Below are 1,076,315 nucleotides of genomic sequence, written 5' to 3' on the forward strand. Positions count from 1 at the left end.
TCAAAAAAATATCTACTGCCGGTTATGTTTTTGAGGGCTGATTTCTTGTCCTGTGATAAAATGCTTTCTGTTCCGAGTGCCAAACCTTTCAGGAGATCGTTTTCAAGCTTTTGGCACCATTTTTGAGTGAATTGCCAAAAGTCAGATTTTTGCTGAAATTGTGACCCCGGGGCTTAGGGATTTTTTCAAAAAAATATCTACTGCCGGTTAAGTTTTTGAGGGCTGATTTCTTGTCCTGTGATAAAAAGCCTTCTGTTTCCATCGCCAAGCTTTCAGGAGAGCATTTTCAACCTTTTGGCACGATTTTTGAGTGAATTGCGCAAAGTCAGATTTTTGCTGAAATTGCGACCCCGCGGGGCTTAGGGTTTTTTTCAAAAAAATATTTTCTGCCGGTTAAGTTTTTGAGGGCTGATTTTTTGTCCTGTGATAAAAAGCCTTCTGTTTCCATCGCCAAAGCTTTCAGGGGAGCATTTGCAACCGGTTGGCACCATTTTTGAAGTGAATTGCCAAAAGTCAGATTTTTGATGAAATTGTGACCCCGGGGCTTAGGGATTTTTTCAAAAAAAAATTTCTGCCGGTTAAGTTTTTGAGGGCTGATTTCTTGTCCTGTGATAAAAAGCCTTCTGTTTCGAGTGCCAAACCTTTCAGGAGAGCATTTTCAACCTTTTGGCACCATTTTTGAGTGAATTGCCAAACGTCAGATTTTGATGAAATTGTGACCCGGGGCTTAGGGATTTTTTCAAAAAAATATCTTCTGCCGGTTAAGTTTTTGAGGGCTAATTTCTTGTCCTGTGATAAAAAGCCTTCTGTTTCCATCACCAAAGCTTTCAGGGGAGCATGTGCAACGGTTGGCACCATTTTTTGAGTGAACTGACAAAAGTCAGAGTTTTGGCTGAAATTGTGACCCCGGGGCTTAGGGATTTTTTCAAAAAAATATTTTCTGCCGGTTAAGTTTTTGAGGGCTGGTTTCTTGTCCTGTGATAAAATGCTTTCTGTTCCGAGTGCCAAACCTTTCAGGAGATCATTTTCAAGCTTTTGGCACCATTTTGAGTGAATTGCTAAAAGTCAGATTTTTGCTGAAATTGTGACCCCGGGGCTTAGGGATTTTTTCAAAAAAATATTTTCTGCCGGTTAAGTTTTTGAGGGCTGATTTCTTGTCCTGTGATAAATAGCCTTCTGTTTCAAGTGCCAAACCTTTCAGGAGAGCATTTTCAAGCTTTTGGCATCATTTTTGAGTGAATTGCCCAAAGTCAGATTTTTGCTGAAATTGCGACCCCGGGGCTTAGGGATTTTTTCAAGAAAATATTTTCTGCTGGTTATGTTTTTGAGGGCTGATTTATTTTCCTTTGATAAAAAGACTTCTGTTTCCATCGCCAAAGCTTTCAGGAGATCATTTTCAAGCTTTTGGCACCATTTTTGAGTGAATTGCCAAAAGTCAGATTTTTGCTGAAATTGTGACCCAGGGGCTTAGGGATTTTTTCAAAAAAATATTTTCTGCCGGTTAAGTTTTCGAGGGCTGATTTCTTGTCCTGTGATAAAAAGCCTTCTGTTTTGAGTGCCAAATCTTTCAGGAGAGCATTTTCAAGCTTTTGGACGATTTTTGAGTGAATTGCCAAAAGTCAGATTCTTGCTGAAATTGTGACCCCGGGGCTTAGGGATTTTTTCAAAAAAATATTTTCTGCCTGTTAGGTTTTTGAGGGCTGATTTCTTGTCCTGTGATAAAAAGCCTTCTGTTTCCATCGTAAAGCTTTCAGGGGAGCATATGCAACCGGTTGGCACCATTTTTGAGTGAATTGCCAAAAGTCAGATTTTTGCTGAAATTGTGACCCAGGGGCTTAGGGATTTTTTCAAAAAAAAAATTCTGCCGGTTAAGTTCTTGAGGGCTGATTTCTTGTCCTGTGATAAAAAGCCTTCTGTTTCGAGTGCCAAACCTTTCAGGAGGAGCATTTGCAACCGGTTGGCACCATTTTTGAGTGAACTGCCAAAAGTCAGATTTTTGCTGAAATTGTGACCCCGGGGCTTAGGGATTTTTTGAAAAAAATATTTTCTGCCGGTTAAGTTTCTGAGGGCTGATTTCTTGTCCTGTGATAAAAAGCCTTCTGTTTCGTGTGCCAAACCTTTCAGGGGAGCATTTTCAACCGGTTGGCACCATTTTTGAGTGAATTGCCAAAAGTCAGAGTTTTGGCTGAAATTGTGACCCCGGGGCTTAGGGATTTTTTCAAAAAAATATTTTCTGCCTGTTAGGTTTTTGAGGGCTGATTTCTTGTCCTGTGATAAAGAGCCTTCTGTTTTGAGTGCCAAATCCTTCAGGAGAGCATTTTCAAGCTTTTGGACGATTTTTGAGTGAATTGCCAAAAGTCAGATTTTTGCTGAAATTGTGACCCAGGCCGGGGCTTAGGGATATTTTCAAAAAAATATTTTCTGCCGGTTAAGTTTTTGAGGGCTGATTTCTTGTCCTGTGATAAAAAGCCTTCTGTTTCAAGTGCCAAACCTTTCAGGAGAGCATTTTCAAGCTTTTGGCACCATTTTTGAGTAAATTGCCAAAAGTCAGAGTTTTGGCTGAAATTGTGACCCCGGGGCTTAGGGATTTTTTCAAAAAAATATTTTCTGCCGGTTAAGTTCTTCAGGGCTGATTTCTTGTCCTGTGATAAAAAGCCTTCTGTTTCCATCGCCAAAGCTTTCAGGGGAGCATTTGCAACCGGTTGGCACCATTTTTGAGTGAATTGCCAAAAGTCAGATTTTTGCTGAAATTGTGACCCCGGGGCTTAGGGATTTTTTCATAAAAATATTTTCTGACTGTTAGGTTTTTGAGGGCTGATTTCTTGTCCTGTGATAAAAAGCCTTCTGTTTTGAGTGCCAAATCTTTCAGGAGAGCATTTTCAAGCTTTTGGACGATTTTTGAGTGAATTGTCAAAAGTCAGATTTTTGCTGAAATTGTGACCCAGGCCGGGGCTTAGGGATTTTTTCAAAAAAATATTTTCTGCCGGTTAAGTTTTTGAGGGCTGATTTCTTGTCCTGTGATAAAAAGCCTTCTGTTTCCATCGCCAAAGCTTTCAGGGGAGCATTTGCAACCGGTTGGCACCATTTTTGAGTGAATTGCCAAAAGACAGATTTTTGCTGAAATTGTGACCCAGGGATTTTTTCAAAAAAATATTTTCTGCCGGTTAAGTTTTTGAGGGCTGATTTCTTGTCCTGCGATAAAAAGCCTTCTGTTTCGAGTGCCAAACCTTTCAGGAGAGCATTTTCAAGCTTTTGGCACCATTTTTGAGTGAATTGCCAAAAGTCATATTTTTGCTGAAATTGTGACCCCGGGGCTTAGGGATTTTTTCAAAAAAATATTTTCTGCCGGTTAAGTTTTTGAGGGCTGATTTCTTGTCCTGCGATAAAAAGCCTTCTGTTTCGAGTGCCAAACCTTTCAGGAGAGCATTTTCAAGCTTTTGGCACCATTTTTGAGTGAATTGCCAAAAGTCATATTTTTGCTGAAATTGTGACCCCGGGGCTTAGGGATTTTTTCAAAAAAATATTTTCTGCCGGTTAGGTTTTTGAGGGCTGATTTCTTGTCCTGTGATAAAAAGCCTTCTGTTTCGAGTGCCAAACCTTTCAGGAGAGCATTTTCAAGCTTTTGGCACCATTTTTGAGGGAATTGCCAAAAGTCAGATTTTTGCTGAAATTGTGACCCCGGGGCTTAGGGATTTTTTCAATAAAATATTTTTTGCCGGTTAAGTTTCTGAGGGCTGATTTCTTGTCCTGTGATAAAAAGCCTTCTGTTTCAAGTGCCAAACCTTTCAGGAGAGCATTTTCAAGCTTTTGGCACCATTTTTGAGTGAATTGCCAAAAGTCAGATTTTTGCTGAAATTGTGACCCCGGGGCTTAGGGATTTTTTCAAAAAAATATTTTCTGCCGGTTAAGTTTTTGAGGGCTGATTTCTTGTCCTTTGATAAAAAGCCTTCTGTTTCAAGTGCCAAACCTTTCAGGGGAGCATTTGTAACCGGTTGGCACCATTTTTGAGTGAATTGCCAAAAGTCAGATTTTTGCTGAAATTGTGACCCCGGCTTAGGGATTTTTTCAAAAAAATATTTTCTGCCGGTTATGTTTTTGAGGGCTGATTTCTTGTCCTGTGATAAAAAGCCTTCTGTTTCGATTGCCAAACCTTTCAGGAGAGCATTTTCATCGTTTTGGCACCATTTTTGAGTGAATTGCCAAAAGTCAGATTTTTGCTGAAATTGTGACCCCGCAGAATATCTTCTGCCTGTTAAGTTTTTGAGGGCTGATTTCTTGTCCTGTGATAAAAAGCCTTCTGTTTCGATTGCCAAACCTTTCAGGAGAGCATGTGCAACCGGTTGGCACCTTTTTTGAGTGAACTGACAAAAGTCAGAGTTTTGGCTGAAATTGTGACCCTGGGGCTTAGGGATTTTTTCAAAAAAATATTTTCTGCCGGTTAAGTTTTTGAGGGCTGATTTCTTGTCCTGTGATAAAATGCTTTCTGTTCCGAGTGCCAAACCTTTCAGGAGATCATTTTCAAGCTTTTGGCACCATTTTTGAGTGAATTGCCAAAAGTCAGATTTTTGCTGAAATTGTGATCCCGGGGCCTAGGGATTTTTTCAAAAAAAAATCTACTGCCGGTTAAGTTTTTGAGGGCTGATTTCTTGTCCTGTGATAAAAAGCCTTCTGTTTCAAGTGCCAAACCTTTCAGGAGAGCATTTTCAAGCTTTTGGCACCATTTTTGAGTGAATTGCCAAAAGTCAGATTTTTGCTGAAATTGTGACCCAGGCCGGGGCTTAGGGATTTTTTCAAAAAAATATTTTCTGCCGGTTAAGTTTTTGAGGGCTGATTTCTTGTCCTGTGATAAAAAGCCTTCTGTTTCCATCGCCAAAGCTTTCAGGGGAGCATTTGCAACCGATTGGCACCATTTTTGAGGGAATTGCCAAAAGTCAGATTTTTGATGAAATTGTGACCCCGGGGCTTAGGGATTTTTTCAAAAAAATATTTTCTGCCGGTTAAGTTTTTGAGGGCTGATTTCTTGTCCTGCGATAAAAAGCCTTCTGTTTCGAGTGCCAAACCTTTCAGGAGAGCATTTTCAAGCTTTTGGCACCATTTTTGAGTGAATTGCCAAAAGTCAGATTTTTGCTGAAATTGTGACCCCGGGGCTTAGGGATTTTTTCAAAAAAATATTTTCTGCCGGTTAGGTTTTTGAGGGCTGATTTCTTGTCCTGTGATAAAAAGCCTTCTGTTTCGAGTGCCAAACCTTTCAGGAGAGCATTTTCAAGCTTTTGGCACCATTTTTGAGAGAATTGACAAAAGTCAGATTTTTGCTGAAATTGTGACCCCGGGGCTTAGGGATTTTTTCAAAAAAATATTTTCTGCCGGTTAAGTTTTTGAGGGCTGATTTCTTGTCCTGTGATAAAAAGCCTTCTGTTTCCATCGCCAAAGCTTTCAGGGGAGCATTTTCAAGCTTTTGGCACCATTTTTGAGGGAATTGCCAAAAGTCAGATTTTTGATGAAATTGTGACCCCGGGGCTTAGGGATTTTTTCAAAAAAATATTTTCTGCCGGTTCAGTTTTTGAGGGCTGATTTCTTGTCCTGCGATAAAAAGCCTTCTGTTTCAAGTGCCAAACCTTTCAGGAGAGCATTTTCAACCTTTTGGCACCATTTTTGAGTGAATTGCCAAAAGTCAGATTTTTGCTGAAATTGTGACCCCGGCTTAGGGATTTTTTCAAAAAAATATTTCTGCCGGTTAAGTTTTTGAGGGCTGATTTCTTGTGCTGTGATAAAAAGCCTTCTGTTTCGAGTGCCAAACCTTTCAGGAGAGCATTTTCAAGCTTTTGGCACCATTTTTGAGAGAATTGCCAAAAGTCAGATTTTTGCTGAAATTGTGACCCCGCGGGGCTTAGGGATTTTTTCAAAAAAATATCTACTGCCGGTTAAGTTTCTGAGGGCTGATTTCTTGTCCTGTGATAAAATGCTTTCTGTTCCGAGTGCCAAACCTTTCAGGAGATCATTTTGAAGCTTTTGGCACCATTTTTGAGTGAATTGCCAAAAGTCAGATTTTTGCTGAAATTGTGACCCCGCGGGGCTTAGGGATTTTTTCAAAAAAATATCTTCTGCCGGTTAAGTTTTTGAGGGCTGATTTCTTGTCCTGTGATAAAAAGCCTTCTGTTTCCATCACCAAACCTTTCAGGAGATCATTTTCAAGCTTTTGGCACCATTTTTGAGTGAATTGCCAAAAGTCAGATTTTTGCTGAAATTGTGACCCCGGGGCTTAGGGATTTTTTCAAAAAAATATTTTCTGCCGGTTAAGTTCTTGAGGGCTGATTTCTAGTCCTGTGATAAAAAGCCTTCTGTTTCGAGTGCCAAACCTTTCAGGAGGAGCATTTGCAACCGGTTGGCACCATTTTTGAGTGAACTGCCAAAAGTCAGATTTTTGCTGAAATTGTGACCCCGGGGCTTAGGGATTTTTTCAAAAAAATATTTTCTGCCGGTTAAGTTTTTGAGGGCTGATTTCTTGTCCTGTGATAAAAAGCCTTCTGTTTCAAGTGCCAAACCTTTCAGGAGAGCATTTTCAAGCTTTTGGCACCATTTTTGAGTGAATTGCCCAAAGTCAGATTTTTGCTGAAATTGCGACCCCGGGGCTTAGGGATTTTTTCAAAAAAATATTTTCTGCCGGTTAGGTTTTTGAGGGCTGATTTATTTTCCTTTGATAAAAAGACTTCTGTTTCCATCGCCAAAGCTTTCAGGAGGAGCATTTGCAACCGGTTGGCACCATTTTTGATTGAACTGCCAAAAGTCAGATTTTTGCTGAAATTGTGACCCCGGGGCTTAGGGATTTTTTCAAAAAAATATTTTCTGCCGGTTAAGTTTTTGAGGGCTGATTTCTTGTCCTGTGATAAAAAGCCTTCTGTTTCCATCGCCAAACCTTTCAGGGAGCATTTGCAACCGGTTGGCACCATTTTTGAGTGAATTGCCAAAAGACAGATTTTTGCTGAAATTGTGACCCAGGCCGGGGCTTAAGGATTTTTTCAAAAAAATATTTTCTGCCGGTTAAGTTTTTGAGGGCTGATTTCTTGTCCTGTGATAAAAAGCCTTCTGTTTAGAGTGCCAAACCTTTCAGGAGAGCATTTGCAACCGGTTGGCACCATTTTTGTGTGAACTGCCAAAAGTCAGATTTTTGGCTGAAATTGTGACCACGTGGCTTAGGGATTTTTCAAAAAAAAGTTTTTCCACAAGTTCAGTCGTCGAGGGCTAATTCTTTTTCCAATGATAAAAATCCTTCTGTTTCCACCGAAAAACCTTTCAGGGGAGCATTTGCAATAGCTGTGCACCATTTTTTACTGAATTGCAGAACGTCAGATTTTTGCTGAAATTGTGACTACGAGGCTTAGGGATTTTTTTCAAAAAAATGTTTTTCCATAACAGCAGTCGTCGAGGGCTAATTCTGTTTCGGATGATAGAGACCCTTCTGTTTCCACCGAAAAACCTTTCAGGGGAGCATTTGCAATAGCTGGGCACCTCTTTTGAGTGAATTGCAGAACGTCAGATTTTTCTTGAAATTGTGACCGCGCGGCTTAGGGATTTTTTTCAAAAAAAATTTTTTTCCACAAGTTCAGTCGTCGAGGGCTAATTCTGTTTCTGATGATAAAAATCCTTCTGTTTCCACCGAAAAACCTTTCACGGGAGCATTTGCAACAGCTGGGCTCCATTTCTGAGTGAATTGCAGAATGTCAGATTTTTGCTGAAATTGTGACTGTGCGGCTTAGGGTTTTTTTCAAAAAAAAGTTTTCCCGCAGGCTAAATTTTCGATGGCAGATTTCTTGTCCTGTGATAAAAAGACTTCTGTTTCCACCGAAAAATGTTTCAGGGTAGCATTTGCAACAGCTGGGCACCATTTTTGAGTGAATTGCAGAACGTCAGATATTTGCTTAAATTGTGACCACGAGGCTTAGGGATTTTTTCAAAAAAATGTTTTTCCATAAGAGCAGTCGTCGAGGGCTAATTCTGTTTCTGATGATAAAGACCCTTCTGTTTCCACCGAAAAACCTTTCAGGGGAGCATTTGCAACAGCTGGGCTCCATTTTTGAGTGAATTGCAGAATGTCAGATTTTTGCTGAAATTGTGATCACACGGCTTAGGGATATTTTAAAAAACGTTTTTCCACAAGTTCAGTCGTCGAGGTCTAATTCCTTGTCCGATGATAAAAAAAATCTGTTTCCACCGAAAAAGCTTAGGGATTTTTTCAAAAAAAAGTTTTCCTGCAGGCTAAATTTTGGAGGGCAGATTTCTTGTTCTGTGATAAAAACCCTTCTGTTTTCACTGAAAAACCTTTCAGGGGAGCATATGCAACAGCTGGGCTCCATTTTTGAGTGAATTGCAGAACGTCAGATTTTTGCTGAAATTGTGACCACGTGGCTTAGGGATTTTTTTAAAAAACGTTTTTCCACAAGTTCAGTCGTCAAGGTCTAATTCTTTGTCCGATGATAAAAAAACATCTGTTTCCACCGAAAAAGCTTTCAGGGGAGTATTTGCAGTAGCTGTGCACCACTTTTGAGTGAATTGCAGAATGTCAGATTTTTGCTGAAATTGTGACCGCGCGGCTTAGGGATTTTTTCAAGAAAAAGTTTTTCCACAAGTTCAGTCGTCGATGGATAATTCTTTTTCGGATGATAAAAACCCTTCTGTTTCCACTGAAAAACCTTTCAGTGGAGCATTTGCAACAGCTGGGCAGCATTTTTGACTGAATTGCAGAACGTCAGATTTTTGCTGAAATTGTGACCGCGCGGCTTAGGGAATATTTTTTAAAAAAGGTTTTCCGCAGGTTTAATTGTGGAGGGCATATTTCTGGTCCGGTGATAAAAAGACTTCTGTTTCCACCGAAAAACCTTTCAGGTTTTTCATTTGCAACAGCTGGGCAACATTTTTGAGTGAATTGCAGAATGTCAGATTTTTGCTGAAATTGTGACCGCAGAGCTTAGGGATTTTTTCAAAAAAATGTTTTTCCACAAGTTCAGTCTTCGAGGGCTAATTCTTTTTCCGATGATAAAAAGCCTTCTGTTTCCACTGAAAAACCTTTCACGGGAGCATTTGCAGTAGCTGTGCACCACTTTTGAGTGAATTGCAGAACGTTAGATTTCTCCTGAAATTTTGACCGCACAGCTTAGGGATTTTTTTTTTAAAAAAAGTTTTTCCGCAAGTTCAGTCGTCTAGGGTTAGACGTCAGATTTTTGCTGAAATTGTGACCGCACGGCTTAGGGATTTTTTTTAAAAAAGTTTTTTCATGAGTAGAATGAGGTTGAGAACGGACTTCCGGAACGAATTAAGTACTTAACCCGAGGTACCACTGTACTGGATTATGTAATGCCAGGAAGTTTGAGGGAAAGCTATCTTGTATGTCATATTAAATATCTGTGTACCTATGTGCTTTGTCACATATTTTGTTGACTGATGTCGCACCTTTTTCAGTTACTTAGCTGAGTCAGACTCTAAGCCAGGGGTCAGTAAACTTTTTCAGCAGGGTGTCGGTCCACTGTCTCTCATATCGTGTGGGGGGCCAGACTATATTTTGGGGCATAAATGATGCAAGAGCTGAAGGGACATTCTTTCACCTCTGGTGGACTTGTCCTAAAGTGAAGGCCTTCTGGGAAATGATCTATAATGAGTTAAAAACGGTATTTAAGTATACCTTTACCAAGAAACCGGAGGCCTTCCTCTTGGGCATTGTCGGCCGGAGAGTGTTAAGGAAGGACAAAACTTTCTTTATGTATGCGACCACAGCAGCAAGAATACTCATCGCAAAATATTGGAAAACACAAGATTTGCCCACACTGGAAGAATGGCAGACGCAATTGATGGACTACATGGAACTGGCTGAAATGGCTGGCAGAATCCGAGATTTGGGAGAAGAAACAGTGGAAGAGGACTGAAAAAAATTTAAGGACTATTTACAAAAACATTATAAGTTATATGAATGTTAAAAATTTTCACGATTTGGAAACTATAGCTTCAGCAACTAAAGTTGTGAATTAAGAAATTATATTTTAAGTATGAAAAGGTTAAATTCTAAGGTAATATTATGTTTAACTTAGGAGATAGGTAATTGATGAAAAGTATGAAAAATTTCAGGTATAGTATTTGAAAAGTACAAAATAAGGTACGAAACAAGGTAATAATTTGCTGAAAACTTTATTGTAAAGAATGCAGGGTAAGGGAGATGTGAGGAAGTCCAGTTGGTTATTCAAAAAACGTGTTGAACAGTTGGTTTTTCTTTTTTATTTATTTCTTCTTTTTCTTGTTCTTTTTATTCCTTCTCTTAGTCTATGTTTATAATCTTTGTATCTGAAAACTGAATAAAATATTTTTTTAAAAAAATAAATAAATGATGCAAGAGCACCACCAGCCCCGGTGGCTGCTTACCTGTGTCCTGCGAGTGTCAGGGGCTGGCGGCGGCGGCACGATGAGCGGTGCACAAAAGGGCATTGGAGAGGGGCTGCTTAAAATGGCAGCCACTCAAGTGCTGCTGCTGCTGGCACCAACAAAGCCCAGCCCCCTTCCTCCTCTAGGCAGGGTTGGGAGAAGCCAGGAGGAGGGAGGGCGGAGGCGCCGCTGGTGCCGTCGTGTGAGAGGGAAAGAACGCATGCGCTGGCGATCCACGTGGTGATTCCCGGACTGTTCACGGGCCGGATCCAGAAGGCAATTGGGCCTGATCCAGCCCACGGGCCTTAGTCTGCTGACCCATGCTCTAACCCAAGCCAGTCCTCGGACAGAAATCTCTCCAAGTGCCCGTGAGTCCCCAGCAATCACGCCAAGAGATGTTCCCCAGAATCCTTTGCAACACCACAGAGGATGCTGGGAAATACCTGCCATGTTGTGTAGTGGAGTTACTTGGGACAGTCAAACGTGGACTGGAGCTGAGTCAAGTCTGACGTTTCCCCAGATGAAGTTATGAACAACTTAGCTTACAAGACTGTTTGCAAGGATAAGTGAGATTTAAAAGGGACGTTGCATATATTTTGTGCTACACGAACAAACAGCAGTTGCCAAGGGATTTTGCACAGGAAGAAATAAATGGTTTGATGCCTACAAGAATTAGTTTATGGATGGTTTCACACATTACACAGAGGAAAACCTAGGCTTTCCACCAAGTGAGCTGCACTCAGTGGCGATTTCCTGACAAGCACACCTGTACAAGACACATTTGTTACAGTTACAGGTAGGTAGCCATGTTGGTCTGTCGTAGTCGAAACAAAATAAAAAAATTGAAAGAAATTTTTAAAAAATTCCTTCCAGTAGCACCTTAGAGACCAACTAAGTTAGTTATTGGTATGAGCTTTCGTGTGCATGCATACCAATAACTAACTTAGTTGGTCTCTAAGGTGCTACTGGAAGGAATTTATTTATTTTTCAAAAATTTATTTTATGTTTGTTATATTCATACTTTATGCTTCAAGGTGTACTCATGGGACCTCTTAAGTGTACAGCTGCACACGCACACGCACCCTGCATCCACAAATGCAATATGTGCCATGACCCTATGAAGTTTTCATTTGGTGAATACGCTCGTGCCTCCTCAAGGAGCCTGACTCTGTGAAATCCTGAGCACAGTACGTGCACGAATAGGGCTTCTCTCCGGTATGGATGCGCTGGTGACGATGCAGCGAAGTCAGGCGTGTGAATGCCCCACCACACTCTTCACAATGGAAAGGGCGCTCCCCAGTATGAATTTTCTGGTGCCTTTTCAAGCGGAGCAGCTGGACGAAGGCTTTCCCGCATTCTTGGCACTCGTACGGTTTATCCTGCCGGTGAATCACCTTGTGTTTGGACAGCAAGTTGGACGTACGGAAACCCTTGCCACAAGTCGGGCATATGTATGGTTTAGGCTGTTCTCTCTCTGGTTCTCCTGGATCTACCCTGGAAGAGGCCAAATCCTCGCTGCTTTGGCTCTGAGCCTTCGGAGACACTACGATGAAAGGCCCGTTCCTCAGCGACTTCGAATGTTCTATCTTATGCACGTTCCGCAGGTGTCTCCAGAGGTCGACTTTGTGAAGGAACCCTTTGTCGCATTCTGGGCACTTGTTCGGCCTGTCGCTCGAATGGATGAGCTTGTGCGTTCTCAGGTTGGCCATACGGAAGAACCCTTTGCCGCAGACGGGGCACCGGTACGGACGCTCAGCCCCGTGGTACCGCTGGCGTTCCTCCAACCTGCCAAGATGGCGGAAGGCCTCTCCACATTCCTTGCGGCGGTAAGGTAGGACATCGCCAGATGTCGGCACTGGCTCCTCCTCATCTAAAGAACTGATGATGACAATGTCCTCACTAACCTTGCCTCTGGCGTGCGCAGAAGAACGAGGCTCCGGGTCTTCACCTTCACACTGCAGGTCAAATTTGGTGCTAGCGGTGATGAAGCCCCTGGCTGTGGTTGAATCGCTCCACTGACCGTATACGCCATTCCTTTCGTCTTCTTCGCAGCGCAGGTCTACAGGGATATCCTGATGGCTTGAAGGTCCATCAAGGCTGCCCTCAGGGCTGGGAGGCAGAGAGTAGTCTTCATCTACGTCTAGCCGGAGGCCACCTTTCTGACCCACCCACTCAGGAATGCAGTCATTCGAGCGATCTTCCCCTGTGCCGCAAGTGTCACTGTCAGACTCCCAGCTCCCTTCCACATCCATCCTTCAGCATCTTAGGGACAGATCACATACGATGAAGTGCAGAGGTCTCCTCCGTTTGAGCTCTGGTCGCAGCCAAGCCTGCAAAAGAGGAGATAATAATAAATAATAATACATTTTTATTTATACCCCGGCCTTCCTGGTTCAGGAAACTGGGCTCAGGGCGGCTAACAACAAATTTAAAACACTTAATTGATGCTACAAAAAACAGCATAAAATACGGTATTAAGCATAAATAACAATAGAATAAAAAAATCAATTTGGGGGGAAATCCATCCAATAAACATTAGATGATCACCAGGGCTAGATGGCTAAATTAGTCCCATTTGGGCCAGCGAGGAGACCAGGGAAGAACCAGCTGTGGGATCCCAGAGCAGGCAATCTTCACAAAAAGGGGAGGGGGAGGGAAAGAAGAGGAACAGAAGATCAGGCCAGGTTCAAATTGAAAGCCAGGCGGAATAGTTCTGTCTTACAGGCCCTGCAGAAGGAAGTTAAATCCTGCAGGGCCCTGGTCTCATGGGACAGAGCATTCCACCAGGTTGGAGCTATCACTGAGAAGGCCCTGGCCCTGGTGGAGGATACTCTAACTTCCTTAGGGCCCAGGACCTCTAAACTATGATTATTCATGGACCTTAAGGTCCTCTGCAGGGCAGACCAGGAGAGGCGGTCCCGTAAGTACGAGGGCCCTAAGATGGGCTTTGTTTCCAAGCAATCCAAAATCCTGCACACTATAGGGGTAGCCAACATGGTGCCAGATGTTTCTGGGAGTTGTAGTATAGCAACATCTGATGGGTACCCCACTGGCTACCTGCTGCCATGCCATTTTCACTATCCATTGTGGGAACTAAGCCTGCACACTATATCCAAATGGCGAGGGCACAGGCTGCAGCAAAGTACCGCTAGTTTTTTTTTAAAAAAAGGATTGGGTAGCAGTCAGAACACTGGGTTAGAGGGAACAGTAGTCTCATCTGGTGTAAAGCAACTTCCCACAAGTAATCAGGCCGCAGGGCTTCATGATGTACCTGTGTCGCCCTCTTACAGCTCAGAATCTGTATTCAGCGGGGCTTACTCCCAGTTAACTGGGGAGAGGGGTGTTGTTGTTGTTTAGTCGCTTAGTTGTGTCTGACTCTTTGTGACCCCATGGACCAGAGCACGCCAGGCACTCCTGTCTTTCACTGCCTCCCGCAGTTTGGTCAAACTCATGCTGGTAGCTTCAAGAACACTGTCCAACCATCTCGTCCTCTGTCATCCCCTTCTCCTTGTGCCCTCCATCTTTCCCAACATCAGGGTCTTTTCCAGGGCATCTTCTCTTCTCACGAGGTGGCCAAAGTATTGGAGCCTCAGCTTCAGGATCTGTCCTTCCAGTGAGCACTCAGGGCTGATTTCCTTCAGAATGGAGAGGTTTGATCTTCTTGCAGTCCGTGGGACTCTCAAGAGTCTCCTCCAGCACCATAATTCAGAAGCATCAATTCTTCGGCGATCAGCCTTCTTTATGGTCCAGCTCTCACTTCCATACATCACTACTGGGAAAACCATAGCTATAACTATACGGACCTTTGTCGGCAAGGTGATGTCTCTGCTTTTTAAGATACTGTCACTGCCTTGCCATGGCGAAGGGGCTTGAATAACTCAGAGAAGCTATGAGCTATGCAGTGCAGGGCCACCCAAAATGGACAGGTCATAGTGGGGAGTTTTGACCAAACGTGATCCACCTGGAGCAGGAACAGGCAAGCCACTCCAGTATCCCTGCCAAGAAAACTCCATGGACAAAGGCAACAGGGAGAGGGGTACACAGTCTTAATTATTCCATACTGGGGTGGGGAGGGAGAGAGAAAGGCCACAGTAGGAATGATTAAATCACCATTTCTATAAAGGTCTTTTAGATGCAATTTGCACCCAGATAGGACTCCTTATTCCCTCACCACAGTTATCAGGTGAGAGCAGCGAAGGGAGTTACAAAAAATGAACTCCTGAAATGGGACGTAAGCAGCATCCCTGCCTAGCTTTACATTTTAAAATAATGTTTACGCACAAAGCAGATACATGGAGCAGGTGGGGAGTTGTTGTATTTTCGGGGGGGGAGGGAACAACACATTGCAGAGCCTCCCCCCTTCAACCCCTCCCTCCAAATAGAGGCAAGACGTGACAAGCCGGAAGTCACAAATTTATAAATATGCCATGCACCCAACCCAGCTTTGGCGCAAAGTGATGGATGGAAGAAGCGGCGCCCGGGCGGGGGGGCTGTGTTAACCTGCGGTACTGACCGCTGCAAGTTCTTATTTACCAGCTGTTCGTCTCGGCGGCTCTCCGTTCATCCCGGGAAAGGCTTCCTCTCCGGCTTCCAACCTTTCTTTCCCCCGCTCCATGCAGAAGTCAAGAGCGCGCCGTGCGCAACGAGGCACCCCTTGCCCCGTTTTGCAATGATGGTTTGCGTCCTTCCACACCCCACCAGCAAGAAAAAGAGCCTCGGCAACAACAACACGCCCCCCACCCCGTTTTCTCCCCCAACCCTTTCTTGATTGACAAAGTCAGGATCCAATCCCGTTGCTCGCCCTGCCCACATCCTGCTCCTCCTTCCCCCCCCCCAGGGCAGCCTGGCGAGAACGGCTCCTCCTCATCCCTCCCTTTAAAGTCCGCTCTCGCCTGTGCCACCTACGGAGACCTGTGTATTAAAATAAAATAAAAAATATTGTGGGAAACAATTTGCTTCTGTTGCTCAGCAAGAGCAGATGCTGTTCTTTGCTCGACGGTGCAGTGCCGTCTGGCGCAATGATGGGGTCTTCTTTGGACACCCTCGTAGCCGAGCAAGATTGTCTTCCATGAACACGGTTTTAACAGCGAGTCCACAAGTGATTGTAGTTGATTGGCCAGTGACTAGTAAATGAGAAAAGATGACTGTCGTGCACATGTAATCGTGAGCCGAGGTGGATTCAAAATCAGCAGGGATTTAGCTTTCTCTTTTATAATTGCGCAGAAAGAACGAATGGGATCGGAGCTTGCCAGGAATAATATAGCACAGGAGAAATGAAGGGAGAGAGTACCGTTTCTTCTTCTTCTTTGGTGATCCCTCATAGCTGAGTAAGATTGCCTTCCATGAACACGGTTTTAACAGCGAGTCCACAAGTGACTGTGGAGGCCAATTTTGGATCCACATGTCCTTCCACAGTGGGGGCATTGGTTTCTGGGCGGGAGTCGATCACAGTGGGGGTTTGCCAAGCACGCCTTCCTCTTGGCACGTTTCTCTATTTCATCTTGAGTTTGAGCATCTTCAGAGCCCATGACACCTTTGGCAAAGGCTGTTCTCCAATTGGAGCACTCACAGGCCAGTGTTTCCCAGTTGTCAGTGTTTATACTACTTTTTTTAAAAAAAGATTTGCCTTGAAAGCGTCTTTAAACCTCTTCTGTCCAGGATGCTGAACTGGATGGGGCCATTGGGCTGATTCAACAGGTTACAGTGGTACCTTGGGTTAGATACACTTCAGGTTACATACGCTTCAGGTTACAGACTCCGCTAACCGAGAAATAGTACTTCGTGTTAAGAACTTTGCTTCAGGATGAGAACAGAAATCGTGCTCTAGTGGCGCGGTGGCAGCAGGAGGCCCCATGACTAAGCTGCTTCTGGCGAACCAGAGCAGCGCACGGAAACGCCGTTTACCTTCCTGCCGGAGTGGTACCTATTTATCTACTTGCACTTTGACGTGTTTTCGAACTGCTAGGTTGGCAGGAGAAGGGACCGAACAACGGGAGCTCACCCCGTCGTGGGGATTCGAACCGCCGACTTTCTGATTGGCAAGTCCTAGGCTCTGTGGTTTAACCCACAGCGCCACCCGCTTCCCTAGGCATATTTCACCGCTAGGCAAATTAGAGGTGACATGTTGCCCTGGAAACTAAATGGTAGTCTTCTGGCTCTCAATGTCTGCTTTTGTCTTACCCTCTCTGAGCAGGCAGGTATCTGGTCTGCTGACAACAAGATAACATGGACTATGAAGTCCACTTGGGATTCTTACCCATGTGGTTGAAGCCCGGGAAAGTGCCCTTATTAACCCATCAAAGTCAAGGATCTGAAAGCCGCATGATGAGCAATCTCAGTGCAAACAGCAAGAGCCAATTGTTCTCTTCTTCGTTTGGAAGGGCCTGAACTCGCAGCCTTATGTTTGCAGGGAGTTTTTGTACCTTCTTCGGTTGCTTTGGAGATAGTTGCCGAAGAGCTGAACTTTTGCCTTGAAAACCTCTCAGTGTTTTTTCGCGCAGTTCTTCTGGTTGTTCATTTGCTGGACCAGCCTGAGAAGAGGGAGTGAACGTCAGAAAGTGGCGTGCTTCTTGAAGAACATTTGAAGCCAAAGTGGTCCACAAAGCAAAATAGCCGCAGTAGGTGGAGTTAAGGTGAATGAGAGGCTGGCTCTAAAATCATGCTCAAAAGTTCTGTTGGTGAATTGATGATCAGCCAGCATTTGCTATTTGCCTGTTTTTGCTATTAATTTTGCATTTTTGTTTTTGTGGCTTTTTTGTTTTGTTTTTGTGACTGTGTGGAACCCAGTTCAGCTACTGATTGATTGTCTGACTGCAGTACATTGTTTATTGCTTTCATTTTATGGATCAATGGTCTCGTTAGAAAGCAAAATTCATGTTAAATTGCTGTTTTAGGGGTTGTTTTTAAAAGTCTGGAATGGATTAATCCATTTTGCATTACATCCTATGGGAAAGCATGCCTTCGTTTTGGAATGCTTTGGTTTTGGAACGGACTTCCGGAACAGATTAAGTTTGAGAATCAAGGTACCACTGTATTTCAACTGGTGCAATTTCAGCTGGTGCAGTGAAGGCAGAGGATGTTGCAAATACCCAAATTCTAAGATAAGGACAAGTAAATGATGGACCTTGCAGGTGGAGAATACTTTTATTTTTAAATATCTTAAATATCAAGAGAATCTATGTATGAGTTATTAATACTTTATTATCTCTTTGCAGCTGTGCTGTACTTTTGTCCTTCTAGATGGAGAAACTTTATGGTTCACATTTTTAAAAAAAATTTGCTTCCCCCACCTTTTGTTATCTTGTTGTTTAGTTGTTTAGTCGTGTCCGACTCTTCGTGACCTCATGGACCAGAGCACGCCAGGCACTCCTGTCTTCCACTGCCTCCCGCAGTTTGATCAGATTCATGTTTGTAGCTTTGAGAACACTGTCCCACCATCTCATCCTCTGTCGTCCCCTTCTCCTTGTGCCCTCCATCTTTCCCAGCATCAGGGTCTTTTCCTTTTTTAAAAAAAATATTTTTTATTAACTGGCCAATCACATCAAATTAAATCATATCACATAAATTCCAAATTACAAAGCCGAATTTTAAATTTTGTTGGGGGGACCCATATTTCAAGATCCGAAGGGGGATTCTGATCATCTTCTTGCTGCTGCGTTAATGTCCCAATCAGTCCAAATCAGTCCAAACAAAGTTCATAGTTCTATCCCATCTTATCTTGCTGTTTCCACATCACATCTTGTTCATATATTTTCTCTTTTTTCTTTATGATCTCTGCTGATAGTCTCCTTAAGCCGATAAACACCAATAGTAATAATAGTCCTGTGTGAATTTTCCGTTCTTCCAATCCTCAAATCGAGATGGTTTCCATATATCGTCTCCTTCATAGATAACATCACTCTTTCCATCGTAGTCTCGTAAAACTGTCGCTCTTAAGTCCCACTGAGGAGTTTAACCCACAATATATAAACAGCTCTATTTCTCTCTTTCTCCTCCCAGACTCAAGACCTCTGACAGAACTTCCCAATATGGCGACGGCATTTTTAACTGCGTCATTCCCAAGCTCTTACACATTCCACGCTCTTCTTAAAACTTGCTTTGGTTCGAAAGTTTATCTCCACACAGCCTTAAATCCACAGCTTAAGTCCTTAAAACGACATTTCTGACTCATGAGGGGAGGGGATTCTTGTTTAATCACATAGGGAAAGAAGGAAGAGTTTTTTCACCCTCCCCCATCGGTCATTTGCCGTACCTTGTCTTGGCGTATCTTCTCATGTTTTATTCTTATCTTGTTTTGTCAGAGATCTCTTCTGTTAGCAGTCTTTACTCCCCCTTCTTTCTTGAAATATGTGCATTCCTTTCATCCAAATTGTTTCCTTTGAAGTTCTGCATCTAGCGGCGCGAATCAGGGACGGCGTTCAGGAGTGCCGAAATCCCACAGGAGGGCTTTGTGCCTAGTGCCCGCACCCCCACAAATTCGGGGGTGGTATAGGGCACAGCAGGCAAGGGCCATCCCCCTCACAATTCTGGGGGGGGGGGTTAAGGAGGCTAATTACCCCCATCATAGCCTCCAAATTACCTCATGTGGGTCGGAGAGATGTTATTGTCAGCCATCTTCCAATGCACCCCTAGTGGCCCCTCGCATCAGGGGCTTTTCCAGGGAGTCTTCTCCTCTCATGAGGTGGCCAAAGTATTGGAGCCTCAGCTTCAGGATCTGTCCTTCCAGTGAGCACTCAGGGCTGATTTCCTTAAGAATGGAATGGTTAAGAATGGTTAAGATTTCCTTAAGAATGGTTTGTTATCTATCCACCCCCAAAAGTAAATCTCGTGCCCTGAAATTGTCTGATCCCAATTGCTGTAATTAAAATCTGCTTTGAGAGCAGCTTCTGTGGAAAGCACAAGGATGGATGGAAGATCACGGCCATCAAAGCCCAATACCCTATGCACAAATCCATGCACCGTTAATCAGAAAAAAACTAGCACTCCGAAGGCTCTGCATTCACTATTAACATTGATTTGCGTTCCCATTTCACTGTGAAGGATAAATGGAAAGGATGGCAAATGGCCCACTTTTGACTGCTGTTATTGCAAGGTAATTAAAAGGGAGTTAAGGTGTTAAATGGTTTGTATTAAGTGATGCTCAGCAAGCAGTGGGCAGGGGAGGGGATGGGGAATGGAAGGGTAATTTTTTTTAAAAAAATACAGTATACATTTTTTATTAAAGATTTCTTAGTTTACAAAAATACATGTGTTTTCTCTTTTTTCAAGTTGTGTTTTCTACGGATCAGTTTCATTTGTTGTGATACATTAGCACTGCATACAGTGTTAGGAAGAAAAGAGGGGGAAAGAGGGGGAGGGGGGAATGGTATATGTATGTGTGGGGTTTTGTGTCAGCGTCACTTGTGTGGGTTCTCTTACTATTCGCTTGTTGTATTTCCTTGGTGGTGAGAGAGGTTGCGGGTGGCCTAGGGTGTGGTTGGTTGTCTTTGGTTGGCTGTAGAGAGAATTGTTTTCATGTGTGAGTGGGGTGTGTGTGTGTTTATGAGTCAGGTTAACCAGATTAATTTGTATGCCATTGGTGGATTCTTGTTCTTGTCTTGTTGAGCTGTGTATGTGATAAAGGGGAGCCATACTGGGTTGAAGGCATCTTCTTCTATTTGTACCCGTAACTAAGCAAGTATTAGAAGTCACCACAGAACTGGACCTACTAAACACCTTCCAAGACAATAATGTGGGATGTAATCCACTGGGAGCAGTCAAATACAACATTCCTAGTTTTCCTAGAGTGGACATGCGAGGGAATGTTTGGTCCAGCCAGTCAAAACTTCCTGTTCCTCCTGGCCTGGAGCATCCTTCCTCTTGCATGTGACTAGAGGTGGGTGTGACCTTACCTGTCCAGGTAACAAAAGGACAAGGCATGATGCCTCTCTCTCTCTCTCTTTTCCATCTTCCTTTCATCGTGTGAACTGTAGGACTGCTAGCCCAGTGTTTCCCAACCTTGGGCCTCCAGCTGTTTTTGAACTACAATTCCCATCATTCCTGACCACTGGTCTTGCTAGCTAGGGATGATGGGAGTTGTAGTCCCAAAACAGCTGGAGGCCCAAGGTTGGGAAACACTGTGCTAGCCTGCAGTCACTGGGATTATTCCTCCCATATGGGGTAGATCCACATGTATATATTTGTAACTAAGTCTGCCTTCGGGAATCCAACTGTGAACTGATGTGAGTAAACTTCTTTTATTGACTTTAAATAAGTGTCTTAATTCTTTTAAGAGGGATAAATGGGAACTTACCAGGAATATAACATGGCTTACGTGTGTGGCTTACACAAGCCTGCAACAAGCTATCTGCTGTACATGTATGAAAGGGGAATGTAAACTCTGCTACATAAAGAAACTTGCTTGCACAAGTTAGGAAGGATATTAATAAATATCCTCTCCTGCCACCCTGAACATTCCCACAAATAATGCCCACTCACATCATAAAGAGTTTATAACCCACCTTCTCTCAGCAGCCAGAAACATCACAGACAGACACTGGAGAGACCTGTCAGGAGTAAGCATGGACCAATGGTATCAAACAGTATGGGAAACAGCCCTATTAGGGGGGAAAACATAACCACTAATCTGAAACTGACATGGGTGGAAAGGTAATTATGAGATACATGCAAGTATCTGGAACTGAACCCCCGATGCAGTTTTAAGATCAAGAGCAGCTTCATGAGAGGACAGCAGAGAAGGGTGGGTAGCCTTAGCCAAAAGGCAGCTTCCCTGAGTTAAGCATGCCGTGGAAACTCTGCAGGGGCAGTGTGAAGTGCAGAAATTGTGGGTGGGGAAAAGCTTAAGCACCTCTGCTGATTCTTTGTCCTAAAATTGCTCCCCTTTTCCTAAAACTGCTATTCATTTCTCTCTTTTTAAAGTTGCTGCTTGGGCATGACAGCATGGAACATGTAGTTCGGCCAGGAAGGCAAAGCTGGGAGAAGATGCTGGGCAAGACATATCTTATTTATTTCATAAATTTTATACTCCCTTGTATTGGTCAAACACACACACACAAAGTGGCTTAAAGGTAAAGGGACCCCTGACCATTAGGTCCAGTTGTGGCCAACTCTGGGGTTGTGGCGCTCATCTCGCTTTATTGGCTGAGGGAGCCGGCGTACAGCTTCTGGGTGATGTGGCCAGCATGACTAAGCCGCTTCTGGCGAACCAGAGCAGTGCACAGAAACGCCGTTTACCTTCCCGCCGGAGTGGTACCTATTTATCTACTTGCACTTTGACGTGCTTTCGAACTGCTAGGTTGGCAGGAGCAGGGACCGAGCAACGGGAGCTCACCCCATCGCGGGGATTCGAACTGCCAACCTTCTGAATGGCAAGCCCTAGGCTCTGTGGTTTAACCCACAGCACCACCTGCATCCCTCAAAGAGGCTTACAAAAAAAACCAAAAACACTAAAATCCAGAAAAAATGATGACCTGACTTTTAAAAAATACAAAAGTTAAAATACTAAAACTAATTAAAATGGCTTCATCTCTCTAGGCATCTGGGTTGGTTCGTCTAAAGAAGGGTGTTTTCAGCAGGCGACGAAAAGAGCGCAGGGAAAACACCTGCTTGATTTCAAGAGGCAGGGAGTTCCAAAGTGAAACTGTTGCCACACTAAATGATTGAGTTCTTACAAATGTGGGACGGGCATTATGTGGCACTTGCAGTAGTGCCAACGCCACCCATCGAAGCAGCTAAGTGGGTACGTGTGGGGCGAACTGCTCTTTGCAGGCACACTGGTTCCAAGCTACTAAGAGCTTTCTATACTATACCTTGAACTTGGTAAGCAGATTGGCAGCCAGTGCAGCCCTGAACCCTCTGGGATAAACTCCACCCTAGGTGAAGAGCAGAAAGGATGAAACAGAGGAAGACAAAAGAAAAGGTGCAGAAGGACAACTCATTTTAAAAGCACTTAATGGTGAAGAGTCTTGCTGTTGTGATGTGTTGTTGCTATTGGTGATAAAAATTCAGATGAGAGGGAAGCGAGGAGAAGGCAGAACAGCTCCCGAAACCATTATGAGACATTTAAACCCTCCGGCAAAGCTCTTGTTCATTTTGATGGTCTGCATAGCATCACTTCATGGTGACTGGAGTGGTCAGATGTGTTCATCTTTCTCTCTGAAGACCCTTTAAAGAGTCTCAAACCCACCACCATCTCAAGTGGCTGATTCTGGGTAGAAAGAACATCTGCGTTTTAGAGTAGCCAAACCCAGCAGGCACACAACTGGCCATTTTCTCCACCTGGCTTCTACACTCATTGATGGGACGGTGAAACAAACTCCGTTAACGGCCAATTGTCCAATTTGGCCTTTATTGTACTCTGCCAGTTATTTTACAAAGAAGTTGATGGGCTTTGGCAGGCTGAGTCGCTTGGCTCGAAAACCTATGAGATGAACACTGAGTCATAAATAAAACTTTTAACGAAATTATTTATGCAACAATATACATTGGCTCACATCTTGGTGCCCTTTAACGCTTCCTATTTTTGCATTATTGATTAAACCCAGCTGCCACTTTCATTCTTCCCCCATGTAAAAATATCGAGTGAAAATCACCCTTCAGTTGAGCAAGCCATCTATTAACGTCACAATTAACAGCTCCCATCCCTGCTTGTCTTATTTAGCACAAGGTGGGAGTGGAGGAGGAACTTTTTGTGTGTGTGTCAACGAAGGCAGGTGTGCACAACTGAACCAAATGCACCCCACCTTTTGTGCATGTTTCAGAGGCAAGAAAAATCTCCCGGGACCACAAAACAGGCGGGTTTGTCATACACCTCACAAGCCACAAAGCATGATTGCTGGGCTCTATTCCACTGGATGGGCCAGAATGTGTGACACCTGATCTGGGAGAAGAGATGTAAGTGACAGGCAGCAGTTGGAGCCAGCCAAACAATGCGCCAGGGCTGGCTAACCTGTCGGTTTGCAGATGTTGTTGGACTCTTAAAGGTAAAGATAAAGGGACCCCTGACCATGAGGTCCAGTCGTGACTGACTCTGGGGTTGCGATGCTCATCTCGCTTTATTGGCCGAGGGAGCCAGCATATAGCTTCCAGGTCATGTGGCCGCTTCTGGCGAACCAGAGCAGCACACGGAAACGCCGTTTACCTTCCCGCCGGAGCAGTACCTATTTATCTACTTGCACTTTGACGTGCTTTCGAACTGCTAGGTGGGCAGGAGCAGGGACCGAGCAACGGGAGATCACCCCGTCGCGGGGATTCGAACCGCCAACCTTCTGATCGGCAAGTCCTAGGCTCTGTGGTTTAACCCACAGCGCCACCCACGTCCCTGTTGGACTCTTAACACCCAGCAAACTGCCTGCAAGACCCCTCCCTCATATGCTTAGGTGGAATTTATGTGTCGCCTGTCTCGGGAGGAGTGTGCTTCTAGGGATGAAATCAAACCGTTGGAGAATCACAGCCCCTGCTGTGGCTGCAGAGACCGGTAACTCGTCACTGCTGCCTGCCACATTGCTTGACCTCCCTGGAGGTCCTGGGCTGCCCAGATGACAAGACCCAACTCTCGGCCTCACTGATGTGGTCCAAAGGAAAGCCGAGCAAGACGTTTGGCGCCAGCTTGGCTGAAGGAGTTGCCAGAAGGAGGCCTACAAGACATCATCCAACCATCTTAGCGACTCCACTCCAGGTTTCCTCCTTAGCCTTTTTCTCTCCCAAAGATCTCCCTCAAGGCAGTGGAGATTGAGGATCAGTTTTTCTTCTCCTAGATGGGCTGTTTTCCCAGGCGGATGAGCCCCATCTGCCCCTGGATTCCCTCTACAGCGTGTGCAGAAACTGCTTTCATGACCGTTGGACCCACTACAGTGGTACCTCGGGTGACAGACGCTTCAGGTTACAGACTCCGCTAACCCAAAAATAGTACCTCGGGTTAAGAACTTTGCTTCAGGATGAGAACAGGAGAGACAGGAGCTACATCTTGCTAAGCCCCTGGCCCCTGTATTGGAGTCCCCAGAGGAGGGAATGACCGCTCCCCACATCAAATGGGAGCGTGCAGCCCCCTGGATCCCAGAGCGACTCCTGGTAGTTCAGGCTGGCTTCATCCTCCCCAGGCTGGATACAACGGAGGTCTCCGCCTATGTCAGCCAATCACCCAATCCCACCTGGGGAGGCGTTGCCAGGGGATTGGCCAGGTAAGAGGAGGGACCGTCCTGCCCACACAACACAAGGGGAATATTTCCTGTGAAGCAGGCAGTCGGCTCCAGAGCTTCTTCCACCCTCCTCTCCCTCAGTTAAGTCTTCTTTTGCAGGTTAACATCTTTTCCACATGCAGGCACTGCTACATCAAGGTCTCTGTTGAAGGGCCGGAAAGCAATTTTCCTGCATTGGCAGGTTTTGCCTTTCCTGTAGCAAAATGTCACAACTTTGGCGGTTTCAGGCCTTGGGCGGAATCCTTTAGTCTACCTTCCTAAATGGGGGGGGGGGGAGAAGCAGTGACCCACGTCTCCCTTGTGGCGGTAATCCCAGGGTTCCCCATTAAAGGGGTCTTGAGGGGAGGCACTGGCCATACGCCGAGAGGTTGTCATTGCTCTTCCCTGCGATGGCGGCGAAACGGGAGGTAGGCTCTCTGCTTGAACATAAGTTCTCCAGAGCCAGCCCAATCCCCACACATTCTGGATAACCCTGATGTCTCCCAGATCCCCAGCTGGGGACTGGGAGGGATAAACGCCCAATGCCTGAGCCAAGGTCTACCCACATCTGAAACATAATAAAGTTGTGGCCAGTTTGAATCCCATAGCATGTTGTCTTGACTCATTATTCCGCTCGGGACTTGCCTTGGGTTAGGGGGGACTCCGCCTGTCCACACAAAGATGCTATGCAGACCATACAGCAGTGCCCCCCCCCCAGCTTTGGTCTCTGGCTGTTGTTGGACTACAACTCCCATCATCCCTCGCTAGCAGGACCAGTGGCCAGGGATGATTGGAACTGTTGTCCAAAAACAGCCGGAGAACCGAGTTTGGGAAACTCTTGCCATAGAGGCTTTTCGCCACCATTTAATGCCACAGCACTTTGCAGGCGCTGAGAGGATGCTTTCAAACATATTTCTGAAACCAAGGCTATAAACACCACACTGGAAATACATTCTCTTATATGCGCGCCTGAGACTTGGTGAGTGAAACCATCCCTCCATGTGTTATAAGGAAAATTCCTGTGGCTCCTACACGTTTAACAGACAGCTGGCTCATTTTAAGGGATGAAACATATTTTTTTTGGAAATTTATTCAGTGAGGGGTCTTAAATATAATCTTTTTTTGGGGGGAGGGGTCCGGGAAATTTATAAGTCTGCTATTATTTTTGCGATCAGACAAATTTATCCCTGCCTCACGCACCTGTTAAAGGCACAGACCTTCAGTGCCCTTTAAATAACAAAAACAAAACCCTGGGTTGCCAACCACCAGTTTTTACCTGACCGTTTTGGTTTGAAGCCAGACCTATTGAAATCGATGGGACTGAACTGCAGCATACCTAATTAAATCCCATTTATTTTCATGATGGGACAAAATGCGGCTTCTGGGTGCAGGGGGTTCACTTCGATATCCTGGCTCATTCACAAACTGTGATCTGAACAAGGCACCAGTTACCATGTTCAGATGTAACGACAAACTGTCATTTGCTCCTATCTGCAAATGGAAATTTTAAACCCCATCTTGTCACGTGCAAAGGGGAGGACAGTGCAAAGCATATAATCACACCATGTTTATTGCTGTGTCTGAACAGGTCTGCCACTGGTGCAAGGCCAGCTAGTAATTTCATGGCGGAGGTGAGATTTGAACCCAGAACTTCCCGATTGTAGCTTGGTCTCTTAGTCCCCCAAGCTAGATCAATGCAAATGATGGTCCCTTTTCCCACATTCAAGTAAAAATGTTTTTAAATGGCAGTATGGTGCATGCTAAGGTTGGAGTTGGGCCAAAAGGGAGAGGAGGAAGGTTAGTTATAAATGCCCTGTTGAAAGCAAACATATTCACAAGATGGTGCTGTTACTCCATCTGTGAATTAGCATTTTGTGCCCTGGAAAGCTAGCAAAGGGATCGCTTGTTTTCGTTTGCAATTGAAAATCACTTTCAACACACCCTTAAGAGTGCCACAGAGTACTGCCATTTATCACAGTGAGAATAGCTTTCATGTTTATAATTTTGCTCCTCTTCACAACTAATTCTCGCATTATAATTACCATATTTTTCCGTGTATAACATGCCCCCTTGTATAAGACGCCCCCTATTTTGGGGGACTCAAAATTAAGAAAATGCACTATGCACTATCCGTGTATAAGATGACCCCTTATTTTAAATTAAACTTCAGAAATTTAGGAAAAAATATAGTCTTATACACGGAAAAATATGGTAAGTGGATTCCAATGCTCGTGTATTTATTTTAGGGCTGCCATATTTCTGGTTTTCCCTGGACATGCCCAGGATTCCAAAGGTGAAATCACCAGCTGGGCAGATTTTTAAAATTTTGAAAAAAATAATCCTGGTTTTTTTCTTTTGCATGTGCTCAGGGAGTGCTCTAGCAGTCTGTCAGTCTGGCGGGCGGCTGGCTGGCTGAATGCAGCCAGCGTCTCCCCCTCCCCACGTTAAGAGCCACGTCAGGCCTCCCTCCTCCTCCTCCCCTCAGTGGCCACCAGGCGTAGCCACAGCCACACACACACCCCAGCCAACCTGCTGCTTCTGCTCTTATTTGCTCTCTCAAATATGGCAACCTTATGAAACTTTCGAACAAAACCCCATGCGCATGAGAGGCATGGAGGTGGCAAAGGGCAAGAGTGCTTGCCTATCTCTCTCCCGCCATTGTCTACCGATACCGGAAAAGCAGTGTTGCCTAGTGGCAAGAGCTAGGGGCATCTGATGTGACAAGCTGCCTCATATGGAGCAAGTTATCTCACATTGGCCAGGCATCCGGTTGCATGCAACTTTGCAATGCCTAAGCAGTTGGAGATTACCCAGTTCCAGCTTCTCCTTTTGGCTTCCATCTAGAGCAGGAGTCAGCAAACTTTTTCAGCAGGGGGCCGGTCCACTGTCCCTCAGACTTTGTGGGGGGCCAGACTATATTTTTCTGGGGGGAAATGAACGAATTCTGATGCCCCACAAATAACCCAGAGATGCATTTTAAATAAAAGGACACATTCTACTCATGTAAAAAAATGCTGTTTCCCTGACCATCCACAGGCCGAATTTAGAAGGCGACTGGGTCAGATCCGGCCCCCGGGCCTTAGTTTACCTACCCATGATCTAGAGTTGCCCCTTTCTCTCTTCAGCTCACAAAACTGTTCTTGGCATGCTGGTAAGTGCATCAGATGGTGGAGGGCAGATAAAATTGGCACCCCTTGGCCATTCTCTGCGCACTCAAACACAGTTCAAACACATTCAAAGGTTTTAATAAAAAGTAATCTTTATTAAATAGTTTTCCAGATGAAATACATTGTTTCCGAGCAATTTGCATGGGGAAATCTTTTCGATTCCTCAATAATAAGGGGCAGTGGGGTGAGGGAGGCCAGGGCCACATCCACACCATTTCATGTGCTATGAAGCCACTTTAAACACTCATGGCTTCTTCCCCCAAAGAATCTGGGAGCTATAGTTTGAAAAGGGTGCAGAGAGTTGTTAGGAGACCCCCTGTTCCCCTCCAAGAGCTACAATTCCCAGAGTTCCCTGGCAAAAAGGGAACCCCAACCCTACTCCCTAACCAGAGCTAAAATTCCCAGGGTTCCCTGACAAGAAGGAAACCCTACCCCTACCCCTATCCCTACCCCTGACCCTAACTCTAACTCTAACCCTAACGCTAACCCATAACCCTTAACTAGAGTTACAATTCCCAAAGTTCCCTGACAAGAAGGGAACCCTACCCCCTACCCCATAACTCTTAACCAGAGCTACAATTCCCAGAGTTCCCTGACAAGAAGGGAACCCTAACCCTAACCCTAACATTACTCCAACTCAACCCTACCCCTACCCTACCCTACCCCTACCCCTACCCTAACCCTAACCCTAACCCTAACCCTAAGCCTAAGCCTAAGCCTAAACCTAAGCCTAAGCCTAAGCCTAAGCCTAAGCCTAAACCTAAGCCTAACCCGCCTAACAACTCTCTGTCCCTTTAACCACCTACAGTTCCCAGAATCCCTGAGGGGAAGCTATTTCTGTTCAAAGCGTCTTCATAGCACTTCCAATGGACGGTGCGCCTAATGTGGCCTAATGTTTCCTCCCTCATTTTCTTCTCTCTCCCCACTGCCCCATCACTTGCAGTGCAGCAGATGTTCACCTGCAGTCTCCCTTCAAAGCTCCTTCTCTCAGGTACGGCCACGGCCTTGTCCATTGCTCACTGCTAGTATTTCGCATTCATTTCTCCGGTGTAAAAAGGAACGTCCTGCGGTTCTCTTCATGACTTTGGACTGGGGGAAAACCTCACCGGCTCCGGACATCCCTGTAAGGCAAAGGCAAACAGGTGAGTGAGATGGCCCCCATCCAACAGCGTCCCCCCAGACTCCTCCTCTGTTTGGCTGCCTGTTAATAAACAAGGCTTCCAAGCCACTTTGCATCCATCTCAGCCAGCGTAGCCTCACAGCATCCACTAGCCTGAACGCAAACTCTTCCAACAACCACCCACCAGCTGCAGCCTCGCCAGGTCCATTGCCAGACATCAACCAGAGCTGAATATCCGTCGCCTTCAGGTAGCGATCCCACCAGCAAGTAAACTTTGTACTTGCCTTCTCCTTGCTCCACAGCATCCCAGCACCGGGCGATTGCCTCCTTCCGCTTGTCAGCTTGCTGCCACGGGGCAGAAGACCACCAGGGCTGAGTGCCACCAAGCTGCCCATTTCTCTTTGGGGAGGGCAACTGCCGAGGCTTGTGCCTTGGCCCACATTTATACCCGCTCAGCTGCCAAATGTTTTTGTGGCATCACAGTCAACCCACAGGCAATGGCAGCAGCTGGGGAGGCATCACCATCACACCCTCAGCCCTCACAATGGGAGGGGGGGCGCAGCTCAGCAGCCAAAACACCCTTCCCCAAGTTGTGTCTATATCTCTGAAGGCCACACCGGACACCCAAGGGGGCAGGAGGGGGACATTTTTCAGCCCAGGGGCTGCATTTCCCTCCACGTAACACTTGTCAAATGCACAAATGAACAGAGCAATGAAAGCAAGCCTTATCTTGGCTGTTCAAGGAATGGCATGCAGAGAGAAAGTTAGCATCTCAGTAAAAAAGCACTTTTTCATCAATCAATCAATCAATCAATCAATCAATCATTTATTGTATTTGACTAAAAGCCTTTACAGATCCAGTTACAAAAGCATGAAACCCACAGACCCAAACTATAGCTCCCAGATTCATTTGCTCTTCAGATATCTGGGCGCTCCTTTTTTCAGCTTGTCATAGTCTGCATTCACCACATAGAACTGAAAGAGGGAAGCACGGTTAAGCGTTAACTCCAGCTTGGACCATGCGCTCTACGTGGGGCTACCATTGAAGGTGACTCGGAAGTGGCAGGAAAGGATCTCTAATCATTCAACTTTAACGGGCTTAAAAGCAATTTTGCAGGAAGAACCACAAGTCAGTGGCAGAAACTCAGGGATCTATCCTGCTTATTCAGTCAGAGTTTAGAAGATTGAACTGGAGAGGAGAATGAAGAATCATAGAAGGAACCCAAGGGTCATCTAGTCCAACCCCAAATGCTGTGATCACACACACCAGGCCTTCCAAAGCTGAAGCTTCTTATTCCTCCCGCCAAATGGCCATTATTATTATTATTATTATTATTATTATTATTATTATTAGCCCATCTTCTGTAGATTTCAGGGATGGAGCTGATGGGAGTTGGAGTCCCAACAATCTCTGCTGGACACCAGGCTCCCCATCCCTGGCCTATAAGATAACCAGCATCATAACCCTAGTTAAGTATTTCCTACCATACCTTGTACTGGTCGTTGGGTCACAGCTTGTTCCAAGGCTCTGGGTTGCTCTTTTTGTCCCAGCCAGGCAGAGAAACGTGACAAGAGGCAGACAGCAAGGAGTACATCTTTGTAAGAAGAAGAAAAACATACAGCATAAAGCGTAACGCTCTGCCCAACCGTTGGCACATGGTTCCCACCAAATTTAACAATCATGGCCTCCTCAGTGCCACCAGAAGAGCACACTTCTTTTCTAATGTGGGATGTAAAAAAAGGCCACCGTACCACAAGTATTTGTAAAAGCCCATTAAAGCCAGTTAACACACAGTTACATAAATGCAAGGGCAGCTTCTGACTGCCTTGCACCAGAGACAGCGGCAAGTTTGTGAGGCAGTGCTGGACAGAACTCAATGCTGGCAACCCAGTCCTACACTTTCTCCATGACAGGTTCCTGATAGACTTTGTGCTTTCTGCTCAGACAGTTCATTGGCTTTACTCTCTTCCCAAATACCCTTTTAGCTATGCTGTACCACTCATTGCAATGCCTTGGATACAACTCGGCTGAGGAATGGCAATGCTTATATGGTTGGTTTTCTTACTCTAAAGCTAAGAAGCTGACGCTCATGTTTGACTGTAGTTTTATAATTTGTTTTATAACTATTATTATTATTATTATTATTATTATTATACTACCTCTGGAGCACAGCAGGTCATATTTTATTCAGGTTGCGCTTTAAGATGCAAAACTTAAAGAAGTGGCAAAAGCTCTGCCCCTAAGGAGCTTGGAAGGGTGCTTATCAGCCTGGCCCGGCCAGGCCACCAGTCCCTGCCACTGGGTCCCCAGACGCTCTTCAGTGGCAGTGTCGCTTCTGAAAAGAAGCCAAGCTCACTCCCATCCTCTCAGGCCATGGATCCCTGTGATTAATTCTGAGTTGCGTAAAGTAGTGGGCAGCTGCCACGGATGGGAGTCCAGCTGAGGTCCCATTCAAAAGCTCTGCCTCACATCCATCAGTGAAGGACACCCAGGGGCCACTGGGAGGTGGGGAGCACGTGACGTGGTTTTGCGGGGATGGCGGTGGTCAGCACCATGCCAAGGGCTGATCCTGCCCTGAGGGGTGGCACTTACCTGACATCAGGGTTGCGAAGAGCAAGGTGCATGGTGTACAGGCCGGTCCCTCCAATTCCAAGAAAGACGAACAGAGGAATCAGCTGTGATAAACAGAATGTTTTGAGATCCAAAGCGTACAGCTTCCGGGTCATGTGGCCAGCATGACTAAGCTGCTTCTGGCAAACCAGAGCAGCGCACGGAAACGCCGTTTACCTTCCCACTGGTGTGGTGCCTATTTATCTACTTGCACATTGACGTGCTTTCGAACTGCTAGGTTGGCAGGAAGGAGCTGGGACTGAGCAACGGGAGCTCACCCCATCGCGGGGATTCTTGTTGGCTATTTGCAGTATGGTAACGCTGCAGAGAGCTTGCTGGGGAAACCATGCATTAAAAAGGGACTCAAAAATAACTTAAACAAGGTTTTAATAAGATTCCACCTAAACATTAGGAAGAACTTCCTGACAGTAAGAGCTGTTCAACAGTGGAATTTGCTGCCAAGGAGTGTGGTGGAGTCTCCTTCTTTGGAGGTCTTTAAGCAGAGGCTTGACAACCATATGTCAGGAGTGCTCTGATGGTGTTTCCTGCTTGGCAGGGGGTTGGACTCGATGGCCCTTCTGGTCTCTTCCAACTCTATGATTCTATGATTCTAATAACAAAAACTCCATTTACACTAAATACATCAACATGACCCAACCACCAACCCATCCCCCAGGGTAATGGGAGAGCTAGGTGCTGCTCCTTATATACTATACCCAATTGCTGACACAGCTTAATTAACACAACCTAGCAGCACCTGCTATGTTTCACAGCTGCAAGACTGGGTCTCGTTATCTGCCTTGGCCCTGGCTCTTAAAGACATACACAACTTGTGAAATAATAATGAACCTTCACATTTTAAAGTGACCATTCAACAATTCTAACCGCCGACCTTCTGATCTGCAAGTCCTAGGCTCTGTGGTTTAACCCACAGCACCACCAGCTTGTTTAGCTTATATGTAAATCTGGCACTGGGTAAAGGTAAAAGGTAAGGATCCCGGGTGGTTGAGTCCAGTCAAAGTCGACTATGGGGTTGTAGCGCTCATTTTGCTTTCAATCTGAGGGAGCTGGCGTTTGTCCACAGAAGCTTTCTGGGTCATGTGGCCAGCAGGACTAAACCACTTCTAGTGGAACAGGAAACCGTGATGGAAACCAGAGCGCACAGAAACACTGTTTACCTCCCTGCCGCAGCGGTACCTATTTATCTACTTGCACTGGTGTGCTTTTGAACTGCTGGGTTGGCAGGAGCTGGGACAGAGCAACAGGAACTCAGTTCATTGGTGGGATTCGAACCACCAACCTTCCAATGGGCAAGCCCAAGAGGCTCAGTGGTTTAGACCACAGCCGAACATGTCCAGCACATTTGGCGCATAGAGTTGAAAAACCCACTTTCCTTCCCCTTTTGTATGATCTAGTCAACTTATTAACTATGAGAGAGAAAAGCCTTATGGAAGAATGGATAGCACGGTTCATTCCAATATAAGCTGCTATCAGTCAGCATTATCTACCAATTATACCATAAACGTCAACGCTATTGTTGCCTTAGTAACATACGTAGCATTTCAACAAAATCATAAAAGAGAGCTTGCAACGTACATGGAGTTAAAGTGAATAGGGTTCATCAGTATCAGCATATAAAAGCTGCCCTCTTTCTTTTTTTGTCAAAATGATTTTTATTAGTTTTACATATAATCACAATATGTAACATCATATCCTCTTATTAAATCTCTTGGCTCAACCGAGCCTAAATGACTTCCCTCCCTCCCCCCTAACGGTTTACAATATTAAATTTTACTTTTTTGCATTTCCTTTCCTATTCTTGTTATATTATTACTTAAAATATTAAATTACTCAACCTGAATAGGTAATTAATTCAGCTTAAAAAGGTAAAGGAAACCTGACAGTTAAGTCCAGTCGTGAACGACTCTGGGGTTGCGGCACTCATCTTGCTTTACTGCCCGAGGGAGCTGACGTTTGTCTGCAGACAGTTTTTCCGGGTCATGTGGCCAGCATGACTAAGCCGCTTCAGGCGAAACCAGAGCAGAGCACGGAAACGCCATTCATCTTCCCGCCAGAGCGGTACCTAATTATCTACTTGCACTTTGACATGCTTTCAAACTGCTAGGTGGGCAGGAGCTGGGACTGAACAACGGGAGCTCACCCCATTGCGGGGATTCAAATCGCCGACCTTCTGATCGGCAAACCCAAGAGGCTCAGTGGTTTACACCACAGCGCCACCAGCGTCCCTCATTCATTCATAATTAATTCATCTTACAAATCTTCAAATAACCCTGTTAATGATGTTAATTGCTTACAGTTGTCTTTCAAATATAATATAAATTTATTCCAGTCTTTTTGGAATACTTTATCTCGCTAGTTCCGGATTCTTCCAGTCACTTTTGACAGTTCTGCAAAGTCCATCGTTTTCATCTGCCACTCTTTTTTGGTTGGTAAAAACTGCCTTCTTTCAATCAGCCTCTCTGTATTGCCTTGGATGACTGCCAGCAGCTGTTTAAAACTAGTAAGATAAAAACTTAAAATATGCCAAGCCAGACCCTCCAAGTGTCCCTATTTTCCAAGGACAGTCCAGGATTTACAGAAGCCTTCCCGGTTTCTCATTTGACCCCAGAATGTCCCGCTTTTCCTTAGGAGGCCCTGTCCTTATTTTCATTAGTAGAAATGTTGGCGGGTATATCACGTGACCCCCAAGCCAAGGGGATAAGTAACTATACACCCTTTAGAATATATCTGAAGGCAGCCCTGAATAGGGAAGTGTTTTTTAACATTTAATGTTTTGTTAGTTTTTATATACTACATTTGAAGTTGCCCAGAATAGCTGGGCCAACCCATAAAATTATGATGCTGATGATAGAATAGAACGCCCCTATTTTCATTGGAGAAATGTTGGAGGGTGTGTGCAAAGCATGTCCTGTAATCGCTGTCCAATGTTCTCTCTCCATCTTTACCCCCTCACATCCCAGCCTGTTTTCCATCATTGGAAAATTGCCGTAATGTAACAGACACTGACCTTTGAGCACAGTTCATGGGGCAATAAGCAGCACCCGTTTTCCTATGTCCATGATATCAAGCGATTGTCACTATGTGGGAAGGTCCTTCTTCTTCTTCTTCTTCTTCTTCTTCTTCTTCTTCTTCTTCTTCTTCTTCTTCTTCTTCTTCTTCTTCTTCTTCTTCTTCTTCTTCTTCTGTGATTTCTGAGAGGGTCCCCGCTTCGCCGCAGCGGAAAACACCCGTTTCGCGCAGAGCTGGTCCCTCCGGTTCAGAGGGAGTCCGCCATTGCCGATGGCACCACCCCGGAAGTTTCTTCTTCTTCTTCTTCTTCTTCTTCTTCTTCTTCTTCTTCTTCTTCTTCTTCTTCTTCTTCTTCTTCTATAATTATTTATTGGTTTTTACACATATTTTCCAGCATATTACTCCTTACAAAACTTCTTTTAACCCTACAAGCGATGTCAATTGGTTGCAGCTGCTTTGCAAATACATCGAAAGCTTCTTCCATTCCTTTAGGAAACTCTGGTCCTGCTGGTTCCGAATTTCCCTGCTTAATCTCACCATTTCAGCATAGTTCATCAATTTCTCTTGCCACTCTTCTTTAGTTGGTATTTCTTCTTGCTTCCATCTTTGGGCTAACAATATCCTTGCAGCAGTTATCGCATATAAAAACAATTTTTTATCTTTCATATGAATTTCTGTACCCACAATACCCAATAGAAGGACTTCTGGTTTCTTAACAAAAGTCTATTTCAACGTTTTTTTCAATTCATTATAAATCATTTCCCAGAAGTCCTTCACTTTCTTACATTCCCACCACATATGGTAAAAGGTGTCCTCCTTTCCTTTACATTTCCAACATTTGTTATCTGTTTTGTACATCTTAGCTAACTTCACTGGTGTTATATACCGCCTGTACATCATTTTCATAATGTTTTCTTTCAATGCACTGCAAGCAGTAAATTTTATTCCCTCTTTCCATAATTTTCCCCAATCCTCTGTTTGTATATTATGACCAATATCTTTGGCCCAATGAATCATAACCGATTTAACTTCAGTTACAGATAGGTAGCCGTGTTGGTCTGCCATAGTCAAAATAAAAAAAATTCCTTCCTGTAGCACCTTAAAGACCAACTAAGTTAGTTCTTGGTATAAGCTTTCGTGTGCATGCACACTTCTTCAGATACAGATAATGGTATCTGAAGAAGTGTGCATGCACATGAAAGCTTATACCAAGAACTAACTTAGTTGGTCTTTAAGGTGCTACAGGAAGGATTTTTTTCGATTTAACTTCATCATCTTTCAAATGCCATTCCGGGAAGGTTCATCTTCTTCAGCCTCATACCCCCAAAGAGTTTAGCATCTACTTCGTTGGAGTGGTCATGTTGTGCGGATGCCTGATTATCGTCTTCCAAAGCAGCTACTCTATTCTGAACTTAAAAATGGAAAGCGTAATGCTGGTGGTCAACAAAAGAGGTTTATTAAAGACTCAGAAGGCAAATAATAAAAAAGTAGTATAAACACATACAACTGGGAAACACTGGCCTGTGATCACTCCAGTTGAAGAACACCAAAGGTGTCATGGACTTTGAACCCGGTACCCAAGCCAACCAGGGCCTTTGACGTTTGCTCCTAAGGTTGTGTGGGTGGGTGAATCATGGAGCAGCCCCCTAAAATCTGTGTGTGCTTTTTTAGGGGGCAAGTATTAGACATGTAGGGACATGGGTGGCGCTGTGGGTTAAACCACAGAGACTAGGACTTGCCGATCAGAAGGGGAACGGTTCGAATCCCCATAATGGGGTGAGCTCCCATTGCGTGGTCCCTGCTCCTGCCAACCTAGCAGTTCGAAAGCACGTCAAAGTGCAAGTAGATAAATAGGTACCGCTCCGGCAGGAAGGTAAACGGCATTTCCGTGCGCTGCTCTGGTTTGCCAGAAGTGACTTAGTCGTGCTGGCCACATGACCCAGAAGCTGTACGCTGGCTCCCTCAGCCAATAAAGCGAGATGAGTGCCGCAACCCTAGAGTCGGTCACGACTGGACCTAATGGTCAGGGGTCCCTTTACCTTTACCTATTAGACAAGTAGCTTCGTGGGCCCCTCCCTCTGTAACTGGAAAGCTGTAAGAGTTGCCAGGGGTCCCCCAGCAGAGATGTGGGCCTCTGCAGGTGGCTTTTGACACCAACCCCACGATACTAGATCCTGAGCTTGCGATTCACTGCTCTACTTAAAATGGTGTTTAGTCCGTATAGTAAAGCTGGAGCAAATGGGAACCCATTTAATTTGTCTAATTTAGTGACTCCCTGAGGCGTTAAAGTTGTGGGCGAGGACTGTAGGCAAAAATGCAGATTGGAAGACAGCCACAACTTGAAGGCTTGGATTGAACTCACTGCCTATAGATAATCCACTTAGCAGAGGAAAACAGATTTATTGAGGAACAATTTAACTCAGCGATTAGTCACTCGTGATTCCAGAACTAGGACTGGCAACATTCCCAGAGAGGCGAGAGGAAATCTATGCCACATTCCTAATGTGTGTATCTGTGTTTAAATATAGGGGCATACTGAATGTTTTGCTAGTTTTGTCCCCTCCGTTCCAAAATAATACAAACATTTACCTCGTTTGTTGTGCTGTTTCCTTGACCCAGGGCTGCTTTGGTGCCATGATGATGTCATGTGTCCCTAGCCAATTCCAACCTTGCATGTAGGCAGGGCCAGCGCAATACATTTTGCTGCCAGAAGTGAAAGCCACATGGCAATCACAGCTCTGGCCACTCCCTGCCCCTCAACACCTGCTGCCTGAGGCAGCTGCCACATTTTGCCTCATTGTAGGGCCAGCCCTGTATGCAGGCACTGCCAAAAAACCAAAGGAAAGCATGTTCAGTTGAAATATACTCAAGAGTTGAGAGTGGATTTCATGCTCTTTATTCAGCTCTTAGTGGTGAGGAGGAATGGAAGTTCCCCCAGAATGTCTGCTTTATATACATTATTTACACAATAGACCCCACGTGATTGGCTAATTCCGGGATTCTCCTGTAGGCCAATCAGGTTGCGAATTCACTTCCACCTGGAGCTGGATTGGGTGGCTCCTGTGGACCAACCAGACTGCTGCATTCTGGATCCTATTGTTCCAGGACCAATCAGACTGCTGCATTTTAGATCCTATTCAACTCAGTACATAACACCAATCCTGCTGGCTATTTGCTCAGGTCCACATATGCAAATAAGGAATTGAAAGTGATGTTCAGTGATCGGATAGTTACTGAAAGTTGTTAATGTTGCGTTGTAGTTGAGCTCTATATTAAGCAGGTTGGCTGAACCCTTCAGTTCAGTTCTGTTCTGGCCTGTGAATAAACAAGAGCTGTCTGAAGAATCGTTGTGTCGGCTGATATGTTCACCCACAACTTAACAGTCCTCCTCTTTTCAGGAAGGTTCAGGAGAAGAGGGCGGCTGGCCACCACCATTCCTCCTCAGTGCAGCCCCTGACAGTGTGTGTTGTCAGCTCTTCAGAGAAGCTTCAAGTGTGGGTTACTGTTATGTACTGAGTTGAATAGGATCCAAACTGCAGCAGTCTGATTGGTCCTAGAACAATAGGATCCAAAATGCAGCAGTCTGATTGGTCCTAGAACAATAGGATTCAGAATGCAGCAGTCTGATTGGTCCTAGAACAATGCAGCAGTATGATTGGTTGGCAGGAACCACCCAATCCTGCTCCAGAGAGAAGTGAATCCACAACCTGATTGGCTTACAGTAGAATTCCGGAATTAGCCAATCATGTGCAGCCCATTGTGTAAATAATGTATATAAAGCAGATACTGTGAGGGGACATTCATTCATTCCTCCTCACCACTATGAGCTGAATAAAGAGCATGAAATCACTTTGCGACTCTGAGTATATTTCAGTTACCTTTGGAATCTATCCCATGACTGCCTGTGAATTTACATTACCTCGGGGGCCATGTGTCAGCAGTATCCCCAGGGACGGATCCGGCCTGCCAGCGCAGGTTTCAGGCCCAGCCCGCAACGGAGAAAATACTGCATTCTTTCCCTCCCACCCTCTTGCTTCTGTGGCACAAAGCCTGCCGGGCCTGCCCACATCACTGCATTGTTAAAATGACTAGAATAGAACGAAACTTCAGATTATATAAGTGCTCTGTATAAATTCTTGCACAAAGCACAGTATATAGAGGAACGGCAGCCTGCATTCAGTGTGTGGGCAAGCGCTGTGGTAACGACTGCCTCCCCGCAGCCTTGCCCAGCAATGCCTGTTTGGTTGACAGAAGCTTGGCCACCAATCTTATAAAGCAGGATTTCTTGTATATATTAACAATATCCAAATGTGCAAGAGCTGAGGTTTGCTTTGTGGGCAGAGGAACCCTGCCTCAGTGACAGAGCATATTCTTTAACAAGCAGGGGGAAAGCCAGTTCCCAGGACTTTAAATGCTCTTGTCGTGCGGCTGGGATCAGGAGAACTTGAGGGCTGGTGGCCAAGACTCTGCTCCTCACCTGGGGAGGCTGGGTGGAAAGCCAGGAGTTCCCCATAACCGGAAGAAATCCCCCTAACCCTGTTGCCAAACCTCAGTTATTTTAATATCTGGAAGCTTTTCTCCCTGTGTATAATGAGAAGCTTCCTCAAATGTGCCTTAAATTATCTCACACCTGCCCCTTTAAGCACCCGGGATGCTCCCAGGCATAGCAGAAGAGCTTTAAGTATTTATTGGGTTATTATGATCTGAAAAGGGACGTGGGTGGCGCTGTGGTCTAAACCACTGAGCCTCTTGGGCTTGCTGATCGGAAGGTTGGCGGTTCGAAACCCCGCAATGGGGTGAGCTCCTGTTGCTCAGTCCCAGCTCCTGCCAACCTAGCAGTTCGAAAGGAAATCAAAGTGCAAGCAGATAAATAGGTACCACTCCAGTGGGAAGGTAAACGGCGTTTCTGTGCGCTGCTCTGGTTCGCCAGAAGTGGCTTAGTCATGCTGTCCACATGACCGGAAGCTGTATGCCGGCTCCCTTGGCCAATAAAGCGAGATGAGCGCCGCAACCCCAGAGTCGGCCACGACTGGACCTAATGGTCAGGGGTCCCTTTACCTTTATGATCTGAAAAGTCTAACTTGGCATAAGGGATGTTTGTATGGGCAGCAGCAAAATGTACCTGCATGTACCATCCTCAGAGAGAAAGCAGGTGTTATAAGAATTTTAAGGTCTCAAATTGAGGCATCAGGCATAAGCCTGCATTTTATTAATGTTTGATCAGGACTTGTATATTAAAGAGGGCTTAATTTTCAAATGTTTCATGCCAGGCAGAGAAAACCTTGGCCATTCTCCTAAGACAAGGGGCCCCTTGATTTATAGCAGAAAGCAATTCTCAAAGTCGTAAAAGCTGAAAATACAGACTAAGAGCAGGACATTGACCCTACATGTTACAGAAGATAACAAAGGCAGAGATAAATAATTAGGAATGGGCAAATAGTAAAATGATACCATGGGCCTCTCTTAAAACCTTGAGCTGTATTTTCTAAGGCCAGAGGCTTTTTAAAGCATCTAGCTGGGAAGTCTTTTTAAAACTGTTTCTTTCTTAAACTGAGAGAAAAGGCAACTGGCTTGGCTGGGGAAAAAGAAGCTTCTTCCTATTTTATTTTGAGGCTGGAAAGGAGGCTGAAGGGGGGGGAATGTAACTGAAGAGGTTTCTTTAAAAACTGTTTTTTACTGAGTTCCTTCCTTGAGAAGCTTTATTCTTTTAAAAGGTTACCTATGATAATGTATGAAATATATTAGCTTAAATATATTGGCTTAAATGTAACTATGCAAAGGATTTAGAAAGTAACAAATTTAGATGTTAGATTCTTATTTCATAGAATCATAGAGTCCTAGAGTTGGAATAGACTACAGGGGCCATTGAGCCCAGCCTCTTGCCAGACAAGAAGACGCCATCAAATGCTGTCCTGATATATGGCTGTCAGAACTTTGTTTAGAAACCTTCAAATGAAGGATATCTTTCAATGTTGATGTGAAACTCAAGATCCTTGACATATGTTTAAGATAAAAATTTAAGATTAACCATTTGTTTTAGAAGGCAATAGGGCAGGGAGGGCAAGAGGTGAGCTGGTAATTAAGATTCCTTGTTGAGACACATGTAAGATATATTACTACTTATTTGTCATTTATAGATGTAACAATATATAGCTCTTTGTGTTCCTTATAAGGACAGGAGGATGTGGGTGTATCTTTTAGGATTGGATATAGCAATCAGCCAATAGGAAATCCAACCAGGCTGATTGGACAGAGGCAGCCAAAGGAGGAGCAAGGGGGCTGGACTGAGGGAATATAAGGGCTGGCCATAATGGCAGGAGGCCAGGCCAGAGCTTGGTAACCATATACCACTGTGCCTCTCATTTATTTGTCTGACAAATAAATAATTATTTTAATTTCTCTATTGCTGCGTTGAATATTTCATTCCAGCTAAGCGTTAACCACAAGCAGGGTGCTACATTTTATGGTGCCCTGTGACTCGGATAAGTGGTCTGCTGGAACGCAGCCCCTTCGCTCTACTGAGCAGGGTACAAGAGAGAGGATCTTTAAACTGCTTACCCAAGCGCGCACTGGTAAATTTTTCCAGGGGGAACGCAGAAGTCTCGTCTGTCTGATACCCTGCTCACTGGCGGCGACGGACCGGGGGGAAACGGAACCAACCAGGGGTAAGTGCACAAAGGGATTTTTGGCCCTCCAATTAATTGGGAGGAAGAGAAGTCTTGATCAAACTTCTGCGTCTCAGTAAGTGGGAACTGAGTACGCTAGGTGGTTGGATACATCAGATGGTGATCTGGTGGGGGAAAAGGGAAGAATGGGAGGTAGTGTGTGGTGAAGTATCTAACGCATTGTATGTGTGAGAAAGTACAGAGCAATCTGTAGCTGACCTGAGTGTGGAGTGGGTAGTACTTCGGTTCCCAGTGAGGCGACTCCATCTGGGCAAGGAAACCCACGAAGCGTGTGTGTGAGTGACTGAGTGGATACTTCACAGGGCCATACAATGGGAGTTGGGAGTTCAAAAGGGGAAAATACACCTCTTGAATGTATGTTAAATAATTTTAAGAAAGCCTTCTCAGGGGCATATGGAGTCAAAATGACGCCAGAGCGCCTGAGAACGTTATGTGAATTAGAGTGGCCAAAGCAAAATACTGAATGGCCATCTCAAGGAACCTTTGATATAAATTTAGTAAGCAAACTTTGGTCTAACATCGCCAAAGAAATTGGAGGGTGCCCAGAACAATTTTCATATATAGATTCCTGGCTGAGCACATTAAATAAAAATCCTCCATGGATAAGGGAATGCAAAGTCCAACGATGCAAATTATTGGCTGTAAAAGCCGAAGCTAGGAAAGGAATCTTGCCAAATAAACTCAAACCCATTTTTGAGGGACCAGAGGAAGAGCTGCTTCCACCTCCACCTTATGCTCCACATTGAAGGGAGCCTAATCCAAACACTCCACCAGTTGTAACCCCAAGGCAAGAAAGTGGAATGAATAATGGGGCTGGAGTCACAGAACTTGATTCCTTGATAGATTATGATAAATATCTTCAGGAGGCATTGGAGGCCTATAATAAAGCCCAAGCAGAAGTGGTTATTCCATCTGTGAGTCCCAGTAGAACTCCATCTACAGTCTCTTTTAGTGAAACAACTGATTGCCTACCCCAAACCCCTGTACATCCAAGTCCTAGAGAATTATTACAGAAGTTACAGGGAGACCTTAATCGGTCAGCAAACAATACAGCCAGGCGTATAAAGCTGCTAAAAGAACGCCTTGGGACAAATACCATCCCCTATGATTTGAGGCCCCTAGAGCAAGGCGAAGAGAAAGATCACGTAGTAGCCCCTCTCAGAAGAGTATTTGATGCACTTGAGGAGCCTGTGCTGGTTAACGGGCTACCTGGACCACGGCCACCTCGAACTTCGACCCTGCAATATATTCCATTCACGACTACAGATCTGATGAATTGGAAAACACACACCCCATCTTTTGCAGAAAAACCTCAGGCTATGATGGACTTGGTGACTTCAATAATAAATACTCATAGTCCTACTTGGACAGATTGCCGCCAGCTCCTGAATACTCTGTTCACCACTGAGGAAAGGAGAGACATAATTGAAAAGGCACAGATATATTTGCGTGAGCAGGCCAGAGTGGGAAATATTTTTAATATTGACCGTCATCTCCAAGACAACTTTCCCTTGGAAGATCCTAATTGGGATCCAAACAATGTAATTCACCTGGCCAGACTTACCACCTACCGCCAGACGCTTGTGCAAGGTATCCGCAGGGCATGCCAGAAGCCCACTAATATGTCTAAAGTCTCAGAAGTAGAACAGAAACCAAATGAGAGTCCAGGAGACTTTTTAGAGAGGCTGCAAGAAGCCTATCGTATATGGACTCCTTTTGACCCTGAAGCCCCTGAAAACAGCAGAATGATTACTGCTACATTTGTGGCCCAGTGCGCTTCTGACATTCGTAAGAAAATTCAGAAATCCGAAGGATGGGAAGGGATGCTGATGAGCCAAATTATGGCCATTGCACGCCGAGTTTATCGGAATAGGGATGAGGCTGAGAAACAAGAGAAGAAGAAGTGGCAGAAGGAAAAGATGGTAATGCTAGCCACAGCAGTGAAGCAAGACTACCGCCCCTTAAATGGAGGAAGAGGGCGGGGAAGGAATCCACCACTGGGAAGGAATCAATGTGCAAATTGCAAGAAGGAGGGTCATTGGAAGCGGGAGTGTCCTGAACCCCTGAGGTTGGAAGAAGTACGCCCAGGCCCAGGCCCAGGCCCAGGCTCCGGCCCAAGAAACCAGGGACGGGGACGGGGAATGATCCGAGATGGAAGATATCAGAGACCTGGACAAGGACGGAGTAGGGACAATGTCATTGGACTGGCAGAGGAGGATTTTACCCAAGACTAGGAAAGACCGGACTCCATAAAGTTAGGCTTCCAGGAGCCCACGGTCACGATCCAATTAGGAAGCCATTTAATAGACTTTATGATTGATACTGGGGCTGAATACTCAGTACTCCCAGAACTATTGCAGAAAAAGGCATCCAAAAGTGTAGTCATTAAAAGTGCCACTGGTCAGTCAGCTAAGAGGTCTTTCCTCCAACCTTTGGAATGCCAGATTGGGGGACATCGTTTAACCCATCAGTTTTTGTATATACCTGAGTGTCCAATACCTCTCTTAGGTAGAGATATGCTGTCCAAATTGCAGGCCCAAATCACCTTCACTCCTCGAGGTCCAGAAATGAAACTGCCATCAAAGGCAGCAGGAATAATTTCCCTCTCAGTACCTAAGGAACAATCATGGCGCCTAATGTCAGCCCTGCAAGTCCAACCCACATTGGATACAGAGTTAAACAAGCTCCTCCGAACTCTACAGGTGCCACCAGGAGTATGGGCCGAAAATAGCCCACCAGGAATGGCCAAGAATATAGCTCCAATTGTAGTAACCTTAAAACCTATGGCTACCCCTGTATCTGTAAAGCAATATCCTTTACCCCGGCGAGCAGCAGAGGGCATCCAGAAACATTTGGACCGCCTATTAAAATATGGTCTGCTTAAGCCCTGCCAATCAGAATGGAACACACCCCTTTTGCCTGTTCGAAAACCTGGGACAGATGAATACAGGCCAGTGCAGGACTTGAGGCTCGTAAACCAGGCTATCGAGACCTTGCACCCAAATGTACCAAACCCATACACCCTGCTGAGTTTGATCCCACCAGAAGCAACATTTTTTACTGTATTGGACTTGAAAGATGCATTCTTCTGTTGCCGGCTGGCACCACAGAGCCAACCTATATTTGCCTTCCAGTGGGAAGACCCTTTGACAGGAACAAAAGGCCAGCTAACCTGGACGAGATTGCCCCAGGGATTCAAAAATTCCCCAACTTTATTTGGCACTGCCTTGGCGAAGGATCTAACAAGTTACCCCTCAATACCTGGAGAAAAGGTGGTTCTGCAATATGTAGATGACCTTATACTAGCAGCAAAGGATTTTGATACCTGTAAAGAAGGTACAGAGGAACTGCTCCACTTGCTCTGGGAAGCTGGCTACCGAGTTTCCCAGAAAAAGGCACAGTTATGTTTAGAAAAGGTCAAATATTTGGGCTTTGACATCTCACACCAACAACGAGCATTGAGGCCAGAGAGGAAAGAAGCTATTTGCCTTATCAAGGAACCTACCACAAGGAAACAACTCAGAGGATTCCTGGGAACAGCAGGGTTTTGTAGACTATGGATACCTGATTTCAGCAGTCTGGCCAAACCCTTACATGAAAGCACTCGAGGTGCAGAAAAGGACCCATTCGTATGGGGACCTGAGCAGCAACAAGCCTTTTTAGTTATCAAACAACGACTTATGGAGGCCCCAGCCCTTGGACTGCCTAATTCGGAAAAACCCTTTCAGCTGTATGTACATGAACAGAATGGGATTGCAGCGGCAGTCCTGACCCAGAGATTAGGAAGTTGGAACCGTCCAGTAGCTTATTTGTCAAAACAATTGGACTCAGTAGCAAAAGGATGGCCTCCATGCCTAAGGGCAGTAGCGGCCACTGCCAGCCTTGTCAAAGAAGCTGATAAATTTACCTTCGGCCAGATGATGTATGTGAATGTACCTCATGCTGTTCTGACACTCATGGAATATAAGGGTAGTTATTGGCTAACGAACCCAAGGATGGCTAGGTACCAAGGCCTATTGTGTGAAAATCCCAGGATTCATCTACGAGTAGTGAATATGCTCAATCCAGCGACTTTGCTGCCCCTACCAGAGGTAGATGATGAAGAATCACATGATTGTCTCCAAATAATGGATGAAGTTTATTCCAGTAGACCCGATCTGAAAGATGAACCATTGAAAAATCCAGATGTTGTATATTATACTGATGGTAGCAGTTACCTGCATGAAGGTGCCAGACGAGCAGGATATGCTGTGGTCACCAATGAGGAAGTTGTGGAAGCTGAAGCTTTGCCTGCTGGCACCTCAGCACAAAAAGCTGAACTTATAGGTTTAACTAGAGCTCTGCAATTGGCAGCCGGATGTAAGGCAAACATCTATACTGATTCTAAATATGCCTTCTTAACCCTGCATGCACATGGTGCTCTATGGAAAGAAAGAGGTCTAATAGGAGCCCACGGGAAAGCCTTGAAATATGGACCTGAAGTAGAAACCCTGTTAGAAGCAGTATGGGCTCCAGAACAGATTGCTGTAATGCACTGCAAAGGTCATGGACGAGGAAGGGATCCAATAACCAGAGGAAATCATGCTGCTGACAAAGCAGCTCGAGAGGCAGCCCAAAAGCCTGTGGGAGGATTTATAGCAGCCCTCATACCAGAGGTAGTTCCAGAAGAAGTTAACCTCACTATACCCCAGAGGAGAGGAAGTGGGCTGAACAGGAAGGAGCAGTTGTGAAGGACGGTTGGATGATCCTGCCAGACAATAGGATTTATGTACCTCATCATCTAGCAGGCACAATTGTAAGAAATTATCATGAATCTACTCACCTTGGCGGTACTGCAACCAGAGAGAGTCTCAGTCGGAAGTTGTATATTATTAATCTATCACAATTAGCAACTTGCATTTCACAGAAATGTGTTCTTTGTGCTAAAAACAATCCCAGGCAGGGACCGGTACAACCTCCTGGAATCCAACATGTGGGATATGTCCCCATGGAAAGCCTAATTGTGGACTTCACAGAGCTGGTCCCTTCTAAGGGATTCAAGTATCTCCTTGTGTTTGTAGATACTCTTACCGGATGGGTTGAAGCTTTTCCCACCCGAACTGAAAAGGCACGAGAGGTAACTAAGAGACTCCTCACTGAATTGATCCCGAGGTTTGGATTACCTAGATGCATTGGAAGTGACAATGGGCCAGCGTTCATTGATCAAGTAGTACAAGAAGTATGTCGAGTCCTACAAGTGAAATGGAGACTGCATGCAGCCTATAGGCCTCAGAGTTCAGGGAAAACTGAAAGAATGAATCGGACTCTGAAAACCCAATTGGCAAAATTAACCCAGGAAACGGGATTGGGATGGGTAGATGTGTTACCCATAACACTGTTTCGTGTTCGGTGTGCACCCACAAAAAGACTTAAGTTGTCACCTTTTGAGCTCCTGTATGGGAGACCACCCTCCTTTGTTCAGGATATTTCAGCTGATCTTAAACAAATAGGAGACCATGTGACACAGGGACAAGTGCAATCTCTCTCCCGTGTTTTTGTTTCTCTTAACAGGTGGGCCCTCGAGCGCACGCCGTGCAGCATTGCCGAGCCGATTCATCAGTTCCAGGCTGGCGATAGCGTATGGGTGAAAGAGTGGAAACGTGATCCACTTGCACCTAAGTGGCGTGGACCTTACACCGTCTTGCTCTCTACTCCAACAGCGGTGAAGGTAGCTGAGGTGACCCCCTGGATTCATCACTCCCGTTTGAAGAAGTCCGAAGGCAGTTGGACGTGCAAAGGTGACCCCTCTAATCCTCTTAAACTGACTCTCTCCAAAAACCCCTGTATCTAGCCCTACCGGGAACGGGCTAGGTCACGGGCAACATTAGACGACCGGCCTGCTGCAGCCACAACCTGGAAGCTGGCTGACCTGCGCACGCCTGAAGCTTGAGGAGCATCTGAACCAGCGATTGTGAAAGGAAAGATTCTCTTATACAATTGATTGACTGCCCCCCTTGTGGAACAATTATCAGAGATATTACTCATTGGGGATCCTCGGGATATATGTTTTGGTCTTGGTGGTTCCCCATTTCTGTCACTGGGGGAATTATATTGGGACTAATATTTATTTGCTATCACTATAAGGTAATCTTTTGTGGGAGGAATGCATATGCTAGACATCAACATGATTCTATTAATCCTGATCCCTTGGGAAGGGGAAGGGTCCTTGAATCTGGCCAAATTGACTAAATATGGATTCCACCATGACCACAATATGTGGGTAGGTTTAGCTGAAATGGTAGCCAATGTTGCAAATAGGACCAATTGCCTTGTTTGCTCTCTTGGGCCAGATGATTCAGAGGGAGGTATGCCCTTATTACCGATACCATTAGATGCCATTGGTATGGTAAGCGAAATACCACACCAAACAGAAGTACAGAATTTCCCCGGATGGAACTCAACTAAACCATTACGAGTTATACCTGTACAAGGGGAATTCTGTGTACATAGATCATCAAATGCAGCTGATTCTACCATGATAGGCTCTTCTCATTGTCACTATACTTGGGATAATATTAAGAATACCTGGGCACACGATACTACCTATCGAACTCGGGATGCCTTGCCCTGTGCACCTCCTTTTATTCATGCATGGAAAGTGGTATGGAACATAACTGTGACAGAAAAAGGCAATCTAACATACTGCACTGTGAACTCTCTACCTCTTTTGCTATTTCGCCTTCTGTACTCCACGTACCAAAGACCTCAGACACGATGGTTGTGGTGGATATGTGGAGAATGGGCATACAAGAAACTCCCCTCCAAATGGAGTGGGACTTGTTTCCTGGGATGGGTATTACCACCAATGTGGATTATGCCCACTAATTTGCCCAAGCGTACACGAAGAAACGCTGATATTTCTCATGTAGCAGGAGGAAGTACCCAAAGTTGGAGCGGTACTGATGATTGGCCACCAGAGCGCATTATAGCCTATTATGATCCTGCCTCCTGGAATCCTGGTGAGCTCATACAAGGGGCACGGGATCCTATTTATAATCTAAACAGAATAATTCGATTGCAAGCAGTAGTGGAACTTGTAACCAATGCAACGGCCAAGAGTTTGAGACTTATTGCACAACAGTTGGATGAAAGTAGAGCCGCCATTTTGCAGCTGAAAATGGGAATGGATTATGTACTTGCCAAGCAGGGAGGCCTATGTGGAGTCTTGAACTTGACAGGGAATGCCTGTTGCTTTAACATTTCAGATAATGGTGAGGCAATCCGTGTGTTGGCCACAAAGATGGAGAATATAGCACATGTCCCAGTACAAACATGGGAAGGATGGGATATGGGATGGCTCACCAATTGGTTACCTAATGTCACAGGACTCAAAGGGATACTATTGTCTTGCTTGTTTTTCTTGACAGTAGTGGTAATGGTCTTATGTATGATGCCATGTATCATTTCATGTTTTAGAAGTACAATTAGCAAGATGATTTCAAATGAAACTCTACCTCATATCATGGCCCTATACAGAGCTTTACCTCAGGAATATGATGAAGGTCAAGCTATCAAGGACACTTGGGATGAAGGTCCTTGAGCTTGAAAGGGGGGAATGAGGCATCAGGCATAAGCCTGCATTTTATTAATGTTTGATCAGGACTTGTATATTAAAGAGGGCTTAATTTTCAAATGTTTCATGCCAGGCAGAGAAAACCTTGGCCATTCTCCTAAGACAAGGGGCCCCTTGATTTATAGCAGAAAGCAATTCTCAAAGTCGTAAAAGCTGAAAATACAGACTAAGAGCAGGACATTGACCCTACATGTTACAGAAGATAACAAAGGCAGAGATAAATAATTAGGAATGGGCAAATAGTAAAATGATACCATGGGCCTCTCTTAAAACCTTGAGCTGTATTTTCTAAGGCCAGAGGCTTTTTAAAGCATCTAGCTGGGAAGTCTTTTTAAAACTGTTTCTTTCTTAAACTGAGAGAAAAGGCAACTGGCTTGGCTGGGGAAAAAGAAGCTTCTTCCTATTTTATTTTGAGGCTGGAAAGGAGGCTGAAGGGGGGGGAATGTAACTGAAGAGGTTTCTTTAAAAACTGTTTTTTACTGAGTTCCTTCCTTGAGAAGCTTTATTCTTTTAAAAGGTTACCTATGATAATGTATGAAATATATTAGCTTAAATATATTGGCTTAAATGTAACTATGCAAAGGATTTAGAAAGTAACAAATTTAGATGTTAGATTCTTATTTCATAGAATCATAGAGTCCTAGAGTTGGAATAGACTACAGGGGCCATTGAGCCCAGCCTCTTGCCAGACAAGAAGACGCCATCAAATGCTGTCCTGATATATGGCTGTCAGAACTTTGTTTAGAAACCTTCAAATGAAGGATATCTTTCAATGTTGATGTGAAACTCAAGATCCTTGACATATGTTTAAGATAAAAATTTAAGATTAACCATTTGTTTTAGAAGGCAATAGGGCAGGGAGGGCAAGAGGTGAGCTGGTAATTAAGATTCCTTGTTGAGACACATGTAAGATATATTACTACTTATTTGTCATTTATAGATGTAACAATATATAGCTCTTTGTGTTCCTTATAAGGACAGGAGGATGTGGGTGTATCTTTTAGGATTGGATATAGCAATCAGCCAATAGGAAATCCAACCAGGCTGATTGGACAGAGGCAGCCAAAGGAGGAGCAAGGGGGCTGGACTGAGGGAATATAAGGGCTGGCCATAATGGCAGGAGCAGGCCAGAGCTTGGTAACCATATACCACTGTGCCTCTCATTTATTTGTCTGACAAATAAATAATTATTTTAATTTCTCTATTGCTGCGTTGAATATTTCATTCCAGCTAAGCGTTAACCACAAGCAGGGTGCTACAAAATATAGAATAAATATTCATAAGTGCATACATATCTGAATATATAAACCATGTGTCTGAAATAGTATGGGAGAGCAGTCCTGAAGCCATTTTGTCTCTCCCAGTGACCTCAAATATTCCTCTGCAGTAAGGGAGGCAAATGGGGAAAGTCATCCCATTGTCTTTTTGCTTGCAAATCCTGTCTTAAGGGCGTATTTGTGTATGAATAAGGTGAGCCTGTGACCTGGATTCAGGAACTAAAGTACAGTGGTATCTCGGGTTAAAAACTTAATTCGTGCTGGAGGTCCATTCTTAACCTGAAACTGTTCTTATTCCGAGGTACCACTTTAGCTAATGGGGCCTCCCGCTGCTGCTGTGCCACTGCTGCACCACCATTGCACAATTTCTGTTCTCATCCTGAAACAAAGTTCTTAACCTGAGGTTCTATTTCTGGGTTAGCCGAGTCTGTAACCTGAAGCATCTGTAAGCTGAAGCATCTGTAACCTGAAGTGTCTGTAACCCAAGGTACCACTGTATTAACCATCACCAAAGAATAGCCAGGCTGCCCAGGTAATGCAATCAGTGACCATTATGAGTTATCCTGGCAGACAGGATTTCTGCTGTGGACTCACCTCCAGTGATGTATGTATCATGATTTTGGGGTGGTCTTTGGCTAAGGAGGTTGGGCAATGTCCAAAGTCCTTAAAGGTTCCTGCAATTAATCCAGAATGCAGCACCTAGACTGGTGACTGGGAGTGGCCACCGGGACCATATAACACCAGTCCTGAGAGACCTGCATTGGCTCCCAGTACGTTTCCAAGCACAATTCAAAGTGCTGGTGCTGACCTTTAAAGCCCTAAATGGCCTCGGCCCAGTATACCTGAAGGAGCGTCTCCACCCCCATTGTTCTGCCCAGACACTGAGATCCAGCTCTGAGGGCCTTCTGGCGGTTCCCTCATTTCGAGAGGCAAAGCTATGGGGAACCAGGCAGAGGGCCTTCTCGGTAGTGGTCCCTGCCCTGTGGAATGCCCTCCCACCAGATGTCAAGGAAAAAGCAACTCTCCTACTTTTAGTAGACACCTGTTTAGGGAAGTTTTTAATGTTTAATGCTGTATTGTGTTTTTAATATTCAATTGGGAGCCACCCAGAGTAGCTGGGGAAACCCAGCCAGATGGGTGGGGTATAAATAATAAGATGTTGTTGTTGTTGTTGTTGTTGTTTTGTTGTTGTTGTTGTTGTTCAGGGTCTCGCCCTCCTAGGAAGGAGGGGAGGGAAGTCTGTTGCAACAGAAAAATAAATATCTGCCTTGCTTTCCAATGGATCCTGCCTCCATCCATTCTTCTTGGACCAATCATGGACTTAGGGGACTCAGAGTCCCATGAGGGGATGGGCAGCGAAAGCCAAACCCCAATTTTTTACATCACGTGGGAAGACAGTCCCATGCTGAAATGGTGGCATAGATCCCAGTGCAAAAGCTGGCAAGAGGAGGCCTTGGATTGGTACCCGAATGCATTCAGTATGTCCTGCTTTCAAACATACATTCTCCATCTCTGTCCTAGTCATGTCAAGTCAGTCCGGGCTGAAAATGTACATTCGTATTGAGGAGCTATTCACAGAGCCCCATCAGTTAAACGACTCCATCCTTCCTAATGGTGCCGGCTGAGGCTATTCCTTTTCATTTTAGCTTCTGAGTATGTTCCTGCCCTCAATTCACTTCCTCCACTATGTTCCCAGGGAACAAAAGAGATGGAATGACAAGTACTCAACACAATCTTCTATTATTCTCCTTCGCCATCACAACAAGCACAAACACACAACACGCGCACGACCTCGCTCCCCTCCAACACACACATCTCTCCCCAGGAGGACAATTGAGTTGTTTTTCTTTCAGGGGTCTTGTTCAAAACCACCTCTTATAATTTGTGCACAATTTCTAGCCTACCGGTGACAAGCAACTGCTTCTGCGAGAAGTGGCTCATTGCTGGCGCCAAGGACACAACTGCTGTGACGAAGTTTGCACGGCTGGCTTCCTGGCTGACACTGACAGAAGGAAGATCAACACAACATAGCCAGAAGAGTGAGGCTTGTGTATTTGAAACAGGGCTGGACCAAACTGACAAGGGCAATTTTTCAGCCATCTTGAAACTGGCTATTTCGTTCCGGCAATATTTAGGGGGCGAGGTGTGGTGAAGAGACTAGGAGTGGCTGCCCTTTGGTTTTCCCATGGAAACCCTGTCCTGTGGTAGTTTTATTAATTTTGGGAAATTCAAAATGGCTGCTACTATTTAAAAAAAACCCAGCCTTCTTTGTTGGGGGTTGCCATGACAGTGGATGGCAGCTGAATATCCCTCTAGAGAAACACACACTTTTACAGAGTGGGGGAAGATTGTTCTTCTGGCAGCTCATTTTATTTGTGGGATACAGTGCGAAATACCCAGTCAAGGAAATTCACTGAAAAGCAACGGGTAACACTTGCTCGATGCAACAGCATCAAACCTTGACACAAACAGATTGGAATAAATGGGCATTCAATAGCCAAACTTGTCTGACTTCTGTGCCAGCAAACCAGCTGTTTGGACAGGGCTGGATTTAGGTTTGATGAAGCCCTGAGCTACTGAAGGTAACTGAAGTAATTTCGTTGTCCCCGAAGGGGGCAATGACAATAAAGATATTATTATTATTATTATTATTATTATTATTATTATTATTAGTCCAGCTGTCCTTTGTCAACAACAAATTGTCCCTGTTTTTTGTGTTGAATATATGCTATATGGTAATTTATGGACCTAATAGGTATCTAAAGCCATTTGCACACAACAAAATATGTATTTTATCAAACTAATTGTTGAACTGAAATACAATTAAGAAGAAGTATATTTTTTGGGGGGCCCCCAAAAGAGTGGGGCCCTAAGCTATAGCTTGTTTAGCTTATACGTAAATCCAGCACTGTGTCCAGATTATGGGTAAGCACCATTGCTAGTTGTAAAGCAACTTTCCCCCATCTTTATAAAACACATTGTCCTGTCATACTGTTGCTTAATCTTTGGACCAACAGAACCCACGTTGATTTTCCTGTATCATAAATAGCATTCTTGAAGTACCTGTTCTGAAGCCTTGGCTTTTCTATATTTATATGCTTCCTCCTCCCCGCAGAACTATTATTAAGAGGAATAATCTGCATTTCTATTGTCTCCAGTGCAGTTTGCATTCCCCCATCTATCATGATGAGATGATGACTCAGACTCTTGTCAGCTCCTCTGAGATATCAAACAATAGGGCTGAGGATTTGGTGCAATGGAAAACCTCTCAATGGGACGTTCTCCCTGCTTCATCATGCCACCTCCTCTGCCAGTGATTCCTGCCTCAGCTATTATATGCAAGCTTTCCAAAAATATCTAATCTTTTGGTGGTGCTGGATGAGTGAATTGTGATAGGACAGCTTAGGATGGAGTCCCTTTCCAAAAAGCACATCCCCAATGCAGTGATAAATGGGACCATATGCTTGTGAAACATGGAGCACTTATAAACACCATCTCCAACTCCTCGAAAGATTCCATCAACAGTGTCTCTGAATTTTTTACACATCACTTGGGAAGACAGGTGAACTAATACTGTACTGGAAGAAGCAAAGATCCCCAGTGTCAAAGCAATGATTCTTCAACATCAACTTTGTTGGACTGGTCATGTTGTGCGGATGCCTGATGATCGTCTTCCAAAGCAACTACTCTATTCCGAACTTAAAAATGGAAAGCATAATGCTGGTGGTCAACAAAAGAGGCTTAATAAAGACTCTCTCAAGGCAAATCTAAAAATAAAAAAAATAAAAAAATGTAGAGTAGACACCGACAACTGGGAACCACAATGGCCTGTGAGCCCTCCAACTGGAGAACAGCCTTTACCAAAGGTGTCATGGGCTTTGAAGACACTTGAACTCAGAACGCAAGGGAGAAATGTGCTGGGAGGAAGTCATGCTTGGCAAATCCACACCGTGAGCAACTCCCACCCAGAAACCAATGTCCCTAATGTGGAAGGATGTGTGGATCCAGAATTGGCCTCCACAGTCCAAAACCGTGTTTATGGAAGACAGTCTTACACGGCTACGAGTGATCACCAAAGAAGAAGAAGAAATGGTGGCCTCTCACTTCATTTCTCCTGTGCTATATTATTCCTGGCAAGCTCTGATCCCATTCATTCTTTCTGCGCAATTATAAAAGAGAAAGCTAAATCCCTGTTGATTTTGAATCCACCTCGGTTCACAATTACATGTGCATGACAGTCACCTTTTCTCTTTTACCAGTCAGTGGCCAATCAACTACAAGGATGAACGTAACACCTAACAACTGGAAGCTGTCCCCAGGGTGCAGTCAGGTGATCTGTTTGCCAAGCAGTCATCCCGATTTGTTTTCAGAGTGGTTAGATGATGTTTCTTCAAAGTAAGTATTGTCCCAATTTTGTCAGTGCATTTTCCCATCGTGTTCCACCAGGGCTGGATTTAGGTTTGATGAGGCCCTAAGCTACTGAAGGTAATGGGGCCCTTTAACTGCACAGCACCCAGCAGGAGAAGGAATGAAGAACTTGTTCTAGCTGACCTCTAGGGGTATTATAAAGGTAAAGGTAAAGGACCCCTGACAGTTAAGTCCAGTCGTGAACGACTCTGGGGTTGCGGCGCTCATCTTGCTTTATTGGCCGAGGGAGCCGGCGTTTGTCCGCAGACAGTTTTTCCAGGTCATGTGGCCAGCATGACTAAGCCACTGCTGGCGAACCAGAGCAGTGCATGGAAACGCCGTTTAACTTCCCGCTGGAGTGGTACCTATTTATCTACTTGCACTTTGACGTGCTTTCGAACTGCTAGGTTGGCAGGAGCAGGGACTGAGCAACTGGAGCTCACCCCATCGCAGGGATTCGAACTGCCGACCTTCCGATCGGCAAGCCCTAGGCTCAGTGGTTTAGACCACAACGCCACCCGTGTCCCACCTAGGGGTATTATACAACATGGCAAAATACTAAGTTTATATTTTTGCTGGGAACTTCGAATCTTCACCTTGTCTCCTTCTGTTCCAGCCCATTACCATTTACCACGACCTCAATTACCACTAATGAGATCCATATTGCCCTCATTCGCCTTCATAGGCTCACTGCCATTTGTCATGTCTCCTTCAAGCTTTTTCTAGCAGCAGCAGGACTTGAAGATCCTATCTGGTTTTTAAAATTAAAGAAAAAAAAAGTTCTAAGATGAGTTGAGCCATTTCCTTTATCTGGTATCGAGTTCCCTTATTGGTGCCGTTCCTGCGCAAAACCCCATTGTATTAAAAAGATTTAATTCCAGCATAGACTAACAATAGACTGCTGATTGGAGAATGGTTCACGGGGCTGTTTTCTGCACGATCTAAGGCTGCGTTGCATAGACATAAAGTAAAGGTAAAGGGACCCCTGACCATTAGGTCCAGTCGTGGCTGACTCTGGGGTTCCGGCGCTCACCTCGCTTTATTGGCCGAGGGAGCCGGCATACAGCTTCCAGGTCATGTGGACAGCATGACTAAGCTGCTTCTGGCTAACCAGAGCAGTGCACGGAAACACTGAAACACTGTTTACCTTCCTGCCGGAGCGGTACCTATTTATCTACTTGCACTTTGACGTGCTAGGTTGACTGCTAGGTTGGCAGGAGCAGGGACCGAGCAACGGGAGCTCACCCCGTCGTGGGGATTCGAACCGCCGACCTTCTGATCGGCGAGTCCTAGGCTCTGTGGTTTAACCCACAGTGCATAGACAGAACTTGAGTTCAAATCAGGAACCTGCTCTTCCTCCCTTCCACAGCTTGAGTCCTGCTTTCTCCTGCTTCCGCAACACATTTGTCAATCATTCTGGCAAGCAAACTGGACACAGGTAACTGGGCTTAGTGGTCTTAAGGTCTCCTTTTTTTGACGGCCATGTGTATTGTTTAACATTTTTCTTCTCTTTTTCCATGCTTTATAACTGCTTCTACATTCAGCGGCGGAGCTAGCCGCTCGGGCACCCAGAGCGGCGCACATCCTGTGCACCCGGGGGGGAGCGGGGGGAGCTACCCAGGGGGGCAGGGTGATCGGCGCCCATTGGTGGTGATCAGCCTGGCGATTGGCACCCATTAGGGCAATAGGCGCGACCATCGGCATTGTGGGGGGGCAATCACCGCAGCAATTGGTGCCCAGGGGGGCAGCGCGGCGATCTGCCCATGGTGGATTTTGTCACTCCTCCCCCCAGGGATGACACCTGGGGCAGACTGCCCCCACCGCCCCCCTTCATACGCCCCCTATCTACATTCCTGATTTGTTAGAGCATAATGCAAAGAGAAACAGTTTGCAAACCTGAAGGGGGGGGGGGAATACTTTTGAGCACGTGCAGTTCCGCATCTTAACCTCATTAAAACCGCAGCGTCATTACTTCCGGGGTGGCGCCATTGGCAATGGCGGACTCCCTCTGAACTGGAGGGACTAGCTCTTCGTGAAACGGGTCTTTTCTGCTACGGCGAAGCGGGGACCCTGCTAAAAATCACAGGCGGATGAAGCCTTTGACCATGGGACTCGGCGGGCACCCTTAGCGCCCCCCAACCCGCAAAGGAACCCACTAACGGGCTCCGAAGTGAAGAGGGGGAAGTGGCGCGGTGCTGTGAGTTAACTGCTATTTCCGTGGAGCAAAGCCGCATAGCCGTTGCCAGAGAGCGCTGCCTTTTTCCTGGGACAATTTGGCTTCTAAAATAAGCACCCGTGAGTACTTAAACTTTGAACAATCGGACTTTAAATAAGGACTTGCGAGCAGAAAGGAATTGGACTCAAAATTTTACTTCAATTTGGTACTGAAACGGGAAGGTCTAAACAGGAAGTCAGCCTTCCGTTTCTTTGTAGACAGAATAAAGCAAAGAAAACGTAAACTAGAGCTCAGAAAATCGCTTCTAAAGGATTGGCTTTCATCATTTAAAATTGTTGAACCCCCCTTCGGTAGCAGGAGAAGAAGGGGGATCTTTTTTGGACTGTTTAAACCTGCAGAAGTGAGTTTAAAGTAAAGTAATTTTCCACCGTCCTGATCCTGGAGCGGGGTGTCAGGGCTGGCGTTTGAAGCTCATTGACCAGAGACAAACGTTTTTGACAGATAGTTAAAGGAAGAGAAACATAGTGATTCCATTGATTCCTTTGGCACTTTAAAGGAACAAATATTGACAAAATATCTCAAAAAGGATACTTTGTTGCAAGAACAAATAGAAGTTCTCCCCCTAGAGGGAGACCGTGAAACTGTAACTAATTCCAGGGAGCTTGCAGCTGTCTCAGATTACAATCGTGGGAATGGATTTATGACCTTGTAGGACAATGTATTCAGAGGCTCTGTTGTGTGCTCTCTGCAAAACAAGTGCCCTATTGGAACAGTTAAGTGAGAAGATGGATTTGATGACTAATGCGGCCAGAATTTTTGAACAGGCAGTGGGAAACTATGTGGAGCCCACCCAGGAATTAGATCAGGAGTGTGTCCTGACAGAGCAGATGAGAGAAGAGGATGTTGCTGAATCTTGGGCGCCAGAGATGGAGGGAGCTGCGGCCTTGCAGGAACATGAGCTTTTGGATTTGACAAATGAACTTGAAAAAAGCCAGATTTGGAAAGATAAAGTTTGGTTTGGTTTGGTTTGGAAATGGGGGGTTGGATAGACCCCCCCCCTATGCAGGGATGTTTGGACTTTCCGAGTCTGGCAATGGGCCGTGAGATGTTTGGAGCTGTGGGGGCTCTCAATTTTGGAGGGATTCTGAAACATGTTTTTAAATATCACATGGAGTTGAGTCTGGACTATGGAAAAGGGGCTGATTTGTTGAAAAGGGTCAAAAACATCACCAAGCTGGAGTTCCCACGAATGAAAGGAGAATATGAAGAAGAGCTGCGGAAGGGACATGGAAGAGATTTAAGGGCCTTGGATATAAGGTTACCAGGTTAATGCGCTAGATCGATGGGACAAAAAGGACTGACAAAACCCGGGACCAGGAGGAAAGGACGCTGGATGAAGATTGGATTGTTTTTATTTCTCTTTTTATTACCAGGATTGTTTTATAAAATTGATGAAATGTTAGAAAAATGTTGGAACGAAATTACTTGGCTCTAGCAAAAATGCTTAAAGAATTAGGTAAGAATATTATGGTTGTGAGAAGTCGGTAAAAGTGAGATTTACGTTTTAAGTTTTTAAGGTTTCTATAAGATAAGATGAAAATAGATTAAGGTAATGTAATGACAGAATACTATGAAATATGGAAAGGATTTGCTGCGATAATTATTAACCAGGATACAAAAAAAGGGAGGAGGAGGAGGTCAAAGAAAGAAGGTAATGAGAGTTGAGGATTTGAGAATGATGGATTTATTTTTGTCTGTTTGCGGTGTATTTTTGTTTTTTGAATTTGTATTGTTTGATGTGGTTTGTTTTTTCTTTGTTTCTTTTTCTGCTTTGTTTTTTCTCTGTAATTCAAAATTTTTCAATAAATATCATTTTTTTAAAAAATAAAATAAAACCGCAGCGTCATTATGACTGCAGGAAAACTATGGGGTTCACTGCTTCTGCCTCGATGCTAAACACATTTACTTTCAATGAAGCACCATTTTGAGGGAGAAAACGATATATGCTTAAAGTAAAAATAATAAAATGAGTACCTACAGCCACTAATGCGCCTGCCGCCACCCCCAATTATAAAATGTCTTTTAAAGTAAGAAGAAAGCATGCTGTGAGGTGGAGGAGCATTAACCGCACTGCACCGCAGCATGCCCATCCTGTCCCAGGAGCTGATGTGGGACTTTTTTTGCTGTTGCTTCCAGCAGTTGCCCTTTAGAATGTCATTTGAGGGCCTCCTGAGCTGTGTGGCCCTAGATTAGGGTCCTGAGGTCAAGCCATAGCCATAGATCTGAGTAACGCAGTAGGTTGCCTCCAGTCAAACTGTTTGCTCAGCATTCATCCCAATTTGTTTACAGGGATATTAGATGACGTATCTTGCACTTTTCAAAGCCTTTCCCCCTCACTTTCCTTATTGCAAAAAGCCCCATCTTTTGGGAAGCTCCCTTATCCAGGGTAATTGCGCAATCTGAATTCACCTGTAGGCGAATTTGCCTTTTTGCCTTTCTTCTGCTGTTGCAGTGCACAGGCTCCCTGGGAAAGCCTAACTCAAAACTTCCCTGCTATTTCGGGTGTTTAGAAATTTTCCTCTCTTTCCCCTTTGTGCCAAATGTGATGTTAAAATTGCCCTCTCTCGCATGAACCTCCTATATGCATAAACTGTAAGGCTGTTGTGGTGCAGCTCTCACTGGAGGATTTGTAGTGCCTCATCACAATCCTGGGTTTGCATCAGGTTAAAAGTGAAGGCAAGAAGCAAGAAGGGAGAGACACTGAAAGGGAGAAAGTGGTGGTTTAAAATGGCAATGGAAGTGTGAGTAAAGCAGGGACACAGAGAGGAAAAGGGTGGTTTAAACCAATGGTTGAGATTTGAGAAAAGTACCTTCTTACAGTGGGATATCTGCGGGCTCTTCAACATTTCTCCCTCTCACACATGGGAGAATTGAGAAACATAAGGGGGAGGGAAAAAAGGGAGTTAGGTTAAATTGGGGGTGTAAAGAGGGTTGTAATAAAGGCTGGAGTCGGAAGCGTGAGAGTGGGGTTAAAGACGAAAGCAGGGGTTCTGAAAGGGTCTGAAGAATAGGATGGGGTGGTTCTCATAATGAGCACCCACACTTTACATTGTGGGTGCCCTTTGCTGGATCGTGCGCGGTGCGACAGTTCCCTGGGAATTTACAGTGGTGCCTCGCAAGACGAAAAGAATCCGTTCTGTGATTCTCTTCGTCTAGCGGTTTTTTCATCTTGCGAAGCAAGCCCATTGACGGATTAGCGGATTAGCGCTATTAGCGCTATTAGCGGCTTATCTGCTGATCGGATCAGCTGATAAGCAGCTTAGTGGCTTAGAAAAAGGGGGGGGGAGGAAAAAAAACCAGCAGGAACTCGCAAGACATTGTCGTCTTGCGAAGCAAGCCCATAGGAAATTCGTTTTGCGAAGCACCTCCAAAACGGAAAACTCTTTCGTCTAGCGAGTTTTCCGTCTTGCGAGGCATTCGTCTTGCGGGGCACCACTGTAATGGCAAACAGGGACTGGCCTGCCTCTCTGTTATTATTTGGATGTTCATGCCCAGCCTCAGTAGTCAAGTTTCATGGGGGGGGGCAGTCCCATTTATAAATAGGGGGTGGAGCCAACAGTAGCCAGGCAGTCAGTTCAGGAGATTCACCCACCCTACCCTCCCTTAGTGTAATGTTTTCTTGTTTGCAGGTTAACTTTTCCTTCCTGTTTAGCGGGCACTGCTACGGTCTTTGACTGGTTGCTGTTGAAGGACCGGGAAGAATTTTTCCTGCATTGGCAGGTTTTGTCTTCCCCGTAGCAATTCGTCACAACTTTGGTGGTTATGGCCTTGGGTGGAATCCTTTAGTCTTTTCTTCCCTTTAATGGGGTGTGTGTGTGAAGTGGTGACTCACCCCCTGAGGCGTCGATTCCAGGGTCCCCCTCTTAAAAGGTGTTATATAATGGGTGTCACTGGCCATACACTGAAAGGGCGTTAGTGAACTACCCTGTGTCTGGGGATATGGGCTGGGATGCCTGCTACACTTATGTCTTGCAGAGCACCCCCGTATCCCATTTACCCTGATGAGCCCCAGTTCCCCCTGGCTGGGGGGCTGGGAGGGATACACGCCCAAGGCCTAAGCCAAGGTCTTCCTACATTCAGAAGTTTAATAAAGTTGTGGCCTAGTTTTAATTCCATAACAGGTTCTCAGAGTCTTTATTCCTTTCTTACAATTGCTGGGGCTGGGGCTGTCTGGTCACACAATTGGGCAAAAGGTGAAAAGCGTGCTCAGAAGCAGTCAAAAGGTGTGGGAGAAGCAAGATGCAGGTCACCCTGAGAGGAGTTTGTGTGCAGGAAGAGGTGGTGACAATGGGGTGATAGTGAAAACAAGGGGTGCAAAGTGGACGTGCAGAACAGAGGGGAGACGTGGCTTCAGAAATAGTTTTGGGAAGGAGAAAGGCATGCTGGGCAGTCACATGGGGTGGGAAGGGGAAACTCTACGGCAGGGGTCAGCAACCTTTTTCAGCCTTGGGCTTGTCCACCATCCCTCAGACAATGTGGTGGGCCAGACTATATTTTTGAAGGAAAAAAATGAGCGAATCCCTATGCCCCACAAATAACCCAGAGATGCATTTTAAATAAAAGGACACATTCTACTCATGTAAAGACAACATGATGTTGGAAAAGATGGGAGGGCACAAGGAGAAGGGGACGACAGAGGACGAGATAGTTGGACAGTGTTCTCGAAGCTACCAGTTTGACCAAACTGCGGGAGGCAGTGGAAGACAGGAGTGCCTGGCGTGCTCTGGTCCAGGGGGTCACGAAGAGTCGGACACGACTAAACAACAGCAACAACAACAACAGAGGGTAGGAACAGAAATAAACGGCAGTTCAAAGAGGGGGGAAAATAGCTCCGGGCTAGAGTAATTCTTTACAACAAGGTTTTATTTTATTTTATTATTTTTTCTTTGACAAAAAGAAAAAACATTAAAGTTTTACAGATTTGTAATTTTTTTGTGGTTTTATTTTGGATCCAAACAAGCACTTATGTTACAATATATCCACCTCATCAACATGCAGCGCTGAATGCAGTATTTGGCTTTGGGCGGGTTGCCCTGAAACCACCCCAGGGAGCTGATACCTGGCTACTTCTAAGAAGAGCACGGACTGGCCAGAAGTTTCACACTGAGGAGAGCAAGGCAAGGGCTGTAGGGTGACGCCCAGCTTAATGCGCGTCAGCACAGCATCAGTAAGGTAAATCGCAGCCTCCGTATTGTGTTTCGCTGGTCTTCCTGTGAAATTGAGATGGACGGCGGCTTCAGGCGCTTATGGGAGACTCGGTGCAGCTACTTGCCTCAGGTCACCAAATCAGTCTTCGTTTGCCATCCACACACATTAATTGGTGCCATTTCAGTTTGGTTTTATCTCAGTTCGGAGGCAAAAAGGGTCTCCCCCTCTTCTCCTATTCCATTTCATGTAGTTTCAGCGGAAACCGTTTCCCAGTTGCTCCCTCTCCAAACTCACCCTCTCCCTTGGAATAAGCTGTTCGCCCTCCCCCTGTTGTGCACCTGCTATGTTGAAGTGGTCGTAGCGATTGTCTTTGGGCAGTTTAAACATCCAAATCCCCTCCTTTGCAGAATGCTTTGAGGCACAAATATTCTTGGCACTTGACAGCAGACTGAGAGCTTCGTAGCAGAAAATAGTTTGGTGATTTGAACACCTTTCTTTAGAGTGGAAGTAACTCTAATACCAATACTTTTAAAAAAACCCCAACAATCAAGGTTGCTCAAACAGCCCTTCTTTTTTTGTAGGGTCCCTCCTCTTTAGTTTACAGATGCATGCACAATTTTCATTTGCAGCCAGTCATTCAGCACATCTGGCTGTTAACCAGAAGGTTGGTGGTTCGAGCCCACTGAGGAATGGCTGAGGGCAAGGATTCTTGCATTGCAAGGGGTTGGACTAGATGGCATTCAAGGTCCCTTTCCAACTCTAGAATTCTATGCAGGGGCGTCTTGCCCATAGAGGCACGTGGCGCGGGGCGCCAGGGCGCCAGGGCCTGCAGGGCGCCAGGGAAGAGGCGGAGGCTGGGTGCGGTGCCTCCCGGCATCAGCTCGCTGCCCTCGCGTGCCTCTGCCATGCTGTGCTGAAGCAGCACCGCACCCGGAGCCTCTGCCTGTCATGGCCACCACGGCATGAGTGCCAGGGAAGAGGCGGAGGCTGGGTGTGGTGCTTCCCAGCATCAGCTCGCCCACCTCGCTGAAGCAGCGCCACGCCTGGAGCCTCTGCTTCCTCCCCACTGGAGGAGCTGCCCTCCAGCCACTGCCAGCCTCCTCCAGCCCTGCAAAGCTGCCAGCAGCACCGTAAAAAGGTTGGCAACTCTGGGAAACGGGGGGGGGGGGACGGACGTCGTCGGAGGGATCCTTGCACCACAGCGCTGGATATACTTAAGACGTCCCTGATTCTATGGTTTCATCCTCCCAACACCTACTGGCTCCCATCCAACGCTAGGTTGAGTGTGATGACCAGCCCTGGACTGAACGCACTGTTGTATTTGTGATGCGTGTCAGTAATGTTGCACATGCACATACCCCATGATGGGTGCAAGTTTAAGAAATACAAGCAAAGAACCCTGTAAGAATGGAATCCATAAATGTTCACATTACCACATGAAAGCAAGAACTCCCAGCCTTGCAGTTTAGTCTAACTTTGTATAAATAGCTTATTCTCGTGTTAATGACTCGGTAGTGTGGAGGGGGTGGGGAATGGTCTCCAGTGCAACATGCCACAACTTTAGTAAATATTAGGACTTGTTGACATTTGTGGTTTACCCCTGACCAGTTATACTGTGACCAGCTATTCAAGGGCTACTACAATCATATATACCACTATGTTTATTAAAATAGGTTAGTCTACTGTGAATGTCTGTAGCCTATTAAGTGACATGTTGAACTCGAGATTAGGAAGCACATTGAGCTATTTTTTAATATATAAAATTAGTTAATTGCACTTAAGTCTTGCTGATAAGCAGGCAGTGCTTGGAAAGGTCATTGAAAAATGGAACTAGTAATGGTTTACCCTATCCAGAAAGGAACTAGTTCCAGTTTGCCATTTTACAAAACAAACTAGTTCAGTTCAAGCTCATCCAAATGAACTTTTTAGCTGATAGAAAGTTCATTCTCAGCAACCTTTTTCCAACCTTCAGAATATTATGTTCTGCTGTGCTGAAGTATAGCATCCAAAACTAAATTGGGGGCCACACACAAGTAATAAGATGTCTTACAAGAAGACTGTTAACAGGTGAAACTTTCCCTATTAAAATTTCTAGTATTTCCCTAGTAGAATTTTCAAGTATTTCCATACTAGAAAAGGCTCACCCTGGATAATTTGTGGCAGCCACACAGCTGTTAAAGGCACAAGGAATCATTTGCTTCGTTCCTGCCTGTACTTCTTGCTGCAAGGTGCTCCTGTTGGGAGAAAGCAAATTTATTTACGGAGGATACAGGAATGCCTCACATTCCTTTCTTCTGATGGCTTAGCAGTAAAGAAGTAGTGATTAAGTGGCAAGTGTCATAGCAACAGCAGTGCCTGTATATCTGCTTAAAAAGCCTTAGAACATTGCCTCCATATTTTGATGTATAACTTTCTCTAGGGATGTCTATTTTTAAAAATGAAAGCAAAGACTCTGGGCCTCCTGCTTGGAGTCGAGGTGAGGGAATGAATGTGAAGGTGAACTAGAAAGCATACAAAGTTCCACCCCAAATCAACTTAATTCACCTTTAGTTCAATCAGCAATTCTGGGAACTGCTTTCAGGTATAGTTAACAGATTTTAAAATTAGTTCAGCGAACTTTTTTCAACTAAACTAGTTCATTCCAATCACTGAATTCAGTGACAACTAAATTATATATGTCCCATTGCATTCAATATGATTTGAAGATGATTAGTCCATTTCCTGGATTAAGAGCTTTCAATTTTTACTGAACTCAGAGATAGGGACCCTCTCCTTTTCTTCCTTCTTTATTTTTATGGTACTTTAATTGTAGTTTTTGATCATTTTTTCCCCTTCCTTGCCTGCCTTCCACACTAACATGTAAAAAGTAGAGTACCCACAGATCATGGAGCAAAGTCTTACTAGTTCATTGGCCACGATTCAGCTGCTCAAGATGGGTGCACCCTGTCTGAGGAGGAGAGAGGGGTACATCAAGCAGCCCCCTAACTCAAGCAGATGAGCTCTCACTCCTGGGAGAACCAGTTTACTCGTCAAGTGCTTTCTACTCAGAGTAAAACCAGCAAATCAAGGCTACATCCCAGCTCCAATATACAACAATGAGCCATGAAACTAGCAATTACATATCTAACTAGAAGTTCTGAGGTCCAATATGGTTCCACTGATGTAACCACAGATTCGTCCAAACATGACATCAAGGTTCTTGGGATAAAAGGCTGCACGAGGTCTCATCCGTAGCTCAGGAGCTGAGAGCCACCAAAACCAAGCTTTCATACAAGAGATCTCCAGATCATAGGCTGAAGTGATACAAAACATGAAAGATAGGGTCCACCTTTGCACACATACACCCTAAAAAGGTAGAAATATTTCAAAATTCTTATATAAACTTCATAGCACACGTGCTGGTCTCCAAAATCAAAAAAGGCATAATTGAGACATTCTTCAGAGAACAAGGATCTTCTTGGCATTTCCCCCCACCCCACCCCAGTACGCACAAAGAAGCTCCTTCCTTACATAAACTCAGCCCTCATTGTATATGTACAGAAAGCTTGGCTAATTATCAGAAGACCCTTTGCAGTTAGAAGCTCAAGATGCCAACTCTTTTATTTACAGCCCATTTGGGGGGTGGGGTGGAGCAGAGCCCCTTACGCTGCCATTTTGTGGCAAGTTAGCACCACTTCCTCCCAAAAGCTTTCATCATGGGGAAATCCATCTTGGCCAAAGGGCTCAAATCCCCACAGCCATGAAGCTCACTGGTGATCTTGACCTTGTCAAAATTGTTCAGCCTAACCTCTCTGGATCCGTAGCTTGGAGACAGATACCCGTTCCCTAGCAGAGAGATAAATGGCAGTCATGTATGACTGGGGAGGAGGTAGAAAGTGGGTTTTGGCGTGAAGGCAGCAGATCCTCTTCCAGTTAAACTGGGAGCCTGCCTGGGGAGGAGGAGAAGGGGGGTGTTATTTTAGTTTCCAGACTGACATCTGAGAAAGGCAGCACTCCTTGCCAAATCCTTCTGTAGCTCTCCAGTTTAACTGAAGAGGCCTTTGATTACTTCTGGGTAGAAATCTGATGTAGAGTGGCACCTCGGGTTAAGTACTTAATTCATTCCGGAGGTCCGTTTGTAACCTGAAACTGTTCTTAACCTGAAGCACCACTTTAGCTAATGGGGCCTCCTGCTGCCGCTGTGCCGCCGGAGAATGATTTCTGTTCTCATCCTGTAGCAAAGTTCTTAACCCAAGGTAATATTTCTGGGTTAGCGGAGTCTGTAACCTGAAGCGTATGTAACCCGAGGTACCACTGTAGTTGGCATTTAGAGGCAAACCTATCTTAAGTCATGCTTTCCAACACAATACGCAGACCAAACCACAGCCATTCTTCAGAATTTGCACTGGCATCTCCAGGTAGGGCTGTGAAAGGCTTCTGCACTGATTCAGTATAAGGCAGGCTCTTAACTTTTCTACAAAAACCTGCCCCTTTTGAAATGGACCAGCACTTACTGCATCTGCCATAGCAAGGGAAGTATTGGAGATCACATCCTGTGGTTGCTCTGTAAAAGTGATTCCTTTCCCTATAATCCCCTCTGGAATTGGCTAAAGAGTGGCAGAGGCACATTTTAACAACTATTAATGCTAGAACTGGTCCAAGTAAAGAAGGACAGCGCAGAGGAAATTTATGCCAGGCAAATGTAATTACCAGATCTATTACAAGCTGGAATGTAGCCACAAAACAGTTCCATATGCGGTTTTTTGTTTGAAACGTTACAAGTTCTGCAGAAAATCTTGCTCACACCTTTCTGCATTTACAACCAGCTGTAAGAACCTTACAGCATCCACATTCCCCTAGCCTACCCGATTGATTTTTGAGCTTGATCTTTTACTGCTGCATATTTCCATCCATTAAATATGTCTACCAGCTTTGAGAGACCACGGCTCCCAAGAGACTGTTAGGCTGTTCTGCAGAAGCTTATGGCTACTGGCCTGTTGTTTCATACCTTGTGAGTTTGGGAGATGTCTGCCAGCATCTTTTTGGGACATGGCCTTACTCTCAAGTAAAGGCCATTTTGGCTCACCTACTTTCCTTCGCTCTCACCTTTCCTCTCTGGTGTTTTATTTTGCTTTCTGACAAAACCGTATGTGGGAACATAGGCTTACTAACCAAAATGCCCCCTGCAATAAGTATTCCAGAGGAGATGATGAAGCAATGATTCAAAACTCCACCCCCCATCAACAAGTCTACTGTCTTCCAAGCCGAGGAAAGGAAAGGTCTGCTGCCCACCCCCACAAACTGAGATGCTGAGCAGGGAGGGAGAGGAAAAACCAAGAACCCTACTCTGTGCCTATTGGCATATGCCACTGGCTACCAATTGGAGTTTGCTGCTGGTCCTTACTTGAAGGGCCATTGCTACAAACACATAAGGACTTCCTGCTGGATTGGACCAAACCTATACCTAGAACCATTCGCAAAGCTGCAAAGGTGCCGTCGGTTCAAAAGTTGTCTTATTCCAGAGCAGTAACAATCCCATAGGAAGCAAATGTCCGAGGATGACATACCCCTCTTTGTTGCCTCATCGATTTCTAATCAAAATATGGCTCAATAAACAAGCAGCATTGCACCTCTGCATGAAGCTCTTTCTGCTAGGGTGGGCAATGCCAAAGTACAGATGATTGAGGGGAGTCAGAATTTAGTGGCTTCTGTAACTAGCATCTCTTCTATTTTACGGCTCCCTGGGACAAAACGCTCCCTATTTTTTAGGGTCAGGGAACACATGGCCTCGGTGCTAGTACATGCCAGCTTATCAAAATAAATCTCTGCATGTGTGCATGTTTATATATGCTGCATATAAATACATGCATATATATATATATATATATATATATATATATATATATATATATATATATATGCAGGTTTTGGTGTCTTCGGGTGTCTTCCCGTGTAAGAGTTGGGGTGTCTAGGCGACGTTTCGACGAGGTCTCACTCGTCATCTTCAGGCTGGTGCTTTCGGCTTCTTGTTACTGGAACAGAGCAGGATCTCAGTGTTTGAGTTCCTATAAATACTGTTGAGGGTGTGGTGTTTATAGGAACTCAAACACTGAGATCCTGCTCTGTTCCAGTAACAAGAAGCCGAAAGCACCAGCCTGAAGATGACGAGTGAGACCTCGTCGAAACGTCGCCTAGACACCCCAACTCTTACACGGGAAGACACCCGAAGACACCAAAACCTGCATTCCTGTACCCGTGAAAATCTACGAAAGCATATATATATATATATATATATATATATATATATATATATATATATAGGTTTTGGTGTCTTCGGGTGTCTTCCCGTGTAAGAGTTGGGGTGTCTAGGCGACGTTTCGACGAGGTCTCACTCGTCATCTTCAGGCTGGTGCTTTCGGCTTCTTGTTACTGGAACAGAGCAGGATCTCAGTGTTTGAGTTCCTATAAATACTGTTGAGGGGGTGTGGTGCAGAGAAGAAGTTCCCAGGTTATTGTGCCTTTTCTTCTTTTGTTCCTTAATTACTTGGGGGATATCTTGAGTGATATCTTGAGTGATATTCTGAGTACCACTTAGGTGGGTCATTAAGTGTGGATTAGTTGCTATAGCTTTCGTGTCTTGACCTTTTGAGCTTGTGAAGAGATTTTTCTGAGAAGATGGCTGTACTGCACTGAGTTGTGCTCTGGCTTGGCTTCGTGTATAGGGGCGAGCTGTGGTTTTGTGCCCTGTGCCAGCCAGATCTGTGTAGGGATTGCAGGGGGGTGCAGCATCCGGAGGTGCCACTATGGTTTGGCTACCGGATGGAGTCTGTAATTTATCTGTGGAGAGGGTCTGGGTTTGGGTCTGGTGTGGTTGATAGGTGATGGCGTTCTGTGTGCCTCTGTTCCTGGTGTCGGTTTTTGTGGGGAGGGCTAATTTCCAGATGTCTGGCAGGCGGGACGTGTCGTCACGCTTGTTCATGTTGTGAGGGTGTTTCTCTATCTCGATGGCTTCCATGATTATTCTCTTGTGGTGATGTTCCATGTTAAAGAGCAATTTGGAATCTGCAAAATTAATTTCGTGTCCTGTTTCTTTCATGTGTTGGAAAAGAGAGGAGGTTTTTTCTTCTTTTTTGACGGCATTCTTGTGTTCTGCGATACGTGCATTTATTCGTCTGTTTGTTTGTCCAATGTACGTGGCTGGGCAGACTTTGCAGGGTATTTCATAGACCCCTTGGTTTTCCAACTGGATTTTATCTTTGGGGTTTCTGAGGATATTGGCTATTTTTTGGTTGGTGCAAAAGGCTGTTTTGATATTGTGTTTATGGAGGATTTTGCTGATTTTGTCTGTAGTGCCCTTGATATAAGGAAGGAGGGCCATGCCATTGTTTTCTTCTGTGTCTTGGTTTTTGGGGGGTGTTTCTTTTTGGATTAGCTTCGTAACCCTGTTTTGCTGGTATCCATTGGCGATTAACACATTTGAGAGATTCTGTAACTCAGTTGTCAAGTGGTCTTTGTCAGCCAGGCGTTTGGTTCTGGAGATGAGAGTCTTGGCTACGGAGTTTATTTGTGCAGGGTGGTGGTGTGATTGTGCATGTAAGTAGCGGTTGGTGTGTGTTTTTTTCTGGTAGATAGTGTGTCCTAGGGAGCCATCAGGTTTTTTGTAGATTAGGACGTCAAGGAAGGGAAGTTGGTTGTTGGCTTCTATTTCCATAGTAAATTGTATTTTGGGGTGTAGGCTGTTGAGATGTGTGAGGAAGCTGTCTAGTTTTTCTTTCCCGTGTGGCCAAATTACAAAGGTGTCGTCAACATATCTGAGCCAAAGTTTGGGTTTGTGTTCTGACTTGTCTAAAGCATTGGTTTCAAAGTGTTCCATGTACAAATTTGCGATGACCGGTGAGAGGGGTGATCCCATAGGCGCTCCTTCTATCTGTTTGTATCTTTGTCCATTGTGGATGAAGTACGTGTTGGTTAGGCAGTGGTTGGTCAGGTCCAGGATGTATTTGGGGGGATTGTATTTGTTTTGAATGGCTGTCAAGGCTTCATTAATGGCTTCATCGCTTCACACGTTACTAACTCCTTCCAGTTCATAGAAACAATAAAGAAGCAAAACCTACATCCCGATGACCTACTTGTGAGCTTCGATGTTGTATCTCTCTTCACTCAAGTGCCCATTAATGAAGCCTTGACAGCCATTCAAAACAAATACAATCCCCCCAAATACATCCTGGACCTGACCAACCACTGCCTAACCAACACGTACTTCATCCACAATGGACAAAGATACAAACAGATAGAAGGAGCGCCTATGGGATCACCCCTCTCACCGGTCATCGCAAATTTGTACATGGAACACTTTGAAACCAATGCTTTAGACAAGTCAGAACACAAACCCAAACTTTGGCTCAGATATGTTGACGACACCTTTGTAATTTGGCCACACGGGAAAGAAAAACTAGACAGCTTCCTCACACATCTCAACAGCCTACACCCCAAAATACAATTTACTATGGAAATAGAAGCCAACAACCAACTTCCCTTCCTTGACGTCCTAATCTACAAAAAACCTGATGGCTCCCTAGGACACACTATCTACCAGAAAAAAACACACACCAACCGCTACTTACATGCACAATCACACCACCACCCTGCACAAATAAACTCCGTAGCCAAGACTCTCATCTCCAGAACCAAACGCCTGGCTGACAAAGACCACTTGACAACTGAGTTACAGAATCTCTCAAATGTGTTAATCGCCAATGGATACCAGCAAAACAGGGTTACGAAGCTAATCCAAAAAGAAACACCCCCCAAAAACCAAGACACAGAAGAAAACAATGGCATGGCCCTCCTTCCTTATATCAAGGGCACTACAGACAAAATCAGCAAAATCCTCCATAAACACAATATCAAAACAGCCTTTTGCACCAACCAAAAAATAGCCAATATCCTCAGAAACCCCAAAGATAAAATCCAGTTGGAAAACCAAGGGGTCTATGAAATACCCTGCAAAGTCTGCCCAGCCACGTACATTGGACAAACAAACAGACGAATAAATGCACGTATCGCAGAACACAAGAATGCCGTCAAAAAAGAAGAAAAAACCTCCTCTCTTTTCCAACACATGAAAGAAACAGGACACGAAATTAATTTTGCAGATTCCAAATTGCTCTTTAACATGGAACATCACCACAAGAGAATAATCATGGAAGCCATCGAGATAGAGAAACACCCTCACAACATGAACAAGCGTGACGACACGTCCCGCCTGCCAGACATCTGGAAATTAGCCCTCCCCACAAAAACCGACACCAGGAACAGAGGCACACAGAACGCCATCACCTATCAACCACACCAGACCCAAACCCAGACCCTCTCCACAGATAAATTACAGACTCCATCCGGTAGCCAAACCATAGTGGCACCTCCGGATGCTGCACCCCCCTGCAATCCCTACACAGATCTGGCTGGCACAGGGCACAAAACCACAGCTCGCCCCTATACACGAAGCCAAGCCAGAGCACAACTCAGTGCAGTACAGCCATCTTCTCAGAAAAATCTCTTCACAAGCTCAAAAGGTCAAGACACGAAAGCTATAGCAACTAATCCACACTTAATGACCCACCTAAGTGGTACTCAGAATATCACTCAAGATATCACTCAAGATATCCCCCAAGTAATTAAGGAACAAAAGAAGAAAAGGCACAATAACCTGGGAACTTCTTCTCTGCACCACACCCCCTCAACAGTATTTATAGGAACTCAAACACTGAGATCCTGCTCTGTTCCAGTAACAAGAAGCCGAAAGCACCAGCCTGAAGATGACGAGTGAGACCTCGTCGAAACGTCGCCTAGACACCCCAACTCTTACACGGGAAGACACCCGAAGACACCAAAACCTACATTCCTGTACCCGTGAAAATCTACGAAAGCATATATATATATATATATACTTTCCATACACTCCAAACTCAGAATATAAAGACACATCTTGTGTTCAGCTCATCAGTAGTCCTCTCCTTTCCCCATCCTTAACCCACTGGTCTTGGTACAAAACACTCAGAGTCGGTTTCACACAAGCCAAGCCCTTCTCACTACGTGGTGCCCTCCCCTTCCCCGCAATCTCTCCTTCAGCTTCGCCAGAAGATCGATACGAAGTACAACCCCAAAACCACAGGTACTGCAGGAGGGCTGAATGCTGTGACTTCCACTCTGGACAAATCTCTCAATCTCAACTCATCCCATTGGTTGAACGGCACAGGAGGGATCACCCAAAGGAGACAAGGTGGTCATCTCAAGGGAGATGACCTTGCACTTCAAACCACCAACTTGACTTCCTTCTCTGGTCTCCTTTTCCTTTTTTTGCCAAGTGTCAAAGAGGCAAAACGATAATAATCTTCTTTTCAAATCCCCCCACACCCTAATATCCCTTGCTGTGCTTCTCGAGTAACTTCAGGCCTTCCTCGGCACACTCTCTTGGGATTTCTGGGGGACGGAGACCCATGTGGCTGTTGGGTTGAAGGCTGCTGTTGCCATGGTTCGCTCTCACTCAACAAACAGGTGCACCTCTGCTGGGTCCATGGTTGCAGGAGCTAATCAAATGCTTCCCTGTGCAATTAAAACAAAAGGGGAGGAGAGAGGACAAAAAATCAGAGCTTTGGGCTTTTTTTGTTGTGGTTGCACAGAGGGTCTGTTTCTGCTGCATTTGATTTCCGTTTCATTCTGTTCCAAGTGTGGCAAACAGCATGCGTCAGAGGAGAGCAGGGGAGGAGGGGGAGGCAGCCTCTAGCACTTGTCATCTTCTTCCGTATCACTGAGTACGTCGATGCCAGCCCCGCACATCACCCCCTGTGACGCCCCTCTCCTCCTCCTCCGGTAGTGCCCGTTTGGCATCTGCCAGCTGTGCCTCGAGCGAGGGCCTGCTGCAATGGTGTTGGAGCGGCCAAGGCTGGTGGCCACAGCAGCCTCAAAGGTGAGTGTCTCCTCCTCACCACAGTCTGAAGCGTGGGAGTCATCCTGGAGCATCAGGTAAGGCTCCGAGATATAGCGCTGAGGGGTCGAGAGAAGGCTCTGCTTTCCTTGTGGGGAGCTGGAAGACTCAGTCAAGCAGGTGTTGTTTGTCTCCAGAACCCCAGAAAGCAGGGGAGAGCCACCCTCGCTATCGTCAGGCTGTGGGGAGATGTCTCCACAGTGCTGCATCATAGCAGCATAGGAGATGAGGGGGCGTGGCTTTGGTGGAACCGGAGGGAGCTGGCGGCGGCTTCGCCTTGGAGTGCTGGTGTCAGATAGTGATGGTATGGAACTCTCGCTCAAGGAGCCAGTGCCCTGCAAAGAAGAAGAGAAGGGCCTATGAGGCAAAATACTTTTTATAACGGTAAAGAGCTTATGAGGGGGTCCAACTCTGCGAGGCCTGCAAGGCCACTTTCCCCAAATCACATCGGCCCACCCTTAAACTGACATCACTGATGACTGGGCATGAAGGGAGGGTTTAATCCTGCATTGGCTGTGCACCCTGTTCCATGTAGGGAACAAAACTGCACAGCCAAGGCAGCAGGATTTAACCCTGCTCATCAACTGATGTGCAGAGGTTAAAGCCCTTTGCAAAAGCGCTCTTTGAAGCAACTCCATGCCCCTCCTTTAAGTAAGCAGGTGGTTTGTGATGGGGGGGGGAGAGAAGAAAACTTCCTTGCCCCCACCCTCTGCCACCCAACCCCTTAAAGAAGAAGCACGGAGCTGCTTCAAAGTGTGCTTTTGCAAAGGGGTTTAAGGCATCAGTATACAGCGTACAAGATTATATTGTTTGGTGCGCTGTTGCTGTTGTTATTTGCTGTGAAGAGCTTCCTGGGTCACCATCTTAAGACTGTAGCATAACATAGGTAGCACTTCTACGACATCTCCTAACACCTTTTCCTTTCTCTCGGTATCTTGATACTAAATGCTTGCTCTGTGTTCTGTAATTTTTTTTAGATTGGGTGGTACTGTGGTCTAAACCACAGAGCCTAGGGCTTGCCAATCAGAAGGTTGGTGGTTCAAATCCCCGCGATGGGGTGAGCTCCCGTTGCCCGGTCCCTGCTCCTGCCAATATAGCAGTTCGAAAGCACGTCAAAGTGCAAGTAGATAAATAGGTACTGCTCCAGTGGGAAGGTAAACAGCGTTTCTATGCGCTGCTCTGGTTCGCCAGAAGTGACTTAGTCATGCTGGCCACATGACCTGGAAGCCATATGCTGGCTCCCTCAGCAAGTAGAGCAAGATGAGCGCCACAACCCCAGAGTCGTCCGCGACTGGACCTAATGGTCAGGGGTCCCTTTACCTTTAACCCTAACATTATGATAATGTTCCTGTTTGCCAGCAGTGCCAAACTACCTTTGAGTCTGTGAAAGTCTGCAAGATAACCTTCATGGTCCCTTCCAACTCTGTAATTCTATGATTCTAAGTGTTGGTTTATACACGCAAATTTATAACTTGATGACTGTATTCCCAAATGGTAGGAATCGGCCACTGCGGATCAAAGGACGAAGTGATCACATCACATCATCTCAAATACAAAGCTTGTAAGTGAAGTCATTTCACATATTCAAGCATGAATCACGAAGGGACGTATGGAATGCCTGCTCTTCAGTGTTTTAGCCAGATGTGCCTTCCTCCAGGGTCTGGCATTCCTATCCTCACCCCACTGTTTGCCCCCTAAATAGTCAGGTTTGGGGTCAGCTCCTTCCCATTTAGATTTTCCCCCTTCCCAAATACTTTTTGTACTCCTGCTGTTTCTCAGTGTTGCCCCATTTGTTGGCATTCCCTGGCCAAGGCTGCAATTGAAACGAGGGATGTGATACTGAGTGATGTACAGTGGTGCCCCGCAAAACGAATGCCTCGCAAGACGAAAAACCCGCTAGACGAAAGGGTTTTCCGTTTTTCGATGCGCTTCGCAAGACGAATTTCCCTATGGGCTTGCTTCGCAAGACGAAAACGTCTTGCAAGTCTTGCAATTTTTTTCGCTCCCCCCCCCTTTCTAAGCCGCTAAGCCGTTAATAGCCTTTTAGCCGCTAAGCCGCTAAGCCTTTAATAGCCGCTAAACCGCTAAACTGCTAATAGCGCTAATCCGCTAAGCCGCTAATAGGGTTGCTTCGCAAGACGAAAAAACCGCTAGACGAAGAGACTCGCGGAACGGATTATTTTCGTCTTGCGAGGCACCACTGTACAAGCACATGTGAACCGGCCCTAAATATTGGGAAGGGAACAGGCGTGTTTGCTTCATTTCTCTCTTACCTACATTATTTTGCAAGCTTCCCACTCACCTGTCTGTTGGGAGTTTGTGACCTGCCTTCACTGGGAGACCTGGACTGCTGTCGTTCTGGAGAGTCGCCATCTGCCTGTGGACTCCTTTCCTCTGAGTTGCAGCGGGAAATGTCTGGAGATAGTAGATGCTTGCGTTCCTTGGATCGGCCTCGCTCTCTGCCTCCTGACCGATGTGTGTCAGATCGATGGCCTACAGAGGACAAAGCCAGGCTTACAAGAAAGTAACATGAAGGTCCTCATTGATTTGTATTCAGCCCCAAACCAGTATCTAACAATTGTAGGATGTCTTCTTTATCCTTCTGAATAACCTTTGGACCTAGAAACCCTTTTCCTTTCCTTTTCCTCTGCAGCTTATCCAAAACATATCCTGCACACAGCCCTATTTTTTCAACCCTTTACCGTTTTGTGGTCTCCCCTTTTGTCAGATTCGCGGTAAGGAACTCAGGTTCAAATCACAACTCAGTTACGAAGTTCAAGCGCTGACCTCAGCCTTGTTGTTATTCCTCACACTTAGCACTTTTGCATGAGGACAAAACATGGAGGTGGAATGGAAGCGAGAGAACAATGCGTGCTATCTTGAGCTCCTTAGCCCAGGGGTGTCAAACTCAAATTCATCGGGGGCCGCATCAGCAGTTTGGTCACCCTCAAAGGGCCGGTTGTATCTGTAGGACTATGTGTCCACTCTTTAAAGTGGAGGTTTCCTGTGTAGAACGGCCAGCGCCGCTAGAGGGCAGACGTTCTCTGGCTTGTAGGCTGCCGCGCATGCGCTGAAGAGGCGGCTTTCTTGTGTCAAAAAAAAAAGCGCGAGAATAAAAGGTGAAGGCTGGCGGTCGTCGTCGGCTACACGGGCCACATGACGAGGTCTGGCGGGCCGGATTCGGCCCACGGGCCTTGTGTTTGACACCCGTGCCTTAGCCGAAAAGCTGAATTATATGCAATACGTTAATAAGAGTATTTCTTTTTCATTGTCTAATCCCAGCCATTCAAGGATCCTAAAGTAAACACGAGGCCATCATGGAGCCAATTACAGTGGGTTATGTGGAAAGGCCAGTCAGGGAAAATGAGAGACTCCATCAGGCAAGGCGTTCTTCCACCTGCTTTGCCCCATTTTCTCAATTTGCATTGTATTATTTTATGTACTGTGGCTTGCCATTGCTTTATTGATTATAGTTTAGAAATTATTTCTTGTAACTGTTGAGTGGATTTCTCTTTAACTTTTATATGCTGATATTATTATTTTGCATTATTCTAAAAATTGTTGAATGTTACTTTATTTGATGTAGGTTGCTTATTTTAAAGTTTTGTTTCATTATCACATTCTTGTATTGCATTAGATTGTTATAAGATGTACATTTTTTGTTTCTTCAGCTTGTAAACCGCCTTGAGTATTGTAAGACAGAAAGATGATATACAAATAAAAAATGGCGAATGGTGACTCTGAAAATTCGGTCCAGCTGTCTGTGCCAGAACATGTTGCTCTGGAAAACAGAGATGGACTAGGGATGCCTCCCAGACTCTTTTTTTTGGGGGGGGGAAGGGATTAAAGTGCACATTACTTGTGCAATTAAAGCGGATTAAAACAGCTTAGCAGGGAGAATCCACTTAAAAACACACAGAGAGATTTTTATTTTTTTCGCAGTCTGGAAAGTGTGGGGTGAATGAATGGTTAGAGGGAAGACATGTAAACGCTGTAGAAACAAGTTAGGATGAATGAAAGGTGAATGCTTGTTGTCCTACCCCCCCTTTTTCTTTTTATGAATGCTCATATAAAGTCATAACCAGATCAGGAGAAATACTCATACTCAGTGGGGACTAAACACCATGACTAGTTACCATGGGCTCATCCACGCTTATCCCATGCCTAGGAAGCACGAGGTTTTCCATTTCTCCCACTACTTCCCATAGAAACCTCAGTCTGCAGAAGAACCAACTGCCATTTGTTCCAATTTTGTGATAAACAGCGGGTTTCCCCGGTGGAAAAGCAGTGGTACTGAGGAGACCCCTGTATGTCTTGGTCTCTGGATTACTGCAATGCGCTCTACGTGGGGCTGCCTTTGAAGGTGACCCGGAAACTACAACTAATCCAGAACGCGGCAGCTAGACTGGTGACTGGGAGCGGCCGCAGAGACCACATAACTCCGGTCTTGAAAGACCTACATTGGCTCCCAGTACGTTTCCGAGCACAATTCAAAGTGTTGGTGCTGACCTTTAAAGCCCTAAACGGCCTTGGTCCAGTATATCTGAAGGAGCGTCTCCACCCCCATCGTTCTACCCGGACACTGAGGTCCAGCACCGAGGGCCTTCTGGCAGTTCCCTCACTGCGAGAAGCCAAGTTACAGGGAACCAGGCAGAGGGCCTTCTCGGTAGTGGCGCCCGCCCTGTGGAACGCCCTCCCACCAGATGTCAAAGAGAACAACAACTACCAGGCTTTTAGAAGACATCTGAAGGCAGCCCTGTTTCAGGAAGCTTTTAATGTTTGATGTATTATAGTATTTTAGTATTCTTTTGGAAGCTGCCCAGAGTGGCTGGGGAAGCCCAGCCAGATGGGCGGGGTATAAATAATAAATTATTATTATTATTATTATTATTATTATTATTATGCAAGCAGATTAGGACGAACCCTGAATAACAGGTGACCAGGAGACGCCTAATCCAGTGTCTCTTCAGCGATTGTGGTGGTGTGCGAGATCCCTGCACTGAACTGTTTTGAACCCGTGCAGAAATCAGAGCAGTGATTTTACAGGTGCATTTGTACCAGGGTGGATTTGATTGAAATCAAATTGATTTAAATCACTAGTCAGTAAGACTTGATTTAAATCACTTGTCAGTAAGACTTGATTTAAATCATTTTTTTTACAGAAAGACTCGTTCTTGCTGGTATAATCTTAATATTTACAACCAGAGGAAGGTTTCATTTTTGGAATGATAAATCTTCACAGTAGTTTTTACAGTTATATCAAAAATTACTGATTTGGTTATACTATTAGAAATACATAGACAGATAATTATGAAATGACTGTTTATATTTGGACAACTTTTCTGCTGTACTTTCTTGGAAGGAGAAAAATAATAATTTCCTTAATAACAACTTAAACAATTTATTTAACTAAAACATTATAGCATATGTATCCATGTTTGTTAACTGATGTGGTTAAACGATTTAAAAAAAACCCCAAAAACAGAGACTGAGTTTTAGCACACATGAAAAACTTAAAACAAATCCTTATTTCCTGATGAATAGCCTTTGGACTATAATGTAACTTAAATAGAAAGCTATCTTTAGAAAGATTTTTCCTGAGCTTAGCCTGCACTGGGAGCTGTGGGAGCAGAACAACAGACTGACAGCAACCATTGCACACTCCAGCACTGCAGGACTTCTTCACATCTACCTGAGGGAACAAGGCAGTTGTGTCAATTCTTCCCCCCTGAAATATACTCAGAGTCTTGTAGTGATTTCATGCTCTTTATTGCAGCTTGTAAAACAGTGATTGAATTGCCCCCCAAACCTCAGGCTTTTATATCCATTATTTACACAATGAGTCCTGTCTGATTGGCTGATTCTGCTTCCCTCCTGGAGCCTGATTGGTCTTTTCCTGCAGGCCAATCAGTTGTTGCATTCTACGATCCTACCAGCCTAATAGGCTGATTAACTTCCTCCTGGAGCCTGATTGGTCTTCTCCTGCAAGCCAATCAGTTGTTGAATTCTAGGATCCTACTTGCCTATTGTTCTAGGATCCAAGCTTAGTACATAACACCCCCACTTCTGCCACAGGGTTAAAAAGGTCAAAACGAAACAGCACCAAAAGCCTTATTTTCTTGCTACACCTGCTTGGTGCCAGAGTAACACGGCCTGAATAGTGGGTCATTTGCCACTTCTAAAATGGCAGATGAGGCCCATGTTCAAAGTGAGTATGGAACGGAAGTTGTGAAAACCAGAGGACAGACTTCCTAAGCATCCTTTTGTCTCGGGACCATATTTGCAAAGCTCCCCGTACAGCTTTTTGAAGGAGGTAATGTAGTTTTCATTTCCGCTCCCCTCGGTGCTGGCAGATCTGCCAATTTCCCCCTTGTTCAGCATAGCTTTGGAGAGAGCAGCGCTTTAGTATTGTTTCACCCTTGCCTAAACTTCTCAGCTCCCTTCTTTATGGCTGTACCAAGCTGCAGCATGCCTGCACCTAGATGCGCAGAATGTTGCAGCCCACCTCTTCTCACACATACAAAGAAGCAAGTCTGCAACACCCACAATCCTACGTACAGCAACCAAGGCTCTGCATTCATTTCATGAGCACGTTCCAAATGATACTTTGCTTGCCAAGCTCTCTTTGGTTTTACTCCAACGTGTCCTGGTCTTAAATTGGCTGCTTGCTGCTATCTTGTTTCCAAGACCCTTCTCTGCAAAATTTTTCTACTTCAGTATAAGCTGAACTCATCAGTTAGGAAAGCTGGGCATGCAAAATTAAAGTTGCATACCTTCAAATTTAAGTCTTCCGAAGGCATAAACTCAAGGAAGATGAGCTATCCCTTTAAATCGCAGCCGAAGCTTACCCCTGTGTGCTCAGTGAATTAATTGTAGCCAGAACTGAAATGTCTGCACAGTTGAACCGCCTGGAGGCGGTTGGAGGAAGGATGGTGGCTAATGGATTGAGGTTGAATCCTGATAAGACAGAAGTACTGTTTTTGGGGGACAGGGGGCAGGCTGGTGTGGAGGACTCTGGTCCTGAATGGGGTAACTGTGCCCCTGAGGTGCGCAGCCTGGGAGTCATTTTGGACTCACAGCTGTCCATGGAGGCGCAGGTCAGTTCTGTGTCCAGGGCAGCTGTTTACCAGCTCCATCTGGTTTGCAGGCTGAGACCCTCCCTGCCCGCAGACTGTCTCACCAGAGTGGTGCATACTCTAGTTATCTCTTGCTTGGACTACTGCAATGTGCTCTACGTGGGGCTACCTTTGAAGGCGACCCGGAAACTACAACTAATCCAGAATGTGGCAGCTAGACTGGTGACTGGGGGCGGCCGCCGAGCCTACATAACACCGGTCTTGAAAGACCTACATTGGCTCCCAGTACGTTTCTGAGCACAATTCAAAGTGTTGGTGTTGACCTTTAAAGCCCTAAACGGCCTCGGCCCAGTATACCTGAAGGAGCGTCTCCACCCCCATTGTTCTGCCCGGATGCTGAGGTCCAGCACTGAGGGCCTTCTGGCGGTTCCCTCATTGCGAGAAGCAAAGCTACAGGGAACCAGGCAGAGGGCCTTCTTGGTAGTGGCGCCCACCCTGTGAAACGCCCTACCACCAGATGTCAAAGAGAAAAACAACTACCTGACATTCAGAAGACATCTGACGGCAGCCCTGTTCAGGGAAGTTTTTAATGTGTGACATCTTAGTGTATTTTTGGTCTATTGCACCTTGAACTATTATAGAACTATTATAGAACAGAATTCACAATTGGCATTTGACAGTAACAATAAGGAGAGCAACAAGAGGTTATCTTGGCGGCGCCATCCTTAAAAAATATAATTAACAACTTGGACAAAACAATAAGGTAGACTTGCCAAAAATCTGCGGTTAATACAAAGTTTACAGGTGGCTCCCCACACTTTTGGCAACAGAATAATTCAGAAGGATTTGGCTGCAAATAATAAGATGGAATTCACCAGTGACAAACCTGCAATATCCACACACAAGAAATACGAATGTAACACATATACACAAAAGTGGGGAAGTGAAGAAAGACCACTTGGTACCTGCACTACAGAAAACAAGCTCTGTGAGGACTGGAAGTAAACTAGAAGAGACTCAGTGATGTAGATAACCATTTCGGGATGTGTTGAGCAAATGTTGTAGACAGCCAATTGTTCGGCTTTATTTAGTGGTAGCTAGGCACCAGCTAAATGACCGTGGAAAGCTGTATTTCATGGTGTGCACAACACTGTAAGATTTTGTAGAAAAAGATAGTAAAAATTGATTTAGCCTGTTAGGGGAATTTTCCGAGGAAGCTTGCCAAATTTCCTTTGACTTCACAAGCCAAGGTTAAAAATGGAGGTGTACCAAAAATGGGCATATTAGCTTCACAGTGTCCCAAATCTTTTTTTATGTTAAATATTGATAAGCACTCTGCACCTCCATTGTCAATGTGTTTCCTTTCCCTTGGACTGTGTCAGTTCCATATATCGGGTCCTCCCTTAAAGAGGGCACATATTGCGTTGAGACCTGGAAAACCGACACCCTGTGTTGTGGGTGGGTGCGATTGGTCAGCCACAACACCCGATTGGTAGGTCCCTCAAAGCTGGGTGCAATCTGGCCAATGGGATGCAGTCCAAATGGTTTGAGGGACCTATTTATTCCCATGCACGTGACCCAGAGCTTCCTCTTTCAGCGTGTGCATTCAGAACACCTGCCCACCTCTCCCTATTTTTAGAGCTTTGCGCTTGACCTTGCTATGCCGTTGTGTGTCATCTGTCGTTGGGACAGGGGCACAGCAGGAATTTTCCCCACTTGGCTGACTGGCTGTTGCCATTTGGGTTTCACCTGCTGCGTAGCAAATCGTCACAACTTGTAAGGTTGCGGATAGGCTCTGGTTCAGGTGGTAGGGATGGGAGAACACTCTCACCATCCCTATGTGAAGGGTATTCCGTTAAAGGAATCCAGGGACTCAGTGGTTTGGTCAACCCCTGAGAGGGGGTTGTGCCCGTGCCTGAGTCCAGGGGGACATTTGGGTGCGGAGATAGCCCATTCCCGGCTTTCCACTGATCCAGGTGTTCACCCTTGGCTGACCTATGCTGGAACCCTGGGTCAGCGCTATCTGCATGGCAGGGAGCTAGTCGAACCAGAGCCTATGCAACCAGTCACTTTCTGTAATCAATAAAGTTGTGGCCTAAATTCTGCCAAAAATCAAAACCAAAATTTGAGTCAAGTGTGAATATATTGGGGGGGGGGTCTGGGTCTGAAGATGCAAATGTAAAACACCTCTTACTACATCCCTTGGAAATGGCTTAGTTTCCCCAAGATCCAGCTAAAAGCAATTTCCCAGTGACGCTAACCCAGGGGTCATGGATTTTAGCAGGAGAGGAGTTTACCATGACATTCTCATTTCAGAAGTTAGCTATACAACCTGAGCAAATGTTAATGGGCCACATTCATTTTCTAATACAAAGATAACTCTTCTGGCCTTTACTGGGGAAGGAATTGAGATGATGTGATCTCAGAGTCTCCAGTCTTAAGTGTTACTACAAATCAATATATGACATTTTTTTTTTTAAAAAAGCTCCATCTCACTCCCGTTCCCATTTACCTGAATCTGTGTTGAGGCGCCTTGAAGACAGGTGCAGTGCAGAATGGTAACTGCGCCGGCGAGACTTGTAGGTGTTTTCGCTGCTCTTTTCCATGGAGAACTCATCTAACCAGGAGGTGTTCGTCCGCTTGTCTCGAATAGTAGAAAAGGAGCGTCTCATGGAGCCTGGATCTGTAACCACCTGGAAACGTATCCCATTGGGGGGGTGGGGGGTGGGCAGGATGGTTAGCAAGGGCCTGCTGTTGTTCAGGAGGCAGATTTGCTATTACCAGTTCAGAATATATAATGTCACAAGGATTTACCTAGTTTGGGAAAGTGTAAAGACACTTAACAGCAGATGGGTCTGGAGGATGGGTCTGGCTCCCACTGAATTTTGTGGCGGACATGTACTTCTCATTATAATTATGTTAACAGAATTAACATACTGGTAGAATGACAGCAACTGCCTCACTGATGTCCCAAGCTTCCTCGTAAGTAGTGACAGACTAGAATTTTAGATTTAAGGACTGAATAAGACTCTGTTCCCCCCAATTCCTGATGGCAACTACTGGAACTCATATCTGGCGAGTCTGTGTAGATCCATCTATTACAGGATGTCCTCAACTTACATGAATGGACCAGCTCCTGAAATCTGCTGTGTCAAATCACATCAGCACTACTGTTTCAGAGTCAGGCTGAAAACTTGCACAGAATCTGGACTTGGCAGGTAGAAATGGGTGGATATGGGAAATGCTATATTGTTAAGCAATAGCAGAGTATATTTTATCTACTGGGTGCTGCTAGTTCATTTCAAGTAACTCCTGAAACACTCTGGGCTCTCTCTTTTGAGGGAGGGCTGGGGTTGTCAATGGCAGAACAAAACTTAATGATTAAGGGGGGGGACTACATGGGAGTTTGAAAGGGGGAGTGTGAGCATCTTCGCCTTCCAATAGACTCTGCCATTTTCCTTATCTTAGAAAAGGAGTCTGGGCTCTGGACGGTTTGCTCTGATCTGCTCAAGAAGGCTGATCGCTAGTTGAAATTCTGCCTTGGAACAGAAATGGTATGTCCTCCTGCAAATACTGCTATTGCCAGCAACACCCAGTCGCTCCCAGTTTCAGATTATCTGTCTGGGTCTGTTTTGAATCTGCGGCCTGCTTTTCACTGAAATGATAAATGATAGTCTGAGTCCTACTATTTCAGTCGCTGGGGGACTGAATGCTTTCCCTCACTGAAAAATTCCCCGGGTGTACAAAACTGTCCTCTTTCCCTCTGACATGCTGGTTTCTATATCCTGGCTGTTTCTTTTGTATGAAGGAACGCTTAATTCACACGAGCGCACCCTTGCAGTCTGAAGCAAGGCAGCCCAGATATAGCTTCACCTGTGAGAATGAGGCCTTGAATTTGAATAATGTCAAATTCTCCATTTAATTCCCATAGCTATCATTAAAAAAACAAAAACAAAAACAAAACAAAACAAAACACCTCTTCTGGCAGTTTGCTCTTTCTCATTTATAAATCCAGTCCTTAATTTTCTGCTAGTAAAAACCTTCTGTTTTCCCACTCCTAATTCATTTACTCATCTTTGCCTTTTCACCAAGTCCATTCTTAGCCTACTTCCTGCCCCCTTTTCCCATTTGCTCCTAGGCTTATTTCATTACTTTTGAGATTCCCTTCCCACTGATTCATTCTACCCTTCCATCTGGAAGCTCCTGCCTTCCTGTAAAACTCTGGTTTTGCTTTCTATTGTTCTCCCTCCTGTGGGCTCAGCCAGCTGTTACTGGACGCCCCTCTCTGTGTCTAGAATCGAGGGGGGACGGCGACACTTTAGGGTGTGATTTTCTGGAACTGGAAATCATTGCACCAAGGGAGCAACAGCAGAACTCAGCTGTCAAGTTGCCATTGTTGTCAAGCACAGATTTCTCAGCAGAATGGCTGAAGGGTACAAAGTCCCCGCTTCCCTCACAATTTGCTTATGCAAGCACTGCCAGGCTGACACAACAGACGTTGACAACAACTTTTGCAAACAAGGGCCCTTCAAGCTGAGAGTGAGAGTTTAATTACCGCAAAGGAGCATAGGCTTAAGATTACAAACCTGGGAAAGTGTGCATCTCTCTGTTAATCAAAAATGATTACGAGACGGACAGACGGGGAAAAACGAACCCTGGCTCAACAGACAAAGAGATGAAGTATGGCCAAGACTGATCAGAACAGAATGCTTGGTGGCAGCCATGTAGACAAGTGTCTTAGGACAATGGGAATAGATTTGAAAGAGGTGGCGGCTATGCCAAGAAAATAAATAAATACTTTCCGGGTGGGAGAAGGGCTCTTCCAAACTGTCGCCATTCTTGCTGCCACCAGCAACAGTCTTGGTTGAAGGAGAGCAGGAAGGTGGTTTTCCGCAAAGCACAAACCTACTCCGTTTCACTGCAGTCTTGGAAGAAGGTGGCAGGAAGGATTAGTGTGAAAGCTTTGCCTCATGGTAGCCTTGGACAAGTTACTAATTCTGCATTCCAGTTCTCCATCTGCAAAGTGGGCGGTTAGAGAGTATATTCCCTGTCTCGGTGGGACACTGCAGAGCGTTCCAACTCTTTTGTCAAAGGGGATGGAGGTCTGCCTCATAGGCAGCCAACTCAAATGACACCAGTGACAGATTTTAGCCTATGCACCCTAAAGCTAAGCATCAGCCTCCTGTGGGAAAGGTTCATGCATCTCACGTCATGCTATATTCCTGTTTGTTCAGTCATTGTTTCACTTGCTTTTACCTGGGGATCCACAGTCAGGCGTGGCATGGAAGAGGCCCTCCCAGATACAGCTCGTTCCTGAGTATCCACCGGGAGGTAGCTGCCACAGTTAGAGGGCTGCACTCTTTTAAACTCTCTAACCTCTGGCTCCTGGAAATAAACACACAGCCAAGCTCATGGGGTTTTGCTTGATCACATAGGTTGCCATCTGCTGCCAATGACTTTTCCATCAGTGCATTAGGAATGGCTTTGGAAGTGTACTTAAAACACAGTGCTTTATGCTGGCAAGAAAGGGAACAGGAGACTGAAATCCTAAGCACGTTGGGACTCACTAGCAAGCAAGGAAGTGCGCTTAGGAATATTTAACAGTAATTGTTCTTTGATTGGAAAACAGGTGCGTTGGTTTCAGTCTATCTGAGTGTGGAAATCCAGCACAGCTTTTTCTTCCTATTGGATGGTGTGTGGTTTTTTTGGACATCAGTTTGGATTTAAATCAATGACATTCAAAGGGAACCACTGGGCTGGATTTCTGTGCCTTTCTGGTTTATCTCCAGCTGCAATTCTCAAAGCACTTTCACTGGCAGAAATGCTCTTGATGCCAGATATATGCACTCTGTGGGCTCTGTTTTTTTATTTTTTTAAAGCCCAGCAGATTATGTGTGTTTCTCTCTATTTGATCAATTAGTAACGACTTTTCTGGACATGCACAAAATGTTGGGATATTTTTGTTTGATGCCCATTTTCATTATTTCTCTTTTTGTTAGGGGCAATAATGATAAATAATATAATTATTTTATTGGGTGGGGGGGGGAGATCAGGGAACAGTGGCTCAGATTGCATGCAACCACTGTTTAGCCTTGTGAGGGTGAGCGACAGCGTGTCCTCGGTTCACATGTTACACCTTTCCTCCCCCCAGCATGGCTGCAGTGGGGAGACTGAAAGCTTCAGCTTCCATTTTAGATAAACCATAGTTTAACATGTCATCCAATCCTTAAACTATAGTTAATCTTAACTATAGTGAGAACAAGCCAGAATCACAAACTATGGTTTGAAGTAGGCCTGTTTCCATAAACCATGGTTAGGATTCCATAAACCATGGTTAAGATTAACCACAGTCCAGGATTCCATAAACCATGGTTAAGATTAACCACATTTTTCCAGGTTCAGACGACACGGTAAGATCATCGAAAAGAGAAGGGACACCATCTGAATTCCTTCTTGAAGCCTAAGGTTCACCTAGCCTTATACAAACCAGCCCAGTATGTCACTAGTAGGAGTGACATCACACAGAAGAGTCTGGCAAAAGATTGCCTGCAGTTTCTTGTTTCAGGCTGAAGTGGGAAAGAGCACGAGGATGCACACTGTATGTTTCGTGTGTGATACAAACTTTACACTCTGAGAAGCACACAGAGCAGACTGGAGAGGCACACTTATATAGCACTGAAGTGCAACAAGTGTCATGGGTGGCACACAGATGTGCACACACGCACAACCATATACACACACACAGACACTAGTGCTGCCGACTGAAAAGTTGAGTGTATGTTTGGGTCAGAGGCATATGTTCACATTTGTGTGATGTGACTAAACAGTTTAGTTTTGCAGCATGGACACCAGCAGTGAGACATGATGAACACAAACCCAGAAGCACTGGATACTGTTGGTTTTTTTTAACCCTGGGTAAACCACCTGATGAAATGACTACAGAATGAGAGGAAACCAACCTGTGAAAAGACCGGCATTATCAACAGTTTCAATGAACAATGAATTTTTTTAAAACTAGCTTAAGCCAGAAGTAACCACTGATAGCATCCCAAAGATCTGACTTGATTATTAATCGGTAGTTTGCATACATTTTGCATTTCTAAACTTCTGCAAAACATGTCTGTCCGTAGCCAAAGGATTAACAGTTGCGAGAATGATTGTACCTTCCAGTAGGGCTTATCCATTCACTGATTCCCTAGTTGCTAGAATTGTCACTGAACATTCATTAAGGTTAAAAGTCTCTTAGAATCTCTAAGAAACAGTTGAAAGCAACAGTTTTATGTGTTTTTATAATTGTATATTCTATTGTTGTAACCTGCGCCGAGGCCTTATGGAGAAGGGCAGGGAAATAATCCAATGAATATGAATAAGTATAAAATAGTGTTGAAGGAACCCCTGCTTTTGAAAAGAAAAACCTGTCTGATTGCACATAGTGCACAGATACAGTGCTACCTCTGGTTACGAACTTAATTCATTCCGGAGGTCCGTTCTTAAGCTAAAACCATTCCTATTCCTGAGGCTCACTTTCGCTAATGGGGCCTCCCACTGCATGCACGCCTCTGGTGCGCAATTTCTGTTCACATCCTGGGGCAAAGTTCACAGCCAGGAGCAGCTACTTCCAGATTAGCAGAGTTTGTAACCTGAAGCGTTCATAACCAGAAGCGTTCGGAACCAGAGGTACCACTGTACCATGTTTTATTTGGGTTTGGCAGAGGAAGGAAAGGCAACACCCAGCGATGTTCAAGCTTTTGAATACATTTCAGATTAAAAGAAGGACAAAGCACTATATTTTGTGAGCATCTGTTGTTACTTTTGTATACCTCATGAGAACCATAGTAAAGATAACCATTTAGTACCCTGATTCCTATCGGGAACAGACAAGAGGTCCTGCCTACCAGAAATCTCCTTTCTAGGTGGTTGTAGGACAGTGGCAAACTCTGATGGCTGAGTGTGTTCATTAGGCCTATCATAGTTGTGCAGCTATGACATCAGCACCCCTTGATAGGTCTATAATAGGAGAGACAAGGAGTGGATATTTCCCAGACGAATACCGTTGCTCAGGTAGACAACAGAGCCTTGCCTGGCGTACAGAGAAGTTCACTCTTCTTCTTGTAAAACCTGCCCAATATTCAGGGCTGATCCTGGTTGTACTCTGTAGTCTAATCTTCTTCAAGTCAGCTGCTCTTGGCTTCCCAATGATCCTATCAGAGACGAATCCAGGAATGGCGGCTCATGTTCCCAACAATCATCACAGGTCTCCTCCTTTTCTCTAACTGAAACGGCACCCTTGCCGTTCAACAAGAATGGCTCAGGATGTGACCAGACAGAATTTTGAGGAACTCGTATCTTTTTTTTATCCTCTTGAGGTGGATATAAATAAACAAAGGGGAGGGAATTAAACCTGGCCCAGTTTCAATACAACACCCCACGGCGTGGCTTTTGGAAAGACTGGGAGAATATTTCCTAGGAATAATGGTCTAGAAGGAGAGAAGAGGTAAGATTAGTAAAGCCGTCTATATAGGCAAGCACATTGATGCTTGGACCCCAGACGGCACCCCAAAGTGCCAGGATTTCACATGAAGCAGTGCAGAAAGCCACTTCCGCCCTTTGGAGGAGGTGGAGTTGCAGGCTTCACGGCCCCAATGCGTGATTGTGGGGATTCCTGGCTGCGTCACCTCCTGGCCAGCCAATCAGCTGGCTCTGGGGGTGTGGTCTGCCCTATTTAAACCAGGACCTGGCCGGGGATCTCCCTCTTTGCTGTCTGCCAGCTGTTCCTGTTTTCCCCACCCTCCCATCCTATAAGATTTTCGTTCTTTGACCTTGCTATGGACCTCGGTTGGTCACCGTTGAGGGGCCTGGTAGGAATTTTTCCACTTGGCAAATTGGCACCAGCCACTTGGTTTTTGCCTACCATGTAGCAAACCCTCACAACTTTCTTGGTATTGGCAGTTAGGCATTGGTATTGCTCTGTAGATGGAAGAGGGGAGGTAGCGCCATCACCTGCCCCGTATATTGAAGGGTAGCCTGACAAATGATTCCAGGGGGTGTGGCCCTGTCCGAAGCCTATGGAGGTGAGGGCCTAAGGCACGCCCCCAATCGGTGACCCCGGGGGAGTTCCTAGTTGATGTGCATCAGCTGGACTCCCCCTACTGGTGGTTAACCCTTCCTGGACTTCAAGCGGAGGGGCTGAAGTCAGATATAGTTGGTTAGGACCAATGCCTAAGCCAATACCGCTCATCAGTGGTGTAGCGTGGGTTGTCAGCACCCGGGGCAAGGCAAGTAATTTGCGCCCAACCCGTGGATTTGCGCCCCCTAACCCGTGGATTTGCGCCCCCTAACCCGTGGATTTGCGCCCCCTAACCCTAACCCCCAGATGTTGCGCCCGGTGCGGCCGGCCCCCCCTGCACCCCCCACGCTACGCCACTGCCGCTCATCACCTGTAACCAATAATGATGTGGCCTTATTTAGCCCATTAACCTTAATAATTGTGTCATGTGTCATTATTTCCACTGGGGGCGGGGACTCTCCACGCCACAGGATAGCACGAGAAACATTCATAAATGGACTTACCAGAGATTGCTGCTCTTGATATTCCCCATGGGACGGATCCATGCAAGCCAGCTGGAATATCTCTTGGGGGGAGAGTGGGCTCAGGGAAGGGAACCCGCTCCTGCTGCTCCTGTAAAGTTAACCTAGCTTCAAATGAAAGGAGAACACAAAACTCTGATGGTCCAACTCCTGTCGGTTATTTCTCTGACTCCTGCCAAACAGAAGATCTTGCAGCATTTCATTAAGCGCCTCACTCCACGATGGACAACACACCTTCTCTGGGGCGCAATGGATAGCTCAGCCAGTAGAGCATGAGATTATTGATCTCAGGGAGTTCGAGCCTCACATTGGGCAAAAGATTCCTGCATTGCTGGGGGTTGGACTCTAGAATTCTACAATTCTGCGAAGAACTCCAGAGGCCACTGCCATTAGAAGTAAATGTTCATTTAGAGGAGAAACGGGGCCTTCTCTGTGTGGAGTTTGTGGAGTTCTCTTTGGGAGAAGCCGCTGGTCCTTTTAAGGTGTTATGGTTCTATTACTATTGTTAAGCTAAGCATATGATAATAAACACAAGGGGCATGATCCAGCCAAAGCATAGCTGTCAACTTACAGATTTGAAAATAAGGGATCAGCAGCCAAAATAAGGGATTTTCCGAACACAGGTATGTTCAGCTTTTGAGCCCCTCTGAGCCAAAGGCAGAAAACCCAGCCAGCAGCCAAACGAAGCCTCAAGCGGTGGTTCCCACAGCGCAGCAACCCGGGAAAGGGGATGCAGCAAGGAAAACCACCATCACCTCTCCGCTGGGAAGCGCTGAGCAAAGGCGAGTCCCCAGGCAATGCGGTCGATTTGATCGGCACAAGGCATGCAAGCTCCACCCCCCAGTTGTTCTTAGACTCCTTATTGGGTGAGCAACGCAGCCAAGCAACACAGTTGGAGCCTCCCTCCTCCTTGGCTAGCAGGGAGGGAGGGAGAGGAGCTGCTTCCTTTGAAACCCGGGAAGTCATCAATAAGGGACAGCAGCAGGACACAGCGCTGGGATAAGGGACTTTCCCACCAAATAAAGGACAGTTGACAGCTATGAGCCAAAGTAAGGTCCGCTTTAATCCTGTTTATTCCAAGGGGAGAGGTTACACATGCTACTTAACTCTGTCCTGTTAAACTCAATGGTCTTATGAACCCGGATTGTGCAGGAAGGACAAGAAAGCCAATTTTAATTTGCACACAGCAGCAAAAGATTAAAAAACAACGCCGTCTTTAAAGCTGCCCCATCAGCTGTTTTGTTTCTTTAATCAATAGTGTCACCCGTACAGCTGTACCACCAACTATTTTTCCTTCCAAATAAATATGCCCAAGTAAATGTAGTGCTTATGGAACATGTACAGTTGGTTGACAAGCCAAAAGTGATTTAACAAGGGCTGAATCAGAGAAAACCTTTTCCACAGTGGCCTATATGTTGCTGGAATAATGTTTTGTACATGCAGGGGGTTTCTTTGAATAATATTTTCATTCGAAGTTATTTCTAGACTGCATGTGGAGTTTGAAAAATGCTATCAATGGGTTGTTGTTTTCCCCACGTTCAGACTTTGAATGCCAGGGAGAGAGGTTATGCCTTGACATTGCACAGTATCTGGAAAACTTTGGAGGAGGAATGGAAAAGGAACAAGGGGCCATTCTGGCCTTTTCTCTCATTCAGCCTTCATGATCAGGGCTGGTTTCTTTGCAATTTTGCATCTTCTGTAGATTATATTGGGAACACGCTGAGTCTCTCTTGTCGTGGAAAACACTGCTGATAGCACTGTACCCATGATTGCCTCTGTTCCCTAGAATGATGCACTTGCCATGGTAAGACCCCATTCAGATTTGTCTCCCATTTATTGGTTATTTCTGTTACGTCTTTTGGCACTTTCAGATGGAGAGCTGGTAGCATTCTTTTAATTGTTGCTTTCCCCTTTTATTTTGCAGCAGAGGATATATGCTGTTTCCCCGCATGCACATTCTGTTATGTTTTGGTCACATAGCAGGAGTGAGCCTCATCACCTTTCTCCCAACTCCTCCTCCTGATTACTTAAACATTTCTAATTTTTTTAAATAATTTATTATTATTATTATTATAAAATACACACATATTGTGAATATACAAACATACATTTCATACAATCCTTGAATATATACAAACATACCTACATTCAGTCCCACAGATAATTCCTTTTCCCATCACCATCCACCACCCCTCACCCCACCTTTGTGTTAGACTTCCAATCTACTCAATTGCAATTTCTTTCCACTTCTATTGCTTTCTTTCACACACCTTTACCCTAATTTCATGCTTCTTTTTCTATTACACATTGTTATCCATCTTATTTAGTATTTCAGTATTTATAACGGAACTTGTTTATTCTAATAGGAGCTCTGATTTTTCAATATAATTTTGCAAGTATCCTTTAAACACCTTCCAGTCCTTGTCTATCTTCTCTTTTGAGATCCTTCCAATTTCTCCCATAATTTTGGATATATTGTAGTACTCCAATAATTTGGCAAGCCACTCTATTTTTGTCGGCATAATACCACTTTTCCAATTTTTCGCAATCAATAGCCTTGCGGTTACTGTTGCGTACAAATATAATGTCTTGTCATCTTCCTTTAGACTTCCTGGTACTATTCCCAATAGAAAACCTTCTGGTGTTTTCCATTTCTAGAAGTTGTTCCTTCTCCACCCACCCCCCTGCCACACACACACACACACACGCCACAGAAAACAGTTCATGCACAGTGATTTTCTCTCTGGTTGTGAATTTTCTCCGCTAAAAGAAGAGTTAACGTTCTGCCCTTTCTAAGAAACTGTAATTCCTTCCCCCTTTGCAGCAAGAGTAATTAAACACACACACACACACACGAAGCAACAGGAATTCTCTAATTGGAGGGGGGTCAGATTAGCAGCAGTGGAAAGAGGAAGCAATTAATCAGGCAGAAACCAGCAGGAGGAGATTGAAGAAAAATAAGGGAAAATAGCAACAAGGAACAGCCACACCTGTGGAGTTTTTGCTACGGTTCCATTCTTTTCAAATCGGATTTTCCATGGTAGGGGAAAAACAGGTAACAGTTGCTGGTAAAATATCGGCTGATTCTACAAGGGGATGGCAATACAGTGGTGCCTCGCAAGACGAAATTAATCCATTCCGCGAGTCTCTTCGTCTTGCGGTTTTTTCGTCTTGTGAAGCACGGCTATTAGCGGCTTAGCGGCTATTAACGGCTTAGCGGCTTTAAGAAAAAGGAAACAAACTCGCAAGAACTCGCAAGACGTTTCGTCTTGCGAAGCAAGCCCATAGGGAAATTCGTCTTGCGGAACGACTCAAAAAACGGAAAACTCTTTCATTTTGCACGTTTTTCATCTTGCGAGGCATTCGTCTTGCGAGGTACCACTGTATTGTCTGAACTGCCTGTGTTACAAGAATTCTAAGGTCTCAAATGTAGAATAAATATTCATAAATGGACACATATCTAAATATATAAACCAGGGGTCAGCAAACTTTTTCAGCAGGGGGCCAGTCCACTGTCCCTCAGACTTTGGGGGGGGCAGACTATTTTTTTGGGGGGGGGATGAACGAATTCCTATGCCCCAGAGATGCATTTTAAATAAAAGGACACATTCTACTCATGTAAAAACACTCTGATTCCCGGTCCGTCTGCGGGCCGGATTTAGAAGGCGATCGGGCCGGATCCAGCCCCCGGGCCTTAGGATGCATACCAATGATATAAACCATGTGTCTGAAATAGTGCAGGAGAGTAATCCTGAAGCCATTTTGACTCTCCCATTAACCTCAAAATATTCCTCTGCAGTAAGGGAGGCAAATGAGGAAAGCCTTCCCACTGTCTTTTCACCTACAAATCCGGTCTTAAGGGTGTATTCATGTATGAATAGGCTGAGCCTGTGACCTGGATTCAGGAACTAAAATATTAACCATCACCAAAGAATAGTCAGACTGCACAGGTAATGCAGTCAGTGACCATTATCAGATATCCCGGCAGACAGGATTTCGGCTGCAGACTGCCTCCTATGCTGTATGTATGATGATTTCGGGGTGGTCTTTGGCTAAGGGGGTTGGGCAATGTCCAAAGTCTTTAAAGGGTCCTGCACAATTTTGTTCAGGGTCTCTCCCTTCTTGCAAGGAGGGGAGGGAACTGCTGCAACAGAAAAATAAATATCTGCCTTGCTTTCCACTGGATCCTGCCTCCATCCTCCATCCATTCTTCTCTGGCCGATCATGGACTTGGGGGGCTCAGAGCCCCATGGGGAATTGGGCAGCAAAAGCCAAACCCCAATTTTTACACCACCTGTAAACTCAGTTGAATGGGGTATGGCCATCATATGTTGAGTGCCTCATTTGGAATACGGAAAGATGTTTATGTCAATTCTGGTTCCTCCGCTTCTCATTTCTCCATTCTTCAGTCATTTTTTGCCCCATTCCTGCATCAGTTTGCGGTACCACAAAGATCTGCACACTCCCAGCATATGCAGTCTTGCCTCATGTAGAATCACAGAATTGTAGACTTGGAAGGGGCAAATCCAACCCCTTGTGATGCAGGAATCTTTCAGCCAACATGGGGCTCAAACCCACTTGAGATTAAGAGCATCGTGCTCTACCAACTGAGCTATCTATGATGACTAACACACGCACACACACTTTTGCAAGCAATTTTCCAGCCCATCATGCATTTTTTGTGTGTGCACGTCCTCGTCCTCTTCACATTTTGCATGCATATATATGTTGGAGAGCTGCCTCACAAAACGCAAACTGTGAAGGACAGCTGAATTACGGTTCCTGTACAGTAGTACCTTGGGTTAAGTACTTAATTCGTTCTGGAGGTCTGTTCTTAACCTGAAACTGTTCTTAACCTGAAGCACCACTTTAGCTAATGGGGCCTCCTGCTGCCACTGTGCCGCCGGAGCACGATTTCTGTTCTCATCCTGAAGCCAAGTTCTTAACCCGAGGTACAATTTCTGGGTTAGCGGAGTGTGTAACCTGAAGCATATGTAATCTGAAGTGTATGTAACCTGAGGTACCACTGTATTAGTTGTGGAGTACAAATTAAGTAGGCCCATGTTAAAATGCAAACTGGATTATTTTCTTGCAGTGGAGGAGGGGAACAGTCTATCGGTTGTCCCTCCCCCTTGCTAAACTGCATCGGACAACTCTCCCACAGATGCTCTCCTCCCCTGCCGATCACAGAAAGTCCAAATTTATAATTCTCTCCCACCCTTAGCCAGGAAGAGCGCATTGTATATTTAGCGCTATTTAAAATACAAGACAACCGCAGCACGAATACACAGATATGCCCGCATGCACATGTCGTTTTGCTCAAACGTCTACACTTACAGTCCTGAAAGGGTATCTTGCTGGAGGTAAGGCAAAGCTTTGGCATTAGAAATGATCTCCTGAGGAAGAGAGGAAGGCTCCATGCGTTGGAACATTGGGGCATTTTTCTGAATTCAAAATAATAATAAAAAAGGGGAGGGGGAAATAGTCTCAATGCAAAATACAGATTGGCAAATAGACAACAACACGGTGTTTCTTAAGGGTGAATCTAGTTGTGATAGGGAACTGCACCTCTTCGGCATGCACATCTGAAGTGGGTTGGGTGTGTGCATCTTACAACAAGTGAGTGAGAGCAGTTGAATCCTTTCCCCTGCCCTCCCAGCTCTTCCTCTGGCCATAGGACGCGGGTGGCGCTGTGGTCTAAACCACTGAGCCTCTTGGGCTTGCCGATCAGAAGGTTGGCGGTTCGAATCCCCGTGATGGAGTGAGCTCCCGTTGCTCTGCCCCAGCTCCCGCCAACCTAGCAGTTCAAAAGCATACCAGTGCAAGTAGATAAATAGGTACCACTGCAGAGGAAAGGATGGGGGGGACCGATAGAGTTTTCCCCAATCTGATCTGGTCCTGTAAGATGAGCTGCACTGGGGGGAATTTCTATGCCTTTGTGGTTACTTATAAGACAAATCATGCCTTCTCCATTGCTCATGAACTACAGTAAGCCTGTAAGCATGGTTTATATGGGGTGGAGTGGGATGTCACAATCAATGGCATTCACTTCAGGGAATGCACCCCCCCATGGGGGGATGGAGGCATTAATGTGACATATGCTATGGTTTGTTCCTTCTGGAATCCAGTATGGGAGACACAGTTGACCCCCTTCTGTGATGCCCCCTGCCCATTTATTCCTAGGGCCACCATTGCCTTGTAAATTGCCTGAATGGAAGGCTAGCTGGGAACTGTACATAAGTTCTTGGAGAAACAGCAGAAAACAAGCCTAACAGTTAAGGCAATCATGAAAAACCGAATATGGAATGCATCAATAGGTTGGAAGTCATTTTTAACTCCTGCATAAATAACCCTAGCTGCCCATGTTGACTTTTCTCATGCAAGTATCATTTCCATAAACTTTCAACCCTCAATGCAGTAGGATTGCTGTTACTTGCTGCAGTGGACCTGTACCTGTTCTTCCAGTTGCTGCCTTTGTTTTTTAGCTTTACTCTGCTTATAATAGTCCATTATCATCATGGCTGCATAGATTTTTCCAACTGTCAGGTCCGTAGCTGGAAGTAAAAGGCAGAGTTCTATGTTAACAGAAATGACGCGCTTCAGGTGCAATAGCAGCTGTGCAGAAAGTTGAATCAGGGGCATGCCTGTCATTGCATGGTTGTGAAGCAACCACACAAGTTCATTGCACAAAGGAACGCCCTTCGCTCTGTGAATCTTGAGGTGCCATTGGCTATCTGTTTGAGGCACCTCCTGAAAAATGTGTCTTTCTGTTCTAATTTTTGTTTTGCTAAAAATGAATTTAAAAGTGTGCAGAATACTCCTCTTGCAGGTGTGTGTGTGTGCAGGGGTGAATGAAGGCGTCGTGACACCTGGGGTGGGGCACTGCTACGTAGGGCGTACGCATGCGCCGTACGTAGCGACGCCACACATGCGCTGTACATAGCGTTTTGCCAGTGCTGCCACTCCAGCACCGTACGGACGGTGCTGGGATCCTCCACATGCGGCTACAGCAGCGCGATGGCTGCTCATGCCGCCGCAAACCGCCGCGGGGTGCCTTCTTGTCACCCCCCCAGACATGGCACACCGCCCCCTTCCCCCCCCCCCCGTTGTGATGCCACTGTGTGTATGTGTGAATTGCTCCAAAGGTTGGTTACTTGGAGGTGAGACTTAGCAGGAAAACACTTCAGAATTTTAGTCTCATGTTTATGCCTGGGACCTAAAGATGGAGGATAGACGGTCACATTGCTTTTTTTCTATTAAAAAAAAATGTTTAGGGGTACTCTCATTTTCCTACTCATATTGAAATACTGCCCCTCAATGAGTCCAAACTTATATCCACAACATGTTTAGGGGTATGTGTACCCCTGCGTACCCCCAGAAAAAAGCACCCCCAGAAAAAAGCACTCGATAAAATATCTGCAAAGTAAATGGCCAGGAATAGGGAGGTAAATGTGATCGTTTATCTCCCTTTCCTTTTTCACTCTTTGGCAACCAAGCATATCTATCTATGCATCCATCCATCCTTCCAACCATCTACAGCTTCCTACTTCTTCCAGTCTTTGCCATCCTAGCCCTGTCATCATAGGGACTTGGCAGCCGCAACGCCTAAACAATAACTCACTTTTAGGCATAGGCACCAAGAGGTCCAGCATCTTCTGTGAAAGGTGAGGCCAGATGGTCAAAATCTCTTTCTGGAGCTCGGAGTCCAGCTGCTGCCAGTCTGCACCGCCTAGGAGAAAGCGGGTCAAAATGAAACTGAACAAACTGCTCGGAGAAATGTTAGGCAATGGCACACATTATCGATCAGATCTGCATCCCACTCTTTCCCAAAGAAACTCAGGTGGATGTGCAGTACCTTCTATCATATGTGGTGGACTTGTCCCAAGGTGAAAGACTTCTGGGAAAAGATTTATAATGAATTGAAAAAAATGTTGAAATATACATTTATACAGAAACCAGAGGCCTTTCTTCTTGGAATAACAGGTTTGGAATTGCCCAAGAAAGATGTTAAATTATTTTTGTATGCCACAACTGCAGCAAGAATTTTGTTAGCTAAGAACTGGAAAATGCAAGAAGTACCAACAGTGGAAGAATGGCAGATGAAGATGATGGATTTTTCGGAGCTAGCTGACCTGACTGGCAGAGTCTGTGACCAGAAGGAGGAGGAGTACCAGGAAGAATGGACAAAATTTAATGATTATTTAGTTAAATATGTTAAGTTAATCTAATTGGAAAAAGCTTGCAATTACCAGATAGGCTTAGGATTTAAATATGTAATATGTGATAAATTAATATGTCTAATGCTGAATTGGAAAGAAAGAGAGATGTTAAGTGATTAAGTTAATTTTAAAAGAATACTGATTTGGAAAACCATTAAAATGATACGCATTGAAATTCAACTAGGGGGATACTAGGAAGTCATTTAACAATGTTAATAAGATTAGTTTTAATAAGGTCATGATTTATGTTTGTTTGTTTATGTGTTTGTGTGTTTATAATTTTGTGAAAATCAATAAAATTTTTGAATAATAATAATAATAAAAAACTCAGGTGGATGTGCAGTGGGTGGAGGGGTGTGTTTCATATTTTTTATCCTGACAACAACAGTGAAATATGTGAGGCTGAGAGCACGTGACTTGCCCAAAGGCCACACAGTCAACCTCATGGTATTCAAACACCAGAATACCTGGCCCAAATGTAGACCTCTGGTCCACTATACCACAGTGCCTCAGCAGGAAGAAATACAGAACTACCGAGAAGGGAAGAGTTCAGTACAGAACTGAACGCAAACATCAACAGAGGCCCATCAATGCACAGGGGCAACCATATACAGTATATTTAATCTAGAGCTTCTGCTGTCAACACTGGGCCTTGGAGGCATCAGAAGCAGCATGGCTGATTTCGGGTACCACCAAAGCTCAGAGTGTCAAAGACAAGACTCCTCCCCTCTCTTGATGAAGAGGAGGGTGGAGAGCCAGCCCAAGACATGTTGGTTCTTGAGGTACAACTGCAAATGTCCCACTCCGCAAGATAAGGTACCCAGTGTTGGCCAAGTTATTTTGGCACGAGAAGCAGAGAATCTTAGAAGCACCTCTCCCTGGAACAACAAATTAAATAGCTAAAAAATGTATTATCCTTTAATGACACCCAAAATCAGATGTCTCATTTGGCCCACAGATTCTAACTAGATACCAAGGTCAGCCAAAATGAATGGACTCCTGGCATCCAGGTTAGACACAGTTACCATTTTCCCTCCCATTGTGAGACTGCGGGCACAAGGACATGGTAACTGATAGAATTCCTGCTCCATGATTGTAGTCATGGGATTGTTGTCTATCATATGACGGTATATGTTTTGACTCCACAGAGTGGGGTGTTTGTGTTACTGTGTTCCGTGAAGTGGGACTATTGTGCTTTGTTCTTTCTCTTGGCTGTCTGATGCTAGAGAGAGAGGGAGCCATGTTGCAGTGCTCCGTGTGTGTTTATATGTAAATAAAGTAGATTAGCCAAAATGCTGAGTTGCTGAGGTCTGTTATGCAAGCTGCAAAGACTCTGTGGATCCGTAAATGTGCTGATGTCTGTTGGCATCAGTCGTTGTGATGTTTGGGCTGAAGAAAGCTTTTGAAGCTTCCAAACGATCGACCAGGAGGGAGAAAACATGCCAGTCGGGCATGTGTCTCTGCCAGGGTCCTACTTGAGTGTAGGATGAGCTCCTGACAGTCAGTGGCGTAGCGTGGGTTGTCAGCACCCGGGGCAAGGCAAGTAATTTGTGCCCCCTAACCCATGGATTTGCGCCCCCTAACCCATGGATTTGTGCCCCCTAACCCTAACCCCCAGATGTTGCGACCGGTATGGCCGGGCCCCCCTGCACCCCTCACGCTACACCACTGCTGACAGTAACTTGTCTTCATTTAGCAACGGTCTGGCAAGTTTAGCTCTGCAAGGGTCAAGTCCCGGCATCCCTGCCAAAACTAATTTCCACCTCCCAACCTGCAGGGCAGAAATGTCCCCCCCCCCCCCTCCAGATTAGATCCTTTCACATACAGGAAAGCTTCAGAAAGCTACAACAGGTATCAAAACCAATAGTTCTTTCAGAGTTGCAAGTAAAATTCAAATGGCTGGGAATTAAGACACATTGGTGTCAATAATGCAGGAAATCTACTCCCCCCCCCCTACATAAGTCCTACATACAACTTTCAAAATTATCTTATTATACACACTGCCGGTCCCTCGTTTAAGATACCAGGCCTACTGCAACCCACACAAGCCTTCTGTTAATCCCAAAAAGCTGATCCTGGTGGCTCCATTCAGATTCTGATCCTAAAGCCATCCCACACAGACCTGCTGTCACCAGCCTACTGCTTTCAGTGTCAGTAGTTTTTAGGTCAGATTAAGAATGGAAAAGTTGTGAAGCCCTGGGAGAAGCTAAGCAAAAGCTTTGTGGATATCCCTAAACAACATGGGAAGACAGATGCCCCACTATTTCAGTGCTTGTAGGAAGTGACAAGCCAATAGGCATCCATTACATCTATAAGAGAAAAAGGGCCAGTGTGTTCCTAATTTATGCTGAATATCTGGAGAACTGATTTATTGGTGCTTGTCCCAGGGCTGGGGGAAAAGGTAGGTATGTCACAGGGGCAGGGAATCTACTTTGCCGCTCTTAAAATGTCGTGCTTGGGTGTGTACATACCACACATTTAAAGCACATAAATAATTCTGGGGACTGTGGTTTGTAAAAGAAAGTGGCGTGGGAATAGGAAGAGGGGTGCGGTAGGGGCGGTTCGCCCCAGGTGCCACCGCTGAGGGGAGTGACAAACAGGAAAAAAATAAGTATTTTAAAAATAAACTTATTGAAGCTCCTCTCTGAGAGGTGGGCGGGGCTTCCCGGGTCCCGGATGCCACCATCCTTGCCTTGGGGCCTTTGCCCCGTCCCAAACCCAGCTGGCCAATCAGCTGGAGGCACGGCAAAGGCAAGGCAAAGGCTGATGCTGCTGAGGCTGACTTCCTTAGCCCCCCACCAGCAGCAGATGGTTTTTTTGGGCCGCTGAGGCAACCTGTGGAGACCGAGGTGGCCGCCAATAGTGGCTGGGTTCCGGGGCGCACGTGGACGACTTCCTGGGCTGCTAAGCCAAAGCTGCTTATGCTCACAATGTACAGTAAATAAACCAGAAAATTACACTTGCGACTGTATTTTATTTTTCCTTCTTTTAATAATTTGAATGGGGGACGGGGGACGGGACAAGAAATTTTCCACACCGGGTACCACCTGACCTTGCTACGCCACTGGTTAAGGATGCTCAGAACTGTAGGCAAACTACACTTCCCATGATTCTTTGAGGGAGGCCATGTACTTTAAAGGTACAGCTTGCACACAGCCTTCATATTCACCCAACCATTTCTGAAGCATGAGGGATATGGAGTAGACGGCCGAAACAGTTTCTTTTCTGCAGGATTCTCAGGCGCTTGATGACTGGCAAGATTCCCAACCACTGGCCCCTTTGGCTGTTCCATCTCAGCCCCCACTGCTTTACCTTTAGCAATCTTAATGTCCAAAGCTGTTCGAATGAGCGCCATCAAGGTGGAGGAGAAATGGACGGTGTTGTCCTCGGCTACCGGCATATTCATCAGGACCAGCCTCTGCACAAGAGAGTGAGGGTGGGGAAGCGGGGGTGGGGGGAAGCAGGCAGAAAACAATATCGAAAAACGTATCAGGGAGACACGAGAAAAGGGGGCTTAGAATGCGTCAAGTAGGATAGCCAAAAAGGAGGGCAAGGATCGCCCCCTCCACCCCCTCCCCAAGCTGGTATCACGTCCCGTCCCCCACCCAGTGTGCCTGCTTGCTGTCCTTTGCCATTTTTATTCATCTTGTCAAGCCTACATGTCATTTTACTGACTTGGAGCAAGAAATAGGACTTTGCAAAGGAGAGACAGCCACACGGGATCTGTATCTCCATCTTTTTCAGAGCCATTTTGTCTCTTGCCCCCTCCCCCGATTTTGTTGAATCTTGCATCCCAGGACACAAACTCAGGCCTCTCTGTGATAAACTTGCTACCCAGCTACATCCTGGCGCCCCCTTTTTGAGTTTGCGTTTAATTTATTTCAGAAGAAAGATTATGCTTGCAGCACATGATTGCCCATGCAATGGCTTGAACTCATCTCCAGTCTGAAGCGGGAGGAAAGAGAGAGAGAGAGCGGGTGCAAATGAAGAAAAACTGATGACCAAGGCAGGAGTGGGTAAGTCATGCTCCTTTTACCCCCAGGTGGGGAGAGTGAAATGGCCAAATCCACTTCCCAGAGTGTACAGACTGCTTTGTATATCGTTCTGTGCTCCCCCTGCCACACCTATTCACCCAACCTTGTTCTGGTCCTTTCGGAGCCACCATCGACCCAAAACCATTAGGTGAAATTCAGGCTCAAAAGTAGTAAAGATGCTTCCATTTGTGCAATATGTTTTTCCCCCCTTGTGTGCTTCTAGCAACAGGTGAGTGTGAGTGCAAGTAAGCACTGCCATGAACAGAAACTACCGTATTTTTTGCTCTATAAGACTCACTTTTCCCTCCTAAAAAGTAAGGGGAAATGTATGTGCATCTTGTGGAGCGAATGAAGGATGTGCAGCTATCCCAGAAGCCAGAACAGCAAGAGGGATTGCTGCTTTCACTGCACAGCGATCCCTCTTGCTGTTCTGGCTTCTGAGATTCAGAATATTTTTTTTCTTGTTTTCCTCCTCCAAAAACTAGGTGTGTCTTGTGGTCTGGTGCGTCTTATAGAGCGAAAAATACGGTAAAATCCTGGATAATGCCACAGACAGGCAAATCTGAATGGCTAAAGGATATATTTTCAGCAGTCCTCTCTTGTACAATCTGAACTCAAACATGTTTAAGTCCTGGAGCTTTGGCTGCAACCCTGTCACAGAATGCACACAGGATGCCAGAATTTCCAGAATGGTGCCTTCTCTCACCAGATCATGGCCTCCAAGAACCTGGTCTGCAAATTCCTTCTGTTACTAACAAGGATTGAAGGACTGCTGCTTAATGCAGTCAACCACAGCACTCCGAACATCACATCACCCTTTCTGGCTCAGCTTCAGAGAAGGGTGTTTCTGGCCATCTAGGCTGAATGAGTGCACCATGCAACTGTTAAGTCATGAGCTCCACTGAAGACAATTCAGCTTGGTGAATATTCCGTGCTCCTTCTACAGCCTTCAGCCTTCCTTCCTTGTCTTTCCATTAGTCAACACAGAGCTGCACGGTTTTAGAGTGATTGCCTATAATCTTTACAGTTAGTTTTCCATATGGCCCAACACAAGGGAACTAAATATATTCCATTCAGGACTGTAAAAGACGGTAAATTTTATTGAGCTAGCTGGTTATCATAGAAGGGGAGAGTTGGAAGGGTCATGTTCTGGAAGGTTTCAGTTTTCAACTCTTATCAGGCAGATAGTTGCTGCCTTGCCAGACATCTTTGGGAGAGGAAGAGGTTAAGGAGTGAACCCTGCAGAAATCTGGAGCGGAGTCCCTAAGACATTTGGATGACGTCTTGTGCGCCTCCTTCTGGCAACTCCTGCAAACAAGCTAGTGCCAAATGTATTGCTCTGCTTTACTTTGGACCACATCAGTGAGGCCGAGAGTGGGGTCTTGTCTTCTGGACAGCCCAGGACCTCCATACACACTGTCCAGGCTTGTACCCTAGAGAGGTCACTTCAGTGCTGCTAATGCAGCAGCAGCAGCAGCAGCAGCAGCAGCAGCAGCAGCAGCAGCAGCATAATAATAATAATAATAATAATAATAATAATAATAATAATACCCCGGCCATCTGACTGGGTTTCCCCAGCAACTCTGGCCGGCTTCCATCAAAATATTAAAATATAATAGTCCTTCAGATATTAAAAGCTTCCCTAAACAGGGCTGCCCTCAGATAACTTCTAAAAGTCTGGTAGTTGTTTTTTCCTTTGACATCTGGTGGGAGGGTGTTCCACAGGGCGGGCGCCACTACCGAGAAGGCCCTCTGCTTGGTTCCTTGCAACTTCACTTCTTGCAGTGAGGGAACCACCAGAAGGCCCTCGGAGCTGGACCTCAGTGTCCGGGCTGAACGATGGGGGTGGAGACGCTCCTTCAGGTATACTGGGCCACGGCTGTTTAGGGCTTTAAAGGTCAACACCAACACTTTGAATTGTGCTTGGAAACGTACTGGGAAACGTGACGGGAGGCAGCAGTGACAAGTTACCGGTCTCTGCAGCCACAGCAGACGCTGTGATTCTCTTGCAGTTTGACTTCACCCCTGGAGGCGCACTCCATTGTCACTCGAGACAGATGGATGCCAACAGCTATGCAATGCTACTCACCAGAGGTGGGGAATCTGTGGCTCTCCAGATGTTGTGGGACTACAGTTCCTATCATCCCTGTTCATTGGTCAAGCTAGCTGGGGCTGACGGGAACAAATCTGGAAGGCTGCAGGTTCTCACCTTCTTGCTATTAAGTCCCAATGAGCTTGACAGGGCTTATTCCCATGCAAGCATGCTGAGGACCACAGCCCTAAATTGCTTAATGAACATTGCATAATCAGAACTTCTTCTAATATGACGAACCATCTTGCTGCTGCAAGCTGACTTATTTTCAGAGAGTTTACATAAATGCCTCATAAATGTGCTGAAAAACACATCCACCCATCAGATGCCAGAAGGTGTTCTAAGCAGGTGCAGATGAAACAATTGAGCAGGGTCCTTCCTTGCTTGGAGGATTTCTGCTCATGTACACCTGTATGCATATAGAACGCCTTCTGACATCTGTTCAACACAGAGATGTGGAGGGAGTGTGGCAGAAGTGGGCCTGCCTAGACCTCGTGGCGCTGTGAGCTCTTCAAGGTCTTTCAACACACAGAAGGATTTGTGTGAATCTTTTATGGAGTCAGGCCCCCTGGCACATTGACCCAGTAACATTTATTCTGTATGACAGTGGGCTTCTACGATCTCAGATCCCAAGGTGCTTTGAACCGGAGGGGGCAGATGGAACTGGGATCCTCTGCATACAAAACATTTGCTCTATCAGTAATCCAAAGCCTCTCATACTTTATTGCGAATCTCTCTGTCCTTCAGAACCGATAGCGTAATAACTGCACGTAGTAGCTAAAAATTACCGTTTTTTCCCGTCTATAAAAGACGCCCCCATCTATAAGACACCCCCTATTTGGGGGGACTCAGATTTAAGAAAACGGGGGAGATGTAGCTGTGTATAAGACGCCCCCTAATTTTTGATATTATTTTTAAGGGGGAAAACCTAGTCTTATACACGGAAAAATACGGCATTTGCAAGAGCTTAATTCCAGAGATTCCTCCTCCATTACATTAAAGCCGGCATAGGCAAACTCAGCCCTCCAGATGTTTTGGGACTACAACTCCCATCATCCCTGACTGCTGCTCCTGCTAGCTAGGGATGATGGGAGTTGTAGTCCCGAAACATCTGGAGGGCCGAGTTTGCCTATGCCTGCATTACTGTAACTACATTTTTATCTCCAGGAGTTATATTAAAGATGACCACTGTGTGTCTCCTATGCTGAAAAGGGATCCCCTTAGCTTTCAGGCTCACTTTAGTTACACTGACATTACATACATTCCTCTCCTATAACAGCCATGCTTCCATTGCAGAGTATCGCACCTTGTGTGGCAGGTAAGTATTTGGTAGTGTGCAAGCAGACCAGTACTTAATGGTTTGTGAGCATTCGGTAGCCATAAAAAAAACAAATAGTCCTTCCTTCCCCCCCCCCCAATACGGTCAGCCACCTGCACTCCCATCCCATGCTAATGCGTCCCCCATTTCTCACTGACCAGCAGCCCATAAAGGAAAGAAGGGTTTGTTCTACCTTATAAGCAACTTTGGAGGGACATCTCTTCCCGAGGCCTAGTGGTGGGGACATGAGAGTCAGCATTTCATACATCTCAGTGTAATGGATGCGGCCACTGGTCATGGAGGGGAAAGAGGACAACGGGAAGGGGGGGAAGATGCAGAGGAACGAAAGGAAGAAAAACAAGGCATTCCCAGAGACCCCAAAAATGCCCCCAAACAAAACAGAACACAGGGAACAGAAGAGAGAAAAGAACAGACAAAACAGGAAAAGAACAGGAAACCCATTAATCAATGCAAATCATACATGGCAGCCTGTGCTGATGTGGATTTATATCGCCCCTCACACAGATCCAAGAATGGCACCGGCGTGTTTTGCCAGCCTTCCCATACACATTGGTTGGCGTTGGTGTCTTATAGCCGGTTTTCCCTTGCAGGTGTCGTGCCATCGCCCCACCTCGTTCCCAGGGCTGTGTGCAAGTGGTATATAAATCAAGATACACAACACTCCAACAAAGGGTTATTCAGGATATGGTGGTGCAGACGTCAGAGAATGAGCAGGACCTAAGCTGTTGGCAGGGCCTGCGTTCTTCCCCACCAAGTCCTGCCCTGAGATTCACGTTGTGGCATAACCCGTGGCTGAAGTGGCATGTACCGCCCGCCTCTGGCAGTGCCTATGCAACCGGAAAGCATCACCTTGCATAGGAGGGTAGTGAACCAAGCTCAAAGGAATGTGTTTCTTTTGCTTCCATCCAGCCCTGGGGATGGAGAACTTTCCCACCATGCGCTGGTGCAAAGGCATGCTAAGTGGCTAAGAAAAGAAAAGCAGGAAGAAAATTCTACATGCCATGCTCTTCCCGCCCCCTGGTTCTTTCTCACATGCGGCTTCAAGTTTCACCTGGTTGGAGTTTAAAGAGTCTCGGCAGAGGCAGCTGTTTTGGCCTTCTGAGGTTCAGGGTTCATTTGCGCTCCCCGCATTCTAAAGTAACCATAAAGGACACCCCCTGGCTATCTGAAGAAGTGTGCGTGCACACAAAAGCTTATACCAAGAAGAAGAGGAGTTTGGATTTGATATCCCGCTTATTCACTACCCTAAGGAGTCTCCAAGCGGCTAACACTCTCCTTTCCCTTCCTCCCCCACAACAAACACTCTGTGAGGTGAGTGAAGCTGAGAGACTTCAGAGAAGTGTGACTAGCCCAAGGTCACCCAGCAGCTGCATGTGGAGGAGCAGAGACGCGAACCTGGTTCACCAGATTACGAGTCCACCGCTCTTAACCACTACACCACACTGGCTCTCAAGTTTGCTCCAAGAACAAACTTAGTTGGTCTCTAAGGTGCTACTGGACAATTTTTGATTTTTTCATATATTTTGACTGTGCCAGACCAACAAGGCTACCTACTTGAATCTACTCCCTGGCTAGTACTCCCTATTTTGTAACTTTCTCATTGCAGTTTCTCACCAGCCAATGCATAAAGAGCTTCATGGAGAACAGCTACGTGGACTGAGAATCCAGTAGAAAAGGCACAACTACTGACTTGCGGGCTTTGTTTGGAATCTTTAAGCTCCTCCTCATCTTCCTGGGGAAAAGTGTCACTTGCCCTGGGCTAGTTGTTGTTCAACATCTCTATAAACGACTTGGATGAAGGAATTGAGAAGATGCTCAACAAATTTGTGGATGACACCACAAATGGGAGGTGCATCAATACCACAGAAGACAGAATCAGGACACGATATGTACTCAACAGATTGAAGGACTGAGCCCAACCTAACAATAGGGACAAATGTAAGGTTCTGCACTTAGACAGGAAAAAACAGATGCACAAATATAGGATGGGGACATCTGGCTTACTAGTAGTACATGTGTAAAGGATCTAGGGGTCTTGGTGGACCACAAGCTTAACATGAGGCAACAGTGTGATGCAGCAGCAAAAAAAACCTAATGCTATTCTAGGTTGTATCAACAGAAGTCTAGTGTCCAGATCAAGAGAAATAATAGTACCATGCTATTCTGCCTTGGTCAGAGCACACCTGGAGTATGGTGTTCAGTTCTGGGCACCACAATTTAAGAAGGATATTGTGCAGAGGAAGGCAACCAAGATGATCAAAGGTCTAGAAACCAAGCCTTATGCAGAATGGTTGAGGCAGTTGGGTATGGTTTTTCCCCAGGAGACTGAGAGAAGATGTGATAGCCATCTTCAAATATCTAAATGGCTGTCACATGGAAGAGGGAACATGATTGGTTTTTTCCTGCTCTGGAGAGTAGGACCTGAACCAATGGCTTCAAGTTACAAGAAAGGAGATTCTGACTAAGCGTCAGGAAGAACTTTCTGACTGTAGAAGCTGTTTGACAGTACAACAGACTTCCTTGGAAGGTGGTATACTCTCCTTCCATGGATGTTTTAAAGCAGAGGTTGGATGGCCATCTGTCATGGATGCTTCAGTTGATATTCTTGCATTGCAGGGGCTTGAATTGATGACTCTCAGGGTCCTTTGAAACTCTACAATGCTGTGGTTCTGTGGTTCTAAGTATGGGGATCAGTGGAGAAGAAGAATAAAGACCACTTCTCCATATTCTCATCATGGATGCTCTTACTAGCTTGCAGATGAGACAGACAGACAGATAGATAGATAGAGAAAGAAAGAATAATACAGGAGAAAACTATCCCAAGGTGCTTAGAAAGGGCTTCTCAAAGTGGAAAGCTAGGCATTTCTCCTTTGTTCCCAGAAAGAGACACTGGGAATTTCTGCTACTGGGAACTTGCCTCCTACTTCCTAAGTCAGGTCTTTGAATTTGCTCCAAAGGCCTTCCTTTTATCTTTGAACTAAACAAATATGAGCACATTAAGAGCTACATCTACATTAACTGTATTATTTGTAGAGGTCATTCGTTGTTGGTTAGTCATTTAGTCATGTCCGACTCTTCGTGACCCCATGGACCAGAGCACGCCAGGCACGCCTGTCTTCCACTGCCTCCCATAGCTTGGTCAAACTCATGTTCGTAGCTTCGAGAACACTGTCCAACCATCTCGTCCTCTGTCGTCCCCTTCTCCTTGTGCCCTCCATCTTTCCCAACATCAGGGTCTTTTCCAGGGAGTCTTCTCCTCTCATGAGGTGGCCAAAGTATTGGAGCCTCAGCTTCAGGATCTGTCCTTCCAGTGAGCACTCAGGGCTGATTTCCTTCAGAATGGATAGGTTTGATCTTCTTGCAGTCCATGGGACTCTCAAGTCTCTTAATTTCTTGTTTTCTTGTTTTTTGTTTGTCTTGTACTTGATCATTTGCATGCTGTTCTCTCAGTTTCCTCATAATGTCCAACTTCCCCCATTTTATTTAACATGTCTAGGCTGTTCTTCTGGTGGCTTGTGCATCATGAAAACAGTTTTTACGGGAACTTCTACATTCGAGGGGGGCTTCACTTGTTGATGTTTTTATCCAAGGACAGGCCTTGAAATGCTCTCCCTCCCTAAAAACTGCTAGTTTCAAAGTAAGGCAGATACTTTCGAATCTGATTTACTTCTCCCTCCCCCAGATATTAGGTCTGTAGCCCTGAGCGAAACATTTCAAACTGGGAATTATATATAATTTTGTGGTGAGCAATGAACTAAATCATAGCTCTGAGACCTTGCAGTAAAAACTTGTGAGAAACAGAAGGACAGGACATTGTGGGGACTGAGATGGCAAACGACCGTGGAACAAGTGAAGTTGAAATCCAAGGGCAATTGGATTTTCATGACTATAGAAAAACAGGAAGTATTTGGATAAAAGCCTTTTTCTTCCAAAATGGTAGAATGACCGCTCCCCGCTTAAAACGGGGGGCGCCCTTTGCGTGGACGGCCGCAGCCCTAGATCTGGAGTGGCCCCATCAGCATAGGCTTGGCTTTGCCTTCCCTCAGGTGGGATACCTGGAGGTCCCCGCCTCCCTCAGTCAGTTGTCCAATCCCACCTGGGGGAAGCGTTGCCAAGGAGACCAGGCCAGGTAGGGGGAGGGATTACCTGCCCACACAATAGAATCCTCACTTGGCTCCAGAGCTTGTCCCACCATACCCACCCTCAGTTAATGTCTTCTTTTGCAGGCTAACTTTTCTTCATAGGTTTTGCAGGTTAACTTTTCTTCACAGGTATGTGGGCGCTGCTACGTTAAGGTTGCTGTTAAAGGGCCGGAAAGGAATTTCCCTGCATTGGCAGGTTTCGCCTTTCCCGTAGCAAAACGTCACAACTTTGGCGGTATCAGGCCTTGGGCGGAATCCTTTAGTCCACCTTCCTCTTTGCGGCGGCGATACCAGGGTTCCCCGTTAAAGGGGCTTCTGAAGGGAGGCTTTGACCGTATGCCGAAAGGTCGTCATTGCTCTCCCCTGCAGTGGCGGCTATCTCTGCTTGAACATACGTTCTCCAGAGCCGGCCCATCCCCCCCCCACTGGATAACCCTGAAGCTCCCTAGGTCCCCGGCTGGGGACTGGGGAGGGAGAACGCCCAATGCCTGAGCCAAGGTCTACCCACATTTGAAATTTAATAAAGTTGTGGCCAATTTAATCCCATAGCACGTTGTCTTGAGTCGTTCTTCCACATGACGGGGGGGACCGCTCGGGATCTGGAGACTCTGCCTGTCCACGCAAAAGCCAAATGCCAGTGAAAATCTGGCCAAGCCTTGGTCCTGTACACAGTAAATGCTACACAGGTAACTGTCAACTTGCCCAATGATCTTTTGATGGCTGTAACCGATTGTTCTTGCTGTTGCTGCCAAGTTGGGAGAAAACCTACATGATTTCTATTTTCTCTCCATGATCAAAAGGCAGTTCTGTAAACTCACTATGGGTTGTGAGTGTCAACCATGGAATGCAGTAAGTTCTAATGCTTTCTGAAACTGAACTGCATGAGTACAGAAAGGCAACAAAAGATTTGATTTAGCTATGAAAGATGCGTTTTAAGACCCAGGCATCTGGTGCAAGAAGAGAATACGGGCTGGTACTACATGTTCTTTCCTCGCCGAGGGAAGCAGTGCAAGAACGATGAAGGACGATCCTAAACATTAACGTATTGCAAAGATGCATTGCTGTAATTTGTAAAGCATATTGCCCCATGAGCGGCGATTTCTGTGCTTTCTCAAAGGCAAGGTTTCTCATAACCATGTCTCTTGAAGCAGCTCTTTATTAAAAGGGACACACTGAAGTAGAAGCCTATTTGTTCCGAATGTGATGGAACGATTGTACTGTACCTGTGGCAGATTTCAGACCAAGGAAAGAGTGAAATATGTCTCGGACAAGGGCTTCCTAAACAAACCTCAACATTACTGGGTGATGTGTCAAGTGAACGGAAGATGCTGTTTCTTAGACATCTTTAGCCCTAGAATGCAATGGTGAGGAGGACTTAAAAGCAAAAGGAAACAAAGAATGACTGGTTTGTTTACTTTTTAGGGCTGCGAAGGGGCTCCATTTCACTGCTCAACAGTATTAAGGCAGCTGTTTATACCAGACAAAATTTGGTAACCATTTGCCATTGATACCAGTGCCAAAAGTTGTTGCTTTAGCTTATACACTGCAGCTTATGTCTTATTTTAGACAAAATGATTCACCCTAGCACATGTGTAATAAGATACCATTGATACCAGGAAAATAATCAGTGACGTATTTATGTGGAGGCTGAACACTTGCTAAACTTACAGAGTTAATTATTCTGTAAGGTTAACCCATCTTGGCTGTCATTTGTTAAATCACAATAGAAATCATTGGGAGTGGGTTTCAAGAATGCGTTTTGGAACTGGCAAAGGAATAACGCACAAATCTGAGGTTCTTTTGCAGCTTCTCTTATGGAGATGACAACTTAGATTGCGTTTTTATTTATTTATTTTGAAGCTTACTCAAATACAAGTGATGGAACAAACTTTAACCCTAGTCCTCATCAAGAAATACAAGTGATCAGAGCTTGTAATTTGCAAAAATATAAGAACAGTCTAAATGCTTTCAAACAATCTGTCAGGTCAAAAAAATAAGAATTTGGTGTGTGTGTGTGTGTGTGTGTGTAGGGAAAATAGAGATAACCACAATGGGCAATGCTTTCAAATAAACATTCATTAGGGCCTAGGTCTTACTGAGATGGCAATCTGCATCACTTCAGACTGCATGGGAGATAGAATGTTCTTTCATACCAAAAAATAAATTAAAAAATCCTTCCACATAGAAAATTAAATATTTGGGGCAAGGGTTCTTCTAGATTAGGCTTCTGTCATCTGACACGCTAGTTTTCTTTGTTGAGTGGGGTTTTAAAACTTTTTGGCTGAGGAGTAGTCAGCCCTCAGGGTACAGCAGATGTCACCAAGAGCTGGGCATAAATCAGGATGTTGAGTCTGGCAAACTGAATAGCACTCTTAGGAGATACATCGTGAACCCCAATGGCTTTACTCTGGAGGGTCAGAAACAGTGCAGGATTCGATAACCAGAGCTCCTGTGCTTAAAACTGTAACACCTTCAGAACCGAGTCTCTGGTGACAACATCTTTCTCCCCATGTCCTCCTCGCTTTGCTTTTTGTCCCTCAACCCCTTGTCTCGCATTTTCTTCTGCATTTTTTTGTAGCCGCACTGGTTAAAGAGCAGTTAAAGATGTGTCATCAGAGAGGGCTCTGATCCGAGAAGCAAATGTCGTGCTTCCCGGGTGTATTATCCATGCGCAGGAGACACAACCCACAAAAGAAAAGAAAGGAAGGAAAACCTTTAGAGGACCAGAATGAATTTGCAGCTTAGGCAGACAAAGCCTTCTCCCCGCCCCCCATCCCTTCCTGGCCCCAACAGCTGCTGGTTCTGAAAGGGTGTGGATCTCTTTAAACTCAGGTTAAAGCAATGCCTGATGAGGAGCAGTGGTGGCAGAGCAGAGGGTCGGGAAGGAGGGGTTTAACGGGATGTTCCCATTGCCGGGTTGTGGCTGGGGATCGGGAGGCAAACCTTGTACGCCACCCTGTAGGGGCAGTTCTCTCCCAGGCCCAGAGGAGGCGAGATCACCCGTACTAATGTGTACATATCCTTATACAGGATCCTGCCACTGGAAAGGAAGCACAGGTGCGTTAATAGGGCTGCTCAGGAAACGGGGAAGAGGATGCAAGTGCAAAACTAACTGATGGCACCAGAGATGTGCAACTTTCCCCTTCCATCTCCAGCTCGGAAAAAGCTCTGAGCGGCCTGTGGAAAAGATAGCTACTGCTCTCACTGGGAAGGTTGGTTCTACAGTGTTGGATCCCATCCCATTTGTCAACAAAGTGAGTACGAAAGGGTCAGAGTTGTCTCGATCTGAGGCTGAGAAAAGATGCAGCAGTCTGCCATTACCTAGCAGATCTTAGCACATATACAGACCCTTATCAATGGATAAGCCAGAAGAGTTTTCCAAAGCTGGTTATTTAAATAAAGTCAACACACTTTATTATTATTATTATTTTTAAAAAATAAATAAATTCTTGAGGTGCTAAATCGGTTTTGTTCCCATTTTCCAAAAGCGGAAAGTTTTGTGAGGAAATGTAAACAAGTTGCTCAGAGTTGCACCGTGAGAAGTATGAGACTGAACCAGACTTCCGGTTGGTTGCCTGATTAATGGCAGACGGGAGCTCTTTCAGCTGAAAGAGCCCCGGCGCTTTGAAGATTGGGGTGACGGCGAGCGTGGCACGGAACCCCAGAAAAACCTCAGATTGTATGTTCTGAGGACCTGGTGTTCCGGCGGGTGTCCTGAGTGACTCTGCAGGCCAAATCACTGGCACAAGAAAAAGCTTTTTTGAGATGTGCGAGGAGGAGATCCCCACCCTTTCCACTTTTCACAGTGAAATCTGACTTTAATCTTCTCATTCTCTTCCCATTCCTTCGACAGTTTTCCTATCTGGCAAATGATGCATTTGCTTCTCTGTGGGAAACTATAGGAGAGGTTTGAATAAGTTCACAATGGAGCTCCTATTTAATCCTGTTTCCCTACTTTGGCCTGTTTCTCACCGAGGAGATAAATCTGTGCCCTGATTCTCATGCAAAAAACTGCCCACACAAATATATCTGTATCTGACCAGACAGAAAGCCAGAATATCAGGAAGAAAACTAGGCTACAGAGCCCTTCTCGCTGATATGCTAGTTTTGAATGCAGACATACATTTTGTGTATGTGGAGACACAGTCAGGGGACATGTTACAGCCCCAAGGCAATTGTATCACCCCAGAGAGAACCAGATTTCCAGCCACGGGTTGAAGAACTGGCCTATTGCGGCTTGCGAGGTGCAGAACCTGTGGTCTCAACTCCCATCAGCCCCTGCCAACGTAGACAATGGTCAGGGAGGATGGAAATTTGGCCGCAGGCTCCTCACCCCTGTTTGCTGTTTCTTAAAATTACCACTTTAATTGAGAAACGCAATCATTGCATTGTTTTTTTAAATAGACCGATTAAGCAAATGCGTGCCAAACATGAAGGCAGATATCCAATAATCCTGACTTCTCACAGCAATGCCAACTTTTAAAAAGAGAGTCTTAGCAAAGTACAAGAATGCTAGGGCAATAGCTGTAGGAAATTCAGAGTCTGAGGGGGCAAGGTAAGAAAAGTTAAACCAATTTTATATTTACTCTAAGGTTACCAGATTTTTTTTCAATGAATCCAGGGACATTTTTCAACTTTTGCATGGGGACTGATTTGTAAATATCCCTGGGAAACGGGGACGTCTGGTAACCTTAATTTACACCCCGATTACCCCTCCCCCAAGAAAAAGCCAATTTTTATTTCCCCTTTTGTTTAAACCCTAACTAATCCTATCAACTCCTTAATTGTTCAAGAAAATTTGACATTCCTGCTCAAAATGAGCTTGCGCCATGAAAAGAACAGTCTGATGCTACCATAGCTGTCAATTTTCAGATTTGAAAATAAGGGATCAGCAGCCTCACCTGTCCCGGAGACAGTCTACGGGATATCTAACAATCCGGGATAGCAGTGGGAAACGGCGCTGGAATAAGGGAATTTCCCGCAAAAAAAAGGGAAGGTTGCCAGCTATGGATGCTACTAAAAGCAGATAAAGAGTTCAGAAGAGTAGATATGCTTGCCTGTGGGACCTTAAATACAAATATGTTTATTCCTAACTTTTCACAAGTTATTTCAGGGGCGGGAAACAGAATAAAGCTGGTGGGCTGGGTTCTGAGCTCCCCCAGGAAAGCCCTGCTGCGACTGGCGCTCTCAAGTAGAGCAGATCCCTGCCCAAAGTGGGGTTTGCAGTTGGTGCCCATTGCAGCCATTGAATTGAGTGCAGGCATTCCCAGTTGGGTCTGCAAATGCTACCAATCAGCTACTATGATGTTATCTATGACATCACATATGATGTCACGTGTGGGACAGGTGGGTGTGGCTTAGGAGCCTTGCCGCACCTGATTTAGGCATATGGACTGGAGGTTCCCCATGGCTGTGCTATTTGATAAGTAGGCTCTTGCCAATGGGTACCCAATGCCACAATATTTGTTTACTTATTTAAAAACATTTTTAGATTGGTCTAAAAATATGCCTGCCCAAATTGCCTATGCAAAGTGCTTCCCATTACTGAAATATTCTGCTTTAAAAAAACAAAAACAAAACACCACCACAAGAAAACAAAGTTTTCAGACATGCATTTTTTGTACACATCTTAATTCAAAATGCACATTTTTATACCCACTTGAGCCTAAAATACAAATTTTGGCACTTTCTTGAGACTAAATATTTGAAGAAGTGTAAAAACCAAAGGATAGCTGCATTCCAATTAATGAATTAGTTCAGGAAATGTAAATCGGGTCAGTTTACTTTTAAAGGTGGGCTCAATAATCCTTCATTTTGTGTGATGGGTTTTGCTGGTATTTACCACTTCAGGCTGATGGTAAGGGACCATATGTTTGAATGATCCTCCATAATAATAATATAGCCACATACACAAATGTAGCGTATTAAGGCAATAGTTCCTGATATTCTAGATTTCTATGTGCAGAAATCTTTTATATATGGGGACATTTAAAAGGTACAACCTCCAATGTGTATGGCAAAGTGGAATAGCCTAATGAGAGCTACAGTCTTGAGAATTTTTCCTGACTCTGTGTTTCAGCTCTGATTTCAAAGGTGATAATCAATATCAACTGCTCTTTATAACCCATATTCTGTGTTACATTCAAGGCTTGACATCAGGCATATCCAAAGTTCATTTCAGGGGCCACCGGTCAGTTTATTCCGGCCCCTGTGGCAGTTCATTTCCTGGGGTAAAATCCTAAAAAAAACCCTCAACAACTTGGCCCTCGCAGCCCTTCACTTCATCCAATCTGGCCCTCTTTGAAAAAAGATCAGACACCACTGTTTTACGTCATTGCAAAGGAAGAAAGAACTATGGCTGAAAAAATACAAAAGGTCACGCACCATTAACTAATAATATCAGGATAACAGCAAACTAGCTGAATTCAGGTAAAACAATAAAACTAGGTTTCAGGTAGGCAAAGGCAGATTCACGGCAATTAGGGAGATTCCAGAATTGCAAGAGCTCCAGAGAGGACCCATCGCTTTTCTAGAGATGTGAACATTCACTCTGATTTTAAAAGGACTGGGATCTCAGGGTGGTCCAAGCCAATTCTTGGAGAAAGATCAACATAAAAATGCTTTCAAGTTCTCTGATGGGAAATCTGAGGCCTCAAAAGCTTACTTGTGGTGGCAAACAAATGTCAACGCCAGTTCAGGCTAAGTACTATCCTACTGGGACACTGGGGTCAGGCAAGTATGTTGAAACACCCATGGGAAACATTCTAGAAAACATTATTTTTTGAAGCATGCCTGAAACTTTTTTTTGGGGGGGGGGATGAGGGGAGTAGTGAAGACCACTAACCAGAGGGTGGCCACTCAGATGTGGAAGTATTTGCAAGGAGTTGTTTGCAACCTCCATGCTGCGGACCCAAAAAGATGCCACAATAAAAGCAAAAAAATTATAATTTCAAACAATCTTGCACACACCAGAGCTCTGATCACACCACGCCTCATCCTCGGTGCGCTAATATAGGATATTTGTTTGCCATTCACATCAGGCATGTTTGCCGCAAGAAACATGGGTGCATCTCTGGCAGACCCAACTGCTTCATGAAATGGGAAACTGCTCTTTTTTCACGGGATTCCCAGAGGCAGCTCACAAAACCATTACTATAGGACTCACAAAAATGCAGAAAACCCTGACCTTAGAAAATATTAATAAATAGAACCGGAGCTTTAACCCTTAATTCAGACCAGCTCAAACTCTGCATTGTTTGGGTAAGCAAAACGTCTTCCAATGCAACTTCTAGGGGGCTTCTCATAGGCACATTTGGAGCCTGAAGGGTTAATTCCCTCCCATCCTGTTTGTCTTGGGCATCATTTCTAAACAGATTTTGCAGAGGGCTTAAAAACAGGGGGTGCCTACATACCACGCAGCTCTGTCATACTCTGCCCAAATCCGGACAAATTCGTCAAGGTGATGCGGTCCCAAGATGGAGGAATCTCGAGTCAGGTATTCAAAATTGTCCATGATGACAGCCACAAAGAGATTGAGCATCTTAAGTAGGGAGGAAACAAGAAGAACGTGTAACAAGGAGAGTCTGGAGAGAAATTGGCACAGTTCACATTTCAGTGCAAACCTACTTAATTTATAAGTCCCCACACAAAATGCGGCCATCCTTTGAAATTCATATTTCATAATTCATTTTGTGATGCAATCAAAGCATTCATTGGGGAAACATGTGGTTAAATTCCATATATTAGTGAAAACGGCATAGAGAAAGGTATGTTATTAGGGGAAATCGCCTGCAAAAAACTGTGTGCATTGAGGGAAAGTTGCAAATAAACACGTGTCTGTTGGGAGAAACGCGAACTAGGATCCCGACCTATTTTCACAAGACCCTTAAAAAAAACTACACAAACCAATGTGGAAATACTACAATCCAAGTTTTAAGTTTGGAAAGATGAGGAACTGAGAGAAACCAAAATTGACAGGCTCATCCATCCAACAAGAGAAAGAGGACAGGGGTAAGCAGAAGAGAGCAGAAGGGAATATAAATAGATAGAGAAAAAGAGAGAAAAATACTGCCAAGCAGGTTTCTGCATGTGGCACAATGACAGCGAAATCCTCTCTCTCTCTGTTCCATGTGGAGGATCCTTCTGGATTCCATTAGGGGCAAAGGGGAAGGGAAGTGGGACTCACCAAAAAGGAGCAGAAGAAGATAAAGGAGACAAAGTATACGTATGCCAGATTTGTGCCACATCGCTCGTTCTCGTTCTGCCCAGATGTTGCTGTGGTGTCCGACTCACATCCTTTCCCTTCCAGGCATGAAAGCATGATCTCCTGCCACGCCTCCCCTGTAGCACTCCTGCACGCAGAACAAACACATCTTCCAAGTTTACTGCTTCATTCACCAAATCCCTCGCAATTAATTGCTTCTTGCATCAGCCAACCTCTGCCACATCGGAGCAGACTGTGATTTGATTCCAGCAGTACCGTATTTTCCGCTCCATAAGATGCACCTGACCATAAGACGCACCTAGTTTTTAGAGGACGAAAGGGGGAAAGCCCCGTTTGTGTGTGGGGGGGTCAGCTCAAAGTTGTGTAGCTTCTTTTGCAAAGGGGAAAAGCCCCTTTTTTGAGGATCAGCTCAAAGTTGTTGAGCTTACTTTGCAAAGGGAAAAAATCCTGTTTTTATGGGGTTCAACTCAACGTAAAATTGAGCATAGGATGTCATTATCCTGGGAGTCATTTTGGACTCACAGCTGTCCATGGAGGCACAGGTCAAATCTGTGTCCAGGGCAGCTGTTTACCAGCTCCATCTGGTACGTAGGCTGAGACCCTATCTGCCCACGAACTGTCTCGCCAGAGTGGTGCATGCTCTGGTTATCTCCCGCTTGGACTACTGCAATGCGCTCTACGTGGGGCTACCTTTGAAGGTGACTCGGAAACTACAACTAATCCAGAATGCGGCAGCTAGACTGGTGACTGGGGGCGGCCGCCGAGACCATATAACACCGCTCTTGAAAGACCTACATTGGCTCCCAGTACATTTCCGAGCACAATTCAAAGTGTTGGTGCTGACCTTTAAAGCCCTAAACGGCCTCGGTCCTGTATACCTGAAGGAGCGTCTCCACCCTCATCATTCTGCCCAGACGCTGAGGTCCAGCGCCGAGGGCCTTCTGGCGGTTCCCTCATTGCGAGAAGCAAAGCTACAGGGAACCAGGCAGAGGGCCTTCTCGGTAGTGGCGCCCGCACTGTGGAATGCCCTTCCAGCAGATGTCAAAGCAATAAACAACTACCTGACATTCAGAAGACATCTTAAGGCAGCCCTGTTCAGGGAAGTTTTTAACGTGTGATATTTTATTGTATTTTTGGTTTTTATGGAAGCCGCCCAGAGTGGCTGGGGAGGCCCAGCCAGATGGGCGGGGTATAAATAAATAAATAAATAAATAAATAAATAATAATAATAATAATGTCATTATTAACTTACTGATTTGATTACATTCCATTAAAAAGGCGAGAGGGAGGACACTTAACATAATGGATAATTAGAGCCATGGGGGGGTGTGTGTGCATGGGATGCTAATTATATGTAGTTGTGGTCATTCTAGCAGGATAGCTGTGTCTCCAGCTTTGTCAATGAAAAGTTTTACCATGTGTGGGCATTAAGGTAAAAAAAATGATAAAGGACTCCTGGATGGTTAAGTCCAGTCAAAGGCAACTATGGGGATGTGGCGCTCATCTCGCTTTCAGGCCGAGGGAGGCGGCATTTGTCCACAGACAGCTTTCCGGGTCATGTGGCCAGCAGGACTAAACTGCTTCTGGTGCAACGGGACACCGTGACGGAAGCCAGAGCACACAGAAACGCCATTTACCTTCCCGCCACAGTGGTACCTATTTATCTACTTGCACTGGCGTGCTTTCGAACTGTTAGGTTGGCAGGAGCTGGGAGAGAACAACGGGAGCTCACTCCGCCATGGGGATTTGAACCACCAACCTTCTGATTCGCAAGCCCAAGAGGCTCAGTGGTTTAGGCCACATCGCCACCCGCGTTAACTAGAGTCAAAAGTTAGGAAGTGACTACAGCTGCAAACTCATTAGGAGATCCAAATTCTTGTAAATCCTGCCTGCTAGTTCAGCTAGAACAAACAATACACATTGTCCACAAAGCCCTTTGGGGTCAAACTGTCCTTTCTAGGTAACAACAACAACAACAACAACAACAACAACAACAACACTTTATTATTTATACCCTGCCCATCTGGCTGAGCTTCCCCAGCCACTCTGGGCAGCTCCCAGTCGAGTGTTAAAAACAATACAGCATTAAATATTAAAAACTTCCTAAACAGGGCTGACTTCAGATGTCTTTTAAAGAGAAGATAGCTGCTTATTTCCTTCACATCTAGTGGGAGGGCGTTCCACAGAGAGGGCACCACTACTGAGAAGGCCTTCTGTCTGGTTCCCTGTAACCTCACTTCTTGCAATGAGGGAACCGCCAGAAGGCCCTTGGCGCTGGATCTCAGTGTCCGGGCTGAACGATGGGGGTGGAGATGCTCCTTCAGGTATACTGGACCGAGGCCGTTTAGGGCTTTAAAGGTCAGCACCAACACTTTGAATTGTGCTCGGAAACGTACTGGGAGCCAATGCAGATCTCTCAGGACTGGTGTTATGTGGTCCTGGCAGCCACTCCCAGTCACCAGTCTAGCTGCCGCATTCTGGATTAATTGCAGTTTCCGAGTCACCTTCAAAGGTAGCCCCACGCAGATCACATAGCAGTTGTCCAAGCAGGAGATAACCAGAGCATGCACCACTCTGGAGAGACAGTCTGCGGTCAGGGAGGGTCTCAGCCTGCGTACCAGATGGAGCTAGTAGACAGCCGCCCTGGACACAGAATTAACCTGCGCCTCCATGGACACCTGTGAGTCCAAAATGGTAAGCTGCCCAAAGGGGAACTTTACTGACGCCCTCCTTCAGCTTGGCAGCAAGTAGGCGGGTAGTCAATTATTTGTCAGAACAGCTTCCAAAAACCTTTTGAAATCATACTAGTAAAGGTAATGTTTTAACCTAAAACATTGGAATGAACCCTTGTATATGAGTGTCAAAAGTCCGTTTACCTGAATAGAAGCATTAGTGAGCCCAGAAAGCTGCGGAAATTGTTGTGGCGATTAATGTGGCTTTCTTCATCTAGTTTGATATTCCCAAAAACCTGAAGGCACAGAGAAATGAAAACCCAGTGGAGAAGATTTGACACCCACAAATAGAGCAATCTCCCAGTTGGGTTAATACGAAGTGTACAAAGTCCTGACTACCTCTTTATTTTACTTCCTCCAAAGTCCCATGGCACTAGGGCAAGGGAGATAATTGTAGATGGAGGAAGAGAGGTTTGTGTCTTTTTGCAGCCAGAGACATGAAAGGCAGCGTGAAAATGCCATCACTGCTAACGGTGTATTCACTTATGCTACTTTTGTCTCTGGTTAACAGGTTTTCGTAGGGTGCCAGAAACCTGCAAAGTCTCTTTGACTTGCAGCAAACATGGGGCAATGGAAATATGCATTAATTCCATGGAAAGGAAAGCCTCTTGCAAACTGTTTGCCGCTCAAGGGAGGGTTTGCTCCAGATCATGCTAATTGGCAAGCAGTCCTTCACATGAAAAGTAGAGTAAATTCTATACTCCTTTTTTTGTTTTTAAAGGGGCAATCTTTCATTTAGTCTGCATGGCTGAATACCAGATTGAACAACTCAGGGTCAGACGACAAATGAAACTGCTCTGCAGGTATAATCATCATCATCATCATCATCATCATTTATTATTTCTACCCCACGCATCTGGCTGGATTTCCCCAACCACTCTGGGTAGCTCCCAACAGAATATTAAAAACACAATAAAACATCAAACATTAAAAACTCCCCTAAACAGGGCTGCCTTCAGATGTCTTCTAAAAGTCAGATAGTTGTTTATTTCCTTGACATCTGATGGGAACCAGGCAGAGGGCCTTCTCGGTAGTGGCGCCCGCCTTGTGGAACACCCTCCCATCAGATGTCAAGGAAATAAGCAACTATCTGACTTTTAGGAGACATCTGAAGGCAGCCCTGTTTAGGGAAGTTTTTAATGATTGATGTTTTATTGTGTTTTTAATATTCTGTTGGGAGCCGCCCAGAGTGGCTGGAGAAACCCAGCCAGATGGGTGGGGTATAAATAATAAAGTATTATTATTATTATTATTATTATTATTATTATTATTACTATTACAGTGGTACCTCGGGTTACAAACACCTCAGGTTACAAATACTTTGGGTTACATACTCCGCTAACCTGGAAGTAGTACCTTGGGTAAAGAACCAAAATTGTGCAGCGGTGGCACGGCAGCAGCAGGAGGCCCCATTAGCTAAAGTGGTACCTCAGGTTAAGAACAGTTTCAGGTTAAGAACGGACCTCTGGAATGAATTAAGTACATAACCAGAGGTACCACTGTATCATCATCATCAATTGAGCACCTAATGGTAACTATCATTGTTATTATTCATGATCAATATGTTCTGTCCTCAAACCTCATAAACAGCCTCTAGCTCAGGGGTCTGCAACCCGCGGCTCCGGAGCTGCATGTGGCTCTTTTACACCTTTGCCGCAGCTCCGGGGCAGATACTAGCGAGGGGAGGAGGCACATTGTGCACCCCGACACTCCCCACTGTGGCGGGCGCTGTACTGGCTGTGACGTCGCATGGGGGCAGTGCGTGCATTAGTCACGCACTGTCCCGACGTCACCTTCCCGCCGGCTGTCAGATCGGACATTAAGGTAAGAAACAATATATGCAGTGTTATATTTGTTCTAAATGTCGCAATGGTTTTGCGGCTCCCAGGTTTTTTTTCTTCAGAAACGGGTCCAAGTGGCTCTTTTTGTCTTAAAGGTTGCAGACCCCTGCTCTAGCTCCTTTACCTGCCAGACACAGAGTCTTAGGTCTTTCAGGTGGTGCCTTACCTGCATCCCAATGATGGCATAAATGAAGAAGAGCATTGCAATCAGGAGACAGACGTAGGGGAGGGCCTGAAAGATGCAGACAATGAAAGGTTTTGTTGTATTAAATGCACATCATTTATTCAAAATATCTTGTATTTTTGCAAGCTGGCTGCAAAAAGACAATGTTAAACAACATTGAGGTGCTCAAGTTGTTTAACACCGGCATTTTTTTTTTTTAATAAAAAAACCATTCAAATAATAAGCTCAAGCAAACAAAAAGGCAAGCATTTTGTTTTCCTTTGAAATCTGGTGAGTTAGCTCACTTTCAGAGTTACTTGGAGCTACAGCAAAATGGTGGCTTTTATTGTTATTAATATTTATTGCATTTATATCCCAACTTTCCTCCAAATAACTCAAGGTGGCATATACAGTCATACCTTGGTTTTTGAACAGCTTAGTTCTCAAATGTTTTGGCTCCTGAACGCTGCAAATCTGGAAGTGAGGGTTCCAGTTTGCAAACTATTTTTGGAAGCTGAACGTCCAACGTGGCTTCTGCAACTTCTGATTGGCTACAGGAGCTTCCTGCAGCCAATCAGAAGCCATGCTTAGGTTTGATGAAGCCCTAAGCTACTGAAGGTAATGGGGCCCTTTATATGTCCAGCTGTTTTTTGTGTTGAATATATGCTATATGGCAATTTACAGACCTACGGTAATAGGTATCTAAAGCCATTTGCACATGCAGAATGTCGAAACCCTATACATAGAAATGAGTAAACCAGGGATATTTTAGGGAGCAGGCTAGCAGGCGGGGCCCACTATTTACATCATAGGAGCCAACACAACACAAAACACTGTTGCTGTATGCTAGTTTTATTTTATTTGTTTTTTATCTTATATTTTGGAAATGTACAAATTTTAAATTTGGGGGGGGGGCCAAGAAAGTGGGGCCCTAAGCTATAGCTTGTTTAGTTTATACGTAAATCCGGCACTGTATAGGAACAGCTCCTCTCCTCCCAAAACATGCGCTTAGCGGATGATGGATTCTTTGGTTTGCAGCACGGACCACCTTTAGAGCAAAAGGTGCCCTGAGAAGTTGTATATCAAGTCTGAGTTTTTAATTCACAAATCTTGGGAAGGAGATGAGCAGTCAGCCATTTTTTTACCTTGAAGGACTGCACAAAAGTCCACAGCAGAATGCGGATGGTGTAACCTTGGCGAAGCAATTTGATGAGACGGGCAGCCCGGAACAACTTCAGAAAGCTCATGTTGAAGCTGCTGGTATTGACCAGCTTTCAAATAGACACAGAGAGAAAGAGAGATGGAGAGAGATCAAACAGTTTAAACAAAAGCAAGCCAAAAAGCATCACACCTATCTCTGTGCCCTGAATTCCAATAATAATAATAATAATAATAATAATAATAATAATAATAATAATACTTTATTATTTATATCCCGCCCATCTGGCTGGGTTTCCTTAGCCACTCTGGCCGGCTTCCAACAGAAGATCAAAAATACACTACCTTAAAACACCAGTCATTAAAAACTTCCCCTCAAAGGAGGAGCAATAGAAAGGAGGAGAATTTCACCTTGCTGTCCGTCAAGATAATTTCTGTAATGCTGCCAATCACGGTGATGAAATCAAAGATGTTCCAGGTGTCGCGGAAATAATTCTGAGGGAAGATCGGGGGGAGGGGGAAGAATAAACCATGGTGTGAACATCCAAGTAACAGCAAATATAGGGTGAGTCCTTTAAAAGAGGCCCCATGGATAAAGAGTACACATGTTCCGTGGGGCCACTTGTAAAAGATTCACCCTGTACGAAGAAAAGCTGAAACCAATCCCATGAACAAGGGACAGCATACATTTGTATGAGGTACAGTCACCATAACTGGTTTATATTTATTGATGGAATTCACATTCTTGGTGGGTTTGCTCTCATTCTAGTTGGTGGAACAGGCGCCTCCTGTTCTATCCTGTAGACCCACATCAAAGAGGGGCATAGCACAACATTCACCCCAAAACTAAGGGTCAGAATGGATATGCCACCCTTTTTTGCCAAAGCAACATAAGGTTGGCACAGAAATGGAAACAAGAAGAATTACCAACGAAAGAAGAGTGGCAAATGAAATTAATGGACTATGCAGAATTAGACAAATTAACAGGAAGACTTCAAAACCTGCGGGACCAGAGATTCTTAGAAGACTGGAGTAAATATTTGAACTATCTAAAAAGCAATTGTAATAAACAGATTACGCTAGTAGGACTGCAAGAAGTTCTGTAAGGAGGATTATGTGAAATATTGCAAGGAAGATTATTAAGAGAATTATTACTTAATGATAATTAAAAGTAATAGAGAAATTAAGAAATGCAGAATAAGTGCTAAAGAACGGAAAATCTTCAGAGGTTGTTGATGGAAGTCTAAAATATTGTGTAAGGTAAGAATTTATGTTAAATGATTGTTGGAAATGATATGTTTAAAAAATCAATAAAAATGTGTGTGTGTATGGCAACATAAGGAATTTAATTTGGGGGGATTAGTAGGATTTATAAAGAGAAATGCAAAGCTTAATATCAAATATCTTTTTAGGGGGGGAGGTCGAAAACTAAAACATTGATCTACATACACTAAGAACATAGGGATAAAAGAGAAAAAAGAAAAGAAGGAAAAAAGAGACAGAAATAAAGAAGAAAAAATAGACAAGAGATTACAGGAATCTCTTAAAACAGGCTTCCTCAGCCTCAGTCCTCCAGATGTTTTGAGACTACAATTCCCATCATCCCTGACCACTGGTCCTGCTAGCTAAGGATCATGGGAGTTGTAGGCCAAAAACATCTGGAGGGCCGAGATTGAGGAAGCCTGTCTTAAAACAAAGCTGGGATTTTTATTGAGATCCTACAGATCCCAGGTCAACACTGTCAGACCACATACATTCTCATTCACAGATTCCAGTAACTAAACACATGTCAAATATATTGCACAATGGATCATAAACATAACTTGCTCTCCAGGGACCTCATGAAATATATCCCTCCAGAATCTGGCATCCAGTTTGTAGGATACTGTCAGGAAACTGACATCAGAGCAACAGGCGAAGGAGAGGCTCTCTGATTCTGCAGGGGAAGGAACAAGCGCTAGGGGGAGACGCAGCTTGATGGAGGGGGAAGGAAATCAGCGTAACACCAAGGAGCCAGGAGAGCAAATGGGAGAAGAGGTGGAAGGGCTCCGGGATTCTTCCTTGGAAGTCAGTGAGGAGAGCCCTGGTCCTCCACTACCCACGCCCTCCTTGCGCAGGAGACTCCCACGCAATGAGAGGCGGAGACAATTGGGAGTCAAACAACTCTTATGCTGGCAACGGTTTAAGAAACGCCCACAGACAGACTCTGCGAGCGACTGAGGCAGCCACGCTGAGATGGGCTGTGCAGTCAGGACGGTTTAACCCAGGCAGCCAAGCTCCAAAAGGGGACAGTTTACGCACGAGTAACTCCAAACCGCTACAGATACCCAGGGAGCAAAGACGAGCCACATCTGTCATAGCTTTCCTTCAAACTTCTGGGAACTTGGGCAAGTTGGAGAAACGCTACTTAACTAACTCGATAAAAACAATTGATATGATCCAGCAGTGCAGGGCATTTTTATTTGATGCAAATCACCATCACCAAAAAGCTCATCGCCCCACCCCCTACAAACTCTGTTACTCACCAGAAAGCCAAAAGCTATAATTTTCAGGACACATTCCAGTGAGAAAACCATGGTAAAAGCAATGTTCAGGTACTTCAGAGCTAGTTCATAGGTGTAGGGAGCAGAATAGTACTGCGAAGAGAAAGAGAGAAGGAAAAGAAGAGTCAGAATATCCTGGGTCCCACTTGTATTAAAACAATCACCCAAGAGGTTATATTTTCCCATGTGTAATTTGGATGCAAAATTCAGTTAGCAACTAAAGCAAAACAAAACTCCACACATCTCGGATAAATCAAGTGAAACATCCACATATAGAGTTCTCTGATTTGGAATAACAATGCCCAGCTTCTACAGAACTGGTTTGTTTGAACATCTTGTTGAGACATTGAGTATGAGCAGTTTTTGGAGTGAACCATTAGTGGGTTGGCAACAAGCCAAGTTAAACAGGTTACATGAGAAGTCTGCTTGGAGACAGGGAAGCCTAGCAACAGGTGGTGATTGGCTAAGTTCTTCCTTATAAGCAGTAAGACACAGCAGTTTTGTTGTTGGAGTGTTGAGTTTGGAGTAGGAGTTTGAATCTCGTCTGTGTATATAGTAACTTGTACAAAGCTGTGCTTTCCTCTGCTGTATATAATAAAGCTAACTAAAAATCAAGTTACTCGTCAGCAAGTTCTGTTCCTGTTCGTCGCCCTGGAATTCACTGATTTGGCAGCTGGTAGCAAGAGTTATGGGATGCGGGTGGCACAGTGGGTTAAACCACAGAGCCTAGGGCTTGCCGATCAGAAGGTCAGTGGTTCGAATCCCCGTGACGGGGTGAGCTCTCGTTGCTCGGTCCCTGCTCCTGCCAACCTAGCAGTTCGAAAGCACGTCAAAGTGCAAGTAGATAAATAGGTACCACTCTGGCGGAAAGGTAAACGGCGTTTCTGTGCGCTGCTCTGGTTCGCCAGGCATGCTGGCCACATGACTCGGAAGCTGTACGCCGGCTCCCTCGGCCAATAAAGCGAGATGAGCGCCACAACCCCAGAGTCGGGCACGATTGGACCTAATGGTCAGGGGTCCCTTTACCTTTACCTATAGCAAGAGTTATGGTTGAGATCCATCAACACATCTTTACCCAGTTTGGCATTCTCTGTGGCTTTTTATTCACTGTGAAGCTGCTTGGGACATCCATTCTGATTACAAAGTGTGGGAAGTGATAAAGGCCTGTGGAATTAATTGCCAGTAGCACAGAAGAAAGGCAGTTGCTACACAACCTATGAGAATATAACCTATGGGGTGTGCATGTGCGCTTGCACATGTATATATGCGCATATGAGGGGAAGTTATGGAAACACTTGAAAGCACAATTGAAACACACATCAAGTGTGGTCTTATGATGTTATTGCTAAACAAATTAGCGAACAGCAAAAGCTGTAGGTAGACGCTTCACACGTTGCATGGCAGCAAGCTCAGGTTCGACAAAAACTGCACACTTGACAAGGACACATAGGAAGTGATGGCTTCCTGTATACATGTGCATAGGATCCATGCTTGAGAATAAGCGCTGGTCACATTTACACACTAAATATTTAAGTTAACGTATGTATGCTTAAATGACTTGAGACGTCGTCCATCCAAAATACAGTCATACCTTGGAAGTTGAACGGAATCCATTCCAGAAGTCCGTTTGACTTCCAAAAAGTTCAGAAACCAAAGCATGGCTTCTGATTGGCTGTAGGAAGCTCCTGCAGCCAATTGGAAACCGCAAAACCCGTGTTGGACGTTCGGGTTCCAAAAGAACGTTCGAAAACCAAACACTCACTTCTGGGTTTCGGTCATTCAGGAGCCAATTTGTTTGGGAGGCAAGGCGTTTGAAATCCAAGGTATGACTGTATAGGATAAAAGTGATCCTTAGTTGCATCCCCAAATGTGGAAAAACCATTGCTTGGAGGTAGAGCATATGCTTCTTTTTCATTTAATGCATTTTTAACCCACTCTTCAGCCAGGAAAGGCTCCCAGAGTAACTTACATAAGGTCAATAAGAAGACAATTCTTGATATTAACATTGCACGCAGAAGGTCCATCTTCCATCCCTGGCACACCTAGGGAGCAGGGCTGGGAAAGAACCTTTTGCCCAAGACCACAGAGACATGCGAACAATCAAATTAGTCCAGGGGTGGGGAGCCTCTGACTCTCAAGGTGTTACTAGACTCCCATTACCATCATCCCCAAGCTCTACGTCGAACGGTCAGGACTGATGGGAAATGTAGTCTAATGACACCTGGAGGCCACCAGGTTCCCCACCTGTGTGAAATGCTGCTCAGGTTCTTCCCATCATTCACAATTCTCAATTGCTTTGTTTTCTAGCCAAGGAGCTGAATCAGGAGGGAAGAGAAGGCATCTCCCAGGTGGCAACCACGCTCAAACGTTAACTTTCTGGTTGTGCCAGATCTCTGTAGTTGCCAGGAAGCCAGTCAATGTCGCCCCAGGTTCTCCTCACCTTCATCATTAGAACCACAGTGTTCAGTGCTATCATCGCCATAATGGTGTACTCAAACGATGGGGAGACCACAAAGTGCCAGACCCGGTACTGAAAGGTGTGCCGGTTTTGCGGCATGTAGCGGGTGAGGGGTTTGGCACTGATGGCAAAGTCAATGCATGCTCTCTGGAAGAAGAAGAAGAAGAAGAAGAAGAAGAAGAAGAAGAAGAAGAAGAAGAAGAAGAAGAAGAAGAAGAAGAAGACTGTCAGTTGGCATCCAAATTATTACCCCCATTTCTAATTATTGTATTGTTGCGAACTCACAAAAGTATCCCCTTCCCAACTTATACAGTCATACCTCATGTTACATTAGCTTCATGATACGTTTTTTCAGGTTGCGTCCCGCAGCGACCTGGAAGTACCTGAAAGGGTTACTTCCGGGTTTCGCTGCTCGCGCATGCGCAGACGCGCAAAATGAAGTCACGTGCATGCACAGAAGCAGTGAATCGCAACCTGCATGTGCGCAGACGCGCCGCTGCGGGTTGCGTTCTATTCATGTTGCGAACGGGCCTCCAGAACGGATCCCATTTGCAACCAGAGGTACCACTGTAATCATGAGATGCCTCTAGCCAGCACTGGAATAGTGTGAATCCAGATCTTCAAAATGCTTTGGAAGTATCTGCCTAGCTTCCCAAGCAATAAATAACAATGCCACCCCTCTCTTACCACAGGCCTGCCCCATTTGCGCTGCAGCGTTACCTCGTTTTTCTCGAGGCTGCACTCCTCCATCATTTTGTCTCCTTGCTCCTGGAAAGTGATGATGATGAGAGCCACAAAGATGTTCACAAAGAAAAAAGGGAAGACCACAAAATACACCACATAGAAAATGGACATCTCCATGCGGTTGCTTCGGCTGGGGCCGCGGTCCTCCTCAGTCACATCCACCGAATGCTGCAGAACCCTGGGAACACAAAGAGAGAAAGAGAGAGAGAGAGAGAAAGAAAGAAAGAAAGAAAGAAAGAAAGAAAGAAAGAAAGAAAGAAAGAAAGAAAGAAAGAAAGAAAGGTCACATAGAATCATAAAGCCGGAAAGGAACACACAGGTCATCTATTCCAACTCCCTGCAATGCAGGAACGTTTTGTTCAACATGGGACTTGAACCCGTGACCTGAGATTTAGAGCATCACCCTCTACTGATTGAGCTATCACCTACCCTTTGCTGATGGCTCAACCATCCTCAGAGCATTCCTAGAACACTGCACAAAAATAACGTGCGGCCCAGTTTAACAGCCTATCTACACATCTATTTACACATCTATCTACACATCTATTTATTTTTGAAAAATATTTACCGTATTTTTCGCCCCATAGGGCGCACCGGCCCATAGGGTGCACCTAGGGTTTTTTTGGGGGGGAATAAGGGGGGAATTATTCCCCCCCCCAGGCGCGGGGCTGGGGCAAGGGAAGCCCGAGCTTCCCCCGACCCCAGCCCCCCGAACAGGGAAGTCGCGCAGCTCTCCCACGGCTTGCAGAGAGCTGTGCGAAGCCCGAAGCCTGCAGGCAGCTCTCCATAAGCCGTGGGAGAGCTGCATGAAGCTCGAAGCCTGGGACGCGCTGAGCTCAGCACGCCCCAGGCTTCAGGATGCAGGCAGCTCTCCGCGAGCCGTGGGAGAGCTGTGCGACTTCGTGCTGGGCTCCCACAGCTTGCGGATAGCTTCCTGAAGCCTGGAGAGCGAGAGGGGTCGGTGCGCGCCTCCAGGCTTCAGGCGAAAGCCTGCATTCGCCCCATAGGACACACACACATTTCCCCATCATTTTTGGAGGGGGAAAAGTGCGTCCTATAGGGCAAAAAATACGGTATATGCCACCGTGTAAAAAAACACCATTACACCGTGTAAAAAAACAATTATAGTTCATAAAAACACGTCAAGAATTTTTAATTTTGACACTGAAACATAAATGTGCCAGGCGTTCCATTATTTTTTGGACTAGTTAAGGCTAAGCTCAAACGCTTCCGCTACTAACCTCACTGGAAAGGGCAAAAGGAAATACTCACTGCGGCCACCCCTCTCCGGTGGAGACAGTGAAGAGGGTAAGCAGAGCCCACATGATATTGTCGTAGTGGAATTCATGGCGCTTCCATTTTCGGCATTTCACTTCCATTGTGTTTTTCTCGTGGTCCACATAGTGGCCTCTGTAAGATGGAGTAAGACCAGTAAGGAATGGGGGGAAATATAATTTATCTTAAAAACCATTGTAAACAGTTAAAATTGTTAGCAGGATTGGAATAACACTTGTAGTTTAATGGTGAATTTTGGACATAATGGAGATGTAAAAGAATTGGCTTATTATAAAAGATGCAGGAGGAAATGATTAACAATAGGACCCACAAAGGAGAGGAGGAGGAGGAGGAGGAGGAGGAGGAGGAGGAGGAGGAGGAGGAGGAGGAGGAAGAAGAAGAAGAAGAAGAAGAAGAAGAAGAAGAAGAAGAAGAAGAAGAATAGTAGTAGTAGTAGTAGTAGTAGTAGTAGTAGTAGTAGTTTGGATTTGATATCCTGCTTTATCACTACCCTAAGGAGTCTCAAAGCGGCTAACAATCTCCTTTCCCTTCCTCCCCCACAACAAACACTCTGTGAGGTGAGTGAGCCTGAGAGACTTCAGAGAAGCATGACTAGCCCAAGGTCACCCAGCAACTGCATGTGGAGTGAGAAAGGGGAGAAGCAGGAAGAAGACAACCAAAGGCGGGACAATACTGTATCTATAGTGCACAACCCACTTTGGTGGTGGCGGCAGCCTTTGTTAAAACTGGTCCTGCCCAAAGCAGGGGGATGGATGACTCCTAGAGTCATCAGGTGTGAAACACAGCACGCAGGGAGAGGAGGCTCTGAAATCCTCCCCCTGGTTGCAAATCACCTCCCCACAGTCTTTCTCCCAATGTCACTCTCCACACCGCCCAGGCTTTTAATGTCAGAAGGGTGCTGAGTTGGGGGCAGAAGTGCAGGTAGTAGTGAGGAGAGGATTACAGGGTGGCAGGCAGCCGATTCCAGGATGGTTCATCTTCCCTCCCCTGTGAGCCTCCTTCACTCCAAAAACAGACCTTCCAGTGCCCTCTGGAACTGAGACAGGCCCAGATAGTCTGAGTCTTGCAGTGGGGTTTATATCCAGGTGTGGTGTAGAGCAGGGAGATTACAGGTAAGACCTGGGTGTCTGTCCTTGCTCCACCACAGCAGGATTAGTGCAACCTGAAGGAAAATAAAACTGACAGATCAAGATCAAGCCTCCTGCTCTAAAGAAAAATACGAGTCCATGCTTCTCCTGGGAGTTTTGGAGACCCTTTCCTCCCATTATGGACCTTGGGTCATAGAATCATAGATTTGAAAGGGATGAACTGGATGAGGAACTGGAGAAGGCCCCCGGGTTTAAATGTCCATGGGGTGAAAGGGTAAAAGAGTATTGGGAAATGATCTATAATGAATTGGAAAATTTTTTTTAAAATTACCTTCCCCCCAAAAACAGATTCCTTTTTGTTGTTAATAATTCAAGATGAAATCCCCAGGTGTCAGAAAAGGTTATTAGTGTATGCAGCAACTGTGGCCCGTTTTTTTTTAGCCCCCAAATGGAAAAAGTCCCAACCAAAGAAGAATGGCAACTTAAGTTGACAGAATACGCACAACTTGCAGACTTGACAAATAGAATAAGAGAACAAGAAGAACATACGTTTAAAGAAGATTGAATAACGTTTACTGAATATATGGAAAATAATTGTGTACAGCTGAAAATGCTGGCAGCATTAAGAAAAATTCAACCATGTAAATAAGTCTTGAAGGATGCAATAATGGACTACTGAATGGTATAGTTTTTGTAAACTATGCAGGGATTTAAGATATGTAAAATGAACCATGGAAAGAGAAGGGAAGTCATTGGTATCTGTCAGGGAACTGCCATCGGAAGGACAGGTGGTGGAAGGGCTCACGGAGGTTGGGAGAGACTCAGCAGCTGAAGAGGGAACCAGCAGGGGGAGAGGAGGCGCTCCGAGGGAAAGTGAGCAGGAGGGATGGCTCAGAGACACTTCCAGCGAGAACAGTGGGGAGGTTTCTGGACCTCCCATAGGGACACCCACTCCTCGCCGGAAACTGTCACGCCGTGAGTCCAGAAGACGTGTTTCCGTTAAGGAGCTTTTATGTTGGAAGCGATTCCGAAAGCAACCACTGTCGGAATCTGCCAGTGACTGACGGAGCCATGCTTAAGGGGCTCCGTTACAGACAGAGGTTTGCGGACTTGAGCAAACTCTGAGGGACTAGGATTTTACGCACAAGCAGCTCATCATCCCATCACAGTATCTTAAGAATGTAAAATGAATATCTGAAATTGTAAAACAGTAATATCTATCTATCTATCTATCTATCTATCTATCTATCTATCTATCTATCATCTATCTCCATGGAGTGGATGGGGACAAAGTCTGCCGGCTCGGTGTGATCCACCTCAGGGGCAGGGCCAGCACCACAACCTGCCTGCCATTGGTCAAAGGGTTCACCCAGGTCAGGGGGGGGAACCCTTACCTCTAGTGTACCCACCGGATCCTGGGCTGATGCTGGTGCCATCCTGCAAAGGCGCCCAACCAGAGGTAAGTGTCATTGTGCCACGATGCAAGACTAGATGCTTTGCAGTGTTACTTACATGCAGTCTTTCTCTGTATCTTTTGAACTGTCCGTACAATAGAAGAATTTGCCCTTGAAGAGCTGAACGGCGATGACCGCAAAAATGAACATGAAGAGCTTGTAGACAATGAGGATGTTGAAGACGTTCTTCAACGAAGTTACGACGCAGTCAAAGACGGCCTGAGAGGGGAGGCAAACCCAAAGGGTGCGATTCATCATAGGGAAAAGCAACCGTGGACACAAATGGCCTCCTTTGTCAAAGCATTTTCTTCACTCGCATCAAGGCAAGCAGCATGTACAGAAAGTGCAAATCAAGGAAGAACAGGCCTAACCAGCGTCTCTGGCAGTGCAGTGAGTGACAGAGGCTCTTGTAAGAGCTATGTCAGAAAGAGAGATTTGAGCAGGTAAAGCTTCTCTCATCGCTGCAAAACAAAGGACATATATTTCCACCGGAGGTGTTAAACAGTCACTGCAAGGCCATCTAGGGAACTGTAGTTTTGCAAGTGTTCTCTAATAATAATAATAATAATAATAATAATAATAATAATAATAATAATAATAATAAATTTATACCCCGCCCATCTGGCTGAGTTTCCCCAGCCACTCTAGGCGGCTCCCAATCAAATATTAAAAACAGCACAGCATTAAATATTAAAAACTTCCCTAAACAGGGCTGCCTTCAGATGTCTTTTAAAGATAGGATAGCTGCTTATTTCCTTCACATCTGAAGGTTCCACAGGGCGGGCGCCACTACCAAGAAGGCCCTCTGTCTGGTTCCCTGTAACCTCACTTCTCGCAATGAGGGAACCGCCAGAAGGCCCTCGGCACTGGACCTCAGTGTCCGGGCTGAACGATGGGGGTGGAAACACTCCTTCAGGTAGGTATACTCTTAACGAAAAAGGCAGCAACTGCCCTACATTGCTCAGGGGGGTCTGTTCTGAACAAAGGTGACTCATCTGAGGGAATATCACAAGTCAAAGCAAGAATACCTTGAGTTTGGGCAACCGCTTGATGGTCTTCAAAGGCCTCAAGACTCGCAGAACACGCAGAGACTTAATAGTTTTTATGTCCCGACCTTTGTTCGTCCTGTACAGTTGAGAGAACAAAACCGCCCAAAACAACAAAACAAAACAAAAGGAAGAGAACAATATGAACCCCTCAAACACAGACTGAACTCAATGCGATGCCGCCGCAAATTATTACTTTCTGACATGTGCACAGGTTGAAGAAACTGGATCAAACTTCTGGGTGGGGTTAGAAAACACATTTATAATATTGCACAACTCTGTGGTTTTTAACACAGAGAACACCTTCCATGCAGACTTTCCTGTTGAGGAAGCGCTGTGTGTTGTAAGAGATTCTGGAGGGTGCACAACTCATGCAATGCGTGGCACATGCGAGCATTGTTGGGATTCACCCCACCGCTTAGGACATTCCCAGCAATTTTGCTGCTGCCAGTTTGGAAATGGCGATTGGTGAACAGGCTGTCATACTGGGAAGCTTGCCTGCTCCCAGCGATGCTCTCGTTGCAGGATCACAGGGGTTTGCAGAACGCTGTGTGAAAACCACGGGGCCGTGTTTGAATCATGATACAGTAGGAACAGATTTTAAAATCGAAATTATGGAAACCGTGGTCATGAGCCTCGGGCAGCCTGAAACCATTAAAAAGCAAACAAACTGGCAACAGCTTTCATTGACTGCCTATTATTGTGAGAAAAGAGTGAGAAAACAAGGTTAAAACAGGTGACCTACACTCCTGCTGAGTTAGGCCATCTGCCGCAAAGGCATCATGCCACCATGCTGTAGTGTCCTGAGCTCACATGCCAGGTAGGTTTGAGCAATTCTCTTGCTCTCTCTCTTAATCAAATGGCAGCAGGAAAAAATGCCTCTTTTCCCAGCATGCTTTAAAAAACAGTTTTATCGGTGTAATAATCTATAATTATAACCAGTGCTTTTTTTCTGGGTGGGACGCATAGCCCTAAACATTTTGTGAATCTAACGGGAGAGGAAACTAAAAATATTTTTTGAAAAAATTCTTCTCTAGCACGGTGAATTGTCAGTTGCTACCTCCGAATGGCGGCCTCATTTCCATTCCCGGTGTTTCCAGAGCCTCAGACAGAAGCGATCGTTTAATGTGTGAAGCAGTGTGGGATGTGGATGTGTGGTGTTTTTACTGATGAAAGTCGGGAAGATGTTAGTGCACACAACCTCATGCCCATGTGGAAGTCACTGGGAGCTGTGTAATATGAGGTAATGCATGTTCTTGGTACCTTTGTCCATTTGCTGTATTTATTTTCCCCGTTTTGAACTGTAAAATGGCGATTTTTTCGAGTCTAAATGAGAGTACCCCTAAACATTTTTTTTAGAAAAAAAGCACTGTTTATAACACATAAATAGTCACCTCTTTCTTATATATAGTGGCATGCAAGGATAAGCATGTGATTAGGATGTAGAGTCTTCCACGCGTGCTAGAATGATCAAATGGAACACATTTCCAACCCAATCCACTCACCCTTGGCAGTTCCCCAAAAGCCTTTCTGGAGCATGTGAGAGGACTACTGGGGAAGCAGGGCATTGTCCACAATTGGGCTTGGATCATAAGAGGGTGTTATCTTTAAGTTACCTTAAGGCAGGCATGGCCAAACTCAGCCCTCCAGATATTTTGGGACTACAATTCCCATCATCCCTGACCACTGGTCCTGTTAGCTAGGGATGATGGGAGTTGTAGTCCTGAAATATCTGGAGGGCCAAATTTGGCCATGCCTGGTTTAAGGGGAAATTTCCTGTCCTCTCCGCCTCACAGCAGCCAAATTTCCACCAGAAAGGCAAAGCACCTTTACCATGATCTAGCAAAGGCGATGCAGTGGCACCTTGAGTTACAAACGCCTCTGGTTACAAACGCTTCAGGTTACAAACTCTGCTAACCTGGAAGAGTTACCTTGAGTTGAGAACTTTGCCGCAGGATGAGAACAGAAATCGTGTGCCGGCGGCAGCAAGAGGCCCCATTAGCAAAAGCACACCTCTAGTTAAGAACAGTTTCATGTTAAGAACGGACCTCCGGAACGCATTAAGTTCGTAACTAGAGGTACCACTGTACTTGCAAGGGGACAGGTATCCATTTCTAGATGACGCAGTTCTCATGCCAGTGGGTGATGTCTGCATCCCTCAGAAATGTTTGCACATGGCAGACCCACGCCCCACCCTTTCCCATTATCTGAACAGCTGATCACTGCCGTTTCTCATCTGACTGGAGGGAGCCTTGCTAGGTATTTAAAAGTTTTTGGGACATGAGCCCAGAGCCCCACTCCAGACAATAAATTTGGGGTCAACATTCTATACCAGGCTTCAAAGCCAAATAATGTGGCAGCGGCAGTGGGGACAATCCACAAATCAAGTACAGATTTTGAAGAATGCAATTAAGCAGCTTCGCTTCAGACTTCAATGAAAAGCCGAGTATTTAGCATACTTTAAGCTTCATGCAGGCTTCTGGGTGATCAAATTGTTCATCAGCTCTGAGAAAGACAGAGATTTAGCAGTTAAATCGCACTGAGCTCATCAGGCCTTACTTTAAAGGAAACAGACACATAACTGGCCTGCATGTATGCAGAGACTGGAGAAGCAAGGCAGGAATAGAAAAACTAGTCATGCAAGCAGAGACAAGACTGTGAGCTTCAAAATCCCCAGTTCAAATCTCGCCGCATTCACAAAATTGTGAGGAAATCACTATACTGCCTACTGCAATAACGGACGGGGGAGATGGGAAGGAGAGATACTTCTGTCCTCTTTGAGAAGCTGCATTCCTAAAACTGACACCTGCACCAGGTGGCAGAAGTCTATGAAACAAGGCCTGCTTATTCAAAAGAAAGAGAAAATTTCCCAGGCGATATAATTGGACTTTTGGTGTGGAAATATGAAAGCTTTCGAATTACATAGGGCTCTATCGGGCAGGTACCACTATTTCAGGAGCATATGTAGAATTCTATGAAACTTGAAAACTTGCATAATTCCAGCACCAATAGCCCAGGGAAAGACAGCACCTTGCTTACTTGGGACTCAGCTACCCAGCTGCAAATAAAATGTTTTGAATGTGTTGTAAAGTGCAAAATATTAATCTGACACTAGATGGCAACAAAGAGCAATGCAAAACTCAATGTATTTTTTAAAACCTTTTTTAAAAAAGCACTTTCACAACCTTTTTTATATGTGTGTAGATTTCACCTTGGTGTTTTTCAACATACAACCAACTGTGTTGACCAAAATCTAAATATATTGTAATAAATGCCTTCTCCAAACTCACTCAGCTGAATTTATCTCCCAATTCAATTTTGAGGCTAAAGCAGTTTTCTTATTTTATTAAGACTGCATTATTTCTGCAACGGTTGGTACAAATACCATTGTTCTTCTCTCTGTTTGAGTTCAGGGAGTTGTAGATTGCACCTGGTTTAAAGTCAAGCTTGTTGTGATATGAGATGTGTTGCCAAGAAGGCAGCTCTGACAATACTATGGATCAAACATCTCAAACTCTTCGTCTTATATCACCTCACTGTGATGAAGCAAATCACGGGATGTGACTCGTTTACAAAAAACACAAACATGTCCACAGGCAGGGGAACCAAATCATCACAGTAAACACATCACACACTTGATGGAAAACAAGGACTCAGCGGAGGTGAAATATCGATCGAACTAGATTTGTTTGGTTAAGTTGGCAACGCTGCCCAGTTTCCTCCCACCCCATAAAGTCTGTAAATAGGGAAGGAGGGAAGAAGAGATATGAGGTGCCATCCTGTTTCACCAGTCTCCAGTGGAGGCAGGAATAGAATAGAATAGAATTTATTATTTATACCCCGCCCATCTGGCTGGGTTTCCCCAGCCACTCTGGGAGGCTTCCAACAGAGTATTAAAATACAGTGGTCTGTTAAACATTAAAAGCTTCCCTAAACAGGGCTGCCTTCAGATGTCTTCTAAAAGTCTGGTAGTTGTTCTTCTCTTTGACATCGGGTGGGAGGGCGTTCCACAGGGAGGGTGCCACTACCGAGAAGGCCCTCTGCCTGGTTCCCTGTAACTTGGCTTCTCGCAGTGAGGGAACCGCCAGAAGGCCATCGGCGCTGGACCTCAGTGTCCGGCAGATCGATGAACCCTGGCCCTTTCTGGCAGAGCCCATCCATATGCATGTATGTTCATGCCAACCAGCAAAGACACCATCCACAGTCTCAATCCAAAGCAGCAGTTGTCAGTCTTCCCCAGCTCAACTTTCCCTTGCTCTTCATGGCTTCAACTACCGTATTTTTTGCCCTATAGAACGCACTTATTCCCCTCCAAAAATAAAGGGGAAATGTATGTGCGTCCTATGGAGCGAATGCAGGCTCCCTGGCTTCAGCGAAAGCAACGCGAAGCCTCCAAAGCGCAGAGGGAGCGCTCCCTCCGCGCTCCGGAGGCTTCGCGTTGCTTTCGCTGAAGCCTGGAGAGCGAGAGGGGTCAGTGCGCACCGACCCCTCTTGCTCTCCAGGCTTCAGGGATAGCCACCTGAAGCCTCCGGAGTGCAGCGGTAGCTCCCACTGCACTCCAGAGGCTTCAGGTTCCTTTTCCTGAAGCCGGGAGAGCAAGACTCTCCTGGCTTCAGCAGAGAGGGAGAGCTGTGCAGTGTCCTTTCAGCGAAGCGGGAGGAGAAATGGAAGGGGCTCCGTTTCTCCTGCCGCTTCGCTGAAGGGGCGCTGAGCAGAGAGGGGGAGGGTTTATTTTTCTTGTTCTCCCCCTCTAAAACAAGGTGCGTCCTATGGTCAGGTGCGTCCTATAGAGCGAAAAATACGGTGACATTGTGCACACAAGCTTTGTGAGAGCTGCCCAACTCAGTGCCGGTCAGAAGCAAAGGAGAAGAGCCCATTCCCTTCCCCATTTTTCTGTTGGTTTGAGGGGGGGAAATATAAAAGGAAGAGAATTCCTGGATGCCAAGGTCCAAGTTTGGGGCAAGTATACTTTGGTGAGAGAACCCCAGCAGAGATTGAAAATCACAGAATAGGCATCAAAGTAAAGCATGGAAATACAGGGTGCAAAAATGTTAAGATATGCCCTTCCAAATGTGTTAGAATACTATGAAGAAGAGCTGCGGAAGGGACATGGAAGAGATTTGAAGGCCTCGGATATAAGATCACCAGGTTAATGTGCCAGACTAATGGGTTAAATAAAAAGGACTGACAATCCCGGGACCGGGGAGAGGGGACGCTGGAAGAAGATTGGATTGTTTTTATTCTTTTAATTCTTTTTATTATCAGAAATGTTTTATGAACGTTGAAAAAATGTTGAAATGAAATTACTTGGCTCTTGTAAGAATGTTTAAAGAATCAGGTAAAAAGGTTATGGTTATGAGAAGCTGGTAAAAATAAGACTTAAGTCTTAGGTTTTAAGGTTTTTTTATAAGATAAGATGGAAATAGAGTAAGGTAATGTAAGGACAGAATATTATGAATTATGGAAAGGATTTGCTGTGACAATTATTAATCAAGATACAAGAGATGGGAGGAGGAGGAGGTCATGGAAAGAAGGTAATGAAATTCGAGAATTTGAAAATGATGGTTTTATTTTTTATTTTTCTGTTTTTGTCTTTTTTCTTTGTAACTTTGTCTTTTTATTTCTTTGTAATTTAAAAAAAAAATTCTTTTTTCAATAAATATCATTAAAACAAAAAAACAAATGTGTTAGAATAATAGAATTTTGGACTGGAAGGGACCCTGAGGGTTATCTAGTCCAGCCCCCTGCAATCCAGGAATCTCAGCGAAAGCATCCATGACAGATGGCCATCCAAGCTCTGCTTAAAAACTTCCATGGAAGGAGTGTCCACCACCTCTCGTGGGAGTCTGTCCCACTGCTGAACAGCTCTTACTGTCAGAAAGTTTTTACGAATGTTTCGTCATTTCACGTAACTTGAAGCCATGAGTTCGAGTCCTACCCTCCAGAGCAGGAGAAAACAAGCATGCTCCCTCCTCCTTTGGTTGGTGACAGTCCTTTATGTATTTGAAGATGGCGATCACATCTCCTTTCAGGCTCCTCTTTCCCAGGCTAAACATACCCAGCTCCTTCAAGCGCTCCTCATAAGGCTTAATTTCCAGACTCTTGATCATCTTGGTCACCATCCCCTGCACACATTCCTGGTTGTCAACATCTTTCTTAAATTGTGGTGCCCACAATTGGACACAGTATTCCAGGTGTGGTCTGACCAAGGCAGAATAGAGTGGTGCTATTACTTCCCTTGATATGGACACTATACTTCTGTTGATGCAGCCCAGAATAGCATTACAGTGGTGCCCCGCAAGACGAATGCCTCGCAAGACAGAAAACTCGCTAGACGAAAAAGTTTTCCGTTTTGGAGGTGCTTCGCAAAACGAATTTCCTATGGGCTTGCTTCGTAAGACGACAATATCTTGCCAGTTCCTGCTGGTTCCCCCCCCCCTTTTTCTAAGCCGCTAAGCTGCTTATCAGCTGATCCGATCAGCAGATAAGCCGCTAAAAGCCGCTAATAGCCGCTAATAGCGCTAAGCCACTTATCAGCTGATCCGATCAGCAGATAAGCCGCTTATCAGCTGATCCGATCAGCAGATAAGCCGCTAAAAGCCTCTAAAAGCCTCTAATAGCGCTAATAGCGCTAATCCGCTAATCCTTCAATGGGCTTGCTTCGCAAGACAGAACGGATTCTTTTCGTCTTGCGAGGCAGCACTGTAGCTTTTTTTTGCTGCTGCATCACAGTGTTGACTCATGTTAAGCTTGTGGTCCACCAAGACCCCTAGATCCTTTTCACATGTACTGCGAATAAGCCAGGTGTTCCCCATCCTATATTTGTGCATCTGGGTCTTCCTGACTAAGGGCAGAACCTTATATTTGTCCCTATTGAAATTCATTTTGTTAGCCTGGGCCCAGTTCTCCAATATGCTACGGTCATTCTGAATTCTGATTCTGTCTCCTAAGGCATTAGCTATGCCCCCCCCCCCCAGTTTGGTGTCACCTGCAAATTTGATGAGCATCCCCTCAATTCCGTCATCCAAGTAATTTATAAAGACATTCCAAACTTGTCCCCTTTAAGAGTTCCTTCCAAAGTTTCCCTATTCCCCTAGCATAGGAAAAGACCACATGTTTGGTAAATTTAAAAAAGGGGTTTACTTACAAATTCTCCAAAGGTCAGATTCATGCGCCTTTCCATACATCAGTCAAAAATGTTGCACAGGCAGTAAAATGTAGCTTAGTGGTAAAAGTTCCTATACTTTTGGTATAGGGACCTGAGAAAGGCTGGTGAAAGCCATGCTGCTGAGCTGGAGCAACCAGATCAGACCTTCTCACATGCTGAATTCTCAGGTAGACTGGGGGGGGGGGCAAAGGCTTGATTACCTGTTTCCTCCCATGGTAAAGGGGAAGTGACATAGCTAAGCCTGGCAGAACACTTTACTCTATGGTATTAACTCCTTCATGCATTGATGCAATAACCAACTAACAATGTTGGTGATATGAGGCTGGTAAGTGCACTTTTTCCCACCTCCCACCGAGCATGCACAGTTGTAGTTCAGAGGAAGAACACAATAACATGCCCAGATGCACAGAAAAAGAAAATATCCAGGAGAGGCAACTCCTATGCAAACCAGAGCATAATGCTGACAAATTAAAATTTAGAGAGAGAAAGAGAGAGAGAGAATTATGCAAGAGAACTGAGCTTTGTATATTGAACTAGTTCCGAGCTAATAAAACAAAGCATGTGAGGTCTGTGAAAGAACCAAGCCCTCTATCAAGTATCCTTGAAAAGTTGCAGAAGTCAACACAAGACATATGTATGGACAAGAAGATTAATACTCGTATACAAAAAACAAAACAAAAAACCCTTATAAAGTAGGGTTGCAAGCTTTAATTTGTTTAATTGGGAGATTCATTACCTAAACCTTCAGTAGTTAATTGCTGGATGACATATTTGATCTGTTCAAGGTTATGGCCATCCAGCACCCATTTAGACCGGGAGAAGTTTCTTTCGAATACTAAAATTTTAGATTTTTCATAATTCATGGATAAACCACTTTTTATCGGTGGTTGCAAGAACCAATGATCCCTATCTTTAAGTCTGAACAAAATGCTTGCTTAACCTGGAGGTAGGCTGTCTGAACTGTGCATTGCTTTGTAACGATTTGTTGGGTCTCTGGACCGTAATAAAGATTGATTGATTGATTGATTGATATTTAATCAGTAAGTTTTTATAGCTGAGGATGTGAGTTAAAGGAACTTTTGAGGCTTTCTTAGTTCTGAGTTGTTAATATAATAAGGCTGAAAAGTATTTTTAAATTTTTATTTTCTTTTATTTTCTTATTATTGCATTTATATCCTGCCCTTCTTCCATTATGGAACCCAAGGTGGTGTGTCAGGGAACTGCCATCAGAGGCAAGAGGAGAGGTAAGACGCTCCAATGATGCAGGGGAGGGAACTAGCAAGGAGAGAGAGAGAGCTTCCGCTGGGGAAGGAAATCCAGGGGACACCAGGGAGGAAGGGGAGGCTGAGAGTACTGCGGAGGGGAGGCTCCGAGACTCTTCCAGTGAGATCAGCGGAGAGAGCACAGGACCTCCGCTTGGCACGCCTACGCTGTGCAGAAAGCTTCCGCGCAGAGAATCTAGGAGGAGACTTGGAGTCAAGGAATTTTTATGTTGGAAGAAGTTTAGGAAATGCCCACTGACGGATGCTGCCAGTGACTGAGACAGTCGCGTTGTAAGGGCTGTCAAACCAGGGAAAGGTTTAGCTATACAACCAGCTTGGAGCAGTTTGCAGTTTACGCACAAGCAACCCCAATTCCCATTACATGGTGTATTTGCAATTCCTAAGCAGTGACCATCTGGGCACTTATCAGAAACCTGCCTGGCTCCAGCAAGATAGTAGTCTCATGCCTTCAGATCATTCTCTGGTAGAAGATTCATTCTATCAATAAATGGAATCCAAAAAACTACTTTAGGTGGATGCAATAGCTTGGGGCTATCCAGTAAGATACATGCTTTTTAATCTAACATAACATTATTATCAAGGACTTAACAATCTCAAAAACTCAGTATGCATTAAATACTGTATTCTTTTTTAAAAAAAAGAAATTAAAATCCTGAAAGAAAACTCAGCATTACTGAGGAGTTTAAAAAGAAGAAGAATTAGAACTTCAAATTCTCTTGAAGGAAGATGTATAGAACTGATAGGAAAACACCTAACTCAGTGCCACACATCACTAACACCTAACTCAGTGCCACACATCACTCAGAGCTTTTCTTTTGTAAGCAGAAGGCTTCTTCTGTATGATGCCACAAGGCACCTTGGGAAGGCTGCTCTGTTTCAAAGGTGGCTCACCAGGTGGGATGGAGGACGCCCATTGCAGAAGCTCCCGCCCAAAGCTCCCTTGGGCATGCCCACACATACCGTATTTGTCGCTCCATAAGACACACTTTTTTCCTCCTAAAAAGTAAGGGGCAATGTCTGTGCGTCTTATGGAGCAAATGTGTGGTCGATCGCTGGCTCCCTTTCCGGCCCCTTGCCCAGGCCTCCACTGTTGAATGTTCTGCAGATGGGGGCTGTTTGTTTCCCCAGCAACATGTGACTGGATGATTAGATTATCTGTCTGGAAACTGTAGAAACGGCTCCCTTTCCTTTCCTAAAGAAGCTGCAGAACTGTGAGTTGAACCCCATAAAAACAGGATTTTTTCCGTTTGCAAAGTAAGCTCAACAACTTTCAGCTGATCCTCAAAAAAATGGGGCTTTTCCCCTTTGCAAAAGAAGCTGCACAACTGAGCTGATCCCCCCCAAAAACGGGGCTTTCCCCCTTTCCTCCTCTAAAAACTAGGTGCGTCTTATGGCCAGGTGTGTCTTATGGAGCGAAAAATACGGTACTTCCCACAGTATCTTGAAAAAGGCATGCACGGTGATTCTTAGGGCTATATATATTTAAATGCATTTGACCAATTGGGTGAAAAGGCAGGCAGGGCCATCTTAAGCATATCCGGCGCCATGGTGCAAAGATCCCTCCGGCGCCCCACTCCCTTTCCCATAGTTGACCTTTTTTAAGGGCTGGAGGAGGCAGGCAGCGGCTGGAGGGCAGCTTCTCCAGTGGGGAAGAGGCGGAGGCTGGATGCAGTGCCTCCGGGCTCAGCTTGTCACTTCGTGCCACAGTGGCCACGGCAGGCAGCACACCGAGCGAGCGGGCCTGCACCAAATAAGTGAGGGTGTGTGCGCTGCTCCCGCAAAGCGCCGGCTCGGTTTTTTCCCTTTTAGCCTTCTGGCGCCCTGCAGAATTCGGCGCCTGCAGGCTAAAAGGGAAAATACTGAGCCAACGTTCAGCGGGAGCATTGCACACACCCTGGCGCACTCAGTGCGCTCGTTCAGTGATCCCCGAACTCTCACCTGCCGCCCTTCAGAACTTGGTGCCTTGGCGTCCCGCGCCACTAGCCTCAATGGGTAAGACGGGCCTCAAGGCGGGTAATTTGCAGTACAATCCTATCTGTATCCAGGCCTTTAGCCACCTAAACATCCCATTGCCCTTTGAATGAGTTTGTGGGAGGTGGGTTACTGGTTTTTCTTTAGTTTTACTATGTATTTTGTGATCTCGTTTTGTGTTTTTATGCTGTGAACTGCCCTCCGATCTTCAGATGAAGGGCGACATACAAATTTTAATCAGTAATAATAATAATAATAATAATAATAATAGCTATTCAGTGCAGGGCCGGAGTTAGGTTTGATGAGGCCCTAAGCTACTGAAGGGTCATGGGGCCCTTTATATGTCCAGCTGTTCTTTGTCGCTTTTTTATGTTGAATATATGCTATATGGTAATTTATGGACCTAATAGGTATCTAAAGCCATTTGCACATAAAGAAATATGTATTTTATCAAAGTACCGTATTTTTCACTCCATAAGACGCACCAGACCACAAGACGCACCTAGTTTTTGGAGGAGGAAAACAAGAAAAAAAATATTCTGAATCTCAGAAGCCAGAACAGCAAGAGGGATCGCTGCGCAGTGAAAGCAGCAATCCCTCCTGCTGTTCTGGCTTCTGGGATAGCTGCGCAGCCTGCATTCGCTCCATAAGACGCACACACATTTCCTCTTACTTTTTAGGAGGGAAAAAGTGAGTCTTATAGAGCAAAAAATACAGTAATTGTTGAAGTGAAATACAATTAAGAAGAAGTATATTGGGGGGTGGGGCCCTAAGCTATAGCTTGTTGAGCTTATATGTAAATTCGGCACTGATTCAGTGGGATTTGCTAGCAGCTAAGTAGGGGCAGGATTGTAGCCTTAATCAATTAAGGATCACCTAAGAATAGGTATGAAAATGCTCATATTGGGCAAGCACAGTGGGAAGCCAATAACCATACTGCCTATGCATGTGTCGCCATTTTCGTATTATTATTTGCCAGGGTCTTTTGTCCAAGTGCTTCCCTCCAGATACCCTTCCCAGCCACTCGGGGGCTGCTTCTCTACAAGCTGCTCCTCCCTAGGCAGAAGAATGCTTAAAATGATCCCGACCCCGTGGGCAGGGCCCCGTCAGAATGGCACTTTACCCTGGAATCAGCGCCATGCCAGGAGGGAACTGGCTTTTATCGAGAGATTATTAACATTAAACTGCAGCAATACGCTCTCCCGGCGTTTTCAGTGTACTTTTAAGATTGCATTCCTGAGTGGTAACAGCTAGTTTCAGATCTAGCACTGTACAATGTATAATTAGAATTATAATTAATGCTATTTTCCCCCCATTGTGCATTACACTTATCAGTGCCTGGTGTCACCCGCTGCTTTTACTGCTCAAGTGACCTCGGCTTGCAAGGTTCATCTGTAACTTTCCCCCAGTTTTCTTCCTCCACATTCACATTTGGCATCCTTTCCAGCATTCATCATGGCAATTCTCACCTCCCTAAACAGAACAGGCCTCCCTACACATCTGTGGGGCACGTTTCTGTTTCACCACCTGTCCAGTAGTAAAAAAAACCATTTACCTTACACACAACTTGCTTTCCAGATGACAACCAGGTCCTAATTCTCCTTCCCTGCCTTCTTCCAGAACTACCGTATTTTTTGCTCCATAAGATGCACTTTTTCCCTAGTAAAAAGTAAGGGGAAATGTGTGTGCATCTTATGGAGCGAATGCAGGCTGCCCTTACGGAGCCCCTTCTGTCCCTCATCCTGCTTCACTGGGAAGCCAACAGACCAAGAGGTGCTGCACAGCTCTCACTCTTGCTCTGCTGGGTTCAGCGATAGCCGTGCAGCTTGCTCTGGCTTTTCAGGAAGGTGGGAGAAAAGACAGAGGTCAGCCCATCAGTCCCTTCTCCCACCTCCCGCAAAAGCCAGCAAGATCCACGCCGTGTGAGAGTGTCTGCGGGTGGCTCTTGCTGGCTTTTCTTGTTTTCCTCCTCTAAAAACTAGTTGAGTCTTATGGTCATGTGCGTCTTCTAGAGCGAAAAATACGGTAATTTTTCTGTAAAAAGATTTGTTGGCCAAAGACTTTCTTCTCTAGGCACAATCATTAGGGAATTCTTTTACACAGGGGTGGGGAGAAGGTAGATTGGGATCTACAGTGGTACCTCGGGTTACAGACGCTTCAGGTTACAGACTTGGCTAACCCAGAAATAGTACCTCGGTTTAAGAACTTTGCTTCAGGATGAGAACAGAAATCGCTCGGCGGCAGCAGCAGGAGGCCCCATTGTGGGGCTTCAGGTTAAGAATAGTTTCAGGTTAAGAACGGACCTCCAGAACGAATTAAGTTCTTAACCTAAGGTACCACTGTACTGGAAGATCGCTAGGTCCTTTGAAATACAATGCACAGCCGCTGTGGTTATGAGCTATCCGCACCTCAACCTTAAACTGGGGTAGTTACATAATACAGCGAGACAGCCCCAGCGATATTTTTAGCCTGGCTTATAACGTCTCTTGATTGAAGTTGGTTGCAGCTTCGATTGGAGAGCCTGCTATATTGATTGGTCTCAGAGGAAAGTGCAAATTTCTGCTTAGCCTCCTCTCCAGATCACACTGTGACCTGGATATGTTTTATATTATGGTTTATTTATATACTGCTTTTTGGCCCAGAGGTACCCAAAGCGGTGAACATAATACTGATGCAAAAGGAAAATACTACAGAAGCACAATTGAATAAAACCAATCAAAGCAGTAGGCATCCACTCAATGCTGAACACAGAGCAGATAAAAAGAGGTGAACCATTCTTTGGCAAGATGCCTAAGACAGGTGGGGCAAACTATTCCCTGCCCCATGCGAAAATGCATGAGGACTCCTGCAAATCTGCCCTGCTCTCCAGAAAAGTCCCTTTGGATTTAAAGGCACACAACTTTTAAGTGCCAGTGGGTTTTGCTGATATTGTAATTAATCCCTAATAATAATAATAATGAGGCAATAATGGGACAATAATAAATTTATGGGACACGGGTGGCGCTGTGGGTTAAACCACAGAGCCTAGGACTTGCCGATCAGAAGGTCAGTGGTTCGAATCCCTGCGACGGGGTGAGCTCCCGTTGCTTGGTCCCAGCTCCTGCCAACCTAGCAGTTTGAAAGCACGTCAAAGTGCAAGTAGATAAATAGGTACCGCTCTGGCAGGAAGGTAAACAGCGTTTCCGTGCGTTGCTCTGGTTCGCCAGAAGCAGCTTAGTCATGCTGGCCACATGACCTGGAAGCTGTACGCCGGCTCCCTTGGCCAATAAAGCAAGATGAGTGCCGCAACCCCAGAGTCGGCCACGACTGGACCTAATGGTCAGGGGTCCCTTTACCTTTTTAAGAATACTTTATTATTTATACCCTGCCCATCTGGCTGGGTTTCCCAGCCATTCTGGGCAGCTTCCAACCAAATATTAAAAACAATACAGCGTCAGACATTAAAAAGCTCCCTAAATAGGGCTGCCTTCAGTTGTCTTTTCAAAGAAAAATAGTTGACATCTGATGGGAGGACGTTCCACAGGGCAGGCGCTACTGCTGAGAAGGCCCTCTGCCTGGTTCCCTGTAACCTCACTTCTCGCAGCGAGGGAACCGCCAGAAATCCCTTGGAGCTGGACCTCAGTGTCCGGGCAGAACGATGGAGGTGGAGACGCTCCTTCAGGTATACTGGGCAGAGGCTGTTTAGGGCCTTAAAGGTCAGCACCAACACTTTGAATTGTGCTCGGAAACGCACTGGGAGCCAATGATAGCGCTTGTCTCTTTATAAGCTCCAGGACAATCCAGTTTTTCAAGGATCCCTTCATCCACTGTCTCTGCTGCCTGTTGTGGGATGAAACAAGGGGGTAGCCCTAAACACCTGTTTTAACAGACTAGTTCTTCTGGCTGCAGCAGTCATAAGGGAAAGACGGACATTGAGGCAGCAGGAGCTGCTGTCACTGTGAGCTTTCTAAAGAAACAGGCAACACCTCTGGGCAATAAGCCAGGAAACTTCAGTCGCATGCATAGAATAAAAGACAAACAAAAGCGTATTCAGATATGGAAACAGCTTTTCAGGAGTGCTCCTGTGCCTTTAAATTATAAAATGAGAAGCAACTATTACGAATTTCCAGTGAATTTCCAGTGCAGCTTTTGTGGAAAAATTGCCTTATTGTCTAGCTTGACTCACAATGTTTCTCTGAATATTTAACCTAAAAAGGGCCTCCCTGCAATTTCATCTCTATTCTTTATAGCAACGGAGAACAAAAACGTTCTGTCTTCTTAATGGCGGCTTTTAAACAACATCGGAAGATGAGCTACAAGCTCAAAACCCAGCTCAGGAAGAGTGGGAAGAAGAGCAAGGAGTAATCTTTGCTCTAGATTTTGCGGAGTTCAAAACTGCTGGGGACAGGGAGGTCTCCTCCCCTGAGTTTCAGCTCACAGAGTTACTCTGGCTTACAACTTCCAGTCGCCTCCATTCCGTTCACAAAAAGGAGCGAGATAAAAGAGAAAATAATTGCCTTCCATTTGTTTTGGACGTGTGCTGGTTTCTGTGTACGGAAATAGAGCGGGAATGACTGGCTGTGGTGTTAAATCCAATTGCCGTCTCACCCACTGCAACAAACCAATAATTTGAAAGCAACGCATAAAACAACTGGCAATTTGCTGTCCATTAACAGTACCCAAACTCTGTGGCCTGAAGCAGACACATAATGAAGGCCTAACCAAATGCTATAGCAAAGGCGGGGAACCTGTGGCTTACCAGCAAGCAGGGTCTAATCTAATGGCCAGGGATGGGGAGCAATGTCATTCAGCACCATCTGCAGGGCCAAAGGTTCCCCACCCCTGTGCTACACGACAGGACCAATATTGGATCTCTCTGTATCAGGCCCTCCAAGTGTCCCTATTTTCCAGGGAGGTTCCTTGATGTAAAGAAGCCATCTCGGTTTCTGATTTCATCCCAAAATGTCCCACTTTTCCTTAGGATGCCCCTATTTCCATTGGAGAAATGTTGGAGGGCACTGAGTTATGCGACCCCCGAGCCCCCTGAAGGAAATCCTGTATAGGGAAGGCTTTTTTTAAAAAAAGTATTTTGTTATGTTTTTATGTACAGTATTTTTCGCTCCATAAGACGCACTTCCTTCCTCCTAAAAAGTAAGGGGAAATGTCTGACGTCTTATGGAGCGAATGCACTGGATGACAGAGGGATCCTTTGGCTGCCACTGCAGTCGCTAGCTGAGGGATGCCTCCGCAGCCGGAGCCATGGCTCCCGTCCATCGCTCGCTGCAAAGCAAGCAGAGTAATAATAATAATAATGATAATAATAATAATAATAATAATTTATTATTTATACCCCGCCCATCTGGCTGGGCCTCCATAGCCACTCTGGGCGGCTTCCATAAAAACCAAAAATACAGTAAAATATCACACGTTAAAAGCTTCCCTGAACAGGGCTGCCTTCAGATGTCTTCTGCATGTCAGGTAGTTGTTTATCGCTTTGACATCTGCTGGAAGGGCGTTCCACAGGGCGGGCGCCACTACCGAGAAGGCCCTCTGCCTGGTTCCCTGTAGCTTTGCTTCTTGCAATGAGGGAACTGCCAGAAGGCCCTCGGCGCTGGACCTCAGCGTCTGGGCAGAATAATGGGGGTGGAGACGCTCCTTCAGGTATACTGGACCAAGGCCGTTTAGGGCTTTAAAGGTCAGCACCAACACTTTGAATTGTGCTCAGAAACGTACTGGGAGCCAATGTAGGTCTTTCAAGACCGGTGTTATATGGTCTCGGCGGCCGCCCCCAGTCACCAGTCTAGCTGCCGCATTCTGGATTAGTTGTAGTTTCCGAGTCACCTTCAAAGGTAGCCCCACATAGAGTGCATTGCAGTAGTCCAAGCAGGAGATAACCAGAACATGCACCACTCTGGTGAGACAGTCCGCAGGCAGATAGGGTCTCAGCCTACGTACCAGATGGAGCTGGTAAACAGCTGCCCTGGACACAGATTCGACCTGTGCCTCCATGGACAGCTGTGAGTCCAAAATGATTCCCAGGCTGCGCACCTGGTCCTTCAGGGGCACAGTTACCCCATTCAGGACCAGGGAATCCTCCACACCTGCCCGCCTCCTGTCCCCCAAAAACAGTACTTCTGTCTTGTCAGGATTCAACCTCAATCTGTTAGCCGCCATCCAAGAGACATGCTCTCCATTGCTCTTGCTTTAAAGCAAGAATAGCGAGAGCTGCGCAGAGCATGTCAGCGGCTCTTGCTCTGCTGGCTTTACAGCGAGGCTTTACTTCTCCCTCGCTGTAAAGCAAGCAAAGCACCTGTCCTGGTGTCTCCTCCTCCTCTTCTTGCTGCAGCATCACCACGCTTTAGAGCGAGGTGGGAGGAGGGATGGGCAAGCAAAGTGAGAGCTGCGCAAAGCAGGACAGAAGCCATGTAAGCGGCTCTCACTTTGCTTGCGAGAGCTGCTTACACGCTCTGCGCAGAATATTTTTTTTCTTGTTTTCCTCCTCTAAAAACTAGGTGTGTCTTTTGGTCAGGTGCGTCTTATGGAGTGAAAAATACGGTATTTTGCTTTTTATTGGGTTTTATAAACAAGAATAATGTTATACAAATAAGTATACCAAGGTTTCTCATGTCATTTGTGTACCACAAAAACAGCATAATAAATGTGGAAAAATAGCTACAACATGTTTCATTGTTGGCGGCCAATGTGTAAATTCTTGGTTCATAAATTGGTTTAAACCAGGGTTTGTCAACCTGGTCCCTACTGCCCGCTAGTGGGCATTTCAGGATTCTACGTGGGCGGTAGGGGGTTCTACGGCACAAACTGAATCCTTCTTCCATCGAGCACCGGTGGGCGGTAAGGAAATTTTACCATCTAGAAAGATGCATTAGTGGGCAGCAGGTATAAAAAGGTTGACTACCCCTGGTTTAAACAACTAGGAAGAAAAAAGGGGGAAAGGGGGGGGAGGGGGAATGGTGAGTGGGGTGGGGTCAGGTGGTTATGCTTCTATTCTTCTACGAAGTGTATGTGTGGGGTTTTATATCAGCTTTACTTTTGTGGGTTCTTGTATTTCCTTGGTGGTGAGAGGGGTTGGGGGTGGCCTAGGGCAGTGGTCTGCAACCCGCGGCTCCGGAGCCGCATGTGGCTCTTTTACACTTTTGCCGCGGCTCCGGGGCGGATACTAGCGAGGGGAGGAGGCGCATTGTGCACCCCAACACTCCCCACTGTGGCGGGCGCTGTACTGGCTGTGACGTCGCATGGGGGCGGTGCGTGCGTTAGTCACGCACCGTCCCGACGTCGCCTTCCCGCCCGCCCGCCCTCTACATTGTAAGGGGCATGTACGCTGGTCACTGCATTGAAAGGGGGCATGTACGCTGGTCACTGTTTTGAAGGGGAGTGAAGAACACACACACAAAAAAAGGTAACTTGTTAATTTAACGTTTATTTCTATGAGGAGGAGTAATTCTGAGGGGTCAAACAAAGAAATAATAAAAAGTGACAAAAAAGTTGTTTTTATAATGACGAGTTTTGGGGCTACTAGTTTTTTTTTTTCCTTCGGAAACGGGTCCAAGTGGCTGTTTTCGTCTTAAAGGTTGCAGACCCCTGGGGTGTGGTTGGTTATCTTTGGTTGGCTGCAGTGAGATTTGTTTTGTATGTGAGTGGGGTATGTGTGTGTGTGTGTGTGTTTACATCAGGTTAGCCAGATTGATTCGTATGCTGTCGGAGGATTCTTGTTCTTGTCTTGTTGGGCTGTGTATGTGATAAAGGGGAGCCATCGTGGGGTGAAGGCGTCTTCTTCTATTTGTCCCCGTGTCAGTTTCAATTTATTGGTCAGTTTTTCTAATAAGGCTGTTTCCCATACTCTTTGATACCATTGGTCCATGCTTACTCCTGACAGGTCTCTCCAGTATCTATGATGTTTCTGCCTGCTGAGAGTAGGTGGGTTATGAGCTCTTTATGATGTGAGTGGGCATTATTATTTTGGAAGATGTTTAGTAGGGCCAGTTCTGGGGTGACTTCTAATACTTGTTCAGTTATTTTGCATATTTTTTGTATGATTGATTCCAGAAGAGTTGGATTTTGGGACATTCCCACCACATGTGGAAGTATGTGCCTGTTTTTATGTATGTTGGAAGCTGCCCAGAGTGGCTGGGGCAATCCAGAAAGATGTGTGGGGTATAAATAGTAAAATTATCATTATGGAAATAGACGTCCCTATTTTCACTGGAGAAATGTCACAGGGTATGCCATACTGTTGACAAAAAACCTGTTTCAGAACTTTGGCTCTAAAAATTACTAACCAGGTGGGCAAAAGCTGTCATATTATATGCAAACACAATAACTGCTCCCAATAATTACAAGAATAAGTTTTCTTCCATAAAGGCCAAAGTGCCGTTCTTGAAAGGAGTCTATCAACCAGTCTACCTTCAAGCTGATCCTTTTATCTAATGGTCATGCTAGTAAATAATGATTCAAAGATCCTTTTGCATCTGCAGCACAGACACAAAGTCATTCCCCATCTGGTTCTTCCTTTCCCAAGCAGCTTTGAGACTAATAGTTACCTGCCTATCTCAGTATGGTGGCTTTGAAAATTCTGGGTATGAAGGTTTGTGGAAAATTGCAGGAGTTGGACATTTAAAAATCTTTTACCACTTGAAGTAAGATGCTGTTACAAGGCCGATATTGGTTGAACAATTCTTGAGTGTTAATGGAAGTGTGGGTTTTGTTTTGTTTTTGGCACAGAAAGCTTCATATTTCATATGTGGTCCCCAGAAAGCATGAATCGGAATCAGAGCCTGCCCTATAATGAGTTCTCTGAATGAGTCTGAAGGGCAGGTACAAAGCACTTTCTGATAGCCCTGACTGCACAAAGCACTTTTCTCAAATGAAAAACAAGTCTATGTGAATGGATAGCAACATAACAGACATAAGCAAACCAGGTTCTTCCATTCAAGTCATGTTTCCCTCACGCCGTATTCCCCCAAAGAGAAACAAAAAGTATAATTACCCCAAAGCATTCCTGTAAGGGCCAGGATGTACAGTCAAAAGCCAGATCGATAGACAGATGGAAAGAAAACAGAAAAGATCAGGAAATGGGCCATCGCCAGAGAGCAAAGGAACAAGGAGGAGACTGTTGGAAGAAGATTTGCATCTGAGAAGAGGAAAAATCCCATCTCCCAGCCTTGCTATCCTGACATTCCACTCCTTCTGCCATCCCAGAACCCTCCCTTTTCCTCCCTTGCCTTGATTCCATTTGCCAACATTACTTTTCCCCCCTAGAATTAAGAGCACACCTAAAAATGTGGAGCGTGAACACATCAAACATACACTTGCAAACACATGTATCATACAGTTAGACTCATAAGGGGTGGCTGTCTGGCTGCAGCTCCCTGATCTTCAGAGCAGCTGCCTGGCAGCTAATTAGTAAAAACACAAAACACTAATCATGAGCCCTAAGGGATAGATATGCAATGGCGCTTTGTATGTTTCCAGATGGAGGATGATTTTGGGCAAGCTGATGCAACCGGAATACAAGGAAGCCCAGTAGTAAGTGCCCTGATCAACCAGTGGTTCAGACTGCAGGCACTGGCAGCATGGACCAAACATAGCATTGCTCATAATGGACAGAAAAGGGACTGTGGGGCGAGGAGGAGAATTTGGAGAAGGAGAATGTGGGCTAAGGGCTTCAGCACCCAGCTGCTGCTTTGCTCCAAATTGCCCTTTCCTGAAACAGCTATTCTTTACAAACCAAACCAAAGCAACCGAAGACCCTAGTGTTTTGTCACATATACAGTGGAATGAAGATATGTGTTCTCACTACAGACCCAAACTAGTTTGTTTTCAACCAAGTTATCCAAAGTGCTATGTTTCTAGAGAGGCTGGTAGGGATCCTAACGCAGGACTCAGAGCTCTCAGAAAGCTCCGTTCCTTCGGGGTTCTTCCTTAGCTCAGTTGGTGGAAAGCGAGACACTTAATCTCAGGCTTGTGGGTTTGAGCCCCACGCTGGGCAAAAGGATTACAGGGGACTAGAAGACCCCTGTGGTCGCTTCTGACTCTACAATTCTATGTAACGTGTAGTTTTAAGTTTGCCGTGTACATGTGCCCCGAGAAAAAGAACTGGCTGAATAAATAAAAAAAGGACTTGTAGGGTTTTCAGGACCGAGTCTTACCTGCTTGGCCAATGAAGCCAAAATCATAAACATGTTGATATTGAATCAAAGGAATATATTTCCAAATTTGAAAGTGCAAGATATATGTCAATAGGGCACTCTTAGAAGGGATAGCTTTCTTGTGTTGTAGGGTGAATGCCAAGCTGACTCATGAGTTGGGTTGGGTAGGGGATGGATGGATGGATGGATAGATGGATAGATGACTGAGAGAATGGAAGGGGGTGAGGGATGTTAGAATTCCTGCTCCGTGATTGCAGTCATGGGATTGCGTGAACATGGGGTCGGGCTTGTGTATGTATAGCTGTTCATTTCTTTATTCCTATTGCACATGTTCTAGGGGCGAAACCACAACAATCTGGGGGCAGCCGGGGGCAGCCCTTCACTTTCCAGATTGCATTTTTTGTTGGTCATTTCCTCCCCTCCCGCCTTCCTGCAATGTGTCCTTGCATCATTGCAAACACCCCCATCTCACAAAAAAATCTCAAGCAGGTGACAGAGGCAAAGGCATTCACTGGATTGACAGAGCATAGATACCAACCTGGGGAGTGTCTAAGCCAGAGTTTCACTGCGCGAGAGCTATTGGAAAGGTGACAGTCTGAACGCTAACAGGGAAAGCTCTAGAAGTGCAGGCACTTACGCCAAGGCAAAGGCCATCAGGGCTCCGACCACCACAATGAAGTCCAGGATGTTCCAGAGATCTCGGAAATAGGAGCCGTCTTGCAGGATTAATCCCTGATCTATCATCTGCGGAAAAGGTAGAAGCAACTTAGTCATAAAGTCATTGGAATGGGAAAGTGCCACTTTTGTAAACTAAATGTTTTTTGTAAACATCACAGTTTCTGCATCTGATCAGTAAAATGGAAGATAGTTGTATTGTTTTTCCAAGCGAGGTCTTCACTAAAGTAAACTCCCAGGAATTTAAAGGAAGAGACTCTTTCCACACAACCCACCCCCGAAATATAATGGGGCTAGTTCCCCTCTCTTCCTCCGAAAGTCCAACACCATCTCCTTTGACTTGTTAATATTTAGGTGCAAGTTATTCTCTAGGCACCATGTAGATACTTTTTGAACCTCTCCCCTGTACACTGATTCATCTCCACCTGTAATTAGACCCATTATGGTAGTATCATCTGCAAACTTAATAATTGCAGTAGATGGATCAGATGAAATACAGTCATACGTATACAATGAGTACAGGTAGGGACTCAGCACACATCCCTGTGGGGTCCCAGCGCTGAGCTTCAGGGAGGTAGATGTAACAGGCCCAATCCTCACTGTTTGTGTGCGATCCCTCAGAAAGCTAGTGATATAGCCAGTAGCTTATGTGACCTTATTTTGAAAAGGGACTGGATGAATTTATGGGAGGAACATTTATCAACAGCTATCAGACATAATAGCTAAACGGAATCTCTCCTGTTCAGAGGCAGCATGGCTCACTGATTGGCAAAGGGAAAGGGAGACTTGCTTGCAAGTTTCCCTTTAAGCAATCAGCTGGTCAGTTTTTCAATACAGAGGGGCCTTTCTTCCCCAGTCCCGACATGCCATACAAAATACACCTTTCGATGGTGTGCCCAGGGGAAAGGGCCTGCTTCATCACAGGGCCCTGATTTAGATAAGCCTCAGCCCCACTAGGAGCTTATGAAAACCAGAATGCCAATTTAGCTCCCCAACTGCCAATCTGGTGCCTAATTTTAGAAGCTCTGCTCTGTGGGAGTGACATTTGCAACATGACAAAGATGAAGAAGAAGAAGAAGAAGAGTTTGGATTTGATATCCCGCCTTTCACTCCCCTTCAGGAGTCTCAAAGCGGCTAACATTCTCCTTTCCCTTCCTCCCCCACAACAAACACTCTGTGAGGTGAGTGGGGCTGAGAGACTTCAAAGAAGTGTGACTGGCCCAAGGTCACCCAGCAGCTGCATGTGGAGGAGCGGAGACGCGAACCCGGTTCCCCAGATTACGAGACTACCGCTCTTAACCACTACACCTCACTGGCTCTCAGATGAGCAAAAGGTTCTGCTTTAAGGAGAGAGAGAGGAGAGAGAGAGAGAGAGAGTGGGGTGGCTTATTCAATTTTCTCCTTCTACTCAAGAAACCATTTCACATTCTGTTCCACTGAGGCCAACGCTCATCACCCACAAAGAGGAAGTCACAGAACTTGTCGCTGTAAACCGAGATCGCACCAACAACTCACACCCACGGCTTCTCTTGCCGTGCTTAATTTTGGCAGACTCAGCAAGTGCAGAGAAAGTGAGATTATTCTTGGATTTATTTGGTGTGGGGGTTTCTTTTTACTAGAAAACGCATCAGTTTTGCCCCTTCTGCTTCCTTCCCCATTCCCCCACTAGCTTGTAGAGGAATTTCATAAACTGGACTCCAGCATATCAAGGAATTAGAAGAAAAGACTTGGGGAGGGAGGGAGAGAGGGAGAGGGAGAGAGAGAGAGAGAGAGAGAGAGAGAGAGAGAGAGAGTTTGCATGTGGGCACAAATAGTTTGAAAAGTGACGCAGCAGCAGAAGTTCTTGGGTCTCCCTAATAATGTGGCGTCAGGCCCAGCCCACTCCTTGGCTTTCCTCCCTCCTGTTATAAGAATTTTAAGGTCTCAAATGTACCGGTAGTATAAATATTCATAAATGCACACATATCTAAATATATAAACCATATGTCTGAAATAGTACGGGAGAGCAATCCTGAAGCCATTTTGACTCTCCCAATGACCTCAAATATTCCTCTGCAGTAAGGGAGGCAAATGGGGAAAGCCTTCCCACTGTCTTTTCACTTGCAAATTCTGTCTTAAGGGTGTATTTGTGTATGAATAGGGTGAGCCAGTGACCTGGATTCAGGAACTAAAGTATGAACCATCACCAAAGAATGGCCAGGCTGCCCAGATAATGCAACCAGTGACCATTATCAGGTATCCTGGCGGACAGGATTTCTGCTGTAAACCGCCTCCTTCTATAATGTATGTAGGATGATTTTGGGTTGGTCTTTGGCTAAGGGGGTTGGGCAATGTCAAAAGCCTTTAAAGTTTCCTGCACACTTTTGTTCAGGGTCTCTCCCTCCTTGCAAGGAGGGGAGGGAACTCTGCTGCAACAGAAAAATAAGTATCTGCCTTGATTTCCACTGGATGCTGCCTTTATCTATCCTTCTCTGACCGATCATGGACTTAGGAGACTCAGAGCCCCACGGGGAGTTGGGCATCAAAAGCCAAATCCCAAATTTTTACATCACTTCCTCCCTCCCTATTTTGCTGGCACACGTTGCTTTGCTGGACCTTGCTATTGACATAGCTGGTCACCGCCTTTGGGGACAGGTTGGAATTTTTGCAGTTGGCAAATTGGCTCTGGCCCTCTGCCATCCTCATAGCAATTGTCACAACTTTGGCAGCTTAGGCAGTGGGTAGGCATAGTCTTGAATGGTTGTAGCCTCTGCCCACCCCTCTGAAAAAGGGGTAAAGCATTAAAGAGATCCTGGGGAGATGCTTCTGTCTGCTCCCCAGGTGTAGTCCACTGGGGGACCTACTCCTTGACATAGGTCAGGGACTCCTTCACTTTTGGTTGACCCCAAATGTAAGTCCTGTCTGCTGGAAGGCTGGAAGTGGTGGGTTCTACCTAATGCCTATGCCAAACCTCTTACATCTGTAGTTGTGGCCTGATTTTACCCAAACAGTAGTAGGCATGTGACAGGGAACTGCCATCGGCTCAGAGGCGAGAGGAGGAAAGGCAGATGGATTACAGAGAGCCTCCGAAAATCATGGGAAGCAGCACTTCCTCAGCGGAGGAAGGAAGCCACGCCTCGACCAGGGAGAAGAGTCGGTGGAAGAAGATTGGAAGAAATTTAAAGACTATTTACAGAAGTACTGCAAAATTAATGAAGGTTAGAATGATGTTGGATTGAAGTTAAGTGGTTTTTAGCAGCAATGTTAAAAGGAATATGTAAAAATGGATGGTTAACAGGTGATAATTTAAAGTTATTATATTTTAAGATAAGAGATTAAGATAAAATCAAAGAGGGAAAGGATCTGCTGAACTAACTAATTTGAACTGGAATACAAAAAGGGAGGTGTGAGGAGGTCGGGGAAACAAGCAAATGAAAGATAAGACATGGAAAGACTAATCTGTTTTTTAATTGTTTTTATCTTGTATTTTCATTTTTTATTTTTTTTCTTTATTTTTTCTTTCTTTTTTTTGCTTATTTTTGTAATATGTTGAAACTTCAATAAATATCTTTTTTTAAAAAAAAAGAAGAGAAAATGACAAAAAAGGAAGGAAGCCACACCTCTAGTGGGGAAGAGCTTCAGGGCTTGGAAGAGGCGAGGCGGTGCCAGGACACCTTGCCTGAGCAAAGCGGGGAGGAGAGAGGTCCTCCTTTACCCAAGCCTTCCTTGCGCAGTAGGCTTTCGCGCAGAGAGGGGAGGCATAGGCTGGGGGTCAAGAAACTACTTTGCTGGGGAAGATTTAAGGACCGCCCACTCTCAGATTCTGCTAGTGAGTGAGCAAGACATGGAATAGAGGCGTTCTACATTCTAAAGGTTTTAGCACCAATAATAAAGCTTTTGAAAAGACCAATGAGGCTTCTTGCCTGATCGCTCTCGAGCAACCACCCAATAGCCATAACAGCATGCCTTTTTATTCCTGGAATTTGGGCGGTCCAAAGGGCAGGGAGGTGGGAATGCGTTGCCACACAAAGGAATGAAGGCAAAGCACACTGTAGCAATATCAAACCTACCATCTTTCCATTGATTTCACGATTCTTTCCCTTGCTTCTTACCTTGATAACCATCTCAAAGGTGAAGACGCCAGTGAAAACATAGTCAAAATATCTCAGGACCTGCAAAGAGAAGAAGAAAAGCTGAAGGATATATTTCTGATGAAAACACTCACCTATTTAAGTATCAGCTGTATTATATGCATGCTGTTATGTTCTTTTTCAGAATTCCAAACAGCAGCGCTCACAAATTTTCTTCAATCAATTTACCTGCATAAAAGACTGTTGCAGCAAAATAATAAAGAGCCTTGTGTCGTACCTCAGAGACAAATAAAATCATTATGGCATAGGCTTTCATGGACTACATACAGCTCACTTCACCAAACACATGAAAAGGACTCTAGTTCACAAAAACGTATGCCATAATGAACTTGTAAGTCTGGAAGGTGTCATAAGACACCATGTCGGTGTCCCCCAACCTGGTGTTTGGAACTAAAGCAATGAGCCCCAGCTACCACAGCTGTTCTAGTTGAGGCTGGCTGGAATCTGTCAAAACAGGGGCAGTCAACATGGTGCTCTCCAAATTTTGATCCCATCAACACCAGCCAACAGAGCATGTCAAGGATCATAGAATCATAGAATCATAGAGTTGGAAGAGACCACAAGGGCCATCGAGTCCAACCCCCTGCCAAGCAGGAAACACCATCAGAGCACTCCTGACATATGGTTGTCAAGCCTCTGCTTAAAGACCTCCAAAGAAGGAGACTCCACCACCATGATGGGTGATATAGTCCAGAAACATCCGGAGGACATTCTGGTGGCAACTTCTGTTCTAAAGTATTTTGGGGGAAAGGCTGATATATGTTCCTTTACTAATGTCGAACCAGTTTTATATACTAAAATGCACAATAAGTAAAGACAGCGATCAGTGAAACCTTCACTACAGGTCCAGAACGAACACAGACTTTCTAGTAGAAACATCTCTGGGCCTGAAGTGAGCAATGCGCAGGCATATTGTGTGAAAGGAGGCACAATACGCTGCTATTGGATGACCTGATTTAGAACGTGTTTCAGAATCTCGATGCAAGTAGAGAAACACAGGTAGTTCTGGAAAAACCATGGTGAGAAAAAAAAGACCACAGTGACGCACAACCTGAACTTATGTTAAAATCTAAAAGCTACCATTGGCCAGAGATCTATGTGGGCACACAGCAGGGTCTGATGATCTCCTGGCACCTCAATGGTGAAAGCCATTTGCACTGGAAATTAAAGGGGAAATCAGCCCAGAGGTTCAACAAGAACTGTGCTGGCACGTGATCCCTTTGGGTCTCTTCCAAGAAAAATAAGTTGCTGCCTGCCTGTTTCATGAGGAATTCTTGCTAGAATGGCCTGGCAAATTACAGGCAACGCATGGCTGCAATTGGTCAGAAGAGTACTTTCAACTCCCTTTTGAGAGATAAGTGCCTCCTTGGTGTTGTCACCAAAGCCACTGACTTTAAAGGGTTTAACTGCCTAGATTGTGCTCCACCAAGGCATCATGTTTGCAGGGCAAAGTGAATAGGTCACCAAGTGGGTAATAGGGACCAAACATAAAAATATAGGCCTCTAGGCCCATTGTCCCATTTATTAGCCCACCTAGAGTCAATAGAAACTACTAACAACTCTTGGTCATTACTGCTCCTTAGTCATCAACAACAATTTCATTTTTTTCTGAAGTGAGTCACATCAGACTGAATGGTGCAGCATGAAGCAACTTATCCATTCTAAGTTCTTTCTTTTGCAATTATTCTGGATGTAGCTTTTTGCTGCCCCCAGTAGCAGAGATATATTTTTGAGAAACAGAAGGCAAGGCTGGTTTAAACAGATTCAGGCCCTCCTCCTTCTTTTGCCTCCACAGGAGATATGGGCAAACACTGTCATATTACATTTTTTAAAAATCATCATTTTATTATAGGCAAAGCTCCTAAAATATGATGTGTCTATAAAAAATAATGCGAACGAAGAGCAGCCCTGATTCTTGCACCAAGGGAGGAAGAAAATAAATGCAGGCCTCAAGTATTGCCTGTCAGTTTAATTAATAATGATTAATAATAACTCCTTCGCCCTACCCTGGCATGAAAAGCAAGCGCCCTGGGGCGTCCCTGGCTCCACCTTCCTAACAGCCCCCATCAGAGGAAGCAGGAAGATGCCAGGACAGAGCAGCCTCTTTCTTCCATCAATATGCAGAGAAATATGGGGAATGAGGATGGGGAAGCAGCCAGCATGGGCAAGAGCCAGGGATGGTGGGAGGACTTCTGGAGGACAACAGATTCTCTCCTCCTGCCGTTAAGTGAAGCTGGCCAACGTGACGGAGCCAAGCGTCATCGAAGGCTGGCTGCTACATGCCATCAAAGGGGCAGCTGCAGAAGCTGGTTTGAAAGCTGGAAACCCTCGTCGGCTGCCAATGCTTTCAGGCCTGTGCCTTATGCCTCCTGTGTGCCCTGCTTTTCCTTGTCCTGGGGTCTGCTGCCCATGACCCTCCTTAAACCCTTTGCTCCCCTTGCTGCCTCTCATCTGGTCTGCTTGCCTTTTCCCTGCCTCTTTGCCCTTAGCTTATATGATGCCCGTTGCCACCTACGCCCTGGCTTTCCCTTCCGACACCCACCCACAGCAATCGCTGCAGAGCGTTCACAAAAGCGCCACTTGGAGCAGCCAAAAGCGTAGCCCCCACACACAACATGCATATTCTTCTAGGCCCACTTGTCATCAAGCGGAGACAAGCTATATACGGTTCTCCTTGTGACTAGGAACAGATGACCCACGGAAGGCTCTGTTTCAGGACCCAGCACTGCTATGATTCCGACATGAAAGCTCCGGCGCTGCAAGTATCATTTCCCCCTCCAAGCTAATTTGCTACGCACAATGGCTAACTAATTACCCGCCTCTGGGACCAGAGAAAACGATTCATCAGATTGAGGAAGCTGAGGCCAAGCATTCTCAGCCTCAGCGGGACAAAGGCTCCTTTTCAATGTTTAAAGTACAGTTAAGTTGGAAGATGCAAACTCCCGCAGGAGTGGAAGTTAAAATAAGATGCACAGCCAGCCTTCTCCCATCTTTTACTCTCAGGGTTCCCAGGTACCGTTGACTTTCTTTCTTTGCTCTCTTCCTGTCCCTGCTCTGCTGCTTAAGACAACTTAGTTTTAGTTAAGAATTTATTCATGACTTCTCCACTGTGAGGGTTAAACGTCAGAATGCAGTCCATCCTGTATACAGCCATCAAAAGAGAGCAACTACCAGGAGACAGAGAAAAGCAATGACAAACCTAGACAGCATCCTAAAAAGCAGAGACATCACCTTGCCGACAAAGGCCCGTATAGTTCAAGCGATGGTTTTCCCAGTAGTGATGTATGGAAGTGAGAGCTGGACCATAAAGAAGGCTGATCGCCGAAGAATTAACGCTTTTGAATTATGGTGCTGGAGGAGACTCTTGAGAGTCCCATGGATTGCAAGAAGATCAAACCTCTCCATTCTGAAGGAAATCAGCCCTGAGTGCTCACTGGAAGGACAGATCCTGAAGCTGAGGCTCCAGTACTTTGGCCACCTCATGAGAAGAGAAGACTCCTGGAAAAGACCCTGATGTTGGGAAAGAGTGAGGGCACAAGGAGAAGGGGACGACAGAGGACGAGATGGTTGGACAGTGTTCTTGAAGCTACCAGCATGAGTTTGACCAAACTGTGGGAGGCAGTGAAAGACAGGAGTGCCTGGCGTGCTCTGGTCCATGGGGTCATGAAGAGTCGGACACGACTAAACAACAACAACCAGGAGACAAGCTACACCAGCCAAGGAAGCCTCCTTGTAACAAGAGGTGTGTCCTTGTTCAATCCAGTCTTCCCCTTGTTTCACCTCTGCTTTTACCTCATTCTGTCCTCCAAGGCACAGGAGCCAAGTCTGACAACTACAAAGGGTTCATGCCACTGCTGACACTCTTCATCTATTGGCCATTAGAAATGTGCTGCCCGGTGGTCTCTGGTCAGCTCACAAAAATATGTTTTTATCTCCACACTTAATCTCTTTTTTGGATCAGAGGGAACGACTCAATTCTCCACTGGCTGTGGACCAACTCCACTCCGAAAGAGTCCAGGGTGGTATTTAATTGGTGTGTAAGATCAAGATCAGCCACCTGTCCCTATAAAGCAGGGGTCAGCAAACTTTTTCAGCATGGGCCAGTCCACTGTCCCTCAGACCATGTGGGGGGCCGGACTATATTTCTTGGGGGGGGGGATGAACAAATTCCTATGCGCCATAAATAACCCAGAGATGCATTTTAAATAAAAGGACACATTCTACTCATGTAAAAACACACTGATTCCCGGACCGTCCACAGACCAGATTTAGAAGGCGATTGGGCCGGATCCAGCCCCTGGGCCTTAGGTTGCCTACCCATGCTATAAAGGCTGCCTTGGGATGGAGTTTTATGGTTGCTGCCCTCCTGCCGCCACCACCATGCAGTGATATCTGCAATGACTCCATGGCTCAATGTACCTGGAATTTTTTATTGTGAAAATTTCCAACTTTCAGTTGCCACCACAGAGCAGAAGACTAGCCAAGACACGCTTCTGCCCCTTTGCAGGAAGGGAAGTAAAAGTGACTGGGCTTTGCCAACGGAATAGCAAAGAGCACTCTGGGAAACCTACTGTTTTGTTCCACCCGGCAAAAGTTCACTATTTGCCTTTTGCAATCAGAAGAATACTGTGGCAAATCTTTCCCTGTGACATTCAGTGTGTGTGTGTGTGTGTGTGTACTACATTGTCAGGGAGATGGTTAGGATAAAACCTCATGTGTGTATCTATATCGATCTATCAATCTATCATCTATCATCTATCAAGACAAATATATAAGGTAAATGTCATTGGTAGGCAAACTAAGGCCTGGGGGTTGGATCCAGCCCAAACGCCTTCTCAGTCCGGCCCGCGGACAGTCCGGGTATCAGTGTGTTTTTACATGAGTAGAATGTGTCCTTTTATTTAAAATGCATCTCTGGGTTATTTGTGGGGCATAGGAATTAGTTCATTTCCCCCCCCTTCAAAATATAATCCTGCCCCCCACAAGGTCTGAGGGACAGTGGACCGGCCCCCTGCTGTAAAAGTTTGCTGACCCCTGGTATATGTGAACACTCAAACATGTAATCTCTAACTGCAGCCTGCAACAGTACAGCCCAGCAAGAGAACAATTTCTGTGTGTCTCGTAAGCATGTGGCCCAGTTCTATACTGGACTGTAAAGAGGGCCTATAGCTGGGAGAACTGGAGCTCATTTACATTAGGATCTCACGATGGGGCAAGCACTGTCAGAAAAGCAACAACAGGGTAATCACTTTATTCCTCTCTGAGTTGGTCAGGACGGGGTCCTCCGCTGCCAAGGCAATGCTGCTGGCTGCAATCACCAGAAGGATGCACATCTCAAAATATCGCAGGTTGACAATGTAATGGCAGACTCTTCGGATTCTGTCAGGGAAAGAACACAGAGTGGTCAGTGCGATATATGGTCACTGATTTCTCACACACAGTTCTGATCCTTTAAGGCCCTTCCAATGTATACCAGTGTACAGTGGTGCCCCGCAAGACGAATGCCTCACAAGACGGAAAACCCGCTAGACGAAAGGGTTTTCCGTTTTTGAGCTGCTTCGCAAGACGATTTTCCCTATGGGCTTGCTTTGCAAGACGAAAACGTCTTGCGAGTGTTCCGATTTTTCCCCGCTCCTCCCCCTTTTTCTAAGCCGCTAAGCCGCTAATAGCCTTTTAGCCGCTAATCTGCTAAGCCTTTAATAGCCGCTAAGCCTTTAATAGCCGCTAAACCGCTAATAGCGCTAATCCGCTAATCCGCTAATAGGGTTGCTTCGCAAGACGAAAAAACCGCTAGACGAAGAGACTCACGGAACAGATTAATTTCGTCTTGCGAGGCACCACTGTACTTGGCATTCATAGGGCATTTCAGAGCGTTTACAGAGTATTTCACATGTGTTTTCTCATCGGTGCCAATTCCTGCTGAGGCAAACAGAATTAGCACCACTGCAAGAGGAAAATGATTAAAGCCCCCTCCTCTCAGGGTTCAAATCTATACCTGCAACCGACTAAAAAAAACAGCCCAAAATTATTTTAAAAAGAAAAATGCATTAATTTAATTGTTAATTGTGTTAATACAGTGTCCATGGACAACCTGAAACTAGGAGCAGTTTTAGCAATAAATATAATTGCACCAGTTGATGAAGGAAAACTTCAACTGGGCCTGGTCTCTAATGCAATCATTCCCACAGAAGCTGGTTAGAGGTAAAGGGACCCCTGACCATTAGGTCCAGTCGTGACTGACTCTGGGGTTGCGGCGCTCATCTCGCTTTATTGGCCGAGGGAGCTTCCGGGTCATGTGGCCAGAATGACTAAGCTGCTTCTGACAAACCAGAGCAGCACACAGAAATGCCATTTACCTTCCCACCGGAGCGGTACCTATTTATCTACTTGCACTTTGACGTGCTTCCGAACTGCTAGGTTGGCAGGAGCAGGGACCGAGCAATGGGAGCTCACCCCATCGCGGGGATTCGAACCGCCAACCTTCTGATCGGCAAGCCCTAGGCTCTGTGGTTTAACCCACAGCGCCACCCGTGTCCCTTATATCTTTTCTTAGAAGCCTGCAAACAGCACAACCAGGAATCTGGGTAAGCTGGAGCACTTGGCTTCATGTTGAATTTTATAGGGTGGAACTAGCATCACCACCTATCAATTAGGTGGCTCCTGCAGCGTTTTGTCTTGCAAGACTCACCCCTCCCGCAACAGCACAAATCGGGTTGCCCAGTACAGCCCTGGTATCTTCCATTTTGGCTGCCCTAATATGTTCGCAAAAACAAAGCGCTTTGCGAGTGCTGTTAAAGTCTATCCCTGGGTTGCATGTGTGCTGGACCAACCACCTCCAGCCCTGACACTCCTGCAATGAACAGAAAGACCTGAAGGACGAGTGTAAGCATGTTTGGCTTAATACACTCACAGTCCCTCTAGCAACAGCGATCTCTGGTCATCCTGGGTTCCTTGTTGTGATGAGGACTGCAAGCGCGTTCAGCCAAACAAATTTACAACCCCACTTCAGACCCTTCCACTCAACATGGGGAAGCTTTCGTTTCCCATGGGTCTCATGGTAGGGATGATTGCAATGTTTATGTTATCTTTATAACACTCAACCTTTCCCCAGGGGAATGCATGACGATGTCACAGATTATCAACACGATAGCCTTGTAAGGCAGGCTAAGCAGAGAGAAGGCAATGCAATCAAAGCAACTTTGGCAGCTGAGACTCGCAGCTTCTATTCCACCGATTTCAGTAGGGTTGAATCCAATTAAAATGCAAACATTTAATTTCATTTAGTTCAGAGGTTAGGCTGAAAAGTGACTTTGCTTTCACACAAATCATTTGCTCTTCTACTATAAGCTGCAGGTGGATTTGAAACCATTTTGCCCACTATCAGGAACACTGTGCTTTTGCTCTGTATTAGGTTCTGTCCACACCAGAAAGCATAATTCTCAGGCCATCTGAAGCTCAGCACACATTCACTATACACTTTGGTCTGAGTGCCATTTCATGACCGCATTAATTTTATTCAAACCAGTCTTTTAGTACTAAAACATCTTTGCAGTTTTGTTTTGTTTTTAACGAAAGATAGGTATAGTGCTATAACACCATAATGTTATAATGTTAAGTTTTGTAGTATGGTGTAACAGTGGTATAACAGTATAATATCACAATGTTTTTTTAAAAAAAAACAATTTAAAAGACCAGTTGTCCGATCAGCGGAGGTGTTCTACATTATTCACAGAAGGGAATAGAGGAAGCTGCTATGGATATAGCCTCATATAACCAAAATTCTCAACTCTAATTAAGGCATAAAAGGGTTAAGACCATAGAGTAAGCTGTCCTGCCAGGCTTTGCTAGTTCACACCCTGACACCTTGGGAAGAAGAGCGATTCTTTTTCCTTTCGCTATATGAACCCAACCAATAAGGGGTCCACTGAGGCCAGTACTGTCTACTTCGACTGGCAACAACTCCCCATGGTCTCTCTTGGACCTTTCATATCACCTACAACCTGATCCTTTTAACCGGAGATGTCAGCCATGGGACCTTAGACTTCCTGCATTCTGCATGTGCTCTATCTACCTTTCAAAATAGCATCCATTCTGGAACTTGGCCGCGACACTGGAATATGGCAGAAATGATGCTGGATATTTTTTTTTGGGGGGGGGAGGACAATGACATTTTGCACACCAAGATGATTCAAACTTAGATCTCCCACCTAGATAACAAACCAGCTCACCGTTCCCATTTCACTCACCAAAGGCTCCTAGGCCACTCAGGGTCTTGAACTTTCTGTGGGGAAACCTACCCAAATCAACTTCTTTTCTGTGGAACCCTGGCATGTTGTAAAGGGTTCCCGGGAGTGTTTTAAAGCAAGCTTGAAAACCAACATATTATGCATTTCAAGCAGAAAAGCTAAGGCAGTGTATCTCACGGGTTTGTGGTGCTGAAGATAAACATCGAGCTGTGAGGCACCATGGGTTTGCCCACGGGTTTCTTCTTTTTCTGCTTCTTCTTCTTCTTCTCTGCCTCTGCTTCCTCCTCTTCCTTTGTCTCTGCCTCCTTCAAAGGGCTGGCTTCTCCATCTGTCTTGTTGCTAACTAGAAAGTGAACAAGGCCCGTTACTGCTATAGCTGGGAGGGGAATGCATTTGACACAAAGCCTGAAGGGAGTTCATAGGCGTTACTTACCTTATAGTCCCAGAGTTTGGGAAAACAAGAGAGCAGAGGAAAAACAAGAATCGGGAGCGGAGGGATGTGGGCAAAAATATACTTAAAGATACTTAAAAAGATGCAATCTTACCAAAAAAATGACTGCTTGCATAAACTCACAGCAAATAATGGATGCCGAGTCCTGTTAGCAGGACTGTATCTGTTGTGGGCTAAAAATATTTTTATGTCTTGGGGGGGGGTAGGCAGGATGCTGAGACCCTTCTAATTCCTGGATGCAGCATGAATTTAATTCCTGGAACAGCCCGGCTAGCTTCCTGGTGAGGCAATGGCCCTCTACGTATGATACGATACGATAATCTTTATTGTCATTGTCCCGTACAGAACAACGAAATTGAAAAAATCTACATCAGACATTTTAAAACCAACAAACCTGCTATCCCAGCTATCCCAGCCTGGTTAATGCCCTAAAAACTCTGATATCCCATAATTAAATACAATATACTCCCACAGAGGCTACCTTACACTGCGTTTAAAACCAAAATCACATTTGGATAAAAACTGTTTCTCAGGCGGCTAGTCCTAGTCTTTATAACCCTGTACCTTCTTCCAGAAGGCAGAAGATGAAAGAGATCATTTCCGGGGTGCGCACTATCCTGCGCTATCTCTGCAGCTTTCTTATGACACCTGGAAGCATAGATTTGATCCAAGGTGGGAAGAATGCACCTAATTATTCTCTCCGAAGTATGGGCCATTAAAGTAGCAAAGGAAGTGGATCTATATCAGATGACAAATGAGGGGGCTTTCCCTCAACACGCTGGTAGGTAGAAAGACAAAAGCAAGAGTGGAGGGGCTTTGCCCTGCCAGATATGAAATTATATTATGAAGCAGCATGCTTATGTTGGCTAAAGGAATGGATCAAACTAGAAAATAAGGAGCTATTAGATCTTGAAGGTTTTGATAACAGATTTGGTTGGCACGCGTATTTATGTGTGATAAGAAGAAAGTTCATAAAAGTTTTGGAAGCCACATTTTCAGGAGTTCGTTAATAGAAATATGGGATAGATACAAAAATATATTGGAACCAAAAGTCCCACATTGGCTATCTCCGCTGGAGGTTATGAGTGTTAAGAAAATTAACATGAGAGGTAAATGGAGTACATATGGAGAATTGGTAATTAAAGAAGGAGGAAAATGGAAACTGAAACCATATGAACAAGTTAAAGATGATGTATATGATTGGTTGCATTACTTTCAAGTAAATGAAATGTTTAAAAAAGATCTAAAAGAAAGTGGTTATGTAGAAAAAGATTCTAAATTTCAAACAGATACAGTGGTGCCTCGCAAGACGAAATTAATTCGTTCCGCAAGTCTCTTCGTCTTGCGGTTTTTTTGTCTTGCGATGCACGGTTTCCCATAGGAATGCAATTGATTGAAAATCAATTAATGCGTTCCTAGGGAAACCGACTTCAGACCAGGTCCGGGGACAGTCTGTCACCCGACCTCTTCTGAAGGCTGGGGGGGGGACACAAGGGCTTTTCTTCCCACCCCCAGCATTTTAAAAAACCCTGGGACAGCGGAGGACTTCTCCGCTGTCCGGGGCGATCTTAAAATGCTGGCGGGCGGCATTTTAAAATCTCCCCGGACAGCGGAGGACTTCTCCGCTGTCCGGGGCGATTTAAAAGCCCCTGGGAAGGCAGGCAGGGGGGACAAAGACTTTCGCCCCCTGCCCGCCTTCAGAAGGTGTTCCCGCCCCCCGCCCCGCTTCGGAACAGCTTTCCGAAGTGGGGCGGCTGGGGCAGGTGTCCCCGCCCCCCTCCCCGCTTCGGAACAGCTTTCCGAAGTGGGGCGGCTGGGGCAGGTGTCCCCGCCCCCCCTCCCCGCTTCGGAACAGCTTTCCGAAGTGGGGCGGCTGGGGCAGGTGTCCCCGCCCCCCCTCCCTGCTTCGGAACAACGTTCTGAAGTGGGGCGGCTGGGGCAGGTGTCCCCGCCCCCCTCCCCACTTCGGAACAGCTTTCCGAAGTGGGGCGGCTGGGGCAGGTGTCCCCGCCCCCCCTCCCCACTTCGGAACAACGTTCTGAAGTGGGGCGGCTGGGGCAGGTGTCCCCGCCCCCCCCGCTTCGGAACAGCTTTCCGAAGTAGGGCGGCTGGGGCAGGTGTCCCCGCCCCCCCTCCCCGCTTCGGAACAGCTTTCCGAAGTGGGGCGGCTGGGGCAGGTGTCCCCGCCCCCCCTCCCCGCTTCGGAACAACGTTCCGAAGTGGGGCGGCTGGGGCAGGTGTCCCCGCCCCCCTCCCCGCTTCGGAACAACGTTCTGAAGTGGGGCGGCTGGGGCAGGTGTCCCCGCCCCCCGCCCCACTTCGGAACAGCTTTCCGAAGTGGGGCGGCTGGGGCAGGTGTCCCCGACCCCCTCCCCACTTCGGAACAACGTTCTGAAGTGGGGCGGCTGGGGCAGGTGTCCCCGCCTCCCCTCCCCGCTTCGGAACAGCTTTCCGAAGTGGGGCGGCTGGGGCAGGTGTCCCCGCCCCCCCTCCCCACTTCGGAACAACGTTCTGAAGTGGGGCGGCTGGGGCAGGTGTCCCCGCCCCCCCTCCCCGCTTCGGAACAGCTTTCCGAAGTGGGGCGGCTGGGGCGGGTGTCCCCGCCCCCCCTCCCCACTTCGGAACAGCTTTCCGAAGTGGGGCGGCTGGGGCAGGTGTCCCCGCCCCCCCTCCCCGCTTCGGAACAGCTTTCCGAAGTGGGGCGGCTGGGGCAGGTGTCCCCGCCCCCCCTCCCCACTTCGGAACAGCTTTCCGAAGTGGGGCGGCTGGGGCAGGTGTCCCCGCCCTCCCGCCCCACTTCGGAACAGCTTTCCGAAGTGGGGCGGCTGGGGCAGGTGTCCCTGCCCCCCCTCCCCACTTCGGAACAGCTTTCCGAAGTGGGGCGGCTGGGGCAGGTGTCCCCGCCCCCCCTTCGGAACAGCGTTTTAAAATGCTGGGGGTCGGGAGCGAAGCGCTGCCGACCCCCAGCATTTTAAAATCTCCCCGTGTCCCGGGAAGATTTTAAAATGCTGGGGGTCGGGCTGCCGACCCCCAGCATTTTAAAACCTTCCCAGGACACGGGGAGATTTTAAAATGCTGGGGGTCGGCAGCGAACGCTTCGCTCCCGACCCCCAGCATTTTAAAACCTTCCCGGGACACGGGGAGATTTTAAAATGCTGGGGGTCGGCAGCGAACGCTTCGCTCCCGACCCCCAGCATTTTAAAATCTCCCCGGGACAGGGGGAGATTTTAAAATGCTGGGGGTCGGCAGCTAACGCTTCGCTCCCGACCCCCAGCATTTTAAAATCTCCCCGGGACAGAGACTTCTCTGCTGTCCCTTGGAGATTTTAAAATGCTGGGGGTGGGCAGCGAACGCTTCGCTCCCGCCCGCCAGCATTTTAAGATCGCCCGGGGCTGGCGGGGGGGAAGGCAGGCGGGGGGGAGCAAAGACTTTTGCCCCCCGCCGGCCTTCAGAAGAGGTCCTCTTCTGAAGGCCGGCTGTGGGCGAAATTCTTTGCTCCCGACCGCCAGCATTTCCCTATGGGCTTTCGTCTTGCAATGCAAGCCCATAGGGAAATTCGTCTTGCGAAGCGCCTCCAAAACAGAAAACCCTTTCGTCTTGCGGGTTTTCCGTCTTGCGAGGCATTCGTCTTGCGGGGTACCACTGTATAATAAACAATGAATGTAAAACTTTGTCAAAAATGTATAAGATATTGTTGGAATGGCATATGAAAGATGAAGAGGTTAAATCGGTAATGATACAATGGGCCAAAGATTTTGGGTATAATATACAATTTGATGAGTGGGAAAAACTGTAGAAAGAGAATGTAAAATTCACTGCATGTATGGCACTGAAAGAAAATGTTATGAAAATGTTTTATAGATGGTACATTACACCTGTAAAGTTAGCAAAGATGTAGAAGATGTGCAACAAATGTTGGAAATGTAAAGAAAAAGAAGAAACATTCTTTCATGTGTGGTGGGAATGTAAGAAAGTGAAAAGCTTTTGGGAAATGATTTATAATGAAATGAAAAAGATGTTAAGATATACTTTTGTAAAAAAAAACCAGAGGCTTTTCTTTTAGGGATTACAGGAAAGGAAATAAGAAGAAAAGACTGTAAACTCTTCCAATATGCAGTTACGGCAGCCAGAATACCGTTGGCCCAGAAATGGAAACAAGAGGAAATACAGAATGAAACTGACAGATTATGCGGAATTGGACAAACTAACTGGGAAAATAAGATACACCAGAGACCAAAAGTTCATCGAAGACTGGGGAAAGTTCATAGATTATCTGAAAAATGTATGTGACGTGAATACAACGCTAGTGGGATTTCAAGAGGCACTGTAAAAACAGAGAAGTATTGTTAATAAGAAATAGATGGAGAAGGGAAGTTTAATGGCAATACGAATGAAGGGAATGTGTATTAAAGATATAAACATGGATGATTATCAGAGACGCTGAAGGAAGTTCAAAAAGAGACAATTTGTTGAAATTTGGATAAAAATGTATAATTGTATGGAAAACTAATAAAAATTTTTTATTATTTTTTAAAAAGCAAGAGTGGAGGGTTGAGTTGTATGTAAGCTGGAAGATGGAAGAGAAAGAGAGAGAGCCATGCCTGATCTCTCTTGGAATCCAAGGCTGTGGCTATGGTGTAAGCAAGACCCTCTTGTTAATGCTGTGAACCCCTCCATCACAGGCTCAGGTTATGCATATGTGCAAATAAACCATATATCATAAAGACACCGCCGTCTCTGCTGCCCCCCATTCTCAAACCCGAACCCTGTGTAAGCTCCTGGAACCCCCCTGGAATCTTACGCCCCTCAGAGATTGGGGTGGCACGCAACAATATTAATAGCAACAACATTCTGCGCACCAGCAATCCAAATTACAGGCCAAGGAACATAGAATTCTGCAGCCTGTAATTTGCATAATTTATTCTGCAATTGCTCCTGTTTTGCATGAGATATTCTGGTCTAGCTAGTCACGGGGAGAACAAAGAGCTCGGCAAAGCTGGGAAGCCGTGCTCCCAAACACTTGACATTTTATTCAGCAATTATTCTAGTTTCCGAGATTTCAAGAGATATTGCCCACACACTGTGGGTGAATGCATAATCGCTTGATTATGCCTATGGCTGCCTATGTTGCCATCTCTCTTGCTTCTCCAGATCAGGTGCAGAAATATGGGCCAACGTTCTGATTCGCTTGGTAGAACCAGCCTAGTGCGCAACATGGAAAATTAACAATGGGAATATCACCATCTCTCCTCTTCCATAAGGGCTAGAAACCTTTTTAAAGCTGAACGGTGTATGCGCCCATTGGCCCATACTGCACTTTTCTTGCGCTGCCTGAAGATTTGCAGCCTAATTACAGCTCTGTCTGTCTAACACTTCCTTCCCCAGCTGTTGCAATGCAAACGCAACACAGGAGAACTGGCAGGTAGAGGAAGACATTTCTGCAGAAAAGGTGTGAGCAAGGGATTGCTGCTTTACATTCACACCTCTTGGTTCTGCAGTTAGCAAGAAGGTGATTAGGAGGAGGTGAAATGGGAAAATAGAGAGAACATGAGAGGCTGTCAAGCACAGGGAAAGAGAGACAAAAGTGACTTGAGCAAGGCACTTTTTGGCGATGCTGATTAATTAATCTCCGTATTTAAAGTCTTTCACCTGGAAGGTGAAGAAGAACATTCTTCCAGGTGTTTGTGAATGGCAAATGCTAAAGAAACACCCTCCTTGTTTCTGACAGCTGCCAGATCCAAGATACCTACTTTGAGAAGCTGACCGATCAGTTCCCAAATTATTCGGACGGTGCCTTTTACTGCTAAGGGGAAGGACTAGATAATTTCCTGGAAGAGAGGGCTTGTGTGATCATGTTCTGCTCTGTGAGAACAGCATCCTGGGTCAGCGGTCTGATCCAGCAGGATCTTCTTATGTTCCTAGGAAGAGCAAAGAATTTCAGAGCCACACAGAGCTCTTCTTCTCCTTATAACTATGACCAAGTTGGGCAAACCAAGAAAGTTTAAAACAGCGCAGAAACCACAACATTAGAAACGAGCAGATACATGTAGCGTTGCTCTGCCCTAGCCTACCGAAGCAAGAATTGGTGTGGATGCCTTTCCTTGCTACCCACGAAAGCTGCCAGTCCTTTGCATGAAGGCCGACTGCCGCCCATCCCTGTGAGAACTATATTTAGAGCAGAAGATGCTTATATAAAGCTTTACCAAAGGCAGAGAAACAGGAAGATAGTAAGCGAAGGAATGGGAAAGGGGGGAAGGACGCAACAAAGCAGGCAAGAAGAAGATAGGAATCAGGAGCAGGTGAGATAAGGAACTGAAGACTGGCTAGTGAGGAAAACTACATGAGGAACTGGGGCAGAGCTCAATGGCAGAAAAGGTGCTAGGCTCCAGTGGCGTAGCATGGGTTGTCAGCACCCGGGGCAAGGCAAGTAATTTGCGCCCCCTAACCCGTGGATTTGCGCCCCCTAACCCGTGGATTTCCGCCCCCTAACCCTAACCCCCAGATGTTGTGCCCGGTGCGGCACCCCCCACGCTACGCCACTGCTAGGCTCAGCCCTCAGCACGTCCAGCTCCCAAAAGTAGTGGGGCAGGAGAAAGGAAGGGCTAAGAAAGCCACTTCTTGTAGAGCCGATACCTGTCTGAACAGGCAACACATGGACCAAAGTTCGGAGTCAGTAACTCCATATAGAAGTAAGGCTAAACTATGGTTTAGGGTTACAAGAATGAACCACCGTCTCTGACTCACATGCCCTCTCTCCTCTAGTGCGGACACAAGGTGGAGCTCAGAAGCTTTCACTTCCATTTTAGATCAAGCCACAGCTTGCCATTTTTGTCAAAAACGGTGGTGAATTTAAACTACCATATAATAATAATAATAATAATAATAATAATAATAATAATAATAATAATAATAATTTATTTGTACCCCGCCCATCTGGCTGGGTTTCCCCAGCCACTCTGGGTGGCTTCCACAAAGACCAAAAATACACTAAGATGTCACACATTAAAAACTTCCCTGAACTGCCTTAAGATGTCTTCTGAATGTCAGGTAGTTGTATATCTCTTTGACATCTGATGGGAGGGCGTTCCACAGGGCGGGCGCCACTACCGAAAAGGCCCTCTGCCTGGTTCCCTGTAGCTTTGCTTCTCGCAATGAGGGAACCACCAGAAGGCCCTTGGCGCTGGACCTCAGCGTCTAGGCAGAATGATGGGGGTGGAGATGCTCCTTCAGGTATTCTGGGCTGAGGCCGTTTAGGGCTTTAAAGGTCACCACCAACACTTTGAATTGTGCTCGGAAACGTACTGAGAGCCAATGTAGGTCTTTCAAGACTGGTGTTATGTGGTCTTGGCAGCCGCCCCCAGTCACCAGTCAAGCTGCCGCATTCTGGATTAGTTGTAGTTTCCGGGTCACCTTCAAAGGTAGCCCCACAAAGAGCGAATTGCAGTAATCCAAGCGGGAGATAACTAGAGCATGCACCACTCTGGCGAGACAGTCTGCGGGCAGGGAGGGTCTCAGCCTGCATACCAGGTGGAGCTGATAAATAGCTGCCCTGGATACAAAATTGACCTGCACCTCCACGGACAGCTGTGAGTCCAGAATGACATCCAGGCTGTGCACCTGGTCCTTCAGGGGCACAGTTACCCCATTCAGGACCAGGGAGTCCTCCACTCCACCCCGTCTGAAACTAGCAGACGTTGGACCGCAGCTGACTTGCTTCATCTCAACTTCATAGCTAAGATGAAGCACCATTTAGGGTCCAGGTGACACGCCGAAATGTGGCTAGTTAAAATGAAAGCAGGAGTTTCTGGTCTTCTCCTTGAGGTTACGTTGAGGGAGCAGAGGGAATGGAGGAGCCTGTGTCCCTGAGGCTCAATGTGGCTCACTGTGGAAACTATGGTTCAGAGCTACGTCAAAATGCAACCAGTGTAAGGCAACATCATAGAATAAAAAGGAAAGGGCAGCACACCTCAAGCAGAACTGGATGACAGCACTGAACTAGGTAACAAACTAGAAATAATAAAATTACGATGCTGAGTTAAGTCTGTGAGGTGACTTAATAACATGCTTTGCCCTCTCGGCCTATGGCAGCAAATGGTGTGGATCATTTTGATGTCATATCCTATGTTTCTATAGCTGCATGCTATGAGGGAAAGATGAGGGAACTTGATGGCAGTTGCTGTCTTGGGCCCCCCCCCCATTAACTTAGAAGGATCAGGGCCCCCCAAACCTGCCAAGAGCCTTAAAAATATATTCTATCCATAAAACACAAAAAAGAAGAAAGTTCTTGCGTCTTCTGTGACCACCAGAACTTCCTTTCCGAATGGCCGCCATGTTGTGGCATATGGATAAATAGTTTGCTTCAGGTCATATAAACTCTGGCTTTGGGGTTTTTTTTGCATCGTCTTTTAACAGCAAGAATGGAAAGAAAGCACTCATCAGAACAAGAGAAGGTTGCAGCACAAGACTTGAAATACGCCAGAAAAATTCCGCAAGGAAAGAGAGTCTGCAGGACTTGGAATGTGTTGGATTTACATAACAAAATTTGTTTTGGATTCCTGTCTTGAAGGACAGCTTTCAGCAGCCCTTTCACCGATTTGTTCTATGGCTAGAAAATAAAACTGACGGATTGAATTTGCTGTCGAGGGGCGGTTCTGCCTACACAGCCAAGAGATCAAATTCTCCATCTTTTGTCGCTGGGACTTAGGGTGCAACTAGACGTGACAGCCGTATTTTTCTGATAATGGACATGGGGCAGGGTGTGTGTGGGGGGGGGGCAAGTTAAAATGCAGCGTGTGTGGGAAGAGGGAACTGAACGAGAAAAAACATAGCTTACTTTCCCCTACCACACCAGGAGAAAAATGGGGCTTAAAATGATCAGGTTTTAGGGAACGCCTGAGTGGAAAGAGGACATTTCCAATTGCCCCCCCCCCCGCCCTGCTTTGCAGGGATTTGGTGGCAGCACACCCAGTTCTGCTCATGCGACTACCAACACCATGTCCAATTTTGACAGGTCTCTCTTGGGAGCATTGCAGCACCCCTGGGGCACTAACTTCTATTGTGGCTCCCTGGGGTTTGCACTCCAATGTGCAGCTAGCCAGCATATCCGGCTGGTGGGGAAGAAGGGAGAGAATGGGGAAGGCTCTCTCCTCGCTGCCCCTGCTGCTGCTCTTGCCACTGTTGCTCGACAAGCAAGCTGACAGAAGGAGGGGAGTGTGTCTGGATCAGAGCCTGGGACGAATATGAACCTTCAAAGCTCATACATCCTTTGAGGTGGCTTTCTACAAGTTCATATCTGAAGACGTTTGCTGGCATCACAGGCTCTGACTTCAGCAATCCCTGTGCAAGTGATGCCGCTACAATTGAAATCTGCTTCACGCAAACAGCTCCCTGCATGGATGTGAGAAATACAACCCCCCAGCTCTGTTTTCAAGGCTCAAGCAGCCCTTCCTCCCCTAAGGGCCAGCAGGTCCTTGTTCCCTTGGTCAGCAACTACTTTTGTCGCTGGGCCAAATTTGGTCCTACTAAGCCATATCTGCAACCTATCCTTCACACCGAAAGGAGTGTCCAGAAAACACATTCCACGCAGCCATTTTCCCTAGCACATCCCTGTTCCATTTCCGGGTTGGCAGGTGCATGGCTAAGCAGCACCTCAACAGCACCAGTTGCTGACTTCCTGTTATAAAAGGAAACAGACGTGTTTCTCATTCACTGTCTGTCACAGTCATGTATCGACTTAAAGTGCAGACTTCCATGTGCGAATTGGGCCACCCAACCTAGACAGCATCTTAAAAAGCAGAGACGTCACCTTGCCAACAAAGGTCCGCATAGTTAAAGCCATGGTTTTCCCGGTAGTGATGTATGGAAGTGAGAGCTGGACCATAAAGAAGGCTGATTGCCGAAGAATTGATGCTTTGGAATTATGGTGCTGGAGGAAACTCTTGAGAGTCCCATGGACTGCAAGAAGATCAAAGCTATCCATTTTGAAGGCAATCAGCCCTGAGTGCTCACTGGAAGGACAGATCGTGAAGCTGAGGCTCCAATACTTTGGCCACCTCATTAGAAGAGAAGACTCCCTGGAAAAGACCCTGATGTTGGGAAAGATGGAGGGCACAAGGAGAAGGGGACGACAGAGGACGAGATGGTTGGACAGTGTTCTCAAAGCTACCAGCATGAGTTTGACCAAACTGCGGGAGGCAGTAGAAGACAGGAGTGCCTGGCGTGCTCTGGTCCATGGGGTCACAAAGAGTCGGACACAACTAAACGACTAAACAACAACAAGATATAATGCCACAGAAGAAACATTAATTATCTCCCCTTGCTGCTTCAAAGTGTAGCACTTTTCAGTACAGCTGGATTGATACAACCTGCTGAAAAATCATCCACGTGTAGAGAAATATGTGGGATGTGATACATAAGTAGCAGTCAAATACAACATTCTTTGTTTTCCTAGAGTGGACATGCAAGGGGATGTTTGGTCCAGCCAGTCAGAACTTCCTGTTTCCTCCTGGGCTGGGACATACTTCCTTTGTATGCGACTAGAGGTGGGCGTGACCTTACCTGTGCAGGTAACAAAAGCACAAGGCACGCAGCATTCTCTCGCTCTTTGACTTCCTTTGTCGTAGGAGCAACAGCTTTTTAGCTAGAGATGCTCTATTGGCTTTCAGACAATAGAGGACACTGGGATTATTCCCATATGGAATAGTTCCACATGTATAGCCTTTGTAACTAAGTCTGCCTTCAGGGATCCAACTCTGAACTGATGTGAGTAAACTTCTTTTATTGACTTTAAATAAGATTGCTGTGTGTTTATTCTTTTGAGAGGGATAAAAGGGGGACTCACCAGGAACATACAATTCAGTACTGAATTGTATAACAGTGAGAGGCTTAAACGAGCCTGCAACCAGCTAGCCACTGTGCGTAAAAAGGAGAATGTAAAACTCTGCTAAGTAAAGGAACTTGCTAGCGCAAGTTAGGAAGGATGTTAACAAACAATATAACCTCTCCTGCCTCCCTGAACATTCCCACAAAATCAAGGGGTGTACATGCTGCTGTTCACCAGGCTTTGAGATGCCCTGATCCCCCATCCTACAAAAAAAAATGTTTGGCAGACCCACACGGCACTATTCCTAGTCACCCTTGAACAAACTGAGCTTTTTTTGTCAAACGGGAAGAGAGAGATCCTCACTCTGTACCACAGCAGAGTCTTGGACGTCAATCATGATGGTGGTGCTCTCGGTGGCTTTCTCCATGTTGGTTGTGACGGAGGAGAGATCGGGTTCACTCCTGCTGATAGTCCTGCCTGTCTCCATGGGCAGGTCCCCTAGGAGCGCCTGCTCACTTGTATCCAGGCTGCTGCCATCCTGCTCAGTTGGACTAGCATCCTTGCCTTTGTCCAGCTCAAGGTGGCCTTCCGAGGGGCTTGGCTCTTGGGGGGCCGCTGCAAACTCGGCATCTTTGGCTGGGGCTTCAATTGGTCCTACATGGAGGAGAAGACAAGCTCACACAGAGAGGAAGTGGCAGAGACCAAGGAACTGCGCTGGTGGGCAGCGAGAAGAAAAACATTGCCTACAGCATTTACATGACGCTTCCAAAGCATTTCCAGATACACCAACTCACAAATCATTGCAAAAGCACTGCTTGCAGGACTTCTGCAAGATGTGCCAGGATCCTGTTGGGCAGGTGGTGTAAACACCTCCACAGGGGTAGCCGCGGTAGGCGGTGTACAAACCATATATTTAAAGCACACCTACATCCCCACAAAATAATCCTGAGAGCCATATTCTGTTAAGGGCTCTAGGAATTGGTGTAAATAGCTGCTCTCATGATTCTCAAGAGAGTTGTGATTTATATATATAAGCAGCCTTAGTTTGCGGCAGGAAAAAAAGTAACAACGAATGAGCAAAATTATTATGGCATGCTCTTTGTTTTTCCTATTGGGGTGGGGTTGACGTGGTTTCCCGAAGGTTGCCCTGTAAGATCTGAACTGGGAATGTCATTGCTCACAGCTCCTAAACTATTAAAGGTAAAGGTAAAGGGACCCCTGACCATTAGGTCCAGTTGCGGATGACTCTAGGGTTGTGGCGCTCATCTCACTTTATTGGCCGAGGGAGCCAGCATACAGCTTCCCGAGTCATGTGGCCAGCATGACTAAGCCGCTTCTGGCAAACCAGAGCAGCGCACGGAAACGCCATTTACCTTCCTGCTGGAGCGGTACCTATTTATCTACTTGTACTTCATACTTTCGAACTGCTAGGTTGGCAGGAGCAGGAACCAAGCCACGGGACCTCACCCTGTCACAGGGATTCGAACCGCTGACCTTCTGATCGGCAGCCCTAGGCTCTTTGGTTTAACCCACAGCGCCACCTGCATCCCTCCCCTAAACTATAGCAGCTGCCAAAGAAATTTGTGGGCTGGTTTAAAAATAGAGGAGGGGAGAGCGAGAAACTTTAGGCACATCTGCACTCAGCTCACACCATTTGACTGCAAACTTAATTAAAACCAGAATAATTAACACCTCCTGATTTCAGAAATTGGAACAATCATTCCACACAGAAGCATATATCGAAAAACAGTCACCCCCCCTTAAGTGCTTGGATTGTTAATGCTGAATTTTAGTCTGTTAGAATACAACAAGTCAAATTAAAAATAACCTGAAAGTAAAAACCAGGACACCCCGAAGGTTGTTGAACGTTTTCTAGAAAGACCCCAAAAATTGTTGAGCTCTTTTTCGATTGACTTGCCTAAGATCCAGGACAAAGTGCCACATTTCTGAAATTTCCCCCGGACATCATTTCTGCCTTTGAAATCCTGGTTATGTCCGGGAAAATCCAGATATATGGTAGTCCTAACGTACTGCGAATGTGCAAAACGTCTCAGAAACAAAACTGGGAGGAGACCCCATCCACTTCTGAATCCCCTTCCATTACCTGTCCTCAATCACCATTTTCAAGATCTCCAGAGTCCTAAAAATATATTGCTTCATGGTATACTGCTGGTGAATTGTGGGTGCTGCAAGCAACCAGTCACCTGACCAGGATCCAGATTCTAGGACCATCCTTTAAGGTCAGACCTGACTGAACTCTAGAATTCAGATTCGAGGGAAAGCTGCTAATATCAGTTTGTTAGCCCCAGCTGCTCAGAAGCTTGCCAGGTGAGGCTCAAAGACTGCGGAGGCTTTTAGGACAATGGCTTCAGAAACTATTCTGGTTCCTTCAGCCCTCATTAGATATGCTTAACAACTGACTACATTCTTAATGAACTTTCCTCACTGACTGCCAGAGACTGGGGTTGATGCATGTGGAATTCCTGGCCCTGTGTACCAAAATAACTTGCCCAGCCTTTGGGTAATTGGGCAAGGTAAAGGTAAGGGACCCCTGGATGGCTAAGTCCAGTCAAAGGTGAATATAGGGCTGTGGCACGCATCTCTCTTTTAGGCCAAGGAGCCGGTGTTTGTCCACAGACAGCTTTCCGGGTCATGTGGCCAGCAGGACTAAACCGCTTCCGGCACAATGGGACACCGTGACGGAAACCAGAGCGCACAGAAACGCCGTTTACTTTCCCGCCACAGTGGAACCTATTTATCTACTTGCACTTTGATGTGCTTTCGAGCTGCTAGGTTGGCAGGAGCTGGGACAGAGCAACAGGAGCTCACCCCATCTCGGGGATTCGAACCGCCGACCTTCTGATTGGCAAACCCAAGAGGCTCAGTGGTTTAGGCCACAGCGCCACCCGTGTCCCATGCATGGTAACTGGGCACCTTGGCTTGGTGGACAGGGGCATTTGCTGCCCCTACTCAGGCAGCAACATATCTTAGGGGCCAGCAATGGGTTTGCAGCATACATAATCGACAGGCACAAGAGCAGAGAAGGGAAGGAGGAGATGGGGGTGGCTGCGTATTTGAGTCTGTGTTCAGCAGCTTTGTTTGACGGCGCTGCTGCTTGTTGAGGAGAAGAACAAATGCGCAGATCCATCTATCACACTTTCCATCCCTGCATCTCCGGGCAGCAAAAAATTACTGCTTGCAATGTGTAGCATGGCCAGACCAATAATTAGGAATCTGAGAGGGCACTGTTTTCATGGCCAACTAAAAATGTGTTTGTGTAACTTTGCTTAGAAAGAGGTGCCAAAAGAAAAAAAAAGGTGTCAAACCGCACAGAACGGCATTATATTCTCTGAAAGTAATTCAACTAGCACACAAAGAAACAAGCCGAGAATTCAAAAGAGAAAAGACTCATACACAAAAGACAGATTTATAATAATATAAGCCTGCCAGCTTTAAGAAAAAAATTATGCATGTGCTTCTGCATTGTAGAGAGAGAGATGTTTTTGTTGTACTTTATTTGTTATGGGACAATAAAAATATCTGATTTTTTAATATATATATATAAATTGCAGATGAATTATCATGTTCTCTTCAGTCCTAGCGCTTTCCCCCTGCCTCTTGTTTTCTGTGCCAGGTGGTTTGGCTCTGGCTTTCAGCCAACTTGACAGCTACTTCACGCCAAAACAGCAGTTTGCACACTCTATGGCCAAGCTAATACTGCTGTAATTCCTACATCATCCGAACGTGTAAAAATTCTCATTGCCCACCACCCAATGATGATCCAGCGTGGCCAGTTAATGACTTCTGGGTTTGTTTGTTTTTACAAACATTATTTTAAGCATCTTTTTCAATTCATTATATATCATTTCCCACGTGAGTGTTCTTGGTTTCCCCTTGCGCCCTTACCTTTTCAGCTCCTCGCCAACCACCGACTCCTTTTCGATCAAGCCCTCCTTTTCCTCCTCGTTCTTCTTCTGCTCCTGGTTCTGCTCTCCCTCTGCGGGGCTGACCGCTTCGGGGCCAGCTTCTTGGCTGGCTGACCTGTTCTCCTTGGCTTCCGTCCTCACCCTGCGATGTCGGCTACGCCTCTGGCTTTGCCTGAGCCGGGCCCTGTCCTCAAAGGTCACGCTCGCTCCGCCTTCCTGCTCATTCAGATCGCAGTTCCCGTGGAAGGATTTGTGGTGCCACGCGCTCTTCTGGTCTTCCTTGCTGCCTGGGCAGGGATTGGAACCTGGGATTTGCAAGGCCGGCCCTTCTTCGTTTGCCCGTTCTGACCTTTCCGTCCGCTCCTCCTCGTTCTTTTCGAGGCCGCTGTTCTCCAGCAGCCTTCTCCTCCGAAAAGCGTTGGCATGAGGGTTGAGCAGAGAAGGATCGTCCTTGTTGATGCCCTCCTGGCTGGACATCTGCATGTGACGGCGCAGCTGGCTGGTCCGCTGTTCCCACACAGACATATGATGCCTCCTTCTCCTCTCCCTCCTGGGAAAGGAAAACAAAGGGGTTCAGTCCACCTGCGCCCTGCCAGAAACACAAGAATACAAACCAGTACATACAGCATGCACCTGCCACCATTCAAACATCACATACGGAGACCTGATTCTCTGCTCCCTTGCATTTCACAAATAGACAGCCCAGCCAATGGAATTTCTCAGCCCTTCGAAAATCACACCATCTGCAGGATCTGGAGAGAATCAGGCCCACTTGTATGAGATCCACAGATAACTACAAACCACCCCACCCCACATGTCCCAAGCGACAGGGGAATGCACATAAAGAAACAGGACACAATCACCAAAACAAAGAAGCTTCTTTTTTTAACAATCCCTGTGATGGGGTGAGCTTCCGTCGCTCAGTTCCTGCTCCTGCCAACCTAGCAGTTTGAAAGCACGTCAAAGTGCAAGTAGATAAATAGGTACCACTCTGGCGGGAAGGTAAACGGTATTTCCGTGTGCTGCTCTGGTTCACCAGAAGCGTCTTAGTCACGCTGGCCACATGACCCGGAAAAACTGTCTGCGGATAAACGCCGGCTCCCTCGGTCTGTAAAGCGAGATGAGTGCCACAACCCCAGAGTCGTCCGCGACTGGACTTAACGGTCAGGGGTCCCTTTACCTGCCCCCACCCCCACCATATAGCCTAAGTACATGGTATCAGTCTGCTTGTACGTTAATTTTAAATAAATCTGCAGTTCAGTTGAGCAAGGAAACATGTGCAAACAGCCATGCTCGTTTGTGTGCTGTTGCGTGAAAGAACAGGGGCCAGACAGAGCCGGCCCACCTAGAAGGCAAATGGGACATTTCCATTACGGCTCTGCAGGGGGTGAGGATCAGCCAGCAGGGGAAGGAAGGGCAGTGGGACCCATGCTCTGGGTGCAGGCAGGGACAGCGAATGGGGAGGCATGCAGTGCCAAGCCTCATTTGAACCACTCTGTCTAGATCAGGCTTCTTCAACCTCGGCCCTCCAGATGTTTTGAGACTACAATTCCCAGCATTCCTGACCACTGGTTCTGCTAGCTAGGGATCATGGGAGTTGTAGGCAAAAAACATCTGGAGGGCCGAGGTTGAGGAAGCCTGCTCTAGCTGCTCAGCACCGGGACTTGGGAGCAAAGTCCACCCCAGACCAGTTAGAGACCCAAAGTCTTATCTTGAGAGCTGAGTAGTGCCTCTCATCTCTTGTTACCATCCCCACCCACTAAGGCTGCCATTCAAACTGATTCTCCATGGCACAAAGTGCAACTTACTTGTGAGTGAATGCACAGAGAATCAAACAGCCCAATATTCCCAGATTTTGGCTTTGAGTTTCTTGGGGCTTGAGCGTTTTTAGTGAAGGTGTGCCATCACTCACAAAGCTAAACTCTCTGCGTAGAATTGTGGAGTTGGAAAGGAGAACGAGAGCCATCTAGCCCTTGGAAGGCAAGAAACTTTTGCCCAACTTGAGTCTTGAACCCACGACCCTTATATTGAGAGCTTCATTCTGTACTGACTGACCTATCCATCATTTCTGGCATGTAATGTTCATCTAGTCTCACGGCCGTTTCTCTTGATAGGATATTCCAAAGGGACTTAAAGCTCCAGTGAGATTTCTGTCACGAGAACGCCTGTCTGTAGCATGGACTATTCTGAGGGTGTTTTGTTGGGTTTATAAAATATTGTAAGAACTGCACACAGGAACACTGTGAACAGACAGACGTACCAACGCAGGCATACATACACACACAAAACACACACACATACTGCTTGACACATGTCAGCAAGCACCCACACCCACAGAGTAAAACTTAATTTTGCCTACACAAATATACATAGAGAAATGTGTGTGTGTGTAGAAATGTACACCCTGATAGTGATGTTAAGATGCTTCCTAGGTACACATCGCACCACCACACACTGGCACACAATGCGAACGAACACACACACACTTGTACAAATATAACACGCACAAATTATAGGCCCACACTAATTCACAGGGGGTTGGTTCGCACACGTACCTACATACATATTCACACGACACAAACACAAGGTAACACACACACACACAAACCTCACAAAGCAAGTCTTTCACATACACACACAAAACCTCTCACAACAAGCAGTCACATGCACACATACAGGTTGCTGGTGCGCGGTTCCCACATCGACATGTGGTGTCTCCTCCTCCTGTCTCTTCTGGGGAAGAAAAACGCATGGGTTCAGTCTATGACATTGTCATGCAGTCTCCGCACTCCCGGGGCGTACAACTCCACAGATGCTCAAACAGAGAGCCAGGGGTGGTCTATCACTTGTGCACAGATGTCATTCATAATCCACACCTCACTCAAGTACAGTGGTACCTCGGGTTACATACGCTTCAGGTTACAGACTCCACCAACCCAGAAATATTATCTCGGGTTAAGAACTTTGCTTCAGGATGAGAATAGAAATCACGTGGCGGCACGGCAGAAGCAGGAGGCCCCATTAGCTAAAGTGGCGCTTCAGGATAAGAACAGTTCCAGGTTAAGAACGGACCTCTGGAACAAATTAAGTACGTAACCAGAGGTACCACTGTACAGGACATTAAATATGAACACAGGAGAGCAGAGGATATCCACTTCTGCACAGCTAGGAAATGGCCAGTATACAAAATATCAGCTACTTGAAAACAATTGCTCTACACTTGCTTATATGCACAGAGAGCTGCGTGGGCCGAGGGTCAAAGCTCAGTGGGAGGGTGTATGCTTCTGCCCACCTGAAACCTGAGGTGATCCCCAGCATTTCAAGATAAGGACAGCCAGGCCAGTAGCAATGCTGGTAAAGAGATCTGGGTGGTGAGAAAACAAAAGGTGTTTTTTGCTAGCAAGAATGGCTCAGTGGGATCACTCTCGAAAAGCTGAGCAAGTCCAAAAGGGTGGGGCCTGCATAATATACATAGCTGTTATCTGTTAAAGCAATACATATACATAAATTTCCTCCAATCTAAAGTGACAACACAATATGAATTATACCATGTATGGTTTTTCCTTCATTACCTATTCATTTCCGCAGGGCCTGTAAGACAGAGTTGTTCCGCCTGGCCTTTGGCTTGGAGTCAATTTGATTCCCTCCCCCTCTTTCTTTTTTCCTTTCTCCTCCTGTGATGAGGCTGCATTTTAATGTTTTAATGTTTCAATGTTTCAATGTTGTATCTTGTTTTTAAGTTGTAATATTATTATTATTATTATTATTATTATTATTATTATTATTATTATTATTATTATTTATACCCCACCCATCTGGCTGGGCTTCTCCAGCCACTCTGGGCGGCCTCCAAAAATATTAAAATAATGTGATACATCAAACATTAAAAGCTTCCCTAAACAGGGCTGCCTTCAGATGTCTTCTAAAAGTCTGGTGGTAGTTGTTCTCTTTGACATCTGGTGGGAGGGCGATCCACAGGGAGGGCGGCACTACCGAGAAGGCCCTCTGCCTGGTTCCCTGTAACTTGGCTTCTCGCAGTGAGGGAACCGCCAGAAGGCCCTCGGCGCTGGACCTCAGCGTCCGGGCAGACTGATGGGGGTGGAGACGCTCCTTCAGGTATACTGGACCGAGGCCATTTAGGGCTTTAAAGGTCAGCACCAACACTTTGAATTGTGCTCGGAAACATACTGGGGGCCAATGAAGATATTTCAGGACCAGTGTTATATGGTCTCGGCAGCTGCTCCCAGTCACCAGTCTAGCTGCTGCATTCTGGATTAATTGCAGTTTCCGAGTCACCTTCAAAGGTAGCCCCACGTAGAGCGCATTGCAGTAGTCCAAGTCCATGTTTTGGATGAGCAGTGTGCTCTAGAGCACGTTCCAGAATACTCTACAGTGCACTGGAACTTTGTGATAGACACACAGGGGTTCTCTGGCAGACAATTTGAACTGAAAAGATATGTGAAATGGAAACAGGCCCGGTTTTGAAGTTATGGGAGTAATGTGGTTGGCTACTTGGCTGCGGCTCCAACCTACCCATTCTGGAAATGTAAGAATACAGAAGACGTGGAAGGAGTGCAGCCACTGGAGAATAATCAAGCCCCTACCAACACTTTTGATAGCATGAATAGAATGAAGACATCAAAAGCAGAAACCACAATGTTTCTGAAAATTTAAGAATCCAGGCCTCCAACACGCAAATAAAAATGCACAGAGGGTGAATTACCAGGATTCACTAAAGAATAGTAACTTCTGCACCTGTAGAATCAACTGTGAAGAAAGACACAAATATGCCTAAAATCTTGTATTATATGCAAGTCCATAGCCCATGGTGATTGGGGCTTTTCTGTACTAGGAGTGGCAGAAACAGGGGCATCATTTCAAGATTCAAAATGTGTGTGAGGGGGGTATATTTCAGCAAAACGTGTGTGTATGCATATGGTAAGATTCCTGTGTAATGTTTGAAGGCTGATTTTTCCCATTACAAAAAAAAAGGATAGTGGATTTTAAGACCAATTTTATGATTCCATTTTAATTCCTCATAATAACTAGAGATACACCATTCTGAGGAGGGTGGGGGACTGACGACTGCTCCCCCCTTCCCCCCTGGACCTTTGCATGTATGATAGCATGGACATATTGCAATGTGCACACATATATTGTAACACGTTTGTGTTACACGCAATCCCACAAAACCCATTTAATCTGTGAGCACCCATGAAATTCAGCCTCTCAAATACAGCACATCATATCCACATACAAACCGCAAACCAATACACCTGGAAACACTCCCTTGCGCCAGAGATGGAAGCTTGTGGGCACCCAAGACTATCACCATGCGCCAAATCCTTGTGGCCAGCACTCCCCCATATCCAGGCCCACACACGCCAAGATGCAGACATTCCGATCCTTTCATACATCAGCATCCAATCTGTCGTGCTTTTCAGCATGCAAGCACCCTTACTCTAGCATAGCCGTGGAACATTCGATTGGGATGTTTGTTACTTCTGGGACTTCTGCTGCCGCAACCAAGAATGGACCGGTTTTCCTTCACTGCCATTGTTCACAGCTTCTCATAAAACAAGGGAGCTTTTGCATATCACAACCCCCACCTGAAGTTTTGGCTCTCCACCCAGTTCCCAAGAGCTAGTACATGGGTAGGCAAACTAAGGCACAGGGGCCGGATCCGGCCCAATCGCCTTCTCAATCTGGCCTGCGGACGGTCCAGGAATCAGTGTGTTTTTACATGAGTAGAATGTGCCCTTTTATTTAAAATGCATCTCTGGGTTATTTGTGGGGCGTGCCTGGTGTTTTTACACGAGTGGAATGTGTGCTTTTATTTAAAATGCATCTCTGGGTTATTTGTGGGGCATAGGAATTCATTCATCCCCCCCCCCCAAAAAAAAATATAGTCCGGCCCTCCCACGAGCTCTGAGAGACAGTGGACTAGCCCCCTGCTGAAAAGGTTTGCTGACCCCTGAGCTAGAAGGACTTCAGTGAAGCAGCACCACTAAATATTCTTCAAATTCGCTTTGCAGCATTTTTATTACTGCTTCAAAGGTGGAGTACATAGCTGTCAACCTTCCCTTTTTTTTGCAGGAAATTCCCTTATTCCAGCGCCGTTTCCTGCTGCTTCCCGCTGCTCTCCCGGATTGTTAGATATCCCGTAGACTGTCCCCGGGACAGGTGAGGCTGCTGATCCCTTATTTTGGAGGCTGTTGATCCCTTATTTTCAAATCTGAAAGTTGACAGCTACGGTGGAGTGATCTACTGCAATGGAATAGGACTGGCTAACTGCATCTTTCTTCTCAACCTCAAGCTTCTTCCCAAAGATACTCTTAATTTCAGCATTTTCCCTGTGCCCTAGAGGCATGAAGCATTAGACGCAGCAGGTTAGCAGTGGGACATATTTGAAGCTGCAGAGCTGGCTTCCCCAGCTCACAGCTGATGTACAAATATTTGCATCCCATGAGTAGACTGCATCACGTGGGCACTTTGCAGAGTAGCATCCCACCAGGGCCACTGAAGCTAGATATGCAATACATTCTGGCTTACAAGTGTGAAATGAGGACATTCTCACAGGGTGGGAGGCAGCCAGAAGGGAGAAGCTGTGCTGGGGCAACTCTACCACCCCAGTAACATATGAATGGGCTCAGGGTCTCTCTGGACAAAGTATTTAGGCCTGCTCTCTGGCTAAAGTCTGCACATGGTGGCTGCTGCCAAATGGAAAGCCATTGGGATGGAACAATTCAATGTACCCTCGGGAAAGGTGTGATCCCATTTAAAGGAATCCTACCTGATCTAGTAGATTTGACAAACAAACATGTCGACAGAAGGGTAAAAAAGAGGGACTTGGAGACCAAGTTCTAGGTCAGGGGTCAGCAAACCTTTTCAGCCATGGGCCGGACTATATTTGGGGGGGGGGGGGATGAATGAATTCCTAAGCCCCAGAAATAACCCAGAGATGCATTTTACATAAAAGGACACATTCTACTCATGTAAAAACACGCTGATTCCTGGACTGTCCACGGGCCGGATTGATTGGGTCGCATCCAGCCCCTGGGCTTTAGGTTGCCTACCCCTTTCTAGGTGGCTATGATTAGGATTAATTTCCTCAATGATGGAGCAAATCTCTCTCCCCCCTTTTTTTTTAAAGATGCTGGTGTTGGAATGGAGACAATCTTCCCAACAACTTGATGAACTAAGAACGTTTCGTTTTCACACTGCTTTTAACCATCTAAACTCTTCCAGCCCTATGAATCCATGATGCTAAGTGTGCTACTTTCCTGCATCACATCCTTCCCCTCCTAGCTTTGCACGAATGCTTGCAAGTTTGACGCTGCTGAGGTGTCTGCACAGTGCTAAGAATATGCAAAAACCTTCTGGGAAAATGTTGCTCTTCTGATCAAACCTCGTTGAGTTTCCACATCACCTGAAGAGGAACCTCCAAATCAACTTCATATTTTCCTTTCTGGTGGTAACCTAAGGACGCGCAGAAGCCACATGAAAAATGTAGAAGCCTCAACTAAACAGTATTTTGGCTTTCCTTGAAACCTCTCAGATCTTTCACCTGAGTGGTAACCACCAAATTTGCTTTAGGCTCTACAGAGGGATTTCTCTTTCTTTTGAATGTGAATGCAATCGGCATGGCCGTAACAAGTTTTCAGGGGGTGAGGAGAGGGTGCCCTATGATGGATGAGGCCACTCACTCTATAGCAGGCATGTTGGGAGCAGACATTGGACTGACTTCCTTGGCTTTCTGCAAGGCGTGCTTCTGATTAAAAGCCTCTTCTTCCTCCTGCTCATCCTAAGTAAAAAAACAAAACAACAACAAACCTATGATTACGTGAAACATACTCAATAAACACACAAGACATAACCGGCTGTACTTTTGAATAAATAAGGTATACCATTCATTGTATCAAACTGCAGATTTCAACGGAAGTCTTATAAAGTCCAACGAAAAAAGCAGAAGGCCCAGTGGATCAGTTCATTCATTCTATAGTCAGTCCATATTACATATGAGCCTGTACTACTGATAAAGCCTAGGATGGTGAAACAAGGCTAATATTCCGGAAATCCTTGTCTCAGACTATGTGAAAGGATTCTGTGGAACTGTAACAACCCTTCATGTGGATTATTGGACTCTATGAACAGACAGGTGGAATAGACACTTATACATGTATGAACCTTATGCATGAACTGACTATAGAATGAACAGATCTACTGGGTCTTCTGCTTTTTTCTTGACCTTTATAAGACTTCTGTTGAAATCTACAATTTGATGCAATGAATAGTATACCTTATTTATCCTAAATAAAAGCCAAAGGAGCTTGTTAAAAGGGAACATAGCAGAATTCACTATTTTCTCACATGTTATGAGCTTTGTTATAAGAGCAGCTGCCAGGCTGCAACACAGAGGTCTGCATGGTCACATTAAATTCACAGATGTAACAGGCTTCTCCCATCTATCACACCACCACTGCTCTCCAAGTGCTCTGTTTAACAGCTTAAGTACTAAAGTGCTAGAGCAGGCAGGAAAAGGGAGCAGACAGCAGAGCCCAGGAAAGCTATGGGTGACTTGTTCGTCGGTGCATCCTGGAATTCAAAGGGACACTGTGCATTTCCAGTTTGCAACCCAGGAACCCCTAGTTATAAGACTGAAAATCACATCCAACTTTCACGAACAGAATTATCGGAGAGGTAACCACAGAGCAAGGTGAGACCTGTGGAACCAGAGTTCTAGTTACAGGTAGGTAGCCATGTTGGTCTGCCATAGTCGAAACAAACAAACAAAAAAATTCCTTCCAGTAGCACCTTAGATACCAACTAAGTTTGTTATAGGTATGAGCTTTCGTGAAGTGTGCATGCAGATGAAAGCTCATACCAATAACAAACTTAGTTGGTCTCTAAGGTGCTTGCTGCTGCTGTTGTTTAGTCATTTAGTCGTGTCCGACTCTTCGTGACCCCATGGACCAGAGCACACCAGGCACTCCTGTCTTCCACTGCCTCCTGCAGTTTGGTCAGACTCATGTTCGTAGCTTTGAGAACACTGTCCAACCATCTCGTCCTCTGTCGTCCCCTTCTCCTTGTGTCTTCAATCTTTCCCAACATCAGGGTCTTTTCCAGGGAGTCTTCTCTTCTCATGAGGTGGCCAAAGTATTGGAGCCTCAGCTTCAGGATCTGTCCTTCCAGTGAGCACTCAGGGCTGATTTCCTTCAGAATGGAGAGGTTTGATCTTCTCACAGTCCATGGGACTCTCAAGAGTCTCCTCCAGACCATAATTCAAAAGCATCAATTCTTCGGCAATCAGCCTTCTTTATGGTCCAGCTCTCACTTCCATACATCGCTACTGGGAAAACCATAGCTTTAACTATACGGACCTTTGTTGGCAAGGTGATGTCTCTGCTTTTTAAGATGCTGTCTAGGTTTGTCATTGCTTTTCTCCGAAGAAGCAGGCGTCTTTTAATTTCATGACTGCAGTCACCATTTGCAGTGATCATGGAGCCCAAGAAAGTAAAATCTCTCACTGCCTCCAGGTGCTACTGGAAGGAATTTTTTTTTTATTCTGTGGAACCACTTATGACTCCAATTTTCAGCTGAAACCAGTTGTTTTTGAAATCAAATTCTTGAAGTTAAAGCTTTTAAAAATCTTAACAACACTGCATCACATGAAGGTGACCAGACTGGAACCGACTTCTAAGTCCTAAGACCTCAGTCTCAAGCATGGATACTTGGAAGTAAGTCACATTCATGGAGGCAGCTGCCCAGTCAAACTGCCTCCCATTACATATCAGGCGGATGTGGTCTTTATCATCTTCTCAGAGCCTGTCGAAGACATTCCTTCTTCAACAAGCCTTTTAAGTGGAGTTTGTTTGTCTTTTAAATCCCAGGTGGTCCCTGCATTTAATCTGAACTGTTCTATATCTGAAATTGTTTTATGTGTTATTGTTAAATCGAAGCGATTCACAAATGGAACTCAATAAACAAATGGACATTTCACTATCATCTCTGTTTACAGGATTTGGAGATTCCTGCGGTTGTTTTTGAAGCTAGAAACTGATCATGAGCCAGCTTTTCTTTGGAAAGAACAAGAAATTGAAGTTGTGTGTGTGTGTGTGTGTGTGTGTGTGTGTGTGTGTGTCACCCAACTGGCAGCAGGCTCAGGACATGTCACACTCTTCCTAATTGATTTATGGAATTTGCTGCTACAAGATACGGTGATGACCACTAGAGGATTAGGGGGAGTTAAAAGCGGATTAGACAAATTCAGGGAGAGTAAGCCTCTCAACTGGATTTTTGCAATGATAGATATACGGTATTTCCATGTTTGTGGCCTGAAAGTTCCTATCACTAGATAACTCCATGTGTGGGTGGGTATAACAGCAGGAAGGAGCTGCTGCCTTCATGCCCCATTCTGGGCTTCCCAGTAGTAACTGGATGGGCATTGTTGGAAACCAGTGGCTGAGCTAGATAGATCTTTGGTCTGTCCCAGCAGGGCCATTCTTAAGCTCTGAAAAGCATTTTCAGCACGCAGCTCTCTTGCAATGATGGCAGTTCTGGGTTCAGGACGCTCATTATCTGTGTTATCCAACAAAGTCCGTATATTCCATGTTCCAAATTTCAATTGTCTTTTACAACTGCTGGGTGGTGACCCCACTGGGCATGGTAATCCAGTCAGGGGGGAACGGGAGGCAGACTCTGTTTAGGGCACCTTTTCTAGCCCCTCCTGCTTTTCAGGGTGAGACCCTAAATAGGACTGCTCACTCATGGATAAACATATAACAAAAATTATCTGAACAGGGAGCTCCTTGTAAGTTGCGTTTCTCCCTGGGAACAGGGTGGGCACTGTCCTTTGGCCTGGAAAGGAGGTTGCATTTACTTTCCCCTCTGAAGTTATTATTATTGTTTATCACACTTACACCCCACTCTTCTTCCAAACACCTCTGAGTGTCACAGTCTTGGGGTCTCGGACTCCTCAGAGCTTAGGGCAGCTGCTTCTGGCTTTCATCGCCAGAAGGAGACCTTCTTCTCTGTCTTCCCATCTGACCAGAGGAGCCCTGCTCATCACTGGGTGGGGAGATAACCTAGCCAACCAGCCTGTCCTCTGCACTGCCTCCTTTCCTTGACTTCACTAGAGGAGCTGAGGTCCTACCAAACCTTACCAAATCTGCCCTGCTTTGCCTCAGCAGTGCTTGTTTCTGTAGGTCAGCTAGAACTGAGTCACATACCTCAAGATGATTCTTGGAGCAATGCAGAAAGAGGGCACGACACTGCCCTCTCCACAGCTGGTATATTTACAGCTTACTTCTGAATTAGGCAAGTTACCGCCACCATTCTGCTTCCACTTCCTTCTAGGTGTCATTTTTATTAATTATGTGGGTACAAAATTCTGTGGGGGGGAGGCCCTCTCTCTCTCCTGCTGGGGAGATGCGCATTTGTCTTCTTCAGAGTTAAATTAGACAATGCCATCGATTACTACGCTCTATTACACCCACATTAGCCATGTCAGAGATACATTTGCACTGGAGAGTCTTGCTTGGAGTCCAGGAAGCACACGTTGATGAATCTGTGCTGGAAATGGGAGATATGGAACAGGATCATTCCATTCCCACTCTGAGAGCGGGAACCGGCCCGGTTGCTTAGCTAGCTCACTGTAACCCGTGTGGTTTCCTGGAACACCGTCACACACCAATTCCCAGTGAAGCCTTCCTTGGCATGGCCCCAACTCATAATTGTTAGTTAATGATAACTGTTCCACTGTCAGATACCAGAGGATTTGGAGGAAAACAAATAACATTTGGGGCACGGTGCTTTCAGAGCACTGACTGTAATAAACCCTGACCTTTGTAATAAACGGAATGACCGGTGCCACCAAACAGGTAATCTGAGGGCCAAAGTAGATGCAATGCCATACATGCAATTAGCAATTGTGTGAAAGGCTTTTAAAAAAGTAAAAAAGTGTGGAAAAATCCAGATCAGAAGAAGAGTTTGGATTTGATATCCCGCTTTATCACTACCCTAAGGAGTCTCAAAGCAGCCAACAATCTCCTTTCCCTTCCTCCCCCACAACAAACACTCTGTGAGGTTAGTGGGGCTGAGAAACTTCAGAGAAGCGTGACTAGCTCAAGGTCACCCAGCAGCTGTATGTGGAGGAGCAGGGAAGCGAACCCGGTTCACCAGATTATGAGTCTACTGCTCTTAACCACTACACCACACTGGCTCCAGACTTTGGTGAGGTCCTCAGGACCACAGTAGCCTCCCATCCTCCACACTAGGGAGGAGCACCATCTGGCTTGGGGCCCCACCCCAGCAATTTACTTTTAAGAAGCCATTTGCAGAAATGGTCATTTCATGAATGGTGTTGTGCCTGGTTTGGCCCTGAAAGGAAACGATCCCTTGGCAAATTCTCCTGCACAAGCCCCACAAGCCCTCCTGTCTCAGGGAAAGGTTGAGAGATCAAAAACAAAACTCAACCAGGCATGTCAGTTGCTTTTGCCGTGGTTGCAGAAAGAATTGCCCAGTCACATCTCACAGAAATTTAATCAGTGAGGGAAAATAATAGGTACTGGGAATTCAAGGCAGTGAGAAAAAACTAGGAACAGGGCCTCCTTTGTGGGGGCACCTCTCCCTTGGAACTTTAGGGATGCTTTTAACTGCTTGTTTGCACTGTGTTGTTTACAGGGATCTTTGCTGCTTTATTCTCTTTTAAATCTTTGTTCTCTTTTTTAATTGGGTTGTTTTCCGTGGTAATCTATTATCATTTTTAATACTCGCTGCCAGTCAATATAGGTAACGCCGGGCTAGATGGACCAATGGTCTGTATTTTTAAAAACAACCTCGCATATTCCAGAGTGAGGACTTGCCACTCAGTATCTTCTGTGGTTTTGCTCTGGTGAGCAGGGGCTCAAATCGCGTCCCATCAAAATTATATCTGCGTCACTAAGAACATATTACAGTCTGGGATGGAGCTAAAGTGGCTTTTTCCAAAGAAGTCTAGATTTACCTTCGTCAGTTCCTGCGCATTAGCTAGGTTATCCACAGCAATGGCCAAGAAAACATTAAGCAGGGTATCTAAAAGAGTTGAGGGTGAATGAAGCATCCAATTAGACCAGCTGGACGGACATCATGGAGACATTCCTGCCTTGTGGGAGAGGATAATGGCACCCCCCCCCCATATTAGGGGCCTATACTGCACCAGGACGGGTTGAAAGATGGACTCTCACATGATCACAGGGGAGTTTTCTGTGTCTTCACTATACCAATCTAGAAACTTAGCAAAATGACGTGGTTATATCCCATGTGATCTTCCTTTTATATCTTTCCTTCAAATATCATCAGTTTGGCATGGGATCCTGCCAACCACAGAAAAATGATAACAGCCTCACCTACCCAAGGGCTATGATTTCAAACACAGGACCACTTCTACAAGTGTCTCCTGGTGCCTAGACTCAGGAATATGGCAGAGCGAAGGGGATGGGCTGCTTATGACTAAAAGGACAGTCATTTGGGCCAAGCAGCAAGTCAAGATAAAATTCAAACTAGACAAGATGCCAGGAGATGCATTATCAGTTGCCACAGAGCTTTTAAAAACTGAAATTCAACTTCTGGATCAAGGGAGATGGAGGAGGGTGGGGAATACATAACCCTCCCCCTCCAAGTATTCTTATTTTTTAAATTGGGCCTCTCCTGCTACTTTTACAAAGGATTTTTTTTCTCCTAGTGGGAGATAAAAAAAATGGATTAGAAAAATTGCCTGGGGAGAAATTGCAACTCTTCCTCCCATCCCCTCCTGTTTTGCAGCCAACCATGGCAACACTTTGGTACAAACAAACCATTGTGTAGAACATGGGTAGGCAATCTAAGGCCCGGGGGCTGGATCTGGCCCAATCGCCTTCTCGATCTGGCCTGCAGACGGTCCAGGAATCAGCATGTTTTTACATGAGTAGAATGTGTCCTTTAATTTAAAATGCATCTCTGGGTTATTCGTGGGGCATAAGAATTCATTCATTATTTTTTTTCAAAATATAGTCCGGCCCCCCACAAGGTCTGAGGGGCAGTGGACCGGCCCCCTTCTGAAAAAGGTTTCTGACCCCTGGTGTAGAGATTGGTAATGCAGTTCCTCTTTGACTCCAAAAATCCAAGAAAATGCAGCAACATTGACAGAAGTGTTCTCAGGCTACTTCTCTCCATGGTGCTGAAATTTACAAAATATCACATCAGAACCACCATCATGGCAGAGCAATAGGAAGGATACAGTTTCCAAAAAGTGTGAGGATGATGAAGTAGATGGACGACCACATTCCTGAGCTGACGCCACCTTGGGAGCGAATTCCATTGTACATCACTTCATTCCAGTCTTCCCCTGTCAAAATCTAAACAAACAAGCAGCTCTTATAACAACGTCCTTATTTTACACTTCAGAAGAGGATGTTTCAGTTATGGAGAGCCTACTAAGTCAGTGAAACAAATGACACAAAGGGAAAAAAGGAAGGAATGAAATAAAGAAGGAAGGCACCTTTTCCTTCCTTCATCTAACCAACCATCCATTTTTCCTTGGCCCCAAATTCTGCCTTTCTTATATAACAATAAGGCAAAAGAATGGTCAGAACTGTAAAAAGGGGTACAGTCCTTCCTCAGAGGCCTTACTGTCTTACTGCCTAATTTAGAAAAGACGGGTTGGAAGTGGGAGCAAAGAAAAGCCCAATAAAAGAATAAAAAGTAAAGGAAAGGGACCCCTGACCAGTAGGTCCAGTCGTGACCGACTTTGGGGTTGCGGCGCTCATCTCGCTTTATTGGCTGAGAGAGCCAGCGTACAGCTTCCGGGTCATGTGGCCAGCATGACTAAGCCGCTTCTGGCGAACCAGAGCAGCGCACGGAAACACCGTTTACCTTTCCGCCGGAGTGGTACCTATTTATCTACTTGCACTTTGACGTGCTTTCGAACTGCTAGGTTGGCAGGAGCAGGGACCGAGCAATGGGAGCTCACCCGTCGTGGGGATTCGAACCGCCGACCTTCTGATCGGCAAGTCCTAGGCTCTGTGGTTTAACCCACAGCGCCACACATAGACATAATAAAAGAATACTGAGAGCCAAAACTACAGAATCAGCTGCACTGAACAACTTCAGGCCGCAGATGGGGGAAACTCTAATTTCCGAATGGTCCTCCCAAATAAAAAAGAAAAAGTACAAACACAGTTTCCAGTACATGCCAGTAGGTGGTTCCCCCGCACAGGGTGCTGGGCCAAGGGGACACAAAATTGAGAAGATCCATCATTGAGAAGATCCATTTGGGGGCACCAAATTTGGCCTTGCTCAGGGCACCATATCACCAAATATTACCAAAGTCCAGCCCGGTTTATATCCAGTTCTACTGTTCTGCTCACACAGCAGACTTCAACTTGTGCAACTGAACAGCCCCCTCTCCTGTCCTCCGGCACGCTTTCAAAATATGGTCCAGAGGGTTTGAGGGCCCTCTTTTGGCTGTGTACCTTGGCTCTGAGGAAGAGACAGTGAAGAGTTCGCTCTCATTAGGAGTCTTTGCAATGTCAAGGTGGTGTTCCTTGAAAGTTTTAGCTCAAGGAGTTATTTTTGAGAAAGGATTCATTTAAAGGGAAAGAGAGGACACATCCCTCTCAGCAGAGAAGACTAGGCTGTTCCAGCCAGGTGTGTAAGTGCTGTGGGAGATTCAGAAGAAAGAGAAAGGAAAGGAAAGGAAAGGAAAGGAAAGGAAAGGAAAGGAAAGGAAAGGAAAGGAAAGGAAAGGAAAGGGAAAGGAAAGGAAAGGAAAGGAAAGGAAAGGAAAGGAAAGGAAAGGAAAGGAAAGGAAAGGAAAGGAAAGGAGAGGCGCTTCTATGGAGCACAGAATTAGGGGAAGATAGAATAGTGTGAATATGATGAGTGAATGAGGCATGGAGAGCTTTGTTATAAAGAAAAGGAGAATGTCAAAGCAAAAGGGAGCCACTGCAGAAACTGAAGTCAATGGGTGACAGGATCAAAGAAGTGAAAGAAAGGCTATTTTAACAGAGGTACTCTGAAATGACAAGAGATTATGAGTGGCTGCTCTGGTCAGAAGGTGGTTGAAGTAGCATTAACCATACCATATATGAAGATTTCAGGACAGATTTGAGGGATGTTACACATGCGGCTGGCACTGTGGTCTAAACCACTGAGCCTCTTGGGCTTGCCGATCAGAAGGTTGGAGGTTCGAATCCCCGCGACGGGGTGAGCTCCCGTTGCTCGGTCCCAGCTCCTGCCAACCTAGCAGTTCGAAAGCACGTCAAAAGGTGAAAGTAGATAAATAGGTACTGTTCCAGTGGGAAGGTAAACGGCATTTCCATGCGCTGCTCTGGTTTTACCAGAAGCAGCTTTAGTCAACAAACACCGGCTCCCTCGGCCTGTAAAGCGAGATGAGCGCCACAACCCCAGAGTCGCCTGTGACTGGACTTAACTGTCAGGGGTCCTTTACCTTTACCTTTTTTTCACACAAGTTAAGTATGCAGGGTTGCTTCAAAAGAGCTCCTCACGCATCAGTAAGTTTTTGTTCTTTCTGGGGTTGCTCTTGACCTGTGTTGACTAAGGATGTGTAAAAAATCCACTTAGGGTTGTTACAGAACAACACACCTCTACAGATGAGTGATGAGTGAGGGCCACCAGATTGGTTGCAAGACAGCCTTCTCCACACAAAGCGCACATGATATTACACGTTACTCTTCAATGCGTAGTACAATTTCTCTGCCTGTGGTTGCCTCGTAAAGGTAAAGGGACCCCTGACCATTAGGTCCAGTCGTGACCGACTCTGGGGTTGCGGCACTCATCTCGCTTTATTGGCCAAGGGAGCCAGTGTATAGCTTCTGGGTCATGTGGCCAGCATGACTAAGCCGCTTCTGGCAAACCAGAGCAGCGCACGGAAACGCCGTTTACCTTCCCGCCAGAGCGGTACCTATTTATCTACTTGCACTTCGACGTGCTTTCGAACTGCTAGGTTGGCAGGAACAGGGACCAAGCAATGGAAGCTCACCCCATTGTAGGGATTCGAACTGCCGACCTTCTGATCGGCAAGTCCTAGGCTCTGTGGTTTAACCCACAGCACCACCCGCGTCCCTATGTGGTCACCTCGTAGGGACTGGGAAATGCATCATTTAATGATGTTAGGACATGAGCTAACTGTTGGGATAGCTTTGAGAGGCAGGATGGTATATATTATTTATCAATTATCCTTCCACTTACACACTTGAGTAAAATTAGCATCTAGTTTGGCAGAGTTAAAAATATACCATCCTTTGCAACATTCACATGGAAACTTGGGACCAAACTTTCTGTAGCTTTCTGTAATTATCCAGGTTGCCTCTGGCAGATAGAATCTTCCCATTTATTTATCCCTCTGCATAAATAACAACATCAAAGTCCTTAATGCAAGGACATAAAAATATTGTTTGCTTACGTAAAGCTGCAGCCTCAACTTAAAATGGCAGTGAAACAAGTCAGGCAAAATAAACAGTGGTACTTCAGGTTAACTACTTAATTCGTTCCAGAGGTTCGTTCTTAACCTGAAACTGTTCTTAACCTGAAGCACCACTTTAGCTAGTGGGGCTTCCTGCTGCCGCTGCGCCGCCGGAGCACGATTTCCGTTCTCATCCTGAAGCAAAGTTCTTAACCTGAAGCACTATTTCTGGGTTAGCGGAGTTCTTAACCTGAAGAGTATGTAACCTGAAGTGTATGTAACCTGAGGTTCAGATCAAAAATGGCACCTGTGCTTGGAAGAGCACAGACAGTGCATCCTACCCCTAAGGCTACGTGATGAGAAAGAGAGTGTTTCTCAGGCGAGAGGAATTAATAAGAATTACGGTATGTTCCTTCCTGCCTGGGCAAACAGAGGATGTGGCCTCACAAAAGTGCCCTCTAGGAATTTACAGGCAACTCCATGCGTCTTAACCCTTTGCTCACATAGCAAACATGGAATTTTATATTTTGACCTGGACATCATTTCCCCACACTAAGCTGCGCTACACATTGCTGACGGGAAGGGTGAGAACTTGATTACCATTTTCAGAGGCTGCCTCGTGTCTCTCCTATCACCTGCCCTGAATGACAGCCGACTACTTAAACAAGAAGCATTACTAAAGGACACAGGCATCTGAGCTCATTTCTTCAGCTGCAGGCTCCTCGCCCCCAGAGTTATACCTGGAAAACTGTCATGATGGCTGCAGGGAAGGTGTCAAAGTTTGCAGAAGGAGTCCCATCCATAAAATTAAATCTGTAAAGAAGTAAACAAACAGAAAAAACAAGCTATAACAAGCTTCTTCTTCTGGCCCACCAGCGGATTAATTTACCCAACCTCCTTGTCCTCTCCTCTATCTCGTCTCCTGCTACTGTCATTTTGGTAATTTCCACGTAGATATGATGAAAGTGGTGTGTATTTCTGCATCCCACTCTCCTGCACATGTTTATCTACTTTGTATACTCTATTCTGCAACCAAGAGTCAAGATTCGATATAATTCTCTATGTATTTTTTGCACGTGGAACAAGGTGGCAGAAGAGAATGGAGGGAAAGTTAAGAGCAAATAGTAGAAAAGATGAACAAGATTCAGCAACAGGAGCGATAGAGAACAGTAGGGATCTGTGTAAGACCCTCAGTTCCACCTCTTGGTCCCTGATAGCACTGTCCAGATCTAGCACTGCTTTCCTGGGATCAGATACATGGCCTACACCAGGCATAGGCAAACTCGAACCTCCAGGTGTTTTGGGACTACAACTCCCATGGTCCCTAGCTAGCAGGACCAGTGGTCAGGGATGATGGGAATTGTAGTCCCAAAAAACTGGAGGGCCGAGTTTTCCTATGCCTGGCCTACACATTTTAAAGTCTTTCTCTACAGGAGTGAAGGCAATAAACCCTACAGAAGCGAGGTGGAACGTTTCTTAGGAATGCCAAATTCTGCAGCGATGAGTTAATTCAATGCCTGTGCAGCAAAAACCTACAGACACGGAGAATGCATGCAACCAAGGCTTGTAATTTTATCTCCAGAAATCAGTAGGAACAGTGTTGTTTTTTCTATAAAAAAAATTTTTAGGGGTACTCTCGTTTTCCTACTCATATTGAAATACTGCCCCTCAATGAGGCCAAACTTAGATTCACAAAATGTTTAGGGGCATGCGTCCCCCCAGAAAAAAAGCACTGAGTACAAATAGGCCACTATAAGTTGGAGGAATAAAGCAAGCAATCGCCTTAGAGTGCTTGAGAAGAAGCAAGTAGCTTTATGGATAAACAATCTGGTGAATGCTAGTGAGGCAGCTTTATGAAATATTCTGATACACTGGTCGGCATTTCAAAAACAAGCAAACATGGCCTGGCCATCTACTTACCTGCCACCAAAGAGCTGCATCCCAAGCAGGGCAAAGACTACAATGAAGAGGAAAAGGAGGAAGAGGAGGCTGATAATAGACTTCATAGAACTCATCAGTGAGACCACCAAATTCCTCAAGGAAGCCCAATACCTGGAAAATCCAGATGTTACTGTAACATGCTTCCTAAAGCTTTGCAATGCTCTTTCAACTTGGGCTGGCTTTTGTTAGGTGTGTGCATGCCTGTGTGTCGGGGGCAGAAGGGGAGTTTCCATTATTTGATCAGTGTTGTCCAATTTATTTTTCTTGATTTAGCTTTGTTTAGCTACTTAGCCAGGTGAATTAAACGCTATCAATAGTATAGGTTACAAATCAAATTACAAATCAAATTACAGGAATTGGTGGAGACGGCTCAATTGACAAGTAAACTCAGAGGAAACTCAAAGCAAAAATTAGTGGAAAAATGGGATGTTTATAAAAAAATATGTTCAAAAATACAATAATAGTTTTCACTCCGTGCTAGCATTCGAGTGATAAAGGAACTAAAAGGAGGTGGATTACAATTAAGGATTTATTATGTTTTCAGAATGTATTAGAAAAATTATATAGAAAGGTTTATTGTTTTGTGTACATTCAAATGTAAGATAAAACATATGCGAAGGGACTTGACAGGAAGTCAAAGTTGAAGAAAAGATTTTGGAAGATAAAAGGGGGAAAATATTTACTTTCATTATTATCATTTTCTGTGCGGGTGTGTGTGTGTGATTGTCTGCACTTATGTGTGTTGTCATATGCAATGTTTGGGAGGAAATAAGATGGTAAATAACAATTAACAAACTAAATATTGATGTATGTAATTTTTATTTCTTAATTATATTTAGTGGTAGTATGGCTGTATTGTTTTTTGTAACATAAAACCATTCAATAATTTTTTTAAAAAAAAATAGTATAGGTTACATTGAGACGGGGAAACTGGGTTGTCGATGGAACAAGGAGGAACAACAGGGTGGCAAAAGGAAAAGTGGGGGTAACATTTGCTCAGGGAACATTTTGGGAAAAACAGGGGCGAGCTCGTTTGTTTGACTCACTTTGTGATTTTAAATATCCTTAGAAGTCGCAGGGCTCGTAAAACGCTAATCCCAAAAGAGGTTCCAGGTCTGAAGATCGTCCAAACCACTTCAAAGATGCTTCCCACTGTGACCTGAGTCATCAAACACATACAGAAGAAACAAGCAATTGAATCACCTATGAATGGAAAGACGCAAATGAGCAAATCCACCCAACCTCTCAACCACCTTCTCAGCTATCCTCTCTCAGCGATCCCAGAAAGGCAAATTCTCCCTGACAAGAGACTTAAAAAAGTGAGCTGGACTGGGAAAAATTGTGGAAAGTAAATCTGAAATTTACAGATTGTTCTCTTTTGAAAGAAAATTACAGTAAGATGATGTACAGATGGTATATCACACCAGTACAAATAGCAAAAATGTACAAAACCGGGTCAAATATTTGCTGGAAATGTAAAGAAAAAGAAGGTACTTTTTATCATATGTGGTGGGAATGTAGAGAAGTAAAAAAAATTGGGAAATGATATATAACGAATTGAAAAAAATGTTTAAAATGACATTTGCAAAAGAACCAGAAGCATTTTTGTTAGGGATTGTAAGACAAGACCTGCCAAGAAAAATAAAAAATCTATTTATGTATGCTACAACAGCGGCAAGAGTCTTGTTAGCACAAGGATGGAAGAACGAGGAAATCCCAACGAAAGAACAGTGGCAAGAAAAATTGATGAGCTATGCGGAATTGGCCAAGTTGACATATAAACTGTGTGACAAGGACAATCATGGCTTTAAGGAAGAGTGGGAACTTTTTACAAACTACTTAGAAAGACAACAAAATGAATTGGACTCTTTGGCAGGTTTTGAATAAATATCCACAAATTTATTAGTTGAATATGTGATAGACAAGGCAAGGATATGTTCAATTTTATAATATGCAGAGAACAACATGTGCAAAGAAACCAGAGAGGGGAACTGAGGAAAGTCCTGGGGGGGGGAGGGAGGGGGAAAGGGGAAAAATAATGAAATCGAATTTTTGGGTTGATAAATTGTTATGTTGAAATTGTTTAATAAAAATAATTTTTTTTAAAAAAAGTGAGCTGGAAGAAATGACATGTTTGTGGACTCCATGAAGTGAATATATGAATGAACAATCTGTTTCATTCAAATGACTGTAATTCCTCCGCCAATTCCTGCACTGACAAGATGGTAATTTGGCTCTTGGAGGTGTTACAATAACACCACGTTTCCACCCCCTCTCCCCTTCCAGGATCTTCTACACATCAGTGCAGTTCCCCAGAGAATCTTCTACCCCGCTCTGCCATTTGCACTTGTTCTGTTCTGCTTCTTATCTGCGCATTGCTTACCCCACAGTCAAAGCAGTTGAAAGAAGAATGGAAATAAAGTCGGGGCCCCATCCCATACATCTTCAAGGACATCTCTAGGAGGAAGAGGCCCAGGAATATAAACTCTGCATAGTCTGAAAGAAAGAAATTCAGGTGTGTTCATTGGATCTCTGCTTCTCTCCATCCATGATTGCAACAAAACTTCACAGCACTGCATGATGGACCCACCCAGAGCTGGTTCATGCTGAGAAATTTCTCCCCATGCAGGCACACAACATGAACCAGGCCACAGGAGCAGGACTTGGTTGCCATCTTTGTAGCTGCAGCTTCTAAGGAAAATGTGGTGGTGAGAATAGAAATAGGCAACTTCCCTGCGTGGGGCAGAAAGACTACTGACCAATTTCTAGTTGACCACCTGGGGAAGTCTTGAGAAGAATGTTGGACCTTTGACCCAACCAGATGCTTCTTACGTTCCTTCCTAACCATGGTGCACATTCAGGATCACTGAACACAGATCGTGCCTTCTGCAGAGAGCTCTTTAGCACAGTTAAAATGCATTGGTGAAACCACACAGGCTCCATAAAATGAAATAAAAATAGACCACATGAGGTTGAGGTTGGCCCATCCTTAGCCTGACCTTTCTTCAAGAGATTAGTTTGATGGTGTGAACTGGTCGAAAAGCTGGAAACAAAGCTTTAACCTAGGGACTTCAGTTCCCCAGGAAAACTATTTGTCAGTTTTGCTAGAGCTATTTTGTCAGCCTGCTATTTTATACAACAGCAGCTTTTTGTGAGGGCTCTCTAAACAATGTTGTGGTCGGCCCAGCCAAACCTGTAGCAATTAAAAAGGTTGCTGCAGTGCTTGTGCCTGGGGGAGACTGACAGTTGTCACACCACTAATGGTCCTTTCTTCTGGGCTCAGAACCAAAAACTCCCCTCCCCCCCCAGAATAAGCTTTTAAAAAAATGGTGGCCAGCAATATTGTGCTTACCAGTTGCTGGGGGTTTTAAAAAATGAAAAGTAAACCCCAAACAACACAAAAATATAACACTAAAATTGAAACTGATATAAAACTAAAACAACATAAAAGCTTCAAACATTCATCTACATAATACCACAGAAGAAAGTTTACTGTCGTTTCAGGCTTCACTGTGGAGGGGTTTAAATAAATGTGATGAAATTAATAGCCAATTTTGTACCATCAGCCAGACTGGGAGAAGATATAGATTCAGGATACGCTCAGGCAGCAGATAACATTTTTACTACCTTTCCCTTATAAAATATGTTTTGTTCTTTGCACCAACATACACACAGAATCTTGTCTGGAAATCTTATCAATATTTATAGGATCTAATAAGAACATAAGAACATAAGATTCTGATGAAGTTTTTTTGTTGGCAGCTAGAAAAACAATAGCACGACAATGGAAAAACCTGGATAATGTGTCTTTGAAGATTTGGTGTGGAAACACATGGCGTATAGCAATATCAGAGAGAGAGAAAACACTTTATCCTCAGGTTTGATACAATGAAAAGCACACCCACAGGATTTTAGCGCTGTATGGTGGGACTTTATTTGATGCACAATGGATAATAGAGAATAGGAGGCATTTCCAGAAGTGGCAAGAAGGGTATGTCAGGGTGATGTCTTAGACAAATGATTAGAGTACACTTAGAACCATAAAGTAAGATTTAGACAAGATATTTATGTGAGAGATGCTGTATCATTTAAACCTCCTCCATAATGGTTTTGTGGTCATATATTGTATTTTGTGGGAGTGGGTAGCGCTGTATTCTAACCACTGAACCTCTTGGGCTTGCTAATCGGAAGGTCAGCGGTTTGAATCCCTGCAACAGGGTGAGCTCCCGTTGCTCTGTGCCAGCTCCTGCCAACCTAGCAGTTCAAAAGCATGCCAGCACAAGTAGATAAATAGGTACCGCTGCGGCGGGAAGGTTAACAGTGTTTCCATGCACTCTGGTTTCCGTCACAGTGCTCCATTGCACCAGAAATGGTTTAGCCATGCTGGCCACATGACCTGGAAAGCTGTCTGTAGACAAACGCCAGCTCCCTTGGCTTGAAAGTGAGAAGAGTCACCTTTGATTGGACTTAACCGTGCAGGGGTCCTTTACCTTTTACCTATTATATTTTGTATTTAATTTGTAGACTTTGAGATTTTTGTTTCTGCGTACCATCACTGCTGCCCTTTATGCATGAGAACAATTATAAATAAAACGACAACAGCACACCTATTTCCATCTAATGTGGGCAAAACTGGAACACTATAGAGAAGATCTTGCAAGTGAGAGGCACAGTGGAGTGGCTACTGACCTGCAGAAAATATATTGTGTGCATAGGGCTCAAGTCGATACGATAATCTCTATTGTCATTGTCCCATACAGAACAACGAAACTGAAAAATATCTACATCAGACATTCAAAAACCAACAAGCCTGCTATCCCAGCTATCCCAGCCTGGTTAACCCCTAAAAAACTCTGATACCCCATAATTAAATACAATATACTCCCACAGAGACTACCTTACACTGCGTTTAAAACCAAAATCGCATTTGGATAAAACCTGTTTCTCAGGCGGCTATTCCTAGTCTTTATAACCCTGTACCTTATTCCAGAAGGCAGAAGCTGAAAAAGAAAATTTCCAGGGTGCGCACTGTCCTGCACTATCTCTGCAGCTTTCTTATGACACCTGGAAGCATAGATTTGATCCAAGGTGGGAAGAATGCACCCAATTATTCTCTCCGCAGTCTTTACAACCCTGGACAACATTGTTTTTTTCCCTGACCGTGCAGTTCCCAAACCACACACACAGACCATAAGTTAATACACTCTCAACAGTACAATGGTAGAATGCCATCAACAGGTCCTTTGAGAGATTATTTTTCCGGAGGATTCTCAGAAAATATAAAGAGTCTAACACTCTTTCATTAGTGAGCAGATTTGTGCTGAATATTCGCCAGTTTCGAATACTAGCTCGGAAACGAATTTCTTAACCTGAGGTACTATTTCTAGGTTAGCGGAGTGTCTGTAACCTGAAGCGTATGTAACCCTAGGTACCACTGTATGCAGCTAGAAAAGGAGACTTTTATCCTGCCTTGTGCCATTTTATTTGAACAAAACAACTTCACTGGGGTATATTTCTGATTGAAACCTGTGTCGGAACAGGATCAGGCACCACAAGCAGCCAAGACTGGTTGGGAGCCGCCAGTTCCTTGAAGAGATGGAACCAAGAAGGGAAGAAGAAGAAGAGAAGAAGAAGAAGAAGAAGAAGAAGAAGAAGAAGAAGAAGTAGTAGTAGTAGTAGTAGTAGTAGTAGTAGTGGAGGAGGAGAAGGAGGAGGAGTTTGGATTTGATATCCCACTTTATCACTACCCTAAGGAGTCTAAAAGCGGCTAACACTCTCCTTTCCCTTCCTCCCCCACAACAAACACTCTGTGAGGTGAGTGGGGCTGAGAGACTTCAGAGAAGTTTGACTAGCCCAAGGTCACCTAGCAGCTGCATGTGGAGGAGCGGGGAATCGAACCCGGTTCACCAGTTTACGAGTCCACCGCTCTTAACCACTACACCACACTGGCCCTGTGCCTGAATTTTCCTGGAAGAAACATGCCCTTGCTTACACATCCATTTGGCTCTGGGGAAGGGTTTGTTCTTCCACTTTCTGCTGCGGCCGCATTAACGAGGCATCAATGACACAGAACACCGTCACTTACAGAGGAGGTGCGTGAGCCAAGGAGGTTGGCTGTGATGGACGATGGCCACACAGGCCGTGTTGAGGGCCACGATGCTCAAGACGAGCCAATAGAACACCTGGGATTTCACCATGTGGCGGACAGAGATGCGCAGGAGCCGCTCCTTGTGTCGGAAGTACGAGGCGCCATCCAGTTTGGCGCTCTTGATGCTGGCCCGAGCGAGGGGGGTGCCTGCAACGGGATGGAAAAGAAAGACGGGAGATGTCAATAGAGATAAATGGTGCAAGGACATTTCACAAAAGTGAGAAGCAGTACATGTGAAAAGGATCTAGGAGTCTTGGTTGACCACAAACTTGATATGAGCCAACAGTGTGACGCGGCAGCTAAAAAAGCCAATGCAATTCTGGGCCTCATCAATAGGAGTATAGCATCTAGATCAAGGGAAGTAATAGTGCCAATGTATTCTGCTCTGGTCAGACCTCACCTGGAGTACTGTGTCCAGTTCTGGGCACCACAGTTCAAGAAGGACACTGACAAACTGGAACGTGTCCAGAGGAGGGCAACCAAAATGGTCAAAGGCCTGGAAACGATGCCTTATGAGGAACGGCTAAGGGAGCTGGGCATGTTTAGCCTGGAGAAGAGGAGGTTAAGGGGTGATATGATAGCCATGTTCAAATATATAAAAGGATGTCACATAGAGGAGGGAGAAAGGTTGTTTTCTGCTGCTCCAGAGAAGCGGACACGGAGCAATGGATCCAAACTACAAGAAAGAAGATTCCACCTAAACATTAGGAAGAACTTCCTGACAGTAAGAGCTGTTTGACAGTGGAATTTGCTGCCAAGGAGTGTGGTGGAGTCTCCTACTTTGGAGGTCTTTAAGCAGAGGCTTGACAACCATATGTCAGGAGTGCTCTGGTGGTGTTTCCTGCTTGGCAGGGGGTTGGACTCGATGGCCCTTGTGGTCTCTTCCACCTCTATGATTCTATGATTCTATGATTCTAAAGACAAACTCCTTGCTGTCTCAGTGCTTTATGGATGCAAGGAAGTACTGTGAAGCTGTAGGCCAGGGTTGGGCCTATTCAGGCCTGCCAGTCATTGGAGGTTGGCTCTCCAGGACTTTTTGGGCAAAGTGTGCCCACTGTTCCTGTACCTGATATCATACACGATGTCTAAAATTGGACTAAAATTGTCAACCGAAAACTTTACTTTTCCAGTTCATCACCACAACAGTTATTGACACTGGGCTTCAGTAAAGCAAACAATTTAATTAGACAGCACCTATACGATATCGAGCGACAGAATAATTTGGTGACGCTAAGGAAATTTTGTCCATGGTATGACTATTTCCCACCTAGTCATTTTGACACTTTGGCACCCTATTTGCAAAATTTAACCATTCCAAAATACAGACACGCTTTCACTTTTGAAAATGGAATATACTGTCTTCGGCTGTAGTTGAGGGTCAATTTCAAAAACCTCCACCAGAAAAAACGGTTATGTCCATGTGGAGATGGCAGTACTGAGTCAGTGGCTGATGTGACTTGCACTTTTTATAAAGATTTGAGGAGTGAGGTTATTAAAATGTAAAGGGACCCCTGAACATTAGGTCCAGTCGTGGCCAACTCTGGGGTTGCGGTGCTCATCTCGCTTTATTGGCCAAGGGAGCCAGCGTACAGCTTCCGGGTCATGTGGCCAGCATGACTAAGCCGCTTCTGGCAAACCAGAGGAGCGCACAGAAACGTCGTTTACCTTCCCGCCAGAGTGGTACCTATTTATCTACTTCCACTTTGATGTGCTTTCAAACTGCTAGGTTGGCAGGAGCAGGGACCGAGCAACAGGAGCTCACCCCATCGCGGGGATTTGAACTGTCGACCATCCGCGTCCCCAAGTGAGGTTATTACCCTTCTACTATTGTCCATGTCGGCTGACTCAACCATCCCTATTGTGTCCTTTCTTTTAGCAGATCAAGATGATCAGGTGACAGCAAAAACTGCAAGGCTTTTAGTGGGGGCAATTAGAATAAGATCTACTATTGGATGTAAACCTCCAAAATGTACTTTGTATAGTTAAGTTTTTAACTCTATCTTCGGTACATTTTATTTTATTTTATTTTATTTTATTGCTATGGCTAGTGGCTGATGCAAATAAAGATTCTTCTGATCTGATTCATATGAAGTCAGGCACAGGAAGCTTCAAGCCACAGCTAAAATAAAGACGGTCAGATCCTGTTCCTTCCCTGCTCACTTGCTATAGACAAGCTTGGGCAAAATTTAGATCTGGCTGTATGATAGCCCTCTCTTGGACAGAAGGGAACAGGATGCTTCCTCCTTTTGGTCTGTGTATGTATCAATTAATGAGGACAAAATTATGATTTTTTAGAATCCAGCTTCTCCTCATTCAGTGCTTTAGGGTTTAACATTTGTTTGAGCCCATAGGAGCCATGAATTTCAGCAAGCTACCTGAGCTCATATTGACCCCTAAATACCATCTCCAGCAAGCAGAGTCTGGCCAACTTGAGCTTTGTGAGACCTTTCCCTATATGCATACAATCATTTCCTGTGGTTTTTTTAAAAGAGTAATTACTAGTCTGAAACTCATCCTGAAAGCTCAAGTGTGTGTGTGAATAAGCTGATTTTTAAAGCATTAAACAGCACTTCAGACATTATCGCTCTCATTCCCAGAAGGATGCAGTTAATCGCCAAAACCATGTATTTATTATAAAACAGAGATAGTATCTCCGTCATATGTTTACACACACAGTATTCCAAAGAGCGAAGAATAAATCACACTGCAAACTTCCAAGCTAAAGAACCCAAAGGAATACTAGTGCCAATTATCAAGTCAAGGCAGAATCTGAGTCCTTTTCTGGTACGCCAGATATTGGGACAAAAACATCTACTTTATTATACTCTGCAGCAATACCCATGCTGAGAGCTGCCTAACAAAAATAGTTTTAAAAAAATAAAAGTCCAAGGTTGCAAATCTATAGCATCAGGCCCGTAACACACCATTCCCAAAACTGCAAGAGAAATTGTTTATTCTCTGTGTTAATCAAGTCGGGGGCAGCTACTGGAAAGCATGGCACGGTTAACTTATTTCAATCAAGGGTTTGCAATTATTCCCTCATTCTGTGCCTCTCTTCCAGAACGAAGGCATGTCCTCCTGCCAGCCCCAAGATAACAGAATGAAAATGAGATGTTCTGCTTCTCACTTGAAGGAGTCACAAAATCCTGGATGATCCTGTGCCAACGCTTCTTTCTAGGGTGAGCCCACACGCAAAGGAGAACAGAGCTTCAGAACATCTAAGAGTTGCGTAGGAATATTCCCCTTGGAATGCTGTCCAGGCCACGCCTCTCACCACGCCCCTCTGCAGGCCATGCCTCTCACCTGCCCACACCCTCAAGTGGTTTTGCTGGATCATGTCCCGAAACTCTTGGACCCTAAACTTCCATCCCTGCTTGTTATGTACTGAGCTGAATCCTAGAACAATAGGATCCAAAATGCAGCAGTCTGATTGGTCTGCAGGAGCCACCCAATCGTGCTCCAGGTGGAAGTGAAACAGTGACCTGATTGGCCTACAGGAGCAGCCAATCAGGCTCCTGGATGAAGTGAATCAGCAAACTGATTGGTCTGCAGGAGCAGCCAATCAGGCTTCTGGAGGAAGTGAATCCACAACCTGATTGGCCTACAGGAGCAGCCCGGAATTAGCCAACCATGCTAACCATTGTGTAAATAATGTATATATAGCTAGACATTTTGGGGAAAGTTTCATTCATTGCTACTATGAGCTGAACAAAGAGTATGAAATTCACACTTGACTCCGAGTATGCTTCTTCTGATTTCATTTTGGTGTTGCAGTTTCACCCCTTTTGGAGCAGTATTATCGTTCACCACTGGTCAGAGGCACAAAAGTGGCGTCTTTAGATGAATGAAGACCTGGGTTTGGAGCAAGAGCCTCCAGGACAGGCATTGAATGTCTGCATCTTACCGACAGAGGAGATATCCACACGCTCATCGCTGGAGTCACGATTCATGACTTCTGTCCGATTCCTTTTAATGGTCGCCCTCCTGAGAACTAGGAAGGGCGTAGGAAAGGCAAAAAAAAAAAATCATCATGTTAATATGCTACTATAAGAAAGACACACCATAAACAAGACACATCCAAGAATGAAGGGCAAAAAAGAGAAACGTCTCACAGATGACATGGGAAAAGGACAAGTTCCTGATTTTTGCAATACGCCCAACATATTTTGGCTTAACCCTTCCCCGACCCATCATTTTTTTCTTTGCAACCCATTCCCGCCCACTTTTCCCAACTTGCCAAGGCAGCACAGCTGTACATGTGGGGGAAGTAAAAGGTAAAGGTAAAGGGACCCCTGACCATTAGGTCCAGTCGTGGCCGACTCTGGGGTTGCGGCGCTCATCTCGCTTTATTGGCCGAGGGAGCCGGCGTACAGCTTCCGGGTCATGTGGCCAGCATGACTAAGCCGCTTCTGGCAAACCAGAGCAGCGCACGGAAACACCATTTACCTCCCCGCCGGAGCGATACCTATTTATTTACTTGCACTTTGATGTGCTTTCAAACTGCTAGGTTGGCAGGAGCAGGGACCGAGCAATGGGAGCTCACCCCGCCGCAGGGATTCAAACCTCTGACCTTCTGATCGGCAAGTCCTAGGCTCTGTGGTGTAACCCACAGTGCCACCCATATGTGGGGAAAGTAGCCTAGTGGAAAAAGCAGCAGGCCGAAGAAGCATTCTGCATCTCCCCATGGATATCAAATTTCAGGGTGCGTCCCCCCACTTACCTTCTAATGCCGATGTGCCAGAATTCTTGTTCTCTTCAGCCAGCATGACTTCCTCTATGTAAAGATGCAAAAGGATAATAAAAGAAGTTTAGGAATATATTTGTCAACCATCTAATCAGCAAAACAAAAGGGACAATATTATTTGGCGATATGAGACTAATCACATCATGGCTGTGGTAGGACCATTTGTCCACATCTATTCTACCTTGTGGGGAGAAAAAGAATCTTGTTCACTTGCGTATTTCTTTCTTTTTCTTTTTTTAAAAAAGAGCATGTTATGTAGGTTTTATGTGAATTCCAAATGTCTTTTAAGCTGAAGATATAGTTTTAAAAATGGCACAGCACATTTGAGCAACATAGAAAACAAAAGGCAGGTGTGCACTCCTACGCAAGAGGCGTACAGTTAGGGAGCACTCAGCCAACAGACTAAAAAAGCCACCCTCAAACAACAAAACTTCAAGAAACTCACGGAATGTGACCGAAAATTGAAGAGTTTTATCACTATGTTCCAAACTGTATCCAGTATACGTCTATGGCTTGCAATATAACTGCATTCCACACACTACAAAACTTCAGTGGCAACCAACGTGGTATTGCATTTCTGGCAGTGAAGCCTCTGGCATTTGTTGAACAAGCTAGTACAAATCTATGGAATGTCCACAAACATTCCAACTTCTCAGCAACAAAGTATTCACCGTAGAAGTTTAGGTGAGAAAGGATCGTTGACACAACAGGCACTAGGAGCTGCTGTGCAAAGCAGGCCAAGGAAACTGACTGAAGGAGGCACCGGAAGATGGGAAACCTAAGGGACAGGTAACCTGGAGCAGGTTAGTTGAAGGGAAGAGACACGGAAGGGGAAAGGATGCAGGAACCTGAGGGAAAGTCAGGTGGAACAGTCTCAGGACTAGGGAGCAGTCAGCATGGGTTACCAAACCTAGACCTTGGAAAGACTCCTGCGCCACTGAGAGTTGCAAACAAGGGGCAATTCTGCCAGCTATGACTTCAGCAGCATTGTGATCTAGAAATCCTAAGGGGCAGCGGGGCAGAGGAACAGTGATAGGATGGAGCTCTGAATTAACTTCACGTTTTAATTTGAACTACTAAGCTAATACTTTGATTCCAGACTAATGAGAATGCAATTGAGTAGATTGGAAGTCTAACACAAAGGTGGGGTGAGGGGTGGTGGATGGTGATGGGAAAAGGAATTATCTGTGGGATTGAGTGTAGGTATGTTTAAATATTTTTAAGGATTGTATGAAATGTATGCTTGTATGCTTGTATATTCGCAATATGTGTGTATTAATGCTGAATTATTTTAATAATAAAAACTTTTCAAAAAAAAGAGATATACTGTAATATTGCTAAGAGGACTTAAAGGTAAAGGTAAAGGGACCCCTGACCATTAGGTCCAGTCGTGGCTGACTCTGGGGTTGCGGTGCTCATCTCGCTTTATTGGCCGAGGGAGCCGGCGTACAGCTTCCGGGTCATGTGGCCAGCATGACTAAGCCGCTTCTGGCGAACCAGAGCAGCGCACGGAAACGCTGTTTACCTTCCCGCCAGAGAAGGTATTTATCTACTTGCACTTTGACGTGCTTTCAAACTGCTAGGTTGGCAGGAGCAGGGACCGAGCAACGGGAGCTCACCCCATTGTGGGGATTCGAACCACCAACCTTCTGATCGGCAAGCCCTAGGCTCTGTGGTTTAACCCACAGTGCCACCCACGTCCCCATTAAGAGGACTTAAATTTTCCAAAATGGTTTTGCAAACTGCGCACTAAAAGAAGGTAGTTTCAGGGCACAGAAGGGCATGGGCCGTGTACACAGGTTTCAGTTGTCGGCAGCTCTGGCTCTCTCCTGACGGTTTGCTGTTGTTCTAAGCTGACAGCTGGATTGGCTCCACATCCTGCCCTGACCCCAGACCTACTTTACCTGCTTTATCTATCCAAGCCCGGTAGCCGTTCAGCTCCCGTTCAATCTGCTGCTGCCTCCTCAGTTTCATGAAGGCCCGGCGATTTTCCACTCGCTCTCGCTCTTTGGCAAATTCCCTGTAGAGGCAGGAAGGAGACCAAGATCCTGTTAGAAAAAGACTTTCTGCAGCGCTACAGCACTGAGTTGTATACTGCTTAGCACACAGCCATGGCACGGAGGGGTGGGAAGAAGGCTGTCTTAGTTTGCGACGGGGGAATCAAGGAGAAAACCCATACAGGTGAATCTGGAGAGAGAGAAGTACTGAGCTCAGAGCAGGTCAGCTGAAAGCGATTGCCAGGGGTTTGTATTTATTTATTCATTACTAGATTCCCAGCCCACCTTTGCCTCCAAGGGGCAAAAGGCAGGATACGTGATTCCTCCTCCCCGTTATTCTCACAACAGAGCAGGTTGGGCAGACTGGTTCAAGATTACCCACTGGGTTTCATAGCCAGGTATTTGAACCGGGGTCTCCCTGGTCCTATTATTTATTTATTTATTTATTATTTTTTGCATTTTATTGTTTTATTCATTTAGTGTACAATCTTTACAAATAAAGATTTCACACCCAAGATAAAATCATAAATGGTAAAAGCTTGAGTCTCATGTTTCATTTAGACTAATCTCTTCTCAGATTCCATTATTTTAATATTCCTCAATGTTTGTTTCCTTGTTTTAACTCCTTATTCTCAATCTCTTAAATCCTATATATATCTTTAACAATTTTTCAGTTAGTGCCCTCATCTCTCTCCCCCAAGACCCATTGCTTCCCTCCACCCATACATACATACTGTTGTTTTTTTGTTGCGTTACCTTCTGTTTATATTTGTTGTTCCATCTTTGTTATGATATTATCCTATCTCCTTATGCCCTTTAAGCTATTGCATATTAATTTTGAAGCTCCAAAACCAACTCTTTTCATATAGACCTTTACTCATTCCCACTCTTTATAAAATTTTTGATTAGGACAACTTCTAATTGATGCTGTTAACTTTGCCATTTCCACAAATTCGCAAATTTAGTCTCTCCATTCTAGTAATTCTGGTATTTTGTCTGTTTTCCAATTTTCCGCCAGGTCTCCCTCGTCCTAATCTAATCTCCTTTAACCTCTATACCGCAGTGGATTGAGCTCAGGTGAAAGAAGGCCCAACTCTCCAAGCTTGTTTATGTGTGTGCAAATTGGACTCAGAGGAAGCCTGCATCAGGCTGTTGACACCCCCTGAAAGCCAACCGGTGCCTACCACGCCTCATTGTTAACAAATCAAGCCAAGGAATCACTCGCTCAAAGCTCCTCCCCACTCGAAACCCACCGCAAGCGAGTGCAAATAATCATAACCAAACACTGGAGAGACCTGTCAGGAGTAAGAATGGACCAATGGTACCAAATAGTATGGGAAACAGCCCTACTAGAAAAATTAACCAATAAACTGAAACTGGCACGGGGACAAATAGAAGAAGACGCCTTCACCCCGGTATGGTTCCCCTTTATCACATACACAGCCCAACAAGACTATGACAAGAATCCGCCAACAGCATATGAATCAATATGGCTAACCTGATCCAAAACACCCACCCACCTCACTCACACATGAAAACAAAGCTCACAACAGTTAATCACAAAAGAACAACCACACCCTACACCAACCCCAACCTCTCTCACCACCAAAGGAACACAAGCAGATAGCAGAGAACCTGCACAAGCAATGCTGACACAAAACCCCACACACATATTAAGTAAAATAGAAACATGGCCACCTGACCCCACCCCTACTCGCCTTTCCACCCTCCACCTCTTTCCCCCTTTTCTTCCTATTGTAGCACTAATGTTTCAACAAACGAAACTGATCTGTAAAAATGTTACTTGGAAAAGAAAAGAGAGACACTGCTCATACTTTTGTAAAGCGTGTTCTCATAGAAGAGAGAGCACGTGTTGCGGATGGGGCCAAACAAAACCCCCAGTTAGTGACCATCCCATTGAGGGCAATGGGATGGAGCAGATTGGTTAAAGCTGTTGCTGGGGCAAAATTGATGTTGCCAATTTAGGGGTGGGTTTAGACCCCTTATATAAGCAGGGTCCACAGCTTTCTCTTTCTCTTTTGCTGTGGACATCGGATCGTTTACACCGGAGTGAAACAGCGAGAGAAGTCTTGGTCGTATTGATCTTAGCTTCACCTTTCTTTCTTTCCCAACCCATTTTATCCCCAAGCGACTGTTAAGTTAACTTTTTCCGAATTATTAATATTAATTTGGTTTTCTTCCCTGGTAATTTATCCCTGTTTTCTCCCTGCGGGGGGGGGGGTGATCTCCCGGTCCCGACTGGCTACGGCCCGGTCTCGGCCGAGCCGTTGTCCAGGCCGGGAAGACTTGGTCGGGGGGGGGCTGGGTCCCTGTTGTATCTGGCCCGGCTATCCCTGGCCATTGGAGCCTGCCCACTGACCCTCGGCCTACCGCTCCGGGGCCTACCGCTGCTGCGGGGCGGCCGCGGTTCGGCCGTTACCCACCCTCCTCCCCCTCCCCCTTACTCACATCTGAGTTCCCCCGGGTCTCGCTGCCGCCGCTGTGATTGTCGGTGGCCCGCGGCGAGGCGCCTTCACGCGTCCGGCGGCGCGGTGATCGGCCCCGGCCCGCTTCCCGGTGTCGGGGCCTAGGGGATCCCGGAGCTCGCGGCTGCAGCGGCTGCTGCGCGCGGCCCGCCGGGGCGCCTCGATCGCCCGCGCCTGGGCCGGATCCGGCCGGGCCTGCCGCGCCGCGCCGTTGGTCGCGTCCGGCGGCGCGGCGATCGGCCCCTGCCCGCTTCCCGGCGTCGGGGCTTAGGGGCTCCCGGGGCTCGCGGCTGCAGCGGCTGCTGCGCGCGGCCCGCCGGGGCGCTTTGATCGCCCGCGCCTGGGCCGGATCCGGCCGGGCCTGCCGCGCCGCGCCGTTGGTCGCGTCCGGCGGCGCGGCGATTAGCCCCGGCCCGCTTCGGCGCGGTTGGAGGGCCTGCGCGGCCTAGGCCGCCTCCCGGCATCGGGGCCTGGGGGGGCTCTCGGGGCTCGCTGCTGCAGCGGCTGCTGCGCGCGGCCCGCCGGGGGTGCCCATCCGGCCGGGCCTGCCGCGCCGCGGACCGCCTCCGGCGGCGCGGGGATCTGCTGCGGCCGAGGCCGGGACGGCCTGGGCCGCCTTTCTCGTTGAGGCCCGTGGAGGCCTCTCGGCTCCCGGACGGGGGAGCGATTTTTTTTTCCAACTTTCCCCCTCCTCTCGCCCCTCCCGTCCTAGCGGGCCCTATAGGGGTGCTGGGGGGGGCCGTTGGAGCTGCGGAGCCTTACTGCCCCGCTGGGCCTCCTCATAGGCGCTTGGGGGCTCCTTCTGAATTGATCCCTGGTCTGGCCCAGCCTCATCGGGGGGGGCAATTTTGGCGGGAGCGCCATCTTGCCCCCGTTTCATTAATAGAGGCCCCTGCTGGCCGGATCTGGTATCTGCAGTGCCTGTTTGTGTTAACTGTGCACCGCAGTGGCCTCTAGTGGCCAGTCTGGTATTGCAGGGGTGGTTTAATTTTATCTGTTCAGGTTAGCCTATTAATCCCTGTTGCGGATACCACTGATTGAGCCTCTGAATACGCTTGGGGCTTTGGGGTTATTCTCCTGCCTGCTGGTTGTTTATTCTTGGTTAAAATTCGTTAATCTGTATCGTATTATTTTCCTGTATTATTATTTAATTTTTATTTGATCTTGACTTAATTTCTTTTGCTTTATCCCTTCTTATTTGATTTTCCGTCCAAAGCCAGTAGCAGGCATGGCTCCAAAAAAGGCGACAAGGAAGTCGGCCCCTCCCCTCTCTGCTAAGCGGCCCATAAAAGGCCCATCTCAGGCTTTGCGTTCTCCTCAACCTGGCCAGTCTTTACGACGAGTCCAATCCATGGTTTCTAGTTTGGCTGGTGACCCGGTGTCTCTGGCAAGGATGGAGGCGGAGCTGGATGGCCTGATGCATCGCCACTCGACCCCGTCAACTTCTTCTGCTACGCTGGCTCCCCCTGTGGATGCTCCGCTTCCACCGTCTTCATCCAGTGAAGAAGAAGAAGAGCCAGTGCCAGCCAGTGGCTACTTGCTTGACGTGCCACAGGCTCAGTCCTCGGTGCCGCCTGTGTCGCAGGTGGCCGTGCCACGGGGTCGGGTCTCTGCCCGGGCGGGGGCTAGGAGAGGGGCACCTGCACGGGGCCTTGTTGTGCGGGGTCGGCCTGCGCAGCACGCAGTTACGGGCAGGGCGATTCCTGGTCAATCACAGGCTGTGTCTTTTCAGTCACTTTCAGCCACTCCGCAGCAGGGCGATGCCTCAGAGTCGTCGATCGAGGACAGCCTCCCTATTCCTCCAAAGACCTCCTCGGGTGGACATCGCCGTCACAAGAAAAGCTCCAGGAGGCGTGCCAAGAGGAGACGTAGAGACACCTCGTCCTCTTCATCAGGTGCGTCATCCCAGACTTCTAGTAGTGACGAGGAGGCGCCCCTTAAGTTATACTGGGGTTTCGGTGAAACCTCGGGGCTCCCAAAATGGGTTTGGGAACGGAGGGCGAATTCCCATAGGGCCAGGTATGGTGCAGTGCTAGACTGCCTTGAGGGGGCCCTGGTGCCGGACGTAAAGGTCTCCACCAACTCGGCCAGGGATATCATTCCGGGGGCTCACCTGTCCGCCAAGTTGCGTTCTAGGATATTGGACGGCCGCTATGTCGATATATTTAGCCTAGCCCCCCCTTTGGAAGGCCAGGAGCCTCTGGATAAGGGCCTGCCCGCTCCAAAGAAGCGATCTATCATAGCTAAGGCCGACAGGACCTTCGAGCGTTGGCTAGATAGTTTTCAGGTTTTTGCTGGAGTTGTGGCCGCGGCCTACCCCAGGAGATCATTGCATCTTTGGGTGTATCTATCCATTGTCCGTTCCGCCTTCACAATGGCCGGAGAAACTGCCGCGCTAGCTTACGACCAGAATTTTAGACGTAGGGCGGCTAAGATCCCTACGGCCCGCTGGGATCGGAAGGACTTGGATGTCTGGACCACTTATGTGGCCCCCCGAATAGAGAAGAAGGCCCCTGACTCCCAGAAGTTTAAGGCTGCCCCTACCAGGGCGGGGAAAAAGCTTTTTTGCTGGGAGTTCAATAAGGGTGCTTGCACACGGCTGTCTTGTAAATATGCACATGTGTGTGATAAGTGTTCAGGGAACCATTCCGGGTCCGCGTGCCAGACTGGCCGCCGCCCCTTTCGGAAAGGGGGGGGCTCTCAACAGCCCCCAAAAACCGCAGCCCAGGCCCCTGCCGGAGGAGCAGGGAAGTAGCTTGATCTCCTCTTTAGCTTACACCCCGGTAAGGCTTCAGCCGTTGCTTTCCTTGTTGGAGTTGTACCCCGATGCCAAGGCGGCGTCTTATTTGCGCGAAGGTTTTTCTTTAGGTTTTAGAATCCCGGTGGTCTCTACCCCGGTTGCCAGAAACCCAGCCAACCAGAAATCGATTAGGGATATGCCAGAGGTGGCACGAAGAAAAATTGGTAAGGAACTAGCTTTACGTCGCATGGCCGGTCCATTTGCGGTCCCTCCATTTCCCAATTTGCATATTTCACCTTTGGGCATAGTTCCCAAAAAAGCCCCGGGGGAATTTCGCCTAATACATAATCTCTCACATCCCAGAGGCACATCAGTAAATGATGTGATTCCCCCGGAGCTTTGTTCGGTGAGGTATGCTTCCTTGGATCACGCAATCAAGATGATCCGGAAATTTGGGCCAGGCGCCTTACTGGCAAAATGCGACATTGAATCAGCATTTCGGCTGCTTCCTATTCATCCCGATGATTTTTGGTTGCTGGGATTTCAGTTCGAAGGAAGTTTTTACTTCGATAAGGCTATGCCCATGGGTTGCTCAGTTGCCTGTGCGGCCTTTGAGAGTTTTAGTTCGTTTTTGGAATGGGCTCTACGTGAGAAAACCGGTTTAAGCGGTGTCACGCATTATCTCGATGATTTTTTGGTCGCCTCTGCAGGCGATACGGGGGATTGTGTAGTCTTATTGCAAGCCTTCGCTTCTTTAACGGAAGAGCTGGGCGTCCCGTTAGCGGCTGAGAAGACCGAGGGTCCTTCTACCAAGCTGACTTACCTTGGTATCTTGTTAGATACCGTGGCTCAAACTTCTAGCCTGCCGCCTGAAAAAATAACCAATTTGAGAATGGTCATTGAGGAGATGATTCCTTTAAAGAAGGTCTCCCTGCGGCAACTTCAGTCCTTGCTGGGCCACCTGAACTTTGCTTGCAGGGTGGTCGCTCCCGGGCGTCCATTCTGTTCACGCTTGGCCAGACTCACCTCGGGCTTGCAGGCCCCGCATCACAGGGTCCGCCTTCCTTCTCAGGTACGGGCTGACCTTGCTATTTGGCTGGAATTCTTGGACGAATTCAACGGGGTGTCCTTGTGGCAGGACACTTTGAACCTCCACAACGACTTCCAAGTGCATTCGGATGCTGCGGGGTCCTTGGGGTTTGGCTTGTACTGGGATGGCAGGTGGTGCGCTGAGCGCTGGCCTCCAGCATGGCTGGGGCAAGCTATAACTAGGGACTTAACCTTTCTTGAGTTTTTCCCCATTGTAGTGGCAGTGCACTTGTGGGTCGAACAATTTAGGGATCACCGTGTTTGTTTCTGGACTGATAACCAGGCGGTGGTGAATGTACTGGCCAAGCAGTCTTCACGATCCCCTCGGGTATCTGCCCTGCTTCGGGCCTTCGTTTTGCATTGCTTGCGTTTTAACATTGTTTTTTCTGCCCGCTTTGTCCCAGGAATTTCTAACGAAATTGCTGATGCTCTGTCCCGTTTTCAGATGGAGCGTTTCAGGTCCCTGGTGCCAGTGGCTCGAGACCGTCCGGAAATTTTCCCGGATCATCTCTGGAACCTTGGCAGGACTTAGTCTTACAGGGAGTAGCTGCATCTGTTGCACCTTCTACCTTGAGGTCCTATAAAAAGGCCTGGGCGGATTTTTTGTTATTTAGTGGGCAGCCAGCTGGGGAGGTTACCACCCCCCATTCCACCTCTCAGGTGCTTCGGTACCTGGCGCATCTATTCCAGATGCGTCGGGCAGCCAGGACCCTACGCCTGCATTCTGCAGCAATTTCCTTTTTTAGTAAAACATATTTTAATAAAGATCCGTGTAGGAAGTTTGTAGTGCGTAGGGCCTTGGAGGGTTGGGGACGTCTCACTCCTTCCAGGCCCGTCTCCAGACGACCCATTACATTTGAATTGCTGGCGCGGATGCGGTCTAAGCTGAGCAGCATCTGTTGGTCGAAATTTGAGGTTCGGCTATTTGCAGCAGCCTTTTCGGTAACTTTCTTTGGGGCCCTGAGGGTTGGCGAAGTGGTCCTCGAGCCCAAGCAGGACGGAGGTTCTAGGGGTTTGTTGATGCAGGATGTGAGTGTGTCTTCGAGGGACCTGCAGGTTCACGTCAGGAATTCAAAAACGGACCAACTAGGCAAGGGCGCGGTCATTACACTTCCTGCGACGGGCGAGAGTGGCCCTTGCCCGGTGAAGGACCTTAAGAAGTATTTAGCCCTGCGCCCTGGGGGAGAAGGGCCCCTGTTCATACACGAAAATGGCCGCCCGCTGGTGAGACACCAGTTTGCGGGAGTGTTGCGAAAAGCTGTGGAGGCTTGTGGCCTCCCGGCTTCTGAGTTTGCCCCTCACTCATTTAGGATTGGGGCGGCTACAACTGCCGCTCACTGGGGTTTGTCAGTTAAGAGGATAAAGGACCTGGGTCGGTGGCGTTCGGATGCATTCAGGAACTACGTGAGGAAATAATGTGTTGTTGTACTTACATATGTGTGTTTTACCCTAGGTCGGGCTGCTATCCGTATTTGGATAGTAGGGCACAGTATTGTGCACTGGGCTGCGGACAGAGCTCGCCAGTCCGGACTGGGTGACGGCCTGGGATTCCCGCGCCACGTTCAGGTGTCCTGGATTGCCAGAAGGGGGATGCTGTGGAGGGAATTGTTACCTCTCATGCGAAGGCGTGTCTTCCAATGGGGCCCTCCTTCAGCGATCGTGTTGCAGCTCGGGGAGAATGATATGGTTTCCTCTTCCTGCTACGAGCTGCGTGCTACCATATTACAGGACCTTGGGGAATTGGCGGCACGGGTGCCGTCAACTAAGCTAATTTGGTCACAGCTGTTGCAACGCCGCATCTGGCGTGGTAGTCCTTGCCCAGTCGCCACTGAACGTGCAAGGAAGCGGATTAATTCCGCAGCGAGCAAGCGGGTGGTGAATCTGGGTGGGGCTGTAATCCCTCACCCTCTGATTTCATTCAAGGCGATTGAGTTTTACAGGGATGATGGGGTTCATCTCTCGCCATTGGGGAATGATGTGTGGCTGGATGCTCTAGTGTCCAGGCTGAGGGTGTGGTTTAATTTGTGAGTGGTTGGCGGCGAGCGTAAGGGCTCGATTGGCGGTTAGGCATTGGTTAAAATTGGTTGGTGGAGGGGTATGGATTGGCTGTGCCTGCCCCTCCAATGCTGCTGATACGGGTATTCCGTTAAAGGAATTCTGAAGCTTACCATCCCCCTCGTCCAAACCCTGACGGCAGGGTGCGGGCCGTGTAAGCTTCAAGGAACATGCGCGGAGCAGTGAGAGTCTGTGACGCAGCTCCATCTGACTCTGACCATGTTTCCTCCGGGACTGGCTAAGGAGTCAGTGCTGTCCCCCAAGGCGGGGGGGGACAGGTAGTCATAACCAATGCCTAAGCAACCACTCTCAATCTGTATATAAATAAAGTTGTGGCCAAAATTATGCCAAAAACCAAAACAAAAATTATGTGTGATGTCTGAGTTATTGGGGTAGGGGCTTTGTGGGACCTCAGCACGCAAAGCGTGTTCTCATAGAAGAGAGAGCACGTGTTGCGGATGGGGCCAAACAAAACCCCCAGTTAGTGACCATCCCATTGAGGGCAATGGGATGGAGCAGATTGGTTAAAGCTGTTGCTGGGGCAAAATTGATGTTGCCAATTTAGGGGTGGGTTTAGACCCCTTATATAAGCAGGGTCCACAGCTTTCTCTTTCTCTTTTGCTGTGGACATCGGATCTCCCGCCCGCCCTCCCTTGTTTGGGCTTGCGCTTTGACCTTGCTTTGCCTGTCATGGGGTCGTTCGCCTTGGTGCGGGGGCCCAGTAGGAATTTTTCCAATTGGCTGATTAGTGCGTGCCTTTTGGGTTTTGCCTACTGCTTAGCAAATCGTCACAACTTGTAAGGTTGGCGGTTAGGCATTGGTTAAAATTGGTTGGTGGAGGGGTATGGATTGGCTGTGCCTGCCCCTCCAATGCTGCTGATACGGGTATTCCGTTAAAGGAATTCTGAAGCTTACCATCCCCCTCGTCCAAACCCTGACGGCAGGGTGCGGGCCGTGTAAGCTTCAAGGAACATGCGCGGAGCAGTGAGAGTCTGTGACGCAGCTCCATCTGACTCTGACCATGTTTCCTCCGGGACTGGCTAAGGAGTCAGTGCTGTCCCCCAAGGCGGGGGGGGACAGGTAGTCATAACCAATGCCTAAGCAACCACTCTCAATCTGTATATAAATAAAGTTGTGGCCAAAATTATGCCAAAAACCAAAACAAAAATTATGTGTGATGTCTGAGTTATTGGGGTAGGGGCTTTGTGGGACCTCAGCACGCAAACCAAGATTTATTTTTTAAAAAATACACTAAATAAAATAAAATAAATGCAAGTCCTCTGGGAGTGGGGAAGGGGTATTGGGGGGTCTTTGCTGCCTGACTCCCCCACCCCCTTTCATTCTCAGCTTCCTTCAGACTTAAGTTTGCAAATGTGGATGGAACACATGAGGAGTATGAAATAAGAGACAATGCCTCCCCTTTTAACTTATGGCTATTTTACTCATTTGCTGGGAGGATGTTTTCCTAACTCATCCCTTCCCTCCCGGCAACCTTTGCTGACCGCAGCTTTCCAAGGACAACTTTAAATGATGTGGGTTGCGCAGGTGGGAGGGCTGAAGCGGAGCTAACAGGCAAGCTTGGCAAAGGCAGGCGAGAGGAGGAGGGTTTTGAAAGCCACGCTTGAAAGCCGAAAACCTTGGCTTGCGGTCCAAGGGATTCGGAAGAGCATGAACGATAAAGTAAGACCTTGTGCATAATTCAGAGGGCAGGGCTGCTGGCTTCCCGCTGTCCGAGCCAAACCTCTCTCCTGTCTCTTCAATACATGCTTATAATTCCACACATTCACTGCGCGCTGACTTTCAGCAGGCAAAGGATTCATTCTCTCTCTCTTTTACACACACACACACAGGCTGATGGGGTGGGGGCGTGGATGCATTATTCAAAGGAAATGTGTTTTGCTGCAGCCATGCTGCAGAGTCGCAGAATCTTCTGAAGGTGTGGAAGGGTGGGTGGAAAGGAAGACAGGAGAGGGAGCAGGAGAAGAATGCAGGTCCCCCGGGAATACTCCAGGCTCCCTTGGCAACCACAATCCTCACAAGGAGGAAGCTCTGTGGAACCCACACAACCCTCTGTCTTCTTCTCCATCACATCTGCAAAACCGACAAGCAGCAGCACGAAAAACAACCCCTGATGACCCAAATGAGCATGCGGTCTTTCTCTCTTCGCTTGTACAGCTCTGGGACCTCTTCCAGTGAAATAGGCTCCAATTAACCTGACTCCACAAAAGGATGGCCAATTCACAAAGACAAGTAAGCCCATGTTAAGCATCTAACAAGCTCAGGCCAATGTCCCATAAGGCTGCTGATGCAAAGCAGGCATAGACTTGGTTGGGTTCTTCAATGGGGGTGGGAAGGAGGTTGACCAGGAGACCTCTATATGGGCAGGTTGCAAATATAAGAAAGGTTTCTTTGGAAACTGCATTTTAAAAAAATTAAAATAAATAGTCTCTTCACACATGATGCTTTGCAATGAAATGGACACTTGATAGAGAGCTACCATCAACCCCACTTTTCTAATTAGTATACCTGTTAGGTACACGTGTTTCCAAAAAATACACTTGTCTCATCTGCACATGACATTTCCTTTTTTTAAGTCTACAGTGTGCACCTTAAATTGGACCTAGATAGATTTATGGGATAAAGATACTGTTATCGGTTCCCACCACAGGAAGTTTAATTTATTGGTTTGTTGAATTTGTATCCTGTCTTTGCACCAAATGGTACTTATGACACAGCTGGTAGCAATGTCAAAAAATAAAAGCAGCATACAATAAAAGCCAATCAAATACAAACTAAAATAAACATAAAACAAGGCAGGTAAAAACATCAGTAAAAACAACCAGTTAAAACCATTTGCAAGTCTATAGCACTGGCGGATTTATAAAGTTATGTGTCGTTGGCTGCAACGATAAACCCCATCAGAAGATTAAAGTGAGCAATTGCCCCAAGAGCACAATTTGTTTTTTACGAGCCCAGTTCTAGTTCAGAAACCCTGCTGCACTTCAAGTTTCACTATCAGGAGTGTGGGAATGACTATGGTTTCTAGTCAAAAATCAAGGGCAGACCACACATCTGAAAAACACTTACTCCTTTGGTCTGCCTGTATTTGTAGAAAAAAGAGAGTTCCAGGTACCTTCTGGTCTTCTTCACGGCTTCTACACAGCACTACATTGGAAAGTTCCTTGAAGCCCAGTTTTTCCCCCTCCCCTATTAAAGAGTACTCTCTGGTGTAGTGGTTAAGAACGGTAGACTCGTAATCTGGTGAACTGGGTTCGCTTCCCTGCTCCTCCACATGCAGCTGCTGGGTGACCTTGGGCCAGTCACACTTCTCTGAAGTCTCTCAGCCTCACTCACCTCACAGAGTGTTTGTTGTGGGGGACGAAGGGAAAGGAGATTGTTAGCCGCTTTGAGACTCCTTCGGGTAGTGATAAAGCGGGATATCAAATCCAAACTACTACTACTACTACTACTACTACTACTCTTCTTCTTCTTCTTCTTCTTCTTCTTCTTCTTCTTCTTCTTCTTCTTCTTCTTCTTCTTCTTCTTCTTCTATGATGTTCATGCTGTCCTTTAGAGAGTCTCTATACCTCTTAGTGAAGGGACGCTGTTGGTGCTGTGGTCTAAACCACAGAGCCTAGGGCTTGCTAATTTGAAGGTCAGCGGTTCGCCGGTTCCCTCGGCCAATAAAGTGAGATGAGCGCCACAACCCCAGAGTTGTCCATAATTGGACTTAATGGTCAGGGGTCCCTTTACCTTTTTGCCCCTCTCGCTAAACTGGCACTGACCGGAACAATGACTTGGTAACCTAGATTAGAAGGATGGCTAAGGCCTATTCAGGAGTTCAAGGAATGCGCCGGAGAGATCACAGATGCCTGTTGCGTGGGAAGGTTTTAAGGGGGCTTCTTCACATGGGGGTCTGGATGCAATTGGGAATCCCCTCCAGGATCGTGCAGGATTCCCAGTTGTGGGAAGGATTCTCAGCACATTCAGCTGAATGTACAAAGAATTCTGCTTCAGGCATTGAGCCTCAGCTCTTAACAGAGTCAATGGGGGCACTGGGAAACACATGTCCCCCCCCATGGTATTGCCACACACGCTATTTAAACAGCTGCATAGGGCTTTAGTTGCTGCAGTTTTGCCACTGAGGCTAAATTCACCATAAAATATCAAAAAAATCAATAGCTGCCACTACCTAATAGGCTGAAAGAGCAACAGGGGCTTTCTGCACCGATGAAAGGTTTAACTAGGATATCAAATGAAACTCTGCCACCTTCCAGTCTCTAACCACCCATGACCTCAAAAGAGCAAAAGAAAGCGCACGGAGAATTGACCAAAGGGACAACAGTATTAATGTGGGAAGGGAGTAGATGAGTTAGCAGCCTCTCCGATCAGACCTGCTGTTAAGTTTATTAACACAGAGAGAATTGTTGCGGGCAAGAAAACAAAAAGAGCAAAATGATTTTAATGATACATACTTGCTCTAGCTGGCATCATCGGTGGGTCTGTTATGTTTTACTTGGCTGCAGAAGTTGTATAGAATAAAGCAGTAATTTTGACTCTGAAATTAATGTCTTTCTCTGCCACCTTGGCAGAAAAGGTAGAGTGGAATCCAGACAGAAGACTGTACATTAATTGGGAATTGATGTTAGGACACAATCTGATTCAGGAATCGTTCTCAAATATAGGATGGGTGGGGGAAGCCAAGTGTGTCCTTATCCGGGCCAATATACAATTAGAGTCTACGTTGAAAGAAATGGGAGCCTTGTAACCTTTCCACCAATTTACCTCAAACAAACATGAACTGATGTGTAATTTCCTGGATTTCCCCATGATCCCTTGTGAAACTCTTTAAGAATTATCCAGAGGATACCACCTGGATATCCTAATTTGTTAAGTTTTAATTTGTCAATAATGCCCAGAGCATCTTCTGTTGTCACCCCTATTGGGCTCCATTCTGCCTTCCTGACAAAGCTAGCTCACGGAGGCACGATGATGGGAATAGTGCTAATTGCAGGGTGAAAAGACTGATCTTATTTGACAAGACATAGCTAAGCAAATGGATCCAAATGTTCATGTTTTGCAGTTCCCTTTGGTTTTGAGAACAAGACCTCACAGTGAAGCTTGGCTCAGGTTCAACGCAGCTCAATGCAGCTCATACAGGTGATGTTTTGCCTAACGTGCACTTTCAGAGGATATTTTTATGAGCAGGTTAATTCTGTTATTAATAACGGTGAAGATTCACCTCCATCTTTGAGCTCTAAGGTGTTCAGCAAGAAGCTGACTAATGGCAGCAATTTGAGATAAATAGGTGGTTCTTTCACAAAGGCAAAATATATTTCTTACTTACTTAAATACCTAGCTAACCACAAGAAATATGTAAGAGAAATCAGACCAGGAGGGCCAAATCAGGCTGAATTGCTGCCATAAATTGCTGCCATAAATGTTAGACACAAGGACTGATAAGCTGTGAGCTCTCTTTAGTTTAGTTTTCATACTAAAGTTCCTATTTGCTCATGTGGACCACTGCTACACCTACTGCTGCACATTCTGCCTCTGAATGTGCAAATGAACCTTAAAAGTTGAGTTCTTTTTCCTTCAGAGAAAACCGATCCCAGAAAGACCACCCACAGCTTATCAAAGGCAGAAGATGAAAATAGTAGTGGACTAGTCCTGTTCTCAGCAGGTATGAAACCAGAGTCAAGTTTCCTTTCTCACACAGTTCACTTCCTTCCTATATTGTTGTGAGATCATAAAGAATCTGGCAAGGGTCCCATCTAGGACATCATTCTGTTTCCAACTGTGGTCAGGCATATATACCTCTGGGCAGATGACCACCAGCCAGGACTTAAAGGTTGCCAACAACTAGAACAGTCTTTCCCCTGTTGTTTATTCCCAGCACCTGGAACTAAGAGATACACTACGTCTGAACGTGGAAATTCCATTGAGCTAATGGCTATTGGGACGCGGGTGGCGCTGTGGGTTAAACCACTGACCCTAGGACTTGCCGATCAGAAGGTGGGCGGTTCTAATTCCTACGACAAAGTGAGCTCCTGTTGCTCAGCCCCAGCTCCTGCCAACCTAGCAGTTTGAAAGCACGTCAAAGTGCAAGTAGATAAATAGGTACCGCTCCAGTGGGAAGGTAAACGGCATTTCCGTGTGCTGCTCTGGTTCGCCAGAAGCAGCTTAGTCATGCTGGCCACATGACCCGGAAGCTGTACGCCGGCTCCCTCGGCCAATAAAGCGAGATGAGTGCTGCAACCCCAGTTGGTCACGACTGGACCTAATGTTCAGGGGTCCCTTTACCTTTACCTTTAATAGCTATTAGCCACAATATACTTGTCTTCCAAGAATGTGTCCACTCCTTTGTATAGCCATCTAGCCTTCTGAAAACAATTTTTGTGAATTTTTATGTTGCACTGAATAGTCGTGGGAGCACACCAGTTGTCTGTTAAGAACCTACTACCAATTAGTTTTACAGGGTGATATCATTTCTCCACACCATGATGTCATTTCTTACGGACTTCTAGGGGTCATTTTTGTTTTCTAATCTAAAAGAATCCAAAACACTTTAGAGTTTCTTTGTAAGAAAGGACATCAACCTCTCAATCATTTTCATTGCCCCTTTCTGTAGACCTTTTCATGCTCAACAACATCTTTTGACATAAGCAAGAGTGAAACTGGTGTGGCGGAAGGCTGGAAGCCCAACGGCAGATGGAGCTGGAGCACAGGACAGGCAGAGCCAACTAATTCCAGTTTTGTCCCCCATCTTCCTCTCTGTTGAGTTCTCTTAAGGAGATATGGAGGCACCTCTGAAAAGACACTGTCCCTGGTCCTCATCAGTTTGATGGACATTCACAGTAAACCTATAAGCGAGGTCTGTGAGGTGGATCTTAAAACACAGGCAGGAACTTTAGTAGAAGAAGAAGAGTTTGGATTTGATATCCAAGAAGGGAAGAAGAAAAAGGAGGAGGAGGAGGAGGAGGTTTGGATTTGATATCCTGCTTTATCACTACCCTAAGGAGTCTCAAAGCTGCTAACAATCTCCTTTCCCTTCCTCCTCCACAACAAACACTCTGTGAGGTGAGTGGGGCTGAGAGACTTCAAAGAAGTGTGACTAGCCCAAGGTCACCCAGCAGCTGCATGTGGAGGAGCAGAGATGCGAACTCGGTTCACCAGATTACAAGTCCACTGCTCTTAACCACTACACCACACCTGCACACAAGGGCATTAATGAGGTTAAGGAGGAGGAGGAAGCCAGAGCCAACCCAGGAAAGGTTTTCAGTACAAAGGCAGGGAGGGTAGGGTTGGCTGAGGGGAAGCAAAGGGCTCGACCCACACTAAGGGCCTTCTCAGTAGTGGCACCCGCCCTGTGGAACGCCCTCCCAGCAGATGTCAAAGAGAAGAACAACTACCAGACTTTTAGAAGACATCTGAAGGCAGACCTCTTTAGGGAAGCTTTTAATGTCTAACAGACTACTGTATTTTAATACTTTGCTGGAAGCCGTCCAGAGTGGCTGGGGAAACCCAGCCAGATGGGCGGTGTATAAATAATAAATTATTATTATAATTTTCACCTGCACTCCCCCCCCTTTTTTTTTGCCCACTGCTTTCCCCATGAAAACCTGCCCTTTAACTCTTTGGGCAATGTACAGGAAACCCAAATTGCAGTTTGTGGCACTGTGGGTTAAACCACAGAGCCTAGGATTTGCCGATCAGAAGGTTGGCGGTTTGAATCCCCGTGACAGGGTGAGCTCCCATTGCTCGGTCCCTGCTCCTGCCAACCTAGCAGTTTGAAAGCATGTCAAAGTGCAAGTAGATAAATAGGTACCGCTCCGGCGGGAAGGTAAACGACGTTTCCGTGCGCTGCTCTGGTTTGCCAGAAGCGGCTTAGTCATGCTGGCCACATGACCCAGAAGCTGTACACCGGCTCCCTCGGCCGGTAAAGCGAGATGAGCGCCGCAACCCCAGAGTCGGTCACGACTAGACCTAATGGTCAGGGGTCCCTTTACCTTTACCTTTACTGAGTCAGAGTTAAAGAGCAGGTTTTCCTGGGGGACAAAAAAAACAAAAAGCACTCAGACAACAGACCAGGAAAGCACGAAGCTGTGGCTAGAAAGTGTAGGTATTTCAAATGTAGCTGCACCACAACCCCACAAATTTATATAAAAGCATTCAGATAGTGGCACTTCACCCTCTACAACCAATTTCCTAATAAGCCTTAAAATGCTGCCGCGCACCGAGTTGACATTTTCATTGAGCTACCTGTATCCATATTTTCCGTTTAAAGATCAGCAGTTTCACATTTGCATCCTTCAAAGAACTCTCAGGCGAATGTCATCTGGCTCTGCTGACTTGTTAACTTGCAATTTGTCAATTAGCATTAAAACTCCATCATTTGTCACCTCTGTTTGACATAACTCCTCAGTTTCCCTGTCGCCTCACAAAATAAGAGTTCAGATGGGGAAATGTGTCTCCGTTTTCTTCCACATGAAGACTCACACATTTCGCCTCTCCAGAACCTGCTTTCAGTACACCTTTTGTGGTCTCAACGTCCTATCAAGTTTAACAGTCCTGGTAAGCTTAACTATCCCAATGCATTATTTTGAAAAAACAAAACCCGCAATTTTTTGGGTTTGTGCTTTTAGCATAACTTTTTAATGTGAATCTTATGGACTTTTAATGTCTGTTTTTACACTGCTGCTTAATCACACTAGCATCCTCTTTGAAGTCTTTATATACAGTCTAAATCTGCGGTGATATCGATGTTACACTTTGCTCCAATCCATTAATATTTACTAAAGTACCTTTTTGTAATTTGATGCTACCCTTTCTCTCACCATCTCCTGCAACCACATCAGAGCCATTTTTCTGCATCCTGACATCTTTCCATGGCTCAGCCTTTGCACCCTTCTCTGCCTCGATGCCTCAGCTATAAGTCCTCACTCAGGTCCCATCCTCCTGCACACCTTGGCCACCTTCCTGTAGGAATGGAATTAGACACTAGGAGAGAATCTATGGTTTAGTTATTATCCTTCCTTGCTCAAGCAAGTGAGATCCCTTGCAGCTTAAACTTGGTAGCCAAGTCAATATTGATTTAACCTTCCATAAACAATAATCCAAGATGCTGTGAGGCAGACTGTATTTTCCTGGTATTGCCCCTTTTCTCCCCCTTAAAAACAACAATCACACAAGCATTGTTTTGTAAATAAATAAACATAGCATTTATTTACATAATCTATATCTCAAAGCATCAGTTACTGCAGCCAAAAGACGGGAGGTTTATAACAACTATCTAAGTTACAAATGTATAAAATGTAAGTTCAAAAGTGGTGTCTGAGCTGCACGTGTTGTCAACTTGGCAACATGATGGAGAGATGCCCAGGCAGGAAGGAAACATGTTGTGTTACAGTTTCCTGCCAAGAACAACAAAGGAAGTGATCTCACAGAGTTCTTTCCAGCAATTTTTACAGGACAGCTCAGGAAGCAAACAGGAGTGTGAACCAGATTAAGCATCATTCCTTCTCCATGTTGAACTCTGCGAGTGTGCATGTGTGGAATCTCAAAAAGAGGATTCTCAGCAAACAACTATTGCCAGGGTTCTTTTGGAGGAAACTATAAATCGAATAAAACCAATATACCTCTGTAGCAATACATGTGTATCACACATTGTTTCTTGAAATCTTGCCTGGAAAGTTTCTCCCTTTCTCCCTTTAGCAGTTTCTAAGAAGCAGGATGAAGAAATGGGAGAAGAAATGGTAAGTGTGTAGGGCAAAAGAACCTAAATATTACAACAGGAATGGAGAGCTTGAGAGGGTGGCAAGTAACACGCAGAGTATATCATCTGGTCTGATGGATCCACAAGTTGCAACCCATCTGCCATCCTCCTTGCTTGGTTCCCGCTCCTTTCAGTTTCCATAGGAATTCTCTTCTTCTTTGGCAATCCCTCGTAGCCAAGTAAGATGGTCTTCCATGAACACGGTCATAACAGTGAGACTGTAAGTGACTGTGGAGGCCAATTCTGGATCCACACGTCCTTCCACAGTGGGGACTTAGGTTTCCAGGCAGGAGTTGATCACGGTGAGGGTTTGCCAAATGTGCCTTCCTCTTAGCATGTTTCTCCCTTGCGTCCTGAGTTTGAGCGTCTTGAAAGTCCACAACACCTTTGGTAAAGACTGTTCTCCAGTTGGAGCGCTCGCAGGCCAGTGTTCCCCAGTTTTCTGTGTTTATACTACATTTTTTTTTAGATTTGCCCTGAGAGAGTCTTTAAACCTCACTCGCTGGATCATCACCTTGTCATGGCGAGTGGGCTTGTACGTTCCTATGGCCCTTGTGAGCAAAGCCATGGGGAGTCTCATACTCCCAGCAGGGTCACCCAAGGCGGCAAGGTCAAAGGGGAGGAACTAGACTGATTCAAGAAGGACTTCCGGTCGGCGCCAGCGCTTAATGGCGGTCCTACCTCCGAGCTCCGGAGAAGGACTGCTCCGCAAGTTCGGGTCTTACCCGCTACGGCGAGCGGGGGACCCCTAAAATCTCAGGCGCTGAAGCCTGAGAACAAGGAGATTCGGTGGGCACCTTTGCGCCCCCCGGTACCGTGAAAGAGCCTTTTTAAAGGCTACGGAGCGGCATCGGGAGTGAGCGCGGTGCTGAGAGTCGCTACCCAGCCTGCGGAGTGAAGCCGCGTCGCCATAAGCGGAGAGCGCCGATTTCTTCCTGAAAAATCTGGACTGAATTCCCGTGAGTAGGAGCTGAAAAACAATTGGGACCCTTTAATTTATGAAAATTGGGCTAAAAGTGGGGAGGTTTAAAATCAAGGAAGTCTGCCTCCCCCCGACCGCATGAAAAGCGAAAGCAACGGAACTTCAGAGCTGCATCCGTTGAAACTTCCTCTTTATTTAATTAAACCAGACATTTAGACCTTAGATCTCCCCTCTAGCTAGCAGGGCAGAGGGGAGGTGAAAGAGACCTTATTAACTGCATGATCTACCCAAAGTCAAAATCCTCCGCTGTCTCAGTCATCAAAAGCGAAACGGTCTGCCTTTAAGGACAATAGGAAACTGAATTGACTGACTTTTCCTGCAAAAGTGACAGTGTGATACAAAGTTTATTCAGTGCCTGGCTACAGTACAACATAAGTTGAAACAGTTCATACTGGGAAACTGTGGCAATTTGTAGTTACAAGCCTTCAGCTATACTTTTCTTAACTGTGTTAATCCTCCTTCCTCTTTATCCTTTGTCTCTGTACTTGGAAACTTTATTTTTGGCCATTTTGATTTGCTCCCCCTAGAGGGTGAAACAAAGTGTGCTACGGCCTAGGACAGTGGAATTTTCCAAAGGGGAACAGCTCCCGTGGGAAACGACCTTGACTTTGACATGAGTGGTTCACAAGAAGAGATAGTCACAAGAGCCAAGACCAAGCAACAACAACAACAGCTGCAGCAGCAACAGACAAAGAAAAGAGGCTCAATTTCAGGCCTAGCTGCTGGATCTGCTGGATCTGCAGGAACAACAGGACAAGAAAAAGGGACAGCTGTCTCTATGGAAGCCGTGACAGAAGCTCTGCTCAAAATAAATCAATCTTTGGAGTCTTTGACAAAACAGACTTCAGAAAATACACAAAAATTAACAGAAATATCAGTAAGACTAAACCAGAACACAGAATCCATAAATAAATTGGTCAAGGAAAATGCCACCACGCGTAAAATTGCTGAAGACGCCAAAGCTACTGCTGGAGAGACGCAAGAGAAATTAGAGCCGATTGCCAAGAAGGTTTATGAGCATGACGCAACTTTGGCTTTGTGGGAGTTGCAGAGAAAAGAGAGAAATTTGAAATTAAGACTGATTCCAGAGAATGAAAGAGACAACCTTGTGGAATATCTGACACGGGAGTTTGTTGACTGTTGGGACCTGGAGGAAGATGAATTTAAAATTACAACAGCTTTTAGATTGGGCAAAAAGCAAGACAGAAAGACCCCGAGAGATTGCTTGATTACATTCAGAACTAAGGAAGAAAGAGACAAAATATTAGGACTACACTTTGAAAAGGCCTTGCAAATTGGAAACTCAGCTGTACAGATCTTCAAAGACATCCCAAAATATATCTTGGACTTAAGAAATTTCTACAAGGATTTAGCTCTCCTGCTAAAGAAAAACTTCATCCGCTTCAGGTGGGAATTCCCACAAGGATTGTCTTTTGACTACAACGGAAAGAAGGTGAAAATAAAGACAATTCAAGACAAAGATAAATTTTTGAGAAGACACCAGGAGGACCTGCAGAAGGGGATTGGGGACCCAATTGGAGAACAGAGGAGAGCATTAGACATCCTGAAATTTTCGTTTGGACAAAAACCACCACCATCAGAAGAAGAGCAACAACTTGGAGCTGTTGGAGGAGTGTCAGAAAAATAACAAGATGACTCTGCAATTCCTTAGTTGGAATTGTAATGGGCTCAATGGGCCTTTGAAGAGAAGACAAGTATTTCACATTTTGAATAGAGAACAATTGGACTTGATATGTTTACAAGAAACTCATATAACCAGAGCCCATAGGAGATTACTTACAAATAAAAGACTAGGACAAGAATTTATTTCATCAGACAAGGTTAAAAAAAGAGGAGTTGTGATATATGTGAAAGAGAAATGGGCCCCAAAAATGATCTTTAAAGATGAGCAGGGGAGATATCTGGCAGTGGAGATACAAGTACAAGGAGAAAAACTACTAGTGGTTGGAATCTATGCACCAAATGAAGGCAAATCTGACTTCTTTAAGAGACTTCATGAAACTTTGACGGACTATTTGGACTACAACATGATAATCATGGGAGACATGAATGGTGTGGTCTCCACCAACATGGACAAGGCACAAAGACTAACAGTTACCAAGGAAGGGAGACTCCCTAGGACCTTCTTTGAAATGATGGAAAATATGGACTTGATAGACATATGGAGAACAAGGAACCCTCTGGAGAGAGAGGGAACCTTTTTCTCCCAAGCAATGATGACCTGGACCAGAATCGACCAAATTTGGATTACTAGTGGCATGGCTCCAAAGATTAAGAAGGTAGAAATCTGCCCAAAAACTTGCTCCGACCATAACGCAGTGAAGATGGAAATGAAACTTACAACAACTGGTCAATTCAGATGGAGAATGAATGACACCCTCTTTCGAGACAAGGAGATTCTCATGAAGGCCCAAAAAACCTTAAAAGACTATTTCGAAATAAATTTGAGGGCCGACGTGGAGAAGAGAGTGGTCTGGGACGCAGGAAAAGCGGTGATGCGAGGTTTTCTGATTCAACAAAACTCAATAAAGAGGAAAAAACAAAATGAGAAAAAAGAAAAGATTTTAGAAAAGATAAAGGAGGGAGAGAAGAAATTAAGAGCAAAACCAAAGTCCCAGGAGATTTTAAGAGAGATTAAATTATATCAAACACAATATATGGAATTGATGAATCAAGAGATTGAATGGAAGATGAAGCAAATGAAGCAAAAGACTTTTGAATCAGCAAATAAATGTGGCAAACTTCTGGCGTGGCAACTGAAGAAAAGGCAGAAATTAAATACAGTTACCAGCCTAGAAGTGGACGGAAAGATCATATCTAAACCCAATGAAATTAGAAATTGCTTTTTGAGTTATTTCAAGAAACTTTATACTCAAGGCCCGCAAAATGAAGAAGATATAGACAAATTCCTTGATAAATATGGATTACAAAAAATCTCTCATCAAAGTAAGATGGATCTGAACCAGAGAATAACAGAACAAGAGATAGAGGCTGCCATTCAGAATATGCAACTGGGCAAATCTCCAGGACCAGATGGACTGACTTCTAGATATTACAAATCTTTGAAGGAGTGGTTGATTCAACCATTAAAAGAAGTCTGCAATGAGATCTTAGAGGGGAAAAAGGCACCTGAATCGTGGAAAGAAGCGTATATTTCACTCATACCAAAGACAGAGACTGAAAAGACTCAACTGAAGAACTACCGCCCAATATCATTACTTAATGTGGATTACAAAATTTTTGCAGACATTTTGGCAAAAAGATTGAAAAAAGTGTTGATGGAAAAGATTCATAAGAACCAAGCAGGCTTTCTCCCAAAAAGACACCTATCAGACAATGTAAGGAATATAATAGACATTTTGGAAAAGCTAGAGGTGAATATAAATACTAAAGCAGTACTGATTTTTGTGGATGCGGAGAAAGCCTTTGACAATATTTCTTGGAGTTTTATGATAAAGAATCTTCATGGGATGGGGGTAGGTCAAGGTTTTGAGAATGGTGTGGCGGCAATATACTCTGAACAAAAAGCTAAACTGATTGTAAATAATGTAATAACTGAGGAACTTAAGATAGAAAAAGGAACACGACAGGGGTGCCCAATTTCCCCATTACTCTTCATTTCAGTTCTGGAGGTGTTGCTGAACATGATTAGGAATGACCAGGAGGTTAAAGGAGTGCAGGTCGGAGCTAAACAGTATAAGTTAAGAGCATTTGCAGATGACCTAGTTTTGACTTTGCAAGAGCCAAACACTAGTACGAAAAGGGTTTTAGAAATAATCCAATTGTTTGGTCAGGTGGCTGGATTTAAGCTGAATAAACAAAAAACCAAAGTTTTAGGGAAAAACTTAACAGATATGGAAAAAGAGGAGTTCCAAGAGGAGACAGGGTTGACGGTGGTCAAGAAGGTTAAATATCTAGGGGTTTACTTGACATCTAAAAATGTGAATTTGTATAAGGATAACTATGAAAAATGTTGGTCAGAGATTAAAAAAGATCTAGAAATATGGTCAAATTTGAAATTGTCAATGCTAGGCCGAATTGCAGTGATTAAAATGAATGTATTGCCTAGAATGTTATTCTTGTTTCAAACCTTGCAGATACTTGATAAGATGGAATGTTTCAAGAGGTGGCAGAAAGATATTTCGAAATTTGTCTGGCAGGGCAAAAAGCCCAGAATCAAATTCAAAATACTGACAGATGCCAAAGAAAGAGGGGGGTTTGCCCTGCCGGACTTAAAACTGTATTATGAGGCAGCAGCATTTTGCTGGCTGAAAGAATGGGTGCTCCTCGAGAATACAGATATCTTAGATCTGGAAGGTTTTAACAATGCTTTTGGTTGGCATGCATATTTATGGTATGACAAAATCAAACTGAATAGTGCTTTCAAAAATCACATTGTCAGGAAAGCATTGTTCAATGTTTGGATAAGATATAAAGATCTGTTGGAAAATAAAACCCCTAGATGGGTTTCACCAGTGGAGGCCAAGGCAGTGAAGAAACTCAATATGGAGGTTGGATGGCCGAAGTATTGGGAAATTCTGGAACAGGATGGAGATAAGTTCAAATTACAAAGTCATGAGAAATTGAAACATAAAGTAGAAAATTGGTTTCAATATCACCAAATAATGGAGTTTTTTAAACAGGACAGGAAAATTGGCTTCCAGGTGGAAAAATCAAAACTAGAAACTGAATTGCTAGAACCCAATACTAAGAATTTATCTAGAATGTACAACTTGTTGCTGAAATGGAATACACAGGATGAAACAGTCAAATCGGTTATGATTAAGTGGGCACAAGATATTGGTCATAACATTATGTCTGCTGACTGGGAATGGTTATGGAACACCGGTATCAAATTCACGGCATGTAATGCCTTAAAGGAAAACATTATGAAAATGGTCTACAGGTGGTACATGACCCCAGTCAAGCTGGCAAAAATTTATCATTTGCCCGATAATAAATGTTGGAAATGTAAAGAGACTGAAGGTACCTTCTATCACCTTTGGTGGACGTGCCCGAAGATTAAGGCTTTCTGGGAAATGATCTATAACGAAATGAAAAAGGTACTTAAATGTACGTTTCCTAAAAAACCAGAGGCCTTTCTCTTGGGCATTGTCGGCCAATTGGTGTCAAAGAGGGATAGAACTTTCTTTATGTACGCTACAACAGCAGCAAGAATACTCATCGCAAAGTATTGGAAGACACAAGATCTACCCACTCTGGAAGAATGGCAGATGAAAGTGATGGACTATATGACATTGGCTGAGATGACAGGCAGAATCCGCGACCAACGCAAAGAGACGGTGGAAGAAGAATGGCAAAAATTTAAAAGCTATCTCAAGGACTATCATAAACTTAATGAATGTTAAAGTGTTGTGGTTTATAGAAACAAAGGGATACAGCGATATAAGATTAGAATACAGAGAGGATTAGGATGACAGAGATTGAAAGTAACAATTGGGAGTTGCTAAAAATTTTGGACATTGGGATGCAGAAAGGGGGGGGTATGGGGAAGTCCTAGAAAAGAGGTTTAGGAAAATATGTTATGACATTATATGTGTATGTTTGTCTTTTTAAGTGTTTGTTTGTCTTTAAAAAAGTTTGTAAAACCAATAAAAATTTTATATATAAAAAAAAATAGACTGTTTCAAGAAGTCCTCAATGGCAGAAAAGGCGGAAGGTAACAAGTAGGATGTTACAACAGCTGTGAAGGTGGATGAAGGCTGCAGCAGATAAGAATCTACCGGTCGTCGTGACACTCATGCCATTGGAATAGAGCCTTACTGCAAAGACTGTGCATTGGTTAGCGTGCACTGATCTACACACATAAAAACAAATTAACGAACAGGTGTCTTTCAAAAACCCAAACTCGCCGTGCGAATTCTACCTCCCCATTAGCAAGGAACAGTCCTTCCCTTAAAGGAGAGAAACCTAAGTCCTCCACAGACCACAAAACAGTGTGTGCAGGGAATCTGATAGCTACAATCAGATACTAATGAACTCGGGGGGCTCCAGCACAGGGTGAAACTTTATTTCTGCAAGGTTCTTTGGTGAGGGGGTCGTAAAAACACATTTTGGGGTGTGAGAATTTCAGATCTGTTCTGTTGGGGGCAGTGGGCCAGCATGGTCTTTCCGTTTAGCATGCTCCTTTGATTTAGTTCACGTAAAGCTTTGTTTACAGATTCAGGGTCTCTCAGTGTTGTCATGACAACCCAGTCAGCAGAACATACCCACACACCTGCCTCCCAGGATGGCATGGTCTATAAAATACACATATCCATAGCCTAAGCGTGTGTACACACATACAAGAATTAGCATACATGGCCACGACTAATGCGGATATGTTTATTCATGCATTATGCCATTACACAAGTCCTTAAAGCCTGCATAAAGCAATATTAACTAGCAAAGATGTTTGATGGCTTTGGTCGTCTATATGCCAACCAATCACGTAGGAAAACCTGCATCAGACACAGTGGCGTAGCGTGGGGGGTGCAGGGGGGGCCGTCCGCACTGGGCGCAACATCTGGGGGGGGCGCTCGCACTCGCAGCTCTCTGCCCCTACCTGGCTCACTCACTTTCTCTCACTGCAGTGCTGGCTGTGCGAATCCAATCCGAGCCGCTGGGTCGCCGCCCACTGTGGAGGGGGTGGGTGCCAGGCGTGCGGTGCGGAGAGAGAGCGAGGGACTATCTGGGGGAGGGACAGTGCAGCGGCCGCCCAGCGCAGCACTGAGCGCGGGAGAGAACCACACCACACCAGCCCAGGCAGCAGCAAGAAGAAGCTGGCAGCGGCGGCAGGTTAGGGGTTAGGGGGCTCAAATTACTTGCCTTGCCCTGGGTTAGGGGGCATAAATTACTTGCCTTGCCCCGGGTTAGGGGGCGCAAATTACTTGCCTTGCCCCGGGTGCTGACAACCCACGCTACGCCACTGATCAGACAGGGATCTGAGTTGCAACTCAAGTAAATCAGATTTACGAAAATTCCAAGTTAATAATAATAAAACGTGCTGCCATCTGCCTTATTGCAGGGCAGGTTCGAGGGTAAACCATACATGGAACGAGTCTGCCCCATGGCTTGATGGAGGTAGAAACCGTCTCTCATGCCTTGTTATGCTGCCATTTCTACGGGGATATATGCTCGGTATTTATTACCCCTGCTATGCAAAAATTTCCAAATGAATCTAAACTTCAATGTCTAAAATCCCTGATAGAGGACAAGGATCTTGAGATCATGTTAAGGGCCAAATTCTGTGTGATTGCCATAAAACTTAGGGAACAAGCTGTGCTATCATAATAATTAAGGCCTTAAATGATAATTTTACGTTATATGTTGGTGACTAAGTTTAAATTTATATATATATTTAACTGTTGCTATATCTGTGGTGTCCCTGTTATACCTAATTGCAAATTCAAATGTATCCCTATTGTGTTTTATGATTTCCTTGATATTGTATGCAGGCTGGAACTGGTCTGTGACCGAGTTACCTGCTGACATGACTAATTTTGCTGCGGTTTTATGTTTATTCTTCCCGAAGTTTGCAAGCTGTTGTAAGGGACTGATAGTTTGGGAAAGCAGCTAGTAGGCTTTTGAGAATTAGTAAAGAACACATAGATGTTAAGGACTAAACATGAAATGATATACCAATTTTCAATGTTCAGATAAGGTCTGCACATAGAAGCACAATGTATTTCCACATACAGAGGAGATTTGCATCTCCATGAAGGCTGGTCTTCCTTCAGTCAAAGGAATGAGGCAGACTTTTCCTCACCGCAACATCTGTCCTTAAACACAGCACTTTGCTCCTTATGGAATCCACTGACAATGGGAGCCCGTTTCTTGGGGGGGGGGGAAGAAGGAGGTTTGGCTGCTTTATGTATTTATTTAAAATGAATTAAAAAATAAAGTTAATATGCTGCTTGACTGTTCCCCAATAGCCCTCCTGACTGCAGCCTGCTTTTCTCAGAATAGTTGGAGAGAGTCCAAGGGTCCATTCCCTGTATATAATTTTTTATCAAATTTTCTGTTTTGCAATTTAAAGTGCTCATTTTTACATCCTTAATATATTGATCATAGAATCATAGAGTTGGAAGAGACCAGAAGGGCCATCGAGTCCAACCCCCTGCCAAGCAGGAAACACCATCAGAGCACTCCTGACATATGGTTGTCAAGCCTCTGCTTAAAGACCTCCAAAGGAGGAGACTCCACCACACTCCTTGGCAGCAAATTCCACTGTCGAACAGCTCTTACTGTCAGGAAGTTCTTCCTAATGTTTAGGTGGAATCTTCTTTCTTGTAGTTTGGATCCATTGCTCCGTGTCCGCTTCTCTGGAGCAGCAGAAAACAACCTTTCTCCCTCCTCTATGTGACATCCTTTGATATATTTGAACATGGATATCATATCACCCCTTAACCTCCTCTTCTCCAGGCTAAACATGCCCAGCTCCCTTAGCCGTTCCTCATAAGGCATCGTTTCCAGGCCTTTGATCATTTTGGTTGCCCTCCTCTGGACACTTCCCTTCTTCCTGTTCCATGGTTCATTTTACATATCATAAATCCCTGCATATTTTACAAAAACCATACCATTCATTATTCCATTATTTCATCTTTCAAAACTAGCTCACACTGTTGAATTTTTCTTAATGCTGCCAACGTTTTCAGCTGTACACAATTATTTCCCATATATTCAATAAACATTATCCAGTCTTCTTTAAACGTATGTTCTTCTTGTTCTCTTATTCTATATGTTAAGTCTGCAAGCTGCACAAATTCTGTCAACTTAAGTTGCCTCTCTTCTTTGGTTGGGACCTCGCTCGTTTTCCATTTTTTGGGTTAACAAAACACCGGCCGCAGTGGTGGCATACATAAATAACCTTTTTTGACACCTGGGAATTCCAGTCTGAATTATCCCCAACAGAAAGAACTCTGGGGGTTTTTTTTTGGGGGGGGGGAAGTACTTTGAAACATTTTTTTCAATTCATTATGGATCATTACCCAATACTTTTTACCCTTTTACAAGTCCACCACATATGAAAAGGGTCCATTCCCAAAGGGGGTCTGTAACTGTAACCATTCTTTCATATGGATAAGCCAAGCCTTGCAGGCACCTATGCGTTTACAGACTCCCTGGCTGTAATGGCTGGAACTGCTCATGGAGTGAATCTATGTAAGATTTCTCTTCCGGGCTCATATCTGGTATAGCCCATTCACAATGTCACTGCAAGGTGCAAAAAGCCATAATGTGCTGGGCCCGGGGGTAACCCGTGAAATGCGGTCCAGGACCGGTCCAGAATCCGAAGGTTCTGCTGGGAGTCAGTCTGACAGGGCCAAGGCAGGACACAGGGCAGGAAACCAGGCAGGGACAGGTACAGGATCTCAGGCAGGATCTGGCATACAGCAATGTTGCTCCTGCAACCTGGGGCAGGGTCCGACAGCCTTTTATCTTTGTCGGGGTAACGGCCAGTCCTGATCCCCTGGCGACTCACCTCCCTGTTTTGCCCGAAGGTGAGCACTCCTCCTGCGAGTACTCAGGTCTCTCCTTCTCTCAGACCTTAGTCTCTGCAGCTCGGGAGACGTCGGTGGGTTACTAGACCCAGAGGCCACCTCAGCCTCCCCTGACCCAACCGGTAGTGGAGCAGCTGTAAGTGATGGCCCAGCTGAAGGCAACGGGGTAATCCCCGCATCTGGAGCCAGGGCAGGATCAGGCCCCTGACTCGGCCCAGCTGGGGTTTGTTGCAGGGGAACCTGTGCAGACTGGGACTCTTCAGGGTCAGGCCCCAGACTTGGTTCAGATGATGTCTGAGGAAAAGGATCCGGTGCAGACTAAGTCTCCTCTTGTTCTGAGTCCGAGCCCAAGTCCCAGGCCATCACACATAAGAAGGACCTGTTGGACCGGCATCTTACACAGCGCACTATCCTGCTCCCAAGTTGGCCAACGAGACGCCATAAATCTCCATGTGCCTTCGCATCCCATCTCACATGAATGGCTCAGCAAAGCTGTGGTTTGGCCATTCTTGCATAAGAAGCCACCTCTTCGTTTGAAAGGTTTAGGTTTCTGGCACCCTACATCAAAGCAATGCAGGTCATAGCTATAAAAAGAATGAGGAGTTTTTCACCAAAGCCAGGCCTGGAGCCTGTTGTTTTGGCTGCGAGTATATTGGTCCCCAACCCTGCCAAAGCAAATACCAGCTGGCCTAGAGGCTCAGAAACATTCCCCACGGCAATTTTGCATAGAATGCAATTTGAAAAGTCAACCTTACTTTGGCAAACATTTTGGGAAGGTGCCTCGTTTACTTCTAAAATAAATGTCTGTGAGCACATTCACGTTTCTTCCCAGTCCGCCTTCTCCTCCTAAAGCACTTGGCAGGGGAGGAAGTGTTGGAGGAATGCACAGCTAAGGAAACAAGAGGGCCTTCAAAAGTCGGTGGAAGAAGATTGGAAAAAGTTCAAAGATTATTTACAGAAACACTGTAAAATTAATGAATGTTAGAATGATGTTGGAGAGAAACTAAGTGGTCTTTTGCTGTAATGCTATAGGGGAATATGAGAAAATGGTTATTAATAGGTAAAAAAAATTAATGTTATAATATTTAAAAATTGAAGATTAAGATGAATAAAGAGGGGAGGGATTTGCTGAATTAACAATTGGAACTGGAATACAGAAAAGGAAGGCGTGAGGAGGTCCAGGAAATAAGCAAATGAAAAATATGTGATAGAAAGATTGAACTGTTTTTTTAAAACTATTTTTATTTTGTATTTTTATTTTGTATTTTTTCCTTTTATTCTGTAATTTTTCTGAAAATCTTAATAAATATCTTATAAAAAAAACAAAAAACAAAATGCCCTCATTTGCCCTATGTAAGGAAAATGCCAGTAAGACAGTTGTATTTCGCAAGCTCAGCAGCTAATAGACCTAATTCCCCTCCCCTCCTGCTCTGAGTGAAAGAGGATGCTGTTCCAGAAGTCCCAGGCGCTAACCCAGGGTTTGGTTTCCTTGGAATGAGGGACGGTGGAGACTGTAGTGTCTTTATGATACATGGTTTATTTACACATACAGTCATACTGTAATGGGAATTGGGGTTGCTCGTGCGTAAAGGATGCTGAAGCTCTAGGCAACGTTGCCTGGCTAAACCTTTCCCTGGCTGGACAGCCCTTTCTCCATGGCTGTGTCAGTCACTGGCAGAATCCGTCAGTGGGCGTTTCCTGAACTTCTTCCAACATAAAAATTCCTTGACGCCCAGTCTCCGCCTAGCCTCCCTGCGCGGAAGTTTCCTGCGCAGAGTAGGCGTAGCCAGCGGAGGTCCTGGACCCTCCCCGCTGGTCTCTGTGGAAGAGTCTTGGAGCCCTCTCTCCGAAGTCCTTCCCTGATCCCCTTCCTCCCCGGTGTCACTCTGATTACCTTCCCCAAAGGGAGTGTTCTCTCTCCTTCTACTGGTCCCTTCTCCTGCATGGTCGGGGAGCCTTACCTCCACTCTTGGCTCTGATGGCAGTTCCCTGACACATACCTCGGGTTATGAATGCTGTGGGATACTTCCGGGTTTCAGCGCTCATGAACAGAAGCACAAAATGACGTCACACGCATGCACAGAAGCGCTGAATCACGTCATGTGCAGACGCGGCACTTCAGGCTGCGAATGCTGCGAGTTGCGAACGTGCCTCCCGCACAGATCATGTTCGCAACCCGAGGTATGACTGTATATACAATTTGAGCTGGCAACTCCTGCAGCCAAGCTGGTGCCAAATTCATTACTCTGCTTTCTTTTGGACCACATCAGCAAGTCCAAGATGGGGGGGGGGGTCTTGACATCTGGGTAGCTGAGTGCATCCATACACAATGCCCAGGGCTGCACCCCAAGGAGTTCGCTTCAATGCTGCTAACACAGCAAAAACTACACAAGAGGCAGTCGTTACTAGTTATTGGTCTCTGCAGCTACAGCAGGCGCTGTGATTCTCCAGTGGTCTGACTTCCACCCCCACTCGCCAGAGGTACACTCCATTGACTCTCGAGACAGATGCCAACAACAACACAACCCAAGCCTACGATGGAGAGGCTCGCAGCATTAGCACCACAGAAGGCCCTGCCTCTCCCATCATCACAGCCTTGGATTCAAACTCTCTAGTTGCTGCCTGCTTCCAGCCCAGCTCTTTCAGCCAATTCTCTGCCTTTCTGTCTTTCTCACTGCCAGCTAGGAAAGGGAGAAGGTCCATGCATTTGCCCTCTGGAACAGAGCAACCTTCTTTGTTATACTAACTGCCATTATTCCTTGGCGATGCTTAAGTGACAACTGCAACCCTTAACTCACAAAGGATCTTGTTTGGCTACTTCAGCAATGGAATCCTCCACTAGATTTTAACCCTTGCTGGATCCAGGATCCCAGGAACTAGGAGGGACTCAGTGAGCACCCTAAATCCACAACAAAGTATCATCTACCAACCAACCAACAGCTTGGCAAGTAGTCTAAAATCAGCCATGCAGCTGCCAGGGAACCACTTGCCCCAAACACATCATTAAAAAAATGTCACCGAGGAGAAAGCCAATATGCTTAAGAAATGCATTAGGCAAAGCAGATGGCCAAGAAGAGAGGTTCTTAAAAAAGAATAGGCCAGGGGAAAGGAAGCCAGGACAGGACCAGCTGGGTTGCCTAAGAATAGAGGGGAAGGAAGCGGCAAGAGACAAGGGGAGCAGGTGGAGGAGGCAAGAGAGGTTTGAGAGAAGGGGGCAGATGGGGCAGCCGGCAGAGAGAAGGAGCCTGGTGGAAGGAGGAACGCAGAAAGCAGGGGCTTAAGAGAGGTGGATCATAGGAAGTGATTGTAAAGAAATCTGGCTGGCACTCGCTGCTGTTAGAATATTCCATTCCACCTTAAAAGGAACAGACATGGTTGTTGTGTGTCACATGCCTGTTTACACTCCAGCACAGCACAGCTTGCTGGGAACTTCTGTTTGTGTATAGCTTTTGCTGTTTGCTTGGACACGAAAGGGAGAAGACATGTTTTCCCCTTTGTCCTGACGCTGAATAAAATGCCTGTAAATATGCTTTAAAGGTAAAGGTAAAGGGAACCCTGACCATTAGGTCCAGTCGTGACCGACTCTGGGGTTGCGGCGCTCATCTCACTTATTGGCCGAGGGAGCCGGCGTACAGCTTCTGGGTCATGTGGCCAGCATGACTAAGCCGCTTCTGGCAATCCAGAGCAGCGCACGGAAACACTGTTTACCTTCCCGCTGGAGCAGTACCTATTTATCTACTTGCACTGGCATGCTTTCGAACTGCTAGGTGAGCAGGAGCTGGGACTGAACAACGGGAGCTCACCCCATCACGGGGATTCAAACCGCCAACCTTCTGATCGGCAAGCCCTAGGCTCTGTGGTTTAACCCACAGCGCCCACCCGCGTCCATTCTATATACGCTTTACGCCACTCTTCTAAATACGCTTTACACAGCCTCTATCTGCCACTTCTGTTGTGTGTTATTCAATCTGCTGATGAGAGTGTGCTCAAGCTTCTGAAGGCTTCTGAAGCTGTGAGTTGCTGTTTGATGCTGAGCCAAGGACCGGAGATCGCCCAGCTGCCGGCCGGTGGGCTGGAGCCAGCTGGGGGCCAGCAAATTGCCCCCGTTCCCTTGGACGCATCTCAACAGCTGCACCACTCCTTTTTTTTCCTTTCAAAGGCACAAGCATTTATAAAAATTGGCACAGCATACAGTATCAAACTGCTTGGTGAAACATCAAAATGCCAAAAATATATAAAACATTTGGCAGAGGACAAGTTCAAGGTCAAGTTGAACAAAAAATGCTAACAAAAACAAATTATAAACTGGCCTTAACTTAAAAACTGAAAATAATAATAATAATAATAATAATAATAATAATAATAATAATAATAATAATAATAATAATGAAGCTGACAATCAACTATGAAGCGCAGATAAAAGACAACTTAATTTCAATGGTGAGACACTTCTAGCTTGGGATAGGGCTGCGCCTGAAGCGATCAGGGACACTCTCAAAACGACGGAGGTTGCGATTGTTCCTATCGACCCACTGGTCAAGAGAACATCTGTGGGCTGTACTCTTAGCTCGCTGCGCATAGTTCCTTACGGTCAGGTCTGTTGGGTGTGCAAATCTGGGTTCCCCGTAGCGGTTTTCAGCAGTCACGGTCAACATCAGCTGCTGCAACTCATTGACTTCATCTATGAGTTCAGCATGTTGAGCATGGGCAAGGACAGCATTGATGTATTTTTTCTTGCTGGACTCAGGTTTTGCCTCTTCAATGTATATCCGACATCGGGGCCTTACAGGACAATTTGGCTCTTTGATGCTGGGACCTTCCATATTTGCCTTTCTTTGATCACCGATGGATGTGGAACAGGATGGTGCAGCTTCTTCATACAAGCCAGCAGAATCCAAATCTCCTTCAGCCTCTTGTGGTGGGCTGTTTGCACTCTCTTTTCCTAGGTCATTTTGATTCAGGGAAGCCTGTTCCTTGCAGGGCCCTTCAGCTCTCTCCTCCTTGAGAGGACTGACTGCATGCTCTGACAGCGTATATTGGGTTTACCCATGAAATGGCCACATCACCCACTCACAATACAAATTTATATTTGTAATCTTTCGATTGGATACCTATAGTTTTCAGGTTCCTTTGTCTTGCTGTAGCTAATAACTTAAAAGTTTAAATGAGAGGTGTCTGCAAGGATCCTCGGCTTGCTCTCACCAAATGCACCATTTGCCATGATGAGAAGTGACTTCAGTTACAGGGAGCAAAGTTTACATTCTCTGTACCAAGAGTCTGGAGATTTGAACACACACCCCGGTCCCAACAGCTTTTTATATGCAGCACCAGATCCCTGCCACACTACTGCCAATTCCCATGTTATGGACCCTCATTCCTCCTGGCCGGGTAGCTAGTTGACAACTGTACCACAATGGCAGTATACATTTCTTAAGACAGCTACCCATCTTTTTTATGTCAACCCTTGTTCTTAGCATTTGGTGGGCACTTCACAGGCAGTCTATTAAAGTGTGAAGTCTTCACATAGTTCAGAGGGGGCAGCCTACTCTTGCAAGCATGGGTAGAACCCCAAAAGTCCATGGAAACCAACTTTACCTTATCATTACTGACCCAGGGAACCTTTTTTTCCATTGCAAGGACCACAATCCCCCCTGAGATACCTTCTGGGGGTCGCATGCTGGTGATGGGGAAGGCCAGAGGCAAAAGTGGAGAGCGCGGTGAATGCCATTTTTTTTATCAGAGTTCAAGGATCACATTCTAGTCAAGCAATAATCCTCAACGGATAGGGGGAGCAAGGCTGGCAAAGGGTGTGGCCATTGGGTGAGGGAGTGTCAGGAATGGGCCAGCTCCCAGTGCAGGTTTGCAGTCAACTGCAGAAAGCAGCCAGGAACAGAGAAGCTTAGATGCTAGTCAGGCAGGGGAGAGCCAGCAGCTGCAGACTTCAGCTCTTCCTGACCTTGACGGGCAGGCTGATAAGGCAGTAGCTGAGAGCAGGCAGAAACACAGCCTCTCAGAACACGAAGAGGTTGGAGCTGATCCACTGAGTCTGAAGAGTCAGAGAATGGGGTGCGTGTGTGTTAGATAGGAAGCAAAACAAGAGATGTAAAGGTCGTAAGTTCAATTTCTTCTGTCAACGCCGGAAAGAGTCTTCAGAAGGGTCATCTTGAGTAATAATGCGGGAGGCTTTGTCAGAGCCGTCCAGAGCTATCTGTTTGTTTTTGCAATAAATCCTCCCTTTTAATTATCTATGCTTACTGTGTTATCAAGCTGTGAACCTGGACTCCTGACAGGGAGGGTGTGTAGCCCGGAAAGATTTTCAAGGGCTGGGCAGAAAGGCCTGGCAGCCCACATGTGGTACCCAGGTCACCTCTGATTGACATTAAGATCTAGTTTTCTGGAAATGACCTGGAGAGAAACTGGACAAAATCATGACAGGAGGGGCAAGAGGAATTCTCGGCGGGCGTTTCCTCAGGGAGTTCAGACACAAGAGAACGGGATCTCTTGTGCTGCTTCCTCTCAGTTACTGAAGATGCCTCCAGGCTCTCTCAGTGGAGCATCTCAGCATCTCCTGCACTGCCTTCCTCCCTCTTTGTTCTTGACTCCATCCCTCATGAGGGAAGTCTTGGAGGGTGTGAAGGAGCCATGTGTTGCACTTCTGAAGGCGAAAGCCTCAATGTGTACATAGAAGTCAAAGCCCGCTACAAATAAAGGCTTTGAAAACCACATTAATAAATACCACAGGGGTGATGGCCCCCCATTTCCGCCCAAGACCACAAACATACAATATGCCGTTTAAGCGAAACCTTGCAAGCCTGTGCTACATATGCTCAATGGAGCACATGTTGACTGCTTTCATTATTCACCTCAGCCACAATACTGCAGTTGGTACAAAGCCCCGTTGGGGAGGAAGAGTTGGGGGTGGGAGTTTGCTTTTCAATCCACACCCCCACCACAATTCTAATTGTGGAGCAAAAGAGGCACGATTATGAAGAACAAATGGCCGTGTTCCTTCACAAGGAAAATGTCTCGCTCCTCTGAGAGCTCAGCGGTAACTTTTCCTACCCAAAAGGAATTCTAAAGAATTGGCATGTCTGCTCCCAGGAGAAACCGGGAGTTTATTAGTCAGGCTGAGCCTTTACACACTGAAAACAGTGTGTGGGCATTTGTGTGAGTGTGTGCACAAGCACACGCAAATATAATATCTGAATGTTCTCATAATGCCTTGTTTGAGATCCCCAGACGATGCAATGAACTTTAATTTCACCTCGGGAGATATCTCCCACTGTTTTGTTCTCTCCCCCCTCCCATTCAATTACTCTCCCCACCCAATATATGGATGACAGACTGAAAATGGGGATTTTTCTACAATCACAGAATGGAAGGTGAAGCGAAGGAGCCAAGGAAAGGGAGATAAATAAAAGAGAATGAGAGATGCTAAAGATGGAGATGAAAACAGGACAAAGGGAAGATTCGAAAGAGGAAGGAGACGAGGCAAGGTTTTGATAACCCATTAGCAAATAAAAGCCTACGCAAATAACACGATAGGGAAATAGCTTTATACCATTAGAGGAGAAGAAAAGCTGGCTGCCCATTAGCCTCTGTTCTGGCAAGCGTCACTGAAATTAATTCACAACTTTCAGCTACCCCCAGTAAACAGACACTGAAAAATCACACGATTGATGGGAATTAGTTGTGGCTCTGGAGCACGTTGATGGGATTCTGCCACATGGCAAAGTCCTTTGTCTCTATTTGCATTATTTTATGATCAATGGTTGTTCTATTGCTGATGTTTCGATTTGTGTCCTTTGATATTGCTCAGTTGCCACGGGGACCACTTTGGGGTCATTTATGACAGAGTGCGGTATGGAAGAATCTTACATAGAGCATTATTATCCTCCTTAGGAGAATGCTGTGATGTTTGATTTCGTTTTGTCTGGTGGCAATTTTAGCAAAATTCACCCAGCCAACACCCCTATCAGCTGGGACACAGATGGCCAGGAGTGTGGTAAAACACATGAAACAGTATTAGGAGAATGAAGAAATAATAATGGTAGGAAATGCTGTCCAGTTTCTGAGACAGCATGGAAGGAATCACCCCTTGTTATGTTTATTGACAAGATGGTACCTATAATGACAGGGTCCCCTGGCCAGAACCCCCTTGATATGATGTTATATCTCCTTGCAGACACAGATAAGTATGTGACCTGGCAGGTAGCACTTTTTGCAACTGCTGCTAGGAAAATTAGAGCAAATTATATAGCCAAGGTAGCCATTAACTGTAAAGGAGATGAATTTATTTGATCCTATCTATCTACCTCAGGCTATGCTCTATCTTTGTCACCAAACTCTGAGTATCAATTGCACACTGTATTAATTGACATTGTTTTTAACATTAGTGACCATGTGATGATTTTAGCTTATGAATTTTATCGTTTAATGTTTTTATTTGTACATTGGGGTACTTTTATAGCTTTGTTTAGAGTATGTAATGTTTTAATAATATAAATGTTTTAAGTCTTTTTTTACCAATTCAGTATATTTTCTTTTAATTGTCAAATAATTCTGTGTACATTGCGGCAGCCTTTGGCTATGTGCAATAAAACTGACTGAGACTGAGACTGACAAGATGGCCCAATGTTGCTGAGGCTCTAGGCTCCAATTGTATCTTAATTATTTCTTTTAAGCGAGTTAAGTCCAATGAGTAAGTAGCAGTGCCTACTTTTACAGGAAGCCTGTGCCTCTGACAACTACTACAGAAAGGGGATAAGAAAAGAAGTGTCCCTATACTGGCAGGACCTCACAAAGATCTGGAGTTCTTTTCTTCTCAAAAGCATTTTAAAGAGCGACTGGTTCTCAAGAGTGTAACTCCAGTGCAAGGAAACCACATGGAATGAATGAAAAGACCTTGACGCTATTGATCTTCTACATATTTTAAAGAGACAAATTCATCCCACTATGGGTATAAAATAGGCTTGTAAGCAGTCATTCGCCTAACCTCTTGTGCTGAGTAAAACTGCATTGCGGTGACTTTTTCTATGGCTGGAGTAGAAATCTTCTCTGCAAGTCTTAATGCAGGGACTGTTCCCAAAAGTTTCTAGTTTCTTACCCTCTGCATTGGAAACAAAATTCTTTCAAGTGAATGATATTTTATTTTATTTTATTAAAAAGAATTTTGGCAGCTTGCTAATCTTTTTAAGATGAGCTAATTGCTTTTGCCCATTAGGAAAAGGAAAAGGAAAAGAATGTTAAAATCTATTCAAAAGAACAATAATTCCATCTGAAAGAGGCACACTAGTGAGCAGGGCAGCAGTGGAGGCTGGTGATCTGAAAGCTGGTAGGCGAAACTGTCAGATCAAGAACTCTTCAGAAGACAGTACTGTATCTGAGTAAGAATAAGGGCGGTAAAGTACTTGCGGACAAAGAGCCTTTGTTCCACGTTAAAAAGGGATATGCTCATAAAATACTTTCTATGTCCATGTAAGCATTTAATGTGTGAATGTAAGAAGCACATGTTTGGAAGTGAATCACAGGCGACTCCCCACTTACACAGGGGTTACGTTCCATGCCCCCGCCCTTTAGAAGCTTGCAAAACAAAAAGCAACCCATGTTGTACCTTTGCCTCCAGATCGAGAAAGGACAGAGAACAGCATGTCTGAGCCCACTGCAATACAGTGGTAAAGTAAAGGTAAAGGGACCCCTGACCATTAGGCGTACAGCTTCCGGGTCATGTGGCCAGCATGACCAAGCCACTTCTGGCGAACCAGAGCAGCGCACGGAAATACCGTTTACCTTCCCGCCAGAGCGGTACCTATTTATTTACTTGCACTTTGACGTGCTTTCAAACTGCTAGGTTGGCAGGAGCAGGGACCAAGCAACAGGAGCTCACCCCAAGGTGGGGATTTGAACTGCCGACCTTCTGATTGGCAAGTCCTAGGCTCAGTGGTTTAACCCACAGCGCCACCCATGTCCCAATACAGTGGTACCTTGGGTTAAAAACTTAATTCGTTCTGTAGGTCCGTTCTTAACCTGAAACTGTTCTTAACCTGACGTACCACTTTAGCTAATGGGTCCTCCTGCTGCCGCCGCGCTGCCGGAGCACGATTTCTGTTCTCATCCTGAAGCAAAGTTCTTAACCCGAGGTACCATTTCTGGGTTAGCGGAGTCTGTAACCTGAAGCATCTGTAACCTGAAGCATCTGTAACCTGAAGCATCTGTAACCCGAGGTACCACTATACAGCTTCCTGCCCCACAGCTGTTGAGCAGGGTAGCATCACAGCATCGAGAGCTCCTAAGCACCATTTTGGAGGGTGTCCCCGTTTTTAAGCCTTTAAAACCTCTTTCACACTTCTTCCTAGTGGTGCTGCCCATGAAGTTTCTTCACAAAGCTTTTCTAAATAAGATTCTCAGTGCTGATATGTAAACAAAACTTTACACATGTCTGGGACTGGTTAGAAGCAGAGGAATGGGGGGAGGAGCCAGCTGAGTAACCCCCAAGGGAAGAAGCTCAGAGCCCCGGGATTGGTGGTGGGACAACACTGAGTGGTCACAGGGAGAAGAGAGAGAAGACTAGGAGGAGAAGGTGTCAAAAGCCGAAGAGATAACAGGGTTTAGTGAGCAGGGAAAGGGGGATGCAGAGAGCAGGCCAGACTTAGAGGCAGAAGTAGATGCTGAAGGGGAGAAGGGGCAAAAGCAGAGATGAGGCAGGCTGGTGAAGAAGCCAGTGGGTCTCTCCCTCCTGCTATGGCCAGCTCCCTGCCCCTGGTTTCCCAGAACCAGAAGAGGTGTGAAGAGGGTGGAGCATAGATAGACACACTGGCAGAGTCTCAGATTGCTTGAAAAAGACCCTGGGGAAGAGGAGGCTTAGACAATTGTGGAAAGGCGGGGGACCTCCAGTCCTCACAACTGCTTCATTGGGACTAGTTCTACTGGGATGAGTTGCTGTGCTCACTAGGCCTGGCCTCCTGAGTCGGCCTTGTTTTCATGAATGAGGAGTTAACTTCACTGATGCTGTGTGATTTATTGGTGACCTGCTCCTGGCACCCGCCCATGACATTCGACCAGTGGATGGATTGATCCTGACTTTCAAAATGGAAACATATCCTAGAGCACTGTTTCCAAACATTGGGACTTCAGCTGTTTTTGGACTACAACTCCCATCATAGAAGACCACTAGCAAGACCAGTGGTCAGGGATGATGGGAATTGTAGTCCGAAAACAACTGGAGACCCAAGGTTGGGAAACACTGTCCTACAGTCAAGACTAGAACCCTGAAAAAAATGCAGCCTGCTTGAAAACCTACACCAGGTTATACCACTGCCCTGTTCTTCACTGCCCCAGTAGCACCCTTCATCTTCCGACAAATATCATGGCTGCTAAACTACCTTGAGTATTTCTAATCTCACATGAGCTTTGCCTATAAGCAGGGCATTTGAATCAAGCCATTGGAGGCACTCAACCTTGCCCTCTGAATATGACTGCATTCATATGACTATGTGGTTTGATTTGTAAGGCCAAAATATCCACAGACCCAACAGCAATTGATAGCAGATTTAAAGGTTGTGATGTGAACCAGAAGAGCTCACTTAATCAGGGTCTTACATACAAGGGCGCCATTGTAACAGCAACCCTGATCTGCCTGGGTGTTTTGAGCCCAGATGTCTCATCCTTCTTCCCTTTCTTGAAAACTCTCCTGATTATTATTATTATTATTATTGCTGTCCAGTACAATCTTGACATTCCTGCCACGTGCCAGCATGTTGCGGCACAAGATCTGTGTTCTTAAAGCTGAAATCTTCAAAAGGTGCTTCCTTGTAAACCTTGTTTTCTTTTTCCTGATACTCTTCTGTCCTAATTTAACACTCGCAGGGACTAACTCTTGGCATTGGGTCGCCCACACTTTCCCATGGGAAAACCTGCTTTTTACCACTGAATAGGAGCAATCAAGTTCTCCATGGATTGATGTCTGCTCTGATTCAGCAGTAGAGAGCGGGAATTGGGAATACCACTCCACCCTGTGCTTTCTAGGCATGGGACAAGTGGGACCGGACAAGCAGTTTGCAGAATCTTGGGCACCACCTTCATTGTGTTCTAAAGCAGAAGTTAGCCATGACTACTGGAGGCAGTGGAAGACAGGAGTGCCTGGCATGCTCTGGTCCATGGGGTCATGAAGAGTCGGACACGACTAAACGACTAAACAACAACAACAGCCATAGCCTCTGCCTTGGCTTATCTCCTTTGCATGTGTTTTGAGATCTCTGCCATACCCTTGAACAACTGGGTGAATTAAGAATATAGTCATAACTGGGATAAATAGGAAATTCAGTTTTGTTATAGAATAAACGATGTACCTTACAGGGCTAATACAAAGGCAAATACTGAGATAAAATACGTGTATGTGTTTGTGAAACATGGACCACTTATAAACACCACCTCCAACTCCTCGAAAGATTCCATCAATGGTGTCTCCGAAAAATTTTACACATCACTTGGGAAGACAGGAGAACTAATACCAGTGTACTAGAGGAAGCAAAGATCACCAGCGTTGAAGCAATGATTCTTCAACATCAACTTTGTTGGACTGGTCATGTTGTTCGGATGCCTGATTATCGTCTACCAAAGCAACTACAGTGGTACCTCAGGTTAAGTACTTAATTCATTCCGGAGGTCCGTACTTAACCTGAAACTGTTCTTAACCTGAAGCACCACTTTAGCTAATGGGGCCTCCTGCTGCCACCATGTCGCCGGAGCATGATTTCTGTTCTCATCTTGAAGCAAAGTTCTTAACCTGAAGCACTATTTCTGGGTTAGCGGCATCTGTAACCTGAAGCGTATGTAACCTGAAGCATATGTAACCTGAGGTACCACTGTACTCTATTTCAGACTTAAAAATGGAAAGTGTAATGCTGGTGGTCAACAAAATAATAATATATAATAATAATTTATTATTTGTACCCCGCCCATCTGGCTGGGTTTCCCCAGCCACTCTGGGTGGCTTCCATAGAAACCAAAAATACACTAAAATATCACATGAGTTTAAAAACTCTCTCAAGGCAAACCTTTAAAAATGTAGTATAAACACCAACAATTGGGAAACACTTGCTTGCGAGAGCGCCAACTGGAGAACAGCCTTTACCAAAAGTGTCATGGGCTTTGAAGACACTTGAACTCAGGACACAAGGGAGAAACGTGCTAAGAGAAAGGTATGCTTGGCAAACCCTCACCGTTATCCACTCCCACCCGGAACCTATATCCCCACTGTAGAAGGACGTGTGGATCCAGAATTGGCCTCCTCAGTCACTTACGGACTCACTGTTAAGACCGTGTTTATGGAAGACAATCTTACTCAGCTACGAGTGACTGCCAAAGAAGAAGAAAATACGTGTTTAGTATGCACATCACATTCAAGCACAATGCCTCCTAATCTCCTTTACTCTCTCCACCAGCATTTATTTATTGATTTATTTAATGTCTGTCCCATTCTTCCTCTCAAAGAAGCCGAGGGCACGGACCCTGTTCCTGCGCCCCATGGCCTCAGCGAAATTGGCCAGAGGGATGGGGATTTACTGGTCCCGACCCTCCACAACGCCAGTAGGAAATGTCCCCTCTTGTGGCTGTTGTGAAGCTTAATCAGACAAACCGTCCTGTTAGCACTGAGTAGGGAAGAAGGCAGGCCACACATTCTCCATAAATAACAGGCAAAGAAGACTAAAGTTCTCCTACTGAATAATCTGCTAGGCACACACGCCCCCTATTTCCTTGCCTTATTTGCTGTGATTTATTCACACCGCATCAAGAGACACATTGTTATTCCCATTCTCCGGGGGTAAACAAGGAACATGAGACTGTTTATAGAGGGCTCGAGACCTTCAGAGGGAAAGAGCTACAGAAGTGCAAAACACTCAGATCAGCTTCTTGAATATGGATGCCCATCTGAGCACTGAATATAGATGGGGGATCTCAAAGGTTCTGTTACTTCAATTATAGAAAAATGTTCAAAGGGAACTGTGGTGAATGGCGTCCCAGCCACAGTATACAGAATTATTGGGTCTACCCTTCACCTCCATTTAGAGATGGGCTGTGTCGGATTCCCCCCGCCATCCCATCGACTCGGGATGCTCTGGGACCACTGGAAATAACTTCTCCAGCGAGTGCCTCTCTCTTGTCACCCCATTTCTTCCTGAGCTGCAGCAGTGCTGCTCCCGTATTTCCAATGCACAAGGAGTTGAAAGAGGCCACTTCTGCAGCTCATTTCACCAAGTTGCCATGGCAACTGGAATTATTTCCAAAGTTTATTTTTCCTCCCTCACCCGATATTGCACTGCATATCCCAAAGCGCGCACGTGCACACACACACACGTACAGTACACACATTTGTACACAACACCACAGTTTCCTCTCCAGGAATTGGGCTCTTCCTCTTGGGAACAAATCAAGCCAATATGTTGCAGCTCCAGCCTTCCTCTCCCTTGCTCCACGCAAATGATCCTCCAAACATCGCCTGCCTTCTTTCTCAAGAAACAACTCTCTCTTTGGCCATTTCTTTTCTAGATCCTAGCCACAAAAGAGCTCCAGGTTGTTGGGTTTTTTTATGCAGCCAGAAAACCCCTTGTCCTTTACTGAGAATGTACACTGGTGCCTTTTAACGCTTTGATTATTAATTGCCGGAACAGAATCTTATCCGTCGTTTGCTCCGTATGCCTCAAAAATTGGCTGGGGAAAAACTTAAATTAGGCAAAGCAGAAAAGAGTGCAGCATTGGATTTGCAGAAGAAGGTTCCCTTGAGATGGAAACTTGATGCGAGAAAGCCAGCCTGAAACTTAGCGCAAAGAACTGTTGCCAAATTGATCCTTTAATTATAATATTAGCCTTTTTTTATCAAAGGCTTAGTGGAAGGGGGAAGAGAGAGCTTATAAAATGGAGATCGTCAGATTTAATTTTATTAGAAAGAGCCTGCGGCGTAGCGTCGGTTGTCAGCACCCGGGGTAAGGCAAGTAATTTGCGCCCCCTAACCTGCCGCCGCTGCCAGCTTCTTCTTGCTGCTGCCTGGGCTGGGCTGGTGTGGTTCTCTCCCGCACTCAGCGCTGCGCTGGGCGGCTGCTGCACTGTCGCCCCCCCAGATAGTCCCTCGCTCTCTCTCCGCACCGCACGCCTGGCACCCACCCCCTCCACAGTGGGCGGCGACCCAGCGGCTCGGATCAGATTCGCACAGCCAGCACTGCAGTGAGAGAGTGAGTGAGCCAGGTAGGGGCAGAGAGCTGCGAGTGTGAGCGCCCCCCCCCCCAGATGTTGTGCCCGGTGCGGCCGCCCCCCCCCGCACCCCGCACGCTATGCCACTGGAAAGAGCACAGGCCGACTAAAAGGGGGTTTAAATTACTCTCTGATTTGAAACAAGCGGAAGGACACATCTTCCCAATAGCGGGTCCCTTTCTGGTTTTAGCACATTGTAGAATTTGGGGACCTTCATCTCCAAGAATCTCCTGGGGCCAATCCTGGAGGTGTGACAAGCCACCACTGTTGTCTCACAACAGCAACTGCTAGTCAGGAGCTCACACAAGTCTCTCCTTCCTGGCCATCACTGGCCTCTTGAGCTGTTAAGAAGAGGCCACAACTGATAGCTCAGTTGGTAGAGCATGTGACTCTTAATCTCAGGGTTGTGGGTTCGAGCCCCACGTTGGGCAAAAGATTCCTGGACTAGATGACCCTTTAAAGGTAAAGGGTAAAGGGGTCCCTGACCATTAGGTCCAGTCATGGCCAACTCTGGGGTTGCGGCGCTCATCTCGCTTTATTGGCCGAGGGAGCCAGCGTACAGTTTCCGGGTCACGTAGCCAGCATGACTAAGCCACTTCTGGCGAACCAGAGCAGCACACAGAAACACCATTTACCTTTCCGCTGGAGTGGTACCTATTTATCTACTTGCACTTTGACGTGCTTTCGAACTGCTAGGTTGGCAGGAAGGACTTTAGGTCCTTTCTAATTTCCAACAGCTCGCTGGAAGGACAGATCCTGAAGCTGAGGCTCCAAGACTTTGGCCACCTCATGAGAAGAGAAGACTCCCTGGAAAAGACCCTGATGTTGGGAAAGATGGAGGGCACAAGGAGAAGGGGACGACAGAGGATGAGATGGTCGGATAGTGTTCTCGAAGCTACCAGCATGAATTTGACCAAACTGCGGAAGGCAGTGGAAGACAGGAGTGCCTGGTGTGCTCTGGTCCATGGGGTCACGAAGAGTTGGACACGACTAAACAACAACAACAACAATTTCCAACAGGAGAGGAGAGGGAGGGAGCATGAGAGCATCATGTCATGATCGTTCCTTTTGGCAGCAGCTGCGCACTGAATTGAACATGAAACTTAAAACTGTGAGGCTTACGGAGTAGTTCACAACTCAGTTGAATATAAATTGGTTTTGTTTGGGGATGATATACTTTTGTTTATTACAAAACCTCACACTAGCATCCCAAGGTTAATGCAAGCAAAATATATCGTTGCTCAAATCTCCAGTTCCTTTATTAACTGGGCTGAATCGGAACCGATGCCAATAGGTGAAAAGGTGCTTTGATATTCATTTTGGAAATATCTGCTCCATATTTGTTCAGAATCTGTTGTGTTTAGGTATTTCAGTACCAAGTGATACAATCCAGTTAGTATCATGCGATAGGAATGATAAAAGAGGATTCTTTAGACATTGATAGACAGGAGTCATTACACCTAAAAATGAATATTATTTATGCTCTAAAAATGAATATTATTCTCAGCTTAATCTATTTTCAATAATTAAATTCGTTATTCCTTAAATTCCTTATTCATCCTGTTAGAAACTTTCACACGCAGACTAAGCGATACATAAATTTTTAAAAAAGAAATTTTTTTAACAAAAACATGCTCCAACTCTAAAATGGAATTTGGCTGACAATTTAGCACTTGATTGGAGGGGAACAGAGGAGAGGCACTGAAGGAGCACTGCAACTGCAGCCAAGTGAGCTGCAGGCAAAGCACAGCTGTCACTCACCTAAAATACAAAGTGTTTTATTGAAAGGAAGTGCAAAAGTAGTTGAAATACAGATGAGCAGAACTATTGGCTCTGGTCCCTAATTTGGTTCCTGAACTGATTAAGGTTCTAATATATAATCTGTTTTGAAACCAAATTACTATAAACAGGCTATGCTCTGCATCCACAGCTGGCGACAGTAATGCTTCTGAAAACTAGTTGCTGGAAAGGACAGGTGGGGAGAGGGCCGTTGTGCTTTAATCCTACTTGTAAAGGTAAAGGTACCCCAACAGTTAAGTCCAGTCGTGAACGACTCTGGGGTTGTGGCGCTCATCTCGCTTTACAGGCCGAGGGAGCCAGTGTTTGTCAACTTCCAAAGACAGTTTTTCCGGGTCATGTGGCCAGCAGGACTAAGCCGCTTCTGGTGAAACCAGAGCAGCACACGGAAATGCCATTTACCTTCCCACCAGAGTGGTACCTATTTATCTACTTGCACTTTGACGTGCTTTCGAACTGCTAGGTTGGCAGGAGCAGGGACTGAAAAACGACAGCTCAGCCCATCGCGGGGATTCAAACCACTGACCTTCCGATCAGCAAGCCCAAGGCTCAGTGGTTTAGACCACAGCGCCACCCGCGTCCCTTTAATCCTACCTGTAGGTTTCCCCAAATCCTTTAGTTGGTCACTGAGAAAACAGGATGCTGGATAAGATGGGCCATTGGCCTGATCCTGCGCAACCTTCTTACTTTCTTACGTCTTGTCCAGAGCAGGTCCACTGAAACAGGGTTTCCCGCTTGGACTACTGCAATGCACTCTACATGCGGCTACCTTTGAAGGTGACCCGGAAACTGCAATTAATCCAGAATGCGGCAGCTAGACTGGTGACTGGGAGTGGCCACTGAGACCATATAACACCGGTCCTGGAAGATCTTCATTGGCTCCCAGTACGTTTCTGAGCACAATTCAAAGTGTTGGTGCTGACCTTTAAAGCCCTAAACGGCCTCGGTCCAGTATACCTGAAGGAGCGTCTCCACCCCCATCATTCTGCCCAGACACTGAGGTCCACCTCCAAGGGTCTTCTGGTGGTTCCCTCACTGCGAGAAGTGAGGTTACAGGGAACCAGGCAGAGGGCCTTCTTGGTAGTGGCGCCCACTCTGTGGAACACCCTCCCAGCAGATGTCATGACAATACACAACTATTTTACTTTTAAAAGACAACTGAAGGCAGCCCTGTTTAGGGAAGCTTTTAATGTCTGATGCTGTATTGTTTTTAATATTCGGTTGGAAGCCACCCAGAGTGGCTGGGGAAACCCAGCCAGATGGGTGGGGTATAAATAAATTATTATTATTATTATTATTATTATTATTATTATTATTATTATCATCATCATCATCATCATCATCATCATCATCATTATTAATTCCAGATTTCATGACATCTCTGAATCCAAATTGGCTCAAAGAAACAGGGGAGCAGCAGCCAGTTATAGAATAAGTCAAGCGATTCCAAAGGTCTTCACAAGTCAATAACAGAAATACTTTCGAGAGACTTCCTGCCAGCAGTATTAGCCCCTGCCTTTATGCCAAATTCAGCAATGTCTGATTCAAAGTCTGAACAAGTTCGTGTGGCTCTTCTCAACTTTGATATATTGCTCCAGAAAGCCAGACGCTTCTCTTTCATTGCTCCTGTTCATTTTATCCAGGCAAGGGAAGGACTTGGCAATCGATACTTATTTCTTGGCAGCAAGCCACTGAGCATATTGAGATTGAGAGCATCAGAACAACCCAACAACCAGACACCAAAATCGGCATCATGAAGCTTTCAACTTTGACCAGGTTTGGATGCTGAGGAAAGTTGGCTAACTTTACATGCAGTAGCAGAAAACTCCAACCTTAGTTGTCTTAGGCAGAAGCAAGGGCAAAGCTGAGGCAAAGCAGAGGGTACAATGCCTCTTCTCCTTTTTCAGAGAACATCTCATTTCAGGACAGCGGCGTAGCGTGGGTTGTCAGCACCCGGGGCAAGGCAAGTAATTTGCGCCCCCTAACCCGGGGCAAGGCAAGTAATTTGCGCCCCCTAACCCCTAACCTGCCGCCGCTGCCAGCTTCTTCTTGCTGCTGCCTGGTCTGGTCTGGTCTGGTTCTCTCCCGCGCTCAGCGCTGTGCTGGGTGGCCGCTGCACTGTCCCTCCCCCAGATAGTCCCTCACTCTCTCTCCGCACCGCACGCCTGGCACCCACCCCCTCCTCAGTGGGCGGTGACCCAGCGGCTTGGATCGGATTCGCACAGCCAGCACTGCAGTGAGAGGGAGTGAGTGAGCCAGGTAGGGGCAGAGAGCTGCGAGTGCGAGCGCCCCCCCCCCGATGTTGCGCCCGGTGCGGCCGGCCCCCCCTGCGCCCCCCACGCTACGCCACTGTTTCAGGATCACCTGTCTCTCTGCTCAACTCAGTGACTATATACATTAAGCAATCATTAAATTAAACGGGTCCACACACAAGCTATGTATGGCAAAAGCATGAATACCCTTTGCTTCGCAAAAAGGGTGAATGTGGTGTCCTACATTGATAACAGTGTTTTGCGTTATTTTGAGATTTTAAAAAGTAACTACAACTAGGACCCTCGTACCTACAGGACCGCCTCTCCTGGTATGCCCCATGGAGGACCTTAAGGTCCACAAATAACAACACTTTGGAGGTCCCAAGCCGCAAGATGGTTAGATTGGTCTCAACTAGGGCCAGGGCCTTTTCAGTACTGGCCCTGACTTGGTGGAACGCTCCGTCACAAGAGACTAGGGCCCTGCGGGACTTGACATCTTTCCGCCTGGCCTGCAAGACAGAGCTGTTCCACCTGGCCTTTGGTTTGGACTCAGTCTGACCCTTATGTTTCCCTCCCCTTATGGTTTTGATTTATGGACTACTATTAAAATGAGGCTGCATTTTAAATTGCATTTTAACTCGTATTTTAATAAACTGGTTTTTTGTTTGTTTGTCTCCCCCCCCCCAATTGTTTTATTGTAATTTTATTGGTGTTAGCCGCCTCTGGCCGGGGAGGGCAGGGTATAAATAAATTGTTGTTGTTGTTGTTGTTGTTGTTGTTGTTGTTGTTGTTGTTACTATTATTATTATTATTATTATTATTATTATTACTGTTTTGCAACAACTCCAGAAATCCCTAGAAAAAAAATGAGAGCTAACAGTTATGTAAAGAAGACATCCAATCTATGTACTGCCATGTCTAAATACCCTTCAGAAGATTTTTAGCAGGTCACAGTTAAAATCCTGGGGAAAGTGGTTTATCCGTCACACAGCTATAATTCACAGCACCTTTAACAAGCTAGCTACAGTTCCCAGATCTTTTGGGGAAGCCATGCGCTTTTAATGTGCTCTAAACACACGAAATGCAGGCTCTGTGAGCTAGGAAACTTTAAATAAAGAGGGTCTGAGGTTCTATGAATCCTGCCCGACTTTCCAGATTCCACCTGACAATCCACATCTTATAATTTGCAGCACAGCTCTGGCCATGCAGAATGTCAGAACTCCTACCGCCCAACTGATACTAAATCACAGGTATTTGGACTGGGGTGCCATTGTCTGCTCCAAGTTGGCAAACATTCCCCAGGGCATTATCTTTATGAAAAGAGACACAAAGAAGGAACACAGATCTAGAAGCTATTAGTGCAAAGCGACAAATTGTTCAGCCAAGTGAAGTGATATGCAGCACACCAACACTACTAGAGAAGTCAACCAAAGAATATGACTTATCAAAACCTGAGATGTGCAGGGATGATCTTACATAGCATTGCATATTAGTATGTGGAAGGCTACCAAGTAGCTATTGTTCAGTTTGAAATACTTTACTTGGTGAAGCCACTTCCGCCCTGCAAAGGAGGTGGTGTTGCGGGCTTCACGCCCCTAGCCCCCGCACGATTGGGGGGATTCCCAGCCGCGTCACCTCCTGGCCAGCCAATCGGCTGGCTCTGGGGGTGTGGCCTGCCCTATTTAAACCAGGACGTGGCTGGGGATCTCCCTCTTTGCTGCCTGCCAGCTGCTCCTGTTTTCCCCACCCTCCTGCCCTATAAGGTTTTCGTTCCTTGACCTTGCTATGGACCTCGGTTGGTCACCGTTGAGGGGCCTGGTAGGAATTTTTCCACTTGGCAAATTGGCACCAGCTACTTGGTTTTCGCCTACCTCATAGCAAATCATCACAACTTTCTTGGTATTGGCGATTAGACATTGGTAAGGGGTATTGTTATGTAGATGGAAGAGGGGAGGAAGCGCCATCACCTGCCCCGTATATTGAAGGGTAGTCCGATAAATGATTCCAGGGGGTGTGGCCCTGTCCAAAGCCTATGGAGGTGAGGGCCTAAGGCACGCCCCCAAGCGGTGACTGCGGGGGAGTTCCTAGTTGATGTGCATCAGCAGGACTCCCCCTACTGGTGGTTAACCCTTCCCAGACTTCAAGCGGACAGGCTGAAGCTGGATATAGTCGGTTAGGACCAATGCCTAAGCCAATACCTCTCATCACTTGTAACCAATAAAGTTGTGGCCATATTTATCCCATTAACCTTAATAATTGTGTCATGTGTCTTTATTTCCGCTGGGGGGGGGCGGGAACTTGCCACACAAATTGCATGCTTTTAATCTATTGATCAATCAATTAAATCTGTGCATGTCTGCATATAAATAAAACAACATTTTGGGGGGGGGATTAAATAATGCACATCCATACACAGCACAGCAAGCATAACCTTAAGAGGCATAAGAATATAGAAGAGCCCAGCTGAATATTCTAGTCCAGCACTCAAGAATTTGAGGCCAATGTGTTTAGGAATTTGACCACATTACTCAATGGTTGCTGGATTCATCCTACAACATATTGCTCCAACCAAAGTCAGAACCCTATTTGTTTTTTTCTTTTCTTTGGTCTCAGTTAGGAACCAAAAACATGCGCAATAGTCTTTATTCTCCCCTTAAGCCAGGGCTTTCTGCCTAAGGGTCACATTCCCTACTGGACAATTGCCAGTGGTGGGCGGGACCAGAGCAAAAAGTGGGTGTGGCCAGAGGCCAAAGAAGGTAGAGGTCTTGGGATCTGGGCGGAGTCCCAATGTTCAAAGCCCAGATGGAGAGGCCTGGAGGACCACACTGAGCCTCTGGGTTGCGGTTCCCCATCTCAGCTTTAAGCCATTTCCCAGTCTTTTATCAGATTGGGGGAGTTAAAGGAGAACCAGGCAGCTTGCTTGGGAATTGCCCCTTGTGGGGCTCAAGGAAACGTCTAAAGGCTTGCTTATTTACCTTTGGTTTCCCATCATACCATTTTCCAAGGATGTTTCTAGATAAGCCAAAGGCATCTTTCTACCTTGAAGTCCAAGAGTGCCTGACCACACAAGAATTTGTACCTATCCACAAAGAACCTTGTGGGCATCCTGATCAAATTTGCAGATGACACCAAACTGGGAGGGGTGGCTAACACCCCAGAGGACAGGATCACACTTCAAAACGACCTTGACAGATTAGAGAACTGGGCCAAAACAAACAAGATGAATTTTAACAGGGAGAAATGTAAAGTATTGCACTTGGGCAAAAAAAATGAGAGGCACAAATACAAGATGGGTGACACCTGGCTTGAGAGCAGTACATGTGAAAAGGATCTAGGAGTCTTGGTTGACCACAAACTTGACATGAGCCAACAGTGTGATACAGCAGCTAAAAAAGCCAATGCAATTCTGGGCTGCATCAATAGGAGTATAGCATCTAGATCAAGGGAGGTAATAGTGCCACTGTATTCTGCTCTGGTCAGACCTCACCTAGAGTACTGTGTCCAGTTCTGGGCACCACAATTCAAGAAGGACACTGACAAACTGGAACGTGTCCAGAGGAGGGCAACCGAAATGGTCAAAGGCCTGGAAACGATGCCTTATGAGGAACGGCTAAGGGAGCTGGGCATGTTTAGCCTGGAGAAGAGGAGGTTAAGGGGTGATATGATAGCCATGTTCAAATATATCAAAGGATGTCACATAGAGGAGGGAGAAAGGTTGTTTTCTGCTGCTCCAGAGAAGCGGACACGGAGCAATGGAGCCAAACTACAAGAAAGAAGATTCCACCTAAACATTAGGAAGAACTTCCTGACAGTAAGAGCTGTTTGACAGTGGAATTTGCTGCCAAGGAGTGTGGTGGCGTCTCCTTCTTTGGAGGTCTTTAAGCAGAGGCTTGACAACCATATGTCAGGAGTGCTCTGGTGGTGTTTCCTGCTTGGCAGGGGGTTGGACTCGATGGCCCTTGTGGTCTCTTCCAACTCTATGATTCTATGATTCTATATCACTTAAACTCTCAAGTCATTGTCAGGGACGGTCTTTGGTAATATGGCCCCTGAGCAAGGACCAAATATGGTTCCCAACTTCAAGTATTTCTTATTTTCACAATAATTCCTTTTTGGCACAGTTGCTTTTTTATGGATCATCTCAGTAGGTACCTGTATTATTATTATTATTATTATTATTATTATTATTATTATTATTATTATTATCATTATTATACATCGGATTAAGAATGTAATTCGTTCTGGAGGTCTGTTTTTAACCTGAAACTGTTTTTAACCTGAAGCACCATTTTGGCTAATGGGACCTCCTGCCGCCACTGCACGATTTCTGTTCTCATCCTGAAGCAAAGTTCTTAACCCGAGGTACTATTTCTGGGTTAGAGGAGTCTGTAACCTGAAGCGTCTGTAACCTGAAGCGTATGTAACCCGAGGTACCACTGTATTAGTAGTAGTAGTAGTAGTAGTAGTAGTAGTAGTAGTAGTCCCCTCGGCTCAGTGCCCTGAATCCGGCACTGTCACTGTGAATACCTAACAAACTACTCCTACCCCTTCTTTAAGAAAGGCAAATTCTGAACACTTTAACCCTTCCATTTCTCTGTCTCTGTCACTCACTCAATCGCTGTTTTTGCTGCTCTTTCTATCCTCCAGTGGCCAAAATCTGTGCCATTTATGTTTCAAGATGCCCTCTTGTACTTAGGCTTCCATTTCAGCCTATCATTGTTTCCCACCTACGTTTATATCTCTTTAGAGAAATAGCCACTCTATGTTGTTCATTTACGCAGGGCAGGCTTTGTGAAGTGTTCACAAAAATAGATGCACGTATCCACTAACCTTCCCTCTATTTTGTAATAAAGCTGGAACCTGTTTCGTACCTGCAGTCAAAGTCTGTGTTATCTTGCTATTCCTACCACCCAACCCCAACCCCAACCCATAGTTGCTGTGCAAGAAAACACCCTTGTGATGAATCACAACTCTAAGCTCAAGTTTCTGAAAATCACACCTCTGTCTGTTGCTTGTGCGTAAAGGTACATTTGTGAACAAGGGCATGTGTTAACAATAGGTGTGTATTTATATGTTTGTATTCATGCATGTATGTACAGAAGGGGACTATATTATGGCCACCAAAGCAATTTCCAGGACAGCTTATGAAATGTTAAAACACAACCAAACAAGTTTCAAACGTACAAAAATGACTCCGTCCCCAAAAACTGAAAGAAGTCTGCCAAATTTCAAAACTTTCTCACAGAAAAAAGCTGGCCAATTGGAAGGATTACAAACCAGCCTGGCAATTTTCCCCACTCTGCTCACACACACCACCAGACAAGCTGTGCTCAAAACAAAATCCAAGACAGGAACTTGAGAGCTGAAGAGTAGCACAGCCCTAGGCTGACTCAGACGATGCAGAGAAGAGAGTTTTTCAGGACACTAATATGGTGCGATAGAACCGTAATTGTCAGCTGCGCAAATGTTCATTCTTCTGCCCCTCTGTGATAAAAGTAGCTAAACTTCCTTGGCCCAAGGGTTGCATTTGCTCTCATCTAGCAGCTTTTCAAGGGCTGTGTGCCAGATCTGGCTGTGGCCAAAGTAAAGAAGGTGCTCACAGACACAGCTCTTGCACCTAGACGAAAGCCTGGGCACACACACACACACAGCCCCCAACCCGACTACGCTGACCCCTGCCAATCAGCAGAGGCACAGGAACAGGATTTTCTTCTCAATTGCAATACCAAGCTATAGGGAGAAAAAGTTCTCTGTCCAGCCCAGCACTGCAATGGGAAGGAAAATTTCTCCACCCACTATTTAGATGCTCTCTGAAAAGCAGAAAGGGAAATTCTCTCAACCACCCTGCCCTGAAGTCCAGCAGTGATCAAGATGCAGAGGCATAAGGTACAGAGTCACCAGCTAAGGAGGCAGACCAAATATCTAAACCTGGGGCTGGTGACCAGGAAGCTAATAAATCTGTTAAGCTGTGGGTGAACATATCAGACCACACAGCGATTCTTCAAAGAGCTCTTGTTTATTCACAGGCCAGAACAGAACTGGGCTGAAGGGTTCAGCCAACCTGCTTATATAGAGCTCAACTACAAAGCAACAGTAACAACTTTCTGAAACTATCCAATCACTGAACGTCACTTTCCATTCCTTATTTGCATATGTGGACCTGAGTGAAAACTATCTACAGTATCCCCCTGCTGGCCCAGGGTGAGAACTTCAGTACATAACAAAATCCAAGGCTGGCAGGCAGAAGTTCCCTGGACTAGATCCCACAGCAACATGGCTAGTTCTTGCCTACGGCTCGCAGTAAGCAAAGAGAGAGCTTAAGCACGAGTCCCTGTTCAGATAACACGTTAAGTCAAACCTTGGTTTCTCTCAGCACAGCATGGCAGTAGAAAGGATCAAGGAGAAACAAAGCAGCTGTGAAGTCCTCTTTGCATGGTCTCGCTAAGCCATGCTTTGGCTTAATGTGTTGCACAGACCAGGTCACTTGGATGCTGCTGCCATAATGGCCAGTGCTTCCAGACCTTCATCTCCTCTCCCTTCTGTTTCCAGCTTTTGCATCTTCTTCTCGCTCCCTCAGCTCCCTCCCAGGCAATGTTTGGAGCATAAAATGAGATAGCCCCATCAGATACTTTAACCCAAGATCTTTGCAGGAAGGATAAGGTATAAAATGGAGATAAATAAGTTCCCCAGCTCTGCAGCAGGATCCAGAAATCAGCCACATCAATTTTAAAAACAGGAAGCCACGGAGAATAGCATATCCAGGGGAAACTCATTAGGCAGAGCATAATTACAGAGTTCATCAGGAGACTGGTTAATGCCCCATTATTCGAGGTGAATTTAGAGAGTTCTCTTTCTTTTCTCTGAAATAAAGCATTTTTCACACTAGATGCACCAAGCTGAGACATTGATGTTGTGCTGACTGATCCCCAGACATTAATAACCTAGAAGTATGAATACCTCTGCGTGACCTAGGCAGACATTGGATGCTTACCGAAGGAACAATCCAGCCATCCCTACTGCTCTTTGGCTCCAGCTGTAGCCACTTATTTGTGTTTATTCTCAAAGTCACCTATAAAGTTCGTCACAGCATTTCATTAATGTTTGGTGGCAAGACATATAGTTGGTCTGGACAAAGTAAACGCTTGCCTCAAAGGACAAATGGAGTTTAAATGATTGGGCGTCACAGTCATTACCATGATGGGAAGGAATAAGATGCAGGATCTCAAACTTGCAGGCTCCTGCCCACCCCCTTCTTCTTGTCAGTATTTTCATCCCTTCCATTGCAAGGATCGCCAGATCATGTTTGTTTTACTTTCTGTCTGTGAGAAAGGAGGGGGCAGAAGCTACTCTTCCAGACTTCCATCCCTAGTACTGTGTGGGGTCTTTTTGATCTGTCTAGAGACAAGATGGCAGTATGAGAGACCTGTATCTCTTGTACATGTGTGCTGGGCCTGGGGATAACCCGTGAAACGCGGTCCAGGACCGGTCCAGAATCTGAAGGTTCCGCTGGGAGTCAGTCCAACAGGGTCAAGGCAGGACACGAGGCAGGAAACCAGGCAAGGACAGGTACAGGATCTCAGGCAGGATCTGGCATGCAGCAATGTTGCTCCTGCAACCTAGGGCAGGGTCCGACAGCCTTTTATCTTTGTTGGGGTAACGGCCGGTCCTGATCCCCCGACGACTCACCTCCCTGTTTCGCCTGAAGGTGAGCACTCCTCCTGCGAGTACTCAGGTCTCTCCTTCTCCCAGACCTTAGTCTCTGCAGCTTGGGAGACATCGGTGGGTTACTAGACCCAGAGGCCGCCTCAGCCTCCCCTGACCCAACCGGTAGTGGAGCAGCTGTAAGTGATGGCCCAGCTGAAGGGAACAGGGTAATCCCTGCATCTGGAGCCAGAGCAGGCTCAGGCCCCTGACTCAGCCCAGTTGGTTTAGTTACAGGGGAACCTGTGCAGACTGGGACTCTTCAGGATCAGGCCCCAGACTTGGTTCAGATGATGTCTGAGGCAAAGGATCCGGTGCAGACTGAGACTCCTCTGGTTCAGGGCCGGCTGCTACCCCGGCAAAGGTAAAAGGCTGTCGGACCCCGCCCCAGGTTGCAGGAGCAACATTGCTGTATGCCATGGACTTCCGGGTTAGCGCGATCGACTAATGGTGGATTCCCTCTGAGCTCCGGAGGGAATCGGCTCCGTAGGATCGGGTCTTGCCGCTGCGGCGACGCGGGGACCCTTAAAAATCACAGGCAGGGAAGCCTGTGAACCTGGTGACTCGGCGGGCACCATTTGCGCCCCCCCGACCCGTGAAGGAGCCTTTTTAAAGGCTTCGGAACGGGAGACGGGGTGAGTGGCGCGGTGCTGTGAGTCGACTGCTTCTCCTACGGAGTGAAGCCGCATGCCATGGTCGGAGAGCACTGGCTTCTTCTTGTGAACAATTGGACTCTAAAGCAGCAACCCGTGAGTAATACGGAAATTGGACATTTAAAGGAAAAATTTTTGTTGAATTAGGCACGATCGGGGAAGGCGTAAACGGGAAGTCAGTCTCCCCGTCTTATAAATAATCTAAAGCAAGGACTAACTAACTAAGGTCGAGAGGAATTTTCCCCTCTTGTTGGGCAAAAGATATTAATTCCATGATTTGGCAGTTTAAGTAATCTTTACTGGAGGATAAGAGTTAATTTTTGGAGCTGAAGTGTCACCCCCCTGGACCCGGGAGTGATCCACGAGAAAGCCTGTTGGAGAGATATTGAAGAGCTTGACAGCTGTCAAACTAGCTGTCAAGACGGAAAAAGCAATCTTTTTTTCTGTCTCTGCTGGATATATTTGTTACAATTTGGCTACATCTTGTTGAAAATAAGGAAGAACCGATACAAACTAATTTGATTTTTGGATTTGAACTGGATGGAATACTAAGTAACCAAAATCCCTCTAGAGGGGGTTTGGGGACATTACAAGAATGGCTAAAGGAGGGAAAACTCAAGCTAAACTGGACAGAATTTTCTTTCTCTTGGGAAAGTTACAAGGCCAAATTGATGTTTTGGCTACTAACGTTGCAACCCTGGACTTAACAGTAAACAAGTGCATTGAATTTGATAAGGATTTGATCCAGGAAGTTCATGCAGCTGGACAAGAGGAGAAAGTTAACTCTGAGAGTGTGGGGGAAAAGACATATGTTGCTTCTGAGGAAAGGGAAGGAGGAGATGTGGTGTTGCAGATGACAAAGGAGAGCCAGAGTCCTGACATGATGGCTACAAAGGAAAATAAGAATTGGATGATGGAAACTTGGTCCAAATTGGAGGCTGAAGAATGGAAAGATCTCTATATGTGGAGATCTGAAGATTCAAGGACTATAAATTTGATCAAGGTGAAAGCTGGTGCTTTGGAGACATTTGGATTTGAAAGGAGTAAGAAACAAGATTTGGGCTCCACTTTTAAGTATGGTTGTCTGGCTGGAGGAACCATTGTCCTCACTGGATTAGAGCATCTCCGAGATCTGGTGTTTAATATTAAGGACTATCAAAAAATCTGGCAGAGAGGAACTGAGAGACAATTAAGGGCCTCGGATGTGAGATCTCCAGGCTGATAGCAGACTAAGACTGTTGGACATTTGTTGGGGATTGAAACCGGGAAAGGGGATGGGGTGGGGTTTGGGGATCCAAAGGGTGTATAAATATAATCTGTCTTTTTCTTTAATTTGTTTTGATATCAATATGAAAAGTGGGGAATTCGTGGAAAGGAATTTGGGTCGACTTTAGAAAAAAAGGATTTAAGAATGAGTTCTGAGGTATAAATTTTGAGGTATATAAGGTAAAATTGGTTTGTTTGTTTTTCAAAAATGAATCAAGCATGAAAAGGTTAACTACTGTATTTTATGTATCAGTATAGATATAGTGAAAAGGTTAAAAATTGGGGATAAGAACTTGTTGAATTTACAATTTAAATGGGAATATAAGAAGGGGAGGTGTGGGGAAGTCAGGGAAAGATGTTAATAGAAAATAAGGATTTCAAATTGTATGTGTTTTTAATTTTTCTTTTTGTCTTTTCTTTTTTTTTTGGTTTTTGAAAATGGAAAACTTCTAATAAATATTCATTTAAAAAAACATTGCTGTATGCCAGATCCTGCCTGAGATCTTGTACCTGTCCTTTCCTGGTTTCCTGCCTTGTGTCCTGCCTTGGCTCTGTCGGACTGACTCCCAGTGGAACCTTTGGATTCTGGACCGGTCCTGGACTGCGTTTCACGGGTTACCCCCCGGGCCCAGCACAATATATTTCAAGGCTCAGCCCTAGCAATATAAACAGATTCTGTGACACAACCCTGGTACAAATTAAGCATTCTAATCTCTAGTCTGGAGTCATAAATGCATTGTATTAGGGCTGGCTTGGCAGCAGGGTGGTATTAAATGGCTTGGTTATGTACACAGAAGGGAAGGTGGCAGGGTCCCCAAAGACATAGAGCTGGCTTCAGACACCAGGTCTGTTGGCAGAGCAGCTATGCATGATAAAGATGTCTGCAAACGTAACATGAAGGCTGGCAACGTGAACCCCGCCATGTGGGAATCCCTTACAGACAACCACAGTGCCAGGAGAGAAGACAATCAGGTTGTGTATCCACAACACTGAACAGAGGAGAAATTACCACAGAGGTAAGAAATGCCACCATGCACTTCTTGCAGCAAAACCAGACACCTTCATCTGCCCCAGCTGCAGTAAAACATGTCTCTCCCAATGGTTTGACTTCACCCAGATGGCACACTCTTCCATTGTCTCCTGAGACAGATGGATGCCAACAACTATATTTGAGCTGGCTTGGCAGCAGGTTGGTATTAAATGGAATCAGTTCAATGAGTTAAGGAGTGGCTACAAGGTGAAAATCAACTGTACACGTAGTATGTTTTCTCATTATCAAAACTACTAATTTTCTATCCCACTCAAAGGGCTTCTTCCCCCTAACACTAATGGGGGAAATCCATTTGGAACTGGCCCTTAAACTCCTAGGGTGCTATTCAACTAAATAAAGGCACCAATGCAAAGATTAGAATGAGCATAATGGGATCCCCCTCTGTTTCCCTACCACATGCAAATGCCCCTATCTTCTCTGGAGGGTCAGGGAAATCTGGGTAGATGAGAGGCGGAGACCATTCTGTTGTGCAAGAAGAAATCCTTGTGCTGATGGAACGTTCACCTTAGCAGTATGCCAAATGCAACCTATTATTTTTTAAATTATTAGTAATTTACCTTTTGGCTCACAAATATTTTTAAAATCTAGGTGAACAGCCATATCCTGAAGATTTCATCCATAAATTCACTTGCGTGAATCATGACTCTCTAGAAAGTTAAATTATGAAATCTGGAAACACAGCTAATTTGAGCCCGGGGTGCAATACTGGCAGTTATCAATCCAGTGTACCTTCGTACGTCTTGAGGAAGTAGAGAAAGAGAGGGGGGGGGGAGAGCAAGAAGAGAGAGAGAGAGTCAGATTTCCTTGGGCTTGTTGTTCTCTCATCTTACTCTTCCGCACGCTCTGAGCTTCTGACAGCATTTCAGAACATGCTTGCGTGGCCACATGGCTGGTTGCCATGGAGACCTGAAGCTCCGCATGTTTTCAGCCCCGGACTGATGGTTTGCATTAAACTCCCATTTCCTGGGGTGGAAAAAAATATATAAAGGTTACAGTGCTGCCATCTATATGCAAACAGAGGCAGCATTATCCTAATCTCATTCACTCAGGTCATGCCCACGCAATCATTCACCCCCACAGCCGTTACCTAAACTCTCCCCTCAGCGGCTGCTCTGATTTCTTTCACAAATGAAGCCAGAGCCTTACACCAGCAGTTTTCAAAATGTGGAATGGTTTCCCCTTTGAGGAACATGAAATGCCAAGATTGGGGGCAGGGGCACTTCCCACGAAGGAATGTTAGAATAGGATCTTAGTGTCGGCTGAGGCCTTCCTTCTCTCACCCGTCAAGGCAGGGATGTAGGGGCAACTGTCCCCTCAGTACTCAACATCCCAACATGATTTGAAAATAAGGGAGTTTAGGAAGAACTGCTGCTTTGTTCTATGGAAAGATCATCCTGTGTAGTTTCAGGATTCGGGGTCTGTGTTAATCTGTTTTATTCTTCTAATGCCAGTGTTAGATTAGTTCCCTGATCCATAGGCTGTCTACAAGGCTCTCCAAATATTCACCTGTGGAACAGATGGTTGGCACTGGGCTTTGGAGGGCGGTAATGCTTGAATCATAGCCAATGTGCAAGGGCAGCTTAATTAAGTCCACAAACCCCCAATTGTAGTCAAATCGTGTCCTTCATCATGGAGGGCACGTGAAGAAGAAGAAGAGTTTGGATTTGATATCCCGTTTTATCACTATTCGAAGGAGTCTCAAAGCGGCTCACAATCTCCTTTCCCTTCCTCCCCCACAACAAACACTCTGGGAGGTGAGTGGGGCTGAGAGACTTCAGAGAAGTGTGACTAGCCCAAGGTCACCCAGCAGCTACATGTGGAGGAGCGGGGAAGCGAACCCGGTTCACCAGATTATGAGTCTACTGCTCTTAACCACTACACCACACTGGCTCTCACATGTTGTGGTGAGATCACCTAAACTGCCTCCCTGTTGTAGGGCGGGATCGTTTGGATAGCCACAACACCCCATTGGTTGCCCCTCGGTTGCTGGGGCAAATATTTGGCCTATTGGGTCATCTATTGGCTACCAAGGGGCTATTTAAGCTGCTGCACGTCACTGGGAGCTTTCTCTTTCTTGCGACATGCATCGGATCACCCACCCTCCCACCCTATATTTAGGGTTGTTCTTTGGCCTTGCTATGCCTATCTAGGAGTTGTCTGTTTTGGAGTAGGGGCCCGGTAAGAATTTTGCCATTTGGCTGATTGGCTGTTGCCATTTGGTTTTTGCCTACCATGTAGCAAATCGTCACAACTTTGTAAGGTTGGTATTTGGTTCAATGTTTTGGGAAGGGGACGTGGTTGGCTGTGCCTGCCCATCCATCGTTGCTGCTAGGGAATTCCGTTAAAGGAATCCAGGGACTCGTCTTGCTTTTGTCCGAACCCTGTCAAGGGGCTAGGGCCACGCCAGAGCCCCTGGGAGCATCTGGGGTGAGCTGTGAGATCAAAGGAGTTCTTGCTCCCCCAGGATGCTTTCCCTTACTGACATATGGTGGTGCCCAGTGTCAGTCCTGTTCCTGCCACTGTGCAGGTTCAGGTAGTCTGGAACCAATGCCTAAGCAACCGCTCACATGCTGTAATCAATAAAGGTGTGGCCAAAATGAATGCCAAAAACCTTAAACTAAATTCTGTGCCTATTGTATCTTTATTTTGGGGGTGGTTATAGAGGCCTTCACATGCAAATCATGGCCACCCTCTATCACAATGCTGCTGTGAATTATATAGCATCATATCAGCTGATTACTCTCAGATGAAGGGCAGAATCAGCACACCAGGGATGGGGGGGGGAGAAGAGGCAGAGCTGCAAGAGTGGACAACAGGGGGGCAGAAGACCCATATGGTGAATGACCCAGAGAGATACAGCAAGCCACACTTTTTCCCATCTCCAGATTCCAGGATTGCACCCTCTGAGGGCAGTCCGTTTCCCATGGATGAGAGTGTATTTCTATACAGCTGCTGACTGCCATGGCAATGTGGTACAGAATTTAGACAGCGCTAGGAGAGGTTGTCCCAACTCCCTCTTGACATGTCACGTGTCCATGAGCTTGCATCCTTTCAAAGAAAAGTGTTGACACAGCTGCAGTATCACTAGATGATGTTCCTGCTCTGGAAGATAGGAAGCACATTCAGAACATGATCAAGGAAGTCTGTTCAGATCAAGGGATGGAATCCAGTCAAGTGTCAGGAACGTTCCTTCCCAGAGTGACAGCGAGGGCTCTGAGGACCAAAGGTGGTGGCAGGCGGAAAGAGATGAAGGTTTGCTTTCTTCATATGCAGAGAATGAAGCGAGTCTCACCAGTCTTGGAATGCAAGTCGTAAATTCCCAGGACAGCGTGAGGCAGGCAGACGGGCCTCAGCTTTCAGACTCGCATTCAGGGGAGGAGGGGCAAACTAGACTATCTAGTCCAGAGTCCCCCTGCACTAGGAGGTTGGGCAGAGTTCAGGCTTGGCGTCAAGCCCACAAAAGGAGGAGCAGCTGATGACGGATTTCCTGTTGGAAAAGAGCCCGCCCTCCAGAGGGCTCAACTGACCCATCGAGTGCGGATGATTGAGCTGTGTGCTTGGACTGAGCTATTGTGTTCATACCAACAAATCTGAACGTTATAAAACTGCCAGCCTGCTTTCTCTTGGTGTGAGAGGGAGATCGTGAATCCTGACAGCAAGAACCAAGACATTCCACAATGGAACAGGAAAGGTAGGGTAATTGTATTGCTTCCCATGGATTCTGGGCCTCTGCAACTGAAGAACCTCAGTTACAGTACTTCCAAGATCAGTACCTGACACCCAGACAATTCAGACAACCTATTAACAACAAGAAGAAACGTCCTGCAACACCTTATAACAGATATATTGAAACATAAGCTTTTGCTGACCCCAGCCCACTATGTCAGAAGCAAGTGGACTCTATCTAATCCATGAAAGTTTATTCCATAATAAATATGTCACAGTGCAAATGCCATGTACTCAGAAACTCGAGTGAACTCAAGGGTGCTCACTTCCAAACAAGCAGGGTTAGGACTGTAGCAGTGTTACTCATTAAATTGCCGCAAGACACTTTGTTTTTCTGCAAAGTTATTATCACATATTTTACTAGCTTTCTCACTTACATTATGATAAGCAGCCAGGTTCAGGAATTAACAGACAGGCAGAGAGCAGGGGTTGAGACAAGCAATTCTTATCGAGTAAGGAAACGTCAAAGAATTCCTGTTTGCAATCTTTACCCATCAAAGAGGAAGAAGGTCTTGTCTTACCCAGAAAGCACTCCAAGGACGAGGTTGAGAACAAAGAAAGAGCCGATGATGATGAGGGGGATAAAGTACAGCCAGTTCCAGGTGGCTCCTAAGGCATCATTGGTCTGAAAAGAAAACACAAAACATTTAAGCAAAGAGTTACAGGGCACCCAGCCTTGGTGTAACAAATGTGGTTATTACATGCCAATAAGCAAGAACTAAGGCGCTAATGTGGAAGTCATTTTTACAAAATGCCTTTCCCATAGTTCGCACCTCGGCAATTAAAACGAGAATGCCAAGGGTGGTCATCCAAGTTTCCACATCTGAAGTCATCAAGAGCATTGGTTAACATAAGGAGATAAGAGTGTGAGGATGTCGGTCACAACATCATGTCAGATGACTGGGAATGGTTATGGAACACCGGTATCAAATTTACGGCGTGTAATGCCTTAAAGGAAAATATTATGAAAATGGTATACAGGTGGTACATGACCCCAGTCAAGCTGGCAAAAATTTATCATCTGCCCGACAACAAATGTTGGAAATGTAAAGAGACTGAAGGTACCTTCTATCACCTTTGGTGGACATGCCCGAAGATTAAGGCTTTCTGGGAAATGATCTATAATGAAATGAAAAAGGTACTTAAATGTACTTTTCCTAAAAAACCAGAGGCCTTTCTCTTGGGCATTGTCGGCCAATTGGTGCCAAAGAGGGACAGAACTTTTTTTATGTACGCTACAACAGCAGCAAGAATACTCATCGCAAAATATTGGAAGACACAAGATCTACCCACTCTGGAAGAATGGCAGATGAAAGTGATGGACTATATGACATTGGCCGAGATGACAGGCAGAATCCGTGACCAAGGAAAAGAGACGGCGGAAGAAGAATGGAGAAAATTCAAAAGTTATCTTAAGGACTATTATAAACTTAATGAATGTTAGAGTGTTGTGGTTTTCTGGAACAAAGGGATACAGTGATATAAGGTCAGAATACAGAGATGACTAAGATGACAGAGGTTGGAAAATAACAATTGGGAGTTGCTTAAAATTATGGACATTGGGATGCAGAAAGGGGGGGTATGGGGAAGTCCCAGAAAAGAGGTTTATGAAAATATGTTATGAAATTATACGTGTATGTTTGTCTTTTTAAGTGTTTGTTTGTTTTCTAAAATTTTGTAAAACTAATAAAAATTTTATAAAAAAAAAAATAAGAGTGTGAGATCACAACGTGAGATGCTTTTGATTTTCTGGGCATGGACTGCCATGCTCGTTTCCCCCCACCCCACCTGCATTTTTATTATTTTTTGCAAGGTCACATGCAGCATAATGCTGTCATTGCTAATTGTGCCTGGCTATTTATGCCCAGAAAAATTGCATTATCCCATCCTAGCTGAAATCTAGAGGAGTTCAGATGCCCAGGAAAGGACAAGAGACTGACAGCTTAAAAGGCTTCTGGAAAGATTGCTCAAGACTGTAATATGGTTATTTATTGCCTTTTAATAAGGCCTTGCCCTCTCTCTACTTTCATGCTCTTTCCCAGACCCCATTTGTCCGCTTGGCAGGGAGTCTGCCCATGACGTCGGACACACGGTGATGCAGCAGAACGTGACTGTCTGGGGACGCAGCATCAATCTTCCTAAAGCGAACGAAGCGTCTTCTTTTGTTTTCCTTAATGCTAATTAAGCCCTCGTCTTTGACTGATTCATCAGTACGGTGCTTCAAAATGGCCCAGTGCAGGAGTGAAATTTGAGCCTTTTAAAAGAAGCCATCCCCTAAAGACTAGCAGAGCAAAGGTTGTTTTTTTTTTAAAAAAATCTTTAAGTAGTTTTGGACCCTTGGGTTGTGCCTTTGTTTATGGTCCCAGATCTGCGTTCACCACCTTCCAACAGCTCCAGTTCCTTGTATATTGCTGGCATTTATTTATTTTTACTATTGTGAGGCAAACCAAATATAGACCTCTCCTCTTCCCATCCCTTCACAGCAAAACAGCCGGAAATAGCACGGTTGTCCTTAAATACAACCGAGTGGAAAGAAAGCCCTGGCATGAAAACTTGGAGGAGGGACAAATGTGGATGAAGCAGGGGACGATTCTATTCTCTGGCCATCCTATATCTGGGCTGGCCAGAAGCAGGGGCTGGTCTTGGTTCAACTCTGCAATGAGCCTCACTTGAGAGGCCTTGCTTTCCTGCTGCACCCAAGAAGCCTACAAAGAACCTTCAGGCAGAAGCCTCCAGCTGGTGATAGCAGAAAGTGGTACTAAGAGGCGAGTCAGAAAGTGTGGCCCTGCCCTTGTTGCCATCCACATTCTCCTGGTTCCTCGCCCTCTGGCAGTGTAAAGATTTGGAGAGCCAAAGAAGAAACAACTTGCTGTTGTGCTGCTATTTTCTTTTCTCTCTCCATGGTGCTGAAGGTTGATGTGCAAGCAAGCAGATGGGTGAAGGGCTCTCCAGCTTACTGGAGCACCCATCCAAACCACAGCTGCTATAACTGCCCTACGGCTTACGACCACAAAATGGCTCTTGCTAGGTAACCTTTGCAAACCAGTCCTTGGGATCATCTCCAGAACAGGCTGCTTCTGGCTCGGCAGAACAAAGAATGATATGGATAAATGCCACCAACCAAACCTTTAACTGGCGTTATCTCTGGCTTTTCTCCTGATAAGAGTCTTGTTGAGAAAGTGAGAAAATGGGGAGTGAGGGGTGGGAGGAGAAGCATCACGACAGATGGTGAAAACAGTTTGGAGGCGGCTGCACACACCTGCATGGGGAAAGCAGTCTCAATTGCCAGCAATTCAAGGCCTGATGCACTAGCGACGTCCCTGGCCCCCCTCCCAGTGATGAACCTGCCTAACAGGGGTTGCTGCTTCCTCCTCCTCCTCAAGTAAATTGTCACACATGGCAATTATCACATTATTCCTCAGAAAGGAGGGTGGAGGGAAGAGACCAAGTAGAGGGGAGGGGAAGGGGTTAGAAAACAAAAACTGTTTTTGCATGTGCTCCTCCATCACCAGGAGCTCTGACAGCCCCTACACAAGGCTGATTCTCTCCATCTGGGTGTAAAAACAGAACACTGCTGGGGCAACAGCAGTGTCGGGGCCAGATTGGACGATGGATGGCTGTATCCAAATCTAGAATTCTCTCCAGGTGAGACTCTGCGCTCAGCTGTCGATAGCATGGAGGTTAAAGTGATTGTACTCTGCCCAGGCCAGAGAAAACTCCTAGAATTTATGCCCACTAATGCTGATATTATGGGACACCGGTGGCGCTGTGGTCTAAACCACTGAACCTAGGGCTTGCCAATTGGAAGGTTGGCAGTTCGAATCCCCGCGATGGGGTGAGCTCCTGTTGCTCGGTCCCAGCTCCTGCCAACCTAGCAGTTCAAAAGCACGTCAAAGTGCAAGTAGATAAATAGGTACCGCTCCGGCGGGAAGGTAAACAGCGTTTCCCCAGAAGCAGCTTAGTCATGCTGGCCACATGACCTGGAAAAACTATCTGCAGACAAATGTCAGCTACCTCGGCCAGTAAAGCGAGATGAGCGCCACAACCCCAGAGTTGTTCTTGACTGGACTTAACTGTCAGGGGTCCTTTACCTTTTTTTTTTAATGCCGATATTAGACACTCTTTTTGCAACTTGAGAGGAGCCCACACAATCCCAAACACTGTCTGAGGGATGTGAACTTTATAACTTGGATTGTTACACCCCAAAAAATCTATCTCCCATAAAAATGGGTCAGGGCCAAAGGCCTGTCTGGTTTCATCAGCAACTGCTCCTGACACACCTCATTTGGTCTTCCATAAGGCTGCCATGAATTCAGCTAATGAACTTGAAGACAGCCTTCGGTTGGGTCTAAGAGCTTCACACAATTCTCCATCCCTTCAACCCCACCCAATGTTCATGTTCAAAATCCACCATGCAATATCAAGAACAGACCACACTATTTCACCCATATTTTTGTGGGTGGTATTTGCTTGAGATTACTACCGAGTAATGGCAATTTCCTTCTCATATTGAACACCAGTGGTCAGACCTGAGAAACGAACCAAAATAACGATTCTGTTTTCCTCTAAATGTTAAAATTAGCCTTTCTGTAGCTCAGTAGAGTCTGACTCAAGGTGGCTTCAGACTGTCAGAACCACAGTTCTACACGAGCTCTTAAAATGAAGTTGTATTGGCTGCAACAGTGGTTGCACCTAAACTTAACAAACTGCACCTTTTACTCACTGTGGTATGGACTGAGTCAGCCCACACTTCACGATGCTAAAAGTTTTCATGACTCTCCTCTTGATTTCTGTATGCCCACAGCTGTGTTGGGTTCCTTCCCACAGAGTGATTTAATCACCCTGGAATGATCTCACAAGTCTTTCCCGTGTATAAACACATGTTGTGAGAATGATGAGCATATCCAGCTGCATTTTATAAATTCAGGGATCTAATTCTTTTTTAAAACCTTTTCCCCCTAATACATATGTATGAGTGCACACACACACACACACACACAGAGAGAGAGAGAGAGAGAGAGAGAGAGAGAGAGAGAGAGAGGGAGAGAGAGAGAGTTTCCTTGTTATATTGTGTGTGTGCCTGGAGGCGGTTGGAGGATGGATGGCGGCTAATGGATTGAGGTTGAATCCTGACAAGACAGAAGTACTGTTTTGGGGGGACAGGGGGCGGGCTGGCATAGAGGACTCCCTGGTCCTGAATGGGGTAACTGTGCCCCTGAAGGACCAGGTGCGCAGCCTGGGAGTCATTTTGGACTCACAGCTGTCCATGGAGGTGCAGGTCAATTCTGTATCCGGGACAGCTGTCTATCAACTCCACCTGGTACGCAGGCTGAGACCCTACCTGCCTGTGGACTGTCTTGCCAGAGTGGTGCATGCTCTAGTTATCTCCTGCATGGACTACTGCAATGCACTCTATGTGGGGCTACCTTTGAAGGTGACCCGGAAACAACTAATCCAGAATGCGGCAGCTAGACTGGTGACTGGGGGCAGCCACCGAGACCACATAACACCGGTCTTGAAAGACCTACATTGGCTCACCAAACAATACTAGGGCAGGAGCAGTCAACAACCTATAGCAGCTTTTGCCAACCTTGTGCCCTCTAGATGCTGTGGGACTACAAAATCCATCAGCCCCAGCCAGCTCATATGTTCCTGGACATGCTCTACAACACTAGCAAACTGGAAACAGGGCCTCACTGATGGAAGAAAACTTCACTCTGTTGGAACACACCAGCAGAATTTCAATACTTAAAAAAAAAATGGCATCAGAATCCAAATTTGAGAACTCAGCCTATTTCAAAAATTGGCAAAAATTTATATTTCAGCTCTGGGCTATGGCTTCTAACAATAGCCTGAGCACTCTACACATGGCAAATATTTGATCCAAGGAGCCTTTATTTATCCCCTGTTGAAATAAAATATAACTAATTGGCTTAACATTAGAGCCCCTTCTGCTTCTTGGCTGCCTAAGACAGAGCTAGCCTTGCCAGAGCATATCATCCAAGCTCTGTAAGAAGATTTGTACTATTACCACTTGGTTCTCAAAAGATCCTGAAAAACAAAAATCTTGGGCACCATAAGGGAATCTGTGGGGCACTAAGCCAACCAGAAAAAAATATATAATTCCATTTAGTAGTAGTAGTAGCTTCTTAATGCACTCCATTAAGATTTAGCTATCCAGCCTGATGGTGCTCTGCAGCCCATTTTATGAGATTTCCATCAAATCATTGCATAATACTAATAATTTCCAGGAAAGACAGATCTAGCCACGGAATTCATCAAACCATTTATAATGACTCACATAAGGATTGTGACCCTTATTCCATGGTTAGAAGATGCCACCTGTGAGTACAGAGGGCATTTGAGGCTCAACAGCCAGAAGATTCTTTTTCCTTCTTTTTCCTAGCGAAGTTCCCTGCTATCGGGAAGGGGGAACCGAAACTTCAAGCTGAATAAGCACACTTGTCCTTTTCCATTATTACCATTTAGACTTCTTATCCTCTCAGGTCCCAGGGTGAACTGCAGAATTTTAAAATACAGTACAGTGGTACCTCGGGTTACATACGCTTCAGGTTACAGACTCCGCTAACCCAGAAATAGTAAAGGTAAAGGTAAAGGGACCCCTGACCATTAGCTCCAGTCATGACCAACTCTGGGGTTGGGTTGTGGCACTCATCTAGCTTTATTGGCCAAGGGAGCTGGCTTGCAGCTTCCGGGTCATGTGGCCAGCATGACTAAGCCGCTTCTGGCAAACCAAAGCAGCGCACTGAAACGCCGTTTACCTTCCCGCTGGAACCTATTTATCTACTTGCACTTTGACGTGCTTTCGAACTGCTAGGTTGGCAGGAGCAGGGACCGAGCGATGGGAGTTCACCCCGTTGCAGGGATTCAAACCACCGACCTTCTGATCGGCAAGTCCTAGGCTCTGTGGTTTAACTCACAGTGCCACCCGCGTCCTATCCAGAAATAGTACTTTGGGTTAAGAACTTTGCTTCAGGATGAGAACAGAAATGGCAAAATGGCAGCATGGCGGCAGCAGGAAGCCCCATTAGCTAAAGTGGTGCTTCAGGTTAAGAACAGTTTCAGGTTAAGAACAGACCTCTGGAACGAATTAAGTACTTAACCCGAGGTACCACTGTATTAAAAACCTCTGAAAGAAATTACAGTCAAGAGAATAAGGTGGGTCTTATCCAAACATGCATCTCAGGTGCCAAAGGCCAGGATAAAGAGTTACATGCCCAGCATATGACACACACAAAATAAAAAATCACATAATAAAGGTGCTAAATGCACCTCTGTGCAGAGGGAATTCTTGGTAGGGTTTTACAAGGAATATTCTCCCTAATTTCCTCTGAACCTTAGCTGCTTTGGCAAGGCCACCTTCCCATAAAAGATGTACCCAGTTTATGAGCACACAGAAGACAATCAGATTTGTATTGGTCACATGAAATCCTGACCATTTCACAGAGCTCAATTTCTCTAAAACCAGGAGATGCTCCAGCTCTCTATGCCTTCAGTCTCAGGAACCAGCTTCCAGAGTGATTTACGAATGGCAGACATTGAAAGGTGCTGATGCTGAAGTTTAAGCTCACACTGTTCAGAGATACAGTTCCTGTTCGAAGGTGCTGAGCAAACTCCACACAATCGGTTGCCATCTAGGAATGCAATGTGATCTTACATGCCTCTTCTGATCCTGTCCATGTTGTGTCCTGAGCAAGTGATTTTGTTGCTGCATCGCTGGTATAAAGGTAAAAGCTACTGTATTTTTCGCCCTATACGACGCACAAGACCATAAGACGCACCTAGTTTTTGGAGGAGGAAGACAAGAGAAAAAATATTCCGAATCTCAGAAGCCAGAACAACAAGAGGGATCGCTGCGCAGCAAAAGCAGCAATCCCTCTTGCTGTTCTGGCTTCTGGGATAGCTGCGCTGCCAGCATTCGCCCCATAAGACGCACACACATTTCCCCTTACTTTTTAGGAGGGAAAAAGTGAGTCTTATAGAGCAAAAAATACGGTAAATGTAAAGGACCCCTGGATGGTTAAGTCCAGTCAAAGGCAACTATGGGGTTGCGGCGCTCATCTCTCTTTCAGGCAATGGGGGCTGGTGTTTGTCCACAAACAACTTTCCGGGTCATGTGGCCAGCAGGACTAAACTGCTTCTGGTGCAATGTGACACCGTGACGGAAACCAGAGTGCACGGAAACGCCATTTACCTTCCCGCCACAGCGGTACCTATTATCTATTTGCACTGGCATGCTTTCGAACTGCTAGGTTGGCAGCAGCTGGGACAGAGCAATGGGAGCTCACCCCATCGCAAGGATTCAAACCGCTGACCTTCCGATTGGTAAGCCCAAGAGGCTCAGTGGTTTAGATCACAGTGCCACCCGTGTCCTACCGCTGGTATAATACTGGTTTCAGTACCTCTTCCCAAATTCATCTTGACATTGGCACCTCCAGTCAAACCCCCTCTTTCTTTTGTGGCTCTGCAATTTGTTCTCTTGCATTTAAGGTTTAAATTACATTTCATTACAGCTATCAGTTTCTCGTACCCTTCCACTATGCAGAGAGGGTTTCAGTGGACGCACCCTCTCTTCAACAATGCTTAATTAAGGAAATTGGTAGAACAAAAGCTAGCCAGCTCAGAGGAGGCTGGATTGCTGGTTAAGGTTTCAAAACAGCTCTGAGGAGTTCAGCTTAGCGATAACAGGGAAGTCAAGTCCTGACTTTCAAGCCAAACCCATACTTTTGTGAAAAGTAGGACATCTCCTGGAATCAGATGCCTTTTTGCCCCCAAGCACTTCTCTACTTTCCATTGCCTTTATCGCTATGAAATAGTCGCTAGTTTAGGATTTGAAGAAAGGCAGATCAGAGGGTTTGCAGTGCTGCAACAGTGAGCCTATATTTCATAGAGTGAATTTGAAGAAAAACACTGAAATAATGGTAAGGTTGGGTTTTTAAACAAAAATAAAATAAACACTATTCATTGTTCCCAAGAGAAGGAAAGGCACATTCCTTTAAGGCCAACATATTGTTTCCAATATAAGTTTTTGTTTCCAAGTTTAATGGTTGCAGGGTTTCGAGGGGTGATTTTTAGTGTATTTTTGGTCTCTGTGGAAGCCGCCCAGAGTGGCTGGGGAAACCCAGCCAGATGGGTGGGTACAAATACATTATTATTATTAGTAGTAGTAGTAGTAGTAGTAGTAGTAGTAGTAGTAGTATTAGTATTATTAGTATTATTATTATAGCTTGGTAAACCATCCCTCTCTAGCTGCAGCCTCCAGGAAGATCACCCTACCCCAATGATAGCTGAGAAAAGCAGAAACACTATTTTCAAGCTTAACTGCTTGGGTGGAATATGTATGTGGTTGTGTTGTGTGTATACATGTGTGTATGCTTGGGATGAGTGTGTGTGATGCCGAAGAAGAAGAAGAAGAAGAGGAGGAGGAGGAATTTCGATTTGATAACCCGCTTTATCACTACCCTAAGGAGTCTCAAAGTGGTTAGCAATCTCCTTTCCCTTCCTCCCCCACAACAAACACTCTGTGAGGTGAGTGGGGCTGAGAGACTTCAGAGAAGTGTGACTAGCCCAAGGTCACCCAGCAGCTGCATGTGGAAAAGCGGGGAAGCGAACCTGGTTCACCAGATTACGGGTCCACTACTCTTAACCACTACACCATGCTGGCTCTTGAGTTTCTATGGCCTCCCGATGTACTCACCTATCCCCAAAGGATGGTGCTTTGTGGTTTAGGTTTAAGAGAAGAAAAGTGGGATAGCGGGCACACACCCTCCTTGAGTGTACAATGAAAGCTAAATAGATAGTCCAATATATAAACCAGGCATGATCAATTTCAAGTTTGTAATTTATTATGCAGATTTGAGCTGCCACAACCATGGGAGTAAATGGAGTATTTAGCATGCACAGGAACTTCCACGTGTGCGGACTACATGGAGTTGGCGGAAATGACTGGCAGAATCTGAGACCAGGGAGAAGAGTCGGTGGAAGAAGATTGGAAAAAATTTAAAGTTTATTTACAGAAATATTGTAAAATTAATGAATGTTAGAAGGATGCTGGAATGAAGTTATATGGCCTTAGCAGAAATGCTATAAAGAATTAAGTAAAAATAGATTGTTAATGGGTTAAAGTGGAAATTTAAGGTTAGATTGTGTTAAGATAAATTATAGAACAAAAATTAAGAAAGATGGAAAGGATTTGCTGAAATAGCTAACTGAACTAGAATACAAAAAAGGGAGGTGTGAGGAGGTCGATGATACAAGTAAATGAAAGGTAGAGATATAGAGAAATTGGATGTGTTTTTTAAATGTTTTTGCTTTTGTTGTTGTTTTGTTGTATTTTTTGTTTTTTATTTTTATTTTTGATGTATTGTGAACTTTTTATTGTTTCTTTCTTCTTTTTTCTGTAACTATTAAACTTTTAATAAATATCTTTTTTTTAAAAAAAGGAACTTCCACGTGTGCAACAGAATACACATCAGGCTCTGAATCCAAAAAACGTTGTTGTTGTTGCTGCTGCTGCTGCTGTTATTGTTATCATTATTCTGCCGCTAGAGATGCATTCCTGGCTAATGAGGCATTCTGGAAAAGTACTGCAGAGACAGCACTCTGCTAGTGTTGTAAACGCAGAGAGTTAGCCCTTTTCTGCCAGGTGCCCAATCACTGTGAGACCAGTGTTACGTTAAAGATAATGCTTGCATCTTTGGGGCACAATCCATTTGGGCATTTTCCTGACATGTGGCTCTATTCATTTCAAGGGGGCTCGTGCAGAAGAACTTCTAGGTGAAGCTTTGCACCTTGCACTGAATCACAGAATCCTAGAATTGAAGAGTTGGAAGGGAACCAAGGGTCATCTAGTCCAACCCCCTGCAATGGAGTAATCTTAGCTAAAGCATCCATGACAGATGGCCATCCACCCTCTGCTGAAAAATCTCCAGTCATCTGCATCTTCACTCTTGCATCCTAATTTCTTTCCCGCCAGTCCTTAAGAGAGGCATACCGAGTGAGACATGTAAAGGTAAAAAAAGGTAATGTAAGCAGTACCTATTTATTTGCTTGCCCTGGTGTGCTTTCGAACTGTTAGGTTGGCAGAAGCTGGGACAGAGCAATGGGAGATCACTCCTGTTAGAATTCCTGCTCCATGGTGGCAGTCATAGGATTGTTGCCTTTCTCATGAAAGTATTTGTTTTGACGCCATAAAGTGGGAACTGATGAAGACAGGATGTTTCTGTTCCTGTGTTCCGTGAAGTGGGACTATTGTCCTTTGTTCTTTTTTCTCTTTGCTGTCTGAGGCTAGAAAGAGAGGGAGCCATGTTGCAGTGCTCCGTGTGTGTTTATATGTAAATAAAGTAGATTAGCCAAAATGCTGAATTGCTGAGGTCTGTCACACGCATGATGCACAAACTCTGTGGATCTCTCAAGTGTAGGCTGAACTCCTGACAATTCCATCATGCAGATCCGAACCGCTGACCACCTGATTGGCAAGTCCAAGAAGCTCAGTGGTTTAGACCACGCCACCCGCGTCCCATGCTGAGAGATGTACACACAGGGGTGTTCCCCTTGCTCAGCTAATCCCATCCCTGAAATCTGCCATGATTTATGGCAGTATGATAATTCTATGCAACAAGCCGTCAACCAGGATCCATCATTTGCCACCACCTTAAAAAAACCTATCCCTGCGCATTTTACAACAGCCTGCCAACACAGAGGTCAAACAGGGGGAACCAGAGTCTTGTGTCATCTTAAAGACTAACTCAATTCACAAGACCTTATGTCCCAATAAATGTGTTAGCCTTTAAGGGGCCTCGAGACCCTTTGTTGCTTTTGCTATAACAGACTAGCACACTGACCCTCCTGGGGGCAGAAATAAAGACAGCGGAGGGTTTTCTGGGCATTGAGAAAAGTTTCATCTGCTGGGCGTTTATCCTGTCATATAAAATGCTGAAGTAGGCAGGGTCAGCAAAAGAAAAGAAAAATGGTGGCAACTCCAGTTCACTCCGTGTTTTGGAGCGAATCTGCATTTTTGAACACATCCATGGAGAATTTGATCCTAAAAGCTTTTTTAAGAAGCAGGCTACAGCAGAAATAGTACCTATGAGCGCTGTAAGGCTGCTGGGCTCTTGTGCCTCTCTCCCTGGTAACATCTAGTAAGAGAGTACAACCTCTTCTCACTCTGGGTTTCCAGGCAATCTCCTGCAGATGACAGCTGCAAGTGAAACCAAGGGTGTGGCAGGGATCACACATCTTTTACTAAGCATTACCAGGGAGATGGAAGACAAGGGATGGCTAAGAAATGGAGGCAGTGAGAGATGTTACTTTCTTGGGCTCAATGATCACTGCAGTCACAAAATTAAGAGACACCTGCTTCTTGGGAGAAAAGCAATGAGAAACCTAGACAGCACCTTAAAAAGCAGAGACATCACCTTGCCGACAAAGGTCTGTATAGTTAAAGCTATAGTTTTCCCAGTAGTGATGTATGGAAGTGAGAGCTGGACCATAAAGAAGGCTGATCGCTGAAGAATTGATGCTTTTGAATTATGGTCTGGAGGACACTCTGGAGAGTCCCATGGACTGCGAGAAGATCAAACCTCTCCATTCTGAAGGAAATCAGCCCTGAGTGCTCACTGGAAGGACAGATCATGAAGCTGAGGCTCCAATACTTTGGCCACCTCATGAGAAGAGAAGACTCCCTGGAAAAGACCCTGATGTTGGGAAAGATGGAGGGCACAAGGAGAAGGGGACAACAGAGGATGAGATGGTTAGACAGTGTTCTCAAAGCTACCAGCATGAGTTTGACCAAACTGCGGGAGGCAGTGGAAGACAGGAGTGCCTGGCGTGCTCTGGTCCATGGGGTCACGAAGAGTCGGACACGACTAAACGACTAAACAACAACAAGCTCATAATATCCACTTCGGTTTTCGTAAGGAAGTGGGGAAAGTTGACGGCACAGTCTCACAGAAGTATTTTAGGTTTTGCTGCCACGGGCGAACACTTGTCAGCTTGTTTCAGAAACTGGTCAGAAATTAAAAGTCTCCTAGGAGAACTCTCTATCTCTCTCTTGCAAAAAAAATGTTTCCTGAGACAGATCAAAATGGACTTGTAGTGCTGTTGTGCTACGTTATAATGCCTTAGACCTTGAGAACCATAACATCCCATTCATTTACACTTGGAGAATATGGGTTTCAGGAGCATCGCCAGTTAATAACAATCTCCGTGACTGCTCTGTGTGCCTCCCCTCTCCGCATTCTCAGGCTGGCCTCCAACTCTGCTGCTCTTATTGGTGGAGTCAGCATTGAGATACTTGCACATTCTGGGCATAGATGCTGCTGAGAGTGCTAGATTTGCGCAGAAAAAGCTGCAAAGGAAATGAAGGCTGTTGGTGGTAGGGGTTTGTGTGTGTGTGTCTTTTAAGGTTTTTGGCACTTACAACAGAGGGTGTTGATTAAATTTTCATACCTACCTTGACAGACTGAACAGAGAGGGGAGGGGAGGAAAGACACAAGGAATGGGATTATTTTGCAAATGTTGCCAGCTCAAAAACTTTCAGGGCACAGTTCCAGCAGTTCACACAGCCTCTCTGCATGCTCTAATAATTCAAACACACACTCCAGATCTCTTGGAATCACGTCACTTTCTCATCTTTTAAATCTCTTGCTTTTATTCGCACTTATTATTATTGGTTTTTTGAGGGGAATATTCACGCAGCTACTGGAAACAGAAGTGTAAACTACTGCCTGGTATCGCAAAAGAGAGGAAGCGGGGCTACCCCAAAAAGATCGCAAGAAACATCACTAAGCTGCAGAATACAATGAAAGACTATGAAAAATGTGCATATTGTTGTGTATCTACCAAAACAGTAACATCATACTGATATTCTTCTAAAACTGCAAGAGTATGCTCTGGAAGTCCTACCAGATATGATATAGTTGAGATACCTGAATTGCAGGAGATTAGACTAGATGTCCCTCAGGGTCCCTTCCAATTTTACAATTCTATGATTTCATAATATAAATACACAGATTCCCGTATGTGATTCCCCCCACCAATTTTATTGTTTTATCTTTTTGTAAACCACTTTGAGGTTGCTGTGGGGGTTTATTTACAATTACCGGTAAACGCTCTCTCGCTCTCTCTGAACTTAGCCACCCTTACATCATTTACCCTCTTCACAAATTCTGTCGCTAGCTATATCAAAATACATGTACTAAAGAGCTTTGGTTTCTTAACAACAGGAGACTAAAATAAGGAAGAGATAAAACAAGGGAGCCCCAACCGTCCAGTACAGGGAGGGCTATACCTCTGCTCTAGGAAAGACTTTGGTCAAAGAATTAGATTTCTGAGGAGGGATGTGAAGGCAGAAACAGAAAGGTGGCTCAATAGGGATAGGCCAGAATGGGCTTCTCTTGCTCCAGACATGAGAAGTATCACGGCAGAAGGGATCAACGATGGAGCAAGAGAAGGGAACAAGAAATGAACTTCCTTTGAGCAGAGACAGCAAGAAATGAAATGAATGTGGATGGACGAATGAAGACCGCTTTGAATTTGGTCTCAAACCAATTTAGCTGCCACGGCTTCCCTCAGCAAATTCTGAGAAGGTGCTGTCCGACTTGATAACACAGCAAGTGTGGCTAATTAAAAAGGAAGATTTATTGCAAAAATAAACAGAGTTCTCTGGATGGCTCTAACATGTCGTTAGTCTCATCAATCATGATGACCCTTCTAACTGCTTCCTGCGAGACCAGAAGCAGCTGAACTTTTCCCTCTGACATCTTTTGCCCTGCCTCCTATCCCATAACCCTCCCATTCACCAAGACCTGGGACTAAGATGGTAAGCTCCCGCCTCTGAGGGACTGTCCACTCACTCTTTCCCACCTGCTTCCTTCTCTATTCTCTGTCTCTTGCACTTCTGAAGAGCTTGGCTGGCCCTCCCTTATTCTCTTATCAACTGGCATTCCTAAGGGCAGGGGAGTTGGCACTAAGCCCTAAACGGCCTCAGTCCAGTATACCTGAAGGAGCGTCTCCACCTCCATCATTCTGCCCGGAAACTGAGGTCCAGCGCCGAGGGCCTTCTGGCGGTTCCCTTGCTGCGAGAAGCCAAGTTACAGGGAACCAGGCAGAGGGCCTTCTTGGTAGTGGCACCCGCCCTGTGAAATGCCCTCCCACCAGATGTCAAAGAGAAAAATAACTACTAAACTTTTAGAAGACATCTAAAGGCAGCCCTGTTTAGGGAAGCTTTTAATGTTGAATAGGTTATTGTATTTTACTGTTTTGTTGGAAGCCACCCAGAGTGGCTTGGGAAACCCAGCCAGATTGGCGGGGTATTAATAATAATAATAATAATAATAATAATAATAATAATAATAATAATAATAATAATATGCTCATCTTGCCTGGAAGTTAACTCCCTATCTTCCTAGTGACTTCCTTCCCTGGGAACTGGCTCATTCATGACAGGTGCTGAGGATTCTTGGTTGGAAATCACAAGCTCCTTCAGAGAACTATGATTGCAGGTCAACTGATTGGAGAATTCATAACTGATGGATGGAGCACAGGATCTTCATGTGGAAGATCCCAGGTTCATTCCTAAGTATCTCAAGTAAAAGGATGTCAGGTGTCAGGGCTGGAAAAAGACCTTGGAAAGCCACTTCCGGACAAGAGTAGACCATACCGGACATGATGGATCAATAGTCCCAATACAATAAGATGGCTTCGCAGGGAGCTATAATTGTTAAATAGGTCGGAAACCAATTAAAAGCTGTATGTACGTAGGTGTGTGTGTGCAAGCCCATATGCCTTGAGGGTAGATTGAGAGGAGAGGAAGTTTGGATTCAAGTGACTCACACACGCCTCATATATGTGGGCCAAACTTTTCTCCCCGCAACAGCTACTGCCTGCTTCTAAGTGCTGGAATCTTTAAGTGACAAATCCATCCCTGATAGCATCGTCACGAGGTAGGCAAAAAAGAACACCGAAATCCACCCATTGTCCAGGGAAGAGAGTGGAAGGGCATTAAATGTAAGGTTTAAGCACTGTAACAGATATAGAATGATTTCATGCGACATTATAAGCTCCTTTAGGCTGTCATTCTGCATTTCCCTGGGAGCCATCCCGGTCCCCACTGGACCCTTCTGAATAGAAATGCACAACTTTTGTGTGTGAAAATGGGGTCCCAGAGCATGGAAACCATTTGCCTTATTGCATGCTGTGTGTTCGGGGCCCTAATCTCTCAAAACCGACAGGCTGTTGTTGCAACGTAGATCCAAACCACTGCTGTGAATCACATGCATGTTCTCCGTATGTTGACAAGAAGGCATCCATCTCTACAGCCCTTGTGCAAATGATACCACCAGGTCTTTTTTCCTAGCCACCAAGGGTCTTAGAATACAGAAAGACCTCTCTTTGTCACTCTTCTTGACATGCTGTTGTTGCTGCTCCCACTATTACCCAGTAAAGAAGGGTGCTTTGGAGAGCTGGAGATCTAGCAGGGCACATGGTTTGAGGTGGAGTTCAGGGAGAACTGGCTCTGAAAATACTCAAGGCTTCAATCTTAAATCCGCTTACATGGGAGTTGATGTTGGCTTCCATCTGTCTCGAGAGACAATGAAGCACATCTCCAGTGGTGAAATCAAACCACTGTATGTGTTGTTTAGTCGTTTAGTCGTGTCCGACTCTTCGTGACCCCATGGACCAGAGCACGCCAGGCACTCCTGTCTTCCACTGCCTCCCCCAGTTTGGTCAAACTCATGCTGGTAGCTTTGAGAACACTATCCAACCATCTCGTCCTCTGTCGTCCCCTTCTCCTTGTGCCCTCCATCTTTCCCAGTGTCAGGCTCTTTTCCAGGGAGCCTTGTCTTCTCATGAGGTGGCCAAAGTATTGGAGCCTCAGCTTCAGGATCTGTCCTGCCAGGAAACACTCAGGGCTGATTTCCTTCGGAATGGATTGGATTGATCTTCTTGCAGTCCATGGGACTCTCAAGAGTCTCCTCCAGCACCATAATTCAAAAGCATCAATTCTTCAGCGATCAGCCTTCTTTATGGTCCAGCTTTCACTTCCATATATCACTACTGGGAAAACCATAGCTTTTACTATACGGACCTTTGTTGGCAAGGTGATGTCTCTGCTTTTTAAGATGCTCAAACCACTGTATAAGAAGTACCAAAGGAAAGCAGAGCAATATGTTTGTCATCAGCTGGGTGGCAGAAGTTGCTGGAATGAAGGTATAGAAGGCATCATCAAGCCACCTTAGGGACTCTGATCCAGATTTGTATAGGGTTTACTCCTTAAGCTTTTCTCCTCCCAAAGCTGTCCCGCAAGGCAGCGGAAGTTCGGGATCAGACTTTTCCTTCTCCTAGATGGGCTACTTTCCTGGGCTGATGAGCCCCATCTGCCACTCACGTCCCTCTACAGGATGTGCAGAAACTGACTTCTCGACTGTTGGACCCAGTATTGATCTTGTCTGCTCAATTCACCAAAGCCTGTCTTCGCATGTAGGTAAAAGGTAAAGGACTCCTGGACGGTTAAGTCCAGTCAAAGGAGACTATGGGGTTGCGGCGCTCATCTCGCTTTCAGGCTGAGGGAGCCGGCATTTGTCCACAGACAGCTTTCCAGGTCATATGGCCAGCAGGACTAAACCACTTCTGGTGCAATGGGACAATGTGACAGAAACCACAGCGCACAGAAACACTGTTTACCTTCCTGCCACAGTGGTACCTATTTATCTACTTGCACTGGCATGCTTTTGAACTGCTAGGTTGGCAGGAGCTGGAACACAGCAATGGGAGCTCACCCCACCACGGGGATTCAAACCACCAACCTTCTGATCAGCAAGCCCAAGAGGCTCAGTGGTTTAGACCAAAGCGCCACCTGCACGGGAAGTTCCTGACTCACCAAGGGTTTGAGTCCCATCGGCTGCCCTCACTTGGTTTAGCTGGCCAGTTGAAGCTGTTTCCCAGGATGTGGCCGCTGTCACATGCTGACAGCTTCTAGGAGCTAATAGCCATTCAAGGTAAAGGTAAAGGGACCCCTGACCATTAGGTCCAGTCGTGACCGACTCTGGGGTTGCGGAGCTCATCTCACTTTATTGGCCGAGGGAACTGGCATACAGCTTCCGGGTCATGTGGCCAGCATGACTAAGCTGCTTCTGGCGAACCAGAGCAGCGCACGGAAACGCCATTTACCTTCCTGCCGGAGCGGTACCTATTTATCTACTTGCACTTTGACGTGCTTTCGAACTGCAAGGTTGGCAGGAGCTGGGACTGAGCAACGGGAGTTCACCCCGTCACAGGGATTCGAACCGCCGACCTTCTGATCGGTAAGTCCTAGGCTCTGTGGTTTAACCCAGAGCGCCACCCGCGTCCCTATAACAGAGGTGTTACTCCTCCCCTAACATTCCTTACACCCCATTCAGTGAGACTTCTGATTACAGTCAGGATTGCAGCCTCCGACTGTGTACACACTAAAATATGCTTTCAGTGTGCTTTGAAGGTATATTGTGTATGAAAAGTCAGTGCACAGTGAGCAGGACTATCCTCTCCCCCCTCTAGTAATCCCAGCTCATTATCAGCTTTCCACAAATTTCTCAGGCCATTTAGCTCATTGCAGTTGAGAGACCATCTTCTTGAACTTTCCATCCCTGTGTCAGACTGCCTGTGAACAAGGATCAATCTTTCTTAATCCACTTTGCCTGCCGTGTTCCTGCCCTCTTTTTGTTTCAAATGTCTACATCTCCAGCTTCCCTGAGCAAGCATGGATTCAATTAAGCCTCGAAACTGTTGCTCTGAGATTTGCAACCACAGTCCCAGAGGACCCCCAGTGCAGTCCTGGAAAAGCCAAAGGCTGTGCCAGCAAAAGTCTCCTGGAGAGAAGAGCCTTCTCTTTCAACATCAAAGGGCGGCTGCCAGAAAAGGGAAGACGCAACACAACATTCCCTTTCATTTTGTGCCAAAGTGCAGAGAGAGAAACGACCAGCGAGAGAAGCAGGGACAAACTGAAACCCTTATCCTAACTGCATAAATTTCAGCAGTACCTTTTAAACAGGTGTCCATTGCTTCCGCCTCCTCACTGACATGGTGCAACAAACATTGATGTGAAGGAAATGTGTGCCTATACCTTGCCTGTTATCTGAGGACCCAAGCTTGCGCATGGAACAAAATGAATAGCAAATCCTCCATTGATTTTTCTCAAAGCAAGAATGCAGACTAAGCAGACCTTTTCAGCTGGCTTGAAATGGATTAAAGTATTTTGCTTGTGTTCTACAAGTAAGACCTGGGAGAGTAAGATCTACAGTTATGTGTAATCAACCTTGCGAAGATGGGACTTCTAAGGCAAATTGTGAAAATATCCCCCTCCTTAAAAAAAAAAAAAGGTTGGTGTGTGTGCAATGACAGTAGCTCAGGCATAGGCAAACTCCAGCCCTCCAGATGTGTGTGACTACAATTCCCATCATCCCTAGCTAACAGGACCAGTGGTCAGGGATGATGGGAATTGTAGTCCCAAATATCTGGAGGGGTGGAGTTTGCCTATGCCTGCACTAGCTATCATAGTGCAACTCATAGCTTTGGCTTGCTCATGTACCAAAATGCAGGCTTGCAAATAGTTACCCAGCTAGTCAACGTAAGCGAGAATGGCCTTCAAACAATAAGGCAAGGTTTTAAAAAACAGGAAGTCAATAGAGTCTTCCCCCTTTTGTCCACCAGTGTGTTACAAATAACTAACATGTGTTGCCCAGTTTAAAATAATATGAAATTGTGGTGAACTTATCCACATAATGTGAATGTACTGTTTCCTTTTATATAAAGCAAGTGGGCACAATCTAGTCAAAATTCACTTTTAAGCACCATTGATTTAAATGGAAGTGTTAAAACGTGTGCTTAAGAATCACCTGTGGATATACAAATTGCATTTAAAAGTGCTTAAATTTGGCTGGATTGCTCTCTCTATATATATATAACTGCACATTTAGATACTTATTATATAATGAAAGCTTTTAGGCTTTAATCTCATGCTTGCTTGGGAGTCATCTGCAATTTACTGGAGCCGACTTTCAAATAAGCATGTATTTGGGCTGCAGATTTTATCCTAGAAGGAAATATGCACATACACAAGCATCAGGACTCAAGCATGTCATCCACTTGCCCAGAGGATGATGCGGGCATTTGTTCTGGTTGTCTGGTCTGCAGGGCACACCATGTCCTCCCATATACAGAGGTGCATTTAATCTTACCAGTCTGCAATTCCATTTGTTAAAATACAACGATGACCTGTTACTGGCATGACCTGCCTAGACAGTCACAACCTGCTACTGCCTTCAAGTTGGTAAACAAGAACAACAACAACAGGTTTTATGGAAAAATCTAGGAACCAAGAATCTAGAGTTGTGATTGGCGCAAGTGGGCCCGCTAGGCGTAAGTTTGCCTCAGGCGAACCAATGTTACACGTTTTATTACTCATGGATGATAAGGCTTTGCAACTTGAACAATGACTCATATTCCCAATCAAGCTGTAAACTGAAATGCATAAAAACCATCACTGTCACAGAGCAATTGAGGATTCAGCCCACAGTTCCAAAAAGGAGCCGGTGGACTGCTTCCTGCTTCCATTTACTGCAATGCTATTGTTAATCTGGACTTCACACAGTGATTAGGACCCAGATTATGCCAGCCTTCACTACAGACTGGCAGGTAGGCTCAGAGCTACCTCATTCTTTTTCTTTTCTTTCTTTTTTTTATTTTTAGAGCAACCTCATTCTGAGGTGACAACGGAAACCTGAGTAGCCAAGGGTATTTTCCTTTCTTCCTCCATTCCTCCTTTAGAGGGCTTGCTAAAGAGGGAAGGGACGTCACACCACAATTTCTAGCATACAGTGGTACCTCTGGTTACGAACTTCATTTGTTCCGGAGGTCCGTTCTTAACCCAAAACTGTTCTTAACCTGAGGTACCACTTTAGCTAATGGGGCCTCCCGCTGCTGCCGCCGCACCGCCACCACACAATTTTTGTTCTCATCCTGAGGTGAAGTTCTTAACCCGAGGTACTACTTCCGGGTTAGCGGAGTCTGTAACCTGAAGAGTTTGTAACCCGAAGTGTTTGTAACCCGAGGTACCACTGTATTCCACACAAAGGTGGGGGACTCGGGGGAGAAGGTGCGGGATGTATCATCACTGAAGCAGTCAAGTACAACATTTTCCTGTTGCCTAGAGTGGACACACGAGGGAATGTGGCTCCAGAGAGGGAGGGCTTCCTGTCATACCTGCTCTGGAGCATCCTCCCCTTGTTGTATGGCCAGGTAGATGGGTGTAACACTAGCAGAGCCTGGAAAAGGGCTAGCCATGCAGCCGTCTTCCCTTTTTCCATTCTCACTTTTCAGACTCCACTTCTAGCTCTTAGCCAACAGCACATGGCACATCCTTACAGAGGATGGAAGCCACAAGGTAGAAAGTCTGAGGCGTAGCCCTCTGTCTTTGAGGTCTTTGCTCTCCTACTTTTAAGGCACGCCATGTTCTGGGAGATGGAGGGTCTGGAATGCTTTCTAGTGACAACGTGTCAGCTGGGTGTTGTTCTGGCTCTCCCATGATTTCCCAGCTTTTCCCCTCATCCGCCTCTGAGCTGTGACCTCCCTCAAAACCCTGTTGTAAATCTAAACTGTCTTCCTCTTCCTCCTCCCTGGAAGGGTCAAGATGGGGAGGCAGTTTCCACCATTCCTCCTCTGCCTGGTGTGTTCCTCTAGCCAGGATATGTCAGCACTGTGCATCTGGATGGTGAAAGCCCTTTTCACAGTTTATTGGTTTATTTAATGACTAGCACCCCAGAATCCTAATCCTGTGGATGAACAGGAAATTAGAAGAGGAACCATGCACTTGTCTGAGCTGTGGCAAACCTGGTCATTGTGATGGAATTGTGCCTGCAGTTAATGACTCAGTGCCATTGTCTTTGACTGCCATTTCTCTCTCCTCTGATCTAGGTCACAAACTGAGAGCTTCCACTGGTCAGAGAGAAGTGGTACAAACAAGACAGCTCCCAAACCTCCCCACCAACCACCAATCCTCTACCCAGAAACCTGGACAACTTTTGTATACAAGCCACAGAAATGAAAGTATCAAGAATCCATTCCGGATAGTTCACATATTCCATTTTCTTTTGTGGAAATTATTCCAGAATGCTAGCTGATTTCTCTCTCCTGCAACTTTTGCTTTTCCCAAACAAGAGAGCTTATTAATTGTGCATTTAACATTGCGCCATTCTGCTTGGTCTCTTTTCCACAACCTTGGATCTGCTCTAAGCGCCTTTGGGTACAAATCTGGTCTCTATTCTGTCTTTCTGCCTGAGCATGCATTTTAATTAGAATAACTTCTGCTCTCTCAGTGCTTGTTAGCATTCTCTTTTGGAAAGCAGGTGTCACTTGTTCTCTCTTTATGTATATCCCCTGACTCATGCCAAAGAGACAATGCTTCCAACAACCACCTTGCCTGGAATTGATCATCACTTTCATCACAAATGTATCTGTTTCTAGCTTAGGGGTTAGCAACTGGCATCTCCTGGGCTGAATCTTGCCCCTGTGCTTGACCCCCACACTCTGTTGTCAACCCTCAAGTGAGCCAAGGATGTGGAAGTGTGCAGTGATAGGAAATGGCCTCCTGATCTGCCAGCCCCTCAGCCTCCCTCATGACAACCTCTAGTTTTTGGTGTGTGTGGTTTTTTTGGAAAGTATTTTTATTAAAGATTTCTTGGTTTACAAAAGTATGTGCAATGTCTCTTTTTCAAGTTACATTTTCTACAGATCAGTTTCGTTTGTTGAGACATTAGTGTTACATTAGGAAGAAAAGGGGGGAAGAGGTGGAGGGAGAATGGTGAGTGAGAGTGGGGTTGGGCGGCGATGTTTCTATTTTACTTAATGTATATTTTGTGTCAGCGTCACTTGTGCAGGTTCTCTTTGCTATTCGCTTGTGTTCCTTTGGTGTTGAGAAAGTTTGGGGGTTGGCTTAGGGTGTGGTTGTTCATTTGTGACTGGCTGTGGTGAACTTTGTTTTCATGTGTGAGTGGGGTGGATGGATGTTTTGGATCAGGTTAGCTATATTGATTCGTATGCTGTTGGCGGATTCTTGTCGTTGTCTTGTTGGGCTGTGTATATGATAAAGGGAAGCCATCCCGGGGTGAAGGTGTCTTCTTTTATTTGTCCCCATGTCAGTTTCAGTTTATTGGTCAGTTTTTCTAATAAGGCTGTTTCCCATACTCTTTGACACCATTGGTCCATGCTTACTCCTGACAGGTCTCTCCAGTGTCTGGTTATGTTGTTTCTGGTTGCTGAGAGTAGGTAAGTTATGAGTTCTTTGTGATGTGAGTGGGCAGTATTGTCTTGGAAGATGTTTAGTAGGGCCAGTTCTGGGGTTATTTCTAATACTTGCTTAGTTATTTTGCATATTTCTGTTGTCCAGAATAGTTGGATTTTGGGATATTCCCACCACATGTGGAAGTATGTGCCTGTGGAGGTGCACCCTCTCCAGCGTTTTGGTGAGGTTCCTGGGCGTATTAGTGCTACTTACCACCTGTAGGTGAGTTTTAGAGTGAGTTCTTTACTTTTCATTGATATGGATTTAAAGGGGGGTTTAGACCACATTCTGGCCCACTGAGTGGGGTTAATCTCATAGCCTATGTTGTCCTCCCATTGTTTTTTTATTGGATCTAGGGGGTTCATGGGGTTTTGGAGTAGTATTTTGTATACTGCAGATGACAACCTCTAGGTGTTGACAACAACCTCTAGTTGCTGACCAAGGCTCCGCCGAGTTTGCATGCGAACATGTTCTGCTTCTTTTTTCTTTTAAAAAACATATTCCATTTCTCAAACATTTGCGTTTTCATGTGAGCAATTACCTGAGTCTGTATAACAGCCATTGGCCTAACCTGCTTGCAAACTTTTTGACAAAGGATGGAATTCAATGTCGCACTATAATCATAGAATCGTAGAGTTGGAAGGGATCTTGAGAGTCATCTAGTCCAACGCCCTGCAATGCAGGAATCTCAGCTAAAGCATCCCTGACAGACGGCCACCCAACCTTAAAAATTTCCAAGGGAGGAGAGTCCACCACCTCCCAAGGGAGTCTGTTCCACTGTCAAACAGGATCATCTCTGGAAGCATTTCAGCTTGCCAGAGGGTCATTCCACGTCAGTTCAACGCAGTCATGTCACCCACCGTCTTGGATTTTGATGAAACTTGGTGTACACCCTTCCCTTATGGTTGAAAGAAACCCCCTTAAATTTTCCCCCTCTATCTAAAACGGTTTTAATTTCATAGCACTTCAAAGTTTTGTGAAATCTGCATTTCTGTCCCTCTTGAGATCCTTGGCCTTGTGTACACACACACCCCCCCCACCATAACCAATGATCAGATCTCTTTCATGTGAGCAATTACCTGAGTCTGTATAACAGCCATTGGCCTAACCTGCTTGCAAACTTTTTGACAAAGGATGGAATTCAATGTCGCACTATAATCATAGAATCGTAGAGTTGGAAGGGATCTTGAGAGTCATCTAGTCCAACGCCCTGCAATGCAGGAATCTCAGCTAAAGCATCCCTGACAGACGGCCACCCAACCTTAAAAATTTCCAAGGGAGGAGAGTCCACCACCTCCCAAGGGAGTCTGTTCCACTGTCAAACAGGATCATCTCTGGAAGCATTTCAGCTTGCCAGAGGGTCATTCCACGTCAGTTCAACGCAGTCATGTCACCCACCGTCTTGGATTTTGATGAAACTTGGTGGTACACCCTTCCCTTATGGTTGAAAGAAACCCCCTTAAATTTTCCCCCTCTATCTAAAACGGTTTTAATTTCATAGCACTTCAAAGTTTTGTGAAATCTGCATTTCTGTCCCTCTTGAGATCCTTGGCCTTGTGTACACACACACACCCCCCACCATAACCAATGATCAGATCTCTTTGAAATTTTACACAGAGCTCAGTAACATGATGAGGATTTCAGGAAAAAAATACACCAGCACTCAAAAGATTGTATAAATGCCTAAAATTTTTTATAAATGTAGTTTTTTTGGTGCAAAAACTAGGTTTAGAAAACCTCAAGTTTCAGCATGTGGGCATGATGGAATCATTTTCGATGGTGAAAGTTATTGCAAAGACATGCACTTTCTCAACAAAGAATGAAATTTATGGGGGTTTTATGTCTTGTAACAAAATTTTGCGTTTTTGGGACATCGTGGGGAAAAAATGGTTACTGGGTACAACTTTCCTACAATCCATAGTGTGATAGAAAGAATTAATGAAACCTTTGTTTTTTTGCGTTGATTTGATGTGGAATGACCCCAGAGAGAACAATCACTCCCTCCTCTTCACCTGCCACACACCCTTCTGGAGGTTCTCTCCATTTCCCCAGAGCCAATTGCAAGGGTGGGGATGGTGAAAGCCCCATTGCTAGGGCTGCCATACATCTGGGTTTTGCTCTGAGAATCGCTCAGCCAAATGGCGTCCAGGTGGATTTTTTTGTTCCCCCAAAAAAGCTCAACAACTACGTGCACATTTTCACTTTGGGGACTATGGCAACCCTACCCATTGCATAAGCTGATGAGGCTCCTTAGGTGAATCCTGCCCACATTATTGAAATGGAATGATCTGTGATCTACAGTAGCTACTAGACTGCAGTGTGTTTCAAGGTGATAGTACACTTCTGTATAAAACGCATAAAATGGCACTTTTCTTTACTTAATGAGATTTCATGGTTTCACTGGCAGATACTGTGGAATTTAGAAAGTGTACTAGATGCATGTGGGGGCCAGGATTTTGGTGACAATGAAAACAATGTGGTCATGATATCAAATAAAATGCATTTTCTAGGCTATAGGAAAAGGCAAATTTTGAAGCAAATGTTTCTAAAATCTTTGGGTGGAGAATGACAAAGACTCTCTCACAGAGGTCCTCAACCTAAGGCGCATGGGCCAGAAGTGGGCCATGAGGATCGCTTAACCAGCCCACAAGCCGCTCATGAACCGAGCTACCCACTCAGCGAGTCCCCGCACGCTGTGCTAAACCAGTGCAGCGTGGCGCGGGGACTCTCTTCCGTGGCTCTGGAAATCACTTCTGCGCATGCCCGGATGCCAGAAATCACCTCTGCACATGTCTGTGGTTTTGGAAATCGCTTCTGCGCATGCCTAGACTTTGAACATTGCTTCTGCACAGGTGTGATTTGTGGCGTCTGGGCATTCGCAGAAGTGCTTTCCGGTGCCACAGACATGCGTAGATGCAATTTCCGGCGGCGCTGGTCCAGCCCACGGAGGATCTCTGCGGGAGTGATCTGGCCCATGCCTGGTAAGCCTTGCCGACCCGTGCTCTCTCACTACCAAGACCAGCTCTGACTTCAGGTAAACGGGCCAACTGTCCCTCAGGCTACTGGTCTCGGGGTGCATTGTGTGAAAGACGCACGAAACCCCTCTGGAAAAACTTAACCAAGCTGAGTTAAATTGTTTCAGATTTTCTCTAAAATTCCTGTAGACGTTTCACCTTCAGTTTTGTATAAAACAGTCACTTTGGGAGAAATCCAATGGCACCAAATAGACCATTCATAGGCAGCCAGGCAAGGGGCTGTTTCAAACGAAATGTCTAGGTGGTGCATTTTTATTCCACAGTGCTCAGGCCACACAAGGCTCTTGCAGCGATTTACAGTAACATGATTCAGTCTACACGGGGAGTGCATTTATTTACTTGGTCTGCTGAAGCCTTATGTGAACGGCACCAGATTGCAGAGAGATGCCATCGCAGCAGAATAGCTCATTTGTCGATCAGAAACACGTAACCACAGTGAAATGCTGGTCTTCAGTTCAAGGAGTAGCACAGCCCTTTACTCTCTTGCCTTCCCCATCTTGCCAGCGGGCTGTTCTGAAAGTATGATTTGAGTTAAATTGTAATGGGAAGCCACCCCCCTTGGAGATTCCCAGACTGAAAGGCTCTCGTCATCATCTACCCATTTCTATTATCATTTTTTGCTTAATGCACTTAAACCAATTTTAAATTTATTTTAATTCCAAAATAAATTTATTACCACAGCTGTGAAAATAAAAACTAATTTGTCATGCCCCAATACATTTCCATGACCTTTTCAAATACATTGATTGCCACCACTGTCCAATGAATTTTTTAAAACATGCAAACAAATACAAATGTGACGTTTCTCCACCCATAACCAGTAATTTCCATTTGAACTGATGTGTTCCATTTTTATTTCGCCAAGTGGAAAATTGATTATCTCCCCCCCCCCCGCGACTGACATTTCCCCAGCTGTATTTTAGATAAAACAGGATACCTGTTCACTTGAGGTCAGCCATTGAAACCTCTAAACATTTGTTGCATAGAAATGTTGTTTGATAGATGAATGGCATGCAGAAAGCAGCAAAACACACTTAAAAAAAAAATCCAACTCCAACATTGCTGTCTCCCTGTTCATTTTTCACTAAGCTTATACTGACAATCACTTTTTTTAAAAAAACACACAAAAAACCCATTTCTTTCTTGACCTGTAACAAGAACACAAACTGGATCGTGCTACACTGATGCCAACCACAGTCTCAGAGTCCACCTTCGCTTTGACTCCATGGGGACTTTATGTGAAGAACAGGACTGGGGCTGTGCAGAAACCTTTCATAGAATCATAGAATCATAGAGTTGGAAGAGACCACAAGGGCCATCGAGTCCAACCCCCTGCCAAGCAGGAAACACCATCAGAGCACTCCTGACATATGGTTGTCAAGCCTCTGCTTAAAGACCTCCAAAGAAGGAGACTCCACCACACTACATAATCATGTTACTAAGGACCCTGAAGAGCATGCTGTGACATTCAAGATGCCCGAATTCCCCCTCAAAACCCTTTGCCTGTCTCCCTCAGAGACACTCCCCCCTCATGTTGTGCTTGGACCCCTGGCCCAACCCCAGACTCACCCAAACCCCTTAGGACAAGGCCTGGCAAGAATGCATTCTGTGGAGGAGTGCTTGCCTGGCAAGTAATTGAAAATATATTATTTTTATTCCAAATGCCACCAGAGCTTTATTAAAACATGCTGCTATTTTGATAAGTCACTGTTGTTCAGGCCGCATTTTTCATTTGAAATTGTGTTGATCAGAATTTGTTGTCCTGCATAACTGTTGTCAGCAGCCCCGAGGTTGCTTTTTTTTTGGGGGGGGAAGGAATTGCATTGAAAAATAAACGGATAAAATAGAAGCAAACAAATGAATTCATTTCTTGATATTCATTTCCCTCGCAGCTTTGAACTGAATGCATCAAATAACTTTAGTCTCCTGAGAGAGTAGTCCAATCTCTCAATCTCTCAGAGACGAAACACTAATAATTATTCTCTACAGTAACCTTGCTGAGGCGCAGATGGTTGGTTTTTGTAGTTATTTACAGCAGCACAGGCCACAGGAACCAAGAAACAAGGGCTTTGTTTCCCAGCAGAAAGGGGAAGGCACCAATCTGAGCACTTAGCTGCTCGGCTACTTCCCGGCTGGGGGAGCACAGCCACCACGCCTGCAGTTTGGCACCATCATTAAGAACTATGTTCTTTCTTGCTGCCTACCTCACCCAAGGGAGTCTGCCAAGCCTTTAAGCACAGTTACAGGATCAGATTCCTATAGGAGTTGTATTGCATACTTATAATGGAATTATTTCACTTCAATACACGTACTACCGCAGTTCATGGCGGGGGGGAGGAAGAGATGTGAAGGGACAGGAAGAGTCTGATGGGGGTTGCTGAGAAGCCTTATTTTAGATAATTACCGAATGTGTCTGCCCTCAGAAGACTTGCTTTGTCAGGAGCCTAATCGCTGTTTCTAACTTGTATACCTTGCTAGTTCCCCCATGGCTGATGTTATGACAGCAGCTGCATGGCTGTACAGATCATGCCATATGGCTAAGTCACAAAAGGGATGGGGAGCCTACCCAAGTGCAGGTGTTCATCCGATTCTATTTTTATTCATCTTCAGCAGCAGCAACAAACCTGAAAGAACACTGGAAGAGTGTCTTGCAGTTGAATATAGTTGTGGAGACTGACAGTGGTTTTCTAACAGACCTGATGTCATGAAACTGCCCTGCAAGTTAAGAGGTGGTGACCAGGGCGCACCCAGGTTGCCAACAGAGAAGATGTGGCTTAGGAGGCACCACACAGACCTGATGATCCGGCAGCACACATCTGGAGAGGAGTTTACCAGGGAGCACAACCAGACACAAATCAAGGGTCCAGCTGGAGCTCCCTCAGCAGTCAGCCCCACCACCTGCCATGACCCTACATTTACTCAGGCCTTCTTGCCTGAGCAGCTGCAAAGAAACCAACAGAGCACTGGATGAGTGCCATGTTCTAAGCTAGATGTCAGGAGTCCAGTCCCCAGCTTGAGTGAGCATAGTTAATTAAAAAGGATGATTTATTGTCAAAAGAAACAGATATATCTGGACGGCTTTAACACAGCCTCCACCATCATCAATCAATCAATCAATCAATCAATCAATCAATATGACCCTTCTGAAGACTGCTTCCGGTGTGACCAGAAGCAACTGAACTTTTGCTTCATACATCTTTTGTTTTGCTTCCTATGTTGCAGCCCTCCCATTCGTTGAGACCTCGGACTGAGTGGGTCAGCTCCCTCCTCTTCCCCATTCTCTGAGAAGCTGTCTCTTAACTCTTTCCCGCCTGTTTGTGCTTCTGGCGAGCTTTGACCGCGTTCTAGCTTGCTCCCCGCCATTCCCTTATCAGCCGGCATTCCAAGGGGCGGGGGAATTGGCACTAGTCGATGCTCATCCTGCGTGGCAGTTAACCCTCTCTGTTCTTGGCTGCTTTCTTCAGTTGGCAACAACCTTTCCCTGGGAGCTGGCTCATTCATGACACTAGAGCATATACAATTTAAAGAGGTGAGCCTTACTAAAGGGAGACAGGGGTCACTTCATACATCAGAGCCTGCTCACCTTGGCTCTGGAAGTTGTCAAAGCACACTGTCAGTCGAAGATCTGGCAAACGTTCTGGAGCTTATATCCTGCAAATGTTTCCCTTAAGGTTTTTTTCTGCACCACAATCCCATTTTTATCCAGCTAAAATTTCCATTGCCTGAAACCTTCTCCCTGCCCTGTCCAACTCTGGTCTGTCCCACAGGCCCCCCAAAACACAGTAGATGTAAGAGGTTCAACAGAAGCATACCATCCCATGATGTATATAGTATTTCACTTTTCCCTCTGTTGCCTCTGCTGCAACAGGTTTTGGGAGGTTTTTGAAATCCAAAAGCACGCGAAATGTGCCAGAATTAAAAGCAAGAGAAATGTACGCATCACGGGTTGCGATCCTTTCCTCAAGAAAGAAAAAGAAAAACCCTTAACTTTCCTAAAAAGAAAAAGTTATTAGTCTGCAAAACAAAACCAAAAAAAAGGAAAGTTACCCTGCCCACTCAAACATACAAAGAGACAGCAAGAAGAAAACAAATGAATTATTCCAATTTTCAAGTTTTTTCACCTAGCAATCTGGAGGTACTTCTTATTCACTGCAGGCAACCACGCACTGAGTCTATGCGAGCCTGCTGTCCACACTGACATCACTTGGGAAAAGGAGGCAGGTGTGGTTTAACATGATGCTACTGTACCAAACACTAGGGGAGTCACAGGCAGGAAAACACTGCAGCTTCAGCTCACTTGTTAAAATAATGCCTGAGGATGTATCAAACCCTCACAACTCATGCACATCATACAATTTAATATAGAAGCACTGAAGGGAATAGATGTAATACTGTGAAAAAAGTAGAAACAAGCTCACTTGTTCACTAAATTGAAACCCCACCAGTCTACTACCCTTAGTATCGCAAGATTGCCATGACAGTGCTTGGACTAAAATTGTCAACCAAAAGCTTTACTTTTCTGGTTTATTACCACAACAGTTATTAACAGTGGGCTTCAGTAAAGCAAACAATTTAATTAGACAGTGCCTATATGATATGGAGTGACAGAACAATTTGGCCACAATAAGGAAATGTTGTCCATAGTTATGATTATTTTCCACCTAGGCATTTTGACACTTTGGCACTCTATCTGCAAAATTTAACAATCCCCAAATAGTGACAAGCTTTCGCTTTTGCAAGATTGAATATGCTGTAGAGTGGTGCCCCGCAAGACGAATGCCTCGCAAGATGGAAAACTCGCTAGACGAAAGAGTTTTCCGTTTTGGAGGTGCTTCGCAAAACGAATCTCCTATGGGCTTGCTTCGCAAGACGAAAATGTCTTGCAAGTTCCTGCGGTTTTTTTCCCCTTTCCCCCCTTTTTCTAAGCCGCTAAGCCGCTTATCAGCTGATCCAATAAGCTGATAAGCCGCTAAAAGCCGCTAATAGCGCTAATCCGCTAATCCGTCAATGGGCTTGCTTCGCAAGACGAAAAACCCGCTAGACGAAGAGAATCACAGAACGGATTCTTTTCATCTTGCGAGGCACCACTGTACGTACTTGAGGGTCGATTTCAAAAAATTCCACTGGAAAAACGGTTATGTCCCTGTGGAGGGGGCAGTATTGAGTCAGTGGCTCATGTGCTTCTGGCTTGCTTTATAAAGATTTGAGGAGTGAGGCTATTACCCCTCTACTATTGTCCATGTCGGCTGACTCAACCATTGCTACTGTGTCCTTTCTTTAAGCAGATCAAGATGATCAGGTGACAGCAAAAACCGCAAGGTTTTTAGCGGGGGCAATTAGAATAAGATCTATTATTGGATTATTGGTGTAAACCTCCAAAATGTACTACAGTGGTACCCCGCAAGACGAATGCCTCGCAAGACGGAAAACCCGCAAGACGAAAGGGTTTTCTGTTTTAGAGGCGCTTCGCAAGACGAATTTCCCTATGGGCTTGCATCGCAAGACGAAAGCCCATAGGGAAATGCTGGCGGTCGGGAGCAAAGACTTTCGCCCACAGCCGGCCTTCAGAAGAGGACCTCTTCTGAAGGCCGGCGGAGGGCAAAAGTCTTTGCTTCCCCCCCCCGCCTGCCTTCCCCCCGCCTGCCCCGGGCGATCTTAAAATGCTGGCGGGCGGGAGCGAAGCGTTCGCTGCCGACCCCCAGCATTTTAAAATCTCCCCGTGTCCCGTAGCTGGGGGTCCCGTAGCGCTGCTGCGAAGCCGGGCGGGGCGGGCGGGAACACCTGCCCCAGCCACCCCGCTTCGGAACGCTGCTCCGAAGCGGGGGGGGGGCGGGAGCACCTGCCCCAGCCGCCGGGCTTCGTAGCGCTGCTGCGAAGCCGGGCGGGGGTGGGAACACCTGCCCCAGCCACCCCGCTTCGGAACGCTGCTCCGAAGCGAGGTTGGGGGGCGGGAGCACCTGCCCCAGCCGCCGGGCTTCGTAGCGCTGCTGCGAAGCCGGGCGGGGGGTGGGAACACCTGCCCCAGCCACCCCGCTTCGGAACGCTGCTCCGAAGCGGGGTGGGGGGGCGGGAGCACCTGCCCCAGCTGCCGGGCTTCGTAGCGCTGCTGCGAAGCCGGGCGGGGGGGTGGGAACACCTTCTGAAGGCGGGCGGGGGGCGAAAGTCTTTGTCCCCCCTGCCTGCCTTCCCAGGGGCTTTTAAATCGCCCCAGACAGCGGAGAAGTCCTCCGCTGTCCGGGGCGATTTTAAAATGCCGCCGGCCAGCATTTTAAGATCGGCCGGACAGCGGAGAAGTCCTCCGCTGTCCCAGGGTTTTTTAAAATGCTGGGGGTGAGAAGAAAAGCCCTTGTCCCCCCCCCCCCAGCCTTCAGAAGAGGTCCGGGGACAGACTGTCCCCGGACCGGGTCTGAAGGCGGTTTCCCTAGGAACGCATTAATTGATTTTCAATGCATTCCTATGGGAAACCGTGCATCGCAAGACGAAAAAACCGCAAGACGAAGAGACTTGCGGAACGAATTAATTTCGTCTTGCGAGGCACCACTGTATGTATAGTTAAGTTTTTACCTCTATCTTCAGTACGTTTTATTTTATTTTATTGTTATGGCTAGTGGCTGATGCAAATAAAGATTCTTCTGATTTTGATTCTCACTTGCAGTGGGAATATACTAAGCAAGGTGAACTGGGCAAGACCTACGCTATATAGGAAATGGAGAGAAAAGAAGTGAAAACACCGTAATAATGGCAAACCGAAGACATCACAATGTAGATTAAGTGGAAGATCTAATTTATCTTCAGAGTCGTTCCTTGCAGGTTTTACTCACATTGTACAGCACTGTAGTCCATCCTTCCATGGTGATGCACTGGAAGACAGTCAACACAGCAAAGAGGATGTTGTCAAACTGGGTGATCCCGTCGTTGGGACCAATCCACTCTCTGCACTCATAACCTGCAGGACATCCCTGCACCCCGCAGGGATGAGGCGGGTCCAACTCTTGCAATTCACCTGAAATCACACACAGGTTAAACCAATAGGACACAGGTGACTCAATGGAAAGCAAAAGGAATGTCCCCAAGAGCAGGGGAGACCCGCAGTATTGTATAACCTTTATTGCAACCAAGCCAAATGAATGAATGAATCTTATTATTACGGTCACAGACCAGTTCCGGCTCACTTACAATATCAGGAAAATCATAAAACACAACAGGAATACATTGAATTGCAATTGGGTATAACAGAGACAATACAGATATAGCGGCAGTTAAAAATATATATTAAATCTTGATCACTAAAATATAACCTAAAATTGTTATTTAAAAGCTTAATCATTTTGGTAGCACTGCTTGTTCCCTAAGTTTTATGGCAGTCACACAGAATTTGGCCACCCTTAGAGTGATCTCTAGATCCTTGTCCTCTACCAGGAGTTTTAGACATTGAAGTTTGGACCCATTTGGAGATTTTTGTATAACAGGAGTGATAAATACCGAGCAGTGGCGTAGCGTGGGGGGTGCCAGGGGTGCCGGCCGCACCGGGCGCAACATCTGGGGGGGGGCGCGCTCGCTGCCTCCGGAGTCGCCGAAGAGCCTCGGGCGCAGGCTGTAGCGGAGCCGCATGTCTCGCGGAACCGACGAGCTGTGCGCGCATCCGGGCTGAAGGCGCCCGGCAGGCAGCGGCTCTCAGCGCTCGCTGCGGAGGACGCGCCAGGCAGCCCCTCCTCACAGCCCCGCCTCCGCCGGTGCTGCTGCAGCTGCTGGGCCGTTGCATTTTCCTCGCCTCTCTGCCCCCCTCCTCCTCCGGGCAAGCGGCGTCGTTTGGGCGGCAGCGCCAGCGGCAACTCGCAGGTTAGGGGTTAGGGGGGGTGCAAATTACTTGCGTTGCCCCGGGTGCTGACAACTCACGCTACGCCGCTGATACCGAGCATATATCCCCATAGAAATGGCAGCGTAACAAGACATAAGAGAGTTTCTACCTCCATCAAGCTCGTTCGTGGGCAGACTCGTTCCACTTATGGTTTACCCTCGAATCTGCCCTGCAATAAGGCAGATGGCAGCATGTTGAATCTAGTGAGGATATTTGGGTATTTGTAATTTTGACAAATAATTTGCTGGGGTAAATCCTCTCCCATTATCTTTTATTGGTGGGTGTTTATTCATCTCGCTCACGTGGCATTGCAGTTCCACATCCAGCCCAAATGTTACAGTGCTGTGGGCAAACTTCTGAGTTCTCCAGAACTCTTCATCTGTCAAGTTACGGAAGAAAACAACAAAAAGGAGGGGGCCATCACACACACACACACACACACACACACACACACACACACACACACACAACACCTCTTGTTTCACTGGACAACTGATGAAAAGTTATAGGGAATTCAAAAAAAACTTGCTCACAGCTCTGTGACCTTTGGTTTGCCCCATAAAAAGGTTGTGATGTTGTAGCTTTCCTGCAGCAAGAATTTCTATGGGAGCACAGTGCATCTCTGTGTGGTTGGCACACATGGGTACCCACTGCATCCTCTCTCTGTAGGAGGCGGGGCCTCCCCAGCACCAGAATTTTGCCCTCATTGTGCATTATCCCCAACTGCAATGCACCCAGGAGGACTCTTGGGGTGGGTGAGTTAAAACTGCCCAATTGCTCCTAGAGACTTCCAGTTCCTTATGGGAGGGACTAAGTATTGACTCTCCTCACATGGTCTCACCATTGTGTTCCAGTTACTTTCCCCCAGTGGCGTAGCGTGGGTTGTCAGTACCCAGGGCAAGGCAAGTAATTTGCGCCCCCTAACCCGTGGATTTGCGCCCCCTAACCCTAACCCCCAGATGTTGCGCCCGGTGCGGCCGGCCCCCCCTGCACCCCCCACGCTACGCCACTGCTTTCCCCAAAGAACTCAGTGGGTGCAACTGAGAGCTGAGCCAACAACTATCCAACTAGCTTCACCCAACATCTCCTTGGGTTCAGGTTCTTTGCCACATTCGAGCGGGGCACTAGAGTGTTGCAAATTCTATATTACACACACACACCCTGCACAAAATGTGGGGATTCAGCAGAGTAAGTGATTTATGAATCTATGCATTTAAAATATCCGTTCTCATAACCCCCTTGCCTTAGAAACCCAAAACCTTACAACCACAGCTGCCATCTGGCAGTGATTTGGTTTTCAACAGTATTCTGGTTTCCAGTGGCGTAGCGTGGGGGGTGCCAGGGGTGCTGGCCGCACCGGGCGCAACATTTGGGGGGCGCATTTGGCCGGCCCTCCTCGAGGAAGCAGGAACCGCACTGTCCTCGGACCTCCTCCGAAGGCTGGCGGTGGGGCGGAGAGACCTTCTCCCCGCGCCAGCCTTCGGAAGGCTGCTCCGAAGCCTGGCGGTGGGGCGGAGAGACCTTCTCCCCGCGCCAGCCTTCGGATGGCTGTCCTGAAGACTTGTGGTGGGAGCAGTGGCGTAGCGTGGGGGGTGCAGGGGGGGCCTGCCGCACCTGGCGCAACATCTGGGGGGGCGCGGAAGAGACTCGAGTGCTAAAATCCACAGGTTAGGGGGCGCAAATTACTTGCCTTGCCCCAGGTGCTGAGAACCCACGCTACGCCACTGCTGGTTTCCACTGTGTGGTGCTGGGTAGGGAGGTGTTACAACAACTCAGGATCTTTCCATTTCTCCCCCACCCTCTCTCATCACAAAATGATTCAGTTAGTGTTTGTGTCCTGAAGTTATCCGGGCTGCCTTGCAAACACCCATGCACCTCGCTGCAAAACACCCACAACTCCCAAATCCTCTCCTGTGTAGGCTAAGGGAGCTGGGCATGTTTAGCCTGGAGAAGAGGAGGTTAAGGGGTGATATGATAGCCATGTTCAAATATAAACGGATGTCACATAGAGGAGGGAGAAAGGTTGTTTTCTGCTGCTCCAGAGAAGCGGACACGGAGCAATGGATCCAAACTACAAGAAAGAAGATTCCACCTAAACATTAGGAAGAACTTCCTGACAGTAAGAGCTGTTCGACAGTGGAATTTGCTGCCAAGGAGTGTGGTGGAGTCTCCTACTTTAAGCAGAGGCTTGACAATCATATGTCAGGAGTGCTCTGATGGTGTTTCCTGCTTGGCAGGGGGTTGGACTCGATGGCCCTTGTGGTCTCTTCCAACTCTATGATTCTATGATTCTATGATTCTAGTCGTTTTTGGTGTTGGGAAATCTGGCATAAAACTCCAAACTATGTATGCATGCGCATGTTTTAGGGTGAGGTCAGCAAAGAGTAAGGATATTTCCATGAGGATTTCAATTTGATGAACTTTTATTTGGCTTTGCTCTAGTTATCTCCCACTTGCCCTACTGCAATGCACTCTACATGGGGCTACCTTTGAAGGTGATCAGAAAACTACAACTAACACAGAATGCAGCAGCTAGACTGGTGACTGGGAGTGGCCGCTTGGACCACATAACACTGGTCTTGAAAGACCTACATTGGCTCCCAGTACATTTCCAAGCACAACTCAAAGTGTTGATGCTGACCTTTAAAGCCCTAAATGGCCTTGGTCCTGTATACCTGAAGGAGCATCTCCACTCCCATCGTTCAGCCCGGATACTGAGAACCAGCTCCAAGGGCCTTCTGGCAGTTCCCTCACTGCGAGAAGTGAGGTTACAGGGAACCAGGCACAGGGCCTTCTCAGTAGTGGCGCCCACCCTGTGGAACACCCTCCCATCAGATGTCAAGGAAATAAACAACTATCTGACTTTTAGTAGACATTTGAAGGCAGCCCTTAGGGAAGTTTAAATGTTTAATGTTTTATCGTATTTTTAATATTCTGTTGGGAGCCGTCCACAGTGGCTGGGGAAACTGAGCCAGATGGGTGGGGTATAAGTAATAAGTTATTATTTTTTATTATTATCGCGAGCAATGTTTCTGTTGTTATCTTCCTTGAGCCTTTTGGGGTGGAGGTCTGGGGAAGGGGCGCTAGCTCCTGGGGGCCAAGCCCTTTTGCCCCCCCCGGCAACATTTTTGGGGTGGGGGCCACATCCCCCCCAATGTCCAAAAAGCAGAGAGGCAAGCATTGTGCAACTCCAGGGGCCAACTCCTTCACCTCCTGCTCCTGTTGTGGTAGGAAAGGAAAATCGAAGCAGCCTCCCGCCAGCAATGGCACCAAGATGCAACTGGAGGAGGAGCCACATGCCGTAGGGTGAATCGGTGCCTTGGTGGCCACCCTGGAAGCCCCTGATGGCTTCCTGTGTTTGCTATGGTGGCACCTGAGAAGTCAAAGGCTAGAACTAAGCTGGAAAAGGAGAGGGGATATGGGACGTTCCTCACCTGAATTGTTTACGTAGCAAGCCCGGTGAAGCTTTCCGCTGTAGAACTCCAGGCCAATGATGGCAAACATCAGGATGGCGAAGAAGAGGAGGAGACCGATCTGCAGAAGAGGCACCATTGCCTTCATGATGGATTTGAGCACAATCTGTAAACCTTGATGAAGAGAAAGGGGGAGAATGCCATTAAAAACAGAAGTACCATTGCCAGATGCGGTCAGGCAATTTTCCTCTCCTAAAAGTAGGAGCTCTGGAGGGAGGGAAGGAGGGAGGAAGGGATGGAAGGAAGGAAGGAGGAGGAGGAGGAGGAGGAGGAGGAGGAGAAGGAGGAGGAGGAGGAGGAGTAGGAGAAGGAGAAGGAGGAGAAGGAGGAGGAGAAGGAGGAGGAGGAGGAGGAGGAGAAGGAGGAGGAGGAGGAGGAGGAGGAGGAGGAGGAGGAGGAGAAGGAGGAGGAGGAGAAGGAGGAGGAGGAGGAGGAGGAGGAGGAGGAGAAGGAGGAGGAGGAGGAGGAGAAGGAGGAGAAGGAGAAGGAGAAGGAGGAGGAGGAGGAGGAGGAGGAGAAGGAGAAGGAGGAGGAGGAGAAGGAGGAGGAGAAGGAGGAGGAGGAGGAGGAGAAGGAGAAAGGGCCATTACAATATGAAGAAGTCAATATAAGGCTTATCTATACTTCCCCTTTGCCCTGCACTTTCCAGGCATAGTTCCATGCTTTAAAACTCCATGTCTTTTGCCCAGAGCTTTCCCCAAATTCAAGTTTTCTGCGTATTGCCATTTGCTTCATTTCAGCTTTAAAGAGTGTTTTTTTGCTGGAAAAGCTCCAGAGCAAAAATAAAGTGTGCTCAGGGAACAGAGCTTTAAAGTGCAGACCATGCCCAGAAAAAGCAGTGGGAAAGGTAGTGTGGATAAGCCCAAAGACTGAACAGTTACAAAAAATCTTATCTGGAAAGCTGGCTACTACAATGCTAAAGTCGGAGGGAAGCAAAGTAGAGTAGGTGCAGGTCTGGCAGCACATCACAGAATTGGTAGAAATGGGACAGTCATTAGCAAAAGGAAGGGCTGTCCACCAGAGCCACCCTTAAGAGCATCTTATGGGATGCAGGAGGCAATGGATGTGCCATGCAACAAAGGTATTTGCACAAGAGAAAGATGCTTGTGCAAACAAGCCAGGCAGCGTCACAGTCCTCAGGTTGTCTTGCAGACTGCTGACTCAGCGGTGGTTTTATAAATTATGGAATTCGAAGCACGCCCATGAAAACTCTGACCTGGCTCCTCAGCCAGTGGCGTAGCGTGGGGGGTGCAGGGGGAGCCGGCCGCACCGGGCGCAACATCTGGGGTTAGGGTTAGGGGGCGCAAATCCACAGGTTAGGGGGCGCAAATCCACAGGTTAGGGGGCACAAATTACTTGCCTTGCCCCGGGTGCTGACAACCCACACTACGCCACTGTCCTCAGCCCAACCAAGAAGTGTTTTTTAAGCAGAAGATGGAGAGTTCAGCAAACAACACCAACCTGCTCATTCACTTGCTGGCTTCTGCAACTGCCTCCACCATGTATTCACTTCCCCCAGCCCACTGGAGCTGGTAGCAATGTCTTGACCACTATGACGTGGCACTCCCCTGCTTTGCAAGATTTCTGATCAAGTGGATCAAGGCGTGGTGAAGTTCTTGCCGCCTGACAGGATAATGCACACCACCGGACTCATCAGGTGATGACGTGCACACTCCGGACAAATGATAAATAGCATTCTCACCATGGTATCTCCAGAGCCAGGCCTGATAAAGTGTGTTTGCTGTATGCTCCACCCCCATGTCTCTCAGACTTCATCCCTGAACTAGTTGGCATAGCCAGTGTGGGAGCCCACTTAATCTTCAGCCAGGATTACTGTATTTTTCGCTCTACAGGACGCACGTTTTCCCCTCCCCCTCCCCCTCCAAAAATGAAGGGGAAATGTGTGTGCGTCCTATGGAGTGGATGCAGGCTCCTTGGCTTCAGCGATAGCAATGCAAAGCCTCCGAAGCGCAGAGGGAGAGCTCCCCCCGCACTCCGGAGGCTTCGCGTTGCTTTCGCTGAAGCCGCCTGAAGCCCCTGGAGCGCAGGGAATGACCGCTGTGCTCCAGGGGCTTCAGGCAGCCATCTGCAAGCCTTCAGAGTGTGGCAGGAACTCCTGCTGCGCTCCGAAGGCTTGCGGATAGCCGCCTGAAGCCTGTAGAGCGAGAGGAGTCAGTGCACACCAATCCCTCTTGCTCTCCAGGCTTCGCTTCGCTGGAGAGGCGCTGCACAGTTTTCCCTCTCTGCGCAGCGCCCCTTTAGCGAAGCGGGAGGAAAAATGGAAGGGCTCCGTTTCTCCTGCCGCTTCGCTGAAGGGGCTCTGAGCAGAGAGGGGGCGAAATTTTTTTCCCCTGTTCTCCCCCTCCTATAGTCCGGTGCGTCCTATAGAGCGAAAAATACGGTGTATTTTTTTTCTGGCCCTCCAGGCAGCATGTCCTGCATCCACCAAGCTCCTGACGACCAGGATCCTCCCAGGGCCTCAGGTTCATGAGACCTGGCAACTCAGTTGTTAGCAATCGCCCCCTATGCAACATCCCAGAAAGTGTGAACCCGGGACTTTCTTGCACGGCATCTCCTGCAGCAATTCCCCCTGGCTGCGTAAAGTGCTCCTGCGAACAGCACAGCGGGATATGAAGGATTCACGCTGTAAACACCAATGCTGCTCAGCGGGGAAGGAGGAGGAAGGAGGGAGGGAGGGATGGGGATGCTTACTAGGAATGCCTGAGACAAGCTTCAAGGGTCTGAGCACTCGCACTGCCCGCAGCGTCCTCAGGTCCACATGGGTGTTGAAATGGGTCCCTGCTGTGGCGAGGATGCTGGAGACAAACAAGAAGAAAAGTTACTAAACATAGATCTCGGGCAAGGCACATATGCCTGCCTGCCTGCCTGCTTGCAGGAGGAGGCGTTCCGCACACCAGGCACCTGACAGCCGGAACTGGTGCACCTTACCCTCCGCTGTGAGTCAACAGCCATTTCTCAGTCTAAACTTAGCATCCTTAAGCTGAGCAGCAATTAAAAGATGTGCACTGGTGCCGAGACTCACATTTTCCAGCTCAGCCTCATCCAGCCAGCCTTACATTCGTACCAGCGCTCACGGGCTCGACCATTTCCTCTGCACGAGGGAGGGCTTGAACTGGGAGATGAGGCTGGGGTGGGGGGCATAGACGGTGTGACCCCCCCCCCCCGGCCTCAGAGCTCTCTCCAGGAAAAGAGAGAAACAGGGCTGTTCTGCGAAGCCTCTGGCATTACCTGTCTTCATCCCAAGCCAAGGCAGAGCTTAAGTACCAATTGTGACTGCATCTGATCATAATGATGATTTTTTTAAAAAAAAGATATTTCAGGCTGGCCCCTCTCTTCCCCTTCTCTCTGTATACTCCCTCTGCTGTCTCCCCAACTGTTAAAATGTAGGGTCAAATGCACACCACATTCTTTGCACTCTTAAAAAAACCCAAAAAACCTGAAAAGCAGTCGTGGGAAGTACAACTTTCAATTCAGTATTTTAACAAAAGGAGGGGGTGAGGGGGACAACTGCTGGGAAACTATGAGCCCTAGAGTTTTGTTTTATGTAGTTTGTTTTATAAAGTCTCATCCTCCTTTTCAAGAAAACGAAACAAACCCAGAGCAATTTGCGAGCCACGTGTCATAGAATGAAACACAATTTAGCACCTTATTAGAACACTCCAAAAGCCTCAAAATATTTCAAAACACTGCCGAAACCAAGTTTTGACAAATATAAAATTGTCAAAACCAGCCAGAGATATTGGTTTGGCATTCACAACTAATTAGCTGCTGAAGTTTGCAACAAAGTGGCAGGTCTCTAAGATAGGGGACTCTAAGGTTAGTTTCAAACCTGAAAGTGATGGAGCTGTTCTGATGCCCAGAGAATCACATCCCACAATTGTGGGACCACCACTGAAAAGGCCCTTGCGTCTGTGTCCTTGCTACTCTCACTTCCTTTATCAGGCAGGCATCTCAATAGAGTTTCTGGGGCAGGTCATAAGGTACAGGCAGCCGTGCGCAAATAGCTTAAAAAAAATAATCCCCATCTTGTTTGTGGGCAGAGAAATTAACACAATTTCTCTAGGGAGGGAGAAATCACCCCATAGTTTCTCAGGGGTGGGGCTCATTAGCAGTGGCAAAAGTGCCATCTTCTTTCATTTTTCCATTCTGTTCCTTTCCTCCCTTCCTGTTCTGGAAGCGACAGTAGCAGTAACTGTGTTGTTATAGACAAACTCCCCATTCCATCCTCCCCAGGGCCTTTGACCCAGCATCCTTCTGGACGGTATTTTTTTTTTCTAAAAAAAATATGTTTAGGGGTACTCTCATTTTCCTACTCATACTGAAATACTGCCCCTTGAGGACGCCAAACTTAGATTCACAAAATGTTTAGGGGATGATCTCTGGCGGGCTAGGGACAAAGGTGAGAGCTGTTTCCTAGTTCTGCTGGATCTCTCAGTGGCGTTTGATACCATCGACCATAACATCCTTCTGGACCGTCTAGAGGGGCTGTGAGCTGGGGGCACTGTTATACAGTGGTTCCGCTCCTTTCTCCTGGGCCGTGTTCAGAAAGTGGTGGTGGGGGATGAGTGTTCAGACCCCTGGGCTCTCACTTGTGGGGTGCCTCAGGGTTCTGTCCTCTCCCCCATGCTTTTCAACATCGATATGCAGCCACTGGGAGAGATCATCAGGGGGTTTGGACTGGGTGTTCATCAGTATGCAGATGACACCCAGCTCTACCTCTCTTTCAAATCAGAATCAGTGAAGGCGGTGAAGGTCCTGTGTGAGTGCCTGGAGGCGGTTGGTGGTTGGATGGCGGCTAACAGATTGAGGTTGAATCCTGACAAGACAGAAGTACTGTTCTTGGGGGACAGGAGGCGGGCAGGTGTGGAAGATTCCCTGGTCCTGAATGGGGTAACTGTGCAATTGTGAGGCCACCAGGTGCGCAGCATTGGAGTCATTTTGGACTCGCAGCTGTCCATGGAGGCACAGTTCAAATCTGTGTCCAGGGCAGCTGTTTACCAGCTCCACCTGGTACGCAGGCTGAGACCCTACCTGCCTGCGGACTGCCTCGCCAGAGTGATGCATGCTCTGGTTATCTCCCGCTTGGACTACTGCAATGCGCTCTACATGGGGCTACCTTTGAAGGTGACCCAGAAACTACAACTAATCCAGAATGCGGCAGCTAGACTGGTGACTGGGAGCGGCCGCCAAGACCACATAACAGTGGTCTTAAAAGACTTACATTGGCTCCCAGGACGTTTCCGAGCACAGTTCAAAGTATTGGTACTGACCTTTAAAGCCCTAAACGGCCTCGGTCCTGTGTACCTGAAGGAGCGTCTCCACCCCCATCGTTCAGCCCGGACACTGAGATCCAGCGCCGAGGGCCTTCTGGCGGTTCCCTCACTGCAAGAAGCCAAGTTACAGGGAACCAGGCAGAGGGCCTTCTCGGTAGTGGCACCCTCCCTGTGGAACTCCCTCCCACCAGATGTCAAATAGAACAACAACTACCAGACTTTTAGAAGACATCTGAAGGCAGCCCTGTTTAGGGAAGCTTTTAATGTTTGATGTATTAGAGTATTTTAATATATATTTTTGGAAGCCGCCCAGAGTGGCTGGGGAAGCCCAGGCAGATGGGCGGGGTACAAATAATAAAATTATTATTATTATTATTATTATTATTATTATTATTATTATTATTATTATTATTATTATTATTATTAGCGTACCTCAAGGGAAAAAAGCACTGCTTCTAGGGCATTGTGGGTGAAAAATGGCAGGTGCTGGGTTGTGGCGAGAAAAATAGCAAAAGGTATCTGAGAAAAGTTTGTTTAATAAATTGTGGCTCAGTTCTACTACACACATATCATTTATATTGTTTAATTTCCTAGGGCTGGGGATTTGCTATTTTGCCTATGCTGCTCTAACGCAGAATGTATAACACATTGTCAACCCTAATCCTATTTATATAGTACACCTAATGACTGCATTACGCAGGTGGCGCTGTGGGTTAAACCACAGAGCCTAGGGCTTGCCGATCAGAAGGTCGGCGGTTCGAATCCCCGCAACAGGGTGAGCTCCCATTGCTCGGTCCCTGCTCCTGCCAACCTAGCAGTTTGAAAGCACGTCAAAGTGCAAGTAGATAAATAGGTACCACTCTGGCAGGAAGGTAAACGGCGTTTCCGTGTGTTGCTCTGGTTCACCAGAGGTGGCTTAGTCATGCTGGCCACATGACCCGGAAGCTGTACGCCGGCTCCCTTGAACAATAAAGAGAGATGAGCGCTGCGACCCCAGAGTCGGCCACGACTGGACCTAACGTTCAGGGGTCCCTTTACCCTTTACCTTTAATGACTGCATTATAATCTTCTCTTTCTCTCTTAGGCTTTGCAGGCATTTTATTGCAATGGCCGCTTACCATCCTTGTCCCTTTCCAGCTGCCTGTTTGTGGCCATTATGGCTGCCCTGGGCTGCCACAGGGGCTCATGGTTGCCCGCCAAAGCCAATGTCAGGGACCGGGCAGAGGAGGAATGGTGGAAACGACCTCCCCATCCTGACCCTTCCAGTGAGGAGGAAGAGGAAGACAGTTTAGATGTACAACAGGGGTTTGAGGGAGGTCGCAGCTCAGAGGCAGATGAGGGGGAAGTTGGGAAATCCTGGGAGAACCGGGGCCAACACCCGGCTGACACGTTGTTATTAGAAAGCATCCCAGACCCTCCATCTCCCAGAACCTGGCGAGCCTTAAAAGTAGGAGAGCAAAGAGCTAAAAGACAGAGGGCACATAGCAGCACCTGTAGGAGAGACGATGAGAATGGCAAATGAGGAAATGGGAGAGACGAGGTGGGGTGGCGATTCACTCAGGACAATGCCATTATCCAAGAGGCTGGGTTCTATAGCCTCTCTGTAGAAGTACAGTGGTACCTTGGGTTACATATGCTTCAGGTTACATACACTTCAGGTTACAGACTCCGCTAACCCAGAAATAGCACCTCGGATTAAGAACTTTGCTTCAGGATGAAAACAGAAATCGCAAGGCAGCGGCGCAGCAGCAGCAGCTGGAGGCCCCATTAGCTAAAGTGGTAATTCAGGTTAAGAACAGTTTCAGGTTAAGAACGGACCTACGGAACGAATTAAGTACGTAACCAGAGGTACCACTGTACTGAATAAAAAGAGGATAGTAAGAAACATTCCCTTGTCTTTGTACGTTCCTGGCAACCAGCTGAGAGCCACTGACAGCCGCTTGACACCCGTCCATTCAAATGGGCCAATTCGCGGTGTCCCAGGAGGCGTAGTTTTGGCGAGCAGACCTGAGAGTTGCTGGCTTCACTCAGGTCCACTCACCAACTATTCATTCCTGGCCGACGCTCACCCTGCAGTCCAGTCGGCCGGGAGCGTCGCCCAGCCAGAACCCACCCTTCCTTAATAGTTGATTATTGCATTAACCAAATGGTTAATTGCATTAACCAATTATTGCATTAACCAAATAGTTGATTATTGCATTAACCAACCTTTTCATCCTACAGGGATCTGCTGTGGTTGTCTGAATATTGCCGTATTCAGCCCTGGGAAGGAAGTTCCCCTAAACTGCAGGTTTTGCCTTCTCCATACCACTAGTCACAACTTGGCGGTTTAGGCCTTGGGCGGAATCCTATGGTCTTTCATCCAGTCAGGGTGTGGGTGAAGTGGTGACTCACCCCTTCCCCCTTTCCCTGTGGTGGTGATAACAGGGTAGCCCATTAGAGGGAATTCTCTTTCAGAAGAGAAACTGGAATGTGTCCAGAGGAGGGCAACCAAAATGATCAAAGGCCTGGAAACGATGCCTTATGAGGAACGGCTAAGGGAGCTGGGCATGTTTAGCCTGGAGAAGAGGAGGTTAAGGGGTGATATGATAGCCATGTTCAAATATATAAAAGGATGTCACATAGAGGAGGGAGAAAGGTTGTTTTCTGCTGCTCCAGAGAAGCGGACACGGAGCAATGGATCCAAACTACAAGAAAGAAGATTCCACCTAAACATTAGGAAGAACTTCCTGACAGTAAGAGCTGTTCGACAGTGGAATTTGCTGCCAAGGAGTGTGGTGGCGTCTCCTTCTTTGGAGGTCTTTAAGCAGAGGCTTGACAACCATATGTCAGGAGTGCTCTGATGGTGTTTCCTGCTTGGCAGGGGGTTGGACTCGATGGCCCTTGTGGTCTCTTCCAACTCTATGATTCTATGATTCTATTCTAAGAGCAAGTTGCGTAGGGCTAGCAGGCCACATTCCCAGAATAGACCCTGACATGCCTCAGACCCCCTTCGGGGGGGGGGCTGAAAGTGATATACGCCAATGCCTATGCCAAGGTTTACCTACATAGTAGTATACCTACAATACACCTGAAGGAGCGTCTCCACCCCCATCGTTCAGCCCGGACACTGATGTCCAGCACCAAGGGCCTTCTGGCGGTTCCCTCACTGTGAGAAGCAAAGCTACAGGGAACCAAGCAGAGGGCCTTCTTGGTAGTGGCGCCCACCCCGTGGAAGGCCCTCCCATCAGATGTCAAAGAAATAAACAACTACTGACATTTAGAAGACATCTGAAGGCAGCCCTGTTCAGGGAAGTTTTTAATGTGTGACAATTTAATGTATTTTTAATCTTTGTTGGAAGCCGCCCAGAGTGGCTGGGGAAATAAATTATCATTATTATTATTATTATTATTATTATTATTATTATTATTATTATTATCTGAAATCCATAAAGTTGTGGTCATTTTCAATCCCAGCCAGTTGTTGTGTCCATTCCTTTACCCCTCTTAGTTAATGTGCACCAGGGCAGGGGGACTCAGCAGCTGTCAGATGGTAGGAATGTGCAGAAGCCACCTGGAAAATTTTGCAACTCTTAACGAGCCTCTTTCTTTCTTTCTTTCTTTCTTTCTTTCTTTTTTTCTTTCACTTCCCTTTGATTGTTCCCTCCAAAGAGGATCTCCAAATTTGATTCAAAAATTCGCTTATAATACAGAGAAGATGGAAATCTTTGTTGAATACTTGTTGATTGCTTTGCTGATGGATTTCTCCAGCGTCAACGTTTATCTATTAGTCTTATATTTATTCTTCATTTTAGATCAAGGGCAAAATGCATACAAGAACAGATTGCTGATTAGACACATTTTCAGACGTAATTGATCGGGGAGAATTTGTAACATATGCAAACTTGCATGTAAAGCTAAGCAAATAAAACTCATAAAATCTGCGAATGAGAATGTTCATCATGTTTACACACATTTTAACAAGGTAAAAAGGGACTTGATGAGGGTCCTTTTTTGCACCTGTGTTTGGGCTGCAGGTGGGGGCCCGATTATGAACATACCTTTACATGCACAACAATCCCTGCACAGTGTTATTGTCATTGTTTTTTATTATGTATTTTGTGTTTTTTATCTTTTTGTGAACTGCCCTGAGATCTATGGGTGAATGATTTAATCAATCAATCAATCAATCATTATTATTAATAGGGAATAAATCCCACTGAACCCACCAGGTCTTACTCTGAGTAGACAATGTGTAGGATTGAGCTGTAATTAGAATATATTCCAGAACTGTACAGGTGTTTATGGGTTTCTTAGTACATCAAAAGGGAGCAGGATTAAGAAACAGAACTAATGAAGGAGGGCTCCATTATTGAGAGTGCTTCTCTCTGGGAAGTTAAAGATAAGATTATTGAATAAATGGAATATAACCAGTGTAAATTAGATATATATGTAAAAAATGGTAATGGGGTTTATTGGAAATGATGTGGAGAAAGTCTATTTTATTCCAAAAATTAATGCTGAATGGTGGTTGGAAAGATATGTAATGTTGTGTTTGCAAAAAGTCTTTTCATTCATTTGCTAATAGCAACAAATTTGTGTGTAGCCAATTATATGACGAGACACTGTAGTTCTGTAAAAGCTATAAAGATGTTATGCAGACAGCTCAAGCATGTTGGAAGAAAAGTATGTCTGAGTAAGACATTTGAGTAAGGCCTTCTAAATCGCAGGATTTATTTCTGAGTAAATATGCATAGGACTGTGCTGTAGGGCTCTGGAAAATTGGACTCCCTTTTTGAGTCATACAATGTTGATGAACAAGAATCGCCTAAAAGAAACTAGTGTTCCATATAGTGTCCAGATCAAGGGAAATAAAAGCACTGCTCTGTTCTGCCTTGGCCAGATCCCACTTGGAGTCCTGGAACCTGTACAAAGAAGGGTGACCAAAGGTTTGGAAAGCAAACCTTATGAGGGAACTGGGTAGGCTTAGCCTAGATAAGAGGAAACTGAGAGATGTGACAGCCATCTTCAACTATCTCAAGGGATGTCACGTGGAACATGGACCACACTTGTTTTCTCCTGCTCTGGAGGGTAGGACCTGAATCAATGGTTTCAAGCTACAAGAAAGGAGATTCCAACTAAACGTCAGGAAGTATTTTCTGGCAAGTAAGAGCTGTTTGACAGTGGAACAGACTCCCTTGGAAGGTGGTGGACCTTCCTTGGAGGATTTTAAGGAGGGGTTGGATTGCCATCTGTCATGGATGCTTTAGTTGAGATCCCAACATTGCAGGGAGCTGGACTACATGGTCCTCAGGGTCTCTTCCAACTCTACAATTCTATGATTCTACTGCCACAATGCTAATTTTGTTTTGGAAGCATGTTTTTCCCCTGAAAAATCTTCTTTTTAAAAAAACCCACACTATTTGGTGGAAAATCTTTTGAGAGAGCTGCCCTAGGGAAGCTCCCAGCCCCTCATTTTGTCTGTGGCGGAGAAGAAACTGTAGCATCCGATTTTGGGGACTCTTAAGTAAGGCACCCTCAGCTGGCCCCTTTAACCTCAAAAGAGGAGGGGTCTAGAACGTGAGGAATCTCTGGAAAAGATGTTGAAATATACATTTATTTTAAAAATGCAGAAGCATTTTTACCTGTCATTCTAGGGGAGGATATTAACAGACAGGATAGTAAATTGTTTTTCTGTGCAACAACGGCAGCAAGAATATTATTGGCACAGAAATGGAAACAAGAAGAATTACCGACGAAAGAAGAATGGCAGACGAAATCAATGGACTATGCAGAATTAGATAAGATGACAGGAAGGATCCGAAACCTGCGGGACCAGAGATTCTCAGAGGACTGGAGTAAATATTTGAATTATCTGAAAAGCAATTGTAATAAACAGATTACGCTAGTAGGACTGCAAGAAGCTTTGTAAGGAGGATTATGTGAAATATTGCGGAGAAGACTAAGAAGAGAGTTATTAGTTAAGGACATTTAAAAGTAATAGGGAAATTAAGAAATGTAGATTAAGTGATAAAGATTGAAAAATCTTCAGATGCGGTTGATGGAAGTCCAAAACACTGTATAAGGTAAGAAAATACGTTATGCTTGTTGGGAATGATGTGTGTGTGTGTGTGTGTGTGTGTGTGTGTGGAATCTCTCAAATGGCTTCTGATCTCCTCAGTGCATCATGTGAAGTGAGGATGGCAAAACTGCTGAAGCAACGGGTCCTTGCCAAATCATGCTTCTGGAATTGCTCCAGAACATCTGTATCTCATTCCTCTGCACTGAACTGTTGGCTATTTGTAGTTTAGTAGCGCTGCAGAGAGCTTGCTGGGGAGACCATGCATAACAAGGAACTCAAAAATAACTTTAACAAGGCTTTAATAACAAAACAAAAACTCCTTTTACACTAAAGATAACAACAACAAACATGACCCAACCCCACCCCACCCCACCCCCCGGGTAATGAAGGAGCTAGGTGCTGCTCCTTATATACTATGCCCAAATGCTGACACAGCTTAATTAACACAACCTAGCAGCACCTGCTATGTTTCACAGCTGTAAGACTGGGTCTCGTCATTTGCCCTGGCCCTTAAAGACATACACAACTTAAAGACATACACTGTGTACAGTTCTGGGCACCACAATTCAAGAAGGACACTGACAAACTGGAACGTGTCCAGAGGAGGGCAACCAAAATGGTCAAAGACCTGGAAACGATGCCTTATGAGGAACGGCTAAGGGAGCTGGGCATGTTTAGCCTGGAGAAGAGGAGGTTAAGGGGTGATATGATAGCCATGTTCAAATATATAAAAGGATGTCACATAGAGGAGGGAGAAAGGTTGTTTTCTGCTGCTCCAGAGAAGCGGACAGGGAGCAATGGATCCAAACAACAAGAAAGAAGATTCCACCTAAACATTAGGAAGAACTTCCTGACAGTAAGAGCTGTTTGACAGTGGAATTTTCTGCCAAGGAGTGTGGTGGAGTCTCCTACTTTGGAGGTCTTTAAGCAGAGGCTTAACAACCATATGTCAGGAGTGCTCTGATGGTGTTTCCTGCTTGGCAGGGGGTTGGACTCGATGGCCCTTGTGGTCTCTTCCAACTCTATGATTCTATGATTCTATGATTCTAACTTGTGAAACAATAATGAACCTTCACATTTTACAGAGACCATTCAACATACAGATCCTCTGCTTCAAAGATCAGAGTATTCAGGGGAGAGCAGAAGCAATGTGCAGGCGACACCAAGTGGAACAAGAGTAAGAAACCCAATTCTGTGGACCAGGTATACTCAATTACAGTAGCCTTCCACCACCAAGCCACTACAGAGCTGTGCCAGTCCATTTGCCGTCCTGTGTAATTATATCCTAGGCTCCCAAACCAGTCGAGACGTTGCTCTTCAAAATTGCTACTTTTCTTTATGGCATCAATTTAATCTTCCCGCAGGGCACAATCAATCCTACGTGGAGACAGCCCCGGGAAGGCAGAAGTCTCTCCCCAGGTAACAAGTGACAACTTCTCAAGATTAATATTCTTCAAATCAGAAGGTGCATGCTCCTTTAAGACATCAACGTCGCAAGCCAGTAAACAAGCTGCAGTGATCCGCCAGGAGGAGTTTAGCAAAAGGGAAGTGGGCAGAAGTCACAACAGCTGTGATGAGGACCATACTCTGCCAGGTTGGCAAACAGGTCCCAGAGACTGAAGCTCATTCAGAGGAGGGGAGCCGTGAAGATAAGCCACAGAAAAAAAGGCCAGTAATAATAATAATAATAATAATAATAATAATAATAATAATAATAATAATAATAATACTTTATTATTCCCCAGCCACTCTGGGCGGCTCCCAATCAAGTGTTAAAAACAGTACAGCGTTAAATATTAAAAACTTCCCTGAACAGGGCTGCCTTCAGATGTCTTTTAAAGATAGGACAGCTGCTTATTTCCTTCACATTTGTAGGGAGGGTGTTCCACAGGGTGGGCACCACTACCAAGAAGGCCCTCTGCCTGGTTCCCTGTAACCTCACTTCTCACAATGAGGGAACCACCAGAAGGCCCTCGGCACTGGACCTCATTGTCCGGGTAGAACGATGGGGGTGGAGATGCTCCTTCAGGTATACAGGGCCGAGGCCGTTTAGGGCTTTAAAATTCAGCACCCAACACTTTGAATTGTGCTCGGAAACGTCCTGGGAGCCAATGTAGGTCTTTTAAGACCGCTGTTATGTGGTCTCGGCGGCCACTCCCAGTCACCAGTCTAGCGGCCACATTCTGGATTAATTGCAGTTTCCGGGTCACCTTCAAAGGAAGCCCCACATAGAGCGCGTTGCAGTAGTCCAAGCGGGAGATAACTAGAGCATGCACCACTCTGGTGAGACAGTCCGCGGGCAAGTAGGGTCTTAGCCTGCGTACCAGGTGGAGCTGGTAGGCAGCTGCCCTGGACACAAAATTAACCTGCATCTCCATGGACAGCTGGGAGTCCAAAATGACTCCCAGGCTGCGCACCTGGTCCTTCAGGGGCACAGTTACCCCATTCAGGACCAGGGAGTCCTCCACACCCACCCGCCCCCTGTCCCCCCAAAACTGTACTTCTGTCTTGTCAGGATTCAACCTCAATCTGTAGAAACAGGGTACGGTGTAAACACCCACCCACACACACACACACACACACACAGGGTACGGGATGACATGGGAACAAGAGCATATATCATTTTTCATTTCACCTCTAAAGCCACCTGTTAGGGTTCCAAGGGGTTGCTCGAGAGCAAGCAGGCAAACACCTCCCTGCTCGGCTGTGAAGCCTTGCTTCTGATGCCAAAATAAACTTTATCTGTCCAGAGCGCCACTCTCCCGTGTCTTGCTCATTCACTGGCAGAATCCGTGAGTGGGCGTCCTTAAACCTTCCCCAGCAAAGTAGTTTCTTGACGCCCAGTCTGCGCCTCCCCTCTCGGCGTGAAAGCTTACTGCGCAAGGAGGGCGTGGGTAACGGAGGACCCTCTCTCCTCCCCGCTTTGCCCAGGCAAGGTGTCCTGGCACCGCCTCGCCTCCTCCGAGCCCTGAAGCTCCTCTCCACTGGAGGCGTGGTTACTCTCCTCTGCTGAGGAGGAGCTGCTTTCCACGATCTTTGGGGGCTCTCTGTAATCCATCCGGCTTTTCCCCTCTCCCCCCTGAGCCGATGGCAGTTCCCTGACACCACAACTTTGTATTGAACCCTAAATGTGTCTGAGTGTCAGGACTCAAGCATCTTGAACTGTGCCTCCAAGCAGGGCCAGATTTAGGTTTGATGAGGCCCTAAACAACTGAAGGTAATGGGGCCCTTTATATGCCCAGCTGTCCTTTGCCAACAACAAATTGTCACTGCTTTTTGTGTTGAATATATGCTACATGGTAATTTATGGACCTAATAGGTATCTAAAGCCATCTGCACATAACAAAATATGTATTCTATCAAAGTAATTGTTGAACTGAAATACAATTAAGAAGAAGGATATTAATAGTGAAATACAATGTTTTGGGGGTTGTTTTTAAAAGTCTGGAAGGGATTAATCCGTTTTGCATTACTTTCTATGGGAAAGTGTGCCTTGGTTTTGGAACGCTTTGGTTTTGGAACAGACTTCCAGAACAGATTAATTTTGAGAACCAAGGTGTCACTGTATATAGAAATGAGCAAACCAGTGATATTTTAGGGATCAGGCCAGCAGGCAGGGCCCATTACTTACATCATAGGAGCCTACACAACACAAAACACTGTTGCTATATGTCGGTTTTATTTTATTTGTTTTTTATCTTATATTTTGGAAATGTACATCCAGCGTGTTTTTTCCTTTAATTTTTTGGGGGGCTCCCAAGAAAGTGGGGCCCTAAGCTATAGATTGTTTAGCTTATATGTAAATCTGGTACTGCCTCCAAGACAACAGAGAGATAGCATGAATGCTGGATCACTTGCATAAGATCTTCTGGAGGGATGTGTATGCAGTCTTTTGCTGATGTTCTGCACCAGCAGAAGCTTCTGAACGCTTTATAAAGGCAGGACTACCTACAGAGGCAGCTCCTCTGGACAACCTTAGAAGTCAGCATTATCTCAGTTGGCTTGCACAAAGCTTACACGGAATTTAGACTACTTTCTGTCTTTATTGAACATCTTCTTCTGATTTGCTTAGATATATGACAATGAGCATTCATCCTGACTTGCTTGCAGGGTGCTCACGATTCTTCCCACTAATCATTCACCCCACACTTTTCAATGCATTTTCTCATCACTTTCCAAACTGCAATAATAATAATAATAATAATAATAATAATAATAATAATAATAATAATAATAATAATAATAATAATCTGCTATTTAAATAAGTGGATTTATTGTGCAGGGGCAGCAGAGCGTGTTGATTTCCTTTAATTGAACAAACCTAAAATTCTAGTTCCTGCCAACCTAGCAGTTCGAAAGCACATCAAAGTGCAAGTAGATAAATAGGTACTGCTCCGACAGGAAGATAAACGGCATTTCCATGCGCTGCTCTGGTTCGCCAGAAATGGCTTAGTCATGCTGGCCACATGACCCGGTACTAGTAAAGCAAGATGAGCGCTGCAACCCCAGAGTCATCCGTGACTGGACCTAATGGTCAGGGGTCCCTTTACCTTTACCTAAAATTCTAGTACGAGCTTGAATTTCCCCCACAAAATACTGACTGGTCTGGATACACCCAGAGTGCAATGCAGTTGACCAAGAGCTGCAGATTTTCCTGCCCTAGAAGACCTTCTAGACCACGGATGCAATGTAGGCTTCCAGGTGTCATCATATGACATGGTGACATTATGCCAAACAGGGTGCTTATGAGAAATGTAGGGAGGTCACATCTGCCAGATTCAAAAAGAGAGGACCGCAGACACCAGCAGAGTCAGGCAGAGATAGGAAGCAGCCTTTCTGAGTTTTGCGCAGCCGTCCAGAAACCAGAGAAAATTGGGTCATTGTTCTACTAATTCACCTAATTACAGGCCAGCACAGCTCTTGGCTATGTCTCCCTTGCTGGGCAATTAACCACCTTTATTTCTTCTTATTATTATTTCCCTCTCCGCAGTATACAGTTGGATAAAAATCTGGCTCCGTTCAGAAACAAGAGTTCCGTTTCCTTGGATACCCAGACAGGAGAAACTCTTTCACAACCGAAGAAGCTGTGGCAACAGATTTGTTCCCCCTCTTCTCCTCCTGTTTATTATGACAAATTTGAAAGGGGCAAATGGAAAGGTATAGTTAGTCCATCCATCATCAGGTTAACCAGAAAGTTGACTGTGGCTGAGGTTCTTGTCGGTTGGCCTTTGCTGAAAACGCTTGCCAAAAGCTCCATACAAGCAGGGCTGTGTGTGTGTGTGTTTGTGCAGTGTGCTCTAAAGCCACTTCCGAGCTGGAGAGGAGGTGGGGTTGCGGGCTTCATGCCCTCCCCCCATGTGCGCGGGGGCTGGCTTGCAGCCCCTGCGAGATCGGGGAAACCTCGGACGTGTCATCTCCCTTGCCAGCCAATCGGCTGGCCCATGAGCCATAGCCCGTGCTATTTAGGGCTGGCGCGACCGAGGATTTCCCTCTTTCACCGCTCCAGCACCCCAGCTGCTCCGGTTTCCCACCCTTCCACCCTTTAGGTTTGGCTCTCTGACATTGCTATGGACCTTGGTTGGTCGCCGTTAAGGGGCCTGGTAGAAATTTTTTCCACTTGGTTTTTCGCCTACCTCATAGCAAATCATCACAACTTCCTCGGTATTGGCGGTTAGGCATTGGTAGGGGTATTGTTATGCAAATGAGGAGGGGAAGGAAGCACCATCACCTTCCCCAAAGCGAAGGGTAGTCCGGTAAAGGATTCTGGGGGGGGCGTTGCCCTGTGCAAAGCCTATGGAGGTGTGGGCCTAAGGCACACCCCAAGCGTTGACCCGGGGGGAGCTCCTAGTTGACGTGCCTCAGCAGGACTCCCCCTACTGGTGGTTAATCCATGCCGGTCTTCAAGCAATTGGGCTGAAGCCGGTTAGTCGATAGGACCAATGCCTAAGCCAATACCGCTCAAATTCCTGTAATCAATAAAGTTGTGGCCTATTTTCGCCCATTAACCTAAAATACTGGTGTCCTGTGTCTTTATTTCCAAGGGGGAGGCGGGAACTCGCCACGCAAGTCTGTGGGAGTCCCAGACAGCCATGAACTGTGGCATTTGACTCGCAAATACAGCTTCCAAAAATTTGTTCAGCAAGTTTCTAACCTTCATGGTCATAAAGATATGCTTGAAAGTATGAAACTGATAATATCAATAACCACAAATTAACACGGCTGCTCAAAATGAAACGGCAAAACAAGTGTATTTTTTAAAGCATTCTTGTGGCTATTTCACAACAACCAGACACAAATGTGATACTCACAAAAATCAATTGTACATGGTCTGAAGCATCCAGGTGGAAACAACTGCCCTACATTAAGGTTACCAGATTTTTTCCAATAAATCCGGGGACACTTTTCAACTTCTTATAAAATAGATGGATTTTGTCAGGGGGCTGATTTGTAAATCCGGGGACTGTCCCCGGGAAACGGGGACGTCTGGTAAGCTTACCCTACATCCCTCCCTAAATGATGTCCCTGAAGCCACTTGCCACCTGTTGGCAACTTTATCTGTACTTTCTACCACAAATATTTCTGCCATGAAAATAAATTTACTAAGTTGTAATCCCTTTTCCTTGATGTTCAGAACTATAATGCAAATGGTACATTTGCATATTCCTGGTTCACCCGGCACACTAAACCAAGGCATGGTTTAGCACAAACAGATGAGCAGCCAGGCTCACACCCGGTTTGCTCCTCACCAGTCCCTTTGGCTGTTGCACCATGCTAAACCAAGGTTTGACTTAAAAAGTTGGCTGAATATGGGCTCCTGGTTTAGCCCTCTCCAGACTAACCATGAGCTCTAACCAAGGTTTGCTCTTGGTTTTTGCCTCTTGGTTAGCTTGGGAGAGCTGAACTGCAAAGCTGGGTTTGGCCTAGGTGCTAAGCTACAACGCAGTACCGAAAAGGCTCAGGAAAGAGCGAAGTGCCCGCGAGCCCATTTCCAGGAGCTCATGAGTTCACACTAAGCCAAGGTTGCCCCTTGGAAAGACCACAGATACTTAAAGCGTGCGTAAAGACATTTCCTAGGGATGCCATGTGGCAAGAGGGGAAAATCCAGGCACAAAAACTTGTTGAGCAATCACCCAATAGCCCCTCTGCCGACGCTGAGCCCAAACCGCCCATGCCAGAGCCAGAGCCCGGGTTGCCCATGCCAGAGCCTGAACCAGAGCTGTCTAAATGCACACACACACAAATTTAAATCCCAAATCCAAGAAATTTGCTTTAAAATGTAAAATACCCCCAGATGGGCATTAGGATCCCACATTGAGGATATTGAGGAATTTCTGGATGTATGGCAACCCTACATTTCCTTAACACGCAGAAAGCCGCGTCCTTGGCCAGGAGCTAAATAACTTGCAGGGGGATTTGTCCTGTACCGTTGCCAACCCAGTGGGTAAGGGAGGTGGGCAAGGAGCAGCACAGAACTCCTCTCAACAGGCCACACATTCCAGATAGGGGTCCTATGGGTGCCTTTTTTCCAGAAAGAAAGGTGGCCAGTTTATGTATACTTCTATGAGAGTATCATGAAGAGAAGGATGCACAGGATGTATAACAAAAGCAACTTTACAGTGGTGCCTCGCAAGACGAAAAGAATCCGTTCTGTGATTCTCTTCGTCTAGCGGTTTTTTCTTCTTGCGAAGCAAGCCCATTAACGGATTAGCGGATTAGCACTATTAGCGGCTTTGAGCGGCTTAGAGCGGCTTATCTGCTGACCGGATCAGCTGATAAGCGGCTTAGCGGCTTAGAAAAAGGGGGGAGGGGGAAAAACCAGCGGGAACTCACAAGACATTGTCGTCTTGCGAAGCAAGCCCATAGGAAATTCGTTTTGCGAAGCACCTCCAAAACGGAAAACTCTTTCGTCTAGCGAGTTTTCCGTCTTGCGAGGCATTCGTCTTGCGGGGCACCACTGTATTACAAAATGTTTGGTTTGGTTTTGGAGAGCGAAACCATACAGCAGACTGATGCTTGTAATGTAGAACAGAAACTGAGAGCACAGGACCTGAGAAATGTCTCAGGCATTTCCATGTATAGAAAGTCAGGAAGGCCAATACACTTTCACTTGAAAAAATATGTAGATGTAGCTGGCTGAGAAACAATTGTTTTGTTGTCAGCATAGATGGTCCATAGTCCTTGGGAAAAGGTTCAAATCTGAAGCCTGCCCCACACAGTCCTTTCCCATTTAACTAGAAACCAATTAAAGGCCCGGCCTTGGAACCTGTCTTTTGAGCCACACTTAAAAATACAGCTAAGAAGGATAATTTCGAAACAATGTCAGAAGTGATTTTGTTCACAATCCAGCTACAGAATAGGATACAATTGAGCTAAGAGCAGATAAAAGCTGATGATGATTAATACAATAAAGTGTGACTCTTTGTGGTGGGTGGATTATGCATGTCACAAAATATGGAGAGGAGTGGGCTGGGGAAAAGATTATAGAGAAGCAATCCATGTGGATGCAGACCCAGAAGAAGTCCTCTTTCAAAGATGGATTGATGGAGTATGAAACTGGTAAGGAATAAGAAACCTGCACGCTTGCAGGCAGCGCTGACCCAGGGCACCAGCATAGGTCATCCAAGGGTGAACACCTGGGTAGGCGAAAAGCTGGGAACAGACTATGTTCACCACCCAGATGTCCCCCTGGACTCAGGCATGGGCACAACCCCTTCTCGGGGGTTGACCAAACCAGTTGAGTCCCTGGATTCCTTTAATGAAATACCCTTCACATAGGGACGACAAGTGCATTCACCCATCCCTATCACCCGAACCAGTGCCTATCCACAGCCTTACAAGTTGTGACGATTTGCTACGTGACAGGCGGAACGCAAAAGGCAACAGCCAATCAGCCAAGTGGGGAAATTCCTGCCATGCCCCTGTCCCAACGACACACGACGGCATAGCAAGGTCAATCACACAATGCCCTAAAAGTAGGGAGAGGTGGGCGGGTGTTCCGAATGCACAAGCCGAAAGAGGAAGCTCTGGGTCATGTGCATGGGCATAAATAGGTCCCTTAAATGGTTTGGACTGCGTCCCATTGGCCAGATTGAACCCAACAACGAGGGACCTACCAATCGGGTGTTGTGGCTGACCAATCCAACCCACCCGCAACACAGGAGGTCAGTCTCCAGGTCTCACCACAACATGTGCCCTCTTTAAGGGAGGACATGATTTACCATCTCAGCAAAACGAAGCCTAAGAAAACAACTTCAATGGATCTCAAGAGATAATTATGGGAGGAAGTTGTTTCTTAAGATATCTTCAACCCAAGTCATTTGGAAGATTCCTCCGCTTCAAAAGAAAACATGTTTGACTTGGGAGATTTCCATGTGTGGGGAGTGGTTAGGTTTTTCCCAAACATCAAATGGGAACATCCAGTCATCATAACACATGACCCATATCCTGAGATGTTCCGTCCCATAATGATTCTTCCGGTGCTTGACAGCTCCTAAAACTCTCATATCCACGCCTATACCAGCCAGTTAGGATTTCTCCATTTCCCAACGAATCATTTCCACGTTCGGATTTTCAAAAACAAAACAAAACACAAATGAACCCACCACCTGAGTAACAAACAAATGAGAATGAAGGGAAGGGAAACACCAGGATCAGGCTGCGCAGGGAGGGGAACTGGATATTTGCCACCTCTGGCGTCAGTCCAAATAGCTTCCAAATCGGATTTTTGTATTCAAGAGCCTCTTTGGCTCTCGTTCCTACCTCCCACAATCTTTAATTATATGACACACCGGATTATAGAGAGAGCCTGTGTCAGATAGGCACACAGCCAAGATTGGCGGCCTGGTTCTATGTCGAGTTAGTGGCACTTAAGCCATTGTTTTCAGGGGAACTGGCGCACCTAACTGTGGGCTATTAGTGGTTATTATCATCAGTAGTTATCCTGTCATGGATCACAGAATTTGCCTTTTACTTCTGAGATTGAGTACCAGGTGACCTGAGATCCCCACCTTTCTTTTCCGCCATCCTAGAATGTCCCTACTTGATGCGGCAGCCATCATTTGAACAGGCAGCACAGGGGGACGTGGTGACTCACAGGATTTGGAACTCTGGCACTGTTTGCTATGGTAGATCAACTTTTAAGAGAGAAAAACACAGCCGCCACTCCCAGCGAGCCCTTTGCTCCAAAATGCTAAGAGTTCCTCCCCAACTAGACAGCAGTTTTCACTTCCCTCTTTCATCTCCACCTAATGAATTCAGAAAAATGTTGCTCTAAAGAATCTTTGGTTCATCTCTAAAATATTCTCCAGTTGTTCTCTGAATACTCATATTTGATAGCCGCTTCCAGCGTATTTGATACCTGTATTTCACATCCCATTGTATTTTATGTCACTATCTGATAGCTGATAAGCAATAGTATTAACAGCTAAAAGTATTTGAGAGTTGGCCTGCAACGTCATCTGACAACACTGGAAAGATGGTGTACAGTGGTACCTCAGGTTAAGTACTTAATTTGTTCCGGAGGTCCGTTCTTAACCTGAAACTGTTCTTAACCTGAAGCACCACTTTAGCTAATGGGGCCTCCCGCTGCTGCCGCACTGCCGGCGCCCAATTTCTGTTCTCATCCTGAAGCAAAGTTCTTAACCTGAGTTTCTGGGTTAGCGGAGTTTGTAACCTGAAGCGTATGAAACCTGAGGTACCACTGTAGAGTGTATTTGGCAGCTGGAAGCTTATGAGCAGTCGTGTTTGAAGCCTACAAATCCTGTTGGGAATAAAGCCTATGGAACTCAATGGGACCTACTTCCAATATGACATATCGGACGGCACTAAAAAGGACTCATGTTTTGGAGGTAACATTTCAAGTTCAGAATATGAGTTTGAATCTTGAATTTGAGCTGGTGCAATGCAGTGCTGATGAACTGAGCTATGACTCAACAAATCCCTGGATCAAGTCTCGCCTATGTAATCATGAACTCAAAAAAGTGGTTGTGCACATGCGACTCTCTCTCAGCAATATTGGGATAATAATACTGACTTCCTTTGCTGGCCTGTCAGACGATTACAAAAGGATAATGTATGTGAAGCACCTTCCATACTTACGAACGCTATCCGGATGAATGCTCAATAAACAGGTCATCTGCAAGAGGCCAGAGTAAATCTTGCTGACTGTATGTGAGCTAGCTGTAACTCAGCCTGCTCTATAATTAAGCATAACCAGATCCCCTGTGAGATTCAACATTCTGTAATTCTTAAATTTAAGAGAGGAAATTATTTACTCAGAATCCTTTCAGAAATGCACAACTTAGGGCAGTCTCTGCCAGCCTGACATACACCCCCTGCAGATGTTTTGGCCTGGCAGAGGCTGTTGGGAGTTGTAGCACGGTAACAGTGTGGTCTTGGGTGTGAGAACAGGAGTGCTAAGAGGAAGGCACGCTTGGCAAATCCACACCGTGATCAACTCCCACCCAGGAACAAATGTCCCCACTGTGGAAGGACGTGTGGATCCAGAATGGACCTTCACAGTCACTTACAGACTCACTGTTAAAACCATGTTTATGGAAGACAATCTTACTTGGCTACGAGTGATCGAAGAAGGAGAAGAAGAAGAAGAAGAAGAAGAAGAAGAAGAAGAAGAAGAAGAAGAAGAAGAAATTTTCTGGTCATCAATGTGTCTCCCTTTCCTTCTGTGAAATGTTGGTGGGGATGGTTGAATCTGGGGTGAAGGTAGATCCAGATGTTCTTTTTTTAAGACACTGGTAGTCATCATCAGCACTGATAGCTTCCCTCTGATGCCACAGCACAGTTGGTGTGCAAATGAGCAGTGCATGTGCCCTACTTAGGCACAAACAGAGTTCCATTGATCTCAACTGGGCACAAGCTTCAGTGCTTGCTGACCTGGGGGTCTAATTAAGTCAAAGATGCCCAGAGCTCTAAGAAGATGTGCTTTGCTTAATTGGTTCTAATGTCACCAACCACTGTCTCTAATTCTGAAAATCTCACCTCTTCCCTTGAATGGTAACTACAGCCTTAAAGCAAAGGCACGGGGGGTGGAGGTGGGAATGAGAGAGTTGGCAGTTTTCCGATGCCATTCAAGGAAGCAGAGTGGGGTCCAAAAGTCAGGGCTACCAGGCCTATATAGAGCCTTGGGGCAAAGTCTGAGAGCTGAAAGGTGGCGCTCAGATCCTGATGGGACAGAATGAAATCCAGCAGGGGTGAGAAGGAAACGCCTGGCTGGTCCGTGCTGGTGGAATGAATGGCAAAAGCCCTCGAGTCAGAAAGGAAAATATACTCCCACACCATTCTAGCCCTCCACCTTAAGGTTTTCATGCTTTCCCTATTCATTGAGTCTGAGAAAAGGAAAGCTGACCCCATAAAACTTCAGCTTGAACAATGAACGATGGGGTACCATGAAAAGGTTGTGAAGAACAAAACTTAAGCCTCAGAGAGGGTGCTTAATCTGCAAACAGGTTGTCTGCAACAGGTCTTAAGTTTTCTGATCTTCCCCAGAAAGAGAAAACCCAGACTAAATTGGTGTGTGTGTGTGTGTGTGTGTGTGTGTGTGTGTGTGTGTGTGTGTGTGTGATGGGCCGGCATTTTGTGGACACCACAAAAAAACTTGCATGTCTACAGGACTGCAACCCTTCACCTGGCAGAAAGGCCTGACATCTCCCATTCTGTAGACATAACCAAGCCAGTGTAGATGTCACTGAGACAGGAATGCAAACATGCTGTGGATCTGGGCTTGGGAGCAGGGCTGTCTTAAGCATATCTGGCGCCATGGTGCAAAGCCTCCTTCCAGGGGCTCCCACCCCTTGTTTTACAGAGTTTTCTAGGGAGGACAGCGCTGCCGGTGGGGCTGGAGGAGGCGGGCAGTGGCTGGAGGACGGCTCCTCCGGCGGGGAAGAGGCAGAGGCTGGATGCGGTGCCTTCTGGCTCAGCTGGGCACTTTGTGCCACGGTGGCCATGGCAGACGGAGGCTCTGGGTATGGTGCTGCTTTGCGGTGCATGGTGGAGGCGGGCGAGGGCAGCAAACTGATACTGGGAGGGGCCGCTTCCAGCCTCTGCCTGGCACCCTCCAGAACTTGTTGCCCTGGCACCCTGCGCCACTAGTCTCTATGGGTAAGACGCCCCTGCTTGGGAGAGCACATCATTGTTTGAGATTCTGCCCTGCCATGTGATGCCCCATATCTCCCTGACACAGTGCACGTGGAAGGCATTGAGGCATCGCTCCTGGAGGGCATAAGTTGCCCATGACTCACTTCCATAAAGTAGCATGCTCAACACTTAGTCCAATGACGAAGGTGGCATAAACACTTTATCTTTAAAGTCAATTGGGAGCGAACAAGAATTTTGGGGCACTGTGGCTTGTTAAGGTTGCTGGGAAGGTTGTTGGCACCTTCGGGAGGCTCAACAATCTGCCCACTATCAAGGCTGATTCGTGTCTTACTCACTGCACCTTTTAGTTACATGTGGCATCATCATAAGTGCTCTTAAATTTTCCATAGAGAATGCTGGCACACACACACACACACACACACACATATGTATGTATGTATGTATGTATGTATGTATGTATGTATGTAAAGGGACCCCTGACCATTAGGTCCAGCCGTGATCAACTCTGGGGTTGGGACGCTCATTTCACTTTATTGGCCATGGGAGCTGGCGTACAGCTTCCGGGTCATGTGGCCAGCATGGCGAACCAGAGCAGTGCACGGAAACGCCGTTTACCTTCCCGCCGGAGAGGTACCTATTTATCTACTTGCACTTCGATGTGCTTTCGAACTGCTAGGTTGGCAGGAGCAGGGACCGAGCAATGGGAGCTCACTCCGTCGTGGGGATTTGAACCACAACCTTCCAATCGGCAAGTCTTAGGTTCTGTGGTTTAACCCACAGCGCCACCTGCGTCCATATGTGTGTGTGTGTATACCTGAAGTTTAAATGCAGGTTTGTGCATACTCAGCACTAAAAAGTTTAAATCTGCATCTATGTCTGGAAATCCATATTCTGCACCACCACCACCCCACAATTAAGTGCATAAATTATGCAAATCTGCCCAATTTCTTATTTTGCATAATCTTCCTCAGTTTTCATATTTTGCATATTTCCAGTTATGCTTGGAACAAAGTGGTGCCGGTAATATTAGCAGGCCACCAAAGGAAAATGTAGCCACCACCCTCTGACTTCTGAGATTTCAACAGCTTCTTTGAGCTAAAATAGGTTAGAAATAATAGCTTTAAAATAAAGGAAGGAGAATGAATCCTACACCCAACCCAGTACCAGAATCGGCACCTTTTCTGCACTCTCATCAAATTATAGCATACACAAGCCCCGTTTAAATATTTTCCCTAGATCAAAGCAGTTTGGTTAGCATAACAAGATGGCACTGGATCAGTGCCTGAACGTAGCATATTTATATTTCTACAGAACTGTAATTTATTGATGAAATATTTTTCTTTTCATTCAACTAGCATTTGGGTCTCTGTTTCCTACAATCTCAGTCTACTTCGAGAGGGGGGAAAACATGACACTGAAATCACAATCTCACAAGTTCTTCTGACTATTTTCATCTTTGCCATGTTAAAACATTTGCAGTGTGAAAAAGAGTGGTTTAAAAAAAAACAAAAAAACCTCTGCCAACTTGAGCAAAATAAATCAAAATACGTCAAAATGAAATAAGGGAGAGGGCAAGGAGGGAGAAAATGCAGAGACAAATCTGAAATGATGCTGAGCAGAATGTTGGAATTTAGAGAGCATATCCTCCACAGCATATATGGATTCAAGATACAAAACAACCATTAACAGGGTGGATTAAGGACTCTCAGAGCTTATGAAAAAGCATCCACACAATTGCCTCATGAATCTCTGGGCTGCTTCCAGACTCCTGAAGAAAGGCTGGGCTCATAGCATGAAACGGTGTTATGAATCCATAACACCCCTTTTTGGGTGAGTGGCTGCAGGGATTTCTTGCTCGACTCCCTTTATTTATTCAAGACATTTCTATTCATTCCTAAGTGGCACACATAACAACAATCCACAAAAAAATGGGACAATAAATCGACAAAAAATTATCATGACACCAAAACCATTGCCAGAATCAAGACTGTTAAGGTCTTGCAAGACACCCTAACAAACCCAACCTAAAATATGTTTTATTGTGGCAATACTGGGGGTGCCATATTTCAAAAAGTGAAAATCTAGAGGGGCTTTTTTGAGGGGTGGGGCCTAATCCCGGACGTATGGAAGTCTTAGGCAATACTGAATGTGATTCCTAAACCATTGGATTTTGCCCTGGGTGGCTGAAGATGGTGGCCAAATTTGACAGGACTCTAGATTAGAGTTAGTGCTAAATATTAGCCAAAACAAAATGTTGGGATTTAGGTATCTTCACTCCAGAGAAAAGTCTGAAAAGTTTGAAGAAAAACAAAACATTACAGAAAGACTTGCAAAATCTCTTAAGGGAGTACTGCAAATCCTTAACCACTGTTCCATCCACCCACAATTTGGACAGTAATTCCACAGGAACCTAGCAGTTACAACCAACTCACTTTACACAGGCTGGTTCTATTAATAATGAAAAAATATTTCTTATTTTTAGATAAGAGGCCCACATTAAAATTACATCTCACCACCCGATTTAATTTGGAAATGCTGCTAGGTTTGATCTATAAAAAAATCTCAGTGATCTCATGCTTTTTCATCATACGTACTAAAAGAGAGAGTGGGGGGATTTTATTTTTATAGGTCAGGTAGGTAAAAGTATATATTGTAACTCCTTCAGGAAAAAAACGAGAGAGGAAGGAAATCAAAATAGCAAACAGCTACTAAGATCTATTTCAAAAATGCCAATTAAAACAGAAGCAGGAGGAGAGAAACATGCTAAAAAGAAAGATGCAAAAGACCAAGGTTGGAGGGAGGGGAGAGGATGAGGAACATGGAACTAGGCTGTGCTTTTATTCGTGCACATTAAAAAAACAACACCTGCAAAACTTCCTTCTTTGGATATTTTATCTTGACGCATTGGGAAGAATTCACCTAACAAGCCCCAGATCTGTTGAATCCTGGCGCAAGGATTTCCACCTGTGGAATGGGTCTTCCTCACTTTGCCCCCCTCTCCCCGAAATTGGCTCTGGGGGTGGTCAGGAGAATCGACAAAACAATGTGCAAGGGGGTTTGTTCCACCTGGCAAACTGTTTTAAAGAGAGGACACCACAAATGAATGGAAGATAATTCAGTGAGCATTAGCCATGAGATGTCAAATAGGGCTTCTATGATTAGAAGAAGCATATCTGGGACTTGCCGATTAGAAGGTTGGTGGTTTGAATCCCTGCGACGGGGTGAGCTCCCTTGTTCGGTCCCTGCTCCTGCCAACCTAGCAGTTCGAAAGCACGTCAAAGTGCAAGTAGATAAATAGGGGAGGTACCTTCTGGCGGGAAGGTAAATGGCATTTCCATGCGCTGCTCTGGTTCTCCAGAAGCGGCTTGGTCCTGCTGGCCACATGACCCAGAAGCTGTACGCCGGCTTCCTCGGCCAATAAAGCGAGATGAGCGCCGCAACCCCCGAGTCAGCCACGACTGGACCTAATGGTCAGGGGTCCCTTTACCTTTACCTTAGACCTTGCATAATTTGGTATAGTTGTCTCAGTAACTTTAGACCAGGGATGACGAACCTGTGTCGGTCCCCGTGTTTTTGGCCCCATCAATCCCAATCAGCATGACCGATGATCAGAGTGATGGGAGCTGTAGTTCAGCAACATCTGGAAGCCCCAGGTGCCACACCCCTGCTTCAGACCAATCTTTAAATTTCTCTCTTGATCTCAATCCATTTTAGTTCAGTGGCTGTACTGTGGATAAAGTCTTCTACCAATGTTGAGATAATGATTGACATTCCTTCCTAAATGTTGCTTCAAGGATGATCAAAAGGCTGAAAACGAAATGGCAGTGAAGCGGGCGGCATTGCTGGAGAAGCGATTGAGAAGGGAAAGAGAAACCTTACTTCGGAAGCAGCAACTGGAAGCAGAGTTGGAATATAAGAAAGAAGAAACAAAGTAAGATCAACTGCAGATGCTAATCTTCTGAGATAGTTAAATTTAGAAATCAGACGCCTAATTGCTATACCCTACGAGGGATCCTTGTTGTCAAACTGTTTCCTATGCTAAGACCACTTAAAACTTTCTACTAACTGATTAAGATAGCAGTTCGAAAGCACACCAGTGCAAGTAGATAAATAGGTACTGCTCCGGCGGGAAGGTAAACAGCGTTTCCGTGCACTGCTCTGGTTTGCCAGAAGCAGCTTAGTCATGCTGGCCACATGACCCAGAAGCTTTACGCCGGCTCCCTCAGCCAATAAAGCGAGATGAGGGCCGCAACCCAGAGTCGGCCACGACTGGACCTAATGGTCAGGAGTAGGGGTCCCTTTACCTTTACCTATCTCAGAATATGAGATGTTGCAAAACAAACAACAGGACACAGTAGCCTTTTCATGGACTGGAAGTGCCTCGATCCCATGGTGCCACAGTTCTATGCATTCTATAAATTAGGCAAGGCTGGTTTTTTAATGTTTATTGTGATGTTGCATCCTTTTCCTATTTTTTTTTTACTGACACGCACCATATATTCTTCTTCAGCTACTCCTGGGGAGAAGCAAAAAGTAGAACTGACCACATAGAAGACCTGTTGATCTCATACTTTTGGAATTCTGGACTAGAAACTGTTTCAAAATAAGAACAGATTCCCATGAAGCGCCGGTTCGGTACCCGAATGCACATAGCACTTTCTCAATGCTCCCACATAGTTGTACATTCCACACAGCCCTGTTTTAATGTCCACGAATGAACCTGACTAGTGAGTCAACCAGAATCTAAACCAGATAAAACAATAGCAAAATGTGGCAGAAAATAGCTTAACCACAGATTAATATTTATAATTAAAATGAAGTGGCTGTAATGACCCATATAGGGATTCTGTCCTGGGCAGGAGTCCTGCCCCCTGCCCCCATTTACTGTATTTTTCGCTCTATAGGACGCACCCAACCATAGGATGCACCTTGTTTTAGAGGGGGAGAACAAGAGAAAAAAATTCTCCCCCTCTCTGCTGGAGCCCCTTCCATTTCTCCTCCTGCTTGGCTGAAGGGGCACTGCACAGCTCTCCCTCTCTGCTGAAGCCAGGAGAGTCTTGCTATCCTGGCTTCAGCAAAAGGAACCCGAAGCCTCTGGAGCGCAGCGGGAACTCGTGCTGCACTCCAAGGGCTTCAGACGGCTATCCCAGTGCGCACCGACCCCTCTCACTCTCCAGGCTTCAGCGAAAGCAATGTGAAGCCTCCGGAACGCGGAGGGAGCGCTCCCTTTGCGCTTCGGAGGCTTCGCATTGCTATCGCTGAAGCAAAGGAGCCTGCATTCGCACCATAAGATGCACACACATTTCCCCTTAATGTTTGGAGGGGGAAAAGTGTGTCCTATAGAGCGAAAAATACAGCAATACTGTTGGGGAAATGGCTAAAACCGCACCTATCCAGATTTCTCCAAAATGTATTCATTTTAAACAAGTTGTCCCCCATAGTCTTTCGAATTCCAGCCCTGAAGCTCTTGCATAATGGTCACTTTCCCTCTTCATTTTATATCTTCCGTTGGGCACTTAAAGCCTTATGTTATTCCACCACCCCATGGCATCAGAGCTGAAATGTTTTAAGCCAAGAGAACAGGGAAGTAATGCAAAGCAAAATGCACATTCCTCAAACTCCATTCTAAAAAAGATTGCCACTTGAGAATTATTATTATTATTGCAAAGAGTGACATATGAGTCAAGCATATGCCAAGAATTCCTGTGGGACTGAATGTTTATTAGAGCCAAGAGGACGAGATTTTCAGAAGCTGCAATACATGGATACGGTTGCCATATTTGGAGAAAACTTATTTTATAATGTTTTGTTGCTGTCATCTCCCTTGCATGTGGTAGGAAGTTCCGGAAACAGAACGTTTAACAGCAGGGTCCCATCCCCTAAAAGTTCAACATTTTATGGGTCTAAATTCATTTTGACATGTATCTTCTCTATTTGTAATTTTTAGTTTTCTATTAGGAAAAAACGGAGTAGAACAGTACATGATATTTCAACTGTGGCTGCACCATCCAGCTGTATAAGGGAATTCCAATACTGGAAGTTTTCCTTCAAGCCTCTTTCGCAGTTGCTATACACCCAGTTGATGTTTTCAGGGAGCTCTCCAGCACAACTGTCAATTAGATCTTGGGGTTGTGATGGACAGCAAATGAAATTCTAAATGTTTAGGGGTACTAAATAATAATAATAATAATAATAATAATAATAATAATAATAATAATAATAATAATAATAATTATTATTATTATTATTATTATTATTATTATTATTATTATTATTATTATTATTTGTTATTATTATTATTTATACCCCGCCCATCTGGCTGGGTTTCCCCAGCCACGCTGGGTGGCTCCCAATCAAATATAAAAAACACAATACAGCAGTAAACATTAAAAACTTCCCTAAACAGGGCTGCCTTCAGATGTCTTTTAAAAGTAAGATAGTTGCTTATTGCCTTGACATCTGATGAGAGGGCGTTCCACAGGGCAGGCACCACTACCGAGAAGGCCCTCTGCCCAGTGGCGTAGCGTGGGGGGTGCAGGGGGGCCGGCCGCACCGGGCACAACATCTGGGGGTTAGGGTTAGGGGGCGCAAATCCACGGGTTAGGGGGCGCAAATTCATGGGTTAGGGGGCGCAAATTCACGGGTTAGGGGGTCAAATTACTTGCCTTGCCCCGGGTGCTGACAACCCACGCTACGCCACTGCCTCTGCCGGGTTCCCTGTAACCTTACTTCTCACAGTGAGGGAACTGCCAGAAGGCCCTCAGCACTGGACCTCAGTGTCTGAGCTGAACAATGGGGGTGGAGACATTCCTTCAGGGATACAGGACCGAGGCTGTTTAGGGCTTTAAAGGTCAGCACCAGCACTTTGAATTGTGCTTGGAAACATACTGGGAGCCAATGCAGGTCCCTCAGGACCAGTGTTATACGGTCTCAGTGGCCTCTCCCAGTCACCAGTCTAGCTGCCACATTCTGGATTAGTTGTAGTTTCCGAGTCACCTTCAAAGGTAGCCCTGTGTAAAGCACATTGCAGTAGTCCAAGCAGGAGATAACTAGAGCATGCACCACTCTGGTGAGACAGTCTGTGGGCAGATAGGGTCTCAGCCTGCATACCAGATGGAGCTGGTAGACAGCTGCCCTGGACACAGAGCTAACCTATGCCTCCATGGACAGCTGTGAGTCCAAAATGCCTCCAATGATGCACACCTGGTCCTTCAGGTGTACAGTTACCCCATTCAGGACCAAGGAGTCCCCCACACCCACCCACCCCATTCCCCAAGAAATGAATTTCTGTCTTGTTGGGATTCAACCATCCATCCTCCAACCACCTCCAGGCACTCACACAGGACCTTCACTGCCTTCACTGGTTCCGATTTAAAAGAGAGGTAGAGCTGGGTATCATCCACATACTGGTGGACACCCAGCCCAAACCCCCTGATGATCTCTCCCAGCAGCTTCATATAGATGTTAGAAAGCATGGAGGAGAGGACGGAGCCCTGAGGCACCCCACAAGTGAGAGCCCAGGGGTCTGAACACTCATCCCCCAACACCACTTTCTGAACATGGCCAAGGAAGAAGAAGCAGAACCACTGTATAACAGTACCCTCAGATCCCAGCTTCTCTAGACAGTGCAGAAGAATATCATAATCTATGGTATCAAAGGCAGCTGAGATCCAGAAAGACCAGGAAACAACTTTCACCTCTGTCTCTATCCCACCGGAGATCATCAACCAGTGCGACCAAGGCAGTTTCAGTCCCATGATGAGGCCTGAATCCCAATTGGAAGGGATCCAAATGGTCTGCATCCTCCAGGCGTGCCTAGAGTTGTTCAGCAACCACCCGCTCAATCACCTTGCCCAAGAATGGAAGATTTGAGGCTGGGCTATCGTTGGCCACAATGGCCGGGTCCAAAGATGGCTTTTTAAGAAGCGGTTTAATAAGTGCTTCTTTAAACAGGTCTGGGAAGATTCCCTCACAGAGGGAAGCGTTCACCACCCCGCAGAGCCCATCGCCCAGCCCTGCCTGGCTCACTTTTATAACTCAGGATGGGCAAGGATCAAGAAGACAGGTGGTCGGTTTCACTTGTCCAAGCAGCCTGTCCACATCCTCGAAGGTAACAGATTGGAATTGAGCCTACACAATTTGATTAGACAGGACTCTGGGAGCTGGGAAACTGGGACCAGGGCCAATAACAAGGCAAGGAATAAAGATCTACATGGGGAACAAGCATGAGAAGAGACCATCCTTCTCAGAAGTATGTAAAGGCAAGGGGGGTGGGAGCGCCGGTTCTTAATGGCACCACCTGAGAGGTGCTGGAACTGTGCTCTGATGCGCTCTGGTGTGCTCTGGCTTTTTAAAAAAACAAACCTCCTATCAGCTCCAGTCTGCACAAAACATCAAGTGGGGGCACCAGTTTAGTGAAAGCTGGGGTGGAACATCAAAGGAAACCAAAACAATTGCCCCAACACTAGAAAGAATTCCCAAGAATTCCATGCATTCCAGCATCACATATGAATACACCCCAAAAATATAAACACATTGTAGAAATACAGTCTGAAGACAAAAAGCATGGCAGGCAGAAATAAAGAATGCTGTACCACGGAATACCACACAGAGGCCACACATATATGGCAAGGCCAGCTTTCAACTGTGGGGTTTGGGAAGTCTGGATATGACCCAAAACAAAAGCCCCATCAAACATTCTTTGCACCCTGAAAAGTTTGAATTCAGGTAACACCCTGCAACATTAAATCCCTTCCTACAGGAGAGTTTTCAACACCTCTATCCAAGACGTGTGATGCTGCAATTGTGTCAGCTGATCTCACCTTTTCTAGCAGTTTTTTTTTTGCTTTTTTTTAAATAAGAAAAAGAATATTAACAGTTCTGTTTGAGCTGTGACTGGAGCTGTGAAAACGAAGAGAGATCCCTTCCCCCATTCCTGATCCTGATCTCTCATTTTGCATCTTATTTAATGAGTTTTCTGTTCTTCTACACGAGAGCCTCAAGGCCAGTTCACAAGTTGCCCGGTTCCTACAAAAAAGGGCCCTTTTAGATGGGTATCAATATGGAAGCCACACGTTACGTTGTGTAATGCCCCCAACACACAAAGCAGTGGAGGTTGATCCATTAGAGCAGGGGTCAGCAAACTTTTTCAGCAGGGGGTCGGTCTACTGTCCCTCAGACCTTGTGGTGGGCCAGACTATATTTTGGGGAAAAATGAAAAAATTCCTACCCCCCACAAATAACCCAGAGATGCATTTTAAATAAAAGCACACATTCTACTCATATAAAAACACGCTGATTCCCCAGACCGTCCGCGGGCTGAGATACATTTTTAAAAAAGGTAAAGGACCCCTGACAGTTAAGTCCAGTCGTGAACGACTCTGGGGTTGCAGTGCTCATCTTGCTTTACTGGCTAAGGGAGCCGACGTTTGTCCGTAGACAGTTTTTCCAGGTCATGTGGGCAGCATGACTAAGATGCTTCTGGCGAAACCAGAGCAGTGCACGGAAATGCCGTTTACCTTCCCGTCGGAGCGGTACCTATTTATCTACTTGAACTGGCGTGCTTTCAAACTGCTAGGTTAGCAGGAGCAGGGACTGAGCAACAGGAGCTCACCCCATCACAGGGATTCGAACCGCCAACCTTCCGATCGGCAAGCCCTAGGCTCTGTGGTTTAGACCACAGCGCCACCCGGGTCCATTACATTACTTTAATGTACATTACATTACATTAATGTGATACATTAGCATCCCATAAACTTGACTTTGGCTCCACCTACTGATTGGACTCCCTGCATTCTGCCGTGCCAACCTTGATGGGCACCAGCCATTAGAGGCGCCATGGTTGTACACAGATGTCATTCACACACTTGAAGCCACAATTGTGCATGGCTGACCTGGATCAGACATCCAGACTTCCAGGAACATGCTTTGTGTGTTGGGGGCTGAGGCTAGGCCTCAAGCATACAGTTCATTCAATTCAAGTGACTCTTCTAGTCTTCCCCAGTCCCCAGTTATTACAAACAATTGTCACTTTTGCTTATTGTAGGACACAAACTTCCCAGGTTTGGGGTGGGGGCAGAAGCTTCCATCGATATTGGCCTGATTGCCACCATTTTGGATCAAGATGGCAATCTAAAACATAACTTTGGTATGGCTGTGCCTGATTTTTGGTGCACTGCTTCGCACGCCTCTGAAGATATCAATGCTCCATTTGGCAGAGCATCGCCAAAGTTGGTACGTGTCATTGGCCATGAGTCAGCTTCACCTGCTGAACAGCAGCCAGAATGGGGAGAAGGCGGAATGAATGACTCCACCTGCAGTTTCCAAGGACAGGAGGAGAAGGCACTGGTGAGAACCAGCTGGCTTTGGCCTTTTTAAACAGAGCGCTCAGCAGTCCAACGTTGCTGCTTCCTGGTCTCCATCTAGACACTTGACTCTGTGATCATCTGAATTCCCCGACCTCTGGACTATTTGACTTTGTATGTGGATTCTGCTCTCAGGCAAGTGTTCCCCAGAGACCCCTAGCCCTTGCTTGCTCAGCAACGGAACTCAGACAGGGCTATGACAGTGTAACAGACCCAACTTGTGCCAGTTTGGACAGCTTTGAAGATATTATTGCAATATTTGGTGGGATGATACTCACCAATTTGCATGCCTGAGCAGGCGGGTTTTCGCCCTGGAAGATCTACTACAGACCAAATATTAACCTTGAATCACCTGGCGGAAAAGTATGCCGGCAAAGCCCCAAAGGTTCTTCATGTGGCTTTTATTGACCTTAAGCAGGCATTTGATCGAATCTCTAGAAAGCAGCTATGGACAAAACTGGCTGCTACAAAGATCGATCGTCGTCTCCTTCATCTGATTATCAGCCTCCATACAAACACCTTCCTGAGAATCAGGCTAGACAATAAAGGCCTAGTCTCCAACCCTGTTACCACCAATAGAGGGATAAGACAGGGTTGTCTATTGGCCCCAGCATTGTTTAATTTTTACATTAACTCACTGGTGACTCACATGGCCAATGATGCTTTCCACCCCCCCAAATTAGCAGGCCGATCTCTGAATGTTCTTCTGTATGCGGATGACGCTGCACTTCTTGCCAGATCCCCTATTGGACTGAAGAGAATGTTGCAAGCTCTACATGAATACTGTGATCAGCATGAGCTCCAACCCAACTATGCTAAGACCAAGATCATGGTCTTCTCTGCCCAACCGAGACTCCATCGATGGTCGATGAACGGGATCCCCTTAGAGCAGGTTAACTGCTTTAAATATCTGGGACAAGTAATACGGTCAAATAGGTCTTTTCTGGCCCATAGAGACTATATAACAACTAACGCATCTAAAGCAGCCATCCAGATTAGATCCTTATATGCTAAGAATCAGGCTCAATCAGTGAAGATAGCTTTGAGACTCTTTCAAATGAAAGTCCTCCCCCTTCTTTTGGTGGGCATCTCTTTAGGCTCCCGTAGGGATTTTTTGAAATTGGATTCTATCCAAACGCGATTCCTTAGAGCCATCCTTAGGATTCCCCCCTCGGTAGCGGGTGCGGTTATGAGATTAGAGGTCGGCTGGCAAGCTCTACGGCATGTGGCCTTGAAGACGAAGCTCTGGCTATGGCTCAAGCTTTGTTTTAAACCAGTGGGTATTGCCCCCTTGATATTGAGGGACGATTTCCAATCATCGTGGGAAAGGGTGGTCATTAACGAGGTTCAATCCTGCGGATTGTCTCACCTTTACTTTGAGTCTATGACGTACAATCAAGCTAGAGCTGTGATCTCCCGGAGACTGAGTGACACTGCCAGACAAGAGGACATAGCCCAGGTAAAACCAGGGATGTTCCTAGGGGACCAGATTTATCGGACCATACCAGCCCCCTACCTTGCAGAAATTCACTATGTGGAATACCGTAGACTTCTTACAGCGGCTAGATTAAATGTCCTTGACTCTGCGATATTGTGGGGAAGGTACAGGGAAGTACCATGCGCCCAGAGAACCTGTCATTGTGCCATGGGTGTGGTTGAGTCCACCGAACACATCCTCTTGACTTGCCCTTCTTATGCAGAGCTTAGACATAATTTTATAGACCCACTCCTATGTCAATCTAGCTTCCTATCCGGAGAAAACCAGGTTTTACACTTGCTGAATAACGTCACTAGAGCTATACCTTCCTTGGTGGCCAAATTTCTTTTTTTAGCTTTTAAGCGTCGCAAGATTATAATTGACTGTATTGATATGGGGCTATCTGTTTAGCCCATTTTAGTGTTGGCTAAGTTCTAAAATTTTCCTGGAGCTTTTAACTGTGTATTGACAAATGTACTTTTTTCTGACTGACGGTCGAATAAAAGGTTGTTGATGATGATTTGCATGCCTCTGAAGTTATTGGCATGGGTCTCTCTGAGGAGGAGATGGTGGCCTTCTTCTACGTTTGAATGCCAGGCACCATTCTGAATCAAAATAGTGGACCAAAACGTGACTTTGGCACGAGTTTGCCAAGTTTGGTGCTAAGGGTCCAAAACTGCACTGATTTGATGTTACTGTTGTCCAGTTTGACTTGACTTTGCCAAATATGGCATGACGGTTCCAACCAGCACCTATCTAGAGGGGCTCTGATGGTATTTCTGCCCAACTTGGCGCAAGGGTTTGCATGGTAGAGGAGGAGGTATCTGTGTTAGATGCCAGATGTCATAATTAAACATTAGCAACCCTATCACCCACACAAAATAATTGGGAGCCAAACTAGGTGTTCCCTGGGTCAGATTAGAGCGCTGGCTTGTGCACGTATGTGTGTACGCACATTCTACAAACTCACAAATTATGCTATCTGTTCAAACATCACTCTCTCTCTTTGTTTCTTTGAATTCCCAGGCAGCGCAGGGCTGTCCCTGATAGTAAATAATAAAACGGAGAATTAAAAAATGAGTTGGAATGGGGAATTGTGGGCTCAGCTTGTCTATCCTGAGCACTTGAGGAGTGCAGCGAAATTCACCTGAGTAGATAGAAGGAGAGACCCGCCCAGAAACACACCACGGAGGCAAGTGGCAAGCTTACAAACAGAAGGAAAGCAACTGCAGCAGTTTGATCTGTGGGATTCAACAGGCAAAACTGCCCAAGGCATCGCAGATAAGAATTATCACATGCTAATGTCTGCTGATCAAGCTATTGTTAAAGATATTGGTGCAGGAGGAGGCAAAGATGTTGGCAACCCAAAGTACCATTGCTCTACTCTTCTTCCATTTGGTGGAAGGAGAACAATAGTGCTCTGTGCACAAGGGTTCTTGCTCTCTCTCTCTCTCTCTCTCTCTCTCTCTCTCTCTCTCTCTCTCTCTCACACACACACACACACACACACACATCCTGCCACCCTAGCATATGGCCTATGAATCATTCACAAAGTGGGCAAATTAATTATTCATCCAAACCAGAAGACCAAACACTTTGCTAATTGTCTGGGAGAGGGAGAGGAATGGAAGGTTTCATGTAGGTAACTGCCAGGCGTCATGATTCACAAAGAGAGAAGGAAGGGGTGGGCAGGGGGTATGGGAAGGAATGAAGGTCTTGCCTGAACTGATCGGATAATTAGTTTGTGCCGTCCACTGTTTGCCTTTTAAGACAGACCCCATTCATCAGCAAAACGAGATATTTGCACGTGGGCCACATGGCATGCTAAGCCGGGGCAAGCTGAAAACTTGCCTGATCCAGGGGATGCAGGCAGAGCTCGAGGAGTTGCTGGGTGCAAATCCCAGCTTGCAAACAGTGCCCTGGGCTGACATTTTGGAAGGGATTGCCATTTGCTACCAAAAAAATAAGAAAAGAAGAGAGCCCCCTTCCTGCTGAAACAGACAAATGCAGGAATCAAAGGAGTGAACTATTTCCCAGCATCCAAATAACATGGTTTTAAAAATGGCTAAGCAATATGTCAGGGAACTGACATCAGAGCTAGAGGCAGAGGGAAGGCTCTCAAATGATGCTGGAGAAGGGCCCAGCAGGGAGAGAGGCAGCTCGTCAGCTGGGGAAGGAAATCAGCGCAACACCAGGGATAAAGGGGGGCAGAAAGGGGGAATCGGCGAGAAGGCTCCAGGACTCTTCACCGGACACCAGCGGGGAGAGCACGGGTCCTCCGCTACCCACGCCCACCCTGCGCAGAAGACTTCCACGCAGGGAGAGTAGGAGGAGACTGGGTGTCAAACAACTTTTATGCTGGAAAAGATTTAAGAAACGCCCACTGACGGATTCTGCTAGCGACTGAGGCAGCCACGAAGTGAAGGGCTGCCCAGACTGAAAGGTTTAGCAAGGCAACAAAGCCTAGAGAGGCAGCAACTTACGCACGAGCAACCCATACACATTACACAATATTTTCAAGTTGCTCCTTTATTTAAAAAAATACTCGGTTCGTAAAAAAGCTCCACCTGCAAATCTGTGTTTCTCTGATGGTTGTTAAATAAGCAGGAGGAAGGGTGGGGTTGGGGGCAGGAGGTGGCAAGCCATTCTCAGCCAAACCTTCTCCATCTGTAAAACTGGAGTAGCAGCAACCCTACAATTTAGAGTTGTTGCCAGGATGTAGAAAGTTGTGATGCACACCCAAAACCTAAGTACGGTCAAACCTTGGTGCCTGAACGGCTTAGTTGCCGAACAAATCAGCTCCCGAACGCCGCAAACCCAGAAGTAAGTGTTCCAGTTTGCGAACATTTTTTGGAAGCCAAACATCCAACGCAGCTTCCGCTTGAATGCAGGAAGCTCCTGCAGCCAATCCCATGCCTTGGTTTTTGAATGGCTTTGGGAGTCGAACAGAGTTTCTTAGTCCTATCCATGGTAAGATTTGGCACATGCAGTTAGCATGTCCTTGGATGAAACAGATTATTTACATTCTTTTCGATTTGGTTTTAAGGCTGGTCTAAGAACTGGAAAGGTGTTGGTCGGCCTAGTGTATGGACAGGTATAGTACAACCCTATTGATTTCTCAGTGACTTGATACTACCCATCAACCATGATATCCTCATGGAATGCTTAGCTGAGACAGAATTGGGAGCATCACCTAACATCATAGTGACATCAGCTGACGGTCAGATTTGGCCGACCAGAGCTGGGGAGATGATGATCTTGCCTACTGAAGAAGTGTGTAATTTTTTATATACCGGTATATTTCGACTGCGTCAGACCAACATGGCTACCTACCTGAATCTATAACCATGGAAGGCACCACATTGAGCCACATGAAATGGAAGCCACTCAACCTCACAAAGAAACTTGCACAGGTACAGACTGATATCTCCTTTCTGACTAAATGTAAGAACCTGGACATTATACCTAAGGGTCTTAGAATTAATAACCCTCTACAATCCACCTATCCTACTGAATATGCAAAGAAACTATGCCACACTTTCTCAAAGAAGCTGCTCAAACATCTTATCACATTCTATACTCTAAACAGAAGCAAATAAAGGAGGAACTCTCTGTACTGGACAACTCTACAAGGAATCACCCAGCTTGGCAAGAGTTCCACAAGGAAAGACAAACCATTTACCACTCTCAACTGGAGTCGCTGAAAAAACTGTGTATCTGAAGAAGTGTGCATGCACACGAAAGCTTATACCAAGAACAAACTTAGTTGGTCTCTAAGGTGCTACTGGACAAATTTTTTAATTTTATATATATTTGATCCTGCCTACCGGCAGTGAAAGCTTCCTTAACCCTGCCCTAAACTATGAAATTCCATCCCAACAGAGGTGCATCCGACAAAAACGCACTTCTTCACACTGGCCTTTGAAATCTGAGGGATATTTTTTAGAACCCATGCTTTCCTCTTGATGTCAATTGCTTTAGCTAATTCTACTATTGTATTTTTATACTGTTGTAGCCTGCCGTGGGACCTTACGGCGAAGGGTGGAGAAGAAATCCTATGAATAAACAAATACCTTCACTGCCCAAGTTATGCATCTGATGAAGTAGGTTTTTGGCTAGGTAAAGGTAAAGGGACCCCTGACCATTAGGTCCAGTCGTGGCTGACTCTGGGGTTGTGGCGCTCATCTCGCTTTATTGGCCGAGGGAGCCGGCGTACAGCTTCCAGGTCATGTGGCCAGCATGACTAAGCCGCTTCTGGTGAACCAGAGCAGTGCACGGAAACACCGTTTACCTTCCTAAGGGAGCGGTACCTATTTATCTACTTGCACTTTGACATGCTTTCGAACTGCTAGGTTGGCAGGAGCAGGGACCGAGCAATGGGAGCTCACCCCATCGCGGGGATTCAAACCGCCGACCTTCTGATCAGCAAGTCCTAGGCTCTGTGATTTAACCCACAGCGCCACCCGCAACCCTTTTAGGTTTTTTTGGCTACTTACCCTAATATATGCTACTGCTTCATTCACATATCTCCCTCACCCCGTGGATATCATGCCACAGGTAAACTGTGGCTGTGTGTACAAATGTATATGAAAGGGGAAACACATGGGCTTGTAAAAAGGATATTACTAATTCATGGAGCTATAATTTAGCTATAACAGTCAATGGAGACTCCATAACCACAGCCGGTCCATTTGCCTCTGTTGTTTGCCCCCATCATGCGGGAGGCCTTTGCCATTATACCCTGTGTACTCAATGCTCCTGTGGCAACAGAATGGTCAACTAGATGGGTCTGATTGCACCTATGAAAGCTTAGGTAAAAAGGTAAAGGAACCCTGACAGTTAAGTCTAGTCATGGACGACTCTGGGGTTGCGGCACTCATCTCGCTTTACAGGCCGAGGGAGCCAGCGTTTGTCTGCAGACAGTTTTTCTGGGTCACGTGGCCAGCATGACTAAGCCACTTCTGGGGCAACGGAACACCGAAAACGGAACACCGAAACCAGAGCAGCACACGGAAATGTCGTTTACCTTCCCGCTAGAGTGGTACCTATTTATCTACTTGCACTTTGACGTGCTTTCGAACTGCTAGGTTGGCAGGAGCTGGGATTGAGCAACAGGAGCTCACCCCATCGTAGGGATTCAAACCTCTGACCTTCTGATCGGCAAGCCCAAGAGGCTCAGTAGTTTAGACCACAGCGCCTTCTTCAGAAGTTATGGTCCCAGTGGCGTAGCATGGGGGTGCAGGGGGGGCCGGCCGCACCGGGCGCAACATCTGGGGGTTAGGGTTAGGGGGCACAAATCCATGGGTTAGGGGGCGCAAATTACTTGCCTTGCCCCGGGTGCTGACAACCCACGCTACGCCACTGTATGGTCCACACAACTACAGCCAGATAGACTGGTGGAGCAGGCCGACAGTCCCTGCTCCCACCACTGTGTTCCTAGTGGCCTTGCTCTGCCATTGCTCCACACTTTGAGGCAGAACTGGGGAGCTTGCTGTATTCCTGTAAACTCCCCACCTGATTTACACCCCTTCAGCCCCAATGCATGGGAGGTGGACTCTCTGCTTCATGCAATTATGATCATGCAAAGGGGCTGAATGCCCAAACTGCTACAATCAACTGGGACACATGTCTGTTCTTGAACCACTTCTCCATCATTGGATTCTATCAAACATTTTGTTCCTCTAGCTCATAGAGCACCCTTTCAGCCACAACCCGCTCAGAAGCCACTTTATATCAAAATAAGCAAATCTCTATAGCAAGGTGGGTGGAAAGAAGCAAGTGCATTTTGTAGAGACAAATCTAAACTCTTTTCTTGGACTAAAGGGGAAAAAATCCAATACATGTGGACTCTAGAATGACTGTACCATTGACTCCTCCTGTAGGGTTAACTGTGCCTATGAAAGAGCAAGGTGCCCTGTTGCAGACCATATTTGCAGGGCTCGGTTTGTAAAAAGAATATATGTGAAATATATATACCCTACCTTTAGTTCTGAAATATCCCTAATCCGGCTTACAACCCTATCTTGGTGGTGCAACAACTAGGAGAGAAGCTGGGATAACACACACACACACACACACACACACATGTGATGTTAAACCTCCCCCCAGATCTCTGGTCCTCTGCTGTCCCAGCAACGGCTCTCTTTATGGAGCCCAAGGGAAATAAGTCCACTTCAGAGAGCAGGGGTATAACCATCACTCAAGCCTGGAGCTTATTCTTATGAAGCCACACACACACACACACACACACACACACACACACACACACACACCGCCTCCAGCTCATGTTTGGGTGGTGGAGCAACTGATAGCTGGCGAGGCTATGATGTTAGATCCTCTTCCAAGCCTGCTGGTTCTGCTGTTATCCTCAGAGAACTGAGCTCAGAGGAAATACCCCCCCACACACACACACACAAAGCAACTGGGTACATATTTTTAGGGAGGGTTCATGCCCCAATCAGACATGCATTCTATGATAAATTCTGGAGAGGCAGCCAGGCTGATTTTTGCTTGCAAACTAACAGATTTACTGCGATATAAGCTCTCATGGAGCAGAATCCACCAGTGGCGTAGCGTGGGTTGTCAGCACCCAGGGCAAGGCAAGTAATTTGCGCCCCCTAACCCATGGATTTGCGCCCCCTAACCCTAACCCCCAGATGTTGCGCCCGGTGCAGCCGCCCCCCCTGCACCCCCCACGCTACGCCACTGGAATCCACTTTGTCAGACGGATGAGCAGGGCCGTCTTTTGCAGATGCAGCACCGGGGTGCAAATATCCACCCAGCGCCCCCAAATTATCACAGATGGGGTGGCCGTAGCTGCGCACTGCCAGCCATCCGGGGGGGGGCACAACTCTCCCCCTTGCCGCTGCAGGAGAGCGATCCTCACAGAGGCTTGGGAGTGAAGTTGCACCCTTCCCAAGCCTCCACGGGAGGAGAGCGATCCCCACAAAGGTTTGGGAGGGAAGCTGCGTGCCCGCCAACCTTATGGTTGGCAGGGCACAGCTGGCGGGAGTGCAGGGAAAGAGGAGGCCATTGGCAAAGCCGCGCAGCTCCCCCACGTGCTGGGGCACCCCTGAGAGGCCGGTGCCCTGGTGCGACGCACCACTAAGCCCTATGGGAAAGACGGCTCTGTGGATGAAGGAGTTCTGTGAAACTTTTCCTTGAAACTGGCCAATGGACAAAAGAAACCAGGCAGCTCATGGCTCTGTTTTGTTCCTCTGTTGAGTTGGCAACCAGATAGCAGGTTTGGTATTCCCAGGACTCAAGTCTCTAAACACAAGATGAATGCTGAGCTCTGGGAAGCCCTGCATATGGGAAGACCTCACCTGGACTACTGTGTCCAGTTCTGGGCACCACAATTCAAGAAGGACACTGACAAACTGGAACGTGTCCAGAGGAGGGCAACCAAAATGATCAAAGGCCTGGAAACGATGCCTTATGAGGAACGGCTAAGGGAGCTGGGCATGTTTAGCCTGGAGAAGAGGAGGTTAAGGGGTGATATGATAGCCATGTTCAAATATATAAAAGGATGTCACATAGAGGAGGGAGAAAGGTTGTTTTCTGCTGCTCCAGAGAAGCGGACACGGAGCAATGGATCCAAACTACAAGAAAGAAGATTCCACCTAAACATTAGGAAGAACTTCCTGACAGTAAGAGCTGTTTGACAGTGGAATTTGCTGCCAAGGAGTGTGGTGGAGTCTCCTACTTTGGAGGTCTTTAAGCAGAGGCTTGACAACCATATGTCAGGAGTGCTCTGATGGTGTTTCCTGCTTGGCAGGGGGTTGGACTCGATGGCCCTTGTGGTCTCTTCCAACTCTATGATTCTATGATTCTATATCTTTATGGGGCTACCTCACTGGTAATTCCATACTCTAATAATCCCAGATGACTTCCTTGCTCCTCAAGACCATGGGTAATTTCCCATCTGTGTCCTTCTGGCCTGCTCCCACCCACCCTTTCAGAGGCTCCGTATCCTTTGTCTTCTGCTTTGCAGGGAGCCTAACATGAATCCCAGCCTGAGACAAAGAGCTGCAAATACCAAGGAACCGCCTGGGGATTGATTGGTAGGTTAACTGAATTCCGGTCTGCAGAGGAAAGATCCCCCTAGGAGATCCAGTCTGTGCTAGTTAACATAACACTAAATATCTAATGCGAGGGGGTGACACACTGCAATAGCCACCTAAGAAGGCCAGGGACCCATCCAAAGGTGGCTTAAGGTGCCTGTGGAAGGAAGCTCAAAAGGCACTGTCCCTAATTGTAAAAACAATAAGCTAAAAACCAATTGACCGTTTTGCTGTCCCTTTATGGTGACTCAAAATCTGTCGCCAGAGACGGTCCACTTCACCCTCGACTAATTCTGTAGCCCCAACTAATGTTTCAGCCTGCTGCATCTGTTTTTTATATATATATATAAATATTTATTAAAGTTTTCACAATATTACATAATGAAAAAGAAAAAATACAAAATACAAAATAAAAAGCAGTTAAAAACAATTCCATCTTTTTGTCACTTATCTTTCATTTGCTTGTTTCCCGGACCTCCTCATACCTCCCTTTTTTGTATTCCAGTTCAATTTATTGGTTCAGCAATTCCTTTCCCTCCTTATTTTATCCTGATCTTTAATCTTAAAATATTATAGCATTAAATTTTTACCTGTTAAAAATCCATTTTTTTCATATTCTTTTATACCATTACAGCTAGAAACCTCTTAACTTCAATCCAACATCCTTCTAACATTCATTAATTTTGCAATATTTCTGTAAATGGTCTTTAAATTTCTTCCAATCTTCTGCCACCGACTCTTCTCCCTGGTCTCAGCCTGCTGAATCTGTGGGACAGGGTGGGGCAGTCTGCTTGCCCATTCATTTCCAAAGAAATCAGAAGACGTATCCAGCATACCATCAAACATTATTAGGATGAAAGCAGTGACACTTCTGCTGACATTATATATATATTTGTAGTGATGTTAAATTCTCGAGAATAATCTTTTGGAGAATGTTCTCATTGTCGAGAATATTCTCCGGAGAATATTCTTACCTCATATCACTATATATATATATTTAAAAAACCAATATATCCCCCAAAGGGGATTTTTCCAGAACAGATACAAAAAAAGGAACCATTTCTGGACAAGCTGATGTCATCACTGGTGCACAGGCAGCTGAGAATGCAAGGATCTGGAGGTGTGAACCTTAGCAGAAGGGGATTAGGAGAAAGGGAGGAATGCTGAGGCAGATCTTACTGGAGGCTTAGGTAATGCTGGAAAGACCTAAGATATTTTTATTGAGCATTCATCCTCATTTTATTATTATTATTATTTTGCAGGGAAATTAGCTAGTGCTGGCTGTTCATAAAGAGTATTCATTCTGATTTGGTCATGATGTGCCAAGCAAACGCCGCCCCACACTTTCCATCACATTTCCCCACCACAAAAATTCTTTTTGAGGAAGCAGCGTTGTTGAAGCAAGACTTCTCAATCAGCTGCTGCAATTGCACAACTTGAATTTGCTGGTCACTGACTGAATCACAGCCCAAAATAGTGACAGTCTGGAAGAGGACTGTAACAAAGAGGCCTGTTCTCTTGTTCTCCATTCTGCTTTAGTAGAGCAGTCACATCTCTCCTGGAATCCACAATGCACAGAATAGGTTCTGTCTGGAAGGGAGACAATCCAGTGGGAAATTAACACACCAGTAGCCATCTCCCCTAACCAGGGCTGGATTTAGGTTTGATGAGGCCCTAAGCTACTAATGGGGCCCTTTATATGTCCAGCTGTCCTTTGTCAACAGCAAATTGTCGCTGTTTTTTGTGTTGAATATACAGTGGTACCTCGGGTTACATACGCTTCAGGTTACATACGCTTCAGGTTACACACCCCACTAACCCATAAATAGTGCTTTAGGTTAAGAACTTTGCTTCAGGATAAGAACAGAAATCGGGCTCTGGCAGTGCGGGGGCACCAGGAGGCCCCATTAGCTGAAGTGGTGCTTCAGGTTAAGAAAAGTTTCAGGTTAAGAACGGACCTCCAGAAGAATTAAGTACTTAACCCGAGGTACCACTGTATGCTATATGGTAATTTATGGACCAATAGGTATCTAAAGCCATTTGCACATAACAAAATACATGATATTTTAGGGAGCAGGCTAATAGGTGGGACCCATTACTTACATCATAGGAGTCTTCACAACACAAAACACTGTTGCTGTATGTAGGTTTTTTTATTTGTTTTTTATCTTATATTTTAGAAATGTACATCCAGTGGTTTTTTCCTTTAATTTTTTTTGGGGCCCCCAAAAGAGTGGGGCCCTAAGCTATAGCTTGTTTAGCTTATATGTAAATCCGGCACTGCCCCTAACAGGGATGGATTTTGGTAATAGCACCCTGGGCAAGGCCAAAATTGGGCACCTCTAAATGGATCTTGGGGACGCAGGTGGTGCTGTGGTCTAAACCTAGGGCTTGCCAATCAGAAGGTCGGTGGTTCGAATCCCTGCAATGGGGTGAGCTCCTGTTGCTCGGTCCCTGCTCCTGCCAACCTAGCAGTTTGAAAGCACATCAAAGTGCAAGTAGATAAATAGGTACCGCTCCACCAGGAAGGTAAACAGCATTTCCATGCGCTGCTCTGGTTCGCCAGAAGTGGCTTAGCCATGCTGGCCACATGACCCAGAAGCTGTACGCCGGCTCCCTCTGCCAATAAAGCGAGATGAGCGTGCAACTCCAGAGTCGTCCGCGGCTGGACCTAATGGTCAGGGAGGTACCTTTACCTTTACCTTTTAAATGGATCTCAGTTATGGACCTTCTCAGTTTTGCACCCCCACAGCTCAGCGCCCTGTGTGGGGAACCGCATGCATTGCCCAAAATCCTGCGCTGTACCTGACTTTCAAAAGGTGTCCAAGCTGGGTTCCCAAAACCCTTAGAAGTGACAGTTGCAAATGGTCCTTTATCACTCTTGATCCCCACAGCCTTCAACTGATGCCTGCAGCTGCTAGCACCAGAGGTGACCATAGAGAATTAGAGCTAATCCACACTTTCCTTTTCTCTGCTCTTCCCAGGGATGCATTGAAAGCTCTGTGTCCTAGAACAACTCCCCTTTTTTCTTAAGCTCTGAAGCTTTCCCTGCAAAAACCCATTATTTAAAGCTCAATCAGAGCAAACATCAATCCATAGAAAACCCAAATTGATGTTGGCTCAGCTTTCAAGAGCGTGTTTTCATGAGAAAAATAAAAATATAAGTACTCAGACACTGAACATTAAACCGTGTACCTCTGCAGGAAAGAGTAGGGCAAAAGGTAAGAGTGGATAAGACCTAAGTTTTGCAAATGTAAATTTGGACTAGTGTAGGAACAGTTAGACCAATAGTCTGGTATAGTACTTTATTTCTAATATAAGCTTTACTAGTTGTTTAAGTGTCAGGGAGAGCAGGAGCAGAGACTGGCTAAAGTTGCCAAGCAGGAGAACTGGAATTCAGCCAGCTGTTTCCTTACTCCCAAGGAGATCACAATCAGGCAGTTGGAACCTGTGCCCCTTGCCCTAGTCAGGGTCAGCAAACATTTTCAGCAGGGTCCACTGTTCCTCATACCTTGTGGGGGGGCAGACTATATTTTTTTGGGGGGAATGAATGAATTCCTGTGCCCCACAAATAACCCAGAGATGCCTTTGAAATAAAAGGACACATTCTACTCATGTAAAAACACACTGATTCCTGGACCGTCCAGGGGCCAGATTTAGAAGGCGACTGGGTCAGATCCGGCCCCCAGGCTTTAGTTTGCTTACACATGCCCTAGGTGATGCTTGAGCAGGTGGGAGAAGCAGAGACAAAGAAAACGATGGGACTCCCAGCCCTACAAACAGCTGTAGCAGACACATCCATGCACAAGACAAGAGTATACTACAGAAAATATGGTTCTGGGGAGACATGAAAGGAGGAGAGCAATTTTACGCTTGAAGAGTTAATTTTTTATGTTTGGGTCCAACCCTCCCTCCAAAATGCTTAAAATGGCATCAAGTATTCTCTCCACCAGGGACGCGGGTGGCACTGTGGTCTAAACCACTGAGACTAGGGCTTGGCAATCGGAAGGTTAGTGGTTCGAATCCCCGCAACGGGGTGAGCTCCCGTGGCTCGGTCCCAGCTCCTGCCAACCTAGCAGTTCGACAGCACACCAGTGCAAGTAGATAGATAGGTACCACTCCAGCGGGAAGGTAAACGGTGTTTCCGGGCACTGCTCTGGTTTTGCCAGAAGCGGCTTAGCAGTGGCGTAGCGTGGGGGGTGCAGGGGGGCCGGCCGCACTGGGTGCAACATCTGGGGGGGCGCGCTCGCACTCGCAGTGCTAAAATCAGTGCTAAAATCCGTGGGTTAGGGTGCGCAAATTACTTGCCTTGCCCCGGGTGCTGACAACCCACGCTACGCCACTGCGGCTTAGTCATGCTGGCCACATGACCCGGAAAAACTGTCTGTGGACAAACGCCGGCTCCCTCGGCCAGTAAAGCGAGATGAGCGCCACAACCCCAGAGTCATTCGTGACTGGACTTAACTGTCAGGGGTCCTTTACCTTTATTCTCTCCACCACCTCTCAAATTATATCCTCACAGCAAGCTTTCATAGTGTGTTCACACACATGAACATGTCATGGGGAGATGGTACCTGTATTTGCAATTCTATGCACACATATACGTTGTGAATGAAGTGTGAAAGCAGATTTGGATATATGCCCGTTAAGCAAGAATTACACAAAGATGACTGGCACCAATCTGTAGGGTCGCATGTACTCCAGGGTGTGTATTGGGATGTGTGTGTGTGTTTTTTGGGGGGGGGCACCTCCCAGCTACTATTCACAGATGAAAGCCAGTCCAGAGCACAGAAAAGCATAGCTGTAGATATGTATTTTGACAACAGGAGCTGTAAGAAACTCCTTTTCTGAGAGCAGATCTTCCCAGCATGTTTTCCCTACTCAAGGAAAGGGAAAGCAGTTATTAATCTATTAGAGAAAAAGCAGAATCAGAAGCAATGGGTTAAACAAGTGAGAGGCATGTTTTTGGACAATCATTAGGACAAACCTCCCACCGGAATGCCTACAAGAGATGTTTTAAAATAAGCTTAAGCTGGCAAATCTCTTTCATTAGAAAGAGATTTCTGATGATATCTCCCTAAAAGTTTCCGTGCCATTGTTGCAGAAATCAAGAAAGCAGACATATTTAAACAAGATAAAAAAATTCCTTCCAGTAGCACCTTAAAGACCAACTAAGTTAGTTCTTGGTATGAGCTTTCTCAGGCTCATCTCAGCTATCTGCCAATCTCCCATTCCCACCACCCTTCTGAGTAATACCCCTCCCCACCTTCTCACTATATAGAAGGATCTGGCAACTTCTGTTTCAGTGTATCTGAAGAAGTGTGCATGCACACGAAAGCTCATACCAAGAACTAACTTAGTTGGTCTTTAAGGTGCTATTGGAAGGAATTTTTTTATTTTGACTATGGCAGACCAACACGGCTACCTATCTGGATATTTAAACAAGGGTGTTCTCTAGGCTAACACCTGATGCCCAGAAAATGCTTGCTTTATGATGCGCATGATGGCTTCTGATTGCTGTTAGCTACGAGCTGCTAGACCAGAGGTTGGCAACCTAAGGCCCATGGGCCACAAGCAACCCACCGGGGTCGTTTAACGGGCCCACGAGCCGCCCCCGAACCAAGCCGCCAACTCAGCGAGTCCCCGCGCACTGTGCTAAACCGGCACAGTGCGGCGCGGGACCTCACTTTCACAGCGCTGGAAATCATGTCTGCGCAGACACCGGAAATTGCCTCTGCACAGACGCAGATGCCAGAAATTGCAGGCGCGCATGCAATCCGGCACACAGAGGGATCTCTGCTGGAGTGAACTGGCCCAGGCAAGGTAAACTTTGCTGACCCCTGTGCTAGACAAACCCCACCTCCACAAGATTGGCTGGAGAGAAGCAGGTTGAAAGTTGGAATGTGTCCACTGAAGGGGATAGCAGTCGGAGTTTTGCAACTGGCTGGCAAAAAGCACTGCGGGGAGATATGCTAAAATATGATGCTTGCTTTTCATGGCACTGAGAAGCACACAGTTCCACTGCCTGCTTGTCCCACGTCAATGGTGTGCAGTCAGTGGACTAGGGGGACTAGGCTTGTCCCCTAAATGTCCCCCGGTGCCTCCGTCCCAAAGAGGCCTCCAGCATCCTATCAGAGGCCTGGCACCTCCTTCCCCAAACCCAGGAAGCTTCTGCCCAGCTTAGAGAGGCACAATGTTCACGCGTGTGTTGTCGCACACCCCCCGGGGCGAAGGAAGGCGTTGTGACACCCAGGGCGGGCGTCACGATGTAGGGCGCATGTGCGGCGTCGCTACATACACCGCACATGTGCTGTATAGTGGTTTGCCACCGGAGCCACTCCAACGCTGTACAGACAGTGCCAGGATCCCTCCATTGCTGCTGCAGCCACGTACGGCACTGGAGTGGCGCCTGCGGCAAACCACTATACAGCACATGTGCAGCATCGCTATGTACAGTGTATGTGTGCGACGCTGCACATGCTCTGTACTTAGTGGATTGTTACCGGCACTGGGATCCTCTGCTCGCGGCTGCAGTCGTGAACGGAGGGTTCCCCCAAAGGCTGCGACGGCGGCGCGATAGCTGCTCGTGCCACCACGAGCCCCCGTGGAGTGACTTCTTTTCAGCCCCGCAGACATGGAACCTGGGGCATACCACCCCCACGCCCTCCATTGCGACGCCACTCTGTGCCCGCCCCATGTCCTCCCAAGGTGGCACCTCTGGCCCCAACTATTCCCCTGCGGAAAAAATCACCACACGCCATTGCCCACAATAGTCATCTCTTTGTGTGTCCTGTCCAAAGGCCTAAAGGGTGGCAATACAATAATGGGCTTTTTTCAGTGGTGACTCCCTGCTTGTGGAATGCTCTCCCCAGAGAGGCACTCCTAGTACCATCTTTATCTATTTTTCGGAAACAGGAAAACTTTCCTTTTTGCTGGGGTTGTTAGCCTGTAATCTGAAGGGTTTCATGTCCCTTTGGTCTCTTTTAGTGGAGCTGGTTTTGCAAGACCTGTGTTCTGTTTGTATAGATGTAGGGCTTTTGTGTTGTTGGGGTTTTGGGGCGGTTTTTTTGCTTCATTTATTTTAACTGGTTTTAGTGTTTATACTTTTGTAAGTCACTGGATGAGTCACTTTTGTAAGTAAAGCAACTAAAAGCAACTTGAGTGTGTGTGCACACACGCATGTAGATATATATATATGGCTTCCCAATTCTGAAATATATATATTTTTGGTTTTATATATAAAACAAAAATAGCATGATTTTAAAACACCACTTTCTGAAATAGCTTCACTTCTGTTGGCCCCCAAAATTCATATTTACCGTATTTTTCGCTCTATAACACGCACCCGACCATAACACGCACATAGTTTTTAGAGGAGGAAAATCCGTAGGCATGCCACCCGTAGGCATTCCCTCCATAACACGCACAGACATTTCCCCTTACTTTCTAGGAGGAAAAAAGTGAGTGTTATGGTGCAAAAAATACGGTATTTCAGAACTGGGAAGCCATAAAATAATACCAACATAGACCTCTACCTTTCATCAAGAGTGTTTGACTACATAACACCTCGGATCCTTTTCAACTTTAGAATAACTTATACTTGTTTATACTGTGCCACCCATCCCATGTCAATTCTGTAAATCGAGCGAAATATGTCTTCTCAAAAGAAATGCATTCGCACAGGAGCCAACTTGCACAATTTATTTCCGAGCACGCAATGAGAGCTTTCTTTGGCATGGAGTAATTAATGGAAGCTCGCAGGCAAGGCAAACCAAAGATACATAGAATGAAAAAGTCAGCTGAAAGTCCTGTATCACTCTAGGCGACCCTCTGCTCAGAGCAGGAGCAGATTCAGAAGGAGGACCCACAACATCGCTCTCACACACACCTCTTTGCTTTCTCGGCAGCTCCAGAGAACACATCAAACTTTAATGGGCTCATTCCTCAGCAGCTTCACAAGCTACTGAATATAGATGGACAGCCGCAGAACATCTTGACAGCTTTTAATGGCAAGGAGGAATGTCAGAAATAAAATGCAAGGAGGGAGCAGAAATCGGTGGGAAGGTTGCTAAGTCCCAAAGGAAGCAACACGAAGACTTTACTACTGCAAGATATGTGCAAATTGAATCTGACCTAAAATAACAGATACACCTTGACTGCAGAATCCAAATGGGTGGTGCGTCAGAAGGATAAATGGGGCATTCACCCCATGTGCCACCAGGAAAGGAGCACAAGCTGTCACTGGCTACAAAAAAATTGGAAGATTGGAATCTAACAACAGCTACATTTCTCCGAAGAAGGAAAAGACACAATTCTGAGCCTCAAGTAACTTTGTTTTCTTCCAGCATGCACACCTAGACACATCCCACCACAATGAGGACCTACCAAAAAATGGTTTGACCCACGTTCATGCCCAACAGGATATTGGCATAATGATCCTGACCTACAATAGTTAACCGCATGGCAGAGGAAGGGGGGGGGGTTCATGTCACTTCCCCCTTGCCTGGAACCCATCAAAAAGGCAGTGCTTTTTTCCAGGGAAGTTTTTAATGTTTGACGTTTTATTATATTTTTATATGTGCTGGGGGCTGCTCAGAGTGGCTGGGGAAACCCAGCCAGATGGGTGGGGTATGATGATGATGATGATGATGATGGGGACACGGGTGGCGCTGTGGGTTAAACCACTGTGCTGCTAGGGTTTGCCGATCGAAAGGTTGGCGGTTCGAATCCCCATGACGGGGTGAGCTCCCGTTGCTCGGTCCCTGCTCCTGCCAACCTGGCAGTTTGAAAGCACGTCAAAGTGCAAGTAGATAAATAGGTACCACTCCGGTGGGAAGGTAAACGGTGTTTCCATGCTCTGCTCTGGTTCACCAGAAGTGGCTTAGTCATGCTGGCAACATGACCCGGAAGCTGTACGCCGGCTCCCTCGGCCAGGAAAGCGAGATGAGCGCCGCAACCCCAGAGTCATCCGTGACTGGACCTAATGGTCAGGGGTCCCTTTACCTTTACCTTTTACTACTACTGTATGGATTGCTTAGATACCCTTCTCTCTCTCTCTCTCTCTCTCTCTCTCTCTCCCCCTCCCTCCCTCCCCTCCCCTCCCCTCCCTAGACCATCATTTGAGAAGACACTTCCCTTGTTAAGTCTGAAAGGAGTGAAATGTCAGTCAATGCCTCTGACACATAAACCAGAGACCTAACGTATCAGAAGAGTTTTGCTCAATAAGCACATACAGCAAAAAGGTTGACGTTTTGCAGCTGTCATATCAAAACCAGGATTCAGTCTCATTCTTGATTTTTGTAAATGTATTTCTCTTCCGATGAAAAGGAATGTCTTGCTTCTCACCTTCTGTTGTCAAATTATTATAATTATTACAAGGAGACTATACATGTTTGTGATACCCAAGGATATCAACATTCTGAGCAAACACTTTGTTGCCTCGAAAGGATGTTTGATTTAAGAGGAATGGCTTCAAAAAGTAAACATCTATAGAATAGAAGCTTTACTGTTTGTAGGGGCCAGGATCTGAAGACTCACACTACCCGTTGCACAGGGTTGGACTAGATGACCACTGGGTACCTTCCAACTCTATGATTCTAATTGCATACACCTAAAGGAGTTTTTGGGATGCTTGTTTAGCTTATACGTAAATCCGGCACTGCCCCTAAAAAGGATGGACTTTTGCAATAGCACCCTGGTCAAGGCCAAAATTGTGCGCCCCTAAATGGATCCCAGGGGCGCGGGTGGCGCTGTGGTCTAAACCATTGAACCTAGGGCTTGCTGATCTGAAGGTCGGTGGTTCAAATCCCTGTGACGGGATGAGCTCCCGTCGGGTTGTGAAGGTCCCTTATCTGAAACCTTGAAGCACAACTCCTAGTCAGTGCAGGCAATCCCAGGTGAGGTGGACCACGAATCGGATTCTGTGCAAGTCAGCTTTGTAAAAAAAACACCCTAAGTCAGGACCAGGTCATCTTTCTCCACCTGAGAGCCCCATTCCTTCCAGGGACCACATGCCATTGATGGGAGAGAGGAGAGGCAAACCTGAGCAGAGCAGCAAATGTGAATTTTGCCTTTTTACAACAGGCTGGTTTGTCCTCACTGACACATGCCTCTCAATCCTTCATCCAGCACCAGATTTAGGAATGGTGCAGGAAGTTGTCCTGCACAGAGTGATGAACCAAGGTAGTGCAAGGGACGCAGGTGGCGCTGTGGTCTAAACTACAGAGCCTAGGGCTTGCCAATCGGAAGGTCGGCGGTTCAAATCCCCATGACGGGGTGAGCTCCCGTTGCTCGATCCCAGCTCCTGCAGTTCGAAAGCTTGTCAAACTTTCTGAAATAACGTGTGAACTGAAACTTAGCTAGCCTTCAATATTCACAATTCTCTGAATTTTGCTTTGCAGTGCTCCAGCCCAGTGTGTGAAGAAAAAAAAGCATATGACAGGCTAAACCAGTGTAATTAAAAATGCATATGATAGTGAAAATAACATACAAAAATGCATTGCAGTAGGGAAAAACTGCATTGCATTAATGTACATATCAGCAAAAATTGCATTAAAAAATGTGTATACTGGGAGATATTCACACCAAAATGCTGGTGGATTTTCGTGAGGACTTTTTCTTTATTATAACAATAATGATAGTGATAATGATAATGATAATAATTTATTTATACCCCACCCATATGGCTGGGATTCCCCAGCCACTCTGGGCAGCTTCCAACAAAATATTAAAATAAAATAGCCCATCAAACATTAAAAGCTTCCCTAAACAGGGCTGCCTTCAGATGTCTTCTAAAAGTCTGGTAGTTGTTTTTCTCTTTGACACCTGCTGGGAGGGCGTTCCACAGGGCGGGGGCTACTACCGAGAAGGCCCTCTACACAAATTGATGTGTAGAGGATCATACTTACAAGATTGAAAAAGTGAAAAACTGAGAAAAACAGAAATGGAAGGATTAGCCCACCCCCTTCTTGGGGACTTAAGAAGGATCTGAGCAGACTGCAGCAGGAAACAGGCCAAAGTAGCAGGGCAAGTCTTACTACCTCTGCTACAAACCCCACATCACATTCGGGTGGCTGAGGTTGGAGCTTTGCAAAGGCTATCTGGCTAACCCCATCTCTGAGCTGAGCTTGGAGCCAGAGGTCTTCTGCTTTCATAGCTTGCTGTCTCAACCACTCTGCTGCAGATGCAACACAGTCACCCGCAGCTTCTCACACGGCCTGGTGGGTGAAATATCACAACCCCCATCCTACTCCTTGGGGAGCATAAAGAGTCAGGTCCATTCATTCCTCAGATATTGCTCCTGCTGAGACTGAAAGTAAAATATAGTAATTAGCGTCACTATACAAGTAATTAGAATAGTGTCCTATTTCCCACAGATACTGAATGCTATGACTGCACGCATGCTTAATAGGCAACTTTCTATTGTTGATAATTATGCTAATTAGAAACAAATGTTTTCCCCCCATATTTGATCCCACTCACTGATTGCTAATGGTTCAAGTTTCAAAGTTGGGGTCATTTTTGAGCTGCATACAAAATCAGTTGTTGTTTTTTTCAAGTTACCACAAAGGAGAAATAATAATCCTCCCCCTTTTCTCAAACTCTTTCTTTCACAAATGTAGTTCAAGACATCAAAGTGTATTTGGGTTTTTTTAGTATGGTGACCAGCAGGGAACCGTTTAGAAAGGGAGGGGTGAACACCTGTACTCTGTTTTAGAACAGTGCGTTTATTCCCCATGAACACCTTCACATTTGATTATTATTCAAAATTAAGAAAATTAGGGTGCAATCATAACAGAATTTCTAAAGAGCAGGGAACTTTGGAACAATACACTAGGGAGGGGGAGGTTTTGCATATCAGTTCTGAACAGTGTTTTTAAAGGCGTTTTGTTCAGAACCTGGCAACGTGAATAAGGTCCATGGAAACAAAAAAAGTAGATTTTTGCATTTCAAAAATTGGTACTCAAATCGCAGCTGATCAGAACTGGAAAGGGGTCACTCTGGAACTCTGCCGCTATCTAAATGTCAGGTACTGAGGAGTGCCAGAGAAGAACAGCACCTGAATGTATTGGGGGCTTTCCTACTGCACAAACTTTTTAATCCATCCCCGCCCCACTTGATTTTTTGATGCAGAAAATATTTGTAAAATGAAAATATAATGCAGAAAATATTTGTAAAATGCACCCAACTCCTGGTTCAACTAAACCTTAATAGATCATAAAACAAGTTGGTAATTAGATGTTTGTGGAAACAAAGTCCTGGTAGAAATAGTTATACAGAAGCCTTGTATCTTCCAGAAATGTCTGTTCCTGGATCTAAAAAAATGTAGTATATACACCGACAACTGGGAAACACTGGCCTGCGAGTGCTCCAGTTGGAGAACAGCCTTTAACAAAGGTGTCATGGACTTTGAAGATGCTTGAACTCAGGATGAAAGGGGAAACGTGCTAAGAGGAAGGCACGCTTGGCAAACCCTCATCATGATCAATTCCTGCCTGGAAACCTATGTCCCTGTCAGCATGCAGAGAGCCGGGAGGCCAGCTGGCTAGCCCCAGCTGACCCGTCCCCTTCCAGTCATCCTGCTGCAAAGACCTTCAGCCTCTGCCTGCCGTAAATCAGTGACCCGGGCTTCAAAGCCAGGGTACACTATCAGCAGAGCGAACTGCGCACAAAGAATAGGTGTGAGGCTTGTGGAAGCATACTACAACTACAGATTTATTAATCATAAATCAGGACAAAGAAACATGTCATCTCTCTCTCTCTCGTCGTCTCAGAGAGAACGGGAAAAGCAAAAGCTATACACAACGGAAGTTCCCAGCAAGCTGTGCTGGAATGTAAACAGACATGTGACATGCAACAGTTCCACATGTCTGCTCCTTAAGGTGGAATGAAAATCTCAACAGTCCCCACTGTGGAAGGGCATGTGGATCCAGAATTGGTCTCGACAGTCACTTACGGACTCACTGTTAAAACCGTGTTCATGGAAGATAATCTTAATCGGCTATGAGGAATCGAAGGAGGAGGAGGAAGTAGAAGAAGAGAAGGAGAAGGAGAAGGAGAAGAAGAAGGAGAAGGAGAAGGAGAAAGAGAAGGAGAAGGAGAAGGAGAAGAAGAAGAAGAAGAAGAAGAAGAAGAAGAAGAAGAAGAAGAAGAAGTTCCTGCCTTCATTTACATAGCCTTGGTTTTCAAAAGCACATGACCTCTGCTATTAGATTAAACACAAGTCTACTGTTACAGAAAGAAGAAGCACCAGGGTCCACCTGCAGCAGCACAACCAGACGTCTTCATCTGCCTTCAAATGTGATTTTATAAACATATAAAGTAGTGGGGAAATTCTCCACCAGCGAGCTCAGACATCCCTCAAAGTGAAGTGCCATTTTCAGTTCACGCATCTTCTTTCTTGGGTCCCTTTGCTCCTCTGTCCACCTGACACATCATCTTGTGCCCCTTTTTGGTCAACTCAAAACTGCCCGTCCTCAAATGACCTTTCCGCACTGCCCCCTCCAAATTGCATTGCTCAAAGCATGACAGAGACAGGGGACAGGAGCAAAACGAATGTCAAGAAGGCCCATGGAGAACAACGGGACCTTATTTGAAGGTCTGTTGTTGGAGTAACGGTAGCTGTGAACGTCAGAGAGATGAGTGGGCTCCGTGGAAATAAATGCAGGGATTGATTGCAGCAGAGAGGCAGCACTTACCTGACCTCTCACCACCTGCACTGCTGCAGAGGAGGAGGGATGAGATGGTGGCAAGGTACCACTCTTCCTCCTGGTACACTATAGAAGCACAGGTGGCAGGAGGTCAGGTGACCACAGCCACACGCCGCGACAACCATTGCTACTGGATGTGTTAAAGAGATGAAAACCTGATGAGATATCGATTGCCCACTCGAATAGCTTTCTATCTTGGCACAGCAAATGGATGGAAGGCCGTCTGGAAATTTTCCTTACAGCTTATTGCACTGTTGCTGTTGGTAGAAAGAGGGTGGTGCTGGGGAGAATCTCACCCTGTCTTGTTGAATACTTAATAAATAAGAGAGGACTTTGGACATCAAGGGGGAAATGAGAAAGTTGGCTTGCTTTCACTTGCTTTGGGGATTCTCATATGCTGCATGTATTTGATGAATCCTTTGAGAATTCCTCTTTCTTCTTAGTCTACAGTATATTATTATTATTATTATTATTATTATTATTATTATTATTATTATTATTATTATTATTATTATTTGAATTGAATTGAATTTATATACCACCCTATACCTGGAGGTCTCAGGGCAGTTCACAGAACAAGATCAACATGAAAACCGCAATATATATAATCAAAATAAAAACAACAACCCAATAGCGCCCCTTCCCCCCACCAGAAAAGAGTGACATTTTAAAAGGGCTGTCAGGGGACTGCCATTGGAACGGGGGGGGGGGAGGCAGGAGGATAAAGAGCGCCTCCTGGACTTTTGAGAAGCAGCTCTTCGTCTGGCAGTGGAGAAAGTCACACCTCCAGTGGAGCGGGGGTGGGGGAGGAAGGGGGTAGCCAGGTGGAGGGAAGGCTCAAATATGCTACGGAGAGCCTAAACGCCTCACCTAGCCCAGCCGGCCAGGAGGCACACACGCTGCTTCTGTCGCCTTGCTTGCGCAGAGGGGTGAAACGTAAGGAGGGGAGGTGGAGATTTGGGGTGTCTAAGTTCTTATGTTGGGAGGAAAGCAGGAAGGGGCCACTCCCGGAATCTGCAAGTGACTGAGACAGACATGAGCTTAAGGGTAAAGGGACCCCTGACCATTAGGTCCAGTCGTGGCCGACTCTGGGGTTGTGGCGCTCATCTTGCTGTATTGGCCGAGGGAGCCAGCGTACAGCTTCCAGGTCCTGTGGCCAGCATGACTAAGCCGCTTCTGGCGAACCAGAGCAGCGCATGGAAACGCCGTTTACCTTCCCGCCGGAGCGGTACCTATTTATCTACTTGCACTGGCGTGCTTTCAAACTGCTAGGTTGGCAGGAGTAGTTGGCACTGTAAATAGTTTGCACCAATAAAACCTGTAAAAGACAGGTCAGAGTCCTGCCTGGTTACTCACGAGCAACCACCCCCAGCATCTGAGAAGGGCATAGGATGTCAATCAGATCAGCCAAAGGCCTGGTTAAAAAGGACTGTTTTTGCCTGGCACCTAAAGGTGTATAATGAAGTTGTCTCTATGGTGAGACAGGAAGGCACATGGTTTCAATCCAAATTGTGAGATTAGGTCTGTACCCAAAGAGCTGAAGAGATTTGGTGTGAGGTGTATGTGTGTGATGCCAAAAGCTAAAAGAAATGCACAAAGGCAGCTTAAAGAAAGGTAATGCTGATTTCTCCTACGTACACACAGTGAGGCTTTTGCTGTCTAATAGCAACAAGGTGTAGGACAGGGGTCTGCAACCTTTAAGACAAAAAGAGCCACTTGGACCCATTTCCAAAGAAAAAAGCCTGGGAGCCGCAAAACCATTGCGACATTTAAAACAAATCTATCTCCGGAGCTGCGATCTGACAGCGGGCGGGAAGGTGACGTCGGGACGGTGCGTGACTAACACACGCACTGCCCCCATGCGACGTCACAGCCAGTACAGCGCCCGCCACAGTGGGGAGTGTCGGGGCGCACAATGCACCTCCTCCCCTCACTAGTATCCGCCCCGGAGCTGCGGCAAAGGTGTAAAAGAGCCACATGCGGCTCCGGAGCCGCGGGTTGCAGACCCCTGGTGTAGGAGGTGAGGACAGGTGACCCCACCTAGGCCCGAAGTCACCCCCCCCCTAAAGCAGGCTCAAAGCTTTTCAAAATCATTTTTCTCAGCAGCTAAAAGGCATTAGCTAAGCATCAGAAACATTTCGCTCTGCTGTAACAAAGGTCCCTTCTCAGGCTATAGTTGACCTTGCCAAACAATACATTTGACTTGCAACTTTTCCTTCCAGGAACTGGGCCACTAGAGCAAGAGAAAAGTAACACATCTTTGGACATGTTGAACGCAAGGCTCTCACCCCCCCCCCTTTCCTGGGAAGGGTGCCAAAAGTCCACAATAGTCCCAAGACAGCTTTCTGTTCATGCTCAGAGGAACTCATGGGCAGGACTCTGGAAAAAGGAGGAGAAAGGGGGAGGGAACTGGAAGGGATATATACTCTGTGCATGTGACTGTGAACCCATGCATGCTTTTTGTGAGTTATCACACTTGCTCCTTCTACCAGTTCATGGATGGTAGAAATAAAGCTTTTTCTCTGAAACTATTCCTTGAGTGTCTGTTGACTCCCACTTCCCTTTCCCGGGCGCAATATTTTTCCCACCCGAGGGCAAAGCCTCATAAGGCTACAAAGGAACAACCCCTAATACCAAAAAGACAAAAAAGGGAAAAGTCTACAAGGTGTCACACCACATTCAATCTCTTGTGCACAAGCACACAATTGCCACATACAGACCACAGGCGTGCACACACAATTCACATTCTCTTTGCCCAAGGGTATCTTTCCCTCTCTCACAAACGGGAATCCACAGGAATTTTTCGGGGGGGGGGGGAGTCCAAGGAGGAGGAGGGTAAAACACTGGAAGGTCAGAGCAAGTTGTTTTCTTGCACAAAAAGAGAGAAGAATGGTAGCGAAGTTTACTTGGGGAAAAAAGGAAGAAAGCAAGTTGGGAATCTGGGGCTTGTGGCTCATCCCAGGGGCACTAAAGAACGTATCGCAGCCACCAACTGTCAACAGCAGGTCAGCCATTAAACACCCGGTGTCAGTTAAGTTAACGTCACTCAAAGAAACCAAAGCAGCTTGGGCAGAGTGATCACAGTGACTCTTCCCAGCAGGTCTTGCCCAAATGTGGCAGGTTCCTGCCTTCCCCCAGACCTCTAAGTCTCCTTCCTTCCCCAGGTCCGTCCCAAGCAAACTAAGACTTATTTGCCTTGCCTGCCTCTGCTTTTTGTGTTCTGGGAGACTGGGGAGGGGAGCTGGTCACAGCAGGAGGGGAAGACTCCCTGGCTTCTTCAGCAGCATGCCTGATCTCTGCAGCCTCTGCTTCTGCCTCTGATATTGTAGTGCTCTCTGACACAGGCTCTTCCTGCTCACTAACACTGATTACCTCTTCAGCTGCCGACACCTCCTCCTCCCTGGTTTCTCCCTCTGACCACTCATCGTCCCCACCACCACTCTCCTGGCTCTGAGCTGTCTTCCCCTAGGGTGGTGCCTCCCAGCCAGTCCATGACACCAACCACGTCACCCATGGGGCGCCAGGCTGGCAGCCAATGGAGTCAGTTATTATCAAGACATTTAACAATGGGATGCATTTATCCCCGTTTTGCTTTTACGATGCAATTTGTATTTTTATGTATGTTCAAAAGTGGCTGTTTCTCATAGTTAAAAGCGTCCTCCTGAGTTCATTTCCCACCAGTGAAAATTCCTTTGGAAAAGCACTGGGACTGAAACAGGCTGTGCAAAAACAGCAGAGGAACAAACAAGCAGGTCCAGATTAATTTGCATGCCAAAAATATTATAGATCAGGAAACAGTAGCAAAACAGGTATCACTAAGATATCTACACTGCAGCAGCAAATGGTACAGATTGCAATTGCTAGTACAACCTTAAGTAAAGGTAAAGGCAAAGGGACCCCTGACCCCAGTTGTGACCGACTCTGGGGTTGTGGCGCTCATCTCGCTTTATTGGCCGAGGGATCCGGCGTACAGCTTCTGGGTGATGTGGCCAGCATGACTAAGCCACTTTTGGTGAACCAGAGCAGTGCACAGAAACACCATTTACCTTCCCACCGGAGCAGTACCTATTTATCTACTTGCACTTTGAGGTGCTTTCAAACTGCTAGGTTGGCAGGAGCAGGGACCGAGCAACGGGAGCACACCCCATCATGGGGATTCGAACTGCCGACCTTCTGATCGGCAGGTCCTAGGCTCTGTGGTTTAACCACAGCGCCACCCACATCCCCATACAACCTTAGGTTTGGCCCAAATGCTGCCACAATATCATACCCTTGGTGTCTTGAAGTCTTCCAGAGCGCAAGCAGTTGCCCAGACTGATCCAAGCACCTTGTCCACATCCTCGAACCTTACTAGCTGAAATCCATCCAACATAAAAGAACTAGACAGTGCTCTGGATACCTTCTGAAATTCATCTGCTGGAACAATGCAGTCAAGGTCCCAGTGCATGCAAGAAACTGTATCCTCAAAATGCTTTGCAAACAAGTTGCAGTGAGCTACCATCAGTTCTACTGCCTCTGTTGGGCCAGGTTGCATAGTGAAGATGCAAATGCAGGCAGCAAAGTATGCCTTCTTTGCTGCATTCACAGCCATGAAGTAGGCTTGATGATGAGCTCTCACCAGTGTTTGATGCATTTGACTGGTGTTTTCCCCCACCTGTGTTCAAGCTATCTTCTAGCTCAGTGATGGCCAAACTTGGCCCTCCAGCTGTTTTTCGACTACAACACCCATCACCCCTAGCTAACAGGACCAGTGGTCAGGGATGATGGGAATTGTAGTCCCAAAACAGCTGGAGGGCCGAGTTTGGCCATCACTGTTCTAGCTTGTCTCATTGCCTTAACCTCTGGAGTACACCAAGGAGCCAACCAAGGAGCCACAAAGCAGCAGAGGGCACTCAGGAGTGATCATATCAATGGATCAGGCCATTCAGATGTTCCAGAAGTCAGCCAGGGCTTTAACAGGAGTGCCAGTCAGAGCAGCCAGAAAATCACCCAGAATTGTCTGGAAACTCATCAGCCTCCATGGGCAGAGCATCCTAATCGGTCCCATGTCTCTTCAGAGGGGAAAGCCTAGATCTCAACAGAAAGCGATCTGTTCATTACAAGGGACTGATGTCAACATCCCCTACTTTCAGATCACCCTCTTCCTGCCCAGTTGAGAAAACAAGGTTCAGAGTGTGACCTGCCACATGCGTTGGGCCAATGACCTGTTGAGACAGTCTCATGGTCATCATGGCAGCCATGAAGTCCAGAGACAGTCACCACGGTATGAATGTTGAGGTCCCCCAGAACCAACAATCTGAGTCTTCAACACCGCCCTGAGACCAGCTCTGCAGGCAGGAAGACTGTCAGCAACACGGCAGGCGGTAAACCAGCTGAATCAACCGTCCATATCCCAGTGCTAGGAACACACACCTTTCATAATACAAGGGTTGGATTAGTGACCAAACCCACAGATGCGGATTGTGATGGCCTGGGATTCAGACTCGGAGGCCGAACCTGAGGAATCCCAGCCTTCACAGGAGTCCCTGCCTCCAGAACCAGCTGAGCCGGGCTGGGGCCTGAGCCTGAAGGGCACTCACCTGTGCTGGATCCTCAGGTGCAGGCACCAGCTGAGTCTGCTCTGGCCCCTGAGGTGATGGAGGACCCATTGCCTGCAGGTGCTCCACTCTCAGCCCCGTCAGGGGAAGCTGAGGTTGCCTCTGGGTCCAGTAACCCTCCAGCCTCTCCTGAGCTGCGGAGGCTCAGGGCAGAGAGGCAGAGGGAGCTAAGTTCCCGCAGGAGGAGTGCTCGCCTCCAGGCCAGGAGAGGTGAGTCACCTGTGGACCGGGGCCGCCCTATGCCTTGGGGCAGATAAAAGCCAGCCAGCCCCAGTCCCAGGTTGCGGGAGCAACTTCGTTGGTAGCCTGTTCCTGCCTGCACCCTGTCCTGCTCTTCTGCCAGAGTTCCTGACCTCACCCGACTCCCTGCCCTGGACCCAGCCTCAGCCTTGACGGACAGCCGCCATACCGCACCCTCGAAGGAGCTCTGCAAGTCCCCCTCCTCAAGTGGCCAAGAAGCCAGTGCTGCTTCCTCTGACTTTTTACAATTCCTGCCATTTGCTCTGAGCAACCAGCCTTCTAGATTCCAACTCTTTCCTCTCTAGTAGCCCTGGAATCAAGATTACTTGCTTGCCTCTGGCTCATCTGTTCCTCCACAGCAGTAGCAGCTGCTTCAAGACTCTGACCTTTAGTCTCTGCTGTTTCCTTCTGGGCGTCACCTGGCTGGTGACTGGTTGCATCTTGACCGTGAGACTCTGATTCTGTCACAGCTCAGGAAGGCAATTCTCAATAGATTCAGATGTCCTTGGCCGCAGGCATGCAACTGTATTAGAATTTTGTGTGCTGAAAAGACGGCCGTGGGTGGGTGGGCGCTGAGTTCGGAAAGTTTGACAGCAACTAATAAACAACACAGCACAGACTCTCTAATACAGAAAAGCTGCCATCTGGCCCTGAATGCATCCTCAATATTGAGCATTATTTCACCACAATCAAACTAGATAGGCACCTCTTAATGCAATTACATAAGCTTGGTAAAATTCAGCTTAGTTCCTTCCCTACCAAAGTGAAAGTTAAAACAAGCAAAAGTATTGCATTGTAATATGAGTCAGCCCTCTAAATTACAATTTCTTTGTTATTATATTCTTACATTTCTATTCCCCCTTTCTTGTACAATGGGACCCAAGATGGTGTTCATATGGTTCCTGGGCAGACGCCCATCCAGACCCTGATCACACTCAGACCTGCTTAGCTTCAGTAAAGTGGTGTCCTCATGTGCCTTCAGACCCATGCCCTGGAACTAGGACTGTCTATACTGGTGGTGGGATTCACCCACTCCCTTTCCCTTTCAACACAGTTAATTGCCTGCTGCTTCAGTCACTTTCCGTAATTCAAAGTTAGGGGGCTGGAGGAGCACGGCTTGGTTACCTTGGCTGACCTATCATGGGCAGTATCTCCATAGCAACATCCTGTTGTTTTCTGAAGGTACTGAAGCTAGAGGGACCAACAATACTCGCATACTGAAGCGAAGGACAAAGCATCTCCTCCTTCTCCAGATGCAGCCAGGCAGACAGGTGAGGAAAAGGGGAGCGGAGAGAACTGCCATCAGTAGTAGAAGAATATACACACACAAACATACTCACACGCACAATACAGTTAGAAGCCATCGATATATGATGAACTTGTCAAAACATAATGCAGCCGTACGATGAGTCAGAACATTGGTCCTTCTACCCCAGTATTGTCTATTGTGACTAATAGCAGCTCTCAATTTCACAACCATGAGCTTTCGAACGAAGGCATGAGACTGCACAAACAGAACCCCTTTGTTCTTCTTGAAATAAAAACAGCTTGGGAAGGGGTCATTTTTGAAGCTGAGAAGCAGGGAAGGCAAGGGAAGGGACCACATATGTTGGAACCCTGTGGTGGTTAGTTGGCTTGAGGGTTGATTTATTTATTTTACTTTATTTATTTCATTTTGTATCCCACCTTTCCTTCTCACGTAGCCAAAATTGGTGTGCCTGGTTCTCCCACTCCTCACTTAACCCCCACAACAACCCTGTGGGGTAGGTTAGGTTGAGAGGCAGTGACTGATCCGAGGTCCCCCAGTGAGTTTCATAGCCAAGTGGGATTCAAACCCTGGCCTCTCAGGTCCTGGTCGGACCCTCTAACCACTACAACACACTGGCACAGAAGAATGGTGGGCAGAGAAAACACAAAACAAATCTCCTCCCTTCCCTATTCCAGATGTTCGCCACCTGGAGCTGCTTTTGCTTTAAGATGCCATTTTCACACACACCCTGACATGCTCCCAAGCAAAATCTATCGGCTGAATTCAGATTGCTACCTTCAGAACTGAGCAGCAGCAGCTTTCACTAGAGAATGAGAACTGTACCAGGTTGGTAGTAGAGGACATTTTCTTCCTGCTTCCAGAGGGAGGAAGCAGAAGACCTGCCCTCTACCCTGCAAGGTCAAAATATATGTCACAAGACTCTACTCCATCCACCATCACGCAGCCTCCAGGAATGTAGAGAAGAACTTACCCGCTCAGGACCACAATGAAATCCATGACATTCCATCCATTCCGTAAGTAGGAGCCCTTGTGGAAAACGAACCCCAAAGCGACTATTTTAATGCCAGCTTCAAAGCAAAAGATCCCAATGAAATAAGGTTCTGTCTTCTCCTACAGGAAGGGAACAAATTAGCAGGTCAGAGAAGGAAATCGACAAGTATTATACCCTGCCTACATGTTGGAAAATATCTGGTTGCTTCTTGATGCCAGACCCTTGGTAGGCTTACTCAGAAACAAGCCCCACTGAGCTTAGTACATCTTACTGCTCAATGCTTGCTTCACATCTCATGGACTTAATCCAGACAATGTTTGCTGTCCCCAAGTCCCGTTAAATCAAATTTAACTAGCCCCACTGATTTTTCAGGGCTTTCCTTGGAGCAGAGTCCACATTCCAGGTCCAGAGAATTACACACCAGTGCTAGGACCAAATGTTTCAAGCATTAAGCCTAACTCACTTTCCCCCAAAATGGAAGCTCTCTCAGTAGCCTGTCCTCTCTCCCCAAAGACAATAAGTTTGGGAGAGCAAGGTTCACCACACCTCTTTTTAACTAGGTCTAACTTCTGAGAAGGTCTGGGCCTAGTTCAAAAAGAGAGGGGGCTAGTGAACTGGAGGAGTTTGTTCCTTAGCAACCCCCCAATTCCAGCTGTCGCTGCTACTGACCCCTAAAGCTGCTTGAAAAGAACTCTTTTAAGTGGAAACTCTAAACAAGAGAGAAACCAAGCAAACAGTCAAACTCCAATATGGGAATCGTTCTTTCTAAGCCGCCTACAGGTCAGTTCTCAGTGAACTGGTTATCTACGTACATGCAGTATGTCCTTCCAGGAAGAGATGTTCAACCAACAGCTCAGGGTTCATGAGTCTTTCATTATAAAGGCATGAATATTGACATGTGAGAAGATCCCACTGACCTGTGGACTTATGTGCTTCATTGGGGCTATGTCGCAGAGTGCCTCCTCTGCATCCATCTGCATACAAGTTTCCCCTTAAACATGCAGTTGGTACTACCAGTCTGGCATCAGAGCCAACTCCTAGGGGCTGAGGTCCCTTCAGCCTCCTCAAAAACATATTAGAAGGGGTCAGGTGCCCCAAAGTTGATGGGCATTGCCATTCAAATGGTGGGTGGGTGCCACTTCTTGTGATTTATTATGTGGGGTGAGACTTACTTGCCCTCCCCCCATATTTTATTTATGTCGGTACCCCTGCAGCCTGGGAACTAGGAGTGAAACTTTATTTCACAAGCTCCTGTGCTACTCTGATGGCATTTCTGCATGCGTACTAATAGATTTTGAAGCATGGCATGCTTCAGCTGACCACCTGCAGTATTATTTTATACCCTGGAACCCAATCATATTATTATTATTATTTAGTTCTTTCTATGCTTCTAGTAATATATGGAACTCCCTTCCCTGTCTTCTCATTCTGACAACAATTTTTTTCTAATTTATTTACCTGAGTAGAAACCTTCAAACTCACCTCAAACTTCAAATTTCTTTGAAAGCGGAGGTGTAATTCAAAAGCAACGCTACTCACCTCCACATTCTTCAACTCCTCACACCCTCAAAGCTCCCAGGGTATTTAAATAAATGAAAAACTGTTCTAGTGACCCAGAGGTTTTGCACATGTGCTACCATTTTCTGGTGCCTCATAGCCAACAATGTGGCAAGTTAGCCCTGGACTAAATCACAGCCGGGATAACAACTGTCTATCAAGTTTGCATGTCACCCAGAGAATGGCAGTTACTGGGCATCTGCTAAATTAAGTAAATAAATAAATAAATAAATAAATAAATAAATAAAATAAGAGTGCCTTTTGTTGATTAGGTGCCTTGGGCTAATGTTCTGTCCATTCAATTGAGAGACTAGACCTGGAAACAACAAATGTCCTTGATCTATAGAAACACCAGTCCCAGCCCTTGTTGAAAGTCTGAGGAGCTATTTCTGAACCATTATAACACTGAAGCCCTGAGGTACATCCTATTAGGTTTTCCTGTTGGGTATCAGAGTTTCCTTTGGCGCTCAAGATACCCCTCACCCTTGAGACTGAAGGTTTACAATGGTAAAACTTACTTGAATCTACATCCAAGAGAATCCATAAGAACCAACCCCCACTCCCCCCCAAAGTCAACTTACTAATCTCCGAGACATAGGTGTCTTGTCGTCTTCAGGAAGGTGCTGTTCCAGGGCCAGAACGATGCAGTTTGCGATGATGGTTGCCAGAATCATGTATTCAAAAGGAGTGCATGAAAGGGTTAAGGAATACACAGAGAAAAAACAGAAGCATGACAAGATTCTAGTTTCGCTGCCTTCCTTTCTCAATCACCCGGCCAACCCTTTTGTCACTACATCCATGGCTGTTCAATGAACCTTCGCAAATCTCACATACAATAGGAAGTTAAGCCTTCAATTTTTCTGCACAGTACCATGAAGCATCCTGATAAGGCTATTTGGAAGCGACAGGAGTGATGGAGGAAAGAGCCAAGTATATTGACAGTTGTCTCTCTCTCTACTGATACGAGTTCCTTGTTATTAACAAGCAACCTCAGCAGTTTCAAGTTCTGCTGGAAAGCCAGCGTCGTCCAGCAGGAAAAAAGTGGAATCACCCGGGTTCAAATCCTTAAAGGTAAAGGTAAAGGGACCCCTGACCATTAGGTCCAGTCGTGACCGACTCTGGGGTTGTGATGCTCATCTCACTTTATTGGCCGAAGGAGCCAGTGTACAGCTTCCGGGTCATGGGGCCAGCATGACTAAGCCACTTCTGGCGAACCAGAGCAGCACACTGAAACGCTGTTTACCTTCCCGCCAGAGTGGTACCTATTTATCTACTTGCATTTTGAAGCGCTTTCGAACTGCTAGGTTGGCAGAAGCAGGGACTGAGCAATGGGAGCTTACCCCATCGCGGGGATTCGAACCGCTGACCTTCTGATCGGCAAGTCCTAGGCTCTGTGGTTTAACCCACAGCGCCACCCGTGTCCTGTGTTCAAATCCTTACTCAGCCCCAAAGTTCACAGAATTGTTGTGAGGATAAAATAGGGTAATTCCAAGCATTCAGCCTGGAAATCCTAGGAGATAGGGTGGAATAAAACATCAGGGAATGAGTTTTAGCAAAGATCTAGACTGCATTTTTAAAAGATTTTTCTACAGAAAAGGTGTATAATAATCTCCTTTTGTGGTGGCCCCAGGGCAACTGCATCAATCTCTCTAAGCCATTCTGTGACATAAAAAGCAGCGAGTCAGACCTGGCTCATTGCCATCTGAAGAACAGCACCAGTCTGCAGGCACATTCATCCCATGCTGATGCCATGCAAGGTTTTTTGTTGTTTTTTTGCATTAAACTAAGTGCTCCAACATGGGCAACTGAAAAGAGTAATCTGTCACCTTCTGCTCTTGGCAGCTCAATTGTTGCTTGGGGGTGGGCAGGAAGGGAAGTTGTCTCTGTGAAAAGTGCTTTAGAAAGCTGCAAAATATGATTATTATTGTTGCTGTTATTAATATTACCTGCTGCAGAGTTCCACTCCTGACTGGCTGCGTAGGAGGAGATTGACTTTAAAGTGGCTTTAAAGAGTTGTCAAGGTCATTAATGCAAGGATAAACCAATTTCACAAACAATTAATGCTTCAAGTCCAAAGGGGCAGCTTCTGACCTCCTCCAACCCTTCCGCTCTTTCTGTAAGTCTGCATTAGGACTCATTCCCCGTCCACCCCAAGTCCAATCTTTCACATATTTTGATTTCCACCCATCCTCTTGTTACACGGTCAACACAGCACTTTAACAATCTTCAAGACTATGCCAGTTCAGATTTGTTTCTTGTACTGGGCATTCCCTGTTGGCACTCATTCAGTACAATGGCAGACATGTACAGGAGACATGGCATGTTCACGGCAGTGCAGGTGTCTGGATACACACCAGCAAAACATTAGGAGAGAGAGAGAGAGAGAGAGAGAGAGAGAGAGAGAGAGAGAGAGAGAGAGAGAAGGCCCACTCAGCACCAAGGGAACCATGTGTGAGGTGCTCAGGACCATGGCCATCTCTAAGGACCACACTGGAGCCCTCAGCAGCCATACTCACATCTCAAGCCAGGGAGTGTGTTCTCCTCCAGCCTAGGGTCACCAAGAATAGAATAGAATTTATTATTTATACCCCACCCATCTGGCTGGGTTTCCCCAGCCACTCGGGCCGCTTCCAACAAAGTATTAAAATACAGTGGTCTGTTAAACATTAAAAGCTTCCCTAAAGAGGGCTGACTTCAGATGTCTAATAAAAATCTGGTAGTTGTTCTTCTCTTTGAAATCTGGTGGGATGGCGTTCAACAGGGCGGGTGCCTTTACCAAGAAGGCCCTCTGCCTGGTTCCCTGTAACTTGGCTTTTTGCAGTGAGGGAAGGCCCTCGGAGCTGGATCTCAGTGTCCGGGCAGAATGATAGGGGTGGAGACGCTCCTTCAGGTACACTGGACCGAGGCTATTTAGGGCTTTGAAGGTCAGCACCAACACTTTGAATTGTGCTCGGAAACGTACTGGGGGCCAATGTAGGTATTTCAAGACTGATGTTATGTGGTCCCGGCGGCCACTCCCAGTCACCAGTCTAGCTGCCGCATTCTGGATTAGTTGTAGTTTCCGGGTCACCTTCAAAGGTAGTCCCACATAGAGCACATTGCACTAAGGCAATTTGCAAGAGCTGGAGAGGTCGAGGGCATTGGGAACTGAAGTGTAGCAGGCAGAAAGTACTGCTTTATCGACCAGGCAGCCAAAGACAGAAGGCAAAGCCACTGCTATTCATACAAGTTCTGGTCAATCCAGAGGTCTCATGTGGCCATGGACTGGTTGGACACAGAGGAATGGTGGAAGGAACAGCTGGGGAAACACCAAGGGAAGAAGGCACAGAACCCATGGTGGTGATGGCACTGTTAGAATTCCTGATCTTTGATTGTAGTCATGGCATTTTTGTATTTCACGTGACGGTGTATGTTTTGACTCCACAGAGTGGGAAGTGACGGAGACAGGATGTTTGTGTTACTGTGTTCCGTGAAGTGGGACTATTGGCCTTTGTTCCTTTTCTCTTTGCTGTCTGATGCTAGAGAGGGAGGGAGCCATGTTGCAGTGCTCTATGTGTGTTTATATGTAAATAAAGTAGATTAGCCAAAATGCTGAGTTGCTGAGGTCTGTCACGCAAGGTGCGGAAACTCTGTGGATCTCTAAGTGTGCTGGTGTCAGTTGGCATCAGTCGCTGTGATGTTCAGGCAGAAGAAAGCTTATGAAGCTCCCAAAAGATCGACCAGGAGGGAGGGAATATGCCAGATGGGCATGTGTCTCTGCCAGGGTCCTACTCAAGTGTAGGCTGAACTCCTGACAGGCACAACAATGGGTTGTCAGATGGAGAAGAGGGAGAAGGCTGAGAAGAGAAGGTGTTGCAAGCTGAAGTGGTAGCAGGGCTTAGTGAGTTGGGAAAGACTGTGGCAGAGAGAAGTCAAGAAGTAGAAGCAGGAGAATGGGACGAGGGAGGTTGAGAGCCAGAGAAGGAGGGCAAGGTTGCAATCTACACCTCTCAGCCATATGGAAGAGCACTGAGCCAAAAAATCAAGCATTTAAAAAATTTGTGACTCCCAGATTGATAATTGCCAGAAGTCCTGCCTCAACATTAATTGAGGCTTACCGAAAAAGGTCCACCCCAATTACTGCTTTTAAAATCCTACCTTCCAAAACTGCTTTAAAAGAAGGTTGTTGAGGCTTCTGGTTACACCCCCACCTCCCTGATACTACAGGTGCAAATCACAGAAGGTAGATGGATTTGACGGTCAGTCTACTACAACCTTCTGATTTCGGACCGCGTAAAAATCAACATATAATTATTCTTTCACTAAAATTTTGGGAAGGGGAAATGTTGACTTCCTAATTATTAAAAGTAGATCCTAGCAGCAGCATTTAACAAGTCCAACATATGAAGGAATAATTCTCACTGGCTATGTCTGGCTGATTGCCCAGCAGAATGAATACAGCAAGCCTGCAACTTACGTGCATTTAACTTGTGTGCATTCAATTCGAATAAAAAATAAAAAGGGAGTATAAACGGGGGTGGGGGTGGGGGGTGGCGTTCCAGGAAAAATGGCTTTGGCAATCCCACCTACCATTGAACCCAGTGTCCTTTGGCTATAAACGATTTTGGCTTTAGGCGTGATGCCTGGAACGTAATCCCCACGTAAACTAAGAGCGTACTGTACTGCACACCCATAAATCAATCAAACCAGAAAAATCCCCCTAATCCTCCATTACCTTCAAAAACTCTTGGCAATCAAAACACCATTGTCATGAATTTATAAGTAACAATCGGACACAGCTAGATTAGGATTGCTTCCTCCTGCGAAACAACCCCCCCCCAAAAAAAACCCCCCACACCTGGTGATGGGAAGCAGAAGAATAGAATCTTAGTCACAATATAATTTGGGGGCAGAGAATCATGAGGCTTCAGAAACAATGGGAAACCAAGAAAGCTAAATCCCCTCTTCTTGCTAGAGAGGCGCGTCCTCAGTGCCTCTGTGCACCAGAAGCAAAATAAGTCTGTGACTCAATTGCTGAAGAGACAGGACTTATGAACCCTGCCAGCAACCTCCAGCTGGTGACAAATAGGACCTGTTGCACTCGCTTGTTCCAACTGCATATTTTTTTGTGTGGCTTTCAAAACTATTGACTGTGAAGTGCTGGTGACACAAGGGGAAATCTGACAGGCTTTCGTGGGACCACATCAAATCGCCTATTTGATGGCAGATGTTTGCCACCATCCTAAGCTGCATGGAACCCTGGATGTAAAAACCAAAGTAATGTTTTATTTGAATGCCCTCCCCAAAAAACTACCATCTAAGGCAGGCATAGGCAAACTCGGCCCTCCAGATGTTTTGGGACTACAACTCCCATCATCCCTAGCTAGCAAGACCCGTGGCCAGGGATGATGGGAATTGTAGTCTCAAAACATCTGGAGGGCTGAGTTTGCCTATGCCTGATCTAAGGCAGCTACCACACACTCACACACAGTATATTTGTTCTTTTGCAAGATAGATGGATAAATAGATTATGGATAGACAGATGATAGATTAGATATAGATAGATTATAGATTACTGGTGCTGCTGCTGCTCTGGTGAGTGCTAATGGGGCCTCCTGCTGGTGCCGCACCTCCACCGCGTGATTTCTGTTCTCACTCTGAAGCAAAGTTCTTAACCTGAAGCATTATTTCTGGGTTAGTGGAATCTGTAACCTGAAGCGTATGTAACCTGAAGCATATGTAACCCAAGGTACCACTGTATATGTTTGTGCAGAAGGTATACCCGGAAGCAAAGCTGGAGGATTTGTTTAATTTAGTGATCAAAATCAAGAGGTCGTTGAATAGGAGGCTAGGAAAAGCCACTCGAGAGCAGAGAAGGAATACATCATACCAATACAACATGTAAAGGTAAAGGGACCCTGACCATTAGGTCCAGTCGTTGAGGACTCTGGGGTTGCGACGCTCATCTCGCTTTATTGGCCAAGGGAGCCAACGTAGAGCTTCCAGGTCATGTGGCCAGCATGACTAAGCTGCTTCTGGTGAAACCAGAGCAGTGCACGGAAACGCTGTTTACCTTCCCGCCGGAGCGGTACCTATTTATCTACCTGCCCTTTGACGTGCTTTCGAACTGCTAGTTTGGCAGGAGCAGGGACCGAGCAACAGGAACTCACCCCGTCACGGGGATTCGAACCACCGACCTTTGGATCGGCAAGTCCTAGGCTCTGTGGTTTAACCCACAGTGCCACCCGCGTCCCTCAATACAACATGTAGTCGGTTCATGATATTAACTGGGGGGAAAGGCCATCACTCAAGCAGCCTGCTTTGCCTGCACAAACCCGCATTTTTGCTTGTCATAATACAGGCTTGAAACAAAGATCAAGCCGATTTCCGGCATCAGAGAAGATGACGGTCATTATGGGTGATTCAAGGCTGAACATTTTCTCGCTGCCATGCATTACTTGCTAAGTAGCAGTGGCTGCAAGTCCACAGTGTGCTGTTTCCCCTGTCCCTCCCGCCCTCAATGAAAGCAATATGAACGTTGGCACATCACTTATCAGGGAGCCAGCGCTGACTGTTTATATTCCCATTGCGCAGCAGACGCATCTGTAATGACAGGGTCAAAACTGGCCTGAGCCTTGCCATCCTGTTAATAGTGCATTGTCAAAGGTGTCTATGTGTCACAGAATTATTGAGTTGGAAGGAACCCCAGTGGTCATCTAGTCCAACCCCCTGCAAAGAAGGAATCTCAACTAGATCACACAAGACGGATGGCCAAACAGGCATGTTACTCTGTTACCTATTATGTGGACAACCTGCATGAACCAGCTATTTGCAGGAGTGAGCCTGCTGTAGTTATAGGGGCACCCCAAGGTCTGCCCTGACTCAACTTTACACTAAAGATAGTGCATTAGTTAAAGTTGTCCAGTTATCCAAGTATTTCTCCCAGAAGACTTCTCTATCCCATGCAAGATGATCTAAACTAACTGCTGGTATTCACAGTATATGTATTTCTTCTTCTTTCTTTGGTGATCACTCGTAGCCGAGTAATAATAATAATAATAAATTTTATTTATACCCCGCCCTCCCCAGCCAAGACCAGGCTCAGGGCAGCTAACACCAGATATAAAACAATTGATTGAAATACAACTTAAAAAACAAGATTAAAATGCAACATTAAAATGCAGCCTCATTTCAGCAGAAACTCAAAAACCTTTTGGGGGATGAAAACGTCAAGTCTTCACCAAGGCTAACTATCCAGACTGGTCCTACGTGGGCCAGAAAAAAGCCAGAGAAGTCCCCAAGTAGGAGTTCCATCACAGAAGGAAAAAGGAAAAAAGAAAGAGGGGGAGGGGATCAAGTTAATTCCAAGCCAAAAGCCAGGTGGAACAACTCTGTCTTACAGGCCCTGCGGAGTAAGATTGTCTTCCATAAACACGGTTTTAACAATGAGTCCGTAAGTGACTGTGGAGGCCAATTCTGGATCCACACATCCTTCCACAGTGGGGACATTGGTGGGAGTTGATCACGGTGAGGGTTTGCCAAGCGTGCCTTCCTCTTAGCACGTTTCCCCTTTCATCCTGAGTTTGAGCGTCTTCAAAATCCATGACACCTTTGTTAAAGGCCGTTCTCCAACTGGAGCCCTCGCAGGCCAGTGTTTCCCAGTTGTTGGTGTTTATACTACATTTTTTAAAATTTGCCTTGAGACAGTATTTAAACCTCTTTTGTTGACCACCAGCATTACACTTTCCATTTTAAAGTATTTAACCTGGTAAACATAATCAGCAAAAATTTCAACTTCCCCAAAAGACATGGAAAACAAAATCATTTGAACTACAGCCACTGGCCTATTTATATTTTTGTTTCATTTTCCTCTTCTCCATTTCCCAAAGAACCTGTAAGCAACGAACACTGGCTTAAAAGGAGAGAAACAAGGACTTCACTAGCGTTGCTGCTGTCAGATGAGCCCTCCGGGTAAGAGATGCACTTGCCTAACTTAGAAGTGAAGGCAGGGCAGGCAAAGAGGCACTCAACGTTAATGTTTCTTCCTTGAAATTCAATGTTATCAACGTCCTTTATTTCCCCACTTTTAACACAACATATAGCACCATCCGTGTAGAAGAGGCAGGTGGGGAAGAATAGGAAACCTTCCGACTAAAGGAGGAGGAACCCGAAAATAGTTCAATAAGGACTGAGCACAGTGGCGTAGCGTGGGGGGTGCAGAGGGGGCCAGCCACACCGGGCGCAACATCTGGGGTTAGGGGGCGCAAATCCACGGGTTAGGGGGCGCAAATCCACGGGTTAGGGGGCGCAAATCCACGGGTTAGGGGGCGCAAATTACTTGCCTTGCCCCGGGTGCTGACAACCCACGCTACGCCACTGACTGAGCATGCTCACTGATCACAGAATTCTACTGTCTGTTGCAGGAAAGAAGGAATATTGCGCATAACTGAGGCTGGGGGAATAAACCCTGAGCAGAAGCACTTCACACTGTGGCAATTTGTTGCCGTTCCTACTTGTACCTATTTTTGGAACTGTGCTCTGTTCTGCTTTCGGTTTTTCTTATTTTTTAAAATTTTGTTCTAATACTTACTTGCTGGTTTCAAATTGCATTTATATTTTATTTTATTTATTAGATCTGAGAATTAATTATATTCTCACTTTTGCACACTGCCTGGAATCTTTTAATGAAATGGTGGTGAATAAATATTCCAAACATTTTCTTTAACTCATTATATACCATAATGAGTTAAAGAAAATGTTTTAAAAATACTTTTGTTGAAAAACCGGAAGCCTTTTTATTGGGCACAGTGGGTGAAGAGATACCAAGGGAAGATAAAAGACTGTTTATGTATGCAATGATTGTGGCAAGAATTTTTTTAGCCCCAAAATGGAAACAACAAGAAGTACCAACGAAAGAAGAGAGCAGGTGAAGATGATGGACTTTGTGGAATTGGCAAAGCTGACCAGAAAAATCAGAAACCAACGTGATCAAGCTTTCCAAAAAGACTGGAGTAAATTTATATGATATCTGAAAGATTATTGTAAGCAATTAACATCACTAGCAGGGTTGTCTGAAGACTTGTAATGAGAAATTTTCTACCTTTCTATATTTATTGAAATCTTGAGTTATTTTGTAATGAGTGTAATTAGAATTGGAAAACGTACCAAATGCAATGATACAAAGGTTAATTTTGAAAGCCATGAGGCAGGAGGGAAGGAAGTTGATGGGCTCTAAAGAGCCAGGGATGTAAAGTTTCAGGTTAGGAACGGACCTCCGGAATGAATTAAGTTCTTAGCCCGAGGTACCACTGTATATATGCCTGTTCATGGCCACTGGTCCCATCACCTCCTGGCAAATAGAAGGGGAAGAAATGGAGGCAGTGAGAGATACTACTTTCTTGGGCTCCATGATCACTGCGGATGGTGACAGCAGTCACAAAATTAAAAGACTCCTGCCTCTTGGGAGAAAAGCAATGACAAACCTAGACAGCATCTTAAAAAGCAGAGACATCACCTTGCCAACAAAGGTCCATATAGTTAAAACTATGGTTTTCCTGACAGCTGGACCATAAAGAAGGCTGAATGCTGAAGAATTGATGCTTTTGAATTACGGTGGTGGAGGAGACTCTTGAGAGTCCCATGGACTGCAAGAAGATCAAACCTCTCGATTCTGAAGGAAATCAGCCTTGAGTGCTCACTGGAAGGACAGATCCTGAAGCTGAGGCTCCAATACTCTGGCCACCTCATGAGAAGAGAAGACTCCCTGGAAAAGACCCTGATCTTGGGAAAGATTAAGGGCACAAGGAGAAGGGGATGATAGAGGACGAGATGGTTGGACAGTGTTCTCAAATGTACCAACATGAGTTTGACCAAACTGCGGGAGGCAGTGGAAGACAGGAGTGCCTGGTGTGCTCTGGTCCATGGGGTCACAAAGAGTCGGACATGACTAAACGACTAAACAACAACAACACCACTATACAGTGGTACCTCGGGTTAAGTACTTAATTCGTTCCAGAGGTCCATTCTTAACTTGAAACTGTTCTTAACCTGAAGCACCACTTTAGCTAATGGGAATTCCTGCTACTGCCGCGCCGCCGGATCACAATTTCTGTTCTCATCCTGAAGCAAAGTTCTTAACCCAAAGTACTATTTCTGGGTTAGCGGAGTCTGTAACCTGAAGCGTATGTAACCTGAAGCGTATGTAACCTGAGGTACCACTGTGTGTGTGTGTGTGTGTGTGTGTATTCTAAACAAACAAGCAAACAAACAAACAAACAAACAATGTACACCTCTAATTTACACAAGGTTCCTAAACAATAATAAATTAGCTTGCCAGGTCTCTTGAGTTTAATCTTCAAGGTTTTAGCCATCTTCTCAGGGTCTCCGAGAGAAGGACTGAATTGTTAGGACAATGGGTCAGGCTATTTTCCTGCTTGGCTTGAGAGCTTCTGTCATCTTCTTCCTCCTTCCCCCAAGCCAATCCAGTGCCAGCCTTTAGAACCTCGCAGAAGCAAGTTCTCCCCACCCAAGGTGCCACACTCTCTCCCCTCCCTCTCCAGACACCAGCATGCCCCACTCCTGCCACCAAGCTGCCAGTCACTCTTCCTTGCATACCTACTAGGCACCACTCCCTGAGCCTTAGAAAACCTGGCAATTTCTGGGTAAAATGGATTGCAATCAGGGCTGTCAACCAATTATAGTTTCAAGTTCATAAGTGTATTGCTCTAGCCAAAGGCAATTACAAACTTGTATTAGGCAGTCGTATTAATAAACTAATACAGAACATACATCCATAAAATAAAAATCCATAATATAAAAAAAAGACTTTGCCAAGTTCCTGAGCATTAAAACACATTTTCCCTTGTGCATCACAGCTCCAATTCTAATATTATTTTGCCTTTTAAAAAATCCAATTTGCCAACATCCATGTCAACCAAAGCCATTTCCGAGCTGGAGAGGAGAGGGGGTTGCGGGCTAACCCCTCCCACACTCCACTCGCGGGGGCTGGCCTTTGCCCCCGCGAGAACAGGGGAATCCCCGGGCATGCCTGCAACCCGGCCCGCCAATCAGCAGGGCCGGGGAGGCGTGGCCTAGCCCATTTAAGGCCAGGCGCGACCGGGGACCGCCCTCTTTGTCCCGTTCCAGCTGACCGGTTTTCCCATCCCACCCACCCTTTAGGCTTAGCTAGGTATGACCTTGCTATGGACTCCGGTTGGTCGCCGCAAGGGGCCTGGTAGGAATTTTTCCAACTTGGCGCACTTTCAGCCTTTTGGTTTTTTCGCCTACCTCGTAGCAAACGTCACAACTTCCTCGGTATTGGCGGTTAGGCATTGGCAGGGGTAATTGTTATGCAAATGAGGGGGGAAGGAAGCGCCATCACCTTCCCCCAATGAAAAGGGTAATCCGGTAGAGGACTCCGGGGGGCGTTGCCTTGTCCGAAACCTAGGGAGGTAAGGGCCTCCGGCACGCTCCCAAACGGTGACACCCGTGGGATCCTAGTTGGCGTACTTCAACAGGACCCCCACGGCTTGTGGATAACCCTTCCTGGTCTCCATGCCGGGTAGTCGATAGGAGCCAATGCCTAAGGCCAATACCTTTCAATTCTGTAATCAATAAAGTTGTGGCCTTTCAATGCCCATTAACCTTAAATAATGTGTCCCGTGTCTTTATTTCACATGGGGGAGGGGACTCGCCACGCAATTATGGACATTTTAGCTGATTCACTGCCTGCCTTTTTAAAACCAAATACTCATTTGATGGCCACTTTCCCACAACCCAGTAAGCCGTAAACCACAGTTTATTGTCGAACAAGCAGTCTGCTGGTACACACTGCCAGATCACTCCTGTTGCACTTTCCCCTGAAGTCCCAGCAGAAGCAACAAACCACAAACCTTGCTGAAATTCTCTCTTTAACACAACTGTTAAATGAACAGTACAGTAGCTCGGTCCTCTTTTTTTCCATCTGGCCAACCAAAGGCTCAACAGGGTTGCCATCTCAAAACCCCAAAGCCAGGCATGTGCCACAGAATCTCCTAGCAGAGTAGGAGAAAAGGCAGCGGTGACTCCTGTCCCCTTCCTTCCCCTGCCTCCATCTCCCCTCCTGTCTGTCCGGCACAGGGGTGAAACTGGGCTTTATTTCACCTGGTTCAAAGACCTAGTTTGACACACACACACCCCACGTGCATTTGCGTACACACACACTCAGGCTGGGAGTCTCAAAGGGGCCCCTCTGGAGGCAACCCCCCCCAAAAAAACTGGCACATGTTTGTTTTTCTTGCACCCCTCACCTCAAAAAAACATTTTCAGTACATTTCCAAGCACAATTCAAAGTGTTGGTGCTGACCTTTAAAGCCCTAAATGCCCTCGGTCCTGTATAAACAGCCTCTGTCCTGTATAGCTGAAGGAGCATCTTCACCCCCATCGTTCAGCCCAGACACTGAGATCCAGCGCCGAGGGCCTTTTGGCGGTTCCCTCATTGTGAGAAGCAAAGCTACAGGGAACCAGGCAGGGGGCCTTCTCGGTAGTGGCACCCGCCCTGTGGAACGCCCTCCCATCAGATGTCAAAGAGATAAACAACTACCTGACATTCAGAAGACATCTGAAGGCAGCCCTGTTCAGGGAAGTTTTTAATATGTGACATTTTAGTGTATTTTTTGTCTTTGTTGGAAGCCACCCAGAGTGGCTGGGGAAACCCAGCCAGATGGGTGGGGTACAAATAATAAATTATTATTATTATTATTATTATTGTTGTTGTTGTTGTTGTGGTGTTGTTGTTGTTGTTGTTGTTGTTGTTATTAGTTTGCCAAGTATTATCCACCATTTTATTTCCAGATGGTTGCCATCTACCCACCCCAACTGACCCTGGAAAGACACTAGGCCTGGGCCACAGTGGAGGATTCAAAATGGTGGCCAGTCTGCCAACACAACTGCCACTGCTGACAATTGCAGCAGCAGCAAAAAAATAAATAAAAATAAAAACGGCCCGTTTAATGAAGAGAATATACATGAGTAAAAGAGCTGACTGAAGGAAAGCAGATCGTAAGAGCTGGGCCAGAGCCTGTTGCTAATACAATAAGATTGCTCAGAAGGATTTATGGTTCTGATAGCACCCATTTGCAATATGCCCAAGTGGCTGGAAGGAAGCTCTGGACAAGGGGCTGCTGTGGGCCCTGCCTGATTCAATTCGATCATTTCAACATCTGCGTCTATATACTTCAGTGATGTATAAGCAGCGAGATGCTGCGAGCTCCCTTCAGAACGGAGAGGTCCTGATAAAAATATGTAATTGATTAGATTAAATCAGAACTGGAATCTAGCCAGATAATAATAATGAGTGGGATCAGGAACAAAATGTTGCAGTACTCAGTGCTACTGTTCACCCAGCCAGGCACACCTTCTTTTAGCGTACTCCACTCCTCCTCCACCCCCCGCCTCCCCACAAACATCCAGCATGCTCAGTCCTCTATGTGCTGTGGGGGGAGGAGGGCGGACCATCTTAGTTTCTCTCCCCACCCCCCACCCCCAGCCACTGCTTTTCTTCTAGGAAAAAAAGGTGCTGTTATTGCGTACTGTCAGGGAACTGCCATCAGTGCCAGAGGGAGAGAGCAAAATCCAGAGGGATTCCGGAGAGCGTCCCGGGATTGGGAGAGGCAGCCCATCTTCTGGGGAAGAGAATCAGCGTAGCACCAGTGGAGAAGGAGGGCAGATGGGGGAAGCGGCGAGGCGGTCCCATGACTCCTTGCCGGGGACCAGCGGGGAGAGTAAGGGTCCTCCGCTGCCTACGCCCTCCTTGCGCAGAAGGCTTTCGCGCAGAGAGAGTAGGAGGAGACTAGGCGTCAAAGAGCTTCTTTGCTGGAAGAAGTTTAAGAAACGCCCACTGACGGATTCTGCCAGCGATTGAGACAGCCACGGGTGAGTGGCTGTCCGGACAGGAAAGGTTCACTCAGGCAACCCAGCCAGGTGTTTGCACCGGCTTACGCACGAGCAATCCCTAGAACCACTACACGTACCCTTGATTGCCCCCAGAAAAAAGCACTGGTCCTCATATATATATTTTTCTTATTTTGCAAGCCTTGGGGTTCCCCCTAAGCATAGTGATGCCTCCCTTTTTAGCCTCAATACAGTGGTACCTCAGGTTACATACGCTTCAGGTTACAGATGCTTCAGGTTACAGACTCCGCTAACCCAGAAATATTGCTTCAGGATAAGAACAGAAATTGTGCTCTGGCAGCGCGGCAGCAGCAGGAGGCCCCATTAGCTAAACTGGTGCTTCAGGTTAAATACGGACCTCCAGAACGAATTAAGTACTTAACCCGAGGAACCATTGTACTCCCATTTTGGCAACACGGGTGGCACTGTGGGTTAAACCACAGAGCCTAGGACTTGCCGATCAGAAGGTTGGCGGTTCAAATCCCCGTGACGGGGTGAGCTTCCGTTGCTCGGTCCCAGCTCCTGTCAACCTAGCATTTCGAAAGCACGTCAAAGTGCAAGTAGATAAATAGGTACCGCTGTGGCGGGAAGGTAAACGCCGTTTCCATGTGCTGCTCTGGTTCACCAGAAGCAGCTTAGTCATGCTGGCCACATGACCCGGAAGCTGCATGCCGGCTCCCTCGGCCAATAAAGCGAGATGAGCGCCGCAACCCCAGAGTCGGCCACGACTGGACCTAATGGTCAGGGGTCCCTTTACCTTTACCTTACCCCCATTTTGAGTTCATGGGCTTTAAAACTTGGCACCAGAGCCGCCTATTGAAATAGCAGGATTGCCAACTTTCCAACTACCCCAGATGCTATTGCTGTAACAGCGACTGGATCTGCAGTAATGAGCAGATCCATCTCTGCCCCATGTTTCGTTTTTCACCGAGATGAATGTTTTCATTGCCTCTCAGCTGCAGTTGGTCAAAGTGAGTGCAACGAGGAGAGAGCTTGGCCACTCTTCCCCAAACTCCCAAGTTTGAGGATCTGCTGAGATAAGCCACGATAATGGCTCCAATGTACTGTTGCTCCCAGGATACTGTGGGAAATTAAAATGGTTTCCACTAAAGTGGAAGGATGTGGGTAATTAAATGATGGGCAGCTCATAGACCCAGCCTCTTTGCACAGAAGGGATAAGGCCATTATCAGTGTTGGTTCTGGCGGTTTCCCAGAGAGGCTGGGGGAAAGGGCCATTTGCATTTAGCATTGCAGCCTTCACTCTAATACAGTGGTACCTCGGGTTAAGTACTTAATTTGTTCCGGAGGTCCGTTCTTAACCTGAAACTGTTCTTAACCTGAAGCACCACTTTAGCTAATGGGGCCTCCTGCTGCTGCCGGAGCATGATTTCTGTTCTCATCCTGAAGCAAAGTTCTTAACCCGAGGTACTATTTCTGGGTTAGTGGAGTCTGTAACCTGAAGCGTATGTAACCTGAAGCGTATGTAACCCGAGGTACCACTGTACAAGGCAGCAGAAGAACCAAAGCAAATATGTTCTGCTCTGGTTTATAGACCTCACCCCAATAGCCTTAAATTACCTTAGCTACGTGTTGACTCACCAGCCAGGAGAAGTACTTTAAAGATACTAATTTCAGTCACACCTTTGTTTTCTCAAAATCTATTTTTTCTTTGCTTGCTGCTAGCAGTTACCCAGCAGTGATCCAGATTAGTGAATTAAGTGCATTTTGAGCCCACCTCTTGCCTCATGTTCAGGGTCAGATCAGGAAACAGGACACTTAAAAAAATAAAAGCAATTATTGGCATCCGTCTGTCCCAAGATACAATGGAGTGTGCCTCTGGAGGGTGAAGTCAAATTGCTGGAGAATCACAGCGCCTGCTGTGACTGCAGAGACTGGTAACTCTGAACTGCTGCCTCCCACTTTGTTTTTGATGCTTTAGCCACACCAAAATGACCTCTCCTGGGCAGTGTGTATGGAGGTCCTCCTGGGATGGCCAGGTGTCAAGACCCCCTTCTCAGCCCCACTGATGTGGTCCAAAAGAAAGCAGATAAATACGTTTGACACCAGCTTGGCTGCAGGAGTTACTGGAAGGAGTCATACAAGACGCCAAGAGCGCTTATTAGGCAAGAACCCCAACCAGGTTAAAGCCAAGCTTTCCATACCAGCTATGGGTTTGGACTACAACTCCCATCATCCCTCGCTAGCAAGACCAGTGGTCAAGGATGATGGGAATTGTAGTCCAAAAACAGCTGGAGGCCCAAGGTTGGGGAACACTGGGTTAGACCATGCCTGGGGTCCTCTCCTCCACAGCTGGCAGAGAAGGGCAGGTGAAAAGACAACAGGCTGGAAGACTCTGTTGCTGCCCTGTCTCTCTTTTCAGCTGCACATGTAAAAGCCATGGAACAATTTCTGGATTGTGTAGCTTGGCAGCTCTTTATAACCTTCCTTTTGACTACCCAAAGCTAGTCCGACAAGATCTCACAACCCTACTGAAAAGCGCTCTGGATTCTTGTGGGAGGAGAAGATTTTCTACCTGCAGAGCAGCCATCAAAAACACCTCCCTCGTGTGAAATTAGCACTTTGAAGTGGTATGGACCGGGAGGCGCTGTTTTGTAAATGGCAGTGTGTGGCAAGGAACAGAGGGACGCAGGCTCAAGCCCAGAACAGCTTTTAGGAAGCAGAGGAGCAGTGGCGCTGCATGCGCAGGGCTAGGGCAGCCTAGGGGTTGGGGTGGCCAGGATGCTTTCCCAATCTCACCCCATTCCTGCTGTGATTAGCGCCATGCTGCAGCCTGCCACTGCTGTGGCTTTCACCCCCGACTGAAGCAAGGTAGAAGCAGTGGCATAGCGTGGGTTGTCAGCACCCGGGGCAAGGCAAGTAATTTGCGCCCCCTAACCCCTAACCTGCCGCCGCTGCCAGCTTCTTCTTGCTGCTGCCTGGGGCTGGGCTGGTCTGGTTCTCTCCCGCGCTCAGCGCTGCGCTGGGCGGCCGCTGCACTGTCCCTCCCCCAGATAGTCCCTCGCTCTCTCTCTGCACCGCACGCCTGGCACCCACCCCCTCCACAGTGGGCGGCGACCCAGCGGCTCGGATCGGATTCGCACAGCCAGCACTGCAGTGAGAGAGAGTGAGTGAGCCAAGTAGGGGCAGAGAGCTGCGAGTGCGAGCGCCCCCCCCGATGTTGCGCCCGGTGCGGCCGCCCCCCCCCTGCACCCCCCACGCTACGCCACTGGGTAGAAGGCATATTTGGGGTGCTAGGGGAGGAGTAGCACCTCTGTTGTGGGGCAAGTTGTGGTCCTTCTGGGGTAGTCCACCTTTGGTCCCCACCAGGGGTGCCAACTTGAATAGAATATGGGGGGGGGGAGAGAGATAAGCCAAGCCCTGCATAATCAATCATGAGATGCAGCACACGCACACCATTTGAATGGCAATGTCCATCAACTTTTTTGAGGGGGCTCAAATATTTTATTGATGGGGCCGAAGGGACCTCACCCCCTAGGAGATGGCTCCTATGGTTCCCTCCTGCACTCAGCTCTCGCCAGCCGCTCCTAGAAGCTCTCAGCATGTGACATCAGCCACACCCTGGGAAATGGCTTTGAGTGGTCAACTAAAGGAGATGAGAGTAGCCAATGGGTCTCAAGCCTTCAGTGAGTTAGGGACTTCCCCTGCATGCAAAGACATGTTCTGGTGGGCTGAGCAGACAAGACCAATAGTGGGTCCAACAGTCAAGAAGGGGGTTTCTGCACATGCTGTAGAAAAGCCTTTCTCAACCTGTGGGTCCCCAGATGTTGTTGGACTACAACTCCCATCACCCCTAGCTAGCAAGGCCAGAGCTCAGGGATGGTGGGAGTTGTAGTCCAACAACATCTGGGGACCCACAGGCTGAGAACCGCTGCTGTAGGAGGAAATGAGGAACAGATGGGGCTCGTCAACCTGGAAAGGTAGGAGAAGAAAAGCTCTGGTCCTGAAGCTCCACTGCCTTGTGGCTACATTCATCCACTAGAAAGGCTTTGGGAGTAAACCCCAAGGAAAAATCCATACCCACGGCCTTGTGGGACAGCTTCAGGAGAAGAAAAGGCTAAGGAGTAAACCCTACACAAATCTGGAGAGGACTACCTAAGACAGCTGGCTGGCACCTTGTACATCTCCTTCTGGCAATGCCTGCAACCAAGTTGGAGCCAGTCTGCATGGATGCATTCTGGGGTGGGTCAGTCCAAATTGTCATATCCTGCTGGCCTGGAGACTGCAGCCTATATGACACAGATCATTCTCTCTCTGCTATTCCCTTGGAGGGCAGCAGGAAGAGCTCAACACCTTGAGTACGGGCTCCATTTAATCAAATTTTCGATGCCAACTTTGCTGCCACATACACCCGGACAACACCATTACTGGCCCCAACAACATCACACATACCATCTCGGGACTATTTAATTGCTCATCGTCTAACATTGTGTATGCCATCAAATGCCAACAGTGTCCTTCAGCTCTCTATATTGGACAAACAGGCCAAACCTTACGCCAAAGAATAAACGGACATAAATCTGACATCAAGAATCACAAAACAGAGAAACCAGTAGGAGAACACTTCAATCTCCCAGGACATTCTATACAAGATCTCAAAGTAGCTGTTTTACTACAAAGGAATTTCAGAAATAGACTGGAAAGAGAAGCTGCTGAATTGCAACTCATTACCAAACTTAAAACCATGGAGAGACCTGGTCTGAACAAAGACATTGGATTCTTATCTCATTATCTCATTTTAGTTCTGAAAAGGTTTGCTGTAGAGAAACCAGTAGGAGAACACTTCAATCTCCCAGGACATTCTATACAAGATCTCAAAGTAGCTGTTTTACTACAAAGGAATTTCAGAAATAGACTGGAAAGAGAAGCTGCTGAATTGCAACTCATTACCAAACTTAAAACCATGGAGAGACCTGGTCTGAACAAAGACATTGGATTCTTATCTCATTATCTCATTTTAGTTCTGAAAAGGTTTGCTGTAGAGAAACCAGTAGGAGAACACTTCAATCTCCCAGGACATTCTATACAAGATCTCAAAGTAGCTGTTTTACTACAAAGGAATTTCAGAAATAGACTGGAAAGAGAAGCTGCTGAATTGCAATTGAACAAAGACATTGGATTCTTATCTCATTATACATGACTAAGCCATTTCTCGCCTTCCCACCCCTTGCCTTTTCCTGTAAGACCTATTACAGTCGTTAAGAGTCGTCAACAGGCTCATCTCAGCTATCTGCCAATCTCCCATTCCCACCACCCTTCTGAGTAATACCCCCCCCCACCTTCTCACTATATAGAAGGATCTGGCAACTTCTGTTTCAGTGTATCTGAAGAAGTGTGCATGCACACGAAAGCTCATACCAAGAACTAACTTAGTTGGTCTTTAAGGTGCTACTGGAAGGAATTTTTTTTATCATCACTTTGGACTCTGGATTGATTTGCCAGATGTTCATGCCTACACAGTTCATCCGTGATGAACACCCAAATAGAATGGCTCTGTGGGCTCACTCTTTCATTGTCTCCTGAGACTGACAGATGTCAACCAAAATGTTGACTGGTTCTAACAAGGATTGGGAAGGCAATGTGGAACTGGACAGAGACAAACTGTAGCAGCAGCATTCAACAGCAGAGAGGAAAGTGCGCTTCCCTAGTTGCCAAGAAAACAAGTTGCCCAGCAGAATATCAGCTTCTCCCACAAAGTGGAACTTCAGGCAGAGAAATATTCTGGCTTCCTCTACAGCTACTTACAGCTTTAATGCACCAGTGATGAGAGTTAGAGACTCTTGATATCGCTGTCCTTTTCATCACCCCCTCCTTATTTGAAGAACAAGTTAAGAACCTTTGGGACAAGTTTAATGTGACGAGACCCGAAAGAAAATGTAAAGTCCTATGCTTGTATTCCTTTAAACAAGGATGGGAGAATGTGGTCCTCCAGATGTTGTCAGATTTCAATGCTCATCCATCACAGCTGGCATAGCCAATAGTCAGAGATGCAGTAGACTGATACAGGAGAGATATGGGATCCCCATTCCTGGCTTAAGTACATCACCTTCCTCATTCAGGTCCAGATCTACTCCAGGAGTTTGCTTCCGGTCGGAAGGGCGGCAGTTCAAATTCCTGTGATGGGGTGAGCTCCCATTGCTCAGTCCCAGCTCCTGCCAACCTAGCAGTTCAAAAGCACATCAAAGTGCAAGTAGATAAATAGGTACCACTCTGGCAGGAAGGTAAATGGCATTTCCATGCACTGCTCTGGTTTCACCAGAAGCGGCTTAGTCATGCTGGCCACATTACCCGGAAAAACTGTCTGCGGACAAACGCCGGCTCCCTCGGCCAGTAAAGCGAGATGAGCGCCACCACCCCAGAGTCATCTGCAACTGGACTTAACTGGCAGGGGTCCTTTACCTTTAACTTTTTACCTGGTATTTAGAGACATACTGTTTCTCATCTTTCATGGCAAATATTACTGATAGGAAGGTAGGTCTACCTTCCATGTAGTCATCTAAATCTTTCTGAAAAGTCATCTCAGCCTGTGGTCATTGCTGGATCTTGTAGCCGTGAATTCTGTGGCTTAATTTCATATTGAGTATCAGGCCTGAAACTATTGCCAATCAGCTTCACCATGGAGCCTTGAATTCTGGCATTATGAATCTAAGCTACTTTAGCAGTACGTTGTACTTAATTCTTCTTCTGGGGTGAGGAAAGAATACTCTTTATACATTTTAGCTCCATTACTCTTATCTCAGAACAAGATGTTAAATAATGATCCAACTGCTTTTAAACCTCTGATAACCGTCTACCTATCAAGCCACAATCTGCCTTGATGATTGAAAATCTTAGTCCCCTCTGGATTTCTCTCTCTCCAAAGGGTATCATCCTACACACTTGCATTTTCATTGGGCAATGGAGAACGCCACTTGAAAACACTGTCATCAAAGCTCCCTCTAGGCAAATGCCATACAGAGTCCTTGATCTATTGTATATACATATGCATTTCATAGATACATTTGAATAAATGCATAATATCCCACACTCCAAAGGGACGCGGGTGGCGCTGTGGATAAAACCTCAGCGCCTAGACTTGCCGATCGCATGGTCGGCGGTTTGAATCCCCGCAGCGGGGTGAGCTCCCATCGTTCGGTCCTAGTTCCTGCCCACCTAGCAGTTCGAAAGCACCCTTAAGTGCAAGTAGATAAATAGGTACCGCTTTATAGCGGGAAGGTAAACGGCGTTTCCATGTGCTGCTCTGGTGCCAGTTCGCCAGAGCAGCTTCGTCACGCTGGCCACATGACCCAGAAGTGTCTGCAGACAGCGCTGGCTCCCGGCCTCTAGAGTGAGATGAGCGCACAACCCTAGAGTCTGTCAAGACTGGCCCGTACGGGCAGGGGTACCTTTACCTTTACCCCACACTCCAAGGCTTGTTGCAGTCCATTTGCCAAGGGATCATGGTAAAAAAACAACAACACCAGGTTTAAACCACCAAGAAATATCACTGTCAGACAGGAGCTCCCAAAAAGCATCGCTCCGCTGTCAAACGTTCTAGGTCAGGCCTGCACAACCTGTAACCAACCAAGCCAGATGCTGATACATGGCTGAGAATATCCAAGCCCTCTTTATACAAAGCTCCAGGCTACCGTCTATTCCTCCTTTATATGCTTCTAAAGCCCCATACAATGACCTTGCAGAAGACACTTGGCCGAGTTCATCCTTTTCAACTGTTCAGAGGAGACAGGTGGAACCCACAACAAAAGGCTGCAGTCTATCCATCTCTGCCCCATGTTTCGTTTTTCATTCGCCACGCTATACAGTGGTACCTCGGGTTAAGAACTTAATTCGTTCCGGAGGTCCGTTCTTAACCTGAAACTGTTCTTAACCTGAAGCACCACTTTAGCTAATGGGGCCTCCCACTGCCGGCATGCTGCTGGTGCACGATTTCTGTTCTTATCCTGAAGCAAAGTTCTTAACCCGAGGTACTATTTCTGGGTTAGCGGAGTCTGCAACCTAAAGCATCTGTAACCTGAAGTGTCTGTAACCCGAGGTACCGCTGTATTCTGCAGCTACGTTCCATCCTGGTCTGTCTGTTTTTTTTGCGAGTTGGGGATGGGGCGGTTTGGAGGCTCTGTGATTTAAAGTAAATAAATAAATAACATGCTTCTGCAAACTGCAAGGTCCCTCCTGAGTGTGCCACTGCCTCCCTCTTGCTCCTGAGTTTTGTGTCCAATCCTGCACACCACCTGAGTTTGATTTTTGTCAAATAAACTGGAATGGCATGAGCCTTACTGGGTTGCGCTGCTGGGTGTCTGGCAGGAAACACTTGGCCTGCGCTTTGATGCTGCTCTTTTTTAAAAAAAATATGACCCGGGATACAGTTGTTTTAAAGAATGAAAAATAAATAAATAAAAGGCATTCTGCACCCTCCCTAGTCAAAGCAGCAGCTGCCTTAAAGGACCACCAATGCAGGCATAGCTTTTGGGAACAGATAGGCATGTCCAGGCTGATTTAAAGGGATTTAAAAAATAATAATAATTAAAGCCTAGTTTTAAGCCTGGGATTGTTGGTGCTTGTTTATTTTATTTTATTAATCATGTTGTGATCTTTTAAGAGTCCGTTTGCACCTGAGGTTTTTAACTATAGTAAACTGCTTTTAACCTTTAAGATTGGGTGGGATAACAGATCTAAACAAATGCCATCACCAGCAGTTCTGCATAAATCATGGTTTGTGTTTGGTCATATTCCATCATCTGTTTCTTAACTGTACAGGGAATTATAAATGGTTGGGGTTTTTTAAGATGAACCTGCCACAGATAAATAGCAGTACATTAATGTCCTTTTGGCCCAAAAGGTGTTCTGATTTCCAATTCCTCATTAAAACAAAAGTATACCATGTGGTTTTCTCCTTACTTGCCTTATCAGAATTAATAAAAATAAAAAAAAGCTTTGGTTGCCATAGCAATTGGATGCAACTTGGCATCTCCATGACAACTACTGCCTCTGTTTCAATTCACCATCTGACAAGGCGCCTCTCTCCCTCCCTCCGTTTGCTTCATCTGTCAAAAAGATGGACCGACCATCATACCTACTCCCAAACAAAGCTTAAAATCTAATGAATGAAAGGCAAAAGAAACAGTACTGTGTAAGAACAACAAAAACATTCCAACAGGCTAGAGACAACTGGTCCCAGATGGTTTTCGTTGTCATATATTTTTGTTGCATGATCTTATCGCACCAGGAGATGCGTGCAAACATCAGCTAAGGATGGTTGTTGAATATGTTCAGTTATTCAGTATGAAAATAACCCTCAAGATTCCAGGGCACAATCCATTAAGGTGTTTTCCTACACAAACCCATTGAAGAAATGAAACAGGAGAGCTGCTGTGGTGTAATGGATAGGATGCAAGACTGGAGCCACTTTGGGGTCAGACATGAACTCTCAGCCTAACCAGTTTGACGTGAGGATGAAGGGGATAAGACTTGTGTACACTCTCCCTAGCTCCTTGGGGATGGGATGCAAAACAAATGAAATCATTCTCAAAGAAAGCAGAAAATCTAATTACTGTATCCTGGTCATTGGCCAAAGATATCCTGTTTCTTACCCTGCCCCTCATGCAGCAAAATAAATGTGCATTAATTTGGTCAATCATTTATTTGCGTAAAACCAAGGGTCAACACAAACTAACCATTGATTTGTTTTAAGGCTTGAAGCATGATCCACCGGGAAGTCCTGCTCTACAAGTCTAATTTAAAGAATATGAGCTGCACAAGAACACAAGAACACTGATGGATCAGTGGCTCTGGGGAGCCATCCAGGATGGCTGGAGAAACCCAGCCAGATGGGCGGGGTATAAATAATAAATTATTATTATTATTCAGTCATCTCTAGTTTTGGGGGAATGTATTTGCTCTTAGGCTGCATCAGCTCTAGAAATCAAAACTGCATTAATACCCATCCCTTCTTCACCTTGGGAATTTGAGTTGTGTGAACAGTGGTAGGGAACCTTTATGGAATTCACAGAACTTTACCAAACAACAATTCCCAGGATCTTTCAAAAGTAGGGGTGCAGAACCTGTGGCCTCCAAATGATGTCATACGTCCCAGACAGCATGATCAATGACCAGGAATGACACCCTAGGGTGGTTAAGAGACTTGCATTTTGAACTTGGAAGGATAAGCTACCACCAGCTATTACACAAAGATTTTAGGACCTTACTGTCCTGGATACATTTAAATTTATTTCTTATAGATGTTAGAGTGGACACCTATTTTGACATCTGGACAGCTTATATTAATTCATATGCTTAGCCTAAGATGGTTGTAAAGGTAAAGGGACCCCTGACCGTTAGGTCCAGTCTGGGGTTGCGGCGCTCATCTCGCTTTACTGGCCGAGGGAGCCTGCGTACAGCTTCCAGGTCATGTGGCCAGCATGACTAAGCCGCTTCTGGCGAACCAGAGCAGCACACGGAAACACCATTTACCTTCCCACCGGAGTGGTACCTATTTATCTACTTGCACTTTGATATGCTTTCTAACTGCTAGGTTGGCAGGAGCAAGGACCGAGCAATGGGAGCTCACCCTGTCGCAGGGATTCGAACCGCCGACCTTCTGATCAGCAAGCCGTAGGCTCTGTGGTTTAACCCACAGCGCTAGCCGCGTCCCGTACTGACTGTTACTCTTACCTTAATGTGAGCTGACAATGCTTGTTATTATCATCAATAACGTAGTAACTCTTTTACTTTCCTTCATTTTTATTTTATTTTCTCTTCTAGGTTACATTTGCAAATTAACAATTAATAATACAAAAAAAAACAAACTGGGATGGTCAGAGTTGTAGTACAGTAACCTCTGGAGGGAATACAGCTCCCATATCTCTGCTTGGAAGCAACTCAAAGTAGTTAAAAGCCATCATTGAAAATAACTCCACAAAAGTGACTGGCTCACAGACTCATAGAATGCTAGATATTTATTGGCCTAAAAGAAAAGAAAAACCTGGTTTTAAAAATAAAACTTCCCTGCCAGCTAAACTACAGGCATTTCTTATGCTAAATGATAGAATATGTCCAAGGGCAGTTAATACGGTATAAAACCAACTTAATTCTCTAATCCTAAACCCAGTGTCTAGTGCGTAAGACTCTTTGGCCTAAGTGGTACTTACTTCTAAGTAAACCTGCACAGGATTGTGTTGTAAAGGGGTTAGGGAGTATTACAAATGTGCAATACTCTGCCTGTTGAGAATTAGGAAGGCTCCCCCACCAACAGGCAAGAAAGTTGGAAGGGACAGAAAACTTTCTCATTCCATTGTTTCACTCCCTTCTCTCTCCTCTGTGTACCTAATTTTCTCCTATTCCTCTCTTCCCTCCAACACACAGGGAAAATTAGCTGAGCAGAGGAGAGAGAACAAAAAACTCAGAAAGGAAGCCAGCGACTCCTCCTTTGCTCTCTGAATGTGCATTTTCTATCCCCTCCAACATTCTCTGTCTGTTGTCAGGGGAACATTCCAGATTTAAATCAGGCAGGGCTTTTGCATGTGGGGTTGCTATCCTATGGCAAATGTCGTGTGTGGCTCTAAAGGTCTTGAGCCTGTGGAACAACTGGAGACAGTCAGTGCTTCCTGTTTTAGTTGATCAGGTGGTGAAAATTAGGCGGCACAATGTTGTTCCACAACAAGTTGTCTTCTCTTTCCTGGCCCAACTAGATTGGAAGTCTTCTCTAGGTCAAGCCATAGAGGAACCCCGCTTTAGATATCCCTTGCCCTGCACTGTATTAACCGCAGCAATACCCAAACTCTACCCATATTGTGCAACTGTTGGACAGTCTTTTTTTTTAAAAAAAAATAATATTTATTAAAAGTTTAAGAATTAAAGAAAGAAGTAAAAAAGAACGAGAAAAAATAAACAATACAAATCAATACATTACAATACATATAAAAAAACAAAAAACACAATACATCAAAACAAAAACAAAAGCAAAAACAGTTAAAAACACATCCAATATTTCCATATCTTTATCTTTCATTAACTTGTTTCATCGACCTCCTCACACCTCCCTTTTTGTGTTCTAGTTATTAATTATTTCAGCAAATCCTTTCCATCTTTCACTGTTTTCTGTCATTTAATTATCTTAATTTGTTTTAACCTTATCTTACCATTAAAACCCTAAAACTTATTTATACTTAACTCCTTATAACATTTCTACTAAAGCCATATAATTTCATTCCAACATTTTTCTAACACTCATTAATTTTGCAACATTTCTCTAAATAATTTTTAAAAAACTTTTTCCCCAATCTTCTTCCACCGTCTCTTCTCCCTGGTCTCGGATTCTGTCAGTCCCTTCTATCAATACCATATAGTCCATCAACCTGGTGACCTTCTGTCCGAGGCTCTTAACTCTCTTCCATGTCCCTTCTGCAGATCTTCTTCATATTTATACATGCACTTTACTTTATCTTCTGCTGATCTTATTCTTAATTTCCTTCCTTTGGCACTGAGGAGTAGATCTCGGGGAAACTCCAACCTAACAATGTCTTTATTCCTTCTCGACAGGTCAGCCCATTCTCCATAGTCAGAGCTAAAGTCCGAAAGATATTTCAGAGCGCCAATCTCCCCCTGACCCAAATCCAGATCCCAAAGGCCAGAGCATCCCTGCATAAGAGGATCTCCAAGCAGGGCTCCATCCCACCAAATCTGGCTTTCTCTAGATTCGATCATAAAGGGCAACAGCTTATGTTCATCAAATTGCCTCTGTGAGGCCGGGGCTCTCTCCACTTGAATTACTTGAGATTCAACAACAACTTTCTCCTTCGTCTTCTCCACAGCTTGCCATGTCAAAACAGATTCCTGAGTCAATTCCTGAGTAATTTCTGTATAGGTATTCACTTTTTGTCCCAACTCAGTCATTTTTTGTCCCATATTGTCAATTTTAATAATCATCACATCCGTCTTCTCATGAAGCTGTTCCAATAAAACACTTATCTTGCAAAATGCAATCACTAAGGCTTCTTCTGTCAACATTCTTGTCCAAGGTCAGTCTCTGATTCTCACAATCTTTAATCTCTGCAGCTGGAAAATTCCCCAGCTCCACTCCTGCAACAGTTTCAAAAACTCCCTCTAGGGGAAACAATTTCTATTTGTATCCATCCTTTTAAACACAGATCCAGCGACAGAGTTAGTTTCGATTTTCAGTTACTTTCTTGCTCCTTTTTAAGTGCACAAGGAAACAATGGAAACAATATATTTCTCTTATTTAACTATCTGTCAACATACGTTTTATTCACAGTCAATGAACTTTCCCAAAACGTCAATCTTACTGGCAGCCCGTTCCCAGGTTCGAAACGGTGGTGATTTATCTTTCTTCACTCTCTCTCCTGCAGGCTTAAACGATCTAAAATTTCCCCCCTCTTCTCCTGCTTCCAAGAGGGGGTTAGTAGTTTTAACCGATGGAGACTTAATCCTTTACAAAAGACTTTCCAGGCTTTAGCTTGTAACGTCTTTGCTTCAATCTATTTACAAAAGAGGAAGGCGGACTTCCTGTTTGAAACCTTCCCGTTTAGATGCCAAATTAAGAAGTTTAGAGATCCAATTTTCCGTTCTACTCACGGGTAGTTGTTTAGAGTCCAATTGTCCACAGGAAAAAGTCAGCGCTCTCCGGCAACAGCAATGCAGCTTCACTCTGTGAAAGAAGCAGTCGATTCGAAGCACCGCGCCGCTCACCCCACGTCACTCCGGATCCCCAAAGCTGGGTTTCCCCGTGAGTAGGGGAGGCGCAAAAGGTGCCAGCCGAATCCCACATCCACAGGTTTCTCCCGCCTGTGGTTTTTAGTGGGTCTCCACCTCGCGGTGGCGGTCCAGACCCTGATTTCCACGGAGTGGATTCCTCCCAATCAGAGGAAATCCGCCATTGCCGGAGGCGCTAACCCGGAAGTCTGGACAGTCTAATGCCCTTATGTAATTTTGCTGCATCATGTGATATTCTCCTAAGACACTGACCAAGTTCCCACAACCTTGCATCACATACTGTTAAGATTACTTGAATGGGCAACACAATGCTACCCCTGCAGGCCACATTTCTGAGTCCTGGTAGGTGATTGCCTGGAATTGCTGGATGCACCTAGGCTCTGAGCAATTTTCAGTGCAACCTTTCCCACCTTTGAAGGAAACAGCAAAATTCTAATAGGGCATTATTGTGGAGCCCTTTCTCCTGCCTGCAACCAACCTGTCTCCCACTGAGGAATCCAGTGGCCTCCTCTTTCCTAGGGTTCTGGTGCACAGGCTCCTAGCTTGCACACATGCACAAAGAGCCCTGAGGAGCACAGCCAATGGCAGATGTGAATGAACCTCCCATTCTGGGTAGTGGTCAGATAGTGGCTGGGTAGTGGCTGAGGACAAGGAGTGGGATGAAGGCACAAGAAGAGTAAGGGGATGCGGTAGATGCGGTCCGCCCCGGATGTCATCCCTGAGGGGGGGGTGATATTGCCACACCACTTCCCTGGGATGCTCGACCCGCCGGTGTACAGCCGCTCCAGGTGCCAGAGCAGCTAGCTCTGCCTTTGGATGAAAGAACTCCATAATGCCTCTGGGCATGGGCAGGCAACCTAAGGCCCGGGGGCCAAATCCGGCCCAATCGCCTTCTAAATCCGACCCACGGATGGTCCGGGAATCAGCATGTTTTTACATGAGTAGAATGTGTCCTTTTATTTAAAATGTGTCACTGGGTTATTTGTGGGGGCCTTCCTGGTGTTTTTACATGAGTAGAATGTGTGCTTTTATTTAAAATGCATCTCTGGGTTATTTGTGGGGCACAGGAATTCATTCATATCTTTTTTTCAAAATATACTCCGGCCCACCACATGGTCTGAGGGACAGTGGACCCAGCCCCCTGCTGAAAAAGTCTGCTGACCCCTGCCTTTGGGGATCCTCTGTTATATACATTTGGATGGATCATTCCCTTCTTATTTTTTCCCAATGAAAGCTGAGTTTCTCAGAATCTCAATTCTGCAACACAATGCCTTGCGGAACTGTAGAATCCATGTGGCCCACAGCCAGCAGTTCTCTCACAGTGTGCATCACACGTGGTCATTCCATTGGGTTAAGTGAAACTATTGCTCCAAAAGAAGTCCGCACCTCTCCCCCCAACTCCAGCTGATGGATCTGGCCTGTCAGCAATGTACACCACGTAATCTTGGCAGGAGCCTGGATTGTCAATGCGTAATTCTCCAAAGCATCCAGTGTTCCACACTTAGCCTTTATAAGGCCAGGACATTTATTTTGGGCCTCTTGTTGCGGTCAAATGTGATTAATAGAAGATGAATTGAGCAGATATTGATGGGTTGAGCTTTCCATCTCACAGCCTAACCGAATTGTAACTTTCTAAGCAACCATGTAAATGAAATCAAGGCAGGAGGCCTGACCACTGACTGCTGCTCAGCTGATAGACATAAGGTTGACAGTCTGTGGGTTTGCATTGGATTTTCACCCAGGGTTCAATCGATTCATTCTTTTCTATATCAAACTGCCCAAGAAGCTTCCATACCATAGCAATAGCTGAAATAAATGCAGTTTGTTGCTACACACATTAACAGCAAAAAGAGCCGCTCCACTCGGATGTCACTAAATCTGGCATCTAGGCTTGAAATGCCCAGGGACCCGCTTGCTTCCCAGGAAACAAAAAACCATTGTCTCATATTTCCAACCTATGCATCACCCTATATTTACATTGGAGAGCAAAACGGCACAGGCTGCTGGAATAATTACACATTTACCCAGCAGATATGCAGAAGTGAATCACCACCTCCTAGTTATTTTTATCCTTATTACCTAGTCAACTGGATTTGGATGGAGAACCCAATCTTTCCTCCACCACTATGATCCCCGGTTGGTTTTCTTCTAAGTCATCCATGGAAGGGCAGATTTGTGGAATTAGCAAAATCAGGCAGCAAAGCTTTTCTCCAGACTATACCACACCAGGCTGCAAATGACAGGCTGCATGGTAAGCTGTTTTCAGCCCCTTCCCCACAAAAAAACCCCTCCCTAAACACCAGGAAATGTACCTGTCAGTGAAAAGGGCTCAGCCTAGCATTCCTTTTGACCTACCTGAATGCAGGGAGGTTTTTCTGCTAGAGGATAGCATTTACTCACGCACCGTCCCATCCTCCCATCTGAAGTGGCACCATTTATGAAAAACCTCACTGCCCGATGCTGCTGATTGCAGAAAACAGCCCTTCAAAAACCTTCATTTAAAAGAGCAGATTCCTTTCAGATTGATTAGATCCAAAAGATACCTCTCCAAAGCAAGTATGATTGAGGGAAAGTGACAAAGAAAGCCCTGGGGGTTCGAATTTGCAGTGCCTCAAAAGGCTGTTCAGACAGAAGCACGCAAGTTGTCAAGAGGTGGTTAAAAGCTACCAAAACTGATTCCCCCAGTGTACAATTACAAAAGAGAAAATAAGTAGGCATTGCTACATTATCTGATAATACTATGCAATTACAGTGCCCCCTCATTAGAAGAATGTTGGTAAAGTTAGCTCTGTCCTAAGTCATCCCACTTTCTGCTTTGGTTCAAAGGAACTGACAGGTAGGCAATGCTGACATGCGCCTTCTAAACAGCCCAGCGAAAACTAGTTTCAGAGACCCCAGGATTTGACCACACCCAGCTGCAACGTAGAGGAGAAAGAGGAGTGGCGTTCTCTTTGCCAGCCTCAAGCATTGCTGCAACCAATGGTTTTCTTTCAGATGGCACTCAAGGGTACGAAGTACCAGCACCTTTATGCTGCTGCTGCTGTTGTTAAAAAGTGTGGCACTTACAATAGCAACTTCATGGTGAATACCGGCACCTATAAGCACTGGCTGCAACACAATCCTACCTCACTGGCCTGGGCATAATTTTTTTGAGGTTAGCCTGGGCTTCTTGCTTGGGCAACAGCTAGCATGCCCTTGCCTGCCTGGTGCACACTTTATACAGCATCTGTTCCCAGCCCGTCTGTTTCTGGGAGATGCTCCCCACAGTGCCGATTGTCAGCTCTGATCACATTGAATCTCTCAGCTCCTTTGTCCCTGTATCATCAAGTCAACACATGTTGCTAATGACGCAAGCATGTTGCTTTACACATAAGACCAGAGAGAAGTGACACTTGGAGATTTCTTTCATCCTGAACCAGTCGTTGTATGTCACAAGGAATACTGCAAAGTGCCCCGGTTGCTCAAATTACTGGTTACGTGATGATGCAACTGGGATAGAGTATACAGTCAACTAACCTCACCTTGCCGACAAAGGTCCGTATAGTTAAAGCCATGGTTTTCCCAGTAGCAATGTATGGAAGGGAGAGCTGGACCATAAAGAAGGCTGATCACCAAAGAATTGATGCTTTTGAATTATGGTGCTGGAGGAGACTCTTGAGAGTCCCATGGACTGCAAGAAGATCAAACCTATCCATTCTGAAGGAAATCAGCCCTGAGTGCTCACTGGAAAGACAGATCCTGAAGCTGAGACTCCAATACTTTGGCCACCTCGTGAGAACAGAAGACTCCCTGGAAAAGACCCTGATGTTGGGAAAGATGGAGGGCACAAGGAGAAGGGGACGACAGAGGACGAGATGGTGGCACAGTGTTCTTGAAGCTACCAGCATGAGTTTGACCAAACTGCGGGAGGCAGTGGAAGACAGGAGTGCCTGGCGTGCTCTGGTCCAGGGGGTCACGAACAGTTGGGCACGACTAAGCGACAAAACAACAACAAATCTCAAGGGTCCCGACACCAACTTCAGCTAAATTTTAAAAGCCCTGGCCTCAACACTTAGTCCTCAGTCTGAGGCATTCATCTCAGAAAAGAATGGCCTTGCCTAGCTAAGCTCCTGCTCCTACTCAGCTGTTTTTGGAAAGCTCAACCCCTACTTGCCTTAAACCTCCACCCCTTGACCTTTCATGCTCTCTCTCTATAACTTCACCTCTTGCTCACCTGGGACAGCATAACCTGCCCCAGGACCCTTTGAGCCTTGACTCCCTCAGGACTCTGCAATCAGCTTCCCCTAAAAGCCTGGATCCTGCTGGGCCCTGATGAGCTATGTGCTTCTAAATAAATAGGACACAATCAGTACAAGAGAGATACCTGTATCATACAATAAGAGTACAATAAGAGAATTTCTTTGAAAGCTTTCCGGTTCATGAGCTCCCCGGAAATAAGGGGGTTGGTGCCTGCTCAGTGAGTTTGCACGAGGATGCAGAAAATTAGAGTTTCACCCTTTCTAATTAAGACCAGTGGCGTAGCGTGGGTTGTCAGTACCCGGGGCAAGGCAAGTAATTTGCGCCCCCTAACCCGGGGCAAGGCAAGTAATTTGTGCCCCCTAACCCCTAACCTGCCGCCGCTGCCAGCTTCTTCTTGCTGCTGCCTGGTCTGGTCTGGTGTGGTTCTCTCCCGCGCTCAGCGCTGCGCTGGGCGGCTGCTGCACTGTCCCTCCCCCAGATAGTCCCTCGCTCTCTCTCCGCACCGCACGCCTGGCACCCCCCCTCCACAGTGGGGAGCGACCCGGCGGCTCGGATCGGATTAGCACAGCCAGCACTGCAGTGACAGAGAGTGAGTGAGCCAGGTAGGGGCAGAGAGCTGAGAGTGCAAGCGCGCCTCCCCCAGATGTTGCACCCGGTGCGGCTGGCCCCCCCTGCACCCCCCACGCTACGCCACTGATTAAGACACAGAATGGCATTTGAGCAGAGAATGGGGGCTTATGTTGACTGAAGAAATAAGGAGATCAGATTCCCAGCTCATTATGAATACTTAGGAGATGATTAACCACTTTCATTCAATATTTAATTCACATTTATGAAGCATTAGCTGGAACTTTAAATTTGGCTTTGGGAACAACGTATTTCAAGTGCTCTATTCCTTTCCTTGTGTGGTAGGCCGGGTGGTAGGCCGGGTGTGTTGAACATCAACCAAGGAGATAATTGTTGACCTCTGCAATGCATCTTACTAGGTGACCTTCAGCCAGTCACTAGAGGGCTAGATCAAAAGCAATAAATAGTCCTCTGGTTCTTTACAGATTTATTGTTGTGACATAAGCTTTTGTGGACAAGAGCCCATTTCATCAGCTGTCTGAAATCATACAGGGGGACACGCACGGCAGGGCAAAGATTGAAGGTGAAGCTGAATGTCCATGAAAAACAAGGAGGACAGAAGGTGTATAGGTTTTTAATCATTGTCTAGATTTCTTTCAAAAACTCTCTACTTATTTTATCCCAACCAAGAATAACATTTCATGCATCAGATGATGTGGGCACTAGTCCACAAAAGCTTATGCCACAGTAAGTCTGTTAAGGCTTGATGGTCCTACCAGACTTCTTTGCTGGCTTTTTGCTGCAAAAAGTTTAGCGTGGCTATCCCTCCAGGAAGATGTTCATGCCTCACAAACATCGAGGGGACTGCCATGGAAGCAAAATGGGACAACCTCATAGATGCTCCTCTGGTTGGTTGCAAATATGATTTCTAATGTTATAGACAAAGGTCTTGTAAATATTATGGCTTCTGTCCAGGTTTAAGCCACAGCACCTCTCCCCCCCAAAAAAAAAAAAATAATAATTCAGGGCCAAGCCAATGAATGCCATCATTACAAATTGCCATCCATGTTTTGCCACTGGACCTTTGATAAGATACACGAGCCACCATTACTGCTCCGTAGGCCTGGAGAGAGCTCTGAGGTCAGGATAGCGAGGGCTGCATTTGACCACTGGTTCTGAAGTTCCCCACCTCTGCCCCAACAACGGTTTATGTTTCTATAGTCTTGATGCCATCAGTGGAAACGCAACAAGACTGCCTTCCGAAAGCAGTGGTGGAATGCCAGGGATCTGAAAACACACACTCCACTTTTCATCGTTGTAGAGGACATGCCAATAATCAATATGAGGGAGGGAAGCTCATAACCAGAGGTAGAGGGCACGTTCTTGGTGAGTAAGGGGCCACCTCCAATCCCCAGCCTCTCCAGGTCAAGAATCTCAGTTCGCATGGGTGGAAATAGGCAGTAATTGCCTGGGTGGCCCCAGTGAGTGTAGGGTACTTGCTTATGTGCATGTGTTTAATGCAGCCTGCCATGAGACAAGAGGTGGAATAGTAGATTTTGAGTTCCATTAAGGGCAGCAAGAGAGGGACTAGGAAGCTCTGGTCCTCCTGTAAGCAGTGCTGAAATGTGCCACAGAACATTTACAGGCAGCATTTAATTTTCCTACGTCAAGCAACAAAATGTATTCAGTTGACCCTGGTATGCATTGGAATTGGGAAGAATTAGAATAGCTTCCACCATAAGAATTAGAAGAATAGCTTCCACTTTAAAGACCATGGGTAGGCAAACTAAGGCCTGGGGGCCGGATCCAGACCACAGACGGTCCGGGAATCAACGTGTTTTGACACGAGTAGAATGTGTGCTTTTATTTAAAATGCATCTCTGAGATATTTGTGGGGCCTGCCTGGTGTTTTTACATAAGCAGAATGTGTGCTTTTATTTAAAATGCATCTCTGGGCTATTTGTGGGGCATAGGAATTCGTTCATTATTACTTTTCCAAAATATAGTCCAGCCCCCCACAAGGTCTGAGAGACAGCGGACGGGCCCCCTGCTGAAAAAGTTTGCTGACCCCTCTTAAAGACACTCTCAAGACAAATCTTTAAAAAGGTAGCATAAACACCGACAACTGGGAAACACTGGTGAGTGCTCAAGTTGGAGAACAGCCTTCACCAAAGGTGTCATGGGCTTTGAAGACACTCGAACTCAGGATGAAAGGGAGAAACGTGCTAAGAGGAAGGCATGCTTGGCAAACCCACACCGTGATCAACTCCCGCCGTGGAAACCTATGTCCCCACTGTGGAAGGACGTGTGGATCCAGAATTGGTCTCCACAGTCACTTATGGACTCACTGTTAAAACCATGCTCATGGTAGGCAATCTTACATGGCTACGAGGGATCGCCAAAGAAATAAGGAAGGAAATGGAAAACTATTAATGACACAGGAAAGTAACAAACCCCTTCAGCAATGTACAAACTGAAGATGACTAATACCTTGGCTAATTTTTGGCAATGAAACACGTTAAGCTAATAAATAGTAGACACCAAAAAAGAATTGCATGGGTGGTGCTTTTTTTTTTCTTTTGCAGGATAATATCCTGTGCATGTGTCTGCTTAGACACTTCATCAAGCCAGTACATAGGAGACTGAAACGGTCAGAGCTTCAGAAAGAAAAGCTGCTTACTTCTAGACTTCACCTACAGGCTTTAGGGGTGCAGGCTGGGCTACTAGGTGCAGCCTTTGAAATTTCCCTTCACCATATCAGGATGGATATATTTGGAAAATGCACACGGAAACATTTCCCCCTTGCCCACGCCTGCCAGCATGACTTTCTCGGTGTAAATGTACAACATGCTGTAGGAAAGAAAATGGAGCTGGTTCTATTACAATGCATTTCCAAATACATAAGCGGAACTCATTCTGAGTACAGAAGTAAAGCCCTGCTGGATCAGACCGAGGGACCATTGAGTCCTGCATCCTGTTTCCAGCAGTGACCAACCAGATGCTTCCAGGAAGCAGGGCAGGAAAGCAATCGCATCCCCCCTGGGTTGTTCCAGCATCAAATATTCAATGGTAGGCTGCCTCTGAACACAAACTTTTCATTTAGTTGTAATAGCTAGAAGCATTGATCAGCTTCCATCCAGTGTGTTCCAGCATCATCAAAAAGCATATTAATTAGGAAGAATAGCTAGAAATGTTTGGGGAAAAAATTTCCCCTCTTATCAAGTTCACTGTATGGTGGGTGGGGGAATTCTTCTTCAATATTTTCTTCTTAATGGGCCCAACTTACAGGCTATGATTCAGAGGACCTATTGTGTGCTCATGCATTCCTGTGAATAATTATTTGCATGAACATGTTTCCATTAAACATCATGCAAGCATTAAACAAAGGGCTCATCCACACCTCTGAAAACTGCTGAATCAAACCAAAATGATTTCCCATGGATTGCTGTTTTTTCAATTCAGTGGTGAAGTGTGCATTTTCCAAGGGAAAGCTGCGGAGCAAAGGCAAAACTGCTTGGACGCATGCCTAGAAAGCACGGAACAAGCGGAAAACCACTCAAACCCATGTTTTCTAGGCACAGAAGCATGGACAAGCCCTCATTTAAGAAGTTAGGCAAGGATATATAACTCTTTTGCATAGTTAAGCCCATCTGCCATTGCGCAAGACGCACGAACTGTAGGACTTACAGATACAATACGCAGCTAAATATTTTCAGCAGATTTGTAGCCAGCTAAATATGAAAGCGTCAGGAATATTGCATATCTGCCTCACGCACACTGGCAATGAACAACCATTTTCACCACAAGCTCCACTGAAGTAAAAGAAGACCTGTAAAAAGAGTTCCAGCGGGGCACCTGCAGGAGAGAGACCCAATGGATGGTGCCCAATTGCTGCAAGTCAGCAAAAGTAAGTACTTATTGAATTGCCTAGTGCACACATCCAGCCGGGTTCTCTGGGTGTTTTACAGAGACGTTAAAGGCAAAATGGAATTCCCGAGAAAATGCTAAAACCAGGAAAAGATGAATCACAACAGAACCCCACCCAAATAATTTTATTTCATTTCTTAGAAACCAGCATAAAACACAGCAGCAACACCATAGGGAGGTACTTAGCTTTTAAACTGTTCAATATGGCAGAGCAAAGCCTAACTAACACAAAAACAGGACAAGTGGAACTGCTTTGATGGGTTGCATCTTCTTTACCACAGAGCACAACACCTAGCAAGCAAAGACCAACTCTTCCATGGGAGGATGAAAGTGTAGAGGGGCCAGACCAAATGGAGGAATGCACTGAGTGAGACTTCGTAAACAAACACATTCACATAAGCCCATTGTGCCCCACGTTTCTCTGCATACAGTTCCCAGATGGGCTGCACTTGTCAGTGGGCTGACTCAAGGAACAAGAATCTCCCCACAGCTTCATGGTATGTTTTATGGCCCACCCCTTCGGTTCTCAGCCTCCTCCGCCCCCACACCTAGGTATTAAAGGTCACCCTTGGCCAGGCCTATAACCAGGACAACAGTGCCAGTTCCTGGACCCACATTAGGAGCAGAGTTCTCCAGGCAAGGGCACCCCGAGGTAAATTGCTGGAGCGAGAGTGAGATTTTTGCAGCCAGCAGGAGGCCAGAGCCAGCAGTGCTCTGTTGTTTAGTTGGGTGCAGATGGCCAGGCATTTATAACAGAACTGTTCAACCCAGAGGCTTTGGAAGACCTGCCAGCTATGAAGGCTAATGTTACACCCTCTTATTTATCTGCTAAGTCTGATGAGGCTCTGAGACATGAGCACACACAGACGTAGAGAAATGATCTGGATAAGTCCTGGCCAAAAGCCACCATCATGAAGGCCAAGCCCCAGTGTCCGGGCATGTATGTGGCATCTAAAGAAGATGGCAATTTCTGGCTGCAACATGGCTGCAACTCTTGATAGCACCATATCAGCCTCTCTTGTGCTTCCCCTTACTTCCCACTGAGAATAAATGATCTAGGACAGGGGTGCACAACCTGCGGTCCTCCAGATGTTTCTGGACTACAACTCCCATCATCCCTGATCACTGGCTATGCTGGCTGGGGCTGATGGGAGTTGTAGTCCAGAAACAACTGGAGCACCACAGGTTGTGCACCCCTGCTCTAGGAACATTGTTTTGAAAAACATGAGGAGGGAGGCCTCCACAAGGAAGCTCCAGCTGCGGCTACAACAGGTATGCCCTGGGCTTGTTTTCCCCTTCTATTGTTGCTTCCTAGACTATGTGGTCATCTGCTTATTGTTACGTTGGCTGGTTAAGAACTTATGGAACTGTCCCCTGCACCTGAAAATACTCTGTGGGCCAATGAAATCCTGCTCCTAGATTCTGCAGAATAAGGCATTCTGGGTATTTTGTTTTCTGGTCATGAAAAAGTGGCCGGTGCTGAAAAATGTGTGTTGTCAAAAATGAAGAGAAAGCATGCCATTGTGCTATAAAGAATGGCCATCTACCTTCCTAGCATAGGTGCCAACTGCCTGGGGCACTGGGGGCCCGAACACCCACAAAATTCCCCAAGAAAGGACCGGGCACCCACAAATATGGGTGCAAGAGCCAAGCTGGCACTCCTGCTTCCTATAAAAGTCAGTGTCTGGATTTGACCACACACTAGATTCACACCTGAGGATAAGCAAGAGACAAATGCCAGGGTGGGGCTATGAAGGTGAAGGAGCAGACAGAAGCAGGATCAGTTCTCAGTAGTTCCCGCTGAGTTCTATAGAGAGGAAACAGGGGGCGAGCTGAAACACTGTGGAGAGAGGACAAGCCTTGCTCCAAATGTTGCAATTAGTCCCATCCCAGAAATGTCTCCAAATGCATCCCTTTTACTTTCTCCTTGATGTGGATAGCCTGTGAAGGAACACTTACACTTAGGGGAACAGTTACAGTGGAGGTAGAACCTGCCTTTCATGTTGGATGCTGGGTGGTTTAGTCTCTACGACCAGGAGGATGCAACATGTCTCTGTGAGCCTAGTGAACGGGGATGCTTATTCTATGCAGACCCTCCTTCCACGCAAAAACACACCCTCAGCCAAACAGAGAGAGAAATCCAATGAACCAACCACTCTTGGAGAGGCACAGTTCTGGGCAGGGCTGCCAACAAGAGGCATCCGATGCAGTCCGCACCAAGCTTACGCGAGATCACACACCCCTTCGCTCTGAATATATGCTCGTTTGGCAAAATCGGTAACTCGAAATAGAATTCTCGCTGCATATATTGACATACTCTGAAATGGCGAGACCTAGCCGTTGAATATTCTTTAACCAACCTCACGAGAACAGCAGCAAAGGTAGATAAAAGAGTGTTAAGTGTCGCAACAGCCTTTGCCAACCTGGTGCCCAGGCCTGCGGCTGATGGGAGTTGTAGTGCAAAAATCTGGAGGGCACTAGGTGGGCAAAGGCCTCATTAAGAAATCTAGAGTGTGTGTGTGTGTGTGTGTGTGAGAGAGAGAGAGAGAGAGAGAGAGAGAGAGAGAGAGAGAGAGAGAGATCTGGGAGCTGTCCTTAGTACTGAATGGAGAGGGCTGGAGGTCTCTGGGCTACCTTCTGCAGTGTTTATTGCAACCTCAGTGTTGCTTAGGCTGCTCAGTTCAATGAGACAAAGGCACGATCCCCTCGACAGCGGGGGGCAGCCCCCTCAACTGGCAGCATGGGTGTGCCAAGTGCAGCGAAAAGAGCTGTTTGGCGGAATAGCTAGAACTAGAAATCAGCAATACAAAAGCCTGGCAGGGAGAAAGGGTGGGCGGCGGGTGGGCTTGAGGCAGTTAAGGCACTTATGCCATGCATCAGTGTCTTGTGCTTTGGAGTCCAAAAGGAGAGGGGGACGGAGGGCTCCAGCTCCAATTAGTTAATGGCAAACTATCAGCGAATGCTGCTGCTGTAAATAGCAAAGGTGTGTGTGCAGAGCTCAGTCCGATTTAACTCGCAGTCGGCTTACTCTGGTTCAGGTGCCCTAACCTCAGCCTCCTAACTCTTTGGAGTCCATTCGGTGACAGAAGAGCACATGGCCTCTTCCACCCAGGATGATGTGGTGATGCTGGCAAGCAGAGTGTGAGGCTGGCAATGCCTCACCTGAGCAGCACACCTGTTCCCACAGCCAATTCTATAGGAGTGCTGTTACAAAAGAGTCAGGGTGCAAACGAAGACAGTCTGGCAAGAACCGCATGGCATGTTGGTCATCAATGTGCTGACTTATGGTGAATATAGTGTGTAAAGTGAATTGAGACGAAGGTTTTAAATCAATTATTTACCGCAGAGAAAGAAAAGGATAGGAATTTTGTTTGTTTGTTTATTTTCAAAATTTATAAATCACCCATTTAACCAGTGGGGTTCTACTCTGCTCAAGGGACTGTTTGTGTCAAAAAAAAGAGAGAGGTTGTTCTGCACATATCTCCATTTCAACCAATGGCAGGCAATTCTTACAACCAGGTCAACTTCCATTGGCGCAAAAAAAAAGGATGCATTTCCTTGCCTGATGAAGAATTCTGTGCCATTTGAAAGCTTGCCTACTCCTGCACCGCACCAAAATCAAAGGCATCGCAATGCCCACTTGGCATGTATTTGTTACGAAAAGGCCAAATGTTTTACTGAGGCAGGTAGTGAAGCACCCTGATTAAGTCCCAGGGAACCCTTCCATTTCTTGAGAAAATTGAGAACCTTGGCTTTTGCATGTGGAACTAACGATTAAATATGAACTCAAGTTCCCCTTTGCTCAGTCATTATTTTGCCATCAGAACATGCCCCTAGATGCGCGAGAACTTGTAGTCTTTAGAGTTGGCTGGATCCTATTGCATTCTATTCCAGATCTCTTCAGCCAACAAGCTGGGCTGTGGCCGTCTCAAAAGAGCCAAGCCAGTCTGTCCTCTGCAGCCCAGCCCAGTGCAAACTGCTGGAGCAAGGTGAAGAGGAATAGAGGTTGCCCAAGCAGCAAGGCTAGAATTGCAAGCATGCCTAGGTAGGCTAGGGGGAATGGGAAGGAAGAGAGGTGGGACATGCATGTGGTTTGGTCTCACGCTCTCTCGGTGTGGTCCTCCAACTACATAATGGAATGGGAGACGGAAGCTTACCTTTGCCCACAGTTGCTGGCTCAGCAGGTACCAGTCACGGGAAGACATTGGGGAGGGGAATCAGATGGAAAAGGGACACAGGGGAAAAGGATATGGCCAGTCGATCAGCTTCTTGGCATATTTCCTGACAATGTTGTCTTCCCCAAAAATGAAGAGAGATCTGTTGACTGTGAAGCAGTTCTGACGGACGGGTATAGGGTTGTACAGTGCCATAGTCCTGGCCCGTTGGGCTTTGGTTTGCTTGTACGCTACCGGGGTCCCCCCCGAAGGGGCAGGGGCTCCCTGGCGGTTCCTGTTCTGCTCGGCAGCTCCATCTCCGGATCCCAGCCTGCCAGCCATCGCCTCTCCAAAGCGAGCCATCCTGGAAGGAAAAGAGAGAGGTGATCCGATCAGGGCCCCCTCCTTTCCACAAAATAGCAAGCAGCAGTAAAGGTGTGTGTGAGCGGGGGGGGGGTGGGGTTTGGCGTTCCCACCAGAGCACCTCCTTCTCTCTCTCTCTCTTGGTGATGCTTTTAAAACCCCGCGTTCAACGACTCCTCCATTCCTCTGGAAGCAACGTTCAGCAGAGAGGCATGCGATCCTTTTAACACGAAACACAAGGCGTTGCAAAAAGAATAATGATAAAAATCACCCCAACCCAAATCGGCCAACCCAGCAAGCAAAAAGAGCCATGGTGTAATTTGCAGGAAATGTTCAGGTTTCTCCTAAAAGGAAGCAGGTGGTTGCTGTTGCTTTTGCTAGGGAGGCGAGCTCAGATTCTGCCTCTTTTTACGTGGAGCTCTCTGCACCGAGGCTTTAAATCAGACCCGTCCTCCTCTTCCTCCTCCTGGCTTTGTTTAGAGGCAACAAAAAAGAAAAGAAAAGAGGGGGGATTTCCCCCCCCCCACTCCACCTCCTTGCTTGGACCTCCGCGAAGGATCCAGTCCAGAGGAACTCGGGGTGCTTGTCAAAATCAGACAGCAAAGGGGCTGCGATTCAGGCTCTCCCATCTGCCCATCAGGAAGGGGAGGGGAAACTGCAATTGGGCGAGAGCCTATGAGAAGAGGTGGAGAAACAGGTTGCAACCCACTCCAGCCTAGTTAGGGAGCGAAGTGTTTAACTTCCTCGCAATCGGCTCCATCTTTCTCCTCCTAAAGAGAAAGATCATCTCATTTTCTTTTTCCACGGAGAGAGAGAGAGAGAGAGAGAGAGAGAGAGAGAGAGAGAGAGTGTAGGAGGGGAGCCCGCATATCCCCCTCCTCCATATGTACCTCTCCCAAGAGAATTAATCACATTTGTGTTGCGGAGCTGGGGCGGGTAGAGGAGTGCTAACAATGGGTTTGACTAAGCTTTTCATGCCCGCAAGCTTTAGGAATGGTTGGTTTTCCTCTCTCTCTCTCTCTCTCTCTCTCTCTCTCTCTCTCACTGTCTCACACACACAGAGAGAGAGAGAGAGAGGGGGGGGGGTTGCTTCTGTTGAGCAACCAAATTAGTTCTTCCAACGGAGGGTGAGAAAGGAGGGGTCTACGAGTGAACAAAGACATCACCTCGGAGTCCCTGGGTAGCAGCGGAAGATTGCTGAGCAGCAAGAAAACGCAGACTGACAAGAGTTTTTCTTCTCAGCTGGTCGCTTGAGGAGGCTGGAGTTGGCTCCCCTGTTCCTTATCTGAAAAATCCCAAGCTCCTTACCCAGCTCAAGAGGAAGGTGGGTTAAGAACTGGGATTCCAAGAGCATCTCCCCTCCGCACCCACAAACTTTGAAACACCCCAGATCTTCCCTCCAGGCTTCCCTGGAGATTGTCCTTAATGGGCTGGTTTTCACCACTATCCCCTCCCAAGACGGGTTTGGTGCCCCCCTCCCCACTCTCTCACACGAGGAACAACATATGGATAAGGAACTTCGGGTTTTAACAGCTCTGTGCATCTCTGGTCAACTCTTCTATTGTATTTAGGGAAGTGGTGGCTGAAATGGAGGAGCGAAACTGACATGGGACAGAGGCATTCCTTCTGAAAATGACAATTCGGTGTTTACAGCCAAGATGCCCTTCTGGTCCCTAAACCATCCCTTCTCCAGAGATACTCCTGCTTCCTTCCAAAAGGGCACTTTGGTATTTTAACTTGGAGTGGAGTGAACTTTCATTTGGGCTATACTTGTGAATTTTAATGGTTGATTATTGCCTGGGCTCGTGCTTGGTATTTGAACCTTGGCGAAGTTCTTATCTGTTTGTAATTGCCTTTTATGTTGCGCGTCTAAATGCTGAGTTCTTCCTTGAGCAAGGTGGAGAAGGTTGCCTATAAATGTCATCAAGAAGCATGTAAATATACCCAGAACTGGCAGAACGGAAAACCTGGATCTCTGTACAAAGGGGTCAGCCAAGAAACAGCCTCTGTTGGCATCTTAGAGCCTCTCACTGCAGCCATCATTTGCTCACCGAAACACTCAGCCAGTCCCAAAGATTTGAAGGATCTTGGGATAAGGCAGGATTTGGGAATGTAGCTGAATGACATTTGACAGCTAACACAGGGCTGGACCCTGAGAGGTCATCTAACTCAACCCACTTCCTGTCTTATAACAATATTGTGTTTCCATGCATAATGTAAATCTTTGTGAGAATGCTGGTTGAAAGGTAAAGGTAAAGGGACCCCTGACCATTAGGTCCAGTCGCGGCCAACTCTGGGGTTGCGGCGCTCGTCTCGCTTTATTGGCCGAGGGAGCCGGCGTACAGCTTCCGGGTCATGTGGCCAGCATGACTAAGCCGCTTCTGGCAAACCAGAGCAGCGCACGGAAACACCGTTTACCTTCCCGCCGGGGAAGGTATTTATCTACTTGCACTTTGACGTGCTTTTGAACTGCTAGGTTGGCAGGAGCAGGGACCGAGCAACGAGAGCTCACCCCGTCGCAGGGATTCAAACCGTCGACCTTCTGATCGGCAAGCCCTAGGCTCTGTGGTTCAACCCATAGTGCCAGAGGGTTATAAATCTGTAAGTAAACTATAAAAACAAAATGAGCAAACTAGTGCTAAATCTCCAAGATGATAAAAGATGTGAGGGTTCAGAGTCAATGGGTGATTTTAGACCATAGACTTAATGATCTTAAAATCATGGTGGGGAGAAGTCTATGTGTTTTGAAGCACACAACAAACATTTCTCACTTCCCTCCCACTGCTGTTCCGTGCATCCCAACTGCTTCTATGTATGTTGGGGGGGGGGGCAAATCAATAACAGCTTGCCAATCTTGTGTTGTTGGTTTTTAAGAAATGAAAGAATTCATGGAGTATTTGCATTCCCCCTCCCCCCCTCCATTTTCTGCACAAACACAAGCTTCTGAATGTTTTAAGGGTGGCCCCACGGGGAGCTCATTGCAGCAGCCAACCCACCAGTTGACTGCAGCAATACAAAACATGTCACTTTGCCTGACACTCCCAAAAGGCACACTTTCACAACTTGCCACAGTGGGAAATAAGGGGAGGGGGGTACTGGGAGAAAAAGATGGTGTGCCATTTTGTTAATCTAGAACTGTGATCTATGGGCTCTCTCAAGTGACTCAGTTCCCTTTAAGTCTGTAACGCCTTCCGTCCCAGAACTCTTCCATAGAATCACCTCTCTCTCTTTTATCATGCTCACCCTAATCACCTTGTCCATGAAACCTTTGGCTCAGCCGATTAATACTCACTACTCTAATTTAATTAGAGTTAAGCCTGAAGGCTAGTTCACAGCCTGCAGCAAGGATCCCCATAATAGTTTGTTCTCTACATACAAATAAAACTCCACACATTTTTTTAAAAAATAAAACTAGATGTCATGGAGAAGATCTGTAGTTGAGCCTTCTCCCTGGCATGCTAGATTTCTACCTGCTGGGATTCTACCACCACCCTCCTCTCCCCCTGGCCCAAGGATGTGTTGCGTCCTAGCTGCAGGCTGAAGTGGAGCAATCCAGGAACAGTTGTGCAATGGCATCTGGTGTGTGAGCTAGACGCAAAGTTTGTATACTCACGCTTGTTCGCTTTCATCCCTTTATACCCTGTGTCCCTGCACATTTATATTGTAAGCTCCTGGGAGGCAGGGACCTCTGTGTTTAAATTATGTTGCACACACCATGCACACGTATGACACTTTTAAAAAAAATACTAAGCAAACCACCCTTCTTTGGCAGAAGTGTCAGATCCACTCGGAGTATTGTGGAATAATAATAATAATTATAATAATAATAATTTATTATTTGTACCCCACCCATCTGGCTGGGTTTCCCCAACCACTCTGGGCGGCTTCCATAGAAACCAAAAAAACACTAAAATATCATACATTAAAAACTTTCCTGAACAGGGCTGCCTTAAGATGTCTTCTGAATATCAGGTAGTTGTTTATCGTTTTGACATCTGATGGGAGGGCGTTCCACAGGGCGGGCGCCACTACCGAAAAGGCCCTCTGCCTGGTTCCCTGTAGCTTTGCTTCTCGCAATGAGGGAACCGCCAGAAGGCCCTTGGCGCTGGACCTCAGCGTCCGGGCAGAACGATGGGGGTGGAGACACTCCTTCAGGTATACTGGGCCAAGGCCGTTTAGGGCTTTAAAGGTCAACACCAGCACTTTGAATTGTGCTCGGAAACGTACTGGGAGCCAATGTAGGTCTTTCAAGACCGGTGTTATGTGGTCTCGGCAGCGGCCCCAGTCAGCAGTCTAGCTGCCGCATTCTGGATTAGCTGTAGTTTCCGAGTCACCTTCAAAGGAAGCCCCACGTAGAGCGCATTGCAGTAGTCCAAGCGGGAGATAACTAGAGCATGCACCACTCTGGCGAGACAGTCCACGGGCAGGTAGGGTCTCAGCCTGCGTACCAGGTGGAGCTGGTAGACAGCTGCCCTGGATACAAAATTGACCTGCGCCTCCATGGACAGCTGTGAGTCCAAAATGACTCCCAGGCTGCGCACCTGGTCCTTCAGGGGCACAGTTACCCCATTCAAGACCAGGGAATCCTCCACACCAGCCCGTCTCCTGTCCCCCAAAAACAGTACTTCTGTCTTGTCAGGATTCAACTTCAATCCATTAGCCGCCATCCATCCTCCAACCCCTCCAGGCACTCACACAGGACCTTCACCGCCTTCACTGGTTCTGATTTGAAATCACTTTGCAATCCAAAGTGGAAATGGCTGTGCAGACCGTCATTTGGAGGAAGCAATGGGCTTTTGACCGCATCTTGTGTCTCTCAGGGTGCTTTCACACAGCGCAGTTTTAATTGGCACTCGTGATGAATGCAAAGGTTCTCTTGGTTTCCTGAAAATGCCTCATTTCTGCAGGCTACCTGCCTGCTTAATAGCAATTTCTCCTGAACATAATTGGGGCGGGGGGAGTTGGGGGGGGGTTACAAGCAGCAATAATTTTACAGGTGACTGAATGAAGTCTGCAAGCTTAGTCCATTCTTCCTTCCTAAATGTCCTCTAAAAGAACTCTTAGCAATGTTTTGACACTTTCAAAAAAAAGAGAGAAAAAAACACCATTACAACTGGAGTTGTATAAATATTTCAAAACTGATTTCTCCTCCCCTTCCCCAGTGCGGCAGAGTGTGCAGTAGCACAGGTATCTTGTAAACCTGCAAACAAACTGTATGTGCATGCAATGCCAGCCTTAGCATTAGGGGGCTCTGGGATGATGATTAAGCAGCAACTGGAAATGGAAGATACCTTCCCTTCTGTGCAGATTCTGCTGCTGCTGCCAAGAGGCTGGGGGGGGGGGGGACTGTAAACTAGGAGTGCAGGACAACTGTTAAGTCAATCAGGTATTGAGGGTTAGAGCTCAGTGAAAAGCAAAGAGTGGCAAGAGTTGATACAGTTGGATCTGGAAAATGGAGTTCAAATCCATGCTCCTTCATGAAACTCACCAGGTGGTCTTGAGCAAATCATTCCGTTCCTATCTAATCTGCGTCACAGGTTTGTTGAGGAGATAAAATGAAAGACCCTCCAAGTATATCTCCGTAGTGTCTTAGAGAAAAGAGGTGAAACAAGGAAGGGAGAAGCTGCAGAGTGCAGTAAGATCAGCACTAGTAACAGGAGGTAAAAATAGGCAAAGGACCTCTGGATGGTTAAGTCCAAGCAAAGGCGACTATGGGGTGTGCTGCTCATCTTGCTTCAGGTTGAGGGAGCCGGTGCTTGCCCACAGACAGCTTTCCGGGTCATGTGGCCAGCGTGACTAAACCACTTCTGGCACAACGGAACACCGTGATGAAAGCCAGAGCGCACGGAAATACTGTTTACCTTCCCACCGCAGTGGTACCTATTTATCTACTCGCACTGGTGTGCTTTCGAACAGCTAGGTTGGCAGGAGCTGGGACAGAGCAACGGGAGCTCATCCCGTGGCAGGGATTTGAACCGGCGACCTTCTGATCGGCAAGCCCAAGAGGCTCAGTGGTTTAGACCACAGCACCACCCACATCCCTTAGCAGCAGGAACATCTGGGTGACTGGAGGAACATCTGAGTGACTGGAAAAGAGGATTTACCATCTTCGCCATTCCCCAGCACTTACATTTGCTGCTGCCAGCCTCCTCTGGAGGAGAGATGAGGACACCAACTAGTCTGTGAGCAATTTAGCCTGGAGGGACCCACCCATCCTGAACTGTGTTTAAGCCAATCTGCTGTGGCAAGACTGTCACTAGTAGCATGGGTTAGCTTTATTTTAATTTTGGACAGATGCTTTTGAATTTTCTCTGTATTATAAGTATGAAGTCTATGCTGTTTCATTGCAAAATTGAAATTAACATATGTGTATTCAATTGTCCCATCTACTAATGGGTTTTGCAACAAAGTGTTTTCTGTTTTCACCAGCTAAGGTTTATTGTGAGCCATGTTAGATACAGTTTACTGGGGGCGGGGGGAGGATGGCATATAAATAAAGAGTGAGGAGTATGAAAATGCTCAAGTGATAAACCAGTGAACAGGAGGATGGATGGATGGATGGGTTAGGTGGAGAAGGTGCAGCTGTACCTGTGTGAGAAGAGTGGGTGGGATGCTAATTTAATGTCTGAAATAAGCCCAAAAAAATAAAACGAAAGGAATTCAGGCCCTTTCTCCTCCTGCATATCTCATCCCTCTGCATATAAATTGAATAAACACATGTTATTTATTATTTAAGTAGTGATATGCCTCTTCCTCACTTTGCAAAGCAGCCTATAACCAAGCAATTGCATCACAAAGCAGCCATGAAAACCAATCCATGCACCCATAAAACAGAAACAGCAAAGAAGGGGGGGGAGGTGAACCAGGAAAATAATCTATTTCATAGAAAGCAATCAAAAGCAGCAATCATAAGTAGCAAAGTGCAAAATATAAGGCAGCAGCAGATTACAGAGCAGATGCTAAAAGCTCTGCTCAATTAAAAACAAAACAAAAAACTATTTTAACCTGCCAACTAACTTCAGCTACTCTAGAAGACTCCTTAAATTATCTAAGGAGAGCATTCCATAAGTGGGATGTCACCACAGAAAAGATTCTCTCCATGGTGGCTACCCAGCTGGTCCTGGAAGGCAAGGTACCCAAAAAGGATCTCTGCTGCAGGACCTCTTAAAGTTTCATGACATATTTTGACATGCCACCCCAGTCTCCACAAGTGTTGCAAGATTCCAGGGTTCCAGGCATGCTCATCCAGACTCCGTACATCCTTTTGAAAAGGAGGCACAGCAAAGACAGTGGTGCCTTTATAACACACTGTTTCTTCTCACATATATGCAGCCTAAGTCCATGATGGTGGGGCTCACAGCATTCACACTCCAAGTGGGTCCTGCTTCTCCCATAGTCACAATCTACAAAAATGCAAACACAAGATGCTGGCTAATAACTGTTAGTGAATATACAGTGGTGCCTCGCAAGACGGAAAACTCGCTAGACGAAAGAGTTTTCCGTTTTGGAGGTGCTTCGCAAAACGAATCTCCTATGGGCTTGCTTCGCAAGACGACAATGTCTTGCGAGTTCCTGCTGGGTTTTTTCCTCCCCCCCCCCTTTTCTAAGCCGCTAAGCCGCTTATCAGCTGATCCGATCAGCAGATAAGCCGCTAAAAGCCGCTAAAAGCCGCTAAAAGCCGCTAATAGCGCTAATCCGCTAATCCTTCAATGGGCTTGCTTCGCAAGACGAAAAAACCGCTAGACGAAGAGAATCACAGAACAGATTATTTCCGTCTTGCGAGGCACCACTGTATAATAGCTTATGATGTCATTAAAAAGATACGAATAAGCCACTTCAAAATGATGTATATATCATTTTATATTTTATATTTTATATTTTATATTTTATATTTTATATTTTATATTTTATATTTTATATTTTATATTTTATATTTTATATTTTATATTTTATATTTTATATTTTATATTTTATTTTATATTTTTATAAAATTTTTATTGGTTTTACAAAATTTTATAAAACAAACAAACACTTAAAAAGACAAACATACACGTATAATTTCATATCATAATTTCATAAACCTCTTTTCTGGGACTTCCCCATACCCCCCCTTTCTGCATCCCAATGTCCATAATTTTATAGCAACTCCCATTTGTTACTTTCCAACCTCTGTCATCTTAGTCATCTCTATATTCTGACCTTATATCACTGTATCCCTTTGTTCCTGAAAACCACAACACTCTAACATTCATTAAGTTTATAATAGTCCTTAAGATAACTTTTAAATTTTCTCCATTCTTCTTCCGCCGTCTCTTTTCCTTGGTCACGGATTCTGCCTGTCAACTCGGCCAATGTCATATAGTCCATCACTTTCATCTGCCATTCTTCCAGAGTGGGTAGATCTTGTGTCTTCCAATACTTTGCGATGAGTATTCTTGCTGCTGTTGTAGCGTACATAAAAAAAATTCTATCCCTCTTTGACACCAATTGGCCGACAATGCCCAAGAGAAAGGCCTCTGGTTTTTTAGGAAAAGTACATTTAAGTACCTTTTTCATTTCATTATAGATCATTTCCCAGAAAGCCTTAATCTTCGGGCATGTCCACCAAAGGTGGTAGAAGGTACCTTCAGTCTCTTTACATTTCCAACATTTGTTATCGGGCAAATGATAAATTTTTGCCAGCTTGACTGGGGTCATGTACCACCTTTTATATTTTATATTTTATATTTTATATTTTATATTTTATATTTTATATTTTATATTTTATATTTTATATTTTATATTTTATATTTTATATTTTATATTTTATATTATTTATACTCCACCCTCCCCGGCCAAGACCAGCCAAGATGTTGTTGTTGTTTAGTTGTTTAGTCATTTAGTCGTGTCCGACTCTTCATGACCCCATGGACCAGAGCACACCAGGCACTTCTGTCTTCCACTGCCTCCCGCAGTTAGCCAAGATACATCTCACAAAATATACGAACAACTACAAGTTGTTATATGCATCAGAGTCAACCAAAGAATCAAACAAATCAATGAGTAGCAAGGAACGCCAAGCCGTCTCTCAAAGGAAGATGTCTCACAAAAGTCTCAAAGGAAGATGTCTCTCTGAAATTTCAAAAGAACAGTATATCCAGAATAGTTCAACTGTTTCAGAATAGAGTGGTACCTCAGGTTACATACGCTTCAGGTTACAGACTCCGCTAACCCAGAAATAGTGCTTCAGGTTAAGAACTTTGCTTCAGGATGAGAACAGAAATCGTGCTCGTGGCGGCATGGCGGCAGCGGGAGGCCCCATTAGCTAAAGTGGTGCTTCAGGTTAAGAACAGTTTCAGGTTAAGAACGGACCTCCGGAACGAATTAAGTACTTAACCCGAGGTACCACTGTAAAGTCTTCATCAACATATAATTATCAATCAAATATTCATACTAGAAGGGATCGTGCTAGTGGATCAGTGCTCACATACACATAGAACAACTTGTAGTTACTCGTATATTTTGTGAGATGTGTTGTAGGATATATACATCATATACAACGGTTATTAGCCAGCATGTTGTGTTTGCATTGTTGTAGATTGTTACACTTTGCAACACAGGGGTTTGTGTTTGTTCTCCCATACTCACAGCAGCCTTGCATTCAAAGAGGCACCAGCCATGTGTCTCTTCCTCTGCCACCATCCCTACCCTAGGCAGTGCCCAGAGTTGTTGGATTATAATGCCAATGCCCACCAGCACGGGGGATGCGGGTGGTGCTGTGGGTTAAACCACAGAGCCTAGGACTTGCCAATCAGAAGGTTGGTGGTTCGAATCCCCATGACGGGGTGAGCTCCCGTTGCTCTGTCCCAGCTCCTGCCAACCTAGCAGTTCGAAAGCATGCCTGTGCAAGTAGATAAATAGGTACCGCTCTGGCAGGAAGGTAAACGGCGTTTCCGTGTGCTGCTCTGGTTAGCCAGAAGCGGCTTAGTCATGCTGGCCACATGACCCAGAAGCTGTATGCCAGCTCCCTCGGCCAACAAGTGAGATGAGCGCTCGCAACTGGACCTAATGGTCAGGGGTTCCTTTACCTTTACCTTACCACCAGCATTGAGGGAAACAGACATGGCAGTCCAGGCTGACAAAGGGTGTGGTTGCAGTCCTCCCAGCTGTTGCTAGTTCTCTGCTACATATATGGCTGGTTGGAAGTATCGACTGATGACTAAATAGAGTGATTTATTCCTTCTGGGTCCAGATGCTGCCGTAAACTAATCAAATGTGGTCTGTAGAGATCTCCCCCCCCCCTTCTTTTCCTCTCTGCCCAGCACATTAAGAATGATGGTGTGGATCCTGCCGCTGCAACTCCTAACATTTATGTTAATTAAGCTTGTAGCATGGCCAGGTGCCAAGTAACGATTGCCACTCCCAGCCAAAGTCTCGTTTCAGCCTGATAGCGTCCCAGTCTCTCTGGCTTGATATGCCAGCAGGCACCAGGCTAGCGTTGCCTCATTCTTTTGAAGTCAGCAAATAAGATTTCTGTGCACCGAGAGCGAATACCGCCTCCCCTGCAACAGACATTTTCTGTTTATTAATCGCAACGGCCTTTGGTCAAGGCGATAACCGACGGTTGCACATCCAAACACAAAAGTTCTTTCTAATAATGGACAATGAATTCATTGCATCCCGCCGTGAAATCTTGCACGTTTTTTCCTTTCCTCCAGTAAACACAGCTACTGTGATTAATGTCGCCTTGTCATTCAACATGTCATTAAACAAGAAGGTTAATTGGGAAGGAGTAGGCACATAGGCTACAATATCCAGAGTCGGCCCAAAATAAATGACTCTGACCTCAAGCTACTAGGAAGAAAACAACGTGTTTGGTTCCTATTCCCCAGTTCACCCAAACTCAATTCATGGGTCGTTGTCTGAAAAAGTGATGTCATGCACACTCCCTACCTTCTCACCCCAATGTTTCTGCCTCATTAGCTCCCTCCTCAGCCTTTTTGCATTGAGTGGGTCTGAAGGGGCCTTCTGATTTGTGTGACTGCACAGAGAATCCGTCACATAACCTGGAGTCCCCAAGAGTGCAGTACTACTATTTGTATGGAGGATACTAGGTGGGTTTGCCCGAATGCATTTAGGTTGCTTCTGGGTGATCTGTTTCTTCAGCATTTATCCCAATTTGGGTGCACAAAGTTTGTGGGCAGCATAGGTATTAGCTGCCTGTTGAGCATTCCTTCTGATTTGTTTGTAGTGGGGTTATAAAGGTAAAGGGACCCCTGATTATTAGGTCCAGTCGTGGCCGACTCTGGGGTTGCGGCACTCATCTTGCTTTATTGGCCGAGGAAGCCAGCGTACAGCTTCCGGGTCATGTGGCCAGCATGTTCTGGCGAACAAATGGGAGGCGGGTAGCACTATGGTCTAAACCACTGAGCCTCTTGGGCTTGCTGATCGGAAGGTCAGCGATTCGAATCCCTGTGACGGGGTGAGCTCCCATTGTTCGGTCCCAGCTCCTGCCCACCTAGCAGTTCGAAAGCACGTCAAAGTGCAAGTAGATAAATAGGTACCACTCCAGTGGGAAGGTAAACGGTATTTCCATGAGCTGTTCTGGTTCGCCAGAAGCAGCTTAGTCATGCTGGCCACATGAGCTGGAAGCTGTCTGCAGACAAACGCTGGCATCCTCAGCCTATAGAGCGAGATGAGCGTGCAACCCCAGAGTCGTCCGCAACTGGAGCTAACAGTCAGGGGTACCTTTACCTTACAATGTCTTGCCAAGCAATTGTTAACCCACACTTTTCAGTACAGCTTCCCATAACTTTCCTTATCACAAGAAGCCTGGCTTTTGCAGGTGGGGAGAGAGTTTGTTGAGCCAAATCAACTTTAACTGCTGATCTGTGATTGAATCCCACCCCAAAATAGCAACTGTATGGACGCTTCCTTGGAAGCCCCCTTTGGACTTCCCCACTCAGTGCAAAAGGGTTAGGGTAGTCAGGGTGGGTCCAGTACGCACAGGAACACTGGTGGCAGGGCAGCACATGTGACCCCATGCTTCCTACTGCTATCTTGCAAAACAACCAGAAGGGCAGAAGATCTCAAAAGCTTACTCACCATATTATGTGCTTTTTGTTTGTCGTAATAAATGTATTGCCCTATGGTGGATTTTGGAACTTTCTTCTTTAATGATGCATATCAATAACGACATCATATTAATAACTAATGTCTGACTCTCTAAAATGAGAGAACAATCTGGTGTTTGGTGTGGAGAGAACAATCTGGCTCTTAATACGACTAAGACCAAGGAATTGGTGGTGGATTACAGGGGAAAAAAGGCGGACATTCAGCCCTTGTATATCAACGGGGAACGGGTGGAGAGGGTGGCGGAATTCAGGTTTTTGGGAGTAGCTATCGATCAGGGCATGACTTGGAGCGCACATACCACCGCTCTGGTGAAGAAGGCCCAGCAGAGAATTTATTACCTCAGACTTTTAAAGAAGAACAATCTGAGTGAGAGACTGCTGGTGTGCTTCTACCGAGGCTCCATAGAGAGCATTCTTACATACTGTATTTGTGCTTGGTTCTCCAGTTGTACAGCTAGGGAGAGGAAGGTGCTCCAGAAGGTCATAACCACAGCCCAAAGGATTATTGGTCATCCTCTCCCATCTTTGGAAGAACTGTACGGTTCCCGTTGTCTTAGGAAGGCAAATAACATCCTGCAGGATTCATCTCACCCGGGACACGGTCTGTTTGCACTACTGCCTTCTGGCAGGAGATATAGAAACATCAAGTCAAAGACAAATAGACTGAAAAACAGTTTCTATCCAAGAGCTGTGGCCTTTTTGAATGCTGTAACTCGATAGTGTGACCTGGGAGTTTGATGGGTGTGGTGTGGGTGTGGCTGGAATGTGGTTTGTTTGGTTGTTGTTGTTGTCTTGCTTTTGATGTTTTAAGGGATGGCATCCAATTTCGTTGCACTTTGTACAATGTTGCACTTGTGTAATGACAATAAAGAATCTATTCTATTCTATTCTATTCTATAACTAATGTCTGACTCTCTAAAATGAGATTCAAATCTGATCAAGCATTAGGCTAATAAAAAAGCATTCGACTAATAAAAAGTGAACATTAATATTAATTATATCCATTACAGCCCCCAAATATGTCATTGACCAGGGTCATTCATTTCCTTTCATCTAAATTACCCACACACACACAATTACCCATACGAACATGCAATATAACCAACATATTAATCCAATCTCCTAAAATATTAAACATATTACAGCAAAAAATCTCCAGTGTTGCAATTTACTTAAACATATATTACACAGTTAAAACTGCAAATCCTACATAATAAATGACATCAGATTTATTTTGCTCATAATTTAACTCAGTCTCATAAATACATGATGCTTCAACTCACATATTTAATGAGTATTGACCCTATATGACTTGTCCTACTAAAAGAAATGGCAAGCAGTGCTATTTCCCAAGCAGAAATTGACAAAGCATTTGAACATATATATCTTCATGGGGAAATATATCAAATTACATTGGGTGCTTCTAAACGGAACTCTCCCCATGCAAGCTGAATCTGAAAGTAGAATGGACTTTTCCCACTTCAGAGGGCATTTTGCATGTACAGCCACACTAATAGGTGTCCCATAGTCATGCAAGGAGGGAGGGAACAATTCACTTGTCCATGCCAAGTGAGGAGTTTGGATCAAGTTTTCAAAATCACTTTTCAAATCTGTACAACACCGCAGCAGCATTATAGATTACTTTAACATTTCATAGAGGAAATTGGGGATTTGAAATCTGCAATTTTATGCAGATGTTCTTGTCATTCGGTAATCCAGATCTGAAGCCCACACAGTGACGTTTCCGTGAAGGAAGATGAGGCTCCACTGTAAATCCAAAATGTCTTGGTTCCTTCCTTCCTGCAACTAAGGTGCCATCTACTGGCTATTTTCAATAGCATCACTGAACGACAGTCAGATCAACCTGCAAAATCCAGTGGCTAGGAAATGTAAGGATCATGCTGGTCAATTGAGAGGTGTATAATAAGTGGTGTCTCTGCCCCAAGAGATTGTTGCTGAACTGCAACCTCCATTAAATTGTTCCCAAGACCAAATTGCTGATGGTCCGGTATCTTAGGAGTCAACCACATCTGGATAGTAGCATGTTGCCTACACCTGCTAAGGTCAGAACAAAGAGACTCAGTTTGCAGGCACACATTATCCAGCCCAATTTGCATAATGTGGGTTGAATAATATGCAACGATGTGAACAAAATCTAGAGAGTCGCAATTTTAGATTGTTCCCTGGATAATTCGCCCAGGCTAATGGAATGTTTCCAATTGCATTTAACATTTCAGGACCATTATTTTTACATTCTTTGTTCCTATCGGTCTCTCGCAGAGACGGCGTTTTCTGACCTTGCTTGAAAAGATTCTCATGAAACTTGCAGGCATGAGATGGCCTTCTTGTGGACCAGCTGTAGCATCTCAGCAGGCCGATGAGGAAAGGCTCGCTTGAGAGTGGCACCGCATCAAAATATCCCTGTGCCAAGAAGAAGGCAGGGTTGGAACAGCGCTGATGGGGAAAGTCTGGTTTGAATTTGTGCATGGCGAGACAATCATCCACAATGGTTAGCACTGGGGGGGGAGATAACGAACGTGTGAAGCAAACATAGTTCAGAGCGCATGGACGGGAAAGCATCAAACTTCAAGAAATGGCCAATTGAGGAGAGACCAGAGAAATCCAAAGCTCAGAAGAGAAATTTCGCCAAACAAATGAAAGCTAGCCGTTACACAGATGAAGCATCTTATCAAAGCGACCATGGCCCTACAAAGTAATAAGCACCTGTCAGATGTTGATAGTGGTTGCTCGTGAGTAACCATGCAGGACTCCAACGTGTCTTTTACAGGTTTTATTGTGCAAACTATTTACAGTGCAGATCTACAAAGTTCATGTCCGTCTTAGTCACTTGCAGAATCCGAGAGTGGCCCCTTCCAGCTTCTCCCCCAACATAAGAACTTTGGCACCCCAAGCCATCCACCTCCCCTCCTTGCGTTTCACCCCTCTGTGCAAGCTGGGCGATGGAAGTGGCGTGCGTCCCTCCTGGCCAGCCCGGTGAGGTGAGGCGCTGGGGCTCTCAGCAGCATCCTCGAGCCCTTTCCTCGCTTGGCTGGCCCCTTCCCTCTCTTCTCCACTGGAGGTGTGGCTTTTCCCACTGCTGGAACTGCTCCTCAGGAGTTTTGGAGGCTCTCTGTATTCCAACGGCCCCCTGCCTCCCTCCCCTGTTCCAATGGCAGTCCCCTGACAGCACCCATATAAACTGCAACAAAATGTTGCAGTGTGGTGTGCTGAGTGTCCCAGACAGACATACATGCCCTCTTCCAGAATACTTCATTTCCAGCTTGCACCCACAGCCACTCAGCATTCTGTGATCAATAAACCTACTCAGTTCACAATGGGCTATTTGGGGTTGTTTTGAAGGAAAAGGAGGGGGTGCCTCTTTAGGGGCCCCCCCCAACACACATATATTTTGTACTTCCACAAACCTTGTTGTTTCCCCAAAGCGGGATGGTACCTCCTTCTGGTTTCTCTGTGACTCTGTTTTGGTTACAAGGCCACAGGCCCTCAACAGCACCTGAATTTGCTATGAGAGGGAGTGATTATTTTCTAAGGAACAGACAAAACCAATATGTAAGAAACCCAAATTTGATTACAGTGGTGCCCCGCAAGACGAATGCCTCGCAAGACGGAAAACTCGCTAGACAAAAGAGTTTTCCATTTTGGAGGTGCTTCGCAAAACGAATCTCCTATGGGCTTGCTTCGCAAGACGAAAATGTATTGCGAGTTCCTGCAGGTTTTTTTTTCCTCCCCCCCCCTTTTTCTAAGCCGCTAAGCCGCTTATCAGCTGATCCGATAAGCTGATAAGCCACTAAAAGCCGCTAATAGCACTAATAGCGCTAATCTAATCCGTCAATGGGCTTGCTTCGCAAGATGAAAAAACCGCTAGACAAAGAGAATCACAGAACGGATTCTTTTCATCTTGCGAGGCACCACTGTAGTTTTACAACAGGAGCGATTGGGTAATTAGTAACTTTGCTGTAAAAGATCAATTCTGTAATGAAAATGGGAGAACATCTTCTCCTTCCCACGAGAAGATCTCAGCTAGACTGGACTAAAGCTTTCATCTAGTCCGGCTTTCTGGACTAGAAGGAAGGATAATCACTAAATAACAGATCCTCTCCTAGTGCCTATTTCCATTCCCACAGCCTGGTATCTCTCAGGTTCAGAATCTGCTGAAAGTTTTAAGTCTTGACGCTATAAAACTTTGGGAGCAGGTGAGTGGGGGAACAATGGCTTGACAACTCAAACTATCTCACTGATTTGAAAATAAGCTACAATGTCCTGAAGGCGACATTTGCAACCAGCTTCCAGAATTAGAATCCAAGACTTGCTGGCATTGCGAACCCCAAGGCGCACTGGCATGCCTGGGCTGAGGAAACATGTTGCTAAGTGCAAAACAGAAGGGAGGCGCAAGCAGCCCAGCATGATGGGAAAGCAGCCCCAAATCCTACCTTTTGTCACACTTTTTTTTTTTAAAGTAACAGTGGGAAAATGTTTCTGAAGATGCATAAGGGCTGACGTCAGCAACACAGCAGGCAAAATGTATTATTGGACCAGCTAATTGTTTCAGAAGTGCAGCGAGCTTGATCTCCTTGAAATTGTCATCAGACATAGGTTTTCCGAGCAATTTAAACAACAGATTTTGTTACACATTCTATTTAAAAAAGAAGAAGTAGACAGAGAGCAGCAAAGCGCAGATGGCTAGCTGCCTGGGGGTCTGCACAGAGAACAAAAAAGAAGCAAGAAAGAACACACTCGGTAGGTTTGACCGTAGTTCAGCTTTCCTGAGACATAAACAACATTTTCCTGGCATTTGTAGATCACACATTTCAGCTGGAAAGGTGTGGGTCAGTTCTCTCTAATCCATCTGTTATGTACTGAGTTGAATAGAATCCAAAATGCAGCAGTCTGGTCCTAGAACAATAGGATTCAGAATGCAGCAGTCTGATTGGTCCTAGAACAATAGGATTCAGAATGCAGCAGCCTGATTGGTCCTAGAACAATAGGCTCCAGAAAGCAGTCTGATTGGTCCACAGGAGCCACCCAATCCAACTCCAGGTGGAAGTGAATCCGCGACCTGATTGGCCTACAGGAGAATCCCTAAATTAGCCAATCACGTGGGGCCCATTGTGTAAATAATGTATATAAAACAGACATTCTGGGGGAACTTCCATTCCTCCTCACCACTATGAGCTGAATAAAGAGCATGAAATCTACTCTCGACTCCGAGTATATTTCACCATCTATGCAAGACACCTGCTGCCATCATCCAAGTAGCAGGTGGAGCTGAAGGGAGACATAATACAGTATGCCCCTTACCCCAATATAAGGTGTTGGCACCATCTTGTTAGAGTCGTGCCCACGGGGCTGGTAACACACACGAGTCCTAAATTGAGCCTCCATGTGGTCAAAATCCTCTGGGTGATTGTGGCAGTCTTCTGTTCCAAAAGCTGGCACAGCTGCCCAGAGAGAACCCTCTTCCAGCCTGCTCAACAGCACCTCTGCCAGCCTCTGCCACCACCCATCTTCTCCTGGCGGCACAAAGGAATGAGGAAGGTGTAATGAAAGGGGAGTGGAAGAAGCTGGGCAATGCAGGAGGCCCAGAAGGCAGGCAACAGAAGTCCTAGCTGTGCTGAAGGCTGGAAGGGGTTTCCCATGGGAAGCGTTGCTGTCAGAACAGGGCTTCTGAACAGGTGGAGTTTCTGCTGAGGGCTCCTAAGGGCAATTAGTCCTTGATCCTACGAAAGCAGTCTGCACACAGCCCCCGAGAGCAGCCTTTGCCAACCTGATGCCCTCCAGATGATTTCGGGACACTGCTCCTGAAAGACCCACGTTGGCTCCCAGTATGTTTCCGAGCACAATTCAAAGTGTTGGTGTTGACCTTTAAAGCCCTAAACGGCCTCGGTCCAGTATACCTGAAGGAGCGTCTCCACCCCATCGTTCTACCCGGACACTGAGGTCCAGCTCCAAGGGCGGTTCCCACACTGTGAGAAGCAAAGCTACAGGGAACCAGGCAGAGGGCCTTCTCGGTAGTGGCACCCGCCCTGTGGAATGCCCTCCCACCAGATGTCAAGGAGGTGAGTAATGAAATATATTTGGGAGACATCTGAAGGCAGCCCTGCATAGGGAAGCTTTTTTAAGGTTTAAGGCTTTACTATGCTTTTATATGGGACCCGGGTGGTGCTGCGGGTTAAACCGCAGAGCTTAGGGCTTGCCGATCAAAAGGTCGTTGGTTCGAATCCCCGTGACGGGGTGAGCTCCCATTGATCGGTCCCTGCTCCTGCCAACCTAGCAGTTTGAAAGCACGTCAAAGTGCAAGTAGATAAATAAATAGCACTCCGGCGGGAAGGCGTTTCCGTGTGCTGCTCTGGTTCACCAAAAGCGGCTTAGTCATGCTGGCCACATGCCCCGGAAGCTGTACGCCAGCTCCCTCGGCCAATAAAACAAGATGAGCGCTGCAACCCCAGAGTCGGCCATGACTGGACCTAATGGTCAGGGCTTCCTTTACTTTACCTTTATGCTTTTATATATGCTGGAAGCTGCCCAGAGTGGGTGAGGCAACCCAGTCAGATGGATGGGGGTACAAATAATAAATTATGATGATGACGGCAATGACTTTCTGACAGTAAGAGCTGTTTGACAGTGGAACGGACTCCCTTGGAAAGTGGTGGCCATTCTTTGGAGGTTTTAAAGCAGAGATTGGATGGCCATCTGTCATGAATGAGATTCCTGCGATGAAGGGGGTTGGACTAGACTCTACGATTTGATGATTCAAATTCAAGTTTTCAACAGAGACCCTGTTTTAAAGAAAGAATTGCAACGGTCCCCAACTGAAATTGCCACCTGCCTCATTCTCACATGAGCCACAACCCAGGCAAAAGAGATTGTTTGCCTCCCTTTGACTCAAAAGGAAAGGTGTTCAAGGCTTCGACAGAGCCCTGCGCAAGAGCAGAGGCATATACAAGGGGATGCGACTGGTGCAGAGCCTCAGGGGTGCCACAACTATCATTTAGAATAGAGCATGAAAGGCAAAGGGAGGGGTGCTGAATTTTGGCATGGCACAGGGCACTGGCCAGGGATAGGGAACCTGAGGCCCTGTTGGGCTGCAACTCCCATCAGTCCCAGGCAGCAGGGCCAAGGGTCAGAGAAGATGGGATCTGCAGCCCCAAAACATCTGAAATCCCCAGCACCCCATCCATGGATTAGACCAAATATGTTAGTCATTGATAATTTAGTAGTAGTAGTAGCAGTACTAGCAGTAGCAGTAGTAGCAGTAGTAGTAGCTACCCAGTGGCGTAGCGTGGGTTGTCAGCACCCGGGGCAAGGCAAGTAATTTGCGCCCCCTAACCCGTGGATTTGCGCCCCCTAACCCGTGGATTTGCGCCCCCTAACCCTAACCCCCAGATCTTGCGCCCGGTGCGGCCGGCCCCCCCTGCACCCCCCACGCTACGCCACTGACCCCACCCATCTGGCTGGGTTTCCCCAGCCACTCTGGGTGGCTTCCAATTAAATAGTAAAATACAATAGTTCTTCAGATATTAAAAGCTTCCCTAAACAGGGCTGCCTTCAGATGTCTTCTAAAAGTCAGATAGTTGTTTTTTCCTTTGACATCTGGTGGCAGGGCATTCCGCAGGGCGGGCGCCACTACCAAGAAGGCCCTCTGCCTGGTTCCCTGTAACTTCACTTCTCGCAATGATGGAACCACCAGAAGGCCCTCAGAGCTGGACCTCAGTGTCCGGGTAGAATAATGAGGGTGGAGATGCTCCTTCAGGTATACTGGGCCAAGGCTGTTTAGGGCTTTGAAGATCAGCACCAACACTTTGAATTGTGCTGGGAGCCAATGTAGGTCTTTCAAGACTGGTGTTATGTGGTCTTTGCGGCCACATTCTGGATTAGTTGGAGTTTCCGGGTCACCTTCAAAGGTAGCCCCACATACAGTGCATTGCAGTAGTCCAAGTGGGAGATAACCAGAGCATGCACCACTCTGGCGAGGCAGTCCGCAGGCAGATAGGGTCTCAGCCTGCGTACCAGATGGAGCTGGTAAACAGCTGCCCTGGACACAGAATTGACGTGCGCCTCCATGGACAGCTGTGAGTCCAAAATGACTCCCAGGCTGCGCACCTGGTCCTTCAGGGGCACAGTTACCCCATTCAGGACCAGGGAGTCTGACTGTGCCATAGCAAGGCCCTCCTTGCCCTATCTGGGCATGCCACGACTTCTGCTGCTGTTGCTGTGCTGCTTGTGGCTCTCATTACACATTTCAATCACTCCTGGCTGGATTCAGCCAGCCTTGCCAACTGTAGGTGAAAAGAAAGTAATGCGATATTCTTTGGTGGACTGATTTCTTCTGTTGAAAGGGCGTATAAAAGCATTATGCTTACACTTAAACCGGCATATCAGAATCTGAAGGACTTCCATATGCCAGCCCCAGCATGTGGTATATACCTAACTCAACACAGCAGATGTCCCAATGGTAACTACGTGGGTGAAATCAAACAGGCCTGAAGTCCTGAGCAAACTCAAACCAGATTTTATTTTGTTGTTTTTTTAAAACACAACAGATTATAGAGATGAACTGCTTGCTAGTCTGTGGGTGAGTCTTTTTTCCCCATCTCCATTTTACTTTTCAAACGACAACTAACGCAGCCATTTTCTCCTATGGACGACGCAGGTATGTTTAGATTCCTATTGAGGTAACATGTGAAAAACTGTGTTGGTCTCCCTAGCAAACAGGGTTCCGAAGGAATCACCAACAGAAACTGCCTCTTATGCAGATTTCAAGGCATATTACATGCACTCTCTCAGTGGCTCAGTCACCTCGCAAGGCAGTCTGATGTTATTACAGGTGGCAGTCTGCATAGAGGTTTGAGTCTTACAGGGCCTTCTCGGTAGTGGCACCCGCCCTGTGGAACACCCTCCCTTCAGATGTCAAGGAGATAAATAGTGATTTAAATAAGATACACTCAAGTTTCTTGAAACGTATCCTCAGACTCCCAAATGCAATCAAGTATGAGACGATGTGTGCAGAATTAGGTATAGACATGAGGGAATAGCACTATAAAATACTGGCTGCGTTGCCATTTTCGCTCCCAACCTTCGAGTCTGCTTTCCGATTTACTTAAGGACTCCTATAAATCCAGATGGCTCCAGCTCATACACAGCAAAATTTGATCTATTGGTATTGACTTGGAATTACTGTATAATTCTGAGTAATACCCCTCCCCACCTTCTCACTATATAGAAGGATCTGGCAACTTCTGTTTCAGTGTATCTGAAGAAGTGTGCTTGCACACGAAAGCTCATACCAAGAACTAACTTAGTTGGTCTTTAAGGTGCTACTGGAAGGAATTTTTTTATTTTGACTATGGCAGACCAACACGGCTACCTATCTGTAACTGTATAATTCTAGTGAGCAATATATGTATCGCAATATCCAAATTAGATTAAGGGATATTGGGGGGGGGGGGACATTGTCAGCTGTAAATAAAATCTGCTCCCCCAAGTTCTATGGTTTGAATACAGCCGATAACAGGATCACTTATATCTCAAAGTTAATCATTGCAGCCCAAAGCAGGACATTTATGTTCACCTGATTTAACGTTTTCCCCCTCAGCTTTTGTTAAGGGCAGATAAACATCCCTAGAAATGATAGACACTGCAGATGTTATTTGAATGTGCCAGACCCCCTAAAACACATTCTTTTCTACTGTCCACTGTACAACCAGCTACACAAACATGTGTTATCCCTCTTTTTGGGCAGTTTAACATCATGGCACAATGAAAATATCAGATTCTACCTGTCTGATATGAACCCGGAGGTAACTGCAAGGATGGCTGAGTTTTTGTCAATAATATCTCTTAGAGTGGTGAATGGCACCGTTTAGTGGGAAGACGCTCCAATGAAAATTTCTGTTACTATATATCTTTTATGGCTGCTTCTTTGTATATATTTTAAAATTTTTGTATATGGATGTTTTAAGACGGTCGATATCTGTAATGCCTAATAAAGGTTTGGAGAAAGAAGAAGAATTGCACAACTTTTAGAAGACATCTGAAGACAGCCCTGTATCGGGAGGTTTTTAATGCTTGATGTGTTTATTACATTTTTAGATATGCTATAAGCTTCCCAGACAGGCTGAGGGAACCCAGCCACAGAGAATCTGCCAGTTCACCCACTCCATTCTACTGGTTCTCAACGTCCTGGACCAAATTCCATGCAGATCTCAATTCAAGATTGCATGGGTGATGGTGATGATGATGTTTGAGAAATCTGCTTTCGTGTGCTCTCAGTTCATTTATCCTAAAAGCAAACTTGAATATCTATGCATTCATAATACTGTGGGCATTCATCTCTTTTCATCTCAGGGTCATACTGCTGCTCAGTGAATTCTTATCTATAGTCAAAGCATTAATGGTTGTATAATTGCGTGACCAGGCGGTGACAGCCCCAGCCCCCAGGGATCATAAGGAAGGAATAAAGACTCTGACAACGTTATATGGAATTAAAATTAGGCCACAACTTTATTAAACTTCCGAATGTAGGAAGATATTGGCTTAGGCCTTGGGTGTGCATCCCCCAGGGGGAACTGGGGCTCATCAGGGAAATGGGATATGGGGGTGCTCTGTGAGACGTAAGTATAGCAAGCAGTCTAGCCCATGTCCCTGCAGGGAGGGTAGTTCACTGACGACCTTTCAGTGTATGGTCAGTGACACCCATATACAGTCATACCTCAGGTTAAAGACGCTTCGGGTTAAATCTTTTCAGGTTGCGTCCTGTGGCGACCCAGAAGTACCAGAAAGGGTTACTTCTGGGTTTCGTCGCTCGCACATGCACAGACATGCAAAATGATGATGAAGAAGAAGAAGAGTTTGGATTTGATATCCCGCCTTTCACTCCCTTTAAGGAGTCTCAAAGCGGCTAACATTCTCCTTTCCCTTCCTCCCCCACATCTACGTATGTGCAGGTTGCGTTCTGCTCAGGTTGCGAACGGGGCTCCGGAATGGATCCCATTAACAACCGGAGGTACCGCTGTATATAACCCCTTTAAGAGGGGGACCCTGGAATTGCCACCACAAGGAACAAACAACAGGCAGGGGTAATGGGTTTGGTGGGTCTGTTGTCACCCTGGGCTCCCAAACAGGAGGAGGAAAGGAGGCTCCCAATTTTGAACCTGCAGACAGGTGCTTCTTGCGTCCTTTTAATCATGCTTGTATCCAGAAGCACAGCCTGTGTAGCTCACAGTGGTAAAGAGCGAGCCATAACACAGTATAAGGGTGAGTGGTGTGCTATGAAAGTCTTGCTGTTCTGAAAATGTCAAAATATTTGGGGACTGTGTTTCCATGAAGCTGTCAAGGGGCAAATGCCAGAAGCCATTCTCGCCATTTGACCTGAAAGCTCCATAATTCAAATTTCACAGGGTGCTTAAAAAACAAAAAACCCTCGTGCAGTCACACCTCGGGTTACAGACACTTCGGGTTGCACGATTTCGGGTTGTGCACCGCACCAAACCTGGAAGTACCGGAACGGGTTACTTCCGGGTTTTGGCACTTGCGCATGCGCAGAAGTGCTAAATCACCCTTTACGCATGCGCAGACGTGCCTAATCACAACCTGAGCCTGCGCAGATTGTTAGGTTTCTGTTTGTGCCACTGGCAGTGCTTGGAGTCACAAGACTCTGTTTACATTCCAGGGATTCCAGAGTGTTGGAAGTCTCGCGGGAGACAGGAGACGGATGTTGTTGTTACTGGTTTCCTGTTTTCTTTGTTCCAGTTGCCTCTCTGCTCTCACAGAGAAAGGATGTATTTTTTTCTTTTCTGTCTGCGTAGTTAGAAAATAAAACTCTTAGCATGTAGCTCATATTTCTCGTCCTTCCCTGCTGTATACTCTGCGTAATGGGGAAACATGCCTGGAGCGTAATGGGGAAACATGCCTGGAGCCTCATCAAAGGCTCAGGTCGTTAATTACGTCGGAGGACTTGACCGGAGTAGTAGTTCGGTCGAACGCAAGTCCGATACAGATGCGGCGCTGCCGGTTGCGGACACTGCGGGTTGCGGACGTGCTTCCCGCATGGATCACGTTCGCAACCTGAGCGTCCAATGTATTATTGCTGAGCTATTTTTTTTGAAAAAACTTCTGATTCTGGACTTGTCTCTGCCACAGACTCTCCCTTCTCACTAAGCCCTGTTACCTCTTTAGCTTCTGACACCTCCCAGTCTTCTCCCTCTGACCAGTCATTGTCATCCCACCACCAATCCCTGAGCTCTGAGCCTTCTTCCCTTGGGGGTTCCCCAGCCTCCCACCTTTCCTCTGTGTCCAACCAGCCCATGACACTTGGACCCATGCCTAGAAAGCATGGGGCAAGTGGGAAACTTCTCAGACCCAGGCTTTATAGGCACGGGACAAGGGGAAGTGAGGGCGAGCCCATAATTCGAACAACCAAACATGTAGCACAAACAGCTAAAAAACATCGTCATGCTAAATCCATTGTTACAAACCGGATGACATCTGGATCCAGCCTCTGTCAGACTTGGTATGGGCTGCAGTGTCTGACAATTTGTCAATGGCCACCATCTGGAACTAACAGAAGGCTGTTCTCACGCAGAGATGGCATATGGCTCCTCCGATCACCTAAAAATATTTGTCATTTCAGTTGATTGACACAATATTCTCAGCTCCGTCTCCTGGAAAACATGGCAATTTCCTGGGCTAAGCCTTAGGCAAGTGTGTTTCAGCACCATATCCAAGGAGGCACAAAATAATCACCCATTATTTCATATATTGTCTGATGCCCTGTACTTCGCTTCGAAAGTGGAAACTGTCAGTCTTTAAATAGAATTTCAGAAATGCATCTGCTGTTGAAGAAGAAGAAGAAGAGTTTGGATTTGATATCCCGCCTTTCACTCCCTTTAAGGAGTCTCAAAGTGGCTAACAATATCCTTTCCCATCCTCCCCACAACAAACGCTCTGTGAGGTAAGTGAGGCTAAGAGACTTCAGAGAAGTGTGACTAGCCCAAGGTCACCCAGCAGCTGCATGTGGAGGAGCAGGGAAGCGAACCCGGTTCCTCAGATTACTTGACTACCGCTCTTAACCACTACACCACACTGGCTCCCAAGTTGAGACTCACATGCATACATACCGAGAACGATAAATTCAGAAGGGGGGGGGGGAATACAGTCTGCACAAATGAAACAGGTGTTGGTATTTTAGGAACGTCCTGCTAACAGACACCCACAGCCCTACATACAGCCCCAAAAATGATTTCTAAAAGCTATGTAACAGGAAGGTTTTTATGTAAGACTCTATACAGTATCAGATCACTACAGTTCCTGTACACTGAGGACAAGCAATTCCTGAGCTGTACACTTTGTCTCAGATTCAGTGTTTTCAGACTGCCAGTGTTAAGGTGAGAAATATGAAATCCAACACAACAGTTGTGCTAACAGAAGCTTGTTGTGCAACCACTTGTGCAACAGCTGGCATTGGGGCTACAGCAATCTGTTGTGCAACCAGCTACAAGATCCATGCTGGCTTCTTGCCCTTCTCTCATGCAAGCCATTTCACTAGCGCAACTAGTACACCGCTAAGGGACTTTACTGCAATGTTGAATTCACCCCTGAGAGTGTGACTCTCAAATGATGCAAAAGAAAGATCCATTTTTGCCTCCAGGGACACCACCGTTGTCACAAGATAGTTCCCTTCCTCCCCATTTTATCCTCACGGTGTGGTTTTGCTGAGACTGAGGCTGGATCTACACGGATCTGTAAAAACGCTATTAAAGGCTATTTTAAAAAGTTATATGGCTCTCGATGCAATTTCCCACTGCTGATGGATCGCTGCTCTGCAGCACCCTCTGGTGCCACATTTTTATAACGCATTCTTAACATTATAACTGACTAGTGTAGATTTCCCCGAGTGACCAAGGCTCACCCACCACCAAGTTACATAACTCAGTAGGAAATGAACCCTGGTCTACCAGTTTCAACACTCTAACCACAGCACCACACTAGATTTGCAATCTGGTGCCAATCTTATTTCCCTACACATGCAAATATAATCATGCTTTTAGACGCTTCTTCTTTTCCACATTTAGTTTCAGATTCTGTTCATCATTTTTAAATGTGTCTGCTCTTTAACCCTATTGATCTTACTCCCCTGATTTTCCTGTATTCTCTTTCTTGGTTTTTGCACCCTTCTGACACTTCGTTGCTTATTAAACACCATACTTCTTCTTCTGTTTTTCACTGTTGTGCCTTTTCTCTTCTTGTTCCATGTGAACTCTTTACCAGCAGTTATCCTTGACTGATTCTGTTTTGAAACAAATGTCTAGACTTATTTATTTCAACTAGTGGATGTCTAATTACGTTTGGCCTTCCCCTCCTCCCCCAGTTTCTAGCTTTGAGATTTTATTTTTAGCATAGTGTTGACATTACTGTTGTCATATAATTCAAACAGGAGGCAGGGCCAGTATATATTTATGCCTTTTCTACCGCACCTATGGTTTTGTGTTGTTGTTTTAAACACCATGTAATGTATTGCAATTAGCAGCATGCGCATTTGTGTTGGTGGAGGCAAAATTGATTTCCTTGGAGACCACACATTGAGCAGGCAGAAAGTCCCAGGCTTCAGCTCCTAGCATGTCCAACCAACTGGTTAGAGAACTGGGAAAGAAATCAGACCGAGACTCTAGAAAGGTGCTGGCCCTTGGAGCAGACAGTCCTGGCCTAGACAGAGCAATCCTTTGACTTAGGAACAAGTTGGCATCCTAAGTTCGCATACTAAGCATGCTCGTCTAATTCCAAGACTGCAACCAACCAAAGCCCACTGAGTGCATTTCATTATTGTTCACTCATTCGTTTCTTTCATATTCCATTAATGCAAACAATACGCACAAACAGAAAAGCAATATTGACAGACCCTCCAAGTGTCCCTATTTTCCAGAGACAGTCGTAGATTTACAGCAGCCATCCTGGTTTCTGATTTGATCCCAACATCATCAACCTTTTATTCGACCGTCAGTCAGAAAAAAGTACATTTGTCAATACACAGTTAAAAGCTCCAGGAAGATTTTAGAAGTTAGCCAACACTAAAATGGGCTAAACAGATAGCCCCATATCAATACAGTCAATTATAGTCTTGCGACGCTTAAAAGCTAAAAAAAGAAATTTGGCCACCAAGGAAGGTATAGCTCTAGTGACGTTATTCAGCAAGTGTAAAACCTGGTTTTCTCCGGATAGGAAGCTAGATTGACATAGGAGTGGGTCTATAAAGTTTTGTCTAAGCTCTGCATAAGAAAGGCAAGTCAAGAGGATGTGTTCGGTGGACTCAACCACACCCATGGCACAATGACAGGTTCTCTGGGCGTATGGTACTCCCCTGTACCTTCCCCACAATATCGCAGAGTCAAGGACATTTAATCTAGCCGCTGTAAGAAGTCTACGGTATTCCACATAGTGAATTTCTGCAAGGTAGGGGGCTGGTATGGTCCGATAAATCTGGTGATTTGATCCCAGAATGTCCCGCTTTTCCTTGAGATGTCCCTATTTTCATTGGAGAAATGTTGGATGGTATGTATTAAGCATCAGTTGCTACAATTTTATTACTAGTTAACAATCATAAGAATTCCTCAGATCTGAGCAAGGTCTTGCTGGTCGAGAATTATAATATTGACCAAATAGGTTCTCCTGGGGAGTTCACAAGCAGGTTGGGGCTGGAGGAGGTCTTGCAATCCATCCAAACCAGCCCCTGTTTGAGGACCTCCAACAAGAGAGAGCCTTCTCCTGCTTCTTGTAGTCCCCAGTATCTGGTATTATTCAGAGCCAGTTTGCAACAGTGGGGAGAGTATGACCCCTATGGCAGAGCTTGCAGCATGTTATAGAGGATGCTACTTACTAAAACCCAAAGAAGTCAATCAGCAGCAAAAATCAACGTTCTACTGCACACAACCACCCTTTTGTAGAAGAACAGGCGTGCTTCTATTGATTTCAACTGATGACTTCTGCTTTGATGGCAGAAGTTACCGAAAACAGTAATCCACCGACCAGTAGCAACATAGGAGCTTTTTTAATCATCCAAAGGAAGGGGACAGATGAAAGTGTGGACACATCAGGAGTTAAGCTGATCTGGCTTGTTCTTACTAGACCAGAGTGCACAGAACAAAGCTGATGTCATCTGTAAGATCTGATATCATAATCAGAGAAGTGAAAAGCTCTTCTGAGAGATTTGGTACCTTTCCCCATGAATTTTCCAGCTCTGGGGGATTGCAGCTAAATGGTACTTTAACACAGTATTTTGCTGATTAAATTCTGGCTTTGGAAACCATGGGCAGAGCATTAGTGACATGAATACCAAAATAGGGAGGATATAGCGGCCATAACTCTTGGTAGCTGAGACCAAAAGGCGCTTACTGTCTAAATAATGAAAGTGTGGTCTGCTCTATAAATTAGATAATTTATAATAGCCATGACTATTAAGAGTAGAGTACAAGCACATGACCAGGATACTGAACTTTGCATTGAAAGGGTTATTTTCCATCTATCTGATATACAGTCGTACCTTGGTTTTCAAACAGCTCCCAAACGCCGCAAACCTGGAAGTGGCTGTTCCTGTTTGCAAACTATTTTTGGAAGCCGAACATCCAATGGGGCTTCGGCAGCTTCCTGCAGCCTATCAAAAGCTGTGCTTTGGTTTCCAAATGTTTTGGAAGTTGAACGGACTTCCAGAACCGAATTCCGTTTGACTTCCATGTTATGACTGTACTTTGAAGGCCTCTTTATATATCTCTTTGGATATACCAAAGGCAATTTAAATGCCGGGCACCTAAAAAGGTAAAGTGTGGCTGTATTTGAAAACATACTGGCTGTGAACTCCATTAGCAAAACTATGACGATTTTTTTCAGAAGGATTGGCTGTGCTTTGTCTTTTGTAGCAAAGGCAACAAAAAGTGTTTTTACAGTCTCACCCCTATAAACCAAGGATGACACTTCATATATCTGGTGAAATGGACTGCAGTCCATGAATGCTTTTGCCATAACAGAGTTATTAGTCTTTAAAGGTGTCACAAGACTCTTTGCTGTTTATGATGAAGATTTATGCATATTCATCCCCCAGTGTCTTATCGCTGAAGGAATGATAGCAGAACATGTAAACTGTCCCCAAGAAAAGTATTTTATTTCACACATTACGGAATATGAAACTATCCTTGGTGGTGCTTGATCTACAGTGGCTGTTTCATGTGAAGAAACTGCCACTCAACAGTGCTGAAACCAACAAGTGATGAATTGTGTGGATGCACCTTCAGAGGTGTGCGTTCTCATCGCTCCGGAGCAGAGGGCAAGTCTATAGTTCAGCAGTTGAACACACAATTCTGAATGTGGAAGATCCCATGTTCAATTCCTGGCAGCTCCACCCCCCAACCCGGGGGGGTGACATCACTGCACTGCACTGCCCCCCGGGACACTCGCCACAGGCGGCACTCCCCTGGGATGCTTGCCCCGCCCCCATGGGCAGCGAGCCGCACCCCCACAAGCAGCTAGCCCCTGTCAGGAGCTCGTCCTACACTTGAGTAGGACCCTGGCAGAGACACATGCCTGACTGGCATGTTCTCTCCCTCCTGGTTGATTGTTTGGGAGCTTCAAAAGCTTTCTTCAGCCTGAACATCACAGCGACTGATGCCAACCAACACTGGCACACTTAGGGATCCACAGAGTTTGTGCAGTTTCATAACAGACCTCAGCAACTCAGCATTTTGGCTAATCTACTTTATTTACTTATAAACACACACGGAACACTGCAACATGGCTCCCTCTCTCTCTAGCATCAGACAGCAAAGAGAAAAGGAACAAAGGCCAATAGTCCTACTTCACGGAACACAGTAACACAAACATCCTGTCTCCATCACTTCCCACACTGTGGAGTCGAAACATATACCGTCATGTGAAAGACAACAATCCCATGACTGCAATCATGGAGCAGGAATTCTAACATCCCCACCCCCAGGTGCACAGCATGTGCGCCGCTTCGGGTGCTGGAGTAGCTAGCTCCGCCTCTGGCTCCACTTAAAAGGATCAGATAACAGGTGATGTGAAAGATGGCTCTGCTTGAGACACAGGAGTAGCTGCTGCAGGTGGAAGTGGAAAGCTCAGGACTAGATGGGCAAATAGTCGATCTGTTATTAGGCAGCTTCCTGAGTTTCTATGGGGATACATACTTAAGAGTAAAATGGCAGAATAAAGGTGGGAGCAGGCATCAAGGTGCTCTGAGCCACTGAGCTCATTTGGGCTTGGAGTAACACATCACGGATGCAGGGGAACAGTGGAAGGAGCCAGCTGGGGAAACCCCATGGGAAGAAGGCCCAGAGACCAGGAATAAGTGGTCAGAGGGAGAAGAGGGAGAAGACTGGGAGGAGGAGGTGTTGGAATCTGAAGAGGTAATAGGGCTGAGTGAGCTGGGAGAGAGAAGTCCAAAATCAGAGGCAAAAGTTGAAGCAGGAGAGGAGGGAGGCCAAGGTGAGAAATGACTCCAGCTGGCGAAGAGACAGGGGTGTCTCCCCCTCCTGCTGCAACAAGCTCCCCTTCCTCCTGGTCTCCCAGAACTAGGAGAGTCGTGAAAAAGGCAGAGGAGAAGTTAGCTTCATGCAGGTGCAAGTTGCTGTGGGAAACACTGGAGAGGAAGGGACTTAGGCAGCTGTGGAGAGGCAGGAGGTTAAGGGGTGATATGATAGCCATGTTCAAATATATAAAAGGATGTCACATAGAGGAGGGAGAAAGGTTGTTTTCTGCTGCTCCAGAGAAGCGGACACGGAGCAATGGATCCAAACTACAAGAAAGAAGATTCCACCTAAACATTAGGAAGAACTTCCTGACAGTAAGAGCTGTTCGACAGTGGAATTTGCTGCCAAGGAGTGTGGTGGAGTCTCCTTCTTTGGAGGTCTTTAAGCAGAGGCTTGACAACCATATGTCAGGAGTGCTCTGATGGCGTTTCCTGCTTGGCAGGGGGTTGGACTCGATGGCCCTTGTGGTCTCTTCCAACTCTATGATTCTATGATTCTAGGTACCTTCAGTCTCAGCAACTACGGTATAGTTCCGTGTATAAGACAATTTTTTTATTGTTAAAAAATGTTACAAATTGGGGGTCGTCTTCTACACGGATAGTGCAGAGGGGGGGCGGGTGATTGGTGGCAGCTGCAAGCAGGAGATTTTCAGCGGGTGGCTGTGGCAAGGCCTGCCGGTGATTGGCTGCTGCGGCAGCAATTGGGCAGGGGTTTGGCAGTGGCTGGCAGACGATTTGCAGTTTTGTTGAGGCGTGTGATTGACAGCGGTGGTCAGGTGGGTGAGCGATTGTTGGCAATCCCCTCCCCCAAAAAAAGCTCAACAACTACGGGAAATCTCCTTCCATTTCCTTAATTTGGAGTCTCAAAAAATAGGGGTCGTCTTATACACGGGGGAGTGTTATACACGAAAATATCTGGCACTTCATGGGTGCAAGACTTACTGGAGATGAGTTGCTGTGCTCATGAGGCCTGACACTCCTGTGCAGACCCTGGTTTTGCCAATAAAGAGTTAACTCCACTTTCTTGGTGTGATTTACTGCTGGCTCACTCCTGTCATGACAGTGATAGATCTATGAACACCCCCAAATTATGCAACTATTCATTCCAAGGGAGTACAGCCCAATTTGATCTTGCACACAATGCAATTCCTGGACCTGGGAACTGCCCTTCCAAAGGGTCTCAATCTGGTCACAATTCTGCTGAAGTTTATTAGCCCTTATCCAGAACATGACTCCATCCAAAGCACCTGTTTAGGACACGCACAGCTTCTCCTGTTTCAGGTGTTAATAGAGCTGGGTGTCTGCAGCATCTGGGTGACACATTGCCCCAGATCTTCTAATGACTGCCCTCAGGGGCTTTATATAGATATTAAATAGCACTGGGGACAAAATTGTACTCTGTGGCACCCTGTAGATCAACGGTCAATATTACAGTCTGGAACCTGTAGATAGGAGCGAAGCTGCCCTAAATTGATGGCCCCAACTCCATTAGGATACTTTGGGGTCAATGGTCTCTAAAGCCACTGAGAGATTCAGGAGAATCGACAGGACTGAACACGATAATCCAATGCTGCAAAAACACAACATCGTGTGGGCTTACACTGATGTAGAGAGAGTGATGTGTGTAAGCAAGCTGAATGTGTGTACACATGTGAATCTATTTTAAAATATTATTCCTTTTAAGCCAATCGCTTGCTTTTTGGAACAGATGGAGCTACTTGAAGTTGAGAGATATCTAGGCTAATACTTCAGAAAAGCTAATTGCTCACGATTAATGTATTTTTTTAATAAAAAAAAAACCATGTTTATACATGGCGTGGGAAGCATCTTCAGCCTCGAAGGCCAGACAAATAAACTTATCACCGGTGGAAGAGCCATACCTAGCCTTTACATTCTTTTTGCATGCAGTTAGTATAAGCGGGCATGTTGTTGTCATGAACAGGTAATATCCTTGTCACAAATGGTAAAGATTTTCGCAAAACTGATCCTGGAAGTTACAAAATGGCCGTCCTTACCGCAGACGAAGCAATGATTCTGTAGGGATGCAGAGAAAAACCTGCCCCATGCTATGCAGGCTACAGCGTGTCTAGAGCCCTGGCAACAGATTTTTATGACTCTGGGAAGGCCTAGTGAGACCTCTAGGCATTTGGTGAACTTCCATTCCCACCTGCAAGCAACTTCCCTAATGTGTCTGGAGAGCTAGAAATTCTAGGCAACCCTGGCTCAGGCTGGCTGTTTTCTTTGTGGAATTTATCTTCTAAGTTTCTCATAGGTAAATGTAATGGGACTCCTGACCATTAGGTCCAGTCGTGACCGACTCTGGGGTTGTGGCGTTCATCTCGCTTTATTAGCCGAGGGAGCCGGCGTACAGCTTCTTGGTCATGTGGCCAGCATGACTAAGCCGCTTCTGGCAAACCACAGCAGCGCACAGAAACGCCGTTTACCTTCCCACCGGAGTGGTACCTATTTATCTACTTGCACATTGACGTGCTTTCGAACTGCTAGGTTGGCAGGAGCAGGGACCGAGCAACGGGAGCTCACCCCGTCGTGGGGATTCGAACCACCGACCTTCTGATCGGCAAGTCCTAGGCTCTGTGGTTTAACCCACAGAGCCACCCGCATTCCTAAGTTTCACATAAATCTAGAAAATAAAATCCATTTTAACTGAGGCAGAGATGGTCTTTCAAGAAGAGTGTTCCATTATCAGGTATCTGTTGCTTCACCATGCACTGTTGCCAACTGCTTAACCCCCAGCCCCTCAAAATGAAGCCTTTCTGCACACAAGATGAAGGAGCTCTTCTCAAAGGCACATCTTTGAGTTGGCCTGCAAAGTCGGTGAGCCCCCAAGCCAAGTGCCGCTCATCAGCCACGTATTGTGTTTGTCACTCACATACCACAATATCCTTCCCTCCACACATGTACCAAATATGGCAACAAAAGCTGACTTTCTGAATATTTGGTGGGCCTGCTATGTCTGCCTGGTGAGTCACGATCATGTCAGTGGATCACAAGTTCTTCATTTCTGCATTTTCCACGCCGTAGAGATGCACAGATGGATCTCACATCCAACCCAAACCGATGCCCCTGATCAGGCAGCAAAGACAGTTGATAGATCTCATTAGTATCAAACAGGACGACAGGGTGTTAATTAGAGAAACAGCCACTGTAGGTATTAAGCTGCATATCAATGAGTGACCCCCTTTCCTCTGTGTTCTGCCTGCCAATTATTTATTAATTTGAGACACGGACACACACACACCCATCTGGCTCACTGCCAGTAATAAGGCACTGATCTTGCTCGTGAAGCTTGCTCAATTCCATTTCATATCTATTGTAGTGGTTGGGAGTTACTCGTGCGTAAAATTTCCCACTTTGAAGCTTGGTTGCATAGTTTAAACCGTTTTGACTGAACAGCCCATCTCAGCGTGGCTGCCTCAGTCGCTAGCAGAATCTATCTGTGGGCGTTTCTTAAACCTTTGCCAGCATAAAAGCTGTTTGACACCCAATCGTCTCCGCCTCTCATTGCGCGGGAGTCTCCTGCGCAGGGAGGGCGTGGGTAGTGGAGGACCAGTGCTCTCCTCACTGACTTCCAAGGAAGAATCCCGGAGCCCTTCCCCCTCTTCTCCCATTTGCTCTCCTGGATCCTTGGTGTTATGCTGATTTCCTTCCCCCTCTATCAAGCTACGTCTCCCCCTTGTGCTGGTACCTTCCCCTGCAGAATCGGAGAGCCTCTCCTTTTCCTGTTGCTCTGGTGTCAGTTCCCTGACATCTATCTTGTGCCCAAAGTCACATTGCACTTTTTCTAGTGCCAAAGGGTAAGGAGAAGCTTAAACTTGGGAAGTAAAACCATACCAATTACATATACTATATAAATATAATGAGCTTGAAAGAGAAAGAAGAGCAACTCAGTTTGCTTTTCACTGTATTGCATTGTATTGTTCTTTTTTCTCTCTTTGTTCTTTCTCTTTTGTTTCTTTTCTTTTCCTTTTCTGTAATTTTTAAAAGTAATAAATACTATTATTATTATTTTTTTTAAAAAAGTTTGCTTTTCACTGTGGTCCATTTCTCATATGAAGCAGAAGCAAACCTGAGTTTGCCCCAAGTACTGTATTTATGTTACAGCCAGTTCTTTCTTTTTTAAAAAATGGTATTTATTGAAACAAAAGAATTTTTTAAAAATACACAAAAAAAGACAAGATTACAAAAAAAACATGAGAAGAAAAATAAAAAATAAAACCATCCTTATCAAATTATCCAATTTCCATTACCTTCTTTCCATGACCTCCTCCTCCTCCCATCTCTTGTATCTTGATTAATAATTTTCACAGCAAATCCTTTCCATAGTTCATAATATTTTATCATTGCGTTACCTTACTCTATTCTCATTTTATCTTATAGAGACGACCTTAGAGCTTAAAACTTAAATCTTTTTTACCAACTTCTCATAGCCATTACCTTTTTGCCTAGTTCTTTAAACATTTTAACAAGAGCCAAGTAATTTCATTTCAACATTTTCCCAACATTCATAAAACATTTCTAGTAATAGTAATACCAAAAAAAGTACAATAGAAGTTCTGCCTGTACAATACCTATGTTTGCAAACCTGTATCTGGTACACCTTTTCTATTTAGCTATACACCTAAAACCTATAATGTTTTAAGAGGCCCATGAGGCTTTATGAAGAAAGAGACCCCCAAAAAACAATGCGTTACAGAAGCACGACCACGGCTGTGGGATCAGTCTTGATTTGCAAGCAGCCCACAACCAGACACCAAACCAGGTGGAAGGAAGAAGTGAGATTTCCACTATAGCCAGAGTGGGGTGAACTGCTGCTCCCCACCCTCCAGCTCCTTGATGTCTTTTTGCCATTGAATCTTGTTTCAAAGCAAGATCTCCAGGATTTGATATGGGGCAACTGGGACCTTCTGTGTGCAGAGGGCTCTATCACAGAGCAGTAGTCCTTTCCCACTGGCCAAGAGCACAGTTATCAGCATGTGAATTGCAGGTCTCCAACGCAAAGCTAAAGCCAGTATGGCAGGAGCTTTTCCCAGCTCTTCCTGCAGCCCAATCCTGGCTGGGCTAAGAGGCACAGTGCCAATCCACCTCCTAGTACAATAATTACAATATAAGGAGCTGCTACTATCACATAGTAACATCCAAATATTAAGGTATTCAGAAACTGAATGATTCAACCCACACTCAAAAAGTACTAGTTTAAACATTTTTGGTACACTAACTAGATTTATGGAGATTTTTGCACTTTGATCCTCCCAAAGTCCTCGTGGAGGCTCTGCACATGACTTAACAGCCCTCAAGTAAAGGATGACACCTGGACAAGGAGGAATATTTTTTATAAAAATTAGCCCTTCATTACTGCAGATGGTGACAGCAGTCCCAAAATCAAAAGACATCTGATTCTTGGGAGAAAGGCGATGACAAACCTAGACAGCATCTTAAAAAGCAGAGACATCACCTTGCCGGCAAAGGTACGTATAGTTAAATCTACGGCTTTCCCACTTATGATGTATGGAAGTGAGAGCTGGACCATAAAGAAGGCTGATCGCCAAAGAATTGATGCTTTTGAATTATGGTGCTGGAGGAGACTCTTGAGAGTCCCATTGACTGCAAGAAGGTCAAACCTATCCATTCTGAAGGAAATCAGCCCTGAGTGCTCACTGGAAGGACAGATCCTGAAGCTGAGGCTCCAATACTTTGGCCACCACATGAGAAGAGAAGACTCCCTGGAAAAGACCCTGATGTTGGGAAAGATGGAGGGCACAAGGAGAAGGGGATGAGATGGTTGGATAGTGTTCTCAAAGCTACTAACATGAGTTTGACTAAATTGCGGAAGGCAGCGGAAGACAGGAGTGCCTGGCGTGCTCTGGTCCATGGGGTCACGAAGAGTCGGACATGACTAAACAACTAAACAACAACTCTTAGAAAACAGGACTTTACTAACTTGGTCAGGAAGGCCCAGATTAAACAATTTTTGGTGGGGAGGCGATAAAACAACCTGCAGCAATTAAGTAAAAGTGAATTCCAAAAAATCTAGAGATGGGAATTTGATGGTGAGAATTACATGCCCTCCAGCCATGTCCTTTGCAAAGTGCAGCCACAGGAGAATTTGAGGGGAGGAGTGATCTAGGTTACCTTCTTGGCAAAGCCCAATCCTGCACCCTGTGTGAACTGACTGAGCACTCCATCATGCCACTAGATTTCTTTGCAATCTGCAAGGAATTCAAGGCAGGTGCAGGGAGGCATCTTGGCAGGCACTGATATGTGAAAAGTGTTCCTCCCCAACCTCTGCCTTACACCCTCAGTTGCTAGTTCTGTCAAATGCTAATCAACATTGCAGGCCTACCAGCCAATGCCGACAAGTAGCAGCAGTCAAAATATTGACATAGTGAAATCAAACATTGGTGGGCATTTTAAAAAAACAGAGATCCGGTGTTTGGATAATATTTGAGCCTCCAGAAAATGGCTGGAGAACACTCAACTTCAAAACATGCAGTGAAAAATTTCCAGACCTTTTGTTTTGCAGGGAGGAATTAAGTCAGCTCTACAATTGACACTTTGGCCAAGCCCTTTCTCCACCATTTGATGGTGTCTTGAATCCGGCACAAGACCAAGCAGCTGAGGTGGCAAAGGAGCAGAACGGTTATACTGCCTCTTGAAAAGGAAGCCTTGGGGGCCGGTCTCATTTACTCCAAAATGAAGCAAGGCCCTGACAACTTCAGTCTTCCCTTACCTGCCTGCCTGCCCTGTTATATCCAGTTGGAGCAGCTCTGCCTGGCGTGAAGGACCACGGAGTCATTTTGGACTCACAGCTGTCCATGGAGGCACAGGTCAATTCTGTGTCCAAGGCAGTTGTACCAGCTGCATCTTGTCCGCAGGCTGAGACCCTACCTGCCCACAGACTGTCTCGCCAGAGTGGGGCACGCTCTAGTTATCTCCCTCTTGGACTACTGCAATGCACTGTACGTGGGGCTACCTTTGAAGATGACTTCGAAACTGCAACTAATCCAGAATGCAGCAGCTAGACTGGTGACTGGAAGTGGCTGCTGAGATCATATGACACCGGCCCTGAAAGACCTACATTGGCTCCCAGTACGTTTCCGAGCACAATTCAAAGTGTTGGTGTTGACCTTTAAATTCCTAAACAGCCCCAACCCAGTACACCTGAAGGGGCATCTCCACACACACACCCCATTGTTCACTGCTGAGGGCCTTCTGGTGGTTCCCTCACTGCAAGATGCAAAGTTACAGGGAACCAGACAGAGGGCCTTCTCGGCAGTGGCGCCCACCCCGTGGAACACCCTCCCATCAGATGTCAAGGAAATAAACAACTATCTGACTTTTAGACTTCGGAAGGCAACCCTATATCGGAAAATTTTTAATGCCTAATGTTTTACCATTTTGTGTGTGTTGTAAACCACCCAGAGTGGCTAGGTGGTGGTGGTTGCTGTTGCTGTTGTTGTTGTTGTTATTGTTGTTGTTATGTCATTGGCTCTGGCTTCACTGAGTGCCTTGTTAGAATTCCTGCTCCATGATTGCAGTCATGGGATTGTTGTCTTTCTCATGATGGTATATGTTTTGACTCCACAGACTGGGAAGTGAAGGAGACAGGATGTTTGTGCTACTGTGTTCCGTGAAGTGGGACTATTGTCCTTTGTTCTTTCTCTCTTTGCTGTCTGACGCTAGAGAGAGAGGGAGCCATGTTGCAGTGCTCCGTGTGTGTTTATATGTAAATAAAGTAGTTTAGCCCAAATGCTGAGTTGCTGAGGTCTGTTACGCATGATGCGCAAACTTTGTGGATCCCTAAGTGTGCCGGCGTTGGTTGGCGTCACTGTGATGTTCGGGCTGAAGGAAGCTTTTGAAGCTCCTGAACGAAAGACCAGGAGGGAGAGAACATGCCAGTCGGGCATGTGTCTCTGCCAGGGTCCTACTCGAGTGTAGGCTGAGCTCCCAGCATTCTGTCCTACCATTTCCAAGGTACGCCAGCTGCTGGTGCGAGGAAATGCCCAAAGAGAATTTTTGCCTGTGTCTTGCCTGGGAGAAGCAGCTGAGTTGCCCCATGAAAGGGGAGTCCTTTGGGGTTGAGGGCTGTGCTGGGGTCAACTGCAAAGCCCTGGAGGCCACGCAAAACCACAAGGCTTCTGGCTGTCTAATATTAATGTGTGTATATGTATATATTCACAACCCCTGTTTAAAAGAGTCGCCACCGTCTCCAGGGGTTGAGGAATGCAAGTTCCCAGTTGCTTAGCAATGTTTGACGATGGGTGTGGGGGGGTGCTCAGGAGCAACTCTCTCTATTTGTTCTCCAGCGCAATTAGGGAGAGGGGGCTCTTTCCCCCCTTCTGCTCAAGGCTTGACTTATTCAAGGCAAAGCTGCCATGGAGACTGTCTCTTGCTTGGCAGCTAACGTCAGCGCAAGCAGACAGATTCCATGGCATCCTCGGAAAGGTTTCTCAAAAGGGGGGAATCAATCCCACCAGAGCGTTTAGACCACGCCAATCCCACCTCCCAGAAAGCTGCCAAGTTGAGAATGGCACCCAACCCAACCCCGACACCCACTTCGGGTTATGGGATGTCTGTGACCAGGCTCCCTTGCGTGCCTTTTTACGATCAAAGACGATGCCAGGAGGGCAGCTATGAATCAGGATTGTGGCACTGAGAGAGAAGGGCACTTACCCTTTTTCTACACACGCCATTTTCCCAACTGAACTCCCTTCTACTAAAGCTGCCATTTGCCCTGCAGGGGGAAACAAAACAGGGTTCATGGGTACTTGTATGTTTTCCCCTGCAGATCAAACAACAACTTTATTGAAGCGTAATCTTTCAGAAATCATTATATAGGGTGGAATTCAACGCCATGCTATTAGGAACATTTCAGCCCACCAGACAGTATGACCCGCCCCCCTCTGCCCACCTGTATGCTGTTCTGGGGTTTCTCTTGAACCCCTCCTTGAGCCAAATTGGAAGGGCGGGGGAGAGATGGATTGAATAAGTGCAAGTCCTTGCACAGGCTTCTGCTGACAGAGCTTCTTAGGTCAATCCCAACTATAGCATATTAATTATCAATACATTAATATGCAATATATCCTATGGATATTATAGAATTATAGCAAACATCCTATATACAAAGGGCAAACTCAGTTCTCAGAATATGGATCCTTATAGAAGCAAAATGGAATGCCACCCCCCACAGACAGGATATATTAATAGGCTTGGGCATGCCAAAAGGCTTGGGGTGCAACAATATTTAGGAAAGCAAGTCCTAAGTTTGTGTATACACTAAAGCAGCTCGATGAGGACTGTCTATGGTGTCCATTGGAGGACAGGCAAAGGAGAAATGAGGGGACTGAAGAGCTGTGGCTGACTGGACCCCTGATCAGGAACATTTTGGAGGGGATGTTTGTGTGTGTGTGTAAAATACTCCTTCCCTCCCTTATGAAGCTGGCTGCACTGTCTCCAAAGCCTTCCAAGAGTTGAGTGCATTAGATTAAGGTTACCAGATTTTTTTTCCATGAATCCAGGGACACTTTTCAACTTCCTACTAAATAGATGGATTTTGTCAGGGAACTGATTTGTAAATCCAGGGACTGTCCCCAGGAAACGGGGACATCTGGTAACCTTGCATTAGATCAGACCAGAACTCAAATCCATCCAGCCTGGGAAATGTTTTGCATTTTTTTGTTTGTTTGTTTCAAAATGGGAGCATAGGGCACCAGAACATTCTGCGCCCTGCCCTCACAATGCAAAAAGTGGCAGATTCAACCCTTGGCATCTCCAGGTGGAGCTAAGAAATCCCTGGAGAGGCCCTGCCAGTCAGTACAGACAACAAACACCAAGCTAGCTGGCCCAATGGTTGGATTCAGTAGAAGGCAGCTTCTGGTGCTCTTAGAAAGCTGTGGATGGAGCTTCAACTTCACCCTGAGGATGTTGACCAGCTGCCATATTTTTGGAACAGCTTTCTTCGAGATCACTGACCCCAGGTTGAGTGCAGACAGAGAAGAATGGGTGGGGAGATGTGAACAAGAGTTGCATTTTGAGGTGATGTCCACATTGGTCAAGAAGTTCATAGAACTGTAGAGTTGGGAAGACTCCAAACGGTCAAACCTCCTGCGATGCTGAAGGTTATCATCTGAAAACAAGGAGTTGTCCTCCAGTGACTTCTTGCTCCCTCCAGCCTTGCTATCACCATTATTAAAATTTATTGCATGCTTTTCTACTCGAAATGCAAGGCATCACACAATAAAATCAGGTAAGTACAACAGGAAGCTGCCTTAAACCAAGTCAGACCATTGGCTCATCCAACTCACTATTATCAACACTGACTGCCACAGCTACTCCAGGTTTTTGGGCAGCCCTGCCTGAATTTGACCAGGAATGAACAGGGGATAATTTGCATGTAAGGCATGTGCTGTACAAAAAGTAGAACTTAACAATCCAAATACTAAATAAACATATTGTGACTCCGTAGCAACAGTAATATCAAGCAAAGCCAGATGGCCCACGCTGGTGAAAGAACTCTCTCCCATACAAGCAGTCAAGTTGGAATTACTGTATTTTTCACTCCATAAGATGCACTTTTTTCTTCCTAAAAAGTAAGGGGAAATGTCTGTGCGTCTTATGGGGTGAATGTGTGGTCCCTGGAGCCAAATTGCCCAGGGGCAAAAAGCAGATCATCCTTTTTTTAAAAAAGAGGGAAGTGGGTGTTGGAACAAAGTTGCTGATTGTTTGCTGATCGGGGAGAGAGATAAGGGACGCTAGAGATAAAGGAAGCTACCTGGGAGGGGGGAGGTAAAGACAGCAAACTTGCAAAGGGGAGAAACAGGAAGACTAAAGCAATAAGGAGAGAAATTAGAAGAAAAGGAGGAGCAAAAAAACTGTTTCAGCTAAGGAAAAGACACAAAGGCAAACAAGAGGGAAGGGAGTGCTGAAAGGAAGCAGCTGATCGGTGGGATCGGAAGAGAAATAAGGGACTTAGCGGAGGCTGCCTGGGAGGGGGGAGGTAAAAGCCTATGGATCCTCAGGATTTTTACATTGGGTCACCCCAAATTCACCCCCAAATTCACCATCAGGTCACATAGCATGTCCATGGCTACAGCCTGCACCAAAAAAATCATGCACCCACTGTTACGTGGGGCTACAATGGCACAAAAACGTGGTTACAAAGCACGGATCCACATGGATACTCAGGATTTGTGCATTGGGTCACCCCAAATTCACCATCAGATCACATGTCTGTGGCCACAGCATGAACCACAAAAATCATACATCCACTGTTTCGTTCATAATATTTTTTTTCTTGTTTTCCTCCTCTAAAAACTAGGTGCGTCTTATGGTCAGGTGCATCTTAAGGAGCAAAAAATATGGTAAATGGTGACATGGCCTCTTCCCCACACTCCCAGGCATTACCAGTTCAGGTACTGGGAAGGACTGGGCAAGATGCCATCCAAAACCGGTTTGAAATCTGTATCATGATATCAGTTTCATAGTTTTTAACCTGGCAATATATTGCGAATCATGAGGTGTGTATGTACGTGCTAGGCAAAAATCACAATGTGGGGGAAACCATGAAACCAGCCAATGTTTCTACATAGCTCCATTCTCAGTTCAGACATTGTGATATACAGTACTTTTTTCTAGAAAAAGAGGTGCCAGAACTCAACATGAACACCTCCCTTGTTCTCTTATAACGGCAATGGTGCCCACCTGAGAAGTGCCAGAACTGAGTTCCAACGAGTTCCAGCTGGGGGGGAAAAGCCCTGGTGAGATATCAATATATCACGATGTTTAGCTGGTGATATATCACAATGTTGAAAACCAGGTATCACCCAGCTCTAATGTAGTCATACCTTGGAAGCCGAACGCCTTGGCACCCGTAAGTTTTGGCTCCCAAACACCGCAAACCTGGAAGTGAGTGTTCTGGTTTGCAAATGTTCTTTGGAACCTGAACGTCTGGCGTGGTTTCTGTGGCTTCCGATTGGCTGCAGGAGCTTCCTGCAGCCAATCGGAAGCCACGCCTTGGTTTCCAAAAATTTTGGAAGTTGAAGGGACTTCCGGAACGGATTCCATTCGACTTCCGAGGTACGACTGTACTGAGAAGGCCCTGCTCCAAGCCACCACCAAATCTCACCTCTGGAAAGGAGGGGACTAAGAACCTATTTCCCTGCCAATCTCAGAGGATGGGGAGGAACAGTCTGTGACCTCGGCCATGTACTTACTCCCACTCCTTCCGCCTCGCCTGCGGCGTGCTCTGCATCTTGTGGGCTTCGTGCGCCTTGATGATATCCCGCTGTTCAATCAGGCCCCCTCGCCGGCGCTTGATGACTTCTGGGCTCACGGGGATGAGCTGACTCTGCCCCACATCCAACGTGCTGCCGCCCTCCAACCCCAAACTGGATTCCCTCTCCTGGGAGCGCAGTTCGTAGAGGCCGTCGAAGCTGGTGGTGCGCGAGACGAGCGTGTCCGTCAAGGTCTCCGGCTCCAGCAAGCTGCAGGACTGAGCGGGCTGCATCAAACCCAGCCGGTGCTTCCGCCATGCTTCTTCCTCTGGCAGGGCCAGCATGCACCTCTGCGAGTCGCTGTCCAGTTCAGGGCTGCCGCCAGGAGGGTAAGAGCCTGATTCGGGGAGCATGTGAGCGCTGAGAGAGCATGTGCCAAGGCTGAACATCATGGACGCCGCTGCAGAACATCACTCTAGGGACAAGGAACAGAAGGACAAGAAAAGTTACCAGCAGGCTTCTTTCTGGGACCTGTTTTGAGCGGGGGGTGATTCAGGTTGCAGAACTGGAAGTGGACACTGCCTTCTTTATAAATTGTGTCCCTCAAAAAATATCAACACAAAGCAGAAAAATAACCATGGATCAAGGCCCTGTTGGGTTGAAATGCCACAGTCATTACACAGCACCTCCAGTAAAGGTAAAGGGACCCCTGACCGTTAGGTCCAGTCATGGCCGACTCTGGGGTTGTGGCGCTCATCTCGCTTTATTGGCGGAGGGAGCCGGCATACAGCTTCTGGGTCATGTGGCCAGCATGGCTAAGCCACTTCTGGCGAACCAGAGCAGCGCACAGAAACGCCATTTACCTTCCTGCCAGAGCGGTACCTATTTACTTGCACTGGCATGCTTTTGAACTGCTAGGTTGTCAGGAGCTGGGACCGAGCAACAGGAGCTCACCCCGTCGCGGGGATTCGAACTGCGACCTTCTGATCGGCAAGTCCTAGGCTCCGTGGTTTAACCCACAGTGCCACCTGTGTCCCTAGCACCTTCAGTAGGGTCATATAAATTGTTCTCTAGCCTGCAAGGGTTAGGAAAGGACATACATAGGTTCAGGCACACACACACACCCCATCCCACGAATGTAGTTGAGCACAGAATTTGTATCCCATGTCCCATGTTTTGCATGCAAAAGAGGTCAAGTTCAATCCCCTGGCATCTCACCAGAGTACTGCATGCTCTAGTTATCTCCCGCTTGGACTACTGCAATGCGCTCTATGTGGGACTACCTTTGAAGGTGACCAGGAAACTACAATTAATCCAGAAGGTGGCAGCTAGACTGGTGACTGGGAGTGGCCCCTGAGACCATATAACACCGTTCCTGAAAAACCTACATTGCCTCCCAGTACATTTCTGCAAGTTTCAACTCAGAAAGCAGTATTCAGTCATCAGTACCACGCGTACCAAAAGGAATGATTGAGAAAATAAGAAATAGGGGCACAGGGCAGATTTTGTCCTCACTCAGCACACCACATCACCAAAATCTGCCCCTGCACCCATTGGGGCAAACAAGAAGTATTATCAATGGAAATGTCATATATTATCAGTTTTAGAGCAAGTTGCTCCATCGTGGGACTGTGTGTGGCTCCTTCAAGTCAACAGCACCTGCAGCTTTTGCTCCTCCAAATAAGTTATCTGGAGGAAAGCTGTCTACCAAGAGGGAGGAATAAACAGATTATGGCACACCAACCTCCTATCAGGATTCAGTGAATTTGCGAAGGGACTATGTGGCCTGGATCACACCTTCTTCCCACCAGAACCACAAAAAACACCTCTGTACATCCCGCTGTATGTTTTCTGCACCTGATGAATGGCAGGATTTTCCAACTCTCTGAGAGAGGTGACCCAGTGAGTTCAATAGCCTTTTCTAACATGGATTTGGGGTGGGAGTGGGGAGAAAATGGATCTGTGGGAGCTGAACTGAATCTTATCAGATGTGTTTTTGTGCTTAAGTGAGCTTCAATTCCGTGGGTGAGACAGGAGTTTCGCAAGGCAGAGCCACAGAATGACGATAGGCAGGGGGAATAATCTGTACACAATACAATCCAAATATGGGTCAAGCAAAAGTGTGGATAAGCCCTAGTTTAGGTCCATTAAACATAGCTGGATACAGCTTATCATCATCATCACCACCGTTAATAAGTCATAAGGTGATTAGCATGTCATCTTCCAATTATCAGAAATGACAAAAATTTAGTTGGGGGAGGCAAAGGATGGGGCCGCAGACCCCCTGGGTGTGTTCCACAGACCCCTAATTGTCAACCAATGATCTAGTCCAACCCCTTGCAGTGCAGGAATATGCAGCTGCTCCATTTAGGTATCGAACCTGCAAACAACAATCTAAGCAGTTGAGCTACCCTTTCTCCCATGCTTCCATAGACAGCCCCAACACTGGTGGGGTCCTCTGTTGATGCAAAACCTTTATAAAAAAATAATAAGCACCCTACAATAAAGAGTTCCAGCACTGAGCATATAAATTCAGTTTGATGAAGTGGTCAGTTAAATCAGGCGACCTGGAACAAAACTTTCCTAACGTTTCCCAGTGATAGTTGCTTACTCCCTTACTGGTGCCTCTCTGCTCACTGACACAAACTCTTTCCGACGTAGCAAAGTTACCTTAAACGTTGAAAGGTGCAAGATAGTATCTCAAGCAGTAGGTGGTGCTGTACCTCAAGATACAAAACTCTCCCCCGTTACCTGCAGCGTTTGTTTTGGTTCTTGTGTGCTGTGGGATCTCATCCCCCCACCTGAGCACATTTGCAAGGACAACACTGTTAATGAGTCAGCAAGTTTCGGAAGGAAGTGGGACAGAATGACTCTTTGTGGCATTTGAGTAGATTTTTAATGCAATGGAGTAAGGAGCAAGGAGCATGAATCTAGCAGGACTCCTCTGAGCAATAAGGCAGCTTTCCAACAAAGGAAGCCATGGAACTAAACCAGATCAGCCATAGGGTCCAATTAGCTCCTTTGCATGAAGACCAGAAGGCTGCTGGTTCAAGTCCCAGGTTGTGTCTGCAGGTGGGTGGAATGCAGTCCAGGAATTTCCTGGCAGACAACACATTGCAGGAAAGGTTACTTGGAAGTTTGAGGGTGCTGGGTGCTGCCATAGTCTGTTTCCCAAAGTGTGGAGATGGGCCGTACAGCCCCAAAGGCCTCACAACCTTTTTGGTAGAATGAAATGTCACCACTCTCAGGAGCCTCATCAGCAAACTTGACATCCCACCCCTGTTTATCTTTCAGACATCCAGTCTGCACATTTTAGCATGTGGAATCAGGAGTCATTGTAAACAAGGTTGGCTCCTAACTTCACCCAAAAGCACAAGTGGTACAAAACCCAAAGGATAACGCTGATATGCCAGTCTCACTGTCACCACTTTTACTGTCTATTAGGTAATGTCTAGGGATGCTCCACTGGTGAGGAAGGCAGCTTATCGTACTGATGTCCCTTTGCGGCATCTTCATCATGAAAAAGCTCATTCAGAGGCCTCACCCTCCCTTCTTCCCCAAAGCAACCACTGGGAGGAGAGGGAGGAATGAGGGAGGTGGTCAACCCACAATTTGAGCAGTGCCGTTTTTAACTCCCCCTTAATCCTGCTGTTGGGACGTGGGTGGCGCTGTGGTCTAAACCACAGAGCCTAGGACTTGCCGATCAGAAGGTCAGCGGTTCGAATCCCCGCAACGGGGTGAGCTCCTGTTGCTCAGTCCCTGCTCCTGCCAACCTAGCAGTTAGAAAACACGTCAAAGTGCAAGTAGATAAATACAGTGGTGCCCCGCAAGACGAATGCCTCGCAAGATGGAAAACCCGCTAGACAAAAGGGTTTTCCGTTTTGGAGGTGCTTCGCAAAACAAATTTCCTATGGGCTTGCTTTGCAAGACGAAAATGTATTGCGAGTTCCTGCGGGGTTTTTTCCCTTCCCCCCCCCTTTTTCCCAAGCCGCTAAGCCGCTTATCAGCTGATCCTAAGCCGCTAAGCCGCTTAACAGCTGATCCACTAAGCCGCTTAACAGCTGATCCACTAAGCCGCTAAGCCACTTATCAGCTGATCCGCTAAGCCGCTAATAGCGCTAATCCTCTAAGGGATTAGAGCTATGGGCTTGCTTCGCAAGACGAAAAAAACCGCAAGACAAAGAGAATCACAGAACGGATTCCTTTCGTCTTGCGAGGCACCACTGTAGGTAGCACTCTGGTGGGAAAGTAAACAGTGTTTCTGTGTGCTGGTCTGGTTTGCCAGAAGCGGCTTAGTCATGCTGGCCACATGACCCGGAAGCTGTACGCTGGCTCCCTCGGCCAATAAAGCGAGATGAGTGCCGCAACCCCAGAGTCGGCCACAACTGGACTTAATGGCCAGGGGTCCCTTTACCCTTTACCTAATCCTGCTGCATTATCAGCCACAAAGCAGTACACTTTAGCACTGTGGTGGTGGGGTGTTATTGTTTCAAGCGTGGTTCCACGGGGCTAGCCAGGTCCCTCATTTCATCTCTACAGAAAAGAATCAACAGACACAAAGATGACACCATGAATTGCACTATTCAAAAAAACTGCAGGGAGGGGGGGGGGTGGCACAACACTTTGACTGCCCAGGACACTCCAAAAAATGACCGCCTTCAGGTCAGTTGCAAAGAAACTGCCAAAGGGAACTGCTGAATTTCAACAGATCAAGAAGCTGGGCGCTATCACTTGTTGATTGAATTGGTACAACTGTTTGTGTCAATTGCCTTGCCTATGCCAGGATGTCTGCATTATCAACAAGCGTTTTGCTAATTGCCCTTGTTAGCTCCATAATTCCTACTCCCTCTGTATTTTCTGCAATTCATTTCTCTTTGACCTCATCATTTACAGTTCCCATGCCAAAAAATAGCCCCTTTCATACCTATACAGTGGTACCTCGGGTTAAGAACTTAATTCATTCCGGAGGTCTGTTCTTAACCTGAAAATGTTCTTAACCTGAGGTACCACTTTAGCTAATGGGGCCTCCCACTGCCACTGTGCAATTTCTGTTCTCATCATGAAGCAAAGTTCTTAACCCGAGGTAATATTTCTGGGTTAGTGGAGTCTGTAACCTGAAGCATCTGTAACCTGAAGCATCTGTAACCTGAGGTACCACTGTACTTGTAACTCATGAATTTAAAGAAGTGGACCATGCTCCATAGAAGCTTATGCTATAATAGGTTTGTCAGACTTTAAGGAGACACAAGTCTACTTTTTCATATTTGTTGTGGTTGTTGGGTGGGGGCTATCATAACTTTATATTGCTTCTTGTGTTAATATGGGTTTGTTATTTTTGTAGACGTCTGCTAGGCGGTATCAGCCTTTGGCTTGCCAGGTTTTTATCTGGAGGCTTTGTGCTGCATGGTGGAATAGTAGGTGGTGTGCCGGGGGGGGGGGTTAGTGGGGATGGGGTTGGGGACAGTCTACCTGCTTCTTCCTTCCATGCTTAAAGTATGGCCTGTGTGAATGTGTTTAGTGTTGTGGGGATTTTCCTTAGCTTGTTTGGGAGGAATGGGCATGCTGTGGTGGAGGTATTTTCAATTATGTCTCTCTCCAGGTGAACCCAACATTTTGTCTCGCCTTCTAGAATGTATGGGATTATGTGGCACACTTGGTTGGCGAGGTAGTATAGTTCTATGCTGGGGATTCCCCACCCTCCTACTGAAGAGGGAAGGTGTAGGTATTTGGGGTTTATTCTCGGGGGTTTGTGAGGGAAGATAAACGAGTGTAGTTTTTTTCTGCCATTTGCAGAGTTGGGATGAGGGGATCCAGATTGGGAGGGTTTGGAACGTTTGGGAGGGTTTGAAAGTATGTTTCCAAGCACAATTCAAAGTGTTCATGCTGACCTTTAAAGCCCTAAATGGCCTCAGCCCAGTATACCTGAAGGAGCATCTCCACCCCCATCGTTCAGCCCGGACACTGAGGTCCAACGCTGAGGGCCTTCTGGCGGTTCCCTCAACGCGAGAAGTGAAGTTACAGGGAACCAGGCAGAGGACCTTCTCGGTAGTGGCGCCTGCCCTGTGGAACGCCCTCCCACCAGATGTCAAAGAAATAAATAACTATCTGACGTTTAGAAGACATCTGAAGGCAGCCCTGTTTAGGGAAGTTTTTAATGACTGATGTTTTAATGTATTTTTAATCTTTTGCTGGAAGCCGCCCAGAGTGGCTGGGGAAACCCAGCCAGATGGGCGGGGTATAAATAATACATTACAGTGGTACCTCGGGTTACATACGCTTCAGGTTACAGACTCCGCTAACCCAGAAATAGTACCTCAGGTTAAGAACTTTGCTTCAGGATGAGAATAGAAATCGTGCTCCGGCTGCGCGGCGGCAGCAGGAGGCCCCATTAGCTAAAGTGATGCTTCAGGTTAAGAACAGTTTCAGGTTAAGAACAGACCTCTGGAACGAATTAAGTACTTAACCGGAGGTATCAATGTATTATTATATTATTATTATTATTGGAATAGGTAGGTTAATTTTTGGAAGGTGACCACTAATGGTGTGCTAAAAGTGCCTCCCCATGTTCACACTGCTATCCCCCTCACACACACCCAAATATGCCAGAGGCAAAAGTTGTGAATCATTCTTTCCCAGAACACAGCTGAAAGAGGGAGTTGCAGCAGCAAGAAGAAAGGACAGGACAATATAATTGCACCCGCTGCTTACCCAGTGTGGCCGAGGGGGTAATAAAGAGCTGGAGATGGAAACCCACAATCTAGCACAGCAGTAGCTCCTCTTTAAAGCAGGCAGAGCCCTGCTAAGTTCTCTCCTCCGTGCTAGAATTCTGGGGCATGCCAGGAAGCAGTTAAAGAACAGCTGCATCGCCTGCCAAAAGGAACACCCTGAGCATCTTCAGGCTTAGCTGTCAAAGCCCATAAAGGATTAATGATGCTGTCTTGTTATCTACAGGAGACAATTGGCAGAGGGTCTGAGAGAGGCACCACCACCTTTCTTGTGTAAGAAACACCCCGCGTAGCGGCAGAAGTTAAAACAGTTTCAGCACCATCTGCATTTCTTAGCCAGATGCCAGAAGGGGAGAGAAACACAAGAAAGGCAGCCTGGTGTATCTCTGAACCACTTCAAATTGACTGGAGCAATGACAGTGGTTCGGAGCTGGCTGAAGCAACAAAACTGCCTCGGTGGATGCAAAGGTCAAGCGGGCCACGGCCAAATTTGAAACAAGGCCATGTGGCGTTGTGAAATTGCACCTACTTGCGTTGGCACAGAGAATGCAGCTGGAGCTGCAAACTGGGCATGTGATGAAGCAACAACAGCCAAGATAAAATGGACTTGGAAGAGGGCCACTCCACAATATCCCCTTGCACTTGTTTGTGTGTGTTGGCCATCAAAGGCAGGTTTTAGCACTCATATTTTTCAATCTGTGCACAGATTTTTCACTTTTTGTGCTGTGGGGGTCTGGGGACGGCAACTAGATTATCTGGAGGAACCTAAAAGGTTTTGTGGCAATCTGTCCCTTTGGTGGCAAACCTCAATGTGGCGACTAAGGGGTCCATTGCAAAGAGGGCCTCTTAACACTCATTATGCCATGGGCTAGTTCAGGGGTCTGAAACCTTTAAGACAAAAAGAGCCACTTGGACCCGTTTCCGAAGGGGAAAAAAACTGGGAGCCGCAAAACTCGTCATTATAAAAATAACTTTTTTCTCACTTTTTAATTATTTCTTTGTTTGACCCCTCAGAATTACTCCTCCTCATAGAAATAAACGTTAAATTAACAAGTTACCTTTTTGTGTGTGTGTATTCTTCACTCCCCTTCAAAACAGTGAACAGCGTACATGCCACTTACAATGTAGCGGGCGGGCGGGTGGGAAGGTGACGTCGGGACGGTGCGTGACTAACGCACGCACCGCCCCCATGCGACGTCACAGCCAGTACAGCACCCGCCACAGTGGGGAGTGTCGGGGCGCACAATGCACCTCCTCCCCTCGCTAGTATCCACCCCGGAGCCGCGGCAAAGGTGTAAAAGAGCCACATGCGGCTCCGGAGCCGCAGGTTGCAGACCCCTGGGCTAGTTGCAAGTGTCCTTGGTGGACATTAGTCAGCTGACTCGGTACTTAAAGGCAGTTGGCTCCCTCAGTCCGTATTGTGGGGCAGGCTAGCTAGGGCTGCAAAATGGATGTCAAAGATCATGTAATACATTGAAAATTAAAATAGCTTTACATTCTGTCAGGTTTTCTCTTCCATTTGGAATAAACAGAGTTTCAATGTGGTTAATGAAACACTTAGAGGCTTGGTGTCAGGGGCTGGGCAGAGGAGGAATGGTGGAGACCACCTCCCCATCCTGACCCTTCCAGGGAGGAGGAAGAGGAAGACAGTATAGATTTACAACAGGGGTTTGAGGGAGGTCGCGGCTCAGAGGCAGATGAGAGGGAAAGTTGGGAAATCATGGGAGAGTCGGAACAACACCCAGCTGACACGTTGTCATTCAAAAGCCTTCCAGACCCTCCATCTCCCAGAACCCGGCGAGCCTTGAAAGTAGGAGAGCAAAGAGCTCAAAGACAGAGGGCACATAGCAGCACCTGTAGGAGAGATGATGAGAAAGACGAATGAGGAAGTGGGAGAGATGAGGTGGGGTGGAGATTCACTCGGGACAAGGCCATTATCCAAGAGGCTGGGTTCTATAGCCTCCCTCTGTAAAGATTGAAATAAAAAAGGACAGTAAGAACCTTTTCCTTGTCTTTATACTTTCCTGGGCAACCAGCTGGGAGCCCCTGACACATGGTGGGAGCAGCAGGTCATGCAGAGCAAAAAGCGTACAGCAGTTGTCTAATAGCAGGTCCAGACACCCAATGGCTCCCCAGAATATTGTCTTATGTTGTAATACCATCAGTGGTGAAATATTGCAACAGACCTTTAAGGCCATGGGTGGTTCCAAGCACAAAAATCTGCCAGAGGGTTTCCTTGGTAATTAGAACAAAACAAATTTGGAATTAGCAATATGGGATAATCTGCTTTGGAAAGGAGAAAGGAATTATCAGACGCTTAGCACACACGTTCACTTTCTGGTCTTTCTCTTTTCTTGCATTCATGTGGCACAGAGCATGTAGAATGGAGCAAGAGTGCTTTAAAGCATCTTGCGAGAAAGCCCTTTCCGAGCTTGGGAGGAGAGGGGGTTGCGGGCAGAAATCCCTCCCACATCCCACGCAGGGGCTGGCCTTTTGCCCCCGCGAGATCCAGGGAATCCCCAGGCGTGCCTGTGACCCTGCCCGCCAATCGGCGGGCTGGGGAGGCGTAGCCTAGCCTACTTAAGGCCAGGTACGCCTGGGGACCGCCCTCTTTCCCCTTGCCAGCTGAGCGGTTTTTCCCATCCCACCCACCCTTAGGCTTAGCTAGCTAGGACCTTGCTATGGACTCCGGTTGGTCGCCGCAAGGGGCCTGGTAGGAATTTTTCCAATTTGGCGCACTGTCAGCCTTTTGGTTTTTTCGCCTACCTCGTAGCAATCGTCACAACTTCCGCGGTATTGGCGGTTAGGCATTGGCAGGGGTTTATTGTTAGGCAAATGAATGGGGGGGGGAGGAAGCGCCATCACCTTCCCCCAAGGAAAGGGTAGTCCGGTAGAGGACTCCGGGGGGCGTTGCCTTGTCCGAAACCTAGGGAGGTAAGGGCCTCCGGCACGCCCCAGAGCGGTGACACCCGTGGGATCCTAGTTGGCGTACTTCAACAGGACTCCCACGGCTTGTGGACAACCCTTCCCGGTCTCCATGCCGGGTAGTCGATAGGAGCCAATGCCTAAGGCCAATACCTTTCAATTCTGTAATCAATAAAGTTGTGGCCTTTTTATGCCCATTAACCTTAAATAACGCGTCCAGTGTCTTCATTTCACATGGGGGAGGGGTCTTGCCACGCAACAGAGCTTGGGCCATTTCAATAAGGTTGCAACCCTAAACACACTTACCAGGGTAAAAGACCCCTTAAAGTCTGAAATATGCAACACATGTTTCTGAACTGAATTCTGAAGTACAGTGGTGCCCCGCAAGACGAATGCCTCGCAAGACGGAAAACTCGCTAGACGAAAGAGTTTTCCGTTTTGGAGGTGCTTCACAAAACGAATCTCCTATGGGCTTGCTTCGCAAGACGAAAATGTCTTGCGAGTTCCTGTGGGTTTTTTTTCCTTCCCCCCCTTTTTCTAAGCCGCTAAGCCGCTTATCAGCTGATCCGATAAGCTGACAAACCGCTAAAAGCCGCTAATAGCGCTAATAGCGCTAATCTGCTAATCTGTCAATGGGCTTGCTTCGCAAGACGAAAAAGCCGCTAGACGAAGAGAATCACAGAACGGATTCTTTTCGTCTTGCGAGGCACCACTGTACCGAGGGTATAAGAATAAAATTTACCAGTCTTCAGAGGAGGCCACTCTCTGAATTTCATCATGCAATGTGACTCCTCCTCAGAAGGAGGCAATCCCAGGGCAGGAAGATTCAGACTGATACAGAATGTACATCTTCCTCAGAGGAACCTCAATCTCCCCCGTTGAGCAGAATCACCCTCCATCATGCATAGATGCAACAGGCTGTAGGGTTGCTGCTTATGCATTGTCTAAACTGAGAAAATGCATCATCAACAAAGGAGGGGTCAAAAGAGGACACAGAACTGCACAACAGTCATATATGCCAATTTATACATAGAGGTGCAGATTTGGAAATTATTACTGTGCTTTAACAGGAAATACATCTCAGCCTATACATCTCAGCCTTGCGGGAAAGACTGGGATCAGGATTGAGCCTGCTCAGCTTGCTGTCCATTGCTCACTTCTGGGGGGCCCTGCGCCCCCTGCTCTCCCCTTTTAAGCGTCGCCATTTTTCAGCTGTACTGTCCTCTGATTGTGCTTTGAACAGAGGACAGGTGACTACTGTTATAAGAATTTTAAGGTCTCAAATATAGCATAAATATTCATAAATGCACACATATCTAAATATATAAATCATGTGTCTTAAATAATACAGGAGAGCAATCCTGAAGCCCTTTTGACTCTCCCAAAGACCTCAAATATTCCTCTGCACTAAGGGAGGCAAATGGGGAAAGCCTTCCCATTGTCTTTTTGCTTATGCATCCTGTCTTAAGGGCATATTTGTGTAGGAATAGGGTGAGCCTGTGACCTGGATTCAGGTATGAACCATCACAAAAGAATGGCCAGGCTGCCCAGGTAATGCAATCAGTGACCATTATCAGGTATCCTGGCAGACCGGATTTCTGCTGTAGACCGCCTCCTTCTGTGATGTATGTATGATGATTTTGGAGTGGTCTTTGGCTAAGGGGGTTGGGAAATGTCCAGAGTCCTTAAAGGTTCCTGCACACTTTTGTTCTGGGTCTCCACCCTCCTTGGAAGGAGGGAAGGGAACTCTCTTGCAACAGAAAAATAAATACAGTCATACCTCGTGTTGCGTTCTGTTCTTGTTACAGACTTTCAGCTTACAAACGCGGCAAACCCAGAAGTGTTTACTTCTGGGTTCACCGCCCACGCATGCGCGGAAGCAATCTGTATGCTTCTCACACCTGCAGAAACGTTCGATCGCGCCACGCACATGTGCAGAAGAGGTGCTCTAGTTGCTGACTTTTCAGGGTGCGAACGGCATCTCGAAACGGATTAAGTCCGCAACTAGAGTTCCCACTGTATCGGCCTTGCTTTCTGCTGGATCCTGCCTCCATCCATTCTTCTCTGACCGAGCATAGACTTAGGAGACTCAGAGTCTCATGGGGAGTTGGGCAGCAAAAGCCAAACCCCGATTTTTACATCACTACCTTAAACTGGGCTGCCTCCCCCTCGAGGAGGGTTCACTCCTTCAGTCTGAAAAGAACCTTTAAATCGCTTAATGGGTTTCCTTCATGCAGCAGCGCATTGGCAGCTCTCCTCAGTCACGGAGCCTGGGAATTACTGAAGAAGTTTTGAATGTTTATGATTACAGCCGAACAGCCAGAATATAATGAAGAAGGGATATCCACCTTCTCCGTTCTGGCTTTCTTAAGTGGCTTTGGAGCAAACATCTTTAGCTGCCCAAGCAGTAGCAGAACAGATCTGCTTAATCTTGCTTGGATTTTTCACAGACAGATGAACACACAGTCATTTCCATCCTCAAAGATGCAAATCCAGCCTCTTGGGTGATATTTCTCACATCAAAAGAAGCAACCCTAGGGCAAGATCTAACAGCGTTGGGAAAACAGTGTGCACCCAAAGGCTCATGGCAGAGACAGAGAACCTTTTTCAACCACATTCCCTTCTGGGCTACTTTCTGAAGGCAACATGCCAAAGGTGGGGGAAGACAGAGGCAAATAAAGTGACCACAGCAATGAATAGTTCTGGTGGAACTAATTTGTGTGTGCGGGGGATGGGGGTGGGAACGACCTGTAGTTCAGTCAGAGAACATCTGAACGAGTGTCTCCACCCACATCATCCAGCCCGGACACTGAGGTCCAGAGCTGAGGGCCTTCTAGCGGTTCCCTCCCCGAGAGAAGTGAGGTTACAGGGAACCAGGCAGAGGGCCTTCTCAGTGGTGGCACCGTCCTGTGGAATGCCCTCCCATCAGATGTCAAGGAAATAAGCAACTATCTGAATAAGACATCTGAAGGCAGTCCTGTTTAGAGAAGTTTAGGGAAGTGAATCCGCGACCTGATTGGCCTACAGGAGAATCCCGGAATTAGTCAATCACGTGGGGCCCATTGTGTAAATAATGTATATAAAGCAGACATTCTGGGGGAACTTCCATTCCTCCTCACCACTATGAGCTGAATAAAGAGCATGAAATCCACTCTCGAGTATATTTCAAGCAAGGTGGACCAAAGGCCGGACTCAGTATAAGCTGGCTTCAGGTGTTCCTATGGATTTTGCCTTTGCACAGTAGGCTAGTTCCTACACAGACTCGCACACCCTTTTTAATCCTCCCCCTGGGCAAGGAAGAAGCAGAGTTCCAGGAGACATTCCAGCCAGGCAAAAACTCCCAAGAATGGTGTGAAGAAGGCCTAGTGAGGGGCATTGCCTAGAGAGAGGTGGGTGGCTGGGGAAAAGTCCTGAGGGCCAGAGAGAGAGGACTGGGCCTGAAAATCCCCATCCTTGGCTTATGAGCTCCCTGCAATATCTGCTTATTTACAAATGCAGGTGCTAGAGAAAAAATAAAAAGAGGTAAAGGACCCCTGGACAGTTAAGTCCAGTCAAAGGCAACTATGGGGTTGCAGCGCTCATCTGGCTTTCAGGCTGAGGGAGCCGGCGTTTTTCCACAGACAGCTTTCCGGGTCATGTGGCCAGCAGGACTAAACTGCTTCTGGCACAACAGGACACCATGACGAGTACCAGAGCCCACAGAAACGCTGTTTACCTTCCCGCTGCAGTGGTACCTATTTATCTACTTGCACTGGTGTGTTTTCGAACTGCTAGGTTGGCAGGAGCTGGGACAGAGCAACAGGACCTCACTCTGCCACGGGGATTTGAACCATTGACCTTCCGATTGGCAAGCCCAAGAGGCTCAGTGGTTTAGACGACAGCACCGCCTGTGTCCCAAGTGTTATAGAGAAGCAGCCAGGCAGCCAGGCAGAAAACGCTGGACATAAAATCACCCTCAGTTCTCCCCAGAGCAAAGAGCAAGACTGCCTGCTCTGGCTTCCTGCACAGCTCCAGAAACTCAACATTTGTCTGCTTTGCTGACTAATCCAAACTGCCAAATAGTTGCTCTCCAACCCTAGCCAAGGAGCTGAAGTATGTGCAGCAGCTGGTAGCCACCAGCCACAAGTGTTCATCAGAGCAAACATCTTTCTAGCCACTGAGGCTTATTAAATAAAATATCCAGCTATTAACCATACAAAGAGGCCAGAGCAAAAGGCCATTCCCTTGGTTTGCCTGGCCACAAACACACTCTCTCTCTCTCTCTCTCTCTCTCTCTCTATATATATATATATATATATGTATATAGGTTGTGTCAATCTCTACCTCCAGCCACCTAGGCGTGGTGGTCTACTATGTTGTGGAATCGCTGGTCAGGACTTTATTGGCACCTCCAGACAAACTATTTATTCAGCATTCACCCTGAATGGCTTGCACAAAGCTTACGCAGAGGTTAAACTATATCCAGTCTTTATTAGGTATTCCTTCTGATTTGTTTTCAAGGTGGTTATATGACAATGAAAAATTCATCCACATGGGGTGTTCATATATCTCCCTATTAGTCATTTGTGCAACCCATGCTTTCCAGTGCTTTCACCATCACTTTCCAAACCTGAAAAAGTCCCATTCTTTTTAAAAGCAGATTTGTTGTGCTTGGGCACAAACCACCTTTGACTGCACAAACCACAAGTTCCGAATTGTGCCTGAATTTCTCCTGCAAAATGCTGACAACTTGGTGGCACCCTGTGTCAGGAAAGAAGGGATCGGTGTTAAAACTGGGAAGTCGAAGGGGAAAAAAGGAAGAAATAGAAGGTTACTGGAACGGATTGATTAAGAAGATAGCAAAGCAGAGAGAATATGTCATCAGTCAAATTACCCAGCCTTGCTAACCAAAATGGTACCAGATCCATCACCTATAATGGAGCAAATGGGGCGAACAGTGCAGCTTTCGTTTACTGCAATTCAAAAGAAAAATGCCACAATTTGGAAAATCAGGTTTCTGGAACTTCAAGCAAAATAAACAGACACATTTGCTGAACGGCTTCTCTTTCGATCTAATAATTCAGTTAAACAGCTTACTCAAAACTGTCTTCTTCATGCTAGATTAGGCGTTCTAATTGCAAAACAGGTAAATGCATTGTAGGGAGAGAATTGGTACTGGACTGCCCCCCTCCTTTGCTTAGTGTTGCTGGATTGCAACCCAATAATTTACTCTCCCACCAAAGCAGCAGCTTCTGCTCTTTTCTGTCTAGATCAGGGGTCAGCAAACTTTTTCAGCGGGGGGGGGGTCCAGTGTCCCTCAGACACTGTCAATTTCCTGAAGTGGTTGACAGTCACCCCTGAGGTCGCTGGGATCGTACAAGGGATGGAAAAAGACCTGGCAGGTCAGAATAGGGTTGAAAAGGACCTAGGGATGGAAAATAAGTTTATGAGATATAGTGACGAAAATTTAGTGAGTTGTTTTTATACAATTATTTTTGCAGTGTCAAAAAAAAAAATCCCTTGCATGTGATTGTAATGCCTGGAGACAGACAGACAGGTCAGGCATTCACAGCAATGACCAGAGGAGGAATGACCGCTGGAAGGAGTGCAGAGAGAAGAAAAGTCATGGTGCAGCAGAGAAACCAGACACCTTTATTTGCCCCAGCTGCAATGAAACATGTCTCTCCCATATCGGTCTCTACAGCCATAACAGGCTCCGCAACCTTCCACCCATTTGACGTCACCCCAAAAGGCGCACTTCTCCATTGACTCCTGAGAAAGACAGATGTCTACCAGTCAAAGGAATACCGTACTTTTCTGTGTATAAGACTATGTTTCTTCCCTTAAAAACCATGCTAAAAAGTGGGGGGTCATCTTACACATGGGTGGTGCATAGGGTGGACATTTGATTGGTTGCTGCCACGGCTGTCAGTGGCTATTGTGCGTGTCATTGGTTGCTGCGTCAATGGGTGGTGTTGATTGGCCGATGCTGCAGCAGTTGGGCAGGCGATTGGCAGCTTCCGCCGGTGAGCAGACTGTCGGTAGCATTATTTGCATAATCCCCGCCCCCCCCAAAAAAAAGCTCAAGAACTCTGGGCAATCTTCCCCCCCCCAAAAAAGGCTCAAGAGCTTTTTGCCATTCCCCCCCCCCCATTTTCTGAAATTTCAGTCCTCAAAAATAGTGGGCATCTTATACACGGAGGCGTCTTATAGACAGGAAAGTACGGTAATTCTGAATCGCCTCTTATATTGATGCTTCTTGACTTTTTCGGGACATTTTGGGTTGAAGCTGATGCTGCTTAGTAAGCTGGGGTCATTGAACTCAGGGTTTGGGAACCCCTGATTTAGACGGTCGATGGTTGCTCTCCAATGCCTCAAGGAAGAAATCTTTCCCTGATTTGATTAAGATGCATTAATTGGGGATGTCACGAACTTCTGCATGTAAAGCCCTAGGTCTCGACTCCATCCCTGTAATAATAATAATAATAAATTTTTATTTATATCCCGCCCTCCCCAGCTGAAGCTAGGCTCAGGGCAGCTAACAACAATAAAATAATACAACATTCCGAAATCATTTCATTATAAAATTAATTCAAATCAAATTGATGGCAACCATTGGGCTAGAGTTCTGTGAAGATTGCCAAAGGAGGGAGTCAGGCTGCGCCCTGGCCAAAGGCCTGGTGGAACAGCTCTGTCTTGCAGGCCCTGCAGAAAGATGTCAAGTCCCGCAGGGCCCTAGTCTCTTGTGACAGAGCGTTCCACCAGACTGGAACCGCAGCTGAAAAAACCCTGGCTCTGGTTGAGGCCAGCCTAACCTCTCTGTGGCCTGGGACCTCCAAGATGTTTTTGTTTGAAGACCGTAAGTTCCTCTGTGGGACATACCAGGAGAGGCGGCCCCATAGGTATGAGGGTGGTCCTAGGCCATACAGGGCTTTAAAGGTTAAAACCAGCACCTTAAACCTGATCCTGTACTCCACCAGGAGCCAGTGCAGCTGGTATAGCACCGGGTGAATGTGATCTCGCAGCGAGGACCCCATAAGGAGTCTCGCAGTGGCATTCTGCACCCGCTGGTACTATACTAGACTACACTTTGTATCCGCCTTTGCCAACCTTGTGCACTCCGGATGTTTTGGACCACAACTCCCATCAGCGCCAGCCAGCCACATGTGTATGTGTTTGAGGCTGGCGATGTCACTCTCAAACCATGTCACTGCTCTTAAAATGTTACATCTGCCTTCACCCTCCGAATGCCTGGACCTGTCTCCTGCCACTCCAGAATTTCTGCTTGTCTCTCAGCTGTCTAAATCACTTCACTTCTCCACTATATCTTGGTCCAGGTAATTATCAAGGCAGCTAATCTATTTTTCTGCTGCCCGCACTTTCTATTTGAGCATACAGCACATTAGTCACTGGTCACAGGCAGGTGAGAGGAAAGGCAAGAACTCATTTAATGAGGCAGAGCGAGAGGGGAAAGTGTGCAAAAGGGTGAGACGGATAAGAATGAATTAAGTCCAACAAGCCCCTACAAAAGAACTGGGCCACGCAGGGCCTCTTAGGCGGCTGAATGACTAAGAACAGTTCTGCTAGACTTCTTATCTTAATTTTCCGAGTTGTAAATTGCCCTGTCGTGCCTGGGCTTCCTAGGAGGCCACAGCAGCAGGGGAGCTGCTCATAGCACAACGCACACAGCTACTTGGAAATGCAAAGCTGTTATTTGCATTGCACAACCAACCCCGAAGCGGAGAGCCTGTGGCAGGAGGCCGCTGTGCCCGGAGGTAAGAGTTCAGATTGGACTGATCCTGGCAAGTGCTGTCAGCCAGAAAAGCAAAACAAAGACAAAGCAGATGAAAACAGGGGCATCCTGTTATGTACTGAAGTTTTCACCCTGGGCCAGCAGGGGGATACTGTAGATAGTTATGCAAATGAAGGATCGAAAGTGAAGTTCAGTGATTGGATAGTTTTAGAAAGTTGTTACAGTAACGTGGTACTGGAGCTCTATATAAGCAGGCTGACTGAGCCCTGCAGTTCAGTTCTGTCCTGGCCTGTGAATAAACAAGAGCTGTTGAAGAATCGCTGTGTCGTCTGATATGTTCACCCACAACTTAACACATCCTACCCTATTTCCCATGGACAGTCCTGGAATTACGAAAGCCAGCCCAGCTTCTGATTGATCCAAGAATGTCCCTGTTTTCCCCACCAATGCCACTGACACCGAGCTCAGGGAGGAGGAGAGACTGCTGGCGCTTGTCCTCAGGGACTGCAGCAGCTACAGTGGTGGCTGCAAGGAAGCTTCCCCGTTGCCTCTGCATGGCCGCTGCTGCCGGCCTCCTCCCTTGGGCAGTTTGTAGCAGCTGCTAGAGAGTGGGTCAGGATGGGAAGAGGCCACCACCACCTAGGCCCAGCCCCCCATGATGCGCCAACATGGGTGTCAGGATTTACGATGTCCCTCTCACACCAAAGACGCAACTGAAATCTCTCGGGTACAATGAGCATCCTTCCAGGTGCAAGGTCTTTTAAAGAAATAAAAATTGGCAAAATAAAAATTGTGCCTTTGCAAGGCTGGGAAGGCAAGAGTTCACCGGCGCAAAGAAATCACATTAGACAGTTAAAACGGTGTGGTGTTAAAGTGTCAGAGTGTGCTGCTCAGCGAGATCTCTCTGTCTTCCTGCAAGTCTCACTGAAATCTTCTAGATTTGTAGGCGTCACCATAATAATAATAATAATAATAATAATAATAATAATAATAATAATAATAATTTATTATTTATACCCCGCCCATCTGGCTGAGTTTCCCCAGCCACTCTGGGTGGCTCCCAATCAAGTGTTAAAAACAATACAGCATTAAATATTAAAAACTTCCCTAAACAGGGCTGCCTTCAGATGTCTTTTGAAGATAGGATAGCTGCTTATTTCCTTCACATCTGAAGGTTCCACAGGGCGGGCGCCACTACCGAGAAGGCCCTCTGTCTGGTTCCCTGTAACCTCACTTCTCGCAATGAGGGAACCGCCAGAAGGCCCTCGGCGCTGGACCTCAGTGTCCGGGCTGAACGATGGGGGTGGAGACGCTCCTTCAGGTAAACAGGACCAAGACCATTTAGGGCTTTAAAGGTCAGCACCAACACTTTGAATTGTGCTCGGAAACGTACTGGGAGCCAATGCAGATCTCTCAGGACCGGTGTTATGTGGTCCCGGCGGCCACTCCCAGTCACCAGTCTAGCTGCCGCATTCTGGATTAATTGCAGTTTCTGAGTCACCTTCAAAGGTAGCCCCACGTAAGAGGATGGGAAGAGGCTACCACCACCAAGGCCTAGCCCCCCATGAAGTGTCAACATGGGTGTCAGGATTTACGATGTCCCTCTCACACCAAAGACGCAGCAAGCTGGCGGGTTTATTATGCTTAGGGTGGCACTGTGGGTTAAACCACAGAGCCTAGGGCTAGCCGATCGGAAGGTCGGCAGTTCGAATCCCCACGACGGGGTGAGCTCCCATTGCTCGGTCCCTGCTCCTGCCAACCTAGCATTCGAAAGCACATCAAAGTGCAAGTAGATAAAGTGCTCTGGCGGGAAGGTAAACGGCGTTTCGGTGCGCTGCTCTGGCTTTGTCAGCGGCTTAGTCATGACCCAGAAAAATTGTCGGCTCCCACGGCCAGTAAAGCAAGATGAGCGCCGCAACCCCAGAGTTATTCATGACTGGACTTAACTGTCAGGGGCCCTTTACCTTTACCTTTTTACACAGTAGTTTCAGTCCGAGCTCACAGCTCAATCATCTTCTGATGAGGACGTTGGACTCACTAAAGGCGGGTTCTTCTCCTCCTCCTGTTGAACTGATGCCAAGCCTGGACTCCACTCCTCCGCCATGTCCATAGGGACAGTCTGCCCATCTCCCTCCTGAGTCACGTCTAAAGGCTACCGTTCCTCTGAAGCAGCCTCTGTCTGCCCTACGCTGTCTTCGGAATTTACAACCGGCATTACAGTACAGGAGGGGCTTGCATCACTCTCAGTATGGGAAGGAATCAAGCCTCTGCTTTCCCCAGCCTGCCCCCTTCCTCTCCAGAGTCTTTGCTGTCGCTCTGGGAAGGGACCTCCCTGACAATGGGCGTAGCAAGGATTTTTGTTAGGGGGTGGCAGACCCATGAGGAGGACGTCAGAGTCATGACAGAGCACAACATTGTAGAGGAAGATCATTAGTGGTAGATTAGTGGTAGATCTTTCAGCTATTCCTTTCTTTGAGGTACACTTTCCAAGCTTCCAAACATCCCAGATTCCCTAAAAGACTTCTGCCAGTAGCATATAATATATGGCAATACCTGATGGTTGGCATGCAATAACATTTGCCCATATTTGAAGCTGACATTCTGTAGCATTTACTGTTTGACAACATTTGATAGATACCACGCAGCGATAATTCAGTTCACATTTATTTGTCTTGGACACAAACCACAACACAGTGGTAATTAACATTTGACAGTTGGCAGCTTATGAGATGTCATATTTGAAACCTGCCAGTGTAAAAACAGTCACGAGAAACAGCAAGTCTAACACATTCAAAATTTAAATTCCGAGGTATCAAGTTGCAAATTTGCCTTGACATTTCTCAGTTAAAAAATGCTGCACATGCAAAATTAGGAAATTGTCCAGTCCTTGAATATTTACAAATATTTGTTTCAGCTATGAACAGGACAGGGGTCAGCAAACTTTTTCAGCAGGGGGCCGGTCCATTGTCCCTCAGACCTTGTGGGGGGCCAGATTATATTTTGGAAAAGAAATTTAATGAATTCCTATGCCCCACAAATAACCCAGAGATGTATTTTACAGAAAAGCACACATTCTACTCAGGTAAAAACACCAGGCAGGCCCCACAAATAACCCAGAGATGCATTTTAAATAAAAGGACACATTCTACTCATGTAAAAACACGCTGATTCCCGGATCATCCGCAGGCCGGATTTAGAAGGCTATTGGGCTGGATCCAGCCCCCAGGCCTTCGTTTGCCTACCCATGAGCTATGAACTGACTAAGGCTACAAGTAGGCTCAAATACCAGCAAGGGCCCTTTGGAATTCAATGGGTTTTACTTCTGAGTAGGCATGCACATCATTGCACTGTGAAACCATTACAGTATAACAGAATCTGATAGCTCACACTGGAGAATCTTTGAATTCACACTGTTTATGCTCTATGAATTTTTAGCTGCAACTCAAAACCCATACAGGACAACGTAGGGGATGCACATTAGTGGCACTAAACACTAAGTTTCTTCCCCCCCTCCCTTCCTCCATGCTGTGTTTCAAGCCATGGTTTACATTGCTGTACACATCATTACCTGACCTGTTTTCCTGCACTTACTCAATGCTAAATGCCTATTCCATGCTGTCAGAGCTGCCCGAGGTCCCAGCTCACAAAGGACCAACGCCAGTTCGTTGTTATATACAAAAGTCTTTATTGAAGTTCAGTTCCACTTTCACAGCCGCAGCGTGCAGCTCTACGTCTGAAACTCTAGACCGCTGAAGGTCCATCTGAATCTCCTCCCCCCAGACACCAGTTTAAGACTCTAGCCTTGCTCCACCTCTTCCTTTGCTCTTTCCTCCTCTGGGTCCTCCTGCCAGCTGGGGTCTCGCCCTTCCGAGACTCTTCTGACACTGAGTCCCCTGAGTCTTCCCCCTGCCTCCGGCGGGCTTTAGGACCTGGTTCCCAATCCGGGTTTTCTGCTGTCCCACGCGCCAGTACATTCGAACTTGGCGCGCGCGCCCAGCCGGCAACCTTCCTCCTGACCGTTACACTGCTCCTGTCACTGCTTCCCCCTTCGGGGAGGCTAGCTGGGCCTGACCTCCCCTCCGTTCCCCCACTCTCCGATAGAGGCGTGGTCAGCCCTGACTCCTCTCCTCTCCCTGCTGGAGAAGACGCTGGCCCTGACACATGGGACTCTTCCCCCCCCCACTACGCTCTGGTGGGGAAGCTGGTCCTGATCTCCAGCTGCTGCTTTGGGAGTCCCCGCTGGCCCCTTGTTTCTGGTGTGTCTCCCCTGGGACCCCCCTTGCCCTGACCATCGGTGCCTCCTTCTGGGAATCTTCTGATTCGCTGGAGAAGCTCATGGAATCTCTCGGGTCACTGCCATACTCCCCTACGCTGCCCTCTGATTCTTCCCCTTCGCTCTCCATTTCCTCTCTCCCCTGTGCCTCTGTTCCTGAGCCCCTGACACATGCGTACTCAACTTCGAACACCAGTAGCGAGAGTGCACTGGAAAAGGAGTAAATGCACAGCCTTACAATAATAGGCAGTTATGGGGGAAATGGTAGCACATGCATTTTGTTTTTTGACGATAGACAGTGCAACCCAACGCATGCTTATGCAGAAATACCCTACAGGTAAGTGTTGTTAGGTCTGTAGCTTGTAAAACGACCAAATTAAGAGCAAGCTGTTGTGAATAACATAATTTAAAAGCAAAGAGCGTATTATGTGACCAGGCTCCACAGGAGAGTGTTAATTAACAAGAAACTAGGCCAAGAGTTTATTTCATCAGACAAGGTAAAAAAAAGAGGAGTAGTGATTTATGCAAAGGAGAACCTGGCACCAAAATTGGTATTTAAAGATGAACAAGGAAGAATTTTGGCGATTGAAATACAATTACAAGGAGAAAAATTTTTGATAGTTGGAATATATGCACCAAATGACGGGAAATCGGAATTTTATAAGAGACTGCATGAGACAATGCTGGATCATATTGACTACACCAACATCATTTTGATGGGAGATATGAATGGGGTAGTCTCTACCTACATGGATAAGTCACAAAACCAAAACCTGAACAAGGATGGCAGACTTCCAAAGACCTTCTTTGAACTTACAGACAATATGGATTTGATTGACATTTGGAGGACAAAGAACCCTCTAGGTATGGAGGGAACTTTCTTCTCTGAGGCCCATCTATCATGGACAAGAATCGACCAAATCTGGATATCAAGAGGACTGGCACCTAAGACAAAAAAAATAGAGACCTGTCCTAAAACTTGCTCCGACCATAATGCTTTGAAAATGGACTTGAGACTTACACCAGCTGGATCCTTCAGATGGAGAATGAATGACTACTTGTTTAGAGACCAGGAGATTGTGAAGAAGGCCCAAAAAACGCTGAAAGACTATTTTGAAATAAATTTGAATACTTCGGTGGAAAAGAAGACAATCTGGGATGTGAGTAAAGCCGTTATGAGAGGGTTCCTGATACAACAGAACACTATCAAAAAGAAGCTCTGGAATGGTAAAAAGGACAAGATTCTGGAAAGAATAAGAGAGGGAGAAAGAAAATTGAGATTAAATCCAAAATCAAAAGAGGTCTTAAGAGAAATAAAATTTTATCAAGCACAATATACAAAATTGATAAACCAAGAAATCGAATGGAAAATTAAACAGATGAAACAAAGATCATTTGAATCGGCGAATAAATGTGGGAAGCTGCTGGCATGGCAGCTGAAGAAGAGACAAAAATTGAACTTTGTCACCAATCTGGAGGTTGAAGGAGAATGTATTCAGAAACCAGAAGAAATTAGAAAGTGTTTCCAGAGATACTTTAAAAAGCTGTACACCCAAGGACCACAAGCTGAGATTGAAATAAATAACTTCTTAAAAAGTCATGGCCTGCAAAAGCTAACACAAGACAAACAAATAACCCTGAACTGTAGAATAACACAACAGGAAATTGAAAGAGCTATTCAGAATTTGCAAATAGGCAAATCCCCGGGCCCAGATGGGCTTACCTCCAAATATTACAAGACTCTGATGGAATATTTGACACAGCCATTAATGGAGGTATGCAACCAGATCATGGAAGGGAAGGGGGCACCAGAATCGTGGAAAGAAGCATTCATCACTCTGATACCAAAAGTGGAATCTGAAAAGACTCAACTCAGAAATTATCGTCCCATCTCACTCCTAAACGTGGATTACAAAATCTTTGCTGATATTTTAGCAAACAGACTGAAAAAAGTTTTGAATGAAGTAATTCATAAGGACCAAGCAGGCTTTCTCCCTGGTAGGCATTTGTCTGATAATACTAGGAATATTATTGATGTTTTGGAGCTACTTCAGACAAATATGAATACAAAAGCAGTCTTGATTTTTATAGATGCGGAGAAGGCCTTCGACAATATATCCTGGAAGTTTATGAAGAAAAATTTGGAAGGGATGGGAGTGGGAAGGGCGTTTCAAAATAGTATTGAAGCAATCTATTCAGAACAAAAGGCTAAATTGATAGTAAACAGTGTGGTGACGGAGGAGTTTAAAATTGAAAAAGGGACACGACAGGGGTGCCCCCTATCACCCTTGTTATTTATTTCTGTCCTGGAGGTTTTACTGAACTTGATTAGGAGGGATCAGCTGGTGGAGGGAATACAGGTCGGAGAAAAGCAATATAAACTTAAGGCCTTTGCAGACGATTTGGTTTTGACACTACAGGAGCCAGAAACCAGTACAAAAAGAGCCCTTGAACTAATCTCTGAGTTTGGTCGGGTGGCGGGATTCAAGTTGAACAAACAAAAAACTAAGGTTCTGGCAAAAAACTTGACATCCGCAGAAATAGATGGGTTTCAGAAGGAAACGGAATTAAATGTGGTTACAAAAGTGAAATACCTGGGGGTTAACTTGACTGGGAGAAATTTGAATTTATTTAAGGATAACTATGAAAAATGCTGGTCAGAAATTAAAAAGGACTTGGAAACTTGGTCAAGATTGAAACTTACCTTGTCGGGAAGAATTGCTGCAGTAAAGATGAATGTATTGCCAAGAATGTTGTTTTTGTTTCAAACCCTTCAGATCGTGGACAGAGTGGAATGTTTTGGAAAGTGGCAGAGGGATATTACGAAATTTGTCTGGCAGGGCAAAAAGCCCCGAATAAAATTTAAGATATTAACAGATGCAAAGGAAAGAGGGGGGTTTGCCCTGCCGGACTTAAGATTGTATTATGAAGCTGCATCTCTCTGCTGGATGAAAGACTGGTTTCTGTTGGAAAACACTGATGTCCTAGATCTAGAAGGGCACAGTAATGTGTACGGGTGGCATGCATATCTGTGGTACGACAAGGCAAAGTCTCATAAATTGTTTAAAAACCATATTGTCAGGAAAGCTTTATTTATTGTCTGGACTAAATACAAGGACTTACTTGAAAGCAAGACCCCGAGGTGGTTATCACCGACGGAGGCCAAGGCCATAAAACTACGTAATATGGGGAGTGGCTGGTTGAGATATTGTGATATAATTGAGAGAGATGGTGATACTTGGAGGTTGCAGAGTTTTGAAAAATTGAAAGGAAAGGTGCGAGACTGGTTTCATTATGCCCAAATTTTAGAGATCTTTAAAAAGGACAAAAAAATTGGTTTCCAGGTGGAGAAATCAAAATTAGAGACAGAACTACTTGAACCTAAGACGAAAGTGCTTTCAAGAATGTATAACTTGTTGCTTAAATGGAATACCCAAGATGAGATAGTTAAATCAGCAATGATAAAATGGGCACAAGACATTGGGTACAACATTATGTCTGAAGACTGGGAAAGGTTGTGGACCACCGGTATGAAATTTACGGCATGTAGTGCCTTAAAGGAAAACATTATGAAAATGGTATACAGGTGGTACATGACCCCAGTCAAACTTGCAAAGATATATCATTTGTCTGATAATAAATGTTGGAAATGCAAGGAGGCTGAAGGAACTTTTTTTCACCTCTGGTGGACATGCCCGAGGGTGAAGGCTTTTTGGGAAATGATTTATAATGAGTTGAAAAAGGTGTTTAAATACACCTTTTGCAAGAAACCAGAAGCCTTCCTCCTGGGCATTGTGGGCCAGAGAGTGTTAAAAAAAGATAGAACTTTCTTCTTATATGCAACCACAGCAGCAAGGATTCTTATAGCTAAATATTGGAAGGCACAGGAACTACCCACGCTGGAAGAATGGCATTCGCAGCTGATTGACTATATGGAATTAGCCGAAATGACAGGCAGAATCCGAGATCTGGGAGAAGATGCAGTGGAAGAGGACTGGAAAAAATTTAAGGACTATTTACAAAAACATTATAAGTTATATGAATGTTGAGAGTTTGCTAAGTGCTTTGGAAAAACACGCTTCAGTATTGAAATTGGTAAATGATAGAAACTAAGTTTTAAGATTTTGAAACGTTTAAATTATGGATTATATAACTAAATGAAAACACAAAAACAACTGAAATAAGGTATTAATTTGCTGTTTATTTTTTATTGTAAAGAAAGCAGGGGATGGAGGACGTGGGGAAGTCTGGTTGATTATGAAAATTGATCTGAAAAAGTGAATTTCTTTTTTCTCTCTATAATTTCTTTTCTTTTCTGTAAAATCGCTTTTGTTGTGTTACTGATGTTGTATTCTTACCCTGGAAAAAAGCAAATAAAAAAAAACTATTATAAAAAAAAAATAAAAGCAAAGAGCGTATTTGTTCTTTTGATTAAATAAAATATATGCTAGAAAAATACAGATTGTCCCACAATATGCTGCCCTACTTATGAATTCAAAAGAACAAACCAGCTGCACTCTATGAAACACTGCCTTATTGTTCATGGCACTTGCATTTAGATGAACTAAAGTCAGGCTGAATCCAGGCCGTACTCAGAGACCTGGAGGAGGGGGCTGGAAACTGAAGCTCTTGTGTATGCACATGAAACTGTGTGAAGCAATGTACAAAATCTCCCCTAACATACAGTAAGGGCAAAACACAAAACGCTATTAGTCAAGGGAAGATCTCAGAAGACAGGAGTCTGGCCTTGGTAACATGAGGGCCATTGGTACACATGCTTGCTGTTTTCTTGCATTTGGGCACCTGCCAAACCTCAGAAAGAATCCACACACAAAAATTAAGCTCCTTCCTCTAGTTCTGAAGACCCCACAGTGGGAGATTGCAGTCAAATACAACTAACAAGCATAGGGCTAGTTAGTACATGAAGGGGTTAAGAAAGTAGAGCTGTGTTCCTAGACTCCCAGTAAGGGAGGAAGTGAAGTCTTATCTTCCTGTTCCCTCTCTCTCCCTGCCATGTAACTGACCAATGAAGACCAATGAAGCAAGCTCCAAGCTTATTTACCACGTTTGACGCTATCTCTCTGCCTCTTCTATCCAAAGAGTAATCTGCCTGTGTTCTCCTTGCTGCAACTTGGATAAATGCATGAATCAGACCTTTGAAATGTTTTGTAAGTAAAACATTTTAAACTTACTTAACAGTGAGTGGTCTGTTCAGTGCTAACAGGAGTAGAAAGCAAAGCCCAATTTGCAAGTGGACTAAAGGGGATATGTAAAAGGTTTAATAGTTTACATTCCTAATGCTTCACTGTGCTGCTTAACTTTGTGAGTTTAAACTTTGCTACTGGGGGGCTCTCTTCTGCTGGAGAGTCAGTTTAGCATACAGCCGATGTGGGTCATGGGAATTCATACTTTCCTCCCACATCCACTACCTAGCATGACTAAAGCAAAGCCAAGGAAAGGAAAGAAGGTGTTTTAATTTATTATATTATATTATATTAAAATTGAAACCACTGAAATCTTCAAATTGTCCATCTACACCTCGCTTTGCACAAGAAATCTTTGTGGGAAAACATTGGTTTTTTTTATATGAAGAAGAAAATGAGTGAGGGGTCTTAGTGCTGGTTGGTTGTCTGTAAATATAATGCCAGGATTCTTTCCAAGTAACGGCAGGTTCAGTTTTAAAAGCAGGACTATCTTTCAGACAGAGCATAAGATTCTTTGAAATTTTCCACTGTGTAAAGAGAAGTATTTTGTTGAAACTGTGGGTAAAGTGAAACAAGGGTGAAAGAGGAGAAGGAAAAAGGCAACATGTCTGTGTGTGTGTTTTTTTTCTGGGGGGGACGCAGAGGTACGCATACCCCTAAACATTTTGTGAACCTAAGTTTGGCCTCATTGAGGCGCAGTATATCAATATGAGTAGGAAAATGAGAGTACCCCTAACCATTTTTAAGGGGGGAGGGAAGCACTGTGCATACCGTATTTTTCGCTCTATAGGACGCACCCGAACATAGGACACACCTTGTTTTAGAGGGGGAGAACAAGAAAAAAATATTCTCCCCCTCTCTGCGCAGCGCCCCTTCAGCGAAGCGGCAGGAGAAACGGAGCCCCTTCAGTGCGTTCAAGGTGCGTTCGGTTGCCTTCAGTGAAGGCAACCCGAAGCCTCCGGAGTGCAGTGGGAGTTCCCGCTGCCCTCTGGAGGCTTCAGGTTCCTTTCGACCTGCTATTTGGGGCTGGCGAGGGGAAGCTCATCTCACTTTATTGGCCGAGGGAGCCGGCGTACAGCTTCCGGGTCATGTGACCAGCATGACTAAGCCACTTCTGGCAAACCAGAGCAGCGCATGGAAACTCCGTTTACCTTCCTGCCAGAGTGGTACCTATTTATCTACCTTAACTTTGACATGCTTTCAAACTGCTAGGTTGGCAGGAGCAGGGACCGAGCAATGGGAGCTCACCTCATTGCAGGGATTCAAACTGCCGACCTTCTGACTGGCAAGTCCTAGGCTCTGTAGTTGAACCCACAGCGCCACCCATGTCCCTCTAGAACCATCTATACAGAACCATCAATCCAAAAGAAAACACAGGCATCTGGAACTCCTGGAATCTCGCACCGCTGGGAGACTTGGGTGGCACATAAAAATATTATTCTCTCGCTCTGCACCCCACCCTCCACAGTGCAATCATTCAGGTCTTCTTACATATTCATTTAAAACATTTTTAAAAATATTGTTTTCCAACCAAAAACTTTTTCCAGTGCTGCAAGCCTACAAATGCCAAAGACAGAGTCCCTGCCTGCAGGCTCACTACTGAAAAGGCAGGACAGAAAGGAAAAGGAGAGACTGGGAGGAAGAAAAAAGCAATCCGAATATAGTTTTACCACCTTCTGTTGGCTTTTTTTGTTTTTTACTGTTACTACTGGTTTTGTTTTTAATTAACTTATTGTTTGGTTTTGACTATATGCCACTTTGGAAGTTGGAAGCTGAGTAAGAATATTAATATATTAACTTCCTAATTGCTTTGTCAATACGGTGATTTTGTTTTCTACCTTATTAGCTGTGTGCTTGGATTTCTTAGGCTGAATTAATATTTTTTTATTTTGCCTTCAATGTGCAACATGGGAAGTTATTTAATACAGAAACAACATCAGAGGCCATAAAATTTGTAATAAGACTCAAGGAACAAAAGAATGTGTTTAAATCGAGAAGATCATTAAAAGTAACTTCTCACCCATTTCCCAGAGACTTCTGTGATACCAGTACTTGTGATATCAAACACACTTTTTGCATTAACAATTTTACAGGTAATTTGTATTTTGGAAATTAATAACGTTTTGAAGGGATTTCAGGATTAGAACAGAAAGGAATCTATCATTTAATATTGTTACATAATAATAATAATAATAATAATAATAATTTATTATTTATACCCCGCCCATCTGGCTGGGCCTCCCCAGCCACTCTGGGCGGCTTCCATAAAAACCAAAAATACAGTAAAATGTCACACGTTAAAAACTTCCCTGAAAAGGGCTGCCTTAAGATGTCTCCTGAATGTCAGATAGTTGTTTATCGCTTTGACATCTGCTGGAAGGGCGTTCCACAGGGCGGGCGCCACTACCGAGAAGGCCCTCTGCCTGGTTCCCTGTAGCTTTGCTTCTCGCAGTGAGGGAACCGCCAGAAGGCCCTCGGCGCTGGACCTCAGCGTCCGGGCAGACTGATGGGGGTGGAGACGCTCCTTCAGGTATACTGGACCGAGGCCGTTTAGGGCTTTAAAGGTCAGCACCAACACTTTGAATTGTGCTCGGAAACGTACTGGGAGCCAATGCAGGTCTTTCAAGACCGGTGTTATATTGTCTCGGCGGCCGCTCCCAGTCACCAGTCTAGCTGCCGCATTCTGGATTAGTTGTAGTTTCCGCGTCACCTTCAAAGGTAGCCCCACGTAGAGCGCATTGCAGTAGTCCAAGCGGGAGATAACCAGAGCATGCACCACTCTGGCGAGACAGTCCGCAGGCAGATAGGGTCTCAGCCTACGTACCAGATGGAGCTGGTAAACAGCTGCCCTGGACACAGATTTGACCTGTGCCTCCATGGACAGCTGTGAGTCCAAAATGACTCCCAGGCTGCGCACCTGGTCCTTCAGGGGCACAGTTACCCCATTCAGGACCAGGGAATCCTCCACACCTGCCCGCCTCCTGTCCCCCAAAAACAGTACTTCTGTCTTGTCAGGATTCAACCTCAATCTGTTAGCCGCCATCCATCCTCCAAGGTTAAATGTAACAATAATTTGCTGTGCTTGGCTGTATGTGTTTCACAACCGCTCTATGGCAACAACTTTTTTTTATAGAATCCATGGGTTGTCTTCAACTAAGTCCTACACACAGTAAGGTAAAGGTAAAGGTACCCCTGCCCGAACGGGCCAGTCTTGACAGACTCTGGGGTTTGTGCGCCCATCTCACTCTATAGCCCATGGGCCAGCGCTGTCCAGAGACACTTCCGGGTCACGTGGCCAGCGTGACAAAGCTGCATCTGGCGAGCCAGCGCAGCACACGGAACGCCGTTTACCTTCCCGCTGGTAAGCGGTCCCTATTTATCTACTTGCACCCGGGGGTGCTTTCGAACTGCTAGGTTGGCAGGCGCTGGGACCGAGCAGCGGGAGCGCACCCCGCCGCGGGGATTCGAACCACCGACCTTTCGATCGGCAAGCCCTAGGCGCTGAAGCTTTTACCCACAGTGCCAACCTACACACAGTAGACCCCCTGAAATTAATGGACTTGTTAGAACAAGTGAGAAAGAGCCATTGGTTTCCAGAAACTGTGAGAAGATTCTTGAAGATTCTAGAAGCATCAAGGTGCAAGATTGTTTAGTCTACAGCAGTTATGAATAGCTGTGGAGCACTTATGCGGGGACATGCACGATTCCTACAGGGGAGAAACTGCTGAGTTGTGTGCATGAAGGACTGAAGTGTGTCTTACTATCTGTGTCGTAGTAAAGTTGTAAATAGTCTTCTACTGACAAGAATAGCTATTGCCTTTCAAGTAAACAATGCTTGACTGAGCTTTACTGCTGCCGTGTTTCATTGGCATTGGCAACTTGATCCTTCAACGCGAAGCTGCGCGATTACTCTGTAAGCTAGGAAGTGTTGCTGGACCACCCTCAAGATTTACAGTTGGAGATCGTGAAATCTTCTTCAAGTTTGTCATGGGTCCATTAACTTCAATGGCTCTGCTCTGTGCAGGGCTAGTAATGAACACCACTCTTATCGGTGCAACCAAATCTGTTTCTGGCCCTGGGACCACCGTCAGAACATTTGTGTTCCTGAAAAGAGAGCCACTGGCCACCCACAGTTTAAAACAGAAATACAGTGCCAATAAAACTCACTAAGCTAAGTCTTCTTGAGTTAGTCATTTAGATGCTTGAGGCAAGGTCTCCATCCAAGACAATATTTCCCCTTGGATTTTTTTCTTTCACTTTGGTTTATGAACACTTCTGGCCTGAGACGTAAAGAGCAAATTAATCAAGTTCAATTTCCTCCTTTGTTATTCTCTGTGGAGTGCTTTCTGGCCGAAGCAGACATTTCAAGACTTTAAAAGGTGCCAGAAAAGAGTAGAGACATCACAAACATACCTGCACTATTCACCAGGGGAAACCATATTATTTCCAATTACCTGTAAACTTACTAACAACATGCAGTCCTTGCAATTTGTTCCTAGTAAGATGACAGAGGGAGCAGTCTCAGCCAATGACAAAACCACTTGGCAACCACTCCAGAATCACCCAGCCACATTCCTGCCTTCAGTCTTGAGAGCATCTGTCTCCTAAGATGGCTACATGTCCTAATTTACAGAGGACACATGTTTGAGGGTGTTCCTCCATTGGAGGGTGTCCTCTGTTGTAAATAAAACACTGGTCCCAAGACTCGAGGTCCTGGGACCCTTAAAATAAAATCTGAGCAAAGTTGGTGAGGCAGCAAAGAGTTTATTGATTTTACATTCTTGCAAGGATAGGTGTCTGTCCGAAAGCAGGCACACCCAAATTCAGTAAAACACAACTTTATATCACCTTCCCCGGCGCGCAAAATTCCCTCCCTTGCCTCCCTATTGGTTAGGGATGTGCAAGGTTCACAGCCTATCACGATCACCTAATTAGAATACAGTGGTACCTCGGGTTACAAACGCTTCAGGTTACAGACGCTTCAGGTTACAGACTCTGCTAACCCAGAAGTAGTACCTCGGGTTAAGAACTTTGCTTCAGGATGAGAACAGAAATCGTGCTCCAGCGGCGAGGCATCAGCGGGAGGCCCCATTAGCTAAAGTGGTACCTCAGGTTAAGAACAGTTTCAGGTTAAGAACGGACCTCCAGAACGAATTAAGTTCTTAACCCAAGGTACCACTGTATTAAACTCTCAGCTCCTGTTTACATCTCCCATTCCCCTGAATTTAGGGACCATCACCCTCAATTACTTTTGCCCAAATAAGGAAGTGTGTTCCTATGCTCTCACACATTTACCCCAGTGATAAAGCCAAGTTCTACCCTGCTAAAGCGTCTAGATAAACCACATTCTAGCAGCAAGCTGCCCTGTTTTTCTGAATCCTAACCACAAGCCATTCTAAAAAGAAGCTCCTAAGCACAACTGTGGTTTTACTTCTGTTGCAACCTTTTAACCTCTCATGAAAAAGCAACAATTTCATTCCTTACATCCTCCATTTGAAGTGCTGTCTGGTCCAACTCTGGCTTAAAGATAAAGAACTATTTAAAAAATTGTGAAGCATAACTTCAGGGGCCTCGAAACTACCCATAGTTATCATGAAGCATGAACCCTTCCCTTCCTCCGAAATACAGTCATGTTCTGCCCATTTAGTTGCAGAAGCAATCCAATATCCTTTTTATTTTTATTTTCAGTGCTTTGGTTATTATACTTCCACCTGCAATCAAAAACGGTCCCAGTCTTATGCCACAGAACCAGAAATACTAAAAACCAACAAGATCGAGTTGTGTGTTGTGTCTAGTGGTCTATAGCTTATGGCACTGGTTTTCAACCTTTTTGAGTCCACGGCTCACTTGACCAACCACATTCTTTCTGCAGCTCTCTTAGCACACGACTAGCCTAATTTATTGCGCACAAAATCAAAGGTAACAGAAAAAAGAAAACATGGCTTCTCTCTGTGTCCTTCCTGAGAGAGAGAACTACAAAAGCTATACAGAACGGAACAGCGTGTCTCAGTTTCCGCTCACAAGACTCCCAACAATCAGTTCTGGAATGTAAACACAGACATGTGACATGTAACAATCCCACACATCTGCAGCGCGGGAGGAATGGAATTCCCAACATAGGATACAAGGGAATCCCAGCTTAAGCAGGGGTTCTGTTCTGGGCCACTGCATGAGCATAGCTGGGAACTCCCCAGTGTCATAGCTGGTGGGGGGAGTTTTGCCCTGGAGGGGCACCATTGAGGCTCCCAGCCTGCCAGCTATTTACTGTCTGGGCTTCAGGCATTGGCTTGCATGCCCAGCCTTTGCCATTCCCTTCCCCGTGAAGCAGAAGAAGGGATGTCCCTAGATCATTTTCAATAGGGAGAGACCATTGGAAAACCCACGATCTCTGACTATTAACCATGCTGCCTGGGATTGATGGGAGTTGTAGTCTGGAGGGCACCATGTTGGCTACCCCTGAAACATAGCACGGAAAGCTATATTGTGGATCGAGGGCCCGACCCCGCTATGTGAAATAAATACACAAGGACATGTGATATAAGGTTAATGGGCAAGAAAAGGCCACAACTTTATTGATTACAGCAGTGAAAAAGGTATTGGCTTAGGCATTGGATGACTATAGGAGGTGGGTTTATTCAACAGTAGGTGGAGCCTGTTGATGCTCATCCAACTATAGGCTCACCCCCTGATGTCACCGAGGGTTGTGCCATGGCCTCCCGCCAAGCAGGCATCGGACGGAATACACGACCGCCAGATTCCTTAAACGGAATAACCCATGGTAGATAGCATAGGCGATGGCCACACCTAGCCCTTGACACATCACAACACATGAATCCAATGCCTAACCTACCCACCAATACCACAAAAGTTGTGACGATTGCTACGAGGTAGGCGAAAAAACCAAAAAGCCTAATGCCAAATGGAAAAATTCCTACCAGGCCCCCCAGACAACCAGGGCGACCAACCTAAGGTCCATAGCAAGGCCAAAAACCTATACCCTGAGCTAAATGGGAGTGGAGGGTGGGTGACTCGCTGAGGGACAACGACAAATGAGGAGGAGGCGGAGCTGGCACCACAGCATTAAGCTGCTACACATGCCCCCCGGAGGCACCTGGTTGGCGGCCTCCGGTGGGCGTGGGCGCCAGCCAGGTAAGGAGGGGAGGGGGCTCATGCCCCCTACCAGGGGCGGAGCTCGGTCTCCCGCCCACAACCAATCCCCTCTCTTCCAGGGAGGAGAGTCTTTGAGGCATTGAGGGGGTTAGACAAGATCATGGGTAGGCAAACTAAGGCCCGGGGGCCAGATCCGGCCCAATCACCTTCTAAATCCAGCTTGCAGATTGTCCAGGAATCAGCATTTTTTTCTACATCAGTAGAACGTGTCCTTTTTGTTAAGTTGTGGGTGAACATATCAGACGACACAGCGATTTCTGCAAAGCAGCTCTTTATTTGTAAGCTGGAACAGAACTGAACTGAAGGGCTCAGCCAGCCTGCTTACATAGAGCTCCAGAACCTCGCTACTGTAACAACTTTCTAAAACTATCCAATCACTGAACGTCGCTTTTGATCCTTCATTTGCATAACTATCTGCAGTATCCCCCTGCTGGCCCAGGGTGAGAACTTCAGTACATAACACTTTTATTTAAAATGCATCTCTGGGTTATTTGTGGGGCAAAGGAATTCATTCATTTTTTCTCCCAAAATCTAGTCCGGCCCCCCACAAGGTCTAAGGGACAGTGGACCAGCCTCCACTCTACGACTGCAAAGCTCTCGTCTTCTCTCACCAGCTCCACCACACTCCACCCCCTAAAGACGCCAACAAAAATCTAAACAGTTTGAGTGTAACAGGGGAGGGTGGGGTAAAGAACTCAGAATCTCAGAATATATATATTTTTCTTTTTTTAATTCAGTCTAAGGCTCTAATTAAACACGCAACACTCTGGGAGTGTAGAGCGCCCGTGTCCTTGACAAGAACAAAAGCTCTCTGAAAAACCAACCACCACTTCAGGCTTCGTTCTGCACTTCTTCCTTGCAGTCCTCATAATCCGCCGGGATTTCTTGCTGCTCTTTTCATGTCTGCCTCCTTCCCCAGTAGACTCCCATACTGTTCGCACAATTAATAATCACCATCATCATAACGAAGTTCTTATTTAACTGTGTGGAGCCGTCTAGGACACGTTCTCATTGCAATTGTTGCCGTTTGCCACAGTGACTCACAAGCCACAATATATGTCATTACTTAAATCGACCTACTAAGGCAATTATGAGATCATGCAAACATCATATTCAGCAGCACGCAAGAGTCAGGAGAACACTTCGGAGAGGCTAGAACAATAGGATCCCATAGAAACGGAAGCTCAGAGGGGTTTGTGCGGGGAGGAGCACATCTTTCTCTCAAACAAGGCTTTTATTGTGCGGGAAGACATCTGTAAAAAAGGCTCACCCTACTCCAAAGTCCCCTGCGTTTTTCACAAAAGGCTCACTAAAGGCCCATGCCTATCAAGTTTCAAGGAACAGCGGGAGAAGCATTCACTTATATGGAACACAAGTTCCATAAAAAGATAGCAGACTTTGTTCCATGTATCTCAATGAGGGAGCACTGGGAACCAAGGCAGAACCTACCTTGAGAGTTGGGTTCACCAGCTTTTGGAGGCAGGTAGGCACTGTCAGGAGTTCAGCCTACACTCGAGTAGGACCCTGGCAGACACACATGCCCGACTGGCATGTTCCCTCCCTCCTGGTCGATCATTCGGGAGCTTCATAAGCTTTCTTCAGCCCGAACATCACAGCGACTGATGCCAGCTGACACCAGCACACTTAGGGATCTGCAGAGTTTGCCCAGTTGCGTAACAGACCTCAGCAACTCAGGATTTTGGCTAATCTACTTTATTTACATATAAACACACACGGAGCACTGCAACATGGCTCCCTCTCTCTCTGGCATCAGACAGCAAAGAGAGAAAGACCAAAGGACAATAGTCCCACTTCACGGAACACAGTAACACAAGCATCCTGTCTCCGTCACTTCCCACACTGTCACTTCCCATATACCATCATGTGATAGACAACAATCCCATAACTGCAATCATGGAGCAGGAATTCTAACAGGCACATGCTTGTCTTTATGATGGACAGAGAGTGGTCATAGCAGAGGTAGGGTCTGTATCAGAGCTGACCCAAGACATTTTGTCACCCGAGGTGAACCACAAAATGGCGCACCACCTCTCCACCATGGAAGAACAGGTGAGCAAAGATCTCTATCAGGAACAAGTGGGGAGTACATATCTACATCAGTGTCTGCTGCCCCTCTGGATACTTGGGCCTGAGGTGGTTGCCTCCCCTTGCTTCATGGGTGGGCCGACTCTGTTCTGTATACTGTACATCCCCGAGGGAGAAGAAGAGTTTGTATTTGATACCCACTTTATCACTACCCGAAGGAGTCTCAAAGCGGCTAACATTCTCCTTTCCCTTCCTCCCCCACAACAAACACTCTGTGAGGTGAGTGGGGCTGAGAGACCTCAGAGAAGTGTGACTAGCCCAAGGTCACCCAGCAGCTGCAGGGGGAGGAGCGGAGACGCGAACCCGGTTCCCCAGATTACGAGTCCACCGCTCTTAACCACTACACCACACTGGCTGTGGTGGTACGTGCACCCAAGGGCGGACAAAGACAGATTTTGCTCTCACTGCAAAAGGCTTCTCAAAGCACACAGCTTTATCTCTTATCATAGGAGTGATTGGCAGATGGGTGTGAGGGAATTAATATGCAGGGGTGTGTACACAGGGATACAGTTGGGGTGGGAAGCAAGTCTACTTTATTCTCCTGCTGAGTCCTGAAAAGGCAGAGGGCATTCTTTGTGGCAGCCCTTAAAGGTAAAGGACCCCTGACAGTTTAGTCCAGTTGCTAACGACTCTGGGGTTGCGGCGTTCATCTCGCTTTATTGGCCGAGGGAGCCGGCGTACAGCTTCCGGGTCATGTGGCCAGCATGACTAAGCTACTTCTGGCGAACCAGAGCAGCACAAGGAAACACCATTTACCTTCCCGCCGGAGTGGTACCTATTTATCTACTTGCACTTTGACGTGCTTTCAAACTGTTAGGTTGGCAGGAGCAGGGACCGAGCAACGGGAGCTCATCCCGTAGCGGGGATTCAAACCGCCAACCTTCCGATCAGCAAGCCCTAAGCTCTGTGGTTTAGACCACAGCGCCACCCGCAACCCATGGCAGCCCTTAAGCTGTGGAATTCCCTTCCCACAGTGTGTCTCGTCTGGCTCTGGCAACTTCATTATACAACTTCCAGTGAATGCTGAAGATACATCTCTATATAGTGGTACCTCGGGTTACATACGCTTCAGGTTACAGACTCCACTAACCCAGAAATAGTGCGGCGGCAGCAGGAGGCCTCATTAGCTAAAGTGGTGTTTCAGGTCAAGAACGGACCTCCGGAATGAATTAAGTACTTAACTCAAGGTACCACTGTACTCTGGCTTTTGACACTTGAGATGTAGAGCTATAAGACTTGCTTTATTTTTGTGATTCACCCTGGGACCTTTGGGCGAAGGCTGGGTAAAATAATACTAATTACTATGAGTTATGACACCTTACTATTAGTTTTTCCAACAGAGAACGAACAGGCTCTGCTTTCCTATGCACAAATTATCTTGCTGTCTCCTTCCCTCACCCTGATTATATTTGTTAATTTTACCATACATGCCATGTCTCAAATTCTAACCAGCCACTTATTAATTAGAGACAGGAATGGGCATTAACAGTTTTGGCACCTTGCCATCTTAGAAGCAGTCAACAGATGAGCTGTCATTTCACAGTCCTAATTTGATATCATGTTGTTGTTTTTTAGATACTTGCATAATATTACAAGGGGATCTCCAGGAAGAATTTTCATTTATTTATTTCTAAGCTTACAAAGATTCCCAGCATTTTCCTGACCCCTGGACCAGCCCATAAAATACTGAAAAATAGCTCTGGGTGCCTGGTATTGCCAACATTGATCACTTATCCTCAGTGAGATCTTTCTCTAACTGGTGTTAAATGCCACCTAGCTAATATGTTATTTTTAAAAATCTGTAAAATTAATACAAGGAGTAGAATGGGAAAACTTTGTTGCTGTTGTTGTGAGGGAACATAAAAAGCTTTGTCTTAGAAGTCCAACCGGAACTGAAAACCAAAGTTATCTAGGGGACAACAGACAGTGCTATTTTTCCAGGATGAGGTTCAGGAACTGAGTTCCGGCAAGTTCTGGCTGGGGAAAAAAGCCCTGATGATAGTTAAATGAAAAGAGAGTATAATGGGAAAGGCAGAGAAACAGAGAAGCAAGGAAGGGATGGACTGATGAACAAGAAAGGGGTAGAGACAAAATAATGGCTGCTGGGGACTTGCAAGCCTAGCTTGCATATCAAGGGGAATTCAGCTGGTAAGTCTGGAATATGCAGAAATGGAGAAATTACCAGAAAAACAAGAAATCAAGATAAAAAAACATTTTTTAAAAGAATGGAAATAGTTTATTGGATATTTGCAGACAAATTGTAAACAGGTAAGAACATCAGTGTGACGTTAACATATATGAGAGTGTGCTGGAGGGGAAATAGTTAAATGGATTGCACAGACAGGACCCAGGGGGGTGGAGTCAGTGGGTCTATAAAACTAGTTCTGAGAGGAGTTCTGGGGGAGTTTGTTGGGAGTTGTGGGTGGGTAGTTAGTTGGATTCCATGGGTTGGCTGGTTGGGAAAGGCAGTTGGTAATAGAGAGACAGTTAGGGCAGTTGGTCCTTGAGTGTGGGAAGATAGCAGAGATAGAGAGAGGAACATAGAACTAAGGAAGTAAAGAGGAACACCGTTTGGAATGCTGTACAAGTTTTGTTTTATATCTGAAATAAAATGCACTCTTCTTTATTAATTGAAAAGCTGACTGAGACTGAAGTGATTTTACCAGGGAGGACCTGGTTGGTGGCAGCGGATTTGTGGTGTACGGGTCAATAGTCCGTGAGACGACCGGGGGCTCTGTATGAATGCCACAATCAGCTTCACAATCTGCTCACTGGAAGGACAGATTGTGAAGCTGAAGCTCCAGTACTTTGGCCACCTCATGAGAAGAGAAGACTCCCTGGAAAAGACCCTGATGTTGGGAAAGATGGAGGGCACAAGGAGAAGGGGATGACAGAGGATGAGATGGTTGGACAGTGTTCTCGAAGCTACCAGCATGAGTTTGACCAAACTGCGGGAGGCAGGGGAAGACAGGAGTGCCTGGCGTGCTCTGGTCCATGGGGTCACAAAGAGTCGGACACGACTAAACGACTAAACAACAACAACAAGAACATCATCGGGATTATTGTAATAAACTGCAGAGTCATAGGAGTATGTATTTAAAGTAGATGAGTAAATGAACAAATTACGTCAATTTGGATATGAAGAAGATGTTAAAAATAAAGTTAAGGTAGTGCAGAAAGAGGGGGAAGGAAGTCGAGTTTTGAAATGTTAAAATGATTGTAAAATTATTGAAATGCATAAACCTGAAAATCATAAATAGCTTTTATTTTATTTCTTTTTTAAAAGGGGGAATTCAGCCATTTGCGACTTCTTTGGAAAATGGAGTACTGGGAGCTAGTGACTGCATGAGAAGGCAAGGAACACCCTGCTGGATGTGACCAAAGACCAATGTCGTCCAGCATCCTGTTCTCCCACAGTCGGAAGCCCACAGACAGGACCTGAGAGCAGCAGCGCTCTCCAGTGACTCAGAGGCGTACTGCTGCCAGCAGTTGCAGTAGAACACAGCCATCATGATGGCAGGGCGGTCTAAGAGGTAGAGAAGGTCTGGCAAGACCTTGGGAAGCTGCAGAGGTGCTGGAACTAGCTGGCCCACTCCCTGGCTGGAGGCTTCAATTATTGCCCAAAGTCAGCTTGGCCAGCCTGAATGCTGCTGAACATACAGTTCCAGAATTGCAACCATGAAAACTGCTGTGTTCCCCTAATTCTTGCCCTGGCCCTTCAAGGGATGGCTCCTGCTCTTGCCAGTCAGCTCTTCCATCTCTCACCATGGAGCCTGATGCCCACAATTAGGCAACTCTGCTTCTCAAGTTTGCAGCTTTTATTTCCCTTCTCGCTCTCTTTGTTCCACCTCCTGTTGCGCTCCCTCCTGTCTCGGTGCAATTTGCCACTGATGAATAGGGGATTCTGTTCTTTCTGCTGACGCAGATACAAAAAGGGCTGGGGCTTTTGAAAAAGAAAAGAACCTTCAATCCCAGTTTTATCACATCCTCAGCTTTCTTCACTATGAAAATGGGGGGGGGGGAGATAAATATGCATGAGAAGGCAACATTTCAGCAATAATAATTCCATTTAAACCAAAGCGTTTGTAGCTCCAGCAAAGGTAAAAAGCTAATGCCAATATCCAGAGTCCATCTTCAGCACCTTCTCCTGCATCATGGATAATGAGACATTGCTGAGCTTCTTCTGAGTCAGCCACTCAATGATACACAATGTACTTAAGTGGAAGCTTCTTTGGTGCTGCCAAAATGGTTTGGAAGTTTCTCACCATGGATTCATGACAGCCAACGAGGTGCCCTCTAGAAATTGTTGAACTATAATTCCCATCCACGGGTGGTGCTGTGGGTTAAACCACAGAGCCTAGGACCTGCCGATCAGAAGAATAGTGGTGGTTCGAATCCCCATGACGGGGTAAGCTCCCGTTGTTCAGTCCCAGCTCCTGCCAACCTAGCAGTTTAAAAGCACATCAAAGTGCAAGTAGATAAATAGGTACCACTCCAGCAGGAAGGTAAATGGTGTTTCCATGTGCTGCTCTGGTTCGCCAGAAGCGGCTTAGTCATGCTGGCCACATGACCCGGAAGCTGTACGCTGGCTCCCTCGGCCAATAAAGCGAGATGAGTGCCGCAACCCCAGAGTCGGTCACGACTGGACCTAATGGTCAGGGGTCCCTTTACCTTTACAATTCCCATCAGCCCCAGTCAGTGTTGCTAATGGTCAGGTATGACAGGAGTTGTAGTCTAACATGTTGGCTACCGCTGCTTAAAGGTAAATATTACCTGGATTAAGAGACTGTTAATCCAAAACGTATTCCATTATATCTCTCTCACCCCTGCAATAAACATTTGCCAAGGCTTTTAGCCCCTCAGTAACTGATTATGTCAGAAGTTTGCATATGGCCTGGAGCAACAGGCAGTGCCTAAGCCACATTTATCCGCACACAGACCTTGAATGTGCATGCACTTTGATGGATAATGAGGATCAGGGAACTTTAGCCAGAACAAGCCCAAATACGCCAGAAATCGTATCAATTCCCACTGTGCAGGCCATGGCCGTTGCAAAGGCCAACAAGACTCCATGTATCAGAGACCAGCAGGATGCTGATGGGCGTGCCCTGGGAAAAGGGGAGCTGGAATCAGACTCAGAAGAGATAGGCAGCAATTTGTGGGGGCTTATACCAGCCGAGGGGGATGCGGGTGGTGCTGTGGTTTAAACCACAGAGCCTTGGGCTTGCCAATCAGAAGGTCAGCGGCTCGAATCCCCAAGACGGGGTGAGCTCCCGTTGCTCGGTCCCTGCTCCTGCCAACCTAGTGGTTCAAAAGCACATCAAAGTGCAAGTAGATAAATAGGTACTGCTCCAGCGGGAAGGTAAACAGCGTTTCCGTGTGCTGCTCTGGTTCGCCAGAAGCGGCTTAGTCATGCTGGCCACATGACCCGGAAGCTGTACGCTGGCTCCCTTGGCCAGTAAAGCGAGATGAGCGCCGCAACCCCCAGAGTTGTCTGCAACTGGACCTAATGGTCAGGGGTCCCTTTGCCTTTATACCAGCCGAGAGACAAGATTTAGAGGCAGGGGAAGCTTCAGAGCTGGAGCACAGGATGGGCTGGAGGAAGAGGACGGTCAGGTAAGTGAAGGGCAGGGTGCTTCCCAACCCTCTCCTGCACCACTGTCTCCCAGAACCAGTGGTGGAGGTGCTGACTGGGAACAGTTATGGACCACAGGTATGAAGTTTACGGCATGTAATGTCTTAATAGAGAATATTATGAAAATGATATACAGGTGGTACATGACCCCAGTCAAGCTTGCAAAAATCTATCATTTGCCCGATAATAAATGTTGGAAATGTAAAGAAACGGAAGGTACATTCTTTCACCTTTGGTGGACGTGCCCAAAGATTAAGGCTTTCTGGGAAATGATATATAATGAATTGAAAAAGGTATTTAAATATACCTTCCTGAAGAAACCAGAGGCCTTTCTCCTGGGCATTGTCGGCCAGTTGGTGCCAAAGAAGGACAGAACTTATTTTATGTATGCTACAACAGCAGCAAGAATACTCATTGCAAAGTACTGGAAGACACAAGATTTACCCACTCTGGAAGAATGGCAGATGAAGGTGATCGACTACATGGAATTGGCAGAAATGACTGGCAGAATCCGAGACCAGGGAGAAGAGTTGGTGAAAGAAGACTGGAAGAAATTTAAAGACTATTTACAGAAATATTGTAAAATTAATGAATGCTAGAAGGATGTTGGATAGAAACTAAGGGGTTTCCAGCTGTAATGTTTTAGGAGATACGAAAAAAAGGTTTACAAATGGGTAAAAGCTTAATGGTAAGGATTTGCTGAACTAACAAATTGAAGTGGAATACAAAGAAGGGAGGTATGAGGAGGTCTGGGGAAATAAGCGTAAGGAAGATATGTTATGGAAAATTATTGGTTTTTTAATTGTTTTTATGTTGTATTTTGTTTTTTGTTTTTCATTTTCATTGTTATATTTTAAAAACTTTAATAAATATATTTTGGGGGGGAAACAGAACCAGTGGTGGAGGAAGGGGACAGTAGGGGCGGTCCACCCCTGGTGTCACCACTTAGGGGGGTGACAAAATGCCAGGCAGCACTCACCGGGGGCCTGCAGTGTGCCCAAACTATGTGTCTCTCCTGGGAGTGACGTGGTGGCTTGGGTGCCCGCAGGCTCCACTCTGCCCCAAACGGTCTGCCCACCGCCTCCCCCTCAGCTGTAGGGCGGCTGAGTGGGAGGAGGCAGGCAGACTCCTCGGAGGCCCCACAGAGCATCCTGCCCCAGCTGGCCCCACCCCCCAGGCAGTTGGCCCCACCCCTGGGTGCAGGGCACATGCACCACCCCAGGCACCCGATTGGCTTTCTCCGCCGCTGCCCAGAACCAGGAGGGGACTGAAGAGGGGTGAGCAGAGGACACTTCCATGCAGGCGTAGTCTCCAGTTGCAAGTGCACAGCCCACCAGTGGAAGGTGCATAAAATGGTGGAGGAGAAGTGGTTCCTTGTTGCTGCAACTGCTCCATACAACACAGACCTAGGAATAGCTGCCTAGATGCTAGATTGCTGAGCGTAGGTATTCAGAGCTGTAGAAGCAATTGCAATCTTTGACAATGGTTAACTATCTGCCATGTGCATTTCTTTGGCCAGGAAGCACACATGACATAGTGAGACAATGATATTGGTGAATGCCAACAATGCCCTGCACCCGACAAGCCACCCACAAGCCATCTGAGTTTCCTCTAGCTACTTTAGCTACATTACCCGTTTTAAACTTATTTGGCATCAAACAGACCGTACATTTAAGGCACATTCCCCCATCCACAAGAATCAAGCAGCAAAATATAGGAACCGTGATTCACCAGGGAGAGGCACCAGAAAAATCAGACTTGTCCTAAGCAAAATAGAGACAACTGGAGAATATGCTACAACAGATTACCTATCCTTGGTTTCCCCACTTATTCAGCTCTGTGAAAAGATAAACGGCCACCATATCTTAAAACATGCACAGTATTAATCTTTAGCCTGCCCTACTATTTTGCAAGGGGGTTATTCTCCTCAAAAGTTACAGAATTCAATCTTCAAGTAAGCAGTCAGTTGCTGATCCCAGGGGAATGTGCCATTGTGCACTCACAGGATAACAAAGAAGCAAGCTATTTAGCTGGTATTTGCTTTAGCATAGAGACATTCCCTATCGTTTCAAACACTTGGCAACCATCCCGGGAAAGCTCAGCTAGTTCTATTACAGCAGGAGTTTGCAACAAATAAGATTGCTCAGCACTGCAGAACTTTAAAGGGCAGAATCCTACAGTTTTTGTTTTGCCCTTCCTAAAATCAGGTCCACACAACTTGCGACTCTCCAAGTCAAGCACACCTCACTGGCCATATATAATGTGCCACAGAGGGTGTTAAATAACTGCCTGCCCAACACTGCAAAGGATAGTGTGTGTGTGTGTGTGTGTGTGTGTGTGTGTGTGAGAGAGAGAGAGAGAGAGAGAGAGAGAGAGAGAGAGAGAGAGAGAGATCCAACAAGCTGCCTTACATGGCTCAGGAGACTACAAGTTGTGTGGGTCTGCTCTCAAACTCAGCACTACCAATGGGCGACCCGGAGGCTTCAGCTTGGAGCTTCTTGGCCTGAGGCTAGGACTGACCTAGAAACGTACCTGGGTCTCTGTGTGCTCATAGCATGACAGCATGGTGTGCTCTTGCTCTCTTCTCTATTTTGTTTCCCTTTGGCCGATAGGGGCTTTGGGCTCACTGCAATGGATCAGCTGCCCCGTTTGACATTAGCAACCCAACATGTGGCATTAGCAAAGGGTGAGAAAGAAGGAGCAGGTGGATTGTTTGTGTAAAGAGGGCAGGAGCCTGGAGTAGCAGCATCCATCCGTGTGCGTGTGTGTACTCAATTGCCTGATTTCTGCATTTAGCATCAGTAGGACATACAGTGGTTGTTGTCTTGTTGTTTAGTCATTTAGTTGTGTCCGACTCTTTGTAACCCCATGGACCAGAGCACGCCAGGCACTCCTGTCTTTCACTGCCTCCCGCAGTTTCGTCAAACTCATGCTGGTAGCTTCGAGAACACTGTCCAACCATCTCGTCCTCTGTCGTCCCCTTCTCCTTGTGCCCTCCATCTTTCCCAACATCAGGGTCTTTTCCAGGGAGTCTTCTCTTCTCATGAGGTGGCCAAAGTATTGGAGCCTCAGCTTCAGGATCTGTCCTTCCAGTGAGCACTCAGGGCTGATTTCCTTAAGAATGGAGAGGTTTGATCTTCTTGCAGTCCATGGGACTCTCAAGAGTCTCCTCCAGCAGCATAATTCAAAAGCATCAATTCTTCGGCGATCAGCCTTCTTTATGGTCCAGCTCTCACTTCCATACATCACTACTGGGAAAACCATAGCTTTAACTATACGGGCCTTTGTTGGCAAGGTGATGTCTCTGCATTTTAAGATGCATACAGTGGTATCTTGGGTTAAAAACTTAATTCATTCTGTAGGTCCGTTCTTAACCTGAAACTGTTCTTAACCTGAAGTACCACTTTGGAGGCTAATGGGGCCTCCCGCCACCGCCCCGCCACCCCGCGATTTCTGTTATCATCCTGAAGCAAAGTTCCTAACCTGAAGTACTATTTCTGGGTTAGCAGAGTAACTTGAAGCATCTGTAACCTGAAGTGTCTGTAACCCGAAGTACCACTGTACCTGGCTTCCATAGTAGCATGAAATGGAAAAGGGTGCACTGTGAGGCCTAGAATTTAAGAGACATACTTTTCTGCATGTTTCATTCAGTGGAGACAAGAGGGAGAGAGGTCTGAGGAAGAAAGAGACCTCTACTCATAGGCAAACTGCAAGCTCAGCCATCCCACTAATACTTGCCAAAATGGATTAAACTAATAGAAATGTTCGTGGATTTTATATCTAACACTGCCTGCGTAGCCTAAGCCATCCTGTATCCATTGCCATCCTTTCACACAATGCAAACTGACACCTGTGCCCCATAGGCCTGTAATATACAAGGCTAAAAATGCTAATTTTGCCTCTTAATGTCTACCTGATTAAAGGATCCCTTTCTGTGGGCCAAAAGCTTGAATCCAAACACTCTGAACATCATCAGGCACAGCCTGACAGCAGTTGTTACCCAACTTCAAGACACTTCTGTTAGTGACTTCTTGGACTCTGACACCAAGCCAAGGTTGTCTGGCTAGAAATTTGCATTGTTCTTGAATCTGTTCAGCCCAGAGTCTAAACTGGTACTCATTAAACCTCTGGCCAATTCTGGGTGGGGAAACATTTCCCTTGAAGCAACAAGTTTATAGCTTGGCGGTACTCCTGCACCCTGCTCAAAGGTTGCAGCTGTGGCTAAGAGTGTTTTTCTCCAGCTTTGCTCAATGTGCTACCCAGGGCTATAAAGTGCCAGCCAAGGTCATATGCGTCCTGCTAACCTCTCTAAATGTTGGGCTGATATAATGTGTTTTATGTGGAGTTGCCATGGAGACAGGTTCAGCTGCTGCAACCAGTGATGTTTGGGGAAGAACATGTCCACTATGCGTTTCTATAGAAAGTTTTCAATAGATAACAATGCATTGCCGCATAAAATTCATTGGCAACATAACAAATGGATACAACACTAGTTAAACCAGGCAGGTTCAAAGTTGCGATTAACTTTTTCGGATGACTGTCCCTAAATCACAAAACAGTATCTTTTCTCATTTATATAAAGATCTGAACATGATAGTGGAGTCAAACCTCCATCCATTTAGGGTGCTGGAAAAAAATCATCAGCAACCCAAGTGGCTGAAACTGGTCCAGAATGCAATAACCCAGTTTCTGAGTAGAATACGGCTGGGCTGACCACATGAAACCCACCTTAAAACCTGGACTAGTTGCCAGATGCTTCATGGGCCCATTTCAAAGTGCTGCTTTTTGTCCTTTAAAGCTTTAAAAAACCAGCTTGGGTCCTGAATAGCAAGTCCTCTACGGTCATCTGTGGCGGTTGTATTTCAGGGATTCCTCACTGTTATGTATTCAGTGGTCTGTGTTTGCCTGAGCTTGAGTCTAGACTAAGGATTCTGAGCCCCTGTGTTCATGGAAACGATGCCTTATGAGGAACGGCTAAGGGAGCAGGGCATGTTTAGCCTGGAGAAGAGGAGGTTAAGGGGTGATATGATAGCCATGTTCAAATATATAAAAGGATGTCACATAGAGGAGGGAGAAAGGTTGTTTTCTGCTGCTCCAGAGAAGCGGACACAGAGCAATGGATCCAAACTACAAGAAAGAAGATTCCACCTAAACATTAGGAAGAACTTCCTGACAGTAAGAGCTGTTTGACAGTGGAATTTGCTGCCAAGGAGTGTGGTGGAGTCTCCTACTTTGGAGGTCTTTAAGCAGAGGCTTGACAACCATATGTCAGGAGTGCTCTGATGGTGTTTCCTGCTTGGCAGGGGGTTGGACTCGATGGCCCTTGTGGTCTCTTCCAACTCTATGATTCTATGATTCGATACATGATATCCAATCACAGAACACTTCAGGATTTCGGCCTCTGCCATTGGCCCTTAAACTTGAGTCATGATTCGCAGCTTGGAAGTTTAGACAGCCAATCACATTGGGAGTGGGAGTGGCCCAGGCCTTCAGAAATGTATAAAAGCAGTTCCTTTGCCCCTGTTGTCCAGTTCTGTTAGCTCAATAAAGGTTCTTGCTGTGATGACTGTGTGTTGCCTCGTGGGAACCCACCTACATTTCACCCACCGTCTGAGGTACACTACGAAAACAAGGTTGGAGGCCTTCTGGGTGCTGGTACCTGCCTTGCTGAGGAAGAACTCATTTCTAAGGGAAGCACATCAGAACAGCACACACCTCTGTCCCACCAATCTTCAGAAACCTAGTACAGATTTACCTCTTCAGGAAAGCATTTTCTGGACCAGGGAAGGTTTTGGCTGACCACCTACTACTTAGCAAAATTGATGTTTTGTCGAGTAATTCTTGTTACTTTAATTAAAAAGGACCCAGCTTTACAATCTCTAATTAGACGGTTCAGCTGGGTTGCATTTGTTATTGCGCGTTAAAACCCTTGCAGGATGCTTAGAGGGCTTCAGCTGTAAAACCAGGTAGGAATTAAATAATAAGTGCAGGCAGTGATGCCACATCGTGTGAGGCAGGTATGGACTACAATACCCATCACCCCTGACCACTGGTCCTGTTAGCTAGGGATCATGGGAGTTGTAGGCCAAAACATCTGGAGGGCCAAAGGTTGCCTATGCCTGGTGTGAGGTTTTGTTCAGGCCCTGTTAAGGAACATAAAGGGCTTAGCTAGCTCAACGTCTGACTTCCCTGGAAGGTCCTACTTGAAATCTTCCCACACTCAGCATACAGTCTGATCCTGCTTCTATAAGCCAAAATTTGTTCCCACTATACAGGTGGAACAAATACAGCGCAGGTGGCACTGTGGGTTAAACCACAGAGCCTAGGACTTGCTGATCAGAAGGCCGGCGGTTCGAATCCCTGTGACAGGGTGAGCTCCCGTTGCTCGGTCCCTGCTCCTGCCAACCTAGCAGTTCGAAAGCACATCAAAGTGCAAGTAGATAAATAGGTACCACTCCAGCAGGAAGGTAAACGGCGTGTTCGTGTGCTGCTCTGGTTCGCCAGAAGTGGCTTAGTCATGCTGGCCACATGACCCGGAAGCTGTACGCCGGCTCCCTCGGCCAATAAAGCGAGATGAGCGCCGCAACCCCAGAGTTGGCCACGACTGGACCTAATGGTCAGGGGTCCCTTTACCTTTTTATACATTAAATGGAAACAGTTCCCTGTAAAGTGACTCCAGATGAGGCTCACTACTGGCTTTGTCTTGGCATCCCATAGCCTCATAGGACAACAGGAGGTCAAATATTGCTGTGTACCTGTCACATGAATTGGCAGACTTCAAATGAGCCATAGGTGTTGGTATTGGGGGCTGGCCAAGGAGGTCAGCTTGCTTCCTCTTTGCCAATATGCCCCATTGCAAAATAGCCTCAAATGACACACCAACCTCCCACAGGTTAGAGCGGGAAAAGATTTCTACACAGTCGCACGCCTCTGTTTTAATTGTAGCCTGGCAACCTGACTTTATAATAAGGTAGGAACAAGACCTAACAATGTAAACACCTGAATGAAAAGCCATGCCCTTTCAACAACTTGACAGCTGAAGGGCCATGAAATCTTCCCAACCACCACCACCACCACCACCACCCCAAACGAAGCAAGCTCAGAACACAGTTGCCACACCCGTTGCTAACCTAGTACCAGCACCATTACGGAGCCAAGGGAACATGGATCCACCTGCCACACAGAGATCCATTCTCAGCAAGCCCTTTTAGGAATGCTAGAAGCTGTCTAGATGCCTGCACTGACTGGCAGTGTCTCAGCAGGGTTCATGGTAGGTGTCTCTCACAGCCCAACAAACAGAGGATGCAGAAAAGGAGTGGTATTAGTAGTAGTAGTAGTAGTAGTAGTAGTAGTAGTAGTACCCCACCCATCTGGTTTCCCCAGCCACTCTGGGTGGCTTCCAACAAAGATTAAAAATACATTAAAATGTCACAGATTAAAAACTTCCCTGAACAGGGCTGCCTTCAGATGTCTTCTAAATGTCAGGCAGTTGTTCTCTTTGACATCTGGTAGGAGGGCGTTCCACAGGGCAGGTGCCACTACCGAGAAGGCCTCTGCCTGGTTCCTTGTAGCTTTGCTTCTCGCAGTGAGGGAACTGCCAGAAGGCCCTTGGCACTGGACCTCAGCGTCCGGGCAGAACAATGGGGGTGGAGACGCTCCTTCAGGTACAGTGGCACCTCTGGTTGCGAACAGGATCCATTCCAAAGGCCCGTCTGCAACATGAAAAGAACACAACCCGCAGCGACGCGTCTGTGCACGCGCGGGTCGCAATTCGCCGCTTCTGCGCATGCGCGTGATGTCATTTTACGTGTCTGCGTGAGCGGCGAAACCTGAAAGTAACCCGTTCCAGTACTTCCAGGTCGCCGCAGGATGTAACCTGAAAGAACATAACATGAACTGGACATAACATGAGGTATGACTGTATACTGGGCCGAGGCTGTTTAGGGCTTTAAAGGTCAGCACCAACAATTTGAATTGTGCCCGAAAATGTACTGGGAGCCAATGTAGGCCTTTCAAGACCGGTGTTATGTGGTCTCAGCGGCCACTCCCAGTCACCAGTCTAGCGGCCGCATTCTGGATTAGTTGTAGTTTCCAGGTCACCTTCAAAGGTAGCCCCACATACAGCGCGTTGCAGTAGTCCAAGCAGGAGATAACTAGAGCATGCACCACTCTGGCGAAACAGTCCGCGGGCAGGTATGGTCTCAGCCTGCGTGCCAGATGGAGCTGATAAACAGCTGCCCTAGACACAGAATTGACATGCACCTCCATGGACAGCTGTGAGTCCAAAATGACTCCCAGGCTGCGCACCTGGTCCTTCAGGGGCACAGTTACCCTATTCAGAACCAGAGAGTCCTCCACACCAGCCCGCCCCCTGTCCCCCAAGAACAGTACTTCTGTCTTGTCAGGATTCAACCTCAATTTTGGTACACCAAAATGTACTTAGTCTTCATTCCACATGCATCTTTCCCTCAGCAAAAGTGACTTCTGCTAAAAAACAGATGCAGTTTCTCTCCCTCAGCTTTTCGACAACCGTTTTCCATCACAATGGGCTGTCAACCAATTAAAGAATGTTCAGTTAATCTCTAATCGCTGCCTTTCAGTGATATTAATTTTAATTTGGTTATCATCACAACCTAAATATAGGCACTTTGAGATATTGGAGATCAGCATTAAACTGGCTTGCATTTATTAATTTCCAAGTTGCCAATCATCAGAAGGGAAATAATCGGTAATATTTTCTTTTTCATTCTCTCTTACGTTTTGTAGCAGCACACAAGAACAGAAACAGACTCAGAAAACCACCTGTAGTCGACTCATCATCACAGCCCCACCAATTAAAATTGGGTCCGATTAATCAGCTGAATACTACATTAAGGCAGTTTGGGGGTGTTAACTCATTGAACTAAGTGAGATTTACTTATGATTACACACATGTAGGATCAGGATGCAGATTAAACAATAGTATACCAAAGGGAGTAGGAGAGACGTTTAAGTCATTTGGGGATGGGGTGGGGTCTTTGGATCTCCTGCACCCAAGGCCTCACCCATCACACCCCATAGCACCCCATTTTCAGACCCACCACTCACAGCTCAGCTGGTAGTACAGGAGTCTCTTAGGCTGGATCTAGACACATCAAAAGAGCATTTCAGGAAAACACGTTCAAAATTTCATGAAGGGAAATCACGTTGGCAAAAGACAGAACCCATCTGGTGTCACAGTATTAATAACGCAGATGAAGCGCTTTTTCTTTGCCAGTGTAGCTGATTCCTTAGTCTGAGGGTTATGGATTCGAGCCCCACAGTGGGCAAAAGATTAATGCATAGCAGAGGGTTGGACTTGATGTCTCTCGTGGTTCCTTCCAACTCTACAATTCCGTGATTCTATGATTCTGAGAAAGGAAAGAGAGCTCACTCCAAACAACATCAGCTTCTGTATGAAGAGATGAGGATTCCCATTGTTTAGAAGTCTATATTGTATGCTACTCTGAAAAGGTAAGCTGTGGAGATGAAAATGTCAGGGACACCGTTTGTTTTTCTGCCATGTTGCTTGGTGCTTTGCTTGGTCTCTATTCATTCCGTTCTGTCTGCTTCTCTTCTCCAGACCTAGCCACCTCACAATTTTCTCATTTTCTTTCTGCTACTCAAGCTTTCTCAAGCTTCCCAAAGAGATGGATCCATGGGGCAGAACCAAAAAGGTTAGCAGAGGCGTGTTCCACCCTTTGACATCATACACCCAGTGCCGGATTTACAGACAGCGGTACCTCGGGTTACAGACGCTTCAGGTTACAAACTCTGCTAACTCAGAAATAGTACCTCGGGTTAAGAACTTTGCTTCAGGATGAGAACAGAAATCACACGACGGCAGCAACGCGAGGCCCCATTAGCTAAAGTGGTACCTCAGGTTAAGAACAGCTTCAGGTTAAAAATGGACCTCTGGAACGAATTAAGTTCTCAACCCGAGGTACCACTGTATAAGCTAAACAAGCTATAGCTTAGGGCTCCACTCTCTTGCCCCTCTCAAATATACTTCTTCTTAATTGTATTTCACTATTAATATAATTAGGGACGCGGGTGACACTGTGGGTTAAACCACAGAGCCTAGGACTTGCCGATCAGAAGGTCGGCGGTTCGAATCCCCACAACAGGGTGAGCTCCTGTTGCTCGGTCCCTGCTCCTGCCAACCTAGCAGTTCGAAAGCACATCAGCACATCAAAGTGCAAGTAGATAAATAGGTACCGCTCCAGCGGGAAGGTAAACGGCATTTCCGTGGGCTGCTATGGTTCGCCAGAAGTGGCTTAGTCATGCTGGCCACATGACCCAGAAGCTGTCTGCAGACAAACGCCAGCTCCCTCGGCCAGTAAAGCGAGATGAGCACTGCAACCCCAGAGTCAGTCACGACTGGACCTAATGGTCCATTTACCTTTATTAATATACTTCTTCTTAATTGTATTTCAGTTCAACAATAACTTTGATAAAATACATATTTTGTTATGTGTAAGTGACTTTGGATACCTATTAGGTCCATAAATTACCATATAGCATATATTCAAGGCAAAAAACAGTGACAATTTGTTGCTGACAAAGGACAGCTAGACATATAAAGGGCCCCATTACCTTCAGTAGCTTAGGGCCTCATCAGACCTAAATCCAGCCCTGCATACACCCCAACTCAGATACTTCCTGATGTGGAGTTACCTCCCTCACATCCTCCTGTCAGTGTGGAATAAACCACACTGGGTTGTCACCAAGGGTTGTCACCAAGGGCGCAGAGACCCCATTGTCAGGGTGAAGAGATCTAGCAAGTCCCTCCGATTCGGAATAGGGTCTACTCATTTGCCCAGTCCTGTGGCTATGGCTCCTTGCCCCACCAAGTGCAATGCCCACCCCATCCTTCAAACAGGTGGCACACAGGGAATGTCACTTGCTGGATCAATCCCTTCACTTGGACCCAGCCATCCATCTATTCCTCTTGCGCCCTGCCTATGTACTGCTCTGATTTTGTACGTTAAAAACTTTGGCAGAAACCAAGCTGAGAGTTCGAGTTCCAGCCGTGAGGGCAGGGCAACATGTAGCAAAGGCAGCTCCATTTGAGCCGTCCACATGCTTTCAGGAGGGGACTGGGTCCCTGGGGTTTTTGTTTTGTTTTCTCCACTAAAATAATATATTCTCTTTTTATCCTTGCCAAGTTCCGCTCTTGGAGACCATAGGCAATTGCCTTGTGCTTAATTTAAGTTCCCTTCAAGGCAGGGTCTTACTCACCAGCCATCAATATTGATGCACCCGGACATTTCCACCCGTGATTTATTTCTGTTTCCCAATAAGAATCAGAATTCAATATTGCTTGGGAATAAGAGCTATAAAACTTCCATATGCTGCCCGTGGTTTCAGGAGACAAACATCCCCCTTATCTACTTAATCTTGTCTGCGGTAATAAAGGAGACAATGAATTATTAAAAGTAATGGATGGATAAGAGAGTTCAGATGACAACAGCTACAAGTTGCTGCTTATGCTATCAGTAAAGCTGCTAAAAATGAAGACCTTGTGACCGTCTCAGCTTGTGACCACCTAGGCTACTGTCCAACTGTAGCCACAATGGCCAGTGCGTATCCACACACCTTCCTGGCTGCTTATGGCCACATTCATACATTTCAAGCACTATGATGCCACTTTACCATAGCCATGCCTTCCTCACAAGAATTCTGGGAGCTGTAGTTTGCAAAGAGAGCCGAGGGTTGTTGGGAGACCCCGGTTCCCTCGCAGAGCTGCTGTTCAGAGACCTCCCTGTGAAGACTGTCAAACCACTCCGGGAATTTGAGCTCTGGGAGGGGAAGAGAGGTCTCTGAATGACTCTCGGCAAGCTTAACAAACAACAGTTGAGAAAGGTTTGTTTTCAGAGGTCCTATCGCCTGTCCTTCCCTCATCAGAGGCTGGATTCGTGGCCTTTGGGGAGGGGGTATTTTCAACCGCTGGGTCAGAACTTTCTTTCCAGGAAAGAGTGTTGACATTTCCATTCCACCTTAAGGAGCAGACGTATGGAATTGTTGCGTGTCACATGTCTGTTTACATTCCAGCAGAGCTTGCTGGGAGCTTCCATTGTGTATAGCTTTTGCTGTTCTCTCTGAGATGACAAGCGAGAGAGATGACATGTTTCTTTGTCCTAATTTATGATTAATAAATCTGTAGTTGTAGTATGCTTCCACAAGCCTCACGCCTATTCTGTGGGAGCAGTTCAATCTGCTGATAGTGTGCCCTGGCTCAGAAGCCCGGGTCACTGATTTATGTTGGAGCAGAGGTGATGGTCTTCGCAGCGGGAAGGAGACGGAGCAGACAGGGCTAGCCAGCTTACAACCCGGCCCTCTGCATGCCAACAAAGAGTGGTTGGCACCTTCACTTCTTCCTGTCTTTCAGGAAACAATGTGCAATGGTTCAGTTTCAGAATGCTTTTGAGGGATGAGTATTTTATATTGCTGTGTCCCATCTCTCCCCACCTGCTTTCTCTCTGTGTATGTACACATTTCCATTTACTTCAGCTCCACTGTGCTTATGCTGGTATTTGAAGCTGTGTGTACATGACATTAGCTACAATCCACATACATCCTGTGGTTTCTTGAGAAGCACTCGTGTTTGATGCTTCCTCCCTTCAAACCAGTTCTCACTGAATTTGAAAACATAAGCTGCTGTTAATAATAATTATTATTTATACCCTGCCCATCTGGCTGGGTTTCCCCAGCCACTCTGGTCAGCTTCCAACAAAATATTAAAAATGCATTAAAACATCAAACATTAAAAACTTCCCTAAACAGGGCTGCCTTCAGATATCTTCTAAAAGTTAGATAGTTGTTTATTTTCTTGACATCTGATGGGAGGGAATTCCACAGGGCAGGCGCCAAAACCGAGAAGGCTCTCTGTCTGGTTCCCTGTGACTTGGCTTCTCGCAGTGAGGGACCCGCCAGAAGGCCCTCAGCGCTGGACCTCAGAGTCCGGGCCGAACGATGGGGGTGGAGACGCTCCTTCAGGTATACTGGGCCGAGGCCATTTAGGGTTTTAAAGGTCAGCACCAACACTTTGAATTGTGCTTGGAAACGTCCTGGGAGCCAATGTAGGTATTTCAAGACCGGCGTTATGTGGTCTCAGCGGCCACTCCCAGTCACCAGTCTAGCTGCCGCATTCTGGATTAGTTGTAGTTTCCAGGTCACCTTCAAAGGTAGCCCCATGTAGAGCGCATTGCAGTAGTCCAAGCAGAAGATACCGTATTATTTGCACCATAACACTCACTTTTTTCCTCCTAGAAAGTAAGGGGAAATGTCTGTGCGTATTATGGAGGGAATGCCTACGGGTGGCATGCCTACGGATTTTCCTCCTCTAAAAACTACGTGCGTGTTATGGTCGGGTGCGTGTTATAGAGCGAAAAATACGGTCACTAGAGCATGCACCACTCTGGCGAGGCAGTCCGCGGGCAGATAGGGCCTCAGCTGGTGTACCAGATGGAGCTGGTAAACTGCTGCCCTGGGCACAGAATTGACCTGCACCTCCATGGACAGCTGTGAGTCCAAAATGACTCCCAGGCTGCGCACCTGGTCCTTCAGAGGCACAGTTACCCCATTCAGGACCAGGGAGTCCTCCACACCCGCCTGCCCCCTGTTCCCCCAAAACAGTACTTCTGTCTTGTCAGGATTCAACCAATTGGAATCGTTGATTAGATTTTAACTCTTGCTGGAGCCAGGGATTAGAAGGGTCCAAGCATGCACCCCCCCCCAAAAAAAAAACCCTCATAACAAGTGAATTGGAGTTCAGCAGCAGGAAACATATCTGGTAGTGCACATCTGGTGAAGACAGCCCTGTGCCTTCACTAGTGCCCACAGCAACATAAAAAAGCGACTTTAAATGCAGCAAGTGGAAAATGCCTTCTGCATTTTAAGCCACTGAAGTGTACATAACCTATCTTTATGCTTCTTCAGTTTTTTAAAACGTTGGGTTGGATTTATATTTTCCTAATATTTTCCTATGGTTTTTGTGGTTGCTAGCTGCCTTGTGCAACTTTTTTTAAAAAAGAAATGAAACCTAAATGATGATGGTGATGTTTATTATAATATTAGGATATTTGCCACATTTGCTCTTCCTTCAGAGAGCTCAGAGCAGTGTGTCCTAGCAACCCCATGATACAGCTTTAACATTCTTATCCCACCTTTCCAAAATATCAAGTTGAGATACAACTCAATATTCAAATAGGGTGTCCAAGTGTCCTGTTTTACCCGAGACACTCCTCTGTTTGAAGGGAGGTCTGGTCCATCACCGGTATAAAGAACCATATGACATCAACAGTGAGCACCTAGGCAACAGACTGAGCAGCCAGCCCAGTCATCTGGCCACAGCTTTCCTGACTATGGTGAAACACATTGTAGTGCTACAATTACATTGAGAGTCAAAATTTAGAACCACGTATCTTTTGCTGATATGTAAGCAGCTACCCTATATTCAAACCAAAATAAAAACACAGAATTGTGCTCTGTCACAGTATCAATAATAAAACCATTTCCAATTACCCTATCAACTATGACTCAAGGCAGACCAACTAAAAAAAGTGGTGCTTTTTTTCCATAATCACCTACAAATCCAAAGGGGGTAGTATTCACAGTAATAGCCCATATGGTGGGGTGGAACCGCTCTCCTGACACCAGCATCACTGCAACGTACCTGGAAAGGGTGAATTTTGGCAGCGGCAAAGTCAATTCTGTATGGGCTCGCTGGAAGGAGTGCCAGATTGGCTCCACAGGTGTGCTTGTGCAGCCCAGACCTTGCTCCTACCCTGGCTCCAGCCCTGTCCAGGTACGCTGCAATGATGCCAATCAGGAGGCAGGCTCCGCCCCATAACACAAGCTCCTGTGGGTGGTACACAACCACGTTTCGAAGCCCTAGAGATAACCTTTGCTGGAACCATCATGCCAAATAAGGACTTAACCCAGGCAATTCTGGTCCAATGCCCTGTCCATGACATGGCATTGGCGAAGAAGAAAAAGAAGAAGAAGAGGAGGAGGAGTTTGGACTTGATATCCCACCTTTCACTCCCCTTAAGGAGTCTCAAAGCGGCTAACAATCTCCTTTCCCTTCCTCCCCCACAACAAACACTCTATGAGGTAAATGAGGCTGAGAGACTTCAGAGAAGTGTGACTAGCCCAAGGTCACCCAGCAGCTGCATGTAGAAGAGTGGGGAAGCGAACCCGATTCACCAGATCACGAGCCCACCGCTCTTAACCACTACACCACGCTGGCTGAAGACCACTAAGACTGAATTTGGTAAATTATTACACATTACATAGCTATATGTGCAGCAGTGCCCTAAACAAGTTCTTAATCATTTCCCAGCCTGGCATTTCTCCACTACAAATTGTGGCTTGATGCCTCCCCTCCACACCACAGGGTTTCAAACACTTGTCTTCAGACAAAAGTCAGGTGGGGAGGTCTCTAAGCACTCTTCCAACACCCTGCTGTTTCTCTGCTCTGTATTCTGTCCTCCCCACATTGCTTTGCTTTTTAATCATAGGTGTCAGGACACGGTTGCACACATCAGTGTGGAGCATGAAGTTAAGCTCCTTGGAAAGTCGTTTTTTGAGCCGCTTACAGTGAAGCGTCCGCTGAGGCCTGCAGGTCAAGCAGCTGCATTGCAAGTTTAAAGAGGCTGAAACGTTCAAAACCATAAGCAGCAGCTGAAAGACATGCCCAGTTTGCTCTCTCAGGTAGCCAACTGGACAAAGATGACGTCCAAGAAGGCTGTTGCATAAATGATGTGCCAGCACCAAGAGGATGCTGCTGCAAACAGCATCAACCCATCTCCAGGAACAGGGAGACATGTATCAGAGCTGTTCCTCCTAAACGCAGGATGAAGGCCACCTATTGTTTTAAAGGACATAGCCACCAGGAAGATCTTTCAAAGGCAGACTTAAATTTGAAGCTATCGCTTAATATGGAGGTAGGATCGCAAGTGCAGCATGCAGCCTAGAACCAGATTTAGGTTTGCTGATGCTCTGAGCTACTGAAGGTAATGGGGCCCTTTATATGTCCAGATGTCCTTTGTCAACAACAAATTGCCCCTGTTTTTTGTGTTGACTATATGCTATATGGTAATTTATGGACCTAATAGGTATATAAAGCCATTTGCTGATGACAAAATATGTATTTTATCAAAGTAATTGTTGAACTGAAATACAATTAATCCTGAACTGAATTAATCCTGAACTGAAATACATTTTTTCAATGAATCCGGGGACACTTTATGTTTTTAAAAGCTGTGTAGCAACAGGGAGTCAGTAGTGGGGATGGTGAGGCAAAAGACCCTGGGCCCAAGCACACATGCATATTGTATAAAGGTGCAAAGCCCTTCTTTCACACCCTGTGAAACATAAATGTGCAGAGTTTTTTAAAAACTGGGCAACGGCGCACTGCTCGCCCACCTGTGACTCTTGAGCCTTCCCTGATTTCCTTCCCCCTTTGTTTTGACAGGTCAGGGGAGGCTCGGGAGTCGCAGGCGGGTGGCCGTTGCCCATGAGGGGCGCAAGGCACACGGTTACTTTGCCAGGCAAGGTGTAAAGCCCTTCTTTCGCACCTTGTGAAACATAAATGCACAGAGGTTTTTTTAAAAAACTGGGCAACAGCTGCCCGCCCACAACTCCCGAGCCTCCCCCGATCAGTCAAAACAAAGGGGGAAGGGGGCAGGAGATCTGTACCACCGGACATCCCTGATTCCCCTTTGGCAGTGGCAGCGGCAGCGGCAGCCAGAAAGTCCGGAGCCAGCCTGGTAGCGCAGTTGGCTCTGGCTGGCTTCAGGAGCTGCTCACTGCCGTGGCGCCTGCCATTTTTCCTCGCCGGAAGTTCCAGCGAGGAAAAATGGTGGGCGCCACAGTTTCAGGTTAAGAACGGACCTCCAGAACAAATTAAGTTCTTAACCCGAGGTAGGTAAAGCTAAAGGGACCCCTGACCATTAGGTCCAGTTGTGACCGACTCTGGGGTTGCGGCGCTCACCTCACTTTATTGGCCGAGGGAGCCAGAGTACAGCTTCCGGGTCATGTGGCCAGCATGACTAAACCACTTCTGGCGAAACAAGAGCAGTGCATGGAGATGCTGTTTACCTTCCTGCTGCCTATTTATCTACTTGCACTTTGACGTGCTTTCGAACTGCTAGGTTGGCAGGGCTTAACCCGAGGTTCCACTGTATTAATTTCTAATATTCACTAACTCTTAGCTGTTATGGGTTCCCTTGCACCCCCATACTCTGAATTTAACAGTATTTAACGCTCAGGATTTTTCTTCATCATCTGTACGTGATGAGGGACACTAACAATTCCTGATAATTATATTGCACCAAGTACAAAGTGAGAGGCTGCATTGAAAATCACAGATTTCATTGGGGGAATTTTGTGGCTGTCTGCAGCGCTGGCCTGCTCCAAGCAAGGCTGGGGTGTGAATTAATGCTTTAATTATCTAAGAATCTTCCCCAAAGGCCACATTCTCCATTTTAATTTGGACTGCGGTGGAATACACCAGTTCTTTCCCCCTCTTGATCTTGTCATCTGTAACACTGGAAACATCCCTGAGGGAGGAAGAGCAGGACACAAACGAATGAAGCCCTTATATAAATGCTGAGAAATGTTGCAAAACGCGAGAAAGAGAACATGAGGAGGAAGGAGCGATTTTTGATGTGATACGTCCACACAGTGGTGTCATCATAGCTGTCAACTTACAGATTTGAAAATAAGGGACCAGCAGCCTCAAAAATAAAGGATCAGCAGCCAAAATAAGGGATTTTCCGGGCACAGGTATGTTCAACTTCTGTTGTTTTTTTATATAAAATATTTATTAAAGTTTCAGAAAAAGGAATTACATAAAAACAAGAAATACAAAAGTAAAAGAAAAAAATAAAAATACAAGAAAAATACAGAATAAAAAAGTACACTTACAGAAAAAAGGAAAAAAATAAAAATAAAAATTCAACCTTTCCATATCTTACATTCATATCCTCGTTTCCCTGACCTCCTCATACCTCCCTTTTTTGTGTTCCGATTCAATTAATTAATTCAGCAATTTCTTTCCCTCCTTAGTATCCTGATCTTTGATCTTAATATATTATAACATTAAATTTTTACCTATTTAGAAATCCAGTTTTTCCATATTCTTTTGTATCATTACAGCTAGAAACAGCTTAACTTCAATCAAACATCATTCTAACATTCATTAATTTTGCAATACTTCTGTAAATAGTCTTTAAATTTCTTCCAATCTTCTTCCACCGACTCTTCTCCCTGGTCTCGGATTCTACCAGTCATTTCCACCAATTCCATGTAGTCCATCGCTTTCATCTGCCATTCTTCCAGAGTGGGTAAATCTTGTGTCTTCCAGTACTTTGTGATGAGTATTCTTGCTGCTGTTGTAGCATACATAAAGAAAATTCTGTCCTTCTTTAACACCAATTGGCCGACTATGCCAGGTATGTTCAACTTCTGAGCCCCTCCGAGCCAAAGGCAGAAAGCCCAGCCAGCAGCCAAATGAAGCCTCATCAATAAGGGACAGCAGCGGGACATGGCGCTGGGATAAGGGACTGTCCCACCAAATAAGGGACGCTTGACAGCTATGGGTGTCATTTGGTAATTTTAGCCTCTGGACTTGATGATCTTATGCAGATCTCACCTCCCACACCTTTGGGACACCAAGTGCCAGGATGACTTGGGCTGACAAAATTTAGGGTGAGAGGGTGCTAATGGGTATTGTGGGACCGGGCAGATGGAAGGGCTTGGGGCATGAGCGTAGCCAGGATTTTTGTTAGGGTGGAGCAGGCCTTTCGTTAGAAGGGCAAAACCTCAGCTTGCTATGTATTTTGATTGAATTTTATCTTTTATGGGGGGCAGCTGCCCCCCTGCCCTCGCCCCTTGGCTAGGCCCATGGCTTGGGGTACTGAGCCTCCTCAGACCTTTGTGTCGATGTCTGCCACCTGGACTAGTGAAGTGTGTGTTATTCTCTCTGACAAAGACTGTATTGATGGATATGTTAGGAGGCAACGTAAGTTGAATGGTTAACATACGTAACGACCATTGTGAACGTTCAGTCCCAGCTCCTGCCTACCTAGCAGTTCGAAAACACACCCAAAAGTGCAAGTAGATAAATAGGTACCGCTCCGGCGGGAAGGTGAACAGCGTTTCCATGCGCTCCTCTTGTTTGCCAGAAGCGGCTTAGTCATGCTGGCCACATGACCCGGAAGCTGTACGCTGGCTCCCGTGGCCAATAAAGCGAGATGAGCACCGCAACCCCAGAGTCGGTCATGACTGGACCTAATGGTCAGGGGTCCCTTTACCCTTTACCTGTTGTTGTTGTTGTTGTTGTTGTTGTTACATTTATATACCACCTTTCCTCCAAAGAGCTCTAGATGATATTCATAGTTCTGCCCCCTCCATTTTATCCTCATTACATTATAACTTCATCATTTACATCCCATTATGAAAAACTGTTAACAGACACAGTAACAATCTGAAGCCCACCTCCCAAAATTCCACATGCCTGAGGAGCTATTGGGCTACACCTGGCTCACAAAGCCACATCTAAGGTTGCACACAGATAATATGTACTTATTGAAGCCACAGACAGATGGGCTTTGTTTTTACAGTGGGCACTAAAACACTGCCAAGAAGAAGGAAATGGAGCCAAAGGTGGTACAAATTTGCATATGCAAATTTAGATATCTAGAAGCAAATTTAGAAATTATTAAAATACATCTCATTGTGGGGATGACCACTAGTGTGCCTGCTTTAGTTGCACTGTACCCTGAAAGCACATTTGAAGTGCATTTCTCCTATAGTTTGTTAAATGTTTTGGAGAACTGTAATTTTGTGAGTGGGAAACTACTGTGGCCAGCATACTTTGAGGGTGTGTGTGTGCTTCAAATGTGCTTTAATGGTATTGTACAAACACAGCCTCAGGGTGCTGTCCGGGTGCTAACTATTAACCGGCCACTTCAAGGCCCCTGTTCTCTCTTCTTGCAGTTCTTCATCCTGAATAGCTTTGACAGCACTTTGAACAGAAGACTGTCCTGTGTAGTAAAGTAGGGCACATGATAGCTGCCCTACCTGCATTCTTTTCAAAAGGTCAGCAAAGAGGAACACTGATTAACCTCCTCTGCAAGACTGTGGAAAACTTCGGGGCCACCACCAAAAAGGTTCTTTCCTTTCCCACAGAGATTTTCAGCACTGTCAAAAACGATATACAGAGCAGGGCCTTTCCTGATGTTCTGAATAGGTGAGAAGGTTACACATCTGACAAAGAGAATATGCCTTATATAAATTTCCCTGTTTCTACATGCACAAAAATTAAGTACTTAAAAGGTTGGGCATCCATTTTATATATTTATTTTCTCTGCAACAGTTATCTCTGCATTTTTTCTCCGCTTTCCACAATCTCAGACAAAACAGCTCTTCGGTTATCTAATCAACAAACAGCATTAAGTGATTCATCTTCTATTTAATTGTATTCATCACACAATATACAAAGCTGCCTACATAATAAATCAGTCCTCCCCATTCCTCAAAATAAGATATTAACCAGTTTTATGTTGTGCTTATTTAATATTTGGCCAAAGAGACTGCCTGCTTTATTGGTAATGTTCCTGTGATGTTCAATTAGTAGCATTTTTGCTTTCTGGCTTCTGTGATATATAATTATACAATACACAAAACTGTAGACACCATATAAGTTGCCAGGCATGTAGCAAATTTTCCGAAACAGTATTTATACCCATCTGGTGATGGATTCAGACGGGAAGTTGGATTTTGATGCACAGGCAATTCCATTGCTACATGATCATTTTTCTCTCTTTGCAATTGTGTAGCACAAGCTTGCATTTTATACAGGTTTTATTTAGGCTTACCCAGATTTCCCTGGCTGTACAGTACTGCCAGTCACTGCTCCCTGAAAAGCACAGGTGGTTTAAACCACTGTGCTGCTTGCAATTGCTGGTCGGAAGGTCGGCGGTTTGAATCCCCACGACAGGGTGAGCTCCCGTTGTTTGGTCCCTGCTCCTGCCAACCTAGCAGTTCGAAAGCACGCCAATGCAAGTAGATAAATAGGTACCGCTCCGGCGGGAAGGTAAACAGCATTTCCGTGAGCTGCTCTGGTTCGCCAGAAGTAGCTTAGTCATGCTGGCCACATGACCTGGAAAAACTGTCTGTGGAAGCGGACAAACGCCGGCTCCCTTGGCGAGATGAGCGCTGCAACCCCAGAGTCGTTCGCGACTGGACTTAACTGTCAGGGGTCCTTTACCTTTTTACCTAGATTTCCCAGACTGCACAGTACTGCCAGTCACTGCTCCCTGAAAAGTATACCTGTAAGATACACATGTCTGCAAAGTTGTCCTTTCAAACACTATAACCAATATCCATAAGGGGCCAAGCTTATAGCAGGCTCTGTTCTCGACCTATGCACACTTGTGTATTTTATAAATGTATATACTGCATATCGGGACTCGGGTGGTGCTGTGGGTTAAACCACAGAGCCTAGGACTTGCCGACCAGAAGCTCGGCAGTTCGAATCCCCGCGACTGGGTGAGCTCCCGTTGCTTGGTCCCTGCTCCTGCCAACCTAGCAGTTCGAAAAGCACGTCAGAGTACAAGTAGATAAATAGGTACTCCTCTGGTGGGAAGGTAAACAGAGTTTCTGTGCGCTGCTCTGGTTCATCAGAAGCGGCTTAGTCATGCTGGCCACATGACCCGGAAGCTGTACACCGGCTCCCTTGCCCAATAAAGCGAGATGAGCACCGCAACCCCAGAAGAAGAATCTACAGGGGATGGGAGTAGGCCAAGGTTTTGAAAATGGTATAGGTGCAATTTATTCAGAACAAAAGGCAAAATTAATTGTGAATAATGTAGTGAGAGAAGAGTTTAAGATTGAGAAAGGGACACGACAAGGTTGCCCAATTTCTCCACTGCTTTTTATATCGGTCCTTGAGGTTTTGTTAAACATGATAAGAAAGGACCAAGAGATCAAAGGTATACAAGTGGGAGTTAAACAGTATAAATTGAAAGCATTTGCTGATGATCTAGTATTGACCCTACAGGAACCAGAACCTAGTACAAAAAGGGTATTGGAACTGATTCAAGAATTTGGACAAGTAGCAGGTTTTAAGCTGAATAAGATGAAAACTAAGGTTTTAGAGAAAAATTTAACTGTAAATGAGAGAGAGAAATTTCAGGAAGAGACAGGACTAACATTGGTTAAGAAAGTGAAATATTTAGGGGTTAATATGACTGCTAAAAATGTAAATCTATTTAAGGATAATTATGAAAAATGTTGGACTGAAGTGAAAAAGGACTTAGAAATATGGTCAAATTTGAAGTTATCATTGTTAGGCCGAATTGCTATGATAAAAATGAATGTGCTGCCAAGGATGTTGTTCTTGTTTCAAACATTACAAATTTTGGACAAGATGGATTGTTTCAAGAAGTGGCAGAAAGATATTTCCAGATTTGTTTGGCAGGGCAAGAAGCCTCGAATAAAATTTAAGATATTAACTGATGCTAAAGAAAGAGGTGGATTTGCCCTGCCAGACCTAAAACTCTATTATGAATCAGCTGCTTTTTGTTGGCTGAGAGAATGGCTGCTGCTTGAAAACACTGATGTGTTGGACCTAGAAGGTTTTAATAATGTATTTGGTTGGCATGCATATTTGTGGTACGATAAGGTAAAAGCACATAAAGCGTTTAAAAATCATATTGTCAGGAAAGCATTGTTTAATGTATGGATAAGATATAAAGATTTGTTAGAAAAGAAAACCCCAAGATGGCTGTCACCAATGGAAGCGAAGGCACAGAAAAAACTCAATATGGAGGCCAAATGGCCGAAATATTAGGAAATTCTGGAACAAGAGGGAGACAGACTAAAATTGCAGAGCTTTGAAAAATTGAAAAATAAAGTGCGAGATTGGCTCCATTATTATCAAATAACGGAGGCATATAATTTGGACAAAAAAGTTGGTTTCCAGGTGGAAAAATCAAAATTGGAAACAGAATTGTTAGATTCTAAAATTAAGAATCTGTCAAAAATGTATAACTTGCTGTTGAAATGGAACACTCAGGATGAAACAGTGAAATCAGCTATGATTAAATGGGCACAAGATGTTGGACATAATATAATGATGGCTGACTGGGAACAGTTATGGACCACGGGTATGAAATTTACGGCATGTAATGCCCTAAGAGAAAACTTAATGAAAATGATTTATAGGTGGTACATGACACCAGTCAAGCTTGCAAAAATTTGCCTGACAATAAATGTTGGAAATGTAATGAGACTGAAGGCACATTCTTTCACCTTTGGTGGATGTGCCCAAGGATTAAAACATTCTGGAAGATGATTTATAAAGAAATGAAAAAGGTATTTAAATATACCTTCTTGAAGAAACCAGAGGCCTTTCTCCTGGGCATGGTCGGCCAAATGGTGCCAAAGAAGGATAGAACCTTTTTTATGTACACAACAACAGCAGCAAGAATACTCATCGCGAAGTATTGGAAGACACAAGATTTGCCCACCCAGGAAGAATGGCAGATGAAGTTGATGGACTACATGGAACTGGCGGAAATGACTGGCAGAATCCGAGACCAGGGAGAGAAGTTGGTGGAAGAAGACTGGAAAAAGTTTAAAGACTATCTACAGAAATATTGTAAAATTAATGAATGTTAGAAAAATGTTGAAATGAAGTTATATGGCTTTAGTAGAAATATTATAAGGAATTAAGTACAGATAGGTTAATAGAATATAAAAGGGGGGAAAAATAAGGTTAGAATGAGTTAAAATAATTATAGGATAGAAAACAGAGGAAGATGGAAAGGAATTGCTGAAATAATTAACAGAAGTGGAATACAAAAAGGGAGGTGTGAGGAGGTCGTGGAAATAAGTGAATGAAAGATGGGATACTGAAATTGGTTGATTTATTTTATTGTCTTAGTCTTGTTTTGTTAATATGATGTGTTGTATTGTATTGTTTTTCTTTTTCTTTTTTTAGTGTTTTTGGAAAAATAATAAATATTAATTATTATTTTTAAAAAAATAGAGTGTGAAAACACTCATTGTGTGGATTCCAACATCATCCCTGTATGCCTTCAAAAACAGGAGAAAGATTGAATACAGTCCTATGTTGGTTTTCGAACAGCTTAGTTCAAGGACAACTTGGAACTCAGACGGCGCAAACCCGGAAGTAGGTGTTCCGGTTTGTGAACTTTGCCTCGGAAGCTGAATGTCCAGTGTGGCTGTGGCAGAGGCAGAGGCGGCGGACATGCTGTGCACGCGGGGGCAGGCCAAGCGTCCCAGGGGCACAGCTTCTGTGACGAGCGTCCGGGTGGGGGCAGCACGGCAATGTCACCCACCCACTCCCTCAGGGATGACACCCGGGGCGGGCCGCACACACCCCTTCCTCCACCAGTGCCCGCAGCTTCCTTTTATATATATAAGGTAAAGGGACCCCTGGCCATTAGGTCCAGTCACGGACAACTCTGGGGTTGCGGCGCTCATCTTGCTTTGCTGGCTGAGGGAGCCAGTGTACAGCTTCCGGGTCATGTGGCCAGCATGACTAAGCCACTTCTGGCTTACCAGAGCAGCGCACAGAAACACCATTTACCTTCCCGCCGGAGCGGTACATATTTATCTACTTGCACTTTGCACTTTGCTTTTGAACTGCTAGGTTGGCAGGAGCAGGGACCAAGCAACGGGAGCTCACCCCGTAGCAGGGATTCGAACCGCCGACCTTCTGATCAGCAAGTCCTAGGCTCTGTGGTTTAACCCACAGTGCCACCCGTATCCATATATATATATATATGCATCTTTATTAAGCATTCAACACATATTTACACAATAATTTGGCATATTACAGTTTATGCACAAAGCGTGTTCTCCAATAAATGAGAGCACGTGTTGCGGTGTGGGCCGCCGGGCCAGGCCTCTTGTTGCCAGGCAGGTTAAGAGTTGTTGCCTGGCATTATGATTGGGTAACCGGGTTGCTGGGGCAAATTGTATGTTGCAAATTGGGTGGGTGGGAACATTGTCTTTAAACATTGGTGCAGTCTGGTTTCTCTTTCTCTTTGCAGAGTGCATCGGATCGCCCGCCTGCCCGCCCTCTTTTCCGGTTGACCTTGCTTTGCCTGTCATGGGGTCGTCTGCTTTGGAGCAGGGGCCTAGTAGGAATTTTGCCATTTGGTGATTGGCTGTGCCATTTGGTTTTTGCCTACTACTCAGCAATTCGTCACAACTTGTAAGGTTGCGGTTAGGCATTGGTTATAATATGCTGGTGGTGGAGGGGTCAGGATAGGCTGTGCCTGCCCCTCCTATCGCGCTGAAGGGAATTCCGTTAAAGGAATCCTGGGGCTTGCCACGATTTCGTCCAATCCCTGTCATAGGACCAGGGCCGCCCAATCCCTGTCATGGGAATCCCTGTCATGGGACCAGGGCCGGCAAGCTTTTGGGGAGCTGCTGGGGTGAGCGGCGTGGGTCCAACGCTTAGCTCAAATGACCCCCAAGTTTGACTTTCCCTTCTACTGGCTCGGACCTCGGGATGTCAGTTCTGTCCCAGGCGGGGTGACAGATAGTCATAACCAATGTCTAAACAACCAGTCACTGATTTTGTATTTTAATAAAGTTGTGGCCAAAATAGTGCCCAAAAACCAAAACTAAAATTACGTGTTATGTGTGAAGTTATTTGAGGGGTGGCCTGGGGACCTACACACGCAAACAAGAAAAAGAAATATACAACAAAAAATAAATAAAAAGGAAAAGGAAATAAAAAATGAAAGTAAGAAGGATAAAATAAACTTCAGATTGTTCTCAAAAAATTAAACCTCATTTGTTATTTTTTACACAATATCATATTATTATACTTTGTTTCCTTAATTTCCTTCAGAAAAGTATTCTTTAGTTTGTTGTCTGTACATTACAATAATCATTTAAGGTCTGCCAGGAGGTTTTTGCCATCATAATAGGTTTTCAAATATTCTAATACTGCCACACACCTGCCACACACTCTTCCTCCACCAGTGTCTGTAGCTTCCAATTGGCTGCAGGAAGCTTCTGCAGCCAATCAGAAGCCGCTCCTTGGTTTCCAAACGTTTCAGAAGTGGAACGGACTTCCGGAATGCATTCTGTTAGAAAACCAAGATACGACTGTACAGGGAATGGGGAAGAAATCAGAATTTGGCTAAGCATTAACATAAGTGATAAAACACACACATAACAAGTAGTTTCACTACTAAATCTGCCAATTGATCTTGATATAAGTGTTGCCTCACTGGGTGTTGACATTTTTCTAACGAACCAACGTGGCTTCCTACACTTTGTGTAGATCTAAGCCATTGCTAACCAATTAATTTAACACATGCAAAACACACACACACACACACTCAAGGACTAGGCACAGTCACAGCTGACTGAGAGCCTTGATGACTCTTGTTGCAGGTAGCTTCTCTAGGTTCAGAGGGAAAGGTCTTGCTTCACACCGTATGCGCTGGGCTTTGGGGCTCTCTTCCTGGCCTCGATCTCCCTGCAGGTTCAGCAGACAAGAGATCTCCTTCCATGTAGGGTCTTCTGTCACAGAGCTTTTGCAGGTTTCAGACAGAGCTCTCCCCAGCTGACTGTTTTCAACCATCACTTTACACTTTCCCTGCTCAGGGGTCTCTCTCCCAGTTGACCTCTCCTCCTCCGATTTCTTCTGTTCCCGTGGCAACCAGAACCTAGCCAGCAGCCTGCCTTTCATCCTGGATTAATTCGTAGCCAGCCAATCCTTGCACAAGGTTCGCCACAGCCCTAAACATTCGTAATTAGAAGTCTGGCTCCCTAGACGCAATACTTGGGACCTCAAACTTGTCTCTTCCCTAAAATGCCCCACCTACCCACACTGGTACACAGGCACAAAATTCCATTGCAGGCAAAGAGATTTGGATGGGTTCTCAGCAACAATGATAGCAATTATTACGATAATCTTTGCCCTGCTCTTAGAGCACCCAAGCCGGTTATATTAAAAGGAATGCAATACATTTAAAATCAAAACTCATAATTTCAAAACAATCCAAATGAATCTGAAGGCAACAATCAAATTAAAAAACAGTTTAAAACAGGGGTCAGCAAACCTTTTCAGCAGGGGGCCAGTCCACTGTCCCTCAGACCTTGCAGGGGGGGCTGGACTATTTTTTTGGGGGGGGAATAATGAACGAATTCCTATGCCCCACAAATAACCCAGAGATGCATTTTAAATAAAAGCACACGTTCTACTCATGTAAAAACACGCTGATTCCTGGACCATTCGCGGGCCGGATTTAGAAGACGATTGGGCCAGATCCAGCCCCCAGGCCTTAGTTTGCCTACCTGTGGTTTAAAACAACAGCAGAAATTGCCCGTCAAAAGCTTGTCAAAAATAAAAATGTTTTCGGTTTTGGTCTTAAAAAGACTAGGAACCCAGCAAACCTCCACCGGAAAGGTATTCTAGAGTCACCAGTAAGAAGGCCCTGTATCTTTCTCACTTGCCTAGCAGTCTGAAATAATTACACCGTGAGCAGGCTCTCTGAGGCATATCTTGAAGTTGGTCTGTGTGGAAGCAGACCACCTTTCAGGTGCCCACATCCAAGACGGGTCTTTAGAGTTGAAAACCAGCACTTTGAAATTGAGCCTAGAAATGAATAGCAGCCAATGGAGATGAAATAAAATTGGAGCTTTATGCTCCAGTTGGTCAGGCACCAAACAAAAATCTAACCACCACATCTCAGAACAAATGATTTTTTTCTGAGCCGTTTGCAAGGGCAGTGCCTCATAGTGAACACTGTAGCAGCCCAATCTGGAAGTAACTTAAGCACTCGATACGATACTATAATCTTTATTGTCATTGTCTCATACAGAACGACGAAATTGAAAAAAATTTCATCAGACATTCAAAAACCAACAAGCCTGCTATCCTAACTATCCCAGCCTGGTTAGCCCCCTAAAAACTCTTATACCCCATAATTAAATACAATATACTCCCATAGAGACTACCTTACACTGTGTTTAAAACCAAAATCACATTTGAATAGAAACTGTTTCTCAGGCGGCTAGTCCTAGTCTTTATAACCCTGTACCTTCTTCCAGAAGGCAGAAGCTGAAAGAGATCATTTCTGGGGTGTGCACTGTCCTGCGCTATCTCTGCAGCTTTCTTATGGCACCTGGAAGCATAGATTTGATCCAAGGTGGGAAGAGTGCATCCAATTATTCTCTCCGCAGTCTTTACAACCCTGGACACCATTGTTTTTTCCCCTGACCGTGCAGCTCCCAAACCACACACAGACCATACACATTCAGGGCTGTCTTAAGCATATGTGGCGCTGGGGTGCCAAAATCCACCTGGTGCCCCTCCCTAGGTTGCCCAGAATTGTCAACCTGTTTTAGGGGGGCAGCGCATTGTGGGCTTGGCCATCGCGGTGCGCAGGCAGGGCAGAGCAGGGCACAGAGGAGCGCGAGGTGGCGCTAGGCCGGGCGCCTTGTCGGGTGGGCAGGACACTCTGGGTGGGCCTCTCCACAGCCCTACGCCAATCCCAGGTGCACAGGAGGGCGGAGTCAGCTGGCCGCCTCAGCACCTCGCTGGCTCGCTCACCCCTGAACTCGCTGCGTAGAGCTGCCCATAGCAGAAGAGCCTGCCACGGCGCTCCAATAGGCGGGCTCTTCCCCAGACTCCAACTCTCGGGCTTCGGACTCTCAGCCTGGTGCCCCTGAGAGCTCGATGCCTGGGTGCCCCGCACCCCTAACACCTATGGTTAAGACGGCCCTGTAAGCACTGATAGTTTGCACCAGGCCCATCTTCTCTGAGAAAGGTCACAACTAATGAACACAAGAACCCCCTCATCAACAGTGCCTCTGTTTTGCTTGGTTTAAGTTCCACTTGTTCACACTCATCCACTCCACATTACCGACACTGATTTATCACTTCCATTACCTCCCTGGAATCAAATGATGAACATGAGACACAAATGTACACGTCATGGGCTGGGACGTCCTAGCAGGGTGCTGACTCTTTTCTTGAGACCCACCCAATGAGTCCTTGCACAGTCATCCTCCAGCCACACGGATGAGTTATTTAAAACAATATTCCAGCCACGTCACGTCACTGCAGCTCTTGGGCAAGGGCTGGGGACTTGAATGCAGCTAGGAAAACATTTTGAGGGTCCCACAGGTGGGTTGGCTAATGACGCTTGATACATCATCCTCTTCCTCTTAGCCAGATTTGGTTAAAAGGCTGAGGGCAAAGGACGTCTCAGCATTGGCAGGAAGGCATACATGCAAGTGACTGCCTAGCAGTGAGCCCAGAGAATGGGAACAGGGACAGGAATTCTTAATGTATGTTCATCTCTGAAGCAGCCAGGCCAGTCTGGACTTAAGATCAAATTAGACATGGCACTTGCACTGAAAACTCACTTTTGGAAAATGCAAAAAGCTGCTGTTGGGGGTGGAGTAATTAGCCAGATTGCAGCTGGCAGGGAGCAGGAGTTTAACCCTTCCCCTTTCCTGCTGTGTTAACTGGTTAGAATTGCTTCTTCAAGTATGCTTTTAGAATTGGGAGGAGAGCTTCAACTGATGTCAGTGAGACCTTTCCTTCCAGTACATAAGAACAGCTTTGGTGGAGCTATTTTAGTCAGTTACACAGCAGGAGAAGGAAGGGGTTAAACCCTGCCTGCCTGCCTGCCTGCCTGCCTTACATGCAAGGAAGGAAACATTAAACCATCAGATGTAGCTTGGCCCTTAGCCAGTACCTGGATGCGAACCCTCTGCTCCTTGAGGAAAGGGTGAGATATAAATGAAACAAAAATTAACAGCTCCCTCCATGCTGAGATTGTCATTGGAAGGAAATTTAGTTAGGACAACTGTGAGCAGGGAATTGAAAGAGGGAAATGACTTAGGAAACAACAAGGTAGAATGCCTGCTTTGGCCAGTTTCACAGCGGCTAGGCTTCCTGCTCTGATATCTTGTCTGCATTGCTTCTTTGTCCCAGTATCCTTTGGTGGTGGCACCTGGAGCACTAGGCACAAACTGGAGAAGTCCTCAAAGGGCTTCCTTAATCATCCTCTGAGACCTTTCTGCCTCTTGCAGCAAAACCAACAGAGAGCATTGTGGCACCTTAAAAGGCATTTTATTGTGGCATAATATCTTTTGTTAGTCTGTAAGGACGCGGGGGGCGCACTGTGGGTTAAACCTCTGTGCTGCTTGGGCTTGCCGATCAGAAGGTCGGCAGTTCGAATCCCCATGATGGGGTGAGCTCCTGTCGCTCAGTCCCTGCTCCTGCCAACCTAGCAGTTCAAAAGCACGTCAAAGTGCAAGTAGATAAATAGGTACCACTCCGGCGGGAAGGTAAACTGCATTTCCGTGTGCCGTTCTGGTTTCACCAGAAGCGGCTCAGTCATGCTGGCCACATGACCCAGAAAGCTGTCCGTGGAAGCAGACAAACGCCGGCTCCCTCGGCCTGTAAAGCGAGATGAGTGCCGCAACCCCAGAGTCGTTCGCAACTGGATTTAATTGCCAGGCGTCCCTTTACCTTTAAGGTGCCACAAGACTTCTGTTGTTCTTCCCCCTTAAGATTGTCCCCTGTTGCAGTCAAGCGAGTGTCTGGTCCTTTAGCAAAGATACCTCTTTTTCTCTTCTCCCCATGCCCCCTTTTCTTTTGTTTAACGCTGAAAAAGAGTTCTGTGAAAGCAAACTCACTACTAGGGAGCTTTCAGTTAGCCCTGGTTAATGCTAGTGCTGCTGTTTGAGTGTATCCATAGTATAGCTCAGTTGGCAGAGAATCAGACTCTTAAAACTCAGGGTTGTGTTTTTTGCCCTTCGTTGGGCAAGAGATTCCTGCAGGGCAGAGGGTTGGACTAGATGACTCTTGGGGTCTCTTCCAACTTTACAATTCTGTGATTCATATGATGGATTCAAAAAATAATAATTCACATTGTTATTATATGCTACATCTCACTTTTCCTCCCAAAAGCTGTTGCCAAGCTTCTCCAAGGAGGATATTGATGACCTGAAACATGTGCAGAGGAGGGTGACCAAGATGATCAAGGGTATGGAAATTAAGCCTAATGAAGAACAGTTGAAGGAGCTGGGTGTGTTGTTTAGATTTAGATTTTAGATAATTTATTACGGTCAAAGACCAGCTCGCATCACACAATTAAATCAGCGTTCATAAAGATAAAATATACAATCAGAGCAGATTGCAGCAATAGCTCATGAGTTAAAATTGAGATATATACATACACCTGTACAACTGAGATTTGGGCTACCATAGAAATTGACCCTGAGGCACCCCAAAGGGCGACTTCAGCATTTCCCTAGTAAGCAATTTTATTCTAGAGGATGATCTGTGCCTACAAATCTGGGCACAGAATCTGGCTACCAGCCAGGTCGTCTTGTGATCTTTGCGTAAGAGGGGAGAATTAAATTTAGACTTGTCTGAAAGATTGGCGAGCCTCTTCAGCAAAGGATCAATGGTGTCTCTACGAATCTCAACATAAAAAGTGTTGAATAGTGGAAAAGATGGACGAAGGACACAGCTCTGTTGGATTCACAGCTCTTTATTGCAGCAGTTAGAACTGCTCCTGGAATCAGACTGACTGCAGCCTAGCTGGCTCCTTTATATAATACTAAGTAACTTGAAACAGTAACAACTCACAACTAGCTAACCAATCAGGAGCGACAGTTTTCAATCCTTCATTTACATACTGGTGGCCTTGAGTGAGAACTGCCACTAATCTTAATACATAACAAAAAGGACATCTAAAAAATATATGTTCGGGGCTTCCTATTTCCCCTAATGGGCAGGCTCAAAGTCTCTGTGCGTACAGGACTCTTCTATAGGAGCCTTCCAGAACCAGTGAGGGCAAGGCTGAGCTTCTAGCAAGAGTGAAAGCCCTTCTTGCATTTCTGGATGCGAGGAAATAGAAATATGTTGCTGGAGCAGCTACGTATCTCCCGTTTTCTATGATTTTATAATCCTGTTGTCTCTCTATGTCCAAGATTTCTTGCCTAACCATGGATCTAGCGTGCCCCGGGCCCATAGCTACGAGGGTTTGGGGAGAAGGCCCAGTTTCTGAAGAGTGTTTAAGACTGCTGTCTGCCAGCCAGACTGAAACTGGTCACTCAGAATCAGTGGGGCTATTCCTCGGGGGAGCAGTTTCAGAGTTAGCCACTTGTATACTGATGTTAGACTAATATGAACTTCATGGGTGTGTTTAGTCTGGATGAGAGGAGACTGAGAGGAAATATGATAGTCATCTTCAGATATCTTCAGATATCTACCAGAGGGTAGGACCCGAACCTATGGATTCAAATTTCGACTCAACATCAGGAAGAACTTTGTTTGACAGTTGAACAAAGTTCCCTGTGGAAGGTGGTGGACTATATCCAATGTTTCAACTTTGATGTTAAATCTTGCCTCCCGCCTCCCAAGCCTGAAATGGTACCCCTGACTCAAAAACATTTACTCAGCCTGCAACTCAAGTTTCCTTTCTAGATCAGTCATCAGACCCCTGACTTGGGCAATTTCTGCATGTGTAAAAGACCCCGAGAAAACACCCAACCATCTGGAATCTTGGAATCCGGTGAAGTACAGGATCAGGTTTAAGGTGCTGGTTTTAACCTTTAAAGCCCTATACATCCTAGGACCCTCGTACCTACGGGACCGCCTCTCCTGGTATGCCCCACAGAGGAACTTATGACCTTCAAACGAAAACATCTTGGAGGTCCCGGGCCACAGAGAGGTTAGGCTGGCCTCAACCGGAGCCAGGGCTTTTTCCGCTGTGGTTCCAATCTGGTGGAACGCTCTGCCACAAGAGATTAGGGCCCTGCGGGACTTGACATCTTTCCGCAGGGCCTGCAAGACAGAGCTGTTCCACCAAGCCTTTGGCCAGGGCGCAGCCTGACTCCCTCCTTTGGCAATCTTCACAGAACTCTAGCCCAATGGTTGCCATCAATTTGATTTGAATTAATTTTTTAATGAAATGATTTTAGAATGTTGTATTATTTTATTGTTGTTAGCCGCCCTGAGCCCGGCTTCGGCTGGGGAGGGTGGGATATAAATAAATTATTATTATTATTATTATTATTATTATTATTATTATTATTATTATTATCACATCAATCCCAGAGACTTGTGAGCAAGCCTGTATTAGGTGCTGCTGTGTTCCCATTTGCACTGTAAGCAGAATTTGAACCCCTAGAGGGTGAGATCACACAAGTTCAAACTCAAAATAAAATGACGTTTCACACACACACACAGGATGAGGAGGAGGAAGAAGGAAGTTAACTGCCTTCCTTCAGGACTGCCATTTCTGGGTATCCCATAAACCCAGAAATAAGTCAGATCATCATAATGATGCTTTGTTTCTTCGTGACTTTACGAACAGACAGAGATAACAGCAGTGGCATTTGAGTCTTTGCTGCATCATCTTTACAAGCCATTTCACATAGGCAAGCCTTCCAGCCCCCACTTCCCTTTCACTCAAGTCACATTTCAGTATGTACGCAAGGTTTCAGAGCAGAAACACTTTCTTTCTTCCCACGGCCTGTAATGATTGTTATTGCACAATGACAGCAAACAAAGAAACGTGGCTGCGTCTTCTCCTGAAAAGGCTGGAGGGCAGCACCATGAAGAGTGCGCAGCACAAACACAGCCCCCTCAGACATGCTCAAAGGGAGCAAGCCTAGGCTTTTAATTCCACAAGTACGTGTGTGGCAGGTGAGACATGTAGTGTGGCATATCCATACAGCAGAATCAGAAGTTATCAACGCTTTCCCTAGGCAGTACCACTTCAGTCGTCAGAGGGAAGTCAGAATATTTGAGTAATAATAATAATAATAATAATAATAATAATAATAATAATAAATACTTTTATTATTTATTCCCCAGCCATTCTGGGCAGCTTACAACATATATAAAGGTAAAGGGACCCCTGACCGTTAAGTCCTGTCACAGACGACTCTGGGGTTGCGGCGCTCATCTCGCTTTACTGGCCGAGGGAACCGGCGTTTGTCTGCAGACAGCTTCCGGGTCATGTGGCCAGCATGATGAAGCCACTTCTGGCAAAACCAGAGCCACACACGGAAATGCCATTTACATTCCCACCAGAGGGTATCTATTTATCTACTTGCACTTTGATGTGCTTTCAAACTGCTAGGTTGGCAGGAGCAGGGACTGAGCAACGGGAGCTCACCCCATCATGGGGATTCGAACTGCCGACCTTCTGATCAACAAGCCCTAGGCTCTGTGGTTTAACCCACAGCACCACCCGCGTCCCTATGGCAAATGCAGCCACCAAAAATATAAACGTATCAGCCATCTCAGGCGTTGAGCTCTTTGAGGAAGGTGTCAGGGAACTGACATCGGAGCGAGAGGCGAAGGGGAGGCTCCCAGATGATGCTGGCGAAGGACCCAGCAGCAGGGGGAGAAACAGCTCAGTAGAGGGGGAAGCCAATCAGCGCAACACCAGGGATAAAGGGAGGCAGACGGGGGAAATGGAGAGAGGGCTCCTGGACTCTTCACTGGACATCAGTGAGGAGAGCCCAGGTCCTCCGCTACCCACGCCTTCCCTGCGCAGAAGACTCCCGCGCAGTGAGAGGAGGAGGAGACTGGGTGTCAAACAACTTTTATGTTGGAAGAGGTTCAAGAAACGCCCACTGACGGATTCTGCCAGTGACTGAGGCAGCCACGATGAGAAGGGGCTGTGCAGTCAGAAAGTTTTAACAAGGCAAATTAGCCGAGAAAGGCACCAGTTTACGCACGAGTAACTCATACTCATTACAGAAGGTATGTAAACCCTGTCTCCAGTCTATTTCAGAATTCCTTTCTAACCTCGGAAAATCAAAAGAAAAGAAAGCAAGCTTTTCTTGACTGAAGTGACAGCTATACAGATGACTGTCAAGGCCAGGTTAACTCCAAAGTGATGTCACCAGCCCACACACAGCCAGAGCAAGTGAGAACATGTTCAGGCCCCTGGGAGCAGGGAGAGAGAGACGTGGCCTTCAGCCACTCTTTTTTAAGGAACAGGAATCAATTTGCACTCATTAAAAGGAATAAAGCTAAAAAGTCTCTTCTGTTTACCCACTTAGTAATCCCCTGGGCAAGCAAGGAAATGCCATTTAATCGCCTCAGTTCAAGGGGCTGTTCAGTATTATACGCACATCGCTTGGTTGGCAGGGCATCCGCTTTCGCTCTGACTCTGTCATTCCTTTTCCCCTCCCCTTACTACCTTCCTGAAATTAGTCTGAGCCGATGGTCTCACGCAGGGGCACAGCTAACCGCTCCGGCACCCACAGCAGCAGGGGCAAGTCAAGTCAATCTATGCATGGGGGCACGGGAGACGGCACAGCGAACTGCCCATGGAGTCTGCCAGGCAGACGCAAGCCCCATGCTGTTGTTTCGGTCAACGCAGGGTCGCAAGACACCACATCACTCCCAGGAGAGACGCATGGCTCGGGCACACTGCAGGCCACGCCCCCTGCGGTAAGTGCCACCCCACCCGGCAATGTGCTATTTTGTCACCCCCCTCAAGGATGACACCCGGGGGGCTGCACTCCCCCACACTCCCTTTCCTACGCCCCTAGTCTCAGGTCACCTTCCACAGCCAACATCCATGCAGGAACAGCTGGCAGGCGACAAAGAGGGGGATCCCTGGCCGCGTCCTGGTTTAAATAAGGAGGGCACACCCCCAGAGCCAGCTGATTGGCTGGCCAGGTGGTGAGGCGGCCGGGAATCCCAATCACACGGGGGCTGGGCTCTAGCCACTGCATGGGTGGTGGAGCTGTGAAGCCTGCAACTCCACCTCCTCCGAAGGGCAGAAGTGGCTTTTTCAAAATGTCTTTTGGGGCATCTATAGGCTCTTTGACACACTACACCACACACAAAGGCACGTAATGGTAATCCAACATCCCCTTTCAATCTGAAAAGAAGCCATTTGGGGAGAGAGGAGGAAATGGACTCGAGAAGAGACAGGGGGAAAGTGCCTGACCCTTTCCCCCGCTCACCATTTTCATGCCCCAAACAACTTCCCAGGTCCTCTCCCCACCACACAAAAAAAGGTTCCAAACACACATGAGGTGAGTGGTGGATGGCAAAGGATGAAGGACCCCATCTCCCCCAACTCTTCCCCACTTTCAATCCCTCCCAAATGGATGAAGAAGAAGAAGAAGAAGAGTTTGGATTTGATATCCCGCCTTTCACTCCCTTTTAAGGAGTCTCAAAGCGGCTAACATTCTCCTTTCCCTTCCTCCCCCACAACAAACACTCTGTGAGGTGAGTGGGGCTGAGAGACTTCAGAGAAGTGTGACTGGCCCAAGGTCACCCAGCAGCTGCATGTGGAGGAGCGGAGACGCGAACCCGGTTCCCCAGATTACGAGACTACCGCTCTTAACCACTACACCACACTGGTAAACTGGAGTTGTTCCAGTTTAAAAGGGGCACTGGGTTATATGGCAATTGGCCCTCAAACTCTGTGGTTCTCTGTTCAATCCACCAGCCCCCCTTTCAGCGAACTGTCGTCTCCTTGGAGCCTTCGAGTCCTGAAGTTTGGGGAGATGGCTTTCCATTCCATGTGGACGTATGAAAAGTGTATTGTCCTCAGATAGTGCGTCCGCCTATTTTTTTTTATTAAAAGAAAATTATATGCACCACAACAACCTACGCCCTTGAAGCAGCTATCCAATCCCAATTTTGTGTAACCTGATGGACAGCATCTTTCCAAGGTCTCAGTTCAGTATTGCAAGATCCTTTCGATGAGAAACGCAGGGGACTGGACTTGGTGGTTCTTGTATATGAACATGAACATGAAATTTATTACGGTCAGTGACCAGCTTGAGAAACAAATGGAACTACAATCCCAATAGCAAAACAAATATTTAAAACAATATACAACAATGGATTTTATGTTTAAAAGTGTGATAGGCATATAAGTTCTTGTATATGGCTTTCTCCAATTATACACAGTATAGACATGCTCCTAGCCCCCTCCTTTTAAACCTATTAGCTTTATTAAATTGTTATAAATAGTTTAATCAAGCTATCTTATGAGTCATCTTGACATTACGGACAAAAATCAAATAACACACATCAGCCACTTAGAGAACATCAAATAAAGCATATTGGTTCTATTCAGTTCTATATTAGCTGCCTATTATTTCAGTACAGGAGAAAAGACAAAGAGAAAAAGAGGGTTTAGGGGGTGGGAAACAGCCAAGCAGAGCTATCCTTGCAGTGTGAAGCAAGCCAAGAAGGGCTGTTCGATTTCCACATAATTGCTTTCCCTCTGAATAACCTTCCCCCCGCCCTCATTGGCAGCTAGAAGACTGACAACTCCAGGAGCCAAGTTTTATAACTCAGGAGAGTCCTAGATTTCCAAGCCCTTAAAATAATTTGCTTAGCAATTAAGGAAGACCTGATCAGCTTTCTGATTAATACCAGGGACCCAAATGGCTTGGAAACATCATAATATAAGATGCAGTGGCATAAACGTACATGGAGTGCAGAACACATAATTTATCCATCTAATCATGCCTTCTCATAATGAGTAAATTATTTTACAAGTCGACAGACAGCATGTGCAACAAATCTGCCTCTGGGGCATTGGAGTGCGAAACAGGAAGCAGATTCAGTTACTGGAGTCCTAACTAGTAGGAATGGTTTGAGACCTAAAAATAACCTTTGCTGTATGAAGCATAACCAATGATATCTAACCGAAAGAATATGTCCACAGGTGTACACCAAACTCTTCACTCCACACCGGTTGCAAAGATTCAAAGCTGAAGAAGCATTCTTTTGGCATCCAGCTATATTAAAAGATGCAGTGGATCCCAATGAATGAAATATTTCCTTGCATGTTCAGACCCAGAAACCTCCCCCCTAAATAAATTCACACTTGACTCAAAATTTTGGTTTTGGTTTTTGGCAGAATTTAGGCCACAACTTTATTGATTACAGAAAGTGAGTGGTTGCATAGGCTCTGGTTTGACTAGCTCCCTGCCATGCAGATAGCGCTGACCCAGGGTTCCAGCATAGGTCAGCCAAGGGTGAATACCTGGATAAGCGGAAAACCAGGAACGGGCTAACTCCGCCACCCAAATGCCCCCCTGGACTCAGGCACGGGCACAATCACCTCTCAGGGGTTGACCAAACCACCGAGTCCCTGGATTCCTTTAACGGAATACCCTTCACATAGGGATGGTGAGAGCGTTCTCCCATCCCTATCACCTGAACCAGAGCCTATCTGCAACCTTACAAGTTGTGATGATTTGCTACACGGCAGGTGAAACCCAAATGGCAACAGCCAATCAGCCAAGTGGGGAAAATTCCTGCTGTGCCCCTGTCCCAACAACAGATGACACACGATGGCACAGCAAGGTCAAGCGCAAAGCCCTAAAAGTAGGGAGAGGTGGGCGTGTGTTCCGAATGCACGCACCGAAAGAGGAAGCTCTGGGTCACGTACATGGGAATAAATAGGTCCCTTGATCTGTTTAGCCTGCGTCCCATTGGCCTAATTGCAAGGGCAGCTATCTGATGTAGATCCCGCCTTCTCCCCTTCCTCTCTCCACCACACCCCACTCGTCAAAGGAAGCCACACAGGCAGCTATCCAATATACAGTGGTGCCCCGCAAGACGAATGCCTCGCAAGACGGAAAACCTGCTAGACGAAAGGGTTTTCCGTTTTGGAGGTGCTTCGCAAAACGAATCTCCTATGGGCTTGCTTCGCAAGACGACAATGTCTTGCAAGTTCCTGCTGGTTTTTTCCCTTTTCCCCCACTTTTTCTAAGCCGCTTATCAGCTGATCCGATCAGCAGATAAGCCGCTAAAAGCTGCTAATAGCGCTAATCCGCTAATCCGTCAATGGGCTTGCTTCGCAAGACGAAAAAACCGCTAGACGAAGAGAATCACAGAACGGATTCTTTTCGTCTTGCGAGGCACCACTGTATATGCCTCCTTCTCCCCCTTCCTCCCTCAGGGATGACACCCGGGTCGGACCACCCCCACTGCACCCCCCCTTCCTCCACCACTATCTCCTTCACCTCGCTTACTGCAGAAGCATGAAAAGGGAGCACTGCTATACCTTCCTTGCAAGGGGGGGGCAGGAAACAAAATTCATCTCCAAATAGCTCAGGTACTTCCATACCAACTAGGAAATGGACATTTGCTAACACATGCAGCTGAAGATAAACAGTGTACTAAAGGACACGGCAAGTCTTCAAAATGCAGAGGCCGGTGCACTTGTGCAGAGAGTGTGCTAGAGTCAAGTGCAGCCAGGCGAGGACTAGAGAGTTTTGTTTTCCCCTTCCACATTTTAATCAAGCCTCATATTTGAAATGTCATTCCTGGAGCATCTAGGAACTTGCAGAATGGAGGCTGTATTTACAGCTAAGCCTAAAGATCCCTGGGCTTCCTTGTTTGCTTGTCTGATTCACTGATGAGGATGTCAACATGGTTGAAATGCTTCCCTGACTAGCAGTTAAGATTTGGTGCATGGGAAGTCGGCTCAACACACCTCAAATGCTAGAAAGGTGTGAAAACAGGGTCTTATTTGCCCTGGCCATTATGTACTGAAGTTCTCACCCTGGGCCAGCAGGGAGATACTGTAGTTTTCACTCAGGTCCGCATATGCAAATAAGGAATTGAAAGTGGCGTTCAGTGATTGGATAGTTACAGAAAGTTGTTACTGTTGCTTTGTAGCTGAGCTCTATATAAGCAGGCTGGCTGAACCCTTCAGTTCTGTTCTGTTCTGGCCTGTGAATCAACAAGAGCTGTCTGAAGAATCGCTGTATCATCTGATATGTTCACCCACAACCTAACACCAGCCTCCTTTGGAACTCAACACAGAGCATACCCTCCAGGTGTCCTGATTTTCTGGGGACAGCCCTGGATGTAAAAGCCATCCCAGCTTATGATTTGATCCCAGAATGTTCCACTGTACCAGAGAAGATGATGAGCCAACACTTGTTCCAAGCACCAGCGGTGGGAGCAGTGGCAGCTGCAAGGCAACACCCTGTTGCCTCTCCACAGCTGCCACTGCTACCCCCCTCCTTTGGGCAGCTTGTAGCAGCTGCTGGAGAGCAAGCGAGGAGGATGAGGCCACCGATACTGAGGCCCTGCCTCAAGTGATGCGTCGGCTCTGAGGGGCAGGCAGAAGGCAGGACCGCCCTGGGTGGGAAGAAAGGAGGAGCGGAGCGGGGCCCAAGGGGTCTTAATTTTCGTAAAGAAATGCTTTGCATGCCCACATCTAATCTTGCATGTATCTAAACTTTATTTACTGGTGTGTGTTTTCCTTTTTGTAAATCTACCAAAGAATAAAATAAAATAGAATCGGGATAAAGGGGTTTTCTCAGGAGGGGGGGTGCATGTGCTGTGTCCTATTGGTTTTATGGTGGGGGCACAGTCCCTTCTTCAGACAGGAAATGCTCTGGAGGGGGAGGACACATATAAGATGGGGGGGTTGAGGAGGGTCAATTGGGAGGGGAGTAAGAAATATTGGCGGTATGCAAGGGTTTGTCTCAAAACAATGGCCAGCACCGCCAACACAGATAAAACCATGACAGCTCCAGGTGGGAGCTCCTGGTCCTCTGCTTTCTGCCTTCCTTACATGCCAGCTGCCTGGCAGTTCCTGCATCCACAGTACAGTGGTACCTTGGATTAAGTACTTAATTCGTTCCGGAGGTCCGTTCTTAACCTGAAACTGTTCTTAACCTGAAGCACCACTTTAGCTAATGGGGCCTCCTGCTGCCGCCGCACTGCCGGAGCCCGATTTCTGTTCTTATCCTGAAGCAAAGTTCTTAACCTGAAGCACTATTTCTGGGTTAGCGGAGTGTGTAACCTGAAGCGTATGTAACCTGAAGCATCTGTAACCCGAGGTACCACTGTACCATTCTATTTCTTCTTTTTTATAATATTTTGTATTGAGTTTCCTTTTTCTCTAAACTGAAAAATCCCAAACACTGCAACCTCTCTTCATAGGCGAGTCACTCCACGAATACTTCAAAACACATCTGAACCACATTTATCCTCCTCAAAGGATTCTGGGCACTCCAGCTGAACCCTTTGCAGAGATTATGGGCTTATCCACACTTACCTTTCCTCTGCTATTTCCATTATCTGAGGGCCAAAAAAAATTAGTGCTTGGACACAGAGCTTTAAAGTCCAGACGGTGCCTGGATAGGTGGAAGAAAAGTAAGAGCAGATATACCCCAAATCCCCAGCAACCCTTAACCAATTACAATGCTCAGAATTCTTTGAGGAGGGAAATGTGCTTTAAAGGTTTAGTGCATGGGTAGGCAAACTAAGGCCCTGGGGCTGGATCCGGCCCAATCACATTCTAAATCCGGCCCGCAGACTGTCCGGGAATCAGCATGTTTTTACATGAGTAGAATGTGTGATTTTATTTAAAATGCATCTCTGGGTTATTTGTGGGGCAAAGAAATTGGTTCATTATTTCTTTTCAAAATATAGTCTGGCCCCCCCACAAGGTCTGAGGGACAGTGGACAAGCCCCCTGCTGAAAAAGTTTGCTGACCCCTGGTTTAGTGCATGCACAGCCAGCTAAAGTAATCTAGGCCTTTTCTCTTTCTTTTTTTTTGCTCAGGATGTCAACTACCTAGCACAAAGGTAAAAAATGGGGATAGGGATAAACGGGAGCTCAGTATCAGACTGGCAGTTTGACACACATTCCTCTGCGCACGTGCCTCTCTTCCCCCCTGCAAACCAAGCTTATTTCTCAGCCTGACGCACACCTCCGTGGCAGTTCCCTGGGCAGGAGGCCTCGCAGCTGTGACTAATGGAATGTTTTGACACCTCCGAATTATTCTAGCGGTTCTTTTCAGCTATAGGGAATAGGAACGGAAGAGGGGGAGAGGTAGAGATGGAAGCCCCAAGGAGCCACCCCAGTGCTAGGAGCGGTCTTGCTTGAGAAGACCCACACACAGCAGGGGCATGCACACACAACAACACCACAACAGCATTATTATTATTATTATTAAAAAGACAATATGCTGAGGGACAGAATCTCAATCTCCCCAGCTGCTCCTTTCTTCCAAAATTAGAGCAACTAAAAGCAAAGGAGGACAGTCCAGTTCATGGGTAGGCAAACTAAGGCCCGGGGGTCAGATCCGGCCCAATCGCCTTCTAAATTTGGCCTGCAGATGGTCCAGGAATCAGCGTGTTTCTACATGAGTAGAATGTGTCCTTTAATTTAAAATGCATCTCTGGGTTATTTGTGGGGCATAGGAATTCATTCTTTTTTTTTCTTTCAAAATATAGTCCGCCCCCCCCCCCCCAAGGTCTGAGGGACAGTGGACTGGCCCCTTGCTGAAAAAGTTTGCTGACCCCTGGGTCCAGTTCCTTCAGCTTTCCGGCATTGGGTATTTCAGGAGATAAGCTATACCTACCCCAAATCCCTTTTCCACAAGAGTGTGGTTATGTATCAGCTATTCCCTCACAGTCTTCACCATGCACATGCAACACACACACACACACACACACACACACACACACACACACATTGCAGGGCAGCCCCAATTTCACAAGGGTTGATACATGAGGTGCCAGGATTTAAGAGTCACCAGTCTACAGTGGAAGGGTGGCGCTGTGGGTTAAACCACAGAGCCTAGGACTTGCCGATCAGGAGGTTGACGGTTTGAATCCCCGCGACAGGGTAGGCTCCCGTTGCTTGGTCCCTGCTCCTGCCAACCTAGCAGTTCAAAAGGACGTTAAAGTGCAAGTAGATAAATAGGTACCACTCCGGTGGGAAGGTAAACGGCATTTCCGTGCACTGCTCTGGTTCGCCAGAAGCGGCTTAGTCATGTTGGCCACATGACCGGGAAGCTGTCTGCGGACAAACGCCGGCTCCCTTGGCCTATAGAGCGAGATGAGCGCTCAACCCCAGAGTCAGTCACCACTGGACCTAATGGTCAGGGGTCCCTTTACCTTTAGTCTACAGTGGTACCTCGGGTTAAGAACTTAATTCGTTCCGGAGGTCTGTTGTTAACCTGAAACTGTTCTTAACCTGAAGCACCACTTTAGCTAATGGAGCCTCCCGTTGTTGCGGCCGCACAATTTCTGTTCTCATCCTGAAGCAAAGTTCTTAACCCAAGGTACTATTTCTGAGCTAGCGGAGTCTGTAACCTGAAGAATCTGTAACCCGAGGTACCACTGTACTTTCAAGAAAATGCAAGCTGTGGGAGGCACACACAATGCCCTCTCTGCTCCAGGACCTCTTCCCTCTTTCCTTATCCCTTCCACAACTCCTCCCCCCTCCTCTGTCATTCACTCACCAAGGGTGGCGGGAGAGGGAGGGCTGCAATCGTGGGGGAAACCTTGAACAGAGAACACAAACCACTTTTCCAGCGTACAGAAGATTGTGGTGGGGGCAGCAACAATTTTGCCGAAGACAGCATCATAAACTAGTCTCCTCACACCCACTAAGTATCATGGAGGGGTGGGTGGTCGAAGCTAATGACCTACGTTGCAGAGTTGTAAAAACTACCGAAGGAATGCATGCGAGAAGTGTTATATAAACCCTGACAATGACGGGGATGGTCGTTGTTCTTGTTGAAGCAGGGACTCCATCCTACTCTGCATCTGTTTACACGATCCATAAGGCTATTCAATGAACTCTTTCATATCCCCTCTCTGTTTTCTTAGTAATCCTCCTCATATGCTTTCCTCAGGGAGCATTTAGCAAGAAGGATGCGGGTGGCACTGTGTGTTAAACCACAGAGCCTAGGACTTGCCGATCAGAAGGTCGGCGGTTCGAATCCCCGCGATGGAGTGACCTCCCGTTGCTCGGTCCCTGCTCCTGCCAACCTAGTAGTTCGAAAGCACATCAAAGTGCAAGTAGATGAATAGGTACCGCTCTGGCGGGAAGGGAAACGGCGTTTCTGTGCACTGCTCTGGTTCGCCAGAAGCGGCTTAGTCATGTTGGCCACATGACCCGGAAGCTGTACTCCAGCTCCCTCGGCCAGTAAAGCGAGATGAGCGCCGCAACCCCAGAGTCGGCCACAACTGGACCTAATGGTCAGGGGTCTCTTTACCTTTACCCTGGAAAACCCACCCTTGACCCTGCTCCTCTTCTCTAAGTTGTATTTGTGATCTATATTTCAATCTGCTTTGTATTGTATGATGTGCATCGCCTAGTTTGACTACTCCCGCTATTGAAACTTACATTGGCCTGATTTCTTGGTGTGCTTTTTTTCTTGGTATATTTAATAACAAGAACTCCAACTTATTTATCGCCTAGTTTGAGGCCTCTATATCGCACACGTGTTTCCACAAACAAACAAATTATGCCAAGCAGCTCCATGACTGATGTAAAAATTGGGGTTTGGCTTTTGCTGCCCAACTCCCCATGGGACTCTGAGTCCCCAAAGTCCATGATCGGTCAGAGAAGAATAGATGGAGGCAGGATCCAGTGGAAAGCAAGGCAGATCTTTCTTTTTCTGTTGCAACAGAGTTCTCTCCCCTCCTTTCAAGGAGGGAGAGACCCTGAACAAAAGTGTGCAAGAACCTTTAAAGGTTTTGAACATTGCCCAACCCCCTTAGCCAAAGACCACCCCCCAATACATCCATACATCATAGGAAGGGGGTCTACAGCAGAAATCCTGTCTGCCAGGATACCTGAAAATGGTCACTGATTGCATTACCTACCTGAACAGCCTGGCCATTCTTTTGTGCTGCTGTTATTGCTTGAATCCAGGTCACAGGCTCCCCCTATTCATTCACCAATACGCCCTGAAGACAGGATTTGTAAGCGAAAAGACAGTGGGAAGGTTTTCCCCATTTGCCTCCCGCACTGCAGAGGAATACTTGAGGTCATTGGGAGAGTCAAAAGGGCTTCAGGATTGTTCTCCTGCACTATTTCAGGCACATGGTTTATATATATTTAGATATGTGTGCATTTATGAATATGCATTCTATATTTGAGACCTTAAAATTCTCCTAACACCGCAGTGCAGAGTGTCTTCTCTTTGCACTAGATTGTGAGCAGGGGCCTTGGAAACCGGAGCCGCGTGGGTTCATCTGGCTTAATTGCCAGAGTGACTCCTCTTCCCAACAGAGAGAAAACAGCGTGACTGGAAGGCAAGAGGCCAGCCCTAGTGCAGCCCAGAGCCTCATCCTGCAATCCAACCCAACCTGACAGGGGCACAGCTGGGGGTGCAATCAGCACAGCATCGAGCCAGCACACCCCCTCCAAGCTCGCTTGCTCCCTCCCCTCCTGCCACTGGAGTCTCTGGAACCAAGCACAGTACGAAGGAGTGGGGTGGGGAGATAGGCAGTTAATTAACAAGCCTCTTCTCCTTGTGAAACCCACTTACGTCCGGTCCCAGGAGGCAGGCTCAGAGCAGAGGAGAACAGAGTGCTCCAGCCACCAGCTGAGCAGCTGACTGTCACCATCTGGTGCGGCAGCAAACCTGAGGGGAGGGGGGTTAAAAAGAGCAATCAAGAGCATTTTGGCAGCCCTGGACTGGCAGGAGGGGAGCGTTCCACTTGATCAGCAAGATGGCTTTTGTCTGGGGACATTTTCTCTTGTGCAGGGATGCTCCTTCCAGGGCGATTTGCAAGAGACAAGACCTTTTCCTGCTCTCTGCTGCAGATAGTGGGTTGTTGGTGTTGTTGTTTAGTTGTTTAGTCAGTTTGGTGTAGTGGTTAAGAGGGGTGGACTCGTAGTCTGGTGAACCAGGTTCGCTTCCCTGCTCCTCCACATGCAGCTGCTGGGTGACCTTGGGCTAGTCACATTTCTCTGAAGTCTCTCAGCCTCACTCACCTCACAGACTGTTTGTTGTGGGGGAGGAAGGGAAAGGAGATTGTGAGCCGCTTTGAGACTCTTTCGGGTAGTGATAAAGCCAGATATCAAATTCAAACTCTTCCTCTTCACTTCTTAGTCATGTCTGACTCTTTGTGACCCCATGGACCAGAGCAGGCCAGGCACTCCTGTCTTCCACTGCCTCCCTGCAGTTTGGTCAAACTCATGCTGGTAGCTTCAAGAACACTGTCCAACCATCTCGTCCTCTTTCGTCCCCTTCTTCTTGTGCCCTCCATCTTTCCCAACATCAGGGTCTTTTCCAGGGAGTCTTCTCTTCTCATGAGGTGGCCAAAGTATTGGAGCCTCAGCTTCAGGATCTGTCCTTCCAATGAGCACTCAGGGCTGATTTCCTTCAGAATGGAGAGGTTTGGTCTTCTTGCTGTCCATGGGACTCTCAAGAGTCTCCTCCAGCACCATAATTCAAAAGCATCAATTCTTTGGTGATCAGCCTTCTTTATGGTCCAGCTCTCACTTCCATACATCACTACTGGGAAAACCACAGCTTTAACTATACGAACCTTTGTCAGCAAGATGATGTCTTTGCTTTTTAAAATGCTGTCTAGGATTGTAGCAATATTCAATATGTGCATGTGCTACGTCTCCAACCATAATGCCAAGCAGGTTGTGACAAGCGTTAAAAGGATCCTTCCAAAGCGGATCAACTTGGTGAGGGAAGAGCCGATGAGATTCAGCAGAAGGAAATGCAAGCAACAAAAATAACAATCCAAATTTCACATTCATGCTTCTTAGATCTAATTTGCCTCTAAAATATGAACAGCGTGCACAGGAAAAATTCAACTCTCTCCCTCTTTCTCTGCTAGACCTCCAAGTCGTCTAATGAATGTGATTGGCAAGTGGGCTCCAGAGAAACAAAAGGAAGTACTTATTCATGCAATGCATAATTTGATTATGGAAGTCATTGCTAGAGAATGCAATAATGGCTACAAGCATAGATGGACTCAAAGTAAGGACTCTTTGGTTAGCCGTCTAGATTAGTCATGGATAAGTAATAATGGAAGCTGCACACTTAGAAATTGTGAGCTTCTGAGCAGCAGATTTAGTGCTTGAACAAAAAGCGCAGGAAACAGTCTGGCCTGTTCTTCTGCTTTCAAGAGTGGCTTGATATGTGCAGAACTCCGCAGGTGAAGCTTTCAACGGCACAGAGACTAAGCATTTGTCACCTGCTGGTGTCTGCCGTTAAAGGCACAGCAACAGAGGCCAGATGAATATGTGCCAATCCTAGAACTAATGCCACAAAAAAGTAGCATGGGGTTACCTGAAATTTTGCATTTACATGGTACTTTAGAGTGCTCAAAGCACTTCAAAATCTCTCATTAACTCTTACAACGACCCTGTACAATAAGCTACTGCCATCACCTCCATATTGTAGAGAAAGGGTGGCTTGCTTAAGGCTAAGCTTCAAGGTTGAGATTTGAAATCAGTCACTTTCCCAGTTCACACTCTTACCACACTATCCTAACCATGTCTACTCCAAAGTAAGTCCCATTGAAATTACTGGCTAAGGTCCACAAAAGACGAATGTATTTCAAGGTGAAAACTTGAATGTTCACTTTAAGTCATTAACTGGATATTTTGGAAGGGACTGGAAGGGGCAACTTTTATGATATGGTACCAAAAGGTGCAGCAGACTGCTTTAAATGAAAACTTACAAATAAGCTAAAAATGGCAAGAAGATATATAACATGGATAAACTTACGGCAGAATGGTGCAATTTTATTACATACATGAACAAGCCATGCAACAGTGGGCTTCCTATGGCATAAAATATTTTGCCTGGTTTGGCTTCTGATACTGAGCTATTTTTCTTTTCTTTTACTGGGTAACCTGGATTTTGTACTTTCTTTAGTTATGTTCTGTAACATGGCTATATTCTGCATTGCATCATAGTTATTGAGGAGTGGATGATTTGTGTGTTGCTGTTTAAGCTTTACAAAGAAAAGCAATATGTGTCTTTTTAATAAAAGTAAGTCCCACTGAATTCAATGGGGCTTACTGCCAGGCAAGTGGGGTAAGGACTGAAGCCTAAGCCACTATATTGTGCTAGCTCTCGGTTCATAAGAAAAGTCCAGCTTCTCAGCCTGTTGTTTGAACTTGTGGTGATCAGTGCCAGTCCCTACGTGGCTTGTGGCTACAGCTTGTGCCAAGTCAGAGAAACCCTGCATCTGGAAATGTTCTTCCCACACAGTTTGCCGATGCTCAGAGATCTTCTCCTCATGCCAAGAAAGCATCTTTTTGAATGGAACCAAATTTAGTATGCAAACTGAAATCTCTCGGGTACAATGAGCATCCTTCCAGGTGCAAGGTCTTTTAAAGAAATAAAAATTGGCAAAATAAAAATTGTGCCTTTGCAGGGCTGGGAAGGCAAGAGTTCACCGGCGCAAAGAAATCACATTAGACAGTTAAAACAGTGTGGTGTTAAAGTGTCAAAGTGTGCTGCTCAGCGAGATTTCTCTGTCTTCCTGCAAGTCTCACTGAAATCTTCTAGATTTGTAGGCGTCACAATAATAATAATAATAATAATAATAATAATAATAATAATAATAATAATAATAATAATTTATTATTTATACCCCGCCCATCTGGCTGAGTTTCCCCAGCCACTCTGGGCGGCTTCCAATCAAGTGTTAAAAACAATACAGCATTAAATATTAAAAACTTCCCTAAACAGGGCTGCCTTCAGATGTCTTTTAAAAAGAAGATAGCTGCTTATTTCCTTCACATCTGAAGGGAGGGCACTCCACAGGGAGGGCGCCACTACCGAGAAGGCCCTCTGTCTGGTTCCCTGTAACCTCACTTCTCACAATGAGGGAACCGCCAGAAGGCCCTCGGTGCTGGATCTCAGTGTCCGGGCTGAACGATGGGGTGAAGACGCTCCTTCAGGTATACAGGACCGAGGCCGTTTAGGGCTTGAAAGGCCAGCACCAACACTTTGAATTGTGCTTGGAAACGTACTGGGAGCCAATGCAGATCTCTCAGGACCGGTGTTATGTGGTCCCAGTGGCCACTCCCAGTCACCAGTCTAGCTGCCACATTCTGGATTAATTGCAGTTTCTGGGTCACCTTCAAAGGTAGCCCCACGTAGAGTGCGTTGCAGTAGTCCAAGCGGGAGATAACTAGAGCATGCACCACTCTGGCAATACAGTCTGCGGGCAGGTAGGGTCTCAGCCTGTGTACCAGATGGAGCTGGTAGACAGCTGCCCTGGACACAGAATTAACCTGCTCCTGGACAAGAGTCCTCCTAGGCTTTTAATGCATAGGAGGGAATTTTGATGGGGGTGGCTTCTCCTGCCAATGCAAGAAACACTACAATGAGAGGACTTGCTCCCAGTTTATTTGCTGCCTATATTCTCTTCCTCTCTCCAAATGTCTAAACTTATGTACTGCCAGATGTATATCTGTAAACTTGTAAAGAATAAATTCACCTATGGAATTCACTGCCAAAAGGCAGGTTGGAGGTCACTCATTTATATGGCCTTTTAAAAGGGGGGGAGGGGACAATTCCCTGAAGGGCGGAGCTAACAGCTCAATGGATTCTCCATATTCAGAGGATTGGATGCCTGGATGCTGGGGCTGTGGAGAAGGAGGGCTTTTCCCTTTGTATGCTGCTCAAAAGCTTTCCAGACCAACTTGGCACACAACATTTTGCCGCCTGATGGTGCCACCCAACAGCACCAATTCCACATACAAAAGCCAATTGGATTGGCAGAAGACCATGGCAACAGGACAACATTGTCCACTGCAGTTGAGGGCAGCAGGCTATTTTAGAGGGATGCTACCACACAGAGAGCTCTGTCCTTCAGCACCTCACCAAGGCTCCTTGCTCCTCAGCATTTTCTGCCTCAGTCTGCCAAATAGTAGGGCCGGCCCTGTTAGATCAGATCACCTTTAGCTTGATAAAAGAAGACCTATCTTATGCCTGTTTCACCTTTAGCTTGATAAAAGAAGACCTATCTTATGCCTGTCCAGAGTTGAACCCTTACCCCAAGGTGATTCTTAGCAGCCATTCTGTTATGTCACTTAGCCTAAAGCAACTCTACTTCCCAATTTCCTTTCTTCCCTGCAGAGTAAAAGGTTTGCCATAATGTAACCAGCTAACATCAAATTTACCCTTACGACACTCCAGCCCAAGAGAAGAAGCTCTTGACGTTATGAGAACAAAACAGCATTCATTACAGCACTGCTCTCATGTTATGCTCCTGTTGGGAAGTATGTCTTGGGAGACGCTGGCCCCCTTCCCCAAGTCTTCTGTTTGCTTTAAGTACAAAACAGAGATAGGGCTCTGAGAGAAAGGGGAAGGGTAGCTTTAAAAAAAATTGTGTGGCTTTAAAAAAAAATACATTTCAGCTGTCACTAAAAAGTCATCAGTGTCTCTTTGAGTGAGTGAGTGATTCACACCCCTGTATGAAAAGTTTCTGAGTCATTGTATGGGATTTAAGTGGGTGGGCTGCATTGACTCAACCTTCAAGCGGGAGTGTGGGGTGTTGAGAGACGTTGCAAGTCAATATCAATATAAGAGTTATATTTATATTGAATAAGATATTGATGCCTTCCCACTGGGCAGTATTCAGTTCAGGTCCTGGGCTCCAATTTTTCCCCACCACAAAGCTTTGCAAGGTGAGCAAGACTGAAAACAGGAGAGCAAATCAATCCAGACATTGGCAAGGGGGTGTCATTATTCTATTAAGGGCTGTCTGGACCTCCTTTACTCCCAGCCCTCTGTCAAAATGCTCCATCCATGTATCCCAGACTTATGTTTCATTTCTCTCACTGCCAATCCAGAGTGCTGGTTTTGACCAATACAAAGTTTTATTTGACTCTGGGCTATGACACCTTTCAGACCACCTTTCAGCTGGCCTGACCCTCATCACTGGAGGCCCTTCTGTGGGTGCTTCTTCCAAGAGAAGAAGGGTGGTGGCAAGAGAAGGGGTCTTTCCATTGGAAGCCCCACACCCCCAATTTGTAGATCATTCTCCCCTGGGAAGCTCACCTGGCCCTGACATTGTCATCTATTTAGCACCAAGTGAAGAAGGCTTTATTCTCCCAGGAGTTTGGAACTGGAAATTGTTCCGGTTGTCATCTTATTTGGGCATCAGCTTGTGTTCACCCAGTTGTTGAGTGGGGAGTTTTTTTCCCCTGCCTTGAGACTGATTTTTTGTGGTGAATTTTTAAGTATTGTTTTCCAACAGGTATATTTTATGCCTTGTCATTAGGAGTTTTGCTACTTCTTTTAGCTGTTTCATTCATTCGTTCATATACGTGCATGCATACATCAATGTTTTTCTTTCAGAAGTCTAATATGCGGGACAAAGCTCCCCCTGAAATGCACTGCTTCTTCTACCCCTCAGGTCAAGGGGATTTTGTTTTTTTTCCTGGAAGCAATGAACACAAAAATGACTGCTAAACTTCCACTATATTTCCAGAAGTGCATTTTACATCACGTGAAAGACAACATGAAATGAGGATTATCTGGTGAGGAAACACCAGGAAAACTGAATAAAACGCTGTCTAGATGCAGCCAGTGGTGGAGCAAGCTGATCAGATGCCTGGAGCAGCACCCGTGCCCCGTGCCCAGGGGCAGGGGCAGCCGCCTGTGGGACGGGGCGAGCCGGGGCAGGACGCTCCGTGGGGCCTCCAAGAAGTCTGCCTGCCTCCTCACACTCAGCTGTCAGGAGGACTGTTTGGGGAAGTGCGGAGCCTGTGGGTGCCCAAGCCACTGTGTCACTCCCAAGAGAGTGTCTCAGGCGCGCTGCAGGCCCCGCAGTGAGTGCCTCCTGGCATTTTGTAACCCCCCCCCTCAGTGGTGACACCCGGGGCGGACTGCCCCCACCGCACCCCCTTCCTCCGCCCCTGGATGCAGCCCAAGTTTACAAAGTGCAGACCTGCCTGAATGGAACATCCTTAGAAGGCAAGGCAAAACATTCACCTCTCATGAAACCACTTAGTAAAATTGTTTGAGGAAGGTTTAACTCTGCAGACTGAGCAACTGCTCTTTGGGCTAGGAAAGAAACACTAGCCATGGGAGAAAGCACTAGGCTGGAAGCTGTACCTGGGATCCGAAATGGATGCCAGGAAAAAGCCGCCCTGGCAAACATAAGCCACAGAAACTCTTCAGCAACCATCACACCGATATTTTCAGCAGGAGGTAGAAACTTCCTCTCTCTTGCCAGACAATGCCACTTCAAAATACAGGGGTATTTGCTGAAGGAATAGTGTAATTATTCAAGCTGGCCCAATTCCTAGATTACAAGCTGCTATTTCACATACCATTGAACAGCATGTGGCCCTTTAGCACATGCTAGAACAAGTGACTAGTTACTAGAAAAGTGGTCCTTTCCAATAGCGGAATGCCATATCCACTGGCAGGATATCCATGCCTCCCTGTACCCAACTTGCTCCAGCTTCTATTTCCCACATAGACATCTAATTTTGGAGTCCTTATTTAAAGTGCCCATTTCTACTTTTAAAATCTTTTCAGTTTATCTTACACCCCGCAAAATGAGCATTCTGTTGGCAATTGGTCTCCCTTAACAGATGCAACTGGACTGTTTTGAGGTACTTATTTTAAAATAAATAATAGTACTAATAATAACACCATAACACATGCGCAGTTTTGGAATGCTTGAAAATAAACAGCTCAGTTACACTGCAAAATGTAGAACACTGCATCTAAGATGCGCCTGGTCCTCACCAAGTCAGTAAACCAATGCCAGGACTGTGGGTAAAGGGACCATATGATGCATTGCTCTTACGAAGAAAGGCCTTAGCTCAGTGATAGAGCACCTGCTTATCATGCAAACAGTCCCACGTTCAAACCCCAGCCTCTCCAGGTAGAACTGTGGGAGCCCCCCGTCTGAAATCTTGCTGAGCTTCTGCAAGTCAACATTGGCAATGCTTTTCTAGACGGACCAACATTTTGTTTCAGTATATGGCAGCTTCCTTTGATCCCTCCATTTGAGGAAAACAACATTACAGTACAGGTGTCAGGGTGAAGGGATCGCCTTCTTCCTAACTTGTCAGTTTTCTTTTTTTTTAATGATATTTATTAAGGTTTCAAAGAAAAGAATTACATGAATTTAAAAAAAGAAGAGAAAAAAGACAAAATTAAAAGTAAAAGAAAAAATACAAAATACAAAAAAGATAAAAATCACTTTAAAAAATACATCAGTCTTTCCATACCTTACATTCATTTCCTTGTTTCCCTGACCTCCTCACGCCTCCCTTTTTTGAATTCCAATTCAGTTAGTTAATTCAGCAATTTCTTTCCCTCTTTGTTTTTATCTTAGTCCTTTAACATAATATATTATAACTTTGGATTCTCACCTGTTAACAATCCATTTTTACATACACCTTTATAACATTGCTGCTTAAACCACTTAGCTTCATTCTGACATTCTAACATTCATTAATTGTCAGTTTTCTTTGTACTATTGGGCTTTGTGCGAGCTCCCACCTGCACTCTGACACAAGTTGACCATGACAAAGAAATCTGGACCACAGAATCTGGTAGCATCCCTTGGAGACTAGGAACGAAGCGCACTGTTTAAAGCACATTCAAAGCACATTCCTCCAGCCTCAAAGAATTGTGGGCAATGCAGTCCACCCCTCACAGAGCCAAAATTCCCAGCCACCCTGAATGAACTATGGTGCCCATAATTCTTTGAGGGGGAAATGTGCTTTGAATGTGCTGTAATGTATAATTCTATCTCTCTCGCCCCCTCTCTCACACACAAACACACACAAAAACTTCTGTAAAATGTTATTACCAAGAAAATGTGTGCAATATCTTTAAGAGGGAGCAGTGAGAGAACATCCCTAGAAGCGCAGAGGTGTTGCAGGAACAACTTATTTTCTTGGTGGGCACAAATGGCAGAGGGGCACGCAATGGGGAGAGGTAGAGTTCCACCCCAGAACTCATGTCACAAATTGCAACAACAACTATTAAGTCAGAGGTGTAGCACAGCACTCCACTCCACAGTTCAACTCACAGTGCAACAATTATGACGGGGGCTCGGGGGGGGGGGAGTGCATGACCCTTTGCCCCAAACCACCCCAGTATTGTGGGTCCAGTTCTGCGGAACACTCTCCAAATGGTTAATAGAGAGACCCCCATCTCTGTTGAATTTTGTGAAGACTTTTGAAATTTCAGCAGTAAGCTTTTCTGATTTTATGGTTAATCTTAACTGGTTTATCTCTGTCTCTCTTTTGTAAGCTTGTTGAATGCTCCATAGAAGCTACACTGCTGTGAGTATATAAATGGTTTAGATAAATAAATGAAAATAGAAAGCTTTTTTAGAAATAAAAAAGTAAAATAAGCAATATGAGAACTTTGGTACTGTTTTGGGAGATAACATTGTCTGGACTACTGATAACAAATGAATGAGCTAACACAATTTGCATTTGGGGAAAGCCTTCCTCAGAAAATAAGAGAAGCTGGAAACCTTTGGACATACAACACGAGAATATCTTTTAGACTCCCCACAGGCCTTGTCTGCATGTGAGCATTGTTAATGTGGGATAGAAAGTGCATGAGCATGCTGTTTGAAATTTGTAGCAAGTATACAGTGGACATTCAAATTTCAGACATGGGCAATGCACCCTACACTGTCTGGCGTGAATGTGCCTCTACCTCCTTAAAAAATAATAATAAGTGACTTGGATACACAGCCTTGGCTGCTCTCCATGGTGCTGAAATTCTGCCTCTCTGCCCCACATACCAACTCACCCTTAGCAAAGAATGAACTCTTCTTCCCTAATTCATTGGTTTTTAAAATAAAGAAATATAAACTCCACACACACACCGTCGCTGCCAACAAAAAAAAAGCCAAAGAAATTGACAAAAGTTAGAACCCCATTCAAAGACACTTGCAACGGAGCCTCAAGGATTCTTGTGAAAATCATTTCCAAGTAAACATACACAGTTTTGGGGCTACATATCATGGAATTAACCAATATACCCAATTTACATAATTATTTCAGCTGCTGCATTTTATAGCATAGTCTGAGAATTTTGGTTGCTTAAGTACAGCATTCTGGAACTCCCTAAATGTGCCTCAGTACCCCAAGCCAAATTAGCCTACATAATGCATATTGTAATGGGGGCATAAGCGGAGAGGTTGTGTGAGCAAGATAAGCTAAGCCCTTGGTGCCCCCAGGGAAAAGCTACATTTTACATGGATCTCCATATTCCAGTAAGTCAAGAGAAAGAGGGGCAATGTGCTGCAGCAGGGAGAAGGAAAAAAAGGAAAGTGATGGCCAGTATTTCCCATCAAACACTGATTTGTAATAGAAGATACAGGAGCCAGAAAAGTTACAGAATCAGAATAAACGTATCAAGATCCCAAATCTTGGGACCAATTATTCACACCAGCATAATTCAAGACGTCCTAACTAAGGACTCCTCTCTGAGTTAGTCTTGCAGAAGCAAATAGGAAATGAAAAGGGACATCAAATAAAAAGCTAACTTTAAAATTAAAAAAGTCTAGGAAAACAATATCACTTTGGATATAGAAGGCTGCTGTATTGACACATGGTAACGAGGTCAGATTCTGCTATGAGGATCAGAATCTCTAAATTGATGGAGACAGAACAGATTACAGGAGAAGGAGAAGTCAGCCTAAGGGTTTCCACAGCAGCATATTCCTGAGACGTCGCCAGTGAGCTGGCTGCAGCGAACACCAAGCCTTTTTGTGTTATGATCCACAACCCACTTTTGCCAGGTCTAAGAAGTTGGCACTAAAGTAGATTTACTATATATCTATATCTATATATCTATATCTATCTAATCTATATCTATCTATCTATAAGGTAAAGGTAAAAGGACCCCTGACCATTAGGTCTAGTCGTGACCAACTCTGGAGTTGCGGCGCTCATCTCGCTTTATTGGCCGAGGGAGCCGGGGACAGCTTCCGGGTCATGTGGCCAGCATGACTGAGCCGCTTCTGGCGAACCAGAGCATCACACGGAAATGCCGTTTACCTTCCCACCAGAGTGGTACCTATTTATCTACTTGCACTTTGACGTGCTTTCAAACTGCTAGGTTGGCAGGAGCTGGGACCGAGCAATGGGAGCTCACCCCTCGCGGGGATTCAAACTGCTGACCTTCTGGTCGGCAAGTCCTAGGCTCTGTGGTTTAACCCACAGCGCCACCTGCATCCCTATCTATCTATATATATGAATATATATAGACTCTCAATAGAAAAACTTTTTAAAAATAACATGCTGAAGTTAAAATGCCGGGCAGCTCAGGGTAGACTAGTAGGTGTGAGCAAAGTCACATTCACTGTATTCAATTGTGCTCTGCATATTCCTGAGAGACATTCTCTCTTGCATAGGCTGAACTTTTGGCCTTGCTTTGTATTTAAAAATGACAACTTCTCTCAGAACTCAGGGTATATGTGCCTGCGCATGGAAACATGCATCTGACAAAGTGGGCTGTGTTTGTGTGAGATTTACTTACTAATAAGTGTGTTTAGGATTGCAGCCCAAAATCTGCCATTGCTGTTCTGCTCTCTTTGCTAAAGTTAATTGACTTCCTCCTCGCTATATGCAAATCTTACCTGGCTCAGTTTAATCAGATTGCAGAGGGAACCTCTATAGCAACTCAGTTCAAAAAAAATGCACCTTCCCTCTTTATGCTACAATGTGACATTTGGCTTTCCTAATGATCTTTAGTATTCTACTCACCTGATTTACCCTAAGTCTCTTCCAGATATACTGCGTTGCTGCTTCTTTATTTGTATTTGTACTTCTGTTATTTTTATTTTATTGATTTGTTTGACTTCAATAAAAAAAGAATTAAAAATGTAAAAGTTTTTTTTTACAAATTTAATTAAAAATGGTTGTTTTTATTGCACCTTGTTTATTCTACGAATAACTTTATTGAGGAAACTTGTTTTTTAAGGAGCAGCACAATTTTGTTGAAATGCATCAAAACAAAAGCAATCTTGAAAAGGTAGATATTGTCCACCAGTAATATACTGTAGAAAGGTAAATGATAATCTTCAAATTGCAACGCCCCCCAAAAAGACAGAATAGATATGGCAAGTTTTAAGAAGCTAGTACAGCAGGAAAGGCAATCTGATTAGAGGAAGTGGTTAAAAAAAACTCCAGCTTCCCAGACTATATGGGACTGGCAGAAATGACTGGCAGAATCCGAGACCAGGGAAGAGAGACGGCGGAAGAAGATTGGAAGAAATTCAAGGACTATCTTGGGAAATATTACAAAATTAGTGAATGTTAGAATGATGTTGGTTAGAATTTAAGTGGTTATTAGCTGTAATGATTAAGGGGGAGAAAGAAAGGTGGAAAATTAAGTGAAAATTAATGGCGAGGATTTGCTGAATGAATAATTTGAATTGGAATACAAAAAGGGGAGGTCTGAGAAGTAAGTTAAAAGAAAATAAGTGAATGGAATTATATGTGTTTTTATTTTTGTATTTTTGTTTTTTGTTTTTTGTATAACCTTTGAAAAGTTAATAAATATATTATAAAAACAACTCCAGCTTCCCTAATGAGTGAGTGCCTCAAGAGTGTGTGAAGCACTGCACGCTCAACATAAGTCTAACCTGAATCTAGTTTAGGAATCAAATAGTTGAGGATTGGGGAGCAAAGGCAGCCATGGTAGCTGAAAATGCAATGGCTATTGGCAAAAGTCCTGTGGAAAACCTTTCAGTACATAAGATGCTACTGAATTTGACTATCTATCCCATGGGTAGGCAAACTAAGGCCCGGGGGCTGGATCCAGCCCAAACGCCTTCTAAGTCCGGCCCGCGGACAGTCCGGGAATCAGCGTGTTTTTACATGAGTAGAATGTGTGCTTTTATTTCAAATGCATCTCTGGGTTATTCATGGGGCATAGGAATTCGTTCATATATTTTTTTCAAAATATAGTCTGGCCCCCCACAAGGTCTGAGGGACAGTGGACCAGCCACCTGCTAAAAAAGTTTGCTGACCCCTGATCTATCCCATGAGTGGGGAAACTGTGGTGCTCCAGGTGTTGCTGCACTACATACAACTTCCATCATCCTAACCATTGGCCATGTTGGTCGGTGCTAAGGGCAACTGGAGCCAACAACATCTGTATGCCAAAAGGTTTGGCATTCGTTATCTCTAGCCCATTATTATCTGCACTGTGTGGCAGAGTAGCTCTCATGTAGAGGCCCAACCTTGCACCCAGAGGTTTTTTAAAAAAACAAAAATGCCAAGGATTGGAGCTTCACATGCAAAGGTGTCATTCAGTTATGGGCTCCCTCTGATCAGCCATGGCCATCAGACACTGCTGGGCTGTCCACCTTAGATGCCCAAATGTCTCTGGTCATCCCTGAGGTCCTCTAAGCTGTCTTACTGGAATAGGAAGGATGGGGAATTTGCCAATTCCAACTATTTGCCACAATTTGCCACAACTATTACTCTTGAGCAGCCCTGCTGAAAATCAGAAGGACCTTTTGTGTGGCAGTAGTTAAACCACAGAGCCTAGGGCTTGCCGATCAGAAGGTTGGTGGTTTGAATCCCCGCGATGGGGTGAGCTCCCGTTGCTTGGTCCCTGCTCATGCCAACCTAGCAGTTCAAAAGCACATCAATGTGCAAGTAGATAAATAGACACCGCTCTGGCGGGAAGGTAAACGGCGTTTCCGGGCGCTGCTCTGCTTCGTCAGAAGCGGCTTAGTCATGTTGGCCGCATGACCCGGAAGCTGTACACCAGCTCCCTCGGCCAATAAAGCGAGATGAGCGTGCAACCCCCGAGTCGGTCACGACTGGACCTAATGGTCAGGGGTCCCTTTACCTTTACCTATCAGCAAGGCCTTAAGGAGCTGCCCGGGTGCATCATTCTCAAAAGAATTTTCCCGATTTTGTTGGGGCCCAAAGGTTCCCCACTCCTGCTCAAAAGCGCTTGATGCTTTGATTTTGCAAAGGGTTAAAGACAGGTCAAAAGGTTTTAGAACAAGGTTGGTCATCTCTTTTGGGAGGAGAGCATTATAGATTGTGGTCTATCAGTTGCCATTTTGCTGTGCAAACTGACTTCTCAGAAGTGGTCTGGCTCCAAAATAAAGATTCTGCCATCTGCCCATTTGGAATTCACAATTATGAAGAACATGTGTTCAGGCATAGCATTAGATTAAAAAAATCAGTGAAGAGATTCAAGACTAAAACATACAAGATCTGTGTTCCTTTAAAAAGTTTGCCTGCTACTGTTGTTGTTGTTGTTGTTGTTGTTGTTGTTGTGTGTATGTGTTGGGGGGGTGCAACCATTCCTTGATTAAATTTTGATGGAGTTGCTAGGGGCCAGATAAAAACTGCCCCATGTATTATGGGTAGCCAATTTGCCAATCCCAGTTTATTTAAATTATATTGGCCCAATATCCAATATTAATTGGATATTGGGTCAATTGTAGGGACTTTGCAAGTCTTCCGAGGTTACTGGTGAGACCAGCATGACTAGCCAGGGGACCAGCATAAACTTCTTGAATTTTCTGCTACTGAGGAAGACCAGAGTGAGTCAATTTTTTCTAATGAAAAACATTTCATGACTGTGCTACTGTGACTACAGAATATTGCAGTAGTCAAAGCTTTTTATACATTTGTCCCAAAGAACGGTGCTCTCAAATCTATCCCTAATTGTACTGAGAAGAGGATGAGACCAAGAAAAAAGCTTTCAGAAAACTGATTCACCCAACGAAAGGAGAAATGATTCATGTATGGTGTGATGGGAACACTTTTACAAAGCACAGGGCTGGAATGTGACATGAGTTGGCTAAGAAGTCCTCTCCAGGAGCCCCAATGAATGGAAGTCCAAAAAAAATTGTGAATGGAAGCAGATGATGACAACTCCAACATTAACGAGGCAGCAATTAAACAAGTAAATTGCTGTGTGATGAAATATGCAAACCAATATGATGCTAACTTAATTGTGGGATAGGAGGGGGAAAGAAAAACTAAGGCATAAGAATTCAAGCAATTAAGGAACCATTTCCCTTACATCCTGCAAGTTCTGAAAAGGGTTAACCGTCCATCCATCCACCTGTGACTCTGGTGGATTTCTTAGCTGCAGTTCACCTTAAAAGGATCCACCTTAAATGGATGAGTAACCTCCAAATGTAGGAAGGCTACCTTAATAAAAACTTTCTCCAGCCAGAGCAAAAGCATCTTCCTTTTAAAAGTTCCACTTACAAACTTTGGGTGGGGGGTGAAAGTACAAGAAAAATCCACCTGTAAAAGAAGCCAAAGTAAACCCCCAAGAAACACATGGCCAGTATAAAACAGAAGACAATACTCCTAAGGATTGCAAAGAACCCGTTCTGACCAGGTTGCTGTACCTCTAAATCAATATTAGTAAGAAAGCACCTATACATAATTCCAAAGTTCCTAGCATTGCCATAAAGAAATGATAGCACGAAAGCCAAAAGGATTGGGGATGGAATTCTGCAACGATTAAACCTATTCTTTAGATCAAAGGCAAAATGTAGCCACAGTTCACTCAAAGGGAAATTGGGGGAACTGGAAGCCAGCCAGCCATTCCTTTCCAACAGGTAGCAGCAGCATTACACTGAGATTAGCTACTACTCTAGGATTCCTTCTTCTGCAAGGTATAAAACACAGAACGCCAAACAAGGGGGGAAAATTAAAGAGGCATTACCTACTTTTAAGTAAGCTAGCAATCTACCCCAGACAGCCATTATTGCAAACAGAGGGACTAAAATAAGCTCTTACCTTGAATAACATGCATAGCTCCTGGAACTAGGCTGTGATATTATCCCAGAGACATTATTTGTAATAGAAAGATAAAATAAGACTGAAGGAAGGAGGAGAGACGGAGGGGAAGAGAAGAGGTGGAGGGAAATAAATAATGAGAAGAGGACTTGGGAAGGAGCGGAAAAGGGAAAGGAGGAGAGGTGAGAAGGGGCAAAAAGGAAAGGAGGAGACGGGAGGAAATGAAAATAGAGACAGTAAAAAATCTGTCTCCTGCCCACACGGTGGAAAAGAAATTTCTGACAAGCAGAGAGAGAGAGAGAGAGAGAGAGAGAGAGAGAGAGAGAGAGAGAGAGAGAGAGAGAGAACACTCGCACACATACCAGAGGGGGCAGACAGGGGAATAACAAAGCAGAACAAGGGAATCAAGAGGAATAAAAAATGGTAAGACAAATGTCTAGACCCAAAGCATACAGAGGAGATGGGGAGGTGGAGAGTGAAATTGAGGGTTTGCCGGGAGTGCCATGCTATTTTGCATAATTAGAGTAGTAAACAGCCATGTGTCTGGCAATTTAGATCAGCTGAGTTGTTAAGAATGTGGGTGAATTTGACAGGGAGCAAGGGGGAGCGTGGACCGATCCAATATCACACCAGACTTCTCAAGAATAAAGAAGAGAGGTCATGTTGAGCCTCTGTTATTTGGCTGCAAGTTGCAAAAAGGACGTTGGAGGCAGAAAAAGTGCTGTCTCTGGGAGAGCTCTCCATAATGGGCATGCACAGGTATAAGCAGCTGTGCAAAATCTGATATTGCTAAAATGCAAAACAGTGTGGCTAACCAAACGCTCTTTCAACCTAAATCTAACCCTTTGTTGCTCACATTGTGTCCAGCCGTAATACATCTATGGCTCAGTTTGTCAGAGAGAGCACACACTTGTTGCTTCCACAAATTTCCATGGACATTTTCTGAGAGCAATGTTCATTTCCTCTGGATCTTTTTTATTTTATTTTGGAAGCTCCTAAATATACTAAGTATTTGATCAAAATGAAGCAACCTGTTAGCCCCAGGATACTTACAGAGTTTTATGGGTCATTAGCAGTGGCAACAGCAGCTTGAGATGAACCCAGAAGCCACAAGGGACCATTGCATTATCTTGCAGCTTTCTTCCTTAACAATAAGATTCAGGCAGGCAGTTGGAGTGATAAAGCAAGCAGGAACATCATATTACCTCCCCATGGCCATCTGATTCTCAGGACCAGGATTCTGATCTCTGGCGTGATCTATTCCAGTTTGAACTCAATGCAACACGGAGCAGTTGTGTTCTTCAGAAGGTGGAAGGGTTGAAGGCATGATATGCCCCAACTTCTCCTATTTACCAAGACAGCCCCCATTGTCTGGCAACTCCTGCTGTAAATTACTGCCCTTCTTTTTGCAGATGCCTTGTTCAAAAATGTCTGATGCTGTCCTTCAGCTCCCTCCCCAGGGTCTCGATAAGTTAAAATCCTAACCCTAACCCTAACCCTAACCCTAACCCTAACCCTAACCCTGCTTAGCACTGGGCTTCTGGGTTGGAGATTTCTTTCCAACACTCTTTGCGGGGTGACCAGAGCAAAAACATTTTGATTAATGGCACCCTGTTTATGGAATTCCCACCCCAGAGAGATTTGCCTGGCATCAACGTTGCTTTTGTTTCAGTGCCAGGAAAAGAAGTCTGTATTTTCCCAGGTTTTTCAATGTATTAATACATTTTTAATGCTGCTAAGGGTTGCTGTTTTTTGGGGGGCGGTATATTTATCTTGCTTTTCTCAACTGCTCTGGAAGCACACCTAGTTTTCTATATTCTGGTTAATCTTGGCTGCTTGTTAACAACGGAAGAGTTTTTATTCCTTAACCCACAATCTGAAGTTGGATAGTGAAGGAAATAAAGTTCGATCTCTTTGTGGAGGAGATTGGTCAGGTAAGTGCAATATTAACTGAAATGCAATAGCATCTCATTATTCTCCTCTCCATACCTTCTACCGTTTTCTTTTCTTTTTAATTTATTTTTGATTTTGACATTATTAGCAACCCAAAAGTGCAGTAGCAAGGTGTTGCATCATACCATAGAGCAAGCAAAATAAGCAATAAATATTAAGAAAAGGAAATGGTAACAAACCAATGTAAATCAAGATACCAATATGCCCCAAGTTTACATGGATGGTGAATACTGAGCCATCTAGAGGAGAAGCCTTTCCTAGACAGTTGACTGTTGGCTCTGGTGCAAGAAATGAGCAGCGGAGGAATTGGGTATGTTCAAGGCTCTGGAGTGGCTCTGGATATTATGGAATAAAGGGGCCTACTTCCTGTTTTCTATAATAATAATAATAATAATAATAATAATAATAATTATTATTATTATTATTATTATTATTATTATTATTATTATTATTTATTATTTATACCCCGCCCATCTGGCTTGGTTTCCCCAGCCACTCTGGGTGGCTTCCAACAAAACACAAAAATACAGTAACCTACTAAACATTAAAAGCTTCCCTACACAGGGCTGCCTTTAGATGTCTTCTAAACGTTTGGTAATTATTTTTCTCTTTGACATCTGGTGGGAGGAGGTGGTGTAGTGATTAAGAGCGGTAGACTCGTAATCTGGTGAACCGGGTTCGCTTCCCTGCTCCTCCACATGCAGCTGCTGGGTGACCTTGGGCTAGTCACACTTCTCTGAAGTCTCTCAGCCTCACTCTGTTAGCTGCTTTGAGTCTCCTTAAGGGGAGTAAAAGGTGGGATATCAAATCCAAACTACTCCTCTTCTTCTTCTTCTTCTTCTTCTTCTTCTTCTTCTTCTTCTTCTTCTTCTTGTTTTTAGGTGCCAGCTCAGCCAAATTGCTGTTCAAGCAGGGCTTCAGCCTGGCCAATGGTTGGCAATTTTAGAGCCCTCCGGATTATTATTCAGTGTTCATCTGATTTGCATTCATGATGTTATCAAGAGGGTTATACACAAGTGTGCTTTGAATACCATTTGTGCCTGCCCAAAGATGCAGACATGCTTCTTTGTTTCAATAGGTGCACGTCTCATACTTTCCTGCTAAACTCTTCCAACTTATTGATCCATAAATATTCCAGGGGGGGAGGGGTGTTGTTTTTGTTTGTGTCCACTGGGGAAGAATTGTAAACAACAAATAAAGCAGAATGATGTGTGAATGATCCAGTATAAATCTACCACAAGTGCACAAAAGGTAAAGGTAAAGGTACCCCTGCCCGTACGGGCCAGTCGTGTCCGACTCTAGGGTTGTGCGCTCATCTCACTCTAGAGGCCGGGAGCCGGCGCTGTCCGAGGACACTTCTGGGTCACGTGGCCAGCGTCACGAAGCTGCTCTGGCGAGCCTGCACCAGCGCAGCACATGGAAACGCCGTTTACCTTCCCACTGTAAAGCGGTACCTATTTATCTACTTGCACTTAAGGGTGCTTTTGAACTGCTAGGTGGGCACACAATAGTGCACACCACAAGTGCACTATTATTGTGTAAATGACATATTGCGGAATATACCCACAAAGAAAATACCAGTCTTTTTATTTCTGTCTCTGCTGACATTAGATTCTTACTTTGCTTTTTATTGTAGTTCAAGTGCTCTTCACAAACAAAAAAGAGTGATAACTGTACACACACCCACACAACTTTGGAGGCTGACAATTCTCCCTCGTGAACTGAAGTTTCATCTGGCTGTGGTTGATGGATCTTGGGGTTCTTGGGGGGTTGGATGGCAAATGGAGCCAGCAAAGTTGAAATCTGTCCACTCTGATGTGCATCAGCCAGTCAGGTGTGCAAACTCTTGTCCTCTGAGGATCAGTGCCCTTTTAGGGATGCCAGATCCACTCAACTGTGTTAACTGCTACACACATACGATTGGTCCTTAATTTTATATAGTCATGTTTTAAAGTATTCCACAGACTCAGGGCAGATTGCAGCCATTTCATCAATAGTTGTCCCCATCTTCAAAGGGTTCTCAATTTAGATTTTAGATTTAGATGGCTTAATAATAATAATAATAATAATAATAATAATAATAATAATAATAATATATGTACTCCACCCATCTGACTGGGTTGTCCCAGCCACTCTGGGAGGCTTCCAGCATATACAAAAACATAATAAAACATTAAACATTTTTAAAAACCTCCCTATACAGGGCTGCCTTCAGATGTCTTCCAAAGGTTGTATAGTTACGTATCTCCTTGACATCTGATAGGAGGGCATTCCACAGGGAGGGTGCCACTACCAAGAAGGCCCTCTACCTGGTTCCCTGTAACCTCACTTCTCGCAGTTAGGGAACCACCAGAAGGCCCTCAGAGCTGGACTTCAGATAATAATAATTTGTTATTTATACCCCACCTATATGGCTGAGTTTCCCCAGCCACGCTAGGTGGCTCCCAACAGAATATTAAAAACATGATACAGCATTAAACATTAAAAACTTCCCTAAACAGGGCTGCCTTCAGATGTCTTCTAAAAGTCAGATAGTTGTTTATTTCCTTGACATCTGGTGGGAGGGCGTTCCACAGGGCGGGCGCCACTACCTAGAAGGCCCTCAGCCTGGTTCCCTGTAGCCTCACTTCTCGCAGCGAGGGAACCGCCAGAATGCCCTCAGCGCTGGATCTCAGTGTCCGGGCAGAATGATGGGGGTGGAGACGCTCCTTCAGCTATACAGGATCGAGGCCGTTTAGGGCTTTAAAGGTCAGCACCAACACTTTGAATTGTGCTCAGAAATGTACTGGGAGCCAATGTAGGTTTTTCAGGACCAGTGTTATAGGGTATGGGTGGCCGCTCCCTGTCACCAGTCTAGCTGCCACATTTTGAATTAGGAGACAAAGGACAGCAAATAACCATTCCTTTCCATTCACAATTTTCTTGTACCATACCCCTCCTTTTCTCTCAGCCCTCGCACAACATACACTTTGTTCTAATTCCATTCACCGCTAGCAGCTTTGCTTCTACAGAGCTAGAGGAGAAACATTTGGAAATGAGAGAGATGGCATCAAGATGTTCTGTGAGAGAGATGTGATATCGGGGGAGGAGGAAGAAGGCAGCCCTTTGAAATAAGGAAACACTTTTAAAAATAAAATACTTCCGACTCCTTTCCTGGTTGCATTACCAAACACGTTTGACTCTTTCATCCAAGGATCTTGAGGCAGTTATTCCATTTTATCCTTGCAATAGCAATGACAAACCTAGACAGCTTCCTAAAAAGCAGAGACCTCACCTTGCCAACAAAGGTCCATATAGTTAAAGCTATGGTTTTCCCAGTAGTGATGTATGGAAGTGAGAGCTGGACCATAAAGAAGGCTGATCGCCGAAGAATTGATGCTTTTGAATTATGCTGCTGGAGGAGACTCTTGAGAGTCCCATGGACTGCAAGAAGATCAAACCTCTCCATTCTTAAGGAAATCAGCCCTGAGTGCTCACTGGAAGGACAGATCCTGAAGCTGAGGCTCCAATACTTTGGCCACCTCATGAGAAGAGAAGACTCCCTGGAAAAGACCCTGATGTTGGGAAAGATGGAGGGCACAAGGAGAAGGGGACGACAGAGGATGAGATGGTTGGACAGTGTTCTCGAAGCTACCAGTATGAGTTTGACCAAATTGTGGGAGGCAGTGGAAAACAGGAGTGCCTGGTGTGCTTTGGTCCATGGGGTCACAAAGAGTCGGACACGACTAAACGACTAAACAACAACAACATCCTTGCAATAACTTAGTGGTTGCCCAAGACAACCTTAGCAGACTCATGTCCAAATTGGAGTTTGAACCTGGGTCTTCCTTGTCCAACTTCAAGACTACTAGCCCATGCTAGGCTGACTAGGGGGGAAGATAGAATATTGGTCCCCAACAGTAGCTGTGCACCTTCTGCGTTTTTCAATGGTCCTGATAAAAAGCACAGTCTGCTCTTGCAACTGGGCACAAAACAACCGCTCTAACCCCCCATGCTGTGAGACAGGTCAGAAGCCTCTGCAGATCTTAACAACAGTTATCTGTGTCCTGTCACTCAAAACAAACAGAGAGAAGAATAAATAAGGCTCACAACTGTTCATACAGAATCTCCCCCGTGGATTTATTCACTCTTGCCCACATGCAGAAAGCCAGGCCTCCCTACTAGCTTGGGAAGAAACTGCATTTGTCCGGGTGGCTGAGAAGTCTGTGTATGCCAAGTCCATGTTTTTCCTACAGCTGAGGGGGAAGCGGTGGAGAGGCTCCAAGCATCAGAGAGGCTCGCCCCGCCCCATGGGTGCATCGCTCCACCCCCACGGATGTGGATCACCCCACCCCCGGCTGGAGAACACGCCCCCCCCACCAGGCACCTGAGCGGCTAGCTATGCCGCTGCAGGACAGTGCGGTAAAAAGGGTAAAGGTAAAGGACCCCTGGACGGTTAAGTGCAGTCAAAGGCGACTCTGGGGTTGTGGCGCTCATCTTGCTTTCAAGCCAAGGGAGCTGGCGTTTGTCTGCAGACAGCTTTCTGGGTCATGTGGCCAGCGTGACTAAACCAATTCTGGCACAACGGGACACCATGATGGAAACCAGAGCGCACAGAAATGCCATTTACATTCCCGCCGGTGAGGTACCTATTTATCTACTTGCACTGGTGTGCTTTCGAACTGCTAGGTTGGCAGGAGCTGGGACAGAGCAAGGGGAGCTCACCCCATCATGGGGATTTGAACTGCCGACCTTCCAATCGGCAAGTCCTAGGCTCAGTTGTTTAGACCCCAGGGCCACCTGTGTCCCAGGACAGTACAGTGCAGTGCGGGGAGGACGACATTATTATTATTTTTTTTTCATCTGGTGCTGAAGTGACTTCAAAGCAATCCATGACAACTATTGGAGCCTAACAGGATGGCCCCTCTGGAATTTGTCTCACACGTAGGCGCGCACACATACATGGATTTGTAAATCTGTCTGTGCTTGGCTACCCAGAGCTTAAAGACATGACCTTTCACACACCTTTTCAAATACATGCATTTGGAGAGGATTCCCAACATGGCAGACACAGAGACACACACACACACAGAGAGAGAGAGAGAGAGAGAGAGCGCACACTGAAATACAGGACAAAACTGTTATAATACAGGACGTAGCATTTTGCATCGAAATATGGGAAATACGGGACAGGTGGCGATCCTATCTCCAGAAATTGTTGGACTCTAACTCTCATCATCCCTGACCATTGGCCAAGCTGGCTGGGGCTTAGGGTTGGAGTCCGATGACATCTAGAGAGCACCACACTGACATCTGTGTACCAGAGGCAGTGGCATAGCATGGGGGGTGCAGGGGGGCTGGGCGCACCAGGCGCAACATCTGGGGGTTAGGGTTAGGGGGCGCAAATCCACAGGTTAGGGGGCGCAAATTACTTGCCTTGCCCCGGGTGCTGACAACCCACGCTACGCCACTGACCAGAGGAATTGAGTGCATACGAACACCATATGCGCTTCATTTTAAAGGGCAGGCTGGAGCACTCTTGAATAAACTACCTGTTACCTGTTTGCCTACTCAGGATCATGAGGGGATGCAGAAAAGGATCTGAAAGCTGCCCCTTAACTTGGAATTAAAGATCTCTTTCCTCATTTTAATTGGGAAGAAACCGTCACGGGGGGGGGGGGGACCCTGGTTGAAATGTGTGACGTTCGCCATGCCCTAATTCTCCTCCTGAAGTTTGTTTTGTTCAGGACTTCAGAACACATCGGAGTGAAAGCATCGTCTAGGGGCAAAGGATTTTTTTCTGAAACTTCAAGAAGGAATTGGAGTAACGAAGGGTTATAGTCACCCTCTGCCATGAACGTCTTCTAAAGCGCTGACTCCCCGGTTGAATAATAATAAAAAAAAAAACAGGCATCAGAGCTATCAACATCCAGAGGTGATTTTCCTCCTGTTGTCTTTGTGCATTTCAGATTTCCCAAAAATAAGATGCATACATGGATTTTAAGATATTTGGAAAATTAACCTTTCCTTTAAAAAATTAAGTTTCCAGTCCCTATGAAACACCCGTAGTAGAGAGTATCTCCAAAAGAAATATTTGGTGCCCTATATAATCATCTTGTCACAGCTCTTTCTGTACTACTATTACTAAGCACCTGATGTTGAACCACACACTCTAAAAGAAATTAGGAATCCAGTCAACAGCTAACAATCCAAAAACTGAGAGAAAAACAGCAGAACTTGCCTGCTTTCCTTCTGATGGCTTTCCCTACTTTCTAACAGCTCCAGGCTCATTGGCTGTTAGGCAAAGCTCTTTAATGTCAGCTGACAGCAGGTTATGGCATATCTCAGGTGAAGCAAGATAAACAGGAGATGGAGAGACAGGAAATTGACATCTCACCCACCCCACCCCCCAGCACTGGAGAAAGAACTGGAAACTCCACTTCTGTTCCATCAAAGAAAATTGGGGGCAGAGGGACTAGAATAACGCCTTGCTCAAATCCAGATCATAATAGGAGCAGAACAACGCATTGCCTCGGTAACTGTGTCTGTACTCAACCTAATACTTGAGGAGACTGCACAAACATGGAAAATCAGCAAGGAGGAGGATGAAATGTTAAGCCCTACCTGTGCCTGAAGGTTGTTTCCTACAAATGCTGCTCCTGACACTCTCTCCCCCAAATGACTTTTTTCCATTCCTGGAGATGGGATGATGGGGGGGGGGTTATTAGCTAAACACACAGGGGAGAAGAAGTGGGTGATGAAAACGTTAGGCAAACCCCTGGTCTGTCCTACAAATTCCCCCATACCTGTATAAGACAAGCATAAAGGTAAAGGGACCCCTGACCATTAGGTCCAGTCGTGACCAACTCTGGGGTTGTGGATTTCGGTTTGATGAGGCCCTAAGCTACTGAAGGTAATGGGGCCCTTTATATGTGATATTTTAGGGAGCAGGATAGCAGGCGAGTCCCATTACTTACATCATAGGACCCTACACAACACAAAACGTGTATAGGTTTTATTTTATTTGTTTCTTATCTTATATTTTGGAAATGTACATCCAGGTTTTTTTCCTTTAATTTTTTTGAGGGACACCAAGTGGCGCCCTAAGCTATAGCTTGTTTAGCTTATATGTAAATCTAGCACTGAACATCACGTTTATGTAACTGGGTTTCCTCCAAAGAAGCAAGAATCAGCAAAATGATTGGATCCCTATTCCCACATCTATTGCAGGGGAACCCAGGCATTTAAATGTGTGTGCACAATTCACAATTTATGGAACAGTTTTAAATTTTCTATTTTCTTTCTTTCTTTCTTTCTTTCTTTCTTTCTTTCTTTCTTTCTTTCTTTCTTTCTTTCTTTTTTTTCCAGAGATTGAGATTCACCTATGTGATTTTTCATATGAATAAATCTTTTCATCTGGGTCACACACAAAACTGCACAACTACACAACTTCCATTGGAGCTGGTGATTGCATGGACCTTTAAGGAAATTTGAAATAATCTCTACCATCTAGGAACCAAAACTGAAGATCTGTTCTACCTCTACTCTCAGAGGCAGAATGTATTTATGTATTCATGGAGGGTAAGGCTATCAAGGGTTACTAGTCATGTGTCAGGGACGTGGCTGAATCGAACGCCTGGGAAGAGCCCGACTCTGGAGATGAAGGAATGCCAGTACAGAGGGAGACAGAGTGACTCTGGAGACGATGGGATACAGTCACAAACAGGCTTAGTTAGCCCCCCTGGGACTTAGTTAGTCCCAGACTCAGATAGAGCAGCAGACTCAGAAAGCTTGCAGGCAAAGGGAGGGGAGGAGATAGACGGCATTGAGGGGGTTGCTGTGCAACCAGGAGGGAGGCAGAGTTTAGAGGGGTCTTAGTCTGGGGGGGGGGGAAGAGTTCACCCACTGTCTCGCCAAACCAGAAGAACTGAAAGGGTTAAAATGCAACAGAAGTACAAGAGAGGAAGGACTGGACTTTGGAACCCTTCGTACTGTGAAAGGGGCGGAGGCTCAGAGTGACCAACTTGTAGCTAAGAGTGGCAGGCTCAGCGCCGCGCTTTGGATGTTAATTGTAAATAAACGTACCTTAAAACTGCCATTAATACCCCAGTAATAAGATCATTAAGTTTGCAGATGATACAATGGTGGTTGGTTTAATCACGGGTGGAGAGGGGAAGGCGGCCTATAGGAAGGAAGTTGAGCAGTTGGGGGAGTGGTGCAGGAAAAACAACTTACTCCTTAACTTAAAGAAAACAAAAGGGATCATTGTGGACTTCAGGAAATGTAAATTGAATATTCAGCCACTCATTATTGAGGGGAAGTGCATGGAAAAGGTCTCGGTGTTTCAATTTCTGGGAATGGAGTTGAGAGATGACCTAACGTGGGGAGAAAACAGCAAGGATCTGATGAAGAGAGCACAGCATAAATTGTATTTTCTGAGAATCCTCCAGAAAAACAATCCCTCAAAGGACCTGTTCATGGCATTTTGCCATTGTACTGTTGATAGTGTATTAACTTATGGTCTGTGTGTGTGGTTTGGGAGCTGCACAGTCAGGGGAAAAACAATGCTGTCCAGGGTTGTAAAGACTGCAGAGAGACTAATTGGGTGCACTCTTCCCACCTTGGATCAAATCTATGCTTCCAGGTGCCATAAGAAAGCTGCAGAGATAGCGCAGGATAGTGCGCACCCCGGAAATGATCTCTTCCAGCTTCTGCCTTCTGGAAGAAGGTATAGGGTTATAAAGGCCAGGACTAGCCGCCTGAGAAACAGTTTCTATTCAGATGTGATTTTGGTTTTAAAGGGTCTCCTGAGGGTCATCTACTCCATCCCCCTGCAATGCAGAAATCTTTCGCCACTCACCCCTCCCAACAGACAGAGTTATTTAATAGCATCTCTTAAGTGCTTAATATTTAAAATCTGTTAAGTCATCTACAAAAAGGGCTGTAGCCACCTAAGGCTTAACTCAACTGTGGAGCCTAAATTAGGTGTGTCCATTCATATTAGTAGGTCTACCCCGAGTAGGACAAACATACTCAGGAAAACAACATACCCTGATTCGTTTTAAGGGTTCTTCCACCACTACCACCTCCCGCAAGTGAATGGGTCCTACTCAGAGGAGACCCATTTAAGTTATTAGGTCTTATGTTAACTGGGTTTAATTTATTCTCCATTGCTTCAGACGTCCTGAAGAGTCCTCTTGCAAGTAATTTTAAAAAATCATATGGTATTTATTTATTTATTTCAGGCATTTTCATGCTGCTTAACGCCCGTAGTTTTTAAGCGGTGTACAACGAGGCTATGCAAAATGAGCACGAGAGAGAGGAAATCTGTTAAAATGAACAGATAACTCTCAGGGAAATATTATTGTTTTTAATGCCAGCTGATACATATAATATAAATGTATGTTTTTACTGTAATTTTACTGTTGTTAGCCACCCTGAGCCCAGCTCTGGCTGGGGAGGGCGGGGTATAAATAAAATTAATTTTTTATTATTATTATTATTATTATTATTATTATTATTATTATTATTATTATCATTAACTTAGTATTGCCCACACGGGCTGGCAGTAAGTTTCCAGCATTTCAAAAAAGGATTCCCTGCCAGCCCTACCTGGAAATGCGAGCAACTAAGACTGGGGTTTCCTGAATGCAAAGCAGATGTTCTACCACTGAACTCCAGCCCTTCCCCATAAGAGGAAAAAACTTTTCCGACACAGCCTGAGATTTCTCACGTTACTCCAACAGCTCTTCTTCTTTGGTGAAGACCCAGAAATGGCCGGCCAGCAGCCTGGAGAATTGCTGGGGCACAACCACATGACGCAAATTTCCCCATGCTAATTTTTATGGTGGGGAAATAGGCAATAGCTCTGGAGCCAGTTTACCCAGCTGGGTGGCACCAGGATAGAAATATGCTGGACATGGGCAGGCAGGGCTCTGCAAACCAGCATCTCATGTGAATAATTTCTAAAAATCATTCTGATTTTTGCCTGCAGCTAAGAAACACAATTGCCCTACATCCCTTTTATCCATTTAGAAAACCAATTAAATTATTGTTATTGTTATTATTATCCTGGCTTACTCCTCAAACTGGGACTCAAGGCAGCTGAAAAAAAATTAAAGCAAACATGGATAAAACACAGAAAGCTGCAAACATATAAAATACAATAGCTGAAAAGCAATTAAACTTCAATAAAATAAAAATGAGATAACAACAGAACTATAATACCAAGTCAACAAATCATGTAAAAATAGGTATCAATGCACTCTGCGTCCATATTCACAAACTGAGCAGAAAATGACTCGCAAGCAGTTTTAGTTGAAACAGGTTCTGAAGAGCCAGACTTTGCTCTGCTACCTGTTGCAGGTTGGTTGCCAACAGTATATGAATTAAAGCAGGTGTATTGCTCAGCTGGGATGCGGGTGGCGCTGTGGGTTCAACCACAGAGCCTAGGACTTGCCGATCAGAAGGTCAGTGGTTCAAATCCCCGCGACGGTGTGAGCTCCCGTTGCTCGGTCCCAGCTCCTGTCCACCTAGCAGTTCGAAAGCACGTCAAAGTGCAAGTAGATAAATAGGTACGGAAAGGTAAATGGTGTTTCCATGCGCTGCTCTGGTTCGCCAGAAGCGGCTTACTCATGCTAGCCACATGACCCGGAAGCTGGACGCCGGCTCCCTCGGCCAATAAAGCGAGATGAGCGCCGCAACCCCAGAGTTGGCCACGACTGGACCTAATGGTCAGGGGTCCCTTTACCTTTACTATTGTTCAGCTGCTTCTCTGAGCCAGAGCAGTATGGAGTGGTCCGCGAGCAAAGCCAAGCAGAATCTAGGGCACACATCAACTCATGCTGAAGCTCACAACAACAGCACCAACATGATAAGAAAGAGAGTGAGATGTGATCATTCATTCAGCATGAATGGATCTATGTGCCTCATTTTTTAGGGTAGATCTGTGTTAGAGAGGGGAGGCAGAACTAAGATTTATCTATTGACAAAGGGAATCTCTATAGTATTATTTATTTATTTTGTATACTGCCTTTCATCCAAATATCTCAGGGCAGTTCATAACATAAAAATAGTTAATATTGGAATGATACAGCTTAAACCTTTTTGAGAGGGATTTTAATGATAGCATGTGTACACACACATACACACACACACACACACACACACACTTCCTTTGGATTTAATTTAATTTTAGGCAATGTTTTTTTAAAAAAAATTACCTTGGATACAGTGGTTGTCGGCGGTTTTCCGGTCTATACGCAGCTCTTAATCACCGGTCACTGTTATTCTGTATGTGATATGCGTCATGCAAATCACTCAGTTTAAAAGTTTGTGGGGCAGAAATGAAGATACGAGTCCCCATTTCCATGTTTGAGCTACAGGTGGGACTTGGGTCTGAAAGGGTTGTTGTCAGTCATGGCTGAATTCTCCCAGAGAATTCTAGGAACCGGAGTTTGTTGAGGGTGCTGTGAGTGACGTCACGGGTGCCATTGGGACCCATAACCTGGGGCCCAGGTCAGCGCCCCTGGTTTAAGGGGAGAAGACACAGCTCCAAATGTGAGGTACAGGGGAGGTCCCTAGTTTCTCAGATTCTGGCACATACTACCTAACAGAAGATGGCTTTATGGATTGAACCATGGGTAGGCAAACTAAGGTCTGGGAGCCGGATCCGGCCCAATCACCTTCTAAATCGGGCCCACAGATGGACTGGGAATCAGCTTGTTTATATATGTGTGTGTGTGTGTGTGTGTGTGTGTGTGTGTGTGTGTGTTTAACATACCATTTTCAACAGTAATTAAACATATTTTTACATCTTATTAATTTTTTTGACTTCCATCAGTCCTGTCTGAAAATTTTCCACTCTAATCTCTTAGTATACATTTCTTATTTTCCCTGTTACATTTAAAACTCATAACCAATATCTCTTTTCTTTATCTACTTTGTAGCACTTCATATATTTCTCCTTACAAAACTTCTTGTATGGAATCAGCTTGTTTTTACATGAGTAGAATGTGTGCTTTTATTTAAAATGCATCTCTGGGTTATTTGTGGGGCATAGGAATTTGTTCATTTTATTTTTTCAAAATATCGTCCGCCCCCCCCCCCCACAAGGTCTGAGGGACAGTGGACCGGCCCCCTGCTGAAAAAGTTTGCTGACCCCTGGATTGGCCCAATAAAATACTAACTCTGTGGCAACCATAAGCAGCAGGGAACAAACAGGCTGCAAAAGACTTGGACTTGGAGCTGTCAAGCCAGCACACAATGGAGGAAGGAGGGAATGCATCAGAGAAAGCTTCCGAAAGAGCAAACGCTTCTCTCGGCAGTCTGGCGAAGGCGTTTTCTACACAAGCAGCACCACCTATTTTGACTTTCTTACAATGGCTCCGAAGGGCAGGCCCGGTTTAATAATTCAGCACATGGATTCCATTTCAGTAGTCATGGAAACCTAGCTCTCTGACATCCAGTTGTGGGAAAGGGGAAAGGGAGGGGAGCGGCAGAGAAGACACACGTACATGTGATGATAAGCGAGGCTTCTCTGCTAACCTAGACGGCCTGATTATTCATAGAATTATAGAGTTGGAAGGTACCACCAGAGTCATCTAGTCCAACCCCTGCAATGCAGGAACCTTTGGCCCAACGTGGGGCTCGAACTCACAGCTCCGAGATTAAGAGCCTCATGCTCTGCCCACTGAGCTATCTCACACATCTACCTTCCTCATTATTAGCACTTGATTAGTTGCAACTCTGTTCCTTCCAACATGATGAAAATAGGGACGTGCTATTCTAATAAATAAATAATAATAATAATAATAATAATAATAATAATAATAATAATAATAATAATAATTTTATTTATACCCCACCATCTGACTGGGTTGCCCCAACCACTCTGGGCCACTTCCAATATAAATAAAAACATAAGAAACCATTTAGAAACTTCCCTATACAGAGCTGCCTTCAGATGTTTTCTAAAGGTTGTATAGTTACCAACCGAGAAACGACTCTGCCCCTGTGGAGATGGCAATCTGGAAACAGTGGCCCATGTTCTCCTGTCCTGTCCCCTTAATAAAGACCTGAGGAGTGAGATCATCACCCCACTCCTACTTACCATCCCAGGCCGCCCATCTGCGGCCACATTCTTCTTTCTGTTAACAGATCAAAATGACCAGACAACAGCAAAGGTTGCTAGGTTTATCAAGGGTGCATTGAGATTAAGGGCCACTATCTGAACGATAGTCTTGATCATTTGATTGTCTTTTTGATCCATTGTTGTCTTTTTAATTGTATATATTGCTGGTTTTATGTTGCTATGGCCATTGGCTAATGCAAATAAAGTTTCTTATCTATCTATAGTTACTTATCTCCTTGGCTTGGGGGAGGTCGCAAACCCTCCAACGTTTCTCTCTAAGAAGAAGCGGGACACTCCGGGTTCAAATCAAAAACTGGGAAGGCTGGAAAGTATTGCCAAAGAATGTCCTCCCCAACCTTCAATCCTATACCAATATGTTGCTTTTCTGTCATTTAAAAGCTTAAATATATTCTATAGTAGGCCAATGGTATCTCTCTCCTTCTCCCCTCTCCCAGTGCCAGTTCTCTCAACCATACTGCAATATATCGTGTCCTCCATCATGGAGGGCACGTGTTGCAGTGAGATCACCATAAACTGCCTCCCTGTTGTGGGGCGGACTGTTTGGATAGCCACAACACCCCATTGGTTGCCTCTCAGTTGCTGGGGCTGAGGTTTGGCTGGGTATGATGCCTATTGGCTGCCGAGTGGCTATTTAAGAGGCTGCACATCACTAGAGAGTTTTTCTTGTGACGTGCATCGGATCACCCACCCACCCTCCCTATAGTTAGGGCTGTTCTTTGGCCTTGCTATGTCTGTCTAGGGGTCGTCTGTTTATGGAGCACGGGCCCGGTAGGAATTTTGCCGATTGGCTGTTGCCACTTGGTTTTTGCCTAAGGTACAGGGACCCCTGACCATTAGCCGACTCTGGGGTTGCAGCACTCATCTCGCTTTACTGGCCAAGGGAGCCAGCATTTGTCCACAGACAGCTTCCGGGTCATGTGGCCAGCATGACGAAGCTGCTTCTGGTGAACCAGAGCAGCGCACGGAAATGTCGTTTACCTTCCCGCCGGAGCAGTACCTATTTATCTACTTGCACTTTGATGTGCTTTCAAACTGCTAGGTTGGCAGGAGCAGGGACCGAGCAACGGGAACTCACCCCGTCGCGGGGATTCGAACTGCCAACCTTCTGATCGGCAAGTCCTAGGCTCTGTGGTTTAAACCACAGCGCTTCCTGCATCCCTGGTTTTTGCCTACCTTGTAGAAAATCATCACAACTTTGTAAGGTTGGCAGTTAGGCATTGGTTCAATGTTTTGTGAAGGGGAAGTGGGTGGCTGTGCCTGCCAATCCATTGCCGCTGCTAGGGAATTATGTTAAAGGAATCCGGGGGCTCGCCTTGCTTTTGTCCGAAGACTGTCAAGGGGCTAGGGCCACACCAGAGCCCCTGGGAGCATCTGGGGTGAGCTGTGAGATTGAAGGAGTTCTCGCTCCCCCAGGATGCTTTCCCTTACTGACATATGGTGGGGAAGTGATTGAAGGGAAAGTGAAATTACTGAAGGCCGCATACAGCATACTATTAGAATGGGAGACAAAAGATGAAGAGGTAAAATCAGTCATGATTAAATGGGCACAAGATGTAGATCACAACATTATGGTGGAAGATTGGGAAAAATTATGGAAAACTGATTTAAAATTTACAGACTGTTCCCTGCTGAAGGAGAATTATATGAAGATGATGTACAGATGGTACGCAACACCAGTGCAGTTAGAGAAAATGTCCAAATCTAGTTCAAATATATGTTGGAAGTGTAAGGAAAAGGAGGGGACATTTTATCATATGTGGTGGGACTGTAATGTAATTTAAAAAATTGGGGCAATGATATATAATGAATTGAAGAAAATGTTCCATCTAACATTTGTCAGAAAAACCTGAAGCATTTGTGTTGGGATTGTAGGGAAAGACCTGCCAAAAAAGCTGAAAAACATCTTCATGTATGCAACAATGGCCACGAGAGTCCTAATAGCACAAGGATGGAAGACTGAAGAAACTCCAGCTAAAGAATCATGGCAAGAAAAACTGATGGACTATGCAGAACTGGCAAAATTGACACATAAGCTACAGGACAAGGATAATTGTGACTTTAAAGATGAATGGGAACGCTTTACAAAGTACGTATTTGAAGAGGCAACAAAGTGAACTGGAGTCCTTGGCAGGTTTTGAATAAACATTCACAAACTTTTTATTGACAATAGTAAGTCATATAATTTAAGGATCTATACAACTTTGTAACATGCAGAGAACAGCATTTACAGAGAAACCAAAGAATGGAACTGAGGGAAGTTGGGGGGGGTGGGAGGGAGGGAGGAAAAATGGGGGAAAGTTAAGGATTATATGTTTTTGGATAATATGTTTTGGTTAAATTTTCAATTAAAAAAAATATTAAAAGACATATGGCGGTGCCCAGTGTCAGTCCTGTTCCTGCCACCGTGCAGGTTCAGGTAGTCTGCAACCAATGCCTAAGCAACCACTCACATGCTGTAATCAATAAAGTTGTGGCCAAAATTAATGCCAAAAACCTGAAACTAAATTCTGTGTCTATTGTGTCTTTATTTTGGGGGTGGTTTTGGGGGTCTTCACACGCAAATGGCCAGTCCAAACACCCTTGCATGTCATCCCACAAAACATCTAAGTACAGCAAGCCGCCCTCTCATCATCATCATGGCCTTGGCCCCTGGATTCTTTGAAAATTATGTTTACTATTGTTTCTTTTAGAGTTGCTCAGGAACTAAGCAATGCTTTGGAGAATGAGGTTTCCATGGTTACTTTGTGTAGCAAGAGCAGGGGGTAATTGAACTCTTGGGGTTCAATGCTGAGCAGGTGTCTTTGCATATAGCCCCCTATAATAACTTTGTGCTTTTGTATATAAACCAATATGAATTCTCTGCTCTATAGGAATGACCCAGAATGTTTAGCCTTTTCTCCCACAGCCAACCCAATCCCCAAAATGTTTGCTTTCTTCCCAAAATTCATCTACAGCTGCAAGCCTGTGCATAAAACTGGGAGAAATTCACATTGAACTCAATGTGGCACACAGCATAGGATTGCACTGTGGCACATGGGAGAGAATGCAATTTCTTACCCATCCAACAGGTGGGCTAGCCGAAGTATTGGTCCTACTTAGCACTGTAACTTGAAAAGGGATGACAAACCTAGACAGCATCTTAAAAAGCAGAGACATCACCTTGCCAACAAAGGTCTGTATAGTTAAAGCTATGGTTTTCCCAGTAGTGATGTATGGAAGTGAGAGCTGGACCATAAAGAAGGCTGATCGCCGAGGAATTGATGCTTTTGAATTATGGTGCTGGAGGAGACTCTTGAGAGTCCCATGGACTGCAAGAAGATCAAACCTCTCCATTCTTAAGGAAATCAGCCCTGAGTGGTCACTGGAAGGACAGATCCTGAAGCTGAGGCTCCAATACTTTGGCCACCTCATGAGAAGAGAAGACTCCCTGGAAAAGACCCTGATGTTGGGAAAGATTGAGGGCACAAGGAGAAGGGGACGACAGAGGATGAGATGGTTGGACAGTGTTCACAAAGCTACCAGCATGAGTTTGACCAAACTGTGGGAGGCAGTGGAAGACAGGAGTGCCTGGCATGCTCTGATCCAGGGGGTCACGAAGAGTCGGGCACAACTAAACGACTAAACAACAACAACACTGTAACTTACTTGCATGTCAGTCGCTAGCAGGCATTAACAGTGCTGAAATCTCTGCCCTGACCTTATGTAGACCTGTCAAAAAAGGTGCACACAAATTTGGAGTACCTTTGGGAGAGTCTGTCTAGATTGCTCTCCTAGACCTCTATTACAACAGCAGAGTTAAAACCAAGCTCTTGTCTAAATCTATAATACATTGAACTTCAAAGCTGGGAGCAGAGGCTTCAGGCCAGATTTCACTGGCGACGGGAAGTTTAAAAATGAGGTTTGCTCTTGGAAGGACTGAAGATCAGATCTTGAAAAAGCAACATATTTTAAGAGTGTTTATTGGTGGTTTCTTTTTATACCTTACAATAAGCTACTGCACTGCTATCAAGCTAGGGAAAGGAGTTGTAGCTTGGCATCTAACGATTTCTAAGAGCAATCCAGTCTTGTGGCACCTTAAAGACTTAACAATTTTATTATAGCATACGCTTTCATGGATCGTTTGGCTGTTTGGTGGCAGCATCAATTCAAAAAGAAAACACAAACCCTGTTAAGTTGATATGTGTACATTTAAGACAGCCCTTGCACAGCACATGTGCCAATAACAGCGCATGCACAGATGAATAAGAGTCCAAGTGGCTGCGGGGACACAGAAACAAAACATCAGCTGTTTTGTGCATCAGCTGAAAACATCATCACTCCCTCTTTGGTAGGTACAGCAATGTGTGGTTTGATGACCTCACTGCAGTAGCCCTAAGCTACTGAAGGTAATGGGGCCCTTTATATGTCCAGCTGTCCTTTGTCAACAACAAATTGTCGCTGTTTTTTGCGTTGAATATATGCTACAGTGATGCCTCGCAAGACGAAATTAATCCGTTCGGCGAGTCTCTTCGTCTAGCGGATTTTTCGTCTTGCGAAGCAACCCTATTAGCGGATTAGCGGATTAGCGCTATTAGCGGTTTAGCGGCTATTAAAGGCTTAGCGGCTATTAAAGGCTTAGCGGATTAGCGGCTAAAAGGCTATTAGCGACTTAGCGGCTTAGAAAAAGGGGGAGGGAGCGGGAAAAAATCGGAACACTCGCAAGACGTTTTCGTCTTGCAAAGCAAGCCCATAGGGAAAATCGTCTTGCGAAGCAGCTCAAAAACGGAAAACCCTTTCGTCTAGCGGGTTTTCCGTCTTGCGAGGCATTCGTCTTGCAGGGCACCACTGTATATGGTAATTTATGGACCTAATAGGTATCTAAAGCCATTTGCACATAACAAAATATGTATTTTATCAAAGTAATTGTTGAACTGAAATACAATTAAGAAGTATATTAATAGTGAAATACAATTAAGAAGTATATTGGGGGGGGGCAAGAGAGTGGGGGCCTAAGCTACAGCTTGTCTAGATCATATGTAAATCCGGCACTGGTTGGGTGAAGCCTATCACAGATCTCTTGCATCAGATCTCATTTGGCCCTTTAATACTCAATTCCCATTGCCATTTGTTTGGTCACATATTACTCCATATTCATAGGCGGCCCGCTGAGTGTGTGTCAGCCCTGTAGAAAACCTGCCCTCACCGAGGGCTATAAACAATAGATGAGCCCAGGTTTTCTCATTCCATAGGAAGAGCAATTTAGCATGCCTCTTGCGTACTGGGAGAAATTGATATACCTGGGGCACTGATATAATACTGGCAATGAGCGCTGCTCCTTTCTTGCAGGAGCCCACCACAAATGGTTTCCACAAGACAGCTCACACTCCTATGACCTAGGGCAGGAACGTCCAGCTCCCAAGAGACTGCAATCTACTCCCAGTATAACAAAACTTGCTGTGATCTACCCATTGTCATTGCCAACAGTTGCTGAGCTTTTTGGAGGGAGCATTCCCCAAGGTAGTTGAGCTTTGTTTGTTTGTTTGTTTGTTTGTTTGTTTGTTTGTTTGTTAACTCAATATTTATTTCATCCCACGATCAGTTGGACATGCCTGACCTAGGGACATTAAGATGAAATCCAAAATGGCTGAATGGCACAGCCTTCCATTGGAATGGCACACGAATGATCACTTTTTGGCTCCTGTGATAACCAAAGCACGTGCACTTTGGAAAACTGGTGATGTTATTTAGATGATTATGTGTTATTGCTTTCTATATATCTGATATATTTGGGGGTCAGCGGGTGGTGCTACAGTCGAAACCACTGAGCCTCTTAGGCTTGCTTCTCAGAAGGTCGGTGGTTCGAATCCCCGTGACGGAGTGAGCTCCCGTTGCTCTGTCCCAGCTCCTGCCAACCTAGCAGTTCGAAAACACACCAGTGCAAGTAGGTAAATAGGTACTGCTGCAGCAGGAAGGTAAATGGCGTTTCCGTGTGCTCTGGCTTCCGTCATGGTGTTCCGTTGCGCCAGAAGTGGTTTAGTCATGCTGCCTACATGACCTTGAAAGCTGTCTGTGGACAAACACCAGCTCCCTCAGCCTGAAACCAAGGTGAGCGCCGCAGCCCCAGAGTCGCCTTTGACTGGACTTAACCGTCCAGGGGTCCTTTACCTTTTACCTTTATATTGGTATGTCTACTCAGATGCAAATTGTGTCCTAATGAAAACTCTAATTGTTGCTATAAATCATTATAAAGATAACAGTATACACATCCTATTTTTTCTCTCTCTCTCAAGGAGGATATCTTAAGCAAGGCACAGAGAGCTGAAACCTCACGTGGCAGTAAATGCTAGAACTAAATTAATGAGGATGGGCAATGTTTTGCTCAGAAGCAGTGAAATGAGACTGCTTGTTCCAGAACCAAGTGGGGGGCGGGGAAGATTGTTCAATAAAATGCATATATAGCAGGCATTTGTGTGATGAAAGAGCTAAGCAAAGGGCAAAAGCTATTTTGTTCTTTTCCTGGGAGATGGATGGCTAGAGCAGGATTAGTAGCTGATTGTGATCACTGTGACTACAGAGTTCAAACAGAAAGCAGAGAAAAGATGTAGCACCCTGCTTGTGGTTAATGCTTAGCTGGAATGAAATATTCAACGCAGCAATAGAGAAATTAAAATAATAATTTATTTGTCAGACAAATAAATGATAGGCACAGTGGTATATGGTTACCAAAGCTCTGCCCCCTCCAGCCCTGATGGCCAGCACTTATATTTCCTCAGCCCAGCCCCTTGCTCCTCCTTTGGCTGCCTCTGTCCAATCAGCCTGGTTGAAATTCCTATTGGCTGTTTGCTAGAACCAATCATAAAAGATACACCCATATCCTATTACCTTTTATGGGAGACAAAGAGCTATATTTCCTTCTATCCATAAATGGCAGACAAATAGCCATATATCTTACATTTGCCTCGACAAGGCACCTTAATTACCAGATCACCTTTTGCCCCTGTTGCCCCTGCATTCCAAAATAAATGGCTCATGGTATTAAAGTCTATCTAAACAGAGATCTTGGGTTCACATTCTCACACACCATCAATGAAATAAGAATCTAACATTTCTTACTTTCTAAATCCTTTGCATAATTACATTAAGCCAACAAATCTCATACATAACATAGATAGCTTTTTAGAAGAAAAGGCCTTTGCAATGTAAAAAAGGAACTCAGTAAAAACAGCTTCAAAAGAAGCCTCTTCAGTTTACACCCTCCTTTCCCAGCCAGCTGCTTTTCCCATTGGCTCTTCCCAAAATTTATTGCCCTTTAACTCTCTCAGTATACCTTAAACCTTAGGAAAATATGGCTAGAGTCTGATGGGAGGCACATAGTATTATTTTCTGTTAAACAATAAATCTTACTATTTACCAACTCTTAATTAGTGTTTTTGCAGCTTGATTGTATTCTGTAATATGTAGGGTCAGTGTAACATTTGCTCCCAGCCTGTAATTCCCTTTTACAACTTTGAGAAACTTGTCTCCTGCTACTGCTATAAATCAGGGGGGCCCTTGTTCAGGTGAGCAGGAAGATAAACAACTGCCAAAGTACTTAGCCAGCTGGTTTCTGCCTGGCATGAAACATACAAACATTTGCAAATATATCTTTAAGCTCATTTTAAAATACAGGCCTTGATCAGATGCCTCAAAGATGCTAAACAGAGGAGAAATTAGCCTTTTAGATAACAAAATAAAAGCCACAGACTCTGAGAAACCAAGAGAACTATCTGCATTCAGGCAAGACTTCTGAACTCAAAGTCCACAAACAGAAAATACTGTACAAAAAATCTGCAAGGAGGAATAGTTCTAGACACTAGGCACATGCTTCTGTCAATATGTCACCAAGCTTGTGCTGACAATATCCTTCTATAATAGTAAGCTGATCTCTTGATTTTAAAATTTTAATTTTTTCATTGCATGGTTTTATGTATTATTGTATTTTGAATTGTTTTAATGATTAGGAGTTAACCAACCCCCAAGCCGTCTGAAGGCAGTCCTGAATAGGGAAGGTTTTTTTTAGTGTTTAATTATGTTTTTGTATATGTTGGAGGCTGCGCAGAGTGCTGGGGCAACCCAGTAAGGTATCTGGGGTATAAATAGTAAAATTAACATTATGGAACGGGACGTCCCTATTTTCATCATAGAAATGTTGGAGGATATGCACTCACAATGCCTAGTTCAACACACACACACATCCCATTTAAGTTTTCATTACTTTTATCACCTTCATCCCAGTGGGGAGGGGAGATTCATTCCAAACTGGTCCCTGCTCAAGTCCCGTCAGCTTCCCATTCAGTTCAAAAGCTGCTCTGCCACCTTCTTAATTTTAAGCACCAATAGGCTGGGTTCTGTCTCAGTTCAAGTGAAGCTTGTCCCTTTTTATCCAGCGCAAACTTCTTCATCTTTTAATGGAATTGTTTCTCCTTGATTGCTAGCTGCCCAGGGAATTTTTTGTTACTGGGCAATGTAAAACCCTTCAAGTAAAAATAAATAAATATACTTTTATGCACTTCCACTTCAGAACAGTAAGAATTTCCAGGGGCACCCCCTACAGTTAGCTCCCTTTGGATGAGACAGAACATGCTGTTTTGGAAGTATCTTCTTGATCTGAATGCTGAAATGGCAAAACTGACCGGGAAAGCTCAGGAACCAAGACGACCAAAACTTTAATAAAGAATGGGGGGAAATTATAATTTACTTGGGAGAGCACTGCAGCTGATGAAAACATTAGCAGGATTGCAATAACACTTGTAATGTAGCAAATATTATGAACAAAACGGAGAGATATAAAATATGGGTTATGAAATAATATGCAGTTGGAAAGGTTGACAATAGGACCCACGGAGGGGAAGGTGGGAAGTCCAGAGATTCAGAGAAATATCTAAATGTGGATATGTATTTTGTATTGTTATAATTCTATACGTGTAAAATCAAATAAAAATTATTTCAAAAAAACAGGAAGTAACTGCTTGATTTTCAAAAAAAGGAAGGCAGGTTCAGCCAACTCTCACCCCATCTCTCTCTATAAATTCATGCTGCAAACTGTCTGTCTGTCTGTCTGTCTGTCTGTCTGTCTCACTTTCTCTCTTTCACCCTGCCCCACCCCACTCCCAAGGAGCAATGGTCTGTAAATCTCACCCTAGAGGCAAGTTCCTAATTGAAGAAAAACCACCCAGTGTCACTGTACACAATCACATTCTTTTGTCAAATCCCTGACTCTCAGTAGGCAACACTGTAGGCACAACCGCAGAGACAGACACATTCAATGTCGTAATAATCCAGAGCGATGGACACATTCAAAAGAGCCCTGCATGAGGAGGTAGAACCAAAGGAGATGGGGAGAGGCTCCCTCGCCTTCACGGCTTAAGAAATTCACCTCCATTTTCAACTTTAGCTGATAGAGCAGGTGCTCTATATAATACTAGCCATAAATTACCTCTGGCCTTGTTACTATCTGAGCTGCTTCCTTGAGGCAAGAGCACATTGCTTGTTCAGATCTGTTGTGTTACCATTAAACACTTGAAAAGCAACATCTCTGCAATTAACAATCAATTCACTCTGTGCCAACAAAGCACCCAAGATCTGGGTCACTGCCTGCTGATCTTCAAGGCGTGGGGAGAATTGTCTTCACGCGCATATAACACACCAGGGGGAGGGTTTGGCTCTTGCTCAGTACGGCAAATTTGACCATGTGCATCCTAAGCTTCCTTTTCTTTTTTTCTTTTTGATGCTGGGGAGGAAATTTTGCCTGGCAGAAGAGTTTTTATTGATATACTAAAAAAATTCCTTGTGGAAGAAAGGGGTTAAGTTTACTGCATGTACTGTATTAAAAGAAAACATCATAAAAATGATGTATAGATGGTACTTAACCCTAGTAAAACTGGCAAAGATCTACCACACAAATGACAAAATATGTTGGAAATGTAGAGAAAAAGAAGGTACTTTTTTCACATGTGGTGGACATGTCCCAAGGTGAAAGACTTCTGGGAAAATATTTATAATGAATAAAAAAAAATGAAAAATACATTTACTAAGAAACCAGAGGCCTTTCTACTTGGAATAATAGGATTGGAATTGCCCAGAAAAGAAGTTAGACTATTTTTGTATGTCACTACAGCGGCAATACTGCTATTAGCTAAAAATTGGAAATCTCAAGAAATTCCAACAGAAGAATGGCAGGTGAAGATGTTGGATTTTTTGGAGCTAGCCAACCTGACTGGAAGAATCTGAGACCAGAAAGAAGAGGAATATCAAGAAGACTGGAATAATTTTAAGGACTATTTAATTAAATGTTGTAATATAAGTAACTAGAAGTCACTTGAAAGTACCAAAAAGGCCTAGGATTAAAATAAGATTGAATTGTAAGTAATTTGGATTTAGAATATTAAGAAAAGAAAAGAAGACAGTTACTTGTTGTTATCAAGTTTATTTGAAAAATGATATTGGATAGCTGTTATAAGCTGATACAATGAAATTCAGATAGGAGGGATCTGAGGAAGTCAATTAACAATGAAAGATAAATTGGGTTTCACAGGTAATATGTGTTTAAATTCTTCGTTTTTCTTTTATTAGTATTGTAATGTGTTTTCTTTTGTGTGCGTTTTTTCTATGTTATATTTGTTATATTTGTGGGAAATTTAATAGAAAAAAATGAAGAAAAAAAATTCCTTCCAATAGCACCTTAGAGACCAACTAAGTTTGTTATTGGTATGAGCTTTCGTGTGCCCTGTTTAGGGAAGCTTTTAATGTTTGATGTATTGCAGTATTTTAATATTTTTTTGGAAGCCGCCCAGAGTGGCTGGGGAAGCCCAGCCAGATGGGCGGGGTATAAATAATAAATTATTGTTATTATTATTATTATTATTATTATTATTATTATTATTATTATTCAGATACACATGCACACGAAAGCTCATACCAATAACAAACTTAGTTGGTCTCTAAGGTGCTACTGGAAGGAATTTTTTTATTTTGTTTCGACTATGGCAGACCAACATGGCTACCTACCTGTGACTAGAACTATTGATATACTGACAGCCACCCTATTTTCTTTCCAATGGATATAAAGTGATGCCCTCTGGAACAGCCACCCACAATATACGGCATACATTTAACCACAGAGTCTCATCGTCATCATGCCCGTCTCACTGTGGCAAGGGCTCTCTCATGAAATTTTCAACACACTGGAGAAAACTAACGACTGGGAGGAATTCCCTCCCCCCCCCCCAGTTGTAATCATGAGAATAGCCAGGGGGCAGGGGGGGAGCTGCCCTAGGGCCGTCTTAAGCATATCTAGCGCCGTGATGCAAACATCATGTGAGGGATGTTTTGTCCCATCAGGGTTTTGTTTTTTTTCAAAAGATATTTATTAAAGTTTTTAAAATATAACAATGAAAAAAAAATACAAAAAAACTAAATACAACATAAAAACAGTTAAAAAACAAATAATTTTCCATAATATATCTTCCTTACGCTTATTTCCCCAGACCTCCTCATACCTCCCTTCTTTGTATTCCACTTCAATTTGTTAGGTCAGCAAATCCTTACCATTAAGCTCTTACCCATTTATAAACCTTTTTTTTTCGTATCTCCTAAAGCATTACAGCTGGAAACCCCTTAGTTTCTATCCAACATCCTTCTAACATTCATTAATTTCACAATATTTCTGTAAATAGTCTTTAAATTTCTTCCAGTCTTCTTTCACCAACTCTTCTCCCTGGTCTCGGATTCTGCCAGTCATTTCTGCCAATTCCATGTAGTCCATCACCTTCATCTGCCATTCTTCCAGAGTGGGTAAATCTTGTGTCTTCCTATCAGGTAAGGCCTCCTTCTCTACCCTCTGCTTCTCAATGTGTATTGTATTGTTTTATGTACTCTGGCTTGCCGTTGCTTTATTGATTATAGTTTAGATATTTTTGCAACTGTGGATTTCTGTTTAACTTTTATATGTTGATATTATTATTTTATACCATTCCAATGAGTGTTACTTTTTTGATGGAGGCTGCCTATTTTAAAGTTATGTTTTACATAATGTGATTATTATCACATCCAGTATACCTGAAGGAGCGTCTCCACCCCCATCATTCTGCCCGGACGCTGAGGTCCAGCGCCGAGGGCCTTCTGGCGATTCCCTCATTGCGAGAAGCAAAGCTACAGGGAACCAGGCAGAGGGCCTTCTCGGTAGTGGCGCCCAACCTGTGGAACGCCCTTCCAGCAGATGTCAAAGCAATAAACAACTACCTGACATTCAGAAGGCATCTTAAGGCAGCCCTGTTCAGGGAAGTTTTTAACGTGTGATATTTTACTGTATTTTTTGTTTTTATGGAAGCCGCCCAGAGTGGCTGGGGAGGCCCAGCCAGATGGGCGGGGTATAAATAATAAATTATTATTATTATTATTATTATTATTATTATTATTATTATTATTATTATTATTATTATTATTTGTATGGCATTAGATTGTTATAAGATGTACATTTTTTGTTTCTTCAGCTTGTAAACCGCCTTGAGTATTGTAAGATAGAAAGGCGGTATACAAATTAAAAATGATGATGATGATCCCTCCGGCGCCCCCTTCCCCTGGCAACTCCAAAACAAGGGAAGGGGCCAGTGGAAAATGTCCTCTGCCTCCCCCGTCGCCCCGATCCCCGGCATGGTGGCAGCGATCAAGCAGGAAAACGTGATGACGGACATGCTCTCCAGCATCCAGGCGCCTGAGAAGGCAGCCCAGGAAGGCTACACGCCGCCTTTCACCAGGAAGCAGGAGGAGGATAACAACAACCGGGAGTAGGACTGTCTTTAGCGGAGGCTGGGGAAGGAAGCTGCACGCCTGCCAGCCATATAGTTGGTGGGGCACAGCTGGTGGGCATGAAAGGGAAAGGGGAGGCTGCTGGCAAAGCCGCACAGCTCCCCCACTCGCTAGGGCGCCCCTGAGAGGCCGGCGCCCTGGCGCAACGAACCACAAAGACCAATGGGAAAGACGGCTCTGGCTGCCCCTTCCAAATCAAAAACAATACAAATCTGAGGTTCTGCAGCCCCAACAAAAATCCTGGCTATGCCCAGTCATCAAGTACTGTAGTCTAAAGGGTGACAAGGCTGGTCCAACCGCAGAGGCAAACTAAGCAGCCTCAGGCGGCAAAAGGTGCCGGGTCTTTCCCTGTAATGCCCTATTGTTAAGCGCAATAAACAACTGAAGGGGGGTGCGCATGGCTGCACGTGCATAACAGTGGGCATACAAAACTTTGCTTTGTCTAGGGCAGGTATGTCCAACTCCTAAGAGTCTGCGATCTACTCCCACTATAAAAAAGTGGCAGTGATCTACCCATTGACCAAAGTTTTTGAGCTTTTTTTGGGGGGGAGACACTAAGTCGTGGGAACAAGACACTAAGTTGTTCAGATTTGGGGGGGAAGGAAGACCCAAATTTTTGAATAGATAGATCAGGGTCACAAAATCAACCAGGGATGTCCTGCAATCGAATGGTAGGTTGCTATCAACCAGTTGGACATGCCTGGTCTAGGGCAACAACCAAATTTTAAAAAATGTAAGAGGAAAGGCCTTATACAGGGCTCCATATCTTCCAACATGGAAATTTTGATAGGCAAACTAACCCAAATTCTGTAAATCAAGCATCCTTACATATATTTGTAGCGATCACACAGGGTCCCCGGACGTTTCACCGTCTATTGATCCCTGTGCCACCACTTTATTTCTCGCTGCCACCACCCAGGCCCTGCCTGGTACAATACTAAGTCCGGTCAGGGTTAAATTGGAACAGAAACTTCTGTTTATTTATTGCAGTATAAGAAGCGTGTGGTTTCATAAACGGTATCGGTCCATTACAATCATGGGGTGCCTATCCAGACCTATAACTTCCGCTACCTGCTCTCACTCACTAAACCACCTCTCAGATATTTACTTGTCTTCCTAGCCCCTAACTGTCCCTGACTCAACTTATTTCTCTACACTAACTCAACCTACCCACAGATTCTATCCCAATTCACTCCCACTCCAACCAACCACCCAACTCCCAATGAACTCTCCTTTTGCCCCGCCCAGAGCTGGTTTTATAGTACCTCTGACTCCACCCCCCTGGGTTCTGATTGGGTAACCTGTTTAACTATTTCACCTCCGGCACTATCATATGTTAACGTCACAATATTGTCTTATCTTCAGTCTCACTGAAAGGGGCAAAAAGTTATGCAGAACACCCTCTGAATCTGTCCCCTACTTCCTCGCACCCCAGACTTCTGAGATTTTACCACCATATTCTCATGTTATCAAACATACTTTCACAGTCTTGTGGACCAGGAACTTGATTTTGCTTGGGTTTTTAAAAAATATATTCTGAGGATGTCGAATTCCGCAGCCAGTGCCAAGTTCTGCATAAGTACAATGCAGTCAGAATCTGTAATGGAATACAGTTAAATCATAGGCCTACTCTTAAGATTATTTTCATTTTGCAAGGAATAATAGGGCATTGTTTTAAATGAGTTTTGTGGGGAAATGGTTACCTCACCCTTTGAACATTATGGCACAGCTGGGAAAGGCAAATTGTTCTGAGCAGAACACCATATTTGGTAATAACATGAGCTTGGAGACCTCAGCTCATCTGCATAGTTTGGCTGAAAGTGGCACTTTGCATAATTTGTAGATGCGTTACAGGAACACTTCAGATGCTACAATGAGTAGGCATAAAACACTCAGTTCTTTAAAAATAAAATAAAATAACCAACAATTCTTAAGATACATACATGTGCCAAAACTTGACATGACTGAACGGTAGAATTGCCTGCTGCTGATGCCAGAGGCCCAGTTTATTCAGTGTGGTTTTCCCCACAGTAACTCCACCTGCTTTCCACCAAAATGATCACTTGATCATTTTGGACATGTCCAAAGCAAGCATCAAAAAGCAAAAGCTATACACAAACGGAAGTTCCCAGCAAGCTGTGCTGGGGTGTAAACAGGCATGTGACACACAACAGTCATGCCTGTCCCTTAAGGTGGAACGGAATATTCTACCACAATTATGGTGGAGCATGAGGAAACCCTTAGGATGTGAATCTGCCTTGAACCATTAGGACAGGCAAAGGCAAACTCCAGCCCTCCAGATGTTTGGGAGTACAACTCCCATCATCCCTGACCACTGGCCCTGTTAGCTAGGGATGATGGGAATTAGGATGTGAATCTGCCGCGAAGCATGGGACAGAGCAATGGAGAAATTTCTGAAACAACAATGGGATATCAGCTTCGCCCAAGCCTTTCATAGAATCATAGAGTTGGAAGAGACCACAAGGGCCATTGAGTCCAACCCCCTGCCAAGCAGGAAACACCATCAGAGCACTCCTGACATATGGTTGTCAAGCCTCTGCTTAAAGACCTCCAAAGTAGGAGACTCCACCACACTCCTTGGCAGCAAATTCCACAGTTGAACAGCTCTTACTGTCAGGAAGTTCTTCCTAATGTTTAGGTGGAATCTTCTTTCTTGTAGTTTGGATCCATTGCTCCGTGTTCGCTTCTCTGGAGCAGCAGAAAACAACCTTTCTCCCTCCTCTATGTGACATCCTTTTATATATTTGAACATGACAGATAACAGCAACAAACGGGGGAAAGAAAGACATAACATCTTACAAGGACAGGAGGAAACACCACGGACAGAAGAATTGCCACACACAGGAAGAACAAGGATATAGTTTTGAGTGCCTCCCTTGTAGTTTTATAAATCATTTCATGTGTCAACATGAATAGAAGTTATTAATATTGCAGTTCTTGTATAAGGGATTATTATGATGACCGGAATGTAATGGAAATTAATGATGATGATGATGATGATGATGATAATTTTTATTTATACCCTGCCCTCCCCGGCCAGAGCCGGGCTCAGGGCGGCTAACACCAATAAAATCACAGTAAAAAACATAATAGGGGGGAAAGAAAAAGGAAAAAAGAAAGAAAAGAAAAACCAATTTAAAATACAGGTTAAAATGCAATTTAAAATGCAGCCTCATTTTAAAAGTATCCGATAAATCAAGACCATAAGGGGAGGGAAACATAAGGGTCAGACTGAATCCAAACCAAAGGCCTGGTGGAACAGCTCTGTCTTGCAGGCCCTGCAGAAAGATGTCAAGTCCCGCAGGGCCCTAGTCTCTTATGACAGAGCGTTCCACCAAGTCAGGGCCAGTACTGAAAAGACCCTGGTCCTAGTTGAGACCAATCTAACCACCTTGCGACCTGGGACCGCCAAAATGTTGTCATTTGTGGACCTTAAGGTCCTCCGCGGGGCATACCAGGAGAGGCGGTCCCGTAGGTATGTGGGTCCTAGGTCGTGAAGGGCTTTAAAGGTCAAAACCAGCACCTTAAACCTGACCCTGTACTCCACCGGGAGCCAGTGCAGTTGGTAAAGCACTGGATGAATGTGATCCCACGGCAAGGATTTTGGAATGCAGAAATAAAGCGAATGATCAAGCCATCAATTCTAGCACGTGGGGGGGCACCTTATGTAAATCATACAATTGGTATTAATAATTGTATTATAAATCGGTATTGTTATAATGAGGCTATTATTGGATTGTAATTGAAAGCTAATAAAAATTATTATAAAAAATCCTCCTTGAACCATCGGTCGGCCTAGTGTAGCTGACACGACAAGAGCCAGAACTCTGGCTTAGCAGGAAAGGTCATTCTGCAGCGGAGAGTGGAACAGAAGCCTTTTCATTCGGCTTTGCCTTCAGACCAGAGCAGGCTGTGCACTAACATTATAAAGCAATTTCTGTAAAAGCGGCCTGAAGCCTTACACGTGAAACACCCATAGATTCCCCTTCGCAAGCTTTTCTTTGGGGGGGAGGGAGCAAAAAAAAACTAAATTCTCAGAGAGGCTGCCTACAGAGGAAACCATCATGTCAGAAGAAATTGTTCTGTGACAGCCTGTCGGGCCGAACGCCAGCACAGACTTAAACATGGTAATTGTCTCTCCCAAAGGATACCTGGAAACACAGTTTCGTGGGAAGCAAGGCATCTCTGACGGAGAATTCTCAGCAAGTGGAGGAAGCCACAACAATTAGAGCAGGTAGAAAAACATAAAACACCACACACCATATAAGAGGAGTGCTTCTGGATCTGACCCAAGAAGCTACATAGTCCAACCACATGCAATGGACGAAAGGTGTGGGACATAATAATGGATTGGGAGAGATTATGGGAAAGAGATCTGAAATTTGCAGCATGTTCTTCAATGAAAGAAAATTATATGAAAATGATGTGTCGGTGGTACTTAACTCCAGTAAAACTAGCAAAGGTGTACAGAACAAGTACCAATAGATGCTAGAAATGCAAAGAAAAAGAGAGTACCTTTTATCATATGTGGTGGGATTGTACTGTAATTTTAAAATTCTGGGAAATGGGGGGAAATGTTTAAATTAACATTTGTTAAAAGACCAGAAGCTTTTTCATTAGGAATTATAGGTACCGAGATCCCAAAAGATCAGAAGAAACTGCTCGGATGTTGCTGGAAGGGACAACCCCGACTAAAGAGGAATGGCAAATCAAGCTGATGGACTGTGCTGAAATGGCAAAGTTAACTGGGAAGCTCAGGGACCAAGATGACAAGAAATTTATAAAAGAATGAGAAATGTTTATAATGTATATACAAAAATATTGTAAACAGATCAAAACATTAGCAGCGTTCTAAATACACTTGTAATTAAATAGAAAGTATGGATAACTTAGGAAGATGACATAATTGGAGAAATCTTGATATGCAAATAAAATAGAATTGAGAAGCAGAAGCAGAAGCAGAAGCAGAAGAAGAGGAGGAGGAGGAGGAGGAGGAGGAGGAGGAGGAGGAGTTTGGATTTGATACCCCGCTTTATCACTACCCGAAGGAGTCTCAAAGCAGCTAACAATCTCCACCACAATCTGGGCACCACAGTTCAAGGAGGACACTGACAAACTGGAACGTGTCCAGAGGAGGGCAACCAAAATGGTCAAAGGCCTGGAAACGATGCCTTATGAGGAACGGCTAAGGGAGCTGGGCATGTTTAGCCTGGAGAAGAGGAGGTTAAGGGGTGATATGATAGCCATGTTCAAATATATAAAAGGATGTCACCTAGAGGAGGGAGAAAGGTTGTTTTCTGCTGCTCCAGAGAAGCGGACACGGAGCAATGGATCCAAACTACAAGAAAGAAGATTCCACCTAAACATTAGGAAGAACTTCCTGACAGTAAGAGCTGTTTGACAGTGGAATTTGCTGCCAAGGAGTGTGGTGGAGTCTCCTTCTTTGGAGGTCTTTAAGCAGAGGCTTGACAACCATATGTCAGGAGTACTCTGATGGTGTTTCCTGCTTGGCAGGGGGTTGGACTCGATGGCCCTTGTGGTCTCTTCCAACTCTATGATTCTATGATTCCTTTCCCTTCGTTCCCCACAACAAACACTCTGTGAGGTGAGTGAGGCTAAGAGACTTCAGAGAAGTGTGACTGGCCCAAGGTCACCCAGCAGCTGCATGTGGAGGAGCGGAGACGCGAACCCGGTTCCCCAGATGGACCCATTGATGGGGTGGAGGGGAAGTCAATGAGATTCAGGGTAATCTCATGTGGAATTGTAAGATTTTTGATGAAAATTTAGCTTTTTCTTGTGTTCCTTTCTCTTTTTTCTTTTTGTTTGTTTTTGGAAATTCAATTTAAAAAATGAATTTAAAAAACCCACATGCCTCTGAACTGATGAACAAGGCTTGTAGGAAATCATTGTCTCCCTTGTCCTTCCCCAGGGTGACAAGCATGCAGTGCCATCCTGCCTCTCAAACTCAGTATAAATTTGTAGCGCAGTAGATCATTAAACTCTTACATCTCAAGATGATTACAAATCTCAGCTGGCTGAAATGTGACCAGTTACGCCGTAATCTTGTTTCGAGCGATTAAAATATTCACCTCCGTGGAGAACCTTGTTCTGTCAGACCTATATCAGAGGCGCGACAGGCTGCTTACCCAGCTGAAATCCTATCTCCGCTCGCCTGGGTAGAAACCCAATTGAACTCAACGGGACTTCTAAGGAGAGCCAGACCAGAGTCTGGCGTTGCAGTCTCTCAGAACGCCACCAGAGGGCTGGAGCCTCTCTCTGGTTGGCTACCAAGACAGGAGGTCAGAGGGGGTGGAGCCAGCCCTATGGGCAGGAGAATAAAAGGAGCCGTTTCTGATGGAGAGAGTTGCAAAAAGGTGGAATTGAGATGAGGGACTGGGGGAGGGCTTGTCTGAAAATTCGGTTCAAATTTGAGTTGAACATCTCTGGGCTCCTCCAGATGATCTGCTTATTGAGCATTTATCCTGACTCGTTTGCACAAAGCTTGTGTGAAGGCATTCTTTTGTATTTGTTTCAACAGAATGAATGAATGAAACTTTATTTGTGTCAGCCATCGGCCATGGCAACAAAAGAACATTGGGATGTACACAGAACAAAATAAAAAGTCGATTATATAAAGCACAGTTTAGGGTCATGAATCGGCAAACAAATAGTGGACCTTATTCCAATTGCCTCAGAGGTTTCCCCGGCAATTGATTTCTATCCCACTGTTTTTACTGTATTCTATTGCCTAATGGTAAAATGTCTGTTGTTGCTGCTGTAAGTAGATTTGTGGTGCCAGAACACTTTAATCTGCTTTAATTACGCAAACCTAAGTTTACAGTGGAGGGACGTGGGTGGCGCTGTGGGTTAAACCACAGAGCCTAGGACTTGCTGATCAGAAGGTCAGCGGTTCAAATCCCCGTGACAGAGTGAGCTCCCGTTGCTCGGTCCCAGCTCCTGCCAACCTAGCAGTTCAAAAGCACGTCAGGTGCAAGTAGATAAATAGGTTCCGCTTCGGCAGGAAGGTAAACTGTGTTTCCGTGCGCTGCTCTGGTTCGCCAGAAGCAGCTTAGTCATGCTGGCCACATGACCCGGAAGCTGTACACCGGCTCCCTCGGCCAATAAAGCGAAATGAGCGCCGCAACCCCAGAGTCGGTCACGACTGGACCTAATGGTCAGGGGTCCCTTTACCTTTACCTAAGTTTACAGTATGCAATTGAATGACTTCCACAAAATACCAACAGCCTGGATAATGATCAAATGGGGTCGTTTTATCTATAGTGTATTAATTTTGTTTGATTTCCTTTTAAACTGCTTAGCTTTTTTAAAAAAAGTGTATGTGTGTAAAATGCTACTACTGGAAATCATAATAAATATACATGCTAACTCTTTAACACTGGTTTACTACTGTATCTATCTCTATGGTTTGCATGTCCAGTTCTGGGCACCACAATTCAAGAAGGACACTGACAAACTGGAACGTGTCCAGAGGAGGGCAACCAAAATGGTCAAAGGCCTGGAAACGATGCCTTATGAGGAACGGCTAAGGGAGCTGGGCATGTTTAGCTTGGAGAAGAGGAGGTTAAGGGGTGATATGATAGCCATGTTCAAATATATAAAAGGATGTCACATAGAGGAGGGAGAAAGGTTGTTTTCTGCTGCTCCAGAGAAGCGGACATGGAGCAATGGATCCAAACTACAAGAAAGAAGATTCCACCTAAACATTAGGAAGAACTTCCTGACAGTAAGAGCTGTTCGACAGTGGAATTTGCTGCCAAGGAGTGTGGTGGAGTCTCCTTCTTTGGAGGTCTTTAAGCAGAGGCTTGACAACCATATGTCAGGAGTGCTCTGATGGGGTTTCCTGCTTGGCAGGGGGTTGGACTCAATGGCCCTTGTGGTCTCTTCCAACTCTATGATTCTATGACTCTATGTCACCAACGGTAGTTTGGTGTTATATTATAATTGGCAAATTCAGCAGCAGCTCCACTAATCTTTTTCACTGGGCTAAGAGAATATATATGAGAGAGAGAGAGAGAGAGAGAGAGAGAGAGAGAGAGAGAGAGAGAGAATGAACAAATGGTTCAGGAATAGAATGTAAGAACTTCTGATTCCCAAGTATAAATAGCTGAGCAGAGAGTTTCCTTTCCAAGTGTCATCCAAGCACACTTATTCAATAAAAAGAAAATATAGAATACACACTACTTTCCATCCGGCGGAGGCGGCAGACAGAGAATAGAGAAGGTGTTCACTCACCGATAAAAGGTTTATCCACCAATGAGGTGGCACCGCAAACTGCATAGAAAATAAGCACTTTAACGCTCAAGTGAATGTGAAAATAATTTGGTGCTGTTTAGAAAGCTAGAGGTGAACACATCTAGCTCACCTATTGTGTGTATCTGTATCTAAACAGCTCGAGCAGCAGATGGGACCTCAAGGTCTCTGTGTTCAACATTATAATTAAGCTACTTCAAGGCAACACTCAGCTTTTTACTCTTTAACCACCAATACAGTATGTTATCTTTTGCCAAAAACAAAGAGAACAATGCCATTCTTCAGCTGCTCCCTGGCCATCTGTATGAGGCTGGGTGATGTTCCAGCTACTAGTAACTCCTTCAGTGGGCTCATGTGGTCTGGAAGTATTGGTGAACTGTAGCTTATCCTGACAGGGACAGCTGGACAACAGTCTCCCTCCAAGTTCTCACCACTGTTCATTGCCAAGTCTGAAAGAGATGTGGCTGGTTTATTCAACGTCAAGGGAAAGACCTGTTGCATTCTAGACAACTCTTTTGCTCTCCACCCATCACTCTTTAGTCCTTGTCTCTGTTTCACCCCTTCCTTCCTTCCTTCCTTCCTTCCTTCCTTCCTTCCTTCCCCGTGAACTTCCAGGCGTTCTTCAAATCTAGATGAAGCAAATCTAGATGAAGCGTTCCCTCACATCAACAGGTCTTTCCCTCTTCTGACCTATGACCTGAGCGACCGCCTCATTCTGGACCTGTTTGAGAGCAGCCACTGCTCCACACCCGACTTGCAGCTGATCAGGAGAACTTGTCCAAGGACACCCTCCTCCTGGAGCACTTACAGAACAGGGTGGGCTTTGCCAGCATTAAGCTCCTGATGTCTTTCAAAAAGGTGAAATATTTAACCAGAGATTGGCAGGTAACCTTTTATGCACTGCAGTTTTCAGAGCTGCTGGAGGTCAACGGGGAAGGGCAAAGGGGCAAAGGAAGACCCCCGTTCCCGAACATCTGGTGGACATCCCTTCAAGCAAGATGCTCCTGGCCTGGAACATCCTTTCCCATGAACAGGCCACTCACAGCTCTCTCCAGTTCCAGATGACCTTCCTCAACAACATTACAAAGCTGCTCAGCCCCATTGGTGACATTGCCTCCATCCGAATCCTTCGGCCTGGCAAGAAGCTCCCTTCAGATATAAGAAAGTGCTCATCACAGTACCCTGAGTGTTGTGACCAGGGGTGTAGCTAGCTGCTCCAGCAGCCGGAGCGGCAGGGGTGGGACGAGCCGTTCACGGGGGCAGGGAGGCAATCTGAGCACGGGGTGGGGTGGCGATCCGTACACAGTGGCGCTGCACGGGGGTGCTACAGTGATCCGCGCATGGGGGGGCGTGGCGAGCTGCCCACAGAGTCCGCCAGGTGGATGCAAGCCCCACACTGCCGTTTCTGGCAGCGCGGGGCCCTGAGCCACTGCGTCACTCGCAAGAGATAGGCGTGGCTCGGGCGCACTGCAGACCAGGCCCCGTGGTAAGTGCCTAAAGGGAAGTCTTCTTTCTGCACATAATTGTTAGTCTCTTTCTGCACAAAATTTCTACAAGTGCCGACCCCCATGGTGTGTCATTTTGTCACCCCTCTCAAGGATGACACCTGGGGTGGGCCGCACCCTCCCTTCCTACGCCCCTGGTTGTGACAGGTAGAGACTTAAAGGAGAGAACATCACATATTTGTGATGATCTGGCTGAGCTAATGGCGAATGGCATTTGTATGACAATCCTTCAGGAGATTAAGCAAAGTACCGTATTTTTCGCTCTATAAGTCACACTTTTTCCCTCCTAAAAAGTAAGGGGAAATGTGTGTGCGTCTTATGGAACGAATGCAGGCTGCGCAGCTATCACAGAAGCCAGAACAGCAAGAGGGATTGCTGCACAACGATCCCACTTGCTGTTCTGGCTTCTGGAATTCAGAATAATTTTTTTCTTGTTTTCCTCCTCCAAAAACTAGGTGCGTCTTATGGTCTGTCTTCTAGAGTGAAAAATACGGTACTTTTCTCTTATTGTTGACTCTACCCCAGATATTTCTCATACAGGTCAGTATGCATGGGGGGGGGGGTATTTTTGTGGTTTGTGCCAATTGACAGCCACACTGTATAAAACTTACGTGAAACTGTCATCAGCAGGTTTCAGAAGTATGGTATTGACATCAGTAATTGCAAGGAACAAACATATGATAAACAAGGAATACAAGTGATTAAAAACAGGGTCTGCATGTGTGCACAGTATGAAGAATTATGCTAGGTGCTTGCCATTTCCTGAGCCTAGTTGCCCAAACAGCATGGATGATGATCTTTATACAGTGAAGCTGTTCATGTTTCTTGATGCTTTATATGCCCCCCCAGTATCTATGTACAGATGGCAATTACCGTATTTTTTTCGTGTATAAGACGCTCCCATGTATAAGGTTACCCCAATTTTTTTTATGGGGCCACTAGGGGGCGCATCGGAAGATGGCTGACAATAACATCTCTCCAACCCACACGAGGTAATTTGGAGGCTATGATGGGGGTAATTAGCCTCCTTAACCCCCCCCCCAGGATTGTGGGGGGGACAGCCCTTGCCTGCTGTGCTTATACCACCCCCGAATTTGTGGGTGTGGGGGCACTAGGCACAAAGCCCTCCTGTGGGATTTCAGCACTCCTGAACGCCGTCCCTGATTCGCGCCACTAGATGCAGAACTTCAAAGGAAACAATTTGGATGAAAGGAATGCACATGTTTCAAGAAAGAAGGGGGAGTAAAGACTGCTAACAGAAGAGATCTCTGACAAAACAAGATAAGAATAAAACATGAGAAGATACGCCAAGACAAGGTACAGCAAATGACTGAGGGGGGAGGGGGGGAAAACTCTCCCTACTTTTCTTATGTGATTAAACAAGAATCCCCTCCCCTCACGAGTCAGAAACGTCGTGTTAAGGACTTAAGCTGTGGATTTAAGGCTGTGTGGAGATAAACTTTCAAACCAAAGCACGTTTTAAGAAGAGCGTGGAAAGTGTAAGAGCTTTGAAATGACGCAGTTAAAAATGCCGTCGCCATATTGGGAAGTTCTGTCGGAGGTCTTGAGTCTGGGAGGAGAGAGAGAGAAATAGAGTTGTTTATATATTGTGGTTAAACTCCTCAGTGGGACTCAAGCGACAGTTTTACGAGACTATGATGGATAGAGCGATGTTATCTATGAAGGAGATGATATATGGAAACCATCTCGATTTGAGGATTGGAAGAATGGAAAATTCACACAGGACTACTATTACTATTGGTGTTTACCGGCTTAAGGAGACTATCAGAAGAGATCATAAAGAAAAAAGAGAAAATATATGAACAAGACGTGATGTGGAAACAGCAAGATAAGATGGGATAGAATTATGAACTTTGTTTGGACTGATTTGGACTGATTGGGACATTAACGAGGCAGCAAGAAGATGATCAGAATCCCCCTTCGGATCTTGAAATATGGGTCCCCCCCAACAAAATTTAAAATTTGGCTTTGTAATTCAGAATTTATGTAATATGATTTAATTTGATGTGATTGGCCAGTTAATAAAAATTATTTAAAAATAAATAAATAAATAAGGTTACCCCAATTTTTTTTAGCCCCAAATTAAGAAAAAATAATTGCAGCATTTCATGTATAAGACGACCCCCAATTTTAAATTTAAAAAAATTGGGAGGAAATATAGTCTTATACACGAAAAAATACAGTACTTCAAGACAATACTGACCACTGGTCCAACTCCTCACTCTGCCAGAAATCCCCCCTGCCTCCTGTCACAATCAAGCAGTCCTGCAGTGAAGATGTCTCTTTATCTGACCGTATTTCAGAAGCCTTAATAAAGATAACCAATGATTCCAAAGAGAAAGCAGTGGTTAAGTTAGGAGTAAACTCTTTGTAAAGAAAACGAAAAAATTTGGAAATTTCTTTATGGCATTCTTTTGGAAAAGGTCCTTCACAGATTTGACTATGTCAACAAAATCTTACAAAAACCAAACCTTGATGCTGTGTCAGAGAAAAATCCTTTCTCCCATTTTCACCTTTATCCATGGCATGTGGAACAACTTCAAAGAACTTGAGGAAGATGCAAAGGAACTAACTAAGTAATCAAGTGGAACCCACATATTCAGTTGAATGACCAATAGCTCAGGGACAGAAATCAGTTTCTGCAGAAAACTGAATGCAGACTAACAGGCTGAGACAAATTCAGGGCTGAAACATACTACAGTGCCTTAGATACAGTAAACTTCAGGTGGAAACGGAGAACCACCCCTGTGCTTACACAGAAATTGTGAATCCATTTGGATTCATGGCAAGACTGGGCCATTCTTCCTAAAATCATGCTACACTGGAAAAGGACACAGAAGCTTTAATTAGAGCCTACCCAAATGATCTGCACATTTTTCTGCTCTCCGAACTCAAATATTTTATTCATTTCTTACATACTACAGAGGTATGTGATGGATCTGAGACTACAGCGCATAGATAATTTACAGTAAGGTTGAAGCCTTTCAAAATATTACCACAGCTCTCTGCCTTTATCGAAGCCTGCTAGTTTTGAATTGTGAAAGAAAAGAGCATTTCCAATGCAGACTTTATTAAAATAAATAAGTTATGTTCCACAATGCTACAGTCAAGACTGTCATTATCTGTTCTAGCCATAATAATGATAATCTCATCTCTGAATTTGCAGCAAGCAAAAAAAAGAGACAACTTTTAAAATATTCTGAATATAGTTTGCCATTGAATATAAATATTTTCTATAACTTTAGTCATGAAATCTTTCATAAATCTTAACATCCTGCTGTCAAATATAGCTGGTTTTTGAAAGTGTTATATGCACACCTTTTTTCAGGTGAGGAGGAAAAGTATCACTGACCCAAGGTGCTGTTAGGAGGAGGAGCTTGGCCTTTGAGCCTCTCTTTCTCCATGTTGTTCCCCCACCCTCCTTTCCTCAGTTTAGGGTTGTTTGTGAATGGTATGATTTTGCTATGGATAATGTGGGTCACCATATTTCGGGGCAGGGCAGGAATTTCTCCAGCTGGCAAATTGGCACCAGCCATTTGGTTTTTGCCTACTTCATAGCAATCGTCGCAACTTTGTAAGGTGCATAGGCATTGGGTGAACTTAGATCTTGGTTGGAGGGGAGGTTGTAGGGGACTTCCGGGTTAGCGCGATCGGCTAATGGCGGATTCTCTCCGAGCTCCGGAGGGAATCGGCTCCGTGGAAGACGGGTCCTGCCGCGGCGGCGACGCGGGGACCCTCAGAAACCACAGGCGCGGAAGCCTGTGGACTTGGTGACTCGGTGGGCACCATTTGCGCCCTCCCCGACCCACGAAGAAGCCTTTTTAAAGGCTTCGGAGCGGGTGACGGAGAGTGGCGTGGTGCTGTGAGTAGACCGCTTCTTCTACGGAGTGAAGCCGCGAGCCATGGCCGGAGAGCGCTGACGTCTTCCTTTGAACATTTGGACTGCAAAAGTAACAACCCGTGAGTAGTACGGAAATTGGACTTAAAAATTCTATTTTTAAATTCGGCACGACCGGGGGATGCGTTAAAAGGAAGTCCGCCCCCCTCTTGTAGACAACTTAAAGCAAGAATTGGATAACTAAGGTCGAGAGACCACCTTTCTCTTTGTGAGACAAAAGTTCTTAATCCCACGATTTGGCACTATAAGTACTTTGCTGGAGGATAAGAACTGATTTTAAGGAGCTGATGCGCAACCCCCCGGGATCTGGGAGCGATCCGTGAGAGAGCCTGTTGAGGAAATATAAAGATTTTGACAGCTGTCAAACGAGCTGTCAAAGTTAGAAAAATTTGCCTTTTGATTATTTCTGCTGGATATTTTTGATACACTTGACTTTAAGTTGCTTGAAAATAAAGAAAAAATAAAAACAAAGTAACCAGACTGTTGGAGAAAGAATACTAAGTAACCAGAACCCCTCTAGAGGGGGTTCTGAGACATTACAATGGCTGCAGATGGAAAATTACAGGCTGAGCTGGATAGAATGTTCTCTCTCTTGGGAAAATTACAAGATCAGAGTGAAGCTCTGGCCACAGATGTTATGACCTTGAATTCTGAAGTAAATAATCTTGTTGATGGTGCCAAGGACTTGACTCAAGAAAATTTTGCAGCTGAACAAGAAGAGTGGGCAGACTCAGAGGAGTGGGAAGGAGGAGCTGAAATGTTGCATGTGAAAAAAGACAACCAGAGGCCTGAAAAAATGGACTACAAAGGAAACAAGACCTGGATGATGAAAATTTGGCTTGAACTTGAGAATGAAGATTGGAGAGACCCCCCTATGGGGAGATCGGAAGACCTATGGATTACAAATTTGATCAAGGTGAAAGTTGGAGCTTTTGGGACATTTGGGACATTTGGACTTAAAAGGAATAAGAAATACGATTTGGGCTCCACTTTTGAATATGGAGGTCTGGTTGGAAGAAATGTAGACCCCATTGGGATAGAGCTTCTCCGAGATGCGATGTTCACTATAAAGGACTACCAACAAAACCGGCAGAGAGGGACGGAGAGAGATTTGAGGGCCTCGGACGCGAGAGATCCGGGCTGAGAGCTGATGGATTGATGGGTATTCTTTGGGGATCGAAACCGGGAAAGGGGGGGGCGAGAGTTTTGGAACCCAAAGGGTGTATAATTGTTGTTTTCTGTTATTTTGTTTTGTAAATATTTTAAAAATTGGGAAATTCGTGGAAGGGAAACTGGGTCGACCTTAGAAAAGTATGTAAAGGGTGTATTTTGGTTTAATTGAGGTTTATAAATTAAATTTGGTTAATTAAGAAGAATTAAGTAAAATATTAATAAGGTAAAAGTTGGAGATAAGAACTTGCTGAGTTAACCATTGGAGTTGGGATGCAGGAAGGGGAGGTGTGGGGAAGTCAGAGAAAGTGTGTAAGAAATTAGGGATTTGAAATTACATGTGTTTGTCTTTGTGTTTGTATGTTTGTGTTGTGTATTGTTTGTGTTTGTGTAAATTGTAAAAACCCAATAAAAAATTTAAAAAAAAATGGAGGGGAGGTTGTAGCCTCTGCCTGCCCGTCCACAGGTAAAGGTATCCTGTTAAAAGGATCCGAGAGGAGTGGTTCCTGTCCAACGTGCAGACGAGGGCTAGGGCCATACCATTCCTCCAATGGGGACCGTGTGGAGGATGCCCCAATTTGATATATGTCATAGGGCGTCCCTTCTGGTTGGCCTTACCCTTAGTGATGGGCTCAAGTGGTATAAACCAAGAGTCCCCAAACTAAGGCCCGGGGGCCGGATATGGCGCTATTGCCTTCTCAGTCTGGCCCACGGACGGTCTGGGAATCAGCGTGCTTTTACATGAGTAGAATGTGTCCTTTTATTCAAAATGCATCTCTGGGTTATTTGTAGGGCATAGGAACTCATTCATTCCCCCCCCCAAAAAAATATATATATATATAGTCCGGGCCCCCCGCAAGGTGTGAGGGACAGTGGACAGGCCCCCTGCTGAAAAGTTTGCTGACCCCTGGTATAAACAGTTGCTTATCCCTATGCCCAAAACCTTCATATCTGTAACCAATAAAGTTATGGCTTACTGCATTTGATGCCATAAAACCAATATTCTGTGTGCTGTCTAGTTAATCCTTAGGGAACAGGGTGGTCACAGGGTCTTGACACACAATTATCAATGAGAAAACCATGAAGTCAACGTAACTGCATAACCAGAGTGGCTGAAGGTGAGCAACTGAGAGCTCTTCAACACAATGCCTGCTGTTCTTCTTAATTAGATCTGGTGGTGTGTGTCGTGGCCCTGTGCTGCCAAGCCATGGCAGAGCTCAGTGGCAGGAGAGGCCAGCCAACCAGCATAGTTTGGGGGGGGGGTACTTACCTGGAAGCAGAGTCCGTATGCCAGGTTCAGTCCAGTTCTAAGGTCAGGAGTATCTCAGTTCACGTAATCAGATGGTCCAAGGGTTAAGAAATCTGAAGGTCCAGGGTCACGAAAAGCAAGAAGGAGCAAGGTCTGGCCAGGAACAACAAATGTTGTTTCCAGCAACTGACTGAGGCTGAAAACCCTGCTTGAGAAAGCTGGAACCAGCTGGTTCTCATCAGGAGCAAGAAGGCTGATCAGCAGCAGCTGGAGTTGCTCTGCTTTCTGCTCCTTCAGGCTGCTGCTCAACAGGTGAAACTGATTCCTGGCCCACGACAGTGTGACAGCAAACTCTCCATTAAGGTGTGTCCCTTTTTGTAGACATTGCATTTCCCCAAACTGAGATGTTGCCGGACTACAACTCCCACAATCTCTGGCTATTTGCCTTGCTGATTAGGTCTGATGGGAGATAAGAGTCCAAAAATATCTAGAGAGCCACAGATTTCCCAGCTCTGCTTTATACTGTCTGAAATCCCAGATCAGAATTAGAATTCTAAACTATCACCAGAATGACAACAGCATACAGATACAGAAATAAAGAAGGAAAGAAGGCAATGTAAAAGACCAAAAGAATCCAATGTAATTCAAATAACATGTTTTACTGGAATCACAGTGACAATGGATAGCAGATTTTTGGGTTGCACAGAGCACTTCTTTCCTCCCTGAGGAATTCTGTGACATTTTAAAGATTGTCAGACTGCTCTGTCAAATGTTTGGTCTAATAAAAGCTAACATCCGAACCATTTCTTACTCAGTGTGAAAAGCGTTATTGGCAATGTTCAATTTTCACTCTACTGCTTGTGTCTACAGGGTGGCAGATTAGCATTTTGGGTTTTTTCAGTTTACAATCTAAATTTCCATTAAGGCCCACACATTGCACAAGCCCTCTTGAAGAACTCCATAACGTTCTTGTCAAAAGCTGTAAAAACTTCATCGGTTCTTACCACTCCTCCAGTTAATGGCATTTGTCATAGAGTGGAGCAGCCTGACAAGAGAAGTAAAAATCACCCAGCTGCAGCTATAAACCTGTTCCTCACAGTCAAGCACATCTGACCGTTGTTGAATAATATCCCACCATTTGTCTTGCATTTACCAGAACAGAAGGGAAATCTTCTCAGGTTGCACAGGTGCCCTGAACGTGGAAGAGGGCAAATGTAATGTGCCTGTTAACAGACAATGGAAACAAGCCAGCAAAAATTAATCATGCCTAAAGGGCTAACTAATGTGGAACTGTGCTCCCACATATTTTTCCCTTTTTTAAGCAAATGGTCTTTGGGAGAGAGAATTTAAAGCAGAGAAGTGGTAGGAGGAGGAGGCTGTGCTTTGCAATCTCCTTGCCCACTCTTTCACCATTCAGAATATAAGAACTGTTGCCTCAGTGCTATGCGCTATTATTAATATTGCTGTTGTTGATCTTGCTTCCTTGAGATATATTATAGCCAAAGGGCTGGCCGCCACTGATGAATTCAATTCATCTTTGTACAGGCTCCAGCAATTTAAAAATAGTTAAATCAGTTTACAACAAAACATTAGGGTAGGACCTGAAACTATGCATCTTGGATGTACCGTATTTTTTGCTCGATAACACGCACCTGACCATAACACGCACATAGTTTTTAGAGGAGGAAAACAAGAAAAAAAAATTCTGAATGAAACAGTGGATGTATCATTTTTGTGCTTCATGCTGTGGCCACAGACATGTGATTTGACGGTGAGTTTGGGGTAGCCCAATGCAAAAATCCTGAGAATCCATGTGGATCTGTGCTTTGTAACCACGTTTTTGCACCATTGTGGCCCCAGGCAACAGTGGGTGCATGATTTTTTTGGTGCAGGCTGTAGCCATGGACATGCTATGTGATCTGATGGTGAATTTGGGGTGACCCAGTGCAAAAATCCTGAGGATCCATGTGGCTCCGTGCTTTGTAACCACGTTTTTGCACCATTGCAGCCCAAGGCTGCCTGCGATGCTGGACGCAGCAGCAGCAGCGGAGCACGGAGAGGAGGAGGTGGTGCTGTCGGCTGCGCTCCTAGAGAAAACAGTGGGCAGTAAGACCCTGAGGCAGAATGCAGGAAAGCAGCAACCTCCTCTTTTTAGCCTTCTCTCCTCCGCGATCTGATTTTTGTTTGATTTTTGCCCCTGTACTCTGGCCAGTCGGCTCCAGGGACCACACATTCACTCAATAACACGCACAGACATTTCCCCTTACTTTTTAGGAGAAAAAATGTGAGTGTTATAGAGAGAAAAATACGGTATCTTCCGCATGGAGTAAACTTCTCTCTTTCCGGGGTGCAAGCAGTCCAACAGCCCAGCAGTCAAGCAGGCAGTTTCTGCATGTGCTGTAGAGGGAAGTGAGGGGCAGATGGGGCTCGTCCACCTGGAAAGGAGAAGGACAACTCTGATCGTAAACCTCTGCTGCTTTGCAGATTATCTTTGGAAGAAGAAAAGGCTTAGGAGTAAACACTACCCAAATCCAAAGTGGAATCCCTAAAGCAGTTGGGTGGTGCCTTGTCTGCCTCTTCCCAGCAACTCCTGCAGCCAAGCTGGTGCCAAACATATTGCTCAGCTTTCCTTTGGACCACGTCAGCCAGGCCGAGGGGGGGGGGTCATCTTCTGGGCAACCCAAGACCTCCACAAACACTGCTCAGGCTTGAGCCCTGGGGAGGTTATTTTGGTGTGGCTAACACAGCGGTTTGACTTCATCCATTATCTCTCGAGACAGAAGGGTGCCCACGAGACCCAGCCTGTTAATGAACAGAGCTAGTTCAGTTATATGACATACCGTATTTTTCGTCCCATAGGACGCACCTAGTTTTTTGGGGGGGAATAAAGGGGAAAAAATTTCCCTTTATTTCCCCCCCAAAAGCAGGTCAGGGAAACCGAACCAGGTCGAGGAACAGCGGGATGGCGGCGCTGCGCCTCCCTGCTGTCCCCCGAGCTTGTGGGGCTGGGCCATGTCTGCCCGGTGCGAGGGGCGCTCTGCTTCAGGGCGCCCCACCCGCCGGGCAGCAGGCTGCTATCCGCAGCGCGGGGAGCCCTGTGGGGAACTCCTGCAGGGCTCTCCACGCTGCGGATGCCTGCCCGGCCGAGGGGCGCTCGGGCTTTCAGGGCGCCCAGCGCTCCGGGAAGCAGGCTGCTATCCGCAGCCTAGACAGCCCTGCGGGAACTCCCACAGGGCTGCCTAGGCTGCTGATGTCTTCCTGAAGCCTGGAAAGCGAGAGAGGTCAGTGCGCACCGACCCCTCTCGCTCTCCAAGCTTCAGCGAAAGCCTGCATTCGCCCCATAGGATGCACCCAGATTTCCCCTTCATTTTTGGAGGGGAAAAAGTGTGTCCTATAGGGCGAAAAATACGGTAAATTAAAACACAGTCAGAGACGTCTTTCCCATTGGGCTTACTGGCGCATTGCGCCAGGGCGCCAGCCTCTTAGGGGCGCCCCAGCGAGTGGGGGAGCTGTGCGGCTTTGCCAGTGGCCTCCCCTTTCCCTCCTGCACGCCCGCCAGCTGCACCCCATCAGCTATATGGCTAGCGAGAGTGCAGCTTGCCTCCCAAGCCCCCGCGGCAGCGGGGTCAGTGGTAACTTTGACATGACTGATCTTGCGCCGGCAGCAGGCAGACAGCACGAGATCAGTCATGTCAAAGGTGCTGCGAGTGAAACATTGCAAATTGAGTTTTAATTTCAACACTTACAGTTCAAATTCGTTTAGAGAAATAGTTTTTAAAAATAGTGTTTATTTTCGCTAATTGTCGGCATTTTCTTTGACTAACTACTTAGTACTGAGGGCTCTGCTACACATGCGATTCAGCACAGCACGATTTTAGTTTTCCATTTCCGTAAAAACACGCCTAGAGCACACACTATGAATTCCGCGAGCTGCATTTTTTCTTCATTTTATGACGGATGACAAGCGAGAAACACATTTTGGAGTAATTAGAAATACATTCCAAAATAGATTTTAAGCGTGGTGTCTGACATACGCATAATAAAAGTTAATTTGGAGGCTAAACTAAATTTGGGGGCGCTAGGCGGATCTTTGCATGCTGGAGGAGCATATGCTAAAGACAGCCCTGAGTGTAGGGATAGCTGGACTGGCATAGGTTGGGGTGTCTACAGAGAACAACGGACCAGGGATTCCTGTGAATGGGGCTGAGGTCCCAGGAGGAGATTTAAGAAGACTTCTAAATTATAATCCTGCAAATACAGTCTTGATGACATAGAGGCAACAGAAGCTATTATGCACTCCATGGGAAGGCTGTGTTCTGCTCCAGCTCTCTTAAAAACGATGGTCTTTCACAAGACTCACATAACCACTGATTATTATTTTTTCTGCAATCAAGCGGCATATAATATTTTTATGAAATGAAATAAATGGATAAATTGCTGCTGGTCCCCCTTGCTTCTTTCACTTACTCTTGTTGTTGTTACCATGGTGCTCCCTTTGAAAGGTGGCTCGGAAACTGCAACTAATCCAGAATGCAGCAGCTAAACTGGCGACTGGGAGTGACTGCCGAGACCATATAACGTGTTTCAGTTTTTACTCTGCTAACTATACGTTGGAGTTCTGCTCTGGATCAACATTGAGTTGAATTTCAATGACCATATTTCCTTAACGGCCACAAGATTTCCATATAACAGTGATCCAGATGTTTACAGCTGGCTGACTACAGTGCCTTTGGCAGCAATTATTTTCCTCTTTCCCTGGCCACAAATCCCTTATTTATGCATACATACATACATACATACATACATACATGTAGACCTGGTCATCTTAGTTAGCATCCCATGAAGATGAGAGGTTCCTGCTGAACAACTCAACAGAGAAAGTTGCAGATTTCCACAGAGGCACTGTGTGAAGTAAATCTTTCTCCGCAAGGGGCATCATCCCAGCTATTTGCCCATTATAGGTTTATTTTATTCCCTTCCCACCGTCATTCACATTTCACTTCCTTTGACAGAAAACTAAATCTCCACGCAGATCAAAGCAAAGAGTTGCTATATTTATCCAATGACTAGGGGTGTGTGTGTGTGTGTGTGTGTGTGTGTGTGTGTGTGTGTTTATTTCTAAAAGGCATATGTTGCCAAAGCAACTGATGTCTTAAAAGTCCCCTCCTCCAACTCCTGGCCCAAGGAGATTTGTTTGCTTATGAGAACAATATGAAATGCATGTCTTGGCTGAATACGGCAACTGTGATGAACTGCGGCAGGTATATTATGTGTATGCATTCACACATGTATAGCATTTAAGGCAGACATGGCCAAGCTGATGTCCTCCAGAAGTTTGGGGCTACAACTCCCATCATCCCTAGCCAGCTGTATGATGCTGGAACCGGTGGAAGTTGTAGAATCATAGAATCATAGAATCATAGAGTTGGAAGAGACCACAAGGGCCATCAAGTCCAACCCCCTGCCAAGCAGGAAACACCATCAGAGCACTCCTGACATATGGTTGTCAAGCCTCTGCTTAAAGACCTCCAAAGTAGGAGACTCCACCACACTCCTTGGCAGCAAATTCCACTGTCGAACAGCTCTTACTGTCAGGAAGTTCTTCCTAATGTTTAGGTGGAATCTTCTTTCTTGTAGTTTGGATCCATTGCTCCGTGTCCGCTTCTCTGGAGCAGCAGAAAACAACCTTTCTCCCTCCTCTATGTGACATCCTTTTATATATTTGAACATGGCTATCATATCACCCCTTAACCTCCTCTTCTCCAGGCTAAACATGCCCAGCTCCCTTAGCCGTTCCTCATAAGGCATCGTTTCCAGGCCTTTGACCATTTTGGTTGCCCTCCTCTGGACACGTTCCAGTTTGTCAGTGTCCTTCTTGAACTGTGGTGCCCAGAACTGGACACAGTACTCCAGGTGAGGTCTGACCAGAGCAGAATACAGTGGCACTATTACTTCCCTTGATCTAGATGCTATACTCCTATTGATGCAGCCCAGGATTGCATTGGCTTTTTTAGCTGCCGCGTCACACTGTTGGCTCATGTCAAGTTTGTGGTCAACCAAGACTCCTAGATCCTTTTCACATGTACTGCTCTCAAGCCAGGTGTCACCCATCTTGTATTTGTGCCTCTCATTCACCTTTGCGCAGGGTGAAGACATGGCTATGCTTGACAATGAGCGAAGATCAATGGTCTGGCTTGTGTTCGCTGAGTGTCCATAGTGAAAATCTGGAGATCTATCCCAAGGATAAAATTACTGTACATCCTTCTAGTGCCTTACTCGGTTACTGCTAAATGGGGAAATAAAGCAATTTGTTAGCCATTAGTTCTGAAATGCATAATCCAGTACAATGCAATAGATCACCATTGCTTCTCTTCAGCACCACGCAGTGGTGGGTGGGGTTCAGTCGCAAGTCGACAACCTGTAGTTATAGACCTCCCCCCCAAAAAAAAATTATTTCTGCAGACAACCACGGCTGTGGTTGCAAAATCTGCTTCTAAGTCCAAGCTGTGACAGAGTGTTTGCTTGGTGGAAGAACTGCCCCCAAGTCATAATGCAACTTGGTAAGAAAATTCTTGGCAGCGAGAGACACTTTTTCCTCCCAGCACCAGCTATGCAAAATAAACGACATTTTTCTTGGGCAGGCAGCAAATGAAGGTAAGAACAGATGGAATGGCTAAATTAATGCCTGCCTGCGGGAGGCTGAACATTTGTACACTTTGGCCATTTTAGTTTGTTGTTCTTACGTTGATGTTCAGAGAAGAACAATTATTGATTAATTGCAACATTGCACATAAGATTACATTTCACAGGCATGCTGTCTTAGCACAGTGGACGCTCGGGTTGTGAACGTGATCCATGCGGGATGCAAATTCGCAAGCCGCAGCAGCGTGTCTGCACACACGCGGGTTGTGATTCGGCGCTTCTGTGCATGCACAAAGCAAAATTTAGCGCTTCTGGGCATGCACGACCACCGTAACCCGGAAGTAACACGTTCCAGTACTCCTGGGTTTCTGCAGTCCATAACCCAAAAAAACACAACCTGCAGCGTCTGTAACCCGAGGTATGACTGTACAGTGGTGCCTCGCAAGACGAAAAGAATCCGTTCTGTGATTCTCTTCATCTAGCGTTTTTTTCGTCTTACGAAGCAAGCCCATTGAGGGATTAGCGGATTAGCGCTATTAGCGCTATTAGCGGCTTTTAGCGGCTTTTAGGGGCTTATCTGCTGATCGGATCAGCTGATAAGCGGCTTAGAAAAAGGGGAGGAAAGGGGAAAAAACCAGCAGGAACTCGCAAGACACTGTCGTCTTGCGAAGCAAGCCCATAGGAAATTCGTTTTGCGAAGCACCTCCAAAACGGAAAACTCTTTCGTCTAGCGAGTTTTCCGTCTTGCGAGGCATTCGTCTTGCGGGGCACCACTGTATTTGCAAACAGGGATGTGGGCAGGGGAGCAATGTTCTTTAGCAAGAGAAAAAAGAGAAGAAGAAAATGACATAGATTTGCAGAAGATCAGCCTTCTGACTCCTAACAGTTTAATAATGGTAATAGCAGAGGAGGCCAACCAAGATGTTCAAGGGTCTGGAAACCAAGCCTTACAAGGAACAGTTGTGAGGGAATTAGGTACGTTGACCCTGGAAAAGAAGGGACTGAGAGGAGTTACAATAGTCATCTTCAAATATCTAGGGGGCTGTCCCATGGAGGATGGAACAAGCTTGTTTTCTCCTGCTCTGGAGGGTAGGACCTGAACCAATGGATTCAAGTTACAAAAAGGAGATTCTGCCTATTATTATTATTATTAGATTTTATTTATACCCTGCCCTCCCCAGCCAAGACTGGGCTCAGGGTGGCCAACAGCGGTATAAAAACAATTGATTGAAATACAGCTTAAAAACAAGATTAAAATACAACATTAAAATGCAGCCTCATTTCAGTAGGAACTCAAATCAAAAACTTTTTGGGGGATGAAAACATCAAGTCTTCACCAAGGCTGGTCCTACGTGGGCCAGAAAAAAGCCAGGGAAGTCCCCAAATAGGAGTTCCATCACAGAAGGAGAAAGGAAAAAGGAAAGAGGGGGAGGGGATCAAGTTGATTCCAAGCCAAAGGCCAGGCGGAACAACTCTGTCTTACAGGCCCTGCGGAAAGAAATCAGATCCTGCAGGGACCTGGTCTCATGAGACAGAGCGTTCCACCAGGCCCAGGGCCAGTGTTGAAAAGGCCCTGGCTCTGGTTGAGGCTAATCTGACTTCCTTAAGGTCTGGGACCTTGAGGGTGTTGCTATTTGTGGACCTTAACACCAGGAAGAACCTTCTGACAGTAAGAGCTGTTTGACAGTGGAACAGACCAGAGGGGGATTAAAGGGAGCACAACTGGTTCAGTAACACTGGGTGCAGACCCTGTCACTATGATTTAGAATGGAGAGGTGGAGGGGTGCTGAATTTGGGTGCCCTACAGGGTGCCACTGAAATTTGAGACCCCAAGATCCACCACTGAACAGACTCCCATGGTGATGGGCTCTCCTTCCTTTGTGGTTTTTAAGCAGAGGTTGGCTGGCAAATTCAGGGTTCAAGCACTGTGAACACATAACGAAGTGGGAGAGTTTGAAAGAGGAAGCAAGTCGGAAGGATAACAACAGGAAGATTTAAAGAAGGAACTATTGGAAATTCAAGGCAGTAGAAACACAAGATGGTTCAAACACTGAACTTGAAGCATGGGAAGCGCCAACAAAAATTTATAATTTGGCAGAATATTTGGACAGTATGATATGTATTTGTATAATTTGGAGTACTTAATGTGATTTGACTGGATTGTTAAAATGGAAAATTTAATAAAAATTATTTAAAAGGAAGAGGAAGCAAGTCAATGGCTTTCTCGCTGCTGTGCCTTAGCATCACCACCGCGGCTGCCCAGAGAGCAATATTTGCTCTCTGCCTATCTCTCTTCTGACCAACTTCCCTTCGCTTCTTCCTGTCCTGGAACCGGATCTTTCCAGGACCAGCCTGAAAACTGGCTGGTTCCACAGAGCACTTTGGAAAGCCAAAACTAATTGCCAAGACTGGGGTGCTGGCAGCAGCAACCCCGGGGCTTCAGCCGTCTAGGTCTGCTGAGGCTCGCTCTCTGCACCCTGCAGGCTTCTTCCTCTCCCGGCCTCCAGCTTAGCACAGCTCCCCTGGCAGAGCTTTGCAGCGTTCAAGCAGGTGTGAAACAACACGTCACTAAGCCTCTTGCACGTTAGAGCTAGACCAATCGCCTCCCACTCCACCCCCAAAAATATTCAGACTCGGCAACTCTGTGTATGTGCATATGTATCAGACTGTGTTGCTAGAAAAAGGGATTTAGGTCCAAAGGTTCAAAACAGCAAACCGTTAATCTCAGTCGAGATGGAGAGAATCACGTTTATCACCTAAACCATGGGTCAGCAAACTAAGGCCCGTGGGCCAGATCAGGCCCAATTGCCTTCTGGATCCGGCCCGCGGACGGTCCAGGAATCGCCGTGTGGATCGCCAACACACATGTTCTTTCCCTCTTCCTCCCTCTCCCTCACACAGCGGCGCCGGCGGCACCTCCTCCCTCCCTCCTCCTGGCTTCTCCCTGCCCTGCCTAGAGGAGGTAAGGGGCTGGGCCTTGTTGGTACCAGCAGCAGCAGCGCTTGAGCGGCCGCCATTTTAAGCAGCCCCTCTCCAGAGCCCTTTCACATGCAGCTCATCGTCCCACGCTGTCGCCGCCAACCCCTGCCACTCGCAAGACACTGGGGCTCGTGGTGCTCTTGCATCATTTCCCCCCCAAAAAATATAGTCCGGCCCCCCACAAGGTCTGAGGGGGAGTGGACCAGCCCCCTGCTGAAAAAGTTTGCTGACCCCTGACCCAAACATCCACTGTGAGATGCATGCTTTTGTGAAGAATGCAGCTTTCTTCCACAGTTACTCGTAGTGGATAAACCTCTGAATGGAGGGAATTAAGCAAAAAAATGTTCCCAAAGGTCTGTTCCATCTGGCTGCTGCAGGTGGGGAGCAAAGCCCACCCCATCAGCTGTGCTGAAAGGAAAAATGCCTTGGCACTGTGGGTTAAACCACTGAACCTAGGGCTTGCCGATCAGAAGGTCAGCAGTTCGAATCCCCGCGATGGGGTGAGCTCCCGTTGCTCGGTCCCTGCTCCTGCCAACCTAGCACTTCGAAAGCACGTCAAAGTGCAAGTAGATAAATAGGTACCGCTCTGGCAGAAAGGTAAATGGCATTTCCGTGTGCTGCTCTGGTTTGCCAGAAGCGGCTTAGTCATGCTGGCCACATGACCCGGAAGCTGTCTGCAGACAAATGCCGGCTCCCTCGGCCAATAAAGCGAGATGAGTGCCGCAACCCCAGAATCGTCCGTGACTGGACCTAACAGTCAGGGGTCCCTTTACCTTTATCCCTGAACTGGCTCCTTTAAAGATGGTAATTATAAGAACTTTGAAACTTTGGGAACTGATGCCTGGGTTTTGTTTTTCCTTCTCGCCCTGGCCTCTCATCTCTGCCCTCTTTCCACCTAGGAGAGCAGAAGCCCCACCAATCTGTAGGGAGGTCCATGCTGGGCAAAACATAATTATGATTATTTGCTCTCTTCCCAGGGGACTCTTATGCCATCCACCTGCACACAGCCACCAATTCCTTCTCTCCTCTCCTCCTCTAAATTTGCCTTGGCTACGGTATTGACTGATCATCGAGCCCAAGCGCTAATTACTTCCGACATGAAGGAGTGGCGCAGGATACAAACCAAGTGGGACACAGCGAGGCAGGGAAGAAACTTGCATAAACGACCGAATGCATATGCACCAGAGCAGCTAGAAACAAGGAAAGAAGCGGCTGTAATTTCCATGGAGAGTCATAAAAGCAGACTTCCAGCACAATAGCCAATTAGTTCATCAGATTCGAAAGAGTTCCGCTTTCCACAAGAGCAAGTATCTTGTTATGTACTGAAGTTCTCACCCTGGGCCAGCAGGGGGATACTGTAGATAGTTATGCAAATAAGGGATCGAAAGTGACGTTCAGTGATTGGATAGTTTTAGAAAGTTGTTACAGTAACGATGTACTGGAGCTCTATATATACAGGCTGACTGAGCCCTTCAGTTCAGTTCTGTCCTGGCCTGTGAATAAACAAGAGCTGTTTGAAGAATCGCTTTGTCGTCTGATATGTTCACCCACAACTTAACATATCTAGCCCTCAAAGTGGCAGGACAGCTCTGAGGTGCCTTCTAAAAGCTCCGAGACCAGAAAGTATTTCTGGGGGACTGCAGCCTTAGTGCAATCTCTAAAAGTCTCATCCCTTCCTACAAACTTCAACTCCTTTACCCATCAATGTGACTTTATTTCTTTTTCTCCCCCCAATACTGTATTATTTCAACATGTTTCCTGAATGCTTTTTTCATTTTTATTTTATTTTCAAAGTTTCAAAAAGAAAAAGAAAAAATTTACACACACACGTTTACATTAAACCATAGTCCATAGTCCACCTTTATGTGGTTCCCTGAACCCCCAGACTTCCCTCTCCCCCCCTCCCTTGGCTTCCGAAATTTATCTTCCTTTTTTTAACTGCATCTAATTGTATTTATCCAAATTATTGTACTTCTTTTTTATCCTTTGTTGTTTTAAATTACAAGTGCTGTGTCAATCCTGCTAACGTTTTTAAATTTTTACAGTGTTCTTTAATATATTCTATAAAGTCATGCCATTCTTTATTAAATTTGTTGCCCTCTTGGTACCTGATTTTCCCGGTCAGGTCAGCCTTGCCATCTCTGCATAGTCCATCATCTTCATTATCCATTCTTCTTACGATGGGGTTCTTTCTTCTTTCCATCACTGGGCAAATAGTATTCTTGCTGGTGTCGTCGCTTACAGAAACAGTACTTTCTTATTCTTTGGTAATTCTTCTCCTATTATACCTAATAAGAAGGCCTCTGTTTTTTTTAACAAAAGTTATTTTAAACATTTTTTTCAGTTTGTTATAAATCATTTCCCAGAAGGCCTTAGCTATTTTACAGGTCCACCACATATGAGGAAATGTACCCTCTTTAACTTTACATATGTTGGTCGTGTTCTTATACATTTCCGCTAGTCTTGTAGGAGTCAAATGCCATCTATACATCATTTTCATATAATTCTCTTTTAACGTACAGCAGGCGCATGATCTTTTCACTAGGCAGCCTAGAAGGGTGGCAAATTTTTTTGGCTCCATAGCACTGGCGGAGGAAGAGGAGTGCAGGGGGAGCGCACTGCCCCCAGCAGCGTGATCCAGGTAGGGTGCCATCGGGGCTGCCACCCCATGCTGGTCACCACGCCCCTGCAGGTGGTGTGCCCCGCCCCGGGACGCACACCAGACCCATCTCCGCCTGCTCTCCGCCACTATCCATAAGTCAGGTCCTTTTCTGTTCAAGGTTTCAAATCTGTCAGGTGGGTAGAGACAGCCACCTGTCAATCATCTGATGTCACAGTGATATCAGGTGACTGGGTGCTTTGAAGTCTCAGAGTCAGGACTTCAAAGCACCATGTGGGAGTTTCAATGGACCATGTACAGTGCCCTAAAGAGGCTGAGGCCACAGCCTGCTTTCCCTTGTGAATACAACACTGAGAAAGCTCTTTAAGTTTCCTGACGGTGCATCAGCAGTCATGCCTCTACCTGCCCCACACCTGACATCGCATATGACCAGCAGGTGTAGAGTGGGGAAAATGACCTTGTTGACCAACTGGCTAAGTTTGGCCTGCAGACCAGAGGTGTCCCTCGGCCCTCACAAACCCCATCGTAAGAGACTGACACCTCCTACTGGTAGCAGAGGCCGAGAACAACCCAGAAGTAGCAGGGGGCTGGGCGCTCCCGTCCGCCCTCCCCATATTCTCCATTCACCGCCTCCCAAAATGGCTCCAGAACCTGCACAGTGTCTTTTTGCAAATCCCAAGTTTCCTTTTCATTTGCGTGTTCAGACCCAGAAACCTCCCCCCTAAATAAATTCACACATGACTCAAATTTTTGGTTTCGGTTTTTGCCAGAGTTTAAGGAACAACTCTATTGATTACAGCAAGTGAGTGGTTGCATAGGCTCTGGTTCGACTAGCTCCCTGCCATGCAGGTAGCGCTGACCCAGGGCACCAGCATAGGTCAGCCAAGGGGGAACACCTGGATAAGCGGAAAGCCGGGAATGGGCTAACTCCACCACCCAGATGCCCCCCTGGACTCAGGCATGGGCACAACCCCCTCTCAGGGGTTGACCAAACCATTTAGTCCCTGGATTCCTTTAATGGAATACGCTTCACATAGGGATGGCGAGAGCGTTCTCCCATCCCTATCACCTGAACCATCTGCAACCTTACAAGTTGTGATGATTTGCTACGTGGCAGGCGAAACCCAATTGGCAACAGCCAATCAGCCAAGTGGGGGAAATTCCTGCCGTGCCCCTGTCCCAATGACAGACGACACACGACGTCATAGCAAGGTCAAGCGCAAAGCCCTAAAAGTAGGGAGAGGTGGGCGGGTGTTCCGAATGCACGCGCCGAAAGAGGAAGCTCTGGGGCATGGGCATGGGCATAAATAGTCCCTTGTACCGTTTGGACTGCGTCCCATTGGCCAGATTGCACCCAGCTACGAGGGACCTACCAATCGGGTGTTGTGGCTGACCAATCGTACCCACCCACAACACAGGGTGTCGGTTGTCCAGCTCTCACCGCAATACGTGCCCTCTTTAAGGGAGGACCCGATTTGCTGAGCTTCGCCGAAGCAAAGGCAGCTCCCTTCTCCCGCCTTTGTCTTGGAAGGTCTGGGGCAAGACAGCGAAGGCTGTTGGTTTGGTCTCTCTGGTCTCTCACAGCAGGCTGCCTTCAACACACTGACATTAAAGGTCACTTGTTGGACCTTATTATACACGACTGGCAGAGAAAACATCTGGAGCTTGGCTTATTTCCCCTTTCTTTCGAACTCCTGGGGGCTACCTCTATTTCTGAAACGTCTATGGTCCCCCGTAGCCTCAGACAATGCCTTTAAGAAAGGCAAACCTGCCTGGCTGCATTGATTTTTTCCCTTGTTACTAACCTTTAGAAGCCAGGAATTTAACTCTTAAGTCAATGTGGTTGTATTACCAAGACTGCTACCAATGAGCAAGCAGAGAGTTGGGTCTAAGGCAGGGGTCAGCAAACTTTTTGAGGAGGGCCAGTCCACTGTCCCTCAGACCTTGTGGGGGGCCGGACTATATTTTTTGGGGGAAATAATGAACGAACTCCTATGCCCCACAAATAACCCAGAGATGCATTTTAAATAAAAGGACACATTCTACTCATGTAAAAATGCTGATTCCTGGACCGTCCACAGGCCAGATTTAGAAGGTGATTGGGTCGGATCCAGCCCCTGGGTCTTAGTTTGCCTACCCATGGTCTAAGGCAGCGGTTCTCAACCTATGAGTCCCCAGATGTTGTTGGACTACAACTCCCATCATCCCTGAGCTCTGGCCTTGCTAGCTAGGGGTGGTGGGAGTTGTAGTTCAACATCTGGGGACCCACAGGTTGAGAAAGGCTGGTCTAAGGCGTACCAGGTTGGAGCCCAGTCTTCCCACAACCTCGCCCCCTCGAGATGTCTGACGACTCCAATTCCCATCAGGCCCAGCCAGCACAGGATTGGCCCATGGCCTGGAGGTGTCTTACCCCTGCTTTATGATTTTAGAACACATTTTTTTATTTTTTTTTATTTTGACAAAGTGATAATAAAAAATAAATAAATAAGAATAGAATGTCCACCCCACCCCCGAGACCATTCCCTTGCAACTATCCAGCTTTCAGCACCTCTTGCGATGGTTTGACCCCTTTCCGTTTTAGCAGTACAAATTCTACAAACACCCTCCGTATCTCCTCAAAATCATTTCTCCTGCATATTCCCTGTCTTACCTTAATAATACATGTTAATTTATCATTAATAGCTATATCCCACACCTCTTCATTGAAATACTTCCTTGTCACTTGTACAACTTGTATACAGTGAGATTACACGAGCACCCCCCGCACTCAGTTCTCTTAGTCTTAATTCCCCTTGTTTACTGACGCACACCCACCAAACCCCAAAGTCAGTTGCCCTCTTGTTATCTTTTCATTCAGCAGCCTAACAACCCATGGATAGAAGCTGTTCTTTACCCTGTTGGTGCGACTAATCATGCTTCTATATCTTCTGCCTGAGGGCAGGAGATCAAGAAAGTGCCGGCCAGGGTGTGAATCATCCCTGGGAATTTTCCTCACTCTCTTGAGGCAACGTTCTTCCACTATTTCATCCAGTGGATTCACGGGACAGCCCATAATATCTTGTGCTGTATTCACCACCCTCTGTAGGCACTTCCTATCAGATGATGTCAAACCAGCGTACCACACCTTGATGCAGACACTTTCTATTGTGGACTGGTAGAAGGAGATCATCAAATGTTGATTGACATCGTTCTTCCGCAATACTCTGAGGAGATGGAGTCTCTGTTGGGCTTTCTTAACCACCTGCATTGTATTTATTTTCCAAGTAAGGTCTTCACTGAGATAAACTCCTTTATACCATTTATACTATTTTTATACCATTCTTCCATTTTATATTCACCTTGTCCCTTCCATAGCTATAATAACTCGTGCAGTTGTCAATAAATTTGTGAGCAAGTCCTTCATAGCCTGCGAACTTTCCACCCCATCATAAATTTATAATCATGCTACATCTGGACTTACGGTCAGCTTTAACCCAGTGATTTCTGTTATCTCCTTAAACACCCTTTGCCAAAAAAAAATGTACATTTACACCCCCACCACATGTGAACGTAAGTCCCGGTTTCCTGGCATCCCCTCCAACATAATTTTAGGACACATTATTCACAGCACAGTCCTATATATGTTTACTCGGGAGTAATTATCACTGTGTTCTATGGCTTCTGCTACCATGCAAAAGTGTACTGGGTTGCAGCTGCAATTCCATACACACTTTCTTGGAAATAAGCCCCACTGAGCTCAATAAAAGTTACTTCTGAGTAGACGTGTATAGGATTGTGCGGTAAGACTGCTCCCTTTTGCCAGGCATTTGGTCCTCCTGCTTAATATGGGCTCCTTTTAAATGGGTTTTACCAATATTTTTCCTTGGCAGTGTTGCTCAGTTTGTAAATTTTAAGTTTTAGCCCCCTCAGGAGCCCTTTTAAGGTCTAGAGAGCAGGGTATAATTCAGGAATGTGCAACCTGCAGCTCTCCAGATGTTGCAGAACTACATCTCCCATCAACCCCGGCCACTGACCACAGGTTAGCTACTGAAATATACTCGGAGTCGAGAGTGGATTTCATGCTCTTTATTCAGCTCATAGGGTTGAGGAGGAATGGAAGTTCCCCCAGAATGTCTGCCTTATATGCATTATTTATACAATGGACCCCACGTGTAGGCCAATCAGGTTGCGGATTCCCTTCCACCTGGAGCTGGATTGGGTGGCTGCTGTGGACCAATCAGACTGCTGCATTCTGAATCCTATTGTTCTAGGACCAATCAGACTGCTGCATTCTGAATCCTATTGTTCTAAGACCAATCAGACTGCTGCCTTTTGGATCCTGTTCAGCTCAGTACATAACAGCTACTGTAAACCTTTCAAATAAATTGGAAAGGTGTGGTGAGCTGCTTAAATAAACACACACCTGTTGCATTGAGCTTTGACTCAAAATCCAAGTATAACGGTCCAAAGAAAATGACTGTCGTTGACTAAGCCATAGATTACAGTCGTAGAAGTGACCTGGAAGTGAAAGGCTGCCCCTGTCTTATCTCTTAGACTAGCATGAAGCATCCTTTAGGGCTTTCACAGGTAGAAAGGGAAAAGGCCCGCCGTGGTACCAGGGAGTGGAAGCAGCTGAACGAGGCGATGAGGAAAATCATTCGTTTTCCTCAAGCCATTCGCCCAGCCTGCAGGCTTTTATTTTATTATTACTCCGGTGATGGCAAAGGTTAATTCATTGATCAGAGGAGGCTATGTTGTTCCAACAATTAAAATTAATTCTTGCCTCTGTGTACAGGAAAGAGACAGATGGCAAAGATGTAGGAGGGAAGACGGAGAAAATGCAAACAGGAGAGAGGAGGGGGGGAAAACAGCAAGCAATTTGTTTTATTTTTGAGAAAGAAATATTCCTCAGACTTGAACTAGAGGTGGCTGGATTAAAGATCCTTTCTCTCAAACCGCTGAGGATAAGATTTGAAGAGCGCCAGATTGCAGATCGCACAGTCTCTATGCAAACGCATGTTTGGGCTGCCCAGATTGCTATTTGGAAATCAATTCCTTCCTTCTGTTGCACCTCCCATGTGATGCTACCTGAGGCAGGTGACTTCAGGGGGCCTTGAATATAGGCACATAAAAAAATACTCTCAGATTACAGAGTTACACATCTGGAACATCTGGGGGAGGGAAAGATGGGGGGGACCAACAAACCCACCAGGCAATACTATTGCCCAACACTTTTCTATCAAGGGGTAATATGTGGAAGGCAGAGCAAGAGAGAAAAGTGTGCGGGGTTAACTAATCCGGAATAAAAAACTAATCGAGAATAAAAGTAAACTGCAATGAGGTTTGTTTGTTTTTTTACAATTTTTTAAATCAATGCTGCATTTGGTTGTTCCGAAACGACATAGAAAGGAGGGGGAGCACTTTAAAAAGCCAGAAAAAATAAGGAGGAAATGAAAATGAAGGAACTCTGATGGGATGTGTTATAAGAATTTTAAGGTCACAAACATAGAATAAATATTATTCAACGTCAAATTCGTTGGACTGGTTATGTTGTGCCTGATTATCATCTTCCAAAGCAGCTACTTTATTCCAAACTTAAAAATGGAAAGCGATATGCTGGTGGCTAACAAAAGAGGTTTAAAGACTCTCTCAAGGCAAATCTTTTTTAAAAATGTAGTATAAACACCGACAACTGGGAAACACTAGCCTGCGAGTGCCCCAGTTGGAGAACAGCTTTTACCAAAGGTGTCATGTGCTTTGAAGACGCTCAAACTCAGGACGAAAGGAAGACATGTGCTAAGAGGAAGGCACGCTTGGCAAACCCTCACAGTGATCAACTCCCGCCCGGAATCCAATGTCCCCACTGTGGAAGGATGTGGGGATCCAGAATTGGCCTCCACAGTCACTTACCGACTCACTGTTAAGACCGGGTTCGCGGAAGACAGTATTACTCGGCTACAAATGATCACCAAAGAAGAACAGTATTTGAAAGAATGGATTCCATATACAGTGGTACCTCAGGTTAAGAACTGAATTCGTTCTGGAGGTCTGTTCTTAACCTGAAACTGTTCTTAACCTAAAGCCCCACTTTAGCAAATGGGGCCTCCCACTGCTGCCACGCCGCCGGAGCACGATTTCTGTTCTAATCCTGAAGCAACGTTCTTAACCCGAGGTATTATTTCTGGGTTAGCAGAGTCTGTAACCTGAAGCATCTGTAACCTGAAGTGTATGTAACCCGAGGTACCACTGTACTAGTACTCACTAGTACGCAGGTGGTGCTGTAGGGATGCGGGTGGCGCTGTGGTCTAAACCACAGAGCCTAGGGCTTGCTGTTCAGAAGGTCGGCGGTTTGAATCCCCGTGACAGGGTGAGTTCCCGTTGCTCGGTCCCTGCTCCTGCCAACCTAGCAGTTCAAAAACACGTCATGGTGCAAGTATGTTAACCCGAGGTACCACTGTATCATTGAATTTGTCCATGGCAAGTCTGCGTTTATCTGCAGGTTGTTCATATGTTGTGAGTTTGTATAAGTCTTCAATCCAATCATAGAAGGGAGACACATTTTTATTTTTCCAACTCACCAGTATCCGTCTTTTTGCTGTGGTAAGGGCACAGAGAGTCCACTCGTATCCCCCTTTGTCAGGTTCCATGTGCTGGGTGTAGAATTCGAAAGGATATTTTGCTCTGTAAAGGTACATTTGGCCTCAGTGATGGGAGTCCAGCAATGAATCATTTAGCCAGTGCAATGGAGGAGGAAGAGGTTGAAAATGCGAGACCTACTGGCACCTGTAGCAGCAGCAGCAGCTGGAGTGTGGCCTGCAGTGCCACCTGGTGGCCGACCTCGGAATTTCCATGCCCATCCCAGATTTAAAGCTTTAGGCATGTGTCACACACACACACACACACACACACACCCAATAATTCACAAGCAGGAAATATCCCAAACAGCTCTTCCCCTGAAATATACTCAGAGTCGAGAGTGGATTTCATGCTCTATATTCAGCTCATAGCAGCAAGGAATGAAAGTTCCCCCACAATATCTGCTTTATATACATTATTTACACAATGGGCTGCACGTGATTGGCTAATTCTGGGATTCTCCTGTAGGCCAATCAGGTTGTGGATTCACATCCACCTGGAGCTGGATGTATAGTTGTGTGTTCTCGGTATAGCTTAGAAATAAAGCTTAGCAATGTAACACCATACCTGCTTCATCCTTTGGTTTGCGGACTGGGATTAAACTCTGCTGAGCTCAGGTCAAGATGAGCCGTATCAGCTCAAGGGCTGGAGCTGAATAAACTAACAGCTGCTTGGAGGTCTGTGGCCCTAGGTATCGGATGGCTCCAGGGGGTCGTACACTTGGTGGGGCGGGGCCATCAAAGTGGAGTTAGGTAATGCAGGGTGTAATCCTAGGGCTATGGATCCCTTGGTTTTAATTGTCTCTTTCGCTTTGCTGCTCTATCCCACACAGCCCTTTAAAATCTTCTGCTCTTTTCTCTGCCAATTCACATCCTTGCATTGGGCTGCTTCTAGAACCCAAGAAGCCACATATGGTTCTACATACTGAAACACTCTTTTGGACTGTCCACTTCACCTGATCTAAGTTCCTTCTGAATTCTTCATTCTCCATATCACCTTCTTCCTCACTTTCCTCCTCTCTTTCTTCCTCAGTCTCTTAGGGATAATAATAATAATAATAATAATAATAATAATAATAATAATAATAATAATAATAATAATTGATTATTTATACCCCGCCCATCTGGCTGGGCTTCCCCAGCCACTCTGGGCGGCTTCCAAAAGAATATTAAAATACTGTGATACATCAAACATTAAAAACTTCCCTAAAAAGGGCTGCCTTCAGATGTCTTCTAAAAGTCTGGTAGTTGTTGTTCTCTTTGACATCTGGTGGGAGGGCGTTCCACAGGGAGGGCGCCACTACCGAGAAGGCCCTCTGCCTGGTTCCCTGTAACTTGGCTTCTCGCAGTGAGGGAACCGCCAGAAGGCCCTCGGTGCTGGACCTCAGTGTCCGGGTAGAACGATGGGGGTGGAGATGCTCCTTCAGGTATACTGGACCGAGGCTGTTTAGGGCTTTAAAGGTCAGCACCAAAACTTTGAATTGTGCTCGGAAACGTACTGGGCAAGGGGAGAAGGACCAGTGTCCTCACTCCCATCAAGATTTGGCAACCCTTGTGCAGCAACAGGTGCAGTTGGTGCGTAGGTTGGAGGGGGCCAAATTACTCCTTCCTCCTTTTCTCCTAGGACTGGTGGTTTTTTTAACTTGTACTTGCTGCCGTACTGGGCACAGTTTGGCTTGGGTAGTCACAGTTCTACTTTTCCTAAGCCATGGGGGGGTTTTGGTCTATATTGATCTGTGTGGACATTGTGGATGTTGCGCCATAGGGGGTTGATTAAGTTTGCATCAAAGGTCCATCCTGACCCTTGGGACGGCCAGGTAACTTCACATAAGTGTTTGGAGTCTATTTTTCTTCAGTTTGAATCCTCAATCATCTACTTTCGTGGCGTCTTTCCAATTTGTTCAGGAAACATTGCAGGGGGGGCGGGGGAGTTGTTTTACTGCTTTCCCCCCTTGACCCTGGGACACTCCGCCCTCCGATCGTTATCTCTCACTCAGTCACCTTTCTTCGCGTCTTATCAGTGGCCTGTACGGACTTGCCAAAGACCACACACCACTCCGCCGGTGGCTCTGCGCCTCCAACGTCTCATGCACTCAAAACATTCACTGGAGTGTCCCCACACGGACATTCAGAAACCCATGCACCTCCCCCAATCCCCCTTTTACCAAAAACCAACCGGCAGCGCTTCACGGCTTCGACCGGGGCCCAGCAGCACCTTTACTGCTCCTACCGGGCGGAACCAAAACCAGTGGAACATTTCTGTCCTAATGGTCGGGGTTGATCAAGCCTCTTTGCTCTCACATATACCCTGTGGAGCCTACCTTTTTCCTCGAGGTACCTTCTTTCAGCCGTTGCTTTTTCTCCGGTCCTTGCAGTGTCTCCACTCAGGAACGGGTGGCAATTCCTCCCACGAACTTGGCAGGATGTGCACTGGAACTGCTGACACCGATCCGAGCTGTTCACCGCAGGGACACCTTGGACCCATGTCCCTTGTCCTCAGGGAATGCTGTTTCCCGGCCGATGCACCAAGAAATGTAGCCTTTTTAGCCTCGGGTGAGAAGAGCTTTGCGCCCGGGACGGGGAAATGTGAGTCAACAGACACTCAAGGAATAGTTTCGGAGAAAAAAATTTATTCTGCCATCTGGGGTGGCAGAAGGAGCAAGATTCACAAAACAAGCACGGCTTCACAGTCATTTGCACAGAGCATATATTCCCCTTCCAGTTCCCTCGCCTTTCTCCTCCTCTTCAAGAGTCCTGCCCCATGATGTGTTTCCTGAGCATGAACAGAAAGCTCCTGTCTTGGGACTCTTTGGGACTCTTCCCAGGAAAGAGGGATGAGAAGCCTCGCGTTCCATCGTGCCCAAGATATGTTTCTTTTCTCTTGCTCTATTGGCACAGTTCCGGGAAGGAAAAGTGGCAAGTTGAATGTACCTTTTGGCAAGGTCAGCTAGCCTGAGAAGCGACCTTGGTTACAGCAGAGCGAAATGCTTCTGATGCCTTTTAGCTGCTGAGAAAATGATTTGGAAAAGCTTTGAGAAGCTTTGAGCCTGCTTTGGGGGGGGATGACTTCGGGCCTAGGTGGGGTCACCTGTCCTCACCTCCTTCACTGAGGTACTCCAAAATGTACTGCGGACCCAGGGGATCTCCCCACACCATCCCTTAACTGCTTTGGGAGTCTTCTCTTTCTAGAAGATCTCTCCCCTCCGGACTCGAACTCAGCTCCTCCACTTCACTCCTGTCTGAATACTCTCCCTAGACACTCAGTCTAGAGACTCCTTTCTCTAGCTGTAGATATTTCCCTCAGGGTGGATGTGAAACACACTTTTCCTAACTCTACCTCACGGTTTCTCTTAAACCACGTCCCTATCGCTATCTATATCTATCTGGCATGAGCGCAGCCGTGTGTGTGTGTGTGTGTTTGGCAGAGCGGGACAGCTGCCCCACTTCTAATAAATCAATTAAATCAATACAAACTGAGCTTCTGCCCCCCCCCACATACATTCTGGCTTTGCCCATGCTAGCTGGACATTCCCTCAGAAAGGGTTCCTTATATTTTCCCTCCAAAAGTGCTGCTCCCCCTCCCCCAACTGGATGCCTTGGTAGCCAATCAGAAAGAGGCTACAGCCGTCTGGTGGGATTTCTGAGGCACTGCATCACCAGACAATCTTCTCTGGCTCTGCTGTCTGTCACACCAGGCAAACCTCCTGGCGGGGTGGTGGTGAGGAGGAGGATTGTATGAAGTCCCGGGGCCACAACTGAGAAAGCCCTGCTCCAGTAGTCACTACCTGCTGCGAGGGAGGGGGCCTTTCAGGAAGGCCTCTGAAGATGACCGTAAGGTTTGAGCAGGCTCGTGTGGAATAGACCCTGTTCCTTATAGAATAGATTAAAGGTAAAGGGGGCCCTGACCATTAGGTCCAGTTGTGGCCGACTCTGGGGTTGTGGCGCTCATCTTGCTTTATTGGCCGAGGGAGCCGGCGTACAGCTTCCGGGTCATATGGCCAGCAGGACTAAGCCACTTCTGGCGAACCAGAGCAGCGCACGGAAACGCCGTTTACCTTCCCGCCGGAGTGGTACCTATTTATCTACTTGCACTTTGACGTGCTTTCGAACTGCTAGGTGGGCAGGAGCATATCGATGTATGTAATTTTTATTTCTAAATTATATTTAGTGGTAGTATGGCTGTATTGTTTTTTGTAACATGAAACCATTCAATAAAAATTATTTTTTTAAAAAAAGGTGGGCAGGAGCAGGGAGCTCACCCCGTCACGAGGATTTGAACCGCCGACCTTCTGATTGGCAAGTCCTAGGCTCAGTGGTTTAACCCACAGCGCCACGCGCGTCCCATCTATAATCCTTAAGGATTACTATAAGTAATCCTTATAGATTACTTTGTGTTTTATTATGTTTCAAAAACCATGTTTCTGGTGGTGCAAGCTGCCCTGAGCAACATTTGGTGGACAGGTGGGCTATGTGGGCAAGAAATAATAGAAATAAGATTGATAAAGCTGCCTTTCCATCAGGGCACTAAGATAATTTTTTAAAAAAGAAACATTTAAAAGATAATGGGAGAAACAGAGCTGAAATATTGCCTGGGGGACAACAGGATCCTGGAGACACGAGTTCAGCGAAACCATTCCAGCTTGAAAGCACTTGGAACGAAGTTGGATGAACTCACTTGGAAGTTCTCCATCCAGCAATGTATTTCGAGCAATTTTGTTGGCAGGGCTGGGTCTCATCTAATCCGCAGCAATGTGTGTGGAGAGGCTAAGCCGCCTTCCCGATGTCAGCGGCTCTGCTGCTGCTTATCTGAATAGGAAAGGGGTGAGATCGAGGCTGTGTAGCTGCACCAGTGGAACTGCCACCAGCAATTCCACACTCCTGTGCATCCTCCAACCTCACTGTCACCTGGCCGTCCAGGTAAACAGCAGAATTGCTTTGGGATGCAACAGGCATGTGTTCAGACAGAAGGCTAACTAGATCCTTGTCTTTGACAAGCTAGTCTGTCTGGCAAGGTGTCGATGAGCTTATGCAACGAGATGTGGTGATGATGTCTGACGTATTCATCTTCCTCTGCTGAGTTTTAGGATCAGCACTGGGCATAGCAGAATCGTAGAACTGTAGAGTTGGGTCATCTAGTCCAACCCCCTGCAGTGCAGGAATCTCTGCCGAATGTGGGTCTCGAACCCTCGACCCTGAGATTAAGAGTCTCGTGCTCTACTGACTGAGCTGGGCAGTGGTTTTGGTATCTTTCAGAAAGACTTTGGGGCAGATTTATGGAAGGTAAGTCTATGAACAACTTTCAACCACGAGAGGAAATGGAACCTCCATGTTCAGAGGCAATGTACCCCTGAGTGCCGGATGCCTGGGACCTTTATTCTGCTGATACCCTGCTGCTTGTGAACTTATGGAGGAACTTGACTGGCCATCTTTGTGTTGAGCTAATCCACCAGTGCAAGTAGATGAATAGGTACCGCTCTGGCGGGAAGGTAAATGGCATTTCCGTGCGTTGCTCTGGTTCGCCAGAAGCTGCTTAGTCATGCTGGCCACATGACCTGGAAGCTGTCTGCAGACAAACGCCGGCTCCCTCGGCCTATAGGAGCTGGGGGCACTGTCATACAGTGGTTCCGCTCCTTCCTCCTGGGCCATGTTCAGAAAGTGGGGGGGGATGAGTGTTCAGACCCTTTGGCCCTCACTTGTGGGGTACTTCAGGGTTCCGTCCTCTCCCCCAAGCTTTTTAACATCTATATGAAGCCGCTGGGAGAGATCATCAGGGGATTTGGACTGGGTGTCCATCAATATGCAGATGATACCCAGCTCTACCTCTCTTTCAAATCAGAACCAGTGAAGGCAGTGAAGGTCCTGTGTGAGTGCTTGGAGGCGGTTGAGGATGGATGGTGGCTAATGGATTGAGGTTGAATCCTGACAAGACAGAAGTACTGTTTTGGGGGGACAGGAGACAGGCTGGTGTGGAGGATTCCCTGGTCCTGAACTGGGTAACTGTGCCCCTGAAGGACCAGGTGCGCAGCCTGGGAGTTATTTTGGACTCACAGCTGTCCATGGAGGCGCAGGTCAATTCTGTATCAGGACAGCTTTCTACCAGCTCCACCTGGTACGCAGGCTGAGACCCTACCTGCCCACGGACTGTCTCGCCAGAGTGGTGCATGCTCTAGTTATCTCCCGCTTGGACTACTGCAATGCGCTCTACGTGGGGCTACCTTTGAAGGTGACCCGGAAACTACAACTAATCCAGAATGTGGCAGCTAGACTGGTGACTGGGGGCGGCCGCCGAGACCACATAACACCGGTCTTGAAAGACCTACATTGGCTCCCAGTACATTTCCGAGCACAATTCAAAGTGCTGGTGCTGACCTTTAAAGCCCTAAGCAGCCTCGGCCCAGTATACCTGAAGGAGCGTCTCCACCCCCATTGTTCTGCCCGGACACTGAGGTCCAGCGCCGAGGGCCTTCTGGTGGTTCCCTCATTGCAAGACTCAAAGCTACAGGGAACCAGGCAGAGGGCCTTCTCGGTAGTGGTGCCCGCCCTGTGGAACGCCCTCCCATCAGATAAACAACTACCTAACATTCAGAAGACATCTTAAGACAGCCCTGTTCAGGGAAGTTTTTAATGTGTGTCATCTTAGTGTATTTTTGGTGTTTGTGGAAGCCGCCCAGAGTGGCTTGGGAAACCCAGCCAGATGGGCGGGGTGCAAATAAAAAATTATTATTATTATTATTATTGAGCAAGATGAGTGCCGCAACCTCAGAGTCCTCCGCAACTGGACCTAACGGTCAGGGGTACCTTTACCTAATCCACCTGCACTTATGTTTCAGTCAAATACCACCACCTAATGGCACCTTGCAGAAAACGATATCTATACTTGGGAGATAATGTGGCCAATGAGCAACCAGTGCAGATGTTTTAACAGGGGTGTCCTAGGCTGTTGGCTACCTACCTGCTTCATTCTTTGCTCTTCTGCAGGCTTTGTTGCTCTAAATGTAGTGGTAGTAGGTTCAGTTTTTGCTCAAATAGTGGAAAAGAATGCAACAGCAGCGCAAGGAGATTGGGGCAAGAATGCCCTAGTTCAGATGTTTTCATCTATGGCAACAGATGGCAAGCCAATATATCAGGGTTTTCCCCCACTAACCCCCTCTTTGTTTCTGCCGCTCTGTGTGGAGACCAAATGCTTTGGGAAGACAAATTTGTAGTGGTGGTATGAGATCATTTGGCCTGGGGTGGAGGCAAGCTTTGTGAAAGAGCTCCACTGCCCCCTTCTTGAGATATGTAGGGTTGCCATCTACTTGTTCTTTTCTTTTCCTTTTTTTACTGCAATGATTCCTCTTGCTACCAACCTATCATGCAATTGCAGAGCAATGTGGAAAGCTTCTTATGCTTAATTCCTACATGCCATGTTACAGTTAAAGGAATAGGAACCAAAACGGGGGGGGGGGGTTGTCAACCTGTGGGTCTACCAAAGACTCTGTGCTGGCAAGGTACAAAACAAGCCTGGAAAATTGTGTTTTGGTTTAAAGAGACACAATATGTGCAGGCATACATTGTATATGCAAAATGGCTTGTGCTTGGCCTGTCATGATGGGCACCAATCTGAACTTATTCTGTGGTTTATTTCTGTAGACTGTGGCATCATTAGAGTTGGCATAAGTTTCAGTATTGTTGTGGCTTTAAAATTCGGCTCTCTTCTACTGAGTATTATGCAAGATTTTCCTCATCCTGATGCCACCCATTTTTGGCTGAAGCAGGGTTCACTCTGCAGCTTGTTTCCTATATGTGGGTTGTATACGCGGGACGTGGGTGGCACTGTGGGTTAAACCACAGAGCCTAGGACTTGCTGATCAGAAGGTCAGCGGTTCAAATCCCTGCGACAGGGTGAGCTCCCATTGCTCGGTCCCAGCTCCTGCCAACCTAGCAGTTCGAAAGCATGTCAAAGTGTAAGTAGATAAATAGGTACCACTCCAGCGGGAAGGTAAACGGCGTTTCCGTGTGCTGTTCTGGTTCGCCAGAAGCGTCTTAGTCATGCTGGCCACATGACCCGGAAGCTGTATGCCGGCTCCCTCGACCAATAAAGCGAGATGAGCGCCGCAACCCCAGAGTCAGCCACGACTCTGGTCGTGGGGTCCCTTTACCTTTATACTTCCTGAAGGAAGGTGATGTGGAGTTTCATGGTGTTTACAAAGTTGGCATAACTTGATATGTAATGTATTTTCCAATGAACTCTCTTGACCCTGGTGCTAGTCTTTATCTTAAATGTGACCTGGAAGGCATGCATGGCATTCCTGGCTTCTTAAGACCTAAAGCACAGGGTTTTTGTGTTACCAGCAAACTTTAATTATCACCTCCTGTAAAAAGAATGGCTTCCATGCAATACACAGAAGGCAGGATTCGGGAGACATACAAGATAACCAGTTAAGTCATTTCCCACATATGGTGTGTGTGGAGCCTGTATTTATTATTTAAAACACGTCATCCAGTAGATTCCAGGGTGGTTTACAATAAGCATATATCTTAATCGAAAATAGAAATAAAAACAGCTTGCACAAGTCCCCTTGTCCCCATGTTACAGACTAGCAATGGGTCTGCTGTTTTCTACCATTAAAACTGCCCTCTTTGGCTACCCCGTGTGACAAGGTGCTTGCCATATCCTGGTTCCAAAATGGGGTTGCCATATTCTAGTTCCACAAAAAATCTCATGAGGTTGGCTGCCATACTATGAACACTTCCCTTGGCACAAGCTGTATTAAACGCCGTGGGACAGTTTCCCGCGTCAGCTTGCCTTGAATCATTACCGTTATCTCCCAACTGTATAGTTTTCTGCAAGGTGCCTTTAGGTGGCACTGTTCGACTGAAACATAAGCACTGCTGGATTAGCTAACTAGCCCAGGTGTGCTGAACCATAGTCCCTCCAGATGTTGCTGAACAACCTCCCATCCTCAAAGCTCCCAACCTCCCATTAAAGCTCCCAACCTCCCACCAAAGCTCCCAACCTCCCATCAGCTCCCAACCTCCCACCAAAGCTCCCAACCTCCCATCAGCTCTAGCAAGCATGGCCAATGTCCAAGGATGCTGGGAGTTGTCCTTTGGCAACATCTGGAGGACTAAAGGTTCCCCCTGCGTGATTTAGTCCACCATTCTGTTTCCAAAGGGGGCAGCGACGTATCCTGTTCCCATCTCCTCCTCCGGCTTCGCCTCCTCTGTCGCCTACATGCCCTGACGAAGGCAGAGGAGGAGCCAAGCCATATAGCGCTCCCCTCCGCTTGCGGAGCTGCAAAAGACGCAAGGAGGAGAGAGACACGGAGACTCAGGTGGGCGCTCCGGGGACGGTGGTGATGGGACTCGGACTGGGGCGAAGGGCGAGGGGCGGCGAAGGGCCGGAGAGGGGGCGCAGGTACCCCTCCTGAATCTCCCGGTCGCCGTCGAGAGGGAGCGATGGCGTGCGGGGAGGGGGAGAAGGAGCGAAGGAAGCCTGCTGGTCCCCTCTTCCTCCTCTCCTTTCCGTGCGTAAAGGCTGAGCCCACCGGGTTCCAAGCTGGGAAGTGGGAACCATAGTTTTCTAACTTGGATGAAATGGAAAACTATGGTTATTTGTACGATTTCTGGTTTAATTACAGCTTGGGGAAAGAGCTGTGTAGTTGGGCAAAAGGTTTGTTAAGGATCATCAGAACTGGCAGCAAAAAAGTGCTGTGTATGTGTGATTTATCCCTCTAAACTGAGATGTCACCTTAAACACAAGGGCTGCAAGTGGCGAAATCTTATCGTTATGGAAGATTTTAAAGGAACAAAGATCGGGTCAGAGAACATTTCCTGCAACTTTAACTTCCATTAATAATCAATCAAAACAAATCTTTTGAAAGATACAAGTTTAAGGCAGCTTTTTAACCATACATCCTGAGATGTATACAAGTCCCATCATTCCTAGCTAGGAAAACCTGTGGTCAAAGATGATGGGAATTGTAGTTCAACAACATCTGGGGACCCAACCAAGATTGAGAGAGGCTGGTTCAGAGAGTGAAGGGAACAATTTGGGTTTTGAACAAACGCTATCCTCTACTTTCACAACTTTCATCAGTCTGACGTGGTGTATTTAGAAATGTTTTCTGGCAGCCAGGACGCCTAGGGACTTGTTTTGTAAAAGAAAGATTGAGAGAGCACTGAGGTTCTTAGAATGATTATAATTATACATCATATAATAAAGAACGATAAGTGCATGGTCATAAAAAGCTGAGGTACTTCATAAGAGTAAGTTTTCTCCTTTACAGTGCGTTAGCCTGACACCATGGCGGGTGAAGAAAATATCTCCGTAAGGAATCGCCGATCAACTTATGAGACTGCAGAAGAGAAAGAAGACTTGTCAAAGAGGCATGAAGCAGACTGGTCTTTCCCACAATCAAGCAATGGTGAGATTTCTTCATCAGTAACTGCAGAGATCTTATCTGATTTAGCAGATGAAATGATAAGCAGTGAAATGATTTTAAATCTGCATGTGAACAAAAGATCTGAAGTAAATATGAATCCAATTGTTTCCAGTGTTCATCATGTTCAGTGGGTTTGTTCTGAATAAGACTTTGTTGACTACAACTCAGTGCATGTATCTTTGGTGGTGTAGTTCAACGTGGTACTCAGCCAGTTCTGAGCGTGTTTGCCTTGTGCTAATAACTTGACCTTAGCACTGTATTTATTCCCTGACTAGTTTTTTTTTAGCTGTGTGCCAGATTTTTGAAGCCAGCAGAGGGGATTCTTCTAGAGAACTAGTATGACCTGACTAGGAAAAGTATCTATACCTAAATTATCCGTGTTGTAGTTTTTGTTTCAACAGCTACCAGATATTTGCCTAAAAATATGAATACTGGCATTCATTGCTAAGCTTGTTTACTCAAATTCAAGCTGGGTGTGAAACTGCCTTCTACTGAGTTGGACCAGCAGTTCATCTGACCCAGTACGGCTTACTCTGACAGGCAGTTGCTCTTCAGGCCATGTTATTGTGGTCGGGTGGGATTCCACCAAGTCTTTGTGTGCGCAGAATGAGGTCCACTCGCCCAACCAGCCTTTCCCTGCCCGCAGGCCTTAGTTTGCCAATCCCTGGTGTAGATGCATTTATGAGATTTCTTTATCAGTAACTGCAGAAATCTTATCTGAATAAATATAAGAATCTTTCTGGACCTGTTGGCACATCTGTAAAGTGGATTAATTGTTGTGTTGTTACACACACCCTACGACAAAGCACATCTTGTAAACTATCTTTGTCTTGTATGACAAAGCACATCTTGTAAACTATTTATCATTTGTGATAGGAAAAAATGCTGCTTTCAAGCCAGGTTTCGGTGTGTGGGTTGTGGGTGTGTAAGATTGTGGGTGCCTGGGATGGCCTCTGCTGACTCGTGCACTTAGGGTTGTCATATCGATGACCACTGGATTCTAACCATAGCTGAGAACTCAAATGATGAATTGAGTTATGATGAATTTGCGTAGCTGGCAAATTGTGTTTTCAAGCTGCTCCTGTTTTCTATCCTCACAGCACTCAACATTGTAAGCTCAGTCCTGTTTGAAAGCTCAGACCCTGTCTCCAGGGAGCAGGACCTTTGGGAGGCTGAGCGATGGCCCTAATTGTGGTCTGTCAGTTTGAAAATAAAACACATTTCAAAGGGGTATAGGATGTTGGTTCTCATCCCAGGCTTCCCCAGCTGATTCCTCTGCATCTCCATACTTCATTCTCTGGACTGCTTTTGCTCCTACAAATTTCTGTGCTGCATGTGAAGTTCTACTTCTGGTGGGCTATGTGTACAGATGTGCACTGTTGCACTATGACAGCCTTCACTTACCTTGTGCCTTCCAGGTGCTTGGATGGGGGGTTGTGGTCCAAACTTGTCATGGCACCAGGTTGGCATAGGCTGTAGCATCAGAAGGAAATGTTGCCAGCGATGGGATGCTGAAACCACAGGAGGAAGAAACATGTGCCTACTCCACAATTTAACCAGTGCCCTGCATACATCTCATACAGTTCATTCCCATCTTCAATCACAGATATGATTTCTTACATCTTTTATCATCTCCCCAGCATCATGTTCCACCAACTTTGTGTCAGAGACTGATCAGAGGAGGATGTTGGAGACCGCCTCCCTAGCTTGACCCTTCCGGGGAGGAGGAAGACAGTATAGATTTACAACAGGGGTTTGAAGGAGGTCACAGCTCAGAGGCAGATGAGGGGGGAAGCTGGGAAATCATGGGGGAGCCGGAACAACACTCGGCTGACAGGTTGTTATTAGAAAGCATCCCAGACCTTCCATCTCCCAGAACCTGGTGAGCCTTAAAAGTAGGAGAGCAAAGAGCTCAAAGACAGAGGGCACATAGCAGCACCTGTAGGAGAGACGGTGAGAATGACGAATAATGAAGTGGGAGAGACGGGGGTGGGGTGGAGATTCACTCAGGACAGTGCCGTTATCCAAGAGGCTGGGTGCTATAGCCTCTCTCTGTAAATACTGAATAAAAAGCGGACAGTAAGAAACATTCCCTTGTCTTTATACGTTCCTGGGCAAGCAGCCGGAAGTCGCTGGCAGCCACTTGACACCTTGCTCAGAAAATTGATATCATTCCTCATAGACTTTTCTCTTAAGTCCTCCTTTGTATCATTACTACTTCGTTTACAAATTCCTTGACTTGATGTCCTAAACAAAATAGACTTGAAAGACTCCACGTTAGGTCTTGGAGGGCAGTGTAAAGGGGGGCGGGGAATACCCATCAATGCAAATTCCAAAATAATTGTTTATGGAATCCCATTTTGGGACATATTCAGTTTGTCGTGCATAATGAATCTTCTTATCTCCATGTATCAAGCTGTTGTAAAGTTGTAAAGATCATTAGGAGAGGTGCTTCTTGAGGTTCCACAGTGCATTGTGTAGTAACAGTGGGACACATATAGTCCTTTCCCTTTGGTGCCAACTTAAAATTGTTTCCCCTGGCATTTACATGATGTAAATTCTGGAACTGCCCACATTTTAAAAGGTTTTTCATATCTCCTCTCAGTCTCCTCTTCTCCAGGCTAAACATACCCAGCTCCCTCAACCGTTCCTCATAAGGCTTGGTTTCCAGACCCTTAATCATGTTGGTTTCCCTCCTCTGTACGCTTGGATAAACTCAGGATTAAATTGATAAAAAGCAACCAGTGCATTCCATCAGGATTTCTTGTTGGTTATGAAGTTTAAAAAAACTTTAGCAATGTTATTAACTCAGGTCACATGGCCACTCTTTTCTTGAGTAAAAAAAAGCCTTTGTGCCTTTGATGTGAATATACCCGTTTAAGTGTTCACACAAGCAACAAGCACCCCAATCTTCCCTCCATGGGTGGGGAAGCAATTAATCACCTTCCCCCACCCCCATGTTGCTGTTGCAATCTGTTTAACAGCTCCCTGCCTGGTTTTCCTAACATTCCTCCCCACAAGAGTCTGGAGGGTTGTCATGCACTTCTGCCTCCTTCTCTGCCTTCTCCTCAGTTGGTAACGCACGAGACTCTTAATCTCAGGGTTGTGGGTTTGAGCCCCACGCTGAGCAAAAGATTCCTGCCTGCATCGTAAGGGGGCTGGACTAGATGACCCTTGTGGTCCCTTCCAACTCTGCAATTCTATGATTCCCCTGTAATTTTAGTACTGTATAGCAACAATAGGCTACATTGCAGGGCGGTAGTAGCCCATGCTTCCTCAGGCACAGTACTCCCTCTGCAACATGGATATTGCTTGTGTGATAAATTTCTTTCCAGCACTTGCCAGTTACAGCTCTGACTTCACTCATTGGCTAAAATCACTAAAATGTAGGAGCAGGCTCAAATCTCCCAAAACAATTTCTTTGAATGGTGTCTGTGTGCTTTGCTTTAAAGCTTTCATTCTACAAGGGCTAAAGGGCTTGCAGAGTGGGGTGTGTGTGTGTGTGTGTGTGTGTGTGTGTGTGTGCTGATGTCTCTGCATGATACCTTCCAACTGGGCAATTAGCTGTTGGAGATAGGAAGCCCTTGCTGTCAGTGACTGCCCAAAGGTTCTTGCCAAGGTACGTGACTTTTTAGAGCCTTCTGTCACAGAAGGATGACGTGTAGTTGCTCCCATCTTGTTTGTATGGATTAAAATCACTGCAGAGGGCTCCAAGGGTGAGAGGCATAGCTGGCAGGGATGCAGAACCACTTGTCCTCATATTGTTGGACTCCCAACTCCCAGGATGGCTAGTGGTCAGGGAGCTGGATACCATCTTAACAGAGATGCCTAAGAAAGATAAAATCATCCTCCTGGGTGATTTTAATGCAAGAGTTGGGTGAGATTTTGATCTGTGGCCTGGAACTATTGGGAAAGAAGGAATTGGCAACAGCAACCAGAACGGAATCCTACTTTTAACTCTTAAGACCGTATTCATGGAAGACACCTCTCAAAAGTAGGTGATGATACAAAAAGATATAAGATGCATCTAGGTACAGTGGTACCTCTGGTTATGAACTTCATTTGTTCCAGAGGACCGTTCTTAACTTGAAACCGTTCTTAACCTGAGGTACCACTTTAACTAATGGGGCCTCCTCCTGCTGCTGCTGCACCGCTGCCGTGCGATTTCTGTTCTCATCCTGGGGCAAAGTTCTTAACCCGAGGTACTACTTCCGGGTTAGCAGAGTCTGTAACCCGAAGTGTTTGTAACCTGAGGTACTACTGTATTCCATGCCTACAGCAAGGAGAAATTGCACTTGCATCATCGTTCCAGGTGAGTGTCCCTGCTGCAGCCCTCTTGAGCTTGGAGATAAAGAGGGATATGTTGAAATGATCTTTCATAGGCGTGTGGCGCTTGGAGTGTCTTGTATGCACAGTGGAACATAAATAAGCAGCCTCTTTCCTCCTGCCTCTTGAAACTATGCCCATCAGAAACTACCGAAGAGGGAGGCATCATGTGCGCACATTTCTAGCACGTCTTCCCTGTTACAAGTGTGTTAACAGTGGCTACCCATCCTGTTTGCACATGTCTGCAGAGCTTGTTGCAACAATTAATTAGTATTTGTTGCAGTAATTAAGACCTACCTTTGGCAATGTATGTGATGTAGCAATAAATGATGTTCAAAGATGTTTGTCACAGTGCCAATGATACAGTACGTTTTGTGGAGGACTTGGAACTACCGGTAATTGCTGAGGCCACTGCATTTCTGACTGTTGTGAAAGACAACCTTCAATACCCAGAGAAGAGTTTGAATTTGATATCCCGCTTTATCACTACCCTAAAGAGTCTCAAAGCGGCTAACACTCTCCTTTCCCTTCCTCCCCCACAACAAACACTCTGTGAGGTGAGTGAGGCTAAGAGACTTCAGAGAAGTGTGACTAGCCCAAGGTCACCCAGCAGCTGCATGTGGAGGAGCGGGGAATTGAAATTATAGAATAATTTTTATTAAGAATTTCAGCATAACAATTTATCAAAGGCATATCATCCTAATTTCCCCCCTAATTTCCCCTCCCCAGGAAAAACCCACCCTCCCACCCCCGCCCGGACTTCCCTCAGCTCCTCTCTGTGGTTTTTCAGCACATGTTATTCTCTGGATATTATAAAATTGTAAAGATCCTTAACTTATCTGTCTATATGTAACCAATAATAAATTTGTGTTTGTTTATTCAAAACCTGCCAAGGAGTCCAGTTCATTTTGTTGTTTCTTTAAGTACTTTGTAAAAGGTTCCCATTCTTCTTTAAAGTCACAGTTGTCCTTATCATGCAGTTTATGCGGCAATTCCGCCAGTTCCACATAGTCTATCAATTTCCCTTGCCACAGTTCTTTTGTCAGGATTTCTTCATTCTTCCATCCTTGTGTTATTAAGACTCTTGCCGCCATTGTCGCATACATCAATATGTTCTTCAATTTCCTTGGCAGGTCTTTTCCTACAATCCCTAACAAAAATGCTTCAGGCTTTTTTACAAATGTTAATTGGAACATTTTCTTCAATTCATTGTATATCATTTCCCAATTTGTTAAAAAATTTCGCTACAATCCTACCACATATGATAAAAAGTCCCTTGTTTTTTCTTACATTTCCAACATATATTTGAGCCAGTTTTGTACATTCTTGCTATCTGTACTGGTGTTATATACCATCTATACATCATTTTCATATACAGTGGTATCTCGGGTTAAGTACCTAATTCATACTGGAGGACTGTTCTTAACTTGAAACTGTTAGCACCACTTTAGCTAATGGGGCCTCCTGCTGCAGCTGCGCCGCCGGAGCATGCTTTCTGTTCTCATCCTGAAGCAAAGTTCTTAACCTGATGTACTATTTCTGGGTTAGCGGAGTCTGTAACCTGAAGCGTATGTAACCTGAAGCGTATGTAACCCGAGGTACCACTGTAGCTTTCTTTCAGTAAAGAACAGTCTGTAAATTTTAAATCAATTTTCCACAATCTTTCCCAATCTTCAAACATTATGTTATGGCCTATATCTTGTGCCCATTTAATCATGACTGATTTCACCTCCTCATCTTTTGTTTCCCATTCTAGCAGAATCCTATATCCGCCTTTCAGCAACTTTACTTTCCCTTCCACAACTTCCTTCTGAAATCTAGATGTCGTATAACTGAATCCTTTCTTGTTATCTTCTCTGTATATCTCGTGTAGTTGCCAATAATGTAACCAACTCTGAAAATGATCTCTTAATTGTAAAGCTTCATGTGGTGAAAGCCACCAAGGAGTCTTCTGTTCTAATAAATCTTTATATCTCTCCCATACTCTCATTAGTGATTTCCTAATTATGCGCTTATAAAAACTTTTATGTACTTTCCCTTTCCCATACCAAAGATATGCATGCCAATCAAATCTATTGTCATGTCCTTCCAGTTCTAATGCTTCTTGCTTTTCCAACTTCATCCAGTCCCTAATCCATACCAAACATGCAACTTCATAATATAATTTAATGTCTGGGAGGACAAAGCCGCCTCTATCTTTTCAGCCTGTAGAATAGGATTTGCCCATTAGGGGTCCAATGTGGCTTGCAAGGCCATTTCTGGATTCAGGAAAGGCTTTGCATGAAAACTCCCTGCTTTGTTTTAGCAAGGGATTCCAATGCAATCCCCTTCCTGATTTAGGAGATGATTGGCACTGGAAACTTACTGAAAGGAAGGGCATTCAAACAACTCAGTGCTACCCTTTGAACCTCCAAAATCTGGAAGTTTTTGAAAGAAATGAAACAGTTTTCAAACAGCCCAGTATGAACATGTATGAACCTTTGGTTTGCAAAGCTCATCACTGTGGTTTGTGGTTCTGAAATCACTTTTTGAAAGCAAAGCTTCACCTGAAATGATAGCAATGACAGGTGGTGAGCGTTAGATGTAATGAGCAGTAACCAAGCCCATCTTTTCATCTTAAGCAATCTGCATTTAATGAATCTTGTGATGCCATAACCAGGGATTTAACAACCGGTAAGTACAGTATGCTCCAGGGATGATGTTTTTGATTTTTCAAAAGGGCATGCTATCAGAGGACTCAGTTAGACTGATAGAGAAAAAGCAATTTATATGTGTTGTATGTGAAATGTAACATTTTGCCACCAGATGACGACGTGGAGTCCTGTTTTTCTCTACCTGTTTTAAATTTACAATGCTTTAAACTAAAACACTTCTTTGATGTGTCTACATCCAGCCAGAGTTTAGTGATCTCGTGTATTTTTATTGTTTACTTGATATTTACTGTTTGATGATTGGGGTCCCACACTTGGAGGAGAAAACAGTTTATTGTGGGGTGCAGGAAGCTCAGACCACACCCAAACATGTGAAAGGAAACAGTTGTAGCTTCACAGAACACAGAAAGATTCAATACCTCCAGTTATAGCATTCTAGTATACGTGGCCTTTATATCATAAGGCACCCATCATGCCAACTCCTGAGGGATGCACATTGTGATCAACATGCTCTTGCGTGATCAACTTGTAGGCAGCTGCACTTTGATACTCCTTATTTTATCATACATTGCTTAAGCAAGCATTGCCCAAGTTATCATCCTAGTTTCCAGTGATATAGCAAGCCCAATAGTTCACACAGCAAGTTCTTCACTTATCAAGCTGGTGGTTTAAGCAGAACCTCAGGCATTCCTGGCACTTTCCTACACGCTTACTTAGAGCTCAGCAAAACCAAGCTAAAGGGGATTTCATCAATAAAAAGGATTTTTATTTTTCATTGATTAATATGAATGTTCCCTTCCCTAGTTTGGCTGAAATTTTGCTCAAGATATGCCCAAATACAATTGCTGAATGATTGTTTAATGAGAGGAATGTCTAGAAGAACCATCTAACTGCAATTCTGCAGAAACAAATTTGTTTTTGTTTTCAGAAAAACTTATTTCTATGCATTGTACACTCGTTTTGTCACAGTTGAATGTCTTGTGTGCACCGTCTCTGCCGTCTTGCTCTCACTTGGCTGGTGAACTGGTGCCTGGGCTGAGGGTGCAGGGGGCAAGAGGTGCATGGACGGTTGAATCATACAGATGTCCGGCAGATGGCCAGGCTAGAATCCTTCTCCCTAGCACCTCCTTTTTTTAGTATTTGGGTAAAGGGACCCCTGCCCATTAGGTCCAATCGTGGCCGACTCTGGGGTTGCAGCGCTCATCTCACTTTATTGGCCGAGGGAGCCGCCATACAGCTTCCGGGTCCTGTGGCCAGCATGACTAAGCCGCTTCTGGCAAACCAGAGCAGCGCACGGAAATGCCGTTTACCTTCCCGCCAGAGCGGTACCTATTTATCTACTTGCACTTTGACTGCTTTCAAACTGCTAGGTTGGCAGGAAGTATTTGGGTAGATAAGTTTAAATGATCTGCCCCAATTAACTATGGTTTTAATGCACTCTAGGAAGCGAAGCCTTGGAAATTGGAATAGGTTGTTTTTCCTTTTGGTCAGTAGCGGACAACTAATATAGGTACATCTGGGCAGGGGAATAAGTGAAAGTTTTGAGGGCTAGTAACTTTTGTGGACTTATTTGCAGCACTGATATTAAAATACTTTAAATTTCCAGTTTGCATGCTTTTCCTGTTTGCCTTTCATACTTGCGGACAACTTATATTTATTTATTGTATTTATCATTGAAAATACAGCAACGGTTTGTTTTTTCCCTCTTAGGTCATGTTGACGTTGACCATTCGGTCACTCAAAAGATGCAGCTTTTGGTGGAGGCTGAGGTAATCTTATCTGAATTGTAGTTAATATGAGTTGACAAGGAGGAATGCCTAGACAGCAAAAGAAACCTCCCATTTGTAACAGATCTATGCATAGTATGGGCCTGTTAGAAATCCTAAATCCTGTAAATTGGGAGTCACTGAAACTGGGACAGCTGAAAGATTTCCTCAAATGCAAAAATTATAAACAATGCTCACCTTCCTGTGAGCTCTTATAAACTGGAGACTAAAAGAGTATGTTTTGCATACGGTTGGTATTTGACTAGTATAACAAAAACAAAACAAAAAGCTCCTGCAGAACAAGTCAGTTTTCTGGTCAGATTTCTGTCAGATATGTTGAGTGAGTTTATTTGTAAGCAAGATGGGAGGCAGCTAGGCTAACTGGTTTTCTTAGAAAGGCCCTGCAGTTGGCGACTTCGCTTCCTCATTCTTGGGGAGCTGCTGATAGGTGGCTTAAACCAGGAATGGGGAACCAGATGTTGCTGGACTAGGAAGTCCTATCAGCGCTGACCATTGTCCTCACTGGCCGTGACTTTGACTGGGGTCCAAGAATATGTCGTCAGTTGTCAGGAAATGAGACACGATCATGATTTGTTGTTAGCATGGTGTTAGGAAGTCAGCCTTGCATTTGAAGGTAAAGAGTAACATGCCATTTTAGTAGGCAAATTCCAGGCAATACTTAACAATTACAGTGGTGCCTCAGGTTAAGTACTTAATTCGTTCCGGAGGTCTGTTCTTAACCTGAAACTGTTGTTAACCTGAGGCACCACTTTAGCTAATGGGGCCTCCTGCTGCTGCTGCGCCGCTGGAGCCCGATTTCTGTTCTTATCCTGAAGCAAAGTTCTTAACCTGAAGCACTATTTCTGGGTTAGCGGAGTGTGTAACCTGAAGCGTATGTAACCCGAGGTACCACTGTATACTTAAGGTGTTCTCTTTTTTATTCCTTCCTCCCTCCAAATTTTATCAGCAAATGAAGCCAGCTTTCATGCAGCGAATCGACAGCCACTTTACAGAATTTGTAAATGGCTTGATTGCAAAGTCTGTGCAGCTTGAGACTTCGTCCCCTGCCTTCTCAGCCGTGTGCTCAGAGAAAGACGGTGGCTTCAAAAGCAAGTATGTTGGTTCTTGGCTGAGCCTGAAGCAGAGTTGATATGTTGATTTGTTGCTGAATATTTGTTCTTTTCACAGGGAATTAAGAGCACCTCCAGAACACGGAAAAGTTTTTGTTGCTAGAAAGTCTGTCTTGGAGTGAGTATATTAATTAGATTTTAAATTTTACTAGAGCCCTTGCTAAAGTTAAAGTTGCCTTGATCCAGTGGGTGGCTTATCTTCACATCTCGCTTCTCCCTCCCAGTAGATCCCATTCATTTTTATACTGTGTAGACTGAAAGTTGGTATTCCTAACCTTTATAAGTGTTCTAGCCCAGGCTTCCTCAACCTCAGCCCTTCAGGTGTTTTTGGCCTACAACTCCCATGATCCCTAGCTAGCAGGACCAGTGGTCAGGGATGATGGGAATTGTAGTCTCAAAACATCAGGAGGACCGAGGTTGAGGAAGCCTGTTCTAGCCAATTGGCTATTGCACATCCCAAATTCTAACTTGGATGTGGCTGGATTCTGGATTCACAGAGGCTGTTCTGTTCTGTAGAAACTGGTCAACAGAATAGAATAGGCATCCCCAAACTCGGCTCTCCAACTGTTTGGGGACTACAACTCCCATCATCCCTAGCTAACAGGACCAGTGGTCAGGGATGATGGGAATTGTAGTCCCAAAACATCTGGAGGGCCGAGTTTGGGGATGCCTGGAATAGAATGTCTATTGCTGGGTAATCCAAACTCCTCTGGTTCTCCAATAAAGCTCCTCTGGTTCTCCAATAAAGTTTGTCCCTAATTTCTTTTATATACTGCCTAGGAGAACCCATAACAGAATGGTACCTTGGCCCATGTAGGTTCAGACTTGGATATGATACAGTCCTGTGTTCTCCAGGGCTCCTTTGGAGGCCAGGTGGGATTATCAATTTAATAATAAATGAATAATAAGCACTCTAAGCCTGTGAGACCCAAATATTTACATAGCATGGAGTGGGGATTACAAAAGGCTTCAGTTGGTGCAAAATGGGAGAGTGTCCAAGTGAAATGTGGTCTACAGCAGCTCTGTGGAGTTTCTGGCCTGTTCCGGCATCCTAATTTGACCCGCAAGGCCACCTTCCTCAAACTGGGTACACCTGTGGGACAGGTAAAGATGCAGTTCCCTACTGAAAGCAGGTTTGCTGACACCACCAATCAGCTGATTGGCAGTGCCAACGAAGCCCTGTGCCTTTGCTTACGTGGTTTGATTTCAAACCACGCAGGCACAGGAAACTGGGTTTGCTGGCACAGTTGACCATTGGTGCCTGCAAAGCCTTGTTCCAGTTTTGATTTCAAACTGCATGGGCAAAGGACTTGCCCTGATGTCATTATTACAGCAATAAGGGTTGCTCAGGCTAGCATGAAAATTAGGAATCAGGGGTCTGGGTTAAGTTGAGGCATGTCCCTCTCTAGCTTAAAAGGCTAGTGCTGTAAATTAGCTTCTTAGTGATGAGGAGATTGTTATTTTAGATCATGCTTCGAAGTATTTGAGGGGTGTTGATTCTACTACAATAGGTAGAAAGCTGTGGTTTGATCTGCAAATTTCTGAACATTGGCCATAAAATAGGCCCTGGTGAGATGTAATTAAGGTTGTTTGATTTAATTGACCTGGGACTGCATCTGTTTTAATGCCAAGTGCTGGAATTGCCCATGAGTGCAGGATATCTTCTGCTGAGATTAAAACTCAGATGGGGGATTCTCTTGGGACTACAACTCGATGATCAACTTCTAGTAGGCGGAAATTTCCGGGATGTAGGTCGCATGTTGGGACTATGTAGGAGTCAAACAGCAGATTTTCATAGTCTGTATAGTCATAGCTTCAGTATCACTGGTGGCCAATGGCTTTAATAGTTAAAAGAGGGTTGTTAATTTCATCTATTAAATAAAGGATTTGGAGGGAGGGGAGTGCAATTAGGATTAAAATGATTGCGGAGAGGATAATTCAGATTATTTCCACTTCTTGGGCATCTATAGTATTAGTGTGAGTTTTGTTGATAATATAAGACTAATAATATATAGTACCAAGGCACTGATTAAAACAACAATTATTAATGCATGGTCATGGAAGTGAAGAAGTTCTTATATAATGGGGGAGGCTGCATTTTGGAAGCCTAGTTGTGCTGGGTGTGCTACACAGGCTTGATTGACCTATAGTTTAGCACTGACAGAGCTATGTGATTTATTTACTAGGACCTCATAAGGAGAGAAACTTAAGAGGCTGTGTGACTGTCTTGAAAGTGGTTGGAGGTGGTTCAAGTCCCCCTCCCTTGAGGTTTGTACATAGGTTGATTCTTCGTATGTATGATATGGGGGCGGGCAGCCGAGAAGTCATTCCAAGTTTGTGTTTGTTAATTCGAGGGTAAGTACTTAATGTTTAGCGCCCAGAGTTTCTCAGATAATAAATATTATTATAATTACTGCTGTCAGTGAAATTAAGGAGCCAACTGATGAAATAGTATTGCAGAAGGTGTATGCGTCTGGATAGTCGGAGTAACGTCGGGGCATGCCCGCTAATCCGAAGAAATGTTGTGGAAAGAATGTTATGTTGACTTTGGTAAATATTACACCAAATTGAATTTTTGTTCATGAGGAATGCAAAGTATAACTTGTAAAGAGCGGAAATCAGTGGGCAAATCCAACTATAATTGCAAATGCAGCTCCTATTGATAGGACATAATGGAAATGGGCAACTACATAGTAGGCATCATGAAGAATAACATCTAATGAGGAGTTGGCTAAAATAATACCTGTAAGGCCGCCTACCGTAAATAAAAAAATGAATCCCAGGGCCCAAAATATAGCGGCATCCCATTTAATTGTTCCGCCATGAAGGGTTGCGAGTCAACTAAAAACTTTTACTCCAGTAGGAATGGCAATAATTATTGCGGCTGAGGTAAAATAGGCTCGGGTGTCAATGTCCATACCTACGGTAAATATGTGGTGGGCCCATACAATGAAGCCTAGAAAGCCAATTGATATTATGGCTCACACTATACCTATGTAGCCGAATGGTTCTTTTTTTCCTGCATAGTAAGTGGCGATATGGGAAATTATGCCAAAGCCAGGGAGAATACTTCGTGATGACCAAAAAATCAAAATAGGTGTTGGTAGATGTTAAGTTGTGGGTGAACATATCAGACGACACAGCGATTCTTCAAACAGCTCTTGTTTATTCAGAGGCCAGAACAGAACTGAACTGAAGGGTTCAGCCAGCCTGCTTATATAGAGCTCAACTAGCACACAACAGTAACCATTTTTTATAACTATCCAATCACTGAACGTCACTTTCGATCCCTTATTTGCATATGTGGACCTGAACTATCTACAGTATCCCCCTGCTGGCCCAGGGTGAGAACTTCAGTACATAACAGTAGAGAATTGGGTATCCTCCTCCTGCTGGGTCAAAAAAAATGATGTGTTTAGGTTTTGATCTGTTAGTAGCATTGTAATTCCTACGGCCAAGACGGGAAGCTTAGTATAAGTTAAGCGCATGTAAAATATTAGGCTTAGTAAAGTGGTTAAGGCGGGGGCAGTTGCTAGTGGGATGAGGTGGTTGGTAGTTAATTCTTCTAGAATTAATCATTTAGGAAAGAAGCCAGTTAATGGGGGGAGTCCCCCTAATGCTATAAGGGTAATTATTGTGATGGTGGAGAGTGTTGGAGAGATTACTCATATTGTTCCAAAATCTTTGGCAGTTTTTGCAGTTGAAGTGATGAAAATTAGGAACATGGAGGTAGTTATTAATGGATAAATTATTAAGGTTAGAAGAAGTTGTTTCTGGCAGATAGGGGAGATGGCAGCTATTCAGCCTAGGTGTCCGGTTGACAAAAATGCTATTTTTCGTAGTTGGGTTTGATTTAGTGCAGATCATCCTCCATTTAAGGTAGAGGAAATAGCTAGTAGTAATAAAATTGTTGTTGTGAGTTGATTAGACATTATATATAGTAGAGATATTGGTGGTAATTTTTGTCATGTTGCAATAATTAGAGCAGTTGTTATGCCTTGTATGACTTCTGGGTGTCAGAAGTGAACCAGGCCCAATTTTATGGCTAGGGCAATTGTTAGTACGGTGGGGGTTGGTTGCGTGGTGAGTTGAGTAATATCTCAAATTCCAGTGTGTCGCATTAAGAATGCTTGAAAATAAAATGATGGATGAGGCCATTGCTTGAATAATAAAATATTTTGTTGCGGCTTCAGTGGATCGTGGATGATGTTGTTTGGCCAGGATTGGGTTAATGACTAGGGTGTTTAATTCTAGTCCAATTCAGGCTAGAAATCAATGGTAGCTCCGAGGGCCAAGCTGGAAATTAAAATGGATAAGATGTAGGGGCTCATTAGTAAAGGAAGTGTGAAGGAGGTGATGGCAGGTGACCCCACCTAGGCCCAAAGTCACACACACCCCCAACCAGGCCTCAAAACTGTCCAAAATTCATTTCTGTCTTCTAAAAAATCCACAGCTAAAGTTTTCCTCTGTTTTCTCACAAGATGCATAGGGAAAATGTTATTCTTTTATCAGTACAAGAAGGCTTCAAAAGGCTAACGAATAGGCTCTGTCATTGCCAAGAATACTCAAGCCTGAGAACTGACTTTTATCTCATTCAGTTGCAACCTCTTGAACACTCTGAAACCCCTTGGCTTCTCACCCCCCCCCCTTTCCTGGGAAGAGTCCCAAGACAGGAGCTTTCTGTTCATGCTCAGAGGAACTCATGGGGCAGGACTCCTGAAGAGGAGGAGAAAGGGGAGGGAACTGGAAGGGAAATATATACTCTGTGCAAATGGCTGTGAACTCGTGCTTGTTTGTGAACTATCACACTTGCTCCTTCTACCAGTTCATGGATGGTAGAAATAAAGCTTTTTCTCTGAAACTATTCCTTGAGTGTCTGTTTGACTCCCACTCCCTCTCCCGGGCGCAATATTTTTTCCCACCCGAGGTCAAAGCCTCATAAGGCTACAAGGGTTTAACCAACATTTTTGGGGTATGGGCCCAAGAGCTTTGTTAGCTGACTTTACTAGAAGGTAGTATAGTGGGAGCAGAGGGTCTTGGAGTCTCAGGTGTGGGTTCGAATCCCATTCTTCTAGAGGAGGTGAGGAGGGATTATAAATCCCTGTGATTTACTCTATCAAAGTAATCCCTAATTTCTCGGGCACACATCTTGGTAACAGTTATTAATTTAGTGGCGGGAACCCTGATAGTGAGATTGGAAGTGAGATATACCACAAGTATAGTGATAGTGTGGCAGGGAGAAATTGTTTTCATAGGAGGTGTATTAATTGATCATAATGAAATTGTGGGTAAGCGGCTCGAGCCCATAAGAATCCAGTGGTCAGTAGGGTAGTTTTTGCTATTAGGTTAAATGTAAATAATTCTGTTTGTGTGGTTATGGTGAGTAAAGGTAAAGGGACCCCTGACCATTAGGTCCAGTCGTGGCCGACTCTGGGGTTGCGGTGCTCATCTCGCTTTATTGGCCGAGGGAGCCGGCGTACAGCTTCTGGGTCATGTGGCCAGCATGACTAAACCGCTTCTGGCGAACCAGAGCAGCGCACGGAAACGCTGTTTACCTTCCCGCCAGAGCGGTACCTATTTATCTACTTGCACTTTGACATGCTTTCGAACTGCTAGGTTGGCAGGAGCAGGGACCGAGCAACGGGAGCTCACCCCGTCGTGGGGATTCGAACCGCTGACCTTCTGATCAGCAAGTCCTAGGCTCTGTGGTTTAACCCACAGCGCCACCCGAGTCCCTGTGGTTATGGTAGGGCTAAAGAATAAAATACATGAGAGTGTGTTTATCATCAAAAATTTTATGTATTCAGCTAGGAAGAAAAGTGCAAACGGTCCTGCTGCATATTCGACATTAAACCCTGAGACAAGTTCAGATTCCCCCTCAGTTAAATCAAATGGTGCGTGATTTGTTTCTGCTAGGGTTGATACGAATCATATTATTGCGAGGGGTTATGTGGGTAGGATTAGTCAAATGTGTTCTTGCGTAATGATAAGGGTGTGTATTGAGAAGGTGCCAGTCAGTCTAATAATTGAAAGTGGAATAATGCCCAGGGTAACTTCATAGGAAATTGTTTGTGCAATGGCTCGTAGGGCCCCTATTAGGGCGTATTTTGAGTTAGATGCTCATCTGGACCATAAGATTGTGTAGACTATTATGCTTAAGAGGGCAAGAAGAAATAGAAGGCCTATGTTTATGTCTGCTAGGGGGTGTGGTATTGGTACTGGAGTTCATATTATGAGGGCTAGTAAAAGGGCTAAAGTTGGTGCCAGGATAAATAATATAGGGGATGTATATGTTGGGTGAATGGGCTCCTTAATAAATAGTTTTACTCCATCAGCAATTGGTTGTAAAATGCGAAAGGCCTACTATGTTTGGACCTTTTCAGAGTTGCATAGAGCCTAAAATTTTGCGTTCAAGTAGCATTAGAAATGCTACAGCAATGAGAATGGGAATGATGTATGTAACAGGATTAATTATGTCTTAATAATAATAATAATAACAACAACAATTTTTATTTATACCCCGCCCTCCCCAGCCAAGGCCGGGCTCAGAGCGGCTTACAAGCAATAATAAAAACAAGTTGAATGATTACAACTTAAAAACACACTTAAACACAACTTAAAAATACAACATTAAAATATTGAAACATTAAAATATTAAAATGTAGCCTCATCGCAGGAGGAGAAGGAAAGGGAAAAAAAGAGAGAGGGAGGGAGGGAATCAAATTGGCTCCAAGCCAAAGGCCAGGCGGAACAACTCTGTCTTACAGGCCCTGCGGAAAGAAATCAGATCCTGCAGCGCCCTGGTCTCATGAGACAGAGCGTTCCACCAGGCCGGGGCCAGTGCTGAAAAGGCCCTGGCTCTGGTTGAAGCTAATCTAACTTCCTTAGGGCCCGGGACCACTAGGGTGTTGCTATTTATGGACCTTAAGGTTGTCCATGGGGCATACCGGGAGAGGTGGTCCCATAGGTATGAGGGTCCTAGGCCGTGAAGGGCTTTAAAAGTCAAAAGCAGCACCTTGAACCTGACCCTATACTCCACTGGGAGCCAGTGCAGTTTGAAAAGCACTGGGTGAATGTGCTCCCATGGCAGAGACCGCGTGAGGAGCCTCACTGCAGCATTCTGCACCCGCTGGAGTTTCTGGGATAGCTTCAAGGGCAGCCCCGTGTAGAGCGAATTACAGTAGTCAAGCCTGGAGGTGACCGTTGCATGGATCACTGTGGCCAGGTCGGGGCGGGAAAGGTAGGGGACCCACTGCTTAATGTGGCGAAGATGGAAAAATGTCCATGGAAAGGGAGGCGTCAAGGATTACACCCAAACTCTTAATGGAAGACAATGGCACTAATTGGGATAATGTATATTTAATTTTTCATGGGGTAAATCAATTAATGCACTATATACATAATAGTAAATAGATAATCACATGTAGTAAGTACAAGTAAAGCGGCAGGTGTAGAAGGAGGCAAAAAAGCCGCATAAAGCAGCATGATGGCGATGGTGGCGGATAATTTTATAGAGGTTAGCATAGTAGTTGGAGTTGGTTTTGTTGGTAAAATAGTGGCTATGAGGATTAGGCCTGTTAGAAGGCTTCCAATGGCAAGACGAATAAGGGGGTTAGTAAGGGTCAGGGGTGTTTCATTTATAATGGATGTTGTTGTTTGTGGTGTATTTAATTGGACATAAAAAGTTATTCGTAAGGTGTAGGCTGCGGTTACTATTGTTGCAAAAAGTGTTATTTATGGTTTCAATAATTGTATCTTTTGAATAGAAGCCCGATAAAAAGGGAGTTCCTGTAAGGGCAAGATTTCCGATGGTTAAACAGGAAGCTGTCGCTGGTAATATTTTTTGTACGCCCCCTATTTTTCAGATGTCTTTAAGTTGTGACTAATTGCGCCGGAGCATAAGAATAGTATAGCCTTGAAGAAGGCATGGATTGAGATGTGAAGGAAGGCAAGTTGAGGTTTAGGCCAATAGGTATCAGGCCTAGTTGGCTAGAGGTTGAAAAAGCAATAATTTTTTGCTGTTGTTTTGTGTTAGGGCACATAGGGCTGTCAATAGTATGGTGAGTGCTCCTAGGCAGAGGCAAATAGTTAAGGCTGTCTTGTTGTTTTGTAAGATTGGGTTAAGTCGGATTAAAAGGAACGCGCCAGCTACAACCATAGTGCTGGAGTGCAATAGAGCTGAAAGGGGTGTTGGGTCTTCCATTGCTGCTGGGAGTCATGGGTGTAGTCCGAATTGGGCAGATTTGCCAGCGGAGGTGAGAATTAGGGCGAAGAGGGGTAGGAGAAGCGGGTTTTTTGTTTGAATGGTTATTTCTTGAATATTTCAAGTTGCTAGGTGTGTTGCAAGTCAGGCGAGGGCTAATATAAGTCCAATATCTCCTACGTGGTTGAAGATACAGTGGTGCCCCGCAAGACGAATGCCTCGCAAGACGGAAAACTTGCTAAACGAAAGAGTTTTCCGTTTTGGAGGTGCTTCGCAAAACGAATTTCCAATGGGCTTGCTTCGCAAGACGACAATGTCTTGCGAGTTCCTGCTGGTTTTTTTTCCTCCCCCCCCCCCTTTTTCTAAGCCGCTAAGCCGCTTATCAGCTGATCCGATCAGCAGATAAGCCGCTAAAAGCTGCTAAAAGCCACTAATAGCGCTAATCCGCTAATCCTTCAATGGGCTTGCTTCGCAAGACGAAAAAACCGCTAGACGAAGAGAATCACAGAACGGATTCTTTTCATCTTGTGAGGCACCACTGTAATAACCTAAAGGGCTGCTGTATTAGCATCAGGGCGGGCAAATCATAATTCCCACACTTTCTCAACCAACGAAAAGTTGAAATATATTATTGGCTGTGACAAGCATTGATATGGCTAGTAAAAATACTAAGAGGTATTTGAAGAATCGGGATATGTGGGGGTCTGGTGATATATATCAGTTAGCGAATTCAAGGATAGATCATGTAACGAATAAACTAATTGGGATAAATGTGAGGGGTACATGTCTAAGATATTAATATCTCTATCGGCAATGTTAATTCATGTAAAATTGGTTGTTGAGTCTTCTGTGCCATAGTTTATGAAAATAGCTAGGGGGATTAGGCTGACTTTGAATGCCAATTGTACAGTGGTTTTTGCGTGAAGCATGCCTCATCCTATTATGAAAGGAATTGGGTTTATATTTGTGAGAACAGGGTGTGTTAGGATAAATAGGACTGTTAGCATGGTTGAGTGTAGGAAGAGGTCGTGCATTTTTACTTGGAGTTTCACCAAGATTTTTGGTACCTAAAACCAATGGATTACTACTTTCCTATAGAAGTAAGAGGTCTAAGGATTTCATCCTTCCTTATTTGAGTTAGCAGTTCTAATTGTTTATACAGCTCTTGGTAAACAAGAAGGTAGAACCTTCTATCTCAGTCACAGTCTAGTGTTTTTGGTAAACTATATTTACAAGTGAATAATCCTGAAATTAGGGTGGGTTTTAGAATTAGAAGTCCTAGGGGTAGCAAATGTAGAATAAGGATAAGATGATCTCGAGCATGGGTGGGAGGGAGAAGGCGAAATTGATTTGAAATGGCTCCTTGTTGGGTTATTAAGAATATATATCGGGAATAAGTGGCAGTAATGATGACGATGGTGGGGGATGATCAGTTAAATAGGGCAGTAATAATTAATAACTCACCAAGTAGGTTGATTGAGGGGGGCATGGCTGTATTGGTTAAGTTAATGAATAATCATCAAGTTGATATTAATGGGAAGGCAAGTTGTAGGCCTTGTACAAGAAGTAAAGTTTGGGGGTATGCGCACTCATAATTAGTGTTTGCTAGAGCAAAGAGGGCTGAGGAAGTTAGGCCATGTGCAATTATTAGGGTTATGGCTCCGGTCAAGCCTCATGGTGTTTGTATAATAATAGCAGAGGTTACTAGGCCCATATGACTTAGGGATGAGTAGGCGATGAGAGCCTTTAGGTCTGCTTGTCATAGGCAAATTGAGCTAGTTATTACAATACCTCATAGGGCTAAAATTATGATCGGGAATATGAGGGTAGGTGGGTAGGGGTTTAATATGGATGAAATACGAATCAGGCCGTATCCTCCTAATTTTAATAAAATTGTGGCTTATACTATTGAACCAGCGATTGGGGCCTCTACGTGGGCTTTTGGAAGTCAAAGATGTAAACCATATACGGGTAATTTGACTAAAAGGCAGAGCGATCCCGGTGGGGTGCCATCGCAGCTGCGCCCCCACAAACGGTGTGCCGTGCCCCCAGGACATGCACCACACCCCTGCGGGCAGCGCGTCACGCCCCTGGGATGCGTGCCACGCCCCCCAGGACACACTCCAGCTACGCCCCCACCTGCTCTCCGCCCCCCGGTGCATGAAGCTCCGCCACTGCCTGCTGGTTGGAAACAGTTCGGGAATCTCTTTCTCCTGTACAGCGGCACTTCTTTCCATACTACCCCCTCTAAAAAGTGATGAAGGTCTTATATTTGTTGACAGATGAATTTTGCAGAACATATGCAGAGAAATTGCACTGAGAAAGAGTGATCGCATGTTACATTTGAAGGAGAAAAAGCAAATGGCCCAGGGAAGCCATGGCCGTATCCTCCGAATCTTCTGACCATATTCCTGTTGCTTTCAGCTCTTAAGTTTAATCACTGGAAGTCCTGGAGTTTGTCCCCACCCCCCGAAATGTTCTAATGTACTTCTTATAATTATTTTCCTCAGTGAGCTATTTGAAGTGAAAGACATCCGGACCCTACATCATGTGTTCATTGTTTTCTTCATCATGATCATTCTCAGCACCCTCATAGTAGACTCCATTGATGAAGGAAGGTAGGAAAATATTGAAGGGATCAGCTGGAGCTTTGTTTGTTTTTGTTTTAGTGTTGGACTTGAGTCATTTCATACCTGAACCAGTGAAAATGTATCTGCATGCAAAGTCTTGGAAGATGTGGAGCCCTCCCAGTACTAACTGAAGGGCTGCAGGCTATGCCACAATAACTACAAGTTTTCCCACATGCGTGTGCTTATCCAAGGGGTCCTGGATCTCTGTAGGGGTTGTATCTGTCTGTATCTCTGTGTTCTGTGCAGTATAAAACCTTAGGGTGTATACTTAAGTTCAGTATTCGTTTCATAAGATTTATACACTGCCTGATTCTAAAAGGAACCTCAAAGCGGTTTACGAAATGATAAAACAATAAAAGCATTAAAAAAAATCACAACCATACTCTAAAACATGCAAAACTTAGAATACTAAAACAGATTAAAATTACCTCAACTTTCATTATAGAATTCCTTAGCTGTTCCTGATTTAACCTGATGGAATATATATTTTAACCCAAGTATATGATTTTAACTTTCTGTGTTGTTTGAATCTCTTTTGAAGGTTGGTGGTGAAGTTTGATCTCCTGGTCTTCGTTTTTGGCAAATCCTCTGTCGTTGCTTCCACTTGGCTTTACATGTTCCTGTCCACCCTGACTGTGCCCTATGGGCTCTTCCTGCTGTGGGCCCAGGGCTACCATGGTTCCTCCCACAAGACAATCCGCTCCGCTTTCTTTGGGGGTCTCCTCATGATCTTCCAAATATTTGCCCTTGGAGTGGTTCCAACTTACATTGTCATTGCCTACCATTTACCACCAGTTTCTGCTGCCATAGTGATCTTTGAGCAGGTGAGTTTTATGTGGAGAGCTAGTTTCTTCTGGATGTAGCTAAAGGTCATTTCACAAAGCTTGAATTAGCAAAATGCTGCTTTATGCCAGGATTTGAGTCCTTAGCTAACCTGTAATTTTGTGTACACATTCTACTTTTGCTTCTGCCTGACTTGGGGTAATATTAATGGTGACAAGTTTTCATTTTTTCCAAGAAATTGAACCTAAGGGTGTTAGAAATGGTCAGATGCAAAAAGACCATAATTCTTAAGGTCTAGTAGGTACTTCTGTTTTCAGATACGCTGATGGTTTAAACCACTAATAACTTGCTGCAAACACCCTCTTTTTGAGCACAGTGATGGAGAGAGTAATGCCAGTACAACTGGAAGCATTCTTGGAGGATACTGATTCTCTCAACTTCTTGCATTCTGGGTGCAGACCTGGCTTGAGACTGAATCTGCTTTGGTCTCACCTTCATCAAAAGAGGGGCAGAGGAGCTTTTGATGCTATTGACCATGGTATCCTGCTGGACCATCTCTCACTTAATTGTAAGATGTCAAATACATTTTATCTGTTATTCCACTCCTTTAGGTGCGCCTGCTGATGAAAGGCTACTCTTTCATTAGGGAGAATACTTCTCGAATACTTTCCTTTACGCCACAGAAGACAAGTGAGTGACTGTTTCCTTCAATAATTGTACAGCTGTGGTGATGAATGTACCCTCCCTTCTTCCTGTTCTGAGGGTTGGGTTCTGTGACATGGAGACAATTCAAAGACCTGTTCTAGTTCAGAAGAATGTGTGTATGGGCAAGATTTTTTGCAAGATTACCAATGCATGTTTTGCAAGATTACCAATACCATGCAACTTGTCAGTCTTCTAATGCTTATTGGAATAGCATAACATCTTGCAAAGGATATAAGAGAATCCTGGGTTTAGTGGAACAGGGGAAAGTGCTCTGACAATAGGGGGCTTATTTGGGGTGGGAGGGCGTTAAACCTGGGGTGGACTAGAGATGAGGGGCTTGTCACAGACTTGCCTTACTCATTGTAAAAAAAAAAGTAGAATAAGAATGGCATACAAACCATCTCCTTGGACTGAGAAATTGTATAAATTTATTACTGCTAAACTCAAGCATTAATGAACAGTTTGAGACCCATAGAAAATAGGATGGAACCCTGTGGGTTTATTTTTTACTGTGTGGCATTATCTGGTACTAAACGACTCTCTCCCTTCTGCTTTTTCAGACACCGTCCAAGTTCCTAAAGTTTCCCAGTACCTGTATTTCCTCTTTGCTCCCACCCTTATTTACAGAGATGCCTATCCCCGGTAATGTCAACGTAGTTGCTCCATTGTGACTTGGCAGTTCTTATAGCCATTGTGATGGTGAGGTTGGACTGGATGCATGCTTCATAATGGAGGGCATAACACACAGGTTGGGAACCTCAGGCCCAGGGGGCAGGTGCAGTCCTCTGCAGTGGCGTAGCATGGTGGGGTCACAGTCACAGTTGCCCTGAGTGCAAAATTGTTATGGATGCAAAAGTTTAACACTCGGGGCAGCCTCAATATAACTGCACATTCTGTCGCTGGGGTCCATTGAAAACAGCTTCTCCATGTGAACCAGAGTGACCTCTCCAGACCACAGAACGACTCTTCTTATGTCTCCTGGGTGATGCGGATAGTATTAGGCAGTTGAATGTGTTTCCCTCCCTCCCACCCAACCTCTCCGCACGGCCCCAGGCAACCCACGCTACACCACTGGCCTCTGAGCCTCTCTGTCTATTGCACTACCCACTTTTGCCTCTGACCCTACCCACTGCTGGGTCTCTAACTTAACTCATGGTCCTGAATTTCAGTGGGTCTTCTCTGAGTAAAGGTTAGTTGAAGACAACCATTTGTTTCTCTGAATTTTCCCGGAGCAGGCCTAGTAGGATCCAAAATGCATTGGTTCAATGCATATCTCTTTTGAGCACACCAGTACTTTTTGCTTCTGGTTCCAGTAACAGGTGCTGAGTCTGACCATTTTGGCTTTAAGATATTCTACACTTCATGGGTTTTGATGGGTTTTTTATATATAAGGTTCTAGAGTTCCTTTGTAGAAGTTGCTGTGTTATACAGTACGGGGTTGTCTTTCTATTTTTCATAGTATTCCATATTCTGCAGTCTGTATATCCTGTTGCCCTCAACTACTCCTCTCCTTCTTCATGCAAAATAACGAACTGTTAAAAAAATAATAGTGCAGCTGCACATTTAGTAAAGCATGCTGTCAGGGGTTTAGGTGCAGAGGCACGGGCAAGGGAGGAAACAGAGAGCGAAGGGGAGGAGACAGAGGAAAGGATGAGTGATGACGACGACCCGAGATCTCCCAGTCTTTCCAGTGAATCAGAGGATTCACAGAAAGGAGCACCAGTGGCCAGGGCAAGGGGGGAGTCTAGGGAGGCACCCCAGGAAGATAGAGCCAGAGGAGACTCAGGGGGGAGCAGCTGGAAATCGGGACCAGCGTCACCGCCAGGAAGCAGGGAAGAGGAAAGGAGCCAGGGGGGAAGCGCTGGCAGCTCACCACAGGAGGGAGGGCAGGAGTCAGGAGTGGCCACACCTCCATCGGGGAGCGAAGAAACGGTTAAGAGGAAAGTGGAAGGTTGGGCGCGCGCGCCAAGTTCAAATGCAGAGGAAGGCGGCGCAGTGAGCAGCCCCGAAAGGGAACCAGGTCCTAAAGCCCGGCGCAAGGAGGCAGAAGGGTCCGGGTCAGCGTCAGAAGAATCCCGGAAGGAAGAAGCCCCGGGGGGTAGAGGGACCCAGAGGAGGACAGTCAGGAGGAAAAGGTGGAGCAAGGCTAGGATATTAAGTTGGTGCGCACGGGGCGGAGACTCAGACGGAGCCTCGCCGATCTAGCTAGTAGACGTAGAGTTGCAGACAGCAGCGTGAGAATGGAAACTGTAATTCAATAAAGACTTTTACTTAATGACCGCTGGCTAGCGTGATCCTCTGTGAGCTAGGATCTTGAAGCAGCTCAGACAGTAGGCTCCGTCACTACATTGTGGGCATCTGCAGCCTCGAGGAGGGGAGAGAAACAGGCGCCCACTAGCGAGCTCACGAACGGCAGGAGACATGACGGCTGAGCAGCAGATAGAGGACCTCAGAAAAGCAGTGGCACAACTGAACGCCGAGGTTCTCGCATCCAGGAAGAGAGAGGACGAGGCAGCTGCCGCCTGCAGGGATCTCCAGGTCAGGTTAGACGTACTGGCAAAGCAAACACCCCGGCAGGAGGGAATTGGGTTGGCGAGACGGACAGGCGGGCTGCTCTCTCACTTCGATGGGAACCTGCAACAGTATCCCAACTTTAGAGCCGACGTACTGTGCGCACTGCAACTGTTGCATAAAGACTTTAGAGATGAACAGGAGAGAGTGGGGTTCATCATGTCCCATCTGCATGGGGAGGCGAAAGCATGGTTGCGCAATTTATGGAGAGATAACGATCCGGCGCTCCAGAATGCGGATGCCTTTATTAAAGCGATGGATGGGTGTTTCTTATCAAGTATTGACATTGATCTTGCACGGAAGGAGGTGCATGGGCTGAGACAAGGGAGGGCCAGCGTCAGACAGTATCATGCCCGCTTTTTCGCCTTGGTCAGCGCCCTGGAATGGGACAGAGATTCGGCTCCTGTAAGAGACCTCTTTTGGGAGGGACTGCACAACTCGATTAAAGATGAGATAGCGAGGGGGGAGAGACCCCGAACCACCCAGGAGGTCGTTCAGAGGGCACTGGCAGTGGGAGTGAGGCTGGAAGGACGTCCGTGGAGCAAGGACGAAGGGCGTGGAGGGCGCGAACCAGCCGGGGGCCCCTCCTTCTTTCCCAGAGAAGCAGCGCGGGCGCAATCCACGCCTCCGCCAGGAGGAGGAGCCGAACCTATGGAGGTTGGAGGTGCAAGGGCTCAGTCAGCAACCAGAGCCCTGGCACCGGCAGCAGTGAAGGCGAAGCCTCCTAGAGGGACCAGGAAGTGTTACGTCTGTGAGCAGCCAGGGCATATGGCGAAAGAGTGTCCCCAGAGGCACCACAAGCTTACTGCAGCCTCAGCAATGGTGACTGCAGCAACGCAGCAGGGAGGACCACAGCAGGGAAACGACGATGTCTGGCTGGAGGAAGAGGCACTGGGGCCCAGCCAGACGTGTTAGTGACGCAGTCCCCAGAAATTTTACAGCCGGTGAACCCCCTCCCGCCCAAACCAGTAGTGAGGCTCACAGCATCTCTCCAGCTGCCCAATGGAATCACCATGGACGTGCCAATCACCATCGACTCCGGCAGCAACGCGGACTTTATAGGGCAGGAATTTGTCGACAGGCACGCTGTGCAGTTGCTGCCGGCCACACTGCCCCTGCAGGTTGTCACGGTGGATGGCAGGGAGCTGCTAGGGGGGCAAGTGGTGAAGCAGACGCCACCAATGGTGATGCGACTTGGGAATCACAGGGAAGTCATCAGCTTCAACGTCACTCAACTGTCTGACACGCCCATTGTCTTGGGCATGAGTTGGCTGGACAAGCACAGCCCAACGATGGCTTGGTTCCAGAGGCAGCTGGTCTTCGGCTCTTCCTTTTGTGCTGAACACTGCATCGTACCCAGGCAGGAAGGAGAGGAAGAGGAGTCACAGCTGCTGCTAGGCACGCTGCAAGCGATTCCCCACAAGTACGCAGAATTTCTGGAAGTTTTCTGCGAGAAGGAGGCGGACAGGCTACCCCCTCACAGACCATATGACTGCAAAATTGACCTGCTGCCGGGGGCGGCGCTGCCTAAAGGGAAGCTGTATTCCATGTCTGAGGACGAACTGCAGGAACTCAAAGACTTCATCGATCATAATTTGGAGCGCGGTTTCATCCGGGAGTCTAAGGCAGCGGGGGGCAGTCCTGTATTCTTTGTTAAGAAGCGAGACACGCCCCAAAAAAGACTCGTAGTGGATTACAGGATTTTGAACAGTGTGACCAAGCCGTCGGACTTCCCCATGCCCCGCATCGACGACCTCCTGGCGAAGGTACGGAAGGGAAAGGTGTTCACCAAGTTGGACCTGCGGGGGGCGTACAACCTCATTCGCATGCGGGAGGGTGATGAGTGGAAGACAGCCATGTTCACGCCACTGGGTACCTACGAATACAGAGTTATGCCTTTTGGACTGCAAAATGGCGCTCACGTTTTTCAAGCATTTATGCATCACGTGTTGGCGGGACTTCTCTACAAGACGTGCGTCTGTTTCTTGGATGACATCCTGATCTTTTCGGAGTCGCAGCAAGAACATGACAAGCACGTCAAGGAAGTGCTGGGCAGGCTAAAGCAACACAGGCTCTACGCCAAGCTGGAGAAGTGCCAATTTGACGTGCCGGAGGTGGATTTTCTGGGCTACAAGCTGTCTGACAAGGGGCTCGCCATGGACAGCGCCAAGGTTCGAGCAGTGTTGGATTGGAAGAGCCCACGCAACCGGAAGGAGGTCCAACGGTTTGTCGGCTTTGCGAACTTCTATCGCAAGTTTATCAAGGGCTTCGCGATGCAGACGGCGGCCATCACTGACACCCTTAGCTCCAAGAAGAAGAAGTTCAACTGGACAGAGCAGGCGGAGCAGTCCTTTCAGGCCCTCAAGCGTCTCTTCGCGTCGGAAGAGCAGTTGCTTCATGTCAACCCCAGCATGCCGATGAGGGTGGAGACAGACGCTTCGGACAGAGCAGTGGGGGCGGTCCTGCTGCAGAAGGACCCGCAGGGCGTGTGGCGGCCGGGAGCGTTTTACTCCAGGAAGCTCAGCAAGTCCGAGCAGAACTACACCATATGGGACAGAGAGTTGCTGGCCATTCATGCAGCGTTCAAGGCGTGGAGGCACTTTCTGATCGGCGCCAAGCACACGGTGCAGGTTTGCACGGACCACAAGAATCTGGAACACTGGCGCACGGCACAGTTCCTGAACCAGAGGCAGATACGTTGGGCTGAGTTCTTTGCGGACTTCGACTTCCGAATAGAGTATGTCCCGGGGGACACCAACATCATGGCAGACGCTCTCTCCCGCAAGCCACAGTATCTGGAGGACGCAACACCAGCGGCCGCCATGCACATCTTTGCACCGACAGTGTGGGCGTGCGCCGCGGCGACCGTGGACCTAGAGGCGGTGCGGCGAGCGTTGCAGGGGGACTCCTTCGCACAAACGAAGATGGCAGAGGTGCGAGGGGGCAAGGCAGCGGCCGACGGTTTCCAGCTACGAGATGGATTGCTCATCCGTAAAGGGGCCATCTACGTGCCGGGTGACGAACTTCGAGCCAAGGTGCTACAGCAGCTGCACGACGCACCCACGGCCGGGCACTTTGGCAAGGAGAAGACGGTGGAATTAGTAGCCAGGGATTTCTGGTGGCCTGGAATGAGAGGGGAGGTCGCAGACTACGTGGCGAGGTGTGACACCTGCCAGAGGGCAAAGCCGGTGCACAAACCGCCGGCTGGACTGTTGGAGCCGCTGCAAACTCCGGTCGAACCTTGGGAAAGGGTGGCTCTGGACTTTGTCACGGATCTGCCCAGCTCAAGGGGCAAGACGGCAGTGTTGGTGGTTGTGGACCTGTTCTCCAAGATGGCGCATTTCATTCCGTGTGCTAAGGTGGCCACGGCAGAGCAAACCGCCAAACTGTTCATAGACCACGTGTTCAAGGTTCACGGTCTGCCACGGTCTATTCTGTCCGACCGCGGGCGGCAGTTCATCTCGAACTTCTGGCAGAAGCTGATGGGCTTCCTAAACGTCAAGATCAATCTGGCGTCAGCGAGACACCCGCAGACCAACGGGCAAGCGGAGCGAGCCAATGCCATCATGCAGCAGTACCTGAGATGTTATGCAAACCAACAGCCTGCGACGTGGGTGGATTACCTGCCGCTTGCAGAGTTTGCCTACAACAACACGAAGCACGTATCCACGGGCGTCACGCCGTTCTTCGCCAACAACGGGCGGCACCCTAGAACCTTCCCGGGACTGGAATGCAGGGGAGAAGGGGAGCCGCAGTCAGCAGATGCGTTCGCGTCGGAGCTGCAGGAAGTCCACGATCAGCTGCGGCGCCACCTGGAGCTGGCTAAACACGCATACAAGGTACAAGCGGACAAACACAGAAGGGTTGGCGAAGAGCTCCACGTGGGAGACTGGGTCTGGTTAGCAGCCCACGCAGTGCCGGCCAGGTCGTTGGCCAAGAAGAAACTAGGGCATAAACAACTGGGGCCATACCAAGTCGAAGAGCAGGTCAACCCGGTGGCTTTCAGGCTGGCGCTTCCGGAGGGTTCCAGAATGCATCCGGTGTTCCACAGATCGGTGCTCACTCCCTACAAGGCACCGCACAGGTTCCAGGAACCCGGAACGGCGCCGAGTCCGCTCAGAGAAGGAACGGGGCACGCGGGAGTGGCACAGGAGGAGCGCATCAACGAAGTCACGGAGATTTTGGACTCCAGATGGGGGGAAGAGGGAGTAGAATACTTTCTCGCCAGGGAGGGCACCCCGGCCAGTGCGAACAGCTGGGTGCCGGGCTACGCTTTAGACGAACCTCTGCTCAAAGACGAGTTTCATGCCCTCTTCCCACATAGACCTATGCCAGCAGACTTTTTCGACGACTGGCTTTTCACGCCCACGCTTTCGGACAGCACGTTCAGGGGGTTCGACTCGGACGAGGAACCAACACGAGACGTCCGTTCCCCGGAGGGGTCACCCTCGGGATCTGTCTCAGAACCCTCGTATTGGTGGGACGATAGGCCGGAGGAGCAGTTCCGCAGGAAGTGGCTGGACTGTTCCGGCCGAGCAACGCCGCCTGGAGGAAGTGCGGGAGAGACGGACATGGACATTTTCGGGGACGACCCTGGTTTCGAGCACGGCGGCACAGAGATGGAAGAGGAGGTGACTGTCGTCAACGAGAGCAGAGAGGAAGACCCGGAAGAGTTCCGATGGAGGCCTGCCACGGGAAGCGACCGATATCCGACGTTCGTCCCTTTGCAACAGCAGCCCCCAGCTCCAGCACCGGAAGGAGGGGAGGGGGGAATGGGGGGCTTCGAGGGGGGGATGGATGTCAGGGGTTTAGGTGCAGAGGCACGGGCAAGGGAGGAAACAGAGAGCGAAGGGGAGGAGACAGAGGAAAGGATGAGTGATGACGACGACCCGAGATCTCCCAGTCTTTCCAGTGAATCAGAGGATTCACAGAAAGGAGCACCAGTGGCCAGGGCAAGGGGGGAGTCTAGGGAGGCACCCCAGGAAGATAGAGCCAGAGGAGACTCAGGGGGGAGCAGCTGGAAATCGGGACCAGCGTCACCGCCAGGAAGCAGGGAAGAGGAAAGGAGCCAGGGGGGAAGCGCTGGCAGCTCACCACAGGAGGGAGGGCAGGAGTCAGGAGTGGCCACACCTCCATCGGGGAGCGAAGAAACGGTTAAGAGGAAAGTGGAAGGTTGGGCGCGCGCGCCAAGTTCAAATGCAGAGGAAGGCGGCGCAGTGAGCAGCCCCGAAAGGGAACCAGGTCCTAAAGCCCGGCGCAAGGAGGCAGAAGGGTCCGGGTCAGCGTCAGAAGAATCCCGGAAGGAAGAAGCCCCGGGGGGTAGAGGGACCCAGAGGAGGACAGTCAGGAGGAAAAGGTGGAGCAAGGCTAGGATATTAAGTTGGTGCGCACGGGGCGGAGACTCAGACGGAGCCTCGCCGATCTAGCTAGTAGACGTAGAGTTGCAGACAGCAGCGTGAGAATGGAAACTGTAATTCAATAAAGACTTTTACTTAATGACCGCTGGCTAGCGTGATCCTCTGTGAGCTAGGATCTTGAAGCAGCTCTGACACATGCCATTTGAGCAAAATCATAACCAGCAAACAGACTTTCTTACTTTAAATATTTGGTGTTCTGGAATAGAAATTGGATTGTGTTTACTGCAGACTACATCAGCTCTGCTATTATTATTTCTTTTGCACTTATTAGTTGCTTTTATCATGGAAAGTAACTCAAAGTGATTTGCTGTCTAGCAGTTTGTAAAATTCTCACAAATTAGGTTTCAGTTGATGCCAAGCAAGCTCTTATCTTGATTTAGGTGTAATGACTGTGATTTCCTTTTCTTTTCAGAACTCCTACAATAAGATGGAGCTATGTAGCTACCATGTTTGCACAGGTTAGATATTTCTGTTCCTTTGGGGATTTCTGTGTTTCTGCAGATAATTACATAGCCTTGAAAGCTGATAAGAGTTACTGGTTCATAAAAATATGTACTAGCCTACTGGAGTGCACAAGCCTGTATTACTTATTTTTATTTTGGCATTAAAAAAATAGGCACAATGCTTTCTGAAGCTTCCATGCCTGTTCACCTGGAATTGCATCCTATTCCCTTAGATTTGGATCACTGAATGAATAATTACCCCTAAACTAATGACAAACACACCTTCCCATTGTAAGATAAATAAAACAGTTTCACTTCTCAGGATACAATAGTACTAAATGACAAGCCTTCCTAAACTGACTTTTAACCGATGCCTGTGTGCTAGTCCTCTTATCATCTGTAAACATTTTCCAGAGTTTAGGAAATTATGAACAGTGCAGCATCTGTAGACTGTATTTTTATTTTGCTGAGTGAAGCAGATCAGCTAATTTCAAGCACGGTCATATTTCTCAAATGGAGACATAGTCCTCCCCTGGGCTGGGCTAACCGTGCAGTGTCACATATCCTAAAAGTTCAAAGGACAATCTTGGATAAAAAGATAGTCTGTTAATCAGTCTCTGCTCGTGGGACCTGCTCCTTGCAGGACAATGAAACCGCTACCACGGCAGCTGCTGTCGGTAAAGCAGGTGTTCCACCTGGGCCCCTCCACATATACACATGCCAGCAGCGCACCTACCCAGGCCTCCCAACTGCTGGCATGGTAATTCTGCACATGGTGGAGCCCACGTGGAATGCCGTTTATCTGAAAGAAGCACGGACTATCGTAGTGGCACTGAAACGACTGGTCAGCTGTTGCCTACGGCTGCATACACACCGGACATTTAAAGCACCTGGCTCCCCCCACAAAGAATCTTGGGAACTGCAGTTTATTAAGGGTGCTGGGAATTAGAGCTCGGGGGTGGTGGTTAAAGTGCATGTCTGAGGATTCTTTGGGGAATGTCATGTGCGTTAAATGTATGATCTTTACTCAGCTTAGATCTGTGCATATTGGTAACTGAGATCAGCTTTCTCTCTTACGGATTCCTCCTGTGCTACTTTTATAATCAGGGGCTTTTGTTTTTACTCCTGTCTAGGCCCTTGCGTCACTCTTCTATTTGCACTATATAAGTGAAATATACACCTATCCTGCATTTCGGAAATACGGTGGAGAGCACTTTAATGTACGAGGGCTGGCCCTTTGCATCTTGCACACCATGCTTCCAAGTGAGTGCTTTTGGGTATCACCCTGGCCCCTTTTAATTCTGGAAGTTTTCTAAGCAACAAATAAATAATCAGATACAGTGGTGATATTGGCAACAACTGGCAGTGTATGGCCTGTTGGATATATGATCTTAGCTTTGTGGTTCCCTGACTTGTAGGGTTCCTGAAAACCTGTTCCTGGGGCAACAGCTGAAGCTGAGTGTGAATCTCACTGTTCTGAGAGAACATGGGAAGTTGCCTTACACTGATCAGACCATTGGCCCATCTAGCTCAGGGTCGTCCACACTGACCAGGAGTGGATCTCCAGGGTTTCCAGACAAGGAACATTTCCTGGCTCTACCTGGAGATGCTGCAGATTGACCTTTTGCATGCCCTCACTACCACTGAGCTCCTGCTCTTCTCTCTGAACACCTTTTGCAGTATGTTCCTTAGTAACATCAGTCCTGGTAGACTGGAGAAGGTGCGATCCTGCTTCATCCAACTCTGCTTTTTAGTCTTGTGTTGGGGATGCAAGCAGTTGTTAGTTTCTGGACTCAGTTCAAAGTGCTGGTTTTGACCTATAAATCCTCATGCGGCTCAGGACCCCAACACCAGAAGGGCTTCCTCTCTGCTGGTGAACCAGCCTGGTCACTGCATAAATATCTTAGGGAGGAGTGGAGGGTGGAACATGGAAAGGGACCCTTTTAGCGGTGGCTCCCTGCTTGTTGAATGCGGTCCCCAGGGAAGAGTGCCAAGCTTGATGTGCAGCGGTGGGAAGAGTATTCTGTCTCTGTCCACCAGAGGGTCGTTGATGACGTTCCTTTTTTTGCAAGGCACCAATTCCTCCCGCACAGGCCAGTCCTTCTTCGTGTAATGCTGAGCACGGTCCCTACTATCCCACATGCACAGAAAACATGGATACTTGGTGAAGCCAGACTGTTGTCCCAACAAAAAGTTCACCATCTTCAGGTCAACACAAATAAACTACTTATGCTGATCATAACCAATTTTCTCCAGCACATACTTCACTGCTTCATAGTTCTCCTTCAGTGTACTCGAGTGAGCCAGGGGTATAGAGACAAACTGGTTGCTGTTGTGTAGCAGAACACATTTCAGTGATCGCTTGCTGCTGTCAATGAACAGTCTCCAATCTTTGGGTTCGTACTGTGGCACTCCAAGCTTGAGCAGAAGCTGCACAATATCTGCACAGTACACCAAGTCCTTCTCTTCCGAGAAAAAACGGAGGTACTCTTGATGCCTGTTGCGGAAGAAGCTGATGCGAGCACTGTCAGAGAGGAGGTTTTTTTTCCTTCAATCTGGATGCCAACAGTTCAGCAGAGTCCTTTGACAAGCTGAGGTTGCGAACTAGATCATTCAACTCCTTTTGAGAAAATGGATGTGGAGCATCATCTTCAAGAACCACTACTTCTTCTTCATATCCTTCAACACTGGAAGCATCTTCATCACTAATGTCAGGAAGTTCTCCGAAGATAGGCACTGGAATTTCATCACAATGAGCTACAGGACGACGGGCTGATTGAAGATCACGATTAACTTAGTTTTGATCCCCCAACTTTAAGCTTTGCCGCACCAATTTATGGAAGATTTTGAGGTTTTATGACTTCAAACTGATCCCTTTTGACATAATCACCCAGGACTATCGGACCTGAATACTTCTTGTCATTAAAATAATCATTTCCAATCAAAACAATTATTCGACATGGCATTTTACCCCCACCAACTTCTTCTAAAATGCTCCACACAATCGTACATGTGAACAAAAACGTAAAAAAACGACATGTGGCCATAGCTCAGAAACTTGACCTGATTGAGCAAAACCAATGTGATTTTTGGATTCAGCGCATCAGATTCATCCTAAATCAACTGAAAAAACGCAGACAACAAATTTGTTGTTGACCAGTGTTATCCATTCCTCTTTAGTAAGGACTTCTTTATCTTTCCATTTCTGAGCATAAAGAATCCTAGCTGCTGTAGTTACATACATAAACAACTTAACCATCCTTTTTGGGGATTTCTAACCATATAATCCCTAGCAGAAAGGCTCCAGTGTTTGTTTGCTTGTTTGTTTTTGGTAAACTCATTTTTTATCTTTTAAATTCCTCATGGAGTCGTCCCCCCCCCCCGAGAGATGGGAAAGTCTGCTTGCTCAGTTCGTGGCCTGAAAACAGAAGCACAACATTATACATCTTCTATTTATATACTTTATTTTTTGCTCTATAAGACTCACTTTTTCCATCCTAAAAAGTAAGGAGAAATGTGTGTGCGTCTTATGGAGCGAATGCAGGCTGCGCAGCTATCCCAGAAGCCAGAACAGCAAGAGGGATTGCTGCTTTCACTGCGCAGCGATCCCTCTTGCTGTTCTGGCTTCTGAGATTCAGAATATATTTTTTCTTGTTTTCCTCCTCCAAAAACTAGGTGCGTCTTGTGGTCTGGTGCGTCTTATAGAGCGAAAAATATGGTATATGAAGGTTCAAGCTAACTAAGACCTTAGCAAATATGACCAAAGCAACTAAAATACATAGCTTTACATTTACACATTAACAATCTTTAATGATCTTTATTGCTAAGCCCATTTCTTATCCTTGCTAGCTTATTTGCTGCCATTTGCTTTTGCAGTACAGTATATGTGGCATATACGCAGGTGCCGCTGTGGGTAAAACCTCAATGCCTAGGACTTGCTGATCGTAAGGTCGGCGGTTCGAATCCCCGCAGCCGGGTGAGCTCCCGTCGTTCGGTCCCAGCTCCTGCCAACCTAGCAGTTCGAAAGCACCCCTAAGTGCAAGTAGATAAATAGGTACCTCTTTATAGCGGGAAGGTAAACGGTGTTTCCGTGTGCTGCGCTGGTGCTGGCTCGCCAGTTGCAGCTTCGTCACGCTGGCCACGTGACCCGGAAGTGTCTTCGGACGGCGCCGGCTCCTGGCCTCTTAAGCGAGATGAGCGCGCAACCCTAGAGTCGGACACGACTGGCCCGTACGGGCAGGGGTACCTTTATATGTGGCATAAGATCAACAAACCTTTGCCCAACACTGTATTAGCAAATGGTCAAGAGCAAACATCCTCAGATATTGTCCTAAGCAAGGGCAATCAATACTTTCATTGCTTCTATTTCAAGTGTTTGCTATTCTAGAGCCTTTATAGAAACTTGGGGAGCAATACAGAGGGGGGAGGGCAAGCCATTTCCCCCTCCACATGATTGAAATAAATTTGCCTGAAATACATGTTTTCTTCATTGCTCCACAGATTTATTGTCGACATTAATCTTATTTTTTTTACTCCTTCACTGCTGGCTGAATGCTTTTGCTGAGATGCTGCGCTTTGCTGACAGAATGTTCTACAAGGTAATTGATGTGCAAGGCTCATGATATCTCTCACTCACACATGCACAAAACACAACACACAAAGAAGTATTTGCTATCAGTTTTAGAGTGTACCTTGGTTCGTGGAACCCTCCATTTGCTAGAAATGTAGAGAGAGAGAGAGAGAGAGAGAGAGAGAGAGTGTCATTTTGCCATTGATGAGGTTTCTCCTGCCTAGAGAGGCCGATCAGATACCATCAGTTTTCTGGACAACCTGTTAATACATTCCTTTACCTCTGGTGAAAAAGGGAACCTGTGCCTTTTTTTCTGTTGACATTCCTGATTCAAAAGCATTTGTTGCTATGTGTTGTGTTACTGGGCTTTTTAGATAGAATTTTAACCTTGCTGTGACTTTTAAACAAATGTAAATAGTTTTGGGTATGGCGTCATGGAAGAAAAGTATGTCCACTCTATAAATTATTTAGCAGAACTCACCTGCAGCCTTCTTTTAGTATTGGCATATACTGGCGCCTTTATTTTATTTTTTTATATAAAAAAATTCTTGATTTTCACAAAATTATAAACAAAACAAAAACAAATAAACATGGATCATAATTGTCAGAGCTGCTTCCAGATCCTAGCTCACAGAGGATCACGCTAGCCAGCGGTCACTTTATAAAAGTCTTTATTGAGTTACAGTTTCCATTCTCAAGCTGCTGCGCGCAACTCTACGTCTTAAGGGTTAGACCGGCGAAGCTCCGTCTGAGTCTCCGCCCCCTGTGCACCAGCTTACTAACCTAGCTTTACTCCACCTTTTCCGCCTGACCGTTCTTCTCTGGGTCCCTCTGCCCCCCGTGGTCTCTTCCTTCCGGGACTCTTCTGACGCGGACCCCCCGGACCCTCCTGTCTCCTTGCGCCGGGCTTTAGGACCTGGCTCCCTTTCCGGGCTGCTTACTGCGCCACCTTCCTGTGCATTTGAACTTGGCGCGCGCGCCCAACCTTCCACTTTCCGCCTGACCGTTTCTTCGCTCCCCGATGGAGGTGTGGCCACTCCTGACTCGTGCCCTCCCTCCTGTTGCGAGCTGCCAGCGCTTGATACCTGGCGCCCTTCTTCTCCCCTGCTCTCTGTTGGTGACGCTGGTCCCGATTTCCAACTGCTCCCCTCTGAGCCCCCTCTGGACCCTTCTTCCTGGGGTGTCCCCCTAGGCTCCCCCCTTGCTCTGGCCACTGGTGCTCCTTTCTGTGAATCTTCTGATTCACTAGAAAGACTCGGAGATCTCGGGTCGTCGTCATCACTCATCTTTTCTTCTGCCTCCTCCCCCTCGCTCTCTGTTTCCTCCCTTGCCCTCGCCTCTGCTCCTGAACCCCTGACATCCATCCCCCCCTCGAAGCCCCCCCTTCCCCCCTCCCCTCCTTCCGGTGCGGGAGCTGGGTGCTGCCGTGTCATGGGGACGAATGTCGGATACAGTTCGCTTCCCGTGGCGGGCCTCCAACCGAAGGCTTCCGGTTCTTCCTCCCTGCTCTCGTCGACAACGGTCACCTCCGCTTCCATCTCTGTGCCGCCGTGCTCGAAACCCGGGTCGTCCCCGAACACGTCCATGTCCGTCTCTTCATCGGTCCCTTCTGGAGGCGTTGCTCGCCCGGGACCCTCCAGCCACTTCCTGCGCCACTGCTCCTCTGGTCTATCGTCCCACCAATACAAGGGTTCTGAGGCAGATCCCGAGGGTGACCCCCCCCCGGGGAACGGGCGTCTCGTGTCGGTTCCTCGTCCGAGTCGAACCCCTGGAACGTGCTGGCTGAAAGCGTGGGTGTGAAAAGCCAGTCGTCGAAAAAGTCTGCTGGCATGGGTCTATGTGGGAAGAGGGCATGAAACTCGTCTTTGAGCAGAGGTTCCTCCAAAGCGTAGCCCGGCACCCAGCTGTTGGCACTGGCCGGGGTGCCCTCCTTGGCGAGAAGGTATTCAACCCCCTCTTCCCCCCATCTGGAGTCCAAAATCTCTGTGACTTCGTTGATGGGCTCCTCCTGTGCCACTCCACCTTGCTCGGTTCCCTCTCGGAGCGGACTCGGCGCCGTTCCTGGTTCCTGAAATCTGTGAGGTGCCTTGTAGGGAGTGAGCACCGATCTGTGGAACACCGGATGCATCCTGGAGCCCTCCGGAAGCACCAGCCTGAACGCCACCGGGTTGACCTGCTCTTCGACTTGGTAGGGCCCCAGCTGTTTATGCCCCAGTTTCTTCTTCGCTAACGACCTGGCCGGCACTGCGTGGGCCGCTAACCAGACCCAGTCTCCCACATGGATCTCTTCGCCAACCCTCCTGTGTCTGTCCGCTTGTACCTTGTATGCGTGTTTAGCCAGCTCCAGGTGCCGCCGAAGCTGATCGTGGACCTCCTGCAACTCCGACGCGAACGCATCCGCTGTCTGCGGCTCCCCCTCCCCCATTCTTTCCAGTCCCGGGAAAGTTCTGGGGTGCCTTCCGTTGTTGGCGAAGAACGGCGTTACCCCCGTGGACACGTGCTTCGTGTTGTTGTATGCGAACTCGGCGAGAGGCAGGTAATCCACCCACGTCGCAGGCTGTTGATTAGCATAACATCTCAGGTACTGCTGCATGATGGCATTGACCCGCTCTGCTTGCCCGTTGGTCTGCGGGTGTCTAGCCGAAGCCAGGTTGATCTTGACGTTCAGGAAGCCCATCAGCTTCTGCCAGAAGTTCGAGATGAACTGCCGCCCCCGGTCGGACAGTATAGACCGCGGCAGACCGTGAACCTTGAACACGTGATCTATGAACAGTTTGGCGGTCTGTTCCGCCGTGGCCACCTTCGCACACGGGATGAAATGTGCCATCTTGGAGAACAAGTCCACCACCACCAGCACTGCCGTCTTGCCCCTCGAGCTGGGCAGATCCGTGACAAAGTCAAGGGCCACTCTTTCCCACGGTTCGAACGGGGTTTGCAGCGGTTCCAGCAGTCCCGCCGGCGGTCTGTGTACTGGTTTGGCCCTCTGGCAGGTGTCGCACCTCGCCACATAGTCCGCGACCTCCCCTCTCATTCTGGGCCACCAGAAATCCCTGGCGACTAATTCCATCGTCTTCTCCGTGCCAAAGTGCCCGGCCGTGGGTGCGTCGTGCAACTGCTGCAGTACCTTGGCGCGAAGATCGTCCCCCGGCACGTAGATGGCCCCTTTACGGAGGAGTAAACCATCGCGAACCTGGAACTCGCCGGTCGCTGCCGTACCCCTTTGCGCCTCTGCCATCTTGGCTCGTGCGAAGGAGTCGTCCTGCAACGCTCTCCTCACCGCATCCAGGTCAACTGTAGCCGAAGCGCACGCCCACACCGTCGGTGCGAAGATGTGCATGGCAGCGGCTGGCGTCGCCTCCTCCAGATACTGTGGTTTACGGGATAGGGCATCCGCCATGACGTTGGTGTCCCCCGGGACATACTCTATTCGGAAGTCGAAGTTTGCAAAGAATTCGGCCCAACGTATCTGCCTCTGGTTCAGGAACTGCGCCGTGCGCCAGTGCTCCAGATTCTTGTGGTCCGTGCAGACCTGCACCGTGTGCTTGGCGCCGATCAGGAAGTGCCTCCACGCCTTGAATGCTGCATGAATGGCAAGCAACTCCCTGTCCCAGATGGTGTAGTTCTGTTCAGACTTGCTGAGCTTCCTGGAGTAAAACGCTCCCGGCCTCCAAGCCCCCTGCGGGTCTTGCTGCAACAGTACTGCTCCCACTGCTCTGTCTGATGCGTCCGTCTCCACCCTCATTGGCCTGCTGGGGTTGACATGCAACAGCTGCTCTTCCGACGCGAAGAGACGCTTGAGTGCCTGAAAGGACTGCTCCGCCTGTTCCGTCCAGATGAACTTCTTCTTCTTGGAACTGAGCGTGTCCGTGATGGCCGCTGTTTGCATAGCGAACCCCTTGATAAACTTGCGATAGAAGTTCGCAAATCCAACAAACCGCTGGACCTCCTTCCGGTTGCGCGGGCTCTTCCAGTCCAACACTGCACGAACCTTGGCGCTGTCCATGGCGAGCCCCTTGTCTGACAACCTGTAGCCGAGGAAATCCACCTCCGTCACGTCGAACTGGCATTTTTCCAGCTTGGCGTAAAGCCTATGCTGCTGCAGTCTGCTCAGCACTTCCTTGACGTGTCTGTCGTGATCCTGCTGCGATTCAGAAAATATCAGGATGTCATCCAAGAAGCAGACACACGTCTTGTAGAGGAGCCCCGCCAGCACGTGATGCATGAAAGCTTGAAAACAGTGGGAGCCATTTTGCAATCCAAAAGGCATAACTCTGTATTCGTAGGTGCCCAGGGGCGTGAACATGGCTGTCTTCCACTCATCACCCTCCCGCATGCGAATGAGGTTGTACGCCCCACGCAGGTCCAACTTGGTGAACACGCGGCCCTTGCGTACCGTCGCGAGGAGGTCGTCGATCCTGGGCATGGGGAAGTCCGATGGCTTGGTCACACTGTTCAAAATGCGATAGTCCACTACAAGTCTTTTTTGGGGCGTGTCCTTCTTCTTAACAAAGAATACAGGACTGCCCCCCACTGCCTTGGACTCTCGGATGAAACCGCGCTCCAAATTATGATCTATGAACTCTTTGAGTTCCTGTAGTTCGTCCTCAGACATGGAATACAGCTTCCCTTTGGGCAGCACCGCCCCTGGCAGTAGGTCAATCTTGCAGTCATATGATCTGTGGGGGGGTAGCTTGTCCGCCTCCTTCTCGCAGAAGACCTCTAAAAATCCCGCGTATTTGTGGGGGATTGCTTGCAGCGTCCCCAGCTGCAGCCGCGCTTCCTCCTCCTCTCCCTCCTGCCGGGGCAGAATGCAGTGCTCAGCGCAGTATGAGGAGCCAAAGACTAGCTGCCGCTGGTACCAAGCCAACGTCAGACTGTGTCTGTCCAGCCAACTCATGCCCAAGACAATAGGCGTGTCCGACAGTCTGGTGACATTAAAACTGATGATTTCCCTGTGATTTCCAAGTCGCATCACCATTGGTGGCGTTTGCTTCACCACCTGCCCCCCTAGCAGCTCCCTGCCATCCACCGTGACGACCTGCAGGGGCAGCGTGGCAGGCAACAGCTGTATAGCGTGTTTATCGACAAAGTCCTGCCCTATAAAGTCCGCATTGCTTCCTGAGTCAACGGTGATTGGCACGTCTAGAGTGAGGCCATTGGGTAGCTGAAGCGATGCAGTGAGCTGCACTACTGGTTTGGGCGGGAGGGGGTCTGTGGGCTGCAAAATCTCTGGGGACTGCTTTACTGACTCGTCTGGCTGGGCCCCAGTGCCTCTGTCTCCAGCCAGACTCCGTCGTTTCCCTGCTGTGTGTCTCTGTGCTGAGTAGCTGCAGTCACCGTCGCAGAGGCTGCAGTGCGCTTGTGGATCCTCTGGGGACACTCTTTCGCCATGTGCTGCGGACTTTCGCAGATGTAACACTTCCTGTTCCCTCTAGGAGGCTTCGCTTTGACTGCTCCCGGTGCTGTGGCTCTGGTTGCTGACTGAGCCCTGGCACCTCCAACCTCCATCGGTTCCGCTCCCCCTCCTGGCGGAGGCGTGGATTGCGCACGCGCAGCTTCCCTGGGAACGAAGGAGAACCCTCTCGCTGGTTCGCGCCCTCCACGCCCTTCGTCCCTGCTCCATGGACGTTCCTCCAGCCTCACTCCCACTGCCAGCGCCCTCTGAACGACCTCCTGCGTGGTCCTGGGTCTCTCCCCCCTTGCAATTTCGTCTTTAACCGCACTGTTCAATCCTTCCCAAAATAGGTCTCTGACTGGAGCTGAATCTCTGTCCCATTCCAGGGCACTGGCCAGTGCAAAAAAGCGGGCATGGTACTGTCTTACGCTGGCCCTCCCTTGCTTCAGCCCATGTACCTCCTTCCTGGCAAGATCCACGTCTATGCTGGACAAAAAGCAGCCATCCATCGCTTTAATAAAGGCATCCGCGGTTTGGAGCGCCGGATCCTTATCTCTCCACAAATTGCGCAGCCATGCTTTAGCATCTCCATGCAAATGGGACATGATAAATCCCACCTTTTCTTGCTCATCTCTAAAGTCTTTGTCCAGCAGTTGCAGTGCACACTGTACATCTGCTCTAAAGTTGGGGTACTGTTGTAAATTCCCATCGAAGTGAGAGACTAGACCGCCTGTTCTTCTCCCCAACCCAATCCCCTCCGGTTTGGGTGTCAGTTGCCCTTGCTTCGTAAGCACTTCCAACCTGACCTGGAGATCCCTGTAGGCGGCAGCTGCGTCCTCCTCTCTCTTCCTGGATGCAAGTATCTCGGCATTCAGTCGTGTCACTGCTTCTCTGAGTTCTCCTATCTGCTGTTCGGCCGTCATATTGTCTGCCGTTTGTGAGCTGAGTCGTAGGCACCCGCCTTCTCTCCTGTCCGCGAGGCTGTAGATGCCCACAACTGGAGACGGAGCTTACTGTCAGAGCTGCTTCCAGATCCTAGCTCACAGAGGATCACGCTAGCCAGCGGTCACTTTATAAAAGTCTTTATTGAGTTACAGTTTCCATTCTCAAGCTGCTGCGCGCAACTCTACGTCTTAAGGGTTAGACCGGCGAAGCTCCGTCTGAGTCTCCGCCCCCTGTGCACCAGCTTACTAACCTAGCTTTACTCCACCTTTTCCGCCTGACCGTTCTTCTCTGGGTCCCTCTGCCCCCCGTGGTCTCTTCCTTCCGGGACTCTTCTGACGCGGACCCCCCGGACCCTCCTGTCTCCTTGCGCCGGGCTTTAGGACCTGGCTCCCTTTCCGGGCTGCTTACTGCGCCACCTTCCTGTGCATTTGAACTTGGCGCGCGCGCCCAACCTTCCACTTTCCGCCTGACCGTTTCTTCGCTCCCCGATGGAGGTGTGGCCACTCCTGACTCGTGCCCTCCCTCCTGTTGCGAGCTGCCAGCGCTTGATATCTGGCGCCCTTCTTCTCCCCTGCTCTCTGTTGGTGACGCTGGTCCCGATTTCCAACTGCTCCCCTCTGAGCCCCCTCTGGACCCTTCTTCCTGGGGTGTCCCCCTAGGCTCCCCCCTTGCTCTGGCCACTGGTGCTCCTTTCTGTGAATCTTCTGATTCACTGGAAAGACTCGGAGATCTCGGGTCGTCGTCATCACTCATCTTTTCTTCTGCCTCCTCCCCCTCGCTCTCTGTTTCCTCCCTTGCCCTCACCTCTGCTCCTGAACCCCTGACAATAATCTTATTAAAATTACACTTATTAACATTGTTAATTGTTTTAAAATTAAACATATTGATTCATCACTTAACTTATATGAAATCCTAAGCCAATTAAATATCTGCAAGCTATTTCTGATGAATTTAATTTTATACATTTAGCTAAATAATCATTAAATTTTGTCCATTCTTCCTGATACACCTCCTCTGTCTGGTCACGGACTCTTCCAGTTAGGTCGGCTAGCTCTGAAAACTCCTCATCTGCCATTCTTCCATCATAGGTAATCCTTGCGTTTTCACTTTTTCACTAATAAAATTCGAGTGGCAGTTGTGGCATACAAAAATAATTTATTATTCCAAGAAGAAAGGCCTCTGGTTTCTTTATAAATGTATATTTCAACATTTTTTTTCCAATTCATTATAAATCTTTTCCCAGAAGTCTTTCACCTTGGGGCAGGTCCACCACATGTGATAAAAAGTTCCTTCTTTTTCTTTACATTTCCAACATAAATTATCACAATTATGATATATCTTTGCTAATTTAACGGGTTAAATACCATCTACACATCATTTTCATTATATTCTCCTTTAACATTGTACATGCAGTGAACTTAACCCCTTTCTTCCACAATCTTTCCCAATCCTCAAACATTATGTTATGTCCTACATCTCTTGCCCAATCTATCATTACTGATTTAACTTGTTCATCCTTTGTATGCCACTCCAACAGTAACTTATACATTTTAGACAGATTTTTTCTCAGATAAATTTTTATTATTTTCTTTATATAATCTTTTCCCAACAATTCTAATTATCACAATATAGTCCCTTTGACAAAGTGGTAAGGACCTAACAGAAGCAGAAGACATCAAGAAGAGGTGGCAAGAATACACAGGAATTATACCAGAAAGATATGGATGGCTCGTACACCCCAGATAGTGTGGTTGCTGACCTTGTGCAAGACATCCTGGAGAGTGAAGTCAAATGGGCCTTAGAAAGCACTGCAAATAACAAGGCCAGTGGAAGTGATGGTATTCCAGCTGAACTACCGTATTTTTAGTCCCATAGGACGCTCCGTCCTATAGGACGCACCTAGTTTTTTTTGGGGGGGGGAATAAAGGGGAAAAAATTTCCTTTATTCCCCCCCCCAAAAAAAAACCAGGTCGGGGAAACCGAACCAGGTTGAGGAACAGCGGGTAGGCGGTGCTGCGCCTCCCTGCTGTCCCCCGAGCTTGTGGGGCTGGCCGATGTCTGCCCGGCGCGTGGGGCGCTCTGCTTCAGTGTGCCCTGCCTGCCGGGCGGCAGCCTGCTATCTGCAGCGTGGGGAGCCCTGTGGGGAACTCCTGCAGGGCTCCCCATGCTGCGGATGTCTGCCCAGCGCGCGGGGCGCTCTGCTTCAGGGCGCTCCTCACGCCGGGCGGCAAGCTGCTATCCGCAGCGTGGGGAGCCCTGCAGGGAACTCCTGCAGGGCTCCCCATGCTGCGGATGTCTGCCCGGCGCGAGGGGCGCTCTGCTTCAGGGCGCCCGTCACGCCGGGCGGCAGGCTGCTATCCACAGCCTAGACAGCCCTGCGGGAACTCCCGCAGGGCTGCCTAGGCTGCGGATGTCTTCCTGAAGCCTGTAGAGCGAGAGGGTTCGGTGCACACCGACCCCTCTCGCTCTCCAAGCTTCAGCGAAAGCCTGCATTCGCCCCATAGGACGCACCCAGATTTCCCCTTCATTTTTGGAGGGGGAAAAGTGCGTCCTATAGGGCGAAAAATACGGTATTTAAAATTTTAAAAGATGATGCTGTTAAGGTGCTACACTCAATATGCCAGCAAGTTTGGAAAACAGTGGCCAGAGGACTGGAGAAGATCAGTCTACATCCCAATCCCAAAGAAGGGCAGTGCCAAAGATTGCTCCAACTACTGCACAATTGCACTCATTTCACACGCTAGCAAGGTTATGCTTAAAATTCTACAAGGAAGGCTCAAGCAGTATGTGGACCGAGAACTCCCAGAAGTGCAAGCTGGATTTAGAAGAGGCAGAGGAACCAGAGACCAAATTGCAAACATGCGCTGGATTATGGAGAAAGCTAGAGAGTTCCAGAAAGACATCTACTTCTGCTTCATTGACTATGCAAAAGCCTTTGACTGTGTTGACCACAGCAAACTATGGCAGGTTCTTAAAGAAATGGGAGTGCCTGATCACCTCATCTGTCTCCTGAGAAATCTCTATGTGGGACAAGAAGCTACAGTTAGAACTGGATATGGAACAACTGATTGGTTCAAAATTAGGAAAGGAATACGACAAGGCTGTATATTGTCTCCCTGCTTATTTAACTTATATGCAGAATTCATCATGCGAAAGTCTGGGCTGGATGAATCCCTAGCCGGAATTAAGATTGCCGGAAGAAATATCAACAACCTCAGATATGCAGATGACACAACCTTGATGGCAGAAAGTGAGGAGGAATTAAAGAACCTTTTAATAAGGGTAAAAGAGGAGAGCGCAAAATATGGTCTGAAGCTCAGCATCAAAAAAACGAAGATCATGGCCACTGGTCCCATCACCTCCTGGCAAATAGAAGGGGAAGAAATGGAGGCAGTGAGAGATTTTACTTTCTTGGGCTCCATGATCACTGCAGATGGTGACAGCAGCACGAAATTAAAAGACGCCTGCTTCTTGGGAGAAAAGCAATGACAAACCTAGACAGCATCTTGAAAAGTAGAGACATCAACTTGCCAACAAAGGTCCGTATAGTTAAAGCTATGGTTTTCCCAGTAGTGATGTATGGAAGTGAGAGCTGGACCATAAAGAAGGCTAATCGCCAAAGTATTGATGCTTTTGAATTATGGTGCTGGAGGAGACTCTTGAGAGTCCCAAGGACTGCAAGAAGGTGAAACCTATCCATTCTGAAGGAAATCAGCCTTGAGTGCTCACTGGAAGGACAGATCGTGAAGCTGAGGCTCCAATACTCTGGCCACCTCACAAGAAGAGAAGACTCCCTGGAAAAGACCCTGATGTTGGTGGGCTGTGAGATGTTTGGAGCTGTGGGGGCTCCCAATTTTGGAGGGATTCTGAAACATCTTCTTAAATACCACATGGAGTTGAGTCTGGACTATGGAAAAGGGGCTGATTTGTTGAAAAGGGTCAAAAACATCACCAAGCTGGAGTTCCCACGAGTGAAAGGAGAATATGAAGAAGAGCTGCGGAAGGGACATGGAAGAGATTTAAGGGCCTCGGATATAAGGTTGCCAGGTTAATGCGCTAGATCGATGGGATAAAAAGGACTGACAAAACCCGGGACCAGGAGGAAGGGACGCTGGGTGAAGATTGGATTGTTTTTATTTCTCTTTTTATTATCAGGATTGTTGTATAAAATTGATGAATGTTAGAAAAATGTTGTAACGAAATTATTTGGCTCTAGTAAAAATGTTTAAAGAATTAGGTAAGAATATTATGGTTGTGAGAAGTCGGTAAAAATAAGATTTAAGTTTTAAGTGTTTAAGGTTCTCTATAAGATAAGATGAAAATAGATTAAGGTAACGTAATGACAGAATACTATAAAATATGGAAAGGATTTACTGCATAATTATTAACCAGGATACAAAAAAAGGGAGGAGGAGGAGGTCAAAGAAAGAAGGTAATGAGAGTTGAGGATTTGAGAATGATGGATTTATTTTTGTTTGTTTGCAGTGTACTTTTGTTTTTTTGAATTTGTATTGTTTGAGGTGGTTTGTTTTTTCTTTGTTTTTTCTATTTTCTTTTTCTGCTTTGTTTTTTCTTTGTAATTTCAAAAATTTACAATAAATATTATATTAAAAAAGAAAAGAAAAGACCCTGATGTTGGGAAAGATGGAGGGCACAAGGAGAAGCGGACGACAGAGGATGAGATGGTTGGACAGTGTTCTCGAAGCTACCAGCATGAGTTTGACCGAACTGTGGGAGGCAGTGGAAGACAGAAGTGCCTGGCCTGCTCTGGTCCATCCGGTCATGAAGAGTCGGACACGACTAAACAACTAAACAACAACGTCCCTTTGACTCTGCCGAGTCTTGACTTCCCTCTCTCCTGGTAGCTGGTATATACATCACATTCTTATTGCGTATATTATTCTCGTATCTCTGCTATTTTACATTGAAGGTATTATTCCAGCATTTTAGACAGATTTTTAACTTTAGATTCCAGCAACTCCGTCTCCAACTTGGATTTTTCAGAAGCAAAACCATTTTTCTTATCTAGTTTATACAATTCATTAATCTGGAGGTAATGTAGCCAATTTAACTTATCTTTAACTTGATCAAATGGTTTTAGTTTGTATCCTTCATTATCCTCCAATAATAAATCTGAGTATCTCAGCCATTTGATTTCCGTGTTTAACTTTTTCTGGGCCTTCGCCTCCATTGGTGAAAGCCATCTGGGCGTCTTCCTTTCTAAAAGATCTTTGTATTTTATCCAAACATTGTACAACGATCTATACATCATTTTCATTATATTTTCCTTTATACTGGCACCTTTAAACGTCCACAATAAAGTGTTGCTATATTCCTTTTGGCACCTGCTAAAAACATTTTGCCTATCCAGACATGTAGAAATTGAAATGTGTCTTAATATGTTTTACCTTATCTGCTGATTTTATCTGATGTTTTAAACTTTTATTGGCAATTTTAATGCCTTATGTATAATGCTCAGAGGTTCTATTTGTAGTCAAGCAGTATATATACACATGTTGTTAAATAAATGAATAATTCCAAGGGATCATACAAATGTGTGTTCTGATCCTGCTGCTGCTTCCACTTGGGGCCATTAATGATTAGTTTGAGCAGTTTAGAGGACAGTGATAGAAAAGGCCTCTGAATTTCAACTACCTTCTATATTTCTCTTTTCTGAATGTGGTTTGCAGGTTACCCCCCCCCCCACACACACACACACACATTGAATTAGTGTTTATGTAGAGAAAATGTCACATTTGATTTAGCTCTGATCATTTTGGATCTGAGCCTTGGAGACCTAGTGTAGCTACAAATACTGGGACACCAGTGACTTATTCTCCGGGTGGCTGTTTGGGAAGGAGGAGGTTAGGATTTAATGCCTGCAAATGAGCTCTTGGGGAATTTCAGTTATACATTGCAACGGTACACCAGATGTTCATAGAGATTGTATTGCCAATTGCTCTGTCACGGCTAAAAATTGGCCGCTGTTTCTTTAATGCTTAAAAAAGCTGGGTCAGCATGAGTCAGCGGCCTGCACCGAGTTGTATATAGAGAGTGAGAAATGTTTGTTTGGTGTTGGGTTGGTTGGTTGGTTAGTGAAAGCTGGTAGTGTGATGGGTGTACAGTTGGTCAGTCGCTTACTGTCTGTAAGCTGTTTGATTAAAGCAGGGTATAGTGTTAAGTTCACGCAGGATGGTTTTCTGATAAAGAATGGAACTCAGGTATGTGGCCATGCAAAGATGGAAAATGGGTTATATGTAATGCAGGACAAGCCTGTTAAAGCAGCCCAGGTGGTTCAGGATAATTTGCCCGTTCATAAGGGGTGTGTACATGAACTGCACTGGAAACTGGGTCACACAAATTTCCGTGTGCTTTCAGAGATGCAAAAGGTGTGCAAGAACCTAAGAGTAAATAACTGTAACTGTTTCCTAGATTGCAATGTATGTAAAATGGCCAAATCTAAGAGGAAGCCTGTGGCTTCTAAAAGTGACAGAGTATCTAAAGAGGTTTTAGAACTTGTCCATTGTGACGTGATAGGTCCTTTTCCACAGAAGACTGAAGGGTTTATAAAAGGAAAACCCTTGCATCTGGGGAACCACGTTTTCGAGCCAGATTAGTAGCCAGAGGATTCACTCAGATTAAAAGGGAGAGTTATGATGAAGTGTTTTCTCCCACTGTAAAGAGTGAAACTTTTCGTTTAATGCTTTCCATTGCTGCTGTAAGACAACTAGCAGTGCACCATTTTGATGTTGATGCTGCATATCTGCATGCAAATTTAGACCATGAAGTGGTAATGAGACAACCCCCTGGGTTTGAAGAGGGGAATGGTGCAGTCTGGTGTTTAAAAAAGGCTGTCTATGGTCTCAAACAAAGTGGAAGGTGTTGGAACCAGTGTTTAAAGCCCTTGTAAAACTTGGTTTTAAAAGGAGTGTGGCTGATCCATGCCTGTACACCAGGGGGACAGGCAACAAATATCTAATGCTCTTAGTCTTTGTTAATGATTTGCTTGTAGCAGGGAGTTCCACAGATGAAATCCAGAAGCTCACACGTCAACTGGAAAAGAGGTTTAAGCTTAAAGCCTTAGGGCCTGTAAGCAATTACTTGGGAGTAGAAGTAAGACAGGAAGCTGATGGAAGCTTTCTATTGAGCCAGAAAGAGAAAATTCTTCATTTGATAGAGCAGTTTGGCATGGAAAACTGCAAGCCAGTTCAGACTCCCATAACACCAGATTTCCCAAAGACAGTGTGTGATGATGAATTTGATCAGCCTGAGTTGTATCACTCAAAAATAGGATCACTGTTGTATTTAAGCCAGTGGTCAAGGCCAGACATTGCATGTGCTACAAATGTTCTGAGCCAACATGTATCTAAACCCAGTACTGCCGATTGGTGTGCTTTGAAAAGGCTTATCAGACATCTAAAGGGGATATTAAATGTATGTTTGAAGATATCTAGTACACAAGACGAAAAACTAGAAGTATCTGTTGATGTGGACTGGGGAAGCTGTGTAACTATTAGAAAATCTACAAGTGGAATGGTTATTATGTTTGCCAATTCCATAATTGGATGGAGGTCAAAGAAACAAGGATTTGTTGCGACCTCATCCTGTGAGGCAGAATATGGGAGCCTGTCGCTAGCATGCAATGAAATCATGTGGTTTATACAGATACTAAAAGATCTAGATTGTAAAGTAGATTTGCCTATCCAAGTGTATGAAGATAGCCAATCGTGCATTGCATTAGCAGGCTCAGAAATAATGAAATCCACATCAAAACATATTGTTATCCGTCATGGAAATGTTAGAGATTGTGTACAGAATGTGTTAATCAAACTGAAGTATTGTAAATCACAACATAATATTGCTGATTTATTTACCAAGCCTTTACCAGCAACATGTCATAATGAATTGATGACAAAACTGGGTTTATGTATATAATGTATGTATGTATTTTTTCTGTTGGGGTTTTTTGCATTTAAGAAACAGAAGGGGTGTCACGGCTAAAAATTGGCCGCTGTTTCTTTAATGCTTAAAAAAGCTGGGTCAGCATGAGTCAGCGGCCTGCACCGAGTTGTATATAGAGAGTGAGAAATGTTAGTTTGTTGTTGGGTTTTTTGGTTGGTGTAATGGGTATGAGTTACTCGTGCGTAAACTGGTGCCTTTCTCGGTTAATTTGCCTTGTTAAAACTTTCTGACTGCACAGCCCCTTCTCATGGTGGCTGCCTCAGTCACTGGCAGAATCCGTCAGTGGGCGTTTCTTGAACCTCTTCCAGCATAAAAGTTGTTTGACACCCAGTCTCCTCCTCCTCTCACTGCGCGGGAGTCTTCTGCGCAGGGAAGGCGTGGGCAGCGGAGGACCTGGGCTCTCCTCACTGATGTCCAGTGAAGAGTGCTGGAGCCCTCTCTCCACTTCCCCCGTCTGCCCCCCTTTATCCCTGGTGTTGCGCTGATTGGCTTCCCCCTCTACTGAGCTGTTTCTCCCCCTGCTGCTGGGTCCTTCGCCAGCATAATCTGAGAGCCTCCCCTTCGCCTCTCGGTCCGATGTCAGTTCCCTGACAGTTGGTTAGTTAGTTAGTTAGTTAGTTAGTTAGTTAGTTAGTTAGTGAAAGCTGGTAGTGTTGATGTGTGTACAGTTGGTCAGTCGCTTTTGCAGAAAGACTTTTAAGAATAAAAGCAGAAAGCACTCTGCAAGGATACTTTTCTCGTGGACTCTTTTATGCCGACAAGGGTCCGAGGACCAGGCTGAGGCAACAAAGGGAGGTCAGAACCTTGTTTTGCTTTTTACAAACACTGACATGCTCTAAAACACTTGAGTAGCAGGAATGCACTTGGCACTTTGATCCTGCAGTTTTAAACACTGACTCTAAGGTCTCTGCTCTTTTTACTTCCCTGATCCTCTCTTGCAGGACTGGTGGAATTCTACATCTTATGCAAGGTATTTCCGAACCTGGAATGTGGTTGTGCATGACTGGCTGTATTACTATGCATACAAAGATTTCCTTTGGGTAAGCAACCATCGTTTAACACATTCCCTTGCTTTCTAATAGAAAGTCATTTTTTAAAGGAATGGCAGAGATCTTTACATTTCCCCCACAAAATGATTTTATTAAAGTTCTAATGTAAAGGTGAATTACACAACATGTAAAATACCTAGTCTTACTTACTTATCAAACCTTTATTAGGCATTGTGCAAATAAAACCATAAAAGAGGAAATAACATATAAAAGCTTTGAAATATATATAAAAGGCAGCAGTTGGCTACATACATATATATATATATACATATAAAATCAGTGGTTTTCGTTGTTAACCTGCTCCTTGGAGGACTGCTGCCAAAAACTCGGCTACCCCCGCCGTTACCCTTTGGTCGACGTCGGATAGGCAGAATCCCACACATTCACCTTGCTGGGGTTCCAGACCACCCAAAAGAGGGGACAGCACGCGTTGACGTGGGATACTGTACAATGGGCAATGAAAGAGAATATGCTCTACAGTGTCCGGGACATTCATAGAACATCTGCAGAATCTCTTGTTTCTAGGAATGTTTTGATATCTTCCCCTGACAAATGCTGAGGGAAAAACATTCAAACGGGCCAGCATAAAAGCCCTACGTTGGGCTGGGATTATTAATTTAGTGACGTAATTGGCTCTGCTGTCTAGGATATTTAAATCATAGAATATGGGGGAGCAAATTTTGTTTACAGCTGCCATAATATTTTGTCTCTCGACATCCTTTAGTCTAGTTAGGATGTTATGGAAAATGTATTGCTCATTAGAATTGTACAGGGGCTCCAGCTCGATGCCTAGAGATTCAATCTTTTTTTCGAGGTACTGATACCATCTTGATTTATAGGAGTCTTTGAGCAAATCAGCGAGCAGACTTGATGGAGGGCAGCGAAAATGGCAGCGTAACCAGTACTTTATTGAGGTGGACCATGCCCAATATTCCATTGTGTGTATGCCTATTTCTGCACACATTGTTTCATATTTGATCACAGCTGGGAGTCCAAGAATACGTCTCAGAAAGCTGGAGTGAATCTTTTTTAAATCACTGTTATATGCTTGGACCCATAGCGGGATTCCATAGAATATCTGGGATTGCACTTTTGTTTGAAATATCTGATTGGCCGCAGGAATAAATTGATTACCTTTCTGATAATAAAAACGGGCAACTGCTGATGAGGTACACTTTGCCTGTTTTATGGCATTTGTGCGATGATTTGCCCACCCTAAATTGCTCTGGAATAAGATTCCCAGATACCTATAGATTTTCACTTGTTGGATTTCTTGCCCTCTTATTTTCCATTTCTCTAATTTCCAACCATTCGAGAAGACCAAAATTTTTGTCTTCTCATAATTTATAGAGAGTTTGTTACATTCGCAATAAAGGATCAGAGAAGATATAAGACGTTTCAGACCCAAGCTCGTTAATGATAGTAGGACAGCATCGTCTGCGTATAATAAGAGAGGAACTGGTTTCTGATTAAGTTTAGGGGCATGTGATTCTATTTTTTGGAGGTGATCTGGCAAGTCTGATAAAAATAAATTAAATAGAAAGGGAGCGAGAATACACCCTTGTTTTACCCCTTTCGAGTTTGGGATGTCTGATGAAAGGTGACCTTTGGTGTTAAGTTTGACTTGACAGGTATTGGAAGAGTATAGATTTTGTATTAGAATCAATAAGCGTTGATCAATTTTTAATTCTGCGAGTTTCCTCCACAGCTTTGGGCGGTCAATTGAGTCGAATGCACCACGAAAGTCTACAAAAGCAGCATATATCTTAGATTGCCTTTGGGATCTATATTTTTCAACCAAATGCATAAGTATAAGGCAGTGGTCTAATGTAGAGCAACCTTTGGAGAAACCTATTTGTTCTTTCCCTGGTAAATTTAGATTTTTCATCCAGGTAAGAAGTTTAGATAAAAGGTGCTTGGCGTAGATTTTCCCTATCACTGATAATAGGCTTATCGGTCTGTAATTCCTTGGTTCTTTTGGGTCACCATTTTTAAAGATTGGGATAATTATTGATCTTAACCATATCTCAGGTATGATCCCATATTTATCTATGAGAGTAAACAATTGAGCTAAGGGTTCTGCCCACCAATCTATATAGGTCTTGAATAATTCTATTGGTAGACCATCTGGCCCAGGAGATTTCCCCGATTTGAAATTTTTAACTATCTCTCTAATTTCCTCTTCTTCTACCCTTGGCCACTCCTGGAGTTTATTGATTTTATTTTTAGTGGTCTCATTTCCTTTGAGTTCACTGTGTAGATTGTTAAATACAGATGTGAAGTATTGGGACCATTTGGATTCTGCAATTGGTGGTAAAGTTAGTTGGTTTTCGGCTTTCAATCCTCCGTACACCAGGTTCCAGAACGCTTTGTTGTTTTTACTCTGAATTGAGTCGAGTAATTGTAGCCATTTTTGGGTTGCATATTTCTGTTTCTTTTCGGCCAGAATGTAATGGTATTGTCTTTTTTCATCAAGATAAGAGGGCTCTAGTTTAGCGCGATTATTTTTAAATGTTTGGCGCAGCTTTCTTTTTAGCTGGAAACATTCATCATCAAACCAAGGGCTAGCGCTATGTTTAAGTACCCAAACTTTAGGTGGAGTACTAAGCTCTACAAACATTTGGAAGATTTCATTATAAATTTTCGGAATATCACTGTAGGGATTAGTGGTCTTTAAGTTGGATAATACTTGTTTTCTCAGGTTGGCTGTAAGTTTTTGCCCCACTGCTGCACTCATTTCCTGGGACCATTTTAATTGGGTCATTTGTTTGTATTGAGAAGGTTCTATGATATTGTACTTGGTTATTTTGGTTTCGTCCTTTAAGTTAATAGACAGCAATAATGGCTGATGGTCGCTTTCAGTACGCGTTCCAATTTTGAGGTCCATGATTGAATTTATAATATTATAAGGGACAAGAATATAGTCGATGACACTGCATCCTCGGGGGGAGAAGTATGTAAACTCCCCGCTTCTATCGCCTTTTGTTGAACCGTTCACAATCTGCAAATTAAAGTTGTTACATAATTCAAGTAGGCGTAAGCCTTCCTTGTTTACAACCCTATCTCTGGAGAATCGTCCTATTTTCAGGGCATGTGTGATATCATTATCAGTATTCCAATTTAGTTTGCTACATAGTTGTTCATTGTTGGTTCCCACTCTGGCATTAAAATCACCTGCTATTATCAGTGAGGCATTTGGGTATTTATCGATCAAATTTTCTATATAAGAGGTTAGTTGTGACCAATTTTCACTGCTGCTGTTGTTTTTGGTTGGGGGGATATAGACATTTACAAGTAGCAAAGTATCGTCTTTTTGGGTTAAAAGTAGAGCTTGTGCAAGTGGTAAGCATTTTTCTAGCTGCTTGATTTCAAACCCTAAGTTGTCTTTGATCATGCAACAGAACCCTGCTTTCGGCCGGCCCTTCGTGTTTGTTTTCACTGCGGGTTTCGTATAGGAGGTGAATCCATTGATTTTAATATCTCTAGTTGACCATGTTTCTTGTAGAAGTATTAATTCAAAATCTTTAAGGAAGTTCATTAGGTCTGGGTCTCCGTCTTTGTTTCCCCACCCTGCAATATTCCAGGACAGCAAGCGTAGGATCCGTTTTTGAGTTGATGGCTGGTTGACAGTATTTAGTCATTCTAGTTCTGTTATTGAGTCCAGCGAGGGATTTTGTCTTGTGCAGATACAGCCATTTGTCGCTGCTTTCGGCGGGGAACATAATGGTGGGTCTTTTAGATTCTTTTTTAAAGTGCGGGAAATTAAGATTTCCTCCCTTTCTTGGTTTTCTTCCTTAACTATTCCTTGTTCCTGAGAAATTTCTGTGGTTGGTAGACTGTTGTGGACAGTAGGACTGTTTTCAGTCTCTAGTTCCATTTCTTTGGCCTCATTTGAGGTTGGGCTCAGTGAATCAGGTCTGTTGGAGGTCATCTTTTGTTCGGCAATGTTAGAGTCCTTTGTAGTACTTAAATAAGGGGTACCTATTTCGTTTAGAGCTAGAAATACCTAGTCACTTTACCCATACAGAGATCTGACAGAAGGTGGAAAGAGAGAAGCTTGTACTTACGCAGTCTGGTTTATATCCAGTATTTGGGAAGTCGCTTTTTTTTTACCAGTCTACCACCAATTTCAGCGCTCTATGCCACATCCCACACTGTTCTAGCTCTCACGTTAAGTGTTTGTGGGGCTCCATTGAGTAGGAGGGATCAGCAAAAATGAGCTGCCCTGCCTTGTGCAAGTAGAAGTCCTTTTGACAGAGCAAGGCCACCACTGGAGACAACCCTCCCTGTGCAATAAATGTGAATGGGCAATTTAAGGGTGGTTATCACAAGCTGTTCACTGTTGTTTTTGAAAATTGGATCTCCTCTGATACATTCACCTATTAGAGAGTCACCCTTCCCCTTGTTTGTCTGTGTCTCTCTCTCACCACCAGTTATTTGGGAAGAAATTCAAAGCAGTCGCTATGCTGTCAGTCTTCACTCTTTCTGCTGTTGTGCATGAATACATCCTGGCGATGAGCTTTGGTTTCTTCTATCCAGTATTGTTCTTCTTCTACATGGGTTTTGGAAGTAAGTACCAAATATAACGGGATGCGGGTGGCGCTGTGGTCTAAATCACACAGCCTAGGGCTTGCTGATCAGAAGGTCGGCAGTTCGCATCCCCGCGACGGGGTGAGCTCCCATTGCTCGGTCCCTGCTCCTGCCAACCTAGCTGTTCGAAAGCACATCAAACTGCAAGTAGATAAATAGGTAAGGTACCGCTCTGGCGGGAAGGTAAACGGCGTTTCTGTGTGCTGCTCTGGTTCGCCAGAAGCGGCTTAGTCAAGCTGGCCACATGACCCGGAAGCTGTACGCCGGCTTCCTCGGCCTATAGAGCAGGATGAGCATGCAACCCCAGAGTCGTCCGTGACTGGACCTAACGGTCAGAGGTCCCTTTAGTTTACCTTACCAAATATACCTCCCGGCAGCAGCAGTTTCTGTAAATTCTGAGGATTAGCTTTTAGTTGCCATCTGTACTTAATGTTCTAAGATGCAAGGGGCTTGTGTTGCAGCCTGCCTTACCATTTGCTCCCTCTAAACCTAGAAGCCTCTCCTGACCCTAGTTAAATCTCCATTTTCTGAGACTGATCATGGCCAGAGTAGGAGGGAGGACTTCCTTGGCTTGGCTGAGGAAGAAGTTCTGATAATGCTCCAAACTGTAATATGCGGCTTTCTCAAAGACTTCTGAGATGATCCTTGGAGGTCTTCAGCTTGCAACCTGAAAAGAGGTGCCCTTTCCCCCTGCTTGGCACTGGCAGTATCAACCATCTGTCATGGTGGACAAGTATTTCTCCTATCATATAGCCAACTTTCTTTCATATGAGTAGGTGGCCCACTGATTTTTCTGTGTGATTTAAAGGGAAAGCCCTGTCTCTTTTCCACTGAAACTCCAAAAAAACGTTGAGAGCCATTTACTTCTATGGAAAGAGGTACAACGTGTCATACTGATACGGACACTTTGCTAACTGGGGATCAAGGAAAGAAGGCTGCTGGTGTCCTTAACAGGATTTTTGAGTGCATTTTAATTTTCTTCCGTCAGCGTTTTTCAACTTCATTCTCAGCGACCGTCGGAAAGGCCCCATTTGGACGGTGATCCTGTGGCTTACGCTTGGGCTTGGTATAACTATGATACATTACCTCTACAGCCTGGAATGGAATGCCCATAAGCACTGCCCTTTGAAAAATGTGAGTGTACCACTTGTCATTGGAAATAAGAGGAACAGAGCTGATACGGACACTTTGCTAACTGGGGATCAGAAGGGGAACTGCTATTCTGGACTTCATTCAAGCCCTAAGATGTGAACGTAAAATTCGAAAACCAGATTTTTAGAAGGTTGCATTCTGCCCAGAATAGCTACCGTAGAGGTTTCTTTCTAACAAGAATAACAAGCAGCAGGGTCAGAAAAAAACCTTTGGAACTTCCTCCATCTCTTTTTATATGAATACTGTAAATTTCTGAGCTAGTTTCTGCCCTTCTGGAGAGGTGAAAGCCAAAGGTTCTTAGAGGATGGAAGGGGGCAGTAAAGAAGGGAGGGAGAGGAAGGTAATGGAAAAGTGAGAGGCCTTAGTGGAGCACAGTGGTTTCTTTATTCTACTTGCTGTGTTCTCTGATTCAACTGCCACCTTTGGATCTCCTGGGTTCAAACAGAGAGAATTCACTACATCTTTGCCGCATTTAATATGCAGTGCCCACTACCTTTCCTTATTTAATATGTAGTGCCAGATCAGCCCACATGCATATGCATAACCCCCTGGGGCTGGTTCTTGGACTGTCGAGGCCTCATGGTAGCTGGAGCCAAGTAGGACTGTAGTTTCAGGATTACAGACAGCAGTTCTGCTTGACCTGGAAGACCTGCCATTCAGAGAGTTAAAGCGTCTAGGTGAAGCTGACCCAAAGAAAAGCCAATTTGGGGGTCTTACAGGGAAAGGCAAGCCTTTCCCCACCCCCACCCCACTTCTAATTGCCTAGATTGGCTGTTGCAAGTTGGGTGGCCGCCCAGGCTTGAGAGACAGCAAAGTAAAACACTTTGGTTTCATCACTGGCATTTGTTCACATGGCTAACGGATAACTCTACAGAAGTGAAAGTGCCCAGCATTTCCTGCCTAACATTACTGTTCCTCTTGTGTTTTATAGCCTACTTTTCTTGACTATGTGAAACCGCGTTCCTGGACTTGCCATCTTAAGGTCTGACACCCTTTGGGATATCCCTCCGCGTCAAGGCCAGAAGATGCTTGTCTTTAAAACAATGACAACAAGTTGGGCTAGCGTGTTAAAATGACTGCAGACTTTTTAAAGGGAAACTGTCTTTAGCTATGGCAAAAGTGGGTGGTGTCTGCTACTAAGGGCTGTATCATTCCCATTTTAACCAGAACCAGTGTCTTCAGGGGTTCCTGCTCTCTAGCTAAGGACCCAAGCAGACCTGATGCTGTTTATGCAATCAGTTCTTTTGAAAATAAATAGCATCTGTCGAGCCCCAATGTGGATTGGAATTGTGGCATAGGGCTGGGGAGCTTTAACAATAGGCTCCCAGTTTTGATCAGGGGGATCCCCACAGTGCTATGTGGATTAAATTTTTATAAGCAGCAAAATGGTGGCCTTTGCTACATGTCCAGTTTTAGGTTTCTTGCATTCCTCACTGATGATTACTGTAGCGATTTGGAGGGCAAATGCAGTTTGTGTTGAAGAACCTAGAGAGTGTGTTGGCTTGCAGTGATCATGCTGCTCCACTGAAAACGCTGGTTTACTTTGTGAGACAGCCTTGGGTGGGTGGTGTGCTTAGAGCTACAGAAGGAGGGACTGTGTCATTGTGAAAAACAATACCCCTATATTGCTGACTGTTCACTGTGTAGTCTATAATCTGGAGCTTTTCTCTCAGCCGCCCTAAAGTGCATTTCTGACATGTTCTAAGAGTGCAAAGGAGTGAGTGCTATATACTAGCGTAGGCACATAGGGGAAATGCAAGTTTTTTGTGTTCTTGAGCTGCTGTCCTTTGTATTGTCCTAAATTTGGTGCCCTAGTAAATTCTAGGTGCTGGCGGCTTTTCTCATGTCATCTAACTGCAGCAAAAAATAAAAAGAAACTTAATTCTGATTTATACTGCAGAAAACAGTTTATGTGATGTGTGCTAATTTTAATCAGTACTTTGATATGACCCAAGTGTATTGCCATTTAGCTAAGCCATGTGCTCCAGGTTTATTTGACTAAGGTGGGTGTGTCATTGATAATTTTTGTGGATTTTGGGGGAAGTGCCACCTGGATTGAACATTATGAACAGTAGTTTCAAGATGCCAAACGTCAAGTACAGTATTTAATCTAGTTCAAAACTTTAAAAATTCACTGAAACAGTATCCACTTTTGGAGAAAGATAAGGAAATATGAGCATCTGAATTTGGATCAACATCCTGTGTAAGCTCTGAAGGAGTCTGATAAGTACCCTTAACAAACACACTGTTTTTAGAGGCTACTCACTTGCAGGTTCTAGATAGAGGTGTGAGAGAGATTTCTGTTCCTAGAACATTACAAACTATATGTGCAGATTGTAGTATTGCTAGATCAGTGTTAACATGGTAGACTCATCCATTCCAAAAAGCTTTTTGCTTTTGTTTTTAAATTGTCTATGATGGCACTGTAATTGTCATTATAAGATGGCCGGGATCCACCCAAAGAATTTTCATCACATTGTGTCCTTTTCTGCTGCTTGTTTAAAGAGAACCCCCCCCCCAACCTCTATCTTCAGAATATAATTTGAGAATTTTATCAAATAAATCCTGTTGTCTTTGGGAAATACGTGTACTTTTTTCTAAGGGGGACGTGTGGGAAGATTAGTATACTAATTGTAATCAACCTCATGCTTTGGGACTAAATCTGTGAATGTAAACTGGATGGACACAACATGGTTGCAAATCTCTTGCGAATGATCTACACAACTGATTGTAAGGAGGCATCCTGTTAACCTAGAAAGTGCTGGATTGCAAGGCTGTAGTTTTCCTCTTTCTCAGAGTGAGCAATGGAAAAATTTTCTTGCACAGATGGTGGTGAGAAGAGGACAAACTGTACCTGACACTGAAATGGTCTTCCCAAGCCTCACTTGCATCTTTTGTAATATGGAGAACATTGTGGGTCAGGGAAGGTTGTTGATGGAGGGATATAGAATTGTTAGCCGATTCCAAAATGTATCGAACTGTCTGTTATGACCTATTCTGTTACTTGCAAGGGATTATGTGATCTACACTGTACTACAGAAATTGAAATATATTTTGCTATCCATGAAAATTGTCTGCCTGCATTCATTCCAGCCTTGATGTACTGCACCTAGACAACGAACTGGTTGAAAGTGTCGTACAGTGGTACCTCGGGTTACATACGCTTCAGGTTACAGACTCCGCTGACCCAGAAATAGTACCTTGGGTTAAGAACTTTTGCTTCAGGATGAGAACAGAAATTGCGTGGCGACGGCGCAGCAGCAGTGGGAGGCCCCATTAGCTAAAGTGGTGTCAGGTTAAGAACAGTATCAGCTTAAGAATGGACCTCTGGAACGATTTAAGTACGTTAATTCCAGAGGTACCACTGTATTCTCCATTCTATGTTTTTGTTTTATGGTGTATTTTGTATTCTCTTTTTGTATTTTTCTGCTGTGAACTGCCCTGGGATTTTGGGATGAAGGGTCAGCTACAAATCTAAACCATCATCATCATGATCATCTATGCGCATCTGTGGTGTGCATTGAGACGTGGAGTGTGTCTGTTCAGTGTGCCAGTCCAGCAGGGCTTCAGCCATTAACATTTAGTCTTCCCTTCAGTTTTCTCTTTCTCTGCTCCCCTCCCCAGACACTCCGCATTCTATGCCCACCAGGGTGCCGCCTTGAATAAAATATGGGGGGGGGGAGGTAAGCCCCACCCTGCAAAACTGATCACATGATATGGTGTATGCACACCATTTGAATGCCCATCAACTGGGGGGTGGGGGTGGCCACCTCAAATATTGGGGGTAGTGAAGGGACCTTTGCCCTTAGGCGTAGGCTCCCATGATGCCCACTGAACAGGCTGAGTTTGCCCTACTATGATTCCCCTTTTCCAGGCAGAAGTGATAGATGCTTTTATATGTAACCCATCTAAGGGGCCATCTGGATTCATAGCAGAACCTAGCATGAAGAGTAGGCCTTTATAAACCAGTCACCTATTATCCCTAAATGGGAGGTTGGGGGTGGGCTGTGGTGAAAAGGGTTAAAGATAACCCACTGATAATTTTTGCAGGTTTCAAGGGTGAGGTGAATAGCAGTGGAGAGATCAGGGCAAAACCCTGGCATGTCTTCTAGTGTTGCTATCCCTACACTGCAGTTTGGGGGACAGGGTGGGGCAGAGCCCTGGAGGACCCAGCAATACCCCGTGTTTTATCCCTATCTCGCTTGGAGGGCAGGAGGGGCCCACAAGCAACCCAGGTCATGCTCTCTGCCTTGTCAAATGCGGGAAGGGGCAAGACCGGACCTTTTTCCTGCTGGAACCCCCCAGAACTGAGTTCTGGCACCTCTCCAAGGCATAGCTGTCAGCTTTTCCCCTTTCTTGCGAGGAATCCTATTCGGAATAAGGGAATTTCCCTTAAAAAACGGGAAACGTTGGCAGCTATGCTCCAAGGGGCACCATGGCCAATTCTAACGGAACGAAGAAGGCGATTCTGGCCAGTTCTGCCACCTCTTTTTCCAGAAAAATATCCTTGGGGAAGACTCACATAATTACAACTGATAGACATCAAGACTGGCATCTGTTCGATCTTAGTAAAAGCAACCACAACTGCTCAGTAGGCAGGTGTCAGGAAAGATTTCCCACTGCATGCTGCAGTTATGGCATTACCCCCTGATAAATTAGGGGACCGCAGGCGAGTGTGGGGTGGTGACATCGAGTAGGGTAAGGCGTGGGGCTGCAGCCCCTGCGATCCAGGAAGGGGCCACTCCGCCTTCCTTAAGTGGCCCCTCGGCTGTCAGCTGCATTCCCAGCCACGGGCTCTACTGACCGGCAAGGGGACACAAAGCACTTTCTAAATTGGGTTTTACTATTCGTGCCATAGCTGTCCACTTCCCCCTTTTTTCAAGGGAAACCCCCTTATTCCGAATAGGATTCCTCGCAAGAAAAGGAAGGAGTTGGCAGCTGTGCTTGGACTCAGGGAATATACAAGGGACCCTCCCTCTGGGCACGTGTCCTTGGCCTGGCAGGGGAGGCGGACACGTCACTGCCCTTCCTTCCTTCTCTCTCTTTGGGCGCAAGCGCGGCGGACCGGCCTTTCCTGGCGCGCATGCTCCGTTGCTTCTTAGGGCAAGGACCCTTCCCGGCTCCCATCGCCGTTGTCAAGGCGTCTAACTCGGTGCCTTAAAACAAAACAAAACAACCTTTCTAAAATGGGGCGTGTGAGAGAGAAGCGGGCTGATAGCGGGGATGAAAGCAGGGAGCGCCTGGCGCAAGTTCTGGGCGGAAGCGGCCTCTGCCCTGTCAGGCGCTGCGAGGGACGCCTGCCAGAGGCGCACGGTTCCCATGGCAACAGACGCGGACGGGAAGCGCGCGGAGAGAGGTAAAGGGAGCCGCCGCTTCTCCTCCGCTTCTCCCCCCGAGGTGCTCCGGGTGGGGGGGGGCGAGGCCGAGGTCCCGGCGGGGCTTCTAGTCCTCATGGAAGGGGGCGAGGGAAGGGAGAAGGGGAGCTGCCCGGGAGGCCATTCACACGTGCGCCCTTCCCCCTCAGGACAGCGGGGTCGCCATGCAGCGGGCGGACTGACCCTCCGGCAGCCCCGAGGCCACGAACCTTCTGCGGAGGTGAGAGCGGAGAATGGGCGAAAAGGGTCTTAGAATTGATTCATGAGTTTGGTCGGGTGGCGGGATTTAAACTAAACAAGCAAAAAACTAAGGTTTTGGGAAAAAATTTGACAACTTTGGAATCAGAAAGGTTTCAGAAAGAGACAGACTTAAATGTGGTTAAAAAGGTGGAATACCTAGGGGTAAATATGACAGCCAAAAATTTGAACTTATTTAAGGACAATTATGAAAAGTGCTGGTCAGAAATTAAAAAGGATCTAGAAAGCTGGTCAAGATTGAAGCTTTCCTTGTTGGGCCGAATTGCTGCTGTAAAGATGAATGTATTGCCCAAAATGCTGTTTTTGTTTCAGACCCTACAGATTGTGGATAAGGTGGAGTGTTTCAGGAGGTGGGAGAGAGACATTTCTAAATTTGTCTGGCAGGGCAAAAAGCCCAGAATAAAATTTAAAATATTAACTGACGCTAAGGAAAGAGGGGGGTTTGCCCTGCCAGACTTAAGGCTGTACTATGAATCAGCAGCTTTCTGCTGGCTGGAAGATTGGCTGCTTCTTGAGAACACTGATGTTTTGGATTTGGAAGGGTTTAACAATGCTTTTGGATGGCATGCATATTTGTGGTACGACAAGGTAAAAGTCCATAAGGCTTTCAAGAACCATATTGTCAGGAAAGCAGTGTTTAATGTCTGGATAAAATACAAAGACTTATTAGAAAACAAGACCCCAAGGTGGTTGTCACCAATGGAAGCTAAGGCTCGGAAAAGACTCAATATGGAGGCCAAATGGCCGAAATATTGGGAAATATTAGAAAAAGATGGTGATACTTGGAGATTGCAGAGTTTTGAGAAATTAAAGGACAAAGTGCGAGATTGGTTACATTATGCTCAGATTAGGGAGGTCTTTAATCTGGACAAAAAAACAGGTTTCCAGGTGGAAAAATCGAAACTAGAAACAGAACTGTTAGAACCTAAGATTAAGGTACTTTCAAAAATGTACAACTTGCTGTTAAAATGGAACACTCAAGATGAAACGGTTAAATCAGCTATGATAAAATGGGCACAGGACATTGGGTACAATATCATGTTTGCTGACTGGGAAAGGTTATGGACCACCGGTGTGAGGTTCACGGCATGTAATGCCTTGAAAGAAAATATTATGAAAATGATATATAGCTGGTACATGACCCCAGTCAAGCTCGCAAAAATATATCACTTGCCAGATAATAAATGTTGGAAATGTAAGGAGACTGAAGGAACATTCTTTCACCTTTGGTGGACATGCCCAAGGGTTATGGCTTTCTGGGAAATGATCTATAACGAGTTAAAAATGGTATTTAAGTATACCTTCCCTAAGAAACCAGAGGCCTTCCTTTTGGGCATTGTTGGCCAGAGGGTGTTAAAGAAGGACCGAACTTTCTTTATGTATGCAACAACAGCAGCAAGAATACTCATCGCAAAACATTGGAAGACCCTGATGGTGTTTCCTGCTTGGCAGGGGGTTGGACTCGATGGCCCTTGTGGTCTCTTCCAACTCTATGATTCTATGATTCTATGATTCTATGACCCAAGATTTGCCCACTCTGGAAGAATGGCAGACGCAACTGATAGACTACATGGAATTGGCAGAAATGACTGGCAGAATCCAAGACCTGGGAGAAGAGACAGTGGAAGAGGACTGGAAAAAGTTCAAGGACTATTTACAAAAATATTGTAAATTGTATGAATGTTAAGGAGATGCAGGATAGAAAACAACATGGCATCAGCAATTTAGTTGAAAGAAATATGAGAATAAGTGATGTATAAGAACAAAGATGAAACTTGGATTAATATTATGTCTAAATTAAATATCTAAGTATTTGATAAAAATTATCTAAAGACACAATATTTGAAAACTATAAAACAAGAGTTGAAACAAGTTGATAAATTGCTGCTTATAATTTTACAATTGGGAACGCAGGAAAGGGAGATGTGAGGAAGTCCGAAAGGTTATGGAAATATGGTTTTTTGACACTTGACTTTGTTGTATTTTATCTATTTTGTATTAATCTTTTTGCTTTTTTCTTTCTTTCTTTGTTTGTATTATCTTGGTGATGGTATTTTATGTGTTTGGTGATTTATTGTTTAAAACCTTAATAAATATCTTCTTTTAAAAAGAGAGAGAGAGAGCGGAGAATGGGGATCAGGGCTGGATCCAGAGCACCTCTGAAGGCAGCCTGTCTAGGTCGGGAGTGCAGAACCAGGGGGGCAGACTCCCCACTCTGCTCAGCCCTGGCCAGGGATGAGGGGAGAGGCAGCCAAAAAACTCCTTCCGCATCCTTGGCAGAAGCAAAGGTGCTGTCTTGGGTGGGAAACGGGGCTCCGTGGGTCCTACTCGGGTGTATTTTAAAAGCAAAACACAGAGCACTAAAATAGAAACAAAACAGTCCCACCAAATGTCCTCACACTATTCCCTATTCTTCAGTGCTCCCTCCTCTTGCTGTTTCCCTAAATCTACTGACCATTTCAAAACAAATACATGTATCTTAAGACAGTATTTATTCCTCTTTCTACTCAGTTTTACAGGGAAAAGGTGGTGTGAAACAGAGTATATCTTGATGGCAAGTGACTCTCTACTGCAGGAGTCCAACTTCTTCCTTGTAAATGGGTTAACTGCCACAGATGGAGCAGCTTGCAGCGCAAGCAGAAATGTAGGAACACAGTGTGTGCCTCCTGCAATTTATATCCTTTCCCCCAGGCTATCTTACCTTCTTTTACCGAATCTGAAATTGAATCACAACCATCGCGGTCATACAGTCTATCCATGTGGGTTATATATCCCTTCCAGATATATGCAGCAGCCAACAATCTGAGTCAGTGAGCAAGCCAGCCAAAATCAACATTTCGTCATGTCTGCAAACAACTCGCTCCTGTGCCGCCATCTACTTCAAAGCAAGAGAACAAAAAACTGAGAGATGCTTCTTCTTTAGTTTCTATCAGCAAGGATAGTAACGGTAAATCTTAGAATCATAGAATCATAGAATCATAGAGTTGGAAGAGACCACAAGGGCCATCGAGTCCAACCCCCTGCCAAGCAGGAAACACCATCAGAGCACTCCTGACATATGGTTGTCAAGCCTCTGCTTAAAGACCTCCAAAGTAGGAGACTCCACCACACTCCTTGGCAGCAAATTCCACTGTCGAACAGCTCTTACTGTCAGGAAGTTCTTCCTAATGTTTAGGTGGAATCTTCTTTCTTGTAGTTTGGATCCATTGCTCCGTGTCCGCTTCTCTGGAGCAGCAGAAAACAACCTTTCTCCCTCCTCTATGTGACATCCTTTTATATATTTGAACATGGCTATCATATCACCCCTTAACCGCCTCTTCTCCAGGCTAAACATGCCCAGCTCCCTTAGCCGTTCCTCATAAGGCATCGTTTCCAGGCCTTTGACCATTTTGGTTGCCCTCCTCTGGACACGTTCCAGTTTGTCAGTGTCCTTCTTGAATTGTGGTGCCCAGAACTGGACACAGTACTCCAGGTGTGGTCTGACCAGAGCAGAATACAGTGGCACTATTACTTCCCTTGATCTAGATGCTATACGCCTATTGATGCAGCCCAGAATTGCATTGGCTTTTTTAGCTGCCGCGTCACACTGTTGGCTCATGTCAAGTTTGTGGTCAACCAAGACTCCTAGATCCTTTTCACATGTACTGCTCTCAAGCCAGGTGTCACCCATCTTGTATTTGTGCCTCTCATTTTTTTTGCCCAAGTGCAATACTTTACATTTCTCCCTGTTAAAATTCATTTTGTTTGTTTTTGCCCAGTTCTCTAATCTGTCAAGGTCGTTTTGAAGTGTGATCCTGTCCTCTGGGGTGTTAGCCACCCCTCCCAGTTTGGTGTCATCTGCAAATTTGATCAGGATGCCCTTGAGTCTATCATCCAAGTCGTTGATAAAGATGTTAAATAAGACCGGGCCCAAGACAGAACCCTGTGGCACCCCACTAGTCACTCTTCTCCAGGATGAAGAGGAACCATTGATGAGCACCCTTTGGGTTCGGTCAGCCAGCCAGTTACAAATCCACTGAGTGGTAGCAGAGTCAAGACCGCATTTTACCAGCTTCTTTACAAGAATATCATGGGGCACCTTGTCAAATGCCTTACTGAAATCAAGGTAGGCTATATCCACTGAGTTCCCTTCATCTACCAGGCTTGTAATTCTGTCAAAAAATGAGATCAGGTTAGTCTGACATGACTTATTTTTCAGAAATCCATGCTGACTATTGGTGATCACAGCATTCCTTTCTAGGTGCTCACAGACTGTTTGCTTAATGATCTGCTCCAGAATCTTCCCTGCTATTGATGTCAGACTGACTGGGTGGTAATTATTTGGGTCCTCTCTTTTCCCCTTTTTGAAAATAGGGACAACATTTGCCCTCCTCCAGTCTGCCGGGACTTCGCCTGTTCTCCAGGATTTCTCGAAGATGACTGCCAGTGGTTCTGAGATCACATCTGCCAGTTCTTTTAATACTCTTGGATGCAGTTCATCTGGCCCTGGAGACTTGAATACATCTAAACTAGCCAAATATTCTTGTACTGTCTCCTTAGTTATTCTGGGCATAACTAAGCAGCAGGCTGTTCAGTAACGAATAGCTGCAGCCAGGGTTGAGTTTTGTTGACTGCCTCTGTCTGCAGTGTTTGGATTCTTGAAAGTACTGTGATATATTTGTAGGAGTAGGACTGTTAATATTTGGTTCAGTTCAAGCACATTTTGGGCCTAACAAGGTATGTGGTTGTTGCCATCCGAGTGCATGGGGAGAACAGGTCCTTCAGGACTGTATTGGAGAGAAGGAAGTAGGACATGTGGGCATCAAGTTAAGAAGAAGTGGTTGGACCTGAATCCCTTGTGTCTGCTGTTTGTTACTGCCTATAGCAGGAATATCAATTCTTCCACCTCTTCTATAGGTATATTTTAATATGCCTCTTTACATATGGTTGCTTATCATTTAAAGAAGTGGCTTTCCAGTAATTAAGATAACTGGAGGAGAAAGTGAGGCAGTGGTGAGGCTGTGCCTGTGTACCAGCTGAAGCTCCAGGTCGGTTCCACCGCCTTGCCTTGCCCCTCCATGTCCTGGTGAGCAACAGTCTCAGCTGCCAGGAGGCCAGTGCTGCAACTCCACCCCACCTGGCAAGCTGCTCCTGGTTGCACCTCCTAAATGGGATGAAGTGGCAAGGCCAAAAGCACCTGCATCTGGGCAGGAAAGCTATAAAAATTCTATTTCACCATTTTGCCAAGTTCAACACTTTCCATATTTCAACTAAGGGATGCTCAACTTGCATATATTCTCAGACAGAGACCCAGGGACTGAAAATGCCACCCAAACTGACTTCCTCATGCATGGCCAGGCAGTATAATGAAGTTGGTCTCAGTTAGAATTAGATTTTTTAAATAAAAAAATCTCGAACGTAGATGTGAACGAGGGAAACTGCAAGCAGATTTGTTTACTATGGATCGATTAACAGAGCCCAGAGGCCAGAAATCTGAATTAGGACTTGAAAGCGTGAATCAGGGTTGCACTCTGCCCATTGGGCATCTCTGATCTGGCACTTTTCTCCCAGCCTGATTCACTTCTTGTACTGGAGTTAAGACTGGAAGGAAAATAAATTTGAATGACACAAGGTGTGAAAAGAACAAAGACAGAGATGGATGCATAATCTCATCTAGCCTAGCCCTTCATTTGGGCCCCATTTCTGCATGAGAAATATATAGCAGATTACCATTCCCCAGCCCCATTCTTTTCCTTACTCAGGTTCATTGTAGTTGTTTTATGTCACCGTGAGTCTCATTGTAACAGAGAACTTTTTCAATTAATTCACTTGCCTGCAACAGAGTGGCCCGTCTCTTAGTCTACTGTATTTTTAAATTTACACAATAAAAATAAAATAAATGGTTGAATCCTAGAGTCCAAAGAGATTTTTCAAGTACAGTCGTCTATTGCTGTTAACATCATCATTATTAATCTGTTGCAGTAAATATACAACCCTACTTCAAGACGATGAAAACAGACTGCGGGTTTTCCCGTCCATGTGAGTGACACTCTAAATCAAGATGCTTTTGTCGCGCATGCTATAGGAGGTGTTGTGAATCAGAGGCATGTCCCTTTGCTGCTGCCTTGTTAGGAAGCCGTCTGGGAGGCTGGAGGTCCTGCAGCTGATGAAGGTGATGGACACCATGCTGGAAAGGGCTGGAACAAATAATAAGGATGTTGGCGTAACAGGGGTTTCACAGGTAAATAATTCCTGCCAATTCCTCATTCAATCGCATCCTTCTTGATATTGCCCACTTCTAGTTATACTGAACATCATTGCTGGTGAACCTCTAGTTTATGGGCCTTGTTAGGCCTGCCAGACCTCAGAGGCTGTCCCCCGGCCATTTGGAGCAAGCGATGCCCACCTCCCCTAGACCTGACGTCATATATGAGAGTTCAAGCTGCAGCTCTGGCTAAAGGAAGGGGAATTGGCAGTGCATTCTTAAGTATGCTACCGATTCTTCCTTTGCATCAAAGTCATCATCGCTTTTTGAACTTGGCACTCTTTTTTATTGCCTTGCCATGACAATGGCAAAAGGTGCCACATTCAAAAAGAACTGACTTTTTGATGCAAAGAAAGAAGCAGGAGTTCACTCTCAGGACACTCCCAATTCTTCCTTTGCATCCCTGGCTTAGATTTAAGTTGCACCTGCAAGGGAGCATTTTTCTACTGCAGCCATGGCTTAAATTAAAGCCAGGCTACGAAGGAAGAATCTGGTGCCCTCTTGATTCTTGATTCTTTGCTTTCAAGCAGAATCAGCACCCCACAAAGTGGTTGACGCTGGGAATAGGTTTAGGGTTCCCACTCTGGCTACACATGTTTACTAGGAACAGTTGACTGGCAGGTTGAAAATCAGCAGGTTGAAAATCAGAGTCGAGCACTCTATTCCTGAACGTTTTGTGCCAGTTGTTCTGTCAAAAACAGAGGTTCATGTGGATTCCGAGAAGGCAAAGAATAAAGATTTGCTCCTTCATAACATAATTTATTTAAAGGCAGGGTAGTGCAAAAGCAGGCAGCTGATGTCCCTTCAGTCACTGGGAATGTAATAGCAAGAAATGGGGGCTCCAAGAGCAAGCCGTGGCACATACCATGGCCCTGGTCATTGCGGACACTCCAGAGACTTGTGTAGCTTAAATTATTCACACTTTCATTTGATTACCTTTTGTATGTGATGCAGGCCTTCACTGAAGTCCCCAAGACGCAGGGGGACTGCATATGATACATAATGTCATTCTTCTCCTGCATACATTGCCAGGATGGTTGACTAACGCCTTTTTCTATTAGCAGTTCTCTAAGGTGTCCAGGTGGAACGCGGGTGGCGCTGTGGTCTAAACCACTGATCCTAGGGCTTGATGATTGGAAGGTTGGCGGTTCAAATCCCCACAACGGGGTGAGCTCCCGTTGCTCGGTTCCAGCTCCTGCCAACCTAGCAGTTCGAAAGCACGTCAAAGTGCAAGTAGATAAATAGGTACCGTTCCTGTGGGAAGGTAAACAGCGTTTCTGTGTGCTGCTCTGGTTTCGCCAGAAGTGGCTTAGTCATGCTAGACACATGACCCGGAAAAACTGCGGACAAACGTCGGCTCCCTCGGCCAGTAAAGTGAGATGAGCGCCGCAACCCCAGAGCCGTTCACGATTGGACTTAACAGACAGGGGTCCTTTACCCTTTACCTTCAGCTTTTTAATGTGTCAAGAAATAGTAGCCACTAATGCATTGGGTGCTCAGGTCCTGAGGATCCTGATACTATCCATGCTCCCTAGTAACTGATTTCTTAACGCTGTTGCTCATCTTGCTCTTCCTGGTTTAAAGCTTTCTGTGTCACTGAAGCAGTCTTGTGTTTCACTGGCCTTGTCCTGGATTCATGTACTATGACACAGTATTGCTGTGGAGTTTGTACATAGTTCTTTCCTGACTTACCAGGTGCTTTGTTGCCATTAAGAGGCTTGTTGTTGTGTTGTCAAACTGAAAGAATAAGTGGGAGTAATCTTAGATTATCTGATGGAGAGAATTAATATACTGGAGGACAACATGGAATCTAGTATTTAGGGCAAAGGCAGACATAGCATTTTAAGAATGGCAGGGGAGGTTTGTTAGCACTTTCACTGCTTTGTAAATTCTTTAATAATACAGTATTTAAGATAAGGGACAAACATATATGCAAGCAAACACATTTGTGATTTAAAAATATTATCCTCCCAATAAATGAAGAACATGACTGAAGCATTTAACTGACTGGCATTCATTTGTTAATTTAAATAATGTATAATGTATATAATGTATAAACCAGGTCTGGGAATAGCGGGATGGCGGCGCTCCGCCTCCCCGCTGTCCCCCGAGCTTGTGGGGCTGGCAGTGGGGAGAAGCAAGCTTCTCCCCACCGCGGCCTCCAAACCAGGTCGAGGAATAGCGGGATGGCGGCGCTCTGCCTCCCCGCTGTCCCCCGAGCTTGTGGGGCTGCCCGATATCTGCCTGAAGCCCGGGGTGCGCTCCAGAGCATACCCCGTGCTTCGGGCTGCAGGCTGCCGCCCGCAAGCCTTGCGAGCCCAGCGGGAACTCCTGCCGGGCTCGCAAGGCTTGCGGATAGCTTCCTGAAGCCTCCAGGCTTCAACGAAAGCCTGCATTCGCCCCATATGACGCACACACATTTCCCCTTCATTTTTGGAGGGGGAAAAGTGTGTCCTATAGGGCGAAAAATACGGTAGTTGTAATTCTGGAAAGGGATCTTCACTGGAAGGGGAATATATTTTGGTACCTTGGTATTGTAGGCATCCACCAGAACTCAAAACATCCCTGTGCATATGTGGTGCATAGCATAATGCACTAAGTTTAATTTCAAACTAATTAGAAAGGATAAATTTGCAGAGTGCAAACTGCTGCTTATTTTTGTGGGGGGAGGGGAAGAGAAGGGTGATGGTTTTGCCCCTCCTCTACTGCTGTTGCAGTGCACCTTCCTGGCCAATGAAATTCACAATTCCGTCCTCCGCGAGTGCCATTTGATGAAGAAAGCTGTATTGGGGGAACACACCTTAGGTCTTTTTGCGAAACAAGGAGACTACTGAACAGCTGTCTCAGTGTTATCATGTGATGCCAGTAGGCGTCCTCGTGAAAAGACATTCCCCATCTTCTCTCCAAAGAGAAGCGCTCTTCTAAGAGGGTGTCTGCCACTCAACAAGTGCTGGGTTGTGATGCATCCATGAGTTGTATCGGGTGTCAGGTTAGAAGAAATAGCCCTTCTACAAGAAGGAAGAATGCCTCAAAGAGGACATTTGCCACCTGTGGCTGTTGTTTTTTAACACTTAAAACATGCTGCTCAGATTAACTGAGAACCGATTAACAGCTTTTAATTTAGTTTTACAGCTTTGTTGACGAAACACCTCAAAAGTCTAAGCTGTACTGTGCATACTTAATTCGGCACACTCCGTCCCTTTAATCATCTTATGTTCCATTTCAGGTACGGTAATTGAAAAGAACAAGCTGATCTTGGCTCGCAGAATGTATGACAGTGAAAAGGCTTGGGTCAAAGGCATGAGGCATTTCATTATGATGTTGGCATCACAGGTAGAATTGCTTAAGAGCACCTAACTGGGAAAGGGATGTCAGCTAGTTTTGTTCGTTTGTTCCAGAATGGCTGTGTGTGAAAGGTGGCTTGCTGGTACTCCTGGATCCTTTGCTGTCGCTTGAGGCTCAAGTACTTTCTATCAGCTTCAGCTGCTGACTCAGCCGTGCCCCTATCTAGACAAGGATAGCCTATGCTCTGTCACCTGTGCTTTGTCAACCTCTAGGTTAGATTACTGCAATGTGTTACACATAGGACTGCCTCTGAAGACAGTTCAGGAACCTCAGCTGGTGCAAAATTTAGTGGACAGGTTGCTCACCGGGGCAAGATGGTTTGAGCATACTATACCGATTCTGGCATGACTGCACTGGCTGCCCATTAGTCTCTGGACCCAATTCGGAGTGCTAGTTTTGACCTATAAAGGCTTAAATCAGGGGTCAGCAAACTTGCCATGCCTGAGGCCGGTGTCTCCAGCGCCGATCACATGGCGGGCCGGAGGGCGGGGAGCGCGTGCCCATATACGTGTGCACACGCTATTTCAGCGCACTTCCAGGTTGGAGGAGCACCGGAAATAGCTTGTGCGCATGTGCACGGGCCTCCTCCGACCCGGATGTGCACCAGAAATAACGCTTGCGCATGCACAAATAACGCTTGCACATGCACGAATAACACTTGCACATGCACAAATAATGCTTGGGCATGCGCACAAGCTATTTCTGGTGCTCCTCTGACCTGGAAGCGGGCAGCCGCTCAGCGCAGCACCGGTGAGAGCGGGCAGCGGCAGTGGGGGTTGCCACAAGCCGGATAAACGAGTCCCTTGGTCCTTAGTTTGGGGCCTTAAATGGTCAGGACCACGATGCCTCACAGACTGCCTCTTCCCATATGAGCCGGCCTGGACCCTCTGATCATAATCTGAGGCCCTTCTTCATGTGACTCCTCCATGAGAGGCTTGGAGCGTGGCAATATGAGAACAGGCCTTCTCTGTGGTGGCTCCCCATTTGTGGAATGCTCTCCCCAGGGAGGCACCAGCTGAAAATGTTTCTCCGTAACCAGGCTTTTGGCTGATTAAACATTTCATGGCCCTTAAAATGTGTTTGTGGGAGGGGGGATTATTGATTTGCTTTTGTTTTCCAATGTAGTTTGTGTTCTCGTGTTGTATTTTTCTGCTTTGTGATCTTTGAATGAAGGACGGCATACAAATACAACAACAGCAACAATATTGTTTCTGGGCATATGTGTCTCCATTGCACAGTCTGTTTTTCTGGATTGCATCTCTGCTCAAGTACTCATGGAAAAATGGGGCAGGGAGCTGGGGACGACTGTATATTTAGAACAGTTTTATGACACTCCGTGTTAGTTGGGCCCAGGCTGGCAAAATGGCTAAAAAGCTGGTAGTGTTGACTGGCAGCAGTGTGTCTAGTGCTTCATATGTTTAAAAGCCTATGTCTCAGTCTAAATATGTCCAGTGGAGCATGTTTAAATGTCGGTGTTGCACTTGTAAGATTTTAGCTGTGTGTACTGTGGAAATAGGGATGCGGGTGGCGCTGTGGGTTAAACCACAGAGCCTAGGACTTGCTGATCAGAAGGTTGGTGATTCGAATCCCCGCGATGCGGTGAGCTCCCGTTGCTCGGTCCCTGCTCCTGCCAACCTAGCAGTTCAAAAGCACATCCAAGTGCAAGTAGATAAATAGGGACCGCGCCGGTGGGAAGGTAAACGGCATTTCCGTGCGCTGCTCTGGTTCGCCAGAAGCGGCTTAGTCATGCTGGCCACATGACCCGGAAGCTGTACGCCGGCTCCCTCGGCCAATAAAGCAAGATGAGCGCTGCAACCCCAGAGTCGGCCACGACTGGACCTAATGGTCAGGGGTCCCTTTACCTTACTGTGGAAATATGCATAGTATTATTTGCTTAGCAATTTAGATGTCTGCTGTAGGCAGGCTTTTATGATTATTTTGATCTTTATGGATTTTTTAAAATCTATTTTTCTTATGGATTCTTTCTCTACCCCCCAATCCCATTTTTCTCTTGTGATTCTTTCAGGATGCGACTGATCTTTCCACTCTGCAGGAGCTGACACAGGAGTTTCGGGAACGCGTGAGCCAAATTGACCTAGAAGTGGAACAAATCGAAGAAACCAGTAGGGACAGGGCTAGGAGTATTCAGAATGGTTTGGCTGGTTGGCTCAGTTACTTCCAGAATCATGTTCTGTGAGTCTCAAGGAATGATCCTTTATTATTGGGGGGCCTCTGTGCTGCCTTCCACATTCACTGGAGCAGTACATGGTCAAAGATCATTTTTTTATTTTTTAAAAGCATTTTTATTGATTATCCAATAAAAAACATCCATTTAATATATCCAATCATAGTAGTCCAATTAAAATAAAAAACTAAAATAAAAAAGACCAAATTATATGTATTAATTTTTCAGAGCTCCCCATGGTCTGGATCTCTGAAGCATATCTCCACATCCTGCTTCTCCTCGTTGTTTCCATATTTTCCACATCTCGATTTTAACGCTTCATAATTCTTTGTCCCTGAGTCCACGATTCTCAATCATGTCAAACATAATGTACTTTCATCCGTCGAATATAGCTTTGTTAACATATATTTTCCAACTGTCTTTTTATCAGCTCAGCTTCCTCTGATTCCTTAAAAAAAAAGGAGGTTAATTTTTTAAGGGTGCCGCTATGTGTACTTGATTTAAACATCAGGTTGCCATCAGCACTGAGCTAACACTGATTTCACATACAGCTGATCTATCTTGTCAATCCTGAAATTTGTGCAAGGGTTACTCCTTAGCTATCTTTGAAATACCTGGTTTATTTACAGTTATAGAAGCAGAACCTATTAGAAGCAAACAGGCAGCGAATCCACCAAACCTGCCTGTATTTCTCAGAGAATATATTCACACAAGTTGCTTCATAGACAAGTTGCTTCTCCCTAAATTCAAACTGGAAAGCTCTCTCTGAACTATTTCTTGTGCTCTCCTAATTGCTGATAGGTACTACATTGCAAAGGCCATAAATGAATATTAAAGTTCATTTGTCGGATCCCTAGACTGACCAAGGGAAGGATGCCTGTTGAGTTGAAAATGCTGGAGAGAATCAACAAGCAGTCCACTCTTCTCTGTGAGCAGTACCGTGTAAGGATTTGCGGAGATAACGGTGAGAAACAGCTGGGTTTTCCCCAAAAGATTTTCTGGAGCACCTCTGGCAAAGGAAATTAAGAACCTTTTCCTGATACGATTCATAAGAACATAAGAAGAGCGTGCTGGATCAGGCCAGTCGCCCTCCTAGCACAGCCTCCTGCTCTCACAGTGGCCAACTAGATGCCCATGGGAAACAAGCAGAGCATGACCACAAGGGCCCCTCTCCCGTTCTGCGGTTCCCGGCAACTGGTATTTGGAAGAACGGCTGCCTCCAACTTGGAGGTAGAGCATAGTCTTCACGGCTGGTAGCCACTGATAGCCCTCCATCACTGCCTCCTGGGGAGCAAGTTCCATAGTCTGTGCACTGTGTGAATAAGTCCTTCCTTTTGCCTGTCCCGAATCTTCCAACGTTCAGTTTCATTGAATGGCCGCAAGTTCTAAAGTTAGGAGAGAGAGAGGGAGAAAAAACTTCCTCTCTCCATTTTCTCGATGCCACGCATCGTTTTATAAACTTCTATCATGTTGCTTCTCACTTGGCATTTCTCTAAACCAGGCATCCCCAAACTCGGCCCTCCAGTAGTTTTGGGACTACAGTTCCCATCATCCCTGACCACTGGTCCTGCTAGCTAGGGATGATGGGAGTTGTAGTCCCAAAACATCTGGAGGGCCGAGTTTGGGGGTGCCTACTCTAAACTAAAAGGTTCCAAAGGCTGCAGCTTTTCTTCGTAGGGCAGTCATTCTATCCCTTTGCTCATTTTGCCCACCTTTTTCTGATCCTTTTCCTTTTTAAGATGAGCCAACCAGAACTGTAAACTGTACTCCAACTGTGGTTGCACCGTAGATTTGTGTAACAGCATCGTTCTGTTGGGCAAGCAGAAACACTTGCTTGCACTGGCGAAACCATTGCCTTGCCAAATCAGTGTTGCATCCTTTGAAATGGAAATTATACTTTCAGCTTGACCAGTGTGTGGAATTTTATTCTCAGCTCAGAATTTGGGGGTTCTTTGAGCCCATTTTAATAATGATTTTGGAAGTTAAGAGTCTAAGGTAGCATCTGGTCCTGATCTAATTGGCTATGATGTTGTTGTTGTTGTTGTTGTTGACTGAATTGTTTCCTTTAAGGTTGGTACCTGAGGATGTGTTCAAGAAGATTCAGCAGTGGATCCTGACAACCACTAGTGGTTCCGAGAAAGAAAATGATCAGCTCAGCCATGAAGTAGGTGTCCTGGTGTTTTTCCAACTTCTAACAGCAGAGGCACACTTGTTTCAAACTAAACTGGAAGGCGAACTTCACTCTTAAAACACTCTAAATGTAAGCCTTTTTATGTGTAACGTAATACCGTATTTTTTGCACCATAACACTCACTTTTTCCCTCCTAGAAAGTAAGGGGAAATGTCTGTGCGTGTTATGGAGGGAATGCCTACGGGTGACATGCCTACGGATTTTCCTCCTCTAAAAACTACATGCGTGTTAAGGTCGGGTGCGTGTTATAGAGCGAAAAATGTGGTAATTACCTGTGCTCAGAGGAGGCCCTCCTTGTGTTTCTGCATGCATCACTCTTCCGAGCGTGTGTCTTGATTAGAAGCAGCCAATCCCAAAGAAGTAAGTCAGGCAGAGAGAGAAGAGGCAGCCTTTTTTGAAGGCCAGCAGTTCTGCTGCGTGTCTGTATTGAGAGCAGTTGAAATGGTCAATTTGCAACTGATGCAGAATTGGAGAGATGTAGATTTCTATAGCAAAGCTTAAAAAACCACAACATAAAAAGTGGGTCTTGTTGCAGGCTAAGGATAGGTCTTGGATCTGAAAAGCTCCCCCTTTCTTCTTCCTATATGATGTCTGTCTTGTACATGTGTACAGATGTACAGAGAAAAGAAGTAAGTCCCTGGGACTTGTTCCTGTGCAAGCAGACCTAGGATTTCAGCCCTAGTGTTCATGCTGTGACTTTATAGTATAGCTTGAATCCACCTTGCTCTAAACTTCCTACAGCTGAACGACTTCCACAATGCTCTGAGCAAGTGGATGGTCAACTTGCTCATCCACATGGCTCCAGACCACATCTCTCGTGATACCCTCCCCTTGACTGATGCAGAAGCGGCAAGGCAGGCGGAAAGGAAGCTGCTGAACATTTTCAAGCTGGAAGGAGAAGCCACAGGCCTGGCTGCAAAGCTGAGCACCTTCTCCTGCTACATAGTCAGGTATTGCTGATCCCACTGAATCTCATCCGCTTCATAAAGTCACCCCACCAGGCGGGAAGGAAGCCCATGCCATGACGGAAAAGCTGTGTGGCAATGACAGAGAGCACCATGATAGGGCACATCTAGTGATATCTCTGTCTCAGCTACCCACACAGTAAGTGAACAGTAATGTTTCCCTCACAAGGTTGCTGGAGGATGAACGCGCATTTTTATTTATATGTGGTATAGATGTAGATCATGACATGGCCAAATACTGAAGGAGGTTTTTGTGGCCCAGTTTGTTTTAGTGCCTCAGCCCCACCTGTTCCACCTGGTTCTACAGGGAACCAGGCAGAGGGCCTTCTCGGTAGTGGCACCCGCCCTGTGGAACGCCCTCCCATCAGATGTCAAAGAGATAAACGACTACCTGACATTATGAAGACACCTGAAGGGAAGTTATTAATGTGTGACATTTTAATGTATTTTTAATCTTTGTTGGAAGCCGCCCAGAGTGGCTGAGGAGACGCAGCCAGATGGGTGGGGTACAAATAAATTATTATTATTATTATTATTATTATTATTATTATTATTATTATTATTAAAAGGGACGCGGGTGGCGCTGTGGGTTAAACCACAGAGCCTTGGACTTGCTGATCAGAAGGTCGGTGGTTCGAATCCCCGTGACGAGGTGAGCTCCCGTTGCTCGGTTCCTGCTCCTGCCAACCTAGCAGTTCAAAAGCACATCAAGTGCAAGTAGATAAGTGGGTACCGCTCCGGTGGGAAGGTAAACGGCGTTTCCGTGCACTGCTCTGGTTTGCCAGAAGTGGCTTAGTCATGCTGGCCACATGACCTGGAAGCTGCACGCCGGCTCCCTTGGCCAATAAAGTGAGATGAGCGCCGCAACCCCAGAGTCGTCCGTGACTGAACCTAATGGTCAGGGGTCCCTTTACCTTTACCTATTATTATTATTATTATTATTATTATTATTATTATTATTATCATTATTATTATTGTGCTGGTGTTGCCTAGGAGATGTTTTGACTCTTGCAGTTGTGATGAACGGGGTATCATTAGGCAAGCTCAGCCCTCCCTTGCAAGATTATTAGACACAATAATATTGACCTATCTGGTTGCTGTAAGGATTGCCATAAGATAATGTATGTGAAGCTTTTCATACACTCTGAAAATATTCTATAAATACTAAAATTCATCTGGGTTATTAAGCAAGCCTTCTGGGGACTCTCCCAGAAATCTAGGCAACAAAGCCAAAACCAGGATTGCAGGCAGCAAACAGACACCATTCCATCTCTCTAGATATGAGTCAGCAGAGAGGGAAGCAGGTAAAGTTGTTCCTGGCATGTCTTCAGGTCTAATTTGCTAGAATAATGCTCATCAGAAAAGCTTGCTTAGAAAATGAAAGATTTTGTGTCCTCAATGAAATGATTATTATCACTATAATTATAATTATAATTATAATTATAATTATAATTATAATTATAATTATAATTATACTGAGCATATAATGATGTCAATAAGAATGGCACTGAGCATTTCAGACAGAGTGCTCCATGCATACATTCTCTCAGTAATCCTGATCAATGCTGTTAGTTAGGATTAGTGTTCTCATTCTCATATTTCAGAAGGCAGAATGGGGAGGGAGGCTGAGATAATGGGTTGACATTTTTCAGGGCTTCCTAGAGAATTCACAGAGATAAGATTTGAAACAAGTAATTCCTGGCTTTCAAATAGTAGTTTCCCCCCACCCTTGCCTACAGTTAGTTGCCCCACTTTTCTCATTTGTAAACTTCAAATGTAAATGGTCCTCATGACAGAAGGAACGTGACGAAACTGGCTTTCTCATATTAAAGTGGCATTGCTGTGCCGTAACCTATTGCTGACATGTATTTCCTCAGCTGTTGCAAGGAGATGGTAGCGACGATAACACGCCAGAAGATGGTAACTCTTCAACCAGATGCAGAACATGAATTGCAACAGTTAGAGAGGATCAAGGTAAGCGAGACCAAATGTGGTCTCTTGCCATTTGTGCATCACTGTCCAAATCCATCCTACTGTTTTTGGTTTTGAAGTTGGTCATTGAATAAGTGAAATAGTTCCTCGATTGGGTCACTCTACTTGTTCTAAAGCCTTCACAATATTTCAAACCCTGAGATGGTCTTTGTTGCTCTTCCTGCCGCTGCCGAATTGATTATGGTGATGGTGATGATGTGAATTTATCAGCTGCTGTTCAAAATTAAGTATTTTGTCCACGGCACTGCCTTATTTATTACCCTGGAATGCCTTCAAGCCTCAGCACAGTGCACAAAGGCTGTCTGAAGCAATGGAGATGACTTCAGCTGCTGGGCACTTCTCAGTGTGGGGCTTAAAGCTGTCCCTCATTCTCAGCCTTTGGTGAGCTTTCTAGGTCAGATGGGGATGTCGGATGGCAGCCAGTCCAGCGATGAGAAGAGAGTTGCTGTGTAATGTGGCTTCAGCCGCCACCATTTTTATTGTCCCGGAATACCCCTGGGCACGACATCAGAACCCCGAGGCATTCTGGGGTAATAAAGATGTCATTGTCTCTCTCAGCAGCTTCAGCCTGTCACTTCTTTGCTGAGCACTGGACCAAAAAGGAAACACTAAGCAAACAGAAAGGAGAGGATCAGCCGCTTTGACGGGTCTTCTCGAGCTCATGGCCCCACTGTCCCAAGTGCTGCTTCTGGGCCTGGCTCCCTGCATGCATAGTTCTGCGGTCCCCATGTCTGCATGTAAGCAATGGGAAACATTTTTCACATTCTCTTGTGAGCAGCTTTCCAGGGTCCGCATGCCAGGGGTGGATGGGGCCGCAGGCGAAAGAGGACAAGTGGGATTCTTGTGACTCTTAACTTTTGCAGAGTAGGCATCATTCCAGCCACACAAAAGCCAGAGGGTTCTACATTTGCGGCTAACAAGCTGCCATCAAAATTTCTGTACTTCTTGGTACATTGTGTACCTCTTGCCTACTTTTAAAGATGGCTTGCTCACAGTTGCCCACGGGCAATGCCGTGCGTACTTTTTAAAGCCCAGCCAGTTTTCAGTTAAGTGGTTTTTCTTACGCATTGTGAAATTTGAACTCTGTTAACACTTCCGATCCGGGCTGTGGTGACCCTTGTTCAGGAAGTTCCAGGATCCAGCCTGGGCCAGTGCTGTTAAGGGGGTGCCTAGTTGGAGAGGAGGAGAAAAAGTCTGCAGTTGAGCCCAGTAGTGTCACAGAAATCATGACGGCGCATGGAAGGTACCCCCAATATTTCATGTTCCTCCCTAGGCAGGAGGAAGAAAATGCTGAAAATTTGTGGTAGTGTCAATTATGGCAGCCGTCAGCAAGGGAGGATAGGAGTCTCATGTTTCTGTGAGCCATTTTTGAGAAATAGATTGGAAAAGAGAAGTGTGGGCTGTTTGAAGGCATGCAGGAAGGTCTGGGCCGCTTCAGGCTGAGTGGGAAGGTAGGCTGAGGCTGGGTTGTTTGGAAAGTTTCAAGTTGGGTTGGGACAATCATGTCTATCTTTGGCCCATGTCGCTTTTGCAACTAGGGATGTTGGAGGATTCCGATGGAAACGGAAACAGGTGCAAAAATTGTTGCTCTTCACATCTTCTCTCATTTTCAGGACCAGGTTCACTTCGTGTGAATGAAAGCAGCATTGACTGACACCACTCTTTGTTTTTTCCAAAGCTGTGAACATTACGTAATAATAAGAATAATAATAATTTATTATTTATACCCCGCCCATCTGGCTGGGCTTCCCCAGCCACTCTGGGCGGCTTCCAAAACAATATTAAAATACTATAATACATCAGACATTAAAAGCTTCCCGAAACAGGGCTGCCTTCAGATGTCTTCTAAAAGCCTGGTAGTTGTTGTTCTCTTTGACATCTGGTGGGAGGGTGTTCCACAGGGAAGGCGCCACTACCGAGAAGGCCCTCTGCCTGGTTCCCTGTAACTTGGCTTCTCGCAGTGAGGGAACTGCCAGAAGGCCCTCGGTGCTGGACCTCAGTGTCCGGGTAGAACGATGGGGGTGGAGATGCTCCTTCAGATATACTGGACCAAGGCCGTTTAGGGCTTTAAAGGTCAGCACCAACACTTTGAATTGTGCTCGGAAACGTACTGGGAGCCAATGCAGATCTCTCAGAACCGGTGTTATGTGGTCTCTGCGGCCGCTCCCAGGCACCAGTCTAGCTGCCGCCTTCTGGATTAGTTGTAGTTTCCGGGTCACCTTCAAAGGTAGCCCCACGTAGAGCGCAGTGCAGTAATCCAATGTTATTCTGTAATAACATTACAGAAACTTGATTGCGTTCCTCACGTGCAACCTCCTTTGAACCCAGTGGAATTTGCTTTTGTATAAACATGCATCAGATTACCCTGTAAATCTCTGTGAGGCAATTGCAACTTCGCTTCCGCAAGGCACCTACTGTTCCTTAATGAAACAGTTCCCATAACCTGGAGTTTCTCCAAGCCTTTTAATCCCTGCCAGTCATGTCTTCTGCAGTGTGCAAACTTTTTTTGCGCAATATTGTGTGTTTATACAATCTGCTGCTACTACTGCATGGGAATTGAAGTGTGCCCACATTGACCTTAGAAGCCTAACAGAGCAGGCCTAATCCTGTCTTATCAGAAGTAAGTCCTATTGAGTTCAATGAGGCTTGCTCTCAGGCAAGGGGGTTCTAGATGGGATTATTTATTTATTGAATTTATATCCCGCCCTTCCTCCCAAAGGAGTTCAGGGCAGCAAATTCATAAGCCCTGTGATATGAGAAATAGCTGGTTCCAAACAAAAAGGAAGTTGGAATGAGTCTTAAGAGCACAGGCTAGACTCCTAACTATGTCTACTCAGAGGTAAGTCACATTGAACTCTATTGTGTGAAAGCCAGCCTCATTTGGTGGAAAGGCAGGAAACAAATATAACAAAGAAATAGGTTCTAGTAATCAAATCAGTCTGATAGATGTGCAGTTCATGTCAGAATTCACAAAGACTGAATTCCTGGGTGGGCGCGATCGGGAAATGGCGGATTCCCTCCGAGCTCCGGAGGGAATCGGCTCAGCGGTGGATGGGTCTTTGCCGTGCCGGCGACACGGGGACCCTTAAAAACCGCAGGCGCAGAAGCCTGCGGACTGAAGACTCGGCGGGTGCCTTAAGCGCCCCCCCTGATTCGCAATGAGCCTTTTTAAAGGCTACGGAGGGGATACAGGGGACGGCGTGGCACTGAGAGTCGACCGCTACCGCCGCTGAGCGAAGCCGCGAGCCATAACTGGAGAGCGCTGACTTCCTTCCTTGAAATTCGGACTGAAAAAAGAACCCGTGAGTAATTTGGAACTGAACTTTAAAATTTTTACCTTCTGAATTTGAGACGACCGGGGGGTGTGCCAAAAGGAAGTCCCCACACCCCCCCTTGCAGACGATCCAGAGCAACGAAATAAGAGCTAAGCTGGAGTGCCTACCCTGTAAAGGGTGAGTTTTAAAAAGACAGTAACTTCCAAGATTTAGAAAGGTAAATTTGAACAGGAGAGTGGAGTGTTGGAAGAGTCTTTGTTTTGTGGCAAACAACCCTCCCTCCCGGGCCCGGGAGCGACCTGCTTTGGAGCCTGTATAGAGGAGCAGAATTTGACAGCTGTCAAAAGCTGTCAAATGGACTATTAATAGTGAAAAAAATCGCTGTTTAAGACCTCTCCGGATTAAAAGGAGTTACAATTGAACTAAAATTTTGGGAAACAAAGAAACAATAATAGGACAGAGGATTGTTGGAGAAAAGATTACTCAGTAACCAGATTCCCTCTAGGGGGAATTCTGTGGAATTACAATGGCTGTGGGTGGAAAGATACTGAGAGAAATCGAAAGGATGTTTTCACTGGTGGGAACCTTACAGGAGCAGACTACAGCTATGAGTAAACAATTGACGACCTTGGATTTGGAAACAAGTAGTTCTGCGGAATGTAATGAGGGCCTGAGTGAGAAAGAACCCACAGCTGAATTCGAAACTATAAACAAAGAAGAGGAGAAGACTAAACAAGAAAGAGAACAAGTTATCTGGGAAAATATTAACCAGAAGCTGGCATCTGGAGAACACAAGCAAGGAGACTATTGGATTAAATCTACTTTAAGCCTACGAAAGATACAGAAGACGAAAGTGGAGGCCCTGGGACTTTATGGAATTCAGGAACTCGAAATAAAGAAGTACAATTGGGGCCTCCACATAGACTTTGATTTTGACTATCACCAAGACTTAGGCCTTGTGGAAATTCCTCAGCAGTTGCCTTTAAATATGGGAAGAGACTATGGACTGATTGGATTGATGGTTAAGGAAATCTTTCGAGACTGGATGATAGACAAAAAGGACTACCAACAAAATTGGCGGAGAGGGACTGAAAGAGATTTGAGAGCCTCGGATGTGCGGAATCCAGGCTAAAAACTGTTATTTTGGACATGTCTTGGGAAAGGACGCAAAGCGGGGATGGGAGGGAGGGAAGTATTCAAATTTAAACAACACTCAAGACCAGGGGGTTTAGTAATAAGAAAATTATGTAAGAAAAAATGAGAAATCGAGGGAAGAGAATTGGGGTCCAACTTAGGGAAAATTTATTTTTGTTTTTTTATAAAAGGAATAATATTAAGACGGAAGAAATGCCAACTTGCTGACACAAATCTGGGAACAGGGATGCAGGGGAGGGGGTGGGGGGAAGTCAAGGACTAGGGTTAGAAAATAAGATTTTCGGGAACTATTCATGTTTGTTGTTTTTTATGTTTGTTTTGGTGTTATGTGTGTTCGTTTGTGTTTATATAAAATGTGAAAACCCAATAAAAATATTTAAAAAAAAAAATGAATTCCTGGGTGGGATATTGGGATTTTGGAATGCTGGGACTCTCTGGAGGAGATGTTGCATAGTGATAGCGATAGGGGCAGGGCATTGGCCCAATGGGACTTCAGGTTTAAGCGGGCCTTTAATAGTCATCCCTCTTAATCTCCATTTATGATAACAGTACCACTGAGAATGTAAAAAATAGTGTTTTTCATTGGTGGGTGTTACACAAACACAAGCAACTATTTCCATTCCACCTTAAAAGGGAGCAGGTTGTTGTGTCACAGCCTGCGTATTTCCTGTTCACAGGAAGTTTATGTTTTGTTATATACCGTATTTTTCGCTCTATAACACGCACCCGACCATAACACGCCCATAGTTTTTAGAGGAGGAAAATCCGTAGGAATGCCACCCGTAGGCATTCCCTCCATAACACGCACAGACATTTCCTCTTACTTTTTAGGAGGAAAAAAGTGAGTGTTATGGTGCAAAAAATATGGTAGCTGTTGTTTTTCTCTCTGCGTCTGGACATCGAAGCAGGCAGTCATGTTTTCTTTGTTCTGACCAACGCTGAATAAAGTTGTAAATATGCTCTCCTGAGTGCATTTTTCGTTGTGCGAACTCTGCTGATAGAGCGTGCACGAGCTCTGGAATGTGGCAAGCTATTTCTGAGGCTCGTGTCGCTAATTGACTGATACTGCGTTTCTACAAGAGATCGATGGATCGGACGCATGACGCCGTGGGGGCATGGCCTTTGTCTCCCTGGCAGTATCCCAACAATCTGCAATTAGGGCAAGGGTTTTCCAACCCAAAGGCTGTTACTCCCTGGGCAGCAAATACATGGACCTATCGATGATAGTACAGGCGTGAATGACAGGTCACAGTATGCATTTGCAGGGAAGATAATGGCTGGGATTAATGGTGGACCTCTCAAAAATCCTTGTCCCCCTACAAAGTCCAGCTCCACCTACTGCCCCTTTGGGTTGGGAAGCTGAAATGGAGAGCCATATGCTAAGCAAAACATTGTACAACTTAAGATGTTTGGAAGCGATTCCTCTAAGCGTAGTTCAGCATAAGCAACTCTGTTTGAGCAACTCTGTTTGAGCCCTCTGGAAGAGCACCACAGGGCAATTGTTTTTACAGTGGTACCTCGGGTTAAGAACTTAATTCGTTCTGGAGATCCGTTCTTAAGCTGAAACTCTTCTTAACCTGAGGTACCACTTTAGCTAATGGGGCCTCCCGCCCCCACCGCACAATTTCTGTTCTCATCCTGAAGCAAAGTTCTTAGCCCGAGGTACTATTTCTGGGTTAGTGGAGTCTGTAACCTGAAGCGTCTGTAACCTGAGATACCACTGCATTTCCCTTTTGGTGATTGGTTGCTTCTTTCGCTCTCTCTTTTTCCAGACAGAGTGCTTGGATTGGATTGAAACCTGCAACCTCCTCCTGTCTGGAATGAAGACCACTCCCACCACTTTAATCAGCCAAGAAGACCTGGTTGGCCTGTTTGGGTTAGAGGTACTGGCAGAAATAACCTTTGGTGTGACTGGTGGTGGCGGCGCAGGGCTCTCTTCTGGCGCAGGGCGATATCTCAGAAAGAGAATTTCACTAGCAGCCTTTTTGCAGGTGCTTCAGCTGAAACGACAGCTGCCTCCTTGTCCGGAGCAGAGAGTGGAGAGCTCCACCACCACCGAGGTACCTGTGGAGGAAGAGAAAAAAGACAAAGAAGCTGTGGATGTTCTAAAAGATCAGGAGGCAGCAGAACAGAAGCAAGTGTTAGAAGCAGAGGTGAGCATCTCCATTAGGAAATGTAGAAAGCTGTCCCTCTTCTTTCAGGGCTTCTTTCTTTTTCGCTGGGGCTCATGGCCATGTGTTTATTGCTATCTGGTGGAAGTTTTGACATCATGAAAAGGGAAGCCTGCAGTTTACAAACAGAAGAAATATATATCTATCCCTCATGACTATGGAGAAGAGATTGGAGACATATTGTGGATGCTACCTGGAAAAGTCATAATATAGAGAAGCTACTTCCAGTTGGCCACACAGAAGTTGTTAATGGTGTCAGGAGTGGCATCACTGCTGGGCCCCTGGATTGGTAGTGTGGAGGAAGCAGATTGCATGGATGGGGCTGTCAACGTGGCTGTTTTTCTTACAACTACGTCCCGCGTGATAAGCTTCCTTTACATATTAACAGGAGCAATGGGGTATTCGTTGGCTGCATCACATTGCTGGATATGTATGAACTGCCCATTTAATGCTTTGCGTTCTCCCCTTCTGTGACTTAAATTCCTTGCTGTTCTGATCATACATCCAACAGCTCCCTCTTTGATCACTTCCTGAAAAATTGCAAAAGCTTTGAAAAATCTGAGGAATTGGAATTTGATGCCAGTAAATACTGGTGACTGAACTGAGAATTCCTTGCTACAGATTCTGGATTCTGGTTTCTTCTGGTGCAGAACATAAGCAGGACTGTGGGCAATGCAGCAAAAGCAAGCCTCGCAAAGGAAAGGCACCCCCTTTCTCCAGCTGTTGGTCATAAAGTGTCTACTTGAGTCAGAAACTTTATGCTACAAAGTTGTATACCACTTAGCTTTCTCTCAAAGCATCCTGGGAACTGTAGTTTGATGAAGTGCTGAGGATTCTCTTTTCAAGGGTGGTTGAGCATGTTTAAATATGGAAAGTGGATAAGCCAAGAGTATATACGCTTCCGATTCTCCAGCAGCAGAGAATCAGACCCAGAATTCATGCATGGTCTGTGAACCTGGGGCATAGGAGGGGGGAGCCGGAAGGGGCGGGTGACAAGATGGCCCCTGCCTCCCCCCAGCTGTAGAGCGGCCAAGGGCGCATGCAGTCCATATGGGCGCCGCTCGCGTGGTGTCCATACGGGCTGCCACTCTCACACGCCATCTGTACGGGTGTCCGTATGCCGCGCCGTACGGCCTACTCCGTACGGCAGCCTGTATGGTCGCCGTGCAAGCAGCAGCCCATATGGATGCTGCGTGCAAGTGGCAGCCCGTACAGACTGTGCATGTGTGGCATCCCATACGGTCACCGCACATGCGCAGTCCATACAGGATGCCGCACATGCGCACTTCGTACAGGCTGCCGTGCCCCTGGTGCCAGAGAGGGTTCCTCCGCCACTGCTGTGAACATTGACTCCAGGAGCTCCTGAACCACAATTGACAGCGTAGCCTTATGTGGAATATGAAAATAATTGAAGATTGTGTTGATCAGAGCTTTTTTTCTAGAAAAAATGGTGCCGGCACTCACCACGAAGTTGTTACAGTTAAGTGCCACACTTTTAACATATCCATTAAAAAGGCGCCGGTACTGCATACTGTTGAGTACCCCCGGGGGGGGAGGACTGGCGTTGATCATCATGATCCTTCCATACACCATCTGAGTCTCTTCTGCGTGCAGTTTCCTTGATGATGAGGAAACAAACATTGCATTGTGTAGTCCTTCCCCTTGCTCCTTCTCTTTGTCCTTGCAGGAACAGCCGCCCATGCCCAGCACCAGCACTGGTGAGCAGGCTGGGAGTCTTGCGGTCACTTACCCAGTCAGATACATTGGAGATGATTCTAATGTGTATGTCAAAACCATGCAAGTGCAAGAAATCACAGTGTCACGGGTATGTATGTGCGTATAAATAGATAGATCTTCTCCGAAGAGGTGTGTCTATTTGGAACAAGGTGTGGCAGCTGCTTTAGAGGACAGGTTCTCAGTGTTAGTTATTTATATCCCACCTTGCAGCAGAAGAATCGTTATTTGCATCAGCCACTAGCCATAGCAATAAAACCAAATAAAATGAAGGTAGAGGTAAAAACTTAACTATAGAAAATACATTTGGGGGTTTACATCAATAATCAAATAATAGATCTTATTCTAATTATCCCCACTAAAAACCCTGCAGTTTTTGCTGTCACCTGATCATCTTGATCTGCTAAAAGCAAGGATGCAGTAGGAACGGTTGAGTGACCTGGCACGGACAGTAATAGAGGGGTAATAACCTCACTCCTCAAATCTTTATAAAGAGTGCAAGCCAGAAGCACACTAGCCACTGACTCAATACTGCCATCTCCACAGGGACATAACCGTTTTTCCAGCAGAATTTTTTGAAATCAACCCTCAAGTACAGTCGAAGGCAGTATATTCAATCATGCGAAAGTGAAAGCGTGTCTGTATTTTGAAATTGTTACATTTTGCAAATCGGGTGCCAAAGTGTCTAGGTGGAAAATAATCATACCATGGACAAAATTTCCTTATTTTGGCCAGATTATTCTGTCGCTCAGTGTCATATAGGCACTGTCTAATTAAATTATCTGCTTTACTGAAGCCAGATGTTAATAACTGTTGTGGTGATAAACCAGAAAAGTAGAGCTTTCGGTTGACAATAATAATAATAATAATAATAATAATAATAATAATAATAATAATAATAATAATAATAATAATAATAATAATTTATTTATACCCCGCCTATCTGGCTGGGTTTCCCCAGCCACTCTGGGCAGCTTCCAAAAGAATATTAAAATACTGTGATACATCAAACATTAAAAGCTTCCCTAAACATGTGGTAAACTTTCGCCTCCAGCCACTCGCTCCTCCCTCACTTGACTTTGCTCACCGGCCAGACCAGGTTTCTTGAGCAGGGCTGGCAGGCGTGTTTACTTTTTACAGAACAGGACAAAATAACACCGGTAAGGCTGCCACCACTCCCTTTGTCCCGGGGAACCCAGAGCCACAACCCAGGGAGAAGGCTGTGCCCCGTTATTGCTGGTTATTCCCCCTCCACAAGCTGTATCCACAGACTTGCAGACAGAAATTCTACGGTAGAGCGTAACCAAGCGTAAGGCTAGGAATTAGCTATTCCCCCGGAAAGGCACACAAACCAAAAACAGTTTCTTTCTTTAAAAATTATTTTAAAAGAACATAAGAAAACATGCTAAAATAGCAGGCACTTCTTTAGTGAATTACAGGCAAGAAAAATAAGAACATTGCAAAGTCTCACTAACGTACATACTCACAAGGAAGCAAAGAGAGAATAGTTAGAGTCCTTTCAAAATTCCGCATTCAAAGGCTTTCACAATTCTCCATCACAAAGGATGTAAGGACAATTTTAGTCCAAGTGCTCCCATGACAATCTTGCGATACTAATGGCAGTAGACCAGTATATCCCACCATTTTTCTCCAAGGCGCTCAAGGTGGCATAGATGGTTCTCCCCCTCCTCATTTAATCCCCACGAAACTCCTATGAGACAGATTAGGCTGAGAGAGGCAGTGACTGGCCCAAAGGCACCCAGTGAACTTCATGGCCGAGTGGGGATTTGAACTCTGGACTCCCTGTTGGGATACTGCCAGGGAGACGAAGGCATCAGGCAGGCCCCCAGTCGTCTCCGGACGATCCCCGGTCTCCCGTGGAACAGCATCAGTTAATTAGCAACACGAGCCTCAGAGACATTCCAAGACCCGTGCACACCCTTTCAGCAAAGCCTCCACAACGGAAGATGCAGACAGGAGAGCATATTTACAGCTTTATTCAACGTAGATCAGAACAAAGGAAAAACATGACTGCTTGCCTCCGTGTCCAGGAAAACAGCCGGAACAAAAGCTACCGTATTTTTCGCTCCATAGGACGCTCCTGACCAAAAGACGCACCAAGTTTTTAGAGCAGGAAAACAAGAAAAAAAATCTGACTCAAATTTTGTACTAAACTATTTAAAACAGCAAAGTGTGTGGCTCCTGTCCACTTTGCTGCTTTAAAGCGAGCCATGGTATATAATGATGAGAATGGAAAAAGGACACATTCCATTATAATGTAACTGTTTTCATTATCACTGGGAAGTCAGTATTGGCAGCAGTCACAAAAACTAAAATTTGAGCATTTTACTGTTATTAATCAAGAATATTAATAGTCAGGGAGAGAAACCAGGGCTGTGCAAATGTGAAGTGCTTGGAGTATGGAGGAACAGCAAAAAGATGATGATGATGATGATGATGATGATGATGATGATGATAATAATAATAATAATAATAATAATAATAATAATAATAATAATAATAATAATAATTTATTATTTATACCCCGCCCATCTGGCTGGGCCTCCCCAGCCACTCTGGGCGGCTTCCAAAAGAATATTAAAATACTGTGAAGCTAAAGATCAAATGATTGTGCTCCAGTTCCTAAATCTCTGAAGTTTTCTCAAAACAGGCATGGTTGTTTTGAAAGGAAGATTCAAAATGGAGGGACTGAGCAAAGAACAGAGGAGGAAAAGAGGGCAGATAAATAGCTTCCATTCAATACCAAGAGAACACAATGTTTTTGGTTTAGTATAGGTGGACTGTACTTGTAAGAATTTGTATAATGAATTATAGAGTTGGAGTGGAATATCAGAGCCTCTTTTCAGCAGTAAAGATTAGCTACTAGGAACATGGTCCACACACACAGGATGTCTGGTTATAGCTGTGCAGTTTAAACTGTTCCTGAGCCAGATACCTGCTCAGTTTTAGCTGAAATTACTATTACTGGTTTGTAGAGATGCTTTGCATGTATTTATGACTATTTCCCCAAAACTGCTACTTGAAGAAATCCCCAAACTTACTATTTTTAAACTTCAAATGGAGCTCAGAATCCAGTTAGGCAATCCTTTGCAGTTGAATTAGGAGGCACTGAGAGACAGCAATTTGCTGCTCCCCACCCCCACCCTCCACCCCAGGAGCACACAGCCTTCCCTCTGCTTGCAAACCTTGTCCGGACTTCAGGGGAAAGCAAAGTCTGTAGGCAGAGCAGTGTAGCTCCCCACCCCCACCCCCCAAAAGCACCCCAGCAGCACACAATCTTCCCTCTGCTTGCAAACCTTGTCGGGACTTCAGGTGAAAGCAAAGGCTGTAGGCAGAGCAGTGTGGCTCCTCCCCCCACCCCCAAAAAGCACCCCAGCAGCACACAGCCTTCCCTCTGCTTGCAAACCTTGCAAACCTTGTCGGGACTTCAGGGGAAAGCAAAGGCTGTAGGCAGAGCAGTGTGGCTCCTCCCCCCACCCCCAAAAAGCACCCCAGCAGCACACAGCCTTCCCTCTGCTTGCAAACCTTGCAAACCTTGTCGGGACTTCAGGGGAAAGCAGAGGCTGCCGGTAGAGCCGCGTGGCTCCTCCCCCCACCCCCAAAGAGCAGCCCGGGAGCGCACAGCCTTCCCGCTGCTTGCAAACCTTGTCGGGACTTCGGGGAAAGCAGAGGCTGCCGGCAGAGCACCGTGGCTCCTCCCCCCACCCCCAAAGAGCAGCCCAGGAGCACAGGACAACAGCGATTTGGCTCCAGGGAACACACATTCGCTCCATAAGACGCACAGACTTTTTCCCTTACTTTTTAGGAGGGAAAAAGTGCGTCCTATGGAGCGAAAAATACGGTATATATAAAACGGAAGTTCCCAGTGAGAGCTGGAACGAAACAGGCATGTGATACACAACAATCATGCCTGACCATTTAAGGTGGAACGGAACTATATCCTAACACTCCCAGGTCCTAGTCCAACTCTATGGCCACTACAACACACTATTACAGCAGGAAACAGATCTGGGAAGTTCTCCTGCACTGGCCCCATTGAAAACAACGGCAGTGGTGCATGGAAACCGTTATGGGGTTTTTACAGGAGATATTCTCAGGCAATTGTGCCCTGTATAAACCTTTTCTTCTCAGAGGCAGAGTAATGGCAACTTCCAACTCTGTGCCTCTGTAAATAAAACAGTGCAATGACCCTGTAAGGTAGGCCAGAATTATCTTTATCCCCATTCTGAAGATGTAAGGGATGAGTGAGCATCACTTGCCTAAGGCTACCTAGTGTGCTCATAGCTGAGGCAGGATTTGAGCCAGGGACTTCAGTATGCCAGTTCTGAGACAGAAAGTAGCCTGTTGATTTATTTCCTTTCATTTCCTATAAGTTACTTACTCTTCTTATTCCAGAGGGAGTTGCATGCCAGCCAGTGGACCACAAAGGCCTCAAAGAAGGAATTTGAGTTGCTGGCGTCACTGGAAATTCTGGAAGAGCGACTTGTGTGAGTATAGAACCACAGGGAAAAGATGGATGGATGTGTGCATTCTTGTGCAGACTAGAGACTACAGGGTATCTTGAACAGGTGGCCTATGTGATTGCAGGTGTCTATTCTGCCACAACACATTCCATTTTTAAACAAAAATAGGACGCAGGTGGCGCTGTGGTCTAAACCACTGAGCCTCTTGGGCTTGCCAATCGGAAGGTCGACGGTTCGAATCCCCGTGATGGGGTGAGCTCCCATTGCTCGGACCCAGCTCCTGCCAACCTAGCAGTTTGAAAGCACACCCAAAAGTCCAAGTAGATAAATAGGTACCGCTCCTGCAGGAAGGTAGACAGTGTTTCCATGCGCTGCTCTGGTTTCGCCAGAAGCGGCTTAGTCATGCTGGCCACATTACCCAGAAAAACTGTCAGCAGACAAACGTCGGCTCCCTTGGCCAGTAAAGCAAGGTGAGCGCCACAACCCCAGAGTCGTCCGCGACTGGACTTAACTGTCAGGGGTCCTTTACCTTTACCTTTAGTGATATGTGAGTTCTTATGTGGTTTTGAAGTGCTAGGAATAAAACCTCTCCTGTAGGTTTTAGAGACTTGAAATGTACTAATCAGGTGTGGATTCTTACATAGGTTGCAGTAATATTGGCCGTTAGGAACATTTTGGGGAATGAAGAAGCAAGAGAAAATGTATTTTTCACAGTAGGAAGCAACCAGCTAGAGTAAATCAAATTACCATATTTTTTGCACCATAACACTCACTTTTTCCTCCTAGAAAGTAAGGGGAAATGTCTGTGCGTGTTACGGAGCGAATGCCTGCGGGTGGCGGGGGGGATCTGCTGCAGTCGTGAGCAGAGGATCCATGGTTCCCCTTCCTTCCCTCCTCCGTAGTTACAAAGCACGGATCCACATGGATCCTCAGGATTTTTGCATTGGGCTACTCCAAACTCACTGTCAGATCACATGTCTGTGGCCACAGCATGAACCACAAAAATCATATATCCACTATTTCGTTTAGAATATTTTTTTTCTTGTTTTCCTCCTCTAAAAACTACGTGCGTGTTATGGTCCCGTGCGTGTTATAGAGCAAAAAATACGGTAGTGTTATTGGTTTCTTGCCTGGTCAGGGCTATGAATTCTTTCTTTCAGAGAGGCTGAAAAGCGAGCACAGCAAGCTGAGGAAAAATCTGAAGTCCTTCATGAGGACTTGGAAGAAGCTCTGGCAAAAATCCAGAACATGGAGGGTGAGCAACCAAAGCTGAAGGACTCTGAACCAAAAGAAACAAAACTCAAAGCAGGTATGGCTCAAGACTTGAAAGGTGGAATTGCAGGCTCTAAAATAATGCTCTGGAATTTTAAGGGCAATTTCATGCACCACACGTTTAGGCGTACATTTGAAAACATAAAATGTGAATGTGATAAACTGGTTTGCAGGCTCACGTGTGTTCAGGGTACAAATGTGTCGGAGAATCAGGATTGGCTGCACTTGCATCTCAAGCATACATTTGGGTGGTATAATTGAGTATGCTGCTGGTGCTGCTGCTGCTGCCTAATGTGCGAAATGGCTCAAAATAGACAAAACAGGCATAGGGAAGTCATGTGCTGCAGCTCTTGCTGAGCTGTGCCATTTCAGACTACGTGTATTATATTTCCATGCTGCCTACCACACAATGGGGAAAAGATGTACAGGAAGTGTGCTTTTGGAGGAGAGCGGAGAACATTCCCAGATACAGGTTGTGCTAAATACGTTGTGCTAGCGCAGTGGGATTCCTCCTCCCCTTGACATCCCCAAATCTGCTCTGGAAGGTTGGGGGGAACTAGAGGGCAGGCTCTGGCAGAATGCTTGGCTTGGCACTACTTTGGATACAACCCACCATCTTCCCCCCTCTCCACCCGTAGTCAGAAATGGAATGTTACTGCAGAAGTTGTCCCAGATGCTTTTCTGTTCCTTTGTTTCTGCTCTTAGTAAGTAAATATGTGTAGCCACTTCCCCATCATTACTACTCCCTGAAGGTTGCAAGAATCAAAATGATAGGCTGTACCTAAGGCAGGCTGGGGAGAGAGATGGTTTGCTGATTGAAGGTCTTTTCATTCCCGCCCCCTCAATAACAGCAGGCTGTTTATTTCTCCATTTAAAAATAGTAACTTGAGAATTAGCTGACTTGCCCAGTCCATCTCCGGAGTCTGATAGGGGGATCCTTTCCACACGGGCAACAAACGGAGGCCTAATTCACACCTGTGTATCTGTTGCTTGATTTATCTGTTCTTGATTTATCTGTTCTTGATGACTGGCAGCTGTCACCTGGTCTGCCCAGGAGGGTGAGGTAGTAGACTGGACTGTGCCACTGCAGACAGCAGCCAGGAAAATCACATTTTTGGTTGTTCTTTATTATAAAGTGTATCCTGTAAGTAGAATGTTAGCACAGCAGGGAATGGACTAATCTAGAACTTTTCTCCCTGGTGTGTTAGGTTTCCACTTTCAGAAACCTATTCCAAACTTAAAAATAGGAAGCGTAATGCTGGTGGTCAACAAAAGAGGTTTAAAGACTGTCTCAAAGCAAAGCTTTAAAAATGTATTATAAACACTAACAATTGGGAAACACTTGCCTGTGAGCGCTCCAATTGGAGAACAGCCTTTACCAAAGGTGTCATGGGCTTTGAAGACACTCGAACTCAGGACGCAAGGGAGAAACGTGCTAAGAGGAAGGCACGCTTGGCAAATCCACACCGTGATCAACTCCCGCCCAGAAACCAATGACCCCACTGTGGAAGGACGTGTGGATCCAGAATTGGCCTCCACAGTCATTTACGGACTCACTGTTGAGACCGTGTTCATGGAAGACAATCTCACTCAGCTACGAGTGATCACCAAAGAAGAAGAAGACAATTCTTCCATCTGCATTGCTGAAGTGGCACAACCCATTATGCATACTCAATCTGCTACATGTGTAGCTCTGGCCTGAATAGGTGATGTTTCTGTTGAAAAGCAGTGTGTTGTGGGGTGAAAGGAAAGTTCTTCATTGCTTAATAATGTCATAATTCACAGGTCATAATTCATTTGATGCTGCAATCATGAAGTAATGAAGATGCATGTTATGAACCAACCCAGGGAGCTGAAGAAGCAAACTGCATTGCACTGGCTAAGAATGTGAGCAGGGAAGTCCCTAGTTGAACTCTTACCTAACCCAATTGGTGGTCTGAGCAAGCTTTTATCAGCCTAAGCTGCTCGTCTGCAGCGTGATACTGGTCGTATCAGGATTGTTGATTTACTTTGAACAAAGTACTGTGTACATGTCAGAGATCGGTGTGTCTTAGATCGTTGAAATAAGTGGGGTTGATCACATAATGCTCTGTTGGAATATTCCCATTATGGATGAGGTTCTCACTGAGAACAGGTATACTTATGAAGTGTGAACATGACAAACATGGGTTTGTGGATGCATATGCTGTTCATAACCATTCTTTGGGCAGCTGGGTTTGGTCTTGATTCCCTCAAGGCTATGCTTGGGCTGAAACCTGGACTTGTCGCACAGTAGAGTATGAGGTTTCTCTGAGCTACTAGTTCTCATATTGACAATGTAAGTGTGTAAGTGCTTCTTGCTGTGCATCTGTCGTTGCAGAAGTTGTCGTTAAGGAGCAAACTGAATCACCTTCACAGCCCAGCACTCCTAAGCCACGAACGAAGAAATTCCCCAAGCCCAAACGCTGAAGAAGAGGGTGACCTCCAGAAGGCCTTTGGCTCCTGCTTGTAGCTGGCACTGGACACAGATGGAGGGTTGTGCATTAGTGGCTACTTGGAATTCTCCCAGCTCTGTTAAACTGGTTCAGTACATGGAAAGGAGTTAACTCAACCAAGTGGGATTGATTCTCAGTTTCTGTTATTTATATAGAACATATTCAAGGTCTAGGTTGGAGTTGCCCTGATATTTCACTGTGTTTACCTATACAGGTTGAATTGAAGAATAACTCAATAGGAAATATTTGGGGGTTTTGTTTGAACTCCCCCCCCCAAAAAAAAAAAGAACACTCGATCCGTCTTAGGAGTTTTTCACTAGTAGATGCATTGGGAGTATCTTGGACCAGAGGGTTTAGTATCCGGTAATTACTTGGCATGGGACTTGGGTGGCGCTGTGGGTTAAACCACTGAGCCTAGGGCTTGCCCATCAGAAGGTCGGCGGTTTGAATCCCTGCGACGGGGTGAGCTCCTGTTGCTCGGTCCCAGCTCCTGCCAACCTAGCAGTTCAAAAGCACATCAAAGTGCAAGTAGGTAAATAGGTACCGCTCCAGCGGGAAGGTAAACAGTGTTTCCGTGTGCTGCTTTGGTTCACCAGAAGCGGCTTAGTCATGCTGGCCACATGACCCGGAAGCTGTATGCCGGCTCCCTCGGCCAATAAAGCAAGATGAGTGCTGCAACCCCAGAGTCGTCCGCGACTGGACCTAACGGTCAGGGGTCCCTTTACCTTTACTAACTTGGCATGATTCCCTTCCCTCAAGTTCTCTAGTACAGTCATACCTTGGGTTAAATATGCTTTGGGATGAATATTTTTGGGTTGTGCTCTGTGGCGACCCATAAGTAACGGAAAGCGTTACTTCCGGGTTTCACCGCTCGCGCATGCGCAGACGCTCAAAATAACGTCGTGCGCATGTGCGGAAGCAGCGAATCACGACCTGTGCACACGTGGGTTGCATTCGCTTCAGGATGTGAACGGGTCTCCAGAATGGGTCCCGTTCGCATCCAGAGGTACCACTGTAGTTCTCTTTGTTTATGTAAGGTAGGAGACTTGGAAGCACTTCCAAATGTCTCCCAAGCATAGCACAAGGTGAATGAACAAGCCCAGCCTTCCAAAGAGCAGGGAGGGATCGTTCCCTAATCTCATGCAGGTATTGGAGTTGACAGAAGCAGTGAGAGACTTCCACTGTTCCTGGCTACTCATAAAGCCTGAAGTAAACAGAAAGAAGACTCTTCTAGCTGTGGAATCTTCTGCAAAGGGCAAGCTATTCACTCACATCACACCATGCTTTGGAGACACTTAGAACTAGCCAGATGGAATCTAACTGCTTCTGAGACGCTCTTACCTTGTCACAAGATGCGATCCTCATTGATTACTTCACCCAGACCCTGTACCTGTGCTGGAGGACTCGGGGAATGGGAAGGCCCTACAGTTTTTCCTCAAACTTGGGTTCCCAGCTGTTGTTGGACTACAACTCCCATCAGCTAGCAGGACCAACAGTCAGGGATGATGGGACTTGTAGTCCCTATTATGAAGCGAGAGACTCCCTCACAACTTCCAAGTTTTTGTGAGAGGGAGGGTCACGGCTGCTGTCCTTTTTCACAAGTCATCAGGAAGAGATTGGTGGTTGCTAATGGCACTTGTGAAACCCTGATCCTTTGTGAATGGAAGGTGACTTACCAAATATTTTAGACTGATCTGGTATCAGTACTTTTTCTGTCCCAACACTGCATCCGTTCTACAGCCTTTCCTGAAGAAATGTGTCTTCATAGGGGAACATATTTTGCCCCTTCGTTGAACTGTCTTCTCCCTCATTGCTACCCCATTCTTCCTTCAGGGGGAAATATGAGCTAGCATGGTATTTTGAACAGGAAAGCAGAGTAAGCCAAAGTGTGGCTGCGCACACCTGTTCATGGCATTGTAAAATCATGGCCAAAAGACGCCATCTAGCAGAAATGAGCAGAAATGCAGCTTGATTTATTTAAGCACGTTCCACTTTCCTTTCTGCAGAGAACATAGGAAGCTGCTTTGTATAATTGGTTCACCTGACCGGTGCCAGATCTAGATCGGTGCAGGCAGTTTCCTGACACAGGGCGTTGAGCTGAATGGTTGCAAAATAGCAGTGTTACTGTAATGGTTCTAGGGGTTGCTCGTGCGTACCTGGCTGGGTTGCCTGAGTGAACCTTTTTTGTCCGGACAGCCACTCACCCGTGGCTGTCTCAATCGCTGGCAGAATCCGTCAGTGGGCGTTTCTTAAACTTCTTCCAGCAAAGAAGCTCTTTGACGCCTAGTCTCCTCCTACTCTCTCTGCGCGAAAGCCTTCTGCGCAAGGAGGGCGTAGGCAGCGGAGGACCTCTACTCTCCCCGCTGGTCCCCGGCAAGGAGTCATGGGACCGCCTCGCCGCTTCCCCCATCTGCCCCCCTTCTCCACTGATGCTACGCTGATTCTCTTCCCCAGAAGATGGGCTACCTCTCCCAATCCCGGGACGCTCTCCGGAATCCCTCTGGATTTTGCTCTCTCCCTCCGGCACTGATGGCAGTTCCCTGACAGTTACTAATACCTGTATTTATTTGGTTGCCTACTCACAATTAAGCCCTGGTCAGACAGGCGATTGAGTTGCCACAACTATGACATAGTGCACTTGAGAGCATGCGCAGAACAGAAGGCAAGGGAGGGGAGAGAAATACTGGAGGAGGCACTAAATTTTGTTTTTGCTCAGGACATCATACTACCAAAGTCTGCCCCTGATCTGACACAGCATTCTCTCTTTTCAGTGGCAACAGCTCTCTAGAATCACAGGCAGAAGTATCTTCTGTTCCCTGTTCACCAAGAGCCTTTTAATTGGAAATGCATGAAATGGCTGCACCACTGAGCTATAGGTGCTCCATGTGCTGCTCAGTTGGAGACTTCATTTAAAATGAGATTAATATAGATGCTGGAGGAAATGCAACATCACTCAGGCTGGAGTGCTTTTCCTCCCAAACTGCTTTGGTTGCTGCAGCTTTAATCCTGCCCCAAAAGCTGGGCACCTGCAATGAAGACAAGCGAGGGACCATGTTTCTATGGTGGTAGTCAGGGAGGGAGGAGCCTTGCAATAAAATAATAATAATAATAATAATAATAATAGTAATAATATTTATACCCCGCCCATCGGTCTGGGTTTTCCCAGCCACTCTGGGCGGCTTCCAACAAAATATTAAAATATAATAGTACATTAAAAGCTTCCCTAAACAGGGCTGCCTTCAGATGTCTTCTAAAAGGAAATATATAGGAAATTATAGGAAATAATGCCTGTTTGCTTATTTTAGAAATATTTTTTAATACCAGAGGCCAGTGCCGAAGAAAGGAAGGACACTCTACCCACTACAATTGTTAAAAGAAGAAAGGAAATTTGCACATTCAGAATATTATATTTATTATTATTATTACTTTAAATATATAATAGGCTGCTTTTCAGCCCAGAGTCTCCAAGGGTGATGTTACAAAGTTCACATAATATCAGAGCACATAAAAAGCACAAAAATACTAAAACAAGTAGCAGTGAGGCTGAAAATAAGAACAGCAAACAAAATTTACCATTCTAAAAGCTCTTAGCAAGAGCTGATCAAGTAAGAAGGTTCCACCTGACGCTGAATATGCCTCGGATTTAGCATACGTTAGATGAATTTGTTGACTAGCTTGAGTTTCTTCTTTTGCAGAATTTGCCATTTTGTGTTCAAAGTTTTTCTTCTGTTTTTATGGGAACAACATAACAGAACAAGGGCTAAGCTCAAGTTGTGTCTGTGAGGAAGCCCCACTCCGGATTTCCTGTGTTTTCCTCGCGCTCAGTAGAAACCACCCATTTGTTTTTTTGCTCCTTCCACTAAATCGTCTCTACTGGAGGCTTAGAAAATGAGTCTGAGACTCTTGGGCTGCTGATGGCACTGCCAGCCTGCATTGTCCAGGCCCAGGCCAATCCTTGTCCCTCTGCTGAAAGAGACACAGATGGTGTCCCACCTCTGTGGGCTTTAATGATAGACGGGAAGGGAGGGCTACTCCCTGAGCCAATTAAGAATTAAAGCAAACAGACAGCAAAGAGCTTTCGCAGCAAGTTCCCAAACTTCGTTTGTGCTGTGCTGCTCACTTTCACTCTGTGAACTGCCTCAGGCAGGACACACCATTTTCAGGCCCAAGGAGGTGGGAGGACTGGCCTTAAGCTTCTTGCGCTCCACCAGCAACACTTCTTATCTTCGTAGCTTGCAATGGTACCTGCCTTTCGAAATAGGGACAAGGAACGGAATGACTAGACTAGAGAACAGGAACGCCCAAAGGATGAGCTTATTATCCAGCCCTTCATCCAAGATGTTAAAAGGAAGCATGCATTAACTTTCTCCGTCCCTGTTGTTGTTGTTGTTGTTGTTTATTCATTTAGTTGTGTCTGACTCTTTGTGACCCCCTGGACCAGAGCACGCCAGGCACTCCTGTCTTCCACTGCCTCCCTGCAGTTTGGTCAAACTCATGCTGGTAGCTTCGAGAACACTGTCCAACCATCTCGTCCTCTGTCGTCCCCTTCTCCTTGTGCCCTCCATCTGTCCCAACATCTACACCCAGATGTCTTCTAAAAGGAAATATATAGGAAATTATAGGAAATAATGCCTGTTTGCTTATTTTAGAAATATTTTTTAATACCAGAGGCCAGTGCCGAAGAAAGGAAGGACACTCTACCCACTACAATTGTTAAAAGAAGAAAGGAAATTTGCACATTCAGAATATTATATTTATTATTATTATTAATCTTGATGACATGGCTCTGCAAGGTAAAGTGTTGTTGTTGTTGTTTAGTCATGTCTGACTCTTCGTGACCCCATGGACCAGAGCACGCCAGGCACTTCTGTCTTCCACTGCGTCCCACAGTTTGGTCAAACTCATGCTGGTAGCTTCAAGAACACCTGCCCCACCGTCTCATCCTCTGTCGTCCCCTTCTCCTTGAGCCCTCCATCTTTCCCAACATCAGGGTCTTTTCCAGGGAGTCTTGGAGCCTCAGCTTCAGGATCTGTCCTTCCAGTGACCACTCAGGGCTGATTTCCTTCAGAATGGATGCGTTTGATCTTCTTGCAGTCCATGGGACTCTCAAGAGTCTCCTCCAGCACCATAATTCAAAAGCATCCATTCTCCGGCAATCAGCCTTCTTTATGGTCCAGCTCTCACTTCCATACATCACTACTGGGAAAACCATAGCTTTTACTATACGGACCTTTGTTGGCAAGGTGATGTCTCTACTGAGCAATTGTGACTGGTTCAGGGTCACCCAGTGAGCTTTTCAGCAGAATAATAATTTGAACTCGGTATTGGATTTTAACTGGGAATAATATCACATGGGGGTGGTTAGATACCTAGCAAGCTTTGACTGTGCATCTAAAAATATAATGTGGAAAGAAACAAATACACATTTGAAAAAATGGGGCTGGGATGCAGTCCCCCCACGCAGCTAGGACTGGCTGCAGTTCCCTGTTTTATACACTTGGTGGCAAAGCAGCCGCCCTCATCATATGTAGCCCAGCTGCTGACCTCTCAGTTCAGGAGTTTAAAAGTTTAAGCAGATTTAATTACAGGGGGCCCAATAGAGGATCAGCCATGATTACATCAGCTACAGTTTGAAATGCAGATTCTTCTGCTGAATTCCTGTAGTGGAGTGGCAAAATGTTTTCAGACCAAGGGCCACATTGCCTCATAAGCAGCCTCCAAGGGGCCGCATTCTAGTAGTGAATGAGACCCAGGGCAAATGTGGGCAGAGCAACAGCTGCGAATTTTGCCTTCATCCAGTAGGCAAACACCCCCTACACAGACTAACATCCCCTCTCTCACCCTCTATCCAGGTGAGTTCAAGAGCACATTTCAGCCAGGCAAAAACACTTCAGGAGGGTGCAAAGCAGGTGGGTACGAATTATGGACTAGGCAATGGGTTACGGCCTGAGGAGCTAGACAGAGAGGCCTAGATGCTGCCCCTGGCTTAGTCCTACAACATTGGGGAATCCTTCGCCTTTGGAGCCTCTGGGTTGCTGGCGACATCTGAAGAGCGGTTGCAGCCTGTGGATTTCATGTTGTCTCCTGAAGGATTCATGAGGTCAAGGGGGAAAGGAAGAATAAAGGTGGACGGCTTCTCTGCAGACAGGCTTTGCAGCATGTGAAGGTAGCGGAGCTGGAGGGCGGCTGGTGTGTGGGAAAGCACCTCTGCTGCCACCTTCAGCGATTCGGAAGCAGCCCTTTCTCCTTCAGCAGCTATGACCTAGAACACAAGGTATTTAGAAGATCTTCCTTTGGGGCAGGAGGCAACGAAGTTTTGCTCAGAGTAGACCCCTTGATATCAATGGGACTAACTTTGATGGGTTCATTAATCTCAATGGGTCTACCCTGAGTAAAACTGTGTTGAGTACCGCCCATGGTTCCTTCCATAATGGTGCCCTTCCGTGTTGTAGAAGCAACGCTATTTGTCAGCTGGAAGTAAAACGAAAACAGGTTCTGCACAGCACTTAAAATAATGCTGCATTGAATGCTCACCCTCAAGGCCAAAAACCACCTCTAATGTTTCCTCAAGCAAGTTCAACTGAGTAAAACCCCTCCAGTGTTAATTAGATACTACTTATGTGCAGGTTCTGGGCGTTTGTTTCTTCCTGAGGTAATTTCCTCTTATTAGTCAGCATTTGTTCCTATTCGGAGGAGGGCAAGGATAAGTGATTTATTTCCTTGCATCCCCCCCCTTTTTAGTAAAATAGCACTGTTTTCCTATAAAAAATAATAAAATGGTGTGTGGGGGGGGGGGATAATGAAAAGAAACTTGTAATTAATTCCTACCACAGGGGAACAACTGGCTTATAAAGGACAGCATCCGGACAATATTTTATTCAAGTGTCAGCCCCTACTCCCCTGTCAATGGATTTGGATGTTCCCAATCTCTGGATAATCCATTAAAGGAAGAAAAGTCAATATAAAGTCACTTATTGCCTGACTTTATATTGGATGTTTTGAAGTGTGTTACACGTGGTGATATTTTCCTGGGTGCCACATCACTTCAATTTCCATTTTGTTTCCGACAGCCCAAAGGAAAGCATGCAGGGTTAGCGTGGAAGAAATTTATTTCATTCTTGTGCTGCGTAGAATTGAAACAGTCTGGAGCTTCCATTTTCCAGTGCAGCTCCCAAACAGCCTTCATGTTGTACCTCCTCCATCTCTTAGGTTTCCAGCCAAAGGAAATGGATTTACATTAAGTACCTATAAATTAACTAGTGCAAACGAGAAGGGCTCATTGCTTTAGATCAGGCGTCCCCAAACTCGGCCCTCCAGATGTTTGGGGACTACAATTTCCATCATCCCTGACCACTGGCCCTGTTAGCTAGGGATGATGGGCGATGTAGTCCCAAAACATCTGGAGGGCCGAGTTTGGGGGTGCCTGCTTTAGATTAACAAAAGCTGGATAACCAACAGAATTAGTTTTGGCCAGTGACCCACTCCCGTGTGCTGTGAGATGCAGGCAGAACCATGGCCAACGCTTGTCTGATTAGACCTGAAGAGAAGCAAGCTTGGGAGGACAGCATCTCTCTCCCCTAGCTCCCTCCTGCCCAGAGCTTCCTGTAATAAAAACATACCGTGTCCGTGTACTGCCTTACCCTCACTTTGGCCTGTCTCTGGGCTTCGGCTTGTGCAGCCAGGGACTCCTGAAGCTCCGTTGGCAACCACACATCTTTACTGAAATTGATGAAATTAATGAAATCTGGGACTGCAGACCCAAACAGGAAACAGCGTTATATTATGAAGCTGCAGCTTTCTGCTGGATGAAAGATTGGTTACTTTTAGAGAACACTGATGTCCTAGATCTGGAAGGGTTCAATAATGCTTTTGGATGGCATGCATATCTGTGGTACGACAAGGTAAAGGTTCATAAAGTGTTCAAGAACCATATTGTCAGGAAAGCAATATTTATGGTCTGGACAATAAGTACAAAGACTTATTAGAAAATAAGACCCCAAGATGGTTATCACCAATGGAGGCTAAGGCCCGGAAAAGACTCAATATGGAGGCCGTATGGCCGAAATATTGGGAAATAATAGAAAAAATTGGAGACACTTGGAGGCTGCAGAGCTTGGAGAAACTAAAGGATAAGGTGCGAGACTGGTTACATTACGCTCAAATTAAAGAGGTTTTTAATTCGGATAAAAAGATAGGATTCCAGGTGGAAAAATCGAAATTAGAGACAGAATTGTTAGAACCAAAGACTAAGGTACTCTCAAGAATGTATAACTTGTTGCTTAAATGGAACACTCAGGATGAGACAGTTAAATCAGCCATGATAAAATGGGCTCAGGATATTGGGTACAACATTATGTCTGATGACTGGGAAAGGTTATGGACCACCGGTATGAAGTTCACGGCATGTAATGCCTTGAAGGAAAATATTATGAAAATGATATATAGGTGGTACATGACCCCAGTCAAGCTTGCAAAAATATATCATCTGTCTGACAATAAATGTTGGAAATGCAAGGAGGCTGAAGGGACATTCTTTCACCTCTGGTGGACCTGTCCAAGAGTGAAGGCCTTCTGGGAAATGATATATAATGAGTTAAAAAAGGTATTTAAGTATACCTTCACTAAGAAACCAGAGGCCTTCCTTTTGGGCATTGTTGGCCAGAAGGTGTTAAAGAAGGATAGAACCTTTTTTATGCATGCAACTACAGCAGCAAGAATACTTATTGCAAAATATTGGAAGACACAAGATTTGCCCACACTGGAAGAATGGCAGACGCAACTGATGGACTATATGGAGCTGGCCGAAATGACTGGCAGAATCCGAGACTTGGGAGAAGAAACAATGGAAAAGGACTGGAAAAAGTTTAAGGACTATCTACAAAAACAGTATAAACTGTACGAATGTTAAGAAATTGCACGATTGGAAAAAACATAGTTCCAGCAACTTAGTTGAAAGATATAGAAAACTAAGTGATATGTAAGAAAAGGTTGAAACTTAAAGTAATATTATGTTTAATTTAAGTTATAACTAATTGACAAAAATTACTTGAAGTCTAGAGATATAACATTTGAGAGGTATAAAATAAGAATTGAAATAAGGTAATAAATTGCTGTTTTTAGTTCTATCACAGAGAACGCAGGGAAGGGAGATGTGAGGAAGTCCAATTAGTCATATAAAAAAGTGTTATAAATAGTTATGTTTTTTCTTTTTTACATTGTATGTTGGTGTAAATGTATGTCTTTTTGTCTGTTATTTCTTTGGTGAAGGGATTGTATATGTTTGGTATATGGTTGGTGATTTTCTCTTTTATGTTTGAAAACTGAATAAAAAATATTTATAAAAAACAAAAAAAAGGAAACAGCGTACAGTCATACCTCACGTTACGTTTGCTTCATGATACGTTTTTTCAGGGCGTGTCCTGCGGCAACCCGGAAGGGGTTATTTCCAGGTTTCACCACTCGCGCATGCACAGAAGCGCTAAATTGCACTTTGCACATGTGCACAAACACCAAATCGCGCTGCGCACCTGCGCAGATACGGTGCTTCAGGTTGCAGGCTTTTCATGTTGTGAACAGGCCTCTGGAACGGATCCCGTTCGCAACCAGAGGTACCACTGTAAATGATTTTCTGTTTAAGAACACAAAAAGAGCCTGGCTGCTGGATCAGACCAATGGCCTATCTGGACCAGCACCCTGTGGGAAGCAGGACCTGATCATGGCAGCACTCTGCCCACCTGTGATTATTGCCAGCAGCTGGTATGCAGAGGGTGGAGGGGAAATATAGCCACTGTGGTTGGTACAACCATTTAGCTCAGGAAGGAAACTTTGTACTACACCGGGGGGGGGGGGGGAGAGTGCTAGCTGTAGCTGGCCAGCTAGTTACCAGATTAAATGGGACCTTTGTCTTGGGTGCCAGCTGAAAAGCCAGTCACTAGTGGAAAAAAGACAGTCAAGGAACCAAGAAATTACACAAAACAAATGAAATAAAGGTTTAAAAAAGTTTAAGGTAAAAATTAGAAAAACCTAGAATTGAACAAAGCCTTAATAAGGCTTTGTTCAAGTCTAGGTTTTTCTAATTTTTACCTTAAGCTATTTCATTTTTATTATTTAGTTTATTTCTATAAGATAATATTTCTAGTTGATTACTTCTCGTTTCAAGGATTTTCACGGTATTTCATTTGTTTTGTGAAAAGCCAGTCACTGGCTGAATATCCCTCTCATTGCCACTCCTGAGTGGGCCTACTCATTTGTTAGCAACTCTAGCGACATTTACATTGGCAGTGTGATGTATCCCTGTGTCAGATTCATTCTCATTTGTTCTATCAGGAAAGGGGACATTTGCCATTGCTGTGGGAATGTCCTGAAGAAGTTTTAAATGGCCCTAGGATGTCCTCCGTGGCTGCATAAATACACAAACACTTCCCATAGCTCTGGAATCAAGAACCTGTTGCCCTCCCACTGTTGCTGGACTCTGGCTCCCACCAACCCAATAAAACCTCAGCTTTTTTCATCCTGTTCCACTTCCCCAGCAGGATTGCAGAAGCAGCAGAAAACTGACAGACCAGGAAGGCTGAGCAATACATCTGGTTCACAGCTGCCTTTTATGGGTGGCGCCAAACTGATTCAGTGCTGGGATCAGTACAGGAGGCAATTCTTATTCTGCCCCCACTGTGATCAGTGAGAAGACATCCCAGGCTGCCTTGCTGCCAGAAGGGATGGGAGTAATTGGCCAGAGCCCTCCCTTCCCCGCTCTTGGTGGGGCTGTGGAGCCAATTGCCACCTGGCAAGGAGAACACCTCTCAGACTTGAGGATATCATAGCAAAATGGGCGCTCCTCAAAAGTTTAATCCAAGGTGACTCTAAACAAATGGAGAGCTGGTCAGCTGTAGCCTTTCTGGCCATATGTAGATCCATAAAACTGCAGGAACGGGGTAACTTTTGGTGCGCTCAGCTGCCAGTTTTTAGTTTTGGTGCTGTTTCTGTTCAAACAGGTTTCTGAAGTGCTACAAATCTGAACAGGAACAATGGGGAGATGTTCTGACAAACTTTCTGGCCTCCAGTTTCAGACTTGTTCAAAAGGAGTGGATTGGCTTCCAGTCTTACCAGCACCAATACTGCCTGGAAGCGGGCCAACGCCTGCACCCTCGGGATCTGAGCAAAAGGAAGACACCTCATCCTAAGAACATCTTAATTAGAACAGGATGACTCTGCAGCTACTTAGTTGGAACATAAATGGCGGGAATTCTCCGGAAAAAAGAAGGAGGATATTTCATATCCTAAAAAAAGAACAATTGGATGTAATATGCCTTCAAGAAACACATGTGACTAGGCTCCATAGGAAAGTATTAATCAATAAAAGACTTGGCCAAGAATTTATCTCATCAGACAAAGTTAAAAAAAGAGGCGTTGTAATTTATGCAAAGGAGAACCTGTCACCAAAATTTCTATTCAAAGATGATCATGGAAGAATTCTCGCAATTGAAATCCAAACACAAGGGGAAAAGATTTTGATATTAGGAGTTTATGCACCAAATGATGGAAAATCAGAATTTTATAAGAAGCTGCATGAGACAATGATGGACTATTTGGACTATTCTAACATTATTGTGATGGGAGATATGAATGGGGTGGTGTCTACAAATATGGACAAATCCCAAAATCAAAACTTAACAACAGACGGCAGACTCCCTAAAACCTTTTTTGAAATGACAGACAATATGGACTTGATTGACATTTGGAGGACAAGGAACCCCTTGGGTAAAGAAGGAACCTTCTTCTCTGAGGCCCACTTGTCATGGACACGAATTGACCAAATTTGGATATCTAGAGGGCTGGCCCCGAAAACAAGAAAAGTGGAAATCTGCCCAAAAACCTGCTCCGACCATAATGCCTTAAAAATGGAATTGAGACTTTTCCCAACTGGATCCTTCAGATGGAGAATGAATGACACCTTGCTAAGAGATCAAGAGATTGTTAAGAAGGCCCAAAAAACGCTAAAGGACTACTTTGAAATAAATTTGAACACTACGGTGGAGAAAAGAACAATCTGGGATGCAAGTAAAGCTGTAATGAGAGGGTTTCTGATACAACAGAATACAATAAAGAGAAAATTTTGGAATGGAAAAAAGGAAAAAATTTTAGAGAAAATAAGTGAAGGAGAGAAAAAGTTGAGAACCAAACCGAAGTCAAAAGAGGTGCTAAGAGAGATCAAATTCCATCAAGCACAATATTCGAAACTGATCAATCAAGAGATTGAGTGGAAAATTAAACAAATGAAGCAGAGATCGTTTGAATCAGCAAATAAATGTGGAAAGTTGTTAGCTTGGCAGTTGAAAAAAAGACAAAAGTTAAATACGGTTACAAACTTGGAGATTCAAGGAAAAATAGTTCAGAAACCAGAAGAAATAAGAAAGTGCTTCCACAGATACTTCAAAGAGCTTTACGCACAGGGGCCTCAGAAAGAACCGGAAATAGATCAATTTTTGAGGATAAATGGACTACCTAAAATAAGCCAAGATAAAAGATCAACTCTTAACAGCAAGATAACTCAACAGGAAATTGAAGGTGCCATCCAGAACATGCAGCTGGGCAAATCTCCAGGCCCGGATGGACTTACCTCCAAATATTATAAGACTTTGAAGGACTTCTTGATACAACCGTTGTTGGAGGTTTGTAACCAGATCATGGAGGGGAGAAAGGCACCGGAAACGTGGAAAGAAGCATTCATCACATTGATTCCCAAGTCAGAAAGGGAAAAGACTCAGCTTAAGAACTACCGTCCCATCTCACTCCTGAATGTGGATTACAAAATATTTGCAGACATTTTAGCAAATAGACTTAAAAATGTACTAAATGAAGTAATTCACAAGGACCAAGCAGGCTTTCTCCCTGGTAGACATATGTCTGACAACACCAGGAACATTATTGATATATTGGAGTTGTTGCGAATTAGAAACACAAGGGCTGCTTTAATCTTTATTGATGCGGAGAAAGCATTTGACAACATTTCTTGGATGTTTATGAAGAAAAACTTGAAAGGGATGGGAGTGGGACGGGGGTTTGAAAATGGATTAGAAGCAATCTACTCAGAACAAAAAGCTAAACTGATAGTGAACAATGTGGTATCGGAGGAACTCCAAATTGAAAAAGGGACACGACAGGGGTGCCCTTTATCCCCTCTGTTATTTATTTCTGTTCTGGAGGTATTGCTGAATATGATCAGGGAGGACCAGTTGGTGCAGGGTATAGTGGTCGGAGCGAAACAATACAAACTGAAAGCTTTTGCAGATGACCTAGTCATTACAGTACAGGAGCCAGAATCTAGCACAAAAAGAGTTCTTGAACTTATTTTGGAGTTTGGTCGGGTGGCGGGATTCAAGCTAAACAAACAAAAAACTAAGGTTTTGGCCAAAAATTTGACGCCTACAGAGATAGAGGGGTACCAGAAAGAGACAGAGCTAAGTGTGGTTAAAAAAGTGAAATACCTGGGGGTATCTTTGTCCACCAAAAATTTAAATCTATTCAAAGATAATTATGAAAAATGTTGGTCGGAAATTAAAAAAGACTTGGATATTTGGTCAAGATTGAAACTTACCTTGTCAGGCCGAATCGCAGCTATAAAGATGTGTGTTTTGCCAAAAATGTTATTTTTATTTCAAACCCTCCAGGTCGTGGACAGAATGGAATGTTTTGGAAAATGGCAGAAGGATATCTCTAAGTTTGTCTGGCAGGGCAAAAAGCCCCGAATTAAATTCAAAATACTAACTGACTCAAAAGAAAGAGGGGGGGTTGCCCTGCCGGATTTAAAGTTGTACTATGAGGCTGCAGCCTTCTGCTGGCTGAAGGATTGGTTTCTGTTGGAAAACACCGATGTCCTAGATCTGGAAGGGTTTGACAATGTTTATGGTTGGCATGCATACTTGTGGTATGACAAGGCGAAGGTTCATAAACTGTTTAAAAACCATATTGTCAGAAAATCAATTTTTGCCGTCTGGATGAAGTATAAGGACTTATTAGAAAGCAAGACCCCGAGGTGGTTATCACCAGTGGAAGCCAAGATTTCTAAAAAAAGGCCCAATATGGAGGCCTACTGGCCAAAATATTGGGAATTGATTGAAAGAGTTGGAGATAATTGGAAGCTCCAAAGCCAGGACAAACTAAAAAATAAGGTGCGAGATTGGTTACATTATGCTCAAATTCAAGAGGTATTTAAAATGGATAAAAAAGTGGGTTTCCAGTTGGAGAAATCGAAACTGGAGACGGAGTTACTAGAACCAAAGACTAAGGTACTTTCGAGGATGTATGACTTGCTGCTTAAATGGAACACACAGGATGAGACAGTTAAATCTGCTATGATAAAATGGGCACAGGATGTAGGACACAACATTATGTCTGAGGACTGGGAAAGGTTATGGAACACCGGTATGAAATTCACGGCATGTAGTGCCTTGAAAGAGAACATTATGAAAATGGTATACCGGTGGTACATGACCCCAGTCAAGTTGGCTAAAATATACCATCTTTCTGATAATAAGTGTTGGAAATGCAAGGAGGCAGAAGGGACATTCTTTCACCTCTGGTGGACCTGCCCGAAAGTAAAGGCCTTTTGGGAAATGATACATAATGAGCTGAAAAAGGTATTCAGATATACCTTTTCTAAGAAACCAGAGGCCTTTCTTCTGGGCATGGTGGACCGGAAGGTGCCAAAGAAGGACAGAACCTTGTTTATGTATGCAACCACAGCAGCTAGGATTCTTATCGCAAAGTTCTGGAAGACACCAGATTTACCCACATTGGAGGACTGGCAGACGCAGCTGATGGACTACATGGAGTTGGCAGAAATGACTGGCAGAATTCGAGATCTGAGCGAAGAAACAATGGAGGAGGACTGGAAAAAATTTAAGGACTATTTGCAAAAATATTATAAGTTGTTTGAATGTTAAGATTGCGCACGATTAAGAAACGTTATGCTTCTGCAATTTATTTAAGTAAATGATAAAGTAAGTATTGATGGAAAAAAACGAGACAAATTAGAAACAAAATATTATGTTTATTAAGAGTGTTAAAACTAAATTACAAATTTTCGAAATTGGTAACATAATAAATTTAAAGGTATAATAAGATGGGAAACAAGATAACAAATTGCTGAACTGGCTAGAATAATGAATGCAATGCCGAGAGGATGCGAGGAGGTCCAAAAGCGAACTGTCGAAGGACGTTATGAAAGTTTCTTAACTTTTTCTTCTTTTTCTTTACTTTTCTTCATATATAAAAAATGTTTCTTGCATGTTGCTATGTAAACAAATCTGTTAACCTATGGAAAGAAACGCAATAAAAATTTTTATAAAAAAAAAACAACAAAGGAACCTAAAGCTGTTTCTTTTTCCAGCCCGTGGGGTAAATGCTGATAACTTTTATCTCCTTGCTGATAACCTTGATCTCAATTGTGTCTTTAATTGAGTTTAATTGACCCAACGGTGCTGGCTCATTCAGCAAAATTCTCTTTCTCATTCATCTGTCTAACAATCCTGAGTCATGATTGTCCTATTTCTTATACTTATAATGAGTGTTATTTGCCCTGAAGAAACTAGTGGTTTCATGGGCCCCATAATGGGCTCACATTAGTGCCTGGGCATCGTCTGTCCTGCCTGGTCTCTTCATCCAAGCACTCTCCCTAAACCGTGCTTGGAGAAGGCGAAGGCCCCATGTGACATTTGGCAGTAAAAAAACTACGTTTCACAGCACCCCACAATATGAGCCCTCAACACCCTTACCTGCAGGGTAAAGATTTCGCCAAAAATATGACATTATCCGATTAACTCCAAAGCGGTGCCAAACTCCAGGAAGAGCCCATGTAAAAATATGTTTCACAGCTCCCCCCCCCAAAAAAAAATGAGCCATCAGCACACTAAACAGTAGTTTCAAGATTTCGCCAAAACTCTGGGGTTGTCCGACTAACTCCAAAGCAGAGCCATATGCTGTAACAAGGCCCCATGTAACATTTGGCAGTGAAAACACTATGTTTTCCTGCACCCCACAAAATCAGCCCTCGGCGCCCTAACCCTCAGGATCAAGATTTTGCCAAATATCACAACTGGAGAGAGACCTGCTGCATAATGTAAAAGTGCTGTCTAAAATGTATAAGATATTACGGGAAAGGGATTCCTGTGCCAAGCACTGGCAAAATGGCCCGTGCAATGTTTAGCAGTGAAAACCACACATTTCACAGCGCCCCATAAAATGAGCCTTTGGCGCTCTAACCGAAAACCTGACGTCATCCGATTAACTCTAAAGCAGCGCCAAACTGTGGAAAATGGCCCCCTGCAACATTTGGCAGTGAAAATAGATATATAAAAGTCAGTGCTTTCTACGGTTCAGCCATCAGGTGTAGCAATGCACAAAGATTAAAGCCACGATAGCCAGCTCTGAAAAGCTGGGGTGGTTTGTGTTTGTGTTTTCTGAGGCATGGCCATGAGGCTTGGAGTTAATGACTTGTAACACATCACAGTCATGTTGACACCATGAACCATGAATCATGTTGACACGATTTAGCGCTTCTACGCATGCACAAGTGGCGAAACACGGAGGTAACCCTTTCCGGTACTTCCGGGTCGCGGCGGGACCCAACCTGAAAAAAGGTAACATGAAGCAAACGTAACATGAGGTATGACTGTACTGGAAGAAGCAAAGATCACCCGTGTCGAAGCAATGATTCTTCAACATCAACTTCATTGGGCTGGTCATGTTGTTCAGATGCCTGATTATTGTCTTCCAAAGAAACTACTCTATTCCAAACTTTAAAATGGAAAGCGTAATGCTAGTGGTCAACAAAAGAGGTTTAAAGACTCTATCAAGGCAAATCTTTAAAAATGTAGTATAAACACTGACAACTGGGAAACACTAGCCTGCAAGTGCCCCAGTTGGAGAACAGCTTTTACCAAAGGTGCCATGTGCTTTGAAGATGCTCAAACTCAGGACGAAAGAAAGACATGTGCTAAGAGGAAGGCACGCTTGGCAAACCCTCACAATGATCAACTCCCGCCCGGAATCCAATGTCCCCACTGTGGAAGGATGTGGGGATCCAGAATTGGCCTCCACAGTCACTTACGGACTCACTGTTAAGACCGGGTTCGCGGAAGACAGTATTACTCGGCTACAAATGATCACCAAAGAACAGTATTTGAAAGAGTACCTCAGGTTAAGAACTTAATTCGTTCTGGAGGTCTGTTCTTAACCTGAAACTGTTCTTAACCTGAAGCACCACTTTAGCAAATGAGGCCTCCCGCTGCTGCCACGCCACCGGAGCACAATTTCTGTCCTCATCCTGAAGCAACGTTCTTAACCCATTGAAATATACTCAGAGTCGCAAAGTGATTTCATGCTCTTTATTCAGCTCATGGTGGTGAGGAGGAATGAATGAATGTCCCCTCAAAGTATCTGCTTTATATACATTATTTACACAATGGTCTGCACATGATTGGTTAATTCTGGAATTCTACACTAAGCCAATCAGGTTGTGGATTCACTTATATCTGGAGCATGATTGGGTGGTTCCTGCCAACCAATCATACTGCTGCATTGTTCTTGGACCAATCAGACTGCTGCATTCTGAATCCTATTGTTCTTGGACCAATCAGACTGCTGCAATTTGGATCCTATTGTTCTAGGACCAATCAGACTGCTGCAGTTTGGATCCTATTCAACTCAGTACATAACACCCAAGGTATTATTTCTGGGTTAGCAGAGTCTGTAACCTGAAGCGTATGTAAACCCGAGGTACCACTGTATCATTGGATTTGTCCATGGCAAGTCTGCGTTTGTCTGCAGGTTGTTCATATGTTGTGAGTTTGTATAAGTCTTCAATCCAATCATAGAAGGGAGACACATTTTTATTTTTCCAACTCACCAGTATCCATCTTTTTGCTGTGGTAAGGGCACAGAGAGTCCACTCGTATTGCCCCTTTGTCAGGTTCCATGTGCTGGGTGTAGAATTCGAAAGGATATTTTGCTCTGTAAAGGTACATTTGGCCTCAGTGATGGGAGTCCAGCAATGAATCATTTAGCCAGTGCAATGGAGGAGGAAGAGGTTGAAAATGCGAGACTTACTGGCACCTGTAGCAGCAGCAGCAGCTGGAGCGTGGCCTGCAGTGCCACCTGGTGGCCCAACTCAGAACATCCATGCCCATCACAGATGTAAAGCTTTAGGCATGTGTTACGGAAACCCAACTGTTTCGCCTGGTGATGGCGACAGTTCCAAAAAGAAGCATTTGGCAGAAGTGTCTGTGCTCTGGGCTGTTCTAACCACAACTCCCTGCAGTTACTGACTGGCTACCAGCTGAGCCAAGCTGCCAATCAAGCTGCCAAACCGGGTTGGATTTGACCAGGAGTCAGCAAACCTTTTCAGCAAGGGGCGAGTCCAATGTGCTTCAGACCTTGGGCGGGCGGACTATATTATATATATATATATATATATATATATATATATATATATATATATATATATATATTTGCTTTCGTAGATTTTCACGGGTACAGGAATGTAGGTTTTGGTGTCTTCGGGTGTCTTCCCGTGTAGGAGTTGGGGTGTCTAGGCGACGTTTCGACGAGGTCTCACTCGTCATCTTCAGGCTGGTGCTTTCGGCTTCTTGTTACTAGAACAGAGCAGGATCTCAGTGTTTGAGTTCCTATAAATACTGTTGAGGGGGTGTGGTGTATTACTTGAGTGATATTCTGAGTACCACTTAGGAGGGTCATTAGGTGTGGATTAGTTGCTAAAGCTTTCGTGTCTTGACCTCTTGACCTTGTAAAGAGTTTTTCTGAGAAGATGGCTGTACTGCACTTAGTTGTGCTCTGGCTTGGCTTCGTGTATAGGGGCGAGCTGTGGTTTTGTGCCCTGTGCCAGCCAGATCTGTGTAGGGATTGCAGGGGGGTGCAGCATCCGGAGGTGCCACTATGGTTTGGCTACTGGATGGTGTCTGTAATTTATCTGTGGAGAGGGTCTGGGTTTGGGTCTGGTGTGGTTGATTGGAGATGGCGTTCTGTGTGCCTCTGGTTCTGGTGTCGGTTTTTGTGGGGAGGGCTAATTTCCAGATGTCTGGCAGGCGGGACGTGTCGTCACGCTTGTTCATGTTGTGAGGGTGTTTCTCTATCTCGATGGCTTCCATGATTATTCTCTTGTGGTGATGTTCCATGTTAAAGAGCAATTTGGAATCTGCAAAATTAATTTCGTGTCCTGTTTCTTTCATGTGTTGGTAAAGAGAGGAAGTTTTTTCTTCTTTTTTGACGGCATTCTTGTGTTCTGCGATACGTGCATTTATTCGTCTGTTTGTTTGTCCAATGTACGTGGCTGGGCAGACTTTGCAGGGTATTTCATAGACCCCTTGGTTTTCTAACTGGATTTTATCTTTTGGGTTTCTGAGGATATTGGCTATTTTTTGGTTGGTGCAAAAGGCTGTTTTGATATTGTGTTTATGGAGGATTTTGCTAATTTTATCTGTAGTGCCCTTGATATAAGGAAGGAGGGCCATGCCATTGTTTTCTTCTGTGTCTTGGTTTTTGGGGGGTGTTTCTTTTTGGATTAGCTTCGTAACCCTGTTTTGCTGGTATCCGTTGGCGATTAACACATTTGAGAGATTCTGTAACTCAGTTGTCAAGTGGTCTTTGTCAGCCAGGCGTTTGGTTCTGGAGATGAGAGTCTTGGCTACGGAGTTTATTTGTGCAGGGTGGTGGTGTGATTGTGCATGTAAGTAGCGGTTGGTGTGTGTTTTTTTCCGGTAGATAGTGTGTCCTAGGGAGCCATCAGGTTTTTTGTAGATTAGGACGTCAAGGAAGGGAAGTTGGTTGTTGGCTTCTATTTCCATAGTGAATTGTATTTTGGGGTGTAGGTTGTTGAGATGTGTGAGGAAGCTATCTAGTTTTTCCTTCCCGTGTGGCCAAATTACAAAGGTGTCGTCAACATATCTGAGCCAAAGTTTGGGTTTGTGTTCTGACTTGTCTAAAGCATTGGTTTCAAAGTGTTCCATGTACAGATTTGCGATGACCGGTGAGAGGGGTGATCCCATAGGTGCTCCTTCTATCTGTTTGTATCTTTGTCCATTGTGGATGAAGTACGTGTTGGTTAGGCAGTGGTTGGTCAGGTCCAGGATGTATTCGGGGGGATTGTATTTGTTTTGAATGGCTGTCAAGGCTTCATTAATGGGCACTTGTGTGAAGAGAGATACAACATCGAAGCTCACAAGTAGGTCATCGGGATGTAGGTTTTGCTTCTTTATTGTTTCTATGAACTGGAAGGAGTTTGTAACGTGTGAAGCGATAGATTCTGCATAGGGCTGAAGTTGCTTAGCGAGAAATTTAGCGAGATTTTGTAGAGGTGAGCCTATGGAGCTGACTATTGGTCTGAGTGGTGTTCCTTCTTTGTGTATCTTGGGGAGACCGTAGAGTTTGGGGCATCTGGATGATTTTTCTCTGGGGATGATTCTTAGCTGGATTTCTTCACTGATAGGAGAGGCTTTTATTTTGGATTTGGTGGTTTTTTCCAGATAGGTGGTGGGATCTGTTTTTATAGGTTGGTAGGTAGGGTCTTGGAGTAGATTTGATAGTTTTGCTTGGTAGTCCGATGTGTTCATCACAACAGTGGCATTACCTTTGTCTGCTGGGAGAATGATTATGTTGTTGTCTTTCCTCAGGTTGGTGAGTGCTTTCTGTTCTTCTTTGTGTAAATTGCTTCTGGGTGGTTTGCTGGAGCAGAGGATGTTGGTGACTTCAAGTCTGATTTTATTGGCTTCATCTGGGTTGATTTTGGTTAGGCTAGCTTCGACTCCGCATATGATGTTTTCCGTGGGGATGCGTCTCGGGGCGACTGCAAAGTTGAAACCTTTGGAGAGTACTTTGGTTTCAGTTGAGGTGAGGATCCTGTCTGATATGTTATGTACTGTTTGTTTCATGGGTTGTTGTGGAGGGTGGCTGGGCTTCTGGCGTTTCTCTAGTTTGTGGAGTTTGTTGGTGTGTATGTCTGTCTTATGTGAGGACTCTGTTTCAGCTCTCCAAACGGCTAGTTGTTTGCATTTGTCCCAGAGTGCAGGGTGGATTTTGTTACAGAGTTTGAGGTGAAGAGTGAGCAGATCTTTGTTGGTTTGGTTTAGTAGGTATCTTTTCTTATGTAGTTCGTTTCTGATTAGGGATAGTTCAGTTCGTTTCAGGATCCTTTCGGTAGCTGGGGTTTTAGAGTGGAATTTAAGTTGGAAGCATGTGGGAATTAAGTTGTTGTCTCGGCAGTTGCGTAGGAACAAGAGATCACATAAGATGGTGGCTCTTCGGATTTCTAGTTTCTCGTAGGTTCTTGTCAGCTGGAAGGTTTCCTCCCCGTAGAGGTGAGATATTTGCTTTCGTAGATTTTCACGGGTACAGGAATGTAGGTTTTGGTGTCTTCGGGTGTCTTCCCGTGTAGGAGTTGGGGTGTCTAGGCGACGTTTCGACGAGGTCTCACTCGTCATCTTCAGGCTGGTGCTTTCGGCTTCTTGTTACTAGAACAGAGCAGGATCTCAGTGTTTGAGTTCCTATAAATACTGTTGAGGGGGTGTGGTGTATTACTTGAGTGATATTCTGAGTACCACTTAGGAGGGTCATTAGGTGTGGATTAGTTGCTAAAGCTTTCGTGTCTTGACCTCTTGACCTTGTAAAGAGTTTTTCTGAGAAGATGGCTGTACTGCACTTAGTTGTGCTCTGGCTTGGCTTCGTGTATAGGGGCGAGCTGTGGTTTTGTGCCCTGTGCCAGCCAGATCTGTGTAGGGATTGCAGGGGGGTGCAGCATCCGGAGGTGCCACTATGGTTTGGCTACTGGATGGTGTCTGTAATTTATCTGTGGAGAGGGTCTGGGTTTGGGTTTATCTGTGGAGAGGGTCTGGGTAATACACCACACCCCCTCAACAGTATTTATAGGAACTCAAACACTGAGATCCTGCTCTGTTCTAGTAACAAGAAGCCGAAAGCACCAGCCTGAAGATGACGAGTGAGACCTCGTCGAAACGTCGCCTAGACACCCCAACTCCTACACGGGAAGACACCCGAAGACACCAAAACCTACATTCCTGTACCCGTGAAAATCTACGAAAGCAAATATCTCACCTCTACGGGGAGGAAACCTTCCAGCTGACAAGAACCTACGAGAAACTAGAAATCCGAAGAGCCACCATCTTATGTGATCTCTTGTTCCTACGCAACTGCCGAGACAACAACTTAATTCCCACATGCTTCCAACTTAAATTCCACTCTAAAACCCCAGCTACCGAAAGGATCCTGAAACGAACTGAACTATCCCTAATCAGAAACGAACTACATAAGAAAAGATACCTACTAAACCAAACCAACAAAGATCTGCTCACTCTTCACCTCAAACTCTGTAACAAAATCCACCCTGCACTCTGGGACAAATGCAAACAACTAGCCGTTTGGAGAGCTGAAACAGAGTCCTCACATAAGACAGACATACACACCAACAAACTCCACAAACTAGAGAAACGCCAGAAGCCCAGCCACCCTCCACAACAACCCATGAAACAAACAGTACATAACATATCAGACAGGATCCTCACCTCAACTGAAACCAAAGTACTCTCCAAAGGTTTCAACTTTGCAGTCGCCCCGAGACGCATCCCCACGGAAAACATCATATGCGGAGTCGAAGCTAGCCTAACCAAAATCAACCCAGATGAAGCCAATAAAATCAGACTTGAAGTCACCAACATCCTCTGCTCCAGCAAACCACCCAGAAGCAATTTACACAAAGAAGAACAGAAAGCACTCACCAACCTGAGGAAAGACAACAACATAATCATTCTCCCAGCAGACAAAGGTAATGCCACTGTTGTGATGAACACATCGGACTACCAAGCAAAACTATCAAATCTACTCCAAGACCCTACCTACCAACCTATAAAAACAGATCCCACCACCTATCTGGAAAAAACCACCAAATCCAAAATAAAAGCCTCTCCTATCAGTGAAGAAATCCAGCTAAGAATCATCCCCAGAGAAAAATCATCCAGATGCCCCAAACTCTACGGTCTCCCCAAGATACACAAAGAAGGAACACCACTCAGACCAATAGTCAGCTCCATAGGCTCACCTCTACAAAATCTCGCTAAATTTCTCGCTAAGCAACTTCAGCCCTATGCAGAATCTATCGCTTCACACGTTACAAACTCCTTCCAGTTCATAGAAACAATAAAGAAGCAAAACCTACATCCCGATGACCTACTTGTGAGCTTCGATGTTGTATCTCTCTTCACACAAGTGCCCATTAATGAAGCCTTGACAGCCATTCAAAACAAATACAATCCCCCCGAATACATCCTGGACCTGACCAACCACTGCCTAACCAACACGTACTTCATCCACAATGGACAAAGATACAAACAGATAGAAGGAGCACCTATGGGATCACCCCTCTCACCGGTCATCGCAAATCTGTACATGGAACACTTTGAAACCAATGCTTTAGACAAGTCAGAACACAAACCCAAACTTTGGCTCAGATATGTTGACGACACCTTTGTAATTTGGCCACACGGGAAGGAAAAACTAGATAGCTTCCTCACACATCTCAACAGCCTACACCCCAAAATACAATTCACTATGGAAATAGAAGCCAACAACCAACTTCCCTTCCTTGACGTCCTAATCTACAAAAAACCTGATGGCTCCCTAGGACACACTATCTACCGGAAAAAAACACACACCAACCGCTACTTACATGCACAATCACACCACCACCCTGCACAAATAAACTCCGTAGCCAAGACTCTCATCTCCAGAACCAAACGCCTGGCTGACAAAGACCACTTGACAACTGAGTTACAGAATCTCTCAAATGTGTTAATCGCCAACGGATACCAGCAAAACAGGGTTACGAAGCTAATCCAAAAAGAAACACCCCCCAAAAACCAAGACACAGAAGAAAACAATGGCATGGCCCTCCTTCCTTATATCAAGGGCACTACAGATAAAATTAGCAAAATCCTCCATAAACACAATATCAAAACAGCCTTTTGCACCAACCAAAAAATAGCCAATATCCTCAGAAACCCAAAAGATAAAATCCAGTTAGAAAACCAAGGGGTCTATGAAATACCCTGCAAAGTCTGCCCAGCCACGTACATTGGACAAACAAACAGACGAATAAATGCACGTATCGCAGAACACAAGAATGCCGTCAAAAAAGAAGAAAAAACTTCCTCTCTTTACCAACACATGAAAGAAACAGGACACGAAATTAATTTTGCAGATTCCAAATTGCTCTTTAACATGGAACATCACCACAAGAGAATAATCATGGAAGCCATCGAGATAGAGAAACACCCTCACAACATGAACAAGCGTGACGACACGTCCCGCCTGCCAGACATCTGGAAATTAGCCCTCCCCACAAAAACCGACACCAGAACCAGAGGCACACAGAACGCCATCTCCAATCAACCACACCAGACCCAAACCCAGACCCTCTCCACAGATAAATTACAGACACCATCCAGTAGCCAAACCATAGTGGCACCTCCGGATGCTGCACCCCCCTGCAATCCCTACACAGATCTGGCTGGCACAGGGCACAAAACCACAGCTCGCCCCTATACACGAAGCCAAGCCAGAGCACAACTAAGTGCAGTACAGCCATCTTCTCAGAAAAACTCTTTACAAGGTCAAGAGGTCAAGACACGAAAGCTTTAGCAACTAATCCACACCTAATGACCCTCCTAAGTGGTACTCAGAATATCACTCTAGTAATACACCACACCCCCTCAACAGTATTTATAGGAACTCAAACACTGAGATCCTGCTCTGTTCTAGTAACAAGAAGCCGAAAGCACCAGCCTGAAGATGACGAGTGAGACCTCGTCGAAACGTCGCCTAGACACCCCAACTCCTACACGGGAAGACACCCGAAGACACCAAAACCTACATATATATATATATATATATATATATATATATATTGGGGGGGGATGAATGAATTCCTATGCCCCACAAATAACCCAGAGATGCATTTTAAATAAAAGCACACTTTCTACTCATGCAAAAACACCAGGCTAGACAATTAACCCAGAGATGCATTTTAGATAAAAGGACACATTCTACTCATGTAAAAACACGCTGATTCCTGGACCGTCAGGTTTAGAAGGCAATTGGGCCAGATCCAGCCCCCTGGGCCTTAGTTTGCCGACCCATGTACAGTGGACGCTTGAGTTGCGAACGTGATCCGTGTGGGATGCACGTTCGCAACCCACAGTGGTGCATCTGCACACGCGCGGGTTGCAATTAGGCACTTCTGTGCATGCGCAAAGTGTGATTTAGCGCTTCTGTGCATGCGCGACCCCAAAAAGCCGGAAGCGACTCGTTCCGGTACTTCTGTGTTTCGGCTGGTCCGTAACCTGAAAAAACACAACCTGAAGCATCTGTAACCCGAGGTATGATTGTATTTGACTCTTTATTGCAAGAGTCAAAGGCAGGACAAGGGAGACAAGCGATGCCAAAGGACGTCACAAGACCTGGAGGTAGCAGGTAGCAAAGGGCATTCCCCACCTCAGGAGGGGCTGGCATGGCATCCTATGGGGCCACGTGCAAAAATGTACTAGCACTCTTACATCTAACAACAACAATAATTTATTTATATGTCACCCATGTGACTGGGTTGCCCCAGCCATTCTAGGATCTGAACACGGGGGGAGCGCTATAAATAAGTCAGAAATTAGATGGTTTTAACAACAGAAAAAATCCCAAGGGAGCAGAAAAGTCTATTGACATGCATGACCATGGCTGCGCAGTTGTTATTGGGCCAGAGATGGAAAGAAGATAAAGTCGCCACCAGAGAAAAATGGCAGATCAAGTTGATGGACTAGGCCGAAATGGCAAAAATGACTGGAAGAATCAGAAATCAGGAAAACCAAAGTTTTTACAGTGGTGCCTCGCAAGACGAAAATAATCCATTCCGCGAGTCTCTTTGTCTAGCGGTTTTTTCGTCTTGCAAAGCAACCCTATTAGCGGATTAGCGCTATTAGCGGTTTAGCAGCTATTAAAGACTTAGCGGCTTATCGGCTAAAAGGCTATTAGCGGCTTAGCGGCTTAGAAAAAGGGGGGAGCGGAAAAAATCGCAAGACTCGCAAGACGTTTTCGTCTTGCGAAGCAAGCCCATAGGGAAATTCGTCTTGCGAAGCACATCAAAAAACGGAATACCCTTTCATCTAGCGGGTTTTTCGTCTTGCAAGGCATTCGTCTTGCAGGGCACCACTGTATAAGGAACGGGGGAAATTTATAATCTATCTTAAAAACCATTGTAAACAGTTAAAATCGTTAGTGGGGTTGGAATAATGGTGAGCTTTGGATATACAGTAATGGAGGTGGAAGAGATTTGGATTATTATAAAAGATGCAGGAGGAAATGATTAGCAATAGGACCCACAAAGGGGAGGAGGGAAGCCCAGGAGATTCTGTGGAATCTTGTTTCTATTCGAGAAGCCGCCATCTAAAGAGCAAACTTTTCTGAGTGGGCTTGAGGGGCCTGCAAAGTATCTCAGGGAGACAGGAGGCAATTAACTCCAATGGGAAGAAGGCCAGGGAGCTGTGGTTGCTTGCAACAGAATTATTTCTGTAAGGCCACCATTAAACAGCTCCTGAAAACGAAACACAAATAATCCCTTAGACTACTTCAGTCATCGCTCAAGGAAACTTTAAGTACCGTTTGCTATTTATATGGCACCTCAAGACGTCCCAGCGGTTGTAACAGCAGGCAGAGTAGAAGCTGTGCCTGAGAGATCCAGCAACTACAGTGGTACCTCAGGTTAAGAACTTAATTCGTTCCGGGGGTATGTTCTTAACCTGAAACTGTTCTTAACCTGAAGCACCACTTTAGCAAATGGGGCCTCCTGCTGCCGCTGCGCCGCCACTGCACGATTTCTGTTCTCATGCTGAAACAAAGTTCTTAACCTGAGGTACTATTTCTGGGTTAGTGGAATCTGTAACCTGAAGCATCTAAAACCTGAAGCGTATGTAACCTGAGGCACTACTGTACACATCTGGCAGAGAACAAGTTCTGGCTGGGTATGGCAAAGAGTTTCCTTGCCACATGTCGGCAACCACACCTACTGTGCCACATCTAGCTCTTCCATTAGGCAAAGTGGTGCTGGAGGAACAGAATTGGGGGCAGCAAGACGCTGGGTAAGGAGAAACCCTCTCCGTTGTAGACTCCAAGCGTAAATATGTGTACAATAAACTGTACAGTGGTACCTCGGGTTAAGAACTTAATTCGTTCTGGAGGTCCATTCTTAACCTGAAACTGTTCTTAACCTGAGGTACCACTTTAGCTAATGGGGCCTCCCACTGCCAAGGTACTATTTCTGGGTTAGCGGAGTCTGTAACCTGAAGTGTCTGTAACTTGAAGCGTCTGTAACCCGAGGTACCACTCTATTTCTTAGAGACACTGCTCTGCAGGGGCGGAGGAAAGGGGGCAGTGGGGGCAGTGTGCCCTGGGTGTCACCACTGAGGGGGGTGACAAGATGCCAGGCAGCACTCACTGCAAGGCCTGCAGCGTGCCCAAGCCACGCAACTTCCCTGGGAAAGACGTAGTGGCTTGGGCGCTCGCAGGCTACGCGCTGCCCAAACGGTCCCCCCGCTGCCTCCCCCTCCCCCCCCCCCCGCTGTAGGGCATCTGAGTGGAAGGAGGCAGGCAGACTCCAGAGGCCCCTATGGACGGCTTGCCCCAGGCACCCAAGCGGCTTCCTCCATCACGGCTGCTGTGTCTCAATTTTCCCAGTGGAAACACAACTCAGTTATTTCCTCTTCCGAAACAAAGCAAGTGGAATGATCAATAATGATAATAATTTATTATTTATACCCCGCCCATCTGGCTGAGTTTCCCCAGCCACTCTGGGCGACTCCCAATCGAGTGTTAAAAACAATACAGCATCAAACATTAAAAACTTCCCTAAACAGAGCTGCCTTCAGATGTCTTCTAAAAGCTGTTTATTTCCTTGACATGTGATGGGAGGGCATTCCACAGGGCGGTCGCCACTACCGAGAAGGCCTCTGCCTGGTTCCCTGTAACCTCACTTCTCGCAATGAGGGAACCGCCAAAAGGCCCTCGGTGCTGGACCTCAGTGTCCGGGATGAACAATGGGGGTGGAGACGCTCCTTCAGCTATACAGGACCAAGGCTGTTTAAGGTTTTAAAGGTCAGCACCAACACTTTGAATTGTGCTCGGAAACGTACTGGTGTTTTGTGGTCCCGGCAGTCGCTCCCAGTCACCAGTCTAGCTGCCGCATTCTGGAAAACTGATTGTCCCTCTGTCTGTCTGTGCCTGTCTGTCTGTCTGTCTGTCTGTCTGTCTGTCTCTCTCACACACACACACACGTGCATCATGGAAGCCGTAGTGGGAAGCTTCCCACTTTCCTTTGTTCAGGCTTACTCCACACTACAGAGGTTAGACATCAGCCCCAGTGCCAGAACTGTGCTCACCTTTGTGCACACACACTCGCTTCGTCTAATGTGGGTTAAATCACAGAGCCTAGGGCTTGCCAATCAGAAGGTCAGCAGTTTGAATCCCTGCGACGGGGTGAGCTCCAGCTGCTCCATCCCTGCTCCTGCCCACCTAGCAGTTCGAAAGCACATCAAAGTGCAAGTAGATAAATAGGTACCGCTCTGGCGGGAAGGTAAACGGTGTTTCCATGCACTGCTCTGGTTCGCCAGAAGCGGCTTACTCATGCTAGCCACATGACCCGGAAGCTGTACGCCGGCTCCCTTGGCCAATAAAGCGAGATGAGCACCGCAACCCCAGAGTCGACCACAACTGGACCTAATGGTCAGGGGTCCCTTTACCTTAAATCTGCACATGACTTTTGCAAAGTGTGCAAGAAGCCATAGAGAAGGAGGGAGGCTTGTAATAAGAGGTTGGAGAGTGTCTCCGTGCCCAGGTTTTTTGTCCCACCCTCCTCAAACAAAAGGAATCGTTCTATGGCAACTGTTGCTGTGGCTACTTCGTTCTCTGGTGCAGTACCACATGTGCCCAAGAGAGGGCTATATTCCACCAGTAAAAACAACCCACCACTAGTGTGTTGAATTGTTCAACTTTCGAATTCGATAAATAAGGCGTGTTATAAAATTGTCTCATGATTTGGAAATTCAAAAGTTATTTTGGTTAAATCACTATAATTTTGTTTGGTCTGGTAAGTAATATGTGTGTAAATTACACAGAATTCATTAAAATGATTGCCAACTACTCGCAGTTATATTATATATTAATCTTATTATTGTTGTTACTTAGCATTACCTGACATTTCCAAAAACATAAAATTTAAGTTATTTGGTTTTCTGAAAGCAATCAAAAGTCAAATTTTGAAATGTTAAATTGATTGTAAAACTAATGAAATGTATAAACTTCAAAAGTATAAATAAAAACTTTTTTTAAAAAAACACACCTTGATTTCCTTTTCCCTCTTTCTGCGGTTCCTTAAAATTATTTTTAATATTTTCTGCATATCCAAATTAACTTAATTTGCTCATTTATTCATCTACTTTAAATATATACTCTTATCAAACTGCATGTTATTACAGTAATCCTACCAATGTTCTTATCTGTTTACAGTTTGTTTATAAACATTCAATGAACCATTTCCATTCTTTTATTAAAAGTTTATCTTGATTACTTATTTTTCCAGTAAGTTCCACCATTTCTGCATATTCCCTAAGTTTTTGTATCTGTTCTTCTTTTGCTGAGACTTCTTCTTCTTTCCATTTTTGGACAAGTAACATTCTGTCGCTGTAGTCGCACACTTGAATAAATTTCTATACAATTTGGCTAGTTCTGTCCCTAACATCTTGCGTTGCTCTTTTACATGAATTAGTCTGCCATGTGCCTAGAAAGCATGGCTCTGAGTGGTTTCCCCCCTTGCCCTGCTCCTTTTCCCAGAGGGAAAAAACCTGTGTGCTAGCTTTAAAATTGGAACAAATGGGAAAACTGGTAACTGTTTGCACGTCAAATGTGAAAACCACGTCCAAATTAAATATGGCTCTTCGTCCACAATGACCAGCAGAGGGCACCAGAGAGCTGCTCATGTACCTCAAAGATAAAAAGGTTGTTATCTATACCAGTGATGGCTAGACGTAGCCCTCCAGCTGTTTTGGGACTACACTTCCCATCATCCCTGACCACGGGTCCTGTTAGCTAGGAATGATGGGAGTTGTAGTCCCAAAACAGCTGGAGGGCCAAGTTTGGCCATCACCGATCTATACTAAACAAGCCTTCTCTGACCTTATGCCCACCAGATGTTTTAGACTGCAGTTCCCTTGTGCCCCTGCTGATGGGGGCTGTCATCATGAAAAGAACCAACCCTGAGCTAGGGGGGATCCTGTTAGGTTTCTGTTTGTGCCACTGTGGAGTGCTTGGAGTCACAAGACTCTGTTTACATTCCTGAGATTCCAGACTGTTGGAAGTCTCACGGGAGATGGATGTTGATATTACTGGTTTCCTGTTCCTTTGTTCCGGTTGCCTATCTGCTTTCACAGAGAGAGGGTGTATATTCTTTTCTGTCTGCGTAGTTAGAAATAAAACTCTTAGCAATGTAGCTCATATTTCTCGTCCTTCTGTTGCTGCTTGTACACTCTGTGTAATAGGAAAGTGCCTGGAAAGCCTCATCAAAGGCTCAGGTCATTAATCAATGTTGGAGGAGATTCCGGAGGACTCGACAGGAGAAGCAGTTCGGTCATACGGAATTCCGACAAATCCTGGGTGAGCAGAGCTGGGCAGGCTGGTGAGAGATGTAGCGCAAAACATCTTGTAGGCGCCAGGTTGCAGAAGACCACTTTAAATTCTAGACGGGGGAGCAGAGTGCCTCACATGTTCCTCAACTTCCTTCAGATTTCAGTGTTGCTGAGAAAATACTGCAGCTCCCAGGATCTGTCCATAACTGATGGAAAACCCCAGACATCTTCTGTGGGAAAAGAGAAGAAAAGCAATCACTGTAGGGGTTAAATAAAACGCAGCCAACAAGGAAGGAAAGTTGCGTGCAGATGTGACCTGTACACTTCTCAAGGACATCCTCTCGGCTCAGCCATTCCTGTGCTGTGCTTCCTTCTATAACATGGTAAAAGGTGAAGGATACCTGGATGGTTAAGTCCAGTCAAAGGCAACCATGGGGTTGCGGCGTTCATCTCGCTTTCAGGCCGAGGGAGCTGGCATTTGTCCACAAACAGCTTTCCGGGTCTTTTGGCCAGCAGGACTAAATGCTGGTGCAATGGAACACCATGATGGAAAGCAGAGCACATGGAAATGCTGTTTACCTTCCCGCCAGAGTGGTACCTATTTATCTACTTGCACTGGTGCACTTTCAAACTGCTAGGTTGGCAGGAGCTAAGACAGAACAACGGGAGCTCACCCTGTTGCGGGGAATCAAACCACCGACCTTCTGATTGGCAAGCCCAAGAGGCTCAGTGGTTTAGACCACAGCGCCACCTGCGTCCTCCCTTGACTCCTCCCTTGAGTTTGGAGTGAACTTTGTGTCTCCAAGAGCCTCATAATTTGCATTTTTCTGTTGAGAACTTTCTCACCGAGGAAGGGGAAGAGGAATCCAAATCACAACCTCCTCCAGCGCCCCTTCCTTTTCTCCCAAGCATTGCCAATGAGCCGAGAATATCACCTGCCACTCATGGTTTAAAGAGGTGTGAGGGCCGTCCCACCTTCTCTGCTCATGTTTCCCTCCTGCTCTTTGTCAAAAACGAAGACAGGAAAAAAGTAGCTCTCCAGTTTGTTCCTTCTCTTCCACTTTTCTTGGCTCCATTGCCTGCAATCCTAGCTGACAAACCGAAAACCGTAAGCGTTCCCAGAAGGGTGACTCTTCCTGTCTGACCTTAAAGTGTCTATTCCTGAACAAAGGAACTTCAAAAGGAGACTCTGCTAAATTACAGCTTTCAGATCCATCACCTGTGGCCTGAACAGAGAGGGTGCTGCTGTGCTAATCCTACGGCAGGTGTTAATTAGTTGATCAGTGTCATTATGTCGGTGTTATCATTAACACTGCTTTGCAAATGGTCGATGTAAGCTTTTAAGCTGTAATGCAATTATCACCATTTTTATTTGTCTTTTTTTGCATTTCATTTTTCTCTGACCTCACTTTGTACATCTCTCTCTCTGAACCCATGTGTTGGTATACGTGCCAACTTAGCATAATACAGTGGTACCTTGGTACTCAAATGGCTTGGTTCCCGAACAAATCAGCTCCCAAATGCCACAAACCCAGATGTGTTCAGGTTTGCAAAAAAAATTCGGAAGCTGAACATCCGACGTGGCTTTTGCTTGAGTGCAGGAAGCCCCTGCAGCCAATCGGAAGCCGCGCCTTGGTTTTTGAATGGTTTCAGGAGTCGAATGGATTCCCGGAATGGATTAAGTTTGAGAAGCAAGGTACCACTGTACTTTATGCAAGGTAAAAGGTAAAGGACCCCTGGATGGTTAAGTCCAGTCAAAGAAGACTCTGGGGTTGTGGCGCTCATCTTACTTTCAGGCTGAGGGAGGCAGTGTTTGTCCACAGACAGCTTTCCGGGTCATGTGGCCAGCAGGACTAAACCGTTTCTGTTGCAACGGAACACCATGACGGAAACCGGAGTGAATGGAAACACTGCTTACCTTCCCGCCACAGCGGTACCTATTTATCTACTTGCACTGGCGTGCTTTCGAACTGCTAGGTTGGCAGGAGCTGGGAGGGAGCAATAGGAGCTCACTCCTTTGTGTTGATTCAAACAGCCAAGCTTCTGATCAGCAAGCCCAAGAGGCCCAGTGTTTTAGACCACAGAATCACCCGCATCCCATTACCTTTAACTTCATGCATCTGATGATGGGGGCAGTATGATGATGATGATGATATTTATTAAAACAGCCCAGTGAAAGCTCGGTAGCTTTTAAGGAAGGAAGAGGAGGAAAGAAGACTCTCCCCTAAGCAGGTGCTATAGGAGCTGTTGGAGGAGGGAGCTGGGGGGGGGGGATTCATAGCCAAACCCTTCCTTTTGCTCCTGGAGTGTCAGGGAACTGCCATCAGTGCCGGAGGGAGAGAGCAAAATCCAGAGGGATTCCAGAGAGCGTCCCGGGAGTGGGAGAGGCAGCCCATCTTCTGGGGAAGAGAATCAGCATAGCACCAGTGGAGAAGGGGGGCAGGTGGGGGAAGCGGTGAGGCGGTCCCATGACTCCTTGCCAGTGACCAGCGGGGAGAGTAGGGGTCCTCCGCTGCCTACGCCCTCCTTGCGCAGAAGGCTTTCGCACAGAGAGAGTAGGAGGAGACTGGGCGTCAAAGAGCTTCTTTGCTGGAAGAAGTTTAAGAAACGCCCACTGACGGATTCTGCCAGCGATTGAGACAGCCACGGGTGAGTGGCTGTCCGGACAGAAAAGGTTCACTCAGGCAACCCAGCCAGGTGTTGGCACCGGCTTACGCACGAGCAACCCCTAGAACCATTACATGGAGCAACAACAGTAGTTAAGCATCTTTAAAATAAATAAATAAATAAAGCCCCCATTCCTCCAGGATCTGCTCCCATTTTGCTCTTTCTACAGACTGGTTGGCCAGACTAGGAACTGCTTCCATGAAAAACAATTGACAAACTTGTCCATTTCATTTTCCTTTCACCCCTTCTTCAGTTCATTGCATTTCCACCTCACTTTGATCCCCACCCCACCCCAAGTCATCAGTCCTGGCATTGTAAGGCCCCGGGGCAGATGAAAGTTGTAGGTCAAAACACCTGAAGTGCACCAGGTTGGCAAATGGTTCGATGCAACCAGGTTAAAAGGAGTAAAGTCTACCAGTAGCCCTCCTCCTCTCCTCCAGCTCCCAACCAGCTTTGGTCTTAACATGCTGCTTATTCACTCTTGTGTCCTATCCAGATCTGTCCCTTTGCAGTCTTCTTTAAAGGTAAAGGTAAAGGTAAGGGGAAGGGGAAGGGGAAGGTAAAGGTAATTTATTATTTATACCCCGCCCATCTGGCTGAGTTTCCCCAGCCACTCTGGGCAGCTCCCAATCGAATGTTAAAAACAATACACAACAGACTTGTGCATTGCCAAGCCCGTTGGGGGATTCTGGGTGCTTCAGATCTGCCATGCCTGAGTGTGATGACCAATCCCATTCTACAATAGAGTGGTACCTCTGGATGCGAATGGAATCTGTTCCGGAACCCCGTTCACATCCTGAACAGAACATAAGACGTGTCTGCGCATGCGCAGGTCGCGTTTCGCCACTTCTGTGCATGCGCGTGATGTCATTTTGACTGTCTGCGCATGCGCAAGTGGCGAAATCCAGAAGTAACACGCTCCATTACTTCCGGGTCGCCGCGGAGCACAACCCAAAAATGCTTAACTTGAAGCACACTTATCCCGAGGTATGACTGTACACTTTCCCGTAAATACAGACACAGAACTAAGAGCCAGTGGGGGGGTGGACTCCTTCTCTCTCTCTCTCTCTCTCTCTCTCTCTCTCTCTCTCTCTCACACACACACACACACACACACACACACACACACACACACAGAATGATATCTAATTTAGCTCTACCACTGCCGAAGGCTGTGGGAGTTTATACAGTGATTCTGTAACTGTGCCATTCCATAAATGTCTGCTAAGCATAGTTGTCTTGGACTGTTTCCAGGCAGAGGGAGTTAATCTGGCAATAAACCAGGTCAGTCACAGCCAGAAGAAACGTCCTGGTCAGGGCAGTGTCAGACAGCAACTCAGGGTGCCACGATTTGGCCAGGATTTTATTTTATACTTAAATGGAGCAGACTTTGAGATGGAAAAGATTCCACTACAATTTAGCTCGTTCTGTTACACCACCCCGTGAGGCAAGATACCTTTCCACACCTAAAGCATCTATAACAAAGAAACAAAGACCAAACTACCACTCCCCCCCATAGTAAGAATTTGATTGTAAGTTCCTTGGAGCAGAGACCTGTCTATTTCGTCTACCAAAATCAATTCCGTTTCAGCACACTGGTTACACTGGGATCCAGTATAATGATCCAGAAGCCAAAGGGATGCATCAGGCAACAATGAGAACAAGCAGAAAAGATCTATACTTTCTACAAACACTTATTCTTCCATGGGAGAATCGAAAAGCACAGAATTTGGTAGAACTGGATGCAGAATTCAACTTCCTGTTCAGGTTTTCTTTTCTTTTTAAATTACACTTATACTGTAGACCTTGTGGTTTCTAGCCTCTAATGAATCAGCTTCCTTCAGAACAGAAATTCTCAGACCAAGCTTTCAACAAACAAGACATACAGAAGATTGTCAAATGTAACACGAAACCATGGTTTGGCATCATAGCAATGAGCCTCATGCTCATGCAATCCCTCCTCTCCTCTCACTCGCAAACCAAGGCTAGAAACTTATCTGAACCCTGGGCAAGCTATGACCTGCACAAACCCGGATTCCAAACCATGTCCAAAATAGGTCCAGATAGTCTCACAGAGACAGAGAGATTCAAAACAATCAGCAAAGTACATGCCCGATCAGATAGGCAGGTGGGGGAGTTCATGTGCCCAGAAGGAGAGTACAGTGGTGCCCCGCAAGACGAATGCCTCGCAAGACGGAAAACCCGCTAGACGAAAGGGTTTTCCGTTTTGGAGGTGCTTCGCAAAACGAATCTCCTATGGGCTTGCTTCGCAAGACGAAAATGTCTTGCGAGTTCCTGCGGGGGTTTTTTTCCTTCCCCCCCCCCTTTTTCCCAAGCCGCTAAGCCGCTTATCAGCTGATCCTAAGCCGCTAAGCCTCTAAACAGCTGATCCGCTAAGCCGCTTATCAGCTGATCCGCTAAGCTGCTTAACAGCTGATACGCTAAGCTGCTTAACAGCTGATCCGCTAAGCCCGCTAAGCCGCTAATAGTGCTAATCCGCTAAGCCGCTAATGGGCTTGCTTCACAAGACGAAAAAACCGCAAGACGAAGAGACTCGCAGAACGGATACTTTTCGCCTTGCGAGGCACCACTGTAATGCAAATCATAGTTCCAAACTGATCCACATTCATACCTTGGCAAGAAGCCCTTGCTATGCCATGTGACTCCATTAGATTCATTTCCTTGGTCCCAGCCTGTGCTGACCTTGTTGTTGTTGTTTAGTCATTTAGTCGTGTCCGACTCTTCGTGACCCCCTGGACCAGAGCACACCAGGCACTCCTGTCTTCCACTGCCTCCCACAGTTTGGTCAAACTCATGCTGGTAGCTTCGAGAACACTGTCCAACCATCTCATCCTCTGCCGTCCCCTTCTCCTTTTGCCCTCCATCTTTCCCAACATCAGGGTCTTTTCCAGGGAGTCTTCTCTTCTCATGAGGTGTCCAAAGTATTGGAGCCTCAGCTTCAGGATCTGTCCTTCCAGTGAGCACTCAGGGCTGATTTCCTTCAGAATGGATTGGTTTGATCTTCTTGCAGTCCATGGGACTCTCAAGAGTCTCCTCCAGCACCGTAATTCAAAAGCATCCATTCTTCGGCTATCAGCCTTCTTCATGGTCCAGCTCTCACTTTGATACATCACTACTAGGAAAACCATAGCTTTAACTATACGGACTTTGCCAGCAAGGTGGTGTCTCTGCTGTGCTGACCTTAGCATTTCATTAATACAGCAAAAAATGATCCACATTTTTGGTCCCCATGCCACAGTCTTCCCTGCTTCCTTCATAACTTGCAGTAGCCTTTTATTTATTCATTAAAAATGTTTATACGCCACCTCTCATTTAAAGCAGTATCATTTCTTTCTTTCTTTACTTACCTGCTTACCGGTATTTCATGAAATGTATAGACCACTTGGCTGTAAAACAAGAGCAAAAGCTCAACACGGTTCATAACAATTCCAAGGTGGTGTGCAATCGAACGGTTCAAGACATAGCAAGAATTCAAGATACTGTTACACACATCCCAATCTCTGAGCAGCGAAAGACTCCCTGTGCTTACCTAAAGTTCCTTTTTCTAGGAATGAAAGTCAACAGAGACAGTGGTGTGTTTAGGACATAAAGTTTTATTTACACACATATACAATCTGAGCATAAGATAGGAGGGCTCCCAGCATTAACACTTTGACAGATTTTGTTTCCCCATTATGTTTCTTGGAGGTAGGGGGGACCCCAAAGCCACAGCCTTGGTTTCAGGGAAGTTTGTAATGTGTGACATTTTAATGTATTTTTAATCTTTGTTGGAAGCCGCCCAGAGTGGCTGGGGAAACCCAGCCAGATGGGTGGGGTACAAATAATAAATTATTATTATTATTTCAACACAGAATGAAGCAAGTCTCTGTGACTTTTCAGCTCCTGGCATCAGCTACCCTCACCCACAGACCAGCTCTGCTATTGTTTTCCTAACTACAAGAAGATGTTTCTTCCAGTAAGGGGAAGTAGGAGGATGCCCACCCATTTGTCTCTATGGCAACGTCGCCCACTCTTTAAGTCATGCAAACAGAGGCCCCTATTTTGTAGATACAAAATAGTTGGCACCAACCCCTCAATCCCATAACAATATACTAACACTTCAAGGGAGCAAAGCTGTTCATAATTATAGTAACGAGGAATTGGTCAACTGGTATCAGAGGCCAAGAAAAGCTTGAGGAACCAGATGTTTCTAACAACTGCTGGAAGTCACCTCAGCACGTGCCAGAGAGAGACATGTGGAAGAGAGGTTCCTACTCCCCAGTAGCAGAGTTAAGTACAATGACAACTGCTCCGAGCACATTAAAACTAGGCTAGATTTGCATCTGCCTTCACCTACCTTTAAACAAATGTTGCCCGCAAAAATACTTGGGCTAGAATAAATCTTAGCTTTGCAAATAAGGGAACGTTTTACTCACAGAGTTTCCGGAAGTTGCATCAAACAAGTTTCCATCCGCTGGCAGTAAAGCAAAGAGGTAAAAAGGTTCTAAATGCGAGGGGCCATTGTGGAGAAGTTGCCACAGGCTGCAGCTTAAGTAACAGGGCCTCCATCAAAGATCTCAGTTAATGTGCAGGTATTCCTGGGAGAAGGCGTTCTTTCAGACCCGGCCCTAGTGCATGACGTGATACCATTCCTCGCCCCCACCAGGCAATGACGTGGAACTGAGGGCAGGGAAACCACAGGGCAAGCACAATGACGTCAAGTCACCTGCTGTAAGTGCTAATGTGCAATTTTAGAGGGGAGTTGGGATTCCCTGGGTTGAGTCTGCTCCTCCCCAGCACAATGTGCTGGGCCCAGGGGTAACCCAGGTAACGCAGTCCAGGACCGGTCCAGAATCCAAAGGTTCTGCTGGGAGTCAGTCCGGCAGTACCAAAGCAGGACACGGGGCAGGAAACCAGGTGAGGCCAGGCACAGGATCTCAGGCAGGATCTGGCATACAGCACTGTTGCTCCCGCAACCTGGGGCAGGGTCCGACAGCCTTTTATCTCTGTCGGGGTAACGGCCGGTCCTGATCCCCCAGTGACTCACTTCCCTGTCTCGCCCGAAGGTGAGCACTTCTCCTGCGAGTACTCAGGTCCCTTCTTCTCTCAGACCTCAGTCTCTGCAGCTCGGGAGACGTCGTGGGTTACTAGACCCAGAGGCCGCCTCAGCCTCCCCTGACCAGTAGTGGAGCAGCTGTACTTGATTGCCCAGTAGAGGGCAACGAGGTAATCCCCGCATCTGGAGCCAGGGCAGGCTCAGGCCCTTGACTTGGCCCAGCTGGTGTTTGTTGCAGGGGGACCTGTGCAGACTGGGACGCTTCAGAATCAGGCCTCACTCAGTTCAGATGCCGCCTGAGGCAGAGGATCGGACTGAGACTCCTCTGGTTCCGAGTCCCAGGCCATCACACACAAGCCCAGGGGCAAAGAGACTCAAAAGCCTGTCTGCTTCCCCTTGCTGGCAACTGGTTTCACCCTTGCAAGCAGCCCTGGGCATTTCTTCACCGTAAGACCAATCAAGGTTTATAACAGCAGACTGGGATGGTGAAGAGAAAGGCTCCAGGCATTTATGTATTAGGAAAACATTTGTTTCCTCCATGGGGACCCTAACGGTGCACATTTTCCCCACTTCCATTTTATCCTCACAGTAACCCTGGGACGCGGGTGGCGCTGTGGGTTAAACCACAGAGCCTAGGGCTTGCCGATCAGAAGGTCGGCGGTTCGAATCCCCACGACGGGTGAGCTCCCATTGCTCGGTCCCTGCTCCTGCCCACCTAGCAGTTCGAAAGCACGTCAAAGTGCAAGTAGATAAATAGGTACCACTCCGGCGGGAAGGTAAACGGCGTTTCCGTGCGCTGCTCTGGTTCACCAGAAGCGGCTTAGTCATGCTGGCCACATGACCCAGAAGCTGTACGCCGGCTCCCTTGGCCCATAAAGTGAGATGAGCGCCGCAACCCCAGAGTCGGTCACGACTGGACCTAATGATCAGGGGTCCCTTTACCTTTACCTTTAACCCTGTAAAACAGGTTAGAGCTAGGCTGAGATGCAATGGACTGGTGCAATTTGAGGCAGTTTCCTATATACCTGGCTGAAGCACTGTGAGATGCCACCTATTTTAGGGGGGGTACCAACATGGAAGTCTGTCCAAAGCTTTTGGGATTTGGGGGGGCAGCCTTTGTCTGCATAAGATGGTGGGGCCTTTGTGTTTTCCCAAGCCCAAGGGACGCAGAGGGTTCTAAAACTAAGAGTAGGGTGTTCAATTGGGTTCACCCCCCTAGCTAGTCCTCCTGCTGCATTTACAAGGTGCATGGGAGGGAATCTACAGAAGTGAGTAAATCAATGCTATTGCCTCTCCATCAGGGAAAGTGCAGTAAAAGGACTGGCACCGGGGAATAAAAAACGTGTCTCTTGTTTCTAAGACCACTGAGCCCCAGCTGGAGACATTAACCTCAGGATTTTACTGCCTCCCATTTACTAGCTAGAGAATGGTGAGGAGCAATTAGGCAGCCCAGTGTCCCCATACCTTTTAGCGGGTGACCTTTTCACCTCATTACCTATTGGTGCTATTTATTTTTACAGCATTCCCTCCTGGGGACGATCAGGTTCCGTCTTTCTACATTTCCTCCCCAAAGACGCGTCTGGGGGTGGCACGTCCAGCAACGTCTCGGCCGCCTCTCCTGCACTAATCCAGCATTAATCTCCCTTTTCGCCATCCTCGCTCAGCAAACCAAGGCCAGGTGTCAATCAATCTTGGAGAATCCATCTGAAAGGTTTTTTTAAAAAAAACCTGAAAGAGAGGAACGAAAGATGCTTTAGATGAGATCACATTATATAGAAAGGTGTGCTGTGGAAAGGGTTTGAGAACTTTTCTTGTTTTCTGATCTTGATCCTTCGGAATTTTGAACAGTATTGTTATGTACTGAGTTCACCAAGGCCAACTATCCAGACTGGTCCTACGTGGGCCAGAAAAAAAGCCAGAGAAGTCCCCAAATAGGAGTTCCATCACAGAAGGAAAAAGGAAAGAGGGGGAGGGGATCAAGTTGATTCCAAGCCAAAGGCCAGGCGGAACAACTCTGTCTTACAGGCCCTGCAGAAAGAAATCAGATCCTGCAGGGCCCTGGTCTCATGAGACAGAGCGTTCCACCAGGCCGGAGCCAGTGTTGAAAAGGCCCTGGCTCTGGTTGAGGCTAATCTAACTTCCTTAGGGCCCGGGACCACTAGGGTGTTGCTATTTATGGACCTTAAGGTCCTCCATGGGGTATACCAGGAGAGGTGGTCCCGTAGGTAGGTTCACCGTAGGTTCATCCCATAAATGAACCATCTGAAGGTAACTGATGGGTCCCAAACCCTCAGAGAGTTATGGACTTGCCCAGCATACAAAGACAGACTCTGGTGGATTGAACGAATGAGACCAATAGAAGGTTCAACGGTCAAGAAGGTGTTTTCTGCACATGCTGTAGAGCAGCCTTTCTCAACCTGTGAGTCCCCAGATGTTGTTGGACTACAACTCCCATCACCCCTAGCTAGCAAGGCCAGAGCTCAGGGACGATGGGATTTGTAGTCCAACAACATCTGGGCACCCCCAGGTTGAGAACCGCTGCTGTAGAGGGAAGTGAGGGGCAGCTGGGGCTCATCAACCTGGGAAGGTAGCCCGTCTAGGAGAAAGAAAACTCTGGTCCAAAACTTCCACTGCCTTGCGAGATATCTTGGGGAGAAGAAAAGGCAAAGGAGTAAATGCTACACAAATCCAGAGTGGAGTCCCTAAGATGGTTGGGTTGCCCTTTCTGGCAACTCCTGCAACCAAACATATTGCTCTGCTTTCCTTTGGACTACATCAGAGAGGCAGAGAGGGGGGTCTTGTCACCTGGGCAATCAAGAACGTACCAGACACACTGCCCAGTCTTGCACCCCGGGGAGGTCACTTGGGTCCTGCCAATGCAGTAGTTCACCCCTGGAGGCGCACTCCATTGTCTCTCGAGACAGACAGATGCCAGCAATTGCAGGGACTGTTAAACCAGGCAGGGAACGCACGAAGGAAATGCAGAAATGAAGTCACTATGAGCATCATTAACTGCAAAGCGCAGTGTTTTGGATTTCGGGGTTTGCAATGAATAAAGCTGCAGCCGTACAATGGTGTGTAGAGTGAAAAGGAGGAATCTGTAGGGCTGAATCTCTCTCTCTCTCTCTTCTGGAGGTGTAGCTTTGCTGCCCTAAGGTGATGTTGTCTTGGGAACAGGAAGGTGCAAATAGGAGGGAATGAGGGGGAGACAGTCTCCTGGAAATACGATCTGAAGAGCAAAGCCCTTGGGATCGGCATCAGGGGCTGCTGCTGCTGTGGCAATATAATTTCACTCAGGGGAACCATTAAGACAGTTATATGCTTAGAGGAGTGAGGCGATCCTGCCCCCAGCCTCCACCTCCTCAATTTGGCAACATAAAATGGTCAAAAGGAGTTTCTGTACGAAACAGGCAAAGCCCAAGCAGAGCACACAATATATTTTTCAACGCCCTACGTTAATTTAATGCCATTTGCCATGGGCATGGGAACTGTGTTGCCAACTTTTGAGGTCTTTCCAACTGCAGTCCTTTTCCTGGCTCCATTTCAGGAAATGGAGGGAAGGCGATGTTGTTAGAGGTGTGGTAAGGATAATGCTGCTTTAAAACAATGCCCTGCGCTTATTAAGTTTTGGAAGAAAACAATGCATTATATAAAAATGACAGTGCAGAAAAAGTTTTAAAAATTTCAAAGGAAAATATTCTTTTGAACTACATTTCTACCAGATGGAATCAGACAACTGGACAATGTAAATGGATTGTGTGTGTCCTTATTATAAAGACTGATACTTATGCACTGGAAAGATAAGGGTACAGCTCTCTTTTAATCAATGAACTGAAGAAATGACCACACTTGCAACTTATGGATTGCTTATAGATAATGTAGACTTTGCATGGACAAGTATAATGATATCCGGAATTTAGTTACAGATAGGTAGCCGTGTTGGTCTGCCATAGTCAAAATAAAAAAATTCCTTCCAGTAGCACCTTAAAGACCAACTAAGTTAGTTCTTGGTATGAGCTTTCGTGTCTTTAAGGTGCTACTGGAAGGAATTTTTTTATTTTGATATCCGGAATGTATTTAAACAAAATACAATAGATTAAAAATAAACATACAGTAGTACTTTGTTTTGTGATTGGGATCCGTTTCGGAGCCCCGGTTGCTGGCCGAAAAGGATGCTGGACAAAGCATTGCGTCTGCGCACGTTCGTGGAGCGGTTTGCGCTTCTGCGCATGCACGAAGCACAATTTATCGGTTCTGCACATGCGCGAGCGGCAAACCCGGAAGTAACCCATTCCGGTACTTCTGGGTTTGCTGTGGACATTCGACAGAATGAGTCCTTGACAAGGCAGACGCTAGACGAGGTATCACTGTATACGTATTTGGATGATGATAATAATAAGAACTACGTATTTGATAAGTATACAGTCATACCTCGGGTTACAGCAGCTTCAGGTTTCATTTTTTCGGATTGTGGACCGCCGAAACCCGGAAGTACCAAAACGGGTTACTTCCGGGTTTCGCAGTCGCACATGTGCAGAAGCACCAAATCACGCTTTGCACATGCGCAGACACAGGTTGCGAATGCTGTGGGTTGCGAATGTGCATCCTGGACGGATCACGTTCGCAACCCGAGCGTCCACTGTATATGAAATTGTAAATGTTAACTCTTATAATGATATAGTATATCTTCTTTTCTTTTCTCCACCCCCCCCTTTTAATTTTTATTTTATGTTGTTCAGTTAAACTGTTCTTAAAATAAATATTAAAAATGGAGGGAATGGGCTGCCTCTTCTGGTACTGGGAAACAAGGGAGGAAGGGAACATATTGCACAGGAGGGGAGGCACCCGTGACTCTTCAGCAGCCTGAGCTCTCTGCCTCTGGGTCTCCCTTCTCCTGCATCTGCTTCCCCTTCTGATTCTGGACTTCTCTCTAACACAGTCTCTCCCAGCTCACTAAGCCCTGTTGCCTCTTCAGCTTCCAGAACCCAGGGGCGGAGAAAGGGAGGTGCAGGGGTGCGGTGTGCCCTGGTTGTCACCACTGAGGGGGTGACAAAATGCCAGGCAGCACTCACCACGGGGCCTGCAGCACGCCAGAGCAACATGTCTCTCCTGAGAGTGACACGGTGGCTCGGGCGCACGCAGGCTCCACATTGCCCAAATGGTCCACCCACCACCTCCCCCCCCCCAGCTGTAGGGCGGCTGAGTGGGAGGAGGCAGGCAGACTCTGGAGGCCCCTTGGTTCATCCCACCCTACCCCTATGGGTGACCCACCCCACCCCACCCCTGGGCGTGCCGCCCCAGGTGCCCAAGCGGCTTCCTCCACCGCTGCTAGAACCTCTTCTCCCACTTCCCACTCATTATTGTCCCACCACCAATCCCTGGGCTCTGAGCCTTCTTCTCTTGGCTGTTTGCCAGCTGGTTCCTCCCACCATTCCTCTAAATCAGCCTTTCTCAACCTGTGGGTCCCCAGATGTTGTTGAACTACAACTCCCATCACCCCTAGGAGTTGTAGTCCAACAACGTCTGGGGACCCACAGGCTGAGAACCGCTGCATCCATCAACCGGCCCATGACATTGGGTGGAAGAGGGTTATGCCTCTTAGTCTTTTGGTTTATTGGACTCATGGACTCATTGAATTGTAGTATTGGAAGGAAATCTCAACAGGCAGTTTCCCATCCAGTTTGAAACCTTACTGGACCCTACTTAGGTTTGCAAATATGCTAGCAGTTTCATTGCACACCACTAGGACTCTGCTATCTTTGAAGAAGAAGAATGGATTTGATATCCCGCTTTATCACTACCCGAAGGAGTCTCAAAGCGGCTAACAACCTCCTTTCCCATCCTCCCCACAACAAACACTCTGTGAGGTAAGTGAGGCTAAGAGACTTCAGAGAAGTGTGACTAGCCCAAGGTCACACAGCAGCTGCATGTGGAGGAGCAGGGAATTGAACCCGGTTCACCAGATTACAAGTCCACTGCTCTTAACCACTACATCACACTGGCTGACATACTATCTTGGTAGAGAACCTCAGGCCAAGGGCTTCCTCTCTACCTGGTCCTCAAGACTCTTTCCAGCCCTAAATAAATAAATAAGGTATGCACCAGATATTGTTTACCTCACCTCAGAGAGCCAAAGCCTGTCCCCACCAATTTAGAACAAAGCAGCATGGCTTCTCTGTCGAGTCCTAGATCTAGGCCACAAACGTTGTGTGTGTAATTGGTTGAATCAGTTGAAAAGATATATTTAAGTATCTGCTACCATCTACAGGGACGCGGGTGGCGCTGTGGGTTAAACCACAGAGCCTAGGACTTGCCGATCAGAAGGTCGGTGGTTCGAATCCCCGCGATGGGGTGAGCTCCCGTTGCTCAGTCCCTGCTCCTGCCAACCTAGCAGTTCGAAAGCACATCAAAGTGCAAGTAGATAAATAGGTACCACTCCGGCGGGAAGGTAAATGGCGTTTCCGTGCGCTGCTCTGGTTCGCCAGAAGTGGCTTAGTCATGCTGGCCATATGACCCAGAAGCTGTATGCCAGCTCCCTCGGCCAATAAAATGAGATGGGCGCCGCAACCCCAGAGTTGGCCACAACTGGACCTAATGGTCCCTTTACCTTTACTTACAGACAGGTGCATCAATTATCTCTTGGCACAGGAAACAGGGCACAAGATGGAAGACTCAGGCAATTGGCATCTAAAAGTTGGAGAAAGTATGGGACTGTTGTCGGGAGGTTTCTCAGAGAGCTGACCTAGGGGCATGTGGAAATGTGCGTGTGTGTTGCTGCCCACCCCCTGACCCCCTAAGCAGCCCAGGCTGTTTTGACCAGGGGTCAGCAACTTTTTCAGCCGTGGGCCGGTCCACCGTCCCTCAGGCCATGTAGTGGGCCAGACTATATTTGGGGAGGGGGGGAATGAATGAATTCCTATGCCCCACAAATAACCCAGAGATGCATTTTAAATAAAAGGACACATTCTACTCATGTAAAAACACACTGATTCCCAGACCGTCCGTGGGCCGGATTTAGAAGGTGATTGGGCTGCATCCAGCCTGCAGGCCTTTTGTTGCCTACCCCTGGCTTTGACAAAAGCCTAAAGGTCACAGTGAAAGAATGAGACTAATTTCAGCAGCTCCAGCAAATGTTTTTTTAGTTTGAGGAGGCGGCAAGTGGCTGGTCACAGACAAAAGGAAGAACTGATGAATGAACTAGGAGAGGAGAGGGAAGAAACTCAGACAGAAAGAAAGCAAAGAGAGGTCATACTACTGTATTTCATCTTTGCCCTCTTACAGGCTAATGCGCCTCCAGGGAAACAAATGAGCTGTGTTTTAAGGGGCTCTTGCTAGAAACTGCCAATTCAAGCCTTATGCTAAAAATTCTTACATTATGGGAATTTCTGCTCTCTCCCCTCTGCCCATGTCTCCAGCCTATGGTCCTCTGGCATTGAATTACCTTGCACAAGTAAAGAAATCCTGTAGCCGAGTACCACCCTTAGTTTACAGAATGGGCCGATAATGATTAAAAGGGTAAAGGGACCCCTGACCATTAGATCCACTCACAGACGACTCTGGGGTTGCAGCGCTCATCTCGCTTTATTGGCCAAGGGAGCCGGCGTACAGCTTCTGGGTCATGTGGCCAGCATGACTAAGCCGCTTCTGACAAACCAGAGCAGTACACGGAAACACCGTTTACCTTCCCGCCGGAGCGGTACCTATTTATCTATTTGCACTTTGATGTGCTTTTGAACTGCTAGGTGGTCAGGAGCAGGGACTGAGCAACGGGAGCTCACCCCGCCGCGGGGATCGAACCACCGACCTTCTGATCGGCAAGTCCTAGGCTCTGTGGTTTAGACCAGTGTTTCCCAACCTTTTTTGGGCAAAGGCACACTTGTTTCATGAAAAAAATCTCGAGGCACACCACCATTACAGCCCCGTGACGTCAGCGCGCAGCGTCACGCCGGGAGGGACATGAATTGCTAGCAAATTACATAATCACCTCCTTGAGGGCTGGCTCATCTTCTCCGAAGGCAGAACCCCATTAATTAACAGCACAGACTCACACCATAGCCAAGACGAGGGGGGAAAACCTCAGTCATGCACAGTCATGCACATGTGGGGGCTAAATGAGGACGAAGACCGGGCAGAGAGCAGGGTTCAAATCACCCCACCTGGCCAGGACAATCCCTGGGTGCTCCCTTGGGCCACTCGCCTGACCCACCTCGCAGGGCTGTTGTTGCGAGGATAACACGGGGAGAACCACGCGCGCCCCCGGGAGCTCCTTGGAGGAGAAAGCGGGCGATGAATGCAATGCACGAAATATATGAGAGGCGACCAGGTTTTGCAGGTGAGGGGCCCCCGCCAGCCTCCGCTTCCAACACCCGGCGCAACGACGCCGAAGTTTCCCCCCGGGCTCGGCTCGGGGAGCAGCACTGCTCCCCCCCCCGGCTCCCCTTCGCCCTCCCGGCTCTCTCTGCCGGCCACTGGGGACCCCCCTCACCTGCCAAGTCTGGAGCGCCGGTGGAAGTTGCATGCATGCATGCAGGGCGCCGCGTTGCCATTGCATTGCACTGCACTCCATGCAATGCCTGCACGCATGCATTGCCTTGCACGCCCGCCAAGGGGTCTCCCCGCGGTCCGATGCGTCTCCTCCGGCGCGGATGCAGCATTGCAAAAATAAACACCCCCCCCAACGCAGCCCTACCTGGGGGGCAGCCTCCGCCTCCGCCGCTCCGCCTCCGCGGGGATCCCCGGGCTCCATCCTGCCGCCCGATCTCCGCGGGGGCGCAGGCAGGCTGCGCGGGGTCTGCGCGGAAGAGCCCCTGCCCGCCCGGCCGCCGCTGCTGCACTCATTCCATGGCTGGGAGAAGAGCGCTTCAAACAAAACGCCCGGCCCGCCAGGCCACGCTGGGAAACGTAGTTCGCGCACCCCGCACGGGCGCGGAGCCCAAGGGCGAGGGGACTATGGATCCCGGCAGCCCCCGCGCTGGGGACGGAGGGGGAGAGGCCGGGTGCAGGGATGGAGGGACGGGTGGGCGAGCGAGTGAGTGAGTGGCAGCCGCCAAGCCTTGGCCGAGAGCCAGGAAGGGCCTCCCCGGAGGAGGAGGAGGAGGAGGGAGGCGCAGAGCGGGAGGGAGGGAGGGAACCCCAGGGGTCATCTAGTGACGGCGCCCCAATCGAAAATTTGACTTAAAAAAAAAAAATCTTTCGAATTTTTTAATTTTTCCCGCGGCACACCAGGCAACATCTCGCGGCACACTAGTGTGCCGCGGAACAGTGGTTGGGAAACACTGGTTTAGACCACAGATTCAATGTCTAGCACCCCAGAATTAGAAGGGGAGCCCAGGCAAACCCACAGACCTATAACACTTGTACACTGCATTGTGATGCTCTGAAAAAGCAGCACAACAGCAAGAATTGCTCAAACGCAAGCTTGTGCAAAGAAGCCCCTTCCAAGGCTGTGAAGGAGCGTTTGGGTGGGCATTCAAGCTGCCCCGAAGGTGTGTTTTTCTCTCCAGCTGCTGATTCGGCGAGGTATCATGTTTACATGCCTCTTCCTTGCCTCAGAGTAATGTGTTGGACGTGGGCCATGATTGGCGCATCTCCCAGTGCTGTGCTGACCTCCCTGTGGCAACACCAGGGAGACAAAACAGCAGCTCCTCCTCTTTCTTCCCAGACTCACACAGCCAGCCTGGCAGGCCAGACTTGGGCTCCTCCTTCCTTGCATGTTTTGACCTGCTGTGATCTGCTCCAGGAATCTGGCTCCCAAGTTTCCCTGGTAACAGGTTGTCAGCAGAGGAGGGGAGCTGGAAATGGAAACGACAGGCCAAGAGGCAGGAGGGAAAGGAAGGGCCAAGACAAGGCGCCACATGGGACAGGGACAGGAAATTCTCCTCCCCAGCTAGCCAGCCAGCAGGCAAGCCCTGGCGCCCAGCTCCAGAGAGCAAGGGGGAAGGAGGGAGACCGCTGCAATAATATTTTTCCTTCCACCACCAGCTGCTCCTCATCCTTCCTCTCCAGCCAGCATGAAAACGGAAGGCCAAGAGGAGCTGCTGCCAAGGGTGTCTAAGGCCATCTGAGGCCACCTATGATCACACCCATGGATTCCCAACTAACACTTTCCTATCACTGTTGGCTGAGCTCACACTCCCATTTACTCTGTGCACAGAGCGTTCCTGCCACTGGTTTGGGAAGCTGTGTACGCAAGACATTAGCCACAATCCCTATCTAGTCTTTTGTTCCTTATGAAATAAAGGTAAGGGGACTCCTGACCATTAGGTCCAGTTGTGGCCAACTCTGAAGTTGCGGCGCTCATCTCGCTTTTTTTGGCCGAGGGAGCCGGCGTACAGCTTCCGGGTCATGTGGCCAGCATGACTAAGCCGCTTCTGGCGAACCAGAGCAGTTTTTCTTGCCACAGAAATGGAGCGTCATCTCCACGCATCATTTTCTCTCTCTCTCTAGATAGGATATCTCTAGATAGATATCTATCTCTAGTTAGATAGGATATTTATACAGACACAGTCCAGGCCCAAGCTGAGAGAAATTAACACACAGCATTCAGGCTTGGTTAAGAATTTCCCATGCCCACCATACTGTGAACCGCCCCAAGACCTTTGTTTAAAGGGCAGTGTCAGGGAACTGACATCAGAGCGAAAGGAGAAGGAGAGGCTCCCCGATTCTGCAGGAGAAGGTACCAGCACCAGGGGGAGACGCAGCTTGGTAGAGGGGGAAGGAAATCGGCGTAACACCAGGGATCCAGGAGGGCAAAGGGGGGAAGCGGAGGGAGAGCTCCGGGATTCTTCCTTGGAAGTCAGTGAGGAGAGCACTGGTCCTCCACTACCCACGCCCTCCCTGCGCAGAAGACTCCCACGCAGTGAGAGGCGGAGACGACTGGGAGTCAAACAGCTTTTATGCTGGAAAAGGTTTAAGAAACGCCCACAGACAGATTCTGCTAGCGACTGAGGCAGCCACGCTGAGATGGGCTGTGCAGTCAGGACGGTTTAACCAAGGCAATTAAGCTCCCTAACGGGGACAGTTTACACACGAGTAACTCAAACCCACTACAGGCAGTATACAAAATGTATTAATTGATTGACTGACTGATTGATTGATTGATTGATTGATTGATAGGTGAGGGATTAATACAAGCAGTGTGCGGCTGCTAATAAGCATGGAGGACTGGAATAATGAGACGCCCCGACTTCCCCATTCCTCCAAAGTCCTAGGAAGAAGCAAACTTATCCTAAGATAACAGAGGAGACTTCAGGGTTTGGTATCTTCCACTAGAGTCTCATTTAGGGCAAGTCATCTGCTGCAGTCCAGCCTTGGGAACCTGGGGGGGGGGGGGGGAATGAGGCCATCACACCTCTGTACAGCCATGCAAGGAGAGCCTGGAAAATTAATTTCCCTGGTGGAAATTAAATGGGGATTTTGGCTGCAGGCTCCGGGCCAGAAAAACAAAACAAAACCCCTGCCAAGACAAAAACCTAGCTTTCCCCATGGAGAGTGACAAAAGGCAAAGACACCTCCGATCAGCTGGAGACGAGTGGCAAAGAACAGGGAGATAAACAAACAAGCAATTAGGAAAGGGAGAGGAAGGAAAGGAGAGACTCACAAGACAGAGCAGCAAAAGGATTTGTTGGTTCGAACGTTTCCACGCCACGTCATGTCTCCCCTTCATCTCACCCTTGTCACCCGTTCGAAAAATAAATTTTCTCACGGCGGCCAACTTTGGAGAAAGGCTGGAATCAGCGTTTGACCTCTGCAGCTCCATCTTAGCCCTGCTTAGGTTGCAATTTCCATAAGGCAGAGACTGACCTCCTTCTCATATGTAAGGTAAAGGGACCTTTGATTGCTCTTTCAAAGTATAATCAGGAATCATCATCATTGAATATTGTTCGAATATTCCAGGTTAGAGTTCATATAACTGACAAGGCCTCATACTTCCTCTAGATATATGTAAAGGTAAAGGTAAAGGGACCCCTGACCATTAGGTCCAGTCGTGGCCGACTCTGGGGTTGCAGCGCTCATCTCGCTTTACTGGCCAAGGGAGCCGGCGTACAGCTTCCAGGTCATGTGGGGCTTCTGGCGAACCAGAGCAGCGCACAGAAACGCCATTTACCTTCCCGCCGGAGTGGTACCTGTTTATCTACTTGCACTTTGACGTGCTTTTGAACTGCTAGGTTGACAGGAGCAGGGACCGAGCAACAGGAGCTCACCCTGTCGTGGGGATTCGAACTGCCGACCTTCTGATCGGGAAGTCCTAGGCTCTGTGGCTTAACCCACAGCGCCACCCGCGTCTCATATGTACGTGCATGTATATATCGACACATTCTCGCATGCATGGGCACTAAATACTACGTCCATGAGTGGTGCCTTGGAAATAAATGAGGTGCTTCTGTGGGGCGTTGGCCAGAGCAACATTGAATCGGCAGCCGTGGGTTCCCAAAGCACAAGCGGCTGGGGGAGGGAAAGTTGGTGGGCAGAATGGGAAGGCTGTGCAGCTCAGTTGCAGAGCCTCAGCCTTGCGTGCAGAACATCTCAGGTTCAATCTTCAGCAACACCAGGTGAGACGGGAGAAATGAGCCACTGCTAATCAATGCGGGTAATACTAGTTTAGATCAATGATGGTCTGGTGCATACTGTTTCCACCAGGGCATTCATACATATGGGGTTCGCTGCTTCCATATGCATGTTTGTATGTCTTCATCCACACTTGAGTGTCTTCATTCTTCTGCCTTCAAAATCTATCCAGGTGTTTTCCCAGCCGCCATCCTAAGTTCCAGAAACCCGAGGTGTGTTATGAACATGTCTTTAACCTGTGCACCAGCACCTTTTACTTTTTCATTTTCGAAAGAAAGGTTTTCCAGTGTTCCAGATTTACGCAAAACTGCCGTGAAAAAACAATAAATGTGTCGCTCCAAATCAGGCAGCAACAGGAAAGACTGTCACTTCTATTTCCTCCTCTTTTCCTTCCTTGCCTCCTGGCACCTCCAAGGACGTGCTTTATTTTTGACACAGCTGTTCTGCGCAAAATCTCTTCTGTACGAAGGAGCTGTTTCTAATATAGAAAAAAAATACCTAGAACCTGCGTTCTTACCCGAGTGTAGTGATAGCTGGCACCAAACCACACCAGAACCTGCTGACACGTTGCGCTCCTACAATGCATCCACAATCAAGTTACGTTGAATTTACTTACCCATTTCAGATTTTTCTTGGATTTGGGGAAATCTGAGTTTACTGTTTCAAAAACTGTTAGGTAGCTGAGGAGAATGTCAAGCGGACAATGAAGCTCTTCCAAATCAAATCCACATTAAATTCCTGGGTGGACGAGCCCAAACTATAATCCAGGTTCCTGCACACCTTGTTGTTGTTTAGTCGTTTAGTCGTGTCCGACTCTTCGTGACCCCATGGACCAGAGCACGCCAGGCACTCCTGTCTTCCACTGCCTCCCGCAGTTTGGTCAAACTCATGCTGCTAGCTTCGAGAACACTGTCCAGCCATCTCATCCTCTGTCGTCCCCTTCTCCTTGTGCCTGCCATCTTTCCCAATATCAGGGTCTTTTCCAGGGAGTCTTTTCTTCTTATGAGGTGGCCAAAGTATTGGAGCCTCAGCTTCAGGATCTGTCCTTCCAGTGAGCAGTCAGGGCTGATTTCCTTAAGAATGGATAGGTTTGATCTTCTTGCAGTCCATGGGACTCTCAAGAGTCTCCTCCAGCACCAGAATTCAAAAGCTTCAATTCTTCAGCAATCAGCCTTCTTTATGGTCCAGCTCTCACTTCCATACATCACTACCTGTGGACCTTATATGTACTAAAACCTGCTAGATGGTGCCGGTCAGGCTGGATGAGAGACAAAGGGAAAAGGGAACTCCTGAAGGCCTGGAGGGTATTCATTAAGGCTGGCAGCATCAACGCCAACCTGTGGGAATCAGTTGCAGACGACTGGAGACATGTACCCACACCAGCGACCAGGAGAGGACTGACCACTGGGAGGAACGCAGAGAGGTGCACCTGCAGCAGCACAACGTGTGAGATGTAATCCATTGGAGCAGTCAAATACAACATTCCTTGTTTGCCTAGAGTGGACACAGACAGGGGGATGTTGATCCAGCTAGTTGAACTTCCTGTCATACCTGGTCTGGAGCTTCCTCCCCCTGCGTGTGACCACAGAGACCCCATAAAAGGGGCTGGTCACACAGCCATCTCTCTCTTTTGATTCTTCTTCCTCTTGATTACATGCTCTCTTGATACAGTCAAACCTCATTCTGCATCCGCCTCCGCTTGCGTCCGCTTCAGCAAATGTCCGCGGCAAACCCAGAAGTACTGGAACAGGTTATTTCCGGGTTTGCCGCTCGCGCATGCGCAGAAGCGCTAAATTGCGCCATGCATGTGCACAGACATGGCACTTCAACGTGTGTCATTTTTGGCTTGCGGGTGGGCCTCCGGAACGGATCCCATCTGCAAAATGAGGTTTGACTGTACTGATGTATTTTGCTGTCTGCTGGCTCTCAGCTACCAGGACATGGGCTCATTCCCATATGGGATGACCTCAAACCCTCTTCTGTAACTCTAAGCTAAAGCCTTCCTTCAGGGATCCAACTGTGAACTGAATGTGAGTAAACTTCTTATTAGTTTTAAAAGAAGCTTCTTGTCTCTTTATTCTTTTTAGGAGATATAAAAGGAGACTTACCAGGAACACAATCCAATCTGAACAAAGCCAGATTGGATTGCTTAAGTAAAGATATTCAAACGAATCTACCAACTGCTATATATTGGAGAATGCACTCTGCTGCTGACTCACAAGCGTGTTAGGAAGGGTAATATTAAATCAATATATGCTCTCCTAGTATCTACAACATTCCCACACAACCAGACACCTCGATCCGCAACAAAACTTGTCTGTCCCGTATCGGTCTCAACAGCCACAGCAGGCGCTATAACTCTCCAACAGTTTGACTGCCCTGTCTCCCAAGACAGACAGATGCCAGCTTCAGAGCAGGCCAATCCACAAGCTTCCAGCTTCTGCACAACTTGGCTCCCTTCTGCACATGAAGAGGGCTCAGAGGCCCAAATTCGCCAGGCTCAGCTCTCTGCTCCTTGCAGGGATGTCTGTAGTTTAAGCCCTGGTGCCCACAACACAAGGATTTAATTTCAAACAGCGCTCAACCACAGAGAGAGCGGATGGACAATTCACAAGGGGATGGGGGATGGGCAATGCATGAACACTCAAAACTGTAGCAGGAGAAAATGGACAAAAGCATCCTACTAAAGCATGAGCCACACAGAGAACCTAAATATAGATAGATAAAACTTTATTTGCATTAGCCAATGGCCATGTTGTTGTTTAGACGTTTAGTCGTGTCCGACTCTTCGTGACCCCATGGACCAGAGCAGGCCAGGCACTCCTGTCTTCCACTGCCTCCCGCAGTTTGGTCAAACTCATGCTGGTAGCTTCGAGAACACCGTCCAACCTCTGTCGTCCTCTGTCGTCCCCTTCTCCTTGTGCCCTCCATCTTTCCCAGCATCAGGGTCTTTTCCAGGGAGTCTTCTCTTCTCATGAGGTGGCCAAAGTATTGGAGCCTCAGCTTCAGGATCTGGCCTTCCAGTGAGCACTCAGGGCTGATTTCCTTCAGAATGGATAGGTTTGATCTTCTGGCAGTCCATGGGACTCTCAAGAGTCTCCTCCAGCACCATTAGCCAATGGCCATAGCAACAGTAAAACATTACAGTATACGCAGAAAGGAAGTTTGATATAAGAGCACAATTTAAAGTCCTGAATCAGCCGTCAGTTAGTGGCCCTTATTCTGATTGCCCCTGCTATGAACCTAGCAACCTTTGCTGTTATCTGCTCATTTTGATCTGATAGGAGAAAGGACATTGTGGCAGTGGTTGAGCGCCCTGGGATGCTTAGAACGAGTGGGTTGATGATCTCGTTCCTCAGGTCTTTGCAGAGAGTACAAGACAGGAGGACGTGAGCCGCTGTTTCGGTGCTGCCATCTCCACAGGGGCAAAGACGTTTCTCAGGTGGGATCTTTTGGAATCAACCCTCAAGTACCGAAGATGGCAAAACATTCAGTCTTGCAAGTATAAAAGCACATCTGTACAGTCATACCTCGGGTTAAAGTCGCTTCAGGTTGAGCATTTTCAGGTTGCGTTCCGCGGCGACCCGGAAGTAACGGAATGGGTTACTTCCGGGTTTCACCGCTCGCACATGCGCAGGCACTCAAAATGATGTCATGCGCAGAAGCAACAAATTGCGACCCGCACAGACGCGGGTTGCGTTCTGCTCAGGATGCGAACGGGGCTCCGGAATGGATCCCGCTCGCATCGAGAGGTACCACTGTCTTTTGGGAACCTAAATGTAGTCACAGAACTGGTCCTCCATGTTCCACTTGGCATGTTGGGTTGCTGGCTGTACCCCACACTTATTCCACCGTGGAGCTGTGCAATCTTGTTTTAGTACAGATCATTTACAAAAGAAGCAGCTGACATTTTCCAGGCTTGAGAATATTTGTCGTTTGCACGGTGCGTCTTCAGGGTTCAAAGCCTTCCCCGTGTCCTGTTGCAACGACCCTTACGAAATCTAAGGCAAGCCGTAAACCATCATCTCCATATTGCAGGTAAGAGATGGCAGAGACGAAGGCTGAAAAGAGAGAGGCTTGCCCTCCAAGTCAAACTGAATGGGGCGGCAGCAGATGCACATCTTGAAGCCCAGGTCTGGACCAGTGATTTAGAAAGCAGCTGTCAGGGAACTGACATCAGAGCGAGAGGCGAAGGGGAGGCTCCCAGATGATGCTGGCGAAGGACCCAGCAGCAGGGGGAGAAACAGCTCAGTAGAGGGGGAAGCCAATTAGCGCAACACCGGGGATAAAGGGAGGCAGACGGGGGGAAGTGGACAGAGGGCTCCAGGACTCTTCACTGGACATCAGTGAGGAGAGCCCAGGTCCTCCGCTACCCACGCCTTCCCTGCGCAGAAGACTCCCGCGCAGTGAGAGGAGGAGGAGACTGGGTGTCAAACAACTTTTATGTTGGAAGAGGTTCAAGAAACGCCCACTGACGGATTCTGCCAGTGACTGAGGCAGCCACCATGAGAAGGGGCTGTGCAGTCAGAAAGTTTTAACAAGGCAAATTAGCCGAGAAAGGCACCAGTTTACGCACGAGTAACTCATACCCATTACAGCAGCCCCCCAAATTAAACCGCAAAGAGGGTCCATGGGCACATGATGCTAAACTGCCCCCCTTCCATGATGCTAAACTCCCCACAGCCTCTCTTCCCAGATGCTTTTCTTGGCAACAAAGATCCAGAATTCTGCTTGGCTGAGAGAAAAAATGAGGTATTATGTGGGTGAATTATATACTCTATTCTGTACAGTGGTACCTGGGTTACAGACGCTTCAGGTTACAGACTCCGCTAACCCAGAAATATTACCTCGGGTTAAGAACTTTACCTCAGGATGAGAACAGAAATCGTGCTCTGGCAGCGCGGCTGCAGCAGGAGGCCCCATTAGCTAAAGTGGTGTGTCAGATTAAGAACAGTTTTAGGTTAAGAACGGACCTCCGGAACGAATTAAGTACTTAACCCGAGGTACCACTGTAGTCCTCTTTTGCTCATAAAAGCAGCAAATTTGTCTCATTCTCTTTCTCTTTCTCTGGGATTAGAGAAGATCTGAGACTGAGTCTAGTTTGGGCCTTAGGCTACCTTCCAAACTGCTGGCCAAGGCTAGATTTCCACCAGCAACTCCCTAAGTCTCTGCCTGTGCCCTTAGTCACAACGCCTCATTCCCCATATTCCTTTATTGACAGCCTGAGTAAATTGCTCCATTGTCCTTCCTCCCCTGCCAGTCCTTCCTCTGTATTAGACATGTCCAAACCTGTCCTTAGGCTCAAGATTAATCCCATACGAAACCGAAGATGACAGCTGAGGTCGCACATTGTTGGCAGAGAGAGAGGGAGGGAGGAGGGGAAAGAGATGAGGTGGAGGAGGAGGAGAAAAACTCGCAAGCTTCGTGCCTCCCCCAAACTGGATGCAGAGAGCAGATGGCTGAGTGGGTTTTTCCGCGGCTGCATTAATAACTGTTGGCAAGAGAGCTGAAACCTTGCTCAGCCCCGGCACTGAGCTGCACGAAGGCGGAGGGAAGCACATGCTGTCTGCAACATGCAACCAGAATAACCTTCCCTGTGGGGAAACTCCCATCAGCTCGGCTGAAGAATTAAAAGGAAGAAAGGAGCGCTTAGGAGACTGCTATTCTCTTTGGCATCTAGAGGTCACTTTGAAAGCCAGGAAGGGAGTTTGCAAGGCTGGTCCCCGGCTGGCGTTGCTCAAGGGTGGAAACCTTCATTGCTGGCAACAGCCGACAAGGTCGCCGAGGTGGATTTAGCAGCATCTCAGGGTCACTTCTGTCTGACAGAAGAAATGGAAATCGGCTGGGGAAGGAAGGGGGAGAGAGTTGCTTCTATCTGCCAAAGACAGAAGCTGCTTACATGCAAGGCCTGCTTTTCTTCCAACCATGCCAGACGAGTTTGCATGCACAGAATTTCCACGTGGCTTATAAGGAGGCAAATAGGGATGCCTGAGGATCTCGGGTTCCATTTTGCAAAAAAAAGAAAACAGAACAAGTTTCTAGAACTCTTTGAGGCTGCGCTATTCCCTTTCAGCTCTTCTGAGCAGGCATTTGGTTGGCGGGGTTTAACTGGAGTTAGAGCATAGCATCTTAAAAAGCAGAGACATCACCTTGCCATCAAAGTCTGTATAGTAAAAGCTATGGTTTTCCCAGTAGTGATGCATGGAAGTGAGAGCTGGACCATAAAGAAGGCTGATTGCAGAAGAATTGATGCTTTTGAATTCTGGTGCTGGAGGAGACTCTTGAGAGTCCCATGGACTGCAAGAAGATCAAACCTATCCATTCTGAAGGAAATCAGCCCTGAGTGCTCACTGGAAGGACAGATCCTGAAGCTGAGGCTCCAGTACTTTGGCCACCTCATGAGAAGAGAAGACTCCCTGGAAAAGACCCTGATGTTGGGAAAGATGGAGGGCACAAAGAGAGGGGGACAACAGAGGACGAGATGGTTGGACAGTGTTCTCAAAGGTACCAACATGAGTTTGACCAAACTGCAGGAGGCAGTGGAAGACAGGAGTGCCTGGCGTGCTCTGGTCCAGGGGGTCACAAAGAGTCCGACATGACTAAACAACTAAACAACAACAACAAGAGCATAGCACAAGCTGCTGCTGTTATCCCTTGGCTTTTTTACAGCAAAGGGGTTGCGCTTGCAAAATGTGTAAAGAAAAAAAATTAAAAACTAAGTGCTTCATCGCTGTGAGTGCAAGGGCAAGCTACATGTTATGTGGGATATTGTTTATTAGGACTCCTGGTGCTTTTAAGAACAAAAGCTGAAATGCAGTCAGGGGCTCTGTATGTTTGCTTGATGTTTAACTCTCACTTCCCACACTGTTTTTCCATCAGAAGCACTCCCTGAAGGCCAGTTTGTTGAGTACTTTCCTCCCTTGTAGCTGGGGAGAGAGTCAGCTAAAGAAAAGGGGAGGGAAGGGATAAACACCCCTCCCCTAGTGTGGCCCTAGGAAGCCTTGGTTTGCATGGCTGCAGTGCTCAGGTAATTGGTTATAAAATAAAGAGATTAGCAAATGTGCTAGAAGTTCCTGTTCAGAAAGCCAGGCTCACTTCTGTCCCCTAAACATAGCCTTCTAGTCACATGACGCTCTGCACCAGCCTTCAGCAACCTAGCGCCCTCAGTGCTGTTGGACTACAACTCCCATCAGTCCATGACAGCACGCAGGTTGGCAAAGGATGCTCTACATACATGGGCACATGCCTGCACATGTGCGCACAACTTTCATTGACCAATGCCTTTTTTTTTAACCTGCTCCCTTTCCATTTCCCACATCACCCACCCAAATTTAGCAATTCTGCACCTTTCAGAAAAATTGCATTCAGAGCCAAACGTGCAAATCAAGGAGATCCGTGCCTGAAATTTCAAATCTGCCTCTCTCCAGAAATTCCTTAGCAACTCTCATTGCCAAATCCAATCTCTCCATGGCAAACTGGCTTTCAAAGCCCAGGCAAGATAATGTGTTGTTACACATTGCAGACCGGGCTCCCCTTGCCCATGGGCAAACAACCAGGCTGCGCAAGGACTCCCTTTCTTACATTACTATAAGGACAACCAACATTGGTAAAATGTACCATGTAAAATGATGTACTGCTGTCCTCAAGAGCTACAGCATCCCTAATGGAGGCTGAGAGTAACCAACAGGTTATCATACTTCTCTACTGGTCGGGCTTGCCCCATCTCTGGCACACCGGTTGTGGTTGGACTACAACTCTCTTAATGCCCAACTAGTGTCCATGCTGCTTGGGGCTTTGGGGAGCTGTTGTTGGGCGGTGACTGATATAGCTGTTCTACGTTTGCTAGATGAAACTGTTATTTAGGACCACTGTATACAGCTGAGACTAGGGACGCGGGTGGCGCTGTGGTCTAAACCACAGAGCCTAGGACTTGCCAATCAGAAGGTCGGCAGTTCAAATCCCCGTGAAGGAGTGAGCTCCTGTTGCTCAGTCCCTGCTCCTGCCAACCTAGCAGTTTGAAAGCACGTCAAAGTGCAAGTAGATAAATAGGTACCGCTTCAGCGGGAAGGTGAACGGCGTTTCCGTGCGCTGCTCTGGTTCACCAGAAGCGGCTTCATCATGTTGGCCACATGACCCAGAAGCTGTACACCGGCTCCCTCGGCCAATAAAGTGAGAGGAGCGCCACAACCCCAGAGTTGGCCACGACTGGACCTAATGGTCAGGGGTCCCTTTACCTATACAGCTGAGAACTGACTGAACTTCTGTTTTGGTGACAAAATGCCCCACTGAATGCAAAAGCTTGTACTGTTGCCCCCCGAAGTTTGGTTTTGAGAGCCTCAGGCTGAAGTTTGGAATGAAGCCAGTCGATTTTCCAACCAACACACTCACTGGTAAAGGTAATCCAATCCAAAATTATCACTACCCTCCTTGGTGCAGAAATGCGATGACAATTGCAGGCATCTGAAATTAGGGGAGGACTCAAATGTCCAAGGTTTTAGCATTGCCATTACAGAGAAGCTTGGTTCAATTTTCTCTTATAAAGTTCCTCCTTTCCTCCCCATCTCAGATCGCAGCTGTTTTCAGGCTGAAATCTAGCACACTCACTCACTAAGAGAGGAGGAGTAACTCTGGGATCCCAGACAAGCAGTGCTCTAATATTTAAAAAAATATAAAAAAAATTGCCTCCCCCTCCTTCCTCTCCCCTCAAGAGTTAACCCCATGTGGTTTAAAGAAAGATTCACAAAATGAGATGAACCAGAATCGAGAGTGGCAATTGCCAACAAAACCAGGGTAGTAAATCCACTCTGAATTATTTCCTCCTTTGCACATTTATTCCCAGTGTCTTGTAAACCTTCGGTGAATGAGCTACCCGCTGTCTTCAGTTCCACGACTTACGGTACTTTCTTCTCTGGTTCGCAGGACAAACATTTTCTCCGTCTGCTCCCATTCCAGGTTGTCATTGTTTTGTAGCTTTCAATCCTATGTCCACTTACATCACCGGTGCATTCAAAATTGTCATTTTATCTATTGGCATTTTAGGTACTCCACTGTCCTCTAGATATTTTTGCATTTCATCTAAATTACCCTGTTTCGCTTGCTATAATTCTGTATAAAAACTCACGAATTGATCTCTTATTTCTTTAGGACAATTCTAGGGCACAGGACAACTCTAACTCCTATGTTAATTTTGTTTCTACAGGATTTCTCTTGCCTTTTTTTTTTAATTTGCCGTGCTAATAATTTCTCTGGTTGGAGCAGGCTAATGCCTGCTCAAATTGTTTCTGTTTTAAATGTTTAATTTTCCACTCTACTTCTTGATTTATCATCACTGAAAACTGTGTTTGCAATTATTTTAATATCCTGTTTTAATCTCTCTTTTCGAGGGGAATTTATCAATTCTTTTTCTTTCCTTTTTCTTGTAGAATTGATTGCTTTTTCAACTCTTTTCTTTTTTTGGTATGCACTTTGCTGAATAAAAAGGGCCGGCATCACTGCTTTGCTTGCATCCCATACTACTTTCACATTTGTCTCCTGATTCAAATTAATTTCAAAATAATCTTTTAATATTTTTTTTAGCTTCCAATCCTATGCCCACTTTATGGAGGGACAAGGAGTATGTGACCTTATGCTTAAGGGGTTATGGAGGCAGGGGGAGCCCTGGCTTCCGCTCTTGCAGAGACGTCATTAGCCATTGGAACCAAGGAAATTGGTCAAACTGTTGAATTTTGGCGTTTATTTGAAATTTCTAGGTTTCTGTATTGGACAGTCAGAAGAAACAGAATGATATATGGTGAAATATACTCAGAGTCGAGAGTGGATTTCATGCTTTTTATTCAGCCCATAGTGGTGAGGAGGAATGGAAGTTCCCCCAGAATGTCTGCTTTATGTACATTTACACAATGGGCTGCACACGATTGGCTAATTCCGGGATTCTCCTGTAGGCCAATCAGGTTGCGGATTCACTTCCACCTGGAGCTGGATTCGGTGGCTCCTACGGACCAATCAGACTGCTGCATTATGAATCCTGTTGTTCTAGGACCAATCAGACTGCTGCATTTTGCATCCTATTGAACTCAGTACATAACACATGGCATCTGCTTATTGCTACCATTTTATAGACTGCTTTTCTGAGCCTCTTTGCTGTTGTGTATGTATGATGCCTGTGTCAACTGCCATTGTCCTGGCCTTAGTTCATGGCGGTGGTGAGGACTTGGGGTTTTGGGGGTCATTTAACTGCCCTATTCCTGGTTTTAACAGTGTGTGTGCTTTCTTACTGCCCTCCTAGAACTGCCTTCCCTCCTGAGAGTCTTGATAAGCACTGCAATGGTCTTGTCTCGTGTCAGACCAGCTGGAGCCATAGCTGTCAACCGTCCCTTATTTGGCGGGAAACTCCCTTACCCCAGCGCCGTGTCCCGCTGCTGTCCCTTATATTTCCTGGGTTTCATGCTCGCCCAGCTCGGGAGGGAAGCAGCAGCTTGGGGCCCTCCGCCGCAAGAGAGCACGCGCGCTGGCGCCATCGTCCTGGCGCGAGGAGTTCCATCGGCCCTTCCCCGCCCAAGGGGGGGGAGGAAAATAGACTCGCCCACGCCGCCCGTGAGCCCGGTGGTGGCAGCTGAGGAGGTGACCTGAGGGAGGAGGAAGAGGAGGGGATGGGGAGGGACGCAGAAGGGCGGCGCTTCAGCGGCTGCTGCGGCGCAGAAACCGCCTCATGCCGGATTGACAACATCTGTCAATCCTACCAATGTATGTAACTCTTTACAATAGCAAAATCCCTTATTTTGGCTGCTGATCCCTTATTTTCGAGGCTGCTGGTCCCTTATTTTCAAATCTGTAAGTTGACAGCTATGGCTGGAGCCCCGAGCAGGAATGTTCTTGCTAGGTGCTAAGGATATTCAACATTTCATTGTTGGTACCTACCTGTGTCCTTTAATTCTTTCGCTGCTCTGAAACGAATCCACAAAGTTAAGCCAAGTACTGCCTTGCGAAATGCAGGCCAATTGACTTGCCACTCCTCATTCTGAAAATGGCTTGGGCTTTACATCTTGACAGGGGTTCCAGATTTATCCTTCCCACTACCCCCAGTCCAGCGTTATGGTGGTTCCAGTTTCCCTAAAGTGGCCAGCCAGCTGTTTCTCTGCAAGCTAAGGAGGGGCTGCATGAGGAATGCGGACCCCCGGAAGTGTCCTTCTCCCTCCTGGAAGTTCACAGAATTCCAGACTGCTGAGACAAGCCACAAACCCTGAATAGACAGAGTTATATTTCGCAGGACAATGCGGGCCGATCGGGGAGGTCATCTCAGGTCGTATTTTCCCCACGTGGTCATAAAGGGACAGAAAGGCTGTTCCGTTCCGTGGCTGCCGGCTGGATTCATTGCAAACATGGTTCGCCATTCCTTGAAAGCAAGTGTGGGCAACCTTTCCTCCTCCCCCAAGAGCAACAGGTGGGTGAACAGGTTGGGCTTTGTGGCAGAGGGCATGGCTGGAGCCCTTGGTGAGAACTGCCTGGGCTCATTCGCTAGCACACAGACACTGGAATCATACTCCCCCAAAGTTTGCCAAATTCCCAAAATTCCCTGGGGAAAGGGATTGTTAAAACACTCTGGGAACTGTAGCTTTGTGAGAACAGGGACCTCCTAACAACTCTCAGCAACCTTAAACTACAGTTCCCATGATCCTTTGGTGGAAGCAGTGGCTGTTTAAAGTAGTCTGTAAAGGTAAAGGGACCCCTGACCATTAGGCCCAGTCGTGGCCAACTCTGGAGTTGCGGCACTCATCTCACTTTATTGGCCGAGGGAGCCGGCGTACAGCTTCCGGGTCATGTGGCCAGCATGACTAAGCCGCTTCTGGCGAACCAGAGCAGCGCACGGAAACGCCGTTTACCTTCCCGCCAGAGTGGTACCTATTTATCTACTTGCACTTTGACATGCTTTCGAACTGCTAGGTTGGCAGGAGCAGGGACCGAGTAACGGGAGCTCACCCTGTCGCGGGGATTCGAACCGCCAACCTTCTGATCAGCAAGTCCTAGGCTCTGTGGTTTAACCCACAGGTCTGATAATGCTTTAAATGGATAGTGCAGATGGAGCTTCTTCTCCTCCAGGATTGTAATAGCACTGTAGACTAGGAATAGCCAAATTCAATAGACTAAGAAGAGAGCCCACTACGAGCCAGACACACGACCTTGGAACTGCCACGGTCAAGCTCTGCAATAAGTTGGCCTCACCTAGCAGAAATGGATTCACAAAGCACCAGGGCTGAGATTGAACGAGGGCATCAGGAGGAGTTGGTGAACTAAAATGTGTCTCCGGGAAAATCCATGGCAAAAAACAACAACCCAAAACCTCATGCTGTAATGTGTACACACACATACACATACAAAATGCTCTTTTGCACTGTGAAATATTGCACAGCTGAACAGATGCATTTTCTATACTAAACTATCACCCAACAGCACAAGGAGCCCTCTCTGAAAGCTCCCTGCCAACTGCACATTTTAGCATGTTTAAAACAAACACACATGAACATCGCGGAAATAAGCATGCCTTAATTTAGAGAGCATTGAAAATGAGAGGCCTGGAGGACCCAGGCTAATGATAGCAACTGTTCTTCCCATTTAAGCTTTGAGTCTCTCATCCCCCACATTCAGAGATTATCCAAAAGGCAGTTATAGAAATGACCCCTAAACCTATTCAGGTCAAATGACCTTTTCTGCTAGTAACTGGGTGGAGCTCCTCATTTCCTCCAACATCCTTACTCAGTCATTTCCACAGGAGAAACCACACCTTTCCCACAATTATTTTTAGCCTTGCTTCCCTTCATTCTTCACACACTTGCAAAAGAAATCTGTTTGGGGTCTGTTAGCTGGTGGCAAAACCTGCTTACGGTGTCAGACTCCATCCTAGTTCTCACTGAGGTGGCTAAGTCACGCCTAGGGTGGTACCTCTGTCATCCACAGCTGGAAGCAGACATCAATTCCTGTTCCAAATATTAGGTGCAGCGAGGCATTGGGATGTGTGCGCGCGCAGGGATCTCTTAATATGCCAAAAATCCCTCTTCTGCACCACTATAAAAGAATGCATTAGTAAGGAACATTAGAGTTCTCACATTGCAATCTATTTCTTCTTTCCTCCTTCCCCTCCCCCCAAAAATCAGCTGGGGTCAAGATGTAGCTTGAACTTCCATTCATATATACCAATTTTAAGGCTAATATTCTATTACAAATTAAATGGAGTGTCCAAGTGGGTGACTTAAATGCTCATCTCACTTACCCTCAATTCCAAATAATGGTGTGTGTTTTTTTAAAGGAAAGCTTCACTATTAAATTCAAGAACTGCAAAGCAAGTTAAATTGCAACCCCTAGCAGTGTGCTATTATCAGCTTGCCCCAGGATAATACACGGAATCTGTGTTGTTCACCCTGCAACTGTAAAACATCCACTCACGCATGGGGAACCTGTGGCCCTGCGGAAATTGCAAGATACCAACTCCCATCAGCTCCAACCAGTATGGCCAACGATCAGAGATGATGGGAGCTATCAGTACCTGGGGGGCGGGGCTAGAGGTTCATCACCCTAGAAGCAGCTCTTTCCTTTCCCTTCCTGCTGCTTGGGGAACAGTGAAGACATAGCAGCAGCCCAAGTGTGATTTGGGACGCGGGTTGCGCTGTGGGTTAAACCACAGAGCCTAGGACTTGCCGATCAGAAGGTCGGCGGTTCGAATCCCCGTGACGGGGTGAGCTCCCGTTGCTCGGTCCCAGCTCCTGCCAACCTAGCAGTTCGAAAGCACGTCAAAGTGCAAGTAGATAAATAGGTTCCAGCGGGAAGGTAAACGGCGTTTCAGTGCGCTGCTTTGGTTTGCCAGAAGCGGCTTAGTCATGCTGGCCACATGACCCGGAAGTTGTACGCTGGTTCCCTCGGCCAATAAAGCGAGATGAGTGCCGCAACCCCAGAGTCGGCCACGACTGGACCCTTTACCTTTACCTTTAAGCGTGATTCGGCTTCTAAAAAAATGGTACTTTTATTCTCCATCGGAAGGTTTCATCTCAGCTTTTCCTCCAAAAAGAAAACAAGGTGGGAATCATGCTGCGATTTGATAGCCAACAAGACAGATTCAGGATCGGTTTAAGTGGCTACTAATAATTCTGCTCCCATACGAGAGAACTACTCAAAGCACCTTTACTTTGTTCAGTACAGGCAGATCACAAAAATGTGTGGTTTCCTTCAACACCACCTCCAATACCCAGCAGCTCGAAAACGCTCCTACTCAAGCTGCCACCCATTTCCCAGGTCCTACTGCTCTACCTGTAACAGCAGCCCTGCAGGAGGAAAACGTAGCCGGTGCCTACACTGCGGTAAACTCTGTGCTAAGAGGGAAGCAGAGGGAAAGGGAGCTTCAGGGCCAAAGCAGGGAAGCCAACTGAGAAATTGCAATTAAAGTTCTTAAACTGAACAGCCACAGATAGGAAGGAATCAGCCAGCCTCCCCAGAACAATCCCAACGAAAAAACAACCTTGCTTTAAGCCCCTATTGCAGCAAAGCAGACAGCTGTCACGTTGCTCTTGCGTAAGCATGTGTTGCTGCTTGTGTGTAACATGTAGCTGAGCCCTCAGCTCTGATGCTGTAAGTATCAAAGGAATAATGGATTTGTCCCATCGTAGCAATGGGATCTTGAAGCTGAGGCTCCAATACTTTGGCCACCTCATGAGAAGAGAAGACTCCCTGGAAAAGACCCTGATGTTGGGAAAGATGGAGGGCACAAGGAGAAGGGGACGACAGAGGAAGAGATGGTTGGACAGTGTTCTCGAAGCTACCACCATGAGTTTGACCAAACTGCGGGAGGCAGTGGAAGACAGGAGTGCCTGGGGGCTCTGGTCCATGGGGTCACAAAGAGTCGGACACGACTAAACAACAAAACAATGGAAGACAGGAGTGCCTGGCATGCTCTGGTCCATGGGGCCACGAAGAGTTGGACATGACTAAACAACTAAACAAACAATAACAAAAGGAGTAGTGTTGCAGAGAAGCAGATAAGAGCATCTTCCTTCTCAAATTCACGTTTTCACCTTTTGATCCAAGCCGCAATCTCCCTACCTCAGCCATGCATAAATGGAAAAGGGTTCCCCCCCCCAAGCCCGTCTACCGTGCAGGGAGCAATTTTCAGAGAACGGGCAGCTGAGGAAGCCTTAACCCTACATGGAATATTGCATCACATCAAAAGGTATGGGTCTTGCAAGCTGCCCTTGATAGCTAAATGACTTGTCATCGAGGCCTGAAAGGCACTGCTGTGAGTTCGACGGGCAGGCAGACATCTCCATGGAGGGCACGGGTAGGTTTGTCTTGTGACATAAGCAAAAAAAATGTTTCATCGAACTTTAATCAAGCCACAAATCGACTGCCACAGCTGCAGCCGAAAAAGAAAACTCTTCCGGGGACCTCTTTAAGTTACCTGAGGCCAACTGCAGGCTCAGAACTAAATTCTTTTTCAGAACAGCCTTCTAAGAGCCAGCTTTGAGCGTTGCCATCACAAAGGCTGAGACATTCCTTCCCCTCTCCAGCCTCCCAGTTTCTCATTAGACAAGCTCCCTGAGGGCACAAACTACCAAGAGAACCACAAAAATTAAGGGGAAAAGATTCTGCTAGGAAGCTTTTTCCAAAAAGCAAGCCTCCCCCGCATTTTAGTATTGATTGAGAGCGGCCACCAGTTCCCAATTCTTCCTTCAACCTACCACCTGCTTTTTCTGTAGAGCCTTGACCTGAGCTGGGGGTGCCAAATTTCCCCATAACCTCCACTGCCAAAGGGCAGTAAACCAACACATTCAGTTCTCAAAATAGTAAGCAATTGTGTTAGGTAAAGGTACCCCTGCCCGTACGGGCCAGTCGTGTCCGACTCTAGGGTTGTGCGCCCATCTCACTTAAGAGGCCGGGGGCCAGCGCTGTCCGAAGACACTTCTGGGTCACGTGGCCAGCGTGACGAAGCTGCTCTGGCGAGCCGGCACCAGCGCAGCACACGGAAACGCCGTTTACCTTCCCGCTAGAAAGCGGTCCCTATTTATCTACTTGCACTTAAGAGTGCTTTCGAACTGCTAGGTGGGCAGGAGCTGGGACCGAAAGACGGGAGCTCACCCCGCCGCGGGGATTCGAACCGCCGACCATGCAATCGGCAAGTCCTAGGCACTGAGGTTTTACCCACAGCGCCACCCGCGTCCCCACAAGCAATTGTGTTAGCTGCTCTCAAACATTTGCCTTCATCTACACATGGACCGTTTTTCAAGTATTTAAGAAGTATTGAAGAAGAGGAAGAAGCAGCATGATTTTTTAAAAACCCAAACCTTTAAGGACAACTCACCATGGAACCATGCATTGTATCTTTGGAATCTTAGGGGGAAGGGAGACAAAATTGTCTAGGATATTCTAAGTAGAACTTGCCCAGATTCCTTCATTGCAGAGGGCTGAACCAAATGACCGTCGTGGTCACTTCCAATGACCCCGTGCCAGCCATGCACCATCAAAATATTTCCCAGAAAATCAGATTGCATATTTTGAGGGAACACGGGCAGAGGGAAGAGTGAAAGGAGAAGTTCCATCACATCAACTGAGCTCCACACAAACAGCACTGGTTCCAACTCAGTCGCTAGGAGACTTGCTGCTAGTCTAGGCATAAATCTCACAAACAGCAGATGTACTGATAAGTCTCTGTGGCCTCTTACCACTTCAGAGGGCACATGTGTGTGAGGGTGCTTCACATGATGGATTGCTCTCCACCCAAGCAGATCCTAGACATTGAAAACTAGGCTAGACTTCTAGTCTTACATGCTCAAGGACTTGTTATCCTGCAGATGAGAACATTCAGCAAACAGAGGCTGAATCTGCAGTGGTTCCCAATCCAGGTTTACAAGCTCATCTCCTTTTCAGGAAAACTAGCCAACCCAATCCCAGAAGATACCTTATTTTGAGGCTTACAATAATACCAAACTTTTGTGATCTGCAGCTGGTAGACAGCAGGGGTGTGCCTAGAAGTTAAGGTAAAGCTAAAGGTACCCCTGCCCGTACGGGCCAGTCGTGACCGACTCTGGGGTTGCGTGCTCATCTCACTTAAGAGGCCGGGAGCCAGCGCTGTCCGGAGACACTTCCAGGTCAAGTGGCCAGCGTGACGAAGCTGCTCTGGCGAGCCAGTGCAGCACACGGAACGCCGTTTACCTTCCCGCTATAAAGCGGTACCGATTTATCTACTTGCACTTAGGGGTGCTTTCGAACTGCTAGTTGGGCAGGAGCTGGGACCGAACGACGGGAACTCACCCCGCCGCGGGGATTCGAACCGCCGACCATGCGATCGGCAAGTCCTAGGCACTGAGGTTTTACCCACAGCGCCACCCGCGTCCCCCTGCCTAGAAGTTGGCAGGGTGCAAAAAACCACCCCTCTCCGCTCTGGCTCAGAGGAGCTAGAACAGGGGGTCCCTAAACTAACGTTCATGGGCTGGATCAGGCCCGAGGGACTCATTTATCTGGCCCGCAGCGACCCCCGCCTGCTCTTACCTGCGCTGCACTGTTGCCCACTTCTGGGTTGGAGGAGCACCGGAAATAGCTTGTGCGCATGCACATTATTTGCACATGCACAAACGCTATTTCCGGTGCACATCCGGGTCGGAGGAGGCCCATGCACACAAGCTATTTCTGGTGCTCCTCTGACCTGGAAGTGCGCCGGAAATAGCATGTGCGTACATGTTCTGTTTCGGGAAGCTTTTAATGTTTGATATATTATAGTATTTTAATATTCTTTTGGAAGCCGCCCAGAGTGGCTGGGGAAACCCAGCCAGATGGGCGGGGTATAAATAATAAATTATTATTATTATTATTACACGTATGGGCACGCACTCCCTCACCCTCCGGCGTTGGACACATCGGCCCGAGGCACGGTAAGGTTGCTGACCCCTGGGCTAGAAGCCCATTGGCACATTTCCTGGGCTATTCCTCTGCTGCTCTGGGCAGCTAGGCAAGGCTCACAGCTCCTCTGGGAGCTCCTTGCCAAGGGCACAAGGGGTGGCAGGGGTGTGTTCCAATACAGCTCCTTGCCTAGGGAGCTTAGGTATGCCTCTGGTACAGAGTTCATGCTAGGAACTTGCGGATCCGAGACTGAAATTTAACTTGGCGAGTTACCTGGGACTGTGGCCTTCTCAGGCCTCAGAATCCTTTCCAGACACAGGATGGACACACAACAACACCCCTCTTGCTATTTCCACACTCTAGGAAGGTTTTGCGTTGGCCAAGCCTGGTGTTAAGTATTAGATGCCTCCTAAACTTCTGTCTGTGCCTTATAAAGGGTACATTCAGAATGTAGGAAGCTCCCTTGCACCAAGTCCAACCAAGGATCCACCTAGATCAGTATTGCTACACTCCCTAGCAGCTCTCCAGCTTTTTGGACTAGACATCTCTACCTGGAGATGCCATGGATCTAACCTGGGACCTTCGACATGGAACGCAGATGCTCTACCACTGAATAGTGCCTTCTGTCTGCTCCACTTGGAAGTTCCAGCCCCTGGATAACTGCCTCGGAGACCTTAAGTTGGAAAATGCTCCCTCCAGATATGGCTGGTCAGGGATCGGCTATAAAGAATGTCAGTCCTCAAGAGGGCAAGGAGTTGGCCAACTTGGGATATGGGGAACTGGTGTTGATTAAAGTGGAGCAAAGCCTGATAAGGCAGGGAAAAGGAGGGTATTGTTTATAAATATAGAATTGTAGAGTTGGAAGGGACCACAAGGGTCATCAAATCCAATCCCCTGCAATGCGGGAATCTTTCACCCAATGTGGATTAACAGTCTCTAGCTATACCAACTGAGCTATATATACAGCAGGCTTTTTTGGCCTGGTATACTCAAGGCAACCTAGCAGTTCAAAAGTACGTCAAAGTGCAAGCAGATAAATAGGTACCACTCCAGCAGGAAGGTAAACAGTTTCCATGCACTGCTCTGGTTTGCCAGAAGCGGCTTAGTCATGCTGGCCACATGACCCGGAAGCTGTACGCTGGCTCCCTCGTCCAGTAAAGCAAGATGAGAGCAGCAACCCGAGTTGTCCGCGACTGGACCTAATGGTCAGGGGTCCCTTTACTCAAGACAGGATCTAGCAACATACTCTATTTAAAATATGTAAATATCACTGCTCCAAAACATATGTATGTACTATCCAAAGAAAGCCCTCAGTAACTGGAGTACAACTCCCATGCGGCCATTTGTTCTTCTGGGATAATGTTACAAGAGCCTTTTGGATGAAATCTGCCCGTGTCACAAAGAAAGGGCAACACCACCAACTGCCCAGTGTTTCGAACCACTTTGCCGTGCTCTCAGCAGACATCCACATCTAAGATCAGCTGAGCCCTTTAAAACATTTAAGCTCTGCCATCACAGGATAGCACCACTCTTTTTCAAGAATTGTGAATGCGTGTCTCAGCTTTGAACGACTCTTTCCCAGCAGAAATGCCTGTCTTTGTTATTTCCATCTCTTATGCTTGTAGTCTGCGTGGTTTGTGCAGACAGTCTAATGGCATCAAGAGGATGTTTTGAGACAAACCCCACATAACTCAGCCAAAGGAAGGACATTTGCTTCCTTTGCCTCCAACCTGCTTTTTCCTCTATATCCCTAGATGCTATAACCCAGATCAGTGCTGTGCCTGCTGCATCCTTTTATTATTATCATTATTATTTATTGAATTTATATACCGCCCAGTGGCGTAGCGTGGGGGTTGCAGGGGGGGCCGGCCGCAACATCTGGGGGTTAGGGTTAGGGGGCACAAATCCACGGGTTAGGGGGCGCAAATTACTTGCCTTGCCCCGGGTGCTGACAACCCACGCTACGCCACGGATACCGCCCTATACCCAGAGGTCTCAGGGCGGTTCAAGAAGCGACCAACTGCTGCCCCACAATTTGAAGGGGGAAGAGAAATTAGCACCCATGCCCTCCCCAGCCCAGAGACGGCAGAAACACAAGTGCAGCTTAAACAATGTCAAAATATTTAATACGTGTTGCACACGCCAGAAGTTTACAATTGCCATACAAAAACACATCAACCGGAGGAAGAATATTGTACAAAGCGTCCTCAGAGGTCCTCTCTCCCATAACCTTTATAAAACAAAGGCTGGGAGTAATCGCCCCAGGGAAGCTTCGCTGGAGAGGTCTGCAAACACAGTTCCAACACACCTTCTCAGCCCTTCAAGCCTAGTGCTTTAGGGGCTTATCCTCCCCCCACAAAAAAAAACCCTAATCTTACAGCAAACTTTCCAAGGGTTGCTCGGAAGAACATGCTCTGCGCGGCACGAAAACAAGGCAAGGGTATGACCTTCAGAACCGCTTTGACCGGAGGATGGATGGATGGAAAGAGGGGAGGGAAGGAGGGCAGGAAAACGCTGAGCTGCTTCCACGCAGACTGCAAAATCACAGCCGGGGGGACGGAGGAGAAACCATCCTTCCAGCCCACCCCGTCCAAAGTTTTAAACGCCGGATACTGCCCTGGTCCAGTCGCGCCCGCATCCCTCCGCGGGAAAAGAACGGGTGGCGCACGGAAGGAGCTTCTCGTCGAGAGCAGCCGGGACGCTTTAAATCCGAAGCAAACCCGGATCAACGTGCAGGCCCCCCCCTCTTCCGCCCCCCCCCACCCGTGGTCCCAATAATATGCAACCGGGGGAAAATAGGCAAGTTCAGAAAGCCACGATGGCCGTGCTCCAAGGGTTGAGGTTGCGCAGCATGGACTCGTCGCAGCAGATCGGCCCCGGCTCGGCGTCCGTTGCTGCTCCGGCCGACGCCTCGTCCTTGTCGTCGTCTTCCTCGTCTTCCCTCCGCCGGCGCCGCCCGGAGCCCGAGGGCTTTTTGCCGAGCAGTCCCGAGAAGCTGGAGCCGAAGATACTGATGAGGCTGGCCACGTTGCCCGTCTCCAGGTCGCCGCCGTCGTGGTGCCTGGGGTTCTGCGGCTCCCGCTCCCTGCGCGGCTTCTTCAGCGGGGAGCTCCCCGACGGCGCGCCCTCGCCTCGTTGCGCAGCGGCGCCCCGCTTCCTGGGGCAGCAGGGCGGAGAGGGAGCCTCGGCCGGCTGCTTGCCGGCATCCGCCGTCGGAGAAGAGCAGCCGCAGCCGCCGCAGCAGCGCCGCGCCAGCCGATTAGCATCCCAGTCCGGCGCGAGGTTCCGCGGCGACGGGGGAGCCCTGCGCTCCGAAGGCAGCGCCGCCGGCTGCAGGAAAAACGGAGGCGAGGGAGGAAAGACGGGCAGCCTCGAAGGTGGTCCTCCTCCTCCTCGGAGCGGATCCGCACCAGGCGCCATCGGCCCCGGAGCAGCAGCCGGGAAAGGCGCCGTCTGCGCGCCATCCAACTCGCTCAGGTAGACCTGCCGGGCGCTGCGCAAGACGAGCGAGACCAGGAGGTTCCGGTGCAGCTTGACGCCGCCGCGCTGGCCCCGCGCGCCGTACATCTTGCCCAGCGAGATGCTGACGATGCGCTGCGCCTCCAGCTTGCAATCCATGCCCGACGGGATGCCCCCGGCCCGGCGCGCAGGGCCAGGAGGGGCGGCGCGGCGAGCCGCTCGCTGCCCAAAGCGAACGCAAGCGGGAGCAAAAACACACTGTCCGCGCAAAACACACTGCGCGTCTCCGTCGAAGGAACAGCCAGCAGAACCTCAACATCCGCCGCGCTCCATCCCGCGGCCGATTGAAGGCAGCCCAGCCCGGAGCGCGCGGTTTTGAGAACGCAGCGCATTGCGCCCGAGCCAATCAGAGCAGCGGGCGGTTGCCCGGCTCCGCCCACCCCTGTCTAGCCTCCGGCGCGCGCCCGGCTTCCTCCCTCATGCGCGCGCCCGCCCCTGCGAGCTCGGCCAATGGGGAGCGTGGGAAGCGAGATTCGAATGGGTCCTTGGCCCCGCCCCTCCCGCTTGCTGAGCCCGCGCTTCCAAGAGGCGAAGCGTTCCTTGCGCGCTGGGGGCTGCAAAGAAGGGGTTGGTTGCAAGAAAGGTTTTTTTTGTGCAGATAAGCGAACCTCTCCCAATTCAGCAGCAGCGCTTGTTCCCCCGGGAAGCGTGCATGTGCAGGATCGCAGCCTTTCTGCACCCTCTTGGCGTTTCCAGATGATGCAAGCTTTTTTTATTCTTTTGATATTGCTCACTCCCTGTTTTATTCCCTCCAACATTTCTCCGATGAAAACAGGGACCTCCTACTCCATACCCTCCAACATTTCTCCATTGAAAATAGGGACCTCCTACTCCATACCCTCCAACATTTCTCCATTGAAAATAGGGACCTCCTACTCCATACCCTCCAACTTTTCTCCATTGAAAATAGGGACATCCTACTCCATACCCTCCAACATTTCTCCATTGAAAATAGGGACATCCTACTCCATACCCTCCAACATTTCTCCATTGAAAATAGGGACCTCCTACTCCATACCCTCCAACATTTCTCCGGTGAAAATAGGGACCTCCTACTCCATACCCTCCAACATTTCTCCATTGAAAATAGGGACCTCCTACTCCATACCCTCCAACATTTCTCCGATGAAAATAGGGACATCCTATTCCATACCCTCCAACATTTCTCCAACGAAAACAGGGACATCCTATTCCATACCCTCTAACATTTCTCCATTGAAAATAGGGACATCCTATTCCATACCCTCCAACATTTCTCCATTGAAAATAGGGACATCCTATTCCATACCCTCCAACATTTCTCCACTGAAAATAGGGACATCCTACTCCATACCCTCCAACATTTCTCCACTGAAAATAGGGACATCCTATTCCATACCCTCCAACATTTCTCCACTGAAAATAGGGACCTCCTACTCCATACCCTCCAACATTTCTCCACTGAAAATAGGGACCTCCTACTCCATACCCTCCAACATTTCTCCAACGAAAATAGGGACATCCTATGGGAAAGCAGGGCATTCCGGGATCAAATCAGAAACTAGGACAATACCTGTAAATCCGGGACTGCCCCTTGGAAAATGGGGACACTCGAACGGTGGATCATCACCCTAATCTCCCCTCGTGTCAATTTTTACAGAGCAAAAGGTGGGAATTCACACAAGATGAAAACATCATTCCCCATACGAACAGCAAATGGTTGGACTGAAGTTAAAGCTGTTATAACCCGCGTGGCATTAACTGCAATTTAGCCATTTGCTGTTTACACGGAGAAGGATGCTGACTTTATCGTAAGGATTGCTGACATAACGCAAGGAAAATGCCTTGAACACAATGATGTTATTGCAGAGCTTTCAATGTGTTTTGAATTTTACAGTGCTGAATCCTAAAGTACCGGGTAAAACACAGGTCAAAGTCTCAGCGACTTCCTAGCAGAAAGCTCCTTAATACTTAGCCGATGAAAAGCAAAGCTCACACAAGTAACCTGTTTCCCCATTACAGAGGAAGTAAATAACATGCTAGTTTTACCAATGTTCATGTATACTCAATGAATCAGCAACAGTCATAGCTTAATAATAGCCAGATCCTAGTCACTTCTGCCAAGCTGTGGCCATTGGCCTATGAAATAATTGATCTTAAGCACAACTAGGATTACAGTGGTACCTTGGGATGCGAACGGGATCCGTTCTGGAGCCCTGTTCGCATCCTGAACAGAACGTAAGACACGACAGCGCATCTGCGCATTTATCCCGAGGTATGACTGTACAACCTAACTTCTTTTTTCTAAAAATGATTTACAGCAGGGGTCAGCAAACTTACCACGCCTCAGGCCGGTGTCTCCAGTGCCGATCGCACTGCGGGCCGGAGGGCGGGGGAGCACGTGCCCATACGCATGCGCACACGCTATTTCTGGCGCACTTCCGGGTCGGAGGAGCACCAGAAATAGTGTGTGCGCATGTGCACGGGCCTCCTCCGACCCGGATGTACACCAGAAACAACGCTTGCACATCCGCAAATAACGCATGCGCATAAGCTATTTCCAGTGCTTCTCTCAACCGGAAGTGGGCAGCCATGCAGCAGCGGGGTTGCTGTGGGCCGGATAAACGAGTCCCACAGGCTTTATCCAGCCCACGGGCCTTAGTTTGGGGACCTCTGATTTACAGTGCCACCCTATACAGGTTTACTTGGACATAAGAGAGCACTCAAGGGAAATAAGTGAGTAACCTCAGTGTGATTTAGGCATGTGTCTCCCTGGACTCCCCCACTTGTCTTGCCTTTGTAGCAGCGGCATTCTTTCTGTTCACGGTGGACTTTATGTGGATACCTGATCTGACGCACTCTGCAAGTTTAGGGTAAATCGCAGCGCATAAAGGCTACAACATATTTCCCCCGGAAAAAGCCTACAGAACAAAGAAGAAGAAGAAGAGTTTGGATTTGATATCCCGCCTTTCACTCCCTTTAAGGAGTCTCAAAGCGGCTAACATTCTCCTTTCCCTTCCTCCCCCACAACAAACACTCTGTGAGGTGAGTGGGGCTGAGAGACTTCAAGGAAGTGTGACTGGCCCAAGGTCACCCAGCAGCTGCATGTGGAGGAACGGAGACGCGAACCCGGTTCCCCAGATTACGTGACTACCGCTCTTAACCACTACACCACACTGGCTCTCAAAAGACTGGGTCCACCCTATGGCATTCATGAGTGGGTTCACTGTTTCTATGTCTGCACATGAATACTATCAATTTTATGCCTCTGAAATCTGTCTTGATGTTTCCCATCCACATTAGTGGGTGGTATTTGGTATATGGTATCTGTGGTGGAAACGCATTGAGATTTTTGCTTACCCGAGCTTGCACACATTTACTTTTTTTAAAAAATCCAATATTTTTCAATATACCAATGTAGAGTAGTCAAAGCAATAATTTAAAAAGTGTTTGTCCTCCCAGCCAAGAATCCTGAGGACAATGTTGCCCACTCTAATACAGTGGAAGCTCAGGTTGCGAACGTGATCCGTGCAGGAAGCACATTCGCAACCCGCAGTGCTGTGTGTGCGCACGCACGGGTCGTGATTCAGCACTTCTGAGCATGCGCAAAGCGTGATTTAGCACTTCTGTGCATGCACAAGTGCCGAAACCCAGAAGTAACCCGTTCCTGTACGGGTTCAGCGCGGTGCTCAGCCCAGTGCAAAAACCATCACTTCTGCTCCCATGTAAATCAGCAACCAGGGTTTGAGAGCCAGGGCACAGTATCAGCAGATCGAACTGCGAACACAGAATAGGCGTGAGGCTTGTGGAAGCATACTACAACTACAGATTTAATAATCGTAAATCAGGACAAAGAAACATGTCATCTCTCTCTTATATCATCTCAGAGAGAACAGCAAAAGCTATACACAACGGAAGTTCCCAGCGAGCTGTGCTGGAATGTAAACAGACATGTGACATGCAACAATTCCACACGTCTGTTCCTTAAGGTGGAATAGAAATGTCAACAGGGAGTTCATCCTGTGGATGCCAGCGTGGAATGGAGACACCAGGAGCTTCAGATGCACATTAAGCTCTAGTGCGGATGAACTCACAGATGGGCTCACTTCGAAGTAAGCATTCACAGCACCCAACTTGGACAGGATCGATTTAGGCCTTAGCCCTATAATACCCTTATGCCGAATTCTACTTTGATCCAATTGATGCATATGTGCAGTCGCTGGCTTTACATAGACTTTGGCAGACAATGGGCAATTCTGGCAACCAGTTGTTGGGAATACTAAATCCAGCTCCTGCATCCCACTCCAAGCCAATCGGCTGTCAGACTGTGTTTGGAACCACATGGCCAGCATTTCCTTGCAAATATAGATTCTCATCCAGCTAAGTTAGGCTCATATCCTGGCTTTATATGCATCATTGTATTTACTCAGGAGTAGACATTTTCAGCACAAGCCCATTGTATGATCTAGGACTGTCAGAAAGGGCTAACTGTCTCAATAACCTCTAGCCCCGACCCCAGACAAGCTTCTGGATTCTTCTTGCTAAACTGGGGACACACAGAGACGCTGTGACAACCAGCATGAGACCTGGTGGATCCTGCCATGCATGTGCCAGCTTAAGTTCCAATGTGGACCCTGGATGCGCAGATGCCAATCTTTCTAGATCAGGGGTTGGCAAGGTTTACAGGCCATGGGCCGGATCACTCCCACAGCGATCGTCCGTGGGCCGGACTGGCGCAGTGCGATGCCAGAAATCGCTTCTGCGCAGAAGCAATTTTCAGCATCCGGACATGCGCAGACGCAATTTCCGGTATCTGTGTGTGCACAGACGTGATTTCTGGCACTGCTCAGCGAGTCCCCAAGCTGCACTGCACTGGTTTAGCGCAGCGCACGGGGGACTCACTGAGCAGGTCGCGCGGCTCGGGGGCCGGTAAAACGGTCTTCATGGGCCGCATCTGGCCCATGGGCCGCACATTGCCGACCCCCGTTCTAGATAGTCGGGGGGGGTACCACATAACACTTGGTTGCTGTTGTTGTTGTTATGGAATTTATATATTGAATATATATAATTCAATATATCAGTTTATACTGAAATGATTCTGAAATGTTAATTAGGCTACCCATCTACAGTTTGTTGCATCAAATATTTTTTGTTCTGCATATTAAAAAAAACCACCTCATGTGCCACTGCTTTTTTAGGCTTTCATTTTTTAAAAATATGTTTGCAATCCGTGCTATTTCCTTCCCTCTTCTGATATTTTGAGTATCTTGGTCCACAGAAATGCATTGCTATGTGCCACATGGGCAATTATTGCCGTAACTAGTCATAATTGCTGTGGCGCTTGGTCATGTAAGCACTTCTGACAACACCTGACAGTTGTACCCCTGCAGGCTCATAACAACTGTCAAAATGTTTGCATATATGACTCTTCAGGTATACTGATTCCACCCCCCATAATTATAGTCTTAATTTATGATGCTGCTGAACAACTATATAGGATGAATCAGGATTAAGTGCAAACACAGAGAGCCAAAATCATTATTACAAAATCTCACTACAGCCAAAGAGAGACATGCTGCAATCGGTAATGATCAGTAATCACTTACCCCAGGCTGCGATTCCAGAGTTTTATATTGATTTTTTGCACTCTCTCTCTCTTTTTGGAGGGGGGGTAGTACTAGATTCCCTTGCACACTCAGAACACAGTTTGACATTTCTGAGTAAACCTGCAGTTGGGTTATGCAGCTGAATAATCGGAGGTGTACAATTTGTACATTTTAGTAGATTTATTTATGAGCTGGAGCAGGCCTACCCAGGATGAGAACATGGAGAACATCAGCTGGTGGCTGTCCTTGCATTTATTTCTTGTGAGTCCCTCAGAGCTAATTGTCAGAGAAGCGGCAACTCTATATTTCGGCTGCATCACTTCAGACTGCAGATGAAGGCTCACACACAAAGGTTTAATATTCCTTCCTATTAAAAAGAAAATCTAGAAGGAGCAAGGTACTAAGTTAGTTTTATCCCTGATATCTAGAGCTTTCTGTGGGGGAACATCAGACATATGAGCCAGTCTAAAGTGGCAAAGTCCAGCAACAGGTTCTGGTCCTACTCTTGTGGCATCTGAATATAGACTGCATTTTTAATCAAGGCTTATATTGGCTTATATCTTGATCAGGTTCCTAAATTAAATGGGCTTAGATTTTCAAATGTTTCATGCCAGGCAGAAGGCCAGCTGTTTAAAGAACACAGGCAATGTTTTCCTCCTAGACAAGGGGCCCCTTGATTTATAGCAGAAAACAATTCTCAAAGTCGTAAAAGCTGGAATTACAGACTGAGTGAGGACACTGACCCTACATGTTACAGAAGATAAAAAAGGCAGAGATAAACATAATTAATAGTTGGTAAATAGTAAAATAATACCAATGTGCCTCCCAGTAAAATGAGCCAGATCTTCTTTCTAAGGTTAAAGACCAAATGGAGAAGCATTTAGCTGGCAGAAAGAGAGCATTTTTGGGAAGTCCTTTTTAAAAGCTGTTTCTTTCTTAAACTGAGAAAGTTAGAGGGCAATAAATGTTGGGAAGAGCTAATGGGAAAAGCAGCTGGCTGAAGGGGGGGTGTGAACTGAAGAGGCTTCTTTTAAAGCGGTTTTTTACTGTGTTCCTTTTTACTGAGTTCCTTTTCTACTTTACAAAGGCCTTATTCCTTTTAAAAGGCTACCTATGTTATGTATTAAATATATTTGCTTAAATGTAATTATGCAAAGGATTTAAGAAATGCTAAATTCTTATTTCATATAATTGTAAGAGTTGTATTTATCCTGAAATTAAGTCAGCCACCAGTCTAGCCCCCCTGCCAGACAGGAAGACGCCATCCAAGCAGTCCTGATATATAGCTGTCAGGCATTTGTTTAGAAACCTTCAAATGAAGGAGATCTTTCAATGTTGATGTGAAACTCAAGATCCTTGACATATGTTTAAGATAAAAATTTAAGATTAACCATTTGTTTTAGAAGGCAATAGGGCAAGGAGGGCAAGAGGTGAGCTGGTAATTAAGATTCCTTGTTGAGACACATGTAAGATATATTACTACTTATTTGTCATTTATAGATGTAACAATATATAGCTCTTTGTGTTCCATATAAGGACAGGAGGATATGGGTGTATCTTTTAGGATTGGTTATAGCAATCAGCCAATAGGAAATCCAACCAGGCTGATTGGACAGAGGCAGCCAAAGGAGGAGCAAAGGGGGCTGGATTAAGGGAATATAAGTGCTGGCCATAATGGCAGGAGGCCAGGCCAGAGCTTGGTAACCATATACCACTGTGCCTCTCATTTATTTGTCTGACAAATAAATAATTATTTTAATTTCTCTATTGCTGCGTTGAATATTTCATTCCAGCTAAGCGTTAACCACAAGCAGGGTGCTACACTCTGAGTCTGATTATTAGAATGCAGGCACGAAAAAGTCACGATTCTGTTTGCATTTTACAAAAAGATGTCTTTTTATTAAAAAAAAATCTCTTTTGAAAATATCCCTAGAAACGTTGCTGGATTTGTCACCTCAGCATCTGAAGTTTACTTGCAACCTTTAGCTAGCTAATATAAGCACAGGAATAACTGGTGACGTTGGAGGGGTATTTTTGTTAGGGGGGGTTGCAAGGTGTATAAAAGGCTTGGGGCACAAGCCTATGTTGCAAATTTGCATATGCCAATCTATGAGGGTTGCCATATTCCCAAAAGTGTTGTTGAGCTCCACCACCACCCCTAACATCCCGCCCCCCAAAAAATTGTTTTGGGGCTTTTCTTTGATTTTAAAAAAATTAAATAGCTCAACTTGCCATATGTCCAGGTTTTCCTGGACATTTTGCCAATTCAGCAAAAATCTGCCTGGACGCCATTTTTCTTAGCGATGTGTCTGGGAAACCTGGATGTATGGCAGCCCTAAATTTATATCTACAGGTGCGTGAGGACAAATTAAGATGGATAGTGCCTGGTGATCTCACCATACTTTGCTTTTATGGTGGTTGGACTCCCTGCAAAGTAAAAGATAAAAATTATACAGTTGGTTTTTTAAGAGGGGGAAAGGGGCAAGTGATCTTGGGCCTGGCACAAAAGACAAGGGTCTCAACCCCCCCCCCCCAGCTACCCTCTAACAGGGTCTCTGGGCTGTGGTTACTTTGGGGGGTAGATTTGGCCTTTTAATGCCATCTGGGGAAAGACAGAACAACTAAAGAACTAACAGTGCTGTTCTATATATCAGTCCCACTGGTAGTAAGAAGCAAAGATCACCAATGTTGAAGCAATGATTCTTCAACATCAACTTCGTTGGACTGGTCATGTTGTGCAGATGCCTGATTATCGTCTTCCAAAGCAACTACTCTATTCCAAACTTAAAAATGGAAAGCGTAATGCTGGTGGTCAACAAAAGAGGTTTAAAGACTCTCTCAAGGCAAATCTTTAAAAATGTAGTATAAACACCGACAACTGGGAAACACTGGCCTGCGAGGGCTCCAATTGGAGAACAGCCTTTACCAAAGGTGTCATGGGCTTTGAAGACTCTCGAACTCAGGATGAAATGTGCTAAGAGGAAGGCATGTTTGGCAAACCCTCACCGTGATCAACTCCAGCCGAGAAACAGAGCCATCTTTCCCATTGGGTTTACTGGTGCGTTGCGCCAGGGTGCCGGCCTCTCAGGGGCGCCCCAGCGAGTGGGGAAGCTGTGCGGCTTTGCCGGCGGCCTCCCCTTTCCCTCCTGCACACCCGCCAGCTGCGCCCCATCAACCATATGGCTGGCGGGCATGCAGCTTGCCTCCCAAGCCTCCGCCAGATATGCTTAAGACGGCCCTGCCCATAAACCTATGTCCCCACCGTGGAAGGACGTGTGGATCCACAGTTGGCCTCCACAGTCACTTATGGATTCACTGTTAAGACCGTGTTCATGGAAGACAATCTTACTCGGCTACGAGGGATCGCCAAAGAAAACTACAGGCAAAGATGGTTGCAGCCTTAGCAGCTTCCTCACTGGAAATGAGATAGGAGGAGAAAACGGAAAGGGAAAGGATGGAACAGAAGCAAATTACTGCTTATGCAACAATACCCTGAACAGCAGGAAAGGTGAAGGACGCTTGGGTAATGTGTCCTTCCTGTTGAAAGCCACCGGTACTATATAGAGAGATGAAAAACTATTGTTTCAGAAGGATGTGAGGATAAGGTGATTGCACCCTTGCTCTCCTTGGCTGGACACAGGGGGGCAAAACAGTGGTCACTTTTAAGAATCCTAATTGTCTTTAGGTACATGTGTGTGTGCTTGTGTGTTCCACAAACAGAAGAGGTCCATACACACAACAGAGTGCAACAGGTTGTAAGAGACAGGTTCTTTGTAAAGCCCTTTAGACCCTTTGAAGAGCACACGTTCTTTAGAATACCAGTCATACCTGTTTCTTAAAGTAAAAAATTCTTCTTTCACTGGGACTTCTTTCCCTTTTTGTGCAAGTAAAATTCTTGCTGCTGTAGTCGCATACTGTCAGACCCCAACTCCTGAATGCCTCCGTTTTGGAAGAAGAAGAAGAAGAGTTTGGATTTGATATCCCGCTTTATCACTACCCGAAGGAATCTCAAAGCGGCTAACATTCTCCTTTCCCTTCCTCCCCCACAACAAACACTCTGTGAGGTGAGTGAGGGTGAGAGACTTCAAAGAAGTGTGACTGGCCCAAGGTCACCCAGCAGCTGCATGTGGAGGAGCGGGGAAGCAAACCCGGTTCACCAGATTATGAGACTACTGCTCTTAACCACTACACCACACTGGAACATTTTGGCTCCTGAACGCCACAAACCCGGAAGTAAGTGTTCCAGTTTTCAAACATTTTTCGGAAGCTGAATGTCCGGCATGGCTTCTGCTTGAGTGCAGGAAGCTCTTGCAACCAATCGGAAGCTGCTCCTCGGTTAAACATTTCAGAAGCCAAATGGGCTTCTGTAACAGATTATGTTCAACAACCGAGGTTTGACTATACATGAATAAATTTCTATACCCTTTGGGTCATTCTGTCCCTATAATTCCCAAAAGGAAAGCTTCTGGTTTTGTTTTTTTACAAACGTTATTTTAAACATCTATTTCAATTCATTATATATCATTTCCCAGTAAGCTTTAACCTTACTACAATGTAGTGGTTGGGAGTTACTCGTGCGTAATCCTGCCCCGTTTGAGCATTGGATTGCCTGGTTAAACCCTCCGGACTGCACAGCCCATCTCAGCGTGGCTGCCCTTAGTCACTCGTAGAATCTGTCTGTGGGCGTTTCTCAAAGCGCTGCCAACATAAGAGTTGTTTGACGCCCAATCGTCTCCGCCTCTCACTGCGCGGGAGTCTCCTGTGCAGGGTGGGCGTGGGCAGTGGAGTGCTTGGGCTCTCCTCACTAACTTCCAACGAAGAGTCCTGGAGCCCCTGCACCTCCCTGTCCCGTTGCTCTCCTGGATCCCTGGTGTTACACTCATTCTCTTCCCCTTCTTCCCAGCTGAGTCTCCCTCTAGCGCTGGGACCTTCTCCTGCAGAATCAGAGACCCTCTCCTTCTCCTGTGCCTCTGATGTCAGTTCCCTGACATACAAGACCACCACATATGATAAAAAGAGTCTTCTTTCTCTTTACATTTCTAACCCTAACTCTTGGCCTTCCATTTTAAATATCCCAGCAACAGCAACGACGCTTTGCTTCTTCTCAGGATCACTGAGATGCACTGAACTTCTCCGAATGGCTGCTCTCAGATTGTCGAAAGAGGAGCAGAACGCATTGCCCTTTTAAGAAGGCAGGTGTTTTGGTCCTGGTTCCCCCTGTGGCTTTCTCCTTTCCTTTCCCTCCTCCAGACCCAGATTGATGTCATGATTAAATTTCAGTTGGAGTCAGTCCCATGGCTGCTTGGGAGTTCAGATCCTCTTGGGCGGCTTTGTTGTCTGTCTCAGGGAGAGGCAGAGGCTGTGTGTGTGTGTGTTGTGGACGCCACACGAGAGTTGTGTTTCTCTTCCGCAGAGCCTGTGATTGGTTCAGAACTGGTGCTGGGGTTCCCTGCCTCTAGGCATTGATTGGTTAGATTATATTATAATCTTGAGTACTGATGCACTGCATGGTTGTGGTCTGAGCTGTGCTGTGTTGCTTTTCTCACACTTTCTATGCCTCTGTCCTGGAGAAATGGCTCCCCACCCCCACCCCCCACTCTCACATGGCGGTAGGAGGGAGGGAGGAGTGTAACTTTATGTGCTAATCTCTCCCTTGTGATCTAACTGTTCTGGAAGGGTTTGACAAACAATTAACAATCCTCCCTCCAGTGCTCAGCTGCGACAAAGGTGTCCCCCCCTTTTTTTTTAAGAAGGGGGGATTTGATTTCTTAGTGACTGCAGAGCAGGTGATGACAGAGACATGGAAGGAATAAATCAAATTGTAATCCCACCTAGAAGGGAAATCGGACCACACTATAACCAAGCGCCAAACAGGAAACACCTTGCGGTGTGCATTCATAATTGCAGAAAAGTGTGCTCATGACAGATTGCTTGTTGTCCTAAATTTGCATTTGTCATCCATTGAAGAAGTGCGTAGTGTAGCCTTTAGGCAGTAAAATATTGTTGACTAAGAACGTGTGGTACCCACATCCAGGCTGGTCAAAAGCCGCCGTGAGACTTATTCTCGCATACAGCATGCAGAATCTTGTCTAGAACCAGTGGAAACAGAATGACAGAGCGGCATTAACGATTCTCACCGACAGCATTTGCAGAGCGGTGAGGCAGGGAAACAAAGCCGCTGTCAGACAGAAGCTTGATTGTTAGAAGCCTGTGTTCAGATTCCTACTTCATCATGAAGCTCTCAGAAGACTTCTCTGCCCCCCCCTTCCTCTCTCTTCTTTTCTCTCTCTCTCTCTCTGCCTTGCCAACCTTGCAAATGTGTTGCAGGGGTGAAACTAGGCTTTATTTCGCCCACGATGCCCCTCTGGAGACTTAACCCAGGGCAAAAAAAACTGCCTAGCCTCGTAGCTCTGTTTGCTGTGAACATAAAAATGGAAAATTTTTAAACAGGATCCAGTGTCCACATAGCCCTGCTTTAGGTGAACAAAAAAAGCTCCATTGGGATGGTACAATTTTGTTTTTTTTAAAATCCTGGCACAGGGTAAAAGCTCTAATATGTATTGTTGACATCTGTCTGTCTCAAGAGACAATGTCGTGGCATCTCTGGGGGTGAAGCCAAACTGCTGTTTTAGCAGCACCAAGGTGACCTGGGCATTGTGTAGGGAGGTCATGGGCTGCACAGACAACAAGACTCCCCTCTTGGCCTCACTGATGTGGTCCAACTGAGGTCTAGGAGAGACTCAGAGACAGTGTGGGCTGCTATTGCTACACTGAGTAAACCACAAAAGTGTAGGTTGAGCCAAAGAGTTCTGGCACAGAACCCTTTGAAAAAGTCATTGTTTTAGTGGATTGCAAGTTCCCTCCCATCTGGGTTGCAGGAGTAATTGGGAAGGTGGTGGCAGCAACCATCAGTGAGTAAGACCCTCTTGGGCAGCCCTGCAAGGCTGTGGGGCAACGAAAGAGGTGTAAAAGCCTCTCTTGGGAATCTCCGCTTTGTCATAAGCCTCACTGCTGTGCTGGTAACCAAAAACGAAGAAGGCCTTGAGGATAGCTCAGTCTGTAGGATGTGAGACTCTTAAACTCAAGGTTGTGGGTTTGAGCCCCAAGTTGGGCGAAATCTTCCTGCAATGCAAGGGGTTGGACTAGATCACCCGCAGGGTCCCTTCCAAGTCTACAATTCTTTGATTCTATGAAATGCAAGGATAATGCATCTTTTGCCGGCACTTGCACCACTTTGGGTTTTTAGCAACTAGTAAGGTAAAGGTAAAGGGACCCCTGACCATTAGGTCCAGTCGTGACCGACTCTGGGGTTGCAGCGCTCATCTCGCTTTATTGGCCAAGGGAGCCGGCGTACAGCTTCCGGATCATGTGGCCAGCATGACTAAGCCGCTTCTGGCGAACCAGAGCAGTGCATGGAAATGCTGTTTACCTTCCCGCCAGAGAAGTTTATCTACTTGCAGTTTGACGTGCTTTCGAACTGCTAGGTGAGCAGGAGCTGGAACCGAGCAATGGGATCTCACCCCGTTGCGGGGATTCGAACCACTGACCTTCTGGTTGGCAAGTCCTAGGCTCTGTGGTTTAACCCACAGCACCACCCGCGTCCCTCACTGTATGTGCTACCAGTGAGCTATAACTCTCCCCAAAATGTAGAGTAACTAGTATTTTAGCATTTTAGCAATTAGTATTTGGCCAATAAATATGTTGTCTTCGTTCCTGTAATCTATTTATCGTTCTTGGAGGCGTTGCTGGCAAGAGCCCTCTCCCATCTCTCTTTTTCTGTAGCCACTGTTGTGTATAAGTTACAGGAGGGAAGCAAAATGTGCACATCAAGATGTGCGTGCACACAACTACAACACAACACCCCTCCCTCTCACTAGGTAATACAAAAAAAAAAGAAAAAAGAATTAATATAGTCAAGTGTTGCCACTGGGAAACAAACTGTGAGCACACAGCAGCACTGCCTTAACGGATTAAATTGCCTTTGTGGGTGGTTGTGAATGCATAGCCACGCCCTCCTGCCACCCCCACAACACACACACACAGCACCCCATCTATAGAAAGTATACTTAATGAGTACCTTATGGGGCAACCTTTTGAAGGGAAGGGATGGAGTCCAGCTGCGTCTCCCCTACCTCCCTCAGCATCAGGGTTTATTCAATCGCTTCCTCCTTGCATTTCCCTGTACACCAGTGCGCCATTCTGCCCTGCAACAGCAAAAATCTGCAGCACTTTTTAAATGCTGGTGGGAATAAGGCAGGTTCTTCGATAAGGAACTCCCCGAACCCCTGAAGCCGCAATAAACATTTTGGTACATACAGAGGAGCATTTAAAAATAGATTTTTTTAAACCGTAAGTAGGGCAGAATCGGGAAATGGAAGGTACCATTCAACAGAGTAACAAGGCAAGGTGAAATATTTGCCGTGATGCTCGAACTTTTCACTTTCCCCTTCTAAGGCAAGGGAAATATTTGCTGCCTGAGGCAAGGTTGCAGAAAGGAGGCACAGCCCCGGGGCTCTGTGCAAAAAACTAAAGCCAAGAAGCTTTGTTAAGCTGATAGAAGTCACCGCTCTGCAGAAAGCACCCGAACCGAGATCCTTTAACAAGCACCTTCAGCTGCTCAGATTTGATTGTGGAAACGGGTTTGGGGGTCCCAAGGTGTCTGTGCAGATTAAAGGATCCCCTCCACGAAAAAGGTTGACAACAAAGTCCTTCCTCTAACAAGCCCTCTGCAAGGGAAGCAGCTTTTCAGAATAAGATCAGAGGTGCCGGTGGGATGAGACAGAAAGGCCTGCTTCTGGCGGCTAGCTCAGCCGTGGCCCTGTCTACTTTCCCTGTGATCGGATACCTGGCGCTATAGCTTTGCGCCTTCATGGCCCTCTATCTCCCTCGAGAGCATGTCACAATAATGAGCAGAATCTTAAAGCGCAGGAGACTGCCTTTGAAATATTCAGTGCGGCTCCAATTCGTATGTATGTTTGTTTCTGAAGTGCAGAGAGGGAAGGAGGCAGACGGTTCCCACTTCTCCTTCCACCGCTGCCCCCACTTCCCTCTGCCTCGTTTCAAAGACAGGCCTTGGCGATGCTTTCAGCTTCTAATAATCCAGCGCTGGATGACAATGGAACACCTGAGGGAGATGACAGCCGACCAAGCCTTGGGAGTTCCACTTCAGTTCACAATGAAAGCAAATAGGTCAGGCAAACCCCGAACAAAGGCAGCCGGAGCTGCAGGAGGGTCCATGCAAAATGGCGCAAGGGCCCCGGCGGTCTTGCTGCTTTAACAGAACAAAAAATGGGAAGCACAAAGGGGCAGGTTTTGTTTTTCTTCGACAAAAAACAGTGGAAGTGTGGCTGACTCTCCAAAGTGAGACCAACCTATGTGTCCTGTGTTTGGGGCAGGGGTTACTTTGCATTTAGAGAGAGAGAGAGAGAGAGAGAGAGAGAGAGAGAGAGAGAGAGAGAACCTGGGAGTTTCTACTACGCTGAGTTAGTTAGAAATCGTTGTGCAGCCTTGGTACCGCACAAATTGCTCTCTGGGGAACTGGACGCAGGGATAGGATGAGTTACAACTGAAGCTAAAGGAGCACATTTGCCTCCAGTCTGCTTGTATACAGTGGTACCTCGGGTTAAGTACTTACGGTAATTCGTTCCAGAGGTCTGTTCTTAATCTGAAACTGTTCTTAACCTGAAGCACCACTTTAGCTAATGGGGCCTCCTCCTGCTGCTGCTGCTGCTGGAGCACAATTTCTGTTATCATCCTGAAGCAAAGCTCTTAACCCAAGGTACTATTTCTGGGTTAGTGGAGTCTGTAACCTGAAGCATATGTAACCTGAAGCTTATGTAACCCGAGGTACCACTTGTATTTATAAATATCATTGCAAAGGCACACAGCATCAGTCTCTCTCAAAAAAGGAAATGAAACCAATGAGGCCCTCAATGTTGTTGTTGTTGTTGTTGTTGTTGTTGTTGTTGTTGTTGTTGTTGTTGTTGTTGTTGTTGTTTTATACCCTGCCCATCCGGCTGGGTTTCCACAGCAACTCTGGGTGGCTTACAGCACATAAAAAATGGTAAAACATTTGACATTAAAAAAATCCCGATAAAGGGTTGCCTTCAGTTGCCTTCTAAAAGTCAGATAGTTGTTTATTTTCTTGACATCGGATGGGAGGGTGTTCCATAGGGCGGGTGCCACTACCGAGAAGGCCCTCTGCCTGGTTCCCTGTAACCTCACTTCTCGCAGTGAGGGAACCGCCAGAAAGCCCTTGGAGTCTGAATGATGGGGGTGGAGACGCTCCTTCAGGTACACTGGGCTGAGGCCGTTTAGGCTTTAAAGGTCAGCACCTGAGGTTGTCAGGGTTCAATTCTGTCCCCCATGCTGTTTAACATCTACATGAAACTGCTGAGTGGGGTCACCTGAGCATGTGGTCAGCAACATGTGGATGACACACAGCTCTCCTTTACATCTGCCAGTGAGGCAGTGGATGTGCTGAACCGATGTCTTGTTTTGGTAATGGACTGGATGAGAGCCAACAAGCCGAAGCTCAGTCCAGATAAGATGGAGGCACTGTTAGTGGGAGATTCCCTAGGCAGGATGGATAGGACGTTTGTGTGCCCTTCATGAGGTTACACTCCAAGTACACAGCTTATGTATACTCCTGGAACCAATGTTCACGTGAGGCTCAAGTGCCTGGCATCAGCTTGGGCTGGTGGCTCAGCTACACACCTATCTGGACAGGGATAGCCTGACTTCTGTTGTCTATGCTCCAGTAACTTGTAGGTTGTTGCTGTTGTTGTTTAGTTGTTTAGTCGTGTCTGACTCTTTATGACCCCATGGACCAGAGCACGCCAGGCCCTCCTGTCTTCCACTGCCTCCCACAGTTTGGTCAAACTCATGCTGGTAGCTTCGAGAACACTGTCCCACTATCTCATCCTCTGTCGTCCCCTTCTCCTTGTGCCCTCCATCTTTCCCAACATCAGGGTCTTTTCCAGGGAGTCTTCTCTTCTCATGAGGTGGCCAAAGTACTGGAGCCTCAGCTTCACGATCTGTCCTTCCAGTGAGCACTCAGGGCTGATTTCCTTCAGAATGGAGAGGATTGATCTTCTTGCAGTCCATGGGACTCTCCTCCAGCACCATAATTCAAAAACATCAATTCTTCAGCGATCAGCCTTCTTTATGGTCCAGCTCTCACTTCCAACTTCTAGGTTAGATTACTGCAATGCACTATAAGTGGGGCTGCCTTTAAGATGGTTTGGAAACTGTAGTTAGTGCAGAATTCAATGGCTGGGTTCTCCACCAGGGAAAGACAGTCTGAGCACAAACGCTTCTGGAGTTTAGTGCTGCAACTCCCATGTCTGTGCTGGCAGGGGCCAATGTGAGTTGTAGTGGGCACCAGGTTGGGCAGCAGTTTGGTGAAGACTGGTGTGGGGCCCAGGTGCGCTGGGTTCTGCTCCACGTTGTGGGTGCCTGGTGCCCATGTGATGATAAACACATTGCACGTATGATGTCACACGGCATGTTGAGTCGTGTGCATGACATCACACAGCGCGGCCAGCCCCGCCAGCCCCTCCTGCAGCTGCAATGAGCCCTTTCGGGCCTTGGCACACTATGGGACGTCAGGCGCATGCCACATGGGGTCACCCAGCTGGGCACCCACAGTAAAAAATTTGTTGGTGCCTCGGCACCCAGGCCCTCTCAGAGATGGCGCCTATGGTGGGGCCACTCTTGTAGCTCACGTTGGGGTCATAGCTGTCAACTGTCCCTTATTTGGCGGGAAAGTCCCTTATCCCAGTGCTGTGTCCCACTGCTGTCCCTTATTGATGATATCCCTTAAATTTCCCGGGTCTCAAAGGAAGCAGCTCCTCTCCCTCCCTCCCTCCCTGCTGACCAGGGAGGAGGGAGGCTCCAACTGTGTTGCTTGGCTGCGTTGCTCACCCAATAAGGAGTCTAAGAATGACTGGGGTGTGGAACTTGCATGCCTTGTGCCAATCAAATCGGCCGCAGTGCCTGGGGATTCGCCTTTGCTTCCCAGCAGAGAGGTGACGGTGGTTTTCATTGCTGCATCCCCTTTGCCGGATTGCTGCGCTGTGGGAACCACTGCTTGAAGCTTCGTTTGGCTGCTGGCTGGGCCTTCTGCCTTTGGCTCGGAGGGGCTCAGAAGTTGACCATACCTGTGCTCTGAAAATCCCTTATTTTGGCTGCTGATCCCTTATTTTCGAGGCTGCTGGCCCCTTATTTTCAAATCGGTAAGTTGACAGCTATGGTTGGGGTCCCTCAAACGCACCAGTGGATTGGATCATTTTGTGTTTGTAGTCCAGAGAGTTTTGTAATGTTTACCTTAAATAGCTGAAATATTTGTGTAAGCCCTGAATCCAGCCTTCTGCTCCACAAGGCTAAAAACTAGCTATCTTTCCACACTAGCTGAGGTACGGGGGCCACTCCCCCTCCCCCCCCGACAGTGCATTTAGCGGCTACATGCCAAGGAAATACTCAGGGGGCAAAGCATTCCCTTCCACATGCATTTGCAGTATGGGGTACAAGGGAACTTTCAGGTGGTGAGTTCAAATAGTGATGAATTAACAAACAATGGTTAGAAAGGAGGATGAGTCCTGCCAGGAAAACGGGATAACCAATACTGTGCCATACAAATGGGTCCAACGCAAGCCATCACTCAGCCAGTTTTATCTCTCATTTTGGCGGTCCAACAAGCACGGCCTGCACGGAAAATGCAACTGCCACTCCAAAGAAGAGTAATAAATCCTGTTGCAGCCACTTTGGGGCAGACTTGTCAAGCCTGCAGAACTGTGAACAAATTAGCCTGTACTCGTTTCAAATTAATGGATCATTTTCCGGGGCTAACATAAACCGTCCCTTCCACTCTCTGTACCTGAGCAATATCCGTTTCCATATTCTATTTAAATTAGCACTAGGTATGAAGGAGATTAGTGATGTATAGAATGTATGTATGCCTGGATTAGTGATGTATGGAAGTGAGAGCTGGACCATAAAGAAGGCTGATCGCTAAAGAATTGATGCTTTTGAATTATGGTGCTGGAGGAGACTCTTGAGAGTCCCGTGGACTGCAAGAAGATCAAACCTCTCCATTCTTAAGGAAATCAGCCCTGAGTGCTCACTGGAAGGACAGATCCTGAAGCTGAGGCTCCAATGCTTTGGCCACCTCATGAGAAGAGAAGACGCCCTGATGTTGGGGAAGATGGAGGGCACAAGGAGAAGGGGACGACAGAGGACGAGATGGTGGGAGAGTGTTCTCGAAGCTACCAGCATGAGTTTGGCCAAACTGCGGGAGGCAGTGGAAGACAGGAGGGCCTGGCGTGCTCTGGTCCAGGGGGTCACGAAGAGGCGGACACGACTAAACGACTAAACAACAAGAAGCAGGTTCACGGGGACCTACTGCTTTGCAAAGGATGCTCTGGCCGAGGCACCGAGGACCACAAGCCCCGCCCCTCACCTCCCTCCTCCCTCCCTCGCCTTCGCCCCGCCCGTTTCAGAAAGGGGCGCGCCTTCCTTCGGCTCCCGCTTCACGTGACTGGAGGCCTCCGCCTTCCTTCCTCCAATGGGGAACCTTCCCTTCCCTCCCCGTGCTTGGGGAAAGAGAGGGCGGGGAGTCACGTGAGCAGAGGGAGCCTATAGCCGAGCGGGCTGGCGGCTGTTGGGCGGGAAAGAAGGGAGGCGGTGGGGGAGGGGCAGAGGCTGCCTCTGAGGGGAGAAGCAGCGGCGGCGCCGACCCTCAGCAGCCGCCTCCGCCGCCGCCTGAGGGACCCGGCGGGCTGGCCTGGCCGAGGCGCGGGACGGACGGGGCGGGCCGCTGCGAGCGGAGCCATGTCCATGGAGGACCCCTTCTTCGTGGTGAAAGGGTGAGTGGGCGCCGAGGAGGGCAGGCCTCTCTCTCGCTCCTCGAGGCCTCGCTCTCCCCGGGTGGTCGGCCTGCGCCCGGGAGGCTCCCGGGGACTCCGCGGCCCACACGAGGAACCAGGGCCGGAGGCGGCGCGGAGACGTGGAGAGCGGCGCTCTCGCGGTCGGATCCTGCCGCTCTCCTCCCCGCGATGGGGCAGCTGCGAGGGGCGGACAGATTTAACTGATAAATGATAATAATTAATTCATCAATAAGCATCGTTATATTAGCTGCTACTACTACTACTACAATTATTATTATTATTATTTAACAGCAGCAGCAGTAATAATAATAATAAGCATCATTATATAAACAAAAACAATTATTATTTGACAACAGCAGCAGTAATAAGAAGCATCATTATATAACCAAAATAATTATTATTTGACAACAGTAATAAGAAGCATCATTATATAAACAAAACAATTATTTAACAACAGCAGTAATAATAATAAGCAGCAGTATATAAACAAAAACAATTATTTAACAACAGCAGTAATAATAAGCAGCAGTATATAAACAAAAACTATTATTTGACAACAGCAGTAATAATAAGCAGCAGTATATAAACAAAAACTATTATTTGACTGCAGCACTCATAGTTTGCATCGTTATATAAACAAAACAATTGTTATTTAACAACAGTAATAATAAGCTTCAGTATATAAACAAAAATATTATTTAACAACAGCAGTAATAAGAATAAGCATTGTATTAACAACAATAGTTGTTATTACTGTTATTATTTCACAACAACAATAGTCACGCTGCTACTAATGACTGGGCTGCCATATTTCGAGGGGCAAAAAAGAGGACGCATTTGCCGACTTCTACTTTAACCACGGATCCCTTTGACAATATTTTACATACCCAGGAAAGAAAGAGGACATATGGCAACCCTAATTGGTGGCCTGATGGAGCAGGGCTCTTAACTGTGCTGTGAGGACAGGGTGCTGGGCTTGGATGTATGTTGCCTCGGGACTGATAGATTTAACAGATAATGATAGCAGTAATGACAGTGATAATAATGATAATGGTAATACTACTAGTAGTAATAATAATAATAATAATAATAATGACCCTCTTCCTGATGGTTTGCTGCCTGCCTTGGTTCAGGAAGGGTTGCCCGGGTCTGGGTCCTGAGGGGGACATGGACAGCACTGTGGAAATGGCACATTTTTTAGTACTGCATTTGCTCCCATTTTCCCCCTCCCATTGTGCGTTCATTCATAGCCTTTTGGTTATAGCCCTCAGGAATGCACCCATCATTTTATGAGCATTTTGCTGACCCATGGGCATTTATGAGACTAAAGACTGAAACAGGGTTGCTGATACTCTGTCATTTTTCGTGTCCATCACGTTTTTTGAAAGATCATCATGTTCAATGAAGGAGATTAAAGTTTTTCATGATGATCTTAATTCTCAGCCTCTCATTAGAATATGGATTTGATGGTCACAAGAGTCTCACACATTAGCATCTGGGTTCCCCGAGTTTCCAGCAAGCATATTTTTCCTTCTTCAGAACTAGCTGTGTGAAAGATGGATATAAGTTGAAAAGATGACTCTACAAAGCAAATTATAATGACAAGGTTATGCATTCTTTGAAAGCTTGACATTCAGGGGTTTTAAGGACAGAATCGAAAGTCTGTTTCAATTGAACATAACTTGACAAGCTAATGATTGCCTAGAGATGTTTGTTAAATTTGTAGGAAAATGGAGGGACACACAATTGTTTGTGGCAGAAGGATGAGGATAAGTTCATGAATGGCAAACTCCCTATTTAGTGAAAATGTTGTTCTAGAAAGTTAAACATGGAAATTAGCATTGTTTAGCAATTGTGAATCTTTCCAACATAGTTTGTCCACAGTTAGATCTGAAGTGTCATTGACATGTTACCTGAAATGAAAGTCCTCAACCCCTCACTCACCCTAACCCTAACCCTGCCTTTCAACTAATTGCTTTTAGATGTTTTTAATTGTAATTGTTGTTAGAATGTTTTAACTGCTTTAGAGTGTTTTTTTGTTTCTTTGTTTTTTTGTGTATCTGTTTGTCACCCTGGGATCCTTTGGGAAGAAGAGCAGGATTTAAATAAATAATTTCAACTTGCTGGATATTGGTGCATTTGACTCCTGTAGGTGATGGTTGAAAGTTTAGGTCAGAATGAATTTCCTTTCAAGTACACCTCTTAAATCCACTTTGAAAGCTTGTCTAGCATGAGCAAAGAGGCAAGAACAGTGCACAAGTTCTATACTGGGAGCCATGTAGGAAGAGCATTTCCAAATATAGAGAACTGGATTAACAGGGACTAGAATTGATAGCTAACTAGAGGTGAAATATGTTTGGCTTTTACCATTTTCTGAAAATTAAGGATTCAAGAAAGGACGTTGTAAAGTGACGTTTGTAATGTTTCTCTTCTAATTGAGGAGAGAGCATTGATATCTCTGAGCTGTATTGAATAGTCTAAACGTTGACTATAATGGTAAGCTGACCAGAAAATTCTTCAGAAAGTATGTTAGTGAAAAGCATGCTAAAGACCCAGAAACAAGTTAAGTCATCCAGGTCAGTGATTTATTTTCCTAATGCTTACATTGCTGATTTGTACACTGCACATCTATTGCTTTGCATAGTATAGAGGTGGGAAGGTATCTCTCCACTGCACATAGAAAGGTAGCCTTTGATAGTCATAAAGGTTCAGCTACCCTATCTTGCTGTCTTCCCATAGCTGTTGCAAAAAAATTCACAATTTGGACCTGCAACCACAATTATCTTCTGTAGAAAATCTTCTGTAGATATGCACACAGATTTCTCTTGCATGTGAGAAACATCAGGCTGGGGAGGTAGTATATGACCTGGCTCATATTTGTTGCATACATACACCAGTATTTTCAAGGGGAGGCATCAAATGATTTGTATTTTAATATAGGCAAATAAGAACATTGTTCTATAAGCGCAGATGATCAGCAGTTGTAAGTTGACGTCTGTATATAAATAATTATGAGGCCACCAAGCAAATTTTAATGTTCTATTTAGTTCATTTTTCCTTCACTTCCAGGGAAGTTCAGAAGGCGGTGAATACTGCACAGGGGCTGTTCCAGAGATGGACAGAACTCCTGCAAGATCCATCCACCGCTACAAGAGAAGAAATAGACTGGACCACTAATGAACTGAGGAACAACCTAAGGAGCATTGAGTGGGATCTTGAAGACTTAGATGAAACTATTAATATCCTTTGGGTTTTCAGATGTATAAATACAGAAACCTACATTGTACTTACCCAGATGATTTTGGCACAAAGTTACTCAGTTCAACAAATAAGCAAGTTTTGCTGAAACCAGAAACTTAATTCTTCTCACACCACAAATTATTCTTTACAGTGTGCGTTCATGTTTGTTCTCCCATATGCTATCATTTAAGATAAGAAAGCATTATTAGAGGCAAAATCCTTTATTAGCTATAATATCTACTCAAATGGCATCAAAATTGTTCAAATTTTAATTCTGAGTATATTAAGTAAAAGTTTTTCAGTCCAAAGGCCCTCCGAGGGGTGTACAAGAATATAATTTTCTTTTATCAAAAAACCGAATCTGTTGTTAAAAGATGACATATACGCTCAGCACATATCCTGAAAAATGTTTCTAGAATGCATTCCTCCTTTTTTTTTCTTTGTGTAGAAAAAGTAATTGATTTTCAAAGGCCGCATTAAGAATGGCTATATGTTATGTAGGAACTGTATTTCAAATATAGTTTCCTTTACTGACTATTCCCAACGCATTGTTGAAGCAAACCCCCGAAAATTCAACCTTGATGCAACAGAGCTAGGAGTAAGAAAAGCCTTCATCACAAGCACACGACAGGTGGTCAGGGTAAGGTGTTTGGCTTTCCTAAGTCTGAGGAGAAATCACAGCTTTTTGGGTCTTAAAAGTGTTTAGTACGCTTGGTTGGGGCAAGGCAGGTCATAAGGGCCACTTACAGAGCAATCCTTCTCATAAGACGGTCCAATTGTATTTAGGATTGTAGCTTTCATCTTCTAATGTTAGCTAACATTACAAACAGACTTGTACTAATAAAATGTTATACTTTAAAATAAATATCCAGGCATTGAGAAGCTCTTAACAGCTGTTATTGTGGGTAGATGCCTTTTTGTTTGTTTGTTTTTGTTTTGTAAAAAAAAAAAACCACTGCCCAGTATACAATAGAGCATCTTTATTTTAAAAGTTAGCATGTCTAACTTATGCTAACATCAGAATAAAATTCTTATTCTTTATTTCTTTACTAAACAGGATATGAAGGATCAAATGTCAAACACTTCTGTTCAAGCACTGGCTGAAAGGAAAAACAGGCAGGTCAGTATTGCTGCTAGATTGCCTTCGGACTTGATCGCAGAATTTGTGAGATATGGCTGGTCCATTTGTATTAGGTATGAGCATTTAAAGATTGTGCATTGATGATGCTTCATAAAGAAGCCCCATGTTTCAGAGCGTGACTTACATCCTTGCTCAGAAAGGTGCAACGAGCCTGCCAAAAATAGGAGAACATTTTCTTTTCTCCTGCCTGTTTGAACTACCAAAATTTGTTCACACATGTGTGGGAAGGAGGAGTTTGTTTTCCTTATTTCAATCTTCCCCAATGAAGCAAATGCAGCAGTTGCCTACAGATAATTGTAACTCTTGCTTCCCAGAAATGGCCATAGTTTTGTATTTTGTAGGATAGATAGGAGCGGGTCTGGGACAGCTTATTCTCCTTTCTCCTCTGCCACAGAGGGGGCAAGGTGATGGTAAGTCAGTCCCCAGAGTCTCTCTTGCACTTACTGGCCATGATGGTGGTGGATTGAAGCCCCCTTCCTCTCCTCAGAATTTAAAACAAACAAACAGAAGACTTCAAAGCGTCACGTGAAATTCTGCTGTGGCAGGAAATTTTAATCACATCTTCTGTTGGGAGCTCCCCTGTGGAGCTTGTCCTAGTAGGGCACCGACCACAAGGCCACACTTGCCATTGAATAATTAGGAGCACATTTTAAGGCTACTGGTTGTTCCTTTGCAGTTGTGGCTTTACCTGCTGTTCTTCTTAACGTAGGAAAAGTCAGCTTTCATAGCAATCTGTTTGAAAATCAAAAGACAGTGAAAGAAGAACAGCATGTCAGGTGCACAACATTCAAAAGAGAAATGCCCAGACACGTTGCCACGTTGCTTGACCCTTTTTAAAAAGTCTGGTTCTGGGAATGTGTTGTGATCTGACTGAGTTGTGAGATTTTTTCTTTATACGCAGAAACGGCTCACCTGTTTTCCCTTTGTTCACTGATGTGCAGGTCCTTCTGGGAGAAAGTGGGACTCATGGCTGGAGTTCTGGGGCTGACAAGTACGGCCGCTTGGATCGCGAAATGCAGTCGGTAAATTCCCACTTCATTGAGGAGCAGCAAGCACAGCAACAGGTAGAATGTTTCCTATGGACAGCTTCGTCTAGATAGATGCCTTTGCATGTGTGTGTGTGTGCGTGCGTGCATGCATGCGTGCATGCGTGCAAGCAATCAGAGACAGACAGCCACTGACGTTGGAGGATTTCCAGAGAACCTTTGGCCTCAGGACTGATGTGTTCTCTAGGACACACAGGCACAACTTTTCATAGCTCAGTTAAGGAACCGGGATGAAGAGGGAAGGAGTAGAGGAAAGTAGGTGACAGAGGGAAACTCCTGCAGTCCTTTAGGAGATGGATACATGGGGTGACACTGAATAAAAAGTGACCACTAACCTCTTCCATCTGTTTTGTTGTCTGTGCTCTGGCAGCCTCTAAGTTAGATTACTGTGGTGGGTGGGGTTGTTGGGTTGCTTTTGTTTTGTTATCTATTTTATGTTCTCATTTTGTATTTTTATGTTATGAAACGCCTTGCGATCTTCAGGAGAAGGATGGTACACAAATTTAACAAAATAGAATAAAATTAATAACATTGCTAAAGACCAAGCTTACAGCAGAGTTATTATACACCTTCCTGAAAAACACTGGTAATTTACACCCAGTTCAAATAAACACATTTTAAAAGGTAAAGGACACCTGACAATTATGTCCAGTCGCAGACAACTCGGGTTGTGGCGCTCATCTCACTTTACAGGCCGAGGGAGCAGGCGTTTGTCCGCAGACAGTTTTTCCAGGTCATGGGGCCAGCACAACTAAGCCGCTTCTGGCGAAACCAGAGCAGCACATGGAAACACTGTTTACCTTCCCGCCGGAGCGGTACCTATTTATATACTTGCACTTTGGGGGTTGCTTTTGAACTGCTAGGTTGGTAGGAGCTGGGACCAAGCAATGGGAGCTCACCCTGTCACAGGGATTCAAACCGCCAACATTTTGATCAGCAAGCCCAAGAGGCTCAGTGGTTTAGACCACAGCGCCACCCGTGTCCACATATTACTGAGAGTCAAAGCAGACGATGCTCAAATGCAAACAAAGGAATCCAGTCTTCCTCTGAGCATGCATAGTTTAATATTGAGGTATCAGTAGCTTTCAGAAAGGGAGACGTTCTGGAAAGGGAGTTTGGGACATGAAACTGGGAGCAGACTTTCTGGCTGGAAGTTCTGTACTTTTTCTTTAAAGGTAGTCCTTAGAGCCCTTAATAAGGGACGTGGGTGGCTCTGTGGGTTAAACCACAGAGCCTAGGGCTTGCCGATCAGAAGGTCGGCGGTTCGAATCCCCGCGATGGGGTGAGCTCCCGTTGCTCGGTCCCTGCTCCTGCCAACCTAGCAGTTCGAAAGCGCATCAAAGTGCAAGTAGATAAATAGGTACCGCTCCGGCGGGAAGGTAAACAGCGTTTCCATGCGCTGCTCTGGTTTGCCAGAAGTGGCTTAGTCATGCTGGCCACATGACCCGGAAGCTGTACGCCGGCTCCCTCGGCCAATAAAGCGAGATGAGCGTCGCAACCCCAGAGTCGGTCACGACTGGACCTAATGGTCAGGGGTCCCTTTACCTTTACCTACAGCCCTTAATGTTAGTTCTTAGAGCAGCCTTTCCCAGCCTTCGGAAATTTAGGACTACATCTCATTACCCCCGACTGTTGTCTATCCTGTCTGGGGCTGATGGGAGCTGTACTCCACCTGGAAGGCTTCTCTAGATGCTCAAGAAATTAAGATTGGATGTGTAGGGAGGTGCTATTAGCACTTTAGGCTGCCAATTGCAGTTGCATATCATGAGTTTTAACTACATAAATCCCCTCCTCCTTTCTGGGTACCAGTTAATCATCGAACAGCAGGATGAACAGTTGGAGCTGGTCTCTGGCAGCATTGGTGTATTAAAGAATATGTCCCAGCGTATTGGAGGAGAGCTAGATGAACAAGCAGTGTGAGTATTTGAATATAATATGTTGCTAGCCACTGTGAAGAACAAAGCACTAGATGAGATGAGCTTTTGGTCGCATCCCCCAGGGCTTTTTTAAGTACAGTACTCAGCCAGCACCAAAAGCAATGTGACGAATTCAGTGTAGTGCTATGGCAATTATTCCGTCAGTCCAAGCATTTCAGCTTGCCAAACAGAACAATCTTTTCTCTCCTCCCCTCATGTCCTGTTCAGTGAGAGGGGGTGTTGTTTCTCCTGACATCCAGCCCCAAACAAGTTTGGGGTGTGTGCGGCGGGCTGGGAGGAAGAATCCCCGTTTTGCCAAGTGGAAGTCCTTGCGTGGGTTTCTGCTAGCATGACTCAAATTAGTTGAATTCAGCCCTCCAAAATATTCTAGGCCAAGATCCACCAGATTGTCTGGCATTTATCAAGAATATTGACTTTCTCAGTCCTGTTTATTTTTCTGTTATGTGGCAGGTAGCAGGACATAAGATACAGTGGTGCCCCGCAAGACAAATGCCTCGCAAGACGGAAAACTCGCTAGACGATAGAGTTTTCCATTTTGGAGGTGCTTCGCAAAACGAATATCCTATGGGCTTGCTTCGCAAGACGAAAATGTCTTGTGAGTTCCTGCGGGGTTTTTTTCCTTCCCCCCCCCTTTTTCTAAGCTGCTAAGCCGCTTATCAGCTGATCCGATAAGCCGCTAATAGCGCCAATCCTCTAATTCGTCAATGGGCTTGCTTCGCAAGACAAAAAAACCGCTAGACGAAGAGAATCACAGAACGGATTCTTTTCGTCTTGCGAGGCACCACTGTATATTTCTTCTGTTCGACCTGCAGTATTATATGCTAAACCTTGGAAGGCAATGTCACCTTGGCTTGTGTTTCACCTTTAACCTAAGCTTTTGATTATAATAGTGAAGTGTAGAATGAACAGTCAGAGAGACTCAACTATGTTTGGGGAGGAGGCATGTGGAGATGAGCCTCCGCGGAAGATACTGGAGCATGGGCAGGTTGGGAATGGGCATTCCTCCAGTTATTTGGGTCCCAAGTTGTTTGGGTCTTCTGCAACTACGTTAAAGACAAAACAAAACAAAAAACCTTGGTGGCTCCCACCTTATAACTATTTCCCCATGTAGTTGCCAGATTTTTGTAACAAACTCTTCTACGCTAAATTAAAAGCTTAGTCTGAGGTACCCTGCTCTCTTCTTGTGGTTCTAGCATGTTGGATGACTTTTCTCATGAGCTGGACAGCACTCAGACACGACTAGATAACGTTATGAAGAAACTTGCAAAAGTGTCCCATATGACCAGTGGTAAGTAGCCTGAAGTGGAAATGGCTGATGTTAAAATGTTAAGTCGTCTGTTATTGCAGGGGGCTCAACTAGGACATCACCACTCATGAGCAAGAATCGTTTTAAGCTGATACAGGTAAGTGCCAGACCTTGTTTCTTCTGCTGGTGCCATCCAAGCAGACTGCTTGTCCCAGACCTGTAATGGTTGGAATTCTAAAGTAGCTGGTATAGGCCTGAGCTACTCTGGAAACATAATTCTTCCTTCCTTCCTTCCTTCCTTCCTTCCTTCCTTCCTTCCTTCCTTCCCCAGCCACTCTGGGCGGCTTCCAACAAAAGATTAAAAATACATTAAAAACAGCAGCATAGCACTGCATTTAGAAGAAAGCAGGTGCTATATCAAATCCATTTTAGTGTATATGATGCAGAGTAATTGTTTGTTTCCAGGGACGCATGCAACATGATAGACATACTCTTCATTCACAATCTTGTGAAATGCCAACTGTTCGCTATCCCTGAGTGTCTTTAGCTGGAGACTGAAGAGAAAAGGCTTTAGAAACCTGTGCTTGAAAAAAAAACAGAAAAAAAGAAACCTGTGCTCAGGTAGTTTGACTTGTGTGTCTACCGCTAAGGAGCTTCACAATCCTTTATATCATTTCTATTTTGTGTGTTTTACAGTGGTTGCATATTCAATAACTAAACTTCAGAGATATTTGAATGGTTTGAGGTTTCCAGCTGCTACCTGATTCCCAGAGTGTGAAGTAAAATTGTGTCCTGCTTTTCCTGCTGCAAGTTTTAGAAACTAGATGCAGCTCTGTTTATGTGCATTTACTTTGGGGAATTGCTTTTCCAGCTGCACCTGTAGGCACAATATGAACACAGCTTCTTGAAATTCTTACTGCACACATTTCCAAACTTCTCTATTTGTTCCTCTTCTTGAGGGATACTAAGAGCAGCAGCTCAGCTGCCATATGCCAGGCCCTTCTGGGATCTTAGTCTTGGAAAGGGATTATGGACCAGCACCAGAGAGAAGGAGGGAATGCATTGTGAATCAAGGAGTTTGCCTGCCAAGGAGCCTATCGTTTGTTACATGAATTCTCCTGACATCTGATCGAACTGTTCCAAATACAGCCGTTTCTTTAAAAAGACATATAACAACACCATGTCTTCTCTTGCTGCTGGCTTTTCTCGCCTCAGTTAGGCTCCTAGCACTGTAGCACATGGAAAGCTTCTTTCATGGCAGCAGAGAACTAATCCGTATGTGTTCTATTGCAGATCGGCGACAGTGGTGTGCAATTATCATTCTCTTCGCTATCCTGCTGGTGGTGCTTATTCTGTTTCTTGTGCTGTGATGGACTGGCACGTCGATACTTTTCCTAGCTTCCTTCTTGATGAAATAATCAGATAACTCTTTCTGCCCAGAGAGAATTCCCATCATAGAAAAAGGATACTCTTCTGTGAATGGAACACTGGTGACATGACTCACTCGCTCTCTCATGGTTCTTCTGCCTATCCGCGTCAACTTTCTTGAGGTGCAAAAATGGAAGACTAACAAATGCCCAAACTCTGCTGTCACTGGAAGCGAAGCTTTTGGACATTGCTGTTTTTCTGTACTCCTCTGTAAGAGAGGTGGTTCAGCATGGAAGAAACCAATATCTGGCCCCATCTCCATCCTGCCGCAGGTATGAACCTTTTCCAGGAAGCACTCCAGACTCCTTTCTTCCGCTTGTCAAAACAGAATTCTTGGCAATGTTAAACCAGCATGTGCACTCACAGAGAGACCTGTTTTGCAGGAAAGCATTCCTTCATGGGCCAGCTACACAGCACTGCCCTGGAAATAAGTGTGGGTCCTCAGTAGGAGAAAAGGGGCAGTAAATGCAGGGACTAAATTCACACTACAGGCATTTTCCGTTTCTCCCCTGGAACAGGAGTTCACAGTTAACTGCCATGTGTAAAGAGCTGTGTGCCACACTGTTGAAATGCTGAATTACAAAAAAGTACACACCTGAGCCTTTAAAACAAAAAAATCATGCAAGGCAGATACACGTGTGCGAAAACGGTGGGCCCTGAATGTTGAAAATAAACCTAAGATTAATCTTGGCACATATTGAAAGCAGGGCCATTGCTAGTCCTGTTGCTCTAATCTGGGTTGGTGATGCTGATTTCTGCATTTCATTCAGTGAGGCAGACTTGGCTCTAGCAAGTTAGTATGAATCTTGAGCAAACCTACTGTTGGAGTTTGAACTGTAACCAGACTGCAGGGTCTGACCCCCAGGCAGCTAGAGCTCGACTCCCAATTCTGAGAGCTTTAAACTCAGTTTTAGTGCACTGCAAAGTGGAAACGCTTTAAAGCGTACTGTAGCTAAAATCTTGCCCTTTTTTGCGTGAGAGAAAGTTTTGGCTTTGAAAGTAAGCCTTCTGAAAATAGCAACTTACCAGGAGGGGTTCTGCTCCTTTTTTGTTTCTGCTGCTTTTTATTAACAGCTGCCTCTAATGACTGACTGGCAGATCTAACATTTAAATAACAGTTAAAGGAGAAGAAAAATGGGTTCTGCTCGGTTAGGGCTTCATTCTGTCCTGTTACGCATTTCTTTCCTTCTTCATCTTTTTTCTTTCTTAAACCTTTTGATGTGTGAATAATTTCAATGATGATGTCTTTGCTAAACTGACTTTTTATGGGGGATGTCTGGAAACTGGACGATAGTTTCCCCAATGATTCTACCAGATTTTGAGGGTGTGTGTGGTTTCCATCCCCCTCATGGTTCACTCAAGACAGAAACCTTGATTCCCCCCCCCCCCAATGTCCTGCTGGGTGTAGTCTGCTTGCACAGCTGGGATCAGTTTAGGCCCCCTCCTTTTCATCTCTTCCTGAAGCTGCTGGTTGACAGGCATGTGAAGGAGCCAGGCAGCTGCAGTTTCTGCCCCAAGTCACATCTCTCCCCCCCCCCCGGCCGCCGCCAATACATCCTTGCTCTGGGCCTTTCCCCCTGGACTCCGAACCCCTGGACTCCCTTCCGTTCTGACTTGTTTACACATTTCGGGAGGGAATCAGAAGTTGAAGGAGTCAAACCTCAGCAAAGCCAAACAGCACTGCCTCCACAGCCTTTCAACCAGAAGAGTGATCGCATAAAAGGAGAAGCAGAAATAGTAACCTCTGGTGAGTGGAGTTTACACTCCCCTGGAGAGAAACTGTGATCTGTGAGATACGCCAAGAGGGTATGTGGCTGAAACAGCCAGCATTTCCTCCTCTGGATGGATAAGCAGAGGCAGGCTCCTTGAGAGCCTATGGGTGTTATTCCAGGAAAATATCATTAACAGATGACAAGCTCAAAAGAAGCACTACCAGGTCCGTCCATCCCCTGCAATGCACAGCCAGAGCAGAGCAGCGGCAGTGAGCTCGGGCCTTTTTCTAGTTCATGCCAGCAGCAGGGAAGTTGAGCAGGCCTAGCTGATGCCCCATAGGCCCTGAGCCCATGCCCTAGAAGCTTTTGCAAAGTGCTGGGGTTCCCTGGGAGATGTGGAGAGGTCTATAGGAACACAGCAAGCTGCCTTGGTCAGATCATTGGGCTACCTGGCTCAGTAATAAAAACACTGACTGAAGAAGAAGAGCAGAGTTTGGATTTGATATCCCGCTTTATCGCTATCCGAAGGAGTCTCAAAGCGGCTAACAATCTCCTTTTCCCTTCCTCACCCACCACAAACACTCTGTGAGGTGAGTGGGGCTGAGAGACTTCAGAGAAGTGTGACTGGCCCAAGGGCACCCAGCAGCTGCATGTGGAGCAGGAGGGAATCAAACCCAGTTCACCAGATTACGAGTCCACCGCTCTTAACCACTACACCACACTGGTAGCAGCTTCCCAGTATTTCAGAGAAAGGCCTTTCGCTGCCCTTCTTAGAGACTGAATCTGGGACCTTCTGCATGCAAAGCACCTGCTCTACTGTTGAGCTCCAGCCCCTCCCGGAGGGGTTACCTGAAGGTAGAAAGTTCATAAGCAAGCCTCTCCATCCATGAGGGTGAGGCCAGGCACCTTACTCCCAATTGTGCTCATGGTGCAGAAAACCTACTTTTATTTATTTTACCCATAAACAAATGGTTGGAAGCTTGACAGTTCTCTTGGCACTAAAACACAAAACTTAACGTTTACTTAACAGTTGGAGATAAGAGTTTGAGCCTTCAGATAAAAATCTGGTTCAGGAGTGAGAGTTGTGCCTCGTTCACATATTTCCACACTCTACGGCAAACAGCTTTTAAGTTTAAGCTCTGAACTTTTGAATGGACTGCCTGTACGCCACCTTTTTTATAAGAGCGTTAATACTGCAATGCTCCCTGAGCTACATATATATATATTCACCAAAGAGGCGAAGTATTGAACTAACAAAAGTCTGCAGCTCTGAATGCACCCCTTTCAATGGCTGACTCCTCAGTACGGCGGTAACAAAGGAGGCTTTTGTATATGGGGACAACCCTGGGGTGGCTGCCCCTTCAGAACAAGCAAAGCTTTTGTTTTGGACTACATTCCATGAAACAACTAATTTTAGACATGAGGTTAGAAGTCTTTTGAAAATTGCTTTCAGAAGCAAAACGGCGCCTCTTACCACCACCACCACGAGGAAGGAAAAAGCTTCAGGTGTTTCCAGCACCGTGAATACAACAAGTTGATCACCCAGATGACAAGAGAGTACTGACCCACCCAACCCTTCCACATGAAGCTGCTATTTTTAATTTCCTGCTCAGTTTTGTATGTGCCTTATTGAGAACTTATAACAGTATATTCCTGATGGGATGAAGCCTGTAAGATAATTGAACTGAGGATGCTTTAGAAGGGAGACATTGATTGTCCAAATAGTGCACTGAGCCACCCAGATGTGACCGGGGAGAAGAGTTACTGGGGCCCGAGAGAGAATTTTAAAATGTCTGGATCTCGTAACCTCTGGACCTGCTTGCTGCCTACCAGGCTCCCCTTTATGTCTGCCCTGGGGGCGATTGGATCACTCTGACACTGCAAAGATGTCCTTTCATTGTCTTAAGATTAGTTCAGGAAAAGCACTCCTGCTCTTCACAGTTTGGAAACGCCTGAAGCCTTGGTTCCTATCAAGCAGGTACATTCCAGGTGGTTCGAGCAACTCAGTCGCTCAGATTTTGCTGACATGCTTGGGCACAGCCAGCGGGCTGCGTGTGACAACAAGCCAGCCGTGGACAGACAGCTGCCTCCTTGGTGTCCCTCCCCGCCCCCCCTTTTTCTGACGCTGTCATCTTTACTCATCCAAAACACTGCTCCATTGTTCACTTATTTTAGATGTATCCAGGCACTCCAGCAGCCATAGCCCTATATGCAAACTACAAGTGGGCAGCAGCTGCTACTTAGGTTGGGGTGTATTGGGGGGGGGGGGTTGGTTCCTTTGGCTCACCTCCCTGATAGCTGCAGAGCAAACATGTTCACAGCCATACTGGAGAACGCTCAGTGTTTCATGGTGAAACATGTTGAATGCTGCTTAAGTCAAATTGCTATTTTCCCTTCGGCTGTTTTTTGTTATAATCCACTTCATCAAGGCCTTGAAAAATGGGGCGGGGGGAGGATAGCAGAGCTCAACCTATACTGGTCAATGGAAACGGACCAGAAGTCAGTTATGGGTGGGGTGGGTGTAGGGAGAAGAGGAGAGGAGAATTCTGCCCCTCTGCCAGGCTCTGGGTGCAGCTCCACCTACATGGGAATGGCATAGGAAAGGCAAAACGGCACAGACTAAAGGAGCTTGTGCCATTTAGGAGGATGACGAGCTGCAATGGAGGAAAAGCGTTGTGTATTTTCAGAGGTCATCTAAAGGAGGAAGTACGGCAGGTGCAGCTTTAGCAGCTTCCAAAATTTCCCCAGGAGCTGGTGTTACCAATGGCCAACAGCGTGAGCAGCAAATTGGGAAGTCTCCAGTGCAGAACTTGCCCTCAGCCTGGAGGTGCCCTCAAGTAAGCCATAGTCTTGGCCAGACTCCTGCCTTCCAGACTTTGGAGGCTGTAAAGAAAGGAACTCTTCTTCCTCCCCACCCGCCTTACCTAGCGTTGCGGGCTCAAATCTTCCTTTTTCTCTCTAAAGAAGGGAGGTCCACTATTTATACGTTTTTAAGAAGTGGTGTTTTAATCTATTTCCTGTGCAGGTTTTCTGGGAGTAGAGTATTTGGGCATTCATGCACCATTCCATTTAACCATTCTGTAGAAAATTTTAATTGGGCATGGTGCTTACGGATGTGCTTTTGCACCTAGCTTTTGTTACCGCTCGGACTGAATAACTTACTTTGGGCCTGCTATAAAAGGGAGAAGCCAACCACAAAGGGGGTGGGGGCGAAACAGCCATTTTGCTTGCAGCAAGATACAAATCAAAAAAGAATATGTGTGTGTGTCTCTTCTGTTTGAAGGTGGGCTCTCAGCACCAAAGATGGTGCTATATAAAGAAATAATCTTTGACGATTGCCTGTCTGCATCGCTTGGGTATCGGGCTCTGAAACTGGTTAGCAGGGAATTCAAACACGGAAGAACATTTGCAGATAACCTTTAAAATGCACTGTGAAGATAATCTGTGGCCAACATTTCCAGTGAGGAAAACCTGTGGGTGGCAAGATAATAACAGGACCGTAGTATAAATTCTCAGGTGAAAACATCCAGGCAGGGGGACTGAGTTTAGCAGTTACAGCTAAATTAAATAGTGCAATCCTGAAATGTCGTCGCCTGCTGTTTCCTGTTCTTGCTGTTGGAATCATGTGATGTGTGTGTTTGTATATATATGTATATCTAAAAGATCTTGCCGCAGTATTAAAAGAAGATGATTGACTTACCACCTGTAGACTTTCAATTGTGTTTCAGCTGGTGGCAGTTTTAAAGTTGTTGAGATTTATTTATTTTTTTAATTCATTTTGTCTCATATCTAAGCACTTAACAGGGCAGATGTCAAACATTCATACTGGCCCTGTTGATACCTATGCTTCATAGACTCACGGAAGCATAGAACTGTAGAGTTGGAAGGGACCCTCAAAGACGTCTAGTCCAACTCTGCAATATAGGAATCTCAACTAAAGCATCCATGGCTAGGCAGAAGGAGTCACATCCAAACATTTGCAGGTAGTACATTTCAGCGTTCACCTTCCCGTGTCATTTTGAAGCCACCAGCTTTTGTAGTTGCCTTTGCCCCCTAAGGACACCTTCCATTTGCCTCCCCTGCACGCATTAGAAGTGTACCCAAGGACACAGTACCCACAGAGCTGCAATAGACCCACAGAAACGTATGCCTCTCTTTCGGATTAACAACCAAGTCTCTCAAGTAAGGCAGGGCTAGTGTGGTTGGCCAATGAGCTGGAACTACCGCTGGGGCAGGAGAGGAGAAGCTGTGAGTAAATATTTGGGAGGGGGTGCTGCTGAAGGGAGCTCAGTCCCTAGGATATGGTGCCTATGATCTGGGATAGCTTAGCTGGTAGAGCATGAGACTAATCTCAGGGTTATGAGCTTGAGCCCTGTTGGCAAAAGATTCCTGCGTTGCGGTGGGTTGGACTAGATTACCCCAGTGGTCCTTCTAACTAAAATTCTATAATTGCATAAACCAGGGAAATCCAGGGAATCTTTCCTAATGCCACCCACATTCCCCGTTCCCCCCCCCAAGTGACACTTCTGCAGACCTCCGTGCTCACCTGTGCTTGCCCTATGCACCCTCCCTTCTTGGGCTCCATCCCTGTTTGCCCTCAGCCACCTGAGTTCACTATCAGAGGGAAGGATATACCCAAGAGGGAGCCTCTCAAACCTTCCCACCCTTCAGGGACAACTGAAAGAGGCAGCCCTGTCCTCGCATCCCCCAGAATTTCCTCAAAGGGCGGTTGCAAACAGCCACCCGCTCTCCAGGGCGGCAGGAGACAAAAGCAAGATGCCATTCAAACGAAGAGGAGTGGGAGGCTGTTTTGTTCTAGTTCACAGGCTCCTTCCTCCAAAGAAAAGCGCCACAAGAAGCCGAGAGAGCTCTTCCCTCCTCCTCCTTCTCCTCCTCTTCTTCAGGGAACAGCCAGCCAGGCAATCTGTCCAGACACCCTGGAGTCATTAGCATTGGAATATGCGCTTCTGAAGGCAAACAGAGAACAAAAAAGCTGAAGTTACTCATCCAGGGAGCAGGAGCAGCCCTGGAAAGAAGGGGGGGGGGTGAGAGGCAGCTGGAAGAGCTGAGGCAAAGCTGGAACCGGGCAGGTGGCTTCTTGGTTTGGCTGCCAGCCCAGAATTGTTTGGCACAGAGCCTTGTTTGCTCCTGCGCCCTCCTGATCTCTGCTGTGTGTCAATGGAAGCCATGGGCAATTGGAGCAAGGCTCCCCTCCCTCCTTCCTTCCCTGCTGTCAAGCCCTGGCTGGCTGTGGAAAAAGCCAGCAAAAGCAGGAAGCCTTCCAGGAAAGAGGGAGCAGCACCTCTGGTGGGGTGCCAGCCACGTGATGCACTGCGGGAAATAGGGCAGTGGGGCAGGGCGGTGGGGAGGATTCAGGGGGTCTCTTGCTCCTGGGGGAGCAGCAGCCCTGATCCCCTCGCCCGGCCTGGTGGCAGGGCAAACGGACAGAAATCTTTTGCAGCCTTTCGTCTCGCTAGCAAAAGCTCATCCCAAATGACAGTGCCGTCCTCTGCCCAGAACTTATTTTTTTATTCCATTTATTTACAAGTCTGTATCCCACCTTTCCTTTCAGGAGCCTGAGGTGGTGTATAGGGCTCTTTCCCTTTCTTTATATTGTCACAGATCTAGGGCAAATTACTTTTCAATCTTTGTTCTCTTGGATGCTGGCAGTTCTGTTTATCTCCGCTTTAAAAAACGCACACACGCAGTCTCTTGGCACACAAAACGGGGAGCAGTCGTAGCAGAACACTTGAAAAAATTATTTTCTTTTAAAAGGACTTGCCCATTGCCACTATAGGCATACATTGTGGGCTGGAAGATATCAAAGGAAGCAAGCTTCACAAGCCTATTGGGGCTGCAGCAATTTTCCTTCTTAGCATTTACAGTGATACCTCGGGTTAAGTACCTAATTCGTTCTGGAGGTCCGTTCTTTACCTGAAACTGTTCTTAACCTGAAGCACCACTTTACCTAATGGGGCCTCCCGCCTCTCACCGTCACGCAATTTCTGTTCTCATCCTGAAGCAAAGTTCATAACCCAAGGTAATATTTCTGGGTTAGCGCAGTCTGTAACCTGAAGCGTATGTAACCTGAAGCGTATGTAACCCGAGGTACCACTGTATGACATGCGGCTGTACTCCTACAGCACGGCAAACGCTGAGGGGCATTTGAGCTTATTCTGACACGGAGATCACGCATGGCTGCCAAAGCAAGTGGAAATTGTCCATTAAGCGAGTCCAGACCAATTTGGAAAGAACCAATCACATGTAGCAGTTCTTGAACTCTGTTGCTAGCGTGCTGCAATCAATTATAAAGGTTCCAAACACCCATCCCAAAAGAGGTGGCCGGCTGAATTTCTGAGAATGATTCACTGATTTTGGGAAGGAAGTGCCCACTGTCTCTCTGCATGCGTCACTGCTCTAGGTTGACCTGTTTCGAATCATAATGCAGAAACAGCAGAATGGGTATCTCTGAGGGTAGGTGTTGGGGCAGGTACAAGCTCGTACCTCACCCTTACATCGTTAGTACAAAAATATCTCCAAAGACATCTTAAAGACCTCTGATGATGAGCCCATTTGCCTCCCAATCCAAGGACGGCCTCCATCCATGTTGGAAAGGCAGCAAGACTGGCAGTCATTATAACCCACCGGCAGAGGAAGAATGAACAACCATGGGTCATCTCATTAAGAAATGAACAGTGATGTCCTCTTTGCCTAGACACTCTTTGCTTGGTTGCTTTTGCAAGTAAGTAGAGGCCACTGAGGCCTCAAATTTCAGCAGCACCCTGCACGATGCCAAAATTCTCTTGTGCTCCATTTTAAATCACAGCTGCCGCCGAAACGATCATACTCCCCAAAATTTGCTCCTTAGCTGTCAAGTGCTCACCCTTGAATCTGCTGATAGCCACAAAGCCGTATGTGCTCTAAAGGATGCACATGTGCACTGGATTGTGTGTGCGCATGAGAGATCATTTGCAGAGGGTGATTTGCCATATGTAAATGGGTAGGACGGAGTCTCAGTGTAAGGTTTGGTTCCAGCAGTGCTGTAACGGGGGTGGGCTGGCGGGCTGGCTAGCCAAGGTTGTTTGCCCTGGGCGAAGCCTCCCGGGGGGTGCCATTGAGGCTGTGCGTGCGCAAATGTGCATTGGGTGTGTGTGTCAGACTGGGTCTTTGACCCACGTGAAATAAAGCCTAGTTTCACCCCTGGGTTCCACTGTAGGTGAATCCTTTTCTCTCCCCCCCCCCCACTTGCCATAAGTAATTTAAGGCCCTGCTGCCTCCAGAGAAAAGCAGCTGGCCTTTGGGTACCTTTGGCATAGGAATGCTTTGCAGAAGCAGGAGGTGCAACTCCCAGGAGCCTTGCTGGGTCCAGGCAGGGGATTCATTGACTAAAGCACGAGTAGGCAAACTAAGGCCCGGGGGCTGGATCCGGCCCAATCGCCTTCAAAATCCAGCCCGCGGACGGTCGGGGAATCAGCGTGTTTTTACATGAGTAGAATGTGTCCTTTTATTTAAAATGCATCTCTGGGTTATTTGTGGGGCATAGGAATTCATTCATCCCCCCCCCAAAAAAAAATACAGTCCGGCCCCCCACAAGGTCTGAGGGACAGTGGACTGGCCCCCTGCTGAAAAAGTTTGCTGACCCCTGGACTAAAGAGTCACTGGAACACAATCATGGTTCTCAGGTCAAGTCCCTTTCAGACCTAAGAATTAGGAGCCAAATCATTTCTTGGATTTGGGTGGAACTCTTGCAAGAATCACTGCAATGCAACTGGTAGTTTTCCAAAAATTGTTTTCCTATATGCCATTGTTTTAACTGCTTACATTTGTTCAGGGGAGTTTTTAATGGTTGATGTTTTCTTGTGTTTTTAATATTTTGTTGGGAGCCGCCCAGAGTGGCTGGGGCAACTCAGATGGACAGCATATAACTAGGGTTGCCATGTGTCCTCTTTTTCCAGGACATGTACTCTTTTTCAGGGGGAAATTTTCTGCCCGGGTGGATTTTTTAAATTTGCCAAAATGTCTCTGGCTATACTTTCTGGATGAGACATGGACATAACTGGTGGCTGAAGAATTACTTTTCTCTTCTCCTGCCCCCCTCAGCAATTTATCACAGCTTCTATAGCATATATATAGTAGGGGTATTTAAAATGAGAGTCGTCAAAGTGGCCTCTTTTTTGCTCTTCAAAATATGGCAACCCTAAAACCAATAACAATAATATTAATGATGTCATCATCATCATTATTAGTGTTAATATTGCAAATTGCTTCAGGATTCCACATGGGAAGCGATTCATAAATTAAATGAATGAATAGCACCTGTGCATCTGTGTGATCTGTAGTGAGACAGCACTCTGCCAGGTTTTCAGATCGTAACCCAAAACACCCAGTCCAAACAAAACGCTTCTAGCATCTGTTAGCAAAAACCTAAGGAAAAGGCAAACGGGGGGTTAATATTGGGCTGCCTTCATGGTCCTTTTTCAGGAAAGAAGCTTCTGGAAGCCCGGCTGTCCATCTGGCAGCAGCATCTTTCTTCGGCGATCTCTTGCCTGCTTCAGCGAACAATTAACGTTTCAGTCGAAGGGCAATATTGCCATTTGTCAGACAAAGGGGAGACCTAGCAAAGCCTGCAGTGGTGGGAATAGTCATTTGTTATCCAATACACAATTAAGGTCTCATCCAAACTTCTTTTTGTGTCCAAGCCAGTTTTTTTTTACCCTTTGTAAAAAGCAGGGGAAAGCACTGGGACAAAAAAAAAACAATATTCAGGCACAGATATGCATGAGCCCTAAGTGGTTACAGCAAAAACTGATGGCCTCACTAATAAAACTGTGCCACAAGAGCTATAGGTGTCCACCCCCCTTTTATGAGTCAGTGTAGTGCAATGATGAGGATTATCTATGACTGGCGAGATTTAGGTTCACATCCCACTCCCCCTTGGGCCAGCCAATATCTCTCAGTCTAACTTAAGACATTTGTCTGTTGAGGGTTACAATTGCAAGGAGGGACAAGAACCATGCAACGCCACCTTCAGCTCCTCCGAGGAAAAGCCAGGAAATAAACTGTAAATCTTCGACTCCCTTGACAATGGCTTACCTGCTCGAAATGATCCGTTTGTACTGAACAGCTAAGCCCAGAGTTCATCTGGCACACCAAGCGGGAGCTTCTAGAGAAGCCATCAAGAGGCGTTTTTCTTCTGCAAGTTGTAGGGGATATGACTGGGCTCTGGTCTTCCCCAAGTCCATCAGCCTGACAAAACACCAGCGGAACATGGCATGTGGCTTGCAGCATGTCTCCTCCATGCTCGCCTCTTGCGGCTCTGTGAGTTCCAATGAGCCCAGCATAGTGCAACAGATGGCGATGCAACACACACCTGCTGTAGACTTCGGTCCTTTTCCCAAAGATGCTTGCCACTGGTGCTGGGTGGAGACCCTGGATTGAAAGCTGCTCTGGAGGCTTCCCTGTACTCAGCTGTTCTTCCCATTGAGCTGATCTGAACTTCAGAAACCTTTAGTGGCTGTAGAAATGTGCAACTGGAGCTCCCATAGTGGGTGCCATTTCTTTCTGGAGCCCTGCTTAAAAAACCACACACCCAAAGGTCAAGAAACGCAAAGCAGCATTATGACTAGCCTACCCCACAGAGGGGGTGCGAGGATAAAAAAGGATTGTGCTGATTTGCAAAACCGCTCTTCCATCAGCGACTGAAGACCAGGAGCACCAAGTTCTCTCAAAAAATAATTTAATCAGAGAAATACAGTAAAACAAGGTAGAGAGGCTTTCCAGCACGGTCGAGAGCAGCCCATGGGAGTGCTCACAACAGTCGTAAGAGAATCCTCTCCTGTCACAATCAGCTCTTGGCTGCAAGGCTCAGGGGTGAAGCTGGTATTTGGGGCTAGTAGGGAAGCAAAATGGTTTCAACACACACAACAAGAGGGCACATCTTCTTCACCCTGGCAGCAAATCCAGACCTTCGCCTCCTTAGGGTGCACCCAACTCTTGGCTGTGCCATTTCAGACATGAAAGTGGGGGTCATCACAGAACTGAACAAAAATTTCCCTTCATGTAGAAGACTAGCATGCTAGTTTTTTTTTTTTAGCACGCTAGTTTTCTAACATGCAGGGATTTCCTCTGTATGGAGGAACATTAAATCAAGTGAGCCCCCAGCCTCAAACTGAAATGGTAAAGCTCAGACACAAGTTTACCATGCCATGAGAGCTAGGACATTGTCATAGGCTGAAAATGAAGGGGGTAGGAACATGAGGGCCAGGTTAGCTTTTTTAGAGTTGGATAGGGCTGCCTAGTGACTACTGAGGAAGAATTCCCCCAAGTACAGAACAATACAGGCCACTGGAATCTGCAGGGGCCTCAAATCCTTGATTCTGGCCTGCTTGTAAGAAGAAAACCAAGGCCATCCACCCTTTTTGCTTCCCAGACTGCGAATGTGTGGCTGCTGCTCACGATAGGATTCAGCTCTTGCTGCTGCCACAGTTTGGGGACAGGTACACCACCAACATGAAGCAATTTCAAACCTGTTGTGAATCTCTAAAGAACCCAGATGTTTTGCAAGGGTGCCGAGGGCTCTCTGGTAAAGATGTCAAGCCCCTTTAAATAACAAGTTCCACAATCCTTTCTGTAAAGAAACTTAGAAATTACAGTTTGCAAGGGCAGGTGGGCGGGTGAAGATTCTTCAACAGGGACCCTGAGCTCCCCAACAGGACAACTGATGCGCAGATCTCAATGCGATTTACATTTTTGGTGTAAGATGCTTGTTAACAGCACAGAGGGAGATTGGGAGTCTGCCCAGGCAAGCTACAACCTCCTATAAGGGCTACATGCTATTTCACAGAGGGATGCCGTTTCCATAGCTGTCCAAAACAGATTCACTGGATTCTCAACTCCTGGACACTTCCTGAGGAGAATATTTGTTGGCAGTGTGGCTGGCTGTGTGCACGCTATACATTTAAAGCACATGACTTTCGCCAAAGAATACCTGTAGCTTGTTAAGTGTTGGGAATTGTAGCTCTGTGAAGGGTAAATTACAGTTCCTAGGATTTTTGTCTGCGCTTTTCTTCAACGCGCTGAACAAATGCACAATATGACGAGGTGGAGCAAAACTCATAAACGAGGTCAAATTGTGCCTTAAATATCTCCTAGGGCCTTTTAAGCTTAGCGTATCAATTTGAGACAACCTAGCACCCTTCAAACTTTATAGAGGAAACATGGGTGCATTTGGAAAGGAGGAGAAGGCAACGCCCGTCACTTCACCCCGCAGCTCAGGGCCTCAATACTCCCTGCTAATTCTTGTTCCTTGGTTGCAGAGGGGCGGCTGGGGGAGGGAAGAGAGAGACCCATATCTTTGCATAAATTAAACATTCAGTGCGCGCACTGGCTTGCATTGCAGCATCATCCAGAGGGCTGGCGGTGTCACAGCCAACATTCAAGTCAGAAAGGCATTAGTACAGAGGTTTGAGCTGGGCTCTGCTCCAAGTCTCAGGCAGGCCCAGTAGGCACGAGAGGCTCCTTTGCACTGTGCAGGGAAAGCGTTACACTTCTTTGCTACCGCCGGACGGGCCTCTGCCTCAGCACTCTAACCGAGAGGGTGTCTGCCCACAAGAGAAGTTCATTGATCTGGGCCAGGCCCAGCCCAGCAACCTTGGCACCGTTCACCTCCAGGATTTCGTCCCCAACTCCAAGGAGTCCAGCATACAGCTTAGCTGTGCTGGCATCTGCCATCTCCTGGACGTAGATGCCTGCCGGGAAAACAAAATGAAAATAACTTTAAAAAGCAACCAGCGCTATTCATGCATGCAGTTTCCAGTTCCAAAGCAACGAAATCACTCCCTCTCCATCCTTTTCTTGGTCTCAATGGATCCTGGTTTGAGCATATGAAATGGTCCCCCCTTAGCCGGAGATTTTGGGGATGGAAGAGTCTTGATGTCACATTCCTAAGCAAGATGTTACTACTCAGTGAAGAGGCACAGTGGCCAGCTGCTTCTGTTCATGTGGCATGTGCCATCTCTCAACCCAAGACCCCCAGCAAATTGGATCCTGCGTCTTACCTCCTGTGCCATCGGTGGTCTGTTCCCAAGGCAAGACTGGCAGACTGAACTCTGGGTTTCAAGAGTACCATCTAGACTGCGGCACCAGCCTACCCAACTCAAATGAGCAACCGTGCCTCACCAGGTCCTATAAGGCCCTTTGAGCTTGCTCCTGAGCTTGAGGATTTTGCTCCCTCCCTTAGATTTTGACTCCTGCCTGGCTTTGACTACACACCTGTTTCAGGCTCACTTGGGCTGATAGCCAGATCTTCTGCTCTTGCTCTTCTGACTGCCTGCAGCCTGGCGAGACATGTGCATACCTGCTCATCGATGCACATGCAAGATGAACTGCTACCCTTGTAAGAATGATTCTCTGCACACAATGTTTTAGTAAATCCTTGCGGCAGCCAATCTGGAGGTTCCTTAAACTCCAATGTCCATCTGGCTGCACATCACGGCGCATAAGAGATGCCAACAGCAGTGGATCAAGGTGCTGAAACCCCAATTCCAAGTTTCCACTGAAGCACCGTGCGCCAACTGGACTGCGTACAGGCATCAAGGGGTTGTAGCTCCTCGACTGAGCTCTCTCCTTGCAGCTCTGATCAGGAATGTGTCTACATGCCCTTCAGTAATGCCTCCGCTATGTCTGCTCGCGTGTCTCTCTTCACACAGACAGCTCAGGATGGATTGGGAATGAGACACCGTGGAACTTGAGCAGTAATTCTTAAACTAAGGAAGTTGCTGGTGGTGAGACTCCTGCCTTGACATGTCCTCTGCCTCCCCCTCCTGCTTTTGGAAAGGACTGCTGATGCATTAAGGCAGTCTTTTTATGTAGTGCAAGAAGATCTCAAATCCCATCTATGCTAAAACTCACATGCATTAAGCATCCTTGAAGCTATCTGAGACCCAGGAAGAGGAGTGGGAGAGGATTTTACGATGCTCTTCCCTCCCACTGAAGGCTAGGTTGCCAGGGTAACGGGGGACATCCGAGACCTAAAACGGTCAAAAGGCCTAGGCACTTCTGGTCACCCCTAAGGTGACAGCAGGGGAAGTGGAGAGCAGGAAGACACCATATGTGTTTTCTATCTCATGACCTGTAACCTTTCCTGACGTATGTGAAGATGTATTATGACCCTTCGTTTGCTGCGTTTGAACGACTATATAAGCTTTAGTTCTGAAGTGCCTTGGGGCAGACCTTCTAAACTGGCATGGTGTGTGCAGCTCTGCCCTATTGCAATAGCTATAATAAACACTGGCTCCCTAAATCTGGATGCTGGACTTGAAAAGAAAGTTTCTTTGGTTGTGTCATTTCTTTAAAAGGTGGCCCCTCACCTGGGTAACAATCAAGGCAATGTAGAAGTGAATTCTTACGACACTGATAAGAACGCTGAACTGCGAGGGTCAGACTAAACTGAGGCTCATATTGATCCATTCACTCAGCACTGAATGGTGCTTCTTATTTCTGCGGTTCTTTCTTCACAAAGAATCTGTTCTCAGCCCAAATTCTCAAGTGTCTGGAAACACTTTATTTTCATTATCTTTCAAGTTATCGTGCTTTCTCATTGCCTTTGCCATTGCACTCCAAAACACTTGAGAAGTATACATGGGCACTGAGGTTTTGTGTCCGCACGTAGCGTCAGCCTCCAATCTCAGAGGCTTGTGAAACACTCTCTCAACCGGGAAACAGCTTCACAAGCAATGCTCCTGAAAAGAGCGCCACCAGAAGCCAGGCAAGCTCAGCAACTGCTCCAGCCCCATGCTTGCCAAGAGACCAAAATGATTTCTGGCTGTTATGGGGCTTGCTGAAGTGTGTCTACAATGCACTTATACAAATTCGATGTTAAAGAAAATAAGAGCCACAGTTATGGGAGAAACACAATTAGTAGCAGGAAATCTTACATGGAAGGACTGTACTTCAGCAGTAGGTGATCTGCTTCGCATACATAAGGTCCCTGGACCAACACCCAGTATCTCCCGGTATTTCTGTGCAATAAAGCCCTGAGCAGCCATACTTCAAAGACTGCAACTAGGCCATGGGCCTTGGCAGCAGTGCTTGGATTATGCCCCTATCAGCTAGTAGGCTTTGTGGTTGTCCCACAAAATCCTGGAAGTTGTCCTGCATGCATCAGCAGAAGGAACCTCTCTCTGCCCAGAAAGGCTGTTGAAAAAGCACAGTAAAAGCAATGGAAGAAACTCAGAATTACCCCTTTTTGGACTTCTGCACCCTCGCGGCATGCTGGCTGCACTTCACTCTGGTTTTGTATCTCGTTAGGAGGGAAATATGAGGAATCTCCAACCATGTTTTCCTCCTAGTAAATGCCAACGTTGGTCTTTTGCAGGGGAGAGTCCTCTGCCTGCTGGTTCTGCTCTTACAAACACTCCCTTCCCTTCCGGAATTGCAGGTACCTTTTCCATCTCTTCCATCTTAGATTATGTTGAACTTAAGAATTCCAAGAATTCTAAGTTCATCCCCCCCAACAAGTCCATATCCAGAAATCGAGAGTGTGAACAGGCACACCATGTTTGGTGGTGATGATGGGGGCATAGGGGAGGCCAGCATTTCTCCCTCTATCTCCAAATTTCTCTGAGAAAATTCAGGGAGGGGGCTGGACACTGCAGCTCCCTCCCCACAAGGACGCCTCACTAAAATGCATGCAATGCACTGAATAATTTGTGCAGGTGACACAGTCTGGATTCTATGATCAAGCAGGTCCTCTCCAGCTTTGGTTTATGCTTAATATATATTTCATAGCTGGGCAGAGGAAGCAAATTCCAAAGGCGCGCAAAGAGGAAAAGTTTTGGATAGGAGGAATGGGATAAGGGCCGGGGAGAATCTTCTCCAAATATATTGTAGAAAGGTTTTACCTCTTTAATGACACAAAAGCTTCTGGAGAAGTGGGAGCCAGGAACTGACACTGATCAGTTTCAGCTGTACCCCAAATAATATCTGAAACCTCTTAGGGTGGGGACATTATCTGAGAAGTCCAGGGCAGTGCAATGAAAACACTCAGTTCCTGGAGCCAGAGTGCTTGAGGCCAGGAAAAACATTTGTCATCTTAGTCCACAAATATTGCAATACTCTCAGGAGCCTGCCTGGGGAAAGAACGTGGAAACATCTGTGTTCAATTATTCCCGCCATCTGACCCACTTTGTGACAGGCTTAGCCTAAAAAAAAAGGCTGAGTCGGACTCTCACATAACAAGGGAGTGTTCCACAATCTGCTTTTCTGTTCTTGCACATCAGGGCACCCCAAAACAGTACATGCACTGGGAGTTATGGGAGACCAGGGATGAAGCCTTTATGTTTGGGGAGTATTTCAACTGTCTTTGCTTCTCAGCAGAAACAGGTGCACACCTAGGAGTAGCTGAGAGACGAAGGGCTGATGGACATGCCTTTCCCTGACTTATAAGTCTGCTGTTGACAACAAAGAGCTAATTCCTCACTCTGGACATTCTGTGCCTGACATCAGAGTTCAAGGACACACTCCAGCCAGACAAAAACACCGGGGGGGGGGCAGGGCAAGGTGGGGCCTGGGAAAAGCTCAGACACCAGAAACAGAAGCACAGAGGGCCTGAGGTTCTGCCCCTCTGCCCTACACTGAACATATACCTGTGTCAGGACGGCCATTTCCTGACGAGACACGAAATCCGAAGTTGCCCTCTGGGCGGTGCTGCAATTCCAGCTGGCTTGTTCCGTCTGGGAAAACTTCCACCACTCGCCCGACGGTTCTCGCCAAGTTGGGGGAGCCAATGTCCTCCACGCTGAGGGAACGGCGATGTGGGGCACCTGCGTTCCTGGGAAGAGGAAGGAATACTGGTGTAAGCAGGAAATGCATATTTAAATGGCCCAACTCAGACACAACTCTAAAAGTTGGCTTAGCATTGTGTGCACAAACTTTCCCTCTCTTCCTCCAGTGTGGCTATTGCTTCTGTTAAATTATATGTAGTTTAACCTGCCGACTAGGCAAACCACGGTTAGTCTTAATTATGTGACAGGGAAATGAAGCAACTTCATTCTGCAGCCTACGAAGCTGGCTTGTTTCTGTATACCATAGTTAAAATTACCTACCGTTTTAAGGTTTGACAATGGAAACGAAACTTCTGACCGCTTCCTAGCAGTAACACGGGAGCAGGAAGGAAGGAAGGAAGGAGAGGGTGGCGACAAACAAACCCAATGCTCAAGCACGTAACATCCAGCCAGTTATACTGAAACCAAGCCAATGTGAATTTTGTTAAAAATAAAAATAAGCAGCAGAGTAATGTGGATGAAGGGACGTGATGAAGGACGCGGGTGGCGCTGTGGGTTAAACCACAGAGCCTAGGACTTGCTGATCAGAAGGTCGGCAGTTCGAATCCCCGCAACGGGGTGAGCTCCCATTGCTCGGTCCCTGCTCTTGCTAACCTAGCAGTTCGAAAGCACGTCAAAGTGCAAGTAGATAAATAGGTACCACTCCGGAGGGAAGGTAAACGGCGTTTCTGTGCATTGCTCTGGTTCGCCAGAAGCGGTTTAGTTATGCTGGCCACATGACCCAGAAGCTGTATGCCAGCTCCCTCGGCCAATAAAGCGAGATGAGCGCCGCAACCCCAGAGTCAGCCACGACTGGCCCTAATGGTCAGGGGTCCCTTGACCTTTAATGTGGATGAAAAAGAACATGTGCAAAAGTGACATGGAGCAGAAATAGGCTGGTTCACCCACAGGGCAGGTAGATTTTAAGATGCCCAATTTCCTTCAGAACATATATAATCAATGATCAGGGGCAGGATTGGGTCTGTTCTTCCATGTTTATTGCCGAAAAGGCCACCCGCTGGCTCCCATTCTGAATGATATATTGCATATGTAATGTGTCGCTTACAGCCTAGTATGAGTGAGTTGTAAGGTCAAACACGGCATCCAAGATGTCGCAATAACCAGGCATAGCATAATCTGATGCTTTCACAGTGTTTCAGAAGAAATGACAAAAATGGGAGATTTAGGATTTTCAGCATTACCTGTTTAGAGCAGCTTCCTCCTCCTTTGGTTCCCCCAGTGCATAGAGACTGGACCGGTCAGCCTTGCCCAGTAAGGAATGCAGATTTTGAACAGAAGAGGCTTTTCTTGGTTGGCGGAATGGCGACACCTAGCGGGAGAATGAAAGAGCTGAGACAGAGCAAGGGTTGAGAAAACTAACCCTGGGATTCTGCTTTTTAAAAATTTAAAAAAATTAACAATTGTCATTTCCAATCCCAAATATGTTGGATCTGACTGAATGTTTGGACAGTATGAAAGGCAGTGGCTATAACTCCTTTTTAATCTGCACAGTAGTCTGGGAGGCATGGAGCAGTTTGTACTGGAATTTACAAATAAGCTGCAGCCTAAGGGGCATACTGAGGACACCAAATTGGCTGCTTCTATGGTAGGGCATGTATGGCAGTGCAACTTGGGATTCTGGCCAGAACTATAGGGCTTCGCCATTGTACTGGGGAACTGAGAGAATAACTACGAACACTGGTCTTCAGCTGGTGGGTTGCAACCCCACTCCTGGGCCGCAGCCTGACTTAAGGGTAGCCTTGCCAGCAGCGCAATGACCGCACAAATATATGTTTAAAAAACCTTAAACATACGTTTAGGCTAAAATATGCTTCCCGGGCCTGAAAAGGTTAAAGGCTGCTGTTGTGGGCATGAGTCCGCCTTGAGAGACAATGGAGTGTGCCTCTGGGGGTGAAGTCAAACTACTGCATGGGCAGGACTGAAGGGACCCCCACAGGCTGCAAGCCTGGGCAGTGTTTGTGGAGGTCCTCGGCTGACCAGACAAGTCTCCCCTCTCTTTTTTTTAAAAAATAATTTTTACTAACAGGCCAATCACATCACATTATCCAAATCACATTAGTTCCAAATTATACAGCCAAATTTTAAATTTTGTTGGGGGTACCCATACATCAAGCTCCACACGAGTCCAAAACTCCGAACGAGTCCAAACATCACTTATATTACTGCTTTAATTAGACAGCTCTATCCAGTTCAATCCAGATAGTCCTTTATTACTTTCTTTCTCTTCATGTTGTTATCGTATATTCCTTTCTTTGCGATCTCTGATAATTTTCACAAGCAGATTGAAAACAGGCATCCTTTGTGTGGGTTTTGTACTCTCCAAAGATCATATCGCTCAGGGACAGCCTTTGTTCAACGCTTCCAAAATAATAATAATAATAATCTTTGGTCTGTCCTTTACTTTTCTCAGGCTTGCCAAATAAATCAAATGAATCAGGAGGCTCTGTCAGGTCAAGCCTGCGTTCCAACATTCCTTCTCTTTCAAATGATCCTGATTCTCCTTCCCCTGTCCTTCTTTCTCCGGCAAGCCTGTCTTGGCGAGACGCCATTTTTTAACTGCGTCATGAAAATTTTCCTCTTTCTCACCGTTCACCAATTCTCTCTCCTGTTATAATCCATCCCACACAGTTCTTGAATTCCTGCTTGTGATTAGTGAAAACGCAACGATCTTATTTCTATCTGGGGTGAAGGGTTATTAATGACAAGTCTCCCCTCTCAGCCTTCCTGCTGTGGTCCAAAGGAAAGCAGAGCAAGACGTTTGGCACCAGCTTGGCGGCAGGAGGACGCGTACGAGGCGCTGTCCAACTGCCTTAGAGACTCTAGAATTTCTGCAAGATGGGAGAGGAGGGAATCAGTGGAGAGGGGCAAACTGTCTTTTGAGAAGAGGTTCCCCACCATGACACCCCTGAACACAATTTGATAGTCGCTGCCCTACATAAAGTAGGCTGAGTTTTTCCTGCCTCTTGAAGTCCCAGATCTAAGCCACCTAGTGCAAGGGTGGAGAAACCTCTGACCTGAAGGCCAAATTTGCCCTGCAAGGGCTTCCTCCACTTCTCCACGTCTGAGGTCACACAGGTAGAGACACAGCCTGCCGATGCACAAGGGGGAGCCTTTAAGGGCGCTCCTGACTGTGCAGTGGTAAGGGAAAGCAGACTTTGGCAGGAGAACCAAAGCTTGCTGCATCAGCTGCACATGGCAGTTCCCACAGAGAGGAACTCAGTTGTGCAGCCAATGTCTGTACAAAGTGAACTTCAGCTCTCCAGGCCCTCAGCTGATAGGTGGGAGAGCTGAAGCTGGGTGGGTGGTTCGCCCCACCAACCTTTCAAAGTTGGCCTGCAGGGATGGGAACGGGCAAAGATCCAACACACACACCCCACCCAAAAAGGTCTCCGACCTCTGATCATGAGATGCACCCTTTGGACTCACCAGCTGCAAGGACTGCAGGGAAGGCGCTTTCTTCATTTTGGGTGTGCTGGTGGCGCCTGGGCCTGGCTCCTCAGTGGGCGCTGCAGCTCCTGGCTCCGGGGCACAAATCTGCTCCATGCTGTAGCAGCGGAACCTGCCCAGCCTCTGCTTGGTGCTCTGACTCAGAGCGGAGAAGAACTTCTTCAGTCCTGAGGAGGAAGAGGAGCCACCTTTCTTGGCAAACAGTTTCTTCTTTGGCTCCGGGTAGATCTCCAGGGGTTTGCTGGAAGGCAAAAGAAGTCCGCCAGGCCAGTTTAAGAGTCAGGGGTAACTCCCAGCTCCGTTTGCCAGAGATCACAATAACCAAACGACAGTAATAAAACACGAGGGAAGGTTTTAAAAGGCATTCAAAGGTTTCAAACAAACAAAAACAGCAAAGGCCACCAAAAGGCCTAGAGTGCAGTTCCCTCCGGCAGTTCCATTCTAAAACTGAAGGGCTTTCAGGGCTTTTACTGCAGAGGTGCCAAGGAACGGAATGATGCCACTCTGTGACCACAGACTTTCCCCCTTAGATGCTCAGCTTCATGAAATTAGTATTTTCCGGCATGCAATTTGAGGCTGCAGGCAGGGGTCTTCATGCCTGAATCAAGGACCAGCACGGAAGAAGGGCAAGGGATGCAGTCTATCTCCCATCCCATCTCTTATTTCTCACGCAATGATAACAGCACCTATATCTGTGGCCAACCAATCTGCACACTGACTGGGACAAAGGGTATTAGGTGTGAAGCCAAAGGCATAAATCCTTTGGGGTAAAAAGTGTGGGAGACTGACCTTATGAAAGAAGAGAATTGGAACACGTGCTCTTAAAGATAGGCTGTGCACGCCCTAAGCACATTTAAAGCACACTCACTCTCCCCAAAAAATCCAGAGAACTGTAGTTTGCTTAAGGGTGCTGGGAATGATAGCTGGGGGAGTAAACTACAGTTTCCAGGATTCCTTGGGGGAGAGGGACACACATGTTTTAAATGTGTGCTCAGTTCACAGCCACGTGCTCTTCCAACCGCCCCAATTTATTTTTGAACATGTCCAAATATAGGTCTTTGAACACTGGCTGCCCTTGTCTTCTCCCCAGTCTTCCTCATTAACATTAAATTGTGTCCACTGGTTTAGGAGCTCTCCAATTTTAAAAGCATAAAACAACAACAACAAACCCCCTAAGTTCACCAGGCAGAAAGTTAAGCCAAATTATGATGCCCAGATACAGCAGTTTTTCTTTCAGCATTCAAAATGCCAATATGCACACAAAGCCTGAAGTGGCTGAAGACTGGCGGAATGGAGTCTCATACTTTTAAAATAGTAATAGTAATAATGAATGGGCACATTGGCTCTCAGGAGTTTACCAGACTTGTTTTTCTCAATCTGCGCAACGAAGACCCACAGGAAATCACAGCTTCTACAGAGACCTTCTCCAAAAGCAAGGGGCCTTCGTAACAAACTCTTAACAGCAGGCAAAAGCCCACAATCCTTAATTCACCAGGCAATACTGTCTTCCTCTGAGAGAGGGGCCCTGTCAGATACAGCCACCTGACAAATGCTGCCTCACCTGTCCCAATGAGATCTTTCTTCCACGGCTAACAGCGGGGGGGGGGGCAGGGGGGAGGGGAGAAAAGTTTTTTTTAAAAAAACTTTCAAACTTGCAGTGATCCAAATTTTGCTTGCTTCCCAGCAGCCTCTGTTTTCTTTTAAGTAAATGCATATTAATTGCTTATGCAAAACGTTGCACCTGGCTTGCTCCTCATTCTGCGTATTATTCTGGCCAAACGGTTAGGGCCGCATGATGCACTTAATGAGTTAACAAGTTTAAAACGAAATTGAACTTCAGAAACTTGGGGCGGCATTCCCTTCGAACTGTATGTGTGTCTCGTCTCGTCCACACCCGCCACGCACATTCCATTTCTAAGCATGAGGAAGTGTGCCTTGTGAAACATGGGTATGGGCGCCTTTATGAAAGCAACATGAGAAGCGAGAATAAAAGCATTTTGAACTTGGTGGATTCCCTCCTGTAGAACCAGAGGCATACCTAGGCTCCCTTGCACCCGAGGCAAGGAACTGTATCAGCGCCTCCAAAGCCCGGAGGGACTACGGACCAGAAACTCAAAAGTTTTGCTTTTCACCGCCTTTTGTGCTCTGCCAGCGACTTCCTCTGTGTCAAGGTCTGCTCTGCTCTGCCTGCCCCAACTCCTCCTCCTGTGTCGTCCCTCTGTCTGTCTGTCTGCCTGCCTCTGTTAGGTTCCCTCCTAGCCACTCAGAGCCAGAGTGGAGAGACATGATTTTTGTGCTCCCCTGGGCCTGCGCCCTTGGCGGGGGCCAACTTACAGAGACCCCCTAACTCCGCTCATGTGCAGATTCACTTCTGAGGAAACTCCCCAGCACCTAGAAGCAAGCAAGCTGGTTTGAAGGCAAATGTTTCCGTGTTTGAATACTAACCAGAAAATCTCATTTGTCCGGATAACCGTATCAAGCCTTCCCTTGTGACTCCTCATAAGGGAGCTGGTCCTGGAGGAAGAACTGTGAGGGGAGAGACTTCATCAGGCAAGACCACCTTCCACCTGCCTTGCCCCACCCTCTAGTCTCTGCTTCTCAATTTGTATTATTTTATGTACTGTGGCTTGCCATTGTTTTATTGATTATAGTTTAGAAATTATTTATTGTAACTGTTGAGTGGATTTCTGTTTAACTTTTATATGTTGTTGTTATTATTTAATACTATTCTAATGATTGTCAAATGTTACTTTTTTGATGTAGGTTGCCTATTTTAAAGTTATGTTTTATTATCACATTTTTGTATTGCATTAGATTGTTATAAGATGTACATTTTTGTTTCTTCAGCTTGTAAACCGCCTTGATTATTGTAAGATAGAAAGACGGTATACAAACTAAAAATGATGATGATGATGATGAAAGGATTTTTTCTAAAAAAAGTTATTATGCAAAACTGTAACCATTAGCACATGCTGGGATCAGAAGGCAGTTTGGCACACTTATCTGCCCTATAGCAGAGGTTCTTTTTATTGTGGCTACAGGACTCTATTATCTCTATAGCTGCATCGGTATGGATGAAACTTTACAGGGTTAGGTAAGCAAAGACGAGAGAACCCCAAAAGCTTATGGTCATTTTGACAACAGAGACGGAAGAGAGAAAAGGGGAAAGGAAACAAGAGGCAAGAGTAGCACGGCATAAATTGCAACAACACATATTTAAGCTTCGTAGAAAAGTTTACATGGATATGCAGTCACGGGTAAGGCAAAGGCAAAGGACCCCTGAATGGTTAAGTCCAGTCAAAGGCAACTATGGGGCTGTGGCGCTCATCTCGCTTCTAGGCCAAGGTAGCTGGCGTTTGTCCACAGACAGCTTTTTGGGTCATGTGGCCAGCAGGTCTAAACCGCTTCTGCTGCAATGGAACAACGTGATGGAAACCAGAGTGCACGGAAACGCCGTTCACCTTCCCACCGCAGTGGTACCTATTTATCTACTTGCACTGGCGTGCTTTCAAACTGCTAGTTGGCAGGAGCTGGGACAGAGCAAGAGGAGCTCACTCCGCCACAGGGATTTGAACAACCAACCTTCTGATTGCCAAGCCCAAGAGCCACAGAAACTGGGGAGGGGAGGGAGCGGAAGGGATGCATCCTATTACAGACCCTGAGGGAGGTCCACAAGATCCAGGACAGAGAGACACCATAACCTACCAATCCATGTTCTATGTGCTCCTCCTACTTCTCCCCATTCCTGCTTCAGAATTCCTCTACCTCTCCTGTACCCCATTGACTTTGTCTGCGGCTGAAAAATGAGCTGCTTTATCCTGCCAATGATTCTGTTTTCTTATCAGGGTGCGCCCAAACCCGGGGCTTTCAAGAATGCATACAGAATTTTGAGATCTGGCTGCTATAGCTTACAGACTAGCAAAAATAAGCTATCATTGGGACAGATGGCAGTGTGTGCATGCTTGTGTGGGTGTGGGCATGTGTAGCGATGCCCACCCCTCACTTATCAGACATAACCTCCCCTTTTCTAGAGAACCTCAGGGTTGTGTGTTCAAGTCCCATGTTGGGCAAAAGATTCCTGCATTGTAGGGGGTTAGACTAAATGACTCTCGTGGTCCCTTCCAACTCTGCGATTCCACAATGCAATGACGTTTTAAATCGAGGGGAAGGAAAGCACCCATGGCAGTCACTTAATAACCACCGTGCTTCTAGCAAACGCTATACGAAGTTTGCATATGATCCAATTACTTTACTCACCATGTCAAATAACTAGATAACAACGTTAACTGAATTGTGCCCAACAGTTTACTCTGCTAAATTTGGCTGGTATGAAACTGGACTTCTCTAAAAACTTTCTACTGGAGAAAACAATACTGTGCGCCATTACAGCATTTCCGATATAATCCCTGGGTAAAATGGAAAAGCCTTAAATTTCCGTTGATTCAGAAAGGTAACCATAGCAACAGCTGTCTGGAGATTTTGGCAGGGAGGGAGAAGCAGGCCAAGGCGGATTTGAGGGGTGGGGGTGGGGAGTGAGAGGGCAAAAGCAGCAGGGAGAGTGGCAAGGTCTAGAGCCAGCTGGCAGCGCCACAGGGCTGTGCTAACTGGCAGCGAGAGGGAACAGCCCAGGCTGAGAGAGCAGAGGGCACCTGCAGACCTGGCTGCATCTGGATGAAGGAAAGGTTGCAGCACCGAAGGAGAGGAAGAGCTGGCATTTTATTCAAAGAACCGGGTGGCACTGTGGGTTAAACCACAGAGCCTAGGGCTTGCTGATCAGAAGGTCGGCGGTTCGAATCCCCGCGATGGGGTGAGCTCCCATTGCTCGGTCCCAGCTCCTGCCAACCTAGCAGTTCGAAAGCACGCCAAAGTGCAAGTAGATAAATAGGTACCACTCTGGTGGGAAGGTAAACGGCGTTTCCGTGCGCTGCTCTGGTTTGCCAGAAGCGGCTTAAGTCATGCTGGCCACATGACCCGGAAGCTGTACGCCGGCTCCCTCGGCCAATAAAGCGAGATGAGCGCCGCAACCCCAGAGTCGGTCACGACTGGACCTACTGGTCAGGGGTCCCTTGACCTTTACCTTTAAGGGACCCTCTCACGTGGGTGGCGCTGTGGTCTAAACCACTGAGCCTAGGGCTTGCAGATCAGGAGGTCAGTGGTTCGAATCCCCACGACGGGGTGAGCTCCCATTGTTTGGTCCCAGCTCCTGCCAACATAGCAGTTCGAAAGCACACCAGCGCAAGTAGACAAATAGGTACCGCTCCGGCGGGAAGGTAAATGGTGTTTCCATGCACTGCTCTGGTTTTGCCAGAAGTGGCTTAGTCATGCGGGCCACGTGACCCGGAAAAACTGTCTGTGGACAAATGCCAGCTCCCTCGGCCAGTAAAGCAAGATGAGCGCCGCAACCTCAGAGTCATTCGCGACTGGACTTAACTGTCAGGGGTCCTTTACCTTTTTTTTAAAGGGACTTTGAGTGTCATCTGGTCCAGCCCCCTGGATCTCGACTAAATCATCCATGGCAGGTGGCCATCCAACCTCTGCTTAAAAACCTCCAAGGAAGGAGCGTCCACCACATCCCGAGGGAGACCATCACCATCAGAATGTTCTTCCTGAGGCTGAACTGGAGTCTCCTTTCTTGCAACTTAAAGGAAAGTAAGAAAAACCCTCCCAATGCACTGATGAAACACCGTTTGGCCACATCACCGGTTTGAAGAAAGGTCTTACGCTATCAGATCTGAGCTGTGACTAGCTCTCCATCAGGACAAAAGGGAAATTCCGGAACGGAGGTACAAGCCGCCAGACGCCCCTTGCGGGTCCTGACTTTAGAAAAGGAAGGCTTGATCTAACGGCGGACCCCCAAACCCATCACTTCATGGCAATGTGCGGCAGGGCATGTTTACTCACCACTGGGCTGCACTCGATGGCTTTGTCTTTGGAGCCTCAGCAGCTGGAGCTTCCCTACGGATTGGCTGAGCTGAGGTTGTCAAGTTGGTCTCCTCCCTTGTTGGCGAGAGACTAATGGCAGCAGAAGTGATGGCATTGGCAGCAATAGGGGGAACACCAGGGGCGGAGGAAGACAGTGGACCTGTTGCAACAACACAGACACTTCCAATGGCCTCTGCTTTAAAAAAACAGACACACACCCTGGGGGTGGACTTGCACCATCAGCTAATGTGCCTGGGCATATTCTTATTTATTAAGAAACGTGGTTCTCCCCGCCACCCCATCTCATATCAGATGCTGCCCAGGCTAGAGTAGGAATCTGGCTTTGGAAATCTAAGGGTACATCTTACCATTACACACTTAGGTTTTGTACTATCTGACTGCCATCGCTTCCCCCATGCACCACCCCAAAGCTAGGTAAAGGTAAAGGTACCCCTGCCCGTACGGGCCAGTCTTGACAGACTCTAGGGTTGTGCGCTCATCTCACTCTAGAGGCCGGGAGCCAGCGCTGTCCGCCGACACTTCCGGGTCACGTGGCCAGCGTGACGAAGCTGCTCTGGCGAGCCAGCGCAGCGCACACAGAAACACTGTTTACCTTCCCACTAGTAAGCGGTCCCTATTTATCTACTTGCACCCGGGGGTGCTTTCGAACTGCTAGGTTGGCAGGCGCTGGGACCGAGCAACGGGAGTGCACTCCGACGTGGGGATTCGAACCGCCGACCATGCGATCGGCAAGTCCTAGGCGCTGAGGTTTAACCCACAGCGCCACCCGCGTCCCACCCCAAAGCTAGAGCACTGTAGTTTGGTGAGGGTGCTGAGAATCCTGCGAATTCTTTGCTTCACTCCTTACACCCCAACTGCAATTGCTTGTGAGGACGTAATGACTTTTAAACTTTTAAGTTAAATAAACAGGTTTTGCAGAAATGGGTTAAAGACGGAGCAGGGGGAAGTAAGGTTCTGAATCATGAGGAGAAGTCCGAACTATTGCATTTTCAGCGACCAAACTTTGTGCCTTCCATCACCCTCATGCTAAGGTCTGACTAAAGCACATCTCCAGTAGAAGCAGAAGTTATGTGCAACAGGCACATCGCTGCAGTTTGGCAACTATGATGTCCACAAAAACGATGCACAAGCTACATCAACAGCACGACTACAGTGGGCCATTTGGTTGTGACTGCTGAATAGAGCTCATTTAGCTCCTCTGGAGGAGCAAAAAACATCTGCAGGGAATCACTTGGAAAGAATGAGCCTGCTAAAAGCATTTTTGGAGAATTCTCTGAAAGAGCTAGGGAAGAACAAGCATGCCCATTCTGAATCAAGATGTGAGGAATTTGCATCTAGTGGAAAATGGGGTTTTCCAGAAACTGTCTCTGTTATGTGACATGTGACTAAACTTAATTAAAGCCTGGTAATTTTTGAGAAAAACCTAACTTTTCAGGCATGCTAAGATCTACTTAAATTTCCAACTGACACCTGGAAACCAAGGTGTTTATTGGCTCTTTTTCATATAAAAGAAATCATAACTACTATTCAGGTGTTTTGTAACTGCTTGGTAACTGGAACTATGTTTTAATGCTGAATTCATTTTAATTCATCTGCATTCTTCATCCACTAAAACAGGTGATCTTCTGCAATTCACAGGTGCCCAGTTTGGGACAGCATCTTGGGCGTCTCCACATTCCCTGCCCCTGAAAATAGGCTTTTCAGTCCTGGTTGCAACAGCAGATTTGGAAAACAAGAGGAAATACCCACAAAGGCACCACGGTTTTTTTCTTATTCGCATGCCACCTTATTAAACCTCGAAATTTGCTGCTGCAAGATCCTGTGATGACCACCAAAATTTAGGTTGCTTTAAAAGGAAGTTCATGGAGGATGCTCCCCCCCCCCTTTGCTTAGCTCTTGGTTCCTTTTCACCCACCCTAAAAGTACCCTTAATCAAAATTTGCGGAAAAACTTAAATACTGTATTCACAGTCAGGGTCAGGCATGCAAAACAAGCAAATCCATGCAAGTTCAATAACTCTGAATAAATAAATATTACTTACACAAATTATCTAGAGTACAAGTTCTCAACTGCCTTGCTGGACGGCCTACCATGATGCCTACAGTTGTCCAAAGGGCAACATTACCTCTTACCTTGATTTCCCCCCAGCTTCTGTCTCTCCTGGGGCTGCTCCTCTCTGCTCTTCACTGTAGCAGTCACTAAGGTTTTTGGCTCGTGCTTGGCATATGTGTTGTTGCAGTTGTTGGTGGACAAGGCCAGGAGCTGGTTCTTGGAGAGCATCTTTGGACTCTGCTGGCCACTCTCCTCCTCCTGTCCAGACACACACACATTCTGGAAGCTATTAGGGGAGGCCGAGTAAATTGATAGTTCATTGGCTTGGTCCACCCGCCCAGGATCCTGGCTAGTGAGCTTGTGGCTGCCGCTCAGAGCAGCCCTCCTGTAAGGCATAGGGGAAGGGTGGGCTTTTCCAGTGGTGGGCGGCGCAGGAACTCGGTAAGCAAAGTTGTAGCCGGCACTCATCTCTTCAGTCAGCTGCTGGGAAGGGCCCTGCTCTTGCTTGGTTTGACTTAAATTGTTCGTTGGCCTACGAGTTCGGTTGGAAGTTTCCACCGGCTTCTTGTTCACGGAGTCTGCGGCACCATCAGGGACCAGATGGGAAGGCAACTGCTGAGGGTGGGAGGTGGGTGCGGCTTGCTTTAATGGGGCCTTGGACAGCTTTGGATGTTCCTGCATCCTGCCTTTCTTCACCAGTTGATACAGATCTACTGGCTGGTTGCTTCTGGGAAAGGCTTCTGCCTTACCGGCTGCCATTTTCATCACCTGATCTCTGACTTCAGAGGCCCCCTTCAAGGAACAGTCGTTGGCTTGATTAGCGCTCGATTCAATTTCCCCTCTGCGAGGCACAATTTCCCCTCCACTAGCACGGCAGCTGCCATCTGCTCTGGGCCTCTCCCCGTTGGCCTTCCTGTTCTTGGCTTCCCCCTCTGAAGGGGAAAACGGCCTGGGATCCAGACCAGGCCCACCGTGCTGGGAGCTTTTGACCACTGACCGTTGGCTGCTGGCACCAGCCTCCTCGCTGTCCGTCCTGTAGCTGTCCGATGTATCCGTGGTGCTGTCCAGAGCAGAATCCACCTCATCTATGCAAGTCACTTCCCCTATGTACGTCTCCTTGATGCGCTCTGTGTAAACACGCTGGCGGGAAGGAAGGATCCACAGAGGAGTTCCTTTGGGACCCAAAGCCCTGGTTCGCGAGTCCTCCTGGGTAGCATTGAGCTCTTTGCTTTCATTGGCCCGAACTAGCTCCTTGCCCTCTCGGGGGATGTTGCAAGACTGATGCACGCTCTTCGCAGTCTGCTTTGCTCCGGTATCTGGGTTCTGACTAGCAGCCAAATTCCTGACGTAAGACCCGCAAGCACTGCACTTGCCTTCCTCGTTGACCACCAGAGGCTTCCTCTTCTCGGAGCGCCCCCTGCTGCCTTGCTGTTCCCAGCCTGGTTTGCTGCTGCCGCCGCCGCCGCTCTCTTTGCGGTGAAGCTCACCGTTGATGTAATCCGAAAGGTCCGGTTTGGAGGCCAGCGGGCCACGGCCCAGAGACAGGAGGACGGAGTCCAACACCCGCTTCTGACGCAGCTGCAGGCGCTCCAAGTAGCGGACCTCGGCATCTCGCGCAGACTCATCCTCGAAACGCACTCGGGACGGGGACGGCCCTCGCTTCCTTTGCTGCTCGCTGCTGGATTCCCCGCTGGACGAGTTGCTCAGGTTGCCGCCGGCGTGGGGGTCTCCATCCTTCAGAGCAAAGTTCTTTGCGTCTGCAGCAGAGATCCCGCAGCCATCCCTGAGGCACACAACAGACAGAGTAAGACTGTGCGCCTGTTCACACTGATCATCCTTACCTCCGACTGAGCTGCCTCCAAATGCCCTTGGCTTACTAAGCACCCAGGACGCTTACCAAGGTGGTACTTGTAACTTCTCTACTTGCATGCAGTGTTTCTCAAACTGTTGGACTACAACTCCCATCATCCCTAGTTAGCAGGACCAGTGGTCAGGAATTATGGGAGTTGTAGTCCAACAACAGCTGGGGACCCAAGTTTGAGAAACAATGGCCTAAACTTATCTCCTTTCTTCCAAGATCCATTCAGCAAAATAAAGGTATCCTGACTGCCTTGCGAGCATCACACGGACATGGAACCTGGCATCTCCTTCACCAGGATCCCAATGCTGTGCCAATACTCTCTGCAGCTGAATTCTCATTCTAGCAGGAAGGGCCGCTCAGAGGTTATGGATGTGTACTGAATGAGGGGAAGATCCAAGGAACCGGTTAAGATTGACCAACAGGCTTGTGCAAAGCCAATTGATTCAGAGTCTCAAGGCTTAAAAAAAAAAAGCATCTGTCGGCAAATCGGCGAGATGGATTTACTCTTTTAAAATCAAGGGTGGCTCGGGACTGGATAACTCAGCAATGATACTACTCATGCTCAACACACAGCAAGTGCACAAGTAACCAGATGGCGCTCTTAAAGAGGACTTGCTGATGTCAGCCCCCCACTGACTCCTTGATTTATTCTAGCTCCCTACAGCTATAGGAAAAACTTCAAGTGCTCTCCTTACATGCAAGCCTTGGTCTTAGGAGTGGCTACATCTCCAAGTCAGATTTCAGTTAGGCCAAGACACCCAGCCGGCAGTCACGTACGCTTCTTAGATCCATGTGATCATTTTCTATGGGATCTGGAGCACCTGTGCTATTTATATTAAAAGTGCTTTTCCTGCAGAGCATAGGAGGAAGGGTAGAATATACAGCAACAATGCAAGAGATAGGGGAAAGTTTGCTGGTGGAGGTTATGTTTTCGTTTTACTCTAGAGATGATGTATGATATTGTTCAGCAAACACCACAAGTGTGCCTCGATGCAAAGATCTTATAGCTGACGCCTCTCTTGTTGTCATGAAATAAAATCAACATAATCCTCCAGATTCAATAACTCTGCATAAGCTGCCAGTGTGCTTGGCAGAGGGGATGGAGAATGTGTTCCACTAGCGCTTACAATAATCTTTGGTGTGCTGGCCATGTGAGAGTGAGCGATACCCTCATCTGTTGCACAACAAAAGATCAGCACACTGGTTTGTTTAGCATTAAACAACGGTTTCACAGCACAGTGGCCAGGAATTCAGTTTCCCATGAGATCCAGCAGCTTGCCACACATTTTGTAAACACCCATGTCAAGTTATGTTTCCCCTCCTATGCTGAAAGACCTTTGAGCTGTCACAACGGTGCTCATTGTTTTCCCCCTAAATCTTATTCTAAAAAGTTTGGTCAAGTGAATTTGCCATATAATATGTTCTTATGTTTATATTCATGACTACATTTCTCTACAGGAACCAGCTAGTCCCTGTTTTGGTAATTATGGATGCCTAAGTCATATCAATCAGATCATGAAGCTGAGGCGCTCTGGCCACCTCATGAGAAGAGAAGATTCCCTGGAAAAGACCCTGATGAAAGGAGAAGGGGACTACAGAGGACAAGATGGTTGGACAGTGTTCTCGAAGCTACCAACATGAGTTTGACCAAACTGCAGGAGGCAGTGGAAGAAGGGAGTGCCTGGCGTGCTCTGGTCCATGGGGTCACGAAGAGTTGGACACGACTAAACAACAACAACAAAGTCATATCAATGGTGTGACTGCAATTAATAGAATTGATGATTTCACTCCATCAAATGTTTGCATCTCAATCCAAAGTTATGTTTTTCATCACATACGTTGTTGTTGTTTTCCTGGTCCAGAATCAACACACATTATAATTTCTGGGGTGCTCTCCTTGATTAGTTGGCACAGCACCTCACTCTGATCATAGTTTTAGACTAGGCAGTACGTGCTAACACCTTGATGAGATGAAGTAAGATAGACAATATAGCTCCGCCAATGGGGGGTGGCTGACAGAAAATCCCCTAGCACTAGGTACAAATGTATTCAATAAGCACAGCGGACAGGTACACGGTTGGCAGTGTATTGAATTTTGGGAGTGGAGAACTATAGATGCAAACAGCACAGGCGGTTTACAAGTGTGAAAGATGAAAAGGCAAGAAATGCAAAAGCTGGAATGGAGGGCTGCGGACAGGAAACGCAGTACAGATCCTTCCTTCCTGCCCTCTCCCCTGATCTGCCTCCCAGGCCCAGAGCAGGATAAATCACTGGCCTTACCTCCTTTCCTGAGGCAGGATGTTATGGCTTGCTCGGAGCGGGTTCGTCCTGGCCTTCATGCGAGCTCTCTGCAGCAGTTGCTTAGCCTGTTCATGCCTGGGACTCAGCTCTAGCTCCTGGTTGGGAACAAAGGCCCTGCAGGCAAAGCAGCAGGGAGCAAGGAAGCAGCGGAGGATTAGGAAAAAAATAACAAGGATTAAGAGTGGTTTAACAGTGACGGTGGCAGCAGTGTGGTGGGGAGACAACACACTCATGGAGGCTGGGTTTAGGTCCCCTGCAGCTGCCTGAGTTCACACTAGGTGGCACATCTTTTAGGTCAAGATATAGCCAGCTTGGTAACATCCATCTCAAAACTGATTTCTAGACACGCAGCCAGGATGAAAAGCTGCAGGGAGGTCAAAGCATTTAAGGCTGAAATTTGAACATTCCAGACTAAAAGAAGCCGTTCAATTACATATGACAGCAAGTAAAAAGATGTACTTGGTAGTTCCTTAAAAAATGCCCCCCATCCCCACCAAAGAGAGTCCCAAGCAGTCTTGCATGCCCATTTTTAAAAGAATTGGGAGGCTCTGCAGTACCCAAAACACTGGAGTGGAAGACTATACATTGTTAAAAAAAACACAGAGAGATTGATGATGATGAGATAGATAGATAGATAGATAGATCTCTGGCACATATGATGGCAGAGGCATCCTGCAGGTGCCCGCAACTGGCAAATTCATATCTTCTGAACACAGGGCTAGTTGTGTTGCCGGGGGCCAGCTCTGGTCTTTCAAGCACACCTGCACCAAATAAACCTGAAAAAGTGAGTTTCCCCACAGATAAGGCAAGACTAAGCAGCCAACATCCATATAATGGGCAATAGGTCTTCTCTACTAAATTGCTTCCACATTCCCAAAAGATGTCACCTCAAGACTCAAGGAGACACTCTGGTTTAAAGAAAAGGGAAAACAAACAAGACAGACAATCCAGGGAGCATTTACCCAATGCGTTTTGAGGCCAAGGATCTTCTCACTTCAGGAAGTAATCTCACCCACTCCCACAAAAAAAGCAAGGGGGCACACTATACATGCCTAGATGAGATGTTTTGCTTCAATTTCCCCCCTAAAAAGGGTATTGTGTTGCTTGATAAATACTGACTTGCACCAGTCTTTATTTATTTAAGGAACAGCTTACCACGAGGCGTCCCAAAGTGATTTATAACACAATAAAAACCATACAGAGAATAATTACAGATACAGAAAAAGGAAAAATGATGGGTTTGTTCTTAAACAGATATTAGTATTCTGCCCTTCCTTCAAGAACTCAGAGTGGTGTCCATGGGTTTCTTTCAATCTGCTTTTTATCTACTTGAACTGGTGTGCTTTTGAACTGCTAGGTTGGCAGAAGCTGGGACAGAGCAACGGGAGCTCACCCTGTTGTGGGGATTCGAACCGCCGACCTTCTGATCGGCAAGCCCAAGATGCTGAAACCGACCCCTTTCCAGCCCTGGGAGGAGCGCAGGGAGCGTTCGTGCATCACACCTACACTGCAGCTGGCACACTAACGTGTTGAGACACACAGTTTAGAAAGCTCTGGTCTACTGACTGACAGCAGCTCTGCAGCATGTCGGATCTGATTCTCTCCCAGTCCTGCTTCTTTCAGACATATCTGGAGATGCCAGGGATTGAACCCGGAATGATGTTATGAGTTGGGGGGAGGGCTAGAATTAATCAAGGTTTGGTTATATTTTGCCAAACGTGTGACACCCCTGGATTTACTTACGCTAACAAGCTAAGCCAGCTCAGGCAGAGCTAGCTGGATGGGCCATTAGCAGGGGACAAAGGCCACCGGTGGCCTGTCCAGGAAACCACCAGAGGTTTAGGGTTTCAACTTTGAATGGGACAGGTTGTTGGGAGGTCCTTGGAGTTGGTTAGCAATGGGGAGGAGGAAGAGGGTCAGCGCTCCACATGAGCTAGGGATGGCAGGCTGGAACAAAGAGACCCAGAGACCATCTTAAAGCTTTCACTGTTTCACCATGTGACCCATTTCTCTCTGCACACTCAACATGCCTCTCGCTCAAACCCTTCCCCTATTGGTCTTCACCCTAATCTTCGTGATTATTTTAATCCGCTCACAGACTCACTTCAGCTGGCCTGAGCTTAACTCTTTCACTGCAGTCTGCACACCTCGCGACGCACACATGGAGGCTCGCATCTTGCTCTGCTGAGGTTTTTCGGAAGGAGCAGCAGCACAATGAAGCCGACTGCTGTTTTACAAAGAAAACACTCCCCCAATGATGTGCAGAAGCCCCTTGTGTAATTTCAGTTCAAAATTTCCCAGATGTTTTGCCCGGGGGGCGGTAATGTTATTTTCAGCAACAAACCAACTATGATGGCCTTTAAGCAAACCACTCTCTCGTCGCATCCATAGTGCGGTCTGTGGCACGTCTGTGGATTTGTGGTTGAAGATGGGAGATGGAATATCCATATGTTCGCACTGACTTTTAATTGTATTTTTATTTCTTCCTTCGTATTTTATTGCATTACAATTTGAATTCTAGAAAATACAATATATAAGAAATGAAAGAAGCTATAAAAATGCTATTAAAAATCGTACACCATCTAGCATGGCGTATTGCAATTGCTGCAACAGGCAGAAAAATCATTAAGTGGTCTGCAATGACCCTCATCAATATTCAAGCAGTCTGCGGGGTAGGGATTAGAACCAATCATTTAAAGCACATTTTTTTCCTAAAAGAATCTGGGGAACCGCAGATTAAATGGGAACACAAACAGCTGCAAACATGCAGTCAACTCCAGTGTGAAGTCCCAAGTTAGAAATGGCTATCAGCATTTTTGGATTGTGTCTCCTTGCCTTAGCAGGGGAATGAGGATACTGAAATCTTACCGGTAGCCTTCAGAATCCTGTAACGAAACTCCAGAATCCCAGTCTACATCATTTGCCAGAATCTCTGTAGACACAGGACAAGAGAAGTGCATGTTATTATTGTGTATACTTTAGCCACATGAAATGCAGCATGGTGTGTGTGAAAAGACACATCTCATACCGAGAAAAGGCTATTTATATTCAGTGTTCCTCACCCCAAAGATTTGGGCCCAATTCTGCTCTTAGTGTCCCAATTCTGCACCACCCAAGCATCCTGCTCTAGGCTCTGTACAAACTTGTAAGCCTGCATACCTGGTCTGCTTTTTGGGTGGGAGAAAGTAATGGGCTCTTTGTATTCTTTAGGTCCCTTTGTATATTTCTGGCTGCCTGATCTGACTGCAAGACATGGTATACATATATAGTAATTATTCCATGGGCGATAAATGTCATTGAGAAACTGCTCCTGGCCTCTCAAATCTAATGACTGTTGCACTCCGAAGACCAGAGGCCTAACTCATTTACACACATATATGCTTGGGCTTGCAAATCCTATTAATAGTCTTGGCTCCTACTGCCCTGGGACCTTAATGTCCCTGATTATTATGGGACTTGTCCCTCCCTCCTTCTGCCAGCCAGCAGCCAAAACCTGAAGGCTCCTCTTGCCAGTGCAAAGAAAATACCAGCAGCAACTGAGGAATCCTGGGACTTACGTTCTTGAGAGAGTATGTGCTTACTATTAGCCCCAGGAAGTTGGTTCCCATTGGCGCCAGAATAAGCTTCCTTCTTGGGTCTAACAGTAGCAGAGAAGGGGACATTTTTGCTGGGATATTGCAGGGGGGAAAGGTTAAACCTATTCAGCCCCCTCTCACATGCCGCTGTTGTGACAAAAATCTTAGCCCATCCCCACAATTTTAAGACCAAAGGCAAAGGGATCTGTGGCATCAACATGGACTAGGGGCCATCAAATGGATTTGCAGGGTGTAGAGAATGGAAGAACAGGATAAGCTGGGACATGGTGGGGTGGTTGCGTCTCCTAAGGATCAAACCAAGACGTTTGGGGGAGGAAAAAGCAAGGATCAAGTGGAGAGGGAGGTGGAAATTCAGTTCTGGCGGGTCCCCCCCTTTTTGCAATACCGTATTTTTCGCTCTATAAGGCGCACTAGACCACAAGACGCACCTAGTTTTTGGAGGAGGAAAACAAGAAAAAAATATTCTGAATCTCAGAAGCCAGAACAGCAAGAGGGATCGCTGCGCAGTGAAAGCAGCAATCCCTCTTGCTGTTCTGGCTTCTGGGATAGCTGCGCAGCCTGCATTCGCTCCATAAGACGCACACACATTTCACCTTACTTTTTAGGAGGGAAAAGGTGAGTCTTATGGAGCAAAAAATACGGTACTTTCTGAGCTCTTACAGTATTTCTCCCCACTACTACCCATCCAAGTTGCAAATCCTGTTCGGTTTCTGAAAACCTCTTCACCCTGCTTCCACATACCGTTACTGGGTCCATCTCTCCCACGGCCTGGGCCATCCTTCTTGTGACGACGCAGAGTATGCAGCTCCCGCAAGGAATGGCTATTAAACTGCGTCGCGCTCAACATTTCCTGCAGCATCGACCGGTTCCTCTCCACTCTCTCTGCCAGGGACAGGGTGCTGGCATTGCTTCCGCCGCTGCAGAGACTGTCCCAGCTCTCGGTTCGCCAAAGGCGGCCGGTTCTTCCCGCCCCACAGGAGTCGTCTTTGTGGAGAAAAGGACCGCTTTCGAAATCCATACCGTGAACCAGGTGCTCTTCTCTGCCGTTTGCATCCTCAAAATATTTCTGGTTGAAGGAAAGGTCCTTTAAGGAGCTGGCCCCACAGAGGCCATTTTGCGATGCCCTTTTCGCATTTCCTGACGAGCCCCTTTTATCCATCCTGTCGCTTCCTGGAAGCCTCTGGAATGCCTCAGGTGAGCTCCAGCCCATGCTTGCAGGCTCTTCTGCCGCCTTAGACCCCTTCAGAGGTTCAAAGTCGTCAACAAGCAGGCTTGTACGTACCGCCCCTTGAGATCCCTCCTGCTTGAGACGTGGGTAGTCAGTGCTGTCCAGCAGCACATCTGTCAGGTAGGTGCGGATCTGGGCCCGAGGTTCCACCACAGCATCCTGAGGAGCAGGCTCCGTCAGCGGCTTCCCTTTCCGGGCCTTGGCCTTTTTGGGAGAAGCCCGCTCCTGGGGTGCTGCCTCCGCCTGCCTGTGGGCGGCACTCCTCTTCTCTTTCAGAGCTTTAACTTTGGACTCCAGAACAGAGGTGCCCTTGCTTGTATCCCGCAGCAGCCCCAGTGGAACCCAAGATGGCCCGTTGAGACAATGCTCCCCTGTATCATCCATGTTCTCGGGGGGCTGTTTCGCTCCAGGAATATTTCTGACACATTGCTTCAAGGTGTTCAGCGTCCTTCTCTTTTCAGTAGCGAAATTCCCTTCCATGCTCCCACTTCCAGGTGGTGAGGTACCTTTTTGGTGGGGGAAATAATAACAGACGTTTCAATACGATTGCTGGGCAAGAGAACATTGTCTGAAGGGCCTTACCAGGGGGCAGGGTTGGCTAAAAGAGGACAGGGCCCCTGCACCTTTAACAGTTGTCTAGAATTGGGAATTATCAAAGGTGCAATACCTCTGTTCTCTTTTGCATCTGGCCAACCTAAGAGGGACCCAGACAGAGGGTTTCATACTCTGCACTCAAATATCCATAATTATTCAAGATAACAAAAATTCTGCACAAAATAAATCCTGCCTAAATTGTGCAAATTTATGTATTTCGTCAGTTTTACACTGTTTCGTCAATTTCGTCAATTTATTCTGTTCTCTCCAACCATGGGGACAGAAAAGAAGCACAGTGATAATTAAAGGCCCACTCTGTAGTCACTCCCAGGGTCATATTTACTACATACCCAAATCATAATCCAGATTTTCTGCCGAGAAAAGCAGAATCTTACAGTCTACATGCATTATGTAAATAGAGCAAACAGCAATTTAACATAATTTAGTCTTCAGTTTTATTATTTTGCCTAATATATTCTGTTTTTGCTCGGTCATATGAAAGTGCAAGGAGTTTTGCAGGGCACCAGCTCATAGCCACCTGGTCATTTATTCAGCCAGCACTAAGCAGCCATTCTTTGAAGCATATATCTATTAGCAGCTGAAAGAAACTTCCTTGTTTTGCAAATGAAAGCAGAGACCCTCAGAAAGGCCCATTCTGCATCCCATACCACATTTCATGGCTGGAATCTTAAATGCATTTACTTTGGAGCAAGTCTCATTGAATTCAATGGGCCTTAATTCCAAGTAGAACCACACTGCAGGGTTTTTACTGCATGCCTGCAGAATCACAACACACACAATCCTGATTGTTTTGCACCTATTCAGACCCACACTTGATTCCTGAGATTTCGCAAAGTGATTCGCACACAGTGTTAACTCTACCCAGAAACTTTATTTTTTTAAAAAGCAAAGATAGTCTTTGGAAGAAAAGATATTCTGACCAATAGCAAAAATTTGGTTCCCCCCCCTTAATTTTGGCAAAATCATGGTATAGAGAAGGCCCTACTATATCATAACTAGTATCTGTCACAGTGAGCTTAGTACAACTGTTGGCTTTCCAGATGTAAGGAATTCACAGAATAATTTTCCATGTTCCATCACACAGAAATAACAGATAGTGCAGATCTCTCCACTAGAGAGAGATCTCTCTCTCTTTCTCTAGTCAGAACTCTCTGATTAGGAGAATGGCTCACAGCAAAATCATAACACAGTAAGAAGGAGGAAGAGTAATTTGGGGTCTTGCTGAGTTACTTTTCTTGTTCTTCAGGAGTGGTGCTTTGGGGCACAATTAACCCCCCAAAAAGCAACTCACCCCTTCGTAAAGTCTCATCAACACTGGAGTTTAATGTGGATTTGAAACATCTTGTGTCTCTTTTTTTGTCACATCTACAAAACATCCTCCTCATCCAAGCGGCAATCCACACTTTCCACCTGCTAAATTTGGATTTCCTCAATTCATGGATAATCTGGCCAGGAAATAAAACGGTACTACAAAACTTGCAGTTTTGATGCTACAGCACTGAGGGAGGGGGCAAAACAGAGCTGCAGGGTCACATACTCAGCTGCACCCCTCCCAGTTATCAACTTCCACAGCCATCTCCAACAAAGCTATCTCAACAATGTCCACAGCATGCTTTAAACATCTGAAATATACTCTGGGTTGGAAAAAGGTTTGCAAAGGAGGGGGCCATGGAATTAAGAGCTTATTTTCCCGCTTGCTGCTCTACTGGGTTGTTGCAGCGGCGACAAGCAGGCAAGCATGAAAAAGGAGCACTGTGCCCATGGCAACGGGCACGTTCATGCCGCTCTTTTCAAAGGCATGGAAAAGAACGGTTTCCTTATTACTTCTGCACCGTCCCCCTGCCTATTATGCACAATTTGGATTTAGAACAGGGCAACACAGTTTAACGGAGAATGTGTCAGAAGCCAATGCAAGCTGCGTGTAGCTACAGTCAATCGCTATCCTCATTTTCAAAGCAGAGAACCCATGGCCATGTTCACGCATCGCTACAAACCATGGTTTCTGCACCGCACAAACAAATGACGTGATTGGCTGGGGGGCATTCTGAAACACTTAATAGCTGCCCCCGGACTGGCTCAGGGACACTAATCACAGGAAACCGGGAGGGAGTTCTTCCAAGAAACCACCCCTGCAATGAAAAAAGCAAGAAGATGGTGCTACACACCATGGATGCTCCACATTTGCCATCCCGTCCTCCTGCCACACCAATGTGGCACACCGCACCCTTTAAGGGCCACTGCTGTAGAAAGAGCAACGAGACAGCTCTTGGTTTCAAACCAACTTCATTTGAGGTTCAGGACCCGTCAACTTGCCTTGCCGAACCACCATCTCACTCGCACACAACCCACACACAGCACTTTCTCCATCTGAGCCCCAGCCTCATTTCTAACTGCCATGGTAGGAAGCTTCTACTTGCGCATGCATTCAAGTCTAGGGAGCGCAAAGCCCTCAAGAGCATCATTTCTAACTACAGTACAGTCATACCTCATGTTGCGTTTGCTTCAGGTTGAGTGTTTTCAGGTTGCATCGTGCGGCGACCCAGAAGTACCGGAAAGGGTTACTTCCGGGTTTCGCCGCTCGCGCATGCGCAGACACACAAAATGACATCACGCGCATGTGCTGAAGCAGCGAATCGCGACACATGCAGACGCGGGTTGCGTTCTGCTCATGTTGTGAACGGGCCTCCGTTTGCAACCAGAGGTACCACTGTACCATGATAGGAAACCTCTACTCACGCATGCATTGAAGTCAGCAAGCAAGCCTAGGGAGCGCATGGCCCGCAAGAGCATCATTTGTAACTCCCATGGTAGGAAGCTTCTACTTGCGCATGCATTCAAGTCCAGGGAGCGCAAAGCCCGCAAGAGCACCATTTGCAATTGCCACGGTAGGAAGCTTCTACTTGCGCATGCATTCAAGCCCAGGGAGCGCAAAGCCCACAAGAGCATCATTTGCAACTGCCACAGTAGGAAGCTTCTACTTGCGCATGCATTCAAGTCCAGGGAGCGCAAAGCCCACAAGAGCACCATTTGCAATTGCCACAGTAGGAAGCTTCTACTTGCGCATGCATTCAAGTCCAGGGAGCGCAAAGCCCGCAAGAGCACCCCCTGGAATTTGCAATCCAAAGAGACAAACGGAGAAGATTCGTGCTCACCAAGCCTTCTCCGGCCGGCTGCCCTTCACTTTCCTCGAGGGGGAAATGGGCACGGCTGCAGCCTGCGCAACTGAGTCCGGGAATCGCAGCTCTGCGCGAATCCATCCAAAACCTGAGAGAAAGAGAGAGTTTTGCACCGACTGGATCCAGCAGAAGACCTGAAAGGACGGAGCAGCCGCTCAGAAAGGCAAAAGGGACTTTTCTTGAGCCCTTGGCATCCCCTGAAGAAAACCAGGAGTCTCTTCTCACTTCGCTCACCTCCTCATGAGAGAAGATGCCAATACAAATATCGTTTTGTACGCTTAGGGAGCAGGGGTGCCCAAAGATGCACGTATAAATATCCTTTTATGTACACATATAATATAAAAAAGCACACGCTTAGGAAACGAGGGCGCCCAAAAAGCGCGCAAAAAAAGCAGGGCCTCAAGATGTAGGGAGATCACTCGGCCTCTTTCCCCAGCCAGGCAAACCCCCCTGCGCCCTTGGGACCTGAGAAGCGGCATGCCGGGGAACGCGAGCCCGGCGCTCCCGCTCACGACTAGGCCGCGGCGCCAGGCCTCGCCGGTCTTGACTGGGCCGGCAGGGAGGCCGAGGCTCTGGCGAGGCGGCTGAGGGGGGCGAAGCTGGAAGGCCGCTGCTCGCTCCTGAAACCCCGGAGAAGGGAGGGAGAGAGGGATGGCGGAGGAGGAGGAGGGAGGAAGCGGGCTGGCTCTGGCTCTCTCTCGGCGGCCGCTGGCTGCCCTTCAGGAATGCGCCCTTCTCTCTCTCAGGGAGATGATGGCGGGAGTTGGAAAAGACCTCGGAGGTTGGGGACGACCAGGCAGGAGGAAGGCCGCTCTCCGGAGGAAGCTGAAAAAGAATTATTATTATTATTATTATTATTATTATTATTATTATTATTATTATTATTAGTCCGCTCTGAAGAGAAGGGGGGAGGCTGAAAATAATAATAATAATAATAATAATAATAATAATAATAATAATAATAATAATAATAATAATAATAATAATAATAATAATTCGAAGTCCGCTCTGAAGAGAAGGGGGGAGGCTGAAAATAATAATAATAATAATAATAATAATAATAATAATAATAATAATAATAATAATAATTCGAAGTCCGCTCTGAAGAGAAGGGGGGAGGCTGAAAAAGAATCATCATCATCATCATCATTATTATTATTATTCGAAGTCCGCTCTGAAGAGAAGGGGGGAGGCTGAAAAAGAATTATTATTATTATTATTATTATTATTATTATTATTATTATTATTCAAAGTCCGCTCTGAAGAGAAGGGGGGAGGCTGAAAAAGAATTATTATTATTATTCGAAGTCCGCTCTGAAGAGAAGGGGGGAGGCTGAAAAAGAAGTATTATTATTATTATTATTATTATTATTATTATTATTATTATTATTATGCGAAGTCTGCTCTGAGGAGAAGGGGGGAGGCTGAAAAAGTATTATTATTATTATTATTATGCGAAGTCCGCTCTGAGGAGAAGGGGGGAGGCTGAATAATAATAATAATAATGTGAAGTGAAGTCCACACTCTGGAGAAGGGGGGGAGACTGAAAAAGTATTATTATTATTATTATTATTATTATTATTATTATTATTATTATTATTATGCGAAGTCCGCTCTGAAGAGAAGGGGGGAGGCTGAAAAAGAATTATTATTATTATGCGAAGTCCGCTCTGAGGAGAAGGGGGGGAGGCTGAATAATAATAATAATAATAATAATAATAATAATAATATGAAGTCCGCTCTCTGGAGAAGGGGGGAGGCTGAAAAAGTATTATTATTATTATTATTATGCGAAGTCCGCTCTGAAGAGAAGGGGGGAGGCTGAAAAAGAATTATTATTATTACTATTACTAATATTACTACTATTATGATGCAAAGGCCGCTCTCTAGAGGAGGAGGAAAGGGGGGGGGAGGCTGAAAAAGAATTATTATTAGTATTACTAATTATTATTGCTGTGACTATTCTGCCCTTTATCTAAAGCTCCCCAGGGAAAGAACTGCCCCGAGACCTCCAGTTATAGGGCGGTATATAAATTCAAAAAATAATAATGATGGAATGCTTCTGTCTCAAACAATAGTGGTCCTAAAAAGATGGGCGCGAGGGCATTCTCAGGATACTGCCAAAGAGGACAGCTGGCTATTTAGCATTGCACATAAATCGGTTCTGCCCCCCGCCCAACATAAAGGCTTCCCCCCAAAACAAAATCCTGTCTACACCCATGGTAAAGAAGAATGTTTTCCCGTTGCACCTATAGATATGTAATGGTAGTACCAGGTGAGTCTCTCCATATTTATACACTCCGAGTTTTGCTTTGAGCCAAAGTTCAGGGCTCTGCAAGGATGCGGCCTGCAGCTTTTGCATTTGTTCGTAGGACTGAGCTTCTTAAAAAAGCGACATTATTCCAAAACCTACAGAGGCACAGCTCTCCTGTTCTCTCTCTGGATATTATTATTATTATTATTTATTACATTTGTATACCACACTTCAGGGATGTGGGTGGCGCTGTGGGTTAAACCACAGAGCCTAGGACTTGCCGATCAGAAGGTCGGCAGTTCGAATCCCTGCGACGGGGTGAGCTCCCATTGCTCGGTCCCTGCTCCTGCCAACCTAGCAGTTCGAAAGCACATCAAAGTGCAAGTAGATAAATAGACACCGCTCTGGCGGGAAGGTAAATGGCGTTTCTGTGCGCTGCTCTGGTTCGCCAAAAGTGGCTTAGTCATGCTGGCCACATGACCCGGAAGCTGCATGCCGGCTCCCTCGGCCAATAAAGCGAGATGAGCGCCGCAACCCCAGAGTCGGTCACGACTGGACCTAATGGTCAGGGGTCACTTTACCTTTACTTACCACCCTTCATCCAAAGCTCTCAGGGCAGTTTTTTTTTTTGGGGGGGGAATACAAGATAAAAGCAAAAGAATCCAAAGACGCTCTTCTTTTGGACGTTTTCATAAGATGTGTAAGAGCTTTGAAAATGCTTTAAAACGGATAAGCTCGAAAGCAATTTGAGACGCTTAAGATAAAATGTTAAAATTATTTATTATTTACAGAAGAAGATGCTACCTTTCCATTCAAAGAGATGCTCAAGCTAGTGTACGATCTACCGTAAATCCTGCTAAACAATAAAAAAAATTAAAAGGCGGCAGCAGCAGCAGCAAAGAAAAGAGGCAGCAGATAAAAGAACAAGGCAAGGGAATGAAAAAGAACAGATGGGCAGGTTAAGCGCCTGCCTGTAATGTTTTTGCACAGCAGCAACAGGCTGTCAGAGAAGGGGCAAAAGAGGCCTCCCAGTCTCTTGGCAGGGAGTTCCACAGTCCAATCTTCTCAAGTAATGGTGAGTACTGGCCCCATTGGCAAAGCTGGAGGAGCCAGGAGAGAAATAGACTAAGCAAGAAAACAGTGGAGGGGGGGTGTCCATGGGATTTGGGGGGGGGGGCAGAAAAAGCAGGGAGCCCAGCATGTATGTGGAGCCAGAGCCTCGGCCCAGTATACCTGAAGGAGCATCTCCACCCCCATCATTCTGCCCAGACGCTGAGGTCCAGCGCCGAGGGCCTTCTGGCGGTTCCCTCATTGTGAGAAGCAAAGCTGCAGGAAACCAGGCAGAGGGCCTTCTCGGTAGTGGCACCCACCCTGTGGAACGCCCTCCCACCAGATGTCAAAGAGATAAACAACTACCTAACATTTAGAAGACATCTGAAGACAAACTTCAGGGAAGTTTTTAATGTGTGACACTTTAATGTATTTTTAATCTTTGCTGGAAGCCGCCCAGAGTGGCTGGGGAAACCCAGCCAGATGGGAGCGGGGTACAAATAATAAATTATTATTATTATAAATGACAGGGAGAGCCAATTGTAATTTTAGTTTTCTCCCCATTTTCCTGAGTTCTACGGCACATCACTGAGCCCGAGAAGGAGGAAGCTGATTGGCGGGGCGGGGCACCAATTGCCCTAATGGAACAGCCTCCGCTGGCAGAAAGAGGTGGGTCAATGGCAGCCTGGAGGCAACTGGAAGGTCAGGAGAAGAGTTAAGAGTATGAAGAGGAATGGGCAGAGCCTGTCATGTGGCAGGTTGAACTTGGCAGAACCAGAGGCTGCAAAGTCCAGAGTCGACCGGCCCCTTTGGAGACCAGTATTGGCTACAAAGGGTAGAACAGTGCTCCTGACGTGCCTTGCAACCCTGCAAAGTTCACAGCTCTCTTCCAAAATTGCTTCCCCCTCTCAGCTGCTGTCTGCAAGCAAGGAACTAAAGCACTGCTAAGGCTACAATTGGATGTGATTAGTCCGTGGAAGGAAGGGCCTTTATTTAAAGCACTTGCTGGAGAAAGAGAAAGATGAAAGGATAATCTTCCCTGCATCTACGTTCTGGTACGTCCTGAACCTAGTGAGGCTGAAGGCATAAAATCCACGTTAAAATTTGCTAGTTTTCCGGACCAATAACTCAGACTTTGAATCCAAAGACTGCTATTTGGGGTCAGGAGTCTTTTCTTTATTTCTTCCAGGGAATTCATATTGATCTCTTGTTTAAATACTTCCCTAGTTACTTCCTAAACAGCCCATTTTCCCTTGTGCACAAGAAGAGCAAGGCAGACAAAGCAGCATTCTGTGTTCTCTCCTGTCCAGAGATCTGACCACCCTTTATGTGCTACTGCAGAACTACAAAATGTAATAAGTAATGCTGGAGGTTTTTCTAGTTCAACTGTGATAATAAGAAATGTACCTTAAGCTATAGGTGCAGCTGTAGCCTGGGAGCCTTATGGATGCACCCAGAATACGCAGTGGCCTCGTGTTGCTACCAAGGCTGCAAACAATAAGTTCACATAGCTTTGTGTGTGACTGAAGCTCTTTGTGTGGGTTATCTTGTAATCCTCCAGACCCCCCTGTTTGGTAAGACACATAGCAAGCATATATGGGGGCTGGGTGAGGCTGAGAAATGTTTAGTAGGAAGGGACCCCTTCATCCAACCACCTGCTCTATGCCGAATGCATCTCCTGTACCCCAGATGGCCATCCATCGTCTGCTTAAATGCAAAGAAGAGTCTACCATCTCCCAGTCAGTCCAATGCTGAACATCTTTTACCATTTGGAAGGCTCTCCTAACACTTAGCTGGAACCCGCTTGCCTTCAATACGGTTCTAGTCCTGATTTCTAGAGTGACAGGGAAAACAAGTCTGCTCCGTCTTCTGTGTGATAGCCCTGCAGATTGTCTCCCCTTAATCTTCTCCAGTCCTACCTCTCCTATTTCCACCATTCATAGAACATTGGTTTCCAAACACCTTATCATTCTGGTTGCCCTCTTCTGGACATCCTTGACTTAGTCAGTGTCCTTTCTAAAATGTGGCACTCGGGACTTTAGATGTGGCCCAGCCACCGCAGAACATAGCGTAACTATTTCTTCGCCTGATCTTGGAATTACACTTGTGTTAACGAAACCTAAGACTGCCCCTCTATCATCATCATCACTGCTGGTTCACAGGCTGATCCATGAAGACACCTAAATACTTTTCACGTGTACTGTTTCCAAGCCAGGTTTCTTTCCCCAATTCCACCTCGCCTATTTTTTGTTACATTTATCACTGCTGAATTTCATCTTGTTGGTTTCGGCTCAATATTTCAGGTTCTTGAGATGGTTTGGAATCTTACTTCTGTTCTTGATGCGATTCTTCCCAGCATTGTGTCAACTGAAAAGTTGATAAGCAGCCCCCTGACAAATCCCAAAATAGTGCCTTCCATAGATTTTATGGACTACAATTCCCATCATCCTCAGCTATATGATGGAAGCTGTGTTTCACAAAATGGGGGGGGGGGCAGAATTATATTGGCTAACCAATATTTTCTCTTCTCACAACAGGCTAGCTGGTTTGAAATGACTCACACTATTTTAATGGAAGTGCAGAACCATTAAGTAGGTGGGATCAGCCTCTTCGTAGATTTTTGGCTCATAGAACCACTTAAATCAGATAGAGTTTATTTCATCACTGATCCTATACTTTGCTTAAGGAAGAAGTTTCCATCTCTAATTCCTATAACTATGTAAGCTGCCCCTTTGGTTCCTTTTGCCTCCTCGGAACCATCCTTTCCAGGTAACCAAAGATGAGCCCTGTCAAGACTTTCACACTCTCAGAACATCTTTCTTGTAAGAACTCTGCACATGTTCTGAAACCTAAGACTACAGTCTTGGCCTGTCAAGGTTCCCCCACTCTCCTAGCAAATCCTCCTCAAAAAGGACCGGTCTAGAAAGGCTCTCCCCACACCTTGCTAAATTCACCCAAGCTTCCTATCTCCCTGAATGGTGATTGTTTATCTAGCACCTTCCATTTGCATGGTGGTTTACTGAGTACAATAAGACAGTTACCTGCCTGAAGGAGCTTACAGTCTAAACTCCAGCACAGGAGAAATAGAGGCAAAGGAGGGTAAAGAATACATGGTTGTTGCAGGTGCTTAGGTTTATTTACGAGCCAGGCTAAATGAGCAAGATTCAAACCCAATGCCCTCCAGATTCATAGCTCAGCTTCTTAGCCACTGTATTACACCATTTCTCAAACCAATTTAAACTGGCTTCCGATGTCGTGACCACTGTTATTGTCCTACAACAGCCATCCTCCTTCACCATTGGCTGTGCTGGCCAGGGCTGATGGGATTTGTAATAATAAAATAATTATTATTAGTGCCACAGGGCAACAGCACCACATTTACTGCTCCCTCGTTAGCATATAAAAGCAGCAGACAACCACCCGTATATCAGCAAATTACTTGCAAGTGCGGTTTTTCTTAAAGTGATCCTGCTGTCTTCATTCTGATTCTGGTTGGAACACTCTTACTTTGGGGGTGTCAAATGGGGCAGAAGACGCGCCACAGCCATCTAAGTTTCTTAGAGCACATTCTCTTTTTCTAACTCCCAATACAGCTGCCGAAGAATAACACTGAAGATGGCCAAGACGTCATCTGGTGAGAAGGATGCATACATTGGATGCTGACGGAGGGGTTTTGTTTCACAGTGCAAACATGTTTTAAGCATAAGATAACCAAAGATACAGCAGGCCATCAAAGGAAGCTTTTTTAAAAAAAATTATTACCCTATGATGAAAAACCAGGCAGCTTTATTACACCAGTGTGTGGTGATGTAGAAGAGATTTTGAATTGCAGTACTGCACAGAAAATGCCAATCCAAGGTTTTTGTGCACCTCTAAATTTTGAGCTTGTTATTCTTTGGGATCAATAGAACAATAGCTGCCTGTAAGCATTAAAACACTGCTCACACAAATGCCCCAAGTTACACTTACACACACACACACACACTCACACACACACACTCACTTACTTTCCTTGCTTTCCCAAATGCATAGTTTTGTCTTTAGCTTTGTTTCGGATCAGCAAACCGACGTGGATGTTTTAAAGAAGCAATTCTTACCTGAATATTGATCATGCAGCCATTCCAGTTAAACCCAGCAGCCAGTAAGGAAAGGGGAATGGGAAGAGAAGGGCCGAGAGACTTTCCCTAAATGAAAAGGAATCCTTCGCTCTTCATTCTTGCTGTGTCCATAGCTGCAGGGCATCTGTCCCAAGTCGCTGGTTTAAGCTGCAGCTTTTGATATTCATGATTGGTTTCATAATCCCGATCAAAAAAGGGAAATCGCTAGGATTATGAAATTGTTTTAATCCACCCCTGCCCCATCCATGGCTGTTGACTTCAGCATCACCTTTGTTGTCGTCTTTAAGTGCTCGCCTAAACAGAAACTCCTTTATAGAAGTCCTGGTAAAGCGTACTAGAAACGCAAGGCCTGTTTTTTCCCCTTTCCTTTCCTCCCCCCCCTTTCCCCCCCTTTTCTTTCTTTCTTTCTTTCTTTTTTTTTTTTTTTGGCTAACCGCTGTAGCAGCAGAATGGAATGTTTCAATTTCCGGTATACTCTGCCCATTTTGCAAATCTCATCAGGCTAAAGAAAACCAAGGGCTGATTTGTCACTGGAGTTAGCACAGAGACTATTTTTGACAGAGGACATGTGCGACCGGCTAATGGGGAAGATTACAACCATGTTCACAGGAGTTGTCGCTGTGTAATTTAAAGCTGGCATGGATAAGATGGTTAGTTAGATGTCCTAATTTTTGCTGCTGCTGCTGTTGTTTGAATAAAGCAAGCATTTGGTCTTGCAGTACATGCACTGTGACTTTATGCAGCGCTGAAACGTACTCAAGGGAAAAGGGCAATTGTCTCCATGGGCACATCCACACATCCACGCCTGCTGCTGAATGTTATTATCCTTCTCACTCCCCTTTTATCAGAATAAGGGGCAGCGGCACACCACCCACAACTTTCAGAATGTTATGATTTGGCATCCACAGTGTTTCATCACACCAGCGGGCCATTCATATGACCGAGTATGCCTATTTTACTTATGCCTATAACCACACTTTCTCCATGCCTCCTACTTACAGCTTGTTGTTTTATTTTTATTTTTAGAATTTATATACTGCCCTATACCCAGAGGTCTCAGAGTGGTTCACAGAATAAAATTGAAACACAAAACCACAAAATACATAATCAAAATAAAAACAATAACCACCCCACCCAAAAAACCCACATTTTAAAAGGGCATAGGATCCTCACAACATTTAAAGTAACAAACCTGGACAAGAGCCACTCATTGGAAAGACCATGATTTCAGAAATGTCTGTAGCAATATTTACTGGCAACCAAATTGGCCGGGTGCCTTTCTGATACAAAGACAAAAATAGATTTGAAAGAAGAGTGGGAGGGGAGAAATTAGCTTTGGTTGTTGAGCAGATGTAATACTAGTGCTTCATGTTCTGCAAGGGAAAGACCTGTATCTAACGTTGCAAACGAGTCCTCTTTGCGGAGTTTCATCTTCTTTCTTCTTGGCGCTGTTTCTACCACTGATGCGCTTCCACCAGAATGCTGTTTGTCGATTCCAGGGCCACCATGGCTTTCTGGCTCAGCCTCTTGGTCAGAGTCTGTATATCTGTCAGGGTCTGGAAGGATGCTTGGATCAAATTCATCATCACTTTCACTGCATCTTATTTATATAGTAGACAAAAAAATCTGGCCAGATCTACTGCACCAGCAACACCTTGGGGCGTTTTATCACTCTCCTCTTGTGTGGGAGTGCCCTATACAGTGGTACCTCGGGTTACAGAGGCTTCAGGTTACAGAGGCTTCAGGTTACAGACTCTGCTAACCCAGAAATAGTACCTCGGGTTAAGAACTTTGCTTTAGGATGAGAACAGAAATTGCGCAGCAGCGGCACAGTGGCAGCGGGAGGCCCCATTAGCTGAAGTGGTGCTTCAGGTTAAGAACAGTTTCAGATTAAGAACGGACCTCCAGAACAAATTAAGTACTTGACCCGAGGTACCACTGTACTGCCATCCTGCAGAAATTCCCTACAAGTTTTGTTGTTTATTATTGACCTCTTCAGTTAAATGCATCAATGCTTGGCAATTCACACTCCTTGAAATAGCCAATGAACCCCTTTGCTTTTGCTCCATTATGTTTGATCAAACAGAACTGGTTGTTTCAGCTGCCAATCCTGCACCAAATCGTTCCCCTTGGTCAGGCATAGGGAAACTCTGCCCCCCCCCCCCGATGTTTGGGACTGTAATTCCCATCATCCCTGACCACTGGTCCTGTTAGCTAGGGACGATGGGAATTGTAGTCCCAAACATCTGGAGAGCCGGAGTTTGCCTATGCCTGACCATGGTGCAGAAGAACTACAGTGACATTAATAGTGCATGTGCAACACTCATTTTGGGACACGGGTGGCGCTGTGGGTTAAACCACAGAGCCTAGGACTTGCCGATCAGAAGGTTGGCGGTTCGAATCCCCGCGACGGGGTGAGCACTCGTTGCTCGGTCCCTGTTCCTGCCAACCTAGCAGTTCGAAAGCACGTCGAAGTGCAAGTAGATAAATAGGTACCACTCCCGCAGGAAGGTAAACGGCATTTCTGTGCGCTGCTCTGGTTCGCCAGAAGCGGCTTAGTCATGCTGGCCACATGACCCGGAAGCTGTACACCAGCTCCCTTGGCCAATAAAGCGAAATGAGCGCCGCCACCCCAGAGTTGGTCACGACTGGACCTAATGGTCAGGGGTCCCTTTACCTTTAACACTCATTTAAAGCACTCTTGTATTACCTTGTAAAGTCAGGGCTCCCCCCTCCCCATGAAAGAATCCTGGAAATGTAGTTTAAGGATGCTGGGAATTGTAGCTCTGCGAGTAGTCTAACAACTCTCAGCACCCTTAAACCACACTTCCCAGGATCCTTGGGATGGGGGCACAACTGCTACAACGGTGCAAGAGTGCTTTAAATGGAAAGTGTGCGTGCGACCTCGGGAGGTTCGCTTTCAGCATCATTAAGAAAGATCAATGAGAGGCGGATTCAGTCCACGGGGTGCAGAGCAGCTCCCATTCACTTCAACGGAGCTTGCGAAGCCGAACTTTCCAGAGCACTGCACTCATGTTAATCAGTTGCCACTCCATTTTTCAGGTACCAAGAATTCTTGGGCCAGCCCTGCTCACTGAAGTTCAAATGACAAGCAACTTGCATGGCAACCTTTGCCACGCACACTGTCCAAGGAGGTCCCTTTGGTGCTGCTAATGGACTTCACCCCCATAGATGCACTTCATTTTTTCTCGAGACAGATGGGTGCCATCAAGAAGTGGGGAAGCAGTAACCTTGCTAGCACTTAGAAATTCCCCATAGGGACTTAATTAAGATGTGACATGCGTTATTTTTCGGGAGGGCAGTGGAAGAGCATCTGCTTTGTATGCAGAAGACTCTATGTTCAATCTCCATCTTCATGAAGGGCTGGGGAGTCCCCTGACTGAAATGTGGGAGAGTCACTAGCTAAACGGTCTTGACTCAGAATGAGGCAGCTTCCTAGGTGATATCAAGTTCTGTTTTTAGCTAGTATTTAGGATTTTTTATTCAATGGTGTATTCTTAAATGTTTTTATATAAAAAAATTCCTTCCAGTAGCACCTTAAAGACCAACTAAGTTAGTTCTTGTTATGAGCTTTCGTGTGCATGCACACTTCTTCAGATACACAGCATACACTTCTTCAGATACACTTCTTCAGATACACAGCACACGAAAGCTCATACCAAGATCTAACTTAGTTGGTCTTTAAGGTGCTACTGGAAGGAATTTTTTTATTTTGACTATGGCAGACCAACACGGCTACCTATCTGTTTTTATATAGAATACTTAGGTTTTCTATTAAAGCAGCATAAAAACTATATAGATAAAACAACAGGAATTTATCCAATGTAGGGATATCTGAAGTTATCTGAAGCCACAAAGCTGTGTTTGAAGGTGTTTCTTTTCTTGTCCCCAGGTCTAGAACAGTCTATTCCCAGGTAGGTTGCGGCCAGTGTTATTATCATCTATATGTTCAAGAACCAAGTGGTCAAGGAGGGTCAGTTACTGTGCACAAAATGCAAAACAACGAAGCAGGCACGAAGTTATTGGAAAACAAAGCTTGTAATAATGAAAAAGACAGATTAATAAACCAATCACTTTTTTTCCTTTTAAAAACACAAACCACATTAACTTTTTTTTATACAACCATCTAGGAACTATGAAACAGTACCACATTGTGCATTTTTTTTAAACCTACTTATCAAGAAAGTTAATTCCACACTTCAGAAAAGTCTTATATCCATTTTGGGGGGGAGGGAGGGGAGGGAGAAGGAAACAAGCTAATAGCGCAATCACGGATAACATCATCATGAGTCCAAGCAAGCGGCAAGTCTTTGTCCTCACCTTTTCCACTGAGCCAAAACAGGAGTGGAGAAGGGGATAGAGAAAGGAAGAAAGTAAAGAGAAAAGCACCCACAAGAGGACTAAATCACATTCCATAGTTACTTTTGACACCTATAGCTCAGGGCTTCAAACTTTATATAATCATCATGTAGACCAACACACTGGAAGGGTGTAGAGGAATGGGAATGAGGAAGAGCAGGGCAAAGGTGTGAACGAAAAGTTCGTTGCCACCTCCAAGCACCGTAAGAAGAATCTACACAGTATAAAGCTAAATAGGTTGGAGGGGATTTATCATATAGATTGGTAAGCAGGCTCATCCACTAGCCTGTATGGGCACGAGAGGATTACATTTTCAGTCTAATTATCAACCCTGCAGCTCCCTTTACCCACAACTACTCCGGCAGCGCAAAAAATAAAAAAACTTCTCAATCGAAGGCTTGGGTTTGCCAAATTACACACCCTGCAATCAGAAACTGTAAGCGTCCTGGTTGCTTTTTCATAGCGCTACTGGAGTAGTAGGTTCATCAGTCTTGCCCCAGAATGTGTGACATCTCTTTGGGCTCGTCACATTTATGGGGAGAGTTTTAATAGAAGAGCGGCAAAAAGACACTGGACACAGATATTAGCATTATGGAAATGACCCTTCCCTTCCGGATCAATGAGGTCTTCCTCTCCTTTCCCCCTCTCATTAGCCAGCTGAGCCCAAAGCTCCAGTATTTAAGGCCAAGCAATTTCTTTCTCCATATGGCTGATCAGCTGCTTGCAGGTGAAAAGGATATATCAGTTCTGGTCAAGAAGAGATAGGGGCCTCATAGCCCTCTAGGTGTTGTTGAACTCCAACTCTCATCAGCCCTACACAAAATGGTCAAGGGATGATGGGAGCTGTAGTCCGGAAATATCTGGAGGGTCATGTTCCCCACCCTGCCAAGTTTGGTGCTCATAAAGTATGAGGTCTGTCGTCACAGTAAAGGGGTTCAGTTGCCTTGTGTAGCTGCAACAGACACTGCTACCCCACCTCCTGCCAGCAACCAATCACGAGAGGGGCAGTTTGCAATGTCTAAAATTAGGCATTTTAATTTATGCCTCAGATGAATCTCAGAAAACTTTGGCTTTCCTCAACATTCTTATGGGAGTAGGGGATTATCACAGTAGCAATGTTGCCCCCCTGGAACACATCTTATCTGCCCCAGTTTACTTATGGCAATGAAAATCTGTGGCCCTCCTTGGTAATGTTTCCATGCGAAGGAAAACGCACATGTTAAAACCGAATCATTTGTATCTTTGGGAAGATCTAGATCAGTGTTTTCAAACCTACCCTTTGTTGAACCTCGTCGCTGTGGGTTTCCTGTACTCTGCATTTGGTTCTGGGGCATATGCTTTAGGGGACAGTTTACAATGGATGTTGGCAAGGAACGCTGGACCTACTGTTGCCCCATGTAACCGCTCTCAGCAGCAGTACACTAAAGAAAAATAATAGCTGACAAATTCTATTTCGAGGAACCATTCCTGCAACTATTGACTTTCGAATTAAGGAGCACTAGTGCTCCAAGAAACACCATTTGAAAGCAACAGAGCTTCTAAACAAGAAAGAAGCATGTCCCCTGTTTGGGCTTGTTATCAGTGTCAAGTCCTGACAAACAACAGGCAGTTTGTAAGGGAGACTGGGCATTCCTACCCCTAGAATCCAGAACCACAGAACTTCTCCTGAATACAAGTGGAAAATGCAGCACCAAATGGAGATATGCTGCTCATTTTTCTGCAGAGCTTGCTTGCTTGTGGCAGTCAAGAAAACTGATCAACAGGGATAGCAAGCATGGTCTGAAAGATTATCAAAACCTACCTTTATTGTATGCAAAAAAAAAGAGTCCTGCTTCTAGAGGTGCGGGAAAATTCCTACTGCTCTCCATGACCTGGGAACCACCATGGAGAAGGAGGGAAAGAAGACAGCTGGGGGTCCCATGATTTGAGACAAACCTTTCCTCCATTCACTCAAACACAAGAAAGCGGGAAACCCCTTTTTAAAAAGGAAAGCCAAAGTAGCAAAGTGTTTCTGCACATTCTCACACAAGATGCTTCTAAAATGCCCATGGCAGGCAGAAGGCAAATCTCACTAACCTGCTTTCATTTAAGCCACGTATCTCGATTTTTCTAACATAGTTCCACCTAAGAAAGTTGCAGAGAGGAAGACCACCCTAAGCTTAGAGGCTGCTGAAACAAAAGCTAGAGATGAACAAGCTTCTAAGACAGTCGAAAGTCATTTCAGAGAGGCATTGTTCCACAGACAAGTCTTTTGTCCCTGTGTCTCCTCAGGCTTAACATGTTTTACCAATTAATAAAACCCTTACAGACTGCTGATCAGAGGTGGAAGTGGAATGAATAAACACACCAGAAGCAACATTCTCCTAATGTCCATGGGTGGGGGGTGGGGGGCGACCACTGCATGTCTCCATCAAAAGACAGCCTTTTCAATTCAGGAAGGAGGAAGCAGTGTCCTGGCAGTCCCAATATTCCATCTTTAAGTTTAAACCAGCTTTTTTTAAAAAAAATGAGGGGTTCAGGGAACACCACCTTTCTGGCACAGCTGTGGCTCCCACCCTTCACTGACCACTGTAAGAACGAAATAAGAAATTCAGAGAAGAGGCTCTTTTTAAAAATGATTCCAGAAGCATGAGTGACTCATTTCAAAACACCTGAAGCAGGAAGTCAAGGATCTTGTCCACAGCTAGCCTAGCATGCTTGATATGTAATCTGGAAAGGAATTCCAGTACTGGCAAGACCTGCAATCTCCTAGTTCGTATGTTACATATAGAAATCCGAGTTAGTACTGAAACTCCCATTCTTTTTAAAATCCATACTGGAATGGAATGCCCAAGGCATTACAGCAGCTAAACCACCGCTGGAAGAAAGACAGTAAGGGCTTCCTGGTAAAACCTGCCACTCCAAACAGTAGTCTTGAATTTTGCCTTCTTCTGAGAACGTCATTAATGTTGGGAGAGTGAAGACTATCCCTCTGTATCAGAATCAAATGCAACAATGCAATGCCCACAAGAATTGAGAAGGGTTCCCATAGACACAAGGTCTGGACCAGCTGTGCAGTGGTTTCCGGATAAGCTGGATGCATAGCTTTTTTTCAGAGTACTGAAAAGGGCATAAAAGGGGCACTCTTGCCTGTGGCATGTTCCGTTCCTATTATCTGGTGAGCAAGGCTTTTCAAGTTTTTAATGCTGCAGAAACCTACAAGGCCAGTTTGGCCAGAGATGACGCTATGACAAAGCACAGAAAACTTTGCATGTGCTCCTAAGGCCAATGACGTTTGCCGGACACTGTTTTCAGTTCTCTTTATAACTATCAGCTGCCTCCAGATAAAGCCTTTCCCTTCATCCTACCTGAGTTCATGAGCTGCTGAGAATTCTCCAGCGACTGACTGCTCCTCCTACTCTACCCTTGTTCTTTCAAACCCCTCTGCCAAGTTCCTTCTACACTAGCTTAAGAAGCGTTGCATTGCTTTGGCAGGTGACACATGATTTGCTCCGACCAGCATCCCAAGGGTACGTTGATCCTTTCGCGCCGTTAATCTTCCTAAATTTTATAATTAGTCACCATTATTCTCAGACAGTCAGCGGTAATTAACAGTTAACAACCAGATTGCTGCATTAAAAAAAAAAAATCAACTATTTTCGTAAGTAAAATACAAACAAAACAAAGCCGACCCCTGGAATAGAAAAAAGAGAACAAAGCAAAAACCCTTGAAATATCTCAAAGGTTCTCCTTAATTGCAAATGCATCTTGTCTGAGAAAGGCAGCACGGCTAGGCTGGAGCTTCTGAACCCCAGGAGGACATGTAGGGTCTATTGTTAAAAACTGTTCTCAGAATTATTTCCTCTTGGAGTAGCTTGGTTTTCGTATACCAAATGGGCAGAAGAACTCATACTGCACAACTCCCATGTTTTCTACCAACATCCACACACCTCTCTTCCTGGCCATCCATCATGTTAAAATTTGTGGGGTTTTTTTTTGCAGTTCTCCCAGCAATTATCTTGATAGGCTAAAGCACAATACAAGTGACTGTGATTCTAGGACTCACTCTTCTGCCTGCTAAGAGGCCCTAATTTGCAGCCACTGTTTTGCTGACTTGTTTTGCTCTGTTGAAGAGTAGCAGATTCCAGTCTCTAGTTCCTCTGGGATACAGGCACGTTATGAATACTTTTTTTTTTTTTTAAGCCACAGTTGCCCTACAAAATGAATGGCTTGAGAAGATAAGTGGGCAATAAATAGGTAAGCAGGGACACAATTATCAACTAAGAAAAAGGGGGAAAGGATTAAGGAGGAGGAACCCTCTTTGCTTAAAAGTGTGCCTCTGATCTGCAGACCCTAGACGACTCCGCAGGAGAAAAGGAACTAGCAAGAAGTTACAACCTGAAATGGCTAAAAAAGAGAGAGAGAGAGAGACAACACAGTCCTTGCTGTGAAGTCTTGGAATAGAGACAGAGTTCAGGGAAATTTAGTAGCTTCCCCACTATATGGTGTTGACCTCACATACGCACACACTGTGTAACAGAGCACAAATAAGATTTCGTTTGCTAACATTAAGCACAAATGCGTGGCATACACAACAAGGCTTGCGACTACGAGGGGTGGATATGGTCATCTTAAGACATTCATGCTGCTCTATCCTATGGGCTCTGGAGGCCAACGTGGATTAAAACAAAATCAAGCTGGAAACATTTCCTAAAGAATTTTCTAAACTGTATGGCCATCTACCCTTACTCCCATTAGCAGTGCCACTTAATATAATACTTGCAGAAGTCAGGTCTAACACTAAGCTTGGCAGGATTTGGGGTAGATAGGTTAAAAAGAAAAAAAGAAAAGAAAGCTAACCTGAGGATGTTCTTGGCCAGTGATTGTCAGAAGAGTATTTGCCAAAGTATGGCAAAAGTTTTTTTTTTTAATTATTATTAAAGCATTAAAAAGCCCTTTCTATTGCAATACCAATTTCCAAGACCACAGTCTCCAACTCACCTAAGTGACAAGGTCTTGAGTGTCTGCCTAACCCCCATTTGGATTGATGAAGGCATCATCCTGTATCCCCAACAAGGCAGACCACTTCTTCACTTAATCCCAAGTTTCACTCCTATTATGTAGCTGAAGTAAATGGAATAATGCATGTATCCCCTGCTTAAAAGGGTAATGTCCTAAAGACTCAGCTCATTAAAGCAAAAAACTGTTCCTAATCTACAAACTAAGGCTTTTTTTTTGCACGGGTATCTGAGGAACTGCACGGGATTAACCTCCGTCAGAAAGCTGAAGATCATTTGTACTACTTCTGCACAGCTACATTAAAAAAAACAAAAACCCAAAGAGAGACAAGGATGATCCAGCTAAAATCATGCCCAGGTTTCTGAGGGACCGGCGGCAGCAGCAGCAGCAGCAGCAAGTAAAACCCACAAGAGAAACTTTGGTTTAAAAGAAATCAAATGGAAAAAGAGAAAGAAAAAGTCAGGTCAAAGCGGTGCAAATTCTCTCATCAAAGAGGTATTTTAAAGGGGCGCAACCTCACAGGAAGAGAGATTCAGGATCTACATCCCCTCCCCCTCCCCACCACTTGCCTTGTTTTCAGAGAGCTACCACCTTCATTGCACAGGACTCGAAACCATTCTCTTAAGAGTTGTTAACTATCATAAATAATGTGAAAACTATGTGCAACAAATACATCGTATTTCCAAAAAATGATAAGAAAGTCACATCAAATTAAAAAGTAGCTTCATGAATGAAGGTACTGCCCTAAGTGCACTTTCCCGGCAAGTGCAACCAGTGCCTTGGTGCTGGGATATGAAGGAGAACACCAAAAACCAGAGCATGAGCCAGAGTTAAAAATGCAGGGCCAGCTTCAACCCGTCAAAACTGGACCGAGCAGAGACTGAGTGAGTTCTCGGTAGGGTCCCCTCGGGGAGTCCCGACGATGCTTCCTCATCGAAATTGTATGTCCTCGAAGCGATTGAAAACAATCTTTAAGACAGTTCCTTCCATAAGTGTCCCTCTGATTGGCAAAACGAAGTAACCTTTTTATTTTAAAAACAAGAAATCAAATTAAAACCAGAAGAAAAGAAAAGGAAACACAGTGAGCTTGTTGGAGTCCATAGGATCCGGTCCGGAAGAGCTCAGAAAGTGTGTTCAGATTTTTTCTCCTGTTTTCTGCTGGAAATATACCAGAAGTTGGGTTGTTGTTGTGGTGGTGTTGTTGTGCGGGGCGGGGGGGGGCAGGGAGAAGGTAGTAAAGCGAGAGAACACAAGGGATGCGGAACTTGGTTCTGTGGACATTTCATGTGTTTGCTTCGTCATCTGTGTCTTCTATTAACACCTTGGTGTCACGAGACTTGGACCTGGGAAAACACAAAATTAAATACAGCTGAAGAAAAAATATATAACACAAGATAGAGACTTTGTTGTCTTGCATGAGGATAACAATTAATTTATTTTTTATTGACAGCATCTGTGTTTGATCCCACAACATAAAGGTACACTGTCCAATTTATAGAGGTCTAATGTGTGTCATCCTTACTTCTCAAGATCAGGAGCTAAAGTTCATGGAGGCTGGGTGTATAGACTAGAACAAGGGTGTCTGAGCAGGTTTAGGTGGGGGAGAATCCTTTTACTCCTCAGCTACACGTAGATTCTACACATTTTGAGGTCTCTCTGAACATAGCTATAAAGTCAAACTGCAACCAGGCCTCTGCCCATAACGTAGGTTACAGGGAACCAGGCAGAGGGCCTTCTCGGTAGTGGCGCCCTCCCTGTGGAACACCCTCCCACCAGATGTCAAAGAGAACAACAACTACCAGACTTTTAGAAGACATCTGAAGGCAGCCCTGTTTAGGGAAGCTTTTAATGTTTGATGTATTGCAGTGTTTTAATATTCTTTTGGAAGCCGCCCAGAGTGGCTGAGGAAACCCAGCCAGATGGGCGGGGTATAAATAATAAATTATTATTATTATTATTATTATTATTATTATTATTATTATTATTATTATTATTATTATTATTATTATTATTATAGCTTGGCATTCATACAGTGAATCGATCCTGTCCTAACTGCTGCATCTTTGGTGCTCAGCCTGTTATTGAGCTTCGCTGATCTCCAAATTTATATTTCTTAGAACTTCCAAAAAGCCAGGGATATTGCCTTAATCACAAGGGTTGTTTTTTTTGAGAAAATTAGAGCAACAGGCTTCTAAGGCACCACTCCCCACAGACAACTAATTCTTTCATTTAAAAAAAAAAAAAGGCGGTGTTTCCAGTTACTGCCAAAGTGCTGATGTTAAAAACATAAAATGCGGTAGGTACTAAAACTTGAAGATCAAAAGTGACCTGATAGGTAGCTATCAGAAGGACTTTTCTCTTCAAAAAATCCTGCTTTTCCCTTATGTGTTGCTCACAATCTCCCCCTTTTCTAAATTTTGATAACTCACCTAGCTCTGGAATAAAAATTGTGATCACGTCTATTGGCAGTGACTCATAATCAAACAACACCTGCATAATTTGTTCAAGCTGTCCTCCTTAAATCGGCCTGCCATGAGCAGATTTTGCAGTCTCTTCCTAAAGACTGTGCTGAGCAGAAGTATTGTGCAAGTCCACTTATCGAGTCCATTCACATTTGCAGTAGAGAAGGATCTGTCAGCCATGCCTTGCAGATGCAGTATAAGTTTGCTTAGTGCACATCGACAGCTTTGCTTGTCCCGTGCCTGAAAAGCATGGGTCTGAGCGGCTTTCTCCTTTCCCAGGGAAAAGCAGCTCTTTAGCTTTAAATTGGAACAACGCAGAAAACCTGGTTGCCATTTGCTCTGTTGTTGTTGTTTAGTCGTTTAGTCGTGTCCGACTCTTCGTGACCCCCTGGACCAGAGCACGCCAGCCACTCCTGTCTTCCACTGCCTCCCGCAGTTTGGTCAAATTCATGCTGGTAGCTTCGCGAACACTGTCCAACCATCTCGTCCTCTGTCGTCCCCTTCTCCTTGTGCCCTCAAATCTTTCCCAAGATCAGGTTCTTTTCCAGGGAGTCTTCTCTTCTCATGAGGTGGCCAAAGTCTTGGAGCCTCAGCTTCAGGATCTGTCCTTCCAGTGAGCACTCAGGGCTGATTTCCTTCAGAATGGAGAGGTCTGATCTTCTTGCAGTCCATGGGACTCTCAAGAGTCTCCTCCAGCACCATAATTCAAAAGCATCAATTCTTTGGTGATCAGCCTTCTTTATGGTCCAGCTCTCACTTCCATACATCACTACTGGGAAAACCATAGCTTTAACTATATGGACCTTTGTTGGCAAGGTGGTGTCTCTGCTTTTTAAGATGCTGCCATTTGCTCTGACTGAGGGCTAAAGAGCTGTTCCCCCCGGGGAAAAGCAGCGGGACAAGAGGAAGTGTGGACAAGCCCTCACTCTCATTCAAAAAAGAAACAAATACGTACTGAGAAGCAAGACGCGGTCTATGCAAGGACACACTCTGGCTACGCTTCCAGGCTCGGTTTTTCTGACGATTCCGGACACCATCCTCCTGGTCCATCATCTGTTCAAGCAGGGTCTGATCATCTGCGTTGAGTGGTGCCACCGAGATGTCCCGGACAGCTCGGAATTCACCACAGTTGTTCAGGTGCTCATTCTCCAGTCGGAAGAAATTCCACACAAATCGCCTGAAAGATACAGAAACATAGTAAGTGACGTACCGTATTTTTCCGTCTATAAGACGCCCCCTGTTTTGGGGGCCTCAAAATATAGAAAATAGGGAGGATTGAGCTTTTGGGGAGGATTATTTTGGGGGAATGCCGAAAATCGCTCACCCGCCAGAACTCAGAGCAGAACCGCACGCGTCGCTTACAATTGCCACTTACAATCTTAGGCTTGCACTTCGTTCCAGCGGGTGAGCGGTTTTCGGCACCCCCCTCCCAACAACCAAGCAGCCAATCGCTGCTTACAATCTCGGGCTCGCGCCAAAAAACCATTTGCGCCTCCCCCCTCAGCACCACCTGTGTATAAGACGAGCCTAAATTTTGAACCTCACTTTTGGGTCCAAAAAGCTCACTTATACACTGAAAAATACAGTAAATGCACTGTAGATGCAAAAACCTCCTACACAGCTGCTAAAATCTAAAGCCATTTGTGAAACAAAACTTCCCTCTCTTTCCAAGTGGGTGGGAACAGAGGAAAACCACCAATCCTGGAGAACTTTCTACACTAAATTTACAAGTGACTGATAAATGTCATTAATGGACAGTCTCCCCCCCCCCTAAGAACTAAGTAACTTAAGGATGTCAGACACTTGGGGAAAAAGCAAGATTTTCAGGGTTTCAAGTTACAAGAAAGGAGATTCTGACTAAATATCAGGAAGAACTTTCTGACTGCAAGAGCTGTTCGACACTGGAGCAGACACTTCGGGGGGGTTGTAGACTCTCCTTCCTTGTAGATTTTTAAACAGAGGTAGGATGGTCGTCTTGGATGCTTTAGTTGAGATTCCTGCATTGCAGGGGGTCGAACAAGATGGCCCTTGAGGTCCCTTCCAACTGTATGAGTCTATGTAGGAAGTCTTGCACACTTCCTCACAACCAGCTTGTCTCATGGGACCACTGCAAAGATGAGAACGACCACGACAATGGTACAGTGGTGCAAGTTCCTTTTAAGAAAACTGGAAATGCTAGAATGGCAAGTATTACTGAATAGGGGTGAGGAGGGTCTGAACTAATAAATTATTACTTCCCTAGATAATCTTAACTGCCATAATTTCTGCAACTCTCTTTACTAGTTTTCTGCAAAGATGGAGAAGAAAGAAAGGGAACACAGACTGGAGGACAGCTGTGTGGACATAGCCAGATACAAAAGAGGCAATATGGAGTCACCAAAGATCTGGAAGTCTCATATCTTGACTGCTGACTTGACTTTGATTTCCACTACCTGTATTTGTTTCCTTTCTTTTTCCGTTTATTTCCATAAAACCGTAAGACTAGTCTTTCAATGTTTTGCCCTCCGCCTCCTCTCAGCCAGAGCTAGCATGGCCAACGGCTATAGACCAGGGGTAGGAACCCTTTTTGACTCCAAGGCCAGATCCCATAAGGGATATTTGCCTGGCACCATTGTTACATACCTCTAGACACCAGACAAAAACATACCTTTTCCCGTTAGGGCTTTGGCTTTAATTATCTATGGCCTTTTTGAATGGTTGAGGTGTTTTAGTCTTGTTTTCCCCCACAGTGCTGGTTTTAATGTAGGTATGTACCGTATTTTTCGCCCTATAAGACGCACCGGCCCATAGGACGCACCTAGTTTTCAGGGGGGGAAATCAAGGAAAAAAATATGATTTCCCCCCCGCAGCTCTGGGAGCAGCGGACAGGCTGCACGCAGCCTGTGCGCTACTCCAAGACCTTCTCCCTGCTTTTGCGGGAGGTGGCGGAATTCCCCCACCTCCCGCAAAAGCCCACAGGAGCCCCACTTGACTCCTGTGGGCTTTTCGACCAGGAGGGAGAAGGGACTGAAAGGGCCAGTCAGTCCCTTCTCCCTCCTTGGGGAAAAGCCCCCAAGAGCCGCTTGCTCTTTAAAAGGTGCACGGCTCCTGCAGGCTTTTCTAGGAGGTGGGGGAATTCCCCCCCTCGTAGAAAAGCCAGCAGAAGCCGCGGAGCCCCTTTAAAGAGCGCACGGCTTTTGCCTGCTTTTGCGGGAGGTGGGGGAATTTCCCCATCTCCCGCAAAAGCCCAAAGGAGGGTTGGAGAGCAGCGGCAAGGCGTCGCGCGCCTTCCTGCTGCCCCCCATCCTCTGGGGCTGGCGATGGGGGAAGCGCTGCTTTCCCCACCGCCAGCCTCAAACCCGGGTTGGAGAGCAGCGGCAAGGCGTCGCGCGCCTTCCTGCTGCCCCCCATCCTCTGGGGCTGGCGATGGGGGAAGCGCTGCTTTCCCCACCGCCAGCCTCAAACCCGGGTTGGAGAGCAGCGGCAAGGCGTCGCGCGCCTTCCTGCTGCCCCCCATCCTCTGGGGCTGGCGATGGGGGAAGCGCTGCTTTCCCCACCGCCAGCCTCAAACCCGGGTTGGAGAGCAGCGGCAAGGCGTCGCGCACCTTCCTGCTGCCCCCCATCCTCTGGGGCTGGCGATGGGGGAAGCGCTGCTTTCCCCACCGCCAGCCTCAAACCCGGGTTGGAGAGTAGCAGCAAGGCGTCGCGCGCCTTCCTGCTGCCCCCCATCCTCTGGGGCTGGCGATGGGGGAAGCGCTGCTTTCCCCACCGCCAGCCTCAAACCCGGGTTGGAGAGCAGCGGCAAGGCGTCGCGCGCCTTCCTGCTGCCCCCCATCCTCTGGGGCTGGCGATGGGGGAAGCGCTGCTTTCCCCACCGCCAGCCTCAAACCCGGGTTGGAGAGTAGCAGCAAGGCGTCGCGCGCCTTCCTGTTGCCCCCCATCCTCTGGGGCTGGCGATGGGGGAAGCGCTGCTTTCCCCACCGCCAGCCTCAAACAGCAGACTCTCCTGGCTTCAGCGGAAGCAACGCGAAGCCTCCGGAGCGCAGGCTTCGGAGGCTTCGTGTTGCTATCGCTGAAGCCAAGGAGTCTGCATTCGCCCCATAAGACGCACCCACATTTCCCCTTCATTTTTGGAGGGGAAAAAGTGCGTCTTATAGGGCGAAAAATACGGTATATATGTGCACATGAGCTTGAATATTCTAAGTCGCTTTGAGCTGCTGTGGCAAAAAAGGCAACTAATACATTTAATAAGTAAGGAATAATAAAAATACGAATTCAATTACGATGATGACAACAGGTGTGGGGGGGCAGGTGGGTGTGGTTTGGGGGAAATGGCCAGAGGTTCCCCACCCCAAATGATGTGGAGGTCACAGAGCGGGGGAAAGGCTGCGATACGGGAACACACAATTATAAGTTCACAGATCCTGGAGTGTTCAGCTGGGAGATTTGAAGTTTTTGACTCTATGAGGTAATGTATCACTCATTATTAATTGCAAATAAGGTCTGCAACAAGGTGAATAAAAAGCAATGATTTTTTTAAATAATAATAAAAAATCAGATTTTTAAATTTTAAATTGGATTTTTAAAATTTAAATCGGATGTTTAAAATAAAATGCTTTTGGAGGAAAAATCTTTCTAGATATAGTTTTCTATTTAAGTTACATTATAGTCCAAAGGCTATTCATCAGGAAATAAGGATTCGTTTTAAGTTTTTCATGTGTGCTAAAACTCATCTAAGATTATTATTATTTAATTGTTTAACCACATCAGTTAACAAACATGGATATGCTATAATGTTATTGTTTTAGTTAAATAAATTGTTTAAATTGTTATTAAGGAAATGATTATTTTTCTCCTTCCAATAAAGTACAGCAGAAAAGTTGTCCAAATATAAACGGTTAACCTATTAAACCTCACAATAATTTTGTAATTATCTGCCTATGTATTTCTAATAGTATAACCAAATCAGTAATTTTTGATATAACTGTAAATTTGTAAATATAACTGTAAATCTGAAAATTCATACCAGCAAAAATGAGTCTTTCTGTTAAAAAATGATTTAAATCAAGTCTTAGTGACTAGTGATTTAAATCAAATCCACCCTGGTCTGCAAAAACTGGGGTAGTAGTTTAGGTAATGGATCTTACCGGAAAACCTCAAGTGGTGCAAACACAGTAGCAATGATATCCCCGGCGTAAGGGTGGATTGGCATGGAAGTAAGAGAGATCTGGATAGTCCATGCAAAGCGCAGAATCACATCCTCGACAATGGCACAGTAGTAATAGGCCTGAGGAAACAGATGGAAAAGACCGCTGTAAGGCAGAGCAAGGTTATCGGCCAGATCCACCTTCAAATAAAAGTGTAGAGCAAAAGACATATCCAGCCCTGGGATTTGCTTCCTCTGTATGCTCAGTGTGGTTTCTGTGCAGACTTTTGTCTGCATTCCATATTCCCATATAACATAAAAGTATCATCACAAAAAAGCGAGATAAACAGCCGATTTGCCGAAGGACCAACATTACACTAACAACAACAGCAGCAACAACAGCTTCATTCCTTAAGATTTGGCAGCGAGATGGCATGCTTCTTGATTGGCTGTTTTCCAAATACCCTGTTGCCAGAGAGTACAGTGGTACCTTGGTTTACAACCATAATCCGTTCCGGAGGTCCGTTTGTAAACCAAAACAGGTTGTAACCCAAGGTGCGCTTTCGCCAATGGGGCCTCCAAAATTTTTTTTGTTCGTAATCCAAAAAAAGGTTGCAAACCGGGACACGAACTTCTGGGTTTGACGTGTTTGTAATCCAAAACGTATGCAAACCAAGGTACCACTGTACTTTAAACGTTTTTCAGCCTGAGGACTGCATTCTCGGGAACCACATGCCAGTGGTGGGAGGAGCAAAACATGTACCGTATTTTTTGCACCATAACAGTCACTTTTTTCCTCCTAGAAAGTAAGGGGAAATGTCTGTGCGTGTTATGGTGCGAATGCCTGCGGGTGGCGGGGGGGATCTGCTGCAGTCGTGAGCAGAGGATCCATGGTTCCCCTTCCTTCCCTCCTCCGTGGTTACAAAGCATGGATCCACAGGATTTTTGCATTGGGCTACTCCAAACTCACTGTCAGATCACATGTCTGTGGCCACAGCATGAACCACAAAAATCATATATCCACTATTTCGTTTAGAATATTTTATTTCTTGTTTTCCTCCTCTAAAAACTACGTGCGTGTTATGGTCTGTGCGTGTTAAAGAGCGAAAAATACGGTAAATGATACCTTTGTGGAGTAAGCTAGTCTGTACACACATTCATCATCATCATCATCATCATCATCATCATCATCATCATTATTATTATTTATTGAATTTATCTACCACCCTATACATGGAGGTCTTGGGGCGGTTCACAGAAAATATCAACACAAAAACCACAATATATATAATCAAAATAAATATAACAACCCAATAACACCCCCCCCCCAAAAAAGAGTCACATTTTAAAATGGCATAGGATGTCAATGGATCCAACACACTCTTCGCTCTCCTTCATTCAGGCAAGCAAGATACATGATCAGAGTTCTAGAACACTGTTCAGCCAGGCAAAAATTATCAAGGAGGGTGCAAAATAGGACCAGTGAGGGGCATGGCTGGGGCGTGTGAGTGGACTTGTTGGAAACCTGGTGGACTGCATTTGACTGCATCTGTAAGAAAACCATTGTAACTATTAACAACAGATGGCCATGACCATGGTTTCTGTCTATACTGCCCATGCCTGGTGTTGGGCAACGAGTTAGCTATGAGGAATATAGCACACCTTCCCTGAAGAAGGATGCTGGCACTGTGACAACTTGAAAAAATTGCCTCTTGCCTATGAGGGTTTCTCCGTACGACATGCCCCCTTGTTGCTGTATCTAAAAGCAATCACTTACCGGGCAGCCCCTGCTCTCCTATCAGACCAACCAAGACCCAACCTGTTTGTCTTGGGGTCACAACCTGCCACTGGTTCTTGCTTCATGTCAACCGCAGGTAAGTGAGAGGGGAAGAGAGGCAAGAGCAGAGCTGGACAGGAAATTCCCATATGGCTCTGTTGCGATGTGTATGTACAAACAAGATAATCTCGTAAGGGCTGAAGTGGTGGGGGAGAGGGGAGGGAGAAGAATAGAAACAGATCCCCGCCCAACTGTTCCAGTTCTTGCTAATGTGGATACAGTGGTACCTTGGGTTAAGAACTTAATTCGTTCTGGAGGTCTGTTCTTAACCTGAAACTGTTCTTAACCTGAAGCACCACTTTAGCTAATGGGGCCTCCTGGTGCCGCCGGAGCACGATTTCTGTTCTCATCCTGAAGCAAAGTTCTTAACCCGAGGTACTACTTCTGGGTTGGTGAAGCGTATGTAACCCAAGGTACCTCTGTATATCCAATTATTGACCTAACAACAATGTATACACTGAATGTGTTAAAATGAAAGTTATGTTGTTGTTGTTGTTTAGTTGTTTAGTCGTGTCCGACTCTTCGTGACCCCATGGACCAGAGCACGCCAGGCACTCCTGTCTTCCACTGCATCCCACAGTTTGGTCAAACTCATGCTGGTAGCTTCGAGAACACTGTCCCACCATCTTGTCCTCTGTTGTCCCCTTCTCCTTGTGCTCTCCATCTTTCCCAAGTTACTTTATTTTAGCTAATTCTCTCCTTCAAAGGCACATGTTTTTTTGTGACAGCTCCAGTGTTCAATATGGGTGGGATTCATTTGCTCAAATGGATGGCAAATGCCCTCAGGGTGTGAAAGTGCCAACAGTTCAAATCCTCCCAAGTTTTCAAATAAAGATCTTCACAAAAGCAACCTGCATACACACCTTTTGTGGGTAGACAATCTCTTCCCGCAGGAAAGTATTTTCGCCAGCATTCCTGTCAAAGAGACCCCAATCCATCTTCAAGTCCCAGATGAGGGTGTAGCAGGAGCTGACAAAATAGAAGACGATCCACAGGTAGAAGAACACTTGGGAGTCGCTGTGTTTTCGAGCTGCAAGAAAGAAGAACAGTGTCGCTGTATAAAACTGAGCAGACCATTCAGCTGGAATGAAGTTTAGTTATGAGCTTGGATACATCTGGGAGCAACCTTAATAGCAATTTACACAAGGAACACAAAATTATGTCATGAATTTGAGTAACACTGACATGAATTTTGACAGTATCTGTTTCTATAAAAATATGAATAAACAGTGTTCTGAAAGAAATTAACCCGAAACTTTAAGAAAATGCAGGTTATTGAAAGGAGGCCACTTTCGTATTGCAAAAAAAGGAACCCCAACGGTGTCTGCCCCACCTGCCCCAAGACTCACAAGTATGATGGAGGCTTATTTTTTGGAAATAATTCAGTAATGAATAGAGTAAATGTTATCCATTGTTTTGTATGACTACTTTGTAATGGTTACTGCTGTGTAGTATACACATTTCTTTCCCATTTTAAATGGGATGGGATTCAATTGGCACGCTGCAAATGACAAGAGTTTCATTTGAAATCTTATGAGATGATTTGTTCTGATATGCCCTAGCTTTTAAATGGATCTTTTAGGTAAACAAATGGATAAAGAAGAAAAACGTGAACCCATGTTGTCTAGCACAGCTGGGAGTCTAAGCTGCAAGGTCCCAGTTCAAAACCTTCCTCAGCCAGGAGCAATGTTCTCAAGCCATATTCTCAGCCAAAACTTCTTTCTGCAATACAAAGATAATACTGGACTACTTTGCAAGATTGATATTACTGGAATGCTGATTCATTTTATTTAATTGGTAAATTTAGTAAGTTCTCCTGCAGCATAATAATAATAATAATAATTTATTATTTATACCCCGCCCATCTGGCTGGGCTTCCCCAGCCACTCTGGGCGGCTTCCAAAAGAATATTAAAATACTATAATACACCAAACATTAAAAGCTTCCCGAAACAGGCTGCCTTCAGATGTCTTCCAACACTTTGAATTGTGCTCGGAAACGTACTGGGAGCCAATGTAGGTCTTTCAAGACCGGTGTTATGTGGTCTCTGCGGCCGCTCCCAGTCACCAGTCTAGCTGCCACGTTCTGAATTAGTTGTAGTTTCCGGGTCCCCTTCAAAGGTAGCCCCACGTAGAGCGCATTGCAGTAATCCAAGCAGGAGATAACCAGAGCATGCACCACTCTGGCGAGGCAGTCCGCAGGCAGATAGGGTCTCAGCCTGCGTACCAGATGGAGCTGGTAAACAGCTGCCCTGGACACAGATTTGACCTGCGCCTCCATGGACAGCTGCGAGTCCAGAATGACTCCCAGGCTGCGCACCTGGTCCTTCAGGGGCACAGTTACCCCATTCAGGACCAGGGAGTCCTCCACACCTGCCCGCCTCCTGTCCCCCCAAAACAGTACTTCTGTCTTGTCAGGATTCAACCTCAATCTGTTAGCCACCATCCAACCTCCAACCGCAAGGTAGAGGACACTTAATTAAAAACTAAATACAACTAGAAACAGAGATTTAAACAGTAAAATGGTAAAAGCATCAGGCTGTAACTGGACAATCAAAAGGCGTAAAAACACAAACACATATGCTGGGTTGCCTTGTCAAGGGAGAAAATGACACTGCTGTTGTTGGGTAAGGTTCTTTAGGGGAGCATTACAAATGCAAGGCAGCACAATCATATAATTGTAGTGTCCTAAGGATCATTTAGTCCAATGCCTTGCATTGCAGGAATCTTTTTGCCCAACCCACGACCCTGAGGTTAAGTCTCATGCGCTATGAACTGAGCTACCATCAGCTTTCTTCCTTTTTTCTTTTCTAAAACTTTTTTAAACTAAAGGTTTTCACACAAAGAAACATGCAAAACAAACAAGGTGAGAATACACGAAACACTGTATAGGGAATACATCGTTAAGGTAAGCAGACCACACAGGATCATGTAATTTAATAAGGGGTGTTCATGAGACCCCCAGAGGGCAGATGGTGCTATCGCCACCTGCCTGACTTCTGATGGTGGAGAGATCCGTCGCTTAACATATGGTTCTGAATAACCTCAAAACTCTACGTAAGGACCTGTAACCACTAAACTCCCTATATTTCAGCCCCAAGCTTAGTGATAGAGTAACTATGGATGCATCAAGGTCTCTCTTCTGGAACAGCATGTAGACATCATGCTTAATGAGTGTTACTTCAGAGTGAAATACCCTGCAGAATCAATAATACTGGCTGCAGGATGGTTTGTTTGTTTATGGATGTGAAATGCTTTGAGCGTTTGGGAAAAACTTAAATCTGAATTACTTTTATTATTATAATCACTGACAAGGCTGCCATTCACATTTTGCCCAGTAGATGGAAGCATATGCTTTTGCACATAGGAAAATGCAGCAGCAATGTTCAGTTCAGAAAATTTCTTGAAGTAACAAAAACGTATTAATTCCACTGGCCAATTCTAGTGTAATGAAGGGCAGGTTATACAGGGTAGTACTTGAAATCTGCCTTGCTGGGGTGGCGGCCGGGGAGTCTTGAGCCACCCTGGGACTCTGAAGACAGATTGATTGTGACAGAAGCTTGCACTTTGTAGAGTCTACTTCAGATGTAGACCAATATTTTACAAGTATTAAGAAAAAAATATGTGTAAATGCCAAAGCTGGCCTAGCCTATCCCAGCTTTTCCATCGCTTAACACATGGTTCTGAATAACCTCAAAACTCTACATAAAGAACTCTAACCTCTAAACTCTCTATATTTCAGGCCCAAGCTTAGTGCTCTAAGTCTGGATGCATCAAGGTCTCTCTTCTGGAAAGACACTTGTTTTTAAAGACATGTAGGCAAATTCAGTGTCTCAGCTTTGATGAACAAAGGCTAAAGATTGATGAGTGAACAAAGACAGTGAAATGTTGCTGACATCTGAAGAGGTTCTGCACAAGAAGTGGCGTAGCGTCGGTTGCTGATGCCCGGGGTGGGCAGCGGAGAATTTAAAACTAGATATTTGAAGACAGACTGGAATTAAACCTGCTCTAATCAGATCTGCTACCGCCACAAGGCCCAAGCTACTACAATATAAAGCTTATAAAACAGACTAGTTCCTGACATGTAAAATAAAATTCAGGTTCCACAGAACCTTCATCAGGTAGGTGGAAGAATTAGCTAGTTCTCCATTACACAGTGAGATAATCTGTATTCACAGCCAAGCTTGTTCTGCATATAGTTGAAAATCACTTTACTAATGTGTCTAAAGAAAGAACACTTTAGCTGTACTAACATTTGACTTGCCCAGAGGCTCTTCCACAATATTTAACCCCTGAGATGTTCATTTTCCTCTGTCAAATAAATTTATTGCCCACCAATCTTACATTCATAATAGCAAATCATGCCTCCTAGCAACCTCTCAACACTAGCAAGGCCTTTGAAGAGAAAGCTTATTAATCTAGTTGCAAGCATGCACACAAAATCTCTAAAGAATAATTCTAGCCATGAATAAGGAGAGACAAATTCTGCCTAATTCAGTTTCTCTCTGTTCATCATCTTCACAGTCTTTAATTCAGTTCCTCACATTTCCGCATCAGTTTGCATTTTTTTAAAGGCCCTTGTAAAAACGTGTCAGCACTTTAGCAAACATTTCACCTAATACACACATTTTCGCAAGCAATTTTCCCCAACGTAAAACATCTGTGTTATTTGTCTGTGTGTATGCATATGCATACTTTCCCTTAATATACGTATTTTTGGACACCTTTACTGAGTTGGGGAATGAAAATTTTGGACAAGCGCAAGTATTGAAGGATCAGTGGTGGTCTTTTTATCGGTTTTATACCTCTAAGTTCTGTGTGAATCGCAGCTCTCTCATTCACTCATTCAATTTTCTGCCGTGCTTATGCACTGTTCCACATTTCTGGCACTACTTAGGAACGTAAGATCCCATCTACTCCAACATCCTGTTCTCAGTGTGGCTAACCAGATACTTACAGGAAGCCCCAAAGCACAACAGCACTCTCCCCATGTATTCCCCTATATCACCTCCAATACGGGAGGTAGCACATACCGTATTTTTCGCCCCATAGGACGCACTTTTCCCCCTCCAAAAATGAAGGGGAAATGTGTGTGCGTCCTATGGGGCGAATGCAGGCTTTCGCTGAAGCCTGGAGTGCGCACTGACCCCTCTCGCTCTCCAGGCTTCAGGAAGCTATCCGCAAGCCTGTATTTTTGGTTTTTATGGAAGCCGCCCAGAGTGGCTGGGGAGGCCCAGCCAGATGGGCGGGGTATAAATAATAAATTATTATTATTAATTATTGCAAGCCCGGCGGGAGTTCCCGCGGGCTCACAAGGCTTGCGGGCAGCAGCCTGCAGCCCCGGCAAGTGTCCGCAAGCCTTGCGCGCCTGGCAGGAGGTCCCGCCGAGCGCGCAAGGCTTGGGGCGGTAGCCTGTCGCCCGAAGCACGGGGAACCCTCCGGAGGGCTCCCCCTGCTTCGGGCGAGTGTTTGCAAGCCTTGCGCGCCCGGCAGGAGGTCCCACCAAGCGCGCGAGGCTTGGGGCGGCAGCCTGTCGCCCGAAGCACGGGGAGCCCTCCGGAGGGTGCCCCGTGCTTCGGGCAGGTGTGCGCAAGGCTTGGGGCGGCAGCCGCGGCGGGGAATAAATTTTTTTTATTCATTTCCCCCCCCAAAAAAAACGAGGTGCATCCTATGGGCCGGTGCGCCCTATAGGACGAAAAATACGGTAGTTATCATAAGCAGTAGTCATTGATAACCTTGTCCTCCATGATTTTGTCAAATCCTGTTTTAGAGCAACCCAAGCCGTAGGCCATCATTCCATCCTGTAGTAGCAATTCCCATAATTTGCCTGGTGAATATTTGCCATTTTACCACGCGGCTGCAGCTATTGAGCTACAAGAGGATTCCTCGTACCCTATACAAAAAACTCCAGGTTTTTTTTTTTTGTTTAAGTATTCCAAACGTGTTTACAGTATTCCCCCAACCTCCCAGAGCACTGCAATTACCGTACTTTTCCGTGAGTAAGACGAGGGTTTTTTTTACTCTAAAATAATGTCCAAAAACGTACCTCAGCTTATACATGGATAGTGAATGGGTTGGTGATTGGTTTGTGAAGCAAACACTGTTGTGGATTGGCTGTCGTGATTGGCGGCTGCCAATGATTGCGATTGTCAGCAGACAGCTTTTCTCAGTTGGGTAAGAGATTTTTTGCTGGGAAAGGCTCTGTTGGCAATTGGCTATCGCTGTGGCAAGTGAGCAATTTTTAGCAATTCCCCCCACCAGCTGTAAAACTCTGGTCAATTCTCTGCAAAAAAAGCTCAACAACTCTCTCTGAGCCATCTCCCCGCCCCCATTTTCTTAAATTTGAGTCCCCCAAAATAGGGAGAGTCTTATACATGGGGACATCTAATAGACAGAAAAGTACGGTATTCTCTGTGCTCTGACGCTGTATTACTGAGATCTTATCAGAGCATCACCTAGAACTAGAAAATAAGAATAAAAAATTCTGGCAGGAGCAATAGCTTGGTATACGGCCAAGTCAAACAGAGCAAACCCACTAAAATGGGTAGACTTAATTTAGTCAGCAGTAACTTAAACCCACAGATTTCAGTGGGTCTTACTTAGGGAGTGGTAAGTCAGTCATACCAACCATAGTATAAAAAAAAGAGGGGGGGGAGTAAAAATAGGTTTGTTCTAAAGGCAGCCTCAAAGTAAGATCAAATCATTTTCAGAAATTGATACTAAAAAGGGCAAGTCCCTGTGAGGAAGGCATGGCAGAGAACTCTATTAACATCTTGCGCTGCATTAGCAGCCAAGCTAATTCAAAGAAGCAAGTTTTTCTGCCTCCCCATCCCCAGGCCATAATTCTCTTCCACAGCAGCTGAACTGGTCTGTACCCTCTGGTAGTTGAATTATTGACTTGGGCAAATTATAATTTATGCTAAGATTTCACTAGAAATAAAGGAACCAGGAAGCTCGCAAAACACACACACAATGAAAAGCACACAGCTTTCCTCGCCTCTTGGTCTCACCTCTTGAATTGTTTGCCCACAACGCTATCACTACCCCTGCTCCCCAACCTCCTTTCCTGGGGTTCTGCCTGCCACCTTTCTTCCCTATTGTTTCTCCTTATTAGTATTCAGGTGATGTAGCGGAAAGATGTTGCTCTAGGCAGGCAATTATATCTCAATCTCCACTAGCGAATCCTACCAGTCCTCTTCAGTGCTGTTTGGAAGGCTGGAAAATCAGGGCATTGGTATTCCAACCAGAGCCCCCAAGCACCATGTGCCTGCTTCATTTGCAAAAAGGGTACATGTTGTGTGTGTGCTTATGATGATGTCTGTGTGTATTTGGAAACAACAAACCCTTAAATAAAAAGAAGCGGCAAGAAGCGCAGGTGATAACGAGTTAGGAAAAGCTGTTCTGCTTTAGACCCGCCACTCATTAGCAGTTCAGATTATTAGAAGATGGATTTTTTAAAAACCTTTATTGCCTATTTCAAATAAGTAGTTGCTTCATTTTATTTTTCAAAGCAATAGACAATTCATCATAATCCACCCTTGTTATCGTTTCAATTTTATTAAGCTAATTCTAGTTAAGATCTGGGGGTTTAGTTAAACCACTCTACAAAACATGTATATGCATGTTTTAAAGGACTTATTGCATAAATAATGGCCACAATGAGCATATGTACCAATTTGTTTCCTGGTGTGGGTTTTTTTTTGCATGTGCATTCTAATGACTTTGTTTATTCTTTATTCCATTTATTGTAGAATGACAATATATTATTTTGCGTTAAGTACTTGGTTTTTCTGGCATCTGTACAACACAGGAAGACGACTGGGCTCATTTGGCGCAGAATCTCAAGTTCTCTGTTTTAAAAATAACTACATCTCAAAAGTGTAAAAAGCGTTGAGGTCTGCCTCAACACATCTTTTCCCATAAGACAATCCTTATGCGGAGAAAAAAATGTCTCCACCATACACTTGGAAGGTGACGTGCTCAGAAGCCTCTAATTTCTGTCATACTTTAAGAAGTGACTGTACATGTTTGTTTGTTTTCTGATAGTATTTCTGTGTCAATCAAAGTCACAGACAGGCAAAACACAAGCACTGGCCTGCAAAGCCTGCAGGTTTATATCAGTGATATATTACCACGCACACTTCATGGTGAACTAATCTTTCGTAATAAACACCTGTCATGTCCTTTGTGAACTTATAGCCTTACTGTGTCTCACTCACTCATTTTTCTGCCATCACATAAACAAGTCACACATTTGACTAATGTGCTCAGAATATTGCGTTGAAATGAAAAAATAATACAAATTTGCATCCTTTTCTAATGTGGATTGATAAGTTCTTGAAGTAACTGCCAGGCAATATGGAAGGCAGAAAGCAGAATAGCTTCCTTCCGATACATTCCCTTTTTTATGCATTGTGAAAACAGCCGCTCCTTAAAATAGAAACATTTCCGCCGTACAAACTGTTAACATTACATTTGCTTTGAATGAATTTACTTTATTTACTCTCTCGATTTATCTTAGAGAAGGCAAACAATATATTCTGTTCAATGCAGCTTGAGGGGAAAGGGGCAGAAAATCAATGCCCTGTGTTATTGAAGAACTGGCACAGAGCACAATAGCATGTGATAAGTATTCTGGGAGGGTCAGTCGCTGCAGGTAGTTGCGGTTTCTGCTGATTGTTAAAGCCATGATAATAGGACCAGGAAATCTGAGGGGTTATCAGAAAGCTGCCTTAATCTTCAGATAAGTACTACAGTAAGATACAGGCCTTCTGACTGAACATGAATCATATTGTTCCACCTACTAAGTCAGAACAGTTTCATTCATCCCAAGCTACATTCATTTCAGCTTTAGCCTAGGCTATCAATTGCTCAGATGAGAAGCTAAACAGAGTATAGTTAAAGGACCACGAAGCCCCACGCTGAACTCCCTGTCTTGCATTCACTTTCACCTTCCCTTGTAAGGGTACAGAAGCAGTTCTGCCAGCACCCTTATCACATCCTGCTAATTTTAGGCAGTCATGTGGGATGCAAAGCACCAGCCCTACCACTAGGCAAGAGTGAAGCAGCAGATACTAAGGGGCAAAGCGCAATGGGGAGGTGCTGAGAGAATAGAGCTACGTGTACCAAGCACCCTGCCCTTGGCTAACCTCTCAGGTGTAGCAGAGGACACTGCCTTGTTTACAAGTGCTGAAGAAAGATCCGACTGCTAGTCCGACTGACTTCTGTGCACAGAACATGGAAAAGCACCACCTCATCCTTTTGTCTCAGGCAGCAAAAGATCTTGGGCTCACTCCTGAGAAGGAAGGATCATTTAATACTTGTTATACAGTGGATACTGTATAACGTGGGTGGTGCTGTGGGTTAAACCACAGAGCCTAGGACTTGCCGATCAGAAGGTTGGCAGTTCGAATCCCTGCGACGGGGTGAGCTCCCATTGCTCGGTCCCAGCTCCTGCCAACCTAGCAGTTCAAAAGCAAGTCAAAGTGCAAGTAGATAAATAGGTACCGCTCCGGCAGGAAGGTAAACGCCGTTTCCATGCGCTGCTCTGGTTCGCCAGAAGCGGCTTAGTCATGCTGGCCACATGACCCTGAAGCTGTACGCCGGCTCCCTTGGCCAATAAAGCGAGATGAGCGCTGCAACCCCAGAGTCAGCCACGACTGGACCTAATGGTCAGGGGTCCCTTTACCTTTTTATACAGTGGTACCTCGGTTTATGAACTTAATCCATTCCGGAAGTCCATTCTTAAACCGAAACTGTTCTTAAACAGAGGCGCACTGTCCCTAATGAGGCCTCCCGTCGCCGGTGCCCTTCCACCGTTCGGATTCCGTTCTTAGACCAAGGTAAAGTTCTCAAACCAAGACACTATTTCTGGTTTTGCGGAGTTTGTAAACCAAATCGTTCTTAAACCGGACTGTTCTTAAACCGAGGTATCACTGTACTTGCAGCTTGCCCTGCCTTGCAAGGAAGCTTACATATGGTTTACCTGGCTAGAGCAAGACCTGCTTAGGTTTAAGAGTAGAAGAGTACCTTCAGGCCATTAGTTTCCGTTGCCTGCTAGAAACATTTTATTTTAGACAAGCCTACCTAGGATGTTGGGACGCAGGTGGCGCTGTGGGTTAAACCACAGAGCCTAGGGCTTGCCGATCAGAAGGTCGGCAGTTCGAATCCCTGCGACGGGGTGAGCTCCCATTGCTCGGTCCCTGCTCCTGCCAACCTAGCAGTTCAAAAGCACGTCAAAGTGCAAGTAGATAAATAGGTACCGCTCTGGCGGGAAGGTAAACGGCATTTCCGTGCGCTGCTCTGGTTCGCCAGAAGCGGCTTAGCCATGCTGGCCACATGACCCAGAAGCTGTACGCCGGTTCCCTCGGCCAATAAAGCGAGATGAGCGCCGCAACGCCAGAGTCAGTCACGACTGGACCTAATGGTCAGGGGTCCCTTTACCTTTACCTAGGATGTTTAGAAAACGGATGCAAGTTTTAATCTGTTTTTAGTCTATTGTTATTTTAACTTTTTGAAAGTTTTAAATTATTGTTGTTTTGATAATTTTATTAACTTTTTTTGTAACCAGCTTTGAGGTTTTTTTTATTTTTTTTACAATCAAGCGGTGTATAATTTTTAATAAAATATCATGATCTCTGGTTCAGATGCAATATGAAGCTAATTTTTTCTCATTTGCCTGGAAAAGTGGGAGCAATGAAGATAGCATGTTTCATCACCATGCTGAATCCTTAAAAACTACAATAAGCCAAATAGTCAGGCTCATTCTTTACATGCAAATGTGGCCTTTGAGAAAGTCTTCTAACCCACAACTCCCAAAAAATAAGAGGGGGAAGGCTTGGCAGCCATGGACCTATGTCTTCAGTCAGAACTACTGCTTCCTCAAAGAAGTCTGAGCAACAGCCAATCTCATCTTCCCTGAAAGCACTAAACCTTGCAGGAGCAGCAATGATGGAGGAAGCATGCACTCTAACCTGGCTTGCAAGACTCTTGGAGCCTCGGCATGCGTATTAAATATTTTCCTAAGCTTCCTGAGTCAGCAGGAGAGCAGGCAATCTGTTGATCCTTGTGTGCATAAGATTTCATGGTGAAGGGCCTTTGGGATCTTCAACCTTTCTCTTAGTGTGCTTGCTCACTCTTTACATGGTTTTCTGTCTGTGTGCCACTTCCTCACTCCATATGTGTGTACTCCAGAGAGCTTATTATTATTATTATTATTATTATTATTATTATTATTATCATCATCATCATCATCATCATCATCATCATCATCATAGTATTCGCTCATGCTCTGCCATTTTCCTCTTCCCATCCCCAGCTTCTGCCTAATCCAGGCATAGGCAAACTCGGCCCTCCAGATGTTTTTGGCCTACAACTCCCATGGTCCCTAGCTAACAGGACCAGGGGTCAGGGATGATGGGAATTGTAGTCCCAAAAACATATGGAGGGCCAAGTTTGCCTATGCCTGGCCTAATCTTTTCCTTCCTGTTCAGCAGCTCTAGGTTGTTTTGAAGCAGCAGCCACTCAGCCTCTTGTGAAATTCTGAATGATTGAGGCTTCAGTAGCTGTCCCACTCCTCTGTGCCCCACATTCATGTAAACTGCACATGTATCCAACCTCCTAGCAGAGTGTACAGTGGTACCTCGGGTTACAGACGCTTCAGGTTACAGTTGCTTCAGGTTACAGAGGCTTCAGGTTACACTCTGCTAACCCAGAAATAGTACCTCAGGTTAAGAACTTTGCTTCAGGATGAGAACACAAATCGTGTAGCAGCGGCGTGGCGGCAGCGGGAGGCCCCATTAGCTACAGTGGTGCTTCAGGTTAAGAACAGTTTCAGGTTAAGAACGGACCTCCAGAACGAATTAAGTTCTTAACCCGAGGTACCACTGTACTTTAAAATTAATGAACGGAAGGGGGAGGAAATGGATTTTCCTAAGTTAGCCTTTTTCACAAGAAGGACAAATTCTCAATAATTATAAGCTGCTGCTGCTCCCCCCACCCCCAATATGATGATGAACAGGCACTCTGCTAGGAATGTAACAGTTACGTAGGTATCACATGTTTAAGCTAATTTACTAAAAGTCCTGTAGAAAAGAAAATGAAACATTTAATTTAAGCCATTATTTTAAGACGGGATTTGTGTCTGCACATCCAGCAGTTCTAAGCTCTCTGAAAATAATTTACTACGTTCAGTAAGTGGCTTTAAGGTTTTTTTTCCCTTCCCCAATGTGTTTGATAAGGATTAGGCCTTTCCCCTCCTGAATTCCTAAGAACTGGAAACTCAGCACATTGGTCTTTCTGTTCACACCTTGTTCACATGTCCTGTCAAGTCTTCACAGGGTCCATTGGCAGACCCTATTAAGCAACATAAACAGCATTTATCAGACTTTGCTGCCTTTGCAGGTATTAAAATTCAGCTGTCCTGAGTTATAAGGCCGCTGAAAATAATTTCATTGCAAGGAGGCAGAAATTACGCCTCGCTCCATCGGGCATCTGTCATAATTAAGTACTCAATTAGTAAGCTTTTGGTATTCAAAAGAGATTCACACAGTCATGTTATCATGTGATTATTTTCAATTAACTGGCTACCTGAATTTCTTCCATTTTTGTTGCCTTTCTATCACACACAGACAGGGCCTTTAAATGGAGGAACATGACCTCCGCAAAGTTTAACCATCATGTGAATAGGTTGTAAGATATATTAAAACCATTACTTCTTCCGTGCTATCCCTCAACCATCAGAATTTGGTGGAGCATGTCAACCGAACCTTTAGTTTGGTGGTGCTTATTTTGGTCCAAAATGAGTCATCTATCACCCATTACTTGATTGTGGATGAGGGGGCTGGCTTGGCAAGCATCACCGAGACCTGGATCAAGTGGGAGGCACTGTTTTGACTCAGCTCTACCTACCTGGGTACTCAAGCAAGCACCAGTCCAGAGCAGTAGAGGTTTAGCAGAGCTCTTCCAAGTAGTGAGAAAACTAGTAACTTCAGGCCAGAAGGAGGGTTCATTTTGAACCATCAGTAGTAGCCTGCCATGACAAGCTTGCAAGGTACTTCAATCACCCAAATATGAAGGGATTTGAAACTATTGTTAGGATTCATCCTGACATATTCCGTGCAATGTCTGTTCTTGTTTCAATTGTAGCCTAATCATATGGACAAGCTATTGAAGGGGCCCAGCTGATCACCAAACTTCTTGTCCCTTGCCCACCAGGCTCACAGAAGCATGCCAGAGAAGGTTAACTGGAGGAGTTCATGCCTCAATGCAGGTGGGGAAGGTATTCCCCCCCCCCGCCCTGTAAAAGAGGCAGTGGTTCGCCTTCTCCTTAAGAAGGCCTCCCTGGACCAGGAATTGTTGAAGAACTATTATGCAACTGTTAATATTTCCGCCTTAGGCAAGGTGTTCAAGAGAGTGGTCACAGTTCAACTACAGGCATGCTCAGAATAAGTGAATTATCTGGTCCTTTTTCTACATGGTCTCAGCCTTGGTTGACCTGGCTGATGAACTTTGCACTGGAAGAGGGACAGTGAGGAGTGCTATTCTGTTGACCTCTCCCAGTGGCTTTGGATACTATGGACCCGGATTGGCTCTGTGGGTTGAGAGTTGGAGGTACTGCAGTGGTTTTCCTACTGCCTTCCAGGCCTCGGTCCAGTATACCTGAAGGAGCGTCTCCACCCCCATCAGTCTGCCCGGACGCTGAGGTCCAGCGCCGAGGGCCTTCTGGCGGTTCCCTCACTGCGAGAAGCAAAGCTACAGGGAACCAGGCAGAGGGCCTTCTCGGTAGTGGCGCCCGCCCTGTGGAACGCCCTTCCAGCAGATGTCAAAGCGATAAACAACTATCTGACATTCAGGAGACATCTTAAGGCAGCCCTGTTCAGGGAAGTTTTTAACGTGTGACATTTTACTGTATTTCTGGTTTTTATGGAAGCCGCCCAGAGTGGCTGGGGAGGCCCAGCCAGATGGGCGGGGTATAAATAATAAATTATTATTACTATTATTATTATTATTATTATTATTATTATTATTATTATTATTATTATTATTATTATTATAGTGCGCAATGGGAAACGATTACTTTGCACCAGGAAAGTTAATTTGTGGTGTCCCGAGGCGAATACTGCCCCTCCATGCTGTTCCAATGTCTATATGAAACCATCAGGGGATGTGATCAGGGATTTTGGAGTGATGTATCGCTAAGCTGACGACACACAGCTCTATGTCTCCATACCATCTGAACCAGGAGAGGCTTTGCAGGTGCTAGACTGCTTCTTCAAGGTTTCAGTGGGCTGGGTGTGGGCTAGTAAAGTGAAATTGAATCCAAACAAGATGGAGGTGCTACGTGTCACAAGTTTTCAGGTCTGGGAAGTGAGTACATAACCAATTCCAGATGGGATGCCATTTACTTGGAGAGCTCAGGTTCATAGCATGGGGAGCTTCTTGATTCAGCAGTTGCTTGAGGCACACATGTCTTCATTGGTTAGGAGTGCCTATTTCTGGCTTCCCATAGTTCACCAACTATGGCTGTTACTGAATAGATTGGCTTCAGTGACCCACACCTAGTACAATTGTGCTGTGCTCTATATGGGGCTCCCCTTGAAGACTGTTTGGAAGCTTCAAGTGGTACAGAATGCAGTAGCCAGGGTGCTGATGGGCACTAATGGCTGGGCACACTGGCTGCCGGTATGAGTATGTATGTATGTATGTATGTATGTATGTATGTATTTAATGGCCCATAATTCTCCCAGGGCAGGACCCAAGGCAGCCCACAGCAAAAATAAAAAAGATACAACTAAAAACACACAATAAATATTTTAAAAACTTTAAAAGCTTTTTATCTTTTAACTTTTTATGTTTTGAAGTGTGGCTGTGAGGTTTTTTTTAAATAAACTATCAAGTGGTATATAAATTTTACAAAATAAACAACATGTACTAATCTTCTTGAATGTGATTGTATTGGGCAAATCTTTCATAAGCTGCTCTGAGAGCCTCCTGAGGCTATAAAGCGGAATATAAACATTCTGAATAAATATCAGACAGATCTCACAGGCGGAAAAAATGGGTGCCTTAAAAAAATTATTGGCTTGTAAGTAATTGGTTTGGATTCACTGTTGACTTGTGTGCACTAAGGGAGTGTCTCAGAAGAAATCGAATACTCCTCTGGCCCTGTGTATTATTGAGTAAATAACATGTGGGCAAATTATTTTTTCATTCAGGAACCCTGACAAGCTCCTGAGAGTCCCAGGTTCCTTCAGAACAGTTTGAAGGCCATTGCTTTCGAGGGTGCTAGTTTCCAAAGCACTGTTTGATTCTTCCAGTTAAGTTTGTATAATCATTCGTAATTATTATAATAGATAAGGGTGTTAAGAAAAGGCCACACAATTTAAGAGATGAAAAAGGTAATTCACTTATAGATGTTGTAATAGCTAACTTAATCAAGCTGTTTGGTTAAGAGATTCTCCCCATCTTAATTACTGTTGGTTGCTGGAACCCATTTAATGAAAAAAATAGATGGTTATGCAACAGCCTGAAATAGATCTGGGATGATTTAGTATATTTTCAAGTTGCTGACATCTCACTTCTATTGTTTAGATCTTTTTAAAAATGTATCAAAGTGAAGGCAGTGGCTCAAATTTTCAATTTGACTGGTTCTGGAAGAAGCAGCTCATCTGTGCTTTAAAATAATTCAGAATTATTTGGCAATAGATTATGGGGGGAAGCACCCACAAAACAATGAAAGACCCATTTTCTCATCCACACACATGCAGGACAGTGGCTTGTATTCAAAGTACAGTGGTGCCTCGCAAGACGAAAAGAATCCGTTCTGTGATTCTCTTCGTCTAGCGGTTTTTTCGTTTTGCGAAGCAAGCCCATTGACGGATTAGCGGATTAGCGCTATTAGCGGTTTATCGGATCAGCTGATAAGCGGCTTAGCGGCTTAGAAAAAGGGGGGGAGGAAAAAAACCCCACAGGAACTCGCAAGACATTTTCGTCTTGCGAAGCAAGCCCATAGGAAATTCGTTTTGCGAAGCTCCTCCAAAACGGAAAACTCTTTCGTCTAGCGAGTTTTCCGTCTTGCGAGGCATTCGTCTTGCGGGGCACCACTGTAAGGTGGCCCATCAATGCAAAGGCTTTCTGCTTCTACAATGGGATTTCAACCCCCTCTTCCCCCTGGCCCTAAATCTGTTCTAGATGTTACTTCAACCCTCTGGAGCAGATATGGGAAGCGTGCAGGGGTGTGGGGGGGGGGGGAAGAGGGGAAGTCCCACTGTGCAAATGGAAGTTCTTGTGCAGACCAAACAAGGCAGTTGATTATCACCCAGTCAGTCAAACTTTCCCCCGCAGCCATATAGAGTAGACTTTGCTTCAAAAAATGTAAAAGGGAGCTATCCAGAATGCATACATGCCTTATTATTTATTTCAGAAGATAATCAACATATGCAGAAGGAAGTACAAAGCCAGTATAAAGTAGAAGCGATAGTAGAAATTTGTCCTCTTATATTAAATGTAGTAATTATCTGCAGATGACAATTTAGCAACACATGTTACTAAGTCAGAAACTAGTACAGTCGTACCTTGTTTCTCGAACAGAATGATTTCCGGGAGTCTGTTCAACCCCCAGAACCGTTCGAAAACCAAGGCACAACTTCCAATTGGGAGCATCCTGCAGCCAATCGGAAGCTGCGCCAAATGTCCAGCTTCCAAAAATCGTTCAAAAACCTGAACACTCACTTCCATGTTTCGATCATTCGGGAGCCAATTTGTTCGGGAGCCAAGGTGTTTGAGATCCAAGGTACTTGAGATACATAGACTTGGCGCGGTGGGAGGTAAAATGAATGATTTGTGTGGTTTCAGTTTGGTCAAATAAATGGTTTAGACTTTGAAGCTGGATGGGAAATTTACAAGATAAATTTCTGTCTGACTTTAGGATTTCTAGTACTGCATATGTGCTTCCCTCTCTGCTTTCCTTCTCTTAGAAAGCTTCTGAAAAACTATTGAAAAAATCAGAATAATTGAGGCTCCTGTGTAATGTTCCGCAGCTCAGGATATTGGGGAATACAAACAAAACAACAACATCTAGTAGGATACCATCCCTACAAGTAATGGTTTAAGAGGAATTCATATCCATTGACATGTTTTAGTTACAAGGCTGAATGAGAAGAGAGCACACTACAACCTTGGCTGTTGATTTTGAAGGGTAAATGTTTTACCAGAAGCAACAAGTTTCAAGAAAAGAACTGCTAATATCCTACACAAAGAATTATCTCCCCTTGCACTCATATGGGTAAAACTTTCCAGTATCCCAGGCTAAACGCATGATATGCAGCAAGTCCTACTGATTGCAGTCACAATTACACGCATAAATGTGCTTGGATGGCTGCCATAGATAATGCAGCTTAAGTGCTTGATGTGGCTGTTCAAAACTCTGTCCCAAAGGAGTCTAGCTAATCTATATAAATATGCGCGTGAGAATCAGACTCTGGGAAACAGCCAGAAATTTCCTTGACTGCAACAATCAATGAAGGAAAACAATTCCACCAGAACAGCTGTAACATGTTCAGCGGCTCCTACACAAAGAGATGATGGCAGCCAACAGCAACCTGACCTTCCATAAAGAGGATTATTGGTTTCTAGGCTGGTGGCTGGGAGCCCCCCTCCCCCTTCTCCCTGAAGCTAGCAACTGCATATAAGAGCGTAAGGGGGTGGGAGGCCTTTGAAAAAATAATGAACATACTTCTGTCACCATGGCAACCATTACATGCCTGTTCTTTTGCACAATTCGAGCAGTAAGCAACAAGGTCCCCTCCCCGGGTTTTCATACTAACGCCCTTTTAGAAGCACATCCATTCTTAATGGCAAAGGGCTGACTTCCCAATTTCACATCACCTTCCATTTCTCCCTATTATACCACACTGATGACCTGGGGTGCTTCCCTCTATCGGTACTACCCTGGCATTTTACTAGCAGCTCTGAACTAGGCTATTGCTCTTGTTGTTTATTCGTTTAGTCGTGTCCGACTCTTCGTGACCCCCTGGACCAGAGCACGCCAGGCACTCTTGTCTTCCACTGCCTCCCACAGTTTGGTCAAACTCATGCTGGTAGCTTCGAGAACACTATCCAACCATCTCGTCCTCTGTTGTCCCCTTCTCCTTGTGCCCTCCATCTTTCCCAACATCAGGGTCTTTTCCAGGGAGTCTTCTCTTCTCATGAGGTGGCCAAAGTATTGGAGCCTCAGCTTCAGGATCTGTCCTTCCAGTGAGCACTCAGGGCTGATTTCATTAAGAATGGGGAGGTTTGATCTTCTTGCAGTCCATGGGACTCTCAAGAGTCTCCTCCAGCGCCATAATTCAAAAGCATAAATTCTTCAACTAGGCTATTAGTTTCTGGCTAATCAGGCTAAAGAAACACAGAGATGAACGCAGCTCGAAAGGCACACGTTATAATGGAGCTTTCAATTATAATAAAATAAGCTAAAGATGCTCTATTATTGGAATGATTCCTCTTAATCAGATCTCCCAACTTATGAGACTACTTGAGGGAAATGTGTTTTGTTTTTGAGTCCTGATATGTTTTGACCCCCTGAAGACAGGTCTATCTATACTTAAGGAATCCAACTTTGAAGCCTAAAGTCAAGAGTGGCAGTCAATATGACCAAAAACATATCCTTATCAGCATAACTAAGCTGTTCAAGTTGCAGCTTAACCAATTTTGATGAAATTTATTTCAGGCAAATATTAGACCTAACATTTATCCCAAAGCTTTTGAGAAGCCTAAGTTGGAAATCTATGAAATGGCAGCCAACTGAATATTTTTTCAGGCAGCAATGCAAAATCTGTACAAAAATACATTGTGAGACTGTGTCAGTCACAGAATATTAAATGCCACATAGTTCTGCACATCTGTCCTGCTTCTAGTCAGCTTAGCTTGGGCATTTTTCTCTGCAGGAAAACCTCCTGTTTTGACTTCTTGACCACTCTTGTTGTGGTCGTTTTGTTAGTTTTTTTGCTTCTTTACCTACTTGATTGTCTTGTCGTTCCCGCCCCCTTTCCTTCCTCTGTTGAAATAAATAATTATCTGAGTGCACACCCCAAAGAAATGTGCTGTGCACATGTATGAGTAGAAAGGACTGGGGGTTTTTTATTCTTAACTCCATAACCAAGGTTCTAGTGCTAAAGCCAAAACTCCCCCTTCCCCAGACAAGCCCTCCAGAAGAAGACAGCACTGGTGCTGCAAATAGGAGTTTGGGACTGTCAGAGGGCAGAAATAATAAAAATAAAAGTGTGTATTGTTGTGCTTGGTGTGTGTGTGTTTTATGTGTGTGGTAGGAGCCACCCCCTGCCTTAGGTGGCACAATTTGTTGTGCTGAACCTGAAGAGGAGGAGGAGATTTAGAAGCTTACTGGAGGGCTATTTTAAAAAGTTGAGATTCTGCAGCTCAAATTCTGCTTTTGTTGTACCTACAAGCATGCAGATTACTCAAAACATGCACTTTTGCCTACATGTGTGGATAAATCAGCATGTGTTTTAAAGGCAGTCTGAAATCTCTTGACTCATATGGGAGTTGAGGGGAAAAGAACAAAGACATGCACTGTGACTGCCTAAAGCACAAGGAAGAAAAAGCCTTATTCTTCTGCAAGAACAGCAAAAGCAAATCACTGTGGTTTCCACGGAGATGTGGAAACATGTTGGTTCAGATACCTCAATCTGCAGATTAATGGCTTGGAAGCAATTGCCCATCATTCTGAGTAAAAATTACACCTGGAAGTCAAAAGGCACTGGGAACATTTCTCAACACTCGTACGATTATGGTCACTTTTCAGTTTTATCCAGCACTGTTAACGCCCATCCTAAAAAGGTGGTTAATTACAAAACATAGTCTTGAACCATTGTTAATTTTTTTTCCAATATCTAGCAGCTAAACCATTTTTGTTCACAGCAAAAACATATGAAGGGAGGGATCTTTTCCTACCTTGATAGGAAATGTTTTGCAACCATGATTTTTTACCCTCACAAATTTTCCTAAATCTAGGAAATGGCAATGATGATTTACAAGTTTCCCTGAGATGCTTAAGATGGTGTAGACTGCATAAATATAAATTCCATATAGGCTGCAATCCTAACCCTACGTTCCTGAGTGTGAATTCCATTGAATTCAACAGAATTACTTCTAGTATGATCTTAATTGTTAATGAGAAACAAATAATTCTTTTCTGGGGCCAACTTGCAGGTTTAATAGATTTAGAATTCATTTTATGATTCCCATTTTAAAGACATTTAACTGCATTTACTCATGTTCACCTGATGCTACCCTCATCTCTTCCCTCCCTTAGTTTCTCTGCTGTTTAAACTTTGATCGCAAACTTCTTGGGAGTATGGACTTATTAAGCATCTGTAAAGTAACCACAGTCTTGTACAAATAGTAATTTGGGAAGAGAGAAATTGTAGTACTCCGACTATACAGAAATAAATACAAGTGTTTTAAACGGTGGGCATGAAGAACTAACTTGAATTTATTGAGCCATGCTCAAGTTTAAACACAGTCCATAGTGAAATGTGTGGGGGGATTGAAAGGCAAGTGAACTATTTCCCCAGAAGCTATGATTGAGTCTTAACCTGTCACCCCTGAATTCTGCAACGGTTTCTCCTCTGTGTCCCATAAATATACACAGCCAACCGTTCTGAGAAAAAAGATGTTGGTATTTAAAGTAGAAGAATCCAACCAACCAGCAAAGGCTCTCAAACCAGTACCTTTATGAGTGCTGTAAAGGGCTGCAAATGTCACCATAAAGAAGGTTGTGGAGTATTTGCCAGCATTAACAAGGTGGGGAAAGGCCCGCTTGGTGTCACGGTATCGGCGCAGGCACTGGACGAATCTCAACCACGCAGGAATGCACTGGACAACTGCTCGCACTCCATAGGCATAGGTGTTGCAGATCTGACCAACTGCAAAAATAAAGACAAGCTTCTAAATGCAAGGCAAAATGCATCCTGTAGTTTCCTCTTGAAATTGTCTCATTTTACCAAAGGAAAGTAGCTTTGTGGTTCAAGCAATGGCCCAACATTATTAATCTAATGCTTCTCCATTCCAGGGATATTTCATATCAATGCCTTATCACGTGAAGTCATGGCATGGAAACTTAGCAAACAAATGAAGCAAACACACCACCAACAATTCGACCACACCACCACCCTAAACTGGACCTTAAAACCTAGCTTATCAGAAGCACGTTCCTATAAACTTTAAGTTCCTAATTAGGTGCTATAGACAAACACCATTCCCACACACCAAGTAAATATGTGTGGTTGTGGGTTTTTTTGACTGCATGCCAGATGCCTATATTTGTTATGGTTTTCCACTGAGCAAATAAGCCTAAATTTGCCTGCACATGGCCGTTAATGAAGCTCCCTTCTCATTGACATACCTGGATCTGCCAGCAATGCGTCATTGGCTGCCCACTGGAGCTCAAAGCTATAGAAACAAATCATGTATTCAAGGTCCATAAGTATCACAGCCAGACTATTAAGCTGGTCGGCCAGCCAGAAATCTGCAAAGCCCACCTTGTGGAAGGGGGCAGTGAACACCCGAAACTGCAAAAGAAAAAGAAAAAGTGTCATACACATTTAGTCACCACAAAACATAGTTTTTCTATAGAAATGATCAAATTATCCAGCATAATAGGACAGATCTGTGGCAGTGTAACTATGTAAATCCTTTGTCTTTTATATGTTCCTGATTGATAGAATCATTTGGCCATCATACAGTTTTTGGATAAATGCAGCTGTACAGTGTTGGCAATTGGTAATAAAATTGGTAATAACATCACAAATTTTTGTAAGGTGAGTGATGTAAAAAGTGAAATATTGTTGAGTATCCTGCCTACAAATATACCAAGTGTAGGAAACGTGTTCAGCATCAAGGACCACCAATAGAAATGTTTGCTGTCAGACACTTCTTCAACCATGATGGCTGGAGGGAATTTGAACTAATAGTAAAAACAGATTTTTCTCCATCTCAGTCCATTTCCCCCTCAAGGTCTGAAATCAGCTATGCGCCTCTCAAGCTAGACCATTTCATGCTCCATTTACCTTAGATTACAGCTCTTCCTGCCTGCTTAGTTGTAACAACAAAACACTAAAAGGGCAACATCAAGATTATCTAGTCTTGATGCTCAGTTGGACACAACACAAACAAGCAGGGGATACAGAATAATGCTTGCATTGTTGAAGATTCAGACATGTTCCAATCAATACCTTGTCGATTTCCTAACAAAAGACTAACACATTTGGCAAATGTGTAACCAGTAAGATCATTGTCCTTTAGATCCCCACCACATTCGAGCTAACTAGTAACAACAGTAGCACAGAACTCAACTCAGCAAGTGCAAATTTTCATGAAAAACGCCCATTTGTGTGCATGACACACTTATTGCAGACTAAGGCTGTGTACAACCAATTGTCCACATCTTCTTAAAACAGCAGATCTGTGTTTTACCACAGGATGTGTTTGATATCCAGATTTTGGCTTACATTAACTCAGAATTCCACATTATGACCAAACAGTGTAGCTTGAGCTTAATTTTAGCTAACGAACAAGGATAGTGACATAAACTCAAGAGTTCCCTGAATTCAAACTGTACAAGGAACTCCAGTTTAATACACACCAGGATCTGGGTACTAAAGCTTGAGCACAGGAAGGGCAAGGGAAACGTGTGCACCCACAGCTTCATAAGCAATCATTTATGCATCTACAGACAGTCATCTGAACATGGCTTAAGTATTAATTTGCAAAGACAAAACCAGATTAGGTTGCTTTCTTTGCGCAACTGCTTGGCAGTAAGAAATCACTGGAAAATTTACAAAGGAGCTTCTGAATGAGGCTCTATGGGAAGCTATTGGATATCTTTTGGTTCCGACACCTCTCGCAAATTCCCATGCCAAGAGCATCAGGAGCAAATGCCCTGTCCTATTCTACTGGAAACGAGATGATGCAAGAGCACGAGAGGTCTAGGAACCGCCATGCCCACAGCAGATGCGAGAAACAACAGTTGCTAAAGATCCCCCAAACCTCTAGTACACATAGAACATAGTAACATATACAAATAAGCTGAGAAATTAATTGCCACTGTTGTTACATGACCAAGGTTCAACCCTGCAGCTTCAGAACTGTGAAAACATGATAGAACGGTTCTGTTTTTATTACCAAGGCAAGAGTCTGCAAGTGCAATTTCTTAACAGTCACTACGATGTGTGACTATAGGGCCATACAAGTGCAAACAGACACTTTAAATAATTTTAAAACTATCAAAATCGCCAGCATTTTCTACTGAAGCGTTTGTACAATATTCTTCATACAAAAATCTTTAACTTCAACCTGAAACTTTGATTAGCTCATACCTGGAATTACTACTTCAGTAATGACTGCAGAACTGTTATATCACAAAAGTTTTAATTTTTACTTGCAAAAGAGAATGTTATGGTATCAGCAGTGACCGCTATTCCAAGGGTATCATGCCAACTTAACCTTTTGCTCATTTGCACATACATTTGCACACACAGTGAGACCCTCAATCATGTTTAACAAGCATTTTGTGTTGATAAGTAGGACAGGTGACTCTTGCCACACATGAACAACAGCACTGAGTCACTGCTGTTTTTACAGCGGAAAAGCAAGGTGTTATTTTATGGGTTTTGAGCATGTCTCAGCTTACCAAGAGTTTGAGCAGCCAAAAACGGGATTTGTAGTAGAAGGTTTTGGTAGGGTTTATGAGAAACAACAACATAAATCCATACAATATAAGTGGGTTTGCCTGCATAGGAACATAGGGGTGACCATATATACATGCCAGCAGACTCAGGCACCACAATGTTCCAAGAAATCCAGCAACCTAGGCAGATGAAATAAAAACACAAACAATTCATTTGTAAAACAGCAATATATTCTCAAATCTGAACTATTTGTTCTGCACTATATTTTCATAAAGGTGAAGATTCCAGATAGTTATAATCCATAGAAAAAACATGGTTTTTAAAAAAATGTACACAACTCACTTTATCAAACTTAAGTTACCTGACTAGTTAAACTACACAAAGTGTATTATGTATAACTTTTAAAGCACATGAAATTATGTTTTGTACACATGTAAGATTTAGATATATAAATGCCTTATTTTTATTCAAAAAATAATTACCAGTAGAAATATTGCTAGACATGGAGCTGCAAGATGCTGCTATGCATAGCCCCATTTTTGCCACTTGGGAAAATAGAAAACAAACAAGTAGAACCCATAACAGAATGTTTCACTGCAAGATTCTGGCTAGTTCATTCAATTCTCCCTCTCCAATGTTTTGAATTTTCTCCAGCAGTTGGCATTCCATACCTACTGAGTATGCTCAGTCCTCACTGGGCTGTTATTAGGGGGGTTTTCAACCTTAGATACAAGTCTGCTGGTATCTCCTTCATGTGTGTGAGTGGTGCCATCTTAGCTACACAAATAATGGCATTTGGAGAATCAAGTTCTCTATTAGTGTATAACCGGTGATGTATCCCTGGTGTGCACGTTAACTGAGTCTGTAGCTGAGAGGGCTGAAAAAACAAAAGTTGGCATCAAAGGCAGGAGACCCTAATCTTACTTTATGTGCATTTTCAGTTTCGTGTTTTAATATTTAAAGGAGCTATCAGTCTGCATGCAAATCAGCAAGGCATGAAGCTTCTGTATGCAACTGAGTGCTTGATTTGACTGGGAAGGAGGTGTGAGTGGGAAATTTCAGAAGCTTGACCTTTGCTGCAACCCAATAAGTATTATATGTTTTTGACTGGGAATTCAAACCAACACGGCTGATTGTCTGAGACTACAGGCACTCAGCACAGACCTCCATCCAAAAATGGGGTATAAAAGTGAACTATACTGCAGGGGTTGTTATATTCACATTGGGCTACAACAGCAATTGATAATGCTACAGGGTTGTTAACAAAAGAAGAAACATGCAGGATCAGGCCAAGGCTAATTCAGCAACCTATTCTCGCAGCAGCCAACCTTGTCACAATGAAATTCACCACACACTACCTTGAAAAAGCATGCTTGGGATTTAAAAGCATTATCTCCTGATGCAGAAAAGAGACAATGGATTTCCTGCAGCCTCCTGCTGGATAATGTATTTTCTATTTGGATGGTAAAAGCTTTACAACTAGGGCAGTATCTGAAGAACTAAAAGTTGTCTGCATTCGTAATCAAGTTCAAGAATAATCTACCGAACTATATTCCTGACAAAGTGTCCTGTGAAAATTGACACTAGAAAGGTAATCTGTTTTGAAGATGATATATCAGGACGATCAAACAACAGCAAGGGGGATAACAACATCTACTGCTAATTAGGGGGCTCCAAAACCCTATTGTACTACTTACCTCAAAGAGATGTTGATGGGACAAATTACTGCGGGGGTTGAGCTCAAAGATGAGGACATGATTCACTCCAGCTTGCCTCCAGCCGTATGTGTTAATCCCAAGGAGAAAGAGGAATTCTATCAGGAGAAAGCCACCTCGATAGATTCTTATGAGTGGCCACACGTTCAATGCTTTCAGAAAAATTACACCTGTCAAGGAGAAGATTCAAATGAAACATGTGCAGAATGGACCGCTCACGGGAGACAGTCAATTTTCTGCTCCCTCGCAATAAAAAAAATACTCCTCATCTGGACTTAAAATATCAGTAAAAGGCTGTGCATGACACCACACAACCTAACCACTGATCAGAACCCACTGCCCAAATACTATGCCTAAAATTAGGACAGCTGAAATTTTGGGCCCAGAAAACCCACATTCTGGGATAATTTACCTTCAACGGGCATACCTGCAGAAACTTAAGCAAGTTGAAATTAACAGCTTTTGTCACACCAGACTTACAAAAGGAGGAAGCTGCGGAGAAATTTGTACAAGGCTAAAAAGGGAGGCCATGGACAGATTTATTTTAGAAAATAAAGAGGGATCTACTCAAGTCAGTACTTCCTGTTTTAAATACAGTCATACCTTGGGTTGAAGTAGCTTCGGGATAAGTATTTTCGGGTTGCACGCTGCGGCGACCTGGAAGTAACGGAGCGCATTACTTCCAGGTTTCGCCACTCGCGCATGCGCAGACGGTCAAAATGACATCATGCGCATGCGCAGAAGTGGCGAACTGCGACCTGCACACGCGCAGACACACGGACACGGGTTGCATTCGCTTCTGGATGCAAACGGGGCTCCAGAACAGATCCAGTTCGCATCCAGAGGTATCACTGTACTATAGTTGGTGAAGATTCCCAAGCAGCCAGGGCTCAAAATGTTCTTGATAAGGTCTGCGATTGACTCACTAGGAATGAGGCATTTGCAGACAGTGTTCATCCCCAAATGCAGAACCTATACTAACACAGCAAGGTTGAATGCATTTCTGGGGCTCATGCCCCTTTCATCACAATGTATATGGAAGGCAGGGAACAAAGTGCAAGTGGAGCAGAGTTGACAACCAGTCAAACAAGCAATCTGCTAACTGGAGGAAAACACTTGCTTTTAAAAGGAGCTGCGTGTCCTGGCCTATGTAGGAAGCTTCATTATCCTGATTGGGTCTGCCTTTCCCAGCTTCATTTGCCCCTATGTACTGTGAACGCTTGCATATGTAAATGGGCACCCACAGATAATCTCTTTTCCTGCACCTTCAGCCACTAATCTTTGCTTCCCCTCCTCCTTTCCCCTTCTCTTTATTGCTTTTTGAGCTTCTGTAAAACCATCTTTATATTCTTCCATTTCCCTTTAAAAAAAGAAGAAAAATGCATGAGTGAGAGGGCTTCTAATAAATTGAATTAATTTAGTGTGATTTAGATTTCTCATGGCCGGCATCAGTTGTTCCTTGAAGCACTTTAATGTTATCTCTTCAGTTGTAAAATTTAAAACAGCAGTGAGAAAAACTGTTCATCTGATTTTGAGATCTACCATGCCAAGCAGTATAAAGGATGAGTTCTTGAGAGACAAATGAACATTATTCCAGACATCAAAAGGATGAAGAGGTAAGAACTGATCAGAATGCTAAATACGAGCATAGTAAGCATGGTAGCAATTATCAAATATTAAGTACAAAAAGAATTCAGCACACTTCAGACTCTTATAAAGAGCTTCTCTGGCACACAGTTACAAACTGCCACAATCTTTTCTAGAAAGTTGAGAAACCCTATTTTATGCCTAAATTGATTCCGCACCCCCATCTCAGAAGGGCAAATGAAGAACTAAATCAAACAGAAGCTACAGAAGATGATACTCTAGAGCTTTTCAACAAATTAAAAATAAATTGACAGACCTAGATGACATTTGCCCAATAATTCTGAAAGAAAGCCCCAACTGTAGACTTTCAAACAATGTTATGTGGTTATGCGAAAGTATTCTACATGTGATCAAAGGCACTATTTAAAAGTTAGTTAGCAATTCCAGAGTTGAGCCCTGGCATAGAAAAGTTGTTGAGCTTATTTCGGGTAAGCTCAAGTGAAAACCCTGCAGTCCCCAGATCCACCTTTAACTAGTAGACTGAAAGGGTTTCGGGGAAGAAGGGAATATAGAAGTATATCACCCGGAGTGACTGGTCTTTGCAATCAATGCCTGCTTTCTCACAGAAATTTTATGTGTAACTTTAAAATCATTTTTAGTATTAATGTTTGATTGTGAGGATTATGCCACCACAAGCCTCATTTGGGATACAAGCCTGTCCCCTTTCTGAACACTTAAAGTGTTCTTTCAAGTTTTAACTATGCAAATTAACACAAATACACAGATGGTTCTAAATACATCCAAAACTAACAAGAGCTACATGATATGAAAAGATCAATGAGCACATGTTTCACAGGGCCACTGACAAATATGCAAAGTGAAAATAGAATTTTTTGATTACAAAATACAGAGGAACAAGTATGAAATAGGGTATTGAATATATTGGATTAAATATGTTGCTTTCTGCAGAATGCATAAAGCACTGCAAGAGATAAAAAACTGTTTGTTAATTATTTATATTAAAGTGCCTAAAAACCAGGAGGTACCATACAAAAAAAACTACGAGATGCATATTAGCATATTCAGTGAATCATTTAGATAGACATTTCAAGTCATGTTAAAATGGCACTGATGAAAATGTTCTACTAGGCCCAATTTGCACAAAATATGTGGAATAATGAGAATATTTTAACTTCAAGAATTTGGTGAAAAGTACCCAAAGACAAGCAATTTTCTGTGAATTTCAGAGAACAAACTAAATTATACACAAGACCCCCCAACCCCAAGACTTCTGTCTTTTGTCAATGTCTCTCCCCGATGTCCAACACAGCAAGATCCACAGAAATCTGACATGGTTCCTAATAGTTCCTAGCAGTCCCAATAATCCTAGTAATCACAAGCACAGAAAGCTTTGCCGGAAGTTGAAGCTACATTAAATAATAAATAACATTAACTTATGGTGAAATTAATCACCACATGATTAGGCCATTCAAATTGACCCATGGATTCAGGCTGCAAGTGTAGGATGACTAACCTGAAATGATGACTGTAACATTCAACACGATGAATATTCCACAGAATAACCCGACCCTAAAGGTAGTCCATGCTGGTGCAGGCTGCAGATACAAGAGAAAGTTGGTTTAAACAAAATCATATTCTAGTCAGCTAAATTAAACTGTGCTGTTGGGTTGTTGTTTTTTTAAAAAAAAAGATTGGAAAAATCCTCACGAAATCAATAGTATCTCACAATTTATAACTCTAAACTCCTCTTGGTTTGTTTTGTTTTGAAGACAGATTCCATACTGTCAACTGAGTGAGAGATCAAGAAACACACACTCATTTGTTCAATCACTACTTATCGTTCTCTGACATAAAACAGCATATGGACACATCCACACAAGTGTACGAAGCTCTGATTGGTGCTGAGCAGGCAGCATGTTTTATCTTTATAATGAAATATCAGGCAACCGATGGAAGACTCCAGGCATTGTAGAAGATGAAACAAGGTGGCTCCCCAGAACTAAGCACCTACCTTGCTGGGAGGCAGGCATGCCAACTCAAGGGGGCAGAGGTGTATTTCGCCCCCTCAATATTTGTTTGAAGGGCTCCTCCCCAATACTGAGGGGGACTGGTATAATGTTGTGGAAGGCTGCGCGGTGTTGAGAGACGCCGTGGGGACTGGCGCGCCTGGCATGAGGCCACACAGCCCTGTGCAGTGTCTCCCGGTGCTGCAGGGACCAGCGCAGACTAGCAGAAGGCTACATTGGCCTGTGTAGTGTTGGAAGGCGGGCGTGAAGGGAGCCGACACCCCCCAGTCTTGGGGCGCCACTGCTGGGAGGGGGTGACCGGTCACTACAGCGCTGCCGGGGCAGTTCCCATGTCACTGGAGAGCCCACTGCAGAACAGCTGGGGGAAAATGTTGGTGGAGCTCTGGCAAGACATTAACCCCTAGGGACCCAGCCTTTGCCCAAGTATGCCAGGTACTGACACCAGCACAAATGAGCCTTTTGTTTGTGTCTTAGAATGAGTGACGTGTCTAATTAAGAGACAGCTCCATCAAGGCCTCTGGTACGCTTCATGCTGGTGGGAGTTCTCGAGCTCTTTGCTTTAACTTGTGAGCTTGCATGAAAATAAGCAGCAAGAATGCAAAACAAAATCCGCCCTTGAAACTGGAGAGCACACAAAGGTCAGATAAAAAGCTTCCAGGCTTTAAAACCACATGCAACTTTCTCTTGATTTGGGGACAATTTTTGTCCTCTCCCGGTCCTCTGAAGCCAAAATCAGAAATACAGAAGTGGAAATGGAAGAATTTGCCCATGCCAGTTCTTATAACTGCATATGCTCAATTCGCCCTGTCACACCAAAAAGCTAAAATGCAGTTGTTGTTAATAACAACAACAACAACAACAACAACAACAACAACAACAACAACAACAACAACAACAACAACAACAACAACATATTACTTATACCCTGCCCATCTGGCTGGGCCTTCCCCAGCCACTCTTAAACCCAGCTAATTTTTCATCACCTGTGCAGCTCCCAGTGGTGGAACACGTAACCGCTTCATAGCTTTCTGTCGGTCTCCATCTTCCAATTCGTTAGTCACCACTGTCTAAAGAGCCAAATAAATAAATAATCAATCATGCCTCAATTCAAGACCTGTTCATTCAAAGATGTTTGGCAGAAGGAAAAAACGTTCAATAACTCAGTTGCTATCAACGATCACAACAGCAGAACGTATTTAAAGGTACAAGTTCTTCGGTTTATTCAGATATACCACATTGTTGCCATAAGCTGGTTAGCAGCATTTCGAGAAGATAGAAACGCTAGCGAATACCCGAGCGAATTTTGTCTAAGGACAGGTGAAACAAACAGGCCAACGTACTCTACCTCTGTTTCAGAGATGAGCTGGTTGATTTTTTTGCAAGTATAAAACGGTGCCACTTCAACGTGTGCGACTCTCCAATCTGCACCTCGGGGAGTCTCCAGGATCTTGTCATGTTTCTTGAGGATTTTACGGAATCCTGTGAAGTTTAGGTTCTAAAGATACAGAAAAACCCACCACATTATTTTCTTTCAATCTTTACAACATTAACTTTGATTTGAGATCAGAGAACAGGAAATGTGAATCAATCTTCGGGGGGGGGAGCATTTAAATGCCATAGTTTGTACAGACTGAAGCCTGGCAAAAAATAACAAATGCAGTTAAATTAAATATTCTGCCCTGTTGTAGGAAGCAAGTCTTTTCATTTACTGACATCAAAAGGAGTCTACACTCAGTAACAGAATGAACTTAAAGACCATCCTAATATTTCCAGATAATAAGCTAGACAGAAATTGTGAAGGAGTGCCTAATTCAGATTAAATGACACATCTCTGCTACTGAAGCCATTAGTGTTTATTTTGCTAATTCTTAAGAAATCAGCTTTAAAAGAAATATCCATTAATGCCCATTGGGGTTGTCTTCGTAAGCAAAACACTGCATCATGCACATCATGTTTTAAAATTAAGAGTAATCTTTGGCTATAACCTATATTTGGTTGCCTATTAAAATCTGATTGGTAAATTAGAATAATCAAGTTTGGCTGAAGGCCAAACCCTGTTCTCCAGAAACCCTTTAATCCAGAAGGGGTGGCCTTGGTTACCATGGGCTGTTCAACATATTAAATGGAAAACAAACCAGGGTTTGCAAACAAGCATTTACTCCCAAGCTCACCGAAGAGTGTACCTGTATCATATATCAAAGGACCACAGTGCAGAGGTAGAGCATCTGCTCTGCATGAAAAACCTTTGAGGGGAAAACCCTGGAACCTCCAACTAAATAAACTAACATGTCTAGATAAACTACATGTCTTCTGGAATGCTTGTGTTTCACAGTTTTGTTTTTGGGTGTACATCTTAATATCTTCAACATCACACCCCAAAATAAGTAAAGAGTCTCAAATGGCTCTTAATGGGAAAGCCACTCCAAATTTCAGGCACCCAGATATCCAGAGCATGGGCATTTCTAGAAACTAGAAGGTAGCTATGGCTTTTGCCCTCTTTGCTGTCTGCTGCCAAATATATCAAGACTGTTCACTGAAGATTTCTTTACTTGGATTGGGGCTGAAAATTATAAACACCAGAGACTAAAAATAAGAATGCATAGTGACATGTAATCTGCATAGCTATTCAATGCTTAATTAAACCTGAACCAGCTGTTTTTGTTCAATTTAGGGGGGGGAGCATTGTTTACAAATTCAGTCTTCCACGTCAAAGGACATTTAGAACAGCTGGCATTGAGAAAAAGCAAATACTAAGGATATGTACCGGTATATCTTGTTTAGTTCATGCTCAGGGGTGTTAGAGGACCAATAGTAACTCTAGTGGAGCACATGTTATGTTACTTCTGGGGTAGTATGTCAACCTTTGGTCTCCACCCTACACTCAGCTGTGGCTTCTAGAAACTGTCAGCCTATGGCAGCAGTCACATCCTAGGAAACTGCTTCAACTGGCCAACTAAACCAGGTGAAGTTTTTCGATGGGTCTCAAACGCTCAGTGAGTTATGGACTTGCCCTGCATGCAAAGACAGACTCCGGTGGATTGAGCGAGCGAGACCAATAATGGGTCCAACAGTCAAGAAGGCAGTTTCTGAACATGCTGTGGAGGGAGGTGAGTGGGGCTTGTCCACGTGGAAAGGCAGCCTATCTAGGAGAAGGAAAACTCTGATCCGAAACATCTGCTGCCTTGCAGGGTATCTTTGGAAGAAGGAAAGGCTAAGGAGTAAAAGCTACACCAATCTGGAGTGGAGTCCCTAAGATGGTTCCATGGAGTCTTGTATGCCTCCTTCCGGCAACTCCTGCAGCTAAGCTGGTGCTAGTGAAGTCCAGAGTGGGGTCTTGTCATCTAGGCAGTCCAGGATCTCCATACACACTGCCCCGGCTTGTGCCCTGAGGAAGTCACTTTATTGCTGCTAACACAGCAGTTTGAGGTGCACTCCATTATCTCTCAAGACAGACAGATGCCAACAAGTTCGTGTTCTTGTAGTATCTGAGACTGAGCTGAACTGCTAAAAGGCACAAAGATGCACCACTACAGAGCTTTTATGCTATGGCATATTTCTCTCTCCAACCTCTTTCTGTGTGGATATGTATATATACTCTGTTGTATAAAAGTTTCTTTTTAACCACGCATCCATAGATTGGTAATAATTATGCTGAAAAAATGATTCCATTTAATGCAGCCACACAAATTCAAGACCAAATTTGAAAGCAAACAAAGAACAGCAGGATACCGTGCCTATGGGAGAGGTTATAAGATTTCAGCTCAGCTGAAATGGTTTCCAATTTAATTATGCCTGGAGTGATTTAATATTGGAGCTTCGTAGTATGGAAAGGAAGGAAGAGGACAGGGATATGGGAACAGGAAGCCAATGCATTAATGATCTATATTACTGCCAATGAGAAACCTTAATTACTTTCTCTTGAAGGAACCCAGCATTTTCCTCCCTTGGGGCAGTTGTGACTTGTTTCATAAAACTAAAATGGAAAATGGAAGCAAAATCATGGTTTTGGCCATAGATTTCTCTGTGACAAGTAATTTTGCTTGATGTGGGAGTAATTATAGCTTTTTTACATGTCACAAGAATATGAAGCTATTGTAAAGCCTATAGTGAAGCTATTGTTAAATCATCATTTGTATTTGAATTCTTGCAAGTGTCTTTTTACTCCAATTGCACTCCAACTGAAATAAAGAGTTCAACACAGAGAACATCAATCTTAAACATTTCAGAAAGAGGAGAAATGAGAAGAAATGGTTCTGGGAGCAGTCACAGGGCTGTTTATATAGCACCAAACCATGGTTTGGCATGCTGTCTAAGTGACTCAATTCTAAAAAGCCATTTGGTAGCCCAGGTGTTGCCCTCCAGATGTTGTAGGACTACAACTCCCATTATCCCTGACCACTGACCAAACTGGCTGGGGAGTGGGAGTTCAATCATATCAAGAGGCCACCACATTGACTATCCCTGTGTTTCAGAGTCAGTAACAAATTCTGCTGTCTACTATCCACATTTAGATTATAAGCCACAAGGCAGGACCCCATTTTCATCTTACTTTGTAAAGGCACAGTGACAATAATAGCACTATATGTGAATTTTAGCTAGTTCGACATAGTCTTTCCAATGCCCTCTGTTCCTAATAGACATCCAGAAACCCACACTGGCCAACTGCTAGTGCCCCCAACCCTCTGGCAAAAAGAGTGCCCAGTGGCACGTATCTCCTGGGTCCCTTAAATGCCCCAGAGAAATTACAGCACATGATGACATAAGGTCGTTTTAAGGGAACTGTACAGAGAAAATATGGCTGCCCCCATTGTTTTCCAGGGGCATTTTGAGGTTCTGCTTTTAAAGTGCATGGAACAAATCAAAGAGAGATCACCCAGCTACCTCACCTAATAGTAAGTAGTCCCCCCTCCACACACAACATTCATCCCCCTCCCAGTCCCTGAAAGGTTATTGATTTAATGCTTGGTGTACAATTCTCAGCCACTTATATGAAGCGATGCTGAGGGAGGAAGTGAATTAGATAAGGGCTGTCAATTCTCAATAGCTCCCTCCCACTTATCCTTTATTTTAAGAAACAAAGTACTCTAATATCTTGTTCTAGTCTTAGGAAGGAGCCAATGGAACAGGTCACTATCACAGCACCAAGGACAGCTCCTAGTGATAAACTTGCTCCAACAAGAGTGGAATGTGAACTGAGGCCTTGTGAGCTCTGCCTCCAGTCCATCTCTCCTCCTTTTTCAGAACTAGAGTCTGGCCTGAAGACAGGTGATTTTCTTGCACTCTATGACGTCTCACCTAGTGCACTCTCTGCACCATTGGACTAAAAAAGGTAGCATGGGAGACGCTTGGAAGGCACCCATAAGGATCCTGGCTTTGGTTCTATGGGCCCTGATGCTGTGGTAGCTGGGTCAGTAAGCTTCTGCCTGCAAGCCTTGGGTTCAGTGGTCCCCTGATCACCAGCATCCAGTTCAGAGTCAGGAAATGTCTGGCTCCTTAGCAGTTGACAATGTAGCCTCAAACTCTGTCCCGATTAACAGGGGCATGAAAATCAGTTGAAGTCTGGGACATGGTTGAGCGCTTGCTTTTCTCTCTATGCAATGGCTTCTACCCCAGTAATATATTGGAATGAATGCCATTATTTCTTCCACATTCCTGAAGGGCTGTCGTTGATTCTTAAGGGAAAAGTAAATCAGTGTGCTTGAAGACAATGCTGTAGTGGATATAAAATTTGCTTATCCCAACTTTGGTGCTATAGCCCAGCCTTTCTCAACCTGTGGGTCCCCAGATGTTGTTGAACTACAACTCCCATCACCCCTAGCTAGCAAGGCCAGAGCTCAGGGATGATGGGAGTTGTAGTCCAACAATATCTGGGGACCCACAGGTTGAGAATCGCTATAGACACTCATAATGGTGACACCATGGGGGAATAATGCCTATCTGCCATCTTGTGAAAGCAATCCCAGGCTTGCAAGGAACAGAGCAGCTCATTTTTCATGCTCCCCACCAATACCAATGCAAATGTGCCACCCACTGTTCCTTCTCAGACTGCATTGAATTTGTAAGAGGAGAAGACAGGACCAACAAGACAAGCCCAGCACTGAAGTGCAACTCCTCGTGCTGGATGGGTTATTACTGCTTGAGTAACAACATGCCTTGGAGATATTGCAGGTTCAGTTCCATACCGCTGCAGTAAAGTGAATTTTGAGTTACGCAATTTTTATTGTTTCCAATTGCATACAGAAGTTATGTTTGCACTATACCGTAGTCTATTAAGCCAGCCCCCCACCCCTGGTTGCAGGAGGGGGAGGGGGAAAACTCAGCTCCAGCCCTAGCCAGCTCCACTTCCATGGCCAGGCGAGGGGTGGCGGTGGTGGGGATCTCTTCCCCTGGAAGCGGCCGGGCTGCCTGCAGCTGCACCCACATCCTCAACAGGAGCAATATCTCTGAAGCACAGTAAAATAAGGTATGACTGTATTTCCTCAAATAAGTGCCCCCCCTCAATGTGGCATAACGAGCTGACTACACACCTAACAGGAGAAGGGGGAACTTGGCTGAGGTATGTTGCACAGAAAAGAACCTAGGTTATCTCAATCACCCTGTTTTCAAAAAAAAAAAATGAGCACCCAGTTTCCGATTTCCCATGCAAAATAATGAGGCCAATGCCATAGTTCCATTTCTCTAGACTGAGATTCAAACCTTTGTACCATTTCCCTTTTAAGTGTTCTCTCTCTGAACTATTGGACTGCTCACAGGGACCTTGTTATGCTAAGTTATATTCTTCCTTGTCCAACTGGCTTCCTTCCCTCTTCCTTGCACAATGTTTGCTCCAGTCACAAAGACAATACAAAATGTGCTGTATTGCAACAATGCCTGTGTTGACGCTTCGGTGCCGCAGAAGAACTAACTGTTCTACTGGGGTGGGGTGGGGTTGTCATCTCTCTTTCTTCATGCAAGTCTCCTACCCACCAGGCTATGAAGTAGGCTGACTGCTGTGTTTAGAATGAAAATCCTTCCTTTCCTGCCTGACCAAGGCTTTTGTTAATGTCCATGGCCAAAAATGTTCTGCCCAGATGGCTGCTGGCAGCATTTTGTGTGGCAGGGATTCAAATCCATACCCGAGAGGAGCCCTTGAGATTGTGACTACAGGTGTCAAAGTCACAGTCCACCTGCTTATTGGGCTACAGAATGCCTGTGATTGGGAAATGCAGTGGGCTTCTCCTGGCAACATATAGGAGGGGGATTGACGGCACAACTCTGTGATACAGGACATGCTTTGAATGCAGATGGAAAATCCCACATCTCCAATTAAAAAGTACAGGCAGAAAGTCATCTGCCTGAGACCTTGGAAAGTTGCTCCAACCTAAGTAACTGAGCTAGCTGTATCAGCAGTTTGACACAGTGGTCTGGTTCACATGCCACAATAAACCAAAGTTAAAAACTCTAAAGCTCCTGTTGCACTGTCCCTAGCTCCTGCTGTTGTCACACCAAGGACAAAACAAGCTAGATTTTGGCTTGCTGTGCCATCTGAAAGGGTTCAGACAACATAAGCAGTCAAACTCTGGCTTGTTTTATCTGTGGCGCAGCATAAATGCGGAAAGAGCACCATGAGACCTCTTGGTGTCACCTATTGCAAAGATCTGGCTTAATCACTAAAAACTATTTGGTAGGAAAGACTAGAAAATAAGATCACAATGCTTTAAGGAGCACAGGTGATACCTGATAGTTCTGCAGTAGGATGAGGCTGAGGTAGAACTCACTAAAGGCCAGTTTCAGGTCTCTGATGTTCCTGTGCTGAACACGCTCCTCATGGGACAGGTGGAAGACTGGCATTTTACGTTGCCGCAGAGTGGTGAGACCACTGTTTTCTCTCTGTGCATCCAAAGTAGACTGCAGTTCATTCTGTAGTGTAGCAAACCTGCGCTGAGCTTCGGCAAGCTTCTCTTTAGAAGGGAAGAAGAAAGCAACAGAGTGTGATCATACAATATTACAAATGAGTACTCAGTCAAGTTTGTCAGGATATTTTCTTAGGAACTCTGTATGAACATATGCACATTATGTTGTATTGTTCTAACTGTCTTGACAGGAAACAAGAGTTTAACATCAGCACCTGCAGCTAAAAACTGGAGCTTTCACCAATGAAAAATGGGAGGGGTAAAACACTCATGCTTTTAATGTTTTGTTTATTACTGCTTTGATGGTGTGTTGTTGTTGTTTAAAAAAAGACAAAAAATCTGGAGGCTTCTTCCCTAGCCAATCAGTGTAGAAGGTCAATTTGAGTTGTCTATAAAATTCCAAACTCAAATCAAGAGTTATGGAAATGCTTCCAATATTCCCTGAGAATGGAGAACATTTTCACCCTGTCTGCAGGTCTCCAGAACAAATACAAAACACTGGTTTTGAACATGAAACCAGTTCGCTCAACATGAGGGAAAATTCATGACCTGCACTCCCTATTTTGGCTCATACTATTACAAATTGTGAATGTATACTGGAAAAGTTTCAGCCTCTCTTATGTATTCTCTGAACTCAACTTAAATCTCTGTCTGATCATTTGTGTTGGAAGAAGGCTGCTTTTAGATTCTACAAATGACTGATGCTGCTCTATGAAGGAATTATAGTTACATTTTATTATTCATCATTCTATTATTTTTTAAAGATCTTTATTAAAATTTTCCAATTTTTTGCAAACAAAAGAAAAAACAAACATAAAAATATTAAAAACAGTTAAATTTCACACCTTATTTTCTTGTAACTTATTTCCCCGACCTCCTCATACCTCCCCTTCTTGTATACCCAGTTTGAATTATTTGTACAGCAAATCCTTATCTCAATATCTTAGATTATTATAACTTTAAATTCTTTCTTACAAAAAGAAAGTCGTTTTATCATAGTTACCGCTTGAAACCACTTAATTTCAATCCAGCATCATTCAACATTCCTTAATTTTGCAATATTTTTGTAAATAGTCCTTAATTTTTTTCCAATCTTCTTCTGCCGACTATTATTCATCATTCTAAAGTTCACTGGGGGTGGAGGAGAAACTGGAGGGACCAGAGGTCTCCCTCTGCCCAGCCCAAAATATTTCTGCCAGCCTCTGCCCATAAGCATGGAGCTCTTTCTGTCTGCCAAAAGTGAGGGCAGAAGTACTGCCAGTGGGATTGGCACCAACAGTAGTCTGGAGACTCCCAAAACAGGGCATATTCCAAGGGTGAGGGCAGGCTGAACTGGTCTGGGATCCACTGGATCCCAAGCCAGCCCCACTGCCATCACCTGATGCCATCTGGCTGAAATTCTACAGCCTATAATCCCAAACCTTTTCACCAGAGCCAGCAAAGCAGTGTGGTTGTGGGAGGGTTAGTAGTTGCACTGCCCAAGTACACTCTGTTGCTGTCCAGCTGGGCTATGCTTGGTCCATACCCATCTTTAAGGGTGACTCAAAATATTGATCCAAATGGCAACTTTATATCTCTAGGAGGTTCCTTGTATTTCACTCATTATCATCTTCTTCTTCTTCTTCTTCTTCTTCTTCTTATTATTATTATTATTATTATTATTATTAATAATATTTTAATTAATTAAATTTGTATGCCACCTACCCATAGCTCTCAGGGGAGTTCACAACATAAAATTACAATATAAAATACACAATACTTCAGTCTTTTGATTCTTCGTCATAAAAGGTGGGAAAACCAGAACAAACATGATCACTGAACTAGTAGGACTTCATTGGGAGCTACAGTTTCTACTTAGGATCTAGTCCCTGGACTAAGTCAAGAGTCCCGGGCTGCTTTGGGAGGAGGGCAGGGTACACATTTAATAAATGATAATCAAAATAAATGCTTGTCCTCAGTGCCTATGCTGCTCAGAAAAGAAATCTGGAACCCAAAGCAAGCTTAATATCTGCTGTTTATTAGTACTGCACTTGTTATGACACTTGCTGGCTGTACTATTAAAAGGGAAGCCTCTTTGGCTAAGACACAGGAGAAGCAATACCTTCTGGGACACCTTCCAGATTCTGTCACTGTCAGTCACATTCCCAGACTGCCCGAAACTTCCTGACCTGACAAATGAACTTCTATTACTGTGAATCTGTAAGGCTGACTATACAAACAAATTCTCTCCATATAAACAGAAGGTCAGCAGCCAAGGTGTGGTTAGTGTTTGCAATGAAGAGAACTAAATATGATAATTCAATAACCTGTCTGTGAAGGACTTTAGCCTGCAGAAGAGATGGTGAACTACATCACCCCCTCTTCCGCAAGCTTTGCTAACTTATTCAAGACTTGTGGGGGTGGAGGGGGGTGATTGTGGTTCCTCTGTGGTGAGGCGAAAGTATTTTGCATATGCTCAGATGTACTCACGTCTTAATTATTGCTTTGGATTTTCTGTGTAAAACCTAGCTGAGCACTAGCTGTATGACATAGGGTCTCATCCGATCTTAGTTTAGCACTATGGGGCTCACACACTCCCCACCCCCCAGTGTAGCCCATGAAGATGTTGGAAGCTTCTGCTTAAAAAAAAAAAAAGCTCCTTGTTATATCCAAACTTGGGGGAAGGTTGCTTATCTTAAACAAGATTGGATCTATGCACCCTGCTTATTTACTAACCAGGTTTTCCCAAGTTCAGACAGATGTTCTCGGCTGTTTCCAGTGGGGTAAGATACGTTTCTGCAGTGGCTTCACAAGGAACCTGTAACACTCTGACATGATAACAGCATCTACAGAAGTTCCTTGATGTCTATCCTACATCTGAGATGGATCAGGGCCATCAAAGGAAAAGTTACAATATGTGCAGCTTTTTAGTTTGGAAAAGAGACAACTTAAAAATGAGACTACAGGGGACATGATAGTGGTGTTTGGTGTGGGGGAAATGGAAAGACAGGTTTTTCCTCTTTGATAATAAATAAGTAATAATTTTTTATTTGTACCCCGCCCTCCCTGGCTGGAGTACACATATTAGAACATGGGGTCATCCACTGAAGATAAATACTGGTCACCGTGCCATATTATTTTAAACCCATATGAAGAGATGGGCTTCATCTTAGAGCTGAATCTGCAAATCCCCCAGCTAGGGAGATAAGAAAGGGAAGATGTCAGACAAGAATAAGTGTTTTGTTAAAAGACCAGTTGAGTCTGGGAAACCAGTCACAATGACACATATTACACCTGTGTTGAAAGTTCTGCACTGGTTGCCTATCGGCCACTGAGCGAAAAAACATCAAGCTTCCGCTGTTGACATTTAAACCCTGAAACTTTCACATATTAGCTCAATGCTATCCTCTTACCTGAATAAAATGTGTTGATTTTGGCAAGTTCCTTTTCACAGGTTTGAAAGAATTTCTCTTCAAACTTGGCAAAATACCTTTTTACAGTGTCTTCATCTGTGACTGGGGGGAGGAGATACAAAAATAAATTTAAATAAATATTTTTGTACAGAACTCATAGCACAGAAATTGATGAAATGTTCCATCTTACTCTTTCATATTTCTCTGATGGAAAAGTTACGTGTGAACTAGCAAAATTGTCACAAAGGCCTCAGACTTGAAAGAGTATTATTAATTATCATCATCATCATCATCTATCAGAATTTACAGACCTATCCCCAGAGGTCTCAGCAGAGCAGTTCACAGAAAAAAATCAACATAAAAGCCACTATATATATATATATATATATTTGCTTTCGTAGATTTTCACGGGTACAGGAATGTAGGTTTTGGTGTCTTCGGGTGTCTTCCCGTGTAAGAGTTGGGGTGTCTAGGCGACGTTTCGACGAGGTCTCACTCGTCATCTTCAGGCTGGTGCTTTCGGCTTCTTGTTACTGGAACAGAGCAGGATCTCAGTGTTTGAGTTCCTATAAATACTGTTGAGGGGGTGTGGTGCAGAGAAGAAGTTCCCAGGTTATTGTGCCTTTTCTTCTTTTGTTCCTTAATTACTTGGGGGATATCTTGAGTGATATCTTGAGTGATATTCTGAGTACCACTTAGGTGGGTCATTAAGTGTGGATTAGTTGCTATAGCTTTCGTGTCTTGACCTTTTGAGCTTGTGAAGAGATTTTTCTGAGAAGATGGCTGTACTGCACTTAGTTGTGCTCTGGCTGGCACAGGGCACAAAACCACAGCTCGCCCATATACACGAAGCCAAGCCAGAGCACAACTAAGTGCAGTACAGCCATCTTCTCAGAAAAATCTCTTCACAAGCTCAAAAGGTCAAGACACGAAAGCTATAGCAACTAATCCACACTTAATGACCCACCTAAGTGGTACTCAGAATATCACTCAAGATATCACTCAAGATATCCCCCAAGTAATTAAGGAACAAAAGAAGAAAAGGCACAATAACCTGGGAACTTCTTCTCTGCACCACACCCCCTCAACAGTATTTATAGGAACTCAAACACTGAGATCCTGCTCTGTTCCAGTAACAAGAAGCCGAAAGCACCAGCCTGAAGATGACGAGTGAGACCTCGTCGAAACGTCGCCTAGACACCCCAACTCTTACACGGGAAGACACCCGAAGACACCAAAACCTACATATATATATATATATATATATATATATATATATACACACACACACACACATACATATATATACACACAATCAAAATAAAAACAACAACCCAATAACACCCCGCTCTTTCTAGTTTACATACCAAGAGAAAACAAAAAGGTAAACTAGATGAGCCCGTGACATACACAATTGGATCCTAAAAGAGCAATTGACACCTCCTTAGCCTGATTTTATTATTGTCCCTTCTTCCCATGTACATTTGAAAGTAGTTTTCCCATCTGTTCCACCATAAAGTGAATTGAAACAACAATCTATATATAAATTCCACCAATGTGCTCGGAATTTGAGCAAGGCAAGCTGACCTCCCACGAGAAAGCAATGCTTGGCAATCAGCACTGGAACCAATGTTGAACAATTCATGGCGGTTCCACGTGGATCATCATTACGAAAGGACTTATAATGAAGCATGCACACACTCTTACCATCTCCAATGGTAAGAGAAAGGCAACCATATAATTCCCCCCAAAGAGGGTAGATAGAATACTTAAGAAAAGTAAGTTTAAAGTTTAAACTGAAGTATGATAATTTCTGGTTACACTTTATAACTCCCCCCCTCTGACATTTAAAAACTGAACAATGGAATGTGTCACGCAGACATGTTGTTGAACCGGAAGATTTATAAAACAAATGAAAACAGTTTCTGTAAGGAAGGATTAGATACAAAAAAACCCCACCACTTCCTCATTGCAAGGGACTAACGTCTTTTACAGGGCTTGATTTTATAAGATATGTTCTGTTCGCAAACGAATATGAACATTTGAGGGTTCTTCCAACAAATGTCTTTAAAAGCTAATTAAGTCTTTCCTTTCCAATATTACAAAAGCATAGCAAGAAGAGAGAAACGTTCAACATCCTTAAGCACAAGAGAGAAATTTCCCATTGTGGAGAAGCAAAACCACATGACTACGACTGCAAGAGGCAGCATGAAAACATTTGCAGAAACTGCAGTAAGTCCTGTTCCTCTTAAACTAGTATGCAGGATGTGTGCATGGGTAGAACAGAATGCAACAGAATGAGGTGCACCAGAGCTTGATGAGGAAGATTTCAATTTACACATCTGCAGACCTAAAACTGTACTATGGTAGTGAAGAACATTTGATTAGGGAGATCCAAGTTCAAATTCCATGGCTGAGCAGGGCTCAATACTTACAGGCTTACATGGTGTCAAGGATTCATTTTCTTGAGTAGCTGAGGCAAATAAGGGTCAGTTACGCCTTACAAAGTCAGTTCAGACCCAACGCCAGCCATAGTTTAATAACTGGTACCTTGGTTTGCAACCGCTTTGGATTACAACCGTTTTGGATTACAACCACGTCAAACCCGGAAGTGTGTGTCCCTTTTTTTTTGGATTACAACCTATTTTTGGGGATTACAACCAATTTGGGGGGGGGAGGCCCCATTGGCGAAAGCGCACCTTGGGTTACAACCTGTTTTGATTTACAACCGGACCTCTGGAATGGATTATGGTTGTAAACCAAGGTACCACTGTATTGTGGGATCCTGTGCTCCCTCCTTGCTCTGCCCCTCTGTTTTACAAGGGCCCCCCTGTCTTCATTGACTCAGAGATACTATTATGTCTGACCCTTAACAACGGCGACCAAAGAAGCTCCTAAATTAGCTTTTGGAAACTAAATTACTGTACACCGTCATTGGGTGATCTCTGTAGTAGTCTATGAAAGGTTGCATTTTCAATCAAGTCTCACTTTTGTGCTGGATATTAACAGCAAGCAAGTAGCCTTGCTTAAAGCATCACCCTGTCTCTCTGAGTATTTGTCCCGTCCCCGTCCCCCCGCTCACACCATTTTGTTGTGGGGCCTCACTTGCATACATCAATAGTGAACTCATTCTTTAGCGTCTATATAGCCAAAATGGCACTATCCATGCAGGGAGGCCTGGTGGAGTCACAAGCCGTACAAAGAATCTTTAGGGAAAGGGTCCTGAAAATGAGTGAGGGGTTGGACCAGCAGAATGAGAAATGAGCCATCTGACGAGTTCCTGGCTAAAGCAGTATACAAAGTTCAAAGCTCATTCTTAGCCACTACACAGAATGTGGTACATAGATTTATGCAAAAGCATGAAGGTATTTGAGAGACAAAAGTAAACCTTGAACACAAGGCAGAGCTTTGATTTTATACAAAGATTTCTTCCGCATTCATAAGCCGTAAACATCTAAATGGAGCAGGGTCATATTAAAGCTGACCTGCACAAACACTTTTCATAACGCTTACTTTCTAATCTGTTTTCACACAGACGCCTATTTACTGGCTTTCAACAGGAGTGCAAGCAATACAACCTGCCATCAAAAGGTTTCCCTTTGCTCCCTTGACAGCTCAATAATTTAACTGTGCTAGAGTAGTGCTGCTCAAGGCTACTGTGCATTTATTTTGTTCAAAGCCAGCCAGGACAAAGATGCAAAAGCCTTTCTAGGATGCCAAAAAGTTGGCTAAGCAGCTCCATGACAATAGATGTAGTTTTCAAAAGTTGGTTTCCAAAAGAATTCCTTTGGATTTTTTTTTAATTCAAATCTTTATAGAGTGCTTGCTCATGGATAGGGCATCTAAGGAAAATCAATCAACATTGCAGGCTTGCTGCTATCTCCCAGAGGTTGCTATCTAGAAGCTGATTTAGTTTGATAGATTAGAAAAGAACAAAGTGCTTATGCAACAGAAGCTGGAGAGATGTGCCTGATTGGCATTTTATGTTACTTTGATTCATTTAATGTCCTTCTTATATTTTTATTGCATAATTATTTTGTACTAGGAAGTGTTTTTATTTGCTAATGCTTTGCGGTTATTGTGAGATGCTCAGTCTGGTGGCATACAAATACTGAAACAAAAAAACACACACACGCCCAAAAATCCATCCCTTGCTGCAAAGGCTGGCATAGTTTAAGCTCCTTTCTTACAACATGCAGATTGCAACAGCCCATAGCGGGTTACATGGCTCATCCTTGAGTAGCATGAGACTCCTTATGTAGGAATAGTCTGTGCCATTATGGCCATGCTACAACCACCCTAAAACCTGCAGCACACCAATGTGGGAGTCATTTAGAGAACTGGTCTCTAAGTTAGTTAAGAGATCATTGTGGAAAATTTTCAGATTGACTATACAGTTTGTCACTTATAGAAGAGAAGAAATGAAGTAAATAGGAAAGGAGGAGAGAGAAATGGGGGGGGGGAGGAAGGAAGGAAGGAAGGAAGGAAGGAAGGAAGGAAGGAAGGAAGGAAGGAAGGACACATAAAACAGAACTTAAAAACCACAATACACCAATATCCAAACTAGGTCTCATGGCTAAGTTTTAAGTACTAGACAAACTAAAAAAATTAACTAAATATACTTAATTCAGCTGCTATGCAAAATTTGTATTACATTGTATTACATTATTCAACTGAAAGAAAAATGTACTACAACTTGTTCCAGGGCTTCTGGTTTACTTCAATGGGGAAAAATCAGGTGCATATCTGTTACAGATGTATTGGTCATCTATCACATACAGGTCCAGTGCCTATGCAGAGAAATGTTCAGAACTTTCTAAAGTCTACAAATTACCACTCCACTCACATGCATCATAATACCTCATGTGAATGCTACAGGGAAGGGTTCTGTTCTGTTCTCCTTTGACTGCCTTGGGAGAATCAAGTCCCATTCTCCAGTGACCTTAGTCCATGTGCCAGGATGAAAATGCTTCCCATATTTGATGAGTAATGCTGAATTGGTTTTTTGCAAGGCCTGAACCCCAAAAGATGGAAAATAGGTGGTAGAAATGCAACAGTCATAGAGTTTTGTGCATAACTACAGTTTTAAACATTGTACCCAGGACACAAGTCCAGACTTGCAACCAGGTGAAGCAATCTTCCTAAAGCAGCTGCAGCAGGGCAAAATACAAGACTATAACAGAGCACTGTGTGGTCACCCACATTCTATTACAGTAACCTCTGAGCAGACATACCATTTCATCCAGCCTTCATTCAGGCACAAGGCACTGAGCTGATCAATGCCACCCAAAGTATGCAGAAATGAATAATCAACTAGGCATATACATCCCCCAAATCAGCTTTGAGTCGTTTGTACCTCTTGGAGAGTCTTCTCTATGAGAAAGCAGTTGTTGCTGTTGGTGACACCCATCTGTCTCAAGAGACAACAGAGTGCACCTCCAAGGGTGATGGCAAACCACTGCATTAGCAGCACAGAAGTGACCTCCCTGGGGCGCAAGCCTGGGCAGTGTATATGATCCTGGGCTGCCCAGATGACAATACCTGCCTCTTGGCCTCACTGATGTGGTCCAAAGGAAAAGCAGAGCAATACATTTGGCACCAACTTGGCTGCAAGAGTTGCTGGAAGGAGGTGTAGGAGGTACCATCCAACTGTCTTAAGGACCCCACTCTGGATTTGTGACAGGTTTAACCTTTAGCCTTTTCCTCCCCTGGAAATCTCCCTCCAGGCAACCAAGGTTTAGGAATAGAGTTTTCCTTCTCCTACCTTCCCAGGTTGACAAGTTCCACCTGCCCCTCACTTCCCTCTACAGCACAGGCAGAAACTGCCTTCTTGTGAGAAAGTAGTGTGTGCATATTTGATATGCCTAAGTTCCTTATTCATTTCTACATATTTAGGCTACTGTTGGCACTGAGGTCATCACACTTGACAGCGTTGCGCACAAACAAAAGCACTGGGCTAGATGCAATGGTATCCCAATTCAGAACACAGTTCTGGGGTGTGGGTGACCATACAAAGCTTTCTGGGTCAGAAATTCTTTGTGCTGGTGCTACCTTAAGCAGATTGCTTCATCACGATGCATGGCATGACTTGCACTGGGTAATATCTATGTAAATTGGTTAAACACAAAACCATGTGATTGCTGCAGGTCCATCAACTATTTTTTTGTCACTTGGGGTCAGATCTTGACAAAAATCACACTCACGTGTTATTCATACAAGGTAAAAATTCACCCTTTGGGGTAGAATGACTCAAGGCCCATCTTCTCCTTTATATTCTCTTCCTGCTGTCCTAGTCGTTGCCTCTGCTTAATTTCTGTTTCTATTATTTTTGTTCAGGAAGCATTTTCTCACACTCAGGATGCAAAAGACTTAATTCAAGTAATGTTGAGGGCACAGAAGTAAATGGCAAGTACAGACTGACATGACAGCTGTCTCCTTTCTAGGAAATGTGCACAAAGTAGCCTTGTGTCTGCTGCCAAAAATTCACAAAGCAGGTGCATTGCAATAGATCTTGTTTGAAAACATGTCTCTGGGAGCATGTTCTATTAGCTTCCAGTGCCATACCTTCTAAGATTTAATGTATGTTTTCAATATCTCTCTGCTACGTTTGTGCACCACCTGTTGCTAGGTCTCAGTTTCTAAAAAGTCATTAAGGCTCTTCCACCACTGCAGGAGATGATGCTCCTCCCCCCAAAACAACAACAACAACAACACAAAGAAAGAGTTTTAGAGAGTACTAACAAATGAAAAAGCAAATAACCTGGGGCTGGTGACAACTGTAGTCCAAAAAATCTGGCAACCACCAGGTTGGGGAAAGTGCTCTAGAGCTAAGATCAAGTGTTGAGATCAAGTGTTAGAAACTCAGATATATATATATGTAGTGTGTGTGTGTGTGTGTGTGTGTGTGTGTGTGCATGCTACGCATCAAATGGCTTCTTAAACCAGGAATGCATAGCTGCCATTTTTGGGCCAGATGGCTCAAAAGTCATATTTTCTAATACAACGTTTTGGTTCCTGAAATTCATTCTGGATTCTGCAGATAAAATATAATGGGTAGAATTCTACAGGATGTGTTGCTGGTGTGTGGAAACAGTAAAGATCCAAGAATCCCCAGGCATGCACCTCCAACCTCCAAATGGTGGAGATTCCCCCACCCTCTCTCTGCGTGCCCTATAAATCTGTTCTAGAGGTTCCCCTAACCCTCCAGAGCAAATTTAGGGGGCAGAGAAGTTCCACTGCACAGCTAAAACACCTTACGCTTGTGGAGCTGTTTTGCTGGATGCCTCCCACAGCTTTAAAACTACTGGATTAAACTGGTCTTCATCTGGTACAACTGAGTCAAGCCCTGATAAATGGTGCATTACACCAGTGTTTCCCAACCTTTTTTGGGCAAAGGCACACTTGTTTGATGAAAAAAATCTCGAGGCACACCACCATTACAGCCCCGTGACGTCAGCGCGCAGCGTCACGCCGGGAGGGACGCACGAAAGTGTAAGTTTCAATTTTTTTCCCTCCCCCTTGCCGGGGAACCTCCAAGCTTTGGGGGGGGGGAGGCAGCAAAGCGAGGCAGGAAGGAGAGCGCGGCTTGGCTGGGTGAGCTTTGGCAGGGGCAGGGAATGAGAGCCGCGAGGCGGGCGCTGCGGACGGAGGCGCTGCCCGCCGAGCTCGCAGGCAGCCAGGCAGGCAGACGGTGAGAGCCCCGCGTTGGGGGGCCTCTCCTCGCCGCCGCCACCCCGCCTCTCGCCGCCCGACTCGCCCGCCTCCCTCCAGGCAACATCTCGCGGCACACCAGGCAACATCTCGCGGCACACTAGTGTGCCACGGAACAGTGGTTGGGAAACACTGCATTACACCAACAACCCTAATACAGTGTTACTGTTTAAAGAGGGTATAGGAAAAGGAAAATGAGAGAGGGGAGGACACACATATAGAGAGGGAGAAGAGACATATAAAAGCAGAGTCCCACTCAGAAAAGGCAGAAGCATAATTTTGAACGCACAGATAGGTTCCAGGGGGAGGCGATGAACACCAAAACAACATTTCTAGGAAATGCAACTCTTCTGGGGGGTAAAACCTATTAGAAGCTGTCATTCTGCAATTGGGATAAACCTTTTTTGGGGACGTGAACTGTCAAGTCATATTGTTACAGACCCCAAAGTAGGCTGTAAACAGCTTTGAAATCCAGCATGTTTAAAAGGATACTGAAGAAAAACAACTGAAAAGCTTTGTCCATGCCAAAAGGCCTTTAAGGGAGCACAAAATCTTGAACTTCTGCCAAATTCATTCCTCTGCTTTCAGACTAGGTGGCCCAGATTTCACATTTCATTTCAACTTGCTTATACCGAATTTTGTACTCTGAGTCAGTTTTAAACCTCCCTATTCACACCTTCAGTGAAGAATAATCACATGGTTGGCACGCACAGCATTAGCACAACCTGCCATTGATTCAATTTTGCTACTTAGTTATTTACAACCAAATCCCAGGGTAGGGCAGTGGTCTCGAAACTTTTTGAGCACATCTGCAAACTACTGAAATTGTTGTGGGCACCATGCATACCACAACCAAGCAAGGCATTACTGAAATCTGGACATGCCCTTTACACCTAGTTTGGAGTTATCCATTGTTACAAGAGGAGGGGGAGGGGGAAATCACAGGTGTATTGAAAAGAAATTGGGCTACACTATACAAAAGCTCTGATAGAACCTTAAAAACTGCTAGATAAAAGCATTTTGATACAGGAATAATAAACTGATTAAGGAAGAACTACAGCTGAGAGCTGTATCTAGGAATTCTCAAATGTTGTTATAGTCACTGTTGCTATATATCACTGCTGTGATACCCCATGAGTGCAGAAGAAACACAAAGTACTGGGCAACTTGTATTTTATTTTACTTAACTCAGGTGGCTGAAACAATTTCATAACCTCTACATAACTATAGAAATAGGTCTTTGTGCCTGAAGAAATACATTTTTAAAAAATGAAAGAAAAGGTATTGGCGGTATTGGTTGCCAAGAACCTGACTTTACTCTGCACATAGTGAGAAAGCACTCTTTGCAGGAGCATCAGTTTGAATATATGTAAATGCTTAATCAGCCGCCAGAAACGTTGCCACATTTAACATAGGCATAAAGCTTAATTTGGTCACCAGTGATCTGATTAAGTAATATTCCATATCCCCTGAGAAAGAGTCACCGCCTCTTCCCACATGGGTCACCTGAGTTTGTTATGAATATTTCAGGAAACCCCTATAACTGAAGCAGGAACTTTGTATTATTATATCTGCTGGTACCTGTCCACTAAGCTTGTCTCAGAGGCCACCTCCCTTCAGTAAGTGATGTTCTTTAACTGCATTGCATAGGTGAAAAAGTACTTACTGTATAAGACTCACTTTTACCCTCCTAAAAAGTAAGGGGAAATGTGTGTGCATCTTATGGAGCGAATGCAGGCTGCGCAGCTATCCCAGAAGCCAGAACAGAAAGAGGGATTGCTGCTTTCACTGCGCAGCGATCCCTCTTGCTGTTCTGGCTTCTGAGATTCAGAATATTTTTTTTCTTGTTTTCCTCCTCCAAAAACTAGGTGCGTCTTGTGGTCTGGTGCGTCTTATAGAGCGAAAAATACGGTGCCTTTGTGTATCCTGAATCTTCCAGCATTCAGCTTCATTGGATGACCCCAAGTTCCAGTATTCTTCCGTCTCTCAAAATATTCTCATTCTGGGATATCAAATGAAGCTGAATACAGTGGTACCTCTGGTTGCGAACGGGGTCTGTTCCAGAGGCCCGTTTGCAACATGAGCAGAACGCACCCCACGTCTGCATGTGCGCGGGTCGCAATTTGCCACTTCTGCGCACGTGCGTGACGTCATTTTGCGCGTCTGCGCATGTGCGAGCGGCAAAACCCGGAAGTAACCCTTTCCGGTACTTCCGGGTCGCTGCAGGGCGCAACCTGAAAATACTCAACCTGAAGCAAACGCAACACGAGGTATGACTGTTTTGGAAAATTTGGAACAGATGAAAGCAAGTTATTTAAGCTAAAAATCCTCAAATACTGCAACCTTTCCTCATAGGAGAATTGCTCCAATCCCTTGATCATTTTGGTTTCCTTTCTTCTGAAGCTATTCCAGCTCTACAAGGTGAGGTATTCCAAGTGCAGTATTCCAAGTGCAGCTGGCAGTTTTATTTTCAAAAAAGTGATTTATTTATTTTTAAAAATCAGTCTTGGATTCCACCTCACTGCTTTAAATGTTGCAGAGCTGTGACATTCCAGACTGATGGCATCAACTTCATGTCACATTTTTTAAAAAATAAAATAAAATCTAGACGCATAGTGCAGTGGTACCTCTAGTTGCGGACACAATCCGCTCCGGGGTGGTTTGCACCCCAAAAAGTCTGCAACTAGAGCGGCGCTTCCGTGCAAGCGCGGAGCACGATAGAGCACTTCTGTGCATGTGCGAAGTGTGAAGAACACTTCTGCACGCGCGGCAAAACCCAGAAGTATACACTTCCGGGTTTGCTGTGTTCGCAAGCCAAAAAGACGCAACATGAACCTAACGCAACACGAGGTATGACTGTATTGAGAGCCAGTGTGGTGTAGTGGTTAAGAGCGGTAGTCTCGTAATCTGGGGAACCGGGTCCGCTTCCCCGCTCCTCCACATGCAGCTGCTGGGTGACCTTGGGCCAGTCACACTTCTCTGAAGTCTCTCAGCCCCACTCACCTCACAGAGTGTTTGTTGTGGGGGAGGAAGGGAAAGGAGAATGTTAGCCGCTTTGAGACTCCTGAAGGGGAGTGAAAGGCAGGATATCAAATCCAAACTCCTCCTCCTCTTCTTCATCTATTTTTGATTTCTAGCCCATAACATTTGGGTTTAGTGAAGAACGGCCACATGACCTTGTGTGTAAGGCATTCAGCATTAAGAGAGAAGGTGGACAGTTTCAGATAATATCATGTCTTGGCACTGCCTCCCAGGAATCAAGCAGTTTTATTATGAGACACACAAAAGGTAATGATGCATTCTCATGTTCACTGCTTAGCTTCTTGAAGCTCTTTATTGCATGCGACGTTACTAAAACTGTAAGATGCCTATTTGTAAACTAGGTTATGCTGTTAGATGCTCTATTAAAATATCATCAAGTTGGCTTTTCTCTCCTTCCATACTTACCCAGCTGTTGGGAGTGATCATGTGCATAATTAGCCAGTACAAAACTTGAGGCATTAGTATGCCACCTTATTATGCAAGTTTGAATGTGTTGCGTTTGGTGGACAAGCCAGAAGTAATTGTGGCAATTAACAGTGCCTCGGGGATACGGAGATGCCAGTGTTTTTCCGACTGTGTGCTACTAGATGGCTGATATCACAGCTTTCTTCATTTCTCTTGCTGCATTATTATAGCTTCTGTCTAATTCATTAGGATTTTTATTGTTAAGTTTATAGACAGCAACAAAAACAGACTTAATAGGCAAATCATGAAAGTTATAAACCAGCAATTAATCAAAGTAGACACAAGCTTTCTATAATGTGGTTGATGCATTTGATGCTGCTTAAAGAAGGCTGATCGCTGAAGAATTGATGCTTTTGAATTATGGTGCTGGAGGAGACTCTTGAGAGTCCCATGGACTGCAAGAAGATCAAACCTATCCATTCTGAAGGAAATCAGCCCTGAGTGCTCACTGGAAGGACAGATCCTGAAGCTGAGGCTCCAATACTTTGGCCACCTCATGAGAAGAGAAGACTCCCTGGAAAAGACCCTGATGTTGGGAAAGATTGAGGGCACAAGCAGAAGGGGGCGACAGAGGACGAGATGGTTGGACAGCGTTCTCGAAGCTACAAACATGAGTCTGACCAAACTGCGGGAGGCAGTGGAAGACAGGAGTGCCTGGCGTGCTCTGGTCCATGGGGTCACGAAAAGTCAGACACGACTAAACGACTAAACAACAAAAGCCCTAAAGTAAGTTTTAGGTGGAGAAACAAACTGCATTTGGACTGAGGCAAAATGGCCCCCCTTATTCACCCCCCACCCATCATTTTGACTGTCATTTGTGGGGCCCTGGAACGTTGAAAGCCATTTGCAGTCCTCCCCCTTCTCTAGTCAACTAGTGCATTTTCAAAGGGAAGGGATGGCATCATTTGAACTCCAGAACAACAGTTTGCAAACACTTTGACACTTCAAAGGAGATCCACTCTCCTCAGTCTGCAAGTGCTTTGTCTCCTTAGAGTGTAGTGCACTCCTGATTGGTTAGAATTATGTATTTGACTATAGTGCGAGTGGTCATTATGATCTTGGAAGATGTTCAGTAGGGCCAATTCTGGGGTGAGTTCTAATACCTGTTTAGCTATTTTGCATATCTCTTACAGGACTTGCTGTCCAGAAGGGTTGGGTTTTAGGGCATTCCCACCACATGTGGAGGTATGTGCCTGTGGAGGTGCAGCCTCTCCAACATCTTGGTGAGGTTCCTGGGCATATCTGCGCCAGTTTCTATAATGTTAAGTACCACCTGTAGGTGTGTTTCAGAGTGAGTTCCCTTCTTTTGGCTGATATGGACTTAAAGGGAGGTTTATACCACATTCTAGTCCATTGGGTGGGGTAATTTCATAGCCTATGTTGTGCTCCCATTGTTCTTTGATTGAGTCGGGGTGTGTGTGGAATTTTGGAGCAGTATTTTGTATACTGTGGATACATCCCTTTACTATGTCCCTCTGCTGTCCACTATACAAAAGAATATAAGCATCACCACCTGACCCCTCCTCTCCCCCCTCTTCTTCTTATACTGTAATCAACACTAATGTCTCACAACAAATGCAACTGATTTGTAAGAAAGACTGTACAAACTGAAATAAGACAAAATGCATGTTTGCTCCAAAAAAGTAGAGTTTGCTCCAAAAAGTAGAGATTGAAGTTAGAGGTAGTACTGAAGCAACAGAAGCAATTTGGGAAAACAGTGATTGTCAACAGTACCCCCACCCAAAAAATCTGGAAGCTATTTTAAAGTGTCTTTTAAAACACACTGTTGGTAGTATAATGTTGTTGAGTACCAACCCTATGTTAAAGTCATCTTACAGATGAGTTAGGAACAGCTGAAAACATATTTTTTGCCTAATGAGAACTTAGAGGCACAACTTTGAATAAAGACAGGCCTGGTTCCACATCAAGAGGGTATCAGAACCAGTAAAGTACTGGAAGTGCCTTTATTCCAAAACTTTGCAATTTACTTTGCAGATGTTGACTGAGAATGATTCAGAGAACCGTTTGTTTGGGTAAGGGAAGACTTTTTTTATACATTTCCCAGAAGGAACAGGGTGTAATCGCAATAGAGAAAAGATAATAATGAAGGAGTATGTTGACAGTTTAATTTAGGGTCGAGCAAAAATGGCCTTCCAGCCCTATTTGCAACTAGTGAATTGGGTGGCAGAGTTTTCCCAGGTATTCTCGGGGCTGGAGCTGGGGCAGGGGGATAGGGCAAGGGCAAGAATCTTCTTATTTATTTATTTAAAGATTTTTATTGAAGAATCTTCAAGAGACTGGGGAGGCTGAAAAAATTAACTTTCATTAAATTTTAACTTTGTTATTACAGAATGAAACTATTTGGTGCTGGTGAATGAAGAAAAGCAATGAATTTAGAGGGGAAGACTTTTGCCTTAGCTCTTCTTTAATTACTTTGAATAATAACTAGAATGCATCTGAGTGACTGGTTAGGGCTTTCATTCATAACTTTCCTTTTCTTCTGCCATGTCCTTTGTGAGAAGAAGGGCATTCTAAAAATTATATTCTCTCCAGGTGGGACAGATGGCAAAACTAGGCATTATTACATCATCTCTTTCCTAAGTTACCGTACCTCTTAGGGGCTGGGGAAACCCAGCCAGATGGGCAGGGTATAAATAAATATTAATATTAATATTATTACTCTAGATAAAATCTAGACAGATTTTACACACTCAAAAGTAAGTGTTAACCTGCTACCTTAACTGGTTTTCAAAATGGTGTATTTGGTCTAAAAGAACTCCAGTGCTCTCAGCAAGTTGCTTATTTGACCTGATGAATGATTCTCAATTCGTCCAAGACCAGTATGCATAATTAAAAATAGAGCCCTATTTCAGGAACAGGACATTTACTTTGAAAGTTCAAGCAAGTTCATATGTGCTCATTTAATCTTTAATTTTTTTGTTTCACATAAAATTTAATAAGTTCTTTCTTGGGTTAGGCCTTCTATTGTTGATTTTCTAATAGATGTATATAATGTAAGTATTATCTTTGTTCTCAGAACAAATATACTTTAACAATAGTTGACCATTATTTTACTGGTGTTTGAAGGATTTGTGTGATGCAGTTCACAGGAATATCTTTGTTATCTGTATCACTCTAGTCAATATTTCCCCTTCTCTGTTCTGGGGAACTACTATTCTTCTAATGAGTGACCTTTTAAGCAATTGAGAATATGTTTCGTGGGTAATTTTAAAAGCTTTTCTCCTCCTGTTTTCCAATATAAACAACTTTCATTCTCCAAGCAGAGTTCCTGGGAGACAGATGTTAACAGATTGCAAGTCAGACAATGGATAATTGGTCAAAAACTCAATACATGACACTAATTACAGCATTGTAGACATTAACAAAAAAAGTTTCAGGGTCTAACGCTCAGTTATATTGTTGGTCTGATCACTAGAGCTTGCAAAGCACTGAATAACAACATGCAGACTGCCTTTAGGTTGCTTCTTGGAGACAGAGGGGTAGTGATAACCAGCATTCCCAAACTGTTGATAAGGTTTTATTCTGCCAAGACTTTGGTAAAATTAGAGCTGGTTCTATTGATATGGTAGTGCCAACTTCTGAATATGACAAAAATGAAAAATACTATTTGCATTAGCAGTGTAATAGTATTTTTGAATTTCCATGAACTGGGAAATTGCATCATGTGAACAGATTATTCCATGTGATGTGGAAGTACATGAGTTATAGGCTCAGGAACCTAGGGGGAGATTATGTCAATGTCTAAATGTAATATGTTCTAATGATGTGTTCAGAAGAATAATGTTTTATAGTGTTTTTAAATTGCTTAATGTTTATATGTTCCTGTTTTTTGGAGATACCATCTTTGTATTGTAAATCACCTAGAGATTATGAGAGTGAACTTAATAAGCTTAATAAATAGGAACAGTTCCATATGTACCCGCTTCTACTTGTGGAGCATTATACTAATCATTGCAGGGCAAAACCACAAGGGATCTGTAACAATTTAATTGGATTGCTTTGTGAATCCATTTGGAACAATACAGGCAGGTAGAGGCAGCTGCCTGGGCTCCCCACAGCACTGAGACTGGTTGAGCTTACCTGCATAATTCAGCACAGGAACAACTCAAATGTTGTTGTTGTTGTTGTGTTTCTTACCCATCTGCCACCACGAGATTGCAGAGTGGGTTACGACAAATTTTTTTTAAAAAAGTATTAAATACAGCTGAAACAATCTGCAGTCAAGAGGGGTTTGTGGGTCCTAAAATGTGCATCTCAGGGGTCAGGGTAAAGAGGCCAGGGTAAAGAGATGCACCTTCAGAATATTGGATGGGAGAGGAACTTAATAATGAAAGTGCTTTGGGGAACGTATTCCACAACTTAAGGGCTTCCACACAGAAGACCCTCTTTTGGGGCCAGCACCCTTCTGAACTTCTCAGAGCAGTGGAACTACCAAGAGGCCCCCTTCTGATTATCTTAACTTCTTAGATGTTTTATAGGGGAAAAGGTAGACTTTCAGATATTTGGGGCCTAAATATGTTCATGGTTGCTTTTAAAAATATGGTCATGTGACTGGGATGAAGTGAACAGACATGAAAGGATGGAAGAGCAAGTTCAGGTTGAATATTTAGAATGCAATAAGTACCACTGATGACAAATACTCTTTTTTGGTATATCAGATCATAAAAATATATGAACCTCTTTTTAAACAGGGGTATCTGCAGGCGAGAGCTTCTCTCCTCATTTAGACACATCATAGCTTGTGGTTTGCATGTGGTGTAGCATAACTTTGGTGTCATGCAACTCTCGTCTCTTCTGTAAGACAAATTCAATGCATTGGAGAAACAGTCCAAATAAAGCCACGTGAGTAGAATTCTGATTGCACAACTTGGCTTTCCTGTCCCCTTCCAACTGCAGCCCTCCAACCTCCTTGAGGAGATACTTCTGAGCATCTGGGGATCCTTAACTGGCCTGGAATTTGGTGCTGAAAGTTGCAGGTACATCCAGTAGAAACTGAAGTACCTTCACACACAAGTTGTGGAGGCAAGTCATTGCTTTGTTAAGCATAAGGCACAAAGTTTCCCAGGAGAAATACAGACTACTGTACAGAGTTTACTTCTCTGGAAAGCGGAAATACTGCCTTCTTTTGAAACGGTCAGCATCATAGTTAGTGGTGATATGTTTGAGGATAGTAGCATGTATCACTGTTTATAATCTATAATGCCTTAGTTTAAGTCAGTAGTAGAATAAAGGCATCCATAGAAAATTGGGCAACAATCTTGTGACTTATTTTGTATTATGAAACTAGCTGGTAGTGCATTTTTTTTAGTGGATGATACAGTTTCCATTTTACCTTTTTTTCAACACTGAACACAATACCTAACTTTTTCATAGTAACAGTGATCTGAATGAACCCAGATTGCTGATTTACAACAGGCCAATTAAATGCCAGTCAGGGGTAAAAAACATATTGTTCAGTCACTAGGGCGTCTAAAAGCTGATCCTCTATATATGATTTGATTGTTTGATCATAAGACTTGCATGATAGTAATAGCAGTAATCTCTACAGTGATATCTGAGAAATCTTATTCTCCTTTTGGATAACAGCTTGCTTTTTATCTTCTGAGGTGTACTGATTTTTTTTAGAATAATAATGGCTTGGATGATGACTGCTCCTCTGGGTATATTTAAGTCATCAGTAACCAGGTGAAAATAGACCTGTCTCCTTGCAGCCTTCTCTTATTTCCCATGCTTGGTTCACCATAATCTCTCTTATCTCAATACCAATTAAAAATCTCCCAGAAGTCCATTTAATTCTCTTGCTCTTAATTCCACTCCTATGGTAACAAAGCAAATCCCCAGCCTTCTGTCCCTTTCAGAATCTCTTCTCCAATAGATAGAAATGAACCAGGCACAAGTGTTAAGAAGCTATGGTGTTAAAGTTGTCTAGTTCTAAAAAGGAACATGACATTTATTCTAGTATGCTTTTCCCTTTCCTGCCAGGTCATAAGCATCCTCTCCAGTATAACAGGTGAGGTTTAACTCTTTTCTGACAGGAACCCAAGAGGGCTCCCCCCTCCCATTTACACCTCTTAAAGTCACATTAACTTTTCTAATTCATCTTCTGTTAATAATTAGGTAGCGATTACTTTCATTCACATCCTATAATATAGATCACAAATGTTTTGACAAGCCTCATGGACATAGTTTCAACAATCTGAGTTAATTACTTTGCTGTTGTTGTTTAGTCGTTTAGTCGCGTCCGACTCTTCGTGACCCCATGGACCAGAGCACGCTAGGCACTCCTGTCTTCCACTGCCTCCCGCAGTTTGGTCAAACTCATGTTGGTAGCTTCGAGAACACTGTCCAACCATCTCATCCTCTGTCGTCCCCTGTCGTCTTTCCCAACATCAGGGTCCTTTCCAGGGAATCTTCTCTTCTCATGAGGTGGCCAAAGCATTGGAGCCTCAGCTTCAGTACCTGTCCTTCCAGTGAGCACTCAGGGCTGATTGCCTTCAGAATGGATAGGTTTGATCTTCTTGCAGTCCATGGGACTCTCAAGAGTCTCCTCCAGCACCATAATTCAAAAGCATCAGTAGTGGTTAAGAGCAGTAGTCTCGTAATCTGGGGAACCGGGTTCGCGTCTCCGCTCCTCCACATGCAGCTGCTGGGTGACCTTGGGCCAGTCACACTTCTTTGAAGTCTCTCAGCCCCACTCACCTCACAGAGTGTTTGTTGTGGGGGAGGAAGGGAAAGGAGAATGTTAGCCGCTTTGAGACTCCTGAAGGGGAGTGAAAGGCGGGATATCAAATCCAAACTCTTCTTCTTCTTCTTCTTCTTCGGCAATCAGCCTTCTTTATGGTCCAGCTCTCACTTCCATACATCACTACTGGGAAAACCATAGTTTTAACAATATGGACCTTTGTCGGCAAGGTGATGTCTCTGCTTTTTAAGATGCTGTCCAGGTTTGTCATCGCTTTTCTCCCAAGAAGCAGGGTTCTTTTGATTTTGTGACTGCTGTCACCATCTGCAGTGATCATGGAGCCCAAGAAAGTAAAACCTCTCACTGCCTCCATTTCTTCCCCTTCTATTTGCCAGGAGATGATGGGACCAGTGGCCATGATCTTAGGTTTTTTTATGTTGAGCTTCAGACCATATTTTGCACTCTCCTCTTTCACCCTTAAAAGGTTCTTTAATTCCTCCTCACTTTCTGCCATCAAAGTTGTGTCATCTGCATATCTGAGGTTGTCGATATTTCTTCCAGCAATCTTAATTCCGGTTTGGGAATACTTTGTACACAGTGACTATTTAGACAGTCATTGTGACTAGGATACAACTGGAGCTATTAGCTCTTATCACTGGTAGTAATATGATGCCACAACTGGTGAAAAAAGGAGGGGGGAGAAGCTGCAGACTAGCTGTATAGTTGAAACCAGGCAGTTTTTATCTTCATTAAATTGCTATCCTGCCCTTCCTTCCGAAGGAGCTTAAGGCATGCTGAACTAAAAAGATATAATCATATTAAAACCATAGCCACCGACTAAAATTCTGTCTCAAAGTACAAAACATAAAAACATAATGTCACTAAACAGATAAATTCCTTATTCCTGTGATGTACCATTGGAAGAAGGTGATTGTGGTAAAATGAGATCTAGACCGGGGTGGCTAACCTCCTTTTGGCCTCAGTGCCACATTCACCCTTGGCTAACTGTCTGACGGGCAAGTGCCAATGGTGGGTGTGACATGTGGGTTGGACATGTGCAGCCAACAACCCCCCTCCCAGCTGATCTGCACAGATAATCTGATGAGGGAGTTATCATGCCTTCTCTGCTCATCAGGTGATTGATCTGGAAACCAAGAAGTGAGCAGTTTGCATCCCTCTCAGGGTGCTGGGCTTCACCCATAATCTTACATTTACTTTAATTTTTGTTTTGTGCTTGCAAATCCCTCTCCCCACCCCCAAATGGCAGGGATTTGCAGGGGCAGAAAAAACCACTGGGGGTTAGATTAGGCCCTCAAAGATGGCATTAGCCACCACTGGTCTGGAAGCACCATGCAGAGCAGGCTTCCTCAAACTCGGCCATTTTTGGCCTACAACTCCCATGATCCCTAGCTAGCAGGACTAGTGGTCAGGGATGATGGGAATTGTAGTCTCAAAAAACATCTGGAGGGCGGAGTTTGAGGAAGCCTGATGCAGAGCAATACCAAGGTTTACAAAGTGAAGGAGAAAGAAAGGATGTAATAAAATGACAATGGTTACCTGTTACAGTCAGAGAAAGAAGAGAGAAGGGGTAGCTTTCCTGATATTCTAGGCAAGCAACCAGTGGTCCATGAATCACCTCCAAACAGAAAAGCACTTCTTGAAAGAGAGCTCTAGGCTTGTCTTATCTTAAGCTTCCTGACAAAGAGAAATGTGGAGAAGAGGCAAGGAGAAGGGATCTAGCTGGGACTGAAGGAGTCTGCTCTCCTGAGCACCCACAAAGACAAGCAGGCTTAGAAGGGAGAAGTGTGGTGCAGCCGCCTAAAGAATCTTCCAAGGCTGAGCAACTTGAGGTCTAAAGGTCAAGGCAACCTTAAGCTATTTTAATGTTTATGGTTGCACCCAGCAATGTTGCTCAACTGACAACAGAGCTCAGCTGACAGAGAAGACTGTACAGTCAGTGAAACAGGAAGGGAAAGAGTTTTCAGGGATTCTCCCTTCCTCGCTATAGTCCCCAGCACCAGAAATGTTCTGCAGAGTTTGCCACCCCTCTGTAACAAGATTTAGATGGGATGGGGAGGTTTCCTTCCTACTCCTTTGCCTTACCACCAGCTGTTGGACACAACCCAATGAGTGGGCAAAGAATCTCACACATTTTGCATGGGAGTACACAAAACACAAGAACGTACATAGATACTTTCTCCAGAAGGCAAAGTAGTTGTCCATGTCAATATTTCATGATTGGTTCCATCACTATGCCACGAAGCATAGTGAGCCCTGGTCATAAGCAACTAGGGCTGTGTACACACTGTACCTTTAAAGCACATTTCCCCTCTCAGCAGCTGGAAATTATAACTGTGGGGGATAAACTACAGTACCCAGAATTCTTTGAGGAGGGAAATGTGCTCCAAATGTGCTCTGAAGGTATAGTATGTTCACAGCCTAGCTCCCCTGAAACAGAACAAACTGTTCTCAGATCTCAAGTTGGAATTCAGATGACTTTCTATCCAAGAATGTATTGCATACCCAACTGCCAAGTACTCACTTCTCCAACTTCACACTGCTATCATTTGAGAGTAACTATTTCAAGTAACTAACTGCAAAACAGCAACATTGATTGGAGAGAGCAACAGAGGTCTAGGCAAGACTCATACATTTTAGTTATTAGAATTCACTTCTTCTACAAGACAAACCTTAAAGGCTGGCTGCTAGTTTCTTTCATAAGTATCTGTTTAGCTTGTTAGCCAGCCTCTATTTCTCCTTGCAACCAACAGGTGTTGTTTACCTTATTCAAATATCAGCACAAGTGAAGGAGAAATCCATCACTACTGCAAGCACTCTGCATTTGCTTATAAGAAAACCGGAATCCTTGTACAGCACAGAAGAGAAGTAGCAGAAGAAAGTTTCTTCCCTTCTCCGTGCCACAGTGAAACAACTCTGTTATCAGATGGCCAAGGACACTCGTGCCTGCTGAGAGGAATCGGGGATGCCTTTTCTCAGCACTAAAGCCTCAATGCCAGGAAATATGCCAGTTTATAAATAATATTCAATAGGCTTACACTTCAACACTGTAGATACCTTTTCAGGTGGCAATCGTACTTTCCCTGCTTCTCTCTCACACCTGGGTGCTAGGTATGTCTCTCAATATGGGAAGTATAAACGCAACAAATGTCAACTTTGTTATCAAATGAAACTATCTGTCCTTTCATACAATTCAACTGCTATTTGGTACATTTTAAAAATGTAGGCTGCCAAACATAACCACACAAAGACTTTCTATAAGGGGTTTTCTTGTGCTGCTTTGCTCAAGGGAGGATATGGGAAGTTCTAATGCTCCTGTTAAGACGTAAGTGGGATACAAATGATGCAGACAGAATAAATGTATTTGAAGTATAGTTATTAAGAGGTGAATTGCAAAACTTAAATAAGGTAATTGTCTACCTAGAACATTACTTTACCAAAAGTAATAATTTGCTGTGGCTACAAAGTTAAGCCAATTTAGCCACAGAATTATTATAAGATTATGTAATTAACTTCTTCCAATCATCGTAATTGTTCTAAAATAGCAGGGTATACTACAAATTATTTGCTTTTGGTTCTTTGCTATTAGCAAATTCACAAAACGTGTCAAAACATGCTTCTCTATGTAACGTGCCATTTCCAAGGGTAGTCAACGTGGTGCTCTGCAGGTGTTGCTGGACTTATAATTGCAATCATCCCTGCTGCAAACTGATAGGCTGCATTAAAATCTGAATTTGCATTGACCAATAATGAATTTTATAGGTGATCTGACAGACTTTGATTTTGCTCTGGGCAATTTATAAAGGCAAGAGTCCAGCTGGATCAGGCCAGCTGCACATCTAGTCCAGCACTCTGTTCTCACAGCAGCAAACCAGATGCCTATGGGAAGCCCACAAGCAGAACCTAAGTGCAACAGTACTCTCCCTACTTGTGATTCCCAGCAACTGGCATTTAGAGGCATATTGCCTCTCACAGTGGAAAAAGAACATATGGCAGAAATAAATTCTTGATTAGGTGAGCAGCAAAGCCCACAGCCCACCTCCTTTGCAAGCTACTGTAGACCCTTACCCTGCTCACAGTTAGGCAACTTAATTTAATCAACTGTGTGAAGAACAGCTACCTCTATGTTGTTCAAGCATTTATTGGATCTTAGCAAATCTTGCACATCCTGGAGAGTTTCCTCCATGAGTCCACAGGTGTTAACTCTCCACGCCCCCCCCCCCATGCAGCTGCCTGGAGCAGATCCATTTGCTTCATTGAAGGATCCCCAAGCAGTGCAAGGGACTGCCCTGGAAAGTGGGGTTGCAAAAGCAAATGACCACACACAATCATTGAGATCTAAGCTATTGTGCTTCTTGTTTAGAATGCATTAGAATTTAAATTGTTGGCTAGCCCAGAGCTAAAGTCTATTTCTAGCAGAAGCAAATTTTCAAAATTCACAAAGGAAAACAATGAATACTTCAGCCTTACAAGTAAGGAAATAGGGAACTTCTTGGTGCTAATTCACATACAATATCATCTGCCTAAACAAGTCAAATTGTACAATCAATGGAAAGCAATAATATAATAGCATTTACAAGTGGCTTAAAATCTAATGGTGGCTCTCAGGCACCCTTCACCACCTTGCACAGCTCTCAATATGAACTGAAGCCCCTGCACATAACATGCCAAAGCAATGGCGCACATGAAGAGATCTACACATAGTGGGGTGATTGTGGCATGGTCCTCAAAAACAACAAGTAGAGATTAGTGCCCAAGACATATTAAAGTGCTTAAAACAAGTATTCAACAACAATAAGTTAACAGGCAAACTTTAGTCTAAATTCCTAGGCACCTTGCTTTAAGAGACCAAGTTTAAGAACAGTTTGCAAGATTGTACAGGACAGAAGTCACCTGGGGGGGGGGGACATGAAAGCTCTGCTGTGCCTATGTAATCCCATGCACACACATAAAAGAGCTTGCTGGATCAGCACCCATATTTACATATAGGCTTATCACTTAAATTACAAGCCACTATATTCCTCCCCGCCCGTTTACTTTCAAAAGTACAATTTACTTTCAAAAGTACAATTTCCTTCATAAACCTTGGTGTGAGCAGTTTGTTTTATGAAAACATCACAGATGACAACAACTAGGGCACTGCTGATATAGGCCTATATCTTAGTGCAAAGTTAAACCAGTCCAAATATAATTTTTATCAACAAAGCATTTTAGTTGGTTAAATTCTAACATGACCTGGAGATGAAGCTTTGGCAATGTGAGATTACCATTTTAATGCAGATGTGGCTTCTGAAACTGAGAAATGTAACATGATCTTTTGGTTTGAAAATACATATCTATTAACAGTCCTGGCCATGACATGAGCACATTGGGCTTACTATCATTAAATTGGCAATATGCATAGCACAGTTCTTTATTTTATTTCTGACACAGCTTACTATAATTAACATGCATAAGCAACAGTCAAATATAGAGAGGATTCACTGCACTCTACCAATTAAGTGCACTAAAATTACTAGTTGGAAAAATTTAGGTAAACAAGCTGGGCAGCATAAGTTTTGAAGTTGGCGCCAGAAATCATAATACCCCAAGCCAAAAAAGCCAACTCTACAGTAAACACGCCAGGTATTATCCATGTCAGGCATTTACTCATTTGATTTGGAATTTTAGCAGCTACTTTGCAAGCTAAATGAAGGGGTTTTCTGAAGTAGTTTACACTGAGCAGGTGAGTTATAATTAAGAGTAAGCTGCCTTTTCTTTACTTCAGATTAAACAACACAAAAAAGGATGGCTAAACATGGAAGTAGTGACTTATGTGAAATATTCATTTTTCCAAATTATTTTTAATCACAGCAACCCCAAATCTAATCAGCTTCTTTCACTTGTGTTGAACTCATCTACTCCCAAATGCCTATAAAAATAGATTATACAGCATTGTGCAAATTCACACACACAGGAAAAAGCTCCTTTCTGCTGTGTGCAGAAGCTTTCCAAAGTGCTTCTTACCCCTCACTCAATCCATGCTGGAACCTTCTGCATCTTCATCTTGATAACAGCCATCAACATACACTGCTATTTGGAAGTTTCACATGCAAAGCAGTAGAGTCAGCAAAGAGGCTGTTAACAAGCGAGTCCTGTTAAGTACAGAAGTGATAAGGTTGCCACATGGGCACTAAGACAGATGCCACTAACATACAGGAAGGACTCTGCTCCAATACTATGCTCGCAGAACTGGAGAAATATTTCCTATAGTTCCACTAGTTGAGAGCCAGACATTTTTTAGGCCTCAACCTTATACAGTGGTACCTCTGGATATGAATGGGATCCATTCCAGAGCCCCGTTCGCATCCTGAGTAGAACGTAACACACGTCTGCGCAAGTCACGTTTTGCCGCTTCCGTGCATGCGCGTGACATCATTTTGAGCGTCTGCGCATGCACGAGTCGCAGAACCTGGAAGTAATGCACTCCATTACTTCTGGGTCGCCGCAGAGCACAACCCGAAAATGCTTAACCTGAAGCTACTTCAACCCAAGGTATGACTGTACACAACTGAATAAATATTTTTAAAAATATCATCATCAAATGAGCTAATATTTGCATGTTGCATAGTGAGCATCCATCTATCAGGAGAAGGAGGCAGAAATGCAGGGACAATTCTCTATCGTTGCCCTAATGATGTTATGAAAATTAAGACTTCTCATTGAGTAAGCAATCTTAAGTACTGGTTACAGCATCTACAAAAATTGAAGCTCTAACAACAAAGACTGATGTTAACACATCAGAGAGATCTGCTACATGCACTCACTGCAGAAATTCCCAGACTACATGAACCCCATCCTGTTAAAATGAATTAGCAGTAGCTACCCTGCCTGTTTCAAACAACTAATGCCTCTCATTTCATTATCTGTACTCTCCATGCATAATACAACAGCCACTGGTTCTATGTTGTACAATCGCTTAACTGCTCAAATGATTATTTCAGTATGTGACATTCTTACTGATCAAGCAACTTCAATTTATATCTCTATGGTGCAGAAAGAGAGCACACAGATGCTAGCAATATGTTGGCTGACAGACATGTGAAGCAGAATTTTTCAGACCTCTACTCTTTTTAAAACAAATGCAGTCTTTACTCTTTTTAAAACAAATGCTGTCTCTGATCTGTATTTTAAATCAGGGTTTACCATTAAAATTGTCCCATTATGATAGCATGACCAGAGTGGCTAAAGCGTTTCAGAAGCAAAAATGTAGTAATTAATGCCATGAAGGCACAAATGAATAAACGTAACATGTTTACACCTGCATCAACAGCTTGCCAGATTGACAAAGTTACTGCCTACCATCTGCATATCTGCACCCCTTTCTTAGTTATTATGAACAATGATGTTTTAGATGGGCGTTGGCCTGGTTGCCAACACCTTACTAAGCCAAACCATGGTGGCTTAGTGAGAGTGCACAAGCTCCTGGGGAGGAGATTGGAGCCACTTCATAACTACCGTATTTTTTGCTCTATAAGACTCACTTTTTCCCTGCTAAAAAGTAAGGGGAAATGTGTGTGCGTCTTATGGAGCGAATGCAGGCTGCGCAGCTATCCCAGAAGCCAGAACAGCAAGAGGGATTGCTGCTTTCACTGCACAGCGATCCCTCTTGCTGTTCTGGCTTCTGAGATTCAGAATATTTTTTTTCTTGTTTTCCTCCTCCAAAAACTAGGTGCGTCTTGTGGTCTGGTGCGTCTTATAGAGCGAAAAATACGGTGCTCAGTTTTTACTGCTGTGCAGAGCTCAGTTACTGCATGGCTTGATATGTTGTCTGACCCCAAGCGCATGGTTTTGCTTTCTCCGGACTAAGAATGGTTTGTTCTTGGTTTACAGCTTGTCCAGGAGAGCCACATGACAACACCAGAAAGGAGGCCTGGGTGCAACCTGAAACCTGCATAGCATCTAAAGCTGTCTCTTTTGAATGGCTGCTGTATCCTTCAGTATTCATGACTCTTACCAGATGCAGGCACAGAAGAATTTTATCTCAGGTCAACTTTTTCTGTGTGCCCCCCACCCCCTTGATTACAGTATTGAATGAGGAGATCTAGAAAACTCAAAAGTATTTGAACTATTTTGTGACACTTTGGCTGGCCAAATAAAGCTATTGCCCTAATACATATGTTTTCTTATGGGTCAACCGTTCCTTGTAGCAGAGATTCATCCACCTGGCAAGGTGTTAATACAGGAATATGGACTATCAGGTGGAATATAATTTTTGAGTAAACAGCATCCAGGACATTTTGAAAGAAATGCTAAACCTGCTTCTTCTCCTATGAAGAATTTTTGGTATATAAACTTGTGATAAGCAACCCACTGTAGCGGGAAGGTAAACAGTGTTTCTGTGCACTCTGGTTTCTATCACAGTGTCCCGTTGCGCCAGAAGCGGTTTAGTCATGCTGGCCACATGACCCGGAAAGCTGTCTGTGGGCAAACACCAGCTCCCTCGGCCTGAAAGCGAGATGAGCGCCGCAACCCCATAGTCGCCTTTGACTGGACTTAACCATCATAGAGTCCTTTACCTTTACCTATATAAACCTCACATTATCGAAAATGAAACTCCTGTATCTGTACAAATTTCAAGTGGATTCCATCTATTTATGCCCCTTCTAAGCAGAAGCATTTAGTATCTTACTTCTCTCACACACAAGGTGTATAAAAATGATCCCTATAAAGAAAAGATATGCATAAATGAGGATGGAAAGGTACATAACCCTTTAACTGAACTGCTGTTCTCCCATTACAACAAAAACACTTTACATTAAGCTCAAAATTCCATGCCAAACATACAGAAACATAACACTATTATTTTATATCCCAAACACTTTCAATTACATAGTAAGTACTATAACAAAGCTTAAGTACAGTCTAAATCACTCTCCAATAAGGAATTGTTTGTATTATTTAATAGATAAGAATCACAGGGCATTGCATTGATATTTCATACGCTGAGGCATCAAGAATAAGGGGGGAAAGACATAACAAAAGGTAAAACTAAGCTGATCTCTGTCAACATGTTAAAAGTAAAAGCAAGCTCTAGTTAACTAATATTTTTTATGAACATAAATTTCTGTATTAAAGACATTAGGTAAAGGTAAAGGGACCCCTGGCAGTTAAGTCCAGTCACGGACAACTCTGGGGTTGCGGCACTCATCTCGCTTTATTGGCCGAGGGAGCCGGCATACAGCTTCCAGGTCATGTGGCCAGAATGACTAAGCCACTTCTGGCGAACCAGAGCAGTGCATGGAAACTCTGTTTACCTTCCCGCCGGAGCGGTACCTATTTATCTACTTGCACTCTGATGTGCTTTCGAACTGCTAGGTAGGCAGGAGCTGGAACCAAGCAACGGGAGCTCACCCCGTCGTGGGGATTTGAACCGCCGACCTTCTGGTCGGCAAGCCCTGGGTTCAGTGGTTTAACCCACAGCACCACCCGCGTCCCTATTTAAAGACATTAGTCTGATTCTAATTAAGGTCAGAGTTTATTCATTCTCAGACTCCAAAGCTCACTTAACATTTCTTCATTTTTACAAATAGTTTTCAGTGACATTCCAAGCAGCTTTAGATTTCACCCTTTGTAAACTGCAAAAGAAATTAATTTCCAAGTACACCAATGCAATCTACTTAAGTTTTTGATCCTAAATAACAAACCAAATGGACTAGTTTATTTCCTACTTGCCCATACGCATCACCCCCAGTTTTACATCAATATACAGATTCTCAGTGCCTGAAAGACTGAGATAAGCAACCAGTTACAAGTAAATATCTTCACCAATGCAACATATCTGAAGCTCTTTGAAAATAAAAAGGAGCATGGTATTAAGGGAAGCACTGCCCCCTCTCTTTGAATTCTGCTGACTGGAAGCTGCCTAGGCAGATAACAGCTGACATGTCAGAGGATGAACAAGTTATTTAAGTTTTGGAAGCTGGGGCTGTCTGAAGTTCTGCACACAATTTCCCCACAGGTTGGACGAAGAAAAACAAAAAGTGACCCCAACAGCTTATTTAGCAGTTTAAGTTTTCGAAATGCTATCCAAACACTCTGCTCAGAATGGTTCCATACAAGACTACCAGCCTGGATCAGGAGCCTGGTAAGCGAAAAGGCACAAGGGCTACCACTGTTTTACATTCTGGCTTATAGTAAACAGTGTTAAGCTTTACTGCTATTAACATCAGTGACAACCACTGTTAAAGAGAAAATTTGTTCCAGAAAATGGAAATAACTATCCTCCCAAAAGTATCTGGCAATTTGCTTTGCAGGGCATTGACATTACATCTCCTAGTCCAAGGTATATGGGAAGACTCATTCACCCACATTTACTCAAGTAGGACAATGTCACTCAGACACTGTGTGAACAACAAAGTTCTTCTTAGCATGTGGTAATGTCTTCTACTGCACAATGCATATTGGCTATTTGGGGGAATCAATTAAGCAAAACAATTCTCACAATCTATTAATTTCATTCCAAGAAGCTTAAAAGACAGTAATGCATAGAATAGCATCAGGCGAGTTTGCAAACTTTATCCAGGATTTGCATAATATAAGATTTACGCTGACTTTTACCTGCATGGAAACTTTGAAGTGCACATTTTTAATGCATTTTAATTGAGGGTGGAGGGGAGTTTCAGCGAGGAACTGCATTAGAGCATTCAGGAAGTATACAAGCCTGTGGAGAATTAAGATGCAATCTCTACATTAACCCAGGAGCTGCAGATCAGATCAGTTCATACTGAAATCTACAAGGATCAAATTCCTTAAGCATGTCTAATTAGAATGGATGTCTCTTAGCCATGATCTATACTGTACTAGCTCTCAGTGGTAGCAGATTATTACTACCTTGGGCTATTTCATTTAAAACACCACCCATGGAAAAATATTCTGCCATTTTACTATGGATCTTAGTACAATCCACCTGATGATACATCAACTCATTTTGCTACAATACTTGTAACATCATTTTACTGCTTTACCTTTAGGATAAATGTTGACCTTCTAATTCAGGTGTTTATTTCAGCATTTGTTTTCGCTTTGAATGCAATGAGACTAGCAAGCTCAAGTGAACACAAAGGAACTTACTGTGGTGTAAGTGAAGATTATATTTACAACTGATTGCAAATATTCCACATTATTCTGTTTACACTGTTTACCCACTGCAGGGAGTGTAATCCTTCATGAACATTTTTCATATAGCAGGAGAAGGGAATGTAAACATTTACAGAGATGATAAAAAATATCAACACAACAGCTGGCAAAGCTCATAAGGAAATTGGTACAACAAGAGAGCCAAGTTTTTGCCTTGCATTCTCTGGAACTAAGATGCCAACTGATCTTCACCAATTTAGTGTTTGTTACCCTCAGATCCCCATCTCCCCATCCCCATCTGACTGTTTACTTTAGGTGGTCAGTGAATCAACCTCTGAAGCAAATGTTTTAGGGAAATCTGCACAGTAGCCTTTTGGTATTGGCTAATGGTTAACCAAAAGATTATATTGTTCTTAACCAGGAAAACCACCACAAGCTAACCTACCGGTCAACCTTTAGCTCAAGTAGTGTAATGGGTTTTTTTAGACACAAACTTAAAAAATACATGAATATAAGATGTAAGATTACATTGGGCAGTATCCAACTAACTCATTACATCAGTGCAAGGATTTTTGCTTGCCCAACAGAACTCCACTCCCTGTTCTCTCCCCCTGTGCTCCCCAAATCTGTTCCAGATGGCTGGGGGTAAACTCTCAAATCAGACTTAGGGACTTGTATTGTGATTAGCTTTGAAATCAGATTTTGCGAAGAAGCACTTCTTGCAAATAAAATTTCAAACCCCAAAAAACCAAAAGCCTTTAATCAGAATCAGAAATCTTGAATCAGCAACTCATTTCACAGCTGGGGTGCAGTAGTCTCTGCTTTTATGGCTCCAGGAAATAAATCCCATGTCTAATCAATGCTTTTTACTAGTATTTGCAATTGGGCAAGTCTTAGCAGAGATTAGCACCCCTTTCAATATTAATTACATTTTACCACATAGATGTGCTAATGCATATCTTCCACAGATCACCACTAAAACTGAGCTTTTGCAGCAATCTGTTAAGAGGCATTTAAAGCAGGCAACAAAAACAAAAAAAATTAGATACGTTGTCTTATCTCCATGAGGTGTTGTTCATGTTTAATGGCAAACAAAACTCCAAATTTTAAAAATGAAGCAAGTCACTACTGAGTACACCAGCTGTGGATCATCACCATATGTGCAAGATAATGGAAAGATGAAACTGACATCAAAACCAGAAAAAAAAAAATCAGCACTTATGCTTCTCAGTATAGACTACAGCTATAATCCAGACTCTTGGCAGGCTGCAACTATGTGCAGACAGCTAACCCCGGCAACCTCTTCTTTAATTCTCTCTCATTTATCCTTCACAATGTGAAGGGGACATAAGGACAGGTACCCGTGTGGCTTATCACTTCATGATTGATTAGTTACATGAGTGTGAGACCAGCAGTATTCAAACACTGTGGCAGCAAACCTACTGTCCATGTGAATATGCTACAGTGCAACACACACCACCGGGAGTAGGATTCCAAGTCTATCCTATGCTGCTATAGCATATTTAACAATAGCTAGCACAGATTACACACAGACCTCTTAAAAACCTCTCTTCTCAACTCAAAACAGTTGGGAAATTAATATGATTTAATTTATAGCAATACTTTCTGTCCGGGTCAGTTTCTGCCTTTGCTCCTAAACTTTTGAAAGACTATTGAGAAACTTTACTTTTGAAGGACTATTGTGAGGCTCTCCTTAGACATCTGTTTTGAACACACGGCTTGACGGTCCTCGTTACCACTCTGTTATATTGTACATATGAACTTTGATTGGCTTACTCCTATAATTTGAATAATATCATTATTCTATTATATATTTTCTACTATTACCCTAAGTGTTGTGTTTGTATTGTTGTGATTTGCTCCTAAGGACCTGTGTGTGTGGGGGGGGGGAGAATCAGGGCTCACAACAGGGCTCTCAATGGGGTCAGAGGGGTTCTTGGAGGTGCCAGGTAAGGCATCCCTGAATGGGGTTATTAAGACTAGTTTTGGACTCCTGCAAGTCCCTCACAGTTTTCAGTCAGAGTGGGGGTCTCTACAAGGCCCCAAGCCTCTTTCTCTAAAGAGGTCTCTCCAGGGTCAATGTTGGATAGATCCTAATTGCTACATGCCTGAAAGTTCATGCATTGTTTTTCATTTGCAATCAATCCATATTTACCCTTAATGGCCAATGTAGAACTGTTAGCAGACCTGAACCAACTATGAGGTTGTCCAATGCATTTTTTTATATACCACTGTGGACCACAGGCTTTTCTTATGTTCTTAAAGAAGCAGTGGTAGCCTATGAGGGGTATAGGGCCCAAGCAGGTAAGAACTTTAAGATTAACAAAACGTATCTCTTGGATAGTTCCATTCATGTGCAGTATTTCAATGGCAAAAGCCTTCTTGATGGCTGTCCAACAAGAAGGGGCGATTTGCCTTCTAGTGCAGCAGGTCCTCCAGATACACAAGTCAGTTATCTTCAATATGGAACCCACTTTTAATTTTGGACCATATATCAGTCTGCCTCTCTATGGTAACAAGATGCAAAGATAAAGGAAGATGGATCCTAGTAATTGTGTAGGAGGGGAAATCAATATATAGCTTCTCATACAGGGCTGGCTGAGGAAAAACTGTATTTCCTAAAGTTCTAATGAGGATTGCATTACCAGAACTGTATGCTCATGATTATGCTCTGCTTGAAATCATATAATGAACTAGCCCCCCTGCCAAGTATCTGATAACACTATGCGGTTATAATTAGTCCATTGTTTTACTTCAGGCTATTAGTCTTCCATGGGGGACGTGGGTGGCACTGTGGTCTAAACCACCGAGCCTCTTGGGCTTCCCAGTCATAAGGTTGGCAGTTCAAATCTGCACAACGGCGTGAGCTTCGGCCAAAATGGCCCCTTTCTCGCTGCTGGTCCCTCTGCCTCTGCCTCTGTCTCTCACAAGAGCAGGCATAGGAGCCTGGTTGGGAGAGGCACAGTGCAGCGTAGTGCGAGAGGCGGGCGGCGGCAGGACTAGCAGCGAGAAAGGGCTCCTTTCTTGCCACTCGTCCCTCCGCCGCCCACCTCACTCGAGTATAAGCCGAGGGGGGCTTTTTCAGCATAAAAAATATGCTGAAAAGCTCAGCTTATACTCGAGTATATATGGTAACTTGAATATTTTATTCAGCTGGCAAGAAGAAACACAAGAGATGCAAGGGATTGAGCTCCTCTCCCCTTGCACCAATTTGTCAAGCAATTGTCCCCCACATTACCACTTGTGAAGCTAGCATCCAGTTTTACTCTGTACCCTTCAGATTTGGGTACTTGATATTGATCCAATTTCATCTTCCGATCTTTATATAAACTGAATTGCTAAAGTTCAAAAAGAAGAAGAAAAATCCACAATCAGTATTCTGTTGATTGCAGAGAATGCACAGCTGTTAGGCACAATAAAAATATCAGATGTTGCAACATCTGTCAGGATCTAGTAGAACACAGAGGAGCAAGCAATGTCAGTTGCTGGGTATGATGAGGTTAGGCCAATACTCAGCCCCCCTCTTCCAGCTGCTGTGGGCCGGTAGCCCTTGATGCTCTTTCAAAATAGCTTCTTTCGAGGAAGTGGACCCCAACAAATATCAACTGGGCAACAATGGCTATCTTCATCCCAAGGGGTCCTATAGCAATTAGTTCTTGATGAGCACTGGAACATTTTAATGGTAGTTGACTGCACCATTGTTAACTACTCAAAACCTATAAAGTGTCTGAATGTTTCTAAGCCTGTACGATATTAAGAGGTAAGACACTGTCTATCCACTGGCGCCTAAAGGTCTTTATTGCTCTTTTCTAATTTAATTGTGTCCTGCACACCCAACTAAACAATGGATAAATTTAATGCATAAGTATTCTTTTCTAAATTAATATGGCCATCACTAAATCTTTAATAATCAACCAAATGATGGGCAGCAACAGGAAGCCAAATATTTTACTTATACTGTGTATGCATCCTTGTTTACCTTTGAAATATCTTAGAAATTTAATCACAAAAACAGCTATCCAGACGCTCTGCTTGGCACCGCATGGTGAAAGATTTAAACAGATTAACAAAATGAAACTGGCACTGCTGTCATGGACAGCATCAAAGGAGAGTAAGTTTTTTTTATTAAATTGTTATAAGAAGCTTTTGTTTCACAGGATGTTGGTAAGAAGGAACCGTATCTGCCCAAACAAAATTATATTTCAAGACCATTTTGTCTTCTTCTCAACCTCTACCATCCAACCAGTTACAGCAAATCATATGTTTTTTTCAAATTCTGAAGAAATTAAAGTGACAGGATTGTGCTGTTACAGCAAAGGAATTCATACCTTATTAACGAAGTACTAAATGCAAACAAACCATAGCAACTATTCATAGGAAGATGGCAAAACTTGGTGATATGGTCATTTAAAAGTTATTTAAACTTTACTTTAGAAACAAACATTTAAAAGATTTTTTTTAATTAGAATGTAAAAGTGTTAGTGTACTGAGAGAACTAAAGTTACTAATAAATAGCAAAAATACATAAATTATTAGAGTTACAACACAATTCAGGAACCATATCAATAAACATGTGGCAGAGGAGGTTATTGGTTTGTTTTTGGCTGTCTTGTATACCAACCCTTAAAATTATAAATTTACTGAATATGGCCATTTCTATAATCATCTACCTCTGCCTGTAAATTAACAAATTTTGCTACAATGCATGTAGCACTATGTTCTGGGGGTTCTTCCAACCCTCCAGAGCAGATTTAAGGGGCATGTGAGGAAGAAGAAGAAGAAGAAGAGTTTGGATTTGATATCCCGCCTTTCACTCCCCTTCAGGAGTCTCAAAGCGGCTAACATTCTCCTTTCCCTTCCTCCCCCACAACAAACACTCTGTGAGGTGAGTGGGGCTGAGAGACTTCAGAGAAATGTGACTGGCCCAGGGTCACCCAGCAGCTGCATGTGGAGGAGCGGAGACGCGAAGCCAGTTCACCAGATTACGAGACTACCACTCTTAACCACTGCACTACGCTGGCTCTCCTAGGAGAGGAGAGGAGAGGAGAGGAGGGTGAGAAGAAATTCCAATGTACAGTCAAAAGCACTTACACTAGGAGAACCCTTTAGTTGGACACTGTCCATGACTCATCTGTTCTCAATGGAAAGCTACAAGTTAGCTCTATTCAAGTTCTAACCAGTAGGAACATTCACAAAACAAAAACTCGGTTTAATGGCACACAAATGCAGGCTGAAGATAGGAAAATGGCCATTCTCAAATCTTCTTCCTGAAGGAAGTGTTTCATGCTCCTGCACAGAGAAATCTCTGAAAAAGCTTGCCACAAAAGTGCAGAATTACCACTCACGTTTTCTCATTACCTGCATACCATCACAATCAAAGCGAACAGTATGCTTAGTTCCCAGGATTTCTAACTGAAGTGGGATTGAAATCACAAGATGACAGCATTTGTTTTAATCAATCAAAAAACAAACCTAAGAAGAATCCATCACACTTCAGTCTGCTTAAGGTCATCCAAATCAGTAGTGTTGCAATTAACTTGCCTACTAGTCACAGGCAACAAGGAATTCCATCCAAACAAGTAGACAGGCTGGTAGATGAGGAACCCAGTCCTTGGTAGAATTTAAAAAAAAAAAAAAACCTAGCTTGTTAGGAGACCAGCATCCTGCATTTTCATGCTGCCATGAAGGTAAAGAAACCAGGGCTTATATTTTTTTTTAAAAAAAAACCTGCCAGCTAATCACTTTTGTAGGCGTATTTACAAGCATGCTTTAACATTCTACCTCCAAGTTAAGAGCACACTGCAAGCAATTAAAAAAAAAAAAAGCTTTTGCTAATGGAAATGGTGCCGACTCAGACAACATGTATACGTATCACTGACTTCTCTTCCCAGTACAGTCATCTCATATACTTTTTATAGACAATTTCCTTTGTCTTCGTCTCATTCCCTCCATTGCCCCACTCCTTCTGGTTGTCTGGGGGCATATTTACATACTGTTTCTTTGAGTCAGTCTCTTCTGGGGCTAGCCATTCACATTTAATCATCAAGATCATTTAACTGCAAGGGGGAAATATCTGCTTAATGCAAACAATTATGCATGAACGGACAGAAAAAATACCAAGCATAATCAAAATTGTTGTTTATATGGACTACAAAGAGAATGCTTTCAGATGTGCTGGTTCTGGTCACAAAACCCAAAGGACAGTGAGTTATCTCCCCCACCCCTCCCGCCCTTAATGCCAATTTTAAAACATTCAGCATGAACTCTTTAGAACAAAGATCCTTGGAAAATATCAAGTATGGACCCTGGCCATTCAGGCACATAATCAGAATGAATAATTTACAGACATTTCACTTCACTGCCACAGAAAAGAGCTGAGTTCCAAGAAGCTTGGGGAGTTAAACGCATATCTGCTAACCAAGTAAAGAGAATCAGTCAGTGTCCAGTAACCAGTCTTTCTTAGGGGCAAAAGAACAAAATACAATTTGCTCTGCACTAATGAGATTCCATTCCTCTTCCCACTGACCCCCAACCCTTCTCTTGACCCAAGGCAATAAACACTGCCACACACTTTTTTAAAAGTTCGTTCCCAAAGGAAAGCCACTACACTCATTTAAGTCATATGTTGACTTTATAAAACAAAAATAGTCAGGCATTCGAAGAAGATGAAGCTGGGAAGAGACATGGGACACCAGCAAGTTTTCAAGCTTCAAATAAGTACCTCTGAATCTATGTTCATCTACTATGGGCATCAGAGGCCATATGGGGTGTTAGGTAGTCAACATGTGGAGGAAAATTGTAGTAGTTTGATGATATAAAGACAAAAAAGTTTAGGAACGTTAAGCTACTTTTGTATCTCTTTACCTTCTTTTTCTTTAAAACAAAATACTGTTTGATTTCTTTCATATCCTTGTTGACAGCATCACCTGACTGCTACAAAAGTGATCGGGCAGAAAGGATGTCATGAATTCAACTGGTTGTGCCCAAAGGATTTCTTGCAGAAAGTTGTGTGTGGTCAACTAACAATGTGTGCAACACCTTATTACAGAAAACACTTGTGCCTTATTGTATGAAAAAGCTTTCTGCTTCTCACAGCTCCTGGGATAATGAAAGAAGAATTATACCACCTGCATAAAGCAGCACTGGAATTTTTTGACCACCAATTTGCGGCAAGGGAAACAAAAGAGATTAAACAATTGCAGAGTCAAAAGATAGCTTTGAATTTTAACACCAGTATTAGAGCAGAGCTGGGGAGGGGAGAGCAGTAGTTTATCCAATCAAGTAACTCCTAGTTTTTCACACAAATAAAGACAGCCAATGGAGGAAGAGGCAATTGAGAGATGAGCCCTGCTACTGAGATAAACAAATGTTCCTAAAGACTGAAACTGAAACATTAGATGTCCAGTCAGATGCAGCATTCGGTGAATCCATAGCCAGCACAGAGAGCAACGGCAGGGAAAAAACTATCATTTTTATTTTCCAGGGGGGGGAAACACCACAAGACACCAGGTTAGGTGCATCACCACCAGACTGATTGTTCCCTTTGTTCAAATAACTGCAGTTCTATTTCTGGAAGAGCATTGTGACTGCCCTTTAACAGAAAGAGTTTAGAACAGCAGATCATGCTGCTTAGAGCTTTAAAATGCAATACTCCGTTTGCCACTGACTAACCCAGTGACACTGGACAGTGCTTAAGTTCTATTTAAGCAATGTTACCGACAACTCACTGTCCCTTCAATATACTGAATGAAGATGGCAGGTTTTAATTTGGGGGGGGGGGATCACTTTGAAGAGGAAAGTCTGTAATTTACAAGTTTAGCAGGTATGTTCCCAGAAAAACTGGCAGTGCTTAGATTCAATCTCCCAATTTTCATCTGACCTCATTGCTCACATTTCCCCACTGCTTCTATATGTGTATAAACCTATCATCTGAGCATGCTTCATGCATCTCATGTAAAGGAGACTCCAGTCCACAATGCCATAAAGAAGATTTGTTAGTCTAAGGGGTATCCTAAAAAAAATCACAGAATTCAGCGTAAGACAACTTCTGTTTTGTGTGCATTCAAAGAAGAGGGTGGGGGCATAAAGGGGCCAGGGGCAAGCTCATGCACACTCCGACACATGTAATGACCCAGAACATAACCCCCGGGGCAAAATGGGGGTTGCCTGTACTAGAGAGAGAGAGAGAGAGAGAGAGAGAGAGAGAAAGAAAGAAAGAAAGAAAGAAAGAAAGAAAGAAAGAAAGAAAGAAATTCTGTTCAATAAGGCTAGCTATTTCTTAATTAACTAATATGTGATTAAAGCTTTAGCTAATAAATCACACCAATCCGTAAAGGCTTACAGCCCTACTTCTTCTCTCTGGTCTGTGTGCAATACTTTAAATCTGTGCTTTCTAAATTTCATTCTTATCAGATTAGCTCTCCCTTTAGCAATATTTAGCTGTTCCTCTAGGGTAGCAATAGCGATCATTACCAACCACAGGCCACGCTGGCTGGAACTGATGGAAGTGAAGAGTCCAGCTCCTGGAGGGCCAAAGATTCACCATCTCTACTCTAGTGAATAATAAGTCTTCCGAGTTGCTGGCAAGTGGCCATTCTACCACCATCATTCATGAAGATGCTGAACGGTATGAGACCCAGAATTCCCACACTGGATACCTGTTTCCAGTTCATACCTTTTGCCAGTTCAACACTGACCCACTCAACTTACTCTGCATGGGTGTAGCCAGGATTTGGGGGGGCAGACTTTTTGTTGGGGGGCAGAACCTCAGTTTGCTATGCCAGTGGTGAGCGGAGACAGAAGCAAAAGTGACCAGAGCAATAGATGTATATTTTACCCTCATACACCTCTCTGGGGTAGAGTTCCAGGAGCCGGATAGAGCAATCTTGAGGTCCATATTCTGCCCCCAAACCAGAGGTTATCCAACCCTGATCTACAGATACACCTAATGGCTCATTCCATTTTGGAAATTTTCCAATTGGCTGTTAGAATGCATTTTTAAAAACAGTTTATTCACCATATGGTTACCTATCTCATTTTGCTGCATAACATGGAGATTGAGAGCTTTGACTCTGCTTGCAACAAATTACAGATGGCACAGGCTACATCAAAAGAATGTTTTCCATTAGCAGTCTTCAACCTTTTTAGACCCAGAAGCATCTTTAACCCAAACATGCATTTGGGGCTCCATTTCTTTTTATTTATTCATTTGCATGGTCATAGTGACGCTTTTGCAACCCACTTTAAATTAAGCCACAACACAGAGTATCTTTGGTTACTGAAATGGGGGTGCCAAAATTAATCTTGCGCTACCTCATAATAATTTGGAATCAACATTTTTTTTTTTTTGAGGGAGGAATTAAGTGACTACACTCATTCTATCAAAATAGAAATCCTAGGCTTTCCGATGATTGCAGAGTGGCTAGAAGCATGCCCAGGTTGTGAAACATCTAACAGCATATCTAATACACTTCCAAATGAAAATAGGAGAAGTTTTCCTGGAATGTTTTGACTACTGTTCAGTGATCACATAGAGCTCCAACTACCTCCCTTTCTTCATTTTTACTCTTGGCAACTCTTCCCCACCACCACCACCTTTTTCCCTACGCAAATGAGCAATAACCAGACTAAATTGGATTTTGAAAACAAAACGGGAAGATGATAGAAATTTTAAGATTATGCAAGAACATAGATGTACTTTAGCCTCTGACTTATTGTGCAGCCACTTTGAAACAGCTTTTTTAAAAAATGTGATGTAAGGGGGCTCCAATTCCAAATGCTAAGGGAAGAATTGGCTCGCTTACCTTCTATAGAAGGGGCCTGGTCCTGAGCTGCATACAGCATCTCCTTGAAAGCCTGCACCAAATAAAAGGGGGGGGGGGAAGAGTTAAATCGGTAAGCACAAACACATTCAATCACTTTGATCAATCTATCTAAAATCAAGTAGCAATGAAAGTCATTTTATGCCTCCAGGCTGACATGGAATGTGAACTTTTATTTCATTACACTTTTTGTAGTATCAAAAATTAAATAAATACCGAACACTTACCAAAAACATGTAGTACAGGCAACAACTTGCTACATAAACTTATAGAGCAAGGAAGCTGCGAGGCTTCTAAGATTCTCCATTTTCTAAGTAGTGTTATTCAAGTAAGTGTTTAACAGATTGCCTCAGGATTAGTTGGAATATAGCAAAAGGGGATTATCTCAGATTATATTAGCATTATGCAGCACTGCAATAATGTAGCTTTTGAACAGAAAGTCAAGATATTATTATTAAAATCAGTAAGGTCACTTATTTCCTGGCAGAATTTCATCGTGTTACAATAGAGATCAATTCAATCCAGTTTACAAGACAACTGTGCTGCAGTCATGTCTTTCATAGCTGAGTTATTTGGTTAAAGTCCAGGCTTTCTAATTACAACACACTGTTGTTTTTGCAAAGCTTACAGTTTGTCTATTGCTCCCCAGGATGCAACAACTGCATGCAAGGAAAGCAGATCCCGTGCGTGCTTAGGGCTCAACAAGCTTGGCTTTGGGCTTTTCCAGAAACATGGTACCAACTTTGGGTGTGAAGGACTCCTGAAAGCCTCAGGATGATCCGAGGTGCCTGCATTAAAAGTAAGGCTAACCTACGTAAACATTAGCTTTTAAATCATATGCAATCTAGATCCTGAATAGCTGAGGTCTTATTGCCATAATCTGTTTAGCATGTAAAACTCGGTATGCCCTTTAACTTCTTCACTGTACTCAGACATTCAACATAAACTAAGAAACACACACACACAAACCCATCAGAAAGCATCCAAATGAAACATTTAAAAAAAGATTACGTCTCAGAATGATTATGTTTATTGACAGCCCAATGTATTTGAGCCAAAAGGGCTTTCTATGAAAGGCAGACAATATACACATGTATAAAATTTATGCGTTATTTATTGGGCAAGCTTGAAAACGTCAAAGTTTTTAGCTTTGTTTACTAAGTACAAGTAAAATTAAATATAAAAAAATGGGTCAGCTCTGGGGAACCCTGCCTAGCCAACAGGTGGGTGCTTAAGTCCCATAACCCATGTAGGCCATTCTGACAGTTCGGCAGAGCTTCCTATCACCTGATATCACCATGACTTTAGCTGATACAGTTTGAAACCACACAGGACTTTGAAAGTACGATAACCAAGTGACTGATGGTGCCTGCAAACCCCATTTTCAGCAGGGAGCCGAAAGAAGAAAAATAACCAGCACATTTTATCCCCAATGACAGATTCTCTGCAAAACTTCTGCCACCTTTCTTTTCATGCAAGTTTAAGCTACAACTTCACACAGGCTTAGCGTAGAACAAGCTTGGTGAATTCACTGGGGCTTACTTTTGAGCAAACCTACATAGAACCCATGCTATTCCAGAAGAGTGAACTGAAGTCTCTTCACAACAATTTAAGTGTGACAGCATTAATTCATATGCAGAACTCAGAAAATTACTAGAAGTACAGCAACTACAACACAATCTACAAATCCTGTTACTTTCTGGTCACCTCCACTCTTTGCCAAACACATAGGCAATACACTCAATTTCACTGGCTTCTTACAGCAGTATATGCTTGTAAAGGAGTGATGGGCAAGCAACAGCTCTATTATAAAAGTTCCTTTCCTGCCCTCACAATGCCAAAAGGCACAAACATCTTCTGGAGTTAACTCTTAATACCACATTCCAAAAAGTTCCATTTTCACAGATCTACCCTTCCAATCTCATGCTGATCTGCTTGACCCAATGCAGACTTAGGCTTACATGCAAGTAAGTCTATCAATTTCAAAAGGCTTAAGCACTCTTAATTCTGCATAGGAAAAATGCCACACATATCACAATAGAGTCATTCGACTCTTTAATCTTGTTTACCTGATTTAAAAGTATACTCACTGTTGCAAAGTTGGCTGCCATGTCAATATGCCTGCAAAAGTTACTCTTCTGCTAACAACAACAACATTTAATTCCATTCCCATGCTGGTTATGGAGGGGGAAAGTTTTTAATGTGTTTTACTGAAGAAAAAGAAACTTTCCTTCCTCCGTGGCTAGCTTTTGAAATCAAGCAGCCTGACATAAGAGCACTGGAAAAGTCCATCCCTCCAACACCTCGCTCACCAGCATGGAATTACTGGTCACCCATATGTACCAGGTGAGTTGTTAAAATAAAAGGCAGATGTGGCCAACAGAATGGTAATCTAAAAAAGGAACAGTGGGTGATGAAATGGTTGGAACTGCATCAGCTGCAAGTACAGTGGTACCTCAGGTTACAGAGCCTTCAGGTTACAGATGCTTCAGACTCCGCTAACCTCAAAATTGTACCTCGGGCTAAAAACTTTGCTTCAGGGCGAGAACAGAAATCGTGCGGCAGCGGCGCAGCAGCAGGCCCCATTAGCTAAAGTGGTACTACAGGTTAAGAATGGTTTCAGGTTAAGAACAGACCTCCAGAACGAATTACCGGTAAGTTCTTAACCAGAGGTACCACTGTATGGTTAAGTCACTGAGTTCCCACCAGAAGGGATAAAAATTGTTAATTCCTTGAACTATTAAAATTTGGATTTAAAAAACACATTTCAGTTTTCATTGGCATCCCTTTGAGATAACCTGGCTTTAAATGAAATATCAACTTAATGCAAACACGTAAAACTGAACTGATGATATTCGTACAAACAGCTGCTTTTACGCTGCTTCTCTTTGTAACATAGTTGGGGAAAACATCCTTGCCTGTCGTCACTGCATATTAACCCATGTGCTTATATTATAGCTGGGTATTGGGAGTCAAGGACTGGCAGGTCGCCATGGGTTTTATCTACTAAGCCATCTGGGTGACTTTCTATGTCTATTATGCTTAGCAACTACCTGATCTCTACAATTGGCTCAGAGTTAGAACTGCATTGTCACTATGTTTCTATCATTATAGCAACCTGACTATTTAGGAATTATTTTAGTGTGTGGAATATTTTTTTTATCCCTTGGCGATTTAAATCAACCAGATTCATGCTACTGAAACTGCTGGAGAATTAGTCTTGATTACTTGTAAACACTGTAGGACTATGGACTTTAGTCTGACAAATCCAACTTTAGAGTCTTTACCTAAACTCTGATCCCAAGAAGAAAGAAATGATAGGTCAGAAGCTACAATTAGAGAGACACAAACAGTAGTGGCAAAATAGATATTAAAAACTGCTAACTAAGTATGTGCATTAGATTTGGACAAAATCCAAAATCAATAACAAAAGCAGGCTGCTCTGAACAGATTCAGGACTTGTCAGAGACAAAGCAATTTCTCACTGTTGTCACTTTGGGCATTCAGACTGTGAAGTGCGTCTGCAAAAAGAAACATTGCTCCCTAAGCAAAGGAAGACTCCAGAATGGGGAAAAGAGGAAGAAATAGCTCTTGTGTAACTGACAGGTAGGGCTGGGCAATATATCCTCCCAAACTGGTTCAAAGTCCATATCATGAATTTTTGATCTGGCAATATACTGTGAATCACAATGTACGTATGTTTGTGTGCTATGCAAAAATCACAATGTGGGGGAAAACGTGAAGCCAACCAATGCTTCTCTCAATTCCTGCTAACTCTGCTAGCTCAGCTCTCCACTGCCTCCTGCAAGGGGCAGCGAATCACAAGAGCAGCCACTGGAAAAATCTCAACGCAGGAAAAACCATGAAGCCAGCCAATCCCCCTCTATAGCTCCATCCTTATTTCAGACATCTTGATATATTGGTATATGGCGATGTTTAGCTGGCGATATATCATGATGTTGAAAACCAGCTATCTCCCAGCCCTACACGTAATAGATTTGTTTTTTCAAATCAGATCGCCCCCAAAGTGCTTGAGACTGAACTGGTCTGTTTTCTGAAGCACCCAGTTGGAGTCCAAACAGAATTTTGTGGTTGGTGCACACACACCCTGTCAACTAAAGTTTGTAATTTCGCAAAGTAGATATGAAAAGCCATTTCTTTGTTAAAGAGTAATGAGGGAACAACATCTCTATCTGAAAAGTTTAGCAGATAAACACCATTAAGTTCATTCCCCAAATCAGTTTCCTGATTTGTGTATTAACTGCTTCCCAACATTTTATTTCAAGGATAATGCAGCATTACACACACATGCACAAAAAGTAACACCAGGAACCAACTGCTTAATTTCCTCACTTGTAGACATGTTATTCCCAATGCTCCACCGCCTCTTTTTCCTTGCCTTACTTTATCAAGTCAGACAGACCTCTAGAGAAATTAAGGAACGAGAAAAAGGAGAGTTGGAGCTGTAGTCCACAGCATAACAAGATTTTTTTTATTTTGCGCTCCTAGCTTCACACCTTGTAATAGTAATTCACACTGCTAAGCTCCAACTAACATTGCACTTGCATTGCTCATCCTGAGAACTGCACTGATCAGTCATAGAATCACAGAATTTCATAGAATTGTAGAGTTGGAAAGGCCATCTAGCCCAACCATCTACAATGCAAGATTTTTCTATAAAGCATATTTAGTATTATTTGCACCATTTCCTTACTTACTTACATTTTCTTACTTAACTTATGGAACATGGAGAACATGTTGTACAGAATTATTATCATTATCACAAAAAATCTAGCCTCTAGCCTTTACTTAAGAGAAATTTTGAAATCATTGGCATTATCTGCTATAGGTTTAGAAAATGGGGCTCAAGGCGGGATGTTGCTAATGAGAAATACATTAGTCAAAGCAAAGGACCACCTGCAGTCCCTGTTCCTTATCACTTCCTATTTCCTCACCCTCTACTACTGCTTCACACTCCTCGACAGCAACTCTTGTCAAAATTTGTGAAAAAAATTATCAAGTCTGAAAGATATAATGTAATCAAGAGGAGTGCAAAGTTCACGAGTTAAGCTGAAGTGCATGAAAAGAGAGAGGGGTGTACACCTCAAAATGGGATAGAAGAAGAAATGGAAACAGCACTTTCCTTTCAAATGGAGAGAACAGAAAAAGTGACAAAATACAGCCTAAGGCATTGGATCCATTAGCACATCATCTGGTTTTTGGACCTCAGCAAGCTAATGCTCAAGAAACTGTCAAGCAAATCCCCTAGGATTGAATTTGCATTCATAGCTACTTAAAAAAAAAGTTATCCCACCAGCTGTCTGAACAGGACAAGGCAGTGCAGCAAATATTAGTTGGGATGCTATTTCAATGCTTTAGTGTTTTTCATGTGTCCTTTTGACATTGCAAAACCTACAATGACCCTTCAAAATCAAACAATTTGTCAATTTAGTTAAATTATTGTACAGTCCAGCTTCCTTGTTATTTACACTATGCAAATTCTACACTTAAATTTTAAATAAAACAGGTAATTAGACATTATACAAATTTTCCAAGTTTGACACTATGCATATTTTCACACACATTCTAAGCATTTCCTTTAAAAGTTCAGTACACATCACACCTCAAATTAGTTCTGTAACTCAGATTTAACAAACCGAGCTACAGATTTGGCAAAAAGACACCCTAACTTGACATTCAGAATTCACCACATAACCTACAGGCATAGAATCAAATACTGATGAGTTCGAATTAATAAAGAGTCAGTATAAAAATTGTAATTTGTGAGAATGAGTTGTCTCCTTTTCAACTCTTCATTCTTAAATCAAAATAAGCCAACGCATTCATGAAACCTTCTGTCTCCTCTTCTACAGACTACTGCCTCCATATGGAGTCAGTCAAGATAAATGTCTTTTCTACAATATCATAAAGAAGAGCAGCGTATCAGTCATGTTCCGTTCTAACAAAGTATAGGCTGAGAAAATGAAACATATGTATATGCATAATCTATTGTGTTCATTGATGGCAAAAGTGACTAAATCTACTCCCATCTGATGTGCCAGCAGATTATAGAACAGGGATCACAAACATGATGCTCAGGTGTCAGTGTGCCCACCAGCACTCACTTTGGGGCCCACAAAAGGTGTCATAAAACTCTCAAAAATCCACAATACACGAGGAGCAGTTTGCTCTTCCTGCCACATTCCTGTCATCAATTGTTCAGCATCTCATAGACATCCCCTCAAGTATGCCCCCATTTCACTAGATGCCAGAATTGGATGCCCATGCTCCCATCTATTCTGAACAGTTAAGAGGTGCAAATAGCTTCTTTGTGAGCAAGTGTGGCTCTGGCTGATGTAGGTGCCTTTTTCCACAGGACACCTCACAAAGGCCACACCCTCAGAATTTTGTGGTCCCGTTGGTTCTTTTTCCCTTTAAGAAGTGGCAGCCATTATGCTACACACACACACACACACACACTCACACACACACACACACACACACACACACACACACACCATCAGTCATTTTGCAACTAGCACCCTCAACATTTCCTCAAAATTCCAAAAGTTCCCACTGGCCTCAAAACATTGGTGACCTGCACTATAGAAAATAATAATTTTGTTAACTGTATGCACCTGCTCTACATTCAGCAATAAAGTGTAAAGGATATTTGAAACAAGTCTTTTGTGACACAATTAAGCCATGCCACAATGCAACACCGATTAATAAAACCTCACTATGAAGGACTTGGCTGAAACCCTGCTAAATGTGCTGGGCCAAAACCATACTGGGACAATTCCACAGTTGTCATGGTGGACATCCTGAGCCAAACCGGACAAGACAGCCTTGACAGATATTGAAATCCCTCCAGAACCAAAAGCTGGGGGACAGTGTTCCAGTCACCAGACTTGAGACCATCCATTAGGCACTAGAGTGGGAGTAGACCAGGTATCCAATGTGTGCCCTCCAGATGTTATAGACTATAACTCCCATCATTTCAGGCCACTGGCACTGGCTGACGGGGGTTAAAACAATTAACAGTGCCAAGTAACTAGCCCACAAAAAAAGAATAGTAAAGGTCAAACCCTCCATCATGCCACAGATCCATAACCAGACCTCCCAACTTTTTTAACACTTTAATAACAGACCCAGGTTAGGGAATTGCATGTCTTGAAGCTGCAAGCAAGATGGCTATAAAGTAGATAAAGAACTCAAGCTGAAACTCACAAGGAGTAAACAGTATTAAAAAAAGAACTGGACATTTGTGATAACAACCTTATGAGATGGGGTTTGCAGAGCAGACACTAAACATACTGAGTTTGCTGAAAGCCACTAACAAGTTCATGGCAGAGGCAAAGTCCAAATCAGACAGTTTGCAACTAGTCTTCCAGCCACGGTGCTATATCAGCTCTCAGGGTGGAAACTCTGTGGCATGTCAGTGTTGATGGCAGGGGTCCAACAACAACATGCTATTAAGATGCTGCCTAGCAGAGCTTTTTCAAATGGTATTGATTTTTAGAGCCTGGTCATCCCCCATCTGTTCCTGCAGTGGGCTACTTTACAGCTAAAATTGTTTGCATCCTCTTCAATACATTCACAAATATTATTAATATTAATCTGTTCTGGAGGTATTCAGGGCTTAGGTTAGATTAGAATGTGCATGATGATGCAGCACAAGCACAGAAAAAATATGGAACTTTGCACTGGTTATGAAGCAGCTTCTCTAGAGCTTTAATGTTTAAATCAGCACCTTGTTGCTGACTGAGGTATGTTTGAAGCATGAACATGCAATGCCTGGTGAAGACTCAGTAGCCTGAGGCGGCACTGGCTTGTCTGTTGTAGGCAATTATCACTTCTATGCCAAGGCATAAACTCCTTGTACCTTCCCATGACTAATAAAAACAAAATTATGCAAAAGACCGGAGATGCTAGACAAATGTTGCTTAATGTATAGCAAGTCACAGAAACCAGCTTTCCTTGGAACAGCAACTGGGTTACGTAAGCATGAATGGGAGTGTAAAACAAGTTGCAGCAGCAGAGTTTTTTAGCCTATCCTTTCTAGAATTTGATCAGGGCTCCAGGGATAGTCCTCCCTTTTTATCCTAACGACCCTGTGAGATGGGTTAAGCCAAGCATGCGCTACCAGCCCAAGTTCTGCCTCTAAGCTTTGCGCTAAATAGGTATTTGAACCCAGTTGTTCATGCTACACTATAACCACAAACTATACCAACGCCTTTTTAGGAGGAGCTATGGGACGCGGGTGGCGCTGTGGGCTAAAGCCTCAGTGCCTAGGGCTTGCCGATCGAAAGGTCGGCGGTTCGAATCCCCGCGGCGGGGTGCGCTCCCGCTGCTCGGTCCTAGCGCCTGCCAACCTAGCAGTTCGAAAGCACCCCCGGGTGCAAGTAGATAAATAGGTACCGCTTACCAGCGGGAAGGTAAACGGCGTTCCGTGTGCTGCGCTGGCTCGCCAGATGCAGCTTTGTCACGCTGGCCACGTGACCCGGAAGTGTCTCCGGACAGCGCTGGCCCCCGGCCAATAGATGTGAGATGGGCGCACAAACCCCAGAGTCTGTCAAGACTGGCCCGTTCGGGCAGGGGTACCTTTACCTTTACCTTTATGGTTTCATAAACTTGAGGTGACCTGCAAAAGACCTATGTTTACTTTCTTCTTCCTATGAACAACTTTTGATGTAAAACAAGCCTCTAATCTGGGGCAGATAGTCCTATTATTTCCACTAGGTAAAGGGACCCCTGACTGTTAGGTCCAGTCGCGGTCGACTCTGGGGTTGCGGCGCTCATCTTGCTTTATTGGCCGAGGGAGCCGGTGTACAGCTTCCGGGTCATGTGGCCAGCGAAAAAGCCGTTTACCTTCCCGCTGGAGCAGTACCTATTTATCTGCTTGCACTTTGACGTGCTTTCCAACTGGCATGGCAGGAGCAGGGACCAAGCAATGGGAGCTCACCCCATCGCAGGGATTCGAACCACCCACCCTCTGATCGGCAAGCCCTGTTAAACCACAGAGCCAACCGCATCCCTGTTATTTCCACTATGGCCTATCGATTGTGATTTATTGTGTGTGTGTGTGTGTGTAAGAACTTCTGAAAAAATAGCTTTTTCTAAGTTGTCCTTGACAAATAGATAAGGTTATCTGAGTTTTGCTTAAGCTGCAGAATCTGAGTAGATATATTAACATGAATAAGGTGCAAATAAAGGTATAGTTTGCCTTCAAGTTCCTTACAGAATCCATGTCTACATAAAACTCCAAAGCAGGATCACAGCTTGCAATTCCTAGACCAATTCAACCCTCCTGAAAGTTATTGTCTCCCTGCTGCACCCTCTACAAACCTCAACCGGGGTGGGGGCAAACACATGAACATAATGGCATCTGCTGTAACAGCCGGAGTTTATTAAACACTTAACAGAAAAATAGTTTTGAAAAATACATACCATTGTATGTATAATCCCTTCTAATAGTAGCACTGTTATGAATGTGCCAAACCTATTTAGTCTCAACACTGAAGTAGCAATATTCTTCATTACTTCATTTTTAGGAGGAGCTATTGGAAAACTACATTAACACATTTTGCTCAGTGTCTACCGGACTGAATATAATTCCAAGCTGTTGCATGCAGAGAACTGACAGTGGTGCTGAAAAGCTACTTATGCATTAGGCAAAAGTCAACTGACTGAGTATTTCAGGCCATCTAAAAGACCATTTGAAATAAAGTTCTCACAGCCCTTGAGCTGCTTTTCACACTTACGGAGACTACATAAAATAAAAAGGTCTCTCGTCCTTGTTTACTTGTAGGGGTGAATGCAATCTGTATGTTTTCCTACTAATTTCTCCATGCATCTAAATTTGAGATGTTACGCCCAAAGCTTCAGTGCTGTCCTTTGACAAAGATCGCTTTAACAGCCACTTGCCCTTCCTCAAATTCCTATGTCAGTGAAAATCATAGGCTGATTTGGAGACTACATGTACATGGTTATCTTCTTGAGAATCCAAGTGAAAATGACAGGATAGCAGACAATCTAAGAGAATCTAAGCTCTTGCTAAAACCCAAGTCTTTGTATGGCAAACTCACTAAGAACATGCTCTTTAAAGCTTATCAGGCATTTTGTAAAGCTATTATTTTCCCCTAAGCAAACAAGAAACAACAACAAATTTCAAAAGGGTAACTAAATAATTACATGTGACCTTTTTTGTATATAAATCTGTGGGGGGGGGGTGAGCTGAAACACCTGACTAAATATGTGGTCAATTCCCTCTTGAAATACCTGCATTCATGCTTATGCTATATTCCTTATATGGACTTGAAGTCAGTACAAACACAAACAATAGAAACTGTAGGAAGAAATGCCCAGATATATTTTCTAAATTCTTGAAAACTGCCTAACCCAAATAAAAACCACAAAAGACAGAGCAGCTGAGACTCATAAAAACAAGGGATAGCATGAGGGCTGTAGGTGGATACATGCTTGGCTTGTACAGTTGATTACTTTTTGGAGAAAATCCATGCCACAGATATGACAAATGGAAAGGTGTTGCATTATTGGAGAAAGCCTCAAAGGGATAAAACACAATGAATAATCAAAACTGCAACAGAAGGTACTGACAGAAGCAAGATAAAATATCCGAGGCAAACTATAGACATTAAAGCCAAACCTCAAAGAAATATGAGGAGTAGAGATGAGAGAAGAGGGGAGGGAGGGATTGTATTTTTGCAGGCCTTCATGTATCTAGTTTGATGCTATGGGCCTGGCAACCAGTCTCCTTGAACCAGTTCCAGGAATCACCACACCCACAAGGGCAGCTCACACTCGGATCCTCACACACTGCCCTCAAGCCCAACACAGGCAAATTCTCAAAACGTGGTTAAGCAACACTAAGCCATTGGTATATAGCAACTCGGGCATCTGATCAAGGACAGTTACAAACAATTGATATGGAAAATTCCAAGTGTCAGAATTGGAGGGTATTGATAACCCTGGGATAGGGTGCCACCTAGCTTCCTTCCCAAGCGCTTCCCAGATAACCTTTACAGTTCCTCTCTACCCGCAACCCAGCAATGTTCTAACACAGCACTGATACAGGGGCTTTGCAGCCATTAAAAAATAATAAAATTCCAGTGGCGGAGGAGACCAGCTTTGCACCCTTCAACAAAGGAGGAAGGAGGCTGCTTGAGCGCCTGTTCCTTCCCCACGGCTAAAAGGAAACACATATTCATTCCCCCCCCCCAAAGCCTCGGTGCCAAGTTTCCCGAAGCGGATTGTCATGGGGGTGGGAGGGGAAAGAATATATATATATGTGCTTTCAGGAAATCCGTGGAAGAACAGACTAAATGCAACGAGGCAGGTGAGGAGGTCGAAGCTGCAGCTGCACCACCACCTTGCGCGGCAGCGCCGCAAACTTGGCTCGCGCGCGAGAGATGGGAGGGACCCGAGCCAAGTCCGGGGGGGGGGCAGAATGCGGCGCCCCAAGGGGGGCGGCGGAGTTTTGCGCTTGGGGCGCACCTGAGCACCCGCAGATAGCCTAGAATTGGGGGTGGTGGGGGGATGGGGAGGATAAATTGGGAGCTGTTTTTTCTCCCCTTCGAAAACAAGCGCTTTCGCCTCTCCTGTTTTCTCACACCCACCCATGCTTTTCAGCCTTGCGCACCCATATCCTAAGCCATATCCTAACCCCTTCGCCCTTCCCCGCCCGGGGTGACTTCTCTCCCCCCCACCCACACACCGCCCCCCACCCACAAAGACCCCTTGTTTTCCCTCCACGCCTCCTCCGAAGCCCCAAACACGGCTCTATGCCCACCCCTCACAACCACACACAGACCCCTCGCAGCCATTCATCCCCCCCCCCGCTTTCGCTGCGTCTCCCCCCCCCCCGACCCTCACAAGGGCGGCAGCAGCAGCTACCTCATACTGGATGTACTGCTTCCTCCACTCCGGGGTGATGTGCGCGGAAAGGTGCTCGGCGAACTTCATCCTGCCGCCTTCCCGCCCGGGGTGCCGGCTCAGCGGACGCAGCGCCGGGATGAGGCGCCTCTTTCTCCTCCTCCTGAGGGCGAAGGACCACCGCCGCCGCCGCCGCCGAACATGAGACCCCTCAGACAGGCACACGCGCGCCGCCCTTCCCGGCAGCAGCAGCAGGAGCAGCCCACAGGCACGAAAGCGCGCCGCCGCTCGTCCCCGCCTCGCTCAGGGTCTCCTCAGCGCCGCCGCCACCGCCGCCGCCCGCCGCGGCCCCGCAGCCTCCTCCGGCGCCCCTGAGGCAGTAGCGGCGCCCGCCGCCTCCGCCGCCATTTTGCCTCTCCGCCCCGCTGGGCCCGCCTCCCCATCCCTAGGCCGGGGCTGACGTCATCGACTAAGTAACCGCCCCCCGAGAGAGAGAAGGGGAAAGGGCTCCGCGGTGGGCCACGCCCACTGCTCTTCCCCAGCCTGCGCGCGCGCGCGCCACCCTAGGGAAGGGGGCGGGACCGACTCTCCCCCCCCCCGCCGCCAAAGCGACACGCCCCTTCTTCGCCGCCGAGAGAGGGACACGCCCCTTTCCCCCGTGAGGTTCCGCTGCGGTGGAAGGATTGGGATTTCGCAGCCTGCGGGGAGCGACTGTTTAGCGGGTGCCGCGCTGCAATTCTTCAATGGTTTTTTAATGCAAGGGGAGGGGGGGTATGTACATACCGGTATGTATGTATAAATGTGTGCGCGTGTATATGTAATATATATAGAGAGAGAGAGAATCAGCCACTAGCCATAGCAATAAAAGAACAGAAAATGTAGATAGAGGTAAAAAAAAAACCTTGACTACAGAAAATACATTTTGGAGGCTGACATCACTTATCAAATAATGGGGGGTGTTCTCATTGCCCCCGCTGAAAACCTTGCAGTTTTTGCTGTTACCTGGTCATCTTGGATCTGCTAAAAGAAAGGACAGAGCAATGGCTGAGTGACCTCCTCATACTAGATGTACTGTTGATCTAGATGTATATGATCTCCATACTAGAACACTTCAATCTCCCAGGACATTCTATACAAGATCTCAAAGTAGCTGTTTTACTACAAAGGAATTTCAGAAATAGACTGGAAAGAGAAGCTGCTGAATTGCAACTCATTACCAAACTCAAAACCATGGAGAGACCTGGTCTGAACAAAGACATTGGATTCTTATCTCATTATACATGACTAAGCCATTTTTCACCTTCTCACCCCTTGCCTTTTCCTGTAAGACCTATTACAGTCGTTAAGAGTTGCCAACAGGCTCATCTCAGCTATCTGCCAATCTCCCATTCCCACCACCCTTCTGAGTAATACCCCTCCCCACCTTCTCACTATATAGAAGGATCTGGCAACTTCTGTTTCAGTGTATCTGAAGAAGTGTGCATGCACACGAAAGCTCATACCAAGAACTAACTTAGTTGGTCTTTAAGGTGCTACTGGAAGGAATTTTTTTATTTTGACTATGGCAGACCAACACGGCTACCTATCTGTAACTCCTCAAAAGTGTGTGTGTGTGTGTGTGTGTGTGTGTAATAGGGTTGCCAGCAGGGTTTGATTTAGGTTTGATGAGGCCCTAAGCCAGGGGTCAGCAACCTGTTTCAGCCGTGGGCCAGTCCACTGTCCCTCAGACCATGTGGGGGGCCGGACTATATTTTGAGGGGGGGGATTGAACGAATTCCTATGCCCCACAAATAGCCCAGAGATGCATTTTAAATAAAAGGACACATTATTCTCATGTAAAAACACACTGATTCCCGGACCATCCATGGGCCGGATTGAGAAGGCGATTGGGCCGCATCCGGCTCCTGGGCCTTAGGTTGTCTACCCTTGCCCTAAGCTACTGAAGGTAATGGGGCCCTTTATATGTCCAGCTGTCCTTTGTCAACCACAAATTGTCACTGTTTTTTTGTGTTGAATATACAGTATGCTATATGGTAATCTATGGATCTAATAGGTATCTAAAGCCATTTACACATAACAAAATATGTATTTTATCAAAGTAAATGTTGAACTAAAATACAATTAAGAAGAAGTATATTAATAGTGATATTTTAGGGAGCAGACGAGACCCATTACTTACATCTTAGCAACCTACGCAACACAAAACACTGTTGCTGTATGTAGGTTTTATTTTATTTGCTTTTTATCTTATATTTTGGAAATGTACATCCAGGTGTTGTTTTTTTCCTTAAAAATTTTTTGGGGCCCCCAAGAGAGTGGGGCCCTAAGCTATAGCTTGTTTAGTTTATACGTAAATCCGGCACTGGTTGCCATATTTCAGAATTCCTGACACCCGCAAAGTTGTTGAGCTGTTTCTAGGAAACCACCCTAATTATTGAGCTTCTTTTGAGAACAAACATAAATTTGGGAAAAACTTTAGCTTTCTGAGCTGTTTACACTGCTTTTTCCATTGCGTCGCCATACAGCCGGGTTTTCCCTGACATTTTGCCATTTTGGCAAAACTTCCCCTCCAACACCGTTTTTACACGCAGAAACCTGGACATGTCAGGAATTTTCCTAACGTGTGGAAAGCCTATATATATATACACACACGTATGCCTATATCTATTTATACATGCATATATATATATATATATATGCAGGTTTTGGTGTCTTCGGGTGTCTTCCCGTGTAAGAGTTGGGGTGTCTAGGCGACGTTTCGACGAGGTCTCACTCGTCATCTTCAGGCTGGTTTTTTCGGCTTCTTGTTACTGGAACAGAGCAGGATCTCAGTGTTTGAGTTCCTATAAATACTGTTGAGGGGGTGTGGTGTATAGCCTCCAACGTTCTGGGCAGAGAGGAAGTTCCCAGGTTAGTGTGTCTTTTCTTCTTTTGTTCATTAATTACTTGAGGGATATCTTGAGTGATTTCTTGAGTGATATTCTGAGTACCACTTAGGAGGGTCATTAGGTGTGGATTAGTTGCTAAAGCTTTCGTGTCTTGACCTCTTGAGCTTGTGAAGAGTTTTTTCTGAGAAGATGGCTGTACTGCACTTAGTTGTGCTCTGGCTTGGCTTCGTGTATAGGGGCGAGCTGTGGTTTTGTGCCCTGTGCCAGCCAGATCTGTGTAGGGATTGCAGGGGGGTGCAGCATCCGGAGGTGCCACTATGGTTTGGCTACTGGATGGTGTCTGTAATTTATCTGTGGAGAGGGTCTGGGTTTGGGTCTGGTGTGGTTGATTGGAGATGGCGTTCTGTGTGCCTCTGGTTCTGGTGTCGGTTTTTGTGGGGAGGGCTATTTTCCAGATGTCTGGCAGGCGGGACGTATCGTCACGCTTGTTCATGTTGTGAGGGTGTTTCTCTATCTCGATGGCTTCCATGATTATTCTCTTGTGGTGGTGTTCCATGTTAAAGAGCAATTTGGAATCTGAAAAATTAATTTCGTGTCCTGTTTCTTTCATGTGTTGGTAAAGAGAGGAAGTTTTTTCTTCTTTTTTGACGGCATTCTTGTGTTCTGCGATACGTGCATTTATTCGTCTGTTTGTTTGTCCAATGTACGTGGCTGGGCAGACTTTGCAGGGTATTTCATAGACCCCTTGGTTTTCTAACTGGATTTTATCTTTGGGGTTTCTGAGGATATTGGCTATTTTTTGGTTGGTGCAAAAGGCTGTTTTGATATTGTGTTTATGGAGGATTTTGCTAATTTTATCTGTAGTGCCCTTGATATAAGGAAGGAGGGCCATGCCATTGTTTTCTTCTGTGTCTTGGTTTTTGGGGGGTGTTTCTTTTTGGATTAGCTTCGTAACCCTGTTTTGCTGGTATCCGTTGGCGATTAACACATTTGAAAGATTCTGTAACTCAGTTGTCAAGTGGTCTTTGTCAGCCAGGCGTTTGGTTCTGGAGATGAGAGTCTTGGCTACGGAGTTTATTTGTGCAGGGTGGTGGTGTGATTGTGCATGTAAGTAGCGGTTGGTGTGTGTTTTTTTCCGGTAGATAGTGTGTCCTAGGGAGCCATCAGGTTTTTTGTAGATTAGGACGTCAAGGAAGGGAAGTTGGTTGTTGGCTTCTATTTCCATAGTGAATTGTATTTTGGGGTGTAGGCTGTTGAGATGTGTGAGGAAGCTATCTAGTTTTTTCTTCCCGTGTGGCCAAATTACAAAGGTGTCGTCAACATACCTGAGCCAAAGTTTGGGTTTGTGTTCTGACTTGTCTAAAGCATTGGTTTCAAAGTGTTCCATGTACAGATTTGCGATGACCGGTGAGAGGGGTGATCCCATAGGTGCTCCTTCTATCTGTTTGTATCTTTGTCCATTGTGGATGAAGTACGTGTTGGTTAGGCAGTGGTTGGTCCCTTCCTTGACGTCCTAATCTACAAAAAACCTGATGGCTCCCTAGGACACACTATCTACCGGAAAAAAACACACACCAACCGCTACTTACATGCACAATCACACCACCACCCTGCACAAATAAACTCCGTAGCCAAGACTCTCATCTCCAGAACCAAACGCCTGGCTGACAAAGACCACTTGACAACTGAGTTACAGAATCTTTCAAATGTGTTAATCGCCAACGGATACCAGCAAAACAGGGTTACGAAGCTAATCCAAAAAGAAACACCCCCCAAAAACCAAGACACAGAAGAAAACAATGGCATGGCCCTCCTTCCTTATATCAAGGGCACTACAGATAAAATTAGCAAAATCCTCCATAAACACAATATCAAAACAGCCTTTTGCACCAACCAAAAAATAGCCAATATCCTCAGAAACCCCAAAGATAAAATCCAGTTAGAAAACCAAGGGGTCTATGAAATACCCTGCAAAGTCTGCCCAGCCACGTACATTGGACAAACAAACAGACGAATAAATGCACGTATCGCAGAACACAAGAATGCCGTCAAAAAAGAAGAAAAAACTTCCTCTCTTTACCAACACATGAAAGAAACAGGACACGAAATTAATTTTTCAGATTCCAAATTGCTCTTTAACATGGAACACCACCACAAGAGAATAATCATGGAAGCCATCGAGATAGAGAAACACCCTCACAACATGAACAAGCGTGACGATACGTCCCGCCTGCCAGACATCTGGAAAATAGCCCTCCCCACAAAAACCGACACCAGAACCAGAGGCACACAGAACGCCATCTCCAATCAACCACACCAGACCCAAACCCAGACCCTCTCCACAGATAAATTACAGACACCATCCAGTAGCCAAACCATAGTGGCACCTCCGGATGCTGCACCCCCCTGCAATCCCTACACAGATCTGGCTGGCACAGGGCACAAAACCACAGCTCGCCCCTATACACGAAGCCAAGCCAGAGCACAACTAAGTGCAGTACAGCCATCTTCTCAGAAAAAACTCTTCACAAGCTCAAGAGGTCAAGACACGAAAGCTTTAGCAACTAATCCACACCTAATGACCCTCCTAAGTGGTACTCAGAATATCACTCAAGAAATCACTCAAGATATCCCTCAAGTAATTAATGAACAAAAGAAGAAAAGACACACTAACCTGGGAACTTCCTCTCTGCCCAGAACGTTGGAGGCTATACACCACACCCCCTCAACAGTATTTATAGGAACTCAAACACTGAGATCCTGCTCTGTTCCAGTAACAAGAAGCCGAAAACACCAGCCTGAAGATGACGAGTGAGACCTCGTCGAAACGTCGCCTAGACACCCCAACTCTTACACGGGAAGACACCCGAAGACACCAAAACCTGCATTCCTGTACCCGTGAAAATCTACGAAAGCATATATATATATATATATATATATATATATATATATATATATATATATACACGCATACATACACAAACCCATATGGACGTAGGCAGTGCTATTTTTCTAGAAAATGAGGTGGTGGAACTCACCCCTTTCTCTTAGAATGGCAATGACACCCACCCAAGAGTTCCCCCAGGGGGGAAAGCCCTGGGTGTAGGTATGCGTATAAGTGAGCTTTTGTTGGCATCCGTCTGTCTCAAGAGACAATGGAGTGCGCCTCCAAGGGTGAAGTCAAACTGCACCAAAGTGACCTCTCCAGGGTACACGCCTGGGCAGTGTGGATGGAAGTCTTGGGCTGCCCAGACGACAGCATTCCTCCTTCTACTGAGAGTCCATGACTGTAAATGTGATGGTGAGGATAGCTTCTGACTAGCACAACAATGGTATTGTTATGCCAGTGTAAATTGTGTTCTGCCAATTCTTGGTGATTTAGTGGCAGTTATTTTCCACCCAACAGGTACAATGCAAGGATCAAATCACATTACGATAGGTTCTCTGACTCCTATTCAAAACTCTGCCATATGTTACAGGTTTTGCTTCCCTCCATGCTACAGCATGCTTGCAGATTTTGAAAAACATGTATACTGTACACAGGACCCCTTTTGTGCTGTGGAAATTATATGCCAGCCATGTAACATGTCTGTGCCTTCCAAATTTTAGAAGGTGTGGCAAGGCTTAATTATAATTATGAGCGATAAAAACATTTTAGAAGAAGCTTATTCTTAAATTGCAGACATTATAAGCGCATGATTGAATATAACTGAGCAATGTATACTTTTATTGTGACTGTAATAAATCAATAGCCTTGAGAGTTAGCTAGTTTTACACAATATCATGTAAGAAAGTACTGCCCCACCCCATGTTTTCCATATGTTTGTACCCACCCACCCCTATTTCTCCCTTTCGGTTAATTTAGTTAGGCTGAACTTGGAAGTGGTTGCTGCAATCCTAACCCCATTTACCTGGCAGTAAACCACACTGAATTCAATGAAGCTTCTGCATAAACATGGTTAAGATTGTGCCGTTAATCTCTCAGTAGGCAACCTGCTCCAGCAATATGCAGTGTTACGATGATTTTAACCGTCAGGAACACTCAGCAACCTGTTTGCTAAGAAGTGTATAGTTTTGTGTTTCTTGACAGCTGGATGTGAGCTGAGATGTCCCCATTTCATATCTCACTTCAGCCACAAACTCTTGAAGGCTGCGATGCTGTCCTCGCTTATTTAAGGCTAAGCTTCTTTAAGTAAACGACACAGGATCAGGCTGCTAGTAGCCTTAAGTTACAATTGCCTCGCCCCCTGGGTGTGCTGTGATTAAGTGGATCATAAAATGCTATGCTCCTTTGCAGCTACGTGGGCACACTGGTAAGAGATTGGGGGGAATGGTTTATGGTCCACCTTTAAGTTCAATGGGCGGTATTTTAATGCCTTTTGCTGGTAGAACATTATTTTGGATTCAGTCCCACATCTTCCCTGACACAAACCCACCCTTACTCCATTTTCATCCCCTCCAGCAGCTGATTTGTGCTAAAGGTAAAGGTACCCCTGACTGTTAGGTCCAGTCGCGGATGACTCTGGGGTTGCAGCACTCATCTCGCTCTATAGGCCGAGTGAGCCAGCGTTTGTCTGCAGACAGCTTCCGGGTCATGTGGCCAGCATGACTAAGCCACTTCTGGCGATCCAGAGCAGCGCATGGAAACACCGTTTACCTTCCCGCCGGAGCGGTACCTATTTATCTACTTGCACTTGGACGTGCTTTCGAACTGCTAGATGGGCAGGAGCTGGGACCAAACAACGGGAGCTCACCCTGTCACGGGCATTCGAACCGCCAACCTTCTGATCGGCAATCCCAAGGCTCAGTGGTTTACACCACAGCGCCACCCACATGGTCTAGCAGTAGGGAAATACTTGTGTATTTTTCCGGGGCGGCCCATCCATGAGGCCAGGCCTCCAATGAATGGATCGTCCGCCACTGCTTCTGCTGTGGTTGCAGCGACAGCTTTGTCGCACTCCTTGGAGGCCTCTTGGCAGATAGGAAGTACTGCTGGTCTCCACCCATCCCTGTAGGTCTTCTCTCACTCCTTCCCTGCCGAGGAGGGTCATCGTTTTGTGGTTCAACTCGAGTGCCAAAATTTCTTGCGCCAGCCCGGGTAGTTTCCCACCAGGCTATTCCTGGTGCTAAGTCTCTGGGTAGAGTCACCAGTGGTGGAATACCTTCAAGATCTGTCCAATTAGGGGTTTTGCACCAAATCCTAAAGCGCTCCCCATTGAAATGGTTGGTACATAGGACCATGCCAGTGTGGTGTAGTGGTTAAGAGCGGTAGACTCGTAATCTGGTGAACCGGGTTCGCTTCCCCGCTCCTCCACATGCAGCTGCTGGGTGACCTTGGGCTAGTCACACTTCTCTGAAGTCTCTCAGCCTCACTCACCTCACAGAGTGTTTGTTGTGGGGGAGGAAGGGAAAGGAGAATGTTAGCCGCTTTGAGACTCCTTCGGGTAGTGATAAAGCGGGATATCAGATCCAAACTCCTCTTCTTCATGCTGCCAATCTTTCACAAATGAACCGGAATCATTCTGTGTTGATAGAGTTTGTCAAGATGATGTTCAGGGGGAAAAACAGTTGTGACCAAGGTAATAATAAAAATAATAATAATGACCTCAGAAGAAGTGTTCCAGTTTCTCTGCTGCATTAAATGCTCTGTGTTTGTAAGTGCTATGCCAAGGTCAAGTCTTAACAGCTCCTAGATCTGTCTCAGCTTTTCAAGGTGTTTCCTGAACAGGATGGCTAAGGAGGCATTCTAAAGGTCAAGCATGTTAAGATTTCCAAAATGATAACATAGCTAGGGAGAAAGAATGAAGGTGGCAGATGAAGGGAGGGAAACAGTATGTATGTATGTATTTAAAAATACTTTAATTTTTTTATCCCACCTTTCTTCCAAGGAGCTCAAGTCAAGGTCACACAAAGGTGATGGTCAGCTTGTGCCTGGGCTGTATAATTTTGCACCACAGGCGAGGGCTCCCAGGATTTGTTAAAGGGGAAGGGGTTGGCAATATTTCTTAATGCTCCTTCACATAAAAAAGGCAAAAGCCCTTGTAGTATGATAACAGATCAGGGGGAGGGGGCAGCAGTAAAGCCTTCCTGTGTAAAGTCCTAATTTACTAAGGGCAAAGCACGATTTTCCCTCTTCCCCAAACATACACCTTCAGTCTGAAGTCCAAAATTCTGCCACCTCAGTCTAACGCTTTCTTCTTCTTCCTCCTCTTCCTCTACCTCCTCCTCCTCCTCCTCCTCCTCCTCCCATTGCTGTCAACATACAGATTTGAAAATAAGGGACCAGCTGCCAAAATAAGGGACCTGCAGCCTCGCCTGTTCCAAGCACTCCAGTCTTCCTGTCCTCCTGCAGTCTGGTCAAACTCATGCTGGTAGCTTCGAGAACACTGTCCAACCAACTTTGTAACCAGAGGTTCAACTGAATAGAATCTGAATCACATGCACCACAAGGCCTATGCAGCCTCAACTTAAGATGGCTCCCCGGCCTGGCTTTGCACTGCAAAGTTTGCAGCAGCACGTGCAACAAAATGACGTCCAGCATTCAAAAAACCCCTCAGCTTGCATTAACTAGCCACACACAAGGCATGCAAGCTCCACCCCCCAGTCGTTCTTAGACTTCTTATTGGGTGAGCAACACAGCCAAGCAACACAGTTGGAACCTCCCTCCTCCTTGGCCGGCAGGCAGGGAGGGAGAGGAGCTGCTTCCTTTGAAATTTAAGGGACATCATTTAAGGGACATCCATCAATAAGGGACAGCAGTGGGACATGGCGCTGGAATAAGGGACTGTCCCTTCAAATAAGGGACACTTGACAGCTATGCCTCCTCCTCGAATTTATTTACTGCCCTACACCCAGAGGTCTCAGGGCGGTTCACAGAAAAAAACAGCAGATTATCTTGTCATGTGAGGAAAGAAACACGGAAAGCAAGTAGAAGAGAAAAATAAGGAACCGGTGGGCATTGATGATGTGACTTTGCCATTGTGCATTCCTAGCAAAGGGAAGCAAAACACAGAGAGTCAAGAGAGAAAGATTGTTAAAACAATTTAATTTAATTAAAAAATAAAAATACTATTTAAATGCACTCCTAGACTTTTTGAAACCTCTGTTTATGTGCGTTCAAGAGGGAAAAAATAGTAATGCAGAGAAGTGAAAACATTTGAGGCATTGCAGGGGGTTGGACTAGATGACCCTTGGAGTTCCTTCCAGGTCTACAATTCTATAATTCTATGAACCTGCTATGCTTGGGTCTGCCTATCTAAAGGCAATTGTTCTGGCTCTTTCCCACTGGTCTCTGGGACAAAAGCATTGACTTCAGAGGCAACAGAATTAATCTACACAACACAATTGCCATAAACATTTTGCAAAACGCGGCCAGAGATTCCATTCCTTTTAATTTGTGAGCAAACAACACCCTTGGCTTGGGATTTACCCAACATCAATAGCGGATTAGCTTCTCCTAGGCTGGGTCATTGCTGTTATCTGTTTTTATTATGTTTGTAGAAAACATTTTAATGAATGGCGATTAGGTGCCCTTCAACAGAAACTTTAGAATCAGCAGTTCAAAAAGTACTGACCTTAGAGAGCTGAATTCTTATCGCCGCTTCCTGGACACAAAAGCATTTTCATACATTACATTACAGAAGTAAATTGTGGGGGAGGGGGAGCCAAGCTAAGTTACACAGATAGCATCTTAGCCATTTAAACTGGGAACCAGAAGAAGGTTTTAGAAGTACAGTGGTACCTCGGGGTAAGTACTTAATTCGTTCCGGAGGTCCGTTCTTAACTTGAAACTGTTCTTAACCTGAAGCACCACTTTAGCTAATGGGGCTTCCTGCTGCCGCTGCGCCACCGGAGCACAATTTCGGTTCTCATCCTGAAGCAAAGTTCTTAACCTGAGGTACTATTTCTGGGTTAGCGGAGTCTGTAACCTGAAGCGTATGTAACCCGAGGTACCACTGTATACGGAACAAAAAGCTGTGACTCTACATAACAGTTGTACGAGAGCCTCGGATGCTATAAAATAATTTCAAATCTATTTCATTATTCAATTGGTTGTTTTTTTAAAAAAAAATAATCTTGCCAGTTTAAGACCAGGGTTAAGGTTATCTCACATTGCCTCAAATTCCATTTAGATATTGGAAACCTTAACAGACGTGCCTCACAATCAGCTGTGGTGCTGTGCAATGTCAGAAACATTCAGACAGGCAGTAGAAAGGCCCCAATCCGCACATTTCCATTCCCCACCCTATGGAAAGGAAGAGCAGGGAATGGGCATTTTTTCTGATGTGTAGAAAAAACATGGAGGCTGCAAACCTCGGGCTGCCTTTTTGCCTTCGGTGTGGTGTGGTGGTTTGACAGGGTTGCCAGCATTTGGCAGCAGGGTGTGTGTGTGTGTGTGTGTGTGTTGTCATGGGCACATTAGGGCATTTGGAAGCTGTCATGCATACCACAACGAAGGTAAAAAAGGTAAGTTAAGTCCAGTCAAAGGCGACTAAGGGGTTGCGGCACTTATCTTGCTTTCAGGCCAGGGGAGCCGGCGTTTGTCCAGACAGCTTTCCAGGTCATGTGGCCAGCATGGCTAAACCACTTCTGGTACAACAGGACACCGTGACAGAAACCAGAGCGCACAAAAAAGCCATTTACTTTCCCGCCACAGCAGTACCTATTTATCTACTTGCACTGGTGTGCTTCTGAACTCCTAGGTTGGCAGGAGCTGGGGCAGAGCAACGGGAGCTCACCCTGTCACGCGGATTCGAACCACCAACCTTCTGATCGGCAAGCCCAAGAGGCTCAGTGGTTTAGACCACAGCGCCACCTGCGTCCCATCACGACAAAGTAGCTACCATTGCAGGGATGGCAAGTCATCTCCCCAGTTCATTTGTCAATTCCCATTTAATTTATTTCCCCTTTGCCAGCCAATGCACCCTTCCCATGATCCATCACTATTCCCTCCATCCTCCTTTCTCTCCAGGATCATCACCCATGCACCCATGTATATTCTCTCTTCCCAAAGATCAGCAATGGGATGCGGGTGGTGCTGTGGTCTAAACCACTGAGCCTCTTGGGCTTGCCGATCAGAAGGTTGGCGGTTTGAATACGTGCGATGGGGTGAGCTCCCGTTGTTCGGTCCCTGCTCCTGCCAACCTAGCAGATCAAAAGCACGTCAAAATGCAAGTAGATAAATAGGTACCACTCCGGCAGGAAGGTAAATGGCATTTCCGTGTGCTGCTCTGGTTTCGCCAGAAGCGGCTTAGTCATGCTGGCCACATGACCCGGAAAAACTGTCTGCGGACAAATGCCAGCTCCCTTAGCCTGTAAAGTGAGATGAGCACCGCAACCCCAGAGTCATCTGCGAGTGGACTTAACTGTCAGGGGTCCTTTATCTTTTATAGATACCTTTATAGATCAGCAACCAGACACGCAGGTACCGTCTCAGGATTAACCACCCCCAAAACAATATATCTCTGAATCACCTTTTTTTCCTCTTCTGCTCCACCTACAAACATCTAACCAGTCCAGACATCCATCACTGTTGTTGTTTGTCCCATCAAGACGGAAGCAGGGTACTCTCAGAAAGAAGAAGCCCAGCATAAAGTCCTGAGTGATCCTTGGAGCAGCTAGATAAGCCATTTTGGTCAGCAGTTAGGTATGGGCAGTAGCTGACACTGACATGGGCAGATGACCCCTCTCACAAGATGTAGCCCCTTTCCCTCCTCCGTGTGAGCAGCAACTGAGTCTTTGCCCTCCTCCTCTGATGTAGGTCAACATTGACATTTTCTTTCCATTTATATTCCTGCCATGCTCCCCAATAATTCCTTAAGCTGGGAAATGAGAGTAGAGACAGAGAAGACACTCCTTGCTGGCATACTTTAAGGAGACCTTTCATGTAAGATTGACACAAAGAAAGCCTCTGGAACAATGTCAATCCCTCATACACATTCCCAATTGCCTTTTTCTTACCCCCCCCCCCAGCAGTAAATTGTGTTCACTGTGGTCCTCAGTTGTAACATTTCCTCCTTCTCAACAAACGCATCATTTGCATTTTAAAATTTGAACTGGGACTGCCAGAAATCAGCTTCCTGCTACTGCAGAGTCTTGCACCTGTTTTGTCGAATGCATGGAGAGACCTTTATAAATAGAATAGGTCTTTAAAGTAATTACACTTTTTTAGAGCTCTCACACTGGGGTGTGTGTGAAGTTTTTCAACAAGCTGGTCCACAGGGAGGGGGGGAAGAACACATTTTCTGCCTTTTTTAAAGGTTGCTTTTCACACAGAGAATATTGGGGTAGGTTGCTACATATGTATTTGTGACTGAAATCAACTGATGACACATGATCAGTTGTACAGTCATATCTTGGGGTACAGGCTCTTCGGGTTGTGTGATTTCGGGTTGCGCACTTCGCCGAACCTGGAAGTACCAGAATGGGTTACTTCCGGTTTCGGCCCATGGGCAGAAGCGCTAAATCGCGCTTTGCACATGCACAGAAGCACCAAATTGCAACCCACGCGTGCGCAGACGCGGCGCTGCGGGTTGCGAACGTGCTTCCCGCACGGATCACGTTCACAACCCGAGCGTCCACTGTATTGGATTGTGTCCTTCACAGGGGTGACCATCACCATTTTTAAGTTTGCTGACTTTGTTTAAGAGAAGAGAAAGAGAAAGACGGGGAGGGAGAGAAAGAGAGAGGTGATGTTTAATAAAATTAGGTTCCATACTGCAGTTTGATGTTGCAGCCCAAGTTTGAAGAGGCTGAATGCTACAGGCATCAATGATTTTCTGGTTTTATAGGCTATAACCTTCATAAGACAAAGACACACACACAAAAAGCAGTTGCCTATGTCCAGCAACATCTGGAAGCCAAGGATTCCTCATGCCTGTTCTAGGAGGACAGGGGTCCCACACATTTAGCAATTGTCCAGAAGAGATTTGTTTTTTTTTTTACTAATTGCAGCTTCTCATATAATTATGTGGAAAGCTTCAAAATGGCCTCTCCCATACAATTATTAAAAAGTACAAGGAACTTGCTATCCTTTGCATTTGGTCATCCTACATTTGCCAGTGGTAACCGAAGTGCTTAATGTACCGAGTTCCAAAATGAAACATTGACTGGGTACAGGGGGGAAATGTTGTCTTTTACTGGCTGTCTGAAGAGCCAAGAGTGTGCCAAGTAATACCTGAACGGAGCTCAGCTGGAGCACTGGTCATCAGGTATGAGAATATTATGTTTCAGGGGCCTGAATCAAGAGAGCGGGGAATGGCTAAGCTCTGCCAGCACCACGGAGAGTTCCTAGACAAGCCATGTGCTGCTTCCACCAGCATCTGAGCACTTAAATAATCAGCAAAGTTGCCCTGTTGAGTGTCTAAACCCCTTCCCCCACCCCCAAGTTAAGAGCTAGCAGGAATGTAAAGACACAGAGCCCCTGCTTGGGTGCTGCTGAGTGGCTTCCTTGTACATCCTCTGCGGTTTCTGCTTACGAGGAAGCGAAAGACCTCGGGCAGTTGGTGAAATGGAGGAGTGGAGATTCCTGTCGCTTGCTGGAGGAATTTGAACTCCTTGCCTCAACCGCAAAGTCAGAGGAAAGTCGTCTTCCTCTAGGACTCTAGAAGAATGTTTCCCATCCCACTCAACAGGAGGCCAGCTTGGGTTTGTGAGAACTCTTGATACATACTTAAAATTGAAACACTTCATTGTCACTTCTACAACTTGTATACAGTGAGATTACACGAGCACCCCCCGCACTCAGTTCTCTTAGTCTTAATTCCCCTCGTTTACTGACGCACACCCAGCAAACCCAGTCAGTTGCCCTCTTGTTATCTTTTCATTCAGCAGCCTAACAGCCCACAGATAGAAGCTGTTCTTTACCCTGTTGGTGCGACTAATCATGCTTCTATATCTTCTGCCTGAGGGCAGGAGATCAAGAAAGTGCCGGCCAGGGTGTGAATCATCCCTGGGAATTTTCCTCACTCTCCTGAGGCAACGTTCTTCCACTATTTCATCCAGCAGATTCACGGGACAGCCTATAATATCTTGTGCTGTATTCACCACCCTCTGTAGGCACTTCCTATCAGTTGATGTCAAACCAGCGTACCACATCGTGATGCAGTATGAAAGGACACTTTCTATTGTGGACTGGTAGAAGGAGATCATCAAATGTTGATTGACATCGTTCTTTCGCAGTACTCTGAGGAGATGGAGTCTCTGTTGGGCTTTCTTAACCACCTGGGTTGTATTGATTTTCCAAGTAAAGTCTTCACTGAGATAAACTCCTAGGAATTTAAAGGAAGAGACTCTCTCCACACATCCCTCCCCGATGTACAGCGGGGCTAGTTCTCTCTTCCTCTGAAAGTCCAACACCATCTCCTTTGTCTTGCTGATATTAAGGTGCAAGTTGTTCCCTAAGCATCATGTAGATATTTTTTTATCTCCCCTCTATACGATGATTCATCTCCACCTCTTATGGTGGTGTCATCTGCAAACTTAATAATTGCAGTAGACGGGTCAGATGATACACAATCGTATGTATACAATGAATACAGGTAGGGACTTAGCACACATCCCTGTGGTGTGCCAGTGCTGATTTTTAAGGAATTAGATGTTACATGTCCAATCCTCACTGTCTGTGTCCTGTTGATCCCCCCCCCCCAGTAAAGGTGTCTTCTGCCACAGAATCACTGCCCATGGCAATTGGGAACTGCAAGGAGCCTAGCAGCAACTGGGCACAGTGGTGGCTCCACTATTAGGACTACTGGGAACTGCAACACCAACCTCAGTCCACACCCAACTGCCTTCTTTCAGTCCAGGGGGAGGCCCTGGCTGTCAGTTGCCTCCTCCTCCTCCTCCTCTGACTCGGTGTTGCCATTGTAGAACTTTTATCTTCTCTGCGTTGAGCATGTGAAAAGCTTTCGATGAAGAAATCTTTTTAAAGACCTGATCCTGAGGGACGTCGTTCAGGTAATTGACATGCTGTCTGAAAGAGAACAAAAGACAGCTAGAGCAAAGCTTAAGCTACAACTGAACAATTACCCACTCTCGTGCCAGTCAAGGGGAATGCACGCAGCCCCCCACGTAGCTCCTGATCCTGCCGAGAAAGACTTTGCGGTTATTCTTTTTTTTCTGGAGAAAGCGACAGAGGGATCAGAGGAAGGGGGAAAGCTACAACTCTCTTTCACACGGCCACCCCCAAGACAGATTTTACCTGCTGAGGCAATTGCTACTCGGCTTAAAGCGAGGAATGTGAATTCCGTGCAAAGAAAAGATCTGAAGGAAACACAAGGCAATAATTATGGTGATGATAATTTTTTTAAGCAGGTGATCAGAGTCAGAAATTACAAGAGGATTTAGTGAGTCCTACCTCCAAGGAATTGCATAGCCTACCAGAGAGTGGGAGGGAGGGATAGCTTTAGGCTTCCAGCAAACAAGCAATGGCAGCTGTTGTAGGGAGTTGCAGGTAGACAACACATTCACTGCATCAGGAGACAAGAAACCAAAGCACTTGGATGCAATACCTTGACAATACAGTGAAGCTTCTAGGAATGGCTGCATCTGACAGTTTTGGTTTCTAATGTTTCTAATCTGCAGCACATTTCTGCATGTGTGAGATTTTTTTAAAAAGTCTGCATAAAAATTTGTATGCATTCTTGTGCACGTTTCTTTTAACAGACATACGGTGGTACCTCAGGTTACAGACGCTTCAGGTTACAGACTCCGCTAACCCAGAAATATTACCTTGGGTTAAGAACTTTGCTTCAGGATGAGAACAGAAATCGCGCAGCAGCAGGAGGCCCCATTAGCTAAAGTGGTGCTTCAGGTTAAGAACAGTTTCAGGTTAAGAACAGACCTCCAGAATGAATTAAGTTCTTAACCCGAGGTACCACTGTACAGTGGTACCTCTGTTTAAGAACAGTCCGGTTTAAGAATGATTTAGTTTACAAACTCTGCAAAACCGGAAACAGTGTTTTGGTTTGAGAACTTTACCTTGGTCTAAGAATAGAGTCTGAACGGTGGAAGGGCACCGGTGGCGGGACGCCTCATTAGGGAAAGTGCCCCTCAGTTTAAGAACGGTTTTGGTTTAAGAACGGACTTCCGGAACGGATTAAGTTCATAAACTGTATTTTTGCATGCTATTTTGACTAATATATGCACTTCTGCAAGCAATCTACGTTAATATATGCACTTTTGCTTGTACTTTTCATCTTTGCATGCACCCTTTGGCTAGAGAACTACATTGCAAAATTCAGAGAAGTGTGAATTTCAAAGGAGAGCTATGTTTTGGTTTGCACGTTTGTTTGGGAAATGCAAATTTGATAGGTTCATATTAAAATGTGAACAGCACTTATGTCTCCCCTATCCCTAGAAGCTTCTAGACCAGCCTTTCTCAACCTGTGGGTCCCCAGATGTTGTTGAACTACAACTCCCATCACCCCTAGCTAACAAGGCCAGAGCTCAGGGATGATGGGAGTTGTAGTCCAACAACATCTGGGGACCCACAGGTTGAGAACCACTGTTCTAGACAAAAATCTGGCAGGTAATTTCAAATTACCATGTGCCCTTAACACCTCTGAATCTCTTGTCTCATCTGCAATTTTCCTGTCTGTCTAGCCTCAAGCTACCTTTCTTCTACCTGACTTTTATATACTCCCCCTCATTTCTGTAGACTTTCTCTTTCAGTTCTCCTTTCCAAGTCTCTTATATTCTCAGGTCCCTGCCTCCTTCTTTCCAAGTCCCCCTGCTTCTTCTGCCTCCAAGGCCCACCTCCCTGCCTGTTCTGCGCTTCTCTCAGTTCAGAACAGCTTAGCCAATGTGAGCCAGAGATTATTCTGCCTCTCCCAGCCTTCTGCGACATTTGGGCAGCTCAGCTAATCATTGCCAAAGGCTTAATTTTAAGAAACCCAAGAGCTGGACCTGCTGAAACCCAGGGGCAGGATCTGAGGACAGTGAGAAGGAGAAATCAGGTCCTCCCTTAAAGAGGGCACGTATTGCAGTGAGACCTGGACAACCGACACCCTGTGTTGTGGGTGGGAACGATTGGTCAGCCACAACACCCAATTGGTAGGTCCCTCAAAGCTGGGTGCAATCTGGCCAATGGGACGCAGTCCAAACGGTTTGAGGGACCTATTTATGCCCATGCACGTGACCCAGAGCTTCCTCTTTCAGCGTGTGCATTCAGAACACCCGCCCAGCTCTCCCTACTTTTAGGGCTTTGCGCTTGACCTTGCTATGCCGTCGTGTGTCATCTGTCGTTGGGACAGGGGCATGGCAGGAATTTTCCCATTTGGCTGATTGGCTGTGGCCATTTGGGTTTCGTCTGCCGCGTAGCAAATCGTCACAACTTGTAAGGTTGCGGATAGGCACTGGTTCATGTGATAGGGATGGGAGAATGCTCTCGCCATCCCTATGTGAAGGGTATTCCGTTAAAGGAATCCAGGGACTCGGTGGTTTGGTCAACCCCTGAGAGGGGGTTGTGCCCGTGCCTGAGTCCAGGGGGACATTTGGGTGGCGGAGATAGCCTGTTCTCGGCTTTCTGCTTATCCAGGTGTTCCCCCTTGGCTGACCTATGCTGGTGCCCTGGGTCAGCGCTACCTGCATGGCAGGGAGCTAGTCGAACCAGAGCCTACGCAACCACTCACTTGCTGTAATCAATAAAGTTGTGGCCTAAATTCTGCCAAAAACCAAAACCAAAATTTGAGTCAAGTGTGAATTTATTTAGGGGGGAGGTTTCTGGGTCTGAACACGCAAAGCCTGAACACAAGAACCGCCTCTGCTGCCTGTGCCTTACATCTCTCTAGGCTTCACCTCTAAACCACTGACCAAACAAGAGTCAAACATGGCCTTTTTAACTACCCCTGAAAGTGTCAGAGCCAGAAGCCCTGACCAGCTCCACTTGTAATTAGACATGAAAAACATGAAAAACTGAAAGGGCGATTTCACTGGGAAAGGGTTAGAGGCCTTTGAGACAAAAATCCGCTTTGTTGCAAATGCCAGAAGACCAAGATTAGATCAGCCCTGTGACAAGCGGCGGGGGGGGGGGTGGAATGTGAAGTCATAGTGAGCCTTTGCTGTCTGCTCAAGGGAATTCCATGTGCAAATTGGAACAAGGCAGCACTCTGGCCTGCTGGGCCAATAAGACGGCTGGTATGTTTTGGGGGGGGGGGGTTGAATAATCCCAAGCATCTGTTTACTACTGTTATAAGAATTTTAAGGTCTTAGATATGTAATAAATGTTCATAAATGTACCAAGCAAACACGTCATAGGCGCCGACTCCATGGGGCCTGAGGGGGCTCGAGCCCCCTCAAAAATTTTTTTGGGGGGGCTCAGCCCCCCCAATAATCTCGGGCGCCCTTCCAGCAGAGCGCCGCCGCCGTCCCCCGCCTCCTCCCCACCTGCTCCTTCGCCAGCCAGCCGCGCGCCCTAATCGGAGAGCCCCGGCCGTCCCCCGCGAGATTAGGGAATCCCCGGGGGCGGGGGCTCCTGCCTCGCTGCTTCGCAGCACCACCGCCACTGCCAAGGCACTGCCGGAAATCCCGCGAGAACAGGGGAATCCCGACTGGCCACACCTCCCAGCCAGCCAATCGGCTGGCTGGGGGGGCGTGGCTTGCCCTATTTAGGGCCGGAGCCACTTTATTTGCATATTCATGAGCTTATTTATTATTCATGAGCTTTCCCGGGCCCCCCCAATATTTTTTATAAGTCCGCGTCCCTGAAACACGTACATAAATATATAAACCACGTCTGGAGCAGCACAGGAAGACCGTCCTGAAACCATTTTGATGCCCAAATGTTTTATTACTGGAAGGAGGGAGTGGGTGAGGGAACCTTCCCATTGTCTCAGGAATTAAGTAATTACCATCTCAAAGGAATGGCCAGACTACCAGGAAAGGCATTATCAGATAACCTGGCAGACAGGAAAAACAACAACATTCAAATTTCTGTTGTAGACCACCTTTTCTGTGATGCAGGTATGATGTTTGTGGGGGGTGGTCTTGTGTTACACCCCTTCTGTGATGTATGTATGATGTATGGAGGGGTGGTCTTGAGCTCCGGGGCAGGGAATTTAAAATGTCTATATAAGGGCAGGCACACCTTTGTTCTGGGTCCTCCTCTCTCCTCCTGCGTGTGAGGGGAGCACCCTGTTGCAACAGATCAATAAAGATCAATAAAGAGGCTTACTAGCTGCTTTGCTTCTCAATATTCTCTGGTTGGCCTCTGTTATTTTCTCCTACTGATAGAGAACCCACTTAAGGACTCTATATGGGCTCTTGGGTACCCCATAAGGGAAGAAGGGCAGATTTTGTTTACAAGACTACAGAACTGCGCACGCACACACATACACAAATTAAACTTTCTGAGGTCTGATATAAAAGAAAGAGCACAGAGGCAAACAACAAAGTTTAGTCAAAATACAAATGTGACTATATTAAGATTCCTCATTGCTACAGGCTCATCTCACTGTCAGAGAATCACAGGCGTTACACGGGAGCGCAAATCCCAAGAGGTTTCCCCATTGCGATAGCACACATTTGCAGGAATTGACTCTTCTCTCGTCTGGTCGCTGTGATTATTCCTAAGCTGATCGGCAGTGGGGGGTGAAGCAGAATGACACGCGCCATGGCTCCTCAGTCAAGGTACCATCATCACAATTGCTCATCACGCCCCCATTACTCACATCCTCCCTCTTGTGTCTGCCTTGTCTCACGTGGGCATCACATCTGGAACTGCAGCTGTGAAAAATGTCACTGGACAGAAGAAATGATTTGGCAAGAGAACAGACATTGTGGTGTGTTCGTACTTGCTTCCGCTCTTCAGCAAGGACGTTATTACAAAGCAAATTATTTATTTTTCGCCATCACCTACAATTTGGTTTTCCTGCATCCTTCCCCCACTTCCCCAGCAATCTTCTGTATTTGCCTACTCAAATGTTCTAAATGCATGTCTAATTCACTTGCAGCCTCACTGCAGAATTGGTTTTGTAGTTCCAAGACTGCATGCAGTTAGCTGTACTCCCTGTATACATGCATGTGCTGACTTGCAAGGATTTTTTTTTGCATGGAGAGGTAAAATGTCACAAGAATCCAAAATGGTTAGAAGAGCGTAAGAATGTGTAATGCTAATTTATTGTAATTTATTTATTTTTTAAAATTGAATTTTATTTTTTATATTCAACAGATACAGTCAAGGGTTGGAACATTACTTCCTCCTGAAACCACAGAATAGGAAAAGATAAACAATGAAATCTACATGTTTACTTGTCTGCAGAAACAGCAGAATTACAAAAATACAAATCATAAGAATGTAAAATGCAAACAGTAAAGAATGTAGGGCATCCAAAGTAATGGGTTGTCACACTTTCAAAGAATACAGGTGATTATGCTAAATACACATAATTTAAACATATATATTTTGAGAGAAGGAGTTGAGGAAGAAAAAGGGCATTAATATAATAATAATTTCGTTGTCCCCGAGAGGGGGCAATGACAATAAAGATATTATTATTATTATTATTATTAATAGCTTGCTGAATAAACCATTTCCATTTGAATGCCGGTTGTGGAGCCAAGTTATATACCGTATTTTTCGTCCCATAAGACGCTCTGTCCCATAGGATGCACCTTGTTTTTTGGGGGGGAATAAAGGAAATTTCCCCCCCTTTATTTACCCCCCAAAAGCAGGTCGGGGAAACCGAACCAAGTCGAGGAACAGTGGGATGGCGGCGCTGCGCCTCCCTGCTGTCCCCCGAGCTTGTGGGGCTGGCCGATGTCTGCCCGGCGCGCGGGGCGCTCTGTTTCAGGGCGCCCCGCCCGCCGGGCAGCAGGCTGCTATCCGCAGCTTGGGGAGCCCTGCGGGGAACTCCTGCAGGGCTCCCCACACTGTGGATGTCTGCCCGGCGCAAGGGGCGCTCTGCTTCAGGGCACCCCGCCCGCCGGGCAGCAGGCTGCTATACGCAGCGTGGGGAGCCCTGCGGGGACCTCCCGTAGGGCTGCCTAGGCTGCGGATGTGTTCCCGAAGCGCCGGGCGCTCTGCTTTCAGGGCGCCCGGCGCTCTGGGAAGCAGGCTGCTATCTGCAGCCTAGACAGCCCTGCGGGAACTCCCACAGGGCTGCCTAGGCTGCGGATGTCTTCCTGAAGCCTGGAGAGCGAGAGGGGTCGGTGCGCACTGACCCCTCTCGCTCTCCAAGCTTCAGCGAAAGCCTGCATTCGCCCCATAGGACGCACCCAGATTTCCCCTTCATTTTTGGAGGGGAAAAAGTGCGTCCTATAGGGCGAAAAATACGGTACATCCTCATTAAACATAAAATCGTACCCAATAATGCTAATTCGTGGGAACCCAGCTCGTTGAAATAACGTTGGATTTCAGAATGGTCAACAGCATTTCTCAGTCAAGATTCAAAAGTGACAGAAATAATATTGCTAAGATGGGTTTCTTGGGGGACGGGGGACGGGAGTCAGTCTGGATGATAACCTGGGACCCTTCCAATTCTTGGGCTCCTGTATCCATGGAGGTAGACTGTATAAGAGCAAGCCACATCCTTTGTCTCAGTAATGGCTTTGGCTGGCTACTTAAGTACCACGATTAACAAGTCAAAAGAGGTTGCCATAGAAACAAATGGGTGGGCCTTCCCCCCCCCACCTGGCTGGTAGGTAGAAGAACAACAACCAGAGTTGTTGGGATTTTTTTGGTGGGGAGGAGCTCATGATACAAGCTGCAGACAGAAAGATATCTTTTTGCTCTGTGTTTTTATCCAAAGCGGTGACTAATAGAGAAGCAAGCTCTTTTGGGGCGGTTAATGCTGTGAACCTCTCCATCCTATGCTCAGGCTACACAGTACGGTAAAGGTAAAGGGACCCCTGACCATTAGGTCCAGTCGTGGCTGACTCTGGGGTTGCGGCGCTCATCTCACTTTATTGGCTGAGGGAGCCGGCGTACAGCTTCCGGGTCATGTGGTCAGCATGACTAAGCCGCTTCTGGCGAACCAGAGCAGCGCACGGAAACGCCGTTTACCTTCCCACCAGAGTGGTACCTATTTATCTACTTGCACTTTGACGTGCTTTCAAACTGCTAGGTTGGCAGGAGCAGGGACCGAGCAATGGGAGCTCACCCTGTCGATTCGAACCACCGACCTTCTGATTGTCAAGTCCTAGGCTCTGTAGTTTAACCCACAGCGCCACCCGCGTCCCTCAGGCTACACAGTACATATGTGTAAATAAAATCAGATTGCCTAACGACTCCAAAGTCTCCCCTAACCTTCATTCCAAGGAAACTGAACCCTGGGTAAGCACGGGAACCCCTGGAGTATCTCACAGCTCAGAAACTGGGGTGCCATGGAACAATATGGAACCCAAATTTATTCACCCCACCCTGAGACACTGCTTATGATTGAGGCACGGGTGCCTTTTCAGCATTGAATAGAAACTCTGTGCCCCTGCAAAAACGGAAGAGGACTGAAGACGAGGGCAAAAGGGCTGCTTCCCCACCAACCTCATTCTTGTTGCTCTCAGATAGCCTCCACCTGCTTGCATCCTTCCTTACAACCAACCATTGGCCCCACCAGTCTCGAGAGCCCCCAGCCATTCCTGGTGGTCAGTTAGCCAAAGCCATGAGGCCCAACATTCACCAAAACTGCCACCGAAAGGTCATTTGCAGAAGTAACATAAGAGATTTTGACCTTAATGGTACCTGCAGCAGGCCCTGCCAAACCAAGACTGGCTTTCTCATCCACCCAATGAGACACAATTAAACTTAAACAAAGTCATACTGCCTGTTGTTTTACCATGAGGGGGACTCACCATACAAATTATTATTTGTCCAATGGGCACCTTAGTTTTTGCAGTCCTGCACCCAGGGGGAAAAAGCCACTTCACTGCTGCTCCTTCCTTGACGTAGTTATACAAATCCACATTTCCTAGGCGGAAATAATTGCTGAGTCAATCCTGATAAAAGAAGAAGGAGCCCGAAATCAAACACACCCAACCCAGTTTTTTTGAAACATGCTCAATATATTCCACTCATTAAAATGTAATAATGACAAATGCAGCGATCAAAGAACTGACACTCGTTTTGATAAGTTTTCTGCGTCGCTTTGTTTTCCAAAGAAGCAAGATAAGGAACTATTTTTAGAGGAATAAATTGCTAAGCACAGCAGCAACACAACCACTAAAATAAAAAAAGAATAAATAGAAGGAACAGGGAAGAAAAACCAGGGATTATTTAGCACTGGGCATTGCAACATCAGGCCATTTTTATGCAAATATCAGTTTGAACGTTACATTAAAAGACTAAACACAATACAGAAACTCCTGGCTCTTTTGCCTGTTAGTGTCTCACCCCAGCTGTCCTAAATAGGAAGGAGCAAATCTGTAGCAATTCTTGAGGCTTAGGATATATCTACGCTACAGGCTCATGCATCTTTAATAGTTAATCCCTCTTTTAGGGAAAAGATGGAAAGAGAAAATTTTGGTTGGGGGGTAGGGCTTTGTGATAGAATTCTAAGCATTCTCTCTTTTTTAAAAAAGGTATTTATTAAAGTTTTTTAAAATATAACAATGAAAATGAAAAATAAAAAGAAAACATAAAAACAGTTAAAAAACAAATAATTTTCCATAACATGTCTTCCATAACATGTCTTCCATACACTTATTTCCCCAGACCTCCTCAAACCTCCCTTCTTTGTATTCCACTTCAATTTGTTAGTTCAGCAAATCCTTACCATTAAGCTTTTACCCATTTGTGAAACCTTTTTTCCCCCGTATCTCCTAGAACATTACAGCTGGAAACCTCTTAGTTTCTATCCAACATCCTTCTAGCATTCATTAATTTTACAATATTTCTGTAAATAAACTTTAAATTTCTTCCAGTCTTCTTTCACCATCTCTTCTCCCTGGTCTCAGATTCTGCAGAATTCTAAGCATTCTCATCTAACTACAGTTCCAATAATTTTTGAAAGAATGCCATAATAGTGGCCCTCAAAGTGTTGGACTCCTAGTCCCATTAGCCCCAACCAGCATGACTAATGGTGAGGGATGATGAGAGTTGTCATCTAATGAAACAGGATTCCCATCCCTGATATATATGATCTCAAGAAGCCATGAAAAGTAAATTGGCATGAAACTGGTAAATTGTAGCATTCATAAACTCGTAGCAGTTTAGTGCATGCCTACACTACTAAACTCCAAGTGGATTTATAGTTTGTCCCCAGAGAAAAGTAGAAATCAGAGTTATGTGTGCTGGAGAGAGAGATTTGGAAGAGAGATCCTTACTCTCTTGTAGCAGAGTTAAGCATGTTCCAACTTGGTTAGATTTGCACCTGCCCTTGCCCACCTTTACACAATCATTCCCCATTAAATTACTTAGGATAGAATAAATCACAGAAACTTAGTTTTGCAAAGAAGTGAATATTTTACTCAGAGAATTTCCAGAAGTTACAACAAACAAAACTTCATTCTCTGGAAGTAAAACAAGAAGAAATTGTTCCAAATAGCTTAAAAAGAAGCTTACTTAGTTTCCTTACAAAAAGGATTGCACAATCTTTGGGTGAGCAAAGATGCAGGCTGTATGATCTCCCTTTTGGAGAGATTCAGTTCACTTGGTTTTTCTCATAGCTGGGAGCCATTGACCGCATGGCTCCTTTCTTGTTCCAGGAAACATGAAGCAGGGAAAGAGACTGGGAAGGAGGAAACAAAAGGGTGCAGGGATAAGCTCCACCCCCACAGCAACCTGAGCTCAGGTTAACCCTTTCATGCATGCAGGTGTGAGTCAGTAACCATATGTTGCAATGGTGTGGTCCAAGAAACTGATTGTCTGATTAAAGAAGCTGGGTGGAGTGGGGGAGAATAGAGACTTCAGTGATAATAATAATAATAATAATAATAATAATAATAATAATAATAATAATAATAACAACAACAACAACAACAACAACAACAACAACAACAACAACTCCACCCATCTGGCTGGGTCACTTTTAAACATGAACACAGTGTGTTCTGCTACTATACCTGCTGGTGGCCTCCTCTTGCAAGATGATAAGAAAAGTGTCTACATTTTGGGGAGAGTTATAGCTCAGTGGTAGCACATACAGTGAGGGACGCAGGTGGCGCTGTGGGTTAAACCACAGAGCCTAGGACTTGCCAATCAGAAGGTCGGCAGTTCGAATCCCCGCAACGGGGTGAGCTCCCATTGCTCGGTCCCTGCTCCTGCCAACCTAGCAGTTTGAAAGCACGTCAAAGTGCAAGTAGATAAATAGGTACCGCTCCAGCGGGAAGGTAAACGGTGTTTCCATGCACTGGCTCCCTCGGCCAATAAAGCGAGATGAGCACCACAACCCCAGAGTCGGCCACGACTGGACCTAATGGTCAGGGGTCCCTTTACCTTTACCACATAAAGTACCTGTAGAAGAGCCTAGATTTAACCATGGCATCTCCAGTAAATAGTGAGAAATCTGTTAGATGCCATTTTCCCTTTCATTAACAACAACAACAACAACAACAACAACAACAACAACAACAACAACAACAACAACAACAACAACAACAACTTTATTATTTATACCCCACCCATCTGGCTGGGTTTCCCCATTCCTCATTGTGCTATAGCGATAAGGAACGGATCGCCGGCTGAATTTCTTATGATCATGCCATTGTTAAAGGCAGAATAGTCTCTGCCGAGACAGAAAAGAGGCAGTTGCCCTGATTTATTTCCACGTATCTGAAAGTGTTCACTTTTACCAGTAAGATGCCACAGCCGCCTTGATTAAAATTCCACCAAGGGTCCCAGTTGTTACAGCAATCTTTATATTCAAGAGACTTGACAGCTAGGATCCAGGCTAAGATCACATACACGTCACATAGATCATCGAACAATCTTCCGCTCTTAATGGCATCCATTGATTAGCAAAGCCAAACACGTTCTTTGTGGGAGAAGCCAAGCAAAAGTTCATGTATAATATAACAGTTATTGAGGGCTATTCATTCCCATCAGCAATACCTAGAATATTCCAGGAAATACAACAACAAGTACATAATAATTTCTGTACAATTTTCTGTATGTGGCTTTAAAATGTCATTTACACAGCTAGTATTTCTTACTAAGGCTGAGGTGAAACTACTTGCCTCCATTTGTGAGAGTCAAAGAGAATATCGTTCGCTGCAAATTTCTAACCATTGTTACAAATATATTCACATCGCTTTGGTTTTACTTTTCTCTGTTCTGTTTTCTTCCTCATTTGCCCTCTCCCTGTTACTTAGTTTGATTTGGCCGCGGCAAATCACTTTATTTTATCAATGACACCACAATTCTACATCTGACAAGAGGATGCCACAGACTTTTCTCTCAAATAAAATCATGTTAGTTATAGCCATAGCCAACTAGATTAAATACCATCGTGGGCCAAGGAAACTAAGGACTTTCAGGGCTAAGAAGAAAACAGTATAGAGAAGAAGGAAAGAAGAGGTGTTGTATGATCCTGAAAAAAATGTGTATTTTTTCCAGTAATTTGGCTGCATCAAACATGCTTTCTTTGAGATAATGATTGAAATTAGAGGATATTTGACATAGCCCTATTTCTACAGCTGAACTGTGTGATTGCCTCCTCTCACGGAATATGCAATACTTCACCATGATAGTCTATCAGGAAAATAAATTAATTTTCAAAAACCAGCAATTTGGGTAAGCAGTGTTTGTTACAGCTCATATCTATAACAACAATCACCTGTTTTCTCCCTTTCGTCCCCCTCCCTCCACCCTTTCGTGTTCAAAGAAAATAAATACAGGTTGTTGCCTGCACATTAATAAATAACATCAACAATAATAGATTTTCTAGTCACTTTATCTTGCCCAAGGCAACAAAAAGCAACTTACAAACAAAGAAACAAACAAAGAAATCCCTACAGAGATACATTAAATCTAGGGGGGCAGTGGGAGTGAGAGAAATGCATTAAAAACATTCTAAAAGGCCACAAATACAGTGGTGCCCCGCAAGACGAATGCCTCACAAGACGGAAAACTCGCTAGACGAAAGAGTTTTCCGTTTTGGAGGTGCTTCGCAAAACGAATTTCCTATGGGCTTGCTTCGCAAGACGAAAATGTCTTGCGAGTTCCTGCTGGTGTTTTTTCCCCCCCCCCTTTTCTAAGCCGCTAAGCCACTTATCAGCTGATCCAATCAGCAGATAAGCCGCTAAAAGCCGCTAATAGCGCTAATCCGCTAATCCTTCAATGGGCTTGCTTCGCAAGACGAAAAAACCGCTAGACGAAGAGAATCACAGAATGGATTATTTTCGTCTTGCGAGGCACCACTGTAGTTAAAAGCCAAAGGCCTGGTTATAGAGGGATGTTTCTGCCTGGTGCCTAAAGATATTTAATGAGGGCGTCAGGTGAGCCTTCCTGGGGAAAGCACTCTGCAGACAGGGAGCCACCACAGAAAAGGCCCGTTCTCATGTTGCCACCCTCCAGACCTCTCATGGAGGAGGCCCATGAAGAGGAGCCTCAGATGATGATCACAGGATCCAGGTCAGTTCATATCGGGAGAGGTGGTCCTTGAGATATCGCAGTCCTGAGCCATTCAAGGCTTCGTAGCTCAAAACTACCCCTTCATGGATTGTTGCTTTGTCGTGGGGATTGAATAACTCAGAGAAGCTATGAGCTATGCCGTGCAGGGCCACCCAAGACGGACAGGTCATAGCCAAGTTGTTGTTGTTGTTGTTTATGTTGTTGTTTAATCGTTTAGTCGTGTCCGACTCTTCGTGACCCCATGGACCAGAGCATGCCAGGTACTCCTGTCTTCCACTGCCTCCCGCAGTTTGGTCAAACTCATGCTGGTTCATGGGGCCATGGAGAGTTGAACACGACTAAACAACAACAACAAAGCTCAAAACCAGCACTTTAATTTGGGCCCAGAAACTAATTGACAGCCGGTGCAATCGGGCCAGGATCGGTGTACTATGTTCTTGCCCTGGGGGGGGGGGTGAGCAACCGGGCCACTGAATTTTGCACCAGCCGAAATTTCTGAACCATCTTCAGAGGCAGCGTGTGGCAGTAATCTAACCTAGAGGTTACCAGAAAATAGGCAACTGTAGTTAGGCTACCCCTGCCTGGATAGGGACACAGCTGGTTGTTTATTTCCCCCCCCCCATTGCCCAGGGTCAGATTTCTGCTTCTTATAGGCCCCATCCTGATAACAGCTTTTGTCCAAGGGGATATTACCAGATCGATACGGCATGTTCCTGAATGCGCCTCAAAGCCAAGGGCCCTAGCAGATGATCGTTTCATTGTGCATGTCATGTTTAATAATCACAGGAGTTGCTGAAGGGGTTACATGCATATTAGTTAGTGCATCCATTATGGGGGGGGGGAGGGAGGCTGTCTTTCCTCTAGCAAGAGAATCTGTTGCAGGGAAATGATTTCCACCCAGAATTCAAGACTCATTATACTAATGCTGGGTGGTGGTGATAATGCCATTCTTGCCCCAGCTAACGCACTCAGGGCTCTGACTGCTCTGCTCTGTGGCTCTATGAATGTCATGTTTGCATCTATTCCAGTAGCTTTTGCTTACTGTCATTTCTCTCCTTTCTTACTGCCACATGCTCATATAGCCTAACTAATGCCGTAGTTAGCATACTCTGCAAGCCCATCCTTTTATCCCTGGGGACGGATATACGTGAGAGAACAACAATATTCCTGTTGGATTTGGCATGGGCAACGAGTTTCACGCACACTATCTGGCCAAGGGACAAGACGGATATGAAACAAGAGTTTCTTGATCCGAATTCCCCCACCCCACATCTCTCTCTCTCTCCCCCCCCCCCCATGCACACACACAGAGATTAAGAGGAGCTGAATAGTCCAAGTTAGACAGGAGTAGTTGCATTGCGAGAGAGTAAGCGCAACCCTTTTCCATGCCTAACTTACTTGATCTGAACTGGTCCCTCCAAAGTTCTACTGCCTATATTGTGTCTCTCCCCCCCTGCCCCAAGGGGTATTAATTGTAGCTATTGAGGGATTATTTCAAACAGAAACATGGTGCAGAGAAAAAGTGAATTACTCTTTCCCCAATACCATTGTTCAGTGCTTTCTTTTCTAAAAAAAAAAAGTTTAGGGGTACTCTCATTTTCCTACTCATATTGTGTTATGTACTGAAGTTCTCACCCTTGGCCAGCAGGGGGATACTGTAGATAGTTATGCAAATAAGGGATCGAAAGTGACATTCAGTGATTGGATAATTTTAGAAAATTGTTACAGTTACGTTGTACTGGAGCTCTATATAAGCAGGCTGACTGAACCCTTCAGTTCAGTTCTGTTCTGGCCTGTGAATAAATAAGAGCTGTTTGAAGAATTGCTGTGTCGTCTGATATGTTCACCGACAACTTAACATATTGAAATACTGCCCCTCAATAAGGCCAAACTTAGATTCACAAAATGTTTAGGGGTATGCGTACCCCTGCGTTCCCCCAGAAAAAGCACTGCCATTGTTTCTATCAAAAGCTGAGTGTTTCTATTTTTATTATCATTATTCATGAGAGTTCTGGCCACAGCTCCCCTATATGGCATGAGGTTTGGTCCTCAGTAATCTATACAACAACCTGGCAAAACTGGCCAATACTGTTGTTCTTATTTTGCAAATGAGACAAGAGGCTGAGAGAATAGTAGCTGACCTGGTTCACGACTGAGGTAAGCTTTGAACTGAAGGCTTTTCTTGCTCCAGAGGGGTTTGCAATAGGTGCCAAATGGCAAACAAACTGGTGTACACGCTGCCTGCACCTTGCGCAGCAAGATCTCTAGGCCCAGATTCCAGGTCCCGAGTTTGGGAGCTGTAAGAACATGTGCCCTAATGCAAGTTGCTGCAGGGATTTGTGTCGGAGTTACTATGGAGGCAGCATGTGCTGCCAAGGCAATTCAGCAATGCCAAAAGGCAGAGACGCAACTCCCTGACCTCTGAAACCTGACTCTTCAGACATGGAGCAATTTTTTAAAAATTACTAGCTAATCATGCCCTTAGGGCGCTATTTGTATTCCTGCACCTGCTGTCATGTTACCATGTCCTGCCCCAGTCTCGCTGCAGAGCTTGGATACGTTCTCAGATGATGGAAGGCAGTTTCCCAAGAATAAAGCAAACCCGGAGCTGTTTTCCTTGACCTGCAGTGACAGTTCAGTAATAGATTATGGCCGTTCTAGTACCTGCCTGCTGGCTGTATAATATATGGCTCAAGAGAAGGGGGGGGCAGCTTCTGCTGGCACACAGCACAAGGGAGAAGGCAGAAGAAATTGAAGAACTTGAAGAACTCTGCACTCCTGGCCATAGGAGAGGGAGCATGGGTAGCTGGCGAGTTGTCTGAGCCAGAACTCCTACTAGATGCCAGCTGAATGATGGCTTTAACCGTGGTTATTTATAGAGGGGTTTAATATTATGCTGAGGACGGGATTCATGTGATTTCTGTAGTTTAATCAATTTCTTCCCTCTAACGTGGCTGTTTTCCATTAATCCCACTGGTGGCGGATGGAGCAAGTTGACATTTTGTCACACACAGCCACACACAGACCAATGTGATAACCATATATGGAGCCAGATCCCATTTTGATACACAAAGAAATATAGATCCCAGAAACAATGGCAGTCCAAAGGGGTGGTATTGCTATTATAATTCTTATAGACTTTGATGTACATGGGACTTTATAAAGCTACACAAATAAAGCAGGTCTCTGTCCCGAGGAACTTGCATTCTAAATCCTAAGAGACTGGAGGTGCTACTGGAAGGATATTTTTTTTATTTTGTAAGCAACAATTATGAATATGCAAGGCTTCTTAGGCTTAATTTCAGTCGTGCAGATTTTAGGCTTCACCAGTGGGGTGCAAGGACTCTAGACTGGTAAACCAAAAGACCCCTTGAGAAGGTAGATGGGTCCACATGGCTGCTAGCAGCTGTAGGACTACCTTTGAAGACTGCACTGCACATTAGCAGGCCTGACCCTGTCATGAGTCACAGTGAGCCATGTTGCAAGAACAAGAAACCAGTGACAGCCATGGCCGCACTGCTCAGTCCCGTGCCACTGTCAACCAACACCACAGGTGGGTCACGGACTGAACTACAGCAGCTGCCACACTTCAAATGGAAGAGAAAGCAAATGAGTGGTATCTCTGGTTATGAACTTAATTTGTTCTGGAGGTCCGTTCTCAACTCGAAACTGTTCTTAACCTGAGGCGCGCTTTCGCTAATGGGGTCTCCTGCTGCACGTGCGCCTCTGGCACGTGATTTCTGCTTGCATCCCGGGGCAAAGTTCACAACCGGGAGCACCTACTTCTGGGTTAGCGGAGCTCGTAATCCGAAGCGTGTATAAGGAGGACGGTTCGTAACCAGAGGTATTACTATACTTCGTCGGATCTAGACTTCATCGCCAAAGGCTTGAATGAGTCTCTTGAGAGTTGTGGCTCGCGCCCTGTGGTGCCGGCCACTTGGCACGTAAGTAGAGGCTGCCAACAGAAGGGGGCGTGGTGGGCAGATGACCCTGCTTCAAGGCTGCCGTGTTGCCTCTTACAGATTCAAACACACTTTGCTTTCAAAGCAAATGATAAGCTTGAATGGAATAAAGGATTTACAGAGCTCTCTGCCTGTGGTGTCTTTCTCTCCCCAGGCCAGAAGTGGTGGGCCTTGCTCTAAACCGCTTTCTGGCTACTCTCAGAAAGCTGAGCCCACTCAGACTGTATCCAGTGGCTCTTTCATATTTACAGAAGCTGCTTCTGCCTCAGGTGGCCAAATGCCTTGGATGGGTTCTGATACCTAGTCTTCCCTGTGGCAAAAGTAGTACCATTTTCAATTTGAGATATTTCAGACCAATGCACACATGTTCCATACAAAAACGAGGTGACCTCTGTTCTGTCTCCTCAGAAATGCACACATAAATTGTTGCAAAGTATTGATTTAGGGACAGGAAGTATCTGCTGCAAAGTGCAAGTGTTTACCTGTCAGCTCAGGTAATGTTCCCAGTGAGAGCTGTAAGGAAAAAAGGAGGACATTAAGGCTCCAAGCAAGCAGACCTGCCCCTTTATTCTTTATTTTTTTTAATATGATTTTTATTAAATTTTCTGCTTTACAATTTCAGGTAAACATTTTACATTCTTAAGATATCAATGACTTCCATTCTTCTCTTTCCACGGTTCATTCTGCATATCTTATATCCCTGAATATTTTGCAAAAACTATACCAACCAGTTTTCCATTATTATGGAATGGAATCCATCCTCCATCAAAACTTATTTACACTGTTGAATTTATCTTAATGCTGCCAGTGCCTTCAGCTGTACACAATTATTTTCCATATATTCAACAAACCTTTTCCAATCTTCTTTAAATGTGTGTTCTTCTTGTTCTCTGATTCTATATGTTAAGCCTGCAAGTTGTGCATATTCTGTCAACAAGTTGCCATTCTTCTTTGGTTGGGACGTCGCTCATTTTCCATTTTTGGGCTAGCCAAACATGGGCCGCAGTTGTTGCAGACATAAATAATGCCCCTTTAGGGCATTTCACTCCTCGAGGAAAAGGTAGAGCCGAAGAGGTGCAATCTGGCCCTAGGAAACCAGTCGGTGCTTAGACTTGATTGGAGCAAATTGTTCACTTGGAATTTCCCTTGCATTCCTTCCCCATTGTGTTCTATGGGCTCCCTGTCAAAGACAAGACGAGGCAGAATTAGTCAAAAGGTTATTAAATTGAGGAAGTACATCTTGTGACTGACTGGTGGTTCAGCTAAATCTTGGCTGACTTCAGTCAAAGTGAACTGTAGAGGAAAAACAAATGAGTAACTTTCCATATGTCTGTCACCAGTTGATATTCTAGTTTAGAGCACATAGATAACCTTACAAATTACATATTAAAATAATAGATGTATTCCGTATTTCCTCAGGGATATTTCCCCGAGTTTCAGTCCAGATGCGATCTGGTTCAAAAGTAGCTGGTACCAAACTCCTCAGCGGAATATTACTTATTAACTAACGTTCAGAGTGAACTCCATCTTAAAGTCTGAATGGCCTTTAACCTAACGCAAACATCTTTAGCAGGCTCTTTCTTGCAGAGTTCAGGAAACAACAGTGAAATAAGGCTTTTCACTAAAACCAGCTAAGCAGTGTCCAACTCCTAACAGCTCTACAAACTCTGGTTGACAAAGTGTGTTTACTTTGAACAAGGTCCAGCTGCATTTAGCAAATATTGCTTTCTTACTAGCAAGTTCTTTCCTTGGCTTCACGTTGTAGATCCATGTCAGGCTTGGCCTTCAAAGTGAGATCATTATATGGCAAAGTGATATAAAATCCAGATCCACTCCCTCATGCATTAAGCAGGCTATCTCATGTATTATTTGTTATGTACTGAGTTGAATAGGATCCAAAAGGCAGCAGTCTGATAGGATTCAGAACAATAGGATCCAGAATGCAGCAGTCTGATTGGTCCACGGGAGCCACCCAATCCAACTCCAGATGGAAGGGAATCCGCAACCTGATTGGCCTACAGGAGAATCCCGGAATTAGCCAATCACGTGGGGCCCATTGTGTAAATAATGTATATAAGGCAGACATTCTGGGGGAACTTCCATTCCTCCTCACCACTATGAGCTGAATGCTGTTGTTGTTGTTGTTTAGTCATTTAGTCGTGTCCGAATCTTCGTGACCCCATGGACCAGAGCACGCCAGGCACTCCTGTCTTCCACTGCCTCCCGCAGTTAGGTCAGACTCATGTTTGTAGCTTCGAGAACACTGTCCAACCATCCCGTCCTCTGTCGTCCCCTTCTTCTTGTGCCCTCCATCTTTCCCAACATCAGGGTCTTTTCCAGGGAGTCTTCTCTTCTCATGAGGTGGCCAAAGTGGCCAATGAGCTGAATGAGGTGAATGAGGTCAATGAGGTGAATGAGGTCAAAGAGGCCAATGAAGTGGCCAATGAGCTGAATAAAGAGCATGAAATCCACTCTCAACTCCGAGTATATTTCATTATTATTATTATTATGCATTTATGTATCTGTGTACATCTCTCCATCCTCCATCCTTTCTCCCCAGCCTGCTCCTTTTACCACCGCTATTCACAATTTAGAACCACTCACAAAAGTACTTTGTGGATTAAGGCTGTTGATGCACTCGGGACTAGCTAGTAAATGCCCACCCCAATAGATGTTCTGTAGTTCGAAATGAACCAATCTGGAAACCAGCCCAACTTATCTTTCACAGCCCACCTCTGATCAGAAAATGTAAGTGTATTTAGAGGGCAGGCAGTGCCATCAAACCACCTCCAACATTAAACAACAACAAAAACTTTTGCATCCTTATACTACAAAACTTCCGCGAGAAAAAACCACACAGTGGGAGACAGCAGGCAACTCTCTGTCTGACTCCGAAACCATTAATCTGATTCCAAGGTTGACCTTGTTTATTAGCAGGTCAGAGAGTCCAGCAGGTTTATTTGGAGTCTGATAAATATTGCATTTCCTACTTCCCATTTTCCGCTCTATGCTATTTGATCACCTTTGAGGTACAAGTTTTCCTTACCAGATCTGAGATTACTGGAAAAGGTTACTGGGAAATGTTTTCTCATTATTTTACCAAGGGCAGAGTACATTTTGCTTCTGTTCACGCACAAACGATAACTGAGAAAACTCTGTGCCAATGAAATCCCACCTGCAGTTTAGCAGCTACCATACAATATTAATTGCTGAGGGGAAGAAAAATTAAATAAGCAACTGTCAGGCCTTCGTGATTGGTGTGGGAGGAATATAATTGAACCTGGGACGGCTACATCTGCAAAAACCTCAGTACTGTAGTCATGGCCAGGCCAGTCATGGGACTCTTTTTCAGTAGCTGGAGGTTGTGGGTTGCTGTGCAGCAGATGGAAGATTCTACAGTGGTACCTCAGGTTAAGTACTTAATTCGTTCCGGAGGTCCGTACTTAACCTGAAACTGTTCTTAACCTGAAGCACCACTTTAGCTAATGAGGCCTCCTGCTGCTGCCGCGCCACCAGAGCACGATTTCTGTTCTCATCCTGAAGCAAAGATCTTAACCTGAAGCACTATTTCTGGGTTAGCGGAGTCTGTAACCTGAAGCGTATGTAACCTGAAGCGTATGTAACCTGAGGTACCACTGTACTTTGTTGACCAAGCAAGGACAGAAGATGAGGAGCCTGGTATTTATGCAAGTTCTGGCCAATTCTGAGGTTCCATACTGCCTGCCATTTGTAGGGACTGTGGCTGCACGATCCTGTGCCTGTAGAGAGCTTTCTTGTTGTTTAGTCATTTAGTTGTGTCTGACTCTTCGTGACCCCATGGACCAGAGCACGCCAGGCCCTCCTGTCTTTCACTGCCTCCCGCAGTTTGGTCAAACTCATGTTTGTAGCTTCGAGAACACTGTCCAACCATCTCGTTCTCTGTCGTCCCCTTCTCCTTGTGCCCTCCATCTTTCCCAATATCAGGGTCTTTTCCAGGGAGTCTTCTCTTCTCATGTGGTGGCCAAAGTATTGGAGCCTCAGCTTCAGGATCTGTCCTTCCAGTGAGTACTGAGGGCTGATTTCCTTCAGAATGGAGAGGTTTGATTCTTGCAGTCCATGGGACTCTCAAGAGTCACCTCCAGCACCGTAATTCAAAAGCATCCATTCTTCGGCTCTCAGCCTTCTTCATGGTCCAGCTCTTACTGCCATACATCACTACTGGGAAAACCATAGCTTTAACCATATGGACCTTTGTCGGCAAGGTGATGTCTCTGCTTTTTAAGATGCTGTCTAGGTTTGTCATTGCTTTTCTCCCCAGAAGCAGGCATCTTTTGATTTTGTGACTGCTGTCACCATCTGCAGTGATCATGGAGCCCAAGAAAGTAAAATCTCTCACTGCCCTTCTATTTGCCAGGAGGTGATGGGACCAGTGGCCATGTGGCTTGCAAATACCCACACACAGAGCTCCAAAGGTTGAAGCCTTGGGCCATTGGGGTCCCCTCTGTTCCAGGAGTGGAGATTCAATGCTCTGCATTCCTCCCTCTTCACTCTAAGCTCCTCTTACACTTCCTACCTGTATCTCCCTACCTTGCCTTTCTTCTGCGCCTGAAGATGTCCTCCTTCCTTTAAACCTTGGGGGCAGGGGAGGGGTTCGGTGCAAGATGAAGCCTGCAAATAGAGCAGGTTTCTGCAACATAATCATTTGCAGAAACCTTTGCTGATTCGCACAACGTTTCTTGAGCACACACATATTTCCCTCGATCCAGATTTTGAACTGCCTTCCCTTAGAAGACCTCTGTATCGGGATCACCAATAGTCAGCATGGATTTCTGAAAAATAAGTCATGTCAGACTAACCTGATCTCGTTTTTTGACAGAATTACAAGCCTGGTAGATGAAGGGAACGCAGTGGATGTAGCCTACCTTGATTTCAGCAAGGCATTTGACAAGGTGCCCCATTATATTCTTGTAAAGAAGCTGGTAAAATGCGGTCTTTAAGCAGAGGCTTGACAACCATATGTCAGGAGTGCTCTGATGGTGCTTCCTGCTTGGCAGGGGGACGGACTCGATGGCCCTTGTGGGCTCTTCCAACTCTATGATTCTATGATTCTATATTTGACCTTGTCTGTTGGCAGAGCAGGGAGCGTGGTTCTTCTGTTTCGATGCATTTGTGTAAACATTGGGTTATAATTTGTTTTGCAGCAGTGGCACCTGTAAGTCAATTGATTTCTGCCACAACGCACATTGGTGTAATTTAATCCTTTCATAATATTCTTTCCATCACTTTGATTGTTTTGCAACCTAGAACAGACTGTAAAATAACAGGAAAATGGAAGAGACACCTTTCAAACTGGTAGCAAAATTAAAAAGACGGACTGTTTATTATTACCAATTACAAAATGGATAAACAATATATAGTCTAGCCATCATATACTTTGAAATATCAAAAATTAACAGAACCCCCCCACCCACCGCTCTCTCTTTTAAGCACAGACCTAAGCTCCAGTTCAGAAGGATTTGTGCAAACATTGCGTTTCCCTGGCTGTCATTTTCTAGCCTGTTTTTTATTTTATTTTATTTATTTATTTATTAAAAACACTTTTCCTTTTAGCACTGAAATTATCAGAAAAAGTAGAACTTGGAGACATTTCCCCCTGCTCTTTCAGATTATGGCAAACACGTATGTGCACTTAGATCCTGTTGGTTTTTTTTAGCATTGGCAAAGGGATTTGTCCTGTCTGCTGAGACATTAATATTATCAGCGCATTGTTAACTGACGTTGGAAGGATAACGAAATGTTAGGCAAAGCTGGGCCATTTGGGCTGAAGAATACAGGCCTAAATGTTACTGGCTGAAAGGGCAATTTCACTGGGAAAGGGCTAGAGGCCTTTGAGACAGAAATTCCCTTTGTTGCAGAAGCCAGAAGACCAAGATTAGATCAGCCCTGTGACAAGCAGTGGAGGGGATGTGGAGTCACAGGGAGCCTTTGCTGCCTTCTCAAGGGGATTCCATGTGCAAACTGGAGCAAGAAGACTCTGGCTTACAGGACGGCTGGTATGTTTGGGGGCGGGGGGTGGGGAAATACTCCCAAGCATCTGTTTACCACAGATTTGCACGTGTACGTATATGTGCATATGGTACAGGGGGAGTTGAATCAAAGGCAGCTCCTTAACAGCCAAGTTTGTGTCAAACGGTGATCCCAGCAAATGCCGTAGCCAGGATTTTTATTAGACAGGGGTGGGGGGGGGAAGCCTCAGATTTGTATTGATTTGTATTGATATTGATTGATTTGGGGGGGGGACAGCTGCCCCCTGCCCCCTGGGTTACGCCCATGCTCCTGGCATATGGGGCTCATCAATCTGGGAATGTAGCCCATCTAGGACATGGGTAGGCAAACTAAGGCCTGGGGGCCGGATCCAGCCCAATCGCCTTCTAAATTCAGCCCACGGACGGTGTTTTTACATAGTAGAATGTCTGCTTTTATTTAAAATGCATCTCTGGGTTATTTGTGGGGCATAGGAATTGGTTCATTCCCCCCCCTCCAAAATATAGTCCGGCCCCCCACATGGTCTGAGCGACAGTGGACCGGCCCCTGCTGAAAAAGTTTGCTGACCCCTAGATCTTCAGCAGTGGTCTGGGGAACTGGCTGATGAGGTGAAAGTAGCTCAAACCTTGGGCGGGAGTGACAGACACGCACCTTGGTTTTTAGGAGTGCTAAAGATTTTAACAAGTTTTTTTTTTGGGGGGGGGACCTTGGGTGCAATCCTGTGGGCAGAAACACTTGAGGGGAAGGGAGTTAAAGGCAGGTGGGGGGCGCTTAAAAATGTGCTGTCGAAGGCACAATCGATGTGCAAGAAAAATAGGGGGCAACTAAATAAATCAAAGAGTTGTCCGGAGCTGTCCGATGTGCTGAGATTTAAAGGAACATGCACAGGAAATACAGAACGGGGGGGGGGGGGGCAGGCGGGAAGGGAACCACCAAGGACAAAGTGTTGACCCCTGATCTTGGAGAGGGAAAATTCTGATCCTAAGCGTCCGCTGCCTTGAGGGACATCTTTGAGAGAAGAAAACCCTACACAAATCTGGAGTGGAGTCCCTAAGACGGTTGGATGGCACCTTGTACGCTCCTTCTGGCAACTCCTGCAGCCAAGCCAGTACCAAACACCTTGATCTGCTTTCCTTTGGACCACATCAGCCAGGCCCAGAGCGGGAATCTTATCACCCGGGCGGGCAGCCCAGGACTTCCATAGAAACTGCCCAGGCTTTCACCCTGGTGAGGTCACTTTGGTGCTGCTAGCGCAGCAAAAACAGAGCAGGAGGCAGCAGTTATAAGATACTGTATTTTTCGCTCTATAAGACGCACCAGACCACAAGACGCACCTAGTTTTTGGAGGAGGAAAACAAGAAAAAAAATATTCTGAATCTCAGAAGCCAGAACAGCAAGAGGGATCACTGTGCAGTGAAAGCAGCAATCTCTCTTGCTGTTCTGGCTTCTGGGATAGCTGTGCAGGCTGCATTCGCTCCATAAGATGCACACACATTTCCCCTTACTTTTTTGGAGGGAAAAAGTGAGTCTTATAGACTTACAGTCTTATAAAAAGATACAGTACGTGTCTCTGCAGCCACAGCAGGCCCTGTGATTCTCTGGCAGTTTGATTTCACCCTTGGAGGTGCACTCCATTGTCTCTCGAGACAGACGGATGCCAACGACACACCTGGCCACAGGTGTGCATTTTGCTCCTCATTAAGATGCTGGTTGCTTTCAGCCCTTGAAATATTGGGAAGGAGGGAGAGAGGGGGCCCAGACCTCTTTCATGTTGTGATGGTCCCCTTTAGTTTCCTGTTTTATAAGGCTGTAGTTGGGCTATTGTTTGGCTTAAATTGGGAAGAGTCAGGAGCGAGGCTTGTGGATTTCATTACTGGTAAATAAGACTCCATCTACCTTTCACTCGTGATTCTAATACTAAAATGCTTCCAAGAAGCTGCTTTGTCTGGAATCGCTATCCTTTGTTCATTAAGTTTTTAGGGAGAATAGTGATTTATGAATTTTGTGCAGATCTGATTTTTGGCCAAACCTCACTCTCCCCCCCCCCCAAATCACTTGAGCCTTTAATCAGAAGTTTTCTCTGCATTCCATTGCTTCCTCGTCAACATTGTCAACATTACTGGTGAATAGTTGACAAATTGCTCTTTATTTTCCCTGTATCTATTAAATACTTGTTGTCTGTGTATTGTGGGGGTGTTTTAATTACCAGAAGCTTTTCATTGTTTTAAAAAATTATTTCTTTTGTAGCAAGATAGTACAATTTCACAAATAAGAAAGAAAAATAAAGATGAAGCAATGAGGGCCAGACTCCCTTCTGTAGGAATGTGCACGGGAAAGATTATTTATTTAATTTAATACAGTCGTATTCCACTTTTCGGGAGAACATTATGGCGAAACAGTAGCATTGGTTAACGCCAACTATGCTGAACAGGAGGAAATTAGAAAAATAACGGGAGCAGAAGCTGCAAGGAGGAAGCTACTCATTAAAGTTGCAGAGGTCCTTTGCTGAACAAGGCACTGCTGATTAAACATTACAGAAGGAACTTGACCACGGGAAACAGACTGTGATTATGGGGAAATGATTCCTCATCAGTGCTACAGGAACCTCCTGTCTGTAGCTGGAGAAACAAAAGAAACTGGGGGAAAGCCTTTTAGATTGCTTTTCACAATTCCATCTAGTCCAGTATTGTCATTTTTCAGATACCTGAAGACATTCTGATAATATCACCCACAATACACATATCCATTGTTGTCTATTCTGCCATGGTTGCTGGTCAACAGTTTTTAAACTTTCTGTACCACTGCAATACCCAAGACAAAATCAGCAAATGAGCAACGATGGCTCAAACTTAAAGTCCCTGAAAATTTGTAAGCCGTAAGCAGTGTGGTGTAGTGGTTAAGAGCGGTAGTCTCGTAATCTGGGGAACCGGGTTCGCGTCTCCGCTCCTCCACATGCAGCTGCTGGGTGACCTTGGGCTAGTCACACTTCTCTGAAGTCTCTCAGCCCCACTCACCTCACAGAGTGTTTGTTGTGGGGGAGGAAGGGAAAGGAGATTGTTAGCCGCTTTGAGACTCCCTAGGGTAGTGATAAAGCGGGATATCAAATCCAAACTCTTCTTCTTCTTCTTCTTCTTCTAATGGTGGCGAGGAACATGCCTTTAGGGAAAGCTAAAGAAAGTCCTTATAGAAACAGCCATCTCTTTCATTTTGCCAGCACTGCCTCGTAATTAGAGGTGAGCTGCTGCCTCTCTTAATATGCAGATTGCTTGCGTGTCTGTGTATTGTGACTTACAGTCATTAGCAGATCCTATTTTGAAGTCTCCAAAGCTGGTGACCATCACATCTTTAGAAATCTTCTTCTTTGGCGATCACTCGTACCCGAGTAAGATTGTCTTCCATGAATACGGTCCTAACAGTGAGTCTGTAAGTGACTCTGGAGGCCACTTCTGGATCCACACGTCCTTCCACAGTGGGGACATAGGTTTCTGGGCAGGAGTTCATAAAAGTGAGAGTTTGCCAAATGTGCCTTCCTCTTAGCATGTTTCTCCCTTTCGTTCTGAGTTCGAGTGTCTTCAAAGCCCATGACACCTTTGGTAAAGGCTGCTCTCCAATTGGAGCTCTCACAGGCAAGTGTTTCCCAATTGTTGGTGTTTATACTACATTTTTTAAAGATTTGCCTTGAGAGAGTCTTTAAACCTCTTTTGTTGACCACCAGCATTATGCTTTCCATTTTTAAGTTTGGAATAGAGTAGTTGCTTTGGAAGACAATAATCAGGCATCTGCACAACATGACCAGCCCAACGAAGTTGATGTTCAAGAATCATTGCTTTGACACTGGGGATCTTTGCATCTTCCAGTACGCTGGCATTAGTTTGCCTGTCTTCCCAAGTGATGTGTATAATTTTTCGGAGACACCATTGATGGAATCTTTCGAGGAGTTGGAGATAGCATTTATAAGTTGTCCATGTTTCACAAGCATACAGTAACTACCATAGCTTTGTAAACAAGCATTTTGGGTTTTTTTGGAAATTTTTTTATTGGTTTTTCACAATTTATATAAACACAAAACAATACAAACAAACAAACAAACACATAAACAAACATGTATAATTTCAAATCCTTTTTTCTTAAACCTTACTTCAACGACTTCCCCATACCTTCCCTTTCTGCATCCCAGTTTCCAAATTTGTTTCAGCAAATCCTCACCCTTAAATTTATCTAATTTTCACCTTGTTCTTTTCTTTTACTTTATCTTTTACTTTTTCTTTTACAGCCGTAATCCCCATTTTTCTAAAACCTCAACATTTTAGCACTCATTAATTTTACAATGTTTCTTAAGATAAATTTTAAATTTCTTCCAATCTTCATCCGCCGTCTCTTTCCCCTGGTCACGGATTCTGCCAGTCATTTCAGCCAGTCCCATGTAGTCTATCACCTTCATCTGCCATTCTTCCAGAGTGGGTAGATCTTGTGTCTTCCAATACTTTGCGATGAATATTCTTGCTGCTGTTGTAGCGTACATAAAAAAAGTTCTGTCTTTCTTTGGCACCAATTGGCCAACAATGCCCAAGAGAAAGGCCTCTGGTTTCTTAAGGAAAGTACATTTAAGTACCTTTTTCATTTCATTATATATCATTTCCCAGAAAGCCTTAATCTTCGGGCACGTCCACCAAAGGTGATAAAAAGTACCTTCAGTTTCTTTACATTTCCAACACTTATTATCAGGCAAATGGTAGATTTTTGCTAGCTTGACTGGGGTCATGTACCACCTGTAGATCATTTTCATAATATTCTCTCTTAAGGCATTACATGCCGTAAATTTTGTACTGGTGGTCCACAACTGTTCCCAGTCAGCAAACATAATATTATAACCGAAGTCCTGTGCCCACTTAATCATAGCTGATTTAACTGTTTCATCTTGTGTATTCCATTTCAGCAACAAGTTATACATTCTTGACAAATTCTTAGCATTGGGTTCTAACAGTTCTGTTTCTAGTTTTGATTTCTCCACCTGGAAGCCAATTTTCCTGTCCTGTTTATAAACCTCCATTATTTGATAATAATGGATCCAGTCTTGTACTTTAGTCTTCAATCTCTCATAACTCTGTAGTTTCAATTTATCTCCCTCTTGTTCCAAAGTTCCCCAGTAAACAAGCATTTTGGTTTCCCTGCGAATGTCCCTGTGATGGCCTGGGAATCGGATTCAGATGCTGAACCAGAAGAGTCCCAGCCTGCACAGGATTCCCCGCCTCCAGAACCAGCTGAGCCGGGGCTGGGGCCTGAGCCTGAAGGGTCCTCACCTGTGCTGGGTCCTCAGGTGCAGGCACCAGCTGAGTCTGCTCTGGCTCCTGAGGTGATGGAGGACCCATTGCCTGCAGGTGCTCCACTCTCAGCCCCGTCAGGGGAAGAGGAGGTTGCCTCTGGGTCCAGTAACCCTCCAGCCTCTCCTGAGCTGCAGAGGCTCAGGGCAGAGAGGCGGAAGGAACTAAGTTCCCGCAGGAGGAGTGCTTGCCTCCAGGCCAGGAGAGGCGAGTCACCTGAGGATCAGGGCCGCCCTATGCCTCAGGGGAGATAAAAGCCAGCCAGCCCCAGACCCAAGTTGCGGGATCAACATCGTTGGTTGTCAGTTCCAGCCTGATCCCTGACCTGCTTCCCTGCCGGAGCTCCTGACCTCACCCGACTCCCTGCCCTGCATCCAGCTTCAACTTTTAGGGACTGCCTCCATATTGCACCATTGACCTCAGACTGGACTTGGACCTCGCCTCTTGGTTAGCCCATGGGAACAGCACAATCTTCAAACACTCTGCACTTCAATCGAGAGAAAGCTGCACTCGTAGAGCTCAGACGATGTTGTATTTCAGCATCAATGTCGGCCCTCATGGAAAGGGCCAAAGCTGGTGAGCATCACATCTTTAGGAATATGTTGTATGCTAAACCAAACTCTTCTCCCTGACAAATTTATCTAATTGAAGGGAATTCTTAAAACTTGCAACACCCCCCCCCTCCTCACCACCACCACCACCACCAGCTGCCTACAATGGTATAGTCTAGGAAATCCTTACCACTTGATTAAGTTGAGAAATCAAGCTGTCATCAAGCCCAAAGCTTGTGGTTGCCGTACTAAACTCTGTGGGATTCAATGCTATTTCTCTAGAAAAAGAACTCACCAGGAACCCTTCCCCTGTTCTCTTATAGAATGGTACCTACCTAAGAGGTGCTGGATCTGAGTTCTAGCTGGACAAAAAAAGCCCTCGTCGTATGGATATGAGGGAGGGGAAGGATTTAAGCCTGGCAGCCTTCCACAAATATATATCACCCCCTTTTCATTTTCTATTGGCCTTGTTCCACCATCTATCTACCCGCTCCCCTTTCTACCGCTTTCCAACAATTGCTGGGACTGCATCCGGCTTGTCACAAATGATTAAGGCAGGAAAGATGCAGAAAACCTGTGCCAGTTCATTGCTTCTTGCCAACCTGAATGAAGGAGACACAGATGGCCACTTTCAAGCTTCCATGCCAAAGAGACGAGGGAGGAGGGAAGTAACAGGAATCATTTAAAGGTGGAGGAAAGGATAGAATCTCAAGGTAGACATAAACCACCATTTTAATTTTAATTCCTTTCCCGGAAGGGAACTTCACATGGACTTCAAACGGCCAGCTGCAGGCATTTGGGTGTTTGAGGTGAAAACTGGCAAGACCTCCCCTCCCCTCCCCCAATGCTGCGGACCTGGTTTTGCAGCAGTGGCACCTGTAAATCAATTTATTTCTGCGACAACGCAGATTGGTGTAATTTAATCCTTTCATAATATTCTTTCCATCGCCTTAACAGTTTAGTAACCTAAAACAGACTGTAAAGTAACAAGCATGGAAGGGACTACCTTTTAAACTGGTAGCAACATTAAAATGACGGACTGCTTATTACCAATTACAAAGCAGACGAACAATATATGATATAGCCAACATGTACCTTGAAATCTCGAAAATTAACAGAACCCCCTGCCCTCTTTTTCAAGCAGAGACCTCAGCTCCAGCTCAGAGCCCTAGATGTGAATTAAATGCCTATCTGAAACTTTGAAGCAGCCTCCCATATTGTCATAATGCTGTCAGCAGCTCCTGGCTGGTTGCCCAGGGAAGTATAAAGATAAGGAAAAGTTACTTACCGTCCTCCCCCCCCCCCCAGTCTTTACAGAGAGAGGCTATAAAACCCAGCCTCTTGGATAATGGCATTGTCTCAAGTAAATCTCCACCCCTGTTCTCTCCCACTCTCTCTGTTCGGATACTGCCAGGGAGACAAAGTCCACCATGGCCCCAAGCTGTCTGCCGGACGATCCATCGACCTCTGGTAGGCACGCAGTATCAGCAATTAGCGACATGAGTTTCTAGAAAATATCTTGCCACATTCTAGAGCTCATGCACACTCTATCAGCAGATAATGCACAGCAAAAGTCGCACTGAGGAGAGCATTATTTACAAGTTTTATTCAGCGTTGATCAGAACAAAGAAAGACATGACTGCCTGCGTCAGTGTCTCCGACACACAGAGAGAACGAAAGCAAAGACACAACAAAAACATCCTGTGAAAACAGGAAATACACAGGCTGTGACACAAACATCCTGCTCCCTTTTAAGGTGGAACGGAAATATCCTAACACTCTCTTCCTCATTCATCTCCTCTACGTACCCTCTGTCTTTGAGCTCTTTGTTCTCCTACTTTTAAGGCTCGCCAGGTTCTGGGAGATGTGTGGGAATATTCAGAGTGGCAGGAAGAGGATATATTTTTTATTAATACCCTTCCTGGAGGCAGTGGAAGACAGGAGTGCTTGGCGTGCTCTGGTCCATGGGGTCACGAAGAGTCGGACACGACTGAACGACTAAACAACAACAAATATCCTTCTTAACTTGCATTAGCAAGTTTCTTTACTTAGCAGAGTTTACATTCCCTTTCTCATGCAGAGCAGAAAACTGGTTTCAGGCTCGTTAGGACCTCTTACTATTATGCAATTCAATCTGCCTCAGACTGAATTGTATGTTTCTGGTAAGACCCCCTTTTTAAGCCCCTCCTAAAAGAATAAAGACACCACAGTCTTTTCATTAGTAACAAAAAGAAAGTTTACTCATGATCAGGCAGAGCACAGTGTGATCCCTGAAGGCAGGCTTTAGGCTTTAAGTTACAAACATATACAAACAAGTTTGCCCCATAAGAGTGATGACCTGGGGGACTGCTTGGCTGGCAGCCAGCAGTTCAGTCTAGGAAGTTCTCAGGATGAAAGGAAGGTAGAAAAGAGAGAGAGTGGCAGTATGCCTTGTCCTTTTACCAGGTCTGGAAAGGTCATGCCCACCCACTAGTCACAAGCAAGAGGAAGGATGCTCCAGGCCAGGAGGAACTGGAAGTTTCGACTGGCTGGACCAAACATTCCCTTGCATGTCCACTCTAGGAAAACAAGGAATGTTGTACTTGACTGCTCCCAGTGGATTACATCCCACAAGATGGAGGGTCTGGGATGCTTTCTAATAACAACGTGCCAGCTGGGTGTTGTCCCGGCTCTCCCATTATTTCCCAACTTTCCCGCTCATCTGCCTCTGAGTTGTGACTTCCCGCAAACCCCTGTTGTAAATCTATACTGTCTTCCTCCTCCTCCTCCTCCAACTTGGAAGGGTCAGGATGGGGAGGTGGTCTCCACCATTCCTCCTCTGCCCAGTCCCTGACACATATGAAACATGTCCCAAACCCATTTCTTCCTCTTCCCACCTCCTCCAGGCAGTTGGGTTCTGGGACCAAGAGGCGCCAGCTGTCAACCAAAGTGGGTCAGCTGCAGGTGCATGGTCCGAAACAGACAAGAGTTGACTTCCAAAGTGGCAAATGGGCTATAGGTGCCATGGGTATAGAGTTAAAATCAAGCTAGGGGCAGGAGCCAAAGCAGCAATAGAGAATTTAGGAGGACTGGAAGGAGGTCCTTAGTCAAAGGGATCAAGAGTCATGGTGCAATCAAGGAGCACAAGTTGTTTAGATTGAAGGGCCATCTGTGAGATCAGGGCTTTATAGGGCGTTGGGTGTGCAGAGGCAGACCAAATGACAAAGTCCAGAGCTCTGTCTAGTAGGAAAAGCAGAGAATGTCGTGGTGCAGAAGCTAGTGTGATGAAGCCCACCCACTGCGGACTCTGCCTGAGACTACTCCCTACTTTCATGCCTTATGCTTTTCTTGGATACAAACAGTTTTCTTGAGCAAACCGTAGTGTGAAATTGTAGTGCAGTAACACAGTGCTTTCTGTGTTTACTGAACTCCAAAGAAATGTGGAACGATTTTTCCTAGCACGCAGCTTTGGAAGAAGGAAACCAATACAGATGAGGACTGATTATATTGACAATAACTACCGTATTTTTTGCACCATAACACACACTTTTTTCCTCCTAGAAAGTAAGGGGAAATGTCTGTGCGTGTTATGGAGGGAATGCCTACTGGTGGCATGCCTACGGATTTTCCTCCTCTACAAACTATGTGCGTGTTATGGTCGGGTGCGTGTTATAGAGCGAAAAATACGGTATTTCAAGTGTGAGAGCTGCGTGATTCTCTCCAGTTCTCCACAAGCCCCCAAAGAAAAAGCTGCATCAGTGAGGAAGAGCTTTAATCGATTTATCAAATGAGTTTTAGCCAACTGATAAAATTTGCATAAATCTGCATATTGGTGCAAACCAGTAATTCTGAATAAATATGCAGAATTGCAGCCTTGCATGCTGCTTCCACCAGGCTGGTGTGATGTCTTGCTTTGGTGCTGGTGCAACAGGCTAACCATGGTTTTTCCTTATCAGGCCAATTTCTCATTGGAATCGGTTCAATTAATCAGTTAAATATGAAACCCTAACAGGAAGAGAGAGAGGGAGCTGCGTTATACATAAAGGATAGATCTATAGTATACACATGCCAGTTAATCCATCAATCTGAACCCAGAAGGTCATTTGAGAGCATTTCGGTATAAATAAAAGGATACGAGACTGCCAACCTGGGGGAGACTTGGATGATGCCTCTGCAGATCAGGTTACCAAACTTTCATAGAGGAGAGACATCGTAGCAATGAGAGGCTCACAGCTACCCTGATATCTGCGGGAAGTCAAACTCTGCCAAGAACAGAAGGTCTAATAAATTCCCGACTTGCCTTGCTGTCAATTTCATCTTCCAGAAGGGGGAAGAAGAGACATGGGCTGTCCAGCCTGTTCTAGACCCTAGAACATGGGTAGGCAAACTAAGGCCCGGGGGCCGGATCCGGCCCAATCACCTTCTAAATCCAGCCCACGGATGGTCTGGGAATCAGCGTGTTTTTACATGAGTAGAATGTGTGCTTTTGTTTAAAATGCATCTCTGGGTTATTTGTGGGGCATAGGAATCCATTCATATATTTTTTTCAAAATATAGTCCAGCCCACCACAAGGTCTGAATGACAGTGGACTGGCCCCCTGCTGAAAACGTTTGCTGACCCCTGCTCTAGATCTTCAGCAGCGGTCTGGGGAACTGGCTGATGAGGTGAAAGTAGCTCAAACTTTGGGTGGGAGTGACTATAGACAGACACGCACCTTGGTTTTTGGGAATGGTAAAGATTTTAACAAGTTTTTTTGGGGGGGAACTTGGGTGCAATCCCCTGACCGTTAGGTCCAGTCGCAGACGACTATGGGGTTGCGGCGCTCATCTCGCTTTATTGGCCGAGGGAGCTGGCGTACAGCTTCCAGGTAATGTGGCCAGCATGACTAAGCCGCTTCTGATGAACCAGAGCAGTGCACGGAAACACCGTTTACCTTCCCGCCGGAGCGGTACCTATTTATCTATTTGCACTTTGACGTGCTTTCGAACTGCTAGGTTGGCAGGAGCTGGGACTGAGCAACAGGAGCTCACCCCATCGGGGGATTCAAACCGCCGACCTTCTGATCGGCAAGTCCTAGGCGCTGTGGTTTAACCCACAGTGCCACCCACGTCCCACCGCCATAGGAATACAGGTGGGCAATTGTCACCATTTAGGGGGAAAACTACTGCGATTAGTAAGCCTACACAGCTTACTAATAAGTCATGCCAGAAAGACTAACGTTATATCCTTTTTAATAAACAGTTATTAGCCTGGTAAATCTGGGGAATGCAATGGATGTAATATATCTTGCTTTCAGCAAGGTCCCATATTCTGTTTCCTAGTTCTGCTGGATCTCTCAGCGGCGTTTGATACCATCGACCATAACATCCTTCTGGACCGTCTTGAGGGGCTGGGAGCTGGGGGCACTGTCATACAGTGGTTCCACTCCTTCCTCCTGGGCCGTGTTCAGAAAGTGGTGGTGGGGGATGAGTGTTCAGACCCCTGGGCTCTCACTTGTGGGGTGCCTCGGGGTTCTGTCCTCTCCCCCATGCTTTTCAACATCTACATGCAGCTGCTGGGAGAGATCATCAGGGGGTTTGGGCTGGGTGTTCATCAGTATGCAGATGATACCCAGCTCTACCTTTCTTTCAAATCAGAACCAGTGAAGGCGGTGACAGTCCTGTGTAAGTGTCTGGAGGCGGTTGGAGGATGGATGGCGGCAAACAGATTGAGATTGAATCCTGACAAGACAGAAGTACTGTTTATGGGGGACAGGAGGCGGGCAGGTGTGGGGGATTCCCTGGTCCTGAATGGGGTAACCGTGCCCCTGAAGGACCAGGTGCGCAGCCTGGGAGTCATTTTGGACTCACAGCTGTCCATGGAGGCACAGGTTAAATCCGTGTCCAGGGCAGCTGTGTACCAGCTCCATCTGGTACGTAGGCTGAGACCCTATCTGCCCGCGGACTGCCTCACCAGAGTGGTGCATGCTCTTGTTATCTCCCGCTTGGACTACTGCAATGCGCTCTACGTGGGGCTACCTTTGAAGGTGACCCGGAAACTACAACTAATCCAGAATGCAGCAGCCAGACTGGTGACTGGGAACGGCCGCCGAGACCATATAACACCGGTCTTGAAAGACCTACATTGGCTCCCAGTACGTTTCCGAGCACAATTCAAAGTGTTGGTGCTGACCTTTAAAGCCCTAAACGGCCTCGGTCCAGTATACCTGAAGGAGCGTCTCCACCCCCATCATTCTGCCCGGACGCTGAGGTCCAGCACCGAGGGCCTTCTGGCGGTTCCCTCACTGCGAGAAGCCAAGTTACAGGGAACCAGGCAGAGGGCCTTCTCGGTAGTGGCGCCCTCCCTGTGGAACGCCCTCCCACCAGATGTCAAAGAGAACAACAACTACCAGACTTTTAGAAGACCTGAAGGCAGCCCTGTTTAGGGAAGCTTTTAATGTTTGATGTATCACAGTATTTTAATATTCTTTTGGAAGCCGCCCAGAGTGGCTGGGGAAACCCAGCCAGATGGGCGGGGCATAAATAATAAATTATTATTATTATTATTATTATTATATATTATTATAAGCTGGTAAAATGTGGTCTAGATTCAGGGCTCATTTTCACTTCCGCTTGTCCTCTGCCTAAAATCTGGCCGGTTTTCCAGTTGCCCTGTTCCTTTCCCAGGGAAAACCTGCTTGTTAGTGTTAAATCGGAGCAAACATTTGCTCCAATTGAGCGCTAAAGAGCAGTTTTCCCTGGGAGAAAGCAGTGGAACAAGAGGAAGTGTGGTTGAGCCTTGTGTTAGGTGAATTTGTAGCTTATTGAAGAGCTTTCCTCAAAGTGTGCTCATCAACAGATTCCTATCAGCGTAGAAAGAAGAAACAAGTACTGTAGGGTTCGCAGCGAACTGTAGCTTGTTAAGAGTTCTGACAGTTTTTAGGAGATTCTTAACAAACTATAGTTCCCAGGTTCCTTTTGAGAACGCATGGCGGGCAGCAATCTTGGAGGGCTTTGGCGCGTAGTGCTTGCGGAGCTTCTCTTTAATTGTGTCCCATGGTGTTGCCTGGACTGCTACAGGCGCAACCAATTTTCGGGCCGTCTCGAACACCTCAGGCCCACCTCAGGCTGAAAAATAGGCCCCGCTTACGCTCCTGTGATACTTCCGTCAGCTCGTTGGCTTGGAGGTAGCAGTCATAGAATCATAGAGTTGGAAGAGACCACAAGGGCCATCGAGTCCAACCCCCTGCCAAGCAGGAAACACCATCAGAGCACTCCTGACATATGGTTGTCAAGCCTCTGCTTAAAGACCTCCAAAGGAGGAGACTCCACCACACTCCTTGGCAGCAAATTCCACTGTCGAACAGCTCTTACTGTCAGGAAGTTCTTCCTAATGTTTAGGTGGAATCTTCTTTCTTGTAGTTTGGCTCCATTGCTCCGTGTCCGCTTCTCTGGAGCAGCAGAAAACAACCTTTCTCCCTCCTCTATGTGACATCCTTTTATATATTTGAACATGGCTATCATATCACCCCTTAACCTCCTCTTCTCCAGGCTAAACATGCCCAGCTCCCTTAGCCGTTCCTCATAAGGCATCGTGTCCAGGCCTTTGACCATTTTGGTTGCCCAAAATGGTCGAACCGAGCGAGGTAGGAGTCCCATGATTCAGAGGCTGGGGCAAACAGCGATAGAGGCACAAGTGAAGCCATGATTCCGATGCCGACGTGAAGGGCGATGGATGGGACACAGCACTCTAGCCAGAACGGTCAGCTCTGAATTGGTTCAGTTCAGTGATTTTGCATGGTGTTTCAGCTCAGTGATTCACCTCCGCTCGGAGGGTGGCCGCATCTGCCTGTGCTCTGTTGTCCATCCAATCCCACCTTCGTCACCAGTGTTAAGTTGTGGGTGAGCATATCAGACGACACAGCGATTCTTCAAATAGCACTTGTTTATTCACAGGCCAGAACAGAACTGAACTGAAGGGTTCAGCCAGCCTGCTTATATAGAGCTCCACTAGAACGCAACAGTAACCATTTTCTGTAAGTATCCAATCACTGAACGTCACTTTCAATCCCTTATTTGCATATGTGGACCTGAGTGAAAACTATCTACAGTATCCCCCTGCAGGCCCAGGGTGAGAACTTCAGTACATAACACTATAGTTCCCAGGTTCCTTTTGCGGGGGGAGGCTATGACCATTACCAAGAGTACATTAAATACGTGGTGTGGATGTAGCTGCCATGCAGCGCAGGATATTTGCGTCTCCGTTTCTACCTAGGACCCTCGTACCTACGGGACCGCCTCTCCCGGTAAGCCCCACGGAGGACCTTAAGGTCCATAAATAGCAACACCCTAGTGGTCCTGGGCCCTAAGGAAGTTAGATTGGCTTCAACCAGAGCCAGGGCCTTTTCAACACTGGCCCCGGCCTGGTGGAACGCTCTGTCTCATGAGACCAGGGCCCTGCAGGATCCGACTTCTTTCCGCAGGGCCTGTAAGACAGAGTTGTTCCACCTGGCCTTTGGCTTGGAGCCAATTTGATTCCCCCCCCCCCATTCTTTTTTCCTTTCTCCTCCTGTGATGAGGCTGCATTTTAATGTTTTAATGTTGTATTTTAATCTTGTTTTTAAGTTGTATTCATTTAACTTGCTTTTATTACTGCTTGTTAGCCGCCCTTCACGTAATGTCTACTACTGCAAAATGTGATATATCACCACATTTTGAGTTTTCTCCACTCCGCAAAGGTGCAAATGTTGGAGAAAGCTCACCAGAAGCTATGCTATGTCACACATTATGCGATAGCAGACATTTCTGGGGGAGAAAGGAGGAGACAGAGAGCCGTTTGTTGCTTTCAGGAAGGAGCAGCTTGCACACCCCATAACGTGTAGCTCTGAACTGCTTTGGAGTGTTTGTGATTTACACTCCGGGATTCAATTTCCCCTGTTGCCACCGGAGAGCAAATAGCTGTACCCGCCTGGACAGCTGGCTCCTAAATCAAAGTTGATTCCCAAGAGGAAGCTGGCAGGTTTAATCGCTGACCAAGGAAGCGTCGATCAGTGCGCTTGTCAATGCGGTCTTCAAATGGACTGTAAAGATACAGTTCTAGGAACCGTAGAACAAAGTGGTCCAAAGTAGAAATCTGGATGCTGCGACAGTTGAGCGACGGATGACAAGGAGAGCAGTTGGAAAACATGCTTTACAGTGGGCCAAATCTGCGGTATTGTCAGCTGAAAGAGAGAGGAGGGTTTTGCTGCATGTTACCGCTGTGGTCTAAACCACAGAGCCTAGGGCTTGCCGATCGGAAGGTCGGCGGTTCGAATCCTCACAACAGGGTGAGCTCCCGTTGCTCAGTCCCTGCTCCTGCCAACCTAGCAGTTCGAAAGCACACCAGTGCAAGTAGATAAATAGGTACCGCTCTGGCGGGAAGGTAAACGGCGTTTCCGTGCGCTGCTCTGGTTCGCCAGAAGCGGCTTAGTCATGCTGGCCACATGACCTGGAAGCTGTACGCCAGCTCCCTCGGCCAGTAAAGCGAGATGAGCGCCACAACCCCATAGTCGTCTGTGACTGGACCTAACGGTCAGGGGTCCCTTTACCTTTACCTTAGAAAGACGTACCTTATAAAATGCAGCTGTACATGCACTGCATCAAATCGCTTTGATGCGGCTCAAGTTCCATTTTCACCACAAACACGGCACCTCCTTTCCAATTTCTGCTGCATCTGTGGGCCACAGGTGTTAATTATGTGAAGTAGGATCAATACGCATCAGAATAAATTTAATCTGCCCCTTTCCTTTGTGGATCTGGCCGTAATTCTCTTTCTTCCTCCTGCAGCTACAAGCTGCCTCCCCACCCCCCACCCCGCGGTCTCCCCTCTCCCCATGATACTTTTGTCTGCCTCATTGTATTCCAGAGTACGACCATTTTCTCCTGCTTTCCTATCCAGGCAAAAGCCCATGGATAGAGCCTGGTAGAAGGGAAATAATGGCTTGCTTATTCTCATAATGGCTTGTGTTCTATGCCATTGATATTTTTTGTAGTTTTTTTAAGCCTTTTCCATTATTATTATTATTATTATTATTATTATTATTATTATTATTATTATTATTATGGATTTTTCTTTTGTAGTTTTGGTTGTTTATATTTATCTGTATTTTTTTAAAGCAAAATAAAAATTAAAGGAAAAGGAAACGGAAAAAGAAATCACAGTTCAGTTCTGGATTTATATGTTTTTTAAGGGCTAGAATATAAGAAGAGTGCTCTTGGTTCACACCCAAGGTGCATTGGTTAGAAAGTGACATCAGTTGCGCTTGTTGGAGAACTAAGTACCTCCATCTCCCCTGAAAACGATGGAAATTAAGAAAAGGATAGTAAAACACACCGGGCACAATCCAGCCAAATTGAATCCCATATGGGAGAATTAATGGGGAATTAAGCACATGCATAATTATTTCCTGTTGAAATCAATTTGCTTTAAAAGTGCCAGAGTGCAGCTTGGATTGTGGGTGCTCTTCCAGCAGAGATCCAGCAGGTGCCTTCTCTCAAACTGACTCTCAAACATTTAATAAAAACTTATTTGCCACCAGGCTTATGCAGAAACATTTTATGCAGTAGGCAGCTTGTGAACTGTTTCAGTTTGTGTGTGTGTGTGTGTCTTTTATCGTCATTGGCATCTCCTCTGCGATTGTTGTAAACTACTTCGGGCATCATCATTATTATTATTTTATTATTATTATTATTTATAATTTTTTATTTCATTTTAACACACCACATACAAAAAGGAAATATGAAGATAAACAAATATCCATCACCTCCTAAAAACTAAGAAAAATAAAGAAAAATAAACAACAAGATCAATACATTAAATAGTGCTCACAATACATTTAACATAAAAACAACTTTTTTTCTATATAGCTGACTTCCCATCTACTCCTTACTTCTATTTCTCATCTGTTATTCACTGACATATTGTAACACGTTTTGGCTTTAATGTTATTTATTCTATCCTAGGTTTTCCATCAGATTTAAAACTCCTACTGAAGTTATTCAAATGCTGCTACAGATTTCAAACCGTCATTACATACTATTTTTCAAATAAATTTTAAAGACTTCCCATTTTGTAATAAATACTTCCCTTGATTTATTTTTTTACTCTTTCTGATAAATGGTCTAATTCTGCATATTTGGTCATTTTTTGGATCCACTCTGATCTAGAAGGGACTTTATCACTTTTCCGTTGTTTTTAATTGTGGTATACCAATATATTTATAAATAAATGCAGACCCTTCAGATACCAGCAAATGATAAATGCCATTGCGTGACTGTGATCAAATACTTTCAAATATCAAATATTTAAGTATTCAATACAGGTACCAGATCGTATGTAAATATTCCGGTAGTTAAAGAAGCAATTTAAAGACTGTAAAGTCAAGGACTCTGTAATATTGGCTCACTTTGTCTATAGGGCATTTAATAGATGATAAGTATATAGAAAACTCCTGCCAACCTAGCAGTTCGAAAGCACGTCAAAGTGCAAGTAGATAAATAGGTACCACTCCGGCGGGAAGGTAAACGGCGTTTCCGTGCGCTGCTCTGGTTCGCCAGAAGCGGCTTCGTCATGCTGGCCACATGACCTGGAAGCTGTATGCCAGCTCCCTTGGCCAATAAAGCAAGATGAGCGCCGCAACCCCAGAGTCGGCCACGACTGGGCCTAATGGTCAGGGGTCCCTTTACCTTTACCTATATAGAAAACAGTGCGGCTTGTAGGTCCTGTCCCTTCCTCTGCCTATCGCTACAAAATGTACCCAAAATGTACCCATTGTGCACAATTCATAGACTGCCTTGCTGAATCATGCTTACCTTTTCAACATGGCAGGGTAGGGTTGCAAACAGAAACTTTAAAACAGAACAACTCCTGCGGCCCTAACAATCTACTTTGGGTTGTGGAAACGTTTAAAATTATACCTTTTATAAGGGAGGGAAAGTTGAAGTGGGACCCTGAACCTGTTTCCAAACAGTCCTGGGTTTAAAAAAAGGCCTCTCCTTTCTTCTCTGACACGCAGAATGATAGGTTTCAAGACCTGAGTTGTGTATGGCATTTAATTATACCAAAGTATTTTCATTCCTCTTGGATGAATATATCGCTCATCACCCATCATTGCAGGCCTTTGTTGTGCTGTGAGGTGCTTTGTTTATTGGTTTTAAACTCGCAACCCTAATCTTTACGGCTTCTGTTCCGGGGTGTTTCTGAAACTTTCTGGGCAGGGATTTAGGGGAGAGCTCTGCTGGCTACAGAAGTACATTTAGGCATAAACAGAAAGGGAAGGCACTATGTGGATATTTTAGAGCATGGGTAGGCAAACTAAGGCCCGGGGGCCGGATCTGGCCCAATCGCCTTCTCAATCCAGCCCACAGACGGTCCGGGAATCAGCTTTTTTTATATATGAGTAGAATGTGTGCTTTTATTTAAAATGCATCTCTGGGTTATTTGTAGGGCAGAGGAATTCTTTCACCCCCCCCAAAGTATAGTCTGGCCCCCCACAAGGTCTGTGGGACAGTGGACCGGCCCCCTGCTGGAAAAGTTGGCTGACCCCTGTTTTAGAGTCATCTGCTCCCAAAGCAAAGGACCATTGTAATTGGGATGAGAAGAAAAGTGTTATATACTGAAGTTCTCACCCTGGGCCAGCAGGGGGATACTGTCGATAGTTCAGGTCCACATATGCAAATAAGGGATCGAAAGTGACGTTCAGTGATTGGATAGTTACAGAAAGTTGCTACAATTACGTTGTTCTGGAGCTCTATATAAGCAGGCTGGCTGAACCCTTCAGTTCAGTTCTGTTCCAGCTTACAAATAAAGAGCTGCTTTCAAGAATTGCTGTGTCATCTGCTATGTCTACCCACTATTCAACAAAAAGCTTAATTGCTAGTTCACACATGCATCTTGATTCCTTGGCATCTGAGGAGTCACAACTGAATGGGAGGATTACTGCATGCTGCAATGTGGAATGCATGGGTGTCGCTGCTCAGAGGGACCCAAAAGGTGGAACAAGTTTAGAAGAGGGGGCAAATGTCAGGGACTGGGCAGAGGAGGAACGGTAGAGACCACCTCCCCACCCTGACCCTTCCAAAGGAAGACAGTTCAGAATTAGAACAGGGGTTTGAGGCAGATATGGGGAAAAGTTGGGAAATACAGTGGTACCTCAGGTTACAGACGCTTCAGGTTACAGACTCCGCTAACCCAGAAATAGTACCTCGGGTTAAGAACTTTGCTTCAGGATGAGAATAGAAATTGTGTGGCGGCAGGCAGAGGCCCCATTAGCTAAAGTGGTACCTCAGATTAAGTACAGTTTCAGGTTAAGAATGGAACTCCGGAACGAATTAAGTTCTTAACCCGAGGTACCACTGTAATGGGAGAGGAGGAGGAGGAGGAAACACCAGGAAGGCAACAGCTGACAGACTCAGTGTCTTTAGAAAGCATCCCAGAACCTCCATCTCCAAGAACCTGGCGAGCCTTGAAAGTAGGAGAGCAAAGAGCTCAAAGACAGAGGGCACATAGCAGCACCCGTAGAGGATGTGATGAAAATGATGAATGAGGAAGTGGGAGAGACGGGGCGGTGGGGTGGAGATTCACTCGGGACAACGCCATTATCCAAGAGGCTGTCTCTGTAAATCCTGGGGGGGAAGCAGACGGTAAGCAACATTCCTTGTCTTGGTACGTTCCTGGGCGACCAGCCGTGGGAGTTGCTGGCAGCTGCCCAACAGCAGAGTACAGAAAGTTTGAGAAACCAAAAGATTGCAGGGGGTTGACCCTTTCCAATTCTACATTTCTATGATTCTATAAAAAGCAAATGGATCCAGATCAAGTGTGTGTGTGTGTGTGTGTGTGTGTGTGTGTGTGAGAGAGAGAGAGAGAGAGAGAGAGAGAGAGAGAGAGAGAGAGAAGGCGCTTTGATTCTAATGAAAGAAAGGGGACTGTTTAGCCATGAGCTGAATGCCCCTTTGGGATGGTTTCCGGAAGATGTGGGCGGTGTAAGAAGCCGCAGCCCCTACAGGGGTCCAGGAAGCCCAACCAATGCATGAAGCAATTTGTGTGTGCAACACATGCAGACCGGCAATCTGTTGCCCCCTTGGTGCACAAACACAGCGTACAGGGCTTACAAAGATATTCTATGCATATTACACACCATTTATGTAGCAGCTCTGGCATTTAACGAAAGAGCTAATGCTAGGGTACACTGAAGCTATTCATCAATTAAAAAACCTTTTCTTTTTCTTTTTCTTTTGAACAGCTGAGTCCCCACCTCCATGTCATATCACAGATTGCTTTTGAATCTCTTCCCAGCTGGAAAAGCAGTGCTGCCATGCAGTATTTGGGATGGAAAGCTTCTCTCTCTCTCTCTCTCTCTCTCTCTCTCTCTCTCTCTCTCTCTGTGTGTGTGTGTGTGTCATTTTTTGGGGGAGGGGGAGAAGGGAGCGGCTTTGCATTCCTTTGAGCTCAAGAATTGATTCTTGCTTTTGAAGTCATATGTATATATATCTCATATCACATCTCTTAACATACAAAAGGAAGAAGTCAATCAATCAATATAAATTAAATTGAATATGACTCTAAGGATGCCCTTAAGAGTTTTGAATATGCAAGCAATCAAATGCAAAGTACCGTATTTTTCGCTCTATAAGACGCACCAGACCACAAGACGCACCTAGTTTTTGGAGGAGGAAAACAAGAAAAAAAATTGTGCTGGTCCCAGGGGGAGGTTACCGTGGGGCGAAGTCCAGGACCTGAGTCGAGGGTCGGCAGACAGTCCTCCACGGGCGAAGCGGGGTCCAGGGCGAGGAGCAGGGCAAGGACAGGACTCTGGGGGAACAGGACTGGGTGCTGGCCGAAACAGCTCTTCAACGACGTTGCTCCCGCAACCTGGGACCGGGCTGACTGGCCTTTATCTTCTCTGAGGCCAGGGGCGGTCCCGGCACCCAGGTGACCCACCTCTCCTGGCCTTAAGGTGAGCACTCCTCCTGGGAGAAACCAGTTCCCTCCGCCTCTCTGCCCTGAGCCTCTGCAGCTCAGGAGAGGCTGGAGGGTTACTGGACCCAGGGGGAGACTCACCTTCCCCTGACAGGGCTGGGAGAGGTGCACCTGTAGGCACTGTGTCTTCAATCACCTCTGGAGCCAGAGAGGATTCACCTGGTGCCTGCTCCTGAGGATCCGGCACAGGTGCAGGTGCTTCAGAATCAAGGCCCTGCCCCAGTTCAGCCGGCCCTGGAGGTGGGGACTCCTGTGCAGGCTGGGATTCCTCCGGTTCAGCCTCTGAATTGGATTCCCAAGCCATCACACCATCTCCCCTCCCAGGCCCCTCCCACACCTCCACCGGGTGTCGTGCCCCCTCAAGATGGTGGCGCCAGACCTCAAAGGCCACCTTGATGGCCAGTAGTTCCCGCTCCCACACAGTATAGTTACGCTCCGCTGGAAGGAGCTGGCGGGAATAGAAGGCGCAGGGTAAGAGTGGCGCATCAGGTCCGTACTGCTGAGACAAGACGGCACCGAGAGCCGTACTGGAGGCATCGGTCTCTACCACAAAGGGTCGAGAGGGATCAGGATGTTGCAAGATCGGCGCTCCCTGGAAACAGGCCTTCAACCCCTGAAACGCCTCCTCTGCCTCCTTGTCCCAGGAAAACGGCGTCTTGGGGCGCAGTAGCCGGGTCAACGGGGTGGTGCGATGAGCATAATCCGCAATGAAGGTCTGGTAATAGTTGGCGAACCCCAGGAAACGCTGTAGGTCCTTGCGGTTCCGAGGTGCCGCCCATTCCCACAAGGCTATACAGGGAGAGAAAGTTCACTTTCCCAACAGAGCATCCTTGACATCTTATGGGAGTTCCGGAGTCAGAGATTTTCAATTATTTCTCAGATAAAGGCGGGGGTATCGTGCTGTTACGTTTGTCCCACTGTTTTTATTGCTAACCAAAGAGATGACTTCATATCAAACCACACAGAAAGAGTCCGTTTCAGCTTCCTCTTAATACCTGTAAATGGTGCCCGGTTTTTTCTCCATCGCTAGTATAGCTTTGGCACATCCTTTAGCAGCGCTTAAGTCTCCGGCTTCCCTCCAGCGCTGGGCTATCATTCGCCTTGCTGCCGCTAGCGTAACGCGAGGAGAGCGCTCCTTGAGTTCTCCCACAGGAATATGGAAAGCTAACATAACTTGGTATCTGTTACCAAGTATCTTGAGGCTGGATTACTGCATCAAGCTCTGTGCTGGGCTGCCCTTGGGCCTAGTCCAGAAGCTCCATCTGGTGCAGAATGTGGCAGTCAGATTGCTGACCGCATGTGACATCATTGTTAAAGTATCTGCATTGGCTGCACATCTACTCTGGAGCCTGCATTCCTAGTACAGTGGTACCTTGGGTTACATACGCTTCAGGTTACAAACTCTGCTAACCCAGAAATAGTGTTTCAGGTTAAGCACTTCGTTTCAGAATGAGAACAGAAATTGTGCTCCGGCGGCACAGCAGCAGCAGGAGGCCCCATTAGCTAAAGTGGTGCTTCAGGTTTAGAACAGTTTCAGGTTAAGTACGGACCTCCGGAACGAATTAAGTACTTAACCTGAGGTACCACTGTACTCAGATCTATTTCCTACTTGATGGTTGATAACAGTGATCAAAGAGTGTGTATAGAACCAGCAAACTGGTCTGAAATGTAAAAAAAGGTAAAGGACCCCTGACAGTTAAGTCTAGTTGTGAACGACTCTGGGGTTGCGGCGCGCTCAACTCGCTTTATAGGCCAAGGGAGCCGATGTTTGTCCGCAGACAGTTTTTCCGGGTCATGTGGCCAGCATGACTAAGCCGCTTCTGGCGAAACCAGAGCAGCGCACGGAAACACCGTTTACCTTCCCGCTGGAGTGGTACCTATTTATCTACTTGCACTTTGACGTGCTTTCGAACTGCTAGGTTGGCAGGAGCTGAGACCGAGCAACAGGAGCTCACCCCCTCGCGAGGATTCGAACCGCCGACCTTCCGATTGGCAAGCCCAAGAGGCTCAGTGGTTTAGACCACAGCGCCACCCTGGTCTGAATTGTAGTTGGGAGCTAAAGTGTGAAGAAGATGTAAAACGATGCCCCCACTCTCCTTAATCTTTTCCTCCTTTTCAGCACGGTTGAGCAGCTGTGTTCCTAAAGGCTCCTCGCAGGAACCATTCATAGTGACATTGTCTTCAGGGGCCCATGTTTCTGTTTCCATTTATTAGGTCGCATGCGGCGTCTTGGCTGCTCTCTTGGAACAAGACGAGTAACGCTAGGAGAGAATGCTTGGGGCTTCCTCCGTATTTAGGCGGCTGCCGAGCAAGAGCTGTCATTGTGTGAGGCTATGTAAACAGTTCTTGCCCTTGCGGTTTTACCTGCTGCCGGCTGGCAGCGTGCTTGGCTGCTGAGCGGACCACGCCCCGATAAATGGCTATAATTGTAAGCTTGTTCTTCCCCTTCCTTTCGCAAGGAATACTGTTTCAGCGTGACATTGGCATTCTCACAGATGTGGAGCTACCATGGGGGGGGGGGATCCCATAATAATCATATGACATCATGGATCAAAGCGGGAGAAGGCAAAAATACAATTAAAGGGAATGGCAGTGCCTTGTTTGCGGCGCTCTCAACTCATCTTCAGCTCAAACCTAAACTGAAAGTCAAGCAGGGGAGAGGACGGACAAGCGATGAGTCATGCAGTGATTCAAATGTCTCTCTCCTTGGTCTGGAGCCAGAAAAGTCACTCTCATGTAGTGGGTCCGCATTATCCCAGTCCAACTGTTACAGCTAGAATCCTGGCTGCCTAAGAGCTACTCTTCTTCCCCTTCTGCACAGGCAAATACCATCCCTGCCTTCTGGGGCTGAGAGGAAACAGGCTGTCAGGAGTGCGTGCAGGAGCCAGGCCCTGTGACCAGTAGGGCTTCGCAGGACTGGGACCTTTCTAAGTTTGTTGTGAAGAGGCAAGGCGCGGCCGCACAGGTGAGGCCAATTGGTAACTCACAGCACCTGGTGACAAGAGCCGGGAAGGGATATAAGGTCAGCATTTTCCCTTTGGCTCTTTGCCACAGCAACACGTTCCCTGCCTTGCTGCATTTGACTCCTTGCTTGCTGACCCTTGGACCCTTGACTTGTTGACTCCCGGCTCTCTGACCCTCGGACTCTTGGCTTTCTGACTCCTGGCTTCTGGATTCCTGTTCCTGCTCCCATCCTGCCATCTTGCCCCCGGTCCCGATGTCCCCAGCCAGGATTTCGATCACCTGTGAACCGGACCGTGACACAGACCCACTGACAGCCCCATCGCCTGCTAATTGAAATGGATGGAACTGGCAGAAATGACTGGCAGAACCCAAGATCAGGGAGAAGAGTTGTTGGAAGAAGACTGGAAGAAATTTAAAGACTACTTGCAGAAATACTGTAAAATTAATGAATGTTAAAGGGATGTTAGATTGAAAATAAGCGTTTTTGGTAAAAAGATTAACAAGAATATGTAAATACGGATTGACAATGGTTGAAAATATATAGTTATAATAGGTTAAGATATTGAGTAAAGATAAATGATAGAGGGTAAGGATTTGCTGAATTAACCATGTGAACTGGAATACAAAAAAGGGGTGTGTGAGGAGGTCAGGAAACAAGTAAATGCAATATAAGATATGAAAATATTGATTTCTTTTTAACTTTTTTTTACTTTTTATGTATTTTGTCTTTGTACTTTTGTATCTCCTTTTCTTTTATTGTTATTCTTTTTTATTTTTTATTTTTAATTTTCTAACCTTTTGTTGTCTGTAAAATTTCAATAAATATCATTTAAAAAAAAGGAATGGATGGTGTTAGAATAGCTGGCTGGGTGTACAGCTATCACCCTCACAGAATCCTACATACGAATCACATTTCTTTAGTACGCTTGCCTGCAGAGTTAGTTTAATAATAAAAAATATTTTTTTATTTATACCCCGCCCTTCCCGGTTCAGAAAATCAGGCTCAGGGCAGCTAACAACAAATTTAAAATATGTAATTGATGCAACAAAAAACGGCATAAAATATAGTATAAAATGTGAATAACAATAAAGTCAGAATTCAAAAATCAAAAATCAATTTAGGGGGGAAATCCATCGAATAAACATTAGGTGATCACCAGGGCTAGCTGGCTAAATTAGTCCTAGTTTACAGGTACTCTTTGTAAGTGCAGGAATCCTGGCATGGGAAAAGGAGGGTGTGTGTGTGTCTAGAATATGCAATGCAACCCACCCCCCATTCAAATAGTCCTCAGCCACAACCACATCCTTTTTCTTGCATATAAGCACCCCTATTATTTAAGTGGAAATGTGCATTTGCTAAGAGCAAAGTAGGGGGGGGGGGAGAAACAAAAGGTGTGACCCTGCTGACTGAAAGTGTTTTTGCACAGGTATGAAGCTAGGCAACAATTCACCATGGAGACCGCGAAAAAATCGCACTCTGTGATTATAGCTAATTTGTCGCTCGTCAGTTTTGCTCTCACCGCATGCAGTATTCCTGCTTCAGCCACCTTTGTAGAACACAGTCTCAGCTGTGGCCACCAAGTCGCTTCTCCAAATGCTCCCCCCACCCCAGTTCCGGCACCTTTCAGGTGGGCACCGTTGCCACGATAAGAGAACAAGGATTCATGGTGAGTTCCGGCATCTCTCTTTCTAGAAAAATAGCATGGGCCTCTAGAAGACTATAACCCGCCCCCACCCCAAATTATCACTCAAAATCAAATAGATGAAATACCATATTGTTTTTGTTGTTTAGTCGTTTAGTCGTGTCCGACTCTTCGTGACCCCATGGACCAGAGCACGCCAGGCACTTCTGTCTTCCACTGCCTCCTGCAGTTTGGTCAAACTCATGCTGCTAGCTTCAAGAACACTGTCCAGCCATTTCCTCCTCTGTCGTCCCCTTCTCCTTTCCCAACATCAGGGTCTTTTCCAGGGAGTCTTCTCTTCTCATGAGGTTGCCGAAGTATTGGAGCCTCAGCTTCATGGTCTGTCCTTCCAGTGAGCCCTCAGGGCTGATTTCCTTAAGAATGCAGAGGTTTGATCTTTTTGCAGTCTATGGGACTCTCAAGAGTCTCCTCCAGCACCATAATTCAAAAGCATCAATTCTTCAGCGATCAGCCTTCTTTATGGTCCAGCTCTCACTTCCATACATCACTACTGGGAAAACCATAGCTTTTACTATATGGACCTTTGTTGGCAATGTGATATCTCTGCTTTTTAAGATGCTGTCTAGGTTTGCCATCGCCTTTCTCCCAAGAAGCAGGCGTCTTTTAATTTTGTGGCTGCTGTCACCATCTACAGTGATAATGGAACCCAAGAAAGTAAAATCTCTCACTGCCTCCATTTCTTCCCCTTTTATTTGCCAGAAGGTGATGGGACCAGTGGCCATGATCTTCAGGTTTTTGATGCCATATTATTTGGGTATAATAAAATAATGCAATGAATCCTAAGGCTCCAACGTAGAATTCAATAGCCTTGATAAATGGAGAGACAAAACACATCCTCTGGTTGGAACTGAGGCATCGCCCAAGGGAATTTAGACTGCAGTGCCCTTCCTGATAGGTGGAGGGGGCCGTCTACCAGGAACTGAATTCTTGTCTGCACCCTGCTTTGGCGAATGGGGCTGCAGGCTGGGATGTGGGCTGTGCCAGGGGGCGGAGCCAATGGAGCTATGTTAGGCTTCCCTCAGATCCGCCCCTTGCCCATTTAAGCAGCCCACACCTGGGGCACAGGCCTGTTGGTTTCCCCGCTCGCCCACCCACCCATGGTTTACACTGCTAGTCAATGACTTTGCTGTGGTTACGGTGGTCTTTAAGGGGGCTGGGTAGCCCACCGGGCTAACCGGCCCTGACCTGGTGGTTTTGCCTACCTCATAGCAATCGTCACAGCTGGTTGGGCATTGGGGCAATCCTTTGTTTTGGAGGGAGGGGAGGTTGTGGTCTCCACCTGCCCCTCCAAACGCTGAGGTATCCCATTACAGCAGCTAGTGCGGCAGCTAGACTGGTGACTGGGAGCGGCCGCTGAGACCATATAACACCGGTCCTGAAAGACCTACATCAGTGGTGTAGCGTGGGGGGTGCAGGGGGGCCCGGCCGCACCGGGTGCAACATCTGGGGGGCGCGCTCGCACTCGCAGCTCTCTGCCCCTACCTGGCTCACTCACTCTCTCTCACTGCAGTGCTGGCTGTGCGAATCCGATCCGAGCCACTGGGTCACCGCCCACTGTGGAGGGGGTGGGTGCCAGGCGTGCGGTGCTGAGAGAGAGCGAGGGACTATCTGGGGGAGGGACAGTGCAGCGGCCGCCCAGCGCAGCGCTGAGCGCGGGAGAGAACCACACCAGACCAGACCAGGCAGCAGCAAGAAGAAGCTGGCAGCGGCGGCAGGTTAGGGGTTGGGGGCGCAAATTACTTGCCTTGCCCCGGGTTAGGGGGCGCAAATTACTTGCCTTGCCCTGGGTTAGGGGGCGCAAATCACTTGCCTTGCCCCGGGTTAGGGGGCGCAAATTACTTGCCTTGCCCCGGGTGCTGACAACCCACGCTACACCGCTGACCTACATTGGCTCCCAGAACGTTTCCGAGCACAATTCAAAGTGTTGGTGCTGAGCTTTAAAGCCCTAAACAGCCTTGGGCCAGTATACCTGAAGGAGCATTTTCACCCCCATCGTTCTGCCCGGACACTGAGATCCAGCGCTGAGGACCTTCTGGCAGTTCCCTCACTGCAAGAAGCCAAGTTACAGGGAACCAGGCAGAGAGGGTCTTCTCGGTGGTGGCACCCGCCCTGTGGAACGCCTTCCCACCAGATGTCAAAGAGAAAAACAACTACCAAACTACCAAGACATTTGAAGGCAGCCCTGTTTAAGGAAGCTTTTAATGTTTAATAGGTTATTGTATTGTAGTGTTCTGTTGGAAGCTGCCCAGAGTGGTTGGGGAAACCCAGCCAGATGGGCAGGATACAAATAAATAAATAAATAAATAATAATAATAATAATAATAATAATAATAATAATAATAATAATAATAATAATTATTATTATTATTATTACTACTACTACAGGGATCTGGGGGGAGTGGCCATGTCCGCATGCCCAGGCGGGGTCCAGGGCAGAAGGCACTCTCCCAGAGATGGAGGGCAGAGCAGGGACACAAGGATCTGCCCCAGACAAGTCCAGGGAGCAGGAAGGGCAAGGATACGGGGAGCAGGTGAAGTTGTGGCTCAAAGGCTCTTTCCAATTATACTGGTAGCATTGCCCACTAGTGAATCATGCTTTGCATAGTCTAAAGTAAAGGTAAAGGGACCCCTGACCATTAGGTCCAATCGTGACCGACTCTGGCTTTACTGGCCGAGGGAGCCGGTGTACAGCTTATGGGTCATGTGGCCAGCATGACTAAGCCACTACTGGCGAAACCAGAGCAGCACACGGAAACGCCGTTTACCTTCCCGCTAGAAAGCGGTCCCTATTTATCTACTTGCACTGGCGTGCTTTCGAACTGCTAGGTTGGCAGGAGCAGGGACCGAGCAATGGGAGCTCACCCCATCGTGGGGATTCGAACTGCTGACCTTCTGATCGGCAAGTCCTAGGCTCTGTGGTTTAACCCACAGCGCCACCCGTGTCCCTTTGCATAGTCTACTGGCTATCAAATGAGGAGGTACTTTTCTTCAGTCTTTTGTCTAGCTAACAGAAAAACAGGATGCAATATGGCAGACACCTGGAATGTGTCTCTCTGTGGCTGCTTATGATACAGACTTCCGTTTCCTCTGCATCCGATGTGCTCCCAATGCCGGCTTGGGGAAGCAGTGTATGCTCATTATCCACAATGGATAATGGCCGTCTCTTTAGAAATCCCCCCAGGCTTTATTTCTACCCACAAAGGTGAACATCTGTGCGTCAAGTTACACCTTCCTTCCGTAAATTCCACCGAGAAGCGTTATTTCAAGACCCTCTTAACAATTCTGGAGTCTCTGAAAAAGAGCACTTAATAAGTTCATACTATCAGACTGAGCAAAAAGCTGTTTTAGAAAGATTGGATACCTTAAGAGAAAGACCCACAAAGATCTGGGTTGCTTCCACCTGCAGGTGGGAAAGCAGCTGAGAAATTATTAGTATAGACCTTCGACTGGGAAAACACACTGTGCATGCATGCTGCTGCAATCATGAAGTGTAAACAGATAGTCTGATGACACTATGTGTGCGTTGCTTGTCTGCCTGTCCCTAAGGATAGCGATAGCATGTGCAGAGAAAGAGAAATAGTTTGGAACTGGCACGGAACCAGCAAAGGAGTTAAGATGCTAGATTAGGCAGGTAGTTTGAGGCTCCACAGAGTTGCTTTTGCATCATTAAAGTCTCATTGACTGTCTGCCTCTGCCCCCCCAGTAGAGGGTCACCTTCCACCCCCACAAGTCTTCTCTGGAGAGGAATCGTTGTGTACCAGTGTGGTGTAGTGGTTAAGAGTGGTAGTCTTGTAATCTGGGGAACCGGGTTCGACTCTCCGCTCCTCCACATGCAGCTGCTGGGTGACCTTGGGCCAGTCACACTTCTTTGAAGTCTCTCAGCCCCACTCACCTCACAGAGTGTTTGTTGTGGGGGAGGAAGGGAAAGGAGAATGTTAGCCGCTTTGAGACTCCTGAAGGGCAGTGAAAGGCGGGATATCAAATCCAAACTCCTCCTCTTCTTCTTCTACCCTGTGCACTGCAAATCAGTGCTAAACGCTTCAGAAAGCCCTCCATGCCAGTCTTTGAGGGCATCTGTGGTGGTGAGGTATGGCACACAGAAGCCATAAACTTTACAAGAAACTGCAGGACAGCAAGGTTTGTTGCAAACTGGGTGGCGACAATTCATTTCCTCCAGGCTCCTGACTCAGCAAGCTCCCCTTATAAATACTGATGTCTATTTTGGGCTTTGGGTGTTTATTCATCACTCACATGAATAAGTGATTGGATTAGGTTTGCAGCCGATAGAGGCAAACTGGATTTTCCTAGGCTGAATCAGAAGACCCGTTTCTTATAATAATGAGAAAGGGGAAAGGGGAACTGAGGGGAAATCCTGCTAGTTCTCTTTCCCCACCTCTCTTCAGATTGCCAGGTGCGTGTGTGTTCCTTTGCATGCACAACAAACAAACAAACCCCAACCTGCGCACCTGTCAGTGAGAAAGGCAGGCTTTTCCTTAGGGCATCCATAATCTGTTTGGGATCGTTCTGTCTAGAGAAAGCATTCGGTCTTATCAGCTTCCACCTGGATTCTGAAAGAGGCCCTTGCCCAGACATAGGCTCGTTTCCTCTGTGAGAATCAGACTGTGTGTATTCTCACAAGGGCCAAGTGCAAGAGGACTCTCAGGTTGCTGCCAGTGACTCTCGTGGATGGTCACCCAGGAATGTACAAAGACAAGGAGATGTTTCTTACCGTCTGCTTTTTATTCAGTATTAACAGAGAGAGGCTATAGAACCCAGCCTCTTGGATAATGGCGTTGTCCTGAGTGAATCTCCACCCCCGTCTCTCCCACTTCCTCATTCGTCTCCTCTACGTGCCCTCTGTCTTTGAGCTCTTTGCTCTCCTACTTTCAAGGCTCGCCAGGTTCTGGGAGATGGAGGGTCTGGGATGCTTTCGAATGACGACATGTCAGCCAGCTGCTGCTCTGGTTCTGCCTCCTCCTCCTCCTCTCCCATGATTTCCCAACTTTCCCCCTCATCTGCCTCTGAGCTGTGACCTCCCTGTTGTAAATCTATACTGTCTTCCTCTTCCTCCTCCCTGGAAGGGTCAAGCTGGGGAGGCGGTTTCCACCATTCCTCTTCTGCCCAGTCTCTGACAAGGACAGACAGGGGTATTCCACTCTTAGCGCTGTGTAGAAGAGACAATGGGAACATTTCATGCAACTGGCTTGGGTTTTTACATGCATTCCATGCAATCAGTGCTCTCTTTTTAATGGGCGCTCAAGGGTACTCAGTGCCAGACCCTCTTTTTGTTGCTGTTAGGCACATACTGTAACAATTTCATGATGAGCACCAGCACCAATTTTTATGAGTACAGTGGACGCTCAGGTTCCGAATGTGATCCATGTGGGATACACGTTCGCAACCCACAGCATTCGCAACCTGCATCTGCGCAAGCACGGGTTGCGATTCAGTGCTTCTGCACATGTGCAAAGTGCGATTTAGCGCTTCTGTGCATGCCCGACCACCGAAACCCAAAAGTAACCCATTCTGGTACTTCCGGGTTTCGGTGGTCCGCAACCTGAAAAAACGCAACCTGAAGCACCTGTAACCCGAGGTATGACTGTACTGGGACCTATTTTTCGGGGGGGGAGCACTGCATGCACCATTCAACGCCCACATCCCCGCCTTCGACTATTCTCCTCCCTGCTGCCGCAAAGTGCTGCCCAGAGTCAGTTGTTTCACCCTGTTAGATAGCAGTGCTGGCACCAAATCCGTTCCTTCCTTAATGTGTCTAGAAAAGTCAGAAGAAGCCCTTTCTCCTCTGCCTGCCTCCCTGAGCGCCAGGTCTTTCCAAGCCTCAGACGTTCAGCAAAGATGTACGGACCATTTCCAGTTTGGGTGACACACCAAACATCCCCTACAGGAAAACTGTTTGCTTTTAAACGATAATATGGAAAACAGAGTGGTTGTCTGTCTCCACGGTGCCTTCAACTCTTTCTGTGTTTACAGCAGAAACAAAGGAAATATATGTTTATGTTGCAGCAGGTTCTCTTCATTCAAGAGAGCTATAATCAGCTTTTGGGTGTGTGCGTCAAATGACCTTATTTCTCTGAGGAAGGGGCACGTGGAGGATCCAAAGGGAACCTTGGGGACGGCTAGTCCTCCTTCTTCCAAGCAGTCGTGTGCACATCAACTCACATTGCCAGTTTTGCCCGAGAATACATGTATCAGATAAAATCCCCCCCAAAAAACCCCCACAGTTTTGCTGCTGCAATGTTTTGAACAAGGAATCCAGAAAAGTGCACCAAACCTCTCAGATATGTCTGTTACAGGTAGGTAGCCGTGTTGGTCTGCTGTAGTCGAAACAAAATAAAAAAAATTCCTTCCAGTAGCACCTTAGAGACCAACTAAGTTTGTTATTGGTATGCATGCTTTCATGTGCATGCACAGTGGTATCTGAAGAAGTGTGCATGCACACAAAAGCTCATACCAATAACACACTTAAAGTAAAGGTAAAGGGACCCCTGACCATTAGGTCCAGTCGTGACCGACTCTGGGGTTGCGGCGCTCATCTCACTTTATTGGCTAAGGGAGCTGGCGTACAGCTTCTGGGTCATGTGGCCAGCATGATTAAACCGCTTCTGGCGAACCAGAGCAGAGCACGGAAACACCGTTTATCTTCCCACTGGAGTGGTACCTATTTATCTACTTGAACCTTGACGTGCTTTCGAACTAGTAGGTTGGCAGGAGCTGGGATTGAGCAACTGGAGCTCACCCCGTCACGGGGATTCGAACCGCCGACCTTCTGATCGACAAGTCCTAGGCTCTGTGGTTTAACCCACAACGCCACCCGCGTCCACCAATAACAAACTTAGTTGGTCTCTAAAGTGCTACTGGAAGAATTTTTTTTATTTAGGTATGTATGTGTCATTTAGGGGTTGCAGCAATTTCGTTTCTGCTTTGTGGGATGTGGATGGCGGAGTTTCTTGAGCGTGGAGACATTATGTACAAAAACTGATGACAAAAAATACCCCCAGGTGTACCTTGAAACTATGGCCCATGGCTCCCGCTGAAACAGTGAATCTGTGCCTGAGTTACACCTTTTAGCAATCAATCTTCTGGATTCCAAATCAAAATCACACACGCAGCTATTTTGCCCTGTGAGTGAAGAAAGTACAAGGACCTTTATTTTATGGTTACCAGATTTTTTTCAATGAATCCTGGGACGCTTTATTTTTTGAAGCTGAGTAGCAACAGGGAGTCAGTAGTGGGGATGGTGAGGCAAAAGACCCTGGGCCCAAGCACACATGCTGTCAGGGAACTGACATCGGAGCGAGAGGCGAAGGGGAGGCTCCCAAATGATGCAGGCGAAGGACCCAGCAGCAGGGGGAGAAACAGCTCAGGAGAGGGGGAAGCCAATCAGCGCAACACCAGGGAGAAAGGGGGGCAGATGGGGGAATCGGAGAGAGGGCTCCAGGACTCTTCACTGGACATCAGTGAGGAGAGCACAGGTCCTCCGCTACCCACGCCTTCCCTGCGCAGAAGACTCCCGCGCAGTGAGAGGAGGAGGAGACTGGGTGTCAAACAACTTTTATGTTTGGAAGAGGTTCAAGAAACGCCCACTGACGGATTCTGCCAGTGACTGAGGCAGCCACGATGAGAAGGGGCTGTGCTGTCAGAAAGGTTTAACAAGGCAAATTAACCGAGAAAAGCACCAGTTTACGCACGAGTAACTCATACTCATTACACATGCATATTGTATAAAGGTGCAAAGTCCTTCTTTCGCACCCTGTGAAACATAAATGTGCAGGGTTTTTAAAAAACAACACTTCATATGGGGACTTCCGGCAAGGAAAAATGGCAGGCGCCACGGCAGCGAGCAGCTCCTGAAGCCAGCCAGAGCCAACCAGGCTGGCTCTGGGCTGCTGAGGCTGCCGCTGCCACATTTCCCGGGGACAGATTTGCAAATCTGGGGACAGAATTTGTCCGGAGACAGATTTGCAAATCTGGGGCTGTCCCCAGGAACCGGGGACGTCTGGTAAACCTACTTTATTTACAGTATTTATCTTCCTCCTCTGGGGTTATTTGCAGCTTCTCTTCCTCACTTTCTTTACGATTCTGTTTGAGGAAACACTATGGTAAGGAAAGCATTACCAGACCCTGTTTTCCAGGGACAGCCCCAGATTTACAGAAGCCATCCCGGTTTCTGATTTGATCCCGGAACGTCCCGCTTTTCCTTTGGACGTCCCTATTTTCATTGGAGTAATGTGGGAGGGCATGGAGTTATGTGACCCCCTCAGCCATGGAAAATAAGTCACTATTTAACCTTTAGAAGACATCTGAAGGCAGCCCTGTATAGGGAAGTTGATTTAATGTTTAATATTTTACAGTGGTACCTCGGGTTACATACGCTTCAGGTTACAGACTCCGCTAACCCAGAAATAGTGCTTCAGGTTAAGAACTTTGCTTCAGGATGAGAACAGAAATTGTGCTCCGGCAGCGCGGCGGCAGCAGGAGGCCCCATTTGCTAAAGTGGTGCTTCAGGTTAAGAACAGTTTCAGGTTAAGAACGGACCTCTGGAACGAATTAAGTACTTAACCCGAGGTACCACTGTATTGTGTTTTTATATCTGTTGGAAGCGGCCCAGAGTTGCTGGGGCAACTCAGTCAGATGAGCGGGGCAATAATAATAATAATAATAATAATGATGATGATGATGATGATGATGATGATGATGATGATAAGCAATAGGATATCCCTATTTTCATCAGAGAAAATTATTCCTGCCCCTCATTATGCCCTTCTGGTCCCATTCTGATCCAGTTTGGATATCCCCCACCCCGGCTACTTTCAAGTAAGCATAAAAAACATAAGGGGATCTGTGCAAGCAGGTACCATCCATACCACACAGAGTTTGGCCCTAACCAAAAGCAGGCAAGGTTGCTTTATGGTCAGAGAAAATAGCTAGTCCATAAGATGCAAGGAAAGGATTGTGTGCCCTCTTGTGGTCGCATTCAATATGGCAGCCTGTGGTAGACGTGGCAACACCAAAACAGGTACACAAACCGTTGGGAGGGTCAGCTTTTGCACTGTGGGGACAGAGGGAGACATACATTTCTATTTACTATTCCCTCAGCAATTGTGTCTGCCACTCTGGGCTCCTTTGGAAGGGGGATATCAATTTAATAATACATAAAATGAAGCCATGGAGAGTGTTGTTGCCGCTGACTTTTTTTTAGATGGGGTTCGATCCAAAAGCGCAGAGGAATTGCACTCTGCACATGCTCCATCCATGTAGTCCCGTTTGTGACTTTATTTCCCTCTAAGATGGCAGCTGTGTCTTTCCCTGCCAAACTAGGGATGGGTGGAAACTAAAGAAGGAAGCGGAAGGAAGCTGTGTTTGAAGCTAGTTCTTGTTCCTTGTCCATCAGCCATACTGCCCCGCGGAGGACCTTAAGGTAAACAAATAACAACACTTTGGTGGTCCCGAGCCTCAAGGAGGTTAGAATGGTTTCAACTAGGGCCAGGGCCTTTTCAGTACTGGCCCCGACGTGGTGGAACGCTCTGTCACGAGAGACTAGGGCCCTGCGGGACTTGACATCTTTCCGCAGGGCCTGCAAGACAGAGCTGTTCCGCCTGGCCTTTGGTTTGGACTCAGTCTGACCCTTATGTTTCCCTCCCCTTATGGTCTTGATTTATCAGCTATTTTAAAATGAGGCTGCATTTTAAATTGCATTTTAACCTGTATTTTAAATTGGTGGGGTTTTTTTTTTTTGTTTTCTCCCTCTCTTTCCCCCCTATTATGTTTTCACTGTGATTTTATTTCATTGGTGTTAGCCGCCCTGAGCCTGGCTCTGGCCGTGGAGGGCGGGGTATAAATAAAATTTATTATTATTACTACCATTACTACTATTACTAGGGTAGGGACGACTAACCTTTTCCTTTAAAGGGGGTAATCTGTTGGGGGCCACATAAAGCAGTGAGCAGAGTCACAGCTGATGATGGGTGGAGTCACAGACATAAACATTCTGGCGGAACTACAGTGGTGCCTCGCAAGACGAAAAGAATCCGTTCTGAGAGTCTCTTCGTCTAGCGTTTTTTTCGTCTTGCGAAGCAGGCCCATTGACGGATTAGCACTATTAGCGGCTTTTAGCGCCTTATCGGCTTAGCGGTTTAGCGGCTTAGAAAAGGGGGGGAGGAAAAAACCCGCAGGAACTCGCAAGACATTGTCGTCTTGCGAAGCAAGCCCATAGGAGATTCGTTTTGCGAAGCACCTCCAAAGTGGAAAACTCTTTCGTCTAGCGAGTTTTCCGTCTTGCGAGGCATTCGTCTTGCGGGGCACCACTGTAATCCAGAATAAAGGCATACCCTCCAACATTTCTCTGATGAAAATAAGGGACTTCCCATTCCATAATGAAATTTTTACTCTTTATACCCCACACATCTTACTGGGTTGCCCCAACTGCTCTGGGCAGCTTCCAACATATAAACAAACATAATAAAACATTTTTTAAAAAAAATCCTTCCCTTTACAGAAGGCATGGCTAAACTTGGCCCTCCAGATGTTTTGGGACTACAATTCCCATCATCCCTGACCACTGGTCCTGTTAGCTAGGGATGATGGGAGTTGTAGTCCCAAAACATCTGGAGGGCCAAGTTTGGCCATGCCTGCTTCACAGGATTGCCTTCAGATGGCTCAGGGGTCAGATAACTCCATACCCTACAATATTTCTCCAGTGAAATTTCTGGCATCAAATCAGAAACCAGGACGGCTTCTCTAAATCAGGGACGTCCCTGGAAAATAAGGACACCTGAAGGGTCTGCTTCAGGTTTCACCATGGCTACTTCAAATCAGAATTCTCAGTCCTAAACAGGTCTGCTCAGAAGAAAGCCACACAGCCTTTGATGTGAAAGTAATTCCTCTCCGGCTTAGTGCAATTCTATGCACACTTACTTGGGAGTAAACCCCACTGAACCCAGTAGAACTTACTTCTGAGGATTGCACTCATAAACGTACAGCAGAAACCTACAAGTAGGTTGCCAGAAAACCGGGTGGGTGGGAGCAAGACTGGTTTCCTTAGTCAGACACTCTGGAAAGAAACCAGTGTGGTATAATGGTTAGAGTGTTGGACTGTTACTTATCACCTGGGAGAGCAGGGTTAGGTAAATCCACACTCAGCCACAAAGTTCACTGGGTGACCTTGGGCCAGTCAGCGTCTCTTAGCTTAACCTGCCTCAGAGGGTTGTTGAGAGGATGAAATGGGCATGAGGAGAACTATGTACACATCAAGGAGCTCCTTGGAAGATAAACATGGGATATAAATGTAATAAAATTAATGTATATAATAAAGTAAGTAAGTAATTTTTTTTTAAATTCCCCAAATAGAATGCTTCTTCTTCCAATCATTCTGAAACAACATAGAAACAGGAAATAATGGGGGACTTATGAACCTGTGCATTTCATGTGGAACCATATACTGTATGAAGTGACTGTACTCAGCAACAGAGTAGAGCAGATTTGGGAACTTTGTAATGGTAATTGTTATGTACTGAGTTGAATAGGATCCAAAATGCAGCAGTCTGATTGGTCCTAGAACAATAGGATTCAGAATGCAGCAGTCTGATTGGTCCACAGGAGCCACCCAATCCAGCTCCAGGTGGAAGCGAATCTGCAACCTGATTGGCCTACAGGAGAAACCCGGAATTAGCCAATCACGTGGGGCCCATTGTGTAAATAATGTATATAAAGCAGACAGTTTGGGGGAACTTCCATTCCTCGCTACTATGAGCTGAATAAAGGGCATGAAATCCACACTCGACTCTGAGTATATTTCAGTAATGGTCACTAGATAGACCTTTGAGGTTGGTCATATTTGATTCTTGGCTATTGGGCAAGTGTCCCACTTGCAACCACCAAAGGGATTTTGCTACCTGAGAGAGAACATAAAGTGGCTGTCCTCTCCTCTCACCAAGGTGGACCATACTCAAAGCTGACCAAGTTATTTTGGCACCTGAGGCAAAAAATAAAAAATAGAAAAAAATCCCACACTGTTTATCAGTGAAATATACTCGGAGTCCTATTCTTCTAGGATTCAGCTCAGTACATAACAATCAGTAAGAAATAAATGACCATTTGCTGCTCTTTCATGGCACCCTGAGGCAACTACCTCACTTTGCCTAATAATAGGGCCAGCCCTGATGTCCGTTTGCTGTCCTTTCCTCCAAAAAGTGACCAAAAGGAGCAGATCCACCTTGCCTGCCCTGCCTATGGCTGTTGACCACCAATGTCCTCTAGCAGCTTCTATGGCCAAGCAGGGCAGTTCTTGTTGAATATAATGGACAGAGTCATGGGATTGTTCAGAGGCCAGTGGGGAAGTACTTCAGTCTCCTCGGACTCTCAAGTGAACATTAGCTTTGTTATAAAACAGAAGCATTTCAGAGCACAGCTGGTGAAGAGGCCAGTCCTGAAACTCGTTCACTCAAATGTCTGTGTTCTCAGGGCTGAAACAAGAATGATGAGCGGCTCTCTCAAAATAATTGCTTCCAGATAGGCCGTGCGCTTCAAACATGCCTATTGCTCTAGCCATTGTTTTGTGTTTAAGGTTCCAGCAAATGTTTGGGTCGTGTATTGCATTTTTATGCCAGCAATCAGGCTGTATTTCTCCCCGTTATCTTTAGCTTTTGCCTTGTTCATATGATTTGTCCTCTCGTGTACCTGAGCTGACATATAAATTGCTTACCCTTCTCAGTTTCCTGTTGCCTGGAAAATGTCCTGTCACTATAAAAACAATGGTTTTTTTAATCTACCGGTTTTGCACAAAAGAGCAGTCAGTAATAATAATGATACTAAATGTGTGCATCACTCTAAGCCAGGACGTCTGTTGAAGGGAGGGAGGCAGGAATTTGTGTGCTTGCACTTTTGTTTTTTTAAATCTACCAGAGTTGTACAAAAGAGCAGACAAAAAATAAAAATAGAAAAATGTGTGTGCTGCTCCAAGCCAGACAAAGATTCGGAGTTACTCTCATGAAAGCCTGCCACTTCCTTTCCTCCCTTTTCCTATACCTGAAGGGAGTATTTTGATTCTTAGTACAGCTATTTTCTGCAAGAGCATATCTGTGCAAGAGAGTTTTTAAAAATAATAATAAAAATACCACAAACATGCTTTTAGCAACAAAGACAAAAAAGAAGTATTATTCATTAATGACATATGGATAATGGTTATCGCAACTTGCCCCAGATATATCACCCTGTTCTATAGTCCCTTGCTTTAATTTAATATTTCAAGGAATAGCTTTAATTTTGGAATTTAGATCAATAATCAGACACACCAGAGATTTAATTGAAAGCTTTAAAATATATATCATCAAGTTCAAGAAAATAGGTTTTGGTCATTCAGTCTTTCAGTACCTACAAATCAGACTTTGATTTTTAGAAATATTTGTAGAACTTTTAAAGAACACTTTATAAGGCAAGCCACCACAAAAAGTAGTGTTTTAAATGGTAAAAAAGGCAGCTGTTGGATCCAAAGAAAACTAAAAATAACTATCAAGGATATGTATTTAGTATAACCTTCTTT

General features: G+C 45.7%; 8 protein-coding genes and 4 long non-coding RNA genes across 25 annotated transcripts; 5 read left to right on the top strand and 7 right to left on the bottom strand.

The window, feature by feature from the left end:
* Positions 1–10,957: 10,957 nt before the first annotated feature.
* LOC308587232 (uncharacterized protein) lies at positions 10,958–15,125 on the bottom strand. Of its 3 annotated transcripts, none has more exons than XM_081194624.1 (2): positions 14,938–15,125; positions 10,958–12,734 (listed from the first exon to the last, which is right to left on the bottom strand). In XM_081194624.1, the coding sequence occupies exon 2, from the start codon at positions 12,654–12,656 to the stop codon at positions 11,520–11,522; it is 1,137 nt and encodes a 378-aa protein (XP_081050750.1). In that variant the 5' UTR covers positions 12,657–12,734; positions 14,938–15,125; the 3' UTR covers positions 10,958–11,519. The 3 variants fall into 3 exon arrangements, with proteins under 3 accessions (XP_081050750.1, XP_081050752.1, XP_081050751.1); XM_081194626.1 differs by having other exon boundaries at positions 14,918–15,125; XM_081194625.1 differs by having other exon boundaries at positions 14,838–15,125.
* A 12,692-nt stretch (positions 15,126–27,817) lies between these two features.
* Positions 27,818–29,877, bottom strand: LOC308587809. The gene is made up of 4 exons (XR_014008529.1): positions 29,150–29,877; positions 28,506–28,866; positions 28,247–28,354; positions 27,818–28,209 (listed from the first exon to the last, which is right to left on the bottom strand). It is a non-coding gene; the product is annotated as an uncharacterized lncRNA (long non-coding RNA).
* Positions 29,878–72,199: 42,322 nt separating this feature from the next.
* CACNA1E (calcium voltage-gated channel subunit alpha1 E) lies at positions 72,200–569,342 on the bottom strand. Its single transcript, XM_081194559.1, is given in 50 exon segments — positions 72,200–73,173; positions 75,141–75,331; positions 82,427–82,607; positions 85,171–85,299; positions 89,485–89,593; positions 94,840–94,946; positions 95,956–96,056; positions 97,124–97,231; positions 101,034–101,139; positions 105,359–105,455; positions 116,741–116,868; positions 117,514–117,679; positions 120,429–120,520; positions 122,292–122,357; positions 123,434–123,559; positions 123,858–123,941; positions 125,972–126,082; positions 128,430–128,594; positions 129,168–129,369; positions 130,464–130,601; positions 133,088–133,248; positions 134,058–134,154; positions 155,280–155,386; positions 159,409–159,468; positions 164,697–164,826; positions 167,871–168,036; positions 179,330–179,612; positions 179,614–179,620; positions 182,873–183,442; positions 185,569–185,625; positions 190,599–190,696; positions 195,896–195,963; positions 197,147–197,264; positions 201,073–201,145; positions 202,253–202,384; positions 203,320–203,432; positions 204,657–204,769; positions 208,359–208,568; positions 212,326–212,412; positions 213,142–213,195; positions 215,070–215,185; positions 278,024–278,127; positions 310,697–310,878; positions 315,168–315,320; positions 317,919–318,022; positions 381,365–381,504; positions 383,524–383,629; positions 423,578–423,844; positions 466,734–467,208; positions 569,078–569,342. Coding segments are annotated over 49 exon segments (7,275 nt in total). The 5' UTR covers positions 467,186–467,208; positions 569,078–569,342; the 3' UTR covers positions 72,200–72,633.
* A 32,792-nt stretch (positions 569,343–602,134) lies between these two features.
* On the top strand, positions 602,135–701,762 carry LOC308587058 (sterol O-acyltransferase 1-like). 4 transcript variants are annotated; one of them, XR_014008190.1, is made up of 17 exons: positions 641,139–641,294; positions 642,249–642,386; positions 651,092–651,150; positions 652,115–652,260; positions 652,336–652,395; positions 662,991–663,098; positions 663,652–663,934; positions 664,505–664,583; positions 665,159–665,240; positions 672,999–673,044; positions 674,163–674,292; positions 677,530–677,627; positions 692,843–692,941; positions 697,384–697,519; positions 698,529–698,674; positions 699,624–699,930; positions 701,227–701,762. XR_014008190.1 is itself a non-coding variant. In XM_081194440.1 (16 exons), exons 2-16 carry the CDS (start codon positions 642,266–642,268, stop codon positions 699,678–699,680), a joined length of 1,650 nt encoding a protein of 549 aa, XP_081050566.1. In that variant the 5' UTR covers positions 602,135–602,394; positions 642,249–642,265; the 3' UTR covers positions 699,681–701,762. The 4 variants fall into 4 exon arrangements, 3 of the variants coding, with proteins under 3 accessions (XP_081050566.1, XP_081050564.1, XP_081050565.1); XM_081194440.1 differs by lacking the exon at positions 641,139–641,294 and adding an exon at positions 602,135–602,394 and having other exon boundaries at positions 699,624–701,762; XM_081194438.1 differs by having other exon boundaries at positions 699,624–701,762.
* Positions 701,763–703,745: 1,983 nt separating this feature from the next.
* LOC308587139 lies at positions 703,746–707,266 on the top strand. 2 transcript variants are annotated; one of them, XR_014008208.1, is made up of 4 exons: positions 703,746–704,048; positions 704,217–704,287; positions 706,837–706,969; positions 707,107–707,263. It is a non-coding gene; the product is annotated as an uncharacterized lncRNA (long non-coding RNA). The 2 variants fall into 2 exon arrangements; XR_014008209.1 differs by lacking the exon at positions 703,746–704,048 and adding an exon at positions 704,054–704,098 and having other exon boundaries at positions 704,139–704,287; positions 707,107–707,266.
* Positions 707,267–716,978: 9,712 nt separating this feature from the next.
* Positions 716,979–737,928, top strand: LOC308587091 (axonemal dynein light chain domain-containing protein 1-like). Its single transcript, XM_081194503.1, has 10 exons — positions 716,979–717,063; positions 718,170–718,263; positions 719,032–719,240; positions 721,133–721,229; positions 727,450–727,560; positions 727,669–727,830; positions 729,536–729,673; positions 733,999–734,090; positions 735,227–735,375; positions 737,698–737,928. The coding sequence occupies exons 3-10, from the start codon at positions 719,065–719,067 to the stop codon at positions 737,784–737,786; spliced, it is 1,014 nt and encodes a 337-aa protein (XP_081050629.1). The 5' UTR covers positions 716,979–717,063; positions 718,170–718,263; positions 719,032–719,064; the 3' UTR covers positions 737,787–737,928.
* A 70,897-nt stretch (positions 737,929–808,825) lies between these two features.
* On the bottom strand, positions 808,826–810,540 carry IER5 (immediate early response 5). The gene has a single exon (XM_081194627.1). The coding sequence runs from the start codon at positions 810,332–810,334 to the stop codon at positions 809,522–809,524; it is 813 nt and encodes a 270-aa protein (XP_081050753.1). The 5' UTR covers positions 810,335–810,540; the 3' UTR covers positions 808,826–809,521.
* Positions 810,541–829,537: 18,997 nt separating this feature from the next.
* STX6 (syntaxin 6) lies at positions 829,538–851,045 on the top strand. 3 transcript variants are annotated; one of them, XM_081194518.1, is made up of 8 exons: positions 829,538–829,685; positions 832,776–832,945; positions 833,492–833,586; positions 834,004–834,066; positions 835,029–835,151; positions 836,943–837,049; positions 838,264–838,362; positions 850,441–851,045. In XM_081194518.1, exons 1-8 carry the CDS (start codon positions 829,651–829,653, stop codon positions 850,574–850,576), a joined length of 828 nt encoding a protein of 275 aa, XP_081050644.1. In that variant the 5' UTR covers positions 829,538–829,650; the 3' UTR covers positions 850,577–851,045. The 3 variants fall into 3 exon arrangements, with proteins under 3 accessions (XP_081050644.1, XP_081050645.1, XP_081050646.1); XM_081194519.1 differs by lacking the exon at positions 850,441–851,045 and adding an exon at positions 839,610–845,156 and having other exon boundaries at positions 829,539–829,685; positions 838,264–838,358; XM_081194520.1 differs by lacking the exon at positions 850,441–851,045 and adding an exon at positions 838,782–839,587 and having other exon boundaries at positions 829,539–829,685; positions 838,264–838,358.
* A 130-nt stretch (positions 851,046–851,175) lies between these two features.
* Positions 851,176–889,340, bottom strand: KIAA1614. 3 transcript variants are annotated; one of them, XM_081194292.1, is made up of 11 exons: positions 888,919–889,340; positions 877,240–878,232; positions 876,062–876,145; positions 875,771–875,834; positions 872,882–873,016; positions 868,821–870,523; positions 866,647–866,827; positions 860,725–860,986; positions 858,480–858,607; positions 857,101–857,285; positions 851,176–853,203 (listed from the first exon to the last, which is right to left on the bottom strand). In XM_081194292.1, exons 2-11 carry the CDS (start codon positions 878,204–878,206, stop codon positions 853,010–853,012), a joined length of 3,903 nt encoding a protein of 1,300 aa, XP_081050418.1. In that variant the 5' UTR covers positions 878,207–878,232; positions 888,919–889,340; the 3' UTR covers positions 851,176–853,009. The 3 variants fall into 3 exon arrangements, with proteins under 3 accessions (XP_081050418.1, XP_081050416.1, XP_081050417.1); XM_081194290.1 differs by lacking the exon at positions 888,919–889,340 and adding an exon at positions 879,633–880,028; XM_081194291.1 differs by lacking the exons at positions 876,062–876,145; positions 888,919–889,340 and adding an exon at positions 879,633–880,026.
* On the top strand, positions 881,798–889,662 carry LOC308587136. 4 transcript variants are annotated; one of them, XR_014008203.1, is made up of 4 exons: positions 881,798–882,298; positions 884,566–885,876; positions 887,359–888,455; positions 889,441–889,662. It is a non-coding gene; the product is annotated as an uncharacterized lncRNA (long non-coding RNA). The 4 variants fall into 4 exon arrangements; XR_014008204.1 differs by lacking the exon at positions 889,441–889,662 and having other exon boundaries at positions 881,799–882,298; positions 887,359–887,920; positions 888,415–888,564; XR_014008205.1 differs by lacking the exon at positions 889,441–889,662 and having other exon boundaries at positions 881,800–882,298; positions 887,359–888,564.
* Positions 889,663–895,696: 6,034 nt separating this feature from the next.
* On the bottom strand, positions 895,697–999,203 carry XPR1 (xenotropic and polytropic retrovirus receptor 1). Its single transcript, XM_081194395.1, has 15 exons — positions 998,894–999,203; positions 986,960–987,011; positions 948,080–948,181; positions 944,512–944,735; positions 938,141–938,290; positions 937,779–937,862; positions 936,282–936,363; positions 933,143–933,330; positions 931,448–931,624; positions 929,162–929,327; positions 928,488–928,682; positions 908,605–908,771; positions 905,906–906,045; positions 901,735–901,956; positions 895,697–899,660 (listed from the first exon to the last, which is right to left on the bottom strand). Exons 1-15 carry the CDS (start codon positions 998,960–998,962, stop codon positions 899,600–899,602), a joined length of 2,079 nt encoding a protein of 692 aa, XP_081050521.1. The 5' UTR covers positions 998,963–999,203; the 3' UTR covers positions 895,697–899,599.
* Positions 999,204–1,031,657: 32,454 nt separating this feature from the next.
* On the bottom strand, positions 1,031,658–1,032,656 carry LOC308587883. Its single transcript, XR_014008555.1, has 3 exons — positions 1,032,607–1,032,656; positions 1,032,075–1,032,403; positions 1,031,658–1,031,736 (listed from the first exon to the last, which is right to left on the bottom strand). It is a non-coding gene; the product is annotated as an uncharacterized lncRNA (long non-coding RNA).
* Between the last annotated feature and the right edge of the window lie 43,659 nt (positions 1,032,657–1,076,315).

The sequence above is a fragment of the Podarcis bocagei genome (assembly GCF_964188305.1).
Source record: "Podarcis bocagei genome assembly, chromosome: 5".
Taxonomy (NCBI): domain Eukaryota; kingdom Metazoa; phylum Chordata; class Lepidosauria; order Squamata; family Lacertidae; genus Podarcis; species Podarcis bocagei.

Excerpts from the sequence above, each read along its gene's own strand:
- LOC308587232 (XM_081194624.1), bottom strand. The coding sequence starts at position 12,656 with ATGGATGTGGAAGGGAGCTGGGAGTCTGACAGTGACACTTGCGGCACA.
- LOC308587058 (XM_081194440.1), top strand. The coding sequence starts at position 642,266 with ATGGCGGGTGAAGAAAATATCTCCGTAAGGAATCGCCGATCAACTTAT. Across the intron at positions 652,261-652,335 it reads GACGGTGGCTTCAAAAGCAA|GGAATTAAGAGCACCTCCAG; the intron begins GTATGTTGGTTC and ends TTCTTTTCACAG. Across the intron at positions 674,293-677,529 it reads CTTGCACACCATGCTTCCAA|ATTTATTGTCGACATTAATC; the intron begins GTGAGTGCTTTT and ends ATTGCTCCACAG.
- LOC308587091 (XM_081194503.1), top strand. The coding sequence starts at position 719,065 with ATGGTCAACTTGCTCATCCACATGGCTCCAGACCACATCTCTCGTGAT. Across the intron at positions 734,091-735,226 it reads ATTCTGGAAGAGCGACTTGT|AGAGGCTGAAAAGCGAGCAC; the intron begins GTGAGTATAGAA and ends TCTTTCTTTCAG. Across the intron at positions 735,376-737,697 it reads AGAAACAAAACTCAAAGCAG|AAGTTGTCGTTAAGGAGCAA; the intron begins GTATGGCTCAAG and ends CTGTCGTTGCAG.
- IER5 (XM_081194627.1), bottom strand. The coding sequence starts at position 810,334 with ATGGATTGCAAGCTGGAGGCGCAGCGCATCGTCAGCATCTCGCTGGGC.
- STX6 (XM_081194518.1), top strand. The coding sequence starts at position 829,651 with ATGTCCATGGAGGACCCCTTCTTCGTGGTGAAAGG. Across the intron at positions 832,946-833,491 it reads AGACTTAGATGAAACTATTA|GCATTGTTGAAGCAAACCCC; the intron begins ATATCCTTTGGG and ends ACTATTCCCAAC. Across the intron at positions 833,587-834,003 it reads GCACACGACAGGTGGTCAGG|GATATGAAGGATCAAATGTC; the intron begins GTAAGGTGTTTG and ends TTTACTAAACAG.
- KIAA1614 (XM_081194290.1), bottom strand. The coding sequence starts at position 879,726 with ATGAGGAGGATGTTTTGTAGATGTGACAAAAAAAGAGACACAAGATGT. Across the intron at positions 875,835-876,061 it reads CCACCCAAAAAGCAGACCAG|AGATTCTGGCAAATGATGTA; the intron begins GTATGCAGGCTT and ends CTGTGTCTACAG. Across the intron at positions 860,987-866,646 it reads CCATCGAGTGCAGCCCAGTG|CAAACCCCTGGAGATCTACC; the intron begins GTGAGTAAACAT and ends TTTGCCTTCCAG.
- XPR1 (XM_081194395.1), bottom strand. The coding sequence starts at position 998,962 with ATGAAGTTCGCCGAGCACCTTTCCGCGCACATCACCCCGGAGTGGAGG. Across the intron at positions 929,328-931,447 it reads TTTGGCTGCTCAAACTCTTG|TTTCGGGTGTTCACTGCCCC; the intron begins GTAAGCTGAGAC and ends TTTCTTTTGCAG. Across the intron at positions 908,772-928,487 it reads CCTTTACAGCACTCATAAAG|CTCGAAAACACAGCGACTCC; the intron begins GTACTGGTTTGA and ends TCTTTCTTGCAG.